The 1,130,183-nt window shown below is 42.4% G+C and overlaps 2 protein-coding genes, 1 long non-coding RNA gene and 1 other non-coding gene across 9 annotated transcripts; 1 reads left to right on the forward strand and 3 right to left on the reverse strand.

The window, feature by feature from the left end:
- Positions 1-31,409: 31,409 nt before the first annotated feature.
- TMEM132D (transmembrane protein 132D) lies at positions 31,410-916,370 on the forward strand. Its single transcript, XM_070769354.1, has 9 exons — positions 31,410-31,898; positions 265,596-266,484; positions 447,811-447,957; positions 634,145-634,328; positions 780,962-781,102; positions 900,029-900,234; positions 905,286-905,559; positions 908,934-909,125; positions 913,263-916,370. Exons 1-9 carry the CDS (start codon positions 31,820-31,822, stop codon positions 914,442-914,444), a joined length of 3,294 nt encoding a protein of 1,097 aa, XP_070625455.1. The 5' UTR covers positions 31,410-31,819; the 3' UTR covers positions 914,445-916,370.
- A 70,011-nt stretch (positions 916,371-986,381) lies between these two features.
- LOC109571004 (uncharacterized) lies at positions 986,382-989,627 on the reverse strand. The gene is made up of 3 exons (XR_002182569.2): positions 989,436-989,627; positions 987,808-987,866; positions 986,382-987,197 (listed from the first exon to the last, which is right to left on the reverse strand). It is a non-coding gene; the product is annotated as an uncharacterized lncRNA (long non-coding RNA).
- Positions 989,628-998,595: 8,968 nt separating this feature from the next.
- Positions 998,596-1,114,063, reverse strand: GLT1D1 (glycosyltransferase 1 domain containing 1). Of its 6 annotated transcripts, XM_070769355.1 has the most exons (14): positions 1,113,646-1,114,063; positions 1,093,994-1,094,142; positions 1,087,423-1,087,528; positions 1,078,934-1,078,985; positions 1,068,945-1,069,004; positions 1,064,285-1,064,321; positions 1,062,063-1,062,119; positions 1,050,011-1,050,106; positions 1,048,951-1,049,000; positions 1,032,243-1,032,286; positions 1,030,028-1,030,148; positions 1,022,152-1,022,250; positions 1,001,512-1,001,728; positions 1,000,420-1,000,556 (listed from the first exon to the last, which is right to left on the reverse strand). In XM_070769355.1, exons 1-13 carry the CDS (start codon positions 1,113,711-1,113,713, stop codon positions 1,001,555-1,001,557), a joined length of 1,113 nt encoding a protein of 370 aa, XP_070625456.1. In that variant the 5' UTR covers positions 1,113,714-1,114,063; the 3' UTR covers positions 1,000,420-1,000,556; positions 1,001,512-1,001,554. The 6 variants fall into 6 exon arrangements, with proteins under 6 accessions (XP_070625457.1, XP_070625459.1, XP_019833321.2 ...); XM_070769356.1 differs by lacking the exon at positions 1,001,512-1,001,728 and having other exon boundaries at positions 998,596-1,000,556; positions 1,113,646-1,114,059; XM_070769357.1 differs by lacking the exon at positions 1,068,945-1,069,004 and having other exon boundaries at positions 1,113,646-1,114,061.
- TRNAE-UUC (transfer RNA glutamic acid (anticodon UUC)) lies at positions 1,107,075-1,107,147 on the reverse strand. Its single transcript has one exon. It is a non-coding gene; the product is annotated as a tRNA-Glu (tRNA).
- Positions 1,114,064-1,130,183: the final 16,120 nt, after the last annotated feature.

Genomic DNA, 1,130,183 nt, shown 5'->3' on the forward strand with positions numbered 1-1,130,183 from the left:
ACGATAACCGTGTATGTGAGACAGCAAAAGAGACACAGATGTCTAGAACAGTCTTTTGGACTCTGTGGAAGAGGGAAAGGGGGGATGACTTGGGAGAATGGCATTGAAACATGTATAATATTATATGTGAAACGAATTGCCAGTCCAGGTTCGAAGCATGATACAGAATGCTCAGGGCTGGTGCACTGGGATAACCCAGAGGGATGGTATGGGGAGGGAGGTGGGAGGGGTTTCAGGATGGGGAACATGTGTACACCTGTGGTGGATTCATGTTGATGTATGGCAAAATGAATACAATATTGTAATTAGCCTCCAATTAAAATAAATAAATTTATATACATATATAAAAAAGAACTTTCACCACCTGAAGTCTTGCCCTTTGAGTTCACCTAGAGATGTAAGTGTTGGTGTCACTGTGCTTGAGGGCAGACGTTGATTTGTGCAGAGAGTGAAAAGACCGAGTCCTAAGGCAACAAGACACGGTTTGCTTTCACCTTAACTAGTAACCGACAATAAGGTTTGTTTGTTGGAATTTTTTAAATCATAGGTTCAATTTCAGTAGTTGCAATCGGTCTGTTTGTGTTTTCTGTTTCTTTCTGGTCGGGTCTTGGGAGACTGTACCTTTCTAAGAATTTGCTCATCTCTACTAGGCTGTTCATTTTATTGGCTTACCATTGCTTGTAGTAGTCTCTTATGATCTTTTGTATTTTTGTGGTGTCAGTTGTAACTTCTCCTTTCTCATTTCTAGTTTTATTGATTTGAGCTCTCTCCCTTTGTGTCCTGATGAGTTGGCTAAAGGTTTATTTCGTTTATCTTTTCAAAGAACCAGTTTTTAATTTTGTTGATCTTTTCTATCGTTTTCTTCATCTCTATTTCATTTATTTCTGCTCTGAGTTTTATGATTTATTTCTCTCTACTAACTTTGGGTTTTGTTTGTTCTTCTTTCTCTAGTTGCTTTAGGTATATGGTTAGGTTGTTTATTTGAGACTTCTCTTGTTTCCTGAGGTTAGATTGTATTGCTGTAAACTTCCTTCATAGAACAGCTTAACTGCATCCCATAGGTTTTGGATCATCGTGTTCTCATTTTCACTTGTCTCCAGGTATTTTTTGTTGTTTAGTAACATACTTCTTAGCCCTTATGTGTTTGTGTTTTTTATAGCTTATTTTTCCTTGTAGTTGATTCTTTTTTAAAATATTTATTTACTTATTTACTTGCGCTAGGTCTTATTTGTGGCATGTGGGATCTAGTTCCTTGACTAGGGATTGAACTCAGGCCCCCTGCATTGGCAAGGTAGAGACTTAGCCACTAGACCACCAGGGTAGTCCCTTGTAGTTGATTTCTAATCCCAAGGCATCATGGTTGGAAGGTCCAAGGGAGAAGATGGTGGCTTCAGGAAAAACACATATATATTCATATTGTGCTGTGCTTAGTAGCTCAGTCGTGTCCAATTTTTTGTGGCCCTATGGACTGTAGCCCTCCAGGATCCTCTGTCTATGGAGATTCTCCAGGCAAGAATACTGGAATGGGTTGCCATGCCCTCCTCCGGGGGATCTCCCCAACCCAGGAATCGAACCCAGGTCTCTCACATTGCAGGCGGGTTCTTTACCATCTGAGCCACCAAGGAAGCCCATATATATAAACATATAAAAATTTTTTCCCCTTGTAATGTGCTCTTATATTTTTCCCTTGTATTATCACAATACTAATTAAATTATTAGTGGCATCAGAAGGAAAATTAATTGTACTGCTTCTCTCTTCTGCTAGAATAAAACTGCAATAAGACATAGTTTTTGATGTAATCTTGTTTACTACTACGTCCCTGTATGTTGTAGGACTTCAGGAACAATTTAGTGTAAGAATAAGAAAACCAGGCTCAGAGATATGAGGTAACATGCTCAAGATTGCACTATCAATAGAGCTGGGATGCATTTCCTCTTCATAACCTCTAGAATGTGAGTATGTAAAGGGAAAAAGAGGGCAGAGCATCACACGAGGCTCCCAGATGGAAGTGCCCCAAAGCAACACTAGAAAAGTGCCTTGGACCAGCTCTCATGCTGCTGCTGCTGCTAAGCCCTGCAGTCGGGTATGACTCTGTGTGACCCCATAGATGGCAGCCCACCAGGCTTCCCCGTCCCTGGGATTCTCTAGGCAAACACTGGAGTGGGTTGCCATTTCCTTCTCCAGTGCATGAAAGTGAAAAGTGAAAGTGAAGTCTCTCAGTCGTGTCCGACTCAGCGACCCCATGGATTGCAGTCTACCAGGCTCTTCCGTCCATGGGATTTTCCAGGCAAGAGTACTGGAGTGGGGTGCCATTGCCTTCTCCGACCAGCTCTCATAATCCACCATAAAACTGGTGGGTTGTCTTAAAGATCAAAATTAAAGAGATGCCAAGGTGAGTGGAGAATGTGCAGGTGTGAACTTCAGCAGATGCTTTCTGTCTGAACACCATGAACCGGAAGATGGAAACACCCTTTGAGAATCATTGAATAGACGTCCAGTCTAGAGGGCTGCTCTGAAGATGGTGCTGCCGGGGGAGAGGAAGGTCTCAAGGAGGAAGAAATAGCATCTTCTGATCATGAGGCATCAGGAGGTATAAGGGGATAAGTGTGAGTGGAAGAGGAATGAGAGATGGTGCCTTAGTCAGATTCTGGCTAGGAATAGAGTCCACACCAGCTACTTGCCAGGACAGCATGATCTGGGGCACTGGCCAAAATCATGGGCAGGGAGGAGAGCCCAACAGAGCATGGTGAGGAAACCAGAAATCCTAGCGCTTGGAGGACACAGAGGGAAGGGACAGTCCTGAGACCCCCTGGAGAGAACTAGTGCCTTGGGGACGTCTCTCCTGCCACCCGAGTCCCTGTAGGCCGACATTGTGAGAAACCAGGTGACTAGGGGTCCTGGGAAAAGTAAACCTCAAGGATCAAGCCTCACAGATGCAGAAGAGGGCAGGGGCGGATCTGGGACTGGGTCTGAAAGCAAACTCAGTGATGTAGGATTAAGGACGGTGAGCAGGGGGGCGGGGAGAAACCACATCCCATGCCTGGAAAAGCTTGAGCTCAATTCTCTGCCTGAGAATAAGAGGCATGGATGGAAGGGATGCAATTAAAGAAAAATTACTTTTGAAAATCCCATTAGTGCCCAAATGTTTTGTTATTAGATAATAATTAAATAGAAAAGGAAAACGCAGTGTTTATGGTCATACATTATTAAAATATTAACCAGGCCCCCGTGGAATCTGAATTTCCTTCTTTTCTGACTTCATTGAGGGCCCTTGAGCCTTTTGGATGCAAATGCTGTTTATTCAACACATTAAGCAATGCAGTTCAAATTATTTATTAATGGTGCTTATTTAATTTGATATCTAGGGTGTTTTCTGTCTGTGTCTGATGTCATTTGGGAAACAGACCATTTTTTTCCATTTTTTATTCCTATTAAACAGATTTGAGAGTGAATTATTCATGGAATTGTTTAATTTTGAGGGACTTTGATTATATCGAGTCTGTGTGTCATTTTCTCCTCCTTTATTGAGGCTGCCAGAAGTCAATTAGCCATCCCTAAAAGAAACAACAGCAGATATCTCATTAGCAGTGGGCTTAATATTTATTTTTTTTTAGATGTCTTTTCATTTGTGGTCATAGTTTCTGTTTAGATAAATGATTGTACAGATGCTTTGAAATGCATGCATGGCCTTTTTTTTTTTTTTTTTCCAGTCAAGGAAATTGACTGCAACTGTTTCATGCAAAAAAATTTTCCAAGATTGTATGCTGATTGGGAGCAGGGGCCACATTTTGAACTTTTTACGAATGCTGGCTAACCTTTAAGGGTGTAAACTATGTGTAAGATACTATGCTGTGTGGATTACAAATACGATCTGATTAAATTCTCACCATAACATTGTGATCCAGGGCTAAGAAAGCACTCCAAGCTCATAGCTGGCTCTGGCCATTCAAGATCCTGTTATTTTAACCATTAATCATCTCCTCTGAATGTATCATGTGCTTGGGCTTAGTCACTCAGTCGTGTCCGATTCTTTGCGAACCCACAGACTGTAGCCCGCCAGGCTCTGCTGGCGTGGGATTCTCCAGGCAAGAGGACTGGAGTGGGTTGCCATTTCCTACTCCAGGGGATCTTCCTAACCCAGGGATCAAAACTGCATCTCCTGCATTGGCAGACGGATTCTTTAACACTTAGCTACCTGGGAAGCCCAACAAATCATAAATACCAGGTAATATTTTATTTTGTGAACCAATGAAGAAATGCAGCAGTGGAGAGGTATGTTGCTACTTCTGAAAAAGGGTACAATGTCACCTAGTGATCCTGCAATTCATTTCATTTTTAACGCTGTGGACATTTACTAGTTAGGACTCAGGGTAGCAAGTGACAGGAATGCAATTCAAACTGACAAAAGCAAAAATTAAAAGGGAATTTGGTTGAAAAAACCATAAAGTTGATAGGAAATGTTAGCTTCAGGTATGGCGGACTCAGACACTCAAACAATGGACTGATCTCTTTTCGCTACAAAGATTTCCAGTCTTCTGGGTTATTTTTGTTCCCAGGGAGCATATTCCCTTTTGGTGTTGAGATGGCAAATGGAGCAGCTCAGATCCACCTCCCAATTTTTTTAGTGCCCTTCTGGTGGCTCGAGCAAAAGACCTAGGAAGAGGTATGATGGGCTTAGACGAGATAATGTGCTCATCCTTTAGCCAATCACTGCAGTGGAGGAGTATGACACTTTGATGATCCATCCCTGGTCCACACACCTATGCCAGGACTCAGGTTGAGCACCCTAGTGAACTAGTACCATCCAGACTGCTTGGCTTGACTGGGGAAGGTGGGTTGTCTTGAAAGAACAAATCCAGATCAGGAAAAATACCTAAGTGTGTTGTTCACTTGTTGAATTTTGAGAAACTTGTTGAGGACGCTTGTCACTTCTGATTATATCTTCTGCTCTCAGTGTTTGAGTCACTTTCCAGAGGCTTCTAGCAATCTCTATTGCCTTTGTGTCAAGATCCGTGTAGGATGCCTGGGTGTGGGTGGAGACTTGTCTTATTTCTTTTGGGTTTAGTGTGTTCTGTGTGTGATTCACTGCTGCTGCTGTTCTTCAGGGGGTTGAATCAAACTAGGATAAAATCCTAGACTTAAGCTATCTTTTTTTTTTTTTTTCTTCTCTACTCATATTTTCAACTATCACTTAAAGACTTGAGGAGCCCCTCTGGGGAGAGAAGGAGTTGTTGGTTCAGAGCATACTGACAATTCTTTAATGGAGTTTCCTTCATCTTGGAAGAAACAGAGGACTGAGAACTGCTTGGTTTTTTTCTCCCAGCTCAGTGTCTGTCTGGGTCTGGGAGAAATTTGTTTCTTGTTCAATGTCTCCTATTTATTCTACTTCCAGCCCAAAAAACTTGCCTTTTTATTTAGATTCACCCCCTGATTACCAAGGAATCACCCTCCTGCCTGAATCTGCTGTCTTGTCTTTCAATTTTGCCTAAATAACATTCCTGTCCTACTCAAAGTGGCTGGGTATTTACAGGTCTCATGGAATCAGTCATTTAACAGTCAGCCAGTCAACAGAGAGATACCAAGACACACCCTCCAACATTAAGGAGTTCACACCCTTACTATCAGGAAGAGCAGACTCTTGTACAGACCATTCCAGTGGAGAACTGTAAACAGAAGGGCCCAGAGCAAGGCGAGATCTCGGTAGACTCAGTGTAATGGGCAAATAGCACTTATTCTTCCTTCCTGGATGCTTTCTTTTTCTGTTTTGGAATTGACATGGACTTTATATAAAATAAAATTCACCATGGTAAGTGTGCAATTTGGTACTTTTTAGCATACTTAAAGGGTTGTACAATCATCACTACTATGTATTCTACAATATTTTCATCACCCCCAAAGCAACCCCATACCCATTAGCAGTCACCCCTCAATGCCCCTCCATGCCCAGCCCCTGGTAACCACTAATTTGCCTCCTGTGCCTATAGATTTATCTACTCTGGCTATTTCATATAAAGGAATCATACTGTATGTAACCTTTTGCATCTGGCTTCTTTCACTTAGTATCAGGCTTTCAAAGTTTGTCCATGTTATTGCCTGCATCAGTGCTTCATTTCTTTTTATGGCTGAAGAATCATTAAAAAATTCTACCATGAATATATGAGGGTTCCTCAACTTAATCTGGTTCCCTTGTCTTTCTCCCTTACTCACAGATTATTTCTTGCAATTTAAAATTTTATGTTTACCTATTGGTCTTTACATTTTATTTTTGTCCATTATTTAGCTTCTTGTTTCTAAGTTTCTAGAGTCCCATTTATCCAATTCAAATAAACATATACATAAACTCTCATCTAGACCACAATGGAATATTCTCTTCACACAGCAAGAAAATCTATACAAAATATAGATTTGGTGATAATCTTAATCATTCTAATAATCCTAATATCACGCCTAAAAATAAGTAAGCTAAATTCATCTTTTTATGGTGGGAAGATTTTTGTGGGGGAATTTTGTATGTTTGGATGGAAGTAACAGAAACCTCTATCAGAGGTTGCATGATGGCTTCCCTGAAACAAGAAACCAGAAACCAGGCTTCCGTGGTGGCTCAGTGGAAAGGAATCTGCCTGCAATGCAGGAGAGACAAGAGACACATGTTTGATTCCTGGGTCAGGAAGATCCCCTGGATGTGGGCATGACAACCTACTTCCAGTATCCTTGGTGGGAAAATCCCATGGACAGAGGAGCCTGGTGGGCCATGGTCCACGGGGTTACAAAGAGTCAGATATGATTGAAGGGACTGAGCACAGAATCCTCATGAGAATTTGAACAAATGTAAAATCGGTGCCCAGGAGTTTCCCATGGAATACAGCTGTAAGAGCCCTGCATTGTGCCCACTGCTCTGTGCATACGAGCTCTGCTCTTCTTTATCTGTGATGTGCCCTCCTGTGAGGCTTCGCTCCTGCAGCAGATGGATGACACCTTTCTGCAGGCCCTAAGATGCTCCTGTAGGGAAGCTCTCTGGAGGATCTGGCTTGTGACAGGGACCTACCAATGGTCTAATCAACAGTGGCCAACAGAAAAAGTCTCCTACTGTGGAGACTTTTATAGTTGCCTTTTATAGTTGCCAGGAGCCCATCACACAATGATAGATTAAAGGACCCTTTGGATTTATGTTGATGTCACAAAGGATGTTTCTTCACAAGTGAAAAGAGACAAAGATGAGGAGGAGAAGTGGCAGAGCGAAAGGAGAAGAGAGATAGTGTGAGAGTAAAGGAAACCATGCATGCTTGAGGCTGAGGACTACATGGGGAGCTGTGTCCTCTGAGGATGGAGCAGTGCAGAGGACTTGGTGGGTTCCAGGGGAACCTGAGGCAGTGGGAGGGAGAGTACAAGTGTGGCCCAAATTATTCATGAAACTCCTCGTCCAGGTTGTAAATGCTCAGGGCTCTCACAAACCCATCTTCCACAAGGCCATTCTCCATATGGATTAACAGTTCCTGGGGGAAGCCACGTTTCTCTGAAACAAGCATCACCTTGTTCCTAGTTGCCAGGGAGCAAGGGATAAATAAATGCACTTGGAAATATAAATGCGTAATAAAGAAAATAAAAATGGCAATAAGACACAGTTTACCTGGCAAGTTACCTCCTTACTTTAATGAAATCCTTTTTACTGCACCATTTACCAGCCTTGTGTCCAGTCGATAGAAAACTTAATAATGAAGCAAGATCCCACAGTGCTTTCTGAGGACATTTGTAAATTTGGTTGGGGGTTGGGGAGGGGGGAGTGTTCCTTCTTCCTTATTCAACTAAGATTAAATATGGCTCTTAAAATACTGCAATGGAGATTGAGAAGAAGAAGCTTTATTTCTGCCATGGCACATGAAATAGCTTTGATTAAAACTCCACGAAGTACAAAAAGATTCTGTTGTATGTGTTCATGCTGTATAGTAGCCAACAATGCATTACTTGGAACAAAGCAATTCCTTTTCATTAGTAAGCTTACACCAGAAAAGCAAAATGGGTTGGTTTTGGATTGGCTGCCAAATATTAAATTCCTAATCATTCATGTGAAGTACCATTTCAGATAAAATACACTCAGCATTTGTCTATAATTATATTTTCTCATGATTAAGACAAATTAACACATAAGGAAAATTGTGACTTATTGCCTCATGATACCTAGGATCTCACAAGTGTTATTTTTAGTCTCTTAAGAAGTTCAAACATACTGTATATATTTCTATTATGTTTATATTTCTATTCAGAGGGGAGACAAAGATTGTTTAATCGCTGGCAACAGGACAATTGGTTATTGATGTAGAAAAGAATTACAGCTTCACCTCACACCATAGAGTGAGATGAATTTCAGATAAAAGAAAGAATAAATTTAAGGAAATGAAACCAAGAAAACAGAGCTGGTGTATTAGTAGTTCTCAGTGTGAAGTTAGCCTTCCGAAGCCCAAGAGCCAGGGAAGAAAGTTCAGTTTATGGTTTCAACTACATAAAATAAAAACAAATTTATACATGCCCCAGTGACCATAAATAAAATTAAAGAGCTAATGAACCCCTGGGGGAAAATACTTACTAAGTACAACAAAGTATTGAAATCTCATTAAGGACTCATACCAACCACCTTAACAGTCTCACACATTATTGAAGAAAGAGGAAAAAGGAGTGAGTAGGCAAGTGATCAAACAGAACTGAAAATGTGTGGAAAAAATGTTTATTAGTAGTAAAAACAAAAAATAAAAAAACAATCTAAAACATTGAGATACTGCTTTTCAACTATCAACTAGCAAACCACTTTTGAAATAACACCATTAAACAGCATTTCCCAACTTTGGCGCTACTATGTAATATTTTTGGATGATTATTTGTGGGGAAGGGTTATCCTTGTAGCAGAAATTAATTGAGGTACCCCATTATGTTAGTGCTTCCTCTCTACTCATGCAAACTATAGATTTTCTTTCTTGCTTAATCACACTCTGAAAATGATTGCCCTCTAGCTAAGGTTGCACTATGTACCTGATGTTTACCCCTCCAAGATAATACTCCCCAACACTCCTTTCCCCTGGGAGCATTCTTCATTTCAGAAAGATCAGGGAAGGAAAATCTTGAGGACCACATGTTCTGGAATCACCTGACACCAGCCCTAATGATCTCAATGCCCCCGGGAGAAGGAGAAAAATGCAAGAACTACATCAGTCGCAATCCTTATCTACAGCTCTGTTTTCCATTCTAAAACTGTAAGACCTCTTCCAGCTTCCCAGGAAGTGGGGCATAGTCTTGAGAGCATTAGTCTGTGGCCTTCTTTGCCTGGCAAAGTAACAGAGCTACTCCTTTCTACCCCTCCAAAGCTCTGTCTCTGCATTTCTATTTGGCACCAGTGAACAGAGGCTGAGTTTGGGAGGCAACATCCTGCACTGAGTCTCTACCCACCAGATGCCCCTTACACCCTCTCCCTCTGACCCTGAGAAAGGTCTCCAGACAATATCCCATATCCTCTTGGGCCCAAAATTTCCCACTTGGTTAGACTGCAAGGAAATTTGCAGTCTTGTACATTTCTGGCTCAGAGAAATTTTGGGAAAGAAGCATGGAAATATGTATTAAAAGACCTGGGAACATACATCCTCTCTTATCTAGCAGTTATATTCATAGCATTTATCCCGAGGAAAGTATCTGTGCACTGTCAACTACAAATTGGCTTGCCATTGGCACTTGCCATCCACTTCTACAAGGATTAAATTATGTGCTGCTGCAGTTGCTGATTTCCAAAATCCTCAGAAAGTTCAGGGTGGGAAACAGAGATGAGGCTCTCTGTGTCCTGGAAAACCTGGCAGAGCAGGTTTTTGGATAGTTAGATATTGTCAGAAGCTGATTTTATGAGCCCAATTTTTGTATCTCCTCCTATCTAAAAAAGCACCAAAATCCTTCATGGTGATGTCTGCTCCTCGTGACTAGCAGAAACTGCAAAAGAGTATGTGCTTGATCGCATGTATTCCTTCTTCACCAAAATCACATATATGCTGACCTTAGATATGCAGATGACACCACCCTTATGGCAGAAAGTGAAAAGGAACTAAAAAGCCTCTGGATGAAAGTGAAAGTGGAGAGTGAAAAAGTTGGCTTAAAGCTCAACATTCAGAAAACGAAGATCATGGCATCCGGTCCCACCACTTCATGGGAAATAGATGGGGAAACAGTGTCAGACTTTATTTTTCTGGGCTCCAAAATCACTACAGATGGTGACTGCAGCCATGAAATTAAAAGACGCTTACTCCTTGGAAGGAAAGTTATGACCAACCTAGATAGCATATTCAAAAGCAGAGACATTACTTTGCCAACAAAGGTTCGTCTAGTTAAGGCTATGGTTTTTCCAGTGGTCATGTATGGATGTGAGAGTTGGACTGTGAAGAAGGCTGAGCACCAAAGAATTGATGCTTTTGAATTGTGTTGGAGAAGACTCTTGAGAGTCCCTTGGACTGCAAGGAGATCCAACCAGTCCATTCTGAAGGAGATCAGCCCTGGGATTTCTTTGGAAGGAATGATGCTAAAACTGAAACTCCAGTACTTTGGCCACTTCATGCAAAGAGTTGACTCTGATGCTGGAAGGGATTGGGGGCAGGAGGAGAAGGGGATGACAGAGGATGACATGGCTGGATGGCATCACTGACTCGATGGACGTGAGTCTGAGTGAACTCTGGGAGTTGGTGATGGACAGGGAGGCCTGGCATGCTGCGATTCATGGGGTCACAAAGAGTCCGACATGACCGAGCGATTGATCTGATCTACCCCCTGCCTCTTCAGAACAGTTTCCCAGAGCTATCTCCTGGGCTATAGTCCTATCAGTGCTCTCTCCTGGGCTGCAGTCCTCATTTTGCCACAAATAAAACTTAACCCGCAACTCTCATGTTTTGCATTTTTTTGAAGTCTGCAGCACTAACATTTGAATTTGTTATAATATCCAAAGCTTGTTTTTAATTGCAAACAATGATAAATCACATAATCTGCAACAGCAAGGAGTGAGTGATTTGGTATAGAACAGTAACGTTGTTATCTGGGGTCTCTATAACTATAAATAAAACCGTGACCAATGTACACAAAATGTCTAGCTATGAAACAATATTTAGCTTAGGAAACGGGGAGATGAGTGGGGTATAAATGTGCACAGAAAAAGACTGCCAGGACAATTATCAAACTGGTGCTGGATGGTAAGTTTTGGTTATATTAGTTATCTACTGCTATAAAACAAGCCACAAATTAACTGGCTTAAAGCAAAGCTCATTATCTCTTTGTTTCTGTGGGTCAGGAATTCCAGGTGAGTCTGTTCAGCTGGGTGGACCTAGCTCAGAGTCTCTCACAAGGTTGCTACCAAGATGGCAGCTGAGGTTGCATCGTCTGAAGGCTTGTCTGCAGCTGGAGGATGCATTTTTAAATGCTTCACTTGCATTGCTATTGAAAGGAAGTGTGGGTGGAAAATGACACCCCTGTATCAGTCAATGGGCTTCCCAGGTGGTGCAGTGGTAAAGAATCTGCCTGCCAATGCAGGAGATGCTGGAAATGCAGGTTTTATCCCTGGGTTGGGAAGATCCCCTGGAGTAGGAAATGGCAACCACTCCAGTATTCTTTCCTGGAGAATCCCATGGACAGAGGAGCCTGGAGGGCTACAGTCCACGGGGTCACAAAGACTCGGACATGACTGAGCCCAAATGCACACACATTAAGGAGGTAAGCAAAGAAAATAACTGAGAGATTCCTGCAATATTCTATGTGAGAAACAGATGAGATCTGAACCAGGGTGGTAGCAGTGTGGACGAAAGGAAAGAGAAAATCCTTATGTATTTAGGGTGAAGTGTCAGTAGAGATTGATGATTAATTCTATGTAGACGGTAAGGAGTAAGGAGTAGGTAAGACTTTGAGAAGAGTTTCAAATGCAGTGAGCAACTAGGGAATTTTAAAGACCATTTTATAGCTACAAGGGGAAGAGAAAAGAAATAGAAGGTATATATTTTGTGACACTATAAAAAATTAAATGTTAATTGCTTATGAAAAGTGTCCAATAGGTACTTGGGAATTCAGTCTGGATCTCAGGTGCAATTTCTTGGATAAATATGGGGCCATCTTTTCATAGTTACTGGTGGAAGTTGTGGTGTCCATAAGATGCCAAGGAGTGGACTTAGAATTGAAGAAAGAATATATTCCCAGAGGATACTTAAGAGGTAGGTAAAGAGGGAAATAACCCCACAGATTAACACTAAGGAGGAAATCAGTAAAGGAGGAAAAAATGACAAAACCATGAGCTCATAGCCTCAAGAGGAAAGAAGTGGGTCATGTTAAGTGTTATGGAAAAATAAGACAGATGAGAAATTAAACACATCCTTGAGATTCCTAATTAGTAGGTCACCTGTGACATGATTGGAAATTGTGTCCACAGACTGATGGGGAAAAGATAAATTGCAGTTGGCTGAAGAGTGAAAAATCTATTTAGTATTGGCAGACAAAAGAGATTTTCAACAGGAACCCTGGATTCTAGCAATGAAGGATAAATGGTTATTTGTACTCTACAACCAATTAATGAAAGAGATTTCTACTCTTCAGAAGATTTAATGTTAGACACACATGCAGAATAATGACAAAATTAATAATCAAAATTGAACATTTGTTGCAGTGGGAACTGTATATTCTGATGCAAATTGCAGGTGCTTACATATGTGCTAAGTACAATCAAGAGCTAATGTTTATTGAATAACTTATGAGCCAGAAACTTTCCATCTCTTGTTTTATCTCTTCCATCCTTATAACTCCAGGGTCCTTGTCCCTGAGAACAAATGAGGCCATGGACATCGATCCCCCAGTTTCACTTTTTGGGCTCTCCCCTTGTCACTACTTCTTTTAGGAGTCGGCTCTTGGGTAGAGTTGGAGAAGACTCTATGGTGTTGGCCATCACTCAGTGAAATTCATCTCTAAACAGCTCAAGCAAAATGATAATTCATTGGTTCATGTTATAAAATGATTTAAAGTGGAGGCACAGATTTGATGTCAAGAAAACTGGAGGCAGGCTCTCAGATTCGCTTGGGATTTCTTTTGCTCACTAAACATTGGCTTCATTCCCTTATATCTGCTTTCTACCATGTGAAGGACCCAGTTACTGGTGGCTCTGAATCTTACAGCCTTACAGCTTTCTTTTTGGATGTGGACCATTTTAAAGTCTTTATCAAATCTGTTACTATATTGCTTTAAAAAATTTTTTATATTGGCGTATAGCTGATCCACAATTTGTGATAGTTTCAGGTATACAGTAAAGTGATTTAGTTTTACATGTTCGCATATATATTCTTTTTCAGACTCTTTTCCCATATAGGTCATTCCAGAGTATTGCATAGAATTTCCTGTGCTGTACAGTAGGTCCTTGTTGATTATCTGTTTTACATTATAGAGGTGTGCATATGCCAGTCAAGACCTCCCAATTCATCCCTCCCACATCTTTCCCCCTTGGCGACCACAAGCCCACCTCTTAAGTCTGTGAGTCTGTTTCTGTGCTATAAACAAGTTCATCTGCATCACTTTTGGAGTCCACATGTAAGTGCTATCATATTATATTTTTCTTTGTCTGACTTACCATGTTGCTGCAAATGGCATTATTTCGTTCTTTTTAAAAAAAAAATAGGTTTAAGGTATATTTTACATGCAATAAAAATCTCTTTTTGAATGAACAGGTCTGTTTGTTTTGACAATGTATGTAATAGTGTAAACATCAGCACAATCATTAAGTGGGACATTTCTTTCTTTTATTTAATTTTATGTTACAATATTGCTTTTGCTTCTGTTTTGTTTTGGTTTTTTGGCTGCAGGACATCTGGGATCTTATCTTTCCAACCAGTGACCAGCGATGATCCTGTACCTCTTGCAGTGGGAGGGGAAATCTTAACCACCGGACTGCCAGCGAAGTCCCGGGATCCCACAGCTTTTCAGCCTTTCAGCAAGAAGAAAAAAGAGCTTCTACTTCTGAGATCCAATTTGAAAAATCTCAGGGAAGGACTCTTACTGGCCCTCCTGGGTTACACATCCATTCATTCTATCTATCAGTCACTGTTGCCTCCTGGGTTACGTATCCCTTCAATGGGCCAGTCAATGTTGCCTGGAAGAAGAGGGAAGAGCTGGTATGTTGGGTTCAGTATAGACCACAGACCCAATTTCATGTCTGGGACAAGCAGTTATAGAAGGATTTTCAGAGAGATTTTGGTAAAACACACCTATGACTGCAACCAGCTTCCCACCCCTACCATGACGTGCTTGATCAGAAAACCTTCCTGACCAGTCCCACCGCACCTTGTAAGTCAACCCATGCTGTGTCTCACCCATCCCGTGAACTCAAAACCAAATCTCAGCTTAGGCTCAGAGACTCACGTTCACCCCCAGTCCCCCATTTACGTTTATGGGCCAATACCTTGCCCGTGGCCATGTCTACTCTAAGAGGAACAGAGCTGTGAGCCATCTGACGGACACAACACTACCATTCACATATCACACTTTGCAAGATTTGGGGGCTTTAAGTATTTGAGTTTGACAAGGTAGAAATCAGGAAAAACTAACATTTCTGATTTGCTTTTCTATTTATCTGAGGCTACTTCCTTGGTGGCTCAGATGGTTAAAAAAACAAAAAAGCTGCCTGCAATGAAGGAGACTGGAGTTTCATACCTTGGTCGGGATCAGACACAACTGAGCAACTAACACTTATCTGAGGTTGGAATCAAAATTATGAGCTTACCCTATGGAAAATAATATGGAAGTTTCTTTAAAAACTAAAAATAGAGTTACTATATGACCTAGTAATTTTACTCCTGGGCATATATCAGGAAAAGACAAAAAGTCTAATTTGAAAAGATACATGCATCTCAGTGTTCATAGCAGGACTATTTATACCTGAAACTAACAGAATAGTGTTAATCAACTATACTTTAATTAAAAAAAAAATAATGAGCTTAAATCCCTTCCATTTGGAGATCAGAAAGCAAGGATGTGTCTGAAGTATGTGGAATTGGTGGTCTGGGACAGGGCAGTAGAACGAGCCAGGCACTGGGTACTGGGAGACCTGTATCTAGTCGACTTTGCTGCCAATTACATGTGCAATCTGGACTTGCCATTGCAGTGTTTGTGTCTTGACTTCATCTGAAAAAAGAGAAGGAAGTCCCCAGAATTTTTGTGTTCATATTCTTGGATATTCTTGAGCACATAGATAAGCATTTTCCCCTCCACTGGAGAATGATGTACAGACCTGTGTTGTTATTGGATGTCCATGCTGTTAGTGGATGCCCACAAATCATTTCTTTTGATAACCACAGTAGGATTATCCTTGGTGAAACAGTCCTTCCTACTCTCAGTACATGTGGTTTGGGTAGCTTTACAACCTCAAATCCAGTTCAGCCAGGCTATCCCTAAGCAATGGGCCTGTGGTCCTATTTGAGATGCTGACAGTCAGGCTGAGATATATTGTTGGAATCATCAGAAAAAGAGTTGCCTCTCACTTAGATTTGGGCCTGTAGATTTATAAGAGAGTAGCTGCAGGGGCCACTGGGTGGGGAGGGGCTGCCAGAGAGAGATGTCAATACCAAAGAAAGTCAAGCCTAGAGGTGGAGAGAGACTAAGGCTGGGTGACCACCTGGATCCAGCCATTCCTGAAGGATTCTCCATCAAACTTTCAATTTGTGGGTTCCTTTCACGACTGAGCGACTGAACTGAACTGAGCTTCACGGATGTAGGACAGGGACCACTTACGATTTCTGTACCCCTAATGTCTGGCAGAATGTAGGTGTTCAGTTAGTGTTTATTGAGTTGTGCTGAAATGAACAAAGGACTGCTTTGCTGTTAGCAAGGGTTCTGATTACCCATACTGCTTACCAAACCACCCAAACTCAATGGCATAAAATAACAATCTCTTTTGTTATGGTTACAGATTTTGTGGCTCAGGAATTCACACTGTAGGGTTGGGTCTCTATTCCACAGTGACCAGGGACTCATTTGGACATGTTGAGCAGGGGTTGACCAGTTAACTGGGGACTGGCATTATCTGAATGCTCTGACACTTGTCTATTTGGGGTCTCAGCTAGAGACCCTGAAGATTAGGACTGCTCCCTGGAATGATGATATATAACTTCTCCATGTGACCCAGCTGTCCCAGGTCACAGGCAGTTAGCACCTCAAGGCTCCAGGAAAAATGGCTCTAGTGAGCAAGGTGACCTATTTTCTCTGATTTACCCTGGAAGTCATACAGCATCACTTTTTTATTGGTTTACCTGGAGGCACAAGCCCATGTAGATTCCAGGGAAAGGGATAGAGACCCCACCTCCTGATGGGGGAGGGAGTTAAGATTACATTGAAAAGATCAGGTGGTTGGGCACATGGTTGTGGCTGTCTTTGGAAAATACAATGCCATAGTTTGGGATAAGGTGTTTATTTGGAGGATGGTGGGGAGAGACTGGCCATATTGGATGAAGTAAATGATTGGAATTAGCAATGATTGTAGCTCAGTTGGTAAAGAATCTGCCTGCAATACAGGAGACCTGGGTTTGATTCCTGGATCTCCAGGAAGATCTCCTGGAGAAGGAAATGGCAGCCCACTCCAGTATTCTTGCCTAGAGAGTCCCATGAACAGAGGAGCCTGGCAGGCTACAGTCCACGGGGTTGCAAGAGTCGGACACAACTTAGCAACTAAACCACCACCACCATTATTTATTAGCATTAGTTTAAGTGGTCTTGCTTTCCCCAACCAGCTTGAAGGTAGAACGTATAAGGACAAGCGTATTTTGGGGGAGGAAGGCGGAAGCAGGCACCTGTACTGACCTTGGAAGAAGACGAAGAGAAAGTTTTCCTTTCTCCAATGAGTAATTTGACTGTGGGGGCGGGGCTGGCATTGAGCTTAGGAAAGGCACCTAAGTTGCTCACCATCCCCCAGCTCAGGTGAGCAACTCTGTTTTCTTGCTACACTGCGAAATAGTTATATACACACCCCAGCAACACCATTTTAAAATGGCAAGTCTGACACTCAACTTGAACTTGGAGGTGCAACAACTCAGGAATGAAACCTGGAAATGGGACGTGACAGAACAGTTTGCATCCCAGTCAGCACTTTTTCTTGATCGTGTGCACCAAGATGAAAAATCAACAAACAGAGCTTACACCTGCAGATGCTTCATCTTGGAAAAATTTGCAAGTACATAAGGTGTCTTATTTTGTTTTTGTTTTCCAAGACTTGGAATTTTTTTGTGTGTGTGGAGAAAAGAAAAACTTTAACTGAGAAAGAGCAAGATTCTTAAACTCCAAGATGAGTAAAGTTGATTTATATGCATTGTTTCTCTGGCTTAATGATTGGTGTTTTTTAAGAGATCTCATGCGGGCATGAAACAAACAAGACTTTTGTTTATAAGTCTGATCCTCAGGGATCAGACATACTGATTTAACATCATGCTAAGAAAATCTGTTCCTGACTTGGACCCTGCAGAAACCCAATGAATTATGTGCATAGTTATACAGGTAATTGGACGAGGATAAATATAACATTTTGAAAGAAAAATATATTTCTGGGACTTTCCTAGTGGTCCATTGGTTAAAAGTTTGCACTGCCAATGCAGAAGGCATGGATTTAATCCCTGGTTGGGGCACTAAGATCCTATATGCCATGCAGTGTGGCCAAAAGATTAAAAAAAATACACTTCTATTCCCACAGGAAACAGTGACTAGCAATAACTCTCTATTATAATGCTGACTATATTCTAGGATGCTGAGTATCATGTAGATGCTATATATGGGTTTTCTCAATTCTGTAACAGCCCAACATATCAAGTGATACAATAGCCTAGATTGTTTAAGTTAAGGAAACTGAGCCTCAGAGGGGTTAAGTAATTTGACCAAGGTCACACAGCTATTAATTCAGATCCAAGCAGACTTTGCTTTAACCACCCCACTGCCCTGCCTCAGAATAGTACTGGGTAGACAGGAGACCTAGGAGATAGCCATGTGGTGAGTTTCATATTAAAACCCACCCCTCTCGCTCCTTTGGGAAAAGGAAATATAGACAAGGCAAGTCACATTGCTTCTTTCAGTATCTGTTTCCCTACCAGTGAAAGGACTGGTCTAATTAACTGAGCTCCAAGCTGGAGTTCAATGTTAAATTCATTATGTTGACCAGTTATACGGCCCAAAGATAGCAGGTAAATAGTCCCGAAGCAGTGTCTTCTTCAAATAAGAAGGAGAATGCACATTCTCTCAGGCTGGGGGAGGCGGGGAAGGAGTAGCTGATTCATTTCTTGATTTTTAGAGTTTTGTACTGGCGTGTGGTTGATTTACAGTTTACAGTTGACGACACTTGGAGTATGGTTGTTTAGTTTCAGGGGTACAGCGGTGATTCAGGTATATGTATAACTATTCTTTTGCACATTCTCTTTCCATTTAGGTTCTTACAGAATTTTGAATAGAGTTCCCTGTGCTATACTGCAGGTCCTTGTTGTTTCTCTACTTTATACCTAGTAGCAGCCTGGAAAAATCCCATGGGCGGAGGAGTCTGGTAGGCTGCAGTCCATGGGGTCTCAAAGAGTCGGACACGACTGAGTGACTTCATTTTTACTTTTCACTTTCAGGCATTGGAGAAGGAAATGGCAACCCACTCCAGTGTTCTTGCCTGGAGAATCCCAGAGACGGGGGAGCCTGGTGGGCTGCCGTCTATGGGGTCGCACAGAGTGCGACTGAAGCGGACACAACTGAAGCGACTTAGCAGCAGCAGTGTGTATATATTAATCCCAAACTCCCAATTTATTCCTTCCCCCTTTCCCCTTCTGTAACTATGCATTTATTTTCTAAGTCTGTGTGATCTTCTTCTGTTTTGTAAATAAGTTCATCTGTATCATTTTTTTAAGATTCTGCATGTAAGTGATATCACATGATATTGTTCTTTCTTTGATTTACTTTCCATGTATAAGTGATATCATATTATATTTCTCTCTTTGATTTACTTTCTTTTAAAAATGTTACTGAACGACTGGGTTTTTCTGTAGTATTCTGAGTGGTGGGAATAGAGAAGTGAGAAAACACAGGTATTGTTCTCAGGGACCTTGCACTCCAGGTGACAGAGAGAGACAGGTGTTGACCAACGACAGGAAACACAACACAGTTTAAGAAGAGAGAAATCCATGGAGGCTGCTACTTAAGCATTGCGTCTAAGGGAGGCGAAGGGATGCTTAGCAGAGACCGAAAGTGAAATGAGGGAGGAACTGTATGGATATCTGATGAACACGTGTTCCAGGCAGAGAAAGCAGTCTGGCGAGGCCATGCATTGTGACAAATCTTGTGTGGTGCAGGCAGGAGCAGGGCTGGCCGAAGCAGGAGAGGAGGAGGGGATACCACTGAGCATGGAGGAGGGGGATGGACACCCCACCAACAGCTTGAAGGGCACTGTTGGGACTTGAGCTTTTCACTGGGATGGGAGCCATGGGAGGGAATGATTGAAGAGTGGCGAGGGTTGATTCAGTCTGTCCTCGACCAGGGGAGAAGCCGGAGCTCAACCAGTGGGTCAGGTTAGAGGAGAGATGAGAGATGATCTTCCAGTAATGAGGAGCCAACTCAACCTAGACCAGCTTTAAACGGTGGGGTTTGGGAACTTCCCTGGTGGACCAGTGGTTAAGAATCTGCCTTGCAATGCAGGGGATGTGGGTTTGATCCCTGGTCTGGGAACTAAGATCCAACATGCCGCAGGGCAACTAAGCCTGTGCCCCACAACTTGAGAGCCTGTGTGTCGCAGTGAAGGTCCCATGTGCCACAGCTAAGACCTGACACAGTCAAAAAAATAAATGTATTTTTTTGAGTTTATGTGAAACTAAGATATTTCACAGAAGGTTAGAAATGATCAGAATAAGGGACTGGAACAGCAGACAGATTTTGTCTCTTAAATCTGTTCTCCTCGTGTTGCTTTCCTCCAGATTGTTCGGAGCGGGAAGCGTGGCCAGTGGCTTCTCAGTCTTGCATCACGTTGGGAGACGGCTTCCCCCACACCTCACTTCCCATGCAAATGTCCCGGGGCAGGGCTGTGATGAGTCGGGCTTAGATGCCACTTCCAGACAGGCATCGTGTGGTTGAAACATAGCAGTGCCAGATATGCCAACAAGATACACAGTTTGAGAATCTGCCAGTTATTAAAAAGCATCCATTCAGGGTGGGTACATATGTGACTAACTCTAGTTTTGCTAGCACAGAAATTTTAGCCAAAGTGTAACCTTTTTTTTTTTTTTTTAATATTTATTTGTTGGTTGTGCTGGGTCTTCCTTGCTGCGCTGGGGCTTTCTCTAGTTGCAGTATGCAGGCTTCTCACTGCAGGGGCATCTCTGGTCACAGAGCGCAGGCTCTAGGGCAAGTGGGCTTCAGTAGCTGTGGCACGTGGGCTTTAGCTGCTCCACAGCATATGGAATCTTCCTGGACCAGGGATTGAACCTAGGTCCCCTGCACTGTCAGGGGACACTGTACCCCTGGGGAAGTCCACAAAACGGTAACTGCTTGAAGGCTAAGTTCGGAAAGAATTTTGAAATGTTTGCTAAATAAATATGTTTTAATCACACAGGTCTCATAATGGATTTTCTAGAAGTCATTTCCATAGTGATCCCAGTACAAAAACACCAGAATCAAAGACAAAGAAAAGAAAAGAAACCCCCAAAATTTGTATTTTAGTTTACTTGAAACATATAACACCTGCAGATACTCCCTAGTAGTCCCTTTCAGAGCTAACTGAAAATGATGACTAGGACCGGCCAATTTTGATGATCAGAAGTGGTTTATGCTCAGATTTCTACATCCTAAATTATTTTATCCTCATAGCAGAGTTTTTAAAAGGCAGCAATAACTAAATTAAGGGATTCTCTGTGTGGTCTTTATTTGCTCAGGTTCAACATTGGAGGCTTGAAGCAGGAGATGACGGGCCGCCCCAACTCTAAGGTTTTAATTGGTCATTGCCATTGTCAATGACACTGGTGTGACTCTGGACATCTCGCAAACCCACAAGGCTCTAAACTATCACACGTAAAGTTCTCTTCTCCAGGAGTCAGACCAAAGGTGCTGCCTATTTGAGATTGCTTCTTCTTGTGCAACTCTTTTCACACACACGCACACACACACTTTCTTTTTCATATTCTTTTCCATTATGGTTTGTCTTAGGATATTGAATATAGTTCCCCCGGCTATACAGTGAGATTTTGTTTATCTATTCTCTATGTACTAGTCTGCATCTGCTAATTCCAAAAGCCAATCCATCCCTCCCCTTTGGCAACAAGTCTGGCCTCTTTGTCTGCAAGTCTGTTTTGTTTCATAGTTATGTGGATTTACATCACATTTTAGATTCCACGTGTAAGTGATATCATATGGCATTTGTTTTTCTTTTTCTGATTTATTTTGCTTAGTTTGATCATCTCTAGGTCCACCCATGTTGTTGGCAATGGCATTATTTCTTTCTTTTCTATGACTGAGGAGTATTCCATTGTATATACACCACATGTCCTTTATCCATTCACCTGCTCCATGTCTTGGATATTGTAAATAGTGCTGTTATGAACACACCTTATGCAACTCTTTAAACTCCCTCTAAAGAATTTGCCTTTTCTTAAGAGACGCATTTGGTCCTGAGAAAGTGAAGGAGGCTTCCAGCTTCCACTTGTTCGAAAACATTCATTTGAATAATCAACATGGTTGCCTATACCTATTTAAAATTATCAGTTACTTGGCAGATTTGGGGGCTTCCCAACCAGTCCATTCTGAAGGAGATCAGTCCTGGGATTTCTTTGGAAGGAATGATGCTAAAGCTGAAACTCCAGTACTTTGGCCATCTCATGCAAAGAGTTGACTCATTGGAAAAGACCCTGATGCTGGGAGGGACTGGGGGCAGGAGGAAAAGGGGACGACAGAGGATGAGATGGCTGGATGGCATCACCGACTCGATGGAAATGAGTTTGAATGAACTCTGGGAGTTGGTGATGGACAGGGAGGCCTGGCGTGCTGCAGTTCATGGGGTTGCAAAAAGTCAGACACAACTGAGCGACTGAACTGAACTGAACTGGTAGTTCAGATGGTAAAGAATCTGCCTGCAGTGCAGCAGACTCAAGTTCGATCTCTGGGTCAGGAAGATACCCTGGAGAAGGGAATGGCTACCTGCTGCAGTATTCTTGCCTGGAGGATCCCATGGACAGAGGGGCCCAACGGGCCACAGTTGGTGGGGTGCAAAGAACTGGACACGACTGAATGACTAACACACTGGCGGATTTTAAAGAACAGCCCAAGTTCAACTCAAGTATTACAGTGGACGCATGCTGTATGAACACTTAAGTTTTCATTTTTAAGTTAATTCCACAATGTTTTTATTTTCATTTTTAGGAGCATGTAAGGCTCAAGGTGGTGACTTTCATTCCACAAGACCAGATTCAGAATTTCCTTCACCACAGTCATGTGCTTGGCCACCCTTTTCATTTAAAATGATGTAATAAATTAAATTTCCGGTTTTAGAAAATATAATTTGGCTATAATTTAAAACATGACAGCCTGTGACTGCTGATTGCAGCGGGAGAGAACTCATTTGTTCTTGGATGGGAGAACAAGATGAGATGCCACCACTTCAACACTAGGGGTCGCTGCAGGCCCACTGATGCTGTGAGTCCGCGCGGTGGTGCAGCCGGCCGCCCAGGGGGTCCCAGCGCCAGAGCGCTGCACCGCTGTTCTTGCTGGCTGTGCAAAAGGAAACCTTGAGAGACTGTTTCCAGGTGCTGCTTTGCAGCCTTTCTGAGGTATTAAAATAGCAACAAAAACAACATTTATGCAGTGTCACATGTATTTTATTATTTGGGGGTAACAGTTGAAAATTATTTTTATTTTTTTTGAAAATGATTTTTAAAATCATTCCTTCAATGATACTATAGCATCAGTCTCTGCATTTAAGATCCAAAGAGCTCACTGATGTCACTAGTTATTTTTTCGAGATGGACCTGTCTCATCTGATAAGACAAAGATCAATCTAAAACAACTGATCGTATTTAATCACATTGGATGACTCCTACGCTAATCAGTTTAAACACCAGACGGAGACCTTCTGACAAAATGGAAAACTATTTGAGAATTGTTAGAAATAATCTTTTGAAAGACTTTTTGTGGCTGTTTGGAGGAGGGACTCTATGTCCTGACTTGGACCAACAAATCTGTGGGAGATGAGACAAAAGCAAGTTATTGAAATCCCCAGAAGAGAACTCTGTACTGTTGAGACAAGTTAGCCGTCGGGAAGAAACTGAAGTGTACACCCGATTTACTCGGTGATCTTAGAGGACTTTTATTAAGAGGAAAGGTAGAGTTTTTTTTTTTTTTAAAGCCAGAAGTCTTCCCAGCCCTATTCTTTCCATTTGTTTATTCCCCAAAGCATCCTTAAATAACTTCCAAATTAGTCCGTTGAAAACATCCTCAGATTTCAGCTTTGAAGCTGTGGAATGTTCTCTTGTAACAACTCCCGCGCTCAATTTCTCTTTGATGTTGGCAAACTCTACAAATTGCCAAATAAAGCGTTCCCTCCGTGACTGCTCTGAGTTCCTCTGGGGCAAGATCAACTCCCTCTGTGTCATTTTCATAGCATTTGGCAGAGGGGCAGGGGGGCAGGAAGCCATCTCCTCCCATCACAACCTGGGATGTGTAACATCTTATTCAAAGGTCTGCAAAGGGGATCGTTTGCTCCCTGACAAAGGTGTATGGAACCCAAGACCCAGCCTTTCAAACCCATTGGAAACACTGATTTCAAAGGGGTTAAAGAAATCAGACCATTTGATGCTGAGCTCAGAAGAGAAAATGGGCCCTTTCGACGTGTCAGATTCAGACTTACCATGGGATGCTGGTTCAGGCCATACAGACACCAGTGTTCTCTTTCGTCTGTGATCAAGTCCTTCCCTGGTGGCTCAGACAGTAAAGAATCTGCCCACATGTGGGAGACCCAGATTTGATCCCTAGGTCCAGAAGATTCCCTGGAGAAGGCAATGGCACCCCACTCCAGTACTCTTGCCTGGAAAACCCCATGGACGGAGTTGCCTGGTGGGCTGCAGTCCATGGGGTCGCTAAGAGTCAGACATGACTGAGCGACTTCACTTTCACTTTTCACTTTCATGCATTGGAGGAGGAAATGGCAACCCACTCCAGGGTTCTTGCCTGGAGAATCCCCAGGATGGTGGAGCCTGATGGGCTGCTCTGTGGGGTCGCAGAGTCGGACACAACTGAAGCGACTTAGTAGTAGTAGTAGTAGTAGTAGTAGTAGTAGAGTGACTAACACTTTCACTTTTCAAGTGCTCTTGAAGAGTAGGTGGGGACTGGCTCTTTCTCTGGGAAGGATGCTCTCTGCAATAAGACCTTCAGTCTGACACCCTCATTTTCTTTATGATGGTGTGCTCAGCCCCCTCTCAACCGAGAAGCCTCATGGAACCAGGCTAAGAAGTGGCTGCACCTAAGGACCACAGTGGCAGGAGCTCCATATGGTGGTGGCTACCAGCTGCCTAGCAAGATGCGGTCAGATGGATCTCCAGCTCTGGCCTGCACTTTAATGCTAATCAGCTCATCAGCCCGTTTTCTCCACCCTGGAGGATAATACAGCCAGTGCAGGGCTGTATTTGAGCCTCATGATTGATACTTGATAGCTGAGGAATGAACATAGGTGTTTTCAAGCCAGAACACAGGGACCTGAAATCAGACAGGAAAGCGGGAAAGGTCTCAGCCACCCTGGGCACAGCAAAGCTGATCTGGTTCTGTGTATGTGATTCTTAACTTTCCAGCTTCCCTGGAACCCACATGACCACACAGAGGCCCCATGTTGTGAAGGCAGGAAGGTGTGGGCTCCAGGAGAAGATGAGAGGCCGGAGAGCTCATGCTTGGCCCCTGCCTCTATAGGCGCTATTGGAACATCCAGAGACCTTCTAGAAATGTGAATTGGCTCATATGATTTGACATTTCACACAGGCCTCCCTATTGCCTTACACCAACCCAAATCTAGGCTGTGCCTCTGTCTCCCACCTGTCCCCTGACTTCACCTCCTTCCTTGCTCTCCAAGGCTCACTCAGCCCCAGACCCACATTCTTCTATCTGATTCTCGCAGGATTTTTTTGCACCTTAGGGCCTTTGCACTTGCTGTGCCCTCCATCAGACATGCTTAGGACTCAGATCTGCACACAGAGGGTCCTTCTCACTAGTGGGGTCCCCTTTCTAAGGTCACCTTCCCAGAGAAGCCTCACCTGACCCCTCTGAGTAGAAGTAAATACTGTCCTGTTTGAGTGTCTTCTTAGGCTATTTTTGAAAGTATCTTGTTCACTATTTGCTTGTCTTCTGTCTGTCCATCCTCAGGAGAACATAAGCTCAGTGGTGGCTTTTACACTTGCTAAGCCTCCAGTGCCTGGCCAATAATAGGCATATAGTAAATACATATTCAATGGAGAATGCTGCTGCTGCTAAGTTGCTTCAGTCGTGTCCGACTCTGTGCAACCCCATAGACGGCAGCTCACCAGGCTCCACCATCCCTAGGATTCTCCAGGCAAGAACACTGGAGTGGGTTGCCATTTCCTTCTCCAATGCATGAAAGTGAAAAGTCAAAGTGAAGTCCCTCAGTCGTGTTCGACTCTTTGCGACTCCATGAACTGCAGCCCACCAGGCTCCTCCGTCCATGGGACTTCCTAGGCAAGAGTACTGGAGTGGGTTGCCATTGCCTTCTCCCCAGTGGAGAATGGGATCCATATAAATTCCTTTCCTCAGAGTACCCCAGCCATGAGGACCCTCTCTTGGAAGTTCCAGCGCTTCTCTGTGATACACTCTAAAGGTCCCAAGAGGTTAACATAGACTCAAGTATAAGGGCGCATGGTGCCCCACACTGCATCCTGGTGTGGGACCCAGAGCACCCTACATGTTCACTAATTAGTGTGCTTGGTGCAGCCTTCACTTCAGTGCAAAACCATGCCTTCCTCCTTTGAGCTCTCCTGATACGTATCATAAGTGATCCAAAGCTTAAGTATGGTTCCCTCCACTGGACTCTAAGCCATTTCTTGGTGAGTAGAGTTGGAGGGTGTGGGTTTTATTTTATGCTTTGCTTGCACACCACTCCTGCTTCTGTGGAGACAGGCTGATATCAATGGAGGTGTATTGGTTAGGATTTTTCACATCAGCTGTCGTAACAAACAAGCCCTCAAACTCCAGTGACTTAACATGATACACAATCTTGTTAAATTTTATTTTTATTTAGTTAATTTTTTATTTGGGCTGCATCGGGTCCTCTTTGTGGCATGTGGGCTTTCTCCAGTTTCTGTGTGGGGGGCTTCTCTAGTTGTGGCACTCATGCTTCTTTGGGTTTGGAGCACAGGCTCTAGAGCTCACAGGCTCAGCAGTTGGGCTTAGTTGCCCCACGGCACGTGGGGTCTGAGTTTCCCAACCAGGGATTGAACACGTGTCCCGTCCCCTGCATTGGAAGGCGGATTTCCAACTGCTGGACCACCAGGGAAGTCCCAACATGATACAGTCTTATTTCTTGCTGGCCCTAAATTCAGTGTTGGAATGTGCTAAATCCAGGCCTTTCACACTTAGGGGGCCCAGCCTCCTTCCTTCTCATCACTCGGCCTTTGTTCTCACTTCCCTACTGGACTTTCGTCTCCACCTGGAAAATAGAGGAAAAGAGTCACGCCGGGTGGAGGTACTGTAGGCTCTTCCTGGAAGGAATGGGCATCACTTCCGCCCACATTCCTTTGGCCACAACTCAAATCTATAGCCACACTTAACGCAACCCCATGGGCTGCAGTCCAGGGAATTCTCCAGGTCAGAATACTGGAGTGGGTAGCCTGTCCCTTCTCCAGGGGATCTTCCCAATCCAGGGATCGAATCCAGGTCTCCTGCATTGCAGGTGGATTCTTTACCAGCTAAGCCACAAGGGAAGCCCTTAGGAAGGCCAGGGGAACTGATTTGGCTACAGGTAGATAAAGGGGGTTTTAGTGAACAGGGAGCATCCATCAAGCTCCTGTGAGTGAACAAGTGAGTGAAACATCCAGGAGGTCTTTCAATGGTGTGTTCTTGGGAGAGGCAGCCTTGCAGGCTCTCCTTGCCCTCCATTAGTAGAGGCCTCACCCCTGATGGAAGGGCTCTCAGGGGCTGGTGAGGCTGCAGGTAGAAATGCAGGATTTCTTCCAGGCAGCACTGCGTATAACTTCAAAGAAGACTATTTAAGGCACCCCTGAGCTTTCTGTATTGATCCATGAATCAGTAAAATAAGGCAAAAGGAGCACCCTACTATTAGTCTTTGCTAAAGAGTCTACACCTTTAGGTTCACTTTGGGGTTACCTGGCGAGACCAGGACTCACCTGGTTTTTTAACATCTGCTTGTGGACCCCTGGGAGGACATGAATCAGAAGGAGAAGAGTAGAAGAGTCTGCATTTCACTCTGGTGACCCAGAAGACCCCAGAACTACAGAATGGCGATTCCTTTCTCCTGCTGGATGTCTCATGTGACCTGGAGGAGGCTTTGCCTCCCTAGGCCTGCTGCTGGGCTGGCTGATGGGGGGTCCCTGTCTTGGAGCAGCTGTACAATCTCAAGCATGTAGTCTATTCATCCCCCTTGGCAGGGATGTGGGGAGGTGCAGAGTGGACAGTCACAGGTGATTTGCCACTGCCTCATCTCAGAAGGGCCCTCATCATTTCCACTAGTGTTTTACTGGTCCCTGAAGGGGGGCTGAGAACAGCAGACCCTGCACCATCCTCAAAAGCACTTCATGGGGGCTCTCCAGGATGCTCTTTTTGGAGGGATGACCTTGTCCAGCCTTATCAGGAAGGGTGAGAGGCATAGCTGCTGTGCACCGTGCCCTCCACATCGGAATGCTGTCTCTGTTCTCAAAAGAGACAAGTCCTTGGATCTGGCCATTCTATTTCCAGGCCAGCCCACGAATTTTGAGAAACTGAGAAGAAAAGAAGTTTCAGGGGGCTTCCCTGGTGGCTCAGTGGTAAAGAATCTGCCTGCCAATGCTGGAGACACGGGTTCAATCCCTGATCCAGGAAGATTCCACACGCCACGGAGCAACAAAGCCTGCGCGTCACAATTACTGAGCCCTCGTTCTAGAGCCTGGGAGCCACAGTTAATGAAGCCCATGCACCCTAGAGCCCGTGCTTCGCAACGAGAGAAGCCACTGCAGTGAGAAGCCTGCACACTGCAACCCCCGCTTGCCGCAACGAAGGCCAGCACAGCCAAACATAAATAAAGAAAAATAAACATTTTAAAAAAGTTAATAGAAGTTTTGGAAAGGCTCCTCTGCACCCTCAAGAAGGACTGATCTGGTAGCTTGCGTGTCATCCCCATGATTCTCAAACTTCAGGCATTTCTCACCATCCTTATGAGTTTTGTCAAGGGGGGATGATGACAAATGTCCTTGTGTTACTAGTGATTCAATGCTCTCCTTGAAATAAGCCTAATGCTTCAAAAACTTAGGTAACTTAATTGAAAATGCAACTTACATCACTAAAGGGAAACTGAGATATCAAACACATCAATAGCCAAAGTAAAAATAAAACCAGCATTCAAAAATTCTAGCTAGACACCATCACTCTGCACAGAAAAATATGCCTTCTATTTTGAAACCAAGGGCATTTATAATCGTGAAAAGTTGTCCTAAGAGTTGCTTAGGTCTCAGCCTTTCTCCTTGATGTGATTAGAAAGGTTGGAAGAGGAACTGATTCCGTTTTAGAGGAGGCCCCATCTTTGTGGTATCCAGAAGCCTCCTATATCCACCCGTGGGATCCACCCATCCTGGAATTCCACCTTCATCATTTCCTGGTCTTTCAGGAAACTGCTGCAGAAAAATGTTTTGTTTTTATGGAAAGTCGACCCAACGCAAACTGCCTGGTGTCCCAGCTTAATTCACAAAGTGGGAACAGTTAGTACTGTTTAATTACTGACAGAATTAGGCTTACAGATTGATTTATGGCCTTACAGAGGAAACAGATATTCTTGGAGGAAAGCAGATTTCTCACAATTAATTTGAGGCAGGCTCTTCAGATGGGAAGTGCTCCCAGAGGCCTGGGATGCTACTGAAGAGCTGGTAGGCCTCAGCTTACTTCTCTAAAGCCTTCCTAAGGTGTTGCCTCTCCAAGGATTAGTTGTGCTAATTACCCAAAGAAGATTAGATATATTAGCTAGAACAGCGTCTTGGAGAGTGAGTAGCCATGCTTACATCGTATTTCAGCCACTGATCCAGTACCTGGAGTTGCAGCTTCCCAAAACTTGAACACCAAAGAGTAGGAAAAATTTTTGTGAGTCAGCTGTGTATAATGGGGAAATGGTTTACCCTGGAATGTTAGCTATTTTTGCCCTGAGGATGCAGATAGAGAAAATTTTTTGCCATGACATACCTCCCATCCTCCCCCCAAAATGTACTTGGTGATTGCAGTTCTGGAAAAAAAATTTTTTTTTGAATTAGAATACATAAAAAGATTGTTTTTAATAAAGCATAGGATCATTAGATCCTAGTCAATACATTTGAAAAATGTTTTAGAAATAGACTCCGTTTCACATTGAAACGGGCTCTGGCAATCTGGACTTGGCGTTTTATGCAATCTACTGGCTCCGCCATTAAGAAGACAGATGGAGATGTGCCAGGGACTAAACCTCAGCTTCCCCATCATTGAGGTGGAGGGGATAGGCGACTCGACCAGTGGTCCTTGGATGGGCAGCATCAGTATCACCTGGCAATTGTTAGAAACACAGATTCTTAAGTGTCACCTGCTGCGGCTGCTGCTGCTAAGTCGTAGACTTGATAAATAAGAGGCTCTAGGGGTGGCGATGGAGGACTCACTATCCCAGGTGATGTTGATACTTACTCAAATTTTGCAAGTCCTGAAACACATAATCTCTTAGGTTCTTTGCTGTATTAACTCTAGAGTTTTATAGGAGAGAGATGCAAAGTGAAAATGCAGAAAGTTTAAGAAGTAAATGAAAAAAAAAAAAAAAAACCCAAACAACAAAACCATCCAGAAAGACAGACATTCAAAAAAGTAAATATAGAATAAAATAGAAGCCACATCTCATAGAGAATGAAACCCAGACAGACACTCTTGAAAATTTGCAAGCTAAGCACCCAAAGTGTTGATATATTTTTGCAATGACGGGCATATATAATAAAACTTCTGTGGCTCCCTTGGCTGAATGATAATGACCCATTTTTACCTACTGAGGTAAAGTCACCTCATTTGATTTGGTTGTTGTCGGCTTACAATATTCTTTAAATATTCAGACCGCTTTCTCTCGCTCTCATTTCTGATTCGGGTAATTCAAAGGCTCCCATGGAGAAGTCCTTGGGCTAAAATCAGAGGCTGATGCTCTGTAGCCTTGGTTTCCAGTGTGTCTTAATTAGGCATTCAGGAAGGATAAATGAAGAACTCGTCTTTTGTCTTCTCAAGGCCAAGTTGGCCCCTAACGGATCCATTCCTAGTTCCAAATGGGCCAGAGGGGAGTCAGGACGGAATTCTTTTAGGATCAGTGACTTGGTGGTCATTCCAGGGTAGAGGCGGGGTGAGGCCAGCATGACCCTCAGGACGGCTGGCAAGTCAAAGTCTTCCTCCCTACATATTGTGGGGAAGATCCAGCGCGGGGGTGATGGGCCCTTTACAGCCATCTTCTCGTTTACTGGCAGGCGGAGAGCATTAGAAACCCCCAAGACAGAGGACCTGCTCTTAGCGTGAGATCTGACTAGCAGGAGAAGGTAAACGGCCTTCTTGACACCTGTTGGGAGAGTGGGCAGCTCCCTGCCGCCTCCTCCGCGCTGGCCGAGCCGGCCGGGTACTAGCCCGCCTCCCAGCCCCTCCACTGCCGCTCCGGCGCGCAGGGAGGGGGTGGCCGGGAGGGTGGGTGAGGGGCAGACCCGGAGAGGTGGGATTGACTGTGCGGATTGGGGCTTGTGGCTGTCACTCCGAAAGGGTGGGGCTTTTTAAAAAAAGACAAATTTTTAAGGCAGACCCCGAGTCCGCACCCGGCACCGTGGCGCTCGCGTCCGTGCCGGATGCAGTCTCGGCGGAGCGCGGCCGGTGCGCGGGCGGCGAGGTCCCAGGGCCCGCGGGTCCTCCTCCGCGCGCGGCTAGCGCGCCTCCCCCAGGCGGCGGGGGCAGCCCTGCGTCCTCGGAGTCGGCGGTGCGCGCCGCGCGCTTAGGTCCCCGCGAGCTTGATCCCGGGCGGGAGCCGGGCCGGGGCGGGCGGCACGGGGAGTGACTGCTCCCAGCCAAACTTTGGCGCCGGTGCGCGCCCCGGGGCGCGGCCGGGCGGGATGGGGACCAAGCGCCCAGGCGCCCCGCGCCGTTCCGGGCGCCGGGTCACCCGGCCGGGGGTCCTCGCGCCGCCTCCGCCCGCGCCCCGGGCGCCGCATCCCGGCCGCCCCGCCGCCCGTTAGCCTACCCGCGTTCCTGCGCTCCCGGAGGCGCCCTTTGGGGGCCACCTGGGAGCCAGTTCTCGCTGGGTAAACGGAAAGGAACAAATTCGTGTGGATGAAAATAAAAATATCCTGGTGGGGGTGAAAGGGAGGTGGGGTTTGTCTGCGCGCGCGTTGGACTCGGGAGAGCAACTCCGGAGCGGCGTGCGGTGTCGCCTCCCGGCCGGCCATGGACTGGCGGGAGGAAGGCGCAGGGCGCCGCGGCCGCTCGCGCCCCTAGCCCGGCGCTCCCTCGCCTTCCCGCCCCGCTCCGACCCTCGGGGAGCTTGGCGACCGTGTCTTCATCGCCCAGACGGCACCGTGGAGCCGAGGATCTGCGCTCCGGGTCTCCGGGATGTGCGCGTCTGCGATGGGGACGCTGTGGCACCGCTGGTCCCCCGTGCTCATCAGCCTGGCCGCCCTCTTCTCCAAAGGTGAGGAGACGCCGCCGCCGCCACCTGGGGCCCCGGGACGAACTTTGCTGGGAGTGAGTGTGTGGGAGGGTGTGCGTGGTTGGGGGTGGCCGGGAGAGTGGGTGTGGGTGTGCGTTGATGCGTGTGCACGCGCGCGCGTGCGGCAGCCAAGGTCCTCAGCGGCCCCTTTGCAGCAGGTGCCTCCCGGGAAGACTTGGGCGGGAGGCCCTGAGTGAGAATGCCAAGGGCGGCAAAATAGCCCGGTCCACCTGGCAGCCTCGGGGAGGGGGTCGCGTGGAGAACCTTGAAAGGAGACGTGGGCCCTGGGAAGGCTGAGGAGGATGTCCGAGGAAGGGATTGAAATGACCTCCTGAAAAGGTTCTGGAATTTGGACTTGACTTTTTCTGCTGGCAGGCACCCGTGAGGATATAATTCCAGAGCGCGCCTCTGTATGGGAATGCAGTTGAGTACATTCGTCGGCTGCGACGCCTATGAGATGGGTCCAGCTCTGGAGAGGTGGCCCTGAGTTTCTCTAAGAGAGGTTTTGGGGGCAGACTTCTCTTCCTTTGCCTTCTGTGGCTGTTTGTCCGAGGGCAGCATCCGTGAGGGTTGGGCGCAGAGTTTAAACCGTGCTTATCACCTGCGTTCCCCCAGCAGAGCCCCTAATTTGCAGCTGCCAGAAAAGCCGGGATTCCCCATCTGCTTCCCTTCTGTCAGCATCCCTCTCTGTCATTGGTACAGCAAGTTGGAATGCTCAGGACACGAATTCCTTGAAGGGAAATTATTTGATTCACACGTGAGGTTGTAGAAAGGATCAGCAGTTCTTCCTGCTTACTGATCAGGACTCTATCTGTGTGTGGTTCCTTCTCCCAAGAGCCTCTTTCCTACAGAGAGAGAGAGAGAGAGATTAGAAGAAACGTGGAGCTTTTTAGCAGTCTCCCATGTGTGTCCCTAAAACCCTGTAAACAGATTTTTGTTCTCCGGAGAAGATTTCCGAGATGAGATCGCTCTTAGAAACTTCAAAGCCAATTATCATGCACAGAGCCTTTTAATTACAGGAATTTTCTGTTCTCAGAGCCTTTCCGGCATCACTGAGGTTACATTGCTTTAGATCTGACAATAGCCGGCTTTTGTGCTGGTGTGATTTAGGACAGGGTGACCCGTGCCCACTCTGCTTGGCTGTCTTTTCAAGTGTGGTCTAAAGGGCTCATGTCTCCTAATTATGAGTTAGAGCAATTCTGAGGGCCAGAGCCTCGGGGGTTTTTGATGTGCACAAGAAGCAAGAAAAGGTTGATGAATTTGGTGAAGCCAACCCAGGCAAACGTGAGGTTAAAAAAACCTGAATCCACAGCAACAACAGCCCAGCAGACTTGCCTTTTGCTACAAGGCATGTTTTCTAGTGGTTGTCGCTTGATTTGATAGTAGGAATGGACTCCTGTGTTTTATGCTGCAGTAACAAGGTTTTACTAAGAAAGGTACAGAATTGCTTTGTAAATATGACCTAACTATTGTGTTTCCTTGGTTAGGTACATAGTTCTCTTACTGATCTCCTTATTAGACTGAGTAGGGTTGAAAAGAAATGTATTTCCCCTGATAGTCTTTTGAACTTTTTCAAGTGGAAACTCTGAAAATGTCCTTAAAATGAGAAACTCTGATGTGAAGGTCTTGGCTTGTGGAAAGATGCTATAAGCCCAGCCTATGGCATATTTTGAGTTCCACACCCCTAAAACCATTCTGTCCTATAAAATTTCCTGGTGCAGATAATAATGGTGTTTTAAATGCAGGGACAGTGCAGTTCTTTTTCCATTATGTTCAAGTCACTTTGCGCTCTCAGATCCTCTGACTCCCTGAAAGTTCTGAACCAGTTTGAAATCCAAGATGGACTATATTTCAGAGGATTTTGATTGGAAGAAAACATATGCATAGACACACACCCATCCAAAGTGCCCAGTTTATCTGGGTCCAATGGAAAGATGGAGATTGTTACCAAATACTAAATACTGCTTCAGTGTATTATTGTTTTTACTGCATTGCTCTAGTTCTTTCTAAAGATGAAGCTTTAAAGGAACAGATGTGCACATTTTAACAACAGGCTAAGATCTTTGAAATTCACATTTGTTTAAATTTTATGCACAGGAAGTGATTGGACATAGAGCAACCTCATAGATCTTTTGAAAATCAAATAAAAATAAAATTTCATTGCTTGCACTTCTATCCCTTGGGAACTGGGAACTCTACTATGACACAAAAAGTTTGATCAGCACTGTCGTCAGGCGGTCCCAGCCTTCACTGGAGAATGATCTTTATGTCAAGCCATCAGAGGGCTTGTGTCTTAAGTTTAGGATATTAACTTACTTAAAAACTTCATGCAGATTACAGCTATGCCAGCTTGCAAATGTGGTTTACTATGCTGCTATTGGCTTCGTGGAAGGGGGCAGGGCATGGAAAGGAAAGGGGCCCAAAGACAAATTAATGAGACTGTTAAGGCAAGTTCACCTGTCGGCCACATAGGCCAGACAAACTGAAACGTCAGAATTTGGAACAGAGAAAGGTTTATTGCAGGACCATGCAAGGAGACAGGTGGCTTATGCCCTAAAAAGCCTCGAGCTTCCTGAAGAGTTTTGGCAAAGCGTTTTTAAAAGCCAAGTAAGGGAGGTGGTGGGGGGGGGGGGGCGGGTCACAGGGTACCTGATCAGATGGTGCACAATTCTCTGGCTGATGATGAGGGAACAGGGCAGGGTTACAGGGGTTAATTTTATCTATCCTTAGGCTCCAAGGGTTGTGGGGCTATGTGCTCTCAGTCCTTAAGTAGTTAACATCTTCCATTTGGTGGTGGGGTTTCTTGTCTGCAAAACAACTCCGGAAATGTGCATCAAATACTATTATTTAGGTACTTAAGAGAGGAGCTAAAGCAAAGGATATGGGGAAAGGCCTGTCCCAGGAAGGTCCCAGGGGTTCCTTCTCTTACAAAACTGTGCATGTGTTAGTCGCTCAGTCATGTCTGACTCTTGGTGACCCCATAGACTGTAGCCCGCTGGGCTCCTCTGTCTATGGAATTCTCCAGGCAAGAATACTGGAGTGGGTTACCATTTCCTTCTCTAAAGGATCTTCCTGACCCAAGGATCGAACCCTGGTCCCCTGCATTACAGGCAGATTCTTTACCATCTGAGCTACCAGACTTACAAGACTAGTGACCGTCAAAGAGCTGGGAAGGCTTTCAATACAAAATCAGGAAGGTTGCAACATGTAGACTGCTTGTCATGACCCTGACCTGCATCCCCCAGAGTTGTGTTTTCTTGCAAATGCCAATAAGGAGCAGACACTCAGAGGCCTGGAATCCTGGGAGAGGAACTGCTGGGGTGATGGGGCACCATCTTCAGGCTGTGCCAGTCATGTGCTCCACCTGCATCCGGAGCAGTACAGCCAGCCTGCTGGGCAGTGGCATTGTGAGGTCACCTTCTGCAGAATGTTTCCACCTTGATCAGTTCAGTTCAGTTTAGTCGCTCAGTCATGTCCTACTCTTTGCGACCCCATGAACCACAGCACGCCAGGCCTCCATCCATCACCAACTGCCAGTTTACCCAAACTCCTGTCCATTGAGTCAGTGATGCCATCCAGCCATCTCATCCTCTATTGTCCCCTTCTCCTCCTGCCCTCAATCTTTCCCAGCATCAGGGTCTTTTCAAATGTGTAAGCTCTTCGCATCAGGTGGGCAAAGTATTGGAGTTTCAGTTTCAACATCAGTCCTTCCAGTGAACATCCAGGACTGAGCTTTCTTCTTAGGTCAGAACTGAAGTGTCTGGGTGGCCAAGCATCACCTCTTATTTAAGAATGTCCTCCCACATCCCATCCTTCTGGACTGGAAGGAGCTTCGGTTTCCAGTGACACTTTGGGCTATTGGGGAGGAAGGCATATTCCAGGAGGGAGCATTCTGGGGTGTGTGTGTATGTTTGAGAGAGAGACAGAGACAGAATAGACTTCACTGCTTACATTTAAACAGTGACAAAATTAAAAGGCTAAGAAATGGGGAGACCATGAAATTTCATTTTTCCTGAATTAAAAAGTTAAATGCTAAATATGATTTTATAAAAAATACTTAAATACATAGAAAGTTAGAATTCTAACTATTCAGATCTGCTTAATTTAGTTCAATTCTGAAAGCCAAGGGAAAATGAAAAACAAAAACTCCAAAAATACCCTATTGTAGAAGCTTACTTGTTGTTTGGTCGCTAAGTCCTGTCTGACTCTTTGAGACCCCATGGACTGTGGCATGCCTAGGCTTCCCAGCCCTTCAGTATCTCCCAGAGTTTGCTCAAACTCATGTCCATCGAGTCAGCGATGCCATCCAATCATCTCATCCTCTGTCGCCCCCTTCTCATCCTGCCTTCAGTCTTTCCCAGCATCAAGATCTTTTCCAATGAGTTGGCTGTTTGCATCAGGTGGCCAAAGTATTGGAGCTTCAGCTTCAACATCAGTCCTTCCAATGAATATTCAGGGTTGATTTCCTTTAGGATTGACTGGTTTGATATCCTTGCTGTCCAAGGGACCCTCAAGAACCTTCTCCAACACCACTGTTCAAAAGCATCAATTCTTTGGCGCTCAACCTTCTTTATGGTCCAACTCTTACACCCGTACATGATTACTAGAAAAACTATACCTTTGACGATATGGACTTTTGACTTTTACATTTTTACACTTCTGCACTTTACCCTTGACTTTTACATTTTTAAAATTCATCTAGCCATTTATCCATTGACCAATTTATTCAACCAGTCATCATCCATTATGTATTCATCCATATATCCCTCCATTTATCCATCCTTTCATCCATGTGCCCATCCATCCTTCTGTTCTTTCATCTATGTAGCCACCTATCCATCCTTAAGTCTAAAAAATTTGATAATTCAAAAAGTTTCAAAGAGCACAGAACCCTGCAGGAACTATTTGCCAGTGTTCTGAGGACACAGGATTAGGAAGGTGTAAAGTCATTGCTGGCCATTTCTCTAGCTTGTAAAGCGCACAAATCATCCACGATTTTAAGTTGTGAGCTCAAACCCCTCCTGTTCTGTGTTCAGGTCCCTCTTCCTTTCCTCTTCTGCTTTTCTTGGTTCCCTCTGCTTCCTTATTTTATCACAGTAGCTGCTTTTGGAGCACCAGTTGTATTATTACACACTTTATGCTGGCCGTAGGATTACAGCAGTGAGAAGAACCCACACAGATAAGGTTACTATCCTTCCAGAACTGGCAGTTCATAGAGGAGACAGAGAAAAGTGCTTAACTGTATAAAATTGTAAGGCTTCTCTGGTGTTCTAGTGGTTAATACTCTGCACTCCCAATCCTGGGGGCATGCGTTTGATCCCTGGTCTGGGACCTAAGATCTCCCATGCCACCTGGCACAGTCAAAAAAAAAGTAATTATACATTACATAAAAATGTTATATAAAGGAATGCCAGCTTTCAACTGTGATGTGCTAGAGGCACAGAGCAATCATCTCTGAGTACAGGTACGTTGGCCTTGAACTTAGCGCATCTGGGGAGTGGCTAAGTGTTAACAGAGCTGGTATATGAGAGGGAGGGTGCAGACACGTACGTGGACTCCAGAGGGCAGTGTGGCTGGGCAGAGCGAGCAGTGGGGCTTGTGGTACTGCATGAAGGGACAGGATCCTGTCACCCTGACCTGGAGACAGGCAGCAGTCAGATGGGGTGTGGAGGTATCCGTGGCATCCAACCCTAGTCTTCTGCATTGGCAAGTGAATTCTTGACTTCTGAACCACCCAGGTGATGCTAGTGGTAAAGAATCCACCCGCCAATGTAGGAGACATAAGAGGCGCGGGTTCTATCCCTTGGTTGGGAAGATCCCCTGGAGGAAGGCATGGCAGCACTCTCCAGTATTCTTGCCTGAAGAATCCCATGGACAGAGGAGCCTAGCGGGCTATAGTCCATGGGATGTGGAAGAGTCAGATATGACTGAAGTGACTTAGCATGCACTCATGAGTCACCAGGGAAAGCCCAGATGTCAGGTACAGACGGATTTTTCAAGGGTCTGTAAATTTCTTGTAGCTTCCTTAACATCTTACCACGAACAAGGTGACTTAAAACAATAGAACTTCATCCTAGCGTAGTTCTAGAGCCAGTAGTCCAAAATCAATGTCCCTGGGCCAAAATCAAGGTGTCGGCTAGAGGCTTTAGGGGAAAATCTTTTGGGTCCCGGTGACTGCCTGTAGTCCTTACTTTATGGCAGAATCACTGCAATTTTCAAGGTTGCTGTCTTCCCATCTCTGTCTGTTCCATTCTCAAACCTTCTCTTCTGTGTCAAACCTCCCATGCTTCCCCCTTACATAAAGATACAAGTGATTGGATTTAGGGACCACTGGGAATAATCCGGACTGTCTCCCATTCTACTGTAATCACATCTGCGAAGACCCCCTCCCTTCCCCCTTCCCCCTAAAAATAAGGGAACACTCACAGGTTCAAGGCATATAGATACCTTTTGGAGGGCACTTTTTACAGGGGTAACATTTTAAAACTATTTTCTGTCTCCTCTAAAGCTTTCATTACCTCTAGAAGCAACATCTATGTATTTTTCTATCTGCTTTCTCTCCAGTACTTAGTGTAGTACTTTGGACCCTGCAGGGGCACAATAAGTTTTTAAGTATCCTTAGGACTGTAAATTATTGTTAAAAGAAACTTTTTGCAACAGTAAAATTGTTTGATGCTGGTTTTGTTTTTTTCTCCAGTAATTCAAAGAGCCCCAGGACATACTTTGGTCGATAATAATAACAGCGAATTTTAAAGTAATTATTGCATGCCAGACACTGAGCTGAGTGATTGATGAAAATGGTTTTTGTGAATTCGCAGATAAACCCAGTAGGGTGGATTTTATTCGCCCCATTTTGTAGATGCAGAAATGGAGGCTCGGAGACGTAGCGTCCAAGATCTTAGAACTAAAGTAGCACAGTCTGAATTCTGATGCCCAAGCACCTCGCTGTTAGCTCTTTTACATCCTGCTCATGTTTGTGTATTACTTACAGTGAATCCCTTTGTCAGGCAAAAATTACGTCTGGTGCTGGACTTGATAAACTTTGTGTACAGAATGGTTTCCCTGGAATTTCAGCTCCAAGCCTTGGATGTGGTTGGCGCTCATTATTTGTTGCTGGAAATGAATAAATGAATATCCTGATTTTTTTTTTTTTTAAATTTTCTCAGTCTTCATTTTTCCAACAGCAATCGGGAAAGATAGCAAAAAAGGATTAAAACATAGATTTTTAAATATAATTGTATTTATTTACTTGGCTGTGCTAGGTCTCTGTTGCTGCTTCGGGCTACTCTCTGGTTGCAGTGCGTGGGCCTCTCACTGTGGTGGCTTCTATCGTAGTGGAGCGCGGGCTCTGGGCACAAGGGCTTCAGTGGTTGTGGCATGTGGCCGATAGAGCACGGGCTCAATAATTGCAGCTCATGGGCTTAGTTGCTCCGTGGCTTGTGGGATCTTCCCAGATCAGTGGTTGAACCCGTGTCTCCTGCACTGGCAAACTCGGATTCCTCTCTGCTGAGCTACCAGGAAGCCCCTAAAACATAGATTTTAATCCCAAGGCTGTCACAGGGGTGGAGGAGGTGATCTGATGATGAGTCATGGTGTGGTTGTCTCCGAGGCCAGGATGCTGATGCATCTTTGGTTGTGCTCCCTGAATCCCAGGATCCCATCATTCATTCATCACCTCAGCTAACATGCATGGGTCCTGGTGGAGGGGAGACTGACGTGACCTCTGTTCTAATAAGACTAAACCTCTGGGTAACTTAGGTGACTCTTTAATACCATTGTAAAAAAAGAGAAAGAAGCGTGTAGCATGAAGGCAGACAAATATTTTTCCTGTTTCCAAAAGGAGAATGTTAGGTTCTGTGAACATATGGATCGGCGAGTTTAACTTATGATGCCAGACCACAAGCTTGAATGAGTTATGGGGAGAATATTGTGCGGGTTCTGGCAGATGTGAGTGGTGATCACGGGAAACCAGCATGGATTTGTCATGACATGAGACCAGAGACTCCAGATATTTTGATATCACTTTTACCATTCATTTAAAAATCTGCTTTAAAAAAATCTATAGGAAGGATTAAGAGGAGCACCCAACAGCTTGAAACCAGGGTTGTATTCATTTCAGTGTCAGTTTTAAGGGTCCCTTTATTTATTAAAAAAAATTTTTTTTGGTCTTTTTAATTTTACTGTTTTTCAAGATTTGGCAACTTTGAAAATCTTATTTATTTAAAAAATTTAAATGTCAGGGTACTGATACGTTCTTAAAATCTTTATTATTTTTTATTGAAGTATAGTCGATTTACAGTGTAGTGCCAATCTCTGCTGTACAGCAAAGTGATTCAGTTATATCCGTATAGACACCCTTTTTTATATTCTTTTCCATTATGGTTTATCACAGGATATTGAATATAGTTCACTGGGCTATACAATAGAACCTTATTGTTTATCCACCCCACATATAATATCTTGCATTTGCTATTCTCAAACTCCCAGTCTTTAACTCCCCCTCCTCCCCTTGGCAACCACAAGTCTCTTCTCTATGTCAATACGTCTGTTTCTGTTTCATAGATAGGATCATTTGTGTCATATCTTAGATTCCGCATATAAGTAATATCATGTGATATTTGTCTCTCTCTTTCTGACTTACTTCATTTGTCTCTAGGTGCATCCATGTTGCTGCCAATGGCATTATCTCATTCTTTTTTGTGGCTGAGAAGGCGATGGCACCCCACTCCAGTACTCTTGCCTGGAGAATCCGGGGGTTGGGGGAGCCTGGTGGGCTGCCGTCTATGGGGTCGCACAGAGTCGGACACGACTGAAGTGACTTAGCAGTAGCAGCAGCAGCATTCCACTTGGAAAAGGCAATGGCACCCCACTCCAGTACTCTTGCCTGGAAAATCCCATGGACGGAGAAGCCTGGTAGGCTACAGTCTGTGGGGTCACAAAGAGTCGGACACGACTGAGCGACTTCCCTTACGCACCACGTCTTTCTCCATTCATCTGCTGATGGACATTTATGTTGTTTCCATGTCTTGGCTTTTATGAATAGTGCTGTTATGAACACAGGGTGCATGTATCTATTTGAATTATAATTTATCTGGATATATGCCCAGGAGTGGGACTGCTGGATCATATGGTAATTCTATTTTTAGTTTTCTGAGGAGCCTGCACACTTTTTTCCATAGTGGCTGCACCAACTTTCATTCATACCAACAGTGTAGGAGGGTTTCAAGGGTCCCTTTTATACAAATGTATCATCCAATATGTCTGTCCTGTTAACTCTCAGAAATTAAGAATCTACAGGAAAGGAAGGCCCTTGAACTCAAACAAATTTGTGAAATACATTCAAAAAGAGATTAAGCACATATTGTCATGACAGGACAGCAGTAACCAAGGTGAAAAATACATTTGAAAGAGTTGAAAGGGAATAAAACTTTTCTCCCTCTTTTTCTTAACCAAAGCCTAGAAATGAGACTGAGATATACATTTGAAAAGACAGGAATTCGCAAAGAATTTTTAGCCATTAGCGACATTAGTTATTTTCCTTGTGAGAAACATAAATTCTTATGTTTCAGGGAGAGATGCTGAGCAGACTCACTAAGTAAAGAAGGTGGCAATTAGATTCATTTTTGTTGTTTTTGCTTCTGTGTTTGGTCAGGAAAACAATGTTGGTAGGTTGTGGGGGATGCTTAAATTTTGATACAACTTGCTGAGGTTCTCAGATTCTGGACACAGAGACTTCCCTGGTGGTCCAGTGGCTAAGACGCCATGCTCCTAATGCAGGGGGCCTGGGTTCGATCCCTGGTTGGGGACCTAAGGTCCCACATGCCGTGGAGTGACTAAGGCCGAGTCCTTGCGCTGCAACAGTCCCAGGTGCTACAATTAAGACCTGATTCAGTCAAATAAATAAAATATATTAAAAAAAAATCTGTCTCCTTTTCAAGTTGCTTTTCTAAGAAATCCTTCTTAGGCCTTAGTACCAGGAAAAAAAAGGAAAAAAAGCTATGTTTATCCTGAGAGATAGTTTACACCTCATCCTAAGAACACCATGAATTTTCTAAGTGAATTTCCAATTTTCTGTCTTTGCTTGAACTCCTAGGAGTCTCGGAGCCAACTTCGCTATTTATAAGTCTAGGAACTTAAGAGACACATCTTGTGACTCAGCTCCAGCCTTGGCTTTATTTTATTTTCCTTATTCTGTCTCTCTTGTCTGCCTCCTTGCCTACTTTTTCTATCCCAGTGCATTTATTTTTTGTAAGCTACTTCAAAGTAATCCTGACACAAGGGAGAGGTAAAAATAAATAATCTCACTCCCTGAAGACGACTGCTGCAGCAGTTTGATGTCTTTCGTTTTGGTTGTTTCTCTATGAATTTTTGAAACAGTTGTGTTCACACGGTCTCTGGGACACATAATTGGTTTTTTACTTTCCTGAGTTCATATGTTTATGTAAGCATATTTCTCATGTTTTAAAGATGTATCACAAATATATTTTTAATGTCTTTGCTATAGCTTAAAATTTTCAACTCTTGCTACACAATTATATAATTTATGGGGTTTTTTTTTTTTGCTATTGTGAGGAAATCATTATCTTTGTGCATAATTTTTCCTTTGAGTTACTTTCTTAGAATCACAGTTAGTTAATGATGGAGCCAAAGAATATAGATAGAGATTTGCTGCCAAATTCTTTTCCAAAAGGGCTCACCTTTTTGTACAGGTGTTAATGATACCTGAAAGTGACCATCATGTTGAACCTTGTTGCCCTTAGTGATGGCACTATGGGTGTCTGCTGTACTCCCACAATCTTTGTAGACTGCCTTGGTGGCCCTGAAAAGTATTCAAAACATAGACAGAACTTATGGATGCCAGGGGGAAAGATGAGAGAAGGCATAGTTAGGGAGTTTGGGATGGACACGTACACACTGCTCTATTTAAAATGGATAGCCAATAGGGGCCTACTGTATAGCAGAGGGAACTCTGCCCAATGCTGTGTGGCAGCCTGGATGGGAGGGGAGTTTGGGGGAGAATGGATACATGGTTAGGTATGGCTGAGTCCTTTTGATGTCCACCTGAAATTATCACAACATTACGAATCAGCTATACCCCAATGTAACATAAAAAGATTTTTGTTGTTGTTTTAAAAAAGAGACGACATGGAGGGAGTCACATCAAGAACGTGGCTTCTATGGGTCTGAAGATGTTTTCCTTGAAGTGTGGTCGAGCCCCCTGAGATGCTTTGTGTCTAAGGGCTGCGGGGTTGCAGTGGATGAAGTCGCAGTCTGTGGCCAATGGGGAAGACGCAGAGTTGCGTACAGAGGGTTCTTCCTGGGATGCTTTGCTCAGAGGACCTCAGTCAACAGGTATCATGGAGGCAGACTGTGGCTTCAAGGTGACGAGGGAAAATGAAAATGCATTTAGAAATGGAGTAAGAAGGATTTGATTTAGTTACCTGGGAAGATGAAGCCCCTCTAGGACGAGCTGTTTGTGAATCACCATTATAGAACAGAAGCGAAACAGCAGGTGGACATTTAAACCCAGAATTCCTTGATTCTGTGATGTTGATAGAATTTGAAAGGTCCCCTGCTGCCTAAATACAGCAAAAAATATTCAAGTTCAGCCCCGAGATTGACCTAGTTCTCATATTTTGTCTCCAACTGGGACTGTCACTCGTACTGAGCACCAAGGGCTTTGAGTTATTTATCCAACAATTATTTTTTGAAGCCAAATTATAAACACAGCGAGACAGGCTCCAAATATATAGCAATGAATATGAAATCAACTCTGCCCTTAAAGTGGGGGAGACTGAGATGTGAACCCCTACCTGTCTGTAGTAAGCAGCTGAATGCAGATAAGGAAAAGTCATTGATAAGGTGAAGAAAAGAAGGAAAGCAGCCTTGGTTTCCCCTTAAAGACCTTTAGAGGTTTTTTTTTTTTTTTTTTTTTTTTTTGGCTGTGACATATGGCATGTGGAATCTTAGTTCCCTCACCAGGGATTAAACCCAGGCCTCCTGTAGGGGCAACGCAGAGTCTTAACCACTGGACCACAGGGGAAGTTCCTAGAGATCTTTTCTATGGGCTTTTCTGGTTCTCAGGAACCCAGAGATTCCTGCCAACCTTGCTATCAGGACTCCAGTCTCTTCAGTTCAGAAAGGCACAGCAGAAGGGATCTGCAATGAGTGTGAAATGTGCCAGTCTTCAGTATCTGCAGAAATTCTCATCTTGTTCAAATTGATTTTCATGACATTGGAAAAAGTCATGTTAAAGTATCTCAATTGTGTGCCTTTTCTCTTCCCAAGAGGACTATGGGAAGGAAACACAGACCTTAATGTGTGTTTCTCATGTTCATGGTCATGATGTTGGTGAACAGGTGCTCAGTGAATGGGCTGATTCAATTTTGATTTTTCTAAACAGGCTTCTAGGATTTGAAAGTATTCCTTGGGTTTCTTTGAACTGGAGGCTCTCAAGAGGAGATACTGTTTTATCCTCCCAAAGGCCTCTAGATTACTGTCTTCAGTCAGCCTTTAACAGATACTGTGAAGGGAGAAATCAAAGTGGGTCTTCAGCTGTGAGGATCCTTTTTTTGAAATAGGAAGCAAAGTGTAAGAGAATCCCCAAGAAGCCATGGGTTGGATGGGAGAATTCTGCTTGAGTGTGATTTATTTAAGGAAATACTGTGATGAATGAACTAGACATATTTTGGTTCCAGGTACAAAACAAAAATCTAAAATTGCCTGAGGAATACGTTAGTGAGGATGGGCTAGAATGATGGGTAGGCTATAATGAAATATATATATTGCATATATGTCAATATATTAGATACATACATTATACATACACACATCTATTACACATACTTATATTGATATATGAATAAATGTCCATGTCTCTGTGGCATAATTTGACAAAAATTTATTTCTTATTTGCTTAGAGTCCAGTCAGTCCTCTTTGACTTTGTGGTTATGCCATTTTGGACACACGGCAGCAGGGGATGAGAGAGCTAGGGGATTTTGTAGGATGCATTTAAGGTCCAGATTTGGAAATGGCTTCATTGCACTCACATCCCATTGATCAGCATTAGAAACAGAGCCTCCATCTAACCGCAGGGAGGACTGGGACTTGTCGAGAAGAATGTATATAGTTGTTCAACAGTAACAGTCTCTGCCTAAGGAAAAGAGAAATGAACTGATTCGCACAGCTGAAATCCCGGGCATCAGGCAAGGCTTGATCCAGGTGCTCACATGATGCCTGAAATCTCTTTGCTCTTCTTTAACTATATTCATTCTAGTCTAAGACACACTGCCCTTCATTTAAGCAAGATGCTCCACCAGCTCAGAATTACACCTTTTTTAACCCTAAATTTAGTAATTAGAGTGTTCTCTTAACACTTCCATCAAAGTTCTGGTCCTGACTGTTAAAGGCCCACATCACTCCATGAGCCTTCCTACATCAGTCACTGAGCACAGAAGGATGGGATAGAGCAGCCTGATTGGCTTACATTTAGCCAATAAGCTCCCCCTTTAGAGCCTGGAGGAGGAACCCACTGAGACCACCTGCTATGAAAATGAGGGGCAGGTTATGCAAAATGATTATTTTGCCAAATTGGGGAGATGGATGCTGGCTGGTTGATAGATAGCAGCATTCCACTGTTAGGATCATTTTCATTTTCCAACCTAATATGAAAATATTCACATGTTCTCTCCTTTGTTGTTGTTCAGTCATTAAGTCATGTTTGAGTCTTTGTACCTCCATGGGCTGCAGCCTGCCAGTCTTCCTTGTCCTTCCCCATCTCCCTGGAGTTTGCTCAAACTCATGTACATTGAGTCGGTGATGCTATCCAACCATCTCATCCTCTGCCACCCCCTTCTCCTGCCTTCAATCTTTCCCAGCTAATCTTTCCCAATCTAACGAGTTGGCTCTTTGCATCAGGTGGCCAAAGTATTAGAGCTTCAGCATTAATCCTTCCAGTGAACATTCATGGTTGAGTTCCTTTAGGATTGACTGGTTTGATCTCCTTAGAGTTCAAGGGACTCTTAAGAGTCTTCTCCAGCACCACAGTTCGAAGGCATCCATTCTCACACAGATGACAACTCCCAGTACAGAACTGTCCCCTCTCTGATAAGTTACTTTGTCCTTTGAATATTTGTTTAAATGTAATGTACGCTTTCGTTTCCAATGATTGCAATTTTTCAGAGTCCTTAATGAGATGTAAAAACTATGCACAGTGGAAATTACCATTGTGAATAAATATTTGCATTATGGGCTGTTAAAAGCAAGCATCAAAACACACAATTGCTTGTTTTACAAGCATTCAATATTTTGAAATGTGAGATCAGTGAAATGACTGAGAATTCTATTGAAAGGGAGAGAGAGCAGCTTAAATCATATTATTTACATTTTCAAAGGAGCAGCGCCAACAAAAGGAGGGAAAACAGTGATTTTGATGTACAGAAATGTAAAAGCAGCTCACCACTGAGTTCTGCCTTAGCCCTTTAAGTTCTGCGTATCTGGTTCCCATAAAGCTAGTGTTCTGCTTGATTTCCTTAATTAGGTAATACACATTAGGGAGTTGGGTTTTTGCCTGTACTTCAGATAAATGTAACCTTAAAACAAAGGGGGAAAACAGTTTCCAGGGCATTCTGGTATTACAGATAACCTAATATTTACATTTCGGAACAGACCAAAGCTTGCAGTGCACATTTGGGCCAAATGTCACCTTTTTACTATCCTAAAGTTATTTTCCTGGAATTGTTTTGGATGTGGTAAAGAGATGTTTAATAGGAAAAGGACATTATTACTATTCTTTTATGATTGAAATTTAAAAAGAAGGCCTCATGAATCTAAAGGATGCAAAACAAATAAAGCGATAGGGTGCCATAAGCCTTTAACTGGTAGGGAAGGAAAAGTGCTTTGTTTAAAACAATGCTGATTGAAATGCAGGTGATTTGCAATGTTGTGTTAGTTTCAGGTGTGCAGCAACGTGCTTCATGTATACATACATGTGTATGTATGTGTATACATGTTCCTTTTGCACATTCTCTTCCATTATAAGTTATTATAAGCTATTGAGTGTCTTTTTAAAAAGCCTTCAGATTTCCTCCTGTACTTGTATGTCAGAGGTGTGGCTTTTTTTTTTCTTCTAAACTTGTTTTTTTGTGTTGGAGTAGAAGAGTTGACTCATTGGAAAAGACCCTGATGCTGGGAGGGATTGGGGGCAGGAGGAGAAGGGGACGACAGAGGATGAGATGGCTGGATGGCATCACCGACTCGATGGACATGGGTTTGGGTGAACTCCGGGAGTTGGTGATGGACAGGGAGGCCTGGCGTGCTGCGATTCACGGGGTCACAAAGAGTCGGACACGACTGAGCGACTGAACTGAACTGATAGCCAATGAACAATGCTGTGATGGTTTCAGGTGGAGAGCAAAGGAACTCAGCCATACACGTACATGCATCCTTTCTCCCCCAAACTCTCCTCCCGTCCAGACTGCTCCATTACATTGAGCAGAGTTCCTTGTTGCTATACAGTAGGTCCCTGCTGGTTATCCATTTTAAATATAGCAGTGTGTGTAAGTGTCCATCCCAAACTCCCTAACTGTCCCTTCCCTCCATCCTGGCAACCTTAAGTTCCATCTCTAAATCCGTGAGTCTGTTTCTATTTTGTAAATAAGTTCATTTGTGTCTTTTTTTTTTAGACTCCACATATGATCAGTCTCATACAATATTTCTCCTTTATCTGACTTACTTCACTCATTGTGATAATCTCTAGGTAGAGGTGTGCCTTTTGATTGACAGATAAGTGCGGTGGTACATGTGGCCTGCAAATACATTATATATGGCTTTTGCGGTGAATATTTTGAGATAGATTTTCATCAAGTGTGGATTTTCCGGTTTCTTTTCAATGGTGAGCAGCCCTGATATTTCTGCATGTCAACAGTGGTTCCAAGCTGGGCATCCGCTATTCCAACCAGTTGCTCTGCCCTGGGTGCATCTTAGTACATATCTCTTTTCCTAGTTACATTATCCCTGGACTTGAACTACTAGAGAACTGATACCCTGGGTTTGGGTGTCTGTCAAAAGTGGGGAAATGAACTCTGGATGGGAATCCCTCTATTTGTTGAATCCACAGAGCTTCACTCATTTATATTATTTTGCTGGGCTCTGGAGATGTGTGAATTGACAGTCCCTGCTGGATCATATTTACCTTAATTTCCAGGAATTGTTTGATTTTGTGTTCTGCTTTGTTTTTACATTGTTTATTTACTGGAGCAGTGCCCTTGACATATATCCTAATATATGCATGGAGGGGTCATGCAAAGACCTTCCAAGGGGTATGTAAGTGGAGATATTTTAAAGGAGATGTATTTACAAATGCTCAACTTCTGTATGTATTCACTCTTAAACTTGACATCCGTATATTAATTTGCAGTTACACTGTTCATCTTCTCTCTCCCTTCCTCTGTCTCTCTCTCCTGCACTGTCACACACACACACACACTTACACATGCACACACAGAACTTCTTTGATTTTACAATAAAAACTTAACCTCTCATCCATCTAATGTCTTACTATGATGCATTTCTCCCAGGTGTTAAAACCTCCTCAGTACCCCCAGCAAAATTAGTAATTAGTTTAACCAGTGCAGCATAATACTCCCCCCACATAGCTGATTGAGAGGTATATTTACAAGAAGAGAATTAGTTTTTATTTAAAAAAGTTATTTATCAAAATGTGTAATATTTGAGTATTATATACTCAAATATAATACTTATGTTGTATCATAATCATGATTGTAACAAACTTGATGAAGTTTGTGAAAACTGAGAATTTTACAGTCTTAAGAAGAAATGAAAAAGCTTAAGTTCAGTATCCACAACTATGTTTTTATTGTAAGAATGTATTAGAGGTGATGGGTATACATTACTTTCAAGATTAAAAGTATATTACATTCGGATATTTCCATGTCTTGGCTATCGTAAATAGTGCTGCAGTGAATATTGGGGTGCATATATCTTTTCAATTATAATTTTCTCTAGATATATGCCCAGGAGCAGTATTGCAGGATCCCACAGTAGCTCTGTTTTTAGTTTTTAAGGATACCTCCATACTGTTCTCCACAGTGGCTGTGCCAGTTTACATTCCTACCAACACTGTATGGGGATTCCTTTTTCTCCACGTCTTCTCCAGCATTGTTGTTTGTAGACTTTCTGATGGTGTGAGGTGGTACCTCGCTGTAGTTTGGATTTGCATTTCTCTAATTGTTAGCGATGTTGAGCATATTTGCATGTACCTTTTGGCCCTCTGTATGTCTTCTTTGGACAAATGTTATTTGGATCTTCTACCCACTTTTTTATTAGGTTGGTTGGATTTTTTAAAAATACTGAGCTGTATAAGCTGTTTGAACATTATATTTTGAACATTAATACCTTGGTAGCATCATTTAAAGAACTTATATACAAAACAGAAATAAAGCCCACAGACATAAAAACAAACTTATGGTTACCAAAGGGGAATTGAGGGGGTGGGGAATAAATTAGGAGTTTCGGATTAACAGATACACACTGCTGCTGCTGCTGCTGCTGCTAAGTCACTTCAGTCGTGTCCGACTCTGTGCGACCCTAAAGACGGCAGCCCACCAGGCTCCCCCGTTCCTGGGATTCAAAAACACTGGAGTGGGCCGCCATTGCCTTCTCCAATGCATGAAAGTGGAAAGTGAAAGTGAAGTTGCTCAGTCGTGTCCGACTCTTAGCGACCACATGGAACGCAGCCTACCAGACTCCTCCATCCATGGGATTTTCCAGGCAAGAGTACTGGAGTGGGGTGCCATTGCCTTCTCTGTAACAGATACACACTACTGTGTATAAAATAGATGATCAAGAGGGACCTACCATATAGCACAGGAAAGTATACTCAATATTTTGTAATAACCTATAAGGGAAAAGATTCTGAAAAATATATTTATTAACATTATATATATATATATATATATATATGAGTCACTTTCCTGTGCACCTGAAACTAACATAACATTGTAAATCCACTGTAATTGAATTAAAAAAGATATATTACATTAGGATTAAATTCTGTAAAGGAATCAGAATGGAAATGTGAGTTTAGGGGGAAAAGGAGCAGTGTAACATTTTGATTGTTAATGAAGATTTTTTAAAGATTTTATAAATGGATGGTGGTGGGTGTGGAGTCATTCTGTTATTTATATTCCAATAGATGCATTTAAAAGAGTGATGTAACAGTTTCATTTTAAATGTCAAGATTTACAATACACTGCGAAGTTTATCCTTAGCAACTATTGAAACTCTGATGAAAACTATTAGAAATCAGTTTTTAAATATACCAGTGTGAGCTTAGTTGCTCAGTCGTGTCCGACTCTTTGCAACCCCATGGACTGTAGCACGCCAGACTCCTCTGTCGATGGGGATTCTCCAGGCAAGAATGCTGGAGTGGGTTGCCATTCCCCTCTCTAAAATGTACCAGTGACTACATAGTTTTAGAAGTTTTCTCCCAGGAGAGAGAGGAACAATCCTCTTGGAAGACCATTCGCTTTTGAATAGTAGTTCTCAGCCTGGATTACACATTACAGTTGCCTCTCAACCTTTTCAACACTGTTGGCTGAGGAAACCAGAATATCTTTGGGTCACATTCAAGTGTTGGGAGTTTTGAGAAATCAAGGCTGAGAACCATGAAACAAAACCATCAAGAGAAAGTCATCTGTCCATGCAGAGAAGAGGTAAACAGATTCTGAAATCTGGCTGCACTGAAATCTCCTGAGAAGAGATGTAGAGTGGGTGTCAGCTTATATGAGGCCAGTTTGCATGGCATACAGTTCACCTCTTTGTACAGTTTTGTAAATGTTGACAAATGCATATAGTCTTGTAGCCATTGCCACAGTTAAGGTAGTGAAGATGCAGAACATTTCCATCACCACCCACCCACCCCGTTTTCTCCTACCCCTTTAGCTTGTCCCTCTCTCCACCTTCATCCCCTAGCAATGAAGATCTGTTTCCTGTCCATAAAATTTTGCTTTTTCCAGAATGGTATATACATGGTACCCTACCTTATGTAACTTTCTGAGTTAGACTTACTTCACTTAGTTCAGTGCATTTCGTATTCTTCCAGGTTGTTGGGTATGTTACCAAGTCCAAGCTCCTATTGCTCACCACAGGGTGAGATGATAAATTGAGAGGAAGTAAGGTATAGTGACTTTATTCAGAAAGTCAGGAAATCCAAAACACTGTGTTCCAAAGAGCCAGCTTACCAAGACAGAATTCAGATCTCTTCTCTTTTTGAGTGATGTACTTGAGTTAACATTATATTTAATTAAAAATATTTATTTATTTGGCTATGTCAGGTCTTAGTTGTAGCACATAGGATCTAGTTCCCTGACCAGGAATTGAACCTGGGCCCCCTGCTTTGGCAATGTGGAGGCTTAGCCACAACCACCAGGGAAGCCCTCAGACTTCTTTTTAAATAATTTTTAAAAAATTTAAATTTAAAAGTTTTTTCATAAAATAAATCTTGATAAACTATTTTATTAAAGTATAATTGCTATACAATATTAGATGTTATAGGTATAGAGTATTATGGTTCAAAATTTTTGAAGGTTATACTCCATTTATAGTTATTACAAAATGTTGGTTATATTATTTTTTTTCCCTCTAGCTTATTTTATACCTAATAGTTTGTACCTTCCACTCCTCCACCTTTGCGTTCCCCCCCCACCCCGTTCCCTGTCCCCACTGGTAACCACTAGTTTGTTCTCTTTATTTATGAGTTTGCTTCTTTTTTGTTATATCCTCTGGTTTATTGTATTTTTAAGATTCCACATATAACTGCTGTCATATGGTATTTGTCTTCCTCTGTCTGACTTATTTCACTTAGCACAATGCCCTCCAAATCTGTCTGCCATTTCCTTCTCCGTGAAGTCCATCTGCTGCTGCTGCTGCTGCTAAGTCACTTCAGTCGTGTCCGACTCTGTGCGACCCCATAGATGGCAGCCCACCAGGCTCCCCTGTCCCTGGGATTCTCCAGGCAAGAACACTGGAGTGGGTTGCCATTTCCTTCTCCAATGCAGGAAAGTGAAAAGTGAAAGTGAAGTCGCTCAGTCGTGTCCGACTCTTAGCGACCCCATGGACTACAGCCCACCAGGCTCCTCCGTCCATGGGACTTTCCAGGCAAGAGCACTGGAGTGGGTGCCATCGCCTTCTCCGACAAAGTCCATCTACGTTGTTGCAAATGGCAAACTTTCATTCTTTTTTTGTGGATGAGTATTGTATATATTTAGGGCTTCCCTGGTGACTCAGTGGTAAAGAATCAGCTTCCCAAGGCAGGAGATAGCGGGTTTGATCCTTGGGTCGGGAATATCCCTTGGAGAAGGAACTGGCAACCCACTCCAGTATTCTTGCCTGGGAAATCCCATGGACTGAGGAGCCTGGCGGGCTATGAGGTCACAAGAGTCAGACATGACTTAGTGACTAAACAACAACAACTGTATATATACTATATCATCTTTATTCATTCAGCTGTTGATGGACACTTAGGTTGCTTTCTTATCTTGGCAATTGTAAATAATGTTGCTTTGAACATTAGTGTATCTTTTCAAGTTAGTGTTTTTGGGTTTTTTTCAGATACATACCCAGGGCTAGAATTGCTGGATCTCTTTTTAATACTCTAGATTTTTGAGAAACCTCCATATTCTTTTCCACAGTTCAGTTCAGTTCAGTTCAGTCACTCAGTCATGTCCATCTCTTTGCGACCCTATGAACTGCAGCAATCCAGGCCTCCTTGTCCATCACCAACTCCCAGAGTTCACCCAAACGCATGTCCATCGAGTCGGTGATGCCATCCAGCCATCTCATCCTCTGTCGTCCCCTTCTGCTCTTGCCCCCAGTCGCTCCCATCATCAGTGTCTTTTCCAATGACTCAACTGTTCCCATGAGGTGGCCAAAATATTGGAGTTTCAGCTTTAGCATCAGACCTTCCAATGAACACCCAGGGCTGATCTCCTTTAGAATGGACTGGTTGGATCTCCTTGCGGTCCAAGGGACTCTCAAGAGTCTTCTCCAATACCACAGTTCAAAAGCATCAATTCTTTAGTGCTCAGCTTTCTTCACAGTCCAACTCTCACATCCATACATGACCAGTGGAAAAACCATAGCCTTGACTAGACGGACCTTTGTTGGCAAAGTAATGTCTCTGCTTTTGAATATGCTATCTAAGCTGGTCATAACTTTCCTTCCAAGGAGTGAGCATCTTTTAATTTCATGGCTGCAATCTCCATCTGCAGTGATTTTGGACCCCCCAAAAATAAAGTCTAACACTGTTTCCACTGTTTCCCCATCTATTTCCCATGAAGTGATGGGACCAGATGTAGCTGCATCAATTTAAATTCCCACAGATAGTGTACTGCTGCTGCTGCTGCTGCTGCTGCTAAGTCGCTTCAGTTGTGTCCGACTCTGTGCGACCCCATAGACAGCAACCCACCAGGCTCCCCCGTCCCTGGGATTCTCCAGGCAAGAACACTGGAGTGGGTTGCCATTTCTCTATATGCATGTAAAAGGTTATACCTTTAAAGGTCAAGCCTGGGAGGCAAAGACTTGAGAAAGGGTTATTATGTATATTTCAGGCACTGATTGACAAGACAGAGGGTGCAGAACCAGCATGACTAAGCCAGAGTAACGAGCACAAAAGTAAGAATAGGTCCAATATGGAGGCAGGTTTGTTCCTCTCTGTTACAGATGTGTCAGGAGTTCATTTCTGCTAAGTAGTATGCCATGGCACAGGTGTACCAGAGTTAGTTTATCTGTTCTCCAGGGCACAGATGCCCAAGTGGCTAATAGTTTTGGCTATCATGGATAAAGCCACTCTTAAGCGCTTGTGGACAAGTTCTGGTGTCAATTTATGTTTTCATTTCTCTGTGGGTAAATATCTGGGGATGAGATTACTGGGTAAATGTGGAACCTGCATGTTTGACATTCTATGATAGTGCCAGGCTGTTTTGCAGAATGGTTGAACCATTTGGCATTTACACCAGAGCTGTGTAAGGTTCCAGCTGTTCTTCATCCTTGCCAACATGTGATGTTTTCACCTTGCGATTCAATTTTAGCTACTGTAATACACGTGTAATCGTATCTCTTGGTAATTTAAATTTTCATTTCCTTAATCACTAATGATGTTGAGCAGTTTTTAGTGGCTTATTTGCCGTCTGTATATCTTTTTTTTTTTTCTTTATAAAGTATCTGATCTAATCATTTCTGTTTTGAAATGGGCAACTAATTTGGGTTATCTTATTCAGTCTTGAGAATTGTCTGTATATCTTGAATATAAATCTCTTATATATGTGGTTTGAAAATATTGTTCTTAGTCTGTAACATGTCATTTCTTTTAACAGATGTTTGGCAGAGTAGACTTTAAAACAGTTTTTTATTAAAAATTTTTTTAGTGTTTTTAAGTGTTTGGCTGAGTCCCATGGCATTTGGGGTCTTAGTTACCTGACCAGGACTAGAACCCATACCCCCTGTATTGGAAGTGTGGAGAATTAAACAGTAGACTGCCAGCGAAGTCCCCCGACTTTTTATTTTGATGAAGACTAATTTACTTTTTTTTAAATGGAATTGGTTTTGTCATCATATCTTAGGTATCTTTGCCCAAAGAAAGGTCACAAAGCTTTCCTCTTGTTTAATATTCTAATAAATTTAATAGTTTTAGGTTTTACACTGAGGGCTATGATTCTTTTGGGTTAATTTTTGTATATGGTACAATGTATGGGTTGTGTTTTCTCTTTTTACATATGAATGTACCAATTGATCCAGCATATTTTATTGTTAAAGACTGTTACTGCTGTCTTAAATTGGCTTCATATATTTTTGTTAAGATCATTTAACTATGTATGGTAGGCATATTCTGGAGTCTGTCTTGTTGCTCTGATTTATGTGTCTATCCTTTCACCAGTACCAGTCTGTCTTGATGATTATTCTTTATAATAAATCTTGAAATAAGGTAATGGGGATCATCTAACTTTGTGCTTTTTTTTAAAAATCGTGTTGACTATTCTAGTCTCTTTGCAATTTGCAATATAAATTTTGGAACTAGCTTCTTGATTTCTGAAAAAAGATCCTGGTGGGATTTTGATTGGGATTGCACTGAATGTGCAGAAAACACACCTTCATAATAATGAGAACATTCATTTTAATAGTAATGAACTCTCTAATGCATGAACATGGTATAGCTAACAATTTATTTATGCTTTCTTTGATTTTTTATCATCACTCTTTTATAGTTTCCAGCATACAGATACCACACAAAAGTTTTAGATTTATGCCAAAGTGTTCCAGGGTTTGGGATACTATTCATGAATAGAATAGTATTCTTTTTAAAACTTAAACATATGACTTTTATTGCAAACATACAGAATAAAATTGGTTTTCATATGTTGACCTTACATCCTAAAACTACTTATTTCATTCATTTAATAACTTTTTTTGGTAGACTTTTGGGAACATTTTATGAACAGTCAAGTCATTTGTGAATATAGTTTTTATTGCCCACTTTTCAGTCTATATACCTTCCCTTCCCTTGCCTTCCCTTTGCACCAGCTAGAACTGCCAGTATGATGTTTGTTGAAAAAAAACTCCACAACATAAGGGTTGCAGATTCAGTTTTATTTGGGACAAAATGAGTCCTGCAGTGTGGGAGACAGCATTTCAAATAGCTTTGAGAAACTGCTCTGAGGAGGTAAGGGAAGGACCTAGCATATGTAAGAGTTTTGCAGCAGAGGGCAGGTAGTCAGTAATGTCTAAATATTGTTGTTAAAGAAAACCAGATATCTCAAGTTAAGGAATTTAGGGCTTTTCTATGTATGGTAAGATGCAAGGGTCTGGGTTCACTGAAATCTTTCCTCAGCTATCTGGAGACTGTGTTTTCACATCCTGAGTTTCCTCGGGGCTCGCCAGCTCACCATCCATAGTGGCTGCAATTGCTGATGACAGTAACATCCTTTGTTTACAGATACGGCAGGAAATATTCTATTTCTCGCGTTGAATAAAAGTGGTGAGAGTTTTCGTCCTTATCTTTTCCCAGTCTTAGGAGAAAGACAGTCAGTCTTACACCACTATCTATGATGTTGGAGGTTTTTTTTAGATGAATATATATGTTATGAAATATGTAATTTCACAAAATACTGAGATGAACTTCTGCTCTCTTCCTAATTTGTTGAGAGATTTTATCATAAACGGATGTTGAACTTTGTCCAATCCTTTTATTGCATCACTTGCCACAAGCTGATTTTATTTTTTAGTCTGCTGATACTGTGGATTACATTGCTTTTTCAAATATCAAATCACCCTGTATTCCTTGTACCAACCCAATTTAGTCATGGTATAATTTTTAATGCATTGCTGTATTTCTTTGGCTGATATTTTGTTTGGGGCTTTTGTGTCTGAGTTATTTTCTGTACTTTTCTCTTAAGTACTGTTTTGTCTAGTTTCTGTATCGGGATAATACCAGTTTTATAAAAGGAAGTGTGGAGCATTCCCTCCTGTTTTGTTTTCTGGAGGAGATTGTATAAATTCAGTGCTACTATTTCTTTAAATGTTTGGTTTAAATTTTCTGATGAAACTGCTTGTGCTTAGCGATTTTTTTAAAGAAGCTTTTAAATTGCAGATTCAATATAATAGTGTTAAAACTGCTCAGATTATCTTATTGAGTGAGTTTTGGTAGTTGTGTTTTTTTACAAATGGGTCTGGTTTATCTAAATTGTTGAATTTGTGGAAGTAATGTTCACAGTGTTGCTTTACTAGCCTTTTTCATGCCTTGCGATTTGTAGTGATGCCATTTATTTCATTCCTGCAGTTGGTTGTATGTTCTTTTCTCTTTTTTCTTGGTCAGTCTGGCTAGAGGTTTAAGACTTTTATCTGTCTTTTCAAAGAAACAGATTTCAATTTTCTTTTTTTTCCTGTTGTTTTCTGCTGCTGCTGCTGAGTCGCTTCAGTCATGTCTGACTCTGTGCGACCCCATAGACGGCAGCCCACCAGGCTCCCCCGTCCCTGGGATTCTCCAGGCAAGAACACTGGAGTGGGTTGCCATTTCCTTCTCCAATGAATGAAAGTTTTCTATAGTATGTTTATTAATTTATGTGGTAATCTTTATTATTTCCTTTGGTGACTTCAACTTTAATTTTCTCCTCCTTATATAGTTTCTTCTCCTGGAAGCTTGGATCAGTTTCTCAGATAATTTTTTTTTTTCTAACATAAGCATCTGCTGCTACCCATTTTCTTCTGGGCACTGTTTTAGCTCTGTCTTCCCTCCTGGCTCAGGTGGTAAAGAATCTGCCTGCAATGCAGGAGACCTGGGTTCAGTCCCTGGGTTGGGAAGATCCCCTGGAGAAGGGAAAGACTACCCATGCCAGAATACTGGACTGTATTCTGGACTGAGGATTCCATGGGGTTGCAAAGAGTTGGACATGACTGAGCGACTTTCACTTTCTTTCTCAAACTTTTATGTTATACTTCTGTTTTCGTACAATTTCTATTTTTTAAATTAATTTTTCTGGTTACCTCTTGTTTGCCTCATATATTGTTTAGGTTTTTTGTTGTTTACTTTTAAAATATTTGAGAATTTTCTGAATACCTTTCTGTTATTGACTTGTTGTTCACTAAGTTGTGTCCGACTCTTTGTGACCCCCATGGACTACAGCACGCCGAGCTACCCTGTTCTTTGCTCTTTCCTGGAGTTTTCTCAAACTCATGTCCATTGAGTTGGTGATGCCATCCAGCCGTCTCATTCTCTGTTTCCGCTTTCTCCTCCTGCCTTCAATCTTTCCCAGTATCAGGGTCTTTTCCAGTGAGTCGGCTCTTTGCATCAGATAGCCAAAGTATTGGAGTTTCAGCTTCAGATCAGTCCTTCCAATGAATATTCAGGACTGATTTCCTTTAGGATGGACTGGTTTGATCTCCTTGTTGTCCAAGGGGTGTTGAAGAATCTTCTCCAGCACTACAGTTCAAAACCATCAGTTCTTTGGGGCTCACCCTTCTTTATGGTTCAACTCTCACAGCTTTATGTGATTACTGGAAAAACCATAGCTTTAACTATATAGACCTTTGTAGGCAAAGTGATGTCTCTGCTTTTTAATATACTGTCTAGGTTTGTCATAGCTTTTCTTCCAAAGAGTAAGTGTCTTTTAATTTGATGGCTGAAGTCACTGTCCGCAGTGATTTTGGAGCCCAAGAAAATAAAGTCTATCCCTGTTTCCATTTTTCCCCATCTATTTGCCATGAAGTGATAGATCTGATGCTATGATCTTAGTTTTTTTTTTTTAATTTAATTCTATTTTATTCAGAATATAGTTTGTAGCATGTTAATTCATTTATGTTTTTGAGTATTTTTTTATCTTCCAGAATATGGTCTATGTGCTACCTACTCCGTGTGTTCCTGAAAAGATTGTTATGTTTATATTGTTGTCTAATATTTTATATCCTTACTGATTTTCTGCCTACCTGCTCCTTCCAGTAGTGAGTGTTGACCTCTCCAACTAAATTTATGGGTTTTTATGTTTCTCCTATTAGTATTGTGAGTTTCTGCTTCATGTATTTTAGAGTTCTGTTGTTAGGTGCATACACATTTAGGATTGTTACATATTGTAAGTGAATTGACTCCTTTATGAGCATATAATACTTTTTCCCCTTGTATTAGTGCTTATTTGGAAGTCTGTTTTTTCTCATTAATGTAGCTCCTTCAGTTTTTTTGGTTAGTGTTTGCATGTTACCTTTCTCCTGTTTTAAATTTTTTAACCAGTGAATACCTTTATATTTACAGTGTGTGTCTTATAGACAGCATCTAGCTGGCTGTTGCTTTATATCCACTTCAACAATCTGTTTTTTAATTGGTGTGTTTAGACAGTTTTCTTGCTGTGTAATTTCTTATTTAACGGTTAAAATCTACCATCTTCCTAGTTCTATGATGTACTCTCTGATCCTTGTGCCCTCCCTTGACTGTTTTTTAGTTAATTAAACATTATTTATAATTCTGTTTTATCTCTACTCTTCGGCTATTACTTGTACCTTTAAAACAACTCATTACAGTGATTGCTCTAGAGTTTTGAATACAGACTCTTAATTTATCACAAAACTAATTTCCAAATACTATTACACCACATAGAGCGTAAGAAGCTCTAAACAGTATATTTACACTTTTTCTTTCTCACTTTTAGTTATATTGATGTCATTTTTAATTTTTATTCATGCTATAAACCCACAGTATATTGTTGTTATTATTTTTTTAACATATTTTCTTTAATAGAAAAAGATGAAATGGGGAAAGAAATGAATATATATTTAGTATCTATCATGGGTCATGATATCAGGCATTTTTATGCTTTTTCTTGCTGTTATTACTTTTGTTTCATACATGCATTCATCTTTTAGAGCAATTGTAAATAAAAAAATGGATTTTATATCTACTTACATTTTAACAATTTCTGGAGGTCTTCATTTCTTTGTGTAGAATCAAGTTTCTGCCTGGTAACATATTCTTTCTTTCTGAAGAACATCTTGTAACATATCTTTTTGTCAGAGATCTGATGGTAAGGCATTCCTGGCTTTTACTTTTCTGAAAGTATCTTTATTTTTATTTCCAAATATATTTGCTTCACGATGTCACTTCACTGTCTCCTGTCTTACATAGCTTCTGACAAGAAGTCTACTGAAATCTTTATCTTTGTTCTTCTGAATGTAATGTGTCTTTTTTTTCTTGGGTTCCCCTTTAAGCTTTCTCTTTATGTTTCTCTTGCAGCAGTTTGGATATGATGTGTCAAGATGCTTTCTGTCTGTCTCTATTTATGTTTATTCCCTTATTTGGCTGTGCCAGGCCTCAGTTGTGGTATGTGGAATCTTGGATCTTCACTATAACATGCAAAATCCTTAGTTGGCATGTGAACGCTTAGCTGTGGCACGCGGGATCTAGACCAGAGGTCGAACCTGGGCCTCCTGTGTTGGGAATGTGCAATCTTAGCCACCGGACCACCAGGGAAGTCCCAAGACGTGCTGTTTCGGATTTATTTATCCTGCTTGGGATTCTCTGAGCGTCTTGGTCTGTGGTTTAATAACTTTCATTATTTTGGGAAAATAGCACATGCTCTGTTTTCAGTCATTCCTTCTTTTCTCTCTCTCTCTCTTACCGTTCCAATTACACACGTGGTAGACTTTTTCATGTTGTCCCTGAGCTCCTGGGTGTTCTGTTTTCTCACTCTTCTCTTTTTTCACTAAGTGTTTCACTTCCAGTAACTACTTTTGACCTGTTCTTCTATCACTGACTCTTCTCTTAGCCATTTTTAGTTTATGAATAAACCCATTGAAGATATTCTTCATGTCTGACCGTGTGGGGTTTTCATTGTTCTGTTATTTTTAATGTTTCCGTCTGGACATTTTCTTATTCCTTCTCTTTGCCCAGACTGCCCATGTGGGCATGCAGTTGTCCACCTTTTCCACCAGAATCTCCTTGCATAGCACCCTGAGTGTCTCCTACCCAGTCTTTGGCCCAAGTGAACCCATGTCTATTGTCTTTTTTAAGGAACCTCTTTTTTTCCCCTGGATTTCAGGCTAGTTGGTTTCTCTGCAACTTCAGCTCTTTGATGTGTCCCAGAAACTCTATTAGTCGATGGTTTATCCAGTGTTTTCTGTTGCTGTTGTTGTTATTGTTAGGATGGGCTCAGTCCTTTTTCCCATTCTCTGCTTCTTAGGCAAAAACTTAAAAAAAAAAAAAAAAAAACCAAAAAACAGATGCAGAGATTCTGATTTATGTGATTTGTGGTTTGGCCCAGACAAAGGTCTAGTTCTAAAAGCCTCCCAGTAATTTTGATTCTGAGGCTCAAATGCTGTGGGGCTGTGATGTGGGGGATGAGGTGCAAAGTCTGATGTTTGGCATTTATGTCATGACATTTCCCTAGTGCAATTATTTTAGGTCTCCCTTTTGGTTTAATCAGGAGAACAGAAAACATGTCAAAATATTGTCCACATGGGGAATTTAGCAGAAGACATCAGTTTAGTAGAAAAAAAAATTCAGTCTCAGCTCTGGACAGCAGTGGTAGTTTCCTGTTGGTCTTTCTTTCCGATGGTGAAGGGGGTTGTTTCTTCATACAAATGAACTGTGTTCTTAGTGGCGAGGAGATTCGCTCCCATCGTTATGGACAGAAAGTGTGTTTGCACACCCAGCCTCCATCCCACCTCTCACAGCACCATCTTGTTTCATTTTGGGGGAAGCTCAGGGAATTCAGAGATTTCTTACGGCAGGGACCCCTGCCATCTCCAGGCAGAAGGGACAAGGGGAGGAGATGTGTCCTCACAGTCCTGTTTCCAGGGCAAGTATTACCTTCTGGAGCTGCCAGTAAAAAAGATGCAGCTGACTCCTCTGAAGTCACCCCAGTGTGAGGGGGACAGAAGCCCTGGCCTCTCTCTCTTTCACCCTTCTGTCTCCTGCCAGTGGCCTTCATTGTTTCAGCCCTGCCTACAGCCAGCTGGCATGGAAGCCTGGGAATGCAAGCTGCAGGGGTCAGTCCACCTACAAGGCAGAACAGAACAGCAATAGTTATGGAGATGCCCCGAGGTGGCCGCTGTTTATCAACCAAAGACTTCCTAGATAACTGCCTAGTTAGGCAAAGAAAACTTTATTACTTACTGTGATAAAGTTTAAAAAAAGCACTTCTTGGAAATTTCCAGGTGGTCCAGTGGTTGGAACTTGGTACTTTCACTGCTGGATCCTGGGTTCAGTTCTTGGTTGGGGAGCTAAAATCCTGCAAGCCACGTGGGGTGGCACCTGTACCCCAAAAGCATCTCTCCAGACTGTTAGTAGTATCCCAGAAAAGGGAGGTCAGGGATGGATATTTAGAATTTTAGGGCCCAGGCCCCAGTAGCTTAAGGTGATTCTTTCACTTTGTGGATCATGTAGATAGCAAAGTGAGGGGCTTGTGGGGAATCTGGATCCCCAGTTATCTTATAAGTGAGTTTTGAGGCCAAGTGAGCCATCTCTTGCTCTGAAAAGGGGCCTCTTTGCCCAGGTTAGCAATAGATGGTTTCCATAAATCAGTTTCCAGGAATCTCCTAGCCAAACAATGAAGTTACATATTATTTTGTAGTTTTATCTTCCTGGATGGGAATCTCCTGAAACAGATGGTAAAGCCATTTTGATATAGATGATCTCTTATTCGTCTCGTTGCTTAAGCTTTGGGATTCCTGAGGGTCTCAGTTCTTAGGACAAAAGGGACAGAAACTGTCACTCCCCATCGGTAAGATAGATTCTAGGCTTCAGTCATCTCTGGGGTTGAAGCTAAATCAGTGCAGCCTCACGCGTGTATGTTCTAGTGAGTGGTTGATATGAAGACATTAGAATAACTTCTGGTGTGCTTGGAGGAGAAACAGCTACTTCTGAGCCAAATCACAGATACCCAGGAGTCCGCTTTCCGAAATGGGTTGTCATCAGTGCTAACAGCTCTGTGGGGAGACTGCAGGATGAAGCTTTAGGTTATTGCTCTGTGTGTGTGTGTGTGTGTGTGTGTGTTTGTCTCTGTGTGTGTGTGTGTGTGTGTGTGTGTGTGTGTGTGTGGTTAACAGGTAGAATTAGGCTGCTGTTCTTCAGTAGAGGTGCCTGCTGTTTAGCCACTATTTATTTGCAGGCTGACCGTGGGAGGCAGATGAATGACACTCCCTGACCTTATTTGTCCTGAGTGTTTCAGGATGCTTCTTAGCTGAGCCAATGGGGCATGTGCCCCCTCTCTGCTCTCAAGTGCCTTGTAGAATCAGCTATTGATCAGCTGGGTTCCTGGATCTGACACGTGTGGAGGAAATGGCTGGGGTTGAGGAAAGGTCACAGCATTGCTCTGTAATTCGTCTCGCTCGTGTGTGCTTGTGCAAATGTGTGTGCACCGTAGCGAACATTCTTCTTCTCTTGGTCTCAGCTCTGGACGGTAGTGGTAGTTTCCTGTTGTTCTTCCTGTTCACGGGCAGAAGGGGGTTGTTTCTTCATAAAGATACTCCACTTTCTGGAGTGGGGAGGAGGTTCATACCTATTGATGTGGACAGAAAGTGTGCTTGCACACCCAGTCTTCATTCCACTTTTTACAGCATCATCTGTTTTCCTTTCAGGGGAAATCACCCCATCCCATGAAGCTGAAACTGAAGCTCCAATACTTTGCCCACCTGATGCGTAGAGCCGATTCATTAGAAAAGTCCCTGATGCTGGAAAAGATTGAAGGCAGAGGAGAAGGGGATAACAGAGGATGAGATGGTTGAATGGCATCACTGACTCAATGGACATGAGTTTGAGCAAGCTCCAGGAGACAGTGAAGGACAGGGAAGCCTGGCATGCTGCAGTCCATGGGGTCTCAAAGAGTCACACTACTGAGCGACTGAACGACAAAACTCCATCCCTAGTATCAGTTCATAGAGTGAGCCTTGTTCCAGAGGTGGGTACATGGACCAGGAATGAGGCAGTCACCACATTCCATCCATCCAACCACGGTGATTGAGCAGGGGCTTGGTACCTGATTCAATTTCAGTAAAGGAGAGACAGGTTCATTTCATAGCTTTTGGTGGAAACATCAGAAAAACATAAGGTCACATTTGAAACTGTGCATCTCAGATTGGAACTTAACCCATGTGCTTGGGACTCAAACCCAGCCAAAACCCATGGTCTTTTTTTTTTTTTTAATAGTTTGGCTATTTAGAAAAATATTTATTTTTGGCTGTGCTGGGTCTTTATTGCTGTGCAAGCTCTTCTCTAGTTGCAGGAAGTGGGGACTTCTCTCTAGTTGCAGTGCGCAAGCTTCTCATTGTGGTAGCTTCTTTTGTTGCAGAGCACGGGCTAAAGGGTATGTGGGCTTAGTATTTGGGGCTCCCTGGACCTAGAGCACAGGCTCAATAGCTGTGACTCACGGGCCTAGATGCTTCTAAGCATGTGGGATCTCTCCAGATCAAGGATCAAACCCGTGTCTTGCATTGGCAGGTGGATTCTTTACCTCTGAGTCACCAGGAAGCCCCAGCTCATGGTCTTTTAACTGAGATCACACACCTGTTTTCAGGACTTAATGGAGCTAAGGTTATCAATGTCTCATCAGGGAAAGAATTCAGTGAGAGACAAAGTGATAGGTAAGAAATAGATTTATTTAGAGGGAAACGCATTCCACAGACAGAGTGTGGGCCATCTGAGAAGACAGGAACAGCTTTGAATTATGGCATGGTTAGTTTTTATGCGCTGGGTAATTTCATAGACTATTGAGTGGGAGGGTTATTCCAACTATTTTGGGGAGGAGGTGAGAATTTTCAGGAACGGGGCCACTGCCTACTCTTTTTGTTATTGTTGTTCAGTTGCTCAGTCATGTCTGACTCTTTGCAACCCCATGGACTGCAGCATGCCAGGCTTCCCTGTCCTTCACCGTCTCCTGGAGCTTGCTCAGACTCATGTCCATTGAGTCGGTGATGCCATCCAACCATCTTGTCCTCTGTCATACCTTTCGCCTCCTGCCTTCTATCTTTCCCAACATCAGGGTCTTTTCCAAGGAGTCAGCTTTTTGCATCAGGTGGCCAAAGTATTGGAGCTTCAACTTTAGCATCGGTTCTTCCAATGAATATTCAGGGTCGCTTTCCTTTAGGATTGTGTGGTTGGATCTCGTTGCAGTCCAAGGGACTCTCAAGAGTCTTCTCCAACACCATAGTTCATAAGCATCAATTCTTTGGCTCTCAGCCTTCTTTATGGTCCAACTCTCACATTCATAGGTGACTACTGGAAAAACCATAGCTTTGACCATATGGACCTTTGTCTGCAAAGTGATGTCTCTGCTTTTTAATATGTTGTCTAGGTTTTTTCATAGCTTTTCTTCCAAGGAGCAAGCATCTTTTAATTTCATGGCTGCAGTCATCACCTGTAGTGATTTTGGAGCCCAAGAAAATAAAGTCTGTCACTGTTTCCATTGTTTCCCCATCTATTTGCCATGAGGTGATGGGACCGGATGCCATGATCTTTATTTTCTTAATGTTGAGCTTTAGGCCAGCTTTTTCACTCTCCTCTTTCACCTTCATTAAGAGGCTCCTTACTTCCTCTTTGCTTTCTACCATAAGGATGGTGTTACCTGCATATTTGAGGTTATTGATATTTCTCCCTGCAATCTTGATTCCAGCTTGTGCTTCATCCAGCCCAGCATTTCACATGAGGTACTCTGCATATAAGTTAAATAAGTAGAGTGACAATATATAGCCTTGATGTACTCCTTTCCCAGTTTTGAACCAGTCTGTTGTTCCATGTCCGATTCTAACTGTTGCTTCTTGACCTGTGTACAGATTTCTCAGGAGGCAGGTCAGGTGGTCTGGTATTCCCATTTCTTGAAGAATTTTCCACAGTTTGCTGTGATCCACACAGTCAAGGCTTTAGCATAGTCAGTGAAGCAGAAGTAGATATTTTTCTGAAATTCTCTTGCTTTATCGATGATTCATTGGATATTGGCAATTTGCTCTCTGGTTCCTCTCCCTTTTCTAAATCCAGCCTACTCTCTAGTCTTTATGATTGGCCTTAGAACTGTCATGATGCCTGTGGGTATGTCATTTAGCTTACTGATGTGCTACAGTGAGAGTACACTGAGACTCAAGGTCTAGTGGACGTCAGCTCATCTGCCATCTTGGACTTGTTTGGTTCTAATCAGTTCATGTTGCTTCCTTGGGCTTTGTCATTCTTTTAAATGTTGTGTCCTACCCCATTTCCCATTATGTGGGGATGCACTGGCAGTAAGGATGATGTGAGCAGGGGCTGTTGGGGGCCACTTCACAGAGCCCAAGAATGAAGCCAACACAAAGACACAGAGAGAAGGCAAGCATGATGGTGTTAGTTGAGGCTTGATCCAGCCATGCCTGAATCCCCCAGCTTGACTCCAGAGCTGTTCAGTTACATAAGTTAATAAAATCTCTCTCTTTTTTTCCTTTAAGCTAATTTAAGTTTGTATCATTTGTTGCTAAAAGAGGCCTGACAGATATACTCATGGAGGGAGTACAGCCATAGTCATGGAGACAGCTGGGAGAAATGCCAGTCATCACATCATCCCCAGCCGTTTTTCCTACTGAATCTCAAAACAAACTTCTAAGTGAGAGTTCTTGCTGAGTTGGAAATAATGATTTGATGAGGATGCTTAGGGCTTAGTATAAATCACCAAACAGTTGTATTTGGAATAGAATGAACACTTCTGGGCTCTCATCTTGCCCTTTTAGTTCTGAAAATTCATGTACAGCATGAGGGACACCACTTACCAATGCTGAGAGCATTGCTGCAGAAGGACTTGCAAAGCTCTTGGTAAATAATGAATGAGTGCATATAGGAAGGTTGATTAATTTGGAAATCTCCAGACCAGAGTTGACAAAATGGCAGCCGATACGTCAGACATTGCCTATGGACATGTGATGGATCAATAGATGTTGTTTTCTTAATTAAATTGTCAACATTTTCAAATCAGGAGAATTCATGTGCCGTTGGGTTTCTGGTGACTTTGAAAGTCTTAAGTCCCGGTGGAGCTGGTATTGCCATGGTCCCCTCTCAGTGGAGGTTGAAAGGCTGCTTCCTCCTTTGATGATGCGTGCACACCTCTGTTTGCCTCATACACCCCACGAAGCCAGTCTCACTCATTTTGTTATGTGTTTTACCTCTGAACTGCACTCCAGGCCTTTGAGTTGTCAGGATGGCAGTATCTCTCTTCTGAGCTGTGCCTGCTTGATGTCCTTCTGTCTCCCCTTTAACACTGTCCTTATATATTATATGTATGTTAAAAAATATATGTTACATATATGTTAACATCTTTATTGAATTTGTTATAATACTGCTTCTGCTTTATTTTCTGGTTTCCCCTGCATTGGAAGACAAAGTCTTGACCACTGGATGACTAGGGAAGTCCCTTAACACTGTCTTAATTTGAACCTACAAGGCCTTTCTGGAGAAGGCAATGGCACCCCACTCCAGCACTCTTGCCTGGAAAATCCCATGGACAGAGGAGCCTGGTGGGCTGGAGTCCATGGGGTTGCTAAGAGTCAGACATGACTGAGCAACTTCACTTTCACTTTTCACTTTCATGCATTGGAGAAGGAAATGGCAACTGACTCCAGTGTTCTTGCCTGGAGAATCCCAGGGACAGTGGAGCCTGGTGGGCTGCTGTCTATGGGGTTGCACAGAGTCTGACATGACTGATGCGACTTAGCAGCAGCACAAGGCCTTTCTAAGTGTGAGTCAGGACAGCATCATTTCATGTGTTTTTGAGTCTGGTATTACATTTAAGAAGAATATGGAAGAGGACCAGAAATGAAAGACGTGCCCAAATTCTATTATGCATTTACATTTGCATCTAATAATTAATGGTTCTCTTGATGCTGAAAACTCAGCTTCTATGCACTGGTGCCTAATTGAATCTCAGAGAGAGTTATGGGTAAAGTAGGAAAGAAAAGCTTTATTGCTTTGTCAGGCAAATGAGGACACAGCGGGCTCCTGCCTTTCAAAAGTGTATCCCATCCTGGGAGGATTTGTTGAGGAGTTCTCCAGCAATGGTTCAAGGGTGGGGTTGCTGACAAGGATCAGGGTGTGTGTGGGCAGGGCCTGCACCCCTTTATTCTGACCTCAGGTGGTCTCCTGATAAACTTTTCTGGTTCCCAAGGCTATCAAATTATGACCTTCTCTCTGGAATGAAGAATGCTAATATCTTCCATTTGTTGGGGGAATTAGCTCTGTAAAAGGACTCAAAGATGTTGTTACATGTGTCCCTTGACGTGGAATCGGGGCCCTGCCCCAAGCCTGCACCATTGTTTCTTGACTGTTCCTCCCTTGTCTCATTAGAAGGACTGATGCTGAAGCTCCAATGCTTTGGCCACCTGATGCAAAGAGCCAACTCATTGGAAAAGACCCTGATGCTGGGAAAGATTGAAGACAGGAGGAGAAGGGGGTGACCGAGGATGAGATGGTTGGATGACATCACTCACTCAGTGGACATCTGTCTGAGTAAACTCTGGGAGATAGTGAAAGACAGGGAATCCTGGTGTGCTGCAGTCCATGGGGTCGCAAAGAGTCAGACATGACTGAGAGACTGAACAACAATCTTTGTCTCTGCATCCCCTCCCTTCCCTGATTAGTAACTGTTTAAAAGGCTTCCATGCTTAGGAGCCCCACAGGGTCCTGCTCGGTGCACTCACATATACACATATAAACATAATGTGCCTTGGGGACTACCCTGGTGGTCCAGTGGCTAAGACTCCATGCTTTCAGTGCAGGGGGCCTAGGTTTGATCTCTGGTCAGGGAACTAGATCCCACATGCTGAGACTAAAGACCCCCACATGCCACAGTGAAGACTGAAGATCTCATGAGTGGCAGCTAAGACCTGGTGCAGCTAAATGAATAAATGAATAAATACTTTTTAAAAAACCCACATACTATACCTTTCAGGTCTCATTTGTAAGCAATATTAAATGTTTATTTTCCTAGTAAGTCCTTTGGGAATGGAGTTCAGGCCAAATAGCTATCTTGGTGCTTTCTCTGCTATAAGTTTGTTCATTCATTCAATATTTGATGAGTGCCTACCCGTACAGGGTGGTGAACAGGACAGAAGTGTCTGCCTGCATGGAGCTTATGTTCTAATGAGGAGGCTGACAATAAAAAAAAGTGGCATGGAGTAATTTCAGAAATGCTGTATGCTAGGAAGCAAATAATACAGAGTGAGTCAAGAGTGAGGAGGGCCAGTCTGTGGATGAGGTGGTCAGGTATGTCCCCACAGAGGTGATATTTAAGTAGAGACCTGTTATGTTTGTGTCTCCCCCAGATTCCTGTCTTGAAACCTTACCCCCAAATGTGATGGTCTTAAGAAATGGAGCCTTTGGGAGGTGGTTAGGATTAGGTGAGGTTGTGAAGCTTGGGCCCTTGAAGATAGGATTAGAGCCTTTACCAGTGACAGAGGGCTGGCATCCTGCCTTTGCACTCCACAGTGGAGGATACAGTGAAAGAATGGTCCCCTGCAACTTGGAAGGAAGAATGTCTTCCCCAAAATGGACCATGCTGGTGCCCTGATCTTGGGTTGCAGGAAAGAGGGGGCGGGAGGCGGGTAGTGCCAGGGGATGATCACATCCCAGGTCATGGCTGAGTCCCTGGAATGGCCACCAAATGTAGGTTCTTGGCTTCATGCAGGTAAGAATTCAAGAGTGAGCCATGGTAATGTGAAAGAAGATTTATTCAAGGAGGTAACACACTCCTGGATGGAAGTGTGGCCCATCTGGGAAGGCAAGAGAGGCCCCAGGGTATAGGGTTGTCAGGTTTTATGGGCTGGGGCCTCCCGGGTGGCTCAGCTGGTACAGAATCCACCTGCAATGTGGGAGACCTGGGTTCGATCCCTGGGTTGGGAAGATTCCCTGGAGAAGGGAAAGGCTACTCATTCCAGTATTCTGGCCTGGAGAATTCCATGCACTGTATAGTCCATGGGATCGCAAAGAGTCGGACACAACTGAGCGACTTTCACTTTCACAATCTCATAGGCTAATGAGAGGGAGGAATATTCCAGCTATTATGGGGAAGGAGTGGGAATTTCCAGGAATTGGGCCACTGCCCTCTTTCCCTTTGTCCCCCTTAGAACTGTCATGGATTCTGTGGATGCGTCATTTATCTTGCTGATATGTTACAATGGAAGTCAGCTAGTCGCCATCTTGGATCTATTTGGTTCTAATCAGTTTTTGTACTGTCCTTGGGCAAAAGCTAAAGTTCCTGCCCAGTCCCCTTCCTGTCTCACTTGGACTTTGACCTCCAGAACTATAAGGACTACATTTATGTTCTTTCTAAGCCATCCCATCTATGGCACTTTGTCATGGCCGCCTGAACTGGTTAAGCCAAGACCTGAGGCCCTTGTGAGGATATCTGGAAGTGAAAGAAAGTGAAATTCACTTCATCATGTCCGATTCTTTGAGACCCCATAGACTATACAATCCATGGAATTCTCCAGGCCAGAATACTGGAGTGGGTAGCCTTTCCTTTCTCCAGAGGATCTTCCCAACTCAGGGATTAAGCCCAGGTCTCCCACATTGCAGGTGGATTCTTTACCATCTGAGTCACAAGGGAAGGCCAAGAATACTGGGTGGGTAGTCTATCCCTTCTCCAGCATATTTTCCTGACCCAGAAATGGAACATGGGTCTCCTGCATTGCAGGCGGATTCTTTACCAACTGAGCCAGAACTTCTTAGAGTCCTAGTGAAGGCAGGCCCTAAAGTGTGAGTAAACTTGATGTGCTAAGCCAGGTTCAGCAAAATAGCATGTTTTTGAGACTGTGGGCCCTACGATCTCTGTCATAACTAGCCATCTCTGTTGCAATGCGAAAGCAGCCAGACATTATGTAAACAAAATGTCCCTGCCTCTGTTCCAATAAAACTTTATTTATAATCTCTAGCATTGGAATTTCATATACTTTTCACATACCAGGTAATATTCTCCACACCCCGCCCCCCCCTTTTTTTGAACCATTTTAAAACATGAAGACCATTTTCACTTTCCAGCTGTATGGAAACAGCAGTTTGGATTTGATCCAAGAGCCCTGATTTTCTGACCCCTGTTGTAAGCAGGTTGCTGGGGGTGGTATGTAGCCAATACAGAGAACAGCAGGAAGTGCAATCTGAGATGCAGGTTGAAAACAGTTCACAGAGGGTAAATCAATGGGCAGTCGATGCGAGTTTTTAAACATTTTATTTTATATTGGAGTATATCTGATGAACTGTGTTGTAGTAGTTTCATTTGGACAACAAAGGTACTCAGGCATACATATACCTGTATCTATTATCCCTCAAGCTCCTTTTTGAGAAGTTTTCAAAAAATAGAAAGACATGATCCAATTTACATTTTTCAAAAAGTTTACCATCTCCTTAACTTCTAATTTCTTCCTAGAATACTTTTCTCTCTCAAATTATATGAAATTTATCCTCAAAAAGAACCTGTTTTTTTTTTTTCTACCCACAAAGATGAAAACAAGGGTATGTTTCTGCTTTTGTGAAATCAGATCTTTGTGAGTTTAAGTGTTGGTGGATTTGATTGTCTGTAATTTATCTGCTCCTTGAGTCTGTAAAAGCGCTGATTTGAAACAAGGTACTTGCCTAGTAGCTCAGATGGTAAGGAATCTGCCTGCAGTTCAGGAGACCTGGGTTCGATGCCTGGATCAGAAGATCTCCTGGAGAAGGGAATGGCAACCCACTCCAGTATTCTTGCCTGGAAAACCCCATGGACAGAGAAGCCTGGGGCGCTACAGTCCGTGGGGTCACAAATAGTGGGACACGACTAAGCAACTAACAGTTTGACTTTCAGAGCATCTTAAGGAGCTGCTACTGCTAAGTTGCTTCAGTCGTGTCCAGCTCTGTGTGACCCCATAGACGGCAGCCCACCAGGCTCCCCCGTCCCTGGGATTCTCCAGGCAAGAACACTGGAGTGGGTTGCCATTTCCTTCTCCAAAGCATGAAAATGAAAAGTGAAAGTGAAGTCGCTTAGTCAAGTCCAACTCCTAGCGACCCCATGGACTGCAGCCCACCAGGCTCCTCCGTCCATGGATTTTCCAGGCAAGAGTACTGGAGTGGGGTGCCGTTGTCTTCTCCGCTTAAGGAGCTAGCTACATCTTTCTTTGTGCAAGGGGTTCACATTGGTTTAGAGTCTCACCATCGGAATAGTTCAGCAAAGAGCTGGGCTTTTAAAAATTCTTTTGTTGAAACTTCCTGCTGCTTTTAACAAATCAGCTTAAATTCCTATTGTTTGTTTTTATAATCAAGTAGGCGACAGCAGTCTGGTTCTCTTTTAATTGTCTTCATTTCTGCCCTTATTGGAGTTGCAGTAAATCAGTGAAATGGTGTGATAATGACAATCACAACAGCTTTTTTCCCTCTTGGCATGCAGGGCTCCTTTCCATTTTGTTAATCACAATCAGAATAGTGCATCTGCTCAGAGGGCCCCTCTCCTATCAGATCTTAGAAGGAGAGACAAAGAAATTTGAAGATAAATAGTCTTTGTTGCATGAATTTGATGCAGTGAATTAAAGGAAAAATAACTGTCTGAACTATTCAATCAAAATATTGCCTCCTTTACAACAATTGTAGTACAAGAATTTTTAAGAGTTTCTCCGACTTTCTTTTTGTAATAGTGATCAGAGGCCAGATCTGGCTCTGACTGGCTTAGGGTCTTCCCACACGACAAGAGGAAGATTTAAGTATTCCCAGTAGAGCTTGCCTACTCTGTTCTGCAAGAAGAAACCTTTGCCTCTGTGGAGTATGCTTTCTGATGTTTATTGAAAGGCACTATGCAAGCATGGACAGTCAATATCCCATTAAGCATTTAACCCAGAAACTTGTGTTTAAAGTTACACCCTATAGACATAGAGGTATCTGAGAATGCTGCACGAAGAACTGTAGCTGAAATTCAGCCTCTGTACCCAGTTAAATCTGGGAGACAGAGTTTCAGTAAAGTAGAAAAGAATAGCTTTAATACTTTGCCAGGCAAAGGGGGTCAGCGTGGGCTGATGCCCTCAAAACTGTGTGTCCTGCCCTGGATGAGGTAGTGAAGGGTTTTACATAAATGGTTCAAAGAGGAAGGCATGATCAGCTCATGGACACTCTTCTGATTGGTTGGTGGTGAGGTAATCAGGAGTCAGCCTCAACAACCTTCTGGTTCCAACAGGTCTGGGGTCTACGTGCTGGTGAGCAGCTTACAATTAACTACTTCCACCTGGGAGGGGTTTCAGTATCTGCAGAATAGCTCAAAGATACTGTTCTGTGTATCCCTTAAGGACTGGAAAAGGTCAGTTTCCATTCCAATCCCAAAGAAAGGTAATGCCAAAGAGTTTTCAAACTACTGTACAACTGCACTCATCTCACATGCTGGCAAAGAAATGCTCAAAATTTTCCAAGCCAGGCTTCAACAGTATGTGAACCATGAATTTCTAGATGTTCAAGCTGGATTTAGAAAAGGCAGAGGAACCAGAGATCAAATTGCCAACATCCACAAGATCATCAAAAAAGCAAAAGAGTTCCAGAGAAACATCTACTTCTGCTTTATTGACTATGCCAAAGTCTTTGACTATGTGGATCACAATCAACTGTGGAAAATTCTTCAAGAAATGGGAATACCAGACCACCATGAGAAATCTGTATGCAGGTCAAAAAGCAACAGTTAGAACTGGATATGGAACAACAGACTGGTTCCAAATCAGGAAAGGAGTACGTCAATGTTGTATATTGTCACCCTGCTTAGTTAACTTATATGCAGAGTACATCATGTGAAATGCTGCGCTGGATGAAGCACAAGCTGGAATCAAGATTCCTGGGAGATACATCAGTAACCTCAGATATGCAGATGGCAGCAAGCGAAGAACTAAAGAGCCTCTTGATGAAAGTGAAAGAGGAGAGTGAAAAAGTTAGCTTAAAACCCAACATTCAGAAAACTAAGATCATGGCATCTGGTCCCATCACTTTGTGGTGAGCAGGTGGGGAAACAGTGACAGACTTTACTTTTTGGGACTCCAAAACCACTGCAGATGGTGACTGCAGCCATGAAATTGAAAGACTCTTGCTCCTTGGAAGAAAAGCTATGATCAACCTAGACGCCATATTAAAAAGCAGAGACATTACTTTGCCAACAAAGGTCCATCTAGTCAAAGCTATGGTTTTTCCAGTAGTCATGTATGGATGTGAGAGTTGGACTATAAAGAAAGCTGAGCGCCGAAGAATTGGTGCTTTTGAACTGTGGTGTTAGAGAAGACTCTTGAGAGTCCCTCGGACTGCAAGGGGATCCAACCAGTCCATCCTAAAGGAAATCAGTCCTGAATATTCATTGGAAGGACTGATGCTGAAGCTGAAATGCCAATACTTTGGCCACCTGATATGAAAAGCTGACTCATTTGAAAAGACCCTGATGCTGGGAAAGATTGAAGGTGGGAGAAGGGGATGACAGAGGATGAGATGGTTGGATGGCATCACCGACTCAATGGACATGAGTTTGAGCAAGCTCCAGGAGTTGGTGATGGACAGGGAAGCCTGGCGTGCTGCAGTCCATGAGGTCGCAAAGAGTTGGACAGGACTGAGCGACTGAACTGAACTGATCCCTTAAGGAGGACCCAGGACCCCGCCCCAAGGCTGCACTATTGTTTCTTGACTGCTTCTCCCTTGTCTCTGCATCCCCTCCCATCCTTGATTAGCAACTGTTTGAACTTGCCTGTTGGAACTTGGGGAAGGAAGTTCCTGGAGGCTGAATGAAGCTTATTTTCTGCAAACAAGAAAACAGCAGGACTGGGCCAGGGGTAGCGGGGAGAGAAGGGGGACACAAAAAGATTTGTGCCCAGGAGCCTAACAGGGTCCTGCTTGGCTTTAGAACTGTTCGTTGTTCATTGGCATTTGCTGTGAAATTTTCACAGTTTTAACTTACAGATGGACACATAACATGAACAACATACCTCTAAACAACTTCTTTGTATTTGTTTTCTTCCTTGAGGGGAGCAGATTTGACCTTTAAAGCTTTCAGACTGGGAGGAAGATAAGTTCTTAAGTTATCCTGCAGACAGATATAAAGGCTTTTTGAACAGCTAATGCTGGGGAGATAATACTGCAGCTAGGGGCCCTGAGAGGAGGCTGTAGCGCGGTGGATTGTGTTGTTCAATTTGGAGATCAAGAAGGCTGCTTGATCACAAAGTTCACATTCCCCAGGCTGTAAATGTCTTCCATTTTTCCACTCCCTGTACAAACTGGATTAGGGATTTTGAGCCTTTCAACTCCCATTTTTTTTCTTGGAGAGAGTTCTTCCTATCAGGACAAAAGAGAACAGGCATTAAAACAGGTTCTGCTGTCTGTTTCTTTAACAATATCAGCAGAGCAAGATTTCATCCTGTGTGTATAGCCTGCTGTCCATGGTGAGTACTCCCTCAGTTAGAACGTGGTTTTGTGTTGGTGTTTGGTGGAAATTGCTGGGAGGAGCTTGGCAGCGTGTGTCTAGGCAGCTCTGAAGAATCTGAGCCTTTGGGAGCCCTTATCTTTGTCTGAGTCAAGACGGTGAAATAGGGAGGCAGCTCAGTGGTGATTGTAGACCCAACAGATGTGGCTTTGATGCTGCATTTTTTACCTATCCATTTCCCCTCCAGTTCTTGGGACCTGACCTATGGAGGCTGGAAATGGGGTTGCTGTTGTTCAGTTGCTAAGTTGTGCCCAACTCTTTGTGACCCTGTGGTTTGCAGCACACCAGGCTCCTCTGTCTATGGGATTATCCAGTCAAGAATACTAGAGTGAGTTGCCAGTACTCCAGGGGATCTTCCTGACCCAGGGCTTGAGCCTGTGTCTCCTGCATTGGCAGGAGATGTGGTTATTGATCATGTTTCTGACTGAATGTCCTACAATTCAATTCAGTCTCGAATAACTCCCCAGAGTCAGTGAACACCCTCAGGTTAAGGGCTTAGTTCCAACCAGACCCTCCCTCATTTCAGACACCAGCTGCAAGGCGAGAGAGACTCCCCAGGCTACCTGCACTTTTCTCCAACAGACTACAAATTTGGGGGTTCCCATGATGTTTGCTTAGGTTTCATAACTTGCTAGAACTGATGCCTAAAGGATGGCCTCTGTAAACCAGTGCCAAATCGAATCTCAGAGACAGAGTTTTGAGTGAAGTGGAAAATAATAGCTTTATTGCTTTGCCAGGCACAGGGAGGACACAGGGAGCTCCTCCCCTGGAAAACTGTGTGTCCCAACCTGGGAGGACTTGATGAGGCCTTTTATAGGAATGGTTCCAGGGTGGCTTTGTTGACAAGATTAGGCTGTGTGCAGGGTGTCAGGCGGTCAGTATCTTATTCTTGGCTAGCTTCTCTGGTCCTTTCAATCTTGCCTCAGGTAGTTTCATGACAGCTCCTCCCTTGATCAGTAACCCTGCCCTTTGGAACTCAGGGAAGGTCATGGAGGCTGGAGTCTTATCTACAAGAAGCAGGGGACAAAAAGGTGTTCTTGCCTGGTAGCGCCCCCCGCTCCCCCGCCCCGGGTCCTGCTCGGTTTCAGAATGAATCACAGAACTCATCCAGAAAACTGTCCTTATCAATCCAATGATTGCCTTATTATAAAGGCCACGACTCAAGAACAGACAAATGGAAGAGAGGCATAGGATAAGGTCTAGGGGGTGGATGCAGAGCTGGGATGAACTTTCTTTGTGGAATCTGGGCAGATGATCTCAGCTATTGATGGGTTCCTCCATGGGCAGTTCCACTGAGTGTAGAGGTCTGGGATTTTTTTTTTTTTTGTATAATTTTTATTTTTTTTTGCCACACCGAGCAGCATGTGGGATCTTTGTTCCCCAACCAGGGATCGAAACTGTGCCCCCTGCAGTTTAAGCATGGAGTCTTAATCTTAACCACTGAACTGCCAGGGAAGTCCCAAGGTCCAGGGTTATTATATGGAATCTAGTACATAGGTTTGGTTGATTCACTCATTGGTCTACTTATCTCCCAGAGATTGAGGTGTGAGCTGAAAGTTTAGTCCCGCTTGCTGTTTCTGGTTTGGGCAGCTCCTCCACGGGTGTTTTCTAAGGGTCCACCCACAAATCACCTCATTAGCATAAGCTTGTGAATGGTTGTTGCTGTTGTTTAGTGACTCAGCCATGTCTGACTCTGCGACCGCATGGACTGTCATCCATACATGACTCCTGGAACTTGACTGGAACATAACCTTGACTGTTCAGACCTTGTTGGCAAAGTGGTGTCTGTGCTTGTGAATAACAAAGGCTGTTATCACTGAGGCAAATTCCAAGGGTTTTTGAAGCTCCTGACAAGGACTCAGACCGAGATCAGGTAGAGTCTTTATTATATTAGATATAGATTTAAGTATGGGTATGACATATATGGGTATAGATATAGATGTGTGTGTACATTCGTCTTGTGCTGCAAACCCATTGGTGGAACAGTTCATCATTAAACCCTTTCTTCCATAAATCTCCACTGGGAAATGCAGAGCTCAAGAAGCATAGCAAGGTAATTGCTCCTAATTCAGATGAAAAAGGATTTTTGTGCCTACTTTGAGAAAGAATTATGTTTTCTCATTTACTATATTTAATTTGGTGCATAAAATGAAGCTGAAAAAGACAGGCCACTCCATGCCTTGGTGCTGACTTTGAGCAGGTGTTTGCTTGCTGTGGTTTGTATAAAGGAGTTGATGGACACATATTTTTAGGCACCAGGAGGTGTTTTATTCCGAGGACTGACTGGGCATAGGACAAAGAATAATGGGGTGCATGGTGCTGGAGAGTCTTGTCCTGCCTTAAGACATTTACATCCAAAAATAGATAAAGCAAAAGAGAAACACTGTGATGCTGAAAAGAGTTCTAAGGGCTGGGTATAGTAAGGGCTGGTTTGCAACCCACAGAGAGGTAAAGCAGGGTTCGGGTCCCTGAAGTTTGGATCTTCGATGTCAAGCTGCTGTTGCTCTGTCGCTGGGGGCTCCTGCCTTGCTCCTTGATTTGTCTCTGCCAGACAGGCATCTTTGAACTCACTCCTTCTGCTGGAGGACAGACAGAGTGCTGGGGGCAGCATGGGTTGGCATGGGAGGGGCAGTCTGTTACATCCTGAGCTGCCTGAGAAATGAGTTTCCAGAATATCAGCTTGTTGTAGCCTTAAAAGGCCAGTCCTGCAGTCTTGGGGTTCTGAAACATCTGGCCAGATTTTGCTGGAATCAGCTGTGCATACACCTGGCACCTGCTCACAGGCGTGCAGGGGATAGTGGTGGGATGGGGTGGATCAGCCCAGATACTTTCGCTACATGAAATCCTGCATGAATGGAGTTTGCTGGGACCTCAGGAACTGATTGAAACAGCATTTTTTCATGCATACATCTTCCAGGAGTCCCTCCTGGAGGTTATCAGATGGCTTTTCATTGTGTATATAGTATATACAGACTGAAATCCAAAGAAGTAGTTATTTACTAGAAGTGAACATAGGCTGAACAAATTCTAAATCTGTTTATTGAGGTGTGATTTGCATACAATCAAACACACCCATTTCAAGTGTATAGTTATTGATTTTTTGACACATATATGCACCATGTCAGCATTGTCACAATCAAGATATAGATGATTTCTGTCATCCCAAGAAGTACCTTCTACCCCCTTGATGTCAACCCTACCGCATCCCTGGCCTCATGCTGCCAACTGTTTATTGCCACAGGTTTGGTTTTGTCTGGAACATAACGTTTTTAACTCCAGGCGTGTTGAATGGAGCCACAGAAGTGTGATAGGAAAGCTCAACTCATCCCCTAACAATGGCCTCTGGGTTGTTGGTGGACACGGTCTGAAACAGCGAGACAACCCCTGTCCCAAAACACAGGGAAGTGTCACTCAGGAATCGGGATCTGGAGCCAGACTGCCCAGGTTCAAATCCAGCCTCCTCAACCCACTAGCCATCTGACCGCAGGCAAGGGTGTTCCTCCATTCCTTTGACTGCAGAATGCAAATTAGAAAATGCCTCCTTTGTGAGATTGTTGAGAATTGAGTGAAATGATACCATAAAGAGCTTAGAGTGGGCTCAGAAAGTTACAGTCACTCAGTTGTGTACAACTCTTTGTGACTCCATGGACTGTAGCCTGTCAGGCTTCTCTGTCCATGAAATTCTACAGGTGAGAATACTAGAGTGGGTTGCCATGCTCTACCTCCAGGGGATCTTCCTGACCCAGAGATCGAACCCCAGTCTCCTGCATTGCAGGCAAATTCTTTATTGTTTGAGCCACCATAGAAGCCCACCAAGGAGTGGGCTCAGAGGAAGCCCCAATAATCCCATCAGGTGTAATGTCAGTGCAGCCTGTGCATTAACCTGATGGCTCGTACTCCTGACAATTCATTCTTCACACGGCAGCCAGGATGCTTAAAAGGAAATGCAAAAGAAATCATTACACATACAGTAAGCCCAAATTCCTACTGTTCACTGCAGATGTGGTCGTTCTCTCTTCCTGGACTCAACTCCTGGCATCCCATCTCCTTCTCTATGCTCTAGCTACACTGGACACATTTTTCTGTTTGTGTAAGCCCAGCTTCAGGTTCATTTCATTACCATGGGGTTTGCACCTGCTGTTTCCTCTGCCTAGAAATTTTCCCCAGGCTTTGCACCTTTGCATTCAGTGCCAGCCTGATTGTCAGGCGGTGAGGGGGGTCTACCCTGCCCAGTCTGTGCTCGTCGCTCCCCAGGGCCACACACTTTTCTGTTTCATGGCACGCATCTACACCTGGAATTATCTTGTCTATTTCTTTGTGTGTCTGCTTATTTTCTGGATTTCTGTCTCCTCCCACTGGGAAATAGGTTCTGTCATTGGAGACCCTGTTAGGAGCAGAAGTTCATGACAGTGCATTCTATAAGGAACTCACATGGAGTTTGGATACACCTCACCTCTTCTGGACTGTCTTTCCCTAATCCTTAGTCTAATTGGTTGTGGCTAATGTAGCAGGGTTGTTTTGGCTCCAAACATTTGGACCTACCCATTTACCTCAGAGGGACATAGCTGATCAAGTATGCTATCTAGTCTACTATGCTAGGGGCAGCCCAGGGAACACTGAGTGTGTAGAGTCAGGGGTTTTTGAGCACCTAATGAGAGGAATCAACCCAAACTGACTTAAGGTAAAAGCACAGGTGGTGAGAAGATATATTGGCTTAAGCAACTAAAAATTCCAGAGTGGCCTTCAGGTATAGCTTGATCCAGGAGCTCTGATGACATCATCAACACTCAGTCTCTCCCCATGTGTTGTTTTTGTTCTCCGGATCGACTTTTCCTCGGGCAGTCTGCTCACATGGTATACTCCAGTAGGTCCTGAATTATATCCCCCCAAGCCTCTTGTTCTAGAGAAGGCAATGGCACCCCACTCCAGTACTCTTGCCTGGAAAATCCAATGGACGGAGGAGCCTGGAAGGCTGCAGGCCATGGGGTTGCTGAGGGTTGGACACGACTGATCGGCTTCACTTTCACTTTTCATTTTCATGCATTGGAGAAGGAAATGGCAACCCACTCCAGTGTTTTTGCCTGGAGAATCCCAGTGACGAGGGAGCCTGGTGGGCTGCCGTCTATGGGGTGGCACAGAGTCAGACACGACTGAAGTGACTTAGCAGCAAACCTCATGTTCAGCAGGAAAAACACCTTTTTTGGTGCTTACAACAGAAAGTTCCTCCTCCTGTTGGCTTGCCTGTGGGCGTGTGCTCAGCCCTTGTGTTGCTTAGCCTGTGGGCGTATGCTCAGCCCTTGTGTTGCTTATCAATTGCTCAATAACATACAGCCTCTGGATGATAACAGTGACAGAAAGGAACAAACAACCTCCAGATGGTGACAGAAAGGTAAAGCAAGATAAGCATTTATCATTTCGGGTAGGACAGAAATTCAGGCAGGGCCCTGTGGCGGTGGCTTGTCTTTGCTTTATGATGTCTGGGCCCTCAGCTGGGAGACTTAAAGCCTGAAGTCTGCAATCTTTTGAAGACTTGGCTGAGCTGGAGAATCATTCATCTCTCCTGGCAAGTTGTTCTTGGCTCCTTCCCAACTGGGCCAGTTGTCAAGGCTGTTAGTTTTCTTCCAAGGTGGCACTGGTTCCCCCAGAGAGGGCAGGCTGGGAGCAGCGATGTCCCTTGTGACCTCTGCTGGAGTCACCATGTGCTACTCTTTGGAAGGTAATAGCAGTTCCAGCCTCACTGGGGCCGCCAGTGGTACAGTCAGGCTGCGACTTTAAGAGGATGAGTGGTAGAAGAATTTACAGGCGTATTTCCAAACCACCACAGCCCTAGACTAAACACAGTTGCAGGACTCTGGTGATTGATGCTGCAGCAGTGCATGGGAGTGCTGAAACCAGCAAAGGACAAAAGGGAAAATTCTGTTATACCCCCTCCCGGAAAAAACCCCCCAAACCATGATGTCACCATGCTGGGTATCTTATACACTAAAATATGCTAGGGCTACAGACTTTCTTCTTCTCTGGGGAAAGCCACTGATTTTCCACAAACCCCCATATATATATATGTTTTACATTTGTTTATTTGTTTTTTAATTGAATTTATTCATTTATTTTTGACTGTGCTGGGGTTTCATTGCTGCGTAGGATTTTCTCTAGTTGCAGTGAGTGGGAGGCTACTCTCCAGTTGTGGTGCGGGGGCTTCTCGTTGCAGAACTCGAGCTCTAGGGTGTATACAGGCTTCAGTAGTTGCAGCACATGGACTACAGTAGTTATGGCGCTCGGGCTCTAGAGCACAGGCTCAGTAGTTGTGGCGCACCGGCTTTAACTGTTCCACAGCATGTGGGATCTTCCTGGACCAGAGATCGAACCCACGTCTCCTGCCTTGGCAGGCGATCTCTTTAGCGCTGAGCCACCAGCGAAGCCCTGTTTATTTACTTGTGTTCACTATTAGTCTAGTTGATTTACTACAGTGTTGTGCTAGTGTCAGGTGTACAGCAAAGAATGCAGTTTATATGCATATGTGTGTGTGTATATACATATATGTGTGTATATATATACTTTTTCAGATTCTTTTCCCTTATAGATTATTGTAAGATCCTAGACATAGTTCCCTGTGCTCTGGCTTTCTAATAACTGTTAGGACACATGCGTTATCCTGAAGCAGGACTTAGCCAGGCTCATGGATGTCTCGCTTGGGTGTGAATGTGTAACGGCTGCTCTAGCAAACTTGATATACACAAAAAACAAAGATAAAACTCCATCCTTGTGAAGCACGAGCATTAGGCTCTGTAAACTAAGGCTCTTCATTTTACAAAAGAGCTAACCAACAGGTTACTTAAAATAGCAAACTCCCCATGTTAACGTGAAATGTCGGCACTGTGCACCTCAGTCTCTGCAAGGGTAACCCCCTAGGAAGGAAGGGGAGCACCTGGGAGTTTCTTGGGAAGGATGCAGTTTTGCCTCTGGGCATCTGCTGATTTCTGTGACTCTGGGCTGGTCCTTTAGCAGTGGTACAGGATCCATCCTTTTCTATCCTTTTCAATCCTTTTCAATCCTTTTTGGAAGGATTCCCAATGTTCCCCACCAGCATTCCCATAGAAGAAGCATCTCCTTTTTTATTGGGGCATAGTTACTTTACAATATTTTGTTAGTTTCTGCTGTACAGCAAAGTGAGTTGGCTATATCTGTACATATATCTGGGTTTCCCAGGTGGTGCTAGTGGTAAAAAACTCACCTGCCAATGCAGGGGACACGAGACACGGGTTCAGTGCCTGGGTTGGGGAGATCCCCTGGAGGAGGGCATGACAACCCACTCCAGTATTCTTGCCTGGAGAATCCCATGGATAGATCCCTGGTGGGCCGAAGTCCATAGAGTCATAAAGAGCTGGACATGACTGCAGCGAAAGCACGCATGCAGGTGTACATAATGCCCTCCCTCTTGGGTCTTCCTCCCACTATCCCCCATGCCACCCCTCTAGTCATCTCAGCGCACCGAGCTGAGCTCCCTGTGCTATATAGCAGCTTCCACGTAGCTATCTAGAACCATGTCCTTTTAAACCCAGCTTCTAAGACAGACACTAAGTCTGTAATTAAGACTCTTGCCCAATGTAAAAATTATAGCGACTTTCATGTGACACAGCTCGTATTTGTCTGACAACCTTCCTGTTGCCCACTCCAAGTCAGTTCCTTTTCTTTCTTTTTGTTTTTAATTGGAGGATAATTGCTTTACCAGGTAGTATTGGTTTCTGCCATACAACAACGTGAATCAGCCATAAGTATATATATATCCCCTCTCTCTTGAACCTCCATCCCACCTCCCCGTGCCACCCCTCTGGATTGTCCCAGAGCACTGGGTTGAGTTCCCTGTGTTATACAGCAGCTTTCCATTAGCTACTTATTTTACATATGGTAATGTATATGTTTCAATGCTACTCTCAATTCGTCCCACCTTCTCCTTCCCCCACTGTAACCACAAGTCTCTTCTCTATATCTGTGTCTCTATTCTTGCCCTGCAAATAGATTCAGCCATAAAAAGGAATGAATGTGAGTCAGTTGAACTGAAGTGGATGAACCTGGAGCCTGTTTTACAGAGTGAAGTAAGTCAGAAAGAGAAAAACAAATATCGTACATTAACGCATATATATGGAATCTAGAAAGACGGTGCTGATGAACCAAGTTCCTTTTCCATGCCTCGGTTCTTGGCATGGATGGATGAGTGGTCTTGGAGTCCCATTCAATCTGCTCTGGAATTCCTCCATTGCTGGTCTGCATGCACTGGTATCCTCTCTTTTCATTGAGAAGCAGGCGTGTTGTCCGGTGCTTCAGTCTTGTAGCTTGGCTACTGTGGCTTTAAACTAAGCTCATCTTGCTTCATCTTCAAACAGCAAGCATTTAGCCTAGGCGGTGTCAACTTTCAATGGTGTTTTTATTTTATTACCATGGAATGGTTCTAGGCAGCGCATAGGTAAATGTCTTAGCTAAGTGCTTTTGAATCCCAGACCCATTCTTGGATTCTACTTGTGTCCCCTCTTGATGGAATTCAAATAAACAGTTCTCTGGCATGAAAGGCCGTCTATTAGATTTATTTCTAAATTCTCTTAAGGATGTCAGCAGGTAGCACCCCAGGATGTGAGGAGAAGGCACAAGTGATCAACTTTGGTAGCTGTGGTGAATTAGTCTGAATCTATTGGAAATGAAAAGTTCAGACAGCACAGAAGGGATAGATTGAACTAGTGGCTCGGAGTAAATGGAAAGGACAGGTGTATTTTGTGCTTTATCGGTGGAGCACGTGCGTTGAGCATATCATAAATATGCAGCATCAGGACTTCCCTGGCAGCCCGTGCATGCTTAAGTGCTAAGTCACTTCAGTCGTGTTCCGACTCTTTGTGACCCCATGGACTGTAGCCTGCCAGGCTCCTCTCTTCATGGGATTCTCCAGGCAAGAATACTGGAGCGGGTTGCTATTTCCTTCTCCAGTGGTTGATACTCCCTCCTTCCACTGCAGGAGCATGCAGGTTCAATCCCTGGTCTGGGAACTAAGATCTCACCTGTTGGTTATTGAACTTGAAATTCCTGCCTGATTTAGGGGCCTGAAATATAGGGGTGAGAGTGTCTGCTTTTTGTGGCTTTCCAAGTCAGTCTTTTATTTTATTTATTTATTTAAAAGCTATATATGTGTGTATATATATACATTTTCTATTTTTATTTATTTGCTACACCAGGTCTTAGTTGAGGTACACAGAATCTTTAGTTGCTGCATGTGATCTCTTAGTTGCGGCGTGTGGGATCTAGTTCCCTGATCAGGGATCAGACCCTCACGCCCTACATTGGAAGTGTGGAGTCTTAACCACTGGACCACCAGGGAAGTCCCTTATTTTATTTATTTATTTGTTTATTTTTACTATCCTTGCTTCCCTGGAATAAATCCCACTTGATCATGGTCTATGATTCTTTTATGTTGTTAATTTCATTTTGCTAATATTTTGCTGAGGATTTTGGTATCTGTGTTCATCAGGGACATTAGCCTGTCATTTTCTCTTTTTGTGGTGGCCTTGCTGGTTTTGTTATGAGGGGAAGACTGGCCTTGTCAAATGAATTTGAAAGTGTTTCCTCCTCTTCTGTGTTCTGGGAAAGGTCTGGATCCAAGTCAGTCTTCTCAAAGCAGCTTTGCAAGGAGAACATCTCTAGCTTTATTCCATTGGAAAAGTCAAAGGTTGGTCAGAGTAGAACATTCTAAAAAGTGTGATTTTTCAAAACATTGTTTTCAATCACTCAGTTGTGTCCAACTCTGTGACCCCATGGACTGCAACATACCAGGCTTCCCTGCCCTTCACTATGTCCCAGAGTTTTCTCAAACTCATGTCCAGTGAGCTGATGATGCCATCCAACTATTTCATCCTCTGTCGTTCCCTTCTCCTTCTGCCCTCAATCTCTGCCTGCATCAAGGTCTTTTCCAATGAGTTGGCTCTTAGCATCAGATGGCCAAAGTGTTGGACTTTCAGCTTTAGCATCCATCCTTCCAATGAATATTCAGGGTTGATTTCCTTTAGGGTCGACTGGTTTGATGTCCTTGCTGTCCAAGGGTCTCTCAAGAGTCTTCTCCAGCACCACAGTTCAAAAGTGTAACATTTTCAAAAGTTCGAAACATAATGGAGCAAAATAAGCCAAATTTGGAGTTGGTGACGTGGTAGAGCTAAAGAAAAGGGGATTGTGAGAAACTGATACACACACACACACACACACTCAGTGGAAAAAGTAAAAGGATGCTGGAATAGAATTATAAAGTTTGACACCCCCTGGGCATTAAAAAAAAATCACTTCTGAGGTTTTCTTTTCCATGTGGCAGAAACAATTTGCATCTCTCCTGGACAAAAGTCGTTTTCAGCTTGTCAGTCTTCTGCAACTTAACATCTCTATTTACAGAGTCTGGGCCCTGATCAATAGTAAACGGTGAGTGCAGTGGAGTCCTCTTTCCCAGGAGGATCCCGTGACATTTTCTTGTGGCTGTTGAATGTTCTCACCTGATCTTGAAAGGGCACGCGGTGAGCTTGTTGCCTTTCTTCCAAACTGTGCACACTTTATCTTAGCAGGTTGCATTCTGTAAAGGCAGATGGGGTGATGGAAAGATTGGAGGAAAGGAGGCAGAGTGACGGCGGTGACCGGGGGTGTGAAGGCCCTGACTCATGGCCAAGGACTCATTCCCAGGTGCAGGGTGGCTAGAACTTCCAAGTGCCCACAATAAAATGTCAATCCAGGTCTTTATGGGAAAAGTCCCAATTTAAAAAATTTGGGCAACTAGTTCATTAACAAAAATGGATATGTGTCAGGGAGGGGGAGATTCTTCCCACCCCTACCTTTCTTGAGAGCTAGTGGCTGAACTAATAATAAAATGGGCACAAGACAAATGAGCGGGGGTGGGGGGTAGTGTGAAGAAACACATTTTAATTCATGTGCATGGAGGTCTCATAGAAATGGGACCTAAGAAGTGACCAAGGCAGGCAGCTTTTATACTTTTTAGACAAAGAAACAATACCTTTCTTGAATTTTTTTTTTTTTTATTATTGGAGTATAGTTGCTTTACAGTGTTGCGTTACTTTCTCCTGTACTGCAAAGTGGATCAGTTATGTCTTTACATATATCCCAAGAAACAATACATTTTGAGGTTGGCAGGAAAAAGAAACTTAGGTGTGGGTGCTGCTCAATGAGCAGAGAATCTAAACAGAGTTGGGGCCTGGGGTCATCAAGTGCAGAGCTAACACGGTTCTGTATGCAAGCTTCTTGACCTGAATCCCCCATCTCTGGTGACAGTGGTGTCCTTCTACATGTAAGTAAGGGTCGGGCACCTTTCTCATGGGACCTTTATGTTCTGCTTCAGGGAGACAGAGAGGAGAGTCAGTGTCCCTCTTGCATTGGCCGTTTCTTTTTTCAATTTTATTAAAATGTAATTGATTTACAATGTTGTATTAATTTCTGCCCGGCAACCCTGGGTCAGGAAGATCCCCTGGAGTAGGAAATGACAACCCACTCCAGTACTCTTGCCTGGGAAATCCCATGGACTGAGGAGCCTGGTGGGCTACAATCCATGGGATTGCAAAGAGTCAGACACGACTGAGTGACTTCTGTGTGTGTGTGTGTATATACAGCAAATTGACTCAGTTATGCAATATATATTCTTGTTCATATTCTTCTCCATGATGGTCTCTCACAGGATAGTGAATGTAGTTCCCTGTGCTACACAGTAGGACCTTGTTGTTTATCCATTTTATATACAAGTAGTTGCATCTGATAACCCCAAACTCCCACTCCCTCCCTTCCCCATCCTCCTCCTTGGCAACCACATGTTTCTTAAATGATTTAAATTCAAAATAGTCCATATGCTGTTGAGACACATTTTGGGGCAGCCTGCCCTGGGCCCCAACAGGGCCATATGATGCCTCTGAAAAGTGATTGACTAGACCCTGCTCTGGCTCAGTCGGGAGAATGCTGAGAATCAGGGGCTGGGGAGTAGAATGGTCCATTCACATCCAACCCTGGGTTTTGCTTACTATGTGAAGATGCTCTAATGGGTGGTAACTGGGTACCTTGTCATTCGCTGGTGAGGCTGTTACCAAATCTGGCCTCTGTGTACTGATGCTGAATTGAATCTTGGAGACAAGAGTTTGGGTGAAGTAGAAGAGAATAGCTTGTACCTTCCCAGGCACAGCATGCCATGTTGCAGAGGGCTAAGCCATCAAGACTGTGTACCCTGCCCTGGCGGTGGTCTGTTAATTCAGTCAGTTCAGTCCTCACTCAGTTGTGTCCAACTCTTTGCGACCCCATGGACTGCAGCATGCCAGGCCTCCCTGTCCATGACTAACTCCTTAGCTTGCTCAAACTCATGTCCATCATGTTGGTGACGAGTCAATGATGCCATCCAACCATGTCATCCTCAGTCATCCCCTTCTCCTCCCGCCTTCAATCTTTCCCAGCATCAGGGTCTTTTCCAGTGAGTCAGCTCTTCTCATCAGGTGGCCAAAGTATTGGAGCTTCAGCGTCAGCATCAGTCCTTCCAGTGAATATTCAGGACTGATTTCCTTTAGGATTGACTGGTTTGATCTCCTTGCAGTGCAAGGGACTCTCAAGAATCTTCTCCAACACCACAATTCAAAAACATCAATTCTTTGGCACTCAGCTTTCCTCATAGTCCAACTCTCAAATCCATACATGACTACTGGAAAAACAATAGCCTTGACTAGACGGACATTTGCTGGCAAAGTAATGTCTCTGCTTTTTAATATGATGTCTAGGTTGGTCATAGCTTTTCTTCCAAGGAGCAAGTGTCTTTTAATTTCATGGCTGCAGTCACCATCTGCAGTGATTTTGGAGCCCAAGAAAATGAAGTCATCACTGTTTCCATTGTTTCCCCATCTATTTGCCATGAAGTGATAGGACCAGATACCATGATTTTAGTTTTTTGAATGTTGAGTTTCAAGCCAGTTTTTTCACTCTCACTTTCATCAAGAGGCTCTTCAGTTCCTCTTCACTTTTTGCCATAAGGGTGGTGTCATCTGCGTATCTGAGGTTATTGATATTTCTCCCAGCACTCTTTGATTCCAGCTTGTGCTTCATGCAGCCCGGTTCGCATGATATACTCTGCATAGAAGTTAAATAAGCAGGGTTACAATGTACAGCCTTGATGTACTCCTTTCCTAATTTGGAACCAGTCCGTTGTCCCATGTCTGGTTCTAACTGTTGCTTCTTGACCTGCATACAGATTTCTTAGGAGTCAGATAAGGTGGTCTGGTAGTCCCATCTCTTGAAAAATTTTCCACAGTTTGTTGTGATCTACACAGTCAAAGGCTTTGGCATAGTCAATAAAGCAGAAGTAGATATTTTCGTGGAACTCTCTTGCTTTTTCTATGATCCAAAGGATGTTGGCAATTTGATCTCTGGTTCCTCTGCCTTTTCTAAATCCAGCTTGAACATCTAGAACTTCACAGTTCACGTACTGTTGAAGCCTGGCTTGGAGAATTTTGAGCATTACTTTGCTAACGTGTGATATGAGTGCAATTGTGTGGTAGTTTGAGCATTCTTTGGCATTGCCCTTCTTTGGGATTGGAATGAAAACTGACCTTTTCCAGTCCTGTGGCCAACTGCTGAGTTTTCCAAATTTGCTGGCATATTGAGTGCAGCACTTTCACAGCATCCTCTTTCAGGATTTGAAATAGCTCAACTGGAATTCCATCACCTCCACTAGCTTTGTTCATAGTGATGCTTTCTAAGGCCCACTTGACTTCACATTCCAGGATGTCTGGCCCTAGGTGAGTGATCACACCATCATGGTTATCTGGGTCATGATGATCTTTTTTGTATAGTTCTTCTGTGTATTCTTGCCACCTCTTCTTAATATCTTCTGCTTCTGTTAGGTCCATGGTATATCTGTCCTTTATTGTGCCCATCTCTGCTTGAAATGTTCCCTTGGTATCTCTAATTTTCTTGAGGAGATCTCTAGTGTTTCCCATTCTATTGTTTTCCTCTATTTCTTTGCATTGATCACTGAGGAAGGCTTGCTTATCTCTCCTTGCTATTCTTTGGAAGTCTGCATTCAGATGTGTGTATCTTTTCTTTTCTCCTTTGCCTTTTGATTCTCTTCTTTTCTCAGCTATTTGTAAGGCCTCTTCAGACAACCATTTTGCCTTTTTGCATTTCTTTTTCTTGGGGATGGTCCTGATCACTGCCTCCCATACAGTGTCATGAATCTCTGTCCATAGTTCTTCAGGCACTCTGTCTATCAGTTCTGATGCTATGAATCTAGCTGACACTTCCACTGTATAATTGTAAGCGATTTGATTTAGGTCATACCTGAATGGCCTAGTGGTTTTCCCTACTTTCTTAGGGAAGAGTTTTATAGAAATGGTTCAAAGAGGAGAATGTGATCAACTTCTGAGCATTCTTCTGATTGGTGGAGAGACAAATGGGACCCAGCATCATCCACCTTCTGATTCCAACAAGTCTGGGGTCTACATGCTGGTGGGGAGCAGACGGTTAACTTCTCCTACCTAGTGGGGGTTTCTGTATTTGCAAAATAACCTGAAGGACTTGGCTCAGAAGATTATCTATAGCCCTTGAGGAGGAACTAAAGGTCCTTGACTTTGTTTAATAGCTAAACTGTTATTCTTTTGTTCTGCTTGACTGTTTTCCTTTCTGCATTTTCTCGTTAATCTGATTGAATTTATTCTTTGACTAAACAAAAGGCAGGTGGAGGACATGGGAGGGAATTTATTCTGGGAAGACCTGAGTCCTACTCAGTTACAAGGTGAGGATGGCATCCATGAATAGGGGCGTGCCTGGCAGCCAGTAGATGCTACCGTGTGTGCCGTTGGGGTGAAAGGATTTCAAGACTCTCTCTGGGTGGACAGCATGTGTTATGGTTTTGGTTTGCTCCATGAGGTTGGTTTCTCTTGCACTTTGCTTCATCACCTTGGAGTGCCTTTCCGGAAGGGCTCTAGAGTGTGGAGAGATGCTTGCAGATCCAGGAAACGCCTGCTGTTCTTGGCGCAGGTGGAATCCTCCTCCTGCCCATCACTGATCCTGTTGCCTGGGGCTCCATCTCATTATTCTTTCTGTAAAGCGGGGTGACTATAGCGCTTACCACATCGATGGGTGAGATGATGTATGAGAGGTGATGCATGATGTATGACAGATGATATACATGAGGTGATGTATGAGAGCCCCCCAGGACCACCTTGAAGCCTCATCAGCTCGCCGTGCATACTGCACACTTGGACAAAGAGTGTGATGCAAGTTGGTTCTGGGAGGGGAGGGGAACGAGGACTTGATTGAGCGCTAGCTCATTTTACAGATGAGAAAACTGAGGCCAGCCCCCCCCCCCCCCCACCCGTGGTGACTCTCTTAGTTTGTATCATTGAGTTACTTTCCTGCTTGCTCACGGTGGTCACCTAGTGTCATGCCTGTGCAACATGATGGAACGCTCTTACTTGGAAGTCGCTCTGGGTTTTTTTCGATTCCTTGTGAGGTGTCAGTGGAGATGCAAGTGTGCTCTCCTTACTTTTGGGTGCCAAACAAAACCTTTCCCTTACCCAGAACATACTTCCATCCCCAATAAAATGCAAATCTCCGGTAGACAGCACATCTGGCAGGGACCAAAGACCAAGGGCGAAAGGGTTCATTCCTGTAACTCTGCAGAGAATGGAACAGTTTGCATGTGGACCTCGGCAGAATTCACACCTGGCAGTGTCAACCCAGTGCCTGCGTGCAAAGCATCTGACAGGTGCTTCCAAGCCTAGGTTTTCTGTTAAGACTTGTATTATGAAAACAGATCTGTGGGACTTCCCTGGCAGTCTAGTATTGACTTCGCCTTCCAATGCAGGTGGTATGGGTTTGATCGCTGCTCCAGGAGCTAAGATCCCACATGCCTTGAGGCCAAAAACCAAAACATAAAACAGAAGCAGTGTTGTAACAAATACTTTTAAAATGGTCCACACACACAAAACTCTTAAAAAAGAAGAAAATAGATCTGTTATAGAGTGGATAAACAAGATCCTGCGGTATAGCACAGGGAACTATATTCAGTATCCTGTGATAAACCATAATGGGAAAGAATATGAAAAAGAATGTGTATGTATATATAACTGAGTCACTTTGCTGGATAGTAGAAATTAATATGACACTGTAAATCAGCTGCACCTTAATAAAATTTTTTAAAAAAGGAAACTGACTTTGAATTGTATAGAAGCTTTGGTTAATGCAGAACATGTGCAGCTTCTGGACAGGCAGGCCAACTTGAGTGTTGGTCACCACAGTGGCCCCCAGGTAGTGACAGCCAGCCTAGGGCAGAAGGCTGGTTGCAAGGTATCTGTGTATAACCTTTCTTTTGTCCCGTCATGTGGTTCTGACACATCAGAAGGCATGAGAATTCTCCACTAGAATATGTACTGTGTGTTATTGGAAGCTGGAGGGATTTTTCAAGATGATCTGGAGTATGTGCAGTTTTTACCTTAGATTCTCACCTCTTTTTCTATTTTTACTGGAGTACAGTTGCTTTACTGTGTTGTGTTAGTTTCTGCTGTACAGCAGAGTGAATCAGCTGTGCGTATACACATGTCCCCTCTTTTTTAGGTTTCCTTACTATTTAGGTCAGCACAGAGCACTGAGTAGAGTTTAATGTGCTGTAATGTACGTTCTTGTTGGTTATCTATTTTATACATAGTACTGATAGTGTACTGTGGCTTCCCTGGTAGCTCAGACAGTAAAGCATCTGCCTACAATGCCGGAGACCCAGGTTCGATCCTTGGGTCTGGAAGATCCCCTGGAGAAGGCAATGGCAACCCACTCCAGTACTCCTGCCTGGAAAATCCCATGGACCAAGATGCCTGGTAGGCTACAGTCCATGGGGTCGCAAAGAGTCAGACACGACTGAGCAATTTCACTTCACTTCACTGATAGTGTATGTATGTCAATCTCAATCTCCCAGTTCATCCCACATCCCTCTACCCCCTTGATGTCCACACATTTGTTCTCTCTGTCTGTGTCTCTGTTTCTGCTTTGCAAATAAGATCATTATACCATGTTCTGGATTCCACATAGGGCTTCTCTGGTGGCTCAGATGGTAAAGAGTCTGCCTGCAATGTAGGAGACCTGGATTCGATCCCTGGGTAGAAGATCCCCTGGAGGAGGGCATGTCAACCCACTCCAGTATTCTTGCCTGGAGAATCCCATGGACGGAGGAGCCTGGTGGGCTACAGTTCATGGGGTCACAAAGAGTCAGACACAACTGAAGTGACTTAGCATGCACGCATGCAGATTCCACATATATGTTAATATACTATATTTGTTTTTCTCTTTCTGTTTTATTTCACTCTGTCATACAGAGTAAATGAAGTTCTCACCTCTTATCTCTCCTCCACTTCACATGGTAAATGTTGGGGGCCTGAGACACACAGATATCCTATTAAATAAATGAAAATTATTCTCTTTTATCCAGTGGAAATATTTTTAGGAATATCAGAGTCTAGGATCTCTCCATATCAGAAAATCTGGAAACATCCTTAAAAAACAAAAGTTACAAAGCAGAAGGTGGTCCAGCTATATTCTGGAATCTTCATCTGTGTCCTTGTCTATGGCTGTGCGTAAGTTACTTCTGTGTCTTCCAGACCTCCTTACTTCTATTCCATGGGCTGTTTATTTGAGTTAAAATATCACACTTGAGCCTTCCATGGTGGCTCAGCGGTAAAGAATCCACCTGCCAATGCAGGAAACACGGGTTCGATCCCTGATCCAGGAAGATTCCACATGCTGTGGAGCAGCTGAGTCTGTGGGCCACAACTCCCGAGCCTGCGCCGTAGAGCCCCGGGAGCCACAACTACTGAGCCCACGTTCCACAACTACCGAAACCTGAATGCACTTGGTTTGAATGCCTGTGCTCTGCAAGAGAGGCCCGTGCTCTACAACAAGAGAAGCTTGTGCTCTACAACAAGAGAAGCCCGTGCTCTACAACAAGAGAAGCCCGTGCTCTGCAAGAGAGGCCTGTGCTCTGCAACAAGAGAAGCCCGTGCTCTGCAACAAGAGAAGCCCGTGCTCTGCAAGAGAAGCCTGTGCTCTGCAACAAGAGAAGCCGTCGCAGTGAGAAGCCAGTGCACCACAACTAGAGAGTAGCCCCCACTCACTGCAAGCCTGTGCAGCAACAAAGACCCAGCACAGCTGAAAATTAATAAATATATATATGTATATTTTAAATCACGGGCTTCCCTGGTGGCTCAGACGGTAAAGTGTCTGTCTGCAATGCAGGAGACCCGGGTTCGATCCCTGGGTTGGGAAGATCCCCTGGAGAAGGAAATGGCAGCCCTCTCCAGTATCCTTGCCTGGAAAATCCCATGGACGGCGGAGCCTGGTAGGCTACTGTTCATGGGGTCGCAAAGAGTTGGATGTGACTGAGTGAAGGGAAGATATTTTAAATCACACTCATTCTGAAGACTCAGAAGAAAATACCTGCCCTGGGAAATTCAGCAGGTTTATTACTGGTTTCTGTAAATGTTTGCCATCCTGAGTGAGATGTGGTAGATCCAGAAAGAGGAAGAGGACGAGGCAGAGGGAAGAGAAAGAGGGAGGGAGGAAGAGATGGGGCGAGAGAGGTTGAGAAATTGGTTCTTCCAGAAAGAACTCTAAAACCAGGGGTGGAGAAATAGCTGTTCATACAGATAGAACACAGAAACAGGCATCAGAATTAGAAAGAGGAAAGAGAGGAGAGGAGAGAGTAATCTAACATGTGAAGAAGTAGACACACACACAGATAGAATGATTTGGGGCCATGCTGGTCCTAACCCTACCTGTGAGATGCCCAGAATGTGATAACCAAGCGGCCGCCAGTGGCAGGACACTTTAAGTGATTTTCAGAAAGAGACAAGTCTGTCACATAAATAAATGTTAGAAAAAGACAGAAGTACCAGTGCATCTGGAGTGATTTTAAAAACTGCATGGAAGATGAGATGCATCGTTGGATCCTAAAGGAGCTGAGGGCAGAGTAGGGGAATGGATGCAGAGGGCTGGCAGTGGGCATCTGCCCTCCTAGACAGAGGCTGATGGTCCTTTTGAAGGGATTCAATCAAAGAACCCCCAGAGCCTCTTCTATTTCCAGATTGCCAATCAATCCCACAGCAGGCTCTTCAAGAATGAGGCTCAGTCTACAGTGAACGGGGAACAGTGTCCGGGCTTCTGACACCAGGCCCACTAAAGCTTGAAGAGTCATTACTTTCCATGAGATCTCTCCCCTTTAGGCTCATGGCTGGGTGAGGAGTTGATCTTGGGGGCCTTTGTATGTGGTACACCATAGCTCTGTCCTTCCTGCCAGCTGACTCTCCCCCTTATCCCTGGTCTGTGTTTTCTGTGCTTTTCTTTGGAGGTTTAGGACACCATAGCATCCTTGTTTTAGGACACCATAGCATCCTTGTCCAGAGAAGGCAATGGCAACCCACTCCAGTACTCTTGCCTGGAAAATCCCATGGACGGAGGAGCCTGGTAGGCTGCAGTCCATGGGGTCGTGAAGAGGGGACATGAGTGAGAGACTTCACTTTCACTTTTCACTTTCATGCATTGGAGAAGGAAATGGCAACCCACTCCAGTGTTCTTGCCTGGAGAATACCAGCGACGGGGGAGCCTGGTGGGCTGCCGTCTATGGGATCGCACAGAGTCCGACAGGACTGAAGCGACTTAGTAGCAGCAGCAGCAGCAGCAGCAGCAGCAGCATCCTTGTCTGGTGTCTAGGAAGCCCTTGTCTCTTATTTAAAAACAATGTTGACTTTCATTTTAAAACAACGTTCACTTCCCTGGCAGTCCAGGCTCTGTGTTTTCACTGCAGGGGGCACGGGTTTGATCCCTGATTGAGGAACTAAGATCTTCCATGCTGGTGAGGTACAGTCAAAAAGTTAAAAAAAAAAAAGTGTTGATTTCCAAAGTTAAATGTATACCAGAGTGGATTATGCAGAGCAGTTTTTTGTAACTTTTCTCTTGTAACTGCCAGTTCCAGCAAGCATGATAGAGGTGAGATACAGGACAAAGAAATCTTCTTGTGGAGTCATTTTTCAATGGGCATTTGTTAAACTGTGATGGGATTGGGATCTCAGATCTTTCTACCCCATTTGGAAAAAATATCTGTCCATCTGTTTTCCATCATAGTGAAAGGAGGCTTTGCCGCAGTGATGTGGACTTAAGGGTGGTATTTTAGGTGTGATTATTTAATTACTGCACAATTTCTTTTAATTTGTAATGACCAGACTCAGCCTCTTGATTGTTTTAGGGAAGTTTGGAGAGTACTAAAAGGCAGAAAGATTAGTCTCTCCAGGAATCTTTTCATCCTTCCATCATCCGCTGTAATAGACACACTGAAAAGTTCATAAAACATCAACGACAGTTTCGTGAATTGTGATAAGGCACTGCTTTGTGTAACCACCTTACAGGACAACATAGGAAACCTTGTAATCCCAGTGCGCTGCTTCTTAATCACAGCTCTTCCTGTCCATCTCCAGGAGGATGCCGCTACTCAGACACGCAGGGGAGTCACTTTTACCTGAGTGTGGACCCCAAGCGGTCAGCTTTAGCTTCTCTTGTTATAGCCTTTGGAAAGAACTGGTTGTGTATTTCTACTGAGAAAAATAGATACATTCAGCAAATAAGGCAAAACTTACAAATTCTTATCGGTATCCCGACCCCAAAAGGTTTTAGAGATAACAGGTGTTCACACTTGGGTGTGAAAATCCTCCAACTTTGTTTCAGCAAAACAAGATTTTCACATCAGGCAGTGCATTGAACACAAGTTCATTTGGCAACTTTCGACTTTCACACAGATCAGGGTGAGACATCTGTGGCTCTTCCGTCAATGGTCATTGCCAGTCTGACACCTGTTTTTTGGAGGCCCTTGAACTAAAAGCAGTTTTCACATTTGAAAATGGTTTAAAAATCAAAAGAATGATATTTCATGCCAGGTGAAAATTAGATGAGATTCCCATTTTAGTGTCCGGATAAAAAGTTTTATTGGAATGTGGCCACACTCATTCAGTAGTACTTTTGGCTGCTTTCCCTACAGTGTCAGAGTTGAATGGGCTTCCCAGGTGGCTCAGTGGTAACGAATCTGCCTGACAATGCAGGAGATGCAGGCGACATGGGTTCAGTCCCTGGGTTGAGAAGATCCCCTGGAGGAGGAAATGGCAACCCACTTCAGTGAATCCCATGGGCTGAGGATCCTGGTGGGCTACAGTCCGTGAGGTCACAAAGAGTGGGACACAGCTTGGCAACTGAGCACACACACACGCAGAGTTGAGTAATTGTGGAATTGACATTATGGCTTGAAAAGCCCAGAACCTTGACTTATCTGGTCCTTTTCTGAAAGAGTTCCTGCCCATGATATAGACTATGATGTGGATGCCTGGTGAAATTGTGCAGTGCCCGACATGCGCAGCTGTACGGAAGCGGCATGTAGACGTACACGTATTTTACAAAGTCAAACAATGCTGTCATCCTGTAATTTATTTTATAAAAGCAGACACTGTGCTTGTCTCTGGGCTTCCTTTGTGGCTCAGCTGGTAAAGAATCTGCCTGCAATGTGGGAGACCTGGGTTCGATCCCTGGGTTGGGAAGATCCCCTGGAGAAGGGAAAGGCTACCCACTCCAGTATTCTGGCCTGGAGAATTCCATGGACTGTATAGTCCATGGGGTCGCAAAGGGTCGGACACGACTGAGCGACTTGCACTGCACAGCACTGCTTGCTTGTCTCTAATTTTTCACAATGGCAAATAATGCTGTAGTCAACATCCTTGTTCTTTTAGATCAGCTTCTGCATGCTTCTAAAGTTACAATGATCTCCAGCCGAGAGCAGTATAAATACCTGCACGTGTACCATGTCATCCGCAATGTGGCAACTTGTGATAAATGAACAATTTTTCAATTTACTATTTATGATGGCAGCCTGAGAGAGGAAAATCTCTTCTGAGTGGCAAAAAAAGAAAAAAAAATGTCTATAATGAGTTGGGAGGTTTTCAAATTGTAAATGTGAAAAGCGAGTCAACTCATTTCCAAATAATGGGGAAACTGTTTAGCATGGAGAAAATATCTTGTTGCACGTGCCTGGATTAGCTCCATATGCAAATTGGGTCCTGATTCCCTATGTAGAAGTCGGTTTTCCCTGCGGGTAGCAACATCTGCCTTTGTCTACATCTAAGCTGGATATTTGGACAAAAGGATCCAGAATAGAGACTGTATCTTTTGAACGGTGCTAATATTTGCATGAATATTGAGATGTTGTTATCTCCAAGGTAAATAATCGACCTGAGTTTCACCCTTATTTCAGTGCTGAGATCAACGTGCACCAGTAACTGCTCAAGAAATGGGTTTTTATCATGACGGAATCTGCTAGAAGCCATCAGAGTGGCTGCTGCTGTTTCTTGATGGCCCCTTTCTTTCAAAGAGATTTCCCTAAAGGAAATCAACCCTGAATATTCATTGGAAGGACTGATGCTGAAGCTGAAGCTCAGCTTTGGCCACCTAATGTGAAGAGCTGACTCACTGCAAAAGACCCTGATGCTGGGAAAGATTGAGGGCAGGAGGAGAAGGGGGCGACAGAAGATGAGATGGTTGGATGACATCACTGAGTCAATGGACGTGATCTGGAGCAAACTCCTGGAGATACTGGACAGGGAAGCCTGGCGTGCCACAGCCCATGGCGTTACAAAGAGTTGGACATGACTTAGCAACTGAAAAACAACAACAATTAAGAAAAGTATTTGTTTTGTTTTTGCCATGGAAAGGTCCTCAGTTTGTGTATCCTCGCTTACATATTAATAACTCATAGTTCATAGTAATTCAGTTCAGTTTAGTTGCTCAGTCATGTCCAACTCTTTGCAACCCCATGGACTGCAGCACGCCAGGCCTCCCTGTCCATCACCAACTCCCAGAGCTCAAACTCATGTCCATTGAGTCAGTGACCATCCAACCATCTCATCTTCTGTCGTCCTCTTCTCCTTTTGCCCTCAATCTTTCCCAGCATCAGGGTCTTTTCAAATGAGTCAGCTCTTCGCATCAGGTGGCCAAAGTATTGGAGTTTCAGCTTCAACATTAGTCCTTCCAATGAAAACCCAGGACTGATCTCCTTTAGGATGATCTCCTTTAGGTTGGATCTCCTTGCAGTCCAAGGGACTCTCAAGAGTCTTCTCCAACACCACAGTTCAAAAGCATCAATTCTTCGGCACTCAGCTTTCTTTACAGTCCAACTTTCATATCCGTACATGACCACTGGAAAAACCATAGTCTTGACTAGACAGACCTTTGTTGGCAAAGTAATGTCTCTGCTTTTTAATATGCTGTCTCAGTTGGTCATAACTTTCTTTCCAAGGAGTAAGCGTCTTTTAATTTCATGGCTGCAATCACCATCTGCAGTGATTTTGGAGCCCAGAAAGATAAAGTCTGACACTGTTTCCACTGTTTCCCCATCTATTTGCCATGAAGTGATGAGACCGGATGCCATGATCTTCGTTTTCTGAATGTTGAGCTTTAAGCCAACTTTTTCACTCTCCTCTTTCACTTTCATCAAGAGGCTTTTGAGTTCCTCTTCACTTTCTGCCATAAGGGTAGTGTCATCTGCATATCTGAGGTTATTGATATTTCTCCCAGCAATCTTGATTCCAGCTTGTGCTTCCTCCAGCCCAGCATTTCTCATGATGTACTCTGCATATAAGTTAAATAAGCAGGGTGACAATATACAGCATTGATGTACTCCTTGTCCTGTTTGGAACCAGTCTGTTGTTCCATGTCCAGTTCTAACTATTGGTTCCTGACCTGCATACAGATTTCTCAAGAGGCAGATCAGGTGGTCTGGTATTCCCATCTCTTTCAGAATTTTCCACAGTTGATTGTGATCCACACAGTCAAAGGCTTTGGCATAGTCAACAAAGCAGAAATAGATGTTTTTCTGGAACTCTCTTGCTTTTTCGATGGCCCAGACGATGTTGGCAATTTGATCTCTGGTTCCTCTGCCTTTTCTAAAACCAGCTTGAACATCTGGAAGTTCATGGTCCACATACTGCTGAAGCCTGCTTGGAGAATTTTGAGCATTACTTTACTAGCGTCTGAGATGGGTGCAATTGTGAGGTAGTTTGAGCATTCTTTGGCATTGCCTTTCTTTGGGATTGGAATGAAAGTTGACCTTTTCCGGTCCTGTGGCCACTGCTGAGTTTTCCAAATTTGCTGGCATATTGAGTGCAGCACTTTCACAGCATCCTCTTTCAGGATTTGAAATAGCTCAACTGGTATTCCATCACCTCCACTAGCTTTGTTTGTAGTGTTGCTTCCTAAGGCCCACTTGACTTCAGATTACAGGATGTCTGGCTCTAGGTGAGTGATCACACCATCGTGATTATCTGGGTCATGAAGATCTTTTTTGTACAGTTTTTCTATGTATTCTTGCCACCTCTTCTTAATATCTTCTGCTTCTGTTAGGTCCATACCATTTCTGTTCTTTATTGAGCCCATCTTTGCATGAAGTGTTCCCTTGGTATCTCTAATTTTTTTGAAGAGATCTCTAGTCTTTCTCATTCTGGTATTCCCATCTCTTTCAGAATTTTCCAAATTCTGAAATTTGGAAACATACCAAAACCAAACATACCAAAACCAATACCAAATATGTAGCTCAGCCTGTTGACTTGCTAAGCTTCCTAAAAAGTCCTAATCCATCTGCAGAAAGTTCCCCTGATGAAATGACCCCTCAGGCTCCTTACTCAGGGAAGTATTTGAGAAAACATCCGGTTTCTACAGAAAACATGTTTGTAAGATGTGCTGTTCACACCTGGACCTCTATAAACAAAGAGGAATCAAAACAATGTTTAATAGCTCAACACTCCCCAAATGACAGAGGATGAGATGGTTGGACAGCATCACCAACTCAATGGACATGAGTTTGAACAAAACCCAGGAGCTGGTAAAAGACAGGGAAACCAGGCATGCTGCAGTCCATGGGGTTGCAGAGTCAGACACAACTGAGCGACTGAACAACAACAACTCCCCAAACCCGACACACTGCACATCTCATATTTACATGAAAGTTGTCTGTTGGTTTGGTCCCTCCTCTGTCTTCAAGTCATGCTCCATGTCATGACCCCAACAATGTCAATGTGAGCCCTGGGGAGAGAGCCTTTCAGACCTGGGCATCTACATTCCTCAGTTCTCATATTCAAGAACTCCAAAAATAAGTCAGAGGTCTGAGTTTTCAAAGCTCAGAGCTACTAATACATGAAAGCTCTTACGCAAACAGAAGGCTGTGGTTGTGTCTGTTAGCGCTTTTCTCTTGGCTGTTACAAATAATTCCCATGTATCCCTATTTGACAGGCTCGGAAGTGGTGTGCAGTGTGGTGTCATGGAGTCTGTGGGTGCGTTCAGGTGGTCATTCGGTGACAAGGGAAAATTTCAGCTCTGATTTTTTTTTTTTACCATTTTTATCTTAAATTGTATTCATGTTTGGCTGCACTGGGTCTTTGTTGCTGCAAGCAGGCTTTCTCTAGTCGTGGCAAACTGGGGCTACTCTCTGGCTACGGCACGTGGGCTTCTCGGATGTCGTGGTTTCTCTTGTTGTGGAACTTGGCTGTAAGGCATGCAGGCCCAACAGTTGTGGCACGTGGGTTTGGTTGCTCCAAGGCATGTGGAATCTTCCCAGGCCAGGGATTGAACCTGTGTCCCTTGTATTGACAGGCAGACTCCTAACCATGGGACCACCAGGGAACTCCTGCATATTTCCTTTAAAAACTACTTAATTAAAGTAGAGTTCATTTACACTGTTGTATTAGTTTCTGGTATACAACAAAGTAATTCAGTTATATATATGTTATGTGTATATACTCTTTTTCATATTCTTTTCCATTATGATTTATCACAGAATATTGCATATAGTTCTCTGTGCTATACAGTAGGTCCTTATTGTTTATCCATTCTATATATACTAGTTTGCATCTTCTAATCCTAAACTCCCAATCTACCCCTCCCTCACCCTCAGTGGCAACTACATGCCTCTTCTCTAGAGTCTGTTTCTCTTTTGTAGATAACTTCATTTGTGTCGTATTTTAAATTCCACGTACAAGTGATATCATATGGTATTGGTCTTTCTCTGACTTAGTTTGATTATCTCTGGGTCCATCCGTTATTGCAGTTGGCATTGCTTCATTTGTTCTTATGGCTGAGTAATATTTCATTATATATATGTACCACATCTTCTTTATCCATTCGTCAATGAACATTTAGGTTACTTTCATGTTTTGGTGATTATGAATAGTTCAGCTCTGCTTATGTATTAACTGTTCAGCGTGAACATCCTCTGACTCAGTTGTCTTATATGCTTAATGGGTATTCGGATATGTTAATCATGGGAATGTTGCAAGATTCAAATGAGTCACCATGTAGGAAATACTGAGCCTGGTACATGGCAAGGAGTTGACCTCCATAAAAATCAGTTCCTTACTGCTATTTTGTCGCCAGCCTCCCTGATCAGTAACATTCACGCGGTGACCAACTAGACCAAATAGGTTTTTTAAGTGGTAAAACTTATATTTGGGGGGTAGTCAGTGATGTTGTAATTTAGTAATTGTGTATGTATGTATCATGGGTACTATATCCACACAACTGTAGTAAAACCAAATCTAATTATATAAATAAAACAGTTAGCTTTTTGTAAAGTCAAAGCATACTCCATTCCAAGATTTTTGGCCTTGGTTTGGTTTTAGATTCATGACTTAAACAAAAGGAGGGATTTGCTTTTTCCTCTAACAAACAGAAATATGGTTTTATGCTTGTATGTGCTTGGTATTTAGTTATACATTGTAGAAGAGCTCATTTATATCCTTAAAAGTAGTATTTTAAAAAGCTATATGAAAAAAACTAAAGGTTTATACAGAAAAATGACAAAAATGAAATAATTTGGAGTTTAGAACATGAAAATGGATCAGATGTGGCCATACTACCAAAGGACTTTGAGATGTCCCTTTGTAAAGATGAAAGTTGGAAAACCAGAGATGCTTATAGTCTGATTTGTTGCATTACAAACTCCTACCCATGATTGCACAGATAACTTTTTTTTCCCCTCTGGAGCATCTGCCTTTTAATTACTGAGTCCATACTCCAGTCTGGGGCAAGAATGATTTGCAACCTGAAAATGATAATTTTCCAATTATAAGAGGCAGGAAGAAAGATGGCTGGAGTATAAAAAGAAAAGGGTATTGATAAGGACAATGGGATGAAACTGAGCAAAGCATCAAAGGAAGATGTGGGGACTTCCCTGGTGGTCCCTGGTGGTCCACTGGTTAAGTAAGACTCTGCACTTCCATTGCAGGCACATGGGTTTGATCCCTGGTAGAGGGAATAAGCGGAGAAGGCAATGGCACCCCACTCAAATACTCTTGCCTGGCAAATCCCATGGACGGAGGAGCCTGGTAGGCTGCAGTCCCTGGGGTCGCTAGGAGTCGGACACGATTGAGCGACTTCACTTTCACTTTTCACTTTCATGCATTGGAGAAGGAAATGGCAACCCACTCCAGTGTTCTTGCCTGGAGAATCCCAGGGACGGGGGAGCCTGGTGGGCTGCTGTCTCTGGGGTCGCACAGAGTCAGACACAACTGAAGCGACTTAGCAGCAGCTGCAGCAGCAGGGGAACTAAGATCCCACATGCTGTATGGTGTAGCCAAAAAAAAAAAAAAAAAAGGAAGATGTATGAGAACATGGGAGTCTTATTTCTTCCCTGTGGTTCTTGCTTCTGGGATGTGCTGATCTACATGGGGTGCTGCTGCTGCTTAATTGCTCAGTCGTGTCCGACTCTTTGCAACCTTTTGGACTGTCATCTACCAGGCTCCTCTGTCCCTGGGATTTTTCAGGCAAGCCTACCGGAGTGGGTTGCCATTTTCCTTCTCCAGGGGGGTCTTCCTTACCCAGGGATTGAATCAGCACCTCCTACTGTCTCCTACCTTGGCAGGTGGATTCTTTACCTGCTGAGCCATCAGGGAAGGGACCTTAAAACTGGTTGACATCATCTCAAAATACTCAGGGAGTCAGTCAGTTGAATCTTTTGAGAGTGATGACTCAAATGGCCACTCACAATTACTTTTAATCTTCATGATTTAAACTGAGAAATTGAAGAAATGGAAGTAACCAAACTAAACTGAAACCAAAGTGCTCAAATTTTCCTAAAATAAAGCTTTTCATTTGCAGGTGCCTCGTCCATGCTTCTGCCCAGGCCAGTTGTCCTGGTTGAGAGTCATGTGGCCTGGTTTTACCTTCATAGGATATTTTTCTTCATTTTTCCTCATTGGAAAAAACTTTTTTTTTAATTTTCAAATCTCCTTGCTGCTAGGATCCACTCATCCAAACAAGCCATTTTTATCCTAAGATTAAGCTGAAGTGTTTACATAAACACTTAAGTGATAGTTCAGGTGACAGTTCTTTTTATATGTCAAGGAACAAAAATTGTCACTTCTGTGTCCTGATTCCTCCTTGGTTTCATTTAAGGGCAGATCCTTAAGGGACCATTTTCACCTGAAGTCTTTACGAAACTGCTGTGATAATGTTCAAAGGAACCATGAGGAAATTACCTTTGAGTATGTCAGATATCAAATAAAAAGAAAATACCTGTAGCTCAGAGGTGAAATCCTCCTGTAATGAGTTATGATGCTCGTGGCCCATCCAGAGGGCAGTCAACTTTCGCTTATTTACAAGTTCACTGAATAGATTAATAATGTGCAGATGATGCAAAATCATGGCTGAGCCACAAATTACACGTAATGCTAACTGATTTGGAGCCAGCACACTCGTTGCAGATAATATTCTGTTTTTCTTTTTTAAAAACATGATAATTTGGGGGACTGAAGGTGAATGACTTGCCTTGGAGAAAATGTCATGTTTGGATGATGAGTTACTTATGAATAAAATCTAGTAAAATGATGTTGAACTTGGGGAATGAGGAAAATTCTACTCTTAGGCTTAAAATGTATCATCAGAGAATTGTCATCTATAAAACTTAGTTACATGTTCAATACATCAGGATGTGAGTTTCTTAAACTTGTTCACCATCTTTGGCTACTTCTGTGTAAAACCCTAGTCACTAAGGGGACTGGTCTCTGGCAGTGGTCATAACATAGGAAGTTCTGCTTGATGCCATCAGTATGAGTTGTGATATGCTACACTAACAAATAGCCCCTTGAATTTCTGGTGTTCAAAACAACAACTTGTACAGCACAGGGAACTATGCTCAAATTCTGTCATAACTTATAAGGGACCATTCTTTTGTAGAAAAGAATCTACAAATATCTATATCTATATTTATATCTATATATCTGAATTATTGTGCTGTACACCTGGAACTAATATGATATTGTTAGGTTAAGATACTGTCAACCTCAATAGAAAATAAATGGATTAAAATAATACACATATATTGAACTGTAAAAAATAAAACAACAAAAGATTTATGTCTTTTCACTCTATGCATTCCTTGAGTTTCAGCTGTGGATTCTGGCACTATTCTCACCCTGGGACCCAGGCTGATCACATAGTGGAGGGAAAGAGAGGGTAGCAAAGTGTGCCCTGGCTCTTCACACCGAAGGGACATACGTTAGTTTCTCACCTTTCATAGGCCATGACCAACCACATGGCCAGGGTAGGGAAGTGAATTACTAGCATATGCCAGGAAGGAAAATGGGAACCAGCCAATGTGAAGAGGCTTCACGATTGTCATTGCATGTCATTTATGGAAATGACTTTGTGGAGAGAAGTACAGATATGTGATGTGGGGATGAACACTATGAAGAAAGTTAAAGATGGTGAAAGGAGTGAAAAATGACAGAGGATAATTGTTCAACAGAGGAAAGTTGGAAAGTGCATCTCTGAGGAGCTAACTTGATGAGAGGCCTGAATGGAATGAGAAGACCAGTCACAAGGTTCTGTGTCTCTTACTTTGACACCGTGAAAGTTGTTGGCATTGAAGGCTTAATGAATGATTTTATGGTTGTCATGGACACGACTTCTATTTCCAGCTGTGTGATGGGATGTCTCAAATTAGACTGAGGTCTAATTACTGAGGTCAAGCAATGACATGGAATAATATTTTGTGCACCCACTCACGCACCCACCCACCCACCCCCACCCCTACACACACATACACGTGTGCACACACACTTTCTCTTGCTGGAGAGACTGCCAGAAGGCTAAAACTTGAAGAAAGAAAATGTCTGGTTATCTGTTGCAGAGAAGCAAACCACCCAAAACTATTAAAGCAATAATTTATCAATACTCTGTAATGGCTCCAATGGGAAAAGAATCTAAAAAAGAGAGTGTATTTATGTATATGTATAACTGGTTCACTTTGCTGTACACCTGAAATTAACACAACATTGCAAATCAGTTTTACTCCAATAAAAATTTTTTTTAAATTTATCATTATCCTTCATGGCTCTTGGAGTTGGTGGATTCAGCTGGGTCATTCTTGCTTGGGGTCCCCAATACCATTACAGGCAGATGGTGGCCAAGGCTGGAGTTACTGAGTCTTCTCTAATCTCATGTCTTGTCTGTTCATGTGATGAACTTGGGTTTCCTCAAGCTTGGTGGTCTTAGGGTAGTCAGACCTCTTTAAGAAGCACCTCTTTTCTTCCAGAGCAGTTACTCCCAAGAGACAGGCAGGGGAAGGTACCAGGCTCTTCAGGCCTGAGCCTGGAGCATGTCAGAGCATCACTTCAGCCATAGTCTATAGGTCAGAGCAATCACAGAACCTGCCCAGCTTCAAGGGCAGGCCTCACCTTTTCATGGATGTGCAGATGTCTATAACCCACGGCGAAAACTACATGCACTCGTGCGCTGAACATCCCTGATATTCGGAACCACTTTTTGACTCAAGGCACGTCCTGACTTTGAGCCCCAGCTGAGAAGGAACAAAGTAGATCACAGCTGTTGGAAGTCTTCTGGACCTGGACAGATCAAAACTGAGGTTCAAGGTTGTGAAGGCAGCAGGGACTGAGATTAAGAACCCAGGCAGGAGGGAAAAGCTTAGAAGTGAGCCCAACATTCTGCATCACTGCTTCTCCTGTTTCTCTTTAAGTATTTGCCAACTAACAGCAGCAGTTGAAAGGCTGAGGAATTGAAGAGAAAGTGGCGACTCAGAGGCTGATGAAGCTGATAGGCAAGGTCTCTCTCAGCAGTCTCATTATGCATTTGCTCGGGAGAGACAGAGACGCAGTTCAGAACCTGCCAAGGAACCTGGGCCCATAAACATGCTTTTAGTTGGGATTCCCAGTGCAACAGCGGCCAAGAATAAGAGTGAACCAGAGACAGGTTAACCCTCACAAAATCTCAGCATCAGCCTTGAAATAGTTCAGCGACAGGCTGGAGTAAGATCAGCTGCCCTTACTCTAAGTGCCTTCGTGAAGCAAAATAAGTCCTCTCTGGGGAAGTTAACATATTCCACAGGGTCTTTACAGATTTTCATATATATTGTCTGAAATTCCATCAAAAAATTCCTAGGGACACCAGAGGCCAGGACCAGTAGTGGAGGGGGCAGAAAGAGACCCAGGGTGGTCCCTGTGGTGACCCAGGATGAAAGAACAGGTAAAACCAAGGCGGGTCTTGGAATGCAGGAATGGAAAAACCAGATCCTTATTGTCCTTCCCTCCCCCACGTTGTAACTATTAACAGATTTCAGGTCCTTCTGAGCAGTATAACCTGTCTCCCCTCCTATCCCATAGGGAGAAGATATTTGCCTTACTCGTCCCCAACCCAGTACATGTGCCTCATCCAATCAGCAAATGACCCAGTGGTAAAAAGGCCACTGCCAGTGCAGGCGCTGCAAGAGATGTGGGTTGATCCCTGGGTCGGGAAGATTCCCTGTAGTAGGAAATGGCAGCTCACTCCAGTATTCTTCCCTGGAAAATTCCATGGGCACAGGAGCCTGGTGGGCTACAGGGCATGGATTCACAAAGAGTCGGACATGTCTGAGTGACTGAGCACTCAGAACTGAAATACAGGTCACAGAATATTGTGAAGAACCAAGAGGAGAGGGAGAGAGGAATTTATAGAATTGGTGCAAAACATGAAGCCACAGATATAGATTCAAGAAGTGCTATGACACCCCCCAGCATAGATGCAAAGGAAATCACATCTAAGTATATCATCATCAAACTGCTAAAAAGAGAAAAATGACATTTAAATGGAAGGAAACCATAGTAAGACTTACGGTTGACTTTCAATAGAAATAAAATTCAGAAGACAGTGGAACCATGTATTTAAAGTACAGACGAAAATTAACTGTTAAAACCTAGGGTTTGATATATAAAAAATATATGACTCAAAAATGAAGACTAAATAATGATATTTTCTGACAAACAGAAACAAAGAGAATTTGACACTGCAGACCTGCTGTGAAAGGGATGCTAAAATGTATTTTTTCAACTAGAAGGAGCATGATTCCCAGTGGGAAGCACACAAAGGCAGACTGTGATGGAGTGATGGTAGATATGTGGGTAATCGAAATGACAACGGGCCACACAAAGTATTAATGAGAAACCTTTTTTATATCATTTGAATTTGACTAGAAATTGTTGATGGCTTCCCGGGTGGCTCAGTGGTAAAGATCTACCTGCCAGTGCAGGAGAGGCTGGAAAGAAGGGTTTCCATCCCTGGGTTAGGAAGATCCCCTGGAGAAGGGAATAGCAACCCGCTCCAGTATTCTTGCCTGGAAAATCCCATGGACAGAAGAGCTTGGCGAGCTACAGTTCCTGGGGTCACAAAGAGTCGTACACCACTGAGCACATACATAAAATCTGTTTATGACACTGCGATTTTGCTCTTGAGAATCATCTTATTTTGGCATAAATGTAATATGCATTTGTAACTAACTTTGGAGGCATGCCTTGCCTGTGTGGGGCAGCTGATTGGTTTTTATGGGGATATTTGAATACAAAGTATCCAGGATTTTGTAAGTAAGATAGAGGGTGATTTGCGGTGATGATCTGTATGATCTTGTCTTTTGCTTTCCCCCAAATGGTTATAAATGGTTTTCTTTTATTGATTTCTGACTGAGACATGCTAGTCTTAAATATCTCTAGAACATGAGGGAAAAACATTCAAGCTTACTTTTGTTTTAGAAGCTACTCTTAGACTGGGCTATTTTTTAGCAATTTATTCTGCATCTCAACATTATTATAAGAGTTTTGACGATTAGCCATTGCTGAATTATTAGCTACAAAACAGATTTATTTTGGATGCATGTTTAAAATATATTGTTCTGTTGTTCATTAACTAAGTCATGTCCTATACTTTTCGACTTCATGGACTGCAGCACATCAGGCTTCCTTGTCCTCCACTATCTCCCAGAGTTGGCTCAAATTCATGTCCATTGAGTCATTGATGCTGTCTAACCATCTCATCCTGTAGATAAACAAAATAGATATATTCAATTTCATGTTTATTTCCCTCTGGGTAGTTTGAATATTTTGTTCCAGCTATTGAAAAATAATGAATAAGGAAAGTGGCTGACCTAACCAGTTCTCTCTCTACCAACAGGTAAACTTCTTGTTTGAGAACACAGAGAAAAGGAGTATTTAGATTGCTTCACCTGTTTCCTCCATGAGAGTTTTTGTCAGGAAGCCCCAAGCTTTCTCACTGACTTGACATCAGTGGTGAAGGAGGTCAGTGCTAGCTGACGATGGAGCATAACAATGACCCAGTGTCCTGACTGTCCCTGCTGTCTCATGAATTGGGTGACTCCATCCTTTTTAAAATGGAGAGCGCTTTGTGTGGCATACACCACTTAAAGCTAAAATGCAGTGTGCATTCTAACCGGACATGCTACTGTTAGTCAGTGAAGGGCTGGGATTTGGTCCCTTGGCTAAGAGAAGAATGCATTCTGGAACTGTAAGAGGGAGAGGGCATGGCTCTTTGGGAATGAAGAACGTGATTTCACCACTGTGGGCTTCAGGCTGCTTAGACTGTGCATATATGCTAAGTCCCTTCAGTCGTGTCCGACTCTGTGTGACCCTATGGACCGCAGCCTGCCAGACTCATCTGTCCCTACGTTTTTTTCAGGCAAGAATAAATGGAGTGGGTTGCCAAACCCTCCTCCAGGGGATCTTCCAGACCCAGGGACTGAATCCACGTCTCTTACGTCTCCTGCACTGGTAGGCAGGTTCTTTACTCTAGGGGCTTCCCTGGTGCTCCTGTGGCTAAGACTCCGCACACCTAGTGCAGGGGCCCCGGGTTCAATCCCTGGTCAGGGAACTAGTTCCCACATGCCACAACTAAGTTCGTGTGTCGCAGCTAAAGATTCCACATGCTGCAACCAAGGCCTCGCACAGCCAAATAAATAATTGTTTTTTTTTTTTTAAAGAATTAATAGCAACAATAACATTGTCCCTAAATGTTGGGATCACACTTGTTTCAGCAAGGTACTTGCTGTCTAAGAGGTATGGGGGATTCAGCAGTCTGAAGAAAGGGCAGGTGTATGTGTCTTCATTTCACACTCCTGCCAGGACAGAGGCTCGTTACGCAGAATAATTAGCAGGCTTACCTGCATCTTTTGGGTTTCCCAGGTGGTGCCAGTGGTAAAGAATCCACCTGCCAATGTAAGAGACACAAGAGACACAGGTTCGATCCCTGGGTCTGGAAGATCTCCTGGAGGAGGGCATGGCAACCCATTCCAGTATTCTTGCCTGGAAAATCCCAGGCAAGAGGAGGAGCCTGGTGGGCTACAGTCCATAGGATCACACAGAGCTGGAGGTGACTGAGCGCACACGCCCGCACCTGTATCTTTTAAATTATTCTGCCTTTCTCACCCTCTCAATTTTACAAGCACATAAAATGAAATTGGTTTAAGTTGCTGTATTTCACTGAAAATAAGATGTCATCCTGTAAGATTTATCCTGTTTTCAGATATATGAAAATGTGCATCTTCATATTGACAAGATAGAAAAAGATACCCGTTCTGTGGAATGGATAAGTTCTGAAAGATTCTAGGTCACTTATTAGTTAGATGGTCATGAAAGTATCTTTCAGTTTCTATTTTATTAATCGGTAGTCATTTTTTTGTGTACCAATGGTGTTTTCTTACTACAAACACAATCTATTTGCAATAAAAAAAATAAACTTTTAAATATGCAAATTGTCACTTGGACCCATGCTGTAGGTGCTCTTTGTTCCTGCTTAGAAAAGGGACAGCACCCCTTCACATCCAGAAAGGACTCAGTTCTAACAGAAACACAGCATCGATTTGACCAAGTATTTCGTAAGAATGAAAAATGGAGAGGTTTTAAAGTCCAGAAACTGCAGCAAACTCCTCAAATCTAAGTTTCACCTTTCCTCTTCCAAGCATCTTGCCCGCAGACCCCAGAGCTGTTTTTTTGTTTGTTTTTTCGGGTAATTTCGATCCTTTCCCCTTTGACTGTAGTACTTTGTCAATATCATTCATTTCTGCATTTGATGGTTTTCATTGGGTCATTTATTGTGTTGTTCTCCATTCCCCATATTTGAACTATGTCTTAGGTTTCCAGGGAAATTATAATGACTTATGAGCTGGACTCATGGTTTTAAATATTTCATGATGGTATGAATGTGATTCCTGTTTGAAAAATGCGTATTTGTAGACTCGAATATTTTCCATAGGTGTGTTTTTAAAAATCTTCGTCTATTATTGAGTCATATTCCTGTTTTATTTAAAACATGTTATTTTTTAATGTTTGAAAACGTTCTGAAATGACGGGTGCTCCCTGGAGGTCCAGTGGTTAGGACTTGGAGCTTTCACTGCCAGGGCTGGGTTCAGTCCCTGGTCAGGGAACTAAGATTCCACAAGCCACGTGGAATAACTAAATATGTAAATAAAAATAAATAAATCTAGCTTCTTAAAAAATTTTTTTGAAGTGAAAGTCTTACAAGGACTGATTTAGGGACACGGTGTGGGTCAGTCTTTAAAGATTCCTCTTTACAAAGTGGGTCCTGCCATCGTGTATTTTGAAGAAATGCTGTCACGGTGAAGCAGTCTGTTGGAGACGGTACTTTTCAGACACTACACATGAGCCTGGCCAAAGATTTCCAAAGTTGAGTTATTTGTGTCTCAGCTTTACAATTTTTATCCTGTCTGAAACCCAAAGTACTGTTGTTAGCTTAATATTCTTTTTTCGGTAGAGAGATACTTTTAAAATAAAAATTAATTTTATAAATTAATTTTTATTATAAATATAAATGGGAAACCTGAATTATTTATGAAAAACAGAAATAAAGTTAAACTCAGTGAAAGGACACCAGGTGAAGATTCTCTCATTAGATACTATGATCTGTTCTAGCTCCATTCAAAGGACATCTGAGCAACCAGAGAGAGACCAGAGACACAGCAGCAGGAAGAGAATGCTCTGATGTAGCACAGGAGGGAGGGAGAGCCATGGAAAAGAGGATAACTTCCTCCTGGTGGGGCTTTGTCCTGTTTGATGCCTGTGTGTGACCTACCTGAAATCCCTGAGTGGACCTTCAGGGGTGCCCGTCAGACTCTGGGAAAATGGGATCTTGTCATATTAAGTTATATAAAGTTAAAACACAAAGGTGCAGAATCTGGCTCTGAGTAAGCACTTAATGAATATTAGCATTATGATTATTGTTACTATTTTATTAATTGTAATCAATACACAATATAGAATTATATTAATTATATATAGTTATGTCCAATACTTTGGCCACCTCATGCAAAAAGTTGACTCATTGGAAAAGACTGTGATGCTGGGAGGGATTGGGGGCAGGAGGAGAAGGGGACGACAGAGGATGAGATGGCTCGATGGCATCACTGACTCGATGGACGTGAGTTTGAGTGAACTCCGGGCGTTGGTAATGGACAGGGAGGCCTGGCGTGCTGTGGTTCTTGGGGTCGCAAAGAGTCGGACATGACTGAGTGACTGAACTGAACTGAACATGTAAATATATAATCATTAATATTATTTCTTGTCTTATATCTTACTTTAGTTTTTATTAAAGGGACTAGAGACCTAATTAGGGCTTCCCAGGTGGTTCAGTGGTAAAGAATCCAGCTGCCAATACAGGAGACATGGGTTTGATCCCTGGTCAGGATGGTCTCCTGGAGGAGGAAATGGCAACCCGCTCCAGTATTCTTGCCTGGGAAATCCCATGAACAGAGGAGCCTAGCAGGATTAGTCCATAGGGTCGCAGAGTCAGACACGACTGAAGTGCCTTAGCATGTATGCACATATAAATATATAATCATTAATATTATTACTTCTCATATATCTTACTTTAATTTTTATTAAAGGACTATTATCCAACACAATAGTCTTGAGATTATTGCTGTTGTACTTTGGGGGATTCTCCTTTAAATACAATTAATATTTTAGTGTTGATGGATTCATGTCTCAGCTTCTCATTGTTCCTGCTTTCTCTCTTTGCCACTCCCTGTGAATCCTAACTTTGTCTATTAAAAGGAGGGAACTTGGGGCAAAAGTTTAAGAAAGACTTTAAATGAAAATTCAAATAGCATTAACATTTCAGCGCACTTCATTATTACCACAGTGGAGGGCAGGAAATACAAAAGGTAAAATTAACACATTCTTGGCTCAAGTTCATGGCTTTGAAAAAAAGTTCCCTCTGAGGAGCAGGGGGCTTAGGGTTGATTAAACTGGGATTTCCAGCATCTCTCAGCTCTGATGAGAGAGACGAAAAGTCATTCAGTCTAATTAGACAGTCTTATGGGGGCTTCCAAACACCCACCTATGCTGATTTTTTTCTTCTTTTAATCTTAGAAGTGGATTTTCAGAGTCTTTTTTCCTTCAGTTGCAATTTGGTACTCTCCATGGAGGAAACACATGATTCTTCACACCTTGAAAAATTTTTGTGGCTACATTATTGACACTTTTAAAACATATAATATCAAAATATAGTGAATGTTAGTTGCTCAGTCCTGTCGGACTCATTGTGACCCCATGGACTGGAGCCTGCCAAGCTCCTCTGTCCATGGGATTCTCCAGGCAAAAATACTGGAGTGGCTAGCCATTCCCTTCTCCAGGGGATCTTACCCACACAGAGATTGACCTCGGTTTCTCATGTTGCAGGCAGATTCTTTGCCATCTGAGCCAGCAGGGAAGCCCCTTGGTGGAGACATTACTTTCAGTGGCAGTGATCACACACATGAAACACTCAAAGTCATGTCTTTCATGTCCTAGCAAGTGTCTTTGAGTCAAATTCTTTTCCCCTCTGGGTGAACGATAGGTGTTTCCCCCCTTTCTTTTACTTTATCATCTTTGCATTGCAAAATATAGTGGGTATAAAATTTGTATGTAATGTATATGTGTACACACACATGCACACGTGTGTATGCATGTGTATACAGCATATGTATTATGTGGTCTTAAATAATGTGTTTTATATGTATATGTTTCTCTATATATACATATGTGTATATATATTCTGTGTGGGTGTATATATATATATATATATATATGTTCAGTTCAGTCATGTCCAGTTCTTTGCAACCCCTTGGACTGCAGCATGCCAGGCTTCCCTGTCCATCACCAATTCCTGGAGCTTGCTCAAACTTCTGTCCATCGAGTCAGTTATGCCATCCGACCATCTCATCCTCTGTCCTCCCCTTCTCCTGCCCTCAATCTATCCCAGCATCAGAGTCATTTCCAGTGAGTCATTTCTTCGCATCAGGTGGCCAAATTATTGGGGTTTCAGCTTCAGCATTAGTCCTTCCAATGAATATTCAGGGTTGCTTTCCTTTTGGATTGATTGGTTTGGTCTCCTTGTAGTCCAAAGGACTCTCAAGAGGCTTCTCCAACACCACACAGTTCAAAGGCATCAAATTCCTTGGCGCACAGAGTTGGACACGACTGAAGTGACTTGGCAGCAGCAGCAGCAGCTTTCATTATAGTCCAACTCTCACATCCATACACGACTACTAGAAAAACCATAGCTTTGACTAGATGGACCTTTGTTGGCAAAGTAATGTCTCTGCTTTTTAATATGTTGTCTACGTTTTTCATAGCTTTTCTTACAAGGAGTAAGCGTCTTTTAATTTCATGGCTGCAGTCACCACCTGCAGTGATTTTGGAGTCCAAAAAAATAAAGTCTGTCACTGTTTCCATTGTTTACCCATCTATTTGCCAGGCTTCCCTGGTGTCTCAGACGGTAAAGCATCTACTTGCAATGCGGGAAACCCGGGTTTGATCCCTGGTTTGAGAGGATCCCCTGGAGAATGAAATGGCAACCCGTTCTTTTACTCTTGCCTGGAAAATCCCATGGACGGAGGAGCCTGGTAGGCTACATTTCATGGGGTCGCAAAGAGTTGGACACGACTAAGCGACTTCGCTTTAATTTAGATGGGGCCAGATACCATGATCTTAGTTTTCTGAATGTTGAGTTTTAAGCCAGCTTTTTCACTCTCCTCTTTCACTTTCATCAAGAGGCTCTTTATTTCTTCTTTGCTTTCTGCCATAAGGGTGGTGTAATCTGCGTATCTAAGGTTATTGATATTTCTCCTGGCAATCTTGATTCCAGCTTGTGCTTCGTCCAGCCTAGCATTTCGCATGATGTACTTTGCATAGAAGTTAAATAAGCGGGGTTACAGTATATAGCCTTGAGGTACTCCTTTCCCGATTTGGAACCAGTCTGTTGTTCCATGTCCAGTTCTAACTGTTGCTTCCTGACCTGCATATAGGTTTCTCAGGAGGCAGGTCAGGTGGTCTGGTATTCCCATCTCTTGAAGAATTTTGCACATTTTGTTGTGATCCACACAGTCAAAGGCTTTGGCGTAGTCAATAAAGCATAAGTAGATGTTTTTCTGAAACTCTTTTGCTTTTTCGATGATCCAACGGATGTTGGCAGTTTGATCTCTGGTTCCTCTGCCTTGTCTAAATCCATTCTGAATATCTGAAACTTCATGGTTCACCTATTGTTGAAGCCTGGCTTGGAGAATTTTGAGCATTACTTTGCTAGCGTGTGAGATGAGTGCAATTGTGCGGCAGTTTGAACATTCTTTGGCATTGCTTTCTTTGGGATTGGAATGAAAACTGACCTTTTCCAATCCTGTGGCTACTGCTGAGTTTTCCAAATTTGCTGGCATATTGAGTGCAGCAGCACTTTCACAGCTTCATCTGTTAGGATTTGACATAGCTCCACTGGAATTCCATCATCTCCACTAGCTTTGTTTGTAGTGATGCCTGCCTGACTTCACACTCCAGGATGTCTGGCTCTAGGTGAGTGATTACACCATCATGGTTATCTGGGTCATTAAGATCTTTTCTGTATAGTTCTTCTGTGTATTCTTGCCACCTCTGCTTAATTTCTTCTGCTTCTGTTAGGTCCATAACATTGTTTCCAAATTTGTACCCCTGCATTGTGATAAAGCCTAACTTATACTATTCCTAAAGACTTCCACAGTTTCATGACCAAACAAGTTCAATGAATGATTATTTTTAAATTTAGTGATTACAGTAACAGTAATCCTTTCAAGTATTTAAACATGTACTGCATGTTAACCTTTGTAGTGGGTGTTGTCTTTTTTTTTCAATAATTTTTTTTTTCTATTGAAATATAGTTGAGCAGATCCCCTGTAAAAGGAAATGGCAACCCATTCCAGTGTTCTTGCCTGGAAAATCCCATGGACAGCGGAGCCTTGCAGGCTACAGTCCATAGGGTTGCAAAAGAGTAAGATATGACTTAGCAATTAAATAACAGCAACAACATAGTTGATTTACAGTATCATGTACAGTAAAGTGATTCAGTTGTGAGTATATATGTATTGTTTTTCAGATACTTTTCTGTTGTAGGTTATGACAAGCTATTAAGTACCAATACATTGATATTCTTTTCCACTGTAGATTATTTAGGTTACCGCAAGATATTGAGTATAACTATACTTCCTGTTGGAGAAGGAAATGGCAACCCACTCCAGTACTCTTGCCTGGAAAATTCCATGGATGGAGGAGCCTGGTGGACTATGGTCCATGGAGTCGCAAAGAGTCGGACACAACTGAGCAACTTTACTTTCTTTCTTTCTATAGTTCCTTTTGGAGAGGGAAATGGCAACCCACTCCAGTGTTCTTGCCTGGAGAGTCCCGTGGATGGAGGGGCCTGGTGGGCTGCAGTCTATGGGGTTGCAAAGAGTTGGACACGACTAAGCAACTAACACACACATACTTCTTGTGCTATGCAGTGGGTCTTTTGGGTGTTGGCTTATTTAACTGTCATAACAGTCCTTTGTGGGGGGCTGGTCTCTGTCATCTGTGTGGACAGATTAGGGAGAGAGACTTAAGAGCATCAGTGGCTTGCCTACTCCCTGGGTGGTGAGGGGTCAGCTGGACCCACCTCTGCAGTTGCTGGAGGAGGAATTGGTTTATAAGCCCCCACTGGGGCCTCAGGAAGGCCTGGGGGCTATTTGTACAACACAGGTAGCTGGACATTTTATTTCCACTTTGTGCATTTTAAAAAATTTGCATTATCCTTCTGTTTTTAGTTTTGTCTAAGGATCATGTACTTCCTGGGTGAACATGGAATGTTGTTCTTTTTTATTTCCACTTGTTATGTACTGAGAACTCAAAGTATTCAAATAAAGGACTCCCTGGGTACCAGAAACTTGATACAGGCGTGTCACTAATCATCACTGATCATCACTCCGGGCCTGTGAGATGGGTGCTGTTTGGACCCTAATGGATAAGAGGACTGAAGCCTGCGGGGGGCCGGGGGCAGGGGTGTCACTGCCCAAGGCCACCTGCTGGCCAGGAATCTTCCCTTACTAATCTCACTGCTTTTCCAGGACACCAGCTACATTTGAAAGGAGGCGTGTTCTCCAAAGAGAGTGATGGATGGGGGTGGGGGCTGTGGAAGGAAAATAGTGGAGCTTCTCTTTACATATAATTTATATATTATCCTAAACAATATTTTCATACTGTCCCATCACTTTGTGGCAAATCAATGGGGGAAACAATGGAAACAGTGACAGACTTTATTTTTTTGGACTCCAAAATCACTGCAGATGGTGACTGCAGCCATGAAATTAAAAGACGCTTGCTCCTTGGAAGAAAAGCTATAACAAACCTAGACAACATATTAAAAAGCAGAGACATTACTTTACCAACAAAGGTCCATCTAGTCAAAGCTATGGTTTTTCCAGTAGTCATGTGTGGATGTGAGAGTTGGACTATAAAGAAGGCTGAGCGCCGAAGAATGGATGCTTTTGAACTGTGGTGTGGAGAAGACTCTTGAGAGTTCCTTGAACTGCAAGGAGATCCAGCCAGTCAATCCTGAAGGAAATCAACCCTGAATATTCATTGGAAGGACTGATGCTGAAGTGGAAGAATACTTTGGCCACCTGATACAAAGAACTGACTCATTGGAAAAGACTCTTAATGCTGGGAAAGGTTGAAAGCTGGAGGAGAAGGGGCAGACAGAGGACAAGATGGTTGGGTGGGATCACCGACTCAATGGAGTTGAGTTTGACCAAGCACTTGGAGATGCTGAAGGACAGGAAAGCCTGGTGTGCTGCAATCCTTGGGGTCACAAAGAGTTTGACACGACTGAGCAACCGAACAGCAACAAACAGTGTTTAGAAAAAGGGATTTTTAATCTACTTTAATGAAGTATAGCTATTTGCAATGTATTTTGCTGTACAGCAAAGTGATTCATTTATACATATGTATACGTCTTTTTTTTATTTGGGTGCGTGTGGTCTTAGTTGCACGTGGGTTTCTGTCTCTAGTTGCAGGATGCCAGCTCAGCAGTTGTGTTGTGGGGCCTTGGTTGTCCTACAGCCTGAGGGATTTTAGTTTCCTGAGCAGGGATCGAACCCACACCCCCTGCATTGACTGGTGGATTCTTAACCACTGGACCACTGGGGAAATCCCTGGATTCTTTTTCATTTTCTTTTCCATTACGGTTTATCACAGGATAGAAAAATTTTGCGATTCCATTTTGTAATGAACGTAATATCTTATTATAGTACTTTGTGTACCTAATTCACATATAAGGGAAAATATACATATATAATATTTTATTATGTACATGTATACCTATATTGCACAGAATATTTGGTATACACATATATATGGCTCCTTTGCTCACTCGCTTGCTCAGTCATGTCCGACTTTTTGCAGCCTCTTGGCCTGTAGCTTGCCAGACTCCTCTGTCCATAGGATTTTTCAGGCAAGAATACTGGAGTGGGGTGCCACTTTCTATTTGAGGAGATCTTCCCAATCCAGGGATCAAAACAGCTTCTTTTGGGTCTCCTGCGTAGGCAGGTGGATTCTTTACCACTAGCGCTACCTGGGAGGCCCACTTATATATAAAGATATATATTAATATTGCTTCTCTGTGAATTATGTGATATACTGCTGTACTAATATACTCTTGCACTCTATATGTGTTGTATAGAGTATACACGCTTATGTAGAGAATATATTTATATAGAATAAGGTGTGACTAAGTTTATACACAAACACAGATACACACACACACACAGACATACACACAGTAGGTATTTAAAATACTGCTTACTTTCCAGGGTGCATTTGATTTTACAATGAAAAATTCAGAAGCTGGTGGGTTGAACCCTTGCTGGCCTGGTTTCGGGGAAGTTTGGCCTGCGGTGCCCTCACATGTTTTATTGCTAAAATCAGATTCACCCTGGGCTTAAACACTCTTTTGAGCGCCCCTTATGTGTCTGTAGAGGACGCGCTGGAATGCTTTCTCTCTGCCTCAGACTTTCCAGGTGAGCGCCTGTAGTTTGTGCGGGCTTTCTCATCTTTCTGCATGTTGCCAAAATTCTTCCCCCTCTGTGCACTGAGAACCAAAAGAAATACAGAGAGTTTCAGAGGAATGAGAGAAATGCCTTTATCTCTGCCTAGCAAAGGGGAATACATAGAATTGTGCCGCCCCTCTGGGTGAGTAGGGAGAGGTTTTATATCCCAGTGAAGGTCTTACTTTTTCTTTTCCTCTGCAGAATTTCAAAATGGCCATAGCTTGGCAACTCAGCAGTCAGGTCTGGCGTCCCTGAAGTTATCAGCCTCTGACCTTCTTTCTGAGACCTAGAATGCTGCAAGAGAGTGTAGGGGGAGAAGAATGCCGGATGCAGTGTATCATCTATATGGAGTCAGAGAGTAATTAGCTTTGTTAAAGACAAGTCCAGCTACAAGTGTTTGTTAGTAGTAACAGCTAAGAAGTAATCCAGATTGCTTAACTCTTGAAGGCCTGTTTGGCTGGTATATGCCAAAAGCTGTTCACTCATTTCTGTTTTTGCTGCAGCAGTGAGTTGTGCTATGATAACTTTCTTCATATCCATATTCCATAACATTTGTCCAATCTTTTAAACAGGCATTTTCCCAAAAAGTAGAATTTCTGGGGGCCAAGAGTATCTTTAAAAGTCTTTCATTTTGGAAAATTCTATTCTACATTTGCCTCCAAAATGTTGCAGACATCTCCACTGCTTTTATTTGTGTATATATCTCAGTTCCCTGTCCCCTTATCTATATTGGTATCATGATGAGAGGAAAAAGGATATCTCTTTATTCTTTTTTTCTAAAACCTTTTTAAATTTGTTTTTTAGTAGCACCCTGTGGCATGTGGTATCATGGTTCCCCAACCAGGAATCGAACCTGCACCCCCTGCATACGAGGGCAGGGTCTTAGGCACTGGACTCCCAGTGCCTGTGCGTGCATGCTCGTGTCGACTCTTTGTGACCCCATGAACTGCAGCCCACCTGGCTCCTCTGTCCAAGGAGTTCTCCAGACAAGAATACTGGAGCGGGTTGCCATTTCCTACTCCAGGGGATCTTCCAGATCGAGGGATTGAACAAGTGTCTCTGGTGTCTCCTGCCTTGGCAGGTGGCTTCTTTACCACTGTGCCACCTGGGAAGCCTACCTGGACTCCCAGGGAGGTCCCCCAATTCTTTTCATTTGTATATCTTTGATTGCTAGTAGGTTAAATCATCTTGTTGGTTTTCCCCCTTTATTTCTTTTGGGAATCGACTTTGTATCTTCATATCCTAGGTTGATTTTTGTTGGGGTGTCCATCTTTTTTTAAAAAATTAGAGGTTCTTTTGTGTTGAGAACAACCTTGCTCAAATATATCACATATGTATGTGTGATATATATATATACAGAGAGAAAGGTTAGCAATAATTTCAGAACTGCATCTATGTTAAACTGGTCTTTTTTTTTTTTTTTTAAACCACCTTCCCTTATAATTCAGTAAGGAGGGACTGATTGAAAATTTGAGAGGCTGATGGGGAATCAGACCTAAGAAAGATGGCAAGGGGTGCATTAGTCATTGCTGCAGGTGGAGTTCTGTGATGTGGCTTCTAGCTCTGCAGACGGAGAGGTTGCTGAATTCACTAAATTTGGGTCCAGATGGGATTGGCAGTCTTTCACCGCCAATTTTTTTTTTTATTTTTAAACTTTACATAATTGTATTAGTTTTGCCAAATATCAAAATGAATCCGCCACAGGTATACATGTGTTCCCCATCCTGAACCCTCCTCCCTCCTCCCTCCCCATACCATCCCTCTGGGTCGTCCCAGTGCACTAGCCCCAAGCATCCAGTATCGTGCATCGAACCTGGACTGGCAACTCGTTTCTTACATGATATTTTACATGTTTCAATGCCATTCTCCCAAATCTTCCCACCCTCTCCCTCTCCCACAGAGTCCATAAGACTGTTCTATACATCAGTGTCTCTTTTGCTGTCTCGTACACCGGGTTATTGTTACCATCTTTCTAAATTCCATTTTTAGGAAGATTAGAAAGGGCTTTCCTATTGTAGAGGATACCTCAGGGCAGTCTTATTTACTTATTTTTATCCGGACTGATGAGTGATTTAGGGAAGATGGTATTGACATCTTTGAGTTAATAGCCGCTCACCCATGGCTTTTAATCCTGATTTATGGCTATGGTTTAAGAGCAGGAATCTAGTGCAGCAATTTATGTAATGGAGCGAACCACTGCCCCGAAAAGCAGCCTGAACGAGGGGTTATTAGTTCATAAAAACGTCAGAGGTGAGTATCTTTGTTTGGTGGGACAGCTGTTTAATCCGAAATCTGGGAAGTTGCTTTATTTTTTGTCTGAAGAGAGGGGAAAAAAAAATAGGTGTTTTGGATTACATTTTGTGTGTAATTCTGTATGACAGATATATTAAATTAGCCTTAACAAGGCTTTTGGAGTGCTGCCTCCACACTGTAAATTTTATTTGACTTTTTCATTTGCAGGTGGCATGAAACCATTTCATGTATATTTCATGGGCTCCAAAGAGCCAGAAAAGTCCGCGCAGTAATGTGAGGTCTCAGCCCATTCATTCTGAAGCAGACACCGTTCTGAAGCAGATGCGGGCACGTGATGGGGGAATAAATTGTCTGCACTTATGTTTTGGGTTAAAAATATTAACAGCAAGCCCCAGAACTTTTTGTTTGGTGGAGAAATCAGTATTAGTAAGGTCTGAGCAAGTTTGGAGTAGGAGTACGGTTCCATCTTTATTTTTCCATCGAAAGCATAGATGCTTCTGTTTAGAGAACTTGCCTCGTGGAGGAAGACAAAACCAAGGTGCTGTTTTGGAACCTGATTCTACTACAGAAAACTTGAGAAGGCATTTTGTTTGTAAACCTAGTAATTAAACTCATTTGCATGTGTGAATTTTGTACTCAAATCTTCACCACTCAACTCCCCACCTTGGAAATTAACACTCAGGGCTTGAATTTAGTTTGGGTATTTCCAGATTCATTTCCCATTAAAAAGTAATATTGAGAATAAAGTCTTTTGGGAGAGATGTCAGATGAGAAAATTATCAGAAAGTATTTGCCTCAAATGTACACATTTCAATTGAAGCAAGCGGTGCCTTTAAAAAAATAATTTTCAGATTTGGTTGGCACATCTGTTGCCGTATAAATTACATAATTTCCCCTCGGAGACATTACTTTAAGTGGGAGTGGTCACAAACATGAAACACCGAAGTCATGTTTTTCATTTCCTAGCAAGTGTCTTTGAATCAAATTCTTTTCCCTCTGGGTGAAGAATAGATTTTTTTCCCCTTTTCATTTGCTTTTTCTTCATTGCTTTGCAAAATTTGGAATCAATTAGGGGGATAGATTTGTTAACGGTTGCCTTAATTAGTTTGCTAATAGGTACAACCACAAGTAATTTTTTCCAAACTGCCTGAATCTTTAGGTTTGTAGAGATATAAGTATAATAATCATTGCTTCAGAGTGCTGTATTTTGCTAACAATGTATGTAAACATCAATAGACAGCTAGGGAGTGGTTTTACTGCGGTCATTCATCTCTTTTTATAGTGTTGGGGAGGGGACCCTTTTTCTGATTTTAGTGATTCATGGGAAGTGCTTTTATGTCCGTGGAAGGAAAATAATGCCATTATTCTGGTAGGTAAGCTCTACTCTTGCTTGATAAAGAGCTAATGTATATGTCTTTACATTTATGAAACGCAGAATGTACTTGTGTAATTTACCAGCTCCCAGTCGGTAGTCCAGAAAAACACCTACTTTTGCTTTATTGACTACGCCAAAGCCTTTGACTGTGTGGATCACAGCAAACTGTGAAAAATTCTTAAAGAGATGGGAATACCAGACCACCTGACCTGCCTCCTGAGAAATCTGTATGCAGGTCAAGAAACAAGAGTTAGAACTGGGCATGGAAAAACAGACTGGTTCCAAATTGGGAAAGGAGTACGTCAAGGCTGTATATTGTCACCCTGCTTATTTAACTTATATGCAGAGTACATCATGCGAAATGCCTGGCTGAATGAAGCAGAAGCTGGAATCAAGATTGCCGGGAGAAATATCAATAACCTCAGATATGCAGATGACACCACCCTTGTGGCAGAAAGTGAAGAACTAAAGGGCCTCTTGATCAAAGTGAAAGAGGAGAGTGAAAAATCTGGCTTAAAACTCAACATTCAGAAAACTAAGATCATGCCATCCAGTCCCATCACTTCATGGCAGATAGATGGGGAGACAATGGAAGCAGTGAAAAACTATTTTTTGGGGCTCCAAAATCACTGCAGATGGTGACTGCAGCCATGAAATTGAAAGACGCTTGCTCCTTGGAAGAAAAGCTATGATCAACCTAGACAGCATATTAAAAAGCAGAGACATTACTTTACCAACAAAGGTTTGTCTAGTCAAAGCTATGGTTTTTCCAGTAGTCATGTGTGGATGTGAGAGTTGGACTATAAAGAAAGCTGAGCACCTAAGAATTGATGCTTTAGAACTGTGATGTTGGAGAAGACTCTTGAGAGTCGCTTGCACTGCAAGGAGATCCAACCAGTCCGTCCTAAAGGAAGTCAGTCCTGAATATTCATTGGAAGGACTGATGCTGAAGCTGAAACTCCAATACTTTGGCCACCTGATACAAAGAATCAACTCATTGGAAAAGACCCTGATGCTGGGAAATACTGAAGGCGGGAGGAGAAGGGGACGACAGAGGATGAGATGGTTGGATGGCATCACCAATGCAATGGACATGAGTTTGAGCAGGCTCCAGGAGTTGGTAATGGACAGGGAGGCCTGGCGTGCTGCAGTCCATGGGGTCGCAAAAAGTTGGACATGACTGAGTGACTGAACCGAGTTGGTATTCACACACAGACACACACAGGTATGAAATAATAGTACCAGAGACTTTTAAGGAATTGGCAGCATTCATACCCTTATTGGCTTCACCTCTGTCTTCTCAGTTATATGAAACCCGCTTGCTCCTCATTAAATATGCTGCTGCTGCTGCTGCTGTTGCTAAGTCGTTTTAGTCGTGTCCGATTCTGTGCGACCTCATAGACAGCAGCCCACCAGGCTCCCCTGTCCTTGGGATTCTCCAGGCAATAACACTGGAGTGGGTTGCCATTTCCTTCTCCAGTGCGTGAAAGTGAAAAGTGAGAGTGAAGTCACTCAGTCATGTCCGACTCTTCTCGACCACATGGACTGCAGCCTACCAGGCTCCTCCGCCTGAGGGATTTTCTAGGCAAGAGTACTGGAGTGGGTTGCCATTGCCTCTCCAATTAAATATGATGAATAGATAAAAATATAATAGTTGTATCACAAATGATGTGTCCCTACAGTTACATCAGTTGGGACTCTTGAGACCTGCTGAGTACAGCTCAGGACTGAACATGGTTTATTTCTAACCTCATCACACATTTCCTGCAGGTTGGTAGAGTCCCCTTGTGCAGGGTCCAGGCTCGTGGAATCTCGGACAGCTGGTTGGTGTACCCTCTGGCTCAGAGGCTCCCTGTGGCAGGAAAGAGTGTGCCTGGTCACACACCAGGTCCACAATGCTGAGTTGTAAGACTCAGTTGTAAGATCATGCTCAGTTGAAAGATCAGTTGTAATGCTCAGTTGTAATATCATGTCCATGGTCTGCGGAAATCCTTGGTCATAGCTGCTCATGTACACAGAGGTGCTAGAGAAATGGGGAAATTACATGGTTATTTGTTCTTCAGCAAATGTCCTTCCATGTAATTTAACAACTGTACATTTCAAGGTTTTTTCACTTTTCTAATCAATACAGTTTTTTCATAGAATAGTCTTTTGTGTGATTTTGCTTTTATAACTTTATATCAGATGCATGCATCTTGTCTTGTGAAAGTCACTCAGTCATGTCCAAGTCTTTGCGACCCTATGGACTGTAGCCTGCCAGGCTCCTTTGTCCATGGAATTCTCCAGGCAAGAATACTGGAGTGGGTAACCTATCCCTTCTCCAGCAGATCTTCCTGACCCAGGAATCGAACCAGGGTCTGCTACATCGCAGGTGGATTCTTTACCATGCATGCATGCTAAGTTGCTTCAGTCATGTCTGACTCTTTGTGATCCTGTGGGCCGTAGCCCACCAGCCTTCTTTGTCCATAGGATTCTCCGGGCAAAGAGTCTTGGAGTTGGTTGCTGTGCCCTCCTCCAGGGGATCTTCTCAACCCAGGGTCTCTTATGTCTCTTACATTGGCAGGCAGGTTCTTTACTATTAATGCCACGTAGGAAGCCCTTTATATCAAATACATATTAATAAATGAAAGAAGCCAATCTGAGAAGGCTAATGCTGTATGGTTTCAGATTTATGATATCATGGAAAAGGGAAAACTGTGGAGACAGGGAACAGATCAGTGGTGGCCAGGGGTGGGGGTGAAAGGATGAATTTGGCAAAGCCCAGAGAGGTTTGGGGCCTTAATGGTGGATTGCATGTCATTGTCCATTTGTCCAAACTCATAGACTGCTCTAAAGAACAGTCTTTATAAAAACAAACCAAAAGCCTAAAGTACATAAAATTGAGTTAACCTAACAGTTTAAGGTCGGACTGTCATTAACCCCTAGCAAGACCCCTTCTTGCTTTATTTTCTGCGTTTCCCTTACCTTCCAACCCTGGTCCATTTCTCTTCCCCGTGGGCTCCTGTCCTAACACACTTGATGTGGAGCTGCCAATATTACGTATCTTTGTAAAATACGTACTCATTGTGTGTAGGTATGTGTTAAGGCATTTGATGGGTATTATCTTACATCCTTGCTTCTGTTTCTCATTGTTTTACCTGGTATATTTTAAGATTTAGGCGTGTTGTTTACCTAAACTTTTGTTTGGTTGTCCGTAGCATTCATTTGCCATTTTTATCATCTTTTGGTAGAATGTGGAAAACCTCTGTGTGTGCTATGTCTCATCAGTCATGTGTGACTCTTTGCAATCCTATGGACTGTAACCCACCAGACTCCTCTGTCCATGGGATTCTCCAGGCAGGAATACTGGAGTGGATTACCATGCCCTCCTCCAGGGGATCTTCCAGACCCAGGGATCGAACCTGCATCTCTTGTATTGGTTGGTGGGTTCTTTATCATGAATGCCACCTGGGAAGCTCAACCTCTAGGTCTTGGAGAATAAAATGGTCCAGTGTGCAGCTTGTGGAAAACTAGAGTGTCGTGGCACTCAGAGTGGGGGCTGGAAAAGAATTTCTAGACACAGAGTATTGAAGAAGAGAGTGAGTTTATTAAGAACAAAGAGCAGAGATAACGTGGGTGCTGTGAGCATAGTGGGCTGACCTCCTGACCGGCCAGGGAGAGCCAGCTGAAGGGAGAATAGAGTTTACTGGAGCGGGAGATGTTCTTGCAACTGTGGATGGACTCAAGGGAGAGCTGAGGCTTTTTGTGGGTAGTTGTTCAGTCACTCAGTCATGTTTGACTCTTTGTGACTCTGTGGACTGCAGCACACCAGGCTTCCCTGTTCTTCACTATCTCCCAGAGTTTGCTCAAACTCATGTGCATTGAGTCCATTATGCCATCCAACCATCTCATTGTCTATCTCTTGCTCCCTTCTCCTTCCCTGAGTCTTTCCCACCTTCAGGATCTTTTCCAATGAGTCATCTCTTCTCATGGGTTAGTAGCCCATTTTTACAACCTCAAGACAAAATTCATACTGGAAGGGTGGCATTAGGTGATTAGTTAGGGTGCTGTAGGGTGAGTACCATACATTTTTGCCTAACATGGTGTCAGGAAGCTGGCCAGTAAGGACTGGGGGGATTTTGGCAGTGGTTACAGTGGGGCTCAGTCAATTACAGAGATGACCTTGGCTCCGGACTCCATTTCTGTGGCCTTCACGAAGGGCCTCGCACCTGTGACCTAGGTATGGAACTCCTCATGGAGCACGCGATTTCCACTTATGATTGTTGTTGTTCAGTTGTTAAGTCATATCTAACTCTTTGGGACCCCACGGATGGCAGCACGCCAGGCTTCCTTGTCCTTCACTATCTCTCAGAATTTGCTCAAACTGACGTCCACTGTATCAGTGATGCCATCCACCCATCTTATGATGGCTGGATTCAAATTATTTAAAATGTGCTGGTCCACAGTCCCTCTGTGGGCTGGGTCCCATCTGTAGATCTATTGCCTTTGGTGCAGGAAAAGTTCCAGACAAGCTCCAGACTCTGACCAGCTTCCCAAAGTCCCACTGTGCAGAGGGCAAGAGGGCTGACACCCTCGCCAGTGATTCTAAACCAGCCTCAGCTGCAGACTTTCTGGAGAGTTTGGTTCCAAAGTAAAGAATTCTGGGCATACACACCCCTAACCCCCACTATGCTGCATGCAGAAATTAAAAAAAAAAAATCTCATTAGTTTTAGGGCTGTGGGCATTTGGACACAGTGATAGAGATCCACAGACCTGATGTTTGTATTGGCTGGGAAGTCTGTATTTCTTGAAGACACACACCAAGTGATTTGATGTGTTGCTTTAGGGGAGAGGATGGAAATTCATGCTGTGTTTGGAAGGTTTCTGTGGGGCAGGGGAGTGGACATCCCATTGGTGTAATTTTATTAGTCATAAAAAGCACTGATTTAAAAAATTAAAATTAAATTTATATTTTAATTCAATTAAAATATAAAAACAGGCTTCCCTGGTGGCAAAGAATCTACCTGCTAATGCAGGAGATGAGCATTCCATTCTTGGATCAGGAAGATCCTCTGGAGAAAGAAATGGCAACCCACACTAGTATTCTTGCCTGGAAAATCCCATGGACAGAGGAGCCTGTTGGGCTATAGCCCATGGGGTTGCAAACGAATCAATCACAACTTAGCGACTAAACAACAACAATGAAAAATGTGAAAATAGATAAGTGAATCAAACAGGAAACATTCTTTAATGGTGTGTTAAGGGAAATAGGTTTGCATTTGGGTGTGTGTGTGATTGAGTATGGTCTATACTAAAAATAATTCCATTGCAAATTTCACAAATATACCCGAGGATAGCTTTAATTAGAGAAATGTCTCAGGGGTCAAAGTACATAGAAACCAAAGGGCAACCTAAACTGAGGCAGGAGGGTTTTTCAGAACAAGGCGTGGAAATCTGCAAGAGCTGTTTATAATTTACAAGTGACTTCCCTGTGAAGAATGCTGTGTATCAAGAGCAATTCTCTGCTGGTGACCAACTCGAGTTGGGGTAGATGCTGAACAATAAAAGCTTCAGAGGAATTTTCTAGTTCTTTGTGAGAAAGATGTGCAGTGGAAGGTCTGGCCCACATAGGCAAAAGCTCCCTGAGAGGTGAAAGTTGGATCTTTCACGTCATCATTTATGATGCACTTTCTGGGACTCAGAGATGTGATGACTCAGTAAAGGAAGTTTCCTGAGGGATTTATGGTCAGGTTTGGGGCAACAGTTGCAGGCAGAGCTGAATACATTCTGGCATCAGACTCAGCTGCATCTGAACTTACCTACTCAGCCCTCCTTCCTGCAGGTGACAGAGACTCGGAAGGCAGAGAGAAAATGCTGGTGTTTATCTGCTGATGGGTAAGCCACACGGCACTTCCAAAACATCATCTGGTTTAGTTCTCCCGCTGCTCTGTGCCAGAAATCGGACAGATGTAATCTTCATGTCATGAGTAAAGAAGCTCCTGTTGGTTTAGGATAGAGGTCGGCAGACTTTTCCTATTAAGGGCTCAATGGTTTTCTTTTTTTTTTGCAAATCACAAATGGTCCGTTACATCTCCCTTCACCTTGATCCCTCCAAGGCCAAGGTAACAGAGGGGCTGCTTGTGGGTGGAGCTGACTCATAATCTGAGACTGGGAGGGAGGAGAAAATGAGGGAGGTGGAGAGAGGGAAAGAAAATACTGAGACCATTTGGACACTTGAACCCATTGCCACTTAGAAATTTAAGTAACATATAAGCAGTGAAAATCACTCCTCGGCTATGTCCAAATAAGTTGACTTTTCTGTCACCAGTTACTGAAAATTCTGGCTAAAACACTGAGGTTGTAATAATAATAAGTAAGCCTAAGCCTGATAAAATAATTTCTGTGTTCCATGTGCTGTTCTAGAAGACATGTGCGTGCCTCATCCATCTACCCACCCATCTCTCTCTCTTTCTCTGTCCTCTGTCCTTCTCTGTCTCCTCTTTCAATCCATCCAACAACTGCATGGAGTAGCATGAGATTATTACCAGGATAAGATTTTACCCTAAGTTGGAAAAGGAGGTGCTGGCAGGCAATGTAGCTTGATCGCTGGACCACTCTGTTCCAGAAAGACACAAAACTTAGTGAGATTGCACACTGAATTGTGTTTCACAAGTAAGAAATGAAACTTAACCCGAAAGGAGATGCACTTAGAGCCTGGCATTATAGCTGGAGTTTTGAATGGTGTTTGCTGTAACATTCTGAGCACTGACATGGGTGATTGCTACCCTCCTTCTCTCCTTCTCTCCCTTCCTTCTTTCCTCCCTTCCAGCAAAGAGGGAGGCTAAGGATCTTTGGATTACTCATCACCCACGTTTGCCACAAAAAATACCATGGATTTAACTTGTGCGTCATATGGTACCAGCATCATAGATGATGGCTATGATGTTGAGAGGGGAAGAAAGACCATTGTAAATGCTAATAGACATTTTGAGATGTGGCCGCGTGGATAAATTAGAATTGTTAACATTATTTATATGGGTAATTATATAATTTCTAAATTCACAGAAATAATTTGGCTTAATGATTTCTAAATGCACACAGTATCACATTAAGAGGTTTTTATTAATGCTGTTCATGTAGGGAGAAACCAAGACTGAGAATCCTGAATCTTTAATATGCCCATAGAACAGACTCTAGAAAATTCTCTTGCCTTATGAGAGGAATTTCTGAGCCATTGCAAAGAGGCCAAGATCATTTCACAGTCTTTGCAGTAGTTGCCGCTTTGGAGACCCCTCCCAACCCCCTGCTTTGTCATTATTTGGAGACTGTGGGTACCTTTGCATATAATTTGCATACAGTCATTTTCACTGCAGTGAAAGAATACAGTTATTCATATGCCCGCTCAAAACTAGGGTGAGCATAAGCTTTCATTTACAGAGTCTGTCTTTAGGGCACACTTCATTTCACTTAGAATAAATTATCATACATTTATCATTAGTTAGCAAGTTATTAACATTAATATAAACAAATATGTGGCGCATTTCTTAGGGAAGATTGCGTTTTTAATCACTTAGTGAATGTAGCAGGCAGCGTCTACATATTTTATTTTTTTAATGGCTGTGCTTTCTCAGTTTCCATATTCACATTAAAAACATAATTCCAGGCACTTTGCATCAGTTAGCTCAGAATGCACTTAATTGAGGTGAGGGGGGTTAAAAAGGAACTTTTCTCTTCCAGTGACAAACAACAATTTCTTCAGACACCTTTTTACACTTGAGAGTTGCTCTAATTTGTTGGTTAAGGATATCTCCATCTACAACGAGCAAGGTTTTAAAATTTAACTTCATGAAATGTCAGAATAGGAAACAAGAAATGCTGGGTTTCCTTGGAGGTTCCTTGCTCAGAAGATGGCTTCTAACAACTAATATGACTAATTAGGATGGACAGAAATTACTATGGACTCTCTTTAATAAATCATAAAGCTTCAATTACACTAAATGGTATTTTGCAAATTTTATTCCTTGCTTATATGAGAACAAAGTTAAAAAGGAGTAAGGAAATATTGGTACAACTATTTTTTATCCAGTGTTCTAGAGTTCTCAGTTCTCTGACCATTTATGGATGAAAGCATGAATTTTGGGCCAAGAAAGAATAGATTTTATTGTTTGTTAACTGGGTACCAATTGGGCAAGTTACAGGATTTCATCAAGCTTCAATATCTTTATCTGAAAATGGGGATGCTAGTAATAGTCTTTATTTCATAGGGTCACAGGAAAGATTTAAGGATGTCAGGCATCCATAGAGCTTAGCATAAGAGCAAAGAGAAAGGGACTTCCCTAATGGTCCTGTGGCTAAGACTCTGAGCTCCCAATGCAGGGGGCATGAATTTGATTCCTGGTCTGGGAACTAGATCCCACAAGCCACAACTAAGAGTTTGCTTGCCACAGCTAAAGATTCTGCATGCTGAAATTAAGACCTGGCCCAGCCAAATCAATATATTTTTTTTTAAAGAGGAAAAGGAGAGAAGTGCTCAATTATTACCTTCTAGCATTAATATTTATTGCCGTGTGATATTCAGTTGCTTCTTCTTGTTGTTCACTTGCTCACTTGTGTCTGACCCTTTGCAACCCCAGGGACTGCAGCACACCAGGCTCATCTGTCCTCCTCTGTCTCCCGGAGTTTGCTTAAATTCAGTTCCATTGAATTGATGATGCTATCTAACCATCTCATCCTCTCTTGCCCCATTCTCTTTTTGCCTTCATTTTTTCTTCAGCATCAAGGTCTTTTCCAGTGAGTCGGTTCTTTGTATCAGATCACCGAAGTATTGGCACTTCAGCTTCAGCATCAGTCCTTCCAACGAATGTTAAGGTTGATTTTCTTTAGGATTGACTGATTTGATCTCCTTGCTGTCCAAGTGACTCCCAAGAGTCTTCTCCAGCACCACAATTCAAAAACTTCCATTTTTCAGCGCTCAGCCTTTTTTATAGTCCAGTTCTCACAACCATACATGACTACTGGAAAAACCATAGCTTTGTTTTATTTTATCTCTTTCCTCCTTTTCATGGTTGGCACCCCTTGTGAACAATCCTGGAGGTGAGCAATGGGGAGGTGCTAGTCACAGTTCCGACTTGCTGTTGTGTAGAGTGCAGGAGTCTAGAGAGGAATGGACAGTGTTGGCAGCTACAGCCATCATACTGTATCTTTGAAATTTATTTAAATTAAAACTTATTTGGCTGGATCTTAGTTGAGGCAGGCGAACTCTTAGTTGCAGCATGTGGGATCTAGTTCCCTGAACCTGGGATCAAACATGGGCCTCCTGCATTGGGGGCTCAAAGTCTTAGCCATTGGACCACTGGGCAAGTCCCAGTCATACTGTATTGAATATTGGAAGCTAACCAAGAGAGGAGATTTCAGTGCTCATAGCCACCCCAAGATGGAACCTGTGTGAAGAGAAGGCAGATTAATCAGCTTGATGATAGTGATCATTTCCCTTGTACACATAGAGCAAAACTTCACATTGCACACCTTAAGTATATATGGTTTTTATTTAAAGAAGGACTCCAACACTTCCCTATTTCATGACAGTATTCTGGGGGCTCCCTGTCTCAGATCCTCACAGTGCCTTGTGACCAGGCTGAGTATTCTTCACCCTGTGAGGTCAAGTCCCACCCCTCTACTCTGGCTTTTGAAATTCCTGTGTGATGTGACCACATGGGGCACCTGGGTGGCCTTTCCTGACCGTGAGTGGTGGCCAGGAGTCCCAGCACTTCCTTCAATCCAAAGTGGCTACATTCTCCAGCGTCAAGTTCAAAGAAGACCTCATTACTCTTGATAAAAGGCTCTGTGTTCTTTTATCAGGCTGAGTTCTGGGTGCCTTCCACCATCTAGAAACATCGGAGGAGGCGTGGGAATGACAAAGATCGACATTGAGGGGTGCTGTGGGGCATGGAGAGTCACACACTCCTCCTTGTCACCTTCTGGAGGAAATGGGCTCTGTTGTGCGTGTGTGCACGCTAAATTGCTTCACTTGTACTCGACTCTGTGACATTATGGACCGTATCCTGCTAGACTCCTCTGTCCATGGGATTCTCCAGGCAGGAATACTGGGATGGGTTGCTGTTTCCTTCTCCAGGGAATCTTCCCAACCTAGGGATCAAACCCAGGTCTCTTAACATCTCCTGCATTGGCAGGCTGGTTCTTTACCACTAGTGCCCCCTGGGAAACCCAGGCTCTGTTACATTGTATCAACAAACAGCCACAAAACCGGAAGGGCTCACCCCAAAGAAAACTCCTTTCTTACTCATGCTAGGAGCTTATCCTTGGTCAGCAGGAGGATCCAGTTCTTTTTTCTTCCACTTAACTTACAGTGTTCTGTATGCTTCAGGTATACAGCAAAGTGATTAAAAAAGAAAACAAAACTCTCTCTCTATATATACATATGTTTCATCTTTATTCATCTGTTGATGGACACTTAGGTTGCTTCTGTGTCTTGCCTATTGTAAATAGTGCTGCTATGAACATAGGGGTGCAAGGATCTTTTTGAATTATAGTTTTTTCCAGATATATTGCCCAGGAATGTGATTGCTGGGTTATATGGCAACTCTATTTTTAGTTTTTGAGGCACCTGCATACTATTTTCCACAGTGGCTGCACCACCTGACATTTTCACCAACTGTGTAGGAGAGTTCCTTTTACTCTAAACTCTCTCCAGCATTTATTATTTTCAGACTTTTTAATGATGACCATTATGTCTAGTGTGAAGTTACACTTCATTGTAGTTTTCATTTGCATTTCTCTAATAATCAGCAAAGTTGAGCATCTTTTCCTGTGCTTATTGGCCATGTGATTGTCATCTTTGGAGAAATGTCTATTTAGGTATTCTGCTCATTTTTTATTGAGTGGTTTACTTTTTTTGTTATTGAGTTGCATGGGCTTTTGGTATATTTTGGAAATTAAATCCCTGTTGGTCTCCGTTGGCCTATATTTTGATGATGCAGATTCCATTTTGCTTGGTCATTTTCACCTGTTAAAATTCAAAACTCTCAGAAGGGAAGCCCTCTAGTTTCTTCAGTCATTCTCTATCTCGTTTGTATTTGTGGATATATTTCTGAGAAAACCAACCCCATGAGCTTCTCCATGAAATGAAGTCCTCTGTGGTCAAATGCGTTTGAGAAATGTAAACTTACAGCACATGTTGTTAGGCTAAAGATTCCAAGAAATCCCACAGGGAGAAAATCCTCTCCAGTGTTGAGCCCGGTGTTTCCCAAATGGTTTTGACCATGGACTGCTTTTACTGTGGCATGTATAGATCAGAATCAGACCCAGAACATGCCATCTTAGGGGTGGTTAATTTCAGTCCCTTCTTGGAGCAGGGTTAGAAAGGGTTTAGGTAGGGATGAGGGCTGGAGAGACAGAGGAAGGGAAGAGGGGAGGAGAGGGAAGAGAGAAGAGTAGAGGACAGACCAGAGAGGCTGCAATCACCTGGCTATGTGTAAGACAGTTCCGAGCTTGTCTTGACTCTTTTCAGATTTATTTAAAAATTGAGAGTTACTTAATTGAATTTTGTCTTTTGCTCTAGATTTTTTTTTTAATTGAAGGATAATTGCTTTACAGAATTTTGCTGTTTTCTATCAAACCTCAACATGAATCAGCAAAGGTATACATATATCTCCTCCCTTTTGAAACTCTCTCCCATCCCACCCATCTAGGTTGATACAGAGCCCCTGTTTGAGTTTCCCGAGCCATACAGCAAATTCCCGTTGGCTGTCTATTTTACATATGGTAATGTAAGTTTCCCTGTTACTCTTTCTATACATCTCACCCTCTCCTACCCTCTCCTCCCCTCTCCCCATGTCCATAAATCTATTCTCTATGTTTCTCCATTGTTGCCCTGTAAATAAATTCTTTCATACCATTTTTCTAGATTCTATATATATGTGTTAGAATACGATATTTATCTTTCTCTTTCTGACTCACTTCACTCTGGGTCATATCTTTAAACCTAGAATATAAGCTCCTTCATAGAGGAGCCCTCAAATGTATTGTCTTTACAGTTGGAACTCTCAAAGTACAACACAAAGTATTGGGCATAAAACATAAGTATATTTTGAACTAAATGGATTTCTGGTCTACCTCCAATGAACTGCAAACATTCTACTTGGAAAATCTTGACTAAATCTGACTGCGAGATCCATATAATGTACAGGCAAGTGTTTCAGAGCAGAAAACAATGCTAGATTTGTGTGAAGAGCCCTGGGTTTGTGTCCCAGCTCTGCTACACTTGAGTAAACCCTGTAGACTCCCCACCCTTGATTGCCTTACCTGCAAAGGGACATTCAGGATCCCCACTAAGCTGACAGTGTTGTTGGGAGGTGCCAGTGAAACAACAGATGGAAAAAAACTTTGTAAATTCTTATGATGAGGTTGAAATACATTTCCAACAACCAGTTCTTGAATTCCTTGTAGAGGGAGAATGGTCTTCAGTTCAGTTCAGTCGCTCAGTTGTGTCTGACTCTTTGTGACTCCGTGAATTGCAGCACACCAGGCCTCCCTGTCCATAACCAACTCCTGGAGTTCACCCAAACTCACGGTCTTCAGAGGGGGGAAAAATATATCTTGGAAAGAATTCAGGTACTTGAGGGAGCTGATTTCTGCTGTGTCCAAGATTTCAGAGGCTGGAGAATTAAGGAGTGAGGGGAGAGGGGAGAGGAGCCAGAAGAGGAAGTGACCCTTGGTTCTTCATGAGGAGAGGCTGAGAAACCATAGATCGTGTCAGAAAGATTCAGAGAACAGGAGTGGCTGGGGTACCACTGGGAGCTTTTGCTTCCAGTTAAGTCTTGGGATTTCTTCTCATCTTCAGCCTCAGCCCCCAAATACTGTGTATCACACTCGTGAATACATTTGGATGGGTAGAACTTCCTTTTTGACTATTTAAAAAAAGTACCAAGAATGAGAAGAAAATACAGAATTAAACAATAGTGATGATCATAGTAGTAGTTATACCAGTACTAGTTAGCTCTTAGCGTGTACCAGGCACTGTTCAAAGCAGGTTACTCTTAAGCACTGTTTTTATTTCCATTTCACAGGTGAAGGAATTTTAGGCAGGTTAAAAAAAAAAATTGCTGTAGGTCACATTCCACAGGCTCCAGAGTCTACACACACACACACACACACACACACACGGACCTTAGGATGGATTCATACCTTCATATATGGTGGACTTGGGGCTTAAATCAGTTTTATCCAGATCTCAAGAGCTAGAGATTCCCCACCAGTGGCTAAGTTAATGTCTATATGGTATTAAACGATTTTTAGCATATTTTTTGATGAAATTTTTTGATATTTATTTTAAATGAAAAAAGATGAATATTTTTAATGGTAAAAGATGCAATTCACAAAGAAGATAGACATCGTAAACCATTAGACTTCTTAACAGAGAAACAAAGATACATAGAGCAAAAGTCAGAAGAAATATAAGGGAAAAGAAAAAATATATAATCATAGTGAGACATATTAACATGTCTCGAATATTTTATCAAGTGCAGAAAAAATAATGGGGATCTTTAATGATATCATTAATAATTTAAATATAATAGATTTATATTTAATTTATATTAATCCTACACAAAATATATTTAAACTTCTGTATCCCATACATTTTTATTAGATATCCATAGGACATTTAGAAAAACTGGCAAAAAGATAAAACATTACTAAATTTCAAAAAGTAGAATTTTGTGTGTGTGTGTGATTCATTTATACATATACACATATATTATTTTTGAAATTATTTTCCATTACAGGTTATTATAAGATACTGAATATAGTTCCCTATGCTATACAGTAAACTTTTGTTGCTTATTGCATATTTTTTTTGAATTAGAAATATAGCATTCTATTCATACTAAGTCAAACAAATGGAATTGAAATGTCATAAATTTTTTAGTTAGGCAAAAATTTGCTAGTTTTCTAAAATATATATATTATACATGTTATTTATATATCTGTATACAAAAACTTTTCTACTGTACTTGATAATTACAATCACAAGTCATCATGGGAACGTGATTAACCCAACAATGTAATGTAATTGCATACAATCTGGAGGGTCAAGCAGAGTAATGTGGTAAGTGAAAGTGCATGTTTCTTCCTGCTTGGCAAGTCTGTCTTTTGGTTTGTGCATTTAATCCATTTACAGTTAATGTAATTATTGATATAGATGATTTTACTACCATTTTCTTAATTGTTTTGAGTTTATTTTCTGTAGGTAGGGCTTTCCTTCTCTTGTTTTCTACCTAAAAGGAGTTCCTTTAGCATTTATTTCTCCATCAAATCTGAAGGAAAGTCTTGCTAGGTAGAGAATTCTTGGTTGTAGTTTCATTGCTTTCATCACTTTAAGTATGTCATGACATTCACTTCTGGCTTGTAGAGTTTCTGTTGAGAAATCAGCTGATGGGCTGATGGGAATTCCCTTGTGTGTTATTTGTTGTTTTTCCCTTGTTGCATTTAATATTTTATCTCTTTAATTTTTGTTGGTTTGATTATTGTGTGTCTCAGTGTTTTCCTACTTGGGTTTATCCTTCCTGGGAGTCTCTGCACTTCCTGGGCTTGATTGATTTAATTTCCTTTCTCATGTTCAGGAAGTTTTCAGCTATTGTCTTTTCAAATATTTACTCAGATCCTTTCTCTCTCTCTTCTTCGGAGACTGCTATAATACAAATGTTAGCGCATTGAATGTTGTCCCAGAGGTCTCTTAGGCTGTCTTCATTTCTTTTCATTCTTTTTTTTTTTTTTCCTATATTCTATTCTGAGGTAGTGATTCCCACCATTCTGTCCTCCAGGTCATTTATCTGTGCTTCTGACTCAATTATTCAGCTATAGATTCCTTCTAGTGTATTATTCATCTCTGTTTGTTTGTTCTTTAGTTCTTCTAGGTCTTTGGTAAACATTTCTTGCATCTTCTCAGTCTTTGCCTCCATTCTTTTTCTGAGATTCAGAATCATCTTCACTATCATTATTCTGAATTCTTTTTCTGGAAGATTGCCTGTCTCCACCTCATTTAGTCATTTTTCTGGGGTTTTATGTTGTCCCTTCATCTGGGACATGACTTTCTGCTTTTTCATGCTGATTAACTTTTTTAATGTGGTTTTTGTATTAGTTGTTGTGGGATTGTGGTTCTTCTTACTTCTTCTGTCTGCCCTCTGATGGAGGAGGTTAAGAGTTTTATGTAAGCTTCCTCGTGGGAGGAACAGGTGGTGGGAAAAACTGGGTCTTGTTCTGGTGGGCAGGACCTTGCTCAGTAAAGCTTTAACCCAATTATTTGCTGATGTGTGGGGTACCTTCCCTGGTAGTTTTTTGGCCTGAGGCCACCGGGGCCTGGGGTCTATGGACTCTATGGTAGGGTTAATGGCAAACTCCAAGAGCTGTTTATGCCGAAGGGGACCTTCCCAGACAGCTGCTCTTAGTTACCCTGTTCCTGTGGTGAGCCCCTGCCAACTGCCTCCACAGGAGACCCTCCAACACTAGAAGGTAGTTTTGGTTCTGTTTCCTGTGGGGTCACTGCTCCTTTCCTCAGGGTCTTGGTGCATGCAAGACTTTGCTTGTGCTCTCCAAGACTGAAATCTCTGTTTCCCTTAGTCCTGCAGAAGTCTTGTGATCAAATCCCAGTGGCCTTCAAGACCAGATTCCCTGGACCAAAGGATTCCCAGTCCTTTGTCAGATCCCAAGACTGGGAAGCATGATGTGGGGTTCAGAACCTTCACAACAGTGGGAGAACTTCTTTGGTATTATTGTTCTCCAGTTTGTGGGTCACCCACCTGGTGGGCATGGGATTTGATTTTATCGTAATTGTGCCCCTCCTACCATCTCGCTGCAACTTCTTCTTTGTCTTTGGATGAGGGGTATCTTTTTTTGGTGGGTTGCAGTGTCCTCCTGTCGATGATGGTTCAACAGCTAGTTTCCATTTTGGTGCTCTTGCAGGAGGAGATGGATGCACGTCCTTCTACTGCACTGTCTTGAAATGGAAGACTCAGCATATTTTATTTACCCAATTATTTTTTATTGAAAGTTGAACCTGGGGGTTGGCTCTCCTTTCTAGCTCTTGTTCTTGAAAAGTCAGCCTCTATGAATGAAGTGTGCTATTTGGCACTCTGGGATGGGGTGATTTGAAGAAGAATAAGACAAATTTCCTTGTCTTTAAACAATTTATATTACAAGAAAGCACTTTTGTATTTGATGACATGAACCTGTGTTTTCATTCCAAGTGAAGGCTTTCTTCAGCAAGGTAAGAACTGTATGCAGTGGACAGAGGGAGGGTGGGAACAGGTTGTTAAATAAATTCCAGAGGCTCCTAAGGAATGAGAACTACACATTCTACTCTATGTCCCATGAACCCATGTGCAGAGTGTGTACATAAATGCGTACATTTATCAATATAGCCTTCAAGTATTAAAGACCATATTTCCAACATGGCGGGTTCAAGCCAATATACCATCTTGGAAAAATCCATAAACATCATGTCTTCTTATCTTCGCTTTTTGTCTTGATTTCTTCTATTCTTCCTGTTGGCTGAAATGTAGCCTCTGATAGCTTACAATGAACGATGTCGGATTCTTGATCTCTGAAGAAGATTTAGCTTCGGGAAGAGGGACCGGGCTTGATCACTCAAGAGCTTTTGTGTAGCAGAGTTTTATTAAAGTATGAAAAGGGGCAGAGAAAGCTTCTGACATAGACATCAGAAGGGGGATGGAGAGTGCCCCCCCCCCACTAGTGTTATCAAGGGAGCTATGTACTTTTTAATTAGTTATTACAATAAATCAAAAGAATGTCCCAAGTTTGTGAAAATTTTACCAGACCCACTCCCACAATTTACATTTTAGGATAACAGGATTAGAACTTAACAATAGAAATATCCTACCAGACCCACTCCCATAATATACATTCTAAGATATCAGGATTAGTCAGAAGGTTTTCAGGAAGGAGAAACTGTCCTCAAGCAGGATACATTGTTGTTATGTAATCCCTAGTACAGAGTTTAAACTGAGTTGTGTAATCATCAGTTCTGGGCTTAAAGAAAAAAAGGTTTTATGTGACTAAGACTAAGGAATGTAGAGATTAAAAAAGATGTTTGTTCTTTCCTTCTCCTTGAGAATTCCAGACTCCTTTCTCCTCCTCAGAAGCCCCAGACCCCTCTCTCCTCCTCGGGGACCCTGGACTTCTTATCAACCTGCCCAGGAATTGACTCTCTCACCTCCTTCACTTCTTAAACTGAAAACGGAGCCAGAACATTCTGAGGCTTCCCAGATAGAAGATGCTTGGTTGGTCAAAACCCAGCTTGATTTTCCCAAGCTCTTCAACATAGTGCCTGAATTTGTTCATTTCTGCCTCTGTGAATTTGTTACCTCTTTTGCCTCTGGTCTTCCTAGTGAAGACTGATTACCAAGAAGTTTATGGTCTTTGAGCTTCCCTGGTGGCTCAGCTGGTTAAGAATCTGCCTGCAGTGTTGTAGACCTGGGTTCAATCCCTGGCTTGGGAAGATCCCCTGGAGAAGGGAATGGCAACCCATTTTGCTATTCTGGCCTGGAGAATTCTATAAACTGTATAGTCCATGGGGTTGCAAAGAGTTGGACAGTACAGAGTGACTTTCATTTATGGTCACTAACTGCTAAAGCATTCAGTTCCTTGTCTCCTGCAGAAAGAAAACATTAGAAAAACCTAACAATGTCTGACACTTAGTAGGTCTTTGATAAATACACATTTGGTGAATGAATGCATGAATATATTAAGGTGCCATGGAGTTTTTACTGCCAGGAATTTTCATTGTAGCCCTTGCATATTGATAAGAAATGAACATATAATCCCTCCAGTTTCATACAATGTTGTACCAGTTTTTAACCATTCTTTTCCAATTGTAAACACTTCTTCATGTAATCCATTTCTCTTCTTATTAATGTCAGCTAGTTATTAAATTGACTCCTGTCTAATTAGCCAAGTGCTATTCTTGGATCAAATTGGATGACTGTAATAAAAGCTACTCATTATTTGAATAGGAAATGATGGTACCTATTTATGTTCCTGTTTGTGATTTTTTTCAGATTTTTTGTCTCTGATTAAATGAGCTCAGTGTTTTAGAGGTCTTCATTCACGCATGAGAGCATCGCATGCACGTGTTTTGGCAAATGCTGTAATCAAAGGCCTCGTATCAGCAAAGAGACTGAGGCTACAGAATAAATCATCTCAGGATGTTTTCACAAGGAGCCCGTGACGTGTCTTAGAAGTAAACCTTTCTCCTAGACTTGGGAAGACTGATGATTACAAAATAGATCTTTCTCCCCTTTCATCTTAATTGTGGTATTCATCATTTTTATCATCCTTTTATGGCCCAGAGATAGAATTTGCTTCTCTTTTATTTGGACTTTTCCTGTTTGTGTGTGTTTTATTTTGCGCCTGTTTTTCTGTAATTAATATTTAGTTTTTCTCTGATGCAAGCAGGTTGGAAGATCGTGTATGCCTTTTGCAATCACTTAGTCCCACAGTGTCTAAGAGGGGAGCATTGGTTAGCTCCCGGACATAGTAAGTGACTCAGTTTTTTTATCTGGAAAATGGAGCTAGTACCTCCCTGTGTTCTTGCTTCTTTGTGTGGTTTATAAATGACAGATATTCCAACACATGGTGAGAAATTCAAAACATATTTGTAAAAGGGTGAAGTTTATATTTGTAGTCTCATGTGTACAGATTTATATTCTGGCTGATACTTTTTTGCATTCTGGTGACTCAGTCGGTAAAGAAGCTGCCTGCAGTGCAGGAGACCACCTACATCACTGGAGACCAGGATTCAACCCCTGGGTTGGGAAGATCCTCTGGAGGAGGAAATGGCAATCCACCCCAGTATTCCTGCTTGGGAAATCCCATGGACAGAGCAGCCTGCTGGGTTACAGTCCATGGGGTCACAAGAGTCAGACAGAGCTTAGTGACTAAACCACAAAAACAAAAAAGAGGGCAAGGGCTCTAGAAAATATATTCTGAAGTGTCGAGGTAGAATAAGGTACTTTTCTTGAAAAAGAGTCTGACCTTGGGTTCCTGCTTGGCAGGTTTTCTTGTATGAGGCAGGTAGGCAAGAGGTGATCATGGTCAGTGCAGATTCCTGTATTGACTTTCCTTTACCATCCTATCCTTTGCCAGTGGTCTGGTGTAGAGGAGAGAGAAAGTCAGACCAAGCAAATCATTCTGAATCATCTGGTTTGTAGTGACCAACTGATGCTTCTCCGTGGTCGGTAGCTTTCCTGAGCTGCCACTGAATTCAAACCATCTCTCAGTCATTGTCTTTGTTTCCAAAGAAAAGGAACTCTGATTTCTAATTGGAAAAGGAATACAGAGTCATTGTAAGGAATTCAGACAGTGCAGACAGGCCTAAAGCAAAAAAACAAATAGGATCTAAAATCCCACCACCTGAAGAAAATACTGCTCGTGCTTGGGGGCACTTTCCCACAGTCATATGGACAGACAGACACACACCCAAGCACACACATGCCTATGCTTAGAAACAAAAATTAAGTCCCTGACAGCTGTTGCAAATGCACCTGTTTGAACAGAAATGCCTGAAGTCATCTGATAGAGTATTGATAAAATGGTCTTCTGGTGATGCAACTAGAGCTCCGGAGGGTGGGAGCAGACCTAGAACATTCATCCATCCGAATAGCTGCAGGCGTGGATTGGTCCTGCTTGCTGTGTCCGTGTGCAAACCACCTGGAGAGGTGGCAGGGACTTATTTATTTATCATGTTGCTTAACAATTCTCCCACGTGGTGCCTGGAAGGATCATATCATATTTGCTGTTTTGCAACCTGCTGTTTTCACTCAGCAATATATTCTAGATTCTGCCATGTTCTTATAGAACCAGGAACTAAATCACTCTCTTAATGGCTGCATGCTCATCTTCTGTATGTATGTGCTAAGATTTATATAACAGATGCCCTTAGGTGAATCATTCCAGCACCATTAACACCCTTGTTTATATCTTGAATAGTTTGACAGTAAACAGCCATTATGCATCTTGAGTATTCTAGGAAAAATCTTCAGTTTCTTGGAACTCTTAGAGTAGTAAAGGAGTCTGAGGAAAGACAGGGGCGCCCGTGATTACAAACAGAAGGAAATGAAAAGGCAATCTGGTGGAGAATAACAGGTGATGGAGGAGCTTGAGGTAGGCTTTTCTGGAGCAGCCTCCTGTTAAGTTTAAGCTGAATCGTGGAAAATATGAAGGTGTCAGTTAAATGAATAGCAGGAGAAAGACATTGTAGAATGAAAGCAGAGCTCTGATTTTGGGTAAAGGAAGAGGATCATGAGAGGGACTGAACGCTGACTGGCATGATCAGTGCTTTGCTAGTAAAGTGGGTGATAACTGGGAAAGGCTTTGACCTTGGAAAAGCCACTGGGAAGCTAACCTAGAGTTCAGTGCCCATAGGACCACTGGACCAAGGACTTTAGATTATTTTCACAGTATGCTAGGAAGCCAGAGAAGGGTTTTAAACAGGAAATGAGATGATCTTACGTTTCTCAGTTCACACTGACAGCTGATAGGCATGAATTGGAGGGGATGAAGGAACAAAACCAATGGTACCTCTTTGCCATGGCCCACAAAAGCAACGAGAATGAGTCTGACCAGGGTGGTGACTGGATCTGGAGAGAAGTGGACAGGTTTGGGAGATACTTAGCAAGTGAGTATCTCCAATTGTCAAGTTTTCAAAGGGTTGGCTGGTGAGGGAGTGGAAGCCATGAAAAATGACTCAACTGTTTCTGGTTTGAGCAACTATCACTGAGAAGGTACCACTGATGGAGATGGGAAAAGTGGAGAGTTGAGGATCAATGCATGAGCTCGATTTTTGAACTTTTGATAAACTTGGATGACCTCTGAGTGACTCTGTCAAGTAGGCACAGGATTTACAGATCCAGGGTTTCGTGGAATTGTTAGACTTGGGCGTATATGTTCAGGAAGGGACAACTTGTGGATGGTGCTTAGATTCAGGAGATGGATGCGCTCTTCTCAGGAGACAGTAGAGAGAAACTTGAAGGGTGATGCCTTGAGTGATGCCCACATTTAATATTCATTTGGCAAAGCATTATCCAGGCAAAGAGGTTGAGAAGTGGCCAGAGAGAGAGAGAGGTAGAAGGAATACCTGGAATTGGTGGTACCCCAGAAAGAAGGATGCTTCCATGCTGGGAGAAGGGCTGATACTACCAAATGCTGTTGAAAGTCCAGAAGAGATAGATCCTGCTCCGATGATTCAGAGACGAGATGACTGGTGATCTTGGCAGGTGAGGTGGAGACAGAAACCATACTGGAGGGACTTCCCAAGTGGTCCAGTGGCTGAGAGCCACTCTCCTAATGCAGGGGGCCCAGGATCGATCCCTGGTCAGAGAACTAGATCCCATATGTGGCAACTATAGATCCTGAACGCTGCAACTAAAGATGCTGTGTGCCACAATGAAGATGGAAGATCCTGCGTGCCACAGCTAAGACTTGGCACAGTCAAATCAATAAAGAAACTATTTAAAAAGAAACCAAACTGGAAAATCTGGAGGACTGAGCTGAAGGAAACAGAGCCAACTTCCAGAGATGATTCTTAGGTTTGATGAAGAGGGCTGAACGAGGTGTTTAAAATGGAAAAGGGATTTTTTTGAAGATGCAGAATAGTAGGACATGATTGTGTGAGCTGGGCTGTTTGATACCGATGAGCAAAGCCAGCCTGGTAACTTTAAGCAGAAGAATGATTTTTTAAAAGAACCTTTGCAATACACAGAGACTCAGAGGGTTGTTGAAACTCCACAGCCAGGAATCACGCTCATTGATAGCACAAAGTGCTTTTCGTGGAAACACCACCAAGATGGAGAGAATTGCCTCCATTAGGGCAGAAGAGGGGTGCTGGTGGAGGGGGAGAACTTGGGGCAGGACTTGATGGTGAGAGTGTGGGCACTTGAGGTCTGGTGCACTTTCTTATACAGACTGAGTGGGAATGAATGGCGGAGTGGATGAGATTTCTTCAGTGTGTTACCCCGGTTTCTCTGCATCAGAAGTCCCGGTGAGAAACCAGCTAGAAAACCAGCTAGGTTTTCTGCCCAGGGTTTCACAAGGCTAGGTGTCTGCCAGGCTGGAATTTCGACTACAGGCTTTGGGGGACCATCTGCTTCCAGACTCAGTCAGGCTGTTGGAAAAGTCCAGTTCCTGGGAGGGGTAGAACTGAGGTCCCCATTGCTGCCTGGGATCTCCCACTTTCCTGTCTCCATCCTCAAAGTCAGCCTTGGCACGGTGCTGCCTTCTCACTTTTCAGCCTGGCTTCCTCTCCTGCATCTACTTTTAAGGGTTCCCTGGATTACATGGAGTCTGCTGGAATGATCCACAGTGACCGCCCTATTATAAGACAGTCAGTGAGTCAGTAACCTTAATCACATCTGCAGAGTCCCTTTTGCCATATAAGGCAACGTGGTCACAGATGGTATCTCAATATCCTCATGGTCCCTGGGATTAGTAAAAATCTTCTGAGGAGTCCCTAATTCTGCCCAGCCCAGGAGGTAAAGGTGGAGTGAAGGAACTGGGAGCCCATATCCCCAGGATTAGGGCAAGAAATCTTCTGGGGAGTCCCTAACTCTGCCCAGCCCAGGAGGTGAAGGTGGAGCGAAGGAACTGGGAGCCCAGAGGTGGGAGGCTCACGTTTGTGACAATTGAGGTCACTGTGGATGTGACAGGCACTGAGGATCCAGGTGAAGCAAGGATGGGGCGAGGGACCCCCAGCGGGACGTGGGGTATCATCAACTGGTGGGCGCCTCAGAGGAAGGGGATGGGGCCACAGGTCAAGCTGACCCCAGTCCCTGCCCTGAGGAATACTGAATGTAGGAGCAAACAGATTACTTTAGAAAGGAACTGACATCTGTCTTTTTTTGACCAATTTATATTCTTCAGTAGAATGTAAACATTTTCTTATAGAGGTCTGACAAATTTCTCATTAATCTAGTTGTAGTTTTCTCTGCAAATTTATGAATGGAATCTTTCTGTCACTGCATTTATAACCACTTATGTATTCTTATTAAAAAGTCCTTGATTTTGTGGGTTTTTAAATTAGTTAATTTAAATTAAATTAGAAGAGCAGAAGGGGAAGAGGTCATCAGAGGATGAGGTGGCTGGATCGCATCACCGATGTAATGGACGTGAACTTGGGGGGCAAACTTCGGGAGATGGCGAGGGATAGAGGGGCCTGGTGTGCTTCAGTCCATGGTGTCATGAAGAGTCGGACACGACTGAACAACAAATTAATTAATTTATTTTTGGCTGTGCTAAGACTTTGTGGCTGTATGCAGGCTTTCTCTAGTTGTGGGGAGTGGGGGCTCCTCTCTAGCTCAGGTGCGTGGGCTTCTCACTGCGGTGGCTTCTTTTGTTACCGACCACAGGCTCTATGGGCCTTCAGCAGTTGTGGTGCACAGGCTTAGTTGCCCTGTGGCATATGGGATCTTTCTGGACCAGGGATTGAACCCATACTCCCTGCATTGGCAGGCGGATTGTTAACCACCAGACCACCAGAGAAGTTCCCTGCTTTTGTGTTTTAATTATGTTGATATTTTCTTTTATCATCCCTTTCCTGTAGTTTTTTTTTTCTTATTGGCCTATAGTTTCTTTATAATATTGTGTTAGTTTTGGGTGTACAGTAAAGTGATTTGGTTAAATTGTGTGTGTGTGTGTGTATATATATATATATATGTATAGTGTCAGACTTTATTTTTCTGGGCTCCAAAATCACTGCAGATGGTGATTGCAGCCATGAAATTAAAAGACACTTACTCCTTGGAAGGAAGGTTATGACCAACCTAGATAGCATATTCAAAAGCAAAGACATTACTTTGCCAACAAAGGTCCGTCTAGTCAAGGCTATGGTTTTTCCAGTGGTCATGTATGGATGTGAGAGTTGACTGTGAAGAAGGCTGAACGCTGAAGAATTGATGCTTTTGAACTGTGGTGTTGGAGAAGACTCTTGAGAGTCCCTTGGACTTCAAGGAGATCCAACCAGTCCATTCTGAAGGAGATCAGCCCTGGGATTTCTTTGGAAGGAATGATGCTAAAGCTGAAACTCCAGTACTTTGGCCACCTCATGCGAAGAGTTGACTCATTGGAAAAGACTCTGATGCTGGGAGGGATTAGGGGCAGGAGGAGAAGGGGACGACAGAGGATGAGATGGTTGGATGGCATCACTGACTCGATGGATGTGAGTTTGAATGAACTCTGGGAGTTGGTGATGGATGGGGAGGCCTGGCGTGCTGTGATTCATGGGGTCTCAAAGAGTCGGACACAACTGAGCCACTGAACTGAACTGACTGATATATATATTTTCAGATTATTTGTATTATAGTTTATTAAAAGACATTAAAAGATAAGGAGCAATATTTTCATGTAGCTTTGATTGGATTTTCCATGCATGCAATGTTGTTTTCTTTAAGATTACCTATTTCTTTTATCTTGCTTGAAAGTGAAAGTGAAGTCTTTCAGTTGTGTCCCACTCTTTGCGACCCTATGGACGGTAGCCTACCAGGCTTCTCTGTCCATAGGATTCTCCAGGCAAGAATACTGGAGTGAGTTACCATTTCCTTCTCCTGGGGATCTTCCTGACCCAGGTATCGAACCTGGGTCTTCCTCATTGTAGGCAGACGCTTTAACCTCTGAGCCACCAGGAAAGCCCTTATCTTGCTTAGTTAGGATTTAATTTTTAGTTAGGGATGTTTTGATTTTTGTTAAATGGGTCTGTGTGTTTCTTCTTCACTCTATTCATGTCCTTGAATGGTTCCATTTAGATATAATCCTGCTAAAATTAATTTGATTTTTTTAAGTCCTATCTTTGATACATTTCTTATTGTATTTTTCTAGAATGTTCTTTCTATGTGCTGGGGAACAGATTAAATAGTGATGGTGTTCCTTGAACGTGTAAAACAGTTTACATTTGAAACTGCCAAGAGTCTGATTTCCATCCCCTGCTACCCTTTCTTTGCTAAATGTTGAGCACACACACATACGTACATGTATATATATATATACACACACATAGATAGGTACTGACACAGACAAAGACACTTACCACACACACAACCAGGAGCAGCCTAACAATCACTTTTTTTATTGACTATCATAGAAGAAATGTTAACATTTTGTGTTTTTTTTTCCTTTAGATTTTTTAAATATGTAAAAACAGTATTTCAGATTTGTGGAGTAGCTTAGACTTTTAAAAATACATGAATACTTTGCAGAGGATAATGTTTGTTTTTTTTCAAATCCAATATGTCTCTTGCTTATTTATTTTTGTTTCCTTGCTTCACTAGATGCTTCTAGTGATCAGTGCTGATGATAAAAGTATTCTGCCCTTCTTCCTGATAAAAATGCTGGTCTTGTTTCACCGTTAAGATGAGTTTTGTGTTTGATTGTAGGTCTTGGTAGACTGCAGGTTGGAGAGTTGCCTCCTATTATTGGTGCTCCACTTCCTCTTCTTTTAATTACAAATGCTTTTTCTTAGGAACAGTTCCTCAGTAAGTTTTATAACTTATTAGACACTTATTTTTACATTTTAATCTTATCTTTTTCCCCAAGTCCATTTTTGTATTTTTCCAGCTTCCTAGAAACATCCCTTTGCTCCAGCTTTTCAAATTTATTAACTTTGGGTTAATTTACACAGTGTGATAAGCCTTTAAATTTCCTGAGCATCTGTGTTTATTTACTCTCATTTTTAATTTTCATCATTTGTTTTTTCTGCTCACGTTTTCTAGATTAGGTTAACTGGAGGCTTAGCATTTTTTATTACTGGTCTTTCTACAGGATTCTTTTTTTAAAGAAAATACACATCCGCTACCATTTTCCCCAGAGATTCAGAACTACTTTATAACTGAGTTACATTGAGGCTCAGTAGGTTTTCAAAAACAAAGGGCTTGGTAATATTGATGATGTATTTATTACACAGTAAGTGTTAGAGAAAAACTCTACCCTACTTCTCTGCAGGAGACTGTCTTCCAGCCAACTCAATGGACCCTCCTTCAGTGACTCATGGAGTGAGCTCCCCAGAGATGTCTCCTGTAGGCTTCCATACATTCTGTTCTCATCCAAATGATTCATTAGCCAGTCTACAAGTGCCTTTGATTATACTATTACCCAAGATTTGCTTGAAGAGTTCTAAGTAGTTGGCTTGTTGGTTTTATTTTCTTCCTATTTTATAATAGCAGAATATTGTTACCCAACTCAAGTTCAACGGCTCACTGCTCAAAAGCCAGTCCTTGAGAGGCAAGTATTGGCAGAAAGAAACATTGCTTTCATGTGAAAGCAGCTAAAACCAACTTCAAACTTATCTGCTTTGGCATGATAGTTTTAAGAAGGGAAAAAATAGTGGGGAGAATCTCAGGAAATCATGGAGGCAGGATGGTGGGTTCGACTTGCTTCTCCACTGGGTGCAGACTGGCTTGCTCTCTCTTTAAATGTTATCTCGCCCATGTGATCTCTTGCTTGTTTGATAAGGTGGCTGCTGGGGTTAGATCTCTGGTCATTCTTTATCTACTTCATACTTCATTCTGATTTCTTTTAATCTGGGAAAGAATCAGCAGGTTAGGCACAGCATGGTTTTCATTCAGGAGATCATGTCAATTACCTAGTGAACTCATTCCAATTATTAGGTTCTTTTAAGGTCAGAGGGGAACAGAAATAGGCAAACAGGAAAGGGCAGAAGAGCTGCTTTCAGAATCACTAGATTGTGGTCTAAAAGTTTATTCTCTTATTTCTTCTTCAGGGATTTATTGACATTTCTTGTGAACATTTTTCCTAAATGGTTTGGCACATTTGAAAAAGTATACCACACAACATTGTAAAGCAGTTATCTTTCAATTAAAAGTCAGTTTTTAAAAAAGAAAAAGTACACTAGTCCTTGTAATACTTAGCTTCAAGTGTAGAGATAGCTTTAACTAAACTTTGTTACTTACATTTTCCACATTCTCTGTAGCTCTTTTCTTCCTTACGTTTTTTTCATGCACATAATCTGCCAGAAGTAAATGTAGTATGTTAAGTATTTCTTGTTTCTACTGAGTTCTGCCCAAGTTCTCCTTATTTCTATGTTTATCCACTTTTGCTTTATATATTTCAGTATATAATTCTGTTTTCAATATTTCAGTGCTATGCAAGTAAGCCCTTAAGCATTTATAATCACTGTGTTGACATTGTACATTTTACTCTTTGTATTCATAACTTGTCTTTGCCTCGTTTCATTCTTTTGATCTTGAATTTAACTTTATCTCATATTCCTATTGCAACCCCTGCTTTCTCGATTGACTGACCTGTGCTCAATCTTTATTTTTTTACCCTTTGCAGTTTTCACAGAGGTATATTTTGTTTTCTGACCAAATTTGACAGTATTTTTCTTTTGTTAATAATAGGTGAATTATGGCAGTTTGAGATCTCTTGTTTTATGCTACATCTCTATTCCAGATCTAATTCTGCTATTCCCTTGACTTGGATAAAGAATAGCGTTCACTAGGCAGAAAGGGTAGGAGAGTGTAGTTGTCTGTAGATGTCTGTGATTAAGCTGTGTTGTACAATATTTGTGCGATTTAAATTTTTTTCATCATTAACAGTAATATTCCACATGCACCTCGTTCCTTTCAGCTGAGAATTGAAATCATTGTTTCCTCAATAGAGTCCTATATTTTGTAATGACATAGTACTAAGTCAGAAGCCAAGACTGACAGTATGAGTTTTGTTAGCCAAAATAATTACATTTTCAAGGTTTTTCTCATGCTAATTCCCGAGACTTCCTGCTGCTCTGGAGTTCATTGTTCTGTCTAAGTCAGCACCCTTAAGTCAACCTCCACAGATGACGCTGAATATTAAGCCAGAGTGCTATCTAAGATAGCACAGATTGCTGGAAAAAAGAGTGATAATGAAATAATGTTGAGCAGCTGTAAGCAAATGGCTATTTGGTTGTTTTTCAGCTACTCTTGGACCTCAGTCTCATGGAGCTGTTTTCATCCCCAGTGGTACAACCTAATCAGAATCAGTTCAGCGTGAATTGTTTTCAGGTAGAACACAAGGAGAAACCAAAGATGGATTTGAACAACCAACAGGATATCTGCTCTTAACCTTACAAAAATAAGCTATAAAAGCTAACGGCAGCAGTGCCAAATAGAAGCAGTTTCTACCCGAGGACTGTGAGAGAAAAAGGATTGCATGGTATGGCCCATTGAGAAACAATTTTCCATTTTTACTTTTCCATGAAGTAGTGTTGTAGGGACTGGGTGTGTAGTGGGGGTTGGGGGTGGAGAAGTATGTCTGCCCATCTGTTAACTTCAGTGGAAGGATGAGAGTCTTGTGTCTGCTGTGTGAATGCCACCGTGGAGGGGAGTGGGCATTTATGGCCACAAGACTTCCTGGTCAGGCAGTAACAACGCAGAACAGAGCCCGGGGTGATGTGCTAGGAGTGGGTGGGGCCTTCATTTCTAGGAGCAGGCTGGCCCTGGCTACAGGTCGCAGGTCATGGTGGTCACAGCAAATGGATTGTGTTTAGGTCTTTTTTTTTTTTTTAATAATTACTTTTTGGCTGCGCCGGGTCTTTGTTGCTGCATGGGCTTTCTCTAGTTGCGGTGTGCAGGGGCCACTCTCTAGTTGTGGTGTGCAGGCTTCTCACTGTGGTGGCTTCTCCTGTGGTGGTGTGTGGACTCAGTAGTCCTGGCACTCGGGCTTAGTGGATGTGGAATTGTCCCAGACCAGGAATCGAACCCGTGTCCCCTGCGTTGGCAGGCAGATTCTTAACCACTTGGACCACCAGCCGCGTCCTGCTTAGGTCTTTCAGTCTTGGTTGCCAAGAGAACTCAGAAAATCTGCATCTTCATGTAAAACTCTCCCTTTTCACTTGGCAATTAATTTAAACCCAAAGGTGGGGAAAATCCACTGTTTACCAAGTTCTACATGTTCAGACATGTCTGTAGGCCTCACAGGCTACGTTGATTAAAGGCCAAAGCGTTTTCTGGCCACTGTCAAGTTGCTCAGGGGGCGGTGTGTACCTGTCACTCCTTCCCTGAAGCTCTAAACATGGCTGCCTGATTGCAGGCTCCTGCACACCACTTCTCTTCTATGTGTACCGTGAACGAGACAGAATTGCTGGTTCCATATCTGGAGTCCTAGCCAGACAACTCCAGGAAGAGAGAGATCCGAGAGCTCGGGGGGCCTCAGAGTATGGCTCAGGGCCTGACGTGCAATGATCTCAAAATAGACTCGTTGGAAGATGAACTTTTTTCCTTTGTTACTTTAATTTTCCATTGTCTCCACCCTGGGCCTCATTTCTGAACTCCCCTCCTCTTAATTTAGGAGTTTAGACTAAAAGCTTGGGGCTTGCCCTCTGGCACAGCAGGTAAAGAATCTGCCTGCAGTGCAGAAGACACAGGAGACACGTGGGTTTGATCCCTGGGTTGGGAAGATCCCCTGGAGGAGGAAACGGCAATCCACTCCAGTATTCTTGCTTGGGAAATCCCATGGACAGAGGAGCCTGGTGGGCTACAGTCCATGGGGTTGCAAAAAGTTGGACACGACTAAGTGACTAAGCACACAGGTACAGTCTATATATAGGTTTGGGTTCTAAATACACCCTCTTCCTTTACACATTCCTCCCCACTGTCCCCTCCATCCTGCATTTAAAATCTTGGAAAGATTAATAATGTTGATGAAAGTGATCAATAAGCAGTCTATAGTAGATGTAGAAAATAGGTTTATTTGAGACAAACTGAGGACTCTAGCCTGGAAAACAGCCCCTCAGATAGCTCTGTGGAATTGCTCCCTCCCCCACATCAGGGTTTTCAGCAGTTTTATGTCTTCTCAGAACAAAGACCGTCAAACAAGTCAGAGATATATCCCCTCAAGTTTAAAAAAACAAACCGGTTAGCGTGTTTACAGTAAGTCAGCCCGGCCTTGACACCTGGGGAGGGAGTCTTATCATTGAAGGAGGACCAGCACAGGTGTCCCAGGAAGGGAGGCATTTAGTCTTTGCTGCTAAGTCGCTTCAGTCGTGTTCGACTCTGTGTGACCCCATAGATGGTAGCCCATCAGGCTCCCCCGTCCCTGAGATTCTCCAGGCAAGAACACTGGAGTGGGTTGCCATTTCCTTCTCCAATGCATGAAAGTGAAAAGTGAAAGTGAAGTCACTCAGTCCTGTTCGACTCTTAGTGACCCCATGGACTGCAACCTACCAGGCTCCTCCATCCATGGGATTCTCCAGGCAAAAGTACTGGAGTGGGGCCATTGCCTTCTCCGATTTAGTCTTTATTTATTTTCAAATTAATTAATGTACTGTTTTTTCATTGGAGTATAGTTGCTTTACACTGCTGTGTCAGTTTCTGCTGTCCAGCAAAGTGAATCAGCTATACTGTTCCATCGCTAAGTCGTGTCTGACTCTTTGCAACCCCATGGACTGCAGCATTCCAGGCTTCCTGTCCTTCACCATCTTCCTGGAATCTCCCTATTCATTCCACCCTCTTAGTCTTTATTTTTAACATGGTCATTCTTTACTTCTGGTCAGTGTGCCCTCTTCTTCAATGTTTAAAGCAGATAGACAATGCATGTTTGACAGGCTAATTAGTGTCGAATTCAAGTGAACTCATGGATAAGCAAGAATGACTTCTCTGTCCCTCAACATGGGAACATTTCTTTTGTCACTAGCAAGATGTCATCTCTTGTGAAGTCTGTATCTTAGCATTTCTGGAGAAATTGCTCTTAAGCCTTGTATTCACTTCCTTAATGATGGGCTTTCTTGTTGGGAACATGCTGGCCTCAGTAGGGTGATTGGGGATGGGGTGTCATGTCATGGAGAAAGCTCTCTTGGATTTTGATGATCACCAAGGATGCTTTCCATTCTGTAGCTGGTATAACAAATCAGCACGTAAGCCTGAGGCGGTATGTCCTGTGACCAGAGTGTTTTTGTGCCAGCATCTCAGGGTGAAATGAATTTTGACACAAGTAGGATGAGGGCTCATACAAAAAGCCTTCTATGAGGGGCACAGTCCAAGGCCCCAGGCTGCAGAGCTGAGCAGAGAGGACCTTCAGAGGACAAGTACCATCCCATCCTGGGTCAGCCTCCCAAAGGCCGGGGGAGAAGGCTCACCCTTTTCTTGACAGACCTGTGGCTGTTGTCCTGATAATCCACAACATCACAGTCTCTTGCTTTCCCTGCAGCAGGAGTGAAAAACACACACACTCACAGGGACCAGGCAGATGGTGAGAGTGAGTGATGCGGGCAGGTGTGAGACCCAGGGACTCAAAACTGATGGGGAGGAGCCAGGTGGAGGAGGGCGCTGTGTCCTACCAGAGTCTGGATCCACCTTCCCCAGGTGACAGCTGATCTGGAACGCAGGCCCAACATTGGCAGAGCTTCCCATATCCGAAGGATGCCTGACATCTTCTGTTTGTTTATTTTGGCTGTGCTGGGTCTTCGTTGCGCCGCGCGCTTTTCTCTAGTTGCGGTGAGCAGGGGGCTACTCTTCGTAGTGGTGTGCAGGTTTCTCATTGTGGTGGCTTCTTTTGTTGCAGAGCATGGGCTCAAGGATGTGCGGGCTTCAGTAGTTCTGACTCCCCGGCTTAGTTGTTCTGCGGCATGTGGGATCTTCCCCAACCAGGGATCAAACCTGTGTCCTCTTCACTGGCAGGCAGATTCCTAACCACTGGAGCCACTAGGGAAGTCCCTGAAATCTCTATTTTTATGTGAAACCTTCCAATTCTTTTTTTTTTTTTTTTCTGGCTGTGCTGTGTGGCATATAGGATCTTAGTTTCCCAACCAGGAATCGAATTGTGCCCCCTACAGGGGAAGCGGAGAGTCTTAACCGTTGGATGGCCAGGGAAGTCTCTGAAATCTTCCAAGTCTTAAAAACTTAAAAACTTTTTTATTGAAAAAATGTTGTTCAGACCAGACAAAACCATTGGGTATGCTAGATTTGGTCTGTGGGTCATCAGTTTGCAACTTTTGTTCAAGCCAGAAGGCAAGAACCCTGGAGACACAGTCCTTGGAAAGTCAGACTTAATCTGCCCTCCCTACCCCCACCCCGCTCGCCTCTCTTCATTCCCTCTCAGAGATGCTCCCCTAGGTTAGAGCAACGTTGGGCGGCAAGATCCCCTGAGTTCACACTGGAAGCCTGGCTCCCATTCCCTGCTTCTTCCAGGGCAAGCACAAATTAGATGGGGTTCTGATCGAGAATTGTGCTGCTCTACCTAATTTTTTTTTTTTTTAAATTTTATTTTATTTTTAAACTTTACATAATTGTATTAGTTTTGCCAAATATGAGCTTAGCTATGTTACTACTAATTATTGTAGCTCTTTTCATTCCTTTACAGAACTTGAAAACACTTAACCTATTTGGCTATGCAGAATGTTTAGATTAATAAATATAACATGTCAATTTAATCATGTTCCTGTCTTGTTGCCAAACTGCAGAGATTTTTGAAATAATGTGTTACTATGTTTTTCTCATACAGGATGAATGAAATCCAATGGTAATGCAGAAATTGAATTTAAAAAAAAAAAAAAAAAAAACTACCAGCAAATGGGGTATTCTTACCAAGACAGGCATGGGACCCAGAATTTAGAATATATGTAGTCTTCTGGGCTGTCAAGGAAAGTGTTCCTGGACAGAGCTTTGGTGAAGCCCTCAGCCATCTTGGCTTCTTCCTGGGTACAGGATGCTATGGGAGGAGACTGTGAATTTTCATAACTCATTTATAATTTCTAACAAATGGCCTTGGAAACATTTGCAATCTTTAATGATAAATGCACAGTAGATACTTTTGGAGCCTTCTCCTACCTAGCCTCCCCAACTCTGGAATCCTCCATTCCTATTAGCCTGAGATTGTAGTCAGTGAAGTAATGAAGCATCTGTGCAGGTGGACAAAGGTACCAGCAGCCATGGTGAAACCTGAACCCAGAAGGTCTAAGGGAACAGGATGCTCTGTGTGCTCTTGAGAAGGGAGTAGCTGATAATGGTATGCCGTGTTGCTGGGAAATTAACGTTTCTCAAAAAAGTACTATAAAAAAAAATACTGCAGGATTAGGGAATTATTCCAAAGGACAACAGATGCCCCCAGAACATGGAACTGAAAACATTTAAAGTGGGTTAGACCAAAGGACACATTGCAGCACTGTTTACAGTAGCCAAGACGTGGAAGCCGCTTAAATGTCCATCAACAGAGAAATGGATAAAGAAGACATGGTGCATATCTACAATGGAATGTTACTCATGAAAAAGAATGAAATAATGCCATTTGTAGCTACATGGATGGAGCTAGAGATTGTCAAGTTGAGTGAAGCAAGTCAGAGAAAGGAGAAATATCATATTAAATGCAGAATCTAAAAAAAAAATGATAGGCATGAACTTAACAAAACAGAACCAGACTCATGGACATAAAAAATGCTAGGGGGTGAAGAATGAGTGTAGAGATACTTAGGGAGCTCGGGATTGACATGTACACACTGCAATATATAGCAAGGACCTGCTGTATAGCGCAGGGAATGCTGCTCAGTGTTACGTGGCAGCCTGGATGGGAGAAGATTTTAGGGGAGAATGGATACATGTGTGGGCTTCCCTGGTGGCTCAAATAGTAAAGAGTCTGCCTGCAATGCAGGCCTGGGTTCGACCCCTGGATCTGGAAGATCCCAGGGAGAAGCGAGTGCAGTACTGCAACCTACTCCAGTGTTGTTGCCTGGAGAATTTCATGGACAGAAGAGCCTGGCAAGCTACAGTCCACGGAGTCACTGAGTTGGACAAGACTGAGCGACTAACATACACATGGATACATGTGTATGTATGACTGAGCCGCTTTGCTGTCCACCTAAAACTATCACAAAGTTGATGATTGGCTATACTCCAATACAAAATTTTTAAACAGTTAAAAAAGTTCTTATTGAAAATGAAAATAAAAAGATGTAAGTAGGGGATCTGAAAAGCAAAGAGGAAAGCAGTAAAATATCTTCGGAAAAGATCTTCCATCACCCAAATAGTCCCTGGGCTGGATAGAAATTTTAATCAAAGTTGAAGAAAGAGAAACAGCAACAGAATAGAATGATTTGGTTACATAATAGATGAAGAGTGTGGTGTTAAGGATGCACAGGGTGTTTATGGTTTGGAAAGAAAATGTTGATGCACAGGACAAGTAAATGTTAGAAGACATCACATTAGCATTTGAGAAAGGCAGACTTTATAAAGTAAGAACTGGAAGTTGAGATAAGGTAACAGAATTGGATGAAAGTGGGGAAAGAATTAAAACAGCTAGATATGATAGGAAAAGTGTTTACAGAAATGGAAACTACAGTAAATGCTGTTGTAGGTAAACTATTTTTTTAAAACAAAAACACAAATTGTAATAAATGAGTTTGTAACCAAAAACCCAAAGTATTATTAAATCTTCCTACTCTGAAAAAACCAGATTGGGCCTAGGTGTTTTATGTTTTCCTGTAAATGTAAAAGAAATGTTCATTTCCATTGTACATTAACAGAAATAAATGGAAAGGAAATATAAATAAGTCATAGGCAAAAATAAAACTCTTTCAGTGAATCTTATGAGGCCACATAATCCTCAAATGAAAATTGAAAAAATAGTAAAAGAAATTTTAAAGAAAAATCTCACTCATAAAAATAGCTGTAAAAATCCTCAATAAAATACTGACATGTCAAGTGGAGTAATACAATACATCAATGAAGCCAAAAACTTTAAAAAAATCTGCAAGAATGGTATAATATTAAGAAATGTGTTAGTAAAGGTGACTAATTTCAATTGAGGTAGAATTGATTTACAATGCTGTGTTAGTTTCAGGTGTACAGCAAAGTGATTCATTCTTTTTCAGATTCTTTTCCATTATAGGATGTTACAAGATATTGAAATAGTTCCCCATGCTATACTGTAGGTCCTTGTTGCTTATCTATTTTATATGTAGTGGTGTGTATTGGTTAATCCCAAACTCTTAATATTTCCCTCCCTCCCCCATAAGTTTGTGTTCTATGTGTGTAAATCTGTTTCTGTTTTATCAGTAAGTTCTTTTGTATCACTTTTTTGGACTCCAGATATAAGTGATGTTTGTCCTTCTTTGTCTGACTTAGTTCACTTGGTATGATGATCTCTAGGCTCATCCATGTTGTTGCAAATGGAATCACTTCATTCTTTATTTATGACTGAGTAGTATTTCATACATAATTTTCTTTATCCATTCATCTGTCAGTGGACACTTAGATTGCTTCCATGTCTTGGCTATTTGTAAACAGTGCTGCTCTGAGATTTATGTATCTTTTTGAATTAGAGTATTTCTCTTTTCCAGATAGATGCCCCAAAGTGGGATTACTGGATTATATGGTAACTCGATTTTTAGTTTTCTAAGGGTAAAGCTGACTTTTTGGTTTATATCAATAATTTTGATTAAATCCAATAGGTGTATCTGATTTAAAGAAATAGAAACAGTATTATAGGAATTGGGTGATCCTTTCTCAGAGTTACACACTGTGTCTATCTGAGTCCAGTAACTATGTTACATGTAAGGGCAAAATATAAATAAAAGACAGTGTCGGATGCCAGGCTGTGGACACGATGATGTAGCGGGTGCTGTTGTGAGCTTCGGTGCCATAAAATACTGTTTTGTGAGCATCACTTGTGAGGTTGGTCAAATGCTTTTTTAGATTACTGTGTGTGTTTATCGACGTTTATAAGTGATTTACTGTAGAGGATGCAGTACCTGAACAACCTGGTCCTTCCTACCCAGCCATTGTCTGGTTGAGAGTTGTGGTTCTGCCTGCAGTGTCTGCACTTCAGCAGGTGCACTGTGCATGCCTGGGGATGTTCTGGGCCTGTGAGCATCCTCTATCAGGGCAGAGGCTGAAAACAATCAAGAATCATATTATATTGGGACTTCCCTGGTGGTCCAGTGGCTAAGACTCCACGTTCCCGATGCAGGAGCCCTGGGTTCCATCTCTGGTCGGGGAACTAGATCCCACATGCCACAACTAAGAGTTCTTATGCCATAAATAAAGATGCTGCAAATGAGACCCAGTGCAGCCAAAGAGATCAATATTTAAAACAATCACATCATAGTTATGCAATGAGTCAGAAAAGGATCAGACTAACCACTGGAAAGGATGAAAAGGATTGTAAGCTGTTATTAATGTCTTTAATGTGAAGAGGTATAAAGAATACAATTCAATAATTCACTTTCCTTTGGTAAACTTCCCTCGTGTTAAAAATAATAATAGTAACACGTGCAAGATTATATTACTCAAATTAATATAAATATATGCACTGGTGACAAATAGGAAAGCAAAGACACTTTCCTTCAGCCTGCCTGTTCACATGAAATAGTTTAGTACTATTCTTTAAGTTTCTTCCAGAAATGCATGTGCATATATGTGTGTGTATTCTTTTTTATTTACCCAAGAGGGAAATCATTATTAAGAGAAGATATAATGTGATATCATTTTAGGGGATTTGAGAAACTCAGACATCTGTCATTTTGCCCCAAAATAGCAACAATTACTTTGCAAATGACACAGAAAAAAGATCCCACTTGAAAATAACAAAAATATAAATGATCTAGGAAGAACTTAATAAAAACATACAAAATTGAACTAACTGGTTCACAAAACTAAAATCTACAAACTATAAATGAAGACAAAAAAGACCACTTATGTGAAATTATGGAAGGATCAATATCATAGGGGCTTCCCCGATGGCTCAGTGGTGAAGAATCCACTGGCAATGCAGGAGACGCGGGGTTGGGAATATCCCCTGGAGGGGAAAATGGCAATCCACTCCAGCATTCTTGCCTGGAAAATCCCATGGATAGAGGAGCCTGGTGAGCAAAGAGTAGGTCATGACTGAGCAACTGAGCACAGTATTATACAGTGTAATTTTCTGAAATTAATCTGTGATCTTACTTTTCCAATCAAACTAGCAGTGTTTTATTTAAGGATAACTTGGCAAAGTAATTTTGAATTTTATTTAGTAAAATGTACGACTATATGTAATAAGGCAGATATTTAAAGGAAGAATAATTTTGAAGACGCTGAACTGTAAGATATTAAAACACCCTATAAAAATAAATAAAATACTGCAGTAGAAGCTTAAGAAGGAGAAGTTTAATAGACTAAAACAGAAAGCTGGTCATAGTGTCTCTGTGTTATGTGTATGTATTTAATGTAAAAGAACAACTTTGAAAACATTTATTGCTCTGATTACTTACAGGCAAAAACATACATATATTTAAAACACTGTATTCAAGATTTTAAAAGTAAAGTTGTTGCTGTTCAGTTGCTCAGTCATGTCCGACTCCTTGTGACGCCATGGACTGCAGCACACCAGGCTTCCCTGTCCCTCACTATCTCCCAGGGCTTACTCAAACTCAGGTCCATTGAGCCGTGATGCCATCCAACCATCTCATCCTCTGTTGTCCCCTTCTCCTCCTGCCTTCTATCTTTCCCAGCATCAGGGTCTTTTCCAGTGAGTCAGCTCTTCGCATCAGGTTGCCCAAGTATTGGAGTTTCAGCTTCAGCATCAGTCCTTCCAATGAATAGTCAGGGTTGATTTTCTTTAGGATTGACTGGTTTGATCTCCTTGCAGTCCAAGGGACTCTCAAGAGTCTTCTCCAGTACTACAGTTTGAAAGCATCAATTCTTCGGTACTTAGCCTTCTTTATGGTCCAACTCTCACATCCATACGTAACTACTGGAAAAACCATGGCTTTTTTGACTATCCAGACCTTTGTTGGCAAAGTAAGGTCTCTGCTATTTAATACGCTGTTTAGGTTTGTCATAGCTTTTCTTCCAAAGAGCAAGCGTCTTTGCTGACTTACTGACCTGTAACAACATTTTCGAAATACCTGACAACATACATTGTGCTTTTAACAAGTAGACTAACATTGACACACAGTAACACTGACACAGAAGTCAGATTGGCTATTAATAGGCAATTCACAAAATAATTTAAAATAACATCTGAAAAATACTGTCATCTTTATTTAAACGGAAGGAATTAGAATGATGTGGGACTGCTTTTCCCTAATGCCCTGACAGAGGTTTAGGGACCTACCGTGAAGTAGAGCAAAAAGATGCTCCCACACTCTTGGTGAGAGTGGAGCTTGGAAAATCAAACAAAAGTTTCAAAGACAGTTTAGCAGTTCTTAGGAGAGACATTAAAACATTCCTGCTGTTTCATACCACAGCCCAGCTGGAATATTTTTCCTATGGAAATAAAATTAGATGATTTGCAAATATATTTTTTGCATATTTATTCATTAGAGAATTCTTGAGGGCATGGGGAAGGGCTCAAGACATATTTGTAAGTAAAAATGATAGTTCTAATTCACACATTCATATACAGGGCTAGGAATTCATGTGCGTGGGCATATATCATGTCCTGTAATATATATTTTCTAGAGAAAACATTTGGTAAAATGCATACCCATTTGCCTCCTGGTGATGGATCATGAGTGATATTAATTATCTTTGTACTTTTCTATATTCTCTTGTATTAGTGAAAATGTAATAAATTACATTCAGAAAAACAAGCGCTATACATGAGCTTTCCTGACTCTTCCCTCTGATAATGTATGTTCATCCTTCAGGCTTCCTCTTAAAGTCACTTTCTTGGGACAAATTGAGAGAGTAGCAGTGACATATTTACACCTCCATGTGTGAGATAGACAGCCAGGGGGAAGCTGCTATAGCTCAGAGAGCTCAACTCAGTGCTCTGTGGCAACCTAGAGGGGTGGGATGGGGAATGGGTGGAAGGTCCAAGAGGAAGGAGATATTTGTATATGTATCAGCTGATTCACACTGTGGCACAGCAGAAACTAACACAACATTGTAAAGCAATTATACTCCAAAAAGAAGTCACTCTTTTTAAAAAATATTTTTATTTATTTATTTGGCTGCACTGGGTCTTCCTTGGGGCATGTGGGATCTAATTTCCTGCCCAGGGATTGAACCCAGGCCTCCTGCCTGGGGAACACAAAGTCTTAGCCACTGAAACACCAGGATAATCTTCTGAAGTCATTTTTTAAAAGAGCTTTCCCCCACCCCCGAAATCCCCAATCTGAGTGAGATTCCTTCAGTAGGTTTCTTTCAGAACCATTTTTCTTTTCTAGCGGCTATGACAGATTTTATTTCTGTATTTACTGGTGTACTGATTTGTTCAGTGCCTATCCCTCTCACGGGACCGTGAGGCCCGTGTTCCTCGGGACTGTGTCTGGTCATTTCCCATACATTGTACTTAGCACCTGGCAGCTAATGGGTTCTCAGTAAAGATTTACTGGATGAAGAATGAATGAATAAATGGATGCTCATTAAAATGGCTAACACCTATGGAATCTATGGGATACTTCTCATGTGTTATTCATTTAACATGTCTTGTTTCATTCATTCCCATAACACCCCTGTATAAATGGCTCCCATTTTGCAGGTGAGGAAACTGAGGCTTATTGAGATGAAAGACCCTACTGAAGATTACAGAGATGGTGAGAAGGGTAATTTAGAATGAACTCTGACACTGGGGCTTTTGACTTTTTTGCCCTCCAATATCTGACAGAATGGAAAGGAAACTTAATAGCAGTGCACATAAAGTGAGCTAGGCTGCCGTGGGGGAATCATGTCTTATGCTGAGATGTTTAGTCTGTCTGGAAATCACTGATGTGGGACTTTTCTCCCAGAGTGATTCAAACATTTACTTTGGAGCCTGATGGCACCTTCTGAGGTCAGTCAATTCTCTTATCCCTGTAACTTAGCACCGTAATAAATAACAAACACTTTTCTAGCACCCTGGAAAAAAATGGGGTATCTCTCCTCTTCAAGGGGGAGTATGTGAACCGTGAACTTCCTGATGTTCAAGCTGGTTTTAGAAAAGGCAGAGGAACCAGAGATCAAATTGCCAACATCCGCTGGATCATGGAAAAAGCAAGAGAGTTCCAGAAAAGCATCTATTTCTGCTTTATTGACTATGCCAAAGCCTTTGACTGTGTGGATCACAATAAACTGTGGAAAATTATGAAAGAGATAGGAATACCAGATCACCTGATCTGCCTCTTGAGAAATTTGTATGCAGGTCAGGAGCAACAGTTAGAACTGGACATGCAACAATAGATTGGTTCCAAATAGGAAAAGGAGTTTGTCAAGGCTGTATATTGTCACCCTGTTATTTAACTTCTATGCAGAGTACATCATGAGAAACGCTGGACTGGAAGAAACACAAGCTGGAATCAAGATTGCCGGGAGAAATATCAATAACCTTGGATATGCAGATGACATCACCCTTATGGCAGAAAGTGAAGAGGAACTCAAAAGCCTGTTGATGAAAGTGAAAGTGGAGAGTGAAAAAGTTGGCTTCAAGCTCAACATTCAGAAAACAAAGATCATGGCATCCGGTCCCATCACTTCATGGGAAATAGATGGGGAAACAGTGGAAACAGTGTCAGACTTTATTTTGGGGGGCTCCAAAATCACTGCAGATGGTGACTGCAGCCATGAAATTAAAAGACGCTTACTCCTTGGAAGGTAAGTTATGACCAACCTAGATAGCATATTGAAAAGCAGAGACATTACTTTGCCAACAAAAGTCCATCTAGTCAAGGCTATGGTTTTTCCTGTGGTCATGTTTCCATGTGAGAGTTGGACTGTGAAGAAGGCTGAACACAGAAGAATTGATGCTTTTGAACTGTGGTGTTGGAGAAGACTCTTGAGAGTCCCTTGGACTTCAAGGAGATCCAACCAGTCCATTCTGAAGGAGATCAGCCCTGGGATTTCTTTGGAAGGACTGATGCTAAAGCTGAAACTCCAGTACTTTGGCCACCTCATGCGAAGAGTTGACTCATTGGAAAAGACTCTGATGCTGGGAGGGATTGGGGGCAAGAGGAGAAGGGGACAACAGAGGATGAGATGGCTGGATGGCATCACCGACTCGATGGACGTGAGTCTCAGTGAACTCCAGGAGTTGGTGATGGACAGGGAGGCCTGGCGTGCTGCAATTCATGGGGTTGCAAAGAGTCGGACACGACTGAGCTACTGATGTGATCTGATCTGATAGCTTCTTTTGGTCTTTGTCCTAATATGTAGCAAAATAGGTGCTTTATTGAAATGATCTGTGGATTTTCTTACTCTGCTGATGGCTGCTAGAATATTTGCTTTTCAAATTGATTTTTTTTTTCAGCCAAGATTCCAGGCATCAGTGGCTAAAAAAACTCAGAGCTGGCCTGAAATGGAGAGATTCATTTGGTAATTAGATTTTGAGAAATCATGACCTTGGTTCTTGAAATGTGTGGGGAAGCATAGATTGGATACTGTGGAAGTTAATTCAGTCGTTCCTCCCAAGGAAGAGGGGATGTTTGTAATTGGACCAGAAAAATATCTAAATTAGAATATTTTCCTTTGTGTTCTAAAGCAGTCAGAGTTCAAGGCAATGATAGTTTCTTAAGCCATTTGAACCATTTTTCACTACCTCTCTTGCTTGACATTCAAAATGAATAGCTTTATTTCTCTCCATTCCTTTGCTTTAGAAGCAACATTTTATTTGAAAAAAAGATGACACTGGTTATATAATTTTCTGTATTATTCAAATGCTCTACATAATTAATTGTTAAAGGTCAATTTCTCTTTTGTCGTCAGTGTTGGAGGTATACTTTCATAAATTTTATTTCCATTTTGCTTTTGATCAATATATTTAAGACCTTGTTCCTTGGAGCAGCTCAGAAAAATGTAAAAATCAGGACCGCTGATTTTTACTGTCTGTCTCTCCTGTTGCCTTTACCAGACATTGCAAATTTGATTGTGTCTTGCGAGGCACTTTACGCAAACTATTGAAATGAAAGAAATGTATGCAATAGACATTAAACTTACGACACGTCCAGTGGAGATGGAAATGGGAATGTGTCAGCAGAGTATGGATGACAGAAAGGCAATACTGGATTAAAGGTCTTCGGATCTTTGACTCTTGGAAGGTTGCCGGTTTACAATTTTGTTTTTTTCCTGTTGAAAACAAATTCAGAAACTCCTAAAGCAAGATAATCTGACTCTCTGGAGAGTTACTAAGATGCAGTTCAACTAGTATCTATGAAGCATTCTTTGTGTTTCAGACACTGGGCTTGCTGGGGGGGATCTAAGATCTTTTATTTGTAGAGAAAATAGAATTGTGATGATGGCATAGCCAGTGCAAAAAGTCTTCAGTGTACTCACTTATGGAATGTAGATACATGCCATCTGAATAGACCACCCAGGGTGAACGACCCATTCTGTTTCTTCGTGGCTGTCTAAGGATTATTGAGAGATTTCCATGGTTATAAGATCTTGAGAGACGGATAAATTAGAAGTTTGGGATAAACATATACACACCACTATATATATGATAACCAACAAGGACCTAGTGTATAGCACAGGGACCTCTGCTCAATATTAGCTATAAACTATAATGGAAAAGATTTTAAATGGAAAAAGATTTTACAATGGAAAAAATTTTTAAAAATTGAAAAGATTTTGAGGCTCCTTATATTGTGGTTTTGGAGAAAGAAATGGCACCCCACTCCAATATTCTTGCCTGAAAAATCCCATGGACAGCAGAGCCTGGCGGGCTGCTGTCCATGGAGTTACAAAGAGTCAGACATGACTGAACACATAACACATACATGTTGTGGTTATAGTACAAAAACATAGAAGACACCCTGTAGACATCCATAGATCCTCAGTCCATTGACCTCTCTTGTCTCCTTGACCCCATCCATCCCCAAGCCATTATGTCCTTGCCTGGCTAGTGCCCCAGCCTCCTGCTAGGACTCCTTGCTGTAACCCTTGTCCTCCACACTCATCTCTAATCATTCATTGAAAAGAGCTGTCAGTGTATAAACATAAGAAGATTGCAATCATGGTTTGCAATCATATTTAGAACTTCTTACTGTGACTCACTACAGGAGCTGATCTCTTTTTATGTCCCAGACTTCTTCAATCATTTGTTCATTCCTCACAGTGGTCAAGGCTCACTAGTCTTCTCTCTATTCCTTATGAATACCAACCTCCTATCTGTCTATTTTGGTCTTCCATCCAGTTGGAACACTCTTTCCCCAGCTCCTTCCATAGCTGGATCGCTTGTCCTTTAAATACCAACTCCTCGGAGACAATGTTGGCTCCCTTGCTGGTGACTGACAAATCCCCCCAAACCCAGCACAATGTCTAGTGCAAAGTACATGCTCCATAAATGTTGTTCTGTGGATGGATATACCAATTCATACCCTAGGTCATATTTGTCCCTCCTGAGTTTAATCATAATTTGGTTAAATATTTTGTGTGCAAAAGTCTTCTTGAAGACTTGAATTAGGTGTATGAGCAGTCTTCTAAGTTAAGTATGGTGATCTTGGTGTGTGTATGTGTTTTTTCTTTCAAAAAACAGAATGAGCCATAATCTCCCATCCTTGACTTTAAACCTCCAATCTTTGATTCATTCTTCCTGTTTTTATACAACTCAGTTCAGTTCAGTTCAGTCCCTCAGTCGTGTCCGACTCTTTGTGACCCCATGAATTGAAGCATGCCAGGCCTCCCTGTCCATCACCATCTCCCAAAGTTCACTCAAACTCATGTCCATCAAGTTGGTGATGCCATCCAGCCATCTCATCCTCTGTCGTCCCCTTCTCCTCCTGACCCCAATCCCTCCCAGCATCAGGGTCTTTTCCAATGTGTCAACTGTTCGCATGAGGTGGCCAAAGTATTGGAGTTTCAGCTTCAGCATCAGTCCTTCCAGTGAACACTCAGGACTGATCTCCTTTAGTATGGACTTGTTGGCAAAGTAATATCTCTGCTTTTCAATATGCTTTCTAGGTTGGTCATAAGTTTCTTTCCAAAAAGTAAGCATCTTTTAATTTCATGGCTGCAATCACCATCTACAGTGATTTTGGAGCCCCCAAAAATAAAGTCTGACACTGTTTCCACTGTTTCCCCATCTATTTGCCATGAAGTGATGGGACCAGATGCCATGATCTTAGTTTTCTGAATGTTGAGGTTGACACCAACTTTTTCACTCTCCTCTTTCACTTTCATCAAGAGGCTTTTTAGTTCCTCTTCACTTTCTGCCATAAGGGTGGTGTCATCTGCATATCTGAGGTTATTGATATTTCTCCCAGCAGTCTTGATTCCAGCTTGTGTTTCTTCCAGCCCAGCGTTTCTCATGATGTACTCTGCATAGAAGTTAAATAAGCAGGATGACAATATACAGCCTTGAAGTACTCCTTTTCCTATTTGGAACCAGTCTGTTGTCCAGTTCTAACTGTTGCTTCCTGACCTGCATATAGGTCAATAGGCAGGTTGGGTGGTCTGGTATTCCCATGTCTTTCATATGCTATGTACTTTTGAGGATGTTAGTACTCAAAAGACCAAATTCCCACTCTCACATAGCTTCTAATCTAGTGTTTGGAATTGATCCCAAGGATATTCATTAGAATACAGGAAATAGTAGTTTGAACCAAAAATTCTAGAGGGGGGTCTACTCTAAGCTACTTGTCAAGAAAATCCAATTCCCTGAATGGCTTTTTTGTGAAAGAGAGAAAAGGGATACCCATTGTTTAAATTGGATTATAATTGTTTTACAATGTTGTGTCACTTTCTTCTGTAAAACAAAGTGAATTAGCTCTATGTGTACATATATTCCCTCCCTCTTGAACCTCCCTCCCACCCTCTAGGTCATCACAGAGCACTGAGCTGAGCTCCCTGTGCTCTACAGCAGCTTCCCACTAAAGCTCTCTATTTGACACATGGTATTGTATATATGTCAATCCTAATCTCTCAATTCATCCCAGCCCCCGCCCCACCCCCGTGTCCACACGTCTTTTCTCTACGTCAGCATCTCTGGGAGTGCCCATATCTGACAACGTGCTGACCTTTCTCATGGCTTTGTCTCACCATCTATCAATGAGCTGAGAGGAAGCACTGTGTGAATGCCTTGGTTTCCTTCATCGTCTTCTCTGATGGCTCAGACCGTAAAGAATCTGCCTGCAATGCAGGAGACCTGGGTCCCAGCCCTGGGTCAGGAAGACCCCCTTGAGAAGTGAATAGCTATGCTCAAGCTTGTGTGAATTCCTTGCTTCCTGAGTGGGTTGGGGAGGGCAGTCACCTGGGTCCCTGGGGTGGGGAGAGGGGAGTAGGTGGTGGGCGGGGGATGTCTGGATTAGCCCACACATCTTGAATCATTTTTCATGTTCTCAGGCCCCTGCCTGACCCCACACCTCCCTTGGTACCTGCTGTTTCTGCCTCTGCATCTTTCTGGGATGAGCCGGCCCATCCTCTCGCTCCTCCAGCACCACCCCTCTCTGTGGGCATCTTGGCTGCTGACTCCTCTGCTCCAGAAACCCAGTTGTCCTAATGCTTCATCAGTGTTTTGTCTTCCCCAGGCAGTTATCATCCATCTGATGCCGTCTCTCCTGCATTCTCTTTGTCCTGGTGGCCTTCTTCCTTTTCCTTCTCGAACTCCATTCGCTCACGTTCATAGGATTTTGGGTGAGCGGAGAGCAGAGATAAACCCACTACACACTTAACCAGGAGCATCTGGAATAGTTTTTGCTCTTTGGAGGAAAGCGACCCTTCCTGAAGTGCGTAGGATTGATTCTTTTTTTTTTTTTTTTTAATATTTATTGATTTATTTGACTGGATCTTAGTTGTGGCATGTGAACTTTTAGTTTTGACGTGTGAGATCTAGATCCCTGACCAGGGATGGTACCCAGGTCCCCTGCATTGGAAGCACAGAGTCTTAGCCACTGGACCACCAGGGAAGTCCCAGGACTGAGGTTTTAGGGAAAAATCAGTTAAATGTTGATTCTACTTTCAGATCAATTTGGACAAGTAAAACTTCCCCTTTCTCTGTAATAAGATTGAGCTACAGAATTTTTTTGAGAACATCTAGTGCAATGCTTCCATATACTGTGAGGAAAGAGGCCTAGCAAAGAGAAGAGATATCCCCGAGGTCACAACACCAGTCTTTGGTGGAGTTAGAGTTCAGAGACAATCCTAATACCATCTGTAAAGGGGGGAAGGCCCCGTCAATGGAAGGTACTCTTTTTACTTACTTCATTCCTTCCTCCTCTCTCATCTGCCTCTGTGACCTCTCCCCTCTCTCCCCTTCCCCTCTCATTGATCTGGGTGGCCTTGGCCAGCAGGGTCTTGAAGCAGAGTTTTTGTTCCCAGCCGGAGATTGAAGTCAGGCCATGGCAGTGAGAGTACTGAATCCTAACCACTAGACCATGAGGGCCTGTGGCCAGTGACAAGGCCCTGGGCTGTTGGCTGTGTAGAAATGAATCTCCACAATGAGATGGAAAGAAGGGAAACAAGTAAAGTGTTTATTAGCAGAGAAAAGAGTATGTGTGGAGAGACACACGCGCAGACTCGGAGAGAGAATTGTGTCTTTGTGGTACAGTAAGTCCCCTACATACGAATCTTCAGGTTGTGAAATTTCGAAGATGCGAACATGTGTTCACATGTCCAGTCACCTAAGTTAGTTCACATATCTGGTGTATGTTGTCCTGTGCACGCCTCCTGTACAAGAGGTTGTGCTTTTGTGCACTTTACTGTACAGTACTGTATGCATGTGTGCTAAGTCATGACTTCAGTCATGTCCAACTCTGTGCAACCCCGTGGACTGTAGCCTGCCAGGCTCCTCTGTCCATGGGATTCTCCAGGCAAGAATACTGGAGTAGGTTGCTGTGCCCTCCTCCACGGGATCTTCCCAATCCAGGGATCGAACCCACATCTGTGTGTACCCTGCATTGGCAGGCAGGTTCTTTACCACTGGATCCACCTGGGAAGCCCCCAGTACTGTATAGAGTACCGTGGGACAGCATCTTTATTTCAAGTCCAGAATGTCCAGGAGCAAGTGTAAATTAAGTGTAAATTGTGTTAGTTAGGTCCCTAGAGTGACTTTGTTGGACTTGCCAATGCTCTCTCACAAGGGATCTCATTCATATGTAGGGGACTTGCTGTAGTCTGAATCACTTATATGGGGCATTTCTTCTGGGTTACCTCTGTCCAGTCATTTTGCTTTGTCTGACTCTGAGCCCATCTTTGGTACATCTGAGTCCTCCCCTGTGTGCACACACATCTCTTAGCCAAGATGGATTCTAATGAAGAGGCCTGTGGGTAGGTTGACACCACCTACAGTGGGGTGGCACCCCTCCTTTCTTGGACCCACGGGGAGCCTCTCTGTGCATGTGTAGTTGGGTGTCCTTGACCTCCAGGATGAGAAATGTGTGGTCTTTTATCTGGGCAGCACTCAGCTCCTCTCTGCTCCTGCTCTTATCTTCTTAGTCTTGAAGGATCTGTCCACAGCGGACAAGATTCCAGCTGCTCAACCTGGGGCCCATCTGCTTTCTGCCTCACTGTTACCTCTCTCCATCTTTCCCTCCTTCCTTCCATCAAGTCATCAGCAGCCAAAATGTTAATGTCTGTAAATTTAGGATCATTCTTTAATAAGATGAAAGCATTTTTTAGTAACATGGTTCACATTTTTATTTATTTATTTTGGTAGAGATTGCAACAAGGAAGGGAAGTAGTGTTTCCTGGGTTGACCTCCCCTCATCTAGTGGAGGCAGAGCTTTCCAAAGCCACTTCCTCTGCCTATTGTGTGGGCTTCCCTGGTGGCTCAGATGGTAAAGAATCTGCCTACAATACAGGAGACTCAGGTTTGATCCCTGGGTTGGGAAGATCCCCTGGAGAAGGGAATGGCTACCCACTCCAGTATTCTTGTCTGGAGAATTCCATGGACAGAGGAGCCTGGTGGGCTACAGTCCATGGAATTGCAAAGAGCTGGACACAACTGAGCAGCTAATGCTTTCACTTTTTTTTTTTTCACTTGCTGTGTGTCCTGCCTGGTCCCTTCTTTTCTTGTGTGAGTAGAGACCCCATTGGCCTGGCCAGCATCTTATCATTCTCAAATTTGCCCATGCAGATGTACTCAGAGCTCCCATCTTCACTATTTTCCTTACCCTCTTTTATTTTATGTGATAACAGGAACCCCTCCGGTTGGATGAAATCATTGCCCTGGAGTGAAGGAAGAGACATGACATGAAGACACAGTGCACGTGGAAGTTTGTCTTTTCTCCTGTCAGGGAACTGATTGATTGCACGTCCTTTTCTGTAGGTTTCTTTCTGGTACATGGGGTCCTTTCCACTCCTTGGCAGCTCTGATTGACAAGCATCAGCCGTGAAACTTACAACCCACATATTTCTGATAGAACGGATAAAATAGATTCTGATACATGAATGTAATAAGTAGAGTCAGTAAAATTTAAAATCTCGATGAGGCTAGCTGTCAGGAAATTCAATAAGAATTAACTTCATTTCTGATTACCAGGGAAGTCAGGGACATGTTGAAAAGTTTGCGGAGAAGGGTATGCTTTCCTTTACCCTTGAGACTTTATGCTTTGTTCAGACCAAGTGAAATGGAATCTTTTAATCTTGTGTACTTTCATAGGCTTGCCCTCTTGAGCAAGTTCTGTAAGAGAGAAAAAGATGGGCTGGGGTTTCAGGGGTTGCTGTTATGCAAAACACCTTCAGGTCAAAAATCTGTATTTTTAATGCCCCTATTGTCTCTTAGGAACTGGTGAAAGAGCGTAGCTTTTTGAATAGCTCATCCCCATCATATTGTATTTTATTGTTCATGAAGGAGTTGTGTAATTTATACCTTCCTCACCAACTTGGGTTGTGTGTTCATGCCTGTGTTTGATAACAATTTTTTCTCTTTCCAGTTTTACTCAATTCAGACAGCGATGGTTCACACTTTTAAAATATGAGTGCCAGTTTTTAAGTTTTTGTTTAAAATCTTAATGCAAAACACCAGTCTCTAATAGAAAGATAAATGGGCGTGCTCTGGTGCACGTGATGGGAGCCATGTTTATCCACTCATCCTGATACCTTTTATCCATAAAAGCCCAATACTTGACCACTGAAGAAGTGTGGGCTTTAAACCCCAGGTTTAAATTCATGTGCATTGATTTATGCATGCATCTGTTTATTCTTGGTGGCTCAGATGGTAAAGAATCTGCCTGCAATGCAGGAGACCCAGGTTCAATCCTTGGGTTGGGAAGATCCCCTGGAGAAGGGATTGGAAATACACTCCAATATGCTTGCCTGCAGAATTCCATGGGCAGAGGTAACTGGTGGTCTATAGTTCATGGGGTCGCAAAGAGCTGGACACAACTGAGCTACTTTCATTTTCACTGTTCATTCCTGGTTCTTTCGTGAACCCATGCACCTATGTTCATTTATTTCAGCATTCATGTATGCATTGTTCACAAGGTAATTGATTTACACATCCACTTATTTTAGCCACCTGATGCAAAGAACTGACTCATTAGGAAAGACCCTAATGCTAGGAAAGATTGAAGGCAGGAGGAGAAGAGAACAACAGAGGATGAGATGGTTGGATGGCTTCACCGACTTGATGGACATGAGTTTGAGCAAGCTCCAGGAGTTGGTGATGGACAGGGATGCCTGGAATGCTGCAGTCCATAGGGTCATGAAGAGTTGGACACTACTGAGCAACTGAACTGACTGATTGACTGATCCATTTATTCCTGCAGTCATTCATTTACGCATTCATTCACTGCATAGTCTTTGGTACTCACTACATGCCAGCACTGTTCTAGGCCCTGGATACACACCAGTTGAACAAAAGAGATAAAAATCCTTGCCCCCATGGACCATATAGTGTGGTGAAGGCAAATAGGAAGGATGTGGGAGAGGGGACAGGAAGTGGGGTGGGTTGGGAGACACTCACACTTGTATCAGTTTTAATGCATGTGGATTAGAGCCTGAAGGATGTAGGATGGCCAGGGAGCTTGGGGCTTCCTGTAGTGTCAGAAGTAGATGAGGATAAAAAACACATTACTGAGTAGTTCTTTTTTAAAATTTATTTTACTGAAGTATAGTTGATTTACATGTTAACTTTGGCTGTACAGCAAAGTGATTCTGCTTTGCATATGTGTGTGTGTGTGTGTGTATATATATACTCTTTTTAATATTCTTTTTCATCATGGTTTATCACAGGGTACTGAAGGTAGTTCTCAGTGTTATACAGTAGGACATTATTTTTTTTTTTCCATCCTATATATAAGGTTGCCTCTGCTAGTCCCAAAGTCCCAATCAAACCTTCCCCTTCACCTGTGGCCAACACAAGTCTGTTCTCTATGTCAGAGTCTGTTTCCTTTCCACAGATCACTTTATTTGACAGTCACACTTATTTTAAAGAGGCAACTTAAATGTTTACAATAGGAAAGAGCATACTGCATCCCTCAGCTAGTATCTATCCCATTTGAGATACTGGATTCATCCAGGTGGGCTGCCGTAACAAAGTACCATAGACCTTTGGACTGAACCAAGAAAGATTTATTTCTCTCAGTTCCAGAGGCTGGGAGTCTGAAGTCTGGGTGCCAGGCTGGTGGGTTCTGGTGAGGATTCCCTTCCCGGCTGCAAACGGCCACCTTCTCACCGTGTCCTCACAGGGTAGAGAGAGCGCTTTGCTGTCTCTTCCTCTTCTTATTAATATAAAGGGCTTCCCAGGTGGTGCAGTGGTAGAGAACCCGCCTGCCAATGCAGGAGACGCAGGTTCGGTCCCTGGGTTGGAAAGACCCCCTGGGGTAGGAAATGGCAACCCACTCCAGTATTCTTGCCGGGAAACCCTCATGGACAGAGGAGCCTCATGGGCTATAGCCTATGGGATCACAAAGAGTCAGACATGACTGAGCAACTGAGCACACAGCACACACAGTCCCTTGGGACTTTGCTGGTGGTCCAGTGGTTAGGACTTCGTGCTTCCTCTGCAGGTTCAATCCTCAGTCAGGGAACTAAGATCTCACAGGCCTCAGGACATGCCCCCCACCAAAGAACATTATTCCCTTCATGGGGCCCCACCCTTGTGACCTCATCTATGCCTAGTTCTCTCCCAAAGGCCCCCTAACAAACACATCATGGGGATGGCATAAGGCTTCAATGGATGTGTCTGAGGGGACACAGTTCAGTCCATGGCAGCCATGAAAGACGAAGCCACCTTTTATAAAAGCCTTCCCACTCTGCATGAGAAGAGCTATAAATCTGAATAGAGTCTGGGGTTCTTAAGGCCACTCTGTCTCGTGTATGCAATGTTCCTTGGCATATTTAGCAACTGAGCAGATAAGAATGTGATTGAAGTCAGGAAACACCATTTATTTAGCACCATCCCCATACCAGGCAGTCCTGTGTGTTACCTTAATTCTGATGGAGTCTATGGAGGTAGATACTATTATTTCCATTTTCATAATTTATTTATTCACTTAATTTTTTTAGTTGCACTGGGTTTTTGTTGCTGCACTCGGGCTTTCTCTAGTTGTGGCAAGTGGAGACTGCTCCCCTGAGGTGGGAGAGCTTCTCATTGCGGTGGATTCTCTTGTTGCTCTAGGGCGTGTGGGCTCAGAAGTTGTGACACATGGGCTTAGGTGCTCCGCAGTGTGTGGAATCCTCCCGGATCAGGGATCAAACCCGTGTCTCTTGCATTGGCAGGCGGATTCTTTACCACTGGAACACCAGGGAAGTTCTATTAGTTCCATTTTACTCTTGAAAACACCTGGTCCCCTAAAGGTTGTACGTACTCAGACATCACACTCAGCGAGGGGCAGGGCTCACCTGAGAGCCTACAGAACAAGGAAGATGATGTCAATGACAGTCAATCAGACTGGCTGTGGGATGCATCGGCTAGACTGGGGGCTCCAAGAAGCCTGGATGCCCTCAGCTCAGCTTGTAATGGTAATCCTAGCACCTTGGACAGTGCCTGGCACCCAGTGATACATCATAGCTGAAAAGGGCCTCTGAGGCCACTGGTGCAAGGAAACTTCGTGTGAGAGCTTGTTGATTCTGAAAGCTCTCAGTAAATGGGCAGCAACAAAGATAAACTTGCCAGTAAGTGGGCTGAAAGTACATTCAAGTAGAAACAGTGATGTTCAGTTCAGTTCAGTTCAGTTGCTCAGTCGTGTCTGACTCTTTGCAACACCATGAATTGCAGCACGCCAGGCCTCCATGTCCATCACCAACTCCCAGAGTTCACCCAAACCCATGTCCATTGAGTCGGTGATGCCATCCAACCATCTTAACCTCTGTCATCCCCTTCCCCTCCTGCTTCAATCTTTCCCAGCATCAGGGTCTTTTCAAATGAGTCAGCTCTTTGCATCAGGTGGCCAAAGTACTGGAGTTTCAGCTTCAGCATCAGTCCTTCCAATGAACACCCAGGATTGATCTCCTTTAGGATGTACTGGTTGGATCTCCTTGCAGTCCAAGGGACTCTCAAGAGTCTTCTCCAACACCACAGTTCAAAAGCATCAATTCTTCAGTGCTCAGCTTTCTTTATAGGCCAACTCTCACATCCATATGTGACTACTGGAAAAACCATAGCCTTGACTAGATGGACTTTTGTTGACAAAGTAATGTCTCTGCTTTTAACATGCTGTCTAGGTTGGTCATAACTTTCCTTCCAAGGAGCAAGGGTCTTTTAATTTCATGGCTGCAGTCACCATCTGCAGTGATTTTGGAGCCCAGAAAAATAAAGTCAGCCACTGTTTCCACTGTTTCCCCATCTATTTGCCATGAAGTGATGGGACCAGATGCCATGGTCTTCGTTTTCTGAATATTGAGCTTGAAGCCAACTTTTTCACTCTCCTCTTTCACTTTCATCAAGAGGCTCTTTAGTTCTTCTTCACTTTCTGCCATAAGGGTGGTGTCATCTGCATATCTGAGGTTATTGATATTTCTCCCGGTAATCTTGATTCCAGCCTGTGCTTCCTCCAGCCCAGCGTTTCTCATGATGTACTCTGCATATAAGTTAAATAAGCAGGGTGATAATATACAGCCTTGATGTACTCCTTTTCCTATTTGGAACAAGTCTGTTGTTCCATGTCCAGTTTTAACTGTTGCTTCCTGACCTGCATATAGGTTTCTCAAGAGGCAGGTCAGGTGGTCTGGTATTCCCATCTCTTTCAGAATTTTCCACAGTTTATTGTGATCCACACAGTCAAAGGCTTTGGCATAGTCAATAAAGCAGAAGTAGATGTTTTTTTGAAACTGTCTTGCTTTTTCGATGATCCAGCAGATGTTGGCGATTTGATCTCTGGTTCCTCTGCCTTTTCTAAAACCAGCTTGAACATCTGGAAGTTCATGGTTCCAGATTACATTATTCTACATTATACTACATTATTCAAGTAGAAACAGTGATGAATCTCATGAAATTCACCACGCCAGTGTTTCAGCTCTCTGTCATGTGGCTCGTGCCAGAGATGGCTTTTGAGGATTAGCTAGAAGGCTGTGGCTCATCCTTCAGAAAGTTACTTGTGTGCACACGTGGTGTGACGTTTAGCACAGGGTGACTTCCTGACTGTCAGTGGTTTATGGGGTGGAAATGCAACCCCCCCTCTCTGGACCCTGTGAAGCGTTCGCTGCAGGATAAGCCTCCTAATGATGCGAGGTAAAAGGATCGATCTTCAGCTCACCCAGAGGTTGTTCACTAATAGGAGGGAATTAAATCAAAGACACTTTTCAAGTTCATTGACTTTGAGTTTAAATATGTGTTTTTGGACACAACAAAGATAAGATAAAGAGAAAAAAAATTCGTGGTCGGCACATTGGCTGGGTGTGGGTTTATTACCTTAGCTCCATGGAAAATAAAGAGTCATGCCATAGAATACCATGAGAATAAATACTTTTGAAAAACATGAATGATAAATGAAATGGATTTTAAGGAGTTAAGAACTGAACAAGGAAGATGAAAAAAATAAAAACCACCAATGAGGGCAATTACACCCTTTTCAAGTGAATGGAAGCTGCTTCATTTTTCTCTATTTTGATATTAAGTTCCCACTTAACATTCCTGGAATGAGCTTCCTGCTACTCAGAGAGTAATTTTCAGATTTCAAGGGGAGTTTTTCCTAGAAAACGGGCACTAAATGCCAGCCAGTGGCTTTACCTGGAGATGTGCTAAAGAAACAGTCATCTCCTCTGATCTTGGAAGAGGAAAAAGGTGGATAAAAGCAAACAGGAAGATTCTTACTCTGTTGGAATTATGGAAGGACATCATCCTGATCATTTATAATGAGCCTTGCTGAGAGATTTCAAAGATAATCTGTGATGCTGTCTTATCTCACAGACAGAAATGATCTTTGCTTTCAGGCTTGGCACAGGATACCAGCAAGCACCATTCAATCAGTTGTTAAGTGGTTTCATTATTTGTACTGTTTTCACACTGTCTCTAGTGCTATCCACTAACTTTACTTTTCATCAAATACCGAGCTTTTGACTCCAACCAGAATACTCAAAATTAAAGTTATTCCAAACATGGAGTTCAAATGCAAACAACTTTCAGAACTCAAAGACAAAAGAGCTGTTTTCCCAGTTGCATTCATCTGCAGCAGTTGCCCTGGACACCCTACAGCGAAAGTACTGGAACCCGGAATAGAATTCTGGTTTGACCACACAGGAGCCCTGTAACTTTCCATGAGAAAAAGGTGATTCCAAGACTGTATCATGTCTGTGGGATTGTCCTGAGAATAGAACATGGATGATGGGAAAGAAAGCAATTTATTACCAACAACATCCTTTGCAGAATGAGATCGTATTTACGATACTATTTTCGACAATTTGCATCTTCGAACATAGGACATGTTTACTGTTTTTTTTTTTTTTTTTTTTTTTAACCCTGCTGGTCCTCTAAGGTGAGACCACAGCTCTTTCAGACTTGCTTCACTATGTATAACAGACTCTAGGTCCGTCCACGTCACTGCAAATGACTCAGTTTCGTTGGTTTCTATGGCTGAGTAGCATTCCATTGTATATATGAACCACTTTTTATACTTTCATGTGCTGATGGACATTTAGGTTGTTTCCATGTCCTGGTTATTGTAAATGAATGAACATTGGGGTGCATGTGTGGTTTTGAATTATGGTCTTCAAATATTGTATATTAACATATGTATATGGAATCTAGCAAAACAGTGCAGATGAACCTATTTGCAGGGCAGGAACAGAGATGCAGATGTAGAGAATAGACGTGGAATAGATGGTGGGGCTGGGGACAGGGAAGGTGGGATGAATGGGGAGAGTAACATTGAGCATATATATGCCATCGTATATAGAATTGACAGCCAGTGAGAGGCTGCTATACAGCCCAGTGCTCTATGAGGTCCTAGATGGGTGGGATGGGGGAAGGTGGAAGGGAGCCTCAAGAAGGACGGGATATATTTATACATGTAGCTGATTCAATTTGTTGTACAGCAGAAGCTAACACAAGATTGTAAAGCAATTATATTCCAAAAAAGGAGACAAGACCGAAGCTCCCTAGTTTTTACTTAACTGTGAACCAAAGGTTGAATCAGATTTATCCCCAGGCTCTCAGAGTTGTCTGTTTGGAGGGCTCTAGAAAGAAAACCTGTGAATCTGACAGGGTGGCTCTTTCCAGAAAGCTCTTGCATGGATCTTCAAGCTGCAAAACTTTTAGAAACGGAAATGACCATTTCAGAGAAGCATAAAGGTACTCAGTTTCCAAGTTTAGGGTGACACTTACTAGCAAAGACTTCACTTACTGACCACAACGACCAAGATAACAAGAACAAACAAAAAAGTGCACAGCCCTGGAAATAGAATTGGGGGTTCTCAGGAGCAGGAATTGAGCTGCATTATGGAGTGCTTGACTCTGTTGGAATTTTCAGAGCACAAAATAGGTCAAGACTTCATTTCCCAACCTAGGTGAAACTGTGACTCATTTCTGGCCACAAAGATGTGAGTGAGAGTAACACATGTCTCACCATGGACATTGATTTGTAAGAAATAAGTATGGGTTCCTTTCTCCCTTCTTTCCCACTGTCTGGGAGATGGGCAGGATGCTGCAAATTGAAGTGAGGCATGATTTTATAGCTGGGCAAGCATTATGCTGTTGCCAGTAAAGGCACAGAGAGGTTGAATCACTTCCTCAAGGTCAAACAGCAGGAAAAGGAGTGGAAGCAGAACTCAAATACATCTTGCACGACACCTGGTCCTGTCTAAAAGACTCTTACTCCTTGGAAGAAAAGAAAAGTTATTATGACCAACCTGGACAGCATATTAAAAAGCAGAGATATTTCTTTGCCCACAAAGGTCTGTCTAGTCAAAGCTATGGTTTTTCCAGTAGTTATGTGTGGATGTGAGAGTTGGACTATAAAGAAAGCTGAGTGCCAAAGAATTGGTGCTTTTGAACTGTGGTGTTGGAGAAGACTCTTGAGAGTCCCTTGGACAGAAGGAGACCCAACCAGTACATCCTAAAAGAAATCAGTCCTGAATATTCATTGAAAGGACTGGTGCTGAAGCTGAAACTCCAATACTTTGGCCACCTGATGTGAAGAATTGACTCATCTGAGAAGACCCTGATGCTGGGAAAGATTGAAGACAGGAGGAGAAGGGGATGACAGAGGATGAGACGGTTGGATGGCATCACTGACTCAATGAACAAGAGTTTGAGTAAACTCCAGGAGTTGGTGATGCACAGGGAGGCCTGGCATGCTGCAGTCCATGGTGTCGCAAAGAGTCAGACATGACTGAGCAACTGAGATGAACTGACTGAAAATGTTTCTAAGATGTTCGGTTCACACCCTGGTGGCTCAGACAGTAAAGAATCTACCTGCACTGTGGGAGACCTGGGTTTGATCCCTGAGTTGGGAAGATCCCCTGGAGGAAGGCATGGCAACCCACTCCAGTATTCTTGCCTGGAGAATCCCCATGGACAGAGAAGCATGGTGGGCTACAGTCCATGGGGTTGCAAAGAGTTGGACATGACTGAACGACTAAGCACACAAAACGCCCTTGAACTTTGGTCCTGTCCAAAATGTCCATGAGCATATTTGGCTTATGGCAAATGGTTTTGGACAGGACTAAATATTAAGGACATTTTGGAGTTGATCAAATGCCTTATGTGCATTTTGACAGGACCAAATATCTGCTAACCCCAATACAAAAGGTCCAACTGCAGAGTGCATGGTCTGAAGTGCTATGTTACACATGGTTCCCTGTATTTTATCTTAGGGATCACATGATGCATTAATCTCTTCTTGAATGGCCATCTATCTTCTTTTTCTAGAGTTATTATTGCATTGCATATGAGGTTGTATTCAAAAAGGCTATGAATGTTTTGGACTTTTTGTGTTTTAAATTTAGAAAGAGCTCCTTTCTCTAGTATGAATGTGACTGGTGATCACTTACCAGGATCTTTTCTCACTCTCTTCAACAATGTAGCTCCCAAGTTTTCGCTAGGCACTTGAATGTAGCTCAAGTTTACATTTCCTGACCTTTGTTACAGTTCACTGAACTCCAGGGATTACACTTTTATCAGAGAGATATGAGAAGTAGTTTAAAGTGCTGCCTGGATCTTTGCTTCCCACTGTCTCAATATAGATGTGATGGTGGGAACCGAAGCAGCCACTTTGGACCCAGAGTTAGAAGCCATATGGTAAGAGTTTGGAACTGCCTTACTAGCCCAGGACTCTATATGTGAGAAAAAAATGTGAACTTGTGTCTTGTATAAGCTGCTATATTGGAGGGTCACTTTTGTGTTGTACCCCAAGTGGTACACTCAGAAGTATGCCTCAAGTCTGGCCATCTGTAGAATTTTTCCCAGACTGCTTTGCACAGTCTCTCTCATTTCATACTTGGAACTGTGTCTGTCACACACAAGTTAGAAATTTTGTGAGGTGTGCATGAATTAAGACAGAGGAATCACTTCAATATTTATAGATAAAAGGCTAAGAAAAACAAATGTGGTAATTTCTGTACTGTTAGTTTCTACTAGGATCCTTAAGAAACTTAAAACCAAACCCTGATCTTAGAATTTTGTATATTTTTTATATATTTATATAAATTTTATATATTTTTAAAAATGTATTTTGCAACAGAGCCTTTGACTAAATAGCCCTTTGTATTCACATTGCAACTCTCAAATATGCCTTTGAGCTCACAAAACTCAAAATGCTTTCACTTGCTGGGAGTGAATGGCCATAGCAACCCAGAGAATCCCCTCATTCATATATTCACGAGCTAGTCTGAAATTCATTTATTGGGAACATTCCTGATAATGGCTGTTACAGGAATACCACTAAGTTCCGTGTTAATAAGCTCTCTCCCCAGAAACGTAGTTATTAACATCCCTTTGCTGTAGATCAAAGAGAGATTTCAGCCACTGTTTCAATTTTCTCTTCAATTTAATGATGATAAAAAGGTCCTGGATTAATAGCCCTGAGGTGCTTTTTAGTTATTTATCTATGTAGCAGGTACTGGGGTTTGTGGAAGCTTGAAATTCAGTTATTACAGCCTTTTGCCTGGAGCCTAGCTCCCTGTGTAATTTCCCCCCTTCCCATGGGTCATAAACTCAAATGCCCACAGAGCCAGGCAGGAAGAGTAAATTTAAGTGAAGCAGGCCAGGTGGAAACTTCGTCTCCATGGAGATGCATCCTGGCTTAGGAGGCAGCCAGTTCTCCATCCTGATTGCGGTGTAGACCCAGGGTTACTGGACCGTCCTCTAAAGAGAAGACAGGCATGCAGATTTTGATGAAAAACCTGACTTTTAAAGGTGAATAACTAATTTTCACAAAAGGTTTTTAAAACATTTTGCCCACCCCCCAATAAACTGTGAGCTAAATTAAAACCCTGGCGGCTTATTTATGACTGGCTGGCCTGCAGATGCCTAATGGATAAAAAGGTCATAGCTCATCACAGTGTCCTGCACATAGTCAGGCTGAATAATTACTTGATGGGTCGAGTCACGTCATTCAAGCGAGACTGGGTATACGATACCTAAACGTCAGAAAGGCAGCGAGTCCCCAGGCTTGGGCAGGCTGGGCAAGATGCATCTAAGCTGACTTGAGGCCAGGTGTGTGAGGACCAGAATCAGTGGGAAGCGGCACACTGTAGGGCATCTCTGAGGCTGCAGGATGCTCCTCACCTTGGACGGGACACTCAGCTCTTCAGACATCCTGCTGTGTCACCTTGTGCAGCTCCAAATTCTGAGCCCCCGATTCCTCCCTGATGATGCTGAGTGTGCTACCTTGGAGGATGGTTCTAAGAATTACATGTAAATGCATGTGGTTGCAATATTCAGTGATTAATAATAATAATAATTATTATTATTAATCACTTTGGATGGTGACTGCAGCCATGAAATTTAAAGATGCTTGCTCTTTGGAAGAAAAGCTATGACCAACCTAGACAGCATATTAAAAAGCAGAAACATCACAATGCCAACAAAGGCCCATATAATCAAAGCTATGGTTTTTCCAGTAGGCGTGTATGAATGTTAGAGTTGGACCATAAAGAAGGCTGAGTGCTGAAGAATTGATGCTTTTGAAATGTGATGATGGAGAAGACTCTTGAGAGTCCCTTGGATAGCAAGGAGATATCCAACCAGTCCATCCTAAAGAAAATCAATCTTGAATATTCACTGGAAGGACTGATGCTGAAGCTGCAGTTACAAAACTTTGGCCACCTGATGAGAAGAGCCGAGTCGTTGGAAAAGACCCTGATGCTGGGAAAAATTGACAGCAGGGGGAGAAGGGGGCGACAGAGGATGAAATGGTTGGATGCCATCACCAACTCAATGGTCATAAATTTGAGCCAGCTCCAGGAGATGGTGAAGGACAGGGAAGCCTAGTGTGCTACAGTCCATGGTGTCACAACGAGTCAGACATGACTGACTGAACCATAACAGCAACAACAATAGTGGTAATAATAATAAACCATAAGTAGTCTAGTCAAGGCTATGGCTTTTCCAGTGGTCATGTATGGATGTGAGAGTTGGATTGTGAAGAAACCTGAGCGCTGAAGAATTGATGCTTTGAACTGTGGTGTTGGAGAAGACTCTTGAGAGTCCCTTGGACTGCAAGGAGATCCAACCAGTCCATTCTGAAGGAGATCAGTCCTGGGTGTTCTTTGGAAGGACTGATGCTAAAGCTGAAACTCCAGTACTTTGGCCACCTCATGTGAAGAGTTGACTCATTGGAAAAGACTGTGATGCTGGGAGGGATTGGGGGCAGGAGGAGAAGGGGACAACAGAGGATGAGATGGCTGGATGGCATCACTGACTTGATGGACGTGAGTCTGAGTGAACTCTGGGAGTTGGTGATGGACAGGGAGGCCTGGCGTGCTGCAGTTCATGGGGTTGCAAAGAGTCAGACACGACTGAGCAACTGAACTGAACTGATATGAGACTTGCCAGCACAGGGGCTGCAATGTAAAATAGCTAGAACCATTATTATGAGATCCTTCTCATTGTCTCTCCCAGTATATGTTCTCCTTCCTTAAAAACAGGGCCCTAATTTACAACAAGCACATGCCACCTGGTATAAATGTCCCATTTCCTTGTAGCTAGGTATAGCCATTTGATTGTAAGCAGAAGTGTTGAATGGAAATGTCCAATAGTGTCCTTAAATGCAAGTGCCTCTCTTTAATCTTCTCTTCTTTCTGCTGTCTGGATTTTGGATGTGATGGCTGGAGCTGTTGCAACCACTGTGTTTCATAAGAATTTTAAAGACCTATGTGGGAAAAGATGAAAGGAGCCAGGCTCCTTTCTGACCATGAAGGCACAGTTGCAGCCCTAGAATGCTTAGCACTAGATGGCATTTACATGACAGGTAAACTTGTTGAAACCACGGTTCATTTTTTGCTCCTTTGGCCTCTGTTGTTGTCCTTTCATTCACACGTTGAGTCTGTTGTCATGTGCAATTGAAGGAGTCCTCTGATGATGATGGGCCAGTCCAGGGGTGGTTGAAAGTGTTAGAACTCCCATCCCAAAATTAAAAAAAAAAAAAAATTAAAAGTCCTCAAAATGTATAAAAACTTAAGCTCCTCAATGTTAGAATTATAGATAGTGCCTTCCTCCACACAGCACTGCATCCCCAAATAAGTAAAAATAAAACTATATCTGGGTCAGGATTCAAGCTACTATTTTTTATAGTCACCTGTTCCAAACATTTATTTACTGTAAAAGCCTCAGATTGTCAGAAATCATCCCAGTGCAACAAGCAACTTGCAAACAATTTTCTAAAGCATCTTTGATGCACGGGATTTACTGTACCCAGTGGGGTGACTGAGTCATATTAATGCTAACTTGATGGTGCCGAGTGTGCAGAGGAGTCTTCCAGGAATGATAAACAGCTGGGAATAACTACTGACAAATTCTCCAGATGCTTTTTACCAGTATGCTGGCAGCTGAGTTCATTTTAGATCAATGCATATTCTCAAGACTTTTATGGGACTGAGCCCAGACTGTACAATCCTATAAAAGTTTTGAGAAGTTAATTTCTCAGTGGTAAAGAAGCTGCCTGCCAATGCAGCAGAAGCAGGAGACACGGGTTCCATTGCTCGGTTGGGAAAATGCCCTGGAATGGGAAGTGGCAACCCATTCCAGGATTCTTGCTGGAAAAATCCCATGGACAGAGGAGCCTGGCGGGCTGCACTCCATGGGGTCACAATGAGTTGGAGACGACTGAGCGACTGAGAATTCACACATCAGAGTCTACCCTGGGTTGTCTGAGCATCACGCTTGGGAATGGTATAGTCTGGGTGGTTGAGCTTGCACCATAAATTAGGAAAAGTTTTTAAAATTGAAAGAGGAGAGTTTATGTTAAAATTTATTTTATTGAAGTAGAGTTGATTTGTGCTGTGTTAATTTTTAATATATAGCAGAGTGATTCAGTTATACATACATACTCTTCTTCACGTGCTTTTCGACTATAGCTTATCACAGGATGTTGAATGTAGTTCCCTGTGCTATACAGCAGGACTTTTGTTTAATCTATACGTAATAGTTTGCATCTGCTAACCCGGAACTCTCAATCCCCCCCTCCCGCACCTTCCTGCCCCTTGGCATCTACAGTCTGTTCTCTGTTTCTGTTTTGTAGATAAGTTCATTTGTGCCGTATTTTAGATTTTGCACGTAAGTGGTTTTCTATGGTATCTGTCTCTTTCTGACTGACTTGATTTCGTATGATCGCCTCTGTCTGGGTCCAGCCATGTTGCTGCAAAGGGCATTAGTCTTTTAAAGACGGCAATTGATGAAACAAGTTTTCTTTTCTGCTGGGGCGAGGAGCAAGGATTTCTGTTGATTTGTCCTTTTGCAGAGATTCCTTTTTGTCTTAGGTTGTTAAAAACGATACATGCTTTGTAGTGATTTTAACGTGTCATTTTTCATTTTGCCCTTCGAATTGAATCCCATTTAAATTTCTTTGCATTTGAGGGTTTCTGTTTGCTATTTGGGGTGCTCTTGGTGATAGTTGATGATGCCCTTGTGTTTTCTGAAAGAGTGGTAAGAACTCGGTGCAGTATAAGAAAAGAAGAAAGTTCTTGAGAGGCGCTTTATGAAATCTCCCCAATGGTCCCGTATTCACAGGATGTGGAATGGTCACTTTTTGGTGCCTCTGATGATGAAAAGTCAGAGATGGGTTGGGGCACGCCAGGTGACGGCTCTGGTCCAGTGGAGAACCTGTTGATTAGAGGTTGAAATTGAGAATGTATAGGCTGAATATAACTCAGAGTATTTTTTTAACTTTTTATTTTATATTGGGGTATAGTTGATTAACAGTGTTGTGATTGTCTCACGTGAACAACAAAGAAACTCAGCCACACATGTACGTGTATCCACTCTCCCTCAAACTCCCCTCCCATCCGGGCTGTCACACAACGCTGAGCAGAGTTCCATGTGCTATACGGTAGGACCTTGTTGGTTATCCATTTTCAATATAACAGTGTGTACATGTCTATCTCAAACTCCCCGTTTCTTTCCCCTTTTCTTCCTGCCTGGTAACCAGAAGTCTTACAGATGTATTTTATTTGCCCTGCTCAGAGTTGTTGTTGTTGTTTTTTTAAAGTCTGGATTATTTGCCATTAAAAACTCTATCAGATACGCAGATGACACCACCCTTATGGCAGAAAGTGAAGAGGAACTAAAAAGCCTTTTGATGAAAGTGAAAGAGGAGAGTGAAAAAGTTGGCTGAAAGCTCAACATTCAGAAAATGAAGATCATGGCATCTGGTCCCATCACTTCATGGGAAATAGATGGGGAAACAGTGGAAACAGTGTCAGACTTTATTTTGGGGGGCTCCAAAATCATTGCAGATGGTGATTGCAGTCATGAAATTAAAAGACGCTTACTCCTTGGAAGGAAAGTTATGACCAACCTAGATAGCATATTCAAAAGCAGAGACATTACTTTGCCAACAAAGGTTCGTTTAGTCAACGCTATGGTTTTTCCAGTGGTCATGTATGGATGTGAGAGTTGCCCTGTGAAGAAAGCTGAGCACCGAAGAATTGATGCTTTTGAACTGTGGTGTTAGAGAAGACTCTTGAGAGTCCCTTGGACTGCAAGGAAATCCAACCAGTCCATTCTAAAGGAGATCAGTCCTGGGTGTTCTTTGGAAGGACTGAAGCTAAAGCTGAAACTCCAGTACTTTGGCCACCTCATGTGAAGAGTTGACTCCTTGGAAAAGACTCTGATGCTGGGAGGGATTGGGGGCAGGAGGAGAAGGGGACTACAGAGGATGAGATGGCTGGATGACATCACTGACTTGATGGACATGAGTCTGAGTGAACTCCAGGAGTTGGTGATGGGCAGGGAGGCCTGGCGTGCTGCAATTCATGGGGTCGCAAAGAGTCGGACACGACTGAGCGACTGAACTGAACTGAACTGAAAAAATCCATTAGTGTCCCATAGAGGGAAAAAGGGTGTCTGGCTTCTGTATAATGATCAGCAGAGTCCTAACTTCTTGAAATGGGGCATGAGCTCCAATACCCTGCAGCTCCTACCTGACTCAGTTTTCACCTGCACACTATTAGACTCACCCTGAACCCATGGAGTCTGGGCTTCTTATTCCTGCCTAGCTAAATGCCACAGGTAACAACAGTAAGAAACATCACAAATGACACTTCGCCTTGGGGCAGCCTAGCAGTTTATAGACCCAGCTCGGCTATTCTCCAGGGTTTTCTAAAATGTCTGAATTGAACATATGTATATGGCAGATATTTAAAAACACCTCTGTTAATAAAAAAGACATCCTGGTGTCTGACTTTGTTGTTAGAAATGCCACTGTTCAAAGGTATAGATTTATTTTCTTACTCAAGTGTGTGAAGGTTGATTAAGAGCAGCTAATGAAGCAATGGACTTGATGATTAAAGAGGATGTCATTTTTTTTCCCTCCTTGGAAAGATGAAATTTTTTTGAAGCCTATTATCTAAAAATGTAGCTGCAGACCTGACAAGTTGTTCTTGTTACTTTTTTTCCTAGTTAAGAAGCAAGAACTTGCATAAATGATGAAGGAATGCAGTCTTTTCCTTCTTAAGTATCCAATTTAAATATGTTTATCACCAAGTCTGCTTGAAAAAATGAATTGAGCCATTTTTACAAAACAGCTAGCAAAATAGAAGCCTCAAGGTAAGGCTGACATTTTTCTGTGATGTATCAGGAATGGCAGGTTAACACCTTGCTTTCTTAACTAGTAGTGAGTGTGTGTGTGCGTGTGTGTGTGTGTGTGTGCGCGCACGCTCACACACTGTTTGCCACCCCCACGGACTCACAGCCAGGAAGTATTCAGAGCTCATCTTGGCTCACTCCACTGTCAACGTGAGAAAGAACCAAAAGAGGAATAACCTTAGAAAGAACCGAGAGACTTTGGGAGATTGGGGGTGGAATGAGGACAGGGGGCGGGGTGGTCACTAGTATTTGAAATAATGAAAGAACCAACCTGTTGAAAAGAGTGGAGCTTTTCCATGTCAGCTTCTGGAAAAGACTTCCCAAACAGCAATCCTAAAATCTCCTCCATACTAACCCTTTGAACTCAAGCATCAGCTCTGTGAAACTAGGTACCCTGGGGGTAGAATTTTCACCCAACTAGGTGATTCATGGTCCCTGGGATTGAAATCAACGGATTGTGGAGTATTTGGCATCTTAAAGGAGATTCACAGCATCCCCGCACAAGAATATCACCTTTTCCTTTTTTTCTTTCCTGAGGTCTTACTTTTACAGAGCAAAGAGTTTAAAGATACATGCCTTTTTTCCGCCTTCCTGGAATGATTTTTTTTTTTCAAATTACAGCACAAATACAAAATTCATTACAGCTTGGTTTCAAGGCTCATTAGTTGTTGGATCTTGGTTTCTCACCAAGACAGGAGAGAATTTTTTTCCTTATTGTTGAAGTAGTGTAGCATAGAGTACTCAGTGTCAAAAAATATACATATGTTTGTGTATATATACACATAGACACACATACATATATACAGATACATGAACACACATATATACACATACGTTTGTATATATGTGTGTGTGTTTGTATATGTGTATATGTATTTGTGTGTGTGCATGTATTTTTTTTTTACCGTAATTACAACTAGTGTGTGTGTTTGTGTATGTGATGGATTTAATGCCTTTGGTAGCTGCTATATGGCAAGAATGCAAAGGGAGGGATGTCCCTGGGGGTGAGAATGCAATCACATTTAACAGAGTGTCACTTGATGTTGTCTATGTGGTTTTACTCTCACTCCCTTGATTTTCTCCTGCGCTTTTCCTTTTTGTATTTATCTGCCCCCATCTCTTCTATAGACCCGGGTTGCTTTGTTAATTGGTCTCAGTGTCTGTCACAGAAATGCTAATGGCAGCAGAAATGTGACAGCCCCGAGAATCCCTTAGCGACTCTGAGCCTGGAACAGAGGCCGTTTGTACTTCTCTCCAGCAGCCTCAGAGCGATCCCTCTGTGCAGCCTGGATGGGCTTCAGAAGGCTGATTCTTTGGGGAATTAGGATGTTCCCTTCAGCCAGATACTTTGCAAGATCGATGCCTGATTTTGTGAGGGTGCTGCTTATACAGAGCCCTGGTTGCAGAAGGGTGGGGGTTCGGGGTAGGAAAGAGTGCAGGAGAAAAGAAGGGATGCCTTGAATAAAGTCAGGATATACATCAGAATTATGTAATAGCAATACCTCTCTAAGTCCTCTCTAACCTCTCAACAGCTGCAGAATACAGGTCTTTTTTCTTTGGATTATTAAACTTTGGTGGGAATTAAAGTTAAGCACGTATGGAGAGTATTCTTTCTGTTTTTCAAGCCAAAAAAAAATAGAAAAACTTGAGGAAAGAAAAGGAAGCTGCCATCCAATTAATTCCAGGGCTCTGGCATTCATGGCTAGCACTGACTCATGCTTTCCAAATGAACGCAGGCATTGTTCTCTGCCCCTTATTTATCCTAGTCATCTGTTGATGCTCTTGGTCAGTGAGGAACATGCTGTCATTACCCCCACTTTTGCAGGTGGGAAAACTGAGGCACAGAGATCACTCAGCTTGCCCAGGCCATCCACAGAGCACGGCAGGGACTGGTTGGAATCCCGTCGATTCTAGAGACTGAGCCAGTAACAGATTCAGTGCAATACTTTGTCTCCTGTTTTCATCTATTCCTTCCTAGTTTTTGCCCACATCTGTGTATGTTTTATTGTGGGTACAACCCTTGTGTGAGTTTGTTTTCTGCTTTTGTTCACTTCTCATTTTATTAGAAACTCTACATTTCTGTTCTTATTATAATCTGTGTAACAACAGCAGTCATATGTTTAGAGTGTCAGCCCAGGTTACACTTCAGTCCCTACTTTTTACCATCAGTTTTTGCTTTTCCATCCCTGTTTATTCTCCACCCCATGCAACAGTGGTTTCAACCACAGCAGAGCAAATACAGTGACACTCCATCTCACCTTGGGATAATGCTTGACTTAGGTAGCATCCATGAAAGTCTTTTCCTGGCAAACACAGACTTGGCACCAAGACCCGTGGGCAGTCATTTGTGACCCAAGGTAGATTTTCTTAACAGCTGATTGACCAAAGACATATGAACACATCTTTTGCTACCCAAACATTATTGACCAGAGTGCTTCAATATTCTTTTACATAACAAATCACTAGCCACAGGTGTTAGTTTCTGCAGAAATCCCCTGGTCAGTAATTTGTGAAGAGCTATAGGATGGGCCCATGAAGTAAAGGGACATGGGTCTATAAATGGAGAAAAGAAGAAAGAAATCTGAGTTCCAAAGCAGTGGAGAAGAAAGACAGGAAATGGAGCCTATGAACATGTGTAATGTAATGTGTTCCCATGTGAGCATGGGAAATTGTCACTTCCTTGGGCACACCTGCCTTTCACACCTCCCTGATTGGATCAATGCTCTTGATGTTGTCACAGTGCCCTGGAGTTCTCAACCACAGATATTAGGACAGATGCCAATTTTCCATTGATTGTGTGATTTCTTGATCAATATTCTTCTCCTTTCTATTCACTATAGGATCACCAACCCCCACCTCATAATGACAGCTAGCATTTACTGAGGGTGTACTATATTCCCAGCACCATGCACAGTTTTTATAAGCACTTAAAACTCAGGATAACCCACAGAGCTACATTATTATCCACATTTAACTTCTGAGGAAATGGAGGCATTAAGAAATTTGCCTAAGTCTTATAAGTGGTGGGACTGGAATTGACATCCCATTCATCTGACTGGTTTCCAAGGTTAATACAGAAACATTGTATCCAGTGATGTGCTGCTGTTTGTTTAAACTTTCTTGCATTCATGGACATTTAGATTGGTTCCATTCTTCCTTAGTCTGGATGATCACAGTCTGAACATCTTTGGGGGTGTACAAAGATACTCTTTCTAAAAAAAGGTTTTTAATTAATTAATTAATTAATTTCTTTTGGGTTGCACCGGGTCTTCTTTGCTGTGCTCAGTCTTTCTCTAGTTGCAGCGAGCCGGGGCAACTTTTTGTTGTGATACAGAGGCTTCTCATTGCAATGGTTCCTCTTGTTGAGGAGCTCAGACTCTAGGCGTGAGAGCTTCAGTAGTTACAGCATGTAGGCTCCGTAGTTGTGGCTCAGGGGCCCTGGAGCATGAAATACTTGCATAAAATCCAAAAAGGTATAGTCAAGCAATCACACGTTCAATATGGAAAGCCTGCCGAGTGGTATGTACGTTTGAGGGCTGCAGAGGTGAGTAGACAGATCTGCTGCAGTGGAGGGAGGGAGGCAGACAAGATGGAGAAAGCAGCAGAGGATGGTAAGTGCTATAAAGACAACATAAGATGAGAAGTGAGCAGTAGCAGGTAAGGGCACCCAGTTTCGATGGACTCAGGACAGCCTTGACCCAAGAGGTGGAATTTGAGTAGAGGGCTCTGAAGTTGTGGTGCATAGGCTTAGTTGCTCCACTGCATGTGGAATCTTCCTGGACTAAGGATCCAACCTGTGTCCCCTGCATTGGCAGGTGGATTCCTATCCACTGTGCCAATGTGCCTATCCACTGAGCAAAGATGCTTTTAACCTACACACTCCAACCACTTAAACCTTTCTGTTCTTGAGAGAAGACAAACTTAACCCTACCCCAGGGCCTTTGCACTAGCTGTTCCCTTGCCTGTAACATTCTGCTACTTCCATATCTTCACCCACCCAACTCTTTCTTGATAGACAGCCCTCTGCTCAAATTCCACCTCTTTGGTCAAGGCTTTCCCGAGTCCATTGAAACTGGATGCAATTACCTGCTACTGCTCATTTCTCATTTTATGTTGTCTTTATAGCACTTACCATCCTCTGCTGCTTTGTCTGTCTTGTCTGCCTCCCTCCCTCCACTGCAGCACATCTGCCTATTCACCTTTGCAGCCCTGGTACTGTACATACCACTCAGTAGGCTTTCCATGTTGAACATGTGATTGCTTGACTATACCTTTTTGGATTTTTATACAAGTGTTTCATCTGAATGAATCCCCCAGGAATGGGATTATTCTGCCCAGAGGGCATTTGTGCCCAAGATCTCCAGGCACCCGGCATGGCCAATGCACAAAAAAGCAGCCTGTGTTCCCTTCAGGCTCCCTCAAACAATCCCCTGCCTCTTCCTCCCTACTGCTGCTCAGCCCCGGAGATGAAAAGACTTCTGTGTCCTCTTGCTTCCCTTTCTCAGTGGCGCAGCCATGAATCTTGTGTACTCTGTCAGCGTCTGTGTCTCCTCCATTCCTCTAAGATGTTAAGGAAGATAAATGATGGGGGAGAAGTCCCAGCTTCGACTGGCTTAAGTACATGATGCTTCTGTTCTTACGGGTCCAGGAACCTGGGCTCACCCAGACCTTGGAATTGTTGGCAACACAGTTTCATGGTCCTGTGCTTCTGCTACCTTAAATTGTCTCCTTTCAGGCTCTGATAGGACTTCCTTTGCCTTTTAGAAACAGAGATTGAATGCAACTGTTATTTCGATGTGAAGTCCTTTCTGCAAGTTGTGGGCAGGATTTAAATATTTGAGGTATAGACTGAGTGTATACATTTATTTTCTTTGAAATACTGCACTTGTATCTTTTATCTTTTGACTTTTTTTTTTTTTCAAATTAAATGGCCCAAGTGACTCCAAGTATGTGGAATCCAAAGCATTAAATCATTTGGAGTTCCAAGTCTAAATCATTGAAGGTATGTGGAATCCAAATCATTAAATCATCTGGAATTTCAAATTCAAATCATTCCAAGTGTTTGGAATCCAAATAATTATTAAAAAAAACCTTCAAAGTTTGTTTTCTTACAAAAATTCTTTCTTACTTGAAATGTATAAAAAATAAATTTTTGGTGTATATCCTATTATATTTCACATATATATTTATAAAATTACTCAAAAAAGTCCTATTACAGTCATACTTTGGGACATTGTGCACCTGTTAAAAAGAATGAGGCAGTTTTATAGTTTTTCAAACAGAAATAGTCTTAGGACTCATTAAGTGAAATAAAGACACATTTCATGTCCCTGTGGGATCCCATTTGCGATTCACAAAAGGTACACCTCAGTCCATTTATCTCCTCCTGTTGGTACTGGTGGAAATGCAGACCCCCACCCCCCACCCCTGCCCCAGGTTAGTATCAGCATCATCTGTTGTGTATGTAACTGTGGCAGTCACTCGAAGAAGATGGGATAATAGTACTGACCTCATAGAGTTGTGCAAATTGATGAGCTAGTATTTGTAAAGTACTAAATGTTTTGTTAAACTTTTTCATGTGAGTGTGATTGATAGATTTACCCTAATCCCAGCTGTCAGAGATTCTACACTGTGTACAACATGCAACTAGTAGAAACATCCAGTGGTTAAGGGGATTATAGAAGTGGGCTCAGTATCTGGAACTAGATTCCAGAGATCACAGTGTGAACTTGATACTTTTCTTTCTCTTGAGACTTTGGTGTTGAGGAACGTGGTGGCTTTGACAGAAACACTGAATTATTCTGAAGCTCATATATGGTCTTCTTGTGCAAGTCTGTTGGGCTTCCCTGGTGGCACAGACAGTAAAGAATCCACCTGCAATGCAGGAGACCCAGAGTTTGATCCCTGGGTTGGGAATTTCCCCTGGAGAAGGGAATGGCTACCCACTCCAGTATTCTTGCCTGGAGAATCCCTGGACAGAGGAGCCTGGTGGGCTATAGTCCATGGGGTTGCAAAGAGTTGGACACAACTGAGCGACTAATACACACACATAAGCCCAACTGAGGTGAGATGAGTAGCTGCATTGGTTCCAATAGTTACTAAGGCATGCTGCTATGATTCACCATGTTGATAGCAATAGCAAACACTGATATGACAATTACGAAACACCATCTATTTTCCTTCCCTTTATCATTACAGAAACCCACTGAGGCAGGTGCCTCATATTACATTTTATTTTACAGATGGGGAAACAGAAGCACAGTGGTTAAACCTATTCAGAGCCACACAGCTGAGAAGAGCTGGGATTTGAAATTCTAGCCCATGCTGCCTCTCAGGTGTGCTTAGTCACTTAGTCATGTCTGACTCTTGTGACTCCATGGACTGAAGCCCACCAGGCTTCTCTGTCCATGGGATTCTCCAGGCGAGAATACTGGAGTGGGTTGCCATTAGCTCCTCCAGGGGATCTTCCCGACCCAGGGATTGAACCCAGGTTTCCTGCATTGTAGGTGGATTCTTTACCAGCTGAGCCACCAGGGAAGCCCTGCCTCTCAGGTGTGGGTCTATATAAAATCAAGTAGTTCTGTCACCTGCCTTGGGACCTGGAATGCCCAGAAGAGGGGTCCTACCGTGGGATGCTTACCTTGAATCAAGTTAGTGATGTATACTCTTGGAAGAGAGTCACCCTCCTTTCTTTCTACACATGGAGCCTGGAAGGAGGTTGAGCTGGGAGGGAAGAATGAGCTGTGTTCTCAGAGGCCTTTGGTGCTGTGTATCTCTCAGATCTCAGTGAGATGTAATTATTTAATTAAACATAAGACACCTACTGCAGCTGGTTCCCAGTGGCATGTTTTCATGTCATATTATAATGTCACTGAGAGAATTTCTATCTCCAACATGGTACACGGATGTGACTGAAATAAGGAAATCAGCCTATCCATTATCAGCAGAATTTCACTCTGTGTATCCTTACTCACCTGTGTGTTTGCATGCTTGGTTGCCCAGTCATGCTGACTCTTTGTGACTTCGTGGCTGTAGCCTGCCAGGCTTCTCTGTCCATGGAATTTTCTGGGGAAGAATACTGGAGCAGGCTGCCATTTCCTACTCCAGGGGAATCTTCTCGATTTGTATCCTTAGTGGTTTGCATTCCTGGACGACTGTGTGAATTACTCTCTTTCTTTAAAAAAATATTATTTGGCTGCACGTGGTCTTAGTTGTGGCACTTGGGTTCTTTAACTGCAACGTATGAGATCTAGTTCCCTGACCAGGAATCAAACCCACACCACCTGCATTGGGAATATGGAGTCTTAGCCACTGGACCACCAGGGAAGTCCCCAACTGTATGATTTCTTTACAGCCTCTAATATTGATCCTCCAACTCTTCCTCGATGAGTACTGGGCCTTCCTTCAGATGCATGTGGGCAACACCCCTTTCTAACGGCCTTCTTAGGTTAACTTCCAGAGGAGTCCTTCCCAAGACACATCTTTTGTAATCTTCTCTTTCCAAGTGTGAAGAGGTCTTTCTTCTCTCTGCAATCAAAGCTGTTCTTGAGGGGGAGTCTTGTGTCCTCAAGTAATAAAACAGCCTGAAATTGGGCTGGGTTAGGAACTCAGGGGAGGGGGCACCAGCTTCTTGCTGACAAGCATCTCCTCTTCTAGCTCATCAGCATGGTTCTCATAAAATGAAAATGTCTTTTTTTCCAACCCAAAGTCAGTCATCTTTTCCTCTGTACCAGCCAAAACTATAGAGCCTTACTTATGTCTACCATATTGTTGACTGCATTTTACATGTTGGAGGAGATTTTCAAAGATAGTTGAAAACAAATGTGATTTCCTCCTTGCCTGGTGACTTCAGAACTAAATTGCCAGCATAGGCTGTGACCCCAACATATCCTAAAAGTTTGCTGAAAATCCTTTGTACCTCTCTTATTTAGCTTTTGGCTAAAAAACTAGAAAGCCCTATTTATGGGTGACAACTGAATTTTTGTGTGTATTTGCAAAAAGATGCCTGTGCGTCAATGTTCATAGCAGCCTTATTCAGAAGAGTCAAGACGTGGATACAATCTAAATGCCCATTGAGAGAAGAATGGATAAAGAAGATGTGGCACCTATATACAATGAAATACTACTCGGACATTAAAAAGAATGAAATATGCCATTTGCAGCAACATGGATGGACCTAGAGATTGTCATACATAGCGAAGTCAGACAAAGAGAAATACGGTATGATGTCTTTTATATGCAGAATCTAAAAATAAATGACACAATTGAACATATTTACAAAACAGAAACAGACTCACAGACTTAGAGAATGAACTTCTGGTTCCTGGAGAAGAAGAATGGGGTAAAAGGGTAGTTAGGCAGTTTGAGTCAGCATGTACATGCTGCTATATTCAAAATGGATAACCAACAAGGATCTACTGTATAGCACAGGGAACTCTGCTCAGTGTTCTGTGGCAGCCTGGATGGGAAGGGAGTTTAGGGGAGAGTGGCTACATGCATATGTAGGTCTGAGTCCCTCTGCTGTCTACCTGAAACTATCACATCATTGTTAATTGGCTGTGTGTGCGTGCGTGTTAAGTTGCTTCAGTCCTGTCTGACTCTATAAAACCCTATGGGCCATTGTCTTCCATGCTCCTCTGTCCGTGGGATTCTCTAGGCAAGAATCCTGGAGTGGGTTGCTATGCCCCCCTCCAGGGGATCTTCCCGACCCAGGGATCAGACCATGTCTTTATAGCTCCTGCATTGGCAGGCAGGTTCTTGACCACTAGCACCACCTGGAAAGCCCGTTAACTGCTCATATGCCAATATAAAATAAAAAGTTAAAAAATTAAAAATAAAACACAGAAATAAAGAAACACACACAGGGTATTCTAAAATGACTTTGCCATTTTATTGGGGAATGGGAGTGGGCACTCCTGCGGGTAAGTTATCTAACACCTAGAGTTGCAAAATAGCTTCCATAGAATCAAATGACCCCAGGGCTTCCCTCTAGAATCTAGACAATACACACTTCACCACAGGAGTACATGAATTTTCCTGTAGCCAGAACCAGATCACATGCCTGCTTTTAGGCCAATCCCAGGCCAAGAATCGGTTCTCCCTTGTTAAATTAGACCAGGGAGTGGCTGGTGTAGGGTTGGCTACTGCCTGAGAGGAACCCATATGTCTTTACTACCTGAACAGGTAGAGTGTTTATTTTCAAGGAAGTGATAGAAGTTGATTATTAGCAGCCAATGAATAGTCTGCCGTGTTGCCTTATGACACACAGACATTCACATGTGAATATGTGTGTGTGTGTTTGTTAGTATTTTCTCCACAATGAATACATTATTGATTTCCTAGAATCTGATTGTTGCTAGAATATTTGTAACCTGTTTATATCCATTGAAAAGATCCCTGGTGAGAAAAGTCTATCATTTGTGAAGTTCTTTTTCAAATTATTTTTCTGTTGTGTGGAAGTAATTTTGCTTTTTCACTTTTATCGACCCCACTGTTTTATTAGAGTTTGAATTTGGAGTGGAAATCCAGGAGGAGAGAAAGGACTGTATGGTTTCCTATTTTCCTGTCCCAATTATCCATGTGCGTTGTGTTAGTATATGTTACAGGCTTCCAATTCTTAGGAGGCTAAAGAAAGAAAGAAAGAAAAAAAAAAAGAATGAGATAATCACAGTTTGCATTGTAAACACAAAGGGTTTCATTTATTCAAAGCTTTTCTCAACACTGTTGTGTCTTATTGGGAAGATTTTCATGAACAGTTTCTCAAAATCTAGAAACCATAACAAAAACAAGGCATGCTTTAGTTATTTAAAATTTTTTTTATTGAAGTATAGTTGATTTAGAATGTGTTAATTTCTGCTGTAGAGCAAAGTGATTCAGTTATACATATATGTACTTTCTTTTTCATATTCTTTTCTATGATGGTTTATCACAGGATATTGAATATAGTTCCCTGTTCTACAGAGTGGGACCTTATTTTATCCATTCTAACTGTAATAGTTTGCATCTATTAACCCCAAACTCCCAATTCATCCCTATCCCACCCACCTTGTTCTCTAAGGACATGCTTTAAAAGAAAGTTTTACAAACTCTCAGAATAGTGGGTTGCTGTTAGGTGACCCGTATGTGTAAAGCAGGCTGGTATAAAACAGTGGGAGTAAGAGCCTGTGGGGCTTCCCTAGTGGCTCATTGGTAAAGAATCCACCTGCCAATCACTGCAGGAGATGTGGATTCCGTCCCTGGGTCAGGAGGATCCCCTGGAGGAGGGTATGCCAACTACTCCAGTATTCTTGCCTGGGAAATCCCATGGACAGAAGAGCCTGGTGGGCTACAGTCTGTGGGGTCACAAAACAACTGGACACGACTTAGCAACTAAACAAGAGAGGCTGTATAACTCCTTGCCAACGCATGATTGGCATTCTGGTGCCACACCCAGGGTGGCTGATGTTTTACTACTTTAGAAAAAAAGCCCAAAGTCTAAAGGTCCATGTGGAAATTATTTTAAAATTTTGAGTTCTAGTACAATTTAAAAAATCATTTTATACATTTTAATATAGATCACCTTTAAGCCTGTTTGCAGCCTTTACTTTGGTAACTAAAATGTAATTGCTAAAAACTGTACCCTGTGAGTTAGTGTCCTGTTAATTTCATCTGCACAGAAAGGATCCTTTTGTACTTTTCAAGCAATGTGTAGGAAAACAACTGTAAGAATTCAATAGATGTATTTCCACCCACCCTAGTGTGTTTGCCTGGATGGCACAAAACGCAGTGGGTTGCTTTTTCAGTGGCTTGATGCACGGGGCTGTGAGAGTGAAAACGATTGCTTTTCGATCCATCTCCCCAAACTGGGATAAACCAGTTGATGTGCACAATCAATGGCTAAAGACTCCAGAAACAGTCTGCCTGACTCTGGTGAACTGGGCCAGGCTCTTAAGTCAGGAGAAGGTATGCATGACAGGAGGCCCCTGGAGTTTGCAGCTTTGATGAGACATCTTCAGCCATTAGCACTGTCTGTCTCACCTACTTGCTTATGAAGGCAGAATGCTAATGCTGCCCTTAAAATGAGCGCAACTGCCAGAGACTTCAGGAGGGTGAGAAGGAGACAGAGGCAAAATCCCTGCACAGAATAGGGACTGTGAGCAGCGTTGGAATAATTCTCTGTATTCTGATGGAATAGTCACTGCAATATAGCTTGATTCTAGGATTTTAGAAAGCCCAACCCTTTTGGAGAAGCATTGCTGATTTTTAAAAGAACTCGGTCTGCTCATCTTAAGCAGGCACAAGTTGTGAGCTCTTGTTATCATTGGGATTAGTGAAACGTTTTGGGTGTCATTTCGAGAGCTCCGGAGAGCTCTGGTACCTCAGTCCTTCATGTCTCAGCGCAGAAAAGAATTCAGTGAGAGACAAAGTGATAGATAAAAAGTGATTTATTAGACAAGGATGCTTCTGAGACTTACAAGTGGGTGGGTGAGAAAGGCCACGCCCCGAGAACTTACTAGGCTATGGTTTTATAATCAAGGGAAAAGTGGGGATGGGGACAAGACCATCTTTGTCTTTCTCGGAGTAGATGTCATGCTTCCATCATCAGTTCTTTCTCCAGGTTGAGCATGGAGGTTTTCTTCTCTCTACGTGGTCAAGCTGGGTGCACAGATAATTGTCTTTCATGTGTGCAGAGAGCGTGTCCTAGGGATCATTAACATACTGAGTTCACTGGGCAGGATGTGGGTCTCATTGTTTTACTGTTTGGGGGCATGTCTCATGCTTCTGCCACATGGTTTTGTTGCTAAGCAAGCCTGCTTGGTTTTGCCTTTAAGCAAACCTCTCTTGAGTAATCATTAACTTATGGGGGTCTCCCATATTTTTCTACTTACAGTCCCCTGGTGGGATTAACTATTTTATCACCCACTTTGTCTCTTTACTCTGTCCCTCTCATTAGAAGATTTAGATTTGAGCTATTTTTTGCAGTCGCATATCCATCCCTACCTTCATTGAGCATGTTTTGTTTGCAAATGACTAGAAAGACAAATCAAACTGACTTAAACAATGAGAAGAATTCATAGGCACGTGTAATTGAAACACTTAGGGATTGTCAGATTCGGGTATAGATTGATTCAGTGGTATAACTGTACATTGGAAGCTCTAGCTTCACTTCTTTTGGATTGTCCCAGTTCTGTTCTTGGCTTGCTTCCTCCTCAGGCTAGAGTGTCTCGTGGCAGAAAAAAAATCACTGCATTGACCCCAGTCGTGAAGGGAAGCGAGCACATTAGTCCAGCCTTTGAGTAGTGTATCTTGATGGTCACCCTGTTGGGATCCATGTTGGCCATGGACTCACTTGTGTACCCACCATGGTCGACAGAAAATGCAGTAGTCTGATGACCTAGCCCAGGTTCTTTTCTCGGGAAGGGATATTGACTCAGTTTCTAGGAACGTGTCATAGCTGCAAACAGAAGTTGTTGAAAGTTAAAACAGGACATGGAGAGACATGGGTGCTCAGGGTTGTCAGCCCACCTTCCCTAAAAAGCCCTAAAAAGCAGACCCTGAGACAAAGCTTGCACGTGTCACTTTTCTGTGTGTTTGGGTGGGGCTTGGCAGTCCAACTGGGAGGATGGAAGTGGATCTATCTGCCAATTCTTTACTGACTCCCAAATATTAGTGGATGAAATGCCCCTGCAATTCCAGATGTTATCAACTCTTCCCGGGAGGATACTTGGGAAGGCAAATCCATGGTAGCGCTCTAGGTTACTTCACAGGTGGTAGGGGAAGCCATATTCTCCAGGTTCATGTGGGGTGGTCCAGCCCTGGGGCTTATCTTGGGATCTAGGCTCTGAGCACAGAGTCAGGCTTGTGGATTCAATCTGAGGATCAGGGGAGAGGGTACATGTTTTTAACTGTTCATTGGGATACAGCCAGTTCACAATGTTGTGATAGTTTCAGGAGAACAGCAAAGAGACTTAGCCATACATATGTTGCTGTTGTCCAGCCTCTAAGTCATGTCCAAGTCTTTTGACCTCATAGATTGTAGCCCGCCAGGCTCCTCTGTCCATGGGATTTCCCAGGTAAGATTATCGGAGTGGGTTGCCATGTCTTCTCCAGGGGATCTTCCTGATCCAGAGGTCGAACTCGCATCTCCTGCTTTAGCAGGTGGATTCCTTACCACTGAGCCACGTGGGAAGCCCTCCATACATATATACGTATCCTTTCTCTCCCAAACTCCCCTCCCATCCAGGCTGCCACATAACATTGAGCAGAGCTCCTTGTGCTATACAGTAGGTCCTGTTTGCTATTCATTTTAAATATAGCCGTATGTACATGGCAGTCCCAAACTCTAAGTACCCCTTCTCCCCATCCTCCCCCCGCCAACCAAAAATTTGTTCTCTAAGTTTGGGAGTCTGTTTCTGTTTTGTAAAATAAGTTCATTTGTATTATTTCTTTTTAGATTCCACATGTAAGGGGTGTCATCCGATATTTAGGAGGAGGGTACATGTACCAGGCCTGTGTGGGGGGCAGCCAGCCCCATGCTGGAGAGTGGGAGTGTCTGCTCCAGAATAAAGCTCTCTCCTCCTTCTGACATTATAGCAGACATGTACCGGGAGCAAAACAATATTTAGATGTTACAGTTGGATCCGTCAACCCATGTTTACTGAGTTATTCTTACCATTTATAAGGCACTTATCTCCTAATGGACTAAAAGAGTGAAGATACACAAACCATAGGAAAATTAGTGTTTTCTAAATGCCTTCAGTGTGCCATGCACTATACCAGATGCTATTAAATACACTTATACAAATGGGCTCAGGATGAATGTGCTTATTTTGCTAAATCCCTGTATTTAAAGCTTGTATTCCTCCCCACTCCATAATCATAGCCACATACATAATTTCTCTCAATGTGTCTCGATATGATGATCAAGATAAAGTCAATGACAAAAGCTTAATCCCCACAGTGAATTTGGCTGCTTGATTATATGTTTTTACTATTTTAAATTTTATTTTGAAATTAAATATGGCTTACAAGGGCTATTCAGAGGACCAGTATTATAGGAACACATGGACATAAAATTCACAATATTGTATTCAGATGCAGCAACTGTCGATGTTTTGGTAAATATCTTTCTCTTTTTCTATGCATGTTTTTGAATTGTTATTTATCTGGGATCATGAACAGATTTATTTTCCATTTTATGTATGCATTTTGGCATAGCTATTCATCAAGATAGGAGAGGTTTGGTTGCAGTAACTCATAAATTGTGACTATTAGTGGTTTTCTACAGCAAATGTATATTTCATCCTTATGCAAAGTCTCCTTTAAAGTTTCTGGTTGAAGCATCTCTCTTGAGAAACTCTTTCAAGCATTGACCAAGTATTTGGGTTGTTTGATCCTTCTGGAACATATGGTTTCCGGGATCCATGTAAAAAGAGAAGAGAGTTGCACATCCAAAAGGGAGTGATTTTTTTTCTAGTTGATATTTTATGGAACAGCAGTTGACTTACATGTTCTGTTAGCTTCTGCTGACAGCAAAGTGAGTCAGTTATACATTTATACACACACGCATATATATTCTTTTTCTTTTTTTTTTTAGTTTTATTTTATTTTTAAACTTTACATAATTGTATTAGTTTTGCCAAATATCAAAATGAATCCATCACAGGTATACATGTGCTCCCCATCCTGAACCCTCCTCCCTCCTCCCTCCCCATACCATCCCTCTGGGTCGTCCCAGTGCACTAGCCCCAAGCATCCAGTTATTCTTTTTCATATTCTTCTCCGTGATGGTTTATTACAGGATACTGAATGTGGTTCCCTGTGCTGTACAGTAGGTCCTTGTGGTTTATCCATCCTATGTACAAGAGTTTACATCTGCTAATCCCACACTCCCAATTCTCCTCTCTCCCAAACCCATTCCCCTGCCCCTTGGCAAACACAAGTCTGTTCTCTATGTATGTGAGTCTGTTTTTGTTTCCTAGACATACCGATTTGCATCATATTTTAGATTCCACATATAAGCAATCTCATATGATATTTGTCTCTGTCTTTCTAGCATACTTCGCTTAGTATGATAATCTCTAGGCCCAATCATGTTGCCGCAAATGCATTTTATTCTTTTTTTATGGCTGAGTAGTACTCCATTGTGTATATGGACCACATCTTCTTTATCCATTCCTCTGTTGATGGACATTTAGGTTGCTTCTGTGCCTTGGCTGTTGTAAATAGTGCTGCTATGAATGTTAGAGTGCATGCATCGTTTCAAATTAGAGTTGTGTTCAGATATATGCCTAGGGATGGGATTGCTGGGTTGGGTCACATGACAACTCTGTTATTAGTTTAGTTTTTTTTTTTTCCCCAGGAACCAAAAGGCACCATTTTAAGGTCCAGGTTTAGAATTGGCTTAATTGCCTCTGTCCATTCCCTGGACTAAATCTCAGACGCATGACCCCTCTCTGAATCTCAGGGTGGACTTCCTATGCATCGAGAGAGGAAATGTCATTGTCCACAACCACATTTAATGGTCTCTGTCGAATCTGATTGTAGCAGTTTATCTGGTCTTCTCTCACTGGTTTATTTGCCTAAGAGTGACTTTGTGCCTGATGTTTCACTGTTGTGAATGGTGTGTCAGTAACCATGGCGATACACATCAACTTTTGCTTATCTTTGATTTTTCCTTTTGGATAAATCCCTGCATGTAGGAGTGATAGAAATAATAACAGAAATTTAATTCCTGTGTGTGTCTGGTTCTGTAATACTTAGATGCTCTCTCATTTAATGAGCAGGACATTGTAATAATCTCCGTTTTGCAGATGAGTTGGTCCAGCCTTTGAGTTCTTGTCTCCTGAGGGCAAAGCTTCCTCTCTGTCTCTGCTGGTTCAAAGGGTCTTTGGACTTCAGAGCCAGTTTCTCTTCAGAAAGATTATATTACTTTACACTTTTTCACGGCATATAAAAACAACCAAAGGCCCAGCTCCAACAAATGTTTTTCTTAAATTTTGTCCATAGAAATAGTCTCAGTGTGGGAACACGGCTCAGTGGCCAAGAAATGAAAGGAGTGCAGCAAGGTTGAGGTTTACTGAAGATTCACTGTCCTTCTAGAGATTCGGTTCATACTTCTATAAAATTAGTAGATCACCTTGAAAGATTTGAGGCTTGGAATGCTGAGAAATTCCAAAAAAATGTCTTCCAAAAATAACACTTTAGAAAGTTCCAAGGCATGAAAGTTTCAATATTTCTAATTCTGGACCATTCCAGAAAGTTCCAAGGCATTGAGATTCCAATATTTCTAGTTATGGAGACTTCCAGAAAATATTTAGGTTGGAAGGATTTTTAAATAAGTATAAAAGCTGCCAAATGAATTAAATTTCATAACTGTTATTAGGGGAATTGGCACCACTTTGGATATATGTTATTATCATCATTCCTTCACTCATTTATACAACAAATGTGTATATTATGGCTGTCTCTTGCCAGGCATTTAGATGTTCTGGAATTACAGAGATGATTTAAAAAAGAGTAACCCCTTATGCACCCCACTCCAGTACTCTTGCCTGGAACATCCCATGGACGGAGGAGCCTGGTAGGCTGCAGTCCATGGGGTCGCGAAGAGTCGGACATGACTGAGTGACTTCACTTTCACTTTTCACTTTTCACTTTCATGCATTGGAGAAGGAAATGGCAACCCACTCCAGTGTTCTGGCCTGGAGAATCCCAGGGACAGAGGAGCCTGGTGGGCTGCCGTCTATGGGGTCGCACAGAGTCGGACTGACTTCGAAGCTTAGCAGGAGCAACCCCTCATGGGGTATTTATTCTAGTGTAGGAAGCAGAAACCAAGTTGCATTCCTAATTAATTTCTTTTTTTAGTTTTTTTTATATATATATATATACACACACACATATATCTCTTCTTTTTCAGATTCTTTTCCCATTTAGATTATTACACAATACTGAGTTGAGTTCCCTGTGCTATATAGTAGGTCTTGTTGGTGACCTGCTTTATATATAGTAGTGCATATCTGTTAATCCCAAACTCCTAATTTTACCCTCCCCACCACTTTTCCCCTTGGGTAACCATAAATTTGTTTTTAAAGTCTGTGAGTCTGTTTCTATTTTGTAAATTAGTTCATTTGTATCATTTTGTGTTTTTTTAGATTCCAAGTACAAGTGATATCATATGATATTTGTCTTTCTCTAGCTGATTTAGCTCACTGAGTATAATAATCTCTAGGTCCATCCATGTTGCAGCAAATGACATTGTTCTGTTTATGATTGAGTAATATTCCATCATATTCCATTATGTACATGTACCACATCTCCTTTACCTATTCATCTGTCAACGGACATTTGGGTTGCTTCCATGGCGCTCTCTCTCTCTCTCTCTCTCTCTCTATATATATATATATATACATACATATATATATATTTGTGTATATGAATCACTTTGCTGTATAGCAGAAATTAACACAGCATTGTAAATCAATTATACTTCAATAAAAACAATAAAATGAAAACAAGGAATAAAAATTTACACAAATTCAGCTATTTGAGCTCAGAAATAGAGAAATAGTCTAAATTAAGAAAAGCCCATGTAGGTAACACAGAGAGGGCAGGGGAGCAGGTGGTGAGAAGGACTGTTAGTAGGAGGCACAGGAAGTGCAGGGTGGACACGTCATGGCTTTTTCCTAAGCTGTGGATACTGTTGCAAGCTTTTCAGCCAAGGTGAGGCATGATCATGTTTCCCTTAAAGAGAAACAAACAGGGACTTCCCTGGAAGTCCAGTGGTTATGACTCTGTGCTTCCACTGCAGTGGGTGCAAATTTGATCCTTGGTCGGGGAGCTGAAACTCCAATCCTTTGGCCACCTCATGCGAAGAGTTGACTCATTGGAAAAGACTCTGATGCTGGGAGGGATTGGGGGTGGGAGGAGAAGGGGACGACAGAGGATGAGATGGCTGGATGGCATCACCGACTCGATGGACATGGGTTTGGGTGAACTCTGGGAGTTGGTGATGGACAGGGAGGCCTGGCGTGCTGCAGTTCATGGGGTCGCAAAGAGTCAGACACAAATGAGTGACTGAACTGAACTGAACTGAACTGGGGAACTAAATTCTACAAGCTGTAAGGTGTGGTCAAAAAAAAAAAAAAGCGGGGGGTGGGGAGAGAGAGAAACAGTAGTTTACTTTCATTGCACTGGAAGGCAATTTGGATGGGGGTGATGACAGTGGAGAGGACTGGATGGATTTAAGAGAACTTGGCAAATGAATGACGCTGAGGTTGAAAGAAAAGAAAGTGACAAGGAGGTCCCCAAGATTCCCATTCTCTGCTTAGACAACAAACTTTGGCCAAGAAGCAGGTTGGGGCTGGAGCAATCTTGAGGCTGGCTTTGGACAAGTTGCATTTGGGATGCCAGCAAGACATCCATAAGAAGCTGGTGAGTAGGCAGCTAGATACAAAGGTCTGAAGCTCACAGGCAGGATTTTGGCTGAGATTTTGAATTTTTGAGTCATTGGCATATAGATGGTATTTGAATCCACAGACATATAGTCAGAACAAACTAAACTGGCAACCTTTCAGCAGTGACCCCTCTGCCAAAGCATGAGATGAAAGGAAAAAAAAGAAGACATCTCATACTGGATTATTCTTAATACCAAGATCGTGTTTTCCCATAGGTGCTGTTAATTTTTGAGATAATGGCAGAATCTCCCTCCTGGAAAAGGGGGCTGCATTTAAAGCTCATTTTTAATGTGAAAACTTTAGAGAGCATCTGATAAATGATAGGTTAAATAGCACATCTGGATAGTGGTCTGCTTTTCCCTTGACTCTGACTTTGGCTTGCATTCATTTTCATGATTATGGCAACCAAATTTTTGTGTGTGGTGTGAAAAGATGCATGCACCCCAATATTCATAGCAGCCCTGTTCACAATAGCCAAGGCATGGAAGCAATGTGCATGTCCATTGATGGAGGAACGGATAAAGAAGATGTGATACATGTATACAATGGAATACTACTCAGCCATAAAAAGAGCATAGTAATGCCATTTGCAGCAACACGGATGGACCTAGACAGTATCACACTAAGTGAAACAAGTCAGAAAGAGAAGGACAGATATCGTATGACATCACTTATATGTAGAATCTAAGCAAATGATACAAATGAACTAATTTATACAACAGAAACAGACTCACAGACTTCAAAACAAAGTTAAGCTTACCAAAGGGGAAAGATGGGGAGGAGGGATACATTGGGAATTTGAGATGAACAGATACACACTGCTATATAAAAAATAGATGAATAACTAGGACCTACTGTATGGCTCAGGGAAACTGTACTCAATATTGGTTAATAATGGGCATGGGAAAAGAACCTGAAAAAGAATGGATGTATTTATATGTATAACTGAATCACTTAGGTGTACACCTGAAACTAACACAGCATTGTAAATCAACTATGAAATAAAAATTAAATATGATGTATGAAATAAATAGGAAATAAAAATTAAATTGAAAGAATAAAAAGAATCTGCCCCCTAAAAATAATTCTTGTGTGTGTTGAATCCACATATCTGTTTCAATAAAGACCGAGTGTCTTTTAAGTAGGAGAAGGCGATGGCACCCAACTCCAGCACTCTTGCCTGGAGAATCCCATGGTGCAGGAGCCTGGTGGGCTGCAGTCCATGGAGTCGCAAAGAGTTGGACACGACTGAGTGACTTCACTTTCACTTTTCACTTTCCTGAATTAGAGAAGGAAATGGCAACCCACTCCAGTGTTCTTGCCTGGAGAATCCCAGGGATGGCGGAGCCTGGTGGGCTGCCATCTATGGGGTCGCACAGAGTTGGACACGACTGAAGCGACTTAGCAGCAGTCTTTTAAGTAACAGCCATCAGTTGGGAAAGGGATGAAGGGGAGATGAGAGGAGGAGGAAGAGGTGCTTGGAGAGGGTGAGGGACGGTGGTGTGCACTAAGGAAGGGAATGTCAGAGCCATACCCAGAAGGAGGTAGAGGGTGGCATGCTGACTGTTGATGGTGGAGCTCTGTGAACCTCGTGCTGGACAGCTGGGTGAGTGATAAACTCGATTTGAATTATTCTAGCACTGTGTAACATCATTCCTTAGAACACTTGTTCTTTTTCTGTTTTCTTTTTGAATTTTTATTTTTAATGGTGGTAAAATATGCATTGCATAAAATTTACCATTTCAAGCCTTTAAAAAACAATCGGGGTATAGTTGCTTTACAAGGTGGTATTGGTTTCTGCTGTACAGTGAAGTGAATCAGCTATGTGTACACATATATCTCCTCCCTCTTGGACTTCCCTCTCACCTCCCCACTGCACCCCAGCCCTCTAGGTCACCACTGAGCACGGAGCTGGACTCCCTGTGCTATACAGCAGCTTCCCACAGGATATCTGTTTTATGCACACAAGTGTATATATGTTAGTCCTAATCTCTCCCAGCACATCTCACCCACCCCTTTCCCCTGTGTGTCCACAAGTCTTTTTTTCTATTCCTGCCCTGAAAATAGGTTCGTCTGTACTGTTTTTCTAGATTCCACATACATGTGTTAATATTCGATACTTGTTTTTTCTTTCTGACTCACTTCACTGTGCGTGACAGACACATCTGTCTGTCGTGTGTGTGCTCAGTTGCGTCCGACTCTTTGTGACCCCATGGACTGTCAACCACCAGGCTCTTCTGTCCATGGGATTTTCCAGGCAAGAATACTGGAGTGGGACTAAGATCCTAGGTGGCCTAGAGGTAAAGAGCCCACCTGCCAGTGCAGGAGATGTGAAAGACGTGGGTTCGATCCCTGGGTTGGAAAGATCCCCTGGAGAAGGAAAGGGCAACCTGCTCCAGGGTTCTTGCCTGGGAAATCCCATGGACAGAGGAGCCTGGTGGGCCACAGTTCGTGGGGTTGCAAAGAGTTGGACACAGCTGAGCACACACACTCAAGGTCCTACCAGTTGTGCAGCATGCCCAAAAAATAAAATATGCATGAACATGTGTCACCTGTAACATGAGCATGATCCCTTTCATTCATTAATGAGGGAACCGGATAGGTGGCAAGGTTGTCTTTCAAGACCTTTGAAGGTCAACTTTGAAAAGCTGGATATTTATAGATAACTCGATAAAGGGATGTTATATCGAGCTACTGAGTTAGCTGCAAGGAGGGTTTATGCCCTACAGGGCAAATAAGCTGTAACCCCAAGTAATATATAGCTTCACTGTATACAGACACCAAACCAGTAGTAAATAGCCAAGCCAAACATAGGTGCCTCCTTCTAGAAGATTAAACAGCCCTCAGGTGAGCCTGTTAACCAATAATAATGGAAGGACAGAAGTCATGCTCTTGTCTTGTTTCCAGGTTTTGGACAATATTTCTTTTTAAAGAAAACAAAATTTATTTATTTGACTATGCTAGGTCTTATTTGCAGCATGTGGGATCTTGTTCCCTGACTAGGGATTGAACCTAGGTCCCCTGCTTTGGGAGCACAGAGTCTTAGCCACTGGACCAATAGGGAAGTCCCTGGACAGTATTTCTTAACAGAAGTGTCATTGTTATTGGAAAATGCCCATATATCTCTGTGTTGTCCTGCTGAACAATGTGGCAGATTTCCTAAACCCATTTCTGCTCTGTTTACTTAAGACATCACAAGATGCCTCCAGTCCCTGTGTAAGTGTTAAGTTGGAATGTTTCTCGATTTTATAAGTGCTTGGTCTTCATCTAGACAATAAGCTACTAACGGCAGAATCCCTGTCTCTTTAGTCTTTATGTTCATCCCACTCCCTTTAATGGAGGTGATTTTTCAGGCTACTTCACCAAATGTAGAAGCACTGCAGTATATATAATCCTTGAAGGTTTTCCGGCCTCCTCTTTTTTCCCCTTGGGTGGGATCTGAGTCCCAGGTCACGGGGCTTCAGCTAGATGCACGTTATCTCAGCTGGGTTTCAGCCCTTAGCGCTTCTGCATCCATACTCGCATCTTCTGAGAACATCATCTCCGTGTTTGCTCTCTGGCTGCCTGGTCCAGATGTCATTCTACCATGGTGTCCCTTCATCTAGACTCGTTATTCCAGCAGAGCATGAACCCCTTGCGGACTAGCTCTCCTGTTCTTCTTTGGGGTCAAACAGACTGTTAGTGGTGTTGCTTCAGTTTCCCAAACTTCCTTACTTAACAGCTGTTTGTATTAGTTCTTTGGTTTTCTTCCCATGGAAGAGTAGGGGATTCTGATAGGTTTGGACATCCAAGATTTTCCATGGAAATTTAAGGCACAGATGGCTTCTGCTGAGAGATCTTCCAATATATTTGAAGCGGGGTGAGATTCTATCTCACCTCACTCCACCTGCCCTTTGAGGCAATTCTGAAAAGCAGGCAGATTCAAATACCATTTCATTGAATCTCTTCCTAATGTATATTTTCTTCTTTGCTTTGTATCTGTTCCCCTTCCTTGAATCAGAAAATTATCCTCTAATTGTTTGAATAAAGGACCGATTTTTCAAAATCTATATTGTATAGGGCTGGGTTGACCTGAGTTTCTTACACTCAGAAGCTAAGGTTTTGCTTTTATTCATTGCATTTATGCTACAAGTGAATTGGGAATTTGTGGCCTGGTAGTATCAGGATCTGATAGAGAGAGTGTTTGGGGGGGGGGGGGCGGCGGGAGGGAGGCACCAAGGGAAAGAATAAAATAAAATGTTATGACAAAGATGAGAAAAGAATTATAGGGAGGGATGTATCAAGTAACGATCAAAAATATTTTTCCACTACACTTACCAGAGTGCCCTGCACCAGTAGAGAGTTATATATATAGTCATCAAGGGAATAAATGTGCCTTATGTAACAGAAAACACACAGGAAATGGGCTTCTTTAATTTCCTTTTGTTGAAACTGATGAATTCTAAGTGTGTCATTTCCAGTACTTGCTGAACATCGTGTGATTGTGTATGAGTGTGTATGTCTTTTTTCAATTAACTTGTCAGTCTACCCTTATTTTTCAGGGAAAGAAAGCATTTCAAATTATTCTACATTGTTTAAATAAATGTGCTTACTGATTTGTGAAAATCCAGGACTTGATCTGCCGTATTTTTACCGGAATCTCTTTGTAATTTGGAGGACATTTGGAAGGCCTATAAAAAAAATAATTCTTTCTTTAAATCAATTGGATGAAGTTTAGGGGAAAAGATTCTTTCTGATTTCTTTCAGATCTGAATAATGCAAGAGCTATTGGCTTTAAAGGACTTTATATATTGCATTGTGTTTTGTGAATTTTTCGATATTGAGTGCTTTTGGCACTTTTCAGACAAGAGCAATGATGATGAGAAAGGATGCCTGTGGGGTATTCAGTCTGTTGCGGGGAGCGGGCCCTGATGTTAGTGCGAGGTGCAAATCAAAGGAAATTTGGAAGCATTGTATCCTTAAGTTCTGAGGATAGCTGCACTGATAGAAATGTTTCCAGTAAATCTGGGTTTACAGAGAAGCCTCTGTTTAAATAACCATCTCTAGGTTTTTTTAGAGAGAAGTTTCACTACTGCTTGCCTTGAGCAAACCCTCATCAAGAACAAGAAACCGTGGGATTTCCCTGGCAGTCCAGTGGTTGAGACTCTGTACTTCCACCACAGGGGTCATGGGTTCAATCCCTGATCAGGAAACTAGGATCCCACATGCTGTGCATTACAGCTTATGCTGCTACTGCTGCTAAGTCACTTCAGTTGTGTCTGACTCTGTGTGACCCCAGAGACGGCAGCCCACCAGGCTCCCCCATCCCTGGGATTCTCCAGGCAAGAACACTGGAGTGGGCTGCCATTTCCTTCTCCAAAGCAGGAAAGTGAAAAGTGAAACTGAAGTCGCTCTGTCGTGTCTAACTCTTAGCGACCCCACGGACTGTAGCCTACCAGGCTCCTCTGTCCATGGGATTTTCCAGGCAAGAGTACTGGAGTGGGGTGCCATTGCCTTCTCTGAAGGCATGTAATACATACAGCTTATACATATATGCATATATATATGGGCTTCCCAGGTGACTCAGTGGTAAAAGAATCTGCCTGCCAATGCAAGAGACACAGGATCAGGAGGATCTCTTGGAGTAGGAAATGGTGACCCACCCCAGTATTCTTGCCTGGAAAATTTCGTGCAGAGCAGCCTGGCGGGCTGGTGGCAGTCAGACACAACTGGACATGCATGCACAACAACTATACGTGAAATCTTTTATAAAAGATTTTTTATAAAAGATTCCTTTATAAAAAAAGAACAAGTAGCCATACCCTTGGGTCCTGAAAGTTAAATGTTAACAGACAGGTTGATGGAGGTCTGTGGCTGTTGCCTGTCCAACATCCACGCTCCATTCATCCAACAACCTCCGACTAGTTGCTTTGGGTACCATACTGTCTCCTTCAGATACAGGCTTGGTGGAATTATTATTATTATTCTTTTTGGTGAAATTATTAAGACACCTCACCTCTCCTGGCCAGGGCAGCTAGTCTTGCCAACACTGGACCAGTAAGACGTTATTTCCCAGCGGAGGGACAAAAAACACCCAGAAGTGGTAGGGCTTTATTTTATCGAAACTGGGGCATCTTGGACATGATTTCCTCGGTTCTCACGCCTGAATCTCCAAAGCTGCTCAGGGTTCTGTCCTTTCCAGGTGGAGTTTTGTTTCCGTGACTGCTGTTCTGAGACCAGTTCCAAGGAAGAGTGTGTTGGGGTGGCAGTTGTTCCCACGCCAGCTGAATGTCCTGCGATTCACCTCAGTTCTGACCCTATCTACCAGGCGGACAGCATCAGACCTCAGAGGTTAAAGGCTCAGTCCCATGAGACAGCCCCACCCCAGGTCATCTGTTGCCTGTGACCGACTGGCTATAGATTGTAGGTACCAATGACACCTCTCCTCCGTGGGCTCAATTAACTTGCTGGAGCGACTCATGGAATCCAGAGAGACGTTTTACTCATAGATTACTGGTTTATTATAAAAGGCTATAACTCAGGAACAGACAGACTGAAGAGCCCAGAGCAAGGTGGGGGAAGGGTACAGAGCTCTTCAGGCACCGCGATGCCCAGGCTTCTAAGTGTTCTCAGCCCCAAAGTTCTCCCAGTCTAGTCCTCTTGCGTTTATTTTAATTTTTTTTTTAAATTTTGTATTGAAGTATAGCTGATTAACAGTGTTGTGATAGTTTCAGGTGAACAGTGAAGGGACTCAGACATACATATACGTATCTCTTGGGTTTTCATGGAGACTTCATTCCCCATGGACAGAGGAACCTGGCGAGCTACAGTCTATGGGGTCGCAAAGAGTCGGACACAACTGAGTGGCTCAGCACAGCGTACAGCACACATCACATAGGCATGCATGTGTGCCCAGTCGCTTCAGTCATATTTGATTCTTCATGATCCCATGGACTGTAGCCCACCAGGCACCTCTGTCCATGGGATTTTCCAGGCAAGAATACTGGAATGGGTTATTATGCCCTCCTCCAGGAGATCTTCCAAACCCTGGGGATCAAACCCATGTCTCCTGGATCTCCTGCATTGCAATCAGATTCTTTACCACTAAGCCACCAGGGAAGCTCCATTACATAGGCGCAATTGATTAAATTATTGACCACTGATGACTGACTGAACTTGCAACCTCTCTCCCTTCCCTGCAGTCAGGGTTGAGTAGGGGATGCTGCTGCTGCTGCTGCTAAGTCGCTTCAGTCATGTCTGACTCTGTGCGACCCCATAGATGGCAGCCCACCAGGCTCCCCTGTCCCTGGGATTCTCCAGGCAAGAATACTGGAGTGGGTTGCCATTTCCTTCTCCAGGGCACGAAAGTGAAACGTGAAAGTGAAGGGGATGCTAGGGAGACTGAGAGCCCCAATCCTCCAGTCAGATGGTTGGCTCCACTGGCAACCAGCCACCACCCTTAGATGTGTCCCAAAGTCATCTCATTAATATATCAATAACAAAAGATATCTTTACACCTCTTCTAACAATAAATTCCAGGAGTTTTAGAAGCTTTATGCCAGAAATGTAGAGAAAGGCCAAATGTATATTTATTCTTATAAATAACAGTATAACAGTGACCAACCCCAGGAGCCTTTCAAATCTCTCTGATTTGCACGTTAGGGACTCTGCTGCTCCTGCTTACACCCGGAGTGTCCTGAGTTGTGTTTAAGTCAGCCAAAACCTCTGGTTGCAATATTAGAGAGTCTTGAAGTTTCCAAATAATGTCAAAGGGTAATTTGATAGAGCTTATCTGGCCACAGAGAGTTTAAAGTTTATTTTTCCCAATGTTCTGAGGCATGAAAGTTTGATTTGCTGGCTCTTCCTTCAGAAATTCCTGCTGTCAAGATATTGACATCTTTTCTTAGGATGTAAGAGGACAATATATGAGGTGCCACTGGACCTAAGTCTTGCATCCTTGGTATTTGTTACATTTGATATATTTTGAGTTGTCTTCCAGTGATGGAACACGCACATTTGTGTGTGTAGGAATGTAAAATTGTAAAGTTAAGCATTTAAAATATAGTAAACTTTTAACCCCCCTTTTAATATTTAAAAAATACTGAAGTCATCTGTTTTTTTTTCCCCCATATCTGATAAGGTGAACTATAATCCACTTAAAAAAATCTTAGCAGGAATGTCATAGGGGGGTGGCACAGGGACAGAGCAGTTGCAAATTGATGTTTCTCTCCTCATCATTTTAAAGAATTAGGATTCTATCAAGCAAATAATAACTGAAGTTTGGCGATGCATCATGCAAGATTAATGTATGAATTAGTCTCTGATGAGATTGGTTTTAATTAAGATCACAAGGCTGAGTGAGGACAGCAAAGTGAAAGAGTGAAATTATACTAAGACAAGTTTTCTGTCCAGCAAATCTATTTGGAAGTGCCCTTAAGGTTTCTTAGGAAAATGCTTTAACACAATACAAAATTATTGCAGGAAGCTGGGGACGCCCTCCCTTCCAGGGCCCAAGAGTGGGCTGTTGTCTAACACTTGGAAATGAATTGTCTGAGCAGACACTTGTGCTCACAAAGCAAGAGACTTCACTGGGAAGGCATGCCTGGGCTGAGAGCAGCAGGGTAAGTGAACCCAGGAGAACTGCTCTGCCACATGGCTCACAGCCTTGGGTTTTATGGTGATAGAGTTAGTTTCTAGGTTGTCTCTGGCCAATCACCGTGACTCAGGTTCCTTCCTCGTGGCGTGCACATCACTCAGCCAAGGTGATTCCAGTGAGGAGGATTCTGGGAGGTTGGTAAGACATGTGGAATCTCCTTTTGACCTTTCCTAAATTCTTCCGGTTGGTGGTGGCTTGTTAGTTCCATATTCCTTACCAGGACCTCCTTTTGTAAAATAACTCATGCAAATGGTTACTGTTGTGCCTGTGTAGGGAGAATGGTTTCAGCCAATGTTTCCACTAACAAAATCATCATGGTGTTTCTACTGAAGTTGCAAATCCTGTTTAGTAGATGCAGACATAGTCTTGTTAGTCTACATGTAATGCAAAAACAAACAAGCAGTTCTGTGTGTGTGAGTGATAACAGGCTTGGCAAATGACTTCCAACCAGCATTTAAAAGGCAGGGCCCTGAATCCATGCCTACAAAGAAATTGATGAGTGCAGGGCGCCTGGGAAAGGCTGGAAGTGATGGGACACGTGAAGGATGGGGGAATATGCGGGAATATGCCCATGAGAGTAGCGGGTGTTCAGTCCTGGCTGAGTGGGAACGGGGCCCCGACACGATTTCTAAACTTGAAACTCTTGATTTTGGAAAGTTAACCAGGAAATAATCAAATGGCCAACGGGTACATGAAAAGATGCTCAGCATCTTTCATCCTAAGAGAAATGCAAATCAAAACCATAGGGAGATGCTTTGGACTCAATTGTATTTTGAAACAGCATTTCATTTTAACAGGCAGAGCCACTGTTGCTCCCTGCCTCTTTTGATTTACAAGCCTCTATTTTGTTGCTGAAGTAAGCTCAACATTCAAAAAATGAAGATCATGGCATCCAGTCCCATCACTTCATGGGAAATAGATTGGGAAACAATGGAAACAATGATAGACTTTAATTTTGGGGTCTCCAAAATCACTGCAGATGGTGACTGCAGCCATGAAATTAAAAGATGTTTGCTCCTTGGAAGAAAGCTATGACCAACCTAGATCACATATTAAAAAGCAGAGACATTACTTTGCCAACAAAGGTCCATCTAGTCAAAGCTATGGTTTTTCCAGTAGTTATGTATGGATGTGAGAGTTGGACCATAAAGAAAAGTTGAGCACCGAAGAATTGATGCTTTTGAACTGTGGTGTTCAAGAAGACTCTTGAGAGTCCCTTGGACTGCAAGGAGATCCAACCAGTCCATCCTAAAGGAGATCAGTCCTGGGTATTCATTGGAAGGACTGATGCTGAAGCTGAAGCTCCAGTACTTTGGCCACCTGATGCAAAGAATTGACTCCTTGGAAAAGACCCTGATGCTGGGAAAGATTGAAGGCGGGAGGAGAAGGGGGCAACTGAGGATAAAATGGTTGGATGACATCACCGACTTGATGGACATGAGCTTGAGCAGGCTCTGGGAGTTGGTGATGGATGGGGAAGGCTGGCGTGCTGCAGTCCATGGGGTTGCAAAGAGTTGGACATGAACTGACTGACTGAGATCAAGAGTGTTTGAGGGCCCCGACCGAGGGAAGGATGGGGCTCTGTCCACAAAGCTGGGGAGGCTGCAGGAGAAGCAGTTTCAGGCATGGGGTGACCAGGTGGTTTCCTGAAGTTCCCCAGACCATGTGTCTCTCCCACACTATACAGGGGCTCTTTAGAGTATAAAGCATTTGCTCTCATTACCTCATCATCAGCCTTGGGAGGCCTTCAATAAAGGATTACATAAATGATGAAACCTCTTTCCTCCCGGCAAAAATGGCTTGTGTGTATACATGAGAAATAATGTTTCTTGATTGAGAGAGAAGAAAATAGAACATTCTTTGTTCAATATTACAAAGCACTCCAGCCCACTGCCCGCTCCCATGCTTTAGGGTTCTTTTCAAGTCCTGAGTTCTCCTTAATGTGTTTTGAGCCCAAAGTTGTTGTCACTGTTCAGTCGCGCAGTCGCATCTGACTCTTTGTGATCCCGCGGACTGCAGCACACCAGGCCTCCCTGTCCCTCACTATCTCCTGAAGTTTGCCCAAGTTCGTGTCCATTGAGTCGGTGATGCCATCCAACCATCTCATCCTCTGCCGCCCTCTTCTCCTTTTGCCTTCAGTCTTTCCCAGCATCAGAGTCTTTTCCAACGAGTCAGCTGTGAGCCCAATGACATCTTCCTATACCCAGTTTCACTGCATTGGTACAGGCTGTTGGCATCTTTCTTCCTTGTTAGTGTCCACATGGATCCACCCCAGTTCTGTTCCTGGCTCCTTGCAACCCATTCCCCTCCCAGCAGCAGGAGTGATTTTCAGGGCACATGAAATCAAATCTCTCTCTCATTCATTTATTTAGGTGCATTGGGTTTTAGTTGTGACATGCAGGGTCTTCACTGTGGCTTATGGGCTTTGGATTGTGTGAGCTCAGTAGCTGGCACACTCAGCTTAGTTGCTATGCAGCACGTGGGATCTTAGTTCCCTGACCAGGGATCAAACCCATATCCCTTGTATTGCAAGGTGGATTCTTAATCCCTGGACCACCAGGGAAGACTCTCTCTCCAGTGTCATCTCCAGAAGTCATCCTTTGATGACTTCATTGTGGTCAAGAGAAGATGCAGGTTCTTGACCTGCAAGGTTGTGCATGAGCTGGTATCAGCCCACCTCCCTGTGTTCCAGTCATCCTGGCTTCCCTGATTGGATTGTTCAAACCTCTTGTTTCACCAAAGCCCTTGTAAGTGTCCCTCCTCTACCTGAAAAAGTTGATTAGTTGACTTCTTTTCATTCATCCGTAGATGTTGTTCTCAGTCTTGGAAAGCTGGATCCTTGGCCTCACTCACTCCCCTGGGGCAGGTTCCTGACTGATGGGCACGCCCTCTGTGAGCTCTGCCCACCCCTGGCCCTCCTAAGAGTGTCCTCAGCATCCTTACTCAGTGGGGCTGGGTAGGTCTGTTTGGAGGTGGGGAAGAATGGTTTATGGGCTAAAAGAATCAGAGACCTTCACTCTACACACGTGAACAATTTCCATCATCCTTACCTTTGAAAGTCACCCCTCAAGCTCATTAATTTGCTCCTTGTTTTGTTTTGTTTTTTTAGCATATGTCATATTGAGCGCGTTCCGTGTGTTCTCTGTCCTGAGGGACCTGCAGGCAGGAGCAGCCCAGCTGCTGTTCTTTATGATGATACTAATAGCTGACATTTGCCAGCTGTCATTCACACGCCAGAACTGACTGTAAGCCCTGGACACAGACAGACCTTAACTTGTGTGGTTTCATCTTGCCACTGTTAGGATCTCCATTTTTAAATGAAGAAAAAGCAATTAGATTAGTGAGAGAGCTCCAGAAAGCTATCCAGCAGTCTGGGCTCCACCTCCTAGCTTAGAGCAGCAGGACCAGAAGATGCTGGGGAATGGGTGGAGTGAGAGGGCCATCCAGGTGGGCTGGTTGTGAGAAGGTAATGACTACCACATGGCCTGGAAGACATCCCCAGATCCCTGGGCTGGACCATCTGGGGTCTTGGGGAAATGACCAGATCTGTGTTTGTGGATGTCTATAGATAGATAGACATCCACTTGTCTGTCTATCTGCCTATCTATCTGTCTATACATATGTCCAACCATCTGTCCATCTATCATCTATATATATATTTTTGGCCACACCTTGCAGCATGCAGGATCTAAGTTTCTCAACCAGGGGTTGAACGCATGCCCCATGTAGTGGAAGCACCGAGTCTTAACCAGTGTACCGCCAGGGAAGTGTATCTATGTCTATCTTATCTATCTGTCTATGTACCTACCTACCCATCCCTCTATTATCTATCTATCCAGCCATCTATGCATCTGACTGTCATCTATATCTCTGCCTTTGCATCCATCCATCCATCCATCATCTATGTGTGTATGTATGTATCTATCTGACTTCCTTGGTGGCTCAGTGGTAAAGAATCCGCCTGCAGTGGCAGGAGACATGGGTTCAGTTCCTGGGTCAGGAAGATCCCCTGCAAAAGGAAATGGTAATCCACTCCAGTATTCTTGCCTGGGAAATCCCATGGGCAGAGGAACCTGGTGGGCTACAGTCCATGGGTTTGCCAAAGAGTATGACTCAGGGACTAAACAATAACAACGTATCTGTCTGTCTGTCTGTCTGTCTATCATCCATTTGTAAGCATCACTATTGCAAGGAAGTTGTCTAAAGATAAGCAAATGCTGTGATAGAGCTTTGCTTACCCAACACTTCCAGCCAGTTCTCCTGATTGGTTTTGAAGGTGATGTTATGTAGATGAATCCAACTTCCCTGTCTGGATGCCATTGCGTGTTTCCCCCTAGGTCTTTATGAGTCTCCAATTTGGGGATTTCCTCCTCACTGGGGTCTGCTCAGGATGGGACCAGGGTGAGTCCAATATGGTGCCCTGGCACTCAGTCCAGCTCTTGAAGTCCAGGGATTGTGCTGGGCAGTGGAGGCCTCCTTGTGTTTTGAACCTGGACCCTCCACTTGTCTCACTTGAGCTCAGCTCTTAAAGCCTGGAGAGCTTTTAGACATTCGGATATATGCAAGGCTGCAAATACGTAATCTCTACATTTAGCACTGCAGTTTCCAATTACCCACAGACATATATATTTGTCACAGGCTTCGTTTCAGCCTGTCTCCTCTTGCTGCGGGCTATATAAAATCTCCCTCCCCACCCACTTTTAATCATTAAATAGGAATCATTCAGGCACATGAGATCCTGGAGTAGAATCTTGAAATGTAACAATAATAGTTTCAGCACAGAGCTGAGGAAAGTACATCCCCGAGCTATCCTAACTTTGTAGAATTTGCAATATTAAACAGTGAAAATTGACATTCAGTAGAATAGTGATAGTTAACATTGATATGTGCTGGGCATTGTTTGAAGAATGTGCCATGAGCTAAGTTGCTTAGTCGTGCCTGACTCTTTGTGACCTTGTGGACCAAGGCCTGCCAGGCTCCTCTGTCCATGGGATTCTCCAGGAAAGATTACTGGAATGGGTTACCATGCCTTTCTCCAGGGGATCTTCCTGACCCAGGGATCGAACCCATGTCTCTCATATCTCCTGCATTGGTAGGTGGATTCTTTACCACTAACGCCACCAGTAATCTTTAAAATAGCCCATTGGCTAGCAACTGCTATTACCCCCATTGCACAGATGAGGAAGATGATTTTCTTTCATTGAAGTACAGTTGGTGTACAATGTTGTGTTAGTTTTAGGTGTACAGCAATGTGATTCGATCTTATATATGTGTATGCTGTTGTAGTTCAGTCACTAAGTCATGTCCAACTCTTTGCAACCCAGTGGATTGTAGCATGCCAGGCTTCCCTGTCCTCCACTATCTCCCAGAGTTTGCTCAATATATATATTGAGTTTGTATATATATGTGTGTGTGTATATGTATACATATATATATATATATATATTCTTTTTCAGATTCTGTTTTTCACCAAGGTTATCGAAACATGTTGAGTATAGTTCCCTGTGCTATACAGTAGAACCTTGCTGTTCATCTGTTTTTATACCTCTGAATCCCAAACTTCTAATTTATTCACCCTGCTGCCTCTCCCCTTTGTTTACCCATAGTTTGTTTTCTATGTCTGTGCATCTGTTTTTTTTTTTTTTTTTTGCAAATTAGTTCATTTGTATCACTTTTTTGGATTCCAAATATAAGTGATATCATATGATATTTGTCTTTCTTTTTCTGTCTTACTTCATTTAGTATGATAATCTCTAGGTCCATCCATGTTGCAGCAAGTCACTTATTTCATTCTTTTTCATGGCTGAGTAATATTCCATTTTGTATATTCTCAGTGTTTATATACTGGAGATGAAATTATTTACTCACACAACACAGAGTCTGACTTCATAGCCCTCAGACAATTTACAACATGGTAAATACCTGGATTAATTACTTGATGTGGCTTCACAAATTTCCACAGATTTCATAGCTTTAAACACATGTTTTTTCCCTCTTGCATTTCCAGAGGTCAGAAGTCTGAAATGGGTTTCAGTGAGCTAAAATCACGGTGTCAGCAAGGCTCTATTGCTTCTGCAGGCTCCAGGGGAGTGTTTGCTTCCTTCCTTGTTCAGCTTCTAGAAGTTGCCCTCTGGCTCCTGGCTCTTCTCGGTCTTCCTGGTCTAACATGCACTGATCACTGTAGCTCCTTTTGCCTCCCTCTGATAAGGACACTTGGGATCACGTAGAGCCCACCTTAATAATCCAGGAGCATCTCCCATCTCAAGAGTCTTGACTCCATCTTATCTGTAAAGCTCCTTTGCCCTGTAAGGTGGCATATTCACACGCTCCGAGGATCTGAATGTGAATTTGTTGGTGGAGAGGAGGGAAGTCATTCTTTTGTCTATTATAATTGCTAAGAACAAAGGAGGAAATTTCTGACACAGCAGAGAGGCTACGTGGTGGGCAGGTTTTCTTATCATGTTCACGATACTGACCAGAGTTCTTGGCCTTCCTCAATCAATAGAAATTGACTAGAGACCAGACAAGAAATTCAGGCAAGGCATTACTGGGGGCTCTGCTGCACAGGGCTTGCTCCCTGAGGTGGGGACGAGCTGGTTCCTTATGGGAGTGAGGGTACGGGTGTGTCCAGGGGTCAGGCTGAAAGGGCGGCTCAGGTGTTTCGCCCCACCTTTGGCGATGTTGTGTGCAGGGGACTTGCGCAGTAGCCCGCATTTGCTCCAGACTCTTCAGAAGCGGCAGTAGGTGTCTATTGGTCTTCTTGTATCCTTTGTCCAGAATTTGCTCCAGTTATTTTTAATCCCATATAGTTTCTTTGTATTTTGTTGCTGGAGGAGAGGTGTGTCCAGGTGCATACATTGCAACAAAAGGTCCCAGGTCCAAGCCTGTCTCAAGCAGAGACGTGGAAAGCGGGTGCCCGAATTGAGATGCGCCGAGGTGGTTGTGATAAAAGACATAGGACAAGAAGTTGGATTTTTGCCCTGGGGTTGCATGGCGAGTCCTAGAAGCCGTCTCAGGATGCCTTCACAGTGTGATATCCCGGTGGATCCTCAGTCACTTTAAACAAAGGCGATGTGTTCATTTTCTCAATATTGCTGGGTCAGAGTCCTCGGTCTAACTTCCCAGTGGGTTCCTCTTCTGGAAGCCAGAGGGCAATTGAAATTGATGAGATTCTTGCATTCCAGTGCTTCAAAGAATGGGGCTTTCATCACTTTTGGTCTCAGGGATGGAGGGTATCAGCAGAGTCACAGAGCTGGAAGACAAAGGGCTGCACCAAGTGTGCTGGCCTATGACAATTTGTTCTAAAGGGTTCTGAGGGACTGAAGATCACAGGCACCCCAGGGAAATCGACTCCTCGTGGAGAACACTGCAGGTTTTGTTCGAGTAGAATACATTTTCTGTTAACTTTACAAGGAGCAAATCTTATTTGTTTAAGGACCCAGAATGAATGCATTTTCTGTGTGGCCTCCTTTTCTCAGAAGGTTGTTGATGAAACTTTTCAGTATTTGACTAAAAACTTTTTGTTGGAAGTCATTCTAATGTACTTGCCGCAGAGGACCTCTCTTTGCCAGGAGAATCCCCCAGAAAAGCCTTTAACATTCTCATACCCCATGTGATGGTCCATGTCAGGTGCCCACTTGCCTGGGCTTAGGGACACCCAGAGAACTGGTAAAACAAGATCTCTGGGTGTGTCTGCAAGGGTGTTTCTGGAAAAGATTAGCATTTGAACTGGTGAACTGAAGATCACCCTTACCCATGTGGGAGGGCATCTTACCAATCTGAGGGTCTGAACAGAACAAACAGATGGAGGAAGGATAAGCCATCTCTGTCTCTCTTGGGTTGATCTGTCTACCTTCTCCTGCCCTCAGACGTCAGTGCTCCTGACTCTCAGATGTTCTGACTTGGAATGAATTACATCACCTGCTTTCTCAGGCCTCCATCTTGCAGAGGTCTCATGGGTCTTCTAACTGCATGAGCCAGTGTCTGTAATCAATCTCTGTTTCTCATCTCTGTCTGTCTATCTATCCATCCATCCCTCCATCCATCAATCATATAGTATCTGTTACTTAATTTTCTATCCATCCATCCATCAATCATCTATTATCTATCTATTCATTTATTTATCATTTATTTATCTATCGTCTTGGAACAGGAAATGGCAACCCACTCCAGTGCTCTTGCCTGGAGAATCCCATGGACAGAGGAGCCTGGGGGGCTACAGTGGTGGGGTCACAGAGAGTCAGACACATTTGAGTGACTAATCACATCTGTCATCTATCTATCCATCCATCCATCATCTGGTGGCATGGTGCTAGTCACTCAGTCGTGTCTGACTCCTTGCGACCACATGGACTGTAGCCCGCTGGGCTCCTCTGACCTAGGAATTCTCCAGGCAAGAATACTGGACTGGGTAGCCATTCACTTCTCCAGGGAATCTTCCCAACCCAGAGATCGAACCCAGGTCTCCCACATTGGCAGGCAGATTCTTTTCCATCTGAGCCACCAGGGAAGCCCATCCATCATCTACTATCTATCAATTATCTATCTATTTATCTACTACTGGTCCTCTTTCTCTGGAGAACCCTGACTAATACCCTCAGGTCATCATTTTGTATACTTTGTGATCTGCTGAAGATACAGATGTTGTTAGTTTAGGAAAAGTAATGATCCCAGTCATGGTCTTGGAATCTGTTTTCTTTAAAAGTGTCCAAGGTCAGCTATAGTTATTTGCCACTTTTTCTCAAGGATGAAAACATCAAGACTCTCTTTCCATTGTGTCAATATCACAGACATTTAAAGGTAAAACAGCACCTTGAAGACGGTTCTCATTTTGTAGATAAGCTACGGAAGTCTCCAGGATCTTGCATGGCTCATCCAAAGCAACAGACATGGGACTTACAATTGTATTTCCTAATTTTTGATTCAGAGGAGTTTGAGAAAAGACTTGACCTTGATGGCCCCAGTGCTCCTCCCACGTGGTTCTCATTTGAGTCCCAGCTGAAGTGCTTCCTCCTGCTTTTCCTGCCATCCTGAGAGATGATGGTCTTTTTCTCCAAACTTACTGCCATTTTGCATTGACTTGTTGATCTTTGTCAATGTCTTATTGGTGATTTAAGAATCCTTTGAGACTTGGTTGTTCTTTCTCATATGAGGAACAGCTGGCAAATGAATGTGTCTTCCATTATTGTTTTGTAACAGTGGCTTCTATTTATTGTGAACTAACAAAGGGCTGGGCACTAATTTTCATGGATCAACACATCTAATCCATCAGCTATAGGATATGGTTGCTGCTAATCCCCATAGTTGACAGAAGAGAAAACCAGTTAGAAAGGGCGAGACAGGCCACTAAAGTCACAGAATGAGCAGAAGATGGAAATGAGATTTGAAGATCTGAGGTCAGGATCTGACTGCCCCAGAGAGTCCTTGCTTATAATTTCAGTCACCTTCTGTTCTGAACCCTATTTCAGGAGGGTGGCAGGAGCCAGCCCCCAGCTGGTCTGGTGCCAAGGCTCTGTCTTGAATCGGGGAACACGCGTTGTGCCCAGGAGGATCTGGGGTGGCCGTCTGGGTTCCTCATGTCATCTGCCTGTACTTGCGTCTTCCAAAATGTTCATCATCCTCCCTAATGCTTGCACGTCCATCCACATAGGTTCCTGCCGAGGTTTCCCTGCACTTGCATGAGGTGCTCTAGTGCCTGTCTCAGCTGGGTCCTGGCTTAAGGCACAGGAGAGTCTAGGAGGTTTTCCAAGCACTAGGCTGCTGTTGCCTTTCTGAGTCTTCAGTTTCCACTCTCCATAGGGCCTACCCTCATTCAAAACACAGGTCTGGCCAGACAGAAAAGATACATGCACTCCTATGTTCATAGCAGCACGGTTCACAATAGCTAAGACCTGGAAGCCACCTAAATATCCACAGACAGATGAATGAATAAAGAAGACATAGTACAAATAAACAATGAAATACTCCTCAGCCATTAAAAGGAATGAAATAATGCCATTTGCAGAAACATGAATGCAGCCAGCAATTATCATACTAAATGAAGTAAGTCAGAGGGAGGAAGACAAATACCATATGATACCACATATGACACAACTGAACTTATCAATGAAGCAGAAACAGAATCATGGACGTACAGAGCAGATTTGTGGTTGCTGAGGGGGAGGTGTTCAGGGAGGGATGGATTAGGGTTTTAGGATTAGCAGGTGCCAACTATTATCTATAGACTGGATAAACAGCAAAGCCCTACTGTGGAGTAGTTAATGTCCTGTGAAAAACCATCATGGAAAAGAATATGAAAAAGAATGGATATATAAATATGTACACTTGAATCACTTTACTGTGCAGCATAAATTAATTCAATGTTGTAAATCAACTATACGTCAATGTAAAAAAAATTAAAAAAAAGAAAGATCTCTCAGAACTTAAAAAAAAAAAACTCAGGCCTGGCTTACTCCAGGGGCAGGGGCCAGATCCCTTCCAGGGAGGCCCTGTCAATATCTATGCATTGTTTTTTTCCATCTCTGTCTCTGGATGCCTCACTGGCACTCATCATCTGTGGTGTACATGATGAATCCTTTCCTGTCTTTGAAAGGAGTTCATTTTAACAAGGGGCTTCCCAGGTCGCACCAGCAGTAAAGAACCTGCCTGCCAATGCAGGAGATGTAAGAGATGTGGGTTCAATCTCTGGGTCAGGAAGATCCCCTGGAAGAGGGCATGGCAACCCTCTCCAGTATTCTTGCCTGGAGAATCCCATGGACAGAGGAGCCTGGTGGGCTACAGTCCATAAGGTTGCAGAGTCGGACACTACTGAGTGACTGAACTGAACTGAAGCGACTTAGCACGCACGCATTTTAACGATGAAAAACAAGGAAGAAATTCTTGGGCTCTGCCTTCATCTGTGGAGAAGGCAATGGCACCCACTCCAGTACTCTTGCCTGGAGAATCCCAGGGACAGGGGAGCCTGGTGGGCTGCCGTCTATGGGGTTGCACAGAGTCGGATACGACTGAAGCAACTTAGCAGCAGCAGCAGCCTTCATCTGAGAAAATAGCTGGAAATGTATCTCCTGCCAGAAAACAGGGGCTAGGGTACCCAGGGTTTTCAGACTTCCAGAAGGGAGATCAACTTCACGTTTCAAATATTAGCCTGCTACACCTGCCTTGTATATTTGTGTTTATGAGACATGAAGTCATATCCATTGGTATTTCAAGAATTTGTGCTCTTCCACCTGGGAGACACTTGACATCAAAGCCAGGATAGAGGGAGTTCCCTGGTGGTCTGGTCGTTAGGACCTCACCTTCCAATGCAGGGGTGTGTGGGTTCTATAATTGGTTGTGGAGCTAGGATCCCACTTGCCTCGGTGCCAAAAAAACCAAAACAAAAAGCAGAAGCTGTCCTGTAACATGTTCAATAAAGACTTTTAAAATGTCCACATCAGAAAAACCTTAAACTAAGCCAGGGTAAAAATTCTTTGGGAGGTCACACTTGAGTCAACATGTTATAAACCACGATTTTTCCAAAGTTCTTCAACCAAAGCTGTACACTGGACTTCATTTCAGAACTCCCAAATATGAAAATGACACCATCCATTTTTAATGTCATAATTACATTGGAACGGCTGAGGGTAACTGAGTGGTGTACAGAATGAATCCTTGAGATAACAGAAAGCAGCAGAAATGTACAAATCCATTCCCATCCCATCAGCTGACTTTTCCAGCATGAACCCTCTATTCATCTTATAATAGAATCACATATTTTTTAAAGGAATTGAGTGGTTTTAAAATGATTTTGTGATGGCTACAAAAAAGACTTTGTAGCACAAGCCAGAATATAATGTGTTTTTCTCTCATGCTTTCACGTATGCTCTGTCAGGTTGAGATCTTCAAGAGCCGTAGAATATTTTTTTTCAGTTGTCAATAATTAGGTGTCAATCAGGAGGATATGTCTGTGTACGAGGAACAAGGGTGCTGATACCTGGAGTGATGAAAATTCCTGCAGCTGCTGGGGTAGAAATGGACATATCAGAAATAAGAGAGATTGCCGGCATTGAAAATGACTCTGGGTAGATACCATGTCTTATTTATTTGGATTTCCCTGGTCCAGCAATGATGCCCTGGTATATAATAACCACTAAAGGTGTGGATGTTTGCCACACGAATTATAGAAGTATTGATAAGATAATATGAATATCGGCTGACCTGGTGACCCAGTGGAAATGAATCCACTTGCCAATGTAGGAGACATGGGTTCGATCCCTGGCCCAGGAAGATCCCACATGCCAGGCGACAGCCAATCCCATGCCCCACAACTGTTGAGCCTGCACTCTAGAGTCCGTGAACCCATGTGCCACAGCTACTGAAGCCTGTGTGCGCTAAAGCTTGTGCTCTGCAACAAGAGAAGCTACCACAGTGAGCAGCCTGCGTGCCACAACTAGAAAGGAGCCATGCTCAAGGCAGTTAAGAGAAAAGCCTGCACAGCATGGAAGGCCCAGCATAGCCTAAATAAATAAATAAATAAAATTATTTTAGAAAAGATATATGAATATCTTAAAAACTTCAACTATCAAAGTCATGGAATTCTTCTGCATCAGTGCATGAGTCGAAATCCTAGAAGGAAATAGGTAACATACTCCAGATGGGTGCTTGCAGGGAATGTGTTAGTGGGGTTAATGATAGAAGTGTGGTCAGAGTTAAGGGATGAAACCTAGGGGGCAGCACCAGTTGGGTGGAGTCACTGCTGCTTGGCCCGCGGTGGGGTGGGAAATTTTGATCCTGGGACTAGAAGAGGGGTCCCTGCAGAAGCCAGGTCATTCCACTGAAGCTGGGTCTCAAAGGGGAGTGAAGACAGAGGAAATTCCCCACTTCTTTGCTTCCCCTCCCACATCTCCTGCTGGTCCCTTCCACTGCCTGCACTCAGCTGAAGCAGCTGTGATGACCAGTAGATGTTGTCCAGTCCACACAGAGCAAACTCATGCTGCACAAATATGAATGGGCAAGCAGAGCATCCAACTCGTTAGTTGAGATGGTTAACTAAAGGTAGTTTCCTAATGCTGCATCCAAAGTAGAGGTTGCTGTGTGTGAATTCAATGGACCATAATGACTGTGGCCCAGGAAATCACATCTCTGTCCCCAGTAGAGAGTTATTCTTCCTCTCTTATATTAGAGAGAACTCCAAGGGAACTGGATTTCTCAGCATTTCTTCTCCTTTTTCCGGGGAGGCCCACGTGTGCTGGAGGGGCTATAGTGCCTCCTCCATCTTGCTGTTCTTTGGGTCCCCCACCTACACACCCCTTACCTCAGATGAGAGCTCATCAGTTCTTTGGGAGGCAGAAATTCCTCCCCACTGAGTATTCCCCATCACTTGTCCCCCTTAGTGTGAACTCAGATGAAGTTGAAGCAGTTCTTTTTCTGAGAGGCCAGGTAAACCTCCGAAGAAGAACAGGGCAGGTTGCAGGGCTGGGAGTTGTGTGCCTCTGTGGATGACCCACCCACCCGCTTGCACCTCCTGGGACTGGGTGGGGTGAGAGGGAGGTGTGAAACCCTGCCTTAGGACTGGAACATTTTGTCCCCTCCTGCAGAGGGATGGAGCCGCCTCTGGCCCCATCACCTGGGCGGGGGTGGAGGGCAGGTAGGACTTGGACCAGCTAGTGCCCCTACCAGCTCTGACTCCCTTTTCCTCCTTCTAGGTCATGTAGGGTGAACAGAGCCTATTGGGACAGGGGAATTGTCTTCTAATGGAATTTTCTTGCAGAGGGAAATTGTGTTCTACTCTTAAGATGGCCCTATTCTTTTGGAAATTAAAATCCCTGGTTTGACTGTGCTCAGGAGAATTTGCTTTTGACCTGGGTCTGCTTTTGTGAGAAAAGACAGAGAGTCAAGGAGCTGGGTCTGACTGAGTCATTTAAGGCAGAGGCTCCATCTCGGAGAAGAGCTCTTCTCGTAGTAGCGGGTGAATAGCTTGCCCTGCTACGTGGGTGTCCCCATGTCTTGCTATGCTATAATGTGTCGGGATTTTTTTTTCTTGTTTTTGCATCTCTGGAGTCTCTAGTAAAAGGCTGTATATCAAATGTTTGGTGCGTGTTGTGTTCACACAGACTCCCTCCGCCCTCCCTCCCCTTCTCGCCCATCTACCCTCGTTTCTGTTCTTTCTTCTTTTCTCCTGCAAAAAGAATCTCTTCTGTCCCCGTGTCTGGTGGGACTGAGGCTGCAGACAGTGATAACATTAATTCCATCCATTACGCAGCAAGGACTAACGTGGCCATTTAGGTTTCGCAGCAAGATCTCTAATCTCATTGATTTTTCTTGGTATTTGGTCAGATATTATAGCTGAGGCGATTTAAATAAGATTTTGATAAATGAACGCAGGAGTCATTTAATCTGCTTGTTCAGTAATGATCGATCAATACAGTGCATTATTGGGTATAGAGATGCTGCAGACTCTGTCACATGATGGATGGCCATGTAGATTACTGGGAGGGGGATGAGTGACCAATTTTTTTAAAAAAATGCCAGTTTTGGTTGCAAATGATTCATGGTGATATTGTCACAATGGCTACAAACTGAAGAAGAACAGAGGGTGGGGTTAGCTTTCCCCTACAGATCAGATAACAGGCCACTACCCTGGGTCTCGGTGAGACCATGATGACTGTTTTTAACCTTGCTCTTTAGGTAATTTTCTTTATTGCTATTTATATTTTATTTGGAGTAAAAATCAGTTACTTTCTTGTTCACAGCAGAAATTCCTAGGTCCTTTGTGATTGGGGGAGATGCTGCAAATTCAGATTTTATAGTGGCCAAGGTGAAATCTGAGTGAAACTAACAAGTGTAAAGTGGAAAAAATAGTGTGAAGCACATAGTGCACGGCTGGGGACACCGTCGGTGAAGAACTGTAGAGACTGGTGTGGACCATCGATAAACGAGAGGTCGGGCACGCTCTAAAGGGAGCTGCTAGTTGTGTCAAACCAGTCAGCCCAAAAGTTCAGGGATTCCTTATCTTCTGATAACTCAAGAGGTGTAAGAAGTTGAAATTTCCTTGTGAAATATCTCTAGTGTTCATTGTTGGCAACTAATTAAAAAAATATTTAAAGGACATTTGGTAATGTGTGGAGACATTTTTCATCATCACACCTGCAGGAAATGCTGCTGGCCCCTGGGTAGAGGCCAGAGATGCTATTAAACATTCTTCATCACACGGAACAGCCCCCACAACAAAGAACATTATCCAGCCTTCAATGTCTGTTGAGAAACCATATTGAGAAGCGGAATATTTCCTGCCTTATCAGTAAGCAAGGATGTCATCAGTCAGTTCAGTTCAGTCACTCAGTTGTGTCTGACTCTTTGCGACCGCATGAATTGCAGCACGCCAGGCCTCCCTGTTCATTACCAACTCCCGGAGTTCACCCAGACTCACGTCCATCGAGTCGGTGATGCCATCCAGCCATCTCATCCTCTGTCTTCCCCTTCTCCTCCTGCCCCCAATCCCTCCCAGCATCAGAGTCTTTTCCAATGAGTCAACTCTTTGCATGAGGTGGCCAAAGTAATGGAGTTTCAGCTTTAGCATCAGACCTTCCAAAGAATACCCAGGACTGATCTCCATAGTCATCAGCAATTACAGCCCTCCAGTATGAACTGGTGAACCCTGAGGGAACTCAGGAAAGTATAGAATACCTGCCATCTAGTAGCCATCAGACTGTAGCCACTCCTGATGGTGAGCTCTGACGAAACTCAGGATGTGAAATACAAGATACTGGCCCCAGAAAGCTGAGGTGCATACAAAAGGAATGATTTCAGTGAGCACAGACTTTGCGTCTTCACATATATAGAAAAGCCCTAAGTTCCTTAACTTGGGGTATCTGGTTTTCTTTAATTAATGGTAATCTTTTGATATTCCAACTACCTGCCCTTTGTTGCGAAAAACTCCTACGTATCTTGGCTCCCCTTTCACCTCCTTGGGGTATTTCTCAGAGCTATCTGAAACACAGACTCCTGGGCTGTAGTCCTCATTTTGCCCCAAATAAAACTTAATGCACAACTTTCACAATGTAAATTGTTTTTAAGACAACAGTAACTTAGGTTGATTTTGAGCATGGGCCACGTAGTATATTAATGTTTCTCTAAATAGCTGTCTCGAAGATTTTCTTTCACTTTTAAGAAGTAAAAATTCATTTTTATATAAAGGAAGGCCACAGTTGGGGTTTCCCAGGTGGCTCAGTGGTAGAGAATCTGCCTGCCAAGCAGGAGACACAGGTTCGATTCCTTGGTCAGGAAGATCCCTCGGAGAAGGAAATGGCAACCCACTCCAGTATTCTTGCCTGGAGAATCCCGTGGGCAGATGAACCTGGTGGGCTACAGTCCATGGGTTTGCAAAGAGTTGGATATGACTTAGCGACTAAACAACAGCAACAAAAGACCATTATCATCTGTCTCAGAGCATTTTTTATCTAAGGGATTATATGTGGTAAATAAGTTTTTTTCAATAGAAAAACTTACTCTTGCTCTTTGTTGAAACACTAATTCCTCAGGAAGCCCGTCACTCCATTACCCACTGCCGACTTCCTTCCTCTCTAATCAATGACCTGACTCCTTTTCCTACTGGTCTCTTCACTACCCCTGAGATATAGTATATTTGTTTCAGAATTATCCAGTGTTTTATATTATGTGTAAAGTGCTTATGAAAATACTTGGAGAGAGTGACATTTCAGATATGAAATATATTTTTATTCATGTGAATTGTATTGCTACCATGAGTAAAAGAATATTTATTCCTGCTTCTGTGAAACCAGCATCAAGGGAAACTAGCTGTACCATAAAAAAGAAGGATCGCACTGTTATAAGTGAACAGTCTATAAAGAGGGAGACTTCTGTTGGGCACATACTTCTTTAAAGAAACAGCAATAAATAAAGTTTGTCTTTAAGGTGGTCTGTTACCTAAATGGAAGAAAATAGTGGATGCCAAAGAATAATGTGATTGTAAAAGTGGGAATCCAGAGGCGGGTGAGTTAACATTCCAAGGAAAGAGAGAGAGAGACGGACCCAGCCTTTCATGAGTTTCAGAGGACACAGAGAAGATGAGATTACAGACTGGGGCAGGGATTCCACATAGTGGGAAGGATTACTTTCTGTTTGCTGAGTCATCATATTCACTCTCCTGCCTTCTCTGTCTGCCTCGTGCCCCAGGAGGTTGATCCTTAGGCATTGCAGGAGGGAGAAGAAAGGGTCAGGTTTGTTTCTCTGGGCCTCACAGTGGGCTTCCTCTCGAGGCGATGGTGGCTCCCTCTAGTGATGATCTGAAGTACTGCAACTCCCCTGGTGGCTTTTGCTGCATTAAAAGCTCCACAATGACCCTACTCTTGTATGCTGATCTGTGGGACTTAATAGTAGTCAAAAATACTATAGTTATAATAAAATACTTTTTTAAATATTATGGAAGTATTATTCTGAAACCGATCCTTGGTCATCCTATGGAAAACAGCACAATTATATAAAGATACCTACATAGGACTGTTCATCACATGTTATATATATAAAAAAAAAAATTAGAAATAGTCCAAAAGTCTACCAGTAGAGGATTGGTGGGTTAAATGTACTAGAACATTATCGTACAAAATGTGATTGATATATACTGGTATGGAAAACTGTCTCATAAATAAAAATTAGATTAAAAAGAAGTAATACTTGATCACTGTAGAAAATAGAAAACAAAAATGATGGGCAAAAATAAGAAAATCAGCAAAACAGAGGTTTCCCTGGTGGTCCAATGGCTTAGACTCCATGCAGAGGGCTGAGGTTTTATCTTTGGTCAGGGAACTAGATCGCATATGCCAAAGCTAAAGATCCTGCGTAGTGCAATTAAGACTTGGTGCAAGCAGATAAATAAAATAGAAATAAATATTGTGAAAAAGAAAATTAGTAAATTAGTCATAAACTTGATATCCCGTGAGAACCCATATCAATATTTTTAAATAAATGTTATTTTTGAAAGTATAATGTCTATGAAGAAAATGAAACAAATGAATCATTATATATAACATTTCTATAATCCAGGGATAGAAATGTGCTTGCCAGGAGCTGGGGAATGGGGAAGTAGGGAGAGGTTGGGGAAAAGGGTACAAACTTTCATCTATTAGAGGAATAAGTTCAGGGATCTAATGTGAAACAGTAATCTGAGCTTCTAATGCAGTGGTCATATGGATGATAATATTGTATTATGTAACTGAAATTTGCTGAGGGTAGACCTTCCGTGCTCATATATTAATATATTGCAATGTTATATGTGGATTATACCTTCATCAAGCTGAAATTGGAAAAAAGAGAACATTCTTGGCATCCCTGAACTTACTGTCACCCTCTTCCATTTACTGTCTTTATTTTCTCAAAGGTAGCCATTACCTGAACATACTTTGCTTTTTCCTGTTCTTGAGTTTTATGCAAGTAGCATCCTATACTCTGTAGCTGTTTGTGCATGGCTTCTTACAGCTACATGATGTTCATGAGTTTTCTGTTGGTTGTTATGTCTGTTCCAATGTTTTGCCTCTTTTTATTGGGTTTTCTGTTTTGTACTCTTCTGTTCGTTTAGCCCTGTTTATATGTATTAAGTGAGCTTTCCTGGTGGCTCAGTGATAAAGAACTCTCTTGCCAATGCAGGAGATGTGGGTTTGATCCCTGGGTCGGGAAGAACTTCTGCAAAGGAAATGGCAACCCTCTCCAGTGTTATTGCCTGGAAAAGCTCATGGACAGAGTGTACTGCAAGAGTTGGACATGACTTAGCAACTAAAGAACAGCAACACCACCATGATATGCATAAATATACAGGGTTCTGCATTTTTGTTTCCAAAAATGTAATACCAGTGTATATTTTTACATATACGTGTGATGAAAATATCTCCAGACCATTAAATGTTTTTATTCTAATGTGTCCTTTGAGCAGCTGCCTAATTTATATAGTAGTTGTGCTTTACCCCACAATTGTGCACTGGATAAAGGCTCTCTAAGTGTCAGACATGGGCAAAAATCTGGGGATAAATATTTTTTCAGAATAAAGTCCTTGCCTTTCACAGATAATTAAAAAAGCAAGAATGCAAAATATGATAAAAACTGAGATAGGGAATGTTAACACAATTTCATTTAACAGTTCCTACTGCCATGTAATTAGGTGGCGGCCAAACAATTACTGTGAACCTTTAGTATTTTTTCCTAAATTATAATATTTGGAGTGTGTCACTTTCAGATCCTTGTAACTTTTCATTTTTTTGTTGTCATCCTGTTACAGGGTGACTCATTTATTCTAGCATCTAATACCTTAGCAACTATGGAAATAGCATTGATTCTTGATACTTTTACTTGCAAGGATTAGAGTATATGCACTTTCTTTGTTCTTTGATTATCTCCTGGTCTCTGAACTATCTTACCACTGAGAAACTAGATGTTGGTTTAGATTCAGAAATTTAAGTTATGATGTCTTCTATCTGAGTCTACCTTTCTGTGAGTAAAGAAACCAAATTCTTCATCATTTTAGAGCTTCATCTTCTTTTTTTTTCAAGCCCTAAGAACACAGGGGGTGGATGGAAGTGGAGACTTTTCTGGGAATTAAGTTCTAAATTAAACAAAATAATCTCCAATTTATCAGTGTATAAAACAAAATCTTATATACCAAAGAACATAAGATCTCATTTGTGGTAAACTTGATTTTGATTGGGTTTATAGGGTTATGGATTTGATAAAGTATTCTGTTGTTCATAACAATTAACAATCTAAATAGCAGTTCCATAATAATAGAAGGGCTGTTGCATGGAACTTAGCCGCTAATTGCACAGTGAATGGAACAAATAATAATTGCTGTAGAAGTTCAGGGAAAAATAGGATCAAATGGGGTGATCAGAAAGAAAGCTTCACTGAAGAGGTGGAATTTGACCTGATTCTTTATATTCCAAATGGAATTTTGATGATAGAGGCAAAAGCTCATTTCAGGTTGCTGAAACACCTTAAAACAATAGGTGAAGAGTTTTTCTGGACATCATTTGTGGCTTTTGTAAATATATTCTCTTTATCTATGACACCTTACATTTTCATGAGGTCCAAATGCAAGGGCAGCGTGAGTAGACAACCATGATACCTAATTATGGGTAATTAAGTATTGTGATTTTTTTATTCATCAGGGGAGCTGACATTGGGTCTCCTATTGCTGGCCACTGTTGTCCTTCTTCACTCATGAATGACCAGTGTTCTTAGTGCCAAACTGTTTGAGTCATTGTCTCTGACATTGGAAGGCCAGCTGCTTTGCTTTTTATCTCCTGACTCTTCCACTATGCTTTGTGAGGGAGGGAGAGGACTGGGGAGAATGGGATGGGAGGTAGAATAGGCAAGACTGACTTGGCCGAGTACACAATGTGCCCTACACACCCCATCGAATCCATCAACAGGGTGTCTATCTTGAAACATGTCCACATCATGGATTCTTACCACCAGCACCGCTGCCATCCTGGCCCAAACCACCATCCTCTCTAGTCTGGATTGCTGCTGCATTCCCCATCTAGTCCTTCTTCTTCATCTGTCCTACCCCCACCCCCATCTAATCTCCCTGTAGTAGCCAGGTCATTTTAAACATCTAGGGTTAGTACTAGCAAGGTAATGTCCAACATGTTGACAATAGTTATTCCAATTACGCTATGTAGGAAAACTCTTAATAGAGTAGATCCTAAGATTTATCATGATAAGTTTTTTTTTTTCTTTTTACTGAATGTTAACTAAATGGATCTTAACTAAACTTGCTGTGGTAATCATTTCACAATATATGTAAATCAAACCATCATACTGTATCTTAAACTTACATAGTGATGCATGTGAATTATTTTTCAGTAAAACTGAAAAAAATACATAGAAAGTAAACAGCTGCAGCCTAAAGATTAAAAAAATCAAATACCTGTTGGGATAAGTATGTGACCTAAATGAGGCATAAGGGCTGGGTGGGGACTGTGGCCAACTAGTGAATTCTTGCCCCAGGGCACAGCTCTGTGGTTTGTGGCTGGATGGCAATGGATTCCCTGATTTCTCACATGTTGCAGTGTTTTAAAGAAAAATGTGAAACAGATTCTTACGTGAAATCATCTGTTTTGTCGGTATTGGGCATTAAGAGCTAATTGTGAATTTCAGTAATGCCATGAAGAATCAATTAAAATTCTTTGAAGCCAGATTCAACCCAGGTAACAAAATCTGCTGTGGGCATTGGGGAGAGTTTTAAAACAAGAAGTAAGACCTGGAGGATGACCTTTTGCCATCATCTATCTGAGCTTCTCTCTGCAGCACGAGTTTGGGGAAATGACAATTTCTTCTCAGATTATTGTAGAACAAGTGCCACCTATAACCCTCTTTATGACTGCAGATGCCCTTTGCCCGGATGAAAGCTACCCTGGAATTTAACAAGTAGAATTTTTTTCAAAACAATAGAATTCTTGTTGAAGCATAGTTGATTGACAATGCTGTGTTAGTTTTAGGTATAAAGCAAAGTGAGTCAGTTATGTGGTGTTCTTTTTCAGATTATTTACCATTACGGATTATTACAAGATACTGAGTAGAGTTAGTCCTATGCTGTACAGTAGGTTCTTGTTTATTTTATATATAGCAATGTGTATCTGTTAATCCCAACTCTTGATTTATTCCCTGCCTCCCTTTCTTTGGTAACCAGAAGTTTGTTTTCTATGTCTGTGAGTCTATTTCTGTTTTGTAAATAAGTTCATTAGTATCATTTTTCAGATTTCACATATAAGTGATGTCATGTTATTTATCTTTCTCGGTCTGACTTATTTCTCTTGGTATGATCATCTCTATGTCCATCCATGTTGCTACAAATGGCATTATTTCATTATTTTTTTTTTATTTCATTCCTTTTTATGGCTGAGTGATATTACATTGGAAAATATATGTAACATCTTCTTTATCCATTCCTCTGTTGATAGACATTTAGGTTCCTTCCATGTCTTGGCTGTTATAAGTAATATTGTTATGAACATTGGGGTGTATGTATCTTTTCAAATTGAGGTTTTTGTCTTTTCTGGTTTATGCCTAGGAGTGGGATTGCTGGATCATATGCAACTGTATTTTTATTTTTTTGAGGAACTTCCATGTGTTCTCTCCATAGAAGCTGTACCAATTTACATTCAAACCAACAGTGTGGGAGGGTGCCCTTTTCTCTGTACCCTCTCCAGCCTTTATTATTTGTCAACTTTTTAATGATGTCCATTCTGACTGGTATGAGGTTGTACCTCATTGTAGTTTTGATTTGCATTTCTCTAATAATTAGTGATGTTGAGCATCTTTTCTTGTGCCTGTTGGTCATCTGTATGTCTTCTTTAAAGAAATGTCTGTTTAGATCCTCTTCTACTTCTAGTGAGTAGAATTTTTAAAAAGGGACTCGAAACTGACTCTTTTCCTTTCCAAGTGGCCAGAACCTGAACTCAGGGAAACATAATTTACTCCAAAAAGTAAAAGCCCCATTGCTTCTCAGGCTTCTGACCTGCTTCAGTGGCCACGTCTCACAGACTGCTGCTTCTGCTAGGTTTTCCCAGGTCCTGACTGCTCCTTACTCCGTGCTGTCCCTCTCCTGGAGTTCTCACAAAACAAAGCAGTTGGAGCAGAATTTCCAGGCAAAATTAAGTGAGCTGCACATTAATTATAATTACTCTTAGTGTGTGTGTACTCAGTCGTGTCTGACTCTCTGCAACCCCATGGGCTGTAGCCCGCCAGGCCCCTCTGTCTATGGGATTTTCCAGGCAAGAATACTGGAGTGGGTTGACATTTCCTTCTCCAGGGGATCTTCCCAACCCAGGGATTGCACCTGTGTCTCTTGTGTCTCCTGCTTTGGTAGGCGGGTTCTTTACCACTGATGCCACCGACAATAAAACTGTGAGCTGCGCTCACTCAGAAACAAAACTTGCTGGCAAATGAATTGAGAAACAAGAACAAAACTTGTTGTTATATGTGAATGTCATTGATAACACTTTAAAGAAAACAGGGCATATTTTAATTCTGTTCTGGCTTCAGTGAAGCTTCTGTATGAATGAATTTCCTCTGCCACCATGTCATATTGCGTCCTTTACTTTCTGTGTCTATATTCTTCTTTTATAATGCAATGAAGTGGAAGACTCTTGGGAGACCCCTCTTCCCCCCGACAATACCATCAATGGGCTGCCATCCTTCTGGTTTCTTACTCTATCTTTCAAAAAAAAATTTAATGCTGTACAAAAGAGATGCAGAAATAGAGGCAGCATAATGGCCTTGGAAGAGACATGCTGACAAGCTGGATACAGCTCTGTGATCCACGAAGAATATAATTTCCTGATTGAAAGTATGGGTGAGGGAGGGTAAGGAGCTTGCATAAACCAGGCAGGGTTAGCTGTCTGCAGTGCTAATAGGTGTCTCCCTGCTCTTTTCCCCCTCTCAGTTCAAAAAATATTCAGGCTTTTAAGGTTGTGGTTTCAAAATTTCTTCCAGTGATTCCTATGAATTCTCCCATACTTAACGTTCCACATTTGAGCTGTTAATTTCATTTGATTATAAGTCACTTTAGGGAAAAAATAGCTTGTGCTGAGTAACGAGATCTTAGTGATACAAACCACTAAGTGGTTTTGGGGAGGCTAGTGGAGAGACTCGCATGGTTCCAGCCAGCCCTCTTACTGTCTCTTAGACCAGGACGTACAAATCCCCGATATTTTGTTCTGCCTTGTTTTGCTTTCAGTCTTGGTCTTTGAATCACTCAGATGAGGACCGTTGCATTGTTGTCATATGAGATTGAAAAAGGAAGCTTGGAGACCGTTTGGTTGGGGGCTGCTCATCTCAGCTGCACTTTAGGATCACTTGGAAATTTTTAAAAATACTTTTATTCATTTATTTATTTTTGGCTATGCTGGGTCTTTGTTGCTCTGCGGCCTTTTCTCTAGTTGCTGCAAGTGGGGGCTACGGTGATGCAGGGACTTCTCATTGTGGTGGCCTCTCTTGTCGCACTTCCATGGCTCTAGAGCTCAGGCTCAACAGCTGTGGCACATGGGCTTAGCTGCTCTGTGGCATGTGGGATCTTCCCAGACCAGGATCTTTCCAAACCTGTGTCTCCTGCATTGGCCAGTGGATTCTTTACCACTGAGTCACCATGGAAGCCCCACCAGGAAAAAAAAATATATATTTTAAAATTATATGTTTGGGTCACATGTATGCAAAGAAATCAGCATGGATGTGTGGTTGGGTACTAATATTTCTTTAAAATGGCCCAACCTGCTGCCAGGATTGAGAATCTTGCTATGCCTTAGTCCTCTCATTTGGAGTCAGGGATGCTGATACTTGAGTGTCAGAGCTGGAGATGGAGCTGCATTCAGCTAAGGAAGGATTAACTTTGCCAACAGAGGTCCATCTAGTCAAGGCTCTGGTTTTTCCAGTAGTCATGTATGGATGTGAGACTTGGACTATAAAGAAAGCTTAGTGCTGAAGAATTGATGCTTTTGAACTGTGGTGTTGGAAAAGACTTTTGAGAGTCCCTTGGACTGCAAGGAGATCCAACCAGTCCATCCTAAAGGAGATAAGTAATGGGTGTTCATTGGAAGGACTGATGTTGAAGCTGAAACTCCAATACTTTGGCCACTTGATGCAGACTCGTGCCCCCAAACCTCAAATTCCACAAAGTGTTTCAGCAAAGCATTTTTAAAGGCAAGATGGGTGCAGGGGGAGGGGGAGGGGATTGGTTGTTGCAGGCATCTTGGTGTTGGAATCCTTTGTTCTTACAACTGTCCAGTAGGTCACCTCATGATGTTCCAGTAAATCTCCAGCAAGACAAATGCATTCTCTGTTCTGCAACTTTTTAACTCTCTATGAATGGGAAAGTGTTATACCTTTAAAGGTCAAAGCCTTGAGAATGGTTCTCCCGTGTATTTCAAGCTATAGGCAACATTTCTAACTTGTAACAAAAGCAATAAGATACAAAGGTTAAAGTTAAAAAAAAATAAAAACAGATTAAATATGGAATGAGATTTGTTCTTCCCTATCACTTGACTTGAACAGGGCATCCTCCCTGCCCCCTTTCATTTCCTATCAAATTTCATGCAAGGCACTACGTGGATATAACCCTCTTGTGATTGGATGCTTCGATGAATAGGACCGTCCTGGGTATGGATGTGTTTTCCACACATCTGAGTTATCATCATTGCAGAGTCATGTCAACACTTTCATTTAGAACACTGTTGAGATTAGCCTGGCGTCATTCACGTGTGCAACATTTTTACAAATACCTTGTCTTTAACTAATGGTGTGGACTTCCATAGTAGTCTAGTGATTGGGAATCTGCCTTTATTGGACTTCCCTGGTGGTTCCAGTTGTTACGAATCTGCCTGCCTGTGCAGCAGACAAAGGTTCAATCCCTGATCAGGGACGATCCCCCTTGCCTTGGGGCAACTAAACCGTGCACCACAACTCCTGAGCCCACACCATGGAGCCTGTGCTCTGCAATGAGAGAGGCCCATGCATTGCAGCTCAAAAGCAGCCTGTGGATGCTGCAACTAAAGAAAGCCTGCATGCAGCAATGAAGACCCAGCACAGCAAAAAATAAAAATAAATAAAATTGTTTTTTAAAAAGGATAATGATGTGTCACACGTCTAGTAGGGATCCATTCCACGCTGAAGATGACTCCAAAATCTAGTCTTATTAGAATACTTACTGCATTCTTGATTATGAATCCTCAACGGCACAGCTGACTCTCTTTCTTTTGCTGGGATCATGGGTCCAGACTACTGGTTATAAAATTTGATTGGCAAATTCCAGCCACTGAATAGCTTGGAAGAAGGCAGTCCACAAACAAGCAAGTCAGTCCCAGAAGCTTTATTTAAAGACGCACATATAAAGCCATGTATTTCCTCTGTCAGGGTGAAATCAACTTGTCACCGAGAGGCACAACAGTTAATCAAAAGTTTAAAATAATGGAGAGTACTGCTTTAGGCAAATATTCCACAGAAGAACCCAGGGCTCTCAAATAAGCACTTTCTGATTGAATAAATAACTTAACGGAATCATTTTCAAAGCATCTCAGCTACCCGATGTTTGCACAACTCAGTACTAAGGCTTCCAGAAACATGTACTATCTGAAGAAACGTCTGATGGTAAAAATAAATCATTAAGGTTTTCCCTGCATCTGTCATTCATGTGGATTTAGACCTTTTTCTAGAGAGGACTATGGCACCCCACTCCAGTACTCTTGCCTGGAAAATCCCATGGGCGGAGGAGCCTGGTAGGCTGCAGTCCATGGGGTTGCGAAGAGTCGGACACGACTGAGCGACTTGACTTTCACTTTTCACTTTCATGCTTTGGAGAAGGAAATGGCAACCCACTCCAGTGTTCTTGCTTGGAGAATCCCAGGGACGGGGGAGCCTGGTTGGCTGCTGTCTATGGGGTCGCACAGAGTCGGACACAACTGAAGCGACTTAGCAGCAGCAGCAGCAGAGAGGACTACTGAAAAAATTTTGTAATATTGTTGTGAACCATGGTATCCCTCTAGTTTTGTTTTTAGACTCGAGCATTTTTTCCATTCTAGGAAGTACATTTTATACTATAGAACTGAGCTGGTTCTAACAAATTTTCACCTCTTTATTTTTTTCCCTTGTTGGCTTTTTAAAATTTTAAAAAGGATTAACAAGGGAGTACTGCATTGTAAGGACTTTTCTGGGAGCTCAGCTGGTAAAGATCCACCTGCAATGCAGGAGACCCTGGTTTGATTCCTGGGTTGGGAAGATTCCCTGGAGGAGGGCATGGCAACCCACTCCAGTATTCTTGCCTGGAGAATCCCATGGACAGAGGAGCCTGGCAGGCTACAGTCCACAGGGTCGCAAAGAGTCAGATACTGACTGAGCAACTAAGCACAGCACAGCACGTAGCATTGGAAACATAACACCATAAGTATCTGAATTCCAACAGAAAAGAAATGAGCATCTTGCACACAGGTGATTGTGTTGTATCTGATTGTTGCTAAGAATTCTAAACATTTTGGGCAAAACTGATGATATCTAAGAAAGTATTTTTCAATCTTTAATGTGTAAATCACCTGGGGATCTTACTAGCATCCAAATTTTGATTTAGTAACCGTGGAGTGGGACCTCTACCACTGCATTTTTAGTAAGTCTCTAGGTCCCTCAAGTGCTTCTGGTCCATTTTGCATAGCTAGGTTTTCTTTTCTTTTTAATTTTCTTTTGTATTGCTATATCGTTGATCACTTTTTTTTTTTTTAAGGCTACATCTTGAGTATGTTGGTAGCTTTTGGTGGCTTTTTCAATAGAATGGCCAGATTATCATTTCTGAAAGCAGTAAGATTAATATATTCACGCATGTGTATTGAACACTTCTACAAAATAGCTCATGGAATTTTCTCAACAATTGTATGAGGTGCATACTGTTATTACCCCCATTTTATAGATTCAAGAAACTGAATTTAAGAGAATTTAAATGATTTCCTAAAGTTACCAAGCCAAGGAGACAGAAAACTATTGAAGGGTTATGCTTCAATATAACCTGGTCAGAAACCCAGGCCACCTGACCCAGAGCCTGTTTTCTTTTTTAAAAAAAAAGACAAAAACAAAACTTATTTATTTAGCTGTGTTGGGCCTTAGTTGAGGCACACGGAATCTTCCTTGGGGCACACAGGCTGTCTTGTTTAGGGGAGCAGACACAGTAGTTGAAGCACGCGGGCTTAGTTGCCCTGTGGTATGTGGGATCTTAGTTCTCTGACAAAGGATCGAACCTGTGTCCCCTGCATTGCAACGGAGATTCTTAACCACTGAACTATAAGGGAAGTTCCTTAGAACCTGTTTCTTAACTTTCCCTTCACTGCCTGATTTTCGTGTTCAATTTTTTTCTTAAAATAGTGGTAGAAAACGAGTTAATTATTGGCTGTTTATTCCTTGTCTCATTAATATTAAAAGGACATGAATTGAGAGGAAAATGAATTAAGTATTTGTGCATGTTGGGGTGTGGCAGTTTCTCTAACTCATATTTATGCTCAGAGATGCACAGAGAGGAAATCACTTCTTCTTCCTAATGCCCTAATTAGTGCTTTGACAGTTAATCAGTTCCCATTGTGCTGTGAAGCCAGGCATTTTAGAGGTTCAGAGCACACATTCTGGACTCTGGCAGGCTCCTTCAAATCCAGGCACAGGTACTTTTGAGCTCAGTGAGCCAAGCATCTTCAATTGTCTTGGCCTTAATTTTCCTAACTGCTAAATGGGGACAATACACTCCTTACCTTGGTGTTACACAAACACTGAAAGAAAGTAAACGTGGAAGGTGCTCAGCTGTGTCCGACTCTTTTCAACCCCATGGACTGTAACCTGCCAGGCTCCTCTGTCCCTATAATTCTCCAGGCCAGAATACTGGGGTGGGTCGCCATTCCCTTCTCCAGGGTATCTTCCCAACCCAGGGATCGAACCCTGGTCTCCCCCATTGCAGGCAGATTCTTTACCAGCAGAGACCCCAGGGAAACCCTGAACAGTATCACATGAACACTGAACAAGATCATGAATAAATGAAGTGTCTGACACGTGGCAAAAACACAACAGATGTTACTTTCTCTCCCTCAGTTTTCCTCCAAAGAAACCAGAATGCAAACGTGTAAATACCAGAATAACATAAGGACAACAGGGCTGTTCAGGTTTTATTTACTTTGTGTGTGCATGCTCAGTTGTGTCTGACTCTGTGATCACATGGACTGTAGCCCCCAGGCTCCTCTGTCCATGGAATTTTCCAGGCAAACATACTGGAGTGGGTTGCTATTTCCTCTTCCAGGGGATCTTCCTGACCCAAGGATCAAACCCACGTCTCTTGCATCTCGTGCATCGGCAGGCAGATTCTTTACCACTGTACCGCCTGGGAAGCCACTTTTTGTACTTTAGGAATAAAATGTTTACCGCAAACCTGAGGTAGCAGACACTACTGTTTTTATTCGTTCCATGACATCCTCTGGGGAACCTCCTGTATCCCCTGCCATAACCCGTTAGTCCAAGACACATATGGGATTGAATCCACCACAGTGTCAGGGTGGAAACGTGACTCAGGCCTGGCCAATTAGCATACTCCATTTCCTTGGCCTATGTGATTGGTTGAGTTGTGAGCACATGACCTGCGCTGGGCCAATGATCATCAGGTCTGGGATTTTAAAGTGTTTAAGGAAGAGAAAGAAACTACCGCTTTCAGTGGATTTGTCCTTGCGAGACGATAAGCCAGGAGCTGCTAGGGGCCACTGGCCTGAGTGAGTCACCCTGAAAATAGATCCATTCATTTTGTAGGAAACAGTTACAAGACATGGTGCTGCTAGTGTGCTTGAACCTTGACTTCATGCTTCTGGACTTTTTAGATTTTGGGTTAAAGAAATTGCTTACTTGCCTAAGTTGATAGATTTGGATTTTTTAATAGCTTTTACAAAAATGCAGATAAGCAAGCAAGCAACACTTACCAAACACCTGAGAATGTGGGTCCTGTCCTATTTATGTGCAGATTTTTGATCTGAGACATAAAGCATGCATGGGCAAAATCAGATGAGAGCTCCAAAGGACTCTGTCAAGAAGTGCAAAATGACAGGTTTCATGGCACATAAGAAACTGAGTGTACCCTCTTCTCTAGAATGCAGATTAAGTTCCTTCATCTGCATGGAGAGAAAAAGCCTTCCATGATGAAATGGCTCATGATCCCTGTTACGGACTGCCATGTATGGTTGTTTAGGTTGTGCACTGTACAAATGCTCTCATGCTAGAGGAGTCCTGGAGCTAAAGGCCAGTCTGTGTTGCGCTCAGTGAACTGTGCTGGCTATCATGAGCCTGTATTGGCCTGGGAAGAGGGACACTTACTTCTAATTATACAAATGTTTTGTATGTTAGTTAGTTTCAGGCCTGGCAGAACTCCACCTTGGTATTAACCTGCTCCATTACTACACCCAGATGCTGAATGTCCCTAAAAACTAGATGCTGTGATCATGCGGATTGGTCCCTGTGTTAATTCATCATTGACAGCTGTGTTAGTTTTCTATTGCTTTTAGTGACTAGAGATGACACAAATTTGTCATCTTTCAGTTCTGTAGGTTTGATGTCCGACACAGGTCTCTCTGAGCTAAAAACCAAGTGTCATTGCAGCAGCATTCCTTTCTGGAAGTTTTAAGGGAGAATGTTTTCTTGATTTTTCCAGCTTCTAGAAATTGCCTTCATTCCTTGGCTCCTGGCTCACTACCTCCTTCAACATCCAAGACAGTATGTTGAGTCTTTCATATCCCATCACTCCAGCTTCCCCTTCTGCCTCCCTCTTCCACTTTTTACAATTTGAAGTATAGTTGGTGTACAGTATTATATGTTACAGGTGTATAATACAGTCATTTACAGTTTTTTTTTAAATTTTATTTTATTTTTAAACTTTACATAATTGTATTAGTTTTGCCAAATATCAAAATGAATCCGCCACAGGTATACATGTGCTCCCCATCCTGAACCCTCCTCCCTCCTCCTTCCCCATACCATCCCTCTGGGTCGTCCCAGTGCACTAGCCCCAAGCATCCAGTATCGTGCATCGAACCTGGACTGGCAACTCGTTTCATACATGATATTTTACATGTTTCAATGCCATTCTCCCAAATCTTCCCACCCTCTCCCTCTCCCACAGAGTCCATAAGACTGTTCCATACATCAGTTTTTAAAGTTTATATTCCATTTATGGTTATAAAATATTGGCCTGTGTTGTACAGTATATCCTTGTAGCTTATTTTATACCTAATACTTTGTATCTCTTACTCCTCCACCCCTTTATTGTCCGTTCTGCTTCCCCCTCTCCACAGGTAACCTCTAGTTTGCTCTCTGTATCTGTAAGTCTGCTTCTTTTTGTTATATTCACTAGTTGGTTGTAGTTTTTTAGATTCCACATATTAGTGCTTACAAACAGTATTTGTCTTTCTCTCTGACTTACTTCCCTTAGCAGAAGAGCCTCCAAGTCTATCCATGTTGCTGCAAACGGCAGAATTTTATTCTTTTTATGGCTGAGTAGTATTTTTACGGGCTTCCTGGTAGCTCAGCAGGTAGAGAATCCACCTGCAATGCAGGAGACCCTGGTTCGATTCCTGGGTCGGGAAGATTCCCCTGGAGAAGGGATAGGCTACCCACTCCAGTATTCTTGGGCTTCCCTGGTGGCTCAGATGATAAAGAATCCGCCTGCAATGCAGGAGACCTGTGTTTGATCCCTGGGTTGGGACAATCCCCTGGAGGAGGACATAATATTCTTGCCTGGAGAATCCTCATGGACAGAGGAGCCTGGCGGGCTACAGTCCATGGGATTGCAGAGTCGGACATGACTGAGTGAAGGAGCACAGCACAGCACAGTATTCCATTGTATGTACATACCGTATCATTTTTATCCATCCATCTGTGATACTTAGGTTGCCTCCATATCTTGGCAGTCACCTAAACATGTAAGACAAGTACTAACAGCTGTGAAAGAAATCGACAGGAGTACAATAATAGATATTAGAAGGGACTTTCACACCCCTTTACATCAGTGGATAGATCATCTTCACTTTGAAGGATCCCCTGTGATGGCATTGCGCCCACACAGATGCTCCAGACTGACCTCTCCTCTCCTGGTCCTTATCGTCATTGCATCCGCAAAGCTCCTGTTGCTGTGTCAGGCACATGTTCACAAGCACTGGAGTCAGGTGAGACTCTTGGGAGGAATCTTCTTCCACCTACATTTTTTAGAAAATTTGGTCAATTATTCCCGGACTTGTTTTAAGATTTTTAATTTCTGGGCTAAATTCAATGGACATTGTTTCCAAACAGGCACATGCTCTCGTGTAGCTAACTAGTTAACTGTTGAGGGAGAGTCACTGTTACCCTCACCAGCAGCCCCTCTTGCTCACTTGACATCAAGAACCATTTTTCTATGCAGCTGGGCAATGGGAACTCATCTCACTTTCCAGGTAACTGAATGAGAACATTGCCCTGGGGGATCTCATTCTTCCTGCTGTGTCCTTTTGATTCAGGGGATGGCCCTTTCCCCAGATGCATTGTTTTCAGTCCATACAGATTTCATGTTTTTACAGTTGCATTCAAATCACACTTGAGACTGCCAACCTGAAGCTGCTTAGGCTAGGGAAGTAATTCCCGAATCTTTCCGGGGCTGGCATCTTTCTGGGTTTAGGAACTCTCACCTCTGGTAATTTGGATATTGCAATGTGATAAGTGAATGATCATCTTCTGCTTGGAAATATATCTGTTCTGTTCCTCAGTTGAGGTTTTCAGTTTTTTTCCTGGAATGGTCATGATAACTTCCTACACATGGTATGCTCTCTGATTCAGTTTCTTTGTTTGATGCTGTGCTGGGTCTTTGTGGAACATCCCAGTGGTACCGTTGCGGGAGAGTGCAGAGGTGGCTGGCAGGAGTGGGCTGAGTGAGACTGAAATTTCATATCCTCACAGGCATGGGACCTGGAAGACACCCCCAGCCTCTTTTCTTCTTCCCCATTAAAAGATAATTTTCAGAAAGAGATAAAGTCGTTGACTGTCTTATGGATATAAAATGAAGACGTTAAAATTTTTATGTAGCTCATTAATGAAATGGGGACACCCAGCAGATGTGATAGCTGATCCCAAGGAGAAGGCAGAGAAGCACAGGAGGAATGTCAAAATTCACACCTGCAGACACAAACCTGACTTTTCCAGTAGTGGGGGAGGGGTGGTCCCTCTGCCAGAGAGAGCTGATGTGCATTCCTATAGACAAAATTTATTTTGAATTACTCTCTGTTATCTACGGCCTTATAAAATAGTTCCCATGGCATCACACTCTGAAAATCTAGAATGGCATGAAAAGTTTCCACGAAAGCACAGAGTTCTGCCTCTGCCCCAATTTCTACTAGATGAACTCTCCTCTGAGCAGCCTGTACCACTCTTGGCATCCTTGACTCTTCTCTGATTGCAGGTCTTCGTTTGCTGGCCTGTGAACCTCAGGCAGGAGTGAATGGCAGTGGTTGCTATTTTCTGTTGGTATTTATTTTTCTTGCCCGGGGGGGCCCCTCCCCGTTGCCCTCCTCCCTCCCTCCTCCCTCATCCCCTCCCTCCTCCCTCCCCCTTCTCCTTCTCCATCTCCTCTTACCTCCTCCTTCTCTTTCCTCTTGCCTTCTTGTTCCCTTGCTATCTCTTACCCTCTTTTCAGAGAATTTGGTATACTGATTAAAAATCTCAAATCCACTTGGCCCTCAGAAAACAAGAGAGGGAGGAAAAAGTTGTTTATGGGGTTTTTAATCCCTGAACTAATTAAATATTAATATAAACAAGTTTTTTCAAAATTACGAGATGTGACACTCTACCAATTTTAATATAAGCAACTTAATGAAGCACACTCCCTGCATACTGAGTGTGTGCACCCAGGCTTCTGGGGATGCTTACACATTGACAGGTCAGAGGTTAGAGATGAAGTCAGTGCTCTGTATTCAGGCCTCATCTTCCTTACTAGAGTGTATTTCAGTGGGCTTTCAGGGGGGTTCAACAGCGATGACCATCTCAGGGAAAAGTCTGGGGTTAATGAGTTGCTGACCCTGAGACCAAGAGATTGGCTTTGAGCTATTTGTCCATTATTCTTTTATTTATCCATTTGTTTATTCTTTCATTCATGCATTTACTTAACGTCCTTCTGTGCCCTGGTATTGTTCCGGGTCCTGAATTGGTAGCTATGAACAAGTCGTGTCAGATGTCTGCCTCCAAGGTCCCAGCAAAGAAGGTGGGGTCTTCAGGTTTAATCAAGAAAACAAATAGAAAAGGCAATTTAAGGTGGAAAGAAACTAAGCAGGGCAGGAGGCAGGGACCAGACAGGCCACTTCAAGGTCCTTCTTGTGCTGAGACCTGTCCCAGGAAAAACAGCTAGCCATGCAGAATAGATAGCATTTCAGGAAGAAGGGGCCACTGCAAAGGCCCTGAGGCAGGAGTTAGTGCATTTGAAAAAGGGCATGAAGGGCATGAATGGATGTGGGCTGGGGAGTGGGGGAAGGTTACAGTGGAAGACAGAGGTCACAGCTGTGTCATGCAAGACTTTGTCCATGGCCTTGCATGGTATCTCAAGGTATCTGCTTTGTTCAGCCTTATTCTCCTTCTGAATAGTTCTCAGATGAGTTCCCAGGTCAAGGAGGCAGTGAGTATGTGGTTCTCAAAGTGTGGCCCCTGGACCAGGTGAATCAGCCTCACCTGTTAAAATACAAATTCTTGGTTCCACCCCAGACCTACTCCTTCTGAATCAGAAGCTCTGTGGTGAAACCCCACCACAGCAAGCCCTCCAAGTAATTCCCAATGCTGACCAGAGGGTGAGAACCCTTGTATGCAATGACAGCAAGAGGGTTTTGTTTCTCTGCTTCTTTGCAGTCTTAAAAATTATGGTCAGAACTCACACACCTCCCCTTTCAGCCATATTTGCCAGATATAGTCTTCATAGTTTTTATTGTTGTTCAGTCACTCAGTTGTGTCTAGCTTTTTGCAACCCCATGGACTGTAGCATGCCAGGCTTCCCTGTCCTTCACTGTCTCCCAGAGTTTGTTTAAACTCATGGCCACTGAGTCAGTGATGTCATCCAACCTTCTCATACTCTGTCACCTCTTCTCCTCTTGCTCTCAATCTTTCCCAGCATCAGTGTCTTTACCAGTGAGTTGGCTCCTCGCATCAGGTGGTCAAAATATTGGAGCTTCAGCATCAGCATGAGTCCTTCCAATGAATATTCAGGGTTGATTTCTTTCAGCATGGACTGATTTGATCTCTTTGCTGTCCAAGGGACTCTCAAGAGTCTTCTCCAGCACCACGGTTCAAAAGCATCAATTCTTTGTCTCTCAGTCTTCTTCATGGTCGAACTCTCACATCCATATGCAACTACTGGAAAAACCATATCCTTGCCTATACAGACCTTTATTGGCAAAGTGATGACTCTGCTTTTCAATATGCTGTCTAGGTTTGTCATAGCTTTTATTCCAAGAAGGAACTGTCTTTTAATTTAATGGCTTACAGTAGCTATGGAATTTCTATGCAAAAGTTCAAGTGAAACCTGACTGGTGAGGATGGGACCAAACCTTCTCATCTAATTGTCTAGGATGCCTGACTAGTTAGATTTTTCAAAATTAAGTTGGATTTATCATTTCCCCCTTCTTCCTAAAAGAGCTTTTACACACATTATTTAAAGTAGTATTGCAATTTCTTAATTAGAAAAAAAATTCTTTGAGATAAGAGCGACCTCCATTTGAACAAACACAAAAAATTCTTCTGCAGAGAACCTCCCTGGTGGTCCAGTGGTTAAGAATTCACCTGCCAATGAAGGTGACACAGGTTCGACCCCTGGTCTGGGAAGATTCTACATGCCATGGGGCAACTAAGCCCATGCGCCACAACTACTGAGCCCTTGCTGTAGAGCCTGCGCTCTGCAACAAGAGAAGCCACCACAATGAGAAACCCACATACCATAACCAGAGAGTAGCCCCCATGTGCCACAACTATAGAAAACCCTGCATGCAGCAACCAAAGCACAGCCAAAAATAAATTTATTGCATTTTTAAAAAAAACAGGGTGCTTTAAAGGGGACCCAGTTATGACTATTTAAAAAAATTCTTCTGCAGATGGATTTTTACATGTTTGCAGTCACCCATGCATGTTTACACATTATATAGGAGAACCATTTTACCAAAATTGGCTAGAATAGTTGTTCTCAAACTGTAGCATTTAACAGAATCCCTTGGGAGACTGTGAAAGCAAAGATCACTGAGTCCCAGCTAGAGTGTCTGGATCAGCGGGGTTGCAGCAGGACCTGAGAATTTGGATCTCCAACAAATTCTTATGTGATGCTGATGCTGCCAGTACCACCAGGACTACAGGTGGAGTTCCCGTTGCTGGAACACAGAGTTCAAAAAGCTATGACTCTGTCTTAAAGATGGGATTAGACTCAGCTGTGAATAACAAGCTGAACTATAACAGTGGCTGAAACAAACTAGAAATTTATTCTTACTTGCATAAATGTCCCAGCTAATGTGGTGGCTCTCGGGTCGTCTGGAAACTGTACCTTCGCGGCCCTGTCTTTCTAACATGCTATTCCTCCTCAGTATTGCATGAACCACTGTTTGTTTCCATTAACCTATTGAAGGACATCTCGGTTACTTCCAAGTTTGGTAGTTATGAATAAAGCTGCTGTTAATATTCCCATATAGGCTTTTGTGTGGACATAAATTTTCCACTCCTTTCAGTAAATATCAAGGAGCATGATTGCTGGATGGTATAGAAAAAGCATGTTTAGTTTTACAAGAATTGACAAACTTGCCTTTGAAAGTGGCTGTACCATTTTGCATTCCCACCAACACTGAATGAGGGTTCCTGTTGCTCCACATCCTCGCCAGCATTTGATGTATCAGTGTTTTGGATTCTGGCTATTTCATGAGGTGTGTAGTGGTTATATACATGTTTTGTTGGATATTTAGTTTGCTCCTTTTTACTTAAACTTTAAACCTGATGTGCACTGAATTTTCTTTCAATATAAACATTTCTTAGCATTTATTTATTTTTTCATGTCTAGGAATAGATTCCAAAGTGTGCACTGAATGGGGCAGAGAGAAAGGGAACTCCAAACTTCTCTTAGATATTGTCAAGTTCTCTTCCGGAAATATGACACATGTTATGTTTCCACTCAAGCTTTGTATGAGAGCATAGTGATGACTAAACTCCAGGAAGCATTGTTCATTGTGATTTTAAAAACTCTTCATCAAGTCTGTAAGGAAAGATATATTGAGCATGACATGAATTTTATCTCTACTTTCAGAATCTGGAAATAACAGATCCTGGTCTCCTTCATCCCATCTAAGTGGGTCTCCTACACTCACTTTGTTTGGAAGGTCATTGCAATTGTGTCTTCATTCCTGTGGATGGTCAGCGAGTTTGTTGTGGCCTAATATATATATATATATATGTCACTGGCATGCATATATATGTACCTGGCATACATATGTACAGTTTCCTAAATTGTAAAACTGGAGTGGTGGTTCTCTAATGGGAATGATTTTTCTTCCCAATTAGGGTTGCCAGATATAGCAAACAAGAATACAGGGTATCCAGCTAAATTTGATTTTCAAATAAACATTGAATGGCCCATGAAATATTTGGGAGTCACTTACACTAAGAAGAGTACTCGTTATTATTCTGAAATTCAAATTTAAATGGGCATCTTGTATTTATTGAGTTCCCTGGTGGCTCAGAGGATAAAGCATGTGCCTGCCATGCGGGAGACCCGGGTTCAATCCCTGGGTTGGAAAGATCCCCTGGGGAAGGAAACGGCAACCCACTCCAGTATTCTTGCCTGGACAGCGGAGCTACAGTCCACAGGGTCGCAAAGAGTCGGACTCGACTGAGCGAGTTCACTTCACTTGTATTTATCAGGCAACTTTACCCTGAGGTGCATTTGTGACTGTCTGGAGACATTTGTCGTTGTCATAACTGGACAGGGGAGTTCTGGCATCTAGTTGAGGTCAAGGAGGCTGATAAATATTCAACAGTGTACCATCCGCAGAAAGACTTATCCTCAGTAGTGCTGGGGTGGAAAGACCTTGGTTAAGACTGTCGGAATTTCTGTTTAATTTCCTGGCTTTTGCACTTAGCTAGTGAAATGTAAAGGCTGACAGGGACTAAATATGATTAATATATGTGGGAATGTATAACTCTCCTTACAGCCGTCCTGTCTCAGGTTACAGACCTACTTGACTGGCCATGCTTCCATCTGTGTACCCTGGTTTATTTTTCTTCATGGCACTTACTGCTGCATGAAATTACATTACGTGGGTTTATTTCTTTACTTGTGTTTTAATCTGCCCTCCTCACTAATATGTGAGCCTCATGAGGATAGGGATATTACTCTTTCTATTTAATTCCATCTCTCCAGCACCGTGGACAGCGCCCGACACATCTATTCGTGCCGTGAATGACAATATGAATAAAGGCAGAGAGGTATCTTGCTTTTAAAAGAACTCTACAGATGCCAAACATATTTCTCATAACAAATTATTCTTTAAGCTAGAGTGCTTCTCACACTTAAATCTACACTTAAATCGGCTGCATTTGCCACTGGCTACAGTCTTTAGTTGTCACACTCCTTGGGGAAGCTGCAGTCAGATACCAGCTTCCTGAATCATTCAAAGTATGAAAGAAAATGTGCTTGAGAAATGAAGACAAATTCCCTTCTGAAATATCAGAAGCAACAAACTCAATGTTTTAGAAACAAATTAAGAGCCATGTGTATAAAGTAAATGTGCTCATCCCAAGGAGAAAAGAGAAGATGGATCTATCTAGAAGGGACTGGATCTAGAAGGGACAAGTATGAAGGGACTGGAATAAGAGAAGATGAGGAAGCAAGATCTTTTATTGTAATAGCAAAATATGCATAAATATCTCTTGGCATAATTCCCAGAGATTGAAATTTTCCTTCAATGAAGTCTGTTTTCCCATGTAAAGTTAGAAAAATGGTTACTTGTCCATTTTGGTTAATTTTTAGTGAGGATAATTTAATCTGGAAAAGTATGTTGGTTCCAGATTTATAAAATTCTCTTCTGTGTTATTCTAAAGATCTGGGGCATCATGAAAGTTTTTAGAGAGTAATTAACGGATATCAGAGTTAATGTTTTGTGTCAAATTTTCAACAATTATAAATTTGGAAAAAAAAACTATTTTGGCAATGCAGTTCCTTCCATGTTTTATATTTAAATATATTTGATGTCATTAAAAAAAATAAAGTAAATGTGTTTGTTCATCTGCATAGCTGGACCTTTCTTCTATACTTCATGTATGGTGTCCTTGGAGTCAGGGGGAGGGATACCGTGCTTTTTCAAGGTCTTCAAAAAGTGTCCTTTTGTTGATGCAAATCCCAAAGGACAACCTGTGTCTTTTTCCTGGAGCTAACATTTTCTCAATTAAAGACGACATGACAAGCCCCCCAAATGTGTCCAGCTCTGTGCTGGGTCCTGGGGGCATGACAGTTGTCATCTTCCAATCTGTGCTACAGCAGCATGTCCTGTAAGCCCTGGACCTGGAAGTCAAGCAGCCACTGTAGACCAATCACCAAGAAGTACCTACTTTCACGTCAACCTCAGCTTTAACAATTATGATTCTTGGACTTGATGTGTGAGTTATATTTTTCCAGTATTCATTAAGATATGCATGGGGCTTCCCCAGTGGCTCAGTGGTAAAGAATCCACCTACCTGTGCAGAAGACACAGGTTCTATCCCTGATCGGGCAAGATCCCACATGCTGCGGAGCAACTAAGCTTGAGTTCCACAACTCTTAAGCCTCTGCTGTAGAGCCTGGGAACCTCAACTGCTGAGCCCATGTGCAGCAACTGCTGAAGCCTGTGCACCAAGAGCCTGTGGTCCGCACCAAGAGAAGCCACTTCAATGAGAAGCCTGTGGACTGCACTGGAGAGTAGCCCCCACTCACCGCAACCAGAGAAAAACCTCACCCAATAATGAAAATCCCATACAGCCAAAAATAAATAAATTATTTTTTAAAAAAAGAGAGATGCATGGCCAGTTGCAAATTTTAAAAATGTTTTTCTGTGTACCACTGTGAATTAACTAATCATGATGTCATTGATACTCAAGCCATATTCTGGGAAAAGCCTGATTGAATCTGGAAAGATGAACCCAGTGGGTCTGGGCCCTTGAATGAATCCTTGAGGGCTGCATTGCTTTGTGGTAAAGGAGTCAAGACTATTGTATTAGAATTCTTTGTCATTTACCACCTGTGTGACTTAAGGCAAGTCCCTTAACCTCTCTGAGCCTCAGTTTCCTCACTGTGATGTGAGGATGATAAAAAGCACCTAATGCATGGGGTTGTTGGGAGTATTACATTCATTGGTCATTCTAGAGCGTGTAAAACAGTGTCCAGAATGAAGTAAGTGTAGTCATTAAATAAATAATTTCAAAACTAACTGTGATACAAAGCAGTTTGCTACCTACCCAAGGAGAAGCACAGAATCAAAGTATTGCATAGATGTGGAGATACCATTTGACTGAGGTTCCTAGGGAGGGTTTCTTAGGTCTGGAGGCCCTAATATGCAGTGTTCTAGAGCAGATGAGCATTTATCTACTAGAGATTTGCTTTGGGGGAAAGGCCATGGCAACCTGGAGGGTGGGAGCAGTAGAGGAGGGAACCTAGGATGGCATTTGATGAATTACCAGCAGTTCGGCCTGGTTGGGGCATAGGTTTGATGTGGCAGACAGCAAGATCCTGAGGCTGGGAAGCGAGAATTGAAACCCAGAGATTTTGAATGAGCTACTAAACTTCACATGGAAGTCATTGAAGAGTTAAGGACATCTTTTTTTAATGATAGCAGAAAGCGTGACAGGGACACAGTAGACTGTGAGGAATTCCAACCCAAGCAGCAGACCAACAGGGTACATGCTGGTCTGTGGTGCAAGGGAAGGAGACACCTGTCGGGAGGATTTGCCAGTGTCCATGGTGTGAACAGTCTCAGCATGGACGATTGGCTCCTGAAGTTCCTGGACCCAGCTGGAGGGCGGTGCATAGAATCAGCTCTTGTGAGTCTGCACCTGCCAGGTCCAGCAACACCATTGACAAGACCTGCCTCCTCCAGTCCTCCAGGCACTGGCTAGCTGTGTGACCCTGGTCAGGGGGTCAATCCCTTTGACTCTCAGTTTCCTTATCTACAAAAGGAGGAGAATAATGTAAAACAACATCAATGACATTTGCAGTTATAAAAAGAGAGGTCAGTGTGGTCAGTGAGGTCAGTGAGGTCAGAAGTGTAAACTTTTCCCCAGGGTAGTGTTGTCCCAGCAATTGTCCCAGAGGACAATCGTCTCCCTGCCTTTAAAGCTCCCTGCCTCCATGCCTGAACTCACAGCCCCTTCCTTCATCCTCAAAGCCGGCAAGAAATATGTCCTTCTTCTCTGACCTCCTGGCATTCTCTTATTAAGACCCTTGTGATGACATTGGTTCCACTGGACGAACCAAAATCATCTCCCCATCTCATAATGTTTCACTGAATCACAACCGCAAAGTCCCTTTTGCTATGAAGGTCCCATATTCTCAGATTCTTGGGGTTAGGTCGTGGATATCTTTGGAGGGATGTATTTTTTAGCCCGTGACAGTAACCAGGGACAACTGTGTGTGCACATGCACAAGTGTTTGAGGATCTGTTTACAATCATTGGCATAAATACAAACATGTCTACAAGCATATGTATAATAGTGTCTATATATTGTACATTAATGTGTATAGACAAGGGCTTCCCTGGTGGCTCAGATGGTAAAGAATCTGCCTGTAATGTAGGAGATCCGGTTTTGATTTGTGGGTTGGGAAGACCCCCTGGAGAAGGGAATGGCAACTCACTCCAGTATTCTTGCCTGGAGAATTCCATCTACAGAGAAGCTTGGAGGGCTACAGTCCATGACTTGACTGAGTGACTTTCAGTTTCATGTATAGACAAAGGAGCAGAGAGATAAAATAGAAGAGGCTTTAGAGTCAAGGACCAGTTTTGCTTGTTTGTTTTTGAAGTTTGAGTATACCATGCTTATAAACTGAGGCAAGCTATCCAGTTGAGAGGCAGAAATAGATGATGTGAAAGCTTGAGAGGGAAAAGTGGACTGTAAAGACTGGTTTTTGAAGGAGAAGGAGATGCTTATAATCACAGACAAAGACAGGTAACAAATTCTAAGTTGCTGGCAGCTTCTCTGGAGAGAAGAGGAGAGAGTTCCTTTCTGGTGGATTCTGAAGTATAAGTCATCAGCTGAACTTGTGTTGGGGTTCAGTGGGATGATATGATTTTGACTGTTGATTATTCATCTCCATGTAGGGCAGCCCTGATACTCAGGAGTAGGAAGGAGCAAAGTGGGTGAGCTGAGCCAATCTGGAAGTTTGATTTGGGTTTGTGTGTTAAATACTCTCTAATCCAAGTTCTCAGAGGGCACACCTCTCATCTCAGTCTGGGGCCTTTAGGAACTTACTGAAACTCAGGGTATCTAGTGTGTCCCAGCTCTCAGTAAAGCCATCTGCTTTCCGTCCCATCTCTGACATATTCGTCTGTGACCCAGTATAAGGGCACAGGAAACAGGAAGTGCCAAGGTTTCCCCAAACCACAGTGATTGTGGGGTCTGCTATGTAATAAGGTCTTGTCATTTCAAGCATGCTGAGATCCTTCTGGTCCAAGAAGAGACCTTCTTTCACTCTTGGGGAAAGCTATCCAATTCAGGTTAAGTTGGACACTGTGATTTGCGGGTTTTGGAATGCATTCTTATTCTTCTTATATTGGAGGAGGAAAATTTTCTATACTTCATGTAAGTTTTTGTTGTTATTTTCACTGACTTTTAAGAGAGAGGACCGCAGTGGACCTAATATTCCTTCAGTTTGATTTATTAAACTGAAATTCCAAAATATTTTCCCATAGTAATAAGGTCATGAATCTCTTCAAATTTGTATATTTTCTCCTTGATCATTAGTCAAGTTGAATGCATATTTTTTCCTTGGCAATAAAGAACTTCTTTAGCATTTTCCAATCACTAGACAGAAAAAAATAAAGGCATATAAGAATAAATCCAGTGAAGGATAAGAAATGGAAAAAACAACCCACATAGTATTGTGGGACATTTAAACATAAAATAAGATAGCAGGAATAAATCCAAACAAATCAATCAAGTAGAGGCTTTCAATCAAAATCTATTTAGACATCAACACTAAAGAAAAATACACAGATCACTGAAAATAAAAGTAGGCAAAACGTTGCATTAAGAAAATGTTTACAAGAATCAGAGAAATCTGAGATGGATGGCTGTATTAATTTCAGGAAAAAAAAATACGTTCAAAGCCAAAAACATTAAGAAGGACCAAAGAAAAGGTTTTATTATTGGCAACAGGAGACATAATACACAAGAATTTATCATGGTCATGATTCTTTGGGTAGTGTCTAACATATTGAGGACAGGTATGGTCTTGTGTTTTTGAAATATAAGAACCTAACCATTTCAGAATCCCTGGGAAATAATTTAACATACCTTTCTCAGACATTGACAAATATAGCAGACAAAACTAAGAGATTCTGTAGTAAAATTGAGAGTACAGTTACCAAAAGACCACAATATGGGACCAATTCATCCCATCGGATATCTTTTAGAACTTATCAGTATCTCTGGCCCATTGATATTGTATATTTGTTTTCCAGATTTATACCAGCTTTTCCTATTTTTTCTTTTAGGCTGTTTCATGAGGATTTTCTGTAATTCATATGTAAATGAATAATCTTAATCTGCCATCTGTAACAATCCATTTTGTGTTTATTTTTTTAAATTTAGCATTTTTTTGGCTTAATTTTCAATTTTGTTATTTTTTATATTATTATTTCTTACCTTTGGTTTTATCATTTTTTCTGTATAATTTTTTTTGTTTTGTTTGGGATTTCTCTTTTCTTGAGTAGAATGCTTAGTTTACCAACTTCCTTCTATTTTGTTTTATACTGACAGTATTGAAGATAGTATGACTTTCCTTTTGATTACATCTTTGTCTGCTTCACAGGCTTCCCTAGTGGCTAAGATGGTAAAGAATCTGCGTGCAATGCAGAAAACTTGGGTTCAATTCCTCGGTCAGGGAGATCCCCTGGACAAGGGAATTGCTACCCACTCCAGTATTCTTGTCTGGAGAATTCCATGGACAGAGAAGCCTAGAGGGCTACAGTCCATGGGATCGCAAAAAATCAGACATGACCAAGCAACTAACACTTTGGCTGCTTCACATGTTTTGATGTATACTATCATCGTTATTAGGATTTGTAAATATAGTGCAATTAAAAGCTTTCTTTTAATTTTGTATTCAAGAACAGTTTAGTAGTTTTTTTTTCCCAAGCAAGTAGCACTGTTTCTATTTTTCTGTTGTTATTGATTTATATTTTAATACATATGCTTATGGACTACAATTTAAATTCTTTTTGTGAAATTTTTGGTTTTTCTTGTGACTTTATATATGATATTTGTCAAGGGTCATTAATAATATATATGAGTATCCTCTGTAGAGATTACAACTTCATAATTCATATTATTTATATCTTCATAGCCTTACTTTTTCATCCTTAAGTCAGAGGTTGGAAAAGAAGGTATATAAAGTTTTAAAAAAAATTAGTAGCTGTCAATTTCCAATTGTAACTTTAAGAGATTTGCTATATTAATTTTGGAGATATATTTTTGCTTAGAATACTTATTACTACATATGCACTATGAATTGTATCCTTCCACAAAAATTAAGATCTTTAACCCAGGTAGTTATTTTTTCTCTGGAATTTACCTTATCCTCTGATGTTAAAATTGTGCTATTTTTTTCACCCCCTATGAAATATCTATGGTTAGGTTTTTAAAAAAAAGTCATAGTCACTTTATTTAGGAGTTCTCTTGCAGACAATTTAAACTTACTTTCTTATGATTTTTGAGTCATCTGTCAGTCTCTCTTTTCACAAGAGAGTTTAACTTATTTATATTTAGTGTCATAGTTAACAAATTTGTTCTTATTCCTTTCATCATATTTTATACCTTTTATCAATTTTCTTTCTTGACGATCAATGTTCTTTATTTTCAATATATCACTTGATGAGCTGTTTCTGTTTTCTCTCTTTTTCTCTCTCCCTTCCCAGTTTGTAAGCCAAACAGCTTGATTTTAAACTTAGAGAAAAGTACAGTTAAATATATATTTATTTGGTTACTGTTGACAAAAATAAAGCCATTTCTATTGCAAAATTAGTACACTTTTACTTTTTTTTTCTTTTCATGCTTCTTTTGGGATTTTTACCAAGTATATGATTTTTAAAAGCTACAATATTTGGGTTATGAATCTTTTTTGATCAATAACTATTTTGAACTTCTTTGTTTTGCCTATGTTTTAAACTTTATTTGAATTTATTCTATATGCTTAAATGTTTTTGTATTTATGCTATGATTTTCTTGTTACTGAATATTATACTTTGATTCACTTCCTGGTTGCCTGAATAATTTGGTTCAGTGATGTTTGTAAGGAAAGGTAGATAGGATGTAACCTTGCATCTTTGTGTTATCTTCGCATATTATCAGGACAATCTCTAGTTTAGAGAATTAATTGTTCAATTAGAACACTCCCCATAAGATTTGGGGAAATACTTGTTATTTTATAATAATCTTGTACAGTGGGCATGACTGAGGCCAATTTCATTAGTTTTTTCTTTTAAAAGTTTTACTTTTAAATAAGCACTTATAGAATTATTCATCATCTGTGGCATTAAGAAATGTTTTTAGGAAATATCTAAAAGTTGGTGTTTACAGTTTTTGTTGGAATTCAGTGGAATATTTACTTTTACCCCAGGACTGTTTTCCTTTCTCTATTGTCTTTTAATAATTCTTCTTTTGCATTTTCCTGCTATTTTTCTTAGAAGTTCTATTATCTGTGTATATATCTAATGTGTCTCATATTTGTTTGCAGTCTGCCACTGATCATTTTCATTTCTTGTCTTTGCCATTTAGCTTTAGGGAAAGCTTCATAAATTCTCCTTTTTTTAGGATAAATTCAATTTTCTTCTTTTTCATATCTATTTTATTGCTTTTGAAACCATTTTAAATCCCTTACTTTTAATACTGCCATATCTTCTTCCATCTTGGTCTTATTTCATTATAAAGTAACAAAGGGCCTGCATTTCCTTGATTAGTGAAAGTATAAAAGTTATTCTGTGTGAAATATACTTTAGTCCTCTGCGGTAACTACTCTTGAAACTACCTCTTCATTGCCCTTTGAAATGTCTTTCTTTGATTTTGCAGTTTTTATTTATAAAAAAAAAATTTTTTTTATTCTCCTGTTTTCCGTCTATATTTGCCTTCTCTCTCATGGTCCTTGAATGAGGGTCATCTCATCGTGCCTTGGCATTTCACTGGCACAGTGGAGTGGGTTCCTCTTTTCTCCATTCGGTTTTCACCTGCTCTTGTTAGAGCTGTACAGGAAATGTCCACCTGGAAGGGCCACTGGTCCTACATTCCTGTATCCCTGACGCTGCAGCTGGAGCAGCGTGGGGATGCATTGGGATTGCTGATATTCCCAGACGGTCGCTATAACAGCCCTTCTCTCAGTTTGGTACAGCTGCTGCCCTGGGGGCCAGTTTCCTGTAAATCGTTTTGGTGTGGCTTGGACTCAGTCCACAGCAAGGCTGTGTCACACCTTCCACTCCAAGTCAGCAAGAAGCCCTGATTCTGGGGTTTTCTGCACTGTGTGGTCACACTCACTCTTGAGTCATTCAATTTGGCTGATTACAAATGTTGTCGGCAGTCAGCATCGGGAAGCATTACCAAGTGCAGAGCATCCCTGGGATGCATGCCCTTTGCTTTTACAACTATCAGGTTATTTCTACCAGGCTATTACCTTCTTTTATGATGTCATGCTTAGGGCTACTAGAGTTAGCCAATAACGATACAGGGTCCCTGGTTACATTTGGATTTCAGATACCTGACAAATTTTGTTTTTGTTCTTAATTATAAGCATGCCCCCATGTAACCTTTCTGTAAATTAGAAAAGGAAACATAGTTGATTTTCCTACATTTCATCTGGCAACCCTCACCATGCTGTTTTTTCTGCATGAGGTGTTGGCATCTCATGCAATTTCTCAGGAATTCTCCCAGGCTAGGGCTTGCAGTTTGCCCTGAATGTTCAGCACAGATGCCGATTTTTACTTATTACCATATTCTTTTAGCTACTGCTTTTGAGTCCACTCAGGGGAAATTTTAAAGGTCTGTGCTCAAATTGCCATCTTCCTCAGGTTTCTTAAAGATATTATTTAGGGGAAATTATTTTTTTTTTCAAAATGTTAAAATTAACAGAAAATCTCTGCGAGGCTGCTTGCGTTGCTTAAAGATGGGAACATGTCACTTTCTTTCAAATAAGCATGTAAGCCACAGCACAAAAGTCAAATGTAATTTTTTTTCTTTAAGAGATTATTAACTGAGATTTACCACATGCAACTTCTTTGTTATTTGACACCTTGCTCTTTTTTTACATGGAAATGGTGTTCTTCATTTATAATAGTCATCCCCATGGGGATTCCAGGATATTCAGCTTTACTTCTTAGTCCATTCTGTGCATTGTGGAACACTGTTGTTGTTTTTTTTTTTTTTTCAGTTTTGTTTTTTAAAAAAGGAATGACTGGAAAAGGAAATAACAACTAGCTTTGGGTCAACTTGGAGCATTTTTAAGCAATAAACATCGAGGTTAGATAACCAGGTGAAAAGACAAATAGGCCATTTGTAGAATGCAGCTTAGAAATTACTTCCCTTTGAATGATGCCCGTGGTAACCCCTGATTGCTTTCCCAAATAGAGTCAGGGGACCCACAGCCATTGTCTTTGGGATATGTAATTAGTTGCACAATAAAGTTAGGTATTCTCAAGTAGTAGGGATCAGATGTTCAACAGGAAAGTTCAGGGAGCCTCGGTGTCAAATATTGTTCCTTATTTATAACCTGACCATTTATTTGGCTTCAGCAGTGTCTACAGTGAATGACAGGCTGATGTGATGACAACCAGAATAACCGCTCCAGGTGGTGCCAAGACGTATTTTTAAGAATCACGGGATCTGTGAGTCTGTTTCCATTTTGTAAATAAGTTTATCTGTATCATTTTTTTAAAAGTTATTTATTTGTTTATATTTGACCTTGCTGCACGGGGACTTTCTCTTGACGTGGCTCCTGGGCGTAGCTGGTCTGTGTCATGTGGGATCTTCCCAAACCAGAGATTGAACCCATGCCCCCTGCATTGGCAGGTGGATTCTTAATCAGTGGTTATTTTTTAAAAAATTATTTACAAAATAGAAACAGACTTAACAGGTATTGAAAATAAACCTATGGTTACCAAAAGGGAAATGTGGTAGGGGTAGGCATAAATCAGGGGCTTGGGATAAATGTATACACACTACTATATGTATGGCAGATAACCAACAGTGATCTACTGTATTGCATGGGGAATGCTACTCAGTATCTTGTGATAACTTATATGAGAAAATAATCTGAAATAAAAGGAATATATATATATATATAAATATGTATAACTTTGCTGTGCACCTGAAACCAACACAACATTATAAATCAACTATAATCCAATAAAATTTATAAAAGAGAATCAGGGACCTTATTCCATAGAGAGGTGCCTCCCTTCGTTAGTCCCCTATCATCACCATTACTTGAAGCTCCTCATGGGGTAAAAGAATGGAGGATTCTAATTATAGAGGGATGCAACAGAGGAGGCAGAGTATAAAGTCCCGATATAAAAATATAATCAGCTTTTTGTAATACTGAAAGCACCATGCATTCGTTGACTCATTCATTTCTCAAATATTTACTGAGAACCTAATATTTGCCAGGTGCTCTTCTAAGGACTGTGAATAAAACAGAGAAAAGGCCAACGTGTCATCTCTGCTCACTTGCATATAACCTACTGGGGCATGGAGGGAATTACAGCAGAGAATAAAGTCCTGTAATAGGAAAGTATAAGATCTACAGGAGGACATCAGTGGGGCATATAATGCAGAATCGTGCAGTCAAGAGAAGTGACTTTTACAACGCAGCCTGCAATGTCCCAGCAGAGTCGGGGAGGGGAGGTGGTACCCAGAGAAGGGACGAAGGAGGAAGCTTCAACCCTGAACATGAGCACAAAATTCACTCCCTGTACTTCACTTGCATGGAAATTCACAAGTGACAGTGCACTCTTATTGAAAATATAAATCCTGAGAGATTTCCAGAATGTTAAGAAAAATGTAATTCTCCTAAGGAATGAGGTCTCTTGTGCTATGCTAAGTCATTTCAGTCGTGTCCAACTCTGTGCATCCCCATAGACGGCAGCCCACCAGGCTCCCCCGTCCCTGGGATTCTCCAGGCAATAATACTGGAGTGGGTTGCCATTTCCTTCTCCAATGCATGAAAGTGAAAAGTCAAAGTGAAGTCGCTCAGTCATGTCCGACTCTTAGTGACCCCATGGACTACAACCTAACAGGCTCCTCCGTCCATGAGATTTTCCAAGCAAGAGTACTGGAGTGGGGTGCCATTGCCTTCTCCAGTCTCTTGTGAAGTCCATGATATTTTGATGTTTGAAAAAGGAATTCCTAGGTATTGCTGCTGCTGCTGCTAAGTCGCTTCAGTCGTGTCCGACTCTTAGCGACCCCATGGACTGCAGCCTACCAGGCTCCTCCATCCTTGGGATTTTCCAGGCAAGAGTACTGGAGTGGGTTGCCATTGCCTTCTCCTCCTAGGTATTAGGTTGAGTCATATGAAATCAGTGCTTGGGTGAATCAGAACTCCTCAAGATATTGGAGGTTTCAGATGGTTCAGGCCTATGGAAGCCTTCATTGCTGAAGTGGAGCTCAGCTTGGCCTGAGCTGGGTGATGCCATGGAATGGAGGGAGCCCTTCCCACAGGGGTTTTCCATCAACTCAGGACGAGTTTATGCCAAGCTGACTCCTTGTCCAGGGTAGGATGGACTTCAGCTGAGTGCCCTGTGCTGCTAGAACTGGATGGGGGCTTCTGCCCTCTGGTCGGGCCCCTCCTACAGAGCAGCACCGGAGAGGCAGAGAGGCTAAGGGACTTGCCTGTTCTCTCACGAGATCTGAGCAGCAAAGCCACAGTGAAGACTCCTTTCTCTGAGTTCTTTGCTTTCCCCTCTGTTCACAGACAACTGCCAGGAGGGGTCCGGACTCCTGTAGGCGTCATGTATCAGAAAATGTGCTCACGTGGGCCTCTGAAACAGGTCCGCCTGATGAATGTCAGGGCCTGAGTTGCTTTTATTGCAAAATAACCAGAGAGAGTGACAGGGCTAATGAGAAGGGGTCTGGATAATTTGTGGAGCTTTGCCTAGAAAGTCAGTGTTTCCAGAGCCAGTAATTTCCATTTCTAAAGCCCCTTAAATTGGTTCTTGAATTATGTAATCTCTGTTTCTGTGTTTTTCTTACAGAATATAAGGCACATTGTAAAAATAACATTTTTGGATTCTTTTTCTCCCTGAGGGCGGGATATGTTCAGGAAGGGGGTGGGGGGAAAAAGACTTTCTGTGCATTGGTGTCAACACAGCTTTCACGAAGGATGTGGAGGCCACAAAAGTGATGGACTTCCCTTGCTTCTTGGGTTTTTAGGGTCACATGGACTCGACATGATGGGGTTGGGTCATCGCATCTATTTCAGGTTTCCTTCCAGCAGTATCTTTCCAAGGTCTTTTCTGTCCATCTCTCAGCTTAGCCCTAAGGAAAGTACATGATGTGCAAGTGATTTATGATTGTCCATCTTTAAAGTCTTTTATCATGTTCCCATGGTAAATGTGTCAAGGGTAGAGTATGTATCTGGTGGAACAGGAAATAGTATTGGGTAAAATATGGACACAGCATCAAGCCACATGCTGAGAAAGTCATTCTTGTTTCCAATCTCAGTCCATCTGGTGGAGCTAATGGGAGCACTCTTCTCTGCTGGATGCCAGCAGTTTCTTAAGACCTTTCTCATGAGGATCTTTCCCTCTAACTGAAAGAGAGCAAGTCTTAGGCATAAGCCATCACCCCCTAAAAGGCATGAGGACTGCTAGTTGAAAATTAAAGGCATTACTTTGAATTTTCTTTCTTTTTTATTGGAGGATAATTGTTTTACATTGTTGTGGTGGTCTCTGCCATACATCTATCATACATCTATATGTATACACACACACACACACACACCACCCCTCCCTCATACATATATATATATACACACATACACACCCTCCCTCCTGAACCTCCTCTTCCCATATATACATAATTATATATGTGTATATATGTATACATATATATATACCCCTCCCTCTTGAGCCTCCCTTTCCCATATATACATAATTATTTATGTATATATATAATTAATATGTATAATTATAAACTTATATTTATACCCTTCCCTCTTGAGCCTCCCCTCCTCATGCTACCCCTCTAGGTCATGACAGAGCACCAGGCTGGGCTCCCTGTGTTCTATAGCAACTTCCTTCTAGTTATCTACTTCACACATGATAGGGAAGATCCCCCGGGGGAGTGCATGGCAACCCACTCCAGTATTCTTGCCTGAAGAATCCCATGGACAGAGGAGCCTGGGGGGCTAAAGTCCATGGGATCAGAAAGAGTCAGACAGGACTGAAATGCTTTAGCATAGTGTATAAATGTCAGTGCTACTTTGTCAGTTTGTACTTCGTTTCTCCTTTCTCTCTTCTTATCCTGCTGTGTCTACAAGTCCATTCTCTACACCTGCATCTCCATTTCTTCTCTATATATAGGTTCATCAGTACTGTTTTTCTAGATTCCATATATATGCCTCAATATATGGTATTTGTTTGTCTCTTTCTGACTTCACTTTGTATAACAGGGTCTAGGTTCATCCACCTCACTACAACTGACTCAAAATTGTTCTTTTTTTTACAGCCGAGTAATATTCTATTTGTATTTGCTCGCTTAGCTTCTGTGCATGGCCAATGAGGCTGGTGGCTGGTTCTCTACTTACTCCAGTGGCATCAATTTTTCTTTAAAGAAATACATTTAATATAAAATGAATTGATTTAAGACATTTTGGATAAAGAATCGCTTAATTAATGCTAAGGCAGGGCAATCCACTATAAAGGGGTTACAAAGAGGTCTGAAATATTGGTATCACTGCCCTCAAGTTTCTAACCCCTGAACCCCGATTCCTCCCAACAGTGGCTGAAAGCCGAGGCATACTGGAGAGTATCCAGAGGTTCTCTTTGCTGCCCACCTACCTCCCGGTGACCTACCACATCCACCACGCAGACGTGTCCTTCTTCCTCAAGGAAGCCAACCAGGACATCATGAGAAACTCCAGTCTACAGTCGCGGGTGGAGTCCTTTCTGATTTACAAATCCAAGAGGCTACCAGTCCTGAATGCCAGCTATGGGCCTTTCGCCATTGAGCAGGTGGTACCCCAGGACTTGATGCTCCCCTCCAGCCCCTTTGGATTCACCAGCACGTTTTCTCTGAACTGGAAGCTGAAGGCGCACATCCTGCGGGACAAGATCTACCTGAGCCGGCCCCGCGTGCAGGTGCTGTTCCACGTGGTGGGCAGGGACTGGGACGACCCTGGCCCGGTGCAGAGCCTGCCCTGCCTGCGGGTGTTCGCCTTCCGGGAGACCCGGGAGGTACGAGGCAGCTGCCGCCTGCGGGGGGCTCTGGGGCTGTGTGTGGCGCAGCTGGAGCTCCCGGCCAGCTGGTTCGGCCCCCCGACGGTGGTGGCCGGAAGGAAGAAGACGCCGGAGCCCCCCGAAGGGAGTCCGGTGGAGCTCTACTACGCCGTGCAGCAAGGGGACGACCGTGGAGACTGCGCCAAGGAGGATGCCCGGAGAGCCGGCGGTATGCGGACGGGCCGTAATGACATCGATGAGTCTGGGCCTCCCTTGCACAGGATCGGGAGTGTTTTTCTTTACCAGACCCCCAGCCGGCCGCCGCTGAGAGAGCTGCGCTTGGATAACCACGTGGCTGTGCAGTACGTGCCAAAGACAGTCAGGCAGGGAGACGTGCTGACTTTTCCAGTCTCCATCTCCAAAAACTCCACCGAGGACCGCTTCACGTTAAGGTGAGTTCATTATCTTCCGGTAGCACCTCCAAGGTCAAGGGCGCTTCTGAGACCCTTCCCCTATGTGTGATGCATAGATCTGTGTTAGCGCTGGCCAGGGTAGAAACGTCCCTCCACTTTTTGCGGACTCCAATGTTCACTGTCAAGTAGAAAGACCAGTTAGAGCTCTCTGAATTGGCAGTTGATTCGGTGAAGATGTTGTTAATAGATTTTCTGGGCTGTCCCAGGAAAGTCAGGAGCAGGCTGATATTCTATCTTGGACCTGGCTTAGGTGGTTCTCAGCAGGTCTTAGGAGAGTTCAATGGCTCAGAGTTGACATAACTCTGCAAATGGGTTGGCAAAAATTGTCAGGGAGGATAGAGGATACAGTGTTGCCAACTCACAATCTCTTCGGAGCATGTGAGTTCTAAGTACACTCTGTGGCACCAACCTCAAAGTTACCCTTTTGTTTCTCTCTGGAAATAGAACTTGGTGTTCAAAATATAAAAGAGCAGAAAGTGTAAAGATATCCAGTAGAGTTTGTGGATTGTCTTATATAAAAATTATACCAAGAGGAGGCATTTAAAATGAGTCCTGTGGGATTTAAGAAAAAAGAAGGGATGAGTTTTCTCTTTGGAACATACAGTAGCTTGTGAGGGAAGCTTGGCTTGATTGGATTTTCATTACAGTTTTGTTGTTGTTGTTTCATTTGTTTTAAACACACATGAGTTTGATTATAACAGCTATTTGGTGTAAGTATTATTAGATCACTAAATGTGTCCTCACATTGCTACATAATCCAGAAAGTTGACCTGAAGTGCCATCTAATCAAGTTTGGTATGACCCCTGAGTGTTACTGGACATGGGACCACATTTATATGTGGGTTTTTAAAGCTTATCCAACAATGAAAAGCCCTCTTGTCCCTCTCCCCTGGGGCTCAATAGCTGTTTTTCTTTCTTTCTTTTCTTTTTTACTTTGTCTATGTTTCATTTATTTCTCTTATCTTTCTGATTCCTTTTGCTCTACTAACTTTGAGTTTTATTTGTTCTTTCTCTAGTTGCTTAGCTGTAAGGTTAGGTTGTTTATTTGAGATTTTCCTCTTTTCTTGAGCCAAGATTGTCTTGCTATAAACTTCACTCTTAGAACTGCTTTTGCTGCATCCCATAGGTTTTGGATCATCGTATTTTTGTTGTCATTTGTCTCTAGGTACTTTTTGATTTCCTCTTTGGTTTCTCCAGTGATCTATTGATTATTTAGTAACAAATTGTTTAGCCTCCATATGTTTGTGTGTGTGTGTGTTTTTTACAGTTTTTTCCTATAATTTATTTTTAGTCTCATAGCATTGTGAGCATAGCATCTCACATCAAAAGATGCTTGATGTGATTTCAGTTTTCTTAAATTTACCATGCCTTGATTTGTGACCCAAGGTGTGATCTATCCTGGAGAATGTTCCATGTGCTCTTGAGAAAGAAGTGTATTCTGCTGCTTTCAGTTGGAATGTCCTATGAATATCAGTTAAGTCTATCTGTTCTAATGTGTCATTTAAAGCTTGTGTTTTCTTATGAATTTTCTGTCTGGATGATCCCACTTACATTGTGTAGGTGGAATGATGAAGTCCCCCACTGTTCTTTCCTTAAAAAAAAAAATTCTGTGTTTGTTAAGGGGGTGGATGAGTTTAAGAAAGAAATCATTCTTTTGCTTATACTTTGCACATTTCAGTTTTGTTGATTGTGACCTAGTGCTGGGAATTTCCTTTGAATCTCAACCAAAGACACAGAAACCAATGGACAGCATTAACCTCATGATCGGACCTGGCTCATGTTGGCAGGAAAAACCTTCAGCCGGGTGGGGGTGCATCTGGGGATTAAACACAGGGATTTAGTATGAACAACACGTCTGTGGGACTGAGACCTCGTGATCGCTCCCTTCTGTCCTTTGGAAATCAGACCTAGATCCAGCTGGTCATGGGCCCTCCCTCTGCCTGATGTGTAGCTTTGCGCTTGGTTTTCCCAGGCTCAACACATTTATATAATATTCTTTTTGGAGATGACTGCCTATATAGAGAAATATTTTGCCAGTGGAAACTCAAGGTCTTGAATAAGAAGAAGTCAAACAATTTCATAATCTACCATTTTTTTTCATTTACCAGCTACTGCTTGTTGAATTCCTGGACCCATGGTTTACAAACTAGAATCTCCTAAAGCTTTAACTCTCCAGTAGATGATATTCACATCAGCCTTTATTGGGAAGCAGCTATCAGTGTAGAATTACATTTCACAGAAAACTGTGCATCTGACCACAATCCATTGCCCACTAGCGTGTTCACATGCATCCTGAGGGCAGCCCTGCCACTGGCAAGCTGTGCCATGGCCAGGAGAGGTTCGTTTCTGGGCTATGTATTCTGAGGGATCCACAGCTTTGCAGATTCAGAAATAAGCATCTTGCCACTTAGAAGTCAAAAGATTGGAAAATTTTGGATGTAGAGCCAAAGTGTGTTTGTTCAGAGTCCATCATTTAGAAAGGTGCTTTCCATTTAAGACAATAGTAAAATAAATCAGTAAATACTTTACAAATGTGTATTTAAGTTGATAAAGTAGCACGCTTTCCATCTCTTTAAAAGTTGCATTAATAATATGCCTGCTGAATACTTAACACACACTAATTACGAATGAGTCTTATCTGTTTATGAAAACAGCTGGCGGGAAACCTGGATCTGGCAATGTCGTTAGCCTTTAGTTGGAATTCTCATAATTAGAAAATAATGAAGCTGTGTATCTTTTTTAATGAAGTCAATTTGACACTCGTTTAGCACAGCTTCCGAGTATTTAGAATTAGCCTGGGTCTGCTCTGTTGTTGTTGTTTAGATGCTAAGTCGTGTCTGACTCTTTTGTGACCTCATGGACTGTAGCCTGCCAGGGTCCTCTGTCCATGGGATTTTCCAGTCAAGAATACTGAAGTAGGGTGCCATTTCCTTCTCCAGGGGTTCTTCTCCACCCAGGGATCAAAGATCAAACCTGCATCTCCTTCATTGGCAGGCAGGTTCTTTACCACTGAGCCACCTTGGAAGCCCATATGTGTGTGTGTATGTGTGTGTACACATACATACATGTATTAATATATCCATAAAATACTATCAGTTCAGTTCAGTTCAGTTCATTCACTCAGTCGTGTCCGACTCTTTGTGACCCCATGAATCGCAGCACGCCAGGCCTCCCTGTCCATCACCAACTCCCGGAGTTCACTCAGACTCACATCCATCAAGTCAGTGATGCCATCCAGCCATCTCATCCTCTGTCGTCCCCTTCTCCTCCTGCCCCCAATCCCTCCCAGCATCACAGTCTTTTCCAATGAGTCAACTCTTTGCATGAGGTGGCCAAAGTACTGGAGTTTCAGCTTCAGCATCATTCCTTCCAAAGAAATCCCAGGGCTGATCTCCTTCAGAATGGATTGGTTGGATCTCCTTGCAGTCCAAAGGACTCTCAAGAGTCTTCTCCAACACCACAGTTCAAAAGTATCAATTCTTCAGCGCTCAGCCTTCTTCACAGTCCAACTCTCACATCCATACATGACCACAGGAAAAACCATAGCCTTGACTAGATGGACCTTTGTTGGCAAAGTAAAATACTATGGGTATCTGTTAAATGACTAGAGGCATTTCTGTAATATCCAGCATGAACTGATGGCTTTGCTGTGTTCTGTGCTTAGTTACTCAATCGTGTCCAATTCTTTGTAGCCCCATGGGCTATAGCCTGTCAGACTTCTTCTGTCTATGGGATTTCCCAGACAAAAATACTGTAGTGGGTTGCCATTTCCTTCTCCAGGGAATCTTCCCGACCTAGGGATCAAACCCACATCTCCTGCCTTGGCATGTGGGTTCTTTACCGCTGAGCCACCAGGAAGCCCGAGCTCTATCTAGCCATCTGCTGTATATACAACCCTGAAGGATACAACCATGTATCCTTGGGTGCTTTCCTCTGCAATAGTGACTTGTTTCTAGACTCAGGGGTGACAGTGCTAATGAAGTCCACAGGTGGGTTCATGTTTTGTAGGTCAGGTGCCAGTAGGACATAGCTCTCCACTTAAGGATGGCCAGGGTGGAGAGGGGACCAGATTAACTGCCAGCAACAGAAGGGAACCCATCCGGATTGAGGACTTCTGCTGCAGACAGTGATTGACCACCTAAAAACTGCCGCTTCCCTGTCACTTCTGTGCCTCTCATTTCTAGCTGACACAAAGAGGCTTGTCTTCTATCCTGAGAATCAAGTTTTGTGGTGCAAATTATCTCCAAGGGCAATTTACAAAAATAGCTGGGTGTGTGCATGTGTGTGCATTAGCCATTGCAAAGAGGAAAACCAGGATGAGGCTGTTTGTCATCTTAGAAGTTCTCTTCTCTCCTGGAGCCCAAATCTTCCAAAGCAGACCTTCACAAAGGAAGAAAAGCAAAGCACTTTCATTCTTTAAACATCTAAGGATCCCTTTTAATTTCAGAGAATGTTTTCCTTCCAGTGGACAACAAAAGCATCACCCAGCACGTGGACCTTTTTTGCACATTCTCACCACTCCATCCCTTTTCCTTCTCCCACAGAGAGTCAATTTCAGAAACATCCGAGGCCTCTTGTCACCTGATTATGTGTCTGGAGAATCAAGGAACTCTTTCTTGCTCATCTCCCCCACCTATTCTTCGGTTGCTTCTTCCCACAAGAAGTCAGTTTCAAAGGCTTCTGGTTGTCTGATCTGAATGTAAGCCTGGAGCCAAATATTTGCACAGTATTAGCTTGGCTCCCTGACAATCCAGGAAAAAGAGGTGGAAAGATCCAAATCAGAGATACAGCACTCAGAACTGTCTGGGTGCCTTTCTCAAAGTCAGAGATATGTTAAGATTGGTTAAATGAATGAATGAATGAATGGCTGTCTTGGTGGTGGTGGTTTAGTCACAAAATCATGTCCAACTCTTTTGCGACCCCGTGGACTATAGCCCGCCAGGATCCTCGGTCCATGAGATTCTACAGGCAAGAATACTGAAATGGGTTGCCATTTCCTTCTCCAGGGGATCTTGCCAGGGATCGAACCCACATCTCCTGCATTGCAGGTGGATTCTCTACCAACCAAGCCACCTGGAAAGTTTAGACGTCTTGTTAATTATTAACAAATGCATATACTTTGCTGAAGTCTTTGCAGTTTTATATGCTAAATCTTCAAGAATTTGTTAAGAATCTTGTGCTCAGAAAGTGGTCAGGTCTCAGAGCAGGTTTCTGAATAAGGCATTATTAAGAAGTAGATATTCACTATTCTTGCAAAAATGAGAGATATAAAAGAGGGAAAAAAAACAAAATAAGAATAATTGACAAGAGGACAAAGTGGGCCTGGGGTTGATAAGGCTCAAATGTATTTTTTGGTGGTTTGGGAAGCTTGCTTTGCAGAAGGTTTTGAGCTTGTTAGAAATAATATGTGGTGTTTTTTGGTGGTTTGGCCCTGAACTTGAGTCACTTGAATGATGTAGCCTTTGACGCTGCCTTGAAGCAGAAAGTCTCTCCTTATTCTATTGCAGGTAAAGTATGCCCTGGTATACCGAATGATATTCTTAGTTGCATGCCATAAATCCCAACCTACATAATTTAAGAACATAAATAAATGAAAGGGTTAGTTGAATGTATGTTGTTAGTCTTAAGAATTAATAAGGCATGGGACCACTTGCCTTGACAATGCACAGTGTGGGAGGCGGAGGATGCCCTTGGTTTAGAGGCAACAGCCTGCTTGCCCAGCACCTCTTCCCCACCTGGCATAATGAATTCTTCCAAAAGTTCCCTCTGTTCTTATTATAATCAAAGGTGCAAAGACTCTTGGATGTTTAAAGAATGATCTAATTTTAATTTTTTTCCTTGTAGCTATCCAGTTTTCCCAGCACCATTTGTGTTGAAGAGACTGTCTTTCCAACATTATATTCTTGTCTCCTTGGTTGTAGATTAATTAACCATAGGTGCATGGGTTTATTTCTAGGCTTTGTATCCTGTTCCATTGATCTGTGTTTCTGTTTTGTGCCAATACCATACTGTTTTGATGACTGTAGTTTTGCCTCGTTAATTGGCTGTACTCCAATATAAAATAAAAAGGTTTTTAAGAGTCAGGAGCTATAGTCTAGTTTGACTCTGTAATATGTTTTGTTGCCAGTGTGGTTGTAGAAATTTCACAACCATCTCAAGGCTCAGGGTTCTCATGTGCTGAATGTTAAATATGTCCTACTTTATGGCAGGATGTTTACAGAAGTTAATCCCATTGATGAAGTTGAACATTAAAATGAACTGCATTGACAACAAAGAAATGTATTGAATAGAGTCCAAAATTTCACGGATTAGTGCAAAATAAGGAAAAGTGGGAGGCAGAGAGGGAGACGAAAGGCTTCCCTGACTGGGAATAGAACCCCATGGGGGCTGCGGCCATGAGAGTGCTGAATCCTAACCACTAGACCACCAGGGAGCGCTTGGCTAACAAAGATCCTTCTAGTCAAAGCTATGGTTTTTCCAGTAGTCATATACAAATGTGAGAGTTGGACCATAAAGGAGGCTGAGTGCTGAAGAACTGATGCTTTCAAATTGTGGTGCTGGACAGGACTCTTGAGAGTCCCTTGGACTGCAAAGAGATCAAACCAGGTTAATCCTAAAGGAAATCAACCCTGAATATTCTTTGGAAAGACTGTTGCTGATGCTGAAGCTATAATACTTTGGCCACCTGATGCAAAAAGCAAACTGTTTGGAAAAGACCCTGATGCTGGGAAAGACTGAAGGCAGGAGGAGAAGGGGATGACTGAGGATGATATGGTTGCATGGCATCATTGACTCAATGGACATGAGTTTGAGCAAACTCTGGGAGATAGTGAAGGACAGGGAAGCCTGGCATATTGCAGTCTGTGGGGTCACAAAGAGTCAGACACAACTGAGGAACTTAAGAGCAACAACAAGGCAAAGTGGACATGGATGAAGTATTGTCAAGCAAGAAAACTCATGATGTGGAAAAATTACTGCTTTAAGACCTGAATGAAGTTTAACTGATTTAGATCATAAAGAAAGCAAGAAGAGATGAGATTTCCAGTATATTTTAAGAATGAAAACAGCTTTCATTTTATTTGTTATTTGCTTTGGAAAAATATATCTGGAAAATATAGGCAGTGCCTGCAGGAAAAGAGTGAATTAGATTCTGTGAGATGAAGACAGTCATGCAAGTTACTTAATCTAGGGTCACATAAATATAGAATAAAATAGGTGGTACAAAATAAAACAAGATAAAATACTCACTCAGATTTTTAAAAAAGACTCTTGGGAAGCTCCCAGTGGCTCACAGACCTAGTTGCTGTCTGAGCCCAGGGTAGCAGAGTTACCTGGTGTGCTTCCAGAATGAGAGGTGGGCTTCTGGAGTCACCTGTCACCAAGAGCACATCCCAGGGGAGGTGGTATTTCCCTCCTGAGAAAAGTGGGGTGCTTTTAAGGAAGAGGATGATGCTGCGTATCTCCAAACCCCACAAAGGTCCATGACATCCATGCCTGGCACTACGTCTCCCTTTGTCATCTGATGGATTCAGGGAGTTGCTTCTGGAGCAGACTGGAGTGCGAGGCAGACAGAGAAAGGAGAGCGATCCATCTTTTTTCAATAAACTTCTGTTTGAGAATAGATTCAGATTTAAGGAAAAAGTTGTGAGGTCAGTACAGGACAGTGCCAGGTGCCTCGTGGTTAGCTTCCCCCTGTAATTAACACCTGACATTAGCTTCATTCATTTGTCATGATCATTGCTCCACTATTATTCTTAGCTGAAGTCCACACTCATTCATACTCCCTTAGTGTTTGCCTGATGCCCCCTTTTCTGTTCCAGGCTCCTGCTCAGGATATCACATTTAATCATCATGTCTTTTTAATTTCTGTTGTCTGTGACTGTTTCTCAGATTTGCTTTCTGTTGACCTTGACAGCTACGAGATGTCCTGTTCAGACTTTCTGAAGAATGTCCCTCAATTGGGATTTATCTGATGTTTTTCTTGTGATAAGACCAAAGAGTGGGCTTGGGGATAAAAAAAAGAAAAAACCACAGAGATAATGTTTTGTATTTGTCTGCAAACTACTCTCTTTCACCTTTTCATTGAATAAACATTGATTGAGGATGTCAGGAAGTACACAGATGAGTTAAAAGGAAAAATGACTCCTATTTGAGGGACAGGAGCATGAGAGAGTGAGCCCTGCCCTGGAAGAGTGGAGAATATGTAGTGGTTCACTTTAATTTGATTTTTGTTTTGTATTGAGGTGTAGTTGGTTTGCAGATTTATTGTGTTGGTTTCGGATGTACAACGGGGTGGTTCAGTCATGCATATGCATGTATCTTTTTTTTTTTTTTTTTTTTTGGATTTTTCCCATATTATCATTGTGGAATATTGAGTGGAGTTCCCTATACTGTACAGTAGATCCTTGTTGTTTATGTAGTACTTCTCTTTTCCAAGAAAGGAAATTCAGGCAAAGGGAACAGTACAGATAAAAACACAAAGACATCAGGTGTATCTCTGTGCTCTTTTATCCCCAATCATTTTGAAATAAAAACCAAATGGGATTTTTAAAAACAAAAAATAAACACATAAAAATAAAGTGCCATTTTCATTTCATCATATCAAGGATATTTACTCCCAATCTGACTTAGTCATTGTTGATGTGAACTTTGGTCACTGGTTGGGGTGATATTTCTTGGGTTTTTCCACCGTAAAGTTGATTTTTCAACATGTCCTATACAGTATTTTCCAAAAGGAAGTAATTATCCACAGCTCACAGTTATGGAATTATAGTGTGCCTTCTTCTTGCCAGTGGTATATCTATGTTAATCATTTGGAATTCTGTGGGGGAAATTGGTTAATTTTCCCTCATGCATGTATTTATTCAATCATTGATTTCAATAAGGACATCTGGATATTTGTTAATACTTTACAGTTTGGGTTATAATCCCATAGAATAGACACTTCTCAGTCTTTGGCTGTTGACATTTGGATCTTATGATGTTTTGTTGAGAGGTGCCGTCTGGTCTGTACATTGTAGTTTGAGTAACTGCATCTCTGACTTGACCCACTATATACACAACCTGAATTGTGATATCCCAAGATGGTCCAGATATTTCCTAATATCTCCTGGGTGGGGATGGAATCACCCTTACAACTGAAAAATTATGACTGTGGTTGTTGGGAAACTACTCTACTCTTGGACTTCCCCCTAGTGGTTTAGTGGATAAGAATCCACCTGCCAATGCAGGGGACACGGGTTCAATCCCTGCTCCAGGAAAATCCCACATAACTTGAAGTAACTAAGCCTGTGCACCACAACTCTGAACCTGAGCACTAGAGTCTGTGCTCCCCAACAATAGAAGCCACCACAATGAGAAGTCTGGGCACCGCAACTAGAGAGTAACCCCTGCTCACCACAACCAGAGAAAGCTCACTTGCAGCAACAAAGACTTTTAGCACAGCAAAAAAAAAAAAAAAAAAGAATAAAATTAAAAAGCTCAGCTCTTACAGAGAGGGAGGTACCAGGTTTAGAATAAATAAATACTGTGTGGAGTCAGATTTTTCTTGAAAATCCCTTATGTTGTACCCAACATATGGGTTTTACTTCCACCTGAGCATGTATTCCATGAGAATCTTGAATCATGAGATGAGCAGAATCTTCCATCTGCTCGCTGTTGTTTCTTCATTTCTCATACAATATCTGGCCTAAACAGCCACTCATTAACTGTTGGAGGATTGAGTAGTAGTTACAGTCTCCGTGAGTTCACTCCATGTATCTTCCGTTTAGGAGGGGACCAGAGAGAAGGTTCTTCATTTAGACTTGAGATGAAGTGGCTGGTGTGTATTTCAAGGCCATGTATACAAAATAATGGGCTTTCCAGGTGGCTCAAGTGGTAAAGAGTCTTGTCTGCCAAGCAGGAGGCCTCAGTTCGATCCCTGGGTCAGGAAGACCCCCTGAAGAAGGAAAGGGCAACCCACTCCAGTATGCTTGCCTGGGAAATCCCATGGACAGAAGAGCCTGGTGAGCTAGTCCATGGTGTCGCAAACAGTTGGACAGAACTTAGCAACTAAAGAACAATAGCAACAATATAAAATAACAGAGTCAGGTGTAGTCCTATTAAGATACTTGCTCTGTAAGAGGAACCCCAATCTGAGATGATCTGAGGCCATTGTTTCCAACAATGACAGCTTCTAGGATCTTCTGGCCTCCATAACAGTCTGGGGTGAAGCCTTGGTGTTAGTAATTTTTTTTTTTTTTTTAGTAACAACAATACCCATGATGGCTCAGTGGTAAAGAATCCTCTTGCCAATACAGGAGACACAGGAGGTGTGGGTTCAATCCCTGGATCGGGACGATCCCATGGAGGAGGAAATGGCAATCCACTCCAGTATTCTCGTTTGGATGAATCCCGTAGACAGAGGAACCTGGTGGGGTACAGTCCATGGGGTCGCAAAGCATTGGACATAACTGAGTGACTGAGCACACATATCCATGAACCTAAAAGAATGCATATTTCTTTCTTTAAGTAATTTATCCATCTGTTATAATTCATGTACCCTAAGGTAATGGAAATCCAAACCTATACTGTGAATAGATTTTAAAAAATTGTTCTTCTATCTTTTTCATTATCTCTTTTATTAATATTATTATTTTACTGAAATATAGTTGATTTATAATATCATGTATTGTGCTAATATTTTTTCTGTTTATTTATTTATTTATTTTTGGTTGTGCTGAGTCTTCATTCCTATGAGCGGGCTTTCTCTGGGTGTGGGTACTCAGGGCTGCTTTCTCATTGCGGTGCATGGACTTCTCATTGCGATCGCTTCTCTTGTTGCAGAGCAGAAGCTCTAGTGGGCTTCAGTGATTGCAGCACATGGGCTCAGTACCTGTGGCTCAAAGGCCCTAGAGCATGCAGGCTTCAGTCATTGTGGCAAGCGGGCTTAGTTGCCCCTCGGCATGTCAGATCTTCCTGGACCAGGGATCGAACCCGTGTCCCCTGCATTGGCAGGTGGATTCTTAACTACTTGACTACCAGAAAAGTCCCTGGTACTGGCATTTTCAAAAACCTCTCCAAGAGATACGAACTTGCAGTTGGAGTTGGGAGCCATTGGGTTCACGTCACCCTTCTTGCTATTCTGGTCAATGCTTGTTAAGTCGAATGGTGAAGTTAGAAATTTAAGTTAATTAAACTGCTCATGCTCCTCTCTCCCGCTATATAATTGAATCACATTGTTTAACGAATTTTTGTGCAAACTCCACTGTGTAACAATACACATAGCCTCTCTGCATACAGCTTCACACATTTCAAGATGTCAATCCATAGTGATCTCCAACTCAAGAATCCCTCCATCCGCTGATAGCTCCCTTTCCTTTCCAGCTATACTGTGTTTTAACCAAGTGTTCATGATAAGTCACTACGGTTGTTTCTGACTCTTTGTGACCCTATGGATCATCGCCTGCCAGGCTCCTGTGTCCGTGGGATTCTCCAGGCAATAATACTGGAATAGGTTGCTGTGCCCTCCTCCAGGGGATCTTCCTGACCCAGAAATCCAATCTGTATCTCTTGTGTCTGTTGCATTGGCAGGTGAGTTCCTTACCACTAGCACTACCCTTTGCCCCAAGCTGATGGCTATACATCCATTTTTGAGTTAAACAAACTGATGGCTCTGATTCTTTTGGGGAAGAGAGGAAAGAAGGAAGATGCCAACTGTGGTACGAGCTGTGCTCTGATATTGATACTGGGACTGTTGCTTGAGATTTCCTTGAATCTCTTTGCCATGTTCTAGCAGGAGGCTCATCTCATGAGCAAGAGAAATTGACTTTGGCCAACTTGGCAGAGTTGGAAGTTCTGAAGATAATGGAAGGGTTTCTTTCTTTTTTATGGCTGGATAATATTTCTTCGTGTATATACATCACATTTTCTTTATCCATTCATCCATTACTGGACACTCAGGTTGTTTCCATGTCTTGACTCTTGCAAATAATGCTGCAGTGAACAGCGGGGAACAGATATCTCCTTGAGACAGTGATTTCATTTTTTCCTGCAACAACAGGGATAAACCTTAAAGGCATTATGTTCAGTGACATAAGTCCAAGAAATTCAGATTCTGAATAATGTCACTTCCAGGTGGAATCTGATGAAAGCTTCTAGAATCAGAGAATAGATGGATGGTTGCCAGAGGCTTGAGGAAGGGGGAAAAGGGATGCTGGTCCGAAGGTACCAACTACTGGTTCTGAGATAAACAAGTTCTGGGGATTTAATGTACGGCATGGTAACTGCAGTTAATCATACTGTATTGCATACTTGAAAGTTGCTAAGAGAGTAAATATTAAAAGTTCTCATCATGAAAAAAGAGATAACTAAATGAGATGATGGAGTTATAAACTAACCTTATTGCTGTAAAATCATCATTTTACACTATGTATGTGTGTCATGTATATTACACATTACACTTTAAATTATCACACTGTACACCTTAAGCTTACACAGTATTATATGTCAATTACATCTCAAGAAAGCCAGAAAACAAAAAGAAATCAATGAAATGACTAGAGAAAAGATGCTGAATGAAGTAGGATCCATGCCATTCTGGGGGGTCGGAGTTGAAACAAGAAGCAGCTGTTCTGTAACAGGAAGAGCTCCTGCAGAAATCAATGCTCTTCGTACATTTCTTCCATTCTTTTATCTCTAGCCTAGACCTCACCAACCTAGGGAGGAGGTCATTCTCTCAAGCTTGAGTCCTGTGTCCACCCCTTGGCCATGCCAGAGCAGTGAGAGAAAATATGTGACCCCCTCAGTAACTTCTGGGAGGGAAGTAGGTGCTGCATTTACATTCCCTCCTTGATCAGTCCCAGTGAGAGACCACTGATCCCCCGACTCAGAACTCAGGGGGCTTCCAGAAAGAGGGCAGAGAGACTGGTAGCCAAAATAGGACACGTGATTGCTGCACACTCCTTCAGGGAAAGGTTATCATCCCCATGGATGAGATGAAATGAAATTAATTTGCACACACAAAAAGAGCAGGGTGGACATACCTCCACACTCCTCTTCATGGTTTGTGCAGTGTGGCCTGAAACCCCCTAGAGTTCACTGTGTGTGTATGTGTGTTGTTTACGCTTCGGACAGGCCCAGAAAATGCAGGCGCTACAGGAAACTGTTGTGTGTCTTCGAGGCCCCGGGGGGCTCTAAGGAATGATCGTGTGGTGTTCAGGACACTGCCTTCAAGGCTTGGTGAGAAGCATGTTTGAAAGCAGCAATTTTTTAATTGAGCTATAGATAATTTACAGTGTTGTGTTAGTTTCAAGTGCACAACAGAGGGACTCAGTTATTCACACACACACATGTTCTCTTTTGAATTCTTTTTCATTATAGGTGGGGCCGTTCATTACCCATTACGTCACCTGACACTTTCATCTTTGTTCAGGAAAAAAACAAAATCCCTTATGAAATGCATCTGCAGACAAATTCTGCTTATTCTGAATGTCATTTTGCTCACCATGGTGGCCAGGATACACCAAACACTGATAGAATAAATTTGCAACATTTCGCATAATGCCTTCAATTTCTTTTTTTATTTATTAAGTTACAGTTGATTTACAATCTTGTGTTAGTGTCAGGTGTACAGTTTCGGATTCTTTTCCACTATAGGTTATTACCTGCTATTAAATGTAGTCTCCTGTGCTACATAGTAGGACATCATTGTTACCTATTTTATAAATAGTAGTGTGTTTCTGTTAATCCCCAACTCCTAATTTATCTCCACCCCTCTTGAAAGGAGCAATTTTCTCCTCCCTGCCTCAAAACATAAAACCTCAAGGGAGCCAAAAGGTGGCTGTCAACGTGAAATTCCTATATTCACTGGACTTGGAAAAGAGCCAGAAGGAGAAAACAAAAAACCACAGGGAAGTGTTTTGCTCACAATCTTTATATTTTTCTGGGAGTTGGAGTAGGGCAGCTAATGGGGGCCTCAGGAAGGAGGGTCATGACATTCTTTCTCAAGTCCCTGTCTATTGAGGCAGAGTCCAAGAAATGTGGAAGAGGAAAAGATATGAATGGACATGGCCGTTCCTCTCTGCATATAGTTCTAGAAGTTTCTCTGAGAAGTGATTGTGTGGGGTTTGGTTTTCAAAGAATATAAGGATATGAGCCAGGTGGCTGCCATTATATCCTTTGACTGTGGGCTGGGTGCAGTGATTTTTATGAAAATAATTTTTTCAGTATGTTTAGCCTTTGTGTATTAAAAAAAATATTGTTACATTAGAGATGTACACACAGAAAAGATGTCTTGCAACCAAAGCTCCCTGTGGTCTTCTTTGACTGTGCCCGCTTCTGGTTACAGATGTTTGTACTCTATAACCTTGAACTAACCTTCGTCTCCGTGTGAGGACCTCATCACATCCCCTGCATGCTAGACCCACCTGACGGTCTCCTTTTCAACCAGACTGCAAGCAGCCAGAGGGAAAGGACTGGGTGAAGGGTTATATGACCTTAATGGGGAGGAGTCGGGGATGGGTTTTGGTCCTTGATGTCATCTGTGCATTTGGTATCCATGGAGATTCCATTTCCCAGGTGGTCTTTGGTCAGGAGGCCACAGAGGCTGTTGATCGAATATCTTCATATCCTTTGCCAGTCACCTTCAGACGTGGTTTTTCTGTGTACCTCTTCTGGGTCACTCATGGGAACACAAGAATAATGTGCAGAGGCTAGGAGGTTTGAGGGAGAGATTGCTGAATACAATCATTTTAATGATAATGATAGTGATAATAAGAATGTTAGTATAATAACAAGCATTTATTAAGTATCTATTTGTGCATTTGTGCCTGGTACTCTTCTAATTGCTTAAAATATTTTTCACATGTTTAATTCTCAGAACAACCCCACAACGTAGGTACTATTATCACCTCGATTTTCCAGAAGTGGAAACAGAAACACAAGAGGTGAACAGCCTGGCAGATGCCCTTGTGCTCATACCACATCTACTTTGAGGTCCTGAGAACTCACCCTCGCTGACTTACACTGCTGAGCACATGTTTTGGAAAATCCATCTTCATCAGTGCCAGGCAGAGAGGCAGACACAGATACTCCAAAATCTCATTTTTATAAAAGCACTTAAGGAAATGAATTACCTGAAACATTTCCCTTATTGAGCAGATGTTTCTTGAGTGTGATGCTTGGTGCCGGGGATGTTAACAGAGAATAAAACATGGATACAGCCCTGTAATGAGTGGCCGGTGCTGTGAATGTGAACCTGGGGTGTCTTTTCTGGGGATGAGATGCCAACTTCAGACAGTGCTTTGGAGCGTAGACAGACTAAGGTATGTCCACCGTCATGAACATCTGTCAGGCTTACCAGTCATTGCAGAGTAAAGAGCTCTGAAGAACGCTAGATGGATTTTCATGGGTCTTTCCAGGGACTTCAGACACTGATAATTATCAGTGTCTGAACTGATTATCACAGTCTGAACTGTGGGATGACAGTTTCAGATCTGGGGGCAGAACTGACCTCTGGAAGACCACCTGGGTTTATGAGGAAGAAGACAGGTCATGGGGCCAAGACCATGGTCACCTCTCTTGGCATCCTCACTGCCAGTGCACTCTGGGGAAGGTCATCGAAAGTCATTGAGCCTCAGTCTCTGGGCTCTTACCATTCCAGGTGTTGTTAATGTAAATAAAAGATGACAGGTAAGCCTTGAGCAGTTGGTGAGGCTCCAGATCAGGCATTTAGGAAATAACCAATCAGTCAAGGGATGTATTAGGTGTCCTCTGAAATGCAAACAGATGACCTTGGGTCATTTCACCCTGAGCAGTGTCAATTCATTCTGAAAGGGGCCCCTGTTAACACAAGGAGCAGGTCACCTCTAACTTAAACTATGAAGAAGAAACAAAAGAAGGCGCATGTTTGAAGCTGCTGAGGAGTCATTTTTTTGGGTAACTCCGGAAAGCAACTGACTCAGCATCTTCCAGTATGAGACGGGAGAGTGGACCCAGATGTCAGAATCCTCTCTCCCAAATCTGAAGGAATGGAAGTAAACTGATTCTTTTAAAAAAAAAATCCAGCAAAAATAATGCTAACATCAATGTACAAGCAAAGGACTCGGGCAGACATCAGCTCAAGAGTGAGACGGAAATCAGCTGAGTGATGGAAGTGCAAAAATCAGCTCAGTGCATCTGATCTGATCACAGATCACAAGTGTAGTTTCTTTTCCTTCAGTGGCTCTTCAAGGGGCAATAGCAAACTGACTGTGGCTTGCATACTTGTATGCTCTTCCCCATCCACTTAAATTTAGGCTTAGTGTATCTCTTTCCTGGTAGAAGACAGCAGAAGTGAGGACCTGGAACATCTGAGATGAGACATAAGCTGTGACCTTCCACCTCAGTCTCCAGGAACACTTGTTCTGGGAGCCCAGAGCCACCTGTAAAAAGTCCAGCTCATCTTCTGGGAGATCCCCTGGGAGGCTCTGCAGCTCTGTGGAGAGAGGGGAGACCTGGTGAGCCCCATCTTCTAGCTATTCCTGTCCGGATCCCAGACATGTGTGTGAAGCTGTCTTGGGTGCTGTAGACCAGCCAGATGACACCTCAGAACCACCAGGGGACCTCACCACCTCCAGGTGGAGTGGAGACATCTCACAGCTGAGCCCTGCTTAGCCTCCTGGTACATAAAATCGTGATGTACATGAAAACTGTGGTGTTCTAGGCCACTACGTTTTGGGGTAGGTTGTTAGCTGGAGTTTTCAGTAACTGTTGGGTTGGCCAGAAATTTCGAGTTTTTCCCTAACCTGGAAAACTCAAACAAACTTTTTGGCCAATCCAATAATAATCAAGAAAAAGATTGCCAATGAACTTGCAAAAGTTCATTGCATTTTTACTTGCAAAAGTGCAGAGGTGATGCCCTGGAGCTGCTTGCTCTGACGTTTACTCCTCACCCTTCTCCTGCTCTGCCGTGATTAAGTCCACCTCTGTGACCTGCATCTTCCAGATGACCTACACTATCCAGATCTGGCTTTTAACTGGGTTCGACCAGTGTGACTCCATGGCAGGACTCTTATGGCCTGGAAGATGGGAAAAGTTAGGATAGTTTTCTCCCTTGCTTCCCGGTCCCTACTCAGGCCAGAAAGCTCCTCCATGGTTCAAGCTCCTGCCAGGCAACCGGTGCCACGGCTCCAAACCCTTCACTGAGGCCTCACTGATGGCCCCTTAGAATTCCCCTCCTTGCTTAGTCCTTCTGACCTGAGGAGAAGAGACTTCCTGCGGTTAATAGCATCACGGCTGCATCACCATAATCTACTTGTTTTGTCAGTAATTTCAGCCCCTCTGTCACAAGTGCTTCTGGTCACTTATCTGCTGTGGTTTCTGTTCCCTGACTTGACCCTGTGGGTGTAGCAGCAGTCGGAAAAGATAATTTTTATGAAAGCCGACTATCTTTTCCGATCAACTCTGCTGCTGCTACTGCTAAGTTGCTTCAGTCGTGTCCGACTCTGTGCGACCCCAGAGATGGCAGCCCACCAGGCTCCCCCGTCCCTGGGATTCTCCACGCAAGAACTGTACCAAAAGCAGAGACAGTCTTGGAGGTTTGTCATTTGTGTCGACCTCAGCTGGGAGCAAAGGCAGAAGGGTCATAAGCAATGCAGAAATGAATTTACTCTAACAGAAAACATCATAAACAAGATAACAGCTTTTGAAAGACCAAGAGGCAGAAGAAAGAGAACACGGAGACATGAGATAATACTTTTCTCTCCAGTCTGTGAACTCCTTATGCAAAAGTGAAAAATCAACGTTTCTGTTTCTTTCCCCGTTCTCATTTTGGCTGGTGGAAGGATTGATGATGATAAAAGACTATCTAGGGATGTTTGTCTTTATGAAAAGCAAGGATCCTGGACCCAGAGAAGAATTGGAAGGATAATCTGAAGCCCAAGTAGATGGAAGAAATATTGCAGCTGGCCAAAAAGGTCATTTGGGTTTTTCTGTTACATTGTATGAAAACACACACACACACAAGAAAAAACCTGAACAAACTTTTTGGCCAACCCAATACAATACTAACCCTCTCCCTTTCGTTTCCCCATCTCAACACAAATGCACACACACAGCATTGAGTGGACTCAGGCACAGAGCATTTGAAAACCTGCAGAAAGAGGAGACAGATCCTAACCCACCCATCAAGGCCCTGACCCAACTCCCCTCCTCTCTACCCTCTCTAGGTAAATCCCAGGCCATTGAAAACTCAGGTGTTGGTACATATTTTGCAAGATAAAGCTTGTTAAGTAAAATTCATCCACATTCCACATGAATAGGTGGCTCAGAGTTGTCCAAGTTGGACATGAATCAGATTGCAAAAGACATGGCCATCCATCTATGTAAATATATTGCAGAAAGGAAAGGAAGAAAGAAAGGAATATGGAAGGAAATACAGCAATATAAGAGAAGAGGAATTTATTTGGGAAGAAACATAAATTTAAGGTAATTTTTTTTTCTGTGAGTGTTTATATGGGTAGAAAAAAATTTTTAAAGGACATGAACTAAATAAATGAAGTTAAAATATAAAAAGAAAATAAAGATAAGGTAGACCAGAGAGCTAACACATGAATTGAGGATCCAAAAGTGAAAAATAGAAATTAAACAAGAAATAAGATAGACATAGTTTAAAGGGGAATTATTGGCATATATAGAAAAGATGGAGGCAATCTTGGTGTTCAGTTCAGTCGCTCAGTCATGTCTGACTATTTGTGACCCCATGAATCGCAGCACACCAGGCCTCCCTGTCCATCACCAACACTTGGAGTTTACCCAAACTCATGTCCATCGAGTCGGTGATGCCATCCAGCCCTCTCATCCTCTGTTGTCCCCTCTCCTCCTGCCCCCAATCCCTCCCAGCATCAGGGTCTTTTCCAATGAGTCAACTCTTCGCATGAGGTGGCCAAAGTACTGGAGTTTCAGCTTCAGCATCAGTCCTTCCAATGAACACCCAGGACTGATCTCCGTTAGGATGGACTGGTTGGATCTCTTTGCAGTCCAAGGAACTCTCAAGAGTCTTCGCCAACACCACAGTTCAAAAAGCATCAATTCTTCGGCGCTCAGCTTTCTTCACAGCCCAACTCTCACATCCATACATGACCACTGGAAAAATCATAGCCTTGACTAGACGGACCTCTGTTGGCAAAGTAATGTCTCTGCTTTTCAATATGCTATCTAGGTTGGTCATAACTTTCCTTCCAAGGAGTAAGCGTCTTTTAATTTCATGGCTGCAATCACCATTGGCAGTGATTTTGGAGCCCCCAAAAATAAAGTCTGACACTGTTTCCCCATCTATTTGCCATGAAATGATGGGACCAGATGCCATGATCTTTGTTTTCTGATTGTTGAGCTTGAAACCAACTTTTTCACTCTCCTCTTTCACTTTCATCAAGAGGCTTTTTAATTCCTCTTCACTTTCTGCCATAAGGGTGGTGTCATCTGCATATCTGAGGTTACTGATATTTCTCCTGGCAATCTTGATTTCAGCTTGTGCTTCTTCCAGTCCAGCGTTTCTCATGATGTACTCTACATAGAAGTTAAATAAGCAGGGTGGCAATCTTGGTGAGTGCTAGGGAAATATGAAAAAGTAAAGAATTAGGAAGAGGGACTTCCCTGGTGGCCTAGCAGTTAAGACGCCATGCTTCCAATGTAGGGGGAGTGGGTTTGATCCCTGGTTGGGGAGCAAAGATCCCATATGCTGCACCACCAAAAACAAAACAAAATCTGTCCCTGTGGTGATAGTTACACAACTCTGTAAGTATACCAGAATCCTTGAATTGTGCAATTAAAGAAAGTAAATTGTATGTAGATTGTAACTCAAAAATAAAAAGGAAAAAAGGACTAAGAAGAAAATAATAGACATGAAGAAGAAAGTTAATCTAATATAAGGATGATTCCTGTCCTAGAGCTGAGAATCCCACAGAATGAATACCCCCCCAAAAATTCACAAATATATTTGTTTCTAAAATTTAGAAATAGTTAAATCTATAGATCCAAAGGACATTCTCGTGTTACAGAAAAAGAAAATAATGCAAAAGTAAATACCAAGATATATCCTAATTACGAAATTTCAATCTTAGTGAAATAATCAACTAATTATTCAGGTAGAACAAATATGCAATCAAAACCCTGAAGAAATGGATATGCCATATTCAGTTTGAAAAGCATGCTGTTTCCCCCACATTAATCATTAGAGTCAATGCTATTGCAATAAAATATCAGCTGGAATGTGTTTCAAGGAACTTGATATGTTAATTTTTAAATATATACAAAGACCAAAATGTCAAGAATTGGTGGGTAACTAAAGCAAAGAAAAACATTGATGGGTTCTTTAAAAGTCATAAATATTCAAATGGTGTGATAGTGGAACACAATGGGTGAATAGAATAATGAACAGAAGAAGGATATTTTGTGAGGATTTCCCCGGTAGTCCAGTGGCTAAGACTCCATGTCCAGGGCAGGGGGCCCAGGTTCAATCACTGGTCAGGAAAATAGATCCCACATGCTAAGAGTTCATATGCTGCAACTAAAGATCCTGTGTGCTGTAGCTAAGACTCGGCACAGCCAAATAAATAAAAGGGAGTTTGTGTAATGGAACTAAAATTACAGATCAGTGAGAAGAGATGCATTTTTCAGAAATGGCACTAGCACATTGATTATCCAAAAGAGAAAAACGGAATCAGATGTCTAAGACATCAATTCCAGATCAGTTAGGATTCTTTTTTGAAAGGAAAAAAAATCAATATAGAAGAATATACTGAAGGATATCTTTACAAGTTCTGAGATGAAAGAATTTCTTTAAACAAGACACCAAAACCCTGGCCACAAAGGAAAAAATGATACAAATGGCTATGTTTTAAAATAAGTACTTTTTTCAACAATAAAAAATTGATCATAATTTGAGGGAAGGTATTTGTAACATGTAAAGACTGATGGAGAATTAGGATGAAGAATATATAAAGAATGCCTATAATTCAGTAAAAAAATAACTGAAAAGAAAAGTGGGCAAAAAATATGAGCAGGCATTTCACAGAAGAAAAAACAAAGTAGTCAATGAATAGCAAGGATACCGCATCTCATTAGAAATCAGAGAAGAACAAATGAACACTATTATACATTTCATTTTTATGTGCACCAGATTTCCAAAAGTCTGATAATATGAATTGTAGAGGATGTGGAACAAAGGAAACTTTCTTTATTGCTGGTGGGCAAAATTGATGCAAGCTCTTTAGAAAATAATATGGAATCACCCAGCTATATCAAAGATATGTATACACTATGACCCCAAATTTACACTTCTAAGGTATAGAACTCTTATATTTGATCACCAGAAGACATTCATAAATATTCATAGCAGTGCCGTTCTAATAGGAAAAAACTGGAAATGTCCCGAATGACCATTGAGAGGATGGATAAATAAATGTTGACATATTCCTACAGTGGACTCCTATACATTCACAAAAATGATTGAATTACATCCCTATGGGTAACCTCTGATCTGGAATATTAAATTTAATGGAAAGTTTCAGAAAAATGCGTTTATGTAAAGATTAAAAACTAGGCATAAATTAGCAAAGTGTTGATGGGTGATGGATATATACATTCACTTAGGTAAAATTATTGAAAAACGACAAGGCGATGCACATAAAACTTAGAGTAATCGGTCTCAGAATGAAGGATGAAGATATTAATAAGGAGAAACATGCTGGAAGCTTCAAAATACTGGGTATATTCTAGTTTTTAACCTGGGGTCTACTACAGTAGTGATTACCATTGTCTTTTAAAATGTCTGTGTATGGTATATAGTATTTTCTTCAATCTACATATATGTAATTTCAGTGAAAGCTTTATATATACTTATGTACATTGGTGTATGTATGTGAGTGATACATTCCTGATTTCAAAATGCTTTGTAAAGAAAATGAGTCACTTGTCATTTACCAGGGGGAAAATTTCAGGCTGTTTTTAGACTTTTCCACAGAAACATTCCATGGCATCAGTGCAGAAGATAATAGAGCAATATCTGCAAGTGACTAAAGTGCTCATTAAAGGGATATCAGTTATTTTATATTCGCATTATACTGTTCACAAAAGACTATCTAGCTTTTTTGATATGAAAGTTTTCCAAAACATTAGGTGAGAAACATGAAGGGCAGAAGATGGCATAGGATAGACAGATGGAAAGGCAGAGAGGTCATAGATTGATGATGATGGTGATAGCTAGTTAGATAGAGGATGAATGGATGGATGGATGGAAAGGGAGAAAGATAAAGGATGGATGGATGGATGGATGGATGGATGGGAAGGCAGATATATAGATAGATGATGGGTAGATAGATAAATAGGGATGGATGGATAAGTAGATAGTGAGGTAAGTAGGTAGCTAGATATACAGATACTAAGGTGCATATATCAGTGGTTACATGTGTGGGTGGATGGGTGGGTGAATCATGGCTGGTTGGCTGCCTGAGTAGGTACACAGATACTTGCAGGTGTACTTTATTGCATCATATATAGATAATAGACATTGAGAGGTCTTTTATAACTATTGCAACTCAAGTCGGGTCCTTTTCTTCCCTTCATCATCTTTCTTTAATTTGTTCTTCAGTAGATGGAGAAGGCAATGGCACCCCACTCCAGTACTCTTGCCTGGAACATCCCGTGGATGGAGGAGCCTGGTAGGCTGCAGTCCATGGGGTCGCAGAGTCGGACACGACTGAGCAACTTTGCTTTTACTTTTCACTTTCATGCATTGGAGAAGGAAATGGCAACCCACTCCAGTGTTCTTGCCTGGAGAATCCCAGGGACAGAGGAGCCTGGTGGGCTGCCGTCTATGGGGTCACACAGAGTTGGACACGACTGAAGTGACTCAGCAGCAGCAGCAGACCTTACCACTGCCTGGTATCCAGCTGTTTAGGTCTCTGTGCTTTGACGGTTTTGCTCTTCTTCCAGTGAGCTCCACATGAGCAGACCTCTTTCCTTTCTTGTGCATCCTCAAAACCCAAGTGCAGCTTCTGATACATAGTCGATCGCAGTTTATCTCTGGGGATCGAGTGCTTTGATTCATGTAAAGCCAGAAACCATGGCAAATTTAAAGGCCCTGAAAGATTCTCTGTATGTTGACAGAGCCCAGGTTTGCTGATGTGGAAATCTGGATGAATTTTTACCTGTGTGTGTGTTCAAAGTCAGTTCAGTTGTGTCTGACTCTTTGCAACTCTATGGACTGTGGCTGGCCAGGCTCCTCTGTCTTTGAGATTTCCCAGGCAAGAATACTGAAGTGGGTTACCGTGACCTCCTCCGGGGGATCTTCCCAATCCAGGGACTGAACTGGTGTCTCTTCAGTTCAGTTCAGTCGCTCAGTCACGTTTGACTTTTTGTGACCCCATGAACTGCTTCACGCCAGGCTTCCCTGTCCATCACCAACTGCCTGGTGTCTCTGTCTCTTGCATTGGCAGGCGAGTTCTTTACCACTAGGGCCACCTACCTTTGGTCCTACATCTCAGGTTCTGTACTTAAGTTTTTCCCAGGTCTTATCCTGAGGCAGGGTTTCTGAACCCTAGCACATACTTCTTGTTGTGTCTAAGGAGTTGGGGGGTGGGAGAGGGTGTTCTAAGAATTGTAGGATTTGGGGCAGCATCCCTGGTCCCTCGCCACTAGTAGCCCTCCTCCTCCTTTAGTTGTGGTTGACAGATATCTCCAGAAGTCCAGATCACCCTCAGCTGAAACCGTTATCCTAAGGAAACATTTTCTTATCATGGAATGAAATATTAGTTGAATTACAGACTCCCTTTCTAACCTACACAGTTATTTTCAATGAAATCTAGTTCTATCTTCTCACTGATACCTTGATTTGTCATGACTTAACTTCTTCTACCATAATCTTCTGGTGTTTTCTAGGCATTTCCTCATTTGTCATGGTGAACAATCTCATTTGGCTCTGAAGACACATATATTAGCACTCTCTAGATACTGTTGAAAGAAAACAGAAGGAAACTTTGTTGAGGGACCAAAACTTACATGCTAAAAGCAACCAGAGGGACTTCCCTGCCGATCCAGTGGCTAAGACTCTGCAATCCCGATGCAGAGGGCCTGGGTTCAATCCCTGGTCAGGGAACTAGATCGTACATGCCCCAACTTGGATCCCACATGCTGCAACTAAAGATCTTGCACGCCAACAAAAATGGAAGATCCTGCAAGCCACTGCTAAGACCCAGTGCAGCCAAATAAGTAAATATTTAGAAAAATAAAGCAACCAGAATGGTAGAGAGTAATTTTGATTCTGTATCATAAGATTCAGCATCATCTTTTATGTGGAAAATTCCCCAGAATTGATGTGGTTTAGGGTTAAAATGTAAAATAAATGTCGAGTTAAAAATTCAGTATTGAAGTGTCTTTTAAACCAAGAATTGATCAAACAAGGGAATCACTGTGCTACTGTAGACATGATTCGTTGGGAAAAGATGTCTGAAAACGCAGTTTACTTTGGTGAAACTAAGTACACACTCTCAGAAGAAAATAAAATATCTGACATTCTCTACCTAAGTAAAAATCAAAGTGCTTGAAAAGCTCTGGATTTATCCATTTTCTTTGCCAGAAGGGACAGCTATGGCAGGGCTGCCTGGATTTCCAACCTGCTGCTCAGAAAATGTGCCCTTTTCAAGGCTTATTTCAGTTCCTTGTTGCCTCCAGAATTAGCACCTGATGCCCTTTTCCATTGGTTTGAGGAAGATTTATTTTAATTCTACTTTTCAAACTCTTGACTATATTAACAGCAAAGAAAACTCAGGAGGGCTTATATTTCAGACAAGTATAAATGGAGCGGATCTGGGAGGTACAGATTTAAGGCTTCCCCTGTTCATCTGCAGACAGGAGGCAGGAGTTTTCTCTGTGCTGGGCTGATGTGGTGACAGTCCTCATGCCTAAAATTAGGTCTTTTCTCCTTGCAGATCTGTGTCATCTGGGAAAAGGGGGCAAATTCCATTTTTGCAGTAGGTTCCCTCATTTTGGTAAGTTTCATCCTAGAGAAGGAGCCTGCCCTATTTCTGCTTTATGGAGCTTTTGAATCAGAAACTTAAGAGATTCTCAGAATGGTAAAGAGCAAAGGTTTGATATTGGTTTTTTGCTGGAGAAATAGGACATTGCCTCTTGGCTTTGTCAGATCCTGGAAACAGTAAAATCCTGAACACGCAGACTCAGGAACTGTTTTATTTCCTGCCTGCCTCTTGCAAGGGTACCAGCATAATTCCAGTATCTGGTGGCCTGAACTGAATGAGTCCAGGCTTTTCCTCAGTCCAGGGTCTTTTGTTTCTTTAGTTTTTTTTTTTTTTTTTTAAGAGATACTAGTTTATTTATTTGTTTGTTTTTACTTATTAATTTTTTGGTGGTGTGGCTTGTGGGATCTTAGTTCTCCAACCAGGGATTAAACCCATGGCTCCTGCCATGGAGGCATGGAGTCCTGACCACTGGACCACCAGGGAAGTCCTGTCTTTAGATTCCTTTTAAGCAGCAAATGGTTATATACGACCAGAGAAAACATGTGTTTTGTTTTTTTTTCAAAATTTGAAACCTTCTTTTATTATAGAAATTTCCAAACACATGTGAAAGTAGTGAGAATGAATTAATGAGCCTCCAGTTATCAGTTTCCCAGATCCATTGGTTGCCAGTTTTCACCACTTTTGTGTCATTTCCCCCTCTCACCAACATTTCTTAAAAATCGACTTTAAAGGCAATATGCCGAGTGGAAGAAGTCAGCTACAAAAGGCCAGGTGTTGTGTGCTCCCGTTTTTCTGTGATATTCCGGAAAAGGCACAGTATGGGGATGGAAAATTGGTCAATTGTTGCTAGAGATTGGGAGGAGAGGTGTTTTCATTGCAAACGGAAACAGTCAGGAGGTTTGGGGGCTGATGAAACATCTATACCTTGATTGTGTGGGTGGTTGCCTGAATCAATACAGGTCTGAAAACTCATAGCAGTGGACTGCAAAATATTTATATACATGTACAGACATACAGAAACACATCTATGTACATTGCCTGATCACATGGGTCTATAAAATTGTCAGAACTCAATAAGCATGTCAAATGGATGAATTTAACTGTACGAAACACTATCTATTTTTAACCCCATATATCTAAAAAAATCTAATAGCTTGCTGTTGTCAGTCTCACCCATATGCTCACTCTCTGTTTTTTAAAATAATTGATTTTTCTTTTATTTTTATTTATTTATTTTTAATTTAATTTTATTTGTAAACTTTACAATATTGTATTAGTTTTGCCAAATATCGAAATGAATCCGCCACAGGTATACATGTGTTCCCCATCCTGAACCCTCCTCCTTCCTCCCTCCTCCCTCCCTATACCATCCCTCTGGGTCATCCCAGTGCACCAGCCCCAAGCATCCAGTATTGTGCATCGAACCTGGACTGGTGACTCGTTTCATACATGATATTATACATGTTTCAATGCCATTCTCCCAAATCTTCCCACCCTCTCCCTCTCCCACAGAGTCCATAAGACTGATCTATACATCAGTGTCTCTTTTGCTGTCTCTTACACAGGGTTATTGTTACCATCTTTCTAAATTCCATATATATGCATTAGTATACTGTATTGGTGTTTTTCTTTCTGCCTTACTTCACTCTGTATAATAGGCTCCAGTTTCGTCCACCTCATTAGAACTGATTCAAATGTATTCTTTTTAATGGCTGAGTAAAACTCCATTGTGTATGTGTACCACAGCTTTCTTATCCATTCATCTGCTGAGGGGCATCTAGGTTGCTTCCATGTCCTGGCTATTATAAACAGTGCTGCGATGAACACTGGGGTACACGTGTCTCTTTCCCTTCTGGTTTCCTCAGTGTGTATGCCCAGCAGTGGGATTGCTAGATCATAAGGCAGTTCTATTTCCAGTTTTTTAAGGAATCTCCACACTGTTCTCCATAGTGGCTGTACTAGTTTGCATTCCCACCAACAGTGTAAGAGGGTTCCCTTTTCTCCACACTCTCTCCAGTATTTATTGCTTGTAGACTTTTGGATCGCAGCCATTCTGACTGGGGTGAAATGGTACCTCATAGTGGTTTTGATTTGCATTTCTCTGATAATGAGTGATGTTGAGCATCTTTTCATGTGTTTGTTAGCCATCTGTATGTCTTCTTTGGAGAAATGTCTATTTAGTTCTTTGGCCCATTTTTTGATTGGGTCATTTATTTTTCTGGAGTTGAGCTGTAGGAGTTGCTTGTATATTTTTGAGATTAGTTGTTTGTCTGTTGCTTCATTTGCTATTATTTTCTCCCATTCTGAAGGCTGCCTTTTCACCTTGCTAATAGTTTCCTTTGTTGTGCAGAAGCTTTTAAGTTTAATTAGGTCCCATTTGTTTATTTTTACTTTTATTTCCAATATTCTGGGAGGTGGGTCATAGAGGATCTTGCTGTGATGTATGTCGGAGAGTGTTTTGCCTGTGTTCTCCTCTAGGAGTTTTATAGTTTCTGGTCTTACATTTAGATCTTTAATCCATTTTGAGTTTATTTTTGTGTATGGTGTTAGAAAGTGCTCTAGTTGCATTCTTTTACAAGTGGTTGACCAGATTTCCCAGCACCACTTGTTAAAGAGATTGTCTTTAATCCATTGTATATTCTTGCCTCCTTTGTCAAAGATAAGGTGTCCATATGTGCGTGGATTTATCTCTGGGCTTTCTATTTTGTTCCATTGATCTATATTTCTGTCTTTGTGCCAGTACCATACTGTCTTGATAACTGTGGCTTTGTAATAGAGCCTGAAGTCAGGTAGGTTGATTTCTCCAGTTCCATTCTTCTTTCTGAAGATAGCTTTGGCTATTCGAGGTTTTTTGTATTTCCATACAAATTGTGAAATTATTTGTTCTAGCTCTGTGAAGAATACTGTTGGTAGCTTGATAGGGATTGCGTTGAATCTATAAATTGCTTTGGGTAGTATACTCATTTTCACTATATTGATTCTTCCAATCCATGAACATGGTATATTTCTCCATCTATTAGTGTCCTCTTTGATTTCTTTCACCAGTGTTTTATAGTTTTCTATATATAGGTCTTTAGTTTCTTTAGGTAGATATATTCCTAAGTATTTTATTCTTTCCGTTGCAATGGTGAATGGAATTATTTCCTTAATTTCTCTTTCTGTTTTCTCATTATTAGTGTATAGGAATGCAAGGGATTTCTGTGTGTTGATTTTATATCCTGCAACTTTACTATAATCATTGATTAGTTCTAGTAATTTTCTGGTGGAGTCTTTAGGGTTTTCTATGTAGAGGATCATGTCATCTGCAAATAGTGAGAGTTTTACTTCTTCTTTTCCAATTTGGATTCCTTTTATTTCTTTTTCTGCTCTGATTGCTGTGGCCAAAACTTCCAAAACTATGTTGAATAGTAATGGTGAAAGTGGGCACCCTTGTCTTGTACTGGAAGACTTTAATACCCCACTCACACCTATGGATAGATCAACTAAACAGAAAATTAACAAGGAAACACAAACTTTAAATGATACAATAGACCAGTTAGACCTAATTGATATCTATAGGACATTTCATCCCAAAACAATGAATTTCATCTTTTTCTCAAGTGCACATGGAACCTTCTCCAGGATAGATCACATCCTGGGCCATAAATCTAGCCTTGGTAAATTCAAAAAAATAGAAATCATTCCAAGCATCTTTTCTGACCACAATGAAGTAACATTAGATCTCAATTACAGGAGAAAAACTATTAAAAATTCCAACATATGGAGGCTGAACAACACGCTGCTGAATAACCAACAAATCACAGAAGAAATCAAAAAAGAAATCAAAATTTGCATAGAAATGAATGAAAATGAAAACACAACAACCCAAAACCTATGGGACACTGTAAAAGCAGTCCTAAGGGGAAAGTTCATAGCAATACAGGCATACCTCAAGAAACAAGAAAAAAGTCAAATAAATAACCTAACTCTACACCTAAAGCAACTAGAAAAGGAAGAAATGAAGAACCCCAGGGTTAGTAGAAGGAAAGAAATCTTAAAAATTAGAGCAGAAATAAATGCAAAAGAAACAAAAGAGACCATAGCAAAAATCAAAAAAGCCAAAAGCTGGTTCTTTGAAAGGATAAATAAAATTGACAAACCATTAGCCAGACTCATCAAGAAACAAAGGGAGAAAAATCAAATCAATAAAATTAGAAATGAAAATGGAGAGATCATAACAGATAACACAGAAATACAAAGGATCATAAGAGACTACTATCAACAATTATATGCCAATAAAATGGACAACGTGGAAGAAATGGTCAAGTTCTTAGAAAAGTACAACTTTCCAAAACTGGACCAGGAAGAAATAGAAAATCTTAACAGACCCATCACAAGCATGGAAATTGAAACTGTAATCAAAAATCTTCCAGCAAACAAAAGCCCAGGTCCAGACGGCTTCACAGCTGAATTCTACCAAAAATTTAGAGAAGAGCTGACACGTATCCTGCTCAAACTCTTCCAGAAAATTGCAGAGGAAGGTAAACTTCCAAACTCATTCTATGAGGCCACCATCACCCTAATACCAAAACCTGACAAAGATCCCACAAAAAAAGAAAACTACAGGCCAATATCACTGATGAACATAGATGTAAAAATCCTTAACAAAATTCTAGCAATCAGAATCCAACAACACATTAAAAAGATCATACACCATGACCAAGTGCGCTTTATCCCAGGGATGCAAGGATTCTTCAATATCCGCAAATCAATCAATGTAATACACCACATTAACAAATTGAAAAATAAAAACCATATGATTATCTCAATAGATGCAGAGAAAGCCTTTGACAAAATTCAACATCCATTTATGATAAAAACTCTCCAGAAAGCAGGAATAGAAGGAACATACCTCAACATAATAAAAGCTATATATGACAAACCCACAGCAAACATTATCCTCAATGGTGAAAAATTGATTTTGCTTTTTAAGATTTCTTTTTATTGTTTGGCTGTGCCAAGTCTTAGTTCAGTTCAGTTCAGTTCAGTTCATTTGCTCAGTCATGTCTAACTCTTTGTGACCCCACGAATCGCAGCACTCCAGGCCTCCTTGTCCATCACCATCTCCCGGAGTCAGGACATTCCAAATCTAGATCCATGACCAAGGATTGAACCTGGGCCTCTTGCATTGGGAGCTCAGAGTCTTAGCCACTGGACCACCAGAGAAGTCCCATTGATGGTTTCTTTTTATCTCTTCTCAAGTATACAGTCTCTGGTTAGCTTTGCTTACCTAAATCCTGCTGCTGCTGCTGCTGCTGCTGCTGCCAAGTTGCTTCAGTCATGTCCAACTCTGTGCGACCTCATAGACGGCAGCCTACCAGGCTCCCCCATCCCTGGGATTCTCCAGGCAAGAACACTGGAGTGGGTTGCCATTTCCTTCTCCAATGCATGAAAGTGAAAAGTGAAAGTGAAGTCTCTCAGTCATGTCCGACCCTCAGCGACTCCATGGACCGCAGCCTACCAGGCTCTTCCATCTATGGGATTTTCCAGGCAAGAGTACTGGAGTGGGGTGCCATTGCCTTCTCCGACCTAAATCCTAGTCTTCCTCTTTGTGTTAGAATAGGTATCTTCAGATGCTGGAACAAGCCAACCACTACATCTCAGATGCCTCTCACAATACATGTGTGCTTCTTGCTCACACAGAGTCCAGTGTTCACTAGGAGGCATCCACGGAGGATGTGGGGACCCGTGCTTCTCTGAGCCTCTGCTTTCGTATAGGACATTAAGTCCTTCACTTCCAGCCAGTGGGCATTAAGTGTGGAGGGTCATGTAGGGAGTTGTGACCCTCCTGGAAACGCACATCACTTTCTCTGTGATGCTGTTGGTCAGATTCCACTGGTCAGGTGGTTACACATCACTCATAGGCCATGAAAACACAAGACCTGGCTGTGCACTCCGATAATGATGGTTTGGTCTGTGGTCGTCTCTTTTCCATCCCTTATAATTATATTGTTGGTGCCCAAAGGTAGATAACATGGCTCTTTACCCTTAATCACGATCTACCTCTTTTGAATTTTTCTCCCATTATCATGTCATTACTATGAGGTAGGAATATTTTTTAACATCCAACATCACCATATAAGGGGAAATTCTGTCACTACAGCAACCTCGAGTTGGGAAGTACATCGTGACATTAAGCACTTCTTAACCTTTCTTCTGACATTTTACTCTCTGTCTTCGGTGGTCTGATTCCCCACTGTTCTGTTGTCTACTCTTAGTCTTGTGATTTAGAGGAATATTAACCATGCGGCACTGCTGTTTTGCTACTTTGCTTTTATTTTTTTTTCTGCCATCATAAAATACTATTTATTCTAATTATACTTGGGAGGTTAACCAAAAGTAAGTCAACCAGTATAATACATGACCTGAGTTTAATGAAAGGAAAAAGTAAAACAAAAGGTCATTTCAACTTACACATAAAAGGAAGTTGACGGAATCCAATTTCTCCCCTGGTAAAAGTTCTCAAGATGCTAGGAACAGCAAGGAAAGTGCTCAATATGATACAGGATAGTTTTGAGAAACCCACAGCTGATATCAAACTCAGTGCTACCTTGATTTTCCATCTCATTTCTTCCAGGTCAGATGAGGTACAGTGTCTCCTAAATTTATAAATGAACTCTTTGTTTCAATATCTAAGGGAGCCTTGCTCCTTCTGCTGCACTGAAGGCAGTACCTCCACTCAGGATTGTGTCTGTGATTCCTTGGGAATCTCCTCTACCTTGTGATCTTACCCGGCCACTCCTGGCATCATGCCTGGTTCCCCAGCCCTGCTCCAAATTGTTTAAATGCTTCAGCCTCATAATCTTATCTATCCTATATAGTCTTCCCTTATTCCTTAAGCCAGCTCTGTTTTCTCACTTTCTTGCATTCCCATTGGTATTAAACCAATATTGTACATTCTTTAACTAACTTAAATAGCTGATCTTCTGATTTCTGACAGTGATGATAAAGCCTTCCCTGGCCAGAGTCCTGGCCATATTTGTTGTTGTTTTTCAGTTGCTAAGTCGTGTCTGACTCTTTGTGACCCTAGAAGCTGCAGCATGCCAGGCTTCCCTGTCCTTTTCTATCTGCCAGAGTTTGCTCAAACTCATGTCCATTGATTCAGTGATGCCATCCAACCATCTCATCCTCCATCACCCTCTTCTCCCGCCCTCAGTCTTTCCCAGCATCAGGGTCTTTTCCAATGAGTACACTCTTCACATCAGGTAGCCAAAATATTGGAGCTTCAGCTTTAGCACCAGGCCATCCAATGAATATTCAGGGTTGATTTCCTTTAGCACTGACTGGTTTGATCTCCTTGCAGTCCAAGGGACTCTCAAGAGTCTTCTCTAGCACCACAATTTGAAAGCAGCCATATTTACTTCTTATCTAAAAATGCACTCACCTTAATTTCTTGGGGTACATTTTTATGGAAACTTTTTAAGAATTGAAGTGTAGTTGATGTACAATGTTGTGTTGGTTTCTGGTGGACAGCAAGGTGATTCAGTTTCATATATATTATACATAATATATTAGTATGTATATATAATATTGTTTTCCATTATGATTTATTATGGTATATTGAATGTAGTAGTAACTCAATTTTTATTTTATATTGGAAACCAATTGGAAGCAACCATTTTACCAGGGATTAGAGCACATTTATTCCACAAATCGATATCCAGCAGTGATTTTTTTAAAATGTATTTGTGTTTTATTTATTTATTTATTTTGTATTTATGTTTTAATTGGAGTGTAATTGCTTTACAATGTTAGTTTAGTTTCTGATGTATAGCAAAGTGATTCACTTACATATGTATACATATATCTATATATATGTGTGTATATTCTTTTCCATTACGGTTTATTGCAGGATATTGAACATAGTGGAAACTCATTTTTTATCTGACAGGGACTGGAACTCTTCTCATCCACAAAGTGTGATCCACCAGTGATCTTTTAAGTTACTGTCTTTCCTCCAAAGTTATACAAATTCCTGAATGTGAAAAGTGTTCCATGTGTGGCTTCTTTCCTCTGGCTGTCAACATTTGCTCTTCTATTGTCTTTGCAAGGAGTGTTCTGAAACAATGGTTTTATGCATTATCTCAGTATTTACCTTGTCTTTGCTTCCTCTCTCTTTTGCCAAACAAATGTTTAGTACCTCATCATTCCAGTGAGAAGGAAACATCAGAAAGAGTTCCAAGATTTTAAAACAAAAGCTTCCAAATTCCACTTTTTTTTCTTTTGCTTTGCCAAATGGGGAAGAAATATTGCACAGATTCCTGCCAAATGTAAACATGTGTGTCTTCCCAATATTCCCCCAGCTCTTGGCTCCCTCTGGCTCAAACCTTAGTTCAGATTTCTGGTGGCATGATGGGGAGGACTTCTGAGCCATGGTTTCAATAATGTGCTTAAGAGAGAAATGAGTTCTGTTTCTTTGTAAAGTTGAATCAAGAGAATTAAAATAGAATGAACTTCATATTAGAAGAGAGAGTGATTGAAGGTTCCTCAAGACTTCCCAGGTTCAACCGGGGTAGTTATCAAATGCAGAAGAAAGTCTTCGAACATCAATTTTGCAGATTTTTTTCAAAACGTGCTAAAACAGATTAATGCCTTGAGGTTCTGAATTATTAGGTAATAAATCAAAATGTATTTGACTATCTACTGTCTGCCTATCTCTGTGCAAAAAAATACTTATAGATATATGTACAGAAATGATGGTCCTATATGTGGTCCTACATATATGATTTGTAGAAAAAATGGTAATATAAACATCTCTACCCATAGAGAGCTCACCTCTTAGTTGAAAGAAAGTAGCTTAGTCATGTCCAACTCTTTGCGACCCCATGGACTATTTCCTGCCAAGCTCGTCAGTCCATGAAATTTTCCAGGCAAGGATACTAGAGTGAGTTGCCATTTCCTTCTCCAGGGGATCTTCCCAACCCAGGGATCAAACTCAGGTCTCCTGCACTGCAGGCAGAAGCTTTACCGTCTGAGCCACCAGGGAAGTTCCATATCTTAGTTGCTGCTACTAAGTTGCTTCAGTCGTGTCTGACTCTGTGTGACCCCAGAGACGGCAGCCCACCAGGCTCCCCTGTCCCTGGGATTCTCCAGGCAAGAATACTGGAGTGAGTTGCCATTTCCTTCTCCAATGCATGAAAGTGAAAAGTCAAAGTGAAGTCGATCAGTCGTGTCTGACTCTTAGCGACCCCATGAACTGCAGCCCACCAGGCCCCTCCGTCCATGGGATTTTCCAGGCAAGAGTAATGGAGTGTGTTGCCAGTGCCTTCTCCATATCTTAGTTAGAAAGTCTAAAAAATCCTTATGAAACTACTTGTAAATGCCTCAGAAATGATGAAATGTTCAATTATTCTGTGTCTGAAAGAGGTCGATATTTTAAATAGCATATTAAAACAGAGTTTGCAATTTACGTATACATACTGGTACATTTAAAATAGACAACAATCAAGGCACTACTGCATAGCACAAGGAACTCTGCTCAATATTCTGTAATAACCTAAATGGGAAAAGAACTTGAAAAAGAACAGATACATGTGTATGTATAACTGAATCACTTTGCTGTACACCTGAAATTAACACGATGTTGTTAATCAACTCTACTCCAATATGAAATAAAAATCAAAACAAAGCAAACAAAGAAACATCACACAAGTCCCTTTCTGAGCTCCTCTGCTTTCTGCTTCTATTTTCTGTGAGTACCATGTTTTGCTGCCTTTTGTCCTATTTGAACTTGCATGTGCCTTGGTTTCCTGACTTTCTCTCGTATTGATCAGGTCGAAACTGAGCCCTGCATCACTCTCAGGGCTGCATCTTCCATGGGTGACACAAGCACGTCCCAAGGCTGATACATCTAAACATCCCTCTGGTTCTTCATTTTATACCTGGGTTATGTTTAGGTCATAGGATCCAACTCCATAGAGCTGCCATAGGATCCAGCAATCCCACTCCTGTACCTATATCCAGAGAAAACGAACTGTGTTAACCACGTGTAACTACTTCTATGTGTAAAGAAGCAACTGTGGTGCCATAGTTAGGAGTCCAGGCTGCCTGGGTCCTCTAAACGTGAGATTCCTCAACCACAAAATAGAGGTAGCATCCGCCCCTCATAGTGATGAATACATCCGAATCACTTAGAATGGTGCCGTGTACATAGTAAGTACTCCATACATGTTAGTTGTTCTTCGCAATGCTGTTGACATTGTTTTTGTCGTGTTCATGGGCTGAATGGTTTTATGTCCATAGTTTTATGTCAGAATGTTTCAGGACTGACCAAAATTGAGGATTCCCAGCTTCTCTGTACAAGCTTCATTTTTTGAGATTTTTTTTTTTTTAATTGTGTAACACCAAGAGACACAAAGTAGTTCACAGAGTTTTAGTTCCTTTTTATTTTTTTTAAATCCAACCATTAAAGTATGCCTTTTTAAATTAACTAATTTGGCTGTGTCAGATCTTCACTGTGGATACAGGATCTTGTTGGAGCACGTAGATTTCTATAGTTGTGGCACAGGCTTCTCTGTACTTGAGGCATGTCGGCTCAGCAGTGGCAGTGTGTGGACTTTGTTGCCTTGCAGGGCACGTGAGATCTTAGTTCCCTGACGAGGGATCGAACTCATTTCCCCTGCATTCCACAAGGGAAGTCCCTTAGTTGTTTGATTAGGACATTATCTTCAATTCAGTTTAGTCGCTCAGTCGTGTCTGACTTTTTGCAACCCAATGGATTGCAGCACACCAGGCCTCCCTGTCCATCACCAACTCCCGGAGTTTACTCAAATTCATGTCCATTGAGTTGGTGGTGGTGCCATCCAACCATCTCATCCTCTGTTGTCCCCTTCTCCTCCCACCTTCAATCTTTCCCAGCATCAGGGTCTTTTCAAATGAGTTAGCTCTTCCTATCAGGTGGCTAAAGTATTGGAGTTTCAGCTTCAACATCAGTCCTTCCAATGAATATTCAGGACTGATTTCCTTTAGGATGGACTGATTGGATTTCCTTGCAGTCCAAGGCACTCTCAAGAGTCTTCTCCAACACCACAGATCAAAAACATCAATTCTTGAGTGCTCAGCTTTCTTGATAGTTCAACTCTCACATCCATCCATGACTACTGGAAAAGCCATAGCTTTGACTAGATGGACCTTTGTTGGCAAAGTAATGTCTCTGCTTTGTAATATGCTGTCTAGGTTGGTCATGGAGAAGCAATGGCATCCCACTCCAGTACTCTTGCCTGGAGAATCCCATGGATGGAGGAGCCTGGTAGGCTGCAGTCCATGGGATGGCTAAGAGTCGGACACGACTGAGCAACTTCACTTTCACTTTTAACTTTCATACATTGGAGAAGGAAATGGCAACCCACTCCAGTGTTCTTGCCTGGCAAATCCCCAGGACAGGGGAGCCTGGTGGGCTGCCATCTATGGAGTCTCACAGAGTTGGACACGACTGAAGCGACTTAGCATCAGCAGCAGGTTGGTCATAACTTTTCTTCCAAGGAGTGAGCATCTTTTAATTTCATGGCTGCAGTCACCCTCTGTAGTGATTTTGGAGCCAAAAAAAAAAAAAAAGTCTGCCACTATTTCCACTGTTTCCCCATCTATTTACCATGAAGTGATGGGACCAGATGCCATGATCTTAGTTTTCTGAATGTTGAGCTTTAAGCCAGCTTTTTCACTCTCCTCTTTCACTTTCATCAAGAGGCTCTTTAGGTCTTCTTTGCTTTCTGCCATAAAGGTGGTGTCATCTGCATATCTGAGGTTACTGATATTTCTCCCAGCAATCTTGATTCCAGCTTGTGCTTCATCCAGTTCGGCATTTCTCATGATGTACTCTGCATATAAGTTAAATAAGCAGGGTGACAATATTCAGCCTTGATGTATTCGTTTCCCTATTTGGAACCAGTCTGTTGTTCCATGTTCAGCTCTGTTACTTCCTGACCTGCATACAGACATTCTCTTATTGCCTCACAAATCTGGCTCCGAGCTAGAGCTAGTTGCTATTTGCTCAGCATTTAGAGGCGGAATCCTTTTATTGTCCTAAGTTCCCCCGACTGTTGGCCTGAGCCATGGGTGTGGAGAGAGCTCCATCACCCTTCCAGGAGGGCTGTGGTCCCAGATCTTGTATTGATTTTTTCTAGATTCCTCTAATGAGTCCTCAATGGCATCTAATTCCAGTTTTCTTACCTCTATTTAAAGTCTCAGGGAAAATTTCTCACTATAATTCTTTTTTTCATTAATAGAAATTTTAAAAAGCAAGCAATAGTTAATTTCCAATCACAAAAGTTTTCATGAAGGAGATGTGTAAACATTACATTTGTCATCCTTTCTCCTGAATATGTAGACCAATTTAAAAAAAATGTTTGGCCCTGTTCCATGTGCTGGACAATGTATGCGTGTAGCTTATTTATTTTTTACCTAGCAGTTTGTACCTCTTAATCCCCTACCTCTGTCTTGCTCCTCCCCACTGCCCTCTCCCCACTGGTAACCACTAGTTTGTTCCCTATATCTGTGAGTCTGTTTCTCTTTTGTTATATTCACTGGTTTGTTGTATTTTTTTTCAGATTCCATACAGAAGCGATATCATAGAGTATTTGTCTTTTTATGGCTCCTACTCAGCTATAAAAAAGGAATGAAATTTTGCCATTTGCAGCAACATGGATGGACTTGGAGGGCATTATGTTTAGTGAAAGAAGTTAGACAGAGAAAGACAAATACCATAGGCTAACTTTAGAAAAGGCCCCCAAAGAGTGATTTTCTCTCATTTGAGCATAATTGTCAAATGTTCTGTATGATCTATGCCTATGAGAACAGAAAGTAAAAGCCACAACACAATCGCGTGGAGGAGAGTTTCCCCCAAGGGAATCTCATAATCCAAATATAAATATCTGGGGGAGAGGACTATATCCATTGCCAGAGATTTTGTTCCTTTACTTGGATAGTCACAGATGGACTGTATGTTGATTTGCTATCAATTATTTAGAATTAATTCATGGTCAGTCTGCCATGCAGAGCTGCTAGTTGCCTAGCAGCTTCATTTACCCCTTATTCCTTGCTAATAAAATTCTGATTTAATTCAGGGGAGCAGTGTCCTGCTAAAGTCTTTACTTCCTGATTAGTCCAAGATGGTGGAGGACACACCATCTGCCTTTCGCCCTTCTTCCTTCCTGGCACAGCGTCATAAGGATGGGTGTGGAGAATAAAACTTGAGACTAAGAGACTGAGTGTCATGACCTAGACATGTAGCAGGAAGCTAGAAGGAGCCTGGGTCCTTGATAACCCAGTTCAAGGCTTGAGCCTTGCCTCTCATCTGCATTTCTTTTACATGGGAAAATGATCTCCCCCTCTGTTTTTTTTTTAAACTGCTGTGATTAAATCTGTGACCTGTATGTAGCCCAGTGCAGCCCTCACTGTTCATGATTCATATTTTTAGTCATTTTACTTATTTATTTTTGGCTGTGCTGGATCTTCATTACCGCTCACGGGCTCAGTTGTTGTGGCACTGGGCTTAGTTGCCCAGTGGCATGTGGGATCTTAGTTCCCAGATCAGGAATGGGTGGAACCCATGTCCCCTGCATTGACAGGGGACACGGGTTCCACCTGGAACTGGACCACCAAGGAAGTCCCTAATGACTCGTATTTTTACCTGTCTTACAAGGTCAATGAATTTGAGTCTTGGGCAGAAAGAGCCAAGATGGTGTGTTCTATTTGCATAAATTATTAGCTTTGTTGAATTACAAGACAGATATGCTTGAACGTGGCTGCTCCTTGTGAGTAATTCACAGAGGAGAGACAGACCAGGTAAAAGACCATCCACAAATGGATGAGCCAGCTGATTCCACGGAGTGGAAACAGCTCACATACAAGTTGAAGATGCATTGGTACTGTCTTCATTCTAAGGAGACCTCTGAGTTTAATGCAAAATTTAGACCTATCCTTATCTTCTTTGTAAGATGTATGGCCTGGGTAGCACAAAGAGAAAGCTCAGACTTACATCCAGCTCATGGATGGTGTTTGATCTCAAGGCTCTTAGCCTGCGGTCTATCAGAATAGGTAGTCCACTGGCTCTCACCTGAGAATATTCCCTCACCTGCACTTTCATTACATTTCTGATGTGCATCACATGCTAGAGCTTGTTTCCTTCTGTTGCTCAAATATTTATTGTATTTACTTTCCAGTTTATTGTCTATGAAGATATCATAGACTTTTTATACAACTTGAATATTCCATAGGACATACCTAGCCTGATACTGATTTGTGGACTCAGTCAGATTGTGTTATTTGGGGCTTCCCAGGTATTCCACTGATTAACAATCTTTCTGCCAATGAAGGGGACATGGATTTGAATCCTAGTCCAGGAAGATTCCACATACCATCAGGCAACTACAGCCGTGTGCCACAATTACTGAGCCTGAGCTTTAGAGCCTGTGCTCCACCACAAGAGAAGCCACCGGACTGAGAAGCCTGTGCACCGCAACTAGAGAGTAGCCCCCACTTGCTGCAACTTGAGAAGCCCCGTGCGCAGCAAGGAAGACCCAGTGTAGCCATTTAGCAGTACTGCAGCGTTCAGAGGTGGAAAAAAAGTGAGAACAGAAAGTCCCAGCTGGAGAGAATGTTTTAAAGGCAAATGCAACCCTGCTCTCACCTACAATCTGAGATGAATTATCAGATTCATCGAATCCCCCTTCAGTCATGGGGAGGTTGGTGGACTACAGTTTGGCCTTTATGGAGGTACGACTTGAGAACAACTTTCCTGGCTAATGGGGCTGCAGGGACTAGTTGCTTAGCTCACCGTCAGAACACTGTATTTCCAGAGCACCAAATAACCTTTCCACCTTCTCCTCTGTTTTTGAAATGTTTTTCAGTCTTGAAAGTTAGCTTTTCAGTGCAATTGTTTGTATTTGCCAACTCCAGAAGCCCCTGAAAAGCAAAAGTAAAGCTTCATTTCCTTGAAAATATAAGTGGCCTTGGGATAGCCACTCAGCTGTGCCTGTGTCTCTGGCTTTCAAACATCAGCTGCAAGTTAAGAGACACTTGGCCATTGGTGGGAGATTTTTCTTTAATCCAGACATGCAAACCACTTCTCCCACAACCTTTTCTGTCTTTCCTTCAAGATTTTTTGATGTGAGCCATTTTTAAAAGTCTTTCTTGAATTTGTTGCAGCGTTGCTTCTGTTTAATGTTTTGTTGTTTTGGGCTCTAAGGCATATGAGATCTTAGCTCCCTAACAGGGATTGGACCTGCACCCCCTACATTAGAAGGAGACGTCTTAACCACTAGACTGCTAGGGAAGTCCCTTCTTTTCTTTTTTAGGTACTGCTTTCTCAACTTGCTACACTATGGCTTGTATTTTAGCAGTGGTGTTTGAATGGTCCAGTAAGATTCAGGAAATAAATAGAGCTGTGGAAAATATCAACATTGGAGGGGATGTCAACTGGAAAAAGAAAAGCACAGCCTAAAAGTTTAGAATTAAATTAGGTGAACTTTCTCAGGATTCATTCCCAGGAGACAGCCTCTCAGAGAGCTCTGAGGGGTTGTTCCAAAGTGGTAACAGAGGAGCCAGGATATATAAGGGTTTTTGCAACAAAATCCAGGTAGTCAGAATATCAAAAGAGTACTGTTAATTAAGGAAAACCAGACAATGTGAGTTAAAGAATTTAGCACTTTTCTATGGATAGGAAGATGCAAGAGTCAGGGCTCGTTGAAATAATTCCTTAGATTTCATCATGCACCAGAAAAGTCTAGGGCTGAAATCCTGTTTTTCTCCATCCTGAATCCCCACAGGGTCTGCATTTGAGGACGGGGCAGCTTCAGCGGCTGGCGGCTTGTTTACTGATGGGGGCGGGTGTCATTCTTAGTCCAGAGAGACACGTTGGTGGCAGTGGGTTCTGGTCCCCCAGGGCCCTGCTTCCTCAGTCATAATGGTGCGATAGTGATGTTCTAGCCAAATTGTGTCAAGAGGATGTCGACTTGAGAAATTAAGGTAAACTATCTGTCTTGGAGACTCACTTGACAAATCCATTGGTGTATCTCCTGCCAGCACATGGCGCATCCTCAGCACCACATGCAGGGGAATCAAGGTGCTACATTTTGGTAAAAAGTGTGTAAGCAGGTCTTGTGCCCCCCAGGCTTGAGCTGCTCCTTGCTCTGTACTGGACAGCCCTCGTTTTTTAAAGCATATTTTCTATGATTTCTCTCCTTTTATTTTTTAAAATGAATTGATCTATTCTGGGGGGGGGGGGCTGTGCTGGCTATTCGTTACTTCATTGTGCTTTCTCTAGTTGCCGTGAGCAGGGGCTGCCCTTCCTTGAGGTGCTCGGGCTTCTCATTGTGGTGGCTTCTCTCGTTGCAGAGCACAGGCTCTAGAGCACGTGGGCTTCGGTAGTTGCAGCACATGGGCTTAGTTGCTCCATGGCATGTAGGATCTTCCTGGAGCAAGGATCACACCCATGTCCCTTGCCTTGGCCGGTGGATTCTTATCCACTGTGCCAGCGGGGAAGTCCTGGACAGCTCTCTTTTTAATGAAAGCATCAGGCTGCACTTTATGCCACATGAGTCTCTCATTCTTACCCCCTTGATTGGATCAAAGGCTGGGATCAACACAGAAGCCAACATTAAGCAAAGTCATGTCAAAATTGTATTCAGTACAGCACTGGTCATAACCACCCACCCAACGTGGTTCTCCATATTGGATGGCCACAAGCTAATTCAACCAGACCACTCTCTGGATTATTATGAATAGGAGATGCAAGCAAAAGAAGCAGGAGAGGCCTGTTCAGAGGTGAGAAGAAAGCAGCATGAATATAACTTTCCCTGGAGCTGTATTTACAACTTAGACACAAGACCTCCAGGAGGTCTCAGAGCATCTGGGGACAGAATGAATCGCCTTTCTTATCTATTTGTCACTTCTTCATATATCCATATAATGTTACTGTATCACCTCCAGGAATTGGGGGCATATCTCTTTTTTTACGGTATGTATTTTATCCCATCCACTAGCCTCCATCCACCTCCACGACCCGTTACTCTCACCCTTCCTGTAAAGCATAACTCCTCTTTTTCTGGGAATGGAGATGGAGACTCTGAATCATGTCCCAGCGATAATTCTCCTGACAACTCAGATAACATTCTTTCTGGGTCATCTGCTTAATGCTGGTAATCCCATCCACTTTGTTCTTAATTCACAGGCATTTCCAAATAAAATTCCTTGGTCTTCACTTAAAAGGACAGGAACCCTTTTGTTGATTAGCTGGAAATTAGACCTACTTTGAAGATTTAGAGAATACCATTCAATAATTCCAACTGAACCATTCTTTGAAATAGCTATTATTTTTTAAAGAGCTCTACTGCATTTCATAAGAAAATAGTCATAATTAAAATCTACTCCACCCTGTCATATATTATAATATTGCTAAAGCTATTTATAATAATCTGCAAAAAAGGCATTCTCTATTCTTAAGGTTAATTGCACAAAACAGAGAAGAACAACAGGGTTTTTGTTTTTGTATTTTTTTTTTTACTCACCTGTTATTTTACCCATTATTAGGAGAAAATCAAGTTGTTCTCACTTCACAAAATAACTTTTCAAGCTGACTGATCCTTTATAGTTTATTAGAGCAAGGGGCATGAGTAAACACATTAGTTTTTGGAAATTTCTAAGTAGCTGGAATATAAGAAAATGACCTTTTTTCCGCCCCCATGGCCAACATTTTAGGAAGTTTCCTTTTCTGAGGGAATCTTCCCTGGTGGCTCAGATGGTAAAGAATCTGCCTGCGATGCAGGAGACCCAGATTCGATCCCTGGGTTGGGAAGATCCCCTGGAGAAGGGAATGGCAACCTGCTCCAGTATTCTTGCCTGGGAAATCCCATAGACAGAGGAGCCTGGTGGGCTACAGTCCATGGGGTTGCAAAGAGTTGGACACAACTGAGTGACTAACACTTTCCCAGTATAGCAATCAATCTGATAATGTTTGGATTCTTGACCAAAAAAAGAAAAAAGCACATGTATTTTGAGTCTCTATTACTATGTAAGGAACCACCCCTGACTTAGTGACTTAAACCAGCACTAAATGAAGGAACCACCCCTGACTTAGTGACTTAAACCAGCACTAGATTTGTTGGCATTTGTTGACAGTCTTTGTGTCAGAAGCTCAGGAAGGGCTCAGGTCAGCTCCAGGGGGCATCAGTGGGATAGCTGATGGGGCAGTACTCACTGCTTGACTGCTTAGTGGCTCTTAAACCCATATACCTGAACCGTGGTGCCTTTGACCTCTTTACCTATGACCTTGCATCCTCCATCCCCAATCGTCACACAGCTTGGTGGGCTTAGAATAGTCACACAGCTTACCTAGAGGCTGGCTTCCAAAGTTGTGTGTTTCAAGGAACTAAGCCAAAGTTTCAGTCTTAAAAAAAAAAAAATTTTTTTTTAATTAATTACTTTGGCTGCACCTGGTTCTGGGTTAGTCTCTCTGTCATATCCGACTCTTTGTGACCCCATGGACTGTAGCCCCTCTGTCCATGTGATTTCCCAGGCAAGAATGCCGGAGTGGGTAGCCATTCCATTCTCCAGGGGATCTTCCTGACCCAAGGACTGAACCTGTGTCTCCTGCATTGCAGGCAGATTCTTTACCATTTGACCCATGAGGTCTTCGCTGTGGCACAGAGGGTCTTTGATCATTGTTGCAGCATGTGGGATCTTTAATTGTGGCATTCGAACCCTTAGTTGCATGATGTGGGATCTAGTTCCCTGACGAGGGATCATATCCAGGCCCCCTGCCTTGGGAACTCAGAGTCTTAGTCATGGATTACTAGGGAGGCCCCTCAGTCTTTTTTAGGACCTAGCTTCAGAAGCCATCCTGTCCATCAAGCAATTCACAGAAGCCAGTCCAAGTTTCAGATCAAGGGAATCAGACATCACCTTCCAATGGCAGGTGTAGCAAAGAATCTGGAGCCATTTTTAGTTCAACCATGTGATGTTTGCTACTATTTTCCCTGATAGTCTGAAATGCAGATTTTTGGAGCTGACATTTCTAGGATGAGAACCTTGAAACCATAGAATGAATTAAGGGAAGAGAGAAAACCATGAATAGTTGAGTAATAACAAAGATGAAATTCCCCCATTAGATGAAGGAGGTTTATTGAAGGTTTGTGGGAGAGATGAAAGAAGACCTTCTAAGACCCTTCTGAGTTAATATCTAAGTTATTTGCACCTGTTTATCTAAATTGCTCAAACTAGTGGTTATTGTCATCACCAGGTGTTATTGGGTTCTGGTGAGTCCCTTAGCCTAGAAAGCTTGTTCCTTCCCTATCATCTTTGCATAGTTTGTGATTTTCCCGGGAACAAGTCTCATTCCAAATATCACCTCCTGAAATGCGCTTTCCATGGCGGTTCTCTTGAGCACCTATCATTATCTGAAATGCATTATTTATGTGTATCACTTGAGTTTGTTGATCCTTTGTCCCAAATTGCTGAAAGGCAGGTTGAATTGGTTGGTTGGTTCACACCTACAACCCAGCTCTGGGCCCAGTCCAGCTGGTGATGCCCTCTTGATGTTCTGAATTAATAGTCAAACACAGGGAACTTCCCTGGTGGTCCAATAGTTAGGATGCTGCACGTCCAGTGTAGGGGGCATGGCTTCAAACTCTGGCCAGAGAATCCCACAGTGTAACCAAAAATAAATAGTTGAACACACAAAGGAAAATGCTAGGTACCGAGCTTCATTTTCAGCAGCCCATGTGATTTGGCTGCAAGCTCAGGAAATTGTCTCTTAGCACTGACTCATGTTCACCCTCAGAGTCTCAGTTTCAAGTTTTCTTTCCTTTAACCACAGCTGTTTTCCTGCAGACCCATGACCAGATGCCAAGTGCTTTGAAAATGAGAGAAAGGCAAATGGCCCACTGCATTCATTGCCATTAACTTACCCATGCAATTTTATAAACCTCAAGGCCTTGCTGTTCCAAGGGGAGGCTGCCTTCTGAAATGATGACCTTCAGAATTTATTTTCATTGCAAAAATATATTTGAGGGGTGGTTAAAGGGCTGCTTAGAGGCTTTACTTCCCTACTGATGATGGAAAGGTGGGGTCAGCTCTGTCCTGTTGTGACCTAAGCAATCAGAGCCAGCTCTTGGGGGAGAGGGAGCTGGTCTCTCTTGGCACTGGAACAGCCTGGATTCATGGGAGCCCGTCTGAAGGCTAGAGAAATCGAATGAGAAGTTTGTTGACTTAAAATTGTATCTCCGTGGCTACTTTTTCGCCTGTATCCAGATGGTTCAGCACGCAGAAAGTCATCACACTTGCTTCTATGTGTTCTCATTCCTTTCATAATATTGCATTATCCAAAGGGAGACAAAATGCAGCCCAATCCCAGAAATGGCTGTTTTAAGATGATGCTGTTTTCCGGTTCAGCTGTCAGCAGCTCATTTGCCCCTCTAGCCAGATTACAGAACAAATGAAGGGCTTTGCGACCACGCTGGGGTGATGAATACTGCTGCTCACGGTTTGTGAAGTTAGCTCTCGGTCTCCTCATGTGAAGTTTGAAAACTCAGAGTCATCCAACACTGAAGGAAGAGTAGGAGCGGAATACAGGAAATTAGAGGAGACAGAAATGGAAGGAAAGTGTTTGAGATCAGAGGGGCTTTGGTTTGTTTGTTTCTTTAGTTTTTAGAGTCTCTCCCTCCATTTCGGTGGTACCCTTTTTATTTCTCGAAAATACATACGTTTCCCTCTCTGTCAGATATCAAATACCCTGAGTCTTGGAGCAGCCCTTAAAAAAAAAAGGAGTAATTCTAAATTAGATAAGAGTCAAGGGTTTATCCAAATGTCTCCTCTGCAAGGAGCAGGCTGGAAACTATGGTGACCCAGCACCACTATTGTGATAGCTTTTTAAAAAGTGTAAATATAGATATAGATCATGCATTTTCAGTGCAGTTGGATTGACCTCCAAGGGCATATAGTTGTTACTTTGGTGGGAGGGTGGGGACAAAAAGAATCTTACCCTTATTATGTAGAAAATACAGATATATTCATAGTACTTAACAGATGTACAAGACATCTGTGGGCTTAAGGTTTTGTGGGAAAAAAGTGATTAGGAAATTTAAGTGTGACAGAGCTTCTTAGACCTGGAGCATCTTGCTTTTTTTTAATTATTATTTTTAAAAATAATTTTTATTAGAGTATAGTTGCCTTACCATGTTGGGTTAATTTTTGTATAGCAAAATGAATCAGCTATACATACATATATTGTTATATCCCCTCCCTTTTGATCTTCCTTCTTATTCAGATCACCACAGAGCAAAGAGTAGAGTTTCCTGTCTATACAGTATATTCTCATTAGTTCTCTATTTTATACATAGTATCAGACCTGGAGCACCTTTTAGTGGCAGAAAGGAAAGAAGCGCTGACAGACACACACACAGATGGGAACATGCCAGAGACACAGGAGGCCCCTGGAAAAAGGCCCCAAAGGCCACAGCTGGGCAGGTACCTTTGAAGTGATATAAGAGAAATGCCGGTTTACATGTACGGCCTTTCTCGAAAGATACTTCACCCCAGTCTAATCAGGAGGAAAAACATTAAGTTTCATTTAAGAAGCGTTCTACAAAATACTTGCTGAGTACTTCTGAAAACTGTCAAGGTCATCAGAAAGAGGGAAAATCTGAATACCAGTCACAGCCAAGAAAAGCCCAAGGAGATTTGATGAGTAAATGTCACATGATAACCCCAGATGGAATCCTGGAATGGGGGCGGGGGGTGGAAACATTAGTTTAAAAACAGGAAAATTGAATACCTTCTGGAATTTAGTTACTCATGTACCAATATTGGTTCATTATTTGTAACAAACGTACTATAGGAATAGAAGATGCTATAAAATAGGAGAAACCGGATTTGGGGAGAATATTCTGTACTTTCTTAGCCATTTTTCTAAAATGGTTCTAAAATTTTGCAAAGCTTATTTTAAAAAGGTCTCCCTAGGGAGCAATAATGAAAAAATAAGGGCTGAGAAACCCTGATCTGGAGACAAATATGGAGAAACGCAGCTGGTTGCAGTTGGAGGCACCGTTTATCCTGGTGGGTGGCTCAGTTCCAGTCCCGAAGTGACTGCTGGCTTTTTCTGATATGGATTAGTCTTATCCAAGATTACCTACTCTCAGTTTTCTCCCTTGATCAGTTAGTTTTAAAGTAAAAGTAGCAAAATAGAACAAACTGCAAGATAACTTGAGGCTTCTTCCAAGGAGAACTATCTTTCACGATGCACTTATTTGCCTGTTCTGCACCAGAAACTTAAAACAGAGCTGGACCTTCTATTATTTCCCCCTTGCCCCCCAATCCATGTCCTCCACCTGCCTTTTGTCTGTGGGAAAACTTTAACCAAAGAATAAGTTTAATCAGAAAAGTGAGAAAATGCAGAAGCAAAGGAAAATAGCCCAATAAGACTAAATAATAGTAATTTAGCCAGTAAGCAAAGTCAAGGACCTTGAGTTCCTTCTCAAGGGCAATAGATAATATTCTGAGTGATATCCTGGGAACTGTCTTGTAAATACTGAAAGTCCAAGCAGGTGAGAGAAGTTAACTCCATGATGACCAGACTGTAGCCATGGTATAAGTAAGCTGCCACAAATCTAAGAACTGGTCTCAAGAAATGGAAACAAACCGACCCTGAAAGTGAAGATTAACTGTACCTAAAAACAATCAAGATGCTGGTCAGCCCACTGTGTGACCAATTTTAAGATGACTGTCAGAGTTACTGCCATTTCTGTATAGAGCCCCCTCCCTCCATCTATAAAAGCTCTTGCCCACTGATTGTCTGGTGGGGGTAGAGGGAAGGAGTTGGCCCTTGGACAGGAGTCCCACTCCACCCCCATCACCAGACTCCAAAATAAAGCAAACTTTTCTTTCCACCAGCCTGACTGTTTCGTGGTTTTTGAGTGGTAAGCAGCCAGATCCCACTTTCAGCTGTAAGCTGGCGATCAGGCTAAGTTCTCCAGTGGCTTCACTGCATTTAGACTGAAGCCAAACCAAGCAGGCCTGGCATGTTCTGGGCCCTGTCTCCCTCTCCAACTCCATTCTGGCCATTTCTCCTTTTGTGTCCCCAACCGTCATGACCTTCAAGCTTCACCTGGTTGCCTTCACCGTGTCCAGGGAGCTTCCTTGACCTTCTGACTTATAATGTGTCAACTTACTTTATTCCTTAACATCAGGTTGACTTCTTTCAAAGATTTAAGGCAACTTAAAATATATATTATAATTTATTTTCTTAATGACTGCCTTGGACTGTTGACTGATAGTGGAATGGTGGACAGAGACAGGTGAACAGACCAACTGGGCTCATCACTCTGCACCCAGTTCCTAGTTCATGCCTGGCAAACAGTGATGCTTGTATTAGTTTCATGTAGCTGCTCTAACAAATGATGACGAACGTGATGACTTGAAACAACTAATATTTTAAGTTCTGTACATCAGAAGTGGATGGATCTCATTGGCCTAACTTCAAGGTATGAGCAGGGATGTATTGTGTTTTTTTGAGAGATTTTAGGGAAGAATTTAGTTTTTTGCTCCTAAAAGGCTGTCAATGCTCCTTGACTAGTAACCCCTTTCTTCATCTTGAAACCCAGCATCATAGCATTTTTAAAACTCTGTCTGATTCTGACCTTCTGCCTCCCTCTTCTACATAAAAAGGGCCCTTATAATTATATCAGGCTGCCCAGATAATCCAGGGTCATCTCAACATGAAATCAACTGGTTGACAACTACTTTCATTTGCAACTTTAATCCCTCTTTATTTATATATTGGCTGTGCTGATCTCCTTTGCTGTGCATGGGCTTTCTCTAGTTGGGAGTGGGGGCTACCCACTAGTTGCAGTAAGTAGCTTCTCATTGTGGTGACTTCTCTTGTTGTGGACCATAGGCCCTTGAGCACGTGGGCTTTGGTAGTTACGGTACATGGGCTTAGTTGCCCCAAAGCATGTGGAATCTCCCTGGACCAGGGATCAAATCTGTGTCTCCTACATTGGCAGGTGGATTCTTAACCACTGGACCACCAGAGAAGTCCAACCTTAATCCCCCTTGCCTACTAGTATAACATTGTCTCAGAATCCTGGGAATAGGACATGAATATCTTTGGGGGCTATTTTAGTGCTTACCAGCAGTGCTCAAAATGACAGCTATCTATTGTTGAATGAATCAATAAGTGAATGAATGAATGAATGAGTGTTCTATAACCAAAGTTCTTATGTAAAGGTGGCCCCATAATCTCCTACTGAACTTTATTTGAAAATAAATGATCCTCTTCTCCACTGAGAGAACCAAGAAAGGATTTCCATGAGCTACCTTGATTCAAAGAATGTGTTACCCTGCTGCTAAGTTACATTAGTCGTGTCTGACTCTGTGCGATCCTGTAGACGGCAGCCCACCGGGCTCCCCCCTCCCTGGGATTGTTGACATCTATACTGGGTTTCAAAGCACTTGGTAGAGATTTTCAGAGCCCCCTTACAAGCTGACTGATCTAAAGGTACACATCCTTGCTTTGATTCTTTAAATGATTTGTGAGGCCATAGATTCCACTTTTACATGGGACTAGAGAAAAGTTATGACCAACCTAGACAGCATATTCAAAAGCAGAGACATTACTTTGCCAACAAAGGTTCGTCTAGTCAAGGCTATGGTTTTTCCAGTGGTCATATATGGATGTGAGCGTTGGACTGTGCAGAAAGCTGAGCACTGAAGAATTGATGCTTTTGAACTGTGGTGTTGGAGAAGACTCTTGAGAGTCCCTTGGACTGCAAGGAGATCCAACCAGTCCATTCTGAAGGAGATCAGCCCTGGGATTTCTTTGGAAGGAATGATGCCAAAGCTGAAACTCCAGTACTTTGGCCACCTCATGCGAAGAGTTGACTCATTGGAAAAGACTCTGATGCTGGGAGGGATTGGGGGCAAGAGGAGAAGGGGACGACAGAGGATGAGATGGCTGGATGGCATCACTGACTCGATGGACGTAAGTCTGAGTGAACTCCGGGAGTTGGTGATGGACAGGGAAGCCTGGTGTGCTGTGATTCATGGGGTCACAAAGAGTCGGACACGACTGAGCGACTGAACCGAACTGAACTGAAAGCTTACTCCGAAGAATCGACTAAGTGAATTATCAAAATTACAGAAGTTTGGAATCCAAAGACTAACATCAATATTTTACTGCAGTTTGCTGAAGACCTTGTTGTTCTCCTATGAAGGCTGCAGTCGCACAACCTCTGTAACATTGCAGGGTCCCCACTGTGGGCATGAGTGGCCAGAGGAGAGCTGGGAGAGGACGTCCTGGCTTGTTTGCAGCTCTCAGTCATTGCTGCTCTTGCTTCTCAGTTATGAATGACTGTTCAGTTTACCCTCAACATTATCTACTTAATCTGTTACGGGTTGTCTGTTTAGCTTCAGAGTCATTGTGATGCTGGAGAAACTATTTCTGTAACAACTTGGAACTTTCCATTAGCTACACTTAAAGACATGCTGTGGTTTAAATATAACTGTTTGTTTAAAGTATGTATATAAATTTAAATGCAGTGTATGTAAATAAAGAAGTCCAATTTTGGGAAATATATATTATGTTATCTTAAATACATAGTATATATTATATTAAATATATTTATATGTTATATAGGTAGTATTATTACATTAAATACATTAAGTATGTGTGTTTCCCAATTACCCCATTGGGGAATAGAAAATGGTGGGGAAACAGCCTAGGAAATGGATCTTTTGTTTTGTCTAAATGAACCAAGATTGAAAATAAATTGAGAACCACAGGTATGCACTGTCCTCATCCCTTAAAGCATTAATGAGGCTCAATCATGAAGGAAGAGAATAAATTCGATAACTCAGGGAATTACCTTTGAATCAAAGTGAATAAGTCCTTGCTTTTGGCATCACAGTGACTCTCCTAGCTGGGAGAGAGGGTTAAGTATTCAAAATGACCACAAGCATATCAGCACACCCAGAAAGGAATACAATGACTGGAGATTACCATGCTGGATGGGGTGGGTTGGACAGAGAGAGACAAATATCCTATGATGTTCCTTATATTTGAAATTAAAAAAAAAAATCCAGATGAACTTGTTTGTGGAGCAGGGCCAGACTCACAGACTTAAAGAATGAATTTATGGTTACAGGGTTGGGGGTGGGGAGGGATAGAATGGGAGGTTGGGACTGACACGTCCACACTACTATATGTAAAACAGATAACGAGGAAGAACCTACTGTAGCACAGGGAACTTTGCTCAGTAGTCTGTATGTAATAACCCAAATGGGAAAGAAATTTGAAAAAAAAATGCGCTAAGTCACTTCAGTCATGTCCAACTCTGTGTGACCCCATGGACTATATATGGCCCGCCAGCTCCTCTGTCCATGGGATTCTCCAAGCAAGAAGGTGGGTAGACACATGTGTAAACGAATCACTTTGCTGTACACCTGAAACTAACACATTGTCAATGAGCTATATATTCCACTATAAAATAAAAATTAAAAGACAAAAAGCAAAACAAACATAAGAACAGCCAAGGAATGCCATCAAGGCTGGTTTCTCATAACAGCTTTTTCTTTCCATCGTGTTTATTTCTGAAGACACCTTCTGTTGGCGGCCACTGATACTGGTTTTCTGTTATCTTTAGCAGTGTAAAGCTTCCTTTAAAAAAAAAATCTTAAAATCCCCACAAAACCCAAAATGATCAGAAATATACCAGCATATCTAGAAAGGAATAGGTTGACCAGGCAAAAACTCTTTCATTGCCTGGGGTTAAGGAATAGATAAGGAACACCATGCGCAGAGGCTGATACCTATGTAGGGATGCTGGGTTGAAGATAGTGAGGCAAACAAAGTGAATTTTGGGTGCCCTGGGGCTTTATATATACTTACTTCTGATTTCCCTGTTTACCTATGAGTCAGCCAACATTCAAGCTCGAACATAGTAGTAACTTATTTATTAAGTGTTCAAGGTGTAAAAGTCATTAGCAGCAGCTCTATTATGAAGAATACTCAAAATAAAATGGAAAAAGTATGTGAACAGGAGGGACTTCACTCGTAGGTCAGTTGGTAAAGAATCTGCCTGCAACGCAGGAGACGTGGGTTCGATTCCTGGGTCAGAAAGATCCCCTGGAGAAGAAATGGCAACCCACTCCAGTATTCCTGCCTGGAGAATTCCATGGACAGAGGAGCCTGGCAGGCTATATTCCATGGGGTCTCAAGAGTTGGGCATGACTTAGAGACTAAACCATAACACGTGAACATGTGATTCCTTAGAGAGGAAACCTGCATCGTCCTGTCAATGGCCATAGAAAAGATGCTCAATTTCACAAAGAAATAAAGTGAAATAAAATCATGGAAATGGAAAATTAAAACCACATCAGGGTACAGTTTCAACCCTGTCAGATTGACAAAATGAAAAAGTGTGACAAGACCAACTGTTGGAAATAAAATGAAACAATGAGAATTCCAAGGTTCTGCCAGTAAGAGGGTCAAATGTTAGAACTATTTTGAAAAGTGATTTGGCCACATAGAGTTAATTTGAAGATGCACGATCTAAATGACCCAGTAGTTCTTTTCTGTTCTTTAATGATCTGTTCCAGAGGAAGCTCTTGGTCATCTAAACTAGGATAAATACAAGACTGTTTGAAACAGCATCGCTTTTAATAGAAAAACATGAGAAACAAACGTACGTTTGTCAAAAAGTAATGCATAAAAAAAAGTAACGCGTACATTTCAAATGCTTATTCAACATGTGTTCCACAGCAGAGAAAGTAAGTGCACTACAGTGGTGTCAACATTGTTACTGAGTCCAAGCTCTGTCTGCTGTCCACACAACAGACCAATAATCTGGAGATGAGGTGTTGAGGCAAGGAACAGTGACTTATTTCGGAAGGCTGGGCGTCTGAGAAGATAGTGGACTAGAGACCTAGAATACCGTCTTATGGGGGTCTGGATGCTAGTTTCTTTTATTAAGCAGATGGGGGAGGAGGTGAGGAAGTAAAGTAAAAAAAAAAGGGCCATAAGTCTTGTAAAATATCTCCTGGTTTGGCCAACATCGGGGAGGGGATTTGTTAATTTCTTTTTGTTCTGCAGCCATTTACAGGTGGACGCGGTCGCAGTGTCTCTCTGAGCTGAATAAAGGCACTTTAACATTCAGGCAGGGGGCAGTTTTCCAGGAGACAGGCCATTATGTATGCTTATAGCTATAGACAGCATCCTTTTAGTGATCGTAGTAACAAAAGCAGTGGAAAGTAAAGGTTAAAAAAAAAGAAACGATCCAACATAGAGTCAGATTTTGTTCGTCCCTGTTATTAATACAAGATCACACACAATAGTGAGGGAAAAGGTAAAATTCTAGGTAGGCATGGACAATATGGTGTACTTTCTATTAACTTGTAAAATAGTTATATATAAACCTACATGAAGATTTACGTGTGTATTGAAAGCATAACTATATACATATGAATGGCAACCCCAGGCACAGGGTAAGAGATGGCACCTGGCTGTGGGGAGGGGGAGGGGAGGTGAGGTGAAACAACTAGAACAGTAGGAGGAAGAGTTCCCTGGGGACTTCAGTTGCATTTGAACATTTTATTTCTTCAGCTGAGTGCTAGGTACCTATGTCTTACTGTGTATCTGAAACCACATTTTCTAGAGGTAAGCTTTCTCCGGAGATTAGGGGAAAAGAGTTCTATTCATCATAATTCTTTCACAAAGACTGTAGAGTGGTGGGTGATAACAAATTCACTATGAAATGATACAAAAGGTTTCTGTCTCATCCTATGCCCTGTCTTACGTTTTAAAGTGCTTTTTTATGCTTAGGTTGTATTTAGCTAATTGATGACTTTGCAGGGAAGCAGGGGCAGAGGGACATAGGGTATTTCATAGCCTAAATTGCTGACAATGCAACTCCAAGCTTACCCACTACCACCCTCAACATCTGGGGATGGATCACAAGAGAAAGCATTTGGAAGCCAGGTTAGTGATGATTCCCCATTTATCTGATTTCTCAGAACTGAGTTTCTGGAAGAAAGATCTTGTTGAATAAGTAGTAAAAGCTATGGGTCCTAACTGTTTCACTCAGGGTGTGACTTTAGTAAAGTTTCTTCTCCTCTCTGAGTATTTAGTTTCTTCATTTGAAAACATGGGAAAATAATATCTATTGTGAGGGAGGGGGAAATTTCTGCCTCTACTCCTCTTGAGTGCTTGTGGCTGGACTGATAATAAAATTGATGCAAGACACATGAATGGGAGAAAAACAAACATATTTGAATCATGCACATGGAGGTCTTGAAGCCAAGTGTGGCCTCTATACCCCGACACCAAATTAAACCTCAGAGACAGAGTTTTGGGTGAAGTACAAAAGAATAGCTTTATTGCTTTGTCAGGCAAAGGGGGCCGTAGGGGGCTAATGCCCTCAAAACTGTGTGTCCCCCCCAGAAGAGGGTAGTGAGGAGTTTTACCGTCATGGTTCAAAGAGGGTGTGTTCAACTCATGGACATTTTTCTATTTGGTTATTGATAAGCTAAGTGGGAGTCAGCATCATCAACCTTCTGGTCCATCTGGTCTGAGGTCTACATGCTTGTGGGCAGCAGACAGGTAACTTCTCCCACCTGGTGAGGGTTTCAGTATCTGCAAAACAGCTCAAAGATGTTGTGTGCATCCTTTGAGGGGGGCCAGGACTCTGCCCTGAGACTGCACTATTGTTTCTTGAGTTCTCCTCCCTTGTCTCTGCATCACCTCCCTCCCCTGATTAGCATCTGTTTGAACCAGTCCTTTTGGGACTCAGGAGGACTATGGAGGCTGAATGAAGCCTATTTCTTGTAATCAAGAAATGGGGAACACAGAAAGGCTTTTGTGACCAGGAGCCTGCTCGGTTTCAGTCTTACAGAGATGGGACTTTAGAATTGGCCAAAGCAGGCAGTTTTCATACGTTTTAGGCAAAGAAACCATTAGTTGGTAAAGAATTGACAGACAAACAAACTTAGGTTTTGGTGCTCAGTTAATGAAGAATCCAAACAGAGTTGGTGCTGGAGTTGTCAATGAAAGCAGGAACAAGGTTTCTTTATGTAGGCTTCTTGACTTGAATTCTCCATCTCTGGTGATAAGGTGTCCTTCTGCATACAGACACAAATCTCCTTCTCATTTGGGGAGATTTACTTCTTGCTTCAGGGAGATGACAATGGAGGGTTAGAGTGTCTCTCTTGCCTTGGCCATTTAAGTAATTTCAATTCAAAATAATGTGCTATCGAGGCACATTTGGGGGCAGCCTACCCCAAATATGGAGAAGGCAATGGCACCCCACTCCAGTACTCTTGCCTGGAGAGTCCCATGGATGTAGGAGCCTGGTGGGCTGCAGTCCATGGGGTTACTGAGACTCGGACACAACTGAGAGACTTCACTTTCACTTTTCACTTTCATGTATTGGAGAAGGAAATGGCAACCCATTCCAGTGATCTTGCCTGGAGAATCCCAGGGACAGGGGAGCCTGGTGGGCTGCCGTCTATGGGGTCGCACAGAGTCGGACACAACTGAAACAACTTAGCTTAGCTACCCCAAATTACCCCACACTACCTTCCGGAATTCTTGTGGGGATTAAATGAAAGATGGACTCATTTTCATTTCATTTAAGAGACACACAGTGTTATGTTCGCCCGCAGTAGGTATTTATATCTTCCTTCCTGTCATCCTCAGTGAGTCCATATGAAATGTGTTTCCCATTAGATTTGGAAGACTTGTCCATTTTGCTTTGCATTCTGTTGTTCATTCATCCTGGGGTTTTCATTTACCAATTATACATATGAATTTATAAAGGTAAAACCCTCTTCTAATAAATCTTGATGGAGTGAAAATGTGTATCATATGAAAATTTTAGAATGGAATTTCCCATTTATTTGATGCATTATTCATTGAAATCAAATTATCTGTTAATAAAATGCAGTTGTTTAGACAGGGCATTGAGGATTTGTTGCAAATAAAATTGACTTGTATCACAATTGAACATAAATAGATGCATCCTTAAGGGAGAAACCAATTCATCATTAATTCTCATTTTTAAAAGCATAGGCCATGTGCTTGGTACCCTATGTGCAAAGTATATGACAAGAGAATCATAAAGCAGACTCAGTCTGAAACAGTAAAAATAACTAAAGATTCAAATAATTAAAGATCTTATGCAAATCATCAAGGAAAAACTAAACAACAGGATAGAAAATCTAGCAAACGACATGAGTAAGCAATTCTCAGAGGAAAAAAATGTCACCAGCCCCCAGGATGCTGTCTTCAGGAATCAGGGAAACACAAAATGCACAATGTCGTTTCACATTTATCATATTGGTGGAAAGAGAATTCTGACAAGAAGTGGGATAATGGGCATACTGGTTCACTGGGGTTCCCTGGGGACAGGTGTGTAAATTGGTGTGTCTCCTCAAGGGAGCAATTTGGCAATAAAGCCAAGCACAAGGTCTTCCTCTGTGACCAGCAGTTCTGCTAGACAGACACTTGTGAAATTCTTGGCATCTGGATCCAGAGGCAGCTACAAAGATGTCCACTCATTACAATAAAGATTGTGTTTGGGGTCTCAGTCACATCTGATTCTTTGTGACCCCATGGATTGTAGCCTGCCAGGCTCCTTTGTTCATGGGATTTTCCCTGCAAGAATACTGGAGTGGGTTGCCATTTCCTCCAAGGGATCTTCCTAACCCAGGGATCTGTGTCTCCTGCATCTCCTGCATTGGCAGGTGGATTCTTTACCTCTGAGACACCTGGGAAGCCCTAGAGAAAGATTAGAAACCCTCTAAACTTCCACCCAGGAAAGAATTAAATACAAACCTTGTGACTTATGCGTACAGTCATGCAATGTATGTGAGTTAAAATAGAGCTTATGCATCAAAATGGATACATTCCTCTCAAACTACAAACAAACAGGAAATAAAGTAAGTTGTAGAAAAGGTATGGTATGACCCTGTAGCCATTTAAAAGACATGCAAAGCAATACTCTGGCTTGTGTGTGTATACATATTAAAAACATATGCATACATTTTATATCGTATGTTGTTGTTCAGTTCTCAGTCATGTCCTACTCTGTACGACCCCGTGGACTTCAGCATGCCAGGCTTCCCTGTCCTTAGTGTCATGTGTGTGTGTGTGTATCTGTGTGCTTATATGCATGTATATGCATGTATGCATGTGTATGCATATTTATACAAATTTATTTACAAGCATACATATATTTGTATAAAATCACATCTAGGAATGATAAACACAAGTTGTGGTGGTAAGTGCAAGTTTATGATAGTAGTTGCTTTGAGGGAAGGAGAGTCCAGTGGGATCTGGAAAGAGTATTTCTCTCAAACTGGGTGGTGGCAACATGGATGTTGACTCTAAGACAGTGACATCTCTTGTATTCCTGAAGTATTCCCTGATATGAAAGCCCTTGTCCCTCCCTTATGTGGACATGAAGAGATGCTGTAAAGAAGTCCTACGAAGTGCTGACCTAAATGACCAAGAGAGGCTCGGCTATGTGGTGGAAAGGTCACAAGTGGGAGTCCAGGCACCAACAGTATGAGCAAGGCCTCCTCAGATAGAATACTTACCTTCTTGGATGCTCAGCATCTGATTCTGCAAAATGGGCAAGGTCATTCCTTCTCAATGGTAGTTGTGAGCAATGATGGAGAAATGAACTTTGTCAACTCTGCAGCAGTGTTGCCTGTGAGAAACACAGTGTGAGCCACAAGTGTGTGCCACGTGCAGAATTTAAAATTTCCTCCTGTACAGCAGAGAGAACTCTACTCAGTGCTCTGTAGTAACATATGAGAGAAGAATCTGAAAAAGAACTGATACATGTATATGTATGACTGAATCACTTCGCTGGGCCCCTGAAACTAACAGAACATTGTAAATCAGATATGCTCCAACAAAATAAATCATAGAAAACATTCTAGTAGCCACTCTACAAACAAAAACAAACAGAATAAATGAATTTTAGTGAGATAGGTTATTGAATCCAAGAAACTCAAATCATGTTCGTTTCAATGTATATATAATCAATATACAAATATTCATGATACATTCTTCTTTTTTGTACTTGGTCTTGAAATCCAGTGTGGCTTTTACACTCACAGCACAGCTCAATTCAGAGCCCTGCTTTTCTTTGACTAGTGTCTACCTTATTGGACATTGCAGCCCTGGAGGACTATGCTAACACTGATTGGATATAATTGCAAACAGTTCTAATTACAAACCAGATCTAAGGGCTTTACACTTGGAATGAAGAAAAAATCAGTGTGTTACAAATACATTGATTTACAGATTTGTTCATTTAGTTTCAAAATACTCATTGAATGTGATAGGATGTGCTTGGTGGTTTACCTATATTATTCTTTTTTAACCATCTTTAAATTATAGTTAACTTACAATGTTGTGTCAATTTCAGGTGTACAGTAAAGTGATTCAGATATGTATTTATATGTGTATATTTAATTTTCTCTTTCAGATTCTTTTCTATTATAGACTATTATAAGATATTGAATACAGTTCCATGTACTATTCAGTAGGTCCTTGTTGGTTATCTATTTCACAAATCATAGTGTGTATATGTTAATCCCAGACTCCTAATTTATCCTCTCCTCCTTTCCCCTTTGGTAACCGTAAGTTTGTTTTCTGTGTCTATGAATACAGTTCTGTTTTGTAAACAAGTTCATTTATATCATTTTTAAAGATTCCACATATAAGTGATATCATACGGTATTTGTCTTTCTCTTCTGACTTTACTTCACTTATTATGATAACCTCGCGGTCCGTCCAGGTTGCTGGATGACATTATTTCATTCTTTTACCGTGTCTTCTTTATCCATTCATGTGACATGCTGCTTCCATGTCTTGGCTATTGTGAATAGTGGTGCAATGAACATTGGGGTACATGTATCTTTTTGAATTAGATTTTTTCTCTGGACCTAAATTATTTTTAATTGTCAAAATAGTTATTATAGTTCTTCCTTTCATAACAGGAACCAGACCTTAGCTCCTGCGGGTGATCACTTGCCCTTGTTCACACTTTCGCCCTCTCTTGATTCCCATGGCAATGCTCTTTTTGTGCCCCTTCTTGCCCTTGGGGACCTGATAGTCTATTAAAGCCAGAAGATGCACAGACAAACAATTAAGGCAGTAAAGAGGTTGTATCAGATATGGATTCGAGGCGCAAAGGGAAGGAGCTTAATATACACAGGCAAGAAGCTTTATATATACAGCAATGTTCTACAAATTGCATCCATCCATCAGTGCAGGTGTGAACAAATATTCGGTAAAAAGCCAAATAGTCAGTATTTTTGGCTTTGTGGGTCATACAGTTTCTATTGTGACTACTCAAGTCTGCCATTGTATAGCGGAAGCAGCCATAGAAAATACATAAATGACTCTACTGGGCTGTCTTCCAATAAAACTCTTTACAAGAGCAGGCAGTGTGGGCATGATTGGATGCAGGGATTGCAGTTTGCCACCCCCTTCATCAGGGTGTGTGAAAGGATCTGAGGTGGTTCAGTGATTCAGCACACATAATATTTGAGCCCGAGTTGAGTGAGTCATTCCTTTTCAAACTATTTGTGAGTCCTTTTGGTGATGTCAAGGAGAATTGCTCAATTGTGATCAGAAGGCGTTTCACATGTCGCTAACTCTTGACAATTTCTGATTGCAGCAAGGATAGACAGCAAAGATAAGCTGCCACCAAGCTAAGACTTCTTCTAGAGTGCTAATGGGGTATGCAGTAATAATATGAGGTTTCTCTTCAAAATAAGTGGAGTTTTTTTCTAAAGTGAGTTGATTTAAAGGGTAATATTTACTCTATTACAATATTGGTGGTATATACATTCTGGAAAAAAAAAATCGCAAAGGGTCTGCCTGAATATCTGAGGTGTGAAAGACACAATTCTTGTCCACATTCCACATTTCATGGTTGTTGAAGAAGATGAAGCTCAGCAAGGTAGCTGATCACAAACCATGGAACCAGTTGGGTACAAATCCATCTTAGAGGGAACCTTGGTTGTGAGCTGGGGGCTGGAAGCTTGGCTTGAGTTCGGATGGTTAAAGAACCCAGGATGAGCTGGACGCAGGGGTCAGAGTGCAAACAGTGAGGGGTGGAGTGAAAGGGTTGACCTGGTTGGTCCAGGCGTCTGTAAAGCAGCGACTCTGGCTACAGTCAATGGTTTACTGTACTTTGTCCCGGGGCTATTCTTTCTCACTGGACACGAACCAGCCTCTGCGTCTAGCGCCAACATCTATAACAACACTTGCTGTGTGTGAGGGCTTTTTGCCCTCTCTTGCATGGGATCTGATGAGTTTGTTTTTACAATCACAGAAAGTGAAACTTGGGAATATTTTCTGTAGTTACAAAAGGTGAACTAATGTGTTTGCTTTTGTAACTGTTCAAAGAGTGTGATGAAATTTCACCTGTCTCCATCTCTCTCTTTCTCACAGCAAAAACCACTTCAATTCAGAGCTACCCAATTAACCTTTACCCATATAGCCTATAGCCCTCTTGCCACCATCTCCTCTGTCTGTTACAACACTGCCATCCCCACACCTCTGAACCACTGGATTTTCTACTTGGTTTAAGATGGGATGGAGCTGTAATCGTGTTCGCTGAGACATGTTCAGTTTGCACTTGGAGAATTTTCATGATATAACACAGCTCAGTAAGCTACAAAATGAGCTGCAATGAGACATTTGCACAGTTAAAATCTGAAAATAGAATAATGGGCTCTTAAAAGGCACTGTTGCAGGACTTGCCATTGTACAAGGAAAAGCATATTCTGAGCTGCTCTAACTTATCTGAACGATAACGGCAGTGGAATCAATCTCAGCCTGTCTTGCTGCCCACCTCCGGCCCCGATTCTGCTCCAGGTGTTATGACAATAGCTCCTCAGGTGGGTGTGGTAGGGCTCTGTGTCACTGGCGTCCAGACAGAGCAGGTGCAGGAGAGGAAAGGGTCTCGGGGTCTGTGGCTACAATCAGCCTCCTCCAGTAGAAGCTCACTTGAGTCAGGACACAATGGGGTGCAGAGTTTCCTGATGGGTCTTGACAGCTTTATTGGAAATCACGTGAAATGCAGGAGGCCACCAGATTATTTTTTTAATTTCTTTTTAATTGAAGTATAGTTGATTTATAATGTTTTTGTTAATTTCTGCTGTACAGCAAAATGACTCAGTTATACATATGCATACATAATTTTTCATGTGCTTTTCCCTTATGGTTTATTGGGGCTTCCCTGGTGGCTCAGCTGGTAAAGAATCTGCCTGCAATGTAGGAGACCTGGGTTCAGTCCCTAGGTTGGGAAGATCTCCTGGAGAAGGGAACGGCTATCCATTCCAGTTTTCTGGCCCGGAGAATTCCATGGACTGTATAGTCCCTGGGCTTGCCAAGAGTTGGACATAACTGACTTTCACTTTCACTATGATATACCACATAATATTGAATAGAGTTCCCTCTACTATACAGTAGGACCTTGTTGTTTATCCATTCTGTGTCTAAAAGCTTACATCTGCCAATCCCAACCTCCCAATCCCTGTGCCAATCCCAACTCTATCCCTGCATGCCCATCCCTCTTGGCAATCTCAAGTCTGTTCTCTATGTCCCTGATTCTCTTTCTGTTTCATACATAGGCGAACCTGGGTCTCTTGCATTGCAGGCAGATTCTTTACCATCTGAGCCACAGGGAAGCCCATTTTAAATTCCACATATCAGTGGTATCATATGATATTTGTCTGACTTACTTCACTTAGTATGATCATCTCTAATTGCATCCTCATTGCTGAGATGGCATAATTTCATTCATTTTTATGACCAAGTAATATTCCATTGTATATATGTACCACTTATTCTTTATCCATTCAGCTGTTGATGGACATTTAGCTTGCCTTCATGTGAGTCTTGGCTGTTTTGAATAGTGCTGCTATGAACATTGAGTGCATGTATCCTTTTGAATTCTAGTTTCGTCTGGGTGTATACCCAATAGTGGGGTTGCTGGATCCCATGGCAATTCTATTTTGTGTGTGTGTGTGGTTTACATTTTTAAAGATGTTGCTTGCTGGTAGCCTTGTAGAATATGGTATTAAGGGCAGTTCAGTTCAGTTCAGTCCCTCAGTCGTGTCCGACTCTTTGCGACCCCATGGACTGCAGCACGCCAGGCCTCCCTGTCCATCACCAACTCCTGGAGTTTACTTGAATTCATGTCCATTGAGTCGGTGGTGGTGCCATCCAACCATCTCATCCTCTGTTGTCCCCTTCTCCTCCTGCTTTCAATCTTTCCCAGCATCAGGGTCTTTTCAAATGAGTCAGCTCTTCGTATCAGGTGGCTAAAGTATTAGAGTTTCAGCTTCAACATCAGTCCTTCCAATGAATATTCAAGACTGATTTCCTTTAGGATGGACTGATTGGATCTCCTTGCAGTCCAAAGGACTCTCAAGAGTCTTCTCCAACACTGCAGTTCAAAAGCACCAATTCTTCAGTGCTCAGCTTTTTTTATAGTCCAGCTCTCACATCCATACATGGCAGCTGGCGTGGACCTCAGGTAGGATATTCTAACAGCAGCCTAAGCCACCAGAGCCATGAGCTGAGCAGAGGGCTATCAAGAATAAAAATGGGCAAGAGCTCAAACAAGGACGTTTTGTGCAGGTATATATGAAACAATAGAAATATAGTAAGTCTCCTACATACAAATGAGTTCTGTTCTGAGAACATGTTCGTAAGTCCAATTTGTTTGTAAGTTCAACAAAGTTAGCCTAGCTACCCAACTAACACAATCAGCCAAATGGCACTATGCTGTAATAGATTTATAATACTTTTCACACAAATAATACATAAAAACAAACAAAAATAGATAAAACACTTTTAATCATATATTACGTGACCTTGGAAAGTACAGTAGTATCATCTGCATCACTGCTGCTTTTACATTTGCTCCTGGACATCCTGGGCTTGAAATAAAGATATTGTCTTATGGTACTTCATACAGTGCTGTACAATAAGCACACAAAAGCACAACCACACGTCCAGAGGATGCATGCATATGACAATGTATGTCAGACATCGGACTAACTTCTGTGATTGGACATGTGAACGCTCATTTGCATCTCTGACAGTTCACAACTTGAAGGTTCATATGATTTGGACTTCAGTTCAGTTCAGTTCAGTTCAATCACTCAAGCGTGTCCGACTCTTTGCAATCCCATGATTTGCAGCACGCCAGGCCTCCCTGTCCATCACCAACTCCCGGAGTTCACTCAAACTCATGTCCATCGAGTCAGTGCTGCCATCCAACCATGTCGTCCCCTTTTCCTCCTGCCCCCAATCCCTCCCAGCATCAGAGTCTTTTCCAATGAGTCAACTCTTCCCATGAGGTGGCCAAAGTACTGGAGTTTCAGCTTCAGCATCATTCCTTCCAAAGAAATCCCAGGGCTGATCTCCTTCAGAATGGACTGGTTGGATCTCCTTGCAGTCCAAGGGACTCTCAAGAGTCTTCTCCAACACCGCAGTTGAAACGCATCAGTATTTCCTTATGCATAGTATCTCTCAGGAGAAGGAAATGGCAACCCACTCCAATATTCTTGCCTGGAGAATCCCATGGACAGAGGATCCTGGTGGGCTATAGTCCATGGAGTCACAAAGAGTTGGACACGACTGAGTGATTGAGCAGTATCTCTCAAAATTATTGCTTTTCATACAGTATTAGAAACTGCCAGCTCATTTGAAATCCATTTGTGATGCACTTCTTGCTACCTGAGGGCTAGAATGATGATTAGAAATGCATCCTGTTTTGGGACACATCACCCCTGTGTTTTGTTTTTGCTGTGCTGTTGGGAACTCCTGACTTATCCAGGGCTCCAGGAATCTCCACTTAATCTAATGTGCCTGCACCCTTGCCATTCTAAGTGAGGAAGCAATGTGGACACCTTCAGCGTTAATTATGGTTTAGAGACATAATTGCAGACAGCGCTTATCACATTAGGCTTACCCAGGAATGATGTTCACAAGCATCACACCTGTGTGGTTGATAAATTTCCCGTCCAAAGCCGAGAAGACATTCTATGAAGAGGGACCCACATTCTCCACAATTGTTAAGAGATTTGATAGTTCCACCTTCCATGTGCCTTCAGTGATTCAGAAATAATATCTTTGGTTAAACTTTTGGTAGCGAAGAAATGTAATTTAAAAATTCCAGGTATGGTCTTTACATACCTCTACTCTCAGACTCATCCAAGTGGTTGGACTGAACAGTGTTCCCCCTCTTACCTTAGATGTGCCTTAGTATTTGTGGATGAAGATTGGAGGGTCATTTATCAGCCACCAGGCAGCTAATCAGGGCTTCCCATGCAATGTGGAGTTTGCTCTTATGCCTTGGTATCAGGGGAGAAATCATCCTCAAAATTAGACGATTCATTCTTCTCTAGAGCAATGTGTGTCTTCATGGAATTTAAAAACCAGGATACAGGAAGACTGAGAATTTCAGATAACTTGCAATCTGATTGAATTTCACTTATTGGAGCTGTTTCAAGCACTGCTCCAGAAATAAGATAGTAGTATAAAATCAAACTAATAAACCAAATAATGACAGAAGCTTCCAGCTATTTTGTCATCTTCTTTATGCTGTATTGTTTTGCTTTGAAATTTCTATGGGAGGATAGAGAATGTCTTCAAGCTCCTGGCTGGCAGGCTAACCCCTGTGTCATTTTGGGTACAGAGAAGTTCTTTGAGAAGAGGCATTATGTTAACACTCTACTCTTTTCTCAAAGTCTACCAAACAAAAACAAAAACAAAACAAAACCCACCACAGGACTGTTTTGGAGTCTTTTTAATAGAAGCATCACAGATTTATAGCTAATACTGATTTTTTTCACCTTGAATTTTGCAAATGAAAAGGCGTGGCCATTAATAAAGTGAAGGAGTTGGCTTGAGTGTGAGAATTAAGAAATTTAACCTGTGAAATATTTCCATGGAAGCATATCTTCTTAATCTGTGTAGGGAAAGAAGTGTGCTGTAGAATTTGAATCTCAACCTGGATGTGAATTGTAAGAGTTACACTTGGTGGGATCTGGGGTAGGTCATGACCCCTTACCTGTAAAACAGAGAAGCAGTAATACTTAGATCACAATTTTGTTGTAGGAAGTAATGAATTAAAACAGGTATCTAAGCAGAAACGTTGCACTGGATGGAGTTAAAATAAGCAAGAGGATTTTATTCAAAACTATTGTAACAGAGAAGAGGGAGACCAGGATGCAGTCTGAGCTCAGCTCCACTGAAGAAGGGTGGAAGGGTTTGTATGAGTTGGGGTGGGGAGATTTGAGGCCAGCTGTGTGTGCTAATCACTCACCCAGAGCCAGACATCCTGGAATTCGAAGTCAAGTGGGCCTTAGGAAGCATCACTATGCACAAAGCTAGTGGAGGTGATGGAGTTCCAGTTGAGCTATTTCAAATCCTAAAAGATGATGCTGTGAAAATGCTGCACTAAATATGCCAGCAAATTTGGAAAACTCAGCAGTGGCCACAGGACTGGAAAAGGTCAGTTTTCATTTCAATCTCAAAGAAGGCAATGCCAAAGAATGCTCAAACTACCGCACAATTGCACTAATCTCACACGCTAGCAAAGTAATGTTCAAAATTCTCCAAGCCAGGCTTCAACAGTAAATGGACCGTGAACTTCCAGATGTTCAAGCTGGATTTAGAAAAGGCAGAGGAACCAGAGATCAAATTGTCAACAACTGTTGGATCATCAAAAAAGCAAGAGAATTCCAGAAAAACATCTCCTTCTGCTTTGTTGATTATGCCAAATCCTTTGTGTATATGACAACAAACTGTGGAAAATTCTGAAAGAGATGGGAATACGAGACCACCTGACCTGCCTCCTCAGAAATCTGTATGCAGATTAAGAAGAAACAGTCAGAACCTGACATAGAACAATAGACTGGCTCCAAATTAGGAAAGGAGTATGTCAAGGCTGTATATTGTCACCCTGCTTATTTAACTTATATGCAGAGTACATCATATGAAATGCCAGACTGGATGAAGCACAAGCTAGAATCAAGATTGCTGGGAGAAATATGAATAACCTCAGATACACAGATGACACCACCCTTATGGCAGAAAGTGAAGAAGAACTAAAGAGCTTCTTGATGAAAATGAAAGAGGAGAGTGAAAAGGCTAGCTTAAAACTCAACATTCGAAAAACAAAGATCATGGCATCTGGTCCCATCACTTCATGGCAGATAGATGGGGGAACAATGGAAAACAGTGACAGACTTTATTTTTGGGGGCTCCAAAATCACTGCAGCCATGACATTAAAAGATGCTTGCTCCTTGGAAGAAAAGCTATGACCAACCTAGACAGCATGTTAAAAAGCAGAGACATTACTGTGCTGACAAAGTTCCATCTAGTCAAAGCTATGGTTTTTCCAGTAGACATGTATGGATGTGAGAGTTGGATTATAAGAAAGCTGAGCACTGAAGAATTGATGCTTTTGAACTGTGGTGTTGGAGAAGACTCTTGAGAGCCCTTTGGACTGCAAGGAGATCCAACCACTTCATCCTAAAGGAAATAAGTCTTGAATATTCATTGGAAGGACTGATGTTGAAGCTGAAACTCCCAATACTTTGGCCATCTGATGCGGAGAACTGACTCATTTGAAAAGACCCTGATGCTGGGAAAGATTGAAGGCAGGAGGAGAAGGGGACAACAGAGGATGAGATGGTTGGATGGCTTCACTGACTCAATGGACACGAGTTTGAGCAAACTCTGGGAGTCGGTGATGGTCAGGGAAGCCTGTCATGCTGCAGTCCATGGGGTCACAAAGAGTTGAACACAACTGAGTGATTGAACTGATACTGATACTGTGTGTGCTAATCAGCTTAATCTAAAGGAAAGTTAACTTTCTTACCTCTTCCCCACAGGAGGGAGGTTGACAACTCAGAGCAAAGTTCCCACCCACTTTAGGCTCCTCCCTTCTTAGAAAGCCAGGAGGCAGGTGGCACTGTTTCCCCTGAAGTTTTCAAAGGGCTGGCCCCCAGGTCCTTGAGAAAGACATTGCTGGGTTGCAAAACTGGCAAAAGACTTTGTTTTTTTATTTTAATTATTTTTTTAAATTTCCTTGGCTGCTCCAGGTCTTAGGTGTGGCTCCCAGGAATCTTTGATCTTCATTGCAGCATGCAGGGTCTTTTAGATGCAGAATGTGGGATCCAGTTCTCTGATTAGGGACTGAACCCAGGCCCCCTGCATTGGGAGCTTGGAGTCTTAGCCATTGGACTATCAGGGAAGTCCCTGGTAAGAGGCTTTCAAAAAGATTTTAAAACATCTCAAAGGGGTGGAGAAAGAACTTACTGGTGACAAGTTTTCTAAAGTGCGTGCTCTAAAAAAAAGGAGGGGTTCATTGGATAGGCTGTCTGGATTCTGTAAGGGCTGGGGGCAGGGGAGGCCTGGCTAAGGTGTAGCTAAGCTGAGGCAAGTATGAAGCCCTCTGGGTCACGGACACAATTCTCAGAGCCACACCTTCCACAATGCAAACCTCATCCTAGAATTTTTAGATCTTTTTGGAAAGTAAATTGAAGAGCAATGATCGATATAATCCATGGTTTTTATTGGGAAAAAAAACCTAGAAAACCTCCTAATAATGATCTTCCCAAGGTATTCAAATAATTCCTTTTATGACTATCCGACAGAATAGCAGGTCTGCAAACTCATTTTTCAATGTAAGTTTTAGAGAAAAATTATAGATTTGAATACAATGTAACTAACTGAAAAAATGTCTGAGTCATTTGCATAGAGAAGGAGTAAGCTTTACAAAAAAGTCTATTTTAGTTAAATAAAAGCTTTTTGAGAAAAAAAGCTATGGTAGGATGGCATGGGGATTTTTATCCAAAGCAGTTAGAGTGGTTATGCATACCTGAGTCATCTTTGCTTTGGAAATCTGACCTGTGTGTGTGCGAGTCCATTTAGTGCTGAGAAATTCATATGGCAGCACTGGGTGTGTGTCAGGGTTGCAGGATTTGGTCCCCCAGCTGTTTTATGTATGTGACAGCTTTGAGGTCCTTTCTCATGATGGGTACTTTATAAATGCAAAGCTGTGTTATAACTGATCCACAATTGTCCTAAATCCTGATATGGTCTTCAATTGTCCAAAAAACGGAGAAAAATGAAAAGGAGGTTCAGCTGTGACTTATTTTTAAAAAAAAAACAAAACATGGAATTCAACCAAGTATATTTTAAAGATCTACTTGTCTTTATTGAACTATTCATGAATGGGAGACCCTCCTATCTAGCATGGAGAGGGCATCTCCAGAGGGTTAAAGAAAGGGGAAGGTTTCTAAAGGCAAGACAAGGAGATAAAAAGCAAAAAAGAGTGTGTCAGGCTTAGGTAGCCCACAGGGAAGGAAGGGGTCTGTGTGGCAGATACTCCATTTACCTTTGGGGGATGGAAAGCGCCCTTGTGACAGGTGACTTCATTCTTGCTGAGTGACAGGTTCAGACTCCATTTTTGGAAGCTGAGGCTTCAGTTAGATAAGTCATATATTAAGCCCCAGTTTGGTGGCCTCACATATGTGACTCCATCTTGGGCTTGTGGTTTTCTTTATTTAAAAAAAAATTATTTGTTTATTTATGGCAGTGCTGGGTCTTCGTCGCTGCGTGTGAACTTTCTCTAGTTGTGGCCAGCGGGGGCTACTATTTGTTGCAATGCACGGGTGTGTCCTTGCGGTGGTTCCTCTTGTTGCAGAGCATGGGCTCTGGAGCACAGGGGCTTCAATATTTGCAGCCCATGGGCTCAGTTGTGGTGCACAGGCTTAGTTGCCCCGAGGCATGTGGGATCTTCCTCATTCTCTAGGGATCGTAGCCTCATTCTCTGTATTGGCAGGTGAATTCCTATCCACTGTGCCACCAGAGAAGTCCAGGCTTGTGGTGTTCTTTTTAACAGTTTTGACTTTTGAATTCAAGCCATCTCCCCCCTGCCCTTTCCTCTTCCTCTCTGTCTCTCTCTCTCTCACACACTCACTCTGCATCTGTACAAAGATACTTACTTGATCACCCCATGGGAAAATGCCAGGGAACAACCAGATTGGGGATTTGGACAACGCTTTGCATTGACAGACTACTTCTCCAAATATTTATTTGTCATCTCTGCCTAACATAATCAATTAAAACTTGCTTTGATTCTGCATGATGAGAGCCCTTTGCCATCAAATGAAAACTAAGCACTTGTCTTCTGAGTGATGGTTTCTATTTTAGCTGTTGCTTGGAGTGAAGATACTTAGAGGAGGGAAGGTATTTACTGAGCTGGTGCTTGTGGGGAATGGAGGTCATAGGGACGGACAGGTGACTGGCTGGGTTTCTTTTCCTTTTCTTTGAGGCTTCTTTGTCGTTCTTTGCTTCCATCTGTTTGTGGGGCCGTCTGTTTTCCCTTTGTTTGTTTCAGTAATTTGAGGACTTACTATTGTAGAGATATGTGCAAAGATGAAATGACTCGAATTCTAAGCCACCAACATTTTTTTAAAGCAAATAATGTAGATGCCACATCTAAATACACAGTTGCTGGGACCGTGGGGGAAGGTGAGGGTCACCATCAGATATGAGGTTTAGAAATGTTCTCTGAAAAAGCTTACGGTTCCCAGGGGAGAAGGGAGGGGAGGGGTAGTTAGGGATGGACGTGTACATACTGCTATATTTAAAATGGATACCCAACAAAGAACTACTGTATGGAACAGGGAGATTGAATATTGTGTAACAACCTAAATGGAAAAAGAATTTGAAAAAGAATAGATACATGAATATGTATGTTGCTGTACTCCTGAAATTAACACAATATTTTTAATCAACTATGTTCCAATATAAAATAAAAAGTTTAAAAAAAAGAAATGCAGAATAAAAAAAATATTCTCTTTCATAATTCAGTCTACCTTATGTATATGTAAATGTAACAAGAGATACCTTATGGGGAAGCATTTTAATACAGTTGTAGACTTGGTTTGGAAACTTAAACTTTTCAATAAAGGAATTGCAGAAGCCCAGGAAATACAAATTCTTTCCTAAACATGGTTTCTGCTTCCCAAAGCAGTAGAACATTCTAAAATAAGTAAATTGCAAAGCAGAGGTTACTGGCTTAAATTTGTTTCTTTTCATAATCTCTTAGGTGTTAATGGAACTCTAATGTACATTTTTTAAAAGGCAAAACCTCTTGTTTTCACTTTAACGTGCAAGCCCAGAAGATGCTAAGAGAATATGAATGATGTAGTTTTTTTTTTTTTCATAAAGCAAATACTTTAAACAAATTTTCAAAAATAACATTCTGATACTGACATGTCCAAATTTTGTTTTCTTTGCATGACATTTAAACACGAAATGATCAGTCCCATGAACTGTTTAGTAAAGTCCAAGATAGAGACGTGAAAAGCATCAGGTTTGTATCCAAGATTCTGATAGAATTGAAGTTCTACAGGAGAATGAATAAACCTAAAACTTAAAAAAAAAAAAGTGTCCATGGTGGACAGTTCAGTTCAAGGTACTGAATTGAACAGAAAGGATGCACCTCCAGGAGGGCCCCCGTCGCCCCTCCCACAGGACTAGACAACCTCAGGGAAGGGAGAGGTGAGCAGTTGGAAGGGAGATGGGCAGAATAGATAATATTCTGAGAATCATAATAGTTTCAGAACAAGTTCATTGCCTCTTCTGTAACAGAGACAGATCTTAGGGGAGAAAGGGTTTAAAAAAAAATTTTTTTAATATTATTCTATTTATTAACTTAGATGGAAACCTAAGACTCAGAAGTTTGTTGGCTTACCTGCTCTTGACTGAATATTTTTTAGTTTCAGGGACAAACACCTCCAAAGTGACCATGGTTATGTTTCTCTAGCTTCCTAGCATCCAGGAAGAACGCATTAGTGGTTCTTCAGCAGTAGGAAAATGAACCAATTTGAAAGAAGGCTGTCAGGCCCGGGGGTAAACAGGAGATGGATGGCGGATGCGATGAGTCCTGACGGCGTGTGAGCAGGCTTCCTTGCTGTCACTCTGCCCTCATCCATCACACTTCTACCAGGAGCGGGAGATGCCATTTGGATGTACTTAAATTCCCAAAAAGCTGATAAAATGAATCCAGTTAAAAAAAGCTTAGGTCTTGCATTAATCCTGGTCCCCTGGACTTCAAACTAGATTAACCCCATGAGGAAATAGAAGCCATAGAGTCTGTGTTCACTGAACCCTTAGCAGGCGCCATTTTTTTGTGGAATTCAGATGTCAGTGCTTCTGTTTGTTCTTAGGTGACAAATAAAACATGTTGTGAGTTTTCTTGCTGCCCAGGTATTACCCAGAAGTTTCTCCCACAGATCAGATTTCCTCACCAATCTCCAGCATCTCTGTAATTTAGACCAACATCAGATCACTGGCTTTATATTGTTTCTTGAGTTTAAACAGATAAGAAACTCTTTGTAATAACTGGACGCTGTGTAAATAGCTATTGGGAAGCTGTGTATAGCACAGGGAGCTCAGCTGGGTGCTCCGTGATGACCTAGAGGGGTGGGATGGGGAGTGGGAGGGAGGCTCAAGAGGGAGCTGATATATGTTTACGTAGAGTTGATTCATGTTGTTGTACAGCAGGAACTAACACAACATTGTAAAGCAATTATCCTTCAATTAAAAATAAGTTAAAAGAAAAAAGAATCGGAAGGTATGTGACTTTTGAAACCTTGAATTTGCCTAGCTTCAGAATACCCGTAGATGGTTGATTCCCTGATGCATTTAGTGTTGTGAGACATTGGTGAAAAAAAATACAGGAGACAAATCAGCCAAAGCCCGTGGGGAGGAAGCTTATCTCTTGGTCCAAGGCTTTGTTTCGTTTATAATGTGTGTGGGTGAGGGGCGGTAGGGGAACAAAATATGTCATCCCCAAATGTCTCTTTAACAAGCAGATTATTTCAAGATGACAACAATCAAACCCCCAATAGGCTCAAGAAGAAATTTTGACCTTGGCCCTTCCTTACTGAAAAAACTTAGAGGGTTTGTTCCCAGAAAGCTATCAGCAGAGATATTAGCAAAGAAAATGGGCTGAATGTGGTGGGGGGAACAAACCTAGAGATCAGAGTCCTCTCTGTGTCCCAAGGCCTCTGCCAGGCCCAGCAAACTTTGTTTCCCAAACATTTACTTTTCCATCTTCATGTGAATTGCCTTCTGTTATAAGCTGAGCTCCATACTTGTCCCAATGTGGGTATTGACCAAAAAAAAAAAAGCACAACCTAAATAAACGTTGAGAGTTATGTTTTATTCAGTGAATAAAACTGAGGACTTAAGCACAAGACACAGCATCTTAGCTCGGAGGGACTGTGCTGAAGAAGCAAGAGGGGAGTTTCTTCAACAAAGACCAGGTAGTTGGAACATCTAGCGATTCAGTGCAGTGCAGTTCAGTTCAGTCGCTCAGTTGTGTCTGACGTTTTGCAACCCCATGAACCGTAGCACGCCAGGCCTCCCTGTCCATCACCAACTACCGGAGTTCACCCAAACCCATGTCCATCGAGTCGATGATGCCATCCAACCATCCCATCCTCTGTCGTCCCCTTCTCCTCCTGCCCTCAATCTTTCCCAGCATCAGGGTCTTTTCCAGTGAGTCAGCTCCTCGCATCAGGTGGCCAAAGTACTGGAGTTTCAGATTCAACATCAGTCCTTCCAATGAACACCCAGGACTGATCTCCTTTAGGATGGACTGGTTGGATCTCCTTGCAGTCCAAGGGACTCTCAAGAGTCTTCTCCAACAGCAAAAGAAAAATTCTCAAGGAATTTAACACTTTTCTATGTATGGGGAGATATGAATCTGAGCTCACTGAAATCGTTCCTTTGATAAGCATATCAGCTATATGGGGCCAGTATCCTGTGTTTTCTCATCTTGGGTCCCTTTGGGTACATCATCTGGGGTGGCTACAGTGGCTGAGAGCTGGATGGTGGGCATCCTGTTTCTTACCTGAGGGAACTCAGGGTTCACGATGGTGAGGCCTGGAGGCTGATCCAGGAGAAGTAAAACACAGCCAGGATGAAAACAGTATAAAATGAAAGAGAGATTAGATCCTAATTTTAATAGATTCTGCCTGAAATGCAGGAGACCTGGGTTTGATCCCTGGGTTGGGAAGATCCCCTGGAGGCGGGCATGGCTACCCACTCCAGTATTCTTGCCTGGAGAATTCTATGGACAGAGGAGCCTGGTGGGCTGCAGTCCATGGGGTTGCAAAGAGTCAGACAGGGCTGAATGTCTAACATGCACATATAACGGCTCTAAGATTAAGCTTCAAATATTGGGTCCAATTCTATATAAAGGAGAGAGAGAAACAGAGGATCATAAATGAATTTTGAGTTGAGGGTTAACATCGTCAGAGCTGAGAACAGTATTTCTACTTTTTCCTCCCTCCCTTTCTTCTGTTTTTCTTTCTTTTTCATCCTTCTTGTCTCTCTCTCTTCTTTTTTCCTAAAAAGCATTAAGAAAATCAAATAAAACCTCCAACCCTGAGGTTGGACTGAGCAAAGTTTGCATTGGTTCTGTGTTCTTTTTCTCAGTCAGTCCTTGGCTATAATGGGCAAGATTTTTATCTCATCGTAATTGTATACAGATACAATTCAGGTCTAGCTTTTCCCATTTATATGTAACCGTTTCCCAATGTGCTAAACTTTCTAATTATAACTTTCAATGCCCTTAATAATCTTTTGTAAGTAAGCAGCGAAATACTCGAAAATTTGATGCTGGATGCTCAGTTTCTGTGCACTAGGACTCAAATCTCAGAGACAGAGTTTTGGGTGAAGTAGAAATGAATAGCTTTATTGCTTTGCCAGGCAAAGGGGGACATGGTGGGCTCATGCCCTGGAAAACGGTGTGTCCCAACCTGCGAGCATTTGGTGAGGAGCTTTACAGCAATGGATCCAGGGTAGGGTTGATGATGGGGTGTGTGCAGGGCCTGTGTTCCTTTAATTTGGCCTCAGGTGGTCCTCCTGTTGAACTTCTGTGGTTCCTTTAATCTGGCCTCAAGTGGTCTCCTGAACTTCTCTGAAGAATGCTTCATTAAGTAGTTAGCATCTTCCATTTGTTGGAGTGTTTAGTTCTGCAGAAGAGCTCAAAGATGTTGTTTTATGTATATGCCTTGACCTGCAAACAAGAAACAGGAGGCAGAGAAAGGACTCTTCCTAGTCACAGTGGATTGATGTTGCTTGTCTGGTTCTCTGGTTGTAAATAATGCTGTAGTGAACATCTTCATGTCATTTTCATTGGCATTTTTTTTTTTATTCCTAGAAATAGTTCCTTTTTTTTCTTTTTTCTTGTATGTGAATTAGTCTTAAATTCTAAAGTTCTTGTGTGATATGTTTGGAATAGGAGCCACCCAGGCTTTGAGGAACTATATTTGATCATTTAATACTTTCTAACAAAAAATTAATGAACAAAAAGGGGAAATTGTGAAATCAAATTCATATTCTTGGCAAGGCAAGAAAACTTGAAAAGTAAAAATTTATCTGCTCTTTGGCCTCCTCTCCCCCCACATAGCGCACTGTATATTTGCATTATACATCCACCAAAGCTCCCCCATTGGCAGGAATACCTGCTCAGCCATAGACAGCAACATTCTCTTAGCATCAAATTCACAGTTCCTTAACTGATAACATTCCTTCTGGATCTTGTAAGGGACCACGATGATGCTTAGATATGGATTATGTAAACTGTTAGTGATATGTCACTTAATGTACAGCCCTCTGTCTCAAAAAAATTTACGTTAACTGTGCCTTGATTTCTACTGTGCAGAACAGTTCTGGGAACTTTCCAAAATGCTCTTGCCAGCTTATAATCCTTAGATTTGGCTCAGGTAAAATTTTCCATTTTTTTCTTAGATCAGCTGTTTAATTTCTCAGAAACAATGGGAAGATCAAAGAGTCTGGGCTTGTTGAAATTATTCCTTTGACATCCCCCTTAATTATGTAGGGACAGTATCCTGTTTTTCTTCATCATGAATTCCTCTCAGGGTGTACCATGGTGAAGGTGGGGTGGAGTTGCTGTTGACCCTGGTGGCTTTGTGGCTGCAACATCCTTTGTTTACTGAAATGGCAGCTGTGATTGTCCACAAGTCACATTCACTACTATTAACAAGGGATTCTTCCTCAGAATGACATTGCTCACCAAATTTGCACCATTCCAAATTGGCTTTCCTGGTGGCACAATAGTAGAGGATCCAGCTGCTAATGCAGAGATATGGGTTCAATCCGTGGGTCAGGAAGATCCCCTGGAGAAGGCCGTGGCAACCCACTCCTGTATTCTTGCCTGAAAAGTCCCTTAGACAAAGGAGCTTGACGGGCTATATGGGGTCATAAAGAGTTGGACACGACTTAACAACTGAGAGTGACCATCAGTCAAAAAGATGTGAACAGTTTCGCTGCTCTTTGGTGAAAGTTTCATTTGTCTGAGAGGTGAGACTTTGTGGAACCCTGACATCTCATTTTGATCTTTTCAAATGATCTTTTCCCAGCTAAGAGTTTGTCAAATATGTTACCAAGGATCATCAGTCTTGTGATTTCCTTCCTACTCCCTTTACTTCACTCCTGAAGAAAACTTCTTTGCTTTTCTAAGTGTGTGTTTCTAAACTTTCAGTTTGGATGTTCAGAATTTCCCTCAATCATTGTCTCTAGGACACGAATTTGTTCATAGGTAGCATGTTTCTAAAGCCATGTCTGGCTGTGTCTATTGGTTGGGAGGTTTGTGAAATGAGTACCTTGAAATCCTTTCTGCTTCTTTTGATGGTCTGATGAAGCCTTTACTCTTAAGGTTGGACTTTGCTGCTTTCTGCTCTTTCTCATGAGACGGTCCTGGGTGAGATGTCTGGGTATTGCAGGACTTTTGTGCAGACCATTTAACCTTTCCCCTCTCTCCAGGAACAAGCATACAGGAGCCCTGAAAGAAGAGCTGCTTCTGACATCACAGCCCTTGGTTGAGTTTGGCTTTTCCAATGTCTCCCCTGGTGGCTTTGGGCAAGTTGATGAACATCTCTGAGTTCCAGTGTTCTCATCTGTAAAATGGGTGTCATGATCATAAGTATAGTGCTATACCTCATATAGTCATTGGAAGAGAAGAAGCCTGGGGTGGACTCACCAGTGGCTTGATATGTCATGGAAAGGAAAGGAAAAGTCGTCAGTTGTGTCCAGCTCTTTGCGACCCCATGGACTATACAGTCCATGGAATTCTCCAGGCCAGAATACTGGAGTGGGTAGCCTTTCCCTTCTCCAGGGGATTTTCCCAACCCAGGGATTGAACCCAGGTCTCCCGTATTGCAGGCGGATTCTTTACCAGCTGAGCCACATGTCACGAGCTTTTGGTAAATATCAGGTAAATATCAGTTCTTATCAGGAGCTACTCTGATAACTAGAACAGTAGATTAGGTGGCAGTTATTGGATCAGGCTAACTGCCTTGTCTCTATTTGCTTTCTTTCAGTGTTCCAAACTCTTGCTTCTTAGAAATGTTCCGGGAGACCTCATTTCTCTATGACATGGGAAACATTCAGATTGTTTTAGTTTATTCCAAGGTAATCCCTGTACAAAGAATGAACAGCCTCGTCATTTCTTATTTTCCTGGTTTCCCCATCTGATTCTTGGATGTCTTTTGAACCTTTGCAGTGTAGTTTCCTCTTTTCTTTTTCCTCCATGGCGACTGCCCTGAACTCCAAACATAAACCATTGAGTTGAACAGTTTCCATCTGTCTGTTTTTCTCCAACACACACATGCCACATATAAATTATGTTCCAAACTAGAGCACTTTTCAATTGAAAACAGACAGCACCCATTATTATATCAAGACAACAGGAGTAAACCCAAGCTCCCAGGCCAACTGGACATCTGGAAAATCACATGTCGACCTCACACACAAACATGTTTTGTGTATTTGGTGTGTATCCAAATATGCCACTTTCAAAAAACTATTTAACCAGCTACCCAGCAGACATGCATTAACTTCCTTCTATGTGCAAAACTCTTTTTCATTGCTGTCTATCTAGACCCAAAGATAAATCAGATTAATAAATTTTGTTTTTCAAGAATACATTGCATGAGGAAACCAGAAGGGAAAGAGACACGTGTACCCCAATGTTCATCGCAGCACTGTTTATAATAGCCAGGACATGGAAGCAACCTAGATGTCCATCAGCAGATGAATGGATAAGAAAGCTGTGGTACATATACACAATGGAGTATTACTCAGCCATTAAAAAGAATACATTTGAATCAGTTCTAATGAGGTGGATGAAACTGGAGCCTATTATACAGAGTGAAGTAAGCCAGAAGGAAAAACATAAATACAGTATACTAACGCATATATATGGAATTTAGAAAGATGGTAACAATAACCCGGTGTACGAGACAGCAAAGGACACACTGACGTATAGAACAGTCTTATGGACTCTGTGGGAAAGGGAGAGGGTGGGAAGATTTGGGAGAATGGCATTGAAACATGTAAAATGTCATGTAAGAGATGAGTTGCCAGTACAGGTTCGATGCAGGATGCTGGATGCTTGGGGCTAGAGCACTGGGACGACCCAGAGGGATGGTATGGGGAGGGAGGAGGGAGGAGGGTTCAGGATGGGGAACACATGTATACCTGTGGCGGATTCATTTTGATGTTTGGCAAAACTAATACAATTATGTAAAGTTTAAAAATAAAATAAAATTAGAAAAAAAAAAGAATACATTGCACTTTTTAAAACTTGAATTACAGTTGACTTACAATATTAGTTTCAGGTGTAGAGCATAGTGATTCAGTGTTTTTATAGATGATACTGTGTTAAAAGTTATTACAAGACAATGGTTTGATTCCCTGTGCTGAACAACATATCCTTGTTGCTTATCCATTTTAGACCTAGTAGTTTGTACCTCTTAAACCCATCCCACAATGTGTCTCTTCCCTTTGAATACATTGCACTTTTACCAAATAAATGGTTAACTTCATACATTCAACTATATGTGCCCATATTTTTATACAAAGTGTATCCTAAACACAAGCCACACTACACCTGAAACCCTGAAACCCTTTCAGCTCTCCTGAAACCCAGCAGTCTGCCCCTTCTCTCTGGTCACACTGAGGGACAATATATGGGCACATGTTTGTGTTCAAAGTCATAAATACTGACCTTGTTGGGGAGATTTTCAAGGATGACTTTGATTGTATAGTTTTTTCTTTCTTATGAACTCGTTGGAGGATCTAATTCCTAAGTAAAATACAACAGCACAAATAAAGTCATAGGAAACATAAGACATGAGCTTTAGTAACTCTAGGGAAGAAGGTGGCAGACAGATATCACGGAAGAGGCAGAGATAAATTAAGGGAATTAAGGATAATGTCTTCCAGGTAGGAGGAGGGGGTGGGAGAAGACACATGAACTGAGTTTTGATGGATTCATTCATCAGAAACTTGCCCAGCATAACTGAATATCATGCACTGCTCTAGGTGCGAGGGCTTCAATGGTGAGCAGACATGGACACCATTCTAATTCTAAATTATTCTGCTGCTGCTGCTAAGTCACTTCAGTCATGTCCGACTCTGTGTGACCCCATAGACGGCAGCCCACCAGGCTCCCCTGTCCCTGGGATTCTCCAGGCAAGAGCACTGGAGTGGGTTGTCATTTCCTTCTCCAATGCATGAAAGTGAAAAGTGAAAGTGAAGTCGCTCAGTCATGCCCGACCCTCAGCGACCCCATGGACTGCAGCCTTCCAGGCTCCTCCATCCATGGGATTTTCCAGGCAAGAGTACTGGAGTGGGGTGCCATTGCCTTCTTCCAAATCATTCTAAATCACCATTATAATTCTGGTACCTGCCACCAAAGAGCCTTACCTGATACTCTGAGAAGGTTTGAGGGAATGTAAAGAGAACCTCCCCAGGGGCAGAGATGATCTAGGCAAGATCTGAAAAATAAGAAGCCTATCTAGGGGAGATAGGGGGAAAGAATATGCCAGATGATGGACTTGGAATGTGCAAAGCCACTGTGGTGGAGCAGAGGATTGTAGGTGGACTTCAGCTTGACTAGAGCAGAAGGAGGGATGGAGGGAAAGACAGAGAATGTCTGTCTGTGTGTGAGAGAGAGAAAGAGAAATTGATAAGAATAGAAATGTAGTAAGAGCAAGATCCCTTGTGGTCTTCTATCCTTGGTAAGGGATTCTGACTTTTTTCTTAAGGTGATAGGAAGTAAGTGAAGGAAGTTCACTAGAAGATGAAAGAGGGGAGGTGAGATGTGATCACACCCAATGTACTCATTTTGCATGCTCCTTAAGTGACACACATCCCTTTCTGCAATTGCGTTGTTCATTTACTTATCTACTTGACCACTGTATGTTTCCCAATTAGACAGTAAGTTCCACAAAGCTGGGACCAGGTCCTTCCTGTGTACTGCTGAATCTCCCATGCCAAGCACAGTTCCAGGCAGAGAGTAGGTGCTTAGTATATATTTCCTGAATGTAGGGAAAGTGTATGAGTGACTGGCCAAGGCTGTCAGCCTAACAACCACTTTGTTTGTGATACAGCCAACTCCACCTACTGGTAAGATATCCAGTGACATCCAGGGGTCACTACTCAACAGACACTCCATCCATCCACCCTTCCTGCCTCCTGCAACATCACTTTGCCCTTTTCCTGGACCTGTCCTTCAAACATTCAGCAAAATGTGAAGCATCGTATAAATAGCCGCAGCCTATTCTTTCCTGATCAGAGTTTTTCTGAAACTTCTGGAAGTTGATATTCTAAACTCATTTGGAGGAACACAGGCAGTCTGTTACACAGGTTATCAGAAAATAGGTTTGGAGAACACTGCATCCTACATCTTTATTCCAGAGCATCTCAAAGCCCTGGACCAGTAGAGCCTCTGAGAAGGCACACAGGAGAAACCTGTGTAGCTTTATTTAATTCCATGTTTCTCGAAATTAATCGACCACGGAGCTCTTTTGTTTTCAGCCTAATACTGATTAAAATTCCATTAGAAGCTAGTGTTCCGAGGAAAGACAATTGGGAAACAACTGTAAGTTGATAAGTTTATAATAGCCACGGACCACTTACAGCTATAGTGAATTATATTCTTTTCAACATGAAGAGCAGTGCTCCAAGTTAAATCTTTTAAAGTTAGACAGTTATTTATGTAATTTGCAATAACAGCAATCTTCTTTAAACATCCCAAATTGAGACTTCACATACCCCCTCTGAGTAGGTGTTGTTTAATCGCAACCTCACAAGTGGAGGGGATAAGAAGTTCCTGTGGGTGTACAGTAACTAATTGTGTTGTAAGTAACAAATCCTGTCTTTAAATAATGCACCTACTGTGCAGGGCTTTCTTTGAAATAGCTCATGTTTGCCTAGTGTTTCTAAAGTGTGGCGGAGCCTATCCACACTCTAACTGTTGGAGACATGGTAATTGTTTTGCAGGTCTGTGGGCTGAGGCAGTTGCAAAAACTGTAAGATTAACAGCAGTATGAACAGAGGAGGTGCTCATTACTGGGGAGACCAGACTCATGCAAACATTCTGATCCTGGAGATAGAATTGGCTTCTCTGATTTTGTTTTTCAATAGCTTCAGTAGCTCCTCTGTGTACTGATATGACAAAAGCAAACCTTTGGAGTGTGGGTTCCTAGGGTGGAGTAGAACAGTAATTTCTAAAAAGTGAAAACCAGTTCAGAGAATAATGTCACTTGATTGGGGAAAATTATGTTTCTGTATCTTTTTCTTGAAACTTTAAATAACACTGGGTACCAGAGCCAGAACTGGATGATCTTAAAAAACATGGCTCAGTACAATCTAGAAAATATAAAGACCTCCCCACAAGTCATAGAAAATTGATGGATACCCGAATGATAAATGGGCAATCCCCAAAAGGATATTGCAGTAGTCCATGATGAAACTGTGCACCTCAGATTGGGACTTGAACCCACCGTCTTCCAACTGAGACCCCCCCCCCCCACCTGGTTTCAGCACTTAACAAAGCTCAGGTTCTTGATGTCTTTTCACAGAGAGAATTCAGTGACAGTGATAGGTAAGAAGTAGATTTATTTAGAGAAACGTACTCCACATGCAGAGTGTGGGCCATTTGAAGGCAAGAGTAGCCTGGAAATCTGATGTGATTAGCTGTTATGGGCTGGATAATTTCATAGGCTAATGAGTGGGAGGATTATTCCAACTATTTGGGGAAAAGGGACAGAGATTTCCAGTAATGGGGTCACCACCCACTATTTGGTCTTTGATGGTTGACCTTGGAATTGTCATGGCACCCACGTGTGTCATTTAGCTTGTTGATGTGTTGTGTGTGTGTTAGTCACTCAGTCTTGTTTGACTCTTTGCCACCCCATGGACTGTAGCCTGCCAGGCTCCTCTGTCCATGGGATTCTCCAAGCATGAATACTGGAGTGGGTTGCCATTTCCTTCTCCAGGGTATCTTCCTGACACAGAGATCAAACCCATATCTCTTATGTCTTCTGTGTTGGCAGGTGGGTTCTTTACTACCAGCACCACCTGTTGATGTGTTACAGTGAGCTTAGTTTGTTGTTCAGTCTCTTAGTTGTGTCTGACTCTTTGCAACCCCATGGACTGCAACACTCCAGGCTTCCCTGTCCTTCACCGTCTCCCAGCGCTTGCTCAAACTCATGTCCATTGAGTCTGTGATGCCACCCAAACATCTTATCCTCTGTCGTCCCCTTCTCCAGCCTTCAATCTTTCCCAGCATCAGTGTCTTTTCTAATGAGTCAGCTCTTTGCATCAAGTGGCCAAAGTATTGGAGTTTCAGCTTCAGCATCAGTTCTTCCAATGAATATTCAGGATTGGTTTCCTTTAGGATTGACTGGCTTGTTCTCCTTGCTGGCCAAGGGACTCTAAAGAGTCTTCTCCAACACCACAGTTCAAAAGCATCAATTCATTGGCACTCAGCATTCTTTATAGTCCAACTCTCACATCCATACATGACTACTGGAAAAACCATAGCTTTGACTTTACAGACCTTTGTTTGGTTGCTGTTAAATAAGAAAGAAAACCCAAATCCAACTGGTTTAAGCAAGAAAGCATGCTCCTGGCTTTAGGGACAGCTGGATCCAGTTAGTCAAGTGCTATCATTAGATCTCTCTTTCTCACCCCATCTTCTTCTTACCTTCCTCTCAGCTCTGACTTGTCTGTGTGTTATTTTCATTTTCCTCTATTACTGATGAACTCCTTTGCATCATATATCCTGGGGAAATGCCTATGCCAGCCTTAACTTTTACTCCCCAACTAGCCAAAGCCAGGCTTACCCCCAATAGCTGTAACAGAGTCCAAAGGAAGGCTCTTACCATCCTGGGTTAGGTCATTTGTCCCTAGCCTAGCCAAGCACCAAGACAATGAGAATGGATTATTCTGATTGGCCATCCCATGTCACGTGATCACTACCATAACTAGAGGGCAGGGTTCCATGATTGACAGCCCTGCTAGTGCCACATGGATAAGACAGGGTAGTATTGAGATAAAGCAGACACATCTTCCCTACAAGAGTAGACAATGACTCATGATATTTACAAGAACATTTAGTAGAGGAGTGAAGAGAAGAGGGAAAGCCCTATTAACTGATATATGGATCCTCTCCCACCTCAGGGCACTGGGAGATTAAGGTTTTTTTTTTTTTTTTTTTTTTCTCTTCATATTTTGAGAAGATGAATCTGGCATAGGATATAGGTGGTCAGAACACCTTTTCAGTGTCTGACCTTTGAACCTTTTCCTAGGTATACTTTCCCCCAAATTTATTCACGGTCAGTTGCCCATATGATATGTTAAGATTTTGAAAGGCTCCTTTGCATTTGCATATAGAGCAACTCCTGTGTGCTGGCATGTTGGTAGACTTTCAGGATCATAGCTATTTTTAATGTATTTGCAGGTTTCCGGTCCTGGCCTCCTTATTGGGAATGAAGATCTTAGAGCACAGCCTGCCTCCCTTGGTGGCATTATACCTTCAGGGTCTAGCAGACTCCTGTTCTCAACATTTCCACCTTCATTGGACTCAGTGAGCATAGCTAAAACAAGATCCCTCTCTATGGCTCAGAGCATCTCCTTCTGAGAACAGATGACCTTTCAGGCTTTTAAGTCACATAAAGTACAACCTTCTTCACTTTTCCAAAAAGTCAAGTGGGTGTTGGGTAAAGGATGGAACGTAGCATAGACAAATACAATGAATAGATAAATAACAGCACTCAGCAGGAGTGGCCGTGGGCAGTTATGCACAAGCACCCTGGACCCAGACCACCTGTGTTCACAGCTTGCCTCTGCCAAGCATCTGTGTGTCCTCAGGCAAGTTTGCTTGCCTCTCTGGGCTTCAGACTCTTTGTTGGTAAGTGGGATAATGAACCTATCTCCCACTGTTGGAAGATGTAATATGCGAATCTTTCAAAGACTTGGGACCATGCCTGGCACCTGCTAGCAGGCCCTCGGCATCATCTTACTTTATTAGGATACTAAAGCCAGAGACCAGGAGCCTCGTTCATGTGCATCATTTGTTGGATACAGACACGGTGCCAAGCATGCAGTTATGGCTGGTGGGGATCCAATACTGAAAAGATAGACAAGGTCCCTACCTCGTGAAATGTGCATTCTAGTCAAGAGAGAAAATAAACTTGTAAAGGCATTTGTAGGGGAACAAAACTTGGCAGCCCCAAATGCCTCTTTGGCACGTGGATATTTCAGGCTGAAAATAATCAAGACTGAAAAGACACAGGAAGAAACTTCCACTCCATCCCCGCTTAACTGCCTAAAAGAATTTAGATAGAAGGGCTGTTTCTAGAATAGAGTGATCACCAGAGATCTTTGTGAAGAATAAGGTCTTGGCATGATGAAGGAGAGATGGAGTCCACTCTGTGCCCCATGGTCTCCAAACCAGAGAACAGTTATTCACCAAACATTTGCTTTCCATCTCCATGTGAATTGCCTTCCTTCCTTCTGAGATCCTAAACCACCATCCCCAGCATCTTCTTTTGTCTTTAGCTGAAGATGGTATTTAAATTGAGGGCTTCAGCCATCTAGGCAACTTATTCAGTTTTCCTGGGTCTGTCCCAGGTATATATGGTATACACCTAATGATACTTGTGAGTTCTTCCAGAATTCAGGCTCCCACTCAGATGAAGGATGGTAGCTTCAGGCTGAGCACAAAACTGCTGGAATAGAGCTTTGTTACCTCAACACCAACCAATCAGAAGAAAGTCACTCCCTGCGGCCCTCACCCCAAATTTTGCCTGTGAAAAACTCCCTGAAAATCCCTGGGGAGTTCAGGAGTTTTAAGCAGGAGCCACTCATTCTCTTTGTGATACCCTGCAATGAACCTTTCTGTGCTCCAGACTCTGATGTTTGGGCTTGTTTGGCCTCTCTGTGCATCGGGCACATGATCTTGTGTTTGGTAACAAATAGAAGAGGCTGTTACTGATCTCAAGTGGCCTCAGTCTGCAGCTCCTTAAAGCAGGTCTTTGGTTTCCAGCCAGAAACTGAGGCCAGGTCATGGCAGTGAGAGCAACAAATCCTAGGAACTAGGATTTGTGGTCAGTGACCTGGTCAGTGACCAGGCCTTGGCCCTTCAACTTTGCAGTAAAGAATTCCCACAAAGACATAAAGTAGTGAAACAAGTAAAGTGTTTATTCAGAGGAAAAGAGTACAGTACGTGTGGAGAGACACACAGGTGGGCTCAGAGAGTCCTTGAGTCACACCCTTGTGGAACATACATCACTTTTGTGGAGCATTTCTTCCAGTTTTCCTTGGCCAGTCATTCTGATTTGCCTGGTCCTGGGTCCGTATTTGGTAGACCTCGGAATCCTCCCACATGTGCGCCTGCATCTCTCAGCCAAGCTGGATTCTACCCCAGAGGCGTATGGGTATTTAGCATCACTTAGCATCATCCCTCTTTGACCTCTAAGAAGCCTTTCTGCACATGCATAGTAGGGGAGGTCTCCTGACTTCACGTATGAGAAATATGTGGTCTCTTATCTTCTATCTGGGCAGGGCCCTCCTCCCCTCAGTTGTCCTGCTGTTTTCATCTTGGACCATCAATCCACAGAGGACAAATCCCAACTGTTTGCGCTGGGGCCCCATAAATCTCCTGCCTCATTGCAATGAGGCGAGGGTGGCTCTCCCCAGGGGTGTTCAGGGGAGGGGGAAACAGGTGGCTGGATGTTGGGTCAACCTCAAAGGGTAGGTTGCCAGAATTTGCCAGTGGGTTGATTGTGAGCTAGAAAGAGGGAGCGTAGTCTAAGATGACCCCAAAGATTTGGCAGACAGTTCTTGTAGGTGGAACAGGCTTGGGGACAAAAGTAGAAATGAATATGTATAGAATAGAGACACACTGATGCCTTGGATTGGGTAACTTGGGGCTATTTTAGGGTTCTGTAATCAAATACAACTAATTCTGGATGTCTTTCTAGAGGGGAGTTTGGTTTTTATGTCCTAAATGTCCCTCTCCTGTTAGGGGAATGCACTCAATTGTAAAATGAAATGTCCTTTAAAAAGAAAATCTTAACAGTGTTTAAATTAAGAAGAAAATGATGACTGTAACTCAGTTTGAATCAAAGCAAGTCATTTAATGATTTTCATTAACACTACTGATGGAGACCTTTACACCAAATGTCAGATGATCCTCATATTTAAAACACTGAAAACAGGAATTGGTAATGGGAACATTAAGAGAATTTAGTTCAGCAAATGGGATTACAGTGATACCTTTCCTTGCAGAAGTTAATTGAGTTTAAATTAAGGCAATTTGGCTGAAGTTTAAAAAATCAAACGGTGGTAGAGAGGTTGTGATAACCCGGGACAGTTGAATGCCTATGAATGGAAACACTTTGGGACATTAGCTAAGCGTGGGGAAATGGGCTAAGTGTTTGCATATTTAATTAAGTAATTAGTCCTTCATTGGCAGAAACGTTCCTGCACATACACTGTGTCTCGGTGGAGTCCCCCACTAGAGGTGATGTGAGTGTCACAGAGAAATGAAACTTGTCCCTTATAGGGTGCTGTGTTCATAATGAATTTCTCTGGGGACACAGGTATATCTGTTCTTGTGTGTGTGTGTGTCTGCGTTTGTGTGTGTGTATTTCAAAATCTGAAATCCATATTGCCTTAAAAACATGATGCAAATGAACTAGTAAATAAACAAACCAGAAATAGATGCACGTAGAAAACAAACTTGTAGCTACCAAAGGGGAAGGTGGGGGGAGTGTAAATTAGGATTATGGTATTAACAGATACACACTACCATATATAAAATAGATGAACAAGCTACTGTATAGCAGGGGTAATTATACTCAATAGCTTGTAGTAACCTGTAGTAAAGAAGCTGAAAAAAAATACATATATATATATCATCTATATTTCAATAAAAATAAAAAATAATGATAATAGCAAATTTCCTGAATATAGAAAAAAACCTATGTTGTCTTAAATTATTATTGAAACTGCACAAATTTTAAGGACTTGAATATTACTGTTGAGATATTTTTCTCTCTCAGTTATTGAGTTTAACTTGAGCACAGTAGTTATGACAGAAACTGTATGAAACAGAAGGGAAGTGGACAGGGCACAACCTTTAAAAGTGACATGGCCACTGTTATTGTTCACTCACTCAATTGCGTCCTGTTTGCGACCCCATGGACTGCAGCATGCCAGGCTTCCCTGTCCTTCACCATCTCCCAGAGCTTGCTCAAACTCATGCCCATCGAGTCAGTGATGCCATCCAACCATCTTGTCCTTTGTCATCCCCTTTTCCTCCTGCCTTCCATCTTTCCCAGCATCAGGGTCTTTTCCAATGAATTAGCTCTTTGCATCAGGTGGCCAAAGTATTGGAGCTTCAGTTTCTGAATCAGTCTTTCCAGTGAATATTCAAGGTTGATTTCCATTAGGATTGACTGGTTTGATCTCCTTGGTTTCCAAGGGACTCTCAATTGAAAAGCATCAGTTCTTCGGTGCTCAGTCTTCTTTGCATCCATGTATTTCCTACTTGTGTCCTTTTGCATTGTTTTATCTAATTCAGAAATCACCACCTGCAGGCCTTGTTTTGGGCAATTTTCCTGCTTTCTCTGTGGTCCTCATAACAACAGTATAAAGTAGGTTTCCTTTCTGCTTTGTTACAGGCTGGGAAGTTAATACACAGGGAAGTAAAATGACTTGCCCAAGGCCATACAGCTAGGAGATGTCAGGATGGATCAGACTTGAGATGTTGAATGAAGCCGGCCTGCTTCCCAAGCTATATCCTTATCCCATAGATGGAGAACAAGGTGTAAGAGGGTGAAGGGGAACTCTAAGACCTGATGCCAATGATTGGTTGAAAGGTAGATGAACCCTCTCTTGCCTGAGTCTGGGGTCTAGAATCTCTTCTCATAGATTCTTTTAGTCTTTCTATCATTCATTTTCTGCATTAGCCTTGAAACTGTATGTTTCTAGAATGTCAGAGCAGTTGGCACCCTGGTCTTGCTTTGCTGCATGAGTGCTTATCTGAGGTCCAAGTCTCACAAGCGTGGAATTCAGGACTCAGTCACTCCTTACACTTTAGGTGAGGTGATATCATGGGTTCTTTGCAAGTGACTCTTTCAGCATCGGCAGATATCCTGGAGGTCCTTTGGCCTGGGTTGTAAATTCAACCTCGAATTCTAACCTTGTTCCCTGTCATTAAGCAAGATCTGCCTGGCTCCAGTAGTCCCTTAATAGGATTGTGATCTTAGGACTGGGGGTGGGGATTCCTGTCCATCAGGACTTTTGTCCTTCTCTGAATCCCAGCGGTCCTGCTTGATCAGATCTATTCTGTTAGCATCTCAGCTGTGGTTAGGAACACGAAATCTTTCTAGGTTTGGGGACCAAAACGTAAATCACAAATTAATTAGGAAGTGCTAACCATTTAGAATCAGGATATGTCACACAAAAATCCCTATTTCTGCTGTCATTTGCAGTCCCAGAAGATGTGGCCTGATGTGGTTCACCTGCCCGTGACTTGCTGACACTTGGGAGCTGCCACCCGCCATGTTTAAGTTTTCCCCAGCCAGTCTGTTTCGCTCATTCCTTCTATCCACCTGGCCCTGTGGGCCCTGGAGTTTGTGACTCTTCAAGTTCAGCTCTCTTTTAGCATCATCTGGTACCATAGCTCACAGTGGCCAACATATTTTAGATGCATTTGATTGGAATTTTAGCTCCAGGGGTAGCGGTATTCCAACCAAGAGATCATTCTACCTTTCCAAGCCTCAGTTTCCTCACAAATGAACTCTAGATAGTAATAATATCTAACTCAGGGGTGCTGCAAGAGGGAGTAGGACAGAATGGTTGGCTATGCCCCTGCTGTCTGCCAACTGTTGCCTTATCTTCTTCCTCTGCATCCAAACTCTGGTTGACCCAGCTCACTCATGACAAACTTTTCACCCACCTTCCCAGCCTCTTTACAGCTGGGATGACTCAGTCTGGCTTTGACATCAAAAGCTATTGAAACTATCATAGAAATAGCTTGCTTCTGGACTTTCCGTCTTGTGAGAAAAAGAAATGCCTCTTTGGTTAAGCCACTCTGCTTGTATTCCTTTTATTTGTACCTAAAAAAGACACTTACTCCTTGGAAGAAAAGTTATGACCAACCTAGATAGCATATTGAAAAGCAGAGACATTACTTTGTCAACAAAGGTCCATCTAGTCAAGGCTATGGTTTTTCCAGTGGTCACATATGGATGTGAGAATTAGACTGTGAAGAAAGCTGAGTGCCGAAGAATTGATGCTTTTGAACTCTGTTGTTGGAGAAGACTCTTGAGAGTCCCTTGGACTGCAAGGAGATCCAACCAGTCCATTCTGAAGGAGATCAGCCCTGGGATTTCTTTGGAAGGAATGATGCTAAAGCTGAAACTCCAGTACTTTGGCCACCTCATGCGAAGAGTTGACTCATTGGAAAAGACTCTGATGCTGGGAGGGATTGGGGGCAGGAGGAGAGGGGGACGACAGAGGATGAGATGGCTGGATGGCATCACCAACTCGATGGACGTGAGTCTGAGTGAACTCCGGGAGTTGGTGATGGACAGGGAGGCCTGGCGTGCTGCGATTCATGGGGTCACAAAGAGTCGGACACGACTGAGTGACCGAACTGAACTGAACTGACACTGCTAACTGATGAATGTCCAAGAGCATTATCTCTGGAGCCACATTGCCTGGCTATCAACACTGGCTTTTCTGCATTCTAGTTGTTGCTGAGATGACCATGCATATCTGCCATCCATCTGCCTGTCTATATCCCTGGCCTCCTTTGTGGTATGAGATGGGTCAGTGGGACTGAGTTCTGGCAAGTAGGGATGTAAAAAGACAGTACATCACTTTGAATCCCAGGCATATAGGTCCAGGAAGCACCAGCATCTGTGTGCCTCCCCCATCCCTCTCTTCCCACAGTGGGATGGACTTGGAAGCCGTGAGTTGATAGGATAGCATCACAGGATGGAGGGAGCCTTGAGTCACTGGATGGAGGACACCACCAGTCAACACACGCTGGAGCTGGTATGAGCGAGAAGGAAAGTTTTGTTGTGTTAGGCTTAAAGTAAACCTTGGGTGCCCAAGGTTCCAGGAAAAAGGAACAGCTATGAAAGTTGTGCAGCTCTTCAGCTCCTCCACCTTCATTTCAGATGTAATTGGGAGATACCTGAGAGGAAAACCTGCCAAGATGCAAATCCAGAAGCAAATGTCAGCTGCAGACAAGAGAATAGAGTAGCATGATCAGGGCAGAAATGTTGATGGCAGTTGATGTTAATTACCTTAGAAAGACACTAGCATTATGGTCATGCTTGAGCAGGTCATTCTACCTCTCCTTGCCTCCGTTTCCTTATAAATGAAATCTAGACTTTAATACAGAGGATTAGATGTATAGCTGTAAATCTAGACAGAGGATGAGATGGGTTGGATAGCATCATGGACTCAATAGACATGAGTTTGGCAAACTCTGGGTGATAGTGAAGGACAGGGAAGCCTGGCATGCTGCAATCCATAGGGTCCCAAAGAATTGGATACTTAGCTACTGAACAATAAAAATAGTATCTAACTCGGGGGGGCTGCAAGAGTTATGTAATGCATACATGAAGAGCTTTGGACAACATCTCATACATGGTAAATGTAGAGAGAGAGAGGAGAGGGGAAGAGAGACACACGGAGAGAGCAATCTTCTGATACTTTGTAAGCCATCCTGCTTTGAATTCTACTGCAGAATTTTTGACTCCTGCGTTGTCAGCTGGGGTGCAGCTGAGATCGGGACATTGGGGATTAATGAGCACTGCTGTTCTTCCTGGACCTAGGTGAACACGGGCTTCCCCTTGGGTGGCAATTTGGACCAGTGCCTTGCAGGTCTGTTATCAGAACATTAGTGCAGTGTCAGACTAATGCACTTTTGTCGGTACTTAACCTAATTGTCCTGTAAATCCCTCCGATTATGTGCTGTTTACTTGCTAACACATCCTATGAACACGTTTGTAATTCACTTATGGATGAACAGAGCCACGTTCTAATATTATTGTTTTCTTTCTATTAACATCATCCATCGCTTGCCTGCTTGTAACCTGAGGAATACAGCCCCCAAATTCATACATTTGAGATTTTAAGCGATGCTGGACATGCACTGTGGAATGAAGTGGTCAGAACTCTTTGCTCTGTTCTGCTTGACTGGACAACAGCTTTTCAGAGCATCTTTAACAGAATCCCCAAGCCTGCAGGAAACTAACTGCCTGACTGCTAGAAAACGAATCTCAGGTGTTTTGAATTGTTTCATTGTCTTATTGAACTGGGTGACAAAGAAGAAAAAGAAGTGAGAGTTTTGTAATGGAACAAGGAATAGATTCACTAATGTGTAAGGGAGTGCTGTTGCTGAAGCTCTTTACAGGTATTGGGTTATAAGTTTTAAGAGGCAAAAAGGACAACACAGGTGTCCATTCAAGATGACAGCTTACCGCATTCCACCCCTCTTTCTCTTTCTCTGGTTTTTAAAGGAGAGGAATGCCCTTTGTCTTCATGAGCTCTAGCAGAAGCTCCTGTCTCAGGCAGGAAATGAGAGATCAGTTCCCACTGGAGAACATTTCCTTGGTCTCATGACTCTGTCTTATTCATTTGTCTTTTTGCTACCAGGGCAGACATAGAATAAATGGATGAATTAATGCTGATTAGTTCATAGGATACACAGACCATAGAAAACTCTACTAGTTAAGTGGACATAAGAATTATTTATGTATTTTTTAAACTTTGTTGATGTATAGCTGATTTGCAATGTAGTGTTGATTGACGCTGTATAGCAAAGTGACTCAGATATGTGTGTGTGTGTATATATATATAATGTTCTTTTCCATTATGATTTATCACAAGACATCAAATATATTAATAGTTCCCTGAGCTGTGCAGTAGGACCCTGTTGTTTATGTTGTTTATCCATCCTGTATATACTACTTTGCCCCAACTCCACACTCCCAATCCATCCCTCCTTCACCTCCCGCCCCCTCCCAGGCAACCATACCTCTGTTCTCTTTGTCGGTGAGTCTGTTTTTTTTCATGCGTGTGCGTGCTTAGTCTCTTCAGTCATGTCCGACTCTCTGCAACCCTATGGACCATAGCCTGCCAGGCTCCTCTGGGATTTTCCAGGCAAGAATGCAGGAGTGGGTAGCCATTTCCTTCTCTACGGGATCTTCCCAACCCAGGGATTGAACCTGCATCTCCTGTGTCTCCTGCATTTCAGCAGTATTCTTTACCCACTGAGCTACCCTAGGAATTCCCTTCTGTTTCACAGATAAATTCATTTGTGTCATATTTGGGACTCCACCTATAAGTGATATCATATGGTATTTGAGTGAACATAAAAATTAAATGCTACCCATTACATTTTGAGTGCTTTCTGATTATGTGCACTTTCCCATTTACAGTAAATTTTTCTATTGTGATAAAATATACACAACATAAAGCTCACCATTTTAACAATTTTTAAATATACAGTTCAGTGGCATTAAGTACTGTGACATTTTTGGACAGTCAGCACTATCCATTAAATGTCATTGAAATATAGTTGATTTACAGTGTTGTGTTAACTATCCATTTCCAGAACAGTTTCATCATCCAAAAGTTAAACTGTGTGTCCATTAAACAATAATTCTCATTTGTCCTTTTCCCCTGGCAACCACCATTCTGTTTTCTCACCCTATGAATATGACTGCTCTGGGAACCTCACATAAGTGAAACTTCTATATGATTGTCTTCGGTGTTTCCTTTCTTTCATTAGTATACTCTTTTTACAGTTCATCCATGTTATAATGTGTGTCAGAATTTTCTTCCTTTCTAAGGCTGAATAATATGCCATTGTCTATAAACCCTACATCCTGTTTATCCATTCATCCAGTGATCCATTGATGCGCACTTGATCAATAAGATTTAAATCCTGTATTATTATCCTTATTATTCAAATTCAGAGGTGAAATAACTTGCTTAAGGTCAGAAACCTATTGATTTCTATACTCTGACTTAACAGGGCTGATTTCTAAGTTTCTATAAAACTTGTGATAAATTCTTTTTATGATGCTAACATTTCAAGGCTGGTCAACACAGATTTATTTAAAAGCAATGACTCAGGACATGAACTAATGATTTTCAATGTGGTCCCTTTAATTTCTCTTAAATTAAGAGGATGTGTGCCCTCTGCCACATCCATCAGGCATTTTCTTTTTTTTCAGAGCATCCCTGATTCCTTCACCTGAATTACTTTCACCAACTGGATACAGTCTAGGGAAATAGATCAAGGGCTGCTCATCTTCCTATGTGGAGCAGGCATATGACTCAAACCAAGTCAGCCAGACATCCCTTCCATGAACTAGGAATATGAAACAGAGGCACGAAGAGATGATGGTTAGGATGCCCTCTGAGTGACAAGATTCTAAGCAGACCATTCCTGCTTCTAATCTCTCCCTATTACTCCTTCTTTTAATCTCCTGCACATCCTCAAGTGTGAAAGTGAAAGTCGCTCAGTCATATCTGACTCTTTGCAGCCCCATACAGTCTGTGGGATTATTCTCTAGGCCAGAATACTGGAGTGGGTAGCCTTTCCCTTCTCCAGGGGATCTTCCCAACCCAGGCATAGAACCCAGGTCTCCCTCATTGCAGGCAGATTCTTTACCAGCTGAGCCAACAGGGAAGCCCAGGAATACTGGAATGCATAGCCTATCCCTTCTCCAGGGGATCTTCCCAGCCCAGGAATTGAACGGGGATCTCCTGCATTGCAGGCAGATTGTTAACCGACTGAGCTGCCAGGGAAGCACATCCTCAAAGCTTTCATCAGTTCTGTAGACCCTTAGTGTCCTTGCAATTGGTTATTTCTTGTTGCAGTTAACCAGCATTGCTTTCTGTTGCTTGCAACTAAGGATTTTGACTGATTCAGAAGTAGAATGCTTATATATTCCTATTAAAGAAGTGTTTATTGAATTTGCGGCCCACTGTGTACTAATTATTCTTCTACAGTCATGAGATTAAAAGAGAAAAATATGAACTAAGACCGTGCTATGTATGTTTGGACCACGTCACTTGGGAGTTGGTTAGAAACATAAAATTTCTGACCCCACCCCAGACCTACAGAATCTGAATCTCCATTTTAACCACGACATTGAGAACTGTTGAGTGAGCACATAATCTTTACTCTTAAAAAAAATCACTGTGTTTGAGGAGAAGGCAATGGCACCCCATTCCAGTACTCTTGTCTGGAAAATCCCATGGATGGAGGAGCCTGGTAGGCTGCAGTCCATGGGGTCGCGAAGAGTCAGACACTACTGAGCAACTTCACTTTCACTTTTCACTTTCATACATTGGAGAAGGAAATGGCAACCCACTCCAGTGTTCTTGCCTAGAGAGTCCCAGGGACGGGGGAGCCTGTTGGGCTGCCGTCTATGGGGTCGCACAGAGTCGGACACGACTGAAGCGACTGTGTTTGAAGAGATGCATATAATTGCAGTAATAGGCGTAGGAACAAAATAACCAGGGAGAAAAACCTGTTAACTTTGCTGTTGCCTCTGACAAATGCTTTGGATCATACTTTCGTGTTCCCCAATAAAGGGCCATTGTTTTTTCTATGTTGTCTTTAAAACAATGGCAAATGGTCAAGAGGCTCATACACCAAATTGTAGTACACAGCTTGTCAGGGGACGGAGGGGAATCACAGAAATAGGAGAAGTGGCAGGTGTGTGGGTCTTTGTTAGCTTTGTGTTAGCAGCACTGTGTTACTGGTAAGCCACTACAATACTCTTGCCTGGAAAATCCCATGGACAGAGGAGCCTGGCAGGCTACAGTCAGTGGGGTCGCAAAGAGTCGGACAGGACTGAGTGATTAACACTTTGACTTTGACTTTGACTTTCACTTAGCAGCGTGTGGAGACCTAGCATGGTTACAGGGTTAAAAGGGAGGGCTCCCAACTCTTCAGCTTCAAAAATTAAACACTGGCTCTGCCTCCAGCATGATCCGGGGCCAGAGCATAAGTGGCACGAGTGAAGGCAGAATCTTGTGCCCAACCTGCCAGCCCAGCATTTGGTTTGGGGGGAGGACCAGACTCTTCCTGGTGTGATCAGAGTGATACTGACCTGGGTTCTTGCCTTTCCCAATTAATAGAACTTGACTAGAGGCCAGAGATGATTCCAGATTGTGGATGAAGCAAAAGCTGGAATCAGAATTGCTGGGAGAAATATCAATAGCCTCAGATACACAGAAGATACCACCCTTATGGCAGAAAGCAAAGAACTAAAGAGCCTCCTGATGAAAGTGAAAGAGGAGAGTGAAAACAGTTGGCTTAAAACTCAACATTCAGAAAACTAAGATTGTGGCATTCAGTCCCATCACTTCATGGCAAATAGATGGAGAAACAATGAAAACAGTGAGAGACTTTATTTTTGGGGGCTCCAAAATCATTGCAGATGGTGACTACAGCCATGAAATTAAAAGATGCTTGCTTCTTGGAAGAAAAGTTATGACCAACCTAGACAGCATATTAAAAAGCAGAGATATTACTTTGCCGACAAAGGTCCGTCTGGTCAAACTATCGTTATTCCAGTAGTCATGTATGGATGTGAGAGTTGAACTATAAAGAAAGCTGAGAGCTGAAGAATTGATGCTTTTGAACTGTGGTGGTGGAGAAGACTCGTGAGAGTCCCTTGGACTGCAAGGAGATCCACCCAGTCCATCCTAAAGGAAATCAGTCCTGAACGTTCATTGGAAGGACTGATGTTGAAGCTGAAACTCCAATACTTTGGCCACCTGACATGAAGAACTGACTCATTTGAAAAGACCCTGATGCTGGGAAAGATTGAAGGCAGGAGGAGAAGGGGATGACAGAAGATGAGATGGTTGAATGGCATCATCAACTCAGTGGACATAGGTTTGAGCAAGCTCCGGGAGTTGGTGATGGACAGGGAAGCCTGGCATGCAGCAGTCCATGTGGTCACAAAGAGTCGGACACAACTGAGTGACTGAACTGAACTGAGCTGAACTGAGAGGCCAGAGCAGAAATTTAGTCAAGGCTTTATTGCAACCCCTGCTGCACAGGGGGGACTAAGAACAAACAATAGGTTCCCTTGCTTCTTGCTCCCCAGGATGGGCGGGTAGTGAGGTTGCTCCTTATATGGTGTGAGGGCAAGGTTGTGTCCAGGGGTCAGGCTGGAGGAGTGGCTTAGGTGGTTTACTGAGCTATTGGGTGGTGGTGAGTGCAGGGGGCATGCACTCAACTTTTGCTCCTGACTCTTCAGAAGTAGGGTTTTTTTTTTTTTTTTTGGTCTTTTTGTATCTTTTGTCCAGAATTTGCCCTAACTGCACATGCATGTAGTTATGTTTAGTTCCAGATAGTTTCTTCGTATTTTGTTGTTGGAGAAAATGTGTGTCCAAGTGCAAGCATTGCAGCAAAGCATCCCAGGTCCCAGCTGGTCTCAAGGGGACAGAGCCTTGGCTTGTCAGTGACTGTGATCAATTACTGAACCACTGTCAGTTTTCCTCTAACCTTGCAGAGGCCACCATCTTTCTTGGGAAACCACTCACACCCAGAGGAGGAAGGAGGCATGGATCTTCAACAAGACTCTTAGAGGTCAAACAAGTTCAATTCTGCTGCTCCTTTTCATGATGCCCTTGTGCCTTACCTCCATGTCCTAACTGAAGACACCTAATTTTCTTTTGAGTGATATATTGAGACTCTAATACTACCCGTGAGTGTTTCTCAAGGATAGTTTCCCAGCCGCAACACCTGGGAACTTAAACTAGAAATGAATATTTGGTGACCCCAACCCAGACCCACTTCAACTGGAAAATTTTGGGGTGGGAATCTAGCCGTTTGTGTTTTAACAAGCCACCAGGTGGTTGGGGTACACTTGAATTTTGAGAGCCACTTCTCTGATGGGTTTCTTTGTGGACAAAATACGAGGGGAGTTGGTTGGAAATTGTGCGATGGAAAGGAATGAGGATGGTGCAGAGAGAGGGAGAAAGACAGGAGCTGATGGGTCAATAAACTGATATTTTAGATTTATCTGTTAACAGAAATCACCTGGTTTTCTACAGGGCACACAGTTTTTGTTCTCTAACTCCAAATTCTGTATTTTCCCCCCAGAAACAGAGTGTTAAAAGAAGACTCTCTGTACAGGTTTCAGAAAGAAAATCAGGGACTTCCCTGGTGGTCCAGTGGTTAAGACTTCACCTTCCAATGCTGAAGGTGTGGGTTTGATCCCTGGTTAGGGAGCTATGATCTCACATGCCAAAAAATCAAAACATAAAACAGAAGCACTATTGTAACAAATTCAATAAAGATTTTTTAAATGGTCCACATTAAAAAAAAATCTTAAAATCAATTGCATTTCCATCCAGTGAACTGGTCTCTCATTAACAGCATCCATCATTTGTCAAATGCGAGCTATGCTTATCTAAGAGCTCTCCTGCCTCATGGTTTCTTATCTTTTCTGGTGACATTTGAACTTTCATCCATCATCGACATAGTTAGGTTCCATCTTTGCAGATGAAAAACAACTCTGGATCTGGATAGAATGAAGATGGGTTTCAAAAGAGAGCTTTTAGTCTCCCCAGCTGGGCATCTCAGCCCACTCCCTGCAGCAACGTTGGCATTTTGTTAGCTTTTACAGACTCCTCTACTCTGTTAAGTGGCAAGCCAGTGCGTCTCGAGTGAATAAACATCAGCGTTCTTGTTTCTGCCACTGCAGGGTCAAGAGTGCTGAATTAAAACTCCTTAAACCACACTTCACTGTTCCTTCACAGTGATTTTCATTTAAAAGCCAGGGATTCGTGGGTGATTATTCTGTTCTTCTTGCAGTGTGTTATCTGGTTTCCCCATAGCAATCAATATCTCATAGAATCTAGTAGAAACAACTCTTTGTTTGCCAGCCTCCCCGACCCTATCCAGTACACCCAATGGGGTCTGGAAATCTTTATCTGATACAGTACACTTGGACGATAGCGATTCTGGCCTGGTAAAGCATGTTATAAGCTGATTGGTAGAATTAAAAGATGAATTCATGCCTTGAACAACTCAACAAGAAACCTCTATATCTTTTGAGAGTTGTGGGAGAAAGCTTGTGTGACACCCGAGTGCCCACAAATACAGAAAGGGGCTTTAAAAAATACATATTTATTATAGAATTGTCTTTTCATACTGATCATGTGGGTCAATCCTAAAGGAAATCAACCCTCAATATTCATTGGAAGGACTGATGCTGAAATTGAAGCTCTAATACTTTGCCCACCTGATGCGAAGAGCCGACTCATTGGAAAAGACTCTGATGCTGAGAAAGATTGAGGGCAGGAGGAGAAGAGGATGGCAGAGGATGAGATGGTTGGATGGCATCACTGACTCAATGGACATAAATTTGAGTGAATCTTGGTGGGTAGTGAAGGACAGGGAAGCCTGGCATGCTGCAGACTATGGGGTCACAAAGGGCTGGACACAGCTTAGTGACTGGACAGCAACAGTGGAATTGTCATTCGTTTATTTATCAGCCATTCTGTTTATTAAACAAATACTGAAAGATGCACTAAAAGATTAATGTCTCCAGAAGACAGGTCCTTGGTCCCCAGCTCCTGGGGTTTAACCTTTCCGCCTTTGGAATGTTCTGCCTGGTAAGTATCTTTGTTTACCTGAGGACCTTGGGTCATGCCAGATAGTCAGTGGCAGCAATATGATTTATGGTGGAGCCCTTGATTCATCCAAAAGATACCAACTCCATCTTTGGAGCAGCTAGAGACTAAGGTCAACCACGCAGGTGATCAGCCATGCCTATAGGACCAAACTCCAATAAAATCTCTGGACACCAAGCTTCCCTGGGCTTCCCTGTTTGACAATACTCTGTGCATATTATCACACATCATTGATGGGAGAAATATGCATTGTCTGCACGGCTCTTCTGGAAGAGGACCACAGAAAGTTTTACACCTGGTCTCTCCTGGACCCTGCCATTAGGCGTTTTCCCCCATTGCCGATTTTAATCTGTGTTCTCTCGTTGTAATAAACCATAACTGGGAGTATTATAGCTTTACTGAGTTTGCTGAGTTCTAGTTAATTCTTATTCAGGATAAACCTGGGGACCTCCTGTATTTCAGTGCCTGCTCAAAAAGTCAGGGACTATGTTAGAGCTGGAGACACAGAGATGAGAACAAAGTCTCTTTCTTCGTTTCCAAGAGAGAAAAGGAAACCAATAATGGCGGAAGAGCATAATAAAGGCTCTTTGTATACCAGGGAATCAGTACACTTACTGCCCTTTCTATTCCAAATGCATTGTTTGGGATAAGGCTGCATTCTGGGTTACACTGTACCCTAAGTATTTTGTAGAGGGTGCTTACATCAAGTTATATACTTAGGTGTGTAAGAAATGCAATTGTATTCCTCCAAATTTAAGGTAATTTCTTTTTCTTCTCCCTACTTTTTACCCAAACAGCAGAAAATTTATCTCAATCAGTCAGGTAATTCAATATGGTTCTTATCGTCAATTCTGAGTTGTCTGCTTTTCTGGGTAGTTGCTTCTAAGATTCAGGCAGTTTGATAGTTCCTGCCTTTGGGTGAGAGTGATGGAGAATGAGGTTGGTGTGGTCTCAGGTCCTTGGGTGTTCATCCACTCCCACCAAAGCTATGACCTTACTGAGTTTCTCTGCAGGCTTCTCTCTAGCTGGGCTGGTAACTGAGCCAGTCTACACCGTCTCTTGGATACGGGGGAATTTTAGCAGCTTTCCCACATGGCTAGGGGACCCTGGCAAACTCTGGGCCTGTCTTAGAGTCTCTGCACCTGGGTATGATGACTTGTCTTATCCTTCTACATCTTCCTTGTCAGTTTCCTCCATCTTCCCAGGTTTTATTCAAGAAAGTCTGTAGAGGCATCTGTAGTTTGTCTTCATCCATACCCACTGTGACTCACTTCCAACTTTCCTTTTATACTGTGAAGGGTGAAAATAGGCTAAAATGATATTTCCTAAAGGCCTTTATAATTGGGGTCCATCTATAACCTGTTCTCCCAAGGAGACACCACTCACAAGACCAAGGGGGAGAGGTGAGTGGGTAACTATACAAGCTCAGGTTTCCCTGTGCAGGGAAATTATTAAGCTGGGTGGCTGAGGGTCTGGTCCTTCCTAACCAGCTTTGTTGGTTTGTGTGTCGTCTGATCCCTAACATGGACAGCTGCACAGAAGTAGGAGCATCTGCTGTGATATCGTCAAAACAGCCTTGGGGCAGAGTTGAGAGTTTTTCCTGGCTGCCTTGTTTCTGGCTTCCCAGCAACTAAGCCTGTTTATCTGGCCTTCACAGATTCAATATGGCAGCTGTTGATGGCAACCAAGAACACCAACCCATAAAAACAAGGATATATGAAAAACTGCATTGCCTGGTTATTGATTTACAATGGACAATGTGGTCTTCAAGGTTTCCAAATGAGTGTTTGCCAATCAGCACATTTTCTCCCTAAATACAACTTCTCTACATGGAGCCCTAATTGCCCATAATCATCAAAAGGCTATGTAGATGGAGGCATGAAGATATTGCAAGAGAAACTAAAGAATTTTCTAACCCTTAGATCCAGTGTCACTCAAGGACTGTTCAGGAGAATATAAGATGAGACAAGATCTTTTTTTCCTGGAGGTGAAAGAGAGGCTAGAACCCTCATGACTGTTGAGGAGTTAAAGTGAGGGCATCTGTATTCCTTTCCAGTTGCCTGTTACTTTGTATTTGGTGTGTGCCCATTTAGGGATGACTTGGTAGGAGAGGAAATCCACAATGCCATGATAAAAAGTCATGTCCCCACAAGTGCATATCATTTTAGTAATCATACCCGTCATATTTAAGTCTTCAGTGGCACAGTGATGGGTGTTTGTGTGTGACACAGCAGAACACGAGCTACAAAGTACGTGAGAAGAAAATCTGGAAGGGGACCAATGATGAGAACTTTTAAGAGTGAGCCCCATCAAGGTCATCTTGGATTTATACCTCTAGTATATTTTAAGGGCAAATGATTCATTTGTATTAATACCTACAGTATCAAGAGGAAAATTCTGAAATTTATATGTGGATAGGTCACTCAATTTGTTGGGGGGGAACTTTGCTCTGAAATGGTTATCTCACATCTCAATGTGTTCATTCCCTACCCTTACTCCCTCAAGGGCAAAGCTGTTTTAATTAAAACTATTTTCTTAGGAAGGTATGCATTTGTATTGTTTAATATTGTCTGCCAACAGCGTCTTCATTTTGTGCCTTGGCTAGGTACCCGGAACTTGAAATTCATTTGCAGCTAGTCAAGCTTAGATAACGATAATGATAATGAAATCTCATGCTTCAGCATCTAAGTATGATAGTGCTTCAGGCATGAGGGAGGGAGTTTTTTCCTGTCTGTGTCATTTTCCAATTGGTTAGTTGCATTATAGTGATTTGAATGCGTCCGTTCTTTCCTCATTCAACTGAAAACAATTACCAGAGGCTAGACAGTTGGGTCAGGTCTGGAAATGATGACATCTGTGATGTTCTGAATCAAAAATGGCATTTGCCCATGTGACTAAAATCAATACGAGGCCCAAAGAAATGCAGTCAGTGGGCCCCAAAGTTGATGTCATGAGAGCTGGAGGTGACCTGTATAAACTTCTGGTATTACCTCAAATTGTCTTTTCCCTCTCATGTTCTTATTATTTCCTATTCTTCACTTATTTTCTCTTACTGTTTTCTCATACTTTTCATTTTATCATCGTCTCCTGCCTACATTTAAATAAGCCAGTAGCATCCAGGCATAACTGCTGTCTGCTTTTAAAAACAAAAGTTGAACTGATTGTTGATAGCTTCATTAATCTGTTCTGGTATCAGTATTTGTTTTTTGGTGCACTGTTTTTGGAAATATGGGTAGGTGTTTGCACATTCTTAACCTATACGGTGTGGTTGTAATAAACAGAGATAAGCTGCTCAGGTTTCACCTTTAACCTCTCTGCCTGATGGTTTTTAATGTTGTCAGTTGGCCCTTAAAGATGTTCCAACAGAGCACAGACTTTGCCAGGTGCTGTCCTAGGTACTGAATTTACAAGTTTGAATAGACTCCAGCTGGGGAGGCAGAAATAAATAATCATAATCCATTCAGTACAAGCGATCGCGACAACATTCACAAGATACAGATGGAACGTTTAAAATGCACAAAGTATAAAATACAGGAGAAATTCCACTGATTCACGACGGAGAGCTTTTTGGTGGTTCTGAATTGTGGTTTCAAATGCAACGTCTTGGGACTTCCCCGTTGGTGCAGTAGTTAGGAATCCTTGCAACACAGGGCACATGGGTTCAATCCCTGTTCAGGGAACTAAAATCCTACATGCTGAGGAGCAACTAAGCCACAAACTACAGCTATTGAGCCCATATGCTCTGGAGCCCATGTGCCACAACTAGAGAGTCTGTGCACTGCAACGAAAAACCCTGCAGAACAAAATGAAGAAGATCCTGTGTGCCACAACTAAGACCTGACACAGTCAAATAAATAAATAATTAAAAAATAAAACTAAAATGTAACCTCTTTGGGGCAATTATACATGCCAACTGATGAAACAAATTATATGATAGCAGTAGTCATTTGTTGTTTTTAAATTCTTTCTTATTGGACTGGCAGGGAATTTTTTGTATGAATATTGTATAGTCACTGGTATTTAAAAGCTTCTGTAACTCCAAGTTTCATGTTTATTATTACTTTCGCCTTGGATTATACACAAAGAATGACAGTCATATGCACCAAAATATATCAGTTGTGAATGTGTTAATTGCAAGGGACAGAAACCCTCCTGAAACCAGATTAAGCAGAATGAGGGATTTATTGGTTCATAAAACTGGGAATTCCAAGGGTGGCCCTGCTTTCATGCATGGCTAGTTCTAGGATTAGGAGCCAAGGGCAATAAATCTTTCTCTGCTTCTCAGCCCTGCTCTCCTTTCTCCATTGCTTCCCCTTCTTGATGAAATATGGCTTCCAGAAACCCCAAGCCTGCATTCTGTCCCTGAACAGTTACAGGGGAAGGTCAGTAGTCCCCAGCATCCCTCAGAAGCCTAGGGATTTCCTGTGGCTGGTTTAATCACATCAGGCATCCAAATACATGATACAAAATGAGTTTTCAAGTCAAATACGATGCAATGCTATGAAAAGGTATGATGGTCCTGCCTTGATCAAATGCCCAGCCTAGCTTGGGATAGACTCACCCCACCAAACCACATGGACTTTGGATGAAGAAGAAGTGGAAACTGATGCTAGTGGCATCAGATTTTTTAAAATGTATTTATTTATCTTTTATGTTTTTAGCTGTGCTAGGTCTTCATTGCTGCACTTGGGCTGTCTCTTGTTGCAGCAAGTGGGGGCTGCTCTTCATTGCAGAGCATGGACTTCTCAGTGTGGTGGCTTCTTTTGTTGCTGAGCTCAGGCTCTAGGCACGCAGGCTTCAGTAGTTGCGTCCACGGGCTTCGTTGCCCTGCAGCATGTGGAATCTTCCCGGACCAGGGTCGACCCCATGTTCTTTGCATTGGCAGGCAGATTCTTAACCAATGGACCATCAGTGAAGTCCCCAGCATGAGATAAAGAGAGAACAAGTCTTGGAAAACAGGGAAACTGGTATCCAGTACCCATGACCACCATTATCTAGAAATCAAAGCAATGTTTCTGTAAGCTGTGACTTTTCCATCCATCTTTGTTGTTTTATATTTTTATTGTTCCTCTGTTGGTGGTATTCCTTTGGCTTACGTTTATCTTGATTGTACCATTTCTTGCTTATTTTCTGCCATTAGTGCCAATACACACCTGGAACTATAGCGACAATAGAAAATACAAACACGTACAAAGTCTATCTTAATTGTGCAACAGCAGTAGGAACCTTTGGCTGAGAGAGAGAGAGTGATGATTCTATTTGGGGCAAAGAAAAATCATAGAAAATCCAGATCTGGATGTCTTGCTCAGATGTCAGTCTGGTTTGATGTGTTTAGGTGGTCTGAGGGTTGACCTAAGTAAGTCTATTTTTACAGCCCTTTTTCAGCCACTTCTGAGAGTCATTCCAGGCTACACTGTGCTCAACAGCCCAGAAAGGAATGAAGAGCATTTTGTAGGATGCATTTTTCTCATGGAAGATTGAAATGTGTGAAAACACTCCTGTGTTTCCTAAGAATCTATCCTAGAAATCTGGCTTACCGTGTGCCAGGATTCTACCCCTCAAAGATATATGTAATTTATATTTGTGATCAAATATTTTGGTAAATTGTTTGATGTGGACCATTTTTTAAGTCTTTTTTAAAAATTTGTTACATATTGTTTCTGTTTTATGTTTCATTTTATTTGGCTTCAAGGCATATTGGATCTTAGCTCCCCGACTAGGTATCAAGCTTGCACCCCTTCAGTGAAAGTTGAAATCTAATTCCTGGACGCCAGGGAAATCCCTGTGACAGAATTTTATTGTATTTATTTATTTATTTATTTATTTTTTCGCAAAGAATGTCATGACTGGGTTTCCACCTTTGAAATTCTTATATTCCCCACTAATTTCATTGAATTCTGATATGTCTCTGACCTTATTCAAATAGCATTTTATTTTATTTGTTTTTTAAATTTTATTTTATTTTAAACTTTACAATATTGTATTAGTTTTGCCAAATATCGAAATGAATCCGCCACAGGTATACCCGCGTTCCCCATCCTGAACCCTCCTCCCTCCTCCCTCCCCTACCCTCCCTCTGGGTCGTCCCAGTGCACCAGCCCCAAGCATCCAGTACCGTGCATCGAACCTGGACTGGCGACTTGTTTCATACACGATATTATACATGTTTCAATGCTATTCTCCCAAATCTCCCCACCCTCTCCCTCTCCCACAGAGTCCATAAGACTGATCTATACATCGGTGTCTCTTTTGCAGTCTCGTACATAGGGTTATTGTTACCATCTTTCTAAATTCCATATATATGCATTAGTATACTGTATTGGTGTTTTTCTTTCTGGCTTACTTCACTCTGTATAATAGGTTCCAGTTTCATCCATCTCATTAGAACTGATTCAAATGTATTCCTTTTAATGGCTGAGTAATACTCCATTGTGTATATGTACCACAGCTTTCTTATCCATTCATCTGCTGATGGGCATCTAGGTTGCTTCCATGTCCTGGCTATTATAAACAGTGCTGCAATGAACATTGGGGTACACGTGTCTCTTTCAAATAGCATTTTAAAAAACATGTTTGAAGGGACTCATCACCCCCCAATAAAGCACATCTAATGTAGGACCAGCTTGAACTCTGGGATGTTCTGAGGTTGTCTAAACTTTACCCATGGTCCAAGCCAGATGGGAAATGGTTGATCTGTGAATAATGGCAGGCCCACCTTTGAGGCATTTTGTGATATGCAGACAATGGTTCAGCCAATATAGCTACAAGTTCAAATGCTACGTTGTGGTCGAAAGGCGGTTGTGGTTAAACACAACTGCGGAGTAGTTAAGGCTCTTTAACATGATATTTGGATTTCCTGGCTCTTCATTTTATTTTTTAAAGAATTTTTCCATGTTCATCTAAGGGGAATGACTTTTGTCCTTGGACTGCCTCAGGGAACCTGTATAAAGGATGAATTGAGAGGTAGTATTGCCTTCTCAGGGGACACTCCTACTTGGACCGCATGGATGTGTTATTTGCTTCTGGGGAATTCTGATGGAACATTTCTCTTTATAACATCATTTTAGTTATCATCCTGGGACGTTCTATAGCTCTGCTTTATGTAAATACTGGGTGTTCATTATAGAAGATTGAGTTATATTTTATTTCTAAATGTACCTGTTTCAGGACCTGAAAAATATCTTAGGACATTCTGGTCACCAGTTTATGCAAATAAATTGGAGAGGATTATATCACTATTCTTTTTAATGTCCTCCTAGTTGATAGCAGCACAACTGTGGTCCATTAGCTTGATAATATTATCCACTATTAAATACAGATATAACTATATATATGTATGTATGATAATATCATATATGATAAAAGTGATTATATATTATATATAGTGTATATATACTATATATTATATTATATAATTATATATTATATATATAATTATATATGTATATATTATATAATACATAATATGTAAAATATATATGTAATATAGTATATAGATAATATATGCATTTGTAAGTATGATTTTATATGTAATGTAGTATAATTAAACATATAAATTTATTATATATATGTGCACTCAACATGTATACACACACATATAATATACTTGTTCAGAGACATCAAGAAGTATATTGTCTCATGGCAACTATTGAAATAGCCCCCTTTCATCTACCTTCTTCTCTGTTCACCAGCCTGTATCTGATGCTTGCAGAGTATCCAGTTATGTATCAGCAAGATAAGGAGATTCTGTCAGTTACTAGTTTTATAACTTTTCAACATCTTTCCATTGTAGTTGTGATAAAATCTCCACCTTGTCCCATAGGACCACACTGAACCTAGCCCTTTTCTATTTGTTTGAAACCACATTCTGCAAGTTTTCAAGCATTTAATGAGTGGCTCAGTCACACTGGACCCCTTTCTGTTTCTCAAAGCCTGACTTGTACTTTTCTTGGAATATTTGAAGTTGTTGCATTTTTGGAATCATCTGTTTCCAAAGTGTATGAACGCAGCTGTGTGCAAATATATTGCAGCTTTGACGGCACCGTGCTGTAGAGCGGACAGCCCCCAAAGATGGGCAGCATGAAAGAGTCTGCCCTTCTATCGGTCCTATGTTACAGGATAGCTGAGGGTCAATGGCACCCCACTCCAGTGCTCTTGCCTGGAAAATCCCATGGGCAGAGGAGCCTGGTAGGCTGCAGTCTGTGGGGTCGCTAAGAGTCAGACACAACTGAGCAAGTTCACTTTCAGTTTTCACTTTCATGCATTGGAGAAGGAAATGGCAACCCACTCCAGTGTTCTTGCCTGGAGAATCCCAGGGACGGGGGAGCCTGGTAGGCTGCCATCTATGGAGTCGCACAGAGTCGGACATGACTGAAGTGACTTAGCAGCAGCAGCAGCAGCTGAGGGTCAGCTGGAGATTGGCTGATCCAGGCTGGGCTCAGTTCAGTGGCTGGGCTGGTATCAACTGTTCTCACACACACATCTGCAACCATCTGGCTCTTCTGGGGCTGGCTGCCTTCCACATGCCTCTCTTCCAGTTCCCAGAATCAGCAGGCCAGCCCAGGGGTATTCTCATGGCAAGAGCCAAAGTGCAGGAGGGCAGGTGGAAATGCACAAGACTTCTTGAGAACTGGCTCAAAGGCATGCTTACCTCATTCTGTTGACCAAAGTGTGTCCCATGAACTGAATTCAAAGTCAATGGTGGAGAAATGTCCCTGCCCCTCTTATACAGCTGTGAAGTTGTAGAGCAAACGTTAAGAACTGGGTGAAGAATTGGGTCCAATAACTCATATTACCATCCTGGCTGACAGCTTCTCACTAGTTCATTGAAGATGCCCCAATCTTCCAGCAGGGGTTTCCCTATTACAAGACTGCATTTTACTTCCTAAAGTTATTTTGTTTCCATTTTACTTCCTCCTTTCCTAAAGTTATCTTGTTTCCATATTACTTCCTCTCACCTCCCTTTAATATAAGATTCAGCATAAGTACAAAGTGGGCACTTTATATAGTGTTCTTGCATCAATGACAGGTTTAAATGTCAGCTTCTATTCACATTTATGTGTGCATTGTATCTGATTTCTCTGAAATTAATTAGGAGATCAGATTTCTTATCCAGAGTCCCCCTTGAGCACAATCTGTGTCTAGAAGCAAGTTAATTCTCTCCAGCCTTCTTTTCTTCAGTCTGTAAAAGGAAACTATTAACTCTTACGGCTTGTTACTTCGCTTTCAATTCTCCTCTTCTCTGATGATAGACCCTGAGTCTGTTGAATAAGGTAAATTTACATTGCTTTCATTCTTAGAGCCATAGGAAATGATCTGTCCACAATTGGAGCAGCAGCCCCAGATATGGAAAGCTTTTCAGCAAGTGTCAGTCATGTTCATACTAAATACATAGTGTATTTGAGATGGAGGACTGGATATACTAGCATGCCAAGGAATCTGCTCCAAGAAAGTTACGAGAATAGCAAATGTGAAACACTGATGTGAAAAGGTAGAATGTACAATACTGAGGAATAATTTATAGAGGATTTAGGAAAGCTGTGGAGCATTAGTGCAAGGCTGAATGTGATTCCTGCAACTGGTTTTGGCCACACATCTCTAATCTCAGTGGGAAGTTATTGTAGCCACTTTAGAAAATTTTTTATTTATCTTTGGCTGCTCTGGGTCTTCATTGCTGAAGTGGGCTTTCTCTAGTTGTGGCGAAACAAGGGTGACTCTTCTTGTGTTGTGCGGGCTTCTCACTGCAATGGTTTTCCTTATTGCAGCGTACAGGCTGTAGGGTGTGCAGGTTTTGGTAGTTATGGTTCATGGGCCTAGTTGCTCCAGGGCATGTGGGATCTTCCCAGACCAGGGATCGAATCTGGGTCTCCTGCATTGCAGGCAGACTTTTTATTGTCTGAACCACCAAGGAAGCTCAGGTATTCTCCATAGTTTGGCTAAACGTAGAATATGTGATATATCCCTTTTTACATGTCTTCCAGTGAAAACTGAAGGCAACTTGCTGTGTATTACTGAGAACATCTCTTAATCATCATTCCTCCTGACAGTTGGGTAAACAAATGTATTAATTTCCTCTGGACATGACCATTAATGTTCATTTAGCTGGCAATCTACCTGATAAACGTCAATAAAATCTCTTGATGAACCTTAAATATAAAAATCACATAGAAGCAAATTATGGTCTCAATCAAGGTCAAGTGGCTTATGGAGTTACTAAGCTGAGTCAGCTTACAAAAGCTTTTAAAACCACTTCTGAATATGGAGGGGGAAGCCCCAGGAAGTGCTTTGTGTTTCTGGCATTAAGCCATTCCTCTTTCTTTGGTGTATCCACAGGTCAAAGTGACATGTACTCATCACTTAAACACGAACCATGAAAGCCCAGAAGCAAGCCCCTTGTTTTTATACCATGGCTTGGAAATCTGTCAAAATGGAATCTCTAAGGATTTCTCTTAGTCTGACATCAAATGATACATCATAGGAGGTGGCTTAAGATCAGGGTGATAAAAGGTGGGGGAAAGGAAAAGCATTGGTGAAGAGTAGTTGAAATCATGCAAGCTTTAAAATTCCTGCAAGCTTTTTTCTTTTTAAACCAGGACAAAACCAGAAGTTTAATAACATGTATACCTCTTTTATACAGGGTTGATTTGAAGGAAGACTGAGTCACTCCCTGAGATGACCAAAACCATCATCTTAAATACATCATCTTCTGCTAAAAACAGAAGAAAGCCCTTGGGGAACTTGGGAAGCCAGTTACAGCAGGTTATCATGCGAAGCCCAGGAAACAAGCACATGATGGTTTGCAGGTTTAAGTCAGGACTTCTCCATTGATAAAACTCTGGGATCTTCAAGGAATTTATTATTTTAGAAAAATCTAGATCAAGCAAAGGAGTTCCCTGTGACACTTCATCACAGCTTCACTTGCTTTTACTATCAGATCAGATCAGATCAGTCGCTCAGTCGTGTCTGACTCTTTGCGACCCCATGAATCACAGCACGCCAGGCCTCCCTGTCCATTACCATCTCCTGGAGTTCACTCAGACTCACTTCCATCGAGTCAGTGATACCATCCAGCCATCTCATCCTCTGTCGTCCCCTTTTCCTCCTGCCCCCAATCCTTCCCAGCATCAGAGTCTTTTCCAATGAGTCAACTCTTCGCATGAGGTGGCCAAAGTATTGGAGTTTCAGCTTTAGCATCAGTCCTTCCAATGAATACCTAGGACTGATCTCCTTTAGGATGGACTGGTTGGATCTCCTTGCAGTCCAAGGGACTCTCAAGAGTCTTCTCCAACACCACAGTTCAAAAGTATCAATTCTTCGGTGCTCAACCTTCTTCACAGTCCAACTCTCACATCCATACATGACCACAGGAAAAACCACAGCCTTGATTAGATGAACCTTTGTTGGCAAAGTAATGTCTCTGCTTTTGAATATGTTATCTAGGTTGGTCATAACTTTCCTTCCAAGGAGTAAGCATCTTTTAATTTCATGGCTGCAGTCACCATCTGCAGTGATTTTGGAGCCCAGAAAAATAAAATCTGACACTGTTTCCACTGTTTCCCCATCTATTTCCCATGAAGTGGTGAGACCGGATGCCATGATCTTCGTTTACTGAATGTTGAGCTTTAAGCCAATTTTTTCACTCTCCACTTTCACTTTCATCAAGAGGCTTTTGAGTTCCTCTTCATTTTCTGCCAAAAGGGTGGTGTCGTCTGCATATCTGAGGTTGTTGATATTTCTCCCAGCAATCTTGATTCCAGTTTGTGTTTCTTCCAGTCCAGCATTTCTCATGATGTACTCTGCATATAAGTTAAATAAACAGGGTGACAATATACAGCCTTGACAAACTCCTTTTCCTATTTGGAACCAGTCTGTTGTTCCATGTCCACTTCTAACTGTTGCTTCCTGACCTGCATACAGATTTCTCAAGAGGCAGATCGGGTGTTCTCACCTCCTGAGAATTGAAGGTACAAATTGTAGTGTTTCAATTGGCACCATGCTAATTTATCTTGGCCTAAAATAGTGAATGGGCTTCCCTGGTGGCTCAGGTGGTAAAGAATCTGCCTGCAATGCTAGAGACCTGGGTTCAATATCTGGGTTGGGAAGATTACCTGGAGGAGGGCATGGAGGCTTACTCGAATATTCTTGCCTGGAAAATCTCCATAGACAGAGAAGCTGGGTGGGTTACTGTCCATGGGGTCGCAAAGAGTCAGACGTGACTGAGCAACTAAGCACAGCACAACACAAAATAGTGAATACTGAGCAAGTAAAGGAAAAACCTCTTCCTCTCAGAAATTGGTCTTCATTTTTTCATGAGAATTGCTAGTCTTCCTCCCCAAGCCAAAACCATAAATTTGTTAGTGTTTGACCTCAATATATTTTCTCTTAACTCAGCTTTTAAACCTTCTCTGCCTCCTGCTACCATTCACTTTCTAGTACATTTGAAATCTGTCCAAGCCGTTCCTGGGGTTCAGGTGTCTGAGACCTGATTTATTTCATTGATATATTAAAACACCCTTGAATCCAGCCAACGTATGTGGCCAGTTTTACTTGCTTTGCTCCCATACTGGTAATGGAATTTTTATGGCTGTAAAATATCTGGGTCATGTGGCATTTTCATCTTCTGTTGTCTTGAGCTGGTATAGTTTTACCAACGTGCCATTAAGGGATGGTTCCTTTACCATCATTGTGCTTCCTGGGGCCTTGCCCACTTTGCACTGTAAGTCAGAACAAGAGACCCTCCAAGTATTTAATTTCCCTGACTAATATATACCCTTTACTTCTTCACAACTGATATCGCAGCAGTTGGGGAATGTATTCTGGTTTCATCCCCTTTTCCTTGTCCCCTTCCTCTGCCTCCTCATCATCAGTATTGAGTTGGCAACACATATATATGGGTTTCCCTGGTGGCTCAGCTGGGAAAAAATCCACCTGCAATGTAGGAGACCTGGGTTTGATCCCTGGGTTGGGAAGATGCCCTGGAGAAGGAAAAGGCTACCAACTCCAGTATTCTGGCCTGGAGAATCCCCATGGACAGAGGAGCCTGGGGGCTACAGTCCATAGGGTCACAAAGAGTTGGACACAACTAAGCGACTAAGCACAGAATAGCATATATATATGTTTTATATATATATATATATATATACACACACACACACATAGCACATATATATACACATATACATATAGCATATATATATACATATATATATAGAGAGACAGATCAAAAAACTATAAAGTACAAAGATGTGTACTATTAAAATAATCCTCTTTCTAACATTTCCCAATATAATCCAGTGTCTGAGCTGTGTCCTTTTCCCTGGGTCTCTCCTTTCAGATACATGGTTTTACCTGCCTAGCGCCCTTCTTGTTGTTGTTTTTAAGTCATGTCCCGATCTTTGAAACCCCATGAACTCAGCATCTCAGGCTTCCCTGTCCTTCACTGTCTCCTGGAGTTTGCTCAGATTCATGTCCACTGAGTCAGTGATGCCATCCAACCATCTTATCCTCTGTCATCCCCTTCTGTCTTGCCCTCAATCTTTCCCAGTCTTTTCCACTGAGTGAGCTCTTTGCATCAGGTGGCCAAAGTATTGGAGCTCCAACTTAAGCACTGGTTCTTCCAATGAATATTCAGGGTTGATTTCTCTTAAAATTGACTGGTTTGATCTCCTTGCTGTCCATGGGACTCTTGAGAGTCTTCTCCAGCACCACAATTCAGTTCAGTTCAGTTCAGTCGCTCAGTCATGTCTGACTCTTTGCGACCCCATGAATCACAGCACGCCAGGCCTCCCTGTCCATCACCAACTCCCAGAGTTCACTCAGACTCAAGTCCCTCGAGTCAGGGATGCCATCCAGCCATCTCATCCTCTGTCGTCCCCTTCTCCTCCTGCCCCCAATCCCTCCCACCATCAGAGTCTTTTCCAATGAGTCAGCTCTTCGCCTGAGGTGGCCAAAGTACTGGAGTTTCAGCTTCAGCATCATTCCTTCCAAAGAAATCCCAGGGCTGATCTCCTTCAGAATGGACTGGTTGGATCTCCTTGCAGTCCAAGGGACTCTCAAGAGTCTTCTCCAACACCACAGTTCAAAAGCATCAATTCTTCAGTGCTCAGCCTTCTTCACAGTCGAACTCTCACATCCATACATGACCACAGGAAAAACCATAGCCTTGACTAGACGAACCTTTGTTGGCAAAGTAATGTCTCTGCTTTTGAATATGCTATCTAGGTTGGTCATAACTTTCCTTCCAAGGAGTAAGTGTCTTTTAATTTCATGGCTGCAGTCACCATCTGCAGTGATTTTGGAGCCCCCAAAAATAAAGTCTGACACTGTTTCCACTGTTTCCCCATCTATTTCCCATGAAGTGATGGGACCAGATGCCATGATCTTCGTTTTCTGAATGTTGAGCTTTAAGCCAACTTTTTCACTCTCCACTTTCACTTTCATCAAGAGGCTTTTGAGTTCCTCTTCACTTTCTGCCATAAGGGTGGTGTCATCTGCATATCTGAGGTTATTGATATTTCTCCCGGCAATCTTGATTCCAGTTTGTGTTTCTTCCAGTCCAGCATTTCTCATGATGTACTCTGCATATAAGTTAAATAAACAGGGTGACAATATACAGCCTTGATGAACTCCTTTTCCTATTTGGAACCAGTCTGTTGTTCCATGTCGAGTTCTAACTGTTGCTTCCTGACCTGCATACAGATTTCTCAAGAGGCAGGTCAGGTGGTCTTTCCACTATTGGAAAGAATCAATCCTTGGTTGCTCAACCTTTGTGGTCCAGCTGTCACATCTGTACATGACCACTGGAAAAACTATAGCTTTGACTATACGGACCTTGTCGGCAAAGTGACATCTCTGCTTTTTAATATGCTGGCAGGTTTGTCATAACCTTTCTTCCAAGGAGCCAGCATCTTTTAATTTCATGGCCGCAGTCACTGTCCTTTAATAATGTATAAATGAATCATTTTGTTGTATAGCATAAATTAACACAATATTGTAATTCAGCTATACTTCAATTTTTTTAATTTTAAAAACTTTTAAAAAGAAGTTGGCTCAAAGGAACAATATTGCCGAATTCTATAGGACTATTGGATTATCCTATGAAATGGGAGACTTCAAAGCAAAGCTAATTTCATAGTGCTTAGGATAGGTAAGCGTTATCTTTAAATAGCCTGTATTTTGTGGATGCCTTATAGTTTTTCTTATAACCTCTTGTTCCATCTAGAAAGCTGATCAGTAGAACTGGGGGACAGAGAACCATCTAGAACAGGAAAGTAAGATATTTCATCATTTTTTTAACCAGTTCCAAGTCACTTTCTCTTCTCACTCCCTGGAATCAGATGGGTGTTATACTCGTGATGGCTTACAATTAGATTCAGTGGTGTTTTTGTTTTCTTAATCATACATGTTGGAGAAGACTCTTGAGAGTCCCTTGGACAACAAGGAGATCCAACCAGTCCATCCTAAAGGAAATCGGTCCTGAATACTCATTGGAAGGACTGATGCTGAAGCTGAAACTCCAAATCTTTGGCCACCTGATGTGAAGAACTGATTCATTGGAAAAGACCCTGATGCTGGGAAAGATTGAAGGCAGGAGGAGAAGGGGACAGCAGAGAATGAGATGTTGGATGACATCACCAACTCAATGGACATGAGTTTGCATAAACTCTGGGAGTTGGTGATGGACAGGGAGGCCTATAGTGCCACAGTCCATGGGGTCACAATGAGTTGGACATGACTAAGCAACTGAACTGAACTGAATCATACATGAACCATGGCATGTCTTGCAAATCAGCAGTGTCTTGAAGTAAAGTGAAGTGAAAGTTGCTCAGTCATGTCCAACTCTTTGCAGGGTGACAATATACAGCCTTGACCTACTCCTTTCCCGATTTGGAACCACTCTGTTGTTCCATGTCCAGTTCTAACTGTTTCTTCTTGACCTGCATACAGATTTCTCAGAAGACAGGTAAAGTGTCCTGGTATTCCCATCTCTTGAAGAATTTTCCACAGTTCATTTTCATCCAGACAGTCAAAGGCTTTGGCCTACTCAATAAAGCAAAAGTAGATGTTTTTCTGAAACTCTCTTGGTTTTTCAATGATCCAATGGATATTGGCAATTTGATCTCTGATTCCTCTGCCTATTCTAAATCCATCTTGAACATCTGGAAGTTCATGATTCACGTACTGTTGAAGCCTGGCTTGGAGAATTTTGAGCATTACTTTGCTAGTGTGTGACGCACGTGCAATTGTGTGGTAGCATGAGCATTCTTTGGCATTGCCTTTCTTTGGCACTGGAACGAAAACTGACTTTTCCAGTCCTGTGGCCACTGCTGAGTTTTCCAAATTTGCTGGCATATTGAGTGCAGCACTTTCACAGCATCATCTTTCAGGATTTGAAATAGCTCAACTGGAATTCTGTCACCTCCACTAGCTTTGTTTGAGTGGTCCACTTGACTTCACATTCCAGGATGTCGTGCTCAGGAGGGTGATCACACCATTGTGGATATCTCAGTCATGAAGATCTTTTTTGTATACTTTTTCTGTATATTCTTGCCACTACTTCTTAACATCTGCTTCTGTTATGTCCATACTGTTTCTGTTCTTTATTGTGCCCATCTTTGCATAAAATCTTCCCTTGATATCTCTTAATTTTCTTGAAAGATCTCTAGTCTTTCCCTTTCTTTTCCTTTTTTCTTTTTCCATTCTTTTCTAGTTTTCCTCTATTTCTTTTCATTAATCAGTGAGGAAGGCTTTCTTATCTCTCCTCACTATTCTTTGGAACTCTGCATTCAAATGCGTATATCTTTTCTCCTTTTCCTTTAGCTTCTTTTCTTTTCTCAGTTATTTGTAAGGTCTCCTCAGACAACCATTTTGCCTTTTTGCATTCCCATTTCTTGGGGATGGTCTTGATCACTGCCTCCTATACAATGTCATGAAGCTCCATCCATAGTTCTTCAGGCATTCTGTCAGATCTAATCCCTTGAATCTATTTGTCACTTCCAATGTATAATCGTAAGGGATTTGATTTAAGTCATGCCTGAATGGTCTAGTGGTTTTCCCTACTTTCTTCAATTTAAGTTTGAATTTGGCAATAAAGAGTTCATGATCTGAGCCACAGTCAGCTCCTGATCTTGTTTTTGTTGACTGTATAGAGCTTCTCCATCTTTGGCTGCCAAGAATATAATCAATCTGATTTCAGTATTGACCATCTGGTGATGTCCATGTGTAGAGTCTTCTCTTGTGTTGTTGGAAGAAGGTGTTTGCTATGACCAGTGCATTTTCTTGGCAAAACTGCTAGCCTCTTCCCTGTTTCATTTTGAATTCCAAGGCCAAATTTGCTTGTTACTCCAAATATCTCTTGACTTCCTACTTTTCCATTCCAGTCCCCTATAATGGAAATGACATCTTTTTTGGGTGTTTATTCTAGAAGATTTATACGGTCTGAAGAGAAAGAATTGATGCTTTTGAACTGTGGTGTTGGAAAAGACTCTTGAGAGTCCCTTGGACTTCAAGGAGATCCAACCAGTCCATTCTAAAGGAGATCAGCCCTGGGATTTCTTTGGAAGGAATGATGCTAAAGCTGAAACTCCAGTACTTTGGCCACCTCATGCGAAGACTTGACTCATTGGAAAAGACTCTGATGCTGGGAGGGATTGGGGGCAAGAGGAGAAGGGGACGACAGAGGATGAGATGGCTGGATGGCATCACTGACTCGACGGACGTGAGTCTGAGTGAACTCCGGGAGTTGGTGATGGACAGGGAGGTCTGGCATGCTGCGATTCATGGGGTCGCGAAGAGTCGGACACAACTGAGTGACTGATCTGATCTGATTCTAGAAGATCTTTTAGGTCTTCTTAGAACTGTTCAACTTCAACTTCTTCAGCATTAGTGGTTGGGGCATAGACTTGGATTACTGTGATATTGAATGGTTTGCCTTGGAAACAAACAGGGATCAATCTGTCATTTTTGAGACTGCACCCAAGAACTGCATTTCAGAACTGTACTCTGCATATAAGTTAAATAAGCAGGGTGACAATATACAGTCTTGATGTACTCCTGCTTCTTATTTAGAAGCAGTCTGTTGTCCCATGTCCAGTTCTTTTTTTTTTTTTCCTTTACAATATTGTATTGGTTTTGCCATACATCAACATGAATCCTCCACGGATGTACACATGTTCCCCATCCTGAATCCCCCACCCACCTCCCTCCCCATCCCATCCCTCTGGGTCACCCCAGTGCACCAGCCCCGAGCATCCTGTATCATGCATCGAACCTGGACTGGCGATTCATTTCACATATGATATTATACATGTTTCAATGCCATTCTCCCAAATCATCCCACCCTCGCCCTCTCCCACAGAGTCCATAAGACTGTTTATATATCTGTGTCTCTTTTGCTGTCTCGCATACAGGGTTATTATTATCATCTTTCTAAATTCCATATATATGTGTTAGTATACTGTATTGGTGTTTTTCTTTCTGGCTTACTTCACTCTGTATATGTATTTCTGTGTTGTCTGTTGTGATCTCTCCATTTTCATTTCTAATTTTATTGATTTGATTTTTCTCCCTTTGTTTCTTGATGAGTCTGACTAATGGTTTGTCAATTTTATTTATCCTTTCAAAGAACCAGCTTTTGGTTTTGTTGATTTTTGCTATGGTCTCTTTTGTTTCTTTTGCATTTATCTCTGCCCTAATTTTTAAGATTTCTTTCCTTCTACTAACCCTGGGGTTCTTCATTTCTTCCTTTTCTAATTGGTTTAGGTGTAGAGTTAAGTTATTTATTTGACTTTTTTCTTGTTTCTTGAGGTATGCCTGTACTGCTATGAACCTTCCCCTTAGCACTGCTTTTACAGTGTCCCACAGGTTTTGGGTTGTTGTGTTTTCATTTTCATTTGTTTCTATGCATATTTTGATTTCTTCTGTGATTTGATGGTTATTCAGCAGCATGTTGTTCAGCCTCCATATGTTGGAGTTTTTAATAGTTTTTCTCCTGTAATTGAGATCTAATCTTACTGCATTGTGGTCAGAAAAGATGCTTGGAATGATTTCAATATTTTGAATTTACCAAGGCTAGATTTATGGCCCAGGATGTGATCTATCCTGAGAAGGTTCCGTGTGCACTTGAGAAAAAGGTGAAATTCATTGTTTTGGGGTGAAATGTCCTATAGATATCAGTTAGGTCTAACTGGTCTATTGTATCATTTAAATTTTGTGTTTCCTTGTTAATTTTCTGTTTAGTTGATCTATCCATAGGTGTGAGTGGGGTATTAAAGTCTCCCATTATTATTGTGTTATTGTTAATTTCCCCTTTCATACTTGTTAGCATTTGTCTTACATATTGTGGTGCTCCTATGTTGGGTGCATATGTATTTATAATTGTTATTGCTTCTTCTTTGATCCTTTGATCATGATGTAGTGTTCTTCTTTGTCTCTTTTCACAGCCTTTGTTTTAAAGTCTATTTTATCTGATATGAGTATTGCTACTCCTGCTTTCTTTTGGTCTCTATTTGCATGGAATATCTTTTTCCAGCCCTTCACTTTCAGTCTGTATGTGTCCCTTGTTTTGAGGTGGGTCTCTTGTAGACAACATATGTAGGGGTCTTGTTTTTGTATCCATTCATCCAGTCTTTGTCTTTTGGTTGGAGTATTCGACCAAATATACGGAATCTAATAAAAATGATACAAATAAACTTGTTTGCAAAACAGAAGCAGACTCACAGACATAGAAAACAAACTATGGTTATCAAAGGGGAAATGTGTGAGGGGAGATAAATTAGAAGTTTGGGATTAACACATACACACTGCTATATATAAAATAGATAAACAACAAGATACTATTGTATGACACAGGGAACTCTACTCAGTGTTTTATAATAACCAATATGGGAAAAGACTCTGAGAAAGAATATGTGTGTGTGTGTGTGTGTGCGTGTGTGTGTGTGTGTGTATGGGTTTCCCTTGTGGCTCAGCTGGTAAAGAATCTGCCTGCAATGCAGGAGAACTGGGTTCAGTCCCTCGGTTGGGAAGATCCTCTGGAGAAGGCAAAGGCTATCTACTCCAGTATTCTAGCTGAGAGAATTCCAGGAGTGTATACTCCACGTGGTCACGAAGAGTTGGACACGACTGAGCAACTTTCACTCACTCATATATTTGTGTGTGTGTGTAAATATGCAGCTGCATTTCTTTGCTGTACACCTAAAATTAGCACAACATTGTGAATCAACTATGTGTGTGTGCTATGTCCCTTCAGTAGTGTCCAGCTCTTTGTGAACCTGTAGACTGTAGCCCACCAGGATCCTCTGTCCATGGGGGTTTTCCAGGCAAGAATACTGGAATGGGTTGCCATGCCCTCGTCCAGGGCATCTTCCCAACCTAGGAATTGAACCTGAGTCTGCACTGGCAGGTGGGTTCTCTACTACTGGTGCCACCTTACTGCAACAAAAAATATTAAGAATAAAAAATAAACTGCTATTTTATTGTACTGACACTACCATTACTTTCGATCTCTGCTCCAGCTGCTGAAACTTTACCCTAAATGATACAATTCTGATCTTTCCTCACACAGCCAGCCAAGAAGAACGGAAGTAAAATTTTCTCCTTTTCTTTGGGCATGTGGGCCAGACTCTTGCAAGAATTATGAGAACCAGGGGCAAAAAATGAAATGGTATTTGAAAGAATTTGTACCTGAAAGTGAACTTGTGATATGAAAAATGGGTGATTGGTGGGTACAGGGGACTCACATGCTTTCAAACAGACTTAGGGGTGGCCGTGTGCGAAAAGAGATCTGTTTCAGTGGTGGCTGTGTCAGGTAAAGGGCCGTCCTGATCTGGCATTTCTTGGTGAGTCAGGAGCTGTGACAAACGACTCAGTCTCACAAATCAGATGGAAACTGGAAAAATGCATTTCGTTTGAGATACCTTTTTCTCAGAAGGTGCGTACATCCTCGGGCATGTCTGACTCTTCTGTGACCCCATGGACTGTAGCCTCCCAGGCTTTGCCGTCCATGGAATTTCCCATGCAAGAACACTGGAGTGGGTTGCATTTTCTTCTCCAGGGGATCTTTCTCCCCCAGGATCGAGACACATGCAAATAGAGGGGATTTTAGATGAAAAATAAAAGGCAAAAAGAACAACACATGAAGCAGGATACTGAAGAAACTGATTCATGAAGGAAGATAAAACCAACTAAATATGTATCTTTCATGGTAACTATACAGTCTTGAAGTGACAAAGACAGGAAGGAATCATTTAATGTCATTGACCCAGGAGGAAAGGAAGTGAAATTCAGAAAAGAGAAATGTACTCCAAGTGTCCAGGGAGCAATCCAGGCAATGAACTCCGTCTGATCACACCAGTCTTGCCGTGGAAGATTCAGCGCCTAATGGACTTAATCCTATTGGTGAGAATGGGATAAATGCTTCTGTGTTGAGATGTAGTTGCTCTCTGCTCACTGTGGGACTGTGCCAGTAAATTTACTAAACCAGCCATGAAGATCAGTCTGCTCCATGAGCCCAGAAGAACCACGTGGCAACAGGTGGCTCTCCTCAAGAATATGTATAAGCTGTTTGAATCTTCTTTCCCTGCCATGCTGGTTGATTGTGGAAATCTGTGTAGGGATCTAGACTTGGAGTAGGAAATAGCAAAAAGGACTGCTGGACAAAGATATATTATCTATATATCAGGAACATTAGTTCTTGAATCTGTAGCCAGACACCAATTCCTCCCCCACACTTCCCAAGGAGAAAACTTACGAACAAAACTGTCATTCAAAAAAATACATGTACCCCAATGGTCATAGAAGCATTATTTACAATAATCAAGATATGGAAGCCACCAAAGTATTCATGGGGAGATGAATAGATAAGGAATGACATGGTACATATATACAATGGAATATTACTCAGCCATAAAAAAGAAAGAGTGCCATTTTCAGCAACATAGGTGGACCTAGAGATGATCATATTAAGTGAAGTCAGAGAAAGACAAATGTCATATGATATCACTTAAACGTGGGATCTAAAAAAAATGATACAAATGAATTTACCTAAGAAACATAAACAGACTAACAGATACAGTAAGCAAATTTATGGTTACCAAAGGGAAAAGGGAAGGAAGGGATAAATTAGGAGTTTGGCATTAACAGAATCACACTACTAAGTATAAAATAGATAAACAGCAAGGTCCTCTTGTATAGTACAGGGAACCATGTTCAATATCTTGTAATCTGTAATGGAAAAGAATCTTAAACAGGATATATATATATATATATATATATTCAGTTGTATATAATATATATTAATTATTATAAATACATACAATTATGTATAATATATTATTATATAGAATAATAATAATTATATATATATTATATAAATAACTGAGTCATCTGGCTGTATACCAGAAACTGACACAATGTGAATCAACTATACTTCAATAAAAATAAATAAATTCATCAGAAAATAAAGAATTTCTGGCAAGGATCTCTCCCTTGTCTAAAAAATTTGAAAGATTGAATACTTTGAACCATTTGAACTGCTACAGGACAGTTTCCTATTTAAAGAATTGATATTACATTACAGAACCACACTTAGAAGTTCATTCTGGTAATATTTATATGAATACTAATGATAAGTGATTTTTTAAAATTAATTTATTTTTATTGAAGGATAATTGCTTTACAGAATTTTGTTGTTTTCTGTCAAACCTCAACATGAATCAGCCATAGGTATACATATGTCCCCTCCCTTCTGAACCCCCCTCCCATCTGCCTCCCGCATCCCACCCCTCTATGTTGATACAGAGCCCCTGTTTGAGTTTCCTGAGCCATAGAGCAAATTCCCATTGGCTATCTGTTTTATGTATGGTAATATAAGTTTCCATGTTACTCTCTCCATACATCTCACCCTCTCCTCACCTCTCTCCATGCCCATAAGTCTGTTCTCTATGTCTGTTTCTCCACTGTTGCCTGCAAATAAATTCTTCAGTACCGTTTTTTCTACATTCCATATATATGTATTAAAATACAATATTTATCTTTCTCTTTATGCCTTACTTCACTCTATATAATAGGCTCTAGGTTTACCACCTCATTAGAATGGACTCAAATGTATTCCTTTTTATGGCTGAGTAATATTCCATTGTGTATTTATCCATTCATCTGTCAATGGATATTTAGGTTGCTTCCATGTTCTAGCTATTGTAAATAGTGCTGCAGTGAACACTGGGATACATGTGTCTTTTCAATTTTGGTTTCCTCAGGGTATATGCCTAGGAGTGGGATTGCTGGGTCATATTGTGGTTTTATTCCTAGTATTTTGAGGAATCTCCATACCGTCTTCCATAGTGGCTGTATCAATTTACATTCCCACGAACAATGCAAGAGCATTCCCTTTTCTCCACACCCTCTCCAGCATGTATTATTTGTAGACTTTTTGATGAGGGCCATTCTGACCTGTGTGAGGTGATATCTCATTGTAGTTTAGATTTACAGTTCTCTAATAATGGGCAATGTTAAGCATCTTTTTGTGAGTTTGTTAGCCATCTGTATGTCTTCTTTGAAGAAATGTCTGTTTAGGTCATTTTCCCCACTTTTTGATTGGGTTGTTTGTTTTTCTGGTATTGAGTTGTATGAGCTGCTTGTATATTTTGAAATTAATCCTTTATCAATTGTTTCATTTGCTATTATTTTCTCCCATTCTGAGAGTTGTCTTTTCACCTTGCTTATAGTTTCCTTTGCTGTGATTTTTTTTAGCTATTTTCCCTTTTAGGTGTGATTCTAGAGTCATCATTATTAATATATTTAAAGTAAGATATATTTGTCTTTATAAGAGTGTAGCTGATCATTAAAAAATGAAAATGGGGTTGAGAAGACACAGTTCATCATTCATTCAAGCACTCTTGCAACTCTATGTATGTTACCTCAGGTGTATTTTCTTCCATTCCTTTTAATTGTCTTAAAGCAATTATGTTTACACCAGAATCTTGTTGTTGTTTAGTCACTGCTGCTGCTGCTGCTAAGTCGCTTCAGTCGTGTCCAACTCTGTGCAACCCCATAGACGGCAGCCCACTAGGCTCCTCTGTCCCTGGGATTCTCCAGGCAAAAATACTGGAGTGGGTTGCCATTTCCTTCTCCAATGCATGAAAGTGAAAAGTGAAAGTGAAGTCGCTCAGTCGTCACTAAGTCGTGTCTATTTTGCGACCCCATGGACTCTAGCCCACCAGCCTCCTCTGTCATGTGATTCTCCAGGCAAGAATACTGGAGTAGGTTGTGATGCTCTCCTCCAGGGAATCTTCCCCACTTGGGGATCTAACCCTCATCACTTTTGTCTCCTGCATTGGCAGGCAGGTTCTTTACCACTAGCACCGCCTCAGAAGCCCTGATCCTTCCCCTAAAAATGCAGCCCCTTTGATTTTAACTTATGGAGACTGAATTTGGACTTCTGACTTTCAGTGCTGTGAGATGGCTGTTCATGTTATTTTTCTTAAGCCACTGAGATTATGGTAATTTATTACAGCAGCAGGAAACTAATACTGACCAGCATTTCTGTCACCTTGACTTTTTCCTTCTAGTTGCTTTTTGTCATAACCTTTTGCATTGATTAAAATAGTTCTTCTTTGTGCAAACCACCTGTTGAATAGAGGAAATTGTGATAGTGAGAGCTGTCCAGCCTGGCAGTGCACGCCAAGGCGGGTGTGCAGTCTTAATGGAAATGTGATTCTCGACAAAACTGGGCATCTGTCCAAATACAAATCCTTCCTTATTTGCAGGTTTGCAAATGTAATTTCTGAGATCTCTGCATTGATTCTCTTTTCAGTGATAACTTTTATTCTAGTTGATATTACTGTGTTGCTGTGTGTGCATGCTCTGCATGTCTGACTCTTTGTGACCCCATGAACTATAGCTCGCCAGGCTCCTCTGTGCCTTGAATTTCCCAGGAAAAGATACTGGAATGGGTTGCCATTTCCTCTTCCAGGGGATCTTCCTGACCCAGGGATCAAACCCCAGTCTCCTCTGTTTCCTACTTTGGCAGGCGGATTCTTTACCACTGAGCCACCTGGGAAGCCTGGCTGATATTACTACATAAATATTATTTAAAATCTGTATTTTTAATTTGGTATTTAATGAGTATTTTCCAACTTATTTCATGGTCTTTAGACCCATCTCTGACTGCCTTGGGAGGAATTAATACATTTTTTAAAATTTTATTTATTTACTTATGGCTATGGTGGGCCTTCGTTGCTGCACACAGGCCTTCTCTAATTGTGTTGTACAGTCTTCTCATCAGGGTTGCTTCTCTTGTTGCAGAGCACAGATCTAGGAGCGCAGGCTTGAGTAGTTGTGGTGCATGGGCTTAGGTGCTCCCTGGCATGTGAGATCTTCCTGGACTAGAGACTGAACCTATGTCCCCTCCACTGGCAGGCAGATTCTTGACCACTGGACCACCAGGGAAGCCCTTAATACATTTTTGTTGTGGGAAACCAACAAAAATAATTTTTACATTTGGTTCTTGGTATCTCTCTCTCATTTTTTTCATTTTCAAAGTGACTAATTATTTGAACATTATCTATTGAGTAATCGATTCTTTCCTTATTCCTTGTAAATGCTGTTGTGACCTTTATTACACGTTATCTGCCTGTATTAGTGGAGATAGGCCAGGCTATGGTATTGTAGCACTGTAAGCTTTAGGAAATCATTAGCATAGCACTATAAACACGTGTTTGCCGTACCCAGCTCACTCTGAGGCTGGTCATGGGATCCTCCTCTATCTTAAAGTTATGCCATCTGGAAGAGATGAAGAGATGGCCCTCAAGTTGGATGCTATAGGTCAGAAATGGGCTGGAGAATCAAAGACATGAGTTTAAGTGCTAAATCTAGATGTGTCTTCTATGACTTCTGCCACCCTTCATAGGCAAAACTCAGTTGCATGTTTCCAATCTAATTTCAGAGAATGTTTAGAGATTTATTCATCCTGTATGTATATGGAGAAAAGAAGCTTTGGTGAGCATATAGCAGTATCTCAACCCTAGACCATCACATGCATGGTTCTGATCTTAGATGCTCCATTTTGTTCCAAAGAACTATTTATCTATTCTTATTTTAGCACAGCTCTCTTTTAATGACTATTATTACATTTTTCCAGTACATTTTGACATAGAGTAGGAAAAAATCTTTTTATTTTATGTCTTTTTTCCCTTAAATATTCCTGGCTTTTCTTATGCAAATAAATTCATTTAATAAAATGATGAAGATATTCTCAACACAAACATACACACAATCTCACTGGCATTTTGATTGGAAATGTATTACATTCATATTTTCATTTTGAGGAGAAACATCAATATCTATATATTATTCATTATTTCCTTCAGTTGCTGATATTTTGAAAACAAAACAAAAATACCTGCAATTTTAACCCAAAGTCCCTTTGAAAGAATTTGTGGGACAGTTATTCTATGATAACATTATTTAATGGAGTAGAAAGAAATCAGATGTGGAAATCCCTGTGAACAAATCACACAGTTCACCAGGCCCTTGTGCATTTGAAGAATCATTGGGGACAGATTATGACTTGTCAGTCAATCCTGCAAGGGTCTCTCCTTCATGGTAAATCATGCCCGGGGACCCTTGGTTCAATGTCTGTCCAACACATGGCAGAGCTTGCTGCCTGCCATGGGTTCGGTCCATTTTCAAATGTTTTAAAAAATTGTTCATCTTGTTTTCAGATTCCTAAATTGCAATCCAGAACAAACTGATAGTTCTAAGGGTGTGAGGATATGCTTTCTTTTTCTCAAAACCTCATCCCCACTAAGTGCAAGACAGGGGCATGACAATGTATCTAGTTCACCCTTGACTCTTTTGAAAGGAAACTGCAGTTGTTCAAATATTACACTGATATTCATAGCAACTAAGCCTTTTCATGCATCTTACGGAAATCATTTTTAAACTTCTCTGCCACTCCAGTGATCACACATGCTTCTTTAATATAGATGAAGTCTTCTTCAATGACTAATTAAACTTCTGTCTAATTAATAATGATAACAACAAAGCTACTGTTGATTAAGCGCGTGTTATGTGTCAACAGCATTCTCATTGTTTTCTTTGCATCAATGTATTTCATCCTCAGATCCACGTGTGAAGTAGGCACTATTATTTTTGTCATTGTTCAGGGGTGGAAACTGGGACAGAGAGAGTAATCTTGAAGGTCTCTCAAACTGCAAGCCCAGAGCCGATAATCAGTTTCCAGTCTTCAGGCTCTGTTCCCACGCTTCTTCCACTCATGGAATGACATTCCCTTTCAGTTCTCTTTGGGTAGCTTACACAGAAATTCAGAGTTATTCTTTCTTCTTACTATTATCTATCTCATTATAAATGTTTAGTGACTGGAGAAAGCCTTGATCTTTTCCACAATCTCCTGGAACATTCCCATCTTTGATAAATACAGAAAGTCATTTGAATCAATGTGGGGAACCCAACTTACAGCTTGCAGCCAAGCCTTGTGGTGCCCAGCTTAGGCTGTTTCTCTTAGGCTACTTGGACCATGGAGGGTAGTCAAGGAAGGTACTTCTCTGTGATGGTTAAAGTGAAATAGACAAAGTCCAGTCATAACACCCTACTTCAGGCTTGCGTATGTTACACCTGCTCACATCCCATTGGCCAAAGCAAGTCACATGGCAGAGCCCAAAGGCAAATGATGAGGAAGTGACCACCATCCTCATGAGGTTAAAGGCATTCGTGTGTGTGTGTGCGTGCTCAGTCATGTCTGACTCTTTACGACCCTATTGACTGAAGCCCACCAGGCTTCTCTGTCCATGGGATTTTCCTGGCAAAAATACTGGAGTGGGTTTCCTTTTCATCTTCCAGAGAATTTTCCCAACCCAAGGATCAAACCTGCATCTCCTGCATTGCATGCAGATTCTTCAACACTGAGCCTCTGGGGGAGGTCCTAAAGGAATTCATGTAGCCACATTCAAAGATCAGTAAGGTGGAAAATATGCTTATTCTCTGGAAAGAGTGGGATATTATTTATAAATGATAATTTCACCTACCATATATTCATTTCAGGAACAATGCCAATACTATCCTTGGAATTTAAAAAACACAGACAGATTTCCCTAAGCCAAAAACTTTGGAGTATTGCTAAGACAAAATAAATATGAGCACAAACACAAAGCTCAAGCTAGTTTCTGAATCACCAAAAACCAAATCCAACAAGATGCCAGTTTTCACAATTCAGTATAATGGTTCACACAGAGGGGAGAAAAAGTAAAACTACATAACATGAAATAAAAGTATTTTTGTTGTTTCTAATAAGGAGTGTCTCTGCCAACTCTTTGTAGAAGTCATTTTTCAGAAATTTTATTTGATGGGAGCTCATATGAGCATACTTTTCAAAGTTTCTTTACTTTCCTTTAGGATACATTATTCCAGAAGCTTTCTTAAAACAGTAACAATAATTTCAAACTTAAAAATATTAAATTGTTCATGATTCTCTTAAAGAGAGGGGATAAACATCGGTGACAGCCTTCCATTATTCTGCTGTTAAGATAGCACTTCTAAATACAGAAGGAGCAGAAAATGTCTTTCTCAGAGAGTAAGGGAAAACACTAATAGAATTATTTAAAGCTACATAAAACTGTTTCTCCAGAAAAACCTTTCCTGTGAGTTTGCAAGGTGATAGGTTTGAGAAAGTACATGAATGATGTGTTTTGCTTTTCCTCTTCACAGAAAGTAAATGGATATGAAATAATGTCTAGGTGACACTATCAGAGGAACCAGGTGAAAATTCTCATCTGAATGTACTAACTGGAATCCACTAGAAGTTTACTAAATTCATGCCAAGGTTTATGATCGTACTGTGATTCCATGGGGAGAAAACCTCAGAAAATATCCTATGGCAAGTCTGGGGCATTTTATTACCGTCTTCTCAAACGTTGGTTTAAAACATTGAATCCATTGTATATAGGTCAATGGCAGAAATTCAAAGATGGTAGATGTTATCTTTTGTTAGTGTGGATGGTTAGTTTTCTCATATCAAAGTAAAAGTATTATTTTGGAAAACATTCCGTTGAAAATGACCCTTACTTGCATGCACATAAAGGAAACAAAGTTTTTTTTACAAAACCTGAATTTTTAAAAATGTCTGAAAATTTTGGTGAATAAGACAGATTACTTCCTCATAAATACTTCTTTTATCAAGGAAGATACTCATCTTGGTAAATTAGCAGTTCTTGGGATGGAAAATTCTAACTGAGGAAGAAAGGTATTTAAAAGTGGGAAGGTGGGGGATTCCCTGGTGGTCTAGTGGTTAAGAATCTGCTTGCCAGTGCAGGGGACATGGGTTTGATCTCTGGTCCCAGAAGATCCCACACGCCGTGGAGCAACTAGTGTTGTGTGCCACAACTATTGAGCCTGTGCTCTAGAGCCCCAGACCTGCACCTGCAGAGCCCACGCTCTAGAGCCCGTGCTCCACAATGAGAGAAGCCGCTGCAGTGAGAAGCCTGCACGCTGCAGTGAGGAGTAGCCCCCACTCGCCACAGCTAGGGAACAAAGTCTGAGCAGCAATGAAGACCCAGCCAATAAATAAATTAATGCATTTTTTTAAAGTGGGAAAGTGAGTTTAAAGACTTTGCACATAAGTCAATAAAAGATTTCTAGCAAGATGACTATAATGTTTTCTATGAGCATTTGGGTTTGTCTCTAAAGAGACTATTTTTGAACTTTCCTTGTATGAAAATTTCTAAATGAGACAATGTAAAGAAATAATAGAAATAGTTGAACCTAGACCCTGGTGGTGATGAATTTTATCACTTGTGCTGAACTTGACCAATTGGTTAATGTCTGTCTAGCAACATTTTGGAGAAGGCAATGGCACCCCACTCCAGGACTCTTGCCTGGAAAATCCCATGGATGGAGGACCTGGTAGGCTGCAGTCCATGGGGTCACTAAGAGTTGGACACGACTGAGCAATTTCACCTTAACTTTTCACTTTCATGCATTGGAGAAGGAAATGGCAACCCACTCTAGTGTTCTTGCCTGGAGAATCCCAGGGACGGGGGAGCCTGGTGGGCTGCCATCTATGGGGTCGCACAGAGTCGGACACAACTGAAGCGACTTAGCAGTAGCAGCAGCAGCAACATTTTGAAAGTGAGTCTGTTAGAGAATTCCTGCTCAACTAGAAAAAGTACCAATATTAGCTATAAATTCCGGTCTACGTTAACATCTCCTGTAAAGGGCCAGATACTAAAATTTGAGGCTTTGCGAGCCATATGGTCCTCCCGGCAGCTGTTCAGCCCCTGCATTCTAGTGGGAAAGCAACTGAAGTCAGTGTAGGAATCATGAATTCAATGTGGCCATCTTTCCCATAAAATTTTATTTGTAGACATTTAAATTTAAATGATACGTAAGTCTCATATGTCATGAAATATCGCTCTTCTTTTGACTGTTTTCAACAATTAAAAATGTAGTTTTTTTTTTGTTTTTTTTTTAGTTTATAAGCTGTTAAAATATGGGTGGTTGACAAGGACATGTTGTGTAGCACAGGGAACTATACCAAATATTTTGTAATAACCTATAATGGAAGAAGAATCTGAAAAAGAGCATACCTGCGTGTGTGTGTATAACAGAATCATTGTGCTGTACACCTGAAACTAACACACCATGGTAAAGCAACTATACTTTGATAAAATAAAAAACTGAGATTGGTATTGACATGTACACACTACTGTATTTAAAGTGGATAACCAATAAGGACCTACTGTATAGCACAGGGAACTCTGCTTAATGTTATGTGGCAGCCTGGATGGGAGAAGAGTTTGGGGGAAAATAGATACATGTATATGTATGGCAGAGTTACTTTGCTGTCCACCTAAAACTATCACAACATTGTCAATTGGCTATACTATACAAGATAAAAAGTTAAAAAACACCAAATGGTCAGTGGTTTTGACCCATCCACTTATAACTGGCAACCCCTGATATAAAGGTTATAAATTGGAAGGGGAACCAAATGGGCTTGAATCAAGCGGTAACATCCTTTAACTGAACACACAGAATAACTATCACATGTAAATATGGGATGAAAGAGCTAATTTCTTCGTTATATTAAGAACTCTAAGAAATCAATAAGAAAACTGCTAACAATTCAATATAAAAAGAGTCAGATGTCTGGAACAGAAAATTTACCATGAGGCTCTACAAGTGGTTTCAAGCATTAAATAGGTACCCTGCCTCAGAAAAGGAGTGTCAACTTTCATCCAACAGATTTGTAAGAATCGAAATTCTTTTTTAAAAATTTTATTTATTCATTTTTGGCTGTAGGTCTTCTTTGCTGTGAGGGCTTGCTCTAGTTGCTGCAGGCAGAATCAGCTCTTCATTGCGGTACTTGGGCTTCTCACTGCATTGACTTATCTTGTCGCAGAACATGGGCTCTAGGGTGCTAGGGCTTCAGTAATTGCGGCCTGCGGGCTCAAGAGTTGCAACCCCTGGCCTCTAGAGCACAGGCTCAGTAGCTGTGGTCCACAGGCTTAGTTGCTCTGTGGCATGTGGGATCTTCCCAGGCCAGACTTTGATCTCGTGTCTCCTGCACTGGCAGGTGGATTCTTTACTACTGAACCATCAGGGATGCCCAGGATTAAGATTCTTGAAGAAAAGTATTGGCAGGGATGTGAAAAGAAAGCTCTCTCCACATTTTTCTTGGAAGTTGAAACTGGTACAATCAGCTTGAAAGGCAATTTGACCTCCCTCAGTATTTGTCAAAGAAGCATCTTTGTTTACCCAGAAATTCCATTTTAGGGACATAACCTAGAGCCTTGGCCTCTGACAGTTGTATAAAGGACACTTATGTAGCATCATTTATACTTTCAAAGGCTGGGAGTAGGTGAATGCTTATCAAAAAAACATCTGTTTCCATAAATGATGGTCTACTTTAAAATAGGATAGTGTGTGCTGAAAGGGGAAAGCATCAGTGTATAAATCGACCAATCTGAATCAATCTCCCAGGTATATTATTAAGTGAAAAAATAATAGCAGAGGAAATGAGAGAAAGCTATCATTGATGTTAATAATAAGCTAGAAATAGAAGTTGCATCTGAAGACTGGCAAAAGAGAAAGGGGTTTTATTTTTCTTCTTTGTAGTTTTATGACAATCTGAATTTCTTGCTATGTGCTCCTTCAGTCAAAACTTGAAAAAACAGGGATAAATTGTTATCAGCAAATTATTTGTCTCCCTTCCAGTTACAACAGAGTGTGATTTAAAACTTCTAACCTTTAAACCATGTCTAACTGAAGCTATAATGAGGAAATCGTTTGTCACATTGAACAAAAGCAATTGAGTTTCAAAAATGAAATGTTTATTTATAAAATAGAAAATGTGTAAGAGTGGTCTATTGAACTAATAATGAGAAAAAGATAAAACAAAGACAGCTGCCTTTTTTTTTTTCCCTTTGGGCTCTTGAATCAGGAGACATTATTAAATGAGAACACCTAGCATGTTGTTATAAGTGTAATAAAGCTGACATAGCTTTTCCCCAATTTTGCACTTGACTGATTCTTTCTAGTCTTCCAGTTTGACCTTGATTCCCTTTCAGAGACAGCTGTCTCACTACTCTCTAAAACAGGCACGTGCCCAGACTGGTCATTTCCTACTACATTATCGCATTTTATTTTTATCACCAGTTTCCCTACTTCCTTATTTACGGCTCTGTTCCCTCCAGAATGTAACTTCTGTGAAAGCAAGTACTTCACCTGCGTCTACCATGCTTAGAATGAGGACTACTAACAGCAGTAAAAAGAACATATTCCAAATTTAGTTTTTAAAACAAGGATGAGACACCTGTCAGAAGGGGTATCATACAAAGGTCTACACATGACAGACTTGTGGGTGAGGCTGTGGAGAAAAGGGCACCCTTCTGGATTGTTGGCAGGAATGTAAATCAGTGCAGCCACTGTGGAAAGTAGTATAGAGATTCCTTAAAAAGCTAAAAATAGAGATGCCATATAATCCAGCAATTCCACTCCTGGGTATATATCTGGAAAAAAATAAAAATAAAAATTCGAAAAGATACATGTACCCCAGTGTTCATAGCATCACTGTTTACAATACCTGAGACACCAAAGCAACCTAAGTGCCCATTAATAGATGATGAATGGATAAAGAAGATGTAGTGCTTATATATACAATGGAATATTACGCAGCCTTAAAAATAATAAAATTCTGCCACTTGCAGCAACATGGTCGGACCTAGAGATCATCACACTGAATGAAGTAAGTCAGACAAAGACAAATATATGGTATCACTTTTATGTGGAACCTTAAAAAATGATGCAAGGGAACTTCTTTGCAAAACAGAAACAGACTCACAGACACAGATAACCAATGTCTGATTATCAAAAGGGAAAGTGGGAGAACAGATACATTGGGAGTATGGGATTAGCAGATGCACACTACTGTGTATAAAATAGGTGTACAACAAGGCCTACTTATAGCAGAGGGAATTACATTCAGTATATTGTAATAATCTGTAATGGAAAAGAATCTGAAAAGGAATACACATGTATATATATATGTATATAATGTGTGTATATATATATGTATTTATAACTGAATCACTTTGCTGTACACATGAGTCATTGTAAATCAACTCTACGTCAATTAAGAACAATTAAAAAATACTGGCTAAAGCAGGGGAAATGTCAATAGCACATGAGATTGGCCATGGAAATTGTGAAGTGTGAACCACAATTTTTTGTTCTGCCACGAGATCAAAACTCAACATTTTTTCGGTGAGATGGGAAATAAAATCAGAGAGGACCTGTGAGCCCCTTGGCATAACTTATCCAATATGAACACTTGGTTTGTTCCAGCTCTGTCTCGCTGACTCTTCCCATCAGCACATATGCCTTTATCCATGTAAAAAATTAAATTAAAAAAGCCCATCAGGGATGGTGTTTTTGGCAAACGATGTTAAGGCAGAGTTTATTTTTAACCACAAACTTTGTCAGTGTGCATTGGAGAATGACCCAAATCCCAAAATCTGGAACCATCAGTTGCTATCACTGTTAATCAGTGATAGACAATCAGCCATTGTCTACCTGGTACCAGTTTTAGAGGTAGACATTTTCACACCAAGATCCTGCCTGTCATTTGAAATCTCTAAAAATCAATAATAGACTCTGCCAATCTAATTTACATGAACACAAAAAGGTCAAGACAAACCGTAGACTGGGAGGGATTGGGGGCAAGAGGAGAAGGGGACGACAGAGGATGAGATGGCTGGATGGCATCACTGACTCGATGGACGTGAGTCTGAGTGAACTCTGCGAGTTGGTGATGGACAGGGAGGCCTGGCATGCTGCGATTCATGGGGTCACAAAGAGTCGGACACTACTGAGCGACTGATCTGATCTGATCTGATCTGAGTGTTCGTATCTGGAAATTTTTAAGGCAATGCTTAGAAGAATGTAGACTTCTGTTAGTAAATGAAAATTGTGTTAGCCACCGCATACCTCCCCCCAACATTTTATGTGAGGGGTGTTCTTTTTTAACACAAGACGTTTGTATATGAGGCACCTCTAGGGCACTCCTTCAAGTTCTGTCAAGTTCAACCTTTTTCATTTTGGTTGTGCTGGGTTTTCGTTATGGCACACAGGCTTTTCTGGTGGTGACGTGTGGGCTCAGTTGCCTCACAGCATGTGGGATCTTAGTTTCCCCACCAGGGATCGAACCTGCATCCCCTGCATTGGAAGGCAGATTTTTAACCATGGGGCCACTAGGAAAGCCTCTCAAATTCAGCTCTTATTCCAGGCACGGAAGCAGAGACTAGTTCTACATGGGCTTCAATTCGATTGGTCCAGACACTGTCTGACAGGCTCCCAGTTCACGCATGTTGTATGTGTTTCTACCCCAGGGTTTCTCTCACCTTGAAGGAACCACTTGACATTGACGTGTGTGCTTCCCAGAAACTTGGGAAAAGCATATGCCTCTTGGGGCAACTCTTGAATAACTAGGGGACTGAAGCAAGCACATCACCTTTTCTTTCTTTCTCCAGCGTTGGCTCTGCATTGCCTCCTCTCTTTCAGAGAGTTCCCTGGTCAGGAAACTACTGCGTCTTTGATTGCCAATTCAATAACACGTCTCTTGTTTACTCTCTCCTCTTCCTCATGCCTTTATCCCTGACTCCACACCCTGAGATCACACTGCCATATCAGTGTGATCAGACTTTATCTTTGACTTTCTTTCTGGAGCAATTCAAGCTAAGATGCCTCTAACAGGAAAAACTCTTCTGTAAATGTTCAGAACATGTGAAGGAAGGTAAATTTAGTTGAAATCATTCCAATTTCCTCTTCTGGTAATATTGTCAATAAATCTGATGTTTCTGTCTTTAAAAGGGGTGAAAAGTGGAATAGGATTTGCATTGATGATCTAAAATGGATTTTTTCCCCAGGAAAACTGTATTTAAAATCAGAGAGGCATGTATTTATTTAGTTTTTCAACAGATATTCCACACCTAAGTCCTATTCTAGGTAATGGGACTATGATGGTGATAAGACAAAATTGCTATTTTCAGGGAGCTCATTGTATGGGTCTATTTCAATTAGAAATTCAGAAAAATTGATAAAAATCATAGTGAAATACCCTCAGGTGACATTCAGGAAAAATTATTGTTGTTTGAGCTGCTACATTTTGTGTTGGTTTTTTAGGCAGTGTTATTGTGAAGACAGCTAATTCTGTCTTGAGAAAAAATGATCTTTGTACACAAAGGTCCGTAAGTTGAAACTGACTCACAAATGGGAAAACTGGCCTGAAAACTTTGTTTATTTATAAGTATGTGTAATTGAATTAATCTCTGACATATGTACAGATTTCAGATAAAACTGGATTTTTTAATTTCATCAAAAACTTAGATCTGACAACACTCTGTCCATATTTATACTGAGCAAAAATTGGTTGGACCTTTCTAGCCAATACTGGCTTTAGCAATCCAGTTGGGCACACATTCCTATCACTTCCCATTTCCTCTTTTAAGGGTTTTATTTTCTTTTACATTTTTGTACTACAAATTACTTTTATATTATTGCTTGTTTGCATAACAGCTATTTTCAGTGATTAAATATGTTTTTTAAAAAACATTTTCATTGAAGTATAGTTGATTTACAATGTTGTGTTAGCTTCAGGGCTATATAGCAAAGTGATTCTTTTTAAAATTCTTTTCCATTATAGTTTGTTACAAAATATCGAATATATTTCCCTGTGATATACAGTCGTCCTGATGGTTGTCTATTTTGTAGATAGATGGGCTTCCCTGGTGACTCAGTGGATAAAGAATCTGCCTGCAATGCAGGAGATGTGAGCTCAGTCCCTGGGTCAGGAAGATCCACTGGAGGAGGGGATGGCAACCCACTCCAGTATTCTGGCCTGGAGAATCCCATGGACAGAGGAGCCTGGAGGGTACCAACGCAGAGTCGGACACAAGTGAAGCAACCGAACACTCATGTAAAGAGTAGATAGATAGTAGTGTGTATATGTTAATGCCAAACTCCTAATTTCTCTCTCCCTTCCCTATTTCCCCTTTGGTAACCATAAGTTTGTTTTCTATGTCTGTGGATCTGTTTCTGTTTTGTGTCTAAGTTCATTTATATCTTTTTTTTTCAGATTCTACATATAAAGATACCATATGATATTTGTCTTTGTCTGACTTCATTTGGTTTGATAATCTTTAGGTCCATCCATGTTGCTGCAGATGACATTATTTCATTCTCTTTTCTGGCTGAGTAATATTCCATTGTACTTCTATGTCTTGATTATTGTAGATAACAGTACTGCAATGAATATTGGGGTGCATGTATCTTTTCAAATTGTGGTTTTCTCCATATATATGTCCAGGAATAGGATTGAAGGATCATACGGTAACTTTATTTTTAGTTTTTTAAGGAACCTCCATACTGTTCTACATATTGGCAGCACCAACATTGTGGGAGCGTTTATTCCCACCAACAGTGTGACCCTCTCTGCCATTTATTATTTGGAGACTTTTTGATGATAGCCATTCTGATCGGTGTCATCACTTCTTATTTCCTGTTTGACACCCAGCCCAGCTTCAGTAATCATTTCACTTTTGTCCGTAAAGAGTTATTTGCTCTCAAATTTGGGAGAAGGAAATGGCAACACACTCCAGTACTCTTGCCTGGAAAATCCAATGGACGGAGGAGCCTGGTAGGCTATAGTCCGTGGGGTTGCAAAGAGTTGGACACGACTGAGAGACTTCACTTTCACTTTTCACTTTAATGCATTGGAGAAGGAAATGGCAACCCACTCCAGTGTTCTTGCCTGGAGAATCCCAGGGACGGGGGAGTCTGGTGGGCTGACGTCTATGGGGTCGCACAGAGTCGGACACGATTGAAGTGACTTAGCAGCAGCAGCAGCTCACTAATTTAGGGAGAGATTTCTAACTACTTCATGGAAGCAGAGAGCATTGAATAATTTCAACGAGCAGCAATTGGGAAGCCATAATAATGCAGGGACCAGTAACCAGGCTCATGTGAGGAAAGTTTTCTGGGAAACTGAGAGTTTCCATTTCAATGACCTGTTCTTCTGAGAAACTTCCTTACGCCCTCTGGGTGGCAGAGGGATCTGCTTAGACTTAAAATGTATCTCCTTGCAGATGTGATGAGGAAGTGAGCTGCCCTCCTATAGAATTTGGCTTTACAGTTTCTCTGATTCCATCTCTACACAGAGCCAGCCGAACCTGGGGGAATATTTGGCATCTACGTCTCATCTTCTCTGATATCAAGCTTCTTCTTAGCTTCTTTCATTTTGACTTTGCTGCTTCCTTAGTTGGAAGTCTTTCTTATTTACTTCATTTCATATCTTATCATCTGTCATTGATATCAGAAAACACTGAGGGATACTGCAGTCCTCAGGTTCCCAAATACTGGAAAGAGCTGTGAACTCGATTCCTAGATTTTCATTTGAACTCAGTCGCTGACTTGCTGAGGGCGCTTGGACACATCACTTTCCTTCTCTGAGCTTCAGCTTCCTTTCTGCTCAAAAGGGCATCCATGAAGTCCCACCCCTGTACTGTCCGGTTCCCTGGTGGCGCAGTCGGTAAAGAATCTGCCTGCGCTGCAGGAGACCCAAGTTCGGTCTCTGAGTTGGGAAAATTCCCTGGAGAATGAAATGGCAACCCACTCCAGTATTCTTGCCTGGGGAATCCCATGGACAGAGGAGCCTGGCGGGCTATACTCCACTGGGTCTCAAGAGTAGGATACGACTTAGCGGCTAAACCACCACCTCTGCTGTCAGACAAGTGAATGGGTTTCAGCATCTTTTGTAATGGGATTTGTTCTGCACACAGCTGCCACTTCTGTTCATGTATCATTATTCCCTCCCAAGAAAAACAGTGTGTCTTGGCCTTTTGTTAATTTTTTTTTAACATTTTGGAGTTTTAATATCCCTAAAGATTCTGATTTAAACTGGATAGAGTTCAGGCATATATATTCCCCCCAACATTTTATTATACTGATAAAAAATTTTAAACATGCAGTTATATTAATCAAATGTTAGATTTCACACCTATATCCTTCATCAAAATTCTTCAAATAATATTTTAAATATACGTATTTATTTGGCTACACCGGGTCTCATTTTGCGGCATGAAGTTTCTTTAGTTGCCACAGGTGAACTCTTAGTTGCGGCATGTGGGATCTAGTTCCCTGATCAGGGATTGAACCCAGACCCCCTGCATCGGGAGCATGGAGCCTTATCCACTGGACCACCAGGGTAGTCCCTACAAAGGACTTTTTAATAATGTCTCCTTTACATTATTATGTAAATGTCTCATACATCCATCAATGTATCTTTCTTTGCATTTATTGATCCATCTTATTTCTGATGCATTTCAAAATCAGTATCCCAAAAAAGAATCTGGCCCACTGGCTGAAGCATCATCCTCTGATAAGAACTGGCCACTCCATATAGGTATGGGGTCCTCAAGGCTGCCACCCTGGGTATTCAGTCATCCCAAGGCCTCCACACAGAGCTGCTTTGCCCTTTTATGGCCATCAGATTAATTTAAAAGAGAAAAGTTAGAGTTGGCAGTTGTAAGCTATTATATATAGCATGGATAAACAACAGGTCTTACTGTATATTGCAGGGGACTATATTCAGTAACCTATGATAAACTATTAAAAAATTAAAAAGACAAAAATATATGTATAACTGATTCATTTTTCTGTATAGCAGAAATTAACACACATTGTAAATCAGCTCTACTTCAATTAAAAAAGAGAGAGAGAAAAGACTTTAAGAGCACTAAACTAGCTTTCCCCAGAATCCAAGTAGTAGTAGAATGATTATTTTGAAATGGAAGTCTTGCAGTGGGTGCACCTCCAGTTCACAGAGACCCCGCGGCCCTCAGTCCACACCTGTCTCCCCCTATTCCTCGCACCTTCTCACTCTAGTGTACAGTCTGCAACACCCCACCTATTTGTTCAGGGAAAACACGTGAACAACCTTATACCTGCCAACTCCACATCATTTAACATGTAATAGCAAGTCAGTTCAATGCTATTTCAAGTAGTGCACATATAGCAAGACTTTATTATGTGTTTATTTTTAAAATTGTATTTTATGGAAATACAGTTGGTTTACAATGTGTTAATTTCTGGTGTGCAGCACAGTGATTCTTTGATATGTATTCAGCATATATTATTTTCCATTATGATGTGTCACAAGATGTTGAATATAGTTCCCTGTGCTATACAGTAGGTCCTTATTTATCCATCCTATATATAATAGTTGGCGTCTGTTAATCCCTCCATTCCCCACACACATTTAAATTTTGAATTAATATTTGAATGAAGAATGAAGAGTAATATGCAAATAACTTCTAGCATTCATAAGGACTTTTAGCCACCCCACAGTAAGAAATTTCTAGGGACTTCCCTAGTGGTTGAGTGGTTAAGACTTCATGCTTCCAGTGCAGGGGACATGGGTTCAATCCCTGATCAGGGAGATAGGATCCCACGTGCCACACAGCATGGCCAAAAAAGAAATTGCTTCATGCTCATCAAGAAGGCATCACCACTGCAACCTAAATAAAGCTTGGCAACTTAAAAAAAATTAAATTTTTATTCAACAGTGTCCATCTGAGGACACAGAAGAAGAGGTCCTCTCTTCTGGTTACATTTAAATGGAATGGAATTCTCTCTTAGTCTAATTATAGCAACCATAATTGATTTCCTCCATTAGCTCCTCTGTTCTTACTCCCTTGGTGACTGCAGTGTGTCTAGCTGCTAAGTCATGTCCAACTCTTTGCGATCCTATGGACTATAGGATCCATGGAATTCTCCAGGGCAGAATAGTGAAGTGGGTAGCCTTCCCCTTCTCCAGGGAAGCTTCCCAACCCAGGGATAGAACCCAGGTCTCCCACATTGCAGGCGGATTCTTTACCAGCTGAGCCACAAGCGAAGCCCAAGAATGCTGGAGTGGGTTAGCCTATCCCTTCTCCAGGGGATCTCCTTGACCCAGGAATCGAACCGGAGTCTCCTGCATTTCAGAGTATAATTCTAGATAAAACTAAATTAAGATAAATATCTTTCTGCTGAGGTGCTTGGAAGTACCATAGTCATCTTGGAACCATGAGGAAAGGAACACCTTGGACTTAGATGGCATCAAAACAGAATCTTTACTGGGCTGCAAAATTAACCAACCCTGATGCTGCTGTGCCTCTAGATTTAATGGTTTGTGAGATGATAAGTTCCTTATTTATTTAAGCACCTTGTAGGTGGTCTTTTGTTACTTCAAGCCAAAGTTCCTAACTGTTGTCCCAATGTTTCTTTTGTCTTTGACCCACCATTGTCTCTAATAAGTCATTTCTGGGTGGCTTTATTTAGCCAACTGAAAAACATTAAAGATTTATTCCACCATCCTGCTCCTCTTCCAAGGGTTCCTTCCTTTAAATTTTTCTATTTTCATTTTAATAATTTTTATATTTTTAAGTTTTAAACTTTGTCTTTTATATTTTAGTTCCGTTGATTAACAATGCTGTGTTAGTTTCGGGTGTATAGCACAGTGATTCAGTTACACACATAGATGTATCTGTTCTTTTTTCAAAGTCTTTTCCCATTTAAGTTATTGCAGAGTGTGGAGCAGAGTTCCCTGTGCTATACAGTAGGTCCTTGTGGTTATCTGTCTTAAATACAATAGTGTGTACATGTAAATCCCGAAGTCTCACTCTCTCCCGCTCCCAGCCCTGGTAATCAAGAATTTGTTCTCTAAGTCTGTGAGTCTATTTCTGTTTTGTAAAGAAGTGTTTTATTTTTTAAGATTCCGCATGTAAGTAATGTCATATGATGTTTGTCTGTCTGACTTTCTTCGTTAGTACAATAATATCCAGTTCCATCCATGTTGCTGCAAAAGCCATCATTTCATTCTTTTTATCTAAGAGCTGTTTCCTTTAGAGTTGAAGAAACATCTGGCTTTATTTGCCATCTAGTGAAAAACACACACAACTGCCTTACGGGGATGACAAGCTGTCGTTAGCTATGTCCACTTTAATTAAAAACGCTCAGTGTACGGTTTCATCTACCTCCCACAAAAACGCAACCATGAAAATAAAAGGCTTCCTCTTCCCTATATGATAGCAGCAACTGTGTGGTAATCGACCTTGAGTGTCGGTCCCAGGTCTCCGTTTCCAGCAGGCAGTCATCTCCCAGTGCCACTTGCTGAGATGAAGCTGTTGCTTCATTTGACTTCCTTTGCAAAGCCTGCAGGTTCAGCTTTGATGCGTGTTCCGGAAATTGGCAGGTTGTATAACCTTGAGCAATACTTTAATTCTGTGCTTACACCTTTCACAAATGTAGTTTTGGAAAGTCAAATAAATCTGTATTTAAAATTTTACATACTGCAATCTTTTCACTCTACAGTGTCATACAGAAGAGAAGCTCTTTTATACATATTTATCTCTCTGCCACCCTGCCCTTCCTATAGTATCGAGCACGCAGGAGAGTATTAGCGGCAATTGAAATCACTGATCAAATCCAGAAGATGGTGACATTTGTTTAAGTGCTACGGCCAGTGGCAAGCATCGTACTGTAATGCCAATCTGAAAACCATTATCTCTTTCTTGTGCCTAAGTACAGAAAATGCCCCCAGATGTCCAAGTTTACCTTTAACCTCGGATTTTATTGGACTTTTTTCTTTGTTCAATATAAAGTTTAATAAACTTCTGAAAAATTGGGATGAAAAATTTAAAAAGAAGATTAAAGAATGTTTTGATAGAGAAAAGTTTGCAATCATACAACTGGTGAAAATTTCATTATCCTTTTTACAATGTGGTAGTCATATTTTTGATCACTTTAATCTGGTTTTTTTTTTTTCAAATTGATATAGTTAATTTACAATGCTGTGTTAGTTTCATGTGTGCAACAATGTGATTCAGTTATGTATATAATATATCTATTATATACACTAATGTAATATATAGTCTCCTATATGCTATATATATGTATTATATACAATATATGTATTATCTTTCTCAGATTCTTTTCCATTATAAATTATTACAAGATACTGAGTATAGTTGCCTATGTTATACAATAGGTCATTTTTTGCACTTTTATTTATTTACATTTGATTTTTATTTATTTATTTACTTCTGGCCATACTCTGTGGCTTGCATGAACTCAGTTCTTCATCCAGGAACTGAATTGAGCCATGGTTGTGAAAGCTCAGAATCCTCACCACTAGGTCACCAGGGAACTCCTCCATTTTTGCGCTTTTAATGCTGCTGTCATGATAGGTACATTGATCAAAGTCAGATAATCTCTGTTATGTTGTAATCAGAGGACCATCCGTGTGAAATCTTACTAATTTGTTTATGAATGAAGATGCTCTCCTACCTCGACTCTTCTTACTCCTCTAGTGTTTCTAAATCTAACTGGTAGAACTTTAATATCTCACAACTAGCCATGTCATGTGAGATGACCCTAAGTCACTCTAGGGTCACGTGGCAGTGGAGACTTGCAAACTCTCCAGCCTTGCTGAGGCAGAGACTGTGACAGCAGGAGCCAGTAATTTGATGCCTTCAGTGTGATTCTGATGTGTGCCAGGATTTGGGAACCACTGCTTTAGCAGCAGACAGTGTATCCCTGTTTATACTATATTGAACTTTCTGACCTGTAGAACTAGTTACTGTAGAAGTCCACAGGTTTGGCAAGCAGATGGGTGGGGAAGGGAAGGATTGGGAGTTTGGGTTGAGCAGATGCAAATTAGTCTATATAGGATGGGGGCTTCCCCGATGGCTGAGCAGGTAAAGAATCCGCCTACAATACAGGAGACGAGGGTTCAATCCCTGGGTCAGAAAGATCCTCTAGAGGAGGGCATGGCAACCCACTCCAGTATTCTTGCCTGGAGAATCTCATGGACAGAGGAGCCTGACAGGCTACAGTCTATAGGGTCACAGAGTTGGACACGACTGAAGCGACTGAACACAGCGCATATATAGGATGGATACACAACAGTGTCCTACTGCATAGCACATGAAACTGTATTCAGTATCCTGTGATAAACATCCTGGGAAAGAATATGAAATAGAATATGTATATGTATAACTCAGTCATTTTGCTATACATTAGAAATTAAGAGAACATTGTAAATCAGCTATACTTCAATAATATTTTTAAAAAGAAGTCCACAGATATACCTTTACCTACTTTGTTTTCTCTTCTGTTGAATCAACTGAACAATAAAAAAATTAATCAGATTCTCTTCAAACATATGATGGATTAAAAATAAAATAATAATATCATGCTATACTAATATAATATTAGTAGTAAGAAGGTATTAATATGATATAACATACAATAAAATAATGAAATAAATATAAGAAGTTTCTATTGCTTAATGCATTGCTTAATACGTTTGAAAGATTTTTTTTAGAAACAAATTTTCTTAATAAATGACCTGCCTTTCCACAGATGTGCAGTGGGACTTCATAGGGAAGAGAACAATATGATTTGAGATTTTAAAATACAACAGATACATTTAAATATAACATCGAGGCAATCAAAGTTGATGTCTAAGACACAACAGTAGGGAAAATTATGTCATAAAATAATGATTCATGAGTACTCTGGGGTGATGTTCATTTCCCAAGAAATAAGACTCTCCTCAGCTTCTAGCATAAGGGAGTTTGATGTGTCAGTGTGGTGAATTATTGACTATCAGATAATATGTTATCATTTGAACCAATTGTATAAGTTAGGATTCTGGTGGCAAGTGACAGAAAACACTCAAACTGACTTAACAGCAGAGGGAATATATGACTTGTGAAACGAAAACTTCAAGTGCAAGGTGGCTTTGTTAAGTGGAAGTGTTAGTCACTTGGTCAGATCCAACTCTTTGCGACCCCTATGGACTGTAGCCCACCAGCCTCCTCTGTCCCTGGAATTCTCCAGGCAAGAATATTGGAATGGGTAGCCATTTCCTTCTCCAGGGGATCTTCCTGACCCAGGGATCGAACCCAGGTCTCCGGCATTGCAGGCGGACTGTTTACTGTCTGAGCCACCAGAGAAGCCCACAGGGTGGCTTTCAGTTCAGTTCAGTCGCTCAGTCGTGTCCGACTCTTTGCGACCCCATGAATCGCGGCACGCCAGGCTTTAGGGAGGTTCAATTTAGCATTTCAAACAATATCCTTAAGCACTTTGCTTTTGGACTTGGCTGTGTGGAGCGCCCAAGCTCCTGTCTGCTCTTCCCTTGAAGGGCCCATAGTAGACACCCACCTCCTGGAAGCCCTTGTGGGTGATAAAGTTAATTTTTTGCTCTTCCAAAGGTCTTAGAACATCTTCTTAACTTTTGTTCTATTCAGGTCACGTGTTCATCCCTAAAACCACCTACAATGATCAGACATTTGGATGCATTAACTGGCTTAAAGTTCTCAGACTTCATGGTCTCAGGCTACACTTTTTAAAATTATTGAGGACTCTAAAAAACATTTGTTTATTTAAGTTGTACCCATCAATAGTTACCCCACTAGAAATTAAAACTGAGAAATGCAAAAAATGTGTATTTATGAATTTATTAAAAAAAACAGTTGTAAAGCCAATGCACGTGAACATAACAGTATATTTTTATGAAATGCAACTCTACTTTTCGTGTTCAAACAAAATTCATGGGAAAGGCAGCACTCTTACATTTTTGTCAATTTTTTTAAACATCTGACTTGACAAATAAGAGCTGGGTTCTTATATATGCTTCTGAATTCAAGCTGTGGTGACAACATTGTTTTTATTGACATAAAAATAGAGTTTGGCCTCATGTGGATGTAGTTGGAAAAGAGAGGAATTTTTAATAATCTTTCAGATCATTGTGTGTGTATATGTGTGTGTGTTTTTAATACTACACCAAAACTTGTCATATAGTTTCTTAGTTGCAATGTGGATACTAAAACTTTTGAGTGGTTCAAAAACCACTCATGAATTGTAAAATCATGCATTGGTTATTTAGAAAATACTGATTCACTGGTTATGTACAACTTTCAAATGCTGACCGATTTATTGCACAGCATTAAAAATTCACATCTTCTTTTAAACATCAGAAAAAGCCTATACCCACTGTGACACTTCAGAATCACAGTGGCAGATACCAGTTTTCCAAAATCCACTTTTTGCTAGAAAACTGTCAATGGCTCACTGGTAACAAGTACTGTTAGATGTTTTTCTTGAAGTGGCAATCTCAGTTTGTCATATTTGTTTGTGAAATACCCAAACTGAATACCCATAGCTTGTTAGTTGTTTTTTTTTTTTAAAATGGTATTCCATAAAAAAAAAGTAGCCAGCTTAACTCACAGCTCAAAGAATAGTATGCATGTTTCCTCAAGAAGACCATAAGAACTCAGTATGTAGTAGAAGTTTATATGTATCTATAGAACTTCCCTGGTGATCCAGTGATTAAGACTCCATGTTTCCAATGCAGGGGGAACAGGTCTGATCCCTGGTCAGGGAACTAAGATCCCACTTGTGTTGGTAGGGCCAAAAATTTTTAAAAAGAGAGATATAAGTTTGTATATATTTGTCACACAGAATATTTAAAAAAGACATGTATTCAAAGACACATTTAATAAAAACAGTCATTTTTACTGTTCCATCAAGGACATCCTCCAGTAAAATTGGCATTTTACTTTGAGTGTGTTACCGTGAATAATAGCATTATTAGGAGTACAGGCCGATTTCATTGCCTTGGTTTATGCTGAGGTGACAGCAGTTTTATCCAGCATTGCTTTTGCAACATTATTACAAATGACAACTTAGAAAAAAAGTGGGTCGCATCTTAGTTTCATTATGGATATAGTTCTGCCTTTTTAGAGTGCCTGAAAACATTTGAAGGATTCCCCGGGGGTTCCCAGGCTGTACTTTGAGAATCACAGAGGTCAGCCATCAAGAACCCTGGTTACAACTGAGACATGGGTCATTTCCGCTAAGTCACAGGGAAATATTGTCTGGAGAGACAAAAATGTACTGTTTCAACAAAAGTGTTAGTTGCTTAGTGGTGTCCGATTCTTTGCTATCTCATGGACTGTAGCCTACCAGGCTCCTCTGTCTATGGAGTTCTCCAGGCAAGAATACTGGAGTGGGTTGACATTCCCTTCTCCAGGGGATCTTCCTGACCCAGGGTTTGAACCTGAGTCTCCCACACTGCAGGCAGATTCTTTACCATCTGAGTCAGAGTAAAAGAAAGCAGAGTGACAAAAATAGCAGATGCAAGACTTCCCTAGTGGCCCAGGGGCTGACTCCGTGCTCCCAATGCAGGGGACACAGGTTCAATTGTTGGTCAGGAAGCCAAGATCCCACATGCGGCAACTGAGTTTGCACATCGCAACTATAAGATTCATCATCCTGAGTGCTGCAAATAAGAGCCATCATAGCCAAATAAATAAATATTAAATAAAATAGCAGATGCTTCAGACAACTGTCCAGGAAGGTCATGGGACCCTTTGTCCACAAAGTTCCTAAGGATCAAGAAGACGACCTTGGTCCAGATGATTCAAGCCCTGTCCTGCCAGAAGGCACCAGGGTGTTGGTTCATGTTCCTTTTAGTCTGTCAACTTTGTCAGATCCTATAACCACACTGCAGCTGTGTCACATGACCCATCAGAAGAATGCCTGCTTCTATTTCAATAAATTCAACAAGTCAAGGAGAATAGAATTCTAAGGCCAGCACTGCCACTGATCAGCAGTTTTGACTTTGGGCTGTTGTTCAACTTCTTGTTTCTGTCTTCTTGTCTAAAAAATAAGGCAGGTTGAGTAGATCATCACTAAATTGTTGCATAGACCAGATTCTCTGGGAGAAACAAGTGAAATCCTGTGAAATGCCTTGGGCTGTTGTACTGTGTTCCTTTTGATCTGTTAACTCTGTCCGTCTACCTGAAATACTACCAGTGTGTAAAAGTACCTATCGTCTGTCTTCAGAAATAGACACCACTTACCTCATATCAGATCAGCCAAGGGTTTGATTCTTTCTTTAGTCATTTCCTTTTACACTCCACACCATCCCAAGTCAGGGCAACTGAAAGAATTCATGGCTGTCCTGACAGGTTTAGTAATATACCAATTGTTAAAAAAAAATACTTTGATTACCACTCCCCGGATACAAGACATCATCTCAGATGGGCATTCAGATAAGGTTAACCTTCTCTCTTTCCTCCTTGACAGTCTTATATCTTTTCCCAGTCAGGCTGTTTTTCTCCCAAGGTCTCCAGGAATTCATTCTGAAAGGACAACCTTAGTTGCTCTGTGACATACAGACCAGGAAGAGGGCTTTAGGTCCTTCAGATTTTACAGAATGAGATACCTACCAGAAAAATGAACATCTCTTTTGTAACATTCCTCATAATTTAACTGTTCTGTTCTGCTGACCAATTCTGGGTCTCTGTAGCAGAATTGGGTTGTTATCCTTCTACCCCTCAAGAAGGGTTAAGTGGGGAGGGGTAAAAGAAAGAAGGATGGGGGAAAATATCCATAAATATCTTCAACTATGCACAGGATCAAAAGCACTCAGGATCAAAAATATATAAAACAGTAAAGCAAAGCTGTGTGCCTTCTGAAAAAGTGGACCTTTATGTTACCATCTTAAGGAAAGTAGACATTTATGTCACCGTGGTCCTTGAACAAGGTCTTGGAATTTTTATGAAGATGAACAGAGGATTGGAGAAGACAGAGAAATACTGTCTGTTTAAATGTTATTTTGGGACATTATAGCTTGTGGTTATTCTTTATTGTGTAATTTTAGCATCTTAGTTTTATCTCTTCAGTAAATGAAAGCACCCTCTGAAATAATTAATCCATACGATAAGTCACCCTGTTAACTGAGCACCTCCTATGCCTACGGTTCTGTTAGAGGCTAGGGCAATCTTGATGAGAAGTACATAGATAGAGAAGTTTGCTACTTAGTATGATAAATGACACATTGATTGCATGTCAATTACATGCAAGGCAGTAGATGCCTAATAGAAGTACTTGTGGAGAACAGGGAAGTTTATAGAACTTGGTCAAAGAAGAATAAATCAGGGATGACTTCACTAGAGGACTTGCTATAAAGGAGGTCACAAAGGAAGCATGAGATTTATCCAGATGAGGAAAACAGTTGAAGTGCCTTGTAGACAAGGTCCCCAACCTTTTTGGCATCAGAGACTGGTTTCATGGAAGACAGTTTTTCCACAGATGTTGTGTGATGGGGGATGGTTTGGGGATGCTTCTCAAAAAGAGCTTACACCCTAGATACCTTGCATTTGTAGTTCACAGTAGTGTTCCCAGTCCTAATGCTGCCACTGACTGAATGGAAGGCAGGGCTCAGGTGGTAATGCAAGCAAGGGGGAGCAGCTGTAAATATAGGTGAAGCTTCTCTGGCTTGCCTGGAGCCCACCTCCTGCTGTGTGCCCTGGTTTATAACAAGCCACAGACTGGTAACTAGTCTGTGGCCTGGGAATTAAGGACCCCGGTTCTATACCAGGGAAGAGCATGGGCATTTAAACACCCAGATGGGAGCATGGGGTACCTTGGGGAATAGCAGAGGATGCAGTGGTTGAGATCTTATACACACATAGGCTTTGCTGATTCTTGAGACTAATTTGGGATAACCCAGTCGGGTTATCTCAAAAGAGGAAGTTCAGGGTCAGGAAGACTGTCACATTCATTGTCCAAGAAAACAGGGCTGTTGAGTGCCTGTTCTTGAGCTGGAATCTGGGTCTTCCTTCTACGAGGATAGGGATGTATCTACTATTCCATGAGATTCCAAGAGGTCTGGGGGACTCAGGGCCTGCTCACAGCCTCCCTGGTCTAATCTATTCTTTGTCGTCTGGCTATCTGTCTATGAAAGATTTCTTAACTCATTTGATGAAAAGTAGGGTTTCTGGCTAGTAGGAAGCGCTCTTTGAACTGGGTTAATTGGTCTGAAGCAGCATTAGCTTTCTGACTGAGAGTATATTATGCTCTCAACCTATTACATTCTACCATGGAAAAATTGCTAAATTCAATGTCATCTTTCAAACACATGATTTGGGAATCCAAGAATTACCTGGACTTGGACTGTCCAATTGAAATCAAGCTATAAAAGATTATCCACACTCAGAGGGAGGAAATCCTTGGTAGTTGAAGCCAAGGTTTTATTCACTCAGTCATGTCTGACTCTTTGTGATCCAATGGACTGTAGCCCGCCAGGCTCCTCTGTCCATGGAATTATCCACGCAAGAATACTGGAGTGGGTACCCATTCCTTTCTCCAGGAGATCTTCCCAACCAGGGATTGAACCCAGATCTCCTGCATTGCAGGCAGATTCTTTACTATCTGAGCCACCAGGGAAGCCCAGTTGAAGCCAAAGTCCTCCATAAACTTTATGAATTTATTAATAAATACATAGATTATTCTACCAAAGTTTCAATATTTCACTGTAAAACATTTTTCAAGAAATATGTGTGTATATGTATATGTATAAAGCCATCAAAATAAAGTGGTTTTTCTATTTCTAGAAAGAAATCTACTTATATTCTGAATTATTATATATTACTGTAATCATTATATATAGAAAACTTTTACCTACCATTAATCCAAGTGGATAGTGTCCAAGAATTCCAGCTCTATCTCATAGTACAAATCATTCATAAACTAGTTTTCTGCCCTTTTCATAACTGAATTTAGCCCTGAAACCTCCCGAGATTTATATTTTTAATATCTCTATTTGAATGAGGGTTGTCCTGGTATCTGGACAGAATGCTTTTCTTTCTGAACTGTTAATTGTGCAGAGAACCCAGAGATAAACAAATTGATTTAATTTTAATCTGCTTTCATGGTGATGCATAATGATAACTGGTTTCTGTCTCCTAGGGTTGAAAACCACAGCCCTTAATAAGAGTTTTCGGGTATATTATGCAGCTCTAAATAGCTTATGTTGTGCTAGACTGCTCTCCATAAATTATTCTAACTCCAGCAGTATCTCGGGGACTCCTAGTTCTTGTCTGCTGCAGATTTTCAATCACTGAGACTATTAGTGTGACATGAAGCAACTCTGAGCCTACTTCTATGAAGAACAGCACTGATTGCATGCCTAGTGTTCCATAAATGAGATTAGTTCTGGAGAAACTAGCCATGCTCACTGTCCCTGGTGAATAGCAGCACAGGTAGAGAAGAGACACACAGGCTTTCACACACGGTCATCGGAAATGAACTTCACATAGTAGGTGCTCAGACATTGGTTAGATGAATGATTTGGAGTTGTTTATTTTGCCTAATTATTTTGAATTAGGCATAGCTATCGCCTAGTTGGGGCTTCCCTGATTAGCTCAGGTGATGAAGAATCCGCCTGCAATGCAGAAGACCCCAGTTTAATTCCTGGGTTGGGAAGATCTGCTGGAGAAGGGAAAGGCTACCCACGCCAGTATTCTTGGGCTTCCCTTGTGGCTCAGCGGATAAAGAATCCGCCTGCAGTGCGGGAGACCTGGGTTCGATCACTGGGTTGGGATGATCCCCTGGAGAAGGGAAAGGCTACCCACTCCAGTATTCTGGCCTGGAGAATTCCAAGAACTGTATAGTCCATGGGGTCACAAAGAGTCAGACATGACTGAGTGACTTTCACTTTACATTGCCTAGTTAGAATAAGAATTGACTCTCAAAATGGGACAGAATTTTTAGGTTCTTAACTTGCCCTTTTTCAATCCCTCAGAGAAGCATTATCTGAATCCTTCAACATCAATTGTCAGATCATCAGTCGCTCAGTCGTGCCCGACTCTTTGCGACCCCATGAATCGCAGCACACCAGGCCTCCCTGTGCATCACCAACTCCCGGAGTTCACTCAGACTCACGTCCATCGAGTCAGTGATGCCATTCAGCGATCTCATCCTCTGTCGTCCCCTTCTCTTCCTGCTCCCAATCCCTCCCAGCATCAGAGTCTTTTCCAATGAGTCAACTCTTTGCATGAGGTGGCCAAAGAACTGGAGTTTCAGCTTTTGCATCATTCCTTCCAAAGAAATCCCAGGGCTGATCTCCTTCAGAATGGACTAGTTGGATCTCCTTGCAGTCCAAGGGACTCTCAAGAGTCTTCTCCAACACCACAGTTCAAAAGCATCAATTCTTCGGTGCTCAGCCTTCTTCACAGTCCAACTCTCACATCCATACATGACCACAGGAAAAACCACAGCCTTGACTAGACGAACCTTTGTTGGCAAAGTAATGTCTCTGCTTTTGAATATGTTATCTAGGTTGGTCATAAATTCCTTCCAAGGAGTAAGCATCTTTTAATTTCATGGCTGCAGTCACCATCTGTAGTGACTTTGGAGCCCAGAAAAATAAATTTGACACTGTTTCCACTGTTTCCCCATCTATTTCCCATGAAGTGGTAGGACCGGATGCCATGGTCCATTTTCTGAATGTTGAGTTTTAAGCCAACTTTTTCACTCTCCTCTTTACTTTCATCAAGAGGCTTTTTAGTTCCTCTTCGCTTTCTGCCATAAGGGTGGTGTCATCTGCATATCTGAGGTTATTGATATTTCTCCTGGCAAACTTGATTCCAGCTTGTGTTTCTTCCAGTCCAGAGTTTCTCATGATGTACTCTGCATATAAGTTAAATAAGCAGGGTGACAATATACAGCCTTGACGTACTCCTTTTCCTATTTGGAGCCAGTCTGTTGTTCCATGTCCAGTTCTAACTGTTGCTTCCTGACCTGCATACAAATTTCTCAAGAGGCAGGTCAGGCGGTCTGGTATTCCCATCTCTTTCAGAATTTTCCACAGTTTATTGTGATCCACACATTCAAAGGCTTTGTCATGGTCAATAAAGCAGAAATAGATGTTTTTCTGGAACTCTCTTGCTTTTTCCATGATCCAGCAGATGTTGGCAATTTGATCTCTGGTTCCTCTGCCTTTTCTAAAACCAGCTTGAACATCAGGAAGTTCACGGTTCACATATTGCTGAAGCCTGGCTTGGAGAATTTTGAGCATTCTTTTACTAGTGTGTGAGATGAGTGCAATTGTGGGGTAGTTTGAGCATTCTTTGGCATTGCCTTTCTTTGGGATTGGAATGAAAACTGACCTTTTCTAGTCCTATGGCCCCTGCTGAGTTTTCCAGATTTGCTGGCATATTGAGTGCAGCACTTTCACAGCATCATCTTTCAGAATTTGGAATAGCTCAACTGGAATTCCATCACCTCCACTAGCTTTGTTCGTAGTGATGCTTTCTAAGGCCCACTTGACTTAACTTTCCAGGATGTCTGGCTCTAGGTCAGTGATCACACCATCGTGATTATCTGGGTCGTGAAGATCTTTTTTGTACAGGTCTTCTGTGTATTCTTGCCATCTCTTCTTAATATCTTCTGCTTCTGTTAGGTCCATACCATTTCTGTCATTTATCGAGCTCATCTTTGCATGAAATATTCCTTTGGTATCTCTGACTTTCTTGAAGAGATCTCTAGTCTTTCCCATTCTGTTGTTTTCCTCTATTTCTTTGCCTTGATCGCTGAAGAAGGCTTTCTTATCCCTTCTTGCTATTCTTTGGAACTCTGCATTCAGATGTTTATATCTTTCCGTTTCTTCTTTGCTTTTCGCTTCTCTTCTTTTCACAGCTATTTGTAAGGCCTCCCCAGACAGCCATTTTGCTTTTTCATTTCTTTTCTATGGGAATGGTCTTGATCCCTGTCTCCTGTACTATGTCACGAACCTCATTCCATAGATCATCAGGCACTCTATCTATCAGATCTAGGCCCTTAAATCTATTTCTCACTTCCACTGTATAATCATAAGGGATTTGATTTAGGTCATACCTGAATGGTCTAGTGGTTTTCCCCACTTTCTTCAATTTAAGTCTGAATTTGGCAATAAGGAGTTCATGATCTGAGCCACAGTCAGCTCTTGGTCTTGTTTTTGCTGACTGTATAGAGCTTCTTCATCTTTGGCTGCAAAGAATATAATCAATATGATTTCAGTGTTGACCATCTGGTGATGTCCATGTGTAGAGTCTTCTCTTGTGTTGTTGGAAGAGGGTGTTTGTTATGACCAGTGCATTTTCTTGGCAAAACTCTATTAGTCTTTGCCCTGCTTCATTCCGTATTCCAAGGCCAAATTTGCCTGTTACTCCAGGTGTTTCTTGACTTCCTACTTTTGCATTCCAGTCCCCTATAATGAAAAGGACATCTTTTTTGGGTGTTAGTTCTAAAAGGTCTTGTAGGTCTTCATAGAACCGTTCAACTTCAGCTTCCTCAGCATTACTGGTTGGGGCATAGACTTGGATTACTGTGATACTGAATGGTTTGCCTTGGAAACGAACAGAGATCATTCTCTTGTTTTTGAGATTGCATCCAAGTACTGCATTTTGGACTCTTGTTGACCATTATGGCCACTCCATTTCTTCTGAGGGATTCCTGCCCGCAGTAGTAGATATAATGGTCATTTGAGTTAAATTAACCCATTCCAGTCCATTTCAGTTCGCTGATTCCTAGAATGTCAACATTCACTCTTGCCATCTCTTGTTTGACCACTTCCAATTTGCCTTGATTCATGGACCTGACATTCCAGGTTCCTATGCAATATTGCTCTTTATAGCATCGGACCTTGCTTCTATCACCAGTCACATCCACAGCTGGGTTTTGTTTTTGCTTTGGCTCCATCCCTTCATTCTTTCTGGAGTTATTTCTCCACTGATCTCCAGTAGCATATTGGGCACTTACTGACCTGGGGAGTCCCTCTTTCAGTATCCTATCATTTTGCCTTTTCATACTGTTCATGGGGTTCTCAAGGCAAGAATACTGAAGTGGTTTGCCATTCCCTTCTCCAGTGGACCACATTCTGTCAAATCTCTCCACCATGACCCGCCTGTCTTGGGTTGCCCCAAGGGCATGGCTTAGTTTCATCGAGTTAGACAAGGCTGTGGTCCTAGTATGATTAGACTGAATAGTTTTCTGTGAGTATGGTTTCAGTGTGTTTGCCCTCTGATGCTCTCTTGCAACACCTACCATCTTACTTGTGTTTCTCTTACCTTGGGCGTGGGGTATCTCTTCATGGCTGCTCCAGCAAAGTGCAGCCATTGCTCCTTACCTTGGACGAGGGGTATCTCCTCACCGCTGCTCTTCCTGACCTTCAACATGGGATAGCTCTTCTAAGCCCTCCTGTGCCCACGCAGCCAAATTAGATCCCCTATTTACTTTCTCATGACACCTGAGACTTCTTCAGTCCAGTCACCATGATCCATTGTCATGTAATCATTTGTTTATCATCTGTCTTCCTTTATTGGCCATTGTTACCAACCATTAATGGGACTTCCCAGGTGGCTCAGTGGTAAAGAATCCGCCTGCCAATGAAGAGACACGGGTTCCATCCCTGGGTTGGGGAAATCCCCTAGAGAAGGACATGGCACCCCACTCCTGTATTCTTTCCTGGGCAATCCCATAGACAGAGGAGCCTGGTGGGCTACAGTCCATAGTATCACAAAGAGTCAGACACAACTTATCAACTAACACAACAACAGCCATAGGCTAATATCTACTCTAGGAAGAGAACTGGGTTATGTTTTCCCATAACCGTGAAGGTAGGCATGCTATGACTTGTTCAGACTAAAGACAAGTGACAGTGACATGTCACTCCACCACGGATGCAAGGGCAAACTGATGTGAAAAGTTTCCATCTTTTCTTCTCTAGTGGGGGTCTGCCAACATTCCAGATGGTACAGCCTCTCTTGGCTCTCCCACTGACCTGGGTGAGCAGGTGCACAGATGAGAAATAACCTTGTGTCATTTATTTCGTAGGCATGAATTGTTATTGCAGCATCACATGCCCTAACCTGACTGTTCATTCCCATTAACTTGATAAGCTCCATGAGAACAGGAACTGGAACTATTTTGTGCTCCACTGTACCCCTAGCAATAAACAAGGCCAGGTACACGGATGATGCATAGTAAATGTTTTTAATTTACAAATAAAACCCTTGGGATCTCATCAATGGAGAACTGGGGTCATTCTTAGAAATTTACGTATGGCTGAACTTATAAGTGTGCCTCTTTAAGCTTCAGTTAGCTTCAAGTGCTCAGACACTCTTCATATTGAAGCAAAATGCACCTTCTATCAATGTTTCTACGTTTCTCTGGCCTCTCAGGTGTTCACGTCCCACCTACACCCCACTTCACTTCACACTTCTCATGTTACTTGAAGCCATGCTCACGTCCTTTCTTATTTTACCAGTAGATTTTCAATATGAAAACTTTCCTTATATCTTTTAGATTAGATTCACATGACAGGAAGCAAGGTTATACTTGTTCTTTCTACATCAAAAAATATTATAGAGAAATCGAAGTCTTTTTAGGTGGGCTTCGTATCAAAGAATCTGTCTAGTTGACATTTTTCTAGGTGTCTTCCAACATTGAACCCAAAGTAGAAAGACTATTAATAAACACTTTTGATTTAGGGAGGAAGAAGTATTCTAGGTTAAATCATAATCTCTGCATGTTAGATGAAAAGGAATGAAAATTAAAATAGATTTCCTGTCTATTCTCTCACGTATTACCTCATCTAACCTCACAACATGTATAAAATATTACATGTGCAGAAAACTCAGAATCTTTGTAGTTGCTGGAAAAAATAGCTGGTGTGTTCAGTTAGGTGTTGGTGGGTTGTCTGTGATTATTAATCTACCAGAACTCCATTCTTCTTTTGGAATTTTGAAGACAGTTTTAAATTATAAAGGTCTTCAGCCTGGGGTACATGTATGCCTGATGTTATGCCAAGCCATTCAAAGAGTATATAGAAATAAGTCATTCTCTTGAAGAGAACATTTAAGACATTCTCTTAAAAATGGAATCTGTTTTCTGAGTTCTCTACTTCCATACATTGTCTTTCTTGAAGTTGATGTACCATGAAGGTACCCATCAGCTTCTTATTTGTTCTATGCACCCATCTAGGATCTCACTTGGATGGATTGCACTGGGTAAAGGCTTAGGAGCTGTAGACAGTTTAGTGATATTAGTGCCTTTGAGAAAGCAGATTACTCTAATGACTAGATAACAAATTCCTTTGTAAGCCACAGAATCTCTAATCCTTTGCTTTTAACAAAGCAGTAGAAGGGGCTCTGATCACACTGTCAGATCTTTAAACATCCCCTTTGAGGATGAATCACAATGTGGTGTTCCTCTTCTACAGAGTTGAGAACCACGAGTGACATCTCTGTCACAAAGTGCCCTGGATTCCACCTATGAGGTCGAGTTGCAGGACTGGAATGGAAGCTGACCATCTCATTCTTGCAGTTCATGAAACACATCCTATGATGTGAAACACATCCACTGACATGTGCTAACTCAGGAAGAAGGTTCCTGAACTAGAACATCTTTATCCGTTTGCTGTAATTGCTACCCCTTCTGTATTCTTCTCTTTATCTCAGAGCAGAAACCTGCACCTATGCTTTCCAGATGTCCTTTCCCCATGTCTTGCTGGGTTAGAGTCTGCCAAGCAGAGGCATGAGGCTTTGGAAAGTAGAAGAGAATAGGCGTTGTTCTCCTGTGTGGCTTCTGAAGATTCCAGATATTCCCAGAAGCTGGGGAGCTAGTACTGGGAATCATCCATTTTCCTGCAGCAGATGGTAGAGATAGTTGGAAGGGGCTTTCCAGCCCTTATTTCCAGGTTGCCAATAGTTTCTGCTTCCTTGTATTAAATACTCTCCACTTGGACTTGCTTCAGTTCTTCTACCCTGATGGGACCCACAGGAACCCTGCATTTCTCTGCTCCCATGGAGTATGCTGCAGTCATGTGACTTGCTTTGGCCAATCTGTTGTATGTCGCTTCCATGTAGAAGAAAGTATGAAACATGGGGTGATGTTTCATGTTCTATCTTCCTTTGGCTGAGAAATTCTAAAGCGCCATCAGTCTGAATTCTTCCCTGTCTGCATGCATGCATGCAAAGTCACTTCAGTTGTGTTCAACTCTTTGTGACTCTATGGACTGTAGCCCACCAGGTCCCTCTACCCATGGAATTTTCCAGGCAAGAATACAGGAGTGGGTTGCCAGGCCCACTCCATGGGAATCTTCCTGAACCAGGGATCGAACCCCCGTCTCTTATGTCTGCTGCGTTGGCAGGCGGATCTGAGCAAAAAATAAATCTGTTACTCTAAGCCAGTAAGCATCAGGGTTGTTTGCTGCGTCAGCATAAGAAGGGCTCTCCTGACTATAGAACCCCCTTCCTGTTATTAATCAATTCATTCCCGATAATCCTTCACTGTCTTGTGTTGAATAATTATTCTTTCAAATACATATATACATATATATATATATATTCTTAAATGTATACTGAACATAACTGTAATGCATCTCAGTCTAGAATTTTAAAAACCACATTTAGAGACGTGGACACAGGGAAAAATAAATTTGAATTTATATACATATATCTGTTGCAAAGAAGTGTGACAGAGTAATCAATAAAAAACTTTCAGGCACGAAAACATAACACATTAGAGTTAACTTCTGTGAAAGAAATAAAATGGATATACAAACTAAAAGAGAAAAAAGAAATATAAAATTCAAGCCTGGTAAAGAACAGGTGGTCTGTGTGCTTTTTTAAAACAAATAATGGGAGGTATCAAATCACTACAATATTTAGATTCTGGTGAATACTTTGATATAGCAGTTTAATTTTAAAATGCCAATGGTTACAATATACTGAAAACTTCAACCTTTGCCGCTGAGAAGGAAAGTTTTAAATGCCACCTTTCAAATGTGCCTGCAGAGACCTTGTTTTGTAAAAATTATTCTGGAGCATTACTATCCCACGACATTTTCTATGACATGGGTATGTTCTCTACCTATCCTAGCTTACAGAGTAGTGCCTATCTGCATGTGTTATGTTCTCAAATTATGGTTATGCCCCTGAGGAACTGAATTTATCTTATCTTTACTTTTTTTTTTTTGGCCACTCCATGCAGCTTGCAGGAATCTTAGTTTTCCCAATCAGAGATGGAACCTGGGCTCTGTTGGCAGAGAAAGCTCAGAGTGCTAACCAATGTACCTCTGGGGAAGTGCCAGTCTCTACAATTTTAAATTTAAATAGATTCACAGGACCAAGAGCTAACTTTTTGAATAGTGCATTTTCAGGGTCTGTGCACGCCAGGCGAATAGTTATGGGCTATCAGATGGAAAAAAGAGCCATACAAGTAAGTACATGTTCAATTGACTCACTTTGCTGTACAGAAGAAACTAACAACAGTGTAAGTCAACTGCAATAACCATTAAAAAAAAAACTTTAAAAACTAGCAAAAAAGGGCCAAGTAAAATTGTGAAATTATTTACATTCACTGCTGTAAAAGAAGGGTAAGCACTTGAGGTATGTTCAGCAATTTTTAACCTCTACAGAGACAACCCTGTCCTTCTCACTTCAGCACCTGTGGAAGATAAAGCTCCATTCCATTGCCAGAGGAAGTGCAGTGAGAGGCATCCCCGTTGTAATGAAGGATATGTTGGGATTTGGCTCAACTTGGACTGATGGGGTGGAGTTTCAGAGACTTCTTTCAACCCAGTGAGGATCTGGGTGCCAGGTGGTTTGGTGTTGGCAGAAGTGGTGGTCTAGATAGAGATACCACTTCCTCCTCTCACTTTGATACATGGGCCAGTGATGGGGTTGGTGGGGGTGTGGACTGCTGCAGGTGTTTAAATTCAAGGATGAACAGCTCAGAAAACAAGTGAATGTTTTTCCCATTGCCCTGCACATTCCTCAAGTCTGTATTCAAGTCAGTTATATATGCAAGCAATGAAGGCAGAAAGGAAATGTAAAACTCCCTGCGACATCCTCTAAACTTTGCCTTCATTCATAATTCATGAATATTCATGAGAGAAAACCAGTGTCTTTATGGAGGAAGTACAAAGCACAATATGTAAATCACTTGTAACCCAATTGCCCAAGATGTCACTACTCAGTTTTGACATATATGCCCAGCCTTCTGATACATATCTATACATCCATCTATAGTATCTACAGGGAGGAACATATCAAGTAAAACTGTAATGTCAGAAAGTCTGCTCACTTAAATCTATATCATAAGTTTATTTTCTTTATTCTTCTTTTGTTTTCACTGTATTCAGATTCTAGGGGAGATATGACATAGATTAGCATAATCACATTAAGAACCTTAAAAGTCCTAGGCACTGTCAGATTATGAGAACCACGTTCTTCTGCTAATTATTTTCCAGTAGAAATAAAATATGAAAGGCAAAATACATTTTCAAAGGCCCCAAAAATCTTCTGATGATGATCTAATATCCTTTTTAGATCAATGACTTTAAAATAAATGTCTTTTGTTTCTCTAGCTTTTTTGTGTATATATTTCACACATATTCTGCACAGTAAACAATGAACACTTCTCAAGTCATTAATTGCTAAGGGGTCAACCCAGGCTTAATTCTGTGGCTGCAGACCCAGGTCATGCCACCTGGCAGCTTGTTCTTTGAAAGATACTGCCTAGAACAGATCCACCTTTTCATTAAGGCATCCTCAAATTCAAATGTGCTCTATGATAGGTTAATATTTTCTTATGCATCCAATCTGGCTGATACCCTCCCAGCTCTCTATCAATGCCATGGGGCTGTCAAACTCCAGTAAACAATGGGTTTAAGTTCTGTATAAACGGCTTCTCTTTCCAAGTTGGGGACAAGAAGACACTGTGATGGGTTTAGTGACGTAGTGCAGTTCCTGTTGGCATGTTTTCACTAGCAACCTAAGAATTGGCAGGATATTTGGTGTCTTGGAAGGACAGAGAGAGACAGCAAAATAGCTGGGGAGGATACACTGGAAAACTGGATGCTTTAAGTCACAGTAGGGCTAGAAGAAAGGTTATTCAAGTGACTGGAACTTCATCAGGAATAGGGAGAAAGTGCCAGAGATCAGACCATCAATATCTCAAAATCACAGGCTTGGTGACTTGAGGGTCTGGTCTAGCTTGAGTGCATATCGTTGAAAAATTTTAGGAAGTTGAACTCAGGTACTACCATCTTAAGCACCATAAGCCTTACAGTCTGCCTCCTACAGGGAAGCTGGTTGGATTCCCCCTGGATACAGGTCTCCAGATTTCTCTTCCTCATAAAAGGAGAGTTACTTGGTGGGGAATATCAAATTCAGTGCATGGTCACATTTTATAGGTCTCTATGTAAAGGATCAAATTGCCAACATCCGCTGGATCATCGAAAAAGCAAGAGAGTTCCAGAAAAACATCTATTTCTGCTTTATTGACTATGCCAAAGCCTTTGACTGTGTGGATCACAATAAACTGTGGAAAATTCTGAAAGAGATGGGAATACCAAACCACCTGACCTGCCTCTTGAGAAACCTATATGCAGGTCAGGAAGCAACAGTTAGAACTGGACATGGAACAACAGACTGGTTTCAAATAGGAAAAGGAGTACGTCAAGGCTGTATACTGTCACCCTGCTTATTTAGCTTATATGCAGAGTACATCATGAGAAATGCTGGGCTGGAAGAAGCACAAGCTGGAATCAAGATTGCCAGGAGAAATATCAATAACCTCAGATATGCAGATGATACCACCCTCATGGCAGAAAGTGAAGAGGAACTAAAAAGCCTCTTGATGAAAGTGAAAGTGGAGAGTGAAAAAGTTGGCTTAAAGCTCAACATTCAGAAAACGAAGATCATGGCATCTGGTCCCATCACTTCATGGGAAATAGATGGGGAAACAGTGGAAACAGTGTCAGACTTTATTTTTTTGGGCTCCAAAATCACTGCAGATGGTGACTGCAAGCCATGAAATTAAAAGACGCTTACTCCTTGGAAGGAAAGTTATGACCAACCTAGATAGCGTATTCAAAAGCGGAGACATTACTTTGCCATCAAAGGTCTGTCTAGTCAAGGCTATGGTTTTTCCAGTGGTCATGTATGGATGTGAGAGTTGGACTATGAAGAAAGCTGAGCGCCGAAGAATTGATGCTTTTGAACTGTGGTATTGGAGAAGACTCTTGAGAGTCCCTTGGACTTCAAGGAGATCCAACCAGTCCATCCTAAAGGAGATAAGTCCTGGGTGTTCATTGGAAGGACTGATGCTAAAGCTGAAATTCCAGTACTTTGGCCACCTCATGCGAAGAGTTGACTCCTTGGAAAAGACTCTGATGCTGGGAGGGATTGGGGGCAGGAGGAGGAGGGGACGACAGAGGATGAGATGGCCGGATGACATCACCAACTTGATGGACTTGTGAGTTTGAGTGAACTCTAGGAGTTGGTGATGGACAGGGAGGGCTGGTGTGCTGTGATTCATTCGGTCACAAAGAGTCAGACACGACTGAGCGACTGAACTGAACTGAACTGATGTGAGAGATGATAGTGAAGAGAAGGTGGTAATAGATGGGGCAGGGATCAGGCTTTTTGATTCAGAAAAGAGAACACAATTAAAGGAGCATGCATGAAACTAGAAGGGAAACAGTTAATGACAAGAGGTGATAGATAAATAATCAATAGTTAGATAGATGATAGATAATTAATACATGATTGATAGGTAGGTAAGTAGATAAATAAAAGCTAAGTAGGTAGGTAGATAGACAATTGATAGATATGTAGATAGATGATTGATATGTAGACAGGTACATAGAAAGAAAATAGAAAAACAGTTCAGTTCAGTTGCTCAGTCATATCCGACTCTTTGTGACCCCATGGACTGCAGCACACCAGGCCTCCCTGTCCATCACCAACTCCCGGAGTTTACCCAAACTCATGTCCATGGAGTCAGTGATGCCATCCAACCATCTCACCCTCTGTCTGTAGGACAGACATCTCTGTAGAAAGACAGACATATGGTTAAATAGGTAGATAAGATTTAATATGGGAGATAACACCATTTCAAGGTTACGTTCCCGTTGCAAATTGAATCTTTCAATTGCCAATCTTCGTACACTTAAATGGCTTTGTTGGAAGTTTTCCATGTAACACACAGGTTTACCTTCCTCATTTCTTTGTGATGTTTATTTCTGAACACAGTTTGTTCATTTACTCTCAGGCCCCAATAGACATACTCTTTTCCAATCTGATGGGAAGGAATTTAGAGCAGGAGAGAAACCTACTAATCCCTGTAACAAGAACTTTTCAATCAGAGGAGGACTTACTGTTGTTTCTGGCCGTGTGTGTTACTTCTTCTTTCCAGTTTTGTATTCATCACCTTAACCAAAACGTCAGAGAACACTGAGTTCTCTTTGTTGTTTAATGTCACAGGACTGTAATTAAACTGTTAGACTCTGTGGTCACTGATGCAAAGGCCATGTTGGACTCTGTTAGTTCCATGGACAAAAGCAGGGGTCCCGAACTTGGCTGCCTTCAAGAGGCAGACAAGTAATACAATTGAGTGAATTGGGCTTCTCTGGTGGCTCTAGAGAAGGAAATGGCAATGCACTCAAATATTCTTGCCTGGGAAATCCCATGGACAGGGGAGCCTGGCAGGCTACAGTCCACGGAGTGCCAAAGGAGTCAGACATGACTTAGTGACTAAACGACAACAGAATTGAGTGAATTAGTTCAGGTTGGGCCTAAGAAAATTGTTGATGGATGAAGATGCACTAGGGGATGGTGGACACCAGGGAAAACTGGACGACTTGTGTACCGTTTCAGGTGGTAGCCTCAGTTGATTGGTGTTTAAGGCAGCAGATCAGGTATTGTTATACACTATGTTTCAAGACAAGTCAATGATGTGGATTCTTAAAGGAAATGCTTTAATTTGAAAATAACTGGTTCAAATTATCAAAATGGAATAGAACAATGTCAAACAAGAGATGTGTAGGCTCAATTCAGTCCATGGGCCGCCATTTATGACTTCCGAGGGAGAAACCCACCTTCCCAGGTAGAGCCCAGCCTCCAATGTAGACTAAGGACAGGCAGGCAATGGTTTTCCAGTTTTGCATCAGAACATTGTTGTTGCATTTTCTCTTGCTACATGGGCTTCCCAGGTGGCTCAGTGGTACAGAATCTGCCTGCCAATGCAGGAGACACAATAGACATGGGTTCTATTCCTGGGTTGGGAAGATCCTCTGGAGTAGGAAATGGCAACCCACTCCAGTATTCTTGCCTGGAAAATCCCATGGACAGAGGTGCCTGGAGGGCTACAGTCCATGGGGTTGCAAAAGAGACAGACACAACTGAGCAACAAGTGCTAGTTTTTCTTGCTGCATAACACATCTAGTGCTCCAGACAAAACCCATTTTCTTCATTCATGGATTCTGTGTGTCAGGCATTGCGAAGCAGTGTGTCTAGAGTAAATGTCTCTGCTCCATTATTATGGAACCCAGGTCCAGCCACCCGCTGCTCGAAAGCCGATTCTTCAGAGACCTGTGTTCATAGGGAGGGAAAATTTGCTTTATTGTGGAGGCTGGCAACAGGAGGAGAAGGTGGATTCCCATCTGAAAACCAGCCCCCGATTGCTGCTCAGGGAACAGGAGCTTTTAAATGGGGAGTTTAAGCGTTGTATAGGCAGAGGGAGGGAAGAGAGCAGCATAGTCATCTCAACATCAGTAATGCAGTGATCTGACCAATGTCACCTTGGTTGTTTTATTTATTTATTTATTTTATTTTTGGCTGTGCTGTGTCTTCGTCTCTGTGCGGGCTTTTCTCTAGTTGCGGCAAGCAGAGGCTACTCTCTAGTTGCGGTGCTCGGGCTTCTCATTGCAGTGGCTTCTCTTGTTTTGGAGCACAGGCTCTAGAGTGTGCAGGCTTCGGTAGTCATGGCTCCTGGGCTCTAGAGCACAGGCTCAGTAGTTGTGGTACATGCTTAGTTGCTACTCGGCATATGGGATCTTCCCGAATCATGGAGATCAAACCCATAGAGATCAAACTACCTCATGCAGATCAAACCCATGTCTCTTGCATTGGTAGGCAGATTCTTTACCACTGAGCCACCAGAAGGTGGTTAAAACACCTTTGGTTGTTTTGAGTACAGTTAATTTTTAGTTCCATGGTCTATTCCCAGTTTTTTGAGACCAGTTCTTAGAACTGTGTGAAGTAGAGCAGCTGATACCATGGCTTCAAATAGGTCATCATGAAGTCATCTTCCACCTGGGGGGGCCTTCAGTATCTGTAAAACATCTCCCAGGAGATGGCTCTGAATATTACCTATGACTCTTGAGGAGAAAATAAAGGTCTTTGGCCTTGCTTAGTGACTAAACTAGTATATTTTATCTTATGTAAAGGCTTTGAGTATAAAGTACAACTAAGTTCTCTGGCCAAGGTGGTGCTTACACCGTGAAAGTTGGGGCTTCAACCAGGAAAGCTTGAAAGAGATGACAAGACCATTGATGGTGGGAATCCTGTTAAGTCTCACTGCAGACATGCCTGATGGTGGATGCTGGCTCATTCCTGGGCCTCAGTTGGGCGTGTCCTCCAAAGCCCTGTCATCCTTAGCAGTAGGGCTGCATCACAGCATGGCAGCTTCAGACTGCTCAGGAGAGGCTCAGCATCGTGGGAAAACCATGGAAGCCGACGGATCTTCTCTGACCTAATTCACAAGTCTTGTACCCTCTCTTTTGCCCTACATGCAATTCTCCCTCCTTCACAGAAGGAGAGACAAGCTCACACTGAAAGAAGAGATAGATGCTCTTAGGGTTGTTTTCGGACAAGACAACCTTCCCTATCTGCTAAAAACCAGTAGACTGAGGTGATGAAAGCAAAGCTGAATGGAGATTTAAATCAAGCCATTAAAATGTACAGGCTGTCTCTTCCTGTTTATCAGAGCCTCTGTGTTCACCTCCCCTGGTTGGCTTTGTAGTTTACAACCAGCTTAGCACTTAGCTTTCAGCCAGAGTCGTGATTGCAGGCTGGTAATGGCTGTGAAATTGTTACCTAAGTGTTGTAGAAAGTGAAACAGCTGGCTGCTGACAAACACCAGCCCTGCAGCATGTGGGCTGGAAGGGGCCGCCGCGCAGTGTCAACAGAGATGCTGGTTCACATGTGAGCTGAGGATCCCTCTTTGCTGTCACTCAAGAGCCTCATGGATCGCAACAGGAAAGAACAGTCTCCGAGGTGCAATCAGGGAGGACGAATACCAAGCCTTCCCTTTGTTGAATAAATCCCACTTTTCAGTAGTGAAAGCAGAGGAATTAAATCCTTACCCTTGGCTCCCAAGGCTTCAACATCAAGTTTCTCTATCAGGATTTTTTTTTTTTTTTGACCACACTCTACAGCATGTGGGAACTTAGTTGCCAGACTAAGGGCTCAAACCCGCAACCCCTGGAGTGGAAGGCAGAGTCTTAACCACTGGACCACTGGGCAAGTCCCTGTCAGGATTTTTTAAATATAAAAATATGAAAAAACACATGAGAATGAAATAATAATTAGTTTCGAAAATGAAATGTATCCCTTATATCTGGAATCTAAAATATGACACAAGTGAACTTATCTCTGAAACAGAAACAGACTCACAGATACAGAGAACAGACTTGTGGGTGCCAAGAGAGAAGAGATGGAAGAGGGATCAGTTGGGATTTGGGGTTAGCAGTTGCAAACTAGTGTACAGAGAATGGATAAACAGCAAAGTGCTACTCTAGAGTATGGGGAACTCTATTTGGTATCCTGTGATAAACCATAATGGAAAAGACTATTCAAAGAGAAGAGAATGTATATAGAAGTATAACTGAGCCACTTTACTGTATATCAGAAATTAACAAAACATTGTAAATCAACTATATGTCAATGAAATAAATTTTTTTAAGACTGGAATTATCCTTTTTTCACCCAGTGAGTGCCATTGAATCTGGAAAATTCTCTCTTTCACCCAAAGAACAGATCTTTCAAATGACTGCCTGATCAGTTTATTTGTTATCTAATCAGAACTGAAGAAACATTCACAGATTCTTACTCAGGCTTTCAGTTTATATGTTCCTAGGAAAAGGAGTCAGAGTAGAATTTCTCTAAAAGAGAGTATAGTCCGGGTTATGCTGCTGTAACAAACAGCCCCTAGACTGCAGTGTTTTGAGGCCAGCTGGTTTTATTTCTCTGTCACACTACATATCTGCTGGTGCCCCTGCTTTGGTGTGTCCTCATTCGGGATCTGGGATGATGGGAAAGTCACCACCTGGAACACTCACTGTCTCTGGCGGGGAGGGGAAGACATCACACCGAGCACGCTCCAACCTCACCAAATGTGATGCGTGTCTCTCCAGCCCACATTTTATTGGCCAGAGCCACAAACCCAGATCTCACTTCAAGGAGAGGTGGAGAAATAAATCATACCACGCACCTGGAAGAAAAAACAGGAAAGTCATGCAACTGCCACTCTCTACAAGTGACAGTACATGTCCTAAGTTTCCCTTTCTTTGTGTGTCTAATAATTCATCAGGCGTTCTAAGGAAACAGCCAGTCTTTCTAATCTCTTCTTAAAAAAATATTTTTTAAACATTAAAAATTTTTTAAACTTCATTTGTCTGTTTTTGGCTGCATTGGGTCTTTGTTGCTGAGCTTGGGCTTTCTCTACTTCCAATGATTAGGGGCTACTCTAGTTGTGGTGCACATGGCTTCTCATTGCTCTGGCTTCTCTTGTTGTGGAGTATGGGCTCTAGGCACACGGACTCAGTAGTTGTGATGCACAGGCTTAGTTGCTCTGAGGCATGTGGAATCTTCCCAGACCAGGGATTGAACCCATGTCCTCTGCATTGGCAGGCTGATTCTTAACCACTGGACCATCAGGGAAGTCCCTCTAATCTCTTTTAAATCTTGGTTTTCTCATTGTGCAATGAGAAAGTTGAACAAGTTTTGGAAATACTTTCATGGGGGGGAAAATAGCTTTCTTCTTCGTTCAAGGCAATCCCATGTCTAAGTGCAGAGTAAAGTAAATGTCGCACAGTTGTGTCCGACTCTTTGCAACCCCATGGACTATAGCCTACCAGGTTCCTCTGTCCATGGGGTTTTCCAGGCAAGAATACTGGAGTGGGTTGCTGTTTCCCTCTCCAGGAGATATTCCCAACCCAGGCATCGAACCCAGGTCTCCTGCGTTGTAGGCAGATGCTTGCTTTACCATCTAAGCCACCAGGGAAGTCAGAAGGTAGGATCAACTTTTCCCACCCCCGCTTTGAACGTAGGTATAGTCACGTGACTTGCTTCAGCCAACAAAATGTGAGGGGAAGTGACAGGTGTTGAATTCAGGGGGGAGTTTGAGGAATTGAAACCACCCCATGGTGTTGTGAGGGAGAGTGGTACAGATGGAAGTTAAAGAGAGAAATAGAAAGGGTCAATGTTCAGATTCTAATTTCCAAAGTGGGATTCTCTTGTCCTTAGATGATTCATTGGGAAGCCAGGTTTACAGAGTGAGAGAAAAATCTCTTGAAAACCTTCTTTATCCCCCACTTTGCAACCCACTAAGATGGGGGCCCAGCAGATAATAGATTCTGCTATACTGCAGGGGCCAGAGTGGGGAGAAGAGGATGTAGAAAGACCAAATCCCACCTCTGAGGATGTAAACGTAGTCCTGAGGGACTGTGGAAAGAAGAAAAGGGCCAGAAATAGTGGAAACAGGGTGAGCTGCGTGTCTGTGTTGCCACCAATGGGGCAGAAAATCTGAGCTGGGTGACAGGACTTTGCCAGAAAAGTCATTAGGAACTCCAAGGGCAGAAGGACCTCTGCTAGCAAGTAGCATTTAGCTTCTGGAAAGAAGTTGTCTCAGTGGTGGATTACACAATGACTCAATCGTCAGTGTTTGGTAAGCCCAGGTCTAAATTTATGTCAGCCCAATTGTAATAGTGTGGGATAGCATATCCATGTACCAAGTCCCCATGTGTCCTTGGAGGGGCAGGGGAGGTAGCTGAGGGCATGGACTGTCAACTTAGCCAGGGGGTATCCTACAGGGAGAAAAAAGGAGCAATAGGACATAGTGAGTAAGAGTAGGGCTCCTGGAGCCATTATTAGCCATGTGGCTTTAAGCAACTTGCTTAATTTCCCTGTGCCTCAGTCTTCACCTATAAAATAAGGCTACATCTTGTCTCCATAAGCACCCTTGAAAAATTATACCATTTTCAGATAGGAATTTTTTTTCTTTTTTTCTTTTTAAATTATGGAAGTATGATAAGACATTTACAGAAGACTTGGAAAAAAGATTTTTTTTAATGAAAGTATATTTGATTTACAATGTTGTGTTAGTTTCTGCTGTACAGCAAACTGATTCACTTATACATGTATGTATATTATTTTTGTATTCTTTTCCATTATGTTTTACCACAGGATATTGAATAGAGCTCCCTGTGCTTGCAGTAGGATCTTGTTGTTTATCCATTTTATATATGATAGTTTGCATCTGTTGACCCTAAACTCAAACCCATCCCTCACTCCCTTCTCCCTCCTTCTTGGCAACTGTATGTCTACTCTCTATGTTGGACAAGATTCTTTTATGTGGTGTATTGATTTTTCTCTCCAGAAACACAATAAGAGATGTGATGATGAGGCAGTATTGTAGTCTATCCACTGTACTCTGGGATGTCAGTGATGGAGAGGTTTTGTGTGTGTGTGTGTGTGTGTGTGTGTGTGGTGAGCTTGCAAGGAGTACCTGAACAATCTCTCCTTTTGCTCAGTTTTGCTGTTGATGTAAAACTGCTCTAAAAAATAAAGTTTATTAATTTGTTAAAAAGTGCTAGTTCAACATTAAAATTTTAAGCAAAGACCCATGCACTAACTTATTCACTGGATGCTTTCTAGTTAGAGAATATCATGTAGAACAAATTTTAATAGTCCATCATGTTTGGGTGAAATTGCATTAAGAGCTGCCCACTAGAGTTTGCAGAGAACCAACCGAACTGACCTTGCTGTGAGTTGAATTGTGTCCCTCTCAATTCCTACCTCACAGTACCTGTGGATGTGACTTTATTTGGAAATAGAGTCTTTTTAAATAGAATAAATCCAATACAGTATTGTGCACTTAAAAATATGTTAATGGAGTAGATATCAAGTTAAGTGTTCTTACTGCTTTTTTAAAAAAGTAAAGATAAAAATGAAAAGAAAAAAAAAGGCTCTGGTTAGGTCAGGTGTCCCTGATTTCTCAGTGGGTAAAGAATCCTCCTGCCAATGCAGGAAGCCTGGGTTTGATCCTTGGATGGGGAAGATCACCTGGAAGAGGAAAATGGCAACCCACTCCAGTATTCTTGCCTGAAAAAAAATCCCATGGACAGAGGACCCCAGAGGGCTACGGTCTAAGGGGTCCCAAAAAGGGGTCACAAAGGGTCCTATATGACAACGCACGTGCTGGTGAGGATATTTTGAGGTGGAGGGATAGTCTTTTCTTGCTGCTCTGGGAAAATTCCCGAGCCCATCAGTCTGATTGGACCACACCACTGTAATCCATTGGACACGTGGACCCAAGGCAGTTCCCAAAGAATTGGAATACTTTCAAGGCAAACCACAAATCCCTGGAAGGTTATCACTGTCCTCGAAAACCTGGTTTTTGAAGCAGCCAGTGTTGTGTTCGAATCCAGCTGTCACCCTAATGCTAACACACATGCATGTTATCTTTGCAAGAGATAACTTCTGCTGTGGCCATCACCTGTCTTAATTGATTGACGTGTATGCACTTCAGTTTCAGAGAGGAATATTACAAAAGCACATTTTTCTTTTTTCTTGGAAGCTGAAAGGCCATCTTTGAAGATGTGCTGACAGAAATGATTCTTGTTGAAATAGGCATCAAAATACTCCCGAAAAAATGGGGATAATAAGAAGGAAATAGCTCTATCAGATATTAAAATGTCATAAGCTATTGTGTGTAAAACATTTGGGTACTGGCTCATGTGAAGACAGATCAGACAGATCGATGAAAGTAAGTGGAGAGGCCAAAAATAAACATAAAAAGGCGAATTTAGTGCATATTGAAGATGGCATTTTAAATCAAGTACTGAGGGAATCATTTAATAAACCACATGCTGGTAAAACCCATACAGAGAAAAGATAAAGGAAGATCCCTCTTTCATTAACTTCTTGCACTAAAATGAGTTCCTGATGGATCAAGGGACTAACTTCCTTACTAATAACATGTTCTTATTGTTGTTCAATCGCTAAGTCATGTCTAACTCTGTGACTCCATGGACTGCAGCACACCAGGCTTCCCTGTCCTTCACTATCTCCAAGAGTTTGCTCAAACTCATGTCCATTGAGTCAGTGATGCCATCCAACCATCTCATCTTCTGTTGCCCCCTTCCCTGCCTGCCCTCAATCTTTCCCAGCATCAGAGTCTTTTCTAGTGAGTTAGCTCTTTGCATTAGGTGGCCCAAGTATTGGAGCTTCAGCTTTAGCATCAGTTCTTAGGAATATTCAGAGTTGATTTCCTTTAGGATTGACTGATTTGGTCTCCTTGCTGTGCAAGGGACTCTCAAGAGTCTTCCAAGACCAAGAAAACAACAGAGAAGTAGACAAAGGATTTGAACAGATATTTAGCAAAAAAAAAAAAAAGTTATAGGTATATGAAAAATATTCAGTGAAACTCAAACTTAATGAAGTATTGTTTGTATTAGATCTGTAGTGATCAAAAGGCACATTAACACATTCTCAGTGAATGTGCAAATTGGTAGAATCTCTTTGAGTGGTAATTTAGCACGTTCTATCAAAATTGAACATGGACATCTTTTTTGACTTGGCAATTTCTTTTTTAAGAACTGTTACTGTAGACCTGCTTGTCTGTGTCTACAAAGCTGTGAGTGTATGGAAATTCTCTGAAGTGCTGGTTGTAAGTAGCAAAGATTGGACACCTCCTATAAGACCATCAGATGGCCAACAGGCAGTTAAATTTTATTCAAATAAATCTACACATTGAAGTAGTACATCGAAGGAAGTGGGAATATAAACACTGATATAGATGCATGAAAAGATACATTATTGCAGAGAGTCAGACACAACTGAGTGACTGAACTGAAATGACAGATAAGATGCGTAAAAGTGTATACAGTATGTTGCCATTGGTATTTTAAAAAGATCTATACTTCTTTATTTTTTTTTAATAAAGTCTTTATTGAGTTTGTTGCAGTATTGCTTCTGTTTCATCTTTTTGTTTTTTTGGCCACAAGGCATGTGGGATCCTAGCTCCCCCACCAGGGATTGAACTTGCACCCCCTGCATTGGAAAGTGAAGTCTTGAGCACTGGACCACAAGGAAGTCTCCAAAGATCTACTTTTCTAAATGTGTTAATCTCCTAGAAAATGGGCACTGACCTGGGGAGAAGTCTGGGGGGAGAAGTCTGCAGTGAAACTTTGTGTTTCTGCCTTTGTTATGTTGAAATATTTACCAACATGCTTGTATGATTCTTTTCAATGAAAAAAAAAAGTTAATTAACACTGAATCCCTCCAAAAAGAGCCTCTGAAAATACAAGTTTGTTAACTATAACTCTGGTTTTGATTTAGAATGTTTTCCTTAATTAAAGAAGTATATTTAAACAATCCCTCTAAAACCCTGGTAACCTTGAAAGCTGAAGGAAACAGCCATCCTGTTCTATTATGTGCTGTAGTGAAATTAGAGGATGGGGACTCATAACAGATAAGAGAATTAGGTCTTATTCCAAACCCCGGGAGCCAGACCCCTCCCAGCCCCCAGTGCATCTCCGTGCCCCGGGAACAGAGTTGGGAGACTAATGTTCCAAACACGAGTCACTGAGGAAGGCCACCAGGCTTGCTGTGCTCCAGATACTCATCGAGCTTGCTCTGCTGCGATTCTGCCCTTGGGAATTTGGAACTCCTGAGACCGATGTGAACTTTGACTCTGCATCTTCCACCTCCCACGGGACAGCGTGGATGCAGATTTATTTCATTTCGTTTTGGTTTTTTAGGAAAACCAGGCCATTGGGTAGTGACTGTTGTGAGGATGAGATGGAAAGAGATTCAAAATAGCTGTCCAGCTTTCAAAATGGTGCCTGGAAAAAGAGATGAGACTCAGAAAGTGTTTGTTGAATGAATCAATGACCGAAGAAGCAAACAAAGAGACCAGTTTGATTTACTCACCTAGTAAACTTTTATGTAACAAGGGAAATAATAATCGTAATAGTAATAATAATAATAGACTATTTTTAGTGGACATTATGGAGTTGGCACGCTGTATCTGTTTAAAAAAACTTTCAATTTTATATTATAGTTGATTAACTACATTGTGATAGTTTCAGGTGCATAGCATAACGACAGATGTAACCATTCTCCCCCAAACTCCCCTTCCATCCAGATTGCCACTTAACAATGAGCAGGGTTCCCAGTGATATACACTTGCTCCTTGTTGGTTATTTTATTTTTTATCCATTTTAAGTATAGTGGTGCACACTGTATCTTGTAGAGTTCATTATGTTCAACAAAGAATAGGACTTTTTTTCTTGCATGAATGCTGATGTATTTGCCGATGTATCTGTGACTCTGTGATAAGAGACTCAATAGCATGTAAAGAATGAGGTGGCCTAATTCATGGACATATGGTCAGTTCACAGAGTGTAGTCACTTATTGCTTTGGTAACAATGAGGCAAATAATTTTTCCTGCTTTTCCAGAAATGTAATGTGCTCATGTGGCATGCCTTCTGCATGTCTTTGCTACCCCTCTGAGCTCAGCCATCATTTACTGGGAAGCTGTGATGAGAGACCTTGTCTAAGGCTTTGGTTTTTCAAAGGAATCCATAAATGCTGTGCATGCGCGTGTGTGTTCAGTCGTGTCTGACTCTTTGTGACTGTATGGACTGTAGCCCTATGGACTGTAGCCCTCCAGGCTCCTCTGCCTATGGAATTTTCCAGTTAAGAATACTATAGTGGTTTGCCATTTCCTCCTCCAAGGGATCTTCCTGATCCAGAGCTCAAAATTGCATGTCTTATATCTCCTGCATTAGCAGGTGGATTCTTAACCACTGGACCACCAAGGAAGCCCCAGTCTATGTATTCTAGTAACACATACAGAGTTCTATCAAGTTCTGTCAACATATATATAACATATTTACGTTATATACTGTTTGTTAATTGCTCAGTCCTGTCCGATTCTTTGCAACCCCACGAACTGTGGCCCTCCAGGCTTCTCTGTCCATGGGATTCTCCGGGCAGGAATACTGGAGTGGATTGCCATTTCCTTCTCCAGAGGAACTTCCCCACCCAAGGATCAAACCCTGGTCTCCTGCATCACAGGGAGGTTCTTTACAGTTTGCGCTACAGGGAAGTCCTGTATGTTAGATACTAGTCGCACATAATAAGCTATGAAATATTTAAATTGCATCCTTGATGGTTGGATGGTGGTCTGCCATTTTTCAGTAAGAACAAGAATTGTGCTTCCTGCTCACATGCCAGGCAAAGATCAAATCACATCTAGAAGACATTCATATATCTATTTTGGAGGGAGGAAGAAAGTTTCTTCACCCCTTCTAGGTCCTTCTGGCTGGTTCAAGAATTAAATTGAGATGAAACAGATGAACAGGAGAACGTCAAACAAAAGTGTAATCACATGTATATATTGGAGAAACCAGGAAAATTGACTAACTCGAAAAAAGACCAAGATCTTCACCTTCAACAACAGCTTCAGCTAATGGGTGAAGAGGATGTTGGGGATAGAGGTTTGGTACTTTGGTGGGGAGAAAAGCAACTAACATGGAGATGGAAAAGCAAGTGTTTGGTGAACAAATGTTTGCTGGGCCAGGCAGACACCGTGGGACACAGAGACATCTCTGATCTCTAAGAGTTCCCTCCACCACACCTAGTCTCTGTTCTTCTCAGGTCCTCTATCCCTGGTGATAGCTCTGTTCCTGCAATAGGACCACTATTGAAATTCTTCAGGCAGTTAAGGAAGGGTCAAAGTTTCTTCCTGAGTTTTTGGGTCTGTGATTGTCTTCATCTGAAAATAATCTGCATGCCAGAGACATTTTGGGCTGGCAAATTTTCCCCCCAATATATATATTTCCCTTCTATTTTCCCACATGTTTTGGTTCCTGGCTTTACCATTTTGTATTATGTGGGTAACAAAGTCTTTTTAAGATAGTCACTCACATCCTGGGATCTCCATCTTTGTGTAAGATAGTCATCCTCATCCTGGGATCTCCATCTCTGTGTCTTGCTTTCTTTTTTCTTCATAGGATTTATCAACGTAAGAAGCGTGTGTGGGTTTGTGTGTGTGTTTTGTCTCTTCCCCAGGAATGTTAGTTCCCTGTCAATAGGAAGTATGCATGGTTTGTGCCTAACAAGCTTCCTGGACTGTGAATGATGCCTGGAGAACAGGTGGGACTCAGTGTTTGTTGAATGAATCAGTGACTGAAGAAGCAGACAAAGAGACAGGATTGGTTTACTCACCTAGTGTTACTCATTACATTCATGACCTGCTTTAGGCATTTATATCTGAACATTTTGGTGGAAGGGAGGTACTAGGAGGGGGATCATCACTTCCTCTAAAGCTTCTTTTTAAATAAATATTTAATATTATTTTTTGTTTTATTATTTGACTGTGGAATCTTTAGCTGCAGCATGCAAACTCTTCGTTTTGGCATGCAGGGTCAAGTTCTCAGACCAGGGATTGAACCCAGGCCCCCGCATTGGAAGTGCAAAGTCATAGCCACTGGACCACCAGGGAAGTCTCCCCCCAAAGCTTCTAACAGTTAGCACCCAGACTCGTCCTGTTGGTGTGCTTCCCGTGTGGTGTGCAGTCCTTCCTGTCCCGTTTCTACTCACCACATGTTTTGGACATGTGCCCATAGGAAAGATGGGTCTCTGGAACCTTCTTGTGAATGAACTGAGAGTCAGAGGAAACCAGGTACTTGGAGAGACTAAGGACTATGTACAGGACACCTTTAGCTCTACAATGGCTTTTAAAGAGTTAGTGAGCATCTCTCTGTGCTGGCAAAGGTAGCCCACAGGTTGAGTTTACTGGGATGAAAGGTGGTGACTCATGGAAGTTCCGGGAGAAACAGCAAGTCCTCAGCCTCTGCACCAGCAGCCAGCCTGGCCAGAGACTGGCATCACATGTTGCTCACCCTTTGGGTCAAGATGCAGAGTTCTGTTGCTTTGGCTTTTCTTCTCACTGGGCTCTTCTGAGTTGGTTGGCAGCCAGCCTGCTTCCTGCTTTCAGCTATTAATTTGTCCTTGGAGTCAGTTGAGCAGAGCGGCCAGGGTGATCTGTGAATAAAGCAGCATCTTTTGTATGATCGGGATTGTTGCAAACAGTTGTAGAGATTGTACACTGCTCAACTCTACGAGGCCCGATTCACGTCATAATTTCTATGCATGGTACTTCCTGGAGTTGGTCAGGGCACAAGTTATATGGCTGTATGACAATCCTGGGCGTGATCTTATTTATAGAAAATTATAGAATTATAACCTGGGTGTGTCAACTGTAAAAAAAAAAAAATACAGCCTCAAAGTCAAGAATTACATTTTATTCGATGGACTTAAGGACATCTTCTCAGATTATTCTGAGGGTCTACTCCAAAGAGGTCAGGAAGGAACTGGATGTATAAGGAGTTTTTGCTGGAAAAAAAAAAAAGTAGTTGAACTTTGAAAGATTACTGCTAATCACAAAAACAGACATTTCGAGTGAATAATTTTGGTGCTTTTCTTTGTACAGGAAGATCCAAGAGTCTGAGCTTATTGAAATCACTCCTTTGATGTTCACTACAGCTGTCTAGAGCCAGTATCCTGTTTTTCTCCATCCTGAGTCCCCTCAGGGTGAACAGTCAGGGTGGCTGCAGGAGTTGAGGGCTTGATGTCTAGACCGTCCTTTGTTTACTGAAATGGCAGGTGACATTCTTTATCCACAGGTGTGAACAAAGCAGGATGATGACTAAAATTTTGATGATCTAAGTTCAGTGTGATAGAACTTCAGGCAGATTTTACTCTTTTCCTTATACCTGTGTGTATTACTCAGTGTTTTTCTACAGTGAGCATATCCCAACCCCTTAATCAGGACAAAAATGATAAAGGTATCAATCGTGTCCAGTGTGCGTGTGGGGAGGGGCAAGATGTTGGTGTGCTTTTCTGTGCTTGGAGACCTCAATGATACTTCTGAGGTAACGTGACGTCACATACCTCATTGATTCATTCACTCATTCATGATGGATTGATCTTACTGCGTTCCAGCTAACAGAGGTCACAAACGCTGGGCAGCTTCCAATCCTTGAATGACTTTGCTTAGCGAGGATGGTGTTTTTACATTTTTGGAATTTCACATACATCTGAGAATTTCTGCCCTCCCTTCAATGTTTAAAGACTTGGCAACACCAGGCCTGGGCTCATAGTCTGAGTTGTCCAACTCTCCTTAAGTTTGCACTTTATAAGGAATGACATCATCTCCACTTCCACAGCCTTTGAAAATTCAGTTGATCAGCCAATGACTAAAGAATGTCCGCCTCCCTCCCATCTGGCTGGCAGGGGCTCCTGGAGGCCATGTCCCCCTCTTCCTCCACTGGTGGCTCCTCCCACTGTGGGTTTTGGGGAATGCCCCTTCCTGTGTGACGCAGATCCACTCCGTGTTTGATCTTCCGCTCTTTAATCCCCCTCAGAGTGTGGTCCTTTGACAGCTGGGATGATGGTACACACGCCTTGTGTCAGCCTAGGACTTTCAATGCCTCAAGATAGCAATACATCAAAAACGACTTGTCTTGAAGTGACTGGCCTTCATTCTGAATTTAACTTTACCAAAATGGCAGTGTGGAAACAGATTCTTCATACTTATAGGAACACACGGAATCAGCAGTAGAGTTTTATCTCCTTATTAATGTGCATTTATTTACCTGCTTCCATATAACAGGACTTCTGTTCATTATGTTTATTCACATCACGCTTGGGAATTAAAGGGTCCAGAGATTTGAGCAATTCCCTGTAAGTGAGGTGTGTGCACCCCAAGAGATATGCAAAGTGATGAAAAAATTGCAATGATGCAAAAATAGGACCTCTCACCATGTTGTTTTGTAATCTCATCATTTTTATTTATATTTTTCTGCGTATTTTCTATCATGCATGTTATTATGTCAGTAGTTCAAGTATAAATTTGATAAATAAATATATTTATATTAAAGTGAAATGCTAAAAAATAATTTACTGATGTGAGTTCCTGGTTGTAAAAGAAATGCTTTAGAACCTGCTAATTCACACTACGGCTTTAACTAGGGTTCACTCGTGTGTAGCATTGTCGGCCTTGAACTGCATATATTAGGTTAGTCCCAAAGTCATGCGCAGAGAAATTCAGCAAAGTACATTCCAGTGATGGGAAGAGGGGCCCAGTGTCCCAGGAAGGAGAAATGGGACAAGATTAACAAAGGCTGTTAATTACATCATAAATAATCACATTAAAATAATTTTTGGCTGGGGCAGGTCCAAGATGTAGTAGGGATGGGGCTGAAAGTTGTTCTATGTTTTAATCTTTTGCATTATGGTCTATTACAGGATATTGAGTAGAGTTCCCTGTGCTGTGTAGTAGGACCTTTTCGAGATATTTTATATATAGGAATTTGTATCTGCTAATACCAAACTTCTAATTTATCCCTTCTCCCACACCTTCTCTCTTTGGTAACCATAATTTTGTTTTCTATGACTGAGCGTCTGTTTTTGTTTCATAAATAAGTTCACTTGTGTCATATTTTAGATTCCACATCTACATGATATCATGTGGTGTTTGTCTGAAAATGGTTCTTAAATGAAATGTTATAGGCTATAAAAGATGTGGTCTTGGTGGGACATAATATGGTCATAAATTGATCCTCATCAATTAGAAATTAGAATAATGAGTGATTGTGGACTATTAATATTACAATAAAGTTACTGAGTATGAGAAAACACAGTATATTTAATTCTTTTCCATAATTAATGAGGGAAGATAAGTAAGGAGACAGGGAGGAATTCAAAACAGCTTTATTTTGAACCAAAGGGGTTTTTTGGGCTATGAACCAATGAGAAGTGACAGGTTTCCCATCAGTTAATTGGAAAGGATGCCGCTAACCAAATCCACAGCACTTGGAAGCGTGTAGCATCCTTCTGTTACCCAGGATATGAGAGATGGGATGAGGGAGAGCAGAAATAACAGGTGCACACCACAGCTCTGATCCCAGGCTGCTGGCTGTTTCAACTGTTACTGGATACTGTATTTGAAACACTCACAAGCATAGATGTGCACGCATATGTGTATATGGGTATGTGTCTATATGTATATATAAACATATGCATATATGCATGCATCATATTTGTTTATGTGTGTCTATATATATCTGTGTGTGTGTGTATATATGTGGACTTCCTTGGTGACTTAGATGGTAAAGAATCTGCCTGCAATGCCAGAGATATATGTGTATATACATATGTGTGTATGTATATATGTGTATCATGTTTCTATATGTCTCTGTATGTATCTATGTGTGCATGCATGTATGTGTGTATATATATATGTTTATATTTGTGCTTGTGTGTGTCACTGTGTGTATATATGAGTATGTGTATGTGCATGTATATATGTCTGTGTATGTCAATATGTGTACATATACCTGTGTGTATATGTAATGTGCATATATTGTCATGAATATGTCTATGTGTATATACATGTATATTTGTGTGTGCACATGTATGCATATGTTGTTGTGTATGTATATGCGTGTATATGCATCTGTATATGTCTGTGTGTGTGTACATGTCCATGTGTGTATATATGATGTGTATATCAATGCGTTTATATTTGTGTTTATATGCGTGTATGTGTATTTGTGTTTGTATGTGTATTTACATCTATCTATGGATATATTTGTGTGTGTATACCTATATAAATACAATAACTCTGTTATGTTTTTGAAATAAACTATACCTTTAAGCCAAGCAGGGTTTGTTTATTCCAGTCCACAGTCCATGTACATTCTGTGGGGAGAAATTATGGCTTTTTCTCCAGCCACTACAGTAGTCATACTATTAAATGTAAATATATAGTAAATGTCTTTGGAAATCAAGTGCTGTGTTTATCTCTATGTAGTAAAGCTGTCAGTGTAACCTGTATTTATTGAACCACAAGTAGATTATAAAATTTCCACTAATGAATGTAAGTAACCCAGTTGTCATCAACAAAAGAAGGAAGTAGCATTTGGTTCAGACCCAGCAGAGCCAAATTTCATGTGTTCTGAGGATTATCTTAATAGTTCCAAAATGCTGCTACTTACAGCGCTGAGATGAATGTTTCAAAATGATGCTCCCAACACAAACCATATTCAGTGTGTACCACAGATGTGTCTCTGAGAAACAACCACTCTCGTTTCTTTCATACATTCATTCGTTCTTGATGTTTGTACTCTATTCACGGATGTTTCTTGAGCAGGGACCTCTTGCCCAATTCAGAACATCTGAAATATGCTATAGAAATGTGTCTTCTCTTATGAAAACATTCTATGTCCACAAAGCACCAGTTCTTAGTGCCCAGTGCTCAATTTCATAATCCCTCTTTAGAAATAATGCTATAAATTATAGCTTCGGGTAGCTGCACTGGAATTATTGGCAACAGATATTAGGTACTTTGTGGGTTAAATAAGCAACCATGTTCTTTCCTAAGAACTTAAAAATGATTCATTGGAGAAACAGTATCTGAATTCTAAATAACCTACGTATGAATAAATTTTAAGAAAAATAAGAGCCTATTCTATAATCAGAAAAAGCTTAGATACTAATAACTCCTGTATCACGAAAAGATTGCCAAATCCAAGTTGATGATGACCTATTTATTTAAAGTAAATTTGACTCAATAAAATCCCAGTGCACAGTAATTGGAACAGCCCTTAGAATTCATCTTCATAGACTAGCAGCTGTCCATAGTGAATTGAACTTTTCATCAACCATCTTGGTTGCTTACAATTTAAATAAGTTCCTGCAAGGCAGGAATCCCAGCTCCTGTCACCAGAAGGTCAGATGGCTTCCTAGTCTGTGCATACAATCCCCAATTTATAAGTGACTGCATTCAAGATGTTGGTTTCTACTTGGATTATTTATGACACAAAGCATTGTATTGTTTTTCCTCTAGAAGCACCAGTGTGCATGGTGCTCACCTACAAATGCTAACTTCAGCCCTGGGGTTCAAATGTAAGAAGTGATTCCTCTTGTCTTTGTTAGATAAGGCAAAGTAGTATGTGTTTTGGGGTCCCCGGGACCACCCCTGAGTTTGATGACTTGCGGGGAAAACTCTAAGGACTCAGCGTACAGTCATAATTGGATTAAAAGGACACAAAGCAAGTTCAGCAAAAGGAAAAGAGACACGGGGTGGAGTCTCGGGGTACTAGACACAAGCTTGGGAAAGTCCCCTCTCAGGAAGTTGTACAGGGTGCCCTTCTTCCCTCCAGCAACAAGTTATGACAACACGGATAAACAGTTGTCTCTCTGGAAAGCTCATCCAAGCCTGAGAGCCAAGCATTTTTTACTGGGGGCAGGTCTCCTAGACACCACCTGCCTGGCAGGCACGGTAACTTCAGACCACCAGAAAGAAAGCAGGAGTCCGTCATCAACTATATTGCTTGTACAAAAAATTTAGACTTAGTGAGCCCATTATTAAAGAGTTGAGGAAACCCCTTTCAAAATCCAGATACCAGAGGGCAGCCTTGCCAGCATGCCTTTCTAGGGGGGCAGTCTCAGACCTGCTGAGTTCACTTTTCTTTGCACAATCTGTCTTCAAGTTGTTTCTTTGGGAAATTCCATTCATAGTGCATGCAGGCAAGTCCTTTTCTCACCAAGCCCCATTCCTAAAAGTGGCATCTTTTCTTCCCGCTTTGTTCTTAATATTAGGGGTGACTTGGCTTGTCTCATCTGGTGATAAGAGTGAGGATTTTAGAGATGGAGACTCAGAGCCCACCTCCTTGCCTCTGTGTCATTACAGGTACCACAGCTATAAGTCTGGGGAGCATACCTCTGGGGCTCCCCTCTTGGGAGCATCTTCCACCTGGTCACCCATCAGCCTGCCCCATTTGTCCCCTGGCCTTCTTGCTTCAGATCCATTCATGTTTTCCTCAAGGGACTAAGAAAAGAAGACACAACAGGAAGCATGACTCTTCCCAGCAGTTTGTGCATCCAACTGTTTGCGATTTATTGCGTTGTCCTTTGACTATATCCTTTCCATTTCCCATATATTTATTCACTTGAAATCTCTTAGAGAAAAATAAGGGTGTATGAGGAAACCAGCTCCGCCATGCATTCTCTGCCTATCTCATCCTGCTTCTCTGATATCTGGGGGAAAAATTTGCAAGCGTGTCATCTGTCCCTTTCCGTGAATGAATGAAAGAAGGAATGTGTGAATGGAAAGTAAAAGTGTTAGTCACTCAGTCCTGTCTGACTCTTTGCGACCCCATGGACTGTAGCCCACCAGGCTCCTCCGTCTATGGAATTCTCCAGGCAAGAATACTAGAGTGGGTTGCCATTTCCTTCTCCAGGCAAAAGTACTAGAGTGGGTACCATTCCCTTCTCAAAGGGGATCTTCCCGATCTAGGGATCAAACCCAGGTTTTCTGCATTGCAGGCAGATTCTGTACTGCCTGAGCCACCAGGGAAGGAGAGAAATAATAAGCAGTCTGGTATGAGGCCTCACCTGCTTTCACAAATTTGTCATTAGGTCTGAGAAGATGTTAAATCTCAGGACAGGTACTGGCCAGTGTTGGCTAACAAAGAAATCAACCAGCTCAAATAAGTGGCTTGAGCACGAGGAAGTTTTATGTGATGCCAAGGAAAGCCCTGAGACTCGTTGGACCCACACTGTGATTCAGGAACCGTTTCAAATCCTGCTTCACCTGCAGCCAGATCCCCTGGTTGCTCAGCTTCTCAGTGAAAATTAAAATGATCCTGACCTCACAGGGCATACGTGGGAGTGAAATGAAATAAAACTGTCATGAACTCAGAAGAGCACCCAGTTTGTGGAAAGGAATCGATAAGTGATAGTGATGATGGAATGATGGTCCTGGTGATGACAATGCTGATGATGAGGATGTTGTGGGAGGAACACAAGAGTAGAAGTCAGGCAGGGACTTCCCTGGCAGTCTAGTGCTTAAGCCTTTGCCTTCCAATGCAGGGGTTGCAGGTTCGATCCCTGGTTGGGAAGCTAAGATCCCACGTGCCTTGCGGCCAAAAAACCAAAACATAAAACAGAAGCAATATTGCAGCAAATTCAATAAAGACTTTAAAAATAGTACACATTAAAAAAATCTTTAAAAAAAAAGGAATTAAGGCATGCCTCTGTACCCTGTCAACATCTGTTTTCCTATGAACTAGCATGCTTCTCAAAACTGTCTGAGTGGCAGGGCCTGTCCTCCACCCTTGAACTTGGAATGATGCTTGGGAAATTAGATAATACAGAGAAAGGGCCCATCAGTATGTGGCATGGAAAAGACATTCCTAAACTGTGCATTGTTATTATTAATTCACTTTTGCAGTTTGAATGAATTTCTTTTTTCTATTTAATTTTAACAGTCTACGGGTATTCAGGTAGTTTTTTTTTTAATTAAAGCCATCCACTATTATGTGACCGATCCTTGCCTGTGTCACTATTCTGTTTCTGTTAAAGGAAGTAATGACCAGGAGAAAAAATGAGGATGGATGGATTGGAATGGAATTGTCAATGTGTGATTAAATTCTGTTAAACATGGGGTGACACCTGCCAGGCGACCATGTGCCATTAAGTGCTGGGTGTCCCCAGAAGCAGAGGTGACCCACGGATGCCCACCGGCGTCTCAGTTGTGCACTTGCTGTCTCCAACAGGGTAAAGGTGATGAAAGGCATGAACATCATTGGGGTGAGAGCCAGCAGCCCTTCCGTGTGGGAAGTCAAGGAGAGCACAGATTATGCTGGGAAGTACACACCCGCTGTCATTGTTTGTCAGAAGAAGTCGGCTGGCTCGGAAAAAAGGTGAGTCCCCACGGCCTGCCGTGTATTCAGATTATCAGTGAGGGCGGTCTCCTTTTTCCCCACATCGTTAACAGCCACTTTCACTGTGGTTTGCATTTGCTGTGCGTCTGTATTATTAGCGCTTCTAGGTAAGACGGATGAAGTCCTTCATTTGGAAAAAGGTGAGCTATTATTCACGGTGGACCTGCTTACAGTCCCAGTGCAGCTCTGGGTCACCTGCAGGGACTCCTCCGTGCAGATGGAGTTTAATCTCCAAATGATGTTACATGGCAACACGACCTCTCTCTAATCTGTACGATTAGGGAAAACGGAAAGTCTGGGCAGCTCTGATAAAACGGCCCATTTTGCAAGTGTTCCAAACAAGAGTTTCTCGAGAAAGCAAACAAACAAACGAGTAAAGTTGGTAGATTTCCTGGCCTGAAAAGGTGCCTTTTACATTTGCCGTGTCATTTAAATATAATGCAAGGATTGCATTTTGTGTGGGCATTTTCTGATGGGCATGTGAACAATCTGCTGTGGAATTATAGGGAATTGTGACTTTGTCTCTGATACTCACCAAATTAGAAGCAGTTGATTCACAGCTGGGCAGAGAGACTTGGAAACTCAGTGGTTCTTGATTTAGTTCTGTTTCCTGAAACCTCATTTGTGATTCCGGAGAAGGCAGTGGCAACCCACTCCAGTACTCTCGCCTGGAAAATCCCATGGACGCAGGAGCCTGGTAGGCTGCAGCCCATGGGGTCACTAAGAGTTGGATACAACTGAGCGACTTCACTTTCACTTTTCCTTTCATGCATTGGAGAAGGAAATGGCAAGCCACTCCAGTGTTATTGCCTGGAGAATCCCGGAGTCGGGGGAGCCTGGTGGGCTGCTGTCTATGGGGTCACACAGAGTCGGACATGACTGAAGCGACTTAGCAGCAGCAGCAGCAGCATTTGTGATTCCAAAATATTTCTGGTCTGGTCACCTGTTTTTGCCACTTTGGGGTTGGTTGGGTTTTTTTTTTTGCTCATTGTATTACCGGCAATTGAAATAATAATAAATGGACCAGCCATACCTATACGCATTATTTCTGGAGTCAGGTTTTTAAACTTCCTAGCTCCATGTTTAGAGAAAGTTTATTTTCCATTGTTTATTCTAATATGGAGGTCATGAATCTCAGCTGATGTCTAGTTTGCCTTTGGGGATTTATTTCCAAAGAGCATTTGATGTGAATTTGGGGGTGACATGATGTGAATTTCCCTCCATGCTCCTGTTTCACGTGGGTGCTCTGAGATTTGGGTTATCAACTGTCAAGCTCTGTCAAGACGTTCCTCTTGTGACCAGTGTTTCAAGAATTTTTTTCTTGAAGATTTGCTTGTAGAGCAAATGAGAGCAGAGAAGAAGAGATCTGTATCTGAGTTCTGCCCTAAGTCTTTATGTAGTAATGGTCTGCCATGTGGAGTACCTTCAAGAACTTATAAATAAGGTCACGTCCAAAAGTGTCCGTGCCAGTGACGTGGTTTGGGAAGTAAGGTGCCAGCTCCCTTAAGGGTTTCCTTTGTGTTGTAATGTTAGCAAAAATTAGGAGGATAGATAGGTAGGTAGATGAATAATGATAGATATATAAACAATAAATAGATGATAGTTAGATAAATAATAGATAATGTGATGGATGGATGGGTGGAGAGATAAATGATACATATACAGATAGATATATAGACAAACGTATATTTTTTTCTTTACCAGAAAGTTGCAGGAGTCTGGGGGAGACTTGGGAGAAATCCCAACCAAGGTGCTTTTTTTCCAGCTTGCTTCTTCTTGCCATTTACTGTATGGATTAGTGGGAGTAGCAGTGATTGTAGTGTTATGTATGAAATGCGAAGAGATTTGAATCATTTGAAATGTATTCTTGACTTTCTGGCTAAGCGTTCATTCAGTCTGTCTTGGGCATGGAGAAATTAAGGAAACTTTCCAAGAGAAGCTCATTCCCATTAATATGTAAGGTGTAAGCTGCCTTTTTATGCATCAGCTAAGATAGGCATTCCCAAGGGGCTTTAACACTTCCTCAGATGAAACAGAAAATCAACAGCTCTAGGACATATCAAAATGTACAAATGTATGGTGCTTGCCATTTTCCCCCCTTTCATCTGTATCAGTATCTTTAAGAAACAAATTTGCTGAATGGACTGTCAAGCTACTCCTTCACAGTTCTGATATCATCATGCCACTCACTATGGAGACTATTCCTTATCCATTTGTAGATTCTGATATCAGTTTTCTATTTTCTACTATGGGTCTAGATGACGAAAGAAAGCATGTGGCCTAATATAGACATACAGAAACACACATAACTCTATATCTATAATATGTTATATTTGTGTGCATATGTAGACTATTATATGTATGTGCATATGCAGTATATTACATGTCTTTGTAATATGTCATATATATAGTATATGTATCTAGGACATATAAGGGATATGGGTGTTTTAGTATCTGCATGTATACATGACATACTTATGCGTACTTGTGTATGTCTGCATGAGTACATATGCTTTCTTTCATCATCTGGACCCACAATAAGAAATAGAAAAGTATGTTATGATGCAGAAGTTTATTCAGTGTTTTTCACTCTAGTTGTTACACTACAGCCAGGAAGGCTTTGCTTAATGAGGAAGCTGTAGAATGCATGCTCTTTTATTTATTTATTTTTTTTTTAGATTCTTTTTTCTAATTTTATTTTATTTTTAAACTTTACATAATTGTATTAGTTTTGCCAAATATCAAAATGAATCCGATGGAAAACCACACCACCGGTGGGTCTGGTTGGTAGCTGTTTCCAGACCCTACAGCAACACATGTTACCTGTGAGAGTCTCCATGAATATTCCTTTAGTGACATCCTAGAATAAGACTATATATAAGACTATAAAGACATTACTTTATGTATTACTATGCAAATCTGTAAGTACACATACTGAATAGTCTCTTGACATACCTGTTCATATCAAGTAAGGTGCATAACAGCATCTGCATTGATGACCTATTGAGGGAAAACCCAGAAAAGGACACTTTTTCAGCAGAGGGACTGGCAACTGTAATTTCTTTTGGAATGAGCTGGGAAGTTGGGGAAGAAAGCTGAATGTAAATTACTTTTTACTGTGAGCCATTTGGACTATGATTTTTTTAATATGTGCATGTATTACCATTTAATATAATGTATACAGTTAAAATAGATTTTTCTGAATAGGATATATTCATTTCTATGTTCAACTTTTATCCTCCCTTTAAATTGTTTTTATTTTGCTTCTGTCTTTATGGGGTTAAATGCAGAAGAATCATGCTCTACTCTTGGGGGTAGTGAGCACACCAGAAGATCCGTTTCCTTTTCCTTGAAGGATAATTGGAGAACATATGATGGATTGGATATTTTCATGTTAATAGGTTTTGCTTCAGAAGCAGTTTTGCTTTATACATTCTCCCTACTCTCTTTGAATGTTTTTCAGTTATTCTTTTTTTTTTTCTTTTGGACTTTATTTATTTACTTATTTTGGCTACACTGAGTCTTAGTTGCAGCATGAGGGATCTCTGTTGTGTCATGTGGGATCTTTCGTTGTGGAACAGGGATTCTCTAGTTGCAGCTCATGGGCTTTGCTGCCCCATGGCATGTAGGATCTTAGTTCCCTGACCAGGAATCAAACCCATGTCCCCTACATTTCAAGGTGGATTCTCAACCACTGGACCACCAGGAAAATGCATCCGTTATTCTTAGAGTCAGAGTCAGATCATAAAGATGCAAAAGAGTCAGTCTTAATGAACTTGAGAATCATGGGTTGTGTATTGCTAATAATTTACCATGGACTGTGAAGGTGCATTAATGAAGTTAAGTTCCTGTGACAGGTGTAGTTTTATGGATTAAGGAGATGCTTGTCTAGTGATGAACTCAACAGGAGTAAGTGAAGATCTTTTATCTAAGTTGAACTACATCCTTCATTTTTTTAAAGAACTGTGGTTATTCAAAGCCTTATCATCAGAGTATTAACATATGAATGTTACCCACAGCTATCAGATCTGTTTTGACTAAGCATTGCCAGGAAATATTATGGAACAGAAGGAGAATAACTAACTATGCTCTATCCATCAAATTCCATTTGGCATTTTCTAAATCTTGCTCACTCTAGCACTTTGTAAACTTAAATAAATGTGTAACAAAAGTCATGTATTTTTTTATTTCTTTGCTCTTCTTTGCATAGATGAGTGTTTTCCAAAGTTTGCCATAGTTTCTATCTAAATGATTTTAGGTGGTATAAAGAAACAGGATCAAATAAACTTAAATGACAAAAATGTGTGTGTTTTCCAGTTATCCAGCAGGACTTTTAATTGAAGAGAAATTCATCTCTTTTGGGGCTAATATGTCTTAAAAGTCTCTATCCTTTGTTAATAGATTGTAGACAAGCAAGAGTACATAGTTAGGCTTAATCCTTTCTCATGATTATCCATTTACTTCATAAGATACTGCTTTTCCATTTATTATAGGTAATTTTGTTACGACTTCATGCTCATACTGCTTGCCACATGACAGGACAATAAATTGATGAATGAGTTGTTGGGGAAAGAGATAGTGACTTTATTCAGAAAGCCAGCAGACTGAGAAGATGGGTGGACTAGTGTTGCAAAGAATCATCTTACCTGTGTTAGAATTCAGGCTTCTTTTATACTAAAACGGGAGGCGGGGGGGGTGTTGACTGTTGCATACTTCTGGTGCAGGAATCCTTTGTTCTTGGAACTATCCATGTAAGTCAGGTTGCAACCTTACAGCCCATTCTGCAACCTTTTAATCTCTATAAAGTATTAAAGCTTTAAAGATCAGAGCCTTGAGAATGGACTATGCTGTATATTTCAGGCTATAGACAAATTCTTAACTTGTAGCAAAAGCAATAGAACACAGAAGTTAAAGTAAAAATAAAGAGATCCAATATGGAGTCAGATTTGTTCTTCCCTGTAACAATATGTTTCATTTTAAAACAAATATAGCTTAAGTAATAGCATGACATACCATAAGTAGAAAGTAATATTTAAAGGATACACAGATATGATTACAATCATGAATGTGTGTTCAAAAAATATATGCTGGCATGATAAATCCATCTCATAATACTTTTATTAGGATTAAGTTTGATAATTCAATGAATGACTTACAAAAAATAAAATGACTTAAGTAAAGTAAAAGTTTACTTCTCTGTCTCATAGGAGAAACTGTGATACAGGCAGGCCATAGATGGCCTGGCAGCTCCTCAGTACCATCAGGGTCCCAGGCACCTATTTTTCCTTAACACCATGTTAATGCATGATTCTTATCCTCATAGAATAAGATGGCTGCTGGAGTGCCAGCCACCATATCTGCATTGCAGGCTAAAAAAAAAAAAAAACTGACAGAAAAGAGCCTTCTCCACTGGATCAGTTCCGTTTGAACAACTTTTCTAGAAATTTAGGCCAACCTCCAATACTCTCCTGCTTCTCATTGGTCAGGACTTAATCACATGGCCTAACCAGACTTCAGAGGGAAGTAAGAAACATCATGTATTGCAGGCAGCAGTATACTTAAGTCAGAATCAGTTTTCTGCTCCAAAGAGAAAAGTGGACTGGATGGGTTAAGGGACCAGAAACCTTGATCTCAGCAATTTATAAAGTGTAAATCTTGTGGGATTTCCAGTAGGATGATGGAAAGGACATGATACCTAACCATTCCTTTCATTCTGCCAGGTTCCCATGGAAATTTTCAGTTATTATATTTTAAATAGATAAATAACAAGGTCCTACTGTATAGCACAGGGAACAATGTTAAATACTATGTAATAAATGATAATGGAAAATAATATGAAAAAGGATATATATGTGTACACACATATATGTCTATATATGTATATAAATCACTTTGCTGTACACCAGAAACTAACATACCATTATAAATCAGCTATACTCCAATTAAATAAATAAGTACATACATATAGGAAAAAATTATCATGCGTATGTTAGAAATGTACAGACATATTTGTGAAAAGTACAAGACTGGATTGAAGGAAGATACCAAGATTGCCAGTCTCAATTGTGCATTAGGGTATATATGTATACCTATGGCTGATTCATGTTGTGGTTTCAAAGAAAACCACAAAATTCTGTAAAGTAATTATCCTTCAATAAAAAATAAATTAATTTAAAAAAAGAAAAGGACCAGGAATTTGTGTAGAAGAAATCCAGGTACATACACACACACACACACACACACACACACACACAAATCAGGACTGTCTCCTAATATTGACAGCAGGTGCTAGTACAGGTGGGCACGGACATGTCAAAGCCAGTAAGATTTCCTCTTTGGACTGGTAACAATAAAAGGCAGTTACTGGACGAGGAGCACACTTTTGGAGCAGGTACTCAAGCAGGCGGAAAACCCATGTGTGTGTGTGCTAAATCCCTCCGTCGTGTCTGACTCTTTGTGATCCCATGGACTGTAGCCCGCCGGGCTCCTCAGTCCATGGAATTTTACAAGCAGGAATACTGGAGTGGGTTATTATTTTCTACTCCAGGGGATGTTCCCAACTTGATCTCAAGTCTCTTGTGTCTTTTGCATTGGCAGGTGGGTTCAATACCACCGCACCAGTTGGGAAGCTGCAGAAGACCCATAGGCATTTAAAAATATCACCTCAAGAAATTTTGGAAAAATTCTTAAAAATCAGAGACAGAATTAGAATTTTGTGCATGAAATAGAGATAATTTTAAACACTGACCAGTGGTCTCAGATTCTAAATAAGCATGATGTCATCAAAGACAGATGAAGCCAGCAAGGAGAAAAAGTCCGTGAGGTAATAAAGATGGAATGAGAAACTCAATGACTTTTGGACTTGCTACTGTAGAAACTGCAATCAGGGACTTCCTGGTGGTCCAGCAGTTGAGACTCTGCCTTCTAATGCAAGGGGTACAGGTTCGATCCCTAGTCATGGAGCTAAGAGTCCATGTCTCAGGCCAAAAAAACTGAAACATAAAAAAGAAGCAGTATTGTAAAAGATTCAATAAAAACTTTAAAAATGCTGTACATTTTAAAAAAATTCTTAAAATGAAGTCAATGAACTTGAGAGAAAACTTAGGGAGAAAGAATTTTTAGAAGAGAGAATAAAAGAACTGAAAATAAAGAAATCCCTAAAAACCAATCAAACAAGACTATATAGAAAGAATGACCACAGGTACAGCTGAAGATAACCTGTTACCATAAGGTCTGGCACAACTAGTTCTATACCCAAGAGAACTGGAAACAAATGTCCACACAAGAACTAAGTACAAACATGTTCACAGCAGCATTTGTTATCACAGCTAGTAGATGAGCAGATAAACACATGATCTATCTGTGCAAAGGAATGCAAGGAACTCTACTCAGTGGTCTGTGGTAACTGAAATGGGAAGGAAATAAAAAAAAAGGGGGGCGGAATATATGTATACCTCTCACTTTGCTATACAGCAGAAACTGATACAACATTGTAAACCAACAATACTCCAATAAAATTTTTTTTTAAGGAAGAAGGTAGATTAGTGGTTGCCTGGGAAGGGGAGAATGGAGAGATTTTGGTCATGAATATGGGGCTTCTTTCGGAAGTAATAAAAAAATATTCTAAAATTAGATAGTGCTGAGGTTTGTTCAGGGCTTCCCAGCTGGTGCTAGTGGTAAAGAACCCGCCTGCCAATGTGAAAACCATAAGAGATGCAGGTTCAATCCCTGAATCAGGAAGATTCCCCTGGAGGAGGGCATGGCAACTCACTTCAGTATTGTTGCCTGGAGAATCCCCATGAACAGAGGAGCCTGATGGGCTATAGTCCATGGAGTCTGAAAGAGTTGGACAGGACTGAAGCAGCTTTAGCACACATGCACACATGCTGGTTGTTCAACTAAAAACCTCTGGATTTAAACCACCACCATTAAAATGGTGACTTTTATAGTATATGAATTATATCTTGATAAATCTGCTATAAAGTCAGTTTATTACAAAAAAGCTAATGAGATAAGACCAATTTTATCAATAAATATAGGAGAGGGAAAATTTAGCAGATATTCAATCAGGATGTTGCCAGATGGCAACATGACTCGTGATTCATAATGTCCCCTTCATTGACTCAGTATGTATTTCTGAAAATTCCCGTGGTGAACGTAAAATTCTTTTAATTAGGAAAATATCAGATATGGAAAACAAACAACAAAAAATAAAGTTGTAATGCACTGTGGCTAGGAAAATTGTTTAATAGAGTCTGTACATCTCTCTTGTAATTGTGCAGTGGAATATTGACAGTTTAGCAATGCCTTATTCATCTGCTGACTTGTCCAAATTTGAAGCCGGAAAGAGTTGGCCCTTCTTTTTGGCTCCAGGCAAAAATCTCATAATAGAGATGTTATAGATCAGTTAAAAATGTTCAGTTTTGCTTTAGAAAGGGAAGTTTTAATGATTGCAATTTACAGCTATTTGACAATGTCAGGATGACAGATCAAGTGATAGAAATAAAAAGATCTTTTTTTTTTATTAATGTAATAATTTGATTAGAGTTATTTTCTACCAATTTCTCTTCGGCAAGGCAATTCAGGTCTTCTGACATCCAGAACTTGAGTTTAACAACAAGACCTGAGACAATGGTATAAAGTTATCAAAATTTTATGTCTTTCTTGTGGAAAGTGTGATTTTTTTTTTTGACACCTTAAATGCTTTCAGTATCCTTATTGTTGGCTGTTATGGATTGTAATAGTAATACGTATTACCATCTGAATGATAATTCTTTCACAAAGAGTAGAAACAATACAGATGTAGGATTCATGAAATCTAATATTCATTGCTCATTTTTATCCTGGCCATCTTGCAGTTCACCAAAGAGGCAATAAAAGGTTAAACGTCAACCCTATCAATGTTAGCCTTCACTGGACAGTTGTGAGAATCTCATGTAATCCTAAACAAGAACAGACACACTTTGAAATAATCAAGAATACATACCTGGATTTCCCTGGTGGTCCAGTGGTTAAGAATCAACTTTGCAAGGCAGGGGACGTGGATTCAATCCTTAGTCTAGGAAGATCCCACAGGCCATGGGGCAACTAAGCCCATACACCACAACTACAGATACCTGCACACCCTAGAACCTGTGCCCTGCAACAAGAGAAGCCACCACAATGAGAAGCCCTCTTACTGCAACTAGAGAATAGCCCCCATTCACCACAACTCGAGAAAGCCTGTGTGCAGCAATGAAGACCCAGGGCAGCAAAATATATATATATATATATATATATTTTAAAAAGAACACATACCCAAGTTCTCCTTGATCATGAAAGATTTTGCTTTATTTCCACAGCCTAACTGAAAATTCCTTAATATACCAGATGAATTACATTAGTTGTACATGGAGCTTGAGTTGTATATGGAGCTTCGTACTTGAGAATGAAGGAAGTTTTCCCACTGTCTTTATTATTTTTTTATATTTTATGTTGGACTGTAGTTTATTTACAGTGTTGTGTTGGTTTCAGGTGTGGAACATACTGATTTAGTTGTTATTTGTGGTTGTTGTTTGGTTGCTCAGTCATGTCTGACTCTTTGTGACCCCATGAACTGCGGCAGCAAGTCTTTCCTGTCCTTCACTATCTACCGGAGTTTGCTCAAACTCATGCCCATTGAGTCAGTGATGCCATCCAACCATCTCATCCTCTGTTGGCCTCTTCTCCTCTTGTCCTCAGTCTTTCCCAGCATCAGGGTCTGTTCTAATCAGCCGGCTCTTCGCTTCATCTGGCCAAAGTATTGGAGCTTCAGCTTTAGCATCAGTCCTTCCAAAGAATATTCCGGGTTGATTTCCTTTAGGATTGACTGGCTTGATCTCCTTGCTGTCCAAGGGACTCTCAAGAGTCTTCTCCAGCACCACAGTTTGAAAGCATCAACTCTTCAGTGCTCAGCCTTCTTTGTGGTCTAACTCTCATATATATACATAACTACTGGAAAAATCAGAGCTTTGTCTATATGGACCTTTGTCCTAATTATATTGGCAAAACAAAGATACAAACTCCAACCTGGGGCTCTGTGACAACCTAGAGGGGTGGGATGGGGAGGGTGTGGGAAGGGGCTTTACGAGGGTGGGGACATATGTATATCTATGGCTAGAATTGATGCTTTTGAACTGTGCTGTTGGAGAAGACTCTTGAGAGTCCCTTGGACAGCAAGGAGATCAAACCAGTCAATCCTAAAGGACATCAGTCTTGAATACTCATTGGAAGGACTGTGAAGCTGAAGCTCCAATACTTTGGCCACCCGATGTGAAGAACTGACTCATTGGGAAAGAACCTGATACTGGGAAAGATTGAAGGCAGAGGATGAGATGCTTGGATGGCATCGCAGACTCAATGAACATGAGTCTGAGCAAGCTCCAGGAGTTGGTGATGGACAAGGAAGCCTGGCATGCTGCACTCCATGGAGTTACAAAGAGTCAAACACAACTGAGAGACTGAACTGAACTGAACTGATGGCTGATTCATGCTGATGTATAGTAGAAGCCATCACAATATTGTAAAGTAATATTTTTCCAACTGAAAATTAAATTAAATAACGTGTAGAGTATGATTCTACTCAAGTCATTCTATCTGTATTAATCTGGATTAATACAGATATAAATGGGATGAGCCATGGCTGCTTCTTAAAAGACCAACCATTGAAAGATAATCCAGAGGAAGGTGTGTGAGGGTGTCAGGCAGGCCTCATGTAGGGGAAAGCTTTAAGATTTTCCTAAAATAGCATCCTAGTTGTGTCCCTGGAAAGGTAAGCTTATTTGTATCACTTCCTCTAGAAACAGATAGACTGAGAAAGGAGGCAGCAATCCTTCAAGCCCATGGCATTACAGTGAAGGAAAATTACAAGCCCAATTCCCAATGAATTTATACCTTGGGCTGACTCATTTACCACTTCCTGACACATACACCATCTTATTTGGTGGTCGCAGGGGGGAGTGTGAGATTTGCCTGAATGTACCCTGGTGTGGCTTTACTTTTATTACATCCATATATTTGATATTTAACATCTCCCATTTCCAAGTAGAGTACCACGCTTAGAATTAAATTATTAAACACCCACTCTCAGCAGGGAACAATGTGAGTTACCGCTGTACATCTTTACTAGAGAATCTGCCTTTGTTTTGGGTGGGATATCCAGGGCACTATAATAAAAAATGCCAACTGTTTTCTCTGCTAGAGCTACACGAATGCAGCATAAATAATAACCTAATAGCAGCAATAATTATATGATGCCACTGGCTGGTGTTCATCAGAATATTTCATAAGCACACTCCAGGGTTGTAGATCATGGCTAATGTTGGGTTGCCCAGGTTTGTGATTTCACAAAGTCATACCAAGCCACTATATATTGCCTCTTCCTTCACAGAAATGATGAAAAATGTCTGCAGTAGCAGAAGTATCTGGTGTGACATGTAATATCCCATCAAGAAAACCATGGGCTAATATTTGTCTTCAATATTAAATTTAAATAGTAAATTAAATACAATATTAAATAGTAAATTTCTGAACTTGAAACTTCATTGGATAAGTGTGTGTACACGTGTGTATGTGTGTGTCTATAGCCACAAATCATAGTCCTTAGTGTCCTTCCTTCCAAACATGGAGAACATTATCAGTAGAAGTCTTAAAGGAAAAAAAAAACAAGTCTGTATCTACATTGATATGTATATATCTGTATATCTTTATCTCTGCATCTGTATTTTCATATATATCCATACTGATAACTTACCTATACATGTCTCAGTTTATAATTACACATGTATGCATAATAAATATGCATCATGCAAAAAATAAAATTATTTTTATTTTGAAAGGGTCATGAGCTTTTGTAGTCAAATTTGTTTTGCTAAGTATCCATTGCAAAAATGGTGCACTGCATAACTTAGATGTTTTCTAGGGGCCAAGTTCTTTGGGAAAGTCTTTTTTTTTTTTTTTTGGATCATTTACCTGTATGAGCCTCCACAGTCTCTGACCTGTGCATTCATCCTCGATGACAAGCCTTTGCTGTCAGCACCCTACCAAGCCTCTCAAAATCCCCAGGTTTTCCCTGTGTGCTTAGCTGGAAGAAGCAAAAGCTATATTTGGATTATCTGTTTTCTTGAGGGCCTGGGGAGCAGTTTAGAAAGATAATAGTATTTCATGGAACATTAAAAAAGAAACAAAAGAAAAATTATGGGATCCATCCAGAGAAGCTTTATTTACAGTCCAACTGTGAAAAGTATCATCTTGTTTCTTATGTTCTAAAAATTTCGCTCTGATTATTGTTTTTTCAGCCAGGATGTCTTATTTTATTTTTAAGAGCACATGTTTTGGATTTGCTATCATTTCTAAACTCATTTTTTTTTTTTTTCTGACAGCACTCACCTTCCATGCTGGGTGCCAGTTCAAAAAGTTTCTTTGGTAACTTATTAGTCTTTTAACCCTGGTGGTTGATTTGGTCAGCAGTTAGTCTGGTGGGCCTTGTCTGCTTTGGAATTGTACTCGAACTGAGACATAGTTGGAAAAATTAGTGGTGGGGCACAGGACTTTATATTCCTACCTAGAGCTCTTAAAAAAAAGTTTTGTTATAAATTATGTAACATAAAATGCACCCATTTTAAGTGTGCAGTTAAACGAATTTTAGAAAAAAATTTTTTTATCCAGTCATCTTGTTTAAGAAGATTTCCATCTGTGGAAAAAGTCCCTTTTTACCAATTTGCCATGAAACCCCACTTCTTCACCAATTTCAGGCAACCACTTGTCTCTTTTCTGAATCCATAATTTTGCTTTTTCCATAATAGCTCAAGTCAGAAACAATCCAAATATGTATCAACTGGTGAGTGGATTAAAAGCTGTGCTACACTTTAGCAATGGAATACTACACAGCAGTGAAAAGGAAGTGGCCACTGATGCATGAAAAAATATGGTTAGGGAGTCCCCCGATGGTCCAGTGTTTAGGACTCTGTGCTCTTACTGCCAAGGGCTCAGGGTTCAATCCCAGGTCGGGCAACTAAGATCCCACAAGCCATGAAGTGTGGGGGAATAAAAAAGATAGAAAAATCAAACAAAAAATCTGGATAAAACTCAAAAGTATTACACTGATTGGAAGGAGCCAGTCACATGAGATGACCTATTCAATGAGTCCATTTACAATAAGTTCTCCATATCTGCAGGTTCCACATCCACAAATTCAACCAATTGTAGATCAAAAATTTTTAAATTCAAGAAAGTTCCCAAAAAGCAAAATTTGCATTTGCTCACACCAGCAACTATGTACATAGCATTTATATTGTATCTACAACTCTTTACGAAACATTTGCTCTGTATTAAGTATTGTGAGTAATTAGAAATGATTTAAAGTATATAAGAAGAGGTGTAGATTATATGCAAATGCCACACCATGTATGTAAAGGGATATAAGCATCTCAGAGTTCGGTAGCCTCAGGGGTGGTGGTGGAAACTAATCCCTACAGATATTGAGGAATGACTATGTGTATGTGTGTATACAGTCTTCCCTGGTAGCTCAGACAGTAAAGAATCCTCCTGCATTGCAGGAGACCCAGGTTCGATCCCTGGTTCAGGAAGATCCCCTGGAGAAGTGAATAGCTACCCACTTTAGCATTCTTGCTTGGGAAATCCCATGGACAGAGGAGTCTGGTAGGCTACAGTCCATGGGGTTGCAAAGAGTCACACACAACTCAGCAACTAACACTTTCACTTCACTTTTTCATATATATTTGTGTGTGTGTGAGTGTGTGTGTGTGTGTGTGTGTGCACGCGCTCAGTTGTGTCCACTCTGTGACTCCATGGACTGTAGCCCACCAAGCTTCTTTGTCCATGGGATTTCCCAGGCAAGAATACTGGAGTGGGTTGCCCTTTCCTTCTCTAGGACATCTTCCTGACCTAGGGATCGAACCTGCGTCTCTTATGTTCCTGCATTGGCAGGGGGATTCTTTACCACTGAGCAGCAGGGAAGTCCACAGGAACATCCCCTGGAGAAGGAATCAGCAATCCATTTGATTTTTCTTGCCTGGGAAATCCCAGGGACAGAGGAGCCATGAGACTGGGGGGCTACAGTTCATGGGGTTGCAAAGAGTCAGACATGACTGAACAGCTGAGCACACACACAATCATCAGGAGAAGAAATGACCCACTGACCAGCCATTCTAATTACAGGCAATATGAAAAGCTTTCATCTCACTATTTTGAAGGGATTTGTTTCTTTAAACAAAAGATGCCAATCAATAAATGCAAGGAACTCTAAGGTCATTCATCTTTGTCATAAAAGTAGATCCAAGTCTTTATATCATAGAAATGAGATGCTAAGCATGACTTTAACTCACACTGCAAAGTCGGTGATCCCTTTGATATATAATCTGAAGTCTGAAAATATTTCAGAAGAAAAAAAAATGTCTGTTTTTTTCCGTTGTAGACAGAATACCTATAGATGTAATTGTATTAGGATCAATTTCACAATGTGCAAAAATCACATGGGAACTGCCTAAACATACCAAGGTTTTCTTTCAGTTCAGTCAACATCAGTTTTTGTGATGGATGTTGTGCTTGTCTATAGCCACTCAGCGTTTTGCTTGTGGAACTCTTGAAGTCTGAGATACTTGCTAAATGTGGTTTTGATTACACACTCCTGGAGCCAAACGGAACGTGGATGAGAGAAGCACTTTGCGTGGTGTGCAGGTGCTTGTTATAACAAATCCTCTCAGAGAAAACCTGTGTGAAGTCCTAGGAAAGAAATGAGACAGCACAGGCTTCTGAAGGGGCTACATGGAGAGAATGAATGTCAGTGTTAAATACCATATATAGAAGTTGGAGGAATAAAGATGTTTGTCAACATGCACAGCTTCATGGTTGTGTGCATAGACTTTTCTTTTACATCTTTCAAAATATTTTTTATTGTATGTGTTTCCTTAATAAAACCCTGGAAAGGAACTTCCCTGCTGGTCCGATGGCCAAGATTCTGCACTCCCAACGCAGGGGGTCTGGGTTCGATACCTGGTCAGAAAACTAGATCCTACAGGCCACAACTGAAGATTTCACATGACACAACCAAGATCAGGAGCAGCCAAATAAATAAATAAGTATTTTAAAATAAGAAAGACTCACAGCATGTCTGATAAGTACTATGCTTTTTAAGTAAGTGTGAAGGGCAGAATACGTTTTGAAATCTCTTTTACAAATACAGTTGATATGAAGATCACCGTGACTTTGGGTGCTGGAAGTTACCATCATCACCACTTTGCTTGTTGCTCTCATTCATTTTTGAAGGCTATGCTAAATTTCAGTTCAAGACTGAATGAATTAATTAATTTAAAGGTACATTTTTCTACTCCAGCATCCCTGAATTTCATCTCCTTGAGCACCCGATTAATGAGCCTTCCTTAAAAGGAATTTAGGGACATCCCTGGTGGTCCAGTGGTTGAGAATCTGCCTTGCAGTGCAGGGGACTTGGGTTTGATTCCTGGCTGGGGAACAACGATCCCACATGCCCCAGAGAAACTAAACCTGTATGTGGCGACTGCTGTATCCGAGAACGGCAACTAGAAAGTTCGTGTGCCACAACGAAATATTGTGCGTAACACAACAAAGAGGACGAGGCCCGCAACTAAGACCTGATGCAGGTCAAGTAATACCAAAATAAATACATGAATAGTTTCTTTAAAAAAAAGGAGTTTAGGTTTCTTAAAACAGGGTAAGACATAAATTCAAGGACTTAATATTCGTAACAAGTCAAAACCTAAACCTCTCTATGCTGCATTAAATATAGAAAAGTATATTTTAGTACACTTGGATGTATTTGTACACAACAAAAAAGTCTTCACAAAAGTTCTTATACAGAAAAATAATATATCTGCATGTGCCAGAATTTGTTAAAATGGTTACTCACCCTTTGGTCCTATATTCTAGGAACTTGTTCTAAATAAGTAATCACAAATATTGTGCACAAGCATGATCTTCACACTTTAATTAATAGCACTAATAAAAATTAATAGCACTAAATATTAAGGATGCGGGTGATTAAAATAAAACTTGAGGATATTCACATAGCAGAATATGACAGGGTCAATAGAATGCTATTTTAAAGATTTACTGATACCAGAAAATGCTTTTACTTGACTTGTGTGTGTACAAATATGAGGAGCTTTCCAGGTGGCTCAGTGGTAGAGAATCTGCCTGCCAGTGCATGAACCACAGGAGACATGAGTTTGATCCCTGGCTCAGGAAGATCCCCTGGAGGAGGAAGTGGCACCCCTCTCCAGTAGTCTTACCTGGGAAAGCCCACGGACAGAGGAGCCTGGCAGGCTGTAGTCCATGGTGTCACAAAAGAGCGACATGACTGAGCACGCATGCACACATACACACATACATACAGCATTGTCTGAAGGCTACAAAAACGGAATTTGTAACACAGAATTTTAATAACAGTGAGATTATAGGTCGTATTTATTTTGTCCTCAATCCAATCTCTACACTATTTTTTGAGAACCTTGGAGAAGGCAGTGGCACCCCACTCCAGTACTCTTGCCTGGAAAATCTCATGGACGGAGGAGCCTGGTGAGCTGCAGTCCATGGGGTCGCTAGGAGTCGGACACGACTGAGCAACTTCACTTAACGTTTTCACTTTCATGCATTGGAGAAGGAAATGGCAACCCAGTCCATTGTTCTTGCCTGGAGAATCCTAGGGACGGGGGAGCCTGGTGGGCAGCCGTCACTGGGGTCGCACAGTCGGACACGACTGAAGCGACTTAGCAGCAGCAGCAGCAGTATGTGTGTGGTACTGGATTGTACATGAGTTAAATGGTAACAAAACAGAGCATCTGTTCTCGTGGATCTTAAAGTCTGTTTTTAATTTGTTGACATTTGGGAGTCTTTACAATGAACTTAGACTAGTTTTAATAATTACATAAAATACCCAGAAGTTTTTTTTTTTTTTTTTTTTGCTGCACTGGGTCTTGGTTGCTGTGTGTGGGCTTCTCTAGCTGTGGGGAGCAGGGTCTACTCTGTAGCTGGGATACGTGGGCTTCTCCTTATGGTGGCTTTTCTTGCTGCAGAGCTTGGGCTCTTGTGAGGATAGTTGCGTTGGGGCACGTGGGATCTTCCCAGACCAGAGATGAAACCTGTGTCCCCTGTATGGACAGGTACCCTTAACCACTGAACTGCCAAGGAATGCCCTCTCCAGAAATTTTAGTTTTATTATTCCAAACTTGCTATAGAGAAATACACACATTTTCTTCAGGATATCAGGGTTGGCTTGAAGGGAGCTGTCAAGGTATTTGTGAAATCGTTTCTTCTCCTTAGAAAAGAACTGTCTTTGAAAATGATTGCCTTTTGATTATCTTGGTAATTACATACATTGTGCATTTTTGTATCTGTCTACATTTAAGAACACAAAGCTAAATTCACTTTGGATTGGATTAATGAAAATATTTGCAATACTCATGCCGTACCTCACTTATCTTTTAGTAAGATATATTGGAATTGATCTATTATATAATATTCTTAGGACATATATCAAAATAATATAAAAAAAGAAATCAACAAATTGTGATTCAACAGATAGCATCAAAAGTTCAATTTTCTTTTTAAAACAGAAAATATTTTTTTTAAAAAAAGCATAATTTCCCCCTATTCCTTATTCGCCCATGCTTGCCACAGAGAAAATCTCCAAACTAATTTCAGAGTGACCTTGTGATGGGGTTATAGCCTAAGAAATTGTAGCAGGAGCCTTAGGCAGGATTTATGAGAAGATGTGAATTGAATTTTGCATGGGGAAGGGAAATTTCATTTAGTATTTGTTGTCAAGTGCTGTTTTAACATAAGGCAATGAGATGGCTTGACACCCTTGAAGATGACCCCCAGCTTCACCCCACCCTGGGTGGGCAGTTGTGATCCCTCAAACCCTAATGGCTTTGCTGTCTGTCTTTATCCCTCCCCTCATCTCTGCCATTTTTAGATACTCCCAGGATCTCAGCTGAGCCCTTTTCATTACAGTCTACTGTCTATTTTTGGACCCCTCCAAACAGTCATTTGACCGCTAATGTCTTCCACTTATTAAGAGATGAGTAATGATCCAATGTCTTCCAGTGTTTTACCTATACTACTGTACAGTTAGTTCATTTGATTCATCTTCCTAACCCTACAGGTAAAAATATCATCCTCATTTTATGCATCATGGCTGCTGCTGCTGCTAAGTCACTTCAGTCATGTCCGACTCTGTGTGACCCCATAGACGTCAGCCCACCAAGGCTCTCCTGCCCCTGGGATTCTCCAGGCAAGAACACTGGAGCGGGTTGCCATTTCCTTCTCCAGTGCCTGAGAGTGAAAAAGTGAAAGTGAAGTCGCTCAGTCGTGTCCGACTCTTAGCGACCCCATGGACTGCAGCCCACCAGGCTCCTCCATCCATGGGATTTTCCAGGCAAGAGTGCTGGAGTGGGGTGCCATTGCCTTCTCCATGCATCATGGAGACCCAGCTAAATTTTGGTAATCTAAATGACTCCCTGGAGTAGGCTGAATAATGCCTTCCTCCTTCCCTCTCTGCAGAATGTGTCTATCTCCTAAATTTTGGAGTCTGTGAATTTGTTACCTTATAGGTTAAAAAGACTTTGCAGATGTGTTTACATTAGGCATCTTGAGATGGGCAGATTACAGCAAGTTATCCTGGTAGTTATCCAGTTATCCTAGTATCCAAAATCACTGCGGACACTGACCATACCCATGAAATTAAAAGACGTTTGCTCCTTGGAAGGAAAGCTGCGACAAACCTACACAGTGTATTTAAAAGCAGAGATATCACTCTGTCGACAAAGTCCGCATCGTCAAAGCCATGGTTTTTCCCATAGTCATGTACAGATGTGAGAGTTGGATCACAGAGAAAGCTGAGCGCCAAAGAATTGATGTTTTCAAATTATGGTGCTGAAGAAGACTCTGGAGAGTCCCTTGGACTGCAAGGAGATCAAATCAGTCAGTCATAAAAGATATCAACCCTAAGTATTCAATGGAAGGACTGATGCTGAAGCTGAAGGTTCAGTACTTTGGCCACCTGATGAGAAGAGCTGACTCACTGGAAAAGACTCTGATGCTGGCAAAGATTGAAGGCAAGAGGAGAAAGGGACAGCAGAAGTTGAGATGGTTGGATCACATTATTGACTCAGTGGATGTGAATTTGAGCAAATTCTGTCCTTTGGGAGATAGTAGAGGACAGAGGAGCCTGGCATGCTGCAGTCCACGGGGTCACAAAGAGTCGGACACAACTTAGCGACTGAACAACAACAACTCTTGTATTAACAACAGCAATATCCTGGTAGACTTAAGGTGATTACAATTGTCCTTATATGAGGGAGGTAGAGGGAAGCTTGACTACTGAAGTAGAGAAGTGACAATGGAATTAGATGTTTGATGAATTCAAAAAGAGGCAGGGAGACAAGGAATGCAAGCAGCCTCTAAAAGTTGAAAAAGGCAGGCAGTGGATTCTCCAGTGATGTCTCCAAACCTCAGGACTAGTCCAGCTGACCCTTGATTTCAGACTTCTGACCTCCAGAGCTGTGCGAGTAGATGTGTATGATTTAGGCTACTCAGTTTGTGGTAGTTTGTTACAGCAGCAGCAGGAATCTAGAACACATCCTTCTTTCACTCCTGCAGTAATGGTATAATGAGGTCTCAAACTCCAGGGAGACAGTCCCTAGGCTGGAGCTTTTAGCCATAGTGCTGCACTTAAAGATCATTTGACTCAAGTTAAGTCCCCTAAAGTTATGAATGCTTAGTGGTTAAATGAACAGAGTCCCTGTCCTGGCACTTGGCAGCTGTGTGGCATTGGTCAAGATATATGGCTTCCTAATCTCACTATCTACATGAGAAATGGACATGTTAGTCACACATGCATTTAGGGATCCTAAGGATGGAGGAATTGATGTCTGGAAAGCACTTTACAAGATTCTTATCTCATTGTCAATGTCACAATCACATTTAGTAACAGAAGGCACATGAAGACTTTGAAAGGCCAATTAAGTTTTCAAGTGTGAAGCTTCAATAACATTTCTTGGACTCTTCATTCATTCACAATCATTTTATTATTTTTTATTAAATTCTTTATCTTGCACTGGAATGTAGCTGATTAACAATGTGTCATAGTTTCAGGTGGACAGCAAAAGGACTCAGCCATCCATATACATGTATCCATTCTATTCCAAACTTCCCTCCCATCCAGGCTGCCACATAAAATTGATCAGAGTTCCCTGTGCTATACAGAAGGTCCTTGTGGGTTATCCATTTTAAATAAAGCAGTATGTATTTATTCTATTTGTAACTAGTATGTGAAGGGAGGTGTGTGTCCAAAAAGTCTTTCCTGGAATGAATTTTAAAAGACAGTGAAAGGCTGAAAGCCAAGTCACTGATAGTTATGAGACAGAGTTTTGATTTTTAGGGAGAGTTATGTATATGGACACCTGGTTTCACACTGGGAAAATTGATAAGCAAGTAGATTAATAGATAAGTGAAATAAAGTGGGCAGTATTGTGTCTATGGTTATTATGGGATATATATAAACTGATTTCCCTGGGGCTTTTCTGCTGGCTCAGATGGTAAAGAATCTGCCTGCAATGCAGGAGATCTGGGTTCAATCCCTGGGTTGAAGAGATCCCCTGGAAAAGGGAATGGGTACCAACTCCAGTATTCTTGCCTGGAGAATTCATGGACAGATGCTACAGTCCATGTTGTCACAAAGAGTCCAACATGACTGAACAACCAACACTTTGACTTTCTTTTCGCTGATTTCCAAACATGCTGAATTGGGGTTCTGGGGAGATGCAAGGGTTAATGTTCTTTGGAAACTGCCTCTCATGGTACAGAGCAGCAGTTGGTGCTGGAAGGCTTTGATTAAATGAGTCTCTCCAAATGACTGAAGAGCAATTCTATTATGGGCAGTCCTTGTTTTCCATCACTGGGCATTCTGGAACATCACTAATCATATAGCATATTGTCTCACACTGGACCATATTTTCCCGTAAGAACAGCACTGCAATTGGAGGGTCACATTCCTGATGGAGGGCTCCAGTTTCCAACAAATCATGGCTATGAAAAGAATGTATCGTAAAAGCAGAATTCTAACCATCTTAAATACTGGCACTCATTTCACGCAGTGAAATGCAATCAGTTTTGCCCTATTCAGCAAATATATATTAAGCGTCTAATTTACAGCAGACACTTTGCTAGGCACTGGAGATGCAAAGATAATAAAATACAGCCTTGCATGTTCATGCAGTTCACAGGCACAGATAAATCAGGTCATTTCGTTGAGGTGAGCAAGATGAGTGATGTGAGCACTGAACTATCGATTTTTTTTTTTAAAAGAAGCCCCAGTGTTCTCTACAAAACATAAAAACCTAGCCCATCAGTGTCAAAAATCAGACCATAATTTGACTACTGTGGTGTATCAGAAGGAACACTACATTTAGAGTGAGAAAACGTCTTTCTGATTTCTATATCAGCTAGGAGTCTCCTATTGAAAGTGTCAGAAAACCCAAGTCCAGCTAGTTTACTCAAGGTACAAAGAAAAAATAAACTAGGAGATTTGGTGGAGATGATGGTGGTGGAATTATCGGCTCATGAAACAGGTCTTAATGTGGAGCTGCAAGTATGGCTGGTGTAATGGTTTTAAAATATGTCTAGAAACAGATTTCTGGTTCCCAGGGTCGGGCGGCAAGGGGAGGAAGGATTGAGATTTTGGGATCATCAGATGTAAACTATTATATATAGGATTGATAAACAACAAGGTCCTACTGTATAGCACAGGCAACTATTTTGAATATCCTGTGATAAACCATAGTGGAAAAGAATATGAAAAAGGATGCATATGTATGTATAACTGAATCACTCTGATGTACAGCAGAAAGTAACACAACATTGTAAATCAACTATACTTCAATAAAATAAAAATTTTAAGCTTCTAGAAATTCTTTGACATTCTTCCCTTCAAAAGGCACAGTCTAATAACCCTCCCTCTAAGTGTGGGTCAGACTCAGTTATTTTTCTCTAATGAATAGAGCATGGCAGATTAATGATGTGTGACGGTTGAAGCTAGATCATAAGACATCACCACTTCTACTTTGATCTTTGTTGAAGCATTCACTCTGGCACAAGCTAGCCAGCTGCTGTGACATGTAGACACTCAAGTAGCCGATGGAGAAGTCATGTGGGGATGAACACAGCACCCTGGCCACAGCCAGCCCAATTTGCCAGTCTTATGCATCATGCTCCTTTGAAGTCCGTCTTCCACCCCAGTCAAGCCTTCAGATAACTGCAGCCCTAGCTACATCTTAACTGTAGCCTTCTGAGAGACTCAGCCAAAACAACCCAACTGAGCCACTCCAAAATCTGTGACCTCAGAGAACATGAGAATGATAAACATTTACTCTTGTTTTGCTACACCAATCTGGATTTGTAGTTTAGAAGATGGCGTCAGTCCTGAATTTCTATCTAATCCCTGACTCATCTCTGGGCTGGCTACATTCTCAGAAAGGTTACCTCTCTTCATGGCAGGTTGATTACAACTGCTTCAACATCAAATCATCTCATTTTACAGTAGGAAAGACACGATAAAGTGTCTCTCCAGTAAATTCCTCCAGAAATCCTGAGACTTACTCTGATTGGACCAGCCTTAGTCATGTGCCTCTCTCTGGACCAATCAGTGGAGCCGGGACCTAGGTTCCATGATGGAGAGAGGGATTAGTTAGTCAGTGAAACACAGAAAGAGGCGGGATGCGAGGCAATTATCCAGTCAGAACATGGTCTTATTATGAAAAGAGAGAGGAATTTAGTCAACAATTATTTCAACGACTGCTATGTGCAGGCACAGTTCTAAGCCCTGAGGATACATCAGGGCTTGGAAAAAAGAACAAAAATTTCCATTTTGTATTGCTTACATTTCAGCAAATGAATTCTGAGGTGGTTAAAAATACTGCAAATCTAACTAATGGTGCAATATTTATCAAGTTAACAGCTGTGTGACCCAGAATAAGTCATATTCTTCTCCTCTTATTTTTTCCTCTGAAAAATTAAAATACAGCCTTCTTCTCTCTATTGGCAAGTCCCCCCTGCACCCTACCCTAAGGATGAGATGAGGTGATGTATGTGGAAATAATATATGAAGTACAGAATATTGTTTTCAATATTGAAACCAAGTTCACAGACTGGAAGAAAATACTTGCAAATCATACTGCTGACAAAGTACCAGTATCCAGAAGAGAAGACAAATGACCAATCTGAAAAATGGACAAAACATTTGAACAGAGGTTTCCCAAAAATATATATACATATGGTAAATGAATACATGAAAAAAAATATTCACTACTAGTTATCAAAGAAACCTAAATTTAAACTACAATGAGGTACCACACATATCCACTAGAATGAAGTTTTAAAAGGTGGATAGCTTATACTTACATTTATTTATAGCAGCTTTATTCACAATAACCCAATGTCTGTCATCAGGCTAATTGGTGAATACATTTCTATATATCTATAAATGGAATAAGACTCAAAAATTAAAAGAAATGGGGTACTGATGCACACAACATGGATGAATCTCAAAAACATTTTGCTGAGTAAAAGAAGCCAGAAACAAATAAGTGCATAGTGTACTGTTTTTTTAATATGAAACTTGATAAATGGAAAAGCTAAATGATAGTGACAGAAAGCATGTTAGGCCTTACCTAGGGCAGTGGAAAGGCTGGGAATTGACTCCACGGATTCATAAGGGACTTATTGCATTGATGGATCCGTTCTATAACTTGATTGTGTTACATGACTGTATACATTTGTCAGAATTCGTTTAACTATATGCCTCAAGTGGTGGCTTTTTATTATATGCAAATTGTACTTCAATAAATTTCATTGAAAAGTAAGTTAACATTTCACTAGGGCCTCCTCTGACCTTTCAAGGGTTTAAATGGCCTTCTGGTGATGAGTAGAAGTGAAGTCCTCTCAAATGACCTTGGAGAATTTGAGCTTTAGACATTTCTGTACAGCAGGCAGGGAGGTTCTGAATCATTTCAATTGTTTTGATTGTGCAAAGTAGTAGCTTCAATAAACAATCTGTATAATCAAGGGTTGCAATAGGGTGAACCACCCGTTAGATCAGGTCTCCGTACACGTTTTTTTATTTCCCTCACACTGTTCTTTTAGAATTTGGGAAATTTTACTTCAAAATGTAGACTTTTGCATCTCCCGCAAATCAGTATGATCTCGGTCTGCTGGGCTGTGACTGCAGTCAGCGCAAGTGGAGGGGTTACCCTCCGAAGAAGAAATCACAGACCAGTTTGCATCAGTACGCAGCCCTGAGACCCAGGCCCCTTCGCTCATTTTTATTCATTTATTTGGCTGCGCTGAGTCTTAGTTGCAGCATGTGGGATCTATTTCCCAGACCAGGGATTGAACCCGGGCCCCCTTGCATTGAGAGCTCGGAGCCTTAGCCACTGGACCACCAGGGAAGTCACCTCCTTTCCCTGCTTCATTTTTTTTTTTTTATATCAAATATTCCCTCCATGTCAACTCTTGAAAAAAGCATTCCAAAGCATTACCTTTCATGTATTATACACCATTTTAAAAACTGAAAAGAATATTGTGTAACAGAAACAAGACTCTGTAGCATGCTCTTGGGAACCCTTCAGATGCTAGAATCTCGCTGTCCTTTCAGCATGTTTGGTCCACAGATGCACCAGCACCACTTGCCATCCTCAGGCTGATCAGAGCTGACCCCATCCTCTCAACGGAGAGAATAAGCAGTCATTCACAAAGCTGGTGGGCTGAATTGTGTGCCCAAGAGTACACAGAAGAGGGACAGTGGGAAGACCACGATGCTGATGGGCGGTGGACCAAATAGAATTGAAGAGCCAGAGAAGAACAGGTCCTCAGTGATGAAGTGTGAGAAGTGGGATTAACAGGCTTGTAGATGAAGTTGCAGTGGGTGTGGAAGCTTTGGGGTTCCAGAGAGAGAAGAGAACCATCCGATGAGGGCTCAGATTATGAAGCAGGAAGGGAAGGGAAACAAGAATAAGAAGGAGGAGGGGGCTGAAGAAGAGGGGGCAAAGGGGAGGACAGGAATCTGGACCATTATGTTTCAAAAGAGAAGGAAAAAAAGGAACTCTCAGCTGCAACTTCAGACAGAAGAAACATTCCAGAAACTTACTTGGGTCCATCTTTTGGCTTGTTTCCCATCTTTCTTTACCCGCATCTCAACCCCCCTCTGTGGTATTCTTGCTGCTGCTGCTGCTGCTAAGTCGCTTCAGTCGTGTCCGACTCTGTGTGACCCCATAGACGGCAGCCCACCAGGCTTCCCCGTGCCTGGGACTCTCCAAGCAAGAACACCGGAGTGGGTTGCCATTTCCTTCTCCAATGCACAAAAGTGAAAAGTCTGAAAGTGAAGTCGCTCAATTGTGTCTGACTCTTAGCGACCCCATGGACTGCAGCCTACCAGGCTCCACCAGCCATGGGATTTTCCACGTGAGAGTACTGGAGTGGGGTGCCATTGCCTTCTCCTGTGGTATTCCTGTGTAGGTTTTAAAAAAAGTTGACTGTACAGCTGATGGTGGTTATCACTCAGGGGGTAGGTTATGATGCTGAGAAATTCCATTATAAAACAACATCAATTTCTAAATTTAAAATGTGTGTATACAGTATATAAGGTAGGTTTTTAAGACATTCTCTTTGCATTTGCATATGCTGTTTCCTTTGCCTGTTTCCTTTGCCTGCAGTGTCCTTCCCTCCCCTCTCTGCCTATCCAGATATGTGAAGTGAAAATGTTAGTCGCTCAGTCGTGTCCAACTCTTTGCAACCCCTTGGACTGTAGCCCGCCAGGGTCCTCTGTCCATGGGATTCTCCAGGCAAGAATACTGGAGTGGGTTGCCATTCCCTCCTCCAAGCCATCTTCCTGGCCCAGGGATCGAACCTGGGTTCCTATCCAAATATACATATCCTTTATTATTCAGTTTAAATGTCCTCATTCCTGGGTGTCTTCAACCCTAGCCTCCTGAATGAAGATAAATGGAACTGTTTCTCTTCTCTGCTCCTGTAACACACTGACCATTGTTCATTTGCTGTTTTAGATTTGTTTTTCAACCACTGTAAATTTTATTTATTTTTTATTGTGTTTTTACATTGAAGTATAGTCAATTTACAATGTTGTGTTAGCTTTAGGAGTACAGCAAAGTGATTCAGTTTTACATATATACGTTCAGTTCAGTCATTCAGTCGTGTCCAACTCTTTGCGACCCCACAGACTGTAGCATGCCAGGCTTCCCTGTCCATCACTAACTCCTGGAGCTTGCTCAAACTCATATCCATTGAGCTGGTGATGCCATCCAACCATCTGATCCTGTCATCCCCTTCTCCTGCCGTTAATCTTTCCCAGCATCAGGGTCTTTTCCAGTGAGTCAATTCTTCGGATCAGGTGGCCAAAGTATTAGAGTTTCAGTTTCAGTATCAGTCTTTCCAATGAATATTCAGCATTGATTTCCTTTAGGATTGACTGGTTTGATCTCCTTGCTGTCCAAGGGACTCTCAAGAGTCTTCTCCTACATCACAGTTAGAAAGCATCAGTTCTTCAGCATTCAGCTTTCTTTATGGCCCAACTCTCACATCCTTACATGACTACTGGAAAAACCATAGCTTTGACTATATGGACCTTTGTCAACAAAGTAGTCTCTGCTTTTTACTGTGCTGTCTAGGTTGGTCATGGAGAAGGTGATGGCACCCCACTCCAGTACTCTTGCCTGGAAAATCCAATGGACGGAGGAGCCTGGTAGGCTGCAGTCCATGGGGTCGCTAAGAGTCGGGCACGACTGAGCGACTTCACTTTCACTTTTCACTTTCATGCATTGGGGAAGGAAATGGCAACCCACTCCAGTATTCTTGCCCGGAGAATCCCAGGGACGGGGGAGCCTGGTGGGCTGCCATCTGTGGGGTCTCACAGAGTTGGACATGACTGAAGCGACTTAGCAGCAGCAGCAGCAGCTAGGTTTGTCATAGCTTTTCTTCTTATATTTATGTATGTATATATGTATATTTATATGTGTATGTGTATTATTTTTTCAGATTTTTTCCATCATAGGTTATTACAAGACGTTGAATATAGATCCCTGTGTTATGCATTAGGTCCTTGTTGTTTTATACCTATTTTAGGGAAGCCCGATGTGCTGTAGTCTATGGGGGCACAAAGAGTCAGACACAACTTAGTGACTGAACAACGACAGTGTGTATATGCTGCTGTTTGGGACTTTTGTCTCTGTTTCCAGACTTGGGGAATCTTTAGACTTCCTCTGTAGACTCTGCATATCACACATAAATATTAAAGCAACTAGAAAATCACTCTTGGTGATTTACAGATTTGGGTGGTTTTTTTTTTAATTTTATTGGATTATAGTTGATTTATAATGTACTGGTTTGTGTTAGTTTCAGATGTACAGCAAAGTGTTTCAGTTATACATGTACATATATTCGTTCTTTTTCAGATTCTTTTCTCATATAGGTTATCACAGAATATTGAGTAAAGTCCCCTGTGCCAAACAGTAGGTCCTTGTTGGTTATCTATATTATGTAGTATGTGTTTGTTCATCCCAAACTCTCGATTTATCCCCTCTTCCCCCACCACACACACCTTAGGTTTCCTCTTTGGTAACTAGAAGTTTGCTTTTGATATCTGTGTGTCTGTTTAGGTTGATTTACAGATTTGTTGACTATGACCAGATAGTCAATACTTATTATGAATTTACAAACCAAGTATCCTAGGGTACTGGACTTCTGTTGCTTTTGGCTGACCGTCATCTATTCTTCTTTTCATTCATTCATGAAATACTCATTGTGCACCTATTATGTGATATTCGGTATTATAGGTACTAGGGATACAGTAGTAAAGAAGACTGACAAGTTTCCTGCCCTCATGGAGCTTATATTCTAGGGGCCAAAGACAGACTAATGCATAACTAGATAAAATTGGGGCCAGTCCTCCCCACTTCTCAGTTCACTTGCTTAGAGTAGAACCAAGCCCACCCTCTGACTCTAGAGGAGAGAGGGACATGGTCCAAATCCACATAGTTCCCCTGGTCTAGGTAGATGAAAAATAGGTTTGAATGTCATTTTCCATGACTTGAAAAATAATATTTATTTAACTGTGCTGGGTCCCAGTTGCAGCATGCAGGATCTTTGAGCTATGGCATGTGGAATCTTCAGCTGCAGCATGTGCCATCTCGTTCCCTGACCAGGGAATGAACCTCCACCCCTACCCTCTGCACTGGGAGGGAAAAGTCCCAGTCCCTGGACCACCAGTGAAGTCTCCATTCCTACAACTTTTACAGGAAATAAGCTTTTCAGTTTTCTTCTGCTCCTTCTACATGGAATGGTAGGATGCAGACTCAGAGCTGCTGATAATTAATTTGCCATAATGTGGCATGACTCTTTCTGAGAATAGTATGCACAGAGAAAGACATAAAATTAGATGTGTCTTCTAGGTAGCCATGTTTTACACCTAAGTCAAGCTTTGCCTGAAGTTAGTACTTTCCCTGGATTTGGCACATACACTTACCAATAATGTTTATTGGCAAAAAGCAGTCGAAGCTGGGTTTCTGCTCGTTGCAGACCTGTCTTATACACCAGGTTACCGTTCTGCTTATATACCGCAAATTAGTATAAAAATGTCAAATTTTATTTTAGAATACATGTCATGCAATTGCAACAATGGCACAAAAAGAATAACTTCTGGTTCCAGCCAGTGTGCAAAAGCATTTATTTAAAATGACTAAAGATATAGAGCTTGAAATTACTAGGTTTCTATATATGAGTACTTCTTATGTAAAAAATTTTAAATCTTTGGGAGGGTGCCCTCTGAGTATCTCTTCATTTGATCTGTGGCTTCAAGTAGGGAATATATTAACATCTGTTTTTCTGTGATTTTGCATCTTTGGCCAAATTACAAAGCCATTATCTAATACTTGGCATTTAATCTCTCCTGTGATCGCCAACATCACTTAAGAAAATCACAGAAATTGTGAGTAAGCGGTGTTTGGTCTAAGACATATATTTCACAGATGGAGAAATTGTTCTGAGCCTGGATCATTAGAATCCAGGTCTCAGGATGTTCAAGGCATTTATCATTACCAATGCCCATCTGGGAGTTAGCCTTAGTTGAATTTAGGATCTGCTGCAAACTTTTGATAGTTCTTTGCATGTATTGCTTTGAAGATATTCGGAAGTCTGGAGATTTTAGAAAGTTTTTAAATGAGAAATAAGCACGTCTCTCGGATATAATCAGATTTTTTTTTTTTCAGAAGAGAAATTGCAGGGTGGTTCCCCAAGCTACTTTTCTTAGCAGCCTCAGAAATCATGAGATGTGAGATTGTATTTTAGGATTGTCTAAGTAAACCTCCGTCTCTCCTCCCCTGCCTCATTTTTCTAATCTAAGGAGATAGATCTTGAGTCTTTCAATCTCTGTGAAATGATTTTCACTTTGGTTGTCATTTTAAGTATGAATTTCCCCTTAATCCTGAAAGCTTTATTTCATTTTGCTCCTCTATCTATAGCCTGAAATTTAATTCTACTTTGATGCTGTAATTTCAAGCTTCTGTTCTCTATGTAGGGCATTGTGCTTTGGGGCAGACAAAAGGCGCTCAAACTGTACCTTCATTTACCGGGGAGTCTGTAGGGAGAAAACAGAAAAGAAACAAATGCTATCATAATTGAAATTATAATGTTTTGAAGTTAAACTCATTTTATCAGCCCCGTTTTCTTGTGAACCATTGGAATCACCATGACATGCTTATTATCACTCCCATATGATGTGTTATCAGATGCCCATAAAGGACCAGGGTCATCGGTGTTGGAAATGAGATGCATGAGAGCATAAACACAATTAGGTACTTGGGTCTTGGTGGCCGTTCAGGAGCAGAGTGTCCATTTTCCTGCCAGAGACGAATCCAACTCAGGAACAAGCAGTACTGAACTCAGGTTCATCTGCCCATCACTCAAAAGCTGGTAATTCTAGAGGCAAGTGTCAGGAGAAAGGAAAGTTGCTTTAGTCAGAAAAGCTGGTAATCAGGGGAGAAAGTGACCTCATGTCCAGAGGCCATCTCCGAAGACTGTGCAGAAGCTCAGTGAATCATTAAGGAAGCTGGGTTTGTTTTTTCTTTTTGGCTGCACCCAACCTGGGATTGAACCTATACTCTTAGGGTTGTTGGTCTTCTTCAACCAATAGAAATTCATTAGAGGCCCGACAGCCGCCAGGTGGTGTTGTGGTCAAGCACCCGCCTGCCAGTGTGGGAGACTAAGAGATGTGGGTTCTATCCCTGGGTTGGGAAGATCCCCTGGAGGAGTGCATGTCAGCCCAGTCCAGTATTGTTGCCTGGATAATCCCATGGACAGAGGAGCCTGGTGGGCACAGTCCATGGGGTCACAGAGAGTCTGACATGACCGAAGTGACCACAGGTACATGCACAGAGCCCAGATAAGAAATACAGGCAAGGCTTTACTGAGGCTCCAGCTGCAACAGGAGCAGTGAGAACAAGTAACAGGTTCTCTTGCTCACTCCCTGGCCAGGGTAAGGGGAGTGGAGGGTGGGCAAGGACGGGCAAGCTGCTGCCTTACATGGGGTGAGGGTAGGGGTGTGTCCAAGGGTCTGGCCAGAGGGGTGGCCCAGATGATTTGCCCACCCCTCTGATGGCACGGTGTGCAGGGGTCATGCTCTGAGCCCTACTACTACTAACATCCTGTTTTTGCTCTGGCTGTTCAGAAGTTGCAGTTGAGTTTTTTGGTCTTTTTGTATCTTTTGTCCAGAATTTGTCCCAAATGCACATGCACGTGGTTATTTTTCAGATCAGATCAGATCAGTCACTCAGTCGTGTCCGACTCTGTGTGACCCCATGAATCGCAGCACGCCAGGCCTCCCTGTCCATCACCAACTCCCGGAGTTCACTCAGACTCACGTCCATCGAGTCAGTGACGTCATCCAGCCATCTCATCCTCTGTCGTCCCCTTCTCCTACTGCCCCCAATCCCTCCCAGCATCAGAGTCTTTTCCAATGAGTCAACTCTTCACATGAAGTGGCCAAAGTACTGGAGTTTCAGCTTTAGCATCATTCCTTCCAAAGAAATCCCAGGGCTGATCTCCTTCAGAATGGACTGGTTGGATCTCCTTGCAGTCCAAGGGACTCTCATGAGTCTTCTCCAACACCACAGTTCAAAAGCATCAATTCTTCGGTGCTCAGCCTTCTTCACAGTCCAACTCTCACATCCATACATGACCACAGGAAAAACCACAGCCTTGACTAGATGAACCTTTGTTGGCAAAGTAATGTCTCTGCTTTTGAACATGCTATCTAGGTTGGTCATAACTTTCCTTCCAAGGAGTAAGTGTCTTTTAATTTCATAGCTGCAGTCACCATCTGCAGTGATTTTGGAGCCCAAAAAAGTAAGGTCTGACACTGTTTCCACTGTTTCCCCATCTATTTCCCATGAAGTGATGGGACCGGATGCCATGATCTTCGTTTTCTGAATGTTGAGCTTTAAGCCAACTTTTTCACTCTCCACTTTCACTTTCATCCAGAGGCTTTTGAGTTCCTCTTCACTTTCTGCCATAAGGGTGGTGTCATCTGCATATCTGAGGTTATTGATATTTCTCCTGGCAATCTTGATTCCAGTTTGTGTTTCTTCCAGTCCAGCATTTCTCATGATGTACTCTGCATATAAGTTAAATAAACAGGGTGACAATATGCATCCTTGACATATTCCTTTTCCTATTTGGAACCAGTCTGTTGTTCCATGTCCAGTTCTAACTGTTGCTTCCTGACCTGCATACAAATTTCTCAAGAGGCAGATCAGGTGGTCTGGTATTCCCATCTCTTTCAGAATTTTCCACAGTTGATTGTGATCCACACAGTCAAAGGCTTTGGCATAGTCAATAAAGCAGAAATAGATGTTTTTCTGGAACTCTCTTGCTTTTTCCATGATCCAGCAGATGTTGGCAATTTGGCCTCTGGTTCCTCTGCCTTTTCTAAAACCAGCTTGAACATCTGGAAGTTCACGGTTCACATTTTGCTGGAGCCTGGCTTGGAGAATTTTGAGCATTACTTTACTAGCGTGTGAGATGTGTGCAATTGTGCGATAGTTTGAGCATTGTTTGGCATTGCCTTTCTTTGGGATTGGAATGAAAACTGACCTTTTCCAGTCCTGTGGCCCCTGCTGAGTTTTCCAAATTTGCTGGCATATTGAGTGCAGCACTTTCACAGCATCATCTTTCAGGATTGGGAGTAGCTCAACTGGAGTTCTATCACCTCCACTAGCTTTGTTCATAGTGATGCTTTCTAAGGCCCACTTGACTTCACATTCCAGGATGCCTGGCTCTAGGTCAGTGATCACACCATCGTGATTATCTGGGTCTTGAAGATCTTTTTTGTACAGTTCTTCTGTGTATTCTTGCCATCTCTTCTTAATATCTTCTGCTTCTGTTAGGTCCATACCATTTCTGTCCTTTATCGAGCCCATCTTTGCATGAAATGTTCCCTTGGTATCTCTGATTTTCTTGAAGAGATCTCTAGTCTTTCCCATTCTGTTGTTTTCCTCTATTTCTTTGCATTGATCGCTGAAGAAGGCTTTCTTATCTCTTCTTGCTATTCTCTGGAACTCTGCATTCAGATGTTTATATCTTTCCTTTTCTCCTTTGCTTTTTGCTTCTCTTCTTTTCACAGCCATTTGTAAGGCCTCCCCAGACAGCCACTTTGCTTTTTTGCATTTCTTTTCCATGGGGATGGTCTTGATCCCTGTCTCCTGTACAATGTCACGAACCTCATTCCATAGCTCCCTTTGTAATTTTTGCTCAAGGCGAGGTGTGCTGAAGTGCATGCACTGCAGCAAAGGGTCCCAGACATGTGTCAGCCTGTTCCACCCATACCAATGAAAGCAGAGTACTAACCACAGGACAGCCAGGGAATTCCCAGGAGGGGGGTTCTGCATTCTTCTCCACTGCATGCAGACTGGCTGACTCTCTTCAGATGTTATCATACCCATGTGATCTGCCTGCAGGATTGCTAAGCGGGCCTCTGGGTGTAGAGAACTAGTCATTCTTTAACTACTTCCTTCTTCATTCGGACTTCTTTGAATCCCGGAAAAGAATCAACAGGTTAGGCATGGCACGGTGTGCATTCAGGAGAGCGCGGTCAGGAGTTTGTTTAAATTGCCTACTGAGCTAATTTGTATAATTAGGTTCTTTTAAGGTCAGATCAAGGTGGGGAAGGGCAAAAGAGCTGCTTTCATTAGACATGTTCCTGTGATCCGTGATAGAATTTCTCTTTGTCCATCAGGAGCAGGTAGAGAAGGGAAGTGGAGCACTCAGGTGGTGTTTGTACACGCAATAGCATACTTTGTTCATCAAAGGTTGGACCGAGCACTTAAATGCCTCACTCTGCCTGGGAATATTCATTGGAAGGACTGATGCTGAAGCTGAAACTCCAATACTTTGGCCACCTGATGCAAAGAATCGACTCATTTCAGACCTTGATGCTGGGAAAGATTGAAGGTGGGAGGAGAAGGGGACGACAGAGGATGAGATCATTAGATGGCAGAACTGACTCAATGGACTTGAATTTGAGCAAGCTCCAGGAGCTGGTGATGGACAGGGAAGCCTGGCACGCTGCAGTCCATGGGGTTGCAAAGAGTTGGACAGGACTGAGCGATTGAACTGAACTGAACCTCCTGGGAAGACCTCACCTCGTGTCCTCTGGGCACATCTCGTGTGACATCTTCTAACAGCAGCCAAGGGTAGAAAGGCAGACTCAACTGCTGGTGATCCAGGCAACTCACAACAGCCGTAGGGAGGCTGGGGTGGTCTCTCCTCCAGATGGGGGAGCTCCTCTAAGCCCTGCTAGAGGATCTCATGGTGGGGGAAACATTAAGGAATACTGCCATGACCTCCCATGTATGATCTCACTGTTGGTGAGGTCATACTCAGATTTCTTTTCAAACTTACCCAGTGATTCCCCTACAGTGAAGGTCCCCCCAAAAATGGTCCCTGGACCATTTCTAGTAGCATTTCTAGTAGCACATAATCCCTCACTCCTATCCATTTTGCTTCATTTTCTTCATGATGTCACCAGCGTGGAGAAGAGGCCTCTTATCGGAACATTAAGAATGATTGTTATACTGGGACTGATTCCACATATACTCAGTTTATGTGCTCTTGTGGGTTCAAAAAGGTCAAAACTCTATATCTTCTTCACGATACCTCTGTCCTGGCTATTGATCTCACGGACCAAGGTCAACTGGATGAACACTGTTCTTCTGCTCTAGAAACATAGAGAATACTTGAAGCATGCTTAACCTTGTATTCATACCTTTTCACATAACACACTAATTCTGATTCTATTCCGTTCACTTCTCCAGTGCAGTATATTTCTGTTCTGATTAAGTGTCACCCAGGACCTCTTTCCAGGGTTTTTAATTTATGATATAAACCCATCTTCCCAAGGTCAACCTTACATATTCTAGGATGTAATTTTATCATGTTGTATACTTGTGAAAGTGTCAGTCACTCAGTCTTGTGTGACTCTTTGTGACCCTATGGACTGTTGCCTGCCAGGTTCCTCCAGGCAAGAATGCGAGAGTAGGTTGCCATTTCCTTCTCCAGGGGATCTCCCTGACCCAGGGATTGAACCCAGGTCTTCCACATTGCAGGCAGATTCCTTACCATCTGAGCCACCAGGGAATCCCATGTTGTATATTTATATGATATGATACTAAATTAGCTAAAATATAAAATAAACCACATGGTGCACACACACACACACACTTCAATATCACACACACTGTATATATACTTAAGTATGACCTGTCTCTCCCACTGAAAAGTGAACTTTATGAGAGCAGTAACATTGTCACCTTCCTTTTTTTCTCCCTATGGTTTCTCCAGCTCCTAGAATAATACAGTATATGTGATAAGGAATCTATAAGTATTTTAAATGAGTGAATGGATAGAGGCAAGCTGGCATTTTCCTGAATTTGGCAGACATATTCTTTGAAAGCAGAGAAACAGAAGACGATGCTAGAGAAATAGAGAAAGAGTGGACATGATACTTGGGGAGCAGCCTAGGCGAGGAGAGAGAGAGAGAGCTCTTACGCGTATGGACTCCTAACTTCAGTTCTTATCTGAATCTCTATATATCCCCCGTCTTTGATTCCATTGGGTGGTCCTATATGCTCGTGTGAGACTTGTGGGGGTTTTTTTGGCTTCACCGCGAGGCCCTCGGGATCTTAGTTTCCAGACCAGGGTTGGGAACCTGAGCCCTCTGCGGTGGAAGCCCAGAGTCTTAACCTCTGGACCACCAAGGAAGTCCCAAGATTTCCTTCTTCTTAAACAATATTGAGTCAAACTCTTTTTCTTGCTGCTAAAGAAGCTTATTTGATAAAGGCAAATAGGAGATGCTGAATAGAGACACTGCTGTAGACTGAGTAGACTTACTTTTATTTGCCTAAATGTGTATCTGTATTGTTATGTACTCATAACTCTGCATTCTGACCCAAGCCAACTAGTATATTTCTGAGAAGGATTTGGGAAATTGCAAATAGCACTGTTTCTAATCATCGAGATCTTGGTATGTCGTGTCTCATCTTGAAGCTTACAGCATACCTTTGCATTTATTCATTCTGACAGTGCCTTCTTCTCACCAAGAAGCCCCTGGAACATTTTATTATTGGGCATCCTATGTCCTGTTTCCTGTCTGAGTTCATGTGGGAAGGTGAGCCACAGGGGGAATGGTGTTAGTGTGACTTCTTTTTATCTATTTAATTTCTGCTGCTCAAAGAGGAACCCCAACAACCAAGCCTGGGAAATTGTGTGGCTAAGTAATCTCAAATAATAGGACTTTTAAAAAACTTTCTGAAAACCAATGGATAGTTTCTAACTTGTAGCTCTAGCCAGTTGACACCCCCAGATTATTTTGAATCTTAGATGTGTTCAAATACCTTATTAAACAAACTGAATTATTTCATATGAGCCAGGGCTCCAGCAGGAAACTCCAGATGGTTGGAATGGGAGAAACTTCAGTGAAGAATGAGGTGTGAGCAGGAGTAAGGCAAATTGCAGTGTTAGTTCCCTCAGACTCCCAAGGGTGGTCACAAGCCACGACTCTTGCTTGACGAGGGAGGAGGGCCCAGTAAGAGGTAGACTCAGAGATAAGGGACCACCTGTCACAAGCTAGGGTTTTGAAGGAATACAGCAGCCATATGCAATCTGGAATATAGCAGAAAAGTGGGAAAGAAGACTGATACCTATCCTCTGTCTTCTATTCTCATGCCAGGAAAATCCCATTGGCAAACCCAGTTGGAAGCTGAAGGCTAATGGGGACCTTGATCTGAGCCCCTGGGTGATGTGGTCCATCTCAGTCAGCCCTGGGTTCACAGGAGGCGGAGAATGAATCTTGGACAAAAGAAGAGATAAATAGAAAATAATCAGTGCACCATCACTTTCAATAGACTTCTACATTTCAGGTTCAGTCAATATGTAGTGTTTACTTTCAAGAAAGCCATGGAAACCTTTAGGATTTTCTTCTTCCTCTCCTTATACTGGGGGTTCATGACTTCCTCTCCCCCCACTATAAGTTGCAGTTGGGAAATATAATATTATTAGTAGTACAGAGATTCATATTTTCTTTTCTTCCCACACGAATATTTCTGGCTGGTGAGTTGCCTTTTACCATCTTTGGAACATTTCCAAAATGTATCCTTACCCTGATCATTATTCATGCCAACATCTTTTTCCACATTGATGAGTGTAATTTCCTCCTTTGTGATCTGCTTAAGGCCTTACTCTTTCAACATCAGGGGGTCCAGACTGAGTCAGCCAAGCAATGTTCTTTCTTCCACAAGCTAGCCTTGTCATCATTAGTGATTTTTTTTCCATTGTTGCCAAAACTAGTTCAGAATTACTCTCCTGAATTTTCTAATTCTCTCCTAAAGGGCTTATTAATTTTCTCTGAGTGCATATATATCTTAAATTTTATTGCTGCCACACCCCCTCATGTGTGCTTCTAAATATAGCCATTATCCTTCTCAATAACTTCCAATTTTTTGTAGGTATTCATTCAATAAATTCATTCAAGAAAATATTAATTGTATGGATGTACTGTACTAAATGTGAAGGGTATGATGATGAATGAAACAATTTAATCTCTCAACTCACAGAGCTTCCAAATAAATCTCTTGCCAAAAAAAAGCACGAATATTGTTCTCTTTGTGTTCATCGTAAATTTCTAGACCCTTTTCCTACTGTGTTTTCTATTTATCGTAGAATTCTTTTGTAATGCATTTGTAAAAGTCAAAATGAAACTCCTCATTATTTTGTAATCACTTCAAAAACCATTTGTTGAGAGATTGGCATTTTTACCCCAGAGTGAAATGAGATTCGGAAAGAACTAAGCTGTGAGTCCCCACCCTGAGGATGTTAAACCAGTGCCCTTCTCTTTAGAAGGTGATCAGAAGCAACTTCATAATAGAAAGACAATCTAATTGTGTCACGAGTCACTCTCTTTATAAAACCCTTCAAAGCTCTCTATCAGATTTTGGTTTGAAAGGAAAGGCTTAATCAGCAGGTTCACAATTCTCTCCCTAGGTTAAGGAGGGAGTGGTGAGGACACCACCAAAAAGAAGGAAAGTGATCGCGTCTCACCTTCTGTTCACACTAATTGTAACCAAGGCCATCACTGCAGGACCATACCCCTGCCCCTCCCTCAAATGGAAACCAGTTACTGTAATCTCAGTTTCAAGAGAAAGCTGCAAAGAGAAAAGCAAAACTGGTTAGAACGTCCAAGGTCCAAGATGGCAGAAGACTTGGCTTCCAGTAAACCTTGAACTTCACCTGCTCATTGTAATATCTTAGCTAAATGACACACCCGTGGATGTCATGACAGTTGACTTTACCATAGCAACCACCAGAAAAGCCCAGGCAAGGACTGAAAAGGAGAGTTGTATCAGTTTGGGGTCCAAACCACACCTCTGTTTTTGGATAAGTAATGAATATTCCTTCCATTCTTTAGAATTCCTTCCCTTTTACCTCGACCGTCCCATATATGTGATTTCCCTCTCAAATCAGGTTGAGAATTTGACTTGTGAATTAAATTCTCATTTCTTCATGTTTTGACCATTGAATAGAGCTACTACTGTTCCAGTTTCTGCATTGGTTTCATTATTGATTGGGCAAATCCTAGTGGAAAAAGAATCTCTCTGGCCAACACAGGGGGTCTCAACTGGGGTTAGGACCCTGAGGATGGGTCCAAGTCAACCGGTTCAGTAACTTAATAACAGACTCCCTGGTGTTTGCAGTCAGGAGTACCCTTATCTTGACAATGCTTTAAGCCTAATATTGCTAAAGGTAAGTATAGACTGGAGAAAAGAAAAAAAAAAACAACCTAAAAATTGAGAACTATGTTTTAGTCCAATACCCTACTGAGGCCAATAGCACAGAATGGCAGCCTCTCAGATCAATCTGAGGGGCTGCTCCGAAGAGGGGGCTAGGATATATAGAAGGTTTTGCTGGGGGGAGTGGGGGAAAGCAAGCAAACAAACAAACAAAACATGTAGTGAAACTTCAAAAGATGACAGCTAGTCACAAAGCCAGACATCTCAGATGAATGATTTTAGTGTTTTTCCATGTATGGGAAGATGCAATAATCTGGGCTCACTGAAATCTTTCCTTTGATATGCACTTCATCTGTCTGGGGCCAGTATCCTACTTGTCTCCATCTGAATCCCCCCAGAGTGCATGCATCTTCAGGGGTGGCTGCAGTGTCTTGATGGTCAAAACAAAGTTTCCACACAAACAAAGCTGGAATCAATGGAGTTATGTCATGCCTCATAGGACAATCACATAAGCTGGTGACCATCTGCTTATATTAATAAAACGGAGATGCTTGGTGGCTGCCAACTTTCTTTGAAGTGACATTCACCGTGTACATGCACCACTTGGAGATTTCAGATGTTCACGTGAGGCTGCTTTGTGCAAAGTGGGGAGAAATGGATTTTTCTGGTGATCCAGCAGTTAAGGATCTGCCGTCCAATGCAGGGGGAGCAGTTTCAATCCTAGGTCGGGGAACTAATGATCCCACATGCCAGGGTCAGCTAAGCCTGTGAACTACAACTAGAGAGCCCACGTGCTGCAAATAACTGAACCCGTGTGCTCTAGAGCCCATGCTCTGAAACAAGAGAAGTCCATGGGACTCAACTGGAGAAAGCCTGCATGGTGCACGGCCAAGAAAATGAGAATTAGAAAATAAAAGTAAAAATAAATAAAAACAAAGTGGGGAGAAAGATCTGGATGCCTGACCCTCTTGTTCCGAAGCTGTTTCTGTTCTACCTGTATCAATCAGTCATTTGTATCTTTTGAAATTATTGGTAAAGCTTGATGATGGCTTTCATCTTCTTTTGTGTATATGAATCTGTTTTGATCATCAAAACACATATTATCTTACTGCTAAGTTCCTTACCCCTTTGTTGAGAAAATTAGGTTTTTCAGAATACGACCAAGGACTTCCCTGACAGTCCAGAGGTTAAGACTCTGCAGTTCCACTGCAGGAGGCATGGGTTCAATCCCCGGTTGGGGAACTAAGATCTTGCATGCCACGAGATGGAGTCAAATAAAAAGAATAATTTAAAAAAATGCCCAAGTCCATTTCTGCCCACTCTCATTCCACCCCGCTGGCCTCAAACGCTGGCCTCAAACCCTGGGACTCTGTGTGTGCTCATTGCTTTGCTTAGAAATGCTTGCCCATTTATTCAGCTGGCAATGCCTAAGCATGTACCACATGCCAAACACTGTTCTAGACACTGGACACCCACTGTTGAACACAGGGCTGACTACTGAAGTGTTTGGGGATCAGCAAGAGGCCAGGATGCTTAGAGCTGAGAGAAGGAGAAGACAGACAGACAGACACAAGGCCAAGATACAGACATCTGGTTTGATTCAGTGATGAGGATATTTAAGAGATTGAAGGAGGATATGTCATGCTTTGTCCTTTTTCTTTTTTTAGGGGAGGAGATCATCATTCTACAATAAAATATTATCAAAGACCAGCAGAGGCACAGGGACAGAATTCGAGGCAATGCCAGTGATTGAAGCTGAAAAATCCATTACTTATAAGCCGATTTATACTTCTTTGTACATTTCTTAATATGCAAATGTAAACAAGTCATTTACATATTCTGTCCACCCAGCAGGCATATGCTTGCAATGTTAAGAAAATTAGATTCATGAGTCATGTCAAAAAGAAAAGGTGTGCCTGCAGGTAGGCGGCTCCTGTCTTTCAATGCAGCTTGTCTCTGGGAGGCAGCTCATCGTAGTGAATTTATACACACTTTGGAGCCAGAGATTTTCCAGCCCTGACACTTAGCTGTATGACTTAGGCATATTCCTTAACTCCTCTGACCCTCAATTCCTCATAAACTGACTAAGGATGCTAAAGAAAACATGAATAACTCACCCCCTCATGGGTCCATGTCGGCTTCCCAGGTGGCATTTGTGGTAAAGAACCCATCTGCCAATACAGGAGACATGAGAGACAGAGCATTTCATCCCTTTATTGGGAAGATCCCCTGGAGGAGAAAATGGCAACCCACTCCAGTATTCTTGCCTGGAAAAGCCCATGGGCAGAGGAACTTGCAGGGTACAGTCCATAGGGTTGCAGAGTCAGACACAACTGAGCATCCGAGCACGAGTCCATATACAGGCACTAGAGAAGCACTTCTGTCCTCTTACTTACTAGGTAGGTGACATCCATCTAATTTCCCACCTAAATCCAAGTTTCTATTAAATGCCTGAACCATGAAGATTTTCTCTTAATTTTCCTCTCCATCCCCAACAGGGTGAGGCAGGAATATTGGATGAGCTTGCCTCTGTTGATTTTAACTTTCCAAGAGGGGGTCTGTCCCAAACTCTAGGCTGGATAGTGGGAGTAGGAAAGAGAGGGAAAGCTTTTATTGAAATGTAGTCGATTTACAGTATTTTGTTAGTTTCAGGTGTTGAGCATAGTGATTCAGTATTTTTGCAGATTATATGGCTCAGACAGTAAAGAATCTGCCTGCAAAGCAGAAGACCCAGGCTCAATTACTGGGTCAGGAAAATCCCCTTTAGAAGCAAAGTGCAGCCCACTCCAGTATTCTTGCTTGAAGAATTCCGTGAACAGAGGAGCCTGGCAGGCCCCAGCCCATAGGGTCACAAAGAGTTGGACACAACTGAGTGACTAACACTTTCACTTTCATAGGTCATTATAAGATACTGGGTATAGTTCCCTGTGCTATACAGTAAATCTTTGTTGTTTATTTTATACAGAGTAGTTTGTATCTATTAACCCCAAACCCCCAATTTGTCCAGCTCCTCCTTCCCTCTCCCCTTGGGAAACCACAAGTTTGTTTTCTATATCTATCTGTTTCTATGTTGTATATGCATCCATCTGTATTATTTTTTAGATTTGACATAATGAGTGGTATCACATGATATTTGTCTTTCTCTTTCTTACTTTACCTCGTATGATAATCTCTAGGTCTATCCATGTTGCCACAAATGGCAGAATTCATTCTTTCTTATTGTGTACCACATCTTCTTAATCCAGTCATCTGTTGATGGACACTGAGGTTGTCTTCATGTCTTGGCTATTGTCAATAAGGCTGCTTTGAACTCTGGAATGCTTGTATCTTCTTGAATTAGTTTTTTCTGGGTATATGCCCAGAAGTGGGACTGCTGGATCATATGGAAACTCTACTATTAGCTTTTTTCCGTACCGTTTTCCATAGTGGTTGTACAGTTCACATTACCACTGGCAGTACATATGGGTTCCCTTTTCCCCATGTGGGAGGGAAAGGTTTTAGAACTCCACCCCGCCACTGCCAACATGATTGTATTCCCAAGCTGCTTCCTACAGCCTAACCCTGATTCCAAGATGGCATGAGTTGAGCTTCACCTCTCACTTTCTTGCAGACTCAGGTGGAAAACTGGGATGTTATCTACCGATCCCTTAACACATCCACAGAGTTCATGCTCAGAAGGCTTGCTTGGTTTCCCTGATTTATCCATGTTTCATTTTCCTCATAGGATGACTCATGTCCTGAGTCTCATGATAATTAAATAAGATATAATTTATTAAATTTAAATAATTATTAAATTTAATAATAAATTACATTTAAAATAAAATTTAATTAAATCAGTGTCATGTGTTTAAAAGTGTACCTAGTCTATGATAGCCAGTCTTTTATTATTAGCTGGTGCTATTTGTGTTAAAAATGAACACACCCTCACATCCATTTTATTCTTATGCACATTTATTTATATTGAATATCCCAAGAGATTACCGAGTAGCTGGCGATAGTACTGTATTTGAGCCCGAGAACTGGGGAATGAGGTCTGGGAGAGTGAAGAGATTTGATTTTAATTTTACACCAATTTGTACTGTTTGAATTTTTGAACCATATGTATCGATTACTATTCCAACAATGAAAATTACACAGAGTGCTGCTCAGTATGAAGCAAGTACCAATAGATGTTAACTGACATCACCCTCAATATTGTTTTGGAGATTCAAATGGGTCTGTGCCTTACCAAATTTGATGCCTGTCATAGAATAGATAGTTAATCATGGTAGCTATAAGAAAATAGTTTCCCATTCACTGTTGGATTAATCTGGACTCTTTGATTGCAAGTGATGGAATCCAAACTCAAAATTAAACAAAAACAAAATGGGAGAGAGAGTGCATTTATTGGCTCACGGACATATAGGTGCCCAGCATACATAGCTTCAGCTGGATATGAAGACACAAATGGTGTCATGAGGACATGGTTTTTCCACCACTGGACTCAGCGTTCTTCACATCATCTTGTTCTCAGAAGACTCCATGCAGTGGCTTGGGCCCACCATTTAGATTATAATCTCAGGAAGAATGAAGATTACTAATTCACAAGAGTCACAGCGAAAGTTTCAGGTCCGTCTCTGATCTGCCTTGGGCCATGTGTCCTCTCTAAGTATTAAGCCTTAAAAAGACAGGCCCTACTGTCCAGGCTTGGTTCATGCTAGCCTTATGTACTTTAGGATAGGGCAACCTCTTAGGAACCTAAAGAATGGGTAATAGATACTGCTGCTGCTAAGTCACTTCAGTTGTGTCCGACTCTGTGCGACCCCATAGACCCCACCAGGCTGCCCCATCCCTGGGATTCTCCAGGCAAGAACACTGGAGTGGGTTGTCATTTCCTTCTCCACTACATGAAAGTGAAAAGTGAAAGTGAAGTCGCTCAGTCGTGTCCAACTCTTCGCGATCCCATGGACTGCAGCCAACCCTCCCACAAAATGTAAGGTGTCATTGCCCCCCAAAAAACAAAAATGTTCTATCATCACATGAAAGACAAAGTCAACTTTGTCTTGCATGTATACTGCATTTCATTTGGCATCCGAGGAAAAAGACCTTCCAATAAGTAAAGTGACAGAAAGAAAATTGTAGGTCGTGCTTAGGTAATGAGTGGAGTGTGCAATGTAGAAATATGGGGGCTGCATATAGTTATATTTTGTGCATGAATTGTGATTCTGTGACAGTGTACTTAATGATATGATATATAATTAGATGTTCTCTGCTATCCATCTAAGTGCACTTATGTTCTATCACTTTATAGACACATTTCTTTCTTGATTTCTCTGCTTTGTACTGAAAAGCTCTCTCATGTTTTCTTAAAATAAAAATTAATTGCTTTTCAGCTAACTCTGTGAGCAAAAAGATGTGTCTCCCAGGAAGTATTTCATAATCAGTTTCCAAGTACTGCATTTGTAACCAAAAGTATCCTTAATTGGCTTGAAACTGACATTTTCTATTTTTTTCTTACTGATTTTAACTCAAAAAATAAAAGACAGAAAAAGATAAGAAATTCATAACTAGATTCAGGAAGTTTTTCGACCTATAATATTTCAGACATTGCAAACTATTGATGGAAAGAATTTTCACACATTGACCCCTGGGGAAGTCGTTCTGACTTCTACATGATCTCACCTCAGCTTTTGTTGTTGTTGTTTAGTTGCTAAGTCGCATCCATTCTTTTGTGACCCAATGGACTGTAGCCTGCCAGTCCATGGGATTTCCCAGTCAAGTATACTGGAGTGGGTTGCCATTTCCTTCCCTAGGGGATCTTCCTGACCCAGGGATCAAACCCACATCTCCTGCATTGCAGGCAGATTCTTTACCACTGAACCACCAGAAAAGCCCCATGTGGACTTTAGGGTAAACAAAATAGCCTTTTTGTAGCCTATTAAACATGCATTGTGCTTAGACTTTAACCATTAAATAAAAGAATGCATTCATGCATCAAAATGGAGCTGGGTGGCCGTTGTGGACATAGTTGTAGACATGTTCCTATAATACTGAGAACTTAAATTTTCTGAACTCTATTAGACTCAAGGACACCACCAGACATTCTCAAAACGGTATCTGTGAGCAGCTGCCAGCTGCATCTCAAGGCTTCCTCTTGTAACTAAGCAACCATTTCAGACCCCAACCAACCCTTGCTTAACAAGCACCTTACTTCTTGCCAGCTCCAATCCTAATTCTTGACAAACAGCTTATGTATTTTGCAGTTTTTGCTTTTTCTAAGCCTCCTTCATGTTGTAGTTCAACAAAATAGAATTCAAGTGCTTATTGAATCTGTGGCTCCCAGGCTATAGTCCTCAGTTTGGAGTGAATAAAATCCTTTTAAAAATTCTTTTAAAATTCATTTAAAATTCCTACTACAAGTAGGTTTATTGGTTATTTCCATTAATACTCTTTATTACGGAACATATTTTTTTTTTTTTTTTTTTTTTTTGAGGAACTGTTTGACTGTGGAATTTTAGTTCCCTGACCAGGAATTGAACCTGGGCCCTCAGCAATGAGAGTGTGGAGTCCTAACCACTGGACCACCGGAAAATTCTCCCTTAATAATATAAATTGTTAACAAACACACCCAAATTGATAATGGCTTATACACGTGACATTCATTTCTATTGCATGTAAAATACAAACAGATATTGCTAATAGATAGCTCTCATTAAGCGAAGATTGACAAATCCAATTTCATCCCATTGCCTTTGGTACATGGGTTCCAAGGTTACCAAAGTTATCAGGATGAAGTGAAGGGAGGAAGAAAGCAGTGAGGATCATGGGAGAGGCTGTTGGGATAGACCTGAGTGGCATACATCACTTATGTTCACATTCTGTTGACCTCAGTCACATGACCATCTATGTAGCAAGATAGCTTGGGAAATGTAGTCTATCTCTGTGCCACAAATAAGAAGAAATGGTTTTGGTGAACAGCCAATGAGTGTTGGTGACACCAGTAATGTAAATTTGGTGTTTTGTTATTCTTTACCGTGGGTTAATAGTCTAATTGGCCTTCTTGCGCTATCCTTACCCTCATTTTTATCTTGCACTCAGAGTGGACATATTAATGAAACAGGAAGCTTTCTCCCATGGGCTGATAATCATAGTGCACATTTGTTGGGGATTGTGCTGTATTCAAGGGGCTTTCAACATGAGTTATCTAATTTGATATTCATAAGGATCATGAGTTAATGAGGTTATATCATCAGAGGGCAAATTTAGTCTTTGGGAAACTCAGTTGTCTAAAGTCACACATCTCTTAAATTTAAAGTTGGGACATTACATTTTAGCCCTGATTCCAGTGCTTATAGGGTAACACAGGTAGGTGCCATTCAATGACTAAGAAACCCATGGTGACCAACAGATGGTCACACATTGAAATGCCTGAGGAGTGAGGGCAGGCAGAAGATATGAATGAGCAAACAAATTGTGAGTGGAGGTATGGGGAGGAGGATATTGTGGAAACCGGGGTACAAACTAATGAGGCCCTGAAACTCAGACCCTGCTGCTTATTGCTATATGGGGTTATGGATCTACAGTGGCCAGAGTTCTTTCTGAGAAAGAAAACATTCATATATTCAGGTGGAGTTTCCAAATATTGACAATATCATCTAGAACAAACAGAATACATCTGTGGGTCATCAGTCTGCAAATTCTAGCTGAAGGTTGAAGGAACTGATGTTTTGATGGGTCTTACAAAGCCAAATGGGTATCCGGAGACCTGAAGCAAACAGATTGGCAAATTATGTCAAGTGCCCTGAAGTGGGTGTAGAAACTTATTTATTTATGAGTATTGTATGTAGTAGATTGACACTAGAGAAGCTCAAGTACCCAGTCATTCCAAATTGACCAAATGGATTATAGTAGCTATATTAAACAGAATATCGTGTGGTCATTAGATATGATGAAATAGTTGGAAAGCTTTCCTTGGTACATATTTAAGCCCAAAGCATTTTAAGAAAGAATCTGCTTACTCTAATTTCAAGAGGCGCATGGATTTAGCCTCTGTCCCCATGGGCCTATGGTTGCCTAGATACGCTTTCTCTCTCTCAGCAGATAGGCAATGGGAAGGAGGGCTTAGTCTCTGTCCTGAAAGAATGGGTCAGCTAGTCATGTGGACAACTGTTGTATTATATACAAAAGACTTTAAAAGAATCTGTATCAAAATGTTAATTCTCTTTGGATGGTGGGATTTTATAATGATGATTTTAAGAATCCACTTGTGTGTCTGTAATTATGAACTCATCTACTGTTTAAGAATACTATTTGCATATTTTAGAAAATAATAAAAGTTTTTAAAGAGATAATTATATTCTACCCTAATGATTCCCATTTCCCTCAAATGATCTCACAGGAATATAGCACATAAAAATGGTATTCTTTAAAAGGTCAAGGCCAAATAACATTTACAACTGCAGTTGTCAAAACTATAGGGCCAAGGAATGTGTGTCACTTAACATATACACGTGACATATATACATTCACAAGTATCCCTGATCATTTTATTTTAAATAAATAAGACAATATCTTAGGTGGCCCAGGTAGTGCTAGTGGTAAAGAACCCACCTGCCAATGCAGGAGATTTAAGAGACATGGGTTCGATCCCTGGATTGGGATGATCCCCTGGAGGAGGGCATGGTAACCTACTCTAGTGTTCTTGCCTGGAGAATCCCATGGAAAGAGGAGCCGGGTGGACTACAGTCCACAGGGTCACAAAGAGTTGGGCCCTGCTGAGGCAACTTAGCAAGCACACAAGACAGAATCTTACATAATAGTGTTTTTTGTTTTTCGATGCTCAAATACTGTTTGAGAACCAATAAACATTGATTAAAGATGACATGTATTCCCAAGAGCTAGTGGATTCTTTGGCTTTGTGTTGTTTAGTCTCTCAGTCGTGTCTGACTCTTTGCGACCCTTTGGACTGTAGCCCACTGGGCTCCTCTGTCCATGGGATTTCCCAGGCAAGAATACTGGAGGAGGTCTCCATTTCCTTCTCCAGGGCATTTTCCTGACCCAGAGATTGAACTCGAGTCTCCTGCATTGTCAGGTGGATTCTTTACCACTAAGCCACCTGGGAAGCCCCTGGATTCTTTGCCTAGGGACACTAATGTCTGATGTTTCCATGGTTCTAGCAGAGCAGTAAAGACCTTAGTTTTTGTTCTACTGAAGTTATACTGAAAAAGAGGGACATTCAACGAGAAAATTTTGTGTTATATTTTTACTTGAGTCTAGATAATTATGATTGTCATAAAATAAGAAATCTTAATTCTTATCATTCAGGTCTCAGAAGGGAAGAGAGGAAAGGGAAGAAGAAATAAGAAATTGATAAAGAGGTAGAGAAGAGGTGGGAACCCAATTCCGTTGTCTTGAGGTTAGGGCAGTGTGGATGTAATAATCCTGAGAAGAAAGCAGTTCATAGTGTATCTGATCTCTCACTGCCATCATCTCCCCGGACCTTGGCAGCAGTCCAGTAAATAGTTCAGACGGATACGACTTCCCCATCATCTCCATCTTGTGCATCAGATGCCACCTGCACAGATGAGATTATATACACTTTTAATTATTGTCTTATGTCTTTGGACAAATGACTTTGATGCTCAAAGCCTTTTCAAATGGGGATCATCACAACCTCGTTCATTTGGCTGAAGAGAGGAGTCAAGATGAGGGAGACAAAGTGGTCACACCGGGCCCACCCCCTTACATTTGTAGACTTGGAACAAGCACGTAAATGGAGCTTGTGCACCATCTTGGTTTGGATTCTCCCAGAAGCAGAAGCTGAAACAAACATTGAAATGCAGGTATATTTTGTGGACAAAAAGGGGAGGGGAAGTAAGACAAGGAAGGGCATAGAGCCAATAAAGGTGGCATCAATCGTGTCGGTCATGTGGATGATGGCAGACTTCCCCTGATGGGGTAACTGAGGGCGAACACCCCTGGGTGGAGAACCTGGGGTACTTCTGTCCCAACGCCCATTGGTCTTTTGTTGGAAGTTGCTCCTGGGAGACCCATTCCTCTCATGTTCCGCCTGCTGTTCTGGCAGCAGAGCAGACTCCAGCAGGAACCTGAAGCCCCGAGGCACAGAGATGCAGTCTTGACAATTGGAAATCAGGCTGAGTGCACCTGAGTGGGGAAGCCTGGGAACATGAGGAGGGGTGAGGGGCACCCTCAGCATCTGCTGCACACAACATATGTCTCCATACTCAAGAGTTATAAATCAAGTAAACAAGCTGATAAATAAAAGATGCTCTGTCCTCCCATCATGGCTAATCTACCTTTGTAACTACCTGGGCTGCCACATTAGGATCCAGAATTCTTGGATGCAAGTCCTCAGATTCTGCCTTGGAATCTGTGTCCCATGGCACAATCAGCCTGGGCCCACTTCCAAGCCTCCCCACCTGGCCAACCACGAGGGGCATACACAGGCATTTGGAGAGCGTCTTCAGTGCCCTCTGCAAAGAGCTGCCCCTCACCACCCCTTGGGTCTGGCTGTAAACACATGGGCAGTGGACCCATGTGGGTTCGCTGAGGATGCATCCAGGGAAGAGGATGTGCAGATGCAGAAGTGGGTTGGTCCACTGGGACAACAGCTTTCAGGGTCCCCAGGCGACGAACACTGATAGTGCCTGACTGCTAGCGCCTCCATCCTTACTGTGCCCATGAAAGCTGACCTCACAGTGGCCGAAGGACCCCCAGAAGTCGTTGTCGTAATCCCTAGTGTGATGGTATTAGGAGGTGGGGCCTTTGGAGGGTGAATAGATTATGAGGGTGGAGCTCACACAAATGGGATTAGTGCCCTTATAAGAGCTTCCTGGAGAAGGAAATGGCAACCCACTCCAGTACTCTTGCCTTGAAAATCCCATGGATGGGAGGAGCATGGTGTGGCTATTGTCTATGGGGTCGCAAAGAGTCGGGCATGACTGAGTGACTTGACTTTCTTTCTAAGAGCTTCCCAGTTGGCACAAGTGGTAAAGAACCTGCCTGCCAGTACAGGAGATATAAGAGACACAGGTTCAGTCCCTGGGTTGGGAAGATCCCCTGGAGGAGGGCATGGCAACCCACTCCAGTATTCTTGCCTGGAGAATCCGATGGACAGAGGAGCCTGGCGGGCTATAGTCCATGGGTTGGCAAAGAGTTGGACACAGCAGAAGCGACTTAGCATGCATGCATACACAAGAGAAGGCCAAGAATCTCTTTCAGCCATGTGAGGACACAATAAGAAGGCTGCAATCTAGCAGAGGTCTCTCACTAGATCCTGGCCCTACTGGCACTGACGTCTTGGAGTTCCAGCTTCCAGAACTGTGAAAAATCAATGTCTGGTTTTTATAAGTCACACTTATGGTGGGCTGGTACTGGGCTGATGAAAACCCAAGAGTCACAAGAGAACACATTAGACCTTTTGAGAAAAGAAACAAGATGAAGTCTGTCTCACCACTCATAGAGTTAATATACTACTTGTCAAAACCCCAGGGAGCTGATGACTTTTCCTCAAATATGCCAGAATCTTGGCGACCTTTCTAGTGCATGGGATGATATTTTATAGCAAACAAAATTACCAAGCAAAAATGATTAACCAGGGGAGCAGGCATTTAATTACCCTATTATGTGCCTAGCACTGTGAATGCAAACTTTCTGTCCCCCGGAGAAGTGTACAGTCCAGGGGAAGAGTTTAGAAGCATTTGAAGCATAAAATCAACTGCTCAAAGATGCCTATAAGAGTAAAGAAGTGAGTGTAGATCAATTCAGGGCAAGTTCATGATTCTATGTGTATCTTTTTAATTGGAGTATAATTGCTTTACAGAGTTGTGTTGGCTTCTGCTGTACAACAGTGTGAATCAGCTGTATGTACACATATACCCACTCCCTCTTGAGCGTCTCTCCCATCTCCCCAGCCCACTTCTCTAGGTCATCACAGAGTACCGAGCTGAGCTCCCTGTGCTGTACAGCAGGTCCCTGCTAGCTATCTATTTTACAAAAGGCACTGTATATATGTCAATGCTATTCTAAGTTCACGATTTTAAAGGAATCTTGTCCACATATGTTTTGTTAAGTTCAACCTACATTAGAGAAAATCATTGTGAAACACAGATTTTTTTTTTTTTAAATCAGAGGTTACCTCATGGAAGGAATTTTGTGAATGAAATGCTACAACCTGATTAAACATTACAACGTAGCTATAAAATGCCAACCTAATTATAGCCCCAAGTCCTAAACACTATTTTTTGTTACTATCAAGTGAGGCTTTGATATTTTGATACGGAAACACACATGCCATCCTCTGAAAACCTCTTGCAATTCACGCAGGACTTGTGTTCTCATTAAATGATACTCCTGGTTAGCAGAATTTTTTAATTAAATGATCATTTCTTTTACCAATTTCCAAAACAACTCAACTCCTGTAAGGTACAATTCATGTTAAAACTTTGTGAAATAGTATTCAATTTGTCATGGATTCAAAAGAAATGATAAAAATATGTTGTGTTCATTGAGAATAATTATTACTCATGCTCTTTGTAACACCAGTGGTTCTCGACGTTGAGTGAAGATTAAAATCACCTGAGGTTTCTTTCCCAAATGCTCATGCCGAGGCTTCATCCACATTAAATCAAAATCTCTGAGTGAGATCCAGGCACTTGTGTATTTTCAAAGCCTTCTAGAAGTTTTCAATAGGAAGGCAAAGTGGAGAACCATGGTATTAGACAAAGGAAGGAAAAAGTCAAGCATATTGGCATGAATTTGTCTAGATTCGATTGTACATGCAGGAGTTGCCTACAAAAAAAGAAACACAATGACAGGTATCAGACAGCAACATTTTGGGATCATTTGTTCCATGTGTATGATATTTAGAAGACAGAATATTTTCTTAAGCTTCCAGGTCATTCGAATTCCAGAGCAAAAGGACTTAAATTGACCATTTAGTGCACTTCCTGCAACACACAGACACACACGGTAAATATGTTCACAGAGATAAAAGCCGGTGTGTGCGCTTTCCAGTGGGACTTGCTAGGAAAAATGCCAAATCGTCATAGTAAATGAATCTTGAAAACCCAGGTGGAAAAAGGCTACTGAAACTTTTCACAGAATTAATCTGAATTTAAGGCTGGCCAATAATAATAATAATAATAATAATAATAATAATAATGCTCATTTAAAATTTGTGAAAGAACCTTCTTGCAGGCACCCTTAGTTTTACTCTCCCTGTTTTTTTTCCTTTGATGTTGATTTTTTTCAGAGGCTGATCTTTTTAAAACGCTGTTTTTGCTCCCATTTTTTCATTAGATTTTCTTTAATTACCAGAATTGTGCATGTAATGACTGCATTACTCTAAAAAGATTTAAAAAGGCAATAATCTCCACCTCACCATGTCCCTCCTCCCACCCTCCTGAAATAGCTCGTATCAACAACCCAATACAGTCTTCCACATTTTTCCTGTTCATACTCACATTTACTTTGCATTTATTTAAGGATTTGAATGTACTTTTACAACACCAGGATTGTCTACAATGCTGCCGTTTTCCATTTATCATAGGATGGTATGTATTCAGATGGGCAGGTGGAAGATTTTTTCTTCTGTGGTCCTGACACTTGCTTGAATCTATAGAATGGTTATAGCATGGTTCCTTCATCCCTCCCCTGTTGGTAGACATTCTGGCTGCATCTGTTTTTCACCACTCCACTCACTGCAGTAATGATACAACCATGGTGGAGATGGATCAACTCTGGGGCATGACATCTGAGGTCTCAGCTAGGATTGCCTGAATGGCTAGGGTGTAACTGACCCAGCTCTTCTAAGGCTGTAGGTCTGGGACCTCCTTCTGGCTGATCAGCTGGACAACTTTGTTCTCTCTCAGAGGTCTCTCAATATGGCTGGAGTATAACAACATGGCAGTTTTTAGGTCTCCAAGAGGGAATGATCCAAGCCTTGTCATTGCCTCATATATCCTCACGTTCCATTGGCCAAAGCAAGTGTCATGGTCAAGTCCAATGTCTGCATGTGTGTGGTGCAGGGGATGGGTACAGAATGGTATGACTATCGGGAGAAATGGCCCCCTGGAGCCACCTAAGAGCAGTCTAATTTTTTTTACTCTGTTTCACAGCATGTGTGATCTTAGTTCCCAACTAGGGATCAAAGACATACTCCCTGCAATGTAAATGCAGATTCCTAACCACTGGACTGCCAGCAAAGTCCCAAGAGCAATTTTACTTGGTCAAAGGGTATATACAGTTTTAATCTTAGTAAATCCTGCAAATCACCTTACAAATAGGTGGGGCTATTAACATTATCACAAGGAACCTATGAGAGCTCATTTCCAAAATCGATGCACATAGTAAATGTTAATTTTTTAATTTAACAATATTATAGGTGAAAACTGGTATCTGCTTAGTTTCCATTTCCTTTACCAAAACTAAGATTGAGAATCTTTTCACGTATTTGCTGTTCAGCCAAATCCCTCACGTCTTCTGCAAACTGTTTTACATTTTTATATAGGAGGTTGTTGTATAGTTTGGGGAAAATCTTTTTGTGTATTAAGCTCTTCCTTAAGTTCTAGTTCAATAGGAACTGTTCTATTAGATCTCTCAGTTCAGTTCAGTTCAGTCACTCAGTTGTGTCCGACTCTTTGCGACCCCAAGAACCACAGCACACCAGGCCTGCCTGTCCATTACCAACTCCCAGAGTTCACTGAGACTCACGTCCATCGAGTCAGTGATGCCATCCAGCCATCTCATCCTCTGTCATCCCCTTCTCCTCCTGCCCCCAATCCCTCCCACCATCAGAGTCTTTTCCAATGAGTCAGCTCTTCTCATGAAGTGGCCAAAGTACTGGAGTTTCAGCTTTAGCATCATTCCTTCCAAAGAAATCCCAGGGCTGATCTCCTTCAGAATGGACTGGTTGGATCTCCTTGCAGTCCAAGGGACTCTCAAGAGTCTTCTCCAACACCACAGTTCAAAAGCATCAATTCTTCAGCGCTCAGCTTTCTTCACAGTCCAACTCTCACATCCATACATGACCACTGGAGAAGATTTCAGCTATACCCTAGATCATTTATTTGATATTATTTTACTTTTTATTGTTTTATTCCTGTACCTCCAGTACCTGGGACATCTTGGAAGTTCAATAAATATTTAAGAGGTGCTTCCTTGGTGGGTCAGTGGTAAAGAATCCACCTACCAACACAGGAGAGCCTGGCTCAATCTCTGGGTCAGGAAAATCCCCTGGAGAAGGAAATGACAACCCACTCCAGTATTCTTGCCTGGGAAATCCCATGGACAGAGGAGCCTGGCAGGCTACAGTCTATGGAGTTGCAAAGAGTCGGACACAACTGAAGCAACTAAACAACAGCAGCATGAAGGCCAGTAGTGATCGTTGGGATTCCAACCTCCCAGAAACCCCGGATTCTGATCTCCAGGCTAGACACTTAACCAGTAAAGGAGATCATTCTCTTTATTCCCAATTTAGACATAGAGTCCTTAAATTTGCAGCAAAATAGAGGTTTGGTTTCGTTTTTCTTTGCCCAGGCTTATCCATATGGTGGAATCTCTTCCTGCTTCCCTTAATAATAAGGACTAGTTTTCAGCAAACTTTTTTATCAAAATGAAATCAAATTCATTTCATGTACTTTTTCGGGTGCTGAGGACTCAAAGGCTACTGACCTAACACCCTTGTCTGAAAGGGTTGTTCTCAACACTGAGTTCTTGAGATGGTCCCAACCAACTGGATGTAAATTGAAGATGCAGTCACTGGAAACCCCTCAGAGAGCAGAGAACAGAGAGGATTAAATGATGAATTCTGCTCCAGCAGTGACCAGCAAATATGTCCTCATTCACATGTGTTGGTTTCTGTTTGTATGTATTTCTAACATTTTAAGTCACTGTGATGTTGGAGGGCAGAATCATGTGGGCATAGTTGCTCAGTTGTATCCAACTCTTTGCTACACTTTGGACTATAGCTCACCAAGCTCCTCTGTCCATGAGATTTCCCAGGCAAGAATACTGGACTGGGTTGCCATTTTCCTTCTTCAGGGGACCTTCCCAATCCAGGGATTGAACCTATGCCTCCTGTGTCTCCTGCACTGCAGGCAGATTCTTTACCTGCTGAGCTATCAGGGAAGAATACCAAACCCTAAAAAACTGAAAAATGAAAAAGGGGCAAGTAGTCACATTTTATTGTACCTTCAGTCTTGTTCAAAGGAAACTTCTTTATGAAGCTCAGATTCTAAAATTTGAAGTCAGCATCCTGCATCCCTTACAGCTAAATGTGTAGTCAGTTTTGAAGCCAAGAGGGAAATTCTCTCAGCACAGCCAAGGAGCTTTGGGAAGTGGGATGGAAAGACACTGTGGGTACCTCTGTCTAGTTTCAGATGAAATACTTGCCTGCATGTTCTGAACCGCCCCACAGATGAAAGGCCACTACACACCCCAGCCTTGTCACTTTGGTCCAGTATATATATATATATTTTTTTTTTTTTTAATCTGTTGCTCTCCAAACTTAGACCTTGAGGCAGGACCAGGTTTAAGAGGAGGTGATACTTATGGAACAGAAGATGATGATCTAGTGAAGAAAAGGCAAGACTTTAAAAAATTATATATATATATTTTTTATCTCTCCCTTAGCATCTCTATGTGGGCCAGGGGCAGTTTTGAGAGTTAGCATAGAATATCTCAGCATGTCAGGCTTGTAAAGCACAAGGGGAATCTTAAGACAGCTGAAGAGTCTTTTCATATGGCTATCAGTGAAGTGGACCTACAGTCCTTGCCCTGCATGTCCTCAGTCTGCCTTTTGTCTGTGTGAAAACTTTAGCCAAAGAATAAGTTAACAGAGAAGTGAGAAAATGCAGAAACAAAGGAAACAGATAGTGGTAGTTTAGTCAGTAACCATAGTCAGGGACCTTCAGTTCCTTCTTAAGGGCTAAAGATAATATTCTGAGCCATATCTTGGAAGCTGTCTTGTAGATACTGAAACCCCCCCAGGTGTAAGAAGTTAACTACATGATGACCAGACTGTAGGCATGACATAGCTGTCACAGTGCTAAGAATTGGCCTCAAGAAAATGGAAACAGACTGTCCCTGGAACTGAAGATTAACTGTACTTAAAACAATCAAGATGATGCTGGTCAGATCACTGATGACCAATTTCAAGATGGCCGTCAGAGCTGACTGCTATTTCTGCATGGACCCACCTCCCTCCATCTGTAATGTAAAAGCTCTTGACCCCTGATTTTAAGTGGGGGGAGTCGACCTTTGGACAGATATCTGCCCTCCCCATCAACCCTCAGTTGCTGGCATCCAGAATAAAGCAAACTTAACTTTCCACCAACTTGGCCTCTTTATTGACTGTTGAATGGCATGCAGCTGGATCCCGTTTTTGGTAACACCAAAAGAAATCAAATATTACATTTTACTCCAGTGTTTCTCAGCTTGGGTAGATTGGCAGGGACATTTAGGGACATTTTTTTGTAGGATACAGGTTCGCTACTGGTATCCAGTGGTTAGATGCCACCCCAGTATGCTGCTAAACACCCTACAGGGCACAGAAGGGCTTCCCAAAACAGAGAATTATTTGGCCCAAGATGTCCAGGTTGAGAAACTATGCCTGATGGTATTTCAGCATGGCAAGCTCAGAGATGTGCTGTTAATTAATTTAGAGAATGTGAGCTTTAGCATAAAACTGAACAACAGGTGGCATCCATTGGCCCCAGAGAGTGATGGGAAGATCAAGGTCTGAGTAACTTGGGCCAGGTTCTCCACACCTGAACAACACTGCAACCTAAGCAAAGTGTGGAACACTCATAGTCAGAGAGACAACACTTCAGAAGTTAATTTAGTGTTTGTGCAGTGGATCCACTAATTAATTAGATAATTAATTAGAATTTATTTTTATATTTCTATAATAATATAACTATAAATTATAATGTTTTTATTTCTGTAATACACATATCATTATATTTTATTAATTCATTTATTATGTTTTATTTCATTTTGAGAGGAAGCTAAAATATCTTTTGAAAAATGAATGGTCAGGGCACTAAAGCCTTTAATTATCATGCAAACTTTCATCCTGAACTTCAACACTGGCTCATTTGGGCATGACAGTCATTCTTCACATTGGATCTAATATTATATTAGTAATTTAGTATTAGTAATTTTTTTTCTTTTTTTTCAGTATTAGTAATTTTTTTTAACAAATTCGTTTTATGATTAATTAATTTGTCTGTGCTAGTCTTAGTTGCCACACATGGGATCTTTAGTTGTGATAGGTGGGATCTAGCGCCCTGACCAGCATGGACCCCAGGCCCCCCACATTGGGATCGCTGAGTCTTAACCATTCACTGCACCACCAGGGAAGTCCCTATTCTACCATAACACTTTCACGTAAATTTTCTCATTTTTCTTTTTGACCTCACAGACACCTTAAAGAACCCCTTCCCCCTGTTCTGCCCTGGATATCCAAAATATTCTAAGACCATTTATGGAATAACTAATCTCGTTTTCCTGCTGATCTTAAGTGTCTGATTTTGATGTGTACTGATCACTGCATGTAAATCCAGTCCATCTATTTCTAGACTCACTCTTCTGTTTCATTCCCGGTCCCTACTCCACTGAGCAAATATCACCCTCTTTTAATCATGTGAACATTATACTTTTGTCTTTGATAGTGGGTACCACATGTCCTCCCTAATGGTTCATCATTTGCAAAATCGTGGTGGTTATTCTTACAGATCCCTCCTCCTTTGTGTGGATTTAAAAACTGTCTGGAAAATCCCCTAATAAATACCACTGATATGTGGATTGGAATGGTGATGAATTTATAGATTAATTGGTTGGAGGACAGAGATCTTTGAGATCATGAGTTTTTCCTTTCAGGAATATAACCTTTCATTTATCATGCTGTTTTCATTCTCCTTTATTAATACACAAATATATGTAAATATGGCTGTGGGTCACCTGGTCATGTACAATTTAGGAAGTCATGCTGATATCTTCATCATTCTGGTCACAAGGAGCATTGCTTCTCAGCATGGTTGAGTCCCCAACCAAAAGCCACAGCCCCACAGATTTTCCTAATAGTCCCCCCGCCACCACTGCATGCAAACATGGATACACATGCACACACCTCATAATGTGTGGGAGGCGTTATTTTTGGTCAACATACGTGCTGGGAGATGCCATTCATGTTTAGTGGACAAAGACCAGGGATGTTTAATCTCCTATAGTGATGGGATGGGGCTGTTCATCCAACAGAGAATCAAGTCGGTTTTCAAATACCGCACAGGACAGTGGTAATGATACATGAGTGCGAGCATGCACGCTCAGTCACTTCAGTTGTGTCTGACTCTTTGCAGCCCCATGGACTGAAGCCCGCCAGGTTCCTCTGTCCATGAAATTCTCCAGGCTAGAAAACTGGAGTGGGTTGCCATGCCCTCCTCCATGGGATCTTCCCGACCCAGGAATCGAACCCACACCTCCTGCAGCTCCTGCATTGCAGGCGAATTCTTTACTGATGAGCCATCAGGGAAGTCTGATGATAGATAGGGAAGCCTATATATAAATAGTGGGTCTTACTGCTTGACACCATTGATATAGAAATACAGTACTTTGCATCATTTCAATATACACCAAATTTGGGGGATGTCAAGATAAGATTGCATTCTGTTGAGTTCAGAGAAGTTTCAAAAGTTATTAAGCTTTCTAGAGAAGTCTATCACTTTGTATGGTACCACATTTATGATATCTCTTCCAATGGCTAAAGCCTTTGATGATTTCATTGTGCCTTTCAGAGTAGTCATGTTGACGCATCTTCACATTGAAATGCATATTGTTTCATTCAAAATCACTTTCCTTTCATGGGTTCATTACCTTATGGATAAGTCATTATATTTCTTTTGAATTATGCATGTAGATAATCCTGTTATGTATGAATTTCATTTTAGAGAGGAAAGAGGACAAAACACAACGATTGTTATAAAGAAGGGGCATTGAAAATACTGTCCTGGACAGATTCCAAGCAAAATCCACTTTTTTGAGAAGATATGACCCCTTTATTTTCCCTCTCTGTGTTTTGTGTGTGTTCTTTCCTATACGCCCCGAATTGAGGAAGCAGTTTGTGGAGGCAAGCTTATTCTAGTAGGCCCTGCCTCATGAAGGGTCATGTACACAGAGTGAGTTAACACAAGGATGGGCAATGGGAGATGCCTACTTAACTCCAGCATCCCACCTTCTCATCATCCAGGAACATCCAGCCACAGTGACCTTTTTTGAGGTTCCTGGAACACCAAGCAATTTCCACACCAGGGCCTTCATCTTTGCTGGCCCCTTGCTACTTATCAAGCAGCATCCGGCTTATTCTTTACATGTCAGTTAATGTCACCTTTCTTTTTAAAAATATTTGTTTTATTTTATTTTTGGCTGCTCTGGGTCTTTGTTGCTGTTCACAGGCTTTCTCTAGTTGTGGTGAATAGGGGCTACTCTCCAGTTGTGGTGTTTGTGCTTCTCATTAAAGTGGCTTTCTGGGCTCTAGAGCACAAACTGGGTGGTTGTGATGCATGGACTTAGTTGCCTCATAGTGTGTGGGATCTTAGCTCCCAAACCAGGGATTGAACCTTTGTCTCTGCATTGGAAGGCAGATTCTTAACCACTGGACCACCAAGAAAGTCCTTTCTCTCTCTTTTTCTGTCTTCTCTCAGATATTTAAAAGCTAGACTATGGTGCTAACCTCGTGAGGCCAATGTCACACATTCCAGAAAATATCTCAGTCTGATAGTCTGATACCTGAGTTCGACAAGATGGCCCAGCAGACTGAGCCAGTAGAAATATCTATGATTTAGTCTTCACCCTGTTGTGGCCAGTAGGTTAGATATGGTCAACGTGAGCTGTGCACCTTGATGGAATTTTCACCTGCTGGTGTGACACAATGTTTGGTGTGTCTGTCACCAAATCCCTTCTACTTTGAACAGTGGGTCAGTAGAGACACCAGTTTAGTCTGCACAAAAGGGAAGTGGGCCAGATGTCAGCCCTGCACACTTTGGTGCCGTGGACATCACTTAGCACCAGTGATTCTACTTATTATCCATGAACTTATTATGCAAAATATCTTACCTTTGAGCTTTAGTTTGTACAGCCCACTGAAGAATGGATGATTTTGAACTGTGGTGTTGGAGAAGACTCTTGAGAGTCCCTTGGACTGCAAGGAGATCCAACCAGTCCATCCTAAAGGAGATCAGTCCTGGGTGTTCATTGGAAGGACTGATGTTGAAGCTGAAACTCCAATATTTTGGCCATCTGATTCAAAGAGCTGACTCATTTGAAAAGACTGTGATTCTAGGAAAGATTGAGGGCAGGAGGAGAAGGGGATGACAGAGGATGAGATGGTTGGATGGCATCACCGACTCGATGGACATGGGTTTGGGTAGACTCCCAGAGTTGGTGATGGACAGGAAGGCCTGGCGTGCTGCGGTTCATGGGGTCACAAAGTCTGACACGACTGAGCGACTGAACTGACCTGAACAAGAGAATAATCATACCTGCCTCACTGGAGTGATGGATTGATGTGAGAATCAAACATAATAAATTACCTAAAGCACCACTAGGCCTGGACCAGAGCAAGCACTCAGCAAATTAATAGGTAATGTGTTAGAAGAGAATGTATCTATGCATACATGTTGCTATATGCATACATGTCGCTATAGTATTTCTACAATTTTGAGTACTACTGTATCCCAGAATCCTCTACTATACTGAAGATATCTTTGAAGGATTAGCATTGATAAACAACTCTGTCATCCGTTGACCTGAATTAACTCAGGCATCAGAACTATTAGAAGGGAAGTATGCATGCTCAGTCACTCAATCTTGTCTGACTCTCTGTGACCCACCTGGCTCCTCTGTCCATGGGATTTTCCAGGCAAAAATACTGAGCAGAAGATTGCCATTTCCTTCTCCAAGGGATCTTCTTGACCCAGGGATTGAACCTGCGTCTCTTGCGTCTCCTGAATTGGCAGGTGGATTCTTTACAACTGAGCTACCAGATACATGTGTGTGTGTGTGTGTGTGTGTGTGTGTGTGTGTGTTACTCAGTCGTGTCCAACTCTTTGTGACCCTGTGGATTGTAGCCCATCAGGCTCCTCTGTCCATGGAATTCTCCAAGCAGTAATACTAGAGTGGGTTGCCATTCCCTTCTCCAGAGGATCTTCCCAACCCAGAGATAGGACCCCAGTCTCCTACATTACAGGCAGATTCTTTATCATCTGAGCCACCAGGGAAGCCCATCTACATATATAGATATATATCTATATCTATCATATATATACCTATACATGTGTATAGATAGATAGATATAGATATATATTTGGCCACACCACAGGACTTGTGGGATCTCAGTTCCCCAATCAAGGATTATACCCAGGCCATGGCAGTGAAATTCTGGAGTCCTAACCACTAGTCCACCAGGAAACTCCCCAGAAGAGAGATCTTTGAAAGGGAAAAGAAAAAAAAAAAAAAGGATTAAGTGATTCACTTTGCTAGTCTCTGCATTTTGAAAAGCCTTGTTGTTTAAGTCCCTAGTTCCACCCGAAAAGGCACAGCTTGGGGATAGAGTTGGCTTGTGTGTTGTTTGCACAGGAATGCAGTTTCTAACAACATATATTTAAGGAGTTAATTCACTTATTGGTCTATTTTTGTTGGAGTACCTATGATGTGCCAGGTGTTATACTAGGCATGTGTAAACAATGGAGAAAAAGAAAGATTTGATATCTGCTTCCTTGTAGCTCATAGACAGTAGCTTATATCCTGGTTAAGTGTCTATTTGATCACAAGGAGAAATTTACAAATGCTTGTTTATGTCATGGAGGATTTATGGTGAAGATCCAGATTGTTACAAATTAGTGGAAGACACATGCTCAGCTTTCACAGGTCCTGAAAATTCTCGATTACCTGCTTTCTCATCTCTGTCTCTCTGGGTCCTCATGACTTATCATCTCTATTTCATTCTACTTTTTTCTTCTTACACTGCAGACTAGTTCTCTGATCATTTACTGATGTACTTTACATGTACGGCTGAAAGTGTTGGTTGCTCAGTTGTGTCTTGACTCTTTGTGATCCCATGGACAGTAGCCTACCAGGCTTCTCTGTCCATAGGATTCTCCAGGCAAGAATACTGGAGTGGGTGACCATGCCCTTCTCCAGGGGATCTTCCTGACTCAGGCTTTGAACTCGGGTGTCTTGCATTGCAGGCAGATTCTTTACCATCTGAGCCACCAGGATCATTTACTGATGTGCGTTTACATATACTGCTGATTGCCTCCAAACTCTCACTACAAATTACAATCTTCCTCTACTTTTCTAGGGACAAAAGGTGCTAACTAAGACAACATATAGGCCAGTTTTTAGCTCAGTGAAGGAGCAACCTGTTTCATAAATGTCTGTTTTGGAGGAAAGAAGCTGTTTCTAAAATTGTATACATCTTTGCCTGTGGTCTATGTGGCCTGGAACCCGCATGTACATTTTCCACAATATTTTCAACCTTCTTAAGGAATACAGGATTTCGAAAGGAACAGCCCTGAGTCCATTATTGGCTTCCTAGCTATGTGTCCTTAAGCACATTACATCACTGTTGTAGCAAAAGTTTCATCACCCAAAAAATAAAGACAAAAACCCAAATATCCCACACATAGACTTATCAGGATACATTAAATCAGGAATCATAAGCAAAATCCTCATAATATGCCTGACACAAAGTAGGGAACCCTTAATAAATGCTAGCTTATGTCTTTCAGAGGATTGAAAAGTATGAACTTCTCTATGAAATACGCTTCCAGATGTGTTGGTAGGCACTTCAATCACCTAAAGTAATTTACATGCACATACCCATAAAAATACTTGAAGACAGCTTGGTAACTTCCCAAAGAAGTTATACCTTGCAAAGTTACCTTGCAAAGATACCTTGCAAAGTTATCCAGAAGAATAGTTTTTGAAGTTTGGAACCCAAATGCATTCATCTTTTATGACCATTCCACAAAAACAAATTGCTTTTATAGTCAAAATGACAAATTTAGACCCCTTGATCAATACCCGTATTTTATGAGCTGTCGGTGGAGAGAACTAAAGATGCTACCTTGCTTGATTGCCTGGGAATTAAGATTGATCAGCCCAGTATCTTCCCATCTATAGCTTCCAGGTTGATTCACATACTCTTTTCAGGCCAGGCAGCCACATTCCATCCCTCTTCAAAATTACATAGTCAATAACTTTTCCGCTCAGCATGTTTCACCGAGGCTTGAAGGGGACTATGACCCCAGTGAGAAGCATTAGTCTTTCAGTCGTGTCTGAGTCCTTGCGACTCTGTGGACTATAGTTCACCAGGCTCCTCTGTCCATGGAATTCTCCAGGCCAGAATACTGGAGTGGGTTGCCATTCCCTTCTCCAGGAGATCTTCCTGATCCAGGGACCAAACCCAGATCTCCTGCATTGCAGACAGATTCTTTACCATTTGAGCCACTAGGGAAGCCCCAAACGTTCACCTCCTCCTTGGGAGTGGCAGTTCATAAAGGTTAATTTTGCATCCAACAGGGCCTGGGGTGCGGGGGGGGGGGGGGGGGGGTTCAGTTTTAAGTTTCCCAACATCACCTTGTCAAACATTTTCTGTGATTTCACTTTAGAGGCTTCTGGGGTTTTGACAGAGGCAACAACTCAAAGTGATGTGAAGACATAGGCTGAAGTCTGTCCTTTCAGCTTCGTAGGGGAAATTCTTATTTCCCTTTGCACAGGTTTACCCCAGTGGAAAGTCCACAATGTTTGGATCTTTGTAATCTGAAGTCCCTGAAGTAAATTTTGGAAACAGAGAGAGGTATTTCTGTCTGACTTTGTAAGAAAGCAAGAGCTATATTACAGAGACTTCCCTGGTGGTCTAGTGGTCAAGAATCTGCCTTCCAGTGCAAGGGAGGTGATTTCAACCCCTGGTCAGGGAACTAAGATCCCACATGCTGTGGATCAAATAAGCCTGCCTCAGCCAAAACTAAATAAATAAATATTTTAAAAAATGAAATTACTAATAAGCTCATAGATCCTACATTCTCTCCATTAAAAAAACAACTATACTACAACAGCAGTGATGATGAATATTATTCTCAGTCTCTGTGCCCGGTGGGGTGGTCCGTGTCCTGTATCTTGAACTGAATACATGATCAGTGATTCTGTTAGTGATGATGGATGGAATGAACATTCTGTTCCATCATTAGACTGTTTTAATTTTTAATTTCTCAGTTACCCTACAGGAGTGGTTCTTAAATTTTAACACTTACCAGAATCACCCTGGAGGGCTTGTTAAAACACAGATTGCTAGGCCCACTCTCAGAATTTTAGATTTAATCAGTCTGGAGAATTTGTGTTTCTAACAAGCTCCCAGGTGGTGGGACACACTTCGAGAACTCCTATCACATTTCAGCCCCTTAATTGTTTTAAACATCTGTAGACTCAAAAACAAAAAATGTCTTACAGGCATAGAAGCTAGAAAAGACAGACATTTTTAAATTAAAGTGTAGTTAATTTATAATGTTGTGTTAGTTTCAGGTTTATAACAGTGTGACTCAGATATATATGTATATATACATACGTATATATAAAATCAATTTCAGAATCTTTCTCCTTATAGGATATTATAAAATATCGAGTATAGTTCCCTGGGCTGTACAGTAGGTTCTTGTTGTTATATATTTTATATATAGTAGTGTGTATCTGTTAATCCTAACCTTCTGATTTATCCCTTCCCTCCCTTGTTTCCCCTTTGGTAACCAATGATTGGTTTTCTATGTCTGTTAGCCTAGTTCTGCTTTTGTATATAAATTTATTTGTATATTTTTTTTTAGATTGACATATGAGTGATATCATATGATATTTGTCTTTCTCTGACTTCACTTGGTATGATAATCTCTGCTGCTGCTGCTGCTAAGTCGCTTCAGTCGTGTCCGACTCTGTGCGACCCCAGAGATGGCAGCCCACCAGGCTCCCCTGTCCCTGGGATTCTCTGAGAACACTGGAGTGGGTTGCCATTTCCTTCTCTGATGCATGAAAGTGAAAAGTGAAAGTGAAGGCGCTCAGTCGTGCCTGACTCTTAGCGACCCCATGGACTGCAGCCCACCAGGCTCCTCCGCCCGTGGGATTTTCTAGGCAAGAGCACTGGAGTGGGTGCCATTGCCTTCTCCAGGTCCATCTATATTGCTACAAATGGTATTATTTCATTATTTAGGGCTGAGTAATATTCCATTGTACATTCTGTACCACATCTTCTTTATCCTTTCAAGACAGACATTTTTTACTCTTTTGACTCAAGGCAATGAATAAATTTCTGTTGTACTGCTGCTGCTGCTGCTTCTAAGTCGCTTCAGTCATGTTCGACTCTGTGCAACTCCATAGACGGCAGCTGTTGTACTAATGGAAGACAAAAAAGTAGCAGTCTTGCTCTCTCTCTTGCTCGGTCTTGCTCTTGCAGTTTTGCTCGGTCTCTTATGGGTGAAATATGCAGTAAATATCTAAAAAGCATTCACTCTGTGAAAATACAGGTCCATGTGTCACCCACAGGAGTACATTTACAATAGCAATTTATGAATGGTTGAAGTTGAATTGAAATATAAATCACAAGAGCTCAGAGACAAGTTGGGAATTGGAGTGGTTTTGTTTTGTTTATTTTTAAAATCAGGAAAAAAATGTCAAAAGCTATTAGCTTGTTTCTAGTTAATACTTCTCTAGTTCTGGGTCATTTTGCTTATGCTTTCTCTTTCAGCCTTGAAATTTTCTCAATTAAAATCCCTCATCAACCAATTGTACTTAGAACAAGGTGGTTCACAAAACACTTCTAAAAAACATATCTGATAATTCAAAGTAAATGAATGCACTGTATTAAAGAGCTATCAGGCCATTCTATGAAAGAGAATGGGAGAAAAGAAAAGGACCACCTGAAAGTCATCCTGTTAAAGCTATCTATAATGTATTGTCAGATGAAAAATAAAGGAAACTATTTACAGTATAGTCTGACATTGACAAAGGGACAGATGATAGATAGACAGGTAGGTAGATAGATTACACAGGTACACGATGTAAAGCGAAACAAGAAAACACCAAAATTATTTTGTATTAAAAAAAAACTTATATATGAGTGGAATATTTGTAGCTGATGTTTGATCATCTTTTTGTGTGTGTGCGCGTACTCAGTCATGTCTGACTCTTTGCAACTCTGTGGACTGTAGCCCATCAGGCTTCTCCGGTAGTGAGATTTTTTCCAGGCAAGAATACTGACCATCTTTTTACTTGTTTTCATTTTCCTAATTTTCTACAATTAGCATGTATTACTTTGAAATCTTTTAAAAAGATACCGTCTCCATTTGCAACAACATGGATGGATCTAGAGATTGTCATACTGAGTGAAGTAAGGTCAAACAGAGAAAGGGAAATATGGTATGCTAATGGCGCCCCACTCCAGTACTCTTGCCTGGAAAATCCCATGGGCGGAGGAGCCTGGTGGGCTGCAGTCCATGGGGTCGCTAAGAGTCAGGCACGACTGAGCGACTTCACTTTCACCTTTCACTTTGATGCATTGGAGAAGGAAATGGCAACCCACTCCAGTGTTCTTGCCTGGAGAATCCCAGGGACGGGGGAGCCTGGTGGGCTGCCGTCTATGGGGTCGCACAGAGTCGGACATGACTGAAGCGACTTAGCAGCAGCAGCAGCAGCTAGGTTGGTCATAGCTTTTCTTCTTACATTTATGTATGTATATATGTATATTTATTTGTGTATGTGTATTATTTTTTCAGATTCTTTTCCGTCATAGGTTATTACAAGACGTTGAATATAGATCCCTGTGTTATGCGTTAGGTCCTTGTTGTTTTATACCTATTTTAGGGAAGCCTGATGTGCTGTAGTCTATGGGGGCACACGACTGAAGCGACTGAGTAGTAATAGTATCCCCTATATGCAGGATCTAAAAGGAAATGATACAAATAAACTTATTTACAAAACTGAGAACAGACTCGTAGACTTAGAAAAGGAATTCATGGTTACCAGGGGAAAAGGAGTGGGGGAAAGGATAGTTAGGGAGTTTCGGATAGACATGAACACACTGCTGTATTCTAAATGGATAACCAACAAGAACCTACTGTATAGCACAGGGAACTCTGCTCAATGTTATGTGGCAACCTGGATGGGAGAAGAATTTTGGGGAGAATGTGTTAGTCCCTCTGTCTTGTCCAACTCTTTGCAGCCTCATTGATTGTAGCCCACCAGGCCCATCTGTGCCTGGGTCTCTCCAGGGAAGAATACTGGAGTGGGTTGTCATTCCCTTCTCCAGGAGATCTTCCTGATCCAGGAACTGAACCCAGGTCCCCTGCCTTGCAGGAAGATTCTTTATGGTCTGAGCCACCAGAGGGAAGATGGATACATGTGTATATATGGCTTAGTCACTCTGCTGTGAAGCTGAAACTATCACAACATTGTTAATTGGCTATATTCCAGTACAAAATAATTTTTTTTAAAAAAAAAGGTACAATCTCTTGTATCTTGAGAGCATGTAATCAAGCTCTTTCTTTTTGATCTTATGGTCCCTTGTCTGTGGGCTATTTTTCTTCATTAAGTCAAGGAGGAGATGTTTTGTTTTCTTGCTGTTTTAATGTGTTAGGTGACATGCAGGTTTGGAGCACCATGTAAGATAGGAGAGTTTAAGGAGTCTGTCTTACCACTGGGGCCTCTTTCAAAGAACGACCCGTTAAGGTATCATCAAGAAAACAAAACATCTGTTTCCAGCTGGAATAAGCCAGATTTTTAAAGGTGTGACATTAAAATTGATTTATCCAATCATAAAGATAAAGCAAAATAAAATGCAGCACGCACCCTCGGCTTGGAGTAATTAGAAATATACGGCTGTCAGGGTAAAAAGCAGTTTGCAAAGTATCGCATGGAAAATATTGTTTCATGAAGTGTGAAGACAGAACAGGAGAGGCTACTGAGGGGGGTTTCAAAGAAGTGTAATCACCAAGATACAATTGGGGAAATATTTCTGGATCTAGTTGGCATTTTTTACAGATTGATTTATTTCTGGCTGCCCTGGGTCTTGGTTGCTGTGCGTGGACCTTCTCCATTTGCGGCGCACGAGGGCTACCCTCTAGTTGCAGGGTGCAGGCTTCTAATTACAGTGCTTTCTCTTGTTGCTCAGCATGGGCTCCAGGCACCTGGGCTTTGGTAGTTGCGGCACACAGGCTTCATTGCCCATTGGCAGGAGGGATCTTCCCAGATCAGGGCTCGAACCCATGTCCCCTGCATTGGCAGGAGATTCTTTACCACTGAGCCACCAGGGAAGCCCAAGTTGCATTCTTGATGAAGGCCTCATGAACTGCATTTTGGAAAGCCAAAAAGGTAAAAAATGAAAACCAAAAGCTATCAATGGAAGGTTTCTGAAGAGGCTGGGTGGATGCTTGGAGCCTCTTTGAGGCTGGGGCTGGTGACAAGTTCTCTTTGCTTCACTGTCCTGCTGTGGATGTAGGAATGATGGGTGGGCCACATTTGAATCAGCACCTTCCACGTTGCCTTTGTGATAATGAATGCTGATGTGCATATGTCCAGGAAGGGAACCAGGAATGTGGGCTTCCCACCTTCTGTCTCCAGTCATCATGGTCCAGAGGAATCAGCCACAAATTGCCTCACTCAGGCTCAGAGCACCACAAAGAATGATGGAAATCGCCTTCCTGGCTCATCTTCCTCTTCTCGCTGCAAGAGAAAGAAAAAGCAATTACTGGGAGGCAGAAGCCAGGGGAAAAAAAACAAAAGTAGTTGTGTGTAATGCCTAATATGCTAGCCTTGAAAACATCTTTGTTTTCTCTCCTAAATGCCACCCCCAGATGCCAAGCGGCTGAAGCGAGGAGCTTTCTGTGTGGAAAAACTACTTCAGAAGCAGCGCTTGCTTTCCCAGTCACTCCCAAATCGCACTGTCCCATGTGCTTTTCTTAGAATGCCTGGCCTTCCTTATCTGTTCCCTGGATGACTGAACCTCTCTCTTCATGCTCCCCAGGCGTAGCTCGTGCAGCTGCCTGATCCAGCTTTCTAAAGCAGCAACTGGTTCCATCCTCCTTGTGAGTGAAAAGCTACAGTGGTCTCCCATTGGCTTCTCAATAAAATTCAGCTCCTGCTGTCCAGCATGCAAGGTCTTTGGGGCACTGGTTCTAAAGTGTATTTCCAAATGCCTAGCCCATTATAATTGTTCAAAATTGGGAAAGGAGTACATCAAGGCTATATATTGACACCTGCTTATTTAACTTATATGCATGTGAAATCCTGGGCTGGATGAAGAACAAGCTGGAGTCAAGATTGCTGGGAGAAATATCAATAACTTCAGATATGCAGATGACACTATCCTTATGGCAGAAAGTGAAGAGAAACTAAAGAGCCTTTTGATGAAAGTGAAAGAAGACAGTGAAAAAGCTGGCTTAAAACTCAACATTCAAAAAACTAAGATCATGGCATCTGACCCATCACTTCAGGGCCAACAGATGGGGAAACAATGGAAACAGTGACAGATTTTATTTTCTTGGGCTCCAAAATCACTGTGGACAGTGACTGCAACTGTGAAATTAAAAGATGCTTGCTCCTTGGAAGAAAAGCTATGCAAACCTAGACAGTGTATAAAAAAGCAGAGCCATTACTTTGCCTACAAAGGTCCATCTAGTCAAAGCTATGGTGTTTCTAGTAGTCAGGTATGGATGTGAGAGTTGGGCCATAAAGAAGGCTGAACACTGAAGAACTGATGCTTTTGAACTGTGGTGCTGAAGAAGACTCTTGAGAGTCCCTTGGACTGCAAGGATATTAAATCAGTCAATCCTAAAGGAAGTCAACTCTGAATATTCATTGGAAAGATTGTTGCTGAAGCTCCTATACTTTGGCCACCTGACGCAAAGAAGTGACTCACTGGAAAAGACCCTGATGTTGGGAAAGATTGAAGGCAGGAGGAGAAGGGGCTGACAGAGGATGAGATGGTTGGATGGCACCACCAATTCAATGGACATGAGTTTGAGCAAACTCTGGGAGATGGTGAAGGACAGGAAGGCATGGTGTGCTGCAGTCCAAGGGGTCAGAAAGAGACACAACTGAGCAATTGAACAACAAAGTTGTTCAAGCACAGAGGTGGACCCATCACCCTTGGTGCCTTCTGATAGGAGGCCCGTATACTTGTCTAAATTCTTCCTGGTTTGAAGGCCATGTACACATGCCTTGACCCCTCCATGCCTGCCCTGTCATCATTTCCGAATTCCTAGGAGATATCACATTTTCTTTATAAGGTTTGTAAGGTGGAGGTTTGCTCCTCTGGCTGCCCAGCATCCTTGCCTCTTCTTCCCATTATTTGCATCCTGAATATGTAAGGAGAATCTGCTCCCTTTGAGAGATGTGGGCAGGTAACTGAGGCCCCATCAATCAGAACAGCCCACTCCCCTGGGCCACAGTGATTGGCTGGGGGTGGTCATATGATTCAAGGATAGCCAATGAGATTCCATCCCTAGACTTTGGCTGGAGTTACTAGGCAAATCCGTCTCTTTATAGAGCAAGAACAGAGCTGGTATCACATAAGCCTGGAACTGCTCTCCACCATCTCTGAGAGCCTGCTTGGGAATAAAATTGAGATGGAGAAAAGCAAGGCTTAAAGCATATACTGGTGACAGAATTTAAACTGTGGATTCAGCTGGGTCTGGATTAAGACCAACCATTTGAATTTCCCAGGACTATAACCCAATAAATTATTTTCTTTTTGGTCTAAGCCAGAGTTGTATTACTGACTTTTCTATTTAGGTACTTATAAAAGCAGTAACATTTATTTTCTTGGCTGGATTATAATCATGGATGCATGTTTTAAATTTTGTTTTTGATTATTCAGTTAACATACGTTTTTTATGAAGTATGTAGTATCTGTCAGATTCCCTATCAGGCACTGAGTTCAGTTCCTGCCTCTTAAGGGCTATTGATCCAACCAAATGGGGGAGATGTAAATAATTACAGCAGTGCAAAGTAGCTTAGTAGACACTTCGGAGAATCTGCCTTGTTCCTGCAACTCCAGATATAACTGAGTAGACCTCTTGGAGGTAGTGACATTTAAGCTGGATGTTGACGAATAAATAAGAGTTTCCTACCAGATCAGCAGGGACTAAGCATTCCAAGCCAAGGAAATAATATGTGAGACAAATAAGAGGGTGTATAGTGATTTGGGGGGAAAATAACATGTAATTCATCATGGCAGGGAGACTGTCCGATGTTCTTGACTGATACCCTCCCCCCCTTTTTTTTGGCTGCACCACACAGTATGTGAGATCTTAGCTCTCTGACCAGGAATCTAAATCGTGCCCCTTGCATCGAAAGTGTGGAGTCTTCTAAAAAATTTTTTTTATTTTATTTTTAACTGGAGGATAATTACTTGACAATATTGTGATGGTTTCTGCCATACATCAGTATGAATCAGTCATAGATGTGCTTACGTCACTTCCATTTTGGACCTCCCTCCCCATCCCACCCCTCTAAGTTTTCACAGAGCATCGGCTTTGGGTTCCCTGCATTAATCAGCAGATTCCCACTGGCTATCTATTTTATGTTTTCATGCTACTCTCTCCATTCGTCCTACCTGCTTCTTCCCCATTATGTCCAAAATTCTGTCCTTTATGTCTGCGTCTGCTTTAGTGTCAGTTTCTCAGTCGTGTCCAACTCTGCAACCCCATGGACTGTAGCCCACCAGGCTCCTCTGTCCATGGGATTCTCCAGGCAAGAATACTGGAGTGGATTGCCATTCCCTTATCCAGGGGGCCTTCCCAACCCAGGGATTGAACCCAGGTCTCCTGCATTGCAGGGAGATTCTTTACTGTCTGAGCCACCATGGAAGCCCCCTGCATCTCCTTTACTACCCTGTACATAAAGCCATCAGTACCATCTTTCTAAACTCCATATAAATGCATGAATATATGGTATTTGTGAAAGCATTGAATCTTCACCACTGGACCGCCAGGGAATTCCCCCAGCTGATTTCTGAAGTACCTAAGGAACAGTGCTTTCCCGAAGGAATGTTTGTGAGTGAGTGAGTTAATGAGTGAACATCATTGTCAAGTGCTGTTACAGGTCATAGAAAATTCATAACAGCTACTGTGAGAAGGAATGATTCATTGAGGCTCAGATAAATAATTGTTATGTGAAAATTAAAAGTCTGTTCAACCAACCAGTGTTCTACTAGTCTTTCCTGTCAAACCAACTGTGAATGAGAGACCAGACATGACAGCCTTTGTCATTTGATTGGATTGGGCATGTAGCAAATGATAACAAAAGTATTCTTAACAGCAATGATTTGTTATTTGTGAAGGCTTTTCTTGGTGCTAGGAATTGTGTTAAGCAATTTACTTGCATTGTGTCAATCACTGTTGATAGTAATCCAGAGATACGGAAATTATGAATATTCTCATTTTTATTTTCATATTTTATTCTTATTTATTTATTTAGCTCTAGTTAGTCTTAGTTGTGACATGAGGCATGTTTAGTGGTGACATGTGGGATCTAGTTCCCTGACCAGGGATCGAACCATGCACTCTGCATTGGGAACTTGGTGTCTTAGACACTGAGTGAGTGAGTGCTTAGGCACTCAGCCATGTCTGACTCTTTGCAACCCCATGGACTGTAGCCCACGAGACTCCTCTATCCATGGGATTTTCCCAGCAAGAATACTGTAGTGGGTTGTTATTTCCTTCTCCAGGGGATTTTCCCAACCCAGGGATCAAACCTGCGTCTCCTGTCTCCTGAATTGCAGGTAGATTCTTTACCACTGAGCCACCAGGGAAGCCCCTGAGCCACGGAACCACGAGGAAACCGTCCCCATTTTTAAAATGAAGGAAATGAGGCTAAGAGACCAAGTTCATCCGGATAGACAGAAATTGCCTGTACCAACAAGGCTACAGTTTATCCTCCAGTTAAGTGAATATGCGTACTCAAAGGCTGGTAGGAGGGAAAACCAGAAAGGACTGTCTCTATTCTGAGCTCTTGTTCAAAACAATCTGATCAACTGTATCTGAGGAATAAGTGATGTTGGCTGGATCCAATATCCTTTTGTGTGCCCTTTAGATCAGACTTCTTAAAATAAGAATTTCACGTGTCTATCAGCTTGAGATTTTGTGGTTTGCTGTGGGCTCTGCTCTGGAGGAGGGCATGGCAACCCACTCCAGTATTCTTGCTGGAGAATCCCATAGATAGAGGAGTCTGGCAGGCAACAGTCCATAGGGTCACAAAGAGTTGGACGTGACTAAAGCAACTGAGTATGCACGAACGTGTGCTCTGAGATTCCTGGGTGGGTTCCCTGAGTCAAAGTCGATGGAGCCTATTTGCCAAGACCTGCTTCTCATAAAATTGGTGAAAGCATAAGATGAACAGGGTATGGACTACACGTCTCATTCCATTGAAAGCTTAAAATTCAACGGGTTAATTCTCTATTGCCTTGACCTCCCGTTTACAAAGTCCCGTTTATAATCAATTTGAGGTTGTTAATTGGACAAAAGAATTCTTTATTACCATATCCCAAGGGTAGCCAAAATTTAATTGCTGCAGCCTTGTTTGTGCAGGCAATTTCTGTCTAACAAAGAGGGATATTTAATGCTGTTGTAAAATTAATTGGGTGTGTTATGCTTCGACCCCCACAATAGTCAGAGGGCTGAGAGACTGGTAATGTGAATAGTGTTTATTAACTGCATAGATTTCATAATAATTTCCTTTGCAAAGTCAGCCATAAAACCCTGTCCTAAGCACCATTTTAGTTCTGTCATACAAATGTGAAAATTACAACTCAGATTTGTAACTCAAAATTGTAACATTTTTCTTATTCTGGTCTGTGATACCATTTCAATTCCTCAAATTCCTTGTCCATTTTAAGAAAATTAAGTCCCCATCCTTTCTTTCAGGTTTTCTCCATGTCCCCCCCTTTCTCTATTTTTTTTTCTATCTCTACCTCCTTCCATTGGTCTCTCTGTCTCTGTGTCTCTGTTTCTCTCTGTCTATCGAATGCCCTCCTAAGCATATCCTTAATCAGTGTCTCCCATTCATCCCTCTCTTTAAACTTTGAGGAAAAGTGCCCCTACAGTGGTCTCACTGCAAAGATCCATTTCTCCTCAGTTTGTGAATTTCTCTTCTCTCCTACCCCTTCAGAAGAAAGGCCCTGGGTTTTAATGTCATTCAGATCTGGTTCAGATCCCAGCTCTGAAACTCAGAGTGAGTCACTTAACTCTTTCTTCCTGCTCAAATTACATTTTTGGTTTGTTTTTCTTACTTTTTAATTGAAGGGTAATTACAATATTGTGTTGGTTTCTGCCATGCATCAACATAGATCAGACATAAGTATACCTATGTCCCCTCCCTCTTGAACCTCCCTCTCACCTCCCTTCCCATCCTACCCCTCTAGGTTGGTACAGAGACTCAGTTTGAATTCCCTGAGTCATGCAACAAATTCTCATTGGCTGTCTAATTTACATACGTTAGTGTATATGTTTCCATGCTACTCTCTGCATTTGCCGCGCTCTCTCCTTCCTACTCCCCTCCCCACCACCACCACATCCATAAGTCTGTTCTCTGTGTCTGGGTCTCCATTGCTGCCCTGCAAATAGGTTCCTCAGTACCATCTTTCTAGATTCCATATATATGTGTTAATATACAATATTTGTTTTTCTTCTTCTGGCTCACTTCACTCTGTATAATGGGTTCTAGGTTCTTCCACTCACTAGCACTGACTCTAAGGTGTTCCTTTTAATGGCTGAGTAATATTCCTTTGTATATATGTACCACAGCTTCTTTATCCTTTCTCAAATTATTATTATTTGGCTGCACTGGGTCTTCATTGCAGCATGCAGGCTCTTCATTGTGGTGTGTGGGCTTTTTTCTAGTTGTGACACATGGGGGCTCCTCTAATTGTGGAGCACAGGCTCTAAAGCACACAGGCTCAGTGGTTGCAGGCATGTGGGATCTTGATTCCCCAACCAGAGATCGAACCCCCTTCTCCTGCATTGAAAAGCAGATTCTTAACCACTGGACCACCAGGGAAATCCCTCAAACATTCTATCTGTAACACAAGCTAGCAATGCCTCCCTTCTAGAATTCTGGAGAATTAAATGAGATGAAGTTTCCTGGAATGTCTAGCCTCTGATGCCTCCTTACTCAGTCTTCTTGAACTGAGCCTTCCATCTTTGAGAGGAACATGTCCGTATGGACACGTCTACCTATATGAATCTATCAATCATCCATCGATTGGTTGTCTTCTCTTCTTTCTTGGTCCCTGCAAAAGAGCTTACACATCTGCTCAGCCACACTAGCCTTTCCAGTTTCATGTGAAGACCCTCAAAAAGACAAATGAGTCAGAAGGAAGGTGGAATTTTTAGACTGATCCTTCCATGAAACACAAGGATAGAGATTTTATCTCACCTACCGGGATTTTCTTTGAGTTTTTTCTTTTTTCTCCCTTGAAATTGTTTTCATGTGTACCATTTTTAAAGTCTTTATTGAATGTGTTAAAATATTGTTTCTGTTTTATGTTTTTGGGCCACAAGGCATGTAGGATCTTAGCTCCCTGACTAGGGATTGAACCCATACCCCCTGCATTGAAAAGCAAAATCCTAACCGCTGGACCGCCAGAGAAGTCCCTGGGTTTGTTTTTGTTGTTTGTCTTGTTTTTACTTTTTTCATCTGAGTCCATCTATGTCTGTCTACAAACCAAACACCCCTTTTACCTGTCAGGCCACTGGGCTAACAGAATCTTCTGGTCTTGTTTCTCAATCCACATGTCTACTTCTGCCCTTTAAGAGCTTCCATTTGAATCTCTTTCCCTGCATCCACTGGAAAGCTCAGGTCAGCGATCACACATGACTTTGTTCCTGGAGTCCCCATTCTGGTTCTTGGTCTTTCTCTTGGCTCAGACTTCATATTCCTGAATGGAACCTTCCAGCAAAATAAAAAACCTTCCTGAATTGCCAGCCTCTGTGCTTTCTTGTCTCTATTTCCTCCATCCAACTGATTTTTTCTAAGCCTTTACTGTCCATAGTTATATTGACCAGACTTCCCATCACCTTCAACCCTGATCAGCAGAGTCACTGTAAAACTTCCAGCTCTGCCATCAAACTCACACTGGTGAGCTTGGTAACCAGAAAGCCTGTAACCTCTTCAAGGACCACCTCCATTCAAGGACCACCTCCATTCACATCTGGCCAGCTTGAGTTAACTTCTCTCATTTAATGTATGTTCGATATCCAGTAACATGCTTCACACACTTGTTTCAATTTCACTTTCATTTTGTGGGGGGACCTCTAGCACTCTGGGTTTGCCTTATAGGCATGGGTATCTGAAAATGGGGGTGTCCTCAGCACCCAGTGAGAAGTAAGGTCTTTATAATCACCTTAGGCATTTCTGTATAGCTCTCCTAATCAGCTCACTGAATTCTGTAGCGACTCATCACACTCATATGCAAACACATAAGTCTTCACTGATTCATTCCTCATTTTCTGCATACAGTCGTCAGCAATCCCAACTGTAACCTTTTTAACAACAGCTAACATTTATTCAATGCTAATTACATGCCAAATGCTGTTTTCACTGCTTTCTACTCATTCAAGAATCTAATCTCACTTCAGTTCTATGACATAGGTGCTAATTATTATGCCCTTTTCAGACAAGGAGATGGAGTCCCATAGAAGGTTAGTAAAACATCCAAACTTGAAAAGTTGATCTGTGTCAGTGAATAACACAGCTGCTCCTTAAACACAGACAGCATGAGTTAGTGTTCCCAGGCAGGAATTTCTTCCCACCCTGTCTTGAGAAACATCTTGAGATGTTTCAAATCTTGAATCCTGAGAAAATTGAGTGGGGAAATTGAGAAAAAGTATGGCAATTCTTACACAAGTATTCAAGCTTAACAAACCACACAGAGATGTCCTGCTTCAGGAAAATTCCCCAAAGTCAAGGTGAAAACAAGAGCGGGAACACTGGGAGTGGCACTGAAGGGCAAGGTGAACATTTGGGAACACTGAGGTTGCAGTATGTAGGGGTAAATCCCTTGTGATCTAATGGGTCTTTCCTGTAACTGTGTCCCTTTTGATATTTGCTGGTGGCCCTGACTTCCATTAACAGTAAGTCACTATTGCTAATAAAAGAAATAACAATATGTTTGTACACACAGCACACTTTATATCAACCCTTGAAATAACATATCAAGAAATAACACATCTTCAAAGCAAATTAAGTCCTTAAGTTGGCCATTTCTGTGATTGCCATTCACCCTAATACGAAATATTAATGTAAAATTACTCATAGACTACCCCAAAATGTTCACTAGTGTTTTCTAGAGTTGCAGTATTCACCATGGAATATCGTTATCTATAAATTCAACTAAACGTAAGACTTATTAGACACACTTTATTTATCCATAATAATGAGTAGAGGGTGTGAAGTGTTGGTAGTATTTTAGGAATAACCTATGATTTTAAAAATCCTCTGAGAATTCCTGGGACATTCAGTTTCTCTTTTGCAAGTTCCAAATATTCATATTGTCTAAGAATTCAGAGCACCAACCTGCATGAAGTCCTGCTTTTAGCCAGTGTTCTAGAATATGTCTAGCCATACAATTCACATTTTATAAAATACCCATATTACCATTACAAATGGAAATCATTTTGCCTATAGTCTGTGTTGCCCGCCATCATGGAATCTTGTCTGCCTTGTCCACCACGTAACTTCAGCACCAAGAAGAGCTCCTGCCAAGTTTTAGGGGCTCAGTAGACATTTGATGGATCTGTGACTGAATTAGCATGGCCAGTCGTTTACACTGTGCAAAAACAAAGCATTGCAAATGAGGAAAGAGTGTTCTGATCCTAGTCACTGAAGAAAATGGATGCTTTCTTGATTTTGACTGCAGAAGAAATCCTTTTATGGACATCAGCAGGACTACCAGCCTGCAGCTCGTCCTCATTTCCGGGTGATTTTCTGAGCTTCCCCAGGATATCCATCTAGCAGAGTGTCGCTAGGTGCCAAGGTGACAGGAACATCATTGGAGATATTCAGAGAACACACGGGGAGGTGTTTCTGGTGTCATTACAACCTACTGAGCAAAGAGCCCCAGTGGGCTCATTCAGGAAACTTGTGACATTCCAAACCTCAGACAGGAAACACTAGCCCTGGGCTTTTTCTTGGTAATTGAGAAAAATGTCTTTCCCTTTTCTGTCAAATGGGAGAGAGTGGAGACCATGGTTTCTGAGCTGCCTTCTAGCTCCCAGGGGATTCAGTGGGTCTTACCTGCCTACCCTGAGCTGGATGTCTCTTCTCTCAACTTCCCTGGGTGAAACTGTCAGAGTAGAAAGCTGACTTTTGTGTGGTGTGTTCAGTTCCAGTCTTACTGTAGGTTGGAGCTGATGAATTACAGAACTACTGTGAGCCTCTCTTGGGGAATAATTTAACAGCGACCTGGTATTCTTTCTTTCTTTAAAAATTATTTATTTATTTATTTTTGGCTCTGCTGGGTCTTCATTGCTGCGCACAGGTTTTCTTTAGTTTCAACAAACCAGGCTCACTCTCTAATTGTAGTCCACAGGCTTCTCATTGCAGTCGCTTCTCTTATTGCTGAACACAGGCTCTAGGGTCCTCAGGCTTAGTTGTGGCTCAGGGGCTTAATCGCCCCAAGGCATGTCAGCAAGGAGACCAAACCAGTAGATCCTAAAGGTAATCCACCCTGAATATTCATTGGAAGGACTGATGCTGAAGCTGAAGCTGAAGTTCCAGTACTTTGGCCACTTGATGCAAAGAACCGATTCACTGGAAAAGACTCTGTTGCTGGGAAAGATTGAGGATAGGAGGAAAAGTGGGGGAATAGAGGATGAGATGGTTGGATGGCATCACTGACTCAAAGGGCACGAGTCTGAGCAAACTCTGGGAGATAGTAAAGAACAGGGAAGTCTGGTGTGCTGCAGTCCATGGGGTCGCAAAGAGTCGGACAAGACTTAGCTACTGAAAAACAACAATGTGGAATCTTTCCTGGACCAGGGATGGCATCTGTGTCCCCTGCATTGGCAGGTGGACTCTTAACCACTGGACCACCAAGGAAGTCCAGGGTGTTCCTTCTGAACTCCGCTGTTTAGCTTGTTGCCTCTTTCCTGGAACATCTTAACTCCTGGTTGGAAGACTGTGAGTTCAAGTCTCCTTAGGGACAGAGTTTCATCAGCAGGTCTTTCAAATCTATTTCTTTCTCTGTGTGATGCCCAAAGCTGTCTGTGTAATTATCTTTCTCCGAGGCATCTGATTAAACCACATCAGAAGGTCTTTTAGTAGAAAAGGAAGAAAATTGTAATGAATTTAGCTTGTGTTTTGTGGTATCATTATCAGTGGACTCAAATCCCATCTTGAGAAAAATAAAATAAAACACAAACCTCTTCCTACTCAGATGTAAGGCAAATACTAGCTTGTGAAATAGCAATGCTCTTATGTTGTTGTTATGCTTTTTTTTTTTTCCCTTTAATATCCTCTGCAGTGGAGAAGACTTATACCAAAAAGAGTCAGCCTGGCTGAGTTTTTGCCCCATTTATTGTTGTTACAGCTGAAGTCACAGCAGGAAGCAGAAGAGATACAGTGAGAGTGGAGAGAAAGAGTTACAGAGAGATTATTCATAGAGGTGTGGGCAGGGAGAAAGGCCCAATAAGTGACTAAAGCAGCAGGAAGTTCTTACCTCCCTGGGTCTGAAGGCCAAGAGAGAAAACAATATCCAGAGTGAAGGTGGAACTGGACTCCTGGAGAAGGACCCCAGGATAAGAGCTGTTAGCCCAGAGAGATTCAACTGCTGTCAGAAATGGGGCAACTGATCAGGGGAGAGTTGGGGAATAAACACCCCTTCCCCTCTGTTCCTCTGTCTTTTGTCCAAAACTAACCAGAAGCCAGAAAATAAAGGATCTTAGAGCTGTAGCCCTTAGGGATTCTAAAACAGAGCAGAAGGAAGGGGGGTGGAACTGGGGTGGCAGATGGGTAAGTGGGGGAGTGATATAAATAGAGAAAACCCAGCTCTATTAAACATTTATTGATAAAGGGAGCAGATGAAGAGGCCTCCTTCACCTTCAGCCTAAAAGAAAGCAGGTGGTAGCCCCACCACTTTGATTTTCAGGGACAAGCACAAGCCCTTGGTGTTGTACACAGGGACTGTTTATTTTATGTCTGCAGAGAGGGGGCCATCTGGACGGCCAGATCAATTTGTTCCAGGAGGAATCTGAAGATACTGGGGAGTCGGTGACTGGAAAGAAGGGAAGATGTTGGGGTCGGCTTCTAAGCCAGGGGACCCTGAGACAGGCTCAGCAGGAGTGGGGAGAACTCAGTCTATTCCTCTCCCTCCCTGCCCCACCCCCCCTCTTGCCGTGCCTCTGCCCCACCCCCCAGTGTCACCACAATCATTATAATGACAATGGTAATAGAATCAGTGATAATAGCCACTAACATTTCCTGGATGCTTTCCATGAGTCTGGCTCTACGCTAACAACTTTTAATGTTCTTTCATTTAATCCTCTTGATGGTCCTAAAAAAATAAAAGAGCCACTAAAATCATCTCCAGTTGAGAAATGAGGAAACGGTGTACACAAGCGTAATAATATATCCACACAGAGTGATTAGGTGGCAAACTCAGGATCTGAGGTTGGTGCTATTTGAGTCTCCAGGTTTTTCTCTTAACTTCTTCTTTTTTTTTTTAAGTTGTATTTTATGTTGAAGTTGATTAACAATGTTGTGTTAGTTTCTGGTGTACAGCAAAGAGATTCAGTTATTCATATACACGTATCTATTGTTTTTCAAGTTCTCCTCCCATTTAGGTCGTTCCATAATATTGGAACAGAGTTCCCTGTGATATATACACTAAATCGCTTCAGTCATGTTCGACTCTTTGCCACGCTATGGACTATAGCCCACAAGTCTCCTCTGTCCATGCAATTCTCCAAGCAAGAATACTAGAGTGGCTTGTCATGCCCTCCTCCAAGGGATCTTTCTGACCCAGGGATCGAATCCACATGTCTTATGTCTCCTGCATGGGCAGGCAGGTTCTTTACCACTAGCACCACTTGGGAAGCCTATATATATATATCCTTATATATCCTTGTTTTTCCTCTTAACTTCTGCAATATCCTTTCGCCTGTACGTTCAATCAATAATGCGGTTCTGTCTGTTCTGTCTACTAAGCATCTTTTGAACTCTTCACCTCCCATCATCATGTCTTTCCTGGGTGATTGCACTGAGCCCTTAAATCATTTCCCTGCTTGTCCTGTCTCTCCTTTTGAGAAGCCCCTCCTACATGCAAAGAGTAGAGTTGTCCTTCTGGGAAAACACACAGCCATTGTCCCCTGAACTGAAAACCTCTGGCTCCCCAGAGGACAACTACAACCTCCATTTCGTCCCAAGGCAAGGTCATCATCACAAGACCATCCAAACAATTCTCACCAGAAGCTTCTCTTTAGGCACTGCTTTCTGCCCTTTAAGCTGCAGCCATGTATCAGATCCCTACTGGAACACTCGATGGTTTTGCACGTGCTGTGATTTCTGCTTGTAGCTCCCTTCTTCCTTCCCCCCACGTGGAGAATTCTTAGTAACAATTCAGCACCCAGGGAAATGATGCTCTCCTTACAAGCCTGCCCCAGCTCCCTCCTTCTTAGTTATTTGTCCTCCTCTTCTGCCCTTTCTCCTCATTATGTTTGTCATCATAACGTGTTGTAATCACATTGCTGAAGTCAGCTTCCACCTCAAATCTGTGATCTTTAAAACAGTAACACAATCGTTCGTATTACCTCCGGTAGTACTAAAAAAGAAAAGCCTGGTGAGACAAGTGTATGATTATCCTCAATTCAAACTGGGGAAGTGGAGACTTAGAAAGGTCAAGTACTCTGTCCAAAGATGCACAGCATTTAAGTGCTGAAGTTGGGTTAGAGCCAGGATGTCCACCCCAGCCCCTAGCTTTGCTCATTCTTACTGCTCTATAGCATCACTCCTGTCTCTGCAGTGTGTGTGTCATATCCCATGGCTTTGTATGATTATCTCTGACTACCCTTCTTGTTGTTGTTTAGTCACTAAGTCCTGTCTCTTTGTGACCCCATGGACCTTAGCACATCAAGCTCCTCTGTCCATGGGATTTCCCAGGGAAGACTACTGGAGTGGGTTGCCATTTCCTTCTTCAAGAGATCTTCCCTATCCAGGGATCAAACACACACCTCTTGCATTGTCAGGTGGATTTCTTACCACTGAGGCCCCCCAGGAAGCCCTAAACTTTTATACTTCTAGACCGTGATAAAACCCAAATGCATGTTTATTGGATAAATGCTCCTGGAATCAGCAGCCAGAGCCCAGACACTTGGCTGTTAATTGATGAGCCCTGTGAGCTTTCGGGCTCCCATACCTACACCTGTCTACTTTAGACGTGTTGCCTATGGTTCCGAGGAAGCATGCTGGATTATGAGTCCCCTTTGCCTTTTGGACTCTTTTCAAACTCTCTAAAGGTCAGCTGTTAATTAGCAGAATTTCTTGCACTTAACTTGGTTGTCATGCATGAGAGATGGGAGGTCACATCCAGTGTTTGCAGCCATGGAGTTCTTGGGGAAAAACAAACAGGCAGACAGACTGCCTGCTATCTTGAACTGTAATGGTAGTCACAGACAATGGCTCAGAACGCAGTGTCTGTGAGCTGGAGAGGAGGGGCAGAGAAAGACAGGTAGTATACCTTCTTGCAGGAGAATCAACTCCTTCTTAGATGGTACCATCCTTGGCTAATGCAAGGACTGAAGAGGTGATTTCCAGGGAGAAAGCTCCTATTTGGAGGGCAAATGTGATGCTCCTATACCAACTGAAGGATTATATGGTTTAGCACATTGGTAAAGATATTTTTCACTTGCTGGTGAAGTATCATTGTGCCTAGAGAGCCTTAAATTAACCATCACAGAACTCTTTCATTCCCCAGCTAGAAGCAAAAAGGGAGACCTCTTAAAGTCAGTGGCACTGCCTGTATGATGTCCTCAGAGGGAAAATCTTTCACAGGAATGTGTCTTGGTGCCTCCCAGATCTTACTGCCCCTGTTGACTTTGCTCCTCGAGTCAGTCACTTTGCACCACACCCACTGCTTAGGGGAGGACCTTACACTGAAAGCCCTACATTCGAAGTCTCATCTTTTCTAAAATTCCATTGTGTATTTTCTTTTAAAAAAAAATATTTATTTATTTTTGGCTGTGCTGGCTCTTTGTTGCTATGCAGACTTTTCTCTAGTTGCAGCGAGCAGGGGTTAGTTACTCTCTAGTTGCAGCATGCGGGCTTCTCTAGGCAGTGGGCTTCAGTAGTTACAGCACGTGGGCTCAGTAGTCGTGGCTCCCAGGCTCTAGAGCACAGTAGTCGTGGTGCTCAGCCCCACGGCATGTGGGATCTCCTAGATCAGGGATCAAACCCATGTCTCCTTCATTGGCAAACAGATTCTTTACCACTGAGCTACCAGGGAAGCCCCCATAGTGTATTTTCAATATTAAGAGTAATTTAATGTCTCCAGTGTAATAGTTTAAGAAGAATTGAAGGTTCTTCTTCAATACTAATAATGATGCTCAAAACTGTCATTCAGTGCAATGCATAATAGTTGTGCACTCCGTTTAGCACTGGCAGGAAACAAGCTCAAAGACACAGAATGTGACCTGGAGGAGTTATGTTCTTGCCTGAGGGATAATCGAACCCTACAGAGATTTATTCAACAAGGTATATCATGAGTGATGATAGAGAGGAAGCATTATGGTTGCTACTTAGTAGCCATTTTAGAAATAGAACTCTAACTACCTCTCCTGTTATGTGGTTAAGGAGTAATTGACAGGACACTGGCTTCGGGGTGGGAGTCGGGGAGGGGATGTGAGAACAAAGGAAAACCAAACAGGACATCACACACAGGCGCAGACACTTAGACACAAGCACAAATGAACACATACTCAGATACACCCACAGACACACATGGATTCACACAGAGAGATACACACACCTATACACAGACAGCCACAGACACACACGGATACACACCCATATACACACAGAGACACACATGGGCATACTCACAGATACAAACACAGAGAGATGTATGCAGACACAGTCACTGAGATATACACAGAGACACACACGTGAATAAAAACACACAGAGACACACATAGAGACATGACGGATACACACACACATGCACAGACACACAAATATACACAAACACACAGATTCACACACAGACACACAGGCACAAAGGCAGACGCACATGCAGAGACACACACAGACACACACACGTACACACAATGAGACACACACACACAGATAGTAGTGACAGTGATTAGCTCCAGTGTGAGTGCAGGACCCACACCAAGTCAACAGGACACAATGCGATTTAATTCTAGGGCTGTTGGGTAGACCTTAAGGGTGAGATGGTTCTAATCCCTGGGTTTAATGGCACTCAGCGTGGAAGCCTGTAGCTCCCGGGGCCTGTCCAGGGAATGGAGTCACAGAGGAGATAGATAACGCAGTCAAAAGCTGGAAGAATCACCATGTTGTATGCTTGAAACATATGACAGTTACACTTCAGTAAAGCTAGAAAACAAACAGAAACAGGTAGAGGAAGTAGCTATGCTATGCCTGCACCTGGTTTGAACCCCTGGGTCCAGCCACTGCTAGACTGTTTCATTGCATGCAAATACATTCTTTTTAAAATGATTATTGTTAGCTTCAGTTAGTTTAAGGTTTCTAGTATTTGCAACCAACCAAGATGATTATTGGAAAGAGTCTCATTCAGTCGGAGGAAGCAGCTTTAACCCCTTCTTTGAATACAACTTGAATCCTTTAGAAAGGATTGAATATTGTGGTAGGAAATTCCAGGCCAAGGACTGCCACACACAGAAGCCAGGAGGCAGAAACGAACAGATATGGACGCTCGCTTTTTAGTCTGCAAAGATTTTCAGATCATCTACAATATGCCTGGGTTTGTGCTAAGAGCTAGAATGCAAAGGTGATCCTAAAATATGGTAAAAGAATCTGTACACTGCATCCTGGTTAAACTGTTGCAGAGGGTGGGGGATGGGGGGGATGAGTGAATCTGAGAAAACAAGGGATAAATAACAGGTTCCTGCTCCTCCCTCCCTCCTTTCCTTCCTCCCTCCCTCCTTCGCATCCATCCTTCATTCTAAAAAAGTACTTAGAAACCAAGGCTCAACAAAGGTTTAACAGTAAAAATGATCAACTCATGAGTTCCCAGGATGTTTCTGTTAGGATAGTGTCACCACCGATGTGAATGCCCGTTCGTTTCTTCAGACACTGGCTGGGAAACATAAGCAGAGACTTGGGTTGTGATGAAGATAATACCCATAACAAGAGTTAAGTCAACATCCAAGGAGAGCAGGAAGAAAGAATGCAATCAGCATCTCATCTTGCATGTGATTGATGAAACAGCATCCTTCCTTTTGGAGATGACTTCCAAGTTTTATTGATAGACAAGAAAGCAAGTGTGAAGACTTTTGATTCTCCATCAACTCATGTCCATTTATAGTTATTTTTGCAATAAACAGAGAGAATTTCTTTCCAGGGTCCACACACTACTTTTTTCCCCAAGCAGGCACTATTCCACACTGCCCTCTTTTCAAGCAAAATGCCACAATTCTCCTCGCTGCTCTGAAAAGTGGGCCATGTGGAATGGGGTAGGTGGAGGTATCATCCATCATGAGTCCTGAGTGGTGTCTTTGAGGAAATGAGGAAAAAGAGGAACGTTCACCAGGGCTGGGAGACAGCATTTCATCTCTTTATACTGACCTCAAGGAACCCAGACTCAAGATGAACTATTTGTTCTAACCTTTTATGTCACTGTGGCAGATGGCTGTTTGTCTGCTTAATGTCAATTGTGCCCTTCCTCTGCACTCACCGTGGGACAGAACAGTGTTCTAGGTGAAACCACCTTCCTAGATCTTTGCCACTAAGAAGTCATGTGACACAATTCTTGTAATAAGGACAGGTGGAATTTTCCAGGCGGAGCTCCTACGAGGATATACTTCCCCTCCTGCCTGGGTTCCTCTTATCATTAAGCTGCTGCCCAGACCTGGCTGTCCTTATATATATGATTTTATTTATTTGTTTGTTTATGGCTATGATGGGTCTTCATTGTTGCTCAGGCTTTTCTCTAGTTGCGGCAAACAGGGACTCCTCTCTAGTTGCTGTGTGTGAGCTTCTCATCGCGGTGGCTCCTCTTGTTGTGGAACACAGCCTTTAGGTATGTGGACTGCAGTTGTTGTGGATCCTGGGCTTTAGAGCACAGGCTTAACAGTTGTGGCACATGGGCTTAACTGCCCGACAGCATGTGGGATCTTCCCAGACCAGGGATTGAACGTGTGTCTCTTGCATTGGCAGGTGGATTCTTTACCACTGAACCACCAGGAAAGCCCCTGGCTGTCCTTTATCTGGATTACTTATTACAGGAGAAGAACCTTGATGGGCAGGTCACGTTAAACTGACAAACCTCTATAGTCAGGTTTCTGATTTTTGACATCTTTAATGAATTTACTTTATCTCTGCTTTGTTCTTGAAGTTCTTTCTTTGGCTTTATGTACTTTGCGAAATGTTTCTGCTCGGTTATCAATATGCTGGGCCCCTTCTTTCTGAACATTTAGTTAGTTTACATGATTTATTGCCCTGTAATTGCCACTCAAACTTCTGTGTGAATTCCGTAGAAGCTATAACTAATGTGCAGTCTGCAGGCACCAGATATGCAGCAAAATGTTTACACAGGGAAACAAGATGCATAAAGGGGGAGGCAGCTATGCAGCAATACAGATTTGAGTTTTAACAATGCTTCTACCATGATTAATGCCTGTTTATCAGAGGTCTGTGTTGCCAGCTGGGTAAATTCCAGCATATTTTGGGGGGTGGTAAATTTATGATGACCTTCTTGCCAGCATCTGTGTATTTTGTTTTCCTTGACAACATTGAGGAGCTTCAGTCACTTCGTGGGAAACCCATGAAGTGAACATTCGCAGAAGACAGAGTATCTGTGAACCATGATTTGAATTTCACTGCATCGGGAAGCAAAAGTCAGACACACTTGCCAGAAAGCCCAGGAAACCTTGATAAGAAGTTATGGAAACTTCCCAGGGCAGAAATGCCTGTCTGGGTGCCAAGTGATTTCTTTAATGAGCCCTAATACCTGCTATTTGCAAAGAAGCAGAGTAATTTGCAAGTTTCATGGCTGATGCTACTATCAGGACATTATAGCTAATAATTTTGCAAAGCGTAGCACTGTTTGCTTCTTTTCTTTTCTAATAGGAGTACGTTTCACTGCTACTTAAAAATCAAACCTGGGATCTTAACTTACATAAGGATCAGACTGAAATCAAAGCATCATTGAAAATCACTTAGAATCAAAATCACTTTTGAAAATCCTTGTCACAAGACAAGTATACTCACTTTCAACTAATCAAACATATCTGTTTATCCCCCAGCTCTGAGCAGATTACAGTTTCCAGCTTGGGAGGTTTGTTTTGTTTTTCTGAGGTACCCAAAGAAGTCACTGGTTGGCTGACACCAAGGATCACGCTGTAGGAAAATGTACATTTTCACACCCTGGACTCATACTTGGTGTGCTGAGATTTCTCATACTGTGAGATTCTAGAAGACAGCATATTCATGCTGCCCACTGAGTCACTGTCCAAGGTGCTGATCAGTTGGATGGACGAATGTCATTTGAAGCTGCATTTGTATAAGTAACCACACATATGCTGAGATTCTGCAGGACTTGTATTAGCATCTAGCATGACCAGGGGAGGCTGGAAGATTCACCTATCAACCCCAAAGGAGGCCTCCCACCAAGTGAAGGAAAAAGATCCCGGTGATGCCAAGCACAAAAAGTAGACACCCACAGACCTGAGCCATTGCATCCTCTCCAGGCTTGGAGATGCCAAGGAAGGCTTAAAACACAAGGCACCAGTTGGCAGGAAGAAGTGATGGGTCCCTCCTAACGGCTCCCACCAACTGATGGGCTGCAGGTACCCCTCTCATTCTGCAGACAAAGACCCACTTCCTCCCTAAGGTGGGCAGATACACTGATGGGATTGATGTCAGGTGCCACATGACCACATTCTTGGTCAATATTATGAAGTTCACTGTGTGCCTGGAACAACAGAAATGTTTCTTCCAACCTGGAAGAAGAATATGGACCGAATGAAAGTTCCCATCTGGCCTCCACCTAAGGACTGTTCCGCACTTAGGGTGCTGACTGGGAGGGCAAGGCCATATAATGGTTGCTCCTCCAACAAAATCTGGAGGTGTAAAGATGTGTTACACCTCAGAGACTTCTCCTAAGCCTCTGGAGCCCCAGTGGGTGTGGTGGAAACTTACACTGCAATCTTACCATCCCCTGGAAGTTTATTTGCATTGCAAGTTTATTTGCCATTGGATCAGTGAGCTCCTTGATTGAATGCTGGGCAGGGTTAAACATTGTCATCAAGGAGCTTATTCTCAAAGCATTTTTTTTTATGGAGCTGATTTTTTTAAATTGTTACCATTTAATAGATAAATACCCAAGACTGATGAAGTGACTTACCTGGGATTTGAACCTTGGACCTCCCAATGCCAATAGCTCTGCTGGTTCCTATACCCTTTCCAACCCCCCAACCAAACTCCATACCCACTGTGAACAATGAAATCTCACTTATCAGAAGATAAAAATCAGGCAAGTCATATGAGTGTGAGAGAGAGCTTCAAAATCTTCATCACTATTTGATTGGTGACTAATGGCTAAATGGAATACTGGGGTCCCTTATATTTCTTTTAGCAGATTTGGAGCACAGAATATTGATACATTCAGTCTTTTGAAAATATTTGAGTGGTGATATGTTACTGGCATTACATCAAATAGGAACTTAGTCTGTTTGGGCTGATATAGCAAAATGCCACAGACTGGGTGGCTTGCAAAGGACAGAAATTTAGTTTTCACCATTCTAGATCCTGTAAGTCTGAGATCAGGGGGCAGTGAGGGTGAATTCTGGTGGCAGTGCTTCTCAGGGTTGCAGAGGGCCAACTTCTTGCTGCGTCCTCACATGGTAGGAGGAGAGAGGGAGCTCTTGGGCCTCTTTAATAGGGGCACTAACCCCATTTATGGGGGCTCCATCCTCATGACCTGATCACCTCCCAAAGGCCCCATCTCCTGACACCATCACACTGGGCATTGGGTTTCAGCATATGAATTTTTTAGTGGAGGAAGAGGTGACAAATATTCAATCCATAGCAGTTAGTATAGTGTAGGAATGAATAAGAAACTACTATAGTAAGTCCCCTCCATATAAATGAATTTTGTCCTGAAAGCACACTTGTAAGTCCAATTTGTTCGTAAGTCAAACAAAGTTAGCCTATTACTGTTCAGTCCCTCAGTCATGTCCAACTCTTTGGGACCCCATGGACTTTAGCATGCCAGGTTTCCCTGTCTTTCACTATCTCTCACAGTTTGCTCAAACTCATGTCCATTGATTGGTGATACCATGCAACCATCTCATCCTCTGTCACCCCCTTCTCCTCATGCCCTCAATCTTTCTCAGCATCAGGGTCTTTTCCAGTGAGTTGGCACTTTGCCTCAAGTAGCCAAAGTATTGGAGCTTCAGCTTCAGCATTAGTCCTTTCAATGAATGCTGAGTTGATTTCCTTTAGGATTGACTGGTTTGACCTCCTTGCTGTCAAAGGAACTCTGAAGAGTCTTGTCCAGCACCATAGTTCGAAAGCATCAACTCTTTGGTGCTCAGCCTTCTTTGTGGTCCAACTCTCAATCTATACATGACTGCTGGAAAAACCATAGCTTTGACTAGAGTCAGCAAAGTGATGTCTCTGCTTTTTAATATGCTATCTAGGTTTGTCACAGCTTTTCTTCCAAGGAGCAAGCATCTTTTAATTTCACAGTTAGCTCAGGGACCGAAATAACACAATTGGCTCTATAGTACTGTAATAAGTTTATAATACTTTTCACACAAATAATACATAAAAGACAAACAAATATAAAAATAAAGAAAGCATGTTTAATCTTACAGTACAGTACCTTGAATACTACAGTAATATAGTACAACAGCTGTCATACAGGGGCTGGCATGTATGTTTGCATCATTGAAAGTTCTCAGCTTGAAGGTTCATATGTAGGGGATTTATTGTACATTACTTTCAAGTACTTTTGCCTTTTAGTATGAGACAGAGCAAATATGACAGAGCACAGACAGCTGTTTACATACAGGTGCAGGATATGCAAGCTTTCATTATGTCATTCCCTCTATTTTTCCTGTGAACTTCAAGTGTTTCAGAATGAAAAAAAAAGAAGTTTTAAAAACTATATACTTCACCATATATTGGTACATCCTTTGAAAAAGTTGTTTAACCAAAATAAGTCTCAGTTTCCTCATCTGTAAAACACAGAGAATGGATACTCTGTTGTGTAATTATCAAGAATAATAACCAAAGTAAGTCTGTTTCCTCATCTGTGAAACACAGAGAATGGATACTCTGTTGTGTAATTGTCAAGAATAAAGTCATTACTGTGTAAAGTGCCTGGTGCCCAGACATTCAGCACACATAAATTCACTGAGCACCCACAGTGCACTGAGCATCATGCTGCAAGTGCTCCTCTCTTGTTCTGCCTGCCCTAAAGATCGCAATGTGCAGGGTGTAATTTTCAACTTCTAGGAGCTCACAGTTCACTGGTGGTCAGGCTTATTGATTATTACAACTCAGATGAGTGGTACCCAGACGGGTGAAGTGATTAGGTAGCTTCACACAGCTGGTTAGTGGCAGAGACCAGGAACTGAGGGCTCCTGATTCTGATGTTGCTTCCACGTCACTAGATGAATGACCATGTTTTGCATTATTGTATATCTAGGAAAGCTGAAGGTGCTGCAGTGGAGGAACATGGGCATAGCACTAGACAACAATAACTCACAGGGGAAGAATGTGAGTCTCTTCCTTTCTTTTCCCACCATACAGGTTCCCCCATGTAGAAAGGCTGTATTTGATACTAGAATATCTTGTTTTTATTTTACTGAAGATAGTTGATTTACAATGTTTTACTAGCTTCAGGTGTACAGCTCAGTGATTTATGTATATATATACATATATGTATATATATATATATAATGTGCATATATATATTTTTAAGATCCTTTTCCTTTATAGGTTATTAAAGCATATTGAATATAGTTCCCTGTGCTATATATTTGGTCTTAGTTATTAATCTATTTTATGTTTAGTAATGTAGTAGTGTGTTATGGAGTGGGTTGCCATTTCCTTCTTCAGAGGATCTTCCCGACCCATGGATCGAACCCGGGTCTCCTGCATTGTAGGCAGATGCTTTACCGTCTGAGCCACCCGGGAAATCCTTAATCCCAAACTCCTAACTTATTCCCCCCATCTCCTTTGGAAACCAATACGTTTGTTTTCCATGTCTGTGAGGTTCCCCACTCCCCCCCTCAATTTGGTAAATGTGTTTATTTCCATCATTTTTTAGATTCCACATACAAGCGATATCACATGATATTTGCCTTTCTTTATCTGGCTTACTTCACTTGGTATGATAATGTCTGAGTCTATCCATTGCTGCAATGATATTTCATTCTTTTTATGGCTGAGTAATATTCCTTTGTATAGATACCACATCTTCTTCATCCATTCATACTCGGGTGTCTTTAAATCCCTGTATTTGCTTCTCTCATTTTTCACAGTGAAGTACAAGTCAGAGGCAGAGCCTTTGGCAGGCAATAGTATACAGTTAGAATTAATCATGTTGTTTATTTTCTCCTTGGTTATGTTTATGACTGCCTTCTATTTATGGCAAATAGCACCATTTTAACTTAACAGCCGTGCAATAAAACTTCCTTTCCAAATGAATGTATTTAAGTCAAGAAAGCAAGTCAATTTAATAAAAATATTAAGTTTGCCTAAGTGTCACTTGCATGCATATGGAGCAAACATCGGATTCCAGAATGACTGAAGCAGAAAAGCCCTGAGCCAGACTATTTACTGAGCTAAAAATAACTCTTTCAAGAAAAGATAAAATTGGAGAAAGTGCTGCGTTTTGAATAGTAGTTGGAAAAGTGAATTGTGCATGTGTTCTGTGGCTTCTGTGCCAAAAAGTCACTTTCCTTGTGTCAGGAAAGATGAGAAGAGAAACAGAGAAATTGTCAGTTTATGTCTGAGAAGGACAAACTCAGCACCTGGGATTCCAGGCTTTTATCACTGCAGATTAGCCTATTTTAGATTTCAAATATGGTTAAATAATGCCATGTGTGGTCCACTTCGGGGCTTTGCTGTGTGGTCAGAATCAGAGACATTTCATTTCTGGGAAAGACAGCTAATGCCAGCCTGGTCTCATGGCCAGGCAATTGATTAAAGCTTGGCAGATGCAACTGCTGTTTCTAATGAAGACTCGGGTAGCTCAGCTGGTAAAGAATCCACCTGCAATGCAGGAGACCCTGGTTTGATTCCTGGATCAGGAAGTTCCCCCTGGAGAAGGGATAGGCTTCACACTCCAGTGGTGGCTCAGATGGTGAAGAATCCGCCTACAGTGTGGGAGACCTGGGTTCGATCCCTGGGTTGGGAAGATCCCTTGGAGGAAGGCATGGCAACCCACTCCAGTATTCATGCCTGGAGAATCCTCATGGACAGAGGAGCCTGGCAGGCTACAGTCCATGTGGTCGCAAAGAGTCGGACACGACTGAGCGACTAAGCACAACCACAAACAAGCACAATGAAGAACTTACTCCCTACAGCATCTTTTCTTCTTAAAGTGACAGAAAGAGAAAAACCAAAGCCTGAAAGATATCATTGACACCAGCTTTCAATTGCCTTTTTAAAATCAGTTTCACACACCTCACTCGGCCAAATGTGGAACAGTGGATGTATTTACTGCTCACCCAGGCTCAGAAGGCAAGGGAGGACTGGGCTCTTTAAGGGCAGAGATCTGAGAAATGTTCATGTCAACAGGAGACATTAAGCATCAATTCGTAAATACATCCATCGGTATATCCATGTGCTGATTCAATGTCTTATTCTACTGTGAAGGCAGGAATCTTGTCTCCCTCATGCAATGCTGGACCTCCCACATCTGGGACATTGTATTCTCAGCACATAGTTTTGAATGAATAGATAAGTCATTTCTGCATGGGCACCAGCAGGGCAGCTAAGGCGCACAGCCCTGAAAGTTGAGCCGTGTCTAGTGTAAGCAGCGATCCTGCAACCCTGGGTCACAGGGGTGGAAGCACTGACCAAGTCACACTATATTCTCTCCAAGGTCTCCCATTCTCTCTTCCCTGAAGGACTCGCTGCACTAGTGGTGGGTGTCTTGGTGCACCACCCACATTTTCTGCTCCAGCCCTGAGCCCTGATTTGTGTGTGCAGAGGTATTTAGGGGTGTGTCCTTGGGAAAAGCTTATGGAGGAAGCAGGACTGAGCATATTCAGTGCGGTTTCAGCAAAGGTCTCAGTCCATCCCTAGTGGAGCTCTGAGGTTGGGGTGAAGCCAGGGTACCAGATCTTTGTATCAGCCTCGACCAGTCTTTCAATAGCAGCTTCTGTCTGGAAGGAAGCATGACCTGGCATGGGGTGGGAGGCAATGGGTTGGTGGGTCTGTTCATCTGGGGGCAGTTCCTAGAAGTTGTCCACTCCCAATGTGCCAATCAGCTGGGGATCCCTGCCTTCATCTGGAAGCAGGACAGATAAAGCACCCCAGGACATCCATGGTGTGTGTTCAGTCGCTTCAGTTGTGTCCAACTCTTTGCAATCCTGTTGACTGTAGCCCACCAGCCTCCTCTGTCCATGGGATTTTCCAGTCAAGAATACTTGAGTGGGTTGCCATTTCCTCCTCCGGGGGATCTTCCTGACCCAGGGATCAAACCCATGTCTCCTACGTCTCTTGCGTCGTGGGCCAATTCTTTACCACTGAGCCATTGGGGAAACCCATTATATACCTTATTTACTCAATAAAGGTAAGGAATTGGAAGGACTTTGGGTCATGAATGAAATGCAAGTGGCTCTTCCCTTTTCCTTGTTTTGACTGTGTTCATAGAAAGAAATTCCCGCATCTAATCCAGATGCAATTGTACTGCCTTGGGTGTGCATTCTGGCATCATCAAACACAGATGTGTGTTCAGGGTTTTGCTGTGCTTTGAGGCTACAGTCAATTCCAGCACCCTGTTCCAAACCTGTCTGTACCACTCAAGAGGCACCAGGACAAAATGGAAGGGGAATTGGGTGGATAATTTGAAGACTCCTCTACTGCCTTGCAGCTTGTTGAGTCCTGGCTTTTATATCTCAGTACATAAGGACTGTTCAGTGACTTGCCCAGAATTACACGGCAGGGGGAAAGGGAAGAGTCTTGAGACATCTAAGTTCAGGAGCATTTCTACTTTACCACAGAGGCATGGGGCTCTCTCCTCGGAGAGAGCTAAGAATGTGCTTAGTCACTGTCATGTTCGAGTCTTTGTGACCTCATGGACTGTAGCCCTCCAGGCTCCTCTGTCCATGGGGATTCTCCAGGCAGGAATACTGGAGTGGGTTGCCATGCCCTCCTCTGGGGGATCTTCCCAACCCAGGGATCGAAGCCAGGTCTCCTGCATTGCATGCAGATGCTTTATCTTCTGAGCCACTAGGGATGCACATGTAGAACCAGGTATTTCTGGCAAGTTGTTCACAGACCCCTTCTTCACACTTTCCTTGCTCTACTTCCAATCACAAAGGGTTGATTGTTCCAAATTCCATATTTCAAGCTCCCTGGCCCACTGGGTGCTCATAACGTTTAGTTAATGGAAGAAAGTTTAGGAGATTTGAGAGCAGGAAGAATGGAGAACCCAGGATTTCTCTCTCTTTCTCTCTTTCTGTCTCTCTGTCTCTGCTGTGGGCAACATCTCACTCAGTGGCCTTCCCTCCCCTATGGCTCTGTCTCATACCAAACATCCTCCACCATGACTCCAGCTCCTAACAGGTGGCTTCCATTTCTGACTCTAGTAAGACCACCTCCTTCTGGCCACCTCCATCCCTGGAGATGTTAGTTGCTTTCCTAAGTTGCCTCACTGCTTCTTTTTATGGTTTTTGGTTCTTCCAATACCTTTTGAAGTTTTTGCTAAAATGTATTATGTATACAGTTAAGTGCATGTAATTTTGTACATCTTCATGAACATCCAACATCTTCTAAACTAATCCCCTGGATTAAATTCACTCTGTTAACTCCAGACAAAGACTGTTTTCCTGACTGGATTTTAAACCCATAAGATCATTAATCAAAGCTAGATAAATGAAAATTTCAAAATAATTGTTAAATAGAATAGAGAGGAATACAAATCCCAATCTAAAAACTCCTATGGGCAAGACTTAATATTATTTTTCTATAGTTGATCTTAGTATCTACTTCAAACTTCCATTCTTTTGGATGAAGGCACTTCACTCTCAATCATATCAGGTTCTTTTACATACTTCACCCTCCCGATCCAGGCTTCCAATTGCTTTGCACAATTGTATCTAAGTCTTGAGTGATCTGCAGTTGCCAAGGGTTCAAGAGGAAAGTGAAGGGAAAGTGTATTTGGTCATCACTTAGCCAGCTAACATCTGAGATGTCTGAGGTCTACCTGGGCTTCAGGTGTGGGTCTGTCTAGGTTTTTTCTACATCATGAATCTTTCATTCTACAAGTCATGGAGAATGACTCCAACACAGAGAGATGCCTCAAAGACTCTGCTGCTTCTCTGGGACATGTGAGATGTTTATCATCATGTCCTTACATCACTGAATCTGGAAAAATACCTCTGTTGTTTGAATCCTTTGCCTCATCACACTGCACAATCATTTCCTCTCTGGGTTCTTGCTTCTTTTTAAGAGATAGAGTCATGGTCTCCATGGTTCTCAATCCCTAAATCTCTTCATTGTCTGCAGCCTTCTCTCTCTGAGACTTAGGGAGACAGACCTGGCCATTTTTTTTTCAGATGTCCACAGTTTCTACTCATTCCTTGCTTTCCTTTCAAATATCTCTCTTGTAAATTCATTTTAAAAAAATAAACAATTTTTTGTTTTAAGAACTGGATGCTTCACTCTTACATTATCATGGATACTTCAAAATCCATTTCTACTTTTGTGCACCTGTGTCCTTGTTTCCTAGGAGAACTATGTTTTATGCAAGTCAGCTTAGGTAATGGATGACCCTGAAGTCTCAGGGGCTCATGCCAACCAAAGCTTGCTTTTTGCTCTCTCTGCCAGTCCATGCTTGGTGACAAGTAGCTATGGGGCGCCTCTTTTCCATTCTATCTATGTTCCATTGCTGTTGAGGACAGCTTTGTTTTGGGATAAAGAAATATCTTGGAAACACATCATAAGTCTTTAAGCATCTGTCTCAAAGTGCCATATGTCACTTCTGTTAACTTCATGGGTTAAAGCAAGTCACATGTCCAAGCTTGATATCAATAGGCAGAAAAACAGAAGCCTACCAAAGGGAGGGCCAGCATGTATTTGGAAACAATTGAATAATCTGCCATACTTTTGAAAATTTCACTGCTTGGGAAACAGTCTGTGTCTGCCCTTATGCTGAACATTAAGAACAGAACTGACTAGATTATGGGTGAATGGTGAAGAGAAAGTGGGTTAAGAGACAAAAGCAGGGAGTAGGGCAGACCTAAGCTAATGTTTAAAAACTAGTCTCATAGAGAACAGATTTGTGGTTGCCAAGAAGGAGGGCAGGGGGTGGAAGAGGGATGAATTGGGAGGTTGGGGTTAGCAGATGCAAACTGTTTTATGCAGGATGGATAAGCAACAAGGTCCTACTGTAGAGCATAGAGAACTCTATTCAATATCCTGTGATAAACCACAATGAAAAAGAATGTGTGTATATATATGTATGTATCACAGCGTCAGTTTGTTGTACAGCAGAAACTAACACAATGTTGTAAATCAACTATACTTCAATTAAAAAAATTTTTAAAAACATGATCTTGCCATGTATGCAAGCAGAGTATTGACCATCAGGTGTTTGGACTGACCTTATTCTTGCTGGGATTTGTCTGTTACCAGTTGGGGATATTTGACTGAAATAGAACCTCTTGTACTGCATTTCAGAGCCCCTAAAGAGAGGAATCTGACCCCCAAAGTAAACCTGATTAACTTTGTACATTTCAAGTTTGGGGTATTTAATATTAATGTGTTAATGTCTTTGTTAAAAATAATTCCCAAAGTCCCAATTCCTGCTGTAGTGTGCTTTCCCCCTAATTTCCTGCAGCAATGGACTGTGAAGAAAGCTGAGTGCTGAAGAATTGATGCCTTTGAACTGTGGTGTTGGAAAAGACTCTTGAGAGTCCCTTGGACTGCAAAGAGATCCAACCAGTCTATCCTAAAGGAGATCAGTCCTGGGTGTTCATTGGAAGGACTGATGCTGAAGCTGAAACTCCAGAAATTGGCCAACTCACACAAAGAGTTGACTCATTGGAAAAGACCCTGACGCTGGGAGGGATTGGGGGCAGGAGGAGAAGGGGGCGACAGAGGATGAGATGGCTGGATGGCATCACTGACTCAATGGACGTGAGTCTGAGTGAACTCCGGGAGTTGGTGATGGACAGGAGGCCTGGCATGCTGCGATTCATAGGGTCGCAAAGAGTCGGACATGACTGAGCGACTGAACTGAACTGAATTGAATGTTTATAGGAGGAAAATCCCAAAAGGGAGTTATGAATCCTGTAGCTATTGGTCTATTTTTAATCCTGTACCAGGCATAAAACCTGGGGATTTGGAATGAGAAAACAGTGGCCAGAAGCTATTGCGTAAGCGATTCCATTGAGAATTGCAATTAAAAAAAACGTTCAAAGCAGATTCCATATGGCGTACTATACATGGAACTGACAAGTAAACTGATTCTGAAAACACATACTGCTCTGTCATATTATGTCTGAGTTACCCTTTAATTACAGTTTATTCCTGTTCAGCACTTTATTGGTGATAGAAGAATATAATTTTTAAAATTAGCAAATTCTAACATATACAGTAAATGTGCAAAAGTCGTAAGTGTCAATCGTGATGAAATGTCACATGTGAAGTCAGGTCCCCACCTCCCAGATCTAAATACAGAACTTCTCCATCATCCCAACAGATGCTCTCACTCTTGCGTGCCAGGACCCGCCTCCACTGGAGGAGAAGAGTTATTCGGACCTCGCTCATCATAAACTTGTCTTCCCTGTTACTGAGCTTCACAGAAATGAAGTCATACAGTATACACTCTTTCGTGTCTGTCTTCTTTTGCTCAAAATTGTATCAGTGAGATTTATCTATGATATTGTAAGGAGATGTGTTTTCTTTTTTTCATTTTAAATTACTTTTTATTGGAGTATAATTGCTTTACAGTGTTGTGTTGGTTTCTACTGTACAGCGAGGTGAGTCAGCTATACATATACATATATCCCCTGTTTTGGATTTCCTTCCCATTTGAGTCTCCACAGGGCAATGAATAGAGTTCCCTGTGCTATACTGTAGTTACCTGTTTTATAATAGCAGTGTATATATAACAATCCCAGTCTCCCAGTTCATCCCACCCTGCTTGCCCCTTGGTATCCATACATTTGTTGTGTAGAGTAGGTATGTTTTGCACGAACGCTGGCAGACACTTTCTCAGGGTGATTACGCCAAGTTCCGCTCATCTCCCCAGCAGTGTAGGAGCACTCCAGTTATTCCATATCCTCACCAACACTTGACATCAATCAAAAGGTCTTTTTTTTGAGTTGATTTTTTTGATCTTTTCTAAACACAAGTATGACCATGTTTTCATTCTTTTAAAACACTTTAACAAAAAGATTAGGGGGAAATTCCTGAGCATAGTAGAGTTTAAATGTCCACCAGAGAGACTGATGGGTTCTGGAATTAAAAAGTGATTTGAGTGGCAGTAAAGAGACATGGGCTTCCAAGATGGGGCAGTGGTAAAGAACCCGTCTGCCGATGCAAGAGACATAAGGGATGAGGATTCGATCCCTGGGTCTAGAAGATCCCCTGGAGGAGGGCATGGCAAGCCACTCCAGTATTCTTGCCTGGAGAATCCTATGGACAGAGGAGTCTAGAGGGCTACAGTCCAAACGGTTGCAAAAAGTCAGACATGACTAAAGCGACTTAGTACACACACAAACAGATATACTGATATTTTTTACACAATTCATTTTATGATCCTAAGTTTGTACCCAGTAACCAAGGAACAAAAGAAGGGTCACTAGGCAATGTTTTGGGGGAAAACCCAAGTGGAATACCATCCCTGATATTTGTTCCAGGGTTGCACACACCTGAATGACATTCTAAGGTCTCATGTACAGTAGACATGAGTTGCTATAGAATGAAAACATTCTTCTCAGCTCAGACAAGGAGATGCAGCAACCAGGAGAGGATGAAAGAGACGGATCTTCTCCCTTCTAGAATTTCTCTCACTAATGAAGGAGACAGTTCATTAAATAAACTCCAGTGTACAGGAGAGATAGTCTCCTATAGTAAACAGAATCCTGGAGTCTGAAGCCAGGCAACCCGATACTAAATCTTGACTTGGCCATGTGCTGGGTGAATGTTCTTGGCCAGGCTTGTTCGGTCCTGTTTCCTCTTCTGTAAATAAAGATGATACTGAAATGGAGCATGACTCTACGGTCCCTGACCTCCATGTCCCCTGCTGCCTTTTGTCTGTGGAAAAACTTTAGCCAAAGAATAAGTTTAATCACAGAAGTGAGAAAATGCAGAAACAGAGGAAAACAGTCAAGACCAAAAAATAATAATAATAATGATAATGTACTCATTAAGCACAGTCAAATACCTTTAGTTCCTCCTCAAGGGCTGTAGATAATATTCTGAGCCATCCTGTGAAGCTGTCTTATAGATACTGAAACCCCCACCAGGGAGAGAAGTTAATTACATGATGACCAGCTTGTCGCCATGACATAAGCTGCCACAGTTCTGAGAATTGGCCTCAAAGAAATGGAAAGAATCTGACCCTGGAACTGAAGATTACTGTACCTAAAACAAATAGAGTGACACGGGTCAGACCACTGATGATCAATGTGAAGATGACTGTCAGAGCTGATGGTGCTGTTTCTGCATATAGCCCCATCCCTCTGTCTATAAAATCTTTTGGCCATTGATTGTCGGCTGGAAGGAGTCAGCCTTTGTACAGATGCTTTTGGTAATGATATGAACCACACTTCCTTGTGGGATTGTTGGAAAGAGTAAATTACATGTAATATTTGTAGAGCAATGCTAGTTAGGTCCTAACAGGAGGCTTGAGTGATGGGGGAAGGGCAGGAATACAGGTCTGCACAAGTTCCTTCTTTGAGCATTGAGTAAGAGTGTACAAACCAAGGGGTCCCCAGAAGTTCCTGGGGAGGTAAACCCTAAGAAGAATCGAGAGTTGATCAGGGGAAATGGAGTGGAGAACATTTGAGGTAGAGAGGTGGTATGGGAAAAGCAAGCAGGTAAGAAACCAACCTTTAGGACTGATTTGAACATCACCTTCATTTGCTGAAGTAGCCAGGAGAGTAGCGTAAAGGTGTGAAAGACGGCCAGGTGAGGGTGGCTGTGACGTGTGTTGGCTCCCCGAGCAGCAACCTCCCGTGGCAAGTACTAAGTACCAGGTGAGCTCAGAATTTTCTGCTTGTCAGAAACATGCATGTGTTTTAAATCAAAACTACAGTGAGGTACCACCTCATACCAGTCAGAATGGCCGCCATTTAAAAAAATCTACAAATTTAACAAATGCTAGGGAGGGAAGAGAAAAGGAAACCCTCTTATAAACTGTTGGTGGGAATGTAAATTGATGCAGCCACTATGGAGAACAGTATAGAGGTTTCTCAAAAAAACTAAAGAGTTGCGATAGGATCCAGCAATCCTACTGCTGGACATATATTCAGAGCAAACTGTAATTCAAACAGATACATGCACCCTTATGTTCATAGCAGCACTGTTTACTATAGTCAAGACATGGAAACAACCTACATGTCCATCGACAGATGAATGGATAAACAAGATGTGTGTGATATGTATAAATATATATATATATATATCTATATCAATCAATAGATAAATATAAAATGATTGTGAATTTATGATTAGTAGATGCAATAGTATATAGAGAATGGATAAGCAACAAGATCCTACTGTGTAGCATGGACAACTATATTCAATATCCTGTGACAAGCCATTATGGAAAAGAACATGAAAAAGAGTATATATATATTTAACTGAGTCACTTTGCTATACACTAGAAATGAACACAACATTGTAAATCAACTCTCCTTCCATAAAATACATTTTTAAAAAGTAGATGCATGTCATTAAAAGAAGCTTACATCCTCGTTGTTGTTCAATTGCTAAGTCACATCGGACTCTTTGCAACCCCATGGACTGCAACACGCCAGGCTTCCCTGTTCTTCACTATCATCTCCCAGAGTTTGCTCAAACTCATGTTAAATCAGTGATGCCCTCCATCTTTTCCTCTGTCGCACCCTGCTCCTCCTGCCCTCAATCTTCCCTAGCATCAGGGTCTTTTCCAACAAGTCAGCTCTTCGAATCAGGTGGCCAAATTATTGGAGCTTCACCTTCAGCCTTAGTCCTTCCAATGAATATTCAGGGTTAATTTTCTTTAGGATTGATTGGTTTGATCTCCTTGCTGTCCAAGGACTCTAAAGAGTATTCTCCAGCATGATTCAAAAGCTAGCAGGAGGAAGTAAAATCCAAACATACCTAGCTACTTAACCTGTGAGTATGGATAAATGCTTGGAGATGGATAAAGCAAGATGATGAAGTAAGTTTCAGTGGAATTTTGTGTTGGATGGTGGGAGAAGTCACATCAGAGAGAGACCTGACTGTTCTGTAGGTATGTGGGAGGAGAAAAGACAGAGAGAATAGCAGATGCAAAGGCTCTGGGGCAGGCGTGCAATTGCTGTGCTTTAGGAAAGTTCAGATGCCAAGGGGATGGAGCAGAGGAGTAGCAGGGAATGAGAGGTGAGTCAACCAAGGAGCCTAGGACCAGACCATGTGGGGACTTGGGCAGGTGATGAGCACTCAAGTTTTGTCTACAGTGAGATGGGAAACCAGCGGAGATGAGAGGCCTGTTCTGAGTTCTTCCTGGCTGCTACATGAACAATAAAATTACAGGGATCACAGTGGAGCAGGATGTCCACTTAGGCTACTGTATCGGGCTGGCCAAAAAGTTCATTTGGCCTTTTCTGTAAGATCTCCGGGAAAACCTGAACCAAGTTTTTGACCAACCCGATAATTCTTTGGGAGGAGGTGATGATGGCTTCCAGCAGAGCAAGAGTGATAAAGCTGAGAACACATGGTTGGAACCCAGATCTGGTGTGTAAAGTAAGACCTGCTGATCGGATCCAATACCCAAAAGGAATCCCATGTGCATCACTCTGGAGAAGACGAGAGACACTCCAGGCAGCTGGGTTCTTAGGCTCTCAGCCCAGACGTGACAGATGGGTCTTTGCCCTTCATCTCCCATGAGAGGCAAACTGAAAGAAAATTGACTTTCTGGAACATCTGAGGCCCAGAAGAATAATCCTTTGGGAAATCCAGATAAGCAGCACATTGAAGCAGAAACATGTGAGCACTAGACTCAGCTGCTGGGATCATCAAGTAAGTCACTGAATCGCTCTGAAACTCGGTGTCCTTTTTTGCAAATATGGGACAAGGACAATGGCCCGCACAAGGGCAAGTTGTGAGTACCTGATGAGATAGAGGTGGGAGGCATCCATCCTCCTTGCTGTGATAAGGAAGTGCAGGACCAGTTTCCATTCTTGGAAGCTCCCCAGAATAAAGCCAGAAGAACATGAACCTGGGGGCTTCCCTGGAGGCACAGTGGTAAAGAATCCACCTGTCAATGCAGGAGATGCAAGAGACGCGAGTTCGATCCCTGGGTCGGGAAGACCCCTTAGAGGAGGGCTTTGGCAACCCACTCCAGTATTCTTGCCTGAAAAATTCCACAGACAGAGGAGGCTGGTGGGTGATGATCCATGAGGTCACAAAGAGCTGGACATGACTGAGTCCTGGGATTGTCCCCAGTGAGTCTAAGCTAACCGTCACTGATCCTTCATCTCAAGCCAGGTTCCCACCACCAGGCATGCACCCAAGGCCTAGCCAGAGTACGCACTGGGTATTCAGTCTAATTTGGCTGAGATATATGCCTGTCTCCTTCACTCTCCTTAGCAATATCCGTCGTTACCTCCCCAAGTTTAAGGAGCAAGGACATTTTCCTTCCTGTATGTCTCCATCTCTTGTTGCCAGCTGGAAGATAGTACCCATGGGAAAAGGTCAGGGGAGTCAGGGCTAATCAGCATTTATTGTGAGCTTGCACTTTGTCATGGGCTTTATAGTGATTTAATTCTCACAATCAACCCCATGAGATAGTTTATCACTATTTACAGATCATAAAAATAAGGCAGAGTGGTGTCTAAGGGCTGTTCCACAGGCAAAATGCAGAGCTGGGTTTAAACCTAGATGAGTTAGGAATGGTCAGTTGGCCCAGTCAACATCCTTTGAGACTTTATAGATGGAAAAATCTAAAAACTGTACTTTGCAGACTCCCAGGAAGCCAAGATCCTGCATATTAGGGATCTGTCCATCAGATGCTCTCAAACACAATCAAACCTCAGAACTACCTTATAAGGTGATAAGCAGCAGGCTGAAGCAACCTTTACCTGGTGTGGATCTAGCAAGGGCCAGTGTCATTGCTCTGGATCCAGCAGTTCTGGCCAAACTTCCCCAACAAGAGCTAAAGTGTGTTCCAGGAGCCCCTGGTGGGACAGTGTTTCCTGAATTTCTGAATTCCTAATCAGCAGAGGCTGCAGCAACTCCTTGGTAGTCCTTCTCTGTGGGTTTCTAATCCCACTCTGGAGCTGGTTTCTCCAGCTCTTGATTAATTAATCACATTAATCTGACAATGATTTTGTAAAGTCATTTCATCTAGTAGCCCCCCTTTCTGTGTATCACGATGAGGGGGCTTTCTGTGAATGGCAGCTGAACCCCTACTGACAGACCCAGCTCATCTAATTCAGCACCCAGTAGAGTTTAGGGCGCAATTCCCAAACACTTGGCCAGACCAACCTAAGAGATTTCCAATGAGTGATGATGAGCTGTTGAATACAATTAAGTGGCAAAATTCACATTTCTTCAGCTGCTCTCAAGGAGGCTTATTTCCCAAGGAGAACCTCTAGCCATGGCTGATGGCATTTTCTCCATCCCCTCCCCCTCAGTAGTGAGAGGAATTCATCGTTCTCGAGGGCCTTCGTAAGGATTGAGGACCAGGTGATGAAAGGTAATAGCTTTTCCCTTGAGAAAATGTCCAAGACATGTATTTCCATTAAAAAGCATAATGCCTCCTGAAGCCAAATATTGTTTTCTGTTTTGTTTTGGGTTGTCTTTGGCTGTTTGATGTCAGCCTTCATGAATATGGAAAATTGAGAACTGGCCATGGCTAATCCATTTCTCTACCAAGGAAAACTAGATTTTTGTCCCGGGGCCAAAAAAATAAATAAAAATCAAAGTTTCTATTTGAACCCTCTCTATCTTATATAAGCAATGGAATCCCTCATCCCAGTAATAACACATGTTAAGAATTCTTGAACATGGATCACATTAACCGCAAAGTTGCAAAATAGAAAAATGCAAATGCGAAGACTTCACCTCTTTGGTCTTCATCATTCAAATTTCACACTTGGGCCCTGAAGGGTTTTGTTTTTTTCCTTTTGTTTTTGTTTTAAAGGAAAAGTGTTTGGATGTTCTATAACAAGATGTTGTTGTGTTGTGACATAGTTGTAAAGTACACCTGGACACTGAACTATCCAATTTAAAACGGATTTTTAAATTCGCTTAAAAGAAACCGATCTCTTGTCCCCAGTTCTGTCACATCTGACCTGCCGTATTCTTGGTTTTCTCCTCTTTGTGTTTCTGTGTTTTTTGTCCCTCTATTCACTCTTCCCTTCATGGATTTTGTGTTTTTGTTTATCAGGTAATTGAAAACATTTACTATTGTATATACATCTTTATAGAAGCTTCAATGACCCATCTACAAATTTCCATTAATTGTAGAGAGGATTGAAAACACAGCAATAAGAGCAGAGACAGGATGTAAAAAGATGATTGAGATCAGCTCAGTGGGACTTAATACCTGGAAAATCTGTTAATACAGCAATTAAAGTGAAAATCCCCCTTGAAGTAAACTCAGTCTTAATACCTCTTGCATTGCGGCATCCTCAGATCCACTATTTTATTTTCCTCCTGTAGGAAATTCACAAGGTTCACTTTCTCCCAGAAATGCTATTTTTTTAAGTGCTTTTTAATTTTATCAATATTCTTAAAAAAAACTGGGGTGCATAGGGAGTCAAAATGACCGGGATCAAATGAAAAGCAGAGGAGGCTTCCTTAATGGTAGGCTTTATATTCCTCTGTTTATTTATCTACTGACTGTGCTGTGTCTTCGTTGCTGCACAGGCGTTTTCTCTAGCTGTGGCGAGCAAGAACTACTCCCGTCTAGTTGCAGGGCTCCAGCTTCTCACTGCTGTGGCTTCCCTTGTTGTGGAGCGCGGGCTCTAGGCATGCGGGTTTTACTAGTTGTGGCTCACGAGCTCAGTAGTTGTGGCTCTCGAGCTCAGTAGTTGTGGTGATGGGCTTAGCTGCTCCTCAGCACATGGGATCTTCCCAGATCAGGGATTGAACCCACGTCTCCTGCATTGGCAGGCAGATTCTTTACCACTGAGCCAACCAGGGAAGCCCTAGGCTTTATTTTCTGACCAAGAAAAGAAATGATGGAGTGTTATCCCTCTGCCAAACCTGGCAAGTGTACCCCCTAGGTCATCCGCCTCCCTATCTCCTACCATCCACACACACATCATTGTTCTCACCCTAAATGAGATTCAAATCTCAGAGATGATAAACATTTCAGCAGAAGCACTGATGATGCAAAGCTCGCTTGGTATGTGTGCTTCACATATGAGGTCTTACTTACGCCTTACAAACATCCTTTGAGGTTTTTGTCATCACCCTCGTGACACGTGAGCAATAAAACTTCAGCAAGAGGAAAGTGACTTTGCCAAGGTCATGTATCTCTTAAGAGGTTATAGGTCTCTAAACGAGACCACACATTCTGCTTGTGAAAGAGCGTCAGATGGATGAAAATGTCATGTGCATTGCAGCCGCACTGCATCCGTGGCTCCTCCGACTTCTGCCAGACTGTGTGGCTTGAGGCAAATTACCCAACCTCTCTGTGCCTCAGTGTCCCCATTTGAATAATGGTGATGATACTCACATATTGCTTCCCTCACATGATTGTTGGATTTAAATTTAGGTAATATATTGAGACTTCCCTAGCGGTCCAGTGGTTAGGACTCTGAGCTTCCACTGCAGGGCTTGCAGGTCAATCCCTGGTGGGGAAACTGAGATCCCACATGCTTGCAGAGTGTGGAAAAAAAAAAAAAAAGCAACTATACGCCAATAAAAATTAAATAAATGTAATTAATATATGTAAAGAGCTTAGAAGAGCACTTGGTTCACAGTAAGCACTATTTGTGAGCTGCTGCTATTATCATTATTATTATTTAGAAATTTCATGCTCAGCAAGTGGTTCTTCCAATATTTTAACAATTTGAGACAGGATTGGACAGGGAGTGTGTTGAGCTTCTCTTAAGATGAGAGACATTTAAACATTAATGTGGCAAGTGCTACTCACTGCCTTCCTCATCCTCCTTCTGCCTTCTTTCGTATTTACAGAATCCTGACTCTCTGCAGAGAAACAACTGTCTCAGCTATAAGACTACATTTCTGAGCCTCCTCTGGTCTTAGGTGGGGTCTTATGAAAGGGATTCCAAACAATTTCTGGAAAGGTTTTCCTTTTTTGCTCTAAGAGCTTTCTTTCTCCTTGTTGTTTTTTCCTTCATAATCTCCCTTCCTGAATTGTTGACTGAAGGAAGGATGTGGTGCAGCCATCTTGTGATAATGAGGCAGTTATAAGAGGAAGGCCATGCACTAGGTCATGAAGATGCAAGATGTTATGCAAACCTGAAGTGCCTACTTCTGGACTCGTGGCTGTTTGAGAAAAAGGAATCACTTCTATGGTTTCACTTTCAAGCTCCTGAGTACAATTTCTAGCCAATACTAACAGTGGCCTTCAGTGGACCTAGATAGAGAGATGGGTGTCTCTCAGCTGCCAGTTTTCTGGGCCCCTGAAAATGTGTGCACCAAACACAGCCACATCTCATTCTTCTTCAAATGTACACCAATTGTCATGCTGTTCTCCCAAAGATCTCATGCTGGAACATGAGCTCTTCACATGTTATGGCAAGGCTTCACATGTCATCTCAGTCCTGCCTTGCCTGTGCAGGCCTGGGGAATGTGCTAAACTTTCCAAATACTGGTCTCTGAGCATAGATAGAGACAATCAAAGCTGCTTCACTGGGTTGTTCTAAACCACACTCGATAAAGCTGGAAAGGATCACAGTTGGTTCCTGTTCTTGAAACATGTTCGGTGAATGGCAACTATGAATACCATATCCTGCCCACCTCACATCAGTATCAGACACTCACTTCTATTTGACTGTATAAACAGGAACAAAGTTCTACTTCAAAAAGAAGGGCGTGATTAAGCTCTGTCAGCATATGTGTGTGTGGTCAATTTTACTTTTCTTAAATATGTGTTTATTTGACTACACAGATCTTATTAATAGTTGCGGCACTCAGAATCCGCTGTCTTCGTTGCAGCATGCAAACTCTTAGTTGTGGCATGTGGGATCTAGTTCCCTGACCAGGGATCGAACCTGGGCCCCCCGCATTGATAGTGTGGAGTCCGAGCCACTGGACCGCCAGGGAAGTCTCATGGTCACTTTTTCTTGACCACCATGTTCGTTTAGTCATCTGCATGTTGTTGTGTTTCCAGAGTGTTTTTCAAAAGAGATTAATGTTTTTATTGCACTGTAGTTGATTTAAAATGTTATATGAGTTTCACGTGCACAGCATGGTGAATTAGCTTAGTTTTTTTTTTTTTTTTGTAGATTAGATTACATTGTAAGTTTTTTATAAGATATTTGATATAATTCCTTGTGCTCTACCATATCCTTTTATTGCTTATCTATTTTATACATAGTAGTTTTTATCTGTTAATTCCATACCCCTAATTTGTCCCTCCCCACTTTCTTCTCCCCTTTGGTAACCAGAAGTTTGTCTTCTATATCTGTAAGTCTGTTTCTGTTTTGTGTATATATATTCATTTGTATTATTTTTTTAGAGTCCACATACAAATGATATATGGTATTTGTCTTTGTATGACTTATTTCACTAAGCATAATATTCTCTAGGTCCATCCATGTTGTGCAAATGGTATTACTTTGTTCTTTTTATGACTGAGTAATATTATATCATGTATATATCACGTCTTCTTAATCCAGTTGTCTGTTTTGGGGCACTTGGGCTGCTTCTGTATCTTGGCTATTGTAAATAGAGCTGCTATGAAGGTTGGGACATATGTATGTTAATCTTATAATGTCAATTAGTATAAAACCAGCTGCAATATAAAAATTTCCCTTATAATGAAACAAACGTAGGAATTTAAAAACAAACCTACAATAGAAGCATATGGCAAACAGGAAGCCTCCTACCTTGCTGGTAGAAATGGAAGAAGGTGCAGCAACTTGGGAAAACTTTGTCTTACAATGCTCAACATAGCTTTACCACGTGACCTGGCAATTTCAATACTAGATATGTATGCAAAAGAAATGAAATTTTATGTCCACACAAAGACTTGCACACGAGTGATTTCAGCACCATTATTAACAATGATAAAAAATTGGAAGCAGCACAAATGTCCATCAGCTTATGAATGGGTAAGCCCAATGTGTGATATTCATGCAAAGAAACAGTAAGCAATAAAAAGAAATGGTCTGTTGATAAAGATAGCAACATGGGCTGAACCTCAAAACCATTATTCTAAGTGAAAGCAGCAGACGCAAGACCACATATTGCATGATTCCATTTACATGAAAAATGTCCAGAGAAGGCAAACTGTTACAGAGACAGAAGGTAGATTAGTGGTTGCTAGGGGCTTAGGATAGAAATGGAGATTAACCGTAAATAAGCATGAGGGATCTTGCTAGGATGGTGGAAATACCCTCAAAATGGTCTAGATGATCGCACAATTTGGGAAATGTAATTACAGTGATTGAAATATACACCAGCAATGGTTGTATTAAATAGTATTTAAAACGTACTTCAATACATATGTTTTAAAACCCCAAAGCTGTTTCATGGTGAAGAATTCTTTGTGTATTTTAAGAGTCAATGGAAATAGGAAGAATTCTGAAGGCTAGAGTATTATCAAATAAGAGGTAGACATGCCTTGGCTAAGTCAAAATTAGGGTGAGGAAAGGGAAGGGTGATGGGGTACAAGAAACTGTGAATGTTGTATTAGAGAGTCAGCCCCGATATTGAACACCTATATCGTTGGTATGATGTTGAGAGAAAACTACATTATTGGGAAACTTCATGGTAAAAAGAGTGGAAATCCTATTAAGAAAGTTTTGTCATAGACTCACCTTGAACACAAATGAAAGCACTTACACGTAACTTTTTGGGAAGTAAGTCATCCGTGTACAGAAATGCTTCTAAATTTCTTGATTATCATCATCCAAGTGTCACTAGTATCAAACAGATATAATACTCATAGAAAATAATACATCTTTGTAAAGTTTTTTTTAAAGGTTGTAAAATTTGTATGTAATTTTCTAAAAATGTCAAGTATTTCATCAGCCAAAGCTGCCAGGAGACTTACCCATGAGGCTATTATAAATCGAAGGAATTTCACACTTATGATCTGTTTGGCTTTAATGAATTGGATTTCGTGCCCTAAATGGCTGTGATTGTAAAAATATGTTTTAAAAATTAGGATGTAGTGGGCTTTCCTTATCAAAATTTGTGACATCTTTCTATTTCAAGTCAACAGATTACAAATTAATATTTATGTGCGGAGACTTTCTGAAGGTATCTGGTATTAGTTTTTTCGACTAATGGACACTGTGATTTCTGTTTCCCATCACAGAACACCTGTCTTTTTTTTCCCCTTTTGTATCTTGTTTTGTTCTTTCTGACCATACCACAGCATGTGGGGATCTTAGTTCCCTGACCAGGGATCAAACCCGTGCCCCATGCAGTAGAAGTGCAGAGTCTTGACCACTGAACCACCCAGAACACCTGTCTTAAACATCATCTATAACTAGATTGTCAACATTCAGACTCTCCTTCAACAGTCCCCACCTCCACTGGTGAAAGGAAGGCTTTAGTAATTAATCATGATGTTTTTCCATTAAGCCCTGACCTAGCTTCAGACTGCCACTACCAATCACCCAAGTTTGCTCTTGATATGCAATCTATTTGCTAGCCCAACTCTGGAAGAATCAGGCCCCCTAATGAGAATGTCACCAAAATGTCATGAAAGAGAGTGTGCTTTCTGTGACAAGACAGGACAGGGACAGTGACTGTTACCAGTGCAAAGACTTGCAACCCACTCAGTCATGTAAGTCAGTCCACTGTGGCTTATTTCCATTGTTTTGTTGTTGTTGTTCAGTTGCTCAGTTGTGTTCGACTCTTTGCAACCCCACAGACTGCAGCATGCCAGGCTTCCCTGTCCTTCACCAACTCCCAGAATTCACTCAGACTCATGTACATTGAGTCGGTGATGCCATCCAGCCATCTCCTCCTCTGTCGTCCCCTTCTCCTCCTGCCCCAAATCCCTCCCAGCATCAGGGTCTTTTCCAATGAGTCAACCCTTCACAGGAGGTGGCCAAAGTATTGGAGTTTCAGCTTCAGCCTCAGTCCTTCCAATGAACACCCAGGACTGATTTCCTTTAGAATGGACTGGTTGGATCTCCTCGCAGTCCAAGGGACTCTCAAGAGTCTTCTCCAACACCACAGTTCAAAAGCATCAATTCTTTGGTGCTCAGCTTTCTTCACAGTCCAACTCTCACATCCATACATGACCACTGGAAAAACCATAGCCTTGACTAGACAGACCTTTGTTGACAAAGTAATGTCTCCGCTTTTCAATGTGCTATCTAGGTTGGTCATAACTTTTCTTCCAAGGAGTAAGCGTCTTTTAATTTCATGGCTGCAGTCACCATCTGCAGTGATTTTGGAGCCCCAAAAAATAAAGTCTGACACTGTTTCCACTGTTTCCCCGTCTATTTCCCATGAAGTGATGGGACCAGATGCCATGATCTTCGTTTTCTGCATGTTGAGCTTTAAGCCAACTTTTTCACTCTCCTCTTTCACCTTCATCAAGAAGCTCTTTAGTTCTTCTTCACTTTCTGCCATAAGGGTGGTGTCATCTGCATATCTGAGGTTATTGATATTTCTCCCGGCAATCTGGATTCCAGCTTGTGCTTCTTCCAGCCCAGTGTTTCTCATGATGTACTCTGAGAGTTAAATAGTTAAATAGGCAGGGTGACAATATACAGCCTTGATGTACTCCTTTTCCTATTTGGAACCAGTCTGTTGTTCCATGTCCAGTTCTAACTGTTGCTTCCTGACCTGCATACAAATTTCTCAAGAGGCAGGTCAGGTAGTCTGGTATTCCCATCTCTTTCAGAATTTTCCACAGTTGATTGTGATCCACACTGTCAAAGGCTTTGGCATAGTCAATAAAGCAGAAATAGATGTTTTTCTGGAACTCTCTTGCTTTTTCCATGATCCAGCGGATGTTGGCAATTTGGCCTCTGGTTCCTCTGCCTTTTCTAAAACCAGCTTGAACATCTGAAAATTCACAGTTCACATATTCCTGAAGCCTGGCTTGGAGAATTTTGAGCATTACTTTACTAGCGTGTGAGATGAGTGCAATTGTGCAGTAGTTTGAGCATTGTTTGGCATTGCCTTTCTTTGGGATTGGAATGAAAACTGACCTTTTCCCTGTGGCCCCTGCTGAGTTTTCCAGATTTGCTGGCACATTGAGTGCAGCACTTTCACAGCATCATCTTTCAGGATTTGAAATAGCTCAACGGGAATGCCATAATCTGCAGAACGCTTTTTCATGTTTCTGTGCAGGAGAGGTAAAACAAAGAAAGGAAACTATCAAATAATATGATTTCAGTTAAAATGTCAGCTGTGCTAAGTCACTTTAGTCATGTCTGACTCTTTGTGACCCCATTGACTATAGCCGACCAGACTCTTCTGTCCATGGGATTTTCCAGGCAAGAATACTAGAATGGGTTGCCATTTCCTTCTCCAGGGGATCTTCCTGACCCAGGGATCAAACCCACGTCTCCCGCATTGACAGGTGGATTCTTTACCACTGAGCCACCAGGGAAGCCTGAAATGTCAGCTATACTATCTGAATGAATGTTTGTATATATGCATAGTTTTTCATAAAAGATTAACATATTTTGGCTTAAAGGTATATTCTGTGTATTCTTCTTCTTCCACATCAGTATATACCGAATTACTTATTTCTTTTAAAAAAAATCTGCATGATAATCAAAAGGAAAGTTTTACTATAATTGATTCAGCCATTCACCTACTGACAGGTAAGTCTCTTCCCAATATTTTGTCAGTGTGAATAATTCTGCACACATCCTTATGTACTGGGAATTTACTACTGAAGATAAAATCCCAATTGAGATTTATGGGTCAAAGAATATTTAATTCTTTAGGATAATAAGCAAGGCCAAATTAATTTTCAGAACGCCAAAGCATTTCATTTGTCTGACAACGTTTGTGAAAGTTCTTATTTAGCAACAAGCTCCCTGGACTTAGATGTTAGCTCATTTTTTCCTAATCTGATGGGGAACTGTGTAATCTTTGTGGTTCTATTTTGTCTTGACTGCTCATAAGGAAGAGCGTTTTCCAGATGTTTTCTGGCCTCTGGCAGCTTCTCTTTGGGGATGTGCCTGTTGATGCCCTATGCTAAGGTTTTGGGTTTTTTAAATTAATTTATTTTTTATTGAAGGATAATTACTTTATAAAATTTTGTTGTTTTCTGTCAAACCTTAACATGAATCAGCCATAGGAACACATATATCCCTTCCCTTTTGAACCTGCCTCCCATCTCCCTCCTCATCTCACCCCTCTAGGTTGATACAGAGCCCCTGTTTGAGTTTTCTGAGCCATACAGAAAATTCCCAAAAAACTAGGAATAAAGCCACCATGTGATCCAGCAATTCCACTCTTAGGCATATACCCTGAGGAAACCAAAATAGAAAAAGACACATGTATCCCATTGTTCATTGCAGCACTATTTACAATAGCTAGAACATGGAAGCAACCTAGACGTGCACTGACAGATGAATGGATAAAGAAATTGTGGTACATATATGCTAAGGGTTTTGTTTCTTGTTGTTTGTCTTATAACAAGGGCACCTTATTATCTTTAAGTGTCCTTGTCCTGTGTCAAGATGGTGACATTTCCGTTCAATGATACAGCTACCATGTATCTCTCTTTTGCTTTTGTTGATGGTGCCTTCACCAACCAAAGTTAAACAGTTATATGGATGTGAATTGTTGTCTATTTTATATGACAGTTCATGATCCCCAAATATGTAAATATTCTCTTAAACACTAGGATTAATGCCAGTAAGGGGTGAGAATAAGAGAAAAGTAGAAAAGCATTATTTAAATTGCTATATGATTTGATTAATTGAATGAGCATGAATTAATTTGAAAATTAAAAATATGAAGAAGGAAGGAAGGGAGGGAGGGCGGGAGAGAGGGAAGAAAGGAAAAAAAAAAACAGAAAAATGAAAGTAGTTAGGGGAGGATTTGACCTGAAGAAGCAGGACAAGGAAATCGTTTTGGGGTGGGGGTGACACCGATGGAACTCTTCTGTATCTTTACTGTGGTGATGGTCATAAAACTATACTCTTGTCGAAACTCACAAAAGTGTGCACAGTAAGAAGAAACTGTACTGTATGTTAATTGAGCATAATCAGTTTCATGAGAGAAAAGATTCCCATTATATGAATCTAGCTTTACCCTGATGACAAAATTTGACAATAGTTGAAAAACAAAGAAAAATAAGGGTCAACTCATTTGGGAGCATAGGGGCCAAAATCTTACCTAAAATATTAGTAAATCAAATCCAACAGTGTATTAAAAATATGACCAAGTAGAGATTGTGTTGGAATACAATTCAGTAGGTATTCAACATTAGAACATCAGGGAATCAGCTTTAGGAGTTTCTCCAGTGTCTCTGCATTATTGCATTTTAAGGAGAGGATTCTTTGTTCAGGGGTCCAGGGGGTGTTGTCCTGGACACTGAGGGGTGTTTAGCAGTATCTCTGGCCTCCACTGGGCTTTCCAGGTGGCTCAGATGGTAAAGAATCTGCCTGCAATTCAGTAGACATGGGTTTGATCCCTGGGTTGGGAAGATCCCCTGGAGAAGGTCATGGCAACCCACTCCAGTATTCTTGCCTGGAGAATCCCATGGACAGAGGAGCTGGGCTATATATAGTCCATGGGGTCACAAAGAGTCAGACATGACTGAATGACTAACACTTTCACTTTTTCACTGGTCTTTACTACCTAGATATCATAGTAACCTCCATCATATATGACAATCAAAAATATGTCCAGAAATTGCCAGATATTCCCTGGGTGGCAAAATCTCCCCTACATGAGAAACTGGTTAAAATCATTGATCAGTAGAATAAAGAAAGAAACATGTGATCATCTTGATGTCTTATAAACATCTGAAGAAAATGTCTCAAAGATTTTTAAAATACACAATAAGCTCAAGTTGTAGGAATGGATGAGAATTTTTTTTAACTATATGAAGACTAGATACCAAAACTCCACATCAGACACCATATGTAATGCTTAAATATGGAAATATAAAAATGTTCCTGGAATCTTTCACCAATTAGTAGGTTTATACTGGGTATCCTATGTCAGTACTCAAAAAATATTGGAGGCTGCACCTACTCTGTGTTGGTTTAGTTGGAGATAGATTTTGGAGGGAGGCAGAAACGAGCGTGTCTACTGGGGTGATGGGGGGCCTTTATCCTTCACTATGTTGTTGGTTGTACTGGCAGCTTCTTGGCAGCAGGGATGATTATCTGCCTTTGTGACTTCCTGCAGGACCTGAGCTTAGTGAGAAAGTACATAAACAGTCTAGCAAAAGAAATAGATTTGCTTTTGGTTTTCCTGGCTGTCCTGTTGGCTCGCATTTTTCCCCTGCTGTTTTCCTCATTTATTGGACGGTTCTGCCATGATGCTGTGCACAGGAAACTTTACTCTGCTTTCTTAGGCATGATTTGGAACTGTCAGCGGCAGGATGTGTGTGGCGATGATTGACAGTTTTTTAAAATTAATTTTTATTGGAGTATAGTTGCTTTACAATGTTATGTTAGTTTCTACTGTACCACAAAGTGAATCAGCCGTATACACATATATTCCCTCTTTTTTGGACTTCCTTCCCATTCAGGTCATTTTTTTTTAACGTATTTTATATTGGAGTGTAATTGATAAACAACACTGTGATAATTTCAGGTGTACAGCAAAGTGATTCAGCTATGCATATACATGTATAGATTGTTTTTTAAATTATTTTCCCATTTAGGTTGTTACAGAATATTGAACAGAGTTCCCTGTGCTGTACAGTAGGTCCTGGTTGGTTATTCACTTTAAATATAGCAGTTTGTACATGTCCATCCCAACTCCCTAATTATCCCTCCCCTACCAACCACCCTTGCCCCCTGGTAACCATAAGTTTGTTCTCTAAGTCTGAGTCTCTTTCTGTTTTGTAAATAAGTCCATGTGTATAATTTCTTTTTAGATTTTGCAAGTAAGTGATGTCATACAATATACATTTACATTTTTAAAAAATATATGACTAAATAAAATCTAGCGGCTACTTGCTACCTGTGAAGTGAAAGACTGTGGACTTGGCATTTTATATTCTTATGTGATAGGGTTTAACTGTGGATGCAGTGAAGAAAACATAGTGTAGTATAGCTTATATATATATTATATATATATATAATATGAATATACATATACACATATATATAGTGTATATGTATACTGTGTGTCTATATATATATATATATATATATATATATATATATACTATTTATTTACTTATTTAGGATTTTCTTGGTTATAACATTAGCTCACATCACTGCAAAGTAGAGTGGTGGTTCCGGTTTGAGGCAAAGCTTCATTAATTCCCCTGAATGACATCACCAGGGTCAGGGTTTCTATCTTCTTTGCCATATTACTTCTGTGGAAGCCTTTGTCTTTAAGCTCCACACATGTCTTCTGTCAGTGCCTGTCTCCCTCATGGTGGCAAAATACTTGCTGCTGCACCTGAACTTAAATCTTTATCCCAGAGCATCCAAGGATAATAGAAATGCTTCAGGAGTTTCCATGGAATTTCTGGAATTCAGTCCTCTCTCTTTGGCCAAAACTGGGTCATATCCCTCCTCCCTGCGACCCCATCACAGCCAAGACTGATTGGCCAGGTCTACATCCTACACCATGGAAACTTGGGGATGTGACATTAGCACCTCCTGAACCTGGGAGTGAAGCTGGGAAATGGTGGCTCCCCAAGGAAAATACAAGAAAGATGGTGGATTCATTTCCTGCACCTAATTTTCAGGAATAAGGCACCACAAACTAGGTGGCTTCAGATAACGGAAATTCATCCTCTCACAGTTCCATGGACTAGAAATCTGGAGTCAAGGTGTTGGCAGGGCTCTGCTCCTTCTGAAACCTCCAGGGTAGGACTTTTCCCTGTTTCCTTCAAGCTTCTGGTATTGTCAGGAATCCTTGGTGTTCCTCGATTGTAGCACATCCCTCTAATTTCCTCCTCCATCATCACATGACCTTCTCCCTGAGTGTGTATCTGCCCCTGCGTCTTTACATGACTATTTTAAAATTATTTTATTTATGTATATTTATTTATGGCTGTGATGGGTCTTCGTTGCTGTAGGCTTTTCTCCAGTTGTAGTGAACAGGGGCAACTCTTGGGATTCTCATTGTGGTGACTTCTCTCGCTGTGGCTCCAGAGCTCTAGGCGTGTGGGCTTCGGTAGTTATAGTGTGTGGGCTTTGTGCTGTGGGGCATGTGAGATCTTCCCAGACCAGTGATCGCACCTGTGTCACCTTCATTGCAGACACTTTCTTCACCACTGGACCTTTACATGGCTTTTTTATCTGCTTCTGCGACCAACCATTGGATTTAGGGACACCAGCTGTTGAGTTTAGGGCCCTAATACATTATGACCTCATCTTAACTAATTACATCTGCAAAGACCCTACTTAAGATCACATTCTCAGGTTCCAAGTACAGATCTTCCCTGATTTACAATAAGATTATGTCTCAATATGTCTTCATATAACCCATCTTAAGTTGAAAATATTGTAAGTCAAAAATGCATTTAATACATCTAAACTCCTGAACATCGTAACTTAGCCTTGCCCTGCTCAGAATACATACGTTAGCCTGCAGTTGGGCAAAATCACCTGTCACGGAACCTATTTTATCGTAAAGTGTTGAATGTCTCATGTAATTTATTAAATACTGTAGTGAAAGTGAAAAACAGAATGGTTGTCTGGTCAAGGATGGTTGTAAGTGTATCAGTTGTTTACCCTGGTCATGATGTGGCTGATGTGAGATGTAGCTGCCACTATCCAGAATCTCGAGGGAGGATTGAATCACGTATCACCAGGCTGGGATAAGGTCACAATTCAAAACTCAAAGTACAGTTTCTATTAAATGCATATCACTTGGACATCATCATAAAGTCTGTAGACACGACTATTTGAGGGCCAGTATTTAACACCATGTTGTGCTAAGTTTCATCTATCGTGTCCAAGTCTGTGCAACCCTGTGGACTGTGGCCACCGGGCTCCACTGTTCATGGGATTCTCCAAGTCAAGAATATTGAAGTGGGTTGCCATGCCCTCCTCCAGGGATCTTCCAAACCCAGGGATTCATCCGGGGTCTCCTGCATTGCAGGCAGATTCTTTACCGTCTGAGCCACCAGGGAAGTTCAGTGACTTAATTTTGATTCTTTATAATACAGCATCACAGGGCTAGGACACTCAAAGGCATGTGTGGATTGTGTTCTCACTGGAGGCATAGTGAAATGCTGTAATTCTGCTTAGAAAATATTTTGTAAGGGCTTATTGGGTGTAAGACATTGTTCATTCACAGCCAGCTAAGATGTTTTTAATACTTAATTCATATGACTTCATGGAAAGAATAATTACTCCTTGTTTGTATTTCAATAGATCACTGTCCAAAACCTCTATTACAGTATTTGCCATATTGTTTGATTGTCTGTCTCCTAGAATAGATAAAGTGTAATCTCTCCAAGGTCAAAATAAGAGTTTCCTATTCATGTTGCACTCAGCGAAGTACTTGGTGTGCAATAAATATTTGTGGAACTTGAAACCTTGAGGATGTATTACCATCTTCCAAAGACTAAAGGTTCTAGAATGGTGCTTGCTGGAAAGCGGATTTATCTAATGTTTTCTAATATCGCCTGTATTTCTTAGGGTACAAAAATCACCCCATCCTCCCAAATGGGTTTGATGCCCAAACTGTAGGAAATAGCATAGCTTACTTTCTAGAGGAATTTTCTATCTCAAACTAATGATATTAAATGTACAGAAATCTGCCTTCACTAGATATTGTTTGAATCTGTGTGGCTGAAACTGGACTACTGTAGTTTAACCTTTTTAACCCAATAGAGGATTACAGTTTTCTCATGAAGAAAATTAGCCCAGAGGAAGATGGTCCAGGACTGATGCGTTCGATGTCCCAGGTTGGCACCATCTTTCCACTATCCTGTCCCCAAAGTATGGCTTTCTCCCTGTTGGTTTTCAGACAGCTCTTCCCCCTCCTTCCTTCTGTGAAGGAAGAATGAGGCAGGAGTGACACATAGAGCAGGAAAGCTAAGTGTTTTCAGAATCCCCAGCAGACTTCTGCTTCCTAAATGCCTGGCAGAACTGTGCCCTGGCCACCCTGAAGGCAAGGGGAGTCGTTGTTTGTGTTTATCAAAGCTAAGATCACTGCCAACTCAAGCAAAATCGAGGCTCTTATAATAAGAGAAAAAGGGAAATGGATTTTGGATAGACGACTAGCAATGTCATCCACACAGGGTTCCTGAGTAAACAAGTCAGTTTATTCAAACTGCTCCTGCTTCAGAGAGAGAGCTCAGTCATATTTTATTTTCTAAAAAATAGACTTTAGACTCTTCAAAAGCAATGAGTATTTTTGTAAATTTTAGCTCACCGTCTAAAACCTCTATTTTGTAGCATTTACCATAGAATTTGTCTGCCATATATACACATTATATATATGTCATATGTTGTATATATGACATATAATATGTATTATTATATACGGTATATAATATATGTTTATTAAATACACTTATATTTTAAATATAAATACATTGAAAAATAAATATTGATATTATATATATAGACTGTCTTTCAAATGAGATTTTCTGACATTTTGGCTAATTGTTCCAATGCAGACTGTTGATAAGAAACTAATTTTCAAAGCAAATGAACAGCAACAACAAAAAAGGTGGTTGACGGGAGTACTACATTTCAGTCAACTTCTCCTTTGGTAAATCTAGTTTAAAGTGAAGCTTAAACATACATGGGCTTCCATAGTAGCTCAGTTGGTAAAGAATCCACCTGCAATGCAGGAGAACTCTGTTTGATTCCTGGGTCATGAAGATCTGCTGGAGAAGGGATAGGTTACCCACTCCAGTATTCTTGGGCTTCCCTTGTGGCTCAGCTGGTAAAGAATCTGCCTGCAATGTGTGAGACCTGAGTTCAGTCCCTGGGTTGGGAAGATCTCCTGCAGAAGGGTACAGCTACCCACTCCAGTATTCTGGTCTAAAGAATTCCATGGACTGTATAGTCTATGGGGTCGCAAAGAGTTGGACACGACTGCACAACTTTCAGTTTTATACACACATATTATATCTTTCCCTGCCAAGGTACCATATAAAATATAGAAAAGAAAAGAAAAAGCTATGAACACAGAACAGAGAAAGATGAGATATGGGGGACTGGGAAGAGGAAATGTGTGGTTGGAGGGGGCTGGGGGCAGTGTGGCCCCAGGTGTAGGGATGAACAGCTAAAGGGCTGTGTGTCCCCACAGAACCTCAGAGAGAGCTTAGGACTCAAAAATATCAAGTCTAGCAGAAAGCTAGTGTTACAGCCATTAACCAAAGCACAGGCATTCACTAAAACCAGGAACAAAATAAAGATGTCTGTACTCTTCCCAAACTTTTAACATTTTGTTGGTGATATTACTCCATTAACTAGACAAATGAAAGCAATTAGAGGCATAAGAATTGGAAAAGGAGACATGAAAGCATCTCTCTTTGCAGATGATATAGTTATATATCCAGAAAATTCCAAGGAATCAATGGGAAAACTGAGAAAAATAGTAAGACAAACTAATGAAATAATGGATTTATAAAAATCAGCACAAAACTCATAGGCATTCTATATGCAGACAATAAAGACTTAACTTTTTATTTTTATTAACAAGACTGCTCTTGTAATAACAAAAATTACATAAAGTGCTGAAGCACAAACTTAGAAAAAAAATTCAAAACCAAAATGTAGGAAATTATAAAACCTTCTTTAAAGTTCAAAATAAAAATGAAAACCCTATTTCAAAATAGAAAGATATACCATGTCGTTGAATAGGAAGTCTTTACATCATGAAGGTAGTTTTCCTGAAAATAATAAACTCAGTGATCTTTAATAAAATTACTATCGTATTTTTTTTCTGGAGCTATACAGGTTGCTTTAAAAGTTCATTTAGAAAACTAAATGAACAAGAAGATTCATGAATATATTGAACAAGAAAAACACGGTGCAGTATACCTGTGCTGTGCTGTGCTTAGTCACTCAATCATGTCCGACTCTTGCGACCCCGTGGACTGTAGCCCACCGGGCTCCTCTGTCCATGGGGATTCTCCAGGCTAGAATAGTGGAGTGGGTTGCCATGCCCTCCTCCAGGGGATCTGCCCAACTTGGAGGTCAAACCCAGCTCTCCTGCACTGAAGGTGGATTCTTTCCCATCTGAGCCACCAGGGAAGCCTACCTAATCTTATAACATATGAGATGGGACTTCCCTGGTGGTCCAGTAGCTGACTCCGTGCTTCCAACCCAGGGGACCTGAGTTCAGTCTCTAGTCAGGGAACTAGATCCCACATGCCACAACTAAGAGTTTGCATGCTGCAACTAAGACCTGCCACAGCCAAATAGATGAATAAATATTAAAAAAATTAAAAAGCATATCAGAAATCTTGTATAATTAAAGCAGGATCATAGTATTGGTCTTTGTAGTATTGTTACATGGGTAGTGAGATAAATCCATAGGTCATAGTAGAAAAAATTTATCATACTGAGATTTATTATGAGAAAGCATTACAAATCAGTGGAGAAAAGATGAACTTTTTAATAAGAGGTATAGGAATAGCTGAATACACCTTGTGAAAATGACATGATATGCTGCTCTGCGCATATCATACCAGGGTAAATAACACATGAATCAGAGATGTAAATGTAAAAACAAAACACACTGAAGCAATAAATGCAAATACTAGTAGATAATATGGATGAATTCCTCCATAATCTGAAATTCCTCCATAATCTGAGAAAAAAAAAAAAAACCCTCCTAGGACCCAAAATTCAGAGAGAAAAAAGATAGACAAATAGGATGACATAAACAAAGCTATGAATGGGGGAAAATTCACCAGAAGGCAAACATAACAAACTTCAGAAAATATCTATAAATTTTAAGACAGACCTAACCATATACCTATGAAGAATTTTTAAAACCAGAGAGAAAAAAGGTCACTGGCCCTAAAGGGAAACGTTCAGAGGTATAAACAGTTTGCAGAAAGTAAAAGCACATGGTCATTCAATATATCAAATATGCTCACTGTTGCTCATATACAAGGAGATGTAAATTAAAAGTGTTTTGAGATACCACATCTCAACCCCCACCCCCAAATTAATAAAAAAAAAATCGAATGTTTCATAGCATCCTCTTTTGGCATAGCCGTGAGGAAGTGAGCAGATGAATTTAAAATGCCACAACTCCTAAGAGAGGGAATTTTATGATATCCCAATGATTAGACAGGCATGTGCTGTTTGACCAGCAATTCCAGGTCAAGAGATCTCTCTTCAATGGACAGTGTCAAATATTAATACATGAAAAGATGGATATGCATCTTGCAAGGTTGTTTGTCATAGGGAAAGATGTGTGGAATTTACCCCTGAAATGTGATCTCTGCCTGCATTTGAACCACTCGGGTACCACTGCAATGCCCTCATTCATTGCCCCCTGCTCCTGCTAATGATATCAACAGTAGTTTGCCATAGTAACACCTGTTTTGTGAGCTCCATCTGCAAAGAGGAATTGGGAGATGGATTGGGAGAACTTGCAAAAAGAAAGTGTAAGAACCTGTCAATTAGGACTTGGGAGGTAAATGAAAGAATATAGGAGCCTGCCTGCTTGCTTGAGGGTGCCTTAGGCATCAGCATTGTTCATTCCACAGTCATCCTTAGGACCAGTCTTGTGTGTGTGCTCAGTTGCGCAGTCATGTAGGATCTGCGATGCTACAGACTGCAGCCCGCCAAGCTCCTTTGTCCATGGTATTCTCTTAGGAGAATATATAATAATATAAATATAAATAAACCAGGTATTTTAAATCCATATAGACTTTATTTTCTTGCTTCTCACTATTGTTCCATGGAAGTGAACTCACACTGTCCATTATGGACACCACTGGACCCCTGTGGCTATTTAAATTAAAATTTTAAGTGATTTCAGTCACACTGACCACATTTTTAGTGCTAGAAACCTCTATATTTTTTCTCCAAGTGGAAATAGCTGTATTTCTTGTGATGATTATGATTTTTCTTATATGTATGTTCATTATAAAAATGTTTTTAATAAAAATGTATAAAAAAACTCAAAGATTTGGGACTTCCCTTGTGGTCCAGTGGTGGAGACTCTATCTGCCAACGCAGGGGATGTGGATTTGATCCCTGGTCTGGGAAGATCCTACATCCCTCTGAACAGCTGAGCCACATGCTGCAACTACCAAGCTCGAGAGCCCATGCTTTGCAACAAGAGAAGCCACCACAATGAGAAGCCCACACACAACTAAAGTACCTTCTGCTCACTGCAACTAGAGAAGGTTCATCGGCAGCAACAAAGACCTAGCACAACCAAAAATAAATAAATTAAATATTTTTGAAAGCCAAAGACTTATTCTAAAAGCATGTCCACTTCCCAGAGTATTACTGAGGTTGGCAGATTTTACATTCCTCTAGTTTTTGTTTTTTTGTTGTTTTTTTCTATCCATTTATAAACATGCTTGACTTTCTGGGCCATTCAAGCATTTCGGTTGTGTTTATGTGCTTGTATCAAAGTGAGTGAATGATGTTTACTATTTTATATGCATTATTAAGCTCCACTGTTGGAGTTCTGTGGCATATAAATATGAAATAACGTAGTGTTCAAATATGTGTATTTACTATTGATAGGTACCCAGTGCTTTCACACTCTATGTGTAAAGAAATGCTTCTGTTTATCTTACAGAAGTTGGAACAATATAGGGAAATGTCAGAACATTGCTGGCAAAATAATCTCCTGAACTGCTGAACACTGTCATTCACATTTCCTACAGGTGGTTCACCCACTAGGTTCTCAGCATCCACAGGATGAAAAATTTTCTCCCGTGGTGTTTTTGTCACTGGAACAGAAATGATTAAAGACACAGAAAATGTTTATGTTTTCTCCAAGAGAATCCAGTAAAATATTCATATTGCTTTGCTTGTCTTCTTCTGAACCTGTGTTCACGAAAACGTGTCTGTGTATGTGTGTGTATCAGACAGACAGACATTCTATCTTAATTCACTTCTATTTTCTTTTTATTTTATTTTATTTTTAAACTTTACATAATTGTATTAGTTTTGCCAAATATCAAAATGAATCCACCACAGGTATACATGTGTTCCCCATACCATCTTACACATTCTTTTTTCCCAAGAAAGACATAGGTAAGTTGGAGCAGAGACATACAGACATAATGCTTCCTTTAAATAAAAGTGGATTTCTCTCTGAATGTCTATCAGTCTCTGTACTTAAAAAGTCATTACAAGACTTCCCTGGTGGGCCAGTGGTTAAGAATCTGCCTGCCAATGCAGGGGACACAGGTTCAATCCCTGGTCTGGGAAGATCCCACATGTTGCAGAGTAACTAAGCCTGAGAGCCACAGCTACTGAAGCCCATGCGCCTAGAGCCTGTGCTCTGCAATAAGAAGTCATGCACTGCAATGATGAGTAGCCCTTGCTCGCCGCAACTAGGAAAAGCCCACATGCAGCAATGAAGACCAAGTAAAGCAAAATAAATAAAAATTCGTTTAAAAGTCATAAGGTTTACTTACTTATGGTCAACCTATGTTCATGGAACCCATGAAACTCAGACACACACGCATAAACACATTTATATGTACAGAGAGTTCATAAATGTCATGAACTTCATATTCTTAAAGAAATTAGTGACCCCAAAATTTTAGAACCACTGACCAGAGCATGCTTTATTACTTTTCCTCTGACCATCTCTCAATGGTATTAAATGACCGTGTGTAAAAATATAAGGCACCCAAGAATAAACTCAAGAACAGTTGTTTGGGAGCAATATGGAAAAAAATCCTCAAACTCAACTAAGGGATAAGAAATAAGACTTCTGTCATTGAAGTCTTATTCATGTTCCTGGATGATTAAAAAAAAAAAAAAGTTGATACCAAGAAGTGGCAGATTCACAGTAAATTAATTTATAAATGCAGTATTATGCTCATTTAAATCCTAACAGGGTGGTCAGAAAAATAACCAAATAATTCTCAAATTCATCTAGAAAAAAGAATGCTTAAAAGAACCAAAATATTTCAAAAAAGAGAAGTAATGAAATAACCAAAATATTTCAAAAAAGGAAGATACATCCTGCACATAAATTATAAACCTACATGCTAATCACGTATGAAAAAAATAGAATGGAAAAATTCATACTCAGTGAGTATACATGATGCCAGGCACTGTCCAAATGCTGAAATTAAGCAAGAAAGACAAGATCCTTTATGTTCTAATGTGTGCAAATGGAGGAGAAAATGCTATCTTACAGACAGAGTGATGGTAAAAATAAAACAGTGTAAAGGGTAGTGCTTCAGGAAAAATACAATGCTAAAATTGGATGGATTGCCAGGAAAGGTTTCTCTAAGAACAATAGGTCAATGGCACAATGGTCAATTTCTTTCAAATCCAGAAATGAACTAGTTTATTTTAGTAATTTGTCATCTATTCATGGTGATATTTCAAATCATCCCACCATGGTTGTCTAGATGTTTCTGTAATTGTTTCTGATAAAATAAATACATGATTTTTTTGTAAAGAAAAATTTTTTATTCACTAAAAACTCAGAAAAGCACAAAGCATTTAGAACAAATCTTGTTACAAACTCTCAATAAGTATTAGGTATTATTGATTATTATTAAAAAGTTAGAATTGATATACATACACTCATTGCCTTTTGGGTTAATCAGCCTTGCCCTAAGTAAGGTCCAGGCACATTATATGGTTAAGTGGGGCATTATTTTTTACCTTTGGTTTCCCTGGGGACTTTTTTTCTTAATTTTTCTTGGAGTACAGTTGCTTTACAATGTTGTGCTGGTTTCTACTGTAGAGCGAAGTGAATCAGCTATCCGTGTATCTGTATGCCACCCTGTGGGACTTCGTTCCCATTCAGGTTACCACAGTGCATTAAGTAAAGTTCCTTGTGCTATGCAGTAGGTTCTCCTTAGTTATCTATTAATATTTTATACATATTATCAGTAGTGTATATATGTCAATTCCAGTCTCCTAATTCATGCCACACACACTCACTTTCTCCCTTTGTATCCATATATTTGTTCTCTGTGTCTGGGTCTCTATTTATGCTTTGCAGACAAGACCATTTATACCTAAAAACATGAATTTAAAGTTCAATCTTACGACTTTTTCTCTGAGCTTCTCAGAGACAGAGAGTGCCAGGGTCACTTCCCATTTGTAAGAATTCCACGATTCTAACTGATGAAGAAATGGCAAAGACAGTTACAAGTGTCATATTGTATTTTAAAAGTTTATACTTAGCAAATTAACATTTTTAACCTCTGTAAAATTGTGTTAATTAGAAAATGACTTGGCTTGCATTCTGTTTTTCCTGCGAATCACTCTGTAATTGCAATTAAAACCTAAATGTTGCTAAAGTGATATATAGCAAACATTTTAATAACTTTAGCTTCCTAAATTAGGTCTTAATCAAGGCTTAATTTTTTCATTCATTGTTGATTTTGAAAAGTTGGACCCTGGTTTAGGAAAAGTCATTTCAAGTTGCCTTTTCTGGTAGCATTTTTCTTATATCAAGGGGACCTTTGCTTTATCTAATAAGGACATTGTTAAAAGAAAATTAATCTGTCATTAACATGCAGTGTGTGTTGGAGGAATAGAGGCAAGGTGAAAAACTAATAGGCTTGAACAGAACTCTGTATTCTGTGTCTGTATCTGAGAACGCTACTCCCGGGACCATAGTTGGTATATTGCACAGTTTGAGGTGAGTAGGATGCTTTCACACAAGAGTCTAAATATACGACCCACCACCTGTGAGGCATAGGAAGCAACCTGGTCTCATTTGTCTCACTGCTGAAACTTCAGGTTCAAACCTAATGTGCAGTGTGTATATGGTGTATGGACATGTGTGTCTACTTATCATAAATATCCATGTATGCATTAATACATACAAGACGTATGTATGCATATAGGTGCGTGCATGTGTAATTACACGTTTGTATGTGTCTGTATAAATGCTGCTGCTGTTTAGTAAGTCATTGTGCAACTCTTTTGGACCCTATGGACTGTAGCCTCCCAGGCTCCTCTGTCCATGGAATTTCCCAAGCAAGAATCTGGAGTGGGTTGCTATTTCCGACTCTAGGGGATCTTCCAAACCCAGGGATTGAACCCGAATCTCCTGTCTTGACAGGTGGATTCTTTACCACTGAGCCATCTGGGAAGCCCATATGTATAAATATTTGTGTATAAATATGTATATGTGGACATATTTTGTAAAAATATACATTGAAGTCTGCTTTAAAAACTTTCTTTGTTCCTAATTCACTTTCAGTTAAAGTATATAAACAAACACTGTTTTCCAAAAGTATAGTTTGTAAGACTAAAGTTGAATTACTCTAAAACACAAATATTTGACTAAATTCTTGACAACTCTGAAATTTTATTTTGTATAACCATCATGAAAAATGTATTTATAATATATTAATGAATGTATTTATGAAGAAGGATGCTCCTCTTTTTAATGAGGTTTCTGAGTGATTCTAGTGGAGGTAATGGAATTCCAGTTGAGCTATTTCAAGTCCTAAGAGATGATGCTGTGAAAGTGTTGCACTCAGTATGCCAGCAAATTTGGAAAACTCAGCAGTGGCCACAGGACTGGTAAAGGTGAGTTTTCATTCCAATCCCAAAGAAAGGCAATGCCATAGAATGCTCAAACTACCACACAACTGCCCTCATCTCACACGCTAGCAAAGTAATGCTCGAAATTCTCCAACCTAGGCTTCAATAGTACGTGAACCAAGAACTTCCAGATGTTCAAGCTGGATTTTAAAAAGGTAGAGGAACCAGAGATCAAATTGCTAGCATCTGTTGGATGATAGAAAAAGCAAGAGAGTCCAGAAAAACATCTACGTCTGCTTTATTGACTATATCAAAGCCTTCCTGGACTGTGTGGATGACAACAAACTATGGAAAATTCTTAAAGAGATGGGAATACCAGACCACCTTACCTGCCTCCTGAGAAATCTGTATGCAGGTAAGGAAGCAACAGTTAGAACCGGACATGGAACAATGGACTGGTTCCAAATTGGGAAAGGAGTCTTTCCCAATTTGGCTGTATATTGTCACCCTGTTTATTTAACTTATATGCAGAGTACATCAGGAGAAACGCTGGGCTGGATGTAGCACAAACAGGAATCAAGATTGCTGGAGAAATATCAATAACCTCAGATATGCAGATGACACCATCCTCATGGCAGAGAGCAAAGAGGAACTGAAGAGCCTCTTGATGAAAGTGAAAGAGGAGAGTGAAGAAGCTGGCTTAAAACTCAACATTCAAAAAAAGATCATGTCGTCTGGTCCCATCACTTCATGGCAAATAGATGGGGGAACAATAGAAACAATGACAGACTTTATTTTCTTGGGCTCCAAAATCACTGCAGATGGTGATTGCAGCCATGAAATAAAAAGACGCTTGCTTCATGGAAGAAAAGCTATGGCCAACCTAGACAGCATATTCAAAAGCAGAGACATTATTTTGCCTACAAAGGTCCATCTAGTCAAAGCTATGGTTTTTCCAATAGCCATGTGTGGATGTGAGATTTGGGCCATAAAGAAAGCTGAGCACTGAAGAATTCATGCTTTTGAACTGTGTTGTTGGAGAAGACTCTTGAGAGTCCCTTGGACTGCAAGGCGATTCAACCAGTCCATCCTAAAGGCAACCAGTCCTGAATATTCATTGGAAGGACTGATGATGGAGCTGAAGCTGAAGCTCCAATATTTTGGCCACCTGATGCGAAGAACTGACTCATTGGAAAAGACCCTGGTTGGGAAAGATTGAAGGCAGGAGGAGAAGGGGATGACAAAGGATGAGATGGTTGGATGCCATCACTGACTTGACGGACATGAATTTGATCAAGCTCTGGGAGTTGGTGATGGACAGGGAGGCCTGGCGTGCTGTGCTCCATGGGGTTGCAAAGAGTCAGACATGACTGAGTGACTGAACTGAACTGAGTGAATCAAACTAATTGGATTCTATGGAAATTTGGGGATTTTAATAATTTAATTAGACAAATTATTAGACTATTTAGTCTAATAAACCATTATCTAAAAAAATGAGAACTTGATTAAATTTCCCTTCTAGAAGAAAAAAGAAATTCTAAAGAAAAATATCTGGTATCTTTCGTAAATTCTTTTTTAAAATGATTTTTAAGTCAATATGTTGTATTTTCATTTTTATTCAATTCAAGAAATTTTCTTTTTCTTTTCTTTCTTTTTTGGCTACACGGGATCTTAGTTCCCTGACAAGGGATTGAACCCATGCCCCGTGACATGTAAGCACAGTCTTAACCACTGGATTGCCAGGGAAGTCCCACTTTCACGAACTCTCATTTTTCCTCTTTTGTAAGATTCAAAGGAAGTTATCTACTTACTCTATATCCCTACAGGTGATGAACTGTGGGAGGATGGGAGGTGGAGAAGAGGGATTCATCTTCATAAAGAAATATGGCAGTCTTTGAAGGAGTCATCCTTGATGTTCTTATTTCACCCAAGGCCCACTCTGAATCCATCAGCAAATGCCATTGGGTCTACTCTCCGAAAGAAACCGTGAATCTGGCCACTTGTCCGCTCACCTCCCCCAACATCACTCCTTGCTTCTTCCCTTGTCCCCAGAGCCTCCTCTTCACCCAACATCCAGGGAGATTCTTGTAAATTTCGTATGTTTGGTCTTACTCAATAACTACTATTTAAGTTTTTCAAAAATCAAAATGATGGATATATGTACCACATCTTCTTTATTCATCACTCTGTCGATGGGCGTTTAGGTTTCTTCCATGTCTTGGCTATTGAAAATAGTGTTGCAATTAACACTGGGGTATATGTAACTTTTCAAATTAGAGTTTTCTCCTGATATATGCCCAGGATTTCTGGGTCATGACATATGTACACTACCATGTGTAAAGCAGACAGCTAGTGGGAACCTGCTGTATAGCACAGGGAGCTCAGCTCAGTGCTCTTTGATGACCTAGCCGGATGAGATGTGGGGATGGTGGGCAGGAGGCCCAAGAGAAAGGGGCTGTTTGTATACATGAGGCTGATTCAATGAGTTGTAAAATAGAAACTAGCACAACACTGTAAAGCAATTACACTCCAATAACAAAATGACATGGAAATACATAGACTGAGATGTCTTCTCCCCATTTCATTCATGGCCACACCATGGTCCCACAATTAGAATGTTATACTTTTATTTTTATATTCCATCCATTTTTACATTTCAAAAAAAATGAGTGCTGCTTTTAACATTCAAATCAGAGAGACTCTGTGCTAAAGAACTAAAGTGACTTCCTGTGTCACTCAGAATAAAATCCAAAATCTTTATCAGAGAGAAAGCCCTTACAGTTTCTGGCCCACTTTCTCTTTCCTTACCATCCCTCACACATGCCCAGCACACACCAACCTCAGGGCCTTTGCTCATGCTCTGCCCCCCACCTGGAACACACTTCCCTTTGCTCTCCCTTGGCTGGTTCTTGCACTTCATCCAGCCCCTTTCTTGAATGTGACCTCTGCAAAGAGCCTTTGCTGATCCATCTTTCTAATTAATGTTCTCTTTATTCTCCATCTACTTTACATATCATCATGAACCTATGAGTTTTAGAGAATCTATAAAAAGAATATATATATATATATATGAATGAATCACTCTGCTATACACTTGAAATGAAAACAATATTGTACATCAGTCATATTTCAATTAAAAAAATTTTTTAGGCAAGGTTTTATTGGGGCCTCTGCTGCAGCAGTGGGGAGGAAGAATAAAAAACAGATTTCCTTGCTCACTCCAAGGAGGGAGTGAGCTGGTTCCTTAAATGGAGAGAGGGTAGGGGTGTGTGCAAGGGTCAGGCAGGAGGCGTGGCTTAGGTAGTTTGCACACCCCTCTGGTGGTTTTGTGTGCAGAGGGCATGGGCAGTATTCTACTTTTGCTCCCAACACCCCGTTTTTGCTCCAGGCTCTTCAGTTAGGTGTTTTTTTTTTTTTTTTTTTTTTTTTGTCTCTTTGTATCTTTTGTCCAGAACAAATATATGGCTTCCCAGGTGGCTCTAGTGCTAAAGAATCTGTCTGCAAATGCAGGAGACATAAGAGATGCCAATTGGATCCCTGGGTTGGGAAGATCCCCTGGAGTAGGAAATGGCAACCCACTCCAGTATTCTTGCCTAGGAAATCCAATGGACAGAGAAGCCTGGTGGGCTACAGTCCATGGGATTATAAAGAGTCAGACAGAGACTAAACAATATATATATATATATCTGAATCACTTTGCTACTAAAGCAACATTGTAAATCAATTATATTTCAATTATTTATTTTCAATTATTTTTTAATTAAAGTTTAAATTTTAAAAATTTTAATTAAAAATAAAGACTAATACAACATCACTCACTCAGCAGAATGCCAATAGCAGGGACCTTTTCCCTCTCACATTCCTCTATATCCACAATTGCTACAACCTTGCCTGACAAGTAGTAGATGCTCCAAAGATAGCAATTGAACACATAAATGAACAGTGACAAATTGTTCAGGAGAGGTCTTTGCTTTTGTCTGATTTTTTTCCCCATTACAAGTGCATTGCACTTTCCACAGCAGATGTGTTCTTCAGCAGTTACATATGAGCTGAATTTTTGCAGGTGAAAATCTATTTAAAATGCATTAGTGCAGTTTTCTATTTGAGATCATTCACTTCACGTGAGTGCTCTGCCATCACTTCCTAACATCTGTTTTGTGAATTTCCTCCTTACGACACTCCTTTTAAGGAGATACGTGTGTATTCTAAAGGATGTGTCTACATTCTTCTAAGAGAGACATGCCTGGGAGCATTTTCTAAAGCCACTTGCTGCTTTTCAGCATTCCAGATGAATCTTCTAATCACACGGAGACTCACTGTAGCAGTTACCTTGCCTGACAAGTCTTTGATAACAAGCAGTAAAATTACTCAAGCCATGGGAACTTTATCCTTTGGGTAATTGAGGTGACTTGGAGGGAACTGCTAAGTGAAGACTATTGTTTATTTATGACAAAGTCCTTTAATAATTTGTATTTGGCACTCAGTTGGGACTTTCAAGGAGCCAACCACAATCCTGGTAAATGATTCCATGGGATGGGTCTTCTTTGATAACCCATGGCTGAAAAACACAATTCAAACTAGTAAACAAAGGAGAATTCATCCATGTAAGTACGTGGACATTCAGAAATAAGATTGCCTCCGGATGCTGAGAGAAATACACCCCCAGGACTAGATCCTCAATCTCTCTGCTCTTCACCAGCTGTCCCACCAGACTCCCCGGCCATCCTTTCAGCCTCATGGCTGGTGGAAAATAAACACTTTCTTTACCCTATCAATTACAGAATGAAATGGATGGATTACATCTTGTCCTTGAACTGAAGGGCTGAGGCATGTTGATTAGCTGAGATTTAACATTTCTGGTTGAGAACCCCAGTAAGAAAGCTCATAGACCCGTGTGACAGGCAGTGAGCTCTACCTCCCAGACATCTTCTCAGAGGGACTCGGAGGAACTCTTATAGCCCATCTTCCTTTCGGTCCCCAGTGAAAATCTCATTGAACTGGAGCTGTACAGGCTCAAATGAATGCTGGATTCTAGCTACCACCGTGAGTTTGATTTCTTTTATGAAGCCTTAGGGGCAGACTTCTAGGAAATCTGTTCAAAGCTGTTTGTCAAGACTCCCCTAAGAGTTTCTAATCTTTCTCTCTTTGGTCATCCTCCAGACAAACAACAGCAACAACAAATTCCAAAACTAGATGGTAAATGCACACGCGGGAAACCTGGCTAGTCAAGAAACTAATCCGCCCTCTCCTGCCTCGCGTGGAGTCTAGGGTAGCTGCTTTCTGCCCTTGGAGATGCTGGGTTGTAGAAGGGGATGGAATTGGAGCCTCCATGGTTGGGCTTCTCAGTGAACTCATCTCCCTCCATTCGCTTCCCCCGGTGGTACTGAGACTGATGCATCCACCATCACAGAGCTAGCAGACCCATCAAGAGAAGACAAACTGAAGTCCACCGGCTGACTTCATGGGATCAGTTCACATCCTTAAACACTTGCGGGCATCTATAGAGAGCCAGATTATTCTGGTCACTGAGATTGAAGAGAACAGAGGAGGTGGAGAAGTAGAGGGAAGGGCACCCAGACTCAAGCCAGAAGCTGGGGCTTCAATAGCCTGTATAGCTGTATTGCCTGTATAGCTCCAGTTCAATGACATTTTCTCTGGGGACTGAAAAGAAGATGGGCTATAAGAGTCCCTCCGAGTCCCTCTGTCATTCTGCAGCTCAAATCACACAGCTCCCTCACAGCCAAACTCAGTGCAGAAAAATTAAACCAACAGTGGATTTCAGTGAAAACTTGAGGGGTGTAATGGAAGAGAAGCATCACTCTAGATCTATCGACGGAGAAATAGCCTAAGAGGACTGCACGCATGCTCAGAACTTTGCTCATGTTTGGGAAGTCAGACTAAAAGAAATTATGCTGTATTTTTTCCTTCATTGAATAATTTCTAAATGACCAACCTGCTGTGACTCACGTTTTTCCCACAAAGATCTTGGTAGTTTTCCCACTCAAATGGAACAACTGAGAGTTAATGCGAAAAATATTACATATGTAACTTGGCATCCAGATTATATATTTTACCCAAGAATTTTTCTTCCAGAAAGTGCAAATTATACAACTCCCTTCCCATCATACTGATTTGAAAACATCAGTGTTGAGTGGATTGGACCCTGCGGTTCATTGATTGGAACTTGGAGATGCAAAGTGAATAAATTTCACTGCCGAAGTAGCCCAGGTGGCCCTGCATATAAAGAGGTGTGGGCCACGTAAACCCATTGGCAGGACTATGGTTCAACCCAGCATAGGTTACAGATTCAAACTAAAAGGATTCTCTGTTAACTAATGTGCCTGCATCTGTGATACCAAGCAGGGTTCTTGGCCTTCCTTAATCAATAGAAACTTATCAGAGACTAGAAAAGAAATTCAGCCAGGGCTTTATTGGGGCCCCTCCTGCAGCAGTGGGGAGAGAGAGCAAATAACAGGCTCCCTTGTGCTCTCACTTCCCAAGTCAGGGGTGAGCTGGTTCCTTATATGGGGTGAGGGGAGGGATGTGTCCTGAGGTTCAGCTGGAGAGGTGGCTTAGGTATTTTGCCTACCTTTGCAGGGGGCTTGTGCAGTACCCTCTAGCTCCTGAACCCTTGCTTTAGCTCCCAGCTCTTCAGAAGCAGCAGTTGGGTTTTTTGATCATTTTGTATGTTGTCCATAATTTGCTCCAACTGCACATGCACAGAGTTATTTCTAGTCCCTTATAGTTTCTTTGTATTTTGTTATTCGAGGAGTTGTTTGTCCAGGTACAAGCAGTGCAGCAAAGCGTCCCAGTCCCAGCCTGTTTCAGGCAATGGCACCCCACTCCAGTACTCTTGCCTGGAAAATCCCATGGATGGAGGAGCCTGGAAGGCTGCAGTCCATGGGGTTGCTGTGGTCGGACACGACTGAGCAACTTCACTTTCACTTTTCACTTTCCTGCATTGGGGAAGGAAATGGCAACCCACTCCAGTGTTCTTGCCTGGAGAATCCCAGGGATGGGGGAGCCTGGTGGGCTGCCGTCTATGGGGTCGCACAGAGTCGGACATGACTGAAGCGACTTAGCAGCAGCAGCAGCAGTTTATTCCCACTAACCCTGAACTTGGTCTTTTCACCTAGTCTGCATTCTGGGTTTCTCTCATAACTCCTGAGGTACAAGTTTCCCCAGTCCCTTCTCCTCTCATCTTCTGTGACTTTCAGGTATTACATATACTATTTCCCTAAGATGTTCCCATGCAGGAACCAAAGCTTTGGCCCTAAATAAAAGGCCCTGATTGCAGGGGTCTGTCAACTCCACATCTGTGGGTTGACTTTTGCCTTCTTGCGAGACTTCTGGTTCCACAACCTGAGATGAATCAAAGTAGAGCTCAGTGAAGCCAAAGCAGATGTGGATTGTCCAGACTGGATGCCACTATTAAGCTATGCTTTCCATTCAAGGCCATTTTAGGGAAAAGAATGTTGGCTGACAGAAGAGTAGAATTATTTGTTGAGTGGGAAATCATTCAACCACCCCAGAATGATCACTGATTGCATCAGATACATTCCCAGACATGGAGAAAGATGAATGAAGATACTGACACTGCAGTTTTCCTGAATTCTCAGCTCCCAGATTCTTTTCTCTGTTGATCCTCAGTCCCAGGATAGGCATAATAGAATCAAGAAATGAGAAAGTGTTCAACCAAGTTTTTGATAGATACTACTCTGATTGCCTTCTAGGGCTATTTTTCATTATATTTTATGGTGTTTGTTGGAAAGGTTAAATGCATAACACGGTTAAGGATCGGTGGTGTTGTAAAGAATGCTGTTCATCAAGAACACAATTAATCTAGTTTCTGACCCTAAATGACACAGCCACACACTTGGTGAGTGATGGGCATGGAAAACTCCGTCTCCCAGACAAGCAAGACTCCTCAGAAAGCTCACAGGGCAAAGACGAATTTATTAAAGGCCACTTGGAGAGGTCAATAAACATTTGTTGTGTTTTCTATACTGAGACACACTGTGTGAGGTGAGATGCTCAAAGTGGACTACAGGTTCTTACACCCCAGAGTACTAAAAAAACTAAGCGTATATTGGCAATATTCCTATAAGATTAAGAATCGGTTTATTCTTCTGATCAGGGCTTGGGAGAAGATATGAGTTATTAAATAAACTTACCCACAAGCTGAAGCTTCAATATTTTGGACACCTGATGCAAAGAGCCCACTCACTGGAAAAGACCATGACACTGGGAAAGATTGACAGCAGGAGGAGAAAGGGGTGACAGAGGATAAGATGGTTGGTTGGATGCATCACTAACTCAATGGACATGAGTTTGAGCAAACTCTGGGAGATAGTGAAGGTAAGCTGGTGTGCTGCAGTCCATGGGGTCACAAAGAATTGGACACAACTTAGCGACTGAACAGCAACAACCCACAAACAAAATAGTCAAATAAGTATGTTTATGGGATAGATACCATAGATACTTTGTGGAAACAGATTTTTTTTTTTTTTTGGCTGCACCACAGAGCATGTGGGATCTTAGTTCCCCAATCAGGGATTGAATTCAGGCTCCTGCAGTGGAAGCTTGGATTCTTAACCACTGGACCACCAGGAAGGTCCCTGGAAACAGATCTTAAATTACAATTTTGAGTGCACAAGCAGTGTGACTGTCTTTATATTTTCTTGGACAAAGATAAAAGTTTCAGGAAAGTGTAAAAACTAACACATTTGTAGAAATAACTCTGTAGACATAGCTTATTTCCATCAAAATGAACAACAATATGGTTTTATCATATTTGCTCTTGGATTTGTTAAGAAATAAAAATGTTCAGATATAACATCATCTTTAAATAGGACCTTATGTAGTGTGTTGAGTTGAGGTGCTTTAAGAAAGAATCATTGGTAATGTGAAAAAGATAAAGACTTTATTCTTTTCTTCTACAGAAATCCAAGCTGCCTAGTTACCCAGGCTAGGAAGGCAGATGCAACTACATGGTTGTTCAAGACCTAGACTCTTTCTAGTGTCTTGTTTTCTAGGACAGTGCCCTTGTCCACATGGAAACAAGTGGCCCAGCACCATCAAGTCCTTCTTTCAGTTAGAAGGAAAGGAAAGAACAGGTGGCCATTAAGGAAATTCCACTTATAGATGTGATCTTGGGGTTACACAGGTGATTTTTTTCTCATCATCCAGTGGATACAACTTAGTCACATGTCTACAGCTAAGTGGTATTGGGCTGGCCAGAAAGTTTGTTCAGGTTTGGCCATTTCACAACCAATGAGCACTGAAGAATTGAGGCTTTTGAACCATGGTGTTGGAGAAGACTCTTGAGAGTCCCTTGGACTGCGAGGAGATCCAACCAGTCCATTCTAAAGGAGATCAGTCCTAAATATTCACTGGAAGGACTGATGCTGAAGCTGAAGCTCCAATACTTTGGCCACCTGATGCGAAGAACTGACTCACTGGAAAGGACTCTGATGCTGGGAAAGATTGAAGACAGGAGGAGAAGGGGATGACAGAGGATGAGATGGTTGGATGGCATCACTGACTCGATGGACATGAGTTTGAGCAATCTCCAGGAGTTGGTGATAGACAGGAAAACCTGGCGTGCTGCAGTCCATGGGGTCGCAAAGAGTTGGACATGACTGAGCGACTGAACTGAACTGATGTTATGAATATAGCAGATCATAAACTCAGCTTATGAATCAAGGTCCTATTATTAGCAGAAGAAGGGAAATGAATTGGAGGAGACAATTAGCAGTTTCTTCCACAACCACCTCCTCCAACCTCATCCTTTTCCCCACCGTCCCATGATTCACCTCTGTCCTTTGTTTGGTGTGCATCTCTCTTTTATGCGAATGTGAATTAATTTTCACTTTACATAAATAAAGATACTGGACATAGTGTTTTGCAGTTTTTCCTTTCACTGAATTTGTTTTTTGAGATTAATCCATACCCATATTCATATATGATGAGGGCATGACAACCACTTCAGTATTCTTGCATGGAGAATCTGGTGGACAGAGGAGCCTGAAGGGCTACAGTCCATAAAGTCAGAGAGAATCGGACGCAACTGAAGTGACTTAGCATATAGCACATATTCATAATTCCTCCCCAGTGTGGTCTTAGCAACTCACCAACCTGCCAAGTTACACTAGAATATCACCTTCTCATTCTTGCTCTCCTTCTTACTGTCAAAAGTCACAATTAGCCCCCACTCCAGTATTCTTGCCTGGAAAATCCCATGGACAGAGGAGCCTGGCAGGCTACAGTCCATAGGGTTGCAAGGAGTCAGACATGACTGAGCATGCACGCTATGCAAATGGATAAAAAAATAGTACCTCAAATATTTCTTAATAAAAGTTAATTTCTATTTTGAATCTCCTGTTCTACTTGGTGGTAGAAATTCTTAGATGATTTGGTGTACTGGTACCCTCAATGGGGTGCTTACATAGAGGACAGTGAATAGATGACAGAGTCCTCATGTCATGTTTTTTAAACACTTTACAGATGTATAATTTACATTTTGTCAAGTTCCCTGTTTTTGTGTACAATTCAGTGTACATTTTGGCTTATGTACTGAATTGTGTAACCATCACCACAATCCAATTTTAAAACACTTCTGTCACCCCAAAAAGATCACGGGGAGCCTTTAAAGCCAATCTCCCTCTTCTCCACCAGCCCCAGGCAACTGCACATTTAATTTCTGTCTAGAGATTTGCCTTTTCTGGACATTTCATATAAATGGAATCATATAATATGTGGTCTTTTCAATGTTGTTGTGTTTCTAGCTGGTGTGACGTGACATGGCACTGAGTGTGTTTAGGGCATCATTTTAAAATTTTTTATTATTTGAATGAAGAGGTTTTTTTTTTTTTGCTGCACAGGCTCTTCGCTGCAGTACATGGGCTTCTCTAGTTGCCCAGAGGCATGTGGGATCTTAGTTCCCTGAGCATGGATCGAACTGAGGTTCCCTGCACTGGCAGGCGTATTCTCAACCATTGGAACCAGGGAAGTTCCTTTAGGGCATCTTATGTGCGCAGTTTAGCACAACAGAGGCACCAAGCTCAAAACCTCATCAAATGCTGTTCCCTGCTTCTAAACTCCTTCCCCTGGGAAACTCCTTCTGACTTCTCCCAACTCTGGGGTGACCCAGCTTTGGGAGTTCTTTATCACCTCTAGAATCTTCCACAGAAGTTTCCAAGAAATAATGCAGCCTCTCAGAGATTTATCTGTTTCTTTAGTTAGTGATCAGGGAGAAAAACACTTACTGTCATTTCTGAGCCAACCGATCTCAATAATTTTATCGACCAACCGGGTCCAGTCCTTGAGTTTCTGAGTAGTATTTCAGCCTAGCAGGCAGTCATAATCACCTCTTTTCATGTTCCGGGTTTGTATCCACAGTTCTTGCAAAAATGTATTGAAGGAAGCAGCAGCCAGCAGGGATAAAATTTCTTCATGTTTCTCAGCAGAAACCGTAATTGACAGTAATAGCTACAACTCCCAGCTCAGAGGCCAGTGTTATTTCTTTCCCCGCCCATCATTCCGAGATGGCAGAGTTTGATCAATGGTTTAGCGTTCTCGGCTTGTTACTGAAAAATGTGCAGTGCCACAAAACTGCTTTGAGATGGAAGCCGTTTAATTCAATTTGTAATTCTGCCTTGTTAACGAGGTGATGATGAAAAGCCTTGCTGCTTATTTCAATATTAATTTTAAATGATGGTCCTGTCAAGAAAAGTATTTCTATTTGGTTGTGAGGTGGATGTCTCTTTGGAGAAGCCTGACAGATAAGTGATTGAATTCTGGGATGATATTTATGTTTCCGGGGCTTCCCTGGTGGCTTGGTGGTAAGTGATTGAATTCTGGGATGATATTTATGTTTCCGGGGCTTCCCTGGTGGCTTGGTGGTAAAGAATCTGCCTGCCATGCAGGAGCCGCAGGTTTGATCCCTGGGTTGGGAAGATACCCTGGAGAAGGAAATGGCAACCTATTCCAGTATTCTTGCCTGGGAAATCCCTCGGATAGAGGACCCTGGAAGGCTACAATCTACAGGGTCGCAAAAGAGTCAGACATAACTTAGAAACTGAACAACAACAATTTATGTTTCCCAGGGAAGAGCGTGACCGTGGTTGGTACTTAGAGAGCGCTGCTTTGCTCCTTCTGTGTACGCGTGTTACTGTGGGTTGTGACGGGCATTTTTGAGTGATGGATGTTACTGTACTCAGTTTGCCATGAGTTTCTGGCTGAGGTGTCTGAGCCAGCTGGAGTCTTATTTATCTTCATGAAAGTATAGCCACTCAAGACTCTTCCAGAGGGGCTTTTGAAAAGTTTTTCAGGGTTAGGTAAAAGAAAGTAGTTTTCAATTTAGCCAAGTTTCTGAGAAGCAGCCTACGGCAAGTATGTGAACTTTGCTCCGCTCAAAAAGAGAACACGAAGGCTGCAGTCTGGCCCTGTGCCATCCCAATGGAAGAAGGTTAAGTATGCTCTCAGCAAACCCTGTAACATACTCTGAGCCACTCCTCAGACACAACCACCACTCTCCTGGAAAAAGACAGGAAAAATCCCCGGAAGTCACTGCATCTAAATGCTGACCAGTGAAACAAACTGACACAGCAGGGCTGATGGACATTTTCAACACAGAGCTGTTTGGTTTATTCGCTCACCTTCATTGATTCATTCACTCATTTATTAGATACATTTTGGTACCTCTGCAGTCACACACCCTGGGCAAAGATGGTCCATATGACATAGCCCTTCCTTCCAGGAACTCTGACAGTCTTGATCAGAAATCAGAAACTCACATCCACTGGCTGAGTGTGTCCCACAGATAGCACTTCTGTTGTCCAGTGAGATTTTCTTCTTTTGAAGTATAGTTGATTTAAAATGTTGTGTTAGTTTCTGGTGTACAGCCAAGTGGTTATATATATATATGTATATATATATACACACACACACATATGTATATATACATACATAAAAAGTTGGACACAGCTGAGTAACTAACAATGTATATATAGATATAGATAATAGATATACATGAATATCTCTATATATACATATCCATTTCCACTACAGTTTTTTACAGGATACTGAATATAGTTCTCTGTGCTACACCATTGGACCTTGTTGTTTATCTATTTATATATGTTAATAGTAGTTTGTATTTGTTTATACTCCCAAGTTATCTCTCTGCCACCTTCTTTCCCCTTTGGTAGCCGTAAGTTTGTTTTCTATGTCTGTGAGTCTGTTTCTGTTTTGTAAACGAGTTCATTTATATCATGTTTTAGATTCCACATAGAAGTGATAGCCTGTGGTATTTGTCTTGCTCTTTCTGACTTACTTCACTTAGTGTGATAGTCTCTAGATTCATCCGTGTTGCTGCGAATGGCATTATTTCATTCTCTTCTTATAGATGAGTAGTATTCATCGTATACATGCACCACGCCTATATCCATTCATCTGTCTGTCAATGGACATTTAGGTTGCTACCAGGATGTGGTTCATGAAAATTCATTACACACCTTGTTTGAAAAATCAAGGGCTTTGATGTGAAAATCTAGGCTTCCAGCATCTTGAAAAATCAAAACAATCTGTAATGACTAAGTGACTGAGCACATATACAAGTGGCAAGCACACCATATCATCTGCTAATAATAATATTATTACGTCATTATTGTGTCAGTGTTCAAGTAGAGATAAGTTCATTGAAGGAAAATAGTGAAATGACAAGAAGCATGCTAAGGCAGAACCTTGAGATTCACTTTTTGTAGGGTAAGAGAAAAAAGTAACCATGGAAAGAATAATGGTCTTATTAATCCACAGATATAATAATCAACAGTATACAGAACTTATAATGTGCTAGAATATGCACACACACACACACATATATGGTATATATGGGTGTATGAGTATTCAGTTCAGTCGCTCAGTTGTGTCCGACTCTTTGCGACCCTATAAATTGCAGCACACCAGGCCTCCCTGTCCATCACCAACTCCTGGAGTTCACTCAAACTCACGTCCATCGAGTCAGTGATGTCATCCAGCCATCTCATCCTCTGTCGTCCCCTTCTCCTCCTGCCCCCAATCCCTCCCAGCGTCAGAGTCTTTTCCAATGAGTCAACTCTTCACATGAGGTGGCCAAAGTACTGGAGTTTCAGCTTTAGCATCGTTCCTTCCAAAGAACACCCAGGACTGATCTCCTTTCGAATGCACTGGTTGGATCTCCTTGCAGTCCAAGGGACTCTCAAGCGTCTTCTCCAACACCACAGTTCAAAAGCATCAATTCTTCAGCGCTCAGCTTTCTTCACAGTCCAACTCTCACATCCATACATGACCACTGGAAAAACCATAGCCTTGACTAGACGAACCTTTGTTGGCAAAGTAATGTCTCTGCTTTTCAATATGCTATCTAGGTTGGTCATAACTTTCCTTCCAAGGAGTAAGCGTCTTTTAATTTCATGGCTGCAGTCACCATCTGCAGTGATTTTGGAGCCCCCAAAAATAAAGTCTGATACTGTTTCCACTGTTTCCCCATTTATTTCCCATGAAGTGATGGGACCGGATGCCATGATCTTCGTTTTCTGAATGTGGAGCTTTAAGCCAACTTTTTCACTCTCCTCTTTCACTTTCATCAAGAGGCTTTTGAGTTCCTCTTCACTTTCTGCCATAAGGGTGGTGTCATCTGCATATGTGAGGTTATTGATATTTCTCCCGGCAATCTTGATTCCAGCTTGTGCTTCTTCCAGCCCAGCATTTCTCATGATGTACTCTGCATAGAAGTTAAATAAGCAGGGTGACAATATACAGCCTTTTCGTACTCCTTTTCTTATTTGGAACCAGTCTGTTGTTCCTATTTGAGTATTAGGACATGTTAAATAATTGTTTCACACAAATCGCACCATAGTATGATATTAAGACCCACATTTTACAAATAAACAAGCTAAAATAAGAAGAATTTGAGTAACTTTCTCAACACCCCAACACTAGTTTGGAGCTGAGGTTAAGAACACAGCCTGGCTCCTTGATCCCTATCTTCAACAGATGTACTCTGCTCTGATGTTGTTGTTTAGTCACTAAATCAAGTCTAACTCTTTTGTGACCCCATGAACTGTAGCCCACCAGGCTCCTCTGTCCATGGGATTTTCCAGGCAAGAATACTGAAGTGGGTTACTGTTTATTTCTCCAGGGGATCTTCCCAACCCAGGAATCGAACCCACATCGCCTGCATTATCAGGTAGATTCTTTACCACTGAGCCACCAGGGAAGTCCCCCCTCTGCTCTTATACTATACTCTAGATAGAAAAGGTTGACCCAGATGAGATCGAGTGATGTAGGGGTTAGGGACTGGTGATCACAGAGTCACCAGGAAGAAGCATGAGGACCAAGGATGGTCCTTTGAAATCTGCAAATAAGAGGTGAGAATGGACAGTCATTTGGATTTCCTTCCAGCATCTGTACCTGCCCTGCCAGTTCGTATACCTGAGTTCTCCTCTGGAGGCTTGCCCTGACTCATGGCTCAACCATGGAGAGAAGAGAGGACATCAGGAATCTCTGACTCCTTCCACACATAATATCGGCATCAAATAAGGTCATCAATACTGTCTTTTCTAGATTCCACATGTATGTGTTAATACAGGATACTTGTTTTTCTCTTTCTGACGTACTTCACTGTATGACAATCTCTAGGTCCATCCACATCTCTGCAAATGACCCAATTTCATTCCTTTTAAGGGCTGGGTAATAGTCCATTGTATGTATGTACCATATCATCTTTATCCATTTATCTGTTGATGGACATTTGTGTAGTTTCCATGTATAAATAGATAAGTAATAAGAACCTACTGTATAGCACAGGGAACTCAACTCAATGCTCTCCAGTGACCTAAATGAAAAGGAAAACATTTTTTTAAAGGTGATCTATGTATACATATATCTGATTTCATCTTCTTGGATCACAGCCTTGTCGTGGTGAAGTGGCTTGCATAACTCAATGAAGCTATGAGCCATGCCATACAGGGCCATCTAAGACAGATGGATCATAGTGAAGAGTTCTGAAAAACTGGTCCATGGGAGGAGGAAATGGCAACCCACTCCAGTATTATTGCCTGGAGAACCCCATGGACAGTATGAAAAGGCAGAAAGATGTGACAATGGAAGATGAGCTCCCCAGGTCAGATGGTGTCCAGTATGCTACTGGGGAAGAGCAGAAGGCAATTATTAATAACTCCATAAAGAAAGAAACAGCTGGGCTGAAGCAGAAATGACACCCAGTTGTGGATGTGTATGGTGGTAAAAGTAAAGTCTGATGCTATAAAGAACAGTGTTGCATGAGAACCTGGAATGTTAGGTCCATGAATCAAGGTAAATTGGATGTGGTCAAGCAGGAGATGGAAAGATTGAACATTGACATCTTAAGGATCAGTGAACTAAAATGGATAGAAATGGGTGAATTTAATTCAGAAGACCATTATATTTATTACTATGGGCAAGAATCCCTTAGAAGAACAAGAGTAGCCCTCACAGTCAAAAAAGAGTCTGAAATGCAGTACTTCAGTGCAACATCAAAGATGACAGAATAATCTCTGTTCGTTTCCAAGGCAAACCATTCATCATCACAGTAATTCAAGTTTATGCCCCAGTCCCTGATACCAAAGAAGCTGAACAGTTCTGTGAAGACCTACAAGACTTTCTAGAACTGCTGCTGCTGCTGCTAAGTCGCTTCAGTCATGACTGACTCTGTGCGACCCCAGAGATGGCAGCCCACCAGGCCGTTCCTGGGATTCTCCAGGCAAGAACACTGGAGTGGGTTGCCATTTCCTTCTCCATTTCTAGAACTAACACCCCCCAAAAAAGTTGTCCCTTGAGTTACAGGGGATTGAAATGCAAAAGACGGAAGTCAAGAGATACCCAAAGTAACAGGCAAGTTTGGCCTTGGAGTACAAAATGAAACAGGGCAAAGGCTAATGGAATTTTGTCAAGAGAACATACTGGTCATAGCAAACACCCGTTTCCAACAACCCAAGAGATGACTCTACACATGGACCTCACCAGATGGTCAGTACTGAAATCAGATTGATTATGTTCTGCACTGCTGAAGATACAGAAGCTCTGTACAGTCAGCAAAAGCAAGACCGAGAGCTGACTGTGACTCAGATTATGAGCTCCTCATTGCAAAATCTATTAGGCCATTCAGGTATGACCTAAATCAAATTCTTTATAATTATACAGTGGAACTGATGAATAGATTCAAGGGATTAGATCCGGCAGACAGGGTATTGGAAGAACTGTGGACAGAGGTTCTTAACGTTGTACAGGAGGCAGTGACCAGAACCATCACAAAAAAAGAGAAATTCACAGTTGTTCATCTCAGTCGTTGTGACCCTAAAAATCCACACATACTCTGTAAACAGGTGGATGTGCTGTGTTCCAGTAGAACTACAAAAACAGAGAGAGGCCTGATTTGCTCTTGCCTCTAGTTTGTCAGCCTCTGGGGTAGACTATATTCTAGAGGAGTCTGTTGGTGTTAGAAAGTACAGGAGTATCCGTGCCTCCACAGCATGATAATCCCTGTCATACAATCATTTTCCTCCTCAGCTGGTCCTCCAGCATCGCAGCTGGTGGTGAGATTCAGATGTGGGAGGTGTGGTCCTGATGCTCTAGGAGGAGGTCTTGATAGTCGCTGATGGCAGTGGTCCCTATATGGCATTTCTTAGTTTCTATTTTATTTTCAAACATCTTATTTTATATTGGGGTGTAGCCCATCAACCATGTTGTGACAGTTTCAGGTGAACAGCGAATGGACTCAGCCATAGGAAAACATGTATCCATTCTCCCCCAAACTCCCCTCCCATTCAGACTGAATATAACATTTCTTGGAAACTTGTTGGTGGGGTTTACTCTTGAAATTTCCTGTAGTAGAAGAGGAATTACAATCCTCAATTACATCATCAGGCTGTGTGTCTTCACATCCTTTCTCTTCATACGTTTGACCTTGAACAAGTAACCTAGCCACTCTCTGCTTCATTTTCTTCAGCATTTCCTGGAAATGGTAATATCTCTACTTCCAAGAGGTTTTTAGGAATTAAATGATCAAATACTTTGTATAGCATAGAGCAGATAGTAAATGCTCAAACTTTGTTAGCTCTTATAATTTTATTTATAGAATATCATTAGTTCCAATATTAGCATGTATTAATAAATGCACTGTGCTTAATCATTCAGTCATTTCCAACTCTTTGCAACCCCATGGACTGTAGCCTGCCAGGATCCTCTGTCCATGGGATTCTCCAGGCAAGAATACTGGAGTGGTTGCCATGCACTCCTCCAGGGGCTCTGCCCAACCCAGAGATGGAACCCCAGGTCTCCCACATTGCAGACGGATTCTTTACAATCTGAGTCACCAGGGAAGCCCAAGAATACTGGAGTCTGGTAGCCTATCCCTTCTCCAGGGGATCTTCCCAACCCAGGAATCAAACCAGGGTCTCCTGCATTGCCAGCAGATTCTTTACCAGCTGAGCTACCAGGGAAGCCTGGTATTAATGAATGTGTTGGTATAAATATAGTACAATATTAGCATGAACACTAGCATTAGTATTAGTATTGGGACTAGAGTAAGGGATAGTGTTGGTATATAGTGTTAGTGTTAGTTGATATTAGTGTTAGGGTTCGTATAAGTATTAGGGTTAGTATTAGAATTTGTGTTCCTGTTGGAATTTAAACAGACCAGGACCCTATGGGTCCTTGCTGCCCCTTCCCCCAGCCATGTCCTCTGCCTGCCTTTTATCTGTGGAAAACTTTAGTCAAAGAATAAGTTTAATCAGAGAAATGGGAACATACAAAAGCAAAGGAAAACAAGTCAAAGGAGACCAAATAATAATAATGTAATAATTAAGACCTTTAGTTCCTTCTTAAGGACTATAGATAACATTCTGAGCCATATTCTGTGAGCTGTCTTATAGGTACTGAAACCCCAAGTGGAAAAAGTTTAAGAAGTTAACTACATGATGACCAGATTGTACCCGTAACAGAAGCTGCCACAATTCTAAGAACTGGCCTTAAAGAAATGGGAACAAATGGACCCTGGAACTGAAGATTGTGTGCGTGCTAAGTTGCTTCAGTTGGGTCTGACTCTTTTGTGACCCTACGGACTGTAGCCCACCAGGCTTCTCTGTCCATGGGATTCTCCAGGCAAGGATAGTCGAGTGGGTACTGTACCTAAAATAACCAAGATGATGCTGATCCGAGCACCAGTGACCAATTTCAAGATGACTCTCAGAGCTTACTGTGCTGTTTCTGCACGTAGCCCCCTCTTACTCTCTAGAAAAGCTCTTGCCCACTGGTTGACAGGGTGCGACTGGGCCTTTGGACAGACATCTGCCCTCCCCCTGCCCCAGGGCTGGCATCGGAAGTAAAGCAAACTTTCCTTTCCACCAGCCTGGCCTGTTTATTGGCTTTTGAGCGGTGAGTAGCCAGACCCCCGCACATTCTTTTGGTAACAGAATCAGTGTTAATATTATGTTAGTGTTAGGGTTAGGGTTGGGGTTAGTGTTGCTGTTAGTATTAGGGTTAGTACTTGTGTTGCTGCTGCTGCTGCTAAGTTGCTTCAGTCGTGTCCGACTCTGTGCGACCCCATAGACGGCAGCCCATCAGGCTCCCCTGTCCCTGGGATTCTCCAGGCAAGAACACTGGAGTGGGTTGCCATTTTTCTCCAATGCGTGAAAGTGAAAAGTGAAAGTGAAGTTGCTCAGTCGTGTCCGACTCTTTGAGACCCCATGGACTGCAGCCTACCAGGCTCCTCTGTCCATGGGATTTTCCAGGCAAGAGCACTGGAGTGGGGTGCCATTGCCTTCTCCGAGTACTTGTGTTATAGTACCATAATTAGTGTTAGTATTTGCATTAGTGTTAGTTTTGGGTTTAGGGTCAAGTTTAGTGATGGTATTAGTATTGGGTTTGGGGTCTGAGTTAGTATTAACATTAGCGTTGGATTTGGCGCCAGGGTCAGTATTAGTATCAGTGTTGGGTTTGGGGTCAGGGTCAGTATTAATGTAGGTATTGCTATTAGTATTGTGGCACCAGTCCTGAGAAACAGTCACTCTACACTTTGGTTCCTGTTTCCATGATTGGTCAGGAGCGTGTTCCATTGCAAGCATCAGAAACCCTCTTGTAACAAGGGATTTAGGGCTGTGTGCATCTCATAAATCAGTTCATTACACAGGACTGAGCCACAGTAAATTATCAGGAAGTGTTGTCCTAACTGGCCATTGTGTAGGGAAACCATCAGAGACAGAGACCTGCAGGAACAGCATGGGAACTGTGTACACCGCATAGTGGCCTGTCTCCGGTGGAAATTAATTAAGAGGTTCTAAAACTCACCCAGATGCATCATTGATCCTCTCTGAGCCTCTGAGCCAGCATGTCAGGGTTGATCCCAGCTTCTTCCTCTTCTTTTCCTAATAGAGATTCTCTCTCCGGGGAGTCTGTTAAGTATGCACCAATGGTTTGGCTGCTGGCCCGCTGCTCTCTGTAATACACAGTCATAAAATATGCAACAGAAGATATTGTTTGCCTTCTGAGCAAACAATTCAAGCTCTAAATTATTAAACCTGAAAATAAGAAAGAGAGACATTTTTAGCAGTTAATCTTGTCTCCTAACTCTCCCGTCAGTGCCTGGGAAATTTGATTTGTGTTTTTGACTAATTCTTGCTGCATATTTAAAGAAGAGGGAGATTGCAGTCTTGTTCTCTTAAAAACCAACCAGATAGTCTGGTGGGTGGGAGATGAATGAATAATCTGTTTATTTTCAGGTCGCTGGGAATAACAAAGATACAAAACTGTTTTCCCCCAAATGTCCCACTAAATCTATAATCCAGTAAGTTTAAGAAGCCCTTTAACCATTTAAAATGCTCATTGGGATGCAGAGAGGGACAAAGCTGCAGTTTCAGATGATGTATGTATATTACAGACAATTTGAGATCAGTGGAATGGTTTCTGACTATGAGTCCATCTACACATGCTGTCTTGGGAAAGAGCGATAATTGGCTTCTTTTTTGTATTTTCCAAGAATTTAAGATAGAACATGACACCTTAAAATGGAAGCATAAACACTTGCACTCTAACATGGGAGGAAGTATAGGAACTTTTTTCCCAGTGCTTTAAGACTGTTTTGTATGTACACATCACCAAGAGATTGTGTTCAAATGCTGACTCTGATCCAGGAGGTCTGGAGCAAGCTTGAGAATATTCTTTTCAACCAGTTCTAAGAGATGCTGGTCTGTGGACCACACACTGAGTAGCCAAGGTTCGTCCTTGAGGAAAAAGTGGAATGATGACCTGATGTGTACCTTCTATCCATAAATAGAGCCAGGAAAGCAAAGTGTTGCCATGTCATCTGTTTTCTAGGAACCCACCGATCACCTTGACTTTTGAGACATTTTGTCCTGCAGAAAAGACAAAAGCATGGTCCAAATCCCCATGAGTTCTACTGAATGTTAATTTCTTGGAGATTTACACCCAGACAGCTTTGTGGAGCCCTTCCTATTGTGATGCAATTTGTTGCCAGCTGTCTTTTGTCTATTTTCCATTGTTTGTTTTGCTCCTTTTTGTTTTAGGTCACTCTTAAAGTCTCAATAAGCTCTGTTAAATTTTCAGTAGTTGACTTGGCACCTGAATGTTGCACTTTCATACACGAGGTTTTACTAATCAAGCTATCCCCCAGATTCTTTCAGTGCAACTCTTTGTCTGCACCTTCTTGTTTCTTGTGATGAGCATGTGCTGTTGGGAGCATGTTGTTGAATCTCTGTGTTGGTGTGTCATCTCTGTTTGCCATTTGGTCTGGAGTTTGATTCTATGAAACTTTTCTTGGTTTTGCTGCTGTTGTGCTGGATCCTCATCTCAGCATGCAGGCTACTCTCTAGTTGTGGTGCTCAAGCTTCTCATTGTGGTGGCTTCTCGAGCACGGGCTCTAGAGCACGGGCTTCAGAAGTTATAGCGCACAGGCTTAGTTGTTCCATGGTGTAGTGACCCAAGGATGAAAGAGCAGATAAAACCAAGGAGGGTCTTGGAATGCAGGAAAAAAACCAGACCCTTATCATCTTTCCCTCCCCCATGCTGTAACTATTAACAGATTTCATGTCCTCCTGATCAGTATAACCTGTCTCCCTTCCTATCCCATAGGGAGAAGGTATTTGCCTTACTCTTCCCCAACCCAGTATACGTGCCTCATCCAATCAGCAAACGACCCACAAGACCCCATCCCACTCCTTGTACCCTGGGTATAAAAGTAGACTAAGGACCCGTGTTCAATGTCAGTTCTTCCTTGAGCTGGCCAGCTGTTTTAACAGTGTCTCCCACACTGATAAATTTTATTCCCTGTCATTCTGTCTCATGTCTGGAAATTTTTTTCCAACCCGCACCCGAACCATGACACAGGGCATGTGGAATCTTCACTGGACAGGGCCCAAACCCATGTGCCCTGCATTGGCAGGGAGATTCTTAACCACTGGATCACCAGGGAAGTCTGAAAACTAGAATTTCTTCTGTCCCTGGACACCTGGCTTTTGGGGGAACGTACAGTCTAAACATGTCTTCACCTGAACTCTCATATTTCACTCTTTCAAAAAACTCCATATCGTGAAAAGTGGCCAATTTTCTAAGTTACATACAAGGTTGACAAACTCAAGATGCCATGGTGTGAAAATTGATCTAGCCTACCGTTTTTACCTACAATGAACGTGATGCATACAATCATGGAAAAGTAATGATTTCTAGTTAATAGCACTTCCTAGGGTCAATAATTAGGGTCTCCTCTTCTTTCTGGTTCAATTGAATCAATATTTTGTTTAATACTTGAGGTTTAGGACTTTATGTTTTCTACTATCAAGCAGTACAGTGCAACAGTGGGTAGCCTGTACTTTTCCACTTCACAGATCACCTTACCTGTAAACTGCCCTGCTAAAGGGATCTCGAGTCCAGCCCTACTGGTCAATATGATGGACAAGTGACAATTATTGTTTTTGCTGGAGCAAGTCTCTATACTGTAAGTATTGCCTAGAAATGATTTTTCAGGGATGATTACAGTAATACTTGGTAATTGAATACCCCTTTTCAGTTTAATGGGCTGGAAAGAATGTAAGTGCTCAAAAAACTGTGATCTGATGTTCTAACCTTGACTTAAATGATAGTGGCTTGAAAAGTGGTAAATTTCAAAGAAAGAGTCTTGTAAACTGGCTTCTGAATTGACATTTGATTATCAGCTAGAAGGGTTTGATATTTAAACTGACTCTTGAATATTTTAGCATAGAAGTTCTTTTTCAGTAGCAGAATGGAAATTTCGATTGTTATTGAAATCTCATAGGCTTTTACAGTACTTCAACCACCACCAAGTTTTTCCAAGAACATGGTGCTGTGTTTAAGATGGATGGATTCTGACCCATCAATTACACCCCTGAGTGAATTATACTCCAGAAGAAATGGGTGCATGTATGTTACCAGAAGATATGGACTAGAATGTACATAGAACATGGCCCAAACTGGGAGACTACTGAAATACCCAAGAGTAGGATGACTAAATTCCAGTGTATTCACACAATGCAACACAATACCGCTATGAGAATTAACGATCCATGATTGTACTCAACAGTAGGGATGAGCTCATGTTAATGGGAGAGTCCACACTCTGTCATTTCATTTACATGAAGTACCGAAACAGGGGAAATGAATCTATGCTTTGAAGCAGGAGGGCATGGCAACCCATTCCAATATTCTTGCCTGGAGTATCCCATGGACAGAGCAGCCTGACGGGCTACAGTCCACAGGGTTGCAAAGAGTTGGACACGACTGAAGTGATGTAGCAGGCACATGCTCATCCCTTGAAAGGCCAGGTGCATGATGACTGTTGGGCACAAGGGCAGTTTCTGGAGAGGAACTTCTGGGATGTTGTTAATTTCCTGTGACTTGATTCAGTTGCTAACTACCTGACTAATTTTATGAAAATTTGTCAGACTCTGCCTCTATGCCATGTGAACTTCCGTGACAAAGTTTAAACAATTATAAGGGAATCAAACCAACACCAGAGCCAGACTGCCTGCAATCAGATACTGGGTTTTCACTTCAGAGCCACAGAACCTGAGGAAACTCTTGTAACTGTGCTGGGTTTACATTTGTTTACATGCAAAATGGGAGTCGTAAGCAAAATCCACCTCAGAGATGGCAGCAAGCACTCTAGAAGCAAATAAATTATTAAAAAAAAAAAAGAACAACAATGAAAAAAAAAAAACCAGAATGTCACCAACCTAATTGTAATGAAAAGCCGTAATTCCAAGTCAGGTGATTGTTTGAAAGGATAGAAGTCATTTTCAATGTTCTCAGAGGCAGTTAATCCTTTTGTGAGTCATTCAGAGCCAAATCGCCCGCATTTGCTAGGTTTTCTGGGTAACTTTATCACTGTTTATTGGTTTGTCTATGAGTTTCCATGAGGAAAGTAACAAGGAGTCAAATACCAAAAGGCATAGTTGGGCTTAGAGATAACCGTGTTGTAAAAATAAAATACAGGTGTTCAAAAGATGATTTCAAACACAATGTGTGTGTGTGTGTGTGTGTGTGTGTGTGTGTGCTCAGTCACTCAGTTGTGTCCAACTCTTTGCAACCCCATGGACTGTAACCCTCCAGGTTCTTCTGTCCTTGGAATTTTCCAGACAAGAATACTGGAGTGGGTTGCCTTTTCCTCTTTGAGGGGTTCTTCCTGACCCAAGGATTGAACCTGCATCTCTTGGGTCTTCTTTGGACTCTTTCCCACACATTAAGCTTCTGGAAATAACCATGAGTTTCCATTGTATCTTCCACCTCTCATCACCTTACAGGGGTGATTAAAAGGCCAGGTGATTTATATCAAAGTTGCTTCCAGTGATCGAGACTCCACCTTTCGATGCAGGGGGTGCAGGTTTGAAAACTGTGCAGAATGGCTTACCTTCTTTTTATTCTTATTGAATGCAAACTATTAAGCCTGTAATTTAACCGCCTACACTTATCCACATGTGTTTGTGTGTGTGTCTGCATGTAATTGTGTGCAGGGCTGTGAACAAATTCAGATATGGGCTGAACAGGACTGAAAGAATGTTTCCACAACACTAAATCACATGTTGCAATGAAAACCATCTCCAGGATAACGCATTTTCATTGTTTATTACCCATAATCAGGTTTATTAAATGTAATCCATTGGTTGAATTAAAGGTGTATTCTGAGGAGACCTATCAGATTGAGCGCACCAGTGTTCCCAGGCAATTAGCTCCCTGCTAATCCAAAGGCATGTTGCGATTGAAACTAACACTCATTGCTTTTATTTGTTTCTGTCTCTGAAGCTGCTTAAGACATTTATTTCAAAATTCACTCCATCCACCTCTGCTGTTTGTGTCGACTGAACTTTTCCAAAGGCATGCGGGTCCTCACTGAAAATATTCAGCCAGCAATAATGGTGCTGATGGCTACCTTTGAAAATAGCTCCATTCTGCCACAGCTCACCGAGCCTCTATAGGGAGGAAATGGGATCCTGCACATAGCTGAATGGAGGACGGGGGCGGCATTCTTCCATTTAGAGCTGGCCTGTTCTGCTTCAGGGCAGAGAGCCCTCAGGGATAGCTTGCAGAGCATGGAGAGACCCTATTATTTCATTTTCTGTTTCAGACAAAGCTCTTTAGCTTTCAGCTGCCTTTGACATTATTTGTCTCAGGTTCCCCCCAAAACTTTTGATTAGCTCCTGAGAAATAGACTCTTAGCTATGGAGAACTTTGAAAGTGTGTGTGTATCAGGACACAGCCTGACCACAGCTTTCAATTAGCTTGAAGAGTGCTGGGTGGCAGAACTGCCCTCAAAGTGCTGGATAACTGAAAGTAGTGTTGCTTTGATCAACTTTGGAATATCCATGTTAGACCTATAATATGGCCTCAAAGGCTGGACTTGCCTGCCTCTGCAGAACTGAATATATGATGTCCATGGTCTTGCCCTTAAAATACCATCACCAATTTTTTTAATTAAAATACCCTTTGAGGTTTGGGGCACCTGATTGTTCTCCACTATATTTTAAAGTTTCACTTTGAGAAAATGATTATTTTGATGTGAACTTGAAAAAGAAAAGAGACTGTAGTGATCGTTAAATGTCATGAAGAGAGACGTGTGCAGATATTTCAGGATACTGTGCAGCAGGAACAGAAACTGATAAGTTTGCAAAATAATGTTGACTTTGAAGATGGTGACTGTAGTTCGGACATTCTTATGATGTGAACACTTCACTGTTCATGTATTTATACCTACTTCACCTCACTTTAAGATGACTTAAAGTGGCTTGATGACCATAGTTAATCATAGAAAAGATAAAATATAAAGAATTAGGGAGTGAAAGGAAAACACAGATGGAAACAGAAAAGTTAAGTAAGGATTCATAACGGAAATAAACACCATGTGGTTCTTCACACTTGCAGGTGGTAAATCAGAGCTTCTTTCTAAAAATCCTAATGGTCAACAGATCAAAGAATGCAATCAAGTAAAAGATTCAAAGTGACCACAAAATGAATCCAAACCAATAACTCAGGGATGCACAACTTCTCTTGGTAACAGGATCTGGGTGGAGGTTTTATGTTGATCCTCAGAGAAGGGACACCATGGAATATGGTGGACTGTGCCCTTGGCAACATCTCAAATATTGGAAGAATATTTCATTTTTAATTCTACCATTTCATTTAACATTTCTTAATGTAGGTTGAGAACGTAATGCATTTGCTCTTTTCCGGAATGCTATTCTCTCAGATGTCCCATAGTTTATATCTCTCTTGAAATATGATTTGTTTGAAATGCCTGATGTCCAGAGAAGGCTTGTGTGTTAGTTTCCTGGAACTACCATAACAAAGAACCACAGACTGGGTGGCTTAAACCACATGAATTTATTTTCTCATAGTTGTAGAGGCGAGAAATAGGAACTCAGTGATTGATTTCTTCTGAGGCCTTGTACCTTGATTTCTACCTGGCCGTATTCTCTTTCTGTCTTCAACTGTCATTCCTCTAAATGAGTGTGTCTATTTCCCAGTCTTCTCTTTTTATAAGGACACAAGTTGTTTTGGATTCAGTTCAGTTCAGTTCAGTTCAGACACTCAGTCGTGTCCAACTCTTTGTGACCCCATGAACTGCAGCAAGCCAAGCCTCCCTGTCCATCACCAACTCCTGGAGTCCACCCAAACCCATGTCCATTGAGTCAGTGATGCCATCCAGCCATCTCATCTTCTGTTGTCCCTTTCTCCTCCTGCCTCCAATCCCTCCCAGCATCAGCGTCTTTTCCAATGAGTCAGTTCTTCGCATCAGGTGGCCAAAGTATTGGAGTTTCAGCTTCAACATCAGTCCATCCAATGAATACCCAGGACTGATCTCCTTTAGGATGGACTGGTTGGATCTCCTTGCAGTCCAAGGGGCTCTCAAGAGTCTTCTCCACCACCACAGTTCAAAAGCATCAATTCTTTTGCAGTCAGCTTTCTTTATAGTCCAACTCTCACATCCATACATGACTACTGGAAAAACCATAGCCTTGACTAGACCGACCTTTGTTGGCAAAGTAATTTCTCTGCTTTTTAATATGCTGTCTAGGTTGGTCATAACTTTCCTTCCAAGGAGTAAGCGTCTTTTAATTTCATGGCTGCAATCACCACCTGCAGTGATTAGAACACCCTAAAGGCCTCATTTAAGCTTAATGTCTTCTTTAAAGACCATATCTCCCCAAAGAGTCACATTTTGAAGTACTGGGCAGTGGGAAGGATAGGACTTGAATATACAAAAATTGAGGGGACATCATTCAGCTCATAACATCTTTTGTTGTTCAGTCTCTAAGTTGTACCCAACTTTTGGAAACCCCGTGGACTGCAGCATGCCAGGCTTCCCTGTCCTTCACCATCTCCCAGAGCTTGCTCAAACTCATGTCCACTGAGTCAGTGATGCCATCCAACCATCTCATCCTCTGTCATCCACTTCTCCTGCCTTCAATCTTTCCCAGCATCAGGGTCTTTTCCAATGAATTGGCTCTTCACATCAGGTGGCCAAAGTATTGGAGCTTCAGCTTCAGCTTGGCTTACCATTCCCTTCTCCAGTTGACCACATTTTTTCAGAACTATTCACCGTGACCTGTCCATCTTGGGTGGCCCTGCATGATATGGCTCATAGTTTCCTTGAGTTACACAAGACTGTGATCCATGTGATCATTTTGATTAGTTTTCCGTGATGGTGATAACATCTTCTATGCCTACCGTATTAAAAGTGGGGCCTCTATCCCCTCCCTTTGTTATGTATTCTTCAGAGCTTTTCTCTTAGATAGGTTTCCTTGGAAATGGACTTTAAGGAAGAAAGTTGACTGCAGAAGTTTTACTGGTGAGGCTGTGGGGAAATATACTTATTAGGAAGTAGGGGAGGAGGGGATGGGAGAAGAAGACACTGACCTCCAATTCAGGTGAGGCTTCAACTGATCCAGGTGATTCTAATATGCTCTCCAGGAGAGGACATTGATTTAAGTGGTCCCTTTGCCACCCTTTCTCCCCAAATCTGTGGTCCAAGCAGTTTAGTTCCCTTGTACTCAAATATGGTGGTTCTTAATCATGGCTTTATATTTGACTGATGCAAGGCAATTTTTTAAAACCCAGAGACTTGCCCAGTGCACACTCCAGAAAGATTAAATCAAACTCTATGGGAGGCATCAGTATTACCTGGCAATGCAGGTGATCCCCAACACGCAGCCCTCGTCATAAACCTTTGTTCTGAAACGACACCCATCTTGAGTCTGCAGTGTAGACACAACTGCAGATGTTTGGCCTGAATCACAGTCTCTCATGATTGGGCTATTTGTAAAGTACTCTGTGTTTACTGACTGCTGTACTGAATAATTTATTGATTATTATAAGGCTGAGCATAGTACAGTTGATGTTGATTTATCATCTCCTTTACATGAAGTGGCAAATGACTGTTGGATCTTTTGTGGCAGAAATGATGAGAGATAGAGGAAGCTGAAGGGCACCCACATTCCCTGTGCATTGCGCTGTGGTTGACATTTATGTCACTTTGAGAATTCCTCTGGTTGGCCATGCAAGGACAAAGCTGTTCTTTTTTTAATATTTGTTTGTTTATTTATTTATTTGGCAGTGTTGGGTATTGATTGAGGCACTGAGGATCTTCATTGCAGCACACAGGCTCCTCTAGTTGCAGCACATAGGCTTTTCTTGTTGCAGCATGCATGCTCCTCTAGTTGCAGCATGTAGGCTTCCCTAGTTGCAGCAAATAGGCTCCTCTAGTTGCAGCACACAGGCTTCTCTAGTTGCAGCATACAGGCTTCTCTCAAATAGTGGTGCATGGGCTCCAGAGTGTAGGGACTTAGTTGCCCCACAACATGTGGGATCTTAGTCCCCTGACCGGGGATTGATTCTTAACTACTGTACCACTGGGGAAGTTCCGGCATAGCTATTCTAAGTGGCTGGAGTACTGTTGGTCTGCCCAGGTAGAGAGAGTGCCAGGTAGGAGTGGTTATGATGTTTCCTGGAGCTGGGGTACATTTTAGTGGTTCCCCAGGGGTGACCTGAAGCCCCGCCCAAGTAGAGTTTTTGAAGTATTATACTCCACTTCACTGCTACCCTACCAGCTTCTATCCTCCTTCTATAATGCTTCCTGAAATATTGAGTCAGTGGGTTGTTTACATCTCTTAAGCCAAACTATGTAAGCAGGCTTGAGGCAAAATGAGTGTCCTTCTTGCTGTCACTCATCAGGCTTTACGATGCGGTCACGCAAAGGAAATAACCACAGACAACCTGAAAATTGCCCAGCACAGCTCTTGGATCCCAGTGACGATTTGACTTTCTCAAAACAAAGCTGCGAGTCTGTTCCATGACTCTCTTCTCCCCAGCACTGGTCCTCACTTCTCACCTAGAGACCTCTTGTTCCTACCATCTCTGAATCCCCTTCTACTCTCAGCTCAAAGCATCTACTCTAGACAGAAGGATGTCCCTCCCTCTCCAAAATTCATGATGAGGTCCTCAGCCCCACTGTGACTGTACTGGAAGACAGTGCTTTAGGAGGTAATTAAAGTTAAGTAAGGTCATAAGAGTAGAGCCCTCATCTGATAGGATTAGTTGTCTTTGGACAGTTCTTCAGGGACTGGGGGAAACGCATTCTTGCACATTCTGTTTTATTCTTTAAGATTTTCATTTCTTTCTTTTACTCATTTATTTTTTAAATATTTCCCTAAGACTCTAGACTTTTGAAATTTAGCAGCCAGGAAGGAAACTCCATTCTTTCTTGTTTCTCAGAAGCACTGAGCACCCACTAGTCTCTCTGCCTGATACAGTGAAAGGAAGAAAAGAGAAAAATCAAGAAAATAGCCAGTTAACTTGTAAAAACAAAAAATGTTACCCTACCATAATCCTCAGGTGGCTTGGCTTCATTTTGTACCTTGTAGTCCCTAAGTATCCTGTATGATACTGTCTGAGTGGATCCATGACATGCATTTGTCAGAACCTATAGAGCCTTACAGCACAGTGAGCCTTAAATCATGTAGGAAGTCAGAGCATCTGAGGAAGGAATGCAGAGTGTGACAAGACAAGTTAACTATATTACAAATGTATAAAACAATCTGTCTTCCTCCCCATAACCAAAAACTCTAGTCTTATCATGAGAAGAAACATCAAACATATTTCAATAGTGGAGATATACTACAGAATATTGTACCAGTATGCCCCAAAACTGGTAAGGTCATGAGATGCAAGAAAAGTCTGAAAAACTTTTACAGCCAAGAAGAGCTAAGGAGATGCAAAAGCTCAATATTTTGTAGAAACCTGGATGGGATCCTGAACAGAAAAAGAACATTAGATTGCAATATGGAGAAATTATGGATTTCAGTTTGGAGAAGACAATGGCACCCCACTCCAGTACTCTTGCTTGGAGAGTCCCATGGACGGAGGAGCCTGGAAGGCTGCAGTCCATGGCGTCGCTGGGGGTCGGACACGACTGAGCTACTTCACTTTCGCTTTTCACTTTCCTGCATTGGAGAAAGAAATGGCAACCCACTCCAGTGTTCTTGCCTGGTGAATCCCAGGGACGGGGGAGCCTGGTGGGCTGCCGTCTACGGGGTTGCACAGAGTCGGACACGACTGAAGTGACTTAGCAGATGGACTTCAGTTAATAATCATATATCAATATTGGTTTATTAATTGTAACAAAGTATTGTTGTTGTTCAGTCGCTAAGTCAGGTCTGACTCTTTGTGACCACATGGACCGCAGCATGCAGGCCTCCCTGTCCCTCACTATCTCCCGGAGTTTGCTCAAACTCAGGTCTATTGAGTCTGTGATGCCATCCAACCATCTCATCCTCTGCTGCCCCCTTCTCCTTTTGCCTTTGATCTTTCCCAGTATGGTATATTGTAACAAATATACCTTAGTAATCTAAGGTGTTAATTTTTGGGGAATCTCAGTGTTGAATATATGGAAGTTCTCTGAAATGCGTTTTCCATTTTTCTGTAACTCTAAAACTATTCTAAAAACTAAAGCCTATTTAAAGAAAAAAAAAATGGATGAACCAGATCTTTGCTTTCTAGAGTTAATATAAATGTGACCTGGATAACATCAATAAGAAACAGGAAGTGTTTATTACATGCCAAGAAGTTTCTACCTAATTTTTTTTAACAAATTTATGATGCTCATTGTAAAATTTCTCTATTTTTATGAGGCCCAAATGTTTATAATTTAAATGCAGTTATGATTGGAAAGGGGCTTGACAGATGGGGTAGTGGAGGGGTAATAATTTAGGCTGGAAGGAAAAGGAAAGAGTTAGTCACTCTGTTTTGTCCAACTCTTTGAGAACCCATGGACTGTAGCCCACCAGGCTCCTCTGTCCATGGAATTCTCCAGACAAGAATACTGGAGTGGGTTGTCATTTCCATCTTGAGAGGATCATCCTGACCCAGGGATCAAACCTGGGTCTCCTGCATTGCAGGTGGATTCTTTACCATCTGAGCCACCAGGGAAGCTGGTGGAAGGCTGGAAAGATTTGTTCACATAAATGATGACATGAAGTCATTTTCCACATTCAGATACATGTATCAACCTAAAGAAAACTTGGTGTGCTACTTTTCTCAGGCTGCTCCAACTAAATACCATAGACTGGGATTAAACAATAAACATCTATTTCTCACAGTTTGGGAGATGGGAATGACTAAGATCAAGGCGCCAATATATTCAGTGTCTGGTGAGGACTCTTTTCCTGGTTTGTAGATGGCTTCTCCTGGCTGTGTCCTCACCAGTGGTAGGGGCCAGGGAGCTCTCCGGGGTCTCTTTTAAAAAGGCACTAATCCCATTCATGGGGGGCTTCCTTCATGATCTAATCACCTCCGAAGTTCCCATCTCCTAAGACCATCACATTAAGGGTTAGGGCTTAACAGATGAATTTTGGAGAGCCCCAGACGTTCAGTCTGCAGAACTTGGCATTTGACTTTCTAAATATTTGTAATGGAATGGTGCCTTAATAGGTTGGTTTTTCTAACAGTGAGAGGGTCCCTGTTTGTATTTATTCCCTATGGCCTCTGTAACCAGTTACCACTAAAGTGAGACTTAAAGCAGTAAACATTTATTCTCTCACAGACCTCACAGAAGTCAGAGGCTGCAGTCAGTCTCACTGCTGTCTGCAGGGCTGGTCCCTTCTGGCGAGTCTGATGGAGAAACCATTTCCTTGTCTTTTTGAGCTTGTAGAGGCCCTGGTGTTCCTTGGCCTATAACCTCTCCTTCCATTTTCAAAGCTCACCCCTGCAGTTCCTGTTTCTCTCATTGTCGCATGGCCTTCTCTCTCTCTGTGGGGAAATCTCCCTCTTAGGAGAACACTTGTAATGACATTTAAGACCTGGCTAGATAATCCAGGATAATCTCTTCATCTCAAGAGCCTTAACTTAATCACAGCTGCAAAGTCTTTCTTAGCCATATAAGGAAGCATTTGAAGGTTCTGTGGATTAGGATGTAGATATCTTTGGGGGTTGTTATTCAGCTTGACCACACTGGTTCTTAGTTGAAAGAAATATTGGGGATATGATAGAGAAGAAAGTGAAAAGCAGTGATGCATTCTTTTCTACATGCCCCACGATCTTCATTTCTGCCTGTGACACCCATCCATCCATGGCCCCAGACAGCATCAGACCTTCCCTGCTCCCAAAGCCTGGCCAGGGGCTGACAGCAACAACCCCTTTCTTTCTTCTCAACCACTGAGGGATACATTGTATCACATGCTCACAGTGGCCCATACATTAACTACAGCCCAAACAAACATGTAGCAGAATCTGGGCTGCAGAATGTATGTTGGCCCAACAGGAAGTGCCCTACTGCTCATGATCATGACTTGGCAAGATAATGTGGGGGCAGGTAAGTTGTTCAGTGTCTCTTGATACCCCCCCAACATTGAACCACTTTTAGCAGCTAAATATAGAGACGTACAGACTCCAGTATTTTTCCGTTTCTAATCAGTGCCCCACCACCATCAGCACCACCACCATCATAAGCATGATTATCGGTTACCATCACCACCGTTATCACTGTCACCACCATCTTTATCGTCACCATCACCACCACCACCACCATAAGCATGATCATCGGTTACCATCACCACCGTTATCACTGTCACCACCATCATTATCGTCACCATCACCACCACCACCACCACCATAAGCATGATCATCGGTTACCATCACCACCGTTATCACTGTCACCACCATCGTTATCGTCACCATCACCACCACCACCACCATAAGCATGATCATCGGTTACCATCACCACCATTATCACTGTCACCACCATCGTTATCGTCACCATCACCACCACCACCACCATAAGCATGATCATTGGTTACCATCACCACCGTTATCACTGTCACCACCATCGTTATCGTCACCATCACCACCACCACCACCACCATAAGCATGATCATCAGTTACCATCACCACCATTATCACTGTCACCACCATTGTTATCGTCACCATCACCACCACCACCACCATAAGCATGATCATCGGTTACCATCACCACCATTATCACTGTCACCACCATCGTTATCGTCACCATCACCACCACCACCACCATAAGCATGATCATTGGTTACCATCACCACCGTTATCACTGTCACCACCATCGTTATCGTCACCATCACCACCACCACCACCACCATAAGCATGATCATTGGTTACCATCACCACCGTTATCACTGTCACCACCATCGTTATCGTCACCATCACCACCACCTTTGTCATCATCATCGTCATGATCAAAATCATCTTTTTTTTTAAAGATCAGATGGTTAGTGTTACTTTACTTTGTAAAACTTTTATGTAGAAAAGCGAACTCATAAAATCTGGAGGGAAGAGCATATACTTTGTCTACTAAGATTAAGTCCTGGGGTGGGAGGGAGGCTCAAGAGGTAGGGGATATATATCTACATATAGCTGATTCACAGTGTTGCACAGAAACTAACACAACATTGTAATTGCACTCCAGTTTTTTTTTTTAAAAAGACCTAATGGAGGCCCTTCATGGACAAGGCTGATTATTTAAGTTCTTCTATAGGAAGGGGCTCTGAACCCCAACTTCATTCTATTGCCAGTGCCGTGGTTGACATGAGCTGTCACTTCAGAGAGAGGGGGCAGTGCACTAATTCACACAAGCGCCATGCAGACCAGCCCTGCTCAGAGCCCAAGATATCAAAGGTCAGGAGGAGTCTCCGGAAACCTTTATCACTTTCCCAGCTTCATGGCAATACAGTGTGAAACATCCAGTCTCTAAGTTTCCTTGAAGACATTGCAAGCCATTTGTGCCAAACCTGGTTTGAAGATGTATTTGTTTGGCTCGCATGTTGGTTTTAAGAAATTAAAAAAAAAAAGTTATACATGTTTAATCAGTTATCCATGTTTAATAATAAGGAGCTTTCAATTTTTTTAAATGGACTTTTCTTTGAAAAAGATTAGAAGATCTGCCAATACTGCATTTTTTTTCAGAACCTCCTCCAGTTGTCAACAGTCTCTACCACTACTGTTTTCCTTTAGCTCATTGTGCCCCCTCACTGTGTGACCTGTTTGGTCTTTGTAGTGTTTGAAACTGGAGTTCTTTTTCCCAATATGATACCCTTATATGTGTCAAATACAAAGGGAGCTTACAAGCACGCTAAACTTACTTGATCTCACCTGGCTTTAATCTTTTCCTAAGAGAAGCTTTCCCCTCCCTTTCTCTGTTTGTAGCTTAAGATGGCTGTTCGTGCCTTTGGCTATTCTCTTTGCTGCTGGAAAATTCAGTTGTCATGTTTCATATCACTTTCATCTTGCAGCGATCTTTGCAAATTAGCCTTCTGGCAGATAGAGCCCCAGCTATTTAGATCTGCCCCAAGTTGCCTCTGAACAGTGAGGCGGGACATTTAAAGAATAAATGACAGGGGCACTGGCCCCTGTGGATCCAATCCAGCTACCTGTGAGCATTTAGACATGATGGGCTGATCTTGTGATTGTATTCTCCAGAGTTCTAGCAAAGATTAGTATAGTGTGCCATTCGCTGAATTTCCTATCTAACTTCCCTGGCAATGCTCAGATATAGAACTGCTAATACAGCAAGACTGATATCTGAATTAAAAAAAAAAAAAAACCTGAGGAACAGATAATTTTTATCAAGTTAGATTTTTTAAAACTGGATTGTTGATTAAGGAGATAGTTACCATTAAAACACTGGGGTTGTGTATTTCAAATAACAAAAAGATGTCGGTAGGTACTCTGTGCCTGATATGATGGCTGCACGACCCACTGAGGTCTCCTCCTTGTACCTTCCTGCTGTGCCATCTCACCATCACAAGGGGGCAGCTGCACCTCCAGGCATCACATGTGTATTCCAGGCAAGAAAGAGAAAGAGGGGAGGGTGAAAAGTGTATGCCCTCTGACATTCCAGCTCTCTATCAGGAAAAATCTTGTTTCCTGGAAGCTACAAAATAGATTTCCAGAAATATACACATGACGGTCCTTCAGCTCTACCATCTCCCACCTCCTCTCCCTCCTCCAGTCAGTAGTTCTTTTCGCCTGTTCACTCAGTGCCAGCCTCTGTATGCCAGCTATTGTACTGTACTCCTCTACATTTCAAGGTACTGTGAGATGAAAACTGTTTTCTTTATTTTTTGTGTTTGTTTTTTATGTATTATTAGTGTGAAAAGGATTATAAACCTATTGCAGTACAGTATGATATAGCTGGTTGCTTTTGTTGGGTATCTGTGTGTGTTAGTCGCTCAGCCGTGTCCAACTCTTTGCAACCCTGTGGACTGTAGCCAGCCAGGCTCCTCTGTCCATGGGATTCTCTAGGGAGGACTACTAGAATGGGTTGCCATTCCCTTCTCCAGGGGATCTTCCCAACCCAAGGATTGAATCTGGGTCTCCTGCATGGCAGACAGATTCTTTACCATCCTTGCTAGGCTAACCTTGTTGGACATATGAACAAATTGAACTTAAATGAATGCTCTCTTAGAACATAACTCATTTGTATGTAGGGAACTTACTGTAGATCCAACATTGGTCACACAGTTATTGAATCATTCCATTATTGAATACTCATGTACCTAGAACCTATGGGGATCTATAAGGTTTGAGTAACAGCAACAGTGAAAATGAAAGGAATTTAAAAAAAGAAGGGACTGACAGAGGAAAGAGATAAGGAAGAAAGGAATGAAAGATGGAAGGAAATGAGAAGAGGAAAGAATACTTCCTGTCCTCAAAACATTCACTCTCTGCTATGAGAAATGGATATGTAAATGAGTAATTAATCAACCTCATATCTATCCCTTGGTGTGGTGATCAGCCCTCAGAATGCAGTGTGCAGATGTACGCTGAACTATTCTAGGGACATCATTCACAGTCAGTGTGGTGTATCTTTGAGTTGGGCAGTACCTGCACCGATGTATACGCCAATCCTAGCACTGGTGATGGTGGTTAAATGGGATCATGTGTGCAGAGGGAGTTGTGATTATTAACTATTTTAGAGTTGAGAAACCTGAGGTTTAAGTAGATTAAAAATTAGATCTCATAACTAATAGCAGTCAGGATTCTGTTCTGAGTGTAACTCACTCCAAACTCCATTCTGTCAACTACTATATTTGCCTGCCTACTATCTTGTCTAGAGAATGTTCACGATGACAAAATAAACTTTCGTGCTGTAAAATCCCTCTGGGAGTGGCCTCAACTGTGAAGGTTAATAGGTGGATGTTTGAAGCCTTTGATAAAATAATGTAAGTGATCTTTCTTTCCTCAAATGAAACTGATAACAAACACATCTAAGTGCTTCTGTGAGAAAAACAAACTTCCTGATGAAATTCTCCTTCACGGCAGCTTTGCGAGATTTTAGCAAATCCCCCATCATGCCCCAAACCAGAAAGGCAACACTGACTTAAAGTTTGTCTTTAATTATATTTAAATCATGAAGCTTAACTGAATGTATTGACATTTATACTGAGAAATTCATTGACATTCTATTAACCTCGATCAGCAAATTAATTCTTCAACCTCAGACCTAGAGCATGTGAGGGGCTGGAGCACAGTTACACATTGATCATGGGATATGGTGTGGCTTGGTCATGTGGGAATCGACTGGCTAAGCCTAAAGAAACAGACCCCTGGCTTGCAGAGGAGAAATTCACTAGATACGTATTTGAATTATTTTTTGTTGTGAAAGAATAAAACATCTGAGCCTCTCACCTTTCATTTGTCATGTCAGATGGGAGTTGAGAAAACCATTGGGAGAGCCAATCTCTATCAATTAATAGTCGTGTTTACATTTTCACATGAATGGAGATTCTACTCCACAAATTCAGCTACATGCTTAAAGAGATCATGGCTAGTTAAAGAAAATTTGTCTCTGGTTATCGTAACTTCCAGGATCAAGCTGATGTTGTTAGATTTTTGTGCTAAGATTTTGCATGCAATGTAACTGTCAGAGGTGTTTGTTTAGGGAGTCCAACCTTGCTTTTCTGATGAAGACAGTTCTTTGGCCATCACCTGTGAGCGGTAGCACTGACTCTAAGATGAGTTACTAAAAGCCCTGTCAAGACACAAAGAATTTCATCCCAAAATGTCTTCCTTTGACCCGTCTGGTGACATAGCCTTCAGAGACAGAGTCTTAATAGACGTTTTTTTCTTAGTGTGCTCTCTTAACAAATAAATGCATTAAAGTGGAGGAATTAGAGGAATTTTTAAAAAATTTTTGAAATACTAATTTGAAAATTTTTTATATTGAACTGGTAGTTGATTTACAATATTGGTTACTTTCAGATGTATAGCAAAGTAGTTCAGTCATTCAGTTATATATATTATATATGTATTCTTTTTCAGATTCTTTTCAATTATAAATTATTACAAGATACTGAATCTAGTTTCCTGTGCTATACAGTAGATTGAAGAGGAAATATTTTTCATTGAAAGTTATTGAGAGAAAGGATTTCCCTGGTGGTGGTCCGGTAGTTAAGATGTCTCCATTCAATGCAGAGGGGTTCAGGTTTAATCCATGGTCCAGGAACCAAGATCCCACATGCCTCGTGGGCAAAATTCCAAAGAAACATAAAACAGAAGTCATATTGTAATACATTCAATAAAGACTTTTAAAATGGTCTACATATAAAGATATTTTTTTAAATGATTGAGGGCAAAGACGAGGGAGAAAGCTGTACTGTGGACCGTCGTCAGTCTGACTTAGAAGGGTGAAGGAACCTGCGCACAGAGCTGGTGTTTCAGATGGATCGTCTTCCAGCCCCCGAAGAGGAGAGAATGAGACATGTAGAGTTAATTGCACGTAACTGTGTTGCTTCCCTTCCCTGCCAATTCCGCCGTATTCTGGTTCTGTGTGTTCTGCCCAAAGCGCATCTAGGGTTTCATCGGAGATGCTGTGCAGACCGAGTTGATGGCATTCTCATCACCTGTGTATGCAGACGAGTTGTGATCTCTACCCATCTGCAGTCCTGACGAGGATGCTAACGTGTCTGTGCCCTACAAATCGGATTTTTCAAGTAAAAAATAATACTCCCAACAAAAATATATACATAAAATATCTCTCCCTCTGCAAGTGCATATGTTTAAGAAAATGTCAGGCTATGGAGAGGAAAGAGTTTACTGTATTTTCCTTTCTGTATTGTCTGCAGCAGCACTTCCAGCTCATGTGTGGAAAATACTTTCTGATGGGAGGAGGGGTGGGGGAAGTGCTTCTAGGATCACTCCAGGAACATTTCACTTTCAGAGAGAATTTTGCCTTTCTTTCCTAATTCTGAGCAGAGACATGTAATGGCTCCTTTTATTTAGTATTTATTTTTAAATTTAATTTGGCTGTGCCAGGTCTTCATTGCCACATGTGGGATCTGATTCCCTGACCAGGGATCGAACCCTGGGGCCCCTGCATTGGGAGCATGAAGTCTTAGCTGCTGGACAACGAGGAAGGGCCTCTTCATGGATTCTGACCCTCTATTCCTCCTTTGACTGTGTGGATCACAATAAACTGTGGAAAATTCTGAAAGAGATGGGAATACCAGACCACCTGACCTGCCACTTGAGAAATCTATATGCAGGTCAGGAAGCAACAGTTAGAACTGCACATGGAACAACAGACTGGTTCCAAATAGGAAAAGGAGTACGTCAAGGCTGTATATTGTCACCCTGATTATTTAACTTCTATGCAGAGTACATCATGAGAAACGCTGGACTGGAAGAAGCACAAGCTGGAATCAAGATTGCCGGGAGAAATATCAATAACCTCACATATGCAGATGACACCACCCTTATGGCAGAAAGTGAAGAGGAACTCAAAAGCCTCTTGATGAAAGTGAAAGAGGAGAGTGAAAAAGTTGGCTTAAAGCTCAACATTCAGAAAACAAAGATCATGGCATCTGGTCCCATCACTTCATGGGAAATAGATGGGGAAACAGTGGAAACAGTGTCAGACTTTATTTTGGGGGGCTCAAAAATCATGGCAGATGGTGATTGCAGCCATGAAATTAAAAGATGCTTACTCCCTGGAAGGAAAGTTATGACCAACCTAGATAGCATATTCAAAAGCAGAGACATTACTTTGCCAACAAAGGTTCGTCTAGTCAAGGCTATGGTTTTTCCAGTGGTCATGTATGGATGTGAGAGTTGGACTGTGAAGAAAGCTGAGTGCTGAAGAACTGATGCTTTTGAACTGTGGTGTTAGAGAAGACTCTTGAGAGTCCCTTGGACTGCAAGGAGATCCAACCAGTCCATTCTGAAGGAGATCAGCCTTGGGTGTTCTTTGGAAGGAATGATACTAAAGCTGAAACTCCAGTACTTTGGCCACCTCATGTGAAGAGTTGACTCATTGGAAAAGACTTCATTCTGGGAGGGATTGGGGGCAGGTGGAGAAGGGGACGACAGAGGATGAGATGGCTGGATGGCATCACTGACCCAATGGACAAGAGTTTGGGTGAACTCTGGGAGTTGGTGATGGACAGGGCGGCCTGGCATGCTGCAATTTATGGGGTCTCAAAGAGTCAGACATGACTGAGTGACTGAACTGGACTGAACTGAACTGATTCCTCCCACTTCAGTCCCGTGTCTCTTTTACTATGAGTATTGGAACCTCTTTTGCTGAGGACAATACATACTTTTTAAAAAATAATTTTAAGTTCATCTAGGTCATGGCAACCCACTCCAGTACTCTTGCCTGGAGAATCCCATGGACGGAGGAACCTGGTAGGCTGCAGTCCATGGGATCGCTAGGAGTTGAACACGACTGAGTAGCTTCACTTTCACTTTTCACTTTCATGCATTGGGGAAGGAAGTGGCAGCCCACTCCAGTGTTCTTGCCTGGAGAATCCCAGGGACGGGGGAGCCTGGTGGGCTGCCATCTCTGGGGTCGCACAGAGTCAGACATGACTGATTTGACTTAGCAGCAGCAGCAGCAGGTCATATACACATTACTATATAAAATAGATAACTAATAAGTATCTATTGTATCGCACGGGGAATGCTACTCAATATTCTGTAATAACCTACTTAAGAAAAGAACCTGGAAAAGATATATGTATATTTTTCCTGTGGTCATGTATGGATGTGAGAGTTGGACTGTGAAGAAGGCTGAGCGCCGAAGAATTGATGCTTTTGAACTGTGGTGTTGGAGAAGATTCTTGAGAGTCCCTTGGACTGCAAGGAGATCTAACCAGTCCATTCTGAAGGAGATCAGCCCTGGGATTTCTTTGGAAGGAATGATACTAAAGCTGAAACTCCAGTACTTTGGCCACCTCATGTGAAGAGTTGACTCATTGGAAAAGACTTGATTCTGGAAGGGATTGGGGGCAGGAGGAGAAGGGGACGGCAGAGGATGAGATGGCTGGATGGCATCACTGACTCGATGGACGTGAGTCTGAGTGAACTCCGGGAGGTGGTGATGGACAGGGAGGCCTGGCGTGCTGCGATTCATGGGGTCACAAAGAGTCGGACACGACTGAGCGACTGATGTGATCTGATCTGATCTGATAACTGATTCACTTTGCTGTACACCTGAAACTAACACAACCTTGTAAATAAACTATACTTCCAGCCAAGTCCATCTATGTCAAAGAGAGGTTGAAATGTCATAGTAAAAGTAGTTTAAAATGCATTTGATTAGGAACTTACAATTTGTAAATGAAGCTTAAGACATGATCAGGTTATTTCACCTTAAATATGCAAAAGTTAGAATTATGGTCTTGTTCTCAGATAAAGACTGAAACCAGTATTCCTTGAGCGGAGAAGTAATCTTTGGGGGAGGGGGAACTTTCAGTTTTGATCAATTTTTAAAAAGTAATCTAGGTTTTCATTAACTTTTCTCAAAGACTTGTGCCTTTGTTACATCCTATGTTTTCGACATTCCTAAATTGTCATCATCCTTGTATATTTTCTCTTAACATGTTTAAGTCTACCAAGCCTTTGTTTGTCAATCATTTCATGTGTGAATCAAGTAATGCAAGCAATTGTTTCCAAAATTCCACTGGTGGATTTTATTAAATATGACAGTTTTTAAAAAATTAAAAATATCCCTTTGCAGTAGGTTTGCATGGTGTTTGCATGTGATTGTGTTCTATATACAAATAGCAATCAGTGATGACGTTTAATGTTTTACTTCAATATTTGATTTAATTTCTCCTGTATACCAAAGTGATTCAGTTACACACATTTATACATTCTTTGTCATATTCTTTTCCATGATGGTTTATCACAGGATATTGAGTATAGTTCCCTGTGCTGTGCAGTAGGACCTTGTTGTCTATGCATTCTCTATATAAGAGTTCACACAACAGTGACATTTATGATGGACATTTAGGATGCAGATGCTGAGTGTGGAGAGATCACCGAGTGAGGTCTACATTTCCATCAACAGCATCACAGAGCTCTTGTCCAGATACAAGGAGCCCCTATATTTCTTCTGCTATCTTCCCTGCCTTCTGTTTTCTCATTTTCCCTTCCTTGCTGTAGGGAAACCTGGTCTGTATGCCTTTGTGTGTTTGTGGTTATAAGGAGCAGTGAATGTATTTGTGGTGTATCTTTTTATGGGCAAACCTGCAATTGTAGGTGATAACTAGTGTCTTCACAGTCATTGGGCAGGAAGATCGTGACTCTATCAACAGGAGTTTAAAAAATCAACACAGTTTGGAACGAACAGGTGCCCAGCACTATGTTTAAAAACAATAACCCTGTATATGAGACAGCCAAAGAGACACTGATGTGTAGAACAGTCTTTTGGACTCTGTGGGAGAGGGAGAGGGTGGGATGATTTGGGAGAATGGCATTGAAATATGTATAATATCATATATGGAATGAGTCGCCAGTCCAGGTTCCATGCACGATACTGGATGCTTGGGGCTGGTGCACTGGGACGACCCAGAGGGATGGTATGGGGAGGGAGGAGGGAGGAGGGTTCAGGATGGGGAACACATGTATACCTGCGGTGGATTCATTTCGATATTTGGCAAAACCAATACAATACTGTAAAGTTTAAAAATAAAATAAAATTTTAAAAAATTAAAATAAATAAATAAAATAAATAAAAATAACTATTAATTGAAAAAAAATAAAATAAAATAGATAACCAACAGGAACTTGCTGTACAGCGCAGGGTGGTGGTGGTGGTTTAGTTGCTAAATTGTGTCCAACTCTTGCATCCTCATGGACTCTAACCTCCCAGGCTCTTCTATCCATGGGATTCGCCAGGCAAGAATACTGGAGTGGGTTGCCATTTCCTTCTCCCGGAGATCTTTCTGACCCAAGGATAGAACCCGGGTCTCCTGCATTGCAGGTGGATTCTTTACTGACTGAGCCACCAGGGAACAACAGAGCACAGGGAACTCTGCTCAGTGTTAGCTGGCAACTTGGGTGGGAGGGAGCTTGGGGGAGAATGGATACATGTATGCATGTGGCTTTAGTCTCTTTGCTGTCCACCTGAAACTATCACAACATTGTTAATCAGCTATACTCCAGTACAAAATAAAAAATTTTAGTTTGAAAAGGTTTCATAAAATGGAAAAAAAGTAAAAAACTCAAGACAGAAATTCATATATATACACCCTGAGCCTCAGTCCTGCAAATTCCCACTGCCCACCCAAGCTTAAGTGTGTCTCTCCCACGGCCTTATTTCTTTAAATGTCTACCTGGTATTCTCTGATTCACCTGTAATCCATTCTCAGCACTGTAGCCATCGTGGTGTTTTCAAACCATCCCCCCTTATGATGGAATCCTATTTGGATTTGGGACTCTAGGGCTGCTTTGACAGGTGTAATGTCCTGGTGTGCCCCCGGATGCCCTGACTACAGAACTTCGTTTGTGTTTCTCTGTGTGTGCTTAGTCACTCAGTTATGTCCAACTCTTTGTGACCCTGTGAACTGTAGCCCGCCGGGCTGCTCTGTCCATGGGACTCTCCAGACAAGAATACTAGGGTGGGTTGCCATGCCCTCCTCCAGGAGATCTTCCCAACCCAGGGATTGAACCCAGATTTCCTGCATTGCAGGTGGATTCTTTACTATCTGAGCCACCATGGAAACTTGTGTTTCTAGACAAAGACAAACCCATTCATGGTTTGAATGCTTGACCCCTATAGTCCCTTCCATCAGACCCCAGCAATAGGCCTATCCAAGAAGGAGCTATATGCTGACATGCAGACTCTACAAGTCACCTTTGTCATCAGAACAATGAAGACAAAAGCCAAACTCTACAGTGGGAGGCATCCAGGTGAGGGATCAGAAATGGCTTGATCGAGAATGTGGTGGCCACTTTTCCGGGGGAGTCCTCACTTCATGGGTTGACTTCCTTATGGCAGGCTCTCTTGACCCCCACCCATCATGGACTGATCTGGAGCACCCTCCATCTGCATTCCCACTGCAAACTCACCCAGCATACTCTGGTCAAGAACCTTCCCTGGGTGCTCAGATGGAGGATAGGAGTGGTCATGAGTTTCAGGGGAACCTGCCCCCCGCCACATGGTGATATGAGCAAGTAATCACTGCCTCCCCCATCCAAAGGCCTCCTCTTGTTTCATCCCTTCCCCAACTTCTTCCCCATTGACCCTACACTCACAGTTTTACATGAAGGCTCTCAGTGCTAAAAATAGGATGTGCAACTGGAAGAAAAGAAAGGAAATAACCATTTCTGTACCCCACCTGGTTTACAGAAGGACTTCCTAAAGACAGAAAAAATACGGAAGGATCGTAGACACACAGCAGGCCTGTACTTCTCTTTAGAGAGTGTTGAGTGTGGTTTAGCATAGTGATAGTCATCGTGATGATTGGGGTTTGCTTTCGGCACCTGTAGGTGGGGCCCAGAATGACAGATGGTTCCACACAATGAAGAATGTCCCTTACGCAGTTTGAAATTCTAATGTTCTGCAGACATTTTTGTAGGACTCATAGCTCATCTGAAAGAGTGTGAGTTTTTTCACTTTTCCCTATTTCAGAAATATATAGTTTAGCTTGACTTATCATTCCTAGTTCAATTAAGATCATTCTGTACTTTTTTTAAAAAATTGAAGTATTGTTGACTCACAGGGTTGTGTTAATTTCTGCTATACAGCAAAGTCACTCAGGTATACATACATATGCATTCTTTGTTTTTTTAGTATTCTTTTCCATTATGGTTTATCATAGGGTATTGAATATAATTCTCTGTGTCATTCTGTACTTTTTAAGTTATCTTATAAGTCCGGTCTGTGAATTCTTATCCTAGGTATACAGTTTTTATTCCAGGGCTTGTGCATACACTTGTGTTTTTTTGTCTCCTGTTTTTCTCATTCTGAACAGTCTCAGATCAACTCTTAAATCCAAATTTATTTTTCATCCTTAGGAATAAATATTTCCCCACCTCCTAATATCTTCCACTGATGATTATTTCCAAGCATTTACATATTGAAATCAATGTTAGCTTATTATTTTTTTAAGGTTTAATAATTTCCCATTTCCCTTATGATAAAGAGATTTGCAAACTTTTCCCATAAGGGGTAAGATAGTAAATATTTTTGGCTTTGTGGGCCATATGCTTTCTAGCCTGCATAATCTTGTTTCTTTTTAAACAATGTTTAAAAATGGCAAAGCTGCTTTTAGCCCAGGATCTATGCACAGACAAGCTTTGGCTAGATTTGACCACCGACCATAGTTTGCTGACTCTGAAAAAAAAAAATAAATAAACAACAACTCTGAATGTGGCTACAAGGACTCTCTCCCTCTACTCACCCTTCAGGTGTATCTCTCATGCCTCAGTTCCAAGCCCTCTGCATCTTCCAGTCACACTGGTTTCTTTTGTTTTCTTCAACCCACCCTGCTCCCTCCAAACTCAGGGCATTTGTATGGGCAGTTCTTTCTGCCTGGAAACCAGCCTGGAACTTGGCCTGGAGATCACAGGCCAAGGCTTGTTACACCAGGAAATGCAACCTTATCTCCCTGAGTACAGGAGGGTCCTCTAACATAGCTCTCATCTCACCAGCTGCTTCTGTCTCTCACCTCTTCTTACAGTGGCTAATTACATTTTCTGACTGGATCATTTATTTCATATCCATCTTCCTCACTAGAATGTATGCTCTGGAAAAGCAAGAATCTTTATCCATCTGCTCTTTGGGGGCTAAGAGGGAACCCTGGATTATGACGTTTGCCAGTTTCCACGGCGCGACTATTCCCCCCAACCTCAGAACCCTCTTACACTGTTGGTGGGAATGTAAATTGGTGCAGCTACTACGGAGGACAGTATGGAGGTTCCTTAAAAAGCAGAATAGAGTTACTATGTGATCTCTCAGTCCCACTCCTGGGCTTGTATCCAGTGTGTGTGTGCTCAGTTGTGTCCAGCTCTTTGTGACCCCATGGACTGTAGCCTGCCAAGCTCCTCTGCCCATGGAATTTTCCAGGCCAGAATACTGGAGTGGGTCATCATTTGCTTCTGCAATAGATCTGGAGAAAACTATAATTTGGAAAGATACTTGCACCCCTATGTTCATTGCAGCACTGTGCATAATAGCCAGTACCTGGAAGTAACCTAAATGTCCACTGACAGAGGAGTGTGTAGGGAAGGTGTGGTACATATATACAATGGAATATTACTCAACCATAACAAGGAACAAAATAATGCCATTTGCAATAAGATGAATGGACCTAGAGACTGTCATGCAGAATGAAATAAATCAAACAGATAAAGATGAATAATCATATAACATCATCAGGCTTCAGCAATATGTGGACCGTGAACTTCCGGATGTTCAAGCTGGTTTTATTTATTTTTTTTTTTTTTAAATATTTCTGTATTTTAGGTAGCTTTTTTTTTTTTTTTTCTTCCAATTTTATTTTATTTTTAAACTTTACATAATTGTATTAGTTTTAGAAAAGGCAGAGGAACCAGAGATCAAATTGCCATCATCTGCTGGATCATGGAAAAAGCAAGAGAGTTCCAGGAAAACATCTATTTCTGCTTTATTGACTATGCCAAAGCCTTTGACTGTGTGGATCACAAGAAACTGTGGAAAATTCTGAAAGAGATGGGAATACCAGACCACCTGACGTGCCTCTTGAGAAATCTGTGTGCAGGTCAGGAAGCAACAGTTAGAACTGGACATGGAACAACAGACTGGTTCCAAATAGGAAAAGGAGTACGTCAAGGCTGTATATTGTCATCCTGCTTATTTAACTTATATGTAGAGTACATCATGAGAAACGCTGGACTGGAAGAAACACAAGCTGACTCAATCTCAATCAAGATTGCCGTGAGAAATATCAATAACCTCAGATATGCAGATGACACCACTCTTATGGCAGAAAGTGAAGAGAAACTAAAAAACCTCTTGATGAAAGTGAAAGTGGAGAGTGAAAAAGTTGGCTTAAAGCTCAACATTCAGAAAACAAAGATCATGGCATCCGGTCCCATCACTTCATGGGAAATAGATGGGGAGACAGTGGAAACAGTGTCAGACTTTATTTTGGGGGGCTCCAAAATCACTGCAGATGGTGACTGCAGCCATGAAATTAAAAGACGTTTACTCCTTGGAAGGAAAGTTATGACCAACCTAGATAGCATATTCAAAAGCAGAGACATTACTTTGCCAACAAAGGTCCGTCTAGTCAAGGCTATGGTTTTTCCAGTGGTCGTGTATGGATGTGAGAGTTGGACTGTGAAGAAGGCTGAGCACCGAAGAATTGATGCTTTTGAACTGTGTTATTGGAGAAGACTCTTGAGAGTCCCTTGGACTGCAAGGAGATCCAACCAGTCCATTCTGAAGGAGATCATCCCTTTGGAGGGAATGATGCTGAAGCTGAAACTCCAGTACTTTGGCCACCTCGTGTGAAGAGTTGACTCATTGGAAAAGACTCTGATGCTGGGAGGGATTGGGGGCAGGAGGAGAAGGGGATGACAGGATGAGATGGCTGGATGGCATCACTGACTTGATGGACATGAGTCTGAGTGAACTCCGGGAGTTGGTGATGGACAGGGAGGCCTGGCGTGCTGTGATTCATGGGGTCGCGAAGAGTCGGACACAACTGAGCGACTGAACTGAACTGAACTGAGCATGTGGAATCTAAATAAAGGGTACAAATGCACTGATTTACAAAACAGAAATAGAGTTACAGATGTGGAAAACAAACCTATGGTTACCAGAGGGTAAGCAGAGGAGGGTTAAATTGGAAGATTGGGATTGACATATACATACTACTATATGTAAACTAGATAACTAATAAGCACCTACTGTACAGCACAGGGAACTCTACTCAATACTCTGTAATGGCATATATGGGAAAAGAATCTAAAAGGGGGGATATATATGCATATATAACTAATGCACTTTGCTGTACAGCAGAAAGTAACACAAAATTATAAATCAACTATACCCCAATAAAAAATTTTAGAAAAGAAAGTATTTCCACTCCAGTCAAAGTCAAGCTACTAAAATGATGTCAGTGGATGTGGAGGCAGAAGGAGATGTTTAGAATCAGCTTGGCCTGGGCAACCACTGGATCTCCATCTTTTTAAGCTAACTTTTGTATCTGCATCTCTATCACTCAGCAGTGTCCAATAAATAAGAAGAATTCCTGACATACCACTTGAGTGAATGAATGAATAAAGTAAATATTGGCAGGGAAAGCAAGAAAGCATAGATAAAAGGAGGAAATGCAGCATAATTTGATTCAAACTGCAAGCTTTCCATTTTGCTTCTCCAGAAGTACTCTGGTTACCCAACCTCAGAGTATTATAAGGTAGAAACAGAGGACATGAGAAGACAAATTTATGGGGACAAAAACTTCATTATAAAGTGTGTGCAAGCTCAATCGCTCAGTCTGTCTGACTCTTTGTGCCCCCTGACTGTACCCCACCAGGCTCCTCTGTCCATGGAATTCTCCAGGCAAGAATACTGGAGTAGGTAGCCATTTCCTTTTTCAGGGGATCTTCCCAACCCAGTGATCAAACCTACATCTCCTGGATTGGCAGGTGGATTGTTTACCACTGAGCCACCAGGGAAGCCCTAATTATAAAGTACATACATTAAAAGGATCATGTCTATTTTTCCTCCTAAAGAGAGGTTTTTATTCTGAAATGTTAATGAAAAAGTTAGAAAAAAGATGTCAGTAATAGAAAACCTTCATCCTGTGATAATGTCTGAGAAAAACAATTTTTTTGTATAATAGCCTTATTTGAATCTTGAACATGAGATGTGAAGGGAAGGAAAAAGAAGTCCATGGCACTTGCATTTAGGAGACATCTGGTTGCCCATGTCTGGATTTGATGCAAAGTTCCAAAATGCCACTGCAGACAAATACTGGCTTGGTCAGAAGGATACCTGCAGGTGGAGCTGGAAAGGGTTAGTGCCTGGACTAATGGCTCCTCCACCCCTTCACTCATTCCTCATGTCTCTTTCATTGATAGAATCATCCACACAGCATTTGTCATTTGCCAGTGGTGTCTTCTTTATTTGAAAAATTCCTTCAGTTTCCCAACAAGCAGATCCTGAGCCAAGACTGTGTGTGATTTATAAAGGAAATGTCCCCCATAAATCAATAAGAGGTCAGGGAGAGTAGAAGAAGGAGAGAAGAGCCCAGGCACTCGTGCTGTTTTCAAAGTCACGTGCAGGGTGGTTTTAGCCTAACCCCATAGGGAGCCCATGGAGCACGCTCAGTGCCTCCAACTGATTCAGCTGGAGGTGAGAGCTCACCTTCTGCACCATCAGGTTCTGCCCAAGAGCAGCCTCCAAGGGTAGTGATCTCTACAGCACATGCAGCCCTTTGTACTTGCGGGCAAGATGGCTCCAGAAACTCAAGAAAAGCCATCTAGGGAAAGTCACAGGTAGATATCATTACAAATGAAAGCACTTAGATGTGGAGAAAAGGGAACCCTCCTACACTGTGAGTGGGGATGTAAACTGGTGCAGCAATAGTGGAAAAGAGTATAGAAGGCTCTCAAAAAATGAAAATAGAACTACCATATGACCCAGCAATTCCACTCCTGGGGATATATCTGAAAGAAACAAAAACAGTAATTTGAAAAGATACATACACTCCAGTGTTCATGGGAACATTGTTTACAATAGCCAAGACATGGAAACAACCTAAGTGGTCCTCAACTGATGAATGAATAAGGAAGATGTGGTACATACATACAGTGGAATGGTACAGTATAAGTGTGCGTGCTCAGTTGTGTTCGACTCTTTGAGACCCCATGGACTATAGCCCGCCAGGCTCCTCTGTCCATGGAATTCTCGAGGCAAGAATACTGGAGTGGGTCGCCGTGCCCTCCTCTAGGGGATCTTCCTGACCCAGTGATCGAACCCAAGTCTGTTGCATCTCCTGCACTGGCAGACGGATTCTTTACCAGTGTGCCACCTGGAAAATCCTAACGGAATAGTACTCAATCATAACAATGAATGATATTTTTCCATTTGCAGCAACATGGATAGACCTAGAGGGTATTATGCTTAGTGAAATATGTCAAAGAAAGACAAATACTGTATGTTGTTGCTGTTCAGTCACTAAGTCGTATCTGACTCATTTGCAAACCCGTGGACTATAGCCCGCCAAGCTCCTCTATCCATGGGATTCCCCAGGCAAGAATACTGGAGTGGGTCACCATTTCCTTCTCCTAAATAATATATAATATCACCTATATCTGAAATCTAAAAAGATTTACAGCAAACTAGTGAATATAACTTTAAAAAGAAGCAGTCACAGATATAGAGAACAAACTAGTGGTTACCAGTGGGGAGGGGGAAGGGGGGCAATACAGAGGGAGGGGGTGGGTAGTATAACTATCGGGTGTAAGATGGGCTCGGGGATTCACTGTATAACACAAGGAATATGGTTGATAATTTTGTAATAACTATAAATAGACAGTAACCTTTAAAAATTGTGTAAATAATTTTAAAAAAAGTAAAATTTAAAAAAGAAAAAACACTTAGAAGCCAGGAGTAAGGCATGTGAAAATGATGAAGAGATACGAGGAGACTTGGTTGGAATCCTGACACTGTCCATCACCATTTGCTCCCCGGTCATAAGTAGCTCTCATTCACACGACCTCTAGAAAGTGTCCTGAAGTTTTTAGAACTCATCTGGAACAATTTTCCTAAGGGCAGTCGTTCAGATACTAGATGTGCTCTCTCTCCAGCTTTCCTTTGTTTCTAGCAGTTTTACCTATTTATCTTATAAAGTGCCATCTGGGAAAAAGAAACCTAAGTTGCAAATGAAATGCCACTCTCTGCTTCCCCCCATCCACCCCACCATATCACCCAGGACACTCACACTTGTGGTGGAAACCCGTTGTCCACGTGGTTGGTTACAGAATGCACTCTGATCGTTGGCACACTTTTTTTTTTTTTTAACCATAATATGTTGATTTTCTAAGCTGGAAAAAAAAAATACAGGTAACTTCAACATGCATTGACTTGCATCTCAAATACGTAGCTCCTAACTGTTCTAATGCTGGGAGGTCCGTGTCTGCATGGTTTCTCATCTCTCCAAATGATGATGGTAGGCCTCCGTATCTAATACTCTTGTTTCCACATCTCTGTTCTGATTTATGGACACATTGTGGAACTTAAAATAGTTGGCTGAAGATCCTAAAGGCAAGCTCATCTCAAAGCATCTTGTTACAAAAAATGTTCCAGCTTTGGTTATACAGAATTCACTCGAAGCATCCAATTTGGGGTCTTGAGGAAGCCCTGTGTAATACCTTGACTTGTGTTTCTCTTGGGGTTTGAAAAGTTGTTTTACTGATCTTTATTGCTAATAAGCATATCTGTCCTGGTGGTGGAAAAAGAGATAGGGGTTTATAACCCACGGATGCAAACTGGGCATCCTGTACCCAGATCTCTTGGATCCTTTTCTCAGTAGCTGGGTGACCTTGGAAAGATGGTTTACCCTCCTTGACCCCAAACTCCTCATCTACCAACTGGGAGTAAATAACAGCTATTTATTGTAATACTGTGAGGATAGCAAGAGGTAAGACATAAAATGCCTTTAAAACAGCTCACATTCAAAATACTCAGTGGTAATTATTCCATCACTTTGGGAAAAGAAGCATGTCCATCCAAAAGAAGATTTTCTTTTTGTTTGAAAGTGATGCCTTTCCTTGACCTTGGGATGTGCTGGGGTGGTTCCATTTGATCCTGGAGGATGTGGCCATTGACTGTCTGAGCTGACCCAGAGCCTTGTTTTCTGAAAGGGTGTTTTCTTTTCCTTAAATCTGGGGAAGCCTCAGGCTATGGCAGAGCTTCTCTGGTGGCTCAGAGGTAAAGAAATCACCTTCCCATGCAGGAGATGTGGGTTCGATCCCAGGGTAAGGAAGATACCCTGGAGAAGGAAATGGCAACCTACTCTAGTATTCTTGCCTGGGAAATCCCAGGGACAAAGGTGCCTGGCGGACTACAGTCCATGGGGTTGCAAAGAGTCAGACACAACTTAGCAACTGAACAACAGCAGGCTATGTCAAAAACCATGTGTCTTTAAAGGTGAAAAACACTTAGATTTTTATTAAAGTATGGTTGATTTACAATATGTTGGTATCAGGTGTATGGCATAGCGATTCAATGTTTTTCAAATTAGATTCCATTAGAGGTTATTACAAGATAGTGGATATCAGTCCTTGTGCCACACAGTGGGTCCTTATTGCTTATCTAAAAGGCTTAGATTTGGGGACTTGCCTGGTGATCCAATGGTGAAGAATCCATCTGCCAGTGCAGGGGACATGGATTCGATCCCTGGTCTATGAAGATCCCACATGCCGAGGGGCAACTAAACCCATGCACCGGAACCACTGGGCCCATGCACTAGAACCCAAGCTCTGCAACCAGAGAAGGCTCTGCAATGAGAAGTCTGTGCATTGCAACAAAGAGTAGCCCCCACTCGCTGCAACTAGAGAAAACCCGAGTGTGACAGTGAAGACCAAACACAGCCAAAAATAAATAAATAAATACAACTTTTTAAAATTAAGAAATTAAAGGCTGAGATTTTGAACCCAATGCACCAAGTGGCCCATGTAGGGGGAAAGTGAAAGTGAAGTTGCTCAGTCGTGTTCGACTCCTAGCGACCCAATGGACTGCAGCCCACTAGGCCCCTCCGTCCATGGGACTCTCCAGGCAAGAGTACTGGAGTGGGGTGCCATTGGCTTCTCCGATGTAGGGGGAAGCTATAGGCAAATAAGAAGAGTTCCTCAAATCAAGGATATATTATTCAACTTCTCTGTGAAAGAGAACTATTAAGAGATGCCTCCAAGCCAACTGAGGTGGAACCAGTCAGTAGGGATCTGAGGAGTCCCTAAGAGGGTGCATTACCATACCACTGCTTCCATTTCTGTCTTGTGTGCAAAGGACAGCTACAAGCAAGACAGGGCAGGAAGGTTGCTCTTGGCTTCCTCTGCTGGTAGGAGCCACGCCAGTGGAAGAACCTAAACCTGAAGGCAGCTCCATGCCCACAGTGCTCTGAGGTCCGCAATCCAGAACTGAGCCTCTCCATGGGTGACTGCACTGTCTTCCATGCAAACTCTGCTCAAACTCGACTGCGATACTGCCTTCCAGATGGAGTTCACGCATAAAGCGTTGCCCATCCCTGTTGCTAATTATTTAACTCGGTCTCTGCAGGGAGGGAGCTTCCCTGGTGGTGATAAAGAATCTGTCTACAATGCAGGAGCCCTGGTTTGATCCCTGAATCAGGAAGATCCCCTGGAGGAGGGAATGGCCATCCATTCCAGTTTTCTTGCCTGGAGAATTGCATGGACAGAGGAAACTGGCAAGTTACAGTTCATGCTTTCGCAAAATGTCGGATGCAACTGAGCGGCTAACACTGAGGGAAGGAGAAGAAGGAGGCAGAATGGTTGGGGCTGGGTCTAGGGCCACTGAAAGTGGCATCTGAACGCTTTACGCTGCTCCAGACCCCCAGGCGCCCTTGGCTGGAGCTCTGTTCTTTTCCTTCCTCATTCTCTCACTGATGGACATTGGAAACCCTGAATGTTTCTTCTTCTTGGTTCATCTGTGTCTTCACAGATTTTACTGACCATATTTCCCAAATCTGCTCAGTTAGGACATTCCATTTCAAATACCATTATATACAAAATATTTCCAAGAGTGTGGGTATCCATATAATTAAATTTTAAAACTTCTAACATAGTTGCTCATGATCTGGTGGTATAATAGCATGACCTGGATCAAAGGAAAGAGAGAAAGATGGAAGCAAGGAAGGGAGGGGAGAGAGAGAAGAAGGAGGAAGCGGAGGGAAAGGGGTGGAAGAGGAGAAGAAAGAAAGAGAAAGAAAGGGAAATGACAAAGAAAAAAGGGATAAGAGAAAAGAAAAAACAAAATCTGTGCCTCACCCCACTCAGAAACAATCCGAACTCAGAGTGTTGCCTGGTCATTAGTTTATTTGTGAAGTTCTCCCCAGGTATTTCTAATCCCTGGGTAAAGTGGAGAAACACTGCATATGATATACGCAGACATATTTCATAAGCTTCCACTTCACAGTACTTTGTCTCCTGTAACACAGTAGATACCACGTATTGTCCTCTGCACAAGGCACTCTGGGAACAGCCTAAGGATGACTACTCTTTTCAGAGTATTTCAGGCTAACACCCAAACACTCCAACTGCAAAGATACAGTCCTTAGCTTTCCAGTTAAACATGAAGAAGTGATAAATAGTGCCAAATATGGAAGAGTTCTGGAAACTCTCAAGTGCTAAATATTTACAAAAAGTTATTAAAATTCAAATTTCCAGTGATTTGCTAAGACACACAAGGTGAGTTCTTCCAAAGCTAGATCACCATATGCAGAATTTGCAGAGGAAACTGTCAGGGACCTGGTGCACACCCTAGTGCATCAGAAATACCGAGAAGCTCCTGCACGCTAAGGAACCATTCAAGAAAAACACACAATCTCAGAATACGATACGTGACCTTCCTAGAGTTTGCTCTGGCTGCCAGGTTAAGCGTTTCCAACCTACGTTGTTTGCATCAGCAAATCAAATAGAGGAAAGTTAGCTCAAAAGAAACTGTTTGCTTTACCCTTTGGCCAGGCAATGGATCTAAGGGCAAAAAGAAAATCAGACCTGATAGGAGAATGGTGCAAGATTACTGAAGGAGTAAAATTAGAAGAAGTAAATAGAGCACTTTAAACATTATTGTTATTCTGACCAGTGTGGAATGGTACCTCATTGTAGTTTTGATCTGCATTTCTCTAATAATTAGTGATATTGAACATCTTTGCATGTGCTGCTTGGCCATCCATATGTCTTCTTTGGAGAATGGATAAGATGTGGTACCATATATACAATGGAATATTACTCAGTCATGAAAAAGAATGAAATTGGGTCATTTCATTCTAGATAGACCTAGAATCTGTCATACAGAATGAAGTAAGTCCAAAAGAGAAAAATATTTAGTGCATATATGTGGAATCTAGAAAAATGGCATGGATGAACCTATTTGCAGAGCAGGAATAGAGATGCAGACCTAGAGAATGGATGGATGAACATGGGGTTGGGGGAAAGGGGGTGGGATGAATTGGGAGATTGAGATTGACACATATACACTACCATGTATAAAATAGATGACTAATTATATGCCACCATATAGTACAGGGAACTCAGCTTGGTGCTCTGTGGTGACATAGATGGGTAAGATGAGGGGGGTGGTGGGAGGGAAATACAAGAAGGAGGGAATGTATGTACACTTATAGCTGATTCAGTTCTTTGTACAGCAGAAACTAACACAGCATTGTAAAACAACTATATCCCAATAAGTAATATATATATATATATATATATATATATATATAGCTGATGTTATTTTAGATGGGTCTTGCAGAATGGGAAGAATTTGACCAAATGGAGAGATTTATAAAGGTATTTCTGATAAAGTGAACTCTGTGAGTAAAAGGTGGGGATGTGGCAGTAAGAAAAGTCCCATATTCCAGTGGAATCTGGAATTGTGCAGTTTTGTTGAGGTTAGGGCACCTGGAAGAGGGGGCAAAAAAGAGAACAGTGTAAAGTATGGAGCAGGGTCATGATATTGCATACAAGGAATTACTACTCTGAAGGAATTCCCACGTGCCTTCATTGTGGAGTTGAGTTTCTGAATTCAACTTTTACCAATTCTGCTCTGTGAATTTCCCTTTCCTTGTGACTAAACATAGAAGACAAGGCTCATAACAGCCAAAAGAAGGATTATCCCATTTCATGAATGGGAGAGGAATACTGGAATGCTTGCGAATTCCAAATATAAAAACCAAGATGCATTCTAGTATCACTTTCCCAAGTTTCCTGTGCTTGTGGAAACTGTCGTTCAGAGTTCCAAAAAGGCAACGGCATGCGTCTTAGGAAAAGAAATCTGCACAGGGTATCAATCCACAGTGGCTGACACAATTTGTTTCTAATTCTTATCACAGCCACTGTGTCTTAAAGAGTTCATCGTCTTTCTTTCAGAAGCCGAGAGAGAGTGATTCTTGTAGGATTTAAAAATCAGGTGCTATTCTCTTTTTTAAAGAAGTTCATTGGTAACATTTTTTTTAGATTCCACATATAAGTGATACATATTTGTCTTTCTCTGACTTACTTCACTTAGTGTGATCATCTCTGCTACTGATGCTGCTAAGTCGCTTCAGTCGTGTCCGACTCTGTGCGACCCCATAGACGGCAGCCCACCAGGCTCCCCCGTCCCTGGGGTTCTCCAGGCAAGAACACTGGAGTGGGTTGCCATTTCCTTCTCCAATGCATGAAAGTGAAAAGTGAAAGTGAAGTCACTCAGTCGTGTCTGACTCTGAGCGACCTCATGGACTGCAGCTACCAGGCTCCTCTGTCCATGGCATTTCCCAGGCAAGAGTACTGGAGTGGGGTGCCATTGCCTTCTCTAGGTCTATCCATATTGCTGCCATGGCATTGTTTTGTTCTTTCTTATGGCTGAGTAATAGTCCACTGTATATATGCACCACATATCCATTCATCTGCCAGTGATGAACGGGCATTTGTGTTGTTTCTGTGTCTTGTCTCTAGTGCAAAGTGCTGCTATGAACACTGGAGTGCTTGTATCTATTTGAATTATGGATTTATAAGTGACTCACTTTGCTGTACACCTGAAACTAACACAACATTGTCCATCAACGATACTCCAATAAAAACTAGAAAATTTAAACAAAGAATAAATTAACTAATTACATAAAATCAAAGCCAGTGCCATTTTGCTTTCACCATTGCCCATGGTTCACTGTAGCTACTCCTGTTCCACGTGAGAGGCCGCTGCTCATGCAGGGAGTTTACCTCTGTGACTGGTGCTCTCTCTTTGGGAATATCTTCTGATCTTCCTTCTCTTTCTTGCCCTCCTCCTCCTCATGTTCCAAATTCCCCACCATTTATCTCCGAGCTTCTTATTGATACATTTGCATGGATCTGATGGTATGATAAATGTTTCAATAGCTTTTTCTTATCTTAAAGGCCAATTCTTATCCTCTTAAATGTCAAGGTCAGTGATCATTTTTGCAGTTACATGAAATTCCGATCTCTAGAGACAGATCTGATAGGTGGAAGTGGCTTTGGTCACGTAGGGTTAAAAAGCATCTCTCCTTGCTGCCTCCTTGGTGAACCCTCACCTGTACTTCTTCACATCTTCTCTCGGGGTGTGGATGGCACCACATCTGCATCTTTTTCGCCTGTCACTTAGAAAAGCAGACATTTTATAAAAGCTGACTATAAAAAAGAAGAAGAGGTAGCCAGTGAATTAAACTAACCAAAATAGCTGAAAAAAATCATCTGATATTCTGACTTGGATTCATTTTCAGATATGTGTTTACAGAAAACCCAAGACGTCTGAAAACTAATCATTGTCATAATCACTCCTGTTTTCAGGTAACATCTGGCTGCTTCTCCTTGCTCATCCGTGTGGGTCCCATAGCCCCAGTCTTCTGTTCATGGCTCATCTCTGATTCTCTCCACTTCTTTCTCATTCCCACCAGAAATAAAAAGCCATATCACCCTCAAACACCTTTAAAATTCTGTGCATCCAACTTGAAGGGACTGTGGCTTTGGAAAATCTAATATAGGCAGCAAAATGATTTCTGGGAGTGGGAGAAAGAATCCTGTCCTCCTAGATGGAGCTCAGGGAAGAAATATTTAGGAAATTCAATCAGCACTTCATGTAGTCATCCACAAACACCTGTTCTGGGGACTCTGAGAAGCTCACAAGAAACAAGGGTTGGGAAGCTTGAGCAATAGTGTCTAAGGCCAGGCCAAGGCTGTGAATCTTCTTGAAGATATTGGATATTGGATATCCAAATCTTTTGGATATTGAATATCTTTTTTTTCCTTTCTTTTTTCATTGGTATATAGTTGATTTACAATGTTGTATTAGTTTCAGGTGTACAACAAAGTGATTAAGTTATACATATATATATATATATGTGTGTGTCTATTCTTTTCAGATTATTTTCCATTATAGATTCCATTATAGATTATTACATGATATTGAATATATTGAATATATTGAATATTGAATATAGTTCCCTGTGCTATACAGTAAATCCACATATATTATCTATCATATATATAGTAGTGTGTACCTGTTAATCTCAAACTCCTAATTTATCTCTCCTCCCTCCCCTACCCCTTCCCCTTTGGTAACTGTAAGTTTGTTTTTTATGTCTGTGAGTCTATTTCTGTTTTGTAAACAAGTTCATTTATTTATTTTTTTAATTTAATTTTATTTTTAAACTTTACATAATTGTATTAGTTTTGCCAAATATCAAAATGAATCCGCCACAGGTATACATGTGTTCCCCATCCTGAACCCTCTTTTTTAGATTTCACATATAAATGATGTCATATGATATTTGTCTTTGACATATTTCACTTAGTATAATAATCTCTAGGTCCATCCACATTGCTGCAAATAGCATTTATTTCATTTTTTATGACTGAGTAATTTTCTATTATATATAAATATATGTATAATATGTATGTATATATCATATAGATTATATATGTGCATATATCACATCTTCTTTGTCCATTCATCTGTCGATGGTCATCGAAGATTGCTTTTCCGACAGACTCTTTGAACGATAGTATAAGTGCGCGTGGAAATTGTCTGTTGCCTGCCAGGCACGCCCACCCAGGCCTCAGTGTTGTTCTCTCCTTCTCTCTCCTTCTGTCCAGTGCTAACGGTGCCTCCTATGAAGTCATGCAGATCGACGTAGAAATCGAAGAACCCGGTGACCCGCCGGCCACACAGCTTGTCACATGGCAGGTTGAATATCCAGGAGACATCACGTCTGACTTGGGTGTCTCCAAGATCTACGTGAGTCAGAAAGACTTGATCGGAGTCATCCCACTGGCCATGGTAAGACAGTCCCTGCCCTGGGCTGTTAATACAGACCTCAGGGAAAGGCACAGCATCACACACATGACCTAAACGCACTGGGAAAATGTCAGTGAGCCCAGAACCAGGGTCAGGGAGAACTGACAAAGGTACTGCAAATTGCTGATTCTAAATACATACTTATATGTATCTTTAAAATATTATTTAGAAATAATCAAAGTCCACACATTAGATTTGGGTCTTCCACTATGAGAAAAGTATTGATGATTTTATCAAGGCGTTTGTGTGATACACTGGAGACTAGTCAAGGATCTTAAACATGTATACCTGCAGAGACCAAACAGATCTAGCATCTGAGTGAAAGGTGACAAGTGATTTGACAAATACCTACCCAATGAAAAGGCCTAACCAACAGGAAAGCCATGCAGGAAATTCAAGGAAAGCCATGCAGGAAAGCCAAGGAAAAGTCTGAATTCTTAAGACCTACTAACTTTTCAACAGAAAACATCCATGTAGTTTTAGTGTGAACCATCAACTCCTTGTTAGAACTAATTTTATTTTAAATCAAGCTTGTCTAGGAAAGGGTTAGCTATAATCCATTCACAGGCCATCTATTTGTAACTTGTAAAAGATTTAGGTCTCTAAGTCAGTCCATGTGTTTCCTAGGATTTGTGGAACAGAGATGGGTTTTCATCCTTAGAAGGATCCACCCCCTGGTTGCTATGCAATTGACCACATTGCCTGTGGGACGACTAACCACCCAGGTTGACCTCAACAAACACACCGGATGCCTTATCTAGCCTCACCTTTTCCCAGGGTCTCTCTACAAAGGAATAATACGTTTTCCTGATGTGAGTTTTCACAGTGCAAATGCTTGGGATTGAGAGTCTGCTGAGAGTACTTTGAGCTTCCTCATGTTACAAAAGTACTTTTACTGTTGAAAGTGAAGGACTGACAGCCTCATGTCTCCCCCTCACCATCTATTAGGAATTATTGACAAGAGTTATTATGGGGCCATGAAAGGATGTCAGGAATCAATCTTTCAATACAAGGTAACATGGACAGTTGCCTAGTGACACTAAGTTGGTTATTATACTGTTCATTAGGCGATGTAAAGGTGTTGGGATCCTTCAGTTGATAAGGGCTCTTATTAACTATTTCTTTTATTATATTTTAAAGGCGCCAGATCTCCCCTGGTACATTATTTCATATGTGACAGCAGTGCTCCTTCGTTTAGGCTGTTAGTGGTTCTGTTACTGGCAATGGCAAGACCGTTTGTCTTGAATAAGTAATTATTTGAATTTGTTCCCCTTTTCAGCACCTTTAGTCTGATGAGCTGTTAGCCATACACTACACGGCTTCTGTTGCTTGGCTCAGCATCAGACAGTCTGCTTGGTTTCCTGAGTTCAGCATTTCTTCTGCCTAGACTGTCAGCCTGTTTCAGACCCCACTCTTCTTCATAACCTACATGAATCCCTGCTCACATGAATCCACTTTCTGTCCTCTCCTGGTCTCTGAAACAGTTCTCACCTTGCATCACCCTTTCTGGCTACGATACATATAATTGTAGAAGTGTGTGTAATGGCAGAGCTAGAAGAATCTCAGTTTTTATCAGTTAGGAATTGCGTTTGGCTGAAAACACGCCCTAACCTTAACCCCAAGCCTAGCCCTACCCACTCACTCCACTTTGCCCTGGCCAGTAGTCACTTTAATACAAGTGTGTTTTTCCTTCATGTAAAAGAACTCTTAAGGTTTGTAGTGCAGGGCTGGTACATTGCCCCATGCTATCTGAGACTCAGTCTTCATCTTTATTTCTGCTTCAGCACTCGAAGGCATACATTCTATCCTTATGGTTACCCTGTGGTCCAAAGTGGCTCCTGGGATCCAGCCAGCATATCCATATTCTGCCAGCCAGAAAAAGGAAGAGATATAGAATTGGATCCATTCCTTTTCCCTTTCAAGAAGTCCTCATAAGAAGCCAATGTAATATTTCTGTGTGTATCCAATGAACAAGAACTTGGTTATATGGATACTTAGTTGGAAGTCTACTTTTTAGCATGGCACATTTGCTCAGGTTCTGTTACAAGGAAACAACAAGAGATTAAATATTGCAAAGCAATGAGCAGTATTTGAAACAATCCTTCTCCATTTCCAGATGAGGAAACTGAGGCTCAGAGAGGTTCCTCATCCTGGCACCTGTTTTCCATTCTGTGTTCATCTTTATGAGCCTCCTGGGAAGCAAAATAAAATATACGTATATCTTAGTCTCCCTTAGCAGCTGTTGTTGTTGTTTGGTTGCTCAGTCATGTCCAACTCTTTGCAACCCCATGGACTGTAGCCCGCCAGGCTCCTCTGTCCCTGGGATTCTCCAGGCAAGAATACTGGAGTGAGTTGCCATTATTAGCTATGCAACCATGCTTCATTTCACTCTGGCTCAGTTTCCTCATCTACAAGGGGTGAAAGAGATAATACTCGTAAGGTTGATGTAAGAGACGGTGATAATTCAAGAGGGCCTGGAAGAGTGCCCAGTGAAGTCAAGCATACAATAAATGTTTGCTCTTATTACAATCATTTAGTTACTAAATGCAAAAGATAAATAATTCTCTAGCAATTATGTTGTAAAGTCTTCAGGAAAGGGAATGTTCCTAGTCCCCATGTTTCCCAAGATAAGAAGAGTGTTAGTCCAGTAATCTTGCCTGGAAAATCCCATGGATGGAGGAGCCTGGTGGGCTGCAGTCCATGGGGTCGCTAGAGTCGAACACCACTGAACGACTTCACTTTCACTTTTCACTTTCATGCTTTGGAGAAGGAAATGGCAACCCACTCTAGTGTTCTTGCCTGGAGAATCCCAGGGACAGAGGAGCCTGGTGGGCTGCCATCTATGGGGTCACACAGAGTCGGACATGACTGAAGCGACAGCAGCAGCAGCAGCAGGCGGTGTGTATATGCTCACTGATTCTTTTTTTTTTTTTTAACAATTTTAAACAGTTACACTCCATTTACAGTTATTACAAAGTATCAGCTATATTCCCCATGTTGTAACAGTAAGTCTTTGAGCCTACCTTACAGCCAATACTTCATATCTCCCTCTCTCTTACCCCTATATCGCCTGTTCACCACCTCTCCCAACTGGTACCCTAGTTTGTTCTCTAGATCTGTGAGTCTGCTTCTTTTTTGTTATATTCACTAGTCTGTTGTATTGTTTTAGATTCCACATATAAGTGATATCATACAATATACGTCTTTCTCTGTTTGACTTATTTCACTTATAGCATAATGCCTTCCAAGTTCTTCCGTGTTGCTGCAAATGGCAAAATTGTGTTCCTTTTTGTGGCTGAGGCATATTCTTTTGTTTATATACACCACATCTTCTTTATCTACTCATCTGTGGTTGGACACTTAGGTTGTTTCCATGCCTTGGCTATTGTGAATAATGCTGCTCTGAATATTGGGGGATGCTCTCTAATTCTTGAATGGAAGTGAATGAATTGCATTAAAATTGCATTAAAACATATGTGGTCTGAGGAGTTTTTTGCTAGTACCTTCTGAGCATCTTCCTCTGGAACTTAAAGTCTTCATGGTCCTGACTCCCCAGTCTTTTTGTATTTGGAGCGTTTTGAGTCCCTTTTCCAGAGAAAGTTGCATCATTTCACCTTTGACTTGATGGGAAAAAATTTTACTTGTTTTTAGAGGAGTGGTCATTAAATAGACCTTTTGCTGTATATTTTCATTTTTACTTTATTTTTGTTCATATATATTTGTTGAGAGGTATTTGAAATCGGATATCATTCTGTCATCTACTCATTTGTGCTGCATATTCTTTTTTATTGAAGTTTGTTTGATTGACAATGTTGTGCCAATCTCTGCTGCACAGCAAAGTGACTCAGTTATGTACATACAGACATTCTTTTTCTATTCTTTTCCATTATAGTTTGTGGCAGGATATTGAATATAGTTCCCTGTGCTGTACATGAGAACCTTATTGTTTATCCATTCCAAAGGCAGAACTTTGCCTCTTCCAATCCCAAAGTCCCAGTCCACCCCCTCCCTCCCCACATCCCCCTTAGCAACCACAGATCTCTTCTGTATGTCTGTGAGTCTGTTTCTGTTTTGTGGATAGGTTCATTTGTGCCAGATCCAACAGTCTCACTCCTGGAAATATAACCAGAAAAAACTATAATTCAAAAAAATACACACCCCACTATGTTCACAGCAACAGTATTCACAACAGCCAAGGCATGGAAACGGCCTAAATGTCCATCCACAGATTAGCGCATAAAGAAGAAGTGATACATACATACAATGGAGTGCTACTCGGCCATAAAAAAGAGTGAAATGATGCCATTTGCAGCAACATGGATGCACACAGTGATTATCATACTAAGTCAAGTAAGCCAGAAAAGGAAAGACAAAGACCATATAATATCACTCACATGTGTTACCTTTTTTTGAAATGTTAGAGACAGAAGGAAGGCCAGCTCACCTGGACTATAATGAGTCCATGAGGAGAGAATACTTTGAGTTGAGCTCAAGGTCACATGGAGGCTTGTAAGCTAGAGAACAGAGGTGGATATTTCAGTGTGATAGGGAGTCACTGAAAGGCTTTCAGCACAGCAGCCGCTGTGCTGATGAATGTTTTTAGAAAGCACTCTGGCTGTATGTAGAGAATGGATTTGGGAGAGCAAGGGAACATCAGAAAGGACTACTTTGGCTGCTGTAAAATAACCGTGACTTAAGAACCGTGGCGTTTACTTGTCCCCACCTCTCCCATCTGAATGTGAGCAGCATTACCAGGTGGCCCCAAGGGGTAGAACATAGCATCCTTCTATCCTCTTGCCAAGTGACTCTAAAAACACTGACCTTATCCACACAGCCCCAGATTAATAACAGACGTGTCCATGTGGCAGCCAATAGGACTAGGACAAGCGTGCAAGGGGAGGGTGTGCCCCTCTCCACGAAGGACATGACCCTTCTCTGAATCCACCACCTCTGCTCCCATCCCATCAGCCCATGAACTCAGCTGAACGATCACGTCCAGAGCAAGGGAGGCTGGGAGAGTGAGTTTTATCACAGGAGCCCCTGTGTCCAGCTATAGATATATTTGGTGAAAATGTATATGGGGAATGTATATATATAGATGTATGATGGGGAGACACTGAGGTTATTCTGGACTGCAGTGGACTGCAGTGATCTCCGTGGAGAGATGCAGAGGTAGACCATTTTAGGATACATCTTAGCAGGCAAATGATAGGACTTTTCAATACATCGGTTATAGGTGTGAAGGAAGGATGTGGGGGGAAAGATGAGTCTGATTTTAGACCCAGCCCCAAAGCTCCCTATATATGATTGTTGTTGTTCAGTCACTAAGTCATGTCAGACTCTTTGCAATCCCCTGGCATGCAATCCTGTGGCATGCCAGGCTCCTCTGTCCTCCACTATCTCCAGGAATTTGCTCCAGTTCATGTCCATTGAGTCAGTGATGCCGTCTAACCATCTCATCCCCTGCTGTCCCCTTCTGCTTCTGCCTTCAATCTTTCCCACCTTCAGGGTCTTTTCCAGTGAGTCAGGTCTTTGCATCTGGTGGCCAAAGTATTGGAGCTTCAGCATCAGTCCTCCCAATGAATATTCAGGGTTTGATTTCCTTTATGATTGACTGGTTTGATCTCCCTGCTGTCCAAGGGACTCTCAAGAGTCTTCTCCAGCACCACAGTATGAAAGCATCAGTTCTTCGGCACTCAGCCTTCATGTCCAGCTCTCACATCCGCACATGACTACTAGAAAAACCATAGCTTTGACTATATGGACCCTTGACTATATGGACCTTTGACTATATGGACTATATGAAATCTCTGCTTTTTTAGTACACTATCTAGGTTTGTCATCACTTTACTTCCAAGGAACAAGTGTCTTTTAATTTCATGGCTGCAATCACCATCTGCAGTAATTATATGATAGCACCACAAAAACTTAAAATGTTTTTTTAAAAAGATCTTCTATTATAAAATTTCCTGTGGTCTACATTTTTACCCTCAATTCTTTGCCCACATTTCTGATAAACTTTTAGAAATACATTTGAATCAAAGGATGGGAATCAAAAACTTTGCAGTACTATATAATATTTTTTATAAGAGCCACCAAACTGCCCTCCTCTAGGAGACCCACAGACAGCATCTCTTATGTCCCTAGCATTAGCAGACAGGTTCTGTACCACTAGCGCCACCTGGAAACCCCAGTCCCTTTTAACTGTTCAGTTTATTAGTGTTTAATATTTTCACTGTTGTGCCACAGATCATCAGAATATTTTCATCTGGCAACTCGCTGAACACTAGCCCCGCCCCGCCCTCCTCCCAGCCGTTAGAAACGCCTTCTACTTTCTGTTTTCATGCCTTTTGATCGTAGTGCTGTAAATATTCCTCCCAGTTTACCATTTGTCTTCTGGTGTCATTTACTGTATATATTATAGCATGCAGAAGTTTGTGGGTATTTGTTTAATTTTTATGTAGTCAAATCTACTGATCTTTTCCATAGTGGAAATCTTTTCCTCTCTCCCTAATTGTAACCAAGAGGAAAAATCATGCCTGTCTTTTGTGTTCTTGTAAAACCTCCAAATATTAAAATGTCCCCCCACAGCATATTTGAATAGGTAGGACTATAATCTTCAGAAAACAATGCTAAAAGGAAATGCAGTTGTGACTCCCTGTACACATGGGGTGAGCACATGGCCTCTCTGTTCTTTCTGAGATGTGTAACTTCATCTCCAGGAAAGCCTTGAGATCATTTTTCGAAAGATGCTTGTTTCTTTCTCAATATTTTGCATATTTTTTCCTGATGTCTATGGCCTTAAAACCTGTATATTTCTTTTTCCTAAATCCATTCGTGTTTCTCTCTGTTATTACAGTATTTATTTTTTCTGTTCAGTAAATGATCCCTTACTATCTCGTGAGTAAATCTATTTTTTTTTTTTTTTTTTGGTCCTTTGGGAGAAAATTCTGAAGAAAAGGTCATTAAATGAGCATTGCCATTAATCTAATTAGTGTTTGTCTGTAACTGCATGTCATTGTCGGGTTCTGGGGAGCATGTTTGCATTTCTTCCATTTCTTGCATTTCTTGTCAGAAAATATTCTTCCGGGGTGGGGAGTGGGCACCCAGTTTCTCAAGGTTCTTTATCATTCTGTCCGATCTGCCTCATGTGTTTTGGCTAAAACAAGTGTTTTGAACTTCTGTGGGGATTCAAAGATGATGAGACTGATATTCATCAATTTGAATGCCGTATCAGTTAGTTGAATATCCTTTCAAACCTATTAACATGTGTTCTTTATTTTAATATAAAACAAACAGTGTTTTCATTCATGCTGGGCGGTAGCTATTTGGGTACCATAACTGTGATGGCTGTTCTGAATGTAGGATGGATGTGGGTGACTCAGCTCTCCTCTGGATTGTAAGGGCACACCCTCCTCTTAATGCTGAGCTTCTGATGTTTCTGATTTTGCTGTGTCTCAGCCTTGACCACTGAATTTTATTTTTTAATATTTATTTATTTATTTGACTTTATTTATCTTCGATCTCCACTGAGGCATGTGAAATCTTTAGTTGCGGCTTGCAAACACTTAGTTGCCGCATGTGGGATCCAGTTTGCTGACCAGGGATTGAACCCATGCCCCCTGCATTGGGAGCATGGAGTATTAGCCACTGGACCACCAGGGAAGTCCCTGAATTTTAGTTATTAGAATTGAGTTGGAACTTTAGATAAAAATTAATCACAAGATACAGTCTGGACAGGCAGTTATCCTTGAAAATAATCAAAAGTGCCTTGGTGATGGTGACGTTCCATGGCATTTACATAAGATGACATAAGAGTACAGATGTGTCTGCCAGACCCAGCCCTGAAGATGCTTGGGGAAGGCCAACAGAGTTTTTAAGCAAAAACAGTCAGATGTGCCATGTGCTCTTTATGAAGTGCAATTTGATATATTCCAAACCTTTCTTCAAACATGACACTCATGGGAGAACAGATATCACTCAGAATTCTTTGTATAAGCCCATTTCCCCTGCCCACCTCCTCCAGGGAGTCCTCCTGGATCTTCACAGCTCGATGTGATTCTTATTGGACCTTCTTCTGTGACTACCACACGATTTGTGGGGGTAACAATCAAGTTGGGGAATTCAAACACTCTTCAGTTCTTTTTGCAGGTTGAGATCACACCACTGGGAGCAAGAGCTGTACCCAAGATGCTTGGAAAGACATAAACTCCGAATGTCCTTTTATATACCTTCAAAGTCCTTCCTTATGTCATCTTATTGTTTGAACTCCACCTAAATCCTTCTGATCTCCAGGTCCCTCTTCCAAAATAGAAGGAGCGAGACTCCAGGGAGCCACTCCTGACTTACCATTTATGTCCAAACCAAATGCCTTCTTCTCTTGAGTTTGCCTTAGTTAAGGGCCTCATAAGCCAGACAAGAGCAGGTAGCAGCCATTTAAAAAATTGTGTTATTTATATATTGGTTGTGCTGGATTTCAGTTGCAGCATGTAGGATCTTTAGTTGCGACACACACACTCTTATTTGGAGCATGTGGGATCTACCTCCTTGACCAGGGATCGAATCTGGGCCCCCTGCATTGGGAGCCACTGGACCCAGGGAAGTCCCAGGGAACCATGAAGTTTAGATGTAGCCAGATCCTTCTCTTTTTTGACTGAGGCCTGAGTTCTTTCTTCTACAATTTTGGGGATTTCAAGAAAGTAATCATCAAATAACCTCTTCCCTCCTGATCTCACTTGCATCTTCTTAAATCTTACCAATCAAGGCATGTCCTCCTAAATCCAGGACTCAGCAGAAATTCCATTTCTGTAAACCTTAGAGACAAAACTCACCCCCACGTTCATTACCATATAATTTGCTATTGTAAAGCTCCTGATGAAATAAATGCATTTTAAGTAAGCTTTCCTGAATTGAATACATTTGTCTCCTTAAAGCAAATGAACTGCCCTTTCATCTCCCATACCTTCCCCTGGTTTTAGGATCTTCAGGAGTTAATCTTCTTGCACACCACCTTGCCTGGATGATCTCCTGCAAACACTGTGGTTATTATTAATCCATGTCCCCTTCACATTTGTATTCCTGGCTGAAGGCATGGTACCACCCATAGTAGAAGCCTGGAGAACAGTTTTACCACTCACTAGAGCCGTATGGGTCTTGTAGGGTCACACCAGCTGCTTCATCCCCCATCAACTGTGAACTTAGCACAGGTCACGTGCCCTGACCGTCACCTTTTGAGATCTGAACTTGAGATAAGGGTCCCAAATTATAGAAGAAAAACTCTCTCTCCTGGCTCCAGTAATGAAGTTTCTTTTTATTTTTGTCATCAAAGCAGATTCCTTGGCTCTTTTTTTATTTGACTTTTCATGATATCCTTTTCCTGTGTCAGCCTGCTAATTAATATGCCAGATACCCTCTGTTGTTTTCCTCAGACTTTTTGAAAATTCAATCACATTGGATAGCATAGCACTGCTTTCATTTTTATACTTTCTCAACCAAGTGCAAATTAAGATGCTGCAACAGGCCTTGAGAAAAATCTCTGCTCCAAGACGTACCCTTTCCTTTGTGTGTCTGTTGAGTCACTAACTCCCCAAAACACCGTCAGTCATGATGATTCTAGGTCCGTACTGTTTATTATGTACCAGATATGCCTCTAGGTTCCTCCTTGCAGGGATTAACTCATTCAGTTCTAAGAGACCTACTGATGTTGGTACTGCTCTTTTTCACATTTTATTTACTTTTATTTTATTGTTTATTTTTGGCCCTGCTGGGTCTTCATTGCTGCCCTATAGTTGTGGTGTGCGGGCTTCTCATTGCACTGGCTCCTCTTGTTGCAGATTATAGGCTCTAGGCACACGGGCTCATTAATTGTGGTGCATGGGCTTAGTCTAAGACCCACAGGTTTGGGATCTTCCCGGACCAAGGATTGAACCCATGTCCACGCCTGCAATGGCAGGCAGATTCTTAACCACTGGATCACCAGGGATGTCCCTGGACTACTCTTATGCCCATTTCACAGATGGATGAGAGCACGCAGTGTTTGAAGAATGGCGCCAAGCGATTCAGGTGAGACACTGAGCTGGAATTAGATTCTAGATAGATGGGCTGCGGAGTCTGTGCTCGAAACCTGTGTGCTGCACCTCCCTAAAAACAGAGTTAAGGCTGTTGATCAGTTCAATATGTGGAAAGATCTTTGGAAAATGCAAATGCAAGAATGTGCACTCATAAAAATATGAAATTGAGAAGTCTTAACTGAAATAGGAAAAGTCATCTGAAAATGAATTATTTATTACACACAAAGCCACTGCCTTTTCTTTTCAGCCCACTGTGCTACCTTTGATGCTCGCTAATGAGCTGTCCTCTCCAGAGGTGATTTATAATAAGACAGTGGCGGCTGCACCTCGGTGCTTTTAAAGGTACATGATGCAAAACAAATAGGGAGACTTACTGCTATTGTTGTTTAGTCGTGTGGTTATTACAGCCCCAGAGACTGTACAACTGGTTGTTCTCAGTGAACAAATGCTCATGATGTAACTCATTTTGCAGGTACCCCAGAAAGGCAGTCCATTGAAGAAGCATTTACTGAGTTTCCCTCTATGTACCAGGCACTGGCCTTTGTGAGAAGGGGATAACAGCATGCATCGCACTCATGGGAGGTGGCTGGTAAAAAATGTACCATATGATCCAGCAGTCCTGGGCATCCATCCAGACAAAACTGTAATTTGAAAAGATACATGCACCTTAATGTTCATAGCAGCACTCTTCACAATAGCCAACACATGGGAGCAACCTAAATGTCCATAAAGAGATGAATGGATAAAGGAAGTGTGGTGTGTATTGTATTAATAAATGGACTACTACTCAGCCATAAAAAAGAATGAAATAATGCTCTTGCAACAACATGGATCGACCTAGACGTCATATTAAGTGAAATAAGTCAGGCAGAAAAGGACAAATATCATGATATCTCTTAATGTGTGGATTCTAAAAAGAAATGATCCAGATGAACATATTTATAAAACTGAAATAGACTCACAGACATAGAATACACACTTATGGCTACCAAAGGAGAAGGGGGGATAAACTAGGAAGTTGGGATTAACATACACACAGTGCTATATATCAAACAGATGAACAACAAGGACCTTCTGTATAGCACAGGGAACTATATTCAATATCTTACAATTGCATATAATGGAAAAGAATATATATCAGATCAGATCAGTTGCTCAGTCGTGTCCAGCTCTTTGTGATCCCATGAATCACAGCACGCCAGGCCTCTCTGTCCATCACCAACTCCCAGAGTTCATTCAGACTCACGTCCATCGAGTCAGTGATGCCATCCAGCCATCTCATCCTCTGGCGTCCCCTTCTCCTCCTGCCCCCAATCCCTCCCAGCATCAGAGTCTCTTCCAATGAGTCAACTCTTCGCATGAGGTGGCCAAAGTACTGGAGTTTCAGCTTCAGCATCATTCCTTCCAAAGAAATCCCAGGGCTGATCTCCTTCAGAATAGACTGGTTGGATCTCCTTGCAGTCCAAGGGACTCTCAAGAGTCTTCTCCAACACCACAGTTCAAAAGCATCAGTTCTTCGGCGCTCAGCCTTCTTCACAGTCCAACTCTCACATCCATACATGACCACAGGAAAAACCATAGCCTTGACTAGACGAACTTTTGTTGGCAAAGTAATGTCTCTGCTTTTGAATATGCTATCTAGGTTGGTCATAACTTTCCTTCCAAGGAGTAAGCGTCTTTTAATTTCATGGCTGCAGTCACCATCTGCAGTGATTTTGGAGCCCAGAAAAATAAAGTCTGACACTATTTCCACTGTTTCCCCATCTATTTCCCATGAAGTGATGGGGATGCGATGATCTTCGTTTTCTGAATGTTGAGTTTTAAGCCAACTTTTTCACTCTCTACTTTCACTTTCATCAAGAGGCTTTTTAGTTCCTCTTCACTTTCTGCCATGAGGGTGGTGTCATCTGCATATCTGAGGTTATTGATATTTCTCCAGGCAATCTTGATTCCAGCTTGTGTTTCTTCCAGTCCAGAGTTTCTCATGATGTACTCTGCATATAGGTTAAATAAACAGGGTGACAATATACAGCCTTGACGTACTCCTTTTCCTATTTGGAACCAGTCTCTTGTTCCATGTCCAGTTCTAACTGTTGCTTCCTGACCTGCATACAGATTTCTCAAGAGGCAGATCAGGTGGTCTGGTATTCCCATCTCTTTCAGAATTTTCCACAGTTTATTGTGATCCACACAGTCAAAGGCTTTGACATAGTCAATAAAGGAGAAATAGATGTTTTTCTGGAACTCTCTTGCTTTTTCCATGATTCAGCGGATGTTGGCAATTTGATCTCTGGTTCCTCTTCCTTTTCTAAAACCAGCTTGAACATCTGGAAGTTCACGGTTCACGTATTGCTGAAGCCTGGCTTGGAGAATTTTGAGTATTACTTGACTAGCATGTGAGATGAGTGCAATTGTGCGGTAGTTTGAGCATTCTTTGGCATTGCCTTTCTTTGGGATTGGAATGAAAACTGACCTTTTCCAGTCCTGTGGCCACTGCTGAGTTTTCCAAATGTGCTGGCATATTGAGTGCAGCACTTTCACAGCATCATCTTTCAGGATTTGGAATAGCTCAACTGGAATTCCATCACTTCCACTAGCTTTGTTCGTAGTGATGCTTCCTAAGGCCCACTTGACTTCACATTCCAGGATATCTGGCTCTAGGTCAGTGGTATTTTCTTTATATTTATATATAAATATCTGAATTACTGAATTACTTTGCTGTATACCTGAAAGTAAGACAACTTTGTAAACCAAGCATGCATGCTAAGTTGCTTCAGTCATGTCTGACTCTTTGAGATCCTTTGGACTGTAGCACACTAGGCTCCTCTGTCCATGAGATTCTCCAGGCAAGAATACTGGAATGGGTTGCCATGCCCTCCTCCAGGGGATCTTCCCAACGCAGGGGTCAAACTCATGCCTCTTATGTCTCTTGCACTGGCAGGAGGGTTCTTTACCACTCGTACCACCTGGGAAGCCCAAACCAAGCATAGTTCAATTTAAAACATAAGTAAAAAATAATTGACCAAGGTGAATTCAGAACTGATCTATGTTTAGGAGAAAATAGAACAGAAGGTTGGGAAGCGGAAAGACTGGCTGGGCAAGCTCTTTGAGATGGGGGTCATCTCTGCAGGGGTGATATTTGAGCTGCCAAAAAGGACCCAAATGGAGAGATCTGAGAAGAGCTGGCTTTCCAGACAGGAGAAGTGAATGCCAAAGCCCAAAGCAAGGCCAGCTTGATGAGCCTTAGAATAGAGAGCATCCAGTGAAGCTGGAAAACAGTGAGATGGGGGGATGAGGTCAGGGCAGGCAGACACTGGAGTAGATACCTTATCAGCCATGATGCATGCAGTAGGATTTCTGATTTCTCTGTGTATAAATCTCATCTGATTCATGATCTGTTTTTAAAATATCACTCTAAACACCAAGGGGAGAACAAATTTGGAAGGGGGGCAACAATGAAAATGGAAATATCACACTGGAGGCTACTTTAATGGTCCAGGTGGAAAAGGATGAGGACTTGGGCTAGGATGATGGCGATATTGAAGGCAAGGAAGGTCTTGGGTTGTCCTTTCTCAGTATAGCCATCAAAAACTGCTTATAGATAAGGAGTGTGTTTGGATGGGGAGGTGAAATAGCCTAGATTAGTCACTGTTTTCTTATAGTCCAGTAGGACTCTCTTGTTGCTCAGTCACTCGGTCGTGTCCAACTCTTTGTGACTCATGGACTGTAGCCCGCCAGTTTCCTCTGTTCATGAGATTTTCCAGGCAAGATTACTGAAGGGGGTTGCTATTTCCTCCTCCAGGGGATCTTCCCAACCCAGGGATCAAACCTACTTCTCTTGCATCTCTTGCATTGGCAGGCAGATTCTTTACCACTGTGCCACCTGGGAAGCCCTGAGATGTTCTAAAGTATGAGCCATCTAATATGGTGGCCATTGCCACATGGGATTATTGAGCTCTGGAAAGGTGACTTGTATCATGGAGGAACTGAATATTTCATGTAATTGAATTAATTTAAATACTCATATGAGCTAGTGTCTATCAGATTAGACAGTACAGTGCTAAACTTTTGGTTTGGGAAACTGAGAGGGCCATCATGCTGTTTTTTGAGATGGTGTTCTGTACCTTCTCCACATGGTCTGTGGACCCACACCCCACTCTTCTGCACCCTGAGCTATGCTCTTGGAGTGTTTCTTGTATGGATCACCTCCAGTGGGCTGTCTTGTCCACTGGTTGGGTCCAGTAAATGGAAGAAGATCATTGGGTGAAAAGAAAGTTTGGCTTTTATTTTCCCTTACTTCCTTCCCCGATGAGCCACCATTTCTCAATGACTGTGTTGTTCTATCAATAGCACCAGCTCCTGTTAGTCAAAAGTGTGGTTAAGGAACTGCATCAATACCAGCTGTGGAGTTTGTGTTGCAAATATAGGCATCAGTGTCCATCTGCACTAATAGTTGTCTTATTCACACTCCTTCAACAATTAGGTGAAATTAACCTGAATGCACCATTATGTCTTTTTGTATAGTTCCTGCCCTCAAATGCATGCATTGAAGTACATATTATTTTATTACAAACAATTCACTTTTATTTCTGCTTTTATAATTCAGTTACAACATTATATTGTATTTTTTAAGCATGTGTGCTGCAAGCTTATATTCATTATGGTTCTTATTTTGGATAATAAAGTCAGCACTACTATATTTGTTATGTAAAAGGAGCAATAGCTCAAAAGGGCCCAAAACAATGGCATTGACAAATGGTTTCTGTGAGGGCACAGATAGTAAATATTTTCAGGTTTGCAGGCCATACAGTCTTTTTGCAACAATTCAGCCGTATTCTTGTAGCTCAGAAGTAGCCATAACACGTAAGCACATGGGCGTGGCTGAGTTCCAGTGGAACTATTTCTGGGGACTGAAATTTGAATTTTATGTAATGTACATGTGTCACCAAAAAAAGTATGCTTCTCTTGATTTTTTTCCAAATGTAAAAACTGTCTTTTTCTCCCAAATAAAAAAGCTATTCTTAGCTGCAGGCTGTACAAAAACTATAGCTTGCTGGCCATAATTTGCCCATTGCTGATCTAATGTAGACATAGTCTCTTCTTATCTTTGTCTCAGTTTCTTCTTCTGCAAGTTGAGAACATCCCCTCCCTTGGAGTCCAGTTATGCTGTAAGGCTTGACCTTTTTGCCACCTGCAATGCGGGAGACCAGGGTTTGACCCCTGGGTTGGGAAGATCCCCTGGAGAAGAAAATGACAACTCCAATATTCCTGCCTGGAAAGTCCCATGGACAGAGAAGCCTGAAGGGCTACAGTTGATGGGGTTGCAAGAGTCAGATAGGACTTAGTGACTAAACCACTTTGCATGAAAGCTTCCCTAAAAATAAAAACAAATTTAAATAGTAACATTAGCATGAGCAAAGTGTATTTTCTGCAGTAAACATGGATACATTTCCCACCATATGCCACTCCATAAAGAGTTTCCAAAAGGTTCAGGGTAACCAGAGCAGGAAGTCTGAGCCATGATCACACTCTCAACATCTCAATTTTGACTACTTGGCCTTGTACTTGTTAATTCCCCTCCTGAGCGAAACAAACTTTCCTGACACTTAGAATCAAATGAATGTCTTCCATCTTTGCAGAGTCCTGGGAGACTCCCCACCCCACACTCATGATGTTTATTCTTCTTAAATCTGCCTCAGTATTCCTCACATTCTTTGGTTAACTTCCTCGTCTTCCTCTGATGCTTTCCACTGGATGATATCAAAATTTGTTGGCTGTACTGCTTCCATTAACCTTCCAATTAACCTCATTATCCAAGAGTTGAAGGTGGTACAGGAAAAAGAGAGCTGGTAAGTAATCTAAGGGCATGCTTGCCGCTAAATCTCAGCGTCAACATTTCCTTGCCTCTTGAATTATTTGTTAAGGGCTGGCTCACTCCAGGACCTCCACAATCTTGGCAGCAATTAAAAGAAGGTGAAAACACCTCTCAGAAAACAGGATTGCATAGATGATCCATGGGCTTTTCAGACATTTATGCCAACAGCCAAGCCACTGTTGTCTATCTGTGAATCTTGATATTTTTCTTACAAAAGAGATGACCTAAACCCCAACTTGGACTTCTGGAAGATATTAAGTGAAAGTGAAGTCGCTCAATAGTGTCTGACTCTTTGCGACCCCGTGGACTATAGCCCGCCAGGTTCCTCTGTCCATGGGATTATCCAGGCAAGAATACTGGAGTGGGTTGCCATTTCCTTCTCCAGGGGGAAGATATTAGGATCCATGTATTTTTGAGATACTAGCTACCTGCTTATATGTTAGGGTCAGAATTTGGCATTATATACCACGTGGTCCAGATTGTGATCCATAAAATCCAACTTCATCAGGAAAGCTTCCTCCACCACTGTATATTAAGAGTCCTTTGGACAGAAAGGATATCAAACCAGTCAGTCCCAAAGGAAATCAATCCTGACTATTCATTGGAAGGACTGATGCTGAAGCTGAAGCCCCAGTACTTTGGCCACCTGATGCAAAGAGCCAACTCATTGGAAAAGACCTGGATGCTGGGAAGGATTGAAGGCAAAAGGAGAAGGGGAGGCAGAGGATGAGGTGATTAGATAGCATCAGTAACTCAGTGGAGGTGAATTTGAGCAAACTCTGGGAGATGCTGAAGGACAGAGGAGCCTGGTGTGCTACAGTCCATGGGTCACAAAGAGTCAAGCAAGACTTAGCAACTAAACAACAGCAACCACCACCACCCTATCTAAAGAGCATACTCTCTCACTCTGACCTCCTTATCTTTATTTTCTTTCTTTCCATGGTATTTCTTGACACCTAATGTATCATAGATTGATTTTGTTCAACCCACAAACACCAAGGAAACAGAGGCATGGCCTGTGGGGCTCATGCTGGATCTGTAGCACTTAGACCAGTGTCTGGCCCACAGTAGAGTCTCTATAAACATGCTTATGATGTAGAATGAATCAGATGAAGCTGAATTAGTATCCCAGGCATGAGAGTTTATAACTGTGTGGACCCTTTGCAAATTAAATTACCTCCCTGCACCTCACTTTTCTTATCTAGAAAGTGGGGATAATGATGGTTTCATCAATAAAGGTACCTTATAGGGTGATGTAAAATTTAATGTGTCAAAATAAAATATTTGGCACAGGATCTGGCACTTAGTGACTGTACAATAAATAATCTCACTACTATTAAGAATCATACTATTAAGAATCATAGTCATAAGAAGGTATGTTTGTGGATATTAGCACAAAATACTGAAGTATTTATTATTTTCTCAATATTATTCTTCTACAAGTTTTCCAAGAAATTATGGGAAAATAAGCTTTGAATGTCCTATAGAGATGAAATGACTCAATTTTAAATGAAATGACTTTAACATTTTAAGCCATAAGTAAATATATATGTATAATTGAATCACTTGCTGTACACCTGAAAATAATACAACATTGTAAATCAACTATACTTCAATTTAAAAAATAAGAAAAAAATAGTAAGTAATAATAACTAAGTTCTGTACATGGAGACTTAAGTAAACAGTTATGTGGGCACAGGATGACAATGATGAATCTGTTAGGACATATTCAAATTCAATCCAAATTGGTTTATGCAGAAATCATAATTGATTGACTCACTGTGTAAAATTAGATTCATTTGGCTGCATTCAAGAGACCCCAAAACACAATGACTATAACAGCAATGGAAGTTTATCTCTTTTGCATCGGAAAGAAGTCCAGAGGTAGGCATTTTGAGACACATATGGTGACTTCCTGGTTATCAGGGCTCCAGGAACCACCTGAATCTGTCCCTCTACCATGTGACTCCATTCTCAAATCACCTCATGATCCAAAACAGCTAATAAAGCTCCAGCCATCAAGTCTGAGTTACAGACTTAAAGAGGAAGAAGGAGAGGAACCAAAAATTCACCGAATATCAGAATCTGCTTCCTGTAAGGAGCCTCCCCCTACACTTCTGCTTATATCTCCTCAGTCAGAACATAATCATATGGTCATATTTGGGAATACCGGGAAATGAAGTTTTTGGGCTGAGTCCAGGGGTTATGAAAGAGGGCTGCATTATAGTACAATTCTGGGGGTGTGCAATATATGGCAAGTCTGTACCTAAATAAAACTGAGGCTCCAGTACTGAGGAAATGGGTAGACCAGATGTCCCTAGCAATGAGCCAAGTCTTCTGGAAACACACAACCTCAAACACTAACTTCAAATACATAACCTCAAACTCAATGAAAACTGACTTTGACCGATTTTACTCCAAAAATTATGTGATATCACCCAGGATCTGAGTCTGGTTCCCTGAAATTCTCTCGTACTGGTTCTCACCCAGGAACCAGCTTCACCCTCAGGCTGATCTCCTCTTGGTAGTGCAATGTTGAGGACTATGCAGGTCTCAAATCCTGATTTTCCCAAGTCTGTTTCCCAAGGATGAGAAATGGTTCTTCGAAGAAGTGTCTCTGACTATTAAAGCAAGAAGAAAGACACAGATGCTGTCAGGGGCACACATGGATTCCACTGTGCCTCTTTATGTTGCTCAGGCAAAGTGAACGCGCATAGATTTTGAAAACTTACTCTTCAAAGAAGCATGCAAATCCATTAGACAAGACTGAGTATTCAGATCTCTGACTGCATAGCTTCTACGAAACCTAGTAATGCTACCATCCAAAAATATTGTCAAGACATGAATGACATTTGACATTTGACATGAATGACAAATGGCATCTGTTATCTTTAAAAATTTTTTTTATTGTGGTAAAAGTCACATAATATAAAACATACTAATTTAACCATATTTAACTGTACAGTTCAGTGGCACTAAGGATATTCACGTTGCTGTACCACTCTCACCATCATCCATGACCCAACTTTTTCACCTGTCCCCACTAAACTCTAACACCCCATCCACCCCACCCCCTGACCCCTGGCATTTACCAGTGTATTATATGACTCTATGGATTTGACTATTCTCAATACCTTATGTAAGGGGAATCAAACAGTATTCATTTGCATGTACAGTATGCTGCTGCTGCTAAGTCATTTCAGTCATGCCCAACACTGTGTGACCCCATAGATGGCAGCCCACCAGATCCCCATCCCTGGGATTCTCCAAGCAAGAACACTGGAGGGGGTTGCCATTTCCTTCTCCAATGCCTGAAAGTGAAAGTGAAAGTGAAGTCTCTCAGTCGTCTCCAACTCTTCCAGACCCATGGACTGCAGCCTACCAGGCTCCTCTGTCCATGGGATTTTCCAGGCAAGAATACTGGAGTGGGTTGCCATTGCCTTCTCTGGCATGTACTATATATTAGAATGCATTTTAAGGTTAACTTAGTATGCATCTGGTGTCTTTTTAATAAGAACTCAAGACTTGAAAATACAAATTTCCTGTAATAGAATAACATGTGAAGAACAGCCCCAAATAAGAGAGTCTCTAGGATACCTGAAAAATGATGCTTTGAAAGTGCTGCACTCAATATGCCAGCAAATTTGGAAAACTCAGCAGTGGCCACAGGACTGGAAAAGGTCAGTTTCCATTCCAATCCCAAAGAAAGGCAATGCCAAAGAATGCTCAAACTACTGCACAATTGCACTCATCTCACACGCTAGTAAAGTCATGCTCAAAATTCTCCAAGCCAGGCTTCAGCAATACGTGAACCATGAACTTCCAGATGTTCAAGCTGGTTTTAGAAAAGGCAGAGGAACCAGAGATCAAATTGCCAGCATTCGCTGGATCATTGAAAAAGCAAGAGAGTTCCAGAAAAACATCTATTTCTGCTTTATTGACTATGCCAAAGCCTTTGACTGTGTGGATCACAATAAACTGTGGAAAATTCTGAAAGAGATGAGAATACCAGACCACCTGACCTGCCTCTTGAGAAATCTGTATGCAGGTCAGGAAGCAACAGTTAGAACTGCACATGGAACAACAGACTGGTTGCAAATAGGAAAAGGAGTACATCAAGGCTGTCTATTGTCACCCTGTTTATTTAACTTCTATGCAGAGTACATCATGAGAAACGCTGGACTGGAAGAAGCACAAGCTGGAATCAAGATTGCCGGGAGAAATATCAATAACCTCTGTGATATGCAAAGGACACCACCCTTATGACAGAAAGTGAAGAGGAACTCAAAAGCCTCTTGATGAAAGTGAAAGTGGAGAGTGAAAAAGTTGGCTTAAAGCTCAACATTCAGAAAACTAAGATCATGGCATCCGGTCCCATCACTTCATGGGAAATAGATGGGGAGACAGTGGAAACAATGTCAGACTTTATTTTTCTGGGCTCCAAAATCACTGCAGATGGTGATTGCAGCCATGAAATTAAAAGACGCTTACTCCTTGGAAGAAGAGTTATGACCAACCTAGATAGCATATTCAAAAGCAGAGACATTACTTTGCCAACAAAGGCCCGTCTAGTCAAGGCTATGGTTTTTCCAGTGGTCATGTATGGATGTGAGAGTTGGACTGTGAAGAAAGCTGAGCGCCGAAGAACTGATGGTTTTGAACTGTGTTGTTGGAAAAGACTTTTGAGAGTCCCTTGGACTGCAAGGAGATCCAACCAGTCTATTCTGAAGGAGATCAGCCCTGGGATTTCTTTGGAAGGAATGATGCTGAAGCTGAAACTCCAGTACTTTGGCCACCTGATGCGAAGAGTTGACTCATTGGAAAAGACTCTGATGCTGGGAGGGATTGGGAGCAGGAGGAGAAGGGGATGACAGAGGATGAGATGGCTGGATGGCATCACTGACTCGATGGAAATGTGTTTGAGTGAACTTCGGGAGATGGTGATGGACAGGGAGGCCTGGCGTGCTGCGATTCATGGGGTCGCAAAAAGTCAGACACGACTGAGTGACTGCACTGAGGATACCTTAATTTCTTTCTTTTAGATAATGTTTATCTTCAATAAAAAGAGTTTCTGCATTCACAGTGTTGGCTGCAAAGTATAAGGGAAGGCAGAGAACTCTCATACAAAACATAAAGAGTCTAAATATAAACATGCTGGTAATTACGTGTCAGTCATGAGAAAAGAATATTATTAAATTTTTGAAAAATTTTTCTAAAGAGCACATTAAAATATGTATTTTCAAAAAGTAGTGGTTTTCTCATGTGGGGCTTAACTATTTTCCCAGTGTTCTTTAACTCAGAAGTGATCAACAAAAAGCATTATTTTCTTGACAGATGCTAAGAAAACTGGAAATTTCAATAGATGCTGAAAATTTGAGTTGGTGTAGAATTAAAGAAAACTCCTTTTTAAGTAACATTTCCACAAGCTCTTTGCTCTATTAATCTTTGTGTGACGGGTGGTAAATGCAGAGTTAGAGCTTTGCAATATGGGGAAATTAGGGGAAAAAAGTCTGTCTTTTCAGTTGGAATAAACCAGTCTTTTCAGTTGTGTGGTTAAATTATTCCTTAAATTTAGCCTAAGCAAAAGGGATTGATTTATCCTTAAATGCAATTTCTCTTTTGCTTCAAAGAGATTATGAATACAAATGCAGAAGACATGCTTTCTCGATTCTTATTTTGGTGAAAGAGACTATTTTTTCCCTTTTTGTCTCCTCCTGTTCTCTCTCCCCTATTCCTTTCTCTCCTCCTGTATTTGTCAAGGTTTTCCAGAGAAAACCTGATAAATAGATAGGTAGGAAGATAGATAGATTATAGATGGATGATAGATGATAGATAAATGTGCTCAGTTGCTCAGTCGTGTTCAGTTCTTTATGACCCTGTAGACTATAGCCCATCAGGCTCCTTTGTCCATAGAATTTTCCAGGCAAGAATACTGTACTCAGTTGCCATTTCCTTCTCTAGAGGATCTTTCCGACCTAGGGATCGAACCCATGTCTCTTGCATCTTCTGCATTGGCAGGTGGATTCTTTACCACTGAGCTACCCAGGACACCCAGATAGATAGATAACATGATAGATAACAGGGGGATGATAGGTAAATAGATAATAGACAGATGATAGAGAAATAGATACATAGATATATATCTATATCCATGTGTATATATGTAATATAATTACATTATTATTCTCCTTTTCTTTATATCAATATTACATTATACACTAAGAAAAGGAGGAAATTTACCCCCTCGTCCCTTGCCTCACTGCTGGAGTTGGGACATCTCATCTCATCCTGCTTTTGGACTGGGATTAGTACCACCAGTTCCCCTGCTTCTCAGACCTATGGACCCTGCCTGGACTTTTACCACCAGCTCTCGCAGGTCTCCAGCTTAAACAGATTGTGGGCCACCTAAGGATCTTATTACTGCATTTACGAGGTATCAGTGTGTCACCAGTTGAAATGATTTCAGAATGCAAGAACCAGGGGATCTAGTTCACACATGCAAACAGCACGAGCAAATGTCTCATGCCACCTCCCAGGGAGTCTTGGGCGGCAGTCTCTGGGGTGGTGGCCAGTCCAGGGTGCCCACTCTGTTTCACTGTACTTCTCTCAGTCCTGTTCTGCTGTTGCTTGTCCTCCATGCAGCCTTCATGGGTATCATCAAACCCCTGGGCAAAGGGATTCTTTGCTCACATTCAGCCAGAGAAAGAAGCGCAGCTCTCCTGCAGCTATCCAATGGAAGTTCTTCCTCTGGATCAGCTCATGCCAGATTCAATCTTGATCACTTGCCCCCAAAACAATCACCAGATACTATGAGAAGTTTGAGGCTGACTGTCTAAACTCATTCCAGCCAAGGGGATAGTACCGCGATGCTTGGCTATGATGGAAGATGATGTCAGCATTCTCTGAATCCACTAGCTGTTAGTAAGGATGGATATTCAACTAAAACCAGGTTTCTGATAAGAAGGAGGGAAGAAAGAAGGGGAACCTGTGACACGGAGGTGTCCTGGAAAATCTCCAGCAGAAAAACACAGGACAAATACTATCACATAGAGTTCTGGGTGAAAGGAGATAAACTACCTTTTCATATCATGTACAAAACACATCTTAGAACCAACAACAGTGAAAACTTTTCAATAGAGAAGGTGCTTGAGAAATCAAAATGATAGACTTGTGAAGGAAGAACCCACACACCATCCTTCATTAGTGAAACACAACTGCGTACAGTATGAAACAAATTAGTCCCCACCTTTGGGATACCACCAATGGTACTGTGGTCCTTAACGAAGCAACCATAAGGGTCTTGCTATAGTTCATCACAATAGCTGATATAAAATGCTTGGTTAGTAATATTAAAAGTTGAGGACTGAATTACTCAGCCATAGTAAATGAATGAAATAATGCCATTTGCAGCAACACAGATGGGCCTAGAGATGATCGTACTAAGTGAAGTAAGTCAGGAAGAGAAAGACAGATATATGATATTGTTTGTATGTGGGATATGAAGAATAAAAATGAATGTATTTACAAAACAGAACTGGTAGGTCAGCTGATAAAGAATCTGTCTGCAATGCAGGAGACCCCAGTTTGATTTCTGGGTGGGGAAGATCCACTGGAGAAGGGGTAGGATACCCACTCCATTATTCTTGGGCTTCCCTGCTGGTTCAGCTGATAAAGAATCCGCCTGCAATACGGGAGACCCCAGTTCAATCCCTGGGTTGGGAAGATCCCCTGGAGAAGGGAACGGCTACGCACTCCAGTATTCTGGCCTGAAGAATTCCATGGACTGTATAGTCCTTGGGGTCGCAAAGAGTCAGACACAACTGAGTGAATTTTACTTTCACAAAACAGAACTAGACTCACAGACATAGAAAACAAACTTATGGTTACCAAAGGGGAAAGTGGGGAAGGACATAAATTAAGAGTTCAGGATTGTCAGATACATATGAACTATTATATATAAAATAGATAAATGAAAAGGATTTCCTATATATCATAGAGAAAAGAATTCTGAAAAAGAATATGTGCATATATATGAATCCCTTTGCTATACACCAGAAACACACAACTTTGTAAATCAACTATATTTCGATTAAAAAAGTAAAATAGTTGAAGATTGAGCTTCAGCCAAGGTTTAAAGCTTTGCAATGTATTTATCTATGATCTGTGAACTTCTCATCAAAAGGGATTTTAGCAAAACATAGCAAAGTAAGCTGACCATCTTAAGCTCCAGTCCAAACTGCCTCTGAGCATACTTTGCTAATAAATCAGCACTCTTCTTCAGAATCAGTTTAATTCTCTATGGCTCACCAGTGGTGAGTCTTTGGTTTATTAATTCATCTAATGCTAGATCGTGTTTGTCTGTTTGGAATATATTCGCAAAGCTTGGTGTTCATCTCCAGGGCCATAGCAAGTGGGAGTGTATTCATTTTTGAACTAATAGAATGATCATATGTGTCAGAGACAATCATGACTAGATCAGAAAAGATGGAAGAAGTTAGCCTTTAAGCTTTTTTAATTGTAAAAACATGAGAAATATTAACAGTAATAGAAAGAAGGGACTTTTGCACGGCTTTTCTAAAAAGGAAGCTACACCATAAAACATCACAATGATTGCCCTGCAGCAAAATTCTTCAAAATTACTATCTGAGGGATGTGGTACTTATAGTTGAAAGTGACTTTTTTTTAACTAGAACTTATTTTTCCTAGACCTGTCTGCAGCTAACTGTGGGACAGGAAGTATTTAAACTGCTCTGTGCATTCCAGGCAGATCTGCTTGCCTGACAATGTGAAATGGAAATGGAGGCCATCACTCCTTATGAATTTGTAGTTATATGCAAGTATAATAAGCTAACATATGGAAAGGCAATGGAATAATTAAGAAAAGGATTTTGCTAGGCATGTTACCAGAGATCTGCAAGTTCTATCCGTAAATCTTGTCTTTCTCCATTTTGAAAATGTGTGTGTGACAAGCCAGTTAATTCTTTTAACGACTATCAGAGCGATAGGTATTACCTACCTCTTATGGTGTATACCAGATTCATCTTTTTAAAAAATGGAAAAAGGTTGAACTCATTTCTGAGATACAAGACAGGAGGCAAATTTAGCCTTCCAGTCTATGAATCCAGGTAGAGTGATGGAACCTAGTTCCCATGTCTTTCTAGAAAAATCTGTCCTTGATTTTAAATTCCCTTTGTGCTAATGAAGTTGCAAAATCATAATAAGCATGCAATTCAATTAGTAAGAAAAGAGCTCAATCATGCAAGAAGAAGCAGACTCTGATTTATTGAGTATCTATATTGTGTTCTATTACCTGAGTCACCATGTTAGGTGCTTTACAAAACTTTTTTTTTTTAAACTGGAATATAATTGTTTTACAATGTTGTGTTAGTTTCTGCTGTACAACAGAGTAGATCAGCCATACGTATATCCCCTCCCTCTTGGACCTCCCTCTCACCTGCACCCCACCTCTCTAGGTCATCAGAGAGTAGTGAGCCGAGGTCCCTGTGTTATACGGCAGCTTCCTGCTAGCTTTCTATTTTACACATGGTAGTGAATATACATCAGTCCTAATCTCCCAATTTGTTCCACCGTCTCCTCTCCCCAACCCCATGTCCACATGTCCACTCTCTGCATCTGCATCTCTGTTCCTGCCTTGGAACTAGGTTCATCTGTACCATTTTTCTAGATCCTATTTATGCTCCACAATACCATGAGAAGCATCATGGCCATTTTTCAAATGGGAAAACTGAGGATCATGGAAAGAAAATAAGTTACCAAAAGTCACACAGTTAGAAAAAGTCTGGCACTTGTTAACCAGCAGGGTTTAAATGTGGAATTATGCCACTAAGAATATGCAGAAACATCCCTTGTCCTCTGAACGGGGACATGGGACATAAGATGTACCTATGTGCCTTAAGACAAGCAAATGTAAAACATCGATCCCATACCTGGATGGGTGGTAAAGGCGTACTTCATGCAGTGGTCCCAGATACGTTTCTCTTCAAAATAGAAGACGAGAAAGCAAAGCTATGGTATGGCTAAATGGTAGGCGGATGATGTTGGGAGCTTTCTGAATGACAGGAGAAAATAAATGGGACTCCCACGAAAGAAAACCCATGTCACTCTCACCTCTTCTCAGAGTAACTTTGGCAAGTTTCTGTCTTTGTGTCTGCCTTTCCTTATCTATGAAATAATGCCACACTGAGCCCATCCACTGAATAGAATTCTTGACATTTTGTTAGATCCATGGTAGTATGTTTCACAACAACCTGTGAGTTTTTCATATTAAGATAGAATTTCCCTTACAGCACTCCTCACCAGGGACCTGTATAGGCTTTTATTGATCCTCTCTGGGTATAGAGAATAATGCACTACGTCTTAGGAAAACCCATGCTACAGACATAATTGGTGACGGGAAAGACATGGGTAAAGTATGAATATGAATATGGGTGGTAGAGATAATTTAGCTATAAGTGATACACAAATGAAGACATACACAGAGAGGTTTGTAATGCTCAACCCCTAGTAGATGGCTTCTTTGCCATTTTGCTACCCACTCAAGTCATCCTCGACTTTCCTCTGTCCCATATCCCCCTGTTCAACCCAATATCAAGAACTTTTTACCTCCTAATTCTCAAAACCATCCATTTCTTCCCATACGTACCGCCACTGTTGTATCAAATTACCTTATTTCTAGTCATCACCTACGTTTCATCACTCTTCTTTTCATATAAATACTTTACTGAAGTATCATTGACTTACAGTGTTTCCAGCGCACAGCATGGTGATTCGTTTACACAAATATACATATATTATTTTTGAAATTATTTTCCATAATAGGTTATTACAAGGTATTGACTATAGTTCCCTATGCTATACAGTAAATCATCACTTTTTATTGATATATTTTATTTATTTTTTCTTTTTTTTTGGCTGTGCTGCATGTTTGTTACAGTTCGTGGGCTCTTCTTTGCGATGCGCAGACTTCTCTAATTGTGGTATCCCAAGGCATGTGGGATCTTAGTTCCCTGACCAGGGATCTAACCTGCATCCCCTTCATTGGAAGGCGATTTTTTTTACCACTGGACCACCAGGGAAGTCTCATGTTTCATTACTTTTAATCCCTCTCCAGTTCACTCTCCACACTGCAGATAGTAATCTTTTAGAAACTCAACTTTGATGATGTCACTACTTCCTGCTTGAAACATTTGAATGACTTCTTATTGCTCTGGAAAGAGACATCAAAATGCTTAACATCTCACATGAAGCCTACTGTCTATGACATACGTCTTACCTACCTTTCCAGTCTCTTCTGACATCGTTTTCTTCTGCAAGAGAATTGGAAATTGTAGTTTTCTCTGCCTAAGAAGGAGCTGGCAAATCCACAGCACAGTCTTCAGTCTTTCTCGGGTTTAAATATCTCTCAGTTCTTTCAACTGTTATTAATCTCTAACTATGTCAGGCATTCTTCTCTAAATACCCTTGGGTTATTAGTGTCCTTGGAGATGACTGCTCCACTTCTTTTCAGCATTCAATTATGCTTGAGTCTCAGTTTTGATCCCGAATTAATTTGTAGTCCTGGAACTGAAAATAGTATTCAGGGCGTGAGCTGGCAAGAGAGTGGAGTTTGTCTCTAATATCTCATTTGGGGTCACCATATCCCCATGAATCATGGCCAATTTGCCATGACCTTTCTTGGGAAGCTTCATGGCATTGCCAACACCTAGTTACACAGATCTCTGTCCTTTTCACACATGGGTCCTCAGCGCATCTTATCTATGATTGTTCTGAATCAGTGAGGGTTTGGATCCAGGAAGCTAAAAGTGGCATTTCTTTCTCAACTCTAACCTCATTAGATACAGTTCATCATCATTTCAGCCCCTTGAAATATTTTAGGGTTCTGAATCTGTGTTGGAGCATTTTGATGATACGTTTCAGCTTGATGTCATGTATGACTGTAATTAGCTTCCTGTCAGTATCCTCATTCAGTTCATTAACTGGAATTCTGATCAGAAAAGGGATGAGGATGGCACCCTCTGTGGAATTCCACAGCTTCTGCGATAGCACACGTACCAGCTTTTCCTCCTGACTTGTGGGCTACTTTCCTGACCTCCCCCCGCCCCTTTCACCATTCCTTCTCATCTACCCACCTGATCTGCTCCTGGGAAGTCTTCAGCCTTCTTTCCTGGCTACTTTGACTCCTCTGATGACTGCACCTTTCTTGTGATGTTAAATATCATCTGCTGCTGCTGCTGCTGCTGCTGCTGCTGCATCACTTCAGTCGTGTCCGACTCTGTGCGACCCCATAGACGGAAGCCCACCAGGCTCCCCTGTCCCTGGGATTCTCCAGGCAAGAGCACTGGAGTGGGTTGCCACTTCCTTCTCCAATGCATGAAAGTGAAAAGTGAAAGTGAAGTCACTCAGTCATGTCCAACTCTTAGTGACCCCATGGACTGCAGCTTACCAGGCTCCTCTGCCCAGGGGATTTTCATATGACTTCTCATTGTCCAAAATGACACAGTGAGTTATTCTATCACAGTCAGACCAATATCCTAGGTAAAACATGCCTATCATATTCTAAAAATTAATTAAAATTTCCCTAAACCTTTTCTTCTCCTGGGTTCAGCATCCCAATAAATTATAATTCAATCTACCTTGTTCTCAACACAATAACCTAAGAGTTCTTGTGGTACTGATTTTTCTTATCTGATAAGCCAAGCAATAACCATGTTAGTTTTTAGAACTTTATTCTCTTAAGATTTTTTTTTAACGTGGACCATGTTTAAAAGCTTTATTGAATTTGTTACAATATTGTCTCTGTTTAATGTTTTGGTTTTTTGACTGCAAGGCATGTGGGATCTTAGTTCTCCAACCGGGGATCAAACCAGAGAAGTCCCAGTTTTTGTTTTGTCTCCAAAGTATATCCTTGAGTTTGATCTCTTCTGCTGTTCCCTAAGTTCAAGACATTTCACTGTCTTGCCCTAATCACATGGTCTCCTTTCCTCCACTTCTTTCTATCCCTACTCCCACTTGATTCATTTTCCTCATATCAGCTGGAAGATCTGTATAAAATACAAGACATCTACCTATCTTTTCTGCTTGAGATCATGGCATGCACTTCCATCCACACTTAAAATAAAATTAAGAGTTTTTCAATTCAGTTCAGTCTCTCAGTTGTGTCTGACTCTTTGTGACCCCATGAATCGCAGCACACCAGGCCTCCCTGTCCATCACCAACTCCCGGAGTTCACCCAAACCCATGTCCATCGAGTCGGTGATGCCATCCAGCCATCTCATCCTGTCATCCCCTTCTCCTCTTTCCCCCAATCCCTCCCAGCATCAGGGTCTTTTCCAATGAGTCAACTCTTCACATGAGGTGGCCAAAGTACTGGAGTTTCAGCTTTAGCCTCAGTCCTTCCAATGAACACCTAGGACTGATCTCCTTTAAAATGGACTGGTTGGATCTCCTTGCAGTCCAATGAGCTCTCAAGAGTCTTCTCCAACACCACAGCTCAAAAGCATCAATTCTTCAGCGCTCAGCTTTCTTCACAGTCCAACTCTCACATCCATACATGACCACTGGAAAAACCATAGCCTTGACTAGATGACCTTTGTTGGCAAAGTAATGTCTCTGCTTTTGAATATGCTATCTAGGTTGGTCATAACTTTCCTTCCAAGGAGTAAGCGTCTTTTAATTTCATGGCTGCAATCACCATCTGCAGTGATTTTGGAGCCCAGAAAAATAAAGTCTGACATTGTTCCCTCTGTTTCCCCATCTATTTCCTGTGAAGTGATGGGAACAGATGCCATGATCTTCGTTTTCTGAATGTTGAGCTTTAAGCCAACTTTTTCAGTCTCCTCTTTCACTTTCATCAAGAGGCTTTTTAGATCCTCTTCACTTTCTGTCATAAGAGTGATTTCATCTGCATATCTGAGGTTACTGATATTTCTCCTGGCAATCTTGATTCCAGCTTGTGCTTCTTCCAGCCCAGCATTTCTCATGATGTACTCTGCATAGAAGTTAAATAAGCAAGGTGACAATATACAGCCTTGACGTACTCCTTTTCCTATTTGGAACAAGTCTCTTGTTCCATGTCCAGTTCTAACTGTTGCTTCCTGACCTGCATATAGGTTTCTCAAGAGGCAGGTCAGGTGGTCTGGTATTCCCATCTCTTTCAGAATTTTCCACAGTTTCTTGTGATCCACACAGTCAAAGGCTTTGGCATAGTCAATAAAGCAGAAATAGATGTTTTTCTGGAACTCTTTTGCTTTTTCCATGATCCAGCGGATGTTGGCAATTTGGCCTCTGGTTCCTCTGCCTTTTCTAAAACCAGCTTGAACATCAGGAAGTTCACAGTTCACATATTGCTGAAGCCTGGCTTGGAGAATTTTGAGCATGAATTTACTAGTGTGTGAGATGAGTGCAAGTGTGCGGTAGTTTGAGCATTCTTTGGCATTACCTTTCTTTGGGATTGGAATGGAAACTGACCTTTTCCAGTCCTGTGGCCACTGCTGAGTTTTCCAAATTTGCTGGCATATTGGGCGCAGTACTTTCACAGCATCATCTTTCAGGATTTGAAATAGCCCAACTGGAATTCCATCACCTCCACTAGCTTTGTGCATAGTGATGCTTCCTAAGGCCCACTTGACTTCACATTCCAGGATGTCTGGCTCTAGGTGAGTGATCACACCATCGTGATTATCTGGGTCATGAAGTTCTTACTAAGACTCAAAGGCTCCTTCATTGTCTGATCCCTTCCTGCCTCTTTGACCTCATTTCCTGAAACTAACTCTCTTGCTGGTAAGCTTCACAGTCCCATTCTCTGGTCTTCCTGAAACTTACTCTGACCTCAGTGGGTTTGCACTAGCTGTTCTTCTGCCTGGAAGTCTCAATCATAAGCATGTCTCCAGGTGACTCATCACTCAACCTGTCCTCTCTTTATAAGCTTTCTTCAATCAGTGAAGAAATCAGTGTTGCCTCCACCACCATCAAGACATTCCATCCCATGGTTTATCTGCTTTGTTTTATCTTTAGTTGTCTGAAATTATCCTCCCTGTTTTTATATCGACTTACGAGCTTGTTTCTCCCCTCCTACGTTTTAAGGGCTTCCCAGGTGATGTTACTGGTGAACTCATCTGCTAATGCAGGAGACACAAGACATGTGGGTTAGATCCCTGGGTTAGGAAGATCCCCTGGAGAAGGGCATGGCAACCCACTCCAGTATTCTTGCCCAGAGAATCCCATGGACAGAGGAGGCTGGTGGGCTACAGTCCATAGGATTGCAAAGAGTCAGACATGACTGAAGCAATTTAGTACACACGCGCGCGCACACACACACCCCCACATCCACACAGGTTTTAAACTTCTTAAGCTCAGGGTGCTTGTCCATTTTGATTGATGTGATATCCACACACCTTGAATATTAACTCACACATGGTAGGGGCTCAAAATATTTGTTGGATGATTAAATGTTGATGCATATAACATCCAACCAATTAATACCTGAGGTTATTCAGACATGGCATGTCCTTATGAAGCCATAGCAACTTCTAGTGATTGTCAGTTTTTTCTTAAATTGGGGGGAAATTGCTTTACAATGTTGTGTTGGTTTCTGCTGTACAACAATGCAAATTAGTCATAACTACATATATATGTATATATCCCCTCCCTCTTGAGCCTCTATCCCACCCCTCCAGGTCATCACCGATAGCCACTCTGCCTGTTTGATACAGCAGCTTCCCACTAGCCATCTATTTTACACATGGTAGTGTATATATGTCAGTGCTACTTTCTTAATTCACCCCACACTCTTCTTCCCTCACTATGTCCACAAGTTCGTTCTCTGTCTGTGTCTCCATTCCCTCCCTGCAAATAGGTTTATCAGTACCATTTTCTAGATTTTATTTATATGCATTAAATATATGATATTTGTTTTTCTCTTTCTAACTTACTTTACTCTGTATGACAGGATCTAGGTCCATCTGCCTCACTACAACTGACTCAAATTTGTTCCTTTTATGACTGAGTAATATTCCATTGTTTATACATACCACTCTTTCTTTATCCATGATCACATGTTCTACACCCATGTCTCTGTTGACTTCAGGCTTACTGATCTGCAGATTTCATAATCTACTTTCTGTCCTGTCCATTTTTGTTCACTGGAAATTATTCAGGGGTTTTTCTGCCTCTTTATGGTTCTTCAAAGGTTCAGTAAAAACACTACAAAGTCTGTCTGTCTGTCCCCCAGAGTGATACATTCAATTATGAAGGCTTGATCTCATTTAAAAAGGCTCAATGAGGGACTTCCGTCACTGTCCAATGGTTAAGATTCCATGTGTCCATTATAGTGGGGCGTGGATTTGATTCCTGGTCAGGGAACTAAGATCCTACAAGGCTCACTGTGGGGGCCAAAAAAAAAAAAAGGTTCAGTGATGGCTTGCAAATTATTTATCCAGTTGGGAGTCCAGTTCCTTCTTAACCACTCTCACTCCTGCTCTGACGATTCTCTGACAACAGAATGGAAGCACAAATGGGAATGAGGCTTTTTGGTAGCTGATACTGTTTTCTGAAAGCCTTCCTTTTCCTGGATGTGTGCGCCTGGAATCTTTTTGCTTCTGCAGACCCATTTGTTTTTGTCATCCCTTTTCTACATTAAAGGGCTTCAAGACCCTCTGGTCTGTCACCAGGCTTGGCCAGAGAGAAGTCTCTGGAGGCCCCAGCAGGAGTCCAGATGGCAGGAGTAAAGGGAGGCAGAGTAGTATCAATATTTTCCCTCCTGACTGCCTCTCTGCAAGTTTCCCAGGACGCTGGGGGAGGCCCTGGAGGAGGGGGTCCGTCTACCAAACATATCTGGTCCTCCCAACAACATCCCTCCTCCCCTCCAGCCAAGGGGTGGCAGGTACAGCCTGGTGCTGGCTGCAGATTACTGATGGGTTTTCTATGGTCCTTCTGTGTCACCACCTTCCTAAATGAACCCTTCTCAACCTGTCCTATTTTCTATCGGAACCCTAATTGATGCCCTAGGAATCCTCCTGCAAGGAGATTGGGACTGACATGTATACAACAATGTATAAAATAACTAATGAGAACCTGCTTTACAGCACAGGGAACTCTACTCAGTGCTCTGTGGTGACCTAAATGGGAAGGAAATCGGAAAAAGAGTGGATATATGCATACATACAGCTGATTCACCTTGCTGTACAGCAGAAACTAACACAATATTGTGAAACAACTCTACTCCAGTAGAAATTTAATTTTAAAAAAGGATCTGGACCTCCCTGGTGGCTCAGTGGTAAAGAATCCACCTGCCAATACAGGAGACATGGGTATGATCCTTGGTTCGGGAAAATCCCACATGTCCCAGAGCAGCTAAGCCCATGGGCCACAACTATTGAGCCTGTGCTCCAGACCTGGGAGCCACAACTACTGAAGCCCTTGCACCCTACAGTCTGTGCTCTGCAACAAGAGAAGCCACTGGAGTGAGAAGCCTGTGTACCGCAACTGGAGAGTAGCCCCTGCTCACCAAAACTAGAGAAAAGTCTGTGCAGCAACAAAGACTCAGAGCAGCCATAAATAAATAAATAATTTTTTAAATATTCACCTTGAAAAAGAAATAAAAGATTTTAAAAAGACCCACTTCTCACCACAAGACTCCCACCTGTCCCTTCCCTGGTCAAACTTAGACCTTCAGATATTTGTGGCTTTTCTTCCTCTATCAGTCCTTTGCCTTTTGAATGCAGAATTTCAGTTTTCCCCCTCTTCCTCTAGTGGTGGCAAGCTACTCTAGTTGCAGGGCACGGGCTTCTCATTGCAGTGGCGTCTCTTGTTGCAGATCACAAGCTGTAGGATGTGTGGGCTTTGGGAGTTGCAGCATGCAGCTCAATAGTTGTGGCACATGGGCTCAGTTGCTACGAGGCATGTGGGATCTTCCCAGACCGGGGATAGAACTGATGTCTCCTGCATTGGCAGGCGGATTCTTTATCACTGAGCCCGCCAGGGAAGCCCCTGAGCACATCTTAATTGTTCAGGCTGTAAGACTCCTTATCCTCCTAATGGGTGTGGACTAATTAACAAATATGGACGAAGAGGAGGGTCAGAGTTCATGGGTCCTGCCTGAAGTCCAGCTCTCCCCTAGATGGTCAGGCTGGGAGTGCCTCTGAAACTGGACAGCAGGTTGGACCGTCACCTATGAAGCATCTTCAGTCACAGAGCACCTCAATCCCAGTCCTACTTTCATCCATGACGACTCTACCCACATTAACATGTGGAAAGAGAGAGCGCTACAAGTGTTGTCCAGAAATCTTCAGCTTTTTGCATAAGATGTTACAGAAAAAAAAAAAAAAAAGATAACTCGAATGAACTTTTTGGCCAACCCAATGTATTAAAGAGACAAATCCCAGAAGATTTGTTCCAAGACAGATCTTAGAACACAAGCTATTGAGATAATTTGGTACCTAAGTAGTGATAAAGTAATTACTGAACTAGTAATTAAATAGGTAATTGGACAGTTTATTTCCTCTGCATTTAACAACAACAATATGTCACCAGCAACCACAAAAAGAACATTAGAAAAGTCAACTCAACTTTCAGAAAGAACCAGAGGGAATGTATGATGAGGAACCCAGGAAAAGTTAGAGTTTTGTGTGTGTGTTTATTTTTTAAAATTTATTGGAGTATAGTTGCCTTACAATGTTGTATTAGTTTCTACTGCCAAAGTTTTTACAGCAAAATGAACTAGCTGTGCACAAACATGTATCCCCTCCCTTTTGGGCCTCCTCACCCTTCAAGTCACCACAACGCATTAAGTAGAGTTCCCTGTGCTATACAAGGGGTTCTCATTACTTACCTATTTTATGCATAGCATCAGTAGTGTGTTTAAGTCAATCCCAGTCTCCCAGTTCATCCCACTCTAGTCAGGTGAACTTCCCCCTTGATATCCATATATTTGTTATGTCTGTTTCTCTATTTCTGCTTTGCAAATAGGATCATCTGTATCATTTTTCTCAATCTTTAGAGATGATATTGATGATAGATTTTGCTATTAATGGCTATACCCTATAACTGGCTTCTGAATGTGTTTGTTCAGGAGGTTACACAAATGACATAGAGAGAGGGAGGGCTGATCTTCCTCCAGTGGATGGGTAAACTGAGGTTGCGAAGACCATGTATTCTAAAGAGTAAGTTAACATTAGCTACTTACCCTTATGTAATGTTCCTTGCAAATTTTGGCCAAAAGCTACAGATACTCCCTTCCTAGCAACTACCTACTTCCATTATATTGATAGTACCTTTAAGAATGTCATTTAGATTAACATCTAAAATGGCAAATTAATCAGTATCCACCTAGAGTCTGCTGTTGGTCCCATTGTGGCAGATAGAAACCACTTACCTAGGACATTTTCATTCCATCAAATAGTATCTGCCCATGTGTAGCTGGGATTGGTCCAGAAAGAATGGCTGAATTACAAGTGCTCTTTCTTTCTGTAAACCCTAGTTAATAAATCCATCCCACTGACATAGGCTGTTTATCATGTTTTATTATTCGCTCGAGAGTTAACTAAGCAGTATTCTGCTCTTTCTGGAGAATTATTTTATGTTGCTGCTGCAATCAATTTATGATTTCTAAACAAGGCAAAGGGTCATTGATTATCTTCAAGGGAAATGATAGTGAGCAAGGCCTGCTTGTGTTTTGATATGCTGGCCAAAGTGGGTTTTGTGGCAGAGAAAAATGGAATTTATTAGTGAATCGGCCTTTCACGGATGTTTTGCAAATCATCAACATAGTGTACCATGAATTCAAATTATATTCCTTTTTCATAAAGAATCCTTTGTGGTGTTTTCCTCATTCATTTAATCATGCATATTTTCTACAAATGTGTGTGTGTGTTTACATGCCTTAAATATACTAGGTAAGTGTAAGGTTTGGTAAATAAACAGACATAGAGCCCAATCCCATGAATTTAGCAGTAAAGACATAGGCAACAGGTAAAGAACAGATAAGTAAACATTGTGAGTATCAGACAGCATAGTATAAACTATCAAACAGAATATCATGATAGAGAATTCAGGATTGTGGAAGGGAGGGTACTTAGTTTGGAATATTAGTGAAAATCAGCCTTAAGGAGGTGGTGTTTAAACTGAGACTTATGGAAACATATTGGATACCACAAGGGGAAGTGGGAGTGGGATGAATTGGAAGATTGGGATTGATATATATACACTATTCATACTATGTATAAAATAGATAGGTAATAAGAAGCTCCTGTGTAGCTCAGGAATGCTAGTCAGTGCTCTGTGGTGACTTGAAAGGAAATGGATATATGTGTACGTATAGCTGACTCACTTTACTGTACACACAGAAACACATGCAACATTGTAAAGCAATTATACTTCATGTGTGCTAAGTCGCTTTAGTCGTGTCTGACCCTATGGACTTCAGTCACTTCAGTCTTTGAAACCCAATGGACTATGGACTGTAGCCCACAAGGCTCCTCTGTCCATGGGATTCTCCAGGTAGAAATACTGGAGTGGATTGCCATGCCCTCCTCCAGGGAATCTTCCCGACTCCAAGACTGAACCCTTGACACCCTCAGCTCCTGCACTGCAGATTCTTTACTGCTGAGCCATCAGGGAAGCCCAGTGGGAGGCAAATATACTCCAGTAAAAATTAATAAACTGAGGCTTACAGGATAAAAGTATGTTACTCCTGCATAATGCAAGGAATGTGACTGCAGACAGAAGGAAACTTCTGCAGGTGGAGTCTAAGGTGAAAAAGGACTCAAGGTGACCTTCGAGGCCAGAAGGCAAGAAATCAGAGAAAAATATCTCAAAATGATCTTGAAATGACTATCTGGATTTTATCTCAAGTGCAGTGGTTAGAATTTGAGAGTGTCAATTAGAGAATTTTTAAATATAAATATATATGTATATATTATGGATTTTAAATACTTTGTGAGTGGGGATTGTTTTGGAGCAGAGCAGAGATGGAGACAGCAAGACCACCTGTGGACTACTTCCCAGCGTCCTGCAGAGAAACGATGAAAGAGGATGGGGTAGAGAGAAGGGGGCAGAGTCAAGATACCTGAGGTTATCGTAAGAGGAATAGCCATTGAACCTTGCTGGTGGATGATCATGTGGGCATTTAGAGAAAAAAGAGGATCCTGAGAAGTCCATGTCTGATTTCAAATAAATAGAAATAAGGAGGTGTTGCTTCAAACTGGAGAGGTGAAGAAGCAGATGACATGGTTTCAAGGAGAAATCAAAAATTTAGTTATTGATATGTAAATTTGGGAGTACTTGGAAAATATGGAACCAAAAATGTGGTCCAACTGCTCACCACTCAAAAGCTGTTAAAAAGAACAGGTTGATGGAAAGGAAAGTTTGCTTTATTTTGGATGCTGGCAATCAGGGAAGAGGGCAGACTCCTGTCCAGAGGCCAACTCCTTTCCCTGACAATCAGTGGGCAAGAGCTTTTATAGATGGAGGGAGGGGGCTATGTGCAGAAACAGCACAGTCAGCTCTGACGGTCATCTTGAAATTGGTCATCAGTGGCCTAACCAGTGTCATATTGATTGTTTTAACTGCACTTAATCTTCAGTTCCAGGGCCAGTTTGTTTCCCGTTTCTTGAGGCCAGTTCTCAAAATTGTGGCTGCTTATGTCATGACTATAGTCTGGTCATCATGTAGTTAACTTCTTCTACCCGGTGGAGGTGTCAGCATCTATAAGACAGTGGACAGGATATGGCTTAGAATATCATCTCTACCCCTTGAGAAGGAACTAGAGATCCTTGCCACCCAGGGATCGAACCTGGGTCTCCTGTATTGTAGCCAGACGCTTTACCGTCTGAGCCACCAGGGAAGACATACTTAATGACTAAACTACTATTATGTAGTCTTGTTGGACTGTTTTACTTTGTTTCTACATTTTCTCACTTCTATGATTAAAGTTATTCTTCGGCTAAAGTTTTTCCACAGACAGAAGGCAGGTGGAGGCCATGGTGGGCAAGGACCATTTCATTGCTCCATTTCAATAGGAAGACGAGTTAAGGTTACAACCTTTATATAAATCATGCGTTCATCGCCAAAAAGGATCTCTAGGCTTGAATTACCAACTAAGCACAGCATTGAAGCTTCAGTTACAACATTTCCACTAGTTTTTTTTTTTTTTTTTTAATAGCAGTAATAATAATGTCAGGGAGTTGTTTGCTGAATACCCAGTCTCTGTTAGGTGCATTATAGATGACTTATAGTTACTGTCGGAGAAGTCAATGGCACCCCACTCCAGTACTTTTGCCTAGAAAATCCCATGGACGGAGGAGCCTGGAAGGCTGCAGTCCATGGGGTCACTAAGAGTCGGGCACAACTGAGCGACTTTTCACTTTCAGGCATTGGAGAAGGCAATGGCAACCCACTCCAGTGTTCTTGCCTGAAGAATCCCAGGGACGGGGGAGCCTGTTGGGCTGCCGTCTATGGGGTCACACAGAGTCAGACAAGACTGAAGCAACTTAGCAGCAGCAGCAGCATAGTTACTGTTATTTGTATAAATTATTATCCTTTCCATAGTGTTTCCAAGTTTCTCTCTAATTCTCCTAGGAAGTCTGAAAATTTTCTGCATTTACACTATCATTTTCAAACTAGTAGCACTAATTTTAAAACAAGTTTAAATAGTACCTCTATGAATGTCACACGTTGCACTTTGAATTGCTAAATTTATTTAGGAAAAAGAAAGCCAGGGTAGTCTTTGCTCACTGTCCTGTGTTGCTTCTTTATTTCAAATCTTAAAATATTTGAAGAAGAAGCCGGGGTTAAAGGCTCACTAAACATCCTAAAATGAGCTGTTTCAAGATTTATCTTTTGTTCATAACCTGATGCTTAGAATCGCTGGTATTCTTACCCTTTCCTTGGCCTGTAGGGTGCTCATGGACACATTTGCAGCCTGCTTATCACCACTGGATGCCAAGGCAGTGGTGGTTTGGACTCATGCACTTGCCCAACCCTGGATTTCTTGTTATCATCCTTATTTTTCTCTGTACCATGATTTCTTCAAGTCAGCATTTTCCAAACAGATGATCCATGGAACACTGGCACTCTGCAGAGTATTGATTTTGTATTTAAAAAAAAATGCTTTGCCAGGGATGTAAAATGCTGGGTTAACCAAAGTTAGCAGGCTTCTCTGCAGTCGGGCCACTCAGAACTGTAAATAATGACCCTTTTCTGTGTGAAGGGGGTTAAGATGTTCTTCACCATGGAATCCTATGTGCCAGTGGATTTTTCCCAAGTCACCATCACCACCATCTGTAATTGTTCTATAGGATGCAATTTGGGGTATCTTACTTGACATATTAAATATATTTCCAATTCCTTTCTTATTTTTTAATATATTTACTTACTTGTTTGGCTGCATCGGGTGCTTGCTGTGGCACCCGGGCTCTTCATTGCTGCCTTCAGCCCTTCTCTAGTTGCGGCGAGCAGGGCCATCTCTAGTCGTGGGCTTCTTGTGGTGGTGGCTTCTCTTGTTGCAGAGTACAGGCTCTACAGCGCAGGCTCGGTGATTGTGCTGCACAGGCTTAAATGCCCTGCGGCATGTGGAATCCTCCTGACCAGAGATGGAACCTGTGTCCCCTGCCTTGGAAGGCAGATTCCCAACCACTGGACCACCAGGGAAGTCCCCATTCCTTTTGTGGAAAGAGATGAAATATAAGTAAACAGATCAACAATGTAAAGTCAGGTAATTTACAGAAGGTTTGGCATGCTAACCTTGGTTTTCAGACCTCTTTTCAGCTTTGTAACGTCTCTCTTGGGTCACCAGGAAGGAGTTCTTTGATTTCTTCTTGATCTCTTTATCTGCTTAGGGAACCATATTATCAAACTCTCTTGATTTTGCATGGATGTTGTGAAAAGAGACAGGACTGGCTCACTTAGATGGGCTTTTAGCTTTTGGTATCCGAGGTGTTACATAAATCCCAGGCCTTGTTTGTACTATGGTTATAATAAGCAGTATAACTTTTCTGCTGGGTAACCCTGAGATCACATTGTCAGAGAAAAAGAAATGGCTGAACAGAACCACTTTTACGAGTTAAACCCATTTTCCGACAGCTGGCTGGTGGGTGAGTTGCTGAGTTCTGAGATTTGAAGTGGCATTTACAGAAGACCTTATTTTGAGAAGGCACCACAGGCAAATTATAACAAGTGTTATTTAACAGCTCTAATTATGATTTTTTCCCCTCTCTCTCCACACTTTGTATCTACAATTTGATCCAAATTAATATTTATTTATACTAATAATAGCCAACCCAGATGGATTGCTTACTATGTACCAAGCAGTGTTCACAAGGGCTTTGCATGAACTAACCCATTTTATCTTCATGATAGCCTAGAAAGTAGGGGCTATTATTATCCTCATTTTAATGATGCTGAGACTGAGGTTAAGAGAGGGAAGAAACTAACCAAATTCTGACACAGACGGTCAGCTCCAAAGCTCAGACCCCTATCAGGCTGTCTTTCATCAGCTTAGCAGTACATCATGTAACTGTCTGTCCTCAGACATACATGACCTTGACTTTGTTTTTTTAATGATTTTTATTGTGGTTAAAGTCATATAATATGAAACATACTCCTTTAACCATACTTAACTATACAGTTCAGTGGCACTAACTACATTCACATTGCCTTGCAACTCTCACCACCATCCATTTCCCGAATGTTTCACCTTCCTAAACTGAAACTCTGTCCCCGTTAAACACTAACCCCCACTCCCCACCACCCACCCCACCCCCAGCCCCTGATATCTGTCATCATACTTTCTGACTCTGTGAATTTGACTACTCTGAGTATCTTGTTCAAGGGGAATTGAAGAGTATTTGTACCTACTTTCTATCGGAATGCATTTTTACTTTACCTTGACTTCGTAACTAACACAGATCTTGATGTTCTACTCTTTGGGGATTACGTAAGACCCTTGACCAAGCCTCAGAAAGCACAGTGGCCCTTGAACTCTAAACTTTCATTTCCCAAATATCAGCAGTGCGTGTAGGCATGAGCTGACATTAATGAGCAGCTCAGACTTGGAGCAATGTTCCTTCAGTGTCCGGTGATCTCTACGAAGCACCGCTTTCTGCAACTTTCCGCGTGTGAGTTTCTTGTTCGGATGTCTCTGTTTGATCATTTTTCTAATTCAACACAGTATTTAGGGACATGTTATTATAAGCTGGCACTGTGCTTGCTATTGGGGGCACAGTGTAAATTGGGCTGATAAGGTCCCTGCTCTGTTAAGTTCCTTTCTAAGGAAGAAACTGGCACCACCAAATGATACCACCGTAAGAACAGTTTAGTTTGTGGGGGTTGTGGGGGTGTGTGTGATTTTGCAGGTACCATTGTTGTTCTTTAGTTGCTCCATTGTGTCCAACTCTTGGTGACCCCATGGACTGTAGCCCACCAGGGTCTTCTGTCCATGGGATTTCCCAAGCAAGAATACTGGAGTGAGTTGCCATTTCCTTCCCCAAGTGATCTTCCTGACCCAGGGATCACCACTTCCATCTCCTGCATTGGCAGGCGGATTCTTTACCATTGAGCCACCATAGTTAGCCTTCAAGAGATGTGGATATCAAGAGGGGTTAGCAGTGTGAAGACCCAGGGTCACAACGACCCCAAGTAAAGAGCACAGCAAATTCTAACAACAAATTAGAAAACCCAGGTAGGCGGTGATGGAGGTGGAAGGTGGCAGTGGCAGCTGGTTTCTGAGCTACTAGATTGTTCTGGGCTGCAGTTGGGTCAGCCTGTTTCCAATGATGCCCGTGTTGAGGAAGGCTCAGCTTGCATGTGGAAGGCCCTCATCTACTCCATTGCACTCCCAGGGGTGGGAGTGAGCAAGCTGAACTCTTCCTGAAGTCTCACTGCGGAGAGGAGGAGAGACCTGAGTCCATCACCGATCTTCATGGGCACATCAGATCCAAGCTATGAAGATGAACAAAGAGAACCTGGACCACCACCCAGTGGGGACCACAGCACTAACTGGACCACTGCTCTGCACCCACGAGCCAGAAGAATGTATGGGACCTAGAGCCTACCTTCTTTTTCATTGTTGTTTAAGATATTTATTGGAAATGTTTAATTATCTGATCGACAGCTCAGTTTCTTATATCCAGTGGTGGCCATTGTATTTGATGATCATTACCTGGTGGGCTGCAGTCTGTAGGGTCGCAAAGAGTCACACCCAACTGACGCAACTTAGCACACATGCATATAGACACATATTTGATGACCTTTACACTGATCTTCCCTTTGCTTAGAGCAGGAGATGGCTTAAATAAATAACTTAGTCATGAGCTGGAAAAAAATGACAAGATGCAGGTATGCTTGGGACACAAAGTCAGGTTGGGGGATGGTGACAAGATGACATGAGAGAGGTTGGCAGGACCTTGGGGAAGATGGGGTCTTTTGGAGCATGATCTGGAATTTGAATTTTATTGTAACTGCTGCTGCTGCTGCTAAGTCACTTCAGTCGTGTCCGACTCTGTGCGACCCCATAGACAGCAGCCCACCAGGCTCCCATCCCTGGGATTCTCCAGGCAAGAACACTGGAGTGGGTTGCCATTTCCTTCTCCAATGCATGAAAGTGAAAAGTGAAAGTGAAGTCACTCAGTCGTGTCCAACTCTTAGCGACCCCATGGGCTGCAGCCTACCAGGCTCCTCTGTCCATGGGATTTTCCAGGCAAGAGTACTGGAGTGGGGTGCCATTGCTTTCTCCTACTACACAGTTGTAAAGTAGGGAGTTTACACGTAACCTCTATGGCACCCGGGACTGGTCTCGTGGAAGACAGTTCTTCCACGGACCAAGGGTGGGAGGATGGTTTCAGGATGATTTAAGAACATTACACTTATTGTGCTCCTTATTTATAATATTATTACATCAGCTCTACCTCAGATCATCAGGCATTAGATCCTGGAAGTTGGGGACCCCTGTTTCAAAGGACCACCCTGGCCAGTGTGTGAAAACAAGGGTGCTGAACAGAGTCAAGGGTGCTGCTTGAAGCTCTGAATATCCTGTGATGATGGAGATGGGATGCAGCAAGATGGCACAGATGACAAATCAGGTGGCATTGAGGTGGAAACATTGACACTTAGTCCTTGGGGATGAATTTAAGGGATGGGGATGGAGTTGAGAGCAAAAAATTGCAAGTGGGGTAGAATACATTGTGTTTTATTTTTTTGGCTTTTCCTTCATCAAAGCAGATGTAGAAGTGAGAGAATCACTGTCAGAAAAACAAACCAGAAATGAACAGGCTGTGATAGGTTACATTGGGACCCCAGAGCTCCATGCTGGATTTTGTATTTGCCTCCCCGCTTCCTAGAAGGTGGAGTTCACTTCCTCTCCCATTGGCTTTGAGCTTTGCCATGCATCTTGCTTTGGCCAAGGTGATGGTGGCAGATGTGAGCAGAACAGGTGCTGGAAACATGCTTATGTGACCAGACTTGTCCTCTTGTGCTTCTGGCATCATTATGAGAAAAACATGTCGTGTAGTCTGGTGGTCCCAGGAGACTGAGAGATGTGTGGAGAACGACTGAACGCCATCTGGAGCCTGGAGCCAAGTCCTGTGGACCTTCTGAGCCCAGCTAACCCACAGCCTGAAGTAGAGCATCATCAGCTGACCCAAGGATCAGGGATGCTGAGAATAAATGCTTCGTGTTGTACATCACTCTAACTGAGTCAGAGCTCTTCAGAAACACCAGTCCCAGCCGTAGGAAGTGTGGCAGACACGCCTTATGAATATGGATAAGTCCTGTTCTGACTCTTCTTAATCAAAGTCTTTGGAGCCTGAGAATCTGCTAAGGTTGACAATAGCTTCAGTTTATGTCCTTCAGATAAATGCTGTGAATGCAAGATAAAAAGAGGGAAAAAAAGAGTTGGTAGCTCTTCAGGTCTTTTGGTGCTGTGAAGGTCTCAAACAATGCACCTGTGAATTTACAGTTACCAGTGGGGAAGGGTAGGAGGGAGTGGTAGAGTGGGAGTTTGGGATAGACATATACACACTACTATATTTAAAATATATAACCAACAAGGAAGGGCCTATTGCATAGCACAGGGAACTCTGCTCAATATTGTGTAATAACCTAAGTGGGAAAAGAATTTGAAAAAGAATAGGTAGTTGAATATGTATGACTGAATCATTTTGCTGTATGCCTGAAACAAGCACAAACTTGTTCATCAACGGTGTGTGTGTGTGTGTGTGTATATTAGTCACTTAGTCGTGTCCGACTCTTTGCAACCCCATGGACTGTATCCCACCAGTCTCCTCTGTCCATGGGATTCTCTGGGCAAGAATACTGGAGTGGGTTGCCATTTCCTTCTCTAGGGGATCTTCCCAGCCCAGGGATCGAACCTGGGTTTCCTGCTTTTACAGGCAAATTCTTTTTTGTCTGAGCCACCAGGGAAGCCCAATACTCCAGTATAAAATAAGAATTTTAAAAAATGACAGCAAAACAATGCACAAAAGCCCCCAGAACCATGCCTCAGACAGCAGGGGCACTCTGGTCCTCAGTCTGGAGAATAAGAAGAACATCTGTGCTTTTTAAAAAATATTTATTTACTTGGCTGCACCAGGCCTTAGTTGCAGCACACGGGAGCTGCTGTCCTCACTGCAGCAGGCGAACTCTTAGTTGCGGCCTGTGGGATCTAGTTCCCTGACCAGGGATTGAACCCAGGCCCCCTGCAGTGGGGGGCACACAGTCTTAGCCACTGAACCACCAGGAAAGTCCCAGGAATGTCTGTGCTTTGGAAACAAGTTTGATGAGGAAGTAAATTACCACAGACACTTCAGTCTCCTGTATGAGTCTTTTCTTCCAACATCTCATAAAAGGTCTTTGTCCAACATTACTGAGTAAATGTTGAGATAGAAAGGAGCTGGAACAATGCCATGAGGCACCCCCCACCCCCCGCCAAGCTCTATACAGGGACATGCAGTATACACATGAAAGAGGATCCAGATATTAATATTTTTAATACAGGGACCTAAGAAACCAAACTCTGGAAAACATCGAGCATTTGCAAGAAGCTTAAATAAATGACACAGCAAAACCCAGGGCTTGTTCCAATGGGACAGTCCTTTCTGAAATGGGACTTTGTGCATTGATTTCCGTCATCTACTTTCAAGATTGTGTGGGAGGGACTTTCCCGGTGGTCCAGTGGCTAAGGCTCTCTGCTCCTGATGCAGGGGGCCTAGGTTCAATCCCTGGTCAGGGAACCAGATCCCGTGTGCTGCAACTAAAATCTGGCACAGCTGAATAAATAAATACTTTTAAAAAAAGACTGTGTGGACTTAATAATGGCCCCAAGATATCCCTTCCTTGGATCTGGAACCTAGGAATGTACACTTCTGTGACAAAAGGGGCTCTACAGATGTTGTTAAGAAAGTGACATGAGGGGGTTTGCCCTGATCATCAGTATGAATGTGATCACACATGTCCTGATAGAAGAGAACAGCAGAATTTGGCTACAGGAGGACTCTGATGTAGGGATTTTTCAAAAGGAGGCTGGAGGAAAGTGACAGGTTGGAGTGGTGTTGGAATGGAGCCACAAGCCATGGAATGGTGGCTGCCTCTAATGTTTGAAACGGCAAGTGGACAAATTCTCCCCCGGAGCCTCCAAAAGGATTGTGCCCTGTGGACACCTTGCTTTTATACTTCTGACCTGCAAAAGTGAAAGAGAATCTATTTGCATTGTTCTGAGCCACCAGCCTTTGGCCATGTGTTACAGCAGCAACAGGAAAGTAATACAGGGACCTTAACAGGTGCTTGTACGTGTGTAAGCTCTTAAGTGGTGCTTCCCAGGCGGTACTAGTGGTAAAGAATCCACCTGCCAATGCAGGAGATGCAGGTTCAGTTCCTGAGTCGGGAAGATCCCCTGGAGGAGGAAATGGCAACCCTCTCTAGTATTTATGCCTGAAAAGTTCCACGGACAGAGGAGCCTGGCGGGCTGCAGTCCATGGGGCCGCAAAGAGTCAGACTCAGCTGAGCGAGGTCTTAAGCTGGGCAGGTGCCCTGGGGTTATCTGTAGCACTCCTTCCATTCGTAGCCCTGGCTACCAATAACATCGAATGCCTTTTTTATTTGAATGAATCAATGACATTCCTTTTTTTTCCTTTCTTAAAATTTATTTATTTATTTTGGCTGTGGTGGGTCATTGTTGCTGCACATGAGCTTTGTCTAGTTGCAGCGAGGGGGACTACTCTCTAGTTCTGCGTGGGCTTCTTAATGCAGTGGCTTATCTTGTTGCCAAGCATGGGCTCTAGGGCATATGGACTTCAGTAGTCGGGGTGCACAGGCTTAGCTGCTCTGTTCGGCATGTGGCATCTTCCTGGACCAGGGACAGAACTGGGGTTCCTTGTATTGCAAGGCAGATTCTTAACCACTGGACTATCAGAAGTCCCACATTCCCGTTTTTATGACTTTCAGAATTCTCTCCTTTTACAGGATAACTGTGTGGCAAAGTGCCTTGCTCTGTAGGTTGATAATTTCTCTGAGCATTGATTGGCCTCAGGAGTATTGAACTCACACCACACATGCCTGCATCTTTATTAGTAGCTGCTCAAGTATTCAGCATCACCTCTGAGATCAGCTGGCTCCCCTGTATGTCTTGAAAGGCCCATTAAAGCAGTCATTATTCTATGAATCTTCTTTGCGCCCAAACTCCAAATGTGCACAGACTTGAAAAAAAGAAAAGACGTGAGGTTTTATTTTTTTTTCTTCATTTTTGCACTCTTTTTTTTTTTTTTTTTTTGTCAACCTTTAAAGAGCTCAAGTTATCTCTGTATGTTTGATTAATTTCAGATTTTGAGAGCACAAGGAAAGTGCTTGAGGTCTGAAGCTTGCCTATGAAAATGATGGAGCATGATTGGAGAGCTGTTCAGAATGGGATGGTTCATTGGAGAAACATGCTTAACTTTACAGCACCAAAAGGTTCATGGAGATGATGGCTTCCTCTTCTTTAGCACCACTGTGAGACCATCCTGAAGGACATCTGAGAAAGACATAGCGAATGCTTCCATTTTGTCTTAGCAGTGAATTAAATCTAGTGTCAGTGAAGATGTGAACATGATCTCTTATTTATAGTGTCTGCGTGTTCCAAGAGTTTAAAAAAATGTCAGTCGTTCAGTAATTCCAGTTTGATGAGAGGTGGGGTGGGGGAAATCGAGAGGAGTTGTCATGTATAATACATTTTCTGAGCTGCCCTAGCTGTCTCTAAGTTTTTCTTTATATAGTTTTGGACCAAAATGTGCTTTGGAGAAACATCAGTCCAGTGTTAAGCTGTCAAAACTCTTTGTTGAGTGTGGCAGAAATCCAGTCAACTGGGTGAAACCAAAGAGAGATATTGGTTGACTTTCATAAGAAGCAGTCTGCACATAGATTTCAGGTATGGCTTGATCCAGGAGCTTAAGCTGTATCATCAGGATGCTTGTTCTGTACCCACCAGGAGATTTAGCCAGGCCAGAATCACCCAGCATGGGCTTCGGTGAACAGGGAACGAGAGCTGGACTAAAGAATTTGTATCAGTTGTATATCTTTGTGCCATTTCAGATCTTTTCAGCTCTACCTGATGCAGGGGCATTGGGCCATTCTTTCTAGATACAGTAGTAACAAACTCCCTAGTGACTCCGGAGAGTCACACACACACAAAAACCAGCCTCTGACTTTAGACCTGTGCTGTCCTGCCCTAGAACTGTCTTGTTCATTCTGAAATGTAAAAGATTTTGTGGTCAAGTATACACATGGTACTCAGAAGCAAAGAGGAGTTAGCATCCTTCAGGACACATCTTTGACCAACAAAAGATGGAATCCAGTGGATAAATCCCTCCCCAAATGGATGGATCTGAGAAGCATCCATGGGTCTGGTCGCAGAAGAGAGTCTGGCGACTTTGAGCAATTTGTCATGCTTGACATCAAACACTGACCAGCTCCATCATGCATGTTCATACCAGTTTCCTTCATTTCTATTTCTTCCCCCTTTTTCTGCACTCCTGCCCAGGGGCTAGCATACTCTCTTGTTTCACAGCACATAACCTCTGCCTCAGGTTTTCTGTAGAATACAGGTTGAGTGATTATGATTCATTTGGAAGAAGGGGATGCCTTTTCTTTCTCAGACACCTTAAAGTACCTTACACACCCAGGACACTATGGAACTTGTTGGGGAAGGTGTAGGGAACTTCAGTAAGACAAAGTTACAGGTTTTATCCAGAGTCACCTCAGCCATAGAAACAGTAGGATGGTTTGGAAGCTTCTAATACTTGTCCACTAATGAGGCTGCATGGCTGTGAAAAGCATGAAGTCAAAGTACATAACACAGGAGATTCTTTGATTCTGCCCAAATGGCGTCTTGTTGCTCCTAGAATAGAACGTAAGGGTGAGTTAGAGGTGATCAGAGAGGTAACTCTGGTGTAGTGTACTTAGCTTAAAATATCTGTTCTGTTGTGGCAAATGGCAGAATTTCCTACTTTTTTATGGCTGAATACATATAGTGCACTTTCTTTATCCATTCATCCATCAATGGACATTTAGGTTGCTTCCTACCTTGGCTGTTGTGAATATGGCCGCAGTAAACACAGGGGTGCAGATATCTCTTCCAGATATTGATTTTGTTGCCTTTGGATGTATACGCACAAGTGGGATAACTGGAGAGAAGTGGTAGGTCTATTTTAAGTTGGGGAGTGAGGGGAACCTCCATTCTGTTTTTCATAAAAGCTGTACCAACTTGCATTCCTTCCAAGGGTATGAGACTGTGAAATAAGCTGGACAGAGAAACACAAACACTGTTTGCTATCACTTATATGTGGAATCTGAAATAAAGGAGAGTTGAACTCATAGAAACGGAAAGTAGAATGGTGGTTACCAGTGTCTGGGGGTGGGGGATGGGAAGATGTTGGCCCAAGGGTCCAAACTTCTAGTTATTAAGTGAATAAGTTCTGGGGACAGTGGGTGACTATAGTTAATAATTATGTGTTGTGCACTTGAACTATACTAACAATAGATCTAAAGTATCCTTTTTTTAGAAAAGGTAACTGTGTAAGATGATAGATGTGTTAGCTTGACTGTGATAATCATTTCAAAATTATATATACATTAGATCATCATATTCTGCACTTTAAATATAACTACAATTGTAGTTATATTCAATATACTTCAATACGGCTGAAAACATTTTTAATATTAAAAAATATCTGTACTGCCATTTTCCCTTTGGCAAACCAGTTATGCAATCTAAGCATCTCTCTACAACACCATTGGGAGGTTTAAGTGGGATAATGCATTCAGATTCTCCCAACACATACAATGCAATCCAAAGGCTTTCTTGTTACCAAATCTAGACTTCTATGGCGGGTTGTTTACTTGCATTTACTATTGTGTTAGTCAAGGTGATCCAGCAAAACAGAACCAATAGTATATGTACAGGCACACCTCAGAGGTATTGTGGGTTTGGTTCCAGACCACTGCAATAAAGCGAATTTCACAGTAAAGTGAGTCACATGAATTCTTTAGTTTCTCAGTGCTTACATAAGTTATATTTATCCCATATGGTAGTATACTGTATGCAACAGCATTATGTCTAAAATAATACTGAACATACATTCAAAAATACTTTATTAACAAAAATTCTGGGGCTTCCCTGGTGGCTCACTGGTAAAGAATCCACGTGCCAATGCCGGAGACACGGGTTCAGTCCCCAGTCTGGGAAGATCCCAAATGCGGCAGAGCAACTAAGCGCATGCACCACAACTATTGCGCCTGTGCCCTGAAGCCCGGGAACACCAACCACCAAAGCCCACACACCCTGCAGCCCAGTGCTCTGCAACAGGAAAAACCACAGCAAAGAGAATATTGTGCACTGAAACTAGAAAGTAGCCCATGCTCACTGCATTAGAGAAAAGCCAGTGCGGCAGTGAAGACCCAGCATGGCCAAAAATAAATAAAATTCTAAAAATGTTAACGGTCATCTGGGTCTTCAGCAAGTCATAGTTATAACATCAAAGATCACTGACCACAAATAAATGTAACAAGTATAATAATACTGCAAAAGTTTAAAATATTGAGAGATTAACCAAAAGGGGACCCAGTGACACAAAATGAGCAAATGCTATTGGAAAAAGGGGCATTGATAGACTCGCTCAATACAAGGTTGCCACAAAACTTGAATTTGTAAAACACACACACACACACACACACACAAATGAAACAAAAAAACACAGTATCTGAAGACACAATAAAGCAAAGCAGAATGAATGAGGTGTGGCTGCATATACTTTTTACTTTTATACATATATGTATATGTGTGTGTATATATATATATGTATATATATACACTGAATTATATATGTATATATACACATATATATGAAGAGACTTATACTAAAGAATAATTATGGAGTCTGGCAAGTCTGAAATCTGCAGGGTAGACTAGCAGACTGAAGATACAAGCCGCCAGTGTTCCAGTTTGAGTCTAGAGGCTGTCTTCTGCTGAGCCAGGAAGAGCTGTTGTTGCAAATGAAGTCTGAAGGCAGTGTGCAAGAGAATTCTCTCTTGCTCAGTAGAGGCCGTTCTTTTTGTTCCATTCACACCTTCGTCTGATTGGATGAGGCCCACCATGTTATGGAGAGCAGTCTGCTTTCATCATCAATCTCATCCAAAAATATTCTCACAGAAACACTCAGGATAATGTTTAGCCAACTATCTGGGGACCCCAAAACCCATTCAAAGCTGATACATAAAATTAGCCATCACAACAGTGAAGTTTTTTGTTTGTTTGTTTCAAAAAACCCATCAAACTGAAGAAAAAAGTAAACAGTCATATGAGAGACTGCACAAAATGTTGAAAAGTGGAAAGATGACTGTCAGGTGGTAACTGAATTAGCAGACCAGAGATAGCCAACCACCTGCAGAAGGGCGGGGGGATATATTGATAAGAGAGAGAGGCAGGTGGAGAGAGAGAGTGAATAAAATTGCTTAGGACTTAGATGTTCCAGGCATCTCAGAAATCAGTGTGAGGTGGTGCTGAGAGCAGGAAAACACACCAAAACTCTGTGTTTTCTGTGAGAAATGCTCAGCTCTCCCAGAGTCCCTCCTGTAGTCCTTGCTCATGTCAACTGTCCACCAAGCCCCCATGGTGAGAATGAAGGTTGGCTGTCTGGACAGAGTTAGTGGGAAAAACTCTGGCCCTATGCCTCCTCATGATGCCTTCATTGTTTGAGCCCCAAGTCCCTAACACACGGCAGGCAATTGATGAATTTTATGATAAGCTTGATTGGATTGTTTCACTTCATAAAATATTTCCTCTAATGACTTTGTTTTACAGATTAGGAAATAGACATAAAGATCTGCCAGCTGTTGATTTCCCCATATATATAATTTGTATTCGAGGTGTTGAAAATCTTACAGTATGTTCTAAATCATGGTAGAAGCACTGAATTTGGGTCCGTATCACTCACTGTATTCTGATTACATAAATGTTCATGATCCATCCATGGAAATAGTGTCCTGAGCCATAAACGTCAAGATGCAAGATCAATATTTTTTATTGCTTTTCAATAAGTCAATTTTTTTTCAAGTTTCTGCTAGGCTAGTTATCAGAAATCTAATCTCATCTACCTCCCCTTTTCTTCTTGGGTTGTTGACATACCAGGAAGTCCCAGAATATATATTCCAGTCCCAGAATATATATTCCAAAGTGTCTGGAGATGAGGACATCTGAATGCATAGAACGTGTTCTTGCAAGCATCTTCTGAGATGCCAACTCTCCCATCTGGCTTTTACACATTGGTCCATGAACGTCTCCATGCATACAATCCACTAGGAAAAGCTTTTTACCCTCATCTATATAGTGAAGCATCTTTTCAGGTCCAGAAACTCCCTTGGCTACTTCCAAGCCACTCCTGGGCACATGAGAATATTTCTGCTGCTTCTCTACAACCCAGGGCATGGCACATGTCCAAGATACTCTGTCAGCCTAGTGAAATCTCAAGAAAATTTTATCTATGGAGACTCTTCACATCCCTGGGAACTGCCTCAGGAAGCAAGAAATGGAGCCACTTCACTGCTCTCACACTCATCTCTCCTTAGCTTGAAGTCTAAGACTCTGTGTGAAACCCACCCCACCTCGTCACTGACTGTCTTCCCCTCTTCTTGGCTAGAGGAAGCAAATTCAGGAAATTGAAGGACACTTGACATTACTCACTGAGTATTCCTTCAAATCTTAACATTGGCTGTATTTTTTCTCTATTCCAGTGTAGACTTTTGGAAATCAGAAGTCAGTAAAAAATTTTCTCTCTTTATTTTGCTTTCTTCTCTACATTTTATTTGCACATCTCTTTCACACAATGCCATAGTTAATCATGTGTATGTCTATGCATGCCTGTGTAAGTGCTAAGTTGCCTCAGTTATGTCAGACCCTGTAGCCTGCCAGGCTCCTCTGTCTGTGGGCTCTCTGGGCAAGAATACTGGAGTGGGTCGCCATGCCCTCCTCCAGTGGATCTTCCTGACCCAGAGATCAAACCCACATCTCTTATATCTCTTGCATTGGCGAGTGGGTTCTTTACCACTAGCGCCGCCTAGGAAGTCCGTGTGTGTCTCTATTATTATTCATAATTATACATTATTAAAAAATAAATCTTTATAATCCTCATTAATACCAATTGAACTCTCTGAGTGTTTCTTTTTTTTTCTCTCTCTGAGTGTTTCTACTTGCATTTTTCTGTGTTTGTCTATACCAAAGACAAGTGGTGCAGGATATAAGGAACCAGAAGTAAAGTTTATAAATCTGAGTCTGGAACTGAGATGCTCAAGAATAAGGTTGAAGTGTGCTTGCTGGTCTTTTTCCTTTGGTAATTAACCCTGCCTTTCTCTAGTTAAAGAATCTCTTTAAAGGATGGATCACCCTCATTCACTCTCATGGGTGTGATTTGACTGGCAATAAGAGGCGTATGTGGGTAGCTCCCTCTTCTTATGAGGAGCTTTGTCTGCCCAGGCATCATTATCTGCTTTGCTGAGGCGGGCTAGGGGGAAGATGATGACGGATTTCTTCCGTTGTTTGCTCTGCTGACCACATTAGGGCTACGTTTGGGAAGTGGGAGAGGAAGCATCATCTCTCCTCTCACTGATGAGAATGAGTTTGTTTGCTGAGTCATACAAAGAATGTGAATAGCACCAGTTGAAATAAGTTTGCCCTTTATTAATGTTCTCCCTTGTCTCTTTATAAAATTTTATTGAAGTATAGTTGATTTGGGGGCTCCCAAGGTGATGGAGTGGTAAAGAATCCACCTACTAATGCAAGAGATGCAGGAGACACAGGTTTGATCCTTGGGTTGGGAAGATCCCCTGGAGGAGGAAGTGGCCAACACACTCTAGTAATCTTGCCTGGGAAAGCTCATGGACAGAGGAGCGTGGTGGGCTACAGTCCATGGGATTGCAAAGAGTCGGACATGACTGAGCGTGCACATAGTTGATTTACAATGCTGTGACTCCTGCATTCCTTTTTTGAAGTGTAACTGCTTTACAATGTTGTATTCATTTCTGCTGTACAATGAAGTGAATCAGCTATATGTATACATTTATCTCCTCCCTCCTGGACCTCTCTCCCACCACCCCCACCATCCCACCCCGCTGGGTTCCCAGTGGGCACCGAGCTGAGCTCCCTGTGATATACATCCTCAATAGCTATCTATTTTATGCATGGGAGTATATATAAGTCAATCCTAATTATAAACCCCATCCTGTGTGACAGGCATGCTCTAATCATCTCAGCTGCATTTCTTCCTCCCCATCACAGGCTGTGCTATGGAATCATATTAAAGAGCTTCTTCCCCCATCTCCCCTAATGTTGTGGTTTTCCCACCTGGGCTTCTCCAAACCCATTCAGTCTGTCTTTCTGATTCCCTGCAGCAAATTCTTCCACCTTCTTCCTCGGATGTGACACTTACTTTGACCTTTCTCAGCCTCCCAGCCGCTTCTCAGGCCACGAATCATTGCTCTACCATAACCTCATAGCCATTCCTGAGCCCTTCTCCCAAAGATCTTCTCGCCCCTCCAACTCCCACTTCCCAGTGATACAAGAACCCAGAGGGAGTCTTAGAGCCACTGGAAGGGACTGTGCAGCCCATGGGCTATCTTAATCATGCTTTCATGTTCAGTCGTGTCTGACTTTGTGTGACCCAATGGACTGTAGCCCACCAGACTCCTCTGCCCATGGGATTCCCCAGGCAAGAATACTGGAGTAGGTTGCCATTTCCTCCTCCAGAGGATCTTCCTGATCCAGGAATCAAATCTGCATCCCTTTCTTCTCCTGAATCAACAGGCAGATTCTTTTATCACTGAGCCACCTGGAAAGCCCAAACTATCTTAATAGTCAAGTCAAAACCAACCCTGCAAAGATCTTGAGTTCCAACTTCATAGCCTATGCCCCCAAGTGTTATTAAGCATCTTCTTATATCGCCTACCTTCTGGTATAAAAGTAACGAATATGTTTCTTAAAAATAGTTCCCTCCAAGTAGGGGAAGTGGGGAGAGATGGCAGACTGGATTCAGTAGTTCAGATTAAGACAAAAAGTCTAGAAGAAAAAGAAGAAAACAAGAGAATTGTAATTATTCCAGATCATTGTGAGGAAGAGCCAAATGGAAAGATTACAAAGATGTAGTCTCTGTTGAGAAAGCCTCCTGGTTACTAAGGGATTAATTGGGAGGTTGGGATTGACATATACACAATGCTGCTGCTGCTGCTGCTAAGTCACTTCAGTCGTGTCCGACTCTGTGCAACCCCAGAGACAGCAGCCCACCAGGCTTCCCCGTCCCTGGGATTCTCCAGGCAAGAACACTGGAGTGGGTTGCCATTTCCTTCTCCAATGCATGAAAGGGAAAAGTGAAAGTGAAGTCACTCAGTCATGTCCAACTCTTAGCCACCCCATGGACTGCAACCTACCAGGCTCCTCTGTCCATGGGATTTTCCAGGCAAGAGTACTGGAGTGGGGTGCCATTCCCTTCTCCATATATACACACTACTATATATAAAATAGATAAATAATATAAGGACCTACTGTATAGCACAGGGAACTCTGCTCAAAACTCTGTAATGACCCATATGAGGAAAGAATCTAAAAAAAGAGTGGATATATGTATATGTATAACTGAGTCACTTTGCTGTACACCTGAAACTAACACAATCTTGTAAGTCAACTCTGCTCCAATAAAAAAAAATTTTTTTTTTAATGAAAGAAAGCCTTGTAAAATGAAATTGGGCTGTAATTAATTTAAGAACTATATTTGGAAATGAACCCCAGGAAGATGAAACTTTGTTATTTTACTTAATTCTGCAACACTGGACATATCTTTTAGCATATTTTGAACTTGAGACACAAAATATTAGAGTAGAAGAAATCATGTAAGGATGTCTCTCCAGCCATTGGCTCATAGGAATTGTGTACTTAACATTGGAGGGTGTTATCCTAGATGTCTGCACCTGGAGTTTGGTCTGGTTTCTCTCTTTAGCTTGATGATTTTTCAAAACTTTTACTTATCGGTTTATTTCTTTTTGGCTGCACTGGGTCTTTGTTGCTGTGCTCGAGTTACTCTGTAGCTGTGATGCAACAGGCTTCTCATTGTGGTGGCTTCTCTTGTTGGGGATCGTGAATTCCAGAGCACGCAGGCTTGATAGTTGTGGAGTATGGGCTTAGTTACCCCAAGGCATGTAGAATCTTCTCACCAGGGATCAAACCCATGTCCTCTGCATTGGCAGGCAGATTCTTACCTACTAGACCACCAGGGAAGTCCTAGCCCAGTGATTCTTCAACATTCAAGTCTGTAAAGATCACTGTGTTGATTGGACACATGAAACCACCTACACCGTACTTTATGGACAATTAAGGAAAAATTTTAAAGTAATGAACTTTATGCCGTTTCTGTCTTGCTCTGACTTTGAGGCTTAATCCTCTAGGGAAAGGCAACTTCATTACACAATAAATAGAGAGTCTGACCCTACCAGACTAATGATGTCTGCTATGAAAATACATCTTTGCCATGGGTTGACACATCACTTGGTTGAGGTCAACAACTTAATGGCCTGCTTTTATTGTGAATTTTAATTGTAAGAATGATGGCTGAATATATTATTACCTTTAAAGTATTACATAGAAGTTTCCCATCTTACTGTCTTCTACCCCTCCCCCCAGTCAGGAATGACCACTGTTTTAACCATGTGTTCTTTTCAGCCTCGTTCTAGGCTTTTATATGCCCATTCATGCACATGTAGAATATACACATATCATACACATTAGTCCACATCTCATACACATACACATTCATGCACATGTGAAATCTATAGTGGACATTGGAGATTTTATTTCCACATCAAAGCTGTCATTCTGAAGTTATTGCCTTGCAACTCCCTTTTTTCTTCACCAGTAACACTTCTCGGAGAAGGCAGTGGCAACCCACTCCAGTACTCTTGCCTGGAAAATCCCATGGACAGAGGAGCCTGGTAGGCTGCAGTCCATGGGGTCGCTAAGAGTCGGACACGACTGAACGACTTCACTTTCACTTTTGACTTTCAGGCACTGCAGAAGGAAATGGTAACCCATTCCAGTGTTCTTGCTTGGAGAATCCCAGGGACAGGGGACCCTGGTGGGCTGCCGTCTATGGGGTCGCACAGAGTTGGACACGACTGAAGTGACTTAGCAGCAGCAGCAACATTTCTAGTGATCTGCCCATGTCTCTGCACATAAAACCAGTTATTCCCATTACCTGTCACATAGTTATGTTAACCAAAATAATGTAGGTTATAGTACAGTAACCAATGTTCTTGGAAATCTCAGGGTCTTAGCACAACAAAAATGTATTTCTCACTCATGTAGAGTTACCATCAGGTTGGCAAGGAGTTTTTTTATCTGCTAACTTGGGGATCCAGGCTTTTTCCATTTTGTGATGCTCCCACCTCAATGCATCGTTTCCAAGAATAGCATGGAAAGGAAAGAGAGGGGTGGAGGAAACACATGGGCCTTACTTGTTCCATTTTCATTTTGAAATACATTTAGGCTTAAAAATATGTTGCAAAAATAATAGAAAGAATTCCCATAGGCTCTTTACTGAAATTCCCTAAATGTCAACATGTTACATAACCACAGTGCAATTGATCAAAACCAGGAAATAAATATTGATATGGGAATGTGTATCAATACAGACCTATTTGGATTCCACCATTGTCCCATTAATGCCCTTTTCTAGCATGAGTCACACACTCTTACTGAGATATTATCTGAGATAATTCCTTATACTTAGTTTTTCATGACCTTGCCATTTTTAATGAGTTGCTGTTCAGTCACTAAGTTGTGTCCGACTCTTTGTGACCCCATGGACTGCAGCATGCCAGACGCCTCTGTCCTCCACTGTCTCCCAAAGTTTGCTCAAATTCACATCCATTGAGTCATTGCTGCTGTCTAACTATGGCATCCTCTGCCACCCCCTTCTCCTTTTGCCTTGAGTACTGGTCAGTTATCTTGTAGGACGTGCCTCAGTTTGGGTTTGGCTAATGTTTCCTTGTGGTTAAATTCAGGATGTCCTTTTTTGGCATGAATACCATGGAAATTATGCTGTGCCCTTCTTGGAGAGTTGTACTGGCAGGTGGATGGCATCATTATATCCTGTTACAGGGGAGGCTAGCTTGGAGCGTTTGGTTAAGGTAGCATCTTCCAGACTTTATGCACTCTGACCTTTCTGTTTTCTCCTGTGTATTAAATAACTATAGAGATACTTGGAGACTATGTAAATATCCCATTAATTGTCATACTTTTCCTACAAATTGTGTCACCCCTTGATTCAACTCCAGAACAGTCATCACTATAGTGTTCACCTCTGCTGATTTTCTATTTCCACCCTTCTTTCTATGTTTATTAACTGCAGTTCATTCATGTGTCCCACTATGTGTTTATATCAGCTATGGACACATGGATATTTGTTTTATTCTGTGGAATACAATCCATCCTTCTCATGATTTAGTTTCTTGCTCAAATTATCCCAGATTTGTCCATTTAAAACTCCTTCAGTTGGTCCTTGTGCCCTTTCAGGATGCCATTATCCTTTTTTTTTTTTTTTTTTTTGGAGCACTTTTTAAATTGCCTGCCACCTTGAGAGTCCTGGGCTTCCCTTGTGGCCCAGATGGTAAAGAATCTGCCTGCAATGCTGGAGACCCAGGTTTGATTCCTACATTGGAAAGATCCCCTGCAGAAGGGAATGGCAACCCAGGAGAATTCCATGGACAGAGAAGCCTGGCAGTTTATAGTGCATGGGGTCGCAAAGAGTCGGACATGATTGAGCTACTAACACTTTCACTTTCAGAAGAGGTCCCAGGCTCATCGTGTACTTGTCATGTTGCAGACTGGCATCTGCCATTTCTCCAAGGATCCCAGTTCCTTTTATTGAAGACGTTATTTTGGCTCCAAGATCTGGGTTCTAGGGGTATGTGCTGTCTTGGGACAGACACAGTGCTTCATCCCCTGCTCTCACTCCCAGTTGCTGGCTCTCGGTCACACACTCCCAACCTAAGATCAGGGAGACCGAGAAATATTACGTTTTCAATACCCAAGAAAGGATGCAATGTGATGAGCACGTGGTGCTCTTGCCATTACGGTAGTGCTGAGTGTGCTGAGCCCTCTGTATTTACCCACGTCCTAGGCTTCCAACTTTTCACTCTTAAAAATAACCCTGCAATGTAATCCTCCAAGCCTGTCTCCTTGGTCACAGTCCCAGTAGATTATCCATGTTCGTTGTCACTAAAAAATATCTCAGCTGATCCATAAGGAGATCAGGACAGCTTCAAATCTGGCCATGGTGATGTTTTCTGAATCTTATTCACCACCAAAAGTGAAACACCGTGGCCCACTTGTATTTTGGGTTCTGCACTCTTTTCGGGTTTGCCATCAGCTGTTTTCCCTGTAAAACAATCTAAAGTGGATTGTGGCAAGCTGGCATGTCTGAAACTCAGGTTCTAGTTATTTTATTTTTAGTTTGACTTTTTTCCTAATGAACCCCAAACTCCAGAAACCTTCTCTCCATAATTGGACTCAGGGGTTGGTGGTCACAGCCTTCTATAAACCGTTCATTTAAAATAAAACTCTCTTGTTAACAATAAGAAAACAAGAGGCTTTCATAACATGGTTTTTTTCCAAGCGTCTGATCTGAATAAATAGAACTGTGAAACTGTGAGATGTGGTTAGTAAAGTTACATTGTTTCTATAACACACTATGGCTAAAGAAAAATCTAGATTAGAGGAGAAGATTTTGAGGGACAAACTGGAGAAGCAGAAGGGAGAATACTGCTGGTGTAGAAAGGGAAGAGTGAGGTAGACTGAATTATAATGATGGAAGGAGAAAAAAAGGTACCTTTCACACCTATATTCTAGGCAATTCGTTTTAAATATAATTGGCTACAACACATCAAAATAGCAACTTATTTGAGAAAATAAAAGTGAAAGTAAATTTTCAGGCATTTCACTTTTACGATGACATAGCTTTCTCTGGTTATATCATAGATCGACAGTCATGACCTGGGGATGGTGTCCCAGTTCTTGAAATCAGAATGGTGCCTTTCATCTGGTTTACTGTTGGTCTGTTCCTGAATCATGGTCCCAGTTTGAGATTGTTATCTGTCTCTACCATACAGAAGACCATGTCACTGTGTAAAGACATTATTTTAGACATGAAGGTAATATAATTGCCTTTAAATATAATTTATTGAGGTGGAGTCAAATAATGTGAAAGTAACCATTTAAGTGGATCTTCCAGTTGCAGTCACAATGCTGTGAGGGGGTCTATAGACTCACATTATACTCTGGCTATAGTATAATGCCAGGCTGGCAACAGCCAACCACAATCATATGGACACTGAAATTGAACCATCTAGTCTGCAAACTACATTCCTAGCCTTGACCTTAAGCCTATCTCTTATTCCTTTGTCCCTCCATTTATACTTCTATCAAACTGCGCATGTGCCTGTGTGCGTGGTCAAGTCGTGTCTGACTCTTTGTGACCTCCTGGACTGTAGAGTGCCAAGCTCCTCTGTCCATGGGATCATCCAGTCAAGAATCCTGGAGTGGCTAGAACAATAATTTCATGCATCTTGTGAGGATTTTTTATTATGATTAAGTGAGTGAACCCCATAAAACACTCATGAGAGGCTCTGGCACATAGGAAATAGAGATTATCATTTTTGGAGCACTTATCACTATCTAAAATTATATTGGTATTTATTTATGAATTGCCTTTCTTCTCCTCTAGAATGTAATATTTATAAGAATGAGTCTTTTTCTGTTGCCATAGCTGCTAAATGCCCAAAACCAAAGAATGTCTGATTTATAGTAGACGCTTGATAAATACTTACTTGATTCATGAATGCCTGAATGAACGGATGACGGAATGACAGATCTGTGACTGTCAGCTCTTTCCTGACAAGTCCCGTCTGTGACTCAGTGTTAATAGAGTTTCTGAGCAGACCTGAGAATCAAGGATTTTTTTTTTCTGTTCTTGTGCTCAGGAAACTTACCCATTCAGATACAGGTGCCCAGAAATGCTAATATTGTACCCAAAAAACTGACCCAGGTGCCTTTATCAGGTGGCACAAGTGACGAAAGCATCCCCAGCCTCATGCTTCATAGTTTAGGGACTTTTGCTTTCAGAGCTTGTGCTTTGGGACTGTAGCATCCGACAGATGATCAGGATCTGAAATGTTTTTGAAGCCTACTAGAGGCCACCATCATGGGACTTCCCTGGTGGCTCAGATGATACAAAATCTGCCTGCAATGCAGGAGACCCAGGTTCAATCCCTGGGTCAGGAAGATCCCCTGGAGAAGGGAATGGCTTCTGGTATTCTTGCCTGGAGAATTCTATGGACAGAGGATCCTGGTGGGCTATAGTCCATAAGGGTTGGAAAGAGTCAAATATGACTGAGCAACCAATACTTTCACTTTTCACTTTTTATTCAGGTGTGACCATCATCTCAGTACCTTACCCATGCAAGAAATGTAAATGTATCTATTATTTTATTATTAATTCTCCACTTGATTTTCATTTCTCCTGCATTCCTCCTATATCTCAGGTGACCCAAAGTTTCAACTCTCTCTTTCTTTAGGATCCAACAGAAATTCTAGGGACTTTCTTATTTGCCATGTCGTGCCTTGGGTTCAAGGGAGGTCCTTGAACCTCTGTATCAGTCCTTTTTTCCTCCTGGGCTGTGAATCAACCCAGATGTTACTGGTCTTCGTCTGGACCACTGCTGTCTATAGAGATGCCATGGTTCTGAGCCATGCCCATGTCCCTTCTACTGCCTTACCACCAGGAGATGTAGCGTGCTTCCAAGCGGTCTCAAACCTTAATTACACTCAGATTATTTTTTTAATTTTTATTTTATATTATAGTTTAACAATGTTGTGTTACTTTCATATGTACAGCAAAGTGATTCAGTTATACATGTATCTATTCTTCTTCTTTCTTTTTAAAAAATATTTATTCATTTATTTGGCTGCATCAGGTCTTGGTTGCAGCATGTGGGATCTTTTGTTGCAGCACCCGGACTCTCTAGTTATGACCCACAGACTCTCTAGTTACGGCACATGGACTCTAGTTATGGCGTTCCGGCTCAGTAGTTGTAGTACCCGGGCTTGATTTCCCCACAGCATGTGGGTTCTTAGTTCCCCAGCCAACCAGGGATCCAGCTCACATCCTCTGCATTGGAAGGTGGACTTTCAACCACTGGACCACCAGGGAAGGCCCCTTTCCTATTCAAATTCTTTTCCCATTTACCTTACTTACAGAATATTGGGCAGAGTACCCTGCGTCATACAGTAGGTCCTTGTTGGTTATCTCTTTTAAATATTAGCAGTGTGTGTCTGTCAGTCCCAAACTCTAAATCTATTGCTTCCCCCACCTTTTCCCTTTGGTAACCATAAGTTTGTTTCCTAAGTCTGTAAGTCTGTTCGTGTAGATTTTAATACTTCAGCTGCTGTCTTCAGAAGGTAACCATGTCAGTTCCCAGTATGTGCTGTGGGGCAAAACTAGGCAGATGGCTCTGTTCCCTCTGCTCTCCTAGTCCCAACTTTACCTGAATATAGTAATATACTAGTCTCTCAGGTATGTCCGACTCTTTGCGACTCCGTGGACTGTAGCCCACCAGGCTCCTCTGTTCATGGGATTCTCCAGGCAAGAATACGGGAGTGGGTAGCCATTTGGTTCTCCAAGGGATCTTCTTGAGCCAAGGATTGAACTTGAGTTTCCTGCATTGCAGGAGGATTCTTTACCATCTGAGCCATCACTTTACCTGAAGATGTTATTATTCCTTCTGCAATTCAGCCCAGGACGGAGTCAGGTTGCAGGAACCCTCAGCTTTCTGTTCACTTTATTTCTGAGTTATGGTATCACAGCTATGACTCTGTTTTAGGTTGGGTTTTCTAGAAGTGGGATGAAGTTTCTCAAATAAGTGATTAATTGAGGAGGTGGTCTCAGGAGAGAACTATAAGGAAAGCGGGAGGGGAACAGATAGCCAGGCTATCTGTTATCTGATATCAGCTTTGTGGAAGCCCATCCTCAGCCTGACCCCATGGGAAGCTCTAGGTTAGGGGTCCCCAACCTTCAGGTGGCATACCGGTACCTCCTGTCAGAATATCGGCAGCATTAGACTAGAAATAAAATGCACAATAAACATATGTGCTTGAATCATCCCCAAACCTCCCCGCTTCCAGTCCATGGAAAAACTGTCTTCCATGAAACCAGTTCCTGGTGCCAAAAAGGTTGGGGACTGCTGTCCTAGCGAATGCGTCACTAAATGGAGGCCCCAGGGGGCAAGGAAGACGGTCTTTTGTCTTCCCCATCAGTCTGGCATGGGCCATCGTTTGGGGTGGTTTTCAGGAAAAGCAGAATCTTGCAGATAATACCAGGGGAGGCAGCTCCCATTGTCCAAAGGTAGTTCTCAGGATTCTTGAACTATAATCTATTAGCATCAACCCCAGCAGCAGATTCAGAGTTGGGATGGGGGTGTCAATAACGGTTTATTTATTTAAACAAAGAAGATAGAAGATAACTGGATACATCTGAGCACTATGCTCTACCACTGAGGCATCAGGAAGATTCTTTCCATTGGCAGAAGCAGGGGATGGGATAATTAGAGAGTTTGGGATGGACGTGTACACACTGCTATATTTTAAATGGATAACCCACCAGGACCTACCTTGTAACACAGGGAACTCTGTTCAATGATATGGGACAGCCTGGATGGGAGTGGGAGTTTGGAGGAAAACGGATACATGTATTTATATGGCTCAGTCCCTTTGCTGTCCACCTGAAAACTATCACAACTTTGTTAATTGGCAATATTCCAGAATAAAATAAAAACAGGGAAATAAAAGAAATTTCTTCCCATACTCAGTGAGTTAAAATCTCGTTTAGCCACATGATTTCAAATTTTGTAAAACAAATGCCTCTCCATCCACAAAATTCAGGCTCAAGCTAGTGGGACGTCTGTATGTATCCATCAGCAGCTTTGGCACGAACCCATCTAAGCCAGCTCCTGAAGTTCTACAGCAAAGTAGGAAGTTGATAGAAGACATGGGGGCTCAGCTGGTAAAGAATCTGCCTGCAATGCGGGAGACCTGGGTTGGGAAGATCCCCTGGAGAAGGGAACAGCTACCCACCCCAGTATTCTGGCTTGGAGAATTCCATAGACTGTATAGTCCATGGGGTCTCAGAGAGTCCGACACTACTAAGTAACTTTCACTTTCACTTTCTGGTGAAAGACCTAAGGAAAACCCAGTGGGACGGCTGGGTCATATGGTAGTTCTATTTTTAGTTTTTTTTTTTCTTTTTCAATTGCTGTTGTTTTGTCATATTGTATTGTGCTGAAGTGGAAGACACAGAGGGGAGGGAGAAAATTACCAGGCAGAAATGATATGTACCTACTAGAAAGCTGTATATGTACAAACATGTTATATTTATTTAAATGTTCACAGCATTTACTGCTTAAACTTTACTCTCTCTTTTTAAACTTCACTGGCATGCATGCAGTAACTGAGTTTTACAGAATAAGTTTAAAATGATAATACTTAGAGTAGGATCTCCAAATTTTTAACTATTTGCTTCTTATTCTACCCATTAAAGCTATGGCGTACTTTCTGAAATTTTTTCTCTTTGTATTCTATTTTCTAAAATGTTGGACAACAACAATTAAAAGTGAACCTCTTGCTTATATATATTAAAAAAAAACTAAGGAGATGTCTGTCTGTTTTTTATAAAAATCAATCATTTTATATTCTTTTTCTGGAAAAAAACAGATACTGTATTATGTGTACACTGTAAATGCAATTAACTTGATTTCAATTGTATCTGCAACAATATACTAGCTTTGTGTGTTCCCAGGGTCACGGTATGTCATGGAAATGATTGCCATCACAGTACCTCTCTTTTTTTTAATGTTTTAAAAATTTAGTTATTTTTGGCTGTGTTAGGTCGTCATTGCTCCGCGGGGGCTGCTCTCTAGTTGTGGTGCGTGGTCTTGCCATTACGGCGGCTTCTCTTATTGTGGAGCGCCAGCTCTAGGTGTGAGGGCTTCTGTACTGGCTGCTCCCAGACTCTAGAGCTCAGGCTCAGTAGTTGTGGTGCACGGGCTTAGCATGTGGGATCTTCCCGGACCAGAGATAGAACCTGTGTCCCCGGCATCGGCAGGTGGATTCTTAACCACTGAACCACCAGGGAAGTCCGCCATACCTATCTTGAATGCTTTTTATGAAGCAGTTTCTTAGAAATCAGAGGGAAGATGAGCGTGTTAAAAGAACTCAACAAGATGGCACTCACAGTTTGTATCTCAAATGTACTGTGTGTATTTCACTATTTCTTCTCTCTATACAGCCACATTGTTAGCCTTAATTAGAACATTAAATACTATAGTTTCCCTTTACGAAGCCAGCAGGGTTTTCTTTGCTGTAAAACGAGTCATTCAATTCCCCTTCTGCTAATGGGTAGAGGATAATTAACATTGTCTTGAGGCTAATTTTCATTTACGCTGCCATTCCTCATAAGCTGCACATTATTCTCTGGAAAAGTCAATGTGTCACTTTTATTAGCCCAGTTTGCACTTTAACACCAGGGAAATTAATTCAGGCTACATTAACGTACTCGACTTCAGATACAATGGAATTATCTGACTGTGTCCTTTATGAAGTGCCATCATTTAGCAGTGAATTGACGCAGCTCCATAAAAAAAAAAAATGAGATCATCATTGGATGCTTGTACTGTTATTGATTTTCCTAGTCATGTGACACAGCCATGAGGAAGGGTGGGCCAAACATTTGTTTTTTCACTATTTCTCAGTTTTCACTCACGAGACCAGGAGTTCCCTTTTTAAGAGATGGTGGGATTCCCAGTGACTTAGTGCCCTTAAAGGATTGGCTCTAATTCATTATTTAAACTCTTGGTAAAAGGTTTTCTAGGTTTGCACTTTTCTACCAAAAAAAAAAAAAAATTCAAGGTAAAAAAATCAAATATTAAAGACTGCAGCCATTAGGGAATTTTCACACTTTTTTTTCAAACAGTGCAAAGCATGGTTAGGATTTCTATTCCAGGTTTCCAGTTTTAAGATGATGTTTCACAAATTGCCAGAGCTGTCTGGTAATTCTCTCCTAAATGAGTACAAAGTTCTCATTCCTAAAAATTTCTTTAGGAAGCAGAGGAAGTGGTAAAAACATCTGCCACTTTGCCACAACATTTATTATTTTACCAAGGTCCATTATTAGCAAGAGAAAATCCTACTTTCTTAAGTGTCTTAATTACATACTAATTAGATGGTAGGGCTTGCATGCATGTGTGGTAAGTTGCTTCAGTCTTGTCCAACTATGAGAACCTATGGACTTCAGCCCACCAGGCTTCTCCATCCATAGGGTTCTCCACGTAAGAATACTGGAGTGGGTTGCCATGCCCTCCTCCAGGGTGTCTTCCCAACCTAAAGATCAAATCCATGTTTTCTATGTCTGCCTGCACTGCTGGTTTCTTTACCACAACCACCACTTTGCGTGTGCGCTTAGTCACTCAGTCGTTTCCGACTCTTGTGACCCCATAGACTAGCTTGCCAGGCTGCTCTGTCCATGGGATTCTCCAACCAAGAATACTGGAGTGGGTTGCCATTCCCTTCTCCAGGGAATCTTCCCGAGCCAGGAATCGAACCTGGGTCTCCTGCATTGCAGGCAGATTCTTTACCGACTGAGCTATGAGGGAAGCCCCAGAACCACCTTAGAAGCCCCCAAATAGATGGTAGTAACTGCTCCCTTTGAATCAAAAGTTGCAAATTGGTGTCCTCTTAGTCAGATATGTGGGTGCTTGGGCTACACAGGACCTTTTTTTTTTTTTTTTTTTTTACTTTTTTGAGCAATTTTAGGTTCAGAGCAAACTTGAGGGGAAATTTCCCATTCACCCCCAGCTCCCACATAAGCACACCTCCATTGTCAACATTCCCTGCCAAAGTGGACACTTGTTAGAACTGATGAGTCTGCACTGACATCCGTTATTACCTGAAGTCTGTAATTTACACTGGGGTTCACTTGTATGTTGTACATTTTATGGGTTTGAATAAATGTATAATGAAATACATCCATTATTACGGTCTCATATGGAGTATTTTAGTATGCCCTAAACATCCTCTGTGCTCCCTGTTCATCCTCCCTGCCATCCCACCCTGGGAAACCACAGATCTTTCTATTTTCTCCACCATTTTGCCTTTTTCATATGATATAGTTGGAATCGTGCTGTATGTAGCCTTTTCAAGTTGAGTCTTTCACCTAGTAATATACGTCTTGTCATGGCTTAATAGCTCTTTTTCTTTTTTTTAGGTTATCACAAAATATATTTTATTTTTATTATTATTATTTTACTTTACAATATTGTATTGGTTTTGCCATACATCAACATGCATCCACCACGGGTGTACACGTGTTCCCCATCCTGAACCCCCCTCCCACCTCCCTCCCCATACCATCCCTCTGGGTCATCCCAGTGCACCAGCCCCAAGCTTCCTGTATCCTGCATCAAACCTGGACTGGCGATTCATTTCTTATATGATATTATACATGTTTTAATGCCATTCTCCCAAATCACTCCCCCCACAGAGTCCAAAAGACTGTTCTATACATCTGTGTCTCTTTTGCTGTCTCGCATACAGGGTTATCGTTACTGTCTTTCTAAACTCCATATATATGCGTTAGTATACTGTATTGGTGTTTTTCTTTCAGGCTTACTTCGCTCTGTATAATACGCTCCAGTTTCATCCACCTCATTAGAACTGATTCAAATGTATTCTTTTTAATGGCTGAGTAATACTCCATTGTGTATATCTACCACAGCTTTCTTATCCATTCATCTGCTGATGGACATCTAAGTTGCTTCCATGTCCTGGTTATTATAAACAGTGCTGCGATGAACATTGGGGTACACGTGTCTCTTTCAATTCTGGTTTCCTCAGTGTGTATGCCCAGCAGTGGGATTGCTGGGTCATATGGCAGTTCTATTTCCATGTTTTTAAGGAATCTCCACACTGTTTCCATAGTGGCTGTACTAGTTTGCATTCCTACCAACAGAGTAAGAGGGTTCCCTTTTCTCCACATCCTCTCCAGCATTTATTGCTTGTAGACTTTTGGATTGCAGCTATTCTGACTGGCATGAAATGGTACCTCATAGTGGTTTTGATTTGCATTTCTCTGATAATGAGTGATGTTGAGCATCTTTTCATGTGTTTGTTAGCCATCTGTATGTCTTCTTTGGAGAAATGTCTATTTAGTTCTTTGGCCCATTTTTTGATGGGGTCATTTATTTTTCTGGAATTGAGCTGTAGGAGTTGCTTGTGTATTTTTGAGATTAGTTCTTTGTCAGTTGCTTCATTTGCTATTATTTTCTCCCATATGAAGGCTGTCTTTTCACCTTGTTATAGTTTCTTTTGTTGTGCAGAAGCTTTTAATTTTAATTAAATCCTATTTGTTTATTTTTGCTTTTATTTCCAATATTCTGGGAGGTGGGTCACAGAGGATCCTGCTGTGATGTATGTCAGAGAGTGTTTTGCCTATGTTCTCCTCTAAGAGTTTTATAGTTTCTGGTCTTACATTTAGATCTTTAATCCATTTTGAGTTTATTTTTGTGTATGGTGTTAGAAAGTGTTCTAGTTGCATTCTTTTACAAGTGGTTGACCAGTTTTCCCAGCACCACTTGTTAAAGAGATTGTCTTTTCTCCATTGTATATTCTTGCCTCCTTTGTCAAAGATAAGGTGTCCATAGGTGTGTGAATTTATCTCTGGGCTTTCTATTTTGTTCCATTGATCTATATTTCTGTCTTTGTGCCAGTACCATACTGTCTTGATGACTGTGGCTTTGTAGTAGAGCCTGAAGTCAGGCAGCTTGATTCCTCCAGTTCCATTCTTCTTTCTCAAGATTGCTTTGGCTATTCGAGGTTTTTTGTATTTCCATACGAATTGTGAAATTATTTGTTCTAGCTCTGTGAAAAATACCGTTGGTAGCTTGATAGGGATTGCATTGAATCTATAGATTGCTTTGGGTAGTATACTCATTTTCACTATATTGATTCTTCCGATCCATGAACATGGTATATTTGTCCATGTATTAGTGTCCTCTTTGATTTCTTTTACCAGTGTTTTATAGTTTTCTATATATAGGTCTTCAGTTTCTTTAGGTAGATATATTCCTAAGTATTTTATTCTTTCCATTGCAATGGTGAATGGAATTGTTTCCTTAATTTCTCTTTCTGTTTTCTCATTATTAGTGTATAGGAATGCAAGGGATTTCTGTGTGTTGATTTTATGTCCTGGAACTTTACTATATTCATTGATTAGCTCTAGTAATTTTCTAGTGGAGTCTTTAGGGTTTTCTATGTAGAGGATCAGAATGGGAAAGACTAGAGATCTCTTCAAGAAAATCAGAGATACCAAAGGAACATTTCATGCAAAGATGGGCTCGATAAAGGACAGAAATGGTATGGACCTAACAGAAGCAGAAGATATTAAGAAGAGATGGCAAGAATACACAGAAGAACTGTACAAAAAAGATCTTCACAACCCCGATAATCACGATGGTGTGATCACTCACCTAGAGCCAGACATCCTGCAATGTGAAGTCAAGTGGGCCTTAGAAAGCATCACTACAAACAAAACTAGTGGAGGTGATAGAATTCCAGTTGAGCTATTCCAAATCCTGAAAGATAATGCTGTGAAAGTGCTGCACTCAATATGCCAGCACATTTGGAAAACTCAGCAGTGGCCACAGGACTGGAAAAGGTCAGTTTTCATTCCAATATCAAAGAAAGGCAATGCCAAAGAATGCTCAAACTACCACACAATTGCACTCATCTCACACGCTAGTAAAGTAATGCTCAAAATTCTCCAAGCCAGGCTTCAGCAATATGTGAACCGTGAACTTCCAGATGTTCAAACTGGTTTTAGAAAAGGCAGAGAAACCAGAGATCAAATTACCAACATGCGCTGGATCATAGAAAAAGCAAGAGAGTTCCAGAAAAACATCTATTTCTGCTTTATTGACTATGCCAAAGCCTTTGACTGTGTGGATCACAATCAACTGTGGAAAATTCTGAAAGAGATGGGAATACCAGACCACCTGATCTGCCTCTTGAGAAACCTATATGCAGGTCAGGAAGCAACAGTTAGAACTGGACATGGAACAACAGACTGGTTCCAAATAGGAAAAGGAGTATGTCAAGGATGTATATTGTCACCCTGTTTATTTAAATTATATGCAGAGTACATCATGAGAAACACTGGACTGGAAGAAATACAAGCTTGAATCAAGATTGCCAGGAGAAATATCAATAACTTCAGATATGCAGATGACACCACCCTTATGGCAGAAAATGAAGAGGAACTAAAAAGCCTCTTGATGAAAGTGAAAGTGGAGAGTGAAAAAGTTGGCTTAAAGCTCAGAAAATGAAGATCATGGCATCCGGTCCCATCACTTCATGGCAAATAGATGGGGAAACAGTGTAAACAGTGTCAGACTTTATTTTTCTGGGCTCCAAAATCACTACAGATGGTGACTGCAGCCATGAAATTAAAAGACGCTTACTCCTTGGAAGGAAAGTTATGACCAACCTAGATAGCATATTCAAAAGCAGAGACATACTTTGCCAACAAAAGTTCATCTAGTCAAGGCTATGGTTTTTCCTGTGATCATGTATGGATGTGAGAGTTGGATGGTGAAGAAGGCTGAGTGCCGAAGAATTGATGCTTTTGAACTGTGGTGTTGGAGAAGACTCTTGAGAGTCCCTTGGACTGCAAGGAGATCCAACCAGTCCATTCTGAAGGAGATCAGCCCTGGGATTTCTTTGGAAGGAATGATGCTAAAGCTGAAACTCCAGTACTTAGGCCACCTGATGCGAAGAGTTGACTCATTGGAAAAGACTCTGATGCTGGGAGGGATTGGGGGCAGGAGGAGAAGGGGACGACAGAGGATGAGATGGCTGGATGGCATCACTGACTCGATGGACGTGAGTCTGGGTGAATTCTGGGAGTTGGTGATGGACAGGGAGGCCTGGCATGCTGAGATTCATGGGGTCACAAAGAGTCGGACATGACTGAGGGACAGATCTGATCTGATCTGATGTAGAGAATCGTGCCATCTGCAAACGGTGAGAGTTTTACTTCTCCTTTTCCGACTTGGATTCTTTTTATTTCTTTTTCTGCTCTGATTGCTGTGGCCAAAACTTTCAAAACTATGTTGAATAGTAGAGGTGAGAGTGGGCACCCTTGTCTTGTTCCTGAATTTAAGGGAAATGCTTTCAGTTTTTCACCATTGAGGATAATGTTTGCTGTGGGTTTGTCATATGTAGCTTTTATTATGCTGAGGTATGTTCCTTCTATTCCTGCTTTCTGGAGAGTTTTTATCATAAATGGATGTTGAATTTTATCAAAGGCTTTCTCTGCATCTATTGAGATAATCATATGGCTTTTATTTTTCGATTTGTTAATGTGGTGTATTACATTGATTGATTTGCACTCACACCTATGGATAGATCAACTGAACAGAAAACTAACAAAGAAACACAAACTTTTAATGATACAATAGACCAGTTAGACCTAATTGATATCTATAGGACATTTCACCCCAAAACAATGAATTTCACCTTTTTCTCAAGCACACATGGAACCTTCTCCAGGATAGATCACATCCTGGACCATAAATCTAGCCTTGGTAAATTTAAAAAAATTGAAATCATTCCAAGCATCTTTTCTGACCACAGTGCAGTAAGATTAGATCTCAATTACAGGAGAAAAAATATTAAAAATTCCAACATATGGAGGCTGAACAACACGCTGCTGAATAACCAACAAATCACAGAAGAAATCAAAATATGCATAGAAATGAATGAAAATGAAAACACAACAACCCAAAACCTATGGGACACTATAAAAGCAGTGTTAGGGGAAAGTTCATAGCAATACAGGCATACCTCAAGAAACAAGAAAAAAGTCAAATAAATAACCTAACTCTACACCTAAAGCAACTAGAAAAGGAAGAAATGAAGAACCCCAGGGTTAGTAGAAGGAAAGAAATCTTAAAAATTAGGACAGAAATAAATGCAAAAGAAACAAAAGAGACCATAGCAAAAATCAACAAAGTCAAAAGCTGGTTCTTTGAAAGGATAAATAAAATTGACAAACCATTAGCCAGACTCATCAAGAAACAAAGGGAGAAAAATCAAATCAATAAAATTAGAAATGAAAATGGAGAGATCACAACAGAAAACACACAAATACAAAGGATCATAAGAGACTACTATCAGCAATTATATGCCAATAAAATGGACAACGTGGAAGAAATGGACAAATTCTTAGAAAAGTACAACTTTCCAAAACTGAACCAGAAAGAAATAGAAAATCTTAATAGACCCATCACAAGCACAGAAATTGAAACTGTAATCAGAAATCTTCCAGCAAATAAAAGCCCAGGTCTAGACGGCTTCACAGCTGAATTCTACCAAAAATTTGGAGAAGAGCTGACACCTATCCTACTCAAACTCTTCCAGAAAATTGCAGAGGAAGGTAAACTTCCAAACTCATTCTATGAGGCCACCATCACCCTAATACCAAAGCCTGACAAAGATGCCACAAAAAAAGAAAACTACAGGCCAATATCACTGATGAACATAGATGCAAAAATCTTTAATAAAATTCTAGCAATCAGAATCCAACAACACGTTAAGAAGATCATACATCATGACCAAGTGTGCTTTATCCCAGGGATGCAAGGATAGCTCTTTTTTTAAAAATTCCTGAATAATATTTCATGGGCTTCCCTGGTGGTTCAACGGTAAAGAATCCGCTTGCAATGCGGGAGACATGGATTTAGTCCCTGGGTCGGGAAGATCTCCTGGAGGAGGACATGGCAACCCACTCCATTATTCTTACCTAGAGAATCCCATGGACAGAGGAGCAATATTTCATTATTAACCACAACCCAATCCAAAAATGGGCGCTAGATCTAGACATTTCTCCAAAGAAGACATACACGTGACCAAAAAGCACATGAGAAGATGCTGAACATCACTAATTATTAGAGAAATGCAAATCAGAATTACCATAAGGTATCACCTCATACCAGTCAGAGCAGCCATCATCAAAAAATCTACAAACAAGTACCACAGCTTATTGATTCATTCACCTACTGAAGGTTATCTTGAGTACTCACAGAGATTTTTTTCTAAAAGAAAAATATGTAAATTTTTATTGCTAGGTTTAACATCAGCAAACTTTATGTCAATTCTGGATTTCTGAGTTCTCTTGTAAAACTAGAAACTGACAGGCAGATGAGAGCCCTGCTTGGTTACAGCCTGCTGAAGCTTCTCCAATTCAGAACTGCATTTTCCAGTTGACCTCAAGACCCACCCAATCCACTCCATTTTGACCCCATTTGTGGGATACCTCTGATCTAAACAGCAACAATAGCAAAATGATGTCTAAATAAATATTGTCCCAGATTGAGCAAGTTGTTCATGTACACAACATTCATTGAGTCTTCTGCTTATTTATCTACCATTCAGGGCTGGCCATTATGACCACATAATAGATTTATTTGAAGGAAGGAAAGCATGATTCTTTCTAAAACCAAATTCTCTTTATTCTTCCCAGAGCCAAAATCCACAGAAGCCTTTGTGCCACAGGTGCCTTTTTTTTTTTTTTTCCTAATTTTATTTTATTTTTAAACTTTACATAATTGTATTAGTTTTGCCAAATATCAAAATGAATCCACCACAGGTATACATGTGTTCCCCATCCTGAACCCTCCTCCCTCCTCCCTCCCCATACCATCCCTCTGGGTCGTCCCAGTGCACTAGCCCCAAGCATCCAGTATCGTGCATCAAACCTGGACTGGCAACTCGTTTCTTACATGATATTTTACATGTTTCAATGCCATTCTCCCAAATCTTCCCACCCTCTCCCTCTCCCACAGAGTCCATAAGACTGTTCTATACATCAGTGTCTCTTTTGCTGTCTCGTACACCGGGTTATTGTTACCATCTTTCTAAATTCCATATATATGCATTAGTATACTGTATTTATGTTTTTCCTTCTGGCTTACTTCACTCTGTATAATAGGCTCCAGTTTCATCCACCTCATTAGAACTGATTCAAATGTATTCTTTTTAATGGCTGAGTAATACTCCATTGTGTATATGTACCACAGCTTTCTTATCCATTCATCTGCTGATGGACATCTAGGTTGCTTCCATGTCCTGGCTATTATAAACAGTGCTGCGATGAACATTGGGGTACACGTGTCTCTTTCCCTTCTGGTTTCCTCAGTGTGTATGCACAGGTGCCTTTTTTAAATGCAGTGGTTATCTAGTTTCCTGAAGAGGAATCCAAACGCAGTAAAATGGCTACTCGACCCTGGAAAGTTGGCAGAGTTGTCTGTCCTCTAGAAGCCAAGCGTGGCTGTGACCCAGATGAAAGATTAGGGTTAAAATGGAGCCTTGGAGTGCTTGGTTTGGAATGAAATCATTACTGCTCCCTTCTGAACTAATCCCTTCCCTTCTTTGAAAAATTCCTTTCCAAATTTTTCATTGACCTTCTCCCAGCAGTAATGTAGCAGCATGACCCAGGGGCTGTGTGTGTCCAGCTGCTGTAATTGAGTCATTCCCAGGAGTGACAGTCCCTGAATCCCCCACCCCAGATCTGGGTGCATTACTCATTTGACATCCATCTCTGTGATACGAAGTTTGCTGCTATCTTGAACTCACAGAGGCAATAGGGATCTCAAGGAAATGTGCTGCTAGTTTGCATTACAGTTGAGGGCTTGGGAGGAGCAGGGGTGGGATGTAAAGGAGAGAACAGTTAAGACTCAAGCTGGCTTACACCACTTAGTATGATAATCTCTAGGCTCATACACGTTGCTGCAAATGGCATTTTGTTCACTTTTATGGCCAAGTAATATTCCATTATATCTATTAATATGTACTAAATCACTGCAGATGGTGATTGCAGCCATGAAATTAAAAGACACTTACTCCTTGGAAAGAAAGTTATGACCAACCTAGATAGCATATTCTAAAGCAGAGACATTACTTTGCCAACAAAGGTTCGTCTAGTCAAGGCTATGGTTTTTCCTGTGGTCATGTATGGATGTGAGAGTTGGACTGTGAAGAAGGCTGAGTGCCGAAGAATTGATGCTTTTGAGCTGTGGTGTTGGAGAAGACTCTTGAGAGTCTCTTGGACTGCAAGGAGATCCAACCAGTCCATTCTGAAGGAGATCAGCCCTGGGATTTCTTTGGAAGGAATGATGCTAAAGCTGAAACTCCAGTACTTAGGCCACCTGATGCGAAGAGTTGACTCATTGGAAAAGACTCTGATGCTGGGAGGGATTGGGGGCAGGAGGAGAAGGGGATGACAGAGGATGAGATGGCTGGATGGCATCACTGACTCGATGGACATGAATGTGAGTGAACTCCGGGAGTTGGTGATGGACAGGGAGGCCTGGCGTGCTGTGATTCATGGGGTCGCAAAGAGTCGGACACGACTGAGTGACTGAACTGAACTGACATCTTCTTTATCCATTCTTCTGTCCATGGACATTTCAGTTGCTTTCATGTCTTGGCTATTGTAAATAGTCGTGCAATGAACATTTGGATGCATATGTCTTTTCTAGTTGTGGTTTTCTCTGGATATATGCCAAGTGGTGGGATTGCTGGGTCATAAAATAGTTCTATTTTTAGTTTTTCAAGGAACCTCCATAGTGTTCTCCATATGGTTTTACCAATTTACATTCACATCAGACAAAGACAAATATCATATTGTATCATTCATATGTGGGGTTTAAGTTTTTAAAAAGTGATACAAATGAACTTATTGACAAAACTTACAGATATCAAAAACAAACTTATAGTCACCAAAGGGGAAATTTGGGAGGGGTTAGTTCATTGGAAGGACTGATGCTAAAGCTGAAACTCCAGTACTTTGGCCACCTCATGTGAAGAGTTGACTCATTGGAAAAGACCCTGATGCTGGGAGGGATTGGGGGCAAGAGGAGAAGGGGACGACAGAGGATGAGATGGCTGGATGGCATCACTGACTCGATGGACGTGAGTCTGAGTGAACTCTGGGAGTTGGTGATGGACAGAGAGGCCTGGCGTTCTGCAATTCATGGGGTCGCAAGGAGTCAGATACGACTGAACGACTGAACTGAACTGATAAATCAGAAGCTTGGGATGAACATACACACACTACTGTATATAAGATATATAACCAGTAAGGACCTACTGTATAGCACATGTAACTCTACTCAATATTCTGTGATAACCCATAGGAGAAAAGAATCTGAAAAAGAATGAATATGTGTATGGATATATGCATACATGAAAAAGAATGGATATATAATTGAATCACTTTGCTGTACACCTGAAACTAACACAGCATTGTAAATCAACTGTAACCCAATAAAATTAAAAGAAGAAAACTCAAGTTGGTATAAGACCAGATCTGTCTTGAGGAGGACCAGTTGTTGACCCCACCTTGTATCTGAGTTCTTACCTGTTGGGCGCACTTGTTCCTGAGTTCTCTGATCTCTCACTCTGGCTTGGATTCTCTCATTGCAAGTGGAAGAGGGTTGACCAGAAAGCTGATATTCAACTAAGGTCTGGACATTTCTCTCTACATAGGGGTGGGAGTTTTCAAAGATGATACAAAGAGAGAAGTGTTCTTAACCCTATGGAATCATTCTTGGGATCAACACATCCCAAACTTTATCATCCACACAAATTTGAGCAGCTCTGGGGGATTGAGAGGGTCTTCAGAGAATATATGGGGGCCCGTGAAAAAGTGGTGTGTTTCTTACAATGATCTGATTATGATTTAAAAAAAACACAATACAAGCAATTTTAAAAGTTAGATGCTAAATTTGTTTATAACTTCCAAATAACAACCTTTTAAATTTGTTAATGAGAAACTTTAGCTGACATGCCTGTGCATAACTTTTAACTATCTGGTTTCATTCTTGAAATGGTCGCATCAAATCCTTTTTTAATGAGCCTTTCAAATTCTTGATAGTCAGCATTGATACATAGGTAATAAAATACATTTAATCATTTTTACAAGCACTCAAAAATTTGCATCAGTTGAAACTATGTCTCTTTGTCTTGACAAATTGAATGCTGAAATCTCTAGTGATAATCTGAGTAGATCTCTAAACTAATAGAACTATTTTATAATAACTATTTCAAAGTAACAGTGAAGCTCTAATCTGACATAGATGCCACTAAGACTTGGGTCTGGTAGTTGAGGAGAATACATTTCTTTTTTTAAAGAGACTCTTGGGGACTTCCCTGGTAGTACAGTAGTTAGGAATCCGTCTGCCAATGCAGGGGACAAGGGTTCAATCCTTGGTCCAGGAAGATCCCACATGCCATGGAGCAACTAGCCCATAGGCCACAACTACTGCAGCCCACGTGCCTAGAGCCTGTGCTCTGAAATAAGAGAAACCATTGTAATGAGAAGCCCTCACACCACAATGAAGGCCCAGTACAACTAAAAATAAATAATTAAAAAAAAAAAGAGAGAGACTCAGAAGCACACAGTCCACTTCTCTCTAGCCAGAAAAATAAAGGGAGAAAGCCAGCATTTTTTCTCAAGTTTTTGTGTTAAACGCTGCCACTGTTTTCTCTCCGATTTGTGTTCTAAGACCCTGAGGTTCACCTTTTCATTATTTAGCACCTATGTGCTGCCTTTCATTATTTGGACCAGACTTTGGTCCAACTTGGCATCTCCCCAGATAAGACTCTATACTTGGCATTTCAGTCTTGCCTTGAACTCTTAGGCAGCAGGTCACTGACAAACACGGTCGTCAGTCAAGGAGGGCACCTGGCAGTGACACATTGAGACTCATTGAAGTGAACAGCAATGGTTTTGATTTTGCATAATGAGCCATGATCTCCCCAAAGCACTTTGCATAATGTGAGAACAATAAATCATGTTGGCCGTGTCAGTAATTTTCAGGGCTGTGCATTAGATAAACAAATTGGGTGTCATTATCCTTTAAAAGTTCATAGGAAACCAGGAGACAGCCTTTCTGTGATGGTACTTTTGAAACAATGAGTGCTTAGTAATGGTTGAAAACTATTTGTGTAAGTGGGTTGTGATTTATCCCTAATTCTCCGTTTCGACCGACACTGAAAGGAGTCACAAATAGCCCCCTCTGTGGAGTGGCCACCTGCCTGGCACTGATAAATGTATCTCCCCCTGCACGACTTTAGCTGAGAAACAGATTTTGATAGCTTGCTAGGATTTGGGTCAGTGGATAATTCCACACCAACAGCAGATCGTAGTGTTATTGACAAAAGCAAAGACACAAATAAATGGCAAATTCCATAAATCCCTGGCTTGTAAGAGTTCTTTTCATAGATTTATCATCAGTGTCCTTGAAAGCTATCTCTAAAAAAAAATTTTTGCATGCTCCCCACAGATTAACAGTATAGTTTTCAGAGTTGCCAATGACTTAGTTCCCTATAAAAGGTGCTATTCAATGAAATGGTGCCTTGGGTAGGAAACATTTTATCTTTGAGTAACAATTCAAAGAGAAAGTTTGCCTGGAAGAGTGATCAGGGATTATACTCCTAAATGGACAGAGTCTAAAAAAGCCATTCAGTGGTTAGGCTCATACCCTTGTAGATGCTACTCCTCTGGGTCAAGAAAGGTCCCCAATCTCAAGAATGGCTTTAGTGACTTACAAGGGACCTGGTATAACCAAAAGTGGGGTCTGGCTGCTTGCCCCTCAAAAGCAATTAAAGGGGGAAGTTTGGTAGAAAGAAATGTTTGTTCTATTTTGTATGCTGGTAACCTGCAGGGAGGGCAGACGCCTATCCAAAAGCCACCCCCATCCCCAAACAGTCAGTGAACAAGAGCTTTTCTAGATAGAGGGCAGGGGCCATGTGCAGAAGCAGCACAGTCAGCTCTGACAGTCCTCTTAAAATTGGTCATCTGTGATCTGACCAGCATCATCTTGCTGAAGTACAGGTCATCTTCAGTTTGCATTCATTTCCTTGAGACCATTTCTTGGAATTGTGGCAGTGTACATCATGGCTACAGTCTGGTCATCATGTAGTTAACTTCTCCCTGGATGGGGGTTTCAGTATCTATAAGACAGCTCACAAGAGATGGCTCAGAATATTATATTTAGCCCTTGAGAAGGAACTAGAGGTCCTTGAGTTTGCTTATGTACTAAATTATTATTTAGTCTTGTTGGACTATTTTCCATTGTTCCTGCATTTTCTCACTTCTCTGATTAAATTTATTCTTTGCCTAAAGTTTTTTGAAGACAGAAGGCAGGTGGAGGACATGGCGGGGGAAGAACCCTAGGCCCCTGCTTCGTTTCACTGGGGCTTGGGAGGGGTCTGATAGCAGCTGTAGAATGAACAAAGATGGAACACAAATCCCTCTGCCCTTCACCGCTGTGTCCTCCCATCCCCTGGGGTGCGGTGTTTCAGCTGCTCTGTGTCCCTCTTGAACAATTTATTTTGGAAACTCCACTCTATGTGGGGTTTGAGTTTTCTGAGCATGTGGTTTGCATTTTTAGCTTCTTTTCAAATCTGGCAAGTGGCACTGAAATAAACTGATACCAAATAATGAATAAACCCGTTATTGCTTAAATCACAGCAGCCTTGCCCCAGTTTCAGCTATGCAAGTTCAACCTGCATGATTTCGGGTGGTTCTGTATTCCTACTTCTGCTAACAGCTTTGTGCTCTTCTTCACACAGACTCAACTCTTCATTTAACAAATGTTTTTAAAGATACTTTATATTGCTTTTATTGCTCTGATTGCTTGCAATAAGGTAACTGTAAAAATAATGCTATTATAAAGCAAACAATCCCAGTGCATCTCCTTGCCAGGAAAAGGTGTCTTGCTCTTTGTTAAAAGAAAAAAAAAAAATGTAGGGAAGGAATTGGCAGTGTCTGAAGTATGGTCACACCAGCATCAAACTCTGTAATGTCCCCAGAACCACTGGGGGTGGTGGTTGAAGAGGGGACCCTACAACATCTCTTTCTGTTTTTTTCCTGCCATCCGTGCATGCTGAAACCGGGCCCAGTGCCATCATCTGAGAAACTCTAGACCCAAGAATTCTGCTGCAGGAACATCTGTTGCAGAAGCAGACTCTGTCCTTTTTTTTCCCAACATTTATTTTATATTGGCCTGGAGTTGATTAATGATGTGTTGGTTTCAGGTATACAACAAAGTAATTCATTTATACATACACTATGTTATCTATTCTTTTTCAAATAATTTTCCCTTTTAGGTCATCACAGAATATTGAGCAAAATTCCCTGTGCTAAACAGTAGGTCCTTTTTGTTTTTTTATGCATAGCTTAGTATATATGTGAATCCCAAACTCCCAATTTATCCTGCCTACCTTGTCTTCCCGTTGGTAACCATAAGTTTGTTTTCTAAGTCTGTGAGTCTATTTCTGTTTTGTAAATAAGTTCATTTGTTTCATTTGTTTTCGGTTCTCAACAAATCATATATCAAGTTATATGATATATTTATTTTTGACTGACTTACTTCACTTAGTGTGAAGATCTACAGGTCCATCCATGTTGCTGCAAATGGAGTTACTTCATTCTTTTTAATGGTCGAGTAATATTCCATTGTGTGTATGTACTGCATCTTTATCCATTCATCTGTTAATGGATATTTAGGTTGAGTCCATGTCTTGGCTATCATAGATATTGCTGCAATGAACACTGGGATGCAAGTATCCTTTCAAACCAAGATTTTCTCAGGATATATGCCCATATTGCTGGATCATTCAGTGGCTCTAATTTTGCTTTTCTAAGGAATCTCTGTACTGTTCTCCATCATGTCTCCACCAATTAATTTACATTTCTGCCAACAGTGTGGGAGGGTTCCTGTTCTCTACACCTTCCTCAGCATTTATTGTTTGTAGCATTTTTGATAATGGCCATTCTGACTGGTGTGAGGCAATATCTCATGGTAATTTTCTGTCCTATTTTCAATACACTTGAAGAGTCCACTGTTTTGAGTAAAATTATTCCCATGGGATGGACAGGCAAGGCCCCATTCCTTCTAATATTCATACCCAGCTACCAATTTTATGGCGAAAACTGGCCATTTAAAGTCCATCCTTTATTCCACAGTGGTGGGAAGCACAGCAGAGAATGTTTCTTCTTTAACGTGGCAGATACAGGATGTGTCTAAATTAGGTGTGCTTTTCACATCTCCATACCTGGCAAAATGAAGACATGGTCAGTCCTGTATTACAAGTTAGATGCAAACGTGCTTACGGACAAGACTGTGTCTCAATAGAAAAGAAATATCCAATTTGTAAAGAGCCTCGTGGGACCCCAATGTTAAGATTTGTGGGATTTCTGTTATAGATTTAGTCACGAATCATGTTGCCAATGAATTCATCTAATGAAGCTGGCAGTTGATCCTCTAGCATTACAACCAAGGGTTATTGATGACTCAATCCCCTGACTCACTAGAGTAGTGCTTCCCAGATCTGATGTGCAGACAGATTCTCTGGCCATCTGGTTACACTGGAGACTGATGGAGTTGGTCTTGAGTGAACCTGGAACTCTGCATTGCTGGAAAACTCCCGGATGGTGTTACCTCTGGTGCCCTAAGGACTTTCCTTGCAAGAGCCAACTGCTACATGACTTGAGGTGGCCTTTGCTTTCTGGTGCTATCACCCCTGAGATATTTTAGTACCTGGCACTTGACTATCCCAACTTTGGAGAAGGAAAATCTTCCTGAGATCTCTCTTTGCACAGAAGAGGTATAATGTTTTGAGTCAGATTATTGCAAGAAAGCTCTCTAACCCTGCTTTTAGCTGTGATGTTACAAAGCTAAGAATCACAGTCCTCTTGAATACCCACTTAAAAGAGCTCCCAATCTTCGGAGAGTAGGCTGTCGGTATTTTTTGTCTTGTTTTCCCTGACAGCATCACTCAGTATCAGCAAAACATGGCTTGGTCTTTTTTTTTTTTTTAATCAGCTTTACAAACACAACTCAAAAGCTACAGCTTTAAGGAAAATACACTCCAAAAACAAAGCAACAACAACAAAAAAAAAACCTTTGTGCACTTCTGTGACATAAAATATGAGCATTAGTCCTTTATTTGCTCTCAACAATGAAGCCTTTGAGGCAGCTGTCATGGGGAACCACCATGTAGGTCAAAAATATCCCTGCCTACGAGAAAGCCAGGCCCACAGATGCTCCAGTAAGATACTCAACAACAACCAGTTTTAAAATGCATATTAAACCTTGTCATGCCTATAATTATCTCTGATGAATTCTGAAGGGATGCTAATATTTTGACATGTGACCAACTTGGAGGATGAGGACTAATTTGAAAACATCGCAGCCTTTTGTGAGCTGAACACTTTAGACTCTCACTTGCCTAGCAAAACAGAAAGTATGTATTTTTGCAACTTGAGCCATTGGCTGTACACACCTATTCCTTCGACACACACTCTCACACTCACACCAACCATGTGGGATTTTGACCGTGAAGGATGTAAGGCATTTCCAAAGATCAAAGGGAAACTCTCTAAATATGCAATTGCATTTCATATTCTGTCACCTGATGGAGATTTGTCTAGACTGGATTCTAATGGCGTTTAAGTAGGGTATGTTGCAAAGCTTTGTTTTCACAGGAAATACAAGATGACATGCGTCGGCTGGTGCCACCTTGCTTAATGATGCAGACAGTTCTTGAATAGCTTGTCTATATACTTTCATTTTCCAGAAGCCATCCGTGTCTCTTCAATTCTGAGAATTTAAACTCAGGTGGTACCCTATGTTCTAGGCGGTTTCTATGGTAACAAGGCCAGATAGGCTAGGGCCGGGTTTCTTGTCCTGATGCTGCTGTTCAGCTTTGGTTACAGGACCTGCTCTTGACAACACTTACCCTTCTGGCAGAGATGCAAATGATAAATCATTGCTGGAAGAAAAATGAGAAAACAGAGCAGATGTAGAACCAGCATGACCTTGTCTACATACAGGACACCAGCACCAAGAACAGAAATCAAGACTTAACAAACGGCGATTCCGAAGAGCCAGAGTGTATCAGATTCCTATGAGAGCCTTTCCTCTCTTCCTCAGCTTTCTCTGACTGGCTCGCTGGATTGTCCCAATCTGACCCAGATGTCAGTGTCATTCATTCACCAGATGGTACCCCCTGAGTTCATGCCTCCACCTTCCCTTTTGGAGGAGCTTGGTCACATCCCATCCATCACTTAGTGGCACTAGCTGAAGCCCTGTTGTTCTGGCACTTTCACTAACAAGATGCTGGGTTCTGCACACAGCATGAAAACTAGATCAAGTCACTGCTCAGAGGAAGTCTGCTCTAACTCTGACCCAATAATGAGACACAAAGGACCGGACTGCCAGTGGGACTGAGGGGAAGGAGCTGAAGTAGAGCCGAGAACACGGATTCCCTGAGGATTCTGTTAAGTACGGAGTTGCCAAACTTATCTCCTCTCCTTTTGCCATCATCCTGTGCTGATAAGCCACCTCCCCATTCTGTCTGCCACGTTGTCCATGAACACCTAAGGAATTCATACACTCATCCATTCATTCAACAAATGCTTATTGATGTGTCTGACATATGAAGTACCTTTTTAGGGTTGGGAGAATGGAACAGAGTCCAAGATTGGCAAAGTCCCTGCTTTCATGTAAAAATCCCTGCTTTTGTGTAACTGACAATCCAGTGGAACAGACATCAGGAAGGAAGGAGGGGAGGGAGGGAAAAAAAGGAGTGGGTAAAGAATGTTAGAATAAGTACTGTTTGGGAAAGGACATAAACTAAGGAAATACAAAAGACGCCCTTTGCCTGGAGGATTGGGAAGATTCCCTTTGACGTAGTCTGAGATCTGAGTAAGATGAAAGAGCCAATTATGCAAAGGTAAGGAAAAAGGTGTAATTAGAAGGGGACACAGCTAATGGAAAACCCAAACAGGAATCAGGCCTGTCTGAAGAGAGAAGGAACGCCCTTGTGACTGGAGTGTGATGATCCAGAGAATGAAACGGGACATCCCAGAGGGTTCGAAGGTTCCCTATCTCAGGACTTGTGAGAAGTTGCATTTGATTATACAGTGTGATCAGAAGCCGCTGGAGGTTTTTAAATGAGGGCGGGGTAGCTATTTAAAGTTCATTATGATACCAGGTAAAGAATTGATGAGGGGCTTCCCTAGAGACTCAGTGGTAAAGAACTTGCCTGTCAATGCAGGAGATGCAGGCTTGATCCCTGGGTTGGGAAGATCCCCTGGAAAAGGAAATGGACCCACCCCAGTATTCTTGCCTGGGAATTTCAATGGACAGAGGAGCTTGGTGGGCCACAGTCTATAGGGTTGCAAAGAGTCAGACACAACTGAGCATGCCAGGTTAGGCAATGGACAAAACAAACAAAACATCTTTGTTTTACATCATCATTGGAAAGACATAATAACTATGATAAATAAGTAAGATGTATGCCCTATTAGTGATGGATGTTAAAGAGAATAATAATATAAAGCATGTAAGTGGGACAGCAGTGTCTGGGATGGGTTGTTGTTTTTGAGTCACTAAGTCACGTCTGACTCTTTGTGACCCCATGAACTGCAGCATGCCAGGCTTCCCTGTCCTTCATTATCTCCCTGAGTTTGCTCAAACTCATGTCATTTGAGCCAGTAATGCCATTCAACCATCTCATCCTCTGTCACCCCCTTCTCCTCCTGCCTTCAATCTTTCCCAGCATCAGGGTCTTTTTCAATGAATCGGCTCTTTGTATCATGTGGTCACAGTACTAGAGCTTCAGCTTCAGCATCAGTCCTTCCAATGAATATTCAAAGTTGATTTCCTTTAAGATTGACTGGTTTAACCTCCTTGCTGTCCAAGGGACTCTCAAGAGTCTTCTCCAGCACCACAATTCGAAAGCATCAATTCTTCAGTGCTCAGCCTTCTTTATGGTCCAACTCTTATATCCACACATGACTACTGGAAAAGCCATAGCTTTGACTGTGTGGAACTTTGTTGGCAAAGTGATATCTTTGCTTTTTAATATGCCATCTAGGTTTGTTATAGCCTTTCTTCCAAGGAGCTAGGGGAGGGGTTACAATTTTTGGTTAGAGTGGTCTGAGGAGACCTCACTAAGAATGTGACGTTTGATAGAAGATGGTAATTGGGCATCTGGGTTTCTTGGGGAAGAGCTCTGCAGAGAGGGTATTGAGGACAAACACCTGCTGCATAAGAGTAATGTAGACTCACAGAGGAGGCCACGGTGCTGGAGTTTAGGTACCAAGGGGAGGAGAGTAGAGATGGAGTCATGGAAGCACTGAAGATGCAGGAGGAGCATGACCCATCATGTTTAGCAGGTCATAGGAACATCACTGGCTGTGACTCCAAGGGAGATGGGGAAGGACTAAGGTGAGGAAGGGCATACCGATGTTTTAGGCAACGTTATAGATTATCGGTCACGTGTAGACCTCTACACGTCACATGCAGCGCAAAAGCATATTTCTCAAACAGACCCTGACTCCCACACTCCAAAGCTGAGCCTCCTCTTGAACTTTCAGTCACATGAGTCCACAAGTTCCTTTTTCTTAATCTATTTTCAACTGACTTCCTGTTACTTGAATCTGATACAATGGTGAGTATATACACTCCCTGTCTTAGATTCAGACCCTTCTTTTTTGTTCTGAAGAACCCTACATATCCTGCCTTCTGCTTCTTTTTCCTCTCTTCAAGGATTGGTATTTTACTCTTGGGTGAAAAGAGTTGCTTCATCAGCACCTTGACACATCTACAGAATCCCTTTTTCTGCTCACAGCAGTCATATGTCTGGTATGTCCTTCCTTCCTTCTCCCTCTCTCCCTCTCTGCCTATATATCCATCCTTCTAGACATTGTTAAAATAGTTGATCTTTAAGATTTTCCTGATCATTGTGACTTCCTGCTATCTTGGTGTAAATGACTCCCTTCTGTATATCAGTCAAGAGCACAGAATCTAGAGACAGACTGCCTGGGTTCAAACTCCAGCTCCATCACTTACCATTTGTGTGATGGTGGGCAAATCTACACCTCAGGCTTAACATCTGCAATATAGGAATGATATAACATTTGAGGAAGTGAGTTCCAACCAGTTAGAACATTGTCAACCATATTGCCAGTATTTTCTAAGACATTATCAGGAAAAAAAAAAAGGAATAACCAAATTGGGGCATTTGAGAAGAGTATAATAAAGGGATGTAGAGAAGCAACAGAGCACAGTGTAATGTATCAGGACTTATGACAAGAACCATTTCCATACATAGATCTCAAGAAATGAGTAGAGGATACAGTTACTCAAACCCAGAAAGACACTATGTGGACAGAGTCACTGGGTGGGAGCAGTGGCCTCAGGCAAAGGACAGAGCCAGCCCACAGTGACCTTGCAGAGAACAGGTGCTCAGGGGAATGGGGAATAAATCTTCAGATTTACTTTGTCCCTTGTCTCTGGTCTGCTGCTGGAACTCCCCATTGGACTAACCAACTGGAAACCCAAGGTCAAGGAGCCATGGATAGCCCATACTGGTCAGCGTCTAGGTCACTGAGCATGGTGGGGAAGGGTAGGACTAATCGGGAGGATGAAGTACCTAGAACATGAGTAGGAGTTATTGTTACTCTTTGGTCCTGTCCTAACCTGTACTCAGAACACTTTGTGCATGGACTCTGCTAACTAGCCCAACCTTCTCCATCTGGACCATGAACCTCTGAAAAGGGTGGTGGTACCCCAGACCGGAGATGGCACACTGGAGCCTCTAGGGTCATATCAATGAGAATGCATTCACTGTTTACCTGGGTCCTGCAGCCTTTTGTGTGAAAAACTCAACAGGTGGCCCTGAGCCCACGTTCTGCCACAATTACTTCTTTAGTTGCAGTGTGTACTTTCTCGAATCTCATAGCTCTTACTCTTTGTGGTCATTCACCCCATCACTACCTTCCCAACCCAGCAGACACATGAGTTTGGGACATCTGCCTTAAGCTTTATCATGCCCAGAACTCAGTAGCTACCTAGAAGCTAATATCTTACCTACAAGAGTTAGAAGCTTCCTGTCAAAGACCAAAACAGCTGATGCTTCTGGTAGGAAAGAATAATTAGAAAACTCATTTGTTATGCCTTTGTGCACACTAATATTTTCAAAGCTAATTGCTTATTCAATTAAGGTCGTTTGCCTTGATCACCATAAGAAATTAGCTGAAACTCTGCATTATTGGTGAATCCTTTTAACAAATAGTAAATGAGCAGCCATGACAGGCAGTGATATACAAGCATAGGCTTTGGAGGAAATGGATTCTAGGAAAGGAGCAGCCCTTGTACCAGTGCCCCTGGACATATCCCCTCTGACCCACCTAAGGACATGGCCACCTGAGATATTTTCCTCTCTGTTGCATCATCCATTTCTCCCATTTATATCATCAAGAGAATAGGCTCTAGTATCTTGTAATGAAATGAAGAGTATCTTCTCAAATTTATATTTCAACATATATATTGAAGTCCTAACTCCAGCACCACAGAAGGTGATGTAACTATAGATAGGGTCCTTAAAGAGGTGATTAAGTTGATGACCCACCCTGATGACTGTATCCTGTGAGAAGAGGAGATAAGGACACAGACACACACAGAAGGGTGACCAACTGAAGACACAGGGGAAAGACGGCCATCTACACACCAAAGAGAGAGGCCTCAGAACAACCCAACCCTGCTGACACCCTAACCATAGACTTCTAGCCTTCAGAATTGTGAGAATGCACATTTCTGTTGTTGACGCTGAGCTTCACTGACACAGACTATTACAAACCCCTCCCTTTGAGCCATTGTCATACACTGTACATTTTATACAGAGTATAAAATGGTGCAGCCACTGTGGGAAACAGAATGAAGGGTCCTCTAGAAACTAAAAATAGAGCTACTATGCTTCTGCTGCTGCTGCTAAGTTGCTTCAGTCGTGTCCGACTCTGTGCGACCCCATAGACAGCAGCCCACCAGGCTCTGCCATCCCTGGGATTCTCCAGGCAAGAACACTGGAGTGGGTTGCCATTTCCTTCTCCATTTCGTGAAAGTAAATAGTGAAAGTGAAGTCGCTCAGTCACGGCTGACTCGTAACGACCCTATGGTGTGTAGCCTACCAGGCTCCTCCATCCATGGGATTTTCTAGGCAAGAGTACTGGAGTGGCTTGACATTGCCTTCTCCGAGAGCTACTATAGGACCTAGCAATTCCAAACCTGGATATGTATCTGAAAAAAGGAAAACGCTAATTCAAAAAGATCCATGCACTCCATTGTTCACAGCAGCATTATTTATAATAACTGAGATATGGAAGTAACATAAGTGTCCATCCACAGATGAATGATAAAGAAGATGTGATGCGTATACAACTGAATACTCCTCAGTCATAAAAAAGAATGAAGTTTTGCCATTTGTAGCAACATGGACAGACTTGGAGGGCATTATACTAAGTGAAGTAAGTCAGACAGAGGAGGAAAAATACTGTATGTGATCACTTAATATGTGGAATCTAAAAAAATACAGCACAGTGGTGAATGTAACAGAAAGAAGAGGACTCACAGATATAGAGAACAAACCACTAGTTACCAGAGGGGATAGGCTGGGAGAGGGGCAAATAGGGGTAGGGGAGAAAGAGGTATAAACTATTTTATATAAAGTAAGCTACAAGGATATATTGTACAACACGGGGAATATAGCCAATACTTTATAACTATAAATGAAGTATAGCCTTTAAAAGCTGTAAATCACTATATCAGTTCAGTCTCTCAGTTGTGTCCAACTCTTTGCGACCCCATGGACTGCAGTATGCCAGGTTTCCCTGTCCATCACCAACTCCTGGAGCTTGCTAAAACTCATGTCTATCGAGTCAGTGATGGCATCCAACCATCTCATCCTCTGTTGTCCCCTTCTTCTGCCTTCAATCTTTCCCAGCTTCAGGGTCTTTTCAAATGAGCCAGTTCTTCCCATCAGGTGGGCAAAGCATTGGAGTTTCAGCTTCAGTATCAGTCATTCCAATGATTCAGCATTGATTTCCTTTAGGATGGACTGGTTTGATCTCCTAGCAGTCCAAGGGACTCGCAACAGTCTTCTCCAACACCACAGTTCAAAACTATCAATTCTTCAGTGCTCAGCTTTCTTTACAGTCCAACTCTCACACTCATACATGACCACTGGAAAAACCATAGCTTTGACTAGATGGACCTTTGTAGGCAAAGTAATGTCTCTGCTTTTTAATATGCTGTCTGGGTTGGTTATAGCTTTTCTTGGAAGGAGCAAGTGTCTTTTAATTTCATGGCTGCAGTCACCATCTGCAGTGATTTTGGAGCCCTAAAAAATAAAGTCTCTCACTGTTTCCATTGTTTCCCCATCTATTTGCCGTGAAGTGATGGGACCAGATGCCATGATCTTCGTTTTCTGAATGTTGAGCTTTAAGCCAACTTTTTCACTCTCCACTTTCACTTTCACCAAGAGGCTCTTTAGTTATTCTCTTTCTGCTCTAAGGGTGGTGTCATCTGCATATCTGAGGTTATTGATATTTCTCCCGGCAATCTTGATTCCAGCTTGAGCTTCTTCCAGCCCAGCATTTCACACGGTATACTCTGCTGCTACTGCTGCTAAGTCACTTCAGTCGTGTCCGACTCTGTGCGACCCCATAGACGGCAGCCCACCAGGCTCCACCGTCCCTGGGATTCTCCAGGCAAGAACACTGGAGTGGGTTGGCATTTCCTTCTCCAATGCATGAAAGTGAAAAAATAAAGTGAAGTCGCTCGGTCATATCTGACTTCTAGTGACCCTATGGACTGCAGCTTACCAGGCTCCTCCATCCATGGGATTTTCCAGGCAAGAGTACTAGAGTGGGGTGCCATATTCTCTGCATAGAAGTTAAATAAGCAGGGTGACAATATTCAGCCTTGACATACTCCTTCCCCTATTTGGAACCAGTCTGCTGTTCCATGTCCAGTTCTAACTGTTGCTTCTTGACCTGCATACAGATTTCTTGGAAGGCAGGTCAGGTGGTCTGGTATTCCCATCTCTTGAAGAATTTTCCACCGTTTGTTGCCATTCACACAGTCAAAGGCTTTGGCATAGTCAATAAATAGTACAATCTATAGTACACCTGAAACTTATATAATATGGTGCCACAACTAGACTTCAATTTAAAAACACTCTCCCTTAGACCTCCCCTCTTTCTCAAGCTACAAGCCACCTTCCTGGAAATATTTTTAAATGAATATCTAAATCCTTTGCTCACCTCTTTTTTATTTTTCAAGGTTTTTGGAGGTGGGCCATTTTTAAAGTCTTTATTAAATTAGTCACAATATTGCTTCTGTTTTAGCTTTGGGGTTTTTCAGCCCCGAGGCACGTGGGGATCTTACTTCCCCAACCAGGGATCAACCATGCACGCCCTGCATTGGAAGGCAAAGTCTTAACCACTGAATCACCAGAGAAGTCCCATCACCTGTTCATTTCTTACTTTCTTCTATGTGATCTGAGTCAGCTATGACCCCAACCACTTGACTCATAGCCTCCAAGGAACTCCAGTGTGCCTGGTTGAGTGGTGGCCCCTCTGTTCTCATCTCACCCCGCCTCTCAGTGGAATTAAGAAGGTGGGTGCCTCTGTCAGCCTCCAGACACTTGTTGTTGTCTCAGCATCTTTATCCTCAGGCTTTCCTGCTTTTTATCCTCCCACCTTCAGGACCACTCCTTCTCAGTCTCCTTGGATAGCTTTGCTCAGCTCCCCAATTTAGAGTTTCTCAGGCATCCATCCACAGCTCTCTCCTTTCATTGTTAAGCTTGAAATTCCAAATCTAAGCCTGACTTCTCCACGGACATTCATACCCTTGTCTCCAACTACCTACTCGATAGTTCCTCGAGGAAGTCAGATGCATTTCAGACTCAGCATGGCTGGATGAGACTCTTGATTCCCACCCCTCACAATCTGGTCTCACCTAACCTGGGAGGCAGTGGTGCCCCCAAAGGTGGCTCAGAGTCAATGTATGGCTGATGTCTGGATCTCAGTTGTGGACACTCATGCTGTATGATTGGTGTCCCAAGAGCCCATGAGGCTCTACCAATCCTAGACTCCACCTGAGACACATTCTTTTTTTAAATAATTGGAGGATAATTGTTTTACAGTGTTGTGTTATTTTCTGCTGTACAACATGAATCAGCTATAAGTATGCATATGTCATCTCCTTCTTGGACCTCCCTCCCACCCCTCTAGGTCACCACCGAGCCCCGAGCTGAGCTCCCTGTGCAATACAGCAGCTTCCCACTAGCTGTCTATTTCACACGTGGTAGTGTGTATATGTCCGTGCTTCTCTCTCAATTCATCCCACCCTCTCCTTCCCTCTCTGGGTCCACAGGTCTGTTCTCTACATGAAACACATTCTTGCTCACCTGTTTCCCTCATTATTTTTTGGCATTTCCAGAAGACCACACCCTTGATAAGTCACACACCTTATCTCTGCTTCTGGAAACTGAACCCAAGACACACATCATCCCATTATCATATTTATTTACTTTATGCGGGTGTGCAAGCATGTGCACTCTGTTGTGTCTAACTCTTTGTGACCCCATGGACTATAGCCCACCAGGCTCCTCTGTCCATGGAATTTTCCAGACAAGAATATCAGAGTGAGTTGCCATTTCCTTCTCCAGGGGAATCTTCCCAACTCAGGAATCAAACCCGAGACTCTTGTATCTCCTGCATTGACAGGCAGATTCTTTATCAGCAGAGCCACTGGGAATCAATGATCATTTTCTGAATTTATCTAGTTGACTTATTTGTTTGCTTATTTCCTGTCCTTTTCTCTCACTGTAAGTTCTGTGAAAGGAGGAGATCCATGTCCAATGCCATTCAAGCCCAGAACAGTACTTGGTGGATAATGGGTGCCCAGAAATATTACATGAGAAAATGAAAAATTGAACAAATGAGCCCATGCAAAGCAGACAGCCTGTCTTGCGTGACTGACTAGTCAATTGATTGGCTTCTGGCACCAAGGCAAAAAGTGAACACATGGCTGGGGTCATTATCCTTCCCCTTGCAGATGTCAGTCGGAATTCATTTAGGATCATCACATAGCTTCCCATTCAGAAATGATTTCTCCCAATGGCTGTCTATAAGCCAATATATATTAGGAATGATTTATTCCTTAATTTGAGAATAAGCAGCTTGTAAGCATGGAGTGTGCCATTTTTGCAGAGAAGATCCAGAATAGTCACCCTACCTACATGTATGTAGGATATTCCAATTACTATTAATAATGACATTGATAATAATAATTACCCTTGATAGAGTGTTCTGACAATGGCTCATGTATGTACTATCTGATTTACATAGATGACTTCATTTAATCTTCAAAACAACTCTGTAAATTAAGTGGGATCTAGCCCAGCTTTGTAAGTGAGACTACTGAAGCTCAGAAAGTTTAAATGACTTGGCCAGGATGAGCCATCCAGAAGGGACTGGAATAGAATTCAAACACATGTGTCTAGTTTTATTAAGAAAAAAAAAAGTGTTCTATTTAAACAGTGGGATGTGAAAAGGCTGTGCACCCTGTCTTAATTGTTGTATCAGTTAGGACTTTGTTCACTGCAAGAGATTGATAACCTAACCCAAAATGGCTTAGAAAAGACTCACATAACTGTACAGCTCATGTAAATAGCATGTAATAGGACAGTTGGGGGCACTGACTTCAGATATAGTTTTATCCAGGAGCTCAAACAAGGTCACTAGGATCTGCTTTCTCTGCATCCCTTGAGCCAACTCCATTCTCAGATAGCTCCATACATAGCTATGTAGTGTCAGGATGCCCACAGTAGTTCAAGTTCAGTCCTCCTAGATTCAATTCCAGTGGCCTCTCTGAGAAACTCCAGAAAATCATCTTAGAAAATCAAAATCATTACACTTTGATATCTCTGTCTGGGTCATATATCCTTCTGTAGTATTGCCTATGTAGTATTAGTGTAGTATTTGCATATTACCTATACACATGCATGTGTGTTGACTCAGTCATGTCAGACTCTTTAAGACCCCATGGACTGTAGCCCACCAAGCTCTTCGGTCCATGGAATTTCCCAGACAAGAATACTGGAGTGGGTTGCCATTTCCTTTTCCAGGGGATCTTCCTGAACCAGAGATCATACCCATGTCTCCTGCATTGGCAGATGGATTCTTCACCACTGAGCTTAACCAGGTTGCAATCCAGTCATTCTAGCCTAGAAGTCTCACCTTTCCCTTTACATCATCTGTGGAAAATAGTCAGGACTCTGGCTGCAAGCCACAGAAAACCCAACTCAATCTTAACCTGAAAGGGAATTTTTTGTTTTTGTAATGGATGTGTTCAGGCAAGACTTGATCCAGGAGCTCAAACTGTCCCTCTGTAGGGACCTGATTCTTCTCCATCTCCAAGTATCAGCTTTATAAGGTTGCAAGAGTTAGCAAGTAAAATTTACTGAATTTCAGATTTAAAAAATTATTTTTTTAGGAAAAGTATGTTCAAATATTGTATAGCGACTAAACACACACAACAACATAAAGATATGTATAAATGGGAAGGGGAGGCAGGTGGTAGGGGAGAATGAGAAAAGAGATTCACGGAAGTGTCCCTGAGTAGGACCCATCCCAGAAGTGGTCAGAAGAGCCTTGTCCTTGACAGGCGTGCCCTCTGAGGAAAAACAAAGCTCCATAATATTCACTGAGCCTTTGAATGCTCCAAGCACTGCGAATAAGCTCCTTACAGACGTGATCTCATTGAATCCCCCCTGCAGCTCTACAATTTAGATACTCTTATTTATTTCCATTTGATTACTGAGGAGTCTGATAGATTAATCAGAGAAGATTAATTTGCTAAGTCCCAGATATAGCAAGTGGCAGAGTGGGATTGAACAAGACCACCTAACTCCATGCTCCTTCTTAAATTCTCTGTTCTTCTAAGGGATGCTATGAAGCATCAGCACCATTTAAAAAACCCTCCCATGTAGCACAGGGAACCCAGTTTGGCACTCTGTGATGATCTAGAGGCATAGGAGGGGGGAAGGGAGAGAGGCTCTGCAGAAAGGGAATAGATGTATAATTATGGCTGATTCACATTGTTGTATGGCAGAAACCAACACAAGATTGTAAAAATTTTTTTAAAAGGTACCTAGAATAATCAAATTCATAGAATCAAAAAGTATATTGGTAGATATCAGGGGCTGGGGGTGAGATGGGGGGACAAAGATGGGGAGTTAGTCTTTAATAGGGACAGAGTTTCAGTTTAGGAGGGTGAAAAATTCGAGAGATGGATGATGGTAGCAGTTGCACAACAATTTGAATGTACTTAGTGCCACTGAAATGTACAGTTAAATATGGTTAAAATAGTATTTTTAATATTATATGACTTTTACCACAATAACGAAAACATTAAATTAAAAAAAGAAACCCTCCTCAGTTTTGAATATAGCTTCGTTATGCAACTTTCTCATTTGGGGAGTTTCCCACAACTTCCCAGAGGATGAGGATGCCCAGGCTGAAGGATTTGTGCCTGCAGGTCTTTTGGGCACCACACCTCCCACAGTACAATAATAATTGGCCTCATTGCAACATCGGTTCCTCCACTTCTGACAAGAAAGCCAACGTCCCTAAGTCTGATCACTTCTAAGAGAATCTATGACTCTAAGAGAGTCTATGGGTTTTGTTTGCAGCTTTTATATTGCCCACTGACTCCCACCTCTTTTCAAAGAGCCTTTTTGATTCAAATGGCTTCACTAGGAAATTAATTTTTCACAACTGCGCCTTTATTTCTCCTCCTAATTATTACTGTGGGAAGAATCACCAGATCCCACCTCACCTAGAAGTGCAGATGCTCAGCTAGGAGTCTTTGAGTTTGCAGGAAACTCGGTTTCCCCACCTCCCACAAGGAGAAGTGAAAACATAGGAGGTAGTCCTCAGAAGGCTCCAGAAAGGAGTCAGCTAAATCTGCACTTCCGTTCAATGCATCCCTGCTCTGTGACACCTGCCGTTTGCAACAGGCTGAGTTCAGTTGAAATGCACAACAGAAAACTCGCTCCTGGCTGGTAGGTCTGAGGTCTTCCTCAACACCCAAAGTCCGACTCCAGGGGCTATAAATCTCAGTGGACAGGCTCAAGTCATCAAGAAATATTTATTTCTTTGTTTTTCTGTAACTCAACTTAATTACTTTTCCCAGACCCCATTGTTTATGGTTTGGCAGGAAAATTAACCCTGGTGTCTTTTGGTTTGTTTCTGAGGTCATTGAAACATGTGGTGAATGAACTCAGAGAGTACTGGGACTTTGGGTGGTGTGGGCCCATAAGATCATCAGATCAACTGCCCTGTGAGGGCGCTACTGGGAGGCCATTGCCTTGGTCATCTTGGCAGCATGAACTGGAAGTCTCTGAGGATTCCAGACCTTGCTTGGGAACCTGGAAACCTTCTAGGGGGCAACCCGTGGTCCTCTGCTTGGCTTCACCATCAGTCAGGTCTATGGATTCCTGCTGCTTCTGCAGCAGTGTCAGCAAGAAGCCTGAAGTCAGAAATCACCTTCTCTCTTGGTGTCCCATCCTCTTGCCCCCTGCCTCCTTATCCAAAGATACAGCCAAGGATACACACCCAGAAAAACAGCCTTCCATGTCAGGGGCACAAGCAGATCCCACACCCAGTCCACTACTTCTGGACAAAACACTCTATCCATATTCTGGTTCTTCTCTTTCTTTATTCACCTGATACCTTAGGCCTATGTCTCTCCTTTTATTTTCTAAACAAGCCTCTCATTTTCTAAGATTTTGTAAATTTGAAATATAGGAGTCAGGGAAGCTCTGTGCTACAAATCAAATGGAGATACACAGATATTTAGTAAACAGGCGGATGATTTGACTACCTTGTATTAGTGAGGGAAACTAAGTTGCTGTAACAAATAAGCCCCCAAATGCAATGACACAACCATGATAGAAGTATTTCTCATTTGCATAAACGTAGAGGGTGGACAGGTGGACACTTCCAGTTACCAAGGAGCTCTCATCCAAGTAGAGATTTAGGGGCCTGGGTTCTTCTATCTTGTGTCTCTGCCATGTCCCTGAGACATCACATCCAGGGTTCAGGCACAACAGTCAATAAGGAACATGGAACAGGCACCCTTGCTCTCTTAAATGAGATGTTCCAAAGAGCATTCATTCAGTTCAGTTCACTTCAGTCGCTCAGTCGTGTCCAGCTCTTTGCAACCCCATGAAATGCAGCACGCCAGGCCTCCCTGTCCATCACCAACTCTTGGAGTTCACCCAAACTCATGTCCATCGAGACGGTGACGTCATCCAGCCATCTCATCCTCTGTCGTCCCCTTCTCCTCCTGCCCCCAATCCCTCCCAGTGTCGGGGTCTTTTCCAATGAGTCAACTCTTCGCATGAGGTGGCCAAAGTATTGGAGTTTCAGCTTTAGCATCAGTCCTTCCAATGAATACCTAGGACTGATCTCCTTTAGGATGGACTGGTTGGATCTCCTTGCAGTCCAAGGGACTCTCAAGAGTCTTCTCCAACACCACAGTTTAAAAGCATCAATTCTTCAGTGCTCAGCTTTCTTTACAGTCCAACTGTCACATCGATACATGACGACTGGAAAAACCATAGCCTTGACTAGACGGACCTTTGTTGGCAAAGTAATGTCTCTGCTTTTGAATATGCTGTCTAGGTTGGTCATAACTTTCCTACCAGGGAGTAGGCATCTTTTAATTTCATGGCTGCAGTCACCATCTGCAGTGATTTTGGAGCCCCCAAAAATAAAGTCTGACACTGTTTCCCCTGTTTCCCCATCTATTTCCCATGAAGTTCTTATATCTCAACTCATTCATTGGTGATCTAAGTCACATGACCACACCCAGCAGCAAGGGAAGCTGGGAAATGTAGTCCAGCTTTGTGTTCTGGAAAAAAGGGGAGAGTGAAGGTAGGTGATTAGAATCTGTGCCAAAAACACTGACCTTAACACTTTAACACCTATTCAGTTTCTCTATCCCACTGAGTGTTCAAGAAAAATGTAAATAGGTAAAAGTTCAGTCAGTTCAGTTCAGTCGGTCAGTCGTGTCCGACTCTTCGTGACCCCATGAATCGCAGCATGGCAGGCCTGTCCATCACCATCTCCTGGAGTTCACTCAGACTCACATCCATCGAGTCAGTGATGCCATCCAGCCATCTCATCCTCTGTCATCCCCTTCTCCTCCTGCCCCCAATCCCTCCCAGCATCAGAGTCTTTTCCAATGAGTCAACTCTTTGCATGAGGTAGCCTAAGTACTAGAGTTTCAGCTTTAGCATCATTCCTTCCAAAATAATCCCAGGGCTGATCTCCTTCAGAATGGTTGGATCTCCTTGCAGTCCAAGGGATTCTCAAGTGTCTTCTCCAACACCACAGTTCAAAAGCATCAATTCTTTGGCACTCAGCTTTCTTCACAGTCCAACTCTCACGTCCATACATGACCACTGGAAAAACCATAGCCTTGACTAGATGGACCTTTGTTGGCAAAGTAATGTCTCTGCTTTTCAATATGCTATCTAGGTTGGTCATAACTTTTCTTCCAAGGAGTAAGTGTCTTTTAATTTCATGGCTGCAGTCACCATCTGCAGTGATTTTGGAGCCCAAAAAAGTAAAGTCTGACACTGTTTCCACTGTTTCCCCATCTATTTGCCATGAAGTGATGGGACCAGATGCCATGATCTTCGTTTTCTGAATGTTGAGCTCTAAGCCAACTTTTTCTCTCCTCTTTCACTTTCATCAAGAGGCTTTTTAGTTCCTCTTCACTTTCTGCCATAAGGGTGGTGTCGTCTGCATATGTGAGGTTATTGATATTTCTCCCGGCAATCTTGATTCCAGCTTGTGTTTCTTCCAGTCCAGCGTTTCTCATGATGTACTCTGCATAGAAGTTAAATAAACAGGGTGACAATATACAGCCTTGACGTACTCCTTTTCCTATTTGGAACCAGTCTGTTGTTCCATGTCCAGTTCTAAGTGTTGCTTCCTGACCTGCATATAGGTTTCTCAAGAGGCAGGTCAGGTGGTCTTGTATTCCTATCTCTTTCAGAATTTTCCACAGTTTATTGTGATCCACACAGTCAAAGGCTTTGGCATAGTCAATAAAGCAGAAATAGATGTTTTTCTGGAACTCTCTTGCTTTTTCTATGATCCAGCAGATGTTGGCAATTTGGTCTGTAGTTCCTCTGCCTTTTCTAAAACCGGCTTGAACATCTGGAAGTTCATGGTTCACCTATTGCTGAAGCCTGGCTTGGAGAATTTTGAGTATTACTTTACTAGCGTGTGAGATGAGTGCAATTGTGCGGTAGTTTGAGCATTCTTTGGCATTGCCTTTCTTTGGGATTGGAATGGAAACTGACCTTTTCCAGTCCTGTGGCCACTGCTGAGTTTTCCAAATGTGCTGGCATGTTGAGTGCAGCACTTTCACAGCATCATCTTTCAGGATTTGAAATAGCTCAACTGGAATTCCATCACCTCCACTAGCTTTGTTCGTAGTGATGCTTTCTAAGGCCCACTTGACTTTACATTCCAGGATGTCTGGCTCTAGGTGAGTGATCACACCATCGTGATTATCTGAGTCATGAAGATCTTTTTTGTACAGTTCTTCTGTCTATTCTCTCCACCTCTTCTTAATATCTTCTGCTTCTGTTAGGTCCATACCATTTCTTTCCTTTATCAAGCCCATCTTTGCATGAAATATTCCCTTGGTATCTCTAATTTTCTTTAAGAGATCTCAGGTAAAAGTTAGAGGCTTATAATAAGATAAAATGAAGGACTTCCTGCTGACAAGCAGAACATGTAAGAAATATTTGTACATCCTTCATCCATCCAAGGGATTTGATAGTTAACTTCAGGGCAGAGCAATTTCAGTGACGACATTGGAGCTACCTTTCCACTCCTTCCTTTTGTCTTGTTCAGTGCTTCCAAACTTCAGCGTGCATGAAAATTTTTTGTGCAGTGTGGCACACATTAAACCTTGGAAGTTGAAATTTATGGGCAACTAAGCTGATTTTCTAAACTTCTTTTGATTACACACAGCTTTACCTTATGCACTTGCTGACAAAACTACCTCTTATGTAAAATATAATGCCTCTGCACTAGGAAATCTGGGGGTGGAAATCTATGAGTTAGCCTCTTACACTCTCTTCCCACTTGTGAACATGGGGTGCATGATCCTTCCCCAATGGTTGAGAGCCTGACTCCAGTTAGGCTTGAATTCTTATCTTTGGAGAATCTGGTCATTCTCTCCAGGGCCAGCCACCACCAGCAGCCCATATGTATTGGGGAATATTCCTGGAAAACTTAGGCAGCTCTATCATTAAATTGTTTTCAACCACCCCAAAGAGAGAATGAATGAATCACTCATTTTCTACATAAGTAGACATTTGGTCTAAGAGTGACCATTGGTCTAAGAGCATTTGGGGCCCTCCAGCAGAGTACATCATGAGAAACGCTGGACTGGAAGAAACACAAGCTGGAATCAAGATTGCCGGGAGAAATATCAATAACCTCACATATGCAGACGACACCACCCTTATGGCAGAAAGTGAAGAGGAACTAAAAAGCCTCTTGATGAAAGTGAAAGAGGAGAGAAAAAGTTGGCTTAGAGCTCAACATTCAGAAAACGAAGATCATGGCATCTGGTCCCATCACTTCATGGCAAATAGATGGGGAAACAGTGGAAACAGTGTCAGACTTTACTTTTTTGGGCTCCAAAATCACTGCAGATGGTGACTGCAGCCATGAAATTAAAAGACACTTACTCCTTGGAAGAAAAGTTATGACCAACCTAGATAGCATATTGAAAAGCAGAGACATTACTTTGCCAACAAAGGTCCATCTAGTCAAGGCTATGGTTTTTCCAGTGGTCATGTATGGACGTGAGAGTTGGACTGTGAAGAAAGCTGAGTGCCAAAGAATTGATGCTTTTGAACTGTGGTTTTGGAGAAGACTCTTGAGAGTCTTCCAACCAGTTCATTCTAAAGGAGATCAGTCCTGGGTGTTCATTGGAAGGAATGATGCTAAAGCTGAAACTCCAATACTTTGGCCAACTTATGGGAAGAGTTGACTCATTGGAAAAGACCTTGATGATGGGAGGGATTGGGGGCAGGAAGAGAAGGGGACAACAGAGGATGAGATGGCTGGATGGCATCACCAACTCGATGGACGTGAATTTGGGTGAACTCCGGGAGTTGGTGATGGACAGGGAGGCCTGGTGTGCTGTGATTCATGGGGTAGCAAAGAGTCGGACACGACTGAGCAACTTAACAGAACCGAACTGAACTGCCTCTTTTTGTTTAATCTGTGCAGAAGTATTCTGTCTGCTCTGGACCCTTATCAGAGATCCAGAAATACTGGAGTAGAGAAGGATTTGAGCTGTTGAACAAATTGAAGTAAGCATTTGCCTCCATGCAACTTACACAAATGATGAACTGTTTTACTCTAAAGAATTCCAAAAGGAAGAGTTTCCAAGAATTTTTATTTAAGTATAGTTGATTTACAATGTTGTGTTAGTTTCTGGTGCACAGCAATCTGATTCACATATATATATATAATATAGTTTACTGAAGATACTGAATACAATTCCCTGTGGTATGTAGTAAGACTTTATTGTTTATCTATTTTATATATAGTAGTTTGTATCTATTAATCCCAAACTCCTAATTTATCCCTCCCTCTACCTCTTTCCTTTTCTCCTTTGCTTTTCACTTCTCTTCTTTTCACAGCTATGTGTAAAGCCTCCCCAGACAACCATTTTGCTTTTTTGCATTTCTTTTCCATGAGGATGGTCTTGATCCCTGTCTTCTGTACAATGTCACGAACCTCTGTCCATAGTTCATCAGGCACTCGATCTATCAGATCTGGTCCATTAAATCTATTTTTCACTTCCACTGTATAATCATAAGGGATTTCATTTAGGTCATACCTGAATGGTCTAGTGGTTTTCCCTACTTTCTTCAATTTAAGTCTGAATTTGGCAGTAAGGAGTTCATGATCTGAGCCACAGTCAGCTTCCGGTCTTGTTTTGGCTGACTGTATAGAGCTTCTCCATCTTTGGCTGCAAAGAATATAATCAATATGATTTTAGTGTTGACCATCTGGTGATGTCCATGTGTAGAGTCTTCTCTTGTGTTATTGGAAGAGGGTGTTTGCTATGACCAGTGCGTTCTCTTGGCAAAACTCTATTAGCCTTTGCCCTGCTTCATTCCGTATTCCAAGGCCAAATTTGCCTGTTACCCCAGGTGTTTCTTGACTTCCTACTTTTGCATTCCAGTCCCCTATAATGAAAAGGACATCTTTTTTGGGTGTTAGTTCTAAAAGGTCTTGTAGGTCTTCATAAAACCGTTCAACTTCAGCTTCTTCAGCATTACTGGAAGAGGACAACAGAGGATGAGATGGCTGGATGGCATCACCGACTAGATGGACATGAGTTTGGGTGAACTCCAGGAGTTGGTGATGGACAGGGAGGCCTGGCGTGCTGTGATTCATGTGGCAAAGAGTCGGACATGACTGAGCGACTGAACTGAACTACTTCTTTCCCCTTTGTTACAAGTTTATTTTCTATTTCTGTGAGTTTGTTTCTATTTTGTAAGTAAGTTCATTTGTACTATTTTTCTAAACTCCACATATAAATAGTATCAAGACAATGATATTTGTGTTTCTCTTTCTGACTTATTTCACTTACTATGATAATCTCTAGACCCATCCATGTTGCTGTAAATGGCATTATTTCATTTTTCATGGCTGAGTAATATTCCATTGTATATATGTGTCACATCTTACTTATCCACTCAACTGTCAGTGGACATTTAGGTTGCTTCCATGTCTTGGGTATTGTGACTAGCTCTGTTATGAACATTGAGGTGCGTGTGTCTTTTCAAATTAGAGTTTAATCTTTTCCCGAGAGAAGATCTATGCCTGAGAGTGGGATTGCTGAACCACATGGCAATTCTATTTTTCATTTTCTGAGGACCCTGCATACTGTTTTCCATAGTGACTGCACCAATTTACCTTCTCACCAACCGTGTCTGAGGGTTCCCTTTTCCCACCATCCTCTCCAGCATTTGTTATTTGTAGGCTTTTTAATCATGGGCATTCTGACCAGCATAAGCTAATATCTCAATGTAGTTTTGGTTTGCATTTCATGTGCTAACTGGCCATCTATCTGTTTTCTTTGTAGAAATTTCTGTTTAGATCTTCTTCCCATTGTTTGATTGGCTTGTTTGGTTTTTCATTATTGAGCTGAATGAGCTGTTTGTATTAGCCAAATGAGCTGTTTGTATATTTTGGGAATTAAACCCTGTCAGTCACATCATATTCCAAGAATATTTTGAGCAATGAAATAAATGGATGACTTTCCAAAGGAACAACTATGAAGGTCCCAGAATGCATTGCATATAATTGTGACATATGTTGAACCCTCAGTCTTCTTTCATTGGCCACACTCATTCAGTCATTCAGCAAATATATACTGAGTTCCTTCTATTTGGCAGTCCCCATAACAGGTGCAGGTAATATGGGCCAGGGTCTTGCCCATGTGGAGTGACCAATCTCTATGTCCGTCAGGGCTCTCAGTTGCAATAACAGATATTCCACCTGGCTGATAGAGACAGAAAAGGAGTTTAAGTTAAAAGATACTGAATGGCTCAAAGAATCACAGAGGGAAAACTTAGAACCACATTTAGAAATTGGACAGTGGATTATTCACAGACCCAGTAGAAAACAGATGGCTCACTCACATTAGGAGGATCTGAGGCAAGTTTAACAAAGAATTTAGCAAAGATGTTCACAGACCCCTGAGACTTGACTGGATGAGAAGAGAAAATAACTACCAGGATTGGAAGACAGAGAGGGTTGTGTGGTCAAAGATGACTTAGAACTACTGAGACCTTCAGTAAAAAGGATGGAGCCAACAGGGACACCTTGCAAGGAGGAGGACCAGGTGCTAACTTCCCTCCATCAGATCTTCTCTGGTGCTTCCCATGGGCCAAACCCACCCAGGAACCAAACCAGAAGCCAGTAAGGCAAAAGGACTCCATACAAGTCACTACCCAGGTCACCAAGCAAGGACAGAAGAAGGGACATTCCATTTGGAAGGGGGCATAGGAGAAGGCCAGTGGAGGCAGCCAGAAGGAGGCTTGGCAGCCAGGACCACAGCAACACCTCTGTCCCACAGTGACCTCATGCTTCCACCCTTCACAAACAAGTGTACTCTCCAGCCCCTTTTTGTTGGTGCCTCCTTCGGGGGGCAGGACAGTGAGTAAACTTATAAGTGAACATATTAATTGCGAGTAGTTCTCAATGCTAAGAAGACCTTTAAGCAACTGTATGATGCCTGGATGTGACAGGGTACTTTAGATAATCAGAGAGTTGGAAAGCATTTTAGGGCTTCCCCAGGAAGCACTGATTATAAACATGACTTTTCAAGTTAATTCAGTATTCTAAAACATGACAAAGTACCTCCATGATCGTAAGGTGATTTTATTATGCTTAATGAGCTGTCTTATAGCATCGTGGGATTTTAGAGATGAGATAGCTTCCGTAATACTGATCTTGTCTGAAAAGAAATTTAAAACAGACATTTTAATAAAAAAAAAAAAAACCCTCTCTTCTCATTAGTTTCTAAGTCCTTTGTGTGGCAGTAAATAGCCACTTGTTTCTCGTTTAGCACTTTCAGTGATTTCTATGCTACACCACAATGAGGATTCTGAATTCGATTTTTAAATGAATCCATTAGAGTTGTCTTCATTTCACTTGTAGAATGGATTTTGCAAGGCAGAACATCTTCATTATTTTATAATATTAAGAGTATCTGCAGCAGCCTTTTGTGATAGCTGAGTTAATTAGTGTGAGATCAGAGGATTATATTGAGTTCTGGCACAAAGTTGAAGGGGAAATCAACCACCTGTGACACAGTTTCAGCATTAAGTGAAGAAATGCTATTTATTTCAGCAAACATTTCAACACAGGTAGATTCCTCAGCGATCATCCTTTGTCTCAAAATCACAAGTCAAAAGTGATTCAAATTATTAGGTATTTGAATTTGATATGAAGACATTTTGCCCTTCTTTGCAAAGAGACTTGTAGAAGTTGTCCATGATATTGAGATAGAGAATAACTAAAGATTTGATGTGAATTTTATGTTATAGGTATGTAAATAATCAATGCAATGTTATTTATCTATTAAGATGTCATTGCTAGCTTGGAAATTTGTTGCTTCAAAGCACAAGTTTCCTGTTCTTCAGGTTTTATCTTAAAAAACTGCTCCTTGAGGCCGAAAGCCTCCAATTTCAGTGACACCTTTCTAACCAGGCAAAACCATTTTCAGTTTCCACATTAGCCAACCCCATACCTTGACTTGAAACATCTCATCCACAATGAGGAAACTTTCCTGAGAGCTAGTGACAATTTCAGTGATTCTAGATAATATTCTGCCTCATTATTCTAGACAATATTATCTACCATTATTCTAGATAGAACTGTGTGTAGTTATATTCAATAGTATCGTGTCTATCTTTGTTCCACATTCATATGAATCTTATCAGGACAATTTATATTAAAATTTTGTTCCCTGTTTGTGAAAAAGAGTGAGAAGCACAGAAAAATATTACAGGAGAGAAAGCAGTTCAGGATTTGGTTTTTGTGGTCATCTAAATACCAGAAAATGTCATTTAGTTGCCAAATCCAGAGCATGACCTATTTCAGTAATACTTTAGGAGGCTGATAGCTTAATATATGCTGTAATTCTGAAAACCAGAGAGGGAGAAACTGGCAATCTGGTCTGTATATCTCTTTTAAATGTCATTATTTTACGTTGATCCCAATCCTTGCCCTCTGCACATGTGAGGTCTGTTTGTTTATGTCTGGCCTGAAATGCAGAAAAACCTCTATGACTAAGCCCAAATCTGAAGGATTAGAGAAATATAAATTGATAACAATGTGTCCACTTCCCGAAGAAAATCTACCTTGACCTCCAGATTTTTAGCTTTAGCGATTTGCTAATAAACATTTTTCAAGAAAGTAAAATGAGCTACTTAGAAAGTTTTTGAAGCATCTTTTTGATTAAGGAACAAGGGATGTAAACAAAGGAAATCCATATGATAGCAGTTACAGTTTTCACACCTTCGATACCAACTTAATGAAAAAAATGGTTGCATAAATATATAATTTATTCTAGACCATAAAAGACCCTTCAACTCCAGTAAATAAACAGAACTGGCCTATCACTAATAATATATTTGGCACGTCTTGGGCATGAGAACTTTTGATCCTGTTATGTACAGTCTCATCTGTGACCTTTTTTTTTAAGATACCCTACATTCAAAGACAAACGAAGTAAGTCATGATGAAGACAGCTTCTTCTTTGTCTTTGGATGTAGAGCATCTTTTTATCCCATTTCTTCATTTTTTTTTTCCTTTCTTGGCCACACAGCATGTGGGATCTTAGTTCCCCCACCAGGGATGAAACCTTGCACCCCTTGCATTGGAGGCACAGAGACTCAACCATGGGACAACCAGGAAGTTCCTCAGTTGTGACCTTGTTGAGCTGTTACCTGATCTCTTTCCATAGGTTTCCATGTCTCTTTTTCTACCAGCTCAGGTTTGTATGTTGAAAAGAAAAAGCAGCCTCAGTGATTCTGCTTGGTGCTGTCTTGCTGTGGTTACACCATTCTTTCTTTTCTAGTGATCTTCCCTCTAAAAGGACTTAGAGTTGCTTGAAGTTGTCTATGAACATGGTAACCTGCTTTGTGAAATGAAAAACTTAAATGCCTGTAGAGGTCAGTGGATGCTATGAAAAGGGTCACGCAGGAAAGATGACAAGTCCACCAATACATATTCTAGCTAAGAGGAGACAGCTGCCTCTCAAATCAGTCAGCTAATGTCCTTCCAGAAGAGTACCTCAAACTGACAGATTCTCCAGTTTTTTTTAATAAAAGTCCCAATTTTCTATTTTTCTGTGAAACTTCCTAATTTTTATAAGTTGGCAAGTAACTAGCTTATAAAAAAAAAAAAAAAAAAACAAAAAAAACCAGGCAGGCTAAACAGAACCCATGTAGGCCAGGTCTGCCTTCTGGGATGCCAGTTCCCACATTCTGTTTTATGTTGTGTCAACTTTCTTCTCTCTCTGCCACTTTGCCTTCTACTGGCTTTGTAGCCATATCAATGCCCAGTTTCCCACTTCACTCACTGTCATTGTCCTTTATAAACAAACTGCAACCCCCCCAAAATACGGGAAGTGTAAGTTATTAATATATAAGCTGACATCAGAAATTGACCGAGGGCAAAAACTCTCTTTATCCAGAAATATGTTCTAATATAATAAAAAGTGAGCTGCATACAAATGTTTATAGTAGTTTTATTCATAATTGACCCCGAATTGAAACCAACCGAGATATTCTTCAGCAGGTGAATAAGTCAAACCGAGGCACATCCAGACAATGGAATACTATTCAGTGCTTTAAGAGAGAGTTATAATATTAAGTTGCTCCTAAGATTTTTATTTTCGGGCACAATAAGTCAATCTTTCTAAGCTCACCCTCTTCATTTTTCCTAGTTTCTAGTTCATTTCTTGCCCTTTTCTAATTTCTCGATGGTAGATTCAAAATGCATGCAGACAGTGAAATATTTGTCCTTGGTTCTGTGGTCAGTGGTGGTCACTTTCTGTAACCACCCCCCTCACTGTTCACCACTGTCCTTGTCCTTGGGGGAACAGTGACTGTGACTATAGGAGTCCCTAGTACTCCCTCCCTGAGGAGTGTTAAGATTCCAGATGTAAAACTAAGCCAGGTACCTGCTTCATTTACCCAAGGGAAAAAAAAAAAAACAAAATCCATCAAAACGAGAGCATTTCAACAGTTAATTAAAATTCTAAGATGCAGGAGTCATAGAAGTAATTATCTAAGATGTATTCAATCGGTTGTTAGCTAAACCCATTAAAAAATTAATCAAGAATAATTTGCTATTTGATATTGACATTTTTCTATTTCTCATTCATGCTAAAGAAAATCCCATTACAGAATCTAATTTACTTTGCATTAAACTCACCTTTACAAGAATGAAAATCAAATCTCACCTGATGACAAGAATGAGACTCACAAAATACCTGGAGATAAAGCCCTGTGTTGACAAAGAAATCAGCCAAAGGTCATACTCTTTCCAGCTATTCTAATCTAGGGTGCAAAATCATATTGCTTCCACAGTTGCATGTGTATGCGAAGAGTAGGACTCCACGGAGCTGGATTTGCAGCTCCCTCTCCCTAGGGGCTTCAAACCCATATACGGTTTTACAGCCTACACACAACAAGGCAAATATCATCTAAATATGTCTTTATGCAAATTATGCTTATCCAACAACTGCAGTATAATAGAAAGAGGGCCATGTTGTTCATAAATCTTGGGTTCGTCTCTCCTGACTACTAAACTCGCAAGTCCTCATCTGTAAAATGGAATCAGAAGCCACTGTGAAACAGAATCTGCCTTCCAAGGCAGGGGAGCCAGGTTCAATGCCTGGTTGGGGAACTAAGATCCCATATGCCGTAGGGCAGCTAAGCCTGCGCTTCGCAACTACTGAGCCTGCGTGGCTAAAACCCGTGCTCCACAGTAAAAGAAGCCACCGCCACGATAAGTCTACACGCTGCAACTGAGTAGCCCCCAGTCACCACAGCTAGAGAAAAGCCCATGGGCAGCAAAGAAGACCCCACACAGCCAAAAATAAAGTTAAAGAAAAAGGACAGAAAATGAAAAAAATTATCAACCTTGGGGAAAAGCTGTGAGCAAGTAAAAGTGCTTTTAACTACAACTGTAAGGCTCCATATGCTTATATCATATTTGAAAAAGCATCTAGTGATTTGTACTATGGTTTATCCATTCTGACCAGAGGTTGCAAAAGTATGCGTGTAAATGTGTGAATAGGTGCATCCATGTGCTTGCTTAGCTTCTCCAGACTATGCTGAAGGGCTAAATCCAACCACTGGTCTTTAAGAGAATCATGAAGGGAAGTCTAGATTTTGCATCCCGTTAACAGTGTTTTCCAAGGACTTTCCCTGGTTGTCCCGTGACTAAAATATGCACTTCCACTGCAGCGGGCATAGGTTCCATTCCTCGTCTGGGAACTAAGATTTTGCATGCCTGATGGTGTGGCCTAAAAATAAATAAATAAAAAGTTAAAAATAGTGTTTCCATACACAAGCTGTGGGAAAGCCAGCCTCCATGCCATCCTTGTAGACCCTGATTTAAAACTATTGCCCTTCTTACTGAATGATCATGTCCTCAAGGATGCTTTATTTATTTTCACATTTCCAGGGTCTGGCATTTCATCACAGTTCAGTAACAATTAAATGATTAGAGAACAAATCAGTGGACCATCAAAAATAAAATCTCTGGAGTAATTACTGAAAATTGGAATGAGGGCAGATAAGGGTATAGAAAATAGAGGGGGAAAAATTGAAAGAAGGGAGAAAATAACAACCAAAAAAAAAGAGTCAAACAAAGAGCAAGAAGAGGAAAAATAAGAAATCAAATACATTTTAAAAGCCTAGGCAGATAGAAAACACAAAATACATAAAGCGCAAAAGTGCTATGCTCAGTTGTGTCCAACTTTTGTGGCCCCATGCACTGTAGCCCGTCAGCCTCCTCTGCCCATCAATCTTCCAGGCAAGAATACTGGAGCGGGTTGCCATTTCCTCAGCCTCCTCTGCCCATGCAATTTTCCAGGCAAGAATACTGAAACGGGTTGCCATTTCCTATTCCAGGGGATCTCCCCAACCCAAGGATCAAACCCGCATCTCTTGTGTCTCCTGCATTGGCAGGTGGATTCTTTACCACTAGCACCACCTGGGAAGCCCAAAGCATGAAATAAATGAATTCAAATATGTAGATAATGATAACCAATAAAAATGAATTAAACTCTGCCATTAAAGACCATGATTATAAGACTACCTAAAAAAATATAATACTCCAGTTATATGTTTTTACTGAACACACACATTCAACATATACACACAAAGAAAGATTGAAAGTAGATGGTTGGGAAGTTATATATAAAGCAAATTCTAGTTAAAAGAAAATTAGTGTGGGTATATAACTATCGAATGAATAGATTTTGTAGCAAAAAGTGTAAGTAGATGTATCTATCTATCCATCTATGTACCCACATATATGCATTCTATACCCTTTCTGCATTCATATATATTTCATCAAAATAATAGTCTTCTGAAACCTTATTCCTCTCCTGGGATGAAAAGCAAATTTATTGGACATAAGGAAACCTTCCTGAAGTGGAGGAGGATTAAACTCTAGAACAAGTCAATGCTATGCTATGCTAAGTCACTTCAGTTGTGTCTGACTCTGTGTGACCCCACAGACGGCAGCCCACCAGGCTCCCCTGTCCCTGAGATTCTCCAGGCAAGAACACTGGAGTGGGTTGCCATTTCCTTCTCCAATGCATGAAAGTTAAAAATGAAAGTGAAGTCGCTCAGTCGTGTCTGACTCTTAGAGACCCCATGGACTGCAACCTTCCAGGCTCCTCCATCCATGGGATTTTCCAGAACAAGTCAATGGGAGAGGCTATAAAACCCCACTCTCCAGAGATGGGCTTATATCGCTTACATGTGGAATCTTTAAAAAAAAAAAAAAAAAAAAGATACAAATGAACTTATTTACAAAATAGAAACAGAATCACAGATGTAGAGAACAAACTTCTGGTTACCAAAGGGAAAAGTGAAAGGGAAAAGTGAAAGTGAAAACTGAAACTCGCTCAGTCGTGTCCGACTCTTTGTGACCCCATGAACTATACAGTCCATGAAATTCTCCAGGCCAGAATACTGGAGTTGGAAGCCATTCCCTTCTTCAGGGGATCTTTCCAACCCAGGGATCAAACCCAGGTCTCCCTCATTACAGGCAAATTGTTTACCAGCTGAACAATAAATTGGAAGAGGGGGCTTGATACATACACACTACCTGCCTGCCTGCTAAATCACTTCAGTTGTGTTCAGCTCTTTGGGACCCTACCAGGCTCCTCTGTCCGTGGGATTCTCCAGGCAAGAGTAATGGAGTGGGCTGCCATTCCCTCCTCCCACATATACACACTACCATATATAAAATAAGTAATAAGGACCCACTGAACAGCACAGGGAACTCTACTCAATACTCTGTAATGGCCTATATGGAGAAAGAATCTAAAAAAGAGTGACTATCTGTGTACGTGTGTGTATATACATATATACATATATATATATATATAATTGACTCACTTTGCTGTACACCTGAAACTACCACAAATTGTAAATCAACTATGCTGCAATAAAAATTAATAAAAAAGAAAAGAATAGAGCTGACAGCCATTTTTCAATGACATTCTGGTTGAAAGACCCTGGTGTCCCAATTGAGACCCATTTGAACACTAGGAATGGTTGTCACAGAGCACAGCTCAGGATCAATGGATCAGTCTTCAAGGCCTCTCTCCCTTATTCTCTCTCTCTCTCTCTCTCTCACACACACACACACTCAGAATAGTGAGGTCGAAGGGGATGATAGATTTTTTTCTTTCCTTAAGTTAGTTTGGTTTTCTCTCTTCATGCATCCTTCTTTATTATTATTGGCACCTTATATGCATCATCTGTATGGGGGCTTCCCGGGTGGCACAATGCTAAAGAATCTGCCTGCCAAAGCAGGAGAGACAAGAGATGCAGTTTCAGTCCCTGGGGCAGGAAGATCCCCTGGAGAAGGAAATGGCAACCGACTCCAGTATTCTTGCTTGGGCAATCCCATGGACTGAGGAGCCTAGTGGGCTATAGTCCAAAGGGTTGCAAAGAGTCAGACACAACTGAGGACATGCATCATCTAATCAGGAAATATTTTTAGTTATCTGCCCTTTTCCAAACACATTGTTACACTCCAAAGATAGAATGGAAAACAGAACATGCTCGGTCTCTGCCCCCGGGGACCACAGAATTCGATGATCTATATAGATCCTAATCAAATAATTACACAAAGAAATATAAAAATTATCTGACAAGTGCTATAAAGGAGAGAGAAAATGTACTAGAAGAGGTACAGTACTGAAACCTCAGGTCAACCGACCTGTTAAGAGAAGTCGGAGGAGCTTTCTCCAAGGAAGTGATGCTTAGAAATCTGAAGGGTGGATGTGAAGGAACCAGGGTCCCAGAGCAGGATGCCATGTTCCAGGGTGAGGAAATACCACATGCAGAGAACCTGAGGCAGGAGGGAGCATCTTACAGGGTTGCTGGAAGCAGGTCTAAGACTAGAGAACAGAGAGCAGGGAGAGTGTCATAAACAGAGACTTGTGGATCAGATCAAGGAAGATTTTCTGTTCCAGGAGCAATTGAATGTATTGAAGTTGGTTTGTGGCTGGAGGTGCAGAAGGGCAGGGGAACGGGGAACCAGGAGATGAGAAGGGGTTTTGAGGCTAGAGATGGATGGGTTAGAGGTGGGTGGGCCAACGACTGAGTCCACTCTATTGCCCAAATCCAGGCAGGAAAACATGGGGGTTGGATGCTGGTGTTTGTGGGTTGGGATGGATAGGATAGGTATGGGGAGAAGGGGATGGGATAGGGGGAGATTCAGAAGGTTGAATGGAGACAGGACACAGTGATGGATGGACAGGGAGGTGAAGGGATGTCTTTGAGCTTCCTAGGCTGATAGCCTGAACACCTGGAAAGAAGGGAATGTCCTTCTCAAAGATGAGAAAAATTCAAGTGTACTAAGTTTATGGGGGCAGTTTATAGGTATGCATATATTGAATTTGATGTAGGTACCTTAGAGATTGGGCATCCATGTAAATATTATAAACAAGGCTCACTGCCTCAACCTTGAAGAGTTCAGTCTAGGGGAGAAAATATCCATAAAAATATAATGAAGACACAGGTGGATTCAATACTCACAGATCACAAAGCCTTTTTTAAAAAATCGTGGATCAAGAGGTTATTCTCCATGCTTATTCTGATAACTCCCTTCATTCTTCTGCTTCTTGATATTATAGTTTAGAGACATTACATTGTCTAAGTGCATACATTCTCATTTGGGACAATTCTTTATTTTTTAATTTGTTTTGATTGCTCGGCATGTGGAATCTTAATTCCCCAACCGTGGATCAAATCCACGCCCCCAGCATTAAAAATGCATAGTCTTAACCACTTAACTACCAGGGAAGTCATTTGGAACAATTCTAAAGTTCTTGTTCATTCAACACAAATTGTCTGAGGATTGACGAAGTCCCAGCTAGCTCAGTCTCTCTGTGATATAACCCCTACTTGAATGTCATAATCATTGCTACCCTGGGGGAAATTCAAACCAATTTACTGGACCAGGATCGAAGAAATGTACATTAGCAATAGAATAGGAAATGAGAGGCATCCACGAGACACACCAGGCTAAGGAGTTATTTTATACATGAAACCAACAAATATTCTTACATATTGGAAGTCCTGGAGGATATGCAGTGACAGTTAACAGAGGTTCTGTCTGGATGAATTCCTGCTTATGTCTGTTTTCTTCTTTATGCTTCCATGTAGCTTCCAAATGTTCTACAATTTTCATGCTGAGTCAACTTTTATCACTAATGCAAAGACAGGATGTCCATCTTTTTGGACAGGGAGGCAGGCATCATTGATCACTGACCTAATGGTCATTTCTCCCTTCTGGCTAAAACAAGACCAATTTTGTTAAGCTATTGAGAGGAAGTATGTTCAGGAAATCTGGGTCCAGATCCAGAGCAATGAAATCACAATTGTTCAAAATGAAGTATGTTAGTGTCCTAAAGCTGTCTTGGGTTTCCCAGGTGGCTCAGTGGTAAAGAATCTGCCTGCCAATGCAGGAGATGTGGGTTTGATCCTGAGGTCAAGAAGACCTCCTGGAGTAGGAAATGGTAGCCCACTCCAGTACTTTTGCCTGGAAAGTCCCATGGACAGAGGAGTCTGGAGGGCTACAGTCCCTGGAGTTGCAAAGAGTTGCACATGACTGAACATGCACACGCACACACATAAGGCTGCCTTAGCAAGTTCCTGCATATTTGGGTGTCTTAAAGCAACAGAAGGTTCTAAAGAAAGAAGTCTGAATTCAGTGGAGCCATGCTTTCTCCCTGAAGGTTCTAGGAAAGAATCTTTCCTTTCCTCTCTAACCTTGACTCTAATCTTTGGCATTCCTTAGCTTGTAGTTCAGAGAAGGCAATGGCAACCCACTCCAGTACTCTTGCCTGGAAACTACCATGGACGGAGGAGCCTGGTGGGCTGCAGTCCATGGGGTCGCGAAGAGTCGGACACTTATTGAGCGACTTCACTTTCCCTTTTCACTTTCATGCATTGGAGAATTAAATGGCAACCCACTCCAGTGTTCTTGCCTGGAGAATCCCAGGGACGGGGGAGCCTGGTGGGCTGCCGTCTATGGGGTCGCACAGAGTCGGACACAACTGAAGCGACTTAGCAGCATTAGCAGCAGCAGCAGCAGCTTGTAGATGCATTACTCCAGTCTCTGCCCAAGCTGTCGTGATATTTCCCCTTTTCTGTGTCAGTGTTCAAATTTACCGTTCATCACAAGGACACCAGTCATTGGATTAGGGTCCACCCTTATTCAGTCAGGGCTTCCCTTGTAGCTCAGACAGTAAAGAATCTGCCTGCAATGGGGGAGACCCAGGTTCGATCCCTGGATTGGGAAGATCCCCTGGTGGACGGCATGGCAACCCACTCCAGAATTCTTGCCTGGAGAATCCCATGGACAGAGGATCCTGGCGGGCTGCAGTCCATGGGATTGCAAAGAGTCAGACACAACTGTGCAACTAACACTTCTCACTTTTTCTCATTCAGTTGGAACTCACCTTAATTCCATAAAAATGACCTCATTTCCAAATAAGCTTCATAACTGAAGATTAGGATTGGGACATATCTTTTGGGGGGTGTTCTCAAACTCAGTTGCATGGTACAATAATACTACATGATTCCATTTATATAAAACTCTAGAAAATTCACACTAATCTATAGGGACAGATATACTTGCCAGGAGATGGGGTGGGGAACAGGTGGTAGCAGAGAGGTGTAAGTTAAAAATGACCAATAGTTACTAGGAAATTTTGAGACTGATGGATATGTTCATTGTATTGATTGCCTGTAGAGATGGTTTCACTGGTGTATACATACAACACTTAACAGTGGACTTAAAATATATGTGGTTGGTTTCATGACATAGATAGATATACAAGTGACCATGGTGCTAGTGGTAAAGAACCCATCTGCCAACACAGGAGACACAAGAGATGCAAGTCCGATCCCTGGGTTGGGAAGATCCCCTGGTGGACGGCATGGCAACCCTCACCAGTATTCTTGCCTGAAGAGTCCCATGGATAGAGGAGCCTAGTGGGCTACATGGGGTTGCATTGGGATGCAAAGAGTCATATACAACTGAAGTGACTTAGCACACAGGAACATGACATATACACCCCAAGAAAGGTGTTTAATTAAAAAAAAAATTAATACCAATCTGTGATCCTTACAAAGATTAAAAATAATTTTCCATTTTATTTTACAAGGCCAGGATTTTACTAATACTATAGCCACACAAAGACACCAAAGGGACTCAGAAAATGACATCTTTTTGAGAACTTGTATCCAGTGTGTGTTAAAAACACTTTTCATTGTCAATCCTATAAATCAGAATACAGGACAAACAATCCTATAGAAATAGCCAAACTATTTGAATAAACACTTCATGAGAGTAGATATACAAGTGACCAATAAGTATGTAAAAACATATTCAACATCATTTTTGTTAGGTAAATGCACAGTAAAACCACAATGAGATGCAACTACACACTTGCTAAAATGGGTAAAATTTGAAAGATCGACAATATCAAGTGTTGGAAAGGCCGTGAAGAAACTAGAACCCATATCTTTGCTGGTGAGAATGTAAATGGTACAGCCTTGTTGGAAAAGAGTTAGCAGAATTTTAAAGTTACATAAACTACCATAAGATCCAGCATTTCCACCCAACCAAAAACAAACAAACAAAAAAATGAAAGCATATGTCCACACAGAGATTTGTATATGAATATTCAAATAGGTATTATTCATCATAGCCAAATGAGGGACTTCCCTGGCAATCCAGTAGTCAAGACTCCAAACTTCCACTGAAGAGGGTATGGGTTCCATCCTGGTCAGAAGCTATGAGCCCACATGCTGCATGGCGCAGGCCCCCTCCCCCCACAAAAAAATTATCAGAGCCAAAGGAGGCAGCCAGAATATTTATTAACTGACAAATGTATGAACCAATTGTGATAGAGCCTCATAATGAAATATTACTCTGCAGTGAAAAAGGAAATGACCTTCAGACATACATAGCAACAAAAGTTACATTACACACATTACATGAAGATATTACACTAAGATAAAACTAGTCACAAAAGGCGATACATTGTATGAAGACACATATAAGAAATTTCCAGAAAATGCAAGCTAGTGAAAAAAATCAGAGTGGTGGGTTGGGAGTCAGGATTGACTACTAAGGGAGCTGAAGGAATTTTTAGGGTTGGGGAAATGTTCTGAAATTGATTATGGTGATTGTTGCAAAATTGTATACTTTTACAAAAACATCAAATTCTTTAAAGTCATTGACTTAATTGTATGTAGTGAAAGTGTTGGTCCCTCAGTTGTATCTGACTCAAGGACTATAGCTCTTCAGGCTCCTCCGTCCATGGGATTCTCCAGGCCAAGAATACTGGAGTGGGTTGCCATTTCCTTCTCCAGGGGATCTTCCCAACCCAGATATTGAACCTGGGTGTCCTGCATTACAGGCAGATTCTTGACCATCTGAGCCACCAGGGAAGCCCTTATCATATGTAAATTATATCTAAATATAGAAGTTATGAAATACGTATCATGGCCAGGACTGGTCCTTGTGGAGAAAAAAAAAAAAAAACAGAATTTAAGGCAGTATTCTGTTCTCAAAGCTATAGTAAGACTGACCATAAATTCAAGTTTTAATTTGACTAGAATTTTTATTAAAGTCTTGCAGTAAAGTTTACCATGTCACTCTTAATGAAGTGTCTCAAATATGCCTTAAATACACATTTAATGTACATCTAATGAGATTCTTTGGCCAACTAATTATTAAGCATGTTTAATGGAGTTTAACAATTGCAGGCAAGATACATAGCCCTTTCTCCATAGATTTATCCTTATCAAAATGCTTCTAAGATAATGGATTTCACTCACATAGATTGCCTTTGTGAATAAAAATCATTATTTCACCCATAATAATAGTACTTCTATTTCTATCAGTTATTAAAAACCTATTCAATTAAAACAAGAAGTCATTACTATTGGCTCTCTTTATGGATTTGTGATTCTGTGTGCCTATGGTATTTTAAAGAGATTTAGATAAAGTAGGATATTTCACAAAATGTACTTCATTCTGGTAAAGGAGCAGAAAAGAAATACTGGTTTTGTGTTCAGGGCAGGTGAGAACAAGATTACAGGTCATTATAAATCAGATTTTGGAGAAATGTAGATTTTTCAAGGCATGGGCTTGAAAGCCAAAGTCAAGCTCAGATTTATTTTCTTGAGCACATAGTGAGCATTAACATAAATTCTCTTGGAAGCACTCGGAAAAGATGAGCTAGTTAACTGTTGCTACAGAGCCTACAGTGAGAAAGGCTTGAAAGCCTTTACTTGCAGGACTTTCTAAGAATGTTATTGCAAGACAGATTCTGTCTCTTCATAATGGCTTCTCCAATTCCCCATTTCCAAACCTCCCTAGATTTGCAAATAACCAGCAGCATGATCTCCATAATTTTCCCTTATTTTAATTTCCATTCTTTAATTTCTGAGCAACCTTCCTGCATGGCAATAGAGATGATATGGAGTGGGTTTAATTTTCTTCTACAATCACTTTTAGAAATTTGTCTCAACCCTCAAACTCCTAAAGTCACGTTTTGCCACAGGCTGAACAGAGTTTACATTTCAAAACCTGTATTTATGCACATATCTGACTTGGGTGTGGAAAACAAAGACCCCTTTACAACCCTCATTAAAAATTTGGCTTGAAAGCCATGGGACACATTTATATCCATGTCATTTTCTTTCTTTCTGTTTTGCTTAGACTACTTATTGCAACAATTATCCAGGTCACAATTTTTAAAATATGTACTTTGCTCTTTTTATTTTAATCCATTGACCCTTGGAAACCTAGAGACCCAATCACGTTAAAATAAAATTAGTACTATCTATCACTTTGTGGTTTCAGTCTGTCCTCCCAAGGTACACCTCCCTCTATCACCTTGTTTGCTTCAGTTTCTCCAGTACACTAGGAAGCATATTTCATAGAATAAATCCTGCTCTCACCAAAAATATATCCTATAATGACACCGGATATAAGAGCTTTCAAAACCACTAAAACAGGGCATCATTTTTAAAAGATAAATTACTGTTTGGGGGATCTGAGTATGAAAAAGAAGCATAAGCCTAGGGAGGAAAAGAATCTTTTTTTCTAAAAACTGTGGGAACGCTCATCCATCCATTCATACAAGGATGATTGAAAGCCAGCACTGGGTGTCACTACATCCTGTATGGGATCAGAGCAGTGAGCAAAACACACACCATCCGTGTGCTCACACATTTTTAAGTCTAGCATAGAAGGCAGACAACTTTCAAAGTTCAAATAATTCATTGTGTTTCAGTCACTTCAGTTCAGTTCAGTTCAGTCACTCAATCGTGTCTGACTCTTTGCGACCCCATGAACTGCAGCACACCAGGCCTCCCTGTCCATCACCAACACCCAAACTCATGTCCATTGAGTCGGTGATGGCATCCAACCATCTCATCCTCTGTTGTCCCCTTCTCCTCCTGCCCTCAATCTTTCCCAGCATCAGGGTCTTTTCAAATGAGTCAGCTCTTCACATCAGGTGCCCAAAGTATTAGCGTTTCAGCTTCAACATCAGTCCTTCCGATGAACATTAACGACTGATCTCCTTTAGGATGGACTGGTTGGATCTCCTTGCAGTCCAAGGGACTCTCAAGAGTCTTCTCCAACACCACAGTTCAAAAGCATCAATTCTTCGGCACTCAGCTTTCTTTATAGTCCAACTCTCACATCCATACATGACTACTGGAAAAACCATAGCCTTGACTAGATGGACCTTTAATAATATTTAATTTAATGAATTACATTTTAAAACTAAATATATGTAAAAGTCAGATCATTTTCAAGGTAAAATGAAAATGAGGCACCCTCAGGGAGGGGCGGTGGTTGTGAGCCAGAGGCGGAAGGCAACTAACAGTAGATCAGTTTGAGAAGCCCCTCTGAGGCAATGATATTTGAATGAAAACGTGAATAAAGGACTGGGGGAAGGAAGCAGTGCCTCGCCCCTGACATCTTGCCTCCCAAGGATGCATCTTGGAATCTCTGGACCAGATTGGGTGGGACTGGCAAGTCCGAGCCCACATGATTCTTCCTGAATTTAGCTCTGTGTTCAGCCAACCTTCCTTGCTTCTGTGTTTCCTTTATGGCACCATCACTCTCTTTTAATATTCCTTGAGCATTGAGCAGTAAACCTTCTGCCTCACACTGCTTTGCCAATTGCCCTCTCTGTCGAGTCATTTGTCTTGGGCCATGTTGGTGTGTGCATGTGTTTTATACATTGGACGGAGTGGGCTGGTGAAGTGACCATCCTTTATGGACAGAGATGACTCTCAGCGGGTCTCATGAGAACTCTGGGAGGAATTGAAACCTCTCAAAATTGAGACCGAAACCCATAACAATTAAATCAGAATCCCTAAGTACAGGATCCAGCATCAGTATATTTAGTCTCCCCAGGTGATTCTAATGTGCAGCAAAGTTTGAGGACCATTAGGGTAGAATCGCCCGTGAAGATATGAGAAGATGACTGGTGTCTGAGTCTCTGTCCCTCATGCTTGTGCTCAGTCATATTTGACTCTTTGTGACCTCACGGTCTACAGCCCACCAGGCTCCTCTGTCCATGGGATTCTCCAGGAAAGAATACTGGAAAATACTGGGTTACCATGCCCTTCTTCAGGGAATCCTCCCAACCCAGGGATTGAACTCGCATCTCCCCCATTGACAGGCGGTTGCTTTACCATTCACCTGGGAAGTCCCTCTCTTCCTAGAGATGGTAATATAATTGGTTTGAGATAGGTTCCTGGCTTTGGTATTTTTCACACCTCCCTGCAGGATTATCTTCCATGGCCTTGGTTGAGAAGCAGTGCTCTGGACCCAACTTCAGGTGCCCCAGAACCTTAAGAAAGACAAGACAGTTTGGCTCTTATGTGTCCATGCTTCCTCTTCTATGCATTAAGCTGTTGGCCAGAGTTACTGTTATCATCTCAGCTGGCTGATTTTGAGCAAACCTACAGCCAGGTGGGGATGGACCCATGGCTTTGGACTCATTAACACCGTGCTCTGACCAGCTGAACTCATCAACGACAGATGCTTCCTTGGCTGCCCATCAATTGGAAGACTTCTGCCAAAGTCCAACTCAATTAAATAAAAAATAATGATAATAACAATGACACACACTGGTAATAACACGGTGATTCCAGCAAATGAGGTAACCCTGCCTTAAGTTCTTGCTCTGAATTGGACCAAATCTGGTCGCTTTAAATGTGTGACTCATTTTTCACTTTGAGGTTTATGGATGTGACAAGATTTCCCAAGTCCAGCCAGGAACTGTGGAGAGCTAGAGATGTTTCTACAAGGGTCCACTAAGGATGTATTTAGCTTTCACTGTGGAACAAAATAGCAAAGAGAATCTGGCTGGACTTCCCTGGTGGTCCGGTGGTAAAGAATCTGCCTGCCAATGCACGGGACATGCATTTGATCCCTGGTCCAGGAAGATTCCATATGCCGTAGAGCAACTAAGCCTGTGCGCCATACTGTGCACGCACTAGAGTCCATGTGCCACAGCTGCTGAAGCCTGTGTATCCTCAGCCTGTGCTCCACCACAAGAGAAGCCACTGCAAGGACAAGTCCATGCACCGCAACTCGAAAAAGCTGGCACGAAGCCATGGTGATCCAGGGCAGCCAAAAATAAATAAGGAAATAAATTTTAAAATACCCATCATTTAAGAAACAAAAGGTGGGGCAGAAAACCTGATTGTAATACAGAGTATCCGCTGAAGATGAATTGAGGGAAGGACTTCAGATGCTGATTCCAGACATACTGATGAGTCCCGAGTTAAGCATGTGACGCTTCCAAGTTTGACATGTGAGTCCCACTTGCCTCCTGGGGTCAGCTCTGGATTGTGTGTTGCTGCTGCTAAGTCTGCTAAGCCGCTTCAGTCGTGTCTGACTCTGTGCGACCCCATAGACGTCAGCCCACCAGGCTCCCCCGTCCCTGGGATTCTCCAGGCAAGAACACTGGAGTGAGTTGCCATTTCCTTCTCCAATGCATGAAAGTGAAAAGTGAAAGTGAAGTCGCTCAGTCGTGTCCAACTCTTAGCGACCCCATGGACTGCAGCCTACCAGGCTCCTCTGTCCATGGGATTTTCCAGGCAAAGTACTGGAGTGGGGTGCTATCGCCTTTTGGAGTCACACAAAAGCCCTGCCCTTCTGAAGCTTTTATGCTGATCTGGTCAAACAGGCAATCAATTCATAGGGGAAAAAATAACTTCTGAGAGGAACAAATACTCTCTTAAATGGAGTGAAATAAACAAGATGAGTGGTTTCAAAGACTTTCTCATAACCTTGGATTCACATCCTGGTGCTTAATTTAAGATGATGGCAGCGGAGGTGGAAGGAATTGGCTGGGTTGACAGAACATGTTGGGACAGTGCTCACAGGACCTCATGAATGGATGAGGTATGGGAATGAGCTAAAGAAGAAAGTGAAGGATGACTTCTGAGGTTTCTGGCTGGAGCATCCAGGTGCCCAGTGGCACAGTTTGCTGTTCAGAACACTGAAAGAGGAGCAGGTTTTAAGGAGGCTATCACGAGTTCTATCTTGGACCCAGATGTTAGGAGAAACGCCGACTAAAACCGCCTACCCTGGCCAGGCATCATAGTAACCATTTGCATTAGTTATCTTACAACAGGAGGTCCTGGTATGAAATGCAGAGCTAAAAAGTTAATAAGCAACCAAGAGAATTCAGGAAATATTAAAAGAAGAGAGGGGATGCCAGTTCAATGTCCTACTAACCTCCCAGAATCCTCCTGGCTGAGCGATGCACGTGCCAGCAGGAAGGACCCTGAGTCAGAGTGATTGGCCAGAGAAAACCCAAAAACTAACCGAATTACCATAAAACCTGAGACTGTGAGTCACGTGGCAGAGCAGTCCTCCTGGGTTCCTTTACCCTCCTGCTCTCTGTCTGGGCTACCCTTCCCAATAAAGTCTCTTGCTTTGTCAGCACGTATGTCTCCTCAGACAATTCATTTCCAAGTGTTAGACAGGAGCCTACTCTTGGGCTCAGGAAGGGATCTGTCTTCTACAACACAGAGAGTTTGAGACACCCTGGGAGAGAGGTCAAATAGCCAGGGAACATCTGAGTCTGGAGCTCATGGGAGAGGTCAGAGCTGGAGACATAATCTGGAAATAAATAGAATGTGAATATTGTAGCCAAAAATTCAGCCTTTGTACACTAGTACCAAATTGAATCTCAGAGATAGAGTTTCAGTGAAATACAAAAGAATAGCTTTATTGCTTTGCCAAACAAAGGCAGTCACAGTGGGTTAATGCCCTCAAAACTGTGTGTTCACACCTGAGGTAGAGAGATGGTTGTCAGGAGTTTTATAGTCCAGGGGCAGGATTGCTGATCAACCTAGAGATCATTGGGTATCAGGTGGTGATGTTCAAACTGTGACCTTTTCTGGCTTGAAGAGTGCTTCATCAGGAAGTTAACCTCTTAACCCGACTTGGGGAAGGTTTTGTTTCTGCAGCAGAGCTCAAAGATATTGTTCTGTGTATCCTCTAAGGTGTAACCAGGACCCTGCCCCAAGGCTGCACTGCTGTTTCTTGACTGCCCTTCCCGTGCCTCTACATGCCCTTCCTTTCCTGGTTGGCAACTGTTTGAACCTGCCCTTTGGAACTTGAGGAAGGGAACAGAGAAGGGCTTTTGTGATCAGGAGACCCACAAGGTCCTGCTTGGTTTCAATATCCTGGGGCTGGATGACATCACCTTCCATGGTGCTGTCTTCCATGGCAATGTGGCCCACAAAGGATCACACATTTCTCTGTATTTTCAAACAGGTTGAGAGTAAGATCAGTGTTCATGAGCTTGATCATAGAGCTTCCTTTTGAAATAGGGTCTGTAAGCATCTTTATTCACATCTAGCTCCTGTGATCCTCATCTGTCTTTCTGATCTGAGGGCAGCCACACCCAGGAATCATAGAATCCGAGGCTTACATACTGAGAAAAGACTGAAAGATACAAAGACAAAATGAGAGAATACTGATTTTGTCCCTCTCACAAGTAGCACCAACCACTGCCACCACCAATGCCTGAAAAGCATTTTCGTGGCCAAGACATTATGGGACTGAAGTCAATGCATGGGTGACTGTAGCCAATTTAAAAATCCCAAATGGAGTGTCCCCTGCCTCCCAAAATAATGTTAATTGCATTCCCTCTCTTCCTAATTAGTTTGGGCTCAAGACATGCAAATTCATTTTTATATTAGCCTAAGAAAAACATAATTAAGAAGTTGTCTGCTGGAAAAAAAGAAAAGGCACATAATGTATTCTGGGGCCAAACTGCAAATGACTTTTGGACTTCATACCATCTCAAATTAGGCGTACCGCTGAATCCTCGTTAGCATAGATCATCAAGGCTGGGCTCCAAGCCCCACCAATAAGTCTTGTTGAGATCCCTGTAGCTTGCAGGTCAGAAAAGCACTCAGCACCACTCACAGTCCCTCTGGAGGGTTGAGATTCTAGACCCACTTTTAGGTGCACCCACTCAGTGAAATGAAGTCCTTTCATGTTTCTTAATTTTGTATGTCCTTTCCACACTAACTGAATTAATTCCTTAGTTTCAGAAAACCAGTAGGCTTCTTCCAGCCTACAGAAAATTCTGTTGCCTTTGACAATTTGACATGCATTTCTCTGTAGCGATAGGGAAAATGGTCCAACAGCTGGTTTCATTCAGGGCTACAGGCAAAAACTCCCCTAGTTTCAAAAAGCAAATTCTTTATGATATCAAGAGGATTCTATCAACAGACATAAATTAAATATTCATGCCAGGTTTCATGGAATTGCTGTTTGGAGGCTATAAATGAAGTAAATGAAGTTTAAGTTTCTTAGAAGAACCCTCACCAACATCCAGAGTTGTCAATCTTTGCTAAGTGCACTCCGTAGTATTTTTGTCATATGTCAGACTTTTCTTACCAGAGAGGGCAATGAATCACTGGATTTATCATTTGCTTTTCAAAAAAGTGTTATAAAGGAAGTTGAGTGCTTAACTATTGTGCCTTTCATACTTTCCTATACATTTTAGCTTTAGTTGTTGGGCTTGGGCAATTTTTGTATCCTGGCATTGGGGATTTACACACATGTTGCCAGTCTGCAAACATCTAAACAAGTGAGACCAGCTTCAAAGCCTCCTGCAGCCAGCTGTGTTGTACAAAGGAGAAGTGGACCTTAGTGAAATGGAGAGTTACTACTTCATGCCCACTGAAAGATGCCCCAGAGTTGCCTGCACTTCTCATTTTTCAAGACAAATCAGAAATCCAGACTTCTGCATATCTCCCAATTTTTAGATGTGGTGATCTATTAAAAAGAATTAAATCTGTATAATCCAAGCAAAGTATATCTATGGGCTGGAATCAGTCCACAGAGCCCAAATTTACAAACTCTAATTTGAACAGCATTCCCTGGTGGCTCAGAGGTTAAAGCGTCTGTCTGCAAGGCAGGAGACCGAGGTTCAATCCCTGGGTTGGGAAGATCCCCTGGAGAAGGAAATGGCAACCCACTCCAGTATTCTTGCCCGGAGAATCCCATGGACAGAGGAGCCTGGTAGGTTACAGTCCACGGGGTCACAAAGAGTCGGACACGACTGAGCAACTTCACTTTCAGAATTGACTTTTACAAAATGGAAGACAGTAAAACTCCATGGCTTGAGGAATATTATTCAGCCATGAAAGGAATACATTGGTGATACATGCTACACCACAGATGAACTTTGATGGCATTATGCTTTATAAAAGAAGCCAGTCAAAATGACTGTCATCAAAAGAAACACAAATAATAAATGTTGGCAAGGATGTGGAGAAAAGGGAACCCTCAAACATTGTCAGTAGGAATGTAAAATGGAGCAACCACTGTGGGGAAGAGTATGAAGGGTCATCAGAAAACCAAAAGTAGAGTTTCTGTGTGATTCAGCAACTCCACTCACTCCTAGGTACTTACCCAAACAAAAGCAGAAAGAAAAGATATGTGCACCCTAATGTTCATAGCCCCATTATTCACAATAGCCAAGATATGGAAGCAACCTTAGTGTCCACTGACAAATGAATAGAAAAAGAAGATGTGATACATATACACAATGAAATACTACTCAGTCATTAAAAAAACAATGAAATTCTACCATTTGCAGCAATGGGGATGGACCTAGGGAATATTATGCTTCGTGAAATAAGTCAGGCAGATAAAGACACATACCATATGGAATCTGAAAAATACAGCAAACTAGTGAATGTAACAAAAAGAAGCAGGTTCACAGATATAAACAACAAGCCAGTGGTTCCCAGTGGGGTGAGGGAAGGGGTAGGACAGAGGTGGGGGATTAAGAAATACAACCTATTAGGTATAAAATAAGCCACCAGGATATATTGTACACCACAAGGAATATTCAATTCAGTTCAGCCGCTCAGTCATGTCTGCTTCTTTGCGACCCCATGGACTGCAGCACGCCAGGCTTCCCTGTCCACCCCCGACTCCCGAAGCTTGCTCAAACTCATGTCCATTGAGTTGGTGATGCCATCCAACCATCTCAATCCTCTGTCGTCCCCTTCTCCTCCTGCCTTCAGTCTTTCCCAGCATCAGGGTCTTTTCCAATGAGCCAGTTCTTCAATGAGTCAGTATGAGGAATATAGCCAATATTTTATAATAACTGAAATGAAGTATAACCTTTAAAAATTATGAATTACCATATTGTACACCTGTAACTTATGTAATATTGTACATCAATTCTTAAAAATTAAAAAGGATAAACGTCAAGTTTAAAAAGCAGAAATGAAAGATCACACATTGCATAATTCAATTCCTATGAAATATTTAGAACAGGAAAATCCATAGGGACAGGAGGTAGGTTAGTAATTGCTTAGGGTCAGAGTAGGGGTATGATTGGAGGAGGTGGGGGAAAAAAGCTATAAGATACAGGGTTTCTTTTTGAGGTGACAGAAATGTTCTGAAATTGACTGAAATGGTAATGGTTGCACATACCTGTGAATATATTAAAAACTAAAGAATAGTACATTTTAAATGGGTGAACTGTATAATATGTGAATTACATCTCCATGAAGCTGTCTGAAAAATTGTTGTTCTTTAGTCCTGTCTGACTCTTTGCCACCCTGTGGACTGTAGCTCACCAGGCTGCTCTGTCCATGGGATTTCCCAGGCAAGAATATTGGAGTACATTGCCATGCCTTGCTCCAAGGGATCTTCCTGACCCAGGGATCAAATCCACATCTCCTGCATTGGCAGGTGGATTTTTTACCACTGAGCCACCAGGGAAGCCCATTTAGAAAATAAATAACAACAAAAACCTCTTTGCCTTGAAAAAGGAACTGAAATTTTCAGCATACAAAACCAGCCCACCATATCTGCATCATACCACGTGTCCTCAGCCTCTTGGGAACATCCTTCTAAAACTCAATTCAAAAGTTAAACTTACAACAGATAAAAACCATTATATATGGAATGGATAAACAAGACAACAAGGTCCTACTGTAGAGCACAGGGAACTATATCCAGTATCCTGTGATAAACCAGAATGGAAAAGAATTTTTAAAAGAATACATGTAGAAAGCTTCCCTGGTGGCTCAGCGGTAAAACATCTGCCTGCAATGTAGGAGCCACAGGGGACGTGGGTTCAATCCCTGGGTCAGGAAGAGTCCCTGGAGGAGGGCATGGCAACCCACATCAGTATTCTTGCCTGGAGAATCCCACAGACAGAGGAGCCTGGCGGGCTTCAGTCCAGAGGATCACAAAGAGTCAGTGAAGCGACTGAGCCTGCATTCATACACGTATGACTGAATCGATGTACAGTGGAAACTAAAACAACGTTGTCAATCAACTATACTTCAATTTAAAAATTTTTAAAAATTGAAGCTAAACTTATCTATTTCTGAAAAGTTTAGGCAAATGACAGTTTATTCTGCTAGACTCTCTGTCTGCAAGATCTTTGACATTCTCATTGTCATCTGCTCGATGTTGCCCAAATAGGGATTAGAAAATGGAGGGGGGGATCCATTGTTTTGTACCCTTTCTCCAGGGCTAGGATGTCCAACCAACCTCAGACTCACATGTAAAATCAGACAAAAATGACAATTTCTTCTCTTCCTTGAAAATTTCACTTTAGAAACAGAAATCTTAAGGACAAAATTGGCTTAAAGTCTTAAATTCATTAATATGCTTTTGTCTTATAAATCAGGAGGAGGATATACAGCCCATTATGTGAGGACCAAGGGTTAATCCAAATCCTTCTAAACAACACAACTAAACACTTGGGATTTCTGTGCGTCTTAAAGTGCTTTTTGAAAACTCCCAATTCATTCCTTTTCCTTTTCTTTTTCACATGCAGGACACGTTTGCTTAGCAGATATAAATAAGTTCATGTTATTGTTATCATTTGGAGTGTTCTGTAGCACTTAATGTAATAAATAAAAATCTCTGTTTGACCACATCCTTGGGGATGTCAAGAATGCTTGGCCAATTTTAGCATCTTTCAAAATTTAAACAGTGGCGGTAGCATGGTCCTGCGTTCTCCATACAGCTATGCATTCCCCCTTGAGGGGATTTCAGTAATGCTGTCTTATCAGCTTAAGGAGTTAATTAAACAGCTGTCACTTAGTTTCTTAATTCTGAATCTTGATGCTAAATGAGATTTAAAATTAGTGATGCAAAAATAAGCAGTGCTTTTGTGATACCAGGGGATTTCTTCTCATGGCCTAGAATAAAAGGGACCTTATTCACAGCCAGTAGGGGTCATGGGGCGACCCAGAGAGATGAACTGGGGTCCTGGGAAAATGCTTACCCCGCTGGGGAGTGCGGACAAGTATAGAGTTCGAACTTTCCCTTTTATCCCAAAGGGACTTCTCTGTTAGGAATGATTATTATCTACTATCTACAGAAGTCACAAATTGGAGCCCATAGGTCAACATAACTGGTAAATGTGTTTTGTTTGGGCTTCCTGGTGGTTTTCACCAAAGGTAAAAAATCAGATCTCACATAAAAACCAGTCAGTCCTAAAGGAACTCAACCCTGAATATTCGTTGGGAGGACTGAAGCTGAAGCTCCAGTACTTTGGCCACCTGATGCGAAGTGCCAACACACTGGGTAAGACCCTGATGCTGAGAAAGATGGAAGGCAGAAGGAGAAGGGGGTGGCAGAGAATAAAATGGTTAGATAGCATCACCGATTCAATGGGCATGAATTTAAGCAAACTCGAGGAGATGGTGGAAGAGAAGGGAGCCTGGCATGCTGCAGTCTATGACATTGCAAAGATACGGACATAACTTAGACCTTGAACAACAATACATAAAAATATTGATTCTTGGTGCCTCTTGGAAAATCAGAAAACATGCAAACCCCAGGTCCACATTTTTACATGGTAGTCCTTAGCTGGAGCTAAAACTGCCCACTTTTGATCAGATGTGAGAACCAGGGTCCTCATGTTACCATCATCACCTCCCAGGCTGGTTGAGACCAGAGCTTTGATACCATGTCCCGAGACACCAGGGCTCCCCAGGTAGTGCAGTGGTAAAGAACCCACTTGCCAACTCAGGAGATGCCAGAGACACGGGTTTGATCCTTAGGTTGGGAAGATGCTCTGGAGTAGGAAATGGCAACCCACTTTAGTATTCTTGCCAGTAAAATCCCAGGAAGTCCCAGGGCTGATCTCCTTTAGAATGGACTGGTTGGATCTCCTTGCAGTCCAAGGGACTCTCAAGAGTCTTCTCCAACACCACAGTTCAAAAGCATCAGTTCTTCGGTGCTCAGCCTTCTTCAGAGTCCAACTCTCACATCCATACATGACCACAGGAAAAACCTTAGCCTTGACTAGACGAACCTTTGTTGGCAAAGTAATGTCTCTGCTTTTGAATATGCTATCTAGGTTGGTCATAACTTTCCTTCCAAGGAGTAAGCGTCTTTTAATTTCATGGCTGAAGTCACCATCTGCAGTGATTTTGGAGCCCAAAAAAATAGTCTGACATTGTTTCCTCTGTTTCCCCATCTATTTCCGATGAAGTGATGGGACCAGATGCCATGATCTTCGTTTTCTGAATGTTGAGCTTTAAGCCAACTTTTTCACTCTCCACTTTCACTTTCATCAAGAGGCTTTTGAGTTTCTCTTCACTTTCTGCCATAAGGGTGGTGTCATCTGCATATCTGAGGTTATTGATATTTCTCCCGGCAATCTTGATTCCAGCTTGTGCTTCTTCCAGTCCAGTGTTTCTCATGATGTACTCTGCATAGAAGTTAAATAAGCAGGGTGACAATATACAGCCTTGACGTACTCCTTTTCCTATTTGGAACCAGTCTGTTGTTCCATGTCCAGTTCTAACTGTTGCTTCCTGACCTGCATACAGGTTTCTCAAGAGGCAGGTCAGGTGGTCTGGTAGTCCCATCTCTGTCAGAATTTTCCACAGTTTATTGTGATCCACACAAAGGCTTTGGCATAGTCAATAAAGCAGAAATAGATGTTTTTCTGGAACTCTCTTGCTTTTTCCATGATCCAGTGGATGTTGGCAATTTGATCTCTGGTTCCTCTGCCTTTTCTAAAACCAGCTTGAACATCAGGAAGTTCACGATTCACATATTGCTGAAGCCTGGCTTGGAGAATTTTGAGCATTACTTTACTAGCGTGTGAGATGAGTGCAATTGTGCAGTAGTTTGAGCATTCTTTGACATTGCCTTTCTTTGGGATTGGAATGAAAACTGACCTTTTCCAGTCCTGTGGCCACTGCTGAGTTTTCCAAATTTGCTGGCATATTGAGTGCAGCACTTTCACAGCATCATCTTTCAGGATTTGAAATAGCTCAACTGGGGTTCAAAGTCAGCCTGTCTGGCTTCAGAGCCAGTATTCTTCACTTTTTGATCTACTGTCTCCATATATAATTTATTTTCTATAATATCTGTAATAAACTTTACACGATAGCACACTGATTGTTTCTACCCAGAGAGATTAAGAAAGATGTCCCATTTGAGCTGGACCTTGATCTTAGCATTTTAGGATCACTCTTAACAGTGAGCTACACTGGCACAAAAAGTACAATTTTTCAAATTTTTCAAATTTATATTCAGTTTTCAAAGGCACATCTCCTACAGATAACAGTGCTATTGTAATGGTTGCTGACATGAAGAAAATCAAGGATTTCCCTCCCTCCTGCTTTAACAATAAACTTTTTTCTATCCTTTGGTGCATGTATTTATTAAAGCCTGAATCTAGGAAAGGAAAGTCCCCAAATTAAATCTATGCAGTAGGCTTGGAGAATGTGTTAGCAGGAACAGAAGCATGGAAAGTTCTGCTGGGAACACTCCCAGGAGAATGGAGAAGTCAGTGAAGAGCTTGACAACAATTAAAGCTATGGTAAAGAGAATTGTGAAAGGCAAGAGAAGAAATAGGCACTCAGAGACACCCGCATCTGTGAATATTGGCTTGGCCCAAAAGTTCATTTGGGTTTTCCATCCCATCTTATGTAAAACCCAAACAAACTTTTTGGCCAACCCAGTATTATCAATAGCATGGAAAGCAATGAAACGTAGCACAGTATATTTCCGTACCACGGTTCCCAACTGACGTGACATCAGAAGTCTGGAGACATTTTTGGTCATCACGACAGGAGAATTACACTGTGTGCTGAGCCCAGGGATATGGCTAAATATATAAAGTACACAGAATAGCCTGAGAGCAAAGACTTTTCTAGCCCCAAACATCAACAGTCTAGACAGAGAATTTCTGCTCCCCAATGAACAATATTTGTATGAGTGTAATAGATCCATTACCAGTTTTCAACTTTTAGATTCAAACTTTGTGCCAAGCAAAGGAGGCTTTATTATATATCAGGACACAACAAAGATATTATCAACCTGAAGAGGATAAAAGGAACAGTTAGAAATGAAAAAACTTGGGAGGTCAATGTGGTATTATAAGCTGAAGGGGCTTTAAGCCGTGCTAATACTCTCATCTTATAAAGTGTGTGGGGTCTCAGTTACCTCTATCTGCATTAGAAAGAACAGTATTATGTTGTGGCATAACATGGTGATTGTCATTTATATTGTTTCTGTCCTGGTTCTGGGAGTTGTCAGGACTCAGTTATCTGGCTCAGCTGGGGGAGTGCCCTCGAAGGCTTCCTCATTCATGTAGCTGGTGGGTCAGTGCTGGATTTTTGCTGCTAACTCAGCGTACTCTTACCTGGAAAATCCCATGGATGGAGGAGCCTGGTGGGCTGCAGTCCATGGGGTTGTGAAGAGTCGGACATGACTGAGTGACTTCCCTTTCACTTTTCACTTTCATGAATTGGAGAAGGAAATGGCAACCCACTTCAGTGTTCTTGCCTGGAGAATCCCAGGGACGGCGGAGCCTGGTGGACTGACGTCTAAGGGATCACACAGAGTCGGACACGACTGAAGTGACTTAGCAGCAGCAGCAGCCACTTACATGCCAGTGCCCTCTCCACGTGGCCTGGGCTCCTTCACAGCATGGCGGTTGAGTTCCAAGAACAAGGATCCCCAGGGAGAAAACTAGAAGTTATATTGCTCTAGATGACTGACTCTCAGAAAAAAACATATCACTTCCTTTGCATTCTCAGCTTCAGAATGTGAGTCACTAAGTCCAGGCTGTACTTCAGGGGAGGCTCCCTAGACTCCACTTCTGCATAGGCAGAGTCAAAAACTGAGCAGACAGACTTTTAAACCACTTGGGAATCAACGCTTTGTCTCTTGATGAGAGGTATGTTTCGCTTAAAATGAAAAAAAAAAAAAAAGCTTATCAAGGGACTTCCCTGGTGCTCCAATGGCTAAGACTTTGCATTCTCAATGCCAGAGGCCTGAGTTCAATCCCTGGTCAGGGAGTTAGATCCTACTTGCCAAATCAAAGACCCCGCATACTGCAGCTAAGACCTGGCACAGTCAAATAAATAGTTTTTTAAAAAGAAGTTAATGTTGCTATACAGCAAGGTTCTGATTTTGAAAAGAAAAAAGACAGGTAATAGAAGAATCAAACCAGGAACTTAGCTGCGTGGACTGGGACAGGAGAAATTGCAGAGGGAGAAAGATTTCATCCATGTCATCCCAGAAAATCAGTAGATAATATTTGAGCATACTATGTCAAGAAACTGTTATTCAGATATACAGGGGAAAAGCCTTCCTAACATAGTGGAAGAGTTGAAAGTGGGATGGATGAGATGACTTTTTATGGTATTTTATGATAAACCTTTTCAAAAATGCAAAATTTTAACAATGAGGTTATATAACCTTGATAAGATTTTTTAATTCACATAAAAAAGTAAACACACCATGCATTGGGTTTGCATCTTAATGTCATCCGAAAGACAGCCTAACTATGAAAGGCATGAGCAGACTGCCAGTCTCCTGTGGGCTCTGTGGTATGACATTTCTCTGTTTCCCCTTGGGAGGGAGAAAATTTTTATTTTCTTAGCAGCCTTTATGGCTGCTAAAATAATTCTCCATACCATGCTATACCATCAAGCCCGAGGGCTGATGTACCTTCAAAAACAGAGTGGTTTATAAATTTGCTTGCAAAGCAGGTGCCAAATTGACTGATGCTCCCACTTGTTAAAAGAAGCACAGAGGTGATTTATCATGATGCAGCATTATCACTAATGAGATAGAGTATTTCCGTGGTCATCTAATGGCTCTTCTGTTTAATGTGGTATGAACTGGCCTGTTTGGTATTCATTAAGGGTGCAGGTGGGGGAGCTGGAATAACAGACCTTGTCCAAACAAGCAAGAGATCAACAAGATGATGAGTCACTATTCTATTTATTAGGTTGTTGATCTTTGTTGGGAAGTGAATTGAAAAGATGTAAGAAATTAACTACAGTGAAGGAATCACATTGAGGAAAAGCATGGCATTGGTGATGTTAGGTTCCTGTTCTGTGTCTGCCCCAGCTCCTTTCAACAAAAATCAGGACAGTCAACCAGGAGATGAAGAGCCAGCCACCCAGCAGTGTTGAGTTTTCATACCTGAGATGTCTATTAAAATACTTTGGCCTGGGGCACAGTCCAGAACTCAATGAATATATATTTTTTGAAATGACGTTGGGAAGTGTTGTGTATTAGTCAGAGTGGATTGCGTTATATTGCAGTAACGAGTTTTGCTCCACCATCTCGTTGCCTTAAGACAAGGAAAGCATTTTTCTTACTCCTGCTTCATGTCTTACATGGGGCACTAGGAAGCTCTTCTCCATATGCTAACTTGGATCTAACAAGCTCTGCCTTCTTGGAGCTGAACCAGCTGGGAAGCGTAGCCTTTTCAGTCATCAGGGCAGGTGATGAGAAAGAACAGATAATTTTTTATGAAAGCTTTAATGCCTCAACCCAGAAGTAGCAAATAACATTGACTCTGGCATTTTAGTGGCTGTAAGTGTTTGCATGGCTCTATCTGCAGGGGTAGAAAGTAAGGAAAATATAAAAGAGCAAATGACATATTGGCTGAGCCTTGTTTTTCTGGCATAAACTGGAATTCACTTGCATGGCATACCTACCAACATCCAGTCTAACTGGCCAGGCATCCCTTCTGATTAATTGGTACCCATGCCATACCAGTGTTTTAGGGTCCCTCCGCCCAGTGACCCCCAATCTGTTTGGCACCAGGGACTGGTTTCATGGAAGACAAATTTTCCATGGACTGGGGTTGAAGGGGTGGTTTCAGGATGATTCAAGTTCATTACAGTTACTGTGCCCTTCATCTCTATTATTATTACACCAGGTTCACCTCAGATCATCAGGCATTAGGTCCCAGAGGCTGGGAACCCCTGCCCCAGTCCATATTTTATTTGTCACTTTTGAATATGTATGTTTTGGCAGAAGGGGAAAATTATTTCTATACCTGATTTGGACATTCATCTCTAACTCAACAGTGTGCTTATTTTAGTGTGTAACCTAAATTCTCACTCCTTATATCCTTTGACATTGGAGGTCCTAGAATTCAGTCTGCTTTGGACAAAGAATCATAAGATACTGTTTGTTTGTGTCGTTCGAGGTGTCATCAAGAGCAGAGGGTGAATCATGCCTACATAGAATGTTAATTTAAGAGTGTTAACAGACTTAATAGAATACTCTTGGTATTTTAACATCAGGAAAATACCAGTGCATGTACTGTGGAAAGCTATCATTTGTAGTTGCCCCAAGGGTACCCTCTTTGTACCCCACAGTGTAAATCTCATCTTCTCTGGGTAAATTTCTGAAACCTGCTTCATGTAGCCTCCCTTGAAAGATGGAGAGAGAGCACGCGTGCGCTCAAAGTGTCCATGGCGATTTAGCATCATGATTTAGTCTCTGCCAGTTGGATATACCTGTGATGCTTTATTTCCAATGCTGCCATGAGAAAGGATGTGTGCCTGAGATTTCTTAAGAGGCAGTGAGATTCTAGAACAATTTTCCTGATTTGTCAGCTTCCTAATCAAGGCAGAAGCAGCAAGTGGGCCAACTCTGTGTTTCCAGATGTTAAGCTTCAGAGGTGAGGCTGGAGTCTGTTCCTTCAATCCTGTCAACAGTGCAGGGCTCCGTCCACACTCAACAAACCCCTTTCAGCTGAATTGAGCTATATTGGATTCTGTTGTGTGCAACTAAGATCCCTGACTCACATAGTGTTTCTCAAAACTGAACATCATTTCCAAGATACTTTGAAGAATGGGTAAATATTGTAAGACATCAACTACCTGTTTTAAACATTTGTTAGCAATATAGGAAGTTGCAGAACTATCAGGAGGAGAGTAAGAAGGTTGCAAATTGTAGGTAGATCTAAACTGTGCTCCAAAAGGAGCCATGTCAACTCCTCAGATGGTGCCAAGGCTCCCAGTGTGGATCCTTAATTCAGGGTGTGTGAATTCTTCATCTCCTGATGAACCATAGGGACGCCATTTTGTTTGTGTCTTTGCTTCAGTGGAGCATTTGATACAGCCTTATTGAGTATTTTAGTCTCTCCAAGGGTGATAAGCAGGCAAGTGAAGGAGTTTTACTTCTGAAACCTGCTGTTTCAGTTCAGTACAGTTCAGTCGCTCAGTTGTGTCTGACTCTTTGTGACCCCGTGGACTGCAGCATGCCAGACCTCCCTGTCCATCACTAACTCCCGGAGTTTACTCAAACTCATGTCCATTGAGTCAGTGATGCCATCCAACCATCTCATCCTCTGTCCTCCCCTTCTCATCCTGCCTTCAATCTTTCCCAGCATCAGGGTCTTTTCCAAATGAGTCAGTTCTTCGCGTGAGGTGGCCAAAGTATTGGAGTTTCAGCTTCAGCATCAGTCCTTCCAATGAATATTCAGGACTGATATCCTTTAGGATGGACTGGTTGGATCTCCTTGCAGTCCAAGGGACTCTCAAGAGTCTTCTCCAACACCACGGTTCAAATGCATCAATTCTTCAGTGCTCAGCTTTATTAGTGTAATTTCTGACACATATCTCCATGCAAACGAGAATGTCCAGGTGTGTTTCTTTTTTTAAATATGAAGTGAAATGCTTGTCCCACAGTTGATCCTGGGAAATTTCTCACCCGACCTGGGAGTAACTTTCTAACAGCTGGGTCCATTTTGGATCTGCTGCCTCAGCCCTGCTCTGGGCACTTCCCTGACCTGGTCCCACCTTGAGTCATTCAGACAACTTCCCACAGGTTGGTCCAGGGCTTTCCTTACATCCCAGGAGCCTCTGCCCAGGTGTTCAGTTTATAACCCTGGGGGATGTATGCTTCTCTTCCAGTAGCCAATTATGGGAGGCCAGGCCTATGCTCCCCCCACCCACAGCTGCAAGCTGCCCCACACACCCTACAGTCAGTTTTCCCTTCTTTCCTACCTCCCATGCCTCACCCCTCACTCCTGCCTGCTGCAAATAAATCAACTTCATCCAGAGCCTTGGCTCAGGCTCTGCTTTGGGGAAAACTCAGACTAATGCAATATCCAATTTGCACATTGGCAAAGTGAGCTTGATAATGGTTAAAGAAACACCAAGTCTGCATCTCAATAAGAAGTAGAAGAAAACTTTGTAAACCAAAGTGCTTTCATCTGACTACCTTCCTGGTCAACTTTATTGATTAGGATGCTTTGTAACCAAAAGAAAATGATGCTGGTTAATTTTTATTTTTTAACCACACTTGAGGTATGACTGACATGTAAAAAGCTGTACATATTTAATGGATACAACTCAATGAGTTTGGGGATATTCACTTTCATTTTTCACTTTCATGCATTGGAGAAGGAAATGGCAACCCACTCCAGTGTTCTTGCCTGGAGAATCCCAGGGACGGGGGAGCTTGGTGGGCTGCCGTCTCTGGGGTTGCACAGAGTTGGACACGACTGAAGTGACTTAGCAGCAGCAGTAGCATCATATACCTAGACAGCATGTTAAAAGGCAGAGACATTACTTTGCCAACAAAGGTCCATCTAGTCAAGACTATGGTTTTTCCAGTAGTCATGTATGGATATGAGAGTTGTAATATAAAGAAAGCTGAGTGCCGAAGAATTGATGCTTTTGAATTGTGGTGTTGGAGAAGACTCTTGAGAGTCCCTTGGACTGCAAGGAAATCCAACCCGTCCATCCTAAAGGAAATCAGTCCTGAATGTTCATTGGAAGGACTGATGTTGAAGCTGAAACTCCAATACTTTGGCCACCTGATGTGAAGAACTGACTCACTGGAAAAGATCCTGATGCTGGGAAAGACTGAGGGCAGGAGGAGATGGGGAGGACAGAGGATGAGATGATTGGATGCCATCACCGACTCAATGGACATGAGTTTGAGTAAACTCCAGGAGTTAGTGATGGACAGGGATGCCTGGCGTGCTGCAGTCCATAGGGTCACAAAGAGTCAGACACGACTGAGCGACTGAACTGAATTGAACTGATAGGCCTTTGATGGTCCTGCAAAGCAGGAGACCCTGGTTGGATTCCTGGGCCAAGAAGATCCCCTGCAGAAGGTATAGGCATTCTACTCCAGTACTTTTGGGCTTCCCTGGTAGCTCAGTTGGTAAAGAATCCACCTGCAATGCAGGAGACCCTGGTTTGATTCCTGGGTCAGGAAGTTCCCCTGGACAAGGGATAGATTACCCACTCCAGTATTCTTGGTCTTCCGTGGTGACTCAGACAGTAAAGAATCTGCCTGCAATGCAGGAGACCTGGGTATGATCCCTGGATTGGGAAGATCCTCTGGAGGAGGGCATGGCAACCCACTCCAGTATTCTTGCCTGGAGAATCCCTAAGGACAGAAGAACCTGGCGGGCTACAGTCCATAGGGTCACAAAGAGTTGGACATGACTGAGCGACTAAGCGCAGCACAGCACATATACCTGTGAGGGCCTCCCAGGTGGAACTAGTGGTAACGAGCCAGCCTGCTAATGCAGGAGACAAAAGAGACGTGGGTTGGTTCCCTGGATCAGGAAGATCCCCTGGAGGAGGGCGTGGCAACCCACTCCAGTATGCTTGCCTGGAAAATTCCGTGGACAGAGGAGCCTGGCAGGCTATAGTCCATAGGGTTGCAAAGGGTCAGACAGGACTGAAGAAACTTAGAATGCACACATACACCTGTGAAGCCATCGACACCACTAAGATCATGGCCAGAGCCAACACCTCTCAGTGTTTCCTCCCTCCCCCTTTATTGTCATCATTGTCATTATTATTACTCATGTATGTGGTAAGAACATTTAACACACCCTGTACCCTCTGGTGGTTCAGATGGTAAAGAATCTGCCTGCAATGCAAGAGATTTGATCCCTGGGTCGGGAAGATCCTCTGGAGAAGGACATGGCAATCCACTCCAGTATTCTTGCCTGGAGAATTCCATGAACAGAGGAGCCTGGTGGGCTACAGTCCATGGTGTTGCAAAGAACTGGACATGACTGAGCAACTAACACATTTGCTTTCACTTTCACTACCCTCTAAAAAGGTAATTACCTAATGAATACGGCTCCATTGGAGAATGGATAAAACCGTTTAAAAGGTAGGAATCAGGACCTTAGTGGAAATACAGATAACAGGGCAAATGACAGACTTTTCCAGGTGCCACCAGTGCAACAAATAGAATCCAAACATTCTTGACTCTTGCCTTGGTCTTCTTGAATGAAATTCAAATCCCAGGGTTAGAGGGCTTGATTGTCAGAGCTTCAGAGATCACTGTGGGCAGAGGGTTATGCTGATTTTCAGTCCTAAAAAAAGGGATGGTTTCAGCCAGTCTAGCCATTCCCTAGCTATTTCTAAATCGATCCATTTCATGTACCAATTTCTAGTAAATAGAAATTTATTTATATTAATACTATAAATTGCTGTTTATAATAGAAATCTGTTTGTAGGCTCTCTAGTGTGTTACACAGATGTACTTGTCAGTCCTTATGTCAGTGCTAATCCATAGTATGAAGCTCCAGAATAAATCATGTTCATACTTTTTTTTTTAAAAAAAGGAAGGGATTGCATTTCCAAAAGAAAACTGAAGTCCTGTTATGCAGAAGGACTTGGGGCAGGTGAAAATCAAGGTTGTCCATCCCAGAAACTCATTATATTTCTTTAAAAATATTACTGCATTGGCTAAAATGTTCATGTGGCTTTTTCCGAAAGATGTTACAGAAAAACCCGAACGAATTTTTTGTCAATATAAGGAAATTGACTGTGATATTTCACTCAAACCCCATTTGTTGGAGAGCTTACACGCTCTTCTTCTGTCCTCATGAGCCCCCAGAGGAAATGCTATCTTTGTGCAAATCTAAGTAAAATCAAGCTGAGTGTGCCAGTTCACTTTTATTGCCACCTCCTCATAACGCCCATCTTTCAAATTTCTCTCTCACTGAGTTAAAAAGATGTGAAATGCCCTGCTTGGAGGTAAGGGGATGGGATCGTGTGCAGTCTGATCAGATAAGCCTCTGATTTTGCAAATGCTGACCCCAAGCCAGGCTTCCCACATCCCAGCTGAGAGCCGACTTCCACTTGTGCTTCATCCTGTTTGTTTTATAGGATGTTTGCCCTTCTCTGCCCTCCTCCAATGGGGCACTCGAAGCCCTGTCTATGATGCTTCTGTTTAGAGAAGGAGTGAACCCAGCTAACACCACATTTATTCTATTCCAACCTCGTTCATTGAGATTAACATTTGTGGGATCATTTCAAAGCCACATATTAACATGATTTCCCAAAGCCACAGTAATGTTGAAGTTCCCAAATCGTTTTCTTCTCATTAGGAACAACAGGCAATTTAACTTACTTCTTTCAGCCCAAGAGCTGTGAAAACTGATGAATATTTCTTCCTTCCAAGGTGTGTCAGATAGGACTGTGATTATCTGTGAGTGACAGGGACACACATACAAAAGGATGAAAAGGGCAGGACCTCAGTCTTCTCTCCAGATGTGTTCAGAGGAAGCAGTCCAAGCTTCATGCTATGAGGCATCTACCATCAGGCTGCTTCTCTTTGAGACTCAGCGATGGCACCAGTTTCCTGGGGCTGCTGTAACAAAGTACATCAAATGTGGTGGCTTCAAACAACAGAAATTTACATGGAAACAACCTAAATGTCTATTGACAGATGAATGGATAAAGAAGATGTGGTACATGTATACAAAGGGGTATTACTGCTGCTACTGCTAAGTCACTTCAGTCGTGTCCGACTCTGTGCAACCCCATAGACGGCAGCCCACCAGGCTCCCCCGTCCCTGGGATTCTCCAGGCAAGAACACTGGAGTGGGTTGCCATTTCCTTCTCCAATGCATGAAAGTGAAAAGTGAAAGTGAAGTCGCTCAGTAGTGTCCGACTCCTAGTGACCCCATGGACTGCAGCCCACCAGGCTCCTCTGTCCATGGGATTTGCCAGGCAAGAGTACTGGAGTGGGGTGCCATTGCCTTCTCCCACAAAGGGGTATTACTCAGCCATAAAAAAGAATGCAATCTTGCCACTTGCAGCAACAGGAGGCAACTAGAGATTATCACACTGAGTGAAGTAAGTCAGAAAGAGAAAGACGAATATCACAATATCACTTACATGTGGAATCTAGACGATGACGCAAATGACCTTACCTGTGAAACAGAAACAGACTCACAGACGTAAAGAACAGACTTGTGGTTGCCAAGGGCAGAGGAAAAAGAAGGACTGAGAGTTTTGAATTAGCAGATGCAAACTACTATATAGGGACTGGATAAACAGCAAGGTCCTACCTTGTAGCACAGGGAGCTATATTCAGTATCCTGTGATAAACCATCATGGAAAAGAATATGAAAAAGGATGTATGTATATGTATAATTGAATCACTGTACCATACAGTAGAAATTAACACAATGTTGTAAGTCAACTATACTTCAATTAAAAAAAAATTATTCTCTCACAGTTCAATAATCCCAAAATTCAGGTGTTGACAGAGCCATGTTCCCTCTGATTGTTCTTGAAGAGTACATTTCCTGCTTCCTCTTTCTCACATTTTATTGTTGAGAAAATTTAGGCACCAAGAGTTAAGTTAGTTAGACTTCCCTGGCAGTCCAGTGGTTAAGACTCTGAGCTTCCAATTTAGGAGGTGTGGGTTTGAGGAACTAAGATCCCATATGCTGCTAGCATCTTTGAAGCTCCTTGGCTGGTAGCTGCATCCCTGTCGTCTCTGCTTTTGTCTTCACAGGACCATTCTCCCTGTGCCTCTTGACTCTGTTTTCTCTTCCTATGAGGACACTGGTTGTTGGATTAGGGCCCACTCAAACCCAACATGGCCTCATTTTAACTAATTATACCTGCAAAGACTCTCTGTTAGAATAAAATCATGTCCTGAGGTTCTGGGTAGAAAGGAACTCTGGGGGACACTGTTCACCCCATCACAGTCATCATGCACCTTTGGGTATAGTCAGTTCTCTACATACGAATGACTTCTGTTCTGAGAGCACATTGCTAAGTCCAATTTGTTCCCGAGTCCTACAAAGGCAGCTAGGTGCCCAACTAACAGCATCAGCTATATAGTACTATACTATAATAGGTTTATAATACCTTTCACACAAATAATACATTAAAAAAATACAAAAAATAAAACATTTTTAATCTTACAGGACTGGACCTTGAAAAGTACAGTAGTATAGTACAACAGCTGGCATCCAAGCGCTGGCATCGAGTGAACGGGCAAGAAGAGCTACTGGCTGGAGGAGGGAGAGAAGGTGGGAGATAGCAGAGCTGCAGATCGTCAGCAACAGGAGATGGAGGGCAAACTGCAGTTTCACTCTCACTTAACATTGATGGAATGCACGTTAGCATCTTTGAAAGTTTGCAACTTGAATTTCTTAGGCACCGGGCAATTCTTAACCCACTGAAACCCAGGTCAAAAGCAAGAGGTGGGCACTGTTATCCTGATTTTATAGTTGAGAAAATTTAGGCACCAAGAGTTAAGTTAGTTAGACTTCCCTGGCAGTCCAGTGGTTAAGACTGTGAGCTTCCAATTTAGGAGGTGTGGGTTCAGGGAACTAAGATCCCATATGCTGTGAAGCGCAGCCAAAATGTTAAAAGAAAAAGAAAGAAAAAAAATAGCATACTTAATAAGAGATTAAAAAAAAAAAAAGTTATATAGGTTGCCTGAGGTCACCCAGTGGGTCGTGTCAAAAGTGAGATTTGAACCCAGTGGTCCTACAAGAGTCTCCCTGCTCTTAACCTTTGTACTACACTGAACCATTTGGGTCTTAACAGCAAGCTCCACCTTTGGGGGTGCAAGAGACAGCCCCAACTGTGCATGGTGGGCTGGAAGAAAAGGAAAATGCAAAACAAACCTTCAGAATCTGCTTTTTTAAAACAGACTTCCCTGGCAACTTCACCCAGAGACTGCCATTTATATCTCATGGACCAAAACCATATCACAGATTAAGGGCAGCCAAAAAGATGTAATAATTTTAGCTGGGCATTTTACAGCCTTAAAGGAAATTGGCATTTTGTTAGGTAAGCAGGAAAGCAGGATATGTACTGGATGAGTTACAAACTGCCTGTAACACACAGATCCATCTCTTGATGTGGTTTTCTTTTTTAATTTTTATTGAAATAGAATTAGTTTACAATGTTGTGTTAGTTTCAGGCATACAGCAAAGTGGTTAAATCATACATATATATTCTTTTAGAATCTTTTTTCATTATAGGTTATTACAAAATATTGAATATAGTTCCCTGTGCTACACAGTAGGACCTTGTCGACTATCTATTTTACATATAGTGGTGTGTATCTGTTAATCCCAAACTCCTAATTTATTCCTCCCCCCTTTCCCCTTTGGTAACCATGAGTTTGTTTTCTATGCCTGTGAGTCTATTTCTGTTTTTGACATGTTTTAGAGGGTCCCCCTTCAAAAGTAGTGTTTTCCTGTATCCATTATCTTCCTCTTCTCTGTTTTAAAAATAATGTTCAAGAGTGCACATGAAGAAATGACTGTGTTCATACACAAAATCAGAACCCTAGAAACAAGAGGAAATTTAAAAAAACAAACAAACACTCTAACGTTGATTCCAATCCGTCAGATCTCCATATGACAAAGTGTTTCACACTTAAGTCACAGCAGACTGTCAGGGCTGTGTGCATTTCCCTTACACACTGCCAGAGTGCTCCAGACCAATTCCTAGCATCACCGTCTGCCAGGATCTTTTGTTGAGATTGTCTGTCTGCACACACAGCAGGCTGGACAAGCCAGGGAATGGTCAGCTTGCAGGAGCTGATGGGTAAGACTCCAGCTCCCTCTCCCTTCCTGTAATTATTTTTAGCTGTTTATTTTGGTGTGTTTTCTTTTTTTAATTTATTTGGCTGCGCCACTAGGGTTCTTAGTTTGGGGCATATGGGATCTAGTTCCCTGACCAACAATTGAACCTGGGCCCCTTTCCATTGGGAGCATGGAATCTTAACCCCTGGGCCACCAGGGGAGCCCCTCAGCTGTGTCTTTTAGATAGCTTCCCCCACAGGAAAATATATGATAAAACATTTCAACATATTAAAATATGTAACATAACCAATGTGTTTCATCATAGGGATCAACCCCTGCAAGATTAAGCTCCAGCCCCCAACTCTGGTCGCTGGCAGGACATGCATCCTTGTTGGCTGCCCATTTTTCCATGTATCACTTCCCAGTCCCTTCTTGAAGTTTCCTGAGTCTCTGAAACAAATGGCTCTTGAATCCTCATTCCAGCATCTGTTTCTGGGGCCTTTCCAAACTAAGATGCGGGTCATCGTTTCTCAAGTAAAACGAGGACAGTCATTGTTGCCTGACAATAGAGGATAATGAGTTACATTTCAAAAAAGGATCTGCACCCTTACTCATGAGGTCGTCCCTTTTCCTGGTGCCACAGTCAGAGTCTCTTGCCCCCTCTTGCCCTCTCCTAGCCGCTGGTGACCCTCAAGTTCTGCAGCCGTGTGGTCCAATTCCCAGAAAGGACTTACTAGCAAGAACACAGTGTCCAGATGGCAGAAGACAAGCATGGAGCTACCAGTAAGAACTGAGACAGGGCTTTCTCAAGACATGCCTGCCTTTGTATCCGAGGCTCAGGGGCTGTGATAAGGGGAACTCACGTCAATAAGGCAACTGGGCCTTCAAGGGTTTTATGGAATCACATCTCAACCCACGCCAGGCCTCTGCAGGCACATTCACCACCATCTTCTTGTCCAGAGACTTTTGTGAGCCATCCACACACCAGTCACCTCCTGGAGAAAGTCAGCAATGCACAAGAGAAGGCTCTCTTCTTTTTTCATCTTTTTAAAAATTTTTTGCACTACTCAGAACTTTCTTTATGTTTCCTTCTTTCTTTCTTGTCTACGCTGGGTCTTTGCTATGGGACTGAGGCTTCTTTTGCTGCGGAGCATGGGCTCTCGAGCAGGGGCTCAGTAGTTGTGGCACACAGGCTTCATTGCCCCCATGGCATGTGGGATCTTCCCGGGCCAGAGATCGAACCCTTGTCCCCTGCACTGGAAAGCAGGTCCTCAACCACTGGACCACCAGGGAAGTCCCTCAGAACCTTACTAATACAAGCAAAAGAACCAAACTTAACTAATTCAAAAAAACACAGCAATAACGTTTTTTTTTTGTTTGTTTGTTTTTTTATAAGCAGTAGGGAATACATTGCTTTGTATAACCATGAAGTCCATGAATTATTGCATGGATTAGATCTAGGTTTCTTTTTTAATTTCTATTTTATATTGAAGTTGGCTTCCCAGGTAGCTCAGTGGTAAAGAATCTGCCTACTGATGCAGGAGACACAGGTTCAATCCCTGGGTCGGGAAGATAACCTGGAATAGGAAATGGAAACCCACTACAGTATTCTTGCCTGGAAAACTCCATGGACAGAGAAGCTTGGCAGGCTGCAGTCCATGGGGTCACAAAGAATCGGCCATGACTGAGCAACTGAGGCTGTGTTGGTTTCAGGTATACAGCAAAGTGATTCTGTTATACATATGCATGTGTCTATTCTTCTTCAAATCCTTTTCCCATTTAGATTGTTGCTGAATATTAAGCAGAGTGAAGAGAAGTTTCTTGATATCAAATAATCACACAGAGGAGGCAGGAAAATGCCAGGCTTGAAAGCTTGGTCCCTAATCCCCACTGAAATCTTGCAGATGGACTGATGCACTCTGTTTAGAGGATAAGAAAACATCCCAGACCTGTGGGCTCACAGCTGCTCAGTGGTTATCCCAGGGTCATTTCCCACAATGCTGACCTGACTGCAATGCATTCCAGGCCTTTTGAGTTTTATTGTTGGGCAGAGATGCTCTTTACTTTTCTACCACTGGTGTGCAAAATTGTTTTCCCTGAAGCTGATGTTCTAATGCTGTTTCTCTAGTCTGCTTTTTCCCTTAGAGATGAGCCAGTTTGGGCCCAAGAGTTAAATTGCATTTTTCCACTTCTTCTCGAAGTGTGAACAGTTCCTTTTGATCTCTACCCTTTAGAGTGGAAAAATATGGCTGGCCTTTTTCCTCCCCAGAGGCAGCGGGAAGTAGCAACACCATGCTGATTGGCTTCCTTCATTCTTTTACTATGTTTGTACCCAAAATAAAATAAAAATCCGCTGGAAACCCACAGGGGAGGGGAAAAAAGGTGCATAAGGAATGGGGTATTTGGAGGCCTATGCATATTCAGACAATTTGAGGCATAGTCTTTGAAATTCAGGAACATTACAAACTGTAGTCTTGTCTTTTAGAATTAAAGAAACAATATATATATACACACATATATATCCATGTATGTGTGTATATATATATATTATCATATCCAAAGGCTAAGCCAAATGAACTAATTATAAAATGAACTGAGTCCTATACAGGAAAAGTAAAATCTTACATAAGAAATAGAAAGTTAACATAAGGAAAACTGTTATATAATTTTAAGCTGATAAACTTCTACGCCTTCTTCTGGCATACAGCTAAATGGGCGTTTTTGATTTCACATGAAAACCAAATTAACAAGAATCTCTGCAAGCCTGTCTCTAAAAGACGTAAAAGGCTTCCTAAATAGGTCCTGAGGCCCGTCCAGACGTGGTGTTGCTGTACCCAGGCTCAACCGGTCAAGTTCAGATGAATAGAAGAAACTCGGCGTGCACGCTGACATAAGATCTCTTAGGAACACGACTGACATGTGATGAATGGGGGTTGAACAGAACTCGAATGTCTTGTTGTACAAAGATTGAGGCTTATATGGGAATTTTTATCTTCACGTGGTTAGAGGAGGTGATCCTTGCAGAGAAGAATGAGATTCCTATTGCTTGAGGCTCAGTGTTCTCCACCTGAGAAATAGGCTCACAGGATCCCATAGGACTGCTCCAGTTCACAAACCGCAAGAGTGTGAGAGTAACCCTAGAAGGCATAGGCTTGTTGGAGGCAGAAGTGCGGAGTGAGGATTCTTGCTTAGTGTCCAGGAAAAGGTGCGTGTGTGCTCAGTCGCTGAGTCGTAGCCTACTCTTAGCGACCCCACGGACTGTAACCCACCAGGCTCCTCTGTCCATGGGATTTCCCAGGCAAGAATACTGGAGTGAATTGCTCTTTCCTTCTCCAAGGGATCTTCCCAACACAGAGAAAAAGTACCCATTGCCAAGAAGAGAGAACTCAGGCAGACAAATGTCATATGATATCACTTACACGTGGAGTCCAAAAAAATGATTCAAATGAACTTACCTACAAAAACAGAAATAGACTCACAGGCATAGAAAACAAACTGTGGTTACCAAAAAGGAAGGCAGGGAGAGGACAAACTAGGAGTTTAGGATTAACAGGTACACACTACTCTGTGTGTGTGTGTGTGTGTGTGTGTGTGTGTGTGTGTGTGTGTGTGTTAGTCGCTCAGTCGTGTCCGACTCTTTGCAACCCCATGGACTGTAGCCCTCCAGGCTTTTCTGTCCTTGGGATTCTCCAGGCAAGAATATTGGAGTGGGTTGCCATTTCCTTTTCCACTCGACTATATGTAAAAGAGATAAACGACAAGGACCTATTGTATAGCACAGGGAACTATATCCAGTATCTTGGAATAACCAATAATGGAAAAGAATCTGAAAAGTAATATATATATACATATATGAATCACCTTGCCATGTACCACAAATAACACAACATTGTAAAGCATCTATATGTCAGTAAAAAATAAAAAATTAAAAGGAAGGGACCTACGCACAGAAGGCTAACATACAGAACAAGGAGATGAAGATGCTAGTGTGGGTTCCAGTTCCTCCCTTGCTGGGTCCTTCTCCATGCTTTCCACAGGCTCTGGGTGAGGTTCTATTGAGCAGGAAGCAGAGGCAGCCCCACAGAGCTTACCATCTAGAAGGATGAAAGGATTGAACAACTATAAGGAATAGCAAAACTGCAGTGGTATCAGATGCCCCAAAGGAGAGCCCATGCCTTTCTTTCCTGGGCTCTGAGGGACTGTCATGTTCTTGGCTCTGAAAGCAAATAACAGAAGCAAACAGGGAGGTCCTAAAGGACACATGTTGAGCTGAGCTCTGGAGGAAGTGTTTAGCAGGGAAAATGCATGTTGGGGTGAGTGTGTGTGTATGAGTGTTGTGCGTGTGTGTGTCACATTGATGGGGCTCTGGGGGTGTCACTGAGGTCATCATAGCATTCCAGACACATACAGAGGCTGGGATAGCCTTGGAAAAGTGACAGGAAGTGAAAGAAAGCAAGAGCCACAGCATACAGAGTGACAGTCTCTCAGTCTCCTTATGTCCCGCACATTAGGCATCTTGTTCCCTGGCCAACAGTTGACTGTTTACATCGGAATCCTTTTGTGTGAATTTAGACCAATTGGAACATGAACACGTGGACTCAGGGGTTGAACATCCTGGGTTCTACTTCCACCTCCACCTTCGCCATTTCTTAGCTGTGTCAAGTAACAAAACCTCTCTGTGCCAACCACATAGTAGAGCAAATCTGAATGCACGTTAAATGATTCTGTGAGACTTCATAGGTCCATACTTATACAGTGCTAGGACAGTTCTTGGTGCATGATGAAGTTTGTCAAATACAATATTCATGATGAATTTGCTCCCCCGCCCTCTGCATCCCATACCCCTCTCCATCATATTCAACCCCTCAAAAGTCTGGGTGATGGAGGAACATTACCTGGGCCACCATGATCCCTTGGCTGGTGCAGAATGCCAGGCTTCCTGAACCTGAGTGGGGGCAGCTTCTTCACAGGGAGCCTGAGGGAAGGCGATCTACACGTGTCTGGATGTGATGGCAGAATACGTTTGCTCTTCCAGGAGGCGGAAATCCTGAACACAGCCATCCTCACTGGGAAGACGGTGGCCGTGCCCGTGAAGGTGGTCTCTGTGGAGGAGGACGGTGCGGTGACAGATCTCAAGTCCGTGGAGTGTCGATCGTCTGATGAAGATGTCATTAAGGCAAGTTGACACCCCCGGCTCCCTGCAGAAATCCACTGTTGAGTCAGCATCAGTGCTCGTCAACCGGCTGGGATCACAGAGTCCCCCGAGATCCCCCATCCCCCATCCCACTCTGGTTATCCTGCTGCTTCCATTCCCTGCCTGAGATTAGATCAGGATGAGAAGGACATGGTGCTTCAGGGGGTGGTGGGGAATGGTAGTCCTGGTCAGTGATGATCCTAACCGTCTGTGTTTCCAAATGCTGTGACCTCTTCCTTGCCCCCAGGGAGGATGGCCGAGGGATGAGGGACCACCATCCAAATAGAGCTTACTGTCCCCCCGCTCACCGCATCGGCTGGGAAGGGGAGAGAAGGGAGCATCAGAAACTAGGTTGATGTGTATGCCGCCACGCTCTAGGATGATTTCATAGCACAAAGGTTTTTGGAGGATCAGTGAGAATTCACAAGTGGCTCCACACCCCTAGCTAACCAGTAGGATTCTCCATGAGTTAGGGATGGGGTGACCAGTTCCCCCATCCCTGGTTTAAATGCTGAAGACTCCCTCCTTCTCTCTGGCTGCTTCTTTCACCTTTTAAATTGAGTGCAAAAGTGATCTAAAACAAAGGCTTTTGGGGGGATGCGATGCCTGGGGAGGAAGGGGGTGCCTAGTTTGCTCTGCCAAGCAGCTTGTAGTGTGATGCCAGTCAGCAGGGGAAAGGGTTTGTCACGCTGTCGCCACCCACTGTGCAGACAGAGCTTCCTGGCACCTCCTCTGAGCCAGCCTCCCAGCAAACGCCCCCATCCTGGGAGGGATGCAGTGGGGAGGGCGGGGGCCTCCCATCCTTGTGGTCCCAGGACTCATCAGAGCCACCAGCCTTCCTGCCTCTTCTGCTCAGGGACTGAAGGGCCTCTCTGACCCCATGTGAACCCCAGGTAGCATTTCCACCCACGAGAAGGCAGTGGACAAACGCAGATTGAGTCGTCGCTGAGCTCTGGGTCCAGTTTCAGATGCTGGGACCACAAGTTAGAGGCACGGCCCTGTCCTTAGAGTCTCAGAGAGAAGGCAGTGCTGTGAGAAGATGACCGAGCTGTGTGACACATTATACAACACATCCCACCCTTCATTCCCTTCACCTCAGTACATGGCACATTCATCTTCCCAGTGGCTCAGACCAGAATCTTGGCACATCCTTTAAACCAGTGTCTTAGCACATCCCATATTCCTGGTTCTCTCTCTCTCCCCACATCCAGTCCTTCAGCAGTTCCCGTTGGCAGTGCTTTCTAAACACACCCAGGAGCCAAGCAGTCCTCACAGCTACCACCCCAGCCCAAGCCACCATAACTCTCCTGGATCAAAGCAGTGACCTTCTTGTTGGCTTCCCAGTGGCCTCCTGAGGCAGCTGAGGTGATTCATGTGGAAGCCTAGTGATGTTATTCCTTAGCTCAGAACCATCCACTGGCCTCCTCCCACCTCAAAGGTAAAGCCAAAGGGTTTACCAGGACAGGGGAAGTACAGCCCAGCCAGCTATGCCTGCCTCAACTCAGACCTCACTCTGGTCATGCTCCCTCTCACCACCTCTGTTCCAAGCACTCTGCAGATTTCGCTTTTCCTCTAACAGTTCAGACATCCTTCTGCTCCGCAAGCTCCTAACTCTCTTCCCCTCGATGGTTTTCAGGCATGCTCAGCCCTTTATCTTCTTGCTAAAGTCTTTCCTAAGCAAGTTTTATATATATATATATAATATATATGATATATATATTTATATAAATAAATTATATATATATCATTTGATATATATGATATTATTTATTTTATTCTTGGCCGTGCTAGGTCTTTGTTGGTGTGCCCCGGCTTTCTCCAGTTGCAGCAAGCAGGGGCTACTCTTTAGTTGTGCTGCATAGGCTTCTCATTGTGATGACTTCTCTTGGGGAGTGTGGGCTCTAGGGCCTGCAGGCTATGCTCAGTATTTGCCATTCCCAGGCTCTAGAGCACAGGCTCAGGATTTGCGGGGCAGAGGCTTTGTTGTTCTGCAGCACGTGGGACCTTCCTGGGCCAGGGATCAAACCTGTGTCTCGTGCATTGGCAGGCAGATTCTTTACCACTGAGCCACCAGGGAAGCCCCCTGAGTAAGTTTTGCAAAATTTTGTAAAAATCATATGCCATTCGATCTAGCTCATTATTTACTTTATTTAGCTTATATTTATTAAGCGTATTATTTAGCTTATTATTATTAAGGGTCCTCTCCATCATGGCTCCAGGAAAACACTAAGGAAACTCTGAAGATGAACCTGCAGAAGAGGAAGATCACGGAAACCATACATACCCCTGGGGAGGTCTGCTGCTTAAACCTGCACCAGCTTCCAGTTTGCAACGTTGTGGGTGGCATTTTATGTTCCAGACAGTCTCTGTTGGCTATTTATTATGAATTAGGTAAATCATCCACTGTGAGTTTCTTCCAGTTTGCGCCGCTTTTAGGAAGTACTACTGATTCCTACAGTAGATAGGGAGCTTTGTCCTGCAGCTCCCATTTTCCTTTTTTCTGATAACAATAACCGGATATTCTCTAAAAATCCCTCCACCGAATTCGTACACGTTTTTTTCCTTTTTTTGCCCCCAAATTCTTTATTTTGTTTTTTTAAATTTTTATTGGAGTATAGTTGCTTTACAATGTTGTGTTAGTTTCTGCTGTACAGCAAAGTGAATCTGTTATATGTATACCTACATATGCTGATTTTTAGATTTCCATCCCATTTAGGTCACCACAGAGCACTGAGTAGAGTTCCCTGTGCGATACAGTAGGTTCTCATCAGTTATCTATTTTATACACAGTAGTGTGTATATGCCAATGTCAGTCTCCCAATTTATCCTACCCACCCTTTTGGTATCCATACGTGTGTTCTCTACATCTGCGTTTCTATTTCTGCTTTGCAAGTAAGTTCATCTGTACCATTTTTCTAGATTCCACTTATAAGTGATCCACGGTATTTGCTTTCCTCTTTGTGACTTAACTTCACTGTATGAGAGTCTTGAATGTTTTACTTTTTAAAATTTATTTAAAATTTTTCTTCCAGTTTGATTGGGTTATCATTGATATACAGCACTGTATAGGTTTAAGGTGTCCAGCATAATGATTTAACCTGCGTACGTCATGAAATGATGATCATGATAAGTTTAGTGAATGTCCATCACTTCACGTGGATACATAATTGTGTGCTCAGTCAGTCTGAGCCTGCCAGGTTCCCCTGTCCATGGGATTCTCCAGGCAATATTGGAGTGAGTTGCTTCTCACTCCAGGGAGATACATAAATAAAGAAATAGAAAAAAAATTTTTTTCTTGTGATGCTCACTCTTAGGATTTTCTCTCATAACAACTTTTACGTGTAACATACAGCAGTATTACTTCTATTTCTTATGTTGTACATTACATCTCTAGCACCTATTTATCTTATAGCTAGGAGTCTGTCTCTTTGGTTGCCTTCATCCAATTCCCTCTCACCTCACCCAACGCCTCTGATAACCACAAATCTGATCTCTTTTATATCTGTTTGTTTTTGAAATATAATTGACCTGCAACACCATGTTAGTTTGTGTTATGCAGCCGAGTAATTTGAGATTTCTATATATTTCAAAATGATCACCACGGTAAGTCTAGTCACTATGTCATCACACAAAGATATTACATAGTTATTGACTGTATTCCCATGCTGTGTATTTCATAACCATGCCTCATTTATTTTAAATCTATGCAATTTAAATAGTATGGTGTCCAACCCAGCTTCCAGTGGCCATGTGACCCACAGTGGCCAATCAAAGCACTGCATCCATCCAGAGACTTTCATTGGCTCAGGGGGAGACACAGTATTCAATCCCAATCAATGGGAGGCAATCCTGAGACTTTGGCTGAAATTCCTGTAAGAGAACATTTTCTCTCCTTTTGTTCTTACTCCTTATCCTTGAGAGGATATGCCAGAGTTATTAAGTTCCTTTTTTTTTTTTGGTTGCCCTGAGTCTCTGTTGCTGTGTGCAGGCTTTCTCTAGTTGCTGCAAGTGGAAGCTCCTCTTCACTGCAGTGCATAGGCTTCTCACTGCAGTGGCTTCTCCTATTGCGGAGCACGGGGTCTAGGCACACAGGCTTCGATAGTTGCAGCACATGGGTTCAGTAGTTGCAGCTTGTGGGCTTAGAAGCTGTGGTGCACAGGCTTTGTTGCTCCACAGCATGTGGAATCTTCCTGGACCAGGATCAAACCCATGTCCCCTGCATTGGCAGGCAGATTCTAATCCACCGTACCACCGGGGATGTCCAGATTCCATCTTGAGAAAGGAACCTGCCAGGGAATTAGAAACAATAGAGGAAGCCAGAACCACTGTTCAGAAAAACCAGGAACTTATGCTACTGCTCAAGACCTCGAAGCCCACCACACTACTCCCTAAACCTAAACCAATGGAGTCCTTTTTTGTGTAAAGCAATTTCTGTTTATCTTATAATACCAGTCACCAAAGAAGTCCGGGTTTATATATGTGCCCTAAAGAGTACAGAATGACTTGGGTCGTCTCGGGAGTCCATGAAATCGTTGTCAGAAATGCAGAGGCTCAAGGAAAGTGGAAAACCTTTTCAGTTTCACGTCCATCCACAGGCCTCACCGCCTGGTGAATAACTTGAAAATCAAACCCCACAGCCTGCACAGCTGTCACCGTGCTGCTCTATGAATCACAGGTGCTGAAGGAGAATCACTTGGTGTAGATAATGTTTTGGTGCCATTTGGAGGCCCTTGAGAAAGAAAGCCAAGGAATCCTTGGAGAAGCATCTCAACACCTGCTCAGAGGCTCCTGGGAAATCTCTGAGCAGTAGGTCTGTCTTTAAAGCCCATCTCCCCATCCCCTACATCTTTTTATTTTCATTGCTTTATCTTCTTTCCCTAGCCAGAGGCCCAATAAGCTCTTGCATTCTCCTCCCTCCATACAAAACCACCTCTCAGGAGATCCACTGGAAAACTCATTTGGTCTGAATAGTAAATTACATGAAGGCATGTTACCTTGTGTCTCCCAAGGCTGCTGGGTTTTTAAGAAGGCAGCGGGTCCCTCACGGATGCATTTCAGATATTGATGAGAATATCTATTGTGATTCTTAGGAGTTGGAAATAACAGGAAATTCCACCCACACTGACTTAAGTTTAAATAGGAAAAAAGTGTGGCTGACGTCATTGGAGAGTTCAGTCAGAACTAATTTCTGAGGGTTTTGTTCAGAACCACAAGAACATTCTTTCTCTCTTTCCCACCCCCTCACATATAGCCACACTTTCTTGTGGGTGAGTTTCATTCTGACAGAGGCTGCCCTTGTGGGAGCAAAATGGATGCCTCAGAACCGATTCAAATCCAACAGGAAAGAACCTACATCCTCTGGGCCAGTCCAGTGTAAGTCCTGGGATATGCTCTCATGGGACCTGTTTAGGTCACCTCCTTATCCTTGAAGCTCAGAGAGCCTAAAACACCAATTGTTCAAAGCCTACATCACTCCAAAGGACACAAACTGATAAAGGAGGGGTTGTGGGGAGAGGGGCAGGCCCTCCCCCGCCCCAGGAACTCTGCGTGCTCTTACCACCGAAGACGGTGGGGGCCTTCGAGAAACAGAAACAGCATATACTGCAAGGGTCGCTAGGAGTCGGACACGACTGAGCAACTTCACTTTCACTTTTCACTTTCATGCATTGGAGAAGGAAATGGCACCCCACTCCAGTGTTCTAGCCTGGAGAATCCCAGGGACGGGGGAGCCTGGTGGGCTGCCATCTCTGGGGTCGCACAGAGTCGGACACGACTGAAGTGACTTAGCAGCAGCAGCAGCAGCAGCATGCAGCCACTTATGACTGGCAGAGCTATGGAGGTCAGGGACCCTTAAGAGCCCCACAGTTGCCCTGTGGGAAGTGGCTGTACTGCAAAGCCAAACTACACTTTTACACATAGCAGAGAAGACTGATTTGGGCTCAAGAGTCACTCCTGAAATGCTTGCTGAGTTTTTTTTTTTTTTTTTTTTTTTTCCTTTAAATACGGACATGAGAGTTGGACCATAAATAAGGCTGAACACCAAAAGAATTGATGCTTTTCAATTGTGGTGCTGGAGAAGACCCTTGAGAGTCCCTTGGACAGCAAGGAGATCCAACTAGTCAATCCTAAAGGAATTCAACCCTGATTATTCATTGGAAGAACTGATGCTGAAGCTGAAGCTCCAATAGTTTGACCCCCCTGATGCACAAAGAGCTGACTCATTGGAAAAGGCTGGGAAAGACTGAAAGCAGGAGGAGAAGGGGACAAGAGAGGATGAGACTGTTGGATAACATCACCAACTCAATGGACATGAGTTTGAGCAAACTCCGGGAGATAGTGAAGAACAGGGAAGCCTGGCGTACTGCAGTCCATGGGGTCTCAGAGAGTCGGACATGACTTGTCGAACATGAGTTAATGACTGAACAACAGTTGATTTACAATGTTGAGTTAGTTTCTGTTGTACAGCAAAGGTATTCAGATATATGGTAATAGAATATAGAGAGATACATATTTTTATAGATATATAGAGAGATTCTTTTTCATTTTTTCCATTATATGTTATTATAAGATATTAAATATATTTATCTGTGCTATACAGTAGGATCTCATTGTTTATCTCTTTTATATATAGTAGTATGTATCTCCCAGGGATGGGGGAGCCTGGTGGGCTGGCATCTATGGGGTCACACAGAGTCAGCCATGACTGAAGCAACTTAGCAGCAGCAGCAGCAGCAGAGTGTATCTCTAACTCCTAACTCATCCCTCCCCTACCCAACATGTTCCCTTTGGTAATCATAAATTTGTTGTCTCTATCTGTGAGTCTGTTTCTGTTTTGCAAATAAGTTCAAAAGTTAGATTCCACGTATAAGTGATGTCATGTGATATTTGTCTTTCTTTTTCTTTACTTAGTGTGATAATCTCTTGGTCCATCCGTGTTGCTACGGATGACATTATTTTATTCTTTTTTTAATATATTCCAGTGTATATATGGGCTTCCCCAGTGGCTCAGAACGTAAACAATCTGCCTGCAATGCAGAAGACCCAGGTTCAATCCCTGGGTTGGAAAGATCCCCTGGAGAGGGAAATGGCAACCCACTCCAGTATTCTTGCCTGGAGAATTCCATGGACAGAGGAACGTGGTGGGTCCATGGGGTCACAGAGTCAGACAGGACTGAGCCACTAACACTTCACTTCAGTGTATATATACCACATCTTCTTTGTCCATTCATCTGTTGGTGGACACTGAGTTGCTTCCACGTCTTGGCTGTTGTAAGTAATGTTGCTGTGAACATTTGGGTGCATGTATCTTTTCAGATTAGATTTTTTCTCTGGATATATGCCCAAGAGTGGGATTGCTGGATCATATGGTAGCTCTATTTTTAGTTTTTTAAGGAACCGCCATACTGTTCTCCATAGTGGCTGCACCAATTTACATTCCAACCAATAGTGTAGGAGGTTTCTTTTTTTGCTGAGTTGTTTTTAAAGCGTTCATTAACTGCTCCTAAACAGACAAGTATCTTCCCCAAATGACAGAAAAGTCCTCTGTTACCAGTGAAGGGAGGTCAGCCCCTGCACATCGCAGCTGGATCCAGTGAGCCTGCTTCAGCATCTTCTAATACTCTGACAGCATCAGGACCTACCCTGCTTTCCAGCAGAAACTCACAAGGGTTGGAAGCTGGGCTTAATCAAGCCTGACGTGTTCTCCCAAGGCTGATCCAGGCAGAAGTGTTCCTGCCACAGGAGCAGACCGCCGCTGCCAGGGGAAGGAGGGTGATTTCAGGACTGGAATGAGACACTTAACAACCCCAAGAGAGGAAAGGAGTAGCAGAGATTGCCTCCCCAGCGGGGCGCTGTGCTGTGGGCTGCAGGCTATGGCTTGTCCTGGCGGTGGCCTTGCTCCAGAGGAGGAGAGAGGGATAGTGGGGACCCTGCCCACCATGCAGCCCACTTTGGGGACCCCTGCTGAACTTCCTGTCACCTGATCAGCCACAGAGAGAGCCACGAGGAGAGGGCATCCTCTTGAGTCCCTTCTTTTTTTTTTCTCAGTCTGCTGATCTTTTACTGGGGCTCATCATTTTTGTCCCCTCCCAGAGAGAAGTGGCTTCTTTTTTTTTAGTTTTATTTACTTACTTGGCTCTTTTGGGTCTTAGTTGCAGCACATGGGATCTTTGTTGCATTATGCAGGCTCTTTCATTGTGGTATAAAGATTCTCTCTAGTTGTGTCCACGTGGGCTTAGTTGCTCCATGGCACGTGTGATTTTATCTCCCCAACCAGGGATCAAACTCACGTCCCCTGCATTGCAAGGTGGATTCTTAACCACTGGACCACCAGGAAAGTCCCCCAAGTGGTTCCTTAAATACCAGCCAAGGAATCGGGAAATCGTGTGCATTATGCCTGTTCGATCAGCCCTGCTGCCTCCTCTGCAGGCTCTCCCTGTGTTACTTGCAGGGGAAGAGCTCCTGGGAAGAGGTTCGGCTGTAGGACATGGCATCCTCCAAGAAGGAGCGTGATGCTTTTCAGGCACTGATAGAGGCGACGCACTTTTCATTTGGTGAACACATATCCCTTGAGTTCCTTTATTGAGCAAGGCTGTTAGATTAGAATAACCTCTCAATACTCCCCTTCTTCAGTCCATCTTGCACGTAATGGGTAGTTATTTGTTGCTGCTGTTTCCTCAATATCATTTTTTAGCATTTGTTCTTTTTAAATTTTATCTTTATCAAAGTATAATTGATTTACTATGTTGTGTTAGTTTCAGGTGTACAGCAAACTGATTCAGTTATACGTATACATGTGTGTGTGTGTGTATCAGATTCTTTTCCCTTGCAGAGTTTTACAAAATATTGAGTATAGTTCCCTGTGCTATACAGTAGGTCCTTGTTGGTTATCTAGTTTATATATAGTAGTGTGTATCTGTTAATTTTCATCAAGAGGCTTTTGAGTTTCTCTTCACTTTCTGCCAAAAGGGTAGTGTCATCTGCATATCTGAGGTTATTGATATTTCTCCTGGCAATCTTGATTCCAGCTGTGCTTCTTCCAGCCCAGCGTTTCTCATGATGTACTCTGCATATAAGTTAAATAAGCAGCCTTGACGTACTCCTTTTCCTATTTGGAACCAGTCTGTTGTTCCATGTCCAGTTCTAACTGTTGCTTCCTGACCTGCATACAAATTTCTCAAGAGGCAGATCAGGTGGTCTGGTATTCCCATCTCTTTCAGAATTTTCCACAGTTTATTGTGATCCACACAGTCAAAGGCTTTGGCATAGTCAATAAAGCAGAAATAGATGTTTTTCTGGAACTCTCTTGCTTTTTCCATGATCCAGCGGATGTTGGTAATTTGATCTCTGGTTCCTCTGCCTTTTCTAAAACCAGCTTGAACATCAGGAAGTTCACAGTTCACATATTGCTGAAGCCGGGCTTGGGGAATTTTGAGCATGACTTTACTAGCGTGTGAGATGAGTGCAATTGTGCGGTAGTTTGAGCATTCTTTGGAATTGCCTTTCTTTGGGATTGGAATGAAAACTGACCTTTTCCAGTCCTGTGGCCCCTGCTGAGTTTTCCAAATTTGCTGGCATATTGAGTGCAGCACTTTCACAGCATCATCTTTCAGGATTTGGAATAGTTCAACTGGAATTCCATCACCTCCACTAGCTTTGTTCGTAGTGATGCTTTCTAAGGCCCACTTGACTTCACATTCCAGGATGTCTGGCTCTAGGTCAGTGATCACACCATTGTGATTATCTGGGTCGTGAAGATCTTTTTTGTACAGTTCTTCTGTGTATTCTTGCCATCTCTTCTTAGTATCTTCTGCTTCTGTTAGGTCCATACCATTTCTGTCCTTTATCGAGCTCATCTTTGCATGAAATGTTCCTTTGGTATCTCTGATTTTCTTGAAGAGATCCCTAGTCTTTCCCATTCTGTTGTTTTCCTCTATTGAAGAGGAACTCAAAAGCCTCTTGATGAAAGTGAAAGTGGAGAGTGAAAAAGTTGGCTTAAAGCTCAACATTCAGAAAACGAAGATCATGGCATCCAGTCCCACCACTTCATGGGAAATAGATGGGGAAACAGGGGAAACAGTGTCAGACTTTATTTTTCTGGGCTCCAAAATCACTACAGATGGTGACTGCAGCCATGAAATTAAAAGACGCTTACTCCTTGGAAGGAAAGTTATGACCAACCCAGATAGCATATTCAAAAGCAGAGACATTACTTTGCCAACAAAGGTTCGTCTAGTCAAGGCTATTGTTTTTCCTGTGGTCATGTATGGATGTGAGAGTTGGACTGTAAAGAAGGCTGAGCACTGAAGAATTGATGCTTTTGAACTGTGGTGTTGGAGAAGACTCTTGAGAGTCCCGTGGACTGCAAGGAGATCCAAACAGTCCATTCTAAAGGAGATCAGCCCTGGGATTTCTTTGGAAGGAATGATGCTAAAGCTGAAACTCCAGTACTTTGGCCACCTCGTGCAAAGAGTTGACTCACTGGAAAAGACTCTGATGCTGGGAGGATTGGGGGCAGGAGGAGAAGGGGACGACAGAGGATGAGATGGCTGGATGGCATCACTGACTCGATGGACGTGAGTGTGAGTGAACTCCGGGAGTTGGTGATGGACAGGGAGGCCTGGCATGCTGCGATTCATGGGGTCGCAAAGAGTCGGACACGACTGAGCAACTGATCTGATCTGATCTGTTAATTGGGCTTCCCAGGTGTCTCAGAGGTAAAAAATCCACCTGTCAATGCAGAAGACATAGGAGACATGGGTTCGGTCCCTGCATCAGGAAGATCCCCTGGAGAAGGAAATGGCAACCCACTCCAGTATTCCTGCCTGTAAAATCCCATGGACAGAGGAGCCTGGTGGGCTAACGTTCATGGGGTCCCAAAGAGTTGGACATGGCTGAGTGACTGAGCACACACATCTGTTAATCACAAATTCCGAATTCATCCCTCCTCCCCCCTTCCTTCTCCCTTTGATAACGATAAGTTCATTTTCTATGTCTGTGGGTCTATTTTGTGTATAAATTCATTTGTATCTGTTTTCTTAAGCTTCCGCCTGTAAGTGATATCATATGATACTTGTCTTTCTCTGCGTGGCTTGCTTCACTTAGTAGGATAATCCCCAGGTCCATGTATGTTGCTGCAAATGGCCTTAGTTCATTCCTGGCTGAGTAATATTCCATTGTATAAATATCCCACACCTTTATCCACTTATCTGTCAATGAGCATTTAGATTGTATCAGTGGTTATTTAGAAAGATGTTAATGATAACCCTGTATGCGAGACAGCAAAAGAGACACAGATGTATGGAACAGTCTTTTGGACTCTGTGGGAGAGGGCGAGGGTGGGATGGTTTGGGAGAATGGCATTGAAACATGTATATTATCATATGTGAAGCAAATCGCCAGTCCAGGTTCGATGCATGATACAGGATGCTCGGGGCTGGTGCACTGGGATGACCCAGAGGGATGGAATGGGAAGGTAGGTGGGAGGGGGGTTCAGGATGGGGAACACATGTACACCTGTGGCGGATTCATGTCAATGTATGGCAAAACCAGTACAATATTGTAAAGTAATTAGCCTCCAATTAAAATAAATAAATTTATATTTAAAACAAAAACAAAAAAATAAATAAACCTCACATATAGGAATAGAATCTGTAGCTACAGAGTGGGGTGAAGCCACCTGCTGGATGCAATGTCTGGACCTCATATTTGTCCCCCCCCCCCACCATCAGTAGAGACACTCTTGGATGCAAATGAAGCAGCAGAAGCAGAAAAAGAGCCAATAGGCTGCACGGCATCAACTCTGCCTGTACAACTACTGGCATCTCTCTTCATGTGGCAGCATCCTATTTGGACACCAAATAACAGTGTTCCTTCCCTGAAGTTGACTTACTAGTGTCAGAACATTTTTATTGCTTGATTGAGAGTAAATGTTTCAGCTTAGAGAAAACAGAATTTCTCTTCCTCAAACCTGGACCCAGTGTTTAGACCCTGATTCTCTTCCTTTCTATCCACTTGCCAGTTTCTAATATATAAAGCATCATTTCAGAGTTGTCAGTAGGTCTTGACTCCTGATCCAGGTTAAACATGAAAAGTATTATAATAATAATAGAAATAGCAATGTTTTCATGTATCCTGGGTGTTCATTACACAGCAGGTAACATTTCTTTGATCCTCACTATGACCCCAAGAAATAGTGTTGTTTTTATCTTATATTTCAGATAAGAATATTGAGGCACCCAGAGGTTTTTTGTTTAAACTGTGACAAAATACATATAAGATTACCATCTTAACAATTCCAAAATGTACAGGGCAGTATTGTCAAGTATATTCACATTATTGAGCAACCATCACCACCATCTATCTCCAGAACTCTTTTCTTCTTGCAAAGCTGAAATTTGGTACCCATTTAAACACTAAGTCCCAATTAAGCACTAATTCCCTCTGCCCCGGTAGCCTCTATTCTACTTTCTGTCTTTGTGAATTTGGCCACTCTAGGTGCCGCATATTAGTGGAATCATACGGTATTTGTCCTCTGTGTCTGGCTTATTTCACTGACTGTAACATCCTCAAGGTTCATGCATGTTTTTGCATGGGTCAGAATTTCCTTCCTTTTCAAGGCTGAGTCATATTCCATCGTAGGGACAGACCATTTATCCTTTCATCCATCAGTGGGAACTTGGGTTGCTTCAGCCTTTTGTCAACTGGCTGATGTGAACACACAGTTTTTTTGTTTGTTTCTGGGGTGATTTTGGGGGGGAGTTTTTTTAATGGGTAGGTAATTTCCAAATGAAATAAGATACTAAAGCATTAATTATTGAATATTGGCTTCCCTTTGCAGAGAGATTAAAGGTATCTAGGAAACTGAAGGTACTTAGTGCCACCCTGAGATATTCTCTAAAGAAACCACATGTTTAAAATCGTACATGCTCAGGATTTTCTAAGACTGGATTAAATCTGGTTGGATTTTTGTATTTCTAAATGGATTTTGTTGAGAGTGGACTAGGGCAAGATTTCTGCCTGCAAAGTTCTCTTGGAAGATGAATGCACAGAATTTTAACACATCATCAGAAACCGAGATCCATGATACCCATTTCCAAGGCCTGTTTTGCTTTTGCTTCTATCGCTCATCATTCGGGATATGGGTTGGCAAACTATGGCTGCCATGGTAACAAGTTGGGAATGTACCATCCATTTATCAGTGCTGCTTTAGCACTGCTGTGGCAGACTTGAGTAGCTGTGAGAGCAATCACACAGTCCGCAAAGCCAAAAATGCTTACCATCCACTTCTTTACAGAAAATATTTGCCCACCTCTGTTCAAGGACTCTGATCAGGCTTTCCTTCTGTGAGTGATCATTTACCATGGCACATGGAAAGCCCACACTCCCAGTCAAAAATAACTCCTCCACACATGGATGCTTGCAATCCCTCCAACAAGACATCATATTATTGGACTAACCATTCATTCTCCTGCTCTCCTTTGTCAAACTGAACATACTTCTGGGAGAGACTGTGTATATATCCCTCCCTGAAAATTTTGTCAGAATGAACTTGCTTAGATCAACTTTGCTCTTTGGTAGTCAAAATCAGGACAAGCAGAGATTCTGCCTTTTGGGGAAATGGGATAGATTGGGTCGGAGAGGGCAAACCAACCTTGCCTTCCATCCTGGGTTAGCCAAGAGCAGCATCAGCAAACATACCTCATACAAAATTCTCAGCATCGCCAGTCAAATATAGCACATCTTTCTATTATGTTCAGACATTCCTGGGAACTCTTCTCAACACCATCAATCATGGATTTAAGAGATGAAACCTCTTCATCATCTTTGACCTAGAATTTACACAAAGGATCTCGGAAAACATTTAGACCAAGGATCATCACCCCAGAAAACAGGATCCACACAATAACTTAAACATGTAAAGGAGATAGGAAATAGTAGAGACTTCAGCAAACTGAGCAGCATATATCCTGTCTAAAGGTGCAGCCAATGCCACATCCTGTGTGATTATTGCATGGTGGACACATGGGGCTTAAGAGTTTGGGCTCTCATGTTTGGGCTCTCATCCAGATTGTCTGGATTTAAATCCTAACTCTTAATAAATGAGATCAAGTCTGGATACTTAAACTTCCTTTTCCTCAGTTTCTTCAGTTGTAAGATGGATATAACATTCTTATGACAAATTTGATTCTGCACTGTGTTGGGAAAGCAATCTATTAGAGCCACTTTGATCACTTGTATATTTGTTTTATAAGTAGAAATTTGCCTCTGAGCCACAGTCTTAACTTCAGGAGTATCTGCACAAAATCTTTTCAAGTTTCATTTAGAACTTAATAAGTGGGGTCAAGATTAGAAGGTAAAATGAACTTTCCACAACTTCCTCAAGCATGTTACTGCCCTTGATTTTGTCCTAAAACTACTCTCCAAAACTACCCCCAAAACTACTCTCAACTCATCAGTGAAAGTATTCCTTTAGAAATGTAAGACACATCACATCACTCCTCCACTCAAAATTGTCCTGTGGCTTCTCCATTTTCTCAAAATAAAAGCTAAAATGCCTTACAATTGCCACTAAGACCATCCAATCTCCCTGTCCTCCCCCATGGATCTTCACCACCTGACCTCATTTCCTGCCTCTCCCTTCAGCCAGACTGCCTTCTGAAGATTGCAGAGACCTTGCAGGCATGCTCCCACCTAAGACCTTCAAACATCTGCTGTCTCTTCTACCAGATCCACACAAAGCTCACCCTTTCACTTCCTTCTTAGCTCCAAAGTCCCCAGTTCACAGGGCAATAAGCTGGCTCCATCACTCCCCAACTCTCCACCCCCACTTTCCTGGTTTATTTTTCTTCCTGGAACTTAATCACCATAACCTTGTTCATCTATTCGCTGTCCACCTTTATGAGGCCAAGACCTTCTTGGTTTGACCATTGATGATTTTCCAGTACCTAGAGCAATGCCTGCTGCTTTGTCAATAACTGTTGAAAGGAAGGGTCTAATCTACGGAGTCACAAAGTGGATGAGGGAGAAGAGCTCCATCTCTCTTGGTTGTGACGTGGAAGGTTCGGATATCCAAGGGAAACTTCCCTGCAGTAGGAAAAAATCAGCAAGTAACCCAGCTCAGCATTCTCCTCTTTGAAGTGAAGAGACACCTATATATTCATTTGTGCAGCAGAATTTCTCCAAACCTTTATATGAAAAAGCAAGATCATTTAAAGGATGGTGGGTGGGAATTTTCTCCAGGACCAAGAGGAAACATGCAGGAGTTCCAATAGATGATGGATAATGAGTTGATGGACAGCTTTCAGTATTGTATTTAAATGGCTCTGTTAGTTTGACTCAGAAAACAGTAAAGATATGATGAGAGTGGCTATAGAGAGAATAATACCTTGGCTGTAAAGGCAAGGTCAGAAAGAAAGGGATCCAGCTCCATTTCTACTCCTCCATATTTTCTGTTTTCCTCATGAAGGAGGAACTGTGACAGCTAATTAGGATTCTTTGGCAGCTTAAATGGTAACAAGAAGCCAGGGGCTGAGCGTTCTTTCTCAGACACTGGGTAGGCAATTAGACTGTGCAGGAGAATTGCACACTGTTACTTCCAAGATGCTAAAGATCAAAATGACAGAAGTCAGATGTTAGAAGTCAAGCAATACATTTGTGGTCCAAAAAAACCCAATTTAAAAGATTTTCAAGAGTAATTTTCACTTTAGGTGGATGCACCTTTCTTTAGACTTTAACTCTTAGGTAAGATGTGACTCTGTGAGGAATGTGGTTATCCTCAGTTATTTACATGTTAGGTTTGGAGACATTCTAGTTGGGGGACTTTTCTGACTTATTTCTATCTTCCTGGACTTAACTTAGAGTCTGGCGTATAGCAGTTTCTTAATAAATAAATGGAATGAATCAATGGTAGAATAAACACAGATGTGTATTGAGCATTGATAAACATCCAGTGGGGCACGAAGTACCAGATCCTCTCCGTTTCCTTGCCATAGCATTTTCTGTTACACTGTCTTTTTGTGAACACACATACTTGATGAAATTTGGATTTTGGATGTGTTGTTTGCTGGATGCCAAGAGGCATCATCTGTCTACACCTGGAGCCAGATGTTCATTACGAGCTAAAGGTTTCTTGTTGAGCACTGCCTGGTCAGGCAGAAGCCCCAGTTGCAAGCATAGTACCTTCCAGGATTCTAAAATGCCTATAAGGGTGAGAGTAACTAATTCCCCTCCACTTCTTTCTATTTTTATTTGGAATATAATTGCTCTACAACATTGTGTCAGCTTGTGCCATGCAACACCGTGAATCAGCCATATGTATACACGTATCCCCTCACTCTTGAGCCTCCCTTCCACCTTCCCATCCCTGCCCTCTGGGTCATCGCAGAGCACTGAGCTGAGCTCCTTGAGTGCTATACAGCAGCTCCCCACCTGCTATCTGTTTTACTCATGGTAGTGTGTATATGTGAATGCTGCTCTTTCAGTTCACCACCCTTTTTCTTCCCCCTCACCATGTCCACAAGCCCATTGTCTGTGTCTGTGCCTCTATTCCTGCCCTGAAAATAGGTTCATTAGTACCATTTTTCTAGATTCCATATATATGCAATAATATATATATGATATTTATTTTTCTCTTTTTTGACTTACTTAACTCTGTATGGCAGGCTCTAGATTCATCCACATCACTTTAACAGACTTGATTTCATTCCTTTTCATGACCAAGTAATATTCCATTGTGTACATGTGCCACATCTTCTTTATTCATTCATCTGTCGCTGGACATCTAGGCTGCTTCCAAGCCCTGGCTATTGTAAACAGTGCTGGTCACTCAGGGCTTCCTCGTGCCCACCTGGTTGTCAGAGGTCCCCCACCAGCACCTGGTGAGTGTCCTAGGTGTGGGGAGACACTGACCCTGTGTGTTTCCTCTCTGCCATCTTGGCTCAACCTCCCTCCATTTCTGTGATAGAAATTATTACTTTGACTTACAATTCTGTGACTGAAAGTAGATTGTTATATGAAGAAGGAAAACATATTGATAACAGGTGAATTAAGGCATGAGTTATAGGTCCTAAGCCCTTTTAAATCCTCTGAGTTAATGCTCAGACATTTAAACACTGTCCTATACAGAGTGCATGTTGTTGGCACAGAGCCTTTGCACTCTTCTTTTGAAACCCAACATAAGAACGATGGTGTTTTGCATGGTGATTTAGGAGTCAAACCTCCATTGGTAGTAAAATGAGGCATACAGCTAGCAGCTCGCACATCACATCTAAAATGGATGTGAGTGTACAACACACTGCTGTGATTCAAATCCCAACTAACATCAGAAACTCTCATCAATGAAGACAGCAGGAGATAATTAGTACCAACCCATCAATACATCTTTACCTTCTGCTTCTACAGAGTTAAAATTAATAGAGGGCAGAAATGATGGCAAAAATGTACATACAAAATCCGATATTTGATATTATACTTAGCCAAAAGTTGTGGAGTTTGTTTTTTGTTTTTTTCCATTATTTGTCTTTCCAGGCCTGGCACTGAGGGTTTCTGCCTTATAAGAACTTGACACAAAGCCTTGACTTTAATTTTAGGGTGAGTTACAGAAGCTTCTGCTGGCTTTTCCCCGAGGGAATGATCTTTGATCCAAGAAGAGGAAAGAAAATGCCAGGAGCATAATGAGTGTTTGTGACTGAGACAAAAACCCAGCTTGGGGCCCTTGCAAGTAAAACTAGGGAGTCAGATTTCTCAGTTTGGAGGCAGTGGTCACAGTCAAGGAGAAGAATCAGTGTGGTTTCAGATCCCACATGCAGACCTTCTTTGGACCCTCAAGTCTCTGAGCAACACTGAACTGGCTGGAGTGTTCAGAGATCTATCCTGGGTCCCAGGCCTCTCCAGTCTGGGCACAACTCAGGCCATAAGAAATAGCAGAGGCCAGGCCAAGTAATGCTCAGGTATTGATGAAAACCAGAGGTAAGCATTCAAGCCACCACTCTCCAGGGAAATATCTTTTTTTCCCCAGAGTCAGATTAAGACTCTAGAGGCCCAAAGTTCAGAAAATATTGTGGAGGCTACCATATGGTATTCAAAATTAAAACTGCACTGAAAGGCTTATAACTAGTCTAATGAAGAGCTTAATTATAAACATAAATCATTCAGCAAATAATTACTGAGTTTTTGATGCACAGAAGGCATGGTTTTCAGGTGCTGTAGATTCAGGAGTGAGCAAAACAGAGTCCTGCCTTCATGATTTCAAGAGGAAAAAAGAAAATCCTATTTTCACGTATATATTCTATATCCCCTATATCTTATACATATTTCTTCACAAATATAATTTCATATACTTTACAGAAGAGTAAAGTAGGAGATATTTTCTTATAAATTTTATATCTGATACAACCTATAATATATAGTTTCATATATAAGCAGACATGGGCTTCCCAGGGGGCATTAGCAGTAAAGAGCCCACTTGCCAATGCAGGAGACATAAGAGACATGGGTTCGATCCCTGAGTTGGGAAGATCCGTGAAGGAGGGCATGGCAACCCACTCCAGTATTCTTGCCTGGAGAATTCCATGAGCAGGAGCCTGGTGGGCTAAAATTCATAGGGTCACAAAAGTCACACGACTGAAGCAACTCAGCACACACCCACGGGTAGGCAGATGTATATCCTGTATATACACTTTCATATATATGTAGTTTCACATATATGGTTTTCTCCATGGAGGTTAAAAATAGGATATATATGTAAATATCCTGTTTGCATATTGTTTATTTACAGATGCATATTGCATATATATATATATTCGATATAATCTATCTATATCCTATAGAAAGTTTATCTTTTTTAATCAATTAATTTTAATTTTTGGCTAAGTCAGGGTCTTAGTTGTGGCATGTGGGATCATGTGTCAAATCATCATGGTTGTATACCTTAAACTTACACAATGTTACATGTTGAGTACATCTCATCAAAGCAAGGAGGGGAAAGCGAGCAAAAAACGGGTCTAATATTGAAACCACGGGTGATTCTGTTTTTTTGTCTCTGTGAAAAGAAAATGCATAAAAACAGGAAGGATTATGATAGCTATAATAACAAAGTAATAAAGTACGATAAACTTAAATAAGGCTTCATGATGCTTATAAAAATGAAAGAATAAATCAATTTTCGTATTTCATCCGACTTAATCCATCGCTGATTTTCACACTGATTTCAAATACCGCTAAGAAAGAAAAATACTGGAGGTAAAACGTGACCCAAGGCTGACAATGTTGATTGTGAAGCGCGTCCTGGTTTCGGTGATGTTACAGAGAGAAGGCGAGAACAGTCTAAGGACAGATGAAATTCAGTCCTTTTCTTAGGGACAGAATCCTACTAGGCTTGCAAAGTCTGCTTTAGGCAAATGCTAGATTCTTAAAAGGGTTCTTTTTGTTTGTTTTCCTTTTCAGTATCCTTAGGGAAGGTGTGTCTAAATGCTCAAAGCAGGAGTCATATTGGCTAATACTTCAAAGGTGTTCCCACTTAAAATTGAAAATCTGCCTTTAAGGAAGTAGCTAAAGACCACCCTCATCTCCTTGTCTGTGGCCCCTTCCTCCCTCCATCTGTGAAGTCAGCAGAGTTGCGTCTCTGTGCTCACTCTGATTCCTTTTCTGCCTCTGTCCTCCACTTCCAAGGGCCCCCTGGCTACACTGGGCCCTCCTGAATCACCCAGGATGGTCTTTGTGTCTCACAGTCGGCTGATCACAGACTCGGTTCCATCTACAACCTCTGTCATGAAACCCAATCTGTGCACAGTTTCCAGGAAGCAGGGTGTTGACATCCTTGGGGGCACTCTGTGCTGCCCAACACAGGCTACCTTGCCAACATCTCTGCCAACCTGATGTGCTTCTTTTGATATTTAGACGATGAAGTGTCACATACACCCTTTTCTCCTGAACATCTCTGGCTTAAAGGTGACACAACAGGAGAGAGAACAGCCAAACATGGTCTCCTGTGGCTTGCGATGGCCATGCACACCTTCCTCCAGATTGAACATCACACGTTTTATCCATCTGTAGGGGGGACTGGGTCAGCCCAGCCCAGCCCAGCCCTTCATATCCAGCTACACTTTGCAGGAGTCGGTGGTGGCCATGTGCCATATTCCTTTGCATGTCCCTCTTGCCTCTTGCAAGCTCACCCCCACCATCACCTAATCCCTGGGCTTTAATTCCAAAGCCTGAGCAGGAACCCTCTCCCTTACTTCTCAGCAGTTGGAGACTTGAGAATTTTCACCTCAAACCACGATTTTAGTCTCACTTTCATTATCTCCAAGCATATCAGACACTTTGTTGGTTCAAGGGCTCCCACACTTTCAGAGTATGGGTCACCAGCCTCTGACATTGTGAAGGGGGATAGTTTGGATGCTTCCAAATGCTATAGGTATTTGGGGGGCTTCCTTCTGATGGTTTGATGGGCAGTAACCTCTCGAGGACTTTCCTCTCCTCTCTCCTGGGGGCCTGAGGGCCAGAGAGATTTTCCTCTCAGAAACACTATCCTCCCACAATAAAACAACCCTTTATTCTGCAATCCCAATCCCCTCGTTGACCAGCCATGGCTGACTTGAGCGTATTGGGGGACAGTGTATCCACTCACCAAAATACCGAAAAGCAGGTTCGTGGGGACAGGAGGAGATGTGAAGTTCAAACAGTATAGCCACACCGTGTTTGATATTTCAGATACTGAAGGAATAGTGTAATCAGGGCAGCTAATAGGTAGAATGTAATTTAGCATATTTCTTACATTGGGCCACTTTTGAAAATGGAGGGAGATGGTACTCATGATGAAAGATGTAAAGCTGACTTGTCCTGGGCAAACCAGGGTGTGCAATGACCCCAAATAGGAGCAAAGGGCTGTGCTTGCTTCACTGGGTGGGGTGCATCTGATATTTAGGGCAAGAATTCTGAGCTCAGAGAAACTGAACTGTGAGCACTGATGTGTTTTCTGTGGCTCAGAGCCGGAAAGCAGTCTCTCACTGAATAGCAATCTATAATTGAATGCCATTTCCAAAGAAAAAGTCACCCCTGAGGTTAGACTTGGAAGGAACACGATAGCGATTCTGGAATGCCTCTGGGGTTCACACACTGAACTGTTCAGTTTAAGGAAAATTCACGTCCTGGATCCTTTCATGCAGTGTTTTCTAAGGTAGAATATATAACATTTTTCTAGAGGGTGAGAAGAACACTTTCTATATTAGCAGTTTCTATTTATTTTAATGTTTACTAGGCTAACATATGTCTGGGACATCCAACTGTGATTTTACGGATATTCTTCCTTGGGACCAGACTAAATTTAAAAAGTTGTTAGTATAAAGAAGATGTAAGGAAACATATTAGTAAACGATAATACAGGTGGTACGTGGGAAGAATAAGAAACAGTGAAGGTGGTACACAAGGGATCAGACAATGCCGCTTCGACATACAATTGCATTAAAGTGGAGGAATTGTTGCCTTCTTCAATAAGCGTAGGTAACCCTCTTCATGGAAACGGGAGATGGCTCTGTTGCGTACTCATTAAAAGTATGATTCTATAGGAAAAGACACAGGTAAGGCCCCAGTGTCATACAACGATTCATCGTCCCTTCCTAGAATGCCAGAACTATAGGTCATCATTCTAATTGTGAGGATGCAGTGGTACAAATGGCAACCCACTCCAGTGTTCTTGCCTGGAGAATCCCAGGGATGGGGGAGCCTGGTGGGCTGCCATCTATGGGGTCGCACAGAGTCGGACACGACTGAAGCTACTTAGCAGCAGCAGCAGCAGCAGCAGTAGTACAAAAAAGAAACCTCCACTCTGTATAGCTGACTTTATTAGTATTTTTAAAAAGTAAATGTTCTGGGGACTTCCCTGGTGGTCCAGGGGCTAAGACCACAGTCCCAAATGCAGGGAGCCCAGGTTCAATTCCTGGTCAGGGAACTAGATCCCACTTGCTGCAACTAAAGATCCTATTTGCTGCCTCAAAGACTGAAGATCTCATGTGCCACAACTAAGACACAAGGCAGCCAAATAAATATATATTTTTTTAATTAAAAGTTCTAGTTTCATGATTATGATAGAAGTTTATAACCTAAGCTAAATTTAAAAAATACTTTTAAGTAATACAATCTGAGACTTTCACTCCAGTTTCTCCCTGCTCACCCTTCCATTACCACCACCACATCCCTGACACCCTTGCCTAAATCCCTCCAGCCCCATTTTCCAAGATCTTGAAGCTGTTGAGTCACTCCAGCGTGTCCAAGTCTTTGTGACCCCATGGACTGCAGCACGCCGGGCTTCCCTGTCCATCACCGGCTCCTGGAGCCTGCTCAAACTCATGTCCATAGAGTCGGTGATGCCATCCAACCATCTCATCCTCTGTTGTCCCCTTCTCCTTCCACCTTCAATCTTTCCGAGCATCAGGGTCTTTTCCAGTAAGTCAGTTCTTCGTGTCAGGTGGCCAAAGTATTGGAGTTTCAGCTTCAGCATCAGTCCTTCCAATGAATATTCAAAACTGATTTCCTTTAGGATGGACTGGTTGGATCTCCTTGCAGCTTGAAGCTTGAAGCTTGACGCTACTAACTTATTAATAGTATTCTCCCATCTCCCCTTCTCCATCTGTATCTGTTACAGTAAGGCTTGCTGCTGTAGCAAATAAAGCTCCATATTTAAGAAGCCTAACACAACCAGCGGAGAAGGAAATGGCAACCCACTCCAGTGTTCTTGCCTTGAAAATCCCCATGGGTGGAGGGGCCTGGTGGGCTGCAGTCCATGGGGTCGCTAGGAGTGGGACACGACTGAGCGACTTCACTTTCACTTTTCACTTTCATGCATTGGAGAAGGAAATGGCAACCCACTCCAGTATTCTTGCCTGGAGAATCCCAGGGACGGGGGAGCCTGGTGGGCTGCCATCTCTGGGGTTGCACAGAGTCGGACACGACAGAAGCGACTTGGCAGCAGCAACGACACAATCAGAGTTTACTTTCCTCTCTACAATCTTGGCATTGGTTGTCATCCTCCACGTGGTGATTCAGGGTGGAGCTCCTTCCATCTTGTGGCTTCTCCATCCCCTGGGGCTCCTCTAGCGCCATCTGGTGGAGCTGAGGAGAGCGTGGCGAATCACACACAGTGGTTGATGATGGCTAGGCCTGAGCGTGGTGTGCCTCTACTCTCCTGTCATTGGCTGGAACACAGTCACATGGTCTCACCTAAGTGCAAGGGAGGCTAGGTGTGTACTGACAGAGAAGTTCTCTGAGTGGAGGGGACTCAGGTCTAAAGAAGTAGGAGAGCCTGTAGGCAGCTAATTATTTATATTAAATTGACACATGTGTCATGTTATAAAGGTATGATTTACCACAGATTTTTATAACATAAAAATATGATATCTAAAATTATTATTCACTTTTAAAAAATTTAAATTTAAATATAGTTGATTTACAGTGTTTTAGGGGTAAAGTTAAGTGATTCTTTTATTCATGTATATATGTGTGTGTTTATATATTTTTTAGATTATTTTCCATTTTAGTTTATTACAAGATAGTGAGTATAGTTCCCTGTGCTATACAGCAAGGCCTTGTTGATGATCTCTTTTCTATACAGTAGTGTCCATATGTTAATCCTGTACTCCTAATTTATCCCCCACCCTCACTTTGGTGGCCATGTTTGTTTTCAATGTCTGTGAGTCTATTTCTGTTTTGCAAATAAGTTCATTTGTATAATATCTTAGATTTCACATATAAGTGATATCATATATTTGTCTTTCTCTGTCTGGCTTACTTCACTTAGTATAATAATCTTTTAGGTCCCCCCATGTGGCTTCAAATGCATTATTTTATTCCTTTTTATGTCTGAGTAATACTCCATTATGGAGAAGGAAATGGCAACCCACTCCAGTATTCTTCTCCAGAAAATCCTATGGACAGAGGAGCCTGGTGGGCGATAGTCCATAGGGTCGCACAGAGTCAGACATTACTTGGTGACTAAACCACCAATATTACATTGTGCATATACACCACATCTTCTTTATCCATTCATCTGTTGATGGACATTTAGGTTGCTTCCATGTCATGGCCATTGTAAATAGTGCTTCTGTGAATGAACATGGTTTTAATAAATTCTGAACCTTCATAAGATACTAATATTATACTAAGACTTCCGTGGCTGTCCAGTGGTTAAGATTCCACACTTCCAATGCAAGGGGTGTAGGTTCGATCCCTGGTCTAAGAACATAGATCCCACATGTTGCACGGTGCAGCCAAGAAAAAAAGGATAATAATATCATGCAAAATCAATTGTGAAGAAACGAAGTTGTCCTTTTGCAATGAATCTGCAATTGCTGTTGCAGTTTAGCAAGTAATGATGAGTACACACTAACCCCTCGTGGTCTTGCTGGTCCCAGCACTGTCCTGAGCACTCAGACCCATCGCTCACTTCGCCTTCCGAATGTCCCTGTAAGGAAGGTCCTGTGTTATAGATGAGGAACCGGGGGCATGTGCCCAAGCTTGGACTCAGGCTGTCTGGCCCCAGGCTTCACCAGGATATTGATCACAGATGAAGACAATTTGTGATAAAGGAGGAGACAGAAGGGAGAGGCCTTTTTCAGGAGGCGGGGAGGCAGGAACAGTGCAGCCTGCAGAGGGATGGGGTGGATGATCACACAAAGGACAGGGCAGGGAGGAAGCAGACCCCTGTGCTGCACAGGAGATTCCTGGACCCCTTCCAGTGGAGCACGACCATATGCAGAGGCCTGGGAGCGATGAAGATTGGAGTCTGGCCCCAGAAGAGCAGGTGAAGCTGAGCCACAGGCAGTGTACCCAGAAGGTTCCTGAATGTGGCTACAAAACAACTGCCCAAATCAGGCTCGACAAGCAGGACCTAAACCAGAGGTGCACCAGACAGGGGCCCTGGGCTCACCTGGACTTCAGATATGCAGAGGTTTCTGCACTCTGAATAGATGAACAAGCAGAACCCCCTTGGACTTACTCCCTGCCCCTCCAAGGGGCTCCCAGCAGCTCCTCAAAACCCTGCAGAAGGGTCTGGCCTTTTGCAGACTGCAAGCCTCTCTGAACCCTGCTGTTGATGGGAGTCAGGCTCAACACCTAATCTTGACTTTTTAGTGCAACCCTCCACAGGTCTGAGCATTTCTAGTGGCAATTCCATCGAGAGGTTTTTCATGGTGTTGTCAGGGGAAAATCATTTATTAAAACAGGACACATTTCCAAGGCCTCTGGATTGTTTCAGTCTACGCATGGCTGCATACTAAGTCACTTCAGTCATGTCTAACTCTTTGCAACCATGGACTGTAGCCTGCTAGGCTCCTCTGTCCCTGGGATTCTCCAAGCAAGAATACTGGAGGTGGTTGCCATGCCCTCCTCTAGGGGATCTTCCTGACCCAGGAATTGAACCTATGTTTCATGTCTCCTGCATTGGCAGGCAGGTTCTTTACCACTAGAGCCACCTGGGAAACCCCCCTATGCAGTCTACTTCAGAGCGAAGTTGCTTAAGTTCACCAATGCGGAGGTGATTAGATAGATAGATGGGCTTCCCTGATAGCTCAGTTGGTAAAGAATCCACCTGCAGTGCAGGAGACCCCGGTTGGATTCCTGGGTCAGGAAGATCCCCTGGAGGAGGGTATGGCAACCCACTCCAGTACTCTTCGGTTTCTCTGGTGGCTCAGCTGGTAAAAAATTCGCCTGCAATGCAGGAGACCTGGGTTTGATCCCTGGTTTGGGAAGATCCCCTGGAGAAGGGAAAGGCTACCCACTCCATTATTCTGGCCTGAAAAATTCCATGGACTGTATAGTCCATGGAGTGGCAAAGACAACCAAGCAACTTTCACTTTCTTTTAGATAGATAGATAAAAAGAAACTGTAAGCATTCCTTTGGGAAATCTTAAACCAACCGATTTTGAGAAGCAAACTTAGAATGTTGTACATACATAAATTCCCAGTTGTTGATATATTTGGAAATGACTAGGGGGGAAAGCTTGACTTTCTAGGTGGAGAAATTCATCAAGAATTTGCAATGTGATGACTTGTCTTCATCAGTTCCTTCTATTTATTTATTTAAGTTTGGCTTTGCTGGGTCTTCGTCGCTGAGCAGGCTTTCTCTAGTTGTGGCGGGCGGGGGCTACTCTCAAGTCGCAGCGTATAGGCTGCAGGGGCTTCTCTTGTTGCAGAGGACAGGCTCTAGGTACACGGGATTCAGTATTGCAGCACGTGGGCTCAGTTGTTTGGCGCATGGGGTTACTTGTCACATGGCATGGGGCATCTTCCTGGATCAGGGATCAAACCCATGTCCCCTGCACTGGCAGGCAGATTCTTAACCACTGGACCACCAGGGAAGTCCTCCTTTGTTTGCTTTAAATGCTCTTTTGATTGAAAATGCGATTCTTTTTTCTGTCCTGCTATACCCTTTGTCCTAGTGCTGACAGATAATAGAAACTGTCTTTTCTTGAAACCTTAGAAACGCTTTTTCCTCTGTAGGTGATCATCTACTCTCCTCCATGCTCTGTGTATCCTCTGGTCCTTTCCTTGCGGCAATGCCAACAAGCTCCTGCATCTTCTCTCTCTGGAGGTAGAATGGGAATTTTAACCTGATCAGCTTCAAGTTCAATTCCAAGACGATTCTGTAGTTTTAGAAAGTAAACAAGTTCAGCCCAGATTCAACCCAGCTCACGTTCATTGGTGTTAGACTTGAGGTTCTGTGAAATAATTTCCACCCAGGTTCTGCTTTGTTTAGCAAATTAGTGCCCTCTTCTCCTGTGGGGCTCAGCCTTGGGTCAGCTCAGGTCACCTGAAGCAGAAGTACATGCTCCCACCTCCTGGCTTTGCCCAAACGCTTGTCCTGTTTTTCCTCCTAATTTAATGCATGAAACATTTCTGATGAAACAACCAAAGGAGATTTTTATAGGAAAGAGGAAGTAGGTTAAGGGGAGGGGCATGAAGCCCCCTCTGAGTCAGACTTAGCACCTTCTCTCGATCACCAGATAATACAGGGCTGAAGAGAACAAGTCATTGGGAAAAAAGAAGGAAAAAAAAAAAAAAAATAGTCCCAAAGATAAGATCACATGTGTATATTCTTAGAGTGGATTGTGCCTGAGGATGGATGGTCTTGAACTTCACATATAAAGCTGTGAAGAGACTAACATCCAGTGTAGCTCTTCTGTATGCTATGGGGATGCCATGAATATGCCCAGGACTGACATAGCCCCTGAGACCCCCATTCCTGTAAGCATTTTGGCCCCGCAAAATCCCATCAGCCGGTACTCTTCTCTTTGGCTTCGGAACAGCCCATACAGAAGACAGCCCACAGAGGAGAGGAGCTCAGAAGAGCTCAGTCCTCTACTGAAATGCAACAGCAGACGGGCATTCCTGAAACACAACCAGCTTCTGCGTTCAGTCCTGGTTATTTGTGGGATGTGAGGAATTCTGACAGTGAGAGACATGAGATAGGAGGGCATCCCTAGTCCTCTTGGAGCCCGTCCAGACCTTCTTTCTTCCCTGCCCTGTTGCTGGCGTGATGCCTGGCTCCATTAGAGTCTGCCTTGCTGAGGACCACAGACTCAGTGGTGGCAGGGAGCATGGTGACATGAGCGGTTGGGGAGCAGGGATGTGGAGGGTATGTGTGTGCACAGTTCTCCCAAGGCAGCTTTTGTTGTCTCTCTTGTAATAAAACCATGTCCACAGGGAAATTTACCTCTATGAAGAGAAAAACATCAACCTTAGCTCAACAATAAATGGCAACCAGCATGTAACTTCTTTTAAGAGGGAAAACATGGAGGGCTTTCTGTAAAACTGGGGAGAAGGTCCCCACTAAAGTGGGGAAGCCACCACTGATAGCTTACAGTGAATGATGTCTGATTCATGATCTCTGAAGAAGATTTAGTTTCAGGACCAGAGACCAGGCTTGACCACTCAAGGCTTTTGTGTAGCAGAAGTTTTATTACAGTGAAAAGGGACAAAGAAAGTTTCTGACATAGACATCAGCAGGGGGATGGAGAACGCCCCCCTTGCTAGAGTTAGCAAGGAAAGGAATTACATACTTTTTAATTTAGTTGTTACAATAAATCAAAAGAATGTCTCAAGGTTGTAAAAATTTTACCAGACCCACTCCCACAATTTACATTTTAGTATAACAGGATTAGAACTTAACAATAGAAAGATCCTTCCAGACCCACTCCCATAATATACGTTCTAAGATATCAGGATTAGTCAGAAGGTTTTCAGGAAGGAGCAACTGTCCGCAAGCAGGATACGTTGTTGTTATATAATCCTTAGTACAGAGTTTAAACCAAGTTGTTTGTTGTTAATCATCAGTTCCAGGCTTAAAGAAAAAAAAAAACATTTTAATGTGACAAGACTCAGGAATTTAAAGAAAAAAAAATGTTTGTCCTTTCCTCCTGGAGAATTCCAGACCCCTATCTCCTCCTCGAGAACCCCAGACCCCTCTCTCCTCAAGGACCCCCAGACTTTTTATCAACCTGCCTAGGAATTGACTCTCTCACCACCCGGCCCCAGATAATCGTCCCTGTGACACTGGCCCAGTGCTGCCAGAGCTAGTAACTCTTCAAGAGAAACTAGAAATCCAGGTTCTTGGGTAAAATCTCTCTCTCTCTTTTGGTGGGTAACAGCTTTATTGGTGGGCTTTTCTCACGGCTCAATGCTAAAGAATCCACCTGCCAAGCAGGAGACGTGGATTTGATCCCTGGTCGGGAAGATCTCCAGGAAAAGGAAATGGCAACCCACTCCAGTGTTCCTGCCTAGAGAATTCCATGGACAGAGGAGCCTGGAAGGCTGTAGTCCATTGGGTTGCAAAGAGTCAGACAGGACTGAGCATTCACACAAGGTATAGAGAGCTGATATAGATATCCGCTGAATCCGGTGTGAATGTATGTATACAAACACACAGAGTCACACGTGCACAGACACACTCATACACCTCACTAGTTTTGTTTCTCTAGAGAACCCTGATTGATACACCATCCCACCAAGGCAAGTGTGGGTGGTTTTGGTCTTGCTTATTGTGTGGTGGCAGGATGCACCCACCATTCAACAGGAAGGTCAATTGTTTTTGCTCCACATTTCATTCGTATGGCGGCAGAGAAATCCTTCATACCTTCGCTCATGCCCACCCCCACTAGATTCTGTGTTTGATGTGTGTCAGAAGCTTTGCTAGGTGCTCAGGACACTGAGATGAATGGAACACATGGTGGCAGTAAGAAACAGAGGAATCTGTCTGCACTAAAAGGAAAACAGCTTTTCAAATCAGTGCACTAAAGTATTACATGGGAGATGATAGAAAAATGAATGGAGCGTAACAGGTCCGCACAGGAGGGAACGGTCACAGCTGCACAGAGGAAGAGGGTGATCAAAGAATGACTCTGAAGCTGGATCAGCTGAGATTAAACAGGGTCTCATCCAGTGTGTGGTTTAGAAGAGATGCATCCTAGGCAAAGGAAATGGCTTTTCACAAGGCAGAGGGGAAAACAGCCTGGGTCCTACATCCGGCAGGTTAACCTAGAGTTAGAGGTAGGACCTCGCTGGGAAATCGGGCAGGAGATCATCTAGAGAGCAATACATGTGCCCTGCTAAAGTTTGGGCTTTATCCTGCAGGGATGGGAGCCATTGCTTAGATTTCAGAAACGCAATGGCATCTTCAGATTTCCACTTCAGAAAACTCTCCCTCATGTTGCAGAATCAATCAAAGCAGGGTGAGGAATTAGAGGCAGAGAGATCAATCTGGAGGTCATTGTAATAGTCTGGGTGAGACATGATAAAGTAGGGATACAGAGAAGAGGACGTATTTTAGAGGCTCTATTTTAGATGGAGTCTGCCAGCTTGGATGACTGATCGGGTATCGGAAATGAAGGAGGAGGAGGAATTTCAGATGGCTTCCACAATTCTGGATCGAGAGTAGCACCTGACCTCTAAGCAAGAGAAGAAACAAATCTGAAGAGAAATGAACTTAGTTTGTTTATAATGAGTATGCGCTGCCTGCAGCGTTTCCTGTGTCTGCTCACAAATCCCATTCGCACTGCTACGACCCGAGTCCAGCACATCATCCTTTACCTGGATAATTGCAACATCCTTCTTATGGGTCTCCGTATTTCCTTCCATGATCCCATAAAGTCCATCAAATCATGTCCTCTCTCTGCTGAAGCCCTCCAGTATCTTGTCATCCCCCCCAGGAAAAAAAAATCCAAATGCCTTTCCATGGTTTATAAGGCTTGATGTCATCTGACTCTAACTCTTACCATGTTCCCCTTACCGGATTATGACTGCCCTGGTCTGCTTTCCTTTTCTTTTGGAGGGCAGTGCTTGATGAGCCAGGAGACAACAGAAGGGAGTTATGCTCTCTGCCCTTTCTGCTTCCTGTCTGCGATGCTCTTACCCCACATCTGGGGTTGGCTACCTCCTTCCCATCACTCGACTCTCAAATGTCATTTTCTCAAAGACCTTTCCTGACCACCCCCATCTTAAGCAGTCCCATTGCTCTACTTAATCTTTCCCATCATTTCCTTCACAGACCTTCAGTTCACTTTCAGTTCAGTCGCTCAGTCGTGTCCAACTCTTTGCAACCCCGTGGATTGCAGCACGCCAGGCTTCCCTGTCCATTACCAATTCCCAGAGCCTACTGAAACTCACGTCCATCATCTCAGTGATGCCATCCAACCATCTCATCCTCTGTCGTCCCCTTCTCCTCCCACCTTCAATCTTTCCCAGCATCAGAGTCTCTTCCAATGAGTCAGTTCTTCACATCAGGTGGCCAAAGTACCAGAGTTTCAGCTCCAGGATCTGTCCTTCCAATGAATATTCAGGACTGATCTCCTTCAGAATGGACTGGTTGGATCTCCTTGCAGTCCAAGGGACTCTCAAGAGTCTTCTCCAACACCACAGTTCAGAAGCATCAATTCTTCAGTGCTCAGCTTTCTTTATAGTCCATACATGACAGACATGAAATACACGACTACTGGAAAAACCACAGCTTTGACTAGATGGACCTTTGTGGTAAAGTAATGTCTCTGCTTTTTAAAATGCTGTCTAGATTGGTCGTAGCTTTTCTTACAAGGAGCAAGCGTCTTTTAATTTCATGGCTGCAGTCACCATCTGCAGTGATTTTGGAGCCCAGAAAATTAAGTCTGTTACTGTTTCCATTGTTTTCCCATCTATTTGCCATACTATCCAAAAGTTTCCCTGTGATATCCATGAAAGCAAAGACCTGACTTCCTTGGCTTCAGCATCTCCTGGATGCCTAGAACAGTGCAGAGCACACAGTAGGAGCTCAGTATGTCGACACTGACATCATTGCAGTGCAAGGCTCTCTGAGCTGCGGCGCTCGGTCTCAGTAGTTGTGTGTGAGTTTAGTTGCCCCAAGGCACGTGGGATCTTAGTTCCCTGATCAGGGATCGAACCCGTGTCCCTTACATTGGAAGGTGGATTCTTAACCACTGGACCACCAGAGAATCCCTACTCATTTGAAACCACGTGGGCTCTCCATCTTCTGGTTGATTTTTTCATATCATTCATCATTTTCCAACCTACTACATAGTGTACTTATCATATTGATTGTTTATTGTCTCTACCCACATTAGAATATATGCCCCACAAGAACAGGAATTTTTGTTTTATTGACTGATGGAGCCCATGTAGGAACATTTCTCATTGAGCACGCATTAGGTCCTCAATAAAATATTTGTTTTAATGAATGAATTCATTGACAACTTACAAGTGAGAGTAACCCTTCCCTGTGATTCCACTTGTAAGTATCTAATGATATTTTTTTTCCTTTCATCCTATTAATTCCCCATTTTGTGAGAATTAAATATCACCTATTGTGGTTTTACCAACAAGATAATTTTCAGGACTTTGGAATCTCCAAACCATGTGCCATGTTAAAGAGAAGACTCTAGTGGGAATTCCTTAGTGGTCTGACACTTAAGAATCCACCTTTCAATGCAAGAGACATGGGTTTGATCCCTGGTCCAGGAACTAAGATCCCACATGCCGTGGGCCACTTAAGCCCATGTGCTACAACTGCTGAGCACACAAACCACAAGGAAAGATCCTGCCTGCCACAGCTAAGACCTAATGCAGCCAAATAAATAAATACATATTAAAAGAGAGAGAGAAAGCTATGGCATTTGGGCAAAGCCACTGAAGGCAATCCTTGGCTTTATTGGCATATTTCCCTTCCAATGTGTTTGACAGACTGTTTCCCAAATGGCAGCTTTTCTTCTCAGCCTGAATACACCTCCATGCCTGGCAGTTTGCTTGGTCACATCTGGGACTGGGCAATGCCCAAGATGCATATAGAGGAAAGTAGCTGTATTTCTCAGACACTAATTGCTGAATTTGGTTCTCACACCTGTGACGGGCAGGGCCAGGCTGCCATCAGTGTCTGCCCTTCAGCAAAGCTAATTACTGACAGTGAGATCTTCACATTTTCTCAGAGGCCCCAGCAAAAACCTCAAAATGGATTTTAATGCCTGTAATGAAAAGAAATGTATTCTCTGTAGGGTTGTAGAAAGAGTCATCCAAGCAAAGTGAATAGGGGATGGAGAGTTCCAGAAGACCAGGATTCACCTGGTTCTAGCACAGAGAACAAAAAAGTGATGTTTCTAATATTTAGATGTCTCGGGACTTCCCTGGCAGTCCAGTGGTTAAGACTCCATGATTCCACTGCAGTGGGCACAAGCGCAATCCCTGGTTGGGGAGTGAAGATCGTGCATGCCTTTTGGTATGGCCAAAAAATAATAAGTTTCTTTTAAAAATTAAATTAATATTTAGACTTCTCTTGGAGACCTGCTTTCTTCTATGGCTTTTGCCATGTGGTGGGAAGATTTTCTGAAGTTCAAGTTGTTCAACCGCTAAGTCGTGTTTGACTCTCTGACCCCATGAACTGTAGCACACCAGGCTTCCCTGTCCTTCACTGTCTCCCAGAGTTTGCTCAAACTCATGTCCATTGACTCAGTAATGTTATCTAACCATCTCATCTCTGCCACCCCCTTTTCCTCCTGCTCTCAATCTTTCCCAGCCTCAGGGTCTTTTCTAATGAGTCAGTTCTTCACATCAGGTGGCCAAAGTATTGGAGCTTCAGCTTCAGCATCAGTCCTTCCAATGAATATTCAGGAGTTATAGTTATAAATGGCAGCTGCATCTGAGCCCAGTAGAACCATATTGCATGTGAATTTGTCATGGAAATTCAAGTACACACATGAGCTTAGAGAGAGATTTTTTTTTTTTTTTTTTTTGCCGTGCTATGAGGCCTGTGGGATCTTAGTTCCAAGACGAGGGCTCAAACCTGTGCCCCCTGCATTGGTGTCCTAATCATGGACCACCAGGGAAGTCCCTCAAAAGAGAAGTCTTAATCAAATAATAAGGAGATTTCACACCTTCCACATGCAGAGGAGCTTCCTGGGGGCAATGGGGAAAAGGGAGCCAGAATCTACTCTTCCCCGATGATCTCCCTCCCCAGACGGTTCTCAGGATGTGAGCATCTCCCTGCAGAAGCTTCTGAAAATGCCTAGTTTCACATAGCATGGTCTCTGATCCAAGCCCCCTCAGTGGATCCAGCGTTCATCCAAAAAATGATGACCAATTCTAGAGCTGGGAGGGTGCTGGACCGTGCTGGAATTACTGAGACAGTCTCTGGATCCAATGCAGTGCTTCTCAAAGGAGTTTGCGATCAGTGGGGAGGGGAGGTGTATGTTCTGCAAAATATTTTGCCTTACATCCTCACCCCTACAGGAGATTTCATTCTGCTAAGTCTAGAAGGTTCTTGGTCATGACAAAAACAAACTTGAGGCCTTCCCTGGTGGCTCAGTGATAAAGAATCCGCCTGCCGACACAGGAGACATAGGTTCAATTCCTGGTCCAGGAAGATCCCAAATGTGGTGGATCAACAAGCCCATGCACCACAACTACTGAGCCTGTGCTCTTAAGCCCAGGAGACGCACCTACTGAAGTCCTCTCGCCCTAGACCCCGTGCTCCGCAACAACAGAACCCATCACAATGAGAAGCCCTCAGACCACAACTAGAGAGTGGCCCCCACTCTCTGCAATTAGAAGAAAGCCCCAGCAGCAGCAAAGACCCACCACAGCCATAAATAAATAAAATTATTTCTTGTAAAAGAACAAACTTGGAAGGCTAAGGATCCTAATTCCAGGATGTTAGGTAGACAAAGCATCATTGCATTTGCAACAATAATCAATTTTGTTAAGCAGCCTTGCTTTATTAGGATGATTTCATTTATATAGCACTTTATAGGTTTTCAAATACTTTCTTATATTCTCCTCATTTACAGAAACTTGTAAGACAAATGAGGAAGCAGAAACACATAATGTTAAATGACATTCTTGGTATCTGATAGCCAAGTCAGAAGTGACATAGAAATCTAGCTCTGGATATCACGTGCTGGGTCGTCTCAGCCCACCATGTTGCTTTCCCTTGAAAAACAGATCATCTTTTTTTCAGACAGCCTAATTATGACTTTGAAGGAGTATTTATATAGCCAGGCTAAGCTCATTCTGGTCCAATTCTTATTAAAATAGAAGTGCATTTCCCTCTTCTTTTGAATCACAACTTAAAGTGATTCTGAAATTCAAGCAATTGGAAGATAGGCTTGGCTTTTTTCACAATCTCTGAAAACCCTGAAAAAGAATGACAGATTTTCATCACCTGTTCCACACAGGCAGATTGTTAAAAAGCTAAGCGTTTCGTTGGGGTGGGGAGGAGACAATCCATTAGGCAGAAGTTAAAGCCCCTCCCTCAGAATTCACTCAGTACATTAGTCATTATGGGCATTCATAAAAATAATCATGCACATCTCTGACTCCATTCACAAATGCAAAGTGACAGCCTATGACTTAGCTACAAAAAGGATATTATCAGGATGAAAAGAATTGGAGAGGACATTGAGGCTGTGGGAAGGAGAAAGTGGAAGAATTGAACATTGGCATAAATATAAATCACAAAAGAAAGTTGCATTAATGCAATGTGAGAGTCAGAAACTGCCCTGCTGATGTTGAAAAGATCATATACTCACGGGATGAAGAGTCCCCCAGGCTGGGAATCTTTGGTGAGAAATAAGCAGGGTTTGGACCAAAAGGAGGCAGCTAGAAACAGGTTGCTTGAGCTGGCCTGAGAAATAATGTCTCATTAGAGAACATCCTTTTTTACAATTTTTTAGGTACAATGTAGGAGAAATGTCCAGGGACACAAAGTATCATGCCCTTCATCTCACAAGTAGTTTTTCTTAAAACACAGTCCATTTTAGAGACTTTTGGAGGAGGCAAGGTTTATTCATCTTTATAGCAATAAATCCTGGGCATATTTGCTTGCTCTCTTCACTGTAATTTGTACCTCACATCTGTTGGTGATTAGTTACTGCCTCGAGGATCTTCTCTGCCAGCCTCAGATGTCATCATCTTTTATTTATTCACAGTTTGCATACGCTAAGAGCATTCGAGAAACAATCTCCCCCCATTGCTTCACCCCTAACCTAGAAAGAGCAGCTCTAAGTGAGAAAGGGATTTGGAGACTTCCTGATTATTCATGAAGAAGTCAGACCGCCCTGGACCCAATTAAGGACTGGCTGCAGTCCAGCAGGGTATCCCTAAGTGTGGACATGATTCAACTCATAGCCAGTGTAAGAATTCTAGGTGGTACATAGATCATAGATGGATGCTTTTGAAACACAATATTTGTGTGTTTCATTTAATCTCTTAGAAACTGTAAGTAACATATCAAAACTGGGATTGCAAATATTTTACTTGGAAGAAGGTTAGGGTAAAAAAAAAAAAAGTAATAGGGACTTCCCCAGTGCTCTAGTGGTTAAGACACCATGCTTTCACTGCAGCGGGATCTGGATTGATTCCTGGTCAAGAAATTAAGATCCCACAAGCCCTAGGGTGCAACCGAAAAATAGAAAAAAAAAAGATAATAACAGAAATGGTGCTTAGATACGTGGCAAAAGTAAAAATGCTATGTATGGATGACTGAAGCTTGGCAAGGGTAAGCAGTAAATTCATTCATTCAGTAAGTAAGGACATCTTGAATACCCTCTGAATGTCAGACCTCCTTCTTTTAGATAGTGGAAATACAGAGACAATAAAAATCTGCAGATGGTGACTGCAGCCATGAAATTAAAAGACGCTTACTCCTTGGAAGGAAAGTTATGACCAACATAGATAGCATATTCAAAAGCAGAGACATTACTTTGCCAACAAAGGTCCACCTAGTCAAGGCTATGGTTTTTCCTGTGGTCATGTATGGATGTGAGAGTTGGACTGTGAAGAAAGCTGAGCCCCGAAGAATTGATGCTTTTGAACTGTGGTGTTGGAGAAGACTCTTAAGAGTCCCTTGGACTGCAAGGAGATCCAACCAGTCCATTCTAAAGGAGATCAGTCCTGGGTGTTCTTTAGAAGGACTGATGCTAAAGCTGAAACTCCAATACTTTGGCCACCTCATGTGAAGAGTTGACTCATTGGAAAAGACCCTGATGCTGAGAGGGATTGGGGGCAGGAAGAGAAGGGAACGACAGAGGATGAGATGGTTGGACGGCATCACCGACTTGACGGATATGAGTTTGAACAAACTCTGGGAGTTGGTGATGGGCCGGGAAGCCTGGTATGTTGCAGTCTATGGGGTCTCAAAGAGTCAGAGATAACTAAGCAACTGAACTGAACTGATAATCCATTCTACAAGACAACATGTTCAGATGTTGCCAGTTCCAGCTGCAGCTGTGTCAGCAGCCCCTGATATCAGGGCTTCAACCTGGCTTCCAGTGGTTCTCTTGGTTTTCTATTCACTGTCACATAATGGCTGCTACAGCTCCAACCACAACATCCTCACACCACCATGTCCCATAGTTATGTTTCCTGCCTGACCAGAGAAGATATTTGTGATTGTCCATAAAAGGGTAGGATGAGTTTACTCTCCGCCACTGATTCTCAGAGTAGGATCCCCAGACTCACAGTGTCAACATCACCTGGAAATTGCATACAGATGCCAATTCTCAGATCCTACCCCAGACCAACCAAATCAAGAACTCTGAGGGTGGTGACCAGTAATCTGTATTTTAACAAACCCTTGGTTGCATTATCAAGTTTAAAAAACACTGCTTTGGAAAAATGCTGTTTGGGTAAAAAGCAGCCTGATTTTAGTCAAGTTAAATTTGAAAGGTAGATGCTAAAAAGACATAAAGTAGGTTATCAAGTGCTAGGGTTCTGGTCCCTTTCTTGGTCACTAGCTAACTGTGTGGTTATTGGAATTAAGTTAACTTCCCAGATTTCATTTATTTAAACAGTGATAGGAGTGCAAGGGCGGGGGGAGTTTTGAGAAGAGGTTTGATCAGATCAGTGGTTTTCAACCAGGAGCAATTCCTCTCCCCGCAGGACCTTTGGCAGTATCTGGGGATGTTTTTGGTTGCCATTAAAATGAGAGGAGACACTACTAGCATCTAGGGGGGTGGAAGAGAGGAATGATGCTAAACAGCCTACAGTACAAAGGACAGCACCGCAAACGAAAGAGTTATCCAGCCCCATATGTCACTAGTAAGGCTGGGGAACCCTGGGATGGCTCTAGGGATGTCACGACACAGGTGAACCTTGAAAACATTCTGTTAAGCGAAGGACGCGAGACACAAAAGGCCACGTGTTGTAGGACTCCATTTACATGAAAGATCTAGAAGAGGCAAATCCTTAAGAAAGTAGGTTATTGGTTGCCCAGAGTTGGCAGGAAGGGTAAAGAACATTGACTGCTAATGGGTCTGGGGGTTTCCTGTTTGGGATGATGAAAACTGGAAGTGGTGATGGTTACAGAATTCTGTGAATATGGTTGAAACTACTTAATTGTGCACTTAAAAGGACTATTTTCATGGTATGGAAACAATATCTTAATAAAGCTGTTATTGGGGGAAAGAAAAAGGGGGGATAAATTGAAAGCCCTTAACCGAAAACTCTTTAGTAAAACCATTTCCCGTGCTGAAGACTTTTCTTTCTGTTGAGAAACCATGGTGCTATCTCATAGAAAAAGCTGCAATTTTCCCACTGCTAATGCCCCAGCTTTTTTCAAAAAAGAATACATTTTTCCAAGAATCATCATGACTGGGTACTTTTCCTTCTATTAGCTCTGAATATGTCATCTTATCTCCGTGAATATGGCTATTATTTTTACTTTTTGCAAAAAGCTTGATTGTTTTGGTAATCGCTATGAAAAAGACTATTTTCGACAGCGTTCTTCTTCCACCCATCCTCACGCTTTCCTTAAGCAGCTAGAAGTACAGGAGCCCTTTGTGCTCACTGCAGCCTCTGTAGTATTTGGGGTCAAGGTAATTCTTCCCCAGGCTTGTATATCTTAGTAACTCCAAATGCAGTACTTGGGCTGGCTCCCAGTTTGACCAGCTGCCATCTGAATTCAAAACTCAATTATTTAAACGTTACATAAATGCTCGCATTATCCTGTAGACCTATGTTATGGCTACTCTCATGCAAAATGGGTTAAGGCAAATTCCACAGTGTCAATGTGGAAATTCCACATTGTGTATTTCAGAGGTGGGCTTTCATGGGGAAAGTCATGAATCAAGGAGCAGCAGGAGAGGGACTTCCCTGGGGCGGGCGCAGTGGATAAGAATCTGCCTGTCAGGGCAGGGGATGAGGGTTTGATCGCTGGTCCGGGAAGGTTCCACATGCTGCTGGGCCACTAAGCCCGTGCACCACAACTGCTGAAGCCTACACCCTCTGGAGCCCGTGCTCCGGAACAGGAGAAGCCACCACAGTGAAAAGCCCCAGGCACCACAGCTGGAGAGCGGCCCCCTCTCCCCACAACTCGAGAAAGCCCACACACAGCAACAAAGACCCAGCACAGCCAAAATAAATAAATAAAATTAAAAAATAAAAAAAGAAGCAGTAGCTAGAGAAGGCAAGTTTCCCGATCTTCCCTTGTTCCATGGAGAGATGTGCTGAGACCAAGGGCTGCGGGGAACCTGCAGAGGGCCCCTGACTCCTGCTGCCGCAGGTGCTTTTTACCTGGCAGGTGTGAGGCAACCTTGTCAGCTGGTAGAGCAGCAGACAGCCTAGACAGAAGCAGTCTGGTTTTAGAAGTCAGTTATTTATAGGACTTGTCAGGGAAGCGAGCTGCCTAGTAGGTAGTGACTCTGCCGCCCCTCCTGGCGGGGGGCATGAGCCCTTGATCTCATAAGATGTTGAGTTTACCGCATGCCTCCCACTGAGCAATGGCCAGAACCACGGGCCCCAGTGAGTCTTCTAGCCAAGGAACACATGGAGTTCCTGAGGTCACTTAAGAAATATTCTGCTTGCTACCCATCTCAGCATCGGCGTGGTTGCCCAGCAATCCCAGGCAACAGCACGGAGTCTCTTATGTCTCTGCCATTGACCACCGCTACCCACCATAAGTGGGCCTTTGCATAGGGCCAGAAATGCCTGGCAATTTATGTAGTAGTTACATCCAGAGTCTTACAACAGAAGCTCCCTGTTCTGCTCAGAAATAAGTTTTAGTTTTTTGTTATTGTTTGCTTTTATATTTTGGGCTTCCCAGGTGGCGCTAGTGGTAAAGAACCTGCCAGCCAATGCAGGAGATGTAAGAGGTGAGAGTTCGATTCCTGGGTCAGGAAGATCCCCTGGAGGAGGAAATGGCTACCCACTCTAGTATTCTTGCCTGGAGAATCCCATGGACAGAGGAGCATGGCGGGCTACAGTCCATAGGGTCACAAAGAATCGGACACGACTGAAGCTACTTAGCATGCATGCATGTACACTTCTATATTTTAATACTGTATTTTAAGGTTAATGTAAAACTGGCTAATTTACAGCACTTTAATATTGAATTCATTTCTGATATTCAAGTATTTAGGTATTTTGGGTCAGAATATAGATTTGGCATCAGTTGAGATACCAAAAAGCCTGCAACACCCAGTCCACATACATACATGCTCATCAGACGTCAGCTAGAGCTGAAATCAATCTGGCCCTTTAAACAGAAGCAGAGCAGGGTGGTCTGGTTTGCTGCAGTCCCTACCAACCCCAGTTCAACCCCAACAATGAATCAAGTGAGAGTGAACTGGCGTTCCCCTTTGCACAAAGCCCATTGCTTCTCTTTTCCTGCCTCAGCCCTGCAGGCATTTGAGTTTCTGACACCGGGTTTTAAATCCTAAAGACTAGTTGTCAAGTCCCGGTCCCCTAATGATTCACTGTGTGACGTAGCTACTTATATAACCTCACTGAACCTCGTTTTGATCACTCCTAAAATGATGTTCATACTAACTGTACTTTCAAATGGTGGCTGTGAGAATTAAAAAGAATACATGTGAATAAGATAAATCAGTGCCCAGCTCAAAGTAAGCTATAAAATGAATGTCGCTATTAATAATGCCATGAATGTCTTAGTTGGTTCTGTCTATTTTGACAAAATACTATACACTGGCAGCATAAACAACAGACATTTATTTCTCAAGGCTCTCCAGGCTGGCAAGTCCAAGATCAAAGCCTGGGAGGTTCAGTCCTGGTGAGAGCCCTCTGCCTGGCTAGCAGATGATCTTCATACTGTATCCCCACTTGGGGGACATAGACTGCAAGCTCTGGTCACTCTCCGCTACTTATAAGGCCACCAATCCCATCATGGAGGCCCTGCTCTCATGACCTCACCTAAACCTTTTAAAGCCTCCACTTCCTAATATCAACATGTTAAGGGATAAGTCTCCAACACAGGAATTTTGAAAGGATGTAAATAGCCAGCCCTTAATCAAAAACATCATCATTTGGCTTCAGATATTGGTCTTAGTGTTACTGAGTCCAAGTTCTGCTCACCGCCTGATGGGCTGATGAGTCAGAGATGAGGTGTTGAGCGAGGGATACAGCTTTTTTTTTTTTTTTTTTGGCGGGGGGGCGGATACAGCTTTAGTCGGAGAGTTGACTGACCAGGAAGATGGCAGACTAAAGTCTCAAAATAACCATCTTGTCATGGTCTGGATTCCAGGTTCTTTTATGGATCAGAGATGTGGGATGGGAGGGGAGAAAACGAACGAAAAAGCCCATTAATCTTGTAAATATCTCCTAGAATGGCAAGCCTCAGGCAGGAGGATGTGTTGATTTCTTCCTTCCCGCCATCTACAGGTAGACAGGGTTATGACAAAGGCACTTTAGCTTAACAGTATCAGGCAGAGGGGCAGGATTCTCTGAGATGGGCCTTTATGTGTGATTATAACAAAAGCAACAGAAAGCAAGTCAAAGAAACAGTTTTGACACAGAATCAGAATTGACTTCTTTCTGCAACATTAGCTGTTGTCAAGTTACCAGGACCCTGTAGGATGATTCTTCTAAAGGAAAAAGTCATAAATTATGCATCCCATGGCAGTGCCTGCCTCTGCCAGTGATCATACAGGCATCAGTTTTATGATTTTTTTTTCCTGTACTTACACACCAAGAGAAACAACCTAGGGAACATCCAGCCAGAAGAATTCAAGGCTCTCTGGGAAGGCGTTCTTGGTGTCATTATTTAACTTTCTCTAATGCTTTGTTTCTAACATGCGTGTTTTCTGCAGGCAAAAAAAAAAAAAAAAAAAAAAGAGCAGGGGTAGAAAGCTGTGATACTGCCCTGCCCATGGCCAAATCTACATTTGTCATGCCAGTCTGTTTCCACTTGCAGGGTGGTAGGAGTACGTTTCATCGGTTCATAATTTTGGCTCAGATGGTAAAGACTCTGCCTGCAATTTGTAAGACCTGGGTTTGATCCCCTGGAGAAGGAAATGGCAACCTACTCCAGTCTTCTTGCCTGGAGAATCCCATGGACAGAAGAGCCTGGAGGGCTATAGTCCATGGGTCACCCAGGGTTGGACACGACTCAAACAACTTAGCATACAGCACAAGAGTACATTTAGAGAATAATGTCGGAGAAACCATGTTAGGAAAGGTCTAATTTTTGCAATTAATATTTTGCTATACTTACTTTATTATACTTTTCATTATCTATTCATACCTACTACCACTGACCTATTTATTTGTATGTTTCAAGGTTAGTTGCAGATATCAGTCCATTTCACCTCTGAACACTTAAGTATGTCTATCATTAACTAGAGTTCAGTATTTGTTTAAATTGATTTCCATAAAATTTATGGCATGAAATGCACTGATCTTAACAGTACAAAGTGATTTTTTTAAAGGAAACAGTCGTTTTATTTTATTTTTACTTTTTTTGGCTGTGTTGGGTCTTTATTGCTACACGTGGGCTTTCTCTAGTTGCAGGAAGTGGGGACTACTCTTCACCACAGTGCTTGGACCTCTAATTGTGGCGGCTTCTCCTGTTGCAAATCTTTAGGCACGCAGGCTTCAGCAGTTGCAGCATGCAGGCTCCTGGGCTCTGGAGTGCCAGCTCAGTGGTTGTGGCTCATGGGCTTAGCTGTCCCGTGGCATGTGGGATCTTCCAGGACCAGCGATTGAACCCAATGTGCCCTGCATTGGTAGGCATATTTTTAACCACTGGAACACCAGGAAAGTCCCCTTAAGTGATGGGTTTTGACAAAAGCATATACCTTTGTACCCAAAACTCTTGTCAAGACAGAACATTCCCACCATTTAAGAAAGTTCCTTCAACTACTGTATAGCACTGGGAACTCTACTCAATATTCTGGAATAACCTATGTGAGGAAAGAATCTAAAAAAGAGTGAATATTTGTATTTGTACAACTGAGTCACTTTGCTGAACACTTAAAACTAACACAACATTATAAATCAACTATACTCCAATGAAAGTAAAATTAGGAAAAAAAGTTCTTTTATCCCTCTTTCCAGTCAACCCTAGCCTTCTTCAGACGCAACCACTATTCTGAGATTTTTCTCAATAGATTAGTTTCCCTGTCTGAAAATTTCACATAAATGGAATCGTGTATGGAATACTTCTTTCATTTAGTGCAATATTTTTGAGGCTTATTCACGTTATCACGTGAATCAATAATTCTTTCCTTCTAAAGGCTGGATAGTTTTCCATTCTCTTCTCTGAATATCCCACTGTTAGTGTCTTTCCTGTTGATAATTCCAGTTTTTAGCTCATATGAGTACTGGTATGGACATTCATATGTAAACCCTTTTTAAAATAATTTTGGGGCTTCCCTGGTGCCTCAGACAGTAAAGTGGGAGACTTGAGTTCGATCTCTGGGTTGAGAAGATCCCCTGGAGAAGGGCATGGCAACGCACTCCATATTCTTGCCTGGAGAATCCCCATGGACAGAGGGACATTCATATGTAAATTCTTTTAAGAATAATTTTCTTTGTTTATTTTTGGCTGTGCTGGGTCTTAATTGCTATGTGGACATTTCTCTAGTAGCGGCAAGCAGGAGCTACTCTCTAGCTGTGGGGCATGAGCTTCTCATTGCTGGGGCTTCTCTTGTTGTGGAGTATGGACTCTAGGGAGTTTGGGCTTCAGTAATTGTGATTCCTGGGCTCTAGAGAAAGCACTCAATAGTTGTGATGCACGGGCTTAGTTGCTCGGAGGCATATGGGATTCCCGAACCAGGGGTGGAATCTGTGTCTCCTGCATTGGCAGGTGGATTATTTACCACCAAGTCATCAGGGAAGCCCCATATGGAAATCTTTATGTGGACATGATTTTCATTGCTTTCCTGTAAATATGAGTAAAATATCTGGGTCATAAGCCCTACAATTAGAAAGAGCCAAACTCCCCACCCACCAAGTCTGAGTTCAAGTTGCTCCATGTTCTTGCCCACATCCAAGCAATATTTAAATGATGCTCTTAGCTCTTTTAATTGCAGCCACTCCAGCGGGTGCACTGTCAGATCTGGTGGTGAAGGAGCCACCAGAACAGTGCAGAGTTGTGGGTATCAGGGACAACAATGCTTGACTTGGTTCAGAACAAAAGCATCATATCCAGTTCTTACCACCAGCTGACCGGGGAATGTGTTTCTTGGGGACACAAAGCTGGAAGCTGAAATGATGCCCCATCAGCTTCCAGACCCTAGGCATGCATCGTGGGTTTTCCCCATAATTGATTGACTTTGCATATTAATCCAGTTGCCATGGGGAAACTTGCCAGAGAAGATTGCAGTATTGGGGGTCCTCAGTCACACAGGAAGCCATGCAGTGTCACAGAAACCACATGCTTGGACAAAGATCAGATCACCCATTTGGTGTCATTTTCCATCCAGTTGATTCACCTAAACGTTTCTCTTTCCCGCAGAGTAGATTTTGGGTGAAGAAGATTAAGGAGTAAAGATGTTTGAACTAGAGTAGAATAAGGAGTCAATTATTCTGTACCATTCAGGGTTTATTTTCAGACTTTATTTTCTTAGGCTCCAAAATCACTTCAGATGCTGACTGTAGCCATGAAATTAAAAGATGCTTGCTCCTTGGAAGAACTTAGACAGCATATTAAAAAGCAGAGACATTACTTTGCCTACAAAGGTCCATCTAGTCAAAGCTATGGTTTTTCCAGTAGTCATGTATGGATGTGAGAGTTGGATCATAAAGAAGGCTGAGCCCTGAAGAATTGATGCTTTTGAATTGTGGTGCTGGAGAAGACTCTTGAGGGTCCCTTGGACTGCAAGGGGATCAAATCCGTCATTTCTAAAGGAAATCAGTCCTGAATATTCATTGGAAGGACTGATGCTGAAGCTGAAGCTCCAATATTTTGGCCACCTAATGCACAAAGAGCCGACTCATTAGAAAAGGCCCTGAAGCTGGGAAAGACTGAAGGCAGGACGAGAAGTGGACAACAGAGGATGAGATGGTTGGATGGCATCACCGACTCAGTGGACATGACTTTGAGCAAGCTCCGGGAGATGCTGCAGGACAGGGAAGCCTGGTGTGCTGCAGTCCATGGGGTTGCGATGGGTCAGACACGACTGAGTGACTGAACAACATTCAGGGTTAGCAGGAGACTTGCAGAGGTAACTGAACAGAATTGAAAGAAGGGCATTTTCACAGGCATGGGCAAACATGATGCAGAACCCAGGAAACAGTAACAGTGAGAAGCTGTGAACTCCTGGGGGAAAGGGCCAGGGAGAGGTTGCGGGTGCTGAACCTCAGACAAAGTCAGAGCAGGAGAGACACTGCTCAGGAGCAGCTGTGCACGTGGATACAGGAAGTAAGGCAGCAGGGACCAATCAGCAGCCTGGCAGGGAGGAGCTGGGAGACTGAATATCCAGCCTTTCTCTGCAGCTAGTCAGACTTCCTGTCAGTGTCTTCCTTTGGTCAAACCCAGCCCAGGATCTAGTGGGAAAAGGAAATCTGGTGGGACTTCCCTGGTGGTTCAGTGATAAAGAATCCACCTGCCAATCTAGGAGACAGGGGTTCAGTCTCTGATCTGGGGGGATCCCACAAGCCGTGGAGAAACTAAGCCTGTGCACCACAACTACTGAGGCTGTGGTCTAGAGCCCAGGAGCTTCAACTGCTGAAGCCCGCATGGCCTAGAACCCATGCTCCACAGCAAGAGAAGCCTCCACAGCAAGAGAAGCTTCCACAGCAAGAGAAGCCCATGTACCAGGACTAGAGGGTGGCCCCCACTCACTGCAACTAGAGAAAAACCCACTCAGCAATAAAGACCCAGCAAAGCCAAAAATAAATATATAAATAAAATTATATTTTTTAAAAAAAGGAAATCTATTGATCTGATTCACGAAAGTTGACTTCCTGGGGGAAGACAAGGGAAGGGAAGGGCAGAGAATGTATCAGGAGAGGTAGAGAGTAAAAAAAAAAGTGCAATCCCAAAGCTCATTGAAATCATATAAGCTGTTACTTCGATGTAGGAAGAAGAAATTAAAATGCTATTTAGAACAATAACTGCTGCAGCTGCTTTAGCATTGTTATCTCATGAAACGCTTCACCAATTTGGACACAAATACAATTAATTTACCTCTTGTATTGTTGCAAACTAATTTCTTAAGCACACACCTGCCTTATTATCAGGATGTCTAGAATCTTCCTTTCAATGGCCACCCACTCATGCATTGTCCAAGAACTACAGGGGCTTGCAGAGAACAAGGAGGATGGGAGAGGGGGAGCATGGGGGAGGTTTCCGCGCGACGGGTTCACGTCTGCCGTTGCATCCTGCGGCCACTTGGCGGCACTGCCGAGTAGTGCGTCCGCAGAGTCAGCCGCGTGGTGATTGATGTTGGGGTGGAGACCTTTTTAACCCAGAGCTGAGACAGGGCTGCACAGACTCCCAGATCAATACTCACTTCACATGTTCCCTGCCGGTACTCCTTGAGCTGATGTTACAAAATATCCGAGACTGGGCAGCGGGAATTTATTTTCTCATTGTTCTGAAGGCTGAACATCCAAGATCAGTGCTATCAGTGCTGGTTTCCCGTATCTCTCTTCCTGCATTGCAAAGGGCCACCTTCTTGCTGTGTCTTCACATGGCTTTCCCTCTGAGCTTTCAGGAAAGGGGCGGGGCGGGAGGACTTGACGTCTCCCCCTTCTCTTTTAAGGACAGCAGTCCTATTGAATTAGAATCCCACCCTCATGACATTAATCACCTCCTTAAAGGACCCATCTCCAAGTATATTGGGAGTTGGGGCTTCAACATAGGAACTTAAGGTGGGGAAAAGATACAATGTAGTCTAAAGGTAAAATTGTTAATCCTCAAAGCATGACACTTCAGAGGGTGAGACTACATACTCTGCAACAAAATCATTCGTTAGGCTTTTAAAGAAACTGTATTTTTTATTTGGCTGTGTCAGGCTTCTCTCTAGTTGAGTCACACGGGCTCAGTTACCCTGTGACATGTAGGATCTTAGTTCCCCAACCAGAGATCAAACCTGAGTCCCCTGCATTGCAAGACAGATTCTTAACCACTGGACCACCAAGGAAGTCCCCAAACCATTAGGTTTTTGTCCTAATCCTGAGTCACCAAGTCAGGCTATTCTTACTGGTTAACATCCCTCTTTGGATCATTCAATACCCTCACTTGATTTTAAAAATCTGCCTCCTTCCTAGCACTTCCTAACACTTCCTAAAGGAGTGTTAGGAGGGCTCGGCTTCAGAAGCCCACAAGAATTTTTACTCTCTGCTTTCTCCAGGACAACAGATGCTTCATAGTGCTCCATTTTCAGAATGATGAGATTCTGATACAGCAAAGTAGGTCATCCTCAAGGGGGCCTGTGGCTACTACTCATTGCATAGGACAGGCTGGCCTCATTTGGACCATTTCATTTGGACCATTTAGACCATGATCATTTCAATGGTCCTCCAACTACATCTCTGCCTGTTAGAGGGATGGAGAAAGAGGCAAAGCTATATCAGAGAAGATGTGTTCAGAAAAGTGTGGATAGATTTAAGAAACCACTTTAATAGCTGGTAGAGGGCAGAAAATAAACCAGTGCCCCCCTCCACCCTACACTGTTTTCCCTGCTACCATCTTTAACCCTAAGGACAAGGTATGGTCTAGAAGGAGGGAACGAATATAAAGTGAGTGCTGTGAGCATAGAAGCCACCAAGTGGAGGTTGGAGACTGGCATTTGGAAGGAAGAGGAAAAAAAGGACTAGGAAGAAACAATAGAGCTCGGTGGCCAGTCAACGCCCCCCAGTGGCTGGACTTGGAACTACATGTGCTGGCCCAATGTCAACTGCCCAGCAGACCTCGCTCTCACTCCAAAAGATCAGTAAAAGTCTGGTGTGTTTGCTACCTCATGGAGGTATTCTGGAGGAGGAGGAAGGGAATTTGGCATTGTTCCGCAGGGGTGACAGGATGTACAAAAGAACCACAGGGCCGTGGCCAAAAGGTAAAGAGGAAGTGGGCTCAGAACGGAACTGACCGGGAGAGTGTGAAGACCTTGATATTTTTTCTCAGGCCAGGAAGGTCTCACCGTAGAAGACTGGATGGAGGCTTCAATCAGTTTATTTGAATTTTCAAGTCAACTTTCAACTGGAGCCCCCTGACTTGAGAACCTCTGGGTTCCATCTCCTTTGGCATTTACTGCATCTGGACACAGTTATTCAGTCCTTTTCAAAAGTGCTGTCTTTTTCTCTGGGCAGCCTTGCTTCTCTCTGCTTTCATCTTTGGTGAAGCTGGGAGCTGAGGTGGCAGGCAGTGAAGAGAAAATCACTCATTTCCTGGGCTTGACAAGAGGTCCTTTTGAGTCCAATCAAAGTCTATGTGTGAAATGTTTAACTTTTTTGCCTTCATCTATTTTCACACATTTTCCTCTAATTTAACAAAGGCTTTACATGTCTATGATAAAGCATTCCAGCAAGGGATCATATAATAATTAACACTCATATAGCACTTAATATGAGCCAATTAAAAAATCATGCATTAATTCATATAATCTTTGTGACAACCATATAAAGTAAGTACTATTATTATCTCTACTATAGAGATAGAAATACTGATCCTCAGTGAGGTTAAATAACTTGTGTGCAGTGACTCATGGTAAGTGGAGAGGCTGGGATTGGTACCCAAGCTATCTGTTTATAGGACTCATGTGTTAACATCAACTCATGTATAGGACTTTAATGCCCTCTCATGACTGAAATGATGTAAAGACATACCTGAACCCAGGTGCCCAGCTCATCCACCTGAGACACCCATTCTACTTAACATCCAGTTCAAATGCTCAGTGGGCTTCTAGACCTCGTATATCTAGCCCCCTCCTTTTTTTTTTTTTTTTTTTACTGTTAGGATGAATGTTTTTTTTTTTTTTAATTTAATTTAATTTTATTTTTAAACTTTACATAATTGTATTAGTTTTGCCAAATATCAAAATGAATCCATCACAGGTATACATGTGCTCCCCATCCTGAACCCTCCTCCCTCCTCCCTCCCCATACCATCCCTCTGGGTCGTCCCAGTGCACTAGCCCCAAGCATCCAGTATCGTGCATTGAACCTGGACTGGCATCTCGTTTCATACATGATATTTTACATGTTTCAATGCCATTCTCCCAGATCTTCCCACCCTCTCCCTCTCCCACAGAGTCCATAAGATTGTTCCATACATCAGTGTCTCTTTTGCTGTCTCGTACACAGGGTTATTGTTATCATCTTTCTAAATTCCATATACATGCGTTAGTATACTGTATTGGTGTTTTTCCTTCTGGCTTACTTCACTCTGTATAATAGGCTCCAGTTTCATCCACCTCATTAGAACTGATTCAAATGTATTCCTTTTAATGGCTGAGTAATACTCCATTGTGTATATGTACCACAGCTTTCTTATCCATTCATCTGCTGATGGACATCTAGGTTGCTTCCATGTCCTGGCTATTATAAACAGTGCTGCGATGAACATTGGGGTACACATGTCTCTTTCCCTTCTGGTTTCCTCAGTGTGTATGCCCAGCAGTGGGATTGCTGGATCATAAGGCAGTTCTATTTCCAGTTTTTTAAGGAATCTCCACACTGTTCTCCATAGTGGCTGTACTAGTTTGCATTCCCACCAACAGTGTAAGAGGGTTCCCTTTTCTCCACACCCTCTCCAACATTTATTATTTGTAGACTTTTGGATCGCAGCCATTCTGACTGGTGTGAAATGGTACCTCATAGTGGTCTTGATTTGCATTTCTCTGATAATGAGTGATGTTGAGCATCTTTTCATGTGTTTGTTAGCCATCTGTATGTCTTCTTTGTAGAAATGTCTATTTAGTTCTTTGGCCCATTTTTTGATTGGGCCATTTATTTTTCTGGAGTTGAGCTGTAGGAGTTGCTTGTATATTTTTGAGATTAGTTGTTTGTCAGTTGCTTCATTTGCTATTATTTTCTCCCATTCTGAAGGCTATCTTTTCACCTTGCTGATAGTTTCCTTTGATGTGCAGAAGCTTTTAAGGTTAATTAGGTCCCATTTGTTTATTTTTGCTTTTATTTCCGATATTCTGGGAGGTGGGTCATAGAGGATCCTGCTGTGATGTATGTCAGAGAGTGTTTTGCCTATGTTCTCCTCTAGTTTTATAGTTTCTGGTCTTCCGTTTAGATCTTTAACCCATTTTGAGTTTATTTTTGTGTATGGTGTTAGAAAGTGTTCTAGTTTCATTCTTTTACAAGTGGTTGACCAGTTTTCCCAGCACCACTTGTTAAAGAGATTGTCTTTAATCCATTGTATATTCTTGCCTCCTTTGTCAAAGATAAGGTGTCCATATGTGCGTGGATTTATCTCTGGGCTTTCTATTTTGTTCCATTGAACTATATTTCTGTCTTTGTGCCAGTACCATACTGTCTTGATAACTGTGGCTTTGTAGTAGAGCCTGAAGTCAGGTAGGTTGATTCCTCCAGTTCCATTCTTCTTTCTCAAGATCGCTTTGGCTATTCGAGGTTTTTTGTATCTCCATACAAATTGTGAAATTATTTGTTCTAGCTCTGTGAAGAATACTGTTGGTAGCTTGATAGGGATTGCATTGAATCTATAAATTGCTTTGGGTAGTATACTCATTTTCACTATATTGATTCTTCCAATCCATGAACATGGTATATTTCTCCATCTACTAGTGTCCTCTTTGATTTCTTTCACCAGTGTTTTATAGTTTTCTATATATAGGTCTTTAGTTTCTTTAGGTAGATATATTCCTAAGTATTTTATTCTTTCCATTGCAATGGTGAATGGAATTATTTCCTTAATTTCTCTTTCTGTTTTCTCATTATTAGTGTATAGGAATGCAAGGGATTTCTGTGTGTTGATTTTATATCCTGCAACTTTACTATAGTCATTGATTAGTTCTAGTAATTTTCTGGTGGAGTCTTTAGGGTTTTCTATGTAGAGGATCATGTCATCTGCTCTGATTGCTGTGGCCAAAACTTCCAAAACTATGTTGAATAGTAATGGTGAAAGTGGGCACCCTTGTCTTGTTCCTGACTTTAGAGGAAATGCTTTCAATTTTTCACCATTGAGGATAATGTTTGCTGTGGGTTTGTCATATATAGCTTTTATTATGTTGAGGTATGTTCCTTCTATTCCTGCTTTCTGGAGAGTTTTTATCATAAATGGGTGTTGAATTTTGTCAAAGGCTTTCTCTGCATCTATTGAGATAATCATATGGTTTTTATTTTTCAATTTGTTAATGTGGTGTATTACATTGATTGATTTGTGCATATTGAAGAATCCTTGCATCCCTGGGATAAAGCCCACTTGGTCATGGTGTATGATCTTTTCAATGTGTTGTTGGATTCTGATTGCTAGAATTTTGTTAAGGATTTTTGCATCTATGTTCATCAGTAATATTGGCCTGTAGTTTTCTTTTTTTGTGGGATCTTTGTCAGGTTTTGGTATTAGGGTGATGGTGGCCTCATAGAATGAGTTTGGAAGTTTACCTTCCTCTGCAATTTTCTGGAAGAGTTTGAGCAGGATAGGTGTTAGCTCTTCTCTAAATTTTTGGTAGAATTCAGCTGTGAAGCCATCTGGACCCATAGCCCCCTCCTTTTTGATACAAAAGTGTATCACACTATTTCTAGGATCCTGCATCTTGCTTTCTCTTCTCGGCCCTAAAACTCAGTGATCACATCAGATTAGCATACTAAAAGTTCTGGAATCAATTCAAATGTGTGTATGTGTTGGGGGAGTGAGGTGGAATTCCCCACCAGGAAGAAATTCTCCAACACAAGTTGGGTGTCCTACATTTCAATTCAATTCTGACACACTCTACCCAGGGACATAAGATCCCATAGGTTAAAGGCTCAATCGTACAAGACACCCCCATCCCACTTCTGACACCAATTGAGTCATCACCTGTGCTTTTGATCAACTGTGTGTAAGTCAGAGTTTCCTGCACCTACTCCTTGAGTTCAACTATTCTGCTAGAATGGCTCACATAACTCAAGGAATCAGTTTATTCCCTGGATTACTGGTTTATTACAAAGGGTATTAAAGGATACAAATCAACAGGCAGAGGAAGAGATATTTAAGGTGGAGTCCCAAACAAAGGAGCTTCTGTCCTAGGGGAGTCTGAGCCCCAACAGCAGGCATAAAAACATGTTCTGATACCCCAACCTGAAAGGTCTCTGAACCCCATCCTTTTTTGGTTTTATGGAAGCCTCGTTTAACAGGCAATATTGACGAAATCAATGGCTATTGGTGATTGATTCAGCCTCCAGCCCCTCTCCCATTTTCTCCAGAAAATCAGAGGATGGGACTGAAAGTTCTAACCTTCTATTCAAGGTTGGTTACCCTGGCAACCAGCTTCCCCATCTTTAAAGGATTTCCAAAAGTTGCCTCATTAGCATGAACCCTGTTGAGGTTGAGAGGGGCTTGTTTTGAATAATAAGACACTCATTACATCTTCATGGTTCTGAAGCAGTTTTTCAGGAACTGAGGACAAGAGGCCAAATGTTATAGCAAAAGGTGCTCCCATTGTTTTTGTAGCTGAGGACATCTCAAAGGTCTGGGGGGCTATGAGCCAGGAACCATGGAGAAGACCAAATGTATATTTCTAATGTGATTTCTTATAAATCACAATACCAGCATGCACAGAATTGCCTCATTCTGCTGTAACTCCTCTGTAGCATTCTGTGGCATGGATGCATCATGATTTATTTAATCAATTTCTTAATGAGGGGTGTTTCGATGTTTCCTGTCTATTATAACTATTTTCAAAAGGAGAGTATAAGTTTTTCATTCCAGGACCTGAGGAGAAAGAAGAGGACAGAGGATTCAGGGGATTAATTAGCTCGTTCCTATGTAGAAGAGCTGGTATTTAAAACAGTTCATGGTCCAGAATGGCCAGGTGTACCAGGACCTCACCATGCAAAGGTAGCACGTCTGACTCCAAATGGCCAAGGTACCAAGATGGCTCAGCAGTAAAGAATTTGCCTGCCAGACAGGAGACATGGGTTTGATCCCCGGATCAGGAAGATCTCCTGGAAAAGGAAATGGTAACCCACTCCAGTATTCTTGCCTGGGGAATCCCATAGACAGAAGAGCCTGGCAGGCTACAGTCCATGAGGTCACAAAGAGTCAAACACAACTCATCAACTAAGCAACAACAAACCAAATAACTGGAACAGAAGCCAACCAGCATATTAATGTACCCACCAGGTCAGAACCAATCCAGGTTGTAGAGAGAAGCAAAGAGAAATTTATGACATGGGGCTTTAGGATGTAACAAGACAGAACTAGTTGTATGACTGATTCATGTTGATGTATGGCAGAAACCAATGCAATGTTGTAGAGCAATTATCTTTCAATTAAAAATAAATAATTTTTTAAAAAGGTAAAGGTAACACATTAAACTCATCCCCCGCCCCCAAAAAAGGAGCTAGTTGTGAGCACATGAAGGAAGAAGAATGTTTCTTCTCAGAAGCTGCTCAAAGTTTTAGCTTTTAAACAAAATCCTAACAAAAATCTTGGCATTGCTGGTGCTGTGAAAAATAAAAAGTCAGGGAAAAAGTTAAATTGTCCAAACGATAAGGTAAATATAGGAAGAACTTAGCAGTTAAATAGAAAACCAGCAAGTTCTTAGCAAGTAATGCTTTACTAGAAGCTGGAAAAGAAGAGTAGGATTATGATCTAACTTCTGACACATAAGCAGTTACATAAGAGATTGCAAAATTACTGGAAATGCATAAAGGATTGGTTTAGAAGTGAGATATTATATGCTTCATTTTGTTAACAAAAAAAGAATCTATTATAATTTTTCTCAGCCCTCTGAAATAGCACCTTGAGATAAATCAGTTGTCATGCTAAATGTCCACAGAAAGTTTTGCTCACCAGAAAGTTCTGGATTTTTATACTTGGAAGCCTGTTCCAAAAGTCTAAGGTACTCAGTTAAATGCTTCCACTCTGATTTTTTTTTCAGTATTAGTAAGCATAAGAAATAAATGTACATTTCATCATGTGTTCAGGAAAGGAAAGCACTCTCTTGAAGGCCCAGCTGCATCCACGTGTTCACCATTCACAATAGCCAAGGGGTGGAAATAACCCAAGTGCTCATGTATGATGCACAGATGAAGAAATGTAGCATATATATCCAAGGGAAGATTGTTCAGTTATAAAAAGTCCACCATTTGAGACAACATCAATCAATCTTGAGGGCATTACCCTAAGTGAAATAAATCAGATAAAGGCAAATTCTGCATGAAATCACTTACATGGAAACTCTTTGTTAAAAAAAAAAAAGAAAGAAAGAAAGACAGAGCTCATAGAAACAGAGAGTAGAATGGTGTTTTCCAGGAGTTATGGGGCAAAGGATGGATGGGAAGATGTGGGACCAGGGGTACAAGCTTGGTTAAAAGAAGATTAAGTCCTGGGAGCTAATGTGTGGCACAGTGTCTGTAGTTGCAATAATGTATCATATACTTGTAAGGTGCCAAGAGCATAGTTCTTGAAAGTCCTCACTACAAAAAGAAATGACACCTGTATGAGGGGATGGAAATGTTAACTGGTTGTATTGTGGTCATCATTCTGCAACACAAACACCTGTTGGATCATCACAGTCTACACTTGAAACTTCTGCCAAGTGCTGTCTTGACCATAGAATGAAATCTTTTCTTTGCCATACCCCCACCTCAGACCATCCCCATCATCTGTCTTCTCCCATCTTTCTGGGTGCTGTTGGTAAATTGTTTATTCTTCTCATAATATCTGCCTGCATTCACATCCTTCCACTTGCCAGGACCCCTGATTTCTCGCTTGCCTCTATAACTGCATCTATCCATTCATCCTGCAACTTGGACACCTCGCAAAGTCCTGTCTTCAGCCTTATTCCCTCTCTCTTTCTCTCCCTCAGGTTACTGATCCATTCCTGCAGCTTCACTTCTCATTTCTAAGAGAAATGAACCAAATTTTTCCATTAAACACTGCATCCCCTGAATTCTCCAAGTTGTGTTAGCATGGACTTGTCTGCCTACAGTGATCTGACCACATCTCAGACCAGCTGATCTAAAGCCGAATCTGTTATCTCCCTCAACTCGTGATCTGCATTGCTGTAAATAGCATCTCTCTGTTCTTTCAGGCACTCACACTGGAAAATTCCTGTTTTGCCATCTCTCATATCCAGTCAGTCACCAAGTCCTGTTTCTTTCTTCTCAGATAACTTTCCATTTTGTGCCCAAATCTATCAGGCCGTATCCTTCTGTAGTAGCCAGGACCCTTCCTTTGGAAGATCAGAAAACTTATTCCCAATGGAATTGTTAACCTTTGTAACTGAAAATCCAGGGGTGCTTCTTTCAGATACGGCTTGAACTAGGATTTCAAACACTCTCATCAGTATGAGTCTCTGCCCATCTCTCGACTCTGGCTGCCCACAGGTCGGCCTCATTCTCAAATAAAATGGATGTCAGCAGATTCAGTTACATGATCCACACAGTCAGCAGTACAATTGAAAGAGACATTCTTTTCTCCAATAATTCAAACTAGTACCCTGGAACTGAGTCTGATTTGTGTATTCTGAGCTATTTACCCATCTCTGAGCCAATCCATGTGACCAGACAGAATGGGATTGATTGACGGGCAAGACATGGGTGCATGCCACTTTTGAAGTGAGCCATTTGAATCACCTGGCCTGAGAGTGGGAGAAAGGTGACTCCCCAAGGGAAATAGGAATTCTGTATCTGAGAGAGGATGCAGTGGGGCTGGTACAGAACAAAACAACAGATGCCCAGCAAATATCCACCAGGAACTGATGCTCTAGCGAAGTGCAGATTCCTTCAGAAACACAGTCAACTGTGATATACTCTTTAATTGATGACGGTTCACCTCATATACAACTGTGAATATTTTACATGTGACCCACACTTTTCTACTCTGATTCTGCCACTTCACCCCTCTCAGGCAACAACTCAGTACTTAGTCCACAGAGAAACCAGAAACAGTCAGATCAAAACACCCACCTGCATCTGTAGTCATTCTACCCTCCTTCCCTTGTCACAGGGATGATTTGGCCATCCTCTGCTTAGAGTTGTAGCTGATCCTATTTCTCTCTGAATCCCAACTATTCTTGTCTTTTTCATTCTCCTTTTCTATTCTGCATATCGCATGTAGTGCTTTGTGTGTGTATGGGTGGTGGCGGTGGTTTAGTCACTAAGTCATGTCCAGCTCTTTGAGACCCTATGGACTACAGCTCACCAGGCTCCTCTGTCCATGGGATTTCCCAGGCAAAACTACTGGAGTGGATTGCCATTTGCCCTTCCTGACCCAGGGATTGAACCTGCATCTCTTGCATCTTTCACTGAAGTATAGCTGATTTGCAACGTTGCGTTAGTTTCAAGTGTACAGCACGAATATACATATGAAATCTTCAGCTTCTTTTCCCTTATGCATGTGCACTAAGTCACTTCAGTAATGTCCAACCCCATGGACTGTAGCCCACCAAGCTCCTCTGACTGTGAGATTCTCCAGGCAAGAATACTGGAATAGGTTCTCATGCCCTTCTCCACAGGATCGTCCTGACCCAGAAATGAAACTGGATTCTCTTATATCTGCTGCATTGGCAGGTGGGTTCTTTACCACTAGCGCCACCTGGGAAGCCCTTTCCCTTATAGGTTCTTACAAAATATTTAATTTAGTTCCCTGTGCTATACAGTAAGACTTTATTGTTTATCTACTTTATAATGATAGTGTGTATCTGTTAATCTCAAACTCCTAGTTTATCCTTTCCCCTTTTTCCCTTTGGTAACCGTCAGTTTGTCTTCTATGTTTGTGGTTCTATTTCTGTTTTTTAAATAAGTTCATTTGTATCTTTTTTTTTTAGATTTCACATATAGACAGTGTCATGTGATATATGTCCTTCTCATCTCTCTCTCTTCCCCAGACATCAACATGTTTAAGTTCCTTCCATGTTAAAAGGGGGGAAAAGAGTGACCTTCTAGGTAGGGTGTCCTCCAGCTAGTGGCCAGTTTGGGGCTTTTTCATAGCTTAGAATCTTGTAGGCATCGTCTGCACCCACGAGGTCCTCTCGTATACCCTACTCAATCTCAACCCCCAACTCACTGTCATCTGTCATGTCACTGGGTTAAAAATGCTCCTGCCAGGGTCACAGAACCAAATAGTTGCTGTTAAAAAAAGACACACTTTCCATCCACATCCTGCTTGAACTCCCAACAACATTTAGTAAAACTGACCACTCTCTCTTCCTTGAAAAACCATCTTCCCTGAAATTCCATGATACATTCTTCCAGTTTTTCTCCTGTCTTTCATTTGGCTCTTATCCTCCTGGCCAAGACTGTGTCAACTTAAAAAGAAAAATACATGATGTAAAAGCTGTGAACAAAGTTTATTCAGCATCGTACTGAGGACTATAGCCAGGGAGACAGCCTCTCAGGTACCTCTGAGAACTGGTCTGAAGAGATAAGGGGGGAGGTCAACATATATGTGATTTTGCTGAAGGGGATACTTAACAACCAGTCATACATCTCGATAGAAGGTTTCCGCTAGTCATAAGGAACAGATGTCTTAGTTAATGATTTTGGTACTTTTCAATGTATGGGAAGATGCAAGAATCCAGGTTTACAAAAAATTTCTCCTGAAAATATCTATCAGAAGGTCTGTTCTGCCAGTTTTCCCAGAGCACAGAGGACCCTAATCCTGATCTCCACCCTGAACTCCTTTCAGCGTGTGTTGAAAGTCAGCAACCACAGTGGCAAATGACTCAACCCTATAGAGCCGGTGGCCAGGCAACATTCTTCAGTTGGCAACTTAAAGACTGATGTCCCATCCTCTGCCTCTTCATTTCTCATGGTGTCACTCACTCTGAGAGTCCCCACTCATTTCCATGGTCATACATCAACTGGTGATCCTCAAGTATGAATTCCAACCCAGTTGCTTGTCTTGAACTCCAGTGTCTGGGCCACATACCTGCTCACTTGTCACGTGGACCACTTGAATGCAAAATGTCCAGAATCAAAAGTGCACACACACCCCCAACCTCCTCATACAACTGCATTTTCTGTTTCAGAAGGAGAGTCATTCCTGATTCCTCCTTCTTCTTCAGTTTTCTCCTCCTACCTGCAAAACATACACGTACTTGATCACTGGGAGTCAACCCCTGATTTGAGGCTTATCTTCCTTAATATATCTTCAAGCTGTCTTCTTCCCTCCTTTTATTTATTAATTTATTTGGCTGCATTGGGTCTTAGTTGCAGCACATGGGATCTTTCCTTGTGGCGCATGGACTCTCTGCTATGACACACAGACTCTACAGCTGTGAATCGGACTCCAGAGTGCACAGGCTCAGTAGTTGCAACGTACAGGCTTAGTTGCTCTGTGGCAGGTGGGATTTTAGTTCCCTGACCAGGGATAGAACCTGCATCGCCTGCATTGCAAGGCAGATTCTTTGCCACTGGACCCCGAGGGAAGTCCTTCTCTCCTTCTTTATCACAACTCTCCTCAACCAAGCCACCATCACCTCTCACCTGCATACCTACAACAACTTCCTACATCATTCTTGGGTCCCCAATTTTACCCTCTTCAAGCCACCAAAATATAAACCTCACCTATCCCCCCCTGCTACCAAAGTGTGTCACGATCTGGCCTCTGCTTCCCTCCCTTCTCCCACCTTGTCCCCATTCACCTGTCAAAATGTATTTTTCCAGCCAAACTGAACTACACTTCCACCAACACACTGTGCTATAAATTTCACTCCTCTTCTCCTAGTAGACTACATCCAGCCATCTAGCTAGTGCGTTGACAGCTGCAGAGGAAAAAGCAATGGAGTTAGAGATGTCATAAATTTTAAATGTAAGATGAAATGTGATTATCAAAGAAACTACATTATGTTCTTAATAATCGTTACAACTTTAAAGTTGTATAGGCATTGTGAAGACCAGATGGTCTGGAGTTTTGTTTGTACTGAATGTTCAGTGATCAGGGTGGAACTAATATCAGCTAAAGTATTTTTATATAATTTGTGGCTTTTGCTGGCATTTGTTAAGTTTGCATGGTGGATCATTTCTATCGTGTTGTCATTATACTCCAAATCATAAACATAGGTCAGTGACTCCACACAGGTTAACTAAGTATCAAACTTAGTGATTAAAATAGTAATATTAGTATTTTATCTAGAATGATGATATGAACATCAAATCCCAAATGGCCAAATCCCAAATGTAGATCTGAATGTATTGAGGCCAGTGAATCTGAAAATATGATGAGCTTTCATGAAGAAGAAAAGAGTAACTAGTAAGAATAATGACTCCCTGAAAACTGGATTTTATTTAACTGACAGGAAGCCATGGAAATGTTTGTGACATTTCAAAAAAGAAGTAGTTCTCTAATAATCATTTTATAGCAAAAGCAACATAATGCGTTTTATACCAAATTAGCATCATGGTTAAAGGTAAAGAAATCAAAATTACATAATCACCATCAAAGATGTATGTCTTCCTTGTAGCGTAAAACGAGTACCTTACACACTAGTTCTAAGAAAGCTTCAAAGTCAGGTGCGAATTGAATACCAGATATACTTGGAGAGAGAGTGCAGTACAGTATTGGTAAGTTCCTTTATCAGACAACTTTCTCTGCAGAAAAGCAACTTGTATCAGTGTGTTCTCGCAAACATTTTATTTTACAAATGCATGTTTCATACAAAACAGCTCTCAGTGCGTGTGCTGTTTCTTGCGTGTATCAGAAAGAAATATTAGATGACTTCATATTCTGTTCATTATTTTGTGGTCGACAGTATGCTACCTGATCTTGACTCTGTAATGTCAGAGAAGTGTAGATATGATCAAAGATGGAATGGGAATGTGTCCATTCAAGGGATGTGCAGCAAAAGGGGCAGGAATTATGTAACTCTCAGGAAGCAGTTGGCAATTAAAAGCCACAGCAAATGCTCTGAGTCTGTGGTCACTTCAGACATCCAGAAGTATTAGAACTAATTCATTCTACCTGCTGTCTCTAATGAGCCAGGAGAAAGAAAGAATGGAAGGAAGGGAGGGAGGAAAGAAGGAAAGAAAAAGGGGAAGAAAGAAAGAGCAAAAGAAAGCAAGCAAGCTTAGGGTGTAAGCTATCTGTCATTGACTCAGAGGTGTAATCATCAGAAATATGATCATTCTTAGTAATATTAGAATCATCATTATTAAATCTCAAAAGATTATGTCTTATTTATAAACTTGTACTCTGCATCCAAACACTGATTAAATGATCTGAGGATACCAAATGTTGAAGACACTGTACCCCAAAACAAAATCCACCCTTTATGCAACTCTGTATATCTTGAATCATCATCAGTGCTAAAGAGTCAATATTTGTGGAATTAATGAATCAATCTATATCATCTCATCCTAGCTCTCTAATGTACATTGCAAAATTGGGGAAACTTAGGCATATTTTCCACGATTTCTAAAAATGGGAAGGCAGGCAGTACTCAGATGGGAATGATACATGTGGTCCTCTGGATGCTGTTCCAGCCTGTCTCTCTACTATCCTACCACACTGTAATCCCACCGGAGAACTGTCTCTCACTCACTGTCTCTCACCGCATCCCCAGAACGTCTCAAACTGCAGTCTGTGGACCACCCAGGAATCTATCACACTGTCCCTATTTGTCGAGAAGGAGGCAATGACATGTGACTATGTCATGCATTTTTTTAGATGTATTTATTTTTGGTCATGCTGGGTCTTTGTTGCTGCACACGGACTTTCTCTAGTGGAAACAAGCAGAGGCTACTTTTCATTGCAGTGTGTGGGCTTCTCATTGCGGAGGCTTCTCTTTTTGTGGAGCACAGGCTCTAGGCTCTCAGGCTTCAGTAGTTGCAGCACATGGGCTCAGTCATTGTGGCTGGAGGGCTCTAGAGCACTGGGTTAGTAGTTGTGGCGCTCAGGCTCCGTTGCTCTGCAACATGTGGGATCTTCCAGGACCAGGGGTCAAAACAGTGTCCCTTGCATTGCAAGATGGATTCTTAACCACTGGACCACCAAGGAAGCCCAGACTTCAAGCATTTTAAATATAAGATGAATTATGGTTTTCAGAGAAAATTGTGACACTGAGAGAAGAACCAGAAACTTAGTAAATATTCTGAATAAATCTTGCCTAGAATGGGCAGCTGTGATGTATCATCTTCTGACTTTTAATTGGCTCCACTCCTGCAAAATACATTTCCTATGTCACTTTCCAGTCTGTGAAATGACTCCCAACTGAAATAAGAGCCAACATCATCCTGGGCACACAGGAGAAGGTGCAGGACCACCATCCCCACCTCCAGAGTCATCCCAATAAACTCCACCTGATACCTCTATCTCTATCACTGATTCTCAACTAAAATGATTGGGTTCCCAGGAACTCCTGTTCTTGGCTGGCAGTGGTGGTCACCACCAGCCAAGCCTGGGGTTCTTTGAAAAGTCACCTTCCTTCCTTCTGATTTGGCAGTTTTGAAAAACATTTGTTAATTTTTCAGATGCAATCTTTTCTTATCTGTTTACAAGTGTGAAAATTCCTCACCAGGTCAGCTTCTGAGAATCATTAAGGAAAACACAGAAAAGTCAAAGGTAGAAATAAATAATTGGTATACACAGCTGTCCTTCCAATCTTGCCTTCAGAACCTAGGAGGTTGTGGCATTTCACTGGGACCTGAACGCTGAGTTCCAGCTTCAGAGGGGGAGACAGAAAAGCTTCAGAACATCAGTTTCCATGTATGTAGGCAGAAATCCCTGATTCCATCATATTCAGACTCTGTATACTACAGGCAGCACCACATTTAAAGTCCATGATCGGTGATCATCAACTCTCCCAAGGATGTTGTACAGCCATCTCTGTGGTCTATACATCATCGTGTCTGAATCCTTCTTTTCTCCCAGTGCTGGGCACCAGGCTGGATACAAAGTTGGTGCATTAAGCCACGTGCAATCAGGACACCAGAAACCAAGGCAAAGCCTCCACAGAGGGAATTTAAGGTGTGGGACTGCTGTCAAATAGCTGAAAGGGCCAAGCGGAGATTGCGAAAGAATTGAGACATTAGCAGCAGTGGGCAGCAAGCACCATGAGTAGTAGGTCTGGAAGGATGAATGGATGAGGTGATATCTCCAGAACCACGGAGTCACCCAGCCCCTACCAGAGATGCTGTCCTGAGCACAGAGAGAGTGAGGTGTGAGGATTTGAGGTACAGTGTAACTATAGGTTACAATCCTGTATCATATTATTGGATCTCCCCCAGTATCCCCATCCCTCTCCAGCCCCACCAGTGCCTCCGCTTGGCTGAACCTACTTGGAAGCCAGCTGACCATGAAGCCTGGGAATGGTTTGCAAAGACCTGTGATTCAGAGCAGTGCTGGTGGGGTAGCAGGGGAGTGAGTCATAGGAGGAAATTCCAGGCACCCAGGATATAACTTCTACGTTACACAAGAGAGAGGGAGCCTTCCTCCCAGAATCCTGATTCTCCCCTTGGATGCTCCAGAACCCCTCTGGCTGGGAGACCTCTTTCACCTCCTGGTTAGAAAACGCCCTTGCAGCAATGGTTGGAGAGCCTCACAAGGGCAGCCATTCCAAGACAAAGAACTGGTGACTGCAATGCCTTCCCACTGGAGCCCAGACCTATCTCAGGCCCCACCTGGGGGATTTTTGAGCACATTCTTGGTGCTCCTGCCTTACTGGGCAGAAGGTTAAGAGGACTGCAGAATTAACAACCCAACTGCCCCTGCTTCCCCTCCCCTGACACTAATCAAAAGGCAGATTGACAATGCATCACCACCTCAGCTGATGGTATTTTCAAGTTGGCAGGAATATGGGAAAACGCTCTATTTCAACACCCTGTCACCCCATAACAGAGAGACTGGAGCACCTCACAGGAAAAGTCCCATCTACAGAAAGCCCATCTACAGAAGCCCAGAGTGCACTGCTTGTTTGCTTTAAAGTGAATTGATTAAGGAAATTCCCTGGGAGTCCAGTGATTAAGACTCTGTGCTCCCACTGCAGGGGGCACAGGTTAGATCCCTGGTCAGGGAAATAAGATCTCACCAAGCCGGGGGCACAGCTAAAAAAAGATATTTAAAAAAATTTTTTGAAAACTATATAGAAATTTAAATATTTCATATAATTCATAAAGCAAATTGACTTCAAAAGTAATTTGATTCAAAGGTACATAGGATGAATGAGATGTGAGGATTGAAGGTAAAATGTGACTACAGGTGACAACACGGGGTTGTATCCATGAAATTTGCTAAGAGAGTAGAAACTTAAATGGTCACAAAAAAATAAATAATAAACAAAGATAAATATGTGAGGTGATGGATGTGTTAATTAACTAGATTGCAGAATCCTTTCACAATGTGTATGTATATCAAATCACTGCATGTGTACTTTTAATATCTTATAATATTATACCTCAATAAAGCTGGAAATTACAAAAGGCACAGAGTAACTAAATAATGAAATTAAAGGCATATGGATTTGGATTGATGATATACAGATATGTTACAAAGGTGCCTTTGTTAACCAAGCACAGGCCAACAGCAGATTCAATGCCGGAAGCCTGGCCTTCCCTTTCAGTTCAGTTCAGTTCAGTCGCTCAGTTGTGTCCAACTCTTTGTGTCCCCATGAATCGCAGCACACCAGGCCTCCCTGTCCATCAACCAACTCCCGGAGTTCACTCAAACTCATGTCCATTGAGTTGGTGATGCCATCCAGCCATCTCATCCTCTGTTGTCCCCTTCTCCTCCTGCCTTCAATCTTTCCCAGCATCAGGATCTTTTCCAATGAGTCAGTTCTTCGCATCAGGTGGCCAAAGTATTGGAGTTTCAGCTTCAGCATCAGTCCTTCCAATGAATATTCAGGACTGATTTCCTTTAGGATGGACCTTTAGTTGCTGTATACTGGGCATGTCTGGAGGGAGGGTCCCAGGAAGGGGTCTGGGGTAGCCAAACAGATAATCTGTCCATCTCAAGATCCTTAGTTGAATCACATCTGTAACGTTCCCATTCCTATTCAAGCAATATAGTCTCTGGTTCCAGGGCTTAGGATGTGGACATCTTGTGGGATGGTGGGGAGACATTCGTCTGTCCACCCTACTAGGCTACAGATTTTATCTCATTCAAAAGCAAATGCTGGAACTTCCCTGGTGGTCCAGTGGCTAAGACTCCACCCTCCCCATGCAGGGGCTCCAGGTTCAATCCCTGCACAGTGAACTAGATCCCATGTGCCACAACTAAGACTCAGCACAGCTAAATAAATAAAAATAAATAGTTTTTTAAAAAACAAATTGAGTGCTTATTTTAGAACAAGCTCTTTAAAAGCACTGCAGATGCAAAGAGGGAAAGGTGGGGTGTTTGCCTTCAGTCAGCTCAGAGGTTTAGTAGAGAAAAAGCTAGGTCAACAAAGCAATCACAAAGCAGTAAATTATGGTCATAGTAGCACGGGGATGTAAATATGGGATGCCTAAATCTGGAAGAATGAAAGGAATCATGGCATCTGTGCAGATGCTGGCCAGGAAATGTGGAGACAGTGCTAGAAATGGAAAGTCATGATTTCTAAATGATCACACTCAAGTTAGTTCTGACAGCAATTGTCAGTCACACTTAAAGCTAGGGTGGTAGGAGGGTGTTGGATGGAGTGGGATACTCTCACGGTCTTAGGTGTCTCACAACGCTTATAAGTTACAAGAAGAAAAAGTAGGAAGTCTGGGGTGAAGAAATCAAACCACACCTTGACCAGGGGTGATCGAAATTAACATCACGAATGAGGGGCAAATGGATGTCCCATACCTGTGGATGGAATTCTCCCAAGAAGGATACAGCATTCCCTGGGCAGCATCCCAGATGGGAAGGCATAGAGTTATCTAATCATGAGGAAACTGTTAGATTGGCCCCAAATGGGGAACATCCTATTTTTACAAATTGGCAGATTCCTCAAAAATGTCAATATTGTGAAAGAGAACAAAAGGTCAAGGAAATGTTCCAAGTTGTTCAACCTATTCTTCTTCAAATTCATTTCTCATTTAGGTTATTACAGAATATTGAGCAGAGTTCCCTGTGCTATACTGTGGATTCTTATTGGTTATCTATTTTAAACATAGCAGTGTGTACACTGTCCGTCCCATACTCCCTCCTGACCACTATCCCTCCCTCCCTGTAACCATACATTCATTTGCTGAGTCTGCTTTCTAAATAAGTTCATTTGTATCATTTTTTAAATTCTGAATGGCAACCCACTCCAATATTCTTTCCCTGGGAAAGTCCCAGGGACAGGGAAGCCTGGCAGGCTACAGTCCATGGGATCTCAAAGAGTCAAATACAACTGAGTGTGTGCATGCACACACACACACACACACACACACACACACACACACACAAGTGATATCATATGATGAAATGCTCCAAATTAAAGAAAAACTATGACATCTAATGCAATGCCCAATCTAAGACTCCAGGCTCTTGTCCTGGAGAGAAAAAATAATTATGAAAACGTTCTTGGGATATGAATGGAAGATCAGACGAATTTAACTGAAAGGTTGTTTCTTGAATTTGATAACTATACTATAGTTATCATGGCCCATTGCTCTTAAATACTCAAATATTAATTTCTCAAGAATATCCTTGCTCTTGACAAATTCATACTTGAGTATCTAAGAACAATGGGCCATGATGTATGTAACTCACTCTCATATTGTTCAAAAAGAAATTGTGGATAGATGTTAGATTATAGATAGATGAATAGGAGATGACTAATAAATTGATGATAGATAGTGGAGTCATGATTAGAACACATTATGGCAAATGGGTGAAATATTGGCAGTAGATGAATGTAGGTCAAGAAAACTCTTTGTATTATCATTTGTTGTTTAATTTTAGTTATTTATTTTTGGCTATGCTGGGTCTTCGTTGCTCCTCAGGCTTTTCTTTAGTTGCAGAGAGTGGTGGCTACTCTCTAGTTGGGGTGCACGGGCTTCTCATGGTGGTGGCTTCTCTTGTTGCCAGAGTGTGGCTAGAGCCGTAGGCTCAGAACACAGGGTCAGTAGATGTGGTGCAGGGGCTTAGGTGCTCTGCAGCATGTCGGATCTTCCTGGACCAGGGATCAAACCAGTGTCTCCTGCATTGGCATTGAATTCTTTACCACTGAGCCACCAGGGAAGCCCTCTTTGTATTGCTGTTGCAGCTTTCCTATAAACTTGACATTATTTCCAAATGAAAAGCAATTTTTAATGAACACAGTGTAAACTCAGACTCCAGACTTGCCTGGGATTGAGTCTCAGCTGTACCCTCTCATTCTCTCTGTTAACTTCAGCCCATTTTGTGATTCCCCTGAGCCTCAGCTTACCCATCTGTAAAATAAGGATTCCAACAGCACCTCCCTGGTTGGACTGTGTGCAGCTCAGATGAACTAATTCATGTGAAGCCCCTGGAAGAGGATTCTGTGCTCAGCAGAACTGCCTGTGTTATTATCCCCAGGAAAGGTAACATTTAACTGAGATCTGGAGGATGTGTCAAAGTTTGCCAGCTGGCTACATACAATAAGAGCATTGCCGATTTGCAAGAAATGTTGCTGAAAACTACAGTGAGAGGTGGGATGTGGCACAAGATGGACAGATGAGGAGCGGCCAGACTATGAAGTGCCTCTCGCCCACACAAAGGAAGGTTGTTAGTTGTTCTATAGTGTGGTTAGCGTTTGAGTGATTAATGTAGGTCCAGACAGGTGAGTTGGAGAAGGAAATGGCAACCCCCTCCAGTACTCTTGCCTGGAAAATTCCATGAACAAAGGAGTCTGGTAGGCTATAGTCCATAGGATTGCAAAGAGTTGGACACGACTGAGCAACTTCACTTCAATTCACACAGGTGAGTGGTGGCATAAAATTTGCAATTCTCAAAGACCACCCTGGCCATCGTAGAAAATGGATCTGACCAATCGAAATAACAGGCCAGCAAGTCATTAAGGATGGTGACCATCCAGGGAACAGATAATGAGAACTGGAACCAGGGAAACTGCAGGAAGGCCAAATGGGAGGAAAGGATTTGGAGATATCTGGTAGATACAGTCAGTAGAATCTGCAGTTTGAGTGACGTGATTTGGTGGATGGTGAGGAAACATCAAGAATGCCTGCCCAACTCTTATGCTGTTTGTGGAAATGTTGGTTCGTACAGCCACTGTAGAAAACAGGACAGAGGTTGCTGCTGCTGCTAAGTCGCTCAGTCGTGTCCGACTCTGTGCGACCCCATTGACAGCAGCCCACCAGGCTCTGCTGTCCCCGGGATTTTCCAGGCAAGAATACTGGAGTGGGTTGCCTTTGGCTTCTCTGACAGAGGTTCCTAAAAAACCTAAAAATAGAGTTACCATATGATCCAGCCATCCTACTCCAGGGCATATATATCCAGACAAAACTGTAACTTAAAAAATATACGCAAGCTTATGTTCAGAGCAGCACTGTTCACAACAGCCAAGACATGGAAACAACCTAAATGACCATCAACAGATGAGTGGATAAAGAAAATCTGGTACAGACATACAACGGAATATTACTCAGCCATAAAAAGAACACAATGATGCCATTTGCAGCAAAGCAAATGGACCTAGAGACTATCACGCTAAGTGAAGTCAGTCAGAAAGAGCAAGACAAATATCATAGCATATCACTTATAAATGGGATCTGAAACGTGACACAAATGAACTTATCTATGAAACTGACAGACTCACAGACATAGAAAACAGATTTGTGGTTGTCAAGGGGTAAGGAAGGATTGAGAATTTAGGACTAGCAGATGCAAACTAGTATATATAGGGTGGATAAACAAGATCCTACTGTGTAGCACAGGGAACTATATCTAATATTCTGTGATAAATGAGGATGGAGAAGAATATGAAAAAGAATGTGTACATAACTGAACACCTAAAATGAACACAACATTGTAAATCAGCTATTGTTGCTGTTTAGTTACCAAATCACGTCCCACTCTGCGACCCCATGGACTGCAGTGTGCCAGACCTCCCTGTCCCTCACCATCTGCCGAAGTTTGCCCAAGTTCATGTCCATTGCATCGGTGATGCCAGCCAGCCATGTCCTCCTCTGATGCCCTCTTCTCCTTTGGCCCTCAATCTTTCTCAGCATCAGGGACTTTTCCAATGAGTCAGCTGTTCGTATCAGATGACCAAAATACTGGAGCTTCAGCCTCAGCATCAGTCCTTTCAATGAATGAAAATTCAGGGTTGATCTCCCTTAAGATAGACTGATTTGATTTCCTTGCTGTCCAAGAGATTTTCAGGAGTCTTCTCCAGCACCAGTTTGAAGACATCAATTGTTTTATGGTTCAGGTCTCACAACCATATGTGACCGCTGGGAAGACCATAGCCTTGACTGTATGGACCTTTGTCAGCAGAGTAATGTCTCTGCTTTTCAACACACTGTCTAGGTTTATCATAACTTTCTTGCCAAGAAGCAATTATTTCCTGATTTCATGGCCGCAGTCACTATCCACAGTTATTTTAGAGCCCAAGAAGAGAAAATTTGTCACTACTTCCACCTTTTCCCCTTCTATTTGCCATGAAGTAATGGGGCTGGAAGTAATGGATCTTCATTTTTTTTAATATTTAGTTTTAAGCCAGCTCTTACACTCTCCTCCTTCACCCTCATCAAGAGGTTCTTTAGTTCCTCTTCGCTTTCTGCCATTAGAGTGGTATCATCCACATATGTGAGGTTTTTGATATTTGTCCTGCCTATCTTGATTCCAGCTTGTAACTCATCCAGCCTGGCATTTCTCATGATGTGAGAAATCAACTATACTTCAGTGATTTTTTTTTTTTAAATGAATGCCTTTCCAGGCTTCTGGCTTGGAAAATGGCAGGAGGAGCTGGTTTGGGGTGGAGGATGTGCAGTTGTCATCCTGAAAAGTCCTAAAGGCTGTAGATGGACTCCATTGGCCCACAGTGTGGAGGCAGAAGGGTTCAAAATGCTTCTGCTGGGTCCTGGCTATTATCATTTCTCCCAACTGTACAGATTTGTTGGTTTTAGCTTACCTACTTCTTGATACAGTCAACAATTATCTGGAAATGGTCTTATGTTGTGAAGTGGACAATACTTTATAGTGGATGAATAGCATAAATGGAAGAAAAACCATTGAATGTATTAAATTCTTTCCAAAAATTGCACAATAAAAAAAAATTGAAAAATTTTGGAAACAATGCATTTGAGGTGCCCTAAGAACATCAAACCTCTAGATGAAACTGAATGAGGAGAGTGAAAAAGTTGCCTTAAAGCTCAACATTCCGAAAACTAAGATCATGGCATCTAGTCCCGTCACTTCATGGGAAATAGATGGCAAAACAGTGGAAACAGTGTCAGACTTTATTTTGGGGGGCTCCAAAATCACTACAGATGGTGACCGCAGCCATGAAATTAAAAGATGCTTACTCCTTGGAAGGGAAGTTATGATGGCAACCCACTCCAGTACTCTTGCCTGGAGAATCCCATGGACGGAGGAGCCTGGTGGACTACAGTCCATGGGGTCGCAAAGAGTCGGACACGACTGAGCAACTTCACTCACTCACTCAGATAGTATATTGAAAAGCAGAGATATTACTTTGCCAACAAAGGTCCGTCTAGTCAAAGCTATGGTTTTTCCAGTGGTCATGTATGGATGTGAGAGTTGGACTGTGAAGAAGGCTGAGCGCCGAAGAATTGATGCTTTTGAACTGTGGTGTTGGAGAAGACTCTTGAGAGTCCCTTGGACTGCAAGGAGATCCAACCAATCCATCCTAAAGGAGATCAGTCCTGGGTGTTCATTGGAAGGACTGATGCTAAAGCTGAAACTCCAATACTTTGGCCACCTCATGTGAAGAGTTGACTCATTGGAAAAGACCCTGATCCTGGGAGGGATTGGGGGCAGGAGGAAAAGGGGATGACAGAGGATGAGATGGCTGGATGGCATCACCAACTCGATGGACATGAGTTTGAGTGAACTCCAAGAGTTGGTGATGGACAGGGAGGCCTGGCCTGCTGTGATTCATGGGGTTGCAAAGAGTTGGACACGACTGAGTGACTGAACTGAACTGAAGGACATCAGATGGAAATGTCCAGTGGTCTGTTGGCTGAGCCCAGAGCTCAGTGTCAGAGACAGAGATTCAGAGTTATCACCATCACCTTGATGACAATGCTGTTGTGTATGACATCACCAGGTAAGGTGACTCTGAAGATCAGTGGTGGGTTCTTTTCATTTGATGAAATCTGGGATTCTTTCCTGGAAGCCCACTTGCACTAAAAAATATTCATGTAAATTTAAGGAATGACCCTGGAAGTCATCCCTGAAGTCCCTCCCTCCTTGTCCAAGTTAAAGAGCTCTTCTTGAGGTCAGGAACTCCAAGTGTGAGTGATGAGCCGTTAGTGGGTTATGAAATAGATTCAGTGGGTTTTTGACCAGAATTAGAGAAAAAAGAGAAGGGATGAAAGAATGGAATAAAGGAAAGGAAAGGCATAGAAAATACTGTCATGCATATAAGAGAAGCAAGTCTTATTTTTACAACTTTCATTTTGGTTATATGTGCCTATATATGAACACTTGTGTTTCAGTCTATATGCATACAAAATAATGCATGCATATAAATTCCTATATGTGTTTATATGTGTGTTAGTTGTTCAGTCATGTCCAACTCTTTGCAACCCTAAGACTGTTACCTACCAGGCCCCTCTATCCATGGAATTCTCCAGGCAAGAATACTTGAGTGGGTTGCCATTTCCTTCTCCAGGGGATCTTCCCGACATGGGAAGATTGAAGCCAGGTCTCCTGCATTGTGGACAGATTCTTTACCCTCTGAGCCACCCGCAAAGCCCTGTATTTATATATACAGATATATAAACACACACACACACACACACACACACATATACCTCTTTATATCATTGCAAATGGAGCGTGCATCAATTATCTATTACTGCAGAAAAGCCAGAGTGGTTTCAAACAACAAATCATTTATATGTAAATATATTTAAATATATTGTTGTTCAGTCTCTTAAGTTGTATAAATGTAACTGCAAATTGGACTTACCTCTGCTGTGGACACACAGGTAGCTAGAGTCACCCAGCAGCCCAATCAGGGCTGGGTGGTCCCAGATGCCCCCTCACAGGTCTGAGCATCAGCCAGACTATCAGCTGGTGGCCTTGGTTCTCCTGCACCAGGCTTCTCCGCTTGGCCAACTAGGGCTTCCTCTCCAGGCACCTAGCAAGCCTCTGTGTTGTGCTCACAGATGCTACTTTGGCCAGAACAAGTTGGAAAATCATCATTTTGACATGAAGCCCAGAGTCAGTATGGAAAGGGACCCTAACCCCAAGGATCTGGCCACTGGGGGCGTGAGTGATTAGGGGCCATTAGCACAACCCCTGCTGTAGCGTGACTCGTATGTAATTCCTGGTGTGTCTTTTCCACGCTCTGCTTGTTCTCGAGTTTTAAGGCTTGTCCTTCACCCTGGTGTATCCCTGTTTTCCTTTCTGCCCACTTCTCTTCTTCATTAATTGAAATTCTGTGAGAAAACCTTGATGCTAGGTGTGGGAGAGGGTACCAAGCAAGGTGAGAAGATACCATCTTAGCCCTCAGGCCCCTGATCAGCTCTTTGAGTAGATAAGGGTCCAACAACAGAAAAGCTAAATAATGAATGGAGTGCCACTCAGCTGTCACAGGACAGCTCCAAATTAAATGTCCAGGGAATTTCTCTGGGAGCGAAAAAGTGGGCGAGGTCATAAGTATCATACTGAATGAAGTAAGTCAGACAGAGAAAGACAAATATCATGATATCACTTACATGTGGAATCTGAAAAAAAAAATAGTACAAATGAACCCATCTACAAAACAGAAATAGAGTCACAGAAGTAGAAAACAAACTTATGGTTGTTGATAAGTTGCCATCATGTCCAGCTCTTTTCGACCCCATAAACAGCAGCCTGCCAAGATTCCCTGCCTTTCACTCTCTCCAGGAGTTTGCTCAAACTTATGTCCGTTGAGTCAGTGATGCTATCTAACCATCTGATCCTCTGCCACTCCCTTCTCCTCCTTCCGTCAATCCGTCCCAGTTTCAGGGTCTTTTCCAATGAGTGGACTCTTCGCATCAGGTGGCCAAAGTATTGGAGCTTCAGCTTCAGCATCCATCATATTTCCAATGAGTATTCAGGGTTGATTTCCTTTAGGATTGACTGGTTTGATCTCTTTGCTGTCCAAGGGACTGTCTTACTAAGGAAGGTGGAGGGGATAAATTGAGAGATTGCAATTGACATATGCACACTACAGTATATAAAATAGATAACTAATAAAGACCTACTCTATGGCAGAGGGAACTCTGTTCAATATTCTGTAATGATCTAGATGGGAGTAGAATCTAAAGAATCGATACATGTGTATGCATAAGTGATTCACTTTGCTGTACAGCAGAAACTAACACAATGTTGTAAATCAACTATACTCCAATAGAAATTAATTACCATTAAAATAAATTTAAATATATATATATATATATTTTTTTTTTTTTTTTTAAGTCATGCAACCAAATCCAGGCAGCATCAGACTCCCTCCTGCAGGACCTTGGAAAGTTGATATTTTTTTTTCCCCTCTCTCTTTTCCTAACTGAACTGGGACTCATCTTTCCTGCTTCCTGCAAGCTTCAGCAATAATGCAAAAAAAAAAAGTCAGTGTTTGGGCAAGGGGAGGATTTTAATGTGCTCTTACTAAAATAGTCAGGGCTGCTGTTTACAGCACTAGAAATCAGCACCCAAGTTTAAGTCTGGGGGCAGCCATTTGTCTTCAGAATGAAGGTGGGGTCACTGGTGTGGGTGCTATGATTAGAGACACAGCAGAAGCTGAAGAAGGGGCTTCCCGTTACAATATTTCACGGTTTCCAGTCTCTGTGTTGATGGTGATGAACAATGGCAGTGTGAGAAGATTCTATTTGTCAACATGTTTTTTGCTGTTGGTTTTTACGGCTGGTTTAGAGATCACAGAGTCCCAGCCTGCTTTCTTATGGCTCTTTTCTTCTCCAATATCCTAAACTAAATAAATGTCATGATGCCAGCTTTATATTCTAAGTCAGAGGTTGCCGGTTTGAGGTCCTTGGGTTACGTGCAGCCATTACACACATTGTGTTTGGCCTTAAAGTTTTTAATATTGGCCAAAATTTTGAAATCTGGGATTGTTATATTAAAAGTTGCATTTAAAATGGGATTTATAGCTTTTTTTAGAAAATAAAATAGCTGGCAACAGTGACCCCTTTTTTTAACAGGGCAACAGTCAGATAATCTTAACAGCTATTCTTCTTCTGCCTGGGAGAGAGCTTTATAGTTTACACTTAACGTGTCTATTTATATTATGTATATATACTCTCTGTAGTTATTGGACTTTGGTGACCCCCAAATTCAATTAAAAATTTTAGGGAAAAATTTAGAAACCAGCATTCCTGAAACAGAAGGAAGCTGTATTTGTATTTGGGGATCAGATTAGGGTCACACGTGGCTTGAAATAACAAGGATCTGACAATAGCAACATGTAGAAGAACCAAGTTCTATTTTTAGGGCTGGACTTGTGACAAGGAGTCCAGAGGTTCGAGTCCAGAGTTGTTGCAGCTGTTTAGCAATGATAACGGGGAGCCGTCTCTTCCTCCTTTTTTGCAGCACCGTCTTTAGCATGATGGTTTTGTTGCTCAGGTCTGTTGCCTTGTGGTCACAAGATGGTTGCCACACCTCCAGCCACAAGTCTACATTCTAAGTAGGAAAAAGAATGAAGCAGGAAGGGGCACAGGCTATATCAGGGAAGCAAAACATTTCCAGAACTGAACAGCCTGCTTCTTATTGTCCAAAAGGTATCACATAGCCGCAGGCATCTTCAAGGAAGATTAGAAAGGTGGAAAGACACTGCGGCACTGAGCACTGTAGGGGCAGAAAAGGGTGAACACCAGACTTGAAGAGGGCGAATATAATATGGGACGTGCAGTCACTGAGACTTGGACTCAAGGTCTGTTTTTCAGTCACTAAGTCGTGGCTGACTCTTTGTGACCCCACAGACTGCAGCACGCCAGGTTACTCTGTCTTTCACCATTGGCTTGGGACAAATCTCTTTTTGTCTCTTTATTAAATATCAATGAAAATGAAAATTGTTGCTTTTAATTGACAAGAGAAACAATTGCTCATAATTTAACTATTTTAAAGTTGTAAGTATGAGAACTGCATTCCTATTTCCTTAAGACTGACTGCTATAAATTTAGGAATGTAAGATATAGATAATATAAATATATTATATAGAGATATATTATTATATTATTATTACATTATGCAATTATATACACAGTATATAATTTATATTTTATTATATGTATATTATGTGTATATGATATGTTATACATTTTATATGTACATGTATATAGTAATATATAGAGAGATCTCCCTGTAGCTCAAACAGTAAAGAATCTGCCTTTGATGCAGGAAACTAGAATTCGATCCCTGGGTCGGGAAGATCCTCTGGAGAAGGGAATGGCAATCCACTCCAGTATTCTTGCCTGGAGAATTCCATGAACAGAGGAGCCTGGCGGGCTATAGTTCATGGGGTAGCAAAGAGTCGGAAATGACTGAGCGACTAACTTACACATAGTTAAGTGTGTGTATATATATATATATATATATACACACACACACATATTTCCACATATATAAGTTCCTAAATTTATAGCAGTCAGTCTTAAGGAAATAGGAATGCAGTTCTCATAGTTACAATTCTAAAATAGTTAAATTATGAGTAATTGTTTCTCTTGTCAATTAAAAGCAACAATTTTCATTTTCATTGATATTTATAAACAGACAAAAAGAGATTTGTCCCAATATAATATATATAATATATATATATATTAGTAATGTGTGTGTATATATTTTTCCTACTACTTTGCAAACAGATTCCTGGCAAACATATTTAAAGGAAAGCATTTCTATAAGAGCAATAGAATTATACTAGCTTTCCTTTCCCTTAAAAATCCTTTTTAAATTACTCATTGCAAGTAAAAACGAGAGTGAAGGTAGGATAAAACTTCAAATTCAACTCTTTTGTACACAGAGCATAATTGCTCTATACCCATGAATCTTTGCAGTCTTGATTTCAAGTTTGGGGTGGCTAAATGAGAAAGCATTCAAGTGAAGCCTAGCTAAAAATTCAGTGTTTGTCCTCCTGCAAAAGTTTGAAAATATTAAGAAAATATTTGCTTTTAATTTTGGTTAGTTCATTGAAAGTGTCCAAGAGCAAAGATTATGTGCTCTTAGTAGGAATTTAATTATTAGAGCAAGTTACTGGGGTCTAATGAAAATTCAGGAAAATAGAGCTGGTTGTTATTTAAGCATAAAGTTGTCAGCGTTGCTTGGTGATTTCTTTTTCATGACTTTTTCATTAAACATATTTTGAGTATGCTGGGTTCTGACACCTGCTCACCACCTGCAATTTTTAGGAGACTCTCTAACATGAGGGTGCCAGTTTCTTCTCAAAGCAGGCATCTTTGGACCCCCAAAGCAGGAAAATGCACTGGAATCTGGAATACCGCTCCAAAGTGTTCTGAGTTCATACACACTTATGCAATCATGTATGTGACACATGGATTTCCCTGGTGGCTCAGACGGTAAAGAATCCGCCTGCAATGCGGGAGACATGGGTTTGATCCCTGGGTCAGGAAGATCCCCTGGAGAAGGGAATGGCGACCCACTCCATTATTCTTGCCTGGAGAATCCATGGACAGAGGAGCCTGATGGGCTACAGTCCATGAGGTCACAAAGAGTCGGACATGACTGAAGTAACTTAAACATGTACACACGTGATGAATATAACTATAAATATAATGTAATTGCACGGAAAGACACAATTTGTGTTTCTGTTTCTCATTAGTAATTTTTGTTATCTGTATGTCACAGTGTTCCAGGTAGATCAACTGAACAAGTGTTTAGGTGACTGCTATCAACCCAAATGCACATAAAACACTTGGGGGCATTACGATGCTCATGCCTGGGCCCCACTCTTGTCCAGTTGAATCAGAACCTCTTGGCATGGGCCCTGGGAATTGGCTTTTTTTCTTTTTTTGGCTGCTCTGTATAGCATGTGTGATCTTAGTTCCCCAGTAGGGATCGAACCCGCATTCCCTGCAGTGAAAGCACAGAGTCTTAATGACTGGACCACTGGGGAAGCCCAGGAATTTGCCTTCTTAAAGCTATCCAGATGATTTTAATGGGTGGGAAAACACACTCTGGGCTCAGCCCCAGCATTTTAGTCTTAGTCAGCGTCTAAGCTGATGTGTATCCAGGATAACCGGCAGGTGTGAGGTTCTTGCTAATTTCTGCAGCAGGTGTTGGCTCACTGATTCTTTAAAGCATAGCCCCTCCCCCAGAACATCCTCCTAATCACCTTGCCACAGCCCTCACTCTCCACACCCTACCAGGCTTTACTGATCTTCGTTGAGCCTCTCACTCTCTGACACTGTGCTCTGAATCTGTTTCTTTCTTTAAAAAAAAAAAAATTATTTCTTTACTTGGCAGCACCAGGTCTTCGTTATGGCACACAGGATAGTTCCCTGACCAGGGATCGAACCCCGGCCCCCTGCATTGGGTGTGCGAAGTCTTAGCCACTGGACCACCAGGAAAGCCCCTAAATCTGTCTGTCTCTGATTATTGCCCACATCCCTTCCTAGAATAAAGTTCCATGAAGACAGGGCTTTTTAGCTGTTGTCTCAAGTGTCTAGAACATTCTAGAAAGTGCTTTAGCAGGTTGGGCTCCCCTGAGAAGACCCCAAGATGGAGGTAAGCCTGCAGGATATTCCTTGGGGATCCACACCTGTGAAAGAGAGGGGCCAGAAGCACAGTAGGGAGGAGGGAGAAGCTGGGTGCATTGCAGCCTCCGGGAGGGCTCAGTGATGGGCCCCCAGGAGGACCTGGGGCTAAGTTAGAGCAAGATGGCTGGACCTCTACGCCCCCACACTGATCAGTCACCAGGTACAGGCATCCCTGGAAGGAGAGCCACCTTGGGGGAGCTGGTTTGCTTCGGCTACAGCCATCCCCTGAGGGCTGACGGTGAAGGACCATCTACTACCCACACCACTGGCACCTGAGTAAATTCACCCTTCCTTCCTTCCTGGAGATGGGGGTCTGGGGTGCGGGGGGCACATCACAGCCAGTGTCACGGTGCTCAAAACTACTTTAGAAAGTAACTTTCTGTTTCCCCATACCCCAAACAGACCTTTGATTTTCAAGCTTACAAACTTCATCTTGGAGAGTTAACCCAAGGAACAGGTTTGGAGGACTAGGGAGAGTGAAGGATGTATTTATTCATACCAGCAGGAGATGTGGGTTCAATCCTTGGGTCAGGAAGATCCCCTGGAGGAGGAAATGACAGCCCACTTCAGTATTCTTGCCTGGGAAATTCTATGGACATAGGAGCCTGGCGGGCTACAGTCCATAGGAGTGCAACGAGTCAGACACAACTTAATAACTAAAACAACACAACAAGCTGTGGACCACAGGGCTCCGTCCTGCTCAGAGCCCTCAGAGGAGGCATGCAGAAGACATCTGAGAATCATGTGTTCGTGACTCCAGGAAGGGGAGTAATTTCCTACCAGCTTCCTTCCCCTACCAGTCCAGGGCCCACCAGGGATGTTAGCTCCCTTGCACTTCAAGTATGCACTTGCCTTCCTAAGGCCAAACAGGAGGTGACCAGCTGATTTGCCCAGGACTGCCCCAGCTTAAGCACTGAAGGTCCCACATCCCAGGAAACTCTTCCATCATGGGCAACCCAGAACGGTTGGTCACCACTTGGACAGATTCCTCCAGGCACCAGGCGGCAACCAGAGAGAAGCTTTTGGGCTAGTCCTGCAGGATGCTGATTCCAGCAGCAACCACCAAGGTTAAAATGCAGGCAAGAGCATATGAAACAGTACACAGGAGGTGTCCAGTACAAAACACCAGCCATTCTTACCCTTCCTCTTGATCAGCCAGACATCTTCATTTAGAAACATGTTGTTTTTGTTCAGTCACTAAGTCGTGTCTGAATCTTTGCAACCCCATGGACTGCAGCACACCAGGTTTCCCTGTCTGTCACCATCTCCCGGAGCTTGCTCAAACTCATGTCCCTTTTTTTTTTTTTTTTTTTCGTTTCATACATGATATTATACATGTTTCAATGCCATTCTCCCAAATCCTCCCACCCTCTCCCTCTCCAACAGAGTCAGAGTATTACTCAGCCATTAAAAAGAATACATTTGAATTAGTTCTAATGAGATGGATGAAACTGGAGCCTATTATACAGAGTGAAGTAAGCCAGAAAGAAAAACACCAATACAGTATACTAACACATATATATGGAATTTAGAAAGATGGTAACAATAACCCTGTGTACGAGACAGCAAAAGAGACAGTGATGTATAGAACTCATGTCCCTTGAGTCAGTGATGCCATCCAACCATCTCATCTTCTGTCATTCCCTTCTCCTCCTGCCTTCTATCTTTCCCAGCATCAGGGTCTTTTCCAGTGAGTCAGCTCTTCCCATCAGGAGTCGAAAGTATTGAAACGTCAGCTTCAGCATCAGTCCTTCAAATGAATATTCAGGGTTGATTTCCTTTAGGATTGACTGGTTTGATCTCCTTGCTGTCCAAGGGACTCTCAAGAGTCTTCTCTAGCACCACAATTCAAAAGCATCAATTCTTTGGCACTCAGCTTTCTTTATGGTCCAAATCTCATATCTATACATGACTGGGAAAAAACATAGCTTTGACTATATGAACCTTTAAACTTAGATGCACCAATTAGGCAAAAATCTGTTTTGCTGTGTTTGAATTAGCTGCTGCTTTTTTGGCTCAAGGACCGTTTCTGTGGCTTTCTGCTTCAACCTGGCCAAGCACCTAGGGTAAAATAGAAGCATTTTCAAAAGCCCCAGTATTTAGCAGATGCCTAGAGCGTAGGCTGTTTACATACCCTTGAAGGGCCAATTTTCTTGGGCATTTGGCTTATTTGCTTTCATCTGTGTATGCATAAGGACCAAAATTTGGCTCCTGGGAAACCTTCCGGACCTGCTGGAAGCCACCGGCTGGGCCAAGTCTCCTCACATCTGACAATTGTTGAATCTCAACCGCTATAATGAAATTAGCCTCAGATGCTCCGGGGCTGTTTGGATTTGGGATTAGTGAGGCATTTGGCATGAGGAGGCAGGAGACATTTGTGCACTGTTTCACACCATGAGCTAGTCTTTCTTTTAAAAAAAAAAAAAAAGTCCTAAGTTGTGGAGAACAAGTGTTCTTGGCATGCAAGTGATTGGAAATATGAAAAACTTCATCAAGGACACACATGCTCTGGTACACATGCACGCCAGTACCTTTAGGGAGTATGACAGGATATAATGCAAATGTCATTCGTTTTGTGAGTCCCTCTCCCTCTTGGCTCCATGATGGATGGACAGGTCTGTCATTCCTTGGTGCCAAATGTTTTTCCTCTGAATGTTTCTCTGAGGCCACCAGGTTAGTTCAGACTGCCTCCCTCCAATGTCATCCGCAACTACAAGGCATCCCACACCCCAGAATCAGATGCGATGTCTTTCTCATGACTCGTGGCATCTCAGCATCCCAGTGACAGATCTGTTAGACCTAATGACACATCTTTTCATGTACAACTTGGTCCTCTCTTGTAACTGCCTGATGCTAATAAGGAAGAGAAAAGCTCTTTCTTAAGTTTAAAAATGTAGTGCTGTTAAGAGGAAAAACTCTGTTCTAGCTCATTTTATCAGAGTCTTGAAAATGTATTAAACTAGAACCCTGAGTTAATTCAAGGAATGCTAATTCACTCCCTAATATAAATTCCTGCCACATGCGTACATATTGTGATGTAGTTATTCCCATACCATTCACCCACCAGCCCGACAGCACTGGCATATTTTTGTTCTTCAATTAGCCAGATCCCTTAGATACAGCGGAGAGGCTTACAGCGTTGAGTGGGTTCCTGTACGCGAGATGTTATCTACGCTAATTAAACTAAGATAGAAGAAACCCACCAGAGAGTTTCTTGCTGCTTCTGAGGTCTGTCCCTTCCTTATTCAAATGCTTCTGCTGGAGGAGAGGCCTGGGGGCCAGAAACTGCAAAAAGATCTTGCTGGAAAAAGCAAAAGTAGAGACAACAGAGAGAAAACCAAGGTCTCAGAACCACCCAAAGATTTTTTATTATTATTATTGGAGTATAGCTGGGGCTTCCCAGGTGGCGTTAATGATAAAGAACCCGCCTGCCAATGCAGGAGACGCAACAGACGTGGGTTTGACTCCTGGGTCGGGGAGATCCTGGAGGAGAGCATGGCCCCCCACGCCAGTATCCTTATCAATGGGGGAGGGAGAACCCCATGGACAGAGGAGCCTGGTGGGCTACAGTCCAGAGGGTCACAAAGAGTCAGACACGACTGAAGCGACTTAACACATAGTTCATTTACACTGTTGTGTTAATTTCAGGTGTACAGCAAAGTGATTCAGATATATATATATGTCTTCGTTTTCATGTTCTTTTCCATTATAGGTTATTATGTTTCTCTGTGCTATATAGCAGGACCTTATTTGTTGTTTATCTATTTTATGTATAGTGGCTTGTATCTGTTAATCTCAAACTCTGTAATTTATTCCCCAACCTCTCCACTTTGATGACCATAAGTTAGTTTTCTCTGTCTGTGATTCTGTTTCTGTTTTGTATATAAGTTCGTTTGTATCATTTTTCAGATTCCACATATAAGTGATATCATATGATATTTGTCTTCCTGTGTCTGATTTACTTCACTTAGTATGACCGTCCATAGGTCCACCCATGTTGCTGCAAGTGGCATTATCTCATTCTTTTTTGTGACTGAATACAAAGATTTTTAACTGGCTCTGGAGTGCCACTGAAATAGACACCACAGATACTTACATGAATATGAATGTGCGTGCTAAGTCACTTCAGTTGTGTCTGACTCTTTGCAACCCTTTGCAGCCCACCAGGCTCCTCTGTCCATGGGATTCTCCAAGCAATAGTACTGGAGTGGGTTGCCATGCTCTCCTCCAAGGGATCTTTCCAACCCAGGGATTGAACTTAGTCTCTTAGTCTCCTGCATCAGCAGGCAGGTTCTTTACCACTAGTGCCACCTGGGAAGCCCATGAATAAGAATATATAGATATAAATAGAGAGAGAGCAATTATAGATTTTAATATCAGTGCATTTCAATATTCTGTCTGTACGTCTGGCCTGGGATAACTTTAAAGCCTATGTACTTCTTGCTTTTCATTGAGCAAAAGAAAAGGAAAATTAAGATGCACTCAATGCTCAAAGCTCCTGTTACCTCACAGAGGGATGTGCTTGGGTCGAGCACAGCTGGGCAGCCAGGGCATGTCCTCCAGGAGGTCACCTGCCTTGGACACTGTGTAAATTAGCAGAAGATTGGGAAGGGCAAGGAACGCCGTGTCGATGATGTTTTGATAGGAACTCTCTGGCCAAGAAGATATCATCACATCTCTTGCCTCAGTAAGGCTATAGCAACTCAGCATCTTCACATCCTCCAAACACATTCTTTAAAACTTTTTGTTGTATGTTGGAGTATAGCTGGTTAACAGTGTTGGGATAATTTCAGGTGGGCAGCAGAGAGTATCAGCCATACATATACATGTATCCATTCTCCCCCAAACTCTCCTCCCATCCAAGCAGAGCTCCCAGTGCCATACAGTCGGTTCTTGTTGGTTGTTCGTTTTAAATGCAGCAGTGTGTACAGGTCCATCCCAAACTCCCTAACCATCCCTTCCTCCCCGCCTTCTGCACAGCAATCATTAATTCCTTCTCTAAGTCTGAGTCTGTTTCTGGTTTGTAAGTAAGATCATTTATATCATTTCTTTTTAGATTCCAAATACATTTTCATTGTGTTTTACCAAAATGTCAGTCTGTGCTAGATTGGAAATCAAAGAAAAAAAATCAACTTTCTTTATCACACAGAGATGAAGGAGCCCTGAGCTAAAAGAACTGAGTTAACACAGCTCAGACCCACTGAGCTAGTTTCTTGCTAAACTTTGGGGACGAGTTTACGGGATGTGGCTCTCAACTTCTCTGGTAGAATTTCTATTGGGAGATCATGTCCCAGAAGAGTGCTTAATGGTGGGTCTAGATTTTTCTAATATCAACATACGTAATCCCTCTAGAAATGAGCATACTTCCAGGAACACGTCCCATTATTTCTGAGCTGGGTCGCATTATCGCTCTTTGGGAACCGACAGAAGAGCATGAAACATCGTTAATAGACATCAGGCATCTCCCCGTCTCTCCCAGGCTTGTCGGGATGTGCTTCATTCCGAAGGCAAACGGTCCATTCTCCTCTCGTCTTCCTCCTGGGATTAGTTACAGCGGCAGCCACGTCATTGTAACGAGATGGGGAAATGTAATTACATTAATAGGGGGCACCAGACTTCCTCTCAGAGCAGAAACTGAGTTTATTGGCCAAACGAGAAGGGGAAGTGTTTGCAGAATGAAACATAGGTCTGTCCAGAACCAAGCAAATCCACCCAAGAAAAATGAGGGCATGCATGTGTCATCAAAAGTTGTATACCACTTATTTCACTTAGTGTGATCATCTCGAGGTCCATCCATCTTGCTGCAAATGGCATTATTTCCTTCATTTTTATGGCTGAGTAAGTCAGACCGCAAAGGACAAATGTAATATGATATCACTTAAATGTGGAATCTAAAAGAAAGTGGTACAAAGGAACTTTACAAAACAGAAGCAGACTCACGGACATAGAAAACTAACCTATAGGACTTCCCCGATGTCCCAAAAGTGGTTAAGAATCTGCCTGCCAGTGCAGGAGACCCAGGTTTGATCCCTGGTCTGGGAAGATTCCACATGCCACAGAGCAGTTAAGCCCATGTGCCACAACTACTGAGCCTGTGCTCAACAACAAGAGCAGCCACTGCAACGAGGAGCCCATGCACTCAGTGAAGACCTGGCACAGCCATAAAAAAAAAAAAAAAAAGATTTAAAAAATAAAAAAAAAGCAAACTTATGGTTGCCAAAGGGGAAGGACTGTGGAGGGGGGATAAATTAGGAGCTTAGGGTTAACAGATATACACTGTTGTTGTTGTTCAGCCACTGAGTCGTGTCCAACTGTTTGCAACCCCATGGACTGCAGCATACCAGGCTTCCCTGTCCTTCACTGTCTCTCGGAGTTTGCTCAAACTCATGTCCAGTGAGTCGATGGTGCCATCCAATCATCTCATCCTCTGTCACCCACTTCTTCTCCTGCCATCAGTCTTTCCCAGCATCAGGATCTTTTCCAATGACTTGGCTGTTCACATCAGGTAGCCAAAGCATTGGCTTCAGCATCAGTCCTTCCAATGAATATTCAGGGTTGATTTCCTTTAGGATTGACTGGTTTGATCTCCTTGCTATCCAAGGGATTTAAGGGTCTTCTTCAGCACCCCAGTTCAAAAGCATCATACACACGACTATATATAAAATAGATAAATGACAAGGCCCCACTGTATGGTGTGATAGTTTGTAGTAACTCATGTAGGGAAAGAATCTGCATCACTTTGCTGTACACCTGAAACTAACACAGCATTGTAAAACTACACTTCAATAAAAAATTTTTTTTAATTAAAAAAGAGATGAAAAAAGAAGTTGTGTAGGGGAACATTCGCAGCAGCATCACGTGTGATTGCCCAAAGCTGGAAATGAGCCAAATGCCCATCTTTAGGAGGATAGATAAACACACGGCTGTGGGTTCATATACAACACACTGCTCAAAGAGAGCAGTGAGCGTGGACACAGCCCACAGGCTTAAAGGTGAGCTAATGAAGCTGGAAAGAGGAGAGGAGACATGGCATTTTTTCTTCTCTGGGGAGTTCTAGAAGACGCAAAACTAACCCCTGGGAAGAAAAGCCAAACTAATTGTGAATGGTTCGGGGAGTGATGAAGAGAAGGAGGAGGGAGACTTTGAGAGGGCTGCGGTAATCTGGAGTTGGGAGGCTGTACAGGTGTGTACACACACAGGCGTCCACCGAGTTGTACAGGTAAGATGTGTGCACATTCAGGTAGTAAGTTATGACTCAACTTTTATTAACTACCTGTGTGTGCAGTTAAGACTTGGAGGTCCAAGATGTGGGTGATACTGATCCTCCTGGGGCCAGGTGGGCACTTTGGACAATCTCTCCATCCTTCTTTATTTTTTATGATCTTGGCATTTTTGAAGGGTCCCAGTCAGAAACATTGTAGAGAGTTTCCCGATATGGGTCTGTCTGATGTTTTCTCCTGATTAGAGGTTAGCTTTCTGGGAAACACAGCACAGAAATGAGGTGATGTGATATCAGTATGCTTTCTTCCCGGCGATGTTCACTTTGATTATGTGGCTAAGGTAGTGTCAGCCAGGTTTCTCCACTGTGAAGTTATTTCTTTCCCTTTGCAGTTAATCTCAGGGTAGTATCCTGATAGCATGCAAATATCCCATTTCTCCTTAGATGTTCACCCGCTGACATTAACATCACCCAGGGATGTTGCCTTCAGCCCTTCCTCCCCACAATCCACACCTCACCAAGTAGTCAAAATGGCTTTTAAACATGTAAGTCAGCTGTATCACTCCCATGCAGAAAGCATCCTGATGGCCTTTTGCAGTGGTTTTGTATGGTTTTACTAAAATCTAACCTTCTCACTTTAACCTTTCAGGCCTTGTATGATCTGGCCCTGCCAAATTCCTCTCACCCACATTGCCTCTCTCCCTTCCGCTTCGGTCATCCTATTCTGCATTTGGTTTATTTCTTCGAGATTTCATGCTCATTTCTGTTGTCTGACTTTTACACTTGCTTTTCCCTCTTCCTAAATACCCTCTGCTCAGGTCCTCTCATGGTTGACCCATGACTTAGGATTCAGATCTTAGTTAAAGTATTGCCTCCTTCCCCATCTCTATTACCTTTCTCATTCTTCTGTGGCCAAGTGTGGGGTTCTACTTCATTTTCTCAAATCCCACCATTATCTGAATGCATGTCTTTGCCCCAATGATACCATAAGTTTCTTCTTTTTATTATTTATGTTTGACTATGCTGGGTCTTCTTTGTTGCGTGTGGGCTTTCTCTAGTTGCAGCAAGCAGTGGCTATTCTCATTGCAGGGGCTCCTCTTACTGTGGAGCACAGGCTCAAGGGCATGAAAGCTTCAGTAATTGGGGCTCCCAGGCTCTAGAGTGTGGGCTCAGTAATTATGGTGCATGGGTTTAGTAGCCCTTCTACATGTGAAATCTTCCCAGACGAGGGTTGAACCTGTGTCCCCTGCACTGGCTGGTGGATTCTTAACAACTGGACCACCAGGGAAGTCCACTATAAGCTTCTTCAAATCAAACATTTAATCTCTAGCATCCACTGCTTTTTTTGAAGTATAGTTAACATACAATATTGTGTTAGTTTCCAGTTTATGGCAAAGTGAATTCGGTGTTTATATATATATATATATATATATATATATATATATATATATGTGTGTGTATGTGTGTGTGTGGGTGTATGTGCATATATACACCATAAAATTTGTTTTCTCTGTGAATCTATTTCTGTTTTGCCAATAAATCCATTTGTATTTTTTTTAGATTCTATGTATAAGTGATATCATATGATATTTGTCTTTCTCTGTTTGACTTACCATTCACCATTTTATCTATGGTGTTGAGGACAGTACCTGGCCCCCAAAAGGTGCTCATAAAACATTGGTTGGATAAATGAATTCCTTTAATCCTGTTCATAGCTCTAGCCAACATCAGATTAAGGAGTAGTTCATTTCATCGATTCAAACAACCTTTTTCAGACTCCAAAGGACTCCTACTTCTAGCACCTCCAGATTTGGTAACATAATGCCTTCCTATAAAATCTAAGCAAGAGACACCCTTTTTAAGCCTTGTCTTCCCACACTGGAATTCTACCAATTGCTTAAGTTCAACCTCTCCTATGGCCCCCATCAGCATCCCCTCAATTACTGTGGTCAGTCTCCTGTCATGGAACAACTCATGGAAGATGCTTAAAAACAAGGGCAATATATTTGCAGCCACATGGATGGACTTGGAGGGCATTATGCTGAGTGAAATAAATCAGAGAAAGATAAATACCGTATCAAATCTCTTACATGTGGAATCTGAAAAATACAACTGACTAGTGAATATAACAGACTACTGAATATAACAAAGAACAGACTTGGAGATACTGAGGACAAACTAGTGATTACTAGTGGGGACAGTGAAGGGGGAGGGGGGAGATGGGGAAGGAGATGAAGAGGTACAATTTATTAGGCAGAAAATAAGCTACAAGGATATATTGTTCAGAATGGAGAATATAGCCAATGTTTTACAATAACTATAAATGAAGTATAACTTAAAATGGTGACTCCCTCTCTTGTATACCTGTAACATATAATGTTGTACATCAACTAGACTTCAATACATACATTAAAAAATACATAAAGTTAAAAGAAAAAACACTCTGGCAACAAGAAGACAAAAATAGCCTAAAACAATGATTGTGCCACTCTGAATAGACTAAAAACCACTCAACTGTACATTTCAAGTAAGTGAATTGTATAGTATAAGGTCTCAATAAAGCTGTTATTTAAAACAAAATATGTGGAATCTAAAAAAAAATGAACCTATTTACAAAACATGAATAGAATCACATTAGTAGAAAATAAGCTTACAGTTATCAAGGGGGAAAGGAGGGAGGGATAAATTGGGAAACTGGGATGGACAAATATACACACTGCTATATATAAAATAGATAACTAATAAGCACCTACTGTACAGCACAGGGAGCTTTACTCAGTATTCTGTAATGACCTGTGTGTATGTGTGTGTGTGTGCTAATCGCTCAGTTGTGTCTGGCTCTTTGTGACTTCATGGACTGTAGCCTGCCAGCCTCCCCTGTCCATGGAATTCTCCAGGCAAGAATACTGGAGTGGGTTGCCATTTCCTTCTCCAGGGGATCTCCCTGACCCAGGGATCAAACCTGGGTCTTCCACATTGCGGACAGATTCTTTACCCTCTGAGCCACCAGGAAATAATGACCTAAATGGGAAAAGGATCTAAGAGAGAGGGAATATATGTATAACTGATTCACTTTGCTGTACACTTAAAACTAACAACACTGTCAATCAACTGTACTCCAATAAAAATTAATTAAAAGTTTAAAAAAAAAAGGCAAGGATGACGTGGTTTGCATTCTTTTTCTCTGGGGACAGTCTTAGTTCAGGAAGCCTGCTTTTAGGACAGCTCATTTGTAAGAGTAGCGAGACTGCCTCTGCAGACAGAAGAGAAGTGGATCTTTTATGAGCATCTGAGCAGCAGAGACGTAGGTTCTGTGCTCTCCCTGAGTCCCTTTCTCTGCGGCAGCCTTGTGTGCGAGCTGTGGTATATGATGCATCAGAGCTCTCACCACAGAGGAGAGATGCTGGTGAGACATGAACCCTTGCCTGGAGTTGCCAGGACATCATTGAGTATATTCCATGGCCTGTCTCATTCCAGAGCATCTCACAAAGATTGTTTTTGATCTCCAAACAGCAGCACCCAAGTCCACTCTGCTTTGACGTTCATTGCAAGCAGCACTGTTTAATTTCATGTCCTCTCAAAGGCCCTGAGGTTGATCATTGTGTGCAGAAGTTACCAGAGAAGCTGCTGTATAACACAGGGAACTCAGCTCGGGGCTCTGTGATGACCTAGAAGGCTGGGATGGGTTGGGGGAAGGCTCAAGAAGGATGGGATATATGTATGCTTATAGCTGATTCACATTGTTATACAGCAGAAACTAACACAGCATAGTAAAGCAATTATACTCCAATTAAAAATAAAAAAGAAAGAAGGTGTTAGAGAACACACACCATTCCAATGGGCCATTGGGCAGCCTGACATCCTGCATCTCTGCATCCCTGGAAACCAGAGCAGTCAGGGTACTGGGAACCAGTGCTACGGGAGGGGCAGGTGATGAAAGGGGTCCAGTGCCCTCCCCCAGGGGAGTGAGATGGCTAGGGGGTTCATCACGGGCATTCACTGCTGACTGAGAACACACATCCCAGAGTTTCTGGGGAAGCCACTCTGCAGCTCCCGTGTGCTCCAACCGCACCATATGCTTCATAATTCACAACACCCCCTATGCATCCATCCCCTATGTTTAAAAGAAAGTTGGTGTCCATTTTCCATTTAACCATCATCTTCAAAAGTATGATTTTGATGAAGTCTTTGATGGAAGTATAATTAGTCTTCAAAGTGTTTCATTTCTGCTGTACAGCAAAGTGGCTCAGTTATACGTATATTAATACATGCATTCTTTGTTTTAATGTTCTTTCCCGTTATGGTTTATCAGGATACTGTAGTTCTCAGTGCTTTACAGGAGGGCCTTGTTGTTTATCCATTCTATATGTATAGTTTGCATCTGCTAACCACAAACTCCCAGTCCATCCCTTCCCTACCAACCTCCTCCTTGACCGCCACAAATGCATTCTCTTTGTCCATGATTCCGCTTCTGTTTTGTAGATAAGTTCATGTTGTGTTGTATTTTAGTTTGCACATATAAGTGATATCATATGACCTTTGTCTTTCCCTGACTTACTTCACTTAGGATGATAACTTCTAGATCTATCCATGTTCCTGCAAATGGTACTATTTCATTCTTTTTTATGGCTGAGTAGTATTCCATTGTGTCTATATGCCGTATCATCTTTATCTATTCATCTGTTGATGGACATTTAGATTGTTTCCATGTCTTAAGCTATTGAGAATAGTGCTTCTATGAACATAAAGGCTGCATGTATCTTTCTGAATTATAGTTTTGTCTGGATGTATGCCCAGGAGTGGGATATATGGCAACTCAAAAGTATGGTTTTGATTCTTAGATTCCTGAATGTTAGAAACCTGAAATGGACTGAGAAGGACTTAGAACTACCCACACGCTGTATTTTTAAGGGAAAAGCTCAGAACATAGAATGTTGGCCATCATATTTTTAAAAAATGAGGAAAGTATATATACTTAAATGCTTGTACATGCATAGACTCTTCTGGAAGGAGGCTCAAGAGACTGCTGACGATGGTTCCTTTCAGAGTGGGAAGCAGGGGGAGCTCCAGCTGGGAGGGGGACGGATTTATGCTTGTTTCACTGCAAATGCTTCTTCCTGTTCTATTTGACTTTAAACCATGAACCTGTACCAACTTTCCATTTTTATACTGAAAAATAAGTAACAGTTGAAAATCTCCAATGAGGTATTCAAACTCGAAAACCCAGTCTGAAATGTTTAGAATATATGACAAAGTTTTATGAATTTTAAAAAATCATTGAAGGGAAACCTGTACTCATGGATAGACGTGTTTCTTTGCATGGCTGTGGAGTCCGAGCTCAGACTGTCCTTTGGGAACTGACTGGTGTGTTCCGAGGCTGTTATAGAAGAGAGCCTAACAGTGCAACCCCAGGAAACAAGAGTGCTTAGGTTCTTACCAGCTGTGACATGGGCCATGCAGGGCTTAATTTCCTCTCTCAAAAAAATAATCATGAAAAAAAAATCATGATAAAAATACTTACCTCACTGAGTTGTTATGAAGATTCAATAAAACATGGAAAGCACTTAAAACAGTGCCTGCAATATAGAAAATACTATAATAAACATTAGGGGACTTTTTGAACCAATCTTGATACTTTATTAATAACTGAAGTCCATAGTTTCCACTCTTTTTTTATTGAAGTATAGTTGATTTTCAGCATTGTGTTAGTTTCTGGTATACAGCAAAGTTATATATACTTATACACATTTTTTTCAGATTCTTTTCCATTATAGTTTATTACAGGATATTGAATATGTGAATAGCTTCCTATTCTGTACAGTAGGACCTTGTTGCTTATCTATTTTCTATATAGTAGTGTGTATCTGCTAATCCTGAACTCCTAATTTCTCTCTCCTCCATCCGCTTTAGTAAACATAAGTTTGTTTTCTCTGCTGTGAGTCTGTTTGTGTTTCGTAAATGGTTCATTTGCATCATATTTTAGATTCCACGTGTAAGTGATCTCATGTCATATTTGTCTTTCTCTATCTGGCTTACTTCACTTAGGATGATAGTCTCCAGGTCCATCCATGTAGCTGCATATCACATTATTTCATTTTCTTTCCTTCATTTTTGGTGAAACGTCTACATTGTGGCTTCTGTGGATTGTGACCAATGTATGTGACATGTGTGGGCTTCCCTGACGGCACAGTGGTAAAGAATCCGCCTGCCAATGCAGGAGACTCTAGTTTGATCTCTGGGTTTGGGAAGATCCCTTGGAAGAGGAAATGGTAACCCACTCTAGTATTCTTGCCTGTGAGGTCTCATGGACAGAGGAGCCTGGTGGGCTACAGTCCATGTGTTCACAAAGAGCTGAACATGACTTAGCAATTAAACAATAACAATATGACATGTATCTGCCTTCACGGTATCATACAGAATAATTTCACTGCCCTAAAAGTCCTCTGCCTACTTATTCCTTCTCCCTCCTCACCTTCATCCTTTTATCGTCTGTAATTTGGCTTTTCCCAGAGTGTCACAGAGTTGGAATCACACAGTACCTGGCCTTTTCAGTTTGGCTTCTTTGACTTAGCAATATGCATTTAAGTTTCCTCCATGTCTTTGCATGACTTGGTAGCTCATTTCTTTTGAGCACTAAATACTCCTTTGTCTGGCTGGGCCATAGTGTATTCGTCATCCATTCACCTGCTGTGAAGGACATCTTAGTTGCTTCCAGATTTTGGTAATGATGAATAAAACTGCTACAAACATTTGTGCACAGGTTTTCATGTAGACATATGTTGTTCAGCTCGCTTGGGTAAATACCAAGGAGCACAATTGCTGGATCATATTGTAAGAATGTGCTCAGCTTTGTAAGACACTGCCAAATGGCCTTCCAAGTGGCTGAGTACCGTTTTGTATTCCCACCAGCAGTGAAGGAGAGTCTCCCTTGCTCTGCATCCTCGCCAGCATTTGGTATTGTTAATGTTTTGGATTTTAGCCATTCTAATGGGTGTGTGGTAGCATCTCATTGTTGTTTTAATTCGCAATTCCCTGATGACATATGGAGCATCTTTGCATATTCTTATTTGCCATCTGGATACCTTCTTGGGTGAGGTATCTGTTCAGATCTCTCACTGATTTAAATTTTTTTTTTTCTTATTGTTAAGTTTTAAGAATCCTTTGTATATTTTGGATGCCAGTCTTTATCAGATGCGTGCAAAAATTTTCTCCCAGCCTGTCGCTCGTCTAAACATTAGCTGCTATTACTATTATTCTCTATCAGTCACGCAAATTTAGATTTGCAGTGTTCTAATGCCATTCTCACTAATAAATGACAAGGGTTGGTTTTTGCTGTTTAGAGAGTTCAGGATCGGCATGTCCATACTGCCATATTTAAAATGAATAACCAACAAGGACCTACTGTATAGCACAGGAACATCTGCCCAATGGTATGTGGCAGCCTGGATGGGAGGGAAATCTGGGGGAGAATGGATATAGGGATATGTATGGCTGAGTCCTTTTGCTGTTCATCTGAAACTATCACACACTGTTAATCGGCTGTGTCCTGTGCTGTGCTGTGCTGAGTCTATTTAGTCATGTCCGACTCTTTGGGACCCTGTGGACTGTAGCCCTCCAGGCTTCTCTGTCCATGGGGATTCTCCAGGCAAGAATACTGGAGTGGGTTGCCGTGCCCTTCTCCAGGGAATCTTCCTGACCCAGGGATCAAACCTGCGTCTCTAAAGTCTCCTGCATTGGCAGGCAGGCTCTTTACCACTGGCGCCATATGGGAAGCCCGTTAATCGGATATACTACAGTAGAAAATAAAAAGTAGGAAAAAAAAAAAAAAAGAGTGTGTCCAGCCAAAAGGAGGTGTGGCTGCCCTCACCTGCCATGTGCAGGGCCCCCTGCACCAAAGCCTGCAGCCAGTCCTGCCAGGAAGTAATGGGAGCTCATCCAGGTCGTACTCATGTGCCACCTTGGTGCTTGTGACGTTGACTGTCCTGGGCTCTGGCTTCCACAAGCCTGCGGACAGTGCTCACCCTTCCTGCCAGGTTGGTGTGCCTACAGGCTCCTGGCGTCCACCCAGTGCTGACTCATTATTCCTGACTAAAAACAAGGAAGACCAAGCTATGATATCAGAAAAGAGGTTCGCCTTTACTCCGGTGGTGGGGGTGGAGCAGGACTGGAAGGGTGCGAGGGGCTTCCAGTGTGAACCATAGTGCTCTGGTTCTTGAGCCGGGTTCAGGTTATGAGTTTGTTCACTGTGAGATGTCACTGAGCAGACAGTCGTGGTGTGTACACTTATCTGTAGATAATAAAGTTCAACAGAAAATGAGCTCCTAAAAAGATTTTTTTTTTAATTGATCTCTTTGGCTGTGCTGGGTCTTAATTGTGGTATGCAGGCTCTTAGTCAAGACATGTGGGATTTAGTTTGCTGACCAAGGATCAGACCCAGGCCTCCTGCATTGGGAGTGTGAGCCTTAACTACTGGACCACCAGGGGTGTCCCAAGATTTTTTAAATAATAAAGGGAGGAAGGAAGGAGGGAGGAGGGGAAGGAAGGAAGGATGGATGGATGGATGAATCGATAGGTTGAGGGAGGGAGTTGGAAGGAGGGATGTAGAGATGATTAGATGGAAGGAGAGATGGATGGAGGGAGGGACGATGAGTGGATAGAGGGACAGATGGAGGGATTAAGGGAGGGAGAGAGGGAAGAGGTTGGAGAGATTAATAGATGGAATGAGAGATAAATGGATGGAGGAAAGGATGAATGGATGGGGGAGGGATGGAGGAAGGGAGGGATGGAGAGATGATTAGATGGAAGGACAGATGGATGGAGGGAAGGAGGGATGGAGGGAGGGGTGGACGAATGGATCAAGGAAAGAATGGATGGATGTCAGAGATGTAGCAGACATTTCTAGCCATAGCACTGCCACCTCACCATCTCCACCCCCGAACTGCTGGTCCAGGGCCCCTGGACCACCAGTAACATCACTTACAGAGGCAGTGAGGAAACACATTAAGTAGGTAACACTGAGCTGACAGAGGCATCGTCAGGCTGCATTTGCATTGCATGTTTTAGATGGCATTCATGTTAGCCCTGTAAGGATTATTGTCCAACATCACTGGATATTAAGCAGAGAATCTTCCAGCTCAAAGCAGCCAGGGAAACAGCTTTTGTTGAGGGACTGAGAGGAAGGGAGGTTTTTTATCATCAGTCCTTATTCACCATAGAACTTGTAATCAAAGCCCAAGCCTTTCAGAACAGATGGGTGGATTTCATCTGTGAAAGAAGTTACTAGTATTAGCTCATTCTTTGTGGAGTGAGAGGGTAATATCACTATCCCTTCTCTGGGCGCAGGACACCCTCCTATCAGCAGCTCTCAACTGTCAACTAAATGAGAATCAGCCACAGCATCTGTCAAAATGCAGATTCACTGGCTTAACTGGGAGGGCTCACCTAGGAAGTCTGCTCACTTTCTGAGCCTACTGTAGTAAATCGCCACTAACTGGATCAGTTCATTTCCTCTCTTGCAATTCTGGAGGTCTGAATTCCAAAATCAAGGTGTGGGCAGGGCTGTGCTCCTTCCAGAGGGTCCAGAGAAGGATCCTTCCTGCCTCTTCCAGTTCCCTGTGTCTCTGGGCATTCTGGACCCGCAGCCACATCCCTCCAGTCTCTGCCTCCATCCTCATGTGGCCTGCTTTCCTGTGTCTCCTTTTTTTGTCTCTTACAAGGACATTCTCCTTGGCTTTAGAATCCACCCTAATCCAGTCTGACTGCATTTTAACTAATTCCATCTGCAAGGACCCTATTTCTAAATAATGTCACAATCTGAGCTGCTGGGTAGACAGGAATTTGGAAGGATTCAATCCACTACCATAGATCTGCAAAAGATCCGAGGGATTTGTTTTTGTTATATATTTTTTCCTTATCTGGGTATATGTCCACATGACTTCAAATAACACTGACATTCAGGCAGTCCTCATCTTACGTAGCCCCCTGTTAGTGGAAACTCAGCCATCAGAACCATGACCTTGGTCCATGACCATTTGAGGTGAGGAACCTGCTGATATGAAGTCTGCTCCCCTGCTGCTGCTGCTGCTGCTGCTGCTAAGTCGCCTCAGTCATGCCGAACTCTGTGCGACCCCATAGACGGCAGCCCACCAGACTCCTCTGTCCCTGGGATTCTCTAGGCAAGAATACTGGAGTGGGTTGCCATTTCCTTCTCCAATGCATGCAGGCATGCTGAGTCGCTTCAGTTGTGTCCAACTCTGTGCGACCCCATGGACAGCAGCCCACCAGGCTCCTCTGTCCCTGGGATTCTCCAGGCAAGAATACTGGAGTGGGCAGCCATTGCCTTCTCCACTTCTCCACTAAAGCAAGACAAACTGGAAATAGAACTGCCTTATGATCCAGCAATCCCACTGTTGAGCATACACACTGAGGAAACCAGAAGGGAAAGAGACACGTGTACCCCAATGTTCACCGCAGCACTGTTTATAATAGCCAGGACATGGAAGCAACCTAGATGTCCATCAGCAGATGAATGGATAAGAAAGCTGTGGTACATATACACAATGGAGTATTACTCAGCCATTAAAAAGAATACATTTGAATCAGTTTTAATGAGATGGATGAAACTGGAGCCTATTATACAGAGTGAAGTAAGCCAGAAGGAAAAACACCAATACAGTATACTAACGCATGTATATGGAATTTAGAAAGATGATAACAATAACCCTGTGTACGAGACAGCAAAAGAGACACTGATGTATGGAACAATCTTATGGACTCTGTGGGAGAGGGAGAGGGTGGGAAGATTTGGGAGAATGGCATTGAAACATGTAAAATATCATGTATGAAACGAGATGCCAGTCCAGGTTCAATGCATGATACTGGATGCTTGGGGCTAGTGCACTGGGACGACCCAGAGGGATGGTGTGAGGAGGGAGGAGGGAGGAGGGTTCAGGGTGGGGAGCACATGTGTGCCTGTGATGGATTCATTTTGATGTTTTGTGAAACTAATACAATTGTGTAAAGTTTAAAAATTAAAATACAATTAAAAAAAAAAAGACAAATCAAAGGTTGCCTGGAGGAAAAGACACACTAAGAAACCCTTATCGGGACTTGCCTGGTGGTGCAGTGGATAAGAGTCTGCCTGCCAATGCAGGGGACACAGGTTCAATCCTGGTCCAGGAAGATTTCACATACCATGGAGCAACAGGCACCACAACTACTGAGCCCACGTGCTGCAACTGCTAAAGCCAGCATGCCTACAGCCTGCACGTTGCAACTACTGAGCCTGCGTGCTGCAACTACTGAACCCCATGAACCTAGAACCTGTGCTTCCCAACAAGGGAAGCCCCTGCAATGAAAAGCCCATGCACCACAACTAGAGAAAAGCCCCTGCTCTCTGAAACTAGAGAAGGGCTTCACCCAGCAATGAAGATCCAGGGCAGCCAAAAATAAATAAATAAATAAACAATATTTTTTAAAAAATAGGCTCTTATCATAGGTGGTACTCTAGACTGAGGGTCTGTATCCTCCCCAAAATTCATACGTTGAAACCTGGTGCCCAATGTGATGGTGGCAGGAGGTGGGGCCTTTGGGGGTGATTAGGTCAGGTGGATGGGGCCTTTACTTTGGGATTAGTGCCCTTATGAAAGAGACCCAGAGAGTGCCCTGGCCTATTCCACCACATGAAGACACAGAGAAGACGTTCATCTACACAGCAGGTAGTGGGCACCAAATCTGATGGAGCCATGATCTTGGACTTCCATCCCCAGAGCTGTCAGAAATAAATGTCTGCTGTTTATAAACCACCCAGTTTGGTCATTTAAAAACTTTTTGTTGGAATATAGTTGCTTTACAATGTTGTGTCAGTTTTCTGCTGTACAGCAAAGTGAATCAGTTATGTATACACATATATCCTCTCTTTTTTGGATTTCCTTCCCGTTCAGGTCACCACAGAACATTGAATAGAGTTCCCTGTGCTACACAGTGGGTTCTCATTAGTTATCAATTTTATACATAGTGTATATTGTCAATACTAATCTCCCAATTTATCTCACTCCCAAGACTCCTTTCAAGACAGAGAAACCCCTTCCTTGTTCTGCCATGGAGAGGCCCCAGGAATCCCGGGGGTGGCAGGGGTGACCTGGAGACTGAGGACAGTAATGATCTTAGAATCCAGTTGAGATTTTCGATGATCTGTCAGCCAGGGTGGCCTCTGTGTGGGCACTGGCTTTTCTCATTTCGGGATGCATCCTGGATCCCTTCACTTCAGTGGGAGGAGCACCAGCCTGCCCCTTGCTCTACCAGACCACAAGGTGTACATCCAGCTAGCACCTGTGTGATTCAATAGAAGGTCACAGGTCCACCTGAGCAGCGTGGCCCTCATATTTACTGTGCCAACAGGGAGATACTGAGCAGAGTCAGGAAGCAGGCAGAGCACATCCTTGGTCCTCCTATTCCTCTGTCAGCATTTCCCTCCCTCTTCTCCTCTTACATAGACACCTCTGATAAGACTAAAAGGCAGAGCATTGTTATTATACCATCGAGGATGTGTGTGTCCAAGCACAGTTGTGTCTAACTCTTTGCAACCCCATGGACTGCAGCCTGCCAGGCTTCTCTGTCCATGGAACTTCCCAGGCAAGAATACTGGAGTGGGTTGCCATTAACTTCTCCAGGAAATCTTTCCAACCCAGGGATTAAAATGCATCTCTTATATCTACTGCATTGGTGGCTGGGTTCTTTACCACTGTACCACCTGAGAAAATTATGAGGGTGCTTATATACAAATAGTTACTTCTTGTCTTGGCAGTATACTAATTTGCATCATAATTATTCATGCAGCCCTATTTGTGTGTTTAATATTCATTTGTGTGTGTTATATTTACAACTACACAGAAAATGATGTGAAAAAATTTTTAAAGATTTGAGTGTGACTCTCTCTGTGGTTAATAGTGACCATAAGCCCTATAGCCAAAGGAATGAATCACTAATAGTGAATTTTCTAAATGAGGTTGAAAGGGTGGAAGAGGTTCCTCTTTCCTCTCTTGACTCTAGGTTTCAGATCCCAACATGTGGGTCACCCTCAAGATCAGTGTACCTCTTTACAAACAGACAGAGCTATATGTGTAAGAGATTAATCAAAGGGAAGGATAAAGTGGGGAAGGAGTGGAAGTTAGCAGAGTGAGCTTCAGAATGCAGTGAGGATTTGATCCCTATGAAAGGAGAGGGGTAGGAACAGGAAGAGGAGAAGGAGCCTGCCTGCAGCAAATCTCAAAATTCTCAGGCCATTAAGCAGATGACCTGGAAAACTGACACTGGGTCAAAATGGTCATCCTTGTTCCATTACGGTGTTCGAACACTGGCTGGCAGATGCTGGGGGCCCTGCAGGCAGATGGAGTCAGCAAATGACACTCCCGATGGTAGACTCCCACTGAAGGGAAATCTGAATGGCACTCCTCACCACTGCTGAGCATCTGTTCTGCCACCCTCATCAGAGTAGACCCTAAGGCAAACAGGGTTGATAGTTTTATTGTTTGCTGTATGCTTGCAGAAGCCTCAGAACTGCATGTATATTAACTCATTTACTCTTCAAACTGTGCTTGAAGCTGGAACCCTTCACCACTCCCATTTCACAGGTGAGGAAACCAAGTCATAGAGAGGTTAAGTGATTTGTCCGGGGTCACACAGCCAGTGAATGAAGGAGCTGGTATAATGTAAAATACCTGGAACATCTGGATCCAGAACCTAGTGATACTCGACTGCCTTGGGATTTACCCAGAAGGAAAAACTCACACAAACCTTTCCATCATGTAAAAGTTCTGAACAAATTCTTGTTTCTTCTAGCCCTACAGTATTTTCATTATCCTTATTTAAGAGGAATTAATTCTATTTATGCATTCTGATGATAGTTTTCCATCTCTGACAATAGTACAAAGTTTAAGCGAAAAAAGTTGATTCTTGAACTGAAGTTATTAACAGGCAGGTTGAAGCATTTATGGAAAACTGATTGTTTGCAACTTCTTTTGAAATGAATCATAAAAGGAAATGGACTACAGGCCGAGAAGTAGATAGACGTGTGACAAAGCCCGTCCAGATTGTGTTGATGATAGAAGCTTGGTGGTGGGTGTATGAGTGTTTGCTATATGAGTTCATTCTTTTTTGTTTAAAATTTGTCATAACAAATGGTTGAAAACAGCAGGTCAACAGTTTAATCAAAACTGTAAACTGTAGGTGATGTGTGATTGGTAGTCATTCTGTGGGTGGATTGAGCATTGCTGGAGTTTGGAAAATAGTACAGTTGTGAGTGATGGCTAGAGAGGTCCTCCCCCAAATGGTAGAGGAGACAGAAAAGTCTGCACGAACCAAGCAGCTCAGGCTTTCCCTGGACCTGACTGGGGGTTGGGGAGCTCCAGCTTCAGGGGGAAGGGGAGCATTAACCTGACCAGTGTGGTCTCCCCTCTTCTGGCGGACATCACAGCTGTCACTCAAACAGACTGTCCAAGGCTTTGAGATCTGAGCCATCTTCCCAAACCCAGTAATGCTGCCAAGAACCAGATCAGGATGTGAGACAAGCAGCCTGAGTCACGCCCACCTGCCAAAATCAGAGCCGAAATGAACTCACAGAAAGTTTCCTCGAAGCCACACAGTCTAAGGCAAACACAGGGTCGCAGGAAGGACCCCTGGAGAACTTATGGCATTTTTGTGTGGGAGACGATACGTGGGGCTTCCTTGGTGGCTCAGACAGTAAAGAATCCGCCTACAATGCAGGAGATCCAGGTGTGATCCCTGCGTTGGGAAGATCCCCTGGAGGAGGGCATGACAACCCATGCCAGTATTCTTGCCTGGAGAATCTCCATGGACAGAGGAGCCTGGTGGGGCTACAGTCCATGGGGTCATAAAGAGTCAGACACGACTGAATGACCAAGCACAACACGGATGGTACATGACGCCCAAGCATGCGAGGTAGGTATCAATACATTCTGCAGCAACACGGGGTCAGGCTAGACTTTCAACTTCAGGAAAAGCTGCCTTACCTGGGGTAAAGATATAGGGGATGCCAGAGGCTTCTGGATTTGTTGGTGATCAGCCTGAGTTTTCATAGTTTTAAGTATTAATAAATGTATGCTCTTCACCGTGTTCCTGACCTGCTGTAAGTGCCATGAGGGCACCATGTGACTCTCCATCCCTGTGAAGTGAATACCAGCTCAGATGAGGAGCAGAGAGGGGAGGGCACTTGCTTGTGATGCCAGATCTGTGAGTGGGTGCAGAGTCCCCACTCTGCCTGTCTGTACTGCTGCCCTCTTTGGGATGTTAGTGGGATTTCTCCCCCTAAAAGTCTGAAAAGTCATCGGGAAAACTAAGAAAATCTTCCCGTTCGGTGACTGGTAGAGAGTCCCTTGGTTCAAGGGTATAAACGGTCTGGTTTGCGTTGATTACTCCCTTGCTTCTGGAGCCATGCCCCTCAACATCTGTTATGCTCTGCATCCACACCTCTTTTAAACATCAAAGGATGGTTCTTTTTCTTTTAAAAAACAAACTTTTATTTTATATTGGAGTATAGCCAGTTAACAATGTAGTGATAGCTTCAGGTGGACAGCAAAGGGACTCAGCCATACATATACATGTGTCCATTCTCCCCCAAACTCCCCTGCCATCCAGGCTGCCACATGACATTGAGCAGAGTTCCCTGTGCTGTACAGTAGGTCCTTGTTGGTTATCAATTTTCAATACAGCGGTGTGTGTATGTCCATCCAAACTCCCTAACTATCCCCTCCCACTATTCTTACCCCTACTGCCAACCATAAGTTTGTTCTCTAAAGTCTGTGAGTCTATTTCTGTTTTGTACATAAGTTAACTTGTATCATTTCTTTTTAGATTTCACATGTATGGGTACCTTATGATATTTCTCCTTCTCTGTCTGACTTATTTCACTCACTATGACAATCTCTAGGTCCATCCATCTTGCTGCAAATGGCATTATTTCATAAAGGTTGACTGATTAAAAAAAAAAAGTCTGTATGGTTTCAGGAGCAAGAGTGGGCAGTTCTATTTGCTTGTAAATATTAACCAAAACATATCCTACACAGAAGCCCCAGAAACCCTGTGCTTTGCAGCTGCCAGAATGACTGCAGGGGATGCCCAGCACATTTAGCGTGGGAGGACTCATCACCGGAAAAGAAATTGACCTAGAAGAGTCCATGATGCATTTGGCATAAGGACCAGTGATGGGATGACTTAATATTGTTTTCCGGTGTTATAAAGTCAAGAACTGCCTTCTGGAGTTGCAGTGTATGTTTGAATAGGTTGTGCACTGCAGAACTCTGGGGGGAGGGTGTCATTCACATGGATGCCTTGGTTTGAAGAGTACCCCCTCCTCTCCTTCCTGAAGAAAAACTCAGAGCAGTGACCTGGGTCACACCTGGGCACCCTCTGCCAATAGAGGGGCCAGAAGCAGCCACTTCCTGATATCCAGAGAAGGGGACAGAGATGGCTTCTTGAATGTAAACAGACCATTTCGTGGTTGCTTCGTGCCAATCACATCGCAAAGGAGGAGGTCAGGATGAGAGTGATGGAGAGAGGATGGCCATTAATAGGAAAGCTTTGCCCTGTTCCTGTTTGCATGGAAGAGAGATGTATTTTTTTCTCTGCAGTTCCCAGGAGCTTCTTTTTCTTTCTTTTCCTGCCACCCAAACATAAGGCGCACAGAGTGTTCCACCTGGCCCATTCCTCCACATCCCCAGAACTTGGTGAATGAAAATGCACTGTTGTTAACTCCTGTGCCCACGCACCCAAAAGAGATGGTCCTCTCCCCCTTATATCCACTTACATCTTCCTTTTGGTCACTGGGACCAGGACAGTAGAAGTAGCCACATCCATCATGGTCATGGAGTGCCGGACATGGACCCAGCAGGTGGCAGTGACTGGGCATGGTCCAAGGTAAAATATTCAGTCTGAAGCCCTGGATTGTGAGAGAGATCCAGGGGTGTTTGGCACATTTGTGAGAGTAGTTTGTTATTGTTCATAAGGATTCAGTTCAGTTCAGTTCAGTTCAGTCACTCAGGGCTTACCAATAGTTAGTAGGCAAACATCAGAGGTAGTAATGTCCTGTAATGTCCAGGACAGCTCTGCACTATAGAAAATTATTCCATACATTCTTGACTTTTAGATGTCCCTCCAAACTAGGGGGTGAGGAACTGTTATTATCTGTACAGTAGCTTAGTACACACAACCGGGAATTTCTCAGTAATGCGAACTCAGGGTAAATCAAAAGAATACTTGGACTTCCCTAGTGGTAGAGTGGTGAAGGAGCCACCTGCCAGTAAGGGGATACAGGTTCAGTCCCTGGTCTGGGAAGATCCCACATGCCAAGGGACAGCTGAGCTCGTACACCACAACTACTGAAGCCCGCATACTGACTATAGCCCATGCTTTGCAACAAGAGAAGCCGCTGCAATGAGAAGCACCATGACTAGAGAGTAACGCTTGCTCGTTGCAACTAGCAAAAGCCCTACATACAGTAATAAAGACCCATCAGTGCCGAAAATAAATTAATGAATTTTTTTAAAAAAAGAATATTTTGTGTTTGTTTGTAACTTTACCAAGAGTGTGCCTACCAGGGAAAATTTCCCCACCAACCACTCCACCTTCTGTACCAGAACCCTCATAGCTGTAGCATTTATGATGGCTCGATTGAGGGGGGGAGAAGAGGGAGAATCTGCCTTCTCTACATTTCCTAGAGAATTACACTTAAGAAGGTACTTGTTGAAATGTGTATCATTCTATTATAAATTAATTTTTATTTTACTTGATATCCAGTTAGGGCATATATTTATCTTAATAACAAGATCTTGCAGATGGGTTACATTATCTGTGAATTCCACTTTGGAATTTTGAAGGCGTTATAAAATATTCATTGAACAATGGAGGTATTATGTCTGATAAGGTTGAAAACCGTGGTGTTAGGAAGTGTGTGCTTTATCTTAGCTGCAGTTAAGACTTTCTTGCAAAGTGGTTCTCTTTTATTTATTCATTCAACAATTCTGTCTTGTGTACCTATTATATACCAGGTCCAATTCTCGGCACAGTGGATACAATGGATGAACAGGCCATTAGTCAGAATAGGTTAGATGATGCTGAGATAACAAACAGCACAGGAAACTCGGCAGGTTTTCACTGTTGACTTTTCCTCTCACTCTCAGAGACAGCATCTGGAAGCTCCCCAGGGGAAGTATCCTTTATGGAGTAACACCACAGCCTCCCAGACCACTTCCACTGGGGGCACTTGCATCTTGGGACTCCCAGACAGGGAAAAGGACTCAGAGAACGTACACTGGTTCCTAAATGCTTCTGATCAGAAGTAAAACACATTCCTGCCTTATTGGCCAGAGTAAATCTCACAGCCATGCTTAAGTCAAGGAGGTGGGGAGTGTCAGGAATGAAAAGAAAAATGAGAACTAGAAACAAGGTCTCTACCTGTATTACCCAACTTGGGTCTGGCTGCTTGCTGCTCAAAAATCAACACTCGAGAGAAACAAATTTTGGTAGAAAGGAAAGATGCTTTTAATCAGAAAGCCAGCAATCTGGGGGAGATAGTGGACTCAGTGTCCCCAAAAACCATCTTCGAAAATTTTACTCAACAGTGAAAGCTTTTAGGTAATATCCAGATAGGAGGTCAGAGATGTAGCCATCCCTGACTGTGTGCAGACTTGTCTACTCCTTATGACTCTTTTTAGATGCTATGTTTTTTTTTCTAATCGGGGTATAGTTGCTTTACAGTGTTGTTAGCTTCAGGTGTGCAGCAAAGTGCATCAGTTATGAAGTGAAGTCAGAGTCGCTCAGTTGTGTCTGACTCTTTGCTATCCCATGGACTATACAGTCCATGGAATTCTCTAGGCCAGGATAGTGGAGTAGGTAGCCTTTCCCTTCTCCAAGGGATCTTCCCAACCCAGGGATCCCACATTGTAATGGATTCCTTACCAGCTGAGCCACAAGGGAAACCCAAGTTACACATATACAAATATTCACTCTCCTTTAGATTCTTTCCCCATATAGGTCACTACAGAGTACTGAGTAGACTTACCTGTACTATACAATAGGTCCTTATTAATTATCAATTTTATATGTAAAATAGCCTCCCACTTCTGTTTTATATATAGTGGCCTTCCCACTTCCCCACTAGTGGTAAAGAACCTGCCTGCCAATGTAGGAGACATAAGAGATGCAAGTTTGATCCCTGGGTCTGGAAGATCCCCTGGAGGAGGGCATGGCAACGCATTCCAATATTCTTGCCTGGAAAATTCCATGGGCAGAGGAGCTTGGCGGGCCACAGTCTGAAAATTAGTGTGTATCTGTTGAACCCACACTCCAAATTTATGCCTGCCTGTCTTTCCCTTTTGGTAACCATAAGCATGTTCTCTATGTCTATCGGTCTATTTCTGTTTTGCAAATAAGTTCATTTGTAAAGCCAGAGCTTGGAGGAGGGCATGCTGGCTGGCTAATGCTCTTGTCTTTGAAGAGGTGTGATGAGGCTGGTTCTGGAAATGTTAAAGGAGCTGTGGGCTGGATGCCCCAGAGGAGGCACAGCTGCTACGGCCTGAGGCATTGCTACAGTGATGCTCACAGGTCCAACAGGAGACAGGACAGGCTCCTGGGAAGAAAATAGGAAGGAGCCAGCTTTTCCTCCACCAGCCTGGAAGTTGCCTTCTCATCATCTTATTGGCTAAACCTATGAAAGAGCACAGCTGACTTTACAGAGTCCCGGAACAGGACATGGCAGAGCGAGCTTGAGCTCAGCGACAATAACCACCTTCCAAAACATTTCATTTCTCAATGCGCTGATCTTCACAGTCTCCTCTATCTCGTTTTCACAAAGCAGAACTCAGCACCTGCTGGTCTCCTGTGCTGTGTTTTCTCTTTTGTGATTATTGAGTATTGAGTGTGCTGTGAGACACAGGCTCTGTCCTCCCAAGACCTGGCTTTGGTTCCATGAGTTCCAGAGACCATAAATAGAAGACGGATCCTTGGACCAAACACAAAACCTCCATCAACTCCCTGTTCACTTGTGCTGCTGCTTCAATGTCGAGTATGTTGTGTGATCCAAAAGAAAAGAAAGGAGCGGTGGTTTCCAGAAGTGGGCTGCAGTGTTTGTATTCAAGGGCTATTAAAAGGTATTTAGGAATTTCCCTGGGGGTCCAGTGGTTAAGAATCTGCCTTGCAGTGCAGGGGACGTGGGTTCAATCCTTAGTCAGGGGACTAAAATCCTACATGCTGCAGAGCAACTAAGCCCACACTGCAACTACTGAGCCCATGTGCTCCAGAGCCTGAGTCCCGCAGCTAAGATCCATCAAAGTCAAATACATGAATAATTTTTTATAAAGGTATTTAAGGAGAGGTTTAGCAAGAGAGGGAAACAAAACTCAACAGCTGGTAGCAAAAGAAGCATTTGTCCATTTAGAGATTTAAGGCTTCCAATTTCCCCTCTTTATCTATATTTCATCTGTGTGTGTGTGTGTGTGTGTGTGTGATTAATGATGAATGTGTGTCTATACATACCCCAGAAAGAGATGGGTCAGAGTCTTTCTAGACGCGTGGCTCTTGACAGTTCACTGGTTTGACTCACAAATACATCACTGGTTTACTTTTCTGTGTTCTTTGGTGATGAGGATGGAGTCAAGAGCTCCATCAGTCGGACCAGAGCTTCTGCCACCCTTGTAGTCTCACATCCAAGGCCTCCACTGCCCTGAAGCTGGCCTGTTCCCATGTCCATGCCATTCTATGGGGAATGAAGGCAGCGACATTGATCCACAGACTTCATCACTTGCGCAGGGTGAGGTTGCATGAGGTTTATGAATGACATGCCCAGAAGACCGGCTCTTGCTCTGTGTTTTTATAAGCATTGTTTGTATTTACTGATTCTCATTTATAACCAGAAAGTTGCCAAAGGATCTAGGTTGCCATCAGCATTTCTCCTCCGATTTCTCACTGTCAGTACAAATGCTGTTCTCTCTGGAATAGCTCTTTCTTGATAAATGGATGGAAGGACTGCACTGATGGGGCTAAGGGGGAAAAACAGCATGAGATGATGAAATGAGCAAGGACACCAGGGCCAGGGAAACCTTTGGATCAGATCTCGTATCTACAGTTTAATGGCTGAGCAACACTTGGAAATGTATGTGATTCTTCATGGCCCTGAAGGCTTCCTCTTTCAGACAGTTCTCTCATCTGGAAAACTGAGTTTGAAGTCTGGTAGCATCGCTGATTCTCTCCCTCTTGTGATGTCCTCTCTTTTAGGGATTGCCAATCCAATGCTGGTGGCAAGACAATAGGGGGTGGTGGGACCCCATGAACCGGAGAGTGCTGGGGACAGAGGTGCATGGGAGTTGGCTTGTAAATCTAGCACGACTCATCCTCGCTCATCTCTTCTCAAGTCTGCATCCAGTGACTTTAGGTTGATAGCGTAACATCAGGAGCATTTATGCCATGGAAATCACACGCTATAAATAAGGCTTGTTTTTATTTCACAGAGAGCCGGTTGTTACACTTACTAGCACACCACTGCCTGGGGACACTGTTTAGAAGACCACTGCCTAGAGGGGGTGTGACTCGGTGTTGGCAGCTTGTTAGTCTTCTAGGGACAGAGTTTTGATTCTGTTATTTTCTAGCTTACATAAATATTTTCAAGGCAAATAAACAATCTATGCCTCAGTTTCCTCATCTGTAAACTGGAGATAATAATCATTCTTCAGTTCAGTTCAGTTGCTCAGTTGTGTCCGACTCTTTGAGACCCCATGAATTGCAGCACGCCAGGCCTCCCTGTCCATCACCAACTCCCAGAGTTCACCCAAACTCACGTCCATCGAGTCAGTGATGCCATCCAGCCATATTATCCTCTGTCGTCCCCTCCTCCTCCTTCCCCCAATCCCTCCCAGTATCAGAGTCTTTTCCAATGAGTCAACTCTTTGCATGAGGTGGCCAAAGAATTGGAGTTTCAGCTTTAGCATCAGTCCTTCTAAAGAATACCTAGGACTGATCTCCTTTAGAATGGACTGGTTGGATCTCCTTGCAGTCCAAGGGACTCTCAAGAGTCTTCTCCAACACCATATTTCAACAGCATCAATTCTTCGGCACTCAGCTTTCTTCACAGTACAACTCTCACATCCATACATGACCACTGGAAAAACCATAGCCTTGACTAGACAGACCTTTGTTGGCAAAGTAATGTCTCCACTTTTGAATATGCTATCTAGGTTGGTCATAACTTTAATCATTCTTACCCAGAGGCAGATCTACTGTGAAGCTAATGCAGCTTAAGCTTGATGGCCCCTCCCTTACCTGGGCTCTCTTCCAAGACCCAGCACAGATTAAATGATACAAATTAATTTATTTATAAAATTCTTTTTTTTATTTATTAAAAAAAGAAGTAGACCCACAGACATTAAAAAAAAAAAAAGTTTGTAGTTACCAAAGGTGAAAGTAGGGACAGGGATAAATTAGGAATAAACTAAGAATTTGGAATTAATGGCTCAGTGGTAAAGAATACACCTTCAATGCAGGAGTCACAGAAGACATGGGTTTGATCCCTGGGTTGGGAAGATCCCCTGCAGCAGGGCATTGCCGCCTACTCCAGTATCCTTGCCTGGAGAATTCCAAGGACAGAGGGGACTGGCGGGCTACAGTTTATGGGGTCGCAAAGAGTCGGACACAACTGAAGTGACTTGGCATGTATGCACGTAGGAATTTGGGATTAACAGATACACACTATTACATATAAGACAGATAAACAAGTCTGTAAGCATGGGAAACTATATTCAATATCTTGTATTAACTTATAATGGAAAAGAATCTGAAAAGGAATACATATGTGTGTATATATATATATATGTACACACAACACATATATATAATATATAAAATAGAATCACTTTGCTGTAATCCTGAATCATTGTAAATAAACCATACTTCAAAAAATTTTTTTGAAAAGAAAGAAAAGAAATTTTGTATTCTTTTTGTTTTAATTTTTATGGAAGTATAGTTGATTTACTATCTTATATTAGTTTCAGGAATACAACAAAGCAATCCAGTTTTGTTTATATGTGTGTGTATTTGTATGTATATGTATATTCTTTTCAGATTCTTTTCCATAGTAGGTTATTATAAGATTTGAGTATAGCTCCCTGTGCTATACAATAAGTCCTTGTTGGTTATCTATTTTATATATAGTAGTGTGTATATCAAAAGTTCAGTGGTGTTAGTCACTCAGTCATGTCCGACTCTTTGCGATCCTGTGGACTGAAGCGCTCCAGGCTCCTCTGTCCATGGGATTCTCCAGGCCAGAATACTGGAGTGGGTAGCCATTCCCTTCTCCAGGAGATCTTCCCAACCCAGGGATCAAACATGGATCTCCTGCATTGCAGGCAGATTCTTTACCATCTGAGCCACCAGGGAGGCCCAGTGTGTACATGTTAACCTCAAGTTCCTAATTGATCTGTTCCCCTCCTTTTTCCCTTTGGTAACCATAAGTATATAGAAATTTTGTATTCTTAATTTGCAACTCTTCAGCAATGAGGCCTCCCTTTCTGCTCCTCTGTTTATGTAGAAGATTATCATAAGACGTAAGTGAATGTATGTAAGTTGGTTAATGCAGAGCCTGGAATGTCAGGGGACATTCAACTTTAAGGGATCCAGTATGTTATTTTCTTCTTTTGTGTGTCATTTCTCAAGGACTCTCTATTCCTTATCAGTTCCTGGAAAGCAGGAACAAGCAGAGCTGCATGCAGTTCTCAGGACTGAGATCATGAGAAGGGCACCTGCTTGGATTCCTTTCAATGACCCCCTTCAGTGACCCCCTTCATCGACCCCCTTCAGTGACCCCCTTCAGCAACCCCCTTTAGTGACCCCCTTCAGTGACCCCCTTCAGCGACCCCATTCAGCGCCTCCCTTCAGCGACCCCCTTCAGTGACCCCCTTCATAGACCCCCTTCAGCGACCCCCTTCAGCGACCCCCTTCAGCGACTCCCTTCAGTGACCCCCTTCAGTGACCCCCTTCAGTGACCCCCTTCAGTGACTTTTTACTTAAAGGTAATCTATTCAGTTATACCCCTCTTACTCAGGATGTGGAATGCTTTCTGGCCCTTTGAAGATTGTTATTTGCTTGGCTTTGTTTTTGCTCAATTTTTTTACTGCCTAAAGCTTCCATGTATGAAGATACATAAACATGCGTTTCTGCAAATAAAGCACCCTTGTTTCACTCGAGACTTGGGTACCCTGCGTCCTTCTCATCGACTCCAGTCCCCAGGTCCTGGTCTACAAAGACCGTGACACTGGAATGTATCAATGTTAGATCTTTTGGCTTCACAAGTCTCAATGAAGAGTTGTAACCAGTGAGGCCAGGCTAAGGAACCGAGCTCTGAGGCAGACAGGGCAGTGGGGCAGAGCTGATGAGAAACCAAGGCACCGGACAGCATTTATATAAGGGGAAATCTGGAATTTCCGACACAGTGGGATGTGGTGAAGCAACGTGCTGAACACATTGGGGGTGGAAAGCCAGAACAAAGATTCTGTGCTCCTGAGACATTATCTATGAGAACCAAGAGAGCAGGCTCTCTTAGGCATGTGATACAACCAGAACAGGATCCACACTGATGGCGGTCCTGGGTTCTGAGAACAAAGAATTGGAAGGCACATCTTGGTTCAAGGCCAGTTTCTCGGTTTCCACACATACTTTCTTGTTCTGGTTATCTGCACAACAGACCACAGTTCTGTGGGTTGACTTGGCACAGTGGAGTGGTTTTCATGACCTCATGTGGTTGCTATCAGTGGCTCCTGGGTGGACCCAACTGAAGGTTGAACCAGACCAACATCCAAGGTGGAGCACCCATGCACATAGCAACTGGTGCTGGTGGTTAGCTGGGAGCCCAGTGTTAGCTGTAGATGGGAGAGTCCACAGGTGGCCTTCCACCTGGCCTAGGCTTCCTAGGATATTGGCACATGACTTCTGAGGGGGAACATCTGAAGGGCAAGTATTTCAGGAACCATAGGTGGAGGGCTTCTCATGACCTGGCATCAGAAGTCACAGGTTACCACTTGTGTCACATCCTGTAAGTCCAGAGAGTCACTAAGACCAGTCCAAACTCAAGGAGAGGAATTGGATTCCACCTCTTCTGTGGGGTACAGTGAGGCCCCATGGGGAAGAGCATGTGAGCTGTGAGAAATTGTGGCCACCTTTGGGAATACAATGTACCACATTCCCTCGCATCCCTGAGTCTCAAAGTTCTCTACCCAGGAAAAAAAAAAACAAATCAGTGTCATCACATCAACCTCCCAGGACTGCTGGGAAAAGCAGAAGGACCTAGTGGAATTCCCTAGGGCAAGCTTCTCAGTTTGCACTGAAGCCAAGCATGCACTGCAGCACAGGGAGTGTGCACAAGGACATTCGTTACCACATGGTTTTAAAAAGCAAAATGTAGAAACATGTGAATGTTTCTTAATTGAAAGAGTACCCCCCTCTGTACACAGTTGTACAATCTGTGACATAGGGCCTTGTGATGCTCAAAGGAATCATTTAGAAGTGCTCAAAATGACAGTTCTTCTCTGAGGGTGACTTTTCAGCCCAGGGGGCATTTGACAATGACTGGAGACAATATTATGGTCATAACTGGCATGTGGTTATTGGAGATCAGGGATGCTGCTAAACACGCTAGCATGCCCGAAACAGCCTTTGTAACAAGAAGTATCCATCCCCAGATGTTGCCAGTGCCAAGGCTGGCACAGGCCAAGAGCTCCTTGCATGGGTTGGTATGAAAGTTCTTTTCTATCAGAGTGCTGATTGGCAACTGTGAGAAAACAATGGTGACCCAGACCACATGGGGTAATTTCAAGAACAAAGAAAAGAGAACGTTCACTGAATGTGTTATTCCTTCTGACCCAGGAAAGAGGGAAAGTGAGAATGTAGCGTTGTGTAAAAATGTTCTGTTTTGAGTTAAAAATAACAGAGCTTCTTGGGAACTTAAATTTAGGGTTTTATTAATGGAAGAAAAATAGGATCTAACATAAATGATTCCAAAAATGTGAAAAATATCCCTGTTCAAGAAGAGGTTCATTGTGGTGACATGGAAGGGACCTCAGATGCTCCATCCAAATAGGGCTCTTGGAACCAAATAGGACCCTACAGGACCTTCCTGGGGGAAGACTCCACCACATCCCTGGCCTCTTTGTAGAAAAGCTTTAGTCTCCTAGTCTTTCCCCAATCTCCAAAGAACAAATTTAATCAGAGAAGTGAGAAAAATGTAGAAACCAAGGAAAGCAGTCAAGCAAGACAGAATAATAATGGTTTATCCATAAAGCAAGTCAATGACCTTTAGTTCCTTCTCAAGGGCTAGAGATAATATCTTGAGCCATTTCCTTGAACCGTATCCTTACTAAAATCCCCACCAGGTGGAAAAAGTTGACTGTATGCTAACTACCAGCACATAGACTCCAGACCTGTTAGAGCCATAAAATTGATGAATGAAATTCCTGAAACACCACCCTGTTACCTAACGACCCAAGCAATGTTCACCCTCGTAACCTTCACCCCTCATGTTGTTCTAAAAACCTTTTCCTACAAGCTATCAAGATGATCAAACCAGTCCATTCTAAAGGAAATCAACCCTGAATATTCATTGGAAGGACTGATGCTGAAGCTGAAGCTCTAATACTTTGGCCACCTGATGTGAAGAACTGACTCATTGGAAAAGACCCTGATGCTGGGAAAGATTGAAGGTGGGAGGAGAAGGGGATGACAGAGGGTGAGATGGTTAGATAGCATCACCAAAGGACATGAATCTGAGCAAACTCCAGAAGATAGTGCAAGACAGGAAAGCCTGGCATGCTGCAGTCCATGGGGTTGCAAAGGGTCAAACTCTAATTATTGAATAAACAATAACAACACCAGGCACCTCCATCCACCTGAGTGTCAGCCTCAGGACCTGCATATACTCCCTGCCTTGGCTCTTCCTCCTCCAGTGTGTTCATGTAGAACTTTTCTCTTGGCAGAAAGGTGTCTATTATACATTTATAGACACCGCTGAGGTAGACAAAGTTGTCTCCCAATAAATTAACCAGTGTCACAAGCTTGGGAAATTCTCTTCCCATTAATTAGCCCAGTGTTACATGTCCCTTGGAGAAGGAAATGGCAACCCACTCCAGTATTCTTGCCTGGAGAATCCTGTAGACAGAGGAGCCTGGTGGGCTACAGTACATGGGGTCATGAAGAGTCAGACACGACTGAGTGACTGTCACTTCACTACATGTTCCTCAAGCCCATAGGACACGGCAACTCAGTTTCTCCTCTGAAACATGGGATAATAGCATTTACTAATAGATTTATCATGAGGATTAAATGGAATGATGCTTAACCCAGTGCCTGGCATACAGAAAGCATTCAATAAATATCAGTCACTGCTTTTCTTGTTACTGTTATTATTAATGGTATCATTTTTGTCCAAGATTAACACTAATCTCAGGTAGGTAATGCCTAACTTGAGAATTGGATACAAATACTCCTGCTGACTGTGACTTTTTGCCAAATTTAAAGGGAAGGGGGATGGAATTTTAATATCCTTAGCTCTCACTCTTAAAAAAAAAAAAAAGAAAAACATCAGAAGAACATACGTTTCACCACAAATGTTGGTGATATTTAAATAAGATTTAAATTTGTACAGCATTTAAACAGAAAAGAAGCAAATGGCATTAAATTCACAAAAGTGCCAGATTGTACACACCCAGAGTCAGAAATATTAACCATTTTCCCGTCACGGAACAGTGCAGCTGGCTGGAAATGTATTATGAGAGGAAATGTTTTAATGGATCCTTCCTTCAAATCTTCAGCATTGTAAAGTGGTAGTTAATGAATTATTGGACATGTACAGTCATTTGTATTTAAACAAGAGGGAATGAATAGGTCTTGTCAGCTCACCTAGACTGTCCTATTTCTCTGGTTCAGCTCCTCGGGGAGGAGGAATTAATGCTAGAATTCAGTGGCCAAGGAGATGGAGGGAAAGATGGATATCGAGGTAGAAGGACCAGTTCTGCCCCATCAGCTCCTGTGAGAACACAGTTCAGCTCATCTGTCCTGAGCAGATGCCAAGAAAATGGTCAGGGGCCAGGTCTGCCCTTGGGAAACCAGACTGGTATCTTCCCAACTGACAGTCACCAAGTCTTAGATCAGATTCCCTATAGCTGAGGCACTGTGTGTAGGAGATCCATTGATGAAACCCCCCCCCACCAAGAAATAAGGGAGTGAGGGGTGAGAGGGCAGAACAGGGCAAGGGAAGAGATGGGCCGGGATGGTATATTAGATTCCTGTGGCCACTGTCACAAATGACCACAGGCTTGGAGTCTTAAAACCACACCTTGGGACTTGCCTGTGGTCCAGCAGTTAAGACTCTGCCTTCCAACGCAGGGGGCATGGGTTTGATCATTGGAAAGACTGATGCTGAAGCTGAAACTCCAATACTTTGGCCACCTGATGCAAAGAACTGACTCATTGGAAAAGACCCTGATGCTGGGAAAGATTGAAGGCAGGAGGCAAAGGGGATGACAGAGGATGAGATGGTTGAATGGCATCACTGACTCGATGTACATGAGTTTGAGCAAGCTCCGGGAGTTGGTGATGGACAGGGAAGCCTGGCATGCTGCAGTTCATGGAGTTGCAAAGAATCGGACATGACTGAGCAACTGAACTGAACTGAACTGAAGGGAACTAAGATCTCAAATGCCTCACAGTGGAGCCAATAAATAAGTAAACAAATAAATAAAACTCTTAAAAAACAAAAAAGGACTCTAAAAAAACACAGCCTTCTCTCACAGTCTTGGAGGCCAAAAGACTGAAGTCATGCTCTCTCTGGGAGCCCCAGGGGAGAAGTTGCTCCAACTGCTTTGGCAGTGCAGCCGGCTTTCACTGGCTTGTGGCCACACCGCTGCTCCTCTCCACGTGGGCTGCTGTTCTGTCCATGTCCAGCCTCCTCTGCCTCTCCCAGTTAAGGACTCTGGGACTGCATTCAGGGCCCATAATCCAGGATGCTCTCATCCCCAAATCCTGGGCTTAATTACACCCTTTTTCCATAGAAGGTGACATTTACAGTTTCTAAGGATCAGGATCTGACATCTTTGGGAACCATTATTCAGCCTCCCACGCATAGGGTTCAGGAGACCCTGCTTCCCCACGCCAGCTCTGGAGTTTGAAATGTACTAGAGACGTTGTCCTGAGGTGTGTTCGTACAGCCAGTGGTTGGCCACAGGCTGCCCAGGGGATAAGCAGGGGTGGGAAGACCCCACCCTCACCAGGCATCTCCCACCAGCCAGAGGAATTCTCCAAAATTCTCTCTCCCCCGCCTCCTTACTCCCCCCTCCTTTCCCGCCTCCCTCCCCTACTGTGTCACCAAAGAAGAACCAGGTGTGGTTGGCAAATACTTTAGTGATGCCTCCACGCCCAGAGCAAGGACAGGGGCTGGGTATGGAAAACCAGAAGGGCCATTTGCTTTTTTACTGATTCTTTATTCATAAACCTGATACAAGTTTACAAAATTTACTTTAATTTACCACATAAACCTGCAAGGAAAAATGAAGTCCAAAAAGAACCGAACACCAAAGTATGCCGCATGTGCACCTGTCAATGCTAGCCATCAGAATATTAAAGAATTCAATACTGTATTCAGGATTTAGCCTCGGGTTTAAGGAACTTGAACACTTTAAAGAATTGTGCCTTGTCACTTGCTATCTGAGCAACTGGCAATCGTAAGTTTAGACAAATGTAACCAACTGAACAAGAATGCCAGAAAATCTTCTTCTACTGTCCTCAACCAAAACAGAAAAAAAAAAAAAAAAAGAAATTAAACATGATAATGCAGAAGTGCCAAGTCTCTCAGATGTGGTTTACAAAGTTAAAAACAGGTTTTTTTCTAGTTACTATCTTTTTTATTTTTTAATTGGAGGAAAATTGCTTTCCAATGTTGTGTTGGTTTCTGCTATACAATGATGCAAATCCGCATTAAGTATACATATATCCCCTCCCTCTGGAGCCTCCCTCCCCTCCCCCCACCCCTCTAGGTCATCACAGAGCCCCAGGCTGGGCTCCCCGTGTCATACAGCAACTTCTCACCAGCTATCTGCTTTACACATGACCATGTATATGTGTCGATGCTACGTTCTCTGTTCATCCCACTCTTTCCTTCCCGTCCTGTGTCCACAAGCCCATTTTCTGTATCTCTGTCTCCATTCCTTCCCTGCACAGGTTCATCGATATCATTTTCCTAAATCCCATATAAATGTATTAATATCTGTTTTTCTCTTTCTGACTTACTTCACTCTATATAACAGGCTCTACATTCATCCACCTCACTATAACTGACTCAAATTCATTCTTTTTTATGGCTGAGTGATATACCATTGTATATATGCACTACATCTCCTTTATCCATTCATCTGTTGATGGACATCTAGGTTGCTTCCATGTCCTGGCTGTTGTAAACAGTGCTGCAATGCACACCCAGGTGTGTATTAATCGCTCAGTCGTGTCCAACTCTTTGTGACCCCATAGACTGCATAGCCTGCCAGGCTCCTCTGTCCATGGAATTTCCTAGGCAAGAATACTGGAGTGGATAGCCATTCCCTTCTCCAGGGGATATTCCCAACCTAGGGATCGAACCTGGGTCTCCTGCATTGCAGGAAGGTTTTTTACTGTCTGAGCCACCAGGGAAGCTCGCACACTGGGGTACATGTCATCTAAAAACTGAGTGGTGAAGCATAAGAAACACTTTTGAACTTTGTAACTTGATTGCGCAGGAGGGAAAAATGCTGCTTCTGGATTTCTTTTTAAAAGTACTTAATAACTAGAGTTTACTCTTAAATCAAACTTACAAACCTCTTATCAAATGCAGATGCTGTCCTTATTCATTGATGTAAACACACACACACACACACACACACACACACCCCGTCTCTATCTCAGTGCTCAGCCCAGCTTACCTAGCACTCCTGTTCCAAGTCCCAAGCATCAGTTGCCTCCACTCATCTCTACTAAGAGTGACCTTCTAAGTGTCAAACCCTGCTCTCCCTCTGCTCTCCTTCCTTGTCCTTTGTATCAAAGTCTAAATCCCACTTTTCCTCATTGCTTCAGGGGGGAAACACTGAGTTCGTTTGTTTGTTTGTTTGTTTGTTTTTTAAAAAAAAAAAGAACAAAACACATAGACTTCATTTTTTGCGCTCACAGCTTTGGCTAACACACCAAGCATCTCTCATCCACAGGAGAATATAGGGCTTTTTGCCCACAGTGAGCTTCATGCATCTTTTCTTAGAGCCCCTGATTTGACAAAAGGGCCCATAAAATTAAAGTCATGAAACAGCTTCTTTTTCTTTTTCTTTTTTTTTTTAATGCCTGTTTAAATTTTTATTTATTTATTTATTTTTGACTGTGCTTGGTCTTTGTTGCCACACGGGCTTTTCTCTAGTTGTGGCACATAGGCTCAGTAGTGAACTTTAAAGTTCGGTGCCCGAACTTTAGAGCACAGGCTCAATAGTTGTGGTACACAGGCTTAGTTGCTCCAGTGCATATGGGATTTTCCTGGATCAGGGATCGAACTGTGTCTCCTGCATTGGCAGGCAGATCCTTAACCACTGGACCACCAGGGAAGTCCCAGCTTCTTTTTCTGAAAGCAAGTCTTCTCAGTATTTTCTTGCTCCCTCTGTCTCTCAGTCTCTCTGTTTCTCAGCTTACCTCTGGCAGTTCAGCCTCATTCAGAATTGAAAGGCTTAAAAGTGAAAAGCTAGGACTTCCCGGATGGTCCATAGTTAAGAATCCACCTTCCATTGCAAGGCACACAGGTTTGATCCCTGATCTGTGAAGATTCCACCTGCCTCAGGGCGACTAAGCCCAAGCCCCATGACAAAGATCCAGTGCAGCCAAAATAAAATTTAAAAATAAAATATTTACACTTATAAAAGCATCAAAAAGAATAAAATATTTAAAGAAAGAAAATGCCTAAGATTCAAGACTCGGCAGCCCTGAAGATGAAATGTCAGTGATCAGGACAAATGACAGTCAAACTACCTGGGCTGGTTCCATTCCACTTTCCAATCAGATTTCAGTACTCCCACTATTGGCGGACATTTAGGAGGACCACCCACTCCACTCAGAAATGGACCCGGGCCCACGTTTCCCTCCAAGTCACTGACCATCCCCTGGATGCCGAGCTCCCCGTGAGCCTCCCTGGCCCCCTTGTTGCCTCACCGGGAAGATCAAGGAGCCATCATCAGCAATCCTTTCTAAGATGTTTGAACAACCTAGTCTTTTCTGCATTTGCTTTCTTCATGCCCCTCCAAGTGCTGGAAGGAGGTTTACATCCTTTAAAAAAAAAAAAAAACAGACCACAACAGAGCATCCAGGCAAGAGTGATGCCTGTACCGAGGCAGGAGGCAGCTGGGAGGTGACTTGGGTTGAATCTGGTCTTTTCCACTTTCCAGCCATGCGTCCTTTGTGTATGTGTGTGTGTCAGTCATGTCTGACTCTTTGTGACCCCATGGAGAAGCCCACCAGGCTCCTCTGTCCATGGAATTTCCCACGCAAGAATACTGGAATGGATTGACATTTCCTACTCCAGGGGATCTTATCAATCCAGGGATCGAACCTGTGTCTCTTGCATCTCCTGCATCTCCTGCATTAGCAGACAAATTCTTTACAACTAGCGCCACCTGGGAAGTGTCCTTAAGAAAAGGTACTTAATTCTTGGACCTGTGAAATGACAGTAATGGCCCCACCTCCTGGGTTCTTGTGACTGACTAGTAACTGGGACCATATGTGGGAGGTGGTCACCTGCTGGGCTGGGCACATATTAGGTTAGGTGCTCAGTAAACCAAGGGCTTCACTCCAGTTCATATCTTGCTCCAAGTTCAACCAGCCAAGCCCCGAGCAAGGAAGACACCCTCATGGCCTCTGGTTCTGTCCTCCTCTCCCTCTCAGTGTCCATCTCTTGTGGCTTCTGGGGAAAATGACCACAAATCTGATGACTTAAAACTATACATGTGAGACTTCCCTGGTGGTCCAGGGGTTAAGACTTCACCACTCAATGTAGGATATACAGGTTCGATCCCTGGTCAGGGAGTTGGGATGCCATATGCCTGGTGGCCAGAGGTGTAAAAAAGGAAGCAATATTGCAACAAATTCAGTAAAGATTTTTAAAATGGTCCACATCAAAAAATCTTGGGGAAAAAAGCCATGGAGAGGAACTTCCCTGGTAGTTCAGTGGTTAAGATTCTGCACTTCCACTGTAGGGGGTGTGGATTCAATCCCTGATTGGGGGACTAAGATCCCACAAGTCAAAAATAAATAAATAAAAGTTTCTTGAAAACCACACACGTGTATTCCCCCACACGTTCTGATAGAAGAAACCCTTCATCAGCTTCACAAGGTGTCAGCAGGGCTGCACTCCCCCTGAACCCTGAAACTGTAGAGGAGAGAACAGTCCCTGACTCCCCAAATTCCTCGAGATGCTTTCTTTGGGCTCCTTGACCCTTTCCTCCATCCACAAAACTGGCCATGTAGCATCTTGCTTTGGCGACACACAGCCTTCCTCCGCCCGAGGTTCTCAAATCTCCCTCTGCTTCTTTCCTATAAGGACACTCAGATTACATTTAGGGACCACCTGGATAATCTCGGACTTCCTGCTCATCTCAAGACCCTTAACGTCATCAAACCCGTGAAGTCACTTTTGCCAAATAAACTAATGCACCAGTTCCAGAAGTTAGGATTTGGTATCGTTGAGGGCCATCATTCATCCTATCGCACAACTCCAGAACTTTGCCCCAAGTCTTGTTTAGGACGAGCATGGGCTCCCCTGCAGAGCTGGGACACAAAGATGAGGGGACAAGGTGATTTGAACTTGGCTCTTCTCTCAAACGTGGGCAGAGAGGATCCTTCCCATACACCAGCACGAGGTGAGAATGTGGATTCCAAAACCAGACCCCAGGGCTGATTCATGGCTGCTCCTGCCCAGCAGGGGACTGTGGCCAAACTCCTCTACTCTCAGTTTCCTCATCTGGAATATGGGACTAACACCCATCTCGGGGTTGTTCTGAGGATGAAATGATCTAACCTGTGCGTGGATGTGTTAACACGCAGTTTGTTCCTCCTTCAGACAAACCAGGAAGTCATCACTGGGCAAAGAGATGCGATGTGATGGGACGGGATGGGATGGGTGGTATATAACATGCAAGTAACTCTGCAGGTACGGCTCCATCACCTAAGAGCAATCTCCCAGAGGAGGTGCAGCATAAATTATCAGCAGAACACCTGCAGCCAGTGGGGATGACCTCAACTAGTCAAAGAGCTCGAAGGAGAGGTGGGTGGGGCCCATGGTATCTGTCATTGTAGCCTCTGCTGTATCAGAAAGCAAAAACCAGTATCCAGGAAATTCCATGGCAGCCCAGTGGTTGGGACTCTGCACTTTCACTGCCAAGCGCGCGGTTCGATCCCTGATCCGGAATTAAGATCCCACAAGCCATGTGGTGTGGCCAAAAAAAAAGCAGCGTCCACTTACTTCTCATGGTCGTGACCCCAAAAGAGCTATGGCACTTCAGTTTTCTCCTCTGCTTTCTCTTGCTGTTCCTGTGTTGTTGCTGTTCAGTCACTAAGTCATGTCTGACTCTTTGTGACTCCATTGACTGCAGCATGCTAGGCTTCTCTGTCCTTCACTATCTCCCTGAGTTTGCTCAAACTCATGTCCATTTAGTCAGTGATGCCATCCAACCAACTCATCCTCTGTTGCCCACTTCTCTTGCCCTCAATCTTTTCGAGCATCAGAGTCTTTTCCAGTTAGTCGGCTCTTCACATCAGGTGGCCAAAGTATTGGAGCTTCAGCTTCAGCATCAGTTCTTCCAATGAATATTCAGGGTTGATTTCACTAAGGATTGACTGGTTTGATCTCCTTGCCGTCCAAGGGACTCTCAAGAGTCTTCTCCACTACCACTTTGCGGTGTGATAAAAACTCACTCATGGGTCCCCTACCACTCTCTCTCTTCTTCCAGGTTTCTGACAGATGTGACTACATCTTTGTCAATGGGAAGGAAATGAAGGGCAAGGTGGGCGTGGTGGTGAACTTCACCTTCCAGCACCTGAACACTCCTCTGGAGATGACGGTATGGGTGCCCCGGTTGCCCCTGCAGATCGAGATCTCAGACACTGAGCTCAACCAGATCAAGGGCTGGAGAGTCCCCATCGTCTCCAACAAGAGGTGGGTGTGCTGATCAGGCTCCACAGCAGAAACCCAGGTCAAGTATGCTTAGGCTAAAGGTGGAAATTTACAGGATAGCTAACTTCAGGCATGTCTCATTCCAGGGGTTCAGGGGTAGCCTAGGGGTGTGTGTCTCTATCCCCTTCTCAGCTCCAATTTGCTTTATATCAGCTTCATTCCCTATCAAGTTTTGCTCCTGAGGTTCCAAACTTCTAGTCTACCTTCTTTGTGACTCTGAAAAAAGTACATCCTCTCTTCCCCAATAATTCCTACTAGAGACTTGGAGTTAAGTGTTATTCTTACTTGGGTTGTGTGTCCATGCCTGATCTAATCACTGTAGACGAGGAGGAGGAGAAGGGGGGTAGACAGAATACACTGATTGGCCAGCTAGGCTGGAGCCAGAGGAACTAAAGAAAGAAGGTCAACCCTGCCTAAACCAAGGGATCAATATCAGGAGAAGGGAGAATTGATCTGGGAGGACCCAAGCCATAGAGGTTCACTAGAGACCTGTCTGAACAGATGCTGCCTGACCTGGGCAGTCTCTTTGTGCCCCAGCCCAGAAACTCTGAGATTACTTTCCCCTGGGGAGATGAAGTCCAAAGCTTGTCATCTGTGTGCCTAGTGCATCACTCTGATGGTGTTTGATGGAATGACAAGTCTGCACTATCCACATGAGGCAAATAAGTGGGCATCAGATAAAAAGAGAATTTTGTTCAGAGAACTTTATCATCTCAGAGAGACCCATGCTCAAAGAATCACATACAAGTGACTTGTAGAAAGTGCAGAATTAGACAAGGAAATATTCCTGGAGTCTGGGTACTCAACAGAGAGGAGAAAATTGGTACTTATGTGAGGGATAGCTTTCACATTCTTACCCTTGGAAGTCCACCCCTTTGAGTTCTTGTGGCCCCTGGGAGAGGGCATGACTTCAGGAATGGAGGTTTGGGTTCCATGTGCAATTGGAAGATGGTTTCAGACACGATCTTTTTCTTAACCACAGGGGTTTCTAATGTTGAGTTGGAAGAATGGAATTCAGCATGGTTATTGATGCTCCTGAGGGCAGGCAGTTGCAGGGAGGGACTCACCAAAGAATTGGGGGCTTCCCTCATGATCCAGTGATTAAGATGCCATGTTTCCAATGCAGGGGGTACAGATTCAATCCCTGGTTGGGGAACTAAGATCCCACATGCTGTTTGGCTGAAAAAAGGGAAAAAGAAAGACCTGGCTGAGTCTCTTTATGGACAGTCCAGATGCTGTCACAACTTTTCAGCTACAGAACTATTTCAAGAAATCAACAGCTGGTTTGATGGTGATTGTGATGGTGCTGGGAAGGGCTGAGAGAGTGCATAAGGCATCAGATGATGAGGGAACAACTAACATCTGCTTCCTGGCCACCATCCTTGTTCTTTCAACATTTATCATCACCAAACACCTTGAGTGAAACGCTCACTTTCCTTGTGTATTGGTTTATAGGGCTACACTGGTCATCCAGAGCCTTATTGTATTGACTACCATGACATGATATAATGGCTTATCCCAAAACCAAGTGGCTTAAAGGAAAAACCTGTCATCTCACAGTTCTTCATCAAGAACCCAGGCAAGGCTTGGGTCTCTCTCAGGCTGCCATCCAGTTGTCAGTCAGAGCTGTGGTCTCATCATGAGGCTCGATGGGGATGGACCTGCAACTGAGCTCATATGGTTGCTGGCCAGTCTTAGCTCCTCACAGGCTATTGAGCTGAGGGCCACAGTTCCTCACTGGCTGTTGGCCAGAGGCTGCTCAGTTTCTAGCTGTGGGATGTCCTCAGAGAGCTTCTCACAGCATGGCAGCTGGCTTCATCAGGGCAAGCAAGAGAGAAGAACCAAGGAAAGAGAGCCAAACAAGAAAGTATCTTAAAATCTGATTTTGAAAGTGACATCCTGTAACTTCTGCTGTTACCATCAGTTCAGTTCAGTTCAGTCATTCAGTCGTGTCTGACTCTTTGCGACCCCATGAATTGCAGCATGCCAGGCCTCCCTGTCCATCACCATCTCCCGGAGTTCACTCAGACTCACGTCCACCAAGTCAGTGATGCCATCCAGCCATCTCATCCTCTGTTGTCCCCTTCTCCTCTTGCCCCCAATCCCTCCCAGCATCAGAGTCTTTTCCAATGAATCAACTCTTCGCATGAGGTGGCCAAAGTACTGGAGTTTCAGCTTTAGCATCAGTCCTTCCAAAGAAATCCCAGGGCTGATCTCCTTCAGAATGGACTGGTTGGACCTCCTTGCAGTCCAAGGGACTCTCAAGAGTCTTCTCCAACACCACAGTTCAAAAGCATCAATTCTTCAGCACTCAGCTTTCTTCACAGTCCACCTCTCACATCCACACATGACCACTGGAAAAACCATATCCTTGACTAGATGGACCTTTGTTGGCAAAGTAATGTCTCTGCTTTTCAATATGGTTGGTCATAACTTTCTTTCCAAGGAATAAGCGTCTTTTAATTTCATGGCTGCAATCACCATCTGCAGTGATTATGGAGCCCCAAAAAATAAAGTTTGACACTGTTTCCACTGTTTCCCCATCTATTTCCCATGAAGTCATGGGACCGGATGCCATGATCTTCATTTTCTGAATGTTGAGCTTTAAGCCAACTTTTTCACTCTCCTCTTTCACTTTCATCAAGAGGCTTTTTAGTTCCTCTTCACTTTCTGCCATAAGGGTGTGTCATCTGCATATCTGAGGTTATTGATATTTCTCACGGCAATCTTGATTCCAGCTGTGCTTCTTCCAGCCCAGCGTTTCTCATGATGTACTCTACATAGAAGTTAAATAAGCAGGGTGACAATATACAGCCTTGATGTACTCCTTTTCCTATTTGGAACCAGTCTGTTGTTCCATGTCCAGTTCTAACTGTTGCTTCCTGACCTGCATACAAATTTCTCAAGAGGCAGGTCAGATAGTCTGGTATTCCCATCTCTTTCAGAATTTTCTGCAGTTTATTGAGATCCACACAGTCAAAGGCTTTGGCATAGTCAATAAAACAGAAATAGATGTTTTTCTGGAACTCTCTTGCTTTTTCAATGATCCAGCAGATGTTGGCAATTTGATCTCTGGTTCCTCTGCCTTTTCTAAAACCAGCTTGAACATCTGGAAGTTCACGGTTCACCTATTGCTGAAGCCTGGCTTGGAGAATTTTGAGCATTACTTTACTAGCGTGTGAGATGAGTGCAATTATGCGGTAGTTTGAGCATTCTTTGGCATTGCCTTTCTTCTGGATTGGAATGAAAACTGACCTTTTCCAGTCCTGTGGCCACTGCTGAGTTTTCCAAATGTGCTGGCATATTGAGTGCAGCACTTTCAGAGCATCATCTTTCAGGATTTGGAATAGCTCAACTGGAATTCTATCACCTCCACTAGCTTTGTTCGTAGTGATGCTTTCTAAGGCCCACTTGACTTCACACTCCAGGATGTCTGGCTCTAGGTGAGTGATCACATCATTGTGATTATCTGGGTCATGAAGATCTTTTTTGTACAGTTCTTCTGTGTATTCTTTCCACCTTTTCTTAGTATCTTCTGCTTCTGTTAGGTCCATACCATTTCTGTCCTTTATCGAGCCCATCTTTGCATGAAATGTTCCCTTGGTATCTCTAACTTTCTTGAAGAAATCTCCAGTCTTTCCCATTCTGTTGTTTTCCTCTATTTTTTTGCATTGATAGCTGAGGAAGGCTTTCTTATCTCTTCTTGCTATTCTTTGGAACTCTGCATTCAGATGTTTATATCTTTCCTTTTCTCCTTTGCTTTTTGCTTCTCTTCTTTTCACAGCTATTTGTAAGGCCTCCCCAGACAGCCATTTTGCTTTTTTGCATTTCTTTTCCATGGCATGGCCTTGATCCCTGTTTCCTGTACAATGTCATGAACCTCAGTCCATAGTTCATCAGGCACTCTATCTATCAGATCTAGTCCCTTAAATCTATTTCTCACTTCCACTATATAATCATAAAGGATCTGATTTAGGTCATACCTGAATAGTCTAGTGGTTTTCCCTACTTTCTTCAATTTAAGTCTGAATTTGGCAGTAAGGAGTTCATGGTCTGAGCCACAGTCAGCTCCTGGTCTTGTTTTTGTTGACTGTATAGAGCTTCTCCATCTTTGGCTGCAAAGAATATAATCAGTCTGATTCCGGTGTTGACCCTCTGGTGATGTCCATGTGTAGAGTCTTCTCTTGTGTTGTTGGAAGAGGGTGTTGCTATGACCAGTGTATTTTCTTGGCAAAACTCAATTAGTTATCTTACTTCAGTAGAAATTTATTAGGTCCAGCCCACACTCAAGGAGAAGGGGATTTCACAAAATGAATACTAGGAGGTGAGGGGGGTTTAGGGACAACTTAGATCTCTGCTGGCCACTCCAGTCTATTCTGACTGGTCAGTACTCGGGCCATGTTGTTGTTTAGTTGCTAAGTCGCATCCAACTCTTAGTGACCCATGGACTGTAGCCATGTGAGGCTCCTCTGTCCATGGGATTTCCCAGGCAAGAATACCAGAGTGTGCTGCCATTTCCTTCTCCAGGGGATCTTCCCCACCCAGGGATCTAATCTGTGTCTCCTGCATTGGCAGATGGGTTCTTTACAGCCAAGCCACTAGGGAGGCCTGTACTCAGGCCGTAAGTGTGGGTGGGTGCTCAGTCGCAACTCTTTGTGACCCCATGGACTGTAGCCCACAAGCCTCCTCTGTCCATGGGATTCTCCAGGCAAGAATACTGGAACAGGTTGCCATGCCCTCCTCCAAGGGATCTTACTGACCCAGAGATCAAACCCAAGTCTCCTGCATTTCCTGCATTGCAGGAGAATTCTTTACTGCTGAGCCACTGGGGAAGCCCGTCCTCAGGCCATAGCAGTGGTCAAATATTCTGAGTATCACCCCTGCATGTCTGTCAAAGCCCACCCCTGGCTATGAACTCCATAACAGCAGGACTTACACCCACTCACCTTTGCAGCTCCTGCCATGTTTCACACCCAGCCCCCTCGTTGACCCAACAAATCAGCATCTGTTAAACTGAACCGCCCCTTTGACAGGCCAGCTCAGGACAGTGAGGAGGAGGATGAAGACGAGAAGAGGAACAGGGGCTGCACGCTCCAATACCAGCATGCCATGGTGCGGGTCTTGACTCAGTTTGTGGCGGAAGCGGCTGAGCCTGGGGGGCAGCTGGCCCACCTTCTGGGCTCCGATTGGCAGGTGGACATCACGGAGCTGGTAAATGACTTCATGCAGGTGGAGGAGCCCCGGATCGCTAAGCTGCAAGGGGGACAAGTCCTGATTGGCCAGGAACTGGGGATGACCACCATTCAGGTAAGACAGCTCAGATGAGAACTCTGTTATTTGTCTCTTACACTAATATCCATAATATCCAGTCTTTAAATTGAAGTACAGTTGATTTACAATATTGTGTTAGTTTCAGGTGTGCAACAAAGTGATTCAGTTATACATACATATGTATCTATTCTTTTTGAGATTCTTTTCCCTTATAGATTATTATACGATGTTGAATACAGCTCCCTGTGCTGCACAGTAGGTCCCTGTTGTTTTTCAACTTTATATATAGTAGTGTGTAGTAGTAAGTACATATGTATGTGTCATATTTCAGATTCCACATATGAATATCATGTTATTTGTCTTTCTCTATCTGGCTTAGTTCACTTAGTTTGATAATGTCTAGGTTGTCCGTGTTGCTGCAAATGGCATTATTCCATTCTTTTCTATGGCTGAGTAGTATTCCATTGCATACATGTACCACATCTCCTTTATCCACTGATTTGTCAGTTGACAGTTAGGTTGTTTCCATGCCCTGGCTACTGCAAATAGTGCAGCAATGAACATAGAGGTATATTTATTTTTTCAAATTAGAGTTTTCTCTAGATGTTTGCCCAGGAGTGCTATCCCTGGATCATGAGGTAACTATTTGACAATGCCCATTTTCAGAGTGAGTAGGTTGAAAGGAACTGTCAAGTAAATAACATGAATGGTATAATAATGTTACAAGTCTTTAAATTCCTCACATATTCCTTTCATTTGAGCAACACTGGCCTGACTTCTTGGGTTGAATCATGTCTGAAACTTCAAGACATTACTTGTCTGTAAGACACAGTGGACATTACCATCTTGGGACAAAAGCTCTAGAAATAGAACCACTATATATACGATCCAGCAATTGTACTTCTGGGCATATATCTGGAAAAGACAAAAACTCTAATTCGAAAAGATACATGCATCCCAGTGTTCATAGCAGCACTATTTACATAGCCAAGATATGGAAGCAACCCAGGTGTCCATCAACAGAAGAATGGATAAAGAAGATGTATATATATACACATACACACACATATATACTGGAATATTACTCAGACATTAAAAAGAACAAAATCATGCCAGTTGCAACAACAATTAGCATAGTAAATGGAGTAAGCCAGTCAGAGAAGGACAAATATCATATGATATTAAGTTCATTTGTACATCTAAAAAAATGATACAAATGAACTTATTTACAGAACAGAAACAGCCTCACAGACATAGAAAACAAACTTATGGTTATTAAAGGGGAAAGGTAGATGGAGGAATAAATTAGGAATCTGAGGTTAAAATATGCACACTACATATATAAAATAGACAATCAGCAAAGACCTACTGTACAGCACAGGGACCTCTACTAAATACTCTGTAAGAACCTATGTGGGAAAAGAATCTGAAAAAGAATAGATATATGTGTATGTATAACTGAATCACTTTGTTGTACACCTGAAACTAACACAACATTGTAAATCAACTCTACCCCAATATAAAATACAAATTTTTAATTTTTAAATTAAAAACAAAATTTGAAAAGCCCTCGAGATGAACTAACCTCATTAGAATTTGGGGCGTGGCCAGCAGCTTCTCGCTCTGTCAATCTACCTCACTGACCCTTGTCACCTGAAAGCTTTGCATCCTGCCGTGATGCTCAGCTGCATTCACCAGGCCACAGCTCCCACACATTCCAGAAATGTGCGGAAGGAAGGAACACAGTAATTGTGACTCCACCAGTCTTGTGAGCACCTCCTGCTGGGAATGGATGGGGTAGACCAGTGCGCAGAATGGGAGTTTTGAAGCAAACCCTTTCACAAGACATGGTTCTCGAGGGCCACTCGGGTTTAGTCATTTTCCTCCTGTCTGAGACCAAATAATATTCCTCAGTGGCTGCCCCATTTGTAGGAGAGGCGATCATCCTCTTAAGCAACAAGTGAGGTTTCTAAAGTATTTGGGCATTGCAAAGACTTATAAGTGAAACTATATTGGATTGTGGAAAATTTAAATCACTCTGGGAAATGGGCTTGAATTTAAAAGAGATCATTTTTGAACCCGTTATTAACAAATGACTTAATTAACCATGGGACTTCTCATTAAAATAGATTTATTGCAGCTGTCAGTTGGGGCATATATTATAAAATATTCAGACAGCCTATTGAAACAAAATGTTTTTATTTATATGATCAAGAAAATGTAATTTTGCTGTTAACCCTATATTTTTTGAGAATGTTTTATAACTTTCCTTTTAGATATTCTTATGAAACCACTTGCAAATGATATAATTTAATAAAGTACTTCTGCCACTGGAAAAAAATAGTGAAAATAAAAGAGATCATTTTATCAAGGAGGAAAATAGATTGCTTTGAATTGGGACCCAGGAGTCACATGTTCCAATGCTCTCTGAAAGCTGAGAAGGAGCCGTCAGTGAGAAAGTCAGGATGGGTGTCAGATGAGAGACAATGACTGATTTGGAACCTAAATGCGAGGAGCACAATACGGAGTGGTGAGGAGTGTGATGAAGAGGCTGCTATTCCTCTCCAAAAACTGCCAAAGGGCAAATGGGAGCCCAGCATGGAGAGATATTGCCAGTTTTCCAGAAAAGCTAGAAAGCTATCGTTAATATGAAATCCTCTATTTTTTAAGGATGGCCATTCATCCCATTTTAAAGTACTACATCAGACAAAACATACCTGCCCCATAGACAAGCGCTTACAATCTTCACAGCTGACTTTTGCTCAAAAGATCTAAATTCCTTATTACTCAGCTATTAAAAAGAATGCATTTGAATCAGCTCTAATGAGGTGGATGAAACTGGAGCCTATTATACAGAGTGAAGTAAGTCAGAAAAAAAAAACACCAATACAGTATATTAATGCATATATATGGAATTTAGAAAGAGGGTAATGATGACCCTATATGCGAGACAGCAAAAGAGACACAGATGTAAAGAACAGATTTTTGGACTCTGTGGGAGAGGGCAAGGGTGGGATGATTTGAGAGAATAGCACTGAAACATGTATATTACCATATGTGAAATAGATCGCCAGTCCAGGTTTGATGCATGAGACAGGATGCTCAGGGCTGGTGCACTGGGATGACCCTGAGGGGTGGGATGGGAAGGGAGGTGGGAGGGAGGTTCAGGATGGGGAACACATGTACACCCATGGCTGATTCATGTCTATGTATGGCAAAAATCACTACAATATTGTAAAGTAATTAACCGCCAATTAAAATAAATAAATAAATTTTTTAAAAAAGATCTAAATTCCTGCAGTTGACCCACTCATCTGTCTATCTCTCTCCCTCCCCCGCATGGAGCATCCTTTACACCAAAGGGGGGGCTTTCTGAAACCACAGAGAGCTATGTCATTTCTGCCTTTCAGATCCTGTCGCCTCTGTCAGACGCTATCTTGGCCGAGAAGACAGTCACCGTGCTGGACGAGAAGGTGACAATCACAGACCTTGGGGTCCAGCTGGTGACGGGACTGTCCCTCTCCCTGCAACTCAGCCCAGGGAGCAACAGAGCCATCTTCGCCACCGCAGTGGCTCAAGAACTTCTGCAAAGGCCTAAACAGGTGTGGGAGTAGGAACGGCACACCATGGGGAGGGGTCACCTATCAGGGAGGTCACGTGACTGGGAGGGTCACACACCAGGGAGAAACCCTATGTGTCTCGGAGCCACATGGCGGGCTTGGGTCACACACCAGTGGGTTTATTCATTGAGTGGGGTCCTGCCCTCAGCAGGTCACACACACACATCAAGTGAGGTCACACACCAGCTGAGGTCACGCAGCAGGTGAGGTTGCCCATCTGGTGGAGTCACCAGTTTGGGGGGGAGTCCCACAAAAAGAGTGGGCTTGCACATTGGGTGTTTCCCAGTTGTTGTTATTTTTTTTTTTAATTTTATTGGACTATAGTTGATTTGCAATGTTGTGTTAGTTTCAGGTGTACAGAAGAGTCAATCAGCTATACATATACATATACCTACTCTTTTCTTTAGTTTAGATTCTTTCCCCATATAGGTCACTACAGAGTGCTGAGTAGGGCTCCTTGTGCTGTACAATAGGTCCTTGTTAGTCAAAAAGGGTTTGTGAAGGAGTGACTGCTCAGCCTCAGGCTTCCTACCCCCTAAATGGAGATGCTGAACAACAAGGTTGCCATGCATGATAGATTCTAGGCAGAATCCAGGGGCTCAATGCAGGCTCTACATCCCACTGGACATCGTGTTTGCTGTTTCTCCACATCATGATGGTCCTGGCTCTTCACCCCACTGACCTCCCCGAGCAGTGGGGTGAAGGCAAGGGCAGGAACAGACCCTAAGGAGGTGTCCAAACTCCTGTAAAGTCCCTGCCCCTCTATGATGGGGCCACAGGTCTGGGGGCTCAGAAGGAGAATGGAGGAGTTGCTTCCACATTTATTGTTTAGCTCCGAGCAGAAGTAACAAACTACTGGTTACGTTGTACATGGAGTTCTTTCTCTTTACTGGAAAACAGCATGTGCTAATAGAATGGGTGTGTGTGCTGGGTGTGTTTTCTGTATGTTGTGCACATGTTGTGTGTATTGTGCAGCGCATGTTTGTGTGTTGATGCCACAGTTTCCAAACAAACAGGGCACTTGAAAATGTTATCTGATCTTCTCCCTCATCAGAGGTGGAGAAACATTATTTCTTAGAGAGAACCTGGATTGTGAGTCTCAGGAGCCTTGTTTACCAAACACCCAAGGATGATGGTCTCAGGCTGCTGATTCTCTGTGCCCCATGAGACAGACCGTCCTCCCGAGGGGATGCTGGAAGGCCTCCAGTCCTTGTGGGGAGTTTTCAGGCAATTTGCCTTGTCAATCAAGAGCCCTTTTCCCAGCAGCTCTATGCTCAGCAGGTGCGTTACGACTTGAGCCCCCTTGTGCACCCACTGAGGCTGTGACTACGTTCGGGCAGGGAGGTGGGCTAAGCCAGACCTTCCCCTGGAAGCACAGAGTCAGTCTTGCAGTTTCCCCAGCCCATATCCATCACTGAATGCTCCTCCATCAGGCGTTAGCTAATTGCTTGCCCTTTCACTCTGGTCTCTGTGTGCAAGGCTTTGGACTACAAAGCACTCGAAAGTGGGTGAGCTCAGAAACAGATATGAATTCTTGCCAAAGGCAAACCTCCCTCTTCTCAGGGCACAATGCCAGCCAGGACACAAATTCCAGGTAGCAAAGGAGAAATAACCTGAGGCTTCTTCCTGTCTTCCTGGGGCGATCCAATCAGATGACGGCCAGTGAGGAGTTAAGGAAGCGATAAGACACAGTTAGAATAAGGCCACAGAGCTGATCCATTCCCCACAAGCAGAGCAAGCCATGTGACCCTGAGGTTTGGTCTGTGCTTGGTTTGGGTGGAGCTTGGCCTCTGCCTGCAACTTGGCTCTGACATTTCAGTTTCAAGAAATCCAGTGTGCATTTGACTTTCCTGCTGTGATTTCATGGCCAATCAGAAGACCCTAGTAGAGGACTTTCCTAGTGATCCAGTGGCTAAGATTTTGTGCTCCCAGTGCAGGGGGGCGGGGTTTGACCTCTGGTCAGGGAACTAGATCCCACATGCTACAACTAAGAAGTTCACATGCCCCAACTAAGAGCTGGCACAGCTTAAAAGAAAAATTGACCCTGTAAACCAGGGTTATGCCCAGTGGCTTTTGCACTGGCTCCTGGTGGTGTTTTCCACCCAGCAGCCAGTCCAAGCCAATGTCTAACAAGGTCAGGATTTACCGACTGAGTGGAAGCAGGAGCAGAAGCCCCCAGTCTCATGTGAGAAGCTTCCTTCTCACTTCCAAAGACCAGATACCACCAGGAAAACTTAATCTGTTGTGGTTTGGGGTGCCTTGGTTTCAAGAAAGAGAAATCCACTCAAGCAAGTTGAAATAACACTGGATTTACTACAAGGTTAGCAAGGCTTTTGTGAAAGTGTTAGTCGCTCAGTCGTGTCTGATTCTTTGCAACTCCATGGACTGTATAACCTGCCAGGCTCCTCTGTCCATGGAATTCTTCAGGCAAGAACACTGGAGTAGGTAGCCATTCCCTTCTCCAGGGGATCTTCCCGACCCAGGGATCGAACCCATGTCTTCCTCATTGCAGACATATCCTCCACGGTCTGAGCCACCAGGGAAGCCCAGCTATAAGAACTTGGTGAAACGGGTTCAGCAGTTTTTCTCATATCCATTATCTCATTAGATAAATGCTGAGCCCAGACATTTGTTTGTACTCGATCCACTGTAGTTGCTCCAAAGTGAGGCTTCATTCCCCAGTTTCATACAAGCTCCCACTCATCTGCCCACAGCTAAGTGCTTCAGTCCTGTCTTTCTTATTTCAAACTGGAGGGGGAGATGCTGGCCGGCTCAGAGCTGCTGAGATGAATGGCTCTGACCAGCCATTCTCCGGGTTAGGTCAGCTATGGCCAGGTGGGCAGGGGCATAAGCCTCTTGGGGCTGAGCACCCCTCTGGGCTTGGGATGCAGCAGCTTCTCCAGGAGACAGGAGGAAGCGGGAGCAACGGGCCTGCCAGTTCGCTGTCAAGGCCAATGACATCTTCACTGAATTGGAAGGCCTGGAGATTATCTCATCTCTTATGATCTCCCTGGTCAGACTAGTCCCTAGGAAATCAGATCTAAAGCAACAAAGTAAAAAGAAAAGAAATTGAGATATACACAAACCTTGGCCCTGGCTACTCTTTGGTCTCCCAGTTTCCCCCAATGGGTGGGTTGGAGGATGGATGGGAGTACAAAAATTCTCCCAATAGAGAGCTTCCTAACTTTAATCTTCACCCCAACCCCTCTCCCTGCCTGGAGAGCATTACCCCTCACCTCCAAGCCGGGACTGTGTCTGCAAGCCAATACAAGCCTATCCTTAGATGCTTGTGTGGCAGGACCCAAAACAACTAAAGCCTAAAGCCAGACCTCTGAGGCGCCCTTGTGTAGATCAGGGGCTTTCATCTGTGTTGTGAGTAATGTTCAGAGACTGGGTATTAAAGCAGCTTAAAAGTAATGTAATAAATATGTTTCATTTAAATGTGTAACACTTGTGAATGACCCACTAGCCAGTAAATCTCCTTTGACATGCAATCTATTATTGTGCAGAAGTAGATCTTCCAGCGAAGGGGGAAAAAAAAATCTTTCTTTCAACACCTCGGGAAAGAAAGCAAATCTTATTAGGAGGTGTTTATTCCTGGTCGTGTTTCGTGGTTGTCATTTTACTGTTGTGGGTTTTCTTTAGCTTCTCTTGTCTTTACAAGAATTCATTCTATTTTATACCTTTTGTGCTTCTTACTTCTATACTGTGTAACAGGTTTCCCTTTGTTCTTGTAACATTCTCTTTGCTACAGAGTGTCTTTGTGTGCAATGAGCTTTGGGACCCAGTTTTTTTACCTTAGTTTTTAATTGGAGTATAATTGCTTTACAATGTTAATGTTGTGTTAGTTTCTGCTGTACAACTACATGAATCAGCTATAAGTATACATATATTCCCTCCCTCTGGGACTGCCCCCCCGCCCCTCCCCACTCCATCCCGTCCCTTTAGGTCATCACAGAGCCCCGAGCTGAGCTCCCTGTGCTATATAGCAGCTTCCCAGCAGCTGTCTGTCTTACATGTGGTAGTGTGTATATGTGAACACTACTCTTTCAGTTTGTTCCACCCTCCCCTTCCCCCTCTCTGTCCATCTTTGATGAGCTTACTTATTCTTTTCAACAGGAAGCAGCCATCAGTTGCTGGGTCCAATTCAGTGATGGCTCCGTCACCCCCTTGGATATTTACGATGCAAAAGACTTCTCCCTGATGGCCACATCCCTGGATGAGAAGGTGGTCTCCATCCACCAAGACCCCAAATTCAAGTGGCCTATAATTGCCGCTGAAGCTGAAGGACAGGGGGCCCTGGTGAAGGTCGAAATGGTCATTTGCGAATCGTGCCAGAAATCCAAGCGGAAGAGCGTGCTGGCTGTGGGGACAGCCAATATCAAAGTGAAGTTTGGCCAAAACGATGCCACCCCCAATACCAGTGACAGCAGACACACAGGGGCAGGAGGTCGCCTGGATAATAACATCAGTGACAGAAGACCCAAAAAGCCCTTGCAGGAATGGGGGAGTCAGGAGGGAGAGTACTACAGCAGTTCCTCCATGGGCCTCATGGAAGGCAGGGGCTCCACAACGGAGAGGTCCACCTTCCAGAAGAACAGGGGCCAGGAAAGCCTTCTGGATGATGGCAGCCATTTGCAGACCATCTCCATCGACCTCACCAGCTTCCCAGCCCAGGTGGACCTGCCCAGAAGCCATGGGGAGACAGAGGAGAACGACCCCCAGTCCTCCAAAGGGCTGAGCGACCTGGAGATCGGAATGTATGCCCTGCTGGGGGTCTTCTGCCTGGCCATTTTGGTCTTCCTCATCAATTGCGTGACCTTTGCATTAAAGTACAGGCACAAACAGGTCCCCTTCGAAGAACAGGAAGGGATGACTCACTCCCACGACTGGGTCGGCCTGAGCCACCGGACGGAACTGCTGGAGAACCAGCTCCACTTTGCCTCCTCCCAAGAGGAGCAGATCACCGCCATCGACAGGGGCATGGATTTCGAAGAGAGTAAGTATCTGCTCTGCACAGACTCCCAAAAGAGCATCAACGGGCAGCTGTTCAGATCTTCAGGACCCACCCTCATGGACGGGAAAGATCAGAAAAGCGAGCCCCCAACGTCCCCTACCTCAAAAAGGAAAAGAGTCAAATTCACCACTTTCGCCACCCTCTCTCCAGAGGATGGATGCCCTGCTGTGAACTCCCTAGCGGCCAGCAGGGAGGATACCGTGAACTGGGTCGGCCAGGATCTGGACCCTGGGGGAGGCCAAGAGTCACATGGCTACAGGGAAGGATTACGTGAAGATGTGTAAACTGGGCATTCGCAGACATTGGTTCTCACTCACCTTTCGGCCTTTAACTTGGGGATTCGGGGCAACGGGGACCGCAGTGGGGGGAATGAAAAGACAAGGGGGACTTCCATGGCAGTCCAATGGTTTAGGACTCAACACTTCCACTGTAGGGGGCGTGGGTTTGATCCCTGGTCAGGAAACTAAGGTCCCCCATGCCTCCAGGCGTGGCAAAAAAAAAAAAAAGGGGGACACGATCAGGCTGACACTATCCACAGAGCCCCAGAAAACGACCCTGGCTCCCCCAGGGAGGCCCCGAGTTGGAATCAATGTCCACATTCCAGGGTCCGATGTCTCAGTCGATGAAAAGAGGTTTATCACTCATGGCGAGATTTTTTTTCAACTTGGAAGAAAAATGAGTTCTGAGTCACTGAGCTTCCGACAGCCTCCAGGAAAAAACTGTCCCTCACTTGCCATCTCTCTTTCTTTAATCGAAGCAATTTGGATACAGCCAAAGCCACATGGCTGCAATATTCAATGTTGCGGACCACAGGAAAAAAAGGAGACTCAGGTTGGGCGGGCTGGATGGGAGGAAGTGCGTCATGGAAACTCACCTGGCTGTGAGCCTGAGCAGAAGCAGAGTCTAGCGCCGCCTAGAGTCAGCTCTTGGGAAGTATGATTTCCAATTATCTCCCACAGGCTGGGTCAGGGTAAACCCGGGTTATTGACAAACCAAGGCAATCGTTGACAAGGGGTTGAAAGGGAACAAGAGGGCAAACAGGTCACCAATACCTTTGTAACTAGATGTCAAGAACAAACACCCAGGAAACTAAACCCTCTGAGCCATTCGGAGCATCCCATTATTGGTAAACTAGGGATCCTGGGCATAGAGTTTCAATCAGGTTCAAAGAACCAGGCTTTTTTTTTTTTTTTTCTTTTTTAAGCAAATTTACTCTGTTCACATTTGTACCCTTCCTTGCATCGCCACCTTTGCAAAAGTCATTAATCACTCCTGGGCAGTGGGGAGCCGTGTCACTGTTTGCTGAGTCTCTTCCACCGTGGCCTCTGTGTCAATCAGTCTACACTGAAGCCCCATGGGGCCAACTTCACACGTGTCTTGCTTTGAAAAGGCTAGTCTTTGGGGGTCAGCAGTGCTCACAAGGAATACAACACCCAAGGATGCTCATTCTCCTGGCTTTTCTGGAAAGAAGGGAGGGATGGTCTGTGATGGGTCTTGCAACAGTCCCATCTGGTCTGCTGTCCAAGGCTGCTGAGATAAATCTGGGCATGCCCATAGAGGGGTACAGGGTGAGGAGAGTTGAGATTCAGTGTGTGTGACGAGGGTTGGGCAGGAAATCTGGCCCCCCTCACATGTGGGGGGAACATGAGGCTGCTGCTTCTTCACCTTGGAGGGATAGAGGGACCCATGGTACCTGCCTATGGGACAGAGAGCTGGGTTATTCGAGCATTGGGTTCTAAAGTCAATTTCTCTTTCTCTGTCTCTCTGTCTCTATGTCTCTCTGAACCTATCTCTCTGTTTCCTCTCTCTCTGTGTCTCAGTCTCTCTCTGTGCATATAATTGAATTCTCCTGAGATCAAGTGTGTAATTCCACTAGTTCATCCTCTCAACCTCAGCACTCTCTCTAAAACTAAGGTGCTGTCCATTTGCCCTAACACTGAGAGTCCAGGAGCCATCAGCCACCTGCTCCTGTCCCCAAGTTGACTTACATTGTCTGGCTGGGTGACTAAACGGTCACCCTTTTTTCAATGATAATCCTTTGCTTTCAGTAACCCACTCCTGTTCCTTTCAGCCTTTCCCTCGTTTTCATACCGCTGTCGATGCCCCCTCTCCAATCCGTCTGCGTGCAGAATGTATTGTAGATTATAAGAATGTAATATATATTTATAAACTTACCGACTGTAAATATAAAGTTTGCCTTCTGTGGCTTATGGCTGTCCTTTGTCTTTCTACGCACTCACACCACCCCCTTCCCCGCCCCAGTGGCTGGCATCCTCAGCAAATGACCCTCCAAAGCTGCAGCTTTGGGTAAATGAAAATGCAGATGGAAAGATCCCAGCAACAATCCAATTACACGCTTACATCGTGTAATGCCGCTCTCCGCATCGAGGCGATGTTGACACACGATGACAAAGTACATTGTGTACTAAGCATCTCTCCTTCAGGACCTGAAAGGATTTGCAAATCAATCACACATGCAATTCTCTGCTAAAAGCCTGCTGACTGATGGCGGTAAGTGAGAACCACGGCAGGCAAGCGTGTATCCCAGCCTCCCTTTGGGCTGGAGGGAGGGAACGAACGGGCTCTGTCATTTCTTTAGATCGCTCTTGTACGTTCAGAGGTCAATTTCCTGAAGGATGTATATGCCCACGGTGACTGTGGGCTGGGTTTCTTGTTGTTGTTTTTTTAAGGTTGATTTTTCAGGGAATTTCCTCGTGGCCCCATGGTTAGGAATCCGCCTTCCAGTGCAGGGGACTTGGGGTCGGCATCTGCTCGGGGAACTAAGATCCCACGTGTCGCAGGGCCACTAAACCTGTATGCCACAACTACTGAACTCTTGCACCTCAACTAGAGAGAAGTGTGCCTGCCAGAGTGAAGATCCCAAGTGCTGCAACTAAGACCTCATGTAGCCAAATAAATAATTTTTTAAAGGTTGATTTTCAGATTCCTCTGATAATCAGTTGCAGTCCCAAGATGATTCCACAGAAGAAGAAGTTGCATGAAATCTTTGTCTTCATGCAAGCAATATCAAGTGATGTACCATTCTTTTATTCAACTGGTATTTATTGAGCACCTACTATATGCTAGTTGTCGTTCAGTTGCTCAGTCATGTCCAGCTCTTTGCGACCCCCATAGACTGCAGCACACCAGGCTTCCCTGTCCTTCACCATCTCCCAGAGCTTTCTCAAACTCATGTCCATTGAGTTGGTGATGCCATCCAACCATCTCATCCTCTGTCACCCCCTTCTCCTCCTGCTCTCAATCTTTCCCAGCATCAGGGTCTTTTCCAATGAGTCGGCTCTTCGCATTAGGTGGCCAAAGTTTTGGAGCTTCAACTTCAGCATCAGTCCTTCAAATGAATAGTCAAGGTGGATTTCCTTTAGGAATGACTGGTTTGATCTCCTTGCAGGCCAAGGATGAGTGGTAAATAGACCCATGCCTACTCTCAAAGACCTCTAGTGTGGGGTGGAGGAGATTAACAACAATGTAATTTTCAGATCATCATACATTATATGAAGGATAATAAAATAGGTTATGGTATAGAAAAAGACTGGGTCAATGCTTAAGACTTTGGCCATTGCACCTAAAAAAAAATCTGAATTTCTGTCTTCTCTCGAAAATTCAGACTCTGGTGAGATGGGTCTTAGAATCCACCTTGGCCCTAATTGGACATCCTGAATTTACTGCTGTGGCCTCCAGGCAGGACACCCCCACACCCCTGCAGGTTCCTCCACACCCAGATTGTCTCTCTGACCCAGAGGGCAAATTTCATTTGCCATCTATTTCACCATTTTTCTTCTAATAAGGAAATATTTCTCCCCAGCTGTGTCTCTACCCAGAAGTGCTGAAAACAAAAATAAATGGAGGGAGCTGTGTGTTCTCTAGACAAAATTAGGAGAAGTATATTCTTATGTTAAAGAGAGTACCCTCGGTGTCTGGTAGGAAAATAGAGATTGTTGTCTTTAGGGATCCCCAGTCTCAGAGGTCTAATGCCTGATGATCTAAAATGGAGCTGACAATAATAATAGAAAAGTCAGTAAATGTTAATGCGCCTGACACATCCCCAAACCATCCCCACCCCTTCGACGGAAAAATGTCTTCCTCGAAACCGGTCCCTAGAGGCAACGCACTCCAGTACTGTTGCCTTGAAAATCCCATGGACGGAGGAGCCTAGTAGCCTGCAGTCCATGGAGTCGCGAAGAGTCGGACACGACTGAGCGACTTCACTTTCACTTTTTACCTTCATGCATTGGAGAAGGAAATGGCAACCCACTCCAGTGTTCTTGCCTGGAGAATCCCAGGGACACGGGAGCCTGGTGGGCTGCCGTCTGTGGGGTTGCACAGAGTCGGACACGACTGAAGCGACTTAGCAGCAGCAGCAGCAGCAGTGCCAAAAAGGCTGGGGACCGCTGATTTAAAAAACACAGCTCACACAGCTCATAATGTGATCTGTGTGCCCGGAGAGTAGGAGAAAGAAATGATACGAACACCTTAACGAATTGACTTTTAGACAGGGTGTTTTAGGGTGCAAATAAAATAAAGGATGCTGCGCAGTTTCTCCTAGCCTGACCTGCTTGCTCATTTCCACCCCTCGTGGGCCCCCCATCCCGCCAATTGGTGAGTTCCGACCCAGTAGACTTAGATACCAAGCCCACAAAAACCAGGATCATCAGCGCCCCCTGGTGGACCCCGTGGCTTCCTGCAGCGTTTAGTGCGCCAGAGTTGAGCGATCCATTCCCTGAACAGAGTTCCACACACTCGGCCACCTGAACAACAGAAATGTGCTCACAGTCTTGAGGCTGGAAGTCCGAGATCAGGTGTCCACAGGGTCGGTTCCTTCTGAGGCTCTACGGGGCTCTGATCCAGCCCCTCTCTGCCTCCTGGTGGTGGCTCTTGTCCTGCAGAGGCTTCACCCCATCTCTCCTTCCATGCTCACATGGCGTTTTCCACATCATGTGCGCGTGTGCGTGTCCCAATTTCCTCATTTTATTTTTTATTTGTATTTCTCTCTTATAGGGAAGAGGACTGAAGGTCTGCATTCAGAGCTGCTTTGTGGGTTCTTTGGTCATCAGGGTTTTTTATTTTGGCCACGAGGCACATGGGATCTTAGCTCCCTGAAAGTGAAAGTACTAGTCGCTCAATCCTGTCCTACTTTTTGCCACACTATGGGCTGTAGTCCACCATGATTCTCTGTCCATGGAATTCTCTAGGCAAGAATACTGGAGTGGGTTGCAGGCCCTCCTCCTAGGGATCTACCCAACCCAGAAATCAAACCCGTGTCTCCTGCATCGCAAGCAGATTCTTTACCATCTGAGCTACCAGGGAAACCCCTTTAGTTCCCTGACCAGGAGTCAAACCTGGAAGTGCAGAGTCTTAACCACTAAACTGCCAGGGAGGTCCCCAAATTTCCCCTTTATAAACAAACGCCAGGCAAGTTGGAGTTGAGCCCACCCTGCTCCAGGAAGACTCATCTTAACTAACTACATCCACAAAGACCCTATTTCCAAGCAAGGTCACGTCTAGTTACTGGGCAGTTAGGACTTCAACCCATTAATGTGAGGGGCACAAATAAAGTCATAGCACTGGCCTCTGGCCAGAGGTCTAAGGAGCTAAACTCGTGAGCAGACTAAGAGCAATTGACTGCTCCATGGACCAACCAGGGCACTGGGCTTCCAGGAAACTGTCTTATTTTGAAAAGCCTCACCTCATCCTCAATTTCACACCCACTTTACAAATGAGGCTGTGCAAGGACACCCTGGGAGAGCAAGGGAACAGTTTATCTGTTTCCCTCTGGGGAAGCTCAGAACTGTGAATTAATTACCCCATGTGTCACTTCCCAAGACACAGTCATTAGCAGTCTTTAGCTCCTCACTGGGGACCACTCCCCCTCTTTGCTGTGGCTGCAGCCATGGAGATTCTGGCAGAAATGTGGGTGAAGCAAGCATATTCTGACAGCGTGGACCAGCTCCTCAAACCCAGCCGTCATTGATGACCTGAGGGGTGATGGACAGGGGATTTGGAGCGAAGAACATGCTATGGCCAGAGTTCCAGATGCAAGTTTGACCCCTGCCTGGCCCTCAAAGGCCTTCCTCTTAAGTTCTCTATGGTACACTTTGCCTACACCTGGCTCCAGTTGCTGTGTCTATCACAAGACATGGGGAAAAGTGCTGAGCTGTGTATCTAGCCTCCTGTAGATAAGAGAATTGAAAGGACTAAGGCTACGTGTCCTCTGAGAGGTGTACTTATTTTTTCCTGGAGTGACCATCATTAAGTATCACAAACTAGGGGTTTAAGACAACAGAAATGTATTTACTCCCCATTCTGGAGCCCAAAATCAAGGTGTTAATCGAATTGGTTCTTGGCTATGAAAGAATCTGTCTCATGCTTCTTCCCTGGGTTTTGCTGGTCACTAGCAATCTTTGGAATCCTTTAGCTGTTTCCAAAGATGATCTTTCCAGATAAGGCTGCAGTCCCAGGTTCTGAGGGTTAGGATTTCAACATATCTTTTCAGGAAGACAATTCTACCCACTCCAGGGAGGAAGCAGTCCCCTTACGAGGGAAGAAGTCCTTTTCTGATGTTTGCTTTGGAGAAAATCTATGCAGCAAGTGATTTTAAACATTATTTTTTAACCAAACTTCAGGAAGAATAGGGGCAGTGGACAGAATTTATTTCTCCCTAGGACTGGACAACAGGCTTCCCAGGTGGCGCTACTGGTAATGAATCCGCCTGCCAGTGCAAGAGATGCAGGTTTGACCCCTGGGTCAGGAAGATCTCCTGGAGAAGGAAATGTAATCCCATTCCAGCATTCTTGCCTGGTAAGTTCCTTGGGCAGAGAAGCCTGGAAGGCTACATACAGTCCATGAAGCCTCAAAGAATTGTATGTGACTAAGTCACAAGGAGTCGCACACAACTGAGTGACTTCACTTTCACTTTTCACTTTCATGCATTGGAGAAGGAAATGGCAACCCACTCCAGTGTTCTTGTGCCAGGGTCCAGCCCCGGCTGATCCAGAGTATTCGAAGGGGAGACGGTGTCGATGACTATTTAAATATTCATTAAGGATATAAAGAGTAATAGAATGAGGATAGCTCAGTAGGAAAATTCAGTGGAGAAAAGAGGCTGAGTAGCTTGGTTTACGCAGGAGACCAATAAAACTTCAAGACAAGAAGTTTGGATCACTTACGTAGGCCGCAGGCATCCTTCCGTTCTCCCAAAGGAGAGGAGACACTGAGGCCTCCCCGGTCGGATCTTAGAAGCCCAGGCATAATTAGTAAGCATGGTGGGTTCCGCGCTCCAGATGGAGACTCAGCCAGAGTGAGAGAGAGAGAGAGTGACATGGGGAGACCAGTCTTTCGAGAAACTGATCCCAATTCTTTATTTTCCAGGGTCTGTTTTTATACACTGAGGTGTTATACAAAAGTCACGTGGGGACAGCAGTCCTGACTTTTATTAAAGTCAGGTGCTTTGTACAAATGTATATAGAGGTCTTAGGGGTGTTACATCATCTTCTGGCCAGGGGGGCCTGCTGACAATTTATGGTCCTCTCCTTGTGACAGCGGTCAGTCAACCAGAACACTTATTTCTCCAGGGGTGATTATTTTTGAAACAGACGCCACCTTCCAAAGGTACCAGAGAAAGTTACATTCCTATAGGGTTAGGGTGTAGTGGGTTTTAATTAAGGAAAGAATTTGCTTAGCCTAAGGTCTAACGTGATTAATATCAAAGGTTAATACTTATTTCTTCTATATATTCATTAATGTGTATAAGGGCAGGGGATGTGGAGACTTAGCAGTAAACATTGGCTCAACAAATGAAAAACCCTTCACCAATACAATTTCTAATCAGCCCACTATACTTATACCAATGGTTTTCTAACTTTTCTAAGGAACCTATTTTTAGAAGGTTTAAAGCATCTCGTGCCTCTCATGGTTGGGAGGCTGTGAGCAATCACATGTGGCCGGACAAGCCTGTCAGGCAGGCTAGAGAACCTTCAGAGGAGTTTGTAGGTTGAAACACTCCTATCACACCCAGGAATTATTATTAACTGGAGCTCTAAGTTAACTCCTTCTCCAAAAGAGGTGGTGGGGGACAGCCCCCCGTAAAGTCAGAGGTGTAGGTGAGAGCACAAAGTAGTAAAGTAGGCAGGCTCTGGTTATGGGGGTAGATGCTCGAGGATTTCCAGGGGGACTCCTGAGGCTCGATCCTGCCTTTGTGTATGTCGAGCCTCCTTCCTCATGACCTTTGCCATGGGCGGAGTGCCTCACGCCGGCCCCCAACATCTCCCCCTTTTTTATTTCTTAAAACAGCCAGATGCAGCTCAGTCGCAAGCTTCCGAATGCTCTGCCGAAGAATCCTGACAATACAAGGAAGAATGATTATGAGAAGTAGGATTAGAGCACCAACGACAGCATAACTAGGGATATTAGACAGAATGTTTTTTCCAGAAATAAAGTTAGAGAAGGTGTGAAAAAAGTCATTAGCTGCTCCAGTGGCGGTAAAATCCAGTCGAGAGTGTTCCAAGGTCTGTATTTGATTATGAAGTTTCCCTAAGTCCAGGCCAATATCAGACCTATTCCAAACACCTGAGATGTGATTTTTAATCTTTTCCCATTCATAATCTGTCTCGTTTACCTTCAAAGATGTCACGCATATCCACCTGTAATCAGCGTGGCATGTTAAAGCCATTTTCACTTTTAAAGCCTGTAACTCAGTCCCAATATGCATTATTGTCTCTTCTAAGGCATCTACTCTCATCTCCAATTTTGTATCTATAGCTTCCTGTGTTGTTAGAGAAACATTTTTAGACATGGTATCAACATATTGGGCAGTATGCACTTGTTGAGTCAATGATATTGCTGCCACTGTAACAGATGTAATTGCGGTTATTAAAGCTGATATTTCTAAAATAAGTAAGCCCACAAACCATCGTGATGGCATTAAATCCTGTAGTTGTTGTAACACAGCAAGACCATAGCTATCATATAGGCACCATAAGATAGGATGGGCGTTGTAACACCACAAAGGAGCAAACATTACATTGAGGGTTTAAACAAGATGAAAGCATACATTGTTCACAAGTTACTATATTAGGTCCACCTGATTAATTCATATGTACATTGAGTTTCTTGGAGTCATTAGTAAAAAGAAAAACATAAGGCGAGGGTAGACAAGCTAAAACAGAATAAGTAGAATTATTTTCTGGTTGGAGTTCGCGCTGCAGCAGCCCTGTCAGTCTCGCCAGGATCTCGATGTTTATCTTGCCTCCCCTACCGGCGGGCGCTGCCCCTGCTCCCTCGCTGAACTGGCCTTGGGCTCAGCGGCGGCCAAGCAAGCGCAGACAGACGCTGGCGGGGCTACCGGCTGCGAGCGCTGTGCACTGGGCCCTGGCAGCCAGGCTGGTCCGGCCCGCGGCTCCTGACGCGTGGCTGTTCCGTGCGGCAGCGGTGGCAGAAGCAGAGGAGCACCCCTCCTCTATTGTGATCAAAGCAATGGGGGAACCAGATGTCTGGGGGACTGCAACATGGTGAATCAGCCTGTCCGGGATCTAAATTGGAGAATCTGTGTCCTGTGGAAAAATACAAGCACATCCTCGACTGCTAGTTAATAATGGCTCAGGACCCTTCCATTGTCTGGAGAGGAGGTCCTTCCATTTCACCAATGGCTTTGTATCTTGTTGTTCTGGACGAATCAGCATTTAGGTTATTTATTACAAAGAGAGCATGTTGTAAGATCTGATGGAGGGAACTATACTTAAACTCACCTTCTTTTAATTTTTGAATGTGTATTTTTAATGTTTAGTGTGTTCTACCTGCTATAGCTAGACCCTGGGGATAGTAAGGGATGCCTGTGTTATGTTTTATTTGAAATTTTATACAAAATTTTTGGTATCTGGAATAGGGAACTGTTTGTATTTAACAGGGAAAATAACTGGGTGTCTAGATATAAAATTTAACAAAACGTTGGAGGGTAAATGATGTAAAAATTTGACCAAAATAGTTTCTTATAGCAATCTGCCAATTTTCATCAATCATTAGAAGAGCATCAGTTTGTTCTTTATTATATGGAATTACAATTTATGATGGCTCTTTACCAAATAACTTAATGTTCTGATTTTTTCCTTTAATATCAAAGTAGCTATCAATCCTGGATAAGAAGCTGCTACTTTTTTAGTTTGAGCGAGCAGATGGACCCACTCTATGGGGCTGTTTTGCCATAAAACCAATTTTTTGTCTGGCTACCCCAATTACACCTATGGGGGTTTTATGGCAAATGAATTGTCAAGCAGTTGTCAATTTAATTTTTTAAAATTTTAAAATTTACATTTTAACAACATAAATTTAGGGATATGTTAATTTAGGTCTAATGTTTAGTTTAGGTCTCTGTATAAATTTAAATAATAAATGTATAACCTCCATATCTCATTTTGCTTATTTGACTTCAGGCTCAGGCAAAGCTCTTGCATACAGTGGCCTCCAGAAACTCTAGCCTTGGTAATTTCCCATGAAAGAAATTCTGAGTTAAAGACAGTAAGTGTCCTGACACTTTCAGATGAAGTCCTTCAATTGATCCCTACTGGCTGGCTGGAGTCACAAGCTGAACAGAAATCAAATCTGTCACCTGCAAGATGCAATGTCCAGGCCTCCATCACAGGCATCTTCCTCCAACCCTAGAGACTGATTAGTGCCAGGGGGAGAGATTAGTGCCTTGCTGTCTCAACAATCAACTTACATTTTTTATTTCCTGTGTCTTTGTTTTATTTTGTTTTTGATCGAGGTGTGAAAATTTCTAGGTTCAGTTGAAGTTTCTGATGAAGAAATACAACTGAGATTTCTTTCAGTGATAAAATCTGCATATTTGTATTGCAAACAAGGTAACTAAAACCTGATGTGAATTCCTCCCTTTTTGGCTTAAAGAATATCTTTTATTCAGTATGAAACCTTTATACTACATGTTCCACACATTGAGAATAAATATACAAGGGACTTCCCTGGTGGTCCAGGAGTTAAGAATCTGCCTTCCAATGCAGGGGAAGTGGGTTCCATTCTTGGTAAGGAACTAAGATCCTGCATGTCTCGGGGCAACTAAGCCCGAGTGTCGCAACTAGAGAACCCCTCATGCCACAACGAAGACCTATTACAGCCAAAATTTAAAAATAAATAAATAAAATTCAGCTTTAAGTAAACAGAATAAATGTACATTAAATCTTGGTTTAAAAAAAGTAAAGTGAGAAAGGACTAACTTCCAAGGGAAAATCAAGATATTTTTGCAATAAAAATGGATGTTTGCCCTGCAAAGCAATGGATCTCCTTCCTCCTTTCACTGCCTTTTCCTGGCTTCCCCACCCCCAATTCCATTCCCATGAGCTTTGCTTTCTGGACATTGAGGAAGACTCTGGAACCGCAAGTACAGGACCCCAGAAGACTGAGGTCCAAGCTGAAGGAGAGACAGCAAACACCCTTCACAAGCAAAACTTCACAAGGAAACCCATCTGTCACTCTTGGCTGGGTGCCCAGTAGAGAGTCCTGGGGGCATCAGGCTCTGGGTCACCTCCTCTGTCCAGGACTTTCAGACTTTGAACATCTCATGACCATTTTCCCCTGATGTTCAATCAAGTCCGCCAGTGATGCTAAAGGACTCAAAGCACGATGGCCAATGTTTGTTTTATAACTCTAAAAGTTCTGTCTTTCTCTCCTCTGCTTCCCCTACCTCCAGAACATTTCATGCCTCTTAAATGAAATCTACTAAGCAGACAGTCAATGTTTGCTAAGTGAAAATTAACAGAGTGACCTTTTAAAAACATAATTCACATGAGCTCACTCCCCTTCTTAAAACCCTCCAATAGATGATCATAAATCCTAGAATGAAATCCGGACTTTGTTACCAGCACTGCCCATAACCCCACCTTCAATTCCCACCACAGCCACACTTGGTCACTAACTCTAGTCCCACTGGTTCTCTTTTGTCTATTTTTCTGGCAAAACAAGCCCATCCCCACCTTGGAGCTTATGCCCCTTTTCCCTCTTCTTTCCAGAACTCTATTCTCCCAGATTGTCACAGGCTGGACTCCTCATCACCATTCAGGTCTTAGCTCATAGGTTGCTTCTTCAGTGAGGCTTTCTCTAGCCACCTGAGAGTAGCTTCACATCCCTTCCATTTAAGTCCCTCCCCTTCCCCCTACCCCCCAGTTATCATCCCATCTTACAGTCTTTGTATCTCCTAGACAACTCTGGCTTTGTCCTTTCCAAGTATTTGCTTCTTTGTTTGCTATATGTGTTTCCTTGTAGAAGATAAGTTCCAGAAGAATAAGGATCTAGTCCTACCTGTCTTCTGCTATATACCCCATGACTAGAGCCATGCCTAGCAAGAGTCAGCAATCAGTAAACATTTACTTGGACAGATGGATGGACGGGTGGATGATTAGATGCTTGAATGGATAGATGAATGCTTGGATAGATGGATGAATACTTGGATGGATGGATGTTTGGATGGATGGATGTTTGGATGATGAGTGAACGGATGAATGGATTGATGGATGGTTGAGCGAGTGGTTGTTTGAATGGATGGACAGTTGGAAGATGGACGATTATAGGTTTGAATAGATGGACAAATGTTTGAATGAATGGATGGACAGATGGATGATTAGATTCTTGGATGGATTGATGAATGTTTGGGTGGATGGATGAATGCTTGGATGGATAGATGAAAAGAGATGGATGAATATGTGGATATTTGGATGGGTGAGTGAATGGATGGATGGATTGATGGTTGGTTGAGTGAGTGGATGTTTGGATGAATTAAACACATGAATAGATGGATGATTTGATGCTTGAAAGGATAGACAAATGTTTGGATGTATGGGTGGATGTTTGAATGAATGGATGGATGGGCAAGAGACAATGAACGGTTTGCAGAGCATGAATGACAAAAACACAGTCTGATAAACTAGCTAGGCACCTAGTGGGAACCAGGAACTAAACTGATGCCAGAGGCTTTTTTAATACAGTGGGGCTGTGCTTCCACTTGGAGGTAACAACAGCATCTTCCCCTGAGTCTGTAGATTTGGTCACTCTGGGGGCAATAAAAATAGTTAGATGCAACTCTTGCCCTCAAGAGGAGCAGAGAAGACAATACTCCTTGTCCTCTGTTTCTATACAGACCTTGCTGGCTTGCCATCAAGGCCTACCCCTCTGTGAGTGAAGCATGGTAAGAATTAAAACATCCCCCCCTTTTCCCAGATCAACCTCACTGTGCGGAGGTCTTCACTTGAGTCGAAATCTTGCCAGTCATGCTCCATTCAATCAGAATTTCCAGAGTCTAGTGAAAAAACACATGACATCTCTCTGGCCTTTTCACGCCCCCCAGGAAAGGAATGGGGTTACCTTCTTTGTGTAGAGCCCCCACATCCTTGGGGCATGCTTGGACACCTGCTCAATACATTTCCCAACCAGCCCTGCAGTTCAGTTGGGTCTGCATAACTAGCAGTTCTGGCAACGACTGTGAACAGTGATGACAGGTCACTCCCAGCAGGGGCAGTCAGGAGCCAGGGTGAGTGACCTGTGCATGCTCTCCCTTATCCTGCCTCAGCGACTGGGAAGACACATGTTTGGGGACTTTTTCTTTATTAAAATATAGTTGAATTCTAATGCTAATTTCTGCTATACAGCAAAGTAATTAGACATATATATGTGTATGTATATTCTTTTCCATGGTGGTTTATCACAGGGTATTGAATACAGTTCCCTGTGCTCTACAGTAGGACCTTATTGTTTATCTGTCCTATATATAGTAGCTGGCATCTGCTCACCCCAAACTCCCAATCCTTCCCTCTACACCCTCACCCCTTGGCAACCACCAGTCTGTTGTCTGTGGCCACGGTTCTGTTTCTGTTTCCTAGGTAGGTTCATCTGTCATATTTTAGGTTCCACATATAAGTGGCATCCTATGGTGTTTGGGGAAGACACATGCTGATATGTAGCGCCACCGGTTGGAGGGAGCCCAAGTCCCCAAGGACCCAGGGACACATGGGAGGTTCATGGCCTTAGAGAGGATGGGACCCTCCCAGACCCTTCTGGACAAGAAACAGTCCTTTATTCTGTTTCACTGACTGCTGTTCTGGTTTATTTACAGCGGTACCTACTCCCGCCTGATTAATGCACTAGCCGTTCAGTAGAAGCTTCTTGACTTATTGAGTGGCTGGATTCTGGGGAGCTGACCTTCCTGTAAAGATGGGAGCACAGAGGGAGGGGGACCAGGTTCATGCCAAACCAGGTTCCTTTTCCCCTTTGAGGGTCCACGTGACTTGGATGCTCATGCAGGCTTGGCCTGAAGGAGCGGAACAAGCATAGCATCTTGAGAGGGACTAGGTCTCTCGAGGCCTAATTGGGCTTCTTATCACCAACTTGAGGGAAACGACCAGGGACTTTCTTGCCGGCGTCTCGTGGCTGGTGTGAACTAATTAGGCGGCTGAGAAAGGAGCGTCTCTGCTTTGCTCTGTCTATGACAGCATCACTCAGCAGCCTGACCTTCCCAAAAGGCCTCTGTACTGGTTGATTGTCCCAGCTCCACTGGTGGCCCTGCTCCCAAGCTACTGTTTGAAGCACACATATCAGTGATACATGGGGATGTGGGTACTACAGTCCTAAGGAGGCAAGTTCCGCTCAGCTGTCCCTCCCAGCTCCTGTCCCAGCCTCTCAGACCCACCAAGCAGCTTAAGGTCAGGAAACAACAGGAGGCAGCTTGGGTCCAACTCCCACTCCTATGAGCGGCGGATGTGGGCAGACGTCCAGGCTTAGATCTCCACGTGGCCTCAGTTGCTGGGAAGAAAGCTGAGGTTGCCTGAAATCTCCTGTGTTCCCGTGTGGATGTTTGTTTGTCTGTTTAAATGAATTTGTCTGTGCTGGGTCTTAGTTGCAGCATGCAGGATCTTTAGGTATGGTATGTGAACTCTTATTCGCAGCATGTGGGATCTAGTTCCCTGACCAGGAATGGAACCCAGGCCCCTACATTGGGATCACAGAGTCTTCGCTGAACCACCAGGGAAGCTTGCTCTTGCTACTGTTTGAAGCGTTTCGTGCTGCTAAGATCAGATTCTGTAAGGTATCCGGGAACTGACACAGCCAGCCTCAATGCATCTGACCTGCAATATGGAGAGGATGCCACCTGGCTGAGGGCCACTTCTTTGCCTGCACCACTGTATCTTTGACAATATAGCAGAGGTCCTGCCTGGAAGAGTCTCTATGGACCCCACTCCTGTGCTTTGCTTAGTGGCCACTGCTGCTTTCTGAGCGACCACCCTTTTCATAACAGAGCCAGAGAAACTCACTTCCTGCCTACTGACCTCAGCTGACCCCATTTAGTTGATTGGAATCTATGCTTTCAGCTTATTTTTAGTTTTTTTATTTTTAAAAAATTTCATTGGAATATAGCTGATTTATAAAGTTTCATGTGGACAGAAAAAGTGATTCACTTTTTAAAAAAATTTTAATTGTATTTTTCAAAATTAGGATTTGGTTTTTTACATATATGTGTTTGTATATATGGGCTTCCCAGGTGGCTCAGGTGGTAAAGAATCTGCCTTCCTATGTAGGAGACCTGGGTTCCATCCCTGGGTTGGGAAGATCCCCTGGAAGAAGGCATGGCAACCCACTCCAGCATTCTTGCCTGGAGAATCCTCATGGACAGAGGAGCCCAGTGGGCTATATATAGTCCGTGGGGTTACAAAGAGTCAGACATGACTGAGCAACTAAGCACAACACACAATGTGTATGTGAATATGTGAATATAATACATATATGTTCCTTTTTAGATTCTTTTTCATTATGTTATTACAAGATATTAAGTATCTTGTGCTATACAGTATGTCCTTGTTGGTTATCTAATTTATTCCATAGGGTCACAAAGAGTTGGACATGACTGAGCAACCGAGCACACACATGCATTCAGTGTGTATCGATTAATCCCAAACTCCTTATTTATCCCTCTCTCCCCACTTTCCCCTTTGATAACCATAAGTTTGTTTTCTATGTCTGTGAGTCTATATCTGTTTTATGGTGGTTGGTGGTTTAGTCTCTAAGTTGTGTTCAACTCTAGTGACCCCATGGACTGTAGCCCACCAGGCTCCTCTGTCCATGGGATTTCCCAGGCAAAAATACTGGAGTGGGTTGCCATTTCCTTCTCCAGGGGATCTTCCCAACCCAGAAACTAAACTCGTGTCTCCCACATTGCAGGTGGTTTCTTTACCCCTGAGCCACCAGGGAAGCCATTTCTGTTTTATAAATATGTTCATTTGTAATCATTTTCTTAGATTCCACATATAAGCAATATCATATGATACTTGGCTTTCTCTATCTGATTTCATTTAGTATGATCATCTCTAGGTTCATCCATGTAGCTACAAATGGTATCATTTCATTCTTTTTTATGGCTGAGTAATATTCCATTGTATATATGTATCACATCTTCTTTATCCATGGACATTTAGGTTTTTCCCATATCTTGGCTATCGTAGATCATGCTGCTGGGAAAATAGAGGTGGACATATCTTTTCAAATTAGTATTTTCTCCAGTTACACGCCCTGGAGTGGGAGTGCTGGGTCATATGGTAACTCTATTTTTAGTTTTTTAAAGAAACTCCATACTGTTCTCCATAGTGGCTGCACCAATTTCCACTCCCACCAACAGTGTGGGAGGCTTCCTTTCTTTCCATTCCCTCTCCTGTGCTTCCTGTTCCATGATGCAAAGTCTTGCTGTAACAGGCAAGGCTGTCATGAGAAGACCACAGCTGCCCCATTAAGATGATTGGGGTGAACTTGTAAGGTTATCCATGACATCTTTGACGAGTAGCAAGCTCTTCTTGATGTGGATGCAGAAAGAGCTGTTAAAACAAGGACATCAATAGCCCTTGATGAAGGTGAGTATCTTGAATGGGGCACAAGTATCCTTGGGGACCCTGCAAGGTAGCATCCTCTTTGACTGACCACGAGCCTGGCACCAATTCTTTCGCCCTTTGACCATTCTAGCCCCAGATATTTCAGGAGCTGAAGTTATAGAGGGTCATGGTCTCCAATCAACCACCTATTTGAATCTTGTATCCATCTACTAAAACAGATATGGGTTTTTTCAGCCTTAGAACAGTGAGAGAGTGCTGCAGCCCAGGAAACCTGGACCCTGGTGGAAGGGGAGTTTTGTAACTTCCCAGTAGATTGATGGAAGTCCTAGAAGATGAGATCCTTGCTTTTCTTTTAGCCCTATCTTTCCCCCCATACCATCTTAGGAAAACATAGACCCAAGAATATCTATCAAGTCACCAGGTTAAGCTTAATATCCAATTGATATTTCAAATTTTTCAAAATCTTCACTGCTCTGAATGGAACCATCCATTTCCACTATTTGGGATGATTCTGGGCCCCCTCTGTTCTAAAGAGGGTAACCTCCTGGTCATCCTTGGCTGGTCCCCTGCCATCGCTTGCTCTGGCATCCGTGGCTGCCTCTGACACTACACCAGGCAGTTCTTGCCGCTCTCAGTGTGAATTTCTGTGTTCCCAAGAGCTGTTCTCCCAGACATGACTGTCACCTATGATTTACCACAAAGGAGAGCTCTACACCTAGCCTGGAGGGGCCCCTGGGGCAGAACTCAGGCACCGACAAATGAGATTTCCCAGATTGGTACTTTTCTTCATGTAAACAAAATCTCAATCCTCCCAGTTTAAAAAAGCCTCAAGGAATATGCAAAACTCAGTGTTCTCAAAAAAGGTGTTTGAAAATAACTGTAGTTGGGAGAGAGACAGAGAGAGGAGAGAGCGAGAGAAAGCATGAGTTAAATAATGAGTCTATGGCTTGATTGCCTCCTCCATGGAAACAGAAACCAAATCACCATGCCAAGAAGAAAGGGTTTTAATGAGAACTGGATGGGCCAACATTCATCTTAGACAATCTCGTTTGGAAGATCTGTGTCATCGAGAAGCATTAGAAAGTCCACATTTCTCGGGGCTGTGTGATTAGACACAGCCCAAGGTGATAATGAGCATCTGTGGTTCAAACTCAGGAGATTTAGATTAGGATAAACATGTCCGACTCTTTGTGACCCCACGGACTGTAACTCACCAGACTCCTCTGTACATGGGATTCCCCAGGCAAGACTACTAGAGTGGGTTGCCACTTCCTTCTCCAGGGGATCTTCTTGACCCAAGAATCCAACCCAGGTCTCCTGCATTACAGGCAGATTCTTTACCAACTGAGCTGTGAGGGAAGTCCCTAAACACAAGAATGGGATGATGAGACTCCCTCACTGCCTCTCTATGGCTAGATGGCTTATTCACAGCACAGGAGATCTTGCTCTGCTTCTTCCCAACTTCTGAGACGCTTTCAAGTACATGAAGGCTTTGAAGAAAATTCCCAGTCTGTCTCCATGCCCCTCAAATCTCTGAGACAAAATCAATATATGCAATTAAAACGTTCCCTTTTTTTTTGGATGTGTAATTGAACAGACAAATGCCTGAGCTGTAGGTGTCAATATATAGATCTTGGCAAGCAGGGTAATCTATTACCAGCAGCTATTAATCATCTTTTGCACTTGCTTGAGTGGATCTGAGATACTTCAAGTTGGAGGATGTGGATCGTTTGAGATTCTAGTCTTGATGATCAGGCCCCCAAGAAATCAAAGGAATTTTCTCGGAGTCACATGGGTAGGAAGTGGCAAAGCCAGTGGTTGAATCTCCTCTCTTGACTTCCTAACATGAATCATTGGTTAGGGCTACAATAGCATTCAACCCCATTTCGCACTGTGACTCCAAATTCCTTTGCAATTATCTTACTCCATTGTGGGCATTCTTTCTTTAAGATCCTTTTAAGTTTTATTTTATTATTATCTTTTTTTAGTTTACTTATTTGGCTGCATCAGGTCTCAGTTGTGGCACACAGGATCCACATTGCATCGTGTGGATCTTTCTTGTAACACACAGACTCTCCAGTTGTGGTGTGAAGGCTTAGCTGCCCAGCAGCATGCATGATCTTAGGTCCCTGACCAGGAATCAAACCCGTGTCCCCTGCATTGTAAGGCAGATTCGTAACCCTTGAACCACCAGGGAGGTCACACTGTGTGCATTCCTGGTCAGACAGTACAGGGAGGTGGCGGATCTTCTGAGGTCAGAGGTCACCTGGAGAGTTCCTGAGTGACTGCACTCCTATCTCTACTGGGCACCCAGCCAGCAGGTGGGCTCAGAGTTTAAGCTTGGTTAACCAGGTAGAAAAAGCAGAGGAACCAGAGATCAAATTGCCAACATCCGCTGGATCATTGAGAAAGCAAGAGAGTTCCAGAAAAACATCTATTTCCACTTTAATAACTATGCCAAAGCCTTTGACTGTGTGGATCACAATAAACTGTGGAAAATTCTGAAAGAGATGGGAATACCAGACCACCTGACCTGCCTCTTGAGAAATCTGTATGCAGGTCAGGAAGCAACAGTTAGAACTGGAAATGGAACAACAGACTGGTTCCAAATTGGGAAAGAAGTATGTCAAGGCTGTATATTGTTACCCTGCTTGTTTAACTTATATGCAGAGTACATCATGAGAAACGCTGGGCTGGAAGAAGCTCAAGCTGGAATCAAGATTGCCAGGAGAAATATCAATAACCTCAGATATGCAGATGACACCACCCTTATGGCAGAAAGTGAAGAACTCAAAAGCCTCTTAATGAAAGTGAAAGTGGAGAGTGAAAAAGTTGGCTTAAAGCTCAACATTCAGAAAACGAAGATCATGACATCCGGTCCCATCACTTCATGGCAAATAGATGGGGAAAAAGTGGCTGACTTTATTTTGGGGGGCTCCAAAATCACTGCAAATGGTGACTGCAGCCATGAAATTAAAAGACACTTACTCCTTGGAAAGAAAGTTATGACCAACCTAGACAGCATATTAAAAAGCAGAGTCATTACTTTGCCAACAAAGGTCCATCTACTCAAGGCTATGGTTTTTCCAGTGGTCATGTATGGATGTGAGAGTTGGACTACAAAGAAAGCTGAGCACCAAAGAACTGATGCTTTTGAACTGTGGTGTTGGAGGAGACAGACTCTTGAGAGTCCCTTGGACTGCAAGGAGATCCAACCAGTCCATCCTAAAGGAGATCAGTCCTGGGTGTTCATTGGAAGGACTGATGTTGAAGGTGAAACTCCAATACTTTGGCCACCTGATGTGACGAGCTGACTCATTGGAAAAGACCCTGATTCTGGGAAAGATTGAGGGCAGGAGGAGAAGGGGATGACAGAGGATGAGATGGTTGGATGGCATCACCAACTCAATGGACATGAGTTTGGGTAAACTCTGAGAGTTGGTGATGGACAGGGAGGCTTGGCATGCTGTGGTTCATGGGGTCACAAAGAGTTGGACACAACTGAGCGAGTGAACTGAAATGCACTGAACCAGGTAGATGCTAACTAGAGCCACTAACTTTCCAACAAGTGACCCAAGGACAGAAGAAGCAGATGAAATTGCATCCACCCAATCTGGACCCACTCATCCAGTTTGTTCCTGCTAGGGAACATTTTTGTAGTTTCTACCTCCAGGTCTCCAAAGCTCTACTGCTCCATGCCTGTTTCCAGCCTCCCCAGTGATTCTGACAGTTCTCAGTGGCCTTCCAGGAAATTATATTTTGCTTGTATTAATGAGCATGTCAGTTTCCTGACTTCCATCAGATATCTTATCTTTAAAAACTGGTCTTTCTCTTATGCTTCCTGATAATAAAAGGGCTTCTCTGTTCTCCCAGAATGGCATCTGGTCCACAATCATTTGGGGATCTCTGATGCCTTATGCTTTAATAAAGTCCCATATCGTGGTACAAGCTAAGCTTGTAGGAAAAAGGAAATATTTATGTAGAGACGTTTATTACAACCTTTCTCAACTTCCACACAGTTGACGTTTTAATGCTGGATGATTCTTTATTTGGACTGGTGGTTCAGTGGTAAGGAATCTACCTGCCAATGCAGGAGATGCAAGTTCAATCCCTGTGTCAGGAAGATCCCCTGGAGGTGGGCATGGCAATTCACTCCAGTATTCTTGCCTGGAGAATCCCATGGACAGAGGCACCTGGTGGGCTACAGTCCATGGGGTCGCAAAGAGTCCGTTGTGACTGAGCAACTAAACAACGACAACAACAATTCTTTATTTGGGAGAGGGGGCTTCCTGTGTATCACAGGATATTTTACAGCATCTCTACCCATGAGATGTCAGCAGCAACCCCCTCTGTCGTGTGATAGGAGAATGTGTCTCCAGGTATTCCCAGGTGCCAATGGTGGGGGTGGGCAAAATTTCTTCTGGATGAGAACCACTCGGTGCTGTGTGACCACCACAGGGTCCTCATTCCAGCCTTCAGGGAGGAAAGGGAGAAACGAAAAAGCAGTAGAGAGTGAGTAATCTCCTTTCAGAAGGACATGACCCTGACTTTGCTCACCTCCCTTCCACTCACATCCCGCTGGCCTGAACTTGTCTCAGGTCCACCCAGGGCTTCAAGGGATGCTGGGAAATGTCACCACCTGAGCTGCCTTATGCCTGGCTCAAAGGCGGGGGATTCTTTTTCTAAAGAGGATATAGGAAGAATGGATTCTGGGGACAATGGGTAAGCTCTGCCCCAGACCCTGAAAGGCCATCTCACGGGATCTCCCAGACATGATATGAAGAAGGCACACAGATTCGTTTCCTTGGCTAGCTATGTGTGGAGATGATATATAGACATATACACATATATGTACATTTACACATATATAAACATTGATTATATTCTTTGCAGCCAAAGATGGAGAAGCTCTATACAGTCAACAAAAACAAGACCAGGAGCTGACTGTGGCTCAGACCATGAAATCCTTATTGCCAAATTCAGACTTAAATTGAAGAAAGTAGGGAAAACCACTAGACCATTCAGGTATGACCTAAATCAAATCCCTTATGATTATACAGTGGAAGTGAGAAATAGATTTAAGGGCCTAGATCTGATAGATAGAGTGCCTGATGAGCTATGGACTGAGGTTCGTGACATTGTACAGGAGACAGGGATCAAGATGATCCCCATGGAAAAGAAATGCAAAAAAGCAAAATGGCTGTCTGGGGAGGCCTTACAAATAGCTGTGAAAAGAAGAGAAGCAAAAAGCAAATGAGAAAAGGAAAGATATACACATCTGAATGCAGAGTTCCAAAGAATAGCAAGAAGAGATAAGAAAGCCTTCTTCAGCAATCAATGCAAAGAAATAGAGGAAAACAACAGAATGGGAAAGACTAGAGATCTCTTTAAGAAAATCAGAGATACCAAAGGAACATTTCATGCAAAGATGGGCTCGATAAAGGACAGAAATGGTATGGACCTAACAGAAGCAGAAGATATTAAGAACAGATGGCAAGAATACACAGAAGAACTGTACAAAAAAGATCTTCATGACTAAGATAATCACGATGGTGTGATCACTCACCTAGAGCTAGACATCCTGGAATGTGAAGTTAAGCGGGCCTTAGAAAGCATCACTACGAACAAAGCTAGTGGAGGTGATAGAATTCCAGTTGAGCTATTCCAAATCCTGAAAGATGATGCTCTGAAAGTGCTGCACTCAATATGCCAGCACATTTGGAAAACTCAGCAGTGGCCACAGGACTGGAAAAGGTCAGGTTTCATTCCAATCCCAAAGAAAGGCAATGCCAAAGAATGCTCAAACTACTGCACAATTGCACTCATCTCACATGCTAGTAAAGTAATGCTCAAAATTCTCCAAGCCAGGCTTCAGCAATATCTGAACCGTGAACTTCCTGATGTTCAAGCTGGTTTTAGAAAAGGCAGAGGAACCAGAGATCAACTTGCCAACATCCGCTGGATCATGGAAAAAGCAAGAGAGTTCCAGAAAAACATCTATTTCTGCTTTATTGACTATGCCAAAGCCTTTGACTGTGTGGATCACAATAAACTGTGGAAAATTCTGAAAGAGATGGGAATACCAGACCACCTGACCTGCCTCTTGAGAAATTTGTATGCAGGTCAGGAAGCAACAGTTAGAACTGGACGTGGAATAACAGACTGGTTCCAAATAGGAAAAGGAGTACGTCAAGGCTGTATATTGTCACCCTGCTTGTTTAACTTATATGCAGAGTACATCATGAGAAACGCTGGACTGGAAGAAACACAAGCTGGAATCAGGATTGCCGGGAGAAATATCAATAACCTCAGATATGCAGATGACACCACCCTTATGGCAGAAAGTGAAGAGGAACTAAAAAGCCTCTTGATGAAGGTGAAAGTGGAGAGTGAAAAAGTTGGCTTAAAGCTCAACATTCAGAAAATGAAGATCATGGCATCCGGTCCCATGACTTCATGGGAAATAGATGGGGAAACAGTGGAAACAGTGTCAGACTTTATTTTTCTGGGCTCCAAAATCACTACAGATGGTGACTGCAGCCATGAAATTAAAAGACACTTACTCCTTGGAAGGAAAGTTATGACTAACCTAGATAGCATATTCAAAAGCAGAGACATTACTTTGCCAACAAAGGTTCGTCTAGTCAAGGCTATGGTTTTTCCTGTGGTCATGTATGGATGTGAGAGTTGGACTGTGAAGAAGGCTGAGCACTGAAGAATTGATGCTTTTGAACTGTGGTGTTGGAGAAGACTCTTGAGAGTCCCTTGGAGAAGTCCTTGGACTCAAGGAGATCCAACCAGTCCATTTTAAAGGAGATCAGCCCTGGGATTTCTTTGGAAGGAATGATGTTAAAGCTGAAACTCCAGTACTTTGGCCACCTCATGCGAAGAGTTGACTCATTGGAAAAGACTCTGATGCTGGGAGGGATTGGGGGCAGGAGGAGAAGGGTACAACAGAAGATGAGATGGCTGGATGGCATCACTGACTTGATTCACTCCCTGAGTGAACTCCGGGAGTTGGTGATGGACAGGGAGGCCTGGTGTGCTGCGATTCATGGGGTCGCAGGGGGTCGGACACGACTGAGCAACTGATCTGATCTGATCTGATCTGAAGCACATATACCTTTATGCACATTGATACATACATTTATACATGCATACGTATCCACACACAGATACAGAAATGTTTATGCACATACATACATATATACACACATTTGTATATACATCTGGGTGTATACATATACACACACCTTATGTATATGCATTTTGTTGTTCAGTTGTTCAGTCATGTCCGATTCTTTGTGACCCCATGGACTGCAGCATGCCATGCTTCCCTGTCCATCACCAACTGCTGGAGCTTGCTCAAACTCATGTCCACTGAGTTGGTGATGCCATCCAACCATCTCGTCCTCTGTTTTCCCCTTCTCCTCCTGCCTTCTATCTTTCCCAGCATCAGGGTCTTTTCCAATAAGTTGACTCTTCTCAACAGGTGTTCAAAGTATTGGAACTTCAGCTGTTTCAGTATATATAAGCATGCTGCTGCTGCTGCTGCTGCTAAGTCGCTTTAGCCGTGTCCAACTCTGTGCGACCCCATAGACAGCAGCCCACCAGGCTCTGCCGTCCCTGGGATTCTCCAGGCAAGAACACTGGAGTGGGTTGCCATTTCCCTCTCCAATGCATGAAAATGAAAAATGAAAGTGAAGTCGCTCAGCCGTGTCTGACTCTTCGCGAACCCATGGACTGCAGCCTACCAGGCTCTTCTTTCCATGGGATTTTCCAGGCAAGAATACTGGAGTGGGGTGCCATTGCCTTCTCCAATATATATAAGCATAAATACATATAAATATTATATGTAGAGTTAGCCATAAAGCTCATTTGTTTTTTTCTCATAAGATCTTATGGAAAAGGACTTCCCTGGTGGTCTAGTGGTTAGAAGTCCACCTGCCAGCACAGAGGACATGGGTTTGATCCCTGGTCTGGGGTGTTCCCACATGCCAAGGGGCAACTAAGCCTGGGTACTGCAACTACAACTTCTGAAACCAGCACACGTAGAGCCCATGATTCACAACAAGAGACACCACTGCAACAAGAAGCCCACACATTGCAATGAAGAGTAATTCCCAGTAGCCGCATCTAGAGAAAGCCCGCACACAGCAACAGAAACCCAGCGCAGCCATAAATGAATAAACAACTGGAAGAAAAAAAAAAAGATGTATTGCAGAAAACCCTAATGAACTTTTTGGGTAGCCCAATATATATATTCTCTTTGGTGGGCTACAGTGTATGGGGTCACAAAGAGTAGGATATGACAGAGAGACTAACACTTTCACTTTCTGCCACTCCCCTTCTGTGTAACTTTGTTTACTCCATCCCTTCTAATCCTCAATTATTTTATGTGGAAAATGGGAATAATGATTATATTGTACCTATAGATAGGATTGGGGCTTCCCTAGTGGCTCAGTGGTAAAGAATTTGCCTGCCAGTGCAAGAGATGTGGGTTTGATCCCTGGGTCAGAAAGATCCCCTGGAGAAGGAAATGACAACCCACTCTAGTATTCTTGCCTAAAGAATCCCTGACAGAGATTCCGTGGACAGAGGAGCCTGATGGGCTACAGTCCGTGCAGTTGCAAAGAGTTGGACATAACTTAGTGACTAAACAACACACAGATAGATAGGATTGGGAGGAAACATGATGAAATAATGCACTTTGCCTGGCCACAGTCAGCCTCATACACAGGACGTACCATTGTTGTAAATATCCTGGGTTCATTCTTCAGGGGTGTTGAGGAGTGGATCACAGCACTGGACCACGTCAGCAGCTCCTAAAATCCAATTGGAGACCTTTTACAAAATATGACTTGAAAAATCTAAGGCCTCTCCCCCAAGAAGTTTTGAGTTGATAAGGCTGAGTCTGGGCCGAGAATTTGTATTTTTAAAAGCTCCCCCAGTTGATTCTGATGTAAACCTGTTCTGAGTACTGGCTCCCCCAAGGCAGAGATTTTTAATTCCAATTCTTTAACTTCACTCTCTGCCCTTTTATTGTCATGCCAAAAACCCCAGCGTCAGTCCCTTTTCTAGCCGTTAATAAGCATTTATGACCCAGCTTTCCTCCCCCCTTCCAGTCCTGATCAATAGCATTCCTCTTAGCATTTGGCATTCACCTGCAAGCCTTGGGTGAGTTCCCAAGGTCAGAGATGGGCAACAAATCCTCTCTTTAAACAATAGCACTGGCCTGCAGGGCTGGAATCAGGATGCCCTGCAATACTGAGCCATTCAACCGAGATCTGGTTTAGTACAGTCCTTGGTTCTGTGTGCCTGGCTGAGAGGAGAGGCACTCCATGGAACGTTGTCTGGAAGACTGATGCTGAATGCTGGAGGGGATGGATAGCAGAGGTTGGACGCAGAGAATGACCACTGCTGCTAGACACTGGTGCCTCTGATGATGAATCAGCCTCTAGGAACAGGTCTCAGGGAGAACTGTTTTGCATGGAACCAGAGCGTGTGCATGCTCAGTCGTTCAGTTGTGTCCGACTCTTTGTGACCCCCATGGGCAGAGGAACCCGCCAGGCTCCTTTGTCCGTGGGATTTTTTAGGCAAGAATACTGGAACCGGTTGCCATTTCCTCCTCCAGGGGATCTTCCTGACCCCAGAGACTGAACCTGTGTCTCCTGCATTGGCGAGTGGATTCGTGAGCCATCTGGGAAGCCCCTGCCTGCATGGAGTTATTTAGATACTTTACCAAACACTCCTCCCCCCAAAAGAAGGATTCTCTCTCAAGGGCCCCCTTTTCTTGTTCAGTTGCTAAGTCATATTCAGCTCTTTTGCAGCCCCATGGACTATAGCCCACCAAGCTCCTCTGTCCATGGGAGTTAACCTACAGCTGGATCTGAACTTTTGCACAAAGACAGATGGAGACAGGATATTTCTCGCTCAGCTCTTTGGAGTGACAAAATACTGGGGAACAATCAAAAGGGAACTGGCTGCAGAGTCCAAGGGGCACCTCTGGCTCTCTGAGTTATAACTAGCTTCTCAGGCCCCAAGTGGTCATGTAACCAAGCAGGACCCCTTGGGGCCTTCCTGAGGGTGGGGGGACAGGCCCTCCTCCATACCCTCTGGTTTAGCTCCTCTCCAAAGTACCTAGATAACAGTATTTGATGCACATTTCCTGAATTGTTTTGCAGATGTGAAAACCTCTCACCAAATGAAACTTGTTAACTAGTTGACATTCGTGAGTTCATAGCCTCAGCTCTCCTGGAGCCTAAGGACTGATCATGTCAACCCCTGTGACACCACCCTGTTGCTTCACCAGTCATAGAATTGTTCACAAGCTGATTATATATTCTATGACACCCCCCACCCCCTAACTTGGATTTTTAAAGCACTTTGTCAAAACCCTTGGGGAGCTCAGGATTTTTCAGGGCATGAGCCACCCTTCTCCTTGCATGGTCCTACAGTAAACATTTCTCTGCTCCAAACTCTGTCATTTCAGTTTGCTTGGTCTCATTGTGTGTCAAGAACATGAACTTCTGCTAACAGTCAGTAGAGGCTTCCAAGGTCTTTTTTCAACCTGTGAGTGTCTCCAAGCTTCTGGGACAGTATATTCTAGTTGTGTGATGCATTGATTGTAAAAAGGGGCTCCAAGTCTTTTCCCCAGGTGCACATCACTTTCAGTGTAACTTGGACGCTCCCTCTATTAAGAGGTAGAGGGCTTCCTTGGTGGCTCAGTGGTGGAGAGTCTGCCTGCCAGTGCAGGGGACATGGGTCCCCTGATCCAGGGTGGATCCCACATGCTGCAGAGCGATTGGGCCCATGTGCCACGAGTACTGGGCACTGCAACTACTGAGCCCTCGTGCCACAAGTGCTAAAGCCTGAGCACATCCTAGAGCCCCTGCTCCACAACAAGAGAAGTCACTGCAACAGGAAGCCTCCACACCACAGCTAGAGAGTAACCTCTGCTTAGCTCAACTAGAGAAAAGTCTGTGCAGCAATCAAGACCCATCACAGCCAAAAATAAATAAATAAACAAAATTTTTTTAAAAAAAGAAGAACTGAGCTTGTGGGAAAATTAAGGTAAACAATTAGGATTTTAAAAAGATAAAAAAGAGGTAGAGTATATTTCCAGTATATTTCCTCAGCCTTCAAATTTGAGCTAGTCTTGTTACTTGCCTTAGCCCACAAAGTATAGTGGAAGTGACATTGTGCCCTTTCCACACCTAGGTCTCAAGAGCCCTGCTCCTGCTCACTCCTTGGAACTTTCTGCCTCCACATCAATGAGCCGGGGGCAGCCTGCTGAAGAATGAGTCATATATAGCAGGAGAGGAAATGCAGTTGTCCTGTCAAAACCCCAAACACCTGAGAGCCCAGCCAAAATCAGCAAAATCAATCTAACTGTTGACTCACAAACTGACATAGGAATATCAGTAAGCCCACCTGAAACCATAAGAAATGTCCAGCCAATGCACAGACTCAGGAGCTAAAGAATGTTTGTTAATTTAAGCAGTAGGATTTTTTGTGCTTGGATGTTACACAGCAATAGCTGACTGATACACCTTGGTAAGACCATGATGATGCCTTAATTTGTAGAGTCAGTGTGACTTCCTCTTGCCACATAGAACCTATAGGTTTCATGGTAACAGAGGGTCCATAAGGTCTCCCTGGACATATGAAGATACCACAGGCTCCCAGGAATCCCTTTCCATCATCATAGAAATAGATGTCTCTGAGGAAGATGCTGGCCACAGGGCCACCACAGCCATATAGGGGATCTTGTCATTGTGAGTGGCTTTGGAGAAGTCAACCTGGGTGTTGGCTGAGCTGTTCACCCTCTGTTCACAAGCATGATGTCACTGTAGCAGGAGTGACACCCTGTCTCACATCAGGGCCAGCTCATTCAGTGGAGTTTAAATAAAGCATACTAAAAGGAATGAAGGGTGTCTTTATAGAACATGAACACTCTATGCTTTGTTGTTAAGCCAAACATGTAGATATGAAGACTAGGTCACACTTAATTAAAATCGATATTCTTGGAGTGGTACATAAGAAACCAGTAACTCAACCCATACTTACATGGTCAATTAACCTATGTCAAAAGGAGAAAGAAAATACAATGGAAAAAGGACAACCTCTTTAATAAATGGTGCTGGGAAAAATGGACAGCTATATGCAAAAGAATAAAATTGGACTAATTTCTCACACAATATACACAAATAAACACAAAATGTTTTGACTTAGATTATATATATGTATTTATATATGGGCTTCTCTGGTGGTCCAGGTGGGATATAATCCACCTGCAGTGTAGGAGACCTGGGTTCAATCCTTGGGTTGGGAAGATTCCCTGGAGGATGGCTTGGCAACCCACTCCAGTATTCTTGCCTGAAGAATCTCCATGGACTGAGGAGCCTGGCAGGCTACTGTCCATGGGGTTGTAAAGAGTTGGACATGACTGAGTGTCTGAGCACAGCACAGCACATATGTGTGCATGCGCACACACACATACAATGAAATACTACTCAGCCATAAAAAAGAATAAAATCTTTCCATTTGTGGCAACATGGGTGAATCTAGAGGGTACTGTGCTGAATGAAATAAGTCAGAGAAAGACAAATACCACAGTCTCCCTTATATGTAGAATCTTAAAAACAAATCAAACAAAAATCAGATGCACAGAACCAGAGAACAAATAGAGGATTGCCAGAGAAGAGAGAATAGGGAGCAAAATAGGTGAAGGGGATTAACAGGTACAAACCTCCATTCATATATTAAATAAGTCATGAGGATATACAGCATAAGGAACATGGTCAGCAGTATTGTAATAACTTTGTCTGAGGACAGATGGTTACTAGACTTATCACGGTGATCATTTCATAATTATGCAAATATCAAATAATAGCACAGCACACCTGAAACATTTCAATTAAAAAATGTAAAGCAATGATAAATTAAAAAAAATAAGAAACTAATAAGTTTGTTTGAAAAGAATCAGAAGACCAAGGGGGATGTGGGAAGAACACTTGGTTTGTCTTCTTGACTTGTTATTTATTATCCTGCTGGAAAAGCAGTAAAGCATGGTAGCTTAAGGTATGGACTTGGAGCCAGAATGCCTGGGCTCAAATTCTGAGTTCATTGGTACCTGCCCCAGATCATAGAATTCATAATTAGCAGGCCCACGATATGAAACTAGACAGGCTGCCTCCAAAGCCTGTATTCTTAATCCCTGTTGTATAGATACACATGGCATGTACATACACACACACACACACACACACACACACACAGCAACTCAAGGTGACAATCCCAACTTACATCTGTGTATGTCTACTTAAGACTCACTTTAATTCATTTTCTACTTTTGTTTTCAAGGCATTCAGCTCTCCCAGTGAGGCCATAACTTCTCAGTAATTCAGTTGAGTTCACCTTAACTGAAAGCAATGCATGTTTCTTGTGATTTATTTCTGTAGATGAAATGTCCTGTGTGAAAAGTTATCATATTAATTACAGCTTCTCAATCTGTTAACAGGGTTAGGTTGGTGATAATGCACTTAAGATACCAAGGCTGAGCCCAACACTCATTCAGCTTGGTCATTACCACAAGATATGATAGAAGTAGATGAGTAGACCTGTCCATGGTGCTTGTCAACTTAATGGAAAATAAAAAAGAATAAAAATATGCTTATCCAGATGTAAGACCTGGACCATAATTGGGAGAAATTGAGAGTAATTGGATTGTATTTCCAAATCTGCAAGATTAGAGGGAGGTTGGCCAAGCCAGAAAAGCTATACCTGGAGAAAAAGTAGCTAGGTAAAGTTTGCACACTTACTAAGTCGCTTCAGTCATGTCCAACTCTGTGCAGCCCTATGGACTGTAGCCCTTCAGGTTCCTCTGTCCATTAGATTTTTCAGGCAATAATGCTGGAGTGGGTTGCCATTTCCTCCTCAAGGGGATCTTCCTGACCCAGTGATCGAACCCAGTTTTTCTGTGTGGCAAGTGGACTCTGTACCACTAGTACCACCTGGGAAGCCCCCAGGTAAAGCTTAAGTAATCTCATGAAGAACTGAAGCAGGAGCCTGGGGTACAAGGGGGAAGGAGTAATTTGATGCATAAATCCTACACAAGCTACAACTTCTGCAGTCAATGCAAATGATAAATCTTTTTTAATGGATTCCAGAGGCCTGGGAGGGGTGATAATCAATAAAGCCTTCTCTTTCCCCAAGGAAAATGGTGGCAGTGCATTCTGTCTGTCCCGCATTGCAGAAACCCCCAAGGAAAGGTTTTCAAGCCTCTTATATCCCCAGCTGTGCTTCTCTGAAACTACCCCAAAACCATCTTTCCTGATTTCAAAGATACACACACAAAAAAAGCTGCTTGGTACTTTATTTGTCCGCAGCATGCAGCTTGTGGGATCATAGTTCCCTAAGGATCGAACCCGTACCCTCTGCAGTGGGAGTGTGGAGTCTTAACCACTGGACTGCCAAGGAAGTCCCCTCAAAGACAACTTTGAGTGAGCCACAGCTCCTAAATCTCACATGTCATTTTGAGTAAAATTTTAGGCCTTGTGCTATGCTGCCCACTAACAGTATAAAAACGACAAGGTAACATATGTGCGAGACTGTGATGGAACTGCATAATGATGTCCTTGGATAGAGGAATCTTAATTCTACAAGGTTTGAGAAGGACCAGGTACAGCAAATTTAGCCAAGACCTAAACAGAGGGCACACAGCTGCCAGATAATTGCTAAAAGCAGCAAAAACCACCTCCATTATATCCAAACTGTAATATTTCTAGCCTACTCTGCTATCTAAATGGTAGTGAAGTAAGAGATAGACAGGCTCCAGGTTAGGCATTTATAACCAGCTTGCTATTTGCTCTCCGGAATGGAAGTAGCAACTGAGACAGGGTAAACAGCCGGGCTTTGCCTCCTGTGGACGCTGTGCGATAATGGTCATGGCAGGAACAGAGACGGGCTAAACCTTGTCTGAGTAAAGGATCAGAAGGTCACATATTTCCCATCCTTGGGGCAGGGGAGACACTGCACGTGTGCAGAAAGGCTCTATGGGGGTCATCAACCCATAATATGTGATGCTAATATGTGATCCCAGAGGCCTCTGGGCTGGAATCCATCTTGAAAAAGTTGGACAGTTTTATCATTTGAGAGAAGCAACAGAATATCCTTAAAAAACAAGAGGTAGACCCAGACTCCCTGATTTCAATTTCTGGCCCTTCCACTTTTTACTTTGATGCACATAAGTGATTTATTGATCATCTCTCTGCTTTCATTTTCTAATCTTTAAAATGGGAAGAATGATAAATCTCTTTAAAATATAATAGTGAGGATTGAGCTCATAGATACAAACTGCTTAGAACCACTTCTGACACATAGCACAAGTTTAATGGATTTGTGGCATATTATCTTCTTATCTTCAGCCTCAGGATGTTTTCAAAATACCTCACACCTCTTTTTCCCCCGAAACAAAAAAAGGGGGCATGTTCTTCTAAGAAGCTGTTGAAGAGAGTTGGTTTTCTTGGTTTCAAGCAACAGAAAGTGACCCATTATTAGAAGGATATCAGAGGCAGAGATTAAAAACCTGAGAAATGAGTAAGAACCAAGAGAACCAGCTATTGGGGACCACAGAAAAGGTGACAAAAGCCACTTATGTCCCAGCTATAGGACATATAGTGATCACCTCTATATTTGACCTCTATATGTCTCAATATTGTGTGACCTCCTATATTTCCCGACTCCCTACACCAGTTACTCAAGAATCAGAATTCTTGGAAAAGAATGAGGTTGGCCAAATCCAGGACATGTGCTGACCCCCTCACCATCAGAGATGGAATCTCACTGTTTCACAGTGAGGGCTTCCCTAAGGGAATCACCAGTGTTGGACAACCAAAAGATGACAAAGGTCCACCCTAGTGGGAGCCCCTAATTTCTAAGCAATGCTCCCTCAGACAATGGAGGGTGTCCTACCAAGAGATCCAGAGAGTCCAAACCCTGGCAGTCCAGTGGTTAAGAATATACACTTCCATTGCAGGGACACGGATTTGGTCCCTGGTTGGGGAAATTAGATCCCACATGCTGGGTGGTGCAGTCAAAAAACAGATAAATAAAAATAAATTTAAGTAAACATTTTTAAAAAACTGAAGAAGCCATGCAGCAACATGGATAGACCTAGAGATTATCATACTCAGCCAAGTAAGTCAGAGAAAGACAAATACCGTATGATACCATTTATATGTGGAATCTAAAATACAACACAAATGAACTTATCTACGAAACAGAAACAGTCACAGACAGAGAGGATAGACTTACGGTTGCCAAAAGTTGGGAGGAGAAGGAAGGATTGGGAGTTTGGGGGTTAGCAGATGCAAATTAGCATGTATAGGTGAATAAACAGCAAGGTCCTGCTGCAGAGCACGGGGAACTATATTTAACATCTTGTGATAAGTCAGAATTGAAAAGAATATGAAAAAGAACATATATATATATATGTTCTGGGGGCTTCCCAGGTGGCTCAGTGGTAAAGAATCCACCTGCCAAGCAGGAGGTGCAGGTTTGATTCCTGGATTGAGAAGATCCCTTGCAGAAGGAATCAGTAACCTGCTCCAGTATTCTTGCCTGGGAAACCCCATGGACAGAGGAGACTGGTGGGCTACAGTCCATGGTGTTGCAAAAGAATCAGACGCGACTAGCGATTAAACACCACCACTAACAACAAATGTATAATGGAGTCACTTTGTTAATCATTATAATCAACTAGACTTCAATAGAATTAAAAATAATAATAATAAAAACACTCAAGAACCCATCTAGGTTTTTTGATGGAAGCCAAAGCAAACACTGTTTGTAGACAGCTCAAAAGGGCTGTCACTCTCATTCTCCCCCACCCCTTCCTACCTCTTCCCAATTACCAGGCTCAAAGAATTACTGAAATTAAATATAGCGATTGAAGCTGCCTATTGTGTCCTGGTATGTAATACATCACAATGACGCCTTCAGACTCAGCCATCCATCTGAATCCTCTCTGGTATGTGTTTCATACAATGGTTATTGTTGTGAAAAGAGACCCAGGAACGAGCTCTTGCATTATTCACTTCATTTATTTTGATACAATATTTGGAGCTACTTCATTAAATTTGCTTAGAGTGTCCTGTCATTTTCCCCTCTGCCAGTGTCTGTTTCACGGAGATAATATAACACACAGAGAGTGAAAAAAGTTTCCTTGGAAGGGAATAGAAATTATTTAACGTGATTTATAGATCAGCGTGAACGTTTTTCTTTTTTCCCCTCAAAGGCTCCAAAGAGCATGAAACATTTCATTAGTGAACATATCGGTGATTTGGCTTCTAAATGGCTGAGCCAATTAAGCTGTTGTTCTTCAAGATGAAGAGAGACCCTGTTTTGGCATTGTTTAGTCTTTTTTTTGGAGGGGACGGTTTCTCCAGGTGAAGCTAACTCTGACAGCAGAGATGCTAAACAGGCCGTAGTGTGTGGACTTTTAACTTTTATCCACGTGAGAGACAGAAATCTTCAAGTTCTAGGCTATCTATCTAGCTGATCAGTCTAAAGAAACAGAATCCGAGTGGCCAACTCATTCAGAAAGTGTTGCTTTTCTACAATTAATGACTGTCAACTGTTGCTAACAGATGCTAGGTGAACAGGATTTTAAGAAACTTGTTGAGGTCAATTGGATTTAAAGGTCCCTTGCCCCAGTTTCACAGTGGGAACCCTGAGACCCCTGGTAAAACAACAAGACTGATTTAAGAAGATGAGTCGAAATGACAGAATGTCAGAATTCCTAACCCAGTGCTCATCTCATTAGGCACATTGGCTCCAAAATTATCCAGAGATGAATATACAGAAAAGGAAGACGATACAAACAAGAAACCAGTGTGTGTTTATTTTTACTTCTCCAGCTTTCAGGAGAGGGAAAACTTCTATAATAGAATTGTGTGCCTGCAGAGGAGCTGGTGTTCACTGCTGTACCCCTGCAGGGCTGTCCCACCCCCACTCTGATTGGTCAGGGTTCGCACTGCTCATTAAGTATTTTGAATACAGTCACTGCATCTATGGAGAGGACCAGTTTAAAAAGGAAGGCATAGTGAAAAGATGCTCAATATCGCCAATTATTAGAGCAACGCAAATCAAGACTCCAGTGAGGTATCATCTCACAGTGGTCAGAATGGTCATCATCAAAATGTCCACAAATTACCAGTGCTGGAGAGGGTGTAGAAAAAAGGGAACCCTCCTACACTGTTGGTGGGAATGTAAGCTGGTGCAGCCACTATGGAGAACAGTATGGAGGCTCTTTAAAAAACTAAAAATAAAATTACCATAGAATCCAACAATCCCGCTCCTGGACATATACCCAGATATGACCACAATCAAAAAGATACATGCACTCCCAATGTTTACAACAGCACTATTCACAATAGTCAAGACACGGAAACAGCCTAAATGTCCATTGACAGATGAATGAATAAAGATGTGTTACATATAAATACGGGAATACTAAAAATGAATGAAATAATGCCATTTGCAGCAACATGGATGCAACTAGAGATTATCATACTAAGTGAACTAAGTCAGAGAAAGACAAATACCATATTTCACTTATACATGGAATCTAAAATATGGCACAATGAACTTATCTCTGACATAGAATCATGGACATAGAGAACAGACTTGTAGTTGCCAAGCAGGCAGGGAGAGAGAAGGATGGACTGGGAGTTTAAGGTTAGTAGGTGCAAACTATTATATATAGAATGGATAAACAGCAAGGTCCTACTGAATAGCACAGGGAACTATATCCAATCTCCTGGGATAAACCATAATGGAAGAGGATATTATTTTTAAAAGAATGTATAATATAGGTGTGTAACTGAGTCACTTTGCTCTACAGCAGAAATTAACACATTATAAATCAATTATACTTCAATAAAAAATAAATGTAAAAGAAGGCATCTTACAATGTCTTATGTAGTATTTAACTTTTTCCTATTTATATAATACCTTACTGTACTATTTATTCCAAAAAGATTTGACATTTAGTGAGAAATTGAGGAAAAGAAATACACAATTATTCCTTAAGAAAAGAAGTTAAAGGCAGTTTATCTAATGCAGGTAAAACTCGACTTAAGCAATATGTATATATATCTAGATGTTCACATTTTTAGGTTCAGTTCACATTAATAAGAGCATTAAATAAAGAGATTCTATGGTCACATAAAAGAGCTGATTTTTGCTATCCTTTCTCCCTAAGAATCAATGTCGTCGTTTATACTAATTTATTGCCTTTTCTTTGGCGATGTCTGCTCATAATATAATAGATGTAGAGGGACTTCCCTGGTGGTCCAGTGTTAAAAATCTGCCTTGCAATGCAGGGGATGTGGATTTGATTTCTGATTGGGGAACTAAGACCCCACTTGCCTCGGAACAACCAAGTGAAAGAAAGTGAAGTCGCTCAGTCGTGTTCAACTCTTTGAGATCCTATGGACTGTAGGCTACCAGGCATCTCCGTCCATGGGATTCTCCAGGCAAGAATACTGGAGTGGGTTACCATTTCCTTCTCCAGGGGATCTTCCCGACCCAGGGATCGAACCCAGGTCTCCTGCACTGGAGGCAGATGCTTTAACCTCTCAGCCACCAGGGAAGCCCTTGCAACTACTGAGCCCACATGCCACAGCTAGAGAGTCCACGTGCTTGCAACAAAAGATGCTGCATGCCACAACTACGCCTCAACACAGCCAAATAAATAGATAAATAAAAGATGTAGAAATCAGAAAAGGAGGAAATCAGAGGAATATGAGATCTCTGTTCATTGCTGCAGTGATATTTAATGTGTTCAAATGTTTTCCTATGAAGCTTGAAAAACATTTTTCTAAATTGGGAATGCCTGCATGAAGTGTATCAACTTGCAACAGTAAGTTTTAGATAGCAAAACTTGGCATTATTAATATTAAGTTTATTTTTAAAAATTACCTTTTGAAAGGCATTGCATTACATCTAAAAAATTACAAAGTAAAAAAAAATGATAAAACAGGACATCGTGGTCACATGTTGTTTTGCAGTTTTAGTATCACACTTTCTCTGGTGACAGCATCTCAAATTTGCTTTGAGGAAGATGAAAGTGAAAGTGTTAGTCCCTCAGTCGTGTCTGATTCCTTGCAACCTCATGGGCCGTGACCCACCAGCCTCCTCTTTCCATGTAATTCTCCAGGCAAAAATACTGGAGTGGGTAGCCATTCCCTTCTTCAAGGAATCTTCCAACACAGGGATGGATACTGGGTCTCCTGCATTGCATGCAGATTCTTTACTGACTGAGCCCAATTGGATGCAGTCTGGTGAAGCTGTCGGTCAAGTTGCCCGGGCCTCCTCCATTCAGAGGATGTCCACCCAGGTGCCCTCAGTTTCTGCATTATACTGATGTTCTGATCCCTTGGTCCTTTCCTGTCCATTTTAAGTCTAGGTTTCAGCCTGATTTCCTATTTCAGAGAAATCCATTATTAACTTTTTAAACTTTTATTAATTTAATTTTTATTTAATATTGTGGCAGAAAGCAAAAAACTAAAAAGCCTCTTGATGAAAGTGAAAGAGGACAGTGAAAAAGTTGGCTTAAAACTCAACATTCAGAAAACTAAGATCATGGCATCTGGTCCCATCACTTCATGGCAAATAGATGGGGAAACAATGGAAACAGTGACAGACTTTATTTTTTGGGGTTCCAAAATCACTGCAGATGGTGACTGCAGCCATGAAATTAAAAGACGTTTGCTGCTTGGAAGAAAAGTTATGACCAACCTAGACAGCATATTAAAAAGCAGAGACATTACTTTGCCAACAAATGTCCATCTAGTCAAAGCTATGGTTTTTCCAGTAGTCATGGATGGATGTGAGAGTTGGACTATAAAGAAAGCTGAGCACTGAAGAATGATGGTTTTGAACTGTGGTGTTGGAGAAGACTCTTGAGAGTCCCTTGGACAGCAAGGAGATCCAAGCAGCCCATCTTAAAGGAAGTCAGTCCTGAATATTCATTGGAAGGACAGATGCTGAAGCTGAAACTCCAATACTTTGGCCACCTGATGTGAAGAATCGACTCATTTGAAAAGACCCTGATGCCGGGAAAGATTGAAGGTGGGAGGAGAAGGGGATGACAAAGGATGAGATGGTTGGAGGGCATCAGCGACTCAATGGACATGAGTTTGAGTAAGGTCTGGGAGTTGGCGATGGACAGGGAGGCCTGGCGTGCTGCAGTCCATGGGGTCGCAAAGAGTTGGACACGACTGAGCGACTGAACTGAACTGATTGTGGTATAGTTGATTTACAATGTTGTGTTAGTTTAAAGTGTACAACAAAGTCATTTAGTTATACATATACATGTGTCCATTATTTTTCAGATTGTATTCCCATATAGGTTATTACAGATGTGAAATGGAATATCATATCAATAAACAAGGATGTAACAGCCATCAGTGACTTCAAGCCTCCAAATGTGACTGAGGGCTCCCAAAAGGGAGCATAATGCCTGAGCAGATGCCATCACCCCGCTACAGTGATTGCTGAAGAGCCCTGGGGGATGTGAGAAATTAAAAAAAAAAAAAAAAAAAAACAGGATTTGGCCCCAGATAGCTGAGGTGCATATGAAAGGAATGAATTCAGTAAGCCCAGATACTTGCATCTTCCCATACACAGAAGAGCGCTAAACTCCTCACTTGATATCTAGGTTTTCTTACTACTTAACAATAATCTTTGATGTTCAGACTGCCTGCCCCGCTTTGTTGCAAGAAAGTATAGAGCATGACTCCCCGTCCTGCCTCCTGAGCAGTTTTCTCAGAGCTACTGAGATGCTGTATCCAGGGCTTCGGGTACCAAACATTCCCACCAAATAAAATAGCTCTCTGCTTTCAGGTTGTGACTGACCTTTCAGTTGACACAGACTATTGAGTCTAGTACTCTGTGCTGTAGACTAGGTTCCTGTTGATTACTTTGTTTATACTAGTGTGTATCTGTTAATCCTAAACTCCTAATTTATCCCTCCCCCCAATTTTCTATTTTGTAAGATACCCCATTACCTTATAATAAAGCCTATTTCTCTTTAAATTAGTCAAAATCATAAAAGATAGGTATACTTGTCCATGGAGAATCCCATGGACAGAGGAGCCTGACAGGCTACAGTCCATGGGATCGCAAGAGTCGGACACGACTTGGCGACTGAACCACCACCATACTTGCATATATAACTGAACCACTTTGTTGTACACCTGAAACTAACATAACATTGTAAATCAACTATTCACCCAATAAGGGGCTTCCCAGGTGGCTCAGTGGTAAAGAATCTGCCTCCCAATGCAGGAGATGCAGGAGACGCAGGTTCAGTCCCTGAGCGGGGAAGACACCCTAGAGGAGGAAACAGCAACCCACTCTGATGTTCTTGCCTGGAAAACCCCATGGACAGAGGAGCCTGATGGGCTACAGCCCTTGGGGTCACAAGAGTCAGACATGACTTAGCAACTGAGCACACACACATACTCCAATAGAAAAAAAAAAAAAAAAGCTGACCTGGTGGGGAAAAATTAGTCAAAATCATTTTCTGTTACAACAAAAGAATGTTGGATTCTAACAGGAAAGAGTCAGTTTTGACTCTTCATGCTAGATCTGTGTTTTTGGTCACTTTTATTACTATAATCAGATATTATGGCCTGTCTCAGAGAATCCTGCCCCTATGCCTGAGTGCTTGCTGTGCTTAGTTACCCAGTCATGTCCAACTCTTTGCGACCCTATGGAATGTAGCCTGCCAGGCTTCTCTGTCCATGGGGATTCTCCAGGTAAGAGTACTGGAGTGGGTTGCCACGTCCTTCTCCTTCCTGATCCAGGGATCGAAACCAAGTCTCCTGCACTGCAGGCAGGTTCTTTACTGTCTGAGCCACTCAAGCTAAAACCTTTTTCTCAGAACCCTGTCCATCTGTAGATGGCAGAAAGGAAGAAATTAATACATTCCCCTGCCTGAAGCGTGCCATTCTAGGAGGTATTTGCAAGACTAAATGACCTTTTTACTTTGCTTCCTCACCTCCCTCTATCTCTGATGCATAAAGGAACCTGGCATCCAGACCCCCACAAGAGCGTTATTTTGAGACATTAGTCTGCTGTATTCTTGGTCAGCTGCCTTTCCAAATAAAGTCATAGTCCTTGCCACAACACCTGGTCTCTCAGATTCACTGGTCTCTCATGGGGCAAGCAGAGTGAGCTTGGACTCAGTAACAAATGAACCCCAAATAATGAGTCTCCTAATCTACTAGCGATGATATAAATCAATCCATGAGGTTGGAACAAGGAGTCATACTCCACAGATGGAATTAGTTCTCTGTAGGGATGCCTCCCTGAAGCAAATCTTCCTGAAAATACGGCTTGGGGACAAGTTATGGATGAGATTAAAATGCCTCTTGATTTGTCATCAGAAGCATCAACTAGGGAGAAATTCTGTAACTGTGAGACTCTTAAGATGTTATAAAGAGTCTGTTGAAAATAAAATATTTACTGTGACCAGTGTGAACCTCAAGAGAAGATCTTTGCTGCATCCTGCAGGATCTTTCACTGCCATGCATGGATTCTCTAGTTGCAACGCAGGGGCTCCAGAGCAGACAAGCTCAGTAGTTGCCACACACAGGCTTAGTTGCTCTGGGGCATATGGGATCATAATTCCCTGACAAGGGGGTGGGGGGGAACTGTGTTCCCTGCATTGCGAGGTAGATTCTTCAACACTGGACCGCCTGGGAAGTTCCAGGAAAGAGTTTTATCTGCTCCAGAGAAAGCATCTTACCAATCAATGCTTTATCCTGAGATACCTGGAAAGACATGCTGCTGCTGCTAAGTCACATCAGTCGTGTTCGACTCTGTGCGACCCCATACATATCCTAATTATGCTGACAAACTATAGCCATTAGCGCTTAATAAAAGAACAAGCGTGTGTGGGACCATTCTTCCTGTCCCCTTTTAATGGAATGGGGAGAGATGTGTTTAACTCTGGCACTTTCAAAGAGCCCCTGGCACCAGCAACCCTAGCATAACGTTCTGCAGCAACATACATTTCCAGGGTGACAGCGTGGAAAGCTTCCTAACCACCAGCAGCCACACCACTTTTTCATCCTACTTGCTCTGTGGACCACTCCTGTGTCAAAAGAGACCCTACCTGAGTTATGGCAGGGCTGGTAAGTCTCCTGTGCTCAGAAAGTCCACTTGATTATTGGTTGTTAGAGGCTGGTTTGTCCAAGCTGTGTGCAGAGCCTTGGGGAGAGGGAGGGTGGGGGCTGGACATTAGGGATGGGGCTCTTAATTATTTGCTGATTTGAACCATTTGAATAGGTGGTGGGTCCTGCCCAGAGATGATAACTGGGAGCAACAGGGCCTCTCCCAGAGCATCTGATTACTAATTCTGTCCAGCAGTCAGACCCACATGTGTCTCTACCCTTCTCCTGCTGCAGGCTGAGCTAGATGGTGGGATGCTGCCCGCTTACTGGCAGTGAAACTCCCCAATATCTGAGATCTGGAAGGAGGCTGCAGTTTATGGGAATCGAGGAATCCCTCTCCCTGATAAGATGAATGCAGAGAGCTGGAGGTTGGAAGGGGATCACCCAGGGCTTAGTCAGCCAGATCTGAGACCCTGGGGGACTTGCTTGCAGCAGAGGGAAACCCAACATCACAGCTTTGTGGACCACACCACACAGCCATGAAGGGCCCGAGGAGACATCTGTGGCCCTGGAGGGTCAGGATAAGGAGCTTAGGCTTACTACGGTTCCCCCACCTCAACCCAGCCCTTGGTTACAAGAAGTAGATCCGTAGGAATCAAGGTTTCTACTGTGATCACCAGGCCCCTATTCATCCTGCAAACTCAGATGCACCCAGGGGCCAGGTGAACAGTCCCAATGACAGTGGAGACAGCAGCAACCTGGCCAGACACCCCCAGGGAAAGCAGCCTGTGCTGTCCAGCACCAGCCAGCCATTGCTGCCATGAGAGATGTGAGTCTGGTGTCACCAGATTTTCTGATTTTTGGAGGGTGATGATAGAGAGTGGAAAAGAATGTAGAAATCAGGATTTAATGTAAACCCTCCAACATTTTGTGAGTGGCTCAATTTTTAAAAAGCATTCCAAAGGGACTTCCCTGGTGGTCCAGTGCAGGGGGCCTGGGTTCAATCCCTGGTCTGGAAACTAGTTCCCACACATAGCAACTAAAGGTTGCACAACTAAAGATCCTGCATGTGCAATGAAGATTGAAAATCCTGCACAGTCCAGCTAAGACAAGTGCAGCCAAATAAATAAATATATAAACATATTTTTTTTAATCCCCCAAATTACACAAAGTTAGCCTGCAGTCCAGGCTGTGAGCGCTATCTTCCAGTGAAACTTCTCGATGGTAATAATGATAAATAACATTAATGTGACACCAACTGCATGACCAGTCCTGGTACTGAGAGCTTCATATACCTTGTGTCGCTTAGTTTTCTGGCAACATCAGAAATTGCTGCTTATCCATTCATTCATTCATTTTTTTGGTATTCATATCCATGGTCTTATTTATCATTAATCTTTTTTGATTAAATGTTGAGATTTAAACTGATAAACTACTTAAAATTGACATATAATAGTATATAATATGATTACAGGTCTACAAGGATTCCCAAAGAAAGGCAATGCCAAAGAATGCTCAAACTACTGCACAATTGCAATCATCTCACATACTAGTAAAGTAATGCTCAAAATTCTCCAAGCCAGGCTTCAACAGTACGTGAACCATGAACTTCCAGATGTTCAAGCTGGTTTTAGAAAAGGCAGAGGAACCAGAGATCAAATTGCCAACATCTGCTGGATCATCGAAAAAGCAAGAGAGTTCCAGAAAAACATCTATTTCTGCTTTATTGACTATGCCAAAGCCTTTGACTGTGTGGACCACAACAAACTGTGGAAAATTCTGAAAGAGATGGGAATACCAGACCACCTGACCTGCCTCTTGAGAAATCTGCATGCAGGTCAGGAAGCAATAGTTAGAACTGGACATGGAACAACAGACTGGTTCCAAATTGGGAAAGAAGTATGTCAAGGCTGTATATTGCCACCCTGCTTTTTTAACTTATATGCAGAGTACATCGTGAGAAACTCTGGGCTGGATGAAGCATAAGCTGGAATCAAGATTGCTGGGAGAAATATCAATAACCTCAAATATGCAGATGACACCACCCTTATGGCAGAAAGCAAAGAAGAACTAAAGAGCCTCTTGATGAAATTGAAACAGGAGAGTGAAAAAGTTGGCTTAAAACACAACATTCAGAAAACTAAGATCATAGCATCTGGTCCCATCACTTCATGGCAAATAGATGGGGAAACAATGGAAACAGTGACAGACTTTATTTTGGGGGGTTCCAAAATCACTGCAGATGGTGACTGCAGCCATGAAATTAAAAGACGTTTGCTGCTTGGAAGAAAAGTTATGACCAATCTAGAAAGCATATTAAAAAGCAGAGACCTTTATTTGCCAACAAAGGTCTGTCTAGTCAAAGCTGTGTTTTTTCCAGTAGCCATGTATGGATGTGAGAGTTGGGTTATAAAGAAAGCTGAGTGCCGAAGTACTGATGCTTTTGAACTGTGGTGTTGGAGAAGACTCTTGAGAGTCCCTTGGACTGCACGGAGTTCCAACCAGTCCATCCTAAAGGAAATGAGTCCTGAATATTCATTGGAAGGACTGATGCTCCAATACTTTGGCCACCTGATTCGAAGAAGTGACTCATTTGAAAAGACCCTGATGCTGGGAAAGATTGAAGGTACGAGGAGAAGGGAATGACAGAAGATGAGATGGCTGGATGGCCATCAGTGGACTCAATGGACATGAGTTTGGGTAAACACCAGGAGCTGGCGATGGACAGGGAGGCCTGGCATTCTGCAGTCCATGGGGTCCCAAAGAGGTGGACACGACTGAGTGACTGAACTCAACTGAAGGATTCATTCATTTTTCACGCCTCTCTGGAGCGCCCCTGCTGGCGCCTAGTGTTATCAGCGTGGGGTCTGGCACAGTGGGCGGAGGTGGGGCAAACGGTTAGTAAAGAAATCCATCAATGGGCAAGGTCATTTCAGACACTGACAGGTGCCATACAGAAGATAAAACTGGGTGATCCATGCAGAAAAAGAGCAGCCCTCACTCGATGCAACTAGAGAAGAGCCCGCACAGCAACAATGACTCAGCACAGACAAAAACAATAGATAAATAAAATTTAAAAACAAAAACCAAAATTGGGTGATACAGTGAAGTCCTAAGTAAACAGCTCTTTGGAGAAGGTGAACAACGAGGTCTCTGTACAGGATGTGACATAAGAGTCAGCCGTCTGAGCATCGGGGGAGGAGTTGCCACAGGAGAGAGGATGGCAGGGGTCAAGGTGCAGCGTCCCCAAGGGACAGGACGGGCAGGGCCATCCTAGAGGCTTCCCTGGTGGCTCAGCCAATAAAAAAGCTACACACTGTGCAGGAGACCTGAGTTCGATCCCTGAGTAAGGAAGATCTCCTGGAGAAGGGAATGACTGCCCATTCCAGCATTTTTGCCTGAAGAATCCCATGGGCAGGGCAGCCTAGTGGGCTACACTCCATGGGGTCACAAAGAGTTGGACACGACTGAGCCACTGACACTTTTCTACTTTCTATGGCTGTGTTGGGAGGTAAGATTTTTCTTCGCAATGTAATGAGAAGCTCTCAGCTGGGCCATTATCCTGTTTGCAACTTGTATTGATACAAGATGCCTCTGAGTGCTGTGTGCAGCATGGGCTGGAGAGGGGTGAGTCAGGATGGACCCACTAAGATATAACAGGCATTTACCATTTCACCTCTCCAACCCCTTACAGATGAGGAATGTAAGCAGTGCTTCTGGAATGCGCTGGTCTCCATGAAAGGTACAAAGAGAACTTAAACCTCTGCTGCTAAGTCACTTCAGTCGTGTCCGACTCTGTGCAACCCCATAGACGGCAGCCCACAAGGCTCCCCCCGTCCCTGGGATTCTCCAGGCAAGAACACTGCAGGGTTTGCCATTTCCTTCTCCAATGCGTGAAAGTGAAAAGAGAAAGTGAAGTCGCTCAGTCATGTCCGACTCTTAGCGACCTCATGGACTGCAGCCCACCAGGCTCCTCCGTCCATGGGATTTTCCAAGCAAGAGTACTTGAGTGGGGTGCCATTGCCTTAAACCGACTTAAACCTCTAGAGGAAGGCAAAGCACTCACCCGAGAGGACCAGCCAGCACTTGTGTGTCACCAGCTGTGATTCATGGAGGCCAGTTGGGGAGACTGTATGTGTGTGTGTGTGTGTGTGTGCGCGCACAGAAGCAGATTCCTACTCTTTCACCCAAAGTCTGAAGTTCAAATATGAGCCATCTGTCTTCCCCTGATCTGAGCATCACGGACGAACACACTTCAATTCCCCAGTTTGTCATTAACTGACTGAAAAAATGTCACATCTCTCAAAAACAGAGCTGACCTTTGAGTGGATTTCCTGGCTGTTGGTGGGAGAGAGGGGCCGTGAAAAACAGCTTCTCTCTCAGGATCCACAGGGTTCCCTGGCAAAGCAGATGCAAGCAGCAAGCCAGGGCTGGGGGCAGAGGCAGACTTTGGGGCTGACTGCACATCTTTCTTGGTGCAAAGCTGACAGCCTGATTGATGGTCAGTTGTTGTGATGAGGGGGCTTCCTAACCTAGAAAAGTCCTCAAACTCCAATTACCCTTCCCTCCATCATGGTAGCTGGATGCCAAAACTCCCTGCATTCGACATTGCCCTAAGTTAAGATTCTTTAGATCCTAGGCAGATGCAAATGTGTTCCCAGGGAGGAGTGATTTTAATCCATTATTCTTGACACGATTCAGTAAAATTGACTGTCATTATTTAGCAAGACTTGGAGAGGTGGCACACCGGGCTGGAAAGTTTTTACTGAAGATAGGGGAAAATCGCAGGAAGAGAATGGCTTACAGTTACGGATGAGCATATAAATTTCTGGAAATAATGACAGAGATTTGCTGAAAACTAATGATTCAGAAGAACCCCAAAGGAAAGTAGAGACAATTAAATTGAGCAGATTCATCAACACTTGTTCAGTAAGAGAAATATGAAGATGTGTGTGTTGGTTTTCTGAGACAGAGTGTGTGCTATGAAGTTTTCCAGCATAGTAATGAATCAGCAAGAATAATTTTGAAGAGGACTTCCCTGATGGCCCAGTGGTTAAGACTCTGTGCTTCCAATGCAGGGGACCAGGGTTCAATCCCTGATCAGGAAACAAGATCCCACATGCTGCAACTATTTGCATGCTGCCACTGAAAAACCCATATACCGCAACAAAGACTGAAGATCCCTCACGTTGCAACTAAGACACAGCACAGCCAAATAAATTTTTTTTTTTAAAAAAAAAGAGTAATTTTGAAGAATTAAAAGTGGAAACTCAAGGTTATTTGTATACCACATTCCTGGAAGCATTATTCACAATATTTAAAAGGTAGAGACAATCCAAGTGTCCATCTAGCGATGAGTGGTTAAGCAAAATGTGTCTATCTACAATGGAATGCTACTTGGCCATTAAAAGGAATGAACATTTGATACAAAGCTACAACATAAGTGGACCTTGAAAACACTGTGCTTGGAAGAATAAATGGTATGAAGGACAAACACTGCATCATTTCACCTTTACAAGGTACCTGGAATTCAAATTCACAGAGACAGAAAGTAGAATACATTGATACAGCCACTGCAGAGGTTCCTTAAAAACGAGAAATAAAACCAACATATGTATAACATAGGGAGCACAGTGCAGGACTCTGTGACCACCTAGAGGGGTGGGATGGGGTAAGGGGTGGAGGGGGAGGTTTAAGAAGGAGGAGACATATGTTTACTTATGGCTGATTCACATTGCTGTACGGCCGAAACCAACATAATATTGTAAAGCAATTATCCTCTACTCAAAAATAAAGAAAAAAAGTTTACTAGAGAGGGACTTCCTTGGTGGTCCAGTGGTTAAGAATCCACCTGCCAATGCAGGGAACACGCGTTCAATCCCTGGTCTGGGAACTAAGATTCCAGATGCTTCTGGGCAACTAAGCCCGTGTGCCATGGGTTGTTGTTTAGAAGTCACTCCTGCTCCTCCCCTAAGGTCCAGTTTCTATGGGAGAACCATGCGGTCAGGCGTCACCACTGACTTACTTTAGGCAATGGGATGTGAATAGATGTGCCTTTCACTATTTCCCAGACAGAGCATCACTGACTGATCTGCACTCTTCTTTTTCTTCCGCCACAAGATTGGAAGCATCATGAACAGGAGCCATTCTGTCATGGTAGACATATAATATGAGCCTGAAATGAATCTCAGGGGTTGTAGGTCTCTGGATCTGGGGGTTGTTACTGGAAAATAATCAGCCTCAGCTGGCCAGTCATGGACTTACCTTACAGGCTCCCATTTATATGTATGAGGTAATACAGAACCTGCCCACTACCACATAGCTAGTCATTGGCGGAGCCTGACCTCAAGTCCGGGGGGCTTGGCTCCCCCAGACATACTCTCTTGATCCTCACAATCAACCTCCTCTCTTCAGCCCATTTATTTCAACAGATAACTTCTCTCCTGGTGGAACCAAACACTCATGTTCTATTTCTCTTTACACAGTCCCCAGTTTCTGAGAAAGCTCTCCTGCATAACCTCAGGTGTTTTCTTTTTTTCCTGTGGAATCCAGCCTGGGTGCTGCCTTCAGACCAGCAAGATCCCCAGGGGTTCTCATCAGAGCTGGGTCTAACGAGGGAAGCTTTTGCACAGAGTGTCGACTGATTTTCTTCCCTCCTGAGGTGGGAGTGTTGCGGGTCAGAATAACGTACTCTACCCTACTCCACAGAAGACAAATGATGCCTCTTTGGTTCCCCCAAAGGACAAGTGAGTCCCCAGTCCATATGTAATATCTCTGCAGGAGCGCTCTGTCCCAAAGATATAACACAGCACAGAGCGTACTTTCTTATCATGCTGGCGGAAAGTCAACTCCTGCTTTAACAGTAAACTCTCCTGACATCTCCAATGGAGATAATTACGGTGCTTAAGGGAACTTTTGGCCTTGCTAAAAATACTTAGCAACAGTTTGCATGGCAAGGAAGGCACTTACAGGTGATCCAGGAAAGACTCTGGAGCCGGTGTTTGCGAATTCATCAGGGTACCCCCCTGGCTGCCTGTCCGCCTCCCCATCTGACGTGCTTTCATTCCTCCTTCATCCTCCTCCTCCTTGACCTCACACTCCTGCTTCTGACACTAGCAAGCTTAGGTGAACTCCATCCTACCCAACAGTGAGGGGAAAGCAAGGAGATAAAGCTGTTTAGTTCAGGGACTCTGGCAGATGCTGCTAAGGGTTCACCAAACCCTAATTTCCTTTCCACTTGGAAACACAGCTTAACTAAATTTCTCAGGGTTCCTTGTGGTAGAAGAAAGCAAATGCCTGAGGCATGGTCAATAGAAATATGGGAGAAAATGATATCTTCCAATTAAAGCATGGAGCAAAGAAAGCCTGTGGGTATCATCTCTGTGTTTCCCCCATCCACCAGCTAAACGGTGAAGCCCTAGAGAAGGGCAGAGCTACAAGATGGAAAGAATCTGGGTTCCTGAGTCACCATGTGGAAGATGCCTACTATACACATGCTCCAAACTGTTAAATGAACAAGGAACAAACTGTGTTAGCCACTGTTTATGTCAGATAACCCATCCTGACTAATACAAAATTCCTGACCCAGTGTTCCTCGTACTCAAATTCTATTGTTCAGTTGCTAAGTCATGTCCGACTCTATTCCCAAATTCAACTGGGTCTTCCAGGAATCCCTGGAAGAGCCCATGTTGGAATACTACACTCTACGCTGAGCTAGCTACCCACAATGTACTTCTTCATTCATTATCATCCTTATATATGTCTTCCACCTGCTAATTCTATCCTGTATCCTTTTGCTCTAATAAAACATAATCATGAGTATGTCCCTTGGACAGCAAGGAGATCAAACCAGTCAATCCTAAAGGAAATCAACCCTGAATATTCACTGGAAGGAGTGATGCTGAAGCTGAAGCTCCAATACTTTGGCCACCTGAGGCGAAGAGCTGACTCACTGGAAAAGACCCTGATGTTGGGAAAGACTGAGGGCAGGAGGAGAAGGGGGCAGCAGAGGATGAGACAGTTAGATAGCATCACCAACAGGATGGACATGAGTTCAAGCAAACTTAAGATAGTGAAGGATAGAGGATCCTGGTGTGCTGCAGTCCATGGGGTTGCAAAGAGTCAGACACAATTTAGCGACTGAACAACAGCAGTATGAGTATAATAGTTTTGCTGAGTTCTGGGAGTTCTAATGAGTCATGAAATCGAGAGTGGGATTAAGGAACTCCCCAGCTGTAGGGAGGCAAAGGTATTCTAATTTAAAAATTTGGGAAAATACAGAGACTTGAAAATGCCATTTGTGAACAGACACGGAAAAAAAAGTACTCTCAAACATATGGGAAAAGGTTCAACTTGACTCCATAGCATCACAAGTATAGACTAGAAGCAGATTGAAATATTATGTTTTTAACCTAGCAGCTTGGCACAGATCCCAAAGCCTGGCAACACGCTGTGCTGGTAAAGCTGAAGGAGAGCAGACGCTCCTGCGTAGCTGGTGGAAACGTAAGCTGATACAAGCTCCATATGGATTAATTTGGCAGTGTTCATCAAATTAGAAATACACATACCTTTGACCCATCTACTCTTCTGCTGTGAAAATATCCCACCCATATTTATGAAATGCAGGAATACATGTCCATAAGAGTATTCACTGCTGCATTTTTGTGGTGAGAGCAAAAGATTGAGAACAACCCATATGTCCACCATCAAGGAACTAGTTGGATAAATTGCATTATATCCAACAGAATATGTAATCAAAAAGAGTGCATCTGAAAAAAAAAAGGAAAGAGGAAAATGTGTACTGATGTAGACAGAGACACATTTCAGCGAGGGAAAAACTTAGGTTACATAATAGGATGCATAGCACTACAACTAGTTATATGAAAAAATGGGGGAAATATGAATGTATTTTGTCCTTGCTTCTGCTTGCATGAAGATGCTCTGTAATAAAACACAAATAATTAAAATAATGACCTGTTTGGGGTAAAAGGAGGAAGGGCAATGGGGATATTATTTTTGAACCATTTAAATGTGTTGCTTATTTAAGGGGTTAGATTGGGGGGGGGGGGGGGCATGCCACACAGCATGTGGGATCTTAGTTCCTTGACCAGAGATCATCTCTGTGTCCCCTGAAGTGGAAACACAGTCTTAACCATTGGACCGCCATGGAAGTCCCTAAAGGGTTAGATTTTTAAAAACAAAACAAAAACACTGTTTTTTAAATCCCAGTATAGTTTGAATGCTTCTAAAAGATGGAAGTGAAATGTCTTCAGACAGTTGCTTTGTGTCATTTATGTTGGTGTCTACAGATGTTGTAGCCACAGTCTCTAAAGCTTCCCCCGCCCCAATCCCTGACCCTAGGCTTCTGATGTTCACACCCTGGGCCATCCGCTCCCATTATGTGTGATCTGGACTTACCAACCCAATTCTAACTAATACAATGTGGCAGAAGAGATGAATTATAAAAAGGTTATAAAAAGGCTGTAGCTTCCGTGTCTCAAGAATGGAAAGCTACAGTCTTCAAAGAGACTCTCTTTAAAGAGAAAGAGAAAAAAAAAGACTCTCTCTTGGGTTGCCGGCTCTGGTGGCAGCCCGATGGGAAGTCCATGTGGCAAAGCAGTGAGGATGATCAGCAACCACATGGGTGGGCTTAGAAGCATCTCCCTCTTCTCCAACTGGAGCCTTGAGAGGTTACACAGATCAGGTTTAGTCTACATGGGAGGGGAATTATATAGCGATGGAAATGGCGGGGATCACTAGACGCCATGTTGGAAACTCTGTTTTCACAATGTTTGTAACAGAACTGGAAATATCAGCACAGCCCCAGGGCTAGGGGATGGAGATAAGGGCAGTGGGGGGCGGCGGAGACAGACTAGGATGGGAAACAAGGTGGAGAACTTTAGCCTTATAAGACACCCACTTCTGGGACTTCCCAGGTGGTTCAGTGGTTGAGACTCCATGCTTCCAACGTAGGGGTGCAAGTTGGCTCTCTGGTCAGAGAACTAAGATCCTGCATGCCCTGAAGCATGCTCCCCAAAAATAATAATAAAGAAATAAAATCCCCCCTGCTGCTGCTGCTGTTGCGTCGCTTCAGTCGTGTCCGACTCTGTGCGACCCCATAGATGGCAGCCCACCAGGCTTCCCATCCCTGGGATTCTCCAAGCAAGACAGTACAGAGAAGGTGACAAACTACTGAACTAATGCAATGACTGGATGGACGTCAACATCATCTGGGGAGGTTAAAAAGGAAAAGATACCCACTGTTATCTATTTGGTGCTCTTCCTTTTAGTCCTTTGTCTATGCATTTTTTTTAATGTCGAGCTGTGAGGCATGCAGGATTTTAGTTCCCCAACCAAGGATCAAATCCGTGGCTCTGCTTTGAGAGCATGGAGTCTGAACCACTGGACCACCAGGGAAGCCCCTCTCTGTGCATTTATGTAGAACCTATATATGAGGGAGGAAATTAGCATAAATGGATAATATGTCAAATGTATCCATTGGCAATTTTTTTACCCAATAGTATATGTCATGGAATTCTATCCTTGATGGCATATATAGGGCTACCTAATTTTTTTAACTGCTGCATGGTATTTCATAGGATGTATGTGCTGTTTATTAAATCATTCTCCTATTGGTATAAATTGCCAACATCTGCTGGATTGTGGAAAAAGCAAGAGAGTTCCAGAAAAAAATCTATTTCTGATTTATTGACTATGCCAAAGCTTTTGACTGTGTGGATCACAATAAACTGTGGAAAATTCTGAAAGAGATGGGAATACCAGACCACCTGACCTGCCTCTTGAGAAATCCGTATGCAGGTCAGGAAGTAAGTTAGAACTGGACATAGAACAACAGACTGGCTCCAAATAGGAAAAGGAGTACATCAAGGCTGTATATTGTCACCCTGCTTATTTAACTTATATGCAGAGTACATCATGAGAAACGCTGGACTGGAAGAAACACAAGCTGGAATCAAGATTGCTGGGAGAAATATCAATAACCTCAGATATGCAGATGACACCACCCTTATGGCAGAAAGTGAAGAGGAACTCAAAAGCCTCTTGATGAAAGTGAAAGTGGAGAGTGAAAAAGGTGGCTTAAAGCTCAACATTCAGAAAACGAAGATCATGGCATCTGTTCCCATCACTTCATGGGAAATAGATGGGGAAACAGTGTCAGACTTTATTTTCGGGGGCTCCAAAATCACTGCAGATGGTGACTGCAGCCATGAAATTAAAAGACGCTTACTTCTTGGAAGGAAAGTTATGACCAACATAGATAGCATATTCAAAAGCAGAGACATTACTTTGCCAACAAAGGTCCGTCTAGTCAAGGCTATGGTTTTTCCAGTGGTCATGTATGGATGTGAGAGTTGGACTGTGAAGAAGGCTGAGCGCGGAAGAATTGATGCTTTTGAACTGTGGGTTGGAGAAGACTTTTGAGAGTCCCTTGGACTGCAAGGAGATCCAACCAGTCCATTCTGAAGGAGATCAGCCCTGGGATTTCTTTGGAAGGAATGATGCTAAAGCTGAAATTCCAGTACTTTGGCCACCTCATGCGTAGAGTTGACTCATTGGAAAAGACTCTGATGCTGGGAGGGATTGGGGGCAGGAGGAGAAGGGGATGACAGAGGGTGAGATGGCTGGATGGTATCACTGACTCGATGGACATGAGTCTGAGTGAACTCCGGGAGTTGGTGATGGACAGGGAGGCCTGGCGTGCTGCGATTCATGGATCACAAAGAGTCGGACATGACTGAGCGACTGAACTGAACTGATTGGTATACTTCTGGCTTAGTTTTCAGTTTTACACTGTTATAAATATTGATAGCCAAATCTCAAAAGCTTACATGACATATGTACGATTCCATTTCTGTGATAGCCTTAAAAAAACTGCGCCTATGGCGAAGATATTGTGGTCATCAGAGGTAAGGGGTTGGGGAGGGAGAGTATAATTATAAAGGGAGGTATCAGGGGGGAAAAGGGGGAGGGATAAATTGAAAGATTGGGATTGACACATACACACTGTTATATATAGGATAGATAACTAATGAGAACCTACTATAGAGCACAGGAAACTCTACTGAATACTCTGTAATGACCGATATGTGAATAGAATCTAAAAAAGAGTGGATATATGTATATATAGAACTGACTCACTTTACTATACACCTGAAACTAACCAACATTGTAAATCAACTGCACTCCAATTAAAAAATTTATTAAAAATAAAGGACGCAAAGATCTAGAAAAGAAATTCAATTTAGAAATAAAAACTACTTATTTGACTTGTAAAAATAAAGGAAGGCACAAAGAATTTTCTGTATCCTGATCCTGGTGTTAATTCCATGAATCCATACATCTGAAATTCATGGAACTCTATACGCAGAGAAAGAGGGTGAGATGGCTTGACGGCATCACCAACTTGATGCACATGAGTTTGGGTGAATTCTGGGAGTTGATGATGGACAGGGAGGCCTGGCATGCTGCCATTCATGGGGTCGCAAAGAGTTGGACACGGCTGAGTGACTGAACTGAACTAAACTGAATTTTTAATTAAATTAGCTTGAAACTTTATTCCTCTTGCACAATTGCTATCCTGACTACCCATGCACCATGGGAGGGGAGCTGGAGAGGCCTTTAAGAAGAGGAATTTCCGTCACAAGGCATCACATCTTTACTTTTAATATTTTCTGCCAGACTGCCCTTCAAAGTGGCTACACTCATGCAGTGTTCTTAAAAGCAATGTAGCCTTAAGGAGGTTTCCTACCATGGAGTCGATGGAAAAACTTCACACAGAATTGAAAATCTATATCCTAGGAATCTTACAATATCCCAAATCTATATTCTAGACTGCTGTCCTTTCTTTTCACTGGTGATTAACAGCAGAAGAGTAGAATAGGAAATAAATCAGCAAAAGGGAATTCGAGCAGAAGTTTTAGAACTCACATAGTGGGACTTCCCTGGTGGTCCAGTGACTAAGACTCCATGCTTCTAATCCATGGGGACTGAGTTCAGTTCCTAGTCAACTGAACTGATCAGGAACTGATCAGGAGTTCAGGGGATCAGGAACTGATCCCCCATGATGCAGCCAAAGATCCTGCATACTGCAACGAAGATCAGAGATCTTAAGGGCCACAGCTAAGACCCGGTGCAGCCAAATAAATAAATTAATTAAATACTTTCAAAAACCCTCACCTACCTATGGGGCATGGCAAGGAATAGAAATTAATAAAGATCATAATGATAAGAATAGTAAACACTTGTGTAGTGCTGTCAAGGTGCCAAGGACTGGACAATCACTTTGCATGTCATAGTTATTGGATTCTCACAACAAACCCAGAAAGTAGGTTACCTTTATAGCCCCATTTTACAGATGAGAAAACCGAGGCAGAAAGGGCTTGAGCAGTGTACCTGCTATCACAGCTAGAAAACAGCAGGTCTAGGGCTCAGTACAGAGCAGTCTAGCTGCAGAAGGCATGTGCTGGAATCCTGACATCTCAACACAATCCAGTTTGGTTTTCAACACTACAACTGACAACCGGAGTCAGAACCAGATGGTGGGAATGCAAGATTTCATCCCCCAGAAGCAATAGTCGAGAGTCAGTTGTTGCCTTTGGGGAAGGCACATTCAGCATCGACAGATGTTTTGTTTTCTGGAAAGAGACCAAAATTAGGATTTCTTTATAAAATATCTCAATGCTTATGTATTGACTCAGTTTGGTTTTTAATAACTGTATAGATCACATTACAACCTCTGAGTTAGAACTTGCTATGAAAATATGATGCTTGAAAAGGTTAACCCAAACATGACCAGCATATTTGTGATTCTTTTGTATTTTTTATTCTTATTATTTTGGCTGTGCAGCATGCAGGATGTCAGTTCCCAACCAGGGATTGAACTTGCGCCCCCTCAGTGGAAGTGCAGCATCCTAACCACTGGACTGTCAGGAATGTCTCTGTGATTCTTTTAGATCCAGCTTGAAGTGCCCACCAAGTTAACTCTGTGTTGTTTATTATTGCATAAAACACACACACACACCCCAAATGTCAGTGACCTAGAAAGAAAATGGATGGCTTATTTTCCATTATCATGTTTTGTTATTATTAACTGTAATATGACATGGCTTATGAATTATAATGTATTATAATGATTTACCTGTGTTCGATCCCTGGGTTGGGAAGATCCCCTGGAGAAGAGCATGGCAACTCATTCCAGTATTCTTGCCTGGAGAATCGCCATGGACAGAGAAGCCTGGTGGGCTCCATACAGTCCATGGGGTTGCAAAGAGTCAGACACAACTGAGCAACTAAGCGTGTAATGATTTGTTAAATTATCATGATTATTGCTCAGGAATCTGTGGTCCCACTGATCTAAGTCATGCTGGCAGTCTGTGGCTGGGATCACCCATGTTTCTGTGGTCGGGTGTCTGGTCAGCTGTGGTCTGGATGGTTTAAGGAGGCCTCAGCTGGAATGACTTCTCTATGCTCCACCAAGACTCTCATCTTTCAGCCAGCTGGCCTGGGCTTATTTATGTAATGGTTCTGCAGGTTTCTAAGAAAAGCTTGATCAAGAGCATGTAACATTTCTTGGGTCCAGACTCAGGACTCATAAGACACTGGTTCTGTTGCATTCTTTTCTCCAAGGCAGGTCAAAAGGCCAGTCTGCTTCCCACTCGGAAGTAGGAAAATAGACTTCTGTTTCTTTTGGCTGTGCTGGGTCTCTGTTGCTGTGTTCAGGCTTTCTTTAGTTGCCTAAAGAAATGGGCTTCTCATTCAGGTGGCTTCTCTTGTTTTGGAGCACAGGCTCTAGGGTGCGCAGGCTCAGTAGTTGTGGCTCACAGGCTTTGTTGCCCCGTGGTATGTGGGATCTTCCCTGACCATGGATCAAACCTGTGTCCCCTGCATGGCAGGCAGATTCTTAACCACTGGACCATCATAGAAGTCCAGAAAATAAGACTGTAGATGAGTGTACCGACAAGACACTAGGGTCATTTTTGTAGCCCTCCTACCTCCTCTTCCTGAGCTCCTCTCTCAAATCATTGCTGATTGTTTTAACAAAAGACAAAGTGTGGAAAAACAACAAGTAGGCTTTCAGAAGAACTATTAAGTAAGATGGTTCATTGCCATCTGATAAATTCCCACTGTCCCGGCCCAATTTTAATCTTTGCTCCCCTTCCCAGGGAAATAGTCACCTAAGGAATTTGCAATTAGAAGCCCAACACCATTGGGAGTTAATTCTATAGATTGCACTCTGCGAAAATAATGGAAAAAGTGAATACGCTTAACTAAAATAAAAGGTCAGTAATATATTAACACTGTAACCCTCCAGAGAGAGCTTTTACTACCTTCTGCCTAGAATGTGCAGGTATATATTAATGGAATAGAACAGGGCCTGAAACAAAGGATTGACTAGTTTTCTGTGACGGAGAAGCCAATGGCACCCCACTCCAGTACTCTTGCCTGGAAAATCCCATGGACAGAGGAGCCTCATAGCCTGCAGTCCATGGGGTCGCTGAGGGTCAGACACGACTGAGCGACTTCACTTTCACTTTTCACTTTCATGCATTGGAGAAGGAAATGGCAACCCACTCCAGTGTTCTAGCCTGGAGAATCCCAGGGACGGGGGAGCCTGGTGGGCTGCCGTCTCTGGGGTCACACAGAATCAGACACGACTGAAGTGACTCAGCAGCAGTTTTCTGTGAGTATGGTTTCAGTGTGTCTACCCTCTGACGCCCTCTTGCAACACCTACTGTCTTACTTGGGTTTCTCTTACCTTGGGCGTGGGGTATCTCTTCATGGATGCTCCAGCAAAGCACAGCCATTGCTCCTTACCTTGGACGAGGGGTATTTCCCCACCACCACCCTTCCTGACCTTCAATGTGGGATAGCTCCTCTAGGCCCTCCTGTGCCCGTGCAACCACGGCTCCTTGGACGTGGGGTTGGTCCTCCCAGCCACCGCCCCTGGCCTCGGGCTTAGCGGGGTGGGGTATCTCCTTCCGGCCGCTGCCCCTTACCTCGGACGCAGGGTAACTCCTCTCGTTGTCGCCCCTGACCTCGGACGCTGGGTATCTCCTCTCCGCCGCCCACCCTGACCTCGGACGCGGGGTAGCTCCTCTTGACTGAGGCCTGGAGTGCTGCGATTCATGGGGTCGCAAAGAGTCGGACATGACTGAGCGACTGATCTGATCTGATCTGATCTGAAACAAAGGAAGAACACTGTGAGTGCAAGCTACCACTATTATCACTCATAAATTCTGCAAAAATCTTACTAAGAACCTACTTAGTGCAAGATGTCACAAATGTGCCTTGTAGTGGGACAGGCTGGGGCCTGGGACCCTTTGCTGCGGTGCTTGAACCTGGACAAATGTCCCCTTGAGCAACAAAATAGAAAGCCTAAGGGACTAAAAATAACTGCATGTACCCATAGTTGGCATTCTGGACAAAAGATACAAAAGGACCAAAAATGCAACTGCCATTTCTGAAGAGAAGGGAGCAAGAACGTGCCCCTACCCTCAAAACCACCAGAGAAGTGGGCAAACCACCTAAGCCACCTCTCCAATCCAACTTCTGGTTGCTCCATTTAAGGAACAACCTTGCCACCCATTCAGGGAGCGAATGAACAACAGAATCTGTTACTTGTTCTCACTCCTCTCTGCTATAGCAGGAGCCCCAATAAAACTTTTGCCTGAATTCCTTGTCTGGCTTTGTATCAGTTTCTATTGATTGGAGAAGGTCAAGAACCCTGGTAGGTATCAGTAAGATTTAATAAATATTCATTGGACATGAGTTTGAGCAAACTCCAGGAGATGGTGAAGGACAGGGAAGCCTGGAGTGCTTCAGTCCATGGGGTTGCAAAGAGTCAGACTTAGTGACTGAACAACTACTTTGAGTAGAAATTAGCTGATCACGTTGCCATTCAGTTTTCAAAATGACAAATTCTTAGGGAGGACTTAGAATAAATGGATTTGCAGAAGCCAGGAATGTGGGTTAACCAAATTGGTTCTGTGTTTCTGCCCTCCTAACTCTTGACTTAGACAGTGTGGTTAATAGACTATGACCTCACCTAAAAGGATCCCCCTGAGAAGGCAATGGCAACCCACTCCAGTACTCTTGCCTGGAAAATCTCATGGATGGAGGAGCCTGGTAGGCTGCAGTCCATGTGGTTGCTAAGAGTCAGATATGACTGAGCGACTTCACTTTCACTTTTCACTTTAATGCATTGGAGAAGGAAATGGCAACCCACTCCAGTGTTCTTGCCTGGAGAATCCCGGGGACAGAGGAACCTGGTGGGCTGCCATGTATGGGGTTGCACAGAGTCGGACACGACTGAAGCGACTTAGCAGCAGCAGCAGCAAAAGGATGCCCACATCTTAATCCATGGACCTTGTAGATTTGTTACCTTTTATAACAAAGGAGACTTTGCAGATGTGATTCAATGAAAGATCCTAATATGGGGAGATGCTCCTGGATCATTCAGGTAGGCTCAGTGTCATCAAAAATTCTTATCAGAGGGAAACAGAGGGTCATAAGAAGAGATGTGAAGACAGAAGCAGAGGGCAGAGAGCAAGATTTGAAGATATGCTATGAGTTTTGAGGATGGAAAAAAGACGAAGAGATGGATCCAAAGCAAAAACAACACCCAGTTGTGGATGTGACTGGTGATAGAAGCAAGGTCTGATGCTGTAAAGAGCAATATTGCACAGGAACCTGGAATATTAGGTCCATGAATCAAGGAAAATTGGAAGTGATCAAACAGGAGATGGCAAGAGTAAAAGTCAACATTTTAGGAATCAGTGAACTAAAATGTACTGGAATGGGTGAATTTAACTCAGATAACCATTATATCTACTACTATGGGCAAGAATCCCTTAGAAGAAATGGAGTAGCCATCATAGTCAACAGGAGTCCAAAATGCAGTACTTGGATGCAATCTCAAAAATGACAGAATGATCTCTGTTCGTTTCCAAGGCAAACCATTCACTATCACGGTAATCCAAGTCTATGCCCGGACCAATAATGCTGAAGAAGTTGAAGTCAAATGGTTCTATGAAGACCTACAAGACCTTCTAGAACTAACGCCCAAAAAAGATATCCTTTTCATTATAGGGGACTGGAAGTCAAGAAACACCTGGAGTAACAGGAAAATTTGGCCTTGGAGTACAGAATGAGGCAGGGCAAAAGCTAACAGAGTTTTGCCAAAAGAACGCACTAGTCATAGCAAACACCCTCTTCCAACAACACAAGAGAAGACTGTACACATGGACATCACCAGATGGTCAACACCAAAATCAGATTGATTATATTCTTTGCAGGCAAAGATGGAGAAGCTCTATACAGTCAGCAAAAACAAGTCCAGGAGCTGACTATGGCTCAGATCATGAACTCCTTATTGCCAAATTCAAACTTAAATTGAAGAAAGTAGGGAAAATCACTAGACCATTCATGTATGATTTGATTTATCAAATTCCTTATGATTATACAGTGGAAGTGGACAAATAGATTCAAGGGATTAGATCTGATAGACAGAGTGCCTGATGAACTATGGATGGAGGTTTGTGACATTGTACAGGAGACAGGGAGCAAGATTATCCCCATGGAAAAGAAATGCAAAAAAGCAAAATGGCTGTCTGAGAAGGCCTTACAAATACCTGTGAAAAGAAGAGAAGTGAAAAGCGAAGGAGAAAAGGAAAGATATACCCATTTGAGTGCAGAGTTCCAAAGAATAGCAAGGAGAGATAAGAAAGCCTTCCTCAGTGATCAATTCAAAGAAATAGAGGAAAACAATAGAATAGGAAAGACTAGAGATCTCTTCAAGAAAATTAGAGATACCAAGGGAACATTTCATGCAAAGTTGGGATCAATAAAGGACAGAAATGCTATGGACCTAACAGAAGCAGAAGATATTAAGAAGTGGTGGCAAGAATACACAGAAGAACTGTACAAAAAAGGTCTTCATGACCCAGATAATCACGATGGTGTGATCACTCACATAGAGCCAGACATCCTGGAATGTGAAGTCAAGTGGGCCTTAGGAAGCATCATTATGAACAAAGCTAGTGGAGGTGATGGAATTCCAGTTGAGCTATTTCAAATCCTAAAAGATGATACTGTTGAAGTGCTGCACTTGATAGGCCAGCAAATTTGGAAAACTCAGCAGTGGCCACAGGACTGGAAAAGGTCGGTTTTCATTCCAATCCCAAAGAAAGACAATGCCAAAGAATGCTCAAACTACCACACAATTGCACTCATTTCACATACTAGTAAAGTAATGCTCAAAATTCTCCAAGCCAGGCTTCAGCAATATATGAACCGTGAACTTCCTGATGTTCAAGCTGATTTTAGAAAAGGCAGAGGAACCAGAGATCAAATTGCCAACATCCATGAATCATCAAAAAGGCAAGAGAGTTCCACAAAGACATCTATTTCTGCTTTATTGACTATGCCAAAGCCTTTGACTGTGTGGATCACAATAAACTGTGGAAAATTCTTCAAGAGATGGGAATACTGGACCACGTGACCTGCCTCTTGAGAAATCTGTATGCAGGTCAGAAAGCAACAGTTAGAACTGGATATGGAACAATAGACTGGTTCCAAATAGGAAAAAGAGTACATTAAGGCTGTATATTGTCACCCTGCTTATTTAACTTACATACAGAGTACAACATGAGAAACACTGAACTGGATGAATCACAACCTGGAATCAAGATTGCCGGGAGAAATATCAATAACCTCAGATATGCAGATGACACCACACTTATGGCAGAAAGTGAAGAAGAACTAAAGAGCCTCTTGATGAAAGTAAAAGAGGAAAGTGAAAAAGTTGGCTTAAAGCTCAACATTCAGAAAACAAAGATCATGACATCCAGTCCCATCACTTCATGGCAAGTAGATGGGGAAACATTGGAAACTGTGGCTGACTTTATTTTAAGGGGCTCCAAAATCACTGCAGATGGTGACTGAAGCCATGAAATTAAAAGACCCTTACTCCTTGGAAGGAAAGTTATGACCAACCTAGACAGCATATTAAAAAGCAGAGATATTACTTTGCCAACAAAGGTCCGTCTAGTCAAAGCTGTGGTTTTTCCAGGGGTCATGTGTGGATGTGAGAGTTGGACTATAAAGAAAGCTGAGCACTGAAGAATTGATGGTTTTGAACTGTGGTATTGGAGAAGACTCTTGAGAGTCCCCTGGACTGCAAGGAGATCCAAGCAGTCCATCCTAAAGGAAATCAGTCCTGAATATTCATTGTAAGGACTGATGTTGAAGCTGAAACTCCAGTACTTTGGCCACCTGATGCGAAGAGCTGACTCATTTGAAAAGACCCTGATGCTGGGAAAGATTGAAGGCAGGAGGAGAAGGGGTTGACAGAGGGTAAGATGGTTGAATGGCATCACTGACTTAATGGACATGAGTTTGGGTAAACTCCAGGAGTTGGTGATGGACAGGGAGGCCTGGTGTGCTGCAGTCCATGGGGTCGCAGAGTCAGACATGACTGAGTGACTGAACTGAACTGAACTTGAGGATGGAGCAAGGGGCCATGAGGCCCCCCACGCTATACGCACAGCTCCCATGTTTATTCCAACAATATTTACAACAGCCAAAATATGCAAGCAACCTGTGCTGTGCTGTGCTTAGTCGCTCAGTCATGTCTGACACTTTGTGACCCCATGAACTGTAGCCTGCCAGGCTCCCCTGTCCATGGCATTCTCCAGGCAAGAATACTGGAGTGGGTTGCCATTTCCTTCTCCAGGGGATCTTTCTAACCCAGGAATCAAACCCAGGTCTCATGCATTGCTGGCAGATTCTTTACCAGCTGAGCTACCAGGGAATCCCATGCAAGAAACCTAAGTGTCTATAAATAGATGACTAGATAAAGAAGATGTGAGATACATACACACACACACACAGAGAATAGAATACCAAAAGATGAAATCTTACCTCTTGGAACAGCGTGGACCTTGAGAATATCATGCTAAGTGAAATAAGTCAGATGAAGGAAGACAAATACCATAGGATTTCACTTATATGCGGACATAAAAAGGAAAGAAAAAGAACAAACTGAATAAAAGCAAACACAAATACAGAGAACACAGCAGTAGTTATCAGAGGGGAAGGGTTTGGGGGCAGTGAAATGGGTACAGAGGCTCAACTGTATTGTGACAGATGAAAACTAAAAACTATTGGTCTATTGAATTACTCCTTAGTTTCTCTCTTGTGGGATTTTAGCTCCCCTAACAGGGATTGAACTCCAGCCGGCTGCAGTGAAAGTGCAGAGTCCTAAACACTGGACCACGAGGAAACTCTGGGAACATAAACTTTAGGTGGTGAGTGCTCTGCAGTGTGTACAGAAGTCAGTATATGGGGAACAAATAGTGTTATAAACAGTGTTACCTCAATAAAGTGTTAAAAATTTAAACAAAAAGCCTTGATTCCTAGGAACCTTTAAACATATGTTTTAGAGACATACATTTAAAAGACATAGTAGGGACCTCCCTGATGGTCCAGTGGCTGAGACTGTAAGCTCACAATGCAGGGGGCCTGCATTTGATCCCTGGTCAGGGAACTAGATTCCACATGCCACAACTGAAAATCCTGAATGCTGCAACTAAGACCCAATATAGCCAAATAAATAAAATATATATTTTTAAATATATTAAAAAGTAAAAGCCATAATAGCTGGTATCCATGTAACATATTTCCGTTTCATAATGAATCCAAAGACAGGGGAAGAAATGATAGCTTATTTATAGAAGAAGCTATTTGCAATGTTTCTCTAGGAAATTCTTAGAGATAGACACGCATGTGTGCACATGTATGGGCTCGTTTGCACATGTAATGTTGATGGATCACTTATGTTAAAGTTACCGCTTCTCATTTTATTTCCCCAGGGCCCCAGTAATAACCTGGGCCATTCTGCAGTACAAGTAATCTCTGAAAATTGCTCAGATCCCATCAGATATCTGCTAATGCTTGATTCAATTAAGCTTAAACTATAAATAACCTTTATGTAGAAGGGCAATTACACAAATTAAAGATGTGTCATGTAAAGAGATAGATGTGACATTGGTTTACATCTCCCTAAAGCCTTGATACATCTAGAAATAGGTCTTTATGCCCAGGAATGGGAGGAGCACAGACCTCTACAGTGGTCCCCAACCTTTTTTTGCCACCAGGGACCAGCTTCAAGGGAGATAATTTTTCCACGGACTGGGGGGAGATGGTTTCAGGATGATTCAGTTCAGTTCAGTTCAGTCGCTCAGTCATGTCCGACACTTTGCAACCCCATGAATCGCAGCACACCAGGCCTCCCTGCCCATCACCAACTCCCAGAGTTCACCCAAACCTATGTCCATTGAGTCAGTGATGCCATTCAACCATCTCATCCTCTGTCGTCCCCTTCTCCTGCCTTCAATCTTTCCCAGCATCAGGGTCTTTTCAAATTAGTCAGCTCTTCGCATCTGGTGGCCAAAGAATTGGAGTTTCAGCCTCAACATCAGTCCTTCCAATGAACACCCAGGACTGATCTCTTTCAAGATGGACTGGTTGGATCTCCTTACTGTCCAAGGGACTCTCAAGAGTCTTGTCCAACATCACAGTTCAAAACCATCAATTCTTCGGTGCTCAGCTTTCTTTATAATTCAACTCTTACATCCATACATGACTTACTGGAAAAACCATAGCCTTGACTAGACAGACTTTTGTTGGCAAAGTAATGTCTCTGCTTTTGAATATGCTGTCTAGGTTGTTGTAACTTTCCTTCCAAGGAGTAAATGTCTTTTACTTTCATGGCTGCAATCACCATCTGCAGTGACTTTGGAGCCCAAAAAAATGAACTTTGCCACTGTTTCCACTGTTTCGCCATCTATTTGCCATGAAGTGATTGGACCAGATGCCATGATCATAGCTTTCTGAATGTTGAGCTTTAAGCCAACTTTATCACTCTCCTCTTTCACTTTCATCAAGAGGCTCTTTAGTTCTTCTTCACTTTCTGCCATAAGAATGGTGTCATCTGTATATCTGAGGTTGTTGATATTTCTCCTGGCAATCTTGATTCCAGCTTGTGCTTCCTCCAGCCCAGCATTTCTCATGATGTACTCTGCATATAAGTTAAATAAACAGGGTGGAAATATACAGCCTTGACATACTCCTTTTCCTATTTGGAACCAGTTTGTTGTTCCATATCCAGTTCTAACTGTTGCTTCCTGACCTGCATACAGGTTTCTCAAGAAGCAGGTCAGGTGATTTGGTATTCCCATCTCTTTCAGAATTTTCCACAGGTTATTGTGATCCACACAGTCAAAGGCTTTGGCATAGTCAATAAGGCAAAAATAGATGTATTTCTGGAACTCTTTTGCTTTTTTCGATGATCCAGCGGATGTTGGCAATTTGATCTCTGGTTCCTCTGCCTTTTCTAAAACCAGCTTGAACATCTGGAAGTTCACGGTTCACATATAGCTGAAGCCTGGATGATTAAAGTGCATTATATTTATTGTGCACTTTATTTCTACTATTATTGCATCAACTCCACCTCAGATCATCAGGCATTAGATTTTGGAAGTTGGGGACCCCTGCTCTAGAATATACCCCACCGTGATGGTAGGAGTCTTGCCCTCCTTGGTTCACAGCCACCTTCCCCAAAGTCTACACCAGTTTCTGATCTGTAACAAACCATCAAGGGTTACTTGTGGAGTGAACAGATAATGGGTAAATGGGTGAACCCCATTCCAGGCAAAGCTAGAAGAGATCAGAATGGATTGTCATTGGAGACACAGAAATAATAACCAAGTGTCCATCATGAAAGAACAAATTATGAAAACATATACTCACATATCAATTAAGAACAAAGTGGTAAATAATGGATTTTTAAGAGCATGCTTCCAGAATTTCACCCTGACCATGCACCTAGATAGAGCTGTCGACTTTCCAATGACTGGCTTCTCTCCAACCCAAAAGAACGGAAGAAAGCCGAATACTTCCCAGAATGATGAAATTATACTGGACAACTTAATGAAAAATTCGCAGCTGCCACTGAGGCATTAAATGGTTGGTTTCCACATGGAAGCCTCCATGGCTTGTGACAAGCTCTTGACAAACTGTTTCTTTATTTTTTCATGGAAATGTTATGGATGAGAAAGATTAACCAAAAAGGTTTTCCCCAACTGCAGCCTTGTCTGAGCTTCACTGCTCACCAGTCAAGACACAGCCAGAGACAGGACCAGAAGGTCCCAAGATAGATGACACTCTCCCATCCAGTGAAAATGAAGTATTAATCCTGTGTTGTTGTTTTTGTGTGTGTGAGGGGACTTGCGTTACAAATTGCTCATATAGAAAGAGGGCTCGTTTCTTCTTTTCCAGTGTAGTTTACCACCCCTGACTTCCACCAGGAAAAATAAAGCGTCTTCTTTGGAGATTTTCAAATTCAAATAATTGAGGTTATGAGGTAATGAGAGATGAGTTCTGAGAGCTCAGTAATCACCCACATTTGGTTAATTTAGTACTCCTGGACTGGCCCTTAAATCTTAGGTGACTCTGGCCACCACTTTTTTTTTCAGTCTTAATCATTTTTATTTGACTTAACTGAAAAATAAATACAAGAGAATGGCTGTGAAACTACTTGCAGCATAGTAAACTTTAAAGGATTTATTTTGACTTGACCCACTTACATTTCTCAGAATGAGAAGATATACATTATTCACCAATAAATGCTTAATTCTTTAAATTTACAATTACCTTATTTGCAGAAACTTGGAAATCATTCCAGTTAAATGGGGGGAAAAACTATAAAAAAGTTTCTGTTCTTATAATTCAAAATATATTTAAAATAACATTTCTACATCAGCCAAAACCTTTAACCAAAAATTCAGAACTGCAAGTCACCTAAGTTTAACAAAATGGTCACATTCTAATTTATCTTGATTATTAACACATGAAAAAAGTATATAGTGGCTCCTAAAACAAAGCAGGCTTAGCAACTGGTAGAATTTTCCTTTGAGGGCACTCAAAGCTGTCTTTGAATTGAAGCTAGCATCCCAAATGTCTGCAATGAATCCAAGGAACGCACTTGGTACAAATGCCAGGATTCACCAGGTGGGCTCTGTGTGGACTTGACACGCCTGACAGCTACAGTGACAGAACCATTACTTTCAATTAGGTTAATTTCAACACTGGTCATATTGATCCTTTACCCATCACACCATAGTTTACTACAAAGAAACTCCAAATCTCCCCATAAACCCTCTCAGATAAAAGTCAGGTGCTAGTCTATGGATGAATAAGCATTTCTACTTTCAAGCCTATGGCAGTGCATCTGAGATGTGCCCTATGTCTATGTCCAACTTCTGCTTCACTACAGTTTTATTAACCACTTCCAAGAAAACTGAAATACAGTCTTAAGCCAGAAGCCAATGCTTAAACAAAGCATGGTTTTTGTTCTTGATGAAGATATTTAAGACTCTTTTTTGAAGAGATAGCTCCAGTGGGACATTTAGGAATAAGAGGGAATGATGTCTTTCATTTTATGTAGTGGCCTCAGCTAGTCTGTTCCAGAAACATGTGTAGCATTTCATATCAGCATTTTCATTTAATGGAACTCGAGAGTAGTCATTGACAGATGGAGATTTTGGGGCTTTGTGATTATTTTTCCTTCTTCATTTATTATTTTATAATCATTATTATTGTTTCATAATAATTTTTAAAATATCATTTTTAACCTATGAAAATAAAATATGTTCACTTTGGGAAGCTTAAAGACCACAGAAAAAACACACAAGAAAATAAATGTTAAAAAAAAAAAAAAAAGAAAGAAAATAAATGTTACCCATAACCTCATCACCCAAATACACACCTGTGAACAAGTTCTGATTTATAAGGAAACTGAGATCATACTTTACATACAAGGCGGTCTATGTTTCCTTGTCCAGTCATATCATTTATATTTTACATTCTAAAAGCGGCACATTATTCCATGTTAAGACTAACAGCAACAATCAATTTGCTATTTCTGGATATTTGCACTGTTGGAATTGTTGGTCATTATAATTAACACAAAATGGCTGTCTGAGGAGGCCTTACAAATAGCTGTGAAAAGAAGAGAAGCTAAAAGCAAAGAAGAAAAGGAAAGATAATAAGCATCTGAATGCAGAGTTCCAAAGAATAGCAAGGAGAGATAAGAAAGCCTTCCTCAGCGATCAATGCAAATAAATAGAGGAAAACAACAGAATGGGAAAGACTAGAGATCTCTTCAAGAAAATTAGAGATACCAAGGGAACATTTCATTCAAAGATGGGCTCGATAAAGGACAGAAATGTATGGAACTAACAGAAGCAGAAGATATTAAGAAGAGGTGGCAAGAATACATAGAAGAACTGTACAAAAAAGATCTTCACAACCAAGATAATCACGATGGTGTGATCACTCACCTAGAGCCAAACATCCTGGAATGTGAAGTCAAGTGGGCCTTAGACAGCGTCACTATGAACAATGCGAGTGGAGGTGATGGAATTCCAGTTGAGCTATTTCAAATCCTGGAAGATGATGCTGTGAAACTGCTGCACTCAATATGCCAGCACATTTGGAAAACTCAGCAGTGGCCACAGGACTGGAAAAGGTCAGTTTTCATTCCAATCCCAAAGAAAGGCAATGCCAAAGAATGCTCAAACTACCGCACAATTGCACTCATCTCACATGCTAGTAAAGTAATGCTCAAAATTCTCCAAGCCAGGCTTCAGCAGTACGTGAACTGTGAACTTGCAGATGTTCAAGCTGATTTTAGAAAAGGCAGAGGAACCAGAGGTCAACTTGCCAACATCCACTGGATCATGGAAAAAGGACGAGAGTTCCAGAACAAACATCTATTTCTGCTTTATTGACTATGCCAAAGCCTTTGACTGTGTGGATCTCAATAAACTGCAGAAAATTCTGAAAGAGATGGGAATACCAGACCACCTGACCTACCTCTTGAGAAACCTATATGCAGGTCAAGAAGCAACAGTTAGAACTGGACATGGAACAACAGACTGGTTCCAAATAGGAAAAGGAGTACATCAAGGCTGTATATTGTCACCCTGCTTATTTAACTTATATACAGAGTACATCATGAGAAATGCTGGGCTGGAGGAAGCACAAGCTGGAATCAAGATTGCCAGGAGAAATATCAACAACCTCAGATATGCAGATGACACCACCCTTATAGCAGAAAGTGAAGAGGAACTAAAAAGCCTCTTGATGAAAGTGAAAGAGGAGAGTGAAAAAGTTGGCTTAAAGCTCAACATTCAGAAAACTAAGATCATGACATCTGGTCCCATCACTTCATGGCAAGTAGATGGGGAAACAGTGGAAACAGTGTCAGACTTTATTTTGGGGGGCTCCAAAATCACTGCAGATGGTGATTGCAGCCATGATTATTAAAAGACGCTTACTCCTTGGAAGGAAAGTTATGACCAACCTAGATAGCATATTCAAAAGCAGAGACATTACTTTGCCAACAAAGGTCCGTCTAGTCAAGGCTATGGTTTTTCCTGTGGTCATGTATGGATGTGAGAGGTGGACTGTGAAGAAGGCTGAGCGCTGAAGAATTGATGCTTTTGAACTGTGGTGTTGGAGAAGACTCTTGAGAGTCCCTTGGACTGCAAGGAGATCTAACCAGTCCATTCTAAAGGAGATCAGTCCTGAGTGTTCTTTGGAAGGAATTATGCTAAAGCTGAAATTCCAGTACTTTGGCCACCTCATGGGAAGAGTTGACTCACTGGAAAAGACTCTGATGCTGGGAGGGATTAGGGGCAGGAGGAGAAGGGGACGACAGAGGATGAGATGGCTGGATGGCATCACCGACTCGACGGATGTGAGTCTGAGTGAACTCCAGGAGTTGGTGATGGACAGGGTGGCCTGGCATGCTGCAGTTCATGGGGTCGCAAAGATTCGGACACGACTGAGCGACTGAACTGAACTGAATTGAATTTATGTATGGAGCTTCCCAGGTGGCACAATGATAAAGAATCTGCCTACCAATTCAGGAGACACATGAGATGTGGGTTTGATCCCTGGGTCAGAAAGATCCACTAGATGAGGGCATGGCAACCCTCCAGTATTTTTACACAACATATATAAAACCAAATAGCCCTAAAGAAAGTTTGCACCCATTACACTTCCAGGATAAGCACTCAAGAATTTGATGATTTTTAAAGTGCTCACATCTTTAGCCGGAGCTTTGATGTTCTCCTTTCTTCCGCGGCACCCACCTCCTAATTCCATGAGGCAGTTAACAAGTGCTCTGATTGATCCCAAGGGATTTGATGTCAACTAGCCCCACTCTCCACCGTTTCCCAGAGCTGCCCTCCTAGCCACGCTGTGGCCTGCTGCCTAAATAACCCACATTCACAATGGCTGCATGTGTCTGTGAAGGAGGCTACTGCCCTGCATAAATGCAGAAGGGTGCCAGGCACATTACATTCTATAAACAGTGAGGCCCTGCCTTGGATTATATATAAGTGGTCTTAAATTGGCTAAAAAATGAGATGTGCTGGTTAAGCTGGTTGAATCAGGCTCCCAGGAGGTATGTTCACCTAGGACCTAGGAACATGATTCTGTTGGACCAGGCATCTCTGCAAATGTAAATAAGATGAGGATCTCAAGATGAGACCACCATGGATAAAGGTGAGGGGGAAATCCAAGAATGAGTGTCCTTTTAGAAGAGAGAAAAGAAGACATAGTGTATCAGTTCAAGTGCCACGGTAAAATACAAGATGGGGTGGCTTACAGGATGGACCTTTATTTTCAAGGTTCTAGAGCCTGGGAGTCCAAGATGAAGGAGCCACCAGGGTTGGTCTCTACTGAGACTCATCTTCTGGCTTACACATGGTTTCCTTGCTGTGTCCTCAGGTGCCTTTCCTCTGAGCATGTGGGAGCAAAAGAGGTCTCTGATATTTCCTCTGGCTTCTGCTCCTGCTCCCCTACTGTGTCCCCTCCTCCTTCATCTCCCACACCGGTCCTGCTGGAGTAGGGACCCATTCTAATGATTCTATTTATTCTTAACTCTCTCCCTAGAGGCCTTATCTATGAAAGGACTTCCCCTGTGGCTCAGTGGTAAAGAACCCACCTGCCAATGCAGGAGGCACAAGAGACTCAGGTGCAATCCCTGGGTCAGGAAGATGCCCTGGAAGAGGAAACAGCAACCCACTCCAGTATTCTTGTCTGGAGAATCCCATGGAGAGAGGAGCCTGGCGGGCTGCAGTCCATGGGGTTGCAGAGAGTTGGATGCAATTGAAGCAACTGAGCACACACAGAAAAGCCTTATCTTTGAATACTGTCACATTCAGAGTTGGGGCTTCAACATATGCATTTGATTCACTTCAGTTCATAGCATCCAGACAAACAAAGGGTGTCCTGTGAAGAAAGAGGCAGAGATTGAAGTGACGCTGCTAAAAGCCAGGGAATGCCAGGAGCCGCAAAGGCTGGACCCAGCTTAGAGTTTTTCAGTTTGACCTTTTGGTGCCCTGTACTAACGACTCTGCAGCCATCCAAGCAGCCTGGTTCAGCAACAGCACTCAGGTAGTTATAAGAATACCATTTCCATTCACCCCAAACTAATGTAAGCAAAACAGAGAATTTATTTTAAAGAGGTGTCCCTTTAAAACAAAAGACAAAAAATACCAGCTTGAATAACCAAAGTCTGGTAATTGAATTCTTTAAAACTCTCTCTCTCTCTCTCATTTCACATTCTGCTCTTTTCTGTAACATTTGTTGCAGTTTTCACTCTTTCCAGCTCAAAATTCTCAGAGAAAGATTGATTGCCTATCTTGGATCGAATGTTCATTCCTGGACCAGCTAATTGTAGCCAGCATTAAGAGTTCTGAGGAAGAGACTCGTGTGTGTGAGTGTGTGTGTGTGTGTGTGTGTGTGTAATAGATTAGGAGTCAGACATGTTACAAGTTTCAATATTTAGATATTAAAAATAATTTTTGTCAAGGTGCAACTCAAATTATTTAGAGAAGCCAACCACTATACCTACCATTTGACACGCTCCTACTTTATACTTTTTAGAATTTTAGTGATGCACAGACATCAGTTCCTCGTGTCCTTTAAACTGGTTTTGATTTCCCACTGGTTCCCTCACTAATGTGTTAAATGAAACCTGACATAGTCTCATTCATAGAATTAAGTTTTTAACACCTTGAAAATTCTATTTGTGATATTACCCATGCCCATGGATTGGAGGTCGCAAGAGTAGGACAATTATTGGCGAGTTGTGAAGATGGAGAGTGGGTAACTGCAAAACACCCATCTCAGTACAAATTCACCTGCATGTGTTGGGTCATCATAAATAAGTGTAAGAAAGGAAATCCCAACAGAGAGAGTTAAAGAGACGGGTGGGACTTGCCTGGTGTTCCAGTGTTAAGAGTTTGCCTGCCAATGCAGGGAACATGGGTTTGATCCCTTGTCCGGGAAGATCCCACATGCTGCAGAGCAACTAAACCCGTGCACCACAGCTCCTGAGCCCTTGTACCCTAGAGCCTGTGCTTCACAACAGGAGAAGACATTGTAGTGAGAAACCGAAGCACTGCAAGTAGGGAGTAGCCCCACTTGCCTCAATTAGAGAAAGGCCATGCACAACAGTGGAGATCCAACACATCCAAAAAGAAATGAATAATTTTTTAAAAAGACTCAAAAAAAAAAAAAAAAAAAAAAAAGATATGAGGTGACACCTGGGGTATTCTTTCTCATTACCTGCACAGGCGGGCCCAAGCAGGGACCTGACTTTACTCTGATGGCTGAAAGCTGTCATTCACCCTCTGATTCTACAAAGACAAAGTCACTGGCCACTGATCTTCAACACACCCTGAAAGGAATTCAGAGCAGAAGTCAGGAAGGAGGCCCTCTGTGCTCTGGAAGATACTAGCAGAACAAGCCTTCAGATAATTAGACCTTTTCAGGAGAAGATTTTATAAGCCTGATTTTTTACATCTTCTCATACTTAGAAAAGCACCAAAATCATTAATAGAGAGTAGGGAGAGACAAATTGGGAGCTTGGGATGAACATATATACACTACTAAATATGAAATGTTGCAGGAAGGGGGACCCCCTTCCAGGGCCTGAAACTGGGCTCTTGTCTAACACTTGGGAATGAATTGTATGAGGAGACACATGTGCTGACAAAGCAAGAGATTTTATTGGGAAAGGGCACCGGGTGGAGAGCAGTAGGGTAAGGGAACCCAGGAGTACAGCTCTGTGGCTTGCAGTCTCTGGTTTTATGGTGATGGGATTAGTTTCCAGGTTGTCTTTAGCCAATCATTCTGACTCAGAGTCCTTCATGGTGGTCCACGCCTTGTTCAGCCAAGATGGATGCCAGAGAGGATTCTGGGAGGTGGTTGGACATGTGGTGTCTCCTTTTGACCTTTCCCAAACTTCCAGTTGGTGGTGGCTTATTAGTTCCGTGTTCCTTACCAGGACCTCCTGTTGTACAACAACTCATGCAAATGGTTACTATGGTAGCCGCCCAGGGTGGACGGTTTCAGTCAGTGTGCTTCCTCTAACAACTCCCCACTAAGAGACTTCATACTCAAGATACTTCTTGGGAATTGAGGTAAAGGTCTCTTTTATTCTGTAACTTCTTCCTGCTGTGCATGGGTGTAGGCCTGCCTAGCAGAGCAGATGTCTCTCTCTACCTGATCTAAGTCAAGGTATTTTTTGTCTGGAACCAGCATTCACCCTTGTAATAACAGCGATTTAGTTTGAAACTGTTGGCTCCTCTCAGAGATGAAATAGACAGGGGCCAAACAGGAGACCTAACAGGATGGTCATCACTGGTCCCCAGAAACAGAAGGCAACATTTGGGATGAGGGGTGCAGAGTTTGTGACTTTGATTGGTTGGTGGTGAGGCAACAGAGCTGTGCTCCAGGAATCTTGTGCTCAGCCTGAAGTTACCATCCTCCACCTGGGTGGGGTCCCAGTTCTGCAAAAGAACTAAAAGATATTGTTATGCATATTTTTTGACTAGGAACCAGGACGCTGTCTCAAGGCTGTACCACCATTTGATTGTTTCTCCTCTGTTTCTGTATCCCCTCCCTTCCCTGATTAGCAATTGTTTGAATCCACCCTTTGGAACTCAGGGAAGGTCAAGGAGGCTGAATGAAGCCTATATCCTACGGATAAGAAATGCAGAACACAGAACAGATCTGTACTCTGGAGCCCCACAGAGACCTGCTCAGTTTTAATTTAGGGAACTAGGCAACGACTGGTGGCTCAGAGGTTAAAGCGTCTGCCCGGAATGCGGGAGACCCGGGTCTGATTTCTGGGTTGGGAAGATCCCCTGGAGAAGGAAATGGCAACCCACTCCAGTACTCTTGCCTGGAGAATCCCATGGAGGGAGGAGTCTGGTAGGCTATAGTCCATGGGGTCGCAAAGAGTCGGACATGACTGAGCGACTTCACAACACAACAACAAGGCAACTATAACTGTAATAACTTTCTGTCAAAATGGGGCATAGGACTGCCTTAGTTTGGAGAATAGACACTGAACTGGAAGTATTCCTGAGTTCCAAGTCCTAGGTCTGATGGCTGAAACTGTCACTCACCCTCTGATTCTACAAAGACAAAGTGACTGGTCACTACGGCCACCGATCTTCAACACACCCTGAAAGGAATTCAGAGCACAAGTCAGGAAGGAGGCCCTCTGTGCTCTAGAAGATACTGGCAGAACATGCCTTCAGATAATTAGACCTTTTCAGGAGAACATTTTCTAAGCCCAGTTTTTTACATCTTCTCGTACCTAGAAAAGCACTAAAATCATTAATAGGGAGTAGGGAGGGATAAATTGGGAGCTTGGGATGAACATAAACACACTACTAAATATAAAATAGATAACCAACAAGGACCCACTGTATAGCCCAGAGAACTGCACTCAATATTTTGTAAAAACCTGTAAGGGAAATGAATCTGAAAAAGAATATATACGTGTATCACTGAATCACTTTGCTGTACATCTGAAACTAACACCACATTGTAAATCAACTGTGTTCCAGGGCTTCCTTGGTGGCCCAGTGCTGTGGTGGTCCAGATACCATGTGCTGCAACTAAGACCCGCAGCAGCCAAACAAATAATTAAAATAAATATTAAAAAAAACCCACTATTGTCCAATTAAAAAAAACCGATGGAGGCTTCTGCTCCTCATGACTGGCCAAAATGTGGGCTTAATGCACATATCCCCCTCACCAGCTCCCTCTGCCTCCTGATGTACCCTGGTGCTTCCTTTGTGGTTCTCAAGGCACAATGTACCCCCTCCACCTGGCAACAGTGAGTCAGTGTTTTTGAATGGCAGCTGATGTGTTGCCTTGCTACACCTCAAATTTTCAAGGCCCAGGTGACCCGAGTCCTCATCTGTTTTCTTCCCAATCTGATCATTAAAGCACAGACATTATGCCTTGAGTCCTTCAGGACTTTGCCTCTGATAACTGGCTAGACCTTCTGTTTTGAAGCAACAGAACCTTTCTGTCTCTCTCAAAAACCCCTGCTTTGCAATTCAAAAGCCTTGGTTTTCAAGACTCTTGTTTTCTCTCTCTGGAAATTCCAAAGGCTTCTTAGCAACTCACGCCAAGAATTTGACTCTTTTGTATCTGAATCTGGTCTGACAATGCCTACCTCCAGTCCCATATGCAATAAGCTCAAAATGGTCCAGTTTTCACAAAGAATTAATGTAAGTGTGTACCTATATGGGTGCGTGCAAAAAAATATATGCTTAGTTAATATATTGGTGTAGTATTCTGCCACCACAAAATAGGAAAAAATTTTGAATAAAGGCAACATCGTAGTTGTTTTCAGGCTGCTAAAAACATTCTAAAAACAATAAAGTCTTATTATATTTAAGACCTGGGCTTCCCAGATGGCATTAGTGGTAAAGAACCTGCCTGCTAATGCAGGAGACATAAGAGACTTGGGTTCGATCCCTGGGTCCGGAAGATCCCCTGGAGGAGGGCATGGCAACCCTCTCCAGTATTCTTGCCTAGAGAATCCCAAGGACAGAGGAGCCTGACGGGCAACAGTCCATAGGTTTGCAAAGAGTCAGACACGACTGAAAGGACTTAGCATGCTTTCACACATTTTTAAGACCTATTGATCAAAATTCTATCTCGGTTCTACTGATCAACAAAGAACAATACTCCTATGTAATTCATTCAAAATAAACATATTGATATTAAAACTTACATGAGGGAAAACATCTCTTTCCTCTACCCCGTTGGTTCAGTGGCCGGAATCCTGCGTATCTAACAAAAGATGGATGAATAGGAGGAACAAGTTTATTCACATCCATATGAAGGCTCACAGAAGTGAAAATCCTACAGAGGCAGAGACTTACATACAATTTCTACAAAGGGCAACATATATTTGGAGCTGTGAAAAGACAAAGTGATCTCTGGTAGCCCCAGCCTGCAGTGGCTTGAAGCAGGGCTCAGGTTCCCAGCCACAGACTGAGGCCAGGTCACACGGCGAGAGACCAGATCCTAGCCACTAGACCAGTGGTCAGTGACAAGGGCCCTGGCCTTTCAGCTCTGCAGAGAATTTCCACAAGGACAGAAAGTAGAGAAGCAAGTAAAGTATTCATTAAGAGGAAAAGAGTATAGGATGTATTAGACTCAGAGGGAGAGTACCTCCTGCTGCTGCAGCTGCTAAGTCACTTCAGTTGTGTCCGACTCTGTGCGACCCCATAGACGTCTGGCAGCCCACCAGGCTCTCCCGTCCCTGGGATTCTCCAGGCAAGAACACTGGAGTTGGTTGCCATTTCCTTCTCCAGTGCATGAAAGTGAAAAGTGAAAGTGAAGTCGCTCAGTCGTGTCCGACTCTCAGCGACCCCATGGACTGCAGCCTACCAGGCTCCTCCATCCATGGGATTTTCCAGGCAAGAGTACTGGAGTGGGGTGCCATTTCGTGTTTAAATCACTTATACAGGGCATTTCTTCTAGCTTCCTTTGGCCAATCATTTTGATTTGCCTGATTCACAGTCCATTTTTGGTACCTCTCCAGATCCTCCCATGTGTGTGCACACATCTCTTAGCCAAGATGGATTCTACTGCAAAGGCCTATGGGTAGCCTGGCATTAGTTAGCATCACTCCCCTTTGACCTCCAAAGAGACTTTCTGCATATGTGTGGTCAAGGAGGTCTCATAACTTCAAGAATGAGAAACATGTGATCTGGGCAGGGTCTAGCCTTCTCTTAATTGTTCTGGTATTCTTGTCTTGGAGTTTCAGTCTACAAGGATTGAATCTCCAATTGCTTTACCCTGGAATGGCAGGTGGGCATCTACCTCCTGCCTCAAATGGAAAGGGGATTTGAGATTCTAGGGGCAATCAGTTGTGGGAAGATAAACAGATAGGGAAACTAATGGAAGATGAATGTTATTTAGTAAAATTTGTTTGTCTGATGGCTCATATGGTAAAGAAACTGCCTGCAAAATAGGAGACCTGGTTTTGATTCCTGGGTTGGGAAGATCCCCTGGAGAAGGAAATGGCAACCCATTCCACTATTCTTGCCTGGAAAAATCCCATGGACCAAGGAGCCTGGCAGGCTGTAGCTGATGGGGTTATAGAGTCGGACACAACTGTGCCACTCTCAGTCACTCATCTTGGCACCGACTTCAGTTCAAAAGAATCTATATGACCAAGAGGCATATTTGGGTGTCACATACTCTGATCCTTTTCAATTCCCTTTGACTTGGGTTGAACAGTTATCTAGTTCATGTGCAAACTAAATTCCTTAGAGTCTAGCTGACAACTAAGTGCGTGGGATAAGGAGACAATCACACGTAGGGTTGGAGAGAGAGAGACAAGGAGAGAATGAGAGAGAGAATATGAGACAGAGAGAGAGAGAATGAGGGGGCGGAGGCGGGGTGCAGGAAATGAGAGAGAGGAGAAAACAGTCTAAGCAGCCCTGAGTCTGTTTTCTGGCTTTATCTCTTTCCACCCCTGTGACTCAGGACCAGTTTCAGAGCCTCGGTTTCCTCATCTGTTAATTAATGGGGTTGGGGTGAGGATCGAGACACCGCAGATAAGGCACTGTCAAACAAGAAGCAAATCCTGAGTTAGCAAAGAGAGATTTTATTGGAGTGGATTTGTGAGGATTTTTTGCAATAGAGAGGACTCTCTGACAATAAGATTTGTAAGCAAATCTTTGCAAGCATTTTGCAAAGTGAATTTTTTATTAAATCTAGGAAGAGGAAACAAGACTTAGAAAGAGCCGGGTATGGGGAAGTGGGATGTGTGGGAGATGTCTGTGTCCTGAGACTAGGCTGGTGGGGGTGGAGGTGGGGGGCTGTGATGGATGAGCTCTCTGCTGCCTCTGACTAAGGCTGGACCAGAACCTGAGGAAGGAGAAGTGCATGGGAAGTGGGGGAAGTAGGCAATCTGTGAGTTCATGTAAGCCATGTGGGGAAGGGAAGTCCTTTACAGTAAACCATTTCCCTGAACATAAACGTGGGGAGTGCATTTCTTAACCTTTGCTGTTTTCCAGGAACACAGAGCTCCGGTAAAGTTCAAGGTCGTCAGCATTGAGCACCCTGCCCGGCACACAGTGTCCAATTAATGTTTGTGATTACTGACAAAATTGGAGTAATGACACCATTTTAAGTCATAAACACAGATGTTTTTTTCAATCACCTTGTGTATTATCATTTTTTATATGCCTGCTGAGCCTCTAAACTCATTTAGATACTGGATAGTGTCTAAATTAGACACTCAGAGAAATAGGATAGGAAAGGAACAATGAAACAGAGAAGAGCAAATCTGACTCCATGTTGGATCTATTCCTTTAGCTCTAACTCTTGTGCTCTTTTGCCTTGGCTGAGTCATGCTGGCCCTGCATCTTTTGTAAAAGAATGTTCCCTAGAGCCTGAAATATACAGGAGGGCCCTTCTCAAGGCTCTGACCTTTAAAGGTGTAAAACTTTTCCATCCATACAGAGATAAAATGTTTCAGAACAGAGAATAATATTTGTCTTGCTAGACATTTATAGGAACATGGTGACCTGACCTACATGGACAGCTGCAAGAACAAAGGATTCCTGCACCAAGAAGTTTGTACCAACCAGCCACACCCTCTCCCCTTCTAGTATCAAAGAAGTCTGAATTCTAACTTCAGGAAGATGGTTCTTTGGGACACTTGTCCACCATCTTCTCAATCTGCTGGTCTTTTAAATGAAGTTGCTAACCTTTGCCCCAACATCTCCTCTCTTGATACATTGACCTGCTGTACAGAGAGCCATATGAGCCTAGACTCTGTAACACAGAGAGGAAACCCTTCTTAGCAAGCAGAAATCTAGAAGATCTTTAGACTCTGTGAGTTGTTTTTCCAGCTGTTTATAAAATGGGGGAATTTGCACCAAATACCAAGTCAGAAAGCTAGTCTCCTAGTATTACTTGGTTCCTCATGCTCTGACTTCTTGCAAATGCCTGGTTATTAACCTTTCTGATTTGGAGGAAATACTCAGCATATTTTTATATTAGATGCTAAAGAAGAAAATCCACTTTAAATGAAGCATGACTCTCCTAATAGCTGGGGCTTTCTAAAGATTGTAGAAAGAGTTCGAAGGCTTCTACTGAGAATGGCATCATGAAGTTATTTTTTTTTCTAAGAAGAAAGATTTTGTAATTTAGCAGAATTGTGTAATTTGGAGGGAAGATATTTCTTTCAGCCTGGATTTTTAAGGACTAGTAATGAGTTTGAAGAAAGAAGTAGACTGTAAAATAATCTCTTTAAAATACATTGTGGCCACAGATAAAGATGAAGTCATTTTTATTTTTTTAAATTGACACCCTCCCCCTGATAGACTTTTTTTTGTAATCATTTTTACCAGAAGTTCCTTTACAGTCTAAAACAATTCTCTTGGAAATGACCTGTGGTGCCTTGGCTGGGGTTTTCATTCTAACTTTGGAGGCGTAACTGCCTCATGGGTCATATTCTCACAGCCTTTGATCTTATCCCTTCCTGAGCGTTGGCTACATGCTCACTGACTGCTTGTAATCATCCATCCATGTCTGTGTGAATGGTTGAGCCCACTAAGAAGTGACCCCTCTCATAAGGATCAGGAGTGTTCATTATGGTATCCATACCAGAAAGCAGTGTCTGTCTCAACTGCTATAAGAAATACAGGCTTAGGGGATTCCCCTGACAGTCCAGTGGTTAAGATTCCATGCTTCCAGTGCAGAGGATATGCTTTTGGTTCCTGGTTCTGTAACTAAGATCCCACATGCCATGAGGGACATGGCCAAAAAATAATTTTTTTTTCTGTTTTAAAAAAGAAAGACTGACCAAAGATATGGAAACCACCTGAGTGTCCATCTACAGACAAATGGATAAAGATGTGATACATATATGCAATGGACTGCTACTCTGTAAAAGTGAAATGTCGCCGTGGACAACAACATGGATGGACTTGGACGGCATTAGGCTAAGCAAAATAAGTCAGAGAAAGACAAATACTGCATGATCTTAGTTTTTAGTCCAAATTTTTGTTTTGTCTCAGTCAAACTGACCCATGGATCATTTGAGAAACTATTTCTATTTCCCAAGACCTTCCTACATGAGCATTGCCATGGTTACTCATTTAGGGGAATCAGGAGAACAACCAGTGGAAAGACTGGGATTACATATAAAGTCAACACATTTCATTTTATTATGTCTTCCAGGACTGTGTCTTACCTCACACAAAGAAACATTGTAGGAGATTCAGCTGGAAACCCTTGTACTCAGGGTTTGAGGTAATAATCGATACATGGCTCCAGCTGAGGGTTTGTATACAAATAAGATCTTGGGAAGAAAATGTGAACTGTGTTGAGATGGCCTTCAAGCCTTAATCAAAACCTTATGGGAAACACTTTTCTTGGCATTAAAAGGTCTTCAGTGATAAGTAAGAGGTCATACAGCTGTAACCACTACAGAATTTAAAACCAGTTTTTCACAGTGGCTACTGTACTGCAAGCTGTCCCAAATCAGCATTTTCCCTTCTCTCTATTTATTTATTTATTGTTTAATATTTATTTATTTGGTTGTGTCGAGTCTTAGTTACGGCACTCAGGATCTTCACTGCAAAATACAGTATCTTTCATTGCAGCCTGTGGGTTTCTCTGTAAATATGGTGCACAGGCTCAGCAGTTGCAGCACACGAGCGTTTGCCTCCTGGCATGTGGGATCTTTGTTCCTCCACCAGGGATTGAACTTGTGCCCCTGCACTGGAGGATGGATTTTTTTTTTTTTTAATTTTTAATTGAAGGATAATTTCTTTACAATACTGTGTTGGTTTCTGCCATACATCAGCATGAATCAGCCATAGGTTGACCCCTCACTCGTAAACTTCCCTCCCAGTTCCCACCCATCCCACCCCTCTAAGTTGTCACAGAGCACTGGGTTGAGCTCCCTGAGTCATACAGCAAATTCCCACTGGCAATCTATTTTAAATATGGTAGTGTATGTGTTTCCATGTTAGTCTCTCCTTCTGTCCCACCCTCTCCTTCCTCCCCCAAACTCCAATCCATAGGTCTGTTCTCTATGTCTGCATCTCTGTTGTGCTAAGTCGATTCAGTTGTGTCCGACTCTTTGTGACCCCATGGACTGCAGCCTGCCAGGCTCCTCTGTCCATGGGATTCTCTACTCAAGAATACTGGAGTGGGTTGCCGTGCCCTCCTCCAGGGGATCTTCCCGAGCCAGGGATCAAACCCGAGTCTCTTATGTCTCCTGCATTGGCAGGTGGGTTCTTTATCACTTGCGTCACTTGGGATGCCCATTTGCTGCCCTTCAAATAGGTTAATCAATACCATCTTTCTAGATGGAAAGTGGATTCTAAACCACTGGACCACCAGGGAAGTCCCTCTTTCTTTTAAAAAAAACTTTAAATATTTCACTCCACTCTCATCTTGTTTGCATGGCTCCATAGAAGTCAGATATAATTCCTGTAAATTTTTTCCTCTCTACGTAAGTGGGGGTTTTTTCCCCCGTGACTTCTTTCAAGGTATTTTTTTCTTTATTTTTGATTTTCTGTAGTTTGAATGTGTTAAGCTTACATGTATATTTTTCTGGCATTTACCTTTCTTGATGATTTCTGAGTTTGCTGAATCTGTGGTTTGGTGTCTGACCTTGATCTTGGAGAACTATCGGAGTTATTGTTTCAAATATTTCTTCTGTTTCTTTCTCTCTTTTCCTTCTGGCATTCTCATTATGCATATTACACTTTTTAAAACTGTCCCATAGCTCTAGGATAGTCTGCTCTGGTTGTTCATCCCCTTCTGTTTTGATTGTAGATCATTGTTTTTTTTTTTAAACTTTATTTATTTATTTGGCTGCCGTGGGTCTTAGTTGCAGCATGTGAACTCTTAGTTGTGGCATGTGGGATCTAGTTCCCAAACCAGGGATCAAATCTGAACCCCCTACATTGGGAGCACAGAGACTTAGTCATTGGACCACCAGGGAAGTCTCAATAATAGACACTTGGTTTTTAACCGGGCACATGGCTGCTGGGAGAAAAGCCTGCAATCCTAAGCTTCCCTTACAATGGGATGTGGGCACAGTATGTAACTAGAAACAGGAATTTTCCTGAAAGGAAAGAGATAAATCTTTGTTCCCACTTTCCATCTTCCTGCAGCCTGGAATTCAGGCACGATGGCAGTGCTTGGGCAGCCACCTTACACCATGGTGGGTGGGTAGAGAGGAACACCTGCTGAGGATGGAGGGTCCCTGACCCTGAGAAGCACAATCTGAGCTGAATTACTGTCTCTACTTGATAGATAAATATATATTTCTCTTCTGCTTAAGCCACTATTATTTTGGATTTTCTGTCAGTCATATCCAAATGTTAATTCTAAATAATACCCTTCCACTCCCCATACCCAGGATAGAGTTGGCCCCTCTTAATGATGGTTCCACATTCTACATGTTTAAATGTCAACACAATGTACGTCAGCTACAAAGTGAAATAGCAAACCTTGCAGAAGATGCAGGATTTTCCTGAAATGGATGAAACGGATGCTGGAAAATTACCTAAAACCCAGGCAAAGGAGACTCTGGCAGGATGGAACCAGGTAATGAGTGACTTAAGGATAAGGACAGGGCAGACACTGCAAAAGAAAACCACAACATCAAAGGAAGAAAAGAAGCTCTGAGGAATATTGATGAAGTCCCAGTAGATGGGTTTTGCTTATTTGTTTGTGTGAAATATTTCTTGGCACTGTGCTGAGAGTTTCAATTCTATCTGCAGAGATAAATCTTAGTAAACATTAGATGAATGTACTCTATGTTCTTAATGTTGGGATTCAGTTTTTAATACAAAGTCACAACCAATCTTTATTTCAATGGTCCTTGTTTTCCCTGAAATTCTGGTCCATATTCAAGTGGATGTTTCAGTCAGTCCTTGTCCCTTGTGGCTACACTTTGGATCAGGGAAACTTCGGGCCTGGGTGCCTCCACCTCCAAGACTCTGATGTAATCAGTCTGAGAGGCAGCCCAAGCATCAGGAGTTTTCAAAGTGACAGTGGGGACTTCTCTGGTGGCCCAGTGGTTAAGAATTTGCCTGCCAATGCAGGGGACACAGGTTTGATCCCTGCCCCAGAAAGATTCCACATGCTGCAGGGCAACGAAGCCCACGCAGTGCAACTATTGAGTCTGTGCTCTAGAGCCTGGGAGCCACAGCTACTGAAGCCCGCACGCCCTAGAGTCTGTGCTCCACAATAAGAGAAGCCATCACGATGAGAAGCCCACACATGGCAACTAGAGTAGCCCATACTCTGCAACTAGAGAAAAGCCCATGCAGCAACAGCCAAAAATAAATAAATAAATGAAATTATTTTTAAAAATTAAATAAAATTAAAAATAAAAGCTGAGGCTGGGGAACTGCTGCTTTTACTACCTGGCCTCCCTGGTGAGGGCTGGCTTTGGCTGGGGAGGACTTCCTGCGTGTCATTCCCACATCAGACTCCTAACTCTCCAAGAGGAGACTGGGTCAGAAAGGGGAAGGGAGGTGGGAGGGTGGAGTATGGGGAGATGCACGTGAAAAAGGGAGGAGAGAGAGGTGGGAGGAGGAAGAAGACAAGAGCTGGCTCTCCCCATCTCCTGCTGCTGCTGCTGCTAAGTCGCTTCAGTCGTGTCCGACTCTGTGCGACCCCATAGATGGCAGCCCACCAGGCTCCCCCGTCCCTGGGATTCTCCAGGCAAGAACACTGGAGTGGGTTGCCATTTCCTTCTCCAGTGCATGAAAGTGAAAAGTGAAAGTGAAGTTGCTCAGTCGTGTCCGACTCGTAGCGACCCCATGGACTGCAGCCCACCAGGCTCCTCCATCCATGGGATTTTCCAGGCAAGAGTACTGGAGTGGGGTGCCATTGCCTTCTCCTAATGGGCTGCAATTAACGAACTGCAAGGTCAAGCACCAGGAAGCTTCTAGGGAAGAGTTTATGCAGCTATGCCAAGTATTGTTACTGAAGATGACACAGAAATACAACGAACACTTGAAGCCACGTGCCGGCTGAGAGTACAAAGGATTTCCAAATCCCATCCCTAACTGATAATATGTATGAGTGTGTTAGTCGCTCTGTCGTGCTCCTCTGTCCACGGCATTCTCTGGGCAAGAATATAGGAGTGAGTAGCCATTGTCTTCTCAAGGGATCTTCCCGACCCAGGGATCAAAGCCGGGTCTCCTACATTATAGGCGGACTCTTTAGCATCTGAGCCACAGTGAGGGAAGCCATCAGAATGGAGACTAGCTAGTGGGGCATTCCAGTCTATGGGGCGCGCAAGGCACCGTGTGGACCACCCATTCCCATCTGCATGGAGAGCCTGCACAGTCTGCCTTTGGAAACCTGAAGATATCTGATGAACACTTCAGATCAAAACAAAGCTATCCTATTTAACTTCATTGCAAAAGTGTGGGGAAGGGGTGTGGAGGGCTCTTCTGGCAGAAGTGGTGAGCGCCAGCCAGCCCATCACACCAATTGCAAGTCAGGTACGAGCAGTGCCTCTTTGCTAGAGAACACCATGCTGCGTTAAATGCAATTTCCCTCCACATGGGAAGGTTATAGTATCTTAGTTCTATCTGGAAATTGACTCGTTGAGTCATCCAAACCTGTACATCAGCAAATTGGAAACTATACGCAAAATGTTTAAACATAAAGTTAACGGAGTATGAAACTGAGAGCATCTAGAACATTTACAGAAAAGCATTCTTTTTACGTCTATACTTCAGTATTAAAATAGCAATTGTATTTTAAACCCTTCTTAATGAATTGTGTCAGTGTACTAATATCTGCTTTTAAAGTGCAGGAACTGGAGGGTGGGGTGGGTCTAGTTCTTGTTGAATCAGGCTCACAAAAGGAACACACAGGGACTCTTGCTGTACAGCAGACGGTGACACTTTATTCATTTAAAAACATGCCCTTCCCCAAAGGGCATGAGGCATGTGTGTATGTTTCTATAAAGATATGGATGAACTATGCTGAGGTTCAGTGGAGCCAAGCACATACAATATCATTCAACCAGGATGAGAGCAGAGACTCCCAATGACCAGTATTTTATCAGCAGCAGCATCACTGGTCAGTACCCAGGACAACACTTGGCCTTTTCTTAGGTTGGCATCACTGATTCCAAACTCAGATGGATCTGTCCACTAGGGGTTTGGACTCTGTTTCTCCCTTCCTCTCTTCTCTATGGCCATAAGGGAGCCCCAACTCTCATGACCCTCAGATGCCACCAAAAAAAAAAAAAAAAAAAAGGAGGAGGGTGGTGATGGGTATTTTTAGAGAATCCTGGGCATGAGGAGCAGGTTTACCAGATAACTGCCTTTGGGAAGGTACTCTGTTGTGAGATTGAGGGGTAGGATTAAACTGGAAATGACACGGAACAGAATCTATAAATTCGCTGTTCTCATCTCCACATCATCAGCACCAGAGTTTAAGGTGTTCAGTCAGAGCCTTCCTCTTTTAGGTTTGGTTGTTTATAAAGACAGGATGGTTGGAAAGAAAAAAGCCCAGGATGTTGTGAAGTCTGAAGCAAAGACAGCGTGGGTCTTTCTGCCCCCTCCAGGGTCTGCGGGCATCAGAACAAACCCTAAGGAAACACTTCCTCGGATAGACTCAGAGCTGGCTTCATCTCCTCCTTTGGATCCTGTGGCTTCCAACTTTACACAAGAAACAGAGCATGTCACGCCCAGTCATCATGGAATGTCCACTGGAAAGCGGGGGTTTCAGGATCCAACAGAGGCAAATGCTGCCACCAAGGAAAAGAAGCACGGGGTTTGGGGGATGCCCACTGGTGTGGCCAGGGTGTCCTTACAGTGATGCGGACACTTGCTTAAACTCGCCCCATGTTGGATAAGGTCACCGGGACCCACGTGCCGGTCCTGAGACGGGCTGGAGGCTGGTGACCTGATCTCCACTCACTGCTGGGTCTCTGAGGCTGAGACCCTGATGCTGAACCCAGAGTCAGTTCCAGTGTCTTCCAGGCCATGGGTTGATGCGGCCTTAGTGCCAACTGATTTTCAAACCCAATTCGACTGGAGGTAGGTGGAGCCTACAGGGTGGGGGAGTGGAGGTGGTGCTGCCTGCTTATCTAAAGAGGTCCGGGCTATCTTACATGACGATTACACACAGCCCTGCTTCCGGTGTTCAGAGATGCAAACCTGCAGAGCCTGGGGGTGCAGCCAGACATGTGTCAGCCCTAGATTTGCTGCAGGGTCTGCACCATGTTAAAAATCGCTGCCAGAACCCCTCTCAGCTGACATGTCTGATGTTTGCTTTTGCTCCTTGAGAAGACAGTGATCATCAGAAGACAGGAGAGAGGTGTCTAACCCTGTGAGGGCTTTACAAAATAAGTCTTTGTTGGCCCTGCTGCTGCTAAGCTGCTAAGTCCTAGAAGGTCCTAAAGCAGCTAATCCAACTCTCTCCCTGACTCCCCTTAAAACCAGTGACCCCACCCCCACCCCAGTGAGGACTGCATCTCCAGGAGGTATGATCTGGAAGCACATCTGGGATGTTACTTGGAAGCACAGAGAGGTTTTTGGATGAATCGTCTTATGACTGATAGGTCTACGATTCCAACGAACTGGGCTTGGTTTGTGCTGGCCAGGCCCCTTGCCCAGAGCTGTGTCCAGGGGTATCCGCCCACGGCTGAGCATCTCACAGTACCAGGCAGGTACTCTTAGTCCTCAGGGCTTCTCTCCAGCGTCCTGACCAGCTGCCTGTAGGTCTGTCTTTCCTCCTGCCACGAATGGTACTTTCTCACATACTCCCTTCCATTGGCCACGATTGTTTTTTCTAATGCCGGATCGCTCACCAGTCTCTTTGCCAGCTGAACAAACTCCTGCAAAGAAGGAGGTGGAGGAGAAAGAGAAGTAAGTAATTGGTAAAATGGGGGATGCAAACACATCTGAAAGCCCAGGTCGGCCTTTGCTCCTGGTCCCTCTTTTGCCCACCCCCCTTATTCTGGAAAAAAAAAAAGCCCTTCAGAGGGATGCAAGTTAGTGCAAACATTGGGACTGAATAAGAAATTACATACACAAACCACACACACGTGGGCACGTGTGCACAAGGGTGAACATCGTGGAAAAATACTGGAGCCATCAATTATGCTTCCTCCATCTTTCTTTTCTAGATTGCCCAAATTTACTATTTCTTATAGTAACTGAATTCTTACAGTGACTCTTAGAGCCATAATTTCTTCCCTCCTTTGTACTCAGCTGGGAGATGAAGTCAGGTCTTACTCCAGGATCTGAGCTCCTATATTGTAGACAATAGTACCTCTGCCCAGTTTTGTTTTGTTTTTTTCATTATATTCCTTCATCTTTTCTGGGCACAGAGCATGTCTTCAAATCATGGACATCATCTGACGGAGTGGAAAAGGTCAGGCTTCTATTGCAGATCTGGGTGCAAATCCTCTTTGAAACACGTAACTTAGCTGTGCAGCTTTGGGCAAACTAGTTAACCTCTGTGAGTCCCACACTGATCATCTCCCAAGGGGCATTGGGCACTTGACAGATAAGCCCTGCCCTGCCCCTGACTCCATCGGGGAGAGGGGATTTAACCAGCCTCAATTTTCTAGACTTTGCTTCTGGTGCTCAGCTTCAGAGCGAGGAAGTCTACATTGCTCTATGTTTATCCATACTTTTTGTAGACACTGATGCAATGAAAAAGTGGCCACCTCTTTTAAGAATTAAAAGTAATTTTTTTGTTGTGGGTTCACTGTGAGCAGGGGGGATCTTAGTTCCCCGACCAGGGATCAAACCTGCACTCCCTGGATTTGAAGCACAGAGTCTTACCCAGTGGGCTGCCAGAGAAGTCCCCAGCTGCACACTTAGTTGCTCAGTCGTGTCTGACTCTTTGCAACCCCATGGACTGTAGCCCACCAGGCTCCTCTGTCCATGGGATTCTCCAGGCAAGAATACTGAAGTGGGCTGCCATTCCCTTCTCCAGGGGATCTTCCCAACCCAGGGATTGAACCCAGGTCTTCTGCATTGCAGGCAGATTCTTTATCACCTGAGCAACCAAGGAAGCCCAAAATAAAGTAAGACTGCCAGAGAAATCCCAAAGTAACCACTTTTTAATAAGGGTTTAAAGAGTTTAAGGGTTAAGGGTTTAATCAAAACCCTTCATAATTGGAAAGAATTAGAGTTGTTTTGATTGCTAAAGAGTATTCAGAGAGAGGAAGGGAACGTGCATTATTTATTATGCTTGCACATAAGTCAAAGCAGTGCTCATAAGCCAGGAGGCCTGCGTTTAAATTCACACCCTACCATTTTCTGGTTGGGTTGGTTGTTTTTTGATGCTGAGATGCATGAGCTATTTGTATATTTTGGAGAATAATCCCTTGTCAGTTAAAGAAAGTGAAAGTGATGTCTCTCAGTCGTGTCCAACTTTTGCGACCCCATGGACTGTAACCTACCAGGTTCCTCCATCCATGGGATTTTCCAGGCAAGAACACTGGAGTGGGTTGCCATTTCCTTCTCCAGGAGATCTTCCCGACCCAGGGATTGAAGCCGGGTCTCCTGCATTGTAGGCAGACACTTTATCATCTGAGCCACCAGTTAACTTGTTTGCAAATATTTTCTCCCATTCAGACAGTTGTCTTTTCATCTCATAGTTTCCTTTGCTGTGCAAAAGTCTTTAAGTTTAATTTGGTCCCATTTGTTTAATTTTTTTGTTGTTGTTACTCTAGGAGGTGGGTCAAAAAAATATCTTGCTGTGATTTATGTCCGAGAGGAGGTGGATAAAGAAGATGTGGTACAAATATACAATGGAATATTACTCAGCCCTAAAAAGGAACAAAACTGTGCCATTTGCAGAGATGTGGATGGACCCAGAGGCTATCATACAGAGTAAAGTAAGTCAGAAAGAGAAAAACAAATATCATATGATATAATGTGTATGTGGAATCTAGAAAAATTATACAGATGAACTTATCTGCAAAGCAGGAATAGAGTCACAGATATTGAGGACAAATTGGGAGATTGGGATTGACATACATACCAGACTGTGGTTAAAATAGGTAACTAACGAGAACCTACTGTGTAGCATAGGGAACTCTGCTTAGTGCCCTGTGGTGACCGAAATGGGAAGGAAATCCAAAAGAGAGGGGATATATGTATACATACAGCTGGTTCCCTTTGCTGTACAGTAGAAACTAACACACATTGCAAAGCAACTGTACTCCAATAAAAATTAATGAAGAACAATCACAGAAGTGATGCTGGATGCATTTTGTAACCTGAGACTCGGTTTCTTCATCCTTAAAATAGGAATAATAACTGTACCTAGGGCTTCCCAGGGAGGGGGTTCAGTGGTAAAGAATCTGCCTGCCAATGAAGGAGATGGAGGTTCGATCTCTGGGTCTGGAAGATCCCCTGGAGAATGGAATGACTACTCACTCCAGTATTCTTGCCTGGAGAATCCCATGGACAGAGGAGCCTGGCGGGGCTACAATCCATGGGATGGTTAAAAAGCTGAACACGGCTTAGCAACTAAACAACTAAAAAAAAAGTACCTGCTTTGTAGCATGCTGAGAGGATTTAATGAGTTTATACATAGAATTCAGGGCAGAGCCTAGCACAGACTTAGCTATCATTATTATTATGATTCGCCAACTTGTGTAAATTCCAATAAAACAACAGAGATTAATACACAGTGCTTTGCTGTTTGCAAGGAACATCCACATACTCTCAAAATTATTGTTAATTAAACGTTGGATGATTTTTATAGCTAGCAATATAAATAGCAATATTTACAATAGAGTAGAATTTTATTTTTAAGCAGTATGCATACACTTTATGGTAAATTGGTGTTCTTTTTATAATAAAAATATAACATATTTATTCTCATCTCATAGGATAACAACATCCTTATTAAAGTTATTCTAGAGGCTTATAGCTTTGGTACATTATTTTAAGATGCTGGTCATATCTTTGATTTACCTGATACAGAGACTTTGCCTAAAATTCACCCCCCCCCCCCCCCCCCCGCTTATGATTTCTATAGAATCTATGACCGTTTTACAACAGAGTCCTGAATGATAGAGTTTCTAGGAATAGGATGTGATAAAGCACACTGTTTATTCCTCTCTGCATGTGAGACTGAACAAAAAAAAAAACACAGACTGAAATAAAGCAAGAGAGAGTCGGGCGAGGAGTGAGAAATGTCTTCGCCGCTGGCATAGAACCCTGGATGCTGGCTGAAAGAAAAGAAAGAAGAAGAAAATCGCACTCTGGAATGTTGAGAGTCACTCTCTGAGGCCCTGAAATTTTTTTCTTCTGGGCTGAAACAGCTCCCCATTTCAACGAAGGCAATATTCTGAACACACTTGTGCGGACGATGAGAAAAGTATGTTGACACACTCTGTCATCCACTCTGTGCAAGGTGGTGGCCACAGCCCTTCCATCCCTTTCATGAACGTCTCTTTGCAATAGGACCTGCCCACTCCTCCTATAAAGTGGGAGGTCTATTTCCCCATCTCCTGAATCTAGGCTGGTCCTGGAATTTGCTTTTACTAACAGACTAGGTCAGAAGTAATGTTGTCTGACTTCCAAGCAAAGCTTCAAAAGGGCTTACAGCTCCCACCCTCGCCATCATGGGTCCCTGAGGTCACCCCACAAAGAAGCCTGAGAGAGCCTCCTGAAGACAAAAGACCACTTTGACAAAGATGCCTGGCTACCACCTGCATCACCACCAGACACTCATCCTGTGGACCAAAGAACCATGCTATAAGAGCTGTAGCAAAACTCCCAGGGTCTTTCCTGGTGGCCCAGGGGTTAGGAGTCTGTCTGCCAATGCAGGGGACACAGGTTCGATCCCAGGTGTGGGAGGATCCCACATGCAGTGGAGCAACTAAGTCCGTGCGCCACAACTACTGAGCCCTCATGGCTAGAGCCTGTGCTCCGCAGCAAGAGAAGCCATCACACATGGGAAGCCCGTGTGCCGCGACTAGAGAGTAGACCTTGCTGGCCACAGCTAGAGAAAGCCCAAGCGTGGCAACACAGACTCAATGCAGCCAAAAATAAAAAATTAAAAATTTTTCAAAAAATTCCAGGAAACAAGTACAAATGCCAACTCATCATCATCCCAACCAAAGCCCCACAGCGTCTATATACCTGTCAGCTGCAGAACTCGCCAGAACACCCACCATCTGACTGCCAAATCCTGGTTGGGAAGGGGAGTGTTCATCACTCGTGTAATGATCTATTCTTGAAAATTACTCATGATAATAAGTTATGAGGCATTAAAAGGTGCATAGCAAAGAAGAACTAAACAGCCTCTTGATGAAAGTGAAAGAGAAGAGTGAACACGTTGGCTTAAAACTCAACATTCAAAAAACTAAGATCATGGCATCCGGTCCCATCACTTCATGGCAAACAGATGAGGAAACAATGGAAAGTGTCAGACTTTATTTTCCTGGGCTCCAAAATCACTGCAGATGGTGACTGCAGCCATGAAATTAAAAGATGCTTGCTCCTTGGAAGAAAAGCTATGACCAACCTAAACAGCATATTAAAAAGCAGAGAAATTACTTTGCCAACAAAGGTTCATCTTGTCAAAGCTGTGGTTTTTTCCAGTAGCCATGTATGGATGTGAGAGTTGAACTAGAAAGAAAGCTGAGTGCCGAAGAACTGATGCTTTTGAACTGTGTTGTTGGAGAAGACTCTTGAGAGTCCCCTAGACTGCAAAGAGACCAAACCAGTCCATCCTAAAGGAGACCAGTCCTGAATATTCATTAGAAAGACTGATGCTGAAGCTGAAACTCCAATACTTTGGCCACCTGATGCAAAGAGCTGACTCATGGGAAAAGACCCTGATGCTGGGAAGGACTGAGGCAGGAGGAAAAGGGGATGACAGACGATGAGATGGTTGGATGGCATCACCGACTCCATGGACATGAGTTTGGGCAAGCCCCAGGAGTTGGTGATGGACAGGGAAGCCTGGCGTGCTGCAGTCCTTGGGGTTGCAGAGTCGGACATGATGGAGCCACTGAACTGTAACACTAGAACAAGTAAAAGAAAATAGAAACCAATATTAGGATCCCACATCTTAAAATCAGAGTTGGAAACTCAGGTGCCTGCCTCCTGGGCTCTGGCAGGGAAGAGTCAAACCCCAGTTACCTTGGTGAATAGAGGCCTCTGCTTGTCTCCACATTTCCTATGATCTTCAAGAGAAGTTGAAATTCTGAACATTTATGTAAAGGCACTCCATGTTAAATATCAACAGCTAATTCAAAATCTTAAGTATACAGCAAAACTAAACAAAACATGTTTGCAGACTAGATCTATCCCAGGACCAGCGGTGTGCAAACCCTGGCATAGGTTATAGGTTTCAAAAGTTTTTTTAAAAAAATCATGCAAATAAGTATAGTTTTGCTTTCATAATTATTCAATTAGTTGTTGACCATTTTCAGAGTTTTCTTCCTTTCTGAGTGGTGGAAAAACTGGTGGAAAAACTTCTCACTGAGAAATAAGTCAGAGAGAGGACAATAAATACTATATGTAAGTTACAAGTGGAATCTAAAAAAATAAAATGAAGGAATGAATATAACAAAACAGACTCACAAATACAGAGACCAAACCAGTGGTTACCAGAGAGGAGAGGTAAGTGGGGAGAGGTGAGACAGGGGTATGGGATCAACAGGTATAAGCTGTTACAAAATAAACAAGCTACAAAGATATATTGTAGAGCACAGGAAATACAGCCAATATTTTATAGTAATTTTAAATAGAATATAATGTGTAAAAATAATGAATCACTACACTGTACACTTGAGACTAATGTAATACTGTAAATCAACTATATTTCGATTAATTTTTTTTTTTTAATCACTGAATCCTTTCGACCTGCCTTGTTGCCCTGACGCAACTGTCAGATCCAGGGCATGAGAAGCTGTCCATTTCACAGGATGGATAGTTAGACCTCTGTTGGGAGCCTTCACGTAACTACGTCAGCTGAAAGCCATGGGGCAGAGGAAAACCCCTCAACAAGAAACAAATGACCCACGCGGAGAGAACATGAGAGCTAGCAGACTGAACATGGGCTGGTTTTAAAGAACATTGCATTCCAACAACCTTCTGTGAGTGACACATATTTATTCTTACTGGAAGAGCAAAAGTCAATCACATAAAAACTCTGCATTTCAGGCTCGGGGTGTATGTTCAATTAAACAGCCCCAAAGCTGCTTCTGCAGATGCTTTGAATATAACTCACTGATGGGAGAAATTGACAAGAGCTTTCTGAAGACTGACAGAAGTGCTGTCATTAAGACTGTGGTTTTCCCCGGGGCTTTCTTGCATGGAATCCTGCAGTTAATTAAGGTTTTGTCTGTACCTCTGGTTCTCAAACTTTGCCATAAGATTCTGATTGGATAGGTTGGGGGTGGGGTCCAGGAGTGTTGTCTTAGTCTGTTTGAGCAGAGACATCACTTAGGTCCACCTAGTCAAAGCTATGGTTTTTCCAGTAGTCATGTATGAATATGAGAGTTGGACCATAAAGAAGGCTGAGCACCAAAGAATTGATGCTTTTGAACTGTGGTGTTGGAGAAGACTCTTGAGAGTTCCTTGGACAGCAAGGAGATCAAACCAGTCCGAACTAGAGGAAATAAACCCTGAATATTCGTTGGAGGGACTGATGCTGAAGTTGAAGCTCCAATACTTTGGCCACCTGATGCAAAGAGTTGACTCACTGGAAGAGAAGCTGATGCTGGGAAATACTGAGGGCAGGAGAAGGGGGCAACAGAGGATGAGATGATTGGATGGCATCATTGACTCAATGAACATGAGTTTGAGCAAACTCTGGGAGACAGTGAAGGACAGGGAAGCCTGGCATGCTACAGTCCACGGGGTCTCAAAGAGTGGGACATGACTCAACAACAACAACAATAGAATATTAGAGGCTGGGCAGGCTGAGGGGTTGGGGGTCGGGCGCAGCTCATAAACAGCAAACATTTACTTCACATAGTTCTGGAGGCTGAAAGGATCTGCTTCTTAATTCATAGATGGCCGTTTTCTCATTATAATCTCATGTGGCAGAAGGAATCAGAGCTCTTTGTGGGGTCCTTTTTAAAAAATTGGTTAATTTTCAGCTGCGATGGGTCTTCATTGCTGCATGCAGGCTTTCTCTAGTTCATTGAGCAGGGCTATTCTTTGCTGCAGTGTGACAGCGTCTCCTTGTGGGGGCTTCTTTTGTTGCCGAGCACAGGCTCTAGGCACAAGGGCTTCAGGAGTTGCAGCTTGCAGGCTCTAGAGAGCAAGGGCTCAGTGGTTGCATTGCATGCGCTCAGCTGCCCCTCGGCATATGGAATCTTTCCAGAGCAGGGACTGAACCTGTGTCCCCTGCATTGGCAGGCAGATTCTTAACCACTGGACCACCAGGGAAGTCCACATACGGTCTTTTTTATTAGGGCTCTAACTCCATTCATGAGGACCCCACCTTCACATCCTAATGGACTATTGGAGGCCCCACCTCCTAACACCATCACAGGAGAGGTTAGAATTTCAACATGGGGATTTGGGGGTGAGTGTGTGGAGGCAAAAACATTTGGTCCATAACACATGTGTGTTTTCCAATAGTTCTCCACCCCTCCCCAGGTGATTCTGGCCTAAGATGGACCACTGTGCCTACCTTATTTTACACAAGTTATTAGGCCACAGAATAGATTGATCTTATTGGAAACTGTCAGTAATGAGAATCCCACTTCAAGATCCATCTAGAAAAGTCTATTTTTCTTATGTGCAACACCATTCATTGGTCTAGTGTTAAGCTCTAGCTAAATGCCACATTTCACAACGATGGGTATGTAAACACGGTCACATAATACTCCCAACTGTCTGCATATATTAGCTATTCTCTCGACTCCTGCCATTAAGTAAAGTGGGGGCCACTCATAAGAACGTACAAATAGTATTGGAATTACTCAGCATAAACCTCCAGCCTGTGTGCGTGCTAGGTAGTTTCAGTCGTGTCCGACTCTTTCCGACTCCATGGACTATAGCCTGCGAGGCTCCTCTGTCCATGGGATTCTCCAGGCAAGAATAGAGGAGTGGGTTGCCATGCCCTCCTCCAGGGGATCTTCCTGACCCAGGAATCAAACTCGTATCTCTTATTTCTCCTGCATTGGCAGACAGGTTCTTTACCACTAGCGCCACCTGGGAAGCCCAAACCCCCAGCTTCTCATTTTTTAATTGAAGCGTAGTTGGTTTACAATCTTGTATTAGTATCTGGTGCACAGCAAAGCGATTCAGTTATACATATATATACATATTCTTTTTTATATACTTTTTCATTATGGCTTATTACAAGATATTGAATCTAGTTCCCTGTGTCATACAGCAAGACCTTATTGTTTATCTATTTTAGATATAGTCCTGTGGATCTGTTAGTCCCAAACTCCTAGTTTACCCCACCCCTTTCCCCTTTGGTAACCATAAATTTGTTTCCTATATCTGTGAGTCTATTTCTGTTTCATAAATAGGGTCATTTGTGCCATAGTTTAGATTCCATATATAAGCAACATCACCTGATATTTTTCTTTGTCTGACTTCCTTTTCACTTATTCTGATGATCTCTGGGTCCATCCATGTTGCTATGGCATTGTTTCATTCTTTTTTATGGCCGAGTAGTATTCCATTGTATGTATGTCCCCACAGCTTCTTCATCCATTCATCTGTCGATGGACACGTGTTGCTTTTATGTCCTGGCCATTGTGAATAGTGCCGCTATGAACGCTGGGGTGCACGTATCTTTTCTGATACATGAGTGCCATGGGCCACTTGGTGAGAAAGTGAACCGCCTTTCAATTCTCTTCCATGCCTGGTTGAGTCAGGCAGAAGACCTCAGTGAGGTGCCAGCCTGTTCCCTAACTTCTCAACGATGACTCCTGATGTCTGTAGCCAAAAGCCTTCCGTGGTGGCCAGAATCAGGCAGAATTTGACAATGACAACAGCCGACATTGATCACGTTTCAGCGTTCAGGATTTTGGGTTACGTATGTGTGTGCCCAGTTGCTTCAGTCATATCCAACTCTTTGAGACCCTATGGATCTTAGCCTGTCAGGCTCCTCTGCCCACAGGGATTCTCCAGGCAAGAATACTGGAGTGGGTTGCCGTGCCCTCCTCCCGGGGATCTTCCTGGCCCAGGGATTGAACCGTCGTCTCCTGTGCCTACTGCATTGAAGGCAATTTCTTTACCTACTGAGCCATCCGTGAAGCCCAATAAGATGCTTAAGTATCCTCCAGCAGGTCTAAGACGGAGCCCCGTAAACAACACAATGAAACTTCCGACTCAAACTATGAATAGTCCCACCCAGCAGGACAAACAAAGCCACAAATAACTTCACATCAGCTCAGATAGGAGTTTCCTGCCAAGGGAGTTTTGGCACCCAATTTACTAAAAATAAAATTGTTTTTTCAAGTGTTTTTTGGGACTTTGGAATTGCAGGAAAAGGGCACGAACTCTGTGCTATGACTACGACTCCTTTCACAGAAACATGGGGCACAGAGAGGTCCAGGAACCTGCCCGAGGTAACACAGCAGGAAGTATCAGAAACGGGAAGTAAGCTTGGACCATGCAGCCCCAGAGCCAAGGTTGCTTCACAGCAGGATGGAGTAAGTCCACGGATCCACAGGACTTGGGACCTGCTGAGGAAGCTAAAGCCAAGGATGGTGGACATTCTCTCTCTTGCTTCCCAGATTCCTCTCAGAGCATCAGCTCAAATATACAAGCTGGCAGAACATTGCCCTTGCTATGCTGGCAGCTCTGGAGGCAGGGAAGAGGAGGATGGCAGGAAGGAAAGGGAAGAAAATGAGGAACGGCTTTGGAGAGAAGAGGTGGACTCCGGAGACGGTTCTGGTGGACACGTTACCAGCAGTCAAATGTCAGAGGGAAAGAGCAAAACCCAGAAGAAATGAGCAAGTTAATCTGCAGTTAAGTCATCCTGGTCATGATTTGGGGAGATGCCATGAGCATGACTTTGACAGTGTCACCCAAGGATCAATGACTTCAGCGAGGACGTGGGAAGAACCACCTAAGGAGGGACACCTCAAAGACCAGGCAGAGCTCAGGGCCAAAGCTGTCATCGGCTACTTTGCAAAGAAAACAGGGAAAGACAGTAGTTCAATCACACCTGGACAGCGCGCGGCGTACAGTCACATCATACTTAAATAACCGAAGGTGTTTACCAGAAAGATGATCCCTTTAATGCCCTGGTCTAAGTACGTCTCCCACTAGTTACTGGGCACCCATCTGTGCCAGAACCATCACGAGGGGGCTGCATGAAAAAACCAGCATGACTGCCACCCTGGGGGGCATCCAGCCTGGGGTGGGGGTGGGGAAGTGAGGCTGTGGACAATAAAAGCAACTGTGCATGTCTGAACTGTGCAGAGGGTTATGGAGGAAAAATACAGGGTAGGGGGATAGACAATATGGGGTGGGGATGAGGTGATAAGTTGGGGGCCACCAAAAGCCTCTCAAGAAAGAGACAGTTTAGTCGAAGGGGAAGGATGCTCCCGGGGGCCTGGATGTGGGTGGAACCGGGCGGGAGCAAGGGGCAGGGAGATCAGAGCAGGAGAGTGAGGGGGCTGACGGGGGCCTGGGGAACTGAGATGGGAGCTGCATTTTCTCTGCAGCCACGGGAAGTCACCCAGGGCTTTTCTACTGGAATGGATGGACAGGATCTGAGTTTTTTTTTGTTTTTTTTTTTAATTTGTTTTTTTAAAGATTTATTTGTATGTCTTGGCTATTGTGGGTCTTCCTTGCTGCACACTGGCTTTCTCCAGTTGCAGGGAGTGGGGGCTACTCTTTAGTTGTGGTCCGCAGGCTTCTCATTGTGGTGGCTTCTCTTGTCGCAAAGCACAGACTCTAGGCGTGCTGGCTTCAGTAGTTGTGGCCCACGGGCTTAGTTGCTCTGTGGCATGTAGGATATTCCCACACCAGGGATGGAACCTGTGTCCCCTGCATTGGAAGGCAGATTCTTAACCACTGGACCACCTCGAAAGTCCCAAGATCTGCATTGTATAAAGGTCCCTTTGGCGGCCAGGAGGAGAGTGCATAGGTGGAATGGCGGAGGCTGTTATAACCATCCAGACAAGACCCAGTCATGCCTCCGAAGAGTCCCGGTTGAGCAGTATTCTGGGGACAGAGTGCCCGAGAGACAGACAGAAGCAGCACAGATACAGAGGCGCAGGGCTCCTGGTGTTTGCTCACTGCCTCACTTGCCACAGACAAAGGTGGAAGCCCCTGGGAAGGGGGCTTGAGTCAGCTGCCAGGGTCCCCCTTCCTTCTCCTATAGGATCACCCCTCGTGCCTGCAGTCCCCAAAGATCCTAAACAGGCCATCTGGCTGAATTCTGCAAGTGCTAAGAAGTCACCGGCATCTCTTTGCTCTGAACTCCAGGATCAACTTCAAAGGCACCTACAGGGCTGATTGCTACAGCAAGCTGTGCACCACATTTGCTGTCCCGATATCTAGTCACTAGAAGAGTCCACCAGGCCCCTGGTAAGAGGAGCTCACAGAGTGGCGGGCAGAGAATTGGCTGGCAGCTCTGGGGACAGATGGGCTTCCCTGATAGCTCAGTTGGTAAAGAATCCACCTGCAATGCAGGAGACCCCGGTTTGATTCCTGGGTGGGGAAGATCCACTGAAGAAAGGATAGGCTACCCATTCCAGTATTCTTGGGCTTCCCTTGTGGCTGAGCTGGTAAAGAATCTGCCTGCAAAGCGGAAGACTTGGGTTCGATCCCTGGGTTGGGAAGATCCCCTGGAGAAGGGAAAGGCTACACACTCCAGTATCCTGGCCTGGAGAATTGCATGGACTGTATAGTCCAAGGGGTCGCAAAGAGTTGGACAAGACTGAGCAACTTACTTCACTCGCTGGGGACAGAGGGTCCCTTCAGTGTGGTCAGGCCAGGTCACAAAGGCCACTCTCCTAACTGCAAGCCCCCTAACTACAATGACATTTTTTTTTAATACTTATTTATTTGGCTGTGCTAGTCTTAGTTGCTGCACACTGGATCTTTAGTTCTGACATGCAAACTCTTAGTTGCAGCATGTGGGATCTAGTTCCCTGACCAGGGACTGAACCCCTACATTGGGAGCATGGAGTCTTAGCCACCAGACCACCAGAGAACTCCCCAGTTACTTGTTTTTAAAAAAGAAAAAATCTAATTCTATTGCGTGTTGCATAGATTGCAAAACAGTTATTCCTCTTAAAGCATGTTGAATGGGTATTGTTTACACATGGACACATATTCTGCATCATGGTGACTAGGGATGGTCAAAGGCTTGAAATTGAATATATTAATATTTAATGAAGTAACTAAAAACTCTCACTTTCAAAAAATAAAGCCCCCAAACTATAATGTACTTGCTCACAAGCAGAGAGGACCTGCACAGCGGGTGGGTCCCAGAAGCCCACATGCAGCCTGTGAGAAGCAGGCCACCGGCAGAGGTCAGGCCAGAAGGCCAAGTACGAGATGCTTTCTCCTGCCCTGGAAAGGCAAATGAAGACTCTACAGTTGGGGGGGAAAAAAACTGTCCCGTATTCCTCCTATTTTAGGGGAATGTCAGACTTTGCCTGATGGCCTGAAGCAAGACCCTGGACCAGAACCAGGAAGGGCCTGCGCTCCATCCCTGATCCACTGCCTGGCCTGGCCTGGCCTTTCCTGAGCATTGAGCCCCACCTGGTGGCTCTGCGCTCGTCTTCACCTGGCCAAGCCTGGCTCTGTGCAGCATCACTCAGTGCTGTGCCCACCTGGGGCATCCCTTGCCATCTGTGTCTTTCTGATCCCACAGACCAGCCACAGGCAAAGAAGCCAAAGAGGACTGGGACTTAGAAAGACGTCCGCTTTCCCCAGGGACTTGGACAAAATCATGAGCAGAATCCTTTTAGAGGACGGTCCTATGGAAAAGTGTCCCTTCTCTCCCCAGACGAGAGAAGGGGAGGGAGGGAGAGAGTTGGAGAGGGAGGCAGAGACTGAAAGAGAGACACAGACGTGTGGCAGGGAGGCTGAGACACAGATAGAGGGAGAGAGACAGAAACAGAGGCAAAGTCAAAAACAGACAGCGATAAAGGAGAGACAGAGAGACACAGAGAGCAGGAGAGACCCACACAGACACAGAGTGGAGGGGGATCCAGAGACACAGACCCAGAGACAGAGAAAGAGACAGACACACAGACAGAAGAGGGAGAGTCAGAGAGTGAGAGACAGAGACAAAGGCAGAGACAAGGACATACAGAGACAGAAGGAGAAACAGAGACAGAGAAAGGAGAGACAGAGGGAGTGCAAGACAAAGAGAGACATGGAAGCAGAGGAGAGACAGAGACAGAGGGAGAGGTGGCCACAGGAGGAATCCTGTGCAAAGGCTCTCAGCAACAGCTGAGCAGACTCTGCCATCAGGCTGCGGGTTCGAGTCCCCGCCCCACCACCTCCAGCCTGTGTGGGGTACTCGTGAGAAATAATAAGAGAAATGGGCACAGTTCCTCCAAGGGCACCCAGCACCCAGAGGAGGTCAGGCAGGGACCACCTGCCCCATCACTCACTCCCTCTCCTGAGAGCAGTTCCACCAGGCACGCAGCCCCACCACCCACTCTGCGCTCTGGAAGTGTGGCCAGTGCAGGCGAGGAACCGCATTTTTAATTATTCACTTGAGTGGACTTAAATTTAAATTTTAAAACTGGTGCTCGAGTCAGGTATTGCAAAGCTTTTCAAGTGTATTTGGAACAGCCTGCATACGCGCATCTACTTTCCCAACTGCAAACGGTATGGAGTCTCAATGCAAACCAAGTAGTTCAATACAAATTTAATCTCCAGATGGAGATGAGCTGGTGTGTAAAATACACACAAGATTTCAGAGACTTAAAAAAAAAAAAAAAGAATGTAAAGATCTCATTAAACAGTATTCATACCGGGTTTCCCTAGTGGTCGAGTGGTTGGGAGTCCACTGGCCAATGCAGGGACATGGGTTTGATCCCTCGTCCAGGAAGATCCCACATGGTGCAGAGCAACTAAGCTTGTGCGCCACAACTGCTGAAGCCCACATGCCTAGAGCCGGTGCTCTGCAACAAGAGAAGCCACTGCAATGAGAAGCCTGCTCACTGCAACAAAGAGAAGCCCCCGTTCACTGAAACTAGAGAAAGTTCAGACGCAACAACGAAGAACCAGAGCAACCATAAATAAATCTTTTAAAAAAATATTTATATCGATTACATGTTGAGAGGATGCAAGTTTGGCTAGATGGAGCTAAATAAAACATATTGTATTATTGATATGAATTTCATCTGTTTCTTTTTATTTTCTTTGAACGTGGCTATTAGGAAATTGTAACTCCTACACGTGGTTGGACTCACCCTGGTCCCGGGACAAATACCAGCCATGCACCTGATCCCAGATTTTCAAGCAGACAGTCATTTTGTTCAAGGTGCAAAGCTGTCATCTCAGCATAATTATCAATAGCACCCTCTTTGAGACTTCACTGGCAGTCCAGTGATTAAGACTCTGCACTTCCAATACATGGGACATGGATTTAATCCCTGGTCAGGGAAATAAGACCCCGCATGCTGCAAAGTGTGGCCAAAAGTTTAAACACAAATAATAACACCACTTTCACTCTCAAAGATATCCTGGTTTTGCACAATGAACAATATGGTCACCCTAAAGGGCAAATCCATATAAATAAATGTTATATTGACTTGGGACTTAGTTCGCCCTGGCCTTTGACTGTATGGATCATGACAAACTCTGGAAAATTTTTAAAGAGATGGGAATACCAGACCACCTGACCTGCTTATTGAGAAATCTATATGCAGGTCAGGAAGCAACAGTTAGAACTGGACATGGAACAGACTAGTTCCAAATAGGGAAAGGAGTACATCAAGGCTGTATATTGTCACCCCCCTTATTTAACTTACATGCAGAGTACATCATGAGAAACTCTGGGCTGGATGAAGTACAAGCTGGAATCAAGACTGCCGGGAGAAATATCAATAACCTCAGATATGCAGATGACACCACCCTTATGGCAGAAAGCAAGGAAGAACTAAAGAGCCTCTTGATGAAAGTGAAAAGAGGAAAGTGAAAAAGTTGGCTTCAAACTCAACATTCAGAAAACTAAGATCATGGCATCTGGTCCCATCACTTGATGGCAAATAGATGGGGAAACAGTGACAGACTTTATTTTTGGGGGGCTCCAAAATCACCGCAGATGGTGACTGCAGCCATGAAATTAAAAGACGCTTGCTCCTTGGAAGAAAAGCTATGACCAGCCTAGACAGCATATTAAAAAGCAGAGACATTACTTTGCCAACAAAGGTTCATCTTGTCAAAGCTATGGTTTTTCCAGTAGTCATGTATGGATGTGAGAGTTGGACTATAAAGAAAGCTGAGTGCTGAAGAATTGATGTTTTTGAACTGTGTTGTTGGAGAAGACTTTTGAGAGTCCCTTGGACTGCAAGGAGATCAAACCAGTCCATCCTAAAGGAAATAAGTCCTGAATATTCACTGGAAGGACTGATGCTGAAGCTGAAATCCTAATACTTTGGCCACCTATGCGAAGAGCTGACTCATTTGAAAAGACTCTGATGCTGAGAAAGATTGAAGGCGGGAGGAAAAGGGGACGACAGAGGATGAGATGGTTGGATGGCATCACCGACTCAGTGGATATGAGTTTGAGTAAACTCCTGGAGCTGGCGATGGACAGGGTGGCCTGGCGTGCTGCAGTCTGTGGGGTCGCAAAGAGTCGGACACGACTGAGCGACTGAACTGAACTGAACTGAGTTTGCCCTGAGCTTCCTTTGGGCTTCAGTGGAAATCCGATCAACAGTGAACATTCATCTGTGCTTTTACATTTTGAAGGGACTGGTTGGGGGCTTATACATCATGTGTTAGTGCTAAGTTCACTCAGTCGTGTCTGACTCTTTTCGACCCTGTGGGCTCTAGCCCTCCAGGCTCCTCTGTCCATGGGATTTTTCCAGGTGAGAACACTGGAGTGGGTTGCCGTGCCATCCTCCAGGGGATCTTCCCGACCCAGGGATCGAACCCACACCTCTTATGTCTCCTACATTGGCAGGCAGGTTCTTTACCACCAGCGCCACTTATTTAATATCCAAGAATCCTAAATGTTTGACTAAAAAGTTAAAAATTTGCTTTACAAATATCATATATTGACGCATATATATGGAATCTAGAAAGATGGTACTGATGAGCCTATTCACAGGGCAGCAATGGAGATGCAGACATAGAGAACAGGCTTGTGGACAAGGTGGGGGAGAGGAAGGAGAGGGTGAGATGAATGGAGAGAATGGCAAACCAATATTGTAAAGCAATCATCAATCGAAAATAGATAAATAGAATTAAAAAGTTAAACACTTGTTTTGAATAAAAAGAGAAATGATATTTTGCATGACGCTGGCCAGATCTCACAAGGAGAACGTCTCGCTGTATTGAACCTAATTCCAGAGCTCTGCAGACTATATAGCTCCCAGGGGGCAGCCAATGACATCACCTAGCGGTCAGCACCGTGAATATGATTAACTCTGTATCCACACAGCTCTCCTCTGAGACCAAGGACGGAACTCAACCCCACGTGCTTTCTGCTGTTCCCCAAAGACCAACATCATTATCTCCATCTTAAGGATCAAGGACTGAGTGCAGGAAGAAGAAATGTGTCCAGGATCACTCATATTTTGAGTGGAAAACTCAAGTTCCAAACACAGCCTGAAGGAGGCTGCTATGTCTCCGACATGCCTCACTTCTTCCAAACCTGAAACTTTGGATTGACTATCAAAGTTTGAAAATCAAACAGTCTTAGTAAAAGTGCATGATGAACACAAAGAAGAGAGGCCGGAACAAAATACATACATGATAAATGTTAGCTGTCATCATCATTATTACAAAAGTTATGATTTTCTTTACAGTTGCCTAAAAAACAAACGGAACCTCCCAGCAACATTAGTTTGGACCACACTTCAAAAGTCTGTCCTTGACAAAGAATATAGATTCACAGTTTCTACTAAATGTCAAATGGATTTTAATTCTGAAGCTATAAAATGGTGCCATAAAATAGCTCAGCTCTTTTCTTCCTAAAAAGAAAAAGAATGAGATTGTCGAGGTAACAACAACAAAAAAATCAATGTTTAGTAGGTTTGGAAAGCTTCATGTAAATTAAGGTTTTCCATGGTTGAGGTGTATAAAAACAGAGGTTATTTTGTTCCTACCACAGCTGAATATTTTTAATCATCATTTTGTTGAAAATCCAAAATATGACTTTTTGCATTTTATATGTATGTATGTGGCTTTCCCAGGTGGCTCAGTGGTAAAGAGTCCGCTTGCCTGCCAATGCAGGAGACACAAGAGACGAGGGTTTGATCCCTGGGTCGGGAAGATCTCCTAGAGTAGGAAATAGCAGCCCACTTTAGTATTTTTGTCTGGAAAATCCCATGGACAGAGGAGCCTGGCAGGCTACAGTTCATGGGGTTGCAAAGAGTTGGACAGGACAGAGCAAATGCACATGTGTGTACGTATGTATGTATCTATGTATATATGTAACTATGTATCCATCTGTGTTTCTATGTATCTATCTATATTAACTTTATGAAGCTGACACCCTTGCATGGAAGTCCCTTCTTAATAAGTGAGACAGAGCTTCGAGGACATATTTGAATACACATTTGAAATAAATCTCACAAACACTGACAACCAGTCAGTGGTTAATTTCATCTGAGCTCCTGAACCGAGATGACAGCAACCGCAGCCACTGACTTGTGGAAAATGCACATTTGTTTTTAAAGCAACAGCTCCCACTCCATGCTAGGTCGAGTCTGATCATGACTATGAAACAAAGCCACGTGTGATATCTGTGTCTAGCACATGTTTCAGAATGTGATATTAAAAAGGAAAAAAAAAAAAAAAAAAACCACAGCCTCCTCCTGTTTGAAACATAGAGCGGTTCTATTTTTTTTTTTTTTTAACATCCTTTGTAAAAGTAACATTAAAGAGTTGGAATCAAAATAGGCCCAAGCCTTAACTTTGTCAGTGCTTCGGGGCTGTGTCTGATAACTCACAGGAAGCCGGTAACCAGCAGAAATAACTTGGATGTGTCAGTGACAGGATCGTTATTTGCAAATATTAAAAGGAATGTCTTACAAGGAACATGAAATGAAGTCAGGAGAGCCAAACTGTTCTTGTTCTAACACTGGACTTGATACACCCATTTGTAAGTGATGGCTATTCAGACACTTGCTGATAAAACTGCAGTGGTTTGAAATTGAGCTATAAAATAAATAGACAGTGTGTCTGGGAAGATAAAAATAAAATCTCTTTGCCCACGGGGAGACAATATCCTATGACCTCCGGCATGGCTGGTGCTGATGTGGAGAGATGCAGAACGTGGTAAAAAGCAATATGCTTTTGTCTAGAGAATCAGCAGGGAACCACTACACACTCTTCATTTCCTGGTATTGTTTTGGCTTTTAGGGGTTACTATTCAAAGGAAAGGGCTTCCCCGATGGCTCAGCTTCCCCAGTGGTTCAGTGGTAAAGAATCTGCCTGCAATGCAGGAGATGCAGGTTCGATCTCTGGGTTGGGAAGATCCGCTGGAGAAGGAAATGGCACCCTGCACCAGTATTCTTGCCTGGAGAATCCCATGGACAGAGGAGCCTGGCAGGCTACAGTCCATGGGGTCACAAAAGAGTCAGACATGACTTAGCAACTAAAAAATAACATGTGCACTGCGTGCATGCTAACTTGCTTCAGTTGTGTCCAACTCTTTTTGACCCCATGGACTGTAGTCTCCAGGCTCCTCTGTCCACGGGATTTTCCAGGCAAGAATATTGGAGTGGGTTGCCCCGCCCTCCTCAAACAACAACATTCAAAGGAAAGGGCTTCCACAGTGGCTCAGTGATAAAGAACCCGCCTGCAATGCAGGAAATGTGGGTTTGATCCCTGGATCTGGAAGTCTGCTGGAAGAGGAAATGGCAACCCACTCCAGTATTGTGGCCTGGAGAATTCCATGGACAGAAGATTCTGAAGGACTACAGTCCAAGGGGTCACAAAGCGTGAGACACAACTTACTGACTAAACAACAACAACACGAGCTATAGGGCATCAAGGGCTCTCCTTTTGCTGATAACGGTACCCAGAGCCTTGGGCTGAGTGCCGTACCCACCGCTCAGCCCTGTATATCATCAGCTGCTTTAACCTCTATGCGCTGTTAAAATTAGTTCCACTTGTCCTGAGGAGAAGATGGAGCTTGGAGACTCAGGTTAAGGCTACACGCCCTGCACAGGGTCCCGGGGGTTTAAAGGCACATCCTTGGAACTTCAGACCTTGGGGCTGGAACCCCCTCACACATATCCTGGAAGGTCCTGGCACACACATGTGCCCTGGATGGCACTGTGCCCATCATCTGTGCCCAATGTCAACTGCACTGGCCTTTATTTTAATTTCAGATGCACACATGTATCAGACACATACATGTATGAACACAACCATGCTGCCTCTTCTGTACATTGTTTTGAAGAACTGCAAGGGATCAGATATATGGCAATCTTCTGAATACTGGGGGATATTCCAGAAGCATAGGATTATACCTGAAGAACACCTGCATCAGAAACCAGAAATCTATTTGGAAGTTTGGGGTTAGTAGATAAGAAGGCAATGGCACCCCACTCCAGTACTCTTGCTTGGAAAATCCCATGGGCGGAGGAGGCTGGTGGGCTGCAGTCCATGGGATTTCGAAGAGTCGGACACAACTGAGCAACTTCACTTTTTGAGAAGGAAATAGCAACCCACTCCAGTGTTCTTGCCTGGAGAATCCCAGGGACGGGGGAGCGTGGTGGGCTGCCGTCCATGGGGTCGCACAGAGTCGGGCACGACTGAAGCGACTTAGCAGCAGCAGCAGCAGGTGCAACCTACTATATATGGCATGGATAAATGACAAGATCCTACTGTAGAACACAGGGAACTATATTAAATATCCTGTGATAAACCATGATGGAAAAGAATATGAAAGAGAATGCATACATGTATATACATATATCACTGAATCACTGTCCTATACAGCAGAAACTAACACATTGTAAATCAACTATATTTCAATAAAATAAACTTTAAAAAAAGAAACTAGAAATTCAAGCATCTAAGAAGGGAAGTGACTTGCTCAAGGTCATGGTAATCAACACCAGCAGCATCAGAAATAGAACCCAGGTCTCATGTTTCTGCAAAGTCCCTAGGTTTCTTTTAGTGACATGTCCAGGAGGCTGCCCATGTGACCAAGTGACCCTGTGTTCCATATACTCTTCTACTGATTACAGTAGGTCCCCTACATGTAAACCTTCAAGTTGCTAGCTTTCAAAGATGCTAATTCGCATTCGCAAGTCCAATCATGTAGGGAGTGGCAACCCACTCCAGTATTCTTGCCTGGAAAACCACAAGGACAGGGGAGCCTGGTGGGCTACAGGGGTTGCAAGAACGAGACAGGACTTAGCAACTAAACCACCACCACTGGCGCACGTTGTCACGTGCCTCCTCTACGAGTGGCTGTGCTTTTGTGTACTTTACTGCTCAGCACTGTATACAGTACAGGAGTACAGCATCTTTATTTTAAGTCCAGGATGCCCAAAAACAAGCCTGAGAGCAGCGGCGGAGAAAGGATGAAGAGAGACAAGAGGCAGAAGGAGTAACTGAAGAACTGAAGAGACTCATGATGCAGGAAATGGCCTGGGGGTTTTCTTTACTTGAGGAGGCACTGGTAGGTTCTGAGGCACAGGGCCCTCATGTCGAATGGTACATGAAGCTTGCAGCAGACGTTCAGAAAGCAATCCAGTGCTACTGTGTCATCTATGATGAGAAAAAAAGAGCTACTACCCAGACATCACTGGATTGTTTTTTTAAGAGGGTCGATAGAATTAAATCCAGCAAGGAACCGGAACCTGAGCCATCAACATCAGGCGTGAGTGAAGTTGCAGCTTGTCCTCCGTCTCCTGTTGCTGACAATCCTTCAGCTCTGCCTTCTCCCACCTCCTCTCCCTCCTCTAGTCAGTTCACTCAGTGAGTGAACTCATCTGTTCACTCACTGCCAGCCCCTGTATGTCAATTGTCTTACTGTATTTTTCAAGGTCCTGCACTGTAAGATTAAAAATGTTTTCTTAATTGTTTGCTTTTTATGTAGTATTTATATGAAAAGTATTATAACCCTATTGCAGTACAGTACTGTATAGCCAATTGTGTTAGTTGGGTACCTAAGCTAATTTTGCTGGACTTACAAACAAACTGGACTTATGAATGTGCTCTCAGAATTGGGCTTGTTTGTCTGTAGGGGACTTACTGTGTAAAGGGAACACTGAGAGCTAATCACAAAGATGCAAATTACAGACTATCTGAACCACAGGCGGATGAAAACGACTCAGACCAGGTGAATACAGAGAAATTGCTCTCCTTTACCTGAGGGTCTGAAAACAGCAATCCTGTAACTTCATGCTTCACCACCGCAGAGTTTCCAGGGATGTTCCTCGCCAACACTGGAACTTCCAAATCCATTGCCTGAAAGGATGTAAAGGGCAAAGGAGACAGGTGGGCGATCACTGTCAGAGTCTGTGTGGTGAGATGAGCCAATTTGTGACAGAATGACTCCTTAGTTTCACTGGAGCTCTGGCACCACACAAAAATCACCCCAAAACTTTGCCCAAGTGGTTTCCCAACACAAACCCCGGATTTTCCAACTACACACTGAATCTTAATGACTGACTGTATTTGCAAGTGTTGGCAAACTATATACTGTAATGGCCTATCTTACTGCAACATCACAAAGAAACCTTCTCTTTCTCCAATGTTCAGTTCACCCTTCTTCAATGGCAGCCTGGAGTACACTTTTTGAAAATATTTACCTATTTATTTGGCTGCACCGGGTTTTGGTTGCTGCTCGCAGGATCTCCATGGTGGCATGTGAACTCTTAGCTGTGGAATGTGGAATCTAGTTCCCCGACCATGGATCGAACCCCAGCCCCCTGTATTGGGAGCATGGAAACTTTGCCACTGGAGCAGCAGGGAAGTCCTTGGAGTATACATTTTTAATTATCATCATTCTCACTTTCCTTGATGGGTAATTTTCTTTCAGCACCAGCCATATGATTGCCACCAGATCTGTACACATCCCTTTGGCATGGATACAGACGTAAGGAGGAATAAGATTTATCACCTGATTACCCACTAAACAACCTTTCTAGTCTCAAATGCCTGGGATCAGCCAGCATGGGGTTCCTCATGATGATAAAAGTCTCCAAGTCATAAATTTCCCTTCTCATCTTACAGGGTAAAGATTGGGACCCTCCACTATCATTAGAATCAAAGCTATGGTTTTTCCAGTAGTCATGTATGGATGTGAGAGTTGGACCATAAAGAAAGCTGAGCGACAAAGAACTGATGCTTTTGAACCTGTGGTGTTGGAGAAGACTTTTGAAAGTCCCTTGGACTGCAAGGGGATCAAACCAATCAATCCTAAAGGAAATCAACCCAGAATATTCCTTGGAAGGACTGATGCTGAAGCTCCAATACTCTGGCTACCTGATGCGAAGAGCCAACTCATTGGAAAAGATCCTGATGCTGGGAAAGATTGAGGGCAGGAGGGAAAGAGAGAGGCAGAGGATGAGATGGTTGGATGGCATCACTGACTCAACACATGAGTTTGAGCAAACTCCAGGGGATAGTGAAGAACAGGGAAACCTGGCATGTGCAGTACATGGGGTCAAAAAGAGTTGGACACAACTTAGCAACTGAACAACAACAACTCTCATTACACTTGGGAACAAGAAAACTCAGCAGCATGGGCAGAAAGTAACTCCGCATCTCAGCGTTAGGGTCACAGCCCCCTTATGAGCCCACTATTTGGGCCTTGGGTTCTGACCTCCAGTGAGTACCATCTGGCATTTTGGAAAAGACCACAGTCCAAGAATCACAAAACTGTGGTCTTGCCCTGGTGGGAGCTTTGCTCTCGACTGACACGGTGGGTTTCAAATCCATTCCTCATCACCATCATTTTGGGGAGACAAAGTTCATCTTAAACAGCAAGGATTTACTGTATAGCATAAGCAACTGTATATTCAATATCTTATAATAACCTATAATAGAAAAGAATTGGGAAAAAAGAATATAGATGCATACATATAACAGGATCACTTTGCTGTACAGCTGAAACTAATATTATATTGTAAATCAACTATACTTCAATAAAAGAGAAAGAAAAAAAAAAACATGTCATTTAAAAAGCATATGGAAATGCTATTTTCATTCAGCCAAGATGTGACATTAAGGATGGTTGATTCTCAAGTCACTTTCTTTAGGTGTAAAGTTACCTCTTCAAAAAGGCAAAGTCTGAGAACATGACTGTGCTGTGACGCTGGTCCTGATGCACACGGTGCCTGGGAATGTCTTGGGGAGATGGTGTTTGGAGATGAGCGAGCTTACCCTCTGAACCCTTCAGGTCATGATCTGGGAAAGGGGGAGTGTTGGGGAGGGGCACTTGGAGCAGAAATCAGCTCAAATCTGGTGCCTGGGGCCCCATTTGGGGACTAAGAAGAGGAAACATCAGAGCTCAAGAGATACCAAACACTTAGTCAAGTTTGCAGTCACTGGATTTCTCTTGCCCACCATGAGCTCTTCAAGCATCCAGCAAGTGGGTGGAAGCTTCACATTTGAACTTTTAAAAAAGCTTCGTTGGGGCATCCCCTGGTGGTCCAGTGGTTAAGACTCTACCTCCCACTGCAGGCGGTGTGGGTTTAATCCCCAGTTGGGGAATTACGATTCTACATGCCGGGCATTGTGGCCAAACAATGAACAAATAAAAATAAATTTAAAAGCTTTGTCTCTTGTGCACCATCCTCAGCCGGGCTGATAAGGGTTTTCAGAGACATGACCCCCCAGTCTACGTTGCAGAACAGGCTTTGGAAACACAGCCACCAGGGCTCTGTATCAACACAGTAAGTGAGTTTTTGAAGGGTGCCTTATATAGGTGTCTATATTGGGCTTCCCAGGTAGCTCAGTGGTAAAGAATCAGCCTGCCAATGCAGGAGACATGGGTTCTATTTCTGGGTCGGGAAGATCCTCTGGAGGAGGAAATGCAACCCTCACCAGTATTCTTGCCTGGGAAATCCCATGGACAGGAGAGCCTGGTGGGTGACAGTTCACGTTTAAAAGAAATGTGTCTTATCATATGGGATTTTTACATGCCTCTGAAACAAAACAAGGGCTTCCCAGGTGGCACTGCTGCTGCTGCTGCTGCTAAGTCGCTTCAGTCATATCCGACTCTGTGCGACCCCATAGACGGCAGCCCACCAGGCTCCTTCGTCCCTGGGATTCTCCAGGCAAGAACACTGGAGTGGGTTGCCATTTCCTTCTCCAATGGATGAAAGTGAAAAGCGAAAGTGAAGTCACTCAGTCCTGTCTGACTCTGCGATCCTATGGACCATAGCCCACCAAGCCCCTCCATCCATGGGATTTTCCAGGCAAGAGTACTGGAGTGGGTTGCCATTGCCTTCTCCAGGTGGCACTTCTCCCAGGTGGCAGTAGTGGTTAAGAACCCACCAGCCAATGGAGAATACGTAAGAGAACTGGGCTTGATCCTCGTATTGGGAAGAATCCCTGGAGGAGGTTATGGTAATCCACTCCAGAATTCTTGCCTAAAGAATGCCATTGACAGGGGAGGCTGGCGGGCCACAGTCCACAAGGTGGAAAAGAGTGGGACACAACTGAAGCGACTTAGCATGCACCCATGCATGATAAAACAATGCTAATTCTGAAAGGTCAAAAGATCCCCTCCCTCCAAAGTGAGATGCACTTATTCTGTGATTAACCATTTTGGATCTTTGAATTGATTTTAATGAAATCCACCCTCCATGGCTCCTCTAAAATCAGTTTCATTCAAAACCTTCATCCCAAAGGTTATTTTGGAGTTTTCAAAAGGAACACAGTGTCGGCATCTGAAAGCAGATGGAATTACTCAGAGCTGCCTTTCCTTTGAAGTAAATGAGATCTGACAGCAATTCATCTGCAATGAAATGCTGTATGTGCTGGCTACAAAATCATTCCCCAAATCCACTTTACCTTTTCTTAAGAAGGTGGGGGAGAGGAAATGTGTATTTACATACAAAGGAGCAATTCACCAAGGCTTGAGGACTGGTACTCTTAAGAATGTACATTTTTAAAGCTAATATGAAGAGTACAATGTACTGCTCCAGTGATTCTAGTTGAAAGCTGATTTTAAACCACAATGGAGATTAATGCTAATCATTAAGCTCAGATTGAGATATTGAGGCATTCAACATCTAGATGAAGAAGAACATGTCACAAATCCAGGCTCTGTGCTCTAAAAGCTTCCGAACACGAGAATTACAGGCGTCAGTATATAGCTTCTATCCCAGCCCACAGTATTTTATTTTTTTATGTTTGCTTTTTTAAATGATGCCACATTTGCAGAAAATATTAGGCATACAACATCAGTCATTTCTTAAGTTTACGGAGCATCATTTTTTTTTCCTGCTTTAATTATTTACCATGACCTCTGAAACATCAATATTCACAAATTGTACCTTTGGTCAGTAAATTCAACTAGTGCCCAAAGGAATAAATGGATGTTACAAACAACTTATGATACAATAATAGCATTGCTCTAATTAAGTAGACCCTGAAGTGAAAAACTAGGGTTATGAGAGTGTGGATGTGAAATGTGATTCAAAGACTTGGAGGACCAATGGCCAAACATTTCCTTTTCTGCAGGGGGTAGAAATAGATTCAAGGGATTCAAGGGATTCAAGGGATTAGATTCAAAGTGAATAGATTCAAGGGATTAGATCTGACAGAGTGCCTAAAGAACTATGACGGAGGTTCATGACATTGTACAGGAGGCAGTAATCAAGACCATCCCCAAGAAAAAGAAATGCAAAAAGACAAAACAGTTGTCTAAGGAGGCCTTATAAATAGCTGAGAAAAGCAGAGAAGCAAAAGGCAAAGGAGAAAAGGAAAGATATACCCATTTGAATGCAGGGTTCCAAAGAATAGCAAGGAGAGATAAGAAAGCCTTTCTCAGTGATCAGTGCAAAGAAATAGAGGAAAACAACAGAATGGGAAAGACTAGAGTTACCAAGGGAACATTTCATGCAAAGATGGGCTCGATAAAGGACAGAAATGGTATGGATCTAATAGAAGCAGAAGATATTAAGAAGAGGTGGCAAGAATACACAGAAGAACTGTACAAAAAAGATCTTCATGACTCAGATAACCACGATGGTGTGATCACTCACCTAGATCCAGACATCCTGGAATGTGAAGTCAAGTGGGCCTTAGGAAGCATTACTACGAACAAAGCTAGTGGAGGTGGTGGAAGTCCAGTTGAGCTATTTCAAATCCTAAAAGATGATGCTAGGAAAGTGTTGCACTCAATATGCCAGCAAATTTGGAAAACTCAGCAGTGGCCACAGGACTGGAAAACATCAGTTTTTATTCCAATCCCAAAGAAAGGCGAGAATGTTCAAACTACTGCACAATTGCACTCATCTCACATGCTAGCAAAGTGATGTCAAAATTCTCCAAATCAGGCTTCAACAGTACATGAATTGTGAATTTCCAGATGTTCAAACTGGATTTACAAAAGGCAGAGGAAACAGAGATCAAATTGCCAACATCCGTTGGATCATCGAAAAAGCAAGAGAGTGCCAGAAAAATATCTACTTCTGCTTCATTGACTATGCCAAAGCCGTTGACTGTGTGGATCACAACAAACTGGAAAATTCTTCAAAAGATGGGAATACCAGACCACCCTACCTACCTCCTGAGAAATCTGTATGCAGGTCAAGAAGCAACAGTTAGAACTGGACATAGAACAACAGACTGGTTCCAAATCGGGAAAGGAGTAAGTCAAAGCTGTATATTGTCACCCTGTTTATTTAACTTATATGCAGAGTACATCATTTGAAATGCTGGACTGGATGAAGCACAAGCTGGAATCAAGATTGCCAGGAGAAATATCAGTAACCTCAGATATGCAGATGACACCACCCTTATGGCAGAAAGTGAAGAACTAAAGAGCCTCTTGATGAAAGTGAAAGAGGAGAGTGAAAAAGTTGGGTTCAAACTCAACATTCAGAAAACTAAGATCATGGCATCTGGTCCCATCACTTCATGGCAAACAGATAAGGAAACAGTGAGAGACTTTATTTTTTGGGCTCCAAAATCACTGCAGATGGTGACTGCAGCCATGAAATTAAAAGACGCTTACTCCTTAGAAGAAGAAATTTTTAACCAACCTAGACAGCATATTAAAAAGCAGAGACATCACTTTGCCAACAAAGGTCCATCTGGTCAAAACTATGGTTTTACCAGTAGTCATGTATGGATGTGAGAGTTGGACTATAAAGAAAGCTGAGTGCTGAAGAATTGATAACTTTTGAACTGTGGTGTTGGAGGAGACAGACTCTTGAGAGTCCCTTGGACTGCAAGGAGATCAAACCAGTCCATCCTAAAGGAAATCAGTCCTAAATATTCATTGGAAGGCCTAATGCTGAAGCTGAAACTCCAATACTTTGGCCACCCGATGGGACGAACTGACTCACTCATACCAGGGAAAAGACCCTGATGCTGGGAATGATTGAAGGCAGGAGGAAAAGTGGGTGACAGAGGATGAGGTGGTTGGATGGCATCACCGACTCATGGGCATGAGTTTGAGTAAACTCTGGGAGTTGGTGATGGACAGGGAGGCCTGGCTTGCTGTATTGCAAGGGGTCACAAAGAGTTGGACACGACTGAGCGACTGAACTGAACTGAACTGAACTGAACAGGGGGTTTTATCAAGTGCTAATCCATAGGACTTCTGCGGCATCCATTGTCTGCAAGTCATGTGTAAAGAACTATAGGAAATTCCATACATTTGATGGCTTGTGATTTAGGGATATGAAGACAACTCAGCACCAAAAGCTGGTTATGACAGGACAGATGGCATCTCTTCTTTACTAATACCACCCTTAAAGGAACCCAGCATACCATGAACCAACAGCAAAATAAGAGAAAGCAAAAACCCTTCTGTATTAAGTGCACACTGGTGATGACCTCAAGTCACTAGCACAAAGCCACTAAGATATCCAGGTAAGGGAATTCCCTGATGGTCCGGCAGTTGGCACTCCGCACTCTTACTACTGTAAGCCAGGGGCTTAATCCCTGGTCAGGGAACTAAGATCCCTGAAGTTCCAGGGCATGGCAAAAAAAAAAAAAAAAACAGAAAAAGTTTTAAAAGATATCCAGGTTGGGACTTTCCTGGCAGTCCAGTGGTTAAGACTCCATTTTATCAATGCAGGGAACACAGTTTCAATTCCTGGTCAGAGAACTAAGATCTCACATGCCATGCTGCACAGCAAAAAAACATTTTTTTAGATACCAAAAAAAAAAGATATCCTAGGTAAACACCCAATTATGGAAAATGCTCAGTAAGAAGAGACTGCAAAGGGCTTCAAGGTTGGATTAAGTCCTCTACCCAAGAGTTGATACAGTCAAACTAGAGCCTGCCAGGTTTTCAAGAGCAGGGGCTTATTTCAATGCAGAAAACTCCAGCAATGGACTGCAAGGTTGTGCTGGGATGTGTATATTCAGCCCAAGCAGAGTACGCAATTTTTCTTTTCCTTTTGGCTGCACAGCACGGTGGCATGTGTAATCTTAGTTCCCCAACCAGGGGTCGAACCCTCGCCCCCTGCAGTGGAGGGTGTAGTCTTAACCACTGGGCAACCAGGAAAGTCCAGGAAGCGATTTTTCAGAGCTGAGCACTAGGTGGAGAGGTTCGGTCCACCCTCAGTCCCGCCCTCCTGTGCATCTGTAACCACTCCTCTGTGTGTTTCCATACCCACCCCCTGTCTTGTGCACAAGCCCATCCCTTTCTTATCCCCTAAATTCTGGGATCATTGCACACACTGAAAAGAGGGAGAAGAAATCAAGACAAAAGAAGGCTTCCTACAAAACACACCTTTATCCACATCCTGTCCCAGCCCTTCATAGTCTCCATCACCTTCCCACTGAAGCTACTTGGTGAGTCAGAGAGGTAACGCTATCCTAGTTTTATTTCATTTTGTCACTGGCAAGGAAAAATGGCAAGGAGAAAGAAAATAGTATTTTTAAATCCCAGCTAGAACTTCAAAACTACTTTAGAACTCCCGAAGAGACGCCGCTGTGCTTGTTAGCTTTAAGAAGCACACAGCTTTATTGACAAATGCATCACCTCCATAACTAAGAAAAGGGGTGATCGACAATTTCATATTTCCACTTTCAGGGCTCGTTAGATCATTACCTCCAGAATTGCGGCTGACATGCCTTCAGAGACAGAGCTATTCACCAGCGCGAAGCAATTCTTCATGACTGCATGGAGGTCTTCCTGAGCCATCTCCCTGATCAGTCGTACCCCAGGGGTCCTGAAACAACAGGGAGCAGAGAGCATCTATGGCTGGGAATCTTACAGAGAGAGGCTGGGCGGAGAGATGACAATTTTGGAGAAATATCTTAGATCACCAGGGAAGCATGATTGATAAAGAGTTCAGTATAGAAAACCATACTGGAGTGAGAATCTGTTCTATTTCCAGCCCTGATAAGGGAGGGACGAAGGTTGTGAACACATCAGCTTCCATCCTGAATCCTTCTGACCAGCAAGACACATGATTCTCAGATACTGGACGTCAAAGATGTGGCTCTTGCCATTTTTCTCTGAATGATTTAGAAAACAGACCTTGCCTAAGAATGCAGCCTTTTTCCCAATGCTTTTTAAAAGATACTCAGAGAGGGTGAGTCCCCTGGTGGTCCAGTGGCTAAGATTCCGTGCTCCCAATGCAGGGAGCCTGGGTTCAATCCCTGGTCAGGGAACTAGAGTCCACATGCCGCAACTAAGACCCAGTTCAGTCAAATAAATAAATAAAGATAAATATTAGAAAAGATACTCAAAGAGATAATCATAGATGTATCATAAACAGAGAGAAATAGAAATAGTAAAACCAAGAGGGTAACACAACCTTTGTCACAGAGGTTTTGCCCTGTTTTATTTTTCTCACCTGATGGTACGGACATTCATCCCCATTCCCCCAACCCTCTCCAGTCTCACAGTTTTGAGGTTATCATTTCACGTAACTGGTGATACTTTTACATACATGCATTCTGTATCCATGATTGCACATGGGGGGTGAAATCAGTGTTTCCCAGTCCTCCTGGGTGGTGGAGTAGCCAGGAGGAGGAGCTGGGATCCTGGGAGAGTGAGGATATACACATAAAAGGGGGCTGACCCGCACGGGAGAGGATCCTTCTGGCTCTTGTCCTGCCCCATCTCCCCACTTAGAATACAGAAAGTGATGTGTGAGTTCTACAGCTACGGTCATCCTAGAAATAGAAGTCACAGGTAGGGAACACAAGAAAGAGAGACAGGAGACAATGTCTCTGAAGTCTTACCTGGTCCTGGACCAATGACCTCAGATTTTTTTGATGTGAGCAGTTAAAACCCCTGGGTGTGTAAGCCAGCATTGTTGGGTCTCTGTTGCTGCTGTTTAGTCGCTAAGTCATATCTGACTGTTTTGGGACCTCGTGGACTGTAGGAGCCAACCAGGCTCCTCTGTCCATGGGATTTTCCAGGCAAGAATGCTGGAGTGGGTTGCCATTTCCTCCTCCAGGGGATCTTCCTGGCCCAGGGATCAAACCTGCATCTCCTGCACTGGCAGGAGGATTCTTTAACACTGAGCCACCAGGGAAGCCCTGGTCTCTGTTACGGGCAAACACAATTGATAGCAAAGACTCTGGCAAATTGCTTTCCAGAGGAATGGCTGCAATTTTCACCCTCACCAGCAGATTTTTAGTCTTTTTTTTTTTTTTTCGGTTTTGACCCACGAGGTAAGGGACAATTATAACTTCAAAGTGGGTTTCCTGAGCATTTCCTGACCTAGCGAGGTAGTATGTCTTCACATGTGCATCCACGCGACTGCTCCCTAGGGAACTGCTGATGCTCCCAGCATGTCAGCTTCCTGGCTTGTCAGTGGGGAAAGGAATAGTGCCCAGATTCTCACAGGATCATCAGGAGATTAAAGGAGGAATTATTAATGAAGTGTTGGGAACAGAGCCTCGGACACGGTGAATGCTGGGAACTGGGATTGTTTATCAGTCATTAGGCTTCCGCTCCTGCAAAACACCTATTCACTCCCTATGCTTCTCTCTCTCTCTTTTTTTAAAATGCATTTCATCATGTCACTCAGCATGTGGGACCTCAGTTCCCTGTTGCTTCAGTCATGTCCAACTCTTTGTGACCCCATGGACTGTAGCCCACCAGGCTCCTCTGTCTATGGGATTCTCCAGGCAAGGATACTGGAGTGGGTTGCCATGCCCTCCTCCAGGGCATCTGCCCAACCCAGGAATTGAACCTGCATTGGCTGGCAGGTTCTTTACCATTCCCTGATCAGGGATCAAGCCCGAATCCTCTGCATTGGAAGCTTGGAGTTTTAACCACTGGACCACCAGGGAAGTCCCATACTTACCTCTTTACTTTGGCTTTTACTTCCCTTGTAAAGACTGGATCAACCTGAAAATTGACAAAGATAAATTTTAGGAAAAGCCAGAAATGAATCTAAGTCTCAAGAGGATTGCAGATCATGGCAACAGAGCCAGATGTAACAACTCAGAAAAGGAAAAAGTAAATCAAATACAAAAGAATACCCCGGAGTCCAGCTATGGCAAAGTAATAAGGAAAAGAAGGACTTGAGAGAAAATTTAAAGACACAAACACATACAGTCGTCCTTCAGTATCCACTGTTCCAGCACCCCCTCAGATATCAAATTCTGTGGATGCTCAAGTCCTTTATATAAAATGGTATAGTATTTACATCTAACTGAAACACATCCTCCTGTATACTTTAAATCATTTATGGATTACTTACAGTACTAATATAAATGCAATCTAAATAGGTGCCAATGCACAGCAAATTGAAGTTTTGCTTTTTGGAACTTTCTGGAATCTCTTTTCCTGAATATTTTCAGTCTATGGTTGGTTGTTTCTGAGTATACAGAACCTGATGATACACAGGGCCAACTGTAGTCCTGTTTCCTGTTTGGTCTATAAGATAAGAGCCTGGTGAAGCTCCAGGTATGGGAGGCCAAGAATTATCCACTCAACTCAAGGTCCTAAAACAGAAGTCATTTACAGTCAAGGGAAAATCTGACAAAAACATAATACTTCAATGAAAGTTTTGCCTGGTTGATTACAGTGGTGGATTTTGTCATAAAACCTTTGAGGCAGAAGGAGTTGGAACGCTTGGTAGATCTAAAATAAAAGATCTGACTGAATTAAAATTTTATTTTTAACATGGAGCCTTTCCAGACACACAATTTTAAAGCAAAGTCACGTCCATGGGGCAATACATGGGAAAACAAAATGGGGTCCATACAATGAAATATTATTCAGCCAACAAAAAGGAATGAAGTACTGATTTATGCTACAGTATGGGGGAACCTTGAAAATATAATGCTCAGTTGCAAAAGGCCCTAAATTGTGACTCTTTTTATATGAAATGTCCAGAAAGACAAATCTATAAAGAAAGAGAGTAGGTTAGTTGCTAGGCACTGGGAGGTGGGGAGTGAATGCTAATGGGTATGGGATTTTGGGGAGATGATGAAAATACCCCAAAATTAGATAGAGGTGATGACTGCAAAACTTTGTATTAAATACTTTAAATGGTGCATTGTATGACACACAAATTATATTTCCATTTTTAAAAAGCCAAGTCCAACCTTCTAATTAGTTACAATGTGATATTCTTGAGTCTGCACTTCACTCCTATTTCATATTTAGAGGAAATACGTCCTATGAGACAGGTGCCATGCTTTTTTTTTTAAAGATTTATTTATTGGCTATGGTGGGTCTCCTTTGCTGTATGTGGGCTTTCTCTAGTTGTGGAGATTGGGGGCTACTCTCTAGTTGTGGGGCATGGGCTTCTCACTGAGGTGGCTTCTCTTGTTGAGGAGTACAGGCTCCAGGCATACAAGCTTCAGTAGTTGTGGCTCATGGGCTTAGTTGCTCTGTGACATGTGAGATGTTCCCAGACCAGGGATTGAACCAGTGTCTCTTGCATTGCAAGTCAGATTCTCAACCACTGGATTACTAGTGGAGCTCCCAGGCACCCTGTTTCATCCCATTGTATCCCTGGTAGTCAATATGTTTGCTAAATTAATGCAAACATTAATAGCAATGTTTCTTAAACTGGTCTCTTATACCAACATTTTTTGACTCCACATGCTTTTAAGAAAACTCATATGTAGATGTCCAGACTGAGTGAGGCTCTGGAAACAGACCACCTGGGTCAAATCCTTCCCAAACCAATCTCTAGCCACATGGCCATGTGCACATTAATGGATCTCTCTGGGCTTCAGCCTCCTCATCCATAAGAAGAGAATGATAACAGCACCGTGGGATTGTTGGGAGGATCAAATAGTTAAAACACATTCAGTGCTTACAACTTTTTCTGAAACACAGTAACTGCTATATGAGTAGTAGAAGAAAAGTTAAATAGCAAAGCCTTGCTAGAATGCATAAGAGTGAGAGCTGCAGATTGCAGCACTAATACAAAAATATCTAGACACTCCATCTCAAACGTGTACTTTCCCAGTGACACTGCCGTACTTCTCAGCAAGACCCTGCACACCTGAAGGCCATCACAGAATCCACAGAAAACACACCTTATTCCTGACCATCAGAAGCCAAACTAACGTACTCTTTATGCACAATGACGTCTTCTCAGGTAAATTTACTTCCTGAAGTACCAAGAGGATCTTTACGGATAACTTTCCACCTGTCATAGGGTCCCTACAATCCTATCAGGATGAAGCTGCAGTGCATGTTTATCGCGTCTGTTTCATCCAACTGCAAACTATTAAATGAAACAATCAGTAGACAGGTTTTACCCTGCATCCCTCCCCAGGTTTTATTAACAATGAATACAATTTTAAAATAACTGAGAAAATATTCCTAAACTTAAGCAAGTGTAAGACAAAATTCTAAACATGTCTTCAAAGATAGAGGTAGATGAGGGTGTAAGCACATTTTACAAATACAGTGTCTGCCAGCTCTTCCTGTTACTGCAGATGAGTTTAGAAGTGAAGGCAGATTCAATTTCTATTCTCATTCACACCTCACCGGTAGGTATCAGGAATTACAAACCAAGTCGACTTAATGAATATGATGATATCCCTAGAGTTTGTCATACTAAAATAATTTTGTGTTTTCCAAAAACTTCATTTTGGTTTCGTCTGGCAAGGAAATACTGTGTGTGTGTGTGTGTGGAGGGGCCCAGATCCTTTAAAATATTCATATGCTGAAGATGTATCCCAAAGAACCAGTAACGCAAAGCTCACTCATTCCCCTGAGGTCATGACATCACTTTGATGGTAGACACAGCAAATCTGGGTGTATAACAAAATGGAAATTATTCCTAGATTTTTTAAAAGCTTAATATACTTTAATAGCAAACTTGCAGGAACAGTACAGAAGATACACACCACTAGACACAGGTATGTAAAGCAACTCAAAAGTGTACTGAACAGATGGAACCTACCATGTGATTAAAATACTGCAAAGACCACTTAGTTGCCATCAACAAGAAACGTACTTGTTTTAAATATCATATAATACTATTTATATTTGGAATTTTTAAAATGATGTACATGAAATTACTCACAAAACAGAAATAGACTCACTGACAAAAAACAAACTTATGGTTACCAAAGGGGAAAGGCATGGAGAGAGGGATATATTAACAGCAGTCATGTCTGACTCTTTGCGACCCCATGGACCATACAGTCCATGGAATTCTCTAGGCCAGAATACTGAAATGGGTAGCCTTTCCCTTCTCCAGCAGATCTTCCAAACCCAGGGATCAAACTGGGGTCTCCTGCATTGCAGGCAGATTCTTTACCAACTGAGCTATCAGGGAAGCCCAACACAAAAACACTACTGTATATAAAACTGATAAACAGGTCTTACTGTATAGCACAGGGAACAATACTTAACCTATAATGGAAAAGAACCTGTAAAAGAATATATATTTAATGTGTGTTTGTGTGAGTGTGTTAGTTGCTCAATTGTGTCCAGCTCTTTGCAACCCCATGGATTGTAGCCTACCAGGCTCCTCTGACCATGAAATTCTCCAGGCAAGAATAGTGGAGTAGGTTGCCATTCCATTCTCCACGGCATCTTCCTGATCCAGGGATTAAACCCAGGTCTCCTGTACTATAGGCAGTGCAGTGACTGAGCCACCAGGGAAATGTGTGCGTGTGTGTGTCTGTGTGTGTGTCTGTGTGTGTGTATACCTGAATCACTTAATCTATTATGGAAAAGAACCTAAAAAAGAATATATATATAACTGAATCACTGTTCTGTATACCTGAAATACAACTTTGTAAATCAACTATATTTCAATAAAAAAATTTTTGCCACTCTGTTTTTTTAATTGGAGGATAATTGCTTTACAGAATTTTGAGGTTTTCTGTCATATATCAGCAAGAATCAGCCATCAGTTCAGTTCAGTTCAGTCACTCAGTCGTGTCTGACTCTGCAACCCCATGAATTGCAGCACGCCAGGCCTCCCTGTCCATCACCAATTCCCGGAGTTCACCCAAACTCATGTCCATCGAGTCGGTGATGCCATCCAGCCATCTCATCCTCTGTCGTCCCCTTCTCCTCCTGCCCCCAATCCCTCCCAGCATCAGAGTCTTTTCCAGTGAGTCAACTCTTCGCATGAGGTGGGCAAAGTACTGGAGTTTCAGCTTTAGCATCATTCCTTCCAAAGAACACCCAGGACTGATCTCCTTTAGAATGGACTGGTTAGATCTCCTTGCAGTCCAAGGGACTCTCAAGAGTCTTCTCCAACACCACAGTTCAAAAGCATCAATTCTTCAGCGCTCAGCTTTCTTCACAGTCCAACTCTCACATCCGTACATGACCACTGGAAAAACCATAGCCTTGACTAGATGGACCTTTGTTGGCAAAGTAATGTCTCTGCTTTTCATATGCTATCTAGGTTGGTCATAACTTTCCTTCCAAGGGGTAAGCATCTTTTAATTTCATGGCTGCAATCACCATCTGCAGTGATTTTGGAGCCCAGAAAAATAAAGTCTGACACTGTTTCCCCATCTATTTACAATGAAGTGATGAGACCAGATGCCATGATCTTAGTTTTCTGAATGTTGAGCTTTAAGCCAACTTTTTCACTCTCCTCTTTCACTTTCATCAAGAGGCTTTTTACGAGCCATAGGTACACCCATATCAATAAAAAAAAAATTGTTAAAGACATTTGTTTAAGAAAATCCAAATGCTGGCAATATTTTAACAGGTTTATTGTTATAAAATTCAACTTCTGAAACTTGCTTGCTGAAACATTCTGACCTGTGTTAATGTCTCTGCTTTTAATACTATTCTCAAACAAATGGAAATGGAAAAATTGTGACCCCTGATTTCTGCCCCCTATTTTTCCACTCAAAATTACACAGGTAGCTTTTGACCCCATGGGGGAAAAATGTAACATTTAGAAATATCAAATGGGAAGATAATTTTTTTTTTTAAGAAGTGAAATGTTTTCTGTCCTAGTAGGGTCTTAGGGATACTCTCGGTGTATGCAACATGCTGGGTGAATGTCCTTTGGCATAACTGTGGCACATTTGGCATGAATTGCCCACAGACTGCTGCTGCTGATGCTAAGTCACTTCAGTCGTGTCCGACTCTGTGCGACCCCATAGACGGCAGCCCACCAGGCTCCCCTGTCCCTGGGACTCCAGGCGAGAATACTGGAGTGGGTTGCCATTTCCTTCTTCAATGCGTGAAAGTGAAAAGTGAAAGTGAAATCGCTCAGTCGTGTCCAAACCTTAGCGACCCCATGGACTGCAGCCTACCAGGCTCCTCCACCATGGGATTTTCCAGGCAAGAGTACCGGAGTGGGGTGCCATTGCCTTCTCCACAGACTGGTGTCTTCTAAAAAGACAACCAGATGCCTCACTTGTCTCTTGCCAAGCACGCAGAGCTGCGCTCTGTAGAAGCAGATCTGTATGGAAGATGGGTCTTTGGGACACTAGTCTACCATCTTTTCAGTCTGCTGGCCTTCCAAAATAAAGTTGCTATTTCTTACCTTAACAACTCATTTCTTGATTTATTGGCCTGTCGTGCAGCAGGCAGTATGAATTCGGACTCAGTAACATTTACTCTCTGCTTCTCACCTCTCTCCTAATTACATGTCTTTTTCTCCACCAGGAAGGCCAACCTCAATCCTTAAAATCCATTCATCCCCCACTGCACAGGCAAAAGTTCCCTCTCTGAGAAACTTTGTCTGATCATCCAAACAGGAAGTAAAGTCTCCTCTCAAACTTTTCTACCACCTCCTATAAAACATGGACCTACTTTTTTTGGTACTTGTTGGGTATTTGTCCAACTCTTCTCTTTATACATCTTCATTTTCCTCCCAAGGTCACGCTAGTTCTGTGCTGGATAATATTTGCTAAATGAATGATTTCCAACTGGTTCTACCTTTCTGTTTCCTACTTTTGATTCTTTTCACTTGAATTATCCTAAGCCATTCGATTATATTATAACCCTAATATCTCATCATGAAAAGGTAAACAATTTCATGAAAGCCTTCTTTTGGCATTACATATGAATTTTGACCAGCTCAGTCAGTAAAGAATCTGCCTGCAGTGCAGGAGACCTGGGTTCGATCCCTGGGTTGGGAAGATCCCCTGGAGAAGGAAATGGCAACACACTCCAGTATCCTTGCCTGGAAACTCTCATGGACAGAGGAGCCTGGTGGGCTGCAGTCCATGGGGTCGCAAAGAGCCAGGCACGATTGAGCGACTAACACTTAAGAATTTTGATGAGGCTTCCCTGGTGGCTCAGCGGAAAGAATTCCACTACAATGCAGGAGACCCAGGTTCAGTTCCTTGGAGGAGGAAATGGCAATCCACTTCAGTATTCTTGCCTGAGGAATCTCATGGATAGAGGAGCCTGGCAGGCTACAGTCCATGGGGTCGTAAGAATCAGACATGACTTAGCAACTAAACAACTACCACCATGAATTCTGACATACATGCTTTACTTATGATAATTTTTAGTTACAGATTCCTCAGAACTTCCCTGGTGGTCCAGTGGTTAACACTCTGTGCTTCAAAAGCAAGGAGAACCAGTTCAATCCCTGGTCAGGAAACTAAGATTCCACATGCTCCATGGTGTGGCCAAAAATTTTTTTCTTATTAGAAAAAAACAGAAATTCCTCTTGTTTTTAATTTTTAAACATGTTTCTTCTCTCATGATTAGGGGAAAAGATTTCATCAAGGAAAAAAAAAAATGTAAAAGATAGCTGAAATACCTAACTGGAGAAACGAATGGCTACCCATTCCAGTATTCTTGCCTAGGGAATTCCAGGGACAGAGGAGCCTGGCAGACTGTGGTCCATGGGGTCACAATGAGTTGGACGTGACTGAGCAACTAACATAACCCTTAAACTAAAATTTAGCTGAAGGTGTAACAGCAACTTTCAAGTTGAAAGTACAAACTGCATTAAACTTTTCTGGGCTTGCCTTCCACATCAGTTCATTTTCAAATCTCTTAGTGAAACCAAGAGGAACAAAACACAAGAGAAAGAAAAAAAAAAAAAAAAGAAGGGTAGATATTTTTATTTAGTGAAAGCGCATGTTATGAAATTTTAAAAAGCAAGAGCATGGCAAGCAGCAAAGAAAATTCTATTTCCTCCTTCTAAGCTTATTTACTTTCTAGCAAAATACATTGTCTCAACTCCCAGGCTGAAGGAAAATCATCTTAGATATAAGAAATTATCGTGGGAAGTCATTAAGCTGTCACGCACGAGCTGAATGTTCCTACCACACTGATTATCAAAGAGAACTATAAAATGCACCCACTCCATACACCCCTGCAAGCAGAAACCACATGCTTTGCCAAAATGGTTGGATCGAGAGATCAAAGAAGCTTTAATAGAAAACCAGCGTCTAACTCAAACCATCCTGCAGCTAAAACAGAATCTTAGCCTGTCAACACACAAAGGAAACATCAGCACAGAAAGTTCTTTCATTCTTTAATTAAACGCCCCTATGATGCTGCCTATGAACCAGGTGCTATGCCAAGTATTCGCTTATTTTGGACTCATAGGAAACTATGAGTTTTCTGAGTAGTGTTTTCTGAGTCATGTCCACTTTACAGATGGAGAAACTGAGGCCCAGAGCAGTGAAGGGTACCCAGCTAGCATGCAATCACTCTATTACCCAGCCATGCAGAACTACCCTTTGCCTGACAGGGATGATTCGATCTTGTTCTAAAGATGTTAACAAACTTGCCAGCAGTAAGCAGTAATGAAGGATTAAGTAGATTTAACAGGGGACTGGGATCTCGCTTTTTGAAATGCTCTTGTTAAGAATGATCACTTTATTTTTTAGCTGTGTAACATACACAGCATCACCACTTTTTTTAAAGCAATCTAAGAACACTCTCTCTGCGTGTGTGCTAAATCGTTTCAGTTGTGTCTGACTCTTTGCGACCCTGTGGGCTGTAGCCTGCCAGGCTTCTCTGTTCATGGAATTCTCCAGGCAAGAATACTGGACTGGGTTACCATGCCCTCCTCCAGGAGATCTTCCCAACCCAGGGATCGAAACTGCGTCTCTTACGTCTTCTACATTGGCAGGTGGGTGCTTTACCACTAGTGCTGCCTGGGAAGCCCAACCTTCTCTCTGCTGCTGCTTCTGCTGCTGCTAAGTCACTTCAGTCATGTCCAACTCTGTGCGATCCCATAGACGGCAGCCCACCAGGCCCCGCTGTCCCTGGGATTCTCCAGGCAAGAACACCGGAGTGGGTTGCCATTTCCTCCTCCAATATATGAAAGTGAAAAGTGAAAGTGAAGTCGCTCAGTCGTGTCCGACTCTTAGCGACCCCATGGACTGCAGCCTACCAGGCTCCTCCATCCATGGGATCTTCCAGGCAAGAGTACTGGAGTGGGGTGCCATTGCCTTCTCCCGAACATTCTCTCTCTCTAGTATTTTATAAATGGTTGGTAGAGAGATGAGCGTTGATTAAAAAGGAGAGCAATAATATTCCAAAGGGAGGGTGATAACTGCCTTCTGATCTGGACCACGGAACATGGTAGGAACAAACGTGAATGCTGTATGCAGCCCAGCCCATGGGCTCCCTTGTCCTGGCAGATACACCTCCAGTCTAGAGTTACCTGTCATCTCTCTTCCTAACCAGACCTCATGTCCACTCAGGCAGGGGCCAAGTGTATTCTATTCTCTGGGACTAAACATAAGGGCCAAGTTGATATCCATTAAGTGACCTACAAAAGTATTCAGTTCTTGTCTGATCGTTCATACAAACAAATCGGTGATTTGCATACGCCACTATCATCAGTTTTCTGCTTTGAATATTTGGCATCCATTTCACCTCTTCTGCTTCCCCTGTGCATCTTCTCACTTCTGCCCACTGGGTGTGATCTGATGGAAATGGAATTAGGTGCCTGGTCCTCTCCTTACAAAATGGCAGAGGTAACCCATGGCAGACCATGGACCTTGAAGGGAATGACCCAGAGACTAAGAAACGGATGTAGTCAAACCTGATCTTCAGCCTCCCCAACAATTCTCTTAGAAGCTCTTATCATCTCCTAATACATGTCCTTGTGCTGAAGTTGGTCTGAGGCTGCAGCCCAGGGGCACAGGCTGAGCTGTGTAGCTTCTTCACTGGGGTCTCCTATCTGACCAGGCTCCATGCAGAGACACGGACAAAGGGAGCACGAATCACTGCTGAATGCACTGTGAGCACTCCCTAAAAACAGACTGAGCTCTTTCTCAAGACATATTCACTAACTGAGTCAATGCAATTTTGTTCTAAGAGGACCTGCACATGACCCAGAAAGGCTACGGTCCTCCTAAAGGGTTCAATTTAGACTTAAAGCGTTTATTCAGTCACTGAGCTTAGCAGTTAACAAAGGAAAAAAAAAAAATGAATGGAAGAAGAGTGTATTCACATCAGATGTCAAAAATAATTGTAGTACTTGGGGTGTTTAATTCGCTCTAAGAGATAATGGTTAAAAGATGAATTGTAATGTGTCCCAAGATTTGACCTCTGACCCACTTCTCAAATTCATTTCCAAAAGATCAGTGTATTAACCCATAGCATTGTAGCAAAGATTCAATGTCAAGTGTAAAACCCTTTTAGTCTCCTCCTACTTCCGTATTCCAAAGTGGTGTTAAATTGAATTCTTGACACTGAAAACTGATAGATGCCTAGAAATCTTGCAAGGATAATAGGGAAGAGCTTGTTTAAGTTGAGTGGTCACGAGAAGCATATCGAAGCCAGGCCACGATCCGGGGAGGGAATCTCATTAAGGAAGCAGCCAACGCACTGGCTTTCAAGAGGGAGTATGTTTAGGGGCCACACACACACACACATAACCATCCAGTGTGGCCCAAGTCAGTGTTTTCCAAACTTCAAATCATGAAGCACATCATGAAATCAATCTTGGAATAAAAATAGGCACTGTTTTAATGACATGAAATATCAAAGCAGAGGCATGGAACAGGTTTTTAAAGAAAAACAGACTGTGTGACATACACGAATCAAGAGGATTATTTAATTAAGCTTGTTTCTGGGGTATGTGTGTGTGTGTGATGGGTCACCATGTAAAATGTGCTGGAGTTGGCTTTACTTGCTGTCTGGTAATTTGAAACTGGCCATGGGAAAACATTTTTACAGCAATAGGCAAATAAGGCTTTATTTATAAACTACAGCTTGGGATTCCCCTGTTGGTCCAATGGTTAAGACTTCGCCTTCCAATACACAGGGCGCAGGTTCAATCCTGGTCAGGGAGCTTAAAAAAAAACCCAAAGAACATAAAACAGAAGTAATATTGCAACAGATTTAATAAAGACTTTAAAAATGGTCCACATTAAAAAAATTTTTTTAAAAATAGGGTTTACCACCTTGGCCATCCCAACAGAACCAGTTGTTCAATACTGACCAGCATACCACTGGTTATGGAGAAAAAGCAAAGAAACATAACACTTAAGAGACACTAGCTTATCTGAATTATTGGAGGATATGAAATGTGTGTCTACATATCAAAATATTGGTTTTAAATCTTCTGAGGAACTCATTGGTGGTCTGCATTATCATTGCTAGGGGTTCAGGTTCAATCCCTGGTTGAGGAACTAAGATCTCACAAATTGGGCAGTGTAACCAAAAAAAGAAAGAAAACTTTTGTAGGGAAGAGGCAGCCAAGAAGGAAACAAGTGGTTTGAATTTGTGACTAATCATATTCAGTGCTGCCTTAGTATTTCAGAAACTCAAATTATTCTGTCTACTAAGGAAATGGCAACCCACACCAGTGTTCTTGCCTGGAGAATCCCATGGACGGAGAAGCCTGGTAGGCTGCAGTCCATGGGGTCGCACAGAGTTGGACACGACTGAAGTGACTTAGCAGCAGCAGCAAGGTGTTTGTGATGGTGGCTACTGATTCTCTTTAGATTTGATAAAGACCCATTAGAAGGCAGGGATATTGCTAGGGGCTGAATGTTTGTATCCCCCTGAAAATTCACACATTGAAATCTTAATCCCCGAGGTGATGATATTTGGGATCATAGGTCTTTGGGAAGTGATGCAGGAACCCTCATGAATGGGATTGGCATTCTGATAAAAGATCCCAGACAGCTCCGAGGACTAAGCAAGCAAAGACTTGCTTGCTGATTCTGGACTTCCCAGGTGGGTCCAGTGCGACCCAAAAGTCTACAAATAATAAATGCTGGAGAGGGTGTGGAGAAAAGGGAACCCTCTTACACTGTTGGTGGGAATGCAAACTAGTACAGCCACTATGGAGAACAGTGTGGAGATTCCTTAAAAAACTGGAAATAGAACTGCCTTATGATCCAGCAATCCCACTGCTGGGCATACACACTGAGGAAACCAGAAGGGAAAGAGACACGTGTACCCCAATGTTCATCGCAGCACTGTTTATAATAGCCAGGACATGGAAGCAACCTAGATGTCCATCAGCAGATGAATGGATAAGAAAGCTGTGGTACATATACACAATGGAGTATTACTCAGCCATTAAAAAGAATACATTTGAATCAGTTCTAATGAGGTGGATGAAACTGGAGCCTATTATACAGAGTGAAGTAAGCCAGAAGGAAAAACACCAATACAGTATACTAACACATATATATGGAATTTAGAAAGATGGTAACGATAACCCTCTATACGAGACAGCAAAAGAGACACTGATGTATAGAACAGGCTTATGGACTCTGTGGGAGAGGGAGAGGGTGGGAAGATTTGGGAGAATGGCATTGAAACATGTGAAATGTCATGTATGAAACGAGATGCCAGTCCAGGTTCAATGCACGATGCTGGATGCTTGGGGCTGGTGCACTGGGACGACCCAGAGGGATGGTATGGGGAGGGAGGAGGGAGGAGGGTTCAGGATGGGGAACACATGTTTTAAAATTATTAAATTAAAAATTAAAAAAAAAAAAAAAAGAATTCGCCTGCCAGTGCAGGGGACATGGGTTCGATCCCTGGTCTGGGAAGATTCGACATGCCTCAACAGCTAAGCCTGTGCGCCACAACTACTGAGCCCTCCCTTGAGACCGCTCTGCAACAAGCAAAGCCACCACAGTGAGAAACCTGGGCACCACAACTAGAGAGTAGCCTCTGCCCGCTGAAACTAGAGAAAGTCTGTATGCAGTAGTGAAGATCCAGTAGAGCCAAAAATCGAAGGAAAAAAAAAGATAAAGGAAGAGTACCCCAGAAGAAAATGACACAGCTGGCACTTTCGCCTTGGACTCGAAGCCTCCAGAACGTCAGAAATAAATTTGTTGTTTCTTAGGCACCTCGTCTGTGGTACGTGGTTATAGCCACCCAGATGGACCAAGACAAAGAAACAGGAGTCAGGTCCCAAACGCTTGCTTCTGCATTCAGGTCTGTGCAAGCCTGAGAAGGCAGCCGCATCTCGGAGGCAGAGTTAGATCTGGAAGATCCAGTTTCTCTGGTTGGTGGAGGAGAAGTGAGCAGATCCCAGGAAATCTCCAGACTGAGTGTGGCCCTGGCACACTGCCAGGTGCTTACAGCTGGTTTTCCCAAGTGGCAAATTTGCAACCCAAGATGGCTTTCTCTGTTTCCTAGAGGGTTTTTAATTACAGATAGTGGAGCGCCTTGTGGAAGAAGTGCCTGAGAATTATTACTAATTCATGGCAATGAACTTAAGGACCAGTAACTCTCAGATCATAATCCTTCATGGCCCTTCACTCAAGAGCACCCTTTCCAGGCTCCTCTTTCTCTTTTATTCCCTTGCTGCTTTGCTTTCCTGGCTCCACTCACACAAACTAAGTCAGTGGCTGAAGATGCAGCTTCAGAAGGGACCTCCAAGGGCCTCGGGGGTGGGGCATTCTAGGAGACTTATTCTGGACCTGCATTGGCTCAGGAAGAAATATGTCCTCAGGTATGTCAGAGATGCATTAGACTAGCTTGGAAAAGGGGAGGAGAAAGGGGGAAAGGAGAAATTCCACTAGAAATTGTGGAAGCACTAAAGCTTCCCAAGACACAACTTTCCCAGGGTCCCTGTAAACCTGCTTTGTCTCGGCCAGCTCAAGTCACCATCTGTTTCCTGATTCTCATCAGGAAACAGTCATGAGTCAAAGTCACTGCCTCCCTCTGGAAGTTACAAAAAAAGGAAATACAGGGACTTCCCTGGTGGTCCAGTGGTTAAGCATCCACTGGGCAATGCAGGGGACACAGACTCCATCCCTGGTTCAGAAGGATTCTACATGCCACAAGGCAACTGAGCCCCCAAGTCACAACTATTGAGCCCTCAAGCCGCAACTGCTGAGCCCTCAGGCCTGGGGCCCACACTCTGCAACAGGAGAGTAGCCTCTGCTTGCTGCAACTAGAGAAAGCCCATGTGAAGCAATGAAGACTCGTGTGATCAAAGTAAATAAATAAATACAACTTTTTAAAAAAGAAAGAAAATACAGAGATGCATTTTGTAGGACCGACAAGGTGAACAAAGAGAGAGAGAGAGAGACAGAGCGTGGCCACACACGAATGTTTGTCTAGCTAGTTGCGAGCACTTAAAAATTTCACACACACACATACATTTTTTTCAAAAGAGGAAAAAAAAAAAGGCCTCTGTGCTGTGACTTCTCTTGGAACGTTGACAAGGGAGCCTGCATCTCTGGATGTAAACCCTGCTGCGGCTGAATCATGCTCCCAGTCAGTGATGCCACGGTTTGCCACAGTCTCCACCCTCCCCTACTGCCTCCCAACCCAGAGCCCGAGAGTCTAATTTCTTTGCAGTGAAATTAGGAGGAAGGAAACACATTTTTTACAATCACTGTTCTTTCAAAAGTAGGCCAACTAAAGTTAGAGGGAAGCTTGTATGTTTCAAAAACAAATGGGAAAATACGGTTCTTTCCCCTGGGGATGAAAAAGCCTTCCTAATTGTTTAGAAAACAAAACAACTGGGCCTTCCCTGGTGGTCCAATGGTTAAGAATCTGCCTTCCAATACAGAGGACGTGGGTTTGATACAGGTTGGAGATCTAAGATCCCACATGCCTCGGAGCAACTAAGCCCTCTTGCTACAACTACTGAGCCCTGCACTACAACTTGAGAGTCCAAACACCATAACAAAGCCCCAACAAAGACCTGACACGGCCAAAAGTAAGCAAAAACAAAAGAAGTGCCTCTTCTAAGAGACCATGACTTAGAAAGTCTTTATGAAGCAAATGGCGTCCCTCACTTGTAGGCAAGTGAGTTAAACAGGAAGGTGCTAATAGATGCGGGAAAACAACACGCGCCCTAGCCTCTCCCTCTGCTCTGACTCCGGTACCAGCTAAAATACCACCTCAGTCTTTATGTTCCTGGAAAAGGGTTTCTGGCACATGTTAGTGCTATACTTTGAAGTTTGCCACCTCTCTCCAGGTTTCCTTAAAAGGAAGCATGACAGAAAAAGTCAAACAGAGAAATCAGGTCATCATTAGGCCAGAGTTGTTTGTGAACATTTTTCTCCACCAAGTATTATTCTTTTGGTATTTCTGCCTCCAGATACACTGTGTGTGTGTGTGTGCACACGCATGCTGAACCATGCCCAACTCTTTGCAACCCCAAGGACTGTAGCCCACCAGGCTCCTCTATCCATGAGATTTTTTTCAGGCAAGAATACCAGAATGGGCTGCCGTTTCCTCCTCCAGAGGATCTTCCTGACCCAGGGTTCAAACCTGCATCTCCTAGGCACACTGACTCTTCATTAAAAACCGCTTCCCAAACTGGCTATTTGCGTACTTTCACAATTCATCACATCTGTGCCCCCTCTCTACTACTGTTTATTTAATACATTTGTGAAATAAATTCGTTTTTTTAATCAACTGATTTTTAAAGGAAATTTTCAGAGTTGGAAAACCAGTATCATGCATCATAAATGGAACCAAACCATACAACCAAAAGCAGTGAAAATGAAAGCCACATTACTAAATTCTTTCAAGATAACTGCTACTGCCATGGCTCTAAGCTTGCAGTCTTCTCTCTTGGTTAGCAAGAATCTCAGTATCAAATTAAAACTTTTTCAATCATGCTGCTCGAACAGAAGGATATAAGAGAATTAAAATAATAATAGTAATAGCTTTGCCACTATGTGACTTAACATTCATTAGTGCACTGGGAATTCTCTTGCTAAACCATCTAAAGCCTGGCCCTGAGCCTGTGTGTGATGTGTGTGTGTGCATGCAGGTGTGTATATGTGAGTGCCTGTTATACCAACAAACAACATGGATGGTGGAGTGATTCATCTTCCGTGTGACAACCAGCGTAGCCCTACAAATTCTAGCTCTTGGTATATGTTTTAGGCTAGCGGGCCTTTCTCCAGGTAAATGGAGTATTTCCAGAGGTCTTTAGAATACTGAGAAAAGCTTGCCACTTCCACTGGATACCTCATGGGTCCCTAGGGAAGTAGGAAACTGACAAGATGAGAAACTACAGAATAGAACAAGGATGTCACGAAGGCATTTAACAGGCCCAGAGTCAGCCTGCCGGGTGGAAGGGAAAGGCAGTGGGAGATGTCATTCATGGGAACAAGACGCAGCCCCGATACAGACACCCCATGAAGAGAAGACGAGACATCCTTCCTGCAGGGTTACATCCCAACTGGCGGGACGAGGGTTCTGTTTTCTAAACTGCTTGGACAGAGCCAGTCAACGTTTGTTTTCATGAGATGACCAGTGTTGCCACCCAGACTCTCTGAGTCCTGTGCGCTTGGAATTGACTCTGCGAGCGGGGGACCTCTCTGGTGGTCCAGCAGTTGGGAGTGCACCTGCCAACACAGGGGACGTGAGTTCGATCCCTGGTGCGAGAACCAAGATCCTACATTTCATGAGGCAACTAAGCCCGTGCTCTGCAACAAAAGGAGACCGCAGTGAGAAGCCCTCGCACCACAACTAGAGAATAGCCCCTGTTCACAGTAACTAGAGAAAGTCCATGCAGAAAAGAAGAGCTCAACAAAGAGCTGCATGGCCAAAAATAAAATAAAACAACAACAAAAAAAAACACAGCCTTGGTAACAATTGAAAAAAAAAGAATCGACTCTGTAACAGATCACCTGCTTCCTCCAGATCTGCCAATGGGGAGTGGGGGTGTCCGGAGTCCCAGGGAGATGAGAGGCCGCACCCCCAAGCCCTTCCACTGACCTCTTTCCCTGGACGATGGCCACGGTCAGCCAAGGACATCCCCCAGTGAAGGGGGATGCTCGTGCTTATAGATTCTTATTCTCCACCCTACTTGGCTTCTAACTGCATGTCAATTACCTAATCCAGTGCTTGGGTGAACAGCTCCATGTCTGTTGAGCACTTCCAATGAGTTTCAAAGATGATCTGGACCACATGTAACATCTCTCTTATATACTGACTTAGACAAACTTTCTTTATATGCCTCTAGTCCCAAGAGAATCCATTACTTACCCTTTGTAGCATTAAATTAATTGTAAACACTTACAAAGTGTCATCATCTCTAACCTTGGTCTGGTGTTCATTTTTTAGAAGGCAAACAGGCTTTATTTGCTTAAGAAAGAAATCAAATATGGGTGAGAAAAGTAACTAATTTTATAAAATGTCTAAAAAGAATGGAGGAAAATAGAGATGAGATCAAGGCTCACAGCAAATCAACTTACTTCAGGACCAACAATAACCATGTAAATGTTGGGCTCTTCTTGATGCCATTCTTGGGGAGAAAAAAGAAAAAAAGAAGACTTTTAAAATGGTTTTAAGTCACAGCTGAAAACATAAGTCAGTTCAGTACTAACTGTGCTACAATATAAATTCTTTCATATCATTTTGCTTTCATATTAGCAACTTATAATTATTTGAAATGTAAGTATTGGACATTTTATGGTTTAAAGGAAAACTTTTTTTCTAGACCATTGCATATTATTCAGATATCTAATTTACTAGGTAGTTAGGATGCATATCGGAGAAGGCAATGGCACCCCACTCCAGTACTCTTGCCTGGAAAACCCCATGGATGGAGGAGCCTGGTAGGCCGCAGTCCATGGGGTCGCTAAGAGTCGGACTGAGTGACTTCACTTTCACTTTTCACTTTCATGCATTGGATGAGGAAATGGCAACCCACTCCAGTGTTCTTGCCTGGAGAATCCCAGGGATGGCTGCCGTCTATGGGGTCGCACAGAGTCAGACACGACCGAATCGACTTAGCATCAGCAGCAGCAGTAGGATGCACCGGAGTCTATAGACTAACTTAAGCAGTGCAACAAAACTCCAAATGTATCATACAAACTGGCATGTGTAAACTATTTCCAGGTAAAATTATTTTAGCCTTATCATTATTGGCTATTTTTCACAATTTTCTCAGAAGCTGAGAAGATCTCTTGGAGAAAAGAAATGGGAACCCACTCCAGTATTCTTGACTGGGAAATCCCATGGACAGAGGAGCCTGGCGGGCTATAGGAACCCACAGGATTGCAAAAAAGTCAGACATGACCGGGAGACTGAACAACAACAGCAAAACAGAAGCCGAGGTTACAGGAAGGTAGAAAACGACTGAAATGACTACACAGTGCGATTATTTTTCTGGTTGTTTCCAAAGCAACAATCTAGAAACAGTTCTGCTGGTGGGCAAAAAAAATGAGAAATCTCACAGTCCTAAGGAGAGACCTTCGAAGATGGGAACCCCAGTGGAATCCCGCAGGCGAGGGGTCACCCGAGAACACATACCGGAGAATGCATCCACCAAATAGAGAGGGTCTTTCACTTGTCTGAGTCCACAGATCAGGAGAAACACGTGTAGATTGTCAGCACTTTGGTTAATCTCTGCAACAGAAGAGTTCAGGATATATTCAAAGGAGAGAATGCAGCTCCATGACTTGATGACAAGAAAGGTCAGAGGCTGTTCGGCTCTGACCTTTCAGCCAGCTGTGCCCATACCAAACCTTTATTTTCATTTCACTGCATGAACTAACAGTTCTTCTGATGGCTCAGCCCGAGCTGAGCCTGGCCTAATAAACATAAAGGTACTTCCCACTGCAATGCAGGGGAGGGGGCAACAGAGAACTGACTCAGTTATTACTGAAACGTCAGCCATCAGTCATAGAAAATATTTCAGTGAAATTCCAGTTAAGAAGAATGTCTTCTTTATGAAACCAGAAAAATGGTTTATATAGGAATGTCCTCTTAAGTTCATATATTAGTACATATACACACCCACAGATAGAGAAAAGTTTTGGTTTGCCATTTGAAAGCTATCATGTAAGGCTGGGGCTTCCCAGGAGGTTCTAGTGGTAAAGAACCAGCCTGCCAATGCAGAAGACTTAAGAGACATGGGTTTGATCCCTGGGTCAGGAAGATTCTCTGGAGAAGGGAATGGCTACCCACTCCAGTATTCTTGCCTGGAAATGCCATGAACTGTAGCCCACCAGGCTCCTAGGGCTACAGTCCATGGGGCCACAAAGATTCGAACACAACTGAGCTCACACACACATACACACACACAAGTAAAACACATTCTTTGTGGTCCCTTTCAACAAAAGGTGGAACCCATTTCCCTACTCCTAGATGCTGGGCTCATCTGGTGACTTGCATTAATTACATGGCAAGGGGGGACTTCCCTAGTGGTCTAGTGGCTAAGACTCTGAGCTCCCAGTACAGGGGGTCGGGGTTTGATCCCTGGTCAGGGAACTAGATCCCACATTTTGCAACTAAGACAGTGCAGCCAAATAAAGAAATAATATTAAAAAAAAAAATAACAGAGCAAGTGAAAGTGATTCCCAAGTCTTGGTCTTGAAGGCTGGGGTCCAATGCCCTCACCCATTGGGACATGTGTGCACGCATGTTAAGTTGCTTCAGTTGTGTCAAATTTGTGACCCTAGAGACTGTAGCCCGATAGGCTCCTCCTGTCCATGGTATTCTCCAGGCGAGAATCCTGGAGTGGGTTTTCATGCCCTCCTCCAGGGGATCTTCCCGACCCAAGAATTGAACCTGCGTCTCTTGTGTTGCAGGCAGATATTTTACCCACCGAGCCACCTGGGAAGCCCCCACCCACTGGGATACTGCTGCCTCATAGGCTGGGCTGCCTCCTTAAAAGTATACTTGGTGGAGAGAGACTCAACCACTCATGCAGGACCTTTCAGGCCTCAGCCTAACTTACAAGTGAGCCCAATACACACAGAGGAAGCAGAGATGAGCCAAGTCCAAACTGCGCGTGTGTGCTAAGTCGCTTCAGTCATGTCTAACTCTTGCGACCCTATAGACTGTGGCCCACCAGGTTCCTCTGTCCATGGAATTCTCCAGGCAAGAATACTGGAAAGTGAAAAGAAAGTGAAAGTGAAGTCGCTCAGTTGTGTCCGATTCTTTGCGACTCCTTGGATTGTAGCCCACCAGGCTCCTCCATCCATGGGATTTTCCAGGCAAGAATACTGGAGTGGGTTGCCATGCCCTTCTCCAGGGGATCTTCACAACCCAGGGATCAAACTCAGGTCTCTTGCACTGCAGGCAGATTCTTTACCATCTTAGCCACCAGGAAAGCCCCAAGTCTAAATCACCGACCCACGAAATGCATTGTGGTTGTTTTAAGTCATCATATGCTGAGGTGGTTTGTTACACAGCCATATCACAGGGTCAACAGACAGTATTAGTATCATTAACCCCAGTGAGCCTAAAACGTCATCATTTGCAAATGCATATAACTGGACATAAAGCCATGCAAGGAGAAAGTGTTCATTCATACATTTCATTTCATTCATCCACTTCTTTTTTTGTGTACTCTTCTGGTTTGGTTTTGTTTTGTTGACCACACTGCATGCTTTGTGGGTATGTGGGTATGCGGGTATGGCTGGGTATGGTATGGGTGTGTGGGTATGTCTGGGGTCTCCCCAGCCAGGGACTAAACTTGTGTCCCCTGCAGTGGAAGCACTGAGTCCTAACCACTAGACCGCCAGGGAAGTCCCCTCATTCATCGAATTCTCAATGGAAACAAGTTCATTTCCTCTGTGACTTTTTTCTTTTTCTTTTTTAAATCTTTTGGTCATGCCTTGAAGCATGTGGGGTCTTAGTTAGCCAACTAGAGATTGAACTCGCTTTCCCTGCATTAGAAGTATAGAGTCTTAACCACTGGACTGCCAGGGAAATCCCTCCTTTGTGCTTTTTTTAGTAACATAATTAGAATAAATATAATAAGATACACTGAGAGCACACCGACACAATCACAAAAGCTAATAATAATAATAATGCATAACTAGCTCTGGAGAAAATCTTAACTGAAATGTTAAGATTCAGATGTCCTCTTAGAAAACCCTTAAACCTCTTAAGAAAAGCAGGTTCGGAAGACCCTTGAAAAAAAGTGATCTTCGATGTATCTGTACCCCAGGGTCCCTAGGAAAGCCAACCTTGTAAGAAAATAATCCATAATCGATAACACTGATCTTTAGAATGCTTTGTGACTTATACTGCCATCCTTCACCCATGAGATATAATTATTTACACTCACAGCTACACACATACACAGTACAGTCTCAAAGAATCATTTAGACTTATTATATACCAGGCACTCTGATACTTTCTATTCCATTTCACTTCATTTTTTAAAAGTGCTGGTGCCCAATTCACTGAACTGAGTTTGGAATCCTCCTGGCCCTTCTCCCCAACCTACTAGACTCTAGAAGGAGACAGAGTTAATCCCATATCCCCTTGCTTCTCTTCCCCGACTTCTTCCTGGGCTGAAGATTAAATGTCACAGGAATTTAGAAAAGGACATTAGAACAGGATCAAATAAAGAATCAAATGCTTTGTCTTATTTTAGGAATTTTCTAAAAACAAATTTTAAATTAAATGCAGAGACAGCACCTAGGTTTGAGAGCTTATGTGCATTTTTCAGATATACCAACATCATTTTCAGGAAATGAAGTTCAAAAATCCTGATCACACAACCAAGGTCTCAGGCCCCCCTTGGGAACGCATCAATCTGGAGTGATTCCATTTCAGCCTCTCCTGGGGAAATGTTCTATGTTCATTCTCTGATTTTAAAAAGGAACAAAACAGACTGGCCTGTAGAGGCTCGGAGATCAGGCACAGACCCACCTAAACTTTTCAGTGGATTTCATCTCCTCATTTTAACCCAAAACTTATTTTTCTTCTCTTGACTTTTCCTCTAAGATCCAGGATTCACATGAACCAAGGTTTGAACTCATCCTTTAAACACCCATTTACATGTCTTTCCAATATTACCATTTCCTGGAGAATGGTATTTTTATCTTCTAAACAAAATGTGTCATTTTCATGGTCTGACACCATATCGGTCTCGACAGACTAAGCACCACACTCCAAGTCCTCTAAGTTTGTTCCAGAACAGAACCCAATCCTTCTTAAAGTCACTTTCTTTGCTGCTTTCTATTCCAGCAGCTCTTATTTTGTTGTTGTTGTTGTTCTTGAAAAAAATTCAAGAACTTCTGCCGAGTGATCAGACTTAGTGAATGTTAAGTTGAAAAATCTGTTTTGGGGGGCTGTGAATGCAGAAGGAGATCTAATAACAGGAATTTTCCATCTGAAAAACAAGTGAGTTTTCCTCAGAGCAGCCTGAGGAAGGAAAATATGACCATCTGAGTTGGCATATTAGAGTATCCATATAGGAATACTGAGTTTTAAAGGAGAGAGAAAAATAAACAACGAAAATAAAAATAAAGTGAGAATAAAACCCAAGAAGGTGTGGCCAGGTCAAGTGTTTACAGTTTCAGGACTGATGGCCTTCGAGGCACCGTTACTCTACATGCATTAGTTACTGGTATTGAAACACAAAAATTAGAACTTCCCCCATAGTCCAGTGCTTAACGACTGCACGCCCAGAGCACACGGGCCTGGGTTCGATCCCTAGTCAGAGAACTGTATCCCACATGCTGCAACTAAGCCGCGTGGTGCAACCAAGACTGAAGATCCCACACGCCACATCTAAGACTTGGTGCAGTCAAACAAATAAATAAAAATCAAAGCAAAAATCATGGATGATGGAACCATAACAACATGCAAGATGTACCTGAAAACTCAAAGTCCAGGTCACTAACTTGATGTCTAAACACATACCTCTGGATCAGAAGTGCTAGTGTGACTATCACGTGAATAATGCCACTTGTGCCTTTTAGGCTTTCCTGGTGGCTCAGACAGTAAATAATCCGACTGTAATTCAGGAGACCTGGTTTCAAGCCCTGGGTTGGGAAGATCACTGGAGAAGGGAATGGCAACCCACACCAGTATTCTTGCCTGGAGAATCCCACGGACAGAGGAGCCTGGCGGGCTACAGTCCATGGGGGTAGCAGAGTTGGACACAACTAAGCGACTAACATTTCACTTTCTTTAGTGCCCTTACTCTATTTTATTCTTTATTTGTTCCTTGTTGACCTATTTTAACATGGAATCTGGTTGGCATAAAACTGATCTAATGTTTTAAACTAAGGAGATTTAGAAATATAACTGAACATTCTCAGCAAACCTAAGGTGTACCTTAAAGGAGAATGCATCCTAAAATTGACATTAGGTGTTTAAGAAGGTGACTATAAACCCTGGGGATTCATCAGCTATCTGCCTATTTAAACCAAGCATTCATTAAGACCCTTCCCAACCCACCCATACTGAGTGAAGTAAGTCAGAGAAGGAGAAATACGATATCCTATATGTGAGGAATCTGAAAAGAAATGGCACAAATGAATTTATTTACAAAACAGAAACAGATTCATGAACTTAGTGAAGAAACCTGTGGTTGCCAGTAGGGAAGAATGGGAGGAAGAGACGGAAAGTTTGGGATGGACATGTACACACTGCTATATTTAAAATGGATAACTAACAAGGACCTACTGTATAGCACAGGAAACTGCTCAATGTTATGTGTCAGCCTGGATGAGAGGGGAGTTTGGGGGAGAATGGATACATGTATATGTATGGCTGAGTCCTTTAGGTGTCCATCTGAAACTATCACAACATTGTTAATCGGCTACATTTCCATATAGAATAAAGAGTTAAAAAAAAACAAAAACTTTGATTTTAAGATTAATAATCCATAGGAATCCAGAAGATGAGTAACTGATCACTCACAGTCTTCATCAAATTCATTACAACCTTTTTTTAATGGCAGCACTGCAGCACACATGGGATCTTAGATCCCTGACCGGGAATCGAACCCATGCCCCCTGCAGTGGAAGTGGCCTTATCATTGGACCACCAGAGAAGTTGCTCACTGTAACTTCTGTTTTCACTGTCTCAGGGTGGAAGTGACAAAACACAATCACAGATTTCGAATTCTCCAGAGGACAGCGTTAAAGACAGAAGATGGGTGAGAAAGATGCTCCATCTCTGGAGTCTGAACTCCAGAACTGACAAAGATGAACGACCATACAAATGAGAACAGACATCTGATCATAAAACCCAGAGTTGCTGCTGAATTCTCCATCTTATCCTTAAGCCATTATCCACAGTCAGCTCCCGCAGCCACAACCACAGCTCCCCTAAGCCCATCTATTCTGAATACATTTACACCTTCTAATCGCACACATTAAGAATGGACTGCAGCTGAGCAGGTCTCCAGAGGGAATGTTGTCTAAGGAGTATTTAAAATCTCCTGGCTGTTCCGTTAATCACTCAACAGTAAGACCGATGAAACAAGCAAACATTAGGCTACAGAACTGGATGACAAATCACCCTCTTTTTGGAAATTATGAATCTTAGTTACTCCGTAACGGTGACCTGTGATATACAGATGATGGAATAACCTTACAGCAGGCGATTTAAAACAGGCCCCCAGGTTCTGAATAACGGCTTATACTTCCTGACACGATAAAGCAATCGGACCGCATGGGTTCATTTGTAATGCTGACAACAGCTCTGCCACTGTAGCCGAGATTGATGTAAAACACTTGGAAAATTATTTCTCATCAAATGCTTGAAAATTTCTTCTTTTCAAGGGAATGGAATTCAAGGGAATGGAATGGAGTACGTGGTGGAGGTTCTGTTTGAAGTTTTTGGAGTAATAACAGGCCGGGGTGTCTTCCTGTTTGCTGCGAGTAGGGCACTGATTTTGCATTTTCACGCTCTTCTCTGACATTTATAGCAGGACGTGCAACTTCAGCTCCCTCTAAAGATACCCTTGCATTGTTGTCTTTAAGGAGAACATTTCAGGTTAAAAGAGATGAATCTTTATTTAGGCTTCAAATTGCATTTCCTGAGCTAATTCTATTTTTTTTTTTTTCTTTATTAAAGATTTTATTTATTTATTTTTTTTATTCTTCCAATTTTATTTTATTTTTAAACTTTACATAATTGTATTAGTTTTGCCAAATATCAAAATAAATCCGCCACAGGTATACATGTGTTCCCCATCCTGAACCCTCCTCCCTCCTCCCTCCCCATACCATCCCTTAATTCTATTTTTTCTTTTTTAATTTTGTGGCTGCCTCGGGTCTTGGCTGCAATGCACCGGCTTCTCTAGTTGTGGCCCATGGGCTTAGTGGGCTTGGTTGCCCTGCGGAATGTGGGATCTTAGTTGCCTGACCAGGGATTGAACCCATGTCCCCTGCATTGGAGGGTGGATTCTTAACCATTAGACCACCAGGGAAGTCCTTGCTGAGATTATTATAGCTATTCTAGCACCTTCACCAGAATTATTGGGCTGATCAGCCTGTAAGGCAGTTATAATCCCAAGCAGCTTACGCTTATGGGCTTCATCTGTGGACAACTTAACTTTCTACACTTAAAGATCCTGTACAATAAAATTTTGCTTAAATACCATGATTATGCTTCGATCATACCAAGCACAAAAAACACAATGGCACCATACATACGGAAAATGGAACTCTCAGAGCTTCACTGATGGACACGCACCCTGATGGCATCTCTCCAAGGGACCATCACACAAAATGTATGAAAGCTCTGGTTAAATGCATAATCTAATCCAGCAATTCTTTCTCTAGGAATTGCTCCTAAGAAAACATTTGGGCAGACATATGAAGATTAAAATCCTAGCACTTTCATCCCTGCATATCAAAAAGGTTTTTAAAAATCTAAATGCCCTGGACTTCCCTAGTGGTACAGTAGTTAAGAATCTGCCTGCCAACGCAGGGGACATGGGTTCTATCTCTGGTCTGAGAAGATTCCACATGCTATGGAACAGCTAAAGCCCGTGCACCACAACTGCTGAGCCCACACTCTAGAGCCTAAGCGCTGACACGACTGAAGCCCGTGTGCCTAGAGCCTGTGTTCCGCAACAAGAGAAACCACCGCAATGAGAGGCTCGTGCACCACAAAGAAGAGTAGCCCCCGTTCACTGCAACTAGAGAAAGCCTTCGTGCAGCAACAAAGACCCAGGGCAAACAAAAATAAAAATAATAAATAAAATTATTTAATAAATAATAAAAATCTAAATGTCCAACAAAAAGGATTGTTTGGATACATTTATAGTATTTTAAATACAAAAAAGGAATTAAGAACATGATGTAATTAGAATAAATAAATAATAAGATTTCAAGATATAATGCCAATGTACAGAAACCAAATGTACCTCTATATACTAGCAACAACTAAAATTCAAAACTGAAATAAAAAAAAATTCTTCATAATACATCAAAAATAATAAAATCCTTACAAATAGTTTTAAAAGACATGAAAGAAACTATTATGTTTCTTTACAAACCACTGTGAAAATAAATAAGACCCAAGCAAATGGAAAGATATATCATGTTCGGAGATTTTAAGACAAATTCTCCAAGCCAGGCTTCAGCAATACATGAACCGTGAACTTCCAGATGTTCAAGCTGGTTTTAGAAAAGGCAGAGGAACCAGAGATCAACTTGCCAACATCCGCTGGATCATCGAAAAAGCAAGAGAGTTCCAGAAAAACATCTATTTCTGCTTTATTGACTATGCCAAAGCCTTTGACTGGGTGGATCACAACAAACTGGGAAATTCTGAGAGAGATGGGAATATCAGACTTCCTGACCTGCCTCTTGAGAAACCTGTATGGAAGTCAGGAAGCAGCAGTTAGAACTGGATATGGAACAACAGACTGGTTCCAAATAGGAAAAGGAGTACGTCAAGGCTGTATATTGTCACCCTGCTTATTTAACTTATATGCAGAGTACATCATGAGAAACGCTGGGCTGGAGGAAGCACAAGCTGGAATCAAGATTGCCGGGAGAAATATCAATCACCTCAGATATGCAGATGACATTACCCTTATGGCAGAAAGTGAAAAAGAACTAAAGAGCCTCTTGAAAGTGAAAGAGGAGAGTGAAAAAGTTGGCTAAAAGCTCAACATTCAGATAACTAAGATCATGGCATCCAGTCCCATCACTTCATGGCAGATAGATGGGGAAACAGTGGAAACAGTGGCTGACTTTGTTTTTCTGGGCTCCAAAATCACTGCAGATGGTGACTGCAGCCATGAAATTAAAAGACGTTTACTCTTGGAAGGAAAGTTATGACCAACCTAGACAGCATATTAAAAAGCAGAGACATTACTTTGCCAACAAAGGTCCGTCTAGTCAAGGCTATGGTTCTTCTAGTGGTCATGTATGGATGTGAGAGTTGGACTATAAAGAAAGCTGAGCATTGAAGAATTTATGCTTTTGAACTGTGGTGTTGGAGAAGACTCTTGAGAGTCCCTTGGACTGCAAGGAGATCCAACCAGTCCGTCCTAAAGGAGATCAGTCCTAGGTGTTCATTGGAAGGACTGATGTTTCGGTTGAAACTCCAATACTTTGGCCACCTGATGCGAAGAGCTGACTCATTTGAAAAGACCCTGATGCTGGGAAAGATTGAAGGCAGGAGGAGACGGGGGATGACAGAATGAGATGGCTGGATGGCATCACCTACTCAATGGATATGGGTTTGGGTGGACTCTGGGGGGTTGGTGATGGCCAGGGAGGCCTGGTGTGCTGCGGTTTATGGAGTCGCAAAGAGTTGAACACGACTGAGTGACTGAACTGAATTGCTAAGATATCAAATCTTTCTAAAATGATCTATAGATTCAGTGCAACAAGATTTTATAGAAACTGACAAGATGATTCTAAAATTTTTATATGGGTATGCAAAAAACCTAGAAGAGCTAAAACAATTCTGAAACAAAGTCATCGCCTAACACTGCCTGATTTCTAGACATACCATAAATCTACAGCAACAAGGCAGCATGATACTGACGTCAGAGTGGGTATATACAGATACACTGGAGAAGAGAATGGCAACCCACTCCAGTATTTTGCCTGGAGTATTCCAATGACAGAGGAGCCTGGTGGGCTATAGTCCATGGGCTCACAAAGAATTGGACACAACTGAGCGACTAACAACAACATAGAGGTACATAAAAGCAACACATACAGTAAACTGATTCTCAGCAAAGGGACTAGAGCAATTCGCTGAAAAGCATTTTCAGTGATATTGGAATTTATAGGAAAAAAATTAATTTCAATCCCTGTCTCCTACCATAACACAAAAATTAATTTCAGAAGGATTACAATCCTAATGGAAAAGCTAAGACTTCTGGAGAAGAAAATAAGGAAAATATTTTTTTGACCTTAGGGTAAGCAGATTTCTTAGATAGGACTCCAAGAGACTAACCATTAAATAAAAAATTGATAAGCTAGACTTGAACAAAATTTAAAACCTCTGCTCTTCAAAAGACATGGTTAAGAACACAAAAAGGTAAACCAGAGAATGAAAGAAAATATTCACAATCTATGTATCACAATCTTTTCTGACAGAAAGCTTGTGCCCATGTGCTTCCCTTGTGGTCCAATGGTTAAGAAATCACCTGTCAGTGCAGGGGACGTGGGTTCAACCCCTAGTCCGGGAAGATTCTACAAGCTGCAGAGCAACTAAGCCCATGTGCCAGAACTACTGAGCCTGCACACCTAGAGCCTGGCTCCACCACAAGAGAAGCCACCACAGTGAGAAGCCTGCTCACTGCAACTAGAGTAGCCCCCACTTCCTGCATCTAGAGAAAGCCCCCTTACAGCAACCAAGACCCAGCACAACCAAAAAAAAAAAGACAAATCTGTCAACATTAAAAAATATATATATATAGAGAGAGAGCTTTTATCCAGAACAACAGCAACAAATAAATTAAAAACTATCTGTAGATCAAGGATTAAAAGACAACGTGCTAAAAAATTTGGGCAAAAGTTTTGGCTAGACATCTCACCAAAGAAGACACATGAATGGCCAACACCATAGTCAGATACCAATTCATTATCACCTAGGATAACTACAATTGAATAGTCTGAAATCACCAATTGTTGGCAAGGATGTGCCATAAGTAGATCTCTCATCAGTGTGTGTGGAAGTGTAAAATAGTTTTGAAAGTGTAAAGTATAAAACACTTTCAAAAAGTATTTGACTGTTCTTTTATAAAGTTAAGCATGTATCCACCCTATACTCAAGCTATTGAACTTACAGGCTTTATCCAAGAGAAATTCCAACAAATGTCACCAGATTTCTTGTACAAACATGTGGAGAGTAGTTTTATTTATAACAGTTAAAAATGGAAAACAACCCAAAGTGGAAGAAAGTGAAAGTCACTCAGTCATGTCCGACTCTTTGCGACCCCATGGACTAGAATTTTTTTTTTAATTTTATTATTTTTTAATTTAAAATCATGTGAGAATGGAAATATTATTGTGACAATCTTTGGATAATACAATGTAACACAGTCTTCACTCCGGCCACAATTCACATCATTCCCATATGCAGACTACACTGTGCCCTCCCGAAGACCTGCAAAGTCTCAATCCACTATGGCATCAGGACAATCTTGAACTTCAATATCTAAATCAGGTCCAAGGGTAGATTAAACTCCCAAGAAGTGGTTCCTCAAGTACAGCACCTCTTGACCTGAAGATACTTTGCACACAAGATTAGGACATCAGGAAACTTGAGTTTTACTTGAGGCTCAATTAACAATATGAAGTTGGGGGATCTGTTTTCTTTGAATCAGATTCCAAATGGAGCCCTCAGAGGGGGTCCATTTCTTCCTGACACAGGTCAGTTTCTTCCCAACACTCTTGGACTAGAATTTAATTTAGTATTTAATTTAATTTAATTCTCCAGGCCAGAATACTGGAGTGAGTAGACTTTCCCTTCTCCAAGGGATCTTCCCAACCCAGGGATCAAACCCAGGTCTCTCACATTGCAGGTGGATTCTTTACCAGCTGAGCCACAAGGGAAGCCCAAGAATACTGGAGTGGGTAGCCTATCCCTTCTCCAGGGGATCTTCCTGACACAGGAATCAAACCAGGGTCGTCTGCATTGCAGGCGGATTCTTTACCAACTGAGCTATCAGGGAAGCCCACCCGAAAGTCCATCAATAGGAGAATGAAGAAACAAATTGTGACACATCCATACAAGGAACAGTGGAATAAGACTCAACAATAAAAAAAGGAAGAACTACAGATACATCAACCTATAAGATGGATGAATTAAATGAACACAGGAGGTCGGCATCCTTAATAAGAACAGCTGTCACATGATACTAAACATCTGAGGGGTTGTCCCAAGAGCACCATCAGAAAGGCTGGTGTTACTCTTCCTCTTGCATTCCACCTGCATCCCTAGGTTCATGGGGATGAGACCACTGATGGGGAGAAACAAAGCTTGTTCTAATTGTGCCTTGCCCCTTCCCACTGTGTCACCCAGTTTCTTTGACCTGACAGCTCCTTCTTCAAAACCACATGAACCTAGCAAGAAACTGATGCATTGACAAGATGCACGTGTCAAAGTCCTACTGGAAGATCTCATCTCTTACCTGAATGCTGAAGAAAAGTATTCCAGTTAAAGGCGGTGTTCGGCACTGTTGCAATTCCTGGGTCAAAGGAAAGAGATCAGAGGAAAGTTCACGTTGTTGAAACATAGCCAGTTATTTTGTGTTGACATTTTAAAAACTGTCACACTCGCCTCTCATACAAAATTAAAGTTCTGAGGGCTTCATTGAATTTCCACTAATCTCTCCAAGCCCCTGAGGTTTAAAAATGAGCCTATGAGGGACTTCCCTGGTGCTCCAGTGGTTAGGACTCCATGCTTCCACTGCAGGGGGCACAGGTTTGATCCCTGGTAGGGGAACTAAGATCCTGCATGCCGCGTGGTGTGGCAAAAAAAAAAAAAATTAAATTAAATTAAAATGAGCCCACAGCTCCCAAGGAGAAAAGATACACCACTTTCAACCCCACCACCCATTCCTGGGTCAAACTGTCTCTAGATCACAGAAAGCTTGAGTTCCTAAAAAAAATTCACTTAGGTAACAAGTATCCAAACCACTACCAGCTAAACTCTAATAGAAATTATCAGGGCTTCCCTGGTGGTTCAGTGGTGAACAATCCGTCTGCCAATGCAGGAGACATGAGTTTGATCCCTGGTCCAGTAAGATCCCACGCACAGTGGAGCAAGTAAGCCCGTGTACCACAACTGTTGAGCCTGTGCTCTAGAGCCTGGGAGCTGCAACTGCTGAAGCCCTCTGCCCGAGAGCCTGTGCTCCGCAACAAGAGAAGCTACCACAGTGGGAACCCCCATGCAATGCAACTAGAGAGTAGTCCCCACTTGCTACTACTAGAGAAAAGACCTCACAGCAAAGAAGACCCAGCACAGCCAAAAATAAATAAATAAAATTATATTTTAAAAAATTACACAGAAATTATATCTGTATTTAAAATTCCTCATCTCATCCCTCTAAATCATACATGACTGCCTGCTAGCTGTGTGACTTCTTCAGGCAGATTTTCGTTTAAAATGCTCTGAAAAAATGAACACTAAAATGTTTGAAAATCCGGAGGCAACATTTATCTTGAGAGTAGAAAAGACTTAAAAATTTATGGAGTATAAATTACGTCATTGAATCATCTCTCCAAGACACCTCTAAGTTGGCCTTTCACACTGACTAAACAAACAGTAGCTAGTTAAGGGGTGCCCACCCCACGTGGCCCTGGCACAGAATCTGGGTGGGTATGTTCCACGCCCTCCTGGAAACCCATAAGCCCTGTTAAGCAGGTTGATTCCTCCAGTTTATCTGGCTGGAAACCGAGGTTCACTGAGGTTAATGGGATCCAAAATGACTCAGCATGTAGGTGTTAGAGGCTGCGTCCAAACACACGTGGTACATCAAAGCCCGTGTGTTTCCTGCTGCACCACTGTTTTCTGTGGCTATAAACCAGGGGCCATGGAGGAGGAACGGGAGCTTCAACTCCAGGCCTGCCCTGACACAGACACACTCCTTTTATACACACTGAGTCAGCGCATCATTTTAAAATGAGGGCTCTGAGAAAAAGTGTATTTGATGAGTGATTCTGCTTCTGAAATTATCCCTGACACCACTACTGCATTTATACCGCGACAATGAAATGTGTAACTCTGGAAGAAGATGAAGGACAGGGAAGCCTGGCATGCTGCAGTCCATGGGGTCACAAAGAGTCGGCCAGGATTTAGCAGATGAACGACAACAACAATAACAACAATGTGATGTGTATAATGTGGAATTGAACTTGTGACCCTGAGCTCAGCATTGGTTCTAATCTCAGCTTGGACTAAGCTGTGTTCTTCCTGGAACTGTCGATTCCCTATTGTGTGGGTCAATGTTTTACAAGTTGTGTTTAGGAGATCCTGAGGGTCTCAGGAAAGGATGTCAGAAATCACAACCAGGGCAGGACCCTGGGGAGGGCAGGAAGAGTTGGAATGGAGGCAGAGGGTTCCGGGGCCCCCATCTCAACTCAACATAAATGGAGAAGCTCATCCTTTTCCTTTCGTAAACATATCACTGATAGAGTGTTTGTACTCTGTTAAGTGATCTGCGATCTGCATTTTAAATTATTCTTTTATAAGGTTCTCCTTTTTTATCTTAATGATAAAGATAATAAAAATGTACCCATTTTACTATTTTCAAGTAAATCCAAGACATCATATTATTCCATTTCAGTACATGACTCTAAAAGATAAAAGACTTTTTTTTTTCCCCAAATATATATATTTTAAATTTCTTACCTTGACTCTGGACATAGATCTTATCCTTAGCATGTGGCTTTTGAAAAGGGGAGAAAGAGAAAAAAAAAAGTAAATTTGATAATCCATTCTCATTGTTTCTTAGAAATAAAATGAAGGTCATAAAAATATCCTCTTGGCAAACATCGAAAATAATCATCTACACAGCTACTCACAGACTAGTTACTTTATAAGAGCAAAGAATTACCTCTATTTTTAATGGGGGTTAGCCCATTAAAAAATGCAGCATTTCTAAGATAAGAAGCACAAAGATGTCCCTTAAATCAAGCATTATGCATCATTACAAATATCTTATAATATAGTTGCTATGTTAGTCGAAGAGTTATGAAGCTCAGACAGAAAACATGCCAGGGACAAAGCCCATCAAGTGCACATCAGGAGCTGAGGCTGAAGGTCGAAGTTTTGGGGGGAAATGTGGTTTGAGGATACAAGTCCTTGAATAAGAGAGAGTACATTCCCCACCTCTAGAGAAGAAAGGAGGAAGGGGCAGAGGAGAAGGAGGAGGAGGAAGTGAGAAGGAGATGAAGACAAAGATGGAGGAGAAGATGGAGATGGAGGAAGGGAACCAAATACGTTGAGAAACAGGAGGACAGGCGTCAGGGGGGCAGATTCTTCCAGGAGCTGAATGGACTGGTCTCAAGGACCCTGTAAAGCACCTCCCCAAAAGCCTCTTTGACATCAAGGGACAAGGCGATACTTGCATGATCACCTAGATATGGGTCCCCAGAGATAAACTCACTACTCCTGGTGATGTTTTCTGGTGGAACTTCACAAAACTGCTAGAAAGAAAAAGAATCCATTTCTCGAGCTCATATTGAAACAGTGACATAAATATTTTTAAAATCAGGGTTAGACCTCCAAGACGGAAGCTGCAGGAGCCGAGTGAGACATCTGCTTGTAAAGGGCGGCAGGGTCAAGTAGGTTCCGATGGGTGTTTCTCGTAAGTAGCCAAAGATATGGTCACCTGGGTGAAAAAGTCTTAAAAGGTGCACTTTTTGGCCAGGAGGCCTAAATATTAGCTCCATGCATGAAGTGACTAAACTAGGTAAAGAGTGGCCACCCCAGAAGTCTCCCCCACGCTGAGCTCTGAATGTGTGTGTGTGGTGGGGGGTGCTCCGAGAGGTCCTTAAGGTGACCTGGAGCCCACGTTCTGCATGTGATCTGCTGGTCCACTTGACCTTCATCCTCAAATCAGTTTTATGTTTTAGGAAACAAATTCAAGGTGAGGCAGTCCCAAGAAGGGAGAGATAATTGATGAGGAGAAGTAGAGGTTACCCTGCCCTCTCCCTACTGGACAGGAAGTTTCTGGGAGAGGCACCTTCCAGCCATGCTAGGACAACAGCTGATCGGAAGTTGGTACAGGGAGACCAGTCTCGTTTCGCTTTTCACCTTAGCATGATATGTTACATTTAACCATCAGAGGCATCTGAGACCTCTAAAAGTCTTGTGTATCCTCCTCAATTCACCATAGAGCAGAGAGGCATCCTTAAAACAAAAAAAAACCCTTAAAATAGCAAGCCTCCAAAATACACACACACACACACACACACACACACACAAGTTTCAAAAACCTCTACTAGTTAAAAAAGATGTTAACTTAAATGGGGAAAAAATGGATAATAGTAACCATTTGATGTCAGAATTTAGCTCAGAGCCCTAAAAATTCCTTTTTGTTTAATTATAATTTCATTAGAAAACTGAAGAAAATTGCATTGGAATGCGGTACAGGCTTAAGAGCATCTCTTCTTTAACCAGCCCTAAAGGCTACAACATTGGGTTAGAAAATGTCTATAAGAAGGATATTGAAGCATGGTAAAAAAAATACACCCAGATGGCATTTTAACTTTAAAGGTAATACAATGTGTTTGACAAAAACACATTCAATATAATTCTATATAAATTCGATTCATGAAAGTCCGGCAACATGGAGTTCATTAGAACTGTGCTGTGCAATTAGAAATACAGAAAACCTCTTTGGGGACTTCCTTGGTGTTCCAGTGATTAGAGTCCACCTTCCTATGCAGGGGACGTGGGTTCGATGCCTGCTGAGGGATCACGGAACTAAGATCCCACATGCCGTGGGGCAACTAAGCCTGCACACCTCAGGTAAGACCCAACACAGCCAGATAAATAAATAAACATTTATTCTTAAAAAGATATGCAGGATTTTTAAAAATAAATAAATATACCCCAAAAGCTCCTCTCAAGAAATCTCTTTTGGGCACAAACAAAGATTAATTAATTAAATGAGTATTTCAACTCAATAAACAGAATAAATTGACCCTATGTAGAAACATCTGGGTCTATCTGCTAATCTTTACCTATGTCTATGAGGATTATTTCCCCAGAATCTATTGAACCCCCTCAAGTCTGACATAAGCTTTTAAAACATGTCATAAATGATATCTGAAGATCTTACCCAGGCAAATCAAGAAAATAGAGGCATGGTATAAAAGAAATCTGCATCTGAGTTATTTTCAATCACTAAAAAGCTATCTGGCAAAAGCCAATTGGCTTATATTGATTTTGAAAATCATTCTCTGTATTAAAATATTCTAAATACAAATCAGTGTTCTTTGCTCAATATTTATTGTTTCACTTGCCTTGAAATAACATGAGTTGAAGTCCTTACATATATATCATTTCCTTTGCAAGATGAGCTCACTGATGCATAAAATGAAAAAGAAGACTGTGTATATGCGTGTGTGTGTAGGAAGGATGGAGAAGGAAGATTCTCCATTTTTTTTCTCCATTTTTAATGTCTATGTGAAACCATTACTTAATTTGACCCACTACTAGATATAAAAAGCCAAGGCCTTTTTGGATAAATACTTATATGTATATGGGACTTTGTAACAAACTTAAATACTCATTTATGCCTTTATATAATGGAATACCGGGAGAAGGCAATGACACCCCACTCCAGTATTGTTGCCTGAAAAATCCCCTGGACGGAGGAGCCTGGTAGGCTGCAGTCCATGGGGTCGCACAGAGTCGGACACAATTGAAGCAACTTAGTAGTAGTAGTAGTATAATGGGATACCAGACAGACAGCAACAACAAAAAGATTTCCCGCTCTTTGATTAATATGACCTGAAATTAAATTTTACGGTAAGTGGAAAGCACAATAAATATTATTTTTAAAAATCTGTGCATAGTTTCATCCTCTACAGGTGGCAAAAACCATTAATTTTTATTTTCAATTTCAATACAACTTCTAATGATGGATTTGAGTTCAAAGAAATCATGACTAATAAGTGTAAAACTCTCAAAATATATCACAAAACACAGAAATTGGACACTTTTCAGGTGACACAGGTCTCTTCTTTTCTCCTTTTTCTTTTTCCCCTCAAAAATTGTTTTTAAGCAAGAAAAGAAAATAATGTCCAGGGAATTCCTTGATGGTCCAGTGGTTAGGATTCAGCTTTTTCACTGATAGGACCCTGGATTCAATCCCTGGTTGGGGAACTAAGATCCTGTAAGCTGAGAGGCAAGCCTAAAAAATAAAAAAGAATTAAAAATAAAAAGGAGGGGACACGACCTTTTCACGGAATTCTTACAACTGAACCAAGCCAAGACTTTTCAAGAAAAGGAAAAAAATCCACGAATGATATGGGGGAGAAATCTGAAAACTAAATTTCAGGGGATCAAATCTGGAACAGGCAATAAAAATAAAACTAAAACAACCCTGGGCAAAAATTAAGGCATGAACGTGTAATAGGTAATGTAGTCCAGCGATTCAAGAAATAGGAATGCCAACAGGAAAATCCCCAGGAAGATTTTTTTAAAAATACAGTTAAATCTATGGAATAAATAACGTGGAATCGTTGGTGATCTGGGGCTTCCCAGGTGGCGCTAGTGGTAAAGAATCTGCCTGCAGGAGGGCATGGCAACCCACTCCAGTATTCTTGCGTGGAGAATCCCATGGACAGAGGAGCCTGGTAGATTGCAGTCCACAGGGTCGCAAAGAGTCGGACACATCTGAAGCGACTTAGCACATATGCATAGATGATTTTATTCATGCACACATTGCTGATTTTATTCAGGAGCTTCCCCTACCATTCTGTGCCTTAGTAATCTTTTGAATTAGAAGCAATACTTCAGATCATTCCAAAAGTTTGTGCCCCAGGTTATGGGAAATGTTAACTCAGAATCTATACTCTGAAATTGATGAGTTTTTCCATTCTTTGGAAAAACTTTAAAATTTTTCAATTCCCAAGGATCTCACATGGGGGAAAAAATGCAAAGAACACTTGCAGTTCTATCAAGAAATCTCTGAGGGAAGCCAATCATAATAGAAGTTATTAGAAATTATTAGCTCCCTAGGATATGACCAGTCCCTGGAGCTTCCTTTGCAGCCTATTTGCAGGGAGGGCCAGCATTACAAACTAGGGTTTCCAGAGATGAAACAAAGAAAGCAAATGTTTCCTAAGTTTCCACTGTAGTAGAAGCTATAATAAGAGATGTGGTCTGTGTAGCTTCTGTCGATGTGATTTTTCAAAGATGATCAGATATAAAGCAGTAGGCCATGCAGGAAGAAGAAATAAGCAATTCTCAGGACAACAAACTTCAACGATTAGGCAAGAGGCAGCCCATTCAGATTAGAACAGAACTAACACGGACATTGGCCTTTTGAGCTCACCTGTGCCATGAACCGGGCATATGACAGCCAATGAGATCTGTCTGGCTTTCTGTATTTTAACTTCCAAAAGAACTTTGATGAGTATAGGTACACAATGAAAGGAAAATTACTCTTTAAGTATCACCTAACTGCTTCCAGAAAGTTATTTATCTTTAAGGAGTGCCAAGGCAGGGTAGATACACGAGGGCTCTGGAGTCAGGGACTCAGTTTCATAATTTAAAAAAAAAAAAAAAAAAACCCACTAAAAAGTAACAGTGCCAGGAAACTTAGCTCAGCACTAAACTCAGCAAAGAGTACCCATGTGACATGTTGGTTGTTCTGAATCTGATAATTGCATCAAGCAATATTGACTCAAGCTCACGATTTTGTAAAAATAGTTAACAAATAAATATTTGAATTTAGAAAAAGTCCTCTTAGCTGAGTACTTACTAGAAAAAAAGTACATGAACAGTGCAGTTAAACTTTACACAGGCCTGTGGTGTTTTGAACTCAATGGAGACAAATTAAACCACACTCATTGGTTCTGCAGAGAGAAAAGGCTTCAGTTAAGACTATATCCATACCAAATTTGTTTTTAATTATTCTGGTGAAATAGTTACATTTTCGGGTAAAAGCCTGGTGAGTTTAGAGAAAGCATTCTGAACACGGACTAGAATTAGAAGTGCCCAAATTTGCATTCTGAAGCTCTGTTACTGTGGCAAGAAATCAAAGTTCTTTTTAGACTAGTTTTAAATTTGTACAATGCCTAGATCACAGCTAGACATGTATGGTGAATCAAATTCTTAAACACACCAAATCAAAGGTAAAATATCACAAAACAACAGAGTAGTACTATCCCAAAACATAACCAATATTGAACTTGGGTGGTAAATACTAATGCAGACCTAGTAAAAAGCCCCCTGGGACAGTGCTCCCTTACAAAGTAGGCAGGATGTCACATTAAGGCTGACATAAGTAACATTAAAAAAATAATGACCAGCCCAAACAAAGGCATTCCAATTAAAAGAGATAAAACTTTCTTTATTGAAATCCAATCCCACATGCCATGGGGCAACTAAGCCTGTGTGCCACAACTAAGATCTGATGCAACCAAATTAAAAAAAAAAAAAAATTAAGAACGTGGCCTCGGCCAAGACAGGTCCTGCTCATGCCCTAGGCTTCTAGGAAATAATCTATGTGATTCCTAAGGGGCATGTATTGCCTGGGGTGGGGCCAGCCGCAGCTAACAGTCTGAGGTGGGGACTGGCAAGCCAGGAAGACCACTACGTGATGGAAGGTGGGGCCTTTGGATCAAGTGGTATCAGTCCACTTGGGAGACTGGATCCAACCATGTAGTCAATCAATCAAGTCTACGCAATGAGCCCCAGTATAAACTTTGGACACCAAACTCGAGTGAGCTTCCTGGGCTAGCAAAACTCTGTGTATACCGTCTCAGATCAATAACTGGAAGTTAATTAATATCTCTGCAAATGGCACGATTTCTTTTTCTCATGGCTGAGCAATATTCCATGGTATATATGTGTCACATCTTCTTTACCCATTCCTCTGTTGATGGATATTTAGGTTGCTTCCGTGTCTTGGCTATTGCAAATAGTGCTGCAATAAGCATTGGGGTGCATGTATCTTTCAGAATTACGGTTTTCTCCAGGTATATGCCCACAAGTGGGATTGCTGGGTCATATGGTAGTTCTATTTTTAGTCTGTCATACAGAGTGAAGTCAGAAAGAGAAATATTGCATATTAATTCATATATGTGGAATCTAGAAAAATGGTACAGATGAACTCATTTGCAAAGCAAAAATAGAGACACAGATGTCGAGAATAAACATATGGACACCAAGGCGGGGAAGGAAGGTGGGATGAATTGGAAGATTGGGACTGGTGTATATATACTAAAGTGAAGTGAAGTGAAGTCGCTTAGTCGTGTCCGACTCTTTGTGACACCATGGACTGTAGCCTACCAGGCTCCTCTGTCCGTGGGATTTTCCAGGCAATAGTACTGGAGTGGATTGCCATTTCCTTCTCCAGGGGATCTTCCCGACCCAGGGATCGAACCCAGGTCTCCCACATTGTAGACAGACGCTTTACGGTCTGAGCCACCAGGGAAGTCCCGTATATATACTACTATGTATAAAACAGGTAACCAATCAGAACCTACTACATAGTTCAGGGAATTCTACTCTGTCCTCTGTAGTGACCTAAATGGGAAGGAAATCCAAAAAAAGGGGATACATGTATATATACAGCTGATTCACTTTGTTGTACAGCAGAAACTGACACAAAATCGTAAAGCAACTATACACGAATAAAATCTGTTTTAAAATAACTGGAGGTTAAAATAACCACAGGTGGATAACCAGAGGGCACACAGTCTTGGCTCCACCAGAGAGAAGGCCATGGAGGATCAGCCCCTGTGTCTCTTCCTCTGGCTGATTTTAGTCTGTATCCTTTCCCAGCAATAAACCATAACTGTGAGTATAATAACACTCAGTGAGTTCTGAATCTTGCAAGAAAATTCTCAAACTTGAGGCTGGTTCTGGGGACCCCCTGAACTTGCAGTTGATGTCAAAAGTGAGGGCAGTCTTTGCAGGTTGGCTTATCTTTCACAGGTTGGCTAACTCCAGGAGGTGGATTAAGTCAAACAGATCATTAAAACTGATTTTTCTTGTTTCCACTTACTTTTTAAAATGTGGCTACCAGAAAATTTTAAATTAGATCCATGGCTCACCTTTGTAGGTTGCACTGAACTTCTAGTACTGGTATCAAGAGAGTGCCTATGGGGACTTCCCTGGTGATGCAGTGGTTAAGTGGTGTGAGGACACTTCCAATGCAGGGGGCATGGGTTCAGTTCCTGACCAGGGAACTAAGATCCCACATGCCACATGGCAGAGGCAAAAAAAAAATTTTTAATAAAATTAGATTTTTTTTAATAAAATTAAAATTTTTTAAGAGCATGCATGTGTTTTTATACAAATGAAGCTTGAGAAAATATAAGTTTTAGGCCAGCTTTTATGCTCAAAACTGTATTTATCTACACAGACTCTAATGAAATCACAAAAGCGGTAAGAAGCAAAGGCTGTAAATCTTTCTTTCTAATCTGGGATTATTGGAACTTGATTCTGGTCTGATAATAATTAGAAAGGATTAGCTATATTTATACCTGAGTCAAGCCTGCTCACCAAAATAAAGAAGAAAGAATTAAAAACAAAAGCTGGCAGTTCAATAATGAAGAACAAACCTTAATTATTCAAAAACTGCATCACTGTTCAGAACACAGATCTATAAACAGTCTTTCCACAAAAATCCATCTCAAAGAATTCCAAAGATATGGCTGAACAGTTAACCTTTATATTATTTCTATATAGTTTTTATTTTTAAAAACTAACCAAATAAAGATATTGAGCTAACTTTATCAAAAAATCATTCACCAAAAAAAAAAAAAATTCCAAAAAGCTGTATTAAAAAAATAAAAAACAGGTTCACCTTCAAATTTAATAACTAACTCCACCACTTTAAACTATAAAAATAAATTCATCCTTTCTGCTATGAGCTTTTATGATACTGCCTCTAATATCATCATCCAAAACCAAACAAGTTTTGCTGACTTCTCCCATTTTTCTTCAAATGCCTTGTTATTATATTTGGGAAAGTATCTTTCTGAAAACAAAGACTGCTAACCCAGGATTAGAATGTGACTGACCTCCTGGGTGGCAGGCAAATGGCCAACTTAATCTTGAAATGTAAGATGATCCTTCCAGGAATTCCCTGGTTGTCCAGTGGGTAGGACTCTGCTCTCATTGCACTGCAGTGGCTCAGGGGTCACCGCAGTGGAAGGGGAACTAAGATCCAGCAAGCCCCTCGGCCCAGCCAAAAAAAAAGAACTGACTCTTCATATAGGATACTGCTAGCTATTATCACCAGGACTGCAAAGTCGGCCCCAAATGTAATTGAACTATGCATTTAACACCGCTTTCTCATCATCACGTCTAAAAGTTAATCCCATCTAAGAATAATCATTTCCACACTTCAAGTATCACCTTGACACTGGTGACTCCTACATCTGTTATCTCCAGCTGCACTCCTTTCTGACCACAGCTGGATAGTTACCCCTCAGGTTCCATCTTTGTCTCTAATTCAATGTGTCTCCAACTCAAAGGCTCCATACTCCTCCCTTTCCTCATCTAAACTCCTTGACTCAAGTTCTTCCAACTTATTCATAAAATGTTAACATCCCTGAGCCCTTTTTAATTCTTCCTTACACACTATGATCTTCCTGCCCACAAATGGATCCATAACATGGAGCTTATGTTAAAAAAAAAAAAAAAAGCTTTTACCCAAGGAATATTTGCAGGTAAATGGCATATATGCACAGATAAAATGGAATGGGCACTCAGCTGTGCACCTGAACCTATCACAGCATTGTTCATCATCAATACTCCAATACAAAATAAAAAGTTAAAAAAAAATAATGAAACATAAAACGTTCATCAAATTGTAGTGCTACTTAGGGGACTTTTATCAGGGCCACCCAAAGGGGTTTATAGACTCAAAAATTGGAAGCTAACTACAGCAATTAGTTGTTCAGAATAAAAGCTGGGTTGGAAAGTTAAAACAATAAAATGGCATGGTGGTTGTGATTTTTTTTAAATAGTCCAGAAAAAAGAAATGTGTGTGTGTGTGTAGGAGTTGTGAGTAGAGAATGAGAGCAGATTGAATAAGGATTGGAGAATGATAAGTAGTATGTATATAGATTTTTACCCGACTATTCTTGCTACTTTTGTGCATGCTTGGATATTTCTATATTAAAAACTTTTAAAGAAGGATCCATTCCTGACAAAGTCAACTGGACAAAAATGTATTGAATGGGAGGTGTTAGTTATGCTACCTCTGGGGATAACAGGGTGAACCATATCTGGTTCCTGACCTCAAAGAGCTCACAGCCACATGGAGAGAAAAGTAAAGGAAAGAAGTGTTATAATCGTGAGAGACAAATGCTAAATGTGGCAGATTATTAAAATGGACCACAGATTACCCCCTCCTTGAATCCAACCTTTTTCAAGGCTATCTTGAAAATCATCCTGTAATGAGATGGAGATAACGTCTCCATTCTTGACTTGCTCTGGCCAACAGGACAGGAGCAAACATCACACAGGCAGAAGCGTGCAGCCAGCTCATGCACTGGTGCCTGCGCTCTCCTGCCACTGAACTTAATACAGGGCAATAGAGCACATAGAGAGAGACAGCAAGTGTCCCAGCCAGCCCAGCTGAGGGGCTCCAGCATGTGAGCTAAGCCACGTTGGAGCACCCAGCCTTGCTGAGCCAACCTCAGCCAGAAATGCCCAGACAACACAAAGAACACATGATAAATGTTTGTCTTAAAGCACTATGTTTGATGAGCTTTGTTATGCACCCCACTCCAGTACTCTTGCCTGGGAAATCCCATGGACGGAGGAGCCTGGTAGGCTGCAGTCCATGGGGTCTCGAAGAGTTGGACATGACCGAGCAACTTCACTTTCACTTTTCACTTTCATGCATTGGAGAAGGAAATGGCAACCCACTCCAGTGTTGTTGCCTGGAGAATCCCAGGGACGGGAGCCTGGTAGGCTGCCGTCTATGGGGTCACACAGAGTCAGACACGACTGCAGTGACTTAGCAGCAGCAGTTATGTAGCAAAAAATAACTGATACAGCAGTGAACAGATCTCTACCAATTTTGGAGACACATAGATTTTACAGACAAAGGTGACATTTAAATTGAGAAGTTAAGGGAGCCCAGCCTGGCACTCTGTGATGACCTACACGGGTGGGAGGGTAGGGTGGAAGGGAGGCTCAAGAGGGAAGGGATATATGTATATACACATATAGTTACGACTGGCAGGAACCAATGTTGTATGGCAGGAACCAATACAACATTGTGCCGGGAGCCAGCGTGAGGAACTCTGCCCGTGGCAAAGGTCATGAGGAAGGAGGCTCAGCATATGCAAAGGCGGGATGGAGCCTCAGGAGTCCCCCTGGAAATTCTCGAGCATCTAGCCCCAAAACCAGAGTCTGCCTACTTTCTGCTTTGTGCTCTCACCTACACCTCTGACTTTATGGGGGGCTGTCCCCCAGTCCCTCTCTCTGAAAAAAGAGTTAACTTACAGCTCCAGTTAATAAAGTTCCTGGGTGTGATAGTGTTTCAACCTACAAACTCCTTTGGGAGTCCTCTAGCCTGCCTGAATAGGTTTTTCCCGCCACATGTGATTGTTCAGAGCCTCCCAACTGTGAGAGGCATGAGATGTTCTAAACTGTCTAAATACAGATTCCTTTGAGCAGTTAAAAGTTTGATTAGAAATTGTATTGGTGAAGGGTTTTTCACTTGTTGGGCCAATGTTTGCTGCTAAGTCTCCATATCCCTTACCTACTGTGTCCCTGGCAGTGTATTGATTGATATAACTGGTGTATAGAAATGTAAGTAGTAGCTTTAAGGTTTGTAACCTTGGACCCTTGATTTAATTCTTTTTCTTGTTATAGCCCACCACACCTTTGCCCTGTAGGAATGCAACTTTATCTAATGCTTTTGGAGGGTGGTGCTTGACTAATCACCTTTAGAGAAAAATAAGTTTTCTGAAGAAAGGGTCTTAAAATGTTAACAGGCCTCTGGGCCAGAAGATGATGCAAATCACCTAAACTTTTGCATATGATAAGTTTGCAGGAAGAAAGCCTGGCTTACTGCATGACTCTACCCCTTCCCCCATTATCCTCTATGCATAACTTAAGGAATAAAAACTACTTTGGAAAATAAAATGCGGGCCTTGTTCACCGAAGCTTGGTCTCCCCATGTCGTTCTTTCTCTCACCTTCTGGCTGAATTATTCAGCCTCTTTTCTCTACTGAATTTCCTCACTGAGCTATCCTTATTTAGCCACTCTTTATATCCTTAATTAACGTTTAATTAAGCAATTGTTTCCTGATCCTCGCCGCCGCGGTCCCCGCTTCGAGTTCCCTGGATCCACCGGGACTGGACCCTAGCAACACTGTAAAGCAATTATTCTCTGATTAAAAAATAAATTTAAAAAAATTGAGAAATTAGAGAAAGGGGGGGAAACTCATGGGGGAGAAATATGCTTCAACAAGGAAAACCCCTCTTTTATGTTTGGCTTAACAGAAGACAGCTGGAGTCTCATATTTGCTACTCTATTCAATCTGTTTCCATATGTTGTTTAGGCTGAGGTATAGAAAGAAAATTCTGCTTCTTGCTGATAGGTAGTTGAAATGGTGAGGAGTATTTTAATCTTAGCCCTTCCTGAGCCTTTTCAGATCATTATGGGTTTTATTCTTGGATATGACACCAAACCCTTGCTCATTGGAAGAAAAGCTATGATCAACCTAGACAGCATATTAAAAAGCAGAGACATTACTTTGCAGACAAAGGTCTGTTTAGTCAAAGCTGTGGTTTTTCCAGTAGCCATGTATGGATGTGAGAGTTGGACTATAAAGAAAGCTGAATTGATGTTTTTAAACTGTGGTGCTGGAGAAGACTCTTGAGAGTCCCTTGGACTACAAGGAGATCCAACCAGTCAATCCTAAAGGAAATCAGTCCTGAATATTCATTGGAAGGACTGGTGCTGAAGCTGAAACTCCAATACTCTGGCCACCTGATGCAAAGAACTGACTCATTGGAAAAGACCCTCAGGCTGGGAAAGATCGAAGGTGGGAAGAGAAGGGGACAACAGAGGATGAGATGGTTGGATGGCATCACTGACTCAATGGACATGAGTTTGAGCAAGCTCTGGGAGTTGGTGATGGACAGGGAAGCCTGGTGTGCTGCAGTCCACGGGGTCACAAAGAGTCAGACATGACTAAGCAACTGAACTGATGACACCGAAACTCAACAAATGGTTATTTCTTAAATGTGAGTTGCAAGACGGAACCTGAAATTACATCACATTCTGATATAGTAAAATCCATAGATCTGTCTTGCACTTTGATGGTTCTGTTATCTATGTATCATTCTGTAGTGCCACCTATTAGTCTTTTGAAAAATATTGGTTCACTGAGTGACACAGGTCTTCCTAACGTGGAACCATTTCATTAAACAGCATTCGAAAAAAAAAAAAATCACATTTGTTAACATGACCGCTGATCTCATCAGGAAAGGCTGTGCAGGGAAGCAGTCTGCCTCTTGGCAGCTTGTGTGTGTGCTCAGTCTCCCAGTCACCTCCAACTCTTTGCCATCCCATGGTCTATAGCCCGCCAGACTCTTCTGTCCTTGGGATTTTCTACCAAATTCTAATTTTTGCTTGAAAATTCAAATGGTGTCATCGGCAATAAATACTACTCATTGTGTTTCTGGAAGCAACTCACTCAATTGTCTCATTTTTAAGGAAATGATTAAATGACTGCCAGATGCCCAAGTCTGAGGAAACATAATTTGGCTACCAGTCTTTTAGATAAAAAAAGTCCTATGAAGAAGTAACTGGTTCAGTCTACAACCCCAACATCCCACCAGGGCTTTTGGTCAAGATAACCCCATCCTTCACTCAGACCCAGCAGAAACAGCTGATGTATACTTTCCAGGTCAACACACAAAACATTTTAAAAATGTATTCAAAGGTTAATATTTGAGAAAATCAATAATTTTTATGCTTCATCGAGGACATCCTTAAGCGAAACTAGCTCTTGTTTTTTAACTACAAGTGGGTGGTGGTGAATAATCCATGGGTACCCCTGCCTTCATGAGGATGAAGGCATCAGCGTTTTCCTCACCAGTGCTCTCCACATGGTGAAAAAGGTTTTTGCCTTTCATCATGCCTCTGATAAAGTCTGAGTATTATGAAGGAAATTGGTTTGACTCTGCAGAGATCCTGAGAGAGTCCCAGGGAAATCCCTTTGAGAACCACTGGTACATCACTGCCATAAGGCTGATGAACAGTCAAACTGATACAGACATGAAACTAGCAGCTAGGAAGCTTGCTGTTTTTCATTCATTACATTGCACTGAAAAATGCCCCCTCGGATTCTCTGCCTGTAGAGTTCAAGGTGAAAAAAAAAAAAGACTCTCCCCACTCTGGCTGCAGGGGATCTCAAGTGCACACGGTACTCTGGGCTTTGGTAAAGGACCACCATTCCCACAAAAGACTGTATCTGCCCTTGTTGCATTGTAGCCATTTCCAAGCATAAGGTTTTATGAGTTGAAATCCCACAGATAAAGAATGCACATAGCCAGCAAAATGCCACCAACAGGAATAATGCTTCCAGGTGACAATGGTGTGAGTGCTGTGGTGTTAAGTGTGTAAGTGCCAGCACAATGATTGGCTGGCAAAGCCTAGGGGCCAGCAATCCTGGTAGCCCAGGCACACTGCAGAGAGCCACCACCTGAGAAAACAGCCTCGTGCCTATGGTCCACCCAAGGAAAGTGGCATTTCGGCTGGCTTTTTTCTCTAGTTTTGCATATACCGGCTCCACCAGGGCTCTACAGAGGATTTAGACTCCCGCCAGTTCCTCTCACCTGTCCCCTAAGTTGTAGTGAATTTAGAAAGTCAATAAGGGCATTAACTCGCAGAGCGACAAAGCCCTCTGCTTGTTAACGCTCTTCAAATAAGAGTCCAGCCTAGGAAACTCCAGGTGCCACCTAAGGGACTACTTGTGCAATCAGATTTTCTCAATGTGTACAAGGATGCTGCAACATTTACAGTGTGATTTGTAAACCATTGCATCTGAGCACACAAAAGGAGAACTGACAAAGAATGAAAAGATCTAGGTATTGGGTTATTTTTGCTATTCAAGAACATCAGGGAAAAAAAAAATCAGTGAAGGTTTAAGAGTACCTACACAAATTTAAAAAAAAGAAAAAGTCAATATATGAGAAATATAATACACCATGATGGCCACCACGAACGGGCAGTGCCAATAGGAAGGTGGTCAGCTCTTTAATAAAACTGCCTTCCTATTCTCCAACGCTGCAACTTCGCCAGCCCTGCCCAAATCAAAACACGAAAGGAACACCTACCCACTGTCTTTGTGCCGTTTCCTTCATTGACTCCGTGAAAGCAACAGCAAACCTAGGAAAGCGAACAAAAAGAATGATAACAATTAGGGCAGAATCTAATCAACATAACTGAAAAACAGCGCTCTGGAACAAATGGTGACAGACAGGTGAGAAGCGGAATTTACAGCGCAATCAATCTCTATTAGTCGTGGTTGTTGGCTATTAGGTCTCATCTCCACTCACATCCAAAAAAAGAAGTTGTGTAGGCAGGAAATAAACAAATGAAGCTCAAAGCTTCCTATCTTTCTTGTTCCTTTATGGAAGGAGAGAGAAGCAGAGATAACGACAGAAAGCAAGATGGATGAGAAGCAAGAAACTTCTTAATATTCAGGGGCAGGATATGTGGCTCACTAGCTTCGCTAAAGGAAGACTAGGCTAAAGTGCTCAAGATTTATTGAATGTTTGTGGACAAAGAATGTGAATGTCCCCACTCATTAAGAATTGCGTGTTTCCAGAAGTGGGACTGGGTACCCATGGAATGAACCAGGTATGGAGCCAGAAAGTAAGAGAGTTCAAAATATAGAGAGGGCTTATCGAAAGGATGCAGAAGTCAACTCAAAATATCTCCGATGGCCATGGCTGGGGTGATCTGGGCACCAAAAAAAGTAATAGGAGCTACAGAGTCACATACTGAGTTGGCCCAAAATTCATTTTGTAAGAGTGAATTAAGCCAGAAAGGAAAACACCAATACAGTATATTAACACACATATATGGAATTTAGAAAGATGGTAATGATAACCCTATATGCGAGACAGCAAGAGACACAGATGTATAGAACAGTCTTTTGGACTCTGTGGGAGAGGGCGAGGGTGGGATGATTTGGGAGAATGGCACTGAAACATATATATTAACATATGTGAAATGGATCGCCAGTCCAGGTTCGATGCATGAGACAGGGTACTCCGGGCTGGTGCACTGGGATGACCCAGAGGAATGGGATGAGGAGGGAGGTGGGAGGGGGGTTCAGGATGGGGAACATATGTACACCCGTGGCGGATTCATGTCAATGTATGGCAAAACCACTACAATATTGTAAAGTAATTAGCCTCCAATTAAAATAAATAAATTTATTTTTTTTAAAATTTATTCTGTAAGATGGCACCAAAAAACCCAAACGAACTTTTTGGCCAACCCAATAAAATAAAAATAAATAGCCATGAGTCCATGTTGATATAACTATATAAATAATTGAACAAGTAACTAGGGTCAAACAGACAACTCTTCTTGTAGTAGAATTCCAATTAACCAATGTAGGAGTGGTAGAAATAGAAAATCATCATTACACAAACAGTGCAGTAAAGAATGTTGGAGCAAAGACCCATTAATAGGGAATTCCCTGGCAGTTGAGTGGTTACAACTTGGTGCTTCTGTGGTCAGGATACGATCCCTGGTTGGAAAACTAAAGTTCTGCAAGCTGCACACACAGCATAGTCAACAAAAAAAGCATTATTATGTGATTCTTATGTGATTCTTTCCCTGTGGCGTGACCCAGAAAGGGGAGCTTGTATTCCCTTGTCTGTGTCTTCTCCAAGCATTCCCTTCTCCCCTCCCACTTTTACAACCAGCAACCAATCCCAGACACAGCCAATCGTATGCTCCTTACTTAAGGGAGAAATATGGAATCCTTCCCTTTGTGTTATGTTAAACATGAGCGACGAGGACCAGACCACATTAAACCTTGCATCTGAGTCCAGTAGGGATTGGAGAATCCAGTGAGATACTCTCTATGCCCCGCCCCCAAACATTGGCGAAATGATAAAATCAACTGTATTCTAAGGCCATCAATTTTTTTCCAAAAAATGGAGATAAAAAGGAAAGACAAGCAGCTAAACAGCAGTTACAAGGAGTGTAGAAACTTTCATTGGCAGAAAACTGCAAAAATGAGAAACTTAAGAGCCAAACAAAGAACACCTTGCCTATAAATTGCCTGCCACAGTTGCTGGTCCCTAGTTCATTTCACATCTGCTATTATTATTTTCCACTAGTACTCATGCAACTACCAGCACATCTGCAAGATGTTAGGGCACCCCACGTGGCCAGTGACAGCCTCACACTGTCAAAAAAGAAAAGATCCCAAGAACCAAGAAGAGCCATTGAACAGAGAACGAGGTCAGTGACACTAAGACTGTGCATTGTACCTCATAACAGCATTGATGAATACATGCACAAGTGCAGTCCTCAGGCTTTTGTGGAAAGGGAAATCCACTCATTTGGCAAGTCTGACGCTCTCGCTTCCTGTGAGAATGTCAGCTCCACATGTGCTGGAACACTGCTCTGCTCACATCCACCACCCCAGCCCCTTGGAGCGTCTGGCACCCAGGAGGCAAAAATACCTGCCAGCTGAATGAGTGAATAAGCAAGAGAAGGAACAGTTTTGCCGTAAATTCCAACAGGAGTTTGCCCTAAAATCCAAACAGGTGAGGGTGAGAAAAGAATGGAGAGAGGGAGAAAAGAAATGAAAAATGTCCCAGGTGTGCAGAGCGGACTCTGTGTGCATCATAGCCTGGAGGCTGATGGTGACTGTTCCTACCTAAATAATGGTCCCCACCATCACATCCTGCTCATTTGACACCCAGGATGAGGCACCAGTAGGAGCTACAGTGTATTTAAGACAACAGGGAAGAATGAGATTCTTGGGAGGGTTTTCATCAGAGATCAGATCAGATCAGATCAGTCGCTCAGTCATGTCCGACTCTTTGCGACCCCATGAATCGCAGCACGCCAGGCCTCCCTGTCCATCACCAACTCCCGGAGTTCACTCAGACTCACATCCATCGAGTCAGTGATGCCATCCAGCCATCTCATCCTCTGTCGTCCCCTTCCCCTCTTGCCCCCAATCCCTCCCAGCATCAGAGTCTTTTCCAATGAGTCAACTTAAAGAAATCCCAGGGCTGATCTCCTTCAGAATGGACTGGTTGGATCTCCTTGCAGTCCAAGGGACTCTCAAGAGTCTTCTCCAACACCACAGTTCAAAAGCATCAATTCTTCCCCGCTCAGCCTTCTTCACAGTCCAACTCTAACATCCATACATGACCACAGGAAAAACCATAGCCTTGACTAGACGAACCTTTGTTAGCAAAGTAATGTCTCTGCTTTTGAATATGCTATCTAGGTCATAACTTTCCTTCCAAGGAGTAAGCATCTTTTAATTTCATGGCTGCAGTCATCATCTGTAGTGATTTTGGAGCCCCAAAAAATAAAGTCTGACACTGTTTCCACTGTTTCCCCATCTATTTCCCATGAAGTGATGGGACCAGATGTCATGATCTTCGTTTTCTGAATGCTGAGCTTTAAGCCAACTTTTTCACTCTCCACTTTCACTTTCATCAAGAGGCTTTTGAGTTCCTCTTCACTTTCTGCCATAAGGGTGGTGTCATCTGCATATCTGAGGTTATTGATATTTCCCCCAGCAATCTTGGTTCCAGCTTGTGTTTCTTCCAGTCCAGCGTTTCTCATGATGTACTCTGCATATAAGTTAAATAAACAGGGTGACAATATACAGCCTTGACGAAGGTGCACGGGAAAATGTCCCAGGAGTCAGGAGGGTCAACTGGAATTAACTTGTCGGACATGTCACTTATTTCAGAGCTGCAGATAACACGGTCTTTATTGTGGCCCCTTATATAGAAACAGTAGCCCTGGGTTTACACTCACCTAACAAATAACCTTTTAAAAGTGTTCTTAGCCCAAAGATCCTCAGAAGAAAAAGACATTTAAAATAACATGTGCTAAGTCACTTCAGTCATGTCTGACTCTGTGCAACTCTATGAACCACAGCCTGCAAGGCTCCCCTCATCATAGGATTCACCAGGCAAGAACACTGGAGTGGGTTGCCATTTCCTCATTTAGACTATTTACAATAGGCAAGACATGGAAACAACCTAAACGTCCATCAACAGATGAATGGATAATGAAAATGTGGTGCATACACACATTGGAATATTACTTGGCCACAGAAAAAGAATGAAATAATGTCATTTGCAACAAAATGGATAGGCCTGGAGATTATCATACTAAGTGAAATCAGTCAGACAGACGAAGACAAATATGTAATGTCACTTTTCTGTGGAATCTAAAATTTGACAGAAATGAACTTATCTATGAAACCAAAACAGACTCAGGGACATAGAGAACAGACTTACGGTTGCCAAGGGGGAGGGATGGATTTGGAGGTTGGGGTTAGCAGAAACAAACTATCATATATAAAATGGATAAACAATAAGGTCTTACTGTATGGTACAGGGAACTAACTATATTCAGTATCCTGTGATAATCTATAACAGAGAAGAATATTTTTTAAAAATGTATATGTGTATAACCGAATCACTTTGCTTTACAGCAGAAATTAACACAACATTGGAAATCAACTATACTTGAGTAAAAAATAAAAGAAATACTATCTGAAGTAACCATAAACAGAAACATATATCTTAGGAAAAATATAAAAACTACCACTTTTGCTTGAATACTGCCATTTCAAATCATATTTACATTGACAAAGAATTCTGTTTGTCAAAAACATCTTCAGTAACACTAAGTATCTCAAAAGCCATATGAAATTACTTACGTTCAACCATTTTTGACCCACAAAACAGTAATTTCGTGTGGTTTAACCTACTAATGTGCTATAGATTTCATAATCGTGGAAGTATTTATGAGGCAATTCATTCCATACAAACTACTGTTCATTTGCTTGGAAAGGTTAAGTTTTTTTCTAATAGGCACCTGGATGATCCTTCACTAAGCAACTTTCACAAATTTCAAATAGTCCTTATTTAATTTTGGTGTTTATAACTACCAAATACTTATTACAGTGTTCAGAAATCAAAAAAAGTGAGTGCTAAAATAAGTTCACATACTATACCATACAGGAAAAAAAGTTTTAAATACTAAAAAAGTTGAGGGAATTTCCTGGTTGTCCAGTGGTTAGTCCCTGAGCTTCCACTGCAGAGGGTACAGGTTTGATCCCTGGTCTAGCAATCAAGATCTTGCTTGTTGCATGGCGAGGCCAATCAATAAATAAAATTTTAAAGTTGAAAAGTATATCTTGTAGGAAAAATATAAGTATTCAAATGAAACACCTGTCATAAAGCTAGACAAGTTCAATACTTTGTTCTATAGAAAACTGCGCTGTATAGTGTCAGACAAAAAATCTATGATTCATGCAACTTCCCTGCCCACTAACTTCAATCAATAGCCCCCAAATAAAAGTCAATGCGTGTTTTAATAATAACACAATGAATAATGCTAATGACAATATCATAAGATGATTTATTCCATACTGTTTCTCCCAAGAAGAATGATTTTCCTTCTAAAAGATAATGCATTACAGACTGAAGGAATCTGAAGACATTAAATTTTGAGGGTGTAAGAACAACAACAAGAAGAAAACCTGCAATGATACATCGCCTTTCAAGGTGAGGCAGCACTGTTTTCACGCCTTTATTTATTGTAACACACACACACGTACATAGAAGGTACTCCTTATGTTGAAAGGGTTGTATTGCCACATTTGTTTCCAGGAAGTCTTCAGGAAGAAGCAGGGTCCTGCAGTGCAACTACATCCAACTGTGACCCTAGTTTTAAGGAGCAAGACCGGCACCTATCTTAACCAAAAGACATTGGGGGCGCCAGGCTTCAACAGTACATGAACTGTGAACTTCCAGATGTTCAAGCTCGTTTTAGAAAAGGCAGAGGAACCAGAGATCAAATTGCCAACATCTGTTGGATCATCGAAAAAAGCAAGAGAGTTGCAGAAAAACATCTATTTCTGCTTTATTGATTACGTCAAAGCCTTTGACTGTGTGGATCACAACAAACTGTGGAAAATCAGATGGGCATATCAGACAATATAACCTGCTTCCTGAAAAATCTGTATGCAGGTCAAGATGCAACGTTAGAACTGGACATGGAACAACAAACTGGTTCCAAATCGGGAAAGGAGTGCATCAAGGCTGTATATTGTCACCCTGCTTATTTAACTTTTATGCAAAGTACATCGAGAGAAACTCTGGGCTGGATGAAGCACAAGCTGAAATCAAGATTGCCAGGAGAAATATCAGTAACCTCGGATATGCAGATGATACCACCCTTATGGCGAAAGCGAAGAAGAACTAAAGAGGCTCTTGATGAAAGTGAAAGAGGAGAGTGAAAAAGTTGGCTTAAAACTCAACATTCAGAAAACTAAGATTATGGCAATTGGTCCCATCACTTCATGGCAAATAGATGGGGAAACAGTGGAAATAGTGGCAGACTTTACTTTGGGGGGGCTCCAAAATCACTGCAGATGGTGACTGCAGCCATGAAATTAAAAGATGTTCGCTCCTTGGAAGAAAAGTTATGACCAACCTAGACAGCATATTAAAAAGCAGAGACATTACTTTGCCAACAAAGGTCCATCTGGTCAAAGCTATGGTTTTTTCAGTAGTCATGTATGGATATGAGAATTGGACTATAAAGAAAGCTGAGCATCAAAGAACTGTTGCTTTTGAACTGTGGTGTTGGAAAAGACTCTTGAGAGTCCTTTGGACTGCAATGAGGTTCAACCAGTCCATCCTAACGGAAATCAGTCCTGAATATTCATTGGAAGGACTGATGCTGGAACTGAAACTCCAATACTCTGGCCACCTGATGTGAAGAACTAACTCATTGGAAAAGACCCTGATGCTGGGAAAGATTGAGGTCAGGAGGAGAAGGGGACGACAGAGGATGAGATGGTCAGATGGCATCACCGACTCAATGGACATGAGTTTGAGTAAACTCTGGGAGTTGGTGATGGACAGGGAAGCCTAGTATGCCGCAGTCCATGGGGTCACAAAGAGTCAGACACAACTGAGCGAATGAACTGAACTGAACTGAACTAGGCTGTACAATAGAACCTGGAGTTCTGTCCTAGATATGGATCAGAAATGGGACAATTATACAGATTTGAAAAGGCCAGGATTCCCTAACCACAGTTCCTCAGCCATAGAAGGGTGACAGATGAGCCACAAAAAACCCAAGGCTGGTCACATACTGGGGATATGGAAGCAACCTAAATACACATCAATACACAAATGGATACATAAAATGTGGCATGGGACTTCCCTGGTGGTCCAGTTGTTAAGAATCCGCCTGCCAATGCAGGGGAAAGGGTCTGGATCCCTGGTGGGGCAAGATCCCACCTGCCACAGAGCAGTGAAGCCCATGCGCTCCAACCACTGAGTCCACACACTGCAACAGAAAGTAGCTTCCACTTGCCCCAGCTAGAGAAGGCCTGTGTGCAGCAACAAAGACCCAGAGCAACCAAAAATAAATAAATAATTTTTTTTTTAAAGAAAATGTGGCATGCACATACACTAGAATACTATTCAGCCTCTAAAAAGGAGGACATCGGTCGTCTGCAACAACATGGATGAACTCGGGGCATACTTATGCTCAGAGAAACAAGCCAGACATTGAAGGACAAATGGCAGGGCATGGGGGGGTGACTCCACCAATATGTGGGATCTAAAATAGGCAAACTCATGGAAGCATGAGTAGGATGAAAGAAGGTAGGGGAGGGAGAAACAGGAAGGTATTAGTCAAAAGGCACAAAGTTTCAGGAACTTTCCTGGTGGTCCAGTGGTTAGGACGCCATGCTCCCCACTGCAAGGGGCACCGGTTCTATCCCTGGTTGGGGAACTAAGAGAGTAAATCTTACGCATTTAAGTAAATCTCACCACAAGGGAAAAAAAAATCTCTTTTCTATTTAATTAAATTTGTAGCTATAGGAGATGATGGATGTTCACTAAATTTGCTGTGATAATCATTTCAAATCAAATCATTATGCCTGATGGCTCACCCCTGATGGCTCAATCAGTAAAGAAGTTGCCTGCAATACAGGAAAGCTGGGTTCAGTTCCTGGGTTGGGAAGATCCTTGGAAGAAGAAAATGACAACCTACTCTAGTATTCTTGCCTGGGAAACCCCATGGACAGAAGAGCCTGGCAGGTTAAGGTCCATGGGGTCACAGGAGTTAGACAGGACTTAGCAAGAAACCACCACCTTAAATGGATACAGTTCTGCATGTCAATTATATCTCAATAAAACTGGAAAAATGAAAACATTCTACTTGGGCAAACCCGATGCAAAGTTGACCCTAAATTGTGTGCTAATAAAGCCTGAGTTTACCCTTATTCACTCTTAGCAATAATTCTATCTCTTCCACCGCAACAAACATTTTAAGAACATTCATCCAATATTAACTGAAGTCAAAGAATTGCTCAAGACGAGTAACTTGTTTACAGTGACTATTCCTGGTAAATAAACATGTGCCGACTGAATTAAAAAATGAAAGAAGGAAAGAAATTTTTTTTTAGGCTAAGACATAAAAACTTCCAAACTACTGGTTTACTCCATTGTTTTGTGTTAATGAATTTTATCCAAAAAGGTTACATGCTTAACTCCTGTGAAATTCTCTTAAGGATTACCTGGCTTCTTCAAGGACTTTTCCCATCACTTTGTTTTTATCTCCCTGGTTAACATCTTCATTTAAATCAGTTCCACCAAAGATGATCCCAAAAGGAATTCCATTACCTGCAAAATTAGGATACTTAACAAAGCACAGTTTACCTTTAAAACACCCTCTCACTAATTATCCCCAAGCATTGATATAAAAAACCAAAGTTCCCAAAACATATGGACTGGGTCATGTTGTTTGTTCAATTACATCCACCTCCCCTGAATAGATTAGGTATCACCATTGTGAACATGACATGGGGTTACTCATGTGAGGCAAGGCCATTTTAAATCAATATGCTTTAAATTTTAACATATGAAAAATGTTGTTAGCTTCCATCTATCAAAGTCAAGTATAATCATAATTCAAAAAGACACAAGTACCCCAATGTTCACTGCAGCACTATTTATAATATTTAGGACATGAAAGGAACCTACATATCCACTGATAGATGAGTTGATAAAGAAGATGTGATATCACTGAGGAAAACAGAATTGAAAGAGACACATGTACCCCAGTGTTCATCACAGCACTGTTTACAATAGCTAGGATATGGAAGCAACCTAGATGTCCATTGGCAGATGAATGGATAAGAAAGTTGTGGCACATATACACAATGGAATATTATTCGGCTATTAAAAAGAACACAGTTGAATCAGTTCTATTGAGGTGGATGAAACTGGAGCCTATTATACAAAGTGAAGTAAGTCAGAAAGAAAAACACCAATATAGTATATTAACACATATATCAGAGAAGGCAATGGCACCCCACTCCAGTACTCTTGCCTGGAAAATCCATGGACAGAGGAGCCTGGTAGGCTGCAGTCCATGGGGCTGCTAAGAGTCGGACACAACTTTCATTTTTACTTTCATGCATTGGAGAAGGAAATGGCAACCCACTCCAGTGTTCTTACCTGGAGAATCCCATGGACAGAGAAGCCTGGTGGGCTGCAGTCCATGGGGTCGCTAGAGTCGGACACGACTGAGTGACTTCCCTTTCACTTTTCACTTTCATGCACTGGAGAAGGAAATGGCAACCCACTCCAGTGTTCTTGCCTGGAGAATCCCAGGGATGGGGAAGCCTGGTGGGCTGCCATCTATGGGGTCGCACAGAGTCGGACAACACATATATATGGAATTTAGAAAGATGGTAATGATGACCTTATGTGCAAGACAACAAAAGAGACAGATGTAAAGAACAGACTTTTGGACTCTGTGGGAGAAGGCGAGGGTGGGATGATTAGAGAGAGTAGCATTGAAACATGTATATTACCATATGTGAAACAGATGGCCAGTCCAAGTTCAATGTTTGACACTGGGCACTCAAAGCTGGTGCACTGGGACAACCCAGAGGGATGGGATGGGGAGGGAGGTGTGAGGGGGGTTCAGGATGGAGGGACACATGTACACCCGTGGCTGATTCATGTCAGTGTATGGCAAAACCCACCACAATAATGTAAAGTAATTAGCCTCCAATTAAAATAAATTAATATTTTAAAGTTGTGATATATACATGTATATATATATATACATATATATATAATGGAATATTACTCAGCCACAAAAAGTAATGAAACTGAGTCCATTGTAGTGATGTGGATGAACTCAGAGTCTGTCATACAGAGTAAAGTCAGTCAGAAAAAGAAAAACAAATACTGTCTGTTAATGCATGAGGTTTTCCTGGTGGCTCAGTAGTAAAGAATCTGCCTGCTAATGCAGGAGATTCAAGTTTGATCCCTGGATTGGAAAGAATCCCTGGAGGAGGAAATGGTAATCCATTCCAGTATTATTGCCTGGGAAATCCCATGGACAGAGGCGTTTGATGGGCTATAATCCATGAGGGTCACAAAAGAGTCAGACATGACTTAGTGACTAAACAATAGCAATATTAACTCAAATGTTTGGAAGCTAGAAATATGGTACTGATGACTCTATTTGCAAGGCAAGAACAGAGCCACAGACGTAGAGAATGAACACGTGGACATAGCCAGGAAGGGGAGGGTGGGATGAACTGAAAGAGTAGCACTGACATATGTACACTACCAGGTGTGAAACAGACAGCTAGTGGGAGCCTGCTGCAGATCGCAGGGAGCTCAGCTCGGTACACTGTGATGACCTAGAGGGGTGGGATGGGGGAGGTGGGAGTGAGGCTCAACACGGAGAGGATATCTGAATACACATATTAAACAGCTAACTCACATTGTTGTACTGCAGAAACTAACACAACACTGTAAGCCAATTATCCTCCAATTAAAAATTAAAATGAAAATAAATAAATAAAGCCAAGTGTATCATCCCTGGGAAATGAGTTAATTTGGAACTGCTGGTGTTTATGACGGGAAAAGATGGCTTCAAATGTAGACCTGCTATTCATGATATCAGTCACCATGACGGCGAGGAACCAGGAGGGAAAGGAAAGAGACACAGACTGTATCTTTCAGGAACATGCAGTATGATGAATTACGGAGAGCACAAAGGTATGGGAACCAAAAATATCTGAGATGCTGCAAATGTCAAGTGCAAAAAGATTCCACCCCCTCCCCCCAGGAGCATATTTATTCTGAATGATGAGCCCTAAACTGATGGAAGGCACATTTCCTGCCTTGGTAATCTCAAAAGGCATGGAGCATGCACAGATCAAGTTAAACACGTGCTCATCAAATAGGGCTTCCCAGAAGGACTTCCAAAGGTCAATAAAAATTTCAAAAGAGCAAAAGCAAACCACTAAACAGACCAGATCTAATTTGAGTTCATACTGGGGTTTCTCAAACAAACCATCGCTGCTGCTGCTAAATCGCTTCAGTCGTGTCCAACCCCATAGACAGCAGCCCACTAGGCTCCCCCGTCCCTGGGATTCTCCAGGCAAGAACACTGGAGTGGGTTGCCATTTCCTTCTTCAATGCATGAAACTGAAAAGTGAAAGTGAAGTCGCTCAGTCATATCCGACTCTTAGTGACCCCATGGATTGCAGCCTACCAGGCTCCTCCGTCCATGGGATTTTCCAGGCAAGAGTACTGGAGTGGGTTGCCATTGCCTTTTCCACTACAGAGATTCAACATTGCAACGAAAAGGTAGTGATCTTTCCTTGTATTTACCTTAGAAGTCTTTTGTCATGAAAAGGAGCAGATTTTATATTTTTTCTTTCTAGTGAAGTGCCTCTCATTTCACAGCCTTTAGATACTAAGCACTCTGACAATACACAGGAGGTACAGAAAGGCGGTAAGTAAAAAATTCAAATGAAAACTTTAAAAAGGAATTTAAGTAAAAAAAAAAATCAAGAGCATTTTGATGAACACAATGTGTGTAGTAAAATGATCAACATAAATTTCTCTGTACAAAGAATATCTGTGAAAAGATAAGCAGAAAAACCTAGCTGCCATTGCCTCTATGGAAAGAACCCCGGGTACTTCCCTGGTGGTCCAGTGATTAGGACTCATGCTTTCACTGCCAGGGGCACGAGTTCGATCCCTGGTCAGGGAACTAATATCCCACAAACTGCTTGGTGTGGCAGGGGGAAAAAAAAAAAGGAACCCAGAAGATCACAAATCTGGGATGGTAGAGAAACTTACTTTTTCTCTCTATAACATTTTATATTGCTTGCCTTTCTTACTATTGGCAGGTGTGACCTTTTCCAAAAATACACACAGCCAGACGTGGAAAAGCAGACCATGTAGAGATGATTTACCTTCTGCCAGGGGCTTAGACTTTGGGGGATGTTAAGATTTTAGCACATGGGATGGACATGAACCTTTGGGGACCAGAGAAAGGTCTGTGGCAGTTAAAATAATGGCCCCGAAAGATGTCCATCCATAATTCCCAGGATCTGTGATTATGTTACACAGAAAGGAGAAATCAAGGTTTTGACAAATCTTTCCCTTTGTTTCTTGTTGAGAATAGGCTTTAGGCTTGAATCTAGCAAGGAACAGACATCAGGTGGCTTTAAGAAGCCAGGTTCAGGAAACCATGAGATTTTTTTTCTCAGCAGATGATTGGGAGTGACAAATGGTCAGCATAAGCACTGATTTTGAAAGATCACTAAGTTATGTGCTTAAATATACCATATGTATGTGTGCATGCTCAGTCATATTTGACTCTTTGCAACCCCATGGATTGCAGCCTGCCAGGCTCTGCTGTTCATGGGATTTCCCAGGCAAGAATGCTGGATGGGTTGCCATTTCCTTCTCCAGGGGATCTTCCCGGACCAGGGATTGAACCTTTGTCTCCTGCATCTCCTGCTTTGGCAGGCAGATTCTTTACCGCTGCACCATTGGGCGACACCTATATGGGAAAAGAGGGTCCTACTTCCTATGGTGCAGGAGCGGGAGACAGAGCTAGAAGATTAATAAGGCTGATGCTGGGAGGGATTGGGGGCAGGAGGAGAAGGGGATGACAGAGGATGAGATGGCTGGATGGCATCACTGACTCGATGGACGTGAGTTTGGGTGACCTCCTGGAGTTGGTGATGGACAGGGAGGCCTGGCGTGCTGCGATTCATGGGGTCGAAAAGAGTCAGACATGACTGAACGACTTAACTGAACTGATAGTGCAGGGAAACAGGAAGTCACCTTTAGCAGTGAAATGTCTGAAAATTTCAGAAGTTGATACATCTTGCTGAGTGAAGTGTTACTCCTGTATGATGATTACTATAGATAATGTAGGGCCTCAAGTGACACACTATCTCCTGAAAAGCTGCCACTGCCATGTCATTTAATTCATGTTTGGAAAAAGCCACTTGTGGCTCAACAACAAAATTATCTGTCTTGCCTCCACTCGGTAGCCACCGGGCTCTCAGTGAAGTCAAGCCGACCTTGGAAGGGAAAAGAAGAAATATCCAAAAATTGTAAATAAAGCCAAGAGAATGATTGCATGCACATCCTTTCAAGGTGCAAGAAAGCAGTGTTTAAAGGTTCCCTGTGGATTAGTTTTCTAAGACTGTTGTGTGACTTCAGTATTTACTATTAATTAAAAGTTCTTACTCTGTGAAGTTGTAGTTAGGAATAGACTAAGATAGTTATATAGGTAGTTGTAGAGTTCCCAGTAGGGAATTATAGATAGAGAGGGACACCTAGGGAACTTTGGGAGACCACTGTAAATTAACAAGCACTCAAGAAAAATACCAGGATTATTTTTCTAGATTCCACATATATGTGTTAATATGCAATATTTGTTTTTCTCTTCCTGACTTACTGCACTTTGTATGACAGATTCTAGATCCATCCACATCACTGCAAATGACTCAATTTCATTCATTTTTATGACTAATATTCCATTGTACATATGTGCCACATCTTTATTCTTCATCTGTCGTCGGACACTAGGCTGTTTCCTCATTGTGGCTATTGTAAATAGAGCTGCCAGGAACACTAGGGTACGTGGCCTTTTGAATTATGGTTTTCTCAGAGTATATGCCCAGTAATAGGATTGCTGGGTCATATAATAGCTCTATTTTTAGCTTTTTTTAGGAGCCCCCATACTATTCTCCACAGTGGCTGTATCAATTTACATATGTGGAATCTGGAAAAATGGTACAGATGAACCTACTTCCAGGGCAGGAATAGAGATGCAGACATAGAGACCAGACATGTGGACATGGGGTGGGTAATGGCGGGGTAGGACGGGGTGTTGGACTAACTGGGAGAGTAGCAATGACACACACACACTACCATGTACAGAACACAGAGCTGGTGGGAAGCTGCTGTAGACAGAGAGCTTAGCCCGAAGCTTACAGGTGATTGCCCTGCTGGACACTAACCAGTTCTACAGCCAACCCCATCCTAATATTCTTTTAAAAACCTTATTATTTCTTTATTTTTGGCTGCACTGGATCTTCCTTGCCAAGTGCGGGCTTTCTCTACTGCCACAAGCCGGGGCCTCCTCTTTGTTGGGGTGCACGGGCTTCTCATAGCAGTGGCTCTCCTGCAGTAAGGCATGGGCTCCAGGGTGCATGGGCTTCAGTAGTTGCAGCACGCGAGCATAGTAGTTGTGAAAGACAGGCTTAGTTGCCCCGAGGTGTGTGGGATCTTCCCATGCCAGGGATTGAACCTGTGTCCCCTGCATGGACAGGCAGATTTTTAACTACTGGACCACCAGGGAAGTCCTCATCCTAACAGTCTTTACTAAATTGCCCACTCAAGTCTCAGCTCCCCAAATGCTCTTTAAATTGGCTTTAGCATCTTAGTAGTTTCCTCATTAATAAATTGAGTAAACTCTCTCCTATGTGCTCACTTCTACATTTTGTGAAAGAGCCCCATTTTTAACTTTTGAACATTAGATTTTGAGTGAAGAAAAACACATCAAAAACATTCACGATAAGACTCTTAATGTAGTAAAAACAGCTTCGATATACATCCAATCTCAACTGGCGTAGTTACATCATTTTAGAAAAGCCATCTGTTAAGAACAAACCGAAAAGATGATTGTGTTCCTTCCATTTTGGAACCGGATAAATGGGATAAACTGTTTCATCTATGTTTCAAGTTGACCTTATAGGCACTGCTGGTTTTCGTGACTGCTAGCATTTCATCCCGAAGAGAGGGGCTTACCTTGCAAAAGTCTGCCTCCTCTATACAAATGCAGAGCCACAGCTGCCTCCAAGTTTTCTGCCTTGATGAAGTTTGAGATTTCAGATGGACTTTCAAAGTCAAAGGCATCTTTCAGAATACACACATGACCTGCAGCTTCTAGATGGTCCCTTTATCAAAAAATAAACAGAAAAAAGATAGGAAAACAAAAAATTAAAATGGAACATGTTGCTGCTGTGGTCAAAACTTTAAATCAATCAAAAGATTCATTAAACCAAAAGTTAATAATACATATCTTCTGAATTGTCCTCTAGAAGCAATCCACCTAAAAGACATTCATCCATCAGCCTCAAATACCAAAACTGGGACTGGGACCAGGGCTGGGACCAAGGGTAGCAGGAAAGAAAGAGTAAATGTTAGTCGCTTCAGTTGTGTCTGACTCTTTGTGACCCCATGGACTATAGCCCACCAGGCTCCTCTGTCCATGGAATTCTCCAGGCGAGAATACGAGAGTGGGTTGCCATTCCATTCTCCAGGGGATCTTCCCAGCTCAGGGATCAAACCCAGTCTCCTGTATTGCAGGCAGATTCTTTATCATCTGCACCACCAGAGAAGTTCCATCAACCCAAATAGAGATCAGTATAAAATTACAGTCCATACCCCTCATAATACAATTGGGCTTTTCCATACACAAAATGGTGATCAACTTTTTAATGTGATCATCTTTTCAATGTAGACTATTTGGAAAGTCTGCCATAGGCTTCAAGAAATAAACACTACTATACTGGGGAAACAGGCACAAGCTCTTCTGTGGGCAAAGTAGCAACCACTAGCAGATTTATTTTTATTTTTATTTTTTTTTTTAATTCACGGACACTTGCATGCCCTGCACGTGCGGCCTGGGCCTGGGCCAGGGCCCGAAGCAGCATGGGCATGGTCAGGCAGCACATCTTGAAGCGCGGCCACTCCGTCCGGTGCAGCGCAGCCCGTCCGCCGAGAGGCCCCACTAGCAGATTTAAAATGCACAAACTCTGTGATCAAATAACTTCCCTTCTCAGAATTGATCTAAAAGCACACTAGGGTACGAGTGCAACACATGCATCCAAGAATAAGCACTGAGGAAGCAAAAAAGTAAGCACATGTCCTCAGTGTGCAACAGGAGGGGACCAGTTATATTACAGTGAGTATGAGGCCATCAAGCCCTGATGCTGTGAAGAAAATGCAGATCACTGTGACATTATTTAGAATGAACTCAATACACACTGTTAATGAAAAGAGAGCAAAGTGAAGAACCCTGTGTATATATAGCATGTGTGCATAGAATATCTGTAGAAAGATTTAGAAGAAATAGGTAACAATGATTCTGTCTAAAGAGATCCAGGGACCAGAGCTTTTTTGCACGGCTAGACCCTTTTGCATGGCTAGATACTTTGACCAGGTACATACATTATTTTTAATATAGTAAGTCCCTAACGTACATATGAGTTCCATTCTGAGAGCATGTTCGTAAGTCCAATTTATTGGTAAGTCCAACAAAGTTAGCCTGAGTACCCAGCTAATACTATCAGCTATATATTACTGTACTGTAATAGGTTTGTAATACTTTTCACACAAATAATACATAAAAAGGAAACAAACACAAAAAAATAGAGAAAACATTTTTAACCCTATAGTACAGAACCTTGAAAAGTACAGCAGTAACAGTTACATGACTGCTGCTTTTGCACTTGCTTCCAGACTTCCTGGGCTTGAAATAAAGATATTGCACCTCTGTCCTCCATATAGTACTCACAGTAAAGTACACAAAAGCATAACCAACTTGTAGACAATGCACACATGTGACAATGTATGCCAGACACAGGACTAACTTACATGGTTAGACATGTGAATGCACATTCTGCATTTTTTAAAATCTGCAATGTTGATAAGTGGAACTTATTGTAATTGCTTGAGGTGTATGTGTGTGAGCATGTGAATGTACAGCCAATCCAACTTGGCCTCTCCCTTGATTAAAACCCTCAAATGGCTAAGAGTAGAGAGCTCAATTGTCAACTCTGCGAGAATGGGGCATGCATCTGTCTTGCTTACTGAATAAAGCAAGCAGTGATGGCTGGATGTGTCTCTGGGATCAAGTCCAAGTGCCCTAGCCTAGCACACAGTGCCCTTCATATCCCACTTCCCCTGCAAGGCCAAGTGCATCCCACTCTTGCCATCCTTAGCTCCAGTCCTGCCCTTCCATCTGGAGGATGTCCAATGCATCATGCCTTCTGAGCCCCCTGACACGGCCCCAACATTCCCCAACACCAGCCCCCTTCAGTGAAATTTGACAGCCTCTGCTCCTAATGCAGCTGTCCCCTCACTATTTCCATTGTGCTCCAAGCCTATTGCTACCACCATCCCTCTGGGCTGCAGTCATATGAGCAAGGCAGTCACATCATACTTAGAGCTCCTATTACAGAACTGAAAACCAACAAGGACCTGCTATAGCACAGGGGACTCTATACTCAATATCTTGTAATAATCTATAACGGAAAAGAATCCGAAAAAAGAATATATAGCTATGATTGAATCACTTTGTTGTACACCTGAAATGAACACAACACTGTAAATCAACTATACTCCAAAAACAAAATCGGAAAAGAACAAACAGAAAAACACAAAATCAGCACATTAGTGGCAATCAAGGACACTTAAAATTACTCTTGAAAAGTTCTTAAATCATCCAGAAGGTACTGGAGTACAAAGTTCAAACCTAACACAGCCATTTTCCCCCTAATTCCAGAGATAATAAAGATGGTTATTCTTCAGCTGAACATCAGAGGAGTTAGCTGGGTGGCACTTAGGAGCAATATTGTATCAAATAATAAGAGTAAACATAGAAGAACAAGGATCTAGAACATTCAATCCAAATGATCATAAAATGACCAACTTCCTTACACAGGGGGCGCCTCAGGAGAACTCAGGTCTTCAGAAGATACATTAGATTCAAATCTTCAAGCCCACCTCCACTCTGGGAAATATGGCGAGAATCATCACCGATACTACTACGTGAATGATGAATTTTTTCTCTCTCTTTGTTTTCTCTTTTGTGTTGTAAATTAAATGCAAGGCTGCAGCTATCACCTTGCCAAGAAAGAAAAACTAAGGTCTGGAGACTTGAGTTGGCTTCTGTTCTTACAACATATTGAGTATCTTTATCTTGTCATTTCTGCTGTTAATGCTGATTGACCACTGTCACTGCCCCCCACCCCCCGACCACCCCCCCACCCCCTACCACCACCACCTAACCCCCTCAACTCCTTTAGAAATGATGATGGTAACTGTTAAGCAGAACCAGGATAGAAGCCTGCAGGCTGTCTAGTTATCTGCTCACTTCAGCCTAAAAATACACATCATGCAAAAATAAGGACACCACAAACTTCAGAGTATAACTGTGAAATGACTGTTATTCCATCTTTAAAACTCTAAAATGAGAAGCCAGAAACAAAGGTGTTGGGAAATGGAAAGGAAACAGTTTGAATTCTACTTAGGAAATTTATACCTGAGAGATTTCTGGCTGATGCAGAATCTACAGGGCAGGGCATATTGGATTGGGTGACTGGGTATAGACAATGCCTTGTTCTTTGTCTATTAAACGCATTTTCAAATGGCATTTCAACACTAGCTTTATGATCTCATAAATATTTTAAAATAGTCTTTTTTTTTTTAATCTTAATTCTCTATGGACCAAGACTTGAGCCTTGTTTTCTGCCGATTTGTATCAGGTTGGCCAAAAAGTTCTTTCTGGCTTTTCCATAAGATCTTAAGGAAATAACACTTTTAAATTGCTTTGTCCTTGTTCCTTCTGGGGCTCCGGGGCACAGGAGCCTTTCTGTTCAGCTTCCATGACTTCCACTGAGTTCCAAAAGTCAGGTTCAAACAGTTGCCAGTCAGAGAAGGAAGGGGATACAGAGGCAAGAGAGGAACAGCCAAGAAGCAACTGTTTGCTTCTGGTCAAAGTTTAAGATTACCTGAGTACAGGCCATGAATACACCCTAATCCTATCCTGGTTTGAGATTAACTGAGTACAGGCCATGCACACACCCTAATCCTATCAACAACACTACCCTTGGACCATTGCTATAAAAATCCTCACCAAATTCTTCAGGGTTGGGACACAGAGTTTCAAGGGCTCCCCTTTGCCTGGGAAAGCAATAAAGCTATTCTTTTCTACTTCACCCAAAACTCTGTCTCCGAGATTTGATTTGTTAGGGGAACCACTGACTGAAACCACCTGCCCTGGCCAGGCACCATAGTAACCACTTACGTGAGTTCTGTTAAACAGGAGGTCCTCAAAAGGAATGTAGAACTAACAAGTTAGCATCAACCAGAAGAATTCAGGAAAAGTCAAAAGGAAAGAGGAGACGCCAGTACCTAAGTCCTACCAACCTCCCAGAATCCTTCTCACTGGAATCTATCTTGGCTGAGCCATGCAATCGCCATCAGGAAGGACCCTGAGTCAGAATTATCGGCCAGAGACAACCTGGAAACTAGCCTCATTACCATAAAACCTGAGACTGCGAATCACGTGGCAGAGCAGTTCTCCTGGGTTCTCTTACCCTGCTGCTCCCCATCCAAGTCCCCTTCCCAAAAAAGTCTCTTGCTTTGTCAGCACATGTATTTCCTCCAACAATTCATTGCCACGTGTTAGACAAGAGCCCACTCTCAGGCCCTGGAAGGGATCCCCCTTCCTGCAACAGATTTGGCACCAGCGCACAGAGGCTGACCTTTCAGCATCACTGGGCTTCCCCAGTAGCCCAGCAGGTAAAGAATCTGCCTGCAATGCAGAAGACCCCGGTTCAATTCCTGGGTCGGGAAGATCCACTGGAGAAGGGATAGGCTACCCACTCCATTATTCTTAGGCTTCCCTGGTGGCTCAGCTGGTAAAGAATCTGACTGCAATGTGGGAGGCCCGGGTTTGATCCCTGGGTTGGGAAGATCCCCTGGAGAAGGAAACAGCTACCCACTCCAGTATTCTGGCCTGGAGAATTGGGGTCGCAAAGAGTCAGACATGACTGAGTGACTTTCACTCTTCACTTGTCATGAGTAATAACTTGATTCAACTAATAAATTCCCCAAGCACCTGTTATGTCCCAGGAACTCTGGCTTATTTGGCTTAACGAAGGCTTTTTTTTTTTTTGAGAACAAAAGCATCTCCAACAAATTAAGAGACTTTGAGCATGTTCTAGAAATTGACTAAACCTCCTTGCACATCCCTGACTCAAGATTCAAAGATTCAGTAGGACTCTATCTGCTTCCACTTGGCTGAAAGCCATCATATTTAACTGAGTGCACAAACAGAGCTTAATCATTTGTGTGTTTAGCCTATGTGGATTTTGATAAGCTATGATGTCTCCATTAAAAAAAAAAAAAAAAGGCAAGAAAAACTGATACAGGGCAGGCCACACGAACTGCATCCCATTCCATAGCCATGAGCCCCTGCATGATCCTGAGACAGGAAACAGGAATCTAATATTTCTTAAGGCCATCTCACCTTGTGGGCCTCTAAGTGTGAGCAGGTGGCGGGGCCCACTGATTCTCATAGAACATTGCACCTAATGTCAACCTGGTGTTGACATTACTGTCCCGTGATGTCAACCTGGCTCAACTATGGTTCACCTGGGGGGAAAGAATGTCATGTCACTGGTGGGGTGAAGCTACCTGTGTTGAAGTGTAAGATGTCACACTCTGATACTATTTCAGGGAGTTCTGAGACGTGGGACTTCCCAGGTGGTCCAGTGGTTGACAGTCTACTTACCAATGCAGGGGACATGGGTTCAATCCCTGGTCCGGGAAGATCCCACATGCCTAGGCGCAACTAAACCTGTGTGCCACAACTACTGAGCCCACAAGCCACAACTACTGAGCCTGCACCCTAGACCCCTAGCTCTGCAACAAGAGAAGCTACCACAATGAGAAGCCCGTGCACCACCATGAAGAATAGCCCCTGCTCACTGCAACTAGAGAAAGCCCATGTGCAGCAACAGAGACCCGGTGCAGCCAAAAATAATTAAGTAAATAAAAACTTTTTTAAGAAAGGAAGTTCAGATAAGTTAAGAGAAACCATGCTGGTCTTGAAACCATGATGAAGCTCAGCAAGATGAAGACCTGTCAAGGCAATGCCCACATGAACCCGTGAGCCCCAGCTCAGGAGAGTAAACTGGAGAGAACACTGCCCCCCTTGCCTCTCCATAAATGCAGTGAGATAATAACAGCACATTTGTGGGACATGGTGTTACCTTGCATATTATCTCCTTTGGTGAGTTCTGCAAACTGTAAAGTGAATCTACTTTTTAATGTGATTCTAGTGGATTCTTATACTTGAGAGATAACTGTTAGGAAGTCACTCTTTTTAAAATAATGCAAACATATAGTCACAAAACAGGTAAAGCATCTAGATCAGGTCTCCTGAACCCAAAAGACTACTGAGCTCAGACTGATGAAGTAAATGAACTTGGGGCGAAGGGGAGACAACAAGAAATGAGGGGTCCTATATCAAATGGAAGAGACAGGTCCCATCTGCAGGGTGAGTCCTACATTGTCTAATAATAAAGCCAACTGAGCACTGCAAATGTGGCAAGTTGAAAAAAGATGTGCTGAGTGTAAAATATATGTACAGGGACTTCCCTGGTAGTCCAGTGGCTAAGACTGCACTCCCAATGCAGGGGGCCTGGGTTTGATCCCTGGTCAGAGAACTAGATCCCACATGCTACAACTAAGAGTTCGCATGCCACAGCTAAAGATCTTGCATGCCACAACTAAGACCCAGTGCAATCAAATAAATGAATACAGAGCAATCATAATTTTTGTATTGACAACATGTTGAAATAATATTTGGATATACTGAGTTCATAAGACTGTATTATTAAAATTAATTTGATCTGTTTCTGCTTTGTTTAAAGTGACTACTAGAATGTTTTAAATGACACAGTGGCTCCCTTTATGTCTAAACACATGGATTACATCCTCTTCAGCTCTAGAACTCCTTCATGGATCACTGCCTTGTCGTGGAGAAGAGGGTTGCATAGCAATGAAGCTGTGAGCCATGCCATGCAGGGCCACCCAAGGTGGACAGGTCACAGTGAAGAGTTCTGACAAAACGTGGTCCACTGGATGAGGGAATGGCAAATCGCTCCAGTATTCTTACTGAGAGAACCCGATGGACAGTATGAAAAGGCAAAAAGATACGACACCAGAAGATGAGCCCCCCAGTTTGGAAGGTGTCCAGTATGCTACTGGGGAAGAGCGGAGGGCAATCATGAATAGCTCCAAAAAGAGTGACGTGGTTGGGCCAAAGTGGAAACGACACTCACTTGTGGATGTGTCTGGTGATGAAAGTAAAGTCTGATGCTATAAAGAGCAATACTGCATAGGAACCTGGAATGTCAGGTCCATGAATCCAGGTAAACTGGACAGGATCAAGCAGGAGATGCAAGAGTGAACATCGACATTTTAAGGATCAGTGAACCAAAATGGATAGAAATGGGCAAATTTAGTTCAGATGACCATTATATCTACTATTGTGGGCAAGAATCCCTTAGAAGAAATGGAGTAGCCCTCAGTCAACAAAAGTGTCCAAAATGCAGTACTTGGGTGCAATCTTAAAAATGACAGAATGATCTCTGTTCATTTCTAAGTAAACCATTCAACAACACAGTAATCCAAGTCAATGCCTCAACCACAAATGCTGAAAAAGCTGAAGTTGATTGGTTCTATGAAGACCTACAAGACCTTCTAGAATTAACACCAAAAAAAGATGTCCTTTGCATCATAGGGGATTAGAATGCTAAAGTAGGAAGTCAAGGGATACCTACAACATTTATTTTTCCCTTAAACCTTCAAAAATTGATGCTTTTGAACTGTGGTGTCAGAGAAGACTCTTGAGAGTCCCTTGGACTACAAGATCAAACCAGTCAATCCTAAAGGGAATCAGTCCTGAATATTCACTGGAAGCTGAAACTCTAATACTTTGGCTACTTGATGTGAAGAACTGACTCACTGGAAAAGACTCTGATACTGGAAAAGATTGAAGGCAGGAAGAGAAGCGGAGACAGCGGATGAGATGGTTGGATGGCATCACTGACTTGATGGACATGAGTTTGAGCAAGCTCTGGGGGGTGGTGATGGTCAGAGAAGCCCAGCTTGCTGCAGTCCATGGGGTCACAAAGAGTCAGACACAACTGAGTGACTCAACTGAACTGAACTAAAACTTCAAAAGTTCAGAGGTCTGCTTTTCCTCTTTCCTTTACTGGTAAGTATCAGTAAAGCTTTCACTCTGAAATATGTCACCTCTGTCAACTAAAAATTGGCACTTGCCAAGAGCATTTGCCAGTTTCTACATAGCTCAGTTGGTAAATCATCTGCCTGCAATGCAGGAGACCTGGGTTCAATTCCTGGGTCAGGAAGATTCCCTGGAGAAGGAAATGGCAAAGCACTCCAGTATTCTTGCCTGGAGAATCCCATGGACAGAGGAGCCTGACAGGCTACAGTCTAAGGGATGGTAAGAGTCAGACACGACTTAGCGACTAAACCACCACCACCACCACCAAACAAGAACAAGGGCATTTGCCATCTGCTCCTGTGGAGATTGAACCCTATGCTGATGCAGCTATTGATCTTCAATACGGGCTGAGGGAATCCAAGGTGGAATGAGACACTCTGTGTTCCAGGGAATCTGGTGGGACAGGTCTTTAGATAGATATTTCCAGGAACTGATTTCATGATCCCAAACTTTGTATCTCTTCCTATCTAGGAAAGCACTAAATCCCTTCATGGTGACATCGGCTTCTCATGACTAGCAGAAAACCTTGTGTAAAGTAAGCGCTCAATTGCACTGAACTCCCCTATTGACCTTCCTTCTTCCCATTGCCTCTTTGGAGCAGTCTCTCAGAGCTATCAGAGGTGCTGTCTTCCAGGCTGCAGCCCTCATTTTACCCCAAATAAAACTTAGCTCGCAACTCTCACCTTGCACTTTTTTGTCGACACTTCGATAACATCCATTTCCACTTCCCCTCTTCCTTGAACATACGCATCCCTCATTTCAGTGTGAAGCACTCAACTCCAGGATCCAATCAAAGCTTGCCACCTATGCATACAACCAGCCCAGGGCAGGCACTCTGGGACGTGGGACTGCACTTTCAGGGACTCAGATTTGCGTTTCTTGCTGAAAGTGAAAGTGAAGTTGCTCAGTTGTGTCCGACTCTTTGCAGATCCCATGGACCGTAGCCTACCAGGCTCCGCCGTCCATGGGATACCGTCCATGGGATTTTCCAGGCAAGAATACTGGAGTGCGCTGCCATTTCCTTCTCCAGGGGATCTTCCGAACCCAGGGATCAAACCCAGGTTTCCTGAACTGCAGACAGACACTTTACTGTCTGAGCCACCAGGGAGAGTTCTGTTTCTTGCTGGGCTTGAACTGAATAGATATAGAGTTGGGAGGTGCCAGCAAAGAAAACCTGACAAGCATGGGAAGTGGATACAAGACAGAGAGAGCAACTCCCATCAATACCGTCTTAAAAGTAACATCATGCCCGAGGTCTGCCCTACCTTCAGACTTTTTATAGGATAAGCAGCTAAATCCCTTTCCTTGTCTATGTGATTAGGGTTGGGTTTTCAGTGACATGAGGCTGCAAATCTCTGTTACTATTATAGACCATCAGATTAGAGCCTTTCTTGTTCTTGACCTAAAATCCTGTCTAGCTTCTCATAAACCTTCAGGGTCTCTAATCACAGAGGTGATCTTTCCCCGAGGCCCTTCATCCCTTCCACAGCAACAGTACTCTGACCTCAGAGGGTCACAAAGCCCCTCTCTGTCCCCTATTTCTTGTTTGTAGCAAAAGGCTTTCATTTCCTAGACCCTCCCAAGAGTTCCAAAGAGCAGACTCAAGCAGTTATTAATTAGGGAAGGGAGGGAACATAGAATAGAAGCAACCATCAATTGCTCAAAACAAAACAAAAAAATAATAAAGAAAAAATTTTTAAAGAAAAACAAACTCCCAAAAATAGAAAATAAAATAAGAAAGGATAATTTAGTGATAAAGCAAGAGTCCTGCTTACAGACATAGAGAACAAACTTACAGGTTGCCCAGAGGATGGGATGAAGGGAAAGGATAGTTCCAAAGTTTGAGATTGACTTATACACACTGTTGTATTGTAAATGAATAGTCAACAAGGACCTATTGTATAGCACAGGGAACCTGCTCAGTGCTATGTGGCAGCTTGGATGACAAGGGAGTTTAGGGGAGAATGGATACATGGATATGCATGTCTGAGTCCCTTCACTGTTCACCTGAAACTATCACAGCGTTGCTTGTTAATCAGCTATACCCCAGTACAAAATAAAATGTTTTAAAAAAGGAAAATTATAGCAGCAACAACAAAAAGAAAACCGGATATCTCAAGTTAAGGAATTGAGGACTTTTCTATGTATTGGGAAGATGCAAGAGTCTGGGCTTGGTGAAATCATTCCTTTGGTATGCACCTCAGCTATCTGGGGCCAGTATCCTCAGTTTTCACATCCTGAGATTCCTCAGGCTGCAGTCTGATGTCTGCTAGTAATAGATGGCAGGTATTTTTTCCTTCCTGAGTGTCCTCAGGGCTCACCAGCTCACCATCAGTGGCGGCTGCAATCACCAATGACTGTGACGTCCTTGTCTACTGGTATGGCAGGAAATATTCAATTTTTTACATCTCTTACATCATCTCTCTCCTCTGCTACATCATCCCAGGTCCTTCCAAATCATTTTCAAGCCTGTACTCTCCCTTTGTTCCTATGTCACCCACCTCAGTCCCTCACTCCCAAATCTTGCTAGCATTCAATCCAGAACCTTCACCTGGAAGCTGCCCTCTCTTGCTAACTCTTCAGATGCCTCCACTTCTCAACTCCACAAGCTGCTTCCTGTGTCAGGGCATCCCCACAGGCGGGTCCCTTGGCCAGAAATGCTGTTCCCAACCTTTCTCCCTCTTCATCCAATTAACCCACAGGTTTTAAGCTCCAGCTTAAAAAGTTATTTCTCTTGGGATTTTTCCAGTGACCCAGCGGTTAAGGTTCCATATTTCCAATGCATAGGGCGTGGGTTCCATCCCTGGTTGGGGAACTAAGAGTCCACGTGCTGTGCAGTGTGGCCAAAGTAAATAAATAATAAAAAATAAATAAAAAGTTTTTTTCTCATATGCAAACATTCACAGCAGCCCTAGTCATAGTAGCTAGTTAAGTGCAAACAACTCAAATGTCCTTCAGCTGATGGATGGACAAGCAACATGTGATATGGCCATAAATGGAATATATTATTCCGCTATAAAAGAATTAAGTACTGATGCATTCTGCAGAGCCTTCAGAAAGGACCATATAGAGTATGATTTCATTTATATGAGATGTCCAAAAAAGGCAAATCCATGGGGACAGAAAGATTATTGGCTGCCTGGAGCTTGGGGAGGGGCACTGGGGGGCGGAGGGGAAGATGACAGTTAATGGGTCTGGGGTGCCTTTTGAGATGGTTAAAAATGTTCTGAAATGAGATAGTGGTGATGGTTGTGTGACTTTATGAATATACTAAAAACCACTGAATTGGATGCTTTAAAAGGGTGAATTTTATGGTATGTGAATTATATCTCAATTAAAAAAACTGCATGAGAAAGGAAAAGCTATTTCTCTGGGGAGCCTCCCAGACCCTCTAGAAATAGGTCTGTCTTTTGAACACACTCTTGTGTGTGTGTGTGTGTGTGTGTGTGTGTGTGTGTGAGCGCACTCAATCATGTCCAACTCTTTGTAACCCCATGGACTGTAGCCTGCCAGGGTCCTCTGCCCATGGAATTTTCCAAGCAAGAATAATGGAGCAGGTTGCCATTTCCTACTCCAGGGGATCTTTCTGACCCAGGGATCAAACCCACGTCTCTTTCGTCTCCTGCATTGGCAGGTAGAACACACTCTTTCCACCTGGCAGTTCTTCCTAGCATTGATCATATTGTAATTAAAGAATCTGTGTGATTGTACATTCGTGCTAGAATGCCGAAATCTTCTTTCAAATGACGGCATAGCGTTGAGCTGATGTGCTAAAAATTCTCTGGCTGAGCAGCTGCTGGCTTCTGCAGAGCTAACCTGTCTTCCTCTGTTCCAGAGCCTTCCCAGCTCTGTGCCCCTGGAGATGTGCAATAATAAATATTTGCTGAATGAAAACAATAAGCAACAATGATTTTATCAGGGGAAAAGATGAAAGCCTTTTCTCACTGACTTAATGTACACCTGCAGTTTCTGAAACTGGGCAGGACCCTGTGGGGCTTCCGGGTATGGAAGCCTTTATAAGAAATAGGCTTCATACAGCCTCGGTGACCTTCTCTGAGGTCCAAAGAGCAGGTTCAAATAGTTGTTCATCAGGGTAGGGAGGGGTTGCGGAGACAAGGGAAGAGCAGTCAAGAAACAATACTGCAGCTGTGGGACAGGGTCCTGGTTCCATGTCAAGGGGTACATAGAACAGTATCTTTGAACTCTTCTGCAGAGCCAAACCCCCAGCAACACTTGGTGGTTACAGCAGAATTCAGACCTATACCAGCAGAGGGTCCCTGGGCAGTAGGGTCAGGACTGTACTACATGTGATATTTGCTTTCCTCCTTTTTTTTCCCCCTCCAGTGCATTTCCACAAAGTCTTCTGTTTGCTTCTGTTATCTAAACTACTTCCCATCAAATAAAATCACACTGTGTTTCAGATGGAGGAAAAAGAGAACACACAACCACACACTCCTGTACAAAGTCTGGCTCTCTCAACACAGGGACATTGCATTCACTCTGGTGTCAGAGCCCTGGTCCAAGCACCAACTTTTAGAACTCCCTACTCTGCTGTGTGATTCTGGTTTTTTGTTTTTAATTTTTGGGCCCCACCAAAAAATTAAAAATTAAATTGAACCTACGCCCTCTGCATTAGAACTGTAGAGTCTAAACTACTGAATCCCCAAGGAAGTCCCAGAACTGTGGACCCAGCAAGCCTCAATCTTTCACCACCTTTTCTTGTTTTCCATCTCTTGTTCTTCTTTTTTTTTTGGCCAAAATAGGTAGCTTGTGGGATCTTAATTCCCCAACCAGGAATTGAACCAGGGCCCTCAGCAGTGAAAGTGCTGAGCCCTGACCACTGGACCACCAGGGAAGTTCCTTCTTTTCCATCTCTTTTCTTGCATTTTCTTTTCTACTAAAAAGATGCACAGCTTGGGAGTTGCGAGTTAAGTTTATCTGGGGCAAAATGAGGACTGCAGCCCAAGAGGCAACACCTCAGATAGCTCTGAGAGACTGCTCCAAAGAGGCAGTGGGGAAAGATTAACATATAAGGTTTTGGTTAAGGCGGAGCTCAATACCATTAAGCATTCATTTTACAGAAGGTTTTCTGCTAGTCATGAGGATCTGAAGAGGAACCAGAGATCAAATTGCCAACATTTGCTGGATCATAGAGAAAGCAAAGGAATTCCAGAAAAACATCTACCTCTGTTTCATTGAATACACCAAAGCCTTTGACTGTGTGAATCATAATAAACTGTGGAAAGCTCTTAAAGAGATGGGAATACCAAACCATCTTACCTGTCTCCTGAGAAACCTACATGTGGGTCAAGAAGCAACAGTCAGAACTCAGTACGGGACTACTGATTGGTGCAAGATTGAGAAAGAAGTATGATAGGGCTGTCACCCTGTTTGTTTAACCTATATGCTGAGTACATCATGAGAAATGCCGGGCTGGATGAGTTACAAGCTGAAATCAAGAGAAGCGAGAGAAACATCAACAACCTCAGATGTGCAGATGATGCCACTTTAATGGCAGAAAGAGAAGAGGAACTAAAGAGCCTCTTGATGAGGGTGAAGGATGAGAGTTAAGGGCTGGCTTAAAACTAAATATTAAAAAAACTAAGATCATGGCATCCGGCCTCATTACTTCATGGCAAATAGAAGGGGAAAAGGTGGAAGTAGTGACATATTTCCTCTTCTTGGGCTCTAAAATCACTGCAGATGGTGACTGCAGCCATGAAATTAGAAGACATTTGCTTCCTGGCAGGAAAGCTATGACAAAACTAGACAGTGTGTTGAAAAGCAGAGACAACACTCTGCTGACAAACGTCCTTATAGTCACTGCTATACTCTTCCCAGTGGTCACTTACGGTTGTGAGAGCGGGACCGTGAAAAAGGCAGAGTGCTGAAGAATTGATGCCTTCCAACTGTGGTGCTGGAGAAGACTCCTGAGAGTCCCTTGAACATCAAGGAGATCAAACCAGTCAATCCTAAAGAAAATCAACTCCAAATACTCATTGGAGGGACTGATGCTGAAGCTGAAACTCCAGTATTTTGGTCAGCTGAAGAGAACAGCTGATTCAATACAAGTCCCTGATGCTTGGAAAGATTGAGGGCAGAAGGAGAAGAGGGCATCAGAGGATGAGATGGCTGGCTGGTATTACCAATGCAATGGGTATGAACTTGGGCAAACTTAGGGAGATGGTGAGGGACAGAGAGGCCTGGCATGCCGCAGTCCATGGGGTTGCAAAGAGTCAGATACAACTGAGCAACTAAACAAAACAAACAAAAAGGATTGGGATCATAAAATCTGTTCCTGAAAATATCTGACTATCTAAAGACCTGTCCCACCAGATTCCCTGGAGCACACAGTCCTCACTCTACCCTGAACTCCCTCAGGGGGCGCTGAAGGTCAACAGCTAAAGCAGCACAGGGTTCAATCTCCACAGAGGCAGATGGCAAATGCCCTTGTTCAGTCGCTGGCAGCGCTCTTGGCAAGTGCCAATTTGCACTTGACATCCTTAAACCTTTAGCCGCACTGAAGGAGGAAACAGACAGAGCTGGACTCCATCTTAGGCCAGGCTCACCCTCCCAATGGACTCTGAACTTTGTGCCCGGTTTGTCTGTAGAAATGGCATACCAATGGAAAACCAGACCCCACCCCGGATAAAAGAGCCTCAGGACTTGGACTTGGACTCTCCGTTGCCTAAAAGAATATGCTAATTATCTCTGTAATAGAACAAAGTGGTAAATTCCATTATGTTTATTAGGATATGACCACAGGCCTATTGATAAATGTCCACTGTTTACCTAGTCTTGTGACACATGAATCATGGGTTAACTTTGATCATATCTCTTTTACCTTGTCCAGACTAGTTTCAAGGAATTTGGGGAGGTGGGTTTGAGCAAGTACACTTAGGGTATATAAGGTTTTCACAAAAACTGGTCAGGGTCCTTGGCCAAGAGGAGTAATAAACTGCCTTGGGCCCGCCGGTGTAATAAACTGCACTCCACTATCTGCATTGTCCTGAGTGAATTTGTTTCCCGGAACGCATGGCTACAACACCACAGACAAAACTCTAGGTATGGGACGTAGTAATCTATCAAGTCTCTGATGGTCTGATTTAGAGCAGGGGTCAGCAAACCTTCCCTGGAAATGGCCAGAGAGTAAATACCTTTGAGTTTAGAGGTGGAGGATCTCTGACCTACTACTTGACCCTGTTATTGATTTTAGCCTAACAGGAGGTGTCCTTTGACACTGATCTCCCGTTACTTTGTCCCAAAGAGAATGCTATGACTTTCTTTTTTAACTTGTGCAATTTAAATTTCCACCTTTACTGTGAGGAACTGACCTGAACCCATTTGCCTGGCTCAGAGGGTCCTCAGGATTTGGGGGTTCTTCTGGAAATTGTTGAAAGCCTCAGGGGATTAGAAGTGAGAGGAGGGAAACATGGATTCTCTCACTGGGCCTGGCTTCTAGCTGAGCCAGGTGACACAGTGGGGACACTGACCAAAGGGAGATGCAGACAGCAGGGTTGCTGGGTGTGCAGGGCTCCCTGATTCTCCTCCACACAAAGGCCCCCATAACTGTGCAGCAAACCACGTACCCTAAACAGTTCTCTTCTTTATGAAACGCTGCATGCTGGTGAACAAACCTCTGATGCAGGTTTCTAACATTCATGGGGCTTAGGAGACAATCCCAGAGAGTAGGCCTTGATTAGGGTATTTCAAAATTCTGCCAACAGGACTTCCCTGGTGGTCCAGTGTATAAGAATCCGCCTGCCAATGCAGGGGACAAGGGTTCCCAAGAGCCCTGGTCTGGGAAGATTCCACATGCCGTGAGGTATCTAACCCTTGAACAACTACTAGCCTATGTTCTAGAGCCCGTGAGCTGTAACTCCTGAAGCCCACATACCCTAAAGCCCCTGCTCCACAACATCAGAAAACTCGGCAATGAGAAGCCGGTACACTGTAACCAAAGAGTAGAAGCCCTCAAAGGAATGAAGACCCAGCACAGCTAAAAATAAATGAATAGCTGAAGGTCTTTCATGACTTGGGTCTACCCCTCCAGCCACATCTGCTGACTCCACCAAGAGCAGGGATTGTCAGCCTCAGCACCACTGACATTTTGAGCTCATTCTGTCTTTGTCATGGGCTGCCCTGTGCATTGGAGGGTATTTAGCTGCATCCTTGGCCTCTACTCACAGGATGCCGGGAGCTGTGACAACCAAAGATACCTCTAGGTATTGCTCCATGTTCTCGGGGGAAAATCACTCCCTCCTCTGTCACACATTTTCTTGGCCTCTGCTCCCATCAAGAAGCACTGACCTATGGGACTTCCCTGGCAGTCCGGTGGTTAAGACTCCAAGCTTAACCACTGCAGGGATCACCAGTTTAATGGTCCCCTGGTCAGGGAACTAAGATCCTGCATTGCTCAAGATGCAGCCAAAAAAAAAAAATCACTGACCTAGAATATTCTGTACTGCTTAGTTTGCACAATTTGGTTCAGAAGGGATCCGCTTTTACCAACATTCCACCTGCTTGCCCCGCAACCCGAGACACCACCCTGTTCACACTGACCCTTCCCTGCTTTGCCAACTAAGGTACATAGTTTAATAACCAGCCCATGTTTACTGAGTGCGTACTAAGTACCACACCCTGTTTCAAAACACTCACATTTGATCCTAACAACAAGCCTATGTGGCAGGTTTGAGCTGTGATCATGTAACCTGACCTAGATCTTAGAGATCTTAAGCAGGGAAGCTGGCAAGTGAAGGCAGGAGATCTGAACCAGCCTAAGTCTAGCCCAGGATAGCTTCCCAGAGTGCCCTGTATGTCGTCCTGTGCCGTGTGGATGTGCCCATCGAAAGTCAGCATCACCATTTATATATCGGGTGTTCATTCACAACTACAAGCTTGAGTGTGCAAGAATGGACCCATTTCCCCTTTTTGTAAGCCCAGTCTTATCTAACTCAGCCTGCCCAGGTAGACTGATGGTTCGGAACCCCAATCTTATTCATTTGAGGGGCTCCCTCTCCTATGGCCCAGGGTCACTGGAGGATCACAGGAGTCTCCCTCAGAGAAAGTCTGAACCTCTGGCTCTCACTGCTTTCTGGTAATTGGCTCCCAGGGAAGTTTGTTGCCAAGGAAACCTTCCCCTCTCCTTCAGGATACACAGCATCATTTCCTCAAGGAACCCAGGCTTTCACAAGACAAAAGATATCTTCCAGCAACTTCTGCTTTTCCCCTTCTCTACTCCCATCCCCAGCAATCTTCCTGAGTGCGTGAAGGGGAGGCCAAAGCCTGGCTCTGATGAGAGACCGACCAAAGCAATATTTTGCATCCTGTACAACCAGGAAAAAAAAGAACACAGTAACTAAAGGACCCTGCACCCTTGCTACATGTCTGTGGCAGTGCCTGTCTGGTGCCCCTGGAAGCCCTTTAGTGGGTGAGCCCTTCTGTCACTGAGGTCTTTATTTGAATGTCACCTCCTGAGAGAGCCCTTCTCTGCATCCACAGCCTCAATCACCTCCTTTATTTCTGGTTAATATCCCCAAATCTTTCTTCCTCTCACAGAATGTGCTCCATGAGGGTGAAGACCACTGTGTGCGTCCTGGCTACTTGTGTCCAAATGAGTGATGACTGGGACTTCCGCAGTGGTCCAGGGGTTAAGACTCCAAACTTTCAGTGCAGGGGGCACAGGTTCAATCCCTAGTTGGGGAAGTAAAATCCCATATGTGGCACAGCATGGGAAAAAAATAAATAAAAGTAGTGGCAAGCACAGCTGCCTTCCAAATGAGTGATGGCAGTGTTACTACCTTAAACCTGTATGGTGAAAATTTTGGTCGGAAAAACTGTAAATGGTAGGCACAGCCCCATCACTCATTCTCATGATGAGGAAGCAGGTTCACAGAGGGGAAGTCAATTGAGAAATTACATGAAGCAAGTCACTCTGCCTAAAAAAAAAAAAAAAAAAAAAGGCTGCTATGAAACTTCAGCCAGGAGATCAAACCAGTCCATTCTAAAGCAAATCAGTCCTGAATATTCATTGGAAGGACTGATGCTGAAGCTGAAGCTCCAATACTTTGGCCACCTGATGTGAAAAGCCAACTCTTTGGAAAAGACCCTGATGCTGGGAAAGACTGAAGGAAGGAGAAGGGGAGGACAGAGAATGAGATGGTTGGATGGCATCACCAACTTGATGGACATGAGTTTGAGCAAGCTTAGGGAGTTGGGGATGGGCAGGGAAGCCTGCGGTGCTGCAGTCCATGGGGTTGCAGAGTCAGACATGACTGAGCAACTGAACTGAACTGAACTGAACTGAGCTTCAGGCACTAATCAGTTCCCTCCTTGCCCTGAGGACTTTTACCTTCCAGCAGGGAGAAGAGAAAAAGTAGAGGGGTAAATCTAGAAAACAAGAAAACTGCAACTGCATTAAAAGACAAGTGTTAAGAAGATAGCCAGGCAGGGAGAGGGGTAGGTAAGGAAGAGAGACTAGTTTGTTTCTTAGCGTGTGGGTAGGTGAGGTGGGTATGTTGACCATGTGACAGCGCTTGTGGAATCTTACTTTGCCCGCCAGGGATCGAACCTCCATCCTCAGCATTGCAGGGTGGGTTCTTAACCACTAGACCACCAGGGAAGTCCAAAGAAACGTACTTAGGATGGCAGGATGCAGGAACACTGGTTTGTACTTTTGCTGCGCCTTCTGCCTGGAAATTCTGGTTAGCCACCCGCCCTCCCCCCACACCCCGCCAGGCCGCCCCGGCTTCAAGGAACGCTCCTGGCACCCAGGATTCTGCGCAGATGTCACTCCAACAGGGAGGCCTCCCTGAGCATCCTGCCTGAAACGGCACACACGCACACGCGGCCCCTGGCCTGTGCCTATATGGGTCTATATGGGTCTATAGGTACCACTGTATACATGGACCCATATGCTTTTATTCTTCCTCTAGCGTCCCCACTGAAATGTGGCGTCCGGAAGCCCCGACTCGGGGTTTCGTTGCTGTCTCCCCAAACCTAAGGCATTCACAATCAATAGGGGGCATCCCTGAAAGCGGCCCCGGCGAGATGCGCGCGGAGAGCGCCGAGAAGCCTCCGCCGCGCTGCCTCACGGGGCCACCCGGGTGCCGGGTATCACTGGGATCACCCGCCGAGCGGCCCCGGGCGTCTCATTAGAATCGGAGCGCCAGGCTAGGGCCCGGGCCCCCGCTCCAGAGCCGAGCCAGCGCGCGCCTCGCAGCCCCGCGCTCCCCGGGCCCCGCGCCCGCCGGCGGGTCCGTTTGGGCGCGCGGTTCGGTCGGGAAAGCCAGGCCGACCCCTCCCCGCCCCCTCCCGGTGCCCTCGCCGAGGCCCCGGGCGCAGCCGCACCTACCGGACGCGCTGGGCGGTGACTGCGTTGCCCGTGTGCCGCCGGAGCACCGCCAGGAATAGGAGCCGCATGCCGCCGCCGCTGCCCGGCCATCCACCGCCCACCGAAGCCGGGCCCGGGGCGGGAGTGGGGCCGCGGACCGGGGCGGCGGGCGGCCGGGCTCAGTCAGTCCGCCCGCCGCTCCCCAGGCCGCGCCCGCGCTCGCCGGTTCCGGCGCCGAGACTCTGGGGCGTGCTGGGCTGCGAGTGGGGCGCCTGCCCGGAAAGGTGGGGGGTGGGGGTTCGTCCGCGAGGTCCCTCCCATGGGACCAGCACCGGGGCATCCGCGGGTCCCCTACATGGGAACCAGAAGAGGCTCCTCTGGTGGTCCCAGAGTGAACATAGGTCTGCATCCATGTGGCCTGTAATCTGAGATAACAGGTCCCTTCCCACTTAGACAAGGAGGGCTGGGTAGCCACAATCCCCTCCCACAGGGACCAGGGTTAGCCACAGGTTCCCCACTACACACACACACACACACACACACACACACACACTCAGAGGAACCAGGGTGGCTGCCCATTGCTCCCCTGGGGACCAAGGGTTGCGAGTCCCTTTCCACGGTGGCTGGCACAAGGGATGATGACCAAGTCCCTCCTACAGGAACCAGAGGAGGCCATTAGTGGACTCCCAAGGGGATCAGGTTGACCTGAAGTCCGCTCCCATGGGTACCACCACGTGGGATTTCTGATATCTTTTGAAAATGAGAGATCTTGCAATATTCAGCCACCATTCCCACAGTTGTCTGAGCTAAGAAGCCATTGCCTTCTTTGGAGGTATTGAGATAAACTAAGGCATAATTTTAAGTTTAAGCAAAAATTCATTCCCATTGGGCAGTACTGAACCAGAAGTGGCCAGGAGCTTGCCACAAACAGGAGCAGGGGAGAGGCTATTATAACTAAAAGGCAGAAGCAAAGTAAGGAACTTCAGTTCAGTTCAGTTCATTTCAGTTGCTCAGATCAGATCAGATCAGATCAGTTGCTCAGTCGTGTCTGACTCTTTGTGACCCCATGAATCGCAGCAGGCCAGGCCTCCCTGTCCATCACCAACTCCCGGAGTTCACTCAGACTCACATCCATCGAGTCAGTGATGCCATCCAGCCATCTCATCCTCTGTCGTCCCCTTCTCCTCTTGCCCCCAATCCCTCCCAGCATCAGAGTCTTTTCCAATGAGTCAACTCTTCGCATGAGGTGGCCAAAGTACTGGAGTTTCAGCTTTAGCATCATTCCTTCCAAAGAAATTCCAGGGCTGATCTCCTTCAGAATGGACTGGTTGGATCTCCTTGCAGTCCAAGGGACTCTCAAGAGTCTTCTCCAACACCACAGTTCAAAAGCATCAATTCTTCCCCGCTCAGCCTTCTTCACAGTCCAACTCTCACATCCATACATGACCACAGGAAAAACCATAGCCTTGACTAGATGAACCTTTGTTGGCAAAGTAATGTCTCTGCTTTTGAATATGCTATCTAGGTTGGTCATAACTTTCCTTCCAAGGAGTAAGCGTCTTTTAATTTCATGGCTGCAGTCATCATCTGTAGTGATTTTGGAGCCCAGAAAAATAAAGTCTGACACTGTTTCCACTGTTTCCCCATCTATTTCCCATGAAGTGGTAGGACCAGATGCCATGGTCTTCGTTTTCTGAATGTTGAGCTTTAAGCCAACTTTTTCACTCTCCACTTTCACTTTCATCAAGAGGCTTTTGAGTTCCTCTTCACTTTCTGCCATAAGGGTGGTGTCATCTGCATATCTGAGGTTATTGATATTTCTCCCGGCAATCTTGATTCCAGCTTGTGTTTCTTCCAGTCCAGCGTTTCTCATGATGTACTCTGCATGTAGGTTAAATAAACAGGGTGACAATATACAGCCTTGACGAACTCCTTTTCCTATTTGGAACCAGTCTGTTATTCCATGTCCAGTTCTAACTGTTGCTTCCTGACCTGCGCTCAGTCGTGTCCAACTCTTTGCAGCCCCATGGACTGCAACACACCAGGTTTCCCTGTCCATCACCAACTCCTGGAGTTTACTCAAACTCATGTCCATTGAGTCAGTGATGCCATCCAACCATCTCATTCTCTGTCATCCCCTTCTCCTCCTGCCTTCACTCTTTCCCAGCATCAGGGTCTTTTCAAATGAGTCAGTTCTTTGAATCAGGTGGCCAAAGTACTGGAGTTTCAGCTTCGGCATCAGTCCTTCCAATGAATATTCAGGACTGATTGCCTTTAGGATGGACTGGTTGGATCTCCTTGCTGTCCAAGAGACTCTTGAGTCTTCTCCAACACAACAATTCAAAAACATCAATTCTTCGACACTCAGCTTTCTTTATAGTCCAACTCTCACATCCATACATAACTACTGGAAAAACCACAGCTTTGACTAGATGGACCTTTGTTGGCACAATAATGTCTCTGCTTTTTAATATGCTGTCTAGGCTGGTCATAACTTTTTTTCCAAGGAGCAAGCATCTTTTAATTTCATGGCTGCAGCCACCATCTGCAGTGATTTTGGAGCCCCCCAAAATAAAGTCAGCCACTATTTCCATTGTTTCCCTATCTATTTGCCATGAAGTGATGGGACCAAATGCCATGATCTTAGTTTTCTGAATGTTGAGTTTGAAGCCAACTTTTTCACTCTCCTCTTTCATTTTCATCAAAAGGATCTTCAGTTCTTCTTTGCTTTCTGCCAAAGGGTAGTGTCATCTGCATATCCGAGGTTACTGATATTTCTCCTGGCAATCTTGATTTCAGCTTGTGCTTCATCCAGCCCAGTGTTTCTCATGATGTATTCTGCATATAAGTTAAATAAGCAGGGACAATATACAACCTTGACGTACTCCTTTCCCGATTTGGAGCCAGTCTGTTGTTCCATGTCCAGTTCTGACTGTTGCTTCTTGACCTGCATACAGATTTATCAAGAGGCAGGTCAGGTGTTCTGGTATTCCCATCTCTTGAAGAATTTTCCACAGTTTGTTGTGATACACATAGTCAAAGGCTTTGGCATAGTCAATAAAGCAGAAAGAGATGTTTTTCTGGAACTCTTGCTTTTTCAGATGATCCAGCGGATGTTGGCAATTTGATCTCTGGTTCCTCTGCCTTTTCTAAAACCAGCTTGAACATCTGGAAGTTCACAGTTTACATACTGTTGAAGCCTGGCTTGGAGAATTTTGAGCATCATTTTGCTAGCATGTGAGATGAGTGCAACGGTGCAGTAGTTTGAGCATTCTTTGGCAACGGTGCAGTAGTTTGAGCATTCTTTGGCATTGCCTTTCTTTGGGATTGGAATGAAAACTGACCTTTTCCAGTCCTGTGGCCACTGCTGAGTTTTCCAAATTTGCTGGCATATTGAGTGCAGCACTTTCACAGCATCATCTTTCAGGATTTGAAATAGCTCAACTGGAATTCCTTCACCTCCACTAGCTTTGTTCATAGTGATGTTTCCTAAGGCCCACTTGACTTCACATTCCAGGATGTCTGGCTCTAGGTGAGTGATCACACCATCATGATTATCTGGGTCATGAAGATCTTTTTTGTATAGTTCTGTGTGTTCTTGCCACCTCTTCTTAATATCTTCTGCTTCTGCTAGGTCCATACCATTTCTGTCCTTTATTGTGCCCATCTTTGCATGAAAAGTTCCCTTGGTATCTCTAATTTTCTTGAAGAAATTTCTAGTCTTTCCCATTCTATTGTTTTCCTCTATTTGCATTGACCCCTGAGGAAGGCTTTTGTATCTCTCTTTGTTATTCTTTGGAACTCTGAAATCAAATGGGTATATCTTTCCTTTTCCTCTTTGCCTTTTGTGTCTTCTTTTCTCAGCTATTTGTAAGACCTCCTCAGACAACCATTTTGCCTTTTTGCATTTCTTTTTCTTGGGGATGGTCTTGATCATTGCCTCCTGTACAATGTCACAAACCTCCATCCATATTTCTTCAGACACTCTATCAGATCTAATCCCTTGAGTCTATTTGTCACTTCCACTATATAATTGTAAGGGATTTGATTTAGGTCATACCTGAATAGTCTAGTGGTTTTCCCTACTTTCTTCAATTTAAGTCTCCCAGTCTTGTTTTTGCTGACTGTATAGAGCGTCTCCATCTTTGGCTGCAAAGAATATAATCAATCTGATTTCGGTATTGACCATCTGGTGATGTCCATGTGTAGAGTCTTCTCTTGTTGCTGAAAGCTTAGTTGGCTCTCTGTGATTGGTTATCCTTAGGTTTCAGTTCTATAACCTTGAGGCATTTACAGCTTAGGTTTTGGTTTGATTGGCTCAGATGGAAAGAATCTGCCTGCAGTGCTGGATACCCAGGTTCTATCCCTGGGTGGGGAAGATCTCCTGGAGAAGGGAATGGCTGGCTACCCACTTCAGTATTCTTACCTGGAGAATTCCATGGACAGAAGAACCTGGTGGGCTACAGTCATGGAGTTGCAAAGAGTGGGACACAACTAAGCCACTAACACTTTCACTTTTTGTCTTTTGGTGTGGTTAAGGAAGCACCGGGGCATTTAAGCCCTCAGTCAAGTGGCCTCCTTGTTTAACAGATGGGACCTGAGCTTCCCAGTTTACCACAGTGGTTGTAGGTGCATTTCAATTTCTTTGTGGGCTCAATCTGTATTCCTGTTGTCAGAAGAAGTTGAAGTTTATATCTTGGCTCCATAGTCACCAAGGACAGAGACTTTTTTCTTTCTACTCCAGCATCATAATGTTTGGCCTTTATTCTTAAGATAGTTTCTAGGTGTAATATGATTGCTGGAGCTCCAGCCATCACATTCACATTCCAGGTCAGCAGGAAGGAAGGATATAATGCTGCATTTCATTTTAAGGGCTCCTCCTGGAATTTCACACAGCCTTTATGACTTTATCTTACTGTGTGCATGACCACATCGTCCATCCCAGACAGCTAGGAAATGCAGTCTGTTAGCTGGGTATATTGCCACCCTGAATAAAATGGTGACCTTGGGTGACCAAAAATTTCTTTTTCACCGCTGCCATTTAATCCATTTCAGAGGCTCCTTTTCACAGATGGCTGCATGTATGAAGGTCCCCAGTGACTCATCTGGGGTTGTTCTCTACCTCCCCTCCCCTAGTGCTCTCTGTCTCTTCTCTACTGACCTCATTATGTTTTGTGATCAGGGTGAAGTGCTCACCTTTGCTTGTCTGGCACCAGACAACAGACATCAATAGATGCTTGTTGAATTAAGTAAAGTCACTGAATTTGCTCTGTTGTGAGATTTTATTCCCTTGAGAATGCATTTCTGATTTTTTTAGTGAAAGTCAGTGCTGCCACAGTAGGCTTTGCTAGGTTGAAACTCACTTTTATTCAGTTTTCCTGGAATACACCTGTTCCATGAGGTAAGATATTCTGACATATCTTTGGGGGACCATTACTTTATCCTTTCATGGCTTTCGTTTACCCATTTGTAAAACGAGAAAAGCTATAAACAGTATCATAGTTAATTAGTTCATTTTGATGAAGTCTTTTATGATTTTCCCAGGTAGGTAATATAAAAGGGTACGAAGACAACTGTGTTATTATTGAATAATGTAGAAATAATTATGAGGCGGAGAGGAGGTAGAACTTGGTGTCTCGTAGGAGTTTTCTCCAGATGCTTCTAACATAAGGGTCTTAAAATATACATAATGCAAAATTTGTGTGTGTGTGTGTTTTTCTTTTTTTTTGATCATAGTGTTTGTTCAGACTATTTCTCTAGTTACTAGCTCTGGGCGGGAGAAAATGAAAGTTTATTATCTAACCTGCATAAAAGTGATAGCATTTTCAAGGGACGGCACTGTGGGCATATTGGCTTAAAAAATGGCTCTGTGACTTAAAAAAAGAAAAAAAGTCAACACTTACATCTCTACCCCCATTCCCCACCCCCCAACTCCCCTCCCCCAACCCTTCTTGACATTAATAAATGGGATTCTGCTTCTTTGTTTCCATCAGAGTTTTCCATCTTTTTTTGTTTCCTCCCCCCACCCCACCCCTCCTCCCCATGCCCTTGGCTGCACCCTGACATGTGGGATCTTAGCTCTCCAACCAGGAATCAAACCCACACCGCCTGCAGTGGAGGAGTGGAGTCTTAACCACTGGACGACCAGGGAAGTCCCCAGAGTTTTCCATCTTTGCATCTTCATTCCTCTCCTTAGTACTGAGAACTACAAATGGGGTGTGTGTGTGTGTGTGTGTGAGTGTATGAGAGAGAGAGATGGAGAGGGAAGGAAAGTGAGAAATCTTCATAAAAAAAAAAAAAAGATACATGTAGAACTGTGGTTTAAGTGTGCCACTTATGTTTCCTTTTCCTGGCTTTCACTGACAGCACTTGAAAGTGACCAAAAAAAAGCTGTTAGTCTGAAAATAACTAGTTCCTTCTAGTGTTCTTTAATGAACAGGAGGAAGTCAACCAGGACTAAGTGCTTTTCCCTTTTGGCTTTGGGCAAGAAAGCAGGCCTTTGATTCCCACTGCTGTTCTGACGGCTGAGCAGACTCTCTTCCTAACTTTTCAGCAGGAGGATGCTCACCCTAAAGATTCTCATCAGTGCTGAAGGAGACAGTGAGTTTGACAGCTATATGGCTTCCTATTTCTAATTATGCAAGAGACACAGGTCCAATTCTGGGCACACTGGAGCTTTACTAAAGGGAAGGTGTTCCAACTGCTTCCAGTAACAACCTGTTGCTTGCAGAGGCCCATAGTTATTCTTTCAGGTTGTCAACTTATTTTTATTACATGACCAAGTTTTATTATATAGCCATACAGATAAACAGGTTTATAAAATCTCACAGCATCCCACTCTCTGAGAGCAGTGCAATTAATACTTTTTCAGGTTTTTCCAGACTTAACAGGTAAATTTAATCATCCTAGCAGTGGTTGCAGACCCTGAGCTTGGCAACGTTCTAAACATTCAGCATACTCCCGGACCTTCCCCCAGTCCTAGATGGTAGGTACTATGGTTCTTACCACTTTCCAGATGAGGAAACAGGCATAGAAACTTCCCAAAGTAACACAGGGAGTGTGGATTTTTTACTGTGATTTTTCTAGCTCTGCTTTGGAGTTTTTATTGTGGCTGATTTTTATTCTGTTTTGTGTTTGTGACTGCTACAAAAGGTAGAAACACTCTACACTTTTTTGGGGGTTGGGGGGTGGGAAGATAACTGCTCTTTTAACAGTTATGATAGGCAACATTCTACCTCAAGATTTCCCACCTCTTGTTTTACATTCTTCCAATTTAAGCACTTATCCAGGTGAAGCTATAAGAGAATTTGCAAAAGTGATTAAATCCCCAAAGCAGTCGTCCATAGGACTTCTCTGGTGGTCCAGTGGTTAAGACTTTGCCTTCCGATGCAGGGGGTGTGGGTTTGACCTGTGGTTGGGGAGCTATCCCATATGCCTTGAAGCCGAAAAACCAAAACACAAAACACAAGCAATATTGTAACAAATTTAATAAAGACTTATGGTCCACAAAAAAAACAAACAAACAAACAAAAAAAATCAAACAAAACTAATCAGTTGCCCTCCATAGGGAGATTATGCAAGCTAAGTCAAACCCACTAACTGTCTCTTTAAAGAGACTGGGCATTTCCCGATGTTGGAAAGATGCAAAGTAGAAGAGAGGATTTGCTGTCAGGGAGATTCTTTAATGATGGCTTGGGGCATAAACGAAGTCCCATGACAAGGAGTACTAGAAGGTAGAGGCTGAGAGCAATGCCCAGATGCCAGCCAGAAGGAAATGGATACCCCTACTCCCTGCCTCCCACCACCATCTCAAAGAACTAGAATGAACCACTAGTACAGGAGCTCTAGGTGACCTCTCAGCCGCCCCACACCTTAATGTCAGCTGGGTGAGACCTTGGGCTGAGAACCCAGTCAGCCCCGCCCAGCCTCCTGAACTGCAAAGACTCCAGATAATAGGTCAGTGTTGTTTGAGCAGCTAAGGTTGTGGTCATGTGTTATGCAGCTTCCCTTGTGGTTCAGCTGGTAAAGAATCCACCTGCAATGCTGAAGACCTGAGTTTGATCCCTGGGTTGTGAAGATCCCCTGGTGAAGGGAAAGTCTACCCACTCCACTATTCTGGCCTGGAGAACTGAGACACGACTGAGTGACTTTCACTCACAGGAAAATAATACAAAAACATATCAGCAATACTTAGAACCCACTTCTATATTTTCGTGTGAATAACTACATAATATTACAGAGTATGTATGCACTGTAATTCATTTAATCAATGCCTTCTGGAGTGAACATCGACATTTTAGGAATCAGTGAACTAAAATGGACTGGAATGGGTGAATTTAACTCAGATGATCATTGTATCTACTCCTGTAGGCAAGAATTCATCAGAAGAAATGGAGTATCCACCATAGTCAACAAAAGAGTCTGAAATGCAGTACTCGGATACAGTCTCAAAAACGACAGAATGATCTGTTCGTTTCCAAGGCAAACCATTCAATATCACGGTAATCCAAGTCTATGCCCTGACCAGTAAGGCTGAAGAAGCTGAAGTCGAACAGTTCTATGAAGACCTACAAGACCTTCTAGAACTAACACCCAAAAAAGATATCCTTTTCATTATATGGGACTGGAATGCAAAAGTAGGAAGTCAAAAGATACCTGGAGTAACAGGCAAATTTAGCCTTGGAGTACAAAACAAAGTAAGTCAAAGGCTAACAGAGTTTGCCAAGAGAATGCACTGGTCATAGCAAACACTCTCTTCCAACAACACAGGAGAAGACTCTACACATGGATATCACCAGATGATCAATACCCAAATCAGACTGACCATATTCTTTGCAGCCAAAGATGGAGAAGCTCTATACAGTCAGCAAAAACTGGGAGCTGACTGTGGCTTAGACCATGAACTCCTTATTGCCAAATTCAGACTTAAATTGAAGAAAGTAGGGAAACCCATGAGACCGTTCAGGTATGACCTAAATCAAATCCTTTACAATTATACAGTGGAAGTGACAAATAGATTCAAGGGATTAGATCTGATAGAGTGTCTGAAGAACTATGGACAGAGGTTCTTGACACTGTACAGAGGCAGGGATCAAGACAATCCCCAAGGAAAAGAAATGCAAAAAGGCCAAATGGCTGTCTGAGGAGGACTTACAAAAAACTGTGAAAAGAAAAGAAGCCAAAGGCAAAGGAGAAAAGGAAAGATACAGCCATTTGATTGCAGAGTTCCAAAGAATTGCAAGGAGAGATAAGAAAGCCTTCCTCAGTGATCAATGCAAAGAAACAGAGGAAAACAATAGAATGGGAAAGACTAGAGATCTCTTCAAGAAAATTAGAGATACCAAGGGAACATTTCATGCAAAGATGGGCTCAATAAAGGACAGAAATGGTATGGACCTAACAGAAGCAGAAGACATTAAGAAGAGGTGGCAAGAGTACACAGAAGAACTATACGAAAAAGATCTTCATGACTCAGATAACCACGATGGTGTGATCACTGACCTAGAGCCAGACATCCTGGAATGTGAAGTCAAGTGGGCCTTAGGAAACATCACTATGAACAAAGCTAGTGGAGGTGATGGAAGTCTAGTCGAGCTATTTCAAATCCTAAAAGATGATGCTATGAAAGTGCTGCACTCAATATGCCAGCAAATCTGGAAAACTCAACAGTGGCCACAGGACAGGAAAAGGTCAGTTTTCATTCCAATCCCAAAGAAAGGCAATGCCAAAGAATGCTCAAACTACTACACAGTTGCAGTCATCTCACATGCTAGCAAAGTGACACTCAAAATTCTCCAAGCCAGGCTTCAATAGTATGTGAACCCTGAACTTCCAGATGTTCAAGCTGGATTTAGAAAAGGCAGAGGAACCAGAGATCAAATTGCCAACATCTGCTGGATCATCTGAAAAAGCAAGAGAGTTCCAGAAAAACATCTACTTCTACTTTATTGACTATGCCAAAGCCTTTGACTGTGTGGATCACAACAAACTGTGGAAAACTCTTCAGGAGATGGGAATACCAGACCACCTGACCTGCCTCCTAAGAAATCTGTATGCAGGTCAAGATGCAACAGTTAGAACTGGACATAGAACAACACACTGGCTCCAAATTGGGACAGGAGTACATTAAGGTTGTCTATTTTCATCCTGCTTATTTAACTTATATGCAGAGTACATCGTGAGAAACGCTGGGCTGGATGAAGCACAAGCTGGAATCAAGATTGCCAGGAGAAATATCAATAACCTCAGATATGCAGATGACACCACCCTTATGGCAGAAAGTGAAGAAGAACTAAAGAGCCTCTTGATGAAAGTGAAGGAGGAGAGTGAAAAAGTTGGCTTCAAATTCAACATTCAGGAAACTAAGATCATGGCATCTGGTCCCATCACTTCATGGCAAATAGACAGGGAAACAATGGAAACAGTGAAAGACTTTTTTTTGGGGGGGGGGGGCTTCAAAATCACTGCAGATGGTGACTGCAGCCATGAAGTTAAAAGATGCTTGTTCCTTTATACCCAAAATAGGAGTGTTGCATGGATTGTTACAGGGAACTAATAGTCCCTGCTCCTTTAAATTTTTGATGATGGGTTTTAACCCTTCCTTAACCTCAGGTTTCAGTGGATACTGCTTCTTATGTGGAAATAAGTGTGGGTCATTGAGCTTGACAACTACAGGAATAGCATTTTGTGCTCAACTCACAGATTTTCCAACAGCCCATACTCTAGGATTTACGTTTTGTTCAGGGAGAGAAAGGGAGAGAAAGTGAGGGCTCCGTATTCATGAAAACAGAGGCATGGACCTTGCTCAGTATATCCCTCCCCAAAAGGGATAAGGGAGATTCTGGCACGATCAGAAACTTGTGTGAAAATAGCACAGAATCCCAGTTACAGCATAAAGAATAATTGAAATAATACCTTTTGGCTCATCCAGACAGTCCCATTACAGAAGCGGATCAGGAAGAAAGTGGGCCAGGGGCTTCAATAAGCACAGAGTAAGTTGTCCCAGTATCTAAAAGGAAATAGACGGATTAGCCCCCCACAGTTATTAATACCTGGGGTTCCTCAGGTGTAATTAGGACGGGAGCTTGTGTGGGGACCCCCAGGTACCTTCAGTCCTGATTGTCCCGAGAGTCTGACCCTGGAGACTGACGCCTCTGGGGCCAGTCTCTCTTCCAGTGTGGTCCTTTGCAGACTGGACATGGAGCTGGGGGCGGCTTACATGCCTGAGGGCAATTCTGCTTAAGGTGCCCCTCCTTTCCACAGTAATAGCAAGCCCATCCCTTTTCACCTGGCTCCCTCTGGGCATTTTTTCTCGGGCTGTTTAAGAACGGTTTTCATAGCCATTGCGAAGGCTTCCGCCTGTTCCTTTGTCTTTCTCTGCCTTTCTTTCTTTTCCTCATATTTCCTACCATAATACACTGTCTGAGCCAGTTGTAACAGATTATCTAAAGACTGATTTGGTCCATACGCCCATTTTAATAGCTTACGGCAGATATCTGGAGCCGACTGAGTGAGAAATCTATCTTTTAAGATCACATTTCCCTCTCCACTTTCGGGATCAATCTCAGTGAACCTGCAAAGGGCTTCTCTCAGTCTATCTAGGAATTTACCAGGAGCTTCCTTCTCCTCCTGTTTTATGTTTGCCAATTTTCCATAGCGGAGAAGGCAATGGCACCCCACTCCAGTACTCTTGCCTGGAAAATCCCATGGATGGAGGAGCCTGGTAGGCTACAGTCCATGGGATCGAGAAGAATCGGACAGGACTGAGCGACTTCACTTTCACTTTTCACTTTCACGCATTGGAGAAGGAAATGGCAACCCACTCCAGTGTTCTTGCCTGGAGAATCCCAGAGACAGGGGAGCCTGGTGGGCTGCTGTCTATGGAGTCGCACAGAGTCGGACACAACTGAAGCGACTTAGCAGCAGCAGCAGCAGCAAAGGCTTAGAATGCGCCTGCCTGAGTCCTTCAAGAATACATCTGACAAAATGACTCTGATCCCATCTTCCTTGTTTTCTACAGAACTGGTTTAATGGTAAAACAGTATTATACTTAAGAGACCCTCCAACCAGCCACCGTTCTCCATCCTCCAGTGGGTACCACAGCCATGCAGTATCATGTAGGAAGACCAGGTGTGTCTTCTTTAAGCCCTGGGGATCAAATCTATTCCAGTTTTCCAGGATACAGTTCAAAGGAGTGAGGCTGGAATTGTTAGCTCCCATCTGTAAGAGAGAAAAAAAGCGACCAGAGCCATCTTTCTACCAGAGGTGTTCCTCCCTGCTCTAGATGGGGGTGTAGACAGACTTTACAGGCGTCATACTCATCTCTCCCGGTTCTACCACTGAGACAGGGTGGGGATGCACCAGGGGTAGACCTGATGGCATCCCTGATTGACGTCCAGCTCTTCACCATTAAAACTTTGCTTGTCTCTGATGCCACCCGCGGTGCAATCAGAGTAACCTTCCGGAATGCCTCCCAAGCTAAGACCGCTGGGGGAAACATTCGTCACCTGAGTGCCTGTGCACAACCCTGAATATATTCCTTACCACAAGAAGACCGATACTAACATAAAACTGAGATGTTCCTTCCAAGCGTCACCACACCAGTATAGGAGCCTCCTCTGGTCCACTAAGAGCCAGCGTTACCAAAGGAAAAAACCCAATGCAGTTCCAATCTGAGTAACCTTTTAACCTCAGAGATGCTCTTGGAGCTAGAGCTCCATCTAGCTTCCATACTTTTGATTCCTAGTGAGGCTAGGTGCTTCCTGACTACCAATTCAAGTTTGGGACCTAAGTAAGAGTACACAGTAATTAATAGCATAGATCACAAGTCCCTTGAAAGTCTATGATCTGATAGATTAGGTTAGTACTTCTAATTCCCAAAGAGTTATGAAATGGTCAAAGAGACCAAAAAGTATGACAGAGAAAGGAGAGTTTGGTCCACACACTCTGCCCATTTCTGGTCTGTCCCCAAAGGAGATGTTGGGTGCCTTTTGGCATTGGCAGGTCGGTATAAACCCCTGACAGGTTTCTGCCATAAGCCATATGAGATCACCACAGAACCGCAGAGCAGGGCTCTGCACTTGCTTCACTCAGGGCGTTTCATTCATTCACACAAGCACACTGTAGAGTTAGTAAAGCACAGCAGAAAATGTGTTCGCTAGGAGAACAAAGAACTAGAGCTCCAAGCATCCTTATCTTGTCCTGAAGGATCCTGGATGAGCCTCCAAATGAAAGGTTGTTGCTGAACAAAAAGACGCCAGGATTCTTGGCCTCCGGAGGAGAAGAAATCAATCCAGGGCCAGAGACGAGGCTTGATTGCTCAGAGCTTTTGTGTAATAAAGTTTTATTAAAGTATAAAGGAGATAGAGAAAGCTTCTAATATAGGCATCAGACGGGGGCAGAAAGAGTACCCCACTGCTAGTCTTCAGCTGGGTGTTATGTAGTCACTGCTGCTGCTGCTGCTAAGTCGCTTCAGTCGTATCCGACTCTGTGCGACCCCATAGACGGCAGCCTACTAGTCTCCCCCGTCCCTGGGATTCTCCAGGCAAGAACACTGGAGTGGGTTGCCATTTCCTTCTCCAATGCATGAAAGTGAAAAGTGAAAGTGAAGTCGCTCAGTCATGTCCGACTCTTTTCGACCCCATGGACTGCAGCCCACCAGGCTCCTCCATCCATGGGATTTTCCAGGCAAGAGTACTCGAGTGGGGTGCCATCAGAGCAGTCTGTTGACGAAAGAAGGAATGTCTTAAAATTCAGAATGGCACTAGGCCCCCCATCCATAAGATGCATTTTGGGATAATCTTGGCACCAGATGATTCATCCAGGGCCATAAAACAACTGACTTGAATCTTGTAGAAGGGCAGATTACCATACAAATAGTTTCATTTACATAGATTAGGGGAATATCTGAGTATAACATACTGGTTTGTCAAGTAGGTTCTGAGCCATTAGGTGGAACCGACTTGAAGACAGAGTTTGGGGTAAATGCATAGTACATTAACATAGCTTAAGACAAACATTTCCATAAGAAAAATGCATTGGTTAACTCAAGGTTTGAGAATAGTTAACTTCAGGTGAAACCAGGTGTCATTATGGCAACACAGTATTTTAAGAGAAACCTTTTAAATTTGTATAGAGAAGGAAAAAAAAAATTACTAGTTTGTTTCCTCCTGCCACTTAAGAGAGATAAAAATGTCTGACACTTTCAGCCTATTACCTCCGTTTGGAGACCCCTGACCTTCCTGCCTGTTACCCTCTCAGTTGAACTATAAAGAAAGCTGAGAACTGAAGAATTGATGTTTTTGAACTGTGGTGTTGGAGAAGACTCTTGAGAGTCTCTTGGACTGCAAAAAGAACCAACCAGTCCATCCTAAAGGCAATCAGTCCTGAATATTCATTGGAAGGACTGATGCTGAAGCTGAAGTTCCAATACTTTGGCCACCTGATAGGAAGAGCTGACTCATTTGAAAAGACCCTGATGCTGGGAAAGATTGATGGCAGGAGGAGAAGGGGATGACAGAGGATTAGATGGTTGGATGGCATCACCGACTCGATGGACATTAGTTTGAGTAAACTCCAGGAGTTGGTGATGGACAAGGAAGCCTTGTGTGCTGCAATCCATGGGTGGCATGGACAGAGTTGGACAGAACTGAGCAACTGAATTGTAAATCTTTGCTGTTTCTAATCTTTTTTGTTATTTTAAGCAACATTGCAATGAGCATTTTATAGCTAAGTCTCTGCCACATTCTTATGTTCCTAGAAATGTAATTGCACATTCCAAGCGTAGGCGAATGTGATTTTGATACAAATGACTAATTGTCATCCAGAAAAGTTGTGCAATTTGACTTTGCATGGTCATTTACAAGCACACTCATCTCCCCAAACTTTGCCAATACTGGGTATTTTTATGTTCGAGTGATGAAACGTTCTCTCTTTTTGCATTTTTTAAGTATTGATGAAATGTGATTTTTTTTTTTCCATGAAGGGCACTGGCATTTTTGCTTTTCTCTCTGTGTGTGTATTGCTTGTATTAACTGGGACTTTTTCAACTGCAAATAAAGAAAGTCACACTTGCTTAATCAAAATGAGAATTTATGGACTCAAAATTGAAATGTCCAGGGCCAGGGGGATGGCGGGGGGCGGGGGGGAGTCAGGGTCAGAACTAAGACCTAGAATATGCCACTTTGAAACAAGGGCTTTCTCTCTTCATTTCAGCCTTCTTCTGGGTTGCTTCATCCTTAGGTTTCATGAGATGGTCCCCAGCAACTCCAGGCTTATATCCTTAAAATTCCAAATCCAGGAGAAAAAGGAATGTTTCTTCCTGGTTACTCCAGAATAAGTCATGGGGTTAGCTCTGATTAAACTAACTTGGGTCACATGTCTATCTTTGATCCAATCACTGTAGCACAATAGATGAACTACTGTTGATTGGATGGGCATAGGTCACACGACCACTGCTGATCACTCTCAGCCAGTCCTACTGGAACCACAGGGGGTATGGATGACCCTAGAAAATCCAGGGGCTGTTGCCAGAGCAGGAACAGAGGCTGGTGAAGCCCAAAGGACAGCTGTCTTCAGTAATGCCTGGACATTCACTTTGCCAGTTTTATTTATTGGATGCTTATTCAATACATTTCATAGGATTCCAAAGAACTCTGTATAATAGGACAATAACTTTGTCATATGTATTTCAAAATATTTTTTCGTTTGTTTGCTGTCAACTGCAATTTTTTTTTTCTACAAGTATGTTTCAAATCTTTATGGAGTCAAATCAATTAAAATTTCCTTTATGGTTTTAGTATTAGGCTTAGAAAAGCTTTGCCCACCCTGAGATTTTATATTTGCCCATATTTTCTCTTAACGCTTTTATCTTTTCAATTTGTCCATGATACTATTTTGTCTATCTGGAATTTATGTCAGTACAATATGTGAAGCCTATTTCCCACACATGTGTAGTCTCTGCCAACAAAATTTACTGAATAATCTATTATTTTCCCCATGGATTGGAAATGCCTTTAATTTTCACATGCTGAGTTACTTTATGTATTAATATGTGCTTCAATTTTTGTCCTTTGGATTCATGTCCATTTATCTTTCCTGTAAGGCCTAATTTAAAAAATAAATACACTTATAACTAACAATTATTTTACAACTGAAACATAAGATATTTATAAGGAACTTCTTAAAGTGGGAGTGCAAAGAGAATGGTTAGGCATGGTCCACATCTGTTATGTGTTCACATCTGTTACTTCTTCAAATAGGAGGAAACAGAAGTTCATTTTCTTTCACTTACTCTCTCACTCCCTCTTCTACCTCCCCCTTTCTATTGGTGAATGTCTGACTTTTGCAGATGTCCCACAGGTTTTTACAAGCCAGGAGGGAAAGAACCCAAGAAACAGAGGTTGCTACTCCAAAGGTCCAACATAGCAAGTGTTTCAAAAAAGTCAAATCAAAACCCATCTTCCTGGTCACACACTCTCACATCCTCTGCAAAAATAAAATACAGGTCATTCTGAGAGCTGAATTAATTCCCACCGAGGCAGGTTAGGGTAGCTTTGGTT

The sequence above is a fragment of the Bos indicus genome, chromosome 17 (assembly GCF_029378745.1).
Source record: "Bos indicus isolate NIAB-ARS_2022 breed Sahiwal x Tharparkar chromosome 17, NIAB-ARS_B.indTharparkar_mat_pri_1.0, whole genome shotgun sequence".
Taxonomy (NCBI): Eukaryota; Metazoa; Chordata; class Mammalia; order Artiodactyla; family Bovidae; genus Bos; species Bos indicus.

Coding starts and splice junctions, on each gene's coding strand:
- TMEM132D (XM_070769354.1), top strand. CDS start 31,820: ATGTGCGCGTCTGCGATGGGGACGCTGTGGCACCGCTGGTCCCCCGTG. Junction 900,235..905,285: donor CCCATCGTCTCCAACAAGAG/GTGGGTGTGCTG, acceptor CCCCTTTGACAG/GCCAGCTCAGGACAGTGAGG. Junction 905,560..908,933: donor TGGGGATGACCACCATTCAG/GTAAGACAGCTC, acceptor TCTGCCTTTCAG/ATCCTGTCGCCTCTGTCAGA.
- GLT1D1 (XM_070769355.1), bottom strand. CDS start 1,113,713: ATGCGGCTCCTATTCCTGGCGGTGCTCCGGCGGCACACGGGCAACGCA. Junction 1,087,529..1,093,993: donor AGGAGGCAGACTTTTGCAAG/GTAAGCCCCTCT, acceptor CTAATTTTGCAG/GTAATGGAATTCCTTTTGGG. Junction 1,022,251..1,030,027: donor TGTCAGCCGCAATTCTGGAG/GTAATGATCTAA, acceptor ACATCCTTTCAG/GCAATGGATTTGGAAGTTCC.